Source organism: Harpia harpyja, chromosome 7 (assembly GCF_026419915.1).
Source record: "Harpia harpyja isolate bHarHar1 chromosome 7, bHarHar1 primary haplotype, whole genome shotgun sequence".
NCBI lineage: Eukaryota > Metazoa > Chordata > Aves > Accipitriformes > Accipitridae > Harpia > Harpia harpyja.
Genome location: NC_068946.1, coordinates 49,864,800 through 51,005,442, shown reverse-complemented (window position 1 = coordinate 51,005,442; position 1,140,643 = coordinate 49,864,800). Strand labels below are relative to the sequence as shown.

The window sequence follows — 1,140,643 nt, the reverse complement described above, 5'->3', positions numbered from 1 at the left end:
TTTATGAAAAACGCCCACCCGTGATTCCTCACCCGGACACGGGAAGCTGAATCACACTGAGGGCTCAGAGGTGACGAGCGTTTTTCTGCTGAAGTCAAAAGGCTCCACCACCTTTCCTAACTCCGAGGAAAGGAGCGATGCCAGAAGCACAGAGCTGGCCCAGGCTCAGACTGGGGTCTCTTCTGGCTTGTCAGTCGGCAGCAGGCAGGACTCGGGGGTCTCGCCCAGAGCCGGGCCATCGGAGCAGGGCACGGCACACCGCGGGACACAGCCTCGCCGCAGCAGTCGAGCACGGCCACAACGGAGGAGCAACTGTACAAAAGCTGAAACATTTTCTCAGACATCCCACCACTCACCTTGCCCCTCTCGCTTTAACTGTCATTGGGAAACAAGACAGTTTTATTACCAGCCTGATCCCAGACTAGCATCTCACATTTCAGTCATCACCCTGCACATCTGCCCTTGGCAGCTCTACATTTTAGCCCCCTCAGATGCAAATCCTGTTTCTCTATTCTCTTGTCTCATTTCCAGACAGTAGTGGCTCTTTCATCATTATGCAGTCAATTAAGCTTTGGCTACCTTATCTTAACAGCTCCAAATAAGCTGGTGATCTTCCTGAAAGGTGATACATTATAATTGCTTCCAAAATGGCAAGAAAGAATAGTGAAATATGAGACTCCGAGGTTATTTGAATTAGCCCCGAAATTAAAAATGGCCCAAAAAAGCACCTAAAGTTATCAGGGCATTTACTTAGATCTTCTAGTACTGGTCAGGTTTGTATCACCTGTTACAGCTGGTGTTACTTCCCAGGAAACAAGACGTGGGATCTTTGGTTCTGGAGATCCTACAGATAGCAGCGATGCTGCCAGCTCCCAAATGTAGGCAATGAAATAGATCCACTGCGCTCACCAGCAGCAAGCCACATTGGGGGAAGAGGGTAACGGGTGCCAAAGCCTGGCACAGGGCACGTTTCAGGTGCCCAGACTCTATAGGTGTCCCTCGTATACGTCAACAATTTTTCAGAGTCTACAGCTCAGACAGTCCCAGGCAAGCCCAAAGCAAACAACTCTCACTTCCTTCCAGCTGGGACTGGGGAACATCACAGTATGTTTCTTGCATTGCTGTGATCCTCACTTTCATCCCTGTGATTAACGAGATAAACATCTAAGCAGCCTTGAGAGCTGGGTCCGGATAAACGTCCTGATTGTGAGGTTTTTAGATGGGTGGGCAGCGATTACACCCCCTTCCATCCACATTTCAAAAGCCCCTGATGAAATGCAACTCACCCCGAGCTCTTCTAGAGAAATGACAAAGGTAACTCCCGGCAGGAAAGGATTTGGGGCTCTCCACCCCCGGCAAAACGCCCCTGCTCACGGGTGGGGTGGATAGATGGCTGCTGCTCCCCGCAGCCCGCGCCGACTCCCCCGGGCGCAGGGAGCGGGCGGTGGGGCAGACCAGGAGACCCCACGCTGCAGGAGCCAGCGCAGCTCCCACCAGTACGGACCAGCACCCTGCACCAGTGCCAGCTCCGGAGGGTCAAGCTCTAGGCATTCCCCCAGGGACCTGGCAACGGCGGCGTTCCCTGCTACAGCTACTTGCCTAACAATGTGCGTTATTCCCTTGTAGTCTGTTCTGAAAAAAAAAAAAAAAATTAAAAAAAACTGTTCACATTTTCAAAATGCGTCAAGCTGATTTAACTTGGACATGAGCACGTGTGTTTCGGCTTAGTACGAGAACTGATCAGTGAGGAGTCTTCAGTCTATTCTAAGCCAATAGTATTTAGATTCTTTCACCACTTTTTCTTTTAAGGAGTATCTGAAGCATACGTCGCAATGGCAGGCGATGCTGAGCAGACTTGCACTGCTAACCTGGGATCCCAGTACAGAATATTTAACAGATTTCTGAGCAGGTAAACTAAAGGATTAAAAATATTTCAAGTTGCCATACTGAAGATAAGGAAGCCTATTTATTATATAGTATTTAAGACTACTTAATTCCAATCCACTTCTCATGTCAGATATATTTAACTGTAGCATTTCTGACTTCAATCATTGAAGATTTGGATTAGCCCAAGTCCTCTGGGAAAACAAGATGTCTGCTCAGCCGAGATTCCTGGAGGCAACGCCATACAGGGCGACTGCTCCGTCCTGAGGGAATACCCTCTCTCTTCCACTTCCTTCTCCTGGTTTTAAAGTAAATATACCATAAATATTAGACCCGCAGTGTTTTGCCACAGCCAAGCACAACCTGACTGCTCAAAGAAAGAACGGCACCACAGATGAATAGCGTGCAAGGCAGTCCAGACCCATTAGGTCAGCCAAGCTCATCGGGGTGTCAAGACATTAAGGGATACTTGTTTTATTTGGCAAAAGGAGTGGAGAGAGAAATATATTTTGATTCACCACACCAGTTCTTTAAAATAAGTACAGCCCCTTATTTAAAATACGAGTATTGAACTGTGTTGCCAGAAGCAGATTAATTGCAGCTTCCAGGAAAAACTCCGAGCTTATTTCGCATTGACTTTTATTCCCACTTGAATTAAGTTCCTTATGTTACACCGACTCATTTGAATTTTTTGAATTGGTTTTGCATAGTATCATTTACTGATGTACTATCTTTAATTACATAACACACATACGCTCTCCAACTACATTATTAATGAAAGTGTTTTTAATTAAATGGCTCTCAGCATAATATTCAGTCATTAATTTCACATGCTCAGGATGTGGAGAGATTTTATTCTGATGGTCTGGGGAAACTTTGTACTTTAGATGAGGGATACTTCCAAAGTGATAGTTTTAGAGTGAAGCTGAAAATCATTATGAGCACTGAATTACCCTCTCAGCAGCTGGTGCCACAGTTCTGCTCTACTGGGTATTATCTATTCTTCAGCTCAAGTGCTCCTTTTGCTCCACCATGCTTCCCCACTGGTAATTTTAAAATGTCTCTCGCCGGATTCACATATACTCCACAGTGAATAATATCGGAGTTATCTTTTAGGAACAATTTACACTTAGACAATGGCACTAAGGCTGCACCCTCTACAAGAAAAAGCTCTGCACCCTCCTTTCTAATTATATGTTGCCCACCTGCCTCCACTCTTGAACTTTCAGTGCTCTTTGAAGTGACAAAGAGCATTCATGCTCTTGGGGATCAGGCTGGTTTTTGCCCATCCACCAAATGGAGGCACAGACGCACACTAGTACATTATGCAGGCACTGCTGTAAGCAACACTTGTAAGCATCCTCTTCGCACCTGCTGCAAAGATTGCCAATTATGGCCAAGAGACAAAAGAACAGTATCAAAACATTCTTCTTTTTTCCATACTAGCACAAATTTATCATTGGCAAGTAGACCAACTTGGGAAAGGAGGCCCACCCAAGCAGTCCTGTACAAGCTTTTCCCTTCTACAAAGTCTCCAGAAAGCATTCACTTTCATCTCAGTTTATGCCTTCTATTGATTACAAAGAAATCCTCACTTTTTAAAAAAAACGTTATAGGACACCATTTTCCAGAAAGACTTTGGAAGTCTTGGAAGTGATTTTTCTGTCTTTCTAGAAGAGCTCAGAGGAACTTGAGAGTAACAAGACTGCACACTACTGTACGTGTTTGACCTGTGAATTTTGTGGTTTGTCCATCTTCCCCAAAGGCAGCTGCATATAAACGGTATTCTGGTAGGACTGTTCCTGGGACTCCTGTCATCTAATTAGTCTCTAGTCTCCAGGCAATTAAGTCCTGGCAACACATAGTCCTGGACTTTTGGTTTCGAGTAACGAAGTCCTTCCCAAAAACCTGTCCTCTAATTTCTTAGACTTAAAAGCCTTCTCGCCAGTGCTAACACACATGAGAAGAGGCTCGGCTCTTGCCCATCCCATTCTCCTGGAAGCACAGCATCCTGGATTACATCTCACCTACCGATCCCTCGCTGCTTCAGCTCAATTTCCTGCTGTAAGGCTCGCACTTTTGGATTCCTCTCCCTGCTCTGCTGCTCTACAGCTGCTGTTCTCCTTGAGCTCAAGGTTGGCCCTTCCAGCTCCGCTCCTGGAGCCTAACTGCGGTGAGACACCCGTCACGAGCTCTCTCGGTCTCCACCTCACTTCAGCCGAGCAAAGAAAACCTTGTGGAGAAGGAGCAGACAGACAGGGAGGGTATAAATTAGAATAAACACTCAGAAACCGTCTGTCAGCAAGACGAAATCAATCCCTTACTTCCTTGGGAACCAAAAAGACTGAAAGGACTTAAGCTAGTAAGTTCAAAACCTCGTTAAAAATCATAGCAAGACTCATCTCAGAGTCACCACGTTTTAGTGTGCTGACTGGAGAAAAGCCATGGGGGCAGACCACAGCTAGCTACGGGCTAGCAGCGGCAGAACCTGTATTTACAAAGCCTCACCATTAAAGATGATTGCTTCGCAGGGTTTTTAATGGAAGGGGAAAGAAAAAAAGGTGAACACAAAAATTTCCATAGAAACCTACTATGTCAAAAAGATACTACAGATGGACATCCAGTGCATTTAAAATGGATTTTAGAGAAGAGAAATAACTGATGTTTTTATATGACAAGACTAATGGTAATAAATGCCCACATTCCCAGCATTGCATGTCTACATAAAACATTGCACCGTAATGAAGATAATTGAAAGTCATACTTTCATCAATATTTAATTAGCATTTGGTGCTAACTCATTATTTCAGTACAATTAGTTTGACATCTTGCTGTATGGCCTGCACAGATTTCCTTCTAGAGGGTCATTTTATTGGTGGGACATAAGTAACACTAGACATGTGCACCTTCCCTAAGGCTTCCAGAGGACTATGAAATATGGAGAATATGACTGACATTTTAATCTACTGCAGGATACAAAAGCATAATATTGAAGCTCAAAATACGCACATGTATTTGGCTAATGCATTTTTGTAATAAGGGAAATATTCCACTAAACGAACATTTTCAGAAAGCAAATTGTACCGTCATCACGCCTGCCTTTTCCTCCCTGAACCCCCTGGCTTACATACCCAGCGATAATTCAGTAAACCAGACCAGCAGTGCCTTATGTTAGCAATCGAAAACCTCTGTAACTAACAATTTTAAGATGATTCCCCATAAATGTGTAGAAACCTCTACAAAAAAGTGGATCTTCAGATGATCACAGAATACAAGATAACTCCTGATGACTGGGATATACTTTGCAAGAGCAGGTAGACAAAGGACAAAAGATGCTTCAGAGTCATTTTGTCAGTCAGTCCAACTTGTAAAATTACTTTAGAGACATCTTAGTAGCAGACATAATGCAAACTGCAGAGTTTTCTTTCTACATCCTTAGAGCAGTGGTCCTCCCCAGAGGATACTACACACAGTTGATAAATGAGGTACTGCTGCCACGAAGGAAGAGAAGCACGGAAGAAAGCAGGCTAACAGTCTTGACTTAAGGAAGTTGAAAATGCACTGGTTTTATTCCCAGATGTTAAATGAAGTGCTTGAATAGATCCTGAGCATGCTGCATGCAGGGATTTTCTGAACTACCTTGAGTCAACACGGAGCCCATTTCCAGAAACGGAAAGCAGCCATATGCATGCTTCATTGGAAAATGCTAGATTAGGTGTTAAAGACAAGGGACTACAGTTGGTGAAATGTAGGACAGGATTTTCAAAACTGTTGCAACACATTCAGAATTGTCATTTATTGGAAGTTTGACCAGTTTTAAGCATCTTAAAAGTTGGCCACACCCCCAAAATTTGAGATTGCTCAGATCATTATTTTCCTACAGTTCAGACATTTGAATGAAATGTTTAACAAATCTTTAATGAGTGTTACAAATTATGAACCGGTACTAACAGCTAAGTGGGAAGTTTTAAGATCTGCTTTAAGAGCTGCTTTCCTTCACTTTGCACATACTCACTTTTTTTATTAAACAAGATCCCCTCCAGCTGATCGAATTTTGGAATTGTCCTCACTTCTACATTCTCAAACATGTACTACTTAAAATTTTTAAGGAAAAAACGGTTCTTTTTTTAAATGATTTTCAAGCAAAGGCAAATCTAATGAACAGATTCTCTGTTACTTTTGAAAGCTAGTAATACAGTAATATTCAAGTTTAGCATGCTAATGTATCAATATGTTTAAAGAACAACCAGTAATTGCTCTTTAACATTGCAAAATGCTTCTCAGCTGGCTTGGCAAGCATCATTTTCGACATGCAAGCTCTTGCATGTGTTTTTGTTCAAATCCCTTTACCGGGCTCCAGGACACACATCACGTCAGCACACAGTTCCTGGGCAAGGACCAAAGAAAGATCCCGTTCTCCTCTGAATTCTTCCTGCAGATCTTCCCCAGTGCAGTTACGGCAGCTCTGCCATACACCTACTCAGAAACAGGCTATTGACCACGGCACTCACAACAGAGCCAGAATCTATTTCTTAGTGTCATTTCTCTTCACCTATTCCCTTAGCAGCTGTTTACCCAGGAGAGTGGGAGAAAAAAAATTTTTGCAAGGTGCAAATGGGAAAGAAGAGTACTTGGCCTGCAACGTGAAGGTGGCATCAAGTCCTTCCAGCTCAAACTCACTGGAGATAAAAGCACTCATCACCTGTGTACACTCTTGCTTATCCATTATTCGATGAATCCTCTGTTTCGAATATTTGACAAAGACACAAAAGAAAAAAAATCCACAACATAAAGCTGCAATTGCCCCTTTCTTTTTCTGGTTTGCAGAAGACCTTCCCACCTATAACTGTTCACATACAAGAATTAAGTGCGAACAACCTCTTAACAAATCCTAGCGGATATTTTTGCTGAGTGTGCACGCGCACGCACTCAGAGTTAAGTACACTTCAGGGAAATTAATCCTAAATGCATGGGAGCTTGTAATCAAGCCAATAGCATGTTCAGCTGCAAATTCCAATGATGCAGCATTCTCAAATACATTTATATTACATTTGGAGAACTGGTTAGAAAAAACCCAAGCATTTCTACTGGTGGAAAAATGTACTGATGTGACAGCTGAAGAAGCTGAAGACTAGATACAAGGTGTATACTCACCATGAAAATAACCAGAGTGATCAGGGCTCTAATACAGTTTTTACTGCTCAACTGCTAGGTCCTACTGCCCTGCTGGAGAGCGCTGGTGTGGACAACGCAAATGTCCTCCTTCACCCTCAACTTCACTATTTAAGCTACAATTGCTGAATAAATAGCTTTGACAACCACGTACAAGGATATTAACTGTTAGCAGATGAGCAGTGATGCCTCAGCTCTACCCAGCCAGCCATGCCCTTTGCCTTCCTCCTAGGCAGCACAGTTCCTCTGGGGGAACTGGCATTTCCCTTACAGATGTTTAAACGCTGTTTATTGGCAGGACTAGAAGCCAGTTCTGACACTCAAAGTTTAGCCTTATAAGAAGCAAGTAAAGATTACAAAACTACACCAGCACTATTGATGGCTCATTGATAGGAATTTCTACATACAACTAAATTAATCTCTACATACAGCTCAATAAGCTTCTTATTTTTATTACTGATGTGGTCTCAGTGGCACTGAACATTGCTGAGCCAGCCCTGGTTTTTGTGTTTTTAAGGAATGAAGAAAAACATTCATGCCAGGAGAAACTTCTTTTCATCTTTGTAATTCATGCTAAAACACAAACAAGGATTATTGTTAAAGACAGTCTCAGTGCAACAGCACCTTTCTCTACATGTTTTTATCTGGAGTAATCAGGAACAAATGTTTAGCTTGCTCTCTGCAAACATGCAGTGAGGGAAGATTAAGTCAGTGCTATCAGCAAGTCCATAAAGTAAATACAATGACTGTTCATAGAATGACGATGACCAAGAGCACAGAGATGATTATTTATTACACAAAATGAGCCCAACTTAGAAATGCTCTTCGTTTTATACCACATGGCGTATCCTCAACAGCTGATTATTTAAAAAAAAAAAACCCCGCCCTTTAACAGTCCTCCTCTTAACATAAAGTCATAAAATACCTGCATATTTTACCTCTGTTTCTTTTTCTAACTGCCCAGAATATCACCGTATTTGAAAACTGCAGCCACCTGCTCAGGGTATCCCTTCATTGCTTAGCCCCCATCTCAATACTTCCTGAGCATCCATACTAACATTTTTTGGGGGGTAATTCTTCCAGAGAGCCAGTTTCAATATTCTGCTTAAGTACTTTGATTAAAATTTGTACAGAATATTCACAGAGGTGAATATAACTGGGGCACACTGTCCCAGTAAACACCATATATTTAACTAAACAAGTGGCAAGACAACAAGAAGGAAATATTTGTTGATTAAAAAAAGTAGTTGAAACCGCAAGCACTCCATTTCTTCGATGAAGTATGTCTAAACAAGTAGCCTTTTTATAGCTGCCCAAAGAGATGCTCATTTCAGATATAGAGACCCTGAATTCTTGCGGGGTCCCAGAGCTCGGACACACCGATTCCTACACTCCTGCCAATTCCTTGGTCACCTTAATCAGCACCACAATCACCATGAGTTTAGGAGTCCCGAACCCAGTTATGAGCAGAACCCATCCTATTATATATACCCAAAAGCTTTTACAAGTTCTACCAACCATGTTATTATCCTAATAAGCATCTGAAGTATCTGTCCTCCAGACTGCAGGCAGGAGAGCTGCAGAGCTGGGGCAGTCCTCTTATGCAGAGGCAGTGCAGCTTCAGCCTCGGCTTCCAATAACGGGGCAGCACCGGTCCCAGGAACAGCACACCGACAATTTATAATGAACCATCGTCTGCAATTTGGCACCTTTAACACTGCGTCTAGCACCCCGCTCCCTAAGGCACTTAAATGAGGAGGGCTAGGGGAGCCCTTTGTTTTAACCATCTTCTGGTGCTGCACGCCTTACAGCCTGTGGTTGTTTAAATCCATGCATTTTTCCTCAACCCTGTGAAAGAGGACAGACATCATGCAGAAGAGGCATCATCATTTTTACCTCCTGAATCTTGATGTTGCCTGTCCCCATGTTCTCCCAGACATGGAAGAATGCCGAGATGATCTAGAATCACATGGTAGTTTGGACAAGACCAAAAGCGGAGTACAAACATGCAACATTTCGCCTCAGACCTTAGCATGATACCTGTCTATAAATCAGTCATGCTGACTTGTTTGTTTTTGCAAGGTCCTATTTGCATGGTGTTCATTATAGCCCCAAGGTATTTTTCTGCATTAGTAGCTTTAAAGCATCTCCTTTGCACAAAAATCTTTCAGCTGATTATCCTGGCAAATATTAAGTTCTATTTCTTCAAGCTGAATCTTTACTTCCTTCCAATCTATTATGAAGTTTTATCCTTTTGCCCTTTTTTCTACTACTGAGAAAGCACTTTTGTTTGATCTCAGTTCTTCCCTCTGGATGAGCATTTGTATCAGAAGAGGCAAGACTAATTAAGCAGAAACCAAAATTGTTTGTTTGGGGTTTTTTTGTTTTTTAGGTTTTTTTAAGGAGTCAAAGGTTAGATACCTGCAGAGCAGCATGGAAAGCTTGAGCTCCTACGCAGACAAAAAAACAATGCCTTTCAAAACCTCATGCTGATGATTTTAAACACAAAATTCGTATGATGATATATTTGGATAAATCCCTCCATGTCTGCATGTTAGGAGTAGGACAAAACAGAATGACAACATAAAGGAGGCATACAGAGACTCTAAAAATAAAATAAAAAAACCCCACAAAACCAACCAAACAAGCAAGCCAAAACCAAAACAACCTCTGAAGAGCAGACACCCTACAGGATTTACCCAGTTCTGCCATCTTGCAGATCTAAATGTTTTCCAAAGCTGATGGAGACTCAAGGACGAGTTAAGGCTCCCGACGACAGCTTTGCATCCCTACATTCCCTACCTATCCACTAAAGAGTAGCTGGAAAGAAACTGCTTTACAGAAAAGATCCAAGACCTGGGTTACGTCCACGTTATTTGTTGTGGAAAAAGCATATTCAACTATCTAATGCATCTACCATGTTCTCTCTGTTCAATTGAAAATACAAAACTGAAAATCTGCCAAAATCCCAGCACCCCAAAGAAATAACAGACAAACCTGGCTCGCCAACATACACAAATTTACATTTTTTTTAGAAACACTAGAGCCTGAATATGCAAATTATAAGAATGTATTAATTATCATTAATCATTCCTTCACAAAGACTAGAACTAATTGGAGAAATAATTTGAGAAAATTGAAGTACATGACAGAAAGCATTAAGATTCATTAAGTTTCAATTCTCTGGTCTGTCAGCTTGTCAAAAGTAGATGCCTGCTATTCTAGCATTACTAGTAAAACACTTCAGATTTTCCTAATCTAGTATACAATTTAACCCCTCTTTTATTTTGTTCCAAGATTAACTACATCTGACATGACGCATTTTTTGTTAAAAGGCACTGTTACAAAGAAATTTGTATCTCACTTTCTTTCAAAATCAGGAAAATTGAACTTGCTTAAGTTTCATTATAAAGCATTTGCAGGTTCACTAGATATTTTGTATTAAATTGAGATGTGCCAGCCCACACTCTAAAAAACAATAGGAAAAAAAAACCAGACAAGGCATTTGAAGAAAAAGCTACATTCAGAGAGACATCCACCCTGCTCCATACCTACGCCTCAAATTCACGTTGACCAGAAAAGCCAATAAATACGCAACAAGTTCTAGGCATTATTTGCCCTAATGGTTACAGCCGAGAGCATGTGAGTACCTATAAAGCAACAGCAAAGAGGTAGATTAGGAGTTTGTCTGTACATAGGCACAGATGCCCCAGCAACCTAGATCAAACAGCTTTGGTTAACTTCAGCTGCACTTTCAGCAACCAACTAAGCAGCCAGCCAGCCTTAGCGAGCACACCCTGCACGTGCTTCCCCCCATGCCAGTCCTTACAAGGGCAGCAGAGAAAGAGACAAACAAATTTTTATGCCCCTCTATTTGTTGCCCTGGGATAATCCTCCCCAGGTAAATTGTACTGGTATAGAGTCTTTTGATCCAGCACAATATAACAGTGCTGCTGTAAGGGAGAAATGAAGTCTTGGTAGTGCAAGAACTCCCACGTGTGCGTGTCTGAAAGGAACAGCTCATCTGCAAGATCCGACAGGGACAAGATGCAAAATTTAATAGACTTTTTTTTTTTCCTTTTAAAACATACAGTGTGGGCTTTATGGAGAACATCACAGCTCTTAATGTGGGGATGGCACAGCTACCCTAGCAAGATTTAGTCTTTGCTGACCACAGTAGGTAAACATTTTAGTTGCATACTTCAGTAGCAAGTAAGTGGTTTGTTTTAAAATTTCAAGACTTTATAAACTTTACACAGCTGGGTTAGAAAATTGTGTACATAATACATTCAAGTTAATTTTAAAGCTTACAGAAGGTTACCAACTTAAAAATGAAAGATTTAAATAGTTTTCTTGGCAATTAAGGTTAAAATAGGAGGTCGGCCTGCAGTTAAAGCTTCTATGCTTTAAGAAGTCACCCTATTAGAATTTTTTTGCATATGCTTCCAAATTTACCTTTATTAACTGAAATGGCTCAGTCAACTATGCAGTAAGAAACGTGGGAAGTCAAAAACCGTAACTGCTTAAAATGCAGCACAAATTGCCTCCATTCTGATCAGCAGCGCAAAGTTTGACATGGTACAATTTATTTTCTACATGACTATCACTGCCAACACATGAAACATGCATTAAGTTTGGCAAAGCACAGATTTTTCACTCGTTATATACATAACCTTAATTGAAATACAGAACCTGCACAAAAACATTGTTATGCTCCAAACTCTATTAAGAATGCAAGACAAGAATGTTACTATCAGGTAATGTTTTCAAAGGAAGTCCAATCCACTCTCTGCTTTACAGGATGATCACCACATATTGCTACAGCTCCAAGTCTCCTTCAAAATACTTTAACAGAGAACTCAAAACACTCTTGTTAGTTTATAAGCCAAGGCCAAGCAAACTCTGCAAAATTACTTCTTCCCTGCTGAGTCTCAAATCACAAGCTCATTTCTGTTATTTATACTTGACTTACAAGAAACCCAATTTTACACTTAAAGCATCAACTCCACATACTGTTTAAAATACAAGTTATTGGACAACCACTGGAATGTCATCTCTATTCCAAAGCACTCATGAATTGTCACAGCTGAGTCTGGGGGTTATTTTTGCCTAGATACAGTGCTTGTAGTGGAAAAAGCAAGTCCTTTGCATCATACACCTGAAATGCTTCATTCGACTTCTGCGCTTGTATTTCTTCCAGCTTTCTCTGAGAGAACAAAGAAGGAATCTTCAAAATTGACAACAATAAAAACATGTTCCTCTAGTGGAAAATTACCAAGAAGTCTGCAGAAAGATAAACTGTTCAAAACTATTCTAATTTTAACAGCAATTAACAGCATTTCCTCTATTACCACACTATGACAATGTTAAGTGCAAAGTTATTTGTGTATAATGGAAATAGTTTGATCATTAATATAATTTACTTAATAAACATGGCAAGTAAAATTTGTAGTGGAATGGGTAATACTCTAAAATAGTAATTATAACAGAAGTTATCTAAAACACAGAAAAACATTAACAGTAAAAGGTTATATTCTTCCATATAGAACACAGCTAAACTTACTGAATTCTTTATTAAATAAAACGGTAAGTTACGTAAGATCCTAGAATAAATCAGAATTTCTCATGATACAGTTAAGATGCAAGTTGTCTCGATTAGTCAGTAACAGCTATGAAGTTTGGAGAAGAGGCACAAAGACACACTTTAATCAGAATTTCTCACCTGTGACTGCTCGGGCTGCACTTTGAAGTACTTTTCTTCTAGTTGCAGTAACGGGGACTGCTTAAGCTGGCACTACTCAGTAGGACATCAAACTATGCCTTCAGCATATGGCAGGGCTGGCAATTCTGTATAGTGAGAGATGCTTTTTACTCTAATAGCATATCTTACCAATCGAGATTCATTATCTGAGCTTTCCCCTTTTAAAGAAAGAGAAGGACATATATTGGACTTCAAATGAGAATTCTCAGAAAGCTGCTAAAGAAAAAGTTACTAGTAATATTTTAGTTAAACCAAGATTCAGATAGACACAGTAAAATACTTTTTTTAAACAGAAGCATTCAACTAAAAGGAAGAAAAGCTTTATGTGCTCAGTTTCCACACAAAAGACTATTAGAATTAATTTTAGAATGAAAATAGGTGCTTTTTTTAAGCAATGCTAATTGAATCCATTTCGCTGAGTAACAAAGAAAACTTTTGTACCATGACAAGATAAACATCTCAAGAAAAAATACTTCAGAAAGACTAAGGATAAAAATATAGCTTTCTAAAAAAAGAAATAATGAAGTTTAATATTCTTTACCTAATGAAGCTCAGTTCAAAAATTTGGACTTGCACAGATAATTTTGTTTACCATTCACAGTGGTTACCAGTCACGTTTACCTTGGAGGTTACTGAAACTGCCTGGGAAGGTGTAAGTTATGCCATTGTTGATATAAACTCCACAAGAACTTTAAGCTGAATCATTGCGGAGTAACTTAAGGGATGTATGTTTTAAGCAAACATGGAGAATTTTGCATGTACCTACACACAAAACAGCGATGTGCTATGCTAAGAAACCCAAGATAGCCCTGTGATGACAGCTCTGTATCCTTATTTGTTACCCAAGTCACCTTAGGAAGAACTGCAATAGTTGACTGTGCCACATTTTTGCCGTAGCCTAGATAACACAAGACAGGTAATTGTGTTTGTTCAAATGGCCTGTGTCACTTTTTGTGAAGTAACTTACCTTGACATCGTCGTTTTCTGGAGTTCAGTGTGTCCAAAGTCAAATACATAGAGCAGCACATTAACAGTCCTACATATTTTTGCAAAACATCTATAAACATATTAAACCCCACAAACTAATCATATAGATTATTCTTACATACCACTTCTCCTGTAACAAACACAAGCAACATTCCTGTTCTATGTGGTCATTTTATGCCTATACTTCTTGACAGGGGAAAGAAAAAAAAAACCCAAACCCAAAAAACAGAAGACAACAGTTTTTGATGGTAGGTGGAAAAAGAAACCAAGTCTCTTACAAACCATGAAGCCCATCTTCATTACCACAGGATCAACTCTTCTTCCCACAGAGTATCGGTTCTGACAGAGTCTGTGTAAAGGCAGCCATTTCTCTCAGGTAGGCAAGTTATAAGCTGTTCAGAGCTCTAAGTTATTTGAAAGTGTCAAAATGGAAAAATAACCAAGGTACTGGAGATCAGGGCAAGACTGCAATATGATCCTCCCCCAAAAAAGGCTTCCAAAAGGACAGCAGTATCTTTTACACTGGTAAAACTGGACACTGCTGGTAAAATACCTTTCTCAAAGGAGAGAAGCAAAGGTAGCCATTGTAAACATACACAGGATAAAAAAAAAAAAAACAAATACAAGCCACACAGACACATTCTGTATAAGTAACAACTTTATTGTAACTTGATGTGCTGAAATGCAAAAATATTTTCAGCAACAAGGTACAAAAAGTATTTCACCATTAACATCAGCTGATAAAAAAAGGCTGGATGGTTTGATACAACTGTTTACATATCTGAATTCTCTTAATCATTTCCACCCCAAAACAGGTCTAACTCATTTCACTGGTTTAATTTCTAAAATAGGACTCATTGATCTTAAGCCTTCAAAAACCAGGTTACAAATACGGTGAAGTTCCTTGCAAAACACGTGAAATAGTGAATTCCCTTTACAAACGTAGTCCATTTACTGTAAGCAGAAGCCAAGTTATGAGACTAAGTCAGTGTCTTGCTAGCTAAGGAGCTAAGCTCTGCACAAAATATGCTTTCAACACTGGACAAAGAGGACAGTTAACATTCCATTTGTCAACTACAAAAAAATAAATCAATTAAGCTTAGTAATTTTAACCAACTGTAAAATTCAACAGTATTTCAGGTAGCAATACCTCACATTTGAACTCACTGTCTTTTATGAAACACAGTTTCAAATACTGCACATTGGTTTATTCTCCCAAGGAAGAAACCTTGCCATGAGGATTTAAAAGGAACACAGTCTCCATGTAGGTCTTCTACTGACCTTCTGTGCAAAGGTGAATTTTATACTAAATACTCAACATTTAGAAAAACATCAGAACTAGAGTAACTTGTAAAACTAACTTTGTGTCCATGATTACCACATTTTGACATACACTTATCTTGTAACAGCAAATATTTTCACATTTTCACAAAAATATACCATTACTCAACTTGTATCTGTAATACTCCACTTTTTTTTGTGTTGTTTCTACCTCAGTGAAACTGAATTTAGGAAGCAAGAATTAACATGCAACAGAGCTCAAAGGGGTAATTTGTAACTTTTCCACCTCAATTGTGTATCAAATAGCATTCTCCTTCACCTTTAAAAATACCTTTTTAAAAGATCTTGTATCCTGTTAAATCTTCCCTTCATTACAACAGTTTCCTAAAAAAGGCACAATGTGTTCATACTTCTGCATGCAGTAAATGGACTAGGAAATAAGGATTATTTATTGAAGCATCTTCCACCCAAAGCATCTCCTTAGGAGAGGTTCAAATGGAAAAAAAAAATATAATACATAATAGCATTTTAACAGCAAATTGAGTCCTTATTTTTAGAAAGTCATTCTTGACAAAAAACACCGCACAGTCATACACACACGCGCACGCACACACAGGACACATGCAGGGTTCTCCCCAGAACAGTATGGAAGCGGTGGTTCACATATATCTGAGGGAGTAGTGTTGGCAAGCCAAAACATGGCACCTTCATACATTATATTCCTAATCTGTATATAAAACTAAGAAAAAAACCCTAAGATTTCAGCCTGAAAAAACTGTCCATTGTATTAGATAGTTTTATATCTGCTGCACTTAGAACTGACAACCGAGGTTTTGAAGGGCAAGCTCTTGAGATGTGGGGAATAAAAACAAGCTACTGAATCCAAAGAAGGTTGTAATTACGAGCTATCCCGTTCCAGTGAGAACACTGCATGTAGTTAATTAAAGAATAGAAGAGGTGAATAATTAGTGCACTCACTTAAGAATACAGCAACTGTTTTACCTTTTTCTTAAGAGCTGACAGAACTTGAAAACATACATAATAAATAAAATCAAATCTAAACAGATCAATTATCATGGGTTTGCTTTTTTTCTGTTAGTGTAATGTCACTGCCTGACTTGAAAAGTGGATGCTCTACAATGTAGATAATATTACAGCACAGTGCCTGACATTTTTTGGTACGAAGTGTGCTACTAAGCTTCTAAAGAACAAAGTTTTCATAAAAGTCCTTAAGCTTTCAATTTGATTACTGTATGTTGTTACTTTAGAACAAGCTGAACTGGACAATCATTACAGCATTAAATATTCAAGTCACTTTGTATGTTAGAGCTGCAAGTTTCACCAGTGATGAGTATGAGGATACATAGCCCTAACGCATTACACAGTGCAGCAAAAACATCACTATTTTGGAGGGAACAATTACCTTTACATCTTATTGTGAAGAATGCTTACGAGACCTTATTTTAGATAAATATCTAAAAATTGATAAAAGGATAAATCTCTGTAAATATATAATTTGATGCCTTATGTACTATTAAAGTTTCTGATTTTACACTCTATCCGTCATAAAGATTGAGTTAGAAGGTAAGAAGAAAATGGATGTTCAGAGGTTATTTTAGTCTTCAAAACTGGACTGGGCATTTTTTCCAATTTACCTTTGCTAATGGTTTACTAGATACCAAAGTATAAAACTATATACTCTTTCCTCTGAAAATTATTTCGTTCAGAGCAATTCAGATGAATCTTAATGAAATGAGGATGGAGATAGAGTTTAAGATAGTAAACAATCTGAAATTCTTCCTCTCCTCCCTGTGTAACTTTTTTTTTTAATAGGCAAACTAAAACCCTTATGCAAATACGTTTATAAATTAGGTGAGATCTCCTCCCATTCCCCACTGCTAAACCCAAGTCTTCCCAAAAAAGAAATATAGCATATTATCACTATTACAGTAAACTCAATGCAATAACTCAGGAAACATTTAGAGTGTGCACTACTGCAGACTTTTCCTCCCAATTGTAAACAAAGCTATCAAACACTGAGGATGTTGATATTAAAGCTAAGGTTCATATAATAAAGAACTGGCCCATGACAAGCAGTTTACAAATGTTTCATCCTTTTCACATTATGCAGAATTTCAATACCATCCACAATGCTAGTACAATAACTGAAATGCAAGACTGAGCAAGTCTCTGCTTGCAAATACCATCTGACATTTCAGGGAAATATTCCTCTTGATGTGTACATAACCTCCTTAGGTGTTAATGGAAGCTGTGCACATACGTCAAGACGGGAAAAATCCCTTCAAAATTTTACCATTCACATGCCTTTTTCAAATAAGCGAAAATATTCTGTTACTTAAATATGAAAGCTTGCAATAGCCACCTTCAATTGAGTCTTAAAAAGACATGCCTTTCTTTTCTAACAAAACTAAATCCCATGTGGCTGTGGGCATCTTAAAATGTATCTAAAAAGTTAAGCCACAATTACCTGTACCTCATTAATTCATCAAAAGCAAAATATATATGTACCACACAACATACAAAAGTTACACATTAAAAGTGCATATTCAGAATCCATTTGGCCCATTTCTTCAATTTACATTTGGTCATTCTATGCATCCTTTTTACTCTTCTATGTAACCATAGATGTGGGATATAATTTTTCCATATACAATACTATTCTGTTTTCACATTGAACTCTTTACCTCTCGTTCAGTTCTGCATTAAATGTAAACTAATGATGGACCATAAAGAAACACAAGCAAGAGGTTTATTCTGTGTTTCTTTTTACCATTTGGACAGCTTTGACACACACACAATAAGCATTACAAACTGTAATGAAAATACACTTTTGGGCCAAACCATTGCATATTTGCCCCCACAATGAAAAATAAATTATGTTCGAAGCAGTATATTGCCATAAATAGCCTGTAGGCATTCGCTGAAGGTAAACAGGCTCTCCCTATATTTAGCACTTGTCTAGGGTACGTTATGTGCCTCTGGTTCAAGCGCTTTTAATGAGAGGCTAGTTAAAACCTTCCAGTTAGCACAGGACCAAACTATAATCATTTTTTTTTCTTCTGAAAATAATGGAAGATCCCTTTCAAAAATTAATCTTCAGTTATCAACTTTACTGCATTATGGAGCTAGTGCAATCCTGCAGAGCCTAGTCAAAAAGACAAGGCACATTAAAAAATAATAATAATAAAAAAAAAAAATCAAGATACATTAGACTATATGGACTAGAGAGTCATTGAAGATAATTTAAGGCCTTTCAGTGAATTAGAGTAATCAGTCTAATTTAAAGCTGAGGATTAAACCATAAATTATCCATCTGAAAAGCAAACAATAGGCTTTTTCAGCTTCTGTTCTGTGGACAAGGATAACAAAAACTCTTGTTATGGTTTGTGAAAACACCTCTGGACATGGAGGAGTAGAGTCAATTCAATTTCTCTAAAGTTCATGGAAGATTTCATGACTGTTTTAGCCGTTTGCGTGGAATGCCAAACTGTGGACACTGTGCAGATGCTAGTGCGCGAAAGGCCTCTGCTACTAAGTGAGGGTGGGAGTGGATCATGGACTTCCAGCCTGCTGTTTCCATTATGTCTGTTGCTTGGCTGAAAACAGAAGTATTAAGAATAGTCACACAATTTTACAAACCAAATGCACAAATGCAGAGTGGAGAAGAGCAGGCAAGGCAGAACTACTGCAGAAGAGCAGCTGAGTATTAGGCGACAACAGACTTTATGAATGCCAGTAAGGATGCCATTGGAAAGAAGTAGCAAATTGCAATTTGGGTATATTAGTATCATCACATGTAGGACATAGGGTACTTATTCTGCCCTACTCAGTACCAGCAAGAGCTCAGCTAGAGAACTGTGTCCAATACTGGGCACCGTATTAAGATAACTGCCTTGAAATTGCTCAGGAAAAACAATAAAAATACAAGGAAGTCTAGAAGAAAATGAGATGAAAAGCAAGGGAAGACATGATAATCTCATTACAGAGAAGGGCATGCTCAGTTTGGGGAGAGAGAAGGATGAAAAGATGAATCAGCTGAAACTGCAGCAAAAATTATGTACTTCATATACTAGAAAGCCATGAAGACAGATTAGCTGGCTGACTACAGAACCCTTCACTGGGAGCTTGCAGTTTCAGTACCAGTGGAGCATACTTGAGAATATTCACTCTTTCTTCAGTACAAGATCATGGACTACATTCAGAATGGCTTTCAATTGCCACTGTTGTTTTTTAACTAATAGAGAAGCAACAACAGATTTCAGCAAGTGTCACGCTGACATCCAGGAGATTTAAAACAATGTATATATTTACTTTTTTGTGAAATAAAGGTGTAAAATTCACTCTGCACAGGAAGAATATTGCACTGGTTGGGATGCATGCCACATTGACACAGGACAAATTCGTAATTTGGAACAGTTTATGCATCAATCCCAAGTTTCCATTGCCCTGCACTTTCAAAAGCCTCTCATGAGCACCCTCATACTGTTTCAGGAACACTGTCAAGCATAAAGTTAGGAGCTGAGCTCTACATTATACGATCTCTAAAAAAAAAAAAACAAACAACACCTTTTGCAGATTTCTAATGCAAGCCTTTAATCTTCTGCTGCAATTCAGCAAAGGTAAGTGCCTTGAGAAACAATACCAAAGTTCAGACTTCCTGGTGCCCAGAGTCAGTAAATTAATCCAGGCCCTCTGATGTTATTTCCCCTGATTTACTGTAGATGCTTTAGCTGAAGCAAAGATGACCAGCATCTTTACTAGCAATTATCCAACACAGAAGTCAGCTCAGTAAATTCCAAACCACTTGAGAAGGAACACATTAACTAGTTTACATTGTTACGTATTCTGACTTATCATTATTAGTTTTTCTACCGGTTTTTTAGTACTTACTTGCCACTCCCTTTTCCACATCATGCTCAACCATTAGGCCTGTGAAGACTTTTTTTTTTTTTAAGAGGAGAAACTCTCTAATTTTAAAGTAACTGGTACAACACATCTTTTAACTTCTCTGGGGGTTCTGATGACAAGAAATAAGTGCTCTGCTGTCCTTTTACTGCTTGAGCCTACCACTGGCTATTGTGAAGCTAGCTGTCTTCTATTCCATGATTCACTTGAGCTGTTCTAAATATATGCTGCAATCAGTCCTACAGCCTGAGCCACATATTCTCAACCTATTTCCAGTGTAGGCATGAGCACTTACAGAGTCAGCCAGATCAGAGGGACCTGACTGACTAGTTGTGTGGCCTCAAGAGTACTAGTGCTGGCATGCGGGAAGGTGCACAAACATGTCGCCAAAGGCAAAAAGAGCAACTGCCCTCCTTTCTTTGGAAATACTGCAGGCTCAGATTGACCTAAGCAAGTCTTGAAACCACACTGGGGTTATCACTGCTGCAGGCATAAACCTGGTTAGTCAAGATAATGGTTTCCTTTATAAAGGTTGCTGCCACCATCTCACAGTACTGATATGTCCATAGGAGAGGAATGAAAACCAGCTATTGTTACGATCTCACACTGTAGGGCAGTTAACTCTCCCTATCATTTAAAGGGGAAGTCACAATCATAACTGGGGTAGCATCTCCTGAATCCTACTTTACTTACAGTCAGTGACTGGCCTCAGTAGTGTGGAAATGAAGCAACAGTTCTTAAGATCTGCAGTCTATTTAGCAGTGTTTGTACAGAACATCGCAAGGCAGGGAAACTTACTTGCTATTCCAGTTTTTCCCATCTTTACACCCAAGTTGTCTAAGAACACTGCACCTGTAAGAGAGAACTGTGCTATTATTGAAAAGGTACACAAAGCATAAATACGAATATATTTAGAGTCTCATAAATATTACTTGCCTGTTAATAAAGTCTATTGCTTGTGCTTTTAACTGTTCAGCGCTGTGCAAATCTGCGAGGATAAGAATGTCAGCAACATTTTCTACCGAGAGGTTACTACAGAGTGCTTCCTCACACATGACCTTCAGCCGTTCCAGTGCATACTGATAAAAGAAAAAACTACACTAATCATTCTTCAAACTCATTCTTTCTACCATTATCTCTACAGTTTTTAAGACAGTTCCAGTCATGAAAATGCTTGGTGCCTCCCAAGCTTAACATCAAACTGCTTCCAAACAGGTAATTCAAAATTCAATATGCTGCACTGAAGAGTCCTCAAATGGTAAGACATGCATTAGGTTTGACACAAAACAATCAAATGCTTTACTGGGAGAACTTTTATTCAAACAATAAAAATAACTCATTCAGAAGTTTTTGTTTTCCTTCAGTTTGGTTACGGAGGAAGAGCAAGGAACAGGCACAGGCTCTTTATCAAAATTGTCATTAGACAGGTTCACATCTCAAAGTGCGGGGCAAGAAATTATACAATGGAAAGTTTCATGAAACTGTCCACAGGAAAATACATTAGCCTGTTTGAAACTAGTTTGTTCCAAGTTTGGCCCCATCTCCATCTCTGAATTTCTCAATTTCTTCCATACCTTTGACACAGCCTACCGGAAAATTGATGTAAAATAATTACATGCCCATATTATATTTTGCATGAATAAACTGTGCTTCCTTTTTGAAGGATGTCATAGTCTGAACAGGTTTCATTCAGCTGTATAGATTTCTATGGAAATCTCACCCATCCCATTTAGTTTAGCACCCTTCAGATACAGTTTAAGTCTGAAAAGAATTTTAGACATGCAAGTGGCATATATTCAAGTTGCCACTAATACATTTGTATTGGCAACTGTTCTATGCAACAAAGAAATGCCACTTAAGAAAAGTCAAATTATCAGGTTAACTTCTATGTTTCTAGACCTATGCATTTTTACTTCCATTTTATTACTATAGTACTGCTCACGATACCTCTATTTAGAGTAAATAAATATCAATTGTAACAAATCTGTACCTACCAGGTAATACAGCAGTGTAATGCCTTTGGTAATATGCAGAACACTCATTTTTAGATTATTATTTCACATTCAGAAGGAATAGCAGAAAGCTTCTAGCAGTTTTTAACTGTTACAAAAAGCTATAGGGACCTCCTAGCTCACCATTTTTATTTCCTGGTATTGCAGGCAATCATACAACTGTACCATGTAAAGTTCTCTACATTTATTAATTACGCCCTAAATAAAGGCCAGCATTCACAAAATAACACCATTTCACCTTCCTGCTTGGGTGTACTGAAACTTGACAAAACACCATCAGTTTTAGAAGATGAGATGCTGGCAATGAGAGGTGAAAAGGATAAGAGTGGTAAGTCACCAAAGCCAGGGTAGTGCCAGGTCAAGAGATCTTGAAAAAAATAGAACACATTAAGCTGCCAGAAAAAAATTTATAATTGTTTCTTGAAATTAACTACTGGGATGTCTTATATTATCTTAGAACGACTTATATTAGGATTGATTATGAAAACCAGCAGCTGTCACCACTAATGTTTTATGGATATGATTGCACAACCAATTCAGAAATTGCAAAGGTAGTTTAAGAAATTGCCACACACACTGAAGTGAATATTTTCTGGATTCTAAACTACTTATGCCTCCTCAGGGAAAGACAACTGTGTGTCCTCTGAGACTAGCTAACTAAAATTTCAACTCAAGCTGTAAAGCACTGAAGAAAAAAACAAGGTATTGAGTCAAGTTTTTAAAAAGTTAGAAAACTGTAAATTATGATATGAAAGGGTATAATCTCACCTTAATTGCTGTGCTGCTGTAAGTCCCCTCACCTCAAAAATCATAGTAGAAAAAGTATTTCAGAAAGTGACTATTTAAAGAGTAGACAAGATCCCAATACAGAGGAAATGAAAGATTAGAACTATTATGTTTGTAGGGAAGACAAAAAGGTGAAAGTTCTGAAGTAGCAGTACTTCAGGGAGCACAGTTAACTCAAACACTTGTATAAATCCTCTCAAGAATACAAAGATCTAGGATACGTTTTATTCAAGAATGATTTTCCAAATCACGTTAATAGTCCCCAATTTCTAGAAGAAATTGGATAGTAAATATAATTAATATCTGAAACACTCCTGGTCAGGAAAGATTTATCAGCCTTTTACTGCTAAAAATAAAGTCTATTCTTTCCCATCTTTCTCCATTTCTGATGAGATCTGTTTCTCATATTTTAAAAAAATCAAAATATGAATCAATCTGAAAAAAAAAAGGGTTTGGTTTGGTGGTTTTTTTTGTTAGAAGAACATTCCACAAGCAAACATCAGGTTTGAGAGCTTAGGAGTCAATCACTTACTTTGTCTGCAGCTGCCAACAAATTGTCAGCCATTTTTTCAAGGTTTGGTGCTTTTCCTGTGTAAATGAATCTCATCATTTCTTTAAAAACTTCAGGGTCTACATCATTTATTTCTACACGATTCTAGGAAAGAAGAAGAATCAATAAAAGCCTCTGGAATTTAGCTACAACTTTAAAGTGAACATATCAAATATCATCTGCATGCACACTACAAGTTTTCACTTGCCACCCATCATACAAAATCCTTACAAATTTAAGTTAACATTCAGCAATATTAAGCAGAAGGTAATCAAAATCAGTAGCTCTTAAAGTCAGGTAGAAATCAGTTGGAAAAGCTTTGGCAATAAAAAATAATTGCAACTTTTTTTCTAGAAATGTCTAACTCTGGACTCTATTGCACAGGCTGTATGTACATATAAAAAAATCAAGGCACAGTTTCAGGAATATTTAAAAGTGCTTCTGAGCTTCCAACCCAACAATGATGTGCTTGGAATATCAGAAGTTAGAGCAGCAGACAGAACAAAGTGAGCCATTTTTGGCTTGACTTAAATTGAGTCAACACAACTTACGTTTCATTCTCAGTATCCAAGAAGCAAACAAAGAAGCACATCTAACTGACATCATATAGCTGAACACTGTCCTAACAAAACTGTGGTATTACATGCTTGACCCCATCCTCTAATAGTATTCCCTGTAAGCAACTAACAAAGTAGGAAATTATGTCAAAGATGTGGAAGGAAGCACCAGACTTTTGAATGGAGTACAAAAATCACAGGCTATCAGCACACAAGATGTACATGTTCTGGTCTCCTGTCCACTGAACCACATATAGTATTTTGGAGTAGAGCTGCACTGGAGATTTACTGCTAACATGAAGGCGAAGGTGCCCGGCATGGCACATTACTGGAGCTGGGACATGTCTGGGTTTCTTTCGGTCCAGAAATGCCAATAAAATGCTTCCAATATTCCACAATTCTACCTGTGAAAGTTTCCAGATAGGAGAAGTGACAGAAGAAAAATGCCATGTTTGTGAAACTCAGTTGTACTACAGCACCATATTCATCTGATGTATTTCTTCACACAAGTGGCATTCTTGCAGCCTCCAAGACTAAGTGATGATCATCTATTACAATCCTTCAGTGAGCTGATCAGTTCCATGCCTTTTCATGGATTCTGCCTATAATCAACCCATTTTAGATATTCTTCTTCACGAAAGACAAACGCCTCCTCGCTGTGGGAGATACCAAGTGCATAAAAGCAGAAGCAGCTCTCTGTGCCGATTAACTATCCATCCAAAACACTTATACGGGTCAAGTGCCTGCAGAAACTGTGAATGAAAAGGAGTGCTTCACTGCCTCAGGGCTTAATTTGAGTCATAACTCACCTGTTGTTTCTTTGTGTCCTAGCTACCATACAGTATAGCAAAACCTTAGTCAAGCCAATCAGCTTATGTGAAGGTATAAACTAAAGCAAATGGGCAGAGATTACCAGGTTAATTACATCAGTAGCCAATGTTAAAAAAAAAAGATCTAGGGCAGATACAAGTACTTGAAAGAACAAATCCTCCAGAACCTCTCCACAGTCAGCCCTATCTGTTCTTTCTACACAAAGAAACTCCCACAGAACTCACCAGGAGAGTGTTCAGGAGTAGCACCTCCTCCATTCATGCACCATCATGCAGTACTTATCTTCCTCAATTTACAATACTTAAAGTTTTCTACAACTTTTCCCTTTTTCACAACATACAAATATTTACATGTAAAGTTTTCAGTAAGGCTTACCTTTTTGCTTTCCTCCATTTCATGTTCAAACATTGCATTAAAAACTGGAGATCGTGCTGTAGCAAGAAAAGTAAATGTTAAATATAATCAAATTTTAAACTTTTAGCAATTTTATTTACAAAATAATAGCAATACAAAAGTAGAAAGTACCTGCAAGGACAGATTTATGAGCTTTGAATTCTTGTCCTCCTACATAAAAACTGCAATCTGTAAATCTTGTTGTTTCCCAGAGATTCCCTAAATCTTCTGCTAGTCGACATTCAGGTACCTTCAAAGTGTTTGTATTAGACTGTCCTGATATATTTACTGAGTCTTGGACCACGCTTACCTAACAGAAAATCACAGCAAGACAACTCCTTCATAACTGAATGCCAATAATTAAATTACAGTACCTATTGCTAGAAGTTCAGCAATTGCAAAGCAAAAACAGTGGTGTTTCTGGCATTAGGCCAGAACCATAAACTAATGGTTTACAGTTTACTTTTAAGTAACATAAAACAAATAGGGCTTTACTTAGAGACTCTAACATTGTGTATTTATCCAATCAAAACGAGCGAGCACAATACCACATGCCACCTGATAGAAATGCCAAAGTAAATAAGTCAAGGACAGATATGGTTCTTGGGATACCAGTGGGATCAAAAAATAAAAGTTAACGCTGTTTCAGAGATAAATTAATAGTTCAATACTCTTCACACATTTAAGTAAAATACATACAATATAAAGTTTGAAACAGATCATCGGGATCACAAGGTGACAGAAAAGTTTCATAAGAATAATCCATAGAAGTTTTGATTAGTATGATATTCCTAATTTTAATTACACTAAGTTCATACTTAACCTGCAATGTGATAATGCAAACTAAGTGCAAGTAACATAGCTTCTTCATTATTTCATTTTACCATGTCCAGCTGAGGCAGGAATCACAAGTGATTGTCTTCCGAACAAGATTAAAAGTCATTATTTCAGAAATATAAGTAAATGAAATATACTATGTAGTGGGTAAGTAACTTCAATAATGAAATGCATGCTCACAGGGTGTAATTTTTGTACAGAACTAGTTAAGAAAGCTGTGAAATATGTGCATCTGATGTGAATATATTGCTATTATTCCCCATGTTTAAGTCTTTCACATATGTAGTAAACAGGACAGTAGCACTCTTACTTGCTTTTTTCAGTTATCTTTACATATTAAGTCCTTTTAATCAGTATGTTGGGAAAACAGAAGAGCTCTGCAGATTTTACTTCTGTTGTCCAAGAGCACACACCTGAGAATAAAACCTTCATAATGAAGAGCCATACTACAAGATCTTGATCACTGGATCTTCCAAATACAGAAAATAAGGATTATATATTAAGAGAAAATGCTGATACTGTTAAGATCAGTGCCTTGATTTCCAGAAGCACAGCATCTGGAATAAATTTGGCATAAAGCAAAAATAGCACAGCTTAGCGTCACAGAAAGTCAGAGCACTGCAAACCAAACTCCAGATCAGAAGAGGAGGATGATCCAATTAAAACAGCAGCTTGGGGATTTGAATCATTGCCTAATTCCATTTCATCCCATACCGCCTTGTGATTATAAGAAATTCCTTTATATTCTTCCACCTTTTAAAGGAAAAAAAATACCCCAAAGCACTGCAAAATTTCATTTTCAAAATAAGACTATACATTCGTAAGATTGAAAAATCTATAGAGCTATTGTGCACTCTATTTCACAGTTTTCATACACGCAGAGTGATTTCAGGAGATACACATACACACAAACAGAGTTACAGCTTAGCAAAGCTAGTCTTCTGTTTGCAAAGGAGAGTTCTGCTTCTCCAGAGACTTGACTCAGTTCATGATCCAAGTTGTCCGCACAGCATCCTCGTTAGCTATAGACAGTGCCTAGGAAGGTCACCTACGCCATTCTTTACGTGTACATAAAGTGATCTCTGATGTTCCAAGCTTCTATTTTAGAATGGTTTCTAATATATATTGATAGTCATGCAACACAATTTGCTATAAGCCATCCTTTTAAGATATAATCGAAGCCAAATTTTAATTCAAGTCTCCTACAACTGAGTGGCCTGGCATGTATTGTCTATAGATAGTAACAACTTTTAAAGATTCTAAATACAAACACTTAGAGGGGTCTGGTATTTCATATCTCACTTGTCCAGATGGTATGTTTAAAAATCAAGTGCATTCTCTTTTTTTAATGTATTTAAATCAAGCTGAAATCCAATCAAGTTAATCCCACATAACTATTGAAAACTCATCTTAGGCTAAAAGTGAGTGTTTTATGATTGTCTCAACACCTGATACAAATCCTTACTTCAGGCACCTTAGAGTTGTGATTATAAAATCACTCACAAGAGTGAAGGTATTTCTTCACTAAACTGCAGGATGATGAGAAGATGCTAGAACTAACAGCAAACAACCTATCTTAAAGAGTAGTAGCAATCTAGCCAGGATTTCCAGGTACTCCACAAGGTCTGATTTACGTTACTTCTTAGGAAGCTATCAAACATGCAGCTTTTGCACGGCATACATACTTCAGGGGCACAGGCCCTGTTTGCATTGCATACCTTCATGTGTAAGGGTATATAAAAATGTATAAACTAGGACTTGAACAAGTTCTGCATGTGATGACAGTTAACATGGATAATGTGTATCATTTTCTTGGGTCTGAGTCTGTGGAGGTCTAATAGTAAAGATGATGTAAGTGATACTCTAGACTATTCTCCCAACCTAAACTAGGTAAGAGATCTGTGAAAGAGATCTGTAGGAAAAACATCCCTGCAGAGAATCTACTATTCTATTAGCAAATTAAAATACTTCAAGGCTTCAGTAATTTCAGATTATATGGAAAGTGAGAACTGAATGAAACAGATCAGTTTGCTTAAAAAAATAAAATTATGATGTCGTATTGAATCAATAGGTCACTTGCCAGTGGCAACACTAGACTTTGTGAAGTGTTTAACCTAACAACCCTTCAGTTTCCAATCCAAGGACATATCCAACTGACCTTAAGAACATCTGGCAACATAAAAAGAATACCTTTGCTGCTATGGGAGACCAAATAATCCTTCTGCAACCCAACAGGGAGAAAAGACAACCCAACCAGCACAGTTGGTACTCAGTGACCTTTACTAAATACCAGTTGTATCCATTAAGCTTCATCAAGCCGAGTGCAATACAGTTTTAAGAAGTGGTAAGTCAGTCTTCCAACAAGGATAACAAGTAGGAAGGCAAACACAGAAATTAGAACTTAGTTAAGTTTTAAAAGGACAAAAACTTCAGACTTGTCTATAGAAACAGGTCCTTCTAACACCACCTGTTACTTCTAATGACAGCTGAAGAGCTAGAAGAACACATCAGAATAAACAAATTTTAAAATTATTTGGATTTCCATTTTTTTTTGCTTTAGCCTGGAACAAGCCAGAATTTATTTTAACGTTCTCACTGTGCATAACTAAATGTTGTACTTCCTTCAGCATTTATAATCAGGGTAGGTCAAACACTTCACAAAAGCCACTCAGATTAAAATATCGAGAAGTTTTGTAGGGAAACAGTTGTATTTAAAGATTAGCATCAAAATTTAAATAACAATATTTCTCTCTGGAAAATTCAGTATTAGTTCAATTTTTCTTTTTTTTTAACCAAACTTTATACATAAAAATTAGATAGTGACCTATTTCAAAATAGTATTTGTTTTTGGAAGAGCTGTTCATTTACATAAAAGTATTCATTATGAGGAAAACTTAAAATGAGGAAATACTCAAAAGTATCTTTACAGAACCATAAAAAACTTGTTACATCTGCTTTTATCACCCAAATAACTGTATTCATAACAAATTTATCATGCAGCTAATTTAACTTAAGTGAAAATAAGATGCACTATATTTGCAATATCTAGTCTCAGGGGCCACATTTCAGTTATTCTTCCTACACAGCATAATGACATATAATTAAATTGTAATCTTGCCAAGACAATTTTACACATTTCCTGTAAATACACAGATCAAAGCAAAGTTATTAGCAGTTAGAGCATCTATCATCCTCCTAAGTCACTAATCACTTTATGGCAGCAAAGATAACCAGCCAATGTATATTTAACATACACTGTACTTACACTGCAACTTTCTCTAGTTTCCATTTTTAAAATTGCGTAAGCGTTTTACTGAATTTCAATATGACAATTTAGGTTACCAACATAACTGATATTATAAAAGTGACCCATAATACACCATAACATTAAATTTACACCACAGCTCTCGATATTAATTCTCAGTATTAGGCAGCGCTTCTACAGGATACTTGCATTTCTTCAGAAAACAAAATGTAACAATTAACTATAAAAATAAAGTGTTTCATTTACTGGAAAGACCTGTTCATTGGTTAAAGCCATCAATTATAATATTACAGGAATACAGATTCTGACAATTAGGTTTTTTTTAAATAATGTGAACCAGCATGTAGACATTTCCTTTTGCTTATCCAGTGAAAAACAATCCTATAATTCCAAATACAACTTCTTTAAATAAAAGTGACCTCAGTAAAACAGTACTTCTACAGACAGCACGTACCAGCCACCTTTTGCATAAATAATTCTACAGTCGATTCTAATGTAATCCTGGCAGATTAATGGAAAAGCCCAACAGTTTACAAGTGATCAATTCAGACTCATTCTACACTTCAGTATAAGCGTATCAAAAAAGAAAACAAAATACAATGCAGACAAAGCAAGTAAATGTGTATTTTACCATTTTTATAGCTAACAGAAGACAACTTTTATAGCATATTACTGTTTAAATCAACATAAACATCTATTCGTTAGAGCAGAAAACATTTTATTTTAAAAGTTTACCACTTAAAAACTTATACCCACCTCACAAAATAACGTAAGCTTGTCATCTGGTAGAAGACCATTAGCTTCATCCAGTAAAAAATCTCTTCGGATGAATTTCTTAAAACCCCAGTCCTTGCCTTGCACAAATCGATATGCTCTTTGGCTTTCTGATAAAAAACAGTTATGTACAAATAAGCAAGTTAAATAAAAATATTAACAAATAACAACACCTAAATTCTATACTAAGGCTAAGTGTTAATCAAAAAATGAATCAATTTAACACATTTGGATCATGTGTCATTTTAAAAAAAGTTTTAATCAGTTGTGGGTTTTCTAAATGTTATAATAGTGTTATTTTATAAAACACTCAATAGAACTTAGTAGAGCACAATTTGCAATTCAAACCATATAATCTCCTTAGATGTTATCTTAGGCACCATCCAGCAAGAGAGGAATTTTTCAGTTAATGATTAACAATGCCAATGTGTCAAAACAGAAATTGTTCACAGGGAAGTACCATTACAATGAATTTGTCATCACAAATGCATTCTGACAACACTTCTGCAGTTGTCATAACAATCTGTTTTGACTTCTTCCTGAAATGGAAAATCTTGTTTCACAGGTTGAAATTATTTTGAAATACAGCAAAAGCATTAAAAAAGCAAAACAGAAATAAAAGCTTTCAGTAACAAACTATTTTTTGGTCATAAAAAGATATTGTTTATATTTACATTTTTAGCCATAGTTATGAGAATTTTTTTTTTTTTTAATCCATCAGATTTGCTGTGACCACACAACCCTTTTTTTGCAGTTCGAATGGTCGCAGCCCAGCAAAAGGGTTCCCAAGGTCATATTAGTGCAAATACATGTAATTCAGTAAGATTAGCTATTTTACATTGCAGGTTCAATGTAACGTGGCCACTTGTTCCACAAACTGAACCACAGGGAAGAGCACCATATACTTTTACATGGAACTAAAACACGGGAAAGAGGTTATTCAGGAATGGCTTTGAGAATATATGTAGAATAAACCATATTCTGAATATTTAGAAAGATTGTTCAAAATAAAAAGAGCAAGAATACTTCTGAAATAAGACTGGGAGGGGAGGAATCTCAAGAATAGTTCTCTAAGAGATTTCATTTCAAAAAAGCTGGGCAAGAAACATGTCACCATTTCATATGCAGTGTGGATAGATACTAGCCTTCTGAATTCAACTTCTAAATTGCTCTCCAGAAGTTTGTTATAAAAACAAAGTATTTTTCATGCCAGAATCCGTTAAAATACCATTTCTTCTACAATGTCCAAAATAAAGACATCAGGAAAGTGAGACTTCCCTACACTGGTTAACTTAGTAGCATCACTGAAACAGACTTGACCACATAACACACTGTGTATGTTCGAAAACATACATGTATAATACTTTGTCCTCACTGCCAATAGCTGGAAAAATGATATTCATAACAGCTTTTCACCAGAATTAGATCAAGCAAAATATGTTGTACAGGTTTTGATTGTATTTTTTTAATACAATGAAGAACAACCCAGGAACTGACAATGCAGGAGGTGTGTCTATCCCTTTCACCTTATCACACTCGCATAATTCAAACAGAAATCCCTTTACCCATGCAGAGCTGTGGTGGTTTTGGCTGAAGTAGAGTTAATTTTTCTCACAGCAGGTAGCACGGGGCTGTGTTTTGGATCTGTGCTGTAAACAGTGTTGATAACACAGGGATGTTTTCGTTACTGCTGAGCAGTGCTTACACAGAGCCAAGGGCTTTTCTGCTTCTCACCCCACCCCACCAGCGAGGAGCCTGGGGGGGCACAAGAAGTGTCCTGGGAGGGGACACAGCCGGGACAGCTGACCCCCACTGACCCAAGGGATATCCCAGACCATAGGACGTCATGCTCAGCACATAAAGCCAGGGGAAGAAGAAGGAAGGGGGGACGTTTGGAGTGATGGAGTTTGTCTTCCCAAGCCCCCATTAGGCGTGATGGAGCCCTGCTTCCTGGAGATGACACCTGCCTGCCCATGGGAAGTGCTGAATGAATTCCTTGGATTGCTTTGCTTGTGTGCACAGCTTTTGCTTTACCTATTAAACTGTCTTTATCTGAACCCACAAGTTTTCTCACTTTTACCCTTCCGATTCTCTCCCCCATCCCACTGCGAGGGAGGCGAGTGAGCAGCTGGATGGTGCTTGGTTGCCAGCTGGGGTTAAACCACGACAAGCACAGAAGCAGAAGGAAATGCACTTACTGAAGTGCAGCGTGGGCTTTGAGGACAACAGAACAAACACAGAACACTGTTCACATTTTTAAATCTGTATGCCAAGGAAGAAAAACTGCCTTTTTAAAAAATATTGTTTGGCATCTGGACTAGTGTTTTCACATTTTTACCAACTTGCCAAAAACTCACAACAAACCTTGTGAAATTGAATGAAAAAATCAAATCAGAAAATGGCATTTTAAGAAATGGGTAAAAAATTTCTTCTGTAGATTCAGCCAAATTTTATTCTACAGACTTAGATTTTACTACTATCAGCAACCAGTGTTAACCTGCTGAAATTAAGCGATCAGTAGTAATTTAAGTACACAAAACCACAAAAATAAAGCAGCAAAAAAGTGTAAATGTATTTTTCTTCTAATAAAGTTACAAATGTTAGTTCGTTACCTATTTTATACATAGCTTCATCAATTGAAACAGCAGTCTATGCATGAATTACCAATTTACAAAGGACATCTGAAGTGAGGCATCATTATACTGTATAAATAAAAACACAGCATCTCCAGAAGCAGATGGTAAATGGCTAGAAAGTCCAAGAAATAAGATTTCTGTTGGCAATTTCCCAAAATGAAAAGATGTTTATAATTCCTGTAGTACCAAATACAGGACAACTACTATTGCAGAAACTGAAGACACATCTACTCATAGGATTTGGGGGTTTTAGCACCTTGTGATTTTTAGCATTTAAAGTAACGCTTAACAAATAATCTTCAGGAGTGCCTCTCTGAAGAGCCTGTAAACTCATGTACACAGCATGGGGAAGAAACAGGAGGAATTCAAGTTCTGTGTGCAGTTGCAGGGCTACAATCTCCCTTGGCCTCCCAGAGACATGGTGGGATATGTGACTGGAGTGCTGCCGCGGACAGGTACAGGCTCTTTTGGGAAGCCGGGCCAGGAAGGTGAGGCGAGGGAGCTGCCCTTTACGTGAGAACAGCAGGAATGTGCAGAGCTCTGCCTTGCACTGGACAATGAGCCAGCTGAGGGTTTGTGGGTCCGGATTAGAGGGCAGGCCAACAGGAGCAATGTTGTGCTCAATGTCTGCTACAAACCTACTGATCAGGAAGAAAATAGATGACTGATGATTGGGATCCTGGTGGACAACAAATGAACAAGAGCCAGCAATGAACCTTTAAGGCAAAAGAGGACCAGCAGCATCTAGTTAAGCACTAGAATGCATTGCCCAGGTAAGTTGTGGAGTCTCCATCCTTGGAGATATTCAAAGCACAAGGTCCCAAGCAAACTGCTCTAGTTGACCTGGCTTTCAGCAGGGGGTTTGGACTAGACAACCTCCAGAAGTCCCTTGCAACCTCAACAATTCTGTGCTTCTATGATTATCAAAATATTTTTTAATGCACACACTGTGGTTCCATTTAATTGCATACACCAATCCACTACTGGACTGGAAGGCTGTCTCAAGCCAAAAGCCATGATCCACCAAATGTATAAAAGTGAAGCTTTGTTCATATAAGCTCCAGAACCAGGAGTCTTGCAGGGATTGAAGCAACCAACTCCATCAGTGGAAGAGGACAAAGTGAAATATATGCATTTACTTTCCTTCCAAAAAGTCCAACCATTTAATTTTTAGATTTGAACTCGGTTTTGTGGATTTACTTCAAAGATTACAAGTAGGCCTAGATACATAAGGAGAAAGTAGCATGAACTTTGGGTACGAGTACTGGAGAACTGTAGATTCTTCCAAGAAATTCAGAACTTGCAACAGAACAGACCCTGCAAGATCTCTCAAGTTGTGGCGTAGGAGGAAGGAAGAAAAGTAGACAGATTCTTCATATACGGGACTAGCAACAGCACAAACTCAGTGCAGACCAGTATTAAATTACACATTTTCATGAGAATTACAGCTTTCGCAAAAAGTGTTTCCAATGAAGGCTGTGCTTTTAAGTTTGAAACTAAGAGCCCATACAGTTTTCATATCAAGAAGGCAATTAAATCAAATCACCAATTATTTCAAAGTCTTCCAATTCCTGGGGTACATGGCTCATGTTTTTAAACTGATTACAGTGTAAATCAGATGAAAGACCAAAACATTGTAAAGGAGTGTCTAAAAACACAACCATGCATGTTTATCCTAATTAACTATGGAAATCAAACACTCACTTCCACTGTAGCTAGAAACAAGCAAGTATGCCCCTACTAACAGGACGCAAGAATAATCTGCTAGAAAAGCTAAGTGACAAGAATCTGGAGTGACAACAGTTAGTAATACGCCATAATTTATACCGCTCGGGATAGAATTAACATAACTCAGTGATCAGAAATGTGTGAAACATGAACAAGATTTTTAATTATGTTTCTAAAAGGATATTAAAAAGAGATATTTTAAAGTTTATCTCAATATTAAATTCTGTTCTCAACTGAAAAAAATTACAACACTGATTTTTTGGGGGATGTTCTTGCAAATCCACACGCAATACATTAAGACTCCCTTACCCATTGCTTTTGTTTCTTCTCTTTTAGCATTCAGCAGGGAAAATTTGAATTTTGCTCTGACTTCACTTTTTGGACAACTGACTAAAAGCAAATATAATGACAGGTAGTCTTTGCTTTCATCATCTAATCCCTTTGGATTCACTCTCAGGCACCTGAAAGAAATGCAGAAATTGTACATTTTAAACCATACCCAGAATAAATTCAGAAATATTTTTATAAGATACAATGATACCGAAACAAATGTTTCCCTTATGACTGTTGAAACTTTGAAATTAGAACCAATCCGTACCTATAGTAAAACTTCAAAAAAGTCCGAGTTTTAACATTTATTTGCAATTTAGCTTTGTAACTTTTGCGAGTGGAAAAAAACAATACAGAGTTGCTAGAATAAAGACCTTACCACTTCATTTTATCATTTGGCCCTGATGAAAAGGTAGAACTCTTTAAAACTTCACCCATTTCTTCTCGGCAAAAACTGAAGTTATTAATGGTCCACATGTAGGAAAATTTTACTACTTTAACCTGAACAAAAGATGTAGAAAATGTCAATAAAATTTAACTTAAATATCAAGCATTAACTATGAGCACTAGTTAAACTGTCAGCACAACTCAATAAACTTAGGTATTTTTTTAAAATTATAGTTATGACTAGAAAATAAAGCCATTGGAATTTATGTAGATTACCTGTGTGTAACACCAGCTTTCAGCCACAGGTCCACTGGACATCTCCCCAGGAGGAGGTGGGGTGGGAACCCTTGACATTGCCACTTATTGCAGGTTTACAGTATCAAGATAGCAATCCAAACTTCAGTAATTCTCCTAAAAAAAGTAATTCATAAATTTTGTTCACCCTTTTTAAGTGTGAAAAAATCCATATTTTGATATCCATATTACTGTGTTTACTAAATGATGTATTTGAAAATTAAACGTGACAAGAGGACTTGCACTAAAAATCTGCAGGATGAACCCTCACGCAATACTTTATAAAAGCAAGCGCCTATGCATCATGTAATACCACTAACGACTTTATTTCTACATCACCTTTGCAAATTACCACCCTGATCACACCAGTCATGTTATAACTTTCTTCATTATCTTCTCCTTTGATTTGGAGAATAACTAGGGCCTTGTGAGTACTCAGTTATTGGTGCCAATGCATTAGTTGTCCACACAGGCATAATTCAGTCTTGAAAGAGCACCTAGCCACCTGGGAGCAGAATAGGTTCAAACAACCCTGTTTGAACAAACAACCAAAACAATTTCTCAAGGAAGGGTAAGAAATTAAACTTGCATTTAAAGTAGTATTTTCTTCACACATCTTTCATGGTTGCCTTGTATCTTTAATATCAACAGATTCAACTGAAGAACTATAATCACCACAACCACGTGCTCATTCCCTGTCAAAGGACAAAACTGAAAAACAGTTTAGGTCAACTCACCAACTCTGAAGAACTTTCTAATAGCAAATAAAGCAATTTTGTTATGTATTATCACCTAACAGAGCTCTACAATTTCTCCTGCCTATCAGAAATTGAGTCACATGCCTAGATTCATCACATCTAGCTACAGACACATAATTAGTCACCCTACTTGCAGTAGCCTTTGTACATAGCTAATGAAAGAAGGCGGGCCTGTCAGAGCGCAGCTCTGGGTTACTGGGCTGACTCTCCTTTAGGTAGGATTTGCTGTCATCTATCAGACAGGTTCCTGCTAGAAGCACAGCTTCTCACTTAAGCAGCTCCATTAAGTTGCTAAAAAGAGGTGAAATGAATCCTGATCAAACCAGATGAAAGTCACAATTGTTTCTGCCACAAAACATTTTCTCTTAGTACAGAAAATTTCTTTAAACATATCCTGCTATCACTAAAACAAGATCAGAAGACTACAATCTTCCTGGAACATTTGAGTGCTGGACCATATACGTGGTCTTTACTTGTGATAGAAGAGCATTAATTGTCTTACTCAAAAGATGTGATTGCACATCACTAATCACGTTGGAACTCTTCCTTAGGGACGGGCAACACACTTAGAGACAAGGTTTTATGCAAGGTTTTATGTTGGTAAGAAGACACTGCAAGACCACGTGCAATTCAGTCACGATGCAAACAAGTTTATTACTCCTACAGGAAGAAGACGTCTCTGCAAATCACTATGATCCTCAGTGGATACTTTCCCTCCTGCCTTTCTGGTACTGCTTCTCACTCACTTGCGATATGAATTAGCCCTTCCACATTAAAGCCTGCTGTCATGGGAATCACTCTGAATCACGAATGTATAAAACCTTGAAAACAAAACTAATTATCAGTTTTTATCAGATGAGGAAGCAGATGCTATAAAACCAGATCCCTTAACAGAGCTCTACTAAGAGATCCACTATGACAAGATGAAAAAAAAAAAATAAAGATCATTGAATAGGTCTCCTGCAAGATATGGATCAAGACATTGAAGTATAATCACAAATACAATTCAGCTGTCTCTCAAAAGTGACTTTTCTTTCCAAATAAAACTTGTATTTATTTATGGCAATCTTCAGTACTTCATTAGTACTTTCCATAAATGAAAACTAGTAACAAACAGCCACCCTAAATTTAAAATAATAGAACTTGTTTGCCCCATATTTTTTTTAAGCAGGAATCACATGTATTGTGGAAGCTGTGTTTACATAGATTTTTGTTTACAGTTTACAATTTGTTTTGATTCTCTGTACAGAACCATTCAAGAGTAAAATTCCTAGGAAGGATACATGTGAACATCCTTCTTCCATAAAGCAAGTATTAGTACTTACAGTACCATTATTTCTGGGAGCACACCCTATTCAATAGTAAGAACTGAAGGTGTTACCCAAGTATATGATGGATTTTATACAGAACCATATCCTGAAAGTGTTAGAACAGCTTACCTCAGCCTTATTGAACCTGTTTGCTCTTCTTCAACTCTCCAAAGCTAAAACCAAGAACAAATAGAGCCCATCCCTTATTCTGTCTTTTGCATGAGATGCACAGGACTGTCTCAGCTCTAATTTGTTCCTCAATTATTTCAGTCCATTAGACCAGTCAGCTCCTAGTAACCATGAAGGAACAGCAGATACGAGCCAAGTTTGCTTTGAAGGGATCTCTAAATTGAAAAAGTCTGAAAGTAACTGCTGTATAGTATCCTTTTTAGAAAGCGTCCAGTGACCTTATGCCAGCTACCAGTAGTTAGCTTGCCCCCTCCTGCCTCACAGCTAAATCAGCTGGATTCACTGAGAATTTAACTCTAAGCAAAGGTGGTTATTTTCAATTATTTTCCGTTGGTCTCCTGCCTTGTCTCTGTACCTGTTCTACCCAGGGCATTTGTACTTCAGAGGCTTCTTCCGCCTCCTGCGTGGCTTTTATTATTTATTTCAGGTTCTGACAGAAGCCATGATTTTACGTAAGTACAGTTTTCAGATCCTTCTGAATAGCTTCAGCTTTTTGCAAAGTTTCTCATTACAGCATTAGAACCAGACAACTGATGTCCCCGAGCTCCTGATATGTCTTTGAGGAACAGATTTGTATCTCACTTTTTTTGGCATGGATTTACTAAGCCAATCAAATTTTTAGATTGAGAAAACCAGGAAGCAGCAAGAACTTTGAGCAGCTTGATATCATACTGGGAGCCTGCATAGAGGAGCAGTCTTATTTTTCAATATGCCTGGATGCATCATTTTTTAAAAAGAAACAAACCAACAGCAAAAGGAACAATGGAGAATGAATACACAGAGCATCAGATGCTCTGTTAAGACATACCGAAAGACTGCCAGAGAACAGCAGGGAAACAGTTGAGCAGTACTGCTGATCTGCCCGTCACTTCACTTAATCCATTAATCAGGATTTGGGTGGGGACATGGGGATATTTACCAAAACTACAAGGCAAAAGAGAACACAAGCTTCAAAGATGCTATCCTGAAGTGTAGAGGTGTTTGGGGGAAGGAAGGATTTTTTTTCAGTCCCCAGGCTGACACCCAGACGGAGTGGGCCACCACATGCCTTACCCACTTAGTGCAGCCACCTATGGTTACCAGGGCAAAGTGGACCTATGGGCAGACCGAAGGTGAGAAGATGCACCTACGCACTCACCCTTTGTTCTACATACTGTACTCTGCTTGGGGAGAAGACCAAATACTACTTTGAAGAAAGTGGTTATGAATCTTTGATTAGCCACTGTCATCAGCTCTGACAAAAAGGTTTTTCAAGTACCAAACCCTCATCACAGCCTATTAGATCAAATGGTTGCGAACAGACCAACCCTGCTGCAGTTCACAAAACCAGTTGGAGAATGACTGAGTAGAATTAAATCAATGAAGAGCAGGAAGACAGGCCTGTTATCTGCAGGATGAAACAACTTAAGAGGGCCAATTTTCATGCTAGAACCTGCATTTATTCCTCTGCAGGCTATCATGAACAAAGCACCAGAGGTGACACGACATTATCAGGTAATACCTCCCCCGAGTTTTCAGGCAATGCCATGCCTGTCTGGACATGGCTTAACAAACCAGTCGGTGTGGCCATTTTGCCAGGCAGAAGTCTCTGACCATCAGAGAAAACATGCGCGGGGAACACTAAAACAGGTTTTAATGGATGAGGGCAGAAGTTGTTTCTGGCTTTCAAAATGGAAATCAGAGAAGCATTTTTAAAGTGTCAAGTACCTTTGTTGTTTGGTTGGTTTTTTAAATGGAATGATATGCCCATACTGAATGTGGTGCAGCAGTCAGTGATGATTTCACTCTCTGACAGTTTGCTTTCATTGTCTTACTACAAAAGAGGAAAGAAAAACTCAGAGGTATTTTACTTAACCTGTACTCCCAGACCCCAAACATGATAGGCTTACCACTTCTGCATCTCTTAAGGAAGGTACTGTTTCACCTGCTAATCACTGCCAAATAGTCCCGTCTCTGTTAATCAGGATTTTCACAGAGCTGAGTACTACTTGCACAACAGTAGTGGGCAAGTAGGCAGACATTAAAAAAGGGATTTCTCAAAGCACATTTTATTTAGGAAATGACTGAAGTACTCTCCTAGTCAAAAAAATACTTGTGTTAAACTTCAAGCCATCTGAACTTGATTATCACCAATTAATTACCTGCACATAGAATGTAAAGTAAGCATGGGCTACCCTCCATAAAACTTATTTACGCTAAATTTCATCAAAACCTGTATCAGCTTTCCATTTTCTTAACTTTTAAGAAGGAATCTTAAGATTCAAAGCTACTGCATACATCAATATAACATGAATTTCATCAGACAAATATATTATCTTGTTGACAAATACTCAGTTTCTAGGAAGGGAAACATTATTCTAAATAAAGTTACTTTTCAACCTCTTAGAGCTAGACAAGAACACATTCCCAGTCTCTTACATCTTGTGTTGGAATCATCTCAACTTTTTCACTGAAAAAAATGACTAGCTCATTAAGAAAGTAACACATGCATATAAACACACAAAGCAGAATTTTCTACTCCGCCAATAATAAACCCACAAAACACTTCATAAACCTATGAGAAGAATTGCCCTAAGCGTTAACATGACCTTTTGCCAGCTCTCATGTCTAAGAGTGGAGGCTCAGTGTAAAAACTATATCCTAATAGTTCTTTCAGAGTATTAATAGTGTACCAGGTGCATACAACCAGGTGTGCATGTTAACCATTGACCATAGCAATGTTTTATCTTTGTTTCAATAAGGTATTACAGTCAACAAACTACTGGCAGGAATGTCTAGATAAACTGCTTTCTGCAGGGTATCCAACACACCCCAAAAGTCAAATCCAGCCTGCCAGAACCTAACCCACAGATCATTTCACCAAGCAAATCAGTGACCCTGTCCTGCTCCCTCAAGAGCAAGAATGAAAGTGGGTTGTGAACCAGATAAGCCATTCCTGCTGACCCTCTTCTCTCTGCTATCCCTTCTTTCCAGAGCTTGAGCCTCCAGGATCAAAGTGTTTCCCTCCCAGGCTGGCCGTATTTTGACACATCATAGGAGTTCCAACATCTCATCACAGGGTATAACCGAACACGAGTGAGCTGGGCACAGCGTGAGCTTACATTCAAGTCCCATCCAAAAACTGAGTAACAAAGCAACTTTTAACACTAATGTCACAGTGCCACTTCTAAATTATGACAGCACAGTCTCTCCACAATGCCCCAGAAAGAGGCTACGGAGCCTGTCCTGACTGAAACATCAAACATCTCTAACCAACAAACTACTTCAAGCATTTAACAGCTAATGTAAAAGTTAGAGTAACTTACTGTCTAAGAGTGACCAATATTAATACCATTTAGCAGTCTCTAAGGAAAGCCCCAAAAATGACCATGCCAATAAATCACACGTGCACGTACTGCATATTCCATTTGAACGGTGACAGTCTTTTCCTGAACAGGGCTGAACACTTCAAGAAATGCAAAGCTGTTATGAATTAACTTTTTTTTGTCCCTTTGGAAATATTTATATTTCATCACTGGCTGAAATAAAAGATCACCTTCTGAAGGTTAATTGACAAATAACACCCTGTTCCTCCAACTTTTTTATTCCTAGTAAATACATAATTCAGAAACCAACTATAGTTTGTCTAATTGTACAGCCAAAACTTTGGGGTTTTAAAGAATCTGAAGTGAATAAGCCTTCCATTCAATAAAATCAGTTTCCAAAAAGCCATTCAAAATAAACATGCTCTAGCTATAGAGATACTGATTTCATTTCCTCTCACTAAATGATCACCAGTGAATAAAGTATTATACAGTATTATATAAGTAATATATAAGTACTATATATAATATAATACTACCTATCAGTAGTTATTATTCAAGAAATCAGTTTTGTTTTTTAAATTACCGAGGCAAATTCTTAGGAAAAATATTGAATTGCTTTAAGGTTCACTATCTTACCGGTTCTTGGGTAAGAAAGGATACACATATGAAGCTAAAGGTGGAGGAAACAAACCAACCAGATCAAAATGGTTAAGTCTGAGGTGAAACACATGTTAAGGCCAAAGACTAAGCTACTTTTGCACACCCACATCTGAAGCAATGCTCCAGTTGACTTGTGCAGTTCTAGGTAGCATCAACTTACGAAGGCCAAGTTGTTTAAAAGCAAAGAAACCCATGCCCCTTTCTCCTTGGTCACAGAAGGACTTGTGTAACAGCCACCCATCACCCGGGTCATGCTTATCCAGTAGCGTGAAAATCCTGTGGCTGATTAAACTTGCTTGAACGCTGCTCAAATCCACACAGGAGATATTATCGTTCTCACCGAATCTCAGAGACTTAAAAAATATCCAGCTGAAGAGAGAAATGTACCATTTTTTTCTGTTTAAGAGTTTGTCTTGTAAGCTGATTATGCTTACAAAAATTCATAAGACGCTACTACCAGGAAAAAATCTGAACTTTGTAAAAGATAGGATCATTTCTTAATTAGCAGGATTTGCATCTCTTCACAATTGATCTTTTTGAAAGAATTGCTGCATATTTCCTATATAACTAACTATTAAACTAAATTTTCTGTTGGATGATATACAACACAATAACTGACATTTGAAAGGTTTATTAAGCTTAGGCAGTTCTCCAATTTGTTCAGTCATCATTTGCTTCTCTGAAAATAGACTCAAGATATACCTATAAAATTTAAATAGGGTGTTTAATGTTTATTGAATTTAATCCCTATCTATCACTGCAACATTTGAGTGAACAGTATTACTAATGCTTCAACAATTGCAGTCATATATATCCACCCTACTAAGTTAGAAAAACTATAGGTTGAGGATATACTACATTTTACATTATTTGTAGTACTTCTAACATACAAAATGTTTCCTTTTCAGGGCAAGCGGAAGCGAATAGCAGTTGGGCTACACACCGGAAAACCCTATGACACTTCATGAAGAAGTAAGAGGTCTGTAATAGTTAAAAGGAAGGAATTTGGGTTTTTTTAGAACATAGTATTAAGAAATGCTTATTTAAGTATATGTTTGCTCTGGAAGCACACAATAGCAACCAAGCTTACACAAACCTAAACCAGCTTTGGGGTTTAAATCATAAGCTCTGGCTGCTCCTACATGCTTCAAGCTTAAGATCTCACCCTTGCCATCCTCCAGCTCCACTGGAAGCTACCGCCCAGCCAGAATAAACACACAGGCTTCAGCACCCACACCACAACCCAGTTCATAACCCTCTCCACAGTTCTCCAGTGAGAAAAAAATACTACCGGGTCGTGACAGCTGAGAAACTACATATACATCCCCTGTCACCCCTGCTCCAGGGACAGTAAACTCCAGCAGAGACAGGGCAGGCAGCCGGGGTCAGACACATCTTAAAATAGCTGCAACTAAGACTCCAGAATTTAAAAGCACATCCTCAAGGTGGTTCTAGCAGAAGAGCCCCAGCAAGGCAAAACCCAGCACGTGAAATGCCCAACTTTTCAGAAGGGTGGTGGTGTAGCTATAACTGATAACATGGAAGTCCGCAGCTCAAAATTAGCAAGATTATAGTTTTAGTTGTAAAACCTGTAAAGCTGAGTACATGTAGTTTTCAGGCTTTTTCCTTCCTACCCTAAGCCTTTGAAAAATAAAGTTGAATTCTACCTCAGCTGAGAGAGAACCTAGTGCCCAGTAGAGCTTGAAATGTAACTGTCTAATTTACATCAGCCAAGCTTATTAATAAAAATCCCTCAGCATTAGCTTTGCATTATTGTTCTGTAATATAGGAAACCCATTGCGCTCCTTATTAGATAACCTAGACCATTCCCTACAGGAGTCATCTATGGATTTCCCTAGAGAAGAAACACAAGATTATTTCTTACAGCATATTTCAATTTCATTGCCCAGTCTAGTTTTATAGCACCCAAAAGATGGGTATTTCCACCACAATTCCTCTTAAGAAGCTATTCTATTCAAATAATCTATTGCTGTTGGGGTTTTTTCCTGGTATACAGCCAAAGTGATCTTTTCCCCTCCTTAGTTTCACTCCATTACACTTAGTCAAACAAATCATTGGCACATGAAAGTATATTAAATGAAGACATTTTTTCCCTAAATACTTCAGTTACAAACAAGAGTTCACCGAATTGAAAATACTAGTCTTGACTCATTTTTGCACGTGAAACAGAAATATCCATATCAGACAACAAAAAGTTGACTTCAGTTGTAACAAAGAATATCTTTCTCCAGTAGTTTCACAGTTAGTTTGGGGTGTTTTGGTTTAGTTTTCTTTTTAAATTCATAAGATTTGTGAAAAGCACTGGACTGTACTCTCTGAAGATAGGTGCTTTCATTTGCTGCAGAGAAGTTGTACAGAGCAAGGCACCATAATGCTCTCCTCATTAACCTCTGCAGATTGTTATCACCTGGAAAGTTCACACTGAAAAGGTACAACTGCTTTCAGCAGCCAAAAGCTCATACTCACAGATGTTACCAGGAGGGGGGGTTGATCATTCATTTGTTGCCTTGTTACCCATCACAGCAAACTAGACACATTTGTGCACACAGCTGCACCTTCATAGAAATTTTGTGAGAGGTACAGCTCATCTCAGACCTGTTCTATGCCTCATACTGAACCAGTCACAAAGATTATTACACTTTGTGCAAAAAACAACTGATACTTGAAGCTAGGAAATTGAGAAAGACCCCTTCACATTATTTCCAAACCCCAAAACTCAATTCTGCCAGAGGACCAAACTGCATTCGATGCTAGTTCACCCAAATAGTCTTGAAACTGAACTAATTTCAATGGCCTAGGTATTAAATTTCATCCACAACAGCTGATTAGATAATATCCTAGGAAAGACAGGTCAAGAGGTAGAGCTGCACACTCACTTGCTTTGGCGAATATGAAGTGGGAATCTCTGAAAGCATAGCTCTATGAAGACCTGATGAAAGCCACCATCAAGGCAAGCAAAACTTGACATCTCACTCTTGGACTGCAGCTAAACAGGTTCACACCTACAGAGGTAAAAAAAGAGAATCCTAGAAGCTCACAGAATCATAGAATATCTCAAGTTGGAAGGGATCCATAAGATGTCCCAACTTCAGTCCAATAGAGACTGGTTTCTGAAGTTCAAAGACAAGTACACAATTTCTCCTATTCTATTCTTTCAAAAACATCCAGATACTGTTTTTCTTATACTTCTGGATTTAAGAACAATTCCAAAATAATCTGCTTAAGATCCCTTTTTCCACAACAAAAGTGATTCAAACCTTTGCAGTTTCCTACAACTCTTCCCACTTACAGCAGTCTTGCTTGCTCAAGACAGAAGAAAATTTTCAAAGTATTTCTTAACTCTCTAGACAGAGAAGTTGAGCAAACTCAGCAGCCGTAAGCTTGTGAAATTATGGATTAGAAAGGTAAGTCCCGAGACCAAAAGTAGTATTCACATTTTTTTTCCTCACAAGTGTTATTTCTTTAAAATTAGTTTACGCATTAAAAATTTCTATAGCTTTCAGTTTCCAAGGAACCATTTGATGCCTCACAAGAAAAGACTACTCAGCAACAACCACTTCTTGCTTTGCAACAACACCAAGCCCCGCTGCTTCTCCAGCAGTTGAGACTGCAGAACTCACTGCTCGATCTGCAACCTGGGACTGCTTACCCAGGGTGAGAGGGAAAGGGAGCAGGGGATGGTGCAGCACACTCCACATTAGGCTCCCCTGCTAGAGGTCTTTCTCCAAAACATTAACATGTCATCTGCTCACTTGGCAAAACTTGTGCGAACAATTTGAGGGTTAAATTGAGGCCTAAGACTATATTCAAAACTATAGGAAAAATGCTGTCTTGCTAAAAGCCCTAGTTATCAAGGTGTGAGTGTGTAAAATCTTACCCACACCTTGTTGAACAGGATGTTTGCTCACTTTTTCCCTCCCCCGCTCCGCACAGTCTTCTTATGCCATCAGTTTGATCCTCTACAGGTAGATTGTTTTACTAAAGTTCAAAAACAGCAGCAAGGTAAACACAATGCAAACAGGCTGGTGTAGGGCTGTTGAGGTGGCCCAGCTAATCCGGGCACGATTAAGCAGATTTCAGTCTGACAAAGGCAACAGGGTTGATAAAAGGCAGTATGTTCTACCAGACCAAACTCTCTTTTCATAAGCTGCTTCAGCCGCCTTCGAGAGGCTCTTGCTGGCAACATACTCCACAAACCACCACGCCATGAACTATTACTGCAACCAGCTGTTCTATTACCAGAAGCCGTGCCTCCAGAAAGCCTGCTGCACAGGCTGCAGACCGCCCAGGCAATTGCCCACCGACATCTACGCTTAAATAAGCCAAATATCCCTCCTTGCTTTGCTGATGCCCTAGCACAGTTGGGCTTGCAAAATCCTCCACTGGTTATAGCAAGTAAATGGATTTCGTTTCATCCTCGGTGCTGTCAAACAAGGCAGACCAAAAGCGGACGCAAGTCTGCTGCTTTTTGCCTCCATCCACATGAGACATAACCCCGCTGTGAATCATCCCGATGAGGCTGCCTAAACCTAGCGCAGTGCAATGCCTGTGGTGCAGCCACAGAAAATTGCTTTCACAAAAAAGAAAAACAAACAGAAGGAAAAAATGCATTTTAATATCACGAAATCAAGAAGTCGGCTAACACCAAGTGATGAGCCCGTCTTTACAGGTGACTCTGAAAACTTCTGTGAAGGCTTAGACACTATAATTTATTAGTTACCCATACTAACATTTCATGATGCTACCGCCATTTATTTTTTCCTCTCACCACTCAGTGAGCGGAGTCTCACAACTGTTGAAGGGGGTGGCAGATTTCCAAACACAACCGGTATTTAAATTATTAAAAATTATGCTGGCCTGTGAAACAATATTCAAAACTACTGACTACAGAATAAAGGTTGATTTTGCTTGATAATCTTATTAATATAACTAATCATAGCAACTAAGTCTGGATACAAAGTTTACCACGTACAAGTTTTGAGCGGGCTACCGCCTATGTAAGCTTTTCTTCCACTTCTACTTATCTCATGCTTTCCTCCTCCCCACTGCCCCAAAAAAAACCCCCAAAAAAACCCCAAACAACCATACTTTAGGAGAACATTATTGGTAAGGCATCTTTTGCCAGAAGCAAGACAGGAACTCCCCTAATCGGAAACCTCTCATGGGATATAATACTATTAATTCAAGTCTTCCATTTACCGTATTTTTTTCTTCCTCAGATCAACCACCTGCCCAGAGTATTTTGCAAAACTTGCAAAAATGTATTTATGCAAACTTCTTCAGTACAAGAAGTTTCAGTTTCTTATAAACTGTATCACCCACTGCAACACAAATATTCTTCTGCTGCCATTTTTAATTTAAAAAGTCTGTTTGCTATATGCACATAAGTAACGAGCAAAATCTACCTTGACATATTCTGCAGGGAGATCAAAACAACATCAAAACTAGATTTCACACATTCTATTACTCTGAAACCACCATATGCCAAATGCAGCACCAGCCCTAAGAGTAAGATCACACCAACTTTGACAGTCAGTACAGCAATGTATTATATTATATAAACCTACAATTACCCAAAGAAGCTAGAGATTTCAGACAATTTGGTTTCCAGTATAACATTTCCAGAACTGAAGTAGTATGACTCAAGTCTTTAAATCAGTTCATACAGACCGTAAGCAGAACTTTCTGAATGCATGAAAAAACACCTAAAAATAGGTACAAATCCAGATGTATGCAAATAATTGCTGCAATTAACTTCACACACACACACCACAGACACAACACATTAGTTGAAATGACTGTATTTTGTCCTGTTACAAGACCAGTTATTCAATTTGATATGTAAACATCAGTGTGACCACTGGTACATATGATGCTCATAAAAAGGAGTTAAAGTTTAATATTTTGATTATATATTGCTCCATCCCAGAACCTGAAGCAAACTATATTAAGCACTCGTTATCTAAATTCATTACAAAACAGTTCTGATTTTATCTTCAAGAGTTTCGGTTACAAACGAGTGACTCTGAAATTAAACTCAGTTAACAAGGAATCCATCTGTTTTAAAATTTAAGAAAAATTGCCACCAAAGAGTGCTGTTTCATTGCTGAGGTAATGTCTACAGATTAAGTAATTCAGAGCCCTATTGTGTTAAATGCTGCAGACAGTAAACAAGTGCCTCCTCTAAAGAATTTTAAGAGATTATTAGCTAATCTGAATCATTAGATTAATACATTAAGCACTCAAAGCAACAAATGACTTGTATTTAGATTTTATTTCAACTTAAACCAGTGATTTTTTACTTAAACTCCAAATATTGAAAACGGCTGTCCTTCACAGGCTACAGGCCATGCTGACGGAGAAAACAGATCCATCAATTAGAAACTGAATATGAACAAAAAAAGCCAGGAAAATTAAAACTTTTGGGAAAAGTAGTTTTCCGAAGAAAAAGTCAACATGGAACAGAGAACTAGAAAGTATGACACCAGAGGAGAAAGTTATACCAGCTATTCCTCAGGCCAGAATGAGTTCTGCACCTACACATAATTTCAGTTGTTCAGGAAGCAACAGCTGATGCAACTAACCCCAAACCCTTTTAGAGACACCCAAGTCTAATTAATTTTCCAAACATTTAATACACAAGAAAACAAGCCATTTGAAAGAAGTTAAGTGCAAGTCATCGCTTCCCCCCATTCCCTTCATCTCCATTCGTAACTCTACTTAGGAATTGATTTTGCAAGTGACTTGACCAACTGGTACATGAGCTCTTGGGAGGGGATAAACATTAAAGAAACAACCAGGAAGGAGGCCAAGAGAAAGCCTGGCTCCCAAGTTTCACCCAATGATCCTCTCCACTGCACAACAGAGGCAGGTACAACAGTAAGAGGTTCCCACCCCATGAACTTTGGAAGTTTCCCAACTACTGGAGACATTTACTCCATGAGCAACAGCACTGCCTACGCCAAGAGCTACTCTGTTGTATTCTCCCTGGCACACAATTGCTTATTCTTTCTGTAAAGCAGCCACTTAAATTACACATCAAATGATAATTCACCTTTGAACTACTTAAGAAGTCAAGTCACAATGTAGTGCAAAGAGCAAATGTCACACAAATGAAGGTGGATGGAACTGACACAGACTGTTCACTACTCAATTGATAAAGTACCACTAATTAAAGGCTAACCAGCTGTCTATTCTAAAGCAATCCTACAGCAAGAGTACAATCAAACTACAGCTTCGAATAATGCTTGTCAGCTAAGTGAGCTGAGATCTGAAGTTTAATTAAAAAAAAATTGTCTCAAAAAACCTTCACAGACACACAAGAAGTAAGTTACCATCTTGCAAGTGCTCACAAAACCCACCAGCTTCATTCCATATATTCAGCAATGAAATCAAGGGAGAGCACGCTAGACATTTCTAATGCTTAAAAAAAAAAAAAGGTTACAAGTACATAGAGCAGCCTCTTTTATAGAGGTGAGAACTCAACACAGAAATTCTTCTCCCCATTCACCTAGCGTTCAACCTTCTGTGAAGCCCACTTTGAAATCACTTAGTCCATCTTTAATCTCTGAAGCAGCAGCATGGAAAAGAAACTAGCTTTCTTCACTAAAGCAACTGTCAAATTCTGGAAATAACAGATTACATTTGGTTTATGTCACCTATTTTTGATGATTTCCACAGAAAAAGACAAGTAACCAACGAAAAGTGGCAAGTGTAATATTTTCCACAAAAATCAAATGATAGATGGCTTATGGGAGATACAAGGCAGTATCAAGGATAAGTAATCTAATTAAGGGAATTTGTACATGTGAGCTCTCTAGATTATTCCATGCCAATGAGTTTCTGAATCAGCTGAAAGAGTATCTCACTTTCCACTACGTTTCCTAAATGCTGTTTGCAAACACTGATCACAACAACATTGACAGATACATGCATGCTTGCAAAGCGATTCATTGTAAAGAACATAAAAAAACCCCTTTACAGCTGAAAAAGAATAATTTTAAACCAGGTTACCAAAAACCACATCGGAAAGCTATTAAACTCAGGTAAAATGGAATCAAAAGAGTTGAAGGTTTTTTCTTTTTAACCTCGCTCCAATACTGAAGTATACTCCTGCCAAAACTCAGCCCCACCACACAAGTTGAATAGCTAAAACATGACCAAAAAAATGAAACATGTATGCAAAACAATACACGCTCTATAACATAGTATACGCACTACTCAAGAAACCCACTGAACTAGGGCAAGCGACCATCTTCTCTCAGCAACAACTACTACAACATCTAAATTGCCACTCTGAAAATAGCTCCACCCCTCACGCAGTCACAACAATTCTCCCCTAAGTACTGAGCACAAACTGAAGGAGATTTTTCCTACTTCCATTTGAAGGGACAGCTCCAACAGGAGTCCTTTTGATATGGGTGGTACAAGAAGGAATAGAAACAAAGTGTCATAAGGACATAAACTGCAAAGTTTCTCAAGAAATCAAAGCAAGGAAGAAGTCTCTTGTGAATATGCAAGCGTTTTGCAGAGAGAGGAAAGGGAATCAAGAGCCAAGGTATGAAAGCCTCTTGGAGAGCAGCACATCTCTGACATGATGGGGCAGGCATTAGACAACCACTGAGGCAAGGGCCTTCTATTTTAGCCTAAAAACGCAGGGCCCAGGACACACATGACAAAACACAGAGCCTGTTTGGCTACCCAACTGCTCTTCCTCCTCTGTCTGATGACCTTTGCAGAGTCAGGAGAGGGCTGCGTGTCCCTCCAACTTCACTATGCTAGCAGACATCTGAAACTATGTAATTCGCACATCGGTACATGGTTTTGCTGCCCTATCATTAGTTGCCTGTGTGGCATATTAGCTGATTTGATGGGGATGGTTAAGGAAGCCCTAACTGTGACTCTTAAGAAGGCAAAGTGCTTTAACATTAGTAGTGAAGGAAGACCTGAAAAAAAAAAAACAAAAAAACACACAACGTGGGAAGGGAACAACACCGACACTTTGTTCAAAGTCTTCACACTTTGATCCAGGGCACAGTATTTTCAAGATCACAGGATTTTATGATTACAAGTATCAGGTTACTGCTTTTAATGAGTGCAACAATCTCATTTAGACTTCCTTACTCTTAGCCATGTTTTGCCAAATACACAGGAAGCAGAAAGGGCAGCATGTTGTAGACTGCTTTTTACAAAGAGACAGAAATGCCTATAAGGAGCATATGAGCCTGTCACAAAAACCGTGAGAAAAAAAATACCACAAATACCCACTTATCATCAACTGGAAAAAAAAAAACCCGCCACCAAAACAAAACGGGATGGGGTAGTTTTGTAATGCAAGACACACAGAAGCCTACTTCTGAGCATACCCCAGAACCTGGAAACAAATTGAACAGGACAAATTTCTAACTACAATCATTCCTGCAAGGGCGTAAGATGTAGAAAGTGAACAGAAAAGGTAGAGATGTGAAGAGACTGTATATGAAAGTGTGGGAAAGCCACAAACGCAGACAGAAAACCAAGGAAGAATGAATAAAAAGAGAAGTCAATGAGATCTACATGCAAGTCTTAACTATACTACCACCTATTACTGTCCTCAGCTGTTTCTTCTCCACTTATGCTGTTAATGACAACTGGGTTCATTATCTCTCCTGTATACTTATGTTTAGGTGCTTTCAAAGGCACAAAAATTAACAGATAAACACAACATATAGGAAAAAAAGAGAGCAAAAAGTAGTTTTATAATATGTGATTTCAACTGAACACCCAAGAACTGCAAGCAGCGTGAGCACTGACAGTGGAAATCAGTGATTAGGCCAGAAAAAACTTGGTAGCTTTTCAAATTCATTTTATATTTGTCCATAGCATATACAAGTTTTTAATAGCAACAAGTAGCTCACAACGCCTACGCAAGTTCAGAATGTAATTCTTTATTTTCTCTGACAGTTTAAAAGCAGACTGCAAAGTACCGAAGTTAAAAGTTTGGCAGAAAGCTGTTTCAAGGCAATATAACACCAAGGATATTTCTGGATATTTGAAATCTCAGGTTTCCAGAAGAGAGTTAAAAGTAGTTTCTGGTGATGTACCAAAGCCTGCCATGTTTGCAGCTTTATATACAAAAGGCATATTGTTTAAAAATTATTTTCCCTTTCCCAAGCAAATATCCACTTACAGAGTGGGAGGAAAATACTAGGCAGTAGACACACACTGGAAGTCCTTCACAAACATTTACGTTTGTCCTAGTCACACATCCCAGGAGGCCCAGATAGAGAAGCTGGGTAATTTACTTTCAGAAGTGACAGTGACTGCTAAGTGTTCCTCTAAAAAGGGATTTTCATTTCCAGAAATAATAAAGTTCTGGGTAAAAACAGAAGAAGGAACCAAACCTTTTTTAACAGTTAAACCAAATGCCTTGGCGGTCATACAAATGGCTCAGCTTCAGCGCTACTGTGGTACAAATTCCTCTAACCATATGGGATATCTATCAAAATAATGCATTCTGCAGAACTGATAAGAATAAAGAATGACCCAGCTTGACTCTCACAGATTGTTCTTCCTGGCAGGAGGCTAGAAACAATCCTTTTTGTTCAAATGCTATTTTTATAACTCTTAACACCATTTTAGAAAACAAGTTAAGAACACCTTCACAAAGAAAAGCCACACTTTAAAATAAGCTGTTGATTTGAGTATACTGCAGTCAAAAAAATATTGTGAACTCATCAAGAGCGCTCACGTTGCTCTCTTTGCTTTGCTTTTTTTTCCATTCCTTATGCTCTCTCTCAACTACTTCTGCTCTCGAACAGCCTTAACGTGATGCAAATTTCACCGGACTCCAGTGAATTTCAGTAGATGACATCATCAGGTGAAAACCGGCGTTAGTCAACTCGACTTCCTGACCACGTATAAGATGGTGCACGCAGCAGAGATGAATCAAGCGTGAGCTTTTAAACATTATTCACTTGCTCCTACAGCGTCCCCGAAAGTTTGCCACGGCCCCAAGAAGGGAGCCAAACCCCCAATTATTTTTTTTTTTTTTTTTCCCTTACGAGACGGGAACTTCCCACAACAAACTGTCACATCGCAGCGGAGGGCAGTGAGAGCACACGGGGAAAATAAAACGTGAAAGACCGTTTCGTAGGGACGCCTCCCGCAGCCGAAAGCGCTCACGCCAGGGCCTGCAGGAGCCCATTACGAAGCGCGTCCTGCCCTAGGTATGGACTCCATACGTGGAAACAACAGCCGCCACAAGCCTCCTCGCTGCGGGCCGGGCCGGCACCGGCTCCGAGGGCCGGGAGGCTTCGCTAGAGCAAAGCCGAGGCGCGGAGCGGGCGCGGCACCGGCCCTCCCGCCGCCTCCACCGGCCTCCCCGCCGCCCGAGGGAAGGGCCCCGCAGGCCGCTGCCCCGGGCAGGGGGACCCGGGCCGCCCCGCCGGGCAGCGGAGAGCACAACAAAGGCCTCCTCCTCCTCCTCCTCCACACACACACCACAAACACACACACACACACACATCCCCCCCCGGCCCCGGGCGGTACGTACCGGAGCGCGGCGCTGGCTGGACGGCGCGGCGGCTCTCATACTGCCGGGGCGGGAGGGGGGGGGGGGGGGGGAAGGTGTGACGGTCACCGGTGCCCGGCGGGAGGCGGAAGCGGCGAGGCCGGGCGGTGGCGGAGCCGCATCGCTGCCCGCGCCGAGACCCGCTGCCGCCTCTCCCCCCCGCGCTCGGCAACCTCGCGGCTCCCGTACGGCCCCGCTGCCGCCGCCGCCGCCGCCGCCGCCGCCGCTCCTGCCACCGCCGCACTTCCGGGCAGGGAGGGGTCACGCCGCCTCGCGCCGCGCCGCTTCCATCCGGGCCCTCGCGCCGGGCCCCGCCCCCTTCCCCCCCTCCCCGCCGCGGCGCCCCGGGGGCGGGGCGCGAGGCTCGGCCGTTGGGGGCGGGGGCGGGGCGCGAGGCTCGGCCGTTGGGCGGCTGAGGGGGTGAGGCGATGGCCGGAGCGGCGGGCTGAGCGCCCGTTCTCCGCCCCACCGTCTCCTGCCCCTGCGTCGCTGTGTGGGGACCGGGCGGGGGCTAAGAGGCTGCGGGCAGGCGAGCGGTGTCCGGAGGAGGCGGCGGGGAGCCTCTGTGAGGAAGGGGCCAGGCGGTGCCGGGCGCGGGGGGAGCCCTGGGGTTTGTCGTGTGAGCTTTCGGTGGGGACGGAGTGCTTCCCTGAAGGAAGTGCCCGGTCGTCGCCCCCGCTCACCGACTGGTTCACGCTTGGGGCTTCTGAGGACTCTTTTTTTTTTTTTTTTTTTTTTTTTTTCGCCAGGTGAAGTTAACCTGAAAATGACACTCGTGAGCTCCATCTGTTACCAGGTATTAGGACCTGACAAAACCCAGGCCTCCGTAACTGCTCCCCCACGTACAGAGCTGATTGCTGGGTTCTCAGCATCTTACCTGATGCACAGACCTGCTCCATGCTTCTCTCTGGCACTGGCGTGGGCTTCGAGTCCTTCGCTGAACAGCTCCCTGACTGGGGTGCTTCTATTCCCTCCCACATATGTTCACCGCCCAACAGTTCTGAGAGTTGTCTGTCAGATCTGTTTCCTTTAGCCCGGGTGAAATGAATTTCTCTAAATCATTGACATGTCTTCCTAGCTGCTTCTAAAAATAAATGATGTAAATTCCATATACAGTACTGCGAACTTCTTTGTGGAGGGCTGGAAATAGAACTTAAGCAATATGTTTTGTTTTGTTTTTCTAAGGGCCAGGGCTTTAAGGAAAATGTTGTCCATGAAGACAATTATGACTCAGTGACACCTTAATTGCCTCCCTTGAGAATGAGTGCTAAGAATACATACACACAGCATTGTGCTGCATAAGGATACCCAAGCTAGCAAGGTCTCAAAATCAATACAACTGCATTAGTGAGGCACAGTGCCCTGGGTAATTCATCCTGCAGAGGAAAACTGCACTGGCAGGGCCATACTGCTTTTGGTATTACTAGTTCACTCAGAACTATTTCAGGAACCTGTCCAACATTGCACTGTATTTTCAGATGGCTCAGCATTTTTTGTTTGTTTGGAGTCTTTTTCATACCAGTCCTTGTAGGAGATAGATAGCTTTACAGCCACAGCCAGGACTTACTCTATTTAGCTGAACAGGATGCTTGGAGGAGGACCAGGCTGTTAACCTTTTATATGGCCCATCACTTAGAAGAAAAAGCAGTATACCTTTGTCAGTTGTATGAGACACAAGTAGAAGACAGACTATCAGGATTCTTGGTATTGTGAGCTGAATGGTTCAGTGCTTGGAGACACTGTTGCAAATGGGAAGTGAAAAATGTCCACTCTTTCTCGAGATAGAATTGAGTCTTTGCTACTGGAAATCAGGGGTGCGTTCCTAGTTCTAACTCAAGAGTCTGTAATGGGAATCTTAACAATTTAAATAGATTAGCACGTAGGAAAAGCAGTGAGCCAAGTGAATCTTCGTATATAGTAACTAACTACCATCTCCCTTAAATCCCTGCTCTAGAGAAAGTCTGCGAAGATGGATCATTAACAGAAGCTGGGAAAAAAACATGCATATTTGTCAGCAGACAAAAGGTGAGATTACAGCTCATGTATCGCTTGGGCTGAAAAGTTCTTTTGCTCATCCTCAGATATATAATATTCTTGTGTGTGGGGGCAAATGCCACAGAAGGGCATGTAAATTGTTGCCAAGCAAAGCAACTAAGACTTCCCAGATCTGGAGCCTCCAGTTGGTTTTAACAGAAGTTTAATTTCTTTTCCTGTACTTTTCATCCACTGCTCAGTCCTATTCCCTGCTATTCTCCCTTAGATTCCCATTTTCGTACCCTGAGTTTTTTCCTCCTCTCAGCGCTAAATTATAGTGCACCATATAGTACCAGGCCCTTGTGTCACATTAAGGTGAAATACTGTCATGTCAGGATGGATCAGTATTATTTGCATTACGGCAGCACTTAGTGGGTCAATTGAGATAAGTGGCCCTTTATGCCAGACATTTTACAAAACATATGAGACAAACACAGAGTTTGTAATCTAATTAGACAGGACTGAACATGGTAGAGAAAAACAAGACAGGGTGAAATGATTAAGCACACGTACAGAGCAAAGATTCTGGCAGAGACCAGAGGGAGGACCAAACTTTCCTGGGTCCAGAGTGAATGCCCTAAATTATACTTTCTCAAACCAGGCAGGAGGCCCCACAGGAATACGGTCTTACAATATACACTACTTTCTGCCAGAAACCTGGGGATATTTATACTTTTCAAAGCTTTTCAGGGAAACGTGCTATGTTACTTTACTGTCTAAAAGAGATTAAAGCCAAAAGAAGAAAAACACTGTTGTAGATGTTCTTTCCTCCCAGCTTCCACTGGGACAGAGCAATGTTTCTGCTGCTCTGTGGTGGTGCCATCCTTCATTGGGAAGTCCATAGAATAGAATAGAATAGAATAGAATAGAATAGAATATTTCAGTTGGAAGGGACCTGCAACAATCATCTAGTCCAACTGATAATATTTCTATACTACAGTCAATCTGGAGCCCTCCTTGAAGGCTGACTTTTTCAAACATATTACCTAACAATTCTTAGGGGTTTCTTTATAGAATAATTTTACTTAAGAATGCTGTTAGAAAGAATAAGGAAGCATATTAACACATAGTTGTAAAAGGATTACTATTTGGAGATTTTAAGTGCTCTAATCTGGGCAGGCAACACAGTCTTTCCTCTTTCTAAGGTGATCATGTTTCAGGCTGTTGGGACTTAGACCTTAGATGATAAACACTTCAAAATAAAAATTCTGTCTGCTGTATATTAAACATGAGATTTCCTGTGCTTCTGTTTGAAAGAGAGAATTTGTTCTAGGTTATTGATCAGATTTCCTCACCCTTGTTTTGTGATATGAGGTGAACTGTGTGAATTCAGCTGCTATACATGGTGGTGTTAACTCAGAGCATGTAAAATAGATTGTTTTCAGTATTAGGCATATGAGCAGTCCCACAAGTGGAAGTCATTCTCTACCCGATAGGTAGCCACATTTCAATGGTGAAATTATATATCCTAATAACAGATTCATTATAAACCTCTTTTTGAGATCTTTTTGGTGAAAGGAAACATTATACACATACACATGCACGTGAGCACATTGCTGCAATATGTTTTCAAGATTCACAACAGGATTATATCACTAAAATAAGCTTTTTGAAAGAAATTCAAGACAAGAATATTAATTTCATCTATTTTTTTTAAATCAAGTTAATTATTTTTTTAACTTATGCTAGAAAAATCAATGGCAAACAACCCAAGACAGTGTTAGTGTCACATAATTTCTGTTTTCCTTTCCTGTCTGTTCTCCAAATGAGAGCGCTTTCTGGAGGAATCATGATAAATCCGTAATATCTTATTTTATTCTACCCTATTTACTTTTCAAAGAGCAAGCAAACAACATTGCAAATGTACTGACAAGATGTACGGGTGATTTTGCATTAAGTAAATGCAAACGCTGATCTAGCTGATATGAGTCACAAATTTATGGACGGTTTTAAAAGTGTATAAAATTTCAGCAGGGAAGTTTTTAGTCTTTTTATAATATAGTGGCTTCAGAATTTGAATTCCTTTTTGGAGTTTGAAATTCCAGGGTATTAAGGCATTACCAAATTTAGATTGACTTTTCCACCTTAACTTCTTTTTATATTTTCCTTCTAGATTTTCTTCCTGAAAAGGGAAATAATAAAACCTGTTAAGCTGCAACAAACAACTGATTTCTTACAAGTTAGTGATACAGCTCTAAAATTATTCAGTAATGTTTCAACAGAATGGGTCTTCACTTGAAAAGGTCAATGTTTTGAAACCAGCACTCTTCATTGTAAATTATATGCTAGTTTTGGCAGAAAGGTTTTAGCAAAGATGCACTCTCTTCTGAGGGAGGAGGGTGAGATTGTATGAATAAACAATGTTCTGGTGGCTATAGCAAAGAGCCTACCAGTGTTGGGTGAGTCAGATTCAAGTCTCTGGTTTTTCTGATTCAGTGAGAATTTTGATCTGCTGTCTTTCACATCACAGATAAAACCTTAACCACCAAACTACTGGCTGATATGCAATTAGAATCTTCCCTGTTTATGCTTTATATAAACAAACATTAATTTTAGTAGAGACTTGAACTTGGGACTTCCAATCTTTGCCTGAGCTCAGCAGCTGTTCTGTGTGAGCTTCCCTTTCTTCTTTCATTAAAAACAAATAAACAAACACTTAAAAGATTTTCATGCAAAATGTGAAATGTGAAAACATTTGAGTTTTCCAACTTTCACAAGTCAGACAAATGTTTCCCACACAGTTTTAGTCAGCTTTGCAACACATTTTAGTTCAAGGGAAGCTTGTATGTTAATAGCATTAAAAAAGAATTATTAAATAGAATTTGCTTTGTATTGTCATGTTCATTTCCCTCAGTTTCTCTTTCTGTGTTTGTTCTATTCACTGTTACATCTTAAAATGTATAGTAAGAACTTCAAAGCAGGTATCATATCTTCCTGTGGATATTTCTTCAATGCATAATGGCAGGATACTCACTGGAGACTTGTTGCAGCACCACATGACAATTTTTCTGCAGAATGGCGGGCTGCAAATTGCTGACCATCTTTGGTTAGTTCCTTCTCAGTTTTCTCTAACACTTTAGCACCAGTTTCTTGTCCAAAAAATTCCCAGATTCCTTTCAGTCATCCACCCCTACAAGTCTTCCACAGTTTTCCTTATTTTTCCTGTGTATGTTGTTGAATTCATTCATGTTTGCTACAACTCCACAGCTATGACTCTATAACTGTGTGCTGTGTCCCAGGTTCTTTCTACTTTACTCTCTCTTCACTGCCATTGCAGTGTCACTGAGGATCACAAATAAGATGTAAAACCAGTGGTATTATTTGATATGCTCAATAAGACACAATACCTGACAGCTACTACTGCTTCCAAGTTCACGTTCCCTGCTGCAATCATGACGCGTTTACAGGTCTTTCAAATTAAACAACCCTTTCCCCTCCATGCACATGTGTATAATGAGGATTTTTTTCATAATGAGAAGTGATAGGCAGTCTAAATAGAGGAATCAGTACTGGTGGCTGTGTATACAATTAAAAACAAGAACTACAACAGGCATTGTGCTTTGTTCAGACTTCTTTAGATATATAGTTTCCCAGGCTGTAACTTAGAAACTAAATACATTCCTGCATGTGGAAAAGTTTTTGTAATAGTCTCTAGTGGAAAAGATGGGGTTTTTGGTGAATTCAATAGATTCTTTTCAGATCTTGCTAAAGGATGGGAAAGCCTCTTTTAAGTTCTTTGCAAATCAGGATTCCTCTCCTTTCCCAAAGAAAAGTAAAATTAAACCCTGTATTTTTAAATGTAATGCCGAATCTTTCCTGTTCTACTCCCTTCTGCTCTCCAAAAAGCAATGAAACACAAAGGGGCGTACCCTTCTACAGACTTTTTGTTTCAGAGAGTGTGGAAACTTCCTTTTATACCAGAAAGCAACAATAAAGAGCAAGCTTTGCTTTGTGGCTTATATTCGTAAATTTGATAATGAAGCCAAATGCATAGTCTTTTCCTCACTTCAGTACCAAATAACTTTTAAAATGCCTTTAAAAGCCACTTTCACAGAGGGAAGAACAAGTATGAAGTTCTGAATTTTATGTGGGCCCCACACATCATCGTTTATAAATTCAGATAAAACCGGCATCTGAGCATAATTTAGTTGGCTCAGAGAGAATAAAAATAGATTCACAGATGTAGTGGGTTGACCCTGGCTGGATGCCAGGTGCCCACCAAAGCCACTCTATCACTCCCCCTTCTCAGCTGGACAGGGGGGAGAAAATATAACAAAAGGCTCATGGGTCAAGATAGGGACAGTTTAATAAAGTGAAAGCAAAGGTCGCGCGTGAAAGCAAAGAAAAACAAATGATATTATTCTCTACTTCCCATCAGCAGGTGATGTCTAGCCACTTCGTGGGAAGCAGGGCTTCAGTACGCGTAGTGGTTGCTCCGGAAGACAAAAATGCCCCCCTCCCGTCTCCCTTTACTTAGCTTTTATATCTGAGCTGACGTCATATGGTATGGAATATCTGTTTGGTTAGTTTAGGTCAGCTGTCCTGGTTATGTCCCCTCCCAAGATCTTGCCCTGCCCCAGCCTGCCATTGAGGGGGGGGCAAAAATGTTGGAGAGACAGCCTTGATGCTGTGCCAGCACTGCTCAGCAGTAGCCAAAACACTGGTGTGTTATCAACACCTTTCTAGCTACTGATGCAGAGCACAGTGCTATGAGGGCTGCTATGGGGAGTATTAACTCCATCTCAGCCAGACCCAATACAACAGAAGAATCAATAGATTCTTCACTGAATGAAGATCAAGTTGCTAAGGCACATTTAGAGGGGAAAAACCACACCTCAATTCAGAATGTAAGGAAGACAAGTTGTTTTGAACTTTATTACCCTTTCTGTTTTTGAGATTCTGTGGTGTTGCCTTTTGAAATGGCCTCCTGCTTCCTAGCTGATAAACAAAATCCTTAATTATGCTACTCACAAGAGTACTTTTCAACATCAATATTCCCCAAATTCTCTTGAGTTTCATGACAGCACATGGCTCAGTTGTCTCTCTGCGTAGTAAAAGCCCAATATACCTTCTAACTTAGCATTTTATAGGACTGAACTCTTCTGTCATATGTTGCAAACTTAACATTTTTAGCATGGAGCACTAAATATATAACTTTTAATAATGACTAAAATAAACTAGCACTGTCATTTCAGTAAATGCTTATTTTTACATCTGCCAAATATACAGGACAGGTAGCTGGATATTTACTGATTTTTGCACAATTGATATAATTTACCCATGGATTTATGAGCTACACATGCAATTGCCTATTTTGTTCAATTCTGCGTATTTCACCCCCCAAAATCTTGTATTTTTCTTTTTCTCTTTTTTTTCTCTACTGTGCAAATTTTTGTAGGAAATAATACATATGGGAAAAATGGATTTGGGGAGAAATATTAAATTGAAAGCTCATGCTTTCATGTTTTATACCTAAGTTGACCTCTATTTATTCAGAATGTCAATTAACCCCTAAATGAAACATGCTTTTACTGTGTATCAAACAGCATTTTTGTTTGACCATAAATTACTATTTTTTTCATATTTTTTCTGAGAAATGCAAGCATTCTACTGGCTGTTTTTTTCTAATTTTTCAATTTCACCATCCCACCAAAATCATAATTTACACCACTTTATTCACTACCATTAGCTATAATTGATCTAGTCTTTATAAAGTTTAAGTAGTTAAAATGTAAGGGTGCAGCTATCCTCCAAATAAAGTTAATTTAAAAGTGTGCTGGACCATGTACACTAGATAATAAGCAATACTTACATATATATGTATATAATAATATATATGTATAATAGTAGTTAAAGTAATCTGTGCAGTAAGTATGAGTTTCTATTGGAAAATCTAAGCAGAATGGTTCCTGAGTTTTGCTGAAAAGATAGGGCCTCACTGAATTTAATCTCTAAGAAATATTGGAGATTTGTATAATAAGTGATTCACTGTTCATTATGTATAGAAGTAAGGATATATAGCATATCCTGAATACCAGAAAAAAAGAAAAGATTCAAACACCTTTCAGGATTATTGGAAGGATACCAATACAAATGCTAAATACCAAGCTGAGAACACAGAACAGCCCTATGGTGATTTCTAATAGAGTTATGCTTGATATTTGAAATTTTGACATAGCCAACTTTTTCATTTTAAGACAATACAGGGGTTTCTTATCTATTTTTATTTATTTTGGCATCTATTTAGATTTTACACCTTTTTACCTATCAGTGTGTGCTTTAAGTACTGTAGTTCTCATTAGCACAGATTTTGCACTGTTGATGTTTTCATCTAGTTCATTTCTCCTTGCTGGCAAGCATTTTGTGTCTCAGGACGTATTATAATTTATAAGCTGAATAGCTTCCTTTTGCTCAGGGATTTGAGAGACCAGCATGGAAGTCTCCTATTCCTAGAGCAAAAGCTCAGATGAATAATGTAGTATGACTAGAGTGTATCACTCAGTGATGGAGATGTTCTGTCTGTGTAGATAGCTTAAAACTGCTGGTCAGGAAAAGGTAGATTAAGGTAGATAATGGTCTTCTGAGTCAGATTTTCTCTGGCATAGGAGATATATAGTGATAAAACAGTGTTAAAATCATTTTGCAATACTGTAATTGGATGCAAACTTCAACTGAGATTTTAGCTTTCAACTTCTTTACCAAATTTACATAACACAAATGCTAATTAGTGAAGAAAATTATACAGTAAACTCTCATGCACAGTACGCTTAGACAAGGTCAAAATCCCAGTTTTATCAAAAGGTGAAAGTAGCTTCTTTTTTTTAAAACAGTCTATTGACACCATTGATTTGGAAAGATGTGAGATTTTCAGTAATTATACATCATGATACAGCATATTTACATGCAGGTCTCATTCTGTATCTATTCATTAAAAAAGAATTTTCCATAGTTTTCCCATACATATACTAAAAGCCCAATTTTCTTGCAACTCAAAGTTGAGTTGCTTAATTTCTTTAGACTCTTTCTTGTTTTATACTTTGACTACTTTACATTAAATACTTGAAGTTTAGAATCTGATCTTTTCATGTAGCTTTTTTTATGCCTAAGTATCTCTATTGATTTCAACAGAATTATCCATAGTGGTATAGAAGCCGGTTCAGTAGTGGCCATATCCAAAAAGCAGGAATTCACTGTGGAACAATTGCAACATATCATATTTAAATTCAGAAAATGTAAATAATAGTTCCCTAGTGAGCCCTGGTGATAAAGATCAGGTAGCTACCAGACTGGACAGATATCTTGCACTTCAGTTGTTGCATAATTAAGAACTGGGATTTTCTATATCCTTTGAATTTTAGTATTTCAAGGTGTTTTTACAAGCATATAAGGTAGTTAATTAAAAAGAAAAAAGTTAAATATGTTTCTCCTGGATAAATACCTTGAATTGCCTGTAAGTGCCAACAAAAACTTGAACATGAAGTGTGTTATCTCAAAGTCATTGGCAATCACGGCTGAAACTCTAAAAAATGTCTACTAAGAACACAGTCAAAGATCAGATTTGTCATCTAAAACATCTGTTCAGTCCTGCACGTTTTAAGTTAACAGAAGACAACAGCAGCACCTCCTCAAAATGAAGAGAGTCAAAGGAAGCCATGATCTCATAAACATAGACTAGCTTGAGGCTATCCAAGGTTCTCTGAGTCATATCTGCCTAATGATAATTTTAAGGTCACTGCTGAATACAGTCAGTTTATTTCGAGAGGCAAGAAACAACACCTGGTAAGAAAGAAACAGAGAACAATTGGCACAATGCATAACTCAAGTTCATCAAAGTGCCTTTGAAATACTTTTGATTTGTAGCTTTGGTATTCTGGTGTTTTAGAAACCTGTTCTAGTTTTTCATCCAGTACTCTATGAAGGAGTCTATGAATTCCATGACGTCTGGATAGAGAACAATTTAGTTTTAATACCTTGATCAGTCTTTGTTGACAAAGTTTCACCAACCATTACTGAGGTTAATTTTTTCTACATACTGTTGTCAGTATGGCTTCTCTGAAACCTCTTTTGAGCACCTGTATGCAAGTGGTTAATTTGCATCAACAGAGGAAAAAAAAGCAAAACAAAAAGTTCAAAACACACTGGAGGAAAACCTCCCATCTACACTTTAGAAGAGAATATGTCTGTTACCTATGCTGAAAACAGTTTATGGTGGCATGATCTGATTAATATAAAGAAACCTATAAAAGTAGATCCTTTCCAAAGTGTTATTTATGGTCCTGAGAAAAGAACTAATCTATCCAACTTAGGAAAGGAAGAAATAAATAGGATTAACCTGCAGAATGCAGGCTGCAGAATTTCATTAGATAATTCTCATGTCAAGTCTAGTAACACTTCACCAAAATCATGTATTGCTAATAAGTACATGCAAGGAAAAGACCTTTCACAGACCTTGGAGTTACAGGCTAACTCAAAGCCTAGAACAGTGGGGGGGAAATTTTGTGTTGGTATGATATCTTTGTCAGAACAGCTGCATAGAAAGTGAGGGAAAATAAATCTTTGTCTATAGAAATAACTTCCATAGATGTGTCTGAGAAAGCAGAAAGCCTGAAGAAAACCTAAAGCTAATGACAAGACTTTTTCACTAGGTGTGCTATACATGTACACATGTGCAGAAAAAGAACATTTGTAGGCAATGAAGGCAAACCATTGATGTAGGAGGAAGTTCAACGTCAGGAGAAATTTGAGCTGGTGCCAGAATGAATGCTGTAATGCTTTTTAATATGTTTTAAATAAAGGTTTGCCCACAGTGTTTTAAGAAATGTGTACATATCCATCTGCAAAAAGCCAGCTCTCTAGGAAGCTGTTCTATTGTAAAGAATCTACTCCTGCCTTTAATGCAAATATATAAGTTCTCACTTTCTTATGTGGAACAGAAGGATCCACACCCTCTGAATACTTCCAACTACTAGTTTTCTAGACGTGGTCCTATCTAAACTCACTGTATGGCATCCCCAGCTTCTACCCTTGTGAGCTCAGAACTGCCTTCCTTCAGCCCAAGGAAGGACTGTTAACACTGAGCCCTGAAGTTAACAGAGAACTAACTGTGTGCTTTTACTCTATCAGTACTATCTGCTTCAGGTAAGTTGACTTTCAAAATGTCTGACATGAAAGCTCATTCTAGGCAAACTTCGAATAATCATCCAAGATACGATGAAGATAAATAATTTCAAAGACTTGTTTTCATTAGCGAATCCCAGCTATTAACGGCATGATCTCTTTTCCAGTGAAGGGAAAGAATTCCCTTGTACTTGCCAACTGTTTCTCTCAGTTAGTATTTATTACCTTTCACTTGCTTCTAGTTCCTTGGCTACTCATGTGAGTAGGCATGGATAGGTCTTATCCCATAACTGTGTGCACCTTGTCTCAAATGCTTTTACCCGAGCTTGGGTATTTGTCTCTTTTCTACCTAAATAAACAATCACAAGAGGAACTGAAAAAACTACTAGTTCATGAGAGTTCCTCACCAGTAGCAAATATATTTACTTATGAAAAACATGGATGGTGACATTGTGTTTCTGTTGGCTTATTTAAAAAGGTATGTCTATCAATATTTTTCTTTGAAATAAATAGAATGGTCAATATTACTTGTTCTTCTCTCTGTGCACTGAATAATAGAGCACGGATGTGCAACAGGGCTTTCAGAAAAAATATAGTATATAAAACCCCCACAAGAAGAGTGGAGGTTTGTGCAAACACATTTGTACAGATAAGGGATGCCTCCGTGGACTTCAGAGTATAGAACTGCCAGAATGGTTCCTGCGAGCAGTTAGGGACAATGCTGAAAGAGAAAAATCTGTGCGCCTGATAGTACAACATTTTAGTTCATAGGAAAGTTGCAGCTATATAGTATGGCATGCTGGTTAATACAGCCTTAATTAGTTCTTTTTAGACCCAGGCAACCTTAGAAGTGTAGAGCCTGTATGCTATTGCTGACCATTGTGTCTTACCTGAAAGAAAGCAAATTAAGAATGGTGTTAGTGCTAGCCATGAAGATAAGGCTTAAGCTGAGCAGCAGTAATGGCTGAACACCTGCAGCATTTGAAGCTTTTCCAATTCATATGCTATAAGGGGTCTTTCATGCAAATAATAAATTGGATGGCACTTAGATGAGAAGTACAAGTTGCAAGAGAGGAGTGTAGATGAGACAGCACAAATCTATATGCATGACTCACTCAGACATTTGCCACAGTTCTAGCATTTCTGTAAACAGTAGATAAAGAACAATTTGATTGTAAAGCATGAGCTGTTAATATTCAGCACTCTGTAGATGAATTTTGATGTCATTGAGCAGATTCATGACACCCACAACATGGCAGAAAACTCAATTAACAAGACAAAAATGCAACACCTACGGACAGGCCATCTGGTCACCTGGATATCCAGACCAAAAAGAACTTGCATGGTATCAGAAACAAGAATTAAATCTTACCATAAACTGACCTGACCATGAAAACAATGATGAAAAAATTAAGATAAAATTGGGGTTTTCTTTTTTCTTTCTTTCTTTTTTCTTTTGTTTTTTCATTTTTTTCTTTCTGTACTTTCCCATTGGGAAGCAAGGACATAAAATGATTGACAGTGTTACTAGGAATAACTCCTGAAATACTGGAATGGGTAATAAGTGTCTGATAAGAACTGTGACCTGAGACAGAATGAGGCTGTAGAGTGAAAAGGATCAAAACATGAATAGCCATTAGTGCAGAACAAATACAAAACTTCAAGGTAAAGGAACTGGGAAGCAGAATAGGCAGACACTATCTGAGAAAGCAGACATTGCGGTTCAATGTAGAGAAAACAGACAACAGGCAGGAAGCAAAATGCTTAGCCTGAAATACTACTGTGGGCAAAGAAAGTATCCCAGTGTTTGTTCCCTGAAGGAAATGAAAGCTGAAGCATGTGCAAGCACGTAGACAGAATACCAAGAAAGAACACAAGTTGTGTGACAAGATTGTCTCCAAGGTTCTCCATATGCACACTTATTATCCAGAAAAAGCTGACTGCTATTTTTGCCAGTCTGCTGTAAGACCAGTAACAACTTGGGTTCTGGCTGACTGGCAGAGCTCTAATCTTGTTCCAGCAACACTGATAAGCAACTGATATGTGACCATGAGAAGAGAACTTCAGCATTGCAAGACCAGTGGACTGGCTGTCAAAATAATTCCTCACAAGATGATATATTGTTGCCTGAATTTTTTAACAACTGGCACAGAAATACCCTACCTTCCAAGAAAACTGCCTCCCAAAACAGCTGAATAAATCTCAGATGAGCCATCAGCTTGACCCGCCATAGGAATGTTTCACTTTTTTCTAAAATTGTTACATGCTTTCATCTTTTTCTTCTATTTTTTCTTTTATTTTAAAATGACTTCTAAAATGTTTCCTAATGAAAAAACAAAACTAAACAACTGTATAACATAGACCAGAATGTTTCTAGTATTCCAAAACATGTTGAGTTCTCTCGTTACCTGTCATTTTTTTAGACATACCTAGACGAAGTTTGACCTGAAATCACGGATAACTTCAGTTCTGTTCAGAACCAAGTAAATAAGTATTTGGCCAAGGGAATCAAGGAACATGTGCCACAATAATGAAAAAATGTGTCTTGATAGTGAGTAGCGGGCAGAATTCACTGCTCTGGAATAAGGAACTGATTCCACTTTCCACATGAGAGACAGAACAAAGCCTGAGTTTGCAAAGCTGTCTAGGAGAACCAGAGAGTTTGCAAGTCCTCTGTTTTTGAATGTTTATGAAAACAAAGCTCTCTCTGAATTACTGTGTTACTTTCACACCTCACATTTTTACAAACCCCAGTCTCTCTTCTAACAAAATCTCACAAGTGACACAATTATAAAAGTAGGCTAACAAACACTAAAATTGACAGGATATAAAATGTTCTCAGTTCAGTAGCTTGGATATAAACTAAAAGCTAAGAAGACAGCACATGTTTCTGCGCTTGAAAAACTTCCCCCAGAATCTTTTTTCAGGGACAGCTTGAAAAGACAAATTGTACTGGAGTTTTTCAATCTGTCACAGTAGAGGACAGCTTCTGAGCTGTAGAGAGATGCCTTCAAATGAATCATGTATCATTTTATTTGAGAATTTATAAACCTTTCTAGTTCAGTTGCGTTTCTTTTCTCTCCAAATATCAGAAATGCACCATCCAAGTTTAATCTAAGTACATACTACCAAAACAACTGTATTAATCCAAATCAAATGTTGGAGTACCTCATCAGTTGAATTTTGTGTATTCTTTCATACTAGTTCTCTCTTCAAAATTAAAATGTCAATGTAGAGCAAAGTGAGGAAGCATCCATGCTTTAATGGGAACTCCAACTGAAGATGATAGCCCGTACTGTATGAAGCTGAAATCCAGGCTCGGTGGATCTCATTAGAAGAAAAGTACGGTAGAGGTGAAAGGTTATTGTCGCTCTTGTGAGAAGAGAGAATGTGTAGAAGACCCTACACAACAGGTTAGTTTTAAGGCTAATGAAAAACTCTACCAACCTCTGACTTAAAATATGTGGATTTAACCTGGGAGTTTTTCCTGTTTATGAGAAATGTGCATCAGTCCACAAGAACTGATAGAATATCATCATGCTCTGGCATGAAGTGCATAAAATTGAAAAAGAACACAGTGTTTTCTGATCAAATGATTCGGTATATATGTAACTTCTTTGGTGGCTGCCTATGCAGTACTCATCTATGATCATCTGTAGGGTTGTCCTTTCATATGAACTCTGTTCTAGCACGCTGTCATGGATGATAGCCTTTACAATTTGGTAAAGTTCTTAAAAATGACTATTTTACAACTCATTTTCTTCTTGTTGTGATTCTATGGAACTATGCTAACTGGAGGTTTTATTTTCTTTTCCTTGAGGAAGATTCATATATATATTATTTTTCAGTTAAGCATTTTGATTAACTGAATCACTGAGACTTTCTGTAAGTAAGTAAAGTAAGTGAATAACGATATTCATGTTTTATAAATGGGGAAGCTGAAGAACAGAAAAGGAAATTGACTTTCATGGTGAGTGGTATTGTCCGTGGCAAGGCTGGGAATAGAAACCAGAGACCTTTACTGCCAGTTCCACTCTAATCGATGGAGACCACTGTTCCACAAGTGACATCCCCACACAGAGCTACACAAAAACAAGTTCAGCAGAGCAAAATCAAGCATTCACAAGATATGAAATCACAAACCAAGGACACTCATGTAACTTCCAGTTCCAGTCTATAGGCGCCTGTTCTAGTCTATATTTTTCCTACCACCCTATTTTTCCCCCTGCTCCGGTCAATGTTGAGCATCATCTTTTTCCAGAGATACTGAGTACTATATCATTGCCTGATTCCAGTTCAGCTGCATAAGCCTGTCCTATCCCAGAGTGCTACAGCCCATTCAGACTAGCTGTAATATGAAAGTCTAAGTAGATTTCTTAAAAGCACTGGCTGATGCAGGATCCCATCATAACCCTTCCCTACTATTCCTTATTTTTCAGTAACTTACTTTTATTTTTAAAGTCACTGTCCTTGTGGGTTTGTACAGATAGTATGATAAGCGATGCATTAAGTCACCTTCAGGAGTTTCATGCAATTTTATTGCAAAATAGTGGAAGGTGATACTTTGGCAGTCTTTTGGAGAAAATAAAAAAAATGCAGATCTTAATTCTGTTTCTTTTGAATTTTCAAAAATCTGAAGAGAGTTCAAGAAATGGACACATACAGAATTCAGCAAATTATAAAAAATATTCAAAGAAATTGTTATTAAAGTGAGAGAGTAGAAAGCCTGTAATGCCTTAAGGGAAAGGAAATGTGTAGTGGAGTTGTTGTGATGGTATGTAACACAACACCTTTCCTTTGGGATGATGATTTGATGGTGTAGTAAATTAGGATTGTGAACTCCTAATGCCAGATCAGAAAAAAATCTTGTGTTCCAGCTGCAAACGACCACCTTGCGTAAACTGCATTTGTTAGTTAAGATGCTGTCTGTCTTCACGATGAATAAACATTATCACTGGTCTGGATAATTCAACAGAAGTACAGTTTGCATCCATGGCTGATGTGGATCAGATTTATATGGCAAAGTGATTTGATACTGTACAGATCTCGTGTTAGTGTTTGTGGCGTCACAGCTTGAGTCAGAACGAACAGTAATGACCAATCTGGAAAGAATCCCAATGTCATCACGTCTACCATGGTAAAAGTCTCATCCAGACATGGTGTTTCTTCCATTCCCTTTCTGGCTCATTTCTTTGACCTGTCCATCAACAGTTTTTTGAATATGGCCCTTGGTTATCTCTTAGGCCTTCTAGGTGCCTGTCTGTTCCCAGTTGTTGGTCTGTTCTTGCTCCTCAGTTTTCAGTCTCATTCTCAACGGATGTGTTATGCTTGTTTGTTCTGCCTCCAGTATAAGACCATTCCTTCTCAAGAACCCGTATACCAACAGGATCCTTATTCAAGTTGATAGTAAGATTCAAGTTCCTTATATTGGTGATAGGCAAATAAGCCAGTAAATTGCTAGGGACGTTCTCTGATTGTGTTTAAAGTTTTAGTTAGAAGAGCTACTTCCTGAGCTCTTACCCCATCTGCTCTTGGACAGACCTAGGTGTTTCTTTTAAAAATACACTCTTGCAAACTTTACACCAGACGGCAAGCAGAGCTTGCTGACCCCTTACGAGCATGTTAGGTTGAGGAACCCCACATAGCAGCTTCTGTTACTGTCTGGGGGTGGGAGGTGAGCTGGGTTGTGCAGAAAAGCTGCATGAAATGAGCTAAGACATTAAATAACAAGTTTCAGCCCAGAGTAAGATTGTTATGCCTGAATTATAAACCTCCTGTAATAGAAACTGTAAGGGAAATTCAAACAGGCTATTAATTGTAGCAGTGCCAATACGTTAAGATTAATAAGATTTTCTAAAGGTATATACTAAGCAATTTCAGTTCCTTTTACTTGCTTCATTAGAACTGAATTCTTCATAGATGCATTTTCAATAAACGTGTGTGCTGATTTAAGAGCTCCTGTATTGGAGTCAGTCACCTCTGCCAAGGCTCAGAAAGCACTACGTTCCTAATACCGCCAGGGTTATACTGCTGTTACATGCTCCACTATGCCTTCGGCTTTCTATAATCTTCATCTGACCTGTGGTAAATCCATGCTGACTGTTCTCACCCTCAAGGAAATGAAGTGAGATTAAGGCTTCTAAGGGTATAAAGTTTTGAAAATTAATCTCATAGTCCTGAAGCCTCTTGGCTGTTTTAGAAAATGGTACAAGTCTGCTGGTCATGATATTTTGTTCAGTTGACAAAACTGTTTTGAGGAACTGCTGAAACTTCTCCTTTGAGAAGGGCAGTTTCAGTTGTTCTTGGTCAACGAAGGTTTCCCTGAAATCCTGCCTGAAATTTCAAACAGAGAGAGAGAATCAATTCAGTATTATCCATGGCATGGTGGCTCTGTCACACAGCAAGAGAAGAAAGCTGGCTTAAGTCTCTTCTCTGCCTGGTTCAGATCAAGGATTTGAGTCTCAGCTGAGACTCTTTCGTCATAGCACTCACTTCACTTGGTCCAATTTTTTTTAATATTTACATGAACTAGAACAGTTCTTAGGAAAGACACTGAAAAAAGGAAATGAGGATTGACTTTTAGTTTTAAAAAATTCTTTGAGTGGGAAATCTTTTACCCAGATCTCATGCTGTAGGAGTAGATTGAGTGAAGTTCACAACACACATGCATAAATATGTGAGCCAGAAATCAAGGCAAAAACCAGAGAAGGCTTAACCTAAAGTGATAGTCCTAAACACATTTACAAAGGACACACAGCAGAATTCTAGACTGAATAAAGAACTGTGTCTATGAAAGCAATTCTTGTCATTGGAAGAAGAGAACAATTTTGTTTCCCTGAAGAATCAGCCACATTGGGTTCTTTCTAGTTGTGCATGAGGTAATAAGGTTGTTTTATTCCATTACTGGTTCTCCTGTGTTCTTACTATGCCAAGCCATTGCGTATGCTACTGTAAGCAGAAATTTTTGTTACACCACCGTAGAAGTGCTTGCCATTGTATATCTGGCTGCTTAGGTATATTTGGGGAATAGGCACCTCTGCCAGAAACAACTGAGTAAAAAAATATGTATCAGCATAAATGGTTCCCTATTTTTCCTGAATATTCATATTCTCGTGGGAAGTATTTTCACAGTCTTCCTTTAACGGAATGAAGTGCTTGGAAAGCCTAGAGGGACAAAAAACATTTCCTCTGACTAAGCATCCCTAAATCATTAAACATCATTTTCAGAATACACAAAAACATCAGCTACTTCATTTGACTTGTTCCATAAAGTATTCTTTTTCTGCCAACCTGTTCTTTCCTTAGCTTCTCTGAAAAAGGTATTTCCATTCTGAAGTCAGTTGCAGAAAAATTAAAGTATCCCATCAATCAAATAAAAAGAAATATCAACTTTATAACAGATGAAGTTAGACTATCACGAAAGAAAGAATAAAATTTCTCTTTTGTGTTCATCAGTGTTTCGTTGTATATTGTTATGAATCCAGAACATTGCTTATTTCTGACTGTCCAGGAGCATATGCAAGACAGTAACTTCTCACTATTTCCAGCTGCTAGGTACCTACCACACTGTATTTGGCACTTTGAATTCCAGGAGGTTTTTCTCAAGAGATCCAAAGACCAAAAATAAAACCTGTGCTTTATAGCTGCTGGGCTACTAGAATCAGTGAAGCTATTCCAATATATACAAGCTGAGGATCTGGCCTGTAAGAGGCAGTGGTGTCCATCAGTACAAGAGCACTGTTAGGAAGCATTTATACTGGCACCAGATATGCTCCCTCTTTGTTTCTTGCTCATTTTCTCTGCACTGAAATTATGGAGCTTTTTTCTTAACTGCTATTCATTACAGTTCTCTTCTGGAAAAATACCAGTAATTTAAAGGTTAATAGAATGCTGATGTCACTGTAATTAGAGCAGAGGAAAAACATTTCTGTAATTACTGTTAATGCTTTCTTGCTGTTCAAAAAATAAGATATGGCCCCCAGTCTGAGATGGAAGGTGGGTGTAGAGATCTATGTGAGCAAGAACTTGTGACAGGGTGATCAGACTAGTGCAGAAATGATGCCTGAGTCATTTTGGAGCATGTTGGAAATTGGTCGTTAAGCAACCCACCTGGGAAAAATAGAAGCCAAAATGTCAAGGATGAGCACATCATAAAAATGTAGTTTATGGAACTGGCTAGCCTGAAAAAATTCAAGACATACAGTTAATCAAAATTCATTTTTTGATTTTCACTACACTGCATTACAAATAAACCCATTACTTTAGGAGGTGTACATTTTCAAAAATACATAGTGATACTGCAGAGCTGTCCTTGCAAAGGAGCCTGTGATAATGACTCCCAGGACGGGGCTGGAAGTCGGTTGCACCCGGATCATTATTCCTAAAGTGGTCGGTTGGTGCTGTGCCTGGTCACATGCACCAGCAGCTTCCCATGGAGTGAGTTAGTGCCTTGAAGTGCACAATGAGGTCTCCGTTCTGCCTCACTAGGTGGGAAGTGGCCTTTCAGAGCTCACTGGATTAGCTGTGAGCAAATGGAGTAGCTGAGCTTGGGAGGTTTTCTGTTCTGCCGATAGGAGACCTCTGCCTGAATGGGTGGAAAAGACCCCCTGCTGCACTACTCTGGGGTACCCCAGGGTGGAAATAGAAATCTCTCCCACTGATTATTATTACATCCAGATAATGGCTCCAGCTATCTTTATGTGACCTGGCCAACAGCAGTTTATCAATAAGAACGATCCTTACTACCTAGCAGGGTGCCCTTATTGAATGAAGGGACATAAGGCCATATCCTGGCTGCCCTGTGCTCTGCAAGTTGTTAGCCTCCCTGGCAGTGCTGAGGGAACACAGCCTGTGTCAGACCGACCTCCGTTGCCTTGCTTTCAGTGCCTAGATTCACTCTTGGTTTAAACTAAGGTATCAGGCTATGTGTGAAGTCAGAGGTTTTGCTGTAAGAGGGAGAGTGCAGTTGTGCGATAAAATGTCCCAACCACACTCACGAACACATGAACACATCTCAAATGAACACATCTCAAATCCCTTATTACCCGTAATGACTATATATTTCTCAGCCGCACTGTTAGTTCAGCATGTTTTCATTTCTTTCTTTGAAAGAAGGAAAGATTTACTTTCAAAATCTGTTAAATTATAAATCTTGCCATTGTGACTTCAGATTCTTAGATTTCTGAGCTCCCACTTTACGTTTCACTATCTGTAGTTTGTCCTGTGTGGCTGACTTGATCATGATGGAGATTTCTGTATTTTGAAGAACTCATATTTTTGAATAACTTTTTATGCGGATCTTACTGGTCAGTCATACTGTTTTAGCCTAGTCCACTTGTTTCCTTTCTGGATTATAGGTCCTTCTAATTTGTTAATTATAGTATGCTTAAGCAGTCTCTAAGCTGGGCCTAAACACTTTAATTCACCTACTTTTGCCTTTTGGAAACTTTTAATGGCTGCCTTCATCTCGTAAGTTTATTTCTTCTATTTTGCTAGTTTCTAACATGGCTTTTTTGAGCATCATCATCTTAGTTATAGACTGTGGTCAGCAAGAATTACTGGCTGAGGCCTGTGCTCCTTGAACAGCTTCCTCGGCTCTGTCTGTTATATTTGTACAAAGCCATAATGTGGACTTCCATTATTAGTGTTTAGCAAAATTTTCACAGGGCAGTATAATCTTGCAATGTATAGAAATACTTTTTTGCTATTTTTTTAATGTAGATGGAAATTAAATTTATAGTTATTCAAATTTCTGTAATGTTGAAAGAGCATAAAAAGAGAATAATTTCTGCATTGTAGAAGTTGTTTCAAGAAATGTCAAGAAATTCCTTTACATATCTTCCAAATGGCTGGTTTATATGCACACACCTGAAGTCACTCACTTCTGGGTGATCGATCCCCTTGATTTCCTTCAGCTTTGAATATATTTTTTCTTCACACACAAACAAACCAATTTTTTTATATAAGTATGTGTATATGTATTTAATGTGCAGAAGTTTAAAATTGGTGGTTTTTTGCTAGAAAAAGTGTTTGTTTGCACACACCTAAGACCTTAAGAAAAAACCTATCTACAAATAAGTCGTCATATGAGTTTTGCTAACTTTAATGGAGTTGCATTTGCACAATTACAATGAAATTCTACCTCTGATGGATCCAGAAATCATCAGGCTACCACTGAGCAAGCTGGTGCAGTGATAGGGCGGAGTGCAGCATTGTGAAGACATACTAACTTCCTTCTTTAAAGCAATGTAACACTGCTAGCATGGCACTGTGCTTAGGCTAATTAGCTCTGTCCTGCAGAGCTGGCTCATTCAGTAGTAGCTCAGGTATCTCTGTGTCCTGTAGTATTGTACAGTGCAGACGTGCCCTAAGAAACTAATCAATGATGAGTAGAAAAGAATAATAAATTTCGCTATTGCTATTTTTACTATCAAATATTTCCCAGACTCCTTTTGGTAGACCCATTATTAGTCACCTCATAGCTTGCATGTGTCACAGTAGATGTGGATTTTTAAAAAAGAGTTTGCAAAAAAATAGCTATATGTTTCAGTTCAGGGCTGGCATCCCCTGGAGGAGCTTGGAATGAGAGAAGCAGCAAGTGCAGGTGAAGGTCAGAAACACCGGAGAGAAGTTGGATGATGTGATAATAGACAGGAGCAGATAACAGTAAAAGTTTCATTGCAAAGGGAACAAGCATGCTAGATTAGGAGGAAGATAAATAGGCCTTTGAAACTTCAAATCTTCTCCTTTCCAATTTAACATATGAAAGTGAATTATATCTGAATGCTTATGGGGATCTAAAACTGAAAAATAGCCAAGGTTCTTTTCTGACTTTTTTTCAGTGTTCCAGTAGCTCAGTTTTCACTTTGAAACACAAGTGGCAAGGAAAATTCTCATAATGTGATCTGTACATTTTAGAAAGGCATGTCCTCCAGAGATGATTATTACAACAGCAAGTATTCCTTTCTTGTATCATCACTGCAGTGATCAGGACTCTTGTACTGACTCAGAATGTTGTACCAAACTGCTCTAAGTGATTTTAATTATTTGGAATTGCAAATAAGTTATAGTTTAGCTGTACTAAGTCAAATGTAATACTGAAACTGCATCCTTGAGTATATACTTCTGTACTACTTCTAAGTAGACTAAACTATTCGATTTTTACCTGGTGGTATGTCTGTAGTCTGCATTAAATTGTGATCATGGTTAAAAATCTGAGAGACCTGGGATCTGCATGGTCTCAGGCTTAGTACAGACCTTTTTCATACAGGCCAGACTGATGAAGAGTTGTAACATCTGAAGACTTAGTGTAAGTTTATTATAATGTTATTATAGTGTAATTCTTTTTAATCTGTTTTGACTGACCATGATATGGAGTATGGACCAAATAGGTTAGACATTTCAAACAAAAACAGAAATTGGAGGCATTGTACCTCTTATATAGATCCAAGAGTTCTTGGCAATTCAGGTAATAAATGCATGGGAGAATGAAGGGTATCCTTTTTATCTGAACAAAACTTGTACCTTCAGAAACCTGGAATTCTGCTTCAGCTATCTGTAATTGCTGTATTTCAATGCAAATATTAAATGAATCACTTTAGTACAGTGGGAAGATCACTGTTCAAAAGGTGGTACATCCCCTCACTTTTAGGTTCAGTTTTCGGCTCCAGCTTTTTCTAGCTCTCACTTCTGTTTAGACTACATCAGGCTAAATTGAAACTAATCATAGGCATGCAATGTGGTAAATCTGCTTGACCAGAAATTACTCTTCTCTCCCTCTTCTCATAGGACTAGGTCCTAAAACTGGGCTCATTCAGCCAGAATTTCCATTGGTCAACAGCATGACTAATAGTCCTGACCTCAGTGTTTTTCTCTGTCTCAAGGGCAAAGCATAACATGGCAGCCACGTGAATCAAATATGGCTATACCAGAAACTGGAACTGTCATGTTAGACAATCAGCAGTGTTTGCATTGCTATAAAACTTAGGGAAGCTGTGGCCATGCAGAGATCCTCCTGGTGGGGAGCATTCTCAGAGGACCTGTGGTTTGCTCAGAGTCATGGAAAGGGGTTGGATTCTTCAAGCTCTAGCTGAGCAACCCTTGGACATGAAGAATGCTTATTTAGATTGTGGATGGACCTCCAGAGAAAGGTTATGATCCTTGTGAAGGCCATCTCTCTACAAGTAAGAATGGTAGCAAGCTACCTGACCAACAGTAGTAATTATCAAGAGAATAAATTCCCTGCCTTCTTCAGGAGGACCCATGCATGCTTCTGAGGGGTAGTTTGCCAGTGAGTTGGAAGCTATGGTATTGGTGTCTAAGAGCTCTTACGCCTTGTTGAATCTTTCTTTAACATGCATTTTTCCTCCTCTTCTTATTTCTGTTGTATTCTGCTTCTTGTTCCCCTTACTCCCTTAACCCCAGACTTGTGAAGACATGGTGGCAATATGCAGCTAACAGTTCTCTGTCAAGTCCTTGAAAACAATGCGTACATATCTTGTTCTCTTTATGAGATGTTTCATTTTAATTTGGTACAGTATGGAAAACAGTGGGTGATGTACAGAACCCATATTGACTGACATAAACTTCTTAAAGGAAAATCTGATATGGATTTAATGCACATGTTGATGGAAAACAGCATTTCATTTTCTCAAAGTCGCAGCTAATGGCATGGAACTCCCAAGGACTTTCAAAACAATGAGATAGTTTTGTAAAAGAAATTGCATGAGTTAAATCACCAAATACCTTTAAAACCACTAAGTGTTCATTATTGCTCCTCCTCTGAACATGTGAATAACATTTTTACTTCATTTTTAAACACCCATACTGCAAGATTATTTCAGCAGCTTTACGTTCAGTTTTTTATCTAGCAGCAAGAGGGATAATTTGCCCACACAAGTTCTGCAGTTTCATGGCGAGTAAGAATAGTAATAAGATAATAGTTTTGCTACTGCAATTAAAGGTGAAAATGGTTTCTTTTAAATTTGCAAATATTTTCAGTAGATACTGGGCATAAACTTACAGACAGCTATATAATCACCTCAAGAATCTACACTAATTTTCAAAGGTCAAAGTACTAGTGTAAAGAAGGAAAATGATATGTAATGTACTTAGTTTCTATAATGCCTACTTTCATAAGACTATCAACAGCTCTAGTATTGTAATGAGGAGAATTGTCAATAGGCAAAAAGATCCTGTACCTTTTATTGTAATCTGAAATTTATCTTCATAAATATTTTTACATGCACATTTGTTAAATGCAATGGTCACTCCAGCTGAAATTATTTTCTCCTTTACCTTTTCCATATGTCTAAGCACCTAAGGAAAAATGTGTTTTCATTTGTTTCTGTCTTAGCTCAATAGTTACACAATATTTTTCATGCCAGAAATTCACAAAGCTCTTAGTAATTTATTAGAAAAAACCACAAAAACAAACCAGGAACACAGTACAAAGGAGAGGAAAATTTAGCAAAAAACATGGGATAAAAACCTGTTAATAATGTTTCTGCTATGAAGTGATGCTTTCTGTGCCTTTAGACTCACACTATTTCCCTTCCTAAATGTCTGCTCTGTTTGGATGTGCTGGCTTTTGCCTCTTTAGATAGAAAATACTGCTGTGGTAGTATTAATAGTGCAGCCAAATGGTTTAATCGCAGGAAGGGACAAGAAGTTTTCTTGTAACTGGATAAGAGTATCTTCCCCTGGCTGAAAGTTTAGCTTGTGTCCATTTATAATGTTTCTATTTGCAGCTGAAACCTGAATCCTTGTTCTTTTCATGGAGAATGATGCTTTCTCTTAATATGCCCCTATAATTGAGAGGAGGGGTTGATTGTTGAGTGTGTAATTATGGATCAAAATTAGGCCTCTAAATTTCTCAGGGGTACACTTACTTCTATCAAATTCTTAACCAAAAATTCAGAGTATGTTCAGTAGCTCTGTAGAACCCCGACAAGACTTAGCTGACTAACAGTGATCCATAGACCACACTTTGCGGACTACTACCCAAAACCATAAAACTATAAGAAATGCAATCATCAGTAGGAATTTCTATTACAGCTGTATTACATTGTTGAGTACTGTAGTATCATGCTGTTTCTTGATCCCAGTTTAAGAGAATTTTCTTATCTATAAAATAGTAGTAGAAATGGTAAGTACAATCACTGTACTCGGAATAAGTATTTTACTCCACAGCATGACTGTTACACTGAGAAAAAAAGTAGAGAGCTCTTTCATATTTTTCTGGGCACCAGTAGATGTTTGTTTCCACACTTTTCGCTGCAGGGAAATGTTTTTTTCCTACTATATATGAGCTTGTATCTGATTATAACAAAATATTTTTGAATTTATATTCCTAGTGTGCTTAATTATTATATAACCAAGGTTCAGTGTATGTCATGAAATCGCAGCCCTTCTCACTTTAGTGCAGCTAAGAAGGGGCAATTAAGCTAAGAAAATAACTGCGTATTTCACAAGAAACTGCAGCAGCCTGCAATGCCCTCTGTTCACAATCTCATAGCTGAAATATGTTTTTATTCAGTGAGGTTGTAGTAGGTGCACAGCATGAGTCTATATCATACTGAAGACCCCTTGTTTTTAGAGATAGCTGTTGTGTAAATATTCTTCAGTTTTAAGACAGGGAGAAAAGTACAAACTCAGGATCAAATCCTATTAAATGGCTTCATTTTGTTATTTAAGCCATGAGGACTCTAGCTAGTTGCAGATTTTGATGGATGCTGTGCATAATTTGTATTTTGCCTACGGCACAGCGTGAAATAAGAGAGCTTATTGCAGGACCTAAGTATTATACACAAGAAACTGGCTGGTCCTTTATTTTAGTAGCAATTCTGTCATTACTTTTCCTATGCAAAATTGTACACTTTCCCCCAAATGAGTTTTAGCTTGAATTGAAACAGCTTCTCAGGTACGGATTTGCTTCATCCATCAATTTCATTCTCTTCTTGTGTATGTGGTGGGCTGCATTTTTTTTCAATGATACTTGGCTACCTCTGTCACTAGACATTTAACCTTTTTTTGAAAATAGATGTGTGAGAAGGCCTTTCGTGAGCTAGCAGAGCTTGCTTTCAAAACTCAGTGAGTTCCCAGTCGTACAAGCCCTCTGCAAGATTAATTCAAGTCAATAGGGGATTTAAAAGTGAAAGGGGAGAAAAATCAGGTCAGCAAGAAATATGAATAGAATGATTAAATCAGAAGGAAATGCTGTGGTAAAAGACAGAAGATTCCAATTCCATTTATTATAGATTGGGAGGCTGAGATGCGTAATAGCAAGGAGGGAGAGTATTGCTTGAGAATTGGATTGAATTGGCAGAGTACATCCAATCAGTCTCCTTCTAACAGAATGGTTGAATATGTAATATAATGTGATAAAAGTGTTTGGTCTCTCTGCTTTTTAATAGGACTACTGTGAACGTAGTTCCAGAGGAAAAGATCATTTGTGTTTCCTCTCACCAAAGGGATGAAGTAGCTAAGCGTGTATTTGATGCTGTGTGTTTTTGTGATTTCTGTTTTAAAATAATGCTGACAAAATTTAGGTGGACCTAGTTCATTATGTGCTATTCAGGAAGGTCAACATTAAGTCCTGATGCAGTGGTCAGTGCCAGAGTCCATATCATCAGTTATACATTGGTATCAATATCTTCCAGATGGTGGTTTACTGTCTTCTAAGTCCTAGATTTTACAGTAGTGAAAACATTCCCAGCTGCACCAAAAATGGAGACAGACAGGAAGGAGTGCGATTTAGGTATTCTAGGAAGAGTTAAAGTTGGAATGAAAATCCTAGCTTCTCTTAAAACCTATTTGTAGAGCAGTATCCAGTCTTGCTAAAGTATGATGTTATGTGGGTTTTGGATCATGTGAGGTAGATGTTCCCTGGGGTTTTGTCATCTCCAGATGAGATAAATATTCTAGGCCTGTGATTGACTTGTTCCAGACATGCACAAAATTACAAACACAATGGAACCCCAAACTTCATTGGGGAATCTGGTCACTACTTCAGTATAAATATTCAACAGTAGGAGATGAGACAGACTTTCTCACTATGGCATTGTATATGCACCCAGCATGATGGCATTTTAATTCTGTTCTTAGATGGTACAGTACTGTCACCCCAGAGAAACTAGAGATTAAAAAGTCTATGCCAGCATGTACATTCCCCATGCTACATGGAGGAAAAGCTATCTGAAGTAACTGAGGGCACAGAAGCAACAGAGAATGCCTGGATTAAAGTTTGATGACAAAGGTATGCATACCCTTAAGATCTGACTTGTATCACTGTCATCTGACACTTCAGAGTGCTGTTCAGCAGAGTGCGAATCGATGATATGCTGTTTACTCCTCCTCATGCTAACTCCCTGTGTGGGCATGATTTGTGTGTATATATGTAAGTGGACTCAGCTATCATCACTGCATGGGAGGTGAGTGTAGAGCAGCCAGAGATCCAGAAATTTGTAGCCCAGCTTAATATATGCTAACTTCCTTATGTAGAGAGACCCTACCCTAACCAAATTAAAGCCACTATAATTATAAGTGTCCATGGAGAGGTTTCATGCAATTAAATAACCTGGAATAAAACATGTTAACTTTCCCATTTGTCCCTCTGTAGGTGAGCCCTAAGTATCATTACCATTTTTTCTAACAGCCTTTACAAATCCTTCATGAGTCCAGTTTCCTGATGTCAGAACAGGATTGGGATCTGCAACCCACATCAAAGTTAACTTGTGGCATTTTGCTTTGCTTTGCTTTTCATAGTTATGGATGCTAAGCTTCGATAATGTGCTTAGCGCTGTAAGAGGCAGTAAAAATGACACTTCCTGGCCCAAGGAGTGTGCAATGTATCAATAGACAGACAGTGCAAACTGTGCTGGGAGACCTGGGGAAGGTACTTCTTAGAGAAATGTTTCTTTTTTTAAATAACGGTTGGGTACCTGACAACATTTACATTAACATTGGTTAGTATTCATGGCTTCGAGAAAGATGACAGTTTAGGGAAGGGATTTGGCTTCTGCAGATTTTATTCTACCACATGCAGAGGGATCAGATCACTCGGCCATTGATGCTATAGGCATATAGGTTCCCTCCTTACTGTTTTTTTTCATGTGGTATTTGAGCTTGCTTGTTGATCTGTGCTCCTTACATTTTGCACACTAACAGGCTACTCAGAAATGCAGAGGAGTTTACGTCCTGCCAAATGTGTAATTAGTGCAGTACTCTAGGCACTTCATTGCATATTGAGGAAGTTTCGCTGGCCTTAAGTTGATGTCAGATATTGCTGTACCAAAAAATCATCTCCAAGAAAATAAGCTTCTTTAGTCTATGGTTTTCAGTAAGTCCTTCAAAGTAGAACTGATATATTTGGGCTCTTACTTCCTCTTTCTTAGTTATGTGGATACATGTAGGATTAAAACTTCTTTCTCTATTAGTGATCTTCTCTCCTCTAGTTAAATAAGTATCTTTATTTTTTGAAGGGACAATTCTATTAGTAGCAAAAGATGTCTGAAGTCAAAAGTGAAAAACTTTCAAGCGCAGTAACAGTGCAAATTGATAAGCTGTTTTGAGTCTGATTTTGGGACAGAATATACATGAGGAAATAATTTGTCATGAGCTTAACTTTTATTTGGAATAGATATAAGAGCATGGTATCTCAAATCTGGGTCATGCAGTAAAAGTGACAAAAATTGACACAAGGCCCAAGTGAAGTCAATGAAATTCCCACATTAGGAACTGGAATAGGCCTAAAGAGAAAACAAGAGGGTCTTTGGGGTGAAGTTGATGATTATGACATGCTTCCCTTTGCTCTAATTCTTTTGCCCTGTTTGAGCTTTTCTTTCAGGTACAGATTCTGTGCTTGCCTGTATTTTAGCCTTGATTCTAGAAGCAGCTGAAAGCTCATTGTTTCCCATTGAATACATGTGAGAAGTCAGTTCTCACATGCAGTAACTGTTTTTTTATTTTGATTACTCTAAAGAAAATGGATCTCCCATTTAGAGTAGTGATGCAGTCTTTTACTAAACCTGATGGGACACATCCAGTCCAGGCTTTAACAAAGGAATGTATTGTTGTTTAAGTGGCAAATTAGTAGATCTATAGCTTTACTCAGATGGCAGCAATTACTGTAGTCATGATTTGTCATAATTAGTTTGAGAATATTAACTATCAATTTCTCCTCAGTCTATTTACTCTGAAATAGGCATTAACCACTGATAATGACCAATTTCTCATGGACTGGTTTGTATTACCATTCTTTCCTATGTTACTGCCATCACCTTAGGCCTCACCTGCACTGGGTGGCTTCAACTGGTAACACCCCTGCTCTTTTGCAAGAGCTTCTGTAACTCATCTGCTCTGGGTTCAGAGAGTCGTCACAGAGACTGGTTTTACCTGCAGATGTTATGCAGTGTTGTAAATGAGTGTTTTGTCTCCTCTACAATGTTTGAGTGGGAGTTCCTTTACAGTGCACTGTGGGATGCCTCTCTGGGATTGTGAAATCCTTAGCATCCATTCAGTTGGTCCTCTGCACCCCATCAAACTTTGTTTCACAAACTTGGTGTCTGTTTTAAACTTGTTTATCAGCTTCTCTTTAAAAGAAGAAAGTGGTGCCTGTACAGTTACCTTTTTTCCTAGTACTCCAAACTACCCTGTCTTGAGATGTCTGACTTGTTTTTCAGCAGAAATGGCAATTCCTGGGAGGCTATGTTTCTAGCTACTTAGCTCTAGAAGCAGACAAATGAATTTAATTAAAGATGAGTGTGTTCTGACCACGTGACATGCAGGCTTCGCCCAGCACCACTGGCAGCACACGTTGCCACAGCTCTGCACCTGCCTGGTCTGAAACAGGGCAGACTGCAGGTCAGAGCACCCTTTTTGACCAGATCATGGCTCCAATGACAACAAGTCTCAGCTTGATGAGTTTCATCTCAGTGTGCCTGTGAGCATCTCAGCAGAGGTTTGCAGGCTTTGACTTGTCAATTGCTAAAGCTATCCCTTCGTTGTCAGGCAGCACAGACTACACAGCAGATCTGAGCTGGCTGCATTTGTTCCATGGGTTGCACACTGCTGTACACGTTTGAGCCAGACATCAGCAGCCCATTCTCATGAGTGGGTGGCAAAGCTTTGTCAACAGAGGCCAAAGAGAAAATACTAATATAATGTGGGAAGAGAGCTGGTGGCTCAGCTGTACTAAAATGAATCACCAATTCAAATTCAGTCCTTCATTTTCGAGCTGGCAGGGGCTATGAGTGCTGATAAGGCTGGTGCAAACATGCCTCATTTCAGTGTATCTCAGCTGCTGTCCATTGTGAGGTACATCCAACTTCCTGTGACTGGATTGATGATTCAGTATGAGAGTTTTGTGGGTTCTGATGAAAGGGGAAGTCCAAGGCTGTGAGAAAAAGAGGAGGAATCTTCATTTTTGGAGAGGGGCAGGGAGGGCAGATTTTGAGATGTGGTAATAGAAAATAGAAGGAAAAAACATACTTCGCTGTGGCAAAATGTTGCTGTTCACTGCTCTTCATTTGTGAGCTTTCATTTGAGAAGAAACTTTGAGATGGGATTTGCAAAGGGGCTTACATATGGATTGTGTTTTTACAAAATATATGCTGTTGTTGACAAGCTTTTTATTTCATCTGATAAAATGAAGCAAATTTCAGGCTGTAATAAGCCAAATCCAGCATAAGAACAGGTCACTGCAGCTGCTAAAACTTGGCCATGTATATCCACAGAGTCAAGAGCTGGTGTTTTAAAAAATGCATATTATGTGGTTTTCTTTTATCTTGAAAATTGACAGGATAATAAAGATATCAAGCATTTTTCTAAAGTAATTGTTAAAGATTAAATCTCCCAGTGGCAGTCAGGGATTCCATACTTAGCTAGAGGAACATATATGTCTTTATGTATTGACTCTTTAAAGTGCCTTTTTACAGTTTGACAATGGTTTTGGGATACTGGGTAGTGGGGTTTACACTTCAGCCCTCATGGTCACACCAAAGCAGAAACCAGCAGGAGGTTAGAGAGCTTACAGTGTTGCAAGTGCAGGCAGATAGCTTACAGCTGAGAGTTGTTTCTTGAAGTGAATATTTTATTTTCCTTAACTCAGAGATCATAAAACGGCATAGCAGATAAAACGTTTGATGTGTATAAGTGATTAAGTTAGAGGCTGCAGTGTGGGTCAGTCTGAAACGTATGTACATAAAAGGCATGGTTGGTGGTAGCAGTAATCAGTTTTTCCTCTGATTCTGGTGATCCTTACAAGCTTGCCTGGACATTTTGTGGGAGAGAAAAGAGCTCTGTTGATGTGGAACTGCTAGAAGTGCGTCTCAGAGCTTTCCAGATCACCTAGAGCTCTTGTTGCTAATGGGTTGTTATCATCAGCTCTCTCTTGTCTTTGATTTCCATCCTCTGCTTGTCCCTGCCAAAAACATGAACCTCACAATCTCAGTTTGCTTGCAAAGCTACTAAGGTTTTGCTTGTTACTCCACCACAGAATGGTTGCAGTGAAGCAAAGCTGTCAGTGCAAGTTGTCAGCTGGGTGTGCTTTGTTTTAACCTGTTGACGTTAGAGAATATTCAAATAATTCAGTAAAGCTTCCAGCAGACCACCGCTTATAGTTTAAGAAATCACATTTAAATGATTCATAAGCTATTGCCATGTTGTATTGTTTTCAGCAACAAGTAGGTAGAACCGTTAGCATGGCTGCATATTCTATTGGGCAGCTGGTCTCTGAAATTTTTGGAGTCTGACTGTGCAGATGGACCCAGAGAAGATGGAACAGCTTCTGTGCCCAGAGGAGTAGCCAAACTTTTGATGTCCGAAACCTCTCTGTCCCCACCATTAAATTTCTATAGTTGTTTCCAGAATCCAAAATTGAACACCCAGACTCTCTGCTGCATAACTGCCTCCATTGAAAATCCTATTGATGCTGCAAAGTGTGTGTGCATGTGCATGTACATGTGCACGTGTGCTATGCACCTGAAAGACACATATCTGTAAGAGAGAGAGTTACAAGATTTGTCTTTTTAAAAGCAGTTGCCATTATGAGGAGAAATGAAGGGTGCTGATTTTACAGTATTAAGCTATCCTGCTGTATGGAGGGAAAGAAACATGGCATGAATCTGTGAAAAGCTGGAAAGTTTACAAAGGAATGATCCCACAGCTTCTAGCAACAGCAGCTGTGCTGTGACATATAGACTGACGTACCAGTTGTCTGATCAATAGGTTTTACTTCTAGGACTATTATTTCTTGGCAGCCAACCTAATGTAATTACGTATGTTTTCCTGCAACAAGCAAGCACTTTATGTGGTTGAGGAAACAGCTGCAGTACACTGAAGAGCTTATTTGCATAAATATGAAAGTATAGTCACAGAATTACAAAACTACATGTTGTGTAGGGTTACATGTTAATGGCAAGGATTATAAATACCTAGAGGAATTATAAATTCCTATAATGCCCTTTTATTTAAAATGAATTAATATTTAGCCATTTTGAACATTGAAAGACAGTTTATCATCTGACTATTTAAAAGTGTGACTGTTTAGTCTAAAAATAACTTTGAATATGACTCTGAACTGGAGATCTTTGCATCTTTCCTTATTTTCTATTTAGAGCCACTCTTCAGAGCTGGAGAGGCATGGGAAAACCTTCAGAAAGGATTGTCAAACCAGATAAAATTTGCCTCATTTCTTTCAAACTAGGGTCCTTGTTTTTAAATTCATAGATAAGTTTCTGAAGCAACCTACTAATGTATAAACTGCATAACACAGAAACTAAATCCCAGGTTGCAAGTAATCTTCAGGCTGTTAATACATGACCAGGGATATTTACTGAGTAATTATCTGAACTGCTTCCAGAAAAGACCTAGTGACAGCACAAGTGTTTGTGAAGATGTGTGTGAAAACAGATTTGGTGGAGCAAAACTTAAAAGGTTTGTTTCAGTCCCTCATCTGCTTCCCTGTGTGGCCATACAAGTGCTTGTGCCATACAAGAGAGATGGTAATGCAAGGCTAAAAACATGGAGGATATGGAGACAGCATCAGCCTATACTGCCCTAAATTATATGTGGAATTACAGCATCACACTGGGATGACTGAGTTCCTGCCCCATGCAGGAGCAGCTTGGCAGGGACACCTCATGAAGAGGTTGCAGCTTAGGTGATCTTTAACCCAATGTTTTAAGAGAAACTTGGCACCAATTCTGGGTTACTGTTAAGACAAGGAGGCTGTAAACTGCACACACATCTGCACTCGGGACAAAAACCTTTCAGAACAGAGCACTGTAGGCTGCTGGGGCCAACAATCATAAGATCAGCCCTCTCTGCTTATGCATCCAGAGCCCTGTGTGTTCACAGTCCAGTCAGCACAGTACAATGCTGACATAGTGAAATGGGTCCAACGGAAGCTTTTGGTGCTGTCCCCATAGAAATGTGTTGGTTTGATTTCTTGTGTGGTTTTATGCCGATTTGATTGATGTTGCTGGTTTCAGTTGACAGATTCAGTTGTGCAATTTGTTCAGCTCTTCATGAAGTAAGAACAGAAGAATGCTCCAAGTGTCATGACAGCATGACGTGATGAACTCTAATTCATCTACTCATGATATTTCAAAATATGTTGCCACATTTTCCTCCAGTTGTTCATTCTGCCCATCTGCTGGATGCTACATTTCTTGCAGGCAGCAGAAAAATCGGCCTCAGTGCCCAGAGGGTGATGGGGTTTTTTCTGAGTTGGTTTTTGCTGACAGTTTTAACTTGTATCTAGACTTGGCACTGAAGCAGCTCAGGAGCACGAACATGATCTGTTGAATGATACTGCAGTTCTGAGAGCTTGCTGATCTCAAATAGGAAGACCTACTTCTGCCCCTGCCTCTTGGTTTCATCCTTTTCCTTCCACCAGCCTTTGGGAACAGATCTAACATTAACCAGAAAGAAAATTACCAGTGTTTTTGCCAAAGCAGCATGGGTTCAGTGGCTGGAGAGCACAGTGAGAAGCAGAGGAAGAAGGAGGAAGCAAGAGAGTACCAGCCCTCCTGTGGGTGAGTTGTCAAACTAGCCTATTGAGGTTACTGATTCTGCAACATGACCCCACTGTCACCTCCAGCAAGAAGATGGTAACCCAAATCTGGAGGGAGGAATTGCCTAAAGCTCTCAGAGCCATCTTCAGCTTTTCTGACAGCAGATTGTTGCAGCTATTGAATAATTCATTTACATTGGCACTTTGGGCCTTGATGAGATAAACTCTTACCAGTCAGCTAATACATTCTTGTTACCTTGGGAAGAAGGCATTGGACTTCACAGGTGCACACACTCTGTTTTGGGCAGGGCAAAATGGATCACAGGAATTCTACTTCTGCAGGAAGAAAACAGTAGCGAGAAAATGGCATGCTTTGGGGCTGAGGCTGTTAGTCTGTGTTTCCACACTAGCCAGCACACTGGATGTGTGTCTGAGGATGCTGTTGTGGTCAAGAGCTTGCAGACACAGATGAGTTCTGTGGGCCATCTGAAGTGCTGGGATGCAAGCTGCTTTGCTTTGGAAGGTGTCTAGATATGTTAGGGTGGACGTGCAAGACCTTGAGAAAACTGAGTCTTACTTTGTGTGGCAGCCTGTGAAATGGCTGATGAGCCTATTCCATGCGGCGTGTTTGAGAAGCTTGTCAGTAATCTCCATAAAGTGTTATACATAGTCACCATAAAAGGCAATGTGAAAATGTGGTGATGAGACCCAACTGAAAGGAGAGACGGGAAGGAGCTCAGATCATACTTCATATGAGCTGCCAACTGCCCTGAAAGGGCAGGGTACACGAGTATAGGTTTGGTGGTAGAGCACTCGTATAATGAAAGCTCCCACTTTCTGTTTCAGAACAGCCGAAGAGACTCTTCTGGCTTTGTGTCTGAACCTGAACAAATGATGGTGATAGGCTGACAAAAAAATGAATCATTTCTTGGGTCAGTTTGTTTGTTTTCATCTGAAAATTTTCAAATTGACAATTGTAAGTATTTGATAACACAACCTGCTTTTCTTATGAGACTGCAAATATAAAGGGATTACAATTGTGCTTAATCCCACTGAAGTAAAGGAGTTTTTAATACTGAGATTTAATAAGAGTAGAGTCAGTCTTCTACAGAAATTCAAAGAGACTAAAATACTAGCAGTGGTGGAAAAGATAGTTGGATGAGGCCAATCTTTCCGCTGAGGGAGAATGTGAGAGGCTGAACAGTGTAAGAAGTGCTGGTAGGAAGATGTCATCAGGGCAATAAAGAAAATACTTGAATACAACGCTTACGGACCATGAATCTTGAGCAGTGAAGGTATTTCTCAGTCATGCTAATTTTTCCAAGTTTAGATTGGAAATTAGAATTAGAGATGAGTCGTGTAGTTATCAAAGTCTTGCGTTTATTAGCAAAATGATTTATTTGTGTTTTAAAAGCCTTTTAAACATATGCTTAGGGAAAATGTTTTCTTTGGAGGCAAAACTGGCTTAGGACATTCATAGAATGCCTGTCCTGTCTAATTTCCTTCTCTGAGCACAGGAGCTGCACGGTTGCAACACTGGAACAAAAGGTGTCAGAATGCATGGGCTGGGGGGGATTTAAACTGGCTTTGCTACTAAGAAAGGGTAAGGGTACAGATCCACATCAGCTTAAGTTCATCGGTTCTGGGGCGTGCCCTCCCACCCATATATTTCTTACCTCTTTCTTTGTGCCAGCAAGTGATGCATAGGAAGCTGATTAATCTAAAACTTCCTGTGGCAAAAAAAAAAAAAAAAAAAAGAGCTTAAAGTGTGATAGTGATGCTCCTTTACTAGCATGCAAGTATGTGATGAGCAAACTTGTTTTCTTAAAACACTGGTGATATCTCTGAAACTGCAGTCTGGTGAGACAATCAATGGAGCTTCTGACTATTTCCTTGGATCCAAACTGACTCTTTCTCATCATGTAAATTACTGATGCAGTGTGAACTTGCTCTGCTGGTACAAATTTCTTAAAGAAAATATTGACCAGTCAGCTCTCCACTGGCAGGCTTCGGGCTCGATCAGATGTCACCTCTCTTTCCCCACACTACATGACACTGGTCCAAAAGCTTCAAGCTTACAAACTCTGTCATGTATCAGTTTGGCAGATGTAGACCCATGTGCCAGCATGCGATCCAGGGCAGACTTGTCCTGGTGGTAATGAGGGAGGGCACGGAGCTGGTGCCAGTTTTTCCTGGAAGAAAGGCGGGAACTGCTGTTCGCATGGCAGGAAGCCTCTTCCTCCACTTGCTGTGTCTGCAGAGAGTCCTGGTGCAGATGCAGCACAGTCCGGCAGCTCCCCTGGCCCTGCCTGCACAGGCACTGCTGCTTGCTTTGCACAGGGGCTTTTCCTGGCAGACTGCAAGTGCCAGGGGCCTGGCTCGGCTGTAGGCCTGTGCAAATGCAGCATGAGGCCATGGCTAGATGATCACTGCAAAAACAGATGTGGCAATCGAGGCTTACAACCTCCCTGTTTTAAAAGTGCTGTCTGCATGGCTCAAACTGATTAAAGATGCCTGCTCTCAACTTACCTGTATTCACACTGCCCACAGTGCCATGTCGGGGAGGGGAGAGTGTGTTGGAGGGTTTATATTTTGTGTCTTTAACATTGGCAGGAAGCATGTACAAAGTGTCCTGATCCTTATATGCTTGCCTTGATGCTTAGGTGCCTTCGGGACTTGATATAATTTCAGAGTGAAAAGGTTTCCTTGAACTTTGCTGTCTTTTTCTTGGATGTTGGACTGGGAGGAGTGCTTCTGTGAATGACCTGCTTGCATCTCTCAGTGCGATTTTCAGGGCTGAGAAGGGTAAGTGCATAAGGAAAATTCTTGGTTTAGAACGGCAAGTTACTGGGATGAGTTGGAAACCTGCAGAAGGGTCCAGGTTTGGTTTGGGGCTGAACCAGATAGATTGGAACCAGTAGATATTTATAATAAGCTAAAAGGAGATACCAATAAAAAGATGTGGAATTAAAGAAAAGAGAACGAGTGGTAAATATGAGAAATGTGAGTTGAAATTGTATGTATGGAAGGTATGTGAAATAGTGTTACTTAACATAATGCCAATAAGTTAGTGTAGACAAATCAAATGTACATATAATGAGGAAAGATGAGTGAAATAGTAGCAATTCTCTTGTTGCTCAAAAAGGGGAGCAAAAATCTGTATATGTATTCAAAGAGCATTAATCTATTGAATATGCCTCCTGGGTACTCTTACAGCTCTTACCAGCTGCAGAAAAGTGTATCTGGCTTCAGAAGAGGATGCTTGTGCTTTTCAGATGATCTTGCTGAGACGAATAAACAAATAGGGCCGGGAGTATGGAAATGATAGGTTGGTAGGGTCTTTTTGGAATTTAAACAAGTGTATTACTCAGTATGGAAGGATTGTCTGAGAATTGATGGAACCCTGCGGACTTACTATAAAGATTGGACGGTGAAGGAATGATAACGTATGTGAGAACTGAACCTGAAAAGGCATGCCAGTTAAAAGTGAGCTGGAAATGCAACAGGATTGTGTCTTATTCTCCAAGTTGTTTGAAATTCTTAGGCATAAGCTTCTTAACACTTGCTGGAAGAAGACATGCTAAAGATTACCAGCCTGAAGGTATTAGGGTATGCAAGGCATTAGGAATGGTAATTACCATGACCTCATACATAAATAATCATTTAATAACACAGCTGATTTCTGGAGCCTTAACAGTGTGCTGTCAGTGTAGAAAATACAAGAAGAAAATGTCTTGAAGCAGGAAGTACCTTCAGTCTAAGAACCTATAAAGGAAGGAAGGTCTTAAAAACAAAAAAGCAAACGTTATCATGTTCCATAAAAAGGCGGTGAAGTTGAGCAAGAAATGCTGAATAAGAACCTGTAGCCAGGTTTTCAGGTTTTGCCAATGATGTGAAGTGCTAATTGTAAGCTCCTAAACAGAGCAGGCCAGGGTTTTGATGATACTGGAAAATATCAGCTCCCACTAGATCAGAACATTTTTGGTACCTTTTCAGGTCAGGTGATTTCTAATTAGGCACCTAAATATGAACATAAAATGCTAATTTTAGACCTATTTGTGTTTGAAAATTGGGACTTTATCCATACAATTACTTAAAATGTCTGTTTTGTTATCTTGTTTATTATTCTGTTGTCTGAAATCTCATCAATTTTCTGGTTAGCATCAATTCTGGCAGTGTTTCCAAAGCCAAATATAAACTGCACATCTCTGTGGTGTAAGATGCGTAATAACTGGTAATTCACTGTGCAGTTTGACAATAATTATTCATAGCTTTAGCATTTGCAACTTGATAGCCTATTTTAACAATATTGTTAAAAATATTCTCAAATAAACAATTCTGTAACTAAGCAATCATAATGAATTTACATCATGTGTGATAAGTACATTTAATTTTTAATTTAAATGTAACTCCAGTTGGGGTACCTCTGAAATCATTAATGGAAAGACAATGAAAAGTCATGAATGCTATTAATTATGAGTAGGAGACTATTTTTAGTCTGTTCCCCACTATCATAGAAGACTTGCACTTAAAAACCCCCTGTTTTCAAGAATGGGTGCTAGATCCTTGGTGCAGATTTCTACAGGCAGAGATATTTTTAACGGGGCAGTGCATACCCAGTTAAGATAAGAATTTAATGGAAAGCTTTAACACTTGATTAAAATATGTAATTTTGATTTTTAATTTATAAATTGGCTCAATTACATAGGATGCAGTTGACGAAAGAGTTAAACAATGGAGTATTGAGTAGAACAGAAGTTTACATGCCTGCACTAAAATTTTTCATCTTTTCTCACCCAACATTTAAGACGGGTCTTTTCTGAGGGCAGTACTAAGCTAGAAATGAATTATCCAAAGGGGTGGGTTTGTTTGTGGGGAGAGTTGCTTTTGTTTTTTAAACAAAAGACAAGGTATGCATAAACACATTCTCACACTACCCTGTGAACAGTTGCAAGTGAATAAATTAAGATAGTTAGATATAGAATTATGTAATTTGGGCCAAATCTAGTAACAATAATTTCAGAATTTGTTTCCATAACCTTTTGCTGTCTTTTGACTCTTACTTGTTACTGAGAGACCACCAGGAAAGTTGGTGACTAGTCTGTTCAATTAATTTTGTTTCAGAGCTCAAACCATTAATGTCTGCTTGACATTGTACATTAATTCCCCTCAGTTTCCTTGCAGGATAGTAAGCTTTTCGAAGAGCTTACATCGTGCTACTGTTTTATAGGAGCCTTTTTTTTTTCTGAGGACACTATTTTATATGTTGAAATGTAACTTCTTTATAGTTTCCATTGTTCACTGAATTTTCCAATTAGTGTCCACATCAGCTGAAGCCTGTGAGAATTCTCTGTGAATTACAATGTCATGTTGAACTGCAGCAGTTATGAAGATACTGTGTCAGAAGATACAAAGCACTTTTCCCAAGTATACATCTGCAGTTGCATTTATTTTAAAACTTGAAATAAAACTTGAAATTGAGGTTTTCTTAGAGCTTTTTTCTAATCTGTGTTTTTCAATCTCCTCTCTTTTTATTTGAGGATCAATAATATATATTGTGCCCAGAAGGTACATTTGTTTGTGTTACAGGACATCTCATGAACCATCATTTCCAAGCTGCTGGACTGCAAGCCAAGCTGAGTAGATTCTCTAGTTTTCTTTTTAAATGTCACTGACTTCATTTCAGTTTGTTTTTTTTTTTTATCTACTATCTTGACAAATAGCTTTCTCTTTGTAAGTGTCTCTTCATTCATTTAGTGTTTCAGTATAACATAATTTTCCATGTAACAATTGAAGGGCTATACTCCTCTCACTCCTTCTAGATAGAGAACTCCTGTAATATGATTTGGGGTATTAGAACGTAGGCTGTTGAAATAAATGACTGAAGGAGCTGGATGACTTTGCATGTTATCAGTGGCTTATGAGTGACTCCAAAAATAATTCCATCTGATCGTTGCTTCAACTCCCATTGGCTTGATGGACACTGGGTCAGAGTCTGCATAAAGGAGCAGGATGAAGTCTCTGCACTCCTTCAAGACGGCAGGGCCACCATTGTAATCGTCCAGAGAAAGTGGGCAGTTGGATAGTCCTCACAGTCCTCAGTACCCAAGTGACAGCTGGAAGACCTTGAGGTGAGGAAGACAGCTTTGACTGATTGCATGTGAGCCTTCCACTCCAGGATAACTGACGCACCTAAAAGAGGACAGAGGGGTCCCTAAAGGGACAGCAGTACGTTTCTGTTATTTCTGCAGTCCAGTTTAGATGAGTCATGCCAAATATAGTTCCCAAAGCAGATACTGCGTTCAGATGTCTCACCTTTCTCTTCAGATGCATATCATGGTCATGCAAGTGGTCTTTGTCCTCTATGGTCTTCTGAGGTTGAGGTTTCCATTTGATTTCCAGAGGCTGTTCCTCTGGGCTGGACATGACATTTGTGAACCCATTAGCTTATTCTACCCTGATTCAGGGATTGTATACTTCTTTTCATCCCCTTATGTTCATAGTTACACTGAAATCTTCATCCTGTTCTTCACTGGGGCAGCAATAGATCAGAGGCAACCTACAAGTAGCAGATAGCAGCAGAGGGAGTTCCAGCTCCCTTTAGAAAAGCACAGAAGGCCTCCTCCTTCTTCTTCAATAGTGCTTCACCTACACTGGGTGTCAGACACAATACAAGAACTCTTTAAATGTTGTTTGAGGATGGTTACTACTAAATCAGTCACTGCTGTCATTTAATCAGTCTCTAAAGTCATGAATGAGACTACTGATGTCAATAATAGATAATTCATTCACTTCAGAACTACTCAATCAATTTTGTTGGTATTTAGCTTGCAGAAGTGAAAAAGCTAAATCAGTCTTCAAATACATAACTACAGAGCGTTAACTGGGATTCTAACTAGGATCCTTTGTTTTATTTTGTATTAGTAATTGATTACAGGGAAAAATTAATAGCATTCTTCACTCCAGTCCAAATTCTTCTCAGACTTGGCCATATGATTTGACACAGCGGGGAGAGGAAGGGAAGAGGGGTAAGTGATAAAGGTGGGAAACTCCAACAGCTTATCTGCTTCTGCCAGGTTTCTGTTCTTTCAGATCCATTTTAGAAGGTCCTGTCCCCTGCTGTTTGCATGGGCCTGTGCTAACTATGGAGGGCAGAAACCTTCAACAGTGGGTGAATTGGGAATGAAAGGCTTGTGGCAGTGAGAAGTTCTTGCAATATTACTATAAAACTAAACTGATTTTTGTACTGAAAGTAGTAAAAGAGTCAATACACTAACTCTGACTTTTATCCTTTCCACCCTGGATAATGGATCCTTTTTGAGAGATAACTTAACTTTGAATCCTGCTTAATTTAAACTGCGAGCTGTATTAAACCTTTCTAAAATACCACTCAAGACAGCTGGATTTTGTTGGGGTGTGGGGGAAGAGTTTCCTAATCTGAAGACATGGTCTTAGTACAAACTGCTGTTTTAGTGAAGTGAGTGGATCTGAATAGATCCCACTTTAAAGCCAAGTCTAGTTATCAATTTCCTGTCGACTACTTCCTTAGCCTAAGAGTACTCTTGTATTCTCTCCTTCCACCCTGAAATCATAATAACAGTTCGACACCTGGTATAGAACTCGGTTGTTAATTACCAGAGGCTGGAAAACCACTTCTCTTTATAAACAGAGCCTCTCCTGAAATAGTTGATATACTCTTTTTCCTCTAGCATCTGAACTTGAATGCGTAGGGTATTCAATGACAGCAGACTTTGACTGTGGAGTTCACTACAGTGTTTGATTCAGTCAGGTCTTGGCTATAGTGTAAACAAAGCTTAATCTTTAATTTTTAAATTGAGTTTGTGTTTAAAAGGCTGAAAACCACAATAAAACTATTGCATTCAGGCTTCTCCAGTAATGTGCTTTCTAATATCTAAACATTGTATTTGCTATATTTATAATATTTATCTATTTTGGAACTTGAAAGCCCAAATAGTTCTATTCCTTGTAAGTTCAGAAATTATTTGAGATACTGTAGTGGCATTTGGCCTTTTTCTTAGCTTTAAATAACAGCAATTGATGAGAAACCATCAAAAATCAAAAGAGCAAAAATGTTTTCATCACTGATCAGCAATATTTCAATTTAAGGTGATGTTTGTGGCTTATAATGTACCTCCACTATGACTTGTGATTGATGGAGGCTGTTTTAATAGAAATAAGAAGAGAAACTAAGAGATATGGTAATTTTACCCAGTGATATTTTTTAAAGAATATTTGGAAAAATATATTGAAGCAAACAGGATTAACTCTGTGCTCAGATAAGTTCTGTGGAAATGAAGTTAAACTACTTTAGAATATTTAGCATCTAAAAGAATTTTTAGTCTCGTAGCAATGTTAAAAATACAGCCAGTTTCATGTTCCTGTCTGGCAAGTTTTTGACCTCAGTGTTTTAATCAAATGCAAAAACTTTCCTGTAACCTTGCATCTGAAACAGTTTTCTTTTAAACATGTGTTGCAGTGTAACAACCCAAGAGTATGTGAGGAGGGAGGAAGGTAAGCAAGAAATTTGTTTCATGGAATAGTCATAGAATAACCTGAATAATTAGCTAGATATAGAAAATTTACTATTGATTTGAGCAGGTCTGGCTTTGGACATACGTAAAGTAGACAGCTGCCTGGGGCAGAAAATCACAGCTTTAAGCTGGGGAAATGGATTTTGCTGTAGGCCTGACTTGGATTGGCTCAACAGTGGTAGAAGGATAGGTCCTGTGGGCACACTCCTCCCTGCTAGCTCTGGATACAAAAAATGAATGACCTTTTTGGTCCCAAATTCAGGCAGTCCATGTGCTACTATGACTAAGAAAGATCTGCACCCCTCTGCAGTAGTCTCCTCTCCTGGAGGGAGGCTGGGGAAGGAAAAAGCCCTGGAGCAGGAATATTCACTTATTTGCTTCTGCTCTTCTAAGAATCCCAGAGAAAAAAGTGCTTCACAAAGACTGGCTTGTTGATTGATTTTGAACCTACTCACAGCACACTGACTTAGAGAAGTTACAAACTGGAAAACAACCTTTTTCCAAAACAAACTGCATATGATACCTCTTGTCTTTTCTCTCTCTTTTCATAGTCAGATCATGAGTTCTAGAAAGGACCTGAAATAAATGCCCATTCTTTACAACTGTTCAGTCTTAAGGAAACCCTTCCTTGATACTATACAGACAACTTACCAAAGATAAGTAACATAAGATTTGAGAATACAAAAATCTTGGTATCTATGAGTGAGAAGCCTATCTGCAATGATTTAGGATAAGAATTTTAAGCCTGGATCTGTTTTGTTGTAGAACTCAGGTTTTATAGCTAAGCTTGCACAGAGAACTTGTTCCAATAGATCATTCTCTCTGTTAATGTCTCTAGTCTTGTTCTGTTGTACAAGTCTTCACAATTCAAAATTGCTTTTTTTTTTTTTTGTAGGTGAGGAATGAAATAAGCTCACATCAAAGCTGTTCTTTCATCTGTCTATTTTGACTCTCAAAGATGAGTCAGAGGACACCGACACATATACTTAAATCAGATCCACTGTTGTGAATGCATTTGGACCATCCATTAGAGATAAAGACTCCATAAAGGAGGCTGACAAACTAGCCAGGCATCTGATTAGGCACAGAATAATTTCAATAGCTAATCAAACGAATGAATCCTTACTTGATTACATTTCAGTTTTGTATCAGCTAATCACGAAACCAGAAAATACACTAATGGATGCTGGTTTCTTATAGCACCTGTTCACAGGTACAATTGCTGTAATTTGGAAAGAAGAAAGGAGGGGGCAGCACTAATTTCCTAATCAAGAGCTGAGACAAGTAGCAAGCTCTAATATTCTTAATCAATAGATCGTTTTTCTCTAGAAGAAAACGAACATTTCCAGGACTTGGAGACAAGTCAGCAGTGGGATGCTGAGATCACTTCCCCCACATCTCACAGCGCACGTTTTTTTACGCATATATGTTGTTCCTCAGGAAACCTTCTGTATCATATGGTGAAAAGAGTCCTTCTTGGGACATTCTTAAGAAAAAGAGACAACATGACCTTTCTCCCACCCCTCAGGTCTCTTTCTGTATTCACTGCTCAGCAGATTTTAGCAGGGACAAGAAATGTCCCTGCAGAAAAACGGAAAAAGTTTGTAGTGTGCGTGCTTGCACACATCCATGTTCTTTTGGTCTCCTCTTGTCTCAGGAGCTTTGGTCTCAGTTATAAGGATCACACGATATCATATGGGGGAGATACTTCTGAATGCTCTCCTCAAAGGTCTCTGACTTAAGACATAATAAAAATCCTTATGAACCACTGCAGTACTTGGAGGAAATCCCATTGTGCTATATGATAGTATGGAAAGCAGCAGTCCCTGCCCCAGAGAGCCTACTGTGTAAAACTGTACGTTTTCTTTTCATATAAGAAGGCAACAAAGGGGAAATACTGGAGGAAAAAGGGAGATGAAGAACATTGGGTTCTGCTTTTAATATAGCCTAGAACTGACAGTTCTTTGTTGTATGGAGATAGGAATTTTGGTACTAAGTTATGAAGAAGATCTGACATCTACTTTCACAATGAATCCCACAAAGCAAAACAATTCTTGAAGTTTTAATTTGCTACGCCGTCTTTGGTAAAGTATCTCAGGAGAAACAGACAAATAAAAGCTGGGCCATGATTCCTGAAAAATAGATCCTACCCTTACAGGAAGCTAGCCTTCTGCTGCTGTATACCCTCACAATTTCACTAGTGTCAGGAGAGCTACACTGGGTTTGGGCTAGTATGCATTAGGCTGAAACTATTGCCAACAGAGCACAGTACTTACAGGAATGGCTTTAAAACATCTGCCCATCAATACTGTCCAGTTCTTTGAAGAACTCTTTGTTTAGTGCTGCTTACCTACAGAGTAAGTGTCTCTGAAGCCTAAGTAGAGAAAATAGAGAGACCAAGGGAAGCTGGATTAGCAGTATTAAGCCACAGTCAATCTACTGCTTGCATTTTAATAGCTTTTGCAAAAGTGGAGCACTAGATTCTCTGCTGTGTAAATCAGTATAGATCCGTTGAAATTGCCAGAACAGTGCTGATTTATACAGGTCGAGGACTGTCCCCAAGACTTCCAGCAACAGCTGTTTTAAATGGTTGGGTTTGATCTGTCTTTTGAAATTCTAAGCCACCAGATAGATTGCATTTAAATTATCAGTGCTGATCAATATATGAGATATATCATAAATCTTTCCTAAACACCACTCAGCTGAATTTCCCTTATTGACTTAAAATACATTCATCCTGAATATTCTTTAACTTTTCATACAAGCTCCTAAATTGTAGGAAAATAAAATCTTTGAAAAGGCAAACATAGATAAACACTTCATTAAAAAGGTATGGTGTTACATGTGTCATTTCATTGCTCATATAAAATCTGTGTCTAAAAATAATTAAAAAAATCCCAAACCAAAAGAAAAATGCACCATCTGAAGTGCCTAAAGTTATTTGAGGGTAAAAACTGAGTTGCTGGGATCATATCTGGCGTTGTGTTTAGGATTTTTTCCTACCTCTGGGCTTAAAAGAAGGGAAGGAAGGGCCCAGTCTGCAGGGAACTGAACACTTTTTCAGATGTGCTAAGTAAACATCTGACCCCTTTCAGAGGCATTAAAGATTTCCTGGTACCTCAAAGCAGATGCTTGGTGTTTCTCAGGATCTCTACATTGTACGAGCAGAACAATAGTTGTGTTCACCATCATAAGCAGGTTTTTTTTTTGTGACATGAGTTAGAAGTTTAGAAAATACAGTAGATTTTTACTATAAAAACAGTAATGATGTTCTGGAGGAATTTCAGAGGTCTAGGAAAGAAAATATTTCTTTCTATGCTATCATAACTCATAATCTTCCCTTCATATTCCTGGCCTACTTACACCTTTCCTTTGGTCTCTTGCGCCTTTTCTTGGCTGTGTACCTCTGGGCACTATCTTCTCTGCTGTGCAGATCCCTGCTTCTCACAGTCACGCATCATGAACGCCATACTTCTTCACTGCTCTTCTCCTGTCCTTTTATCTCTGGATGTCTCTTGTCGTGACGCTCTGACCATTGTGCTAGCACTAATAATTTGCTTTCTTCCAGAACTCCCTCATCCTTCATCACATACTAGGCATATTTTCCCAGGTGTGGTTTTTGAGGTCATTGCTGTTACTCTGTTTCAATTCATATCCTCCATTTCTTTCATGAGGAACTGAAGAAATAATTTCTAAGCTTGCTTTCCTAGAGATTCTTGAAAAAGCAGAGGAAGGAAAGGAGTAAGGCAGCTGATAAATATTGGTTGACTTTGTTTACCTTCTGTCCCCTTCATCTTCTTGCACATTAACAGAGAAACAGGAAGCAACAGGAAGGGAATGATTGCTAGTAAAAGATTCAAAAGGATATGATGTCCATGAGCACTCTCAGTTGCATACTTGCTCCATGCAGAGAAAATAGTCCACTGGCATGCTGACTGAATAATTTGTTTTACACAGTACCAGCAAATGGCAGTCATGGACCAGAACCCTCTGGGCTAGCTGCTCTGTTAACAAAAGAACAAAAAAATTATAAGACTGTCACCACTACCAGAGCTTACACCCAAGGTGTAAGACAGGAGACAACAGATGGAGATGGACAGATGGTGAAGTGCAAAGAAACTACTAAACAGTTGATAAGCATGAAGGCAAACAGTATCAGCATACCAGCTGCCTAACATTTGTCCACTAGAGATGTCAAGCCAAGGAATGGTATAAGAATGGTTTTGAAGGATAATGGGATAGCTCTGTGGATGGTTGAAGAAAAACCATTCCAAGTGGGGATGGCAGCAAGGAATAGTTTATCTGGAAACCCTGCTAACAGACAGTGGAGGCAGAAGTTGTCATTTCCAGTGAGAGGTAGGCTGTGAAGGGCATGAAAATTAGAACAAGTAACTTGCATTTAATGTGACCAAGAAGTGGGACCTGTGAAGGGGTGAAAAAGAGAGGGGTAGCAGGGTCACAGCAAGAAGCATGAAGACATTGTGTAGATACAAATGAGGTAGGACTTACATTTGCAAAACAAAAAAAAAATTTGAAAGAATTGCTGAAAGCTGTAAATCTGCATGATTTTTGGCATATTATTAGAAAGAAAAGGCAGTTTCACAGTTCTTGTATAGAAAGAATCAACAAGGCTTTAACACATCTTAGGCTTCCTTTTTCAATGTTTGAGTGACAGGCAAAAAACCTCACAACGGTCAAGAAAAGGAGCAGCAGGGTCAAATCTATTGGAGTAAGGAGGCTAACAGCAACATTTTAGTCATCCTTATTGTAACGTAATAGCTAAACATTTGTAAGTAGATGTCAAGGAGAAAGGCCAAGATACTGTTATGAGCTGGTAGAGACAAGTAGAAACCAGAGATGTGGGTATCTGTGCTATGTGGATGGCAGTCCATATAAAGAGATCATTTGAATTTTGCTCACAGATGTAATTACCCAGGGAGAAGGAAAAAGGGATCAAGGCGGGCTGTTAGGGAAACGCTTTGAAGAATCTGGAGTCCCAAGAACGACCTGTTAAAGGACAGACTGAGTGAACAGAAAGCACTGATGGACGTTGGTGGAGGGCAAGATTTCATGAAATGTGGTAACTTACATTGTAGTTGGCTAGGAAGTCAGGGAACTCCCTTGATGGTTAAATGACTCCATTGGGAGAACTTGGCCTTACAAAGATGATGTGGGTGGGTTTTTGTTGTTTTTTTAATTCTCCATGGTATTTTTCTTTTTTTATGAGAGACTGCATACCAGTTAGTCCATTTAACTGCACCTGCTCACCCTTCTCAGAGGTGTTTTGAGAGTGGAATAAATTAAGGATTTAAACACAGGTGATAGCAGCATTGCTTGGAATGAGCAGAAATGTAATATTTATAACACAAGCATATTGGCCTTTGGGTGGATAAGTGGTTCATAAAATTCAGTGCAGCATAATGTGAAGTAATGTAGCCAATTACTAAAAGAATAAGCATGAAGATTGCAGTCTAAATAGGAACACAACATGGAATTCATATTAAGAAAAGAACCTAGAAGGGGCTGCAGATAGTAAACCATTAGCACTATTTCCTGATAACAATAACAAAAATGAAAAAGAGCAAACAAGTTTCTGAAATATAGCTCTGGCAGTGTGGTGTATAAAGCTGCAGAAATTATTCTGCCATGCTACTAGTCTCATTAGAAAACAGTGCTCAGTTTTAGCCACTTCATTACAGGAAGACATTGAAAAGGTGCGGCAGGGGGCAATCCAGGATGATTTAGTAACCAAGACATGATTTATGAAGAAAGTTTGAACATATTTCTCCTCTGTAGCTAAGGAAAGGGAGATTAAAGGAGGATTCTTAGTCAAGTATGCAAGATCCTGAACAAATGGGAATGGGTGTATGCTAAAATACAGTTGTTATGGTCATACACAAATTTAAAACAAGAGATCTTGGATTAATGTTAGTTAAGAAAATACAAGCAGATTTTCAAACAGGAGAAGACAGAGCTTTATGCAAATGATGGAAATGGAAATAACTTTATATCAGCTCACCTGAGAAATATTTGAGGAACTGACTATAACTGTGTAGAAGGGATTATTAAAATTCTTCATCTTGCTTTTTAAAGGAATAAATCATGAACCAAGTATTAGTTCTTAAATTTGCTACACACTGATGAAGAAACCCCCATACAATAGGCAGATACAAACAGATCTCTGACAGCTGAGCACTTAAGACTGCAATTTCCTGGAGGCAGAGTTTTGCTCTCAGCCACCTAAAAAAAAAGTTGGCCTGTCTCTCAAAGGAGATAATAATATATAAAATCTACAACAAAATATCAGGTTCTAAATTCATTACAGCTATAAGTGTTCCCAGTATAAGCACCTGGATTCCTCTTTTAAAAATGAATCAGGTTGGAGCTTTTCTTTTGAGATCTAATAGGGAAAATTGTCCAGAATACAGAACCTGAAGACCAGAATAAATTTAAATATACATGGCACTTCTGATCATCTAGATGTCATTTCTTCAGTTTAGTCCCTCAGATAATACTGCACTGGTAAGCTTGTACAAATATGTTCAGCTGACTAGAGGTATTAGATTTTGTTTGTTCCCAGACCTGCACTTTGCTCAGATTACCTTCTCTGTTGATTTACAGTGAGCCTGAGGATCCTCCCACAACAAAAAGAGGAGGGAGTCTTTATGCATCGACACCTTTTCCATAGAGAAGAATGATGCAGCTCCATCCATACCACTGCTCTACCTCTGCCCCTGGTCCAGCTCCGAGCTTTTTTTCTAATTAAATTAATTTGGTGGTGGACAGAGGAAGGTGGTCTGAAAAGGTGTAGGAGAGTAGTAGAGGTAGTGATGTGTACCACCTCAGAGTTTCTGATAGTACATACCAGACTTCATTCCTTCAGCAAATGGGATGGTTGGCTCTCTTTCCTTCTGGCCAAAGGTACTGCTAGATAAATACAGCAACATGACAGTGACATACAGATCCTACCATGAGTGATGACAGAAAAGCCAGTAGTATGAATAAATTTTAGGAGAAATGGTAGAATAACATTTTGAGTAAAATGAATATTTTTTAAAGGACAGTTTTTGGCAGAAGAACATTAAGATATTCTAGATCTTAATTTAATGAGCTGGTATCAAAGGTCTATGCACTGATGGTTTGCATCCATTAAAGTAAATTTAAGGTGGATGTAAGAAAATCAGAATTATTACTCTGGAGTGAATTCATGTGAGAGGAACCCACACTAATTCTGTTAACTCTTGCTGATGTGATATATCCCATTCACTTGAATGGGACAGATAAGCCTCATGAATAAAGGTCTGCAGGAATTATCCCAACAGACTTCTTTAAATGCTTTCAAGCTTTTCCTCTCAAGTTGGTGAAAGTTTTGTTTGAATTACTGATTGCATTATTTAACCTGTGGGTTTAGATGCAGCTAAAGAAACAGATTTTAGCACTTGTATTAGAATTATGGTGAAATGTGCAGTTACTATTCAGCCCCTGGACATTAAAGCATTGGATTGGGCTGTATGCACTCAGCATTTTGCACAGGTCGTTGTGGTGACAGTGAATTTGCATGGGAATGCTTGGAATGCTTGCATATAAGTCTTCACAACAGTCTGATAGACTTGGAACCTGTTACCATTTATTTTATTGGTAATGGGGCAGACGATTTTTTCTGAAAACAGGGGCGGGTTGTTAAAGATTAAAAGTGATATTAAGATGCCCTATTAAAAAAAAGCAAAGTGGTAATCTCTATTTATGGAAGAAAAATGTTGGGTAGGTGTTTGCAGCTTTATGTCTATTTTTTTGTCTGGTTGTCTGGGTTTGGACAGACCAACTGGAACAGATCGACTACTAGGAGGGAATTCTCCAATCACATCCACAAAAGTGTGACTTTAAATGAAACTATGGGTGTCTAAATATTTTTGTTGCATATACTCTAGTGCATAGAAACAGCACCATAAATATTTAATTTTTTAAAAACCATAAGCCCCCTTTACTACTGTTGGTATCTGTGGAGACTAAAGTCTTTTACAGATGCCTACTTGCAAGTGAAATACAGTATTTCAGCATTTGGCTTCCACTCAGTCCTGAAGGGCTGCCTTACTGTCTACTCTTCTTTGTTGACACTGCCAAGAATTGGAACATTTACGCTCATGCTTTTGTTTACTTGAAGTGGTTGTATTTCCCAGCCAAGTGCTGTCAACAAGCAGACAAGTTAGGCTCCTGCTATTTAGTGAAGCTCCCTTACCTCCGTGGCAGGCATTTTGTCTGGAGCTAGCTCCAAAGAGCAAGTCACACACCCTCTCTGTGTGTGATCCCTAAGATCTACCAGTGAATCAGGTGCTGCCTGTTGTGCCTGAGGCTTACGTGGACTAGGCTACTGCAGTTTGCTTTCCCCTTGGGATTGGGATCTTGACATCGACTTTCAGTTCTCAGTGCTGATATACAAAGTCTTTGTGACACTGGGCAAGTTGAGTGAACTTTTCAATGTGACTATCAATCAAATGCATTTAATGGCAACTACTTACATCACATGCTTTTTCTTAAGTACGTTTTTTGTTCACAGATTTATAAAAAAAAATCTTTGAAGTTTTGGGGGAGTTTGTTACAAAATAACTGTGATATGCTGTGTACTCATAACATTATGATATTTTTATATTCTCCATGTCCTTTAGCAGTTTTATGCAGGATATGGGCTGCTTAACAAAATGTGAAATATACACTAAACCTATTTTTTCCAGTGCAGTAAGAAAATAAGATATTACATTACTCACAGGTCCAATTTTAAATTTAAATATAACTTCATTTAATTTTACTTTGCAATCAGGTAAACTAATGAGAGAGAAGCAAAACAATATGCCATAATTACATTTGGAAATTATTCCTTCTGTCCTTCAAGAGTGTTCTTTCTGTTTAAGATATTGAAATTTGGTGTCTAAATATAAAATGCAGTAACATCTGGTACTAATTGCTGGTTTAAATAATATAGACAAATCTTCAGGCATTTCATGCTTTTGAAAGGAGGCTTTTAGTAGGATGTTCTCAGTCAAAGGTTATAAAAAATTTCATACCTCTAAAAATAGCTAATATTCCACTTGTGTTCTAGATCTAAATGATCTTTTACATAAAAGATTTTGCTTACCAAAGTATAGTTGTTTTAACTTACTTTATTTGGAAAGAAGAACCTGTTTATATGCCTTTTACATCTGCTGTTTATTGGTACACATGAATACAGTGCAGGGAAAATGTTAGAACAGTTTATTTCTAGACTCAAAAGTTGTTACTTCATCCTCAAGATCTCTGATTTTCACCACAGACCCTTGTGCTTCCAAAATTATGTAACTGAAGTCATCTATTTGCTTGCACTTTGTCAATTATTTTCCCAACAAAAGAAGTCAGGTAGACAAATAGATTGACACCAATGCTAAAGAGACTTTGGTGACTAGCAAATGAGCCATGGTCCAAGAATTATTCCTGCAAACTCTTTGATGTGTTCATAAAAACAACAGATATATTTGAGGAAAATAATCAGTGGTCCCATTGCTTCTCAGTTGTGTGTATTTTCTTGCTGAAATGCCTTCATATGTTTTGGAATAAACTGTGTAAAAAGGACTGAGTGAAAGTGCTTCACCCCTTCTGTGGATGGTTGCCTATGTGGAAAGCACATGTGAAGTGTTACTGGGTCACAACAGAGTTATACGTCTAGGGCAGCGACTTGTGCAGTCTTGCCATTCTCAGTTGGCCAGGACCCCTCAAACATCATAGGCATCATAAGCTGAAAGAAAACTTCGACTGACACCCATTTTGTGTGGATGCTTGTCAGGGCCCTGAGGGCACTCATAGGCCTTAATGGCCTGTCTCTCCTTGCATCTCACCCCTGGCCCAGGCCCTGCCCCTGGACCCAGAGGCTCCATTTAAGCTCAGTCCTTGCCTGAGCTATGATTCAAGTGTGTCTGTTTCCAGTCCTGCCTTCTGGGTGACCTTGGACCCACACTGTAGGCAGCTTGTCTCATGGATGGATGCCTCAGATGTATATTATAGCTTGCCTCCAGCCTTGTCTTTGGCCCTTTGGACTCTGAAATCATGTTGTAGCCTTGTCTCCAGCCCTGTCTTTGGCCCCGTCTCCTTTCATCACTGACTGGGCTCCCTGGATGGACCCTGGGTCTGGTTTATCACTTGCCTTGTCTGGGGTTATTGATGGACCCTGTTACCAGCTCCTGGCTCCAACACCGTGGCTGGACCCTGTGTCCCTGTAGAACAGTTGTAGCAGAAGTTGTGTCACTGATAACGGAACTACTTATGACTATGAGAACAGCAATCTTCAGCAGCAGAAAGGGTTCACCCAGCTCATCTATCACTGATAGTTGATGCTAATGAAAGAATGTAGCAACTAGGTGACAGTAAGGTGACACTACATTCTGCAGGTTTGTGATCAGTGATAACTTCCTCTGTCAACAGACACTAATTTTGTCCATCTATCCTCTCCCACTCTGGGAATCTATCTAACCAATTTTTTAATATGGAGGTCCACAGCTTTATTTAATTGTGGGAGGTAGCATCTTTGGTTCTCTCAGTCTGACACCTCCTGCTTTCATCTGATGTTCCCTAGATCTTACACTGGAGGACACATGCAACAACCATTCCCTTCTCAGCTCAAACTGCTCCATTTGTTTCCTCACTCTTCTAGAGCAGAACCTAGTGGGTCTGACTCTTTTCTTTCATGCTGGATTTATGCTACCTAACCATACTGACTGCAAAGGAGCTTCAAATTTGGGGTTTAATCCAGAAAAGAATTTAAGCATATGCAAAACCCTAAAAATATTAGGAACTCTCCCAAATTTGAGAATTCTCAAAATTGAATTAGTCCCATTTATATAACTACTTTCCCTTTTTTTAGTATGGGAAGGCTTGGCTGAAAAAGTGGGTTTATGTTTTGCTGCGAAGGGATTGAGTTTTGTGATCATTCTGACCTTTCCAAAGCATGAGTTAGCTTGCTTCTAATCTGTTCAGCCACCTGTATAAAAGAGCTACGAATTCAACCTCACAGAGCCCACACGACCTACAAATGATTCATTGTCCCAGTCAGTAACGTTTATTAGTATTCTTGAAAGAATCTCCTCCCTCCCCATCCCACTGACCCCAGGCCACCTTCATGCAAGCCTGCACTTCATTTGTTGTCAGAAATTCTGAGAAACAGATCTAAGCAAAACAAGTTATGACCTGATCCTTGCTGGTCTGTTCCATACTTTTCCCACTTAGGCACAGGGAAGAATTTGAAAACTAGAGGGAATTATGAAATGCAGTAGTAGTGCCTCATGCACCAAAAAGTCATAAACTGATCAAAGGCAAAAAATACTTCAGCTGTGGTAAGGAAATAAATGCACTGATCCAGATGCTACATGCACTTTGGCTCATTGGCCTTAGAACCCGTGAGATTTTCCACTCTATTATGGAAAACTCTTCCAAGCCTGTCTGGCAGTAGCTCAGATCAAGTATAATTTTTCTTTTCATAGGCAAAATGTACCATCTGACATCTACACATTGGACATTCAAGAGAGAAGCTTGTACTATCCAGCATGAAAATACTGTCATGAGGTATCAGTTGTGATAAAAAATAATAGCTCAGCATCCCACACAGTGGAGGGGAATACCTTCAGCTTTCCAACAGCAAATCGCTCTCTTAGAAACTAGCCAACCGTCACTAATTAGTTCCTGTGCTGTACTGATAGCTACATGATCACTCTGAATCATGCAAGAGCAGCAGACATTAAATCATCTATACCTATAGTCAAACATCTGCAGTCAAACAAACTAGGCCTGCTGTCCAACAGCTTTTAGAGAAGCCTTGCACTGGTAAGGAATAGTCAGATAAATTACAGTGGACCCTCTTTCATGCTTTCTCTTTTAGTTTAGAAGTAGAGACAAGTCTTAGCTACTTATGGGATCTTTTTCTGTGTTTTACCACAGTTAAGTAGGAGCAGAGTAAGGGAGGATATAAATTTGAGATGAAAACTTCAGCTCTGAACTCAGGCGGAGCCCAAGAGATCAAAAGCTTTTTTAGCCCTGGCCTAAGAGAACTGAAACACCAAGGGCACCAACATTTTGGAGGTTGGCGTTTTTAAAGTGATCTGCCTGTGGCCAATCCATGAAAAATCTGACCAATTTTCCCAAATCTTAGAAGACTGGATCTAAGGCAGGGTTGTCCTTTTGTTTTGTTAGGTCTGATGAAACTTTTCTGAGACAGTCTATCATGAATGAGGCTTGTAGTTTTTAAATGGCACAAGTTTGTTCCCTTACAAAGGCCTAGGCATATGTGACAGTTCTGGTTAGACAACTGCAGGTGTGATGAATTTGAAATATATAAATATATAAATGCATAAATACATGAATATATAAATATATATAAGTATATAAATAAATCTGTTCTTAAATAAATCCTCTGGGTAGGGTTTGCATAGAATGCCATTCAGGAAACAGCTCATCTTTTCCTATTGAATGGAAGAGGGGCTTGCAGATGGTTATATATTTGTAATTACATCTGCAGATCCACCAGTTGTAGTGGTGTTGGTGCTGATTATTAAGAAATCTGTGTCAGAATCTGTAATTGTGCTGAACTTTAATACAGCAGCAGATAAACTACAGATACACAAGGAAAGAGCTTGTGAGGGAATGAGAAGAATTTGCATGTCTTGTGTAGCCATTGTTACCACCAGTTGGTTTCTATCAAAAATCTCCAAAGGCTGTTACTCTAACAGGCTAAGCACCTTAGGAGGACTGAATTCTAGTGAGGATCCTTTTCATCTTCAGGCTTCAGAGTAAAACCTGGATCATCAGAGGAGTTAGAAAAAAACCCACCTTCTTTAGCTTCCACTCATCATTTAATAAGACAGTAAAAGGTGTATGATAGTTTTGCATCTCCCTTTAAAATGTAGAAGAATTCTAGTTAGAAGCAGGACTGAGACATACAAGGATAAATACTCTTGTTCCAGTAGCATGGGCTATTTCTTTTCTGTGGTCATCTAAATTCAGAGAGATGTGATGGCTCCTTTTCAGGAGATATGAAATCGTTATGCTTTCTGCCTTGCCAAATTTCATGGGGAAGCTGATAAATTATATATTTACCTTCTTCTGTTATTTCTAATAAGATAAAAAATTACTTTGAAAAAAAAAGAAGGAAAAAAATAAATTACAGGTAGCAATTAATAACTAAAAAAAAATCATGTCACTTCAGGTTTTAACTGCTCAGCCACCTGTTCCTATGTTTGTTTTTAATACATTTTAGTTTGAAATCTAATTGTTTAGACAGTAGTACCGCTGTAATTATTATTAGTTATCTAACAATCATTTACATTCTGTTTTATTTTTAATGCTTGTTGTGTTATGCTCTGCTGATACTATATTGTTTCAATTGTGGTTTTTTCTACTTCTGCACGGGGAATATAGATTATTGTATTGCTTCATTGGATCCTAGAAAGGTCTGTCTTTTATGATTGTTGAAAACCGGTATACAGAGTAGAAAATGGCACTGCATATTTCAAAACTGTAATTTCAGTCACTGAGGCTATAGTAATGAATGTTGGTGGTTTGAATGCTCTGATAAAGATAACATCACTGCTGCAGGATACACAAATCATCAGGTATTCCCATGTAGTGGCAGGAAGTTAGCAGCCACTGTTTTTCTCTTTTTTTTCTTTTTTGTTTGTTTGAGAAAAGTAAGGAGAATCCTGATCTTAAAGGCCATATTGGTTTAGATCACTAAAACCTAGACAGCAGCAAAATTAAGTGCTTAAACCCCATTAAAGCCACTGGAAGCGAAGCTCATGCATAGCTTGAGTGCATAAATGTTTTCTTGGGTTGGTGACTTTGTGAATAAATTTTTTCAGAAGCCAATTGGAGATGCTTAAATTTACACTCAATTGTCCATTTTCTTCTTGCTGCCTTGCGCTTTCTGTGCCATTATTTTAGTTCTTCGTATGACCCACTCTAATTTTCTTGATATCCCAGCCTCTGTGAAGACCTAGACATCATTCAGGGAGGTATTTCAGCACATTTTAAAGTTCATTTTTTCATCAGTCATTTAAGCCCCAGTGTAATTTTTAGCAAATGCTTCCATCTCATTGAACTCAGTGCAGCTTTAAGCACACAGTTAAGCAGTATTGGTTAATGTTTTCTTGAGCTGGGGATTTAGGTTGTGGGTACATGTCTTCTGGGAGTAACTTTTGTTGTTTACCATTTCTGGTGCCTGGTGGCACACCACTTCCTCTGCTCTATTTACTACCATCCATCAGGGAAGTGTTTGTGTGCATTTCCTTATGTAGTTTAAGTCCAAGGCACCTGACTTTTTGTTAAGCAGTTTAAATGCTGGCTAATTCACTTGCTTTGATTGAAATGAAGGCAGTAAAGCTTTTTAAAGTGTTTAAATGTACCTATTTGTAATGAGAAATTGGCTTATGTTGCCCAAATTAGAAGCTGATGAGTAGTTTTCTTCCATTTTGTTAAACCATATTTCAACAACAGAAAGAATGCTCGTTGCTTGGACATCTCATGCATGTTCAAGCAAGAAGCTCAGAAGGTGATTACCTTGGACAGGGAGGTGATCGTGAGCAATGTTGGTGCAGGCTGGGATCAGTACAGCCTGCACAGCTGCATATGGAAGGCAATGTAAGATCATTACTTCAGAGTGTTCTGCCTTGCAAAGAGTAATAAAATACTTTAATCTTGACTGATCAAGACAGTTGGTGGTTTTGGAACTGAAAGTGGATCTGTATTTTGTATTTCCAAGAGACTGAGGGATTGCTGGATGCCAGATTTCTGTCTGGTTGATTTCTGGAAGGCTGTGCTTGGTGCAGGCCCAAGATGTGGCCTTTGCAAGCTTCCCTACAAACTGAAGACATGTTTGGATCTAAGGATTTCAGTATAATTAAGATTTGAGCATCATCTGAGTTTTTTGCTGTGAGGAGGTTTATTCAGCTCCTTTAAGTAGGTTAAGATTTAAATACTGCTTTTCATGTTACTTCATATATTTGACCTTCCACAACTTGTGTTCCAAAGAAATGTCTTTCAAAATACATCTTTCAAGTGCAGTAATGTTTGTATCAAATTCATCTGAAGCTTCTGTTGCCCTGGAGGCTGACTGAAATGTGGGTCAAGTCTGACATCAAGTGGTCAGATGCACTCCATTCCCAATGGGACTATTAACATAGTGCTGCTCCTGGTGTCTTATAAGAACGACCTCCCCCTCCACTTTTTCTCTCCATGTTTTTTCTTCTGTTAAAATGATTTCTCAGTGCTCTTCCTACTTCGGTTTCCACCAAGGTCATGGAATATCATTGCTGACAGATACAAGAAGAATCATATTAGTCTTGCATTAGATATTGCAGCTGCTGAACCTGTCAGCAGAATGATGGGATTGTGTAAATAAAGTCTTCTTGATGTGGCAGTGCACATAAGACCTTTACTCACTCTGCTTTGTTTCCCCAGTATATTCTAACAAGATCTATGTCTTTTTAAAAACACTCCTAGCTCTTGAGACACCAAGTCCTCCATCTGTGCAGATTTTGAGGCTTATCAATAACTGTAAGAGCACTTAGCACTCACATATTGCTTCCTGTTGTTAAACACATTGCAAACACTAATTCCATTCTCATCGTTCCACTCTGAAGAAACTTAAAATTATTCATTCCATGATCTAGGAGAGGAAGTGGGGAGAGAGGCCAGAGAGAATTTAAATCTTTGACCTGAGACCTTAAGTTTTCTTAGGTGCCTGTCTCAGGTTCAGTCCTCTGGCATACTCAGATGCTATCTTCATGTTTTAATGGTATTTGTACCCTTATTGACTCAGGAGCAGCTCAGGAATACAAGGTTCATGTTCAGTTCCTAGCGCTCCCTTCCTCCAGGCTGAGGAGTTATCCTTCAGCGGCCACAGGGACATTTTTCATCTCTCTTCTCAGTGATCAGCAGACCTAGATTGGCCTGCTCAAACAACAACAAATGACAGGTCATAAGTTGTACAATATAAACTTTTTAACTGCACAATTGATTCATTTTTCACTGGAACATTAGTGTGTTTCTATACTCTCTGCATAAAACAAACAGTACAAAGATCAGCATTTCTGCATACCTTATAACTGAGTCAGCAATGCAAATACGAACTTTCAATTTCTCTCATAAATGCCACAGCTTGATAAGATAAGCCATTGTGTTTGTGCTTCTCAGCCTCTCAACTACCTGTTCGAAGGTGGCCACCATTGTTTAAATTCATGTCGGAGGTGAAGTCGCTCACTTCAGTGTCTTTCCTCTGGTGCAAATTTGGCTTTTTCGTCTGGAGCAGTAGTTTCACGGGACCTTAAGCTGGCATAAACCAGTACTGCTGCCAAAAAATACAGCCCCTTCCCCTGGTTCAGCATGGCTATTTTTGCAGCTCGACAGTGAACTGGATTGGGGAAAAACGACTCAAAAAACAACTCAAAACACACAAACAAAAAACACCCACCAAGATTTCTGGACATCTAATTCAGAGATCCATTGTAATTTAATTCAGTGCTTCATGGTGGTTTTATCCTCTGTGAGCAGAGCTCTCTGCTTGAACTGTGTTTCTTATGATAAAAAAATAGTTTTTGTGTGAGGTAAATGATCACTGTTCATGTTCCCAGTATCTTATCTGTCTGGGCAGCCCAGAGCACTGAGGAGAATGGGTATGTGGTGTCTGTGGTTTAAAAGTCTTATAGCCTGCTTACCTGGGAATAGTTCAGAAATAGTGTGAACTACATGACTTAGCTCTGTGTTTAAAAAACAGTGCTGTAACTTTTTTTTTTTATATATAGGCTCTGTTTTAATGTATTTGGATATGTTTCAGTTGCCATCAATCTAATTTTGAGTTCATTATCTTTAGTCCTCTATAATTTCACTGCCTAGATAAAATTGTGGTGAATCCACTAAATATTAAATGCGTGCTTGTACATATATTTTCATGAATGGCTCCTACTGAAAACTAATTACTACAATAATTATTATAATTTAGAATTGTTTCTCTTTACATAGTGTGTGATTTGTACTAAATTGTGCTATCACTGAAGTCCCAAATCACACTATGACTAGTCCCAACACTAGTCTTGGGATCCATACAACACTAAGAAGATTGCAGCCTTTGCCCCAAGGAGCTGCCATTTTAAAAGAAATGGGAAGGTTAAAGGATTCAAGCAAGTGACCACAGAAGACAGACTTCAAAATACCTCTCCAAACATATTTTCAGATAGCTTTCCAAGTTATAAGCCACAGGAGGCATGAAATGTCATAGTTGCAAATTCAGTTCTGGGTAAAAATAAGTTCGGAGTAACCCTCCTTTCTTTTACATGTGTATTATGGCCATCTATTTCTAATAAAATATTTCTACGGAGTCATGCAGAAGGCATTTTAACCAGATACAGAATTTTTCTATTGAGTAAAGCTTAGCCACTGCAGAAAATGTACTGAATGGTATTGTGGAGCATTTTAAAAGGACGTTTTTGCAAGGCACCTATTGATGCTAGACTGATGAGTGCACTGAGGTTCACCATAGAAAATAAACTCAGTTGCCAAATGGCAGAGCTATGGCAAGCTACATCTTACGAGTTTTGAAAGGAATTTTGGCCAGAGTTCACAATTGTAGAGTTTATTGCAGCTCATACAAAATGTACAGTAATTTTACACAAATCTGGGCATTTTTATACTGAACAGACTATTCAGCATAAGTGTGTGCATTTTTAGCAAAACAAATCATTCTCTTGTTTAAAAACAAAACCAAAACACTACATATGTTGCAGAACTATACTTGCCATTCTTTATTTTAAAGTCATACACAAATGGTTTGTTCTGCTCTGATTAGCTTATTAGTTAATGCTGGATCTGAAAGGCAGTTTTGGGGCATTGTCTGTCAACTTAGTGGAAATTAGGACAGTGAGTGCCTTCAATAGTCTTTGTTCATTAAACCATGTCTCTGCAGATGTTCAGTGTTTTAATATTTCTTTAGCTGTTCTGAAGCATTCTCATTTTTTCAGCTAATGAGAAATGTGTGACTTTGTATACTGTTCACGGAATTATTTATTAAAGAGGTAAAAGAGGTAGGCTTGTTACTCGAAGACTGACACCTTTCCTCTGAATATATTATACCCATAAGCACTAATACACATTTACAAGACCTGTAAGAGTAAGATGAGTGAGTTTAAACGTTCTATAGAAATTTTTGCTCTCAGGAGACCCCTAGGAGCATCTTCTTGCAAACCAAGAAATCATTAGTCCTGTGGGGAATTCAGCTGTAGCCGGCTGTGCTTTTTGTGTGAAGAAGGGCTCATACATGGGTTCCCACCGCCAGCTTTTAGCTTAAATTACTATAGGTGCTTACCAAAGTTAATATACCTTGTATCTGCAGACAACTAATGAAAGGGCGGATCATGTTTCCTGTTTTAAACCTCTGATATCTTTGAGTCGGAACTCCTAACTGAATGGCAAACAAGATGCTGTTGAAAATGCAAAGCTTTCTCTTAGTGGTGAAGTCAACAGATAGTTCTGACTGACACTGTACTCTCATCACTAGTAGAAATGCTGTATTTATTTAGAAATTAAAGCAAAGACAGTTGTACATAGTTGAAATGCAGTTTGGAGTAATGGGCCCAGCTGGGGATGACAAATGAAGGCTCTAATTGATTAGCTAGGGAAATGTACTTTATCTGCTTCTCTTTCATGAGCTTTCTGTTGAATTGATCAACAAGGTGCTAGTGCTAGTCCTTAAGACCAATTTCTTCTTCAAATCATGCACATCATTAGTCAACAGGATGGATGGGAAGGTGGTGAGGTAGTTGTTTGTGCTTCTAAATAGATATTCATTATGCATGTAACTGTATTCTGTTAGGATCCTTGATCTCCTTCTAACTCTAGTTTGTGTTTTTTACTTTAGCAACTTCCAATTTGGTTAGAAATTTGCATATGCATAAGTACTACTGTTCTTTCTGGATAATCTAATGTGCAGATGTGTATGAAATTCAGAAGTCCATTTTCATCAGCCTTACCCATTTTGACCCAGTCTTATCTTGAAAGTACAGATAATAACCAACAAGAAAGAGAAAAAAAATATAATGCCTTTGAAATATGTAGAATTAGCTGTTTATAAAAGGAAAGGTCATGTTTTACCTTGCCGCATACTGTCATGTATTGTCTGTACTTACACATAACAATGTATTGCAGTGAAAATTAAGATAACACTACAATGTGTAAAAATATTGGTTGGTAGTAATGTAACTGGCTACTTCTACAATATGCTCTTTATGGAAACATAAAATAGACATAGGTTGATAGTACAAAGAAAGGGGCAGTTGCAGTAGTTCAGTATATTAAAAATGATAGCATATCAGATATGGCAATTACACTAGCCATCAATCTTCAATAGTTTGTGAAGAATACCGCTAAAATGCAGTGAAGCTTTATAAGATTTGTGATCACAGAGTGTAAAATATAACAGATGCTACAATATTTAGATGCCTGCTGGCATTTACTTTTACCCTACACAGCTCATTTCAGTTATATGAAAATTTTATGTGCTCTGTAACCTCACTGAAATAGAAACATATTTATAAAGAAACCACAATGGAACAGAGCATTTTCAATATATACACTACTTGATGTGTTTAATAAGATAAAAAAAGAGAGAAAATGGCCAGTTAGATTAAATTACTATTAGTTTATTATTAAGTTACTATTAATACAGAAGCTTTGATACATGTGATACCTTCTAATCTGGACTGTCTGCCAGATATGTATCACTCAGAACTGGCTGGAGAGTCCATGCAGCCATTGTTCAGCGGATGTTGAAGTCTTATGGGGGTGATCACTGAAAGTCAAAACTAATGAAATGAGACAGGAAAAGAAAGTTCTTGTAGTTTGCTATTCCTTTCAGCTGGGAAGCATGACGGACAGCTTTCTTTGTGAAATGTAAATCTTACGTAATAGCTGCCAAGGTTGCTGCAATCTCTTGCGAGTCTGAAGATTACTGAAGGACTGTGAAATCGGGGCCTAGATATACTTGCTAATTAATACTGTCTTTTGGAAGAATGCCCAGAAGCACCTCTTGGTATCAAGCTGTGTAAGTCACCATGCTTCTGCTCTTGTAGATGACTGTGTTTCATTTGATCACATCTCTATGTTATTTACCTTTTCCTAGCTTCCCCTGAGGCTACTGTATTACAAACATTTAGTGGCTGAGTATGTCTGATGTAATTCTGCTAATCATTGATTTTGTTGTACTAAAAACCAAATGAATTAAGGTCAAAGACATCCTCTCTAACTTGAGAAGTGCTCCCAAGGCTTGACCTTGTAGATGTCTGACACAGTATTTGATCAGGAGGAAGAATTCACTCAACCCAGACTTCCAAAGGGACACCAAGACTTGTAAAAGCATTTGAGCTGGCAGTTTGTCCATATGGCATTTGGCTTAGTTCCTTTTCAGTTTTAGGTTTCATGAACTGGTTTCCCATGTGGTAACCTGGCAAGTCTGCAAGTGTTGGGCCTGTAGGAAACCAAAAGGCTCTGGCTGTTTTTCAGGGAGGGATTGTAACACAGCCCTGTTCAAAAAGTCACAGTAACTCTTGTGTAGCTGTAAGTTACTCCTTTTTATCAATAATATTTTGATATTGTCAAGAGGAGTCTGGCTCTTACTGAGGTTAGCGTCCGAAATTTTTTCTTAATCCTAAAATTTGACCTTTCACCAGCACCGCTTACAACATTTAGACCATTTGTATTTTATCTTTTTCAGCAGCTTACTGTTTATGGTTCCTGTTTACGAATCAGGTCCCTTGACACAGGTGGAACCAAAATATTTTTCCTTCCTCTACTAGCCCATAAATTGTAATACAGCAGAAAGCATGTCACCTTGAGTGAGTCACCTGGAAACAAGATATACTTGGGCCTTGGAGGATATTTCTCCTGTGAGCTCAAGTTTCTTGAGCTTTAAAGAACCACATCAGAGACTCTTCCCTCCTGTACAAGTTTAAGGTACTTCACTGCAACTTGACAATACACATGGTAACCATTGCTATTCATCCAAGCCACGTGTTCTGTAAATCAAATCAGTATCTTGAAGTGATGTTGCAGAGGTGGTTAAAAGCAATTTTATGGTCAAACTTAACTATCTATCTATCTCACCTGCTCTATACACACAAACAGCACAAGCATTTAGCCACAGCTAAATCTGCTAAATTTAAGGTCTGGCTTTTCTGCTGCAAAGCAAACAGCTGTTTTCTAGCCTCAACAACTATGTTAGGAAGTTAGCAAGCAGTATAATTCCATTTTGTGCTTCTGCAAAAGCAAACAAATTGTGTCCAGATCAGCGTCATAAGACATATCAATTTCCCTTTGAGATGGCTGAAGTTGGTTCTGTACATGTCAGACAATGTTGGACAGTGTATTCATTATAGTAATTTTGAAATGTAATCTAACTTTATTTGAAAATACAGGTATTTAACAGTTGTTTGTAATTAAAATATATTTTTATCATAGAGTTAGCACTGAAATTGGTGAAGGCTTTGATGTAAGTGAACAAGGAGTGTAGATAAGCAAACCACTTCAGAGAACTTTCATCTGTAGTATTTCTTGTTGAATTAAAAGTACTCTCAAAATGCAGGCAGTTATATGAAATACGTGAAAATGTATTTTTTTTAATAGTCAGAGAATCAAAGTCAATATCTGAACTTGTGCCATCTCACCTGGCATATGAAAAATACAATTATGCAGAGAGATACATGTCAGGGCTGTCAAATGTCACTCACTCATCTCTGGTGACTGCAGTGTGTTTGATGACTGCGGTACACCTGGTTGGAGAGGGAACAGCTCTGCCCGTGGTTTCTAGAGGCCACCGTGGCTTCAGGCTGATGGGATGTCATCTCTGCCCTTCCTGTGGTTGCTGTCCCTGGTGCTCCATCCAAGCGGTGATTTGCCCAGGTGGTGCTGGCAGCAGCAGCAGCAGATGGCATGGCAGGTGGTGGTCACAGAAGTTGGAGAAGTATTTTGATATTCTTCCCAGGTGCCCCAGGTCCCTCACTGGAGCCTTCTCCAGTAAGGGTGAAGGAGAGCTTGATCCTTGAACTCCAAACAATCCCAGCTCCAGGGGGATTTTCCCTCCCAGGAAGCAAGTGATGTCCTTATCATCTTGACTTACCTATCTCCTGCCTACGCAAACTACAACCACATGCAACTCACTCAACCCATCAGCTTCCTTACTACAACTCGCTATGACTAGTTGTATGTACTAGTAGCTACTAGTAGTTGTTGTATGGATAACTGGCTATGACTTATGAGTCTCACTGCTACCTATTTTTAGGATCCCTCAGGTTGATGAGTGAGATATCTGTCTCTCTAGTCCGTGGGCTTCTTCCATTTCCCCAGTCCAGCCCCAGAGCCTCAGGATCTCTCTCAACTCAGCCATTTGCCTAACCTCTGCAAATCTCTTGCTTGGTAGCTGTGCTCCAGGAAAGGTACAGCTGTAGGGGAGCTAATGCAGTATGTAGTGCTCTAATTCTGGATCTGCCAGTCTGGTCCCCTGAGCATCTTTCCATTGACTTCAGTGGATTTCATATGAGGCCTTTATTCAGATAATATGCTGGAGTAAATCTGTAACTCAGAGATCACGTCCCAAGAGGCACAGTTTGCCCTGCTTCACATTCCATGACAAATCCGTTCTGAATCCTTTTATTATTAGTAATAGACAGCAAATTCTGATCTCAGGGTTCCTGAGGTAGAGTCAGTGATATCTGTGTAATTTAAATCAAACGTGCTCTCACAGGTCTAAGTGAGTTCTAAAGATTTTATCAGTGCAATTTCCCTGTGCAGCTGGGCAAGTTAGCACATAATTAGAGATAAGAGCCAAGAACCTTAGAAGTGCAAGAGGTGTAACTAACCTTTGCTAATGAAGGCTATCATGCAAATAGCATTTGATAGTTGTGTGTATCTGATGCTACAATTGAACAAGGTATAGTTGCTCAGTGCTTAATGATGACTTCTGTGATGGTATAGGCCTTTCTTATTGAAAACATTATTGTGACATATATTGCACAGATTCAAGAAAAAAAAGATTCTGCCTGTTGAATAACAACAAACCTGCCCTTTCTTTAAATTAGCTCAACCTTTCCCACTAAGAAAAGTACTAAAGTGGTAACTACTTCCTCTGCAAACAGAGTAGCAGTGCAGAGATTGTTGCTCTTTGTCTGGTCTGTATAAGTTTCCTATGAGGCATGCCCCAGAAATGCAAGTCAGTAGAACTAGTCAATGGAAATTAGCAATTGAGTCAATTTTATCCCAAAGTCAATTTTATCCCAAAGTCCCTGAGAATCAGTATGACCCCCTGTGTTTGCCATTGCTCAAAACCAGGTCTCTGCTGCTACGATTCCAGTAATTTGAAAGCTTCAAAATCTGCACAAATTTCTTGTAGTTCTTTTTAAAGCTTTTCAAAGAAGGCACAAGGACTAATGCAAGTCTGCCTTAGGAGGTTTTGCTACTAAGAGGCAAGGTAAGATGTCGGTAAGGTTGGGCTGTGTTAGTGCCAAGGATTTTGATAAGATTGTTAATAGCATCCCTGTGAGTCCAAAGGTCTTTGTAAAATCATCATTACACTCATGATACTGTAGATGTGGATGTGATACGCGTGAGTTAATGTGTTCTTGAAGGTATAAGATACTCTAAGTATATTGCACATATAGTCAATGTGATGGTTTGGATTATCAGCAGGCTCTGAAGCATTCTCCAAGATAGTATCTTCCAATGTTTATTGGTAGGATGGTATTGAGCTAGGCCAAGGAGACTGTATAAATAGATAACAAGTTGCAAGCCAGATTTTGTTTGTTTCAATGTTTCATAGAAGTAGTTCAGAGTAATTCAGATTGGAAGGGGCCTCAGGAGGTCTCCAGTCCAAACTCCTGCTCAAAGTGGGGTCAGCTCTGGGGTCAGACCAGTCTGCTCAGGGCTTGATCCAACTGTTGACCAAGACCCCCAGGTCCTTTCCTGCAGTGCTGGTCCCCAGCCTGTATTGTTTCTGGGGATTATTTGCATTTGTCTTTGTTGAATTTCATAAGGTTTCTGTTGGCATATTCCTCCAGTTTGTCTTAGTCCTGAATGGTGGCTCTGCTGTGTATGCTTTGAATTTTTCTTGTAGTATTTATAAGCATCTTTTAATTTATCTATTTCCTTTTTACTTTGCTGACTAATTCTTCAGATGAAATCAATTCCTTATTGTCAGAATTTTTCTTTTTATCCCATAGGTATTGGTTTCCTTTTAGAGCTTTTTAGAAAGTTAGTGCATGTGAGCTGTAATTCTAGGTTACTGCTAAATACTACCCATCCTTTCCTGCCTTCAGAAGACAGGAGTTAATTGCAGGAGTAGGGCAGTTGTTTTTTACTCTTATGATTTCCCTCCTGTGATCTAATTAACATTTTGCAAGCTTAGAGCATTTCTTCCAGTTTCTAGTTTGTGCTCATGTAGGCATAAATACCCTGGGAGCAAAATACCTTATTCTTGGCCAAGATAATTTTGTGGCCTGCCTATTACAAGAGTAGTTGATTATCTCCTACCTCTGCAACATCTCAGTGGCATTTGAATAAAACAGGAAAGTGCTATTATTTCCATTTTACAGATGGGTAAATGAAAATCATATTCAGGCTTGAGAGATCTGATACCCCCAAACTAATGCCTTCTTAACCACTGGTATATACCCATTCTTACCTCAGCCTGTTTGTTACTGGAGTAAGTCTGGTACCAACTGTCAGCTGTATGAAGCCTGCTGTAGGGTGGGAGATGCAATCAGTTGATTCAGGAGCTACAGCCACTATTTAACAGTGTGCGTCAGGAAAATCTGCAGGAACTAAAGTTAGAGTAATGCAGGTATAGCTGCCTCAGTCTCCTCCACAGACCTTTGGAGACCTGGGATTATATACCTAGAAATCAGTCCATAAATGACAAATCTTTAAAAAAAAAAAAAAGGCAAGAGAAAACCCCATTCAGTGAATATAACATATTTTCTGAACAATGTTAGATTTATTTTCTGTTTAAAATTACTTCCTTCTTCTGAACTATAAACTCTTTCGCAGAACAGCCATCTCTATATTAAAATTTGTTAGACTGTCTAGCACAACGTGTCATAGTCGGTATGGGCTACTCCACTATTAAGAATAAGGCATGATAGTATGAGTTTAGGACAAGAAAGTGAATAAAGAGCCAAGCACTAACTGTAAAGGGTAAATTTCCTTTGCTCTGAAAGATCTGCCAGAGTTGAACAGCTATAGAGGACTGAGAGTAATCTGCAAAAGATACTTTTTGTATTCATCAGTGAAGGGATGACTATGATACACAGAGAAACACACTCCCCTTGCTGTCAATCACAGCATATCATTGCCTGCTGTCCTGTGCAACTGCGTCAAGTATCGTGATATGCAGCACCAGTATGAGCAATGAAGGCTGGTTGATATTTTATTAGCTGTCAGTAGGAAATTGTTTTGTGCAATCAGAAGATAAAATACAATGAAGACTCTTAAGAAGTATTTGACAGTGATTTAAAACAGAATCCTAAAAAAGGAAGGGTATCAATACTGTATACAACAAACAGAATGAATAAATGTGGGAAATAGATTTCTTATCTGCGCTTGGCAGCCTCCAAACTGAAGGTTCTTGTTAAAATGCTGAGTCAAAACCTGGAAGCATTATTTCTTTGTCTGAGATGTTTCTATTGTGGCCTGAAATGTGGCCAGCAGCCAGAGCTGGTCTTCAGATGAAGTTCTGGAGAAGTGTTGAGTCTGTACGAGCAGCAGACCCAGGCAGACCCTCAAAACTGACCTTGTGTGGCTGGATAGCTTGGTCTACAAATGTATTCCTTTCACATTTCTTAGCTTTCCTAACTGCTGTCAAAAAGTAAGCTTCAATTTAGGCCCACCAAACTAAAGAGAAGTGTATTAATGACAAAGTAGCTAATGAGAAATGCCAGAGTTTCTAATAAATGTTATTCAGAGAGGTTTAGTTTGATTCCTTTTCTGATTTTTATTGGAAAATTTGTATAATTAAAGAAGACTGGTTAAATTCGCTCTGCTTTTTGTGTATCATCAGTGGAATTGTTAATAGAGAACCACCTACTGAATCATTAACTGTGTGTGTAGATATATAACCCTCAATCACCCCATACAACTGCCACCACAGCAGTGCTATAGGCAGGGCAGTTTGTCACCAACAAATGATGAAAAGCCAGAAGATCCCACTCTCACTTTCTGACTTTCTCATCCATGGGTATACATGTAATATCAGAAGGCTGAAGAATCCAATCAGATTTAATTGCTTTGATTGGTGTTATTAACCCTTTCCAGTGGCCCTAAAATGTTTGGCCTTTTTTCCTCACTATTTGAATTGCAAAACATATTTGGTTGAAATTTGAGGATGTTTATGTTCATATTCAGATGTCATATAAGGACCTAGATATGCCCTCTACATTTAAATTTAAGTCTTGGAAAATAACATTAAAATATTTCTTTTGGTTTTAGTTTGAAAATCTATGTTCCTTTTCTAGCTATTTTTGAGGAATGTAGCGATGCTGTGTTAACTGAGGTTTTTCATGAAAATAGTACAGTCTAAACAAATCTCACAGAAAGAAGAAATTGTTAAACTGTTTTAATTGTAAAAATGTAAGTTGGCATCCAGACCACATCCAGTTGTGTTGTGCAAGGCAGTGCCATTGGTAGGCAGAAGTGTAAGGATTGCTAGGATCTGTGTGCCAGCAGCCATGTTACATACAAACAATGCTACAGCCTCATCATGCCAAGCAGTCCAGCATAACCAGCAGTAAATTATTACATGAAAAGCTCTTCTCAGTCCCTCTTTTGGATTGGGGGTACGTCGGTGCACTATGTCTCCTGGCGTTTTGTGATCAAAAAGCACAATCTAAGAGAAAAAGAGGCCAAGTAAACTATGCATTTATTATGAATGATTTGATCTTGCTTTATGAATCTTTTGTTTTTTTTCTTAGCTCTAATAGACCTAAGTAGTTCTGGAAGCTGTACTCTCACATGCTACAAAAGTACTATTTCAGTAGCAGACTTGTTTGCTGCTGAGAAAATAGTTGTTAAGAAATCATATAACAACCACTGCTGATCCCTAAAGGGGATTGCTTCTCCCACTAGCTATTATCTAAATTGGATGTTTTCTGGAAAGACGAGCTGAATAAATAAAATAATGCTAGCAAGGCTGGAGTACTAAGGATTCAAAGGTTCTAACTCCTCCATTTTAATGTTAGTGTAACTCCACTGAACTCAGTAGAGTTATTCTGGCTTTAAACATAAGCCCTGGGGCCCAAAACGCTGTGGGGAAAGAAGCTGTCTGCTCCCATTTGAACAAGGGGAAGGCCACAGCGTGACTTTATTTACATAAACTGTCTACCAGATGGAGAGAAACCCTGGGGAAAGGCAGGCACTCCCTGCCCCCATCCCTCCTGAAATGTAGGACATGGGAGAAGGCTCCATTTGATAAAAGCATCTACCTAATTTCTTCCTGTGGCACCCTAGGAGCCACTATATGCATTTCAGAATTGTTTGCTTAGTGGGAATAAGCTAAGAGGGGAACGACATTTCAGACCAGATGGACTGAATCCCCTTGACATGGATGTTAGTCAATGAGTCCATGCACTGCTGGGCCTGTACTGAGGACCCTTTTCATCAGAAGGACTTCTTGGTTGGAAAGAGCAGAAGCAGAGTTAGGTCCTGCCCTTCAGCTACTCCATACATTGAAACCACTTGAGAGCTCAGCTTCATTAGGGCATGGAGTATGAGAACTGGCCTGGAACAGGAGAGGCTCGCTGGGGGCTCAGCAGCCCCTGCACTGGGAGTCAGCAGATGAGGGAGGGAGGAGAAAGGGATGATCACCTATTGGATATTGTCAGGTTTAGAGGTTGGTATGGGGTTAACATGCTCCTTTGCTGGTTTTTATTCATATAGATGTAGTCTTACTTTATGTGCCAGAGCTGATTATTCCTCATCTTCTAAATATTATTTCCCCTGTTTCATATAAGGCCTTGGAGTTTGTGTGAGGTTACACTGCCTTTGGAGGACACTAAGGATAGGTAGTCAGTGATACTACTATTTGGAGGGGGTTTGAACCTGTTCCGTTTGTTAGCTTTAAGACCTGATATGTTTGTACTGTCTCTTGCTGCTGTAACAAACCTGTTAAAGAAGTCCTAAAACTATCAAGAAGGTGGAAGGTGAGCGTGCTCTTCTGCCTGGCACAAAGCTGCTGAAAGGGCTCAGTTGCTGCTGCTGAAACCAGGGAGATAGGCTGGGAGGAAAAGACAGAGTTTGCACCAGCAAGTTTAAAAGGCTTTTTGGACTCAAGGCTACAAAGCTATGGAAGCAAAACTGGATGTTGCCTTCTTGAGAATAAGGCCAATGTCATGGCACTGGTTCTTCAGAGTCCTTATTGCCTCCCTAGGGCAAAGTGATGTGAAGGGCAGGGATTTAGTGGGCATGGTTGACAGTTGGACTTGATGACCTTAAAGGTCTTTTCCAACCTAAATGATTCTATGATTCTGTGATTTCCTACCCTCCAGATCATGAGTTCAGCAGGAACCCTGCTCATTACTGCAGATAACAAGCAGGTGTGGGAAAAGCCATCACTGTCCTCCTGCCTCCAGCTCCCAAGGCAGCAAGTTCAGCCAACTTGCCAGTTGCTTCTCCTCATAGCAGACAGCAGTTGCCACTGTGTGCCATTCCCTCAGAGCCAGGGACCAGTCCCTGGGGGGGGTGGCTGGGGGAATGCAGACTGCAGCCTCCAGCCCTGAGCGTAACTAAGACTCAGGGATCATCCTTCAGGAGAGCTGAGGAGGAGTGAAGGTACTCTGAAGTTTGCAGAGCTACAGTTCTGGTGCTTCATCCTCACAGCTTAAAGCCTCTGAGTTTGGGACTCGGGGTAACACGTGGCTCTTGCAGCTGCCTGATCACATTTTCCTTGCTCTTGCTCCCACAACAGCTTCAGCAGAGGTCAGCAGGGAATTTGATATCTGATACAACTGTGGCTGTTTACCGAATTCTAATTCGAAAGTGTTAGGGTTTTTATTTCTATTTGGTTTTCTTTTCATCAACTCATCTGTCTAGGATCTCTGTTTCTGGAAAGAGGCAGAGTGAAGAATTTAGTCTAATACACCATTTAAATTCCATAAACAAGACAGAAATCTAGTAGCAGGCAGAGAATATATATTGCAGCAATAAAACTTCTCTGAAAGAATTGCAGCAGCAGCTAGTGAATGCTAATAAGAGTTTCTTTGCCTGTGAAGTAACATTTACAGGCCTAGGTTGGCTTGATTTTCATTTAATAAAAACACTACATTAATATAATTGTGATTATATTGTGAAGAGGAAACACTTAGAAAACTTTTTGATTCTCTTCATTAATTACTTCTCTCTCTAGCAGTGCAGTACCACTGCAACTGAAGGGATAAAAGGAGGAGAGTGACTGATACTCAGTTTCATTTTTAAAGGACGATGTGCATTTTTAATTGGGTTTAATATATACACTTTCAGGTAAAAGATGGGCTAAAAATATTTCTGAATAGAAAAAATTAATTGCAAACCACTGCCTTCTGATCAGGCCTATCCCAAACCCTACACAGACCACCTACAAGGTGCAGATTAACTGACTTGCTAATTGTACAGGGCAGTCTGAGATGCTGAGAGAAGTGACTTGAGATGGACAGTGCTATCTAGTCTTTGTATCTTGGCCTGGTTTTCAGCTGGCATTGAGTTTTCAGAGCTGGGATCTAAAAATTGTGTTCAAGAACAGGATTTTTAATCTCTGTGAGTTCACAATCTATAGGTTTCTTCTGAGCAATGTCAGCTCCCGCCTGGGGCTCCAGAGACTCACAAAGGCTAGGATCTAGGGCCAAACCCAGCTGCAAATTTAGGGATAGCCAGAATTCTAGCCTTACTTTTCAGCTACACAGTGAATCAAGTCATAGCAAAGATCAAGTAGAAACTGGAGAGCTAGCTCTGAAAGCAAAACATGTAGAAAAAATGAAAGGAAAAAAGAAAGTGCTTCTGTATGTGAGAAATGCTTTTCCTTATACTCTTAGAGCATTTTGTCGCTGAGGAGATGTGGTGTACAGCACGGGAAATCCTCAACGGTACAGTTAAGGTGATCAGAATCTAGATGTACAAGATGCACTGACTTGGTTGGTGGAGGAGGGCTGTACAGACAGACATATCATTTGCTTTTACCATTTTAAACCACTTCTGGAATTGTCCTATTGGCCTCATGCAACTGCATACTGCAAGTGGAAATTGCAGGCCTGCGTGGGCAAGGAGGGCAAAGGCTGGCCTGGATGCTCTGCTGCTGCCTTGCACACCTCCCTGTCTGTACCAGGCTGCAGCTTCACGTTGGCATGAGTCTAAGCTATGCACTGGGTCACAGCAACATCATCTACCTTCAGCCATAGGTATCTACCAGAATTTCTAAGTTGTTGGTGTCTTGAAAACAAGAAAACACAAATAAGTTCCTCAGGAAACAGAACTAAGCATACGTCAGCAATTCACAGTGATAACGTAAAATAACTGAGTGTTGCGTTCTAATGCTCCAACCTTATTCAGAAACAGAAGTTATGAAAAAAAAGGTATTAAAAGCATAATTAATATGAGGAACTTAACGTTTACTTGAATTAGAGTGTCTGAGCCTGATATTGATACTACATGCCTTGCTCCAATTAAAGTCAATAGCAGTAGCCTACCAAAATGATTTGCCTTCTCTTTATTTTATATTTCAAGTTGTTGATGTATATAGTATTAATTGTGGTAAGTAAGCTAGCTAATCCATGTGAAAAGACTGCTTCCCTTTGGTTCCCTATCTGCCTGCCTACTGGCAGTTTCATGCTTAATCTACTGCTTTGTTTTTTACCTCTCTCTTGCCAGCAATTATGTTTCATTGGTGACTGTTGTAGTATAGAGTTGGAGGTGAGGGCTGCTGCTTTACCTGGGAAGCAATATTTCATACTGTATATCACTTCTCAATGTATAGAATCTGGAAAACTAGTAATATTTCATTTCCAGCATAATTTACTATGCTGAAGGAATAGTGCTGTCAGCTTCTGTTGAGAGTGGTACGTGGTATGTTTTGTATCTAAAGGCTTCCCTTGCTTTTGTGTCCTCTCTCAGGTAAGGCAAATACACATTACATTTCCAAAACAACTATGTAGTTCTTGGTCACCTCATTTTATAGCTTTGCCAAAGGAGCAATGACTTACTGTTTTCCAGAAAAAAAGTGTAAGCACAGAGTGACATAACTGGGATCTGTGCAAATCCACAGGGTTTTTTTTTTTTAAGTCACTGAAACATAACACCTAAAATGAATGTCTGCACAAAATTTTCTCACTTTCTCCCTTTGGCAGCAAACTTCAAACTACCGATTGCCATAGATAATAGTAACTGGTATGATACATGGTGTTGACACCATATAATACATGTCTATGTCAAAGTAAGCTAAAGTGCTGTTGTTCAAGATATGGACTGTGTTAATAGAAGGCTTCATAGTTGATAGGAAGATCTTTACAATTAAGGAGCAAAACTTACAGTTAAACTTGTGAAATTAGTGGATAAAAAAATTATCCAAGATTGAATCCCAGTTCCAAGATTGCTCTGGGTTTGTTATAACAGCTGATAGATGCAATGATGCTGAAATCTTGCAAAATTACCACTTTCTGACCTGAAGATCGGCTAAACAGAGTCCTTTGTGAATCAGAAATGACACTCTGCAAAAACTTTCTAACTAAATAATATATGGAAAAGTGTTTGTATGTACTGTGTTTATGACGTATTGATCAGCACTTCTGTTTAGAGACAAGGGATGTCCATTGGCACTAGAAGTCTATTTTATCTAGAACAGGTTTTCGTCACCCTTCTCTTCACCCCTCCAGCAACTGGAACCGTACTTGGAAATCTGTAATTGTTTTGGCCTAAGCCAGGTTATGTGTAATTTTCTAGGCTTAAGACCCTGGTCAAAACCAAGTAAACTGCTGAATTATGTATGTATTTGTGATAACAAGGTATTTACCCACAAGCTCCCTTGCTGCAAACTGAACATCTCAGAATCCAGTGAGCAGTTTGGCAAGGTGTGACATTATGTGAAGCCTTGTGCACACAATACACGAGGCAGCAGGTGGTGGCTGTTAAACACTGTTTACACCTTTGAGACCTGATTTAGTAGCTACACTGGCACCGCACACACTCCTAAAGGGGAAGGTGTCTCTGTTTCTTTGGTAGCTGACATATTTCAGTGTATTTTGTGATATTTTCCGGTCCACGGAAACCCATCCCTTGCTGCAGAATGTGTCCTTATCAGCCTGAGTGATCCAAGCCTCCAGGATTTTGCTCACTGTCCATCCTGTTCAAGGAAGCATTTCAGATAAGAGCAGGACTGAGGCCTGGGAACTTGCCATCACACTCATTTTCCAGGAGAAAATTCACTTGCCATAAAATTAAAACATCCCATCTGAAAATGTAACAGAGATTGCTCCCAATCCACCCTCCCTGTTGGACTGGCAGCACATGCAGGCTTCCTGGCTTCTTGGCTTCGTTGGAGCCTGTCAGGCAATTTTCTCTTACTGTGGTACTGGGGACTGACCCAGGACTAACATGTTCCCTGACCCTGGAGTATTTTGGGAAGCCTCACATTTCTGGTTCACTGCTGTGGTTTCAGAGAATTTGAAGGCTCTTGAAAACATTTTGAAACGCTGAAACAAAGTGAGGTTTTGATGGTTGCAAATTGAAATTTTAGAATTTTAATTTCTTGTATATTTTTCTTTCCAAATTTATATAGGAAGAAATATTCAACATTTCCATTCTCTAGCTGCCTTTAGTCTCTACCATAATTGTTCCTCTATATGTTTTATGTAGACAAGATAGCCTTCTATCATTAGACCTTTAACACCTAGAAGCAGTTGCTCAAGCCCAGATAGGAGAAGTTGTACGTAAAAAAAATATCTGTCTTTCTGTGTCCTGGTGTGCTGGTTTTGACTGGGATAGACTTAATTTTCTTCATAGTAGCTGGTGTGGGGCTATGTTTTGGATTTGTGCTGGAAACAGTGTTGATAACACAGGGATGTTTTCGTTACTGCTGAGCAGTGCTTACCCAGAGCCAAGGGCTTTTCTGCTTCTCACCCCACCCCACCAGCGAGGAGCCTGGGGGGGCACAAGAAGTGTCCTGGGAGGGGACACAGCTGGGACAGCTGACCCCGACTGACCCAAGGGATATTCCAGACCATAGGACGTCATGCTCAGCACATAAAGCTGGGGGAAGAAGGAGGAAGGGGGGACGTTTGGAGTGATGGCGTTTGTCTTCCCAAGTAACCATCTCATGTGATGGAGCCCTGCTTTCCTGGAGATGGCTGAACACCTGCCTGCCCATGGGAAGTGCTGAATGAATTCCTTGGTTTGCTTTGCTCACACATAAGGCTTTTGCTTTCCCTATTAAACTGTCTTTATCTCAGCCCATGAGTTTTCTCACTTTTACTCTTCCGATTCTCTCCCCCATCCCACTGTGGGGGTAGTGAGTGAGTGGCTGTGTGCTGCTTAGTTGCCAGCTGAGTTTAAACCATATACACCATAATTGTTCCTCTATATGTTTTATATAGACCAGATAACCTTCTATCATTAGTCACACCTAGAAGCAGTTGTTCAAGCCCAGATAGTAGAAGTTGTACATATAAAAAAAATCTGTCTTTCTGTGCCCTGGTCACTTCTGGAACAGGACATAGCCAGTCAGTGCATTAAGGCTCCCCAAACTGAGAGAGAGTATCTTAAAAAAATGTGTCTTCAGTTTCACCTTCATCAAACAATTTTTCTCTTAATGCTACCTCTCTTCTGGGTAAGTTATTGTGTGCAGATGAGTATTAACCTGATCTTTAGAATTTTTCATGAAAAGAACAAATTTTTAAAGTCACCCCTTGCCTAGTGATCTCGGTTTTAGGAATACCATGGTTCCCACTACAGAAATTGCCTGATGAACTGTTATTGATTTTATGACATCTGTGGAAGGGTGGCTAATCTTTAGCTACCTGGAAATCACTTGACTTAGTCTCCCAGGAGTTTGGTAGCTCTTATGGTCTCCTTTGGCGGTATTTGTGTGCCAGGATGTAGGAGACACCCACTAGGCATCCTTGTAGCCTTGTATTATCCTTTTTGCAGTGAGAGTGAGCCATGTATCTGTGTGGAGGAAGATGCATGGTGCCTCTCACTCCTCTTCCTCATGCAAAGTGAGTTGCTGCTTCTTCCTCCTGAAGCCAGGAAGCCTCTGGAGGCAGTGTCATGGCAGAGACATTTCTCAGGCTTTGCCAAAGTTGTAGTACTATGTTTCCTCCAAATCTCTTAGACGTTAATTAACATATTGCCTTTCTGCTAGTGCTACCATTATTTGTATAGAGAATGAATGCTGTATTCAAGCATCCATAGTACCCATATGCCCACCCAAGACTGTGAGAACTCTCCCAAATCTGTTATATGATAAATAATAAATAAGGATGACCCCAGGAAGCACTGAAAATTGTGCTCGGCTTTCTTCTCCCAGCTGTGTATCAGTAACCACTACTGTGAGCAAGGCATATAACTCTGGCCTGCTTTGCTCTCAAAACATTGAGGCACACAACAGCAAAAGTCATACCAGGTAGCCGGACTCTTACAGACATCCTGATGTCCGTGTCTGCCCAGTGGGAGCACTGGTCCCTCTTCAGCCATTACAGAAGTATGATAAGGCAATTTAAAGTAGATTTTCTTATAGGCATAAACTAAGTTTGTATCAAGCACAGCTCTACGCTGTTTGTTGTGTCAGCAGTTTGTTGTGGTGATTATAGTATTGTCCCCTTCGCTTCCCTATTAAGCTGGTGTAACGTAGCCTTGATTACTGCAAGAAATGTCCTTTTGCTTGATGGTGCAATTAAGACCAAGATTCATTGCTGGGTAGATTTGGCCTTTTCTGTCAGTGTCTGTGATTTGTACTAGTCATGCTTTCCTCTCTTTGTGATGTCCTGGTCCCATGAAAAGATATAGCCTGTAGCATTTAGAGAACCAGATTGGAACCTGTGTTTCTTATATGTGAAAAACAAGATAACCCAGCTATTGCTTCTTCTTTGCAGGAGATAGGGGAATGGCAATATAAACTGCACGTCTTAACAGCCAGAAATCTCCTTTTTGCACATGTGCATTATGGAGGCGCAGAGCCTAGTTGGGGGTGAAGGGGCATTCCCTGACCCGTTTTGCACTTCCAGGTGTGTTTCTGCTGTGGTCGGTGTGGTTTAAGTGAATCCCAAAAGGGGATCTCAACTCAGCCCCTGACCATGCAACATCACCCCATTCCCCAGCTCTTGTCCTGTGAATATTCAGATGCTGTGGCAGTAAATACATTGTGAGTAATTCGGTAGATGAATGGTAAGGCAGTAACCAAATTGCTGCAGTAATATGTATACTATTTTCAAAACATTCTGAATGGTCTATTAGATGTAAAATTAGATTAGAGAGAGCAATTAAAATGGTAAACCTGTTAGAAAGAGTTATACATTGTTGCTTTAAAACTAGAATTGACCACTTGAACAATACATATCAGACACACCTCTTGCCTTTTATTGAGCCTAGAGGAATTTAAAAAATATTTCATTAGCATTACACCTGATAGACTCTTTCCATTAAACAAAGTGAAGCAAGTATAATGCAACACAGCTAGTAGCATTGTAGTGGTGTGAATGCTAAAATATATAAGGTGCTTCAGCTGGGGTCCCATTGTGCCCAGTATTCATATTTTGAAAAGGTTTGGAAGCTTCTCATTAAAGATAATGAGAGTTGCCAGTGTCCAGCAGCTCATGAAATGAAGGACTGAGTCCAAGTTATTTCGGTTATATCTTGTAAATGGATTTCTGTTGTCTTTTACACAGACTTCCAGTAAATAAACTAATACTTGTTAACCAGACCTCTGATACTATGAGCCATTCGGCTGAATAATCTCAAAGGTGTTTTGAATAATACATGAAATATGACTATATTTACTATGAATATGCTATAATTTATATAGGGTAGAGTTAAGATCTTTTTAAGTTTACTGGATGAGAATGGCTTTTATCTCAGTATTAATGGCTTTTATACATAATTTCATCTGAACATTTAATCTAAATTAGCTGTCTTCTGAGGTGATTACATTGCTTAAATTTTTTTTTTCTTTCAACTGGACCATGCATTTCCCAGCAGCTTAGTTTGCTGATATTTGATTTGTGGTGATACAGACCATATACAAGCTGGCTTGTTGTTTTTAATGAACTGGATGTGTTGTATAATAGAATTGCTAGGTTTGTGTTAAATTACAGCTTTGGGACTCATTATTGTGAGATGTTATCTACTTTGAACTGGCTTATTTTATCACAAAGAAAGAAATTGAATTTGCTTAAGATGGCAAATGCAGCAATGGATGGGTTGGTTGGTGAGTGTTTTGGGGCACACTCTTGAGCTGATATATATTTTATCTGATCTAATTCACATTCTGCCCAGAAGATGCATACATCCACACATAAGTCAGAGTCCATGTACAAAAGCCAAAAGCAAACAACAAGCACAATATATTGTTGAATGGTTAAATGGTGCTCTTTAGCCACTGGTCTTTGACCATTTCAACCGTAAATTCATGAGAACATTTCCTCAGGGCATTTTGTTACAATTTTCAGTAATGTGCATACAGAAGCTATGATGCATTTCTTCCTGCATGTATTTAGGTTCTGCATGCAAATATTTCAGCACATACACAGAAGCAGTTATCAGGCATTGAAGTTTAAGTGTGTGCTGCAGGATAAATTGTGTAAAAGCCAAAAAATTATGTTTCCTTTGACGGTTGCAGGTTTGGAAGATGAAACCTCTGTGTGTCATTCTTGGCATTTCTTTTGCTTCGAAAAACATGTTGAGCTTTCAGCCTAATGTAATGATGATATATGGGAAAATTAAATAATTTTGTTTACTGAAATAATTTTAGCTGCTCTGTGCAACAATGTATAAAAACACTGCTGTGCATTGACAGAAACTATAGACACATTTCTAACACTTCTTCTGCTCGAACAGCTTAAATCAATGAAAAAAGGGTTCAATTCACAGGTGATTTTAAGAAAATGCTGAAAGAATGTAAATTGATTATAAACTGGTGTGGTGTATGCTTTCATTTGGCTTCTACTTAGCTACCTGATACGACAGTGCCAGCTTCTACGTTAGGCATATGATATGTTAACATATAATAAATATTTTAAGTATGAACAAATTCTGCAGCGATCTAAGTTAGTAAGAGTGTCACTGAGATGTGTTTGCCCCCAGTCTTTCAGCCTCTAACAGAGTCTAAAGCAGTTTAAGGAGCAGTACCCAAAAGGGTAGCAAACTGTTCAGCAAAGCAGGGGGAAGCAGACTTTCTCCAGTGATACAGCATTCCACCTCTGGCTTGCACCAGCTTACAGGAAGAGTGGTTCAGGATGGAGCGTATTGCTCTAACAGTTCCCATAGGCAATAAATTCACACTGTCAAGGGCAGGAACTTGGGGCCCTCTAGGAAGCCAGAGTAAAGGCAACCTGCACAGAGCAAGTGCCGGGAGCTGAGACGCCCAGAGGCAGCAGCTCCCATGAGCCAAGAGCAGAGTCCGTCTGCTTCTCACTCTGGCTTTGGCCTCTGAGTCACAAGGCAAAAAACTTCCCCCAGGAAAGTCTTGGGGGCTTTTGCTACGCTGCAGAGGCAGCTGTCCCCAGAGCTTGCGTGTGGGTATCAATCCAGGCGAGTGACCTCAGCCGTCCCAGTGCAGAGGGGCACTTTGGCACCTCCACATTCATTCCTGGCCATCAGAGCCAATGCATCCCCCTGGTCCTTCAGCACACCATGTAGGACACCAGCATTTTGCAGTGATGCCCGTACTGTGTAGGAGCTGATGGTATTCCCTTGGCCCACTCAATGCTGTGCATACACATCTATCCAGAGCACGTCCTGGCTTCCGGTAGCACTGCCGTGGCAATTTCAATTTTTGTGTAGGGGTGTTTGAATCACTGCAGTTAAAGTCAGAGTTTTATGATAAATGAAGGGTTTTTGATAGCTATGGGGACTCAGATGTAAAATATCACATTAAAGGTTGTTCTTTGCAATGCAAGAAATACCCTCCCTCCAAAAGAAAGCCAATAAGCAACAATAAATATTTTTCTTTCAGAGCGGGCTTAGTAACTCATTTTAAATAATTCTTCTAAACTCTCTGTGATCCAGCTTCACATGCTGTAGAGGGGGAAGAAATACTAGCTATTTGCTCTCTGCATTAATATTTAGGGTGGATTGTAATGCTGAAGCTGATATTGAACTCTGTGCAGTTAATTTGCTTTTGTTGAAATAACCTTTAAATTATCCTTCCCTTAAACAGGCTTTTTTTTTTTTGCATACTGATGAGTGGTCTGTCCCATTCATATCCAGTATGCTGTTTTACATCTTTTCTCACTTCATCTTGGCCACCATTATTTAATAGATAGGATAGTATACACCATATAACATGAATTTTTTTCCTTACTTTGCTTTCTGGCTTAAGAAAGTTCCATTTTTTGCATGACCTTGGTTCTGTAGGCCTTGATTTACACTACGTTAACAGCTTTATGGAGTCACTTTATAGTTTGCTTTATTGCAGAAAAACAGAACAGTTTTACTGATAGAATTTACTGTTCATTTTTTCCCCAATTGTTTTTGGCATATGTTCATGTTTGGGCTTTTACATCACTGTTAGTAGTAATTACCTTGCTTCCATTATTTTCCTTTAATAGAGCATAAATGAGCATGTGGTATTTTTCTTTAGTAGAGCCTATTTGAGATATCTCTTATGATGAGGAGAATACTGTAGGCATGATTAATAGCATCATCATTGTAACATAATTTAGTTAGAAGGACTTATACAACTGATAAAGTGTCATGCACTTATACTAAACTGCAGTCTAAGTGAACTGTATTTCAGGTTTTTATATCCTCATTTCTGTCTTCTGTAAAGATATTACTGTAAGATTCATACAAGCATCTTTATAGTCTCACACTATAAGCAGTGAAAGTTAAATCAGTTCTTGCATGAAATATAGTTTCTATAAAAAATGAGTAATTATAATTCTGAAAAAGGAATAAATTAGTTCACTAAATACATTCAATCCAGACTGAAGTTGTGACTAGATGAGATCTTTTCTAGATTGAAAAGAAATTTAGTTTAAAATAAAGAAATCTGTCCTTGAAAGATGAGAGAGAAATTAAGTATTTACAGCAGATAATGCCTACAAAAACATGCATTATAAGTAGTTCATGGACCTCACATATATAAATTAATCAAAGAAAATCAACATATAAGTCAGAGACTAATAAAGGACATTTTGTTGCTAATTAAAAGCATCTGTCTTCATGTACTTGACCCAACTCTTTGGGCCAATTGAAAAATTGCATTTTAATTTCACCTCTGTGTGTTTTTACATGAAATTATCAGTTTTGACAAAATCTTTTCAAAACTTACTCACATAAAAAGAAGATTTTTCTTGGTTTTCACAGATTATTATTTTTCCTGGTGGAGCATTTTGTTTAGCTAAACTTTCTGTTTGAGCCTTGCACTTTGCAGCGATTTTCTATACTTAATTTCATCTTTCTTTATGGTTAAACCTACACAGCTGTTGAGCTCAGGCTGTCAGTCTAGCCTAAGCAGCTTGAGTGTCCTCTAGCAACTGCTCTGCTGACCATACCCCAGTAGGTGAGCATGCTGGCATGGGGCCCTGCCACGTACAGCGACATCATCTCTTCCACCAGTAAAGGGAAGCAAGCTTCGCACTTGGGTCCCTTTCCAACTCCCACCTTCAGGAACTCAAGATGAGTCCGGCACTACTTTTCCCCATCTCCATGAGCTGGCACTTCTTATTTTCTTATCACCCCATTCTCTGTTGCCAGTTTTGTCTAACTTACTTAATTCCTTTCCCCTTTTATGTTATCAGATGGCTGCTTTGCCCTGCTTGGTATAGAGTCTGCTTGTTAAGAGTAAAATCATACATCTTTTCAAATAACTCTGTAATCCTAAGATTGCAGAGCACATGTCCCAGTCAGAGCAGTGGATCACCTTTTAGGAGTCATGAGTATAATTTCCAATTCTTCGCTGAGTTGGTCATGCATTATTTTCCCTTTCCTTTTCTGTTCATGGTCTGCTGTATTTGCAGACACTAAACATTTCAGATGGAGTTGTTTTGCCCAGAGTGTAGCTGGGTGGAGCCTCAGTCTTTGTGACAGCCCTTATGGGCAACAAAAATAGAGCAGTAAATAGAGTCTCCACAAAATTATTGATTCTCATCACAGATTCTCACTTTGGCACTCCAAGCAGGGTGCTTGTCCAGAAATATTTATTGTGCATATTAATTAGGGAAGGATGAACAAAAATGAAAAATAAAAGATCCATCACTTCAGTACTTCTTTTTATCTTACCTTTTATCTGGTTTGGTTCAGCTGGATAAACTGACAGCTCCCTCGTTTCTGTATTCTGATCTCTAAACAGGGGTGTGCACATCTGGCTCCACACTTCAGCCAGCAGAGCCGCAGAGGGAGAAACAGTAATACTTCATCTGTTCTTGCTGCTGCTTGTACACCTTTGGGAGTTTCCTTGGCTTTATGCCAACTCCTTGTACTCTTATTTCTTGTATTACCAAGGTGGAGAACAGAGTACGTAGCTGCTTGGTAAGTGCCTAGTTTCGACTTAACACATTGATTCACAGAAACAAGACTGTAGACCCAAATACTCATGTAGGATATTATTTAATCACTTTGGTACAGAAGAAGCTCTGTAAAAGCTATGGTTCATACTATTTCATCAGCCTTGTACTGAAAAATGGAACGGGCTTAAAATTAAGATCCCCTTACATAATGGAAGTCATAATGAAGGGTATGGTTCATAAATTTCAGTTGTTAAATTGTCTCAGTGGGAAAGGTGACTTGACATTCCCATATTTTAAGGATTTAAAATCCACATTCAACAATAATGGTAAAGAGTTTAATTATCAGCTTATATTAAGACTTGAATACAAGGGACATTTCAACTCTTCTCTATGTGAGCCATAAGCCTTTGACTGAAGGTTTCTCTTACCTCCCAAGGCCCAAATTCTAAAGGTATTTTTATTGGGTTCCTGTTTGTAAAAATTAAACCTTATGGATGCACTTAGCCTAAAAAATCAGAACCGAGCCATGTAAAAAAGAAGATGAGAAACCTGATTTAATAATTTTTTTAATATTCGCATTTACAAAAAATATTTTCCAGGAGCACATTTCATGTAAGGCCATTTGAGAGTACTTAAGGAGGTCACTTAATGGCCATTAGGCAAAGTAACCAGTAGTGCTCCCGTCAGAGCAGGAGAACCTGTGCCGTTCCACTCCAAGATAGAGCAACTCTTTGCGGTGCCTCGGAGCTCAGTATATTAAAGATGGAAACATCCATAATGGAGCAAATGTTGCAGTTGCCTGTTATTCAACACAAAACTGTTGTAGTTTATATGTATCTGTGCTGTCTAAGATTGAAGGTCCTACTATGGTAAAAAGTCCCTGTATGGCTCTTCCACTTTGGGGGATGGAGTCTGTGGTTTTCTCTAGGTTTGGAAAACACCGATCATATCGTGGGTGCTATTGTAATATAAATAAATAGTAATGACAATAATAATAGTGTAACATTGCAGGAAGTGATATTGTGTTTGTAACCACTGCTGAAACAGAGGTAGTGAATGATGATCATGTTTAGCCAGACTGCTGATGCAGGAATACAGAAACTGGAAAGATATCAACCAGCCTGATTTAAGACTTGGAGAGAGTACGGAGCTGCGAGATTGATAGCACAGAAAGGAATCTTTTGGTTGAGGTCCATGGCCTGCATCAGAGCTTTTGGAATTGATAGCACGCAGCACTATCAATCTCACAGCAGCAAATGGGACGACTATTCTCCATGAAGAATGGGCCATATTAAATATCCTGACGTCCACTAGATTGAGAACTGCAAAATGAGTAAGGAAGAGTACATGTTTGTAGAGATAATACAGTGCTGATTCTTCATGTAGTTTGTTTTGGAGCAAAAAAGTCTCTGTGGCTATTCCAAGCTCAGCTCCTGGAAGCTGCAAGTCATGATGAAAATAATAATAATAAGCATAAAAATGCACAGAAAGTAGGGAATATGTAAGGGACAGTGACTACTTAAAAAAAAAAGTGCCAAAAATAAACAACACAGCTTATTGTGATCTGTTTACTATTTTCCATTTGTGCTTCATTGGATATTTTGTATATTACATCCTGGCCATTTTCATGCTGCATCTTCTGTTCAGAAACTGGTGGCAAAACCTATTCTTTGTTGTGTCTTGTGTTTCAATTCTCCTTGTGTTATGAAGCTTGTGAAACTGAAAGCTAAGTCCAATTTAGGTAGACATGTCTTGCTTCAGGTCTATGGAATTGCCTGCATGAATTGGCTTGCATTTATTATTTAATATTTTTATTTAATACAGCCATATATTCTCCTTCAAGAATCTTATCCTATATAACATTATTCCATCAGAAAAGTAAAATTTACTCACTCTAACATTTTGAGGGATGTGGAAATCACTTCCTGTGTGGACACAGTAGCATTAGCAAATATTGTTGCTCACAGTACTACCAGATGCATTGCTAAATAACTACTTCTTGTGTGAAATGATTCAGATGGTAGCAATCCACAGACAAAGCCATTAGAGGACACAACCTGAGCAGTAAACACTGTTGTTTCCTTCCAACAGTAGACAAATGCATGAATAGTATAGGATCACCCTTGAAATTTGGAGGTTATTTGCTCCTGTAAATCCTTAATATTTACTAATGTGTTTAGATGCTCATAAACTTAGGGAAGAAATATCAAACCTTTGTCAAACAAAATGATTTTTTGAAAGGTTAGTTCAGAAGCCTGTGAAAAAATTACTTTTACCTAAATTTATCCTCTGTAGAGTCTGAAGGCAAATGGAAATGTTTATAGTAAGCAAGGAGTAGCCAGTTGCTCTTGCTGGAGGGAATTCCCAACTTTGAATAATGTATTACTAGATTTTAATGTTCACGTGTGACATCATTATTTATTTTCCCCCTTTTCGTACTCTAGCTTTTTTACCTATTTTTAGTAATTGCTTTAAGTCTTATTTTAGAATACTACAGAATTACTTATATTATAGATTTTCTGGGCTTGGCTTTGATGGCATGACTCTTCTCTTAAATCCTTTTGGAAAGTAAGAGGGACTTAAAACATGGTGCACCTCAATCAGGGAAAGTTCTCATTTCCAGTGATTCAGGGCAGCGCTAAAATAAAAGGATGGTAAGCTGTAAAGACCATATCTTTTATCTGAAAAATCAGTACATCCAGCGTGAGTCATAAGCATTCTAGGTCATGCTAAATAAATTAGTTTATTTTTGAGGCTTACTGTATTATATATACTGAGTTTTGGTAGGAAGAAGTATTCTTAGAAGTATTCAATTTTAAATGTGTGTTTTTGCAAACATTTGAATGAATGTTATAGACTTGCTTACTGTAATGTACTGACAAAAACCAAAGTACAGTTAGATGTAATTTTAACCATGCACGTGTCCATGAAATATTTGTGAGTGTCTCTCTCAGGGAAAAGTGCCTGGGGATGACTAACTGCTGGTCTAGCAGTTCAATGAGAAAAATAAACTGTCGCTGTCCTGGTCATTAAGGAAGGTATGGAGGTAATTGTATTTAGAGCCTTAGAAGACTTTTCATAATAGTCCAAAAGGGATTTTGAAGTCAAAGGTGAAAATTAAAGTTAGCTGAAGTATTTCTAGCGCTTGTGTGTCACAAACTCAGACTTCGTAAGGAATGTTGGAGGGAGGTTTATGCTGAAACACAAATGTTACATTAGTGTCAGATTGTGACAGATTGAAATAATAGACCTGTGCAGAGGAAGGCTGCAGCTGGCATCAGCAGAATGTGCCCCTTAATTATAAGCTGAATCTCCAAGTAGTAATGCTAACATCAACTGAGTGTATAAAGAAAAAAATCCCATGTGTACAGTATAGCTTGTTTGGGAAGACATCTAGATTATGGGACCTACCAATGACAAATGAAACTCAGTCCAGGTGAATGAATAAACAATAAAAACAAAAGCTACTCATAAACTGGAAATGTGCTGATATCTAGACAAATAAAGCAATCTGGGTATTTCTACATTAAAATAATCCCTAAAGTATTCATCCCAATGTGTACTGGCAACGAAAAACAAATCAAGTAGTGGAGTGAATTGAATTACTAGTCCTATGCAGTATAAATCAAAAGGAGATCCAAGCATTTTTATTACTCTATATGGTAGAGTTGGCCATTACTTAGAGTACTGTTTATATTACTACACACATCAAAGTAGGGAAGTTAAAATTGCTAGAGAAGGTGGATCACAAAACAACCTGGAACAAGAAAAGTGTTAATTTAATCATTAACAGAGAAAAATAGAATGACTGTTCAAATTAACAACAGCCAAAGGGAAAAGAGCAAAGAAGAATTGAATTAATTCTAGGATCTTCTGGTCCTTTCTGAAGGAAATTTGGGACTGAAAATAGAGGAGGAAAATGGAAAACCAAGAGGATGTTTAGGCAAGATTCCAGATTCAAACAAAATGCACATTTAATGATATGTGTTATTCCAGTCAGTGGTAAGCTAATGGAAGTGGCATTACCTGGAGTTCTCATGCATGCCCAAAACATATCAAAGATGGGGATACTTACTGGATGAGCCTGTGATCTGGATGCTAGGCAGCAATGTATGAGTATAGTGTTGACTCCAGCATGAGTGTTATTAGAGAGCTGATACTCTTCTGATCTCAAACACCAACAGTGATACTGCAAGAGTTATGAATGAATGAAATTAGGATGGTAATTTGTGAAATTAATGCTGATGATGTCTTTAATATAAAATTCTACTTCTGCCTCTTGGATTTCTTCATAGCATTACCCAACTTTACACCATATGTTCGCACAGTCCTAGAAATTAGAGGTGGTTGAACTTGATTCTACCAAGAATAGTGATGGGTGTTGAGCTGGATCTGCTCCTTGCTGCAGCCTGCCTTGCATATAATTCTGGAGGTCACTGGGCTGCTGATAAAAAAGAAGGCAACTCAGTAAATAGCTGAAAAGGCCAACACAGAAAGGGTTAAGGGCAAAGTAAGTCACCCTGCTAAATATCACCTGGTAGGGACAAACCTGGGTAGCTGCTGGAGAGGTTAATTGTGGCTGTCAAGCCAGTTAGAGATCTCAGCGTGTAAACAGAAGTGTGGCTTGAAATGAACTGGTGCTCCCTTGCAAGGTCAATCAGAGCACAGAGACCCTTCCAGTACCACCATCAAGCCTTGTTGTCCCACAGTGGTCTTTGTAGAAAGGTGCTCACGCAGGTGGCCTGTGAGAGCAGGTGAAGCTCAGGAATGAGGGTAAGACTACAGACCGACTGAAAAGGCGTTGTGGTATGACTGTTCCGCAGTGTGCCTTGGTGAGCCTATCTCACAGGCACAGCCATCGTCTTCATGCTGGTGCCACTGGTTGCATACTAAACAGTACAGAGTACTTTAAAACCCATTCAACTCTCTAATTTTAAACTGGCAGGTGGCCTCTTCCTTAAGTCTTCAGGCATCCACTGTTTTGGCTTTTTCTGTTTTAGCTTTGTGCCCAAGGGAGGGCTAGCTGATATAGTTTGCTGATAGTAACTTGCCTCAGGACTGCTGAGTTTGTCTTTTTGAAGTTATAACCTCTGATTTAGGAATTTGTGGACTAAAATAGCTCATCAAAGTACGCAGATGGGAAAGAGATTACCCTCCCTTTCCACTGCATAGAATGAATTGAAATTTGTGGAGTCTCCAGTTATTGAGTTTTCTTTTTTATGGAAGCATTTGGCTTATATACTTCTGTTAGAACTAGAATGAATTTTAAACATGTTTCTACTGAGCATAATTAAACATATTAGAGCCTCGATGAATTGTATTGTCCTATGCCAAACTAAAGACTGCAAGGAATAAAAGGAATTAAAATGGATGTCAGAGTGAAACGAAATTACCATTGAACACCTCCATTAAGATCAATAAAAAATTTGTTGTTGTTCAGTGTATTTAACAATATTCTGGAGATGTAAAATGAAGTGTCTCATTCATTAAAATTAAAACATTGAAATGCTGCTAGGAGATCACAGGTAATACAGCTACCTGCAAATATATCACAATTCTAGCAGCAACCTGATAATTAAACCTTTGTCTCAAGTGAGAAACCTCTTGCATATAATAGGATACTGGAACTTGTGTAGGTGAAATGATAAATGGAAGCAGATATTTTAATCCCTTATTTTTAGACACCTTGGCAAAGAAACCAACATTAAAGCTCAATTCAGTGTATTGTTTTTTATTCCCAAAACTAATATCTGTTGTTTTTTGCATCAATAAACACATTAATCAGAAGGAGAAAAATAGAAAACATTATTCAATGATCCAATAAAATTCTATAATATGAAACTAGTAATGAATAAAAATTGATAGATGAATGAGAACAGCGATATCAGATAAAAACCATAGCCTTCCAATACACTGCTTATAGTGTTTGAATGAGTTTCAGAATTTAAGTATGAAAAATTATTCTAACCTATGCTATTTTTAAGGGTCCTCTGAGCTCTTACCATATAAATTTATAGCATAGTACTTAAATATTGAATGGTTCTATACTTTTTTCTGACATGAGGGGGAACACCTAATTAAAACAACACACCACACATCTGGGAGAAGTAAGTTAATTTTTCCCCACCTTTGTTAAAGATTCTAGGATGCTTTCGCAGCACAACATAACCTGAATTATTACATTAAATATTATTTCTCATTGTAAAGGTGTTACTGTCCTCTTCTACTTCTTCTCACATACTTTGCTCACTTGATTTTTATGCCTGTTCTCCTTATGTATTTTCATTCCCCATAAACTCATAAGGTGTTAATGGGAGTTTTTGATTTTTGGGGGGTGATTTGCCAAACCTTTTTTTTGCCTAAATTGCTTCAAGTTTTAATGAAAATGGAATTGCAACAAGAAACCAGAATGCTCCTGATTTAAAACAATTACAACTAGTACCTAATTTGCATTTCTTTTTCAGAAAAACATTGATGCTAACTGCATGTTGTCAAGCTGTGCTACAGGTTTGGATGTTACTGTGCTAGAAGTGTGTGTTTCCTTAGACTTATACCTAGGTGTTTTTCTATGTGTCCACCTGTCTGCTATTAGACAATAATATTTTAGTCTAATCCTCTGGAAAAAAAATCTGATGCAGTCATACTGTTTCAGTGCACACCTGCTAACAACTTTTGAATATGTTGTCCAATCAAAGCTGACGAAAAATCAGTGATTACTCCTGGATGTTTTGTGAAAATAGGTGGCTAAGTAAAGAAGAGACCAAATCATTCTGAAAAGGCATTTGTCTATAGGACATTGAAATGCTTGCACAGGATCATCTAACTGTCCCAGTTACAAGAAGACTTTCTGAGTAAATCCAAAATAAAAATCCACACACGGTCAGGATTTCTTTGTTCTGATGACAATGATGCATTTTGTGTACATAGAGTATTATATTGGATTTTTCTTTGCGTTTACCTCTGTGCACATCTAACAACATGCAATCTTTACATTCAAACAAAAAAGACGTCATGGTGTGCTAGGCAGGATAAAATCTGTCCTATAAGACAGTCATAAACTAAAATTTATTTTCCATGTTCTGAGTTAAAATAACAACAAAACCCTCATTTAATCAAATCATCTCGCTTTGCTTTAAATTAAAGATACTGATCCAGATCCTCCAGCTTCTGTAAAATCTGACACGCCCTCCCCTTAAGCAGGTTATTTTAAATTATGACAAGTATTTCGTAAAGACGAATTTTTAGACTACTGGAGCGTAAGATGTTCTGGTGGATTTTGACACCAACACATGTTCTCCTAAAACTATACTAATCCTGAAAAGCTGATGCAATGAATTTACACTTCCTAGAAAAAGCAAATGGAAAGTTTCTGTTTTCAGTGTTACTCCATTGACTTCCATGGATTTTCTGTTGATTTATGTGAGTATGAATGAAATCAGAAAAGGCCCAGTAGAATATGTTGTGGTTTACACAAAAAGGATTTATTGCAAGAATTCATCAAAAGAATTTTTCAACATAATTTATAGAACTGTTTACTGACTATAGCTGACCTTCAAAATTGCTATTAAATATTCACTCTAAGGACTGCTCTGTATATTTAACTAAAAGCTCAGTTTAGAAAGGTTGCCAGTACATTTCTACTTAGTGTCTATGTTTTCCTCCCAGTTTCAGTGAAAGACAAAAATTAATAGCTAGAAAATACACATCTTTTCCACTTAGAATTGACAAGAGGTCCAATAATTTTTAATGAACAGTCTTATTTTATGACTTTAAATGTCCACCGAAATCAATGTCCTGGATGAGGCAATATTTTATTCTTCCCTGTTTCCGTGATGTGTCCTCATAATCATCACGTCTCTGAGTATTTGTCCTGACTGCATTTATTGAAGTATATTAGATACTGTTAGTTTGTGCACCAATTGTGTGATTGAGGTCCACACCTTCTTGTGTGTGCTACAGTAGAATACCTTCTCTGCAATTTTATTAGGAAAAAAGTTTCCTTTAACCATATTCTAGTTAGGATATGGTACTGCTGTGCTTTTGCAGGATAGAAACACCCTTTGAAAAAATGCTAGAACATGTTAGCTAATCCTTTTCAATGATGCATTTTTACAGCCTAATCAAGATAAACCCCAGGAGGGAAAGAGAGGTTTGCGAGATGGATCTGTGCCCCGTGTGGTTTTTCAAATGGATTAAAAGTCCATTTTATTAACAGAGTGCAGTGTAGTATGAAATAAACCTGAAAGCATATGGTTTTGCCCTGCCAGAGAGCCATAGGTTGAAGTTCTGCTGTGATTTTCGCAGCCCCAACCTCCCTCTGCCAGGAAGCTCCAACAGCATTGGGCCAACAGCTGGACCTCACTGCTCCTGTTGTTTTGAGGCTACAGCGATGGCAGTGAGTTGGATGGGACAGTGGTGCCAAACTGACTGAGCCAAGGTGATTATCCAAAGCTGGATGGGGTGAGGTTGGGAGTGCTTCGCTGGAGGTGGCACATGGTTTTGGGTGGGCCTGAGTCTTTGCAGACTGGCAGGGGAACATCCCCTAGGTTGTGCTGTGAGAGGGCAGGATGCAAGGTGGTATTTATGGTCTGCATGGCAAGAGCCCGCTCCAGGCTGTGCATGGGCATCACGCTGTGCTGCTGCAGTCACCTTGCTTCCCGGCAAGGACAATCTGATCCTGCATCTGCTGCCAAAGGCTTGGCCAGGCATGGCCTTATATGCCTGTGGGCAAAGAGAAATGATGGTCCCCATGTGCCACTTCCACACTATGGGCAGCATATAGCTGCAGCTGAGTTGCTTGGTTTTTAGGCAGCATTTCCAGCTCATGTGACTGTTTCCTGTCTCTGCTGAAAAAACACAAGCTGGCTTGGTTATTTGGTGTTCTTCAAAGCCGCCTCTGTGATCACTGTAGATAGTTCTTGAGTGGGGTGTGCCAGTTATTTTTAAATTAAATTTTATTAGGGGAAAATCTTCATACGCTTTCTTCCCCATTAATAGAATAGCTTTCTCTCTTGAAGAAAAAAAACAGTTTGATCTGAAGAGCTGCAAGTGCATGTGCAAGCTAAAGGCAAGTTCCATTTGATCTACCAGGGTCCTGCGACTATTTCTGGTGCTCAGCCTTTTTCTTGAGCCTCTGCTCTTTTCCCTACAGCTGCCAGGGCCATGAGGGATAAGTTATGCTTTCTTTAAGTTGAAGTGCTGTAGCATGGCTCACACAAAAGGCAGCCAACACCATCTTCTACCCAGACCAGGGGAATGCTGATGTGGATATCCATTCAAGCTGTTCAAAACATTCTTGCCCGTGTTGCAAACCGAGCCCAAGATTTCCTCACATGCACTACATCATAAAATATCCCACATAGTTCCCTGGATTTCTGTTGTATTTCTTAATACTTCCTCCAAGAGCTTCAAAAACGTTTTAAATTAAGTCAGTTGCAGCTGCTCTGTCAGGAATTCACTAAGCACTGCAGCCACTGAAGCAATTAAAAAAATTGCACAGAAGGTAATTAAAAGCCTTACTGGTTCTTGCTATTAGACTGACATTTTAAATGCCTCTAGATGTTTTATTGTGCCAATAACCTATTTCCCTAGTCTCGAAAAGAAATACAACTGACATCAGTAATTTACTAAAGTATTCTACAGGTATCTTAACGTTCCAACTAGAAATCTCTATTAAATCACTGTGGTTTTCTGTTCTGCACAGCCCTTGCTGCACAACTTAATGAAACAGTGGTTATTTGTTAATGGGTATTAGAGCTTAGTCTCTCGTTCTTACTCCCTATAATGAGCTGTGTAATATTTGTATTACTTGTACACAAAGAGATGCTTTCTGGTTATCATGAGCATGTGGGCTGGAGGGAGTCAGGCAGAGATTCTCTTTCTTCTGTACAACAATAGAGCAGAAGTCCTGGTTTATTGTACAGGGCAATGCAAGTGGCCTTTCTCTGCCGCGATGAGCTTTACTAATGAGTAGGGCTGTACAGTATGTGACTGGCTGCTGTCCACAAGGTCTGCAAGGACATAGCGGGGTTTCTCAGTGCATCTCCATCCTCAAGTCCCATGTTTGCAGACAGGCTAATAGAAAGAGGTCCCTCCTGGAGGCTTGAGTCAGTCCCCACAGCTAGGAAAGTTAGGCTGCCTTAGTACATCCCTTCCCAAATCCCATGTGTGTCCAGAAGGGAAAGCTGGCAGGATATTAGGCAGTTTGCTAGCTTTCAATTCAAGGTCCAAGCAGAGACTTTAAAAGGATGCAGGGAAAATATTTTATTATAACATTTTTCCTGATAGCCTCAAAATGTGAATGTGCTAATCCAATGACTTTTCAGTTGTCAAATGAACTACTGTTATTCATCCCTGATAGGAAGTTATAGGAAAACCACATGACAGAGAGGAAGATAACTGGAGGTTGCTTAAAGTTTTTCCCATTGATTTATTTTGTAGATCCCACTGGAACATAAAATCAAACCAGATTTCAAGTATATTACACCTAGCTGTAGAGCATACAGAAGGAAGACTATACCAAACTGCATTGTGTTATAGATGATATAATGTCTTAAAGTTTGACAGAAATTATTCTGATGCATAAGCACGAGGAGCAGCATTAATGCTGAGCTTTCAACTTTTATTCTTTCTCTCCTGGGTCGCATTAATGCTATGTAAACAGGGGTATTTTGGAAGGGATTTCAGCAATAAACAAACCCACACACATTTCTGTGACCCATGGGAAAGCCTACACAGGCTAGCTTACGTTGACCTCTGTGGTGTCTTTTGAATCATATCCTGCTGATCAACGCTACATGTCTCTACAGTTTGCATCAATAAGAATATAAAATGGCAAAACTCTCTTGGCACTAATCTCTGAAGCCACATCTAATTCTCTTTTTTAATGAGGCATTGAATTATTCCATACAGTGAGATGCCTGTCAGTTTGCAGCATAGCTCCGTGCATGCTGTTATGCCACCAGAGATAAACAATCAGTAGGATTGATCAGGCAGGCAATCAGTTAAACAAATCTGAGTAGAAAAAAAATTTGCACATGCACTGCTCAGGATGAAATAGATATTTTGATAAAGTTGCCTAATGAAAATTTGTGATGTGTGAATACAGTGACTGGCAGTAACTAATTAATAGAGAGTTAGCTTTTGCATAAATGATTTATTTTCTAGAGTTGCAATAGGAGGAAGTTCTAGGGATCAGAACATGGAGATCCACCATCAGTTCCTCCATTTTGCCACAGATTTAGCCTTGAGTCATCTAGTTTCTCCTCTGTGTAGCAGTTCCGCTCCTCCATTATAAAAGCAAAAATAATGGTGCAAGGTACACATCCTTAGGGCAAGGGGGGCCCTTCTTTTCAAGGGGAAAAGGCAGGAAGTAAGTTATGTACTTCTGTGAGAAACAGGGCAGGCAGCTATGGTGCTGGCCATGCTCTTCAAGGCTGGACATCTGTGAATGTGGCCAGGTGCAGATGTAAGCAACAGTCAACACAGGCCATTGTGGTTATGCGACACTCATTAACTGGTTAAGTAGCATATAAAATTTCCAGGGGAAAATGGTGTCCATGTAGTAAGCAGCCTTAAAAGAAGACACACAACAAACCACAACCCAACTATTTCCTCCGTACCCCTGCTGCTAAGCCATCCTGCCTATACTTGCATCATACCCGTGAGCACCACAACAAAACAGTAGATGCTTACTCATACCCCTAGGAAATGTTTCAAGAATTCCTGGTAGTATCTGGATTGCTGTTTAATAATCTTTGTCATGATCTCATACCATTAAGCCAGTAGTGATTCAAGCACTTTGGTCACTCAAACCTGCTCTGTTGTTCGTTAAGTCAATGGTTTTCTATTGAGTTTGAAGGGCATCAAATAATCAAATCAGGTATTTTATCACCTGGTTTTGCTCCATCCTGCTTTCACTGTCACTGTTGAAGCCAAGTGATGGATATATTGATTTCTGCATTTACCTACATCCTAGCCAACACATAATTTCATCTGGATTTATTTATGTTCAAAGGAGTTTTAAACTGCTTTATAGAATCTTTTCTTTAAACTCATCTGTCACAAAAAATCTCACCAAATATCAAGATTTCATTAAAAATTTTCCTTGTCCTCTACATGGGTTACAGTGTATTGAGCATCTTTTTAACGAGACAGGGAGGATTCCTTTCTAGCTGTGAAACCCTGTGAAACTGGGCTCCCATGTTCTGTCGTCTTTGAACATAGGAAGGATCACTCTGAGAAACAGTGATTCCTTTTGAGCTTCATACCACGAAAGAGTAGCACATCTGAAGAAGTCACCGTCCAGCTGCTTGTAACAGCTCTTATTGCCAGAGTTACCTCCCCTTCAGCCCGCTGTCTGAGCTGCTCGTGGGATTTCTCCAAATGAATCATTTAGCATGGGCAGCTTCAATAATAACAGGTTCTCATCAAGCAGGTGGGGCAGCGCAGTTGGATCCAGCAGAGGAAACGTGTCCACAGCTTAAGGGAATATGGTTTTACAGGGAGCAGAATCCACAGCTCTTGAAACAGGCTTCTCTGTCTAACGTGAAAGTCTGATGTAAAGTCTGATGCTCTAAAGCTTAAAAACATTTTAATTAGGAAACGTATAGATGGTTAAGTTTAACTGAGTAATAGTCTAAGAGTGTTTGGGTGGGAAGCTTGGCTGTTTAGGTGGAATTGTAAAGTTGTGAGCTAATTCACTGACATGCAGTGTAATTTGTGATTAAGGTTATCTGCAATATCTAACCTTTTAGTAAATGCCAGCTGCATAATGACTGTCAGTTTTCTCTCCTCAGACATTACATTGCAGAAGGTTCTATCTGACCATAAGAATCTATTTAATAAGACTCTAATGGGAAATGACCAGTATCTGAGTATTACAGATTAGAAGTGACAATGCTAATTGACTGCAGAGGTATCTACATGAAGAGGGATCAGAAAAATCATTTAAGTCTAAATGAAATTGGACTGATTTGATATTTGAAAAAGCATTACATTCCTCTTGCATTTGGCAGTGTGAATTAATTGCTCCCTGTGTCAAGCAGAACTGGTTTCTATGTAGCAATAGGCTAAGACTGGTGGGGAGTGAAGAACATTAACTTGGGGGGTTTAGAAATACATTAGTTTACTAAAATTAGAAGTATATGGGAAGGTTTGTATTGTACATAATTTTTGTGGTGAGGAATGAAATGATATTTTTCTATACACAGAAATCAAATTCTAGAAAACTTTTAATTATTTGATTGTGTGGGTTTGTGATTGCTGGTAAAACAAATGGGGTGCACAACCACATTTCTGCTCTGAAGATGCAAATTTAATTACCTTTTTTCTTAGCTTTTCAAAAAACATTTTGCAAATAAATAGAACAAGGAAATAGAAAATCACAGTTATATTTTATGAGGAGTAATTGGTAGGAATCATAACAATAGGAAAATGATCATACATGGCATATGCTTATCTCACAAATGACAAAATCATTAGGTATCAGAAAAATGCATGTGCTTAATTTCTATACAGTTTGCTGTGCACAAATCTTTACTTTCAGTCAAAGAGGTTGCAGTACAAATTAACTTCTCTATAAGATTTTTTTACAGGTCTAAGAAAGAAATCAGACACATAGCACTGATTCTACGTACCATGCTATGTGCACAGAAAAAGCAACTTTTTCATATGTAGATGTATAAAAAGTTTTTGAAAAATAAACATTAGACAGCCTTTAAAAGTCCCAAGGTACTGAGAAAAATTCTCTTCTAGAATGGCTCTATGTGCTTCAAAATACTATGGGAAAATAGTTATAAAGATACAGAAAAGGCTTAGGGGTTCGACGCATGCTGCCACTGTGCCCCCCCCCCAGTCAAGTTAAATGTCTTGTGTATTACAGCAGCACACGAGCCACCTTGCCAGATTTTATTTTATTTTATTTTATTTTATTTTATTTTATTCAAAAATTAGTGTTTCAGATCTCTGTTCTTAAAACCCACATGAATGCAGGGAAAACTGCCAATGAATTCAATACAAAATTCAGTGAGTTGATACAGAAAACAGTTATGTATGTGCTTAAATTCAGTATGTGAACAATTCAGTTGAAGTTGGAGGAACATGTGGCATGGTTCAAACTAAATGAATCCATAAGTCTTTGCAAAATCATCTGCTTAGCGTCTCTGGTGGAAGATAAAGAAGGAAAGAAGCATGGTAATTTTACAGGAATATGCACTGAAATATGCCCTGCTTTTCACTGACCCTGCTGTATCCCCAGCTCATACCTCAGAATGTATGCAATGTACCCTGTGGGACATTCTGCCAATGCTAGGAGGGAAATAAAGATAGGAAACAAAAAAATAATAATTCTAAATTCTTTGAAATACTGTAATTATGTTATTGTACAATTTTCAGATTAAGGTTCAGGTAATTTATTTTTAAGGTAATATTTTTTGTGTTCTGCTTATATCATGCATAGGATTAAGGCAAAATGAAGACTGTTCTTAGAGTTCAGAATATAGATTACATTTACTTTTGTATAAGAATTGATAGACCATTCATATAGCTGTTGCAATGTTAAATAATAATCCACAATTACTTACACAGGATGGAGTTGGGAAACATACAAAATAATCAGCATGAAAGTGAACCATAGAATGTGTAGAACTTAAATATATGGCCTAATTCTCCCTTTCTGTCAGTTTTAGGTCAATATAGCTATTGCAATATAAATAAAAACATAAAAATAATTTCATTGATTTCAGTGCAGCTGGTCCTTGGATAAGTGAAAATATCTAGACTTTCATTCTGTGGTCTTTAGTCTGAAATAAAATGCACAGTGTTTTTCTTGCCTTTAATTTTTTATAATTAAAAATGAATCAGTACAGTGCTAAAGAAAAAAAAGTGTGTGAATATTTATATAAATACTGTAACTTTGGTTAAATTTGATCATAATGGCCTTTGAGGTCTTTCTGTTCCACAAACTCAAAGCTTTTTGAATCTGGTCTGCATAATTCAGTCAAATATAGATATCATATAGCTGCATATTTGTATTTGTTGTTCAACATCCATATTTGAAGTCACATCTTTGCATTCAGCTCACTAGTAACTTGGCTTACCACTCTTGTGGCTTAAATATCAAACCCCAGTGTTGGTCTTTTCATAAGTAATCTATAAACTGCCACTTTCTTGTTCTTGATATTGGGAGGAATATTCCTGAAACCTGGCTAGATTAACAAGTAATTGGATTGATTCATACATGTTCTGCAAAGGTCAAAATTGACCATGTTTTATTACAGAGTAACGTACCGATTGACTAGTGGCTAACTTGGTGAATAAAGTCATTTGGGTTTCTCTCTGAGTCCTCTGTGGCTATCATACAGTTATTTACCCTGTCCTTTAATCCTGGCTTGCCTAGGGATGAAACTATAAATTGCGTTTCTTACAACATTTTATGGCAAGCAGTATTACGCAGAGTTTCTGCAGAACATTTGAGACCCTCGTCTATATGGTCTGGTTTATTGGGCCAGCTTTAGGACCCTAACACCAGTTTATATCAAAACAAGCATTTCCCCTGCTGTATAAGCTCACCTACTCATTGCTGGGCTAGGTGCTGTGCTTCTTGCACATCTGGACATCAGCTGGGAAAGTCTGCACCCCTCTGTGCAAATTATACCTAGATAATCCCATAGCTGAATACCGGAGATGACCTCTTTCTCTTTCTCAGCTTAAAACAGAGGTAAGAGGTTGTTTCATGTCTTTTTATGCTTTTATGTTAGCACAGGATATAATTGCAGACAGAAACAAGAATACATTAGCATGAGGGAGATCCATATGAAAGTGCAAGACATGGTTCCTTGAAATGATACTCATTAAGCATTGAAGAGATTTTAAAAATATGACAGACCAAAAATCTTGAAATATTTTGCTTTTAAGAGTTTTAGTTTTAAAAGTAATCTCTCAAACTAAATGTAAATCAGAGAAAATATTTTATATTTGTCCCTCATAATGTAGTGAAGGGGCAAAGAGAGGATGAATACAAAGGTAAGAAAGGCTACTTTTTCTGAAGATCATCATTATGGAGAAGAATGTGTGTCTGCACAGATTTGCACGAATAGCTCCAGCAGACAGTGTACAGATAAATCATTTTTAATACCACAAGACACACAAAAAAAATAGTTCTGCTATTTTTTTCCTGCTTTATCTTCCTCAGTTTATATAGGAAAAATGCACATATCCATAAAAAATACGGTTTACTTTTTATTTTTTTAAACATCGATATTGTGCCAGAATCATTTTTAACTTAACTGTAGAATCCATCACTGTCAATAGATATAAGAATGGCTTCAATTTTTTTTTTCTTTCCAACAACTTACCATTTTGACATGTAAAGAAGAGCCATTTTGTAAAATTCTAAACTTTTACAAAGGTAAGAAATGGCAAAATAATAACAACATTTGTCTTCTGTCAAGAAATATTGACATGGTATTACTACAGCAAAATTGGTTTGTGTCGTGAAGTGTGTCTCATAGATAAATCAGATTTGAGACTTTTTTAAGCTAACTAAATTGTACTTTAGTACTGATATATATAAGAATATCAAGTATCAAGACACATGATACTGATTTTTTTTTTTTTTTTTTTACAAAAGTGGGATAAGAGCACTTCAGTTTGAAAAAAACATTTCCTGCTCTTTATCTGCCTTCACTTTTTTCACTTCACTCTAATGTGATTCGATATGTCAATAAGCGGACAGTGCATGCCTCAGCCTTATATATAGACAAGCAGAGGTGAGGAAGTTTATATACAGATTTATAGAAAGATGCCTTTTCCTTGTCAGATTAAATAGGTATCATTCCAGTATTCTAGGAGAAGCATATTTATATTTCCACATAATTCAAATATGTGTGAGACACAGGTAGCCAAAATGGCTTTGTAAAATCTTTAGAGGCATATGAAGTTTATCAGACTCTGTGCAGAATATATCTGCATTAGTTGTACAGCTTGGTGAAGGACTTGCAGAAGATTTTGGAAAGTGCTACTCCTTGTGGTCATGCTTTACTGAGAGTTGTTAAGCTGACATCTGTCTGAGCATCTTCTTGCTTCAGGGCATCCTCCATGCCATCATAGGAGGTGCTAGGCCACTTTGCCAAATGCATGGCTTGAACTGGTTTCTTCATGCCTTGCTCTGCAGAACACCAATGGCTTTCCCCCATGAACTTGAGAGGAACAGCAGCAAACAATTAGCAGTTCTTCAATACTAGAAAATATCCATCTGCTCTTGGCACAACTGTTTGTCAACATATAAATATCTACACTGCCAGCAAATGGAGCAATTTTCTGCTTCTGGCTCATGCTTCCTTTCCTCCCAGTGCAAGTGGCATTTTCAGTTCAAGTAAAAGGAATTAATATATTCACAAAAATGTCAGTTCTTGCCACATTATTTTAAAAGGAATAATTTCAGCAAATAACATGGAGATTCCTTGATTTTTTTGTCTTGTTTTTTGGCACTGGAGTACACTTTCATACTCAAAGAGGGGTAAAGAACATATCTGATGGGCTGTGTTTAATTTTGCATTGTGTAATTAGTTACCTGCTGGAGTTTCTCACAGCTTTTCCATTTGCTCATGTAAGGGCTAATCCTAACTAAGAAAGAAACGAGTCATTCTGTGACCAGTGGAACTTATGAAGCTTCGTTTCCTGCAGCTTCCTCCCATGTGGTTTCTCTAGTGTCTAATAGCTTGGTTGAGTTCACACTGCAGGTTCTCCCACAGTAAGATACTCAGATTAGTTCCCTTTCATTTGACTTCCAATTTTCACAGAACAAGTACAAATTTACTTTAGATTTAACATAATGTGGAAATATATTTCATTTCTGTTTAAAAAATCAAATAAAAACATTGGTGCTTTACAGCAGCCACAAAACTGCATTTTACTTTTTCCCAATTAGCTGATGATCGTAAATGCTATCAGTTGTGTAATGGACACAGTGGTAGCGCCTACATATCTGTAGTTGCCCTTGATCCCATCATTGGGCTTTCTGAAACACTGCAGTATTTTTGAGCATTTGGAAGAGGCAAATAACTCATAGTTTCCTCAGATATCAACAGACGTTGAGTGGGAAAACTACTGCTTTTTCTAGAACAGCCTTTGCTGTTTAGAAGACAGAAGATGATATATTTTCAATGTTTGCTATAGAGGATGCTCAGAATTCCAAGTCTTGAGATTTGGAAGCTATCACACCTGTGACAGGTAAGGCAGGCATCAAACCTAGATCCTCTGTGGAGGAAATTTTGGGTTGGCCCAGGTTCTGCCAGTGAAGGCATGGGCTGACTGTTGTATTTCCATTAGGCATCTCCTCTTCCTTCCATAGTTCTGTTTAACTGCATGAACATGCAAGTGACAACAACTCTGTCTGTTGAATGCTGAATCAATGAACCCTGAGGCTTACAATCTAATCAATATACAACATAGTAAATGGCTGGTAAGTCTGGTTTGGTAAGTTCAGTGTTTGTTACATTTTTTGACTCTTGGAAAGTTTAATCTGTGGGTTTTGATCCTCTGCAGCAGACTCGTGAGTCTGGTTTCAGTTAGCTTTCCTTAAATCCAGAGAAACGTCATGGCTTTCAGTTTTGCTGTGATCAAGATGCATTTGGGGGAATAGGCAGAGCATGTAGCTTTGTTTTGACTTGTCTTTTAATGCACTTATTAAACATATCAGTACTAGTGATATGTTGATGGAAAACTTCTACAGAAATAAAAGTGACAAGGCTCCAAGGGGTTCTCAGTCTCCAATCCAGGTTGAACTGGAATTATCTCTTGAACAGTCAGGTGTTATTGCATAAATGTTGACAGATCCCAGCTGGCCAAGCTCTGATCTCATACCAATTTCATTCACTTTCAAACCCACTGGCTTCTGTGGTTTCTCCATTTTAAATTGGCATTGCTTAGACATTCTCATCCTAAGAATTAAATGTTCGTGTAAAGCAATTTGGGAACTGAATGTTTTGCAAGTTTCTTTCTTGTGTGATGGTGACAGAGATGTTTAGGATTCTGAGGAAAATGCCAACATGGGACAGAAATGACATAGGCATAATCTCTTACAAATGGACCGCCTTGTTTAGATTTGTTATCAAACTCCTTCCTAATACAGGAAAGTAAATGGGCATTTACTCCATGGGCTGGATGCTTGCTTCTGTAAATTGCAGTCAAGGTAGGTTCCTGTCATTTGCAGGAACTGTGTGGTGCTAACATAGTCTCTTTTAAAATCAGCATTCTCTTTTGAGGAAATGAGAAGTGGAGAGAGGAAAAAAAGCTGTTGCATGCTCCTGCTGAGCTGGTCCTTCCAGACTGACTGGCCGAACACCAGCCATGGGTGTCAGTCACCTGAAATCCACAGGTTAGGACACATAGGGATTGGGGATCGTTTAAATAAATTGACTCTGCCATCACTGTTGAGGAGTAAAAACTATGACATGATCTTTGCAACAGCCTGTCTGCATGCAAAGTCTTGTCTTGTTGCAAATCTACTTCCAGGCCTGCTTGTTACTCCTTAAATTTGTTGTTGCAGTAATTTGGTGCTTCTTTTTCCAAGCCAAGGGTGACCAGCCACCATGCAGGCATGGTGCTGGTGAGTGGGATTTAAGCTGCCTGCAGAGCTGTCCGTGACCTGCAGATGTCCTGCTGTTGCTGTGTTTCGGGGCCTCTGATGGAGAGGCAACTCGCTTCATGAGTTGTGAACTAACATTGAATTTGGGTGTACCTCCACAAGTGGCAAGACCGAGATTTCCAAATGAACTTCTATATAGGTTGAGACTCAGAGTCTCCAGAGATAAAAGCCCAGGACTGCTATGCTTCAGCTCTCAAGGCTGGTAGTAGCCTCTTGTTATCAGTATAAATTTGTCTGAATTTGGGACCCCTTCAACAGGGAAGCACTCAGATCCAATTTGGCTCATTATTAAAGAGGGAGTGCTAAATATTTTGGATCCAGGTCACGTCTGCGTAACAGAGTTTGAATATGTTAATTTTCTTCTAATCACAAATTTGTCACATGCCACACAGGTTACTTCTGAGATTTATGGGAACCTGCTTGAGAGGACAGTTGATGCTTGTTACATCATTGGGATAACTGTGGTTTAGGAGCTTTTTGGCTGCTTAAATACTATATTGAAGAAATACTTGTCTGTTTGTATTTACCTGCTCGACTAGATATTAACTAAGAAGATTTTACCAGAAAATCTTGATTCTTGTCTAATAACGTTGATCATAATCAATGGCATTAATGTCAATGTCTAACTTATACGTATTCACATAAATTGTCATATAGTAGTAAATCGGCAAACACTATTTCCTTCCTATTAGCAATTGCTGCTGTAAGTCTTGGGCAAGACAAGCTGAAGCCAAATCACCTTATTTCCACCTTCTAGGAAAGCAGGTGATGGTATTCATGTTGCTGGGTGTGTGCTCCTCCTCTCCACAGCGACATTTCATGGTGTTTGGAGAATTGGGAGATGTTTCATCTGCCCAGAGTTTGGACACGGTGAAGATTTCTCTGAGACTTATTCAAAAGGAAAAATTCCTCTCATGTGCAGATGAGGAAAGATTTGATTGTTTGAGTAAATGTGATGTTAGAGTGTAAAACCAGGATGATGGTCTGCCTAGGTTCCTTGGAAAAAGCAAGGTGATTTTCAATATATTTCCCTGAAAGAAGTGTAGCTCTTCCATTAAGTTATTTATTAAGACTTTTCCCTGATAAAATGTCAAGCACAGCCTCACAGGACATGAGGACAATGTCTAGATTAAGAAACATGCATTTGATATATCCAGATGCAATAACAAAAAAGGAGAACCCAGGAATTTCAAGCTACATACTTAGAGAGTTTCTTCCCATCCTTGCAGCCCTTCCCCTTACTTTGTGGATACTTCAGTGGATGTAGGAGGAGACAGGCACAGTTCTAGCAACACAAAGCTTCATCTTGGTATCCTCAGATTCAAGACTGCATCCTGAGGCTTCAGATTTAAGTAAGATTACTAGATCCTGATCCATGGAGCACAGGACTGATGTGTTGCCACTATCATAGTAAAGGAAGCAATAAAAAAAAACCCCAAACCACAACAGTAAAACAGAAAAAGAAGCAATTAGTGAGTGATAACGGCATTTTGCGTTAGTCACTAGGAGCTTAGTGCCTTGAAATATTGTGCCCAGGCTTTGCTTCTAGAAGTTTAAGTGCATGTAAATAGCACATCATGATAGAATCGACGGGTGTTCAGAGTTGTCATAAGATTTCTCAGGCATTTTCATTAATTTCTTTTCAGGGAGTTATAAGCAGCATGAATTAAATAGATTTTTTGTAACTGTTGCCACTTTTTAATTTTCCATATGACAACTCCCTTTTAATTTCTCGTTCGGACCAAAAGAACCCAGTGCAGAGTTATTGTGTGTATGCTGTGACCATGGTCCACACACATGCACACACACATAATTTTGTCTGTACAAACCAGAATGGAAGCAGAACGCTACTTCACAGTCAACATAATTGGCAAACAATGCCACACAAAAAAATTATATTATTTTTAAAGGTATAGTGTGTTTTTTAGGGGATTTTAGTTTACTAAACTTTATTTACTTTTGTTGGACTTTCCTCAGGGATATTTAGGATTTCCAGAAAACAAATGATAATAATGTGTGCATTTTAAAACAAAAATCTCTTGTGCTCTACTGAGAGAATAGACCTGGTTTGGTATGTGTACACTTCCAGAATAAATAAAACCCCCACGGAGCTTAGTTATAGACTAGGTATAAATTTGGGCTTGATGAAAAGTTCAGGAGTTATGAAAAGCTCAGAATGAGGCAGATTCAAACCAGCTGCAGCGCTGGCAGCTGGTGATCAAAGCGAGATGCCCCCAGCCCATCGCAGGGGTCAGGAAGCCCCTGCTCTGTCCAGCCCCAGCACAAAACCTGTCTGCTGGGGGCTGGTGTGACAGTGTTGTGCCACTCGTGCCAGGAGCTTGTAGTTCCAGTGTCTGGACACAGTGACGGCATGGATCCCTTTTTACTAAAATCCTGTACTAGAATCTAAACCTAAAGTAATTGAGCCATTGTTAAACTAACTATGCCATCTCATGTTTCATTCAGGCTTACTTCAGCATGGTTGTTTCTCACTGATTGCAGCTGAAATGAAGACAAATTAGGCTTATTATGTTTAAGGGTTGTGAATATTTTTATTTTTGGTTTTTCACTGGGCCTGATTCTAAAGTGGTAGCCATTTCCACCAGAGTAAATTGGGAGCAATCACCTTGCTCCTTGTCGTCATTCACCCTGCAGTTAAACTAGACTCTCATTCATCGGAGTGAAAGGTGCCTGAGCCTTGAATAATAGTATAACACAGTGGACTATTTAGCAGAGCAGGGACTGAAACAAAAGTCCATCGCTCCAGTAAGTGCCCCAACAGGAGCCTGCAAAAAGTGGCTGCTGTCACTTCTTGCTTTCTCTCTCTTCTGTGTATATAAAAACTGAAGAAGGGGGACAGTTTCACTTTACCCAGGAGAGAAGCTTGGTGTCAAGTCACCCTAATGGGAGATTTGGGGTTTAATCCCACTGGAGACATCAGGCATTTAATCAGATATCTGTGAAATGAATGAGTTAAGCTGCTGGAAAGGCTTTCCTTTACAAAGAAGACAAGCTGGGACTCTTCAGCTTAGGAAAAGCATGATGGGGATATGACAAAAATGTATAAAATCATGAATGGCAGGGAGAGGGTGAGCAGGGACTTTCCAGTCCCTCTTCCAAAACAAAAGCAGATTTAAAACAAACAAAAGGAGATTTTTTTTTTCCCCCGACTAAACCTGTGATTTAACTTTGGAGCTCCTTGCCAGAAGAGGCTGTGGATGTTGAAGGTTTAAGTGGGTTTGGGGAAGACCAGACAAATCCATGGAAGAGAAATCTTTTAAGGATTAGGGATTATGGAGAATTCACCCTCTGCATGGGATGTGCAGGAACTGCAGGTTGTTGGAGGCTGCAGTCAGGTTCAAGGGGAGGGTATGGATACACCTGCCAGTGTAACAAGCTGCATAGAAAGACTGCTCTGTTCCTGCTCTTCGCAGGGATGCTGCCAGAGACAGAGCAATGAACTATAACACCCTTGGCCTGAGCACTACGGCTGGTTTTGCATGAATAAGGGACTGGGGAGGGTGTCATCTCCTACCTTCCTCCACCTGTGAATCCTGAGCTTGGGCTGAGTCCTCCTGCAAGATTGCATCCCTGTGGGGCAATGCTGAGCCAGAAAATCCTCCAGGATACACACAGGAGAGAGCTGCCGTGTGCCAGGGGAATGTGAAGTCTCATGCGCTCCTCTGCTGTTCACAAGCAAAACTTCACACATTTGCACATCCCATGTCACCCGCAGAAGTGATTACAGGCCTGGGATACCTTCAGCTATAGGCAACAATTTTAGACTTGATTACCTAAATCCTTTCATAGATCTATCCCTAGAAAACACTTCAAGGTCACCCAAAGATGGCATAGCATAGTAAAAGATGATGGTTGAAACCTGTCTTACTCAATGGGACCATCCTACTCTTATGATTATTGGCATAAATGTTTTAATTTTTACAAGGATTCAGCAGCATTTAGAAAAATTAGGTTTATCTTTGGTAATGCTTGCTTTTTATTTATGAAATTCCTAGCATAAATAAAGTCTGGTTACTGTAAACCTGAAAAACACAAGGCTTTAAAGACATTTTTGTCAGATCATGGTAAGAACAACCTTGATGTGGTTTGCCAAGCTTTGAATTATAATGTATGTCGTCAGTAATGCAAGTTGTTATAATTTACTTCTGACATTAAGATCTTGCTTTTGGGCATATAGTTGCAAATGTATCCTATTCACTTTCTTACTTTCTAAATGCCCTTCATGTTTCAGTAAGACAATCCAATCAAAACTAAAGACCAAATGCACTGTAAAACAAATCAAGCATACAAACAATTCTTAAGCGTTCCTCTTATACGTTAGCTTGCTTGCCCAAGGCTTCTAAACTTCTTAAGCTATGTAATCATGAAGCGTACAAAAGTTTTCAAAGGAAACATTTATACCATATATTGTATACATTGCTCAGGTTGGAATCTGTAAAAAGAGAATCACACAGATAAGAATTTATCATAAATCTAACCAGCCTGGTCTAAGACTCACCACTACTGAACATCCTCATTCAATTTTTTTTTTTTTCTGATTTTCTTAAGTTACAATTTAAAAGAATAAGTTTTATGGTGACAGCACTTTGGAGGTGACTAATTGTGCTAAGACATATGCAACCCCCAGTGAAACAAAAATCCCCCATGAGGAGCGACGCTTTAATTTAATGATAGTCATAAAGCCAATTTTTAAAGCTATAAAAGTCACTGATTCTCTGTCTTTAGCCTTAGGCTGAATCCCATATTCTGCATGTGCTTTCCATCAAAACTATTTAATGTTCTGCTTATAAGGGCAGAATACATTAGGTTTTGCCTTTTCCCACCCTTTAGTACAAAGCATACCATTTTTTTCACCAAGTATCATGAAAAATACTTAGAAATCTATGGCAGGAGTTTGGTCTTTATTAAAACTTGATATTAACCTGTGCTCCAGAGGCACTGAGGCCACAGCCCCTTTGCACTGTCATGGCAGTGTGAACACACAGTCCCTGGTTTGGCAGTGGCTGCCTGAGTTTGCACAGTATCCAAATCGCTCCATTCGTTTCATCTGGCAACTGAAACAACCGCTGGGGATATTTGCAATCCTAACATTAACGATTTTGTTGCTGACTGAAGCATGGCAAGGAGCAGCAGCTTAGAGATTTCCAGGACAGGGTCTGCGTTCAGGGAGACTGTGGACATGTGCTTGCAAAGCCCCTCTAAATCTCTGGAAGAAATCACCCCCCTAAACAGCCACCACCAAAAGGAGAGGGTTGTGTACTGACAGACAGCTTACCAGGGGATGGTACTGAGGTAAGTACAGGAATCCTAACCCACTTCCCTGGTTCGGGGTTTAAGCTGATAAAGAAGAGGATTAGATTTTCCCTGTGTGATAACCATCTCCCTGCCCTCCTCAGCTGCAAATAATTAAATGAGTTTCAGTAAGTGTGACATAAGATCAGATCCCAAGAGCTCCTGCCAAAGAGCACTTATAAGGCATGAATTAAATAAAGGTTGAAGTACTTTTAACCAATCAGCCGGTTTCTCACTGAGAGCCAGGAGCTTCTTCATTTAGGAACCTGACATTTTGTTCGAGTTCTGCTGAGCAGAACAGATCACACCAGTTAACGCGGTAATGAAGAAGTGATGGTGGTATTTGCACTTGACTCGAACGTCAGCATAAATTCTGTTCCTCGTCCAGATCAGTACGACTTCCCTGAAATAAAGCATATTTCAGCCTCATTAACCAATTTAAGATCTAAAATGAAATGAGATAAATTTAACTTAAATCCATCATAACCAGGCTGGCTTTAAGAATTAGTTTCTCTGGGTCCGTAAGGATAATTCCAGTAACTGTTCCTGCAAGGTAATCTATTCTGAGCTTTTTAATGGGCCCAGCTACCCACAAAATTTTAATTGTAAATACTCGGATCAGATATATGGACTTCTGCTTTCTTAATGTTACAGCCACCCATGAAAACTTGCAGTATTCCTGCATTAGAGTTTCAGGCAATAAATGAATTTTAATGTGTTAAAATGGTACATTTATCATTTAACCACCAACACAGACTTAGAACAATAAACGATTTTAAAGATAATTACTGCACTTTAGAATAGCCTTTATTTCAAGCTATAGATTTCAGTTGTGTTCATACTGCACAGTTAAAACTGTTTAAATATTTTCACTTTTCAGCAAGATGGCCACCCAAAGTGGATGCCTGAGAAACAAAAATTGTAATTAAAACCTTGAAAGGAGGTTACATTTGCTAAGTTACTTGTTGTGAGAACTGCAGCGTGGTTCTCAAGGCTCAGCCTGTTGGGATTAGCCAAATAGGTATAGTTTCTTCATAAATCAATTCATTTTCTCTCAGCACTACTATAGCCAAATGTAATACTCAAAATAACCTGTTTCTAAGGGGTCACCTCTATGTGACACCCCTGTATTGGTGTCATAAAAATTAATAGGAAAACTTGCCTTAAGCTTAATTGGTATTTTAATGCCTACACTTTTAAATTACTTGAACACTTTCTTAATTAAACTGGAACATTAAAAATGAAACTGCTCTTTATTTTTTGCTGTTTTCTTAATATTAAAATATTTCAAAGATAATTGCAATCTATATGGAAGAGTGCTTTTTGTAAAAAAATTAAAAAATCTTGTACTCGATACTACATGTTAATTATAAGAAAGAAACAACTGGGGAAAAAAATGTAATGGGTAGTCCAAAGGCCAGCAATGATTTCACCTGTATGATTGAACATAGCAATTGTTTCCCAGCTGTTTAGATTGTAATCTCATTGTGGATTTGTATTGCTTTCACTGACTATATCTTTAATATCTACATGGACAGATGCTGTTGTGGGTGTTCAGACATTTTAGGAAACTTGCATCTTCCATCACCATTGTCACAAGTTAAAGGTCCAGAGACCTTAAGCTGATGGTTCAAACTCATCTTGCCAAAGCAACAGAGTGAAAAAATGTATCTGTTTTTCTTACTGCTCATTTTAAAGAAAATGAAGTGAATGATGAGATTTTCAACATCAATAAAGTCATTCTTTCCCTCAGCTTGCAATGTTTGTGGAGCTTTATTTAATGGATAACTTCCGACATCTTTCTAATCCACGGATCATTTATTGTGTAGACGTATTTTAACATCTACCTTGTGCTTGCATCCTCACTCACCATCCTGAAATTAACCATATTCAGCAAATAAACCATATACTTGTGTTCACCAAGCAGTATTACAGTTAGGGATAGAAATGTGTTATTGAGTTTAAATTAATGTACCAATTCATTAAAAATTTTCAAGCTGTGTGCCCGTATTTGTTAGAGACAAAATGCTAGCCAATTGCAGTAAAAAGCCTTTTACGATCCAGTATAAGCAACCTAAGTCACCTCAGCTTCCAGCTCATACAAAGCTAACCCACACTGAGCTGTGGTCACTGGAAATTAGATAAGTTTCTACTAGTTGTTTTAATCTGGTCTCATTTTCTTTCAGGTGCACCAGTGCCAGTTCAGAGTGACTCCACCTTGGCCTGTGGTTTTTTCAGTTTTATATCAGTGTAAGCAAGACCAGAATCAGATCCTGGTTTCTCTCCGATGCATTGAACCAGTTTTGGCATCATGCAGCTCTTCATACAAAGAGCCAGTGGCTTACAGCGGAGTACCAAGCTGCAGGAGGTTTGCCCATCTTTTCTTCTGAATCTATTTAAGCTTGATATTTGCTTAAAGAAAAACACATTGCTAGTGCCAGTTAGATAACTGGATCATTCTTTTTCTTCCATCAGAAATTTCTTTCGCTTTTACTTTCACTTGTAAGGGCCCAGCTTCTAAAGATTAATAGTTACATCTAATTACGTGGGCTGTTTGTGAGATTGAGCTCTGAAATTATAAATACCCTCTGAGTTTGTAAGCAAGTAATATTCTTCAGAGAAATTTGCACTCCTCCATTTTTAAAATGGGATTAAAATGGAATTTCCTTCACCTGCCGAGCTCAGAGCTATTGCTGTCTTTTCTCTTCTAAACCTACTTTTTGCTCAGTTGCTAGACCAGCCTCCTTCATGAGCCTCTTCCCGGGAGAAGCAGCAAAAAAGGCAGAATTGAAGGAAAGACGGAGCAAAGGTGGTTGTTTACCACTTCCCCATGTCTTGTCTTCTGAGTAGAGCTGCTGTTTTCCCTCACGAGAAACTAGAGCAGTTAATTACATGCTCTGCAGCCCACGTCACCCACAGTAGCTGCAGCCATGTGCTCACCACAGCCTGATGCCCATTCCTGCATCCTGGCTGGCAATGCACCACATGCCGTGCTGGTCACCACAGGAGAAATCCTCTGGGGCAGCTTGTCCCATCCTGCACACCCCGGAGCAGGGCTGCTGGCCTGTCCCTGGGCAGGGGACACAAGATGGAGCCACTTGCTTCTCTTATATTGACAGAAATGGGAGAAATTCTGCTGCCTTCGTTACTTTGGAAGAGGTGGCGATGTTTGACTTGCTGGTGCTTGCTGCTGGTTTTTTTCCCCATTCTTTACCCACCAAAATAACTTGGACAGCTGGAGCGCTCGGAAAGGGCCTCTCTTTTCCTCCTTATTAATTACGCAGCTGAGCCTGTGGTCTTTGATGTTGTTGCTGTGAACACTGATAAAACCTGAGGAGCTTTAGAGCATGAAAGTTGCTGCAACCAGTTTTTCTTGCTATTCATGTGTCAATACCCTATCGAGTCAGCAATTGTCTTAAACCTTTATTGCAAGTCAATGCAAAATAAAGGAAAAATTTCTCTGTAATCATTTTTTATAAGACCCTTCTGTAAGATCCTGCCTCACATGCAAATTCACATGTGCTTGCTGGGTTTTATAGCATTCCTGGAATTACTGCTCAAAATTTTTTACTGTTACTTCAGGTGCTGGTGAGATACCTTGATAAGATTAGCATTTCGGAGGGAAGGGCACGTCCACCCAGAGACACTTCTGACCAAGCAGTGCCTAGCGTTGCTGGCAGAATTTACCCTTCTGCGCGATATTGCCTCTTTTTGCATTTGAAATAATATGGCTCTTTAACACACTGGAAAAAAGATTCTGCATTTAAAAATGCCACAGGAGCGAAGATTAAGAAAGCAAGTGCAGACGCCCAGCTGTTGAAAGCAAAAGCAGTAGGAAATTGGGGGTGGGGGACAGAATTAGCATTCTCCTCACACATTCGCCGCCTGCTCTAATCACAATGCAGGCATTATCAGCGAGCGTTGAATCTTTGTATTATTTCCAAGTTTCCCCTATTGTCAGTCATTGTGACAAAGTGCAGGACAATCTGACACAATGATGAATCACTCCAGACATTGAGTTTTCACATGGCTGTCAGATGATCTCAGTAGGCTGTGTCACCTGAAAATGCCACAAGACTAAAACCATGTTCTTCAGAACAAAAAAAGGAGTTTGGTATAAACTTCACTGATTCAGGACATAAACATGGGAGTCTGGAGGGCTGCCTCAGATTTCTCTTACCCAGGAAATTTCGGCATTTTCATCCGGTGTGAATGAAATCAGAATCAGAGCTCAGGATTTATTGAAATGTCTTGCATGCAAACCAGCAAGATACGTTGTCTGCGTTTTTAAATTAAAGAAGTCCTGCATGGAAGGATTTGTACTGTGTGCATTTTTCTAAATACTCTGTTCAAGATGTAATGCCTATCAAAGTATAGGTTATTTTATCCTAATAGTTTCAGTTGCATATATAAAAATGAGTTTCCTGCAGTTTCTTTTTCCTGCATTTCAAAGTTATCTAGCAGGCTTTTTATATCTCTGTGGGTCAGGTAAGATGTAGCTGTACTGATAACTGATTGATACATAGTCAAATGCAAATATGCTTGTTTAAGTACTTTCCTTGCCTTCATGTATATTTGCTTGTTGGTGCTATTGTGAGTCCAGCCCAGAAGAACTTTGCTCTCTCCCACATTATTATTCACAAAGGCAGCTTTCTGAGTTATTTCTGTTCCTGCACAATATTCATGATAGCAATTTGATAGCTTAGCAGTTTCAAGGTTATCAAGTGATTGAAAATCCTACTGCTTACTTCAAGGTGTAACATATAAACTGTACTGCCATCCATTCTAGTAATACAATAGTTTTTCTTAATGCCTTTCATGAACTCCTGATTTAAAGTGTAAGCTAACTTCAGAAAGGGCTTATCAGCCCCAGACTTGGTTGGTGCTGCTCAGCTGTTGAATACAGTCCCCTGAGTTTGTATCACTGCACGTAGCACTTAAGCAGGCAATATTTAATCTTTTTCAAAGATATTGATACATCAGCTCCCAAATGAGGACATTAAACCACAGTCATAATGAGAAACAAAGAAGTGGTTATTTATCTCATGTGTCGAAGGGCTAGTGCTCCTTTGATATGAATCTCGTGAGCAAGAATTGCAGATTGTAGATCATGGGGGTTAACTTTATACCAAGGAGCAGCTACAGAGCCATATGATACAGTAGCGTTTGTTAATGATGAACAAATAAATGCCACTGAATGCTTAATGAGGACATTGAAGAAAAGCCCATCATTTCTCAACCTGTTTTGGAGGCTCCCAGCCACCCACTGAATTTTGGCTGCAGATGTAGTTTGGGTGGTTTCTGATTGGTGGATAGCATTGCTTGATGGAGTTTACATGGTGGCATCTGCTTAAGTAACAGATGTCTGTGCCACTGAGGTGCTATGTTCTCACTTTTTATATATAGAGAAATTGCTTCTCAAAGAGTTTTTATTGTCTTTATGCAAATTAAAATACAAAATTCTTCTCCTTAAAGGATCCTCATTATAACAAGAACCTTAAATAATCATAAATACATATGCAGCCTCATAAAATCTTTTGCTCTTTGGATATCAAGGAAGTTCCTTCTGCGCTGCCAATTGTGCATGAAATTAGTTCTTATTTCAGCTACCAGTATGAAGATACTAGCTTTTATTCAGTGAAGCCCCACTGGATTTCTAAACAAATAGTGCAGAATAGTTGTTTGTGCCAAAGTATTTCAAGGAGGAAATTTTGCATTCTGTTTCTTATGCAGTGCTGAAGAGTAAGATAGAGCTCTGTACTTATTCCCTAGAAGCCTGGTGACGGAAATATATGGTTTTTATCTTTCCTTTGCCAATTTTCTTTAGTAGGCAAATGCGTGACGTCTTTACGGATTCTTTTTTTTTTAACCAGGGATTGAAATCTGTGAATGAATCATGCCTAGAAAAATGCCTACAGATGCCAGCCTACTTTGGGCTGTTAAGCTACCCAAGTCCTTACGCTTCTGGTTCATCTCACATCATAACTTTGTGTCAGGTATGACTTAGTGCCTTGCACAGCACTAGATTCCCCATCTGTTTTGTTTATTTCCAGGGACAGAGAGGGATGAAGGACCTTTATCCTTTGCATTACCTATGTATGGACCAAGCAAGATGGCAGGTGCTCCATAGCACGGCACCTTCAGGAAGGATGAAAAGAAGGGCTGCTAAGGGAGGCCATGGCCCCAACCCAATTTGCACGGGAGTGAAACCAGACCCTGAGGCAGGTAAGACTGTACTGTAACAGGATGTTTGGGGATTTTCTCCTATGGGCTACACATAGGAGAAAATACAGATAGCTCAGGACAACAGCTCCTGAGCTGAACAAAGTGATCCTTGATGAGGAAGGCAAGATGAATGTGCTAATACCAGACTAGAGCCTCTACCAGCTGCTTCCAGACCCCTCACAAAAAAGTGTATGGAGTTCAGTCAGCATTGAAAAGCACCTGCCCGTCACCTCATCACCCTTAGGCAGAACAAATTGCCCCACAAGGACCTCTGAGGTCAGCCTTGGTTGCCAACCCCCGAGATGATTTGGCTGCCCCCACCCCTCCCTGGCACCCACACAACTGGGGCAAGCCAGGCACAGGGCTGCTGCCTGGTGGGGATGTGTATCTGTGTACCTTCTTTTCCTTCATGTGGGCTCAACAATCACCAAATCTATGGTAACTTGAAAGAAATGGCCAAATTCTTGCAGAAAGGGGAGCCTGGATCATGTCTGGTCTCATCATGTAGTTTGTGCTTGGTTTTTTTCCTTTTAGAATATGTTGTATTGAGGGAAAATAAATTGAAAAAGAAAGTGAAGGGAACAGAAATATGATTCTTGTTTTTTTCCGACCTGTGGGATGTGATGCTGTAGGAGTCAGAAGCCAAAGTCTCTTCAGTGGGTAAACCTTGTTTTAGATAGATATTTCTGATATGACCTTTTCCTAACAATATTTTTTTCACATATCTACCCAATAGACTGAGAAAGGAGGTGGTGGATGTGTGGTGTATTATTAACCTGGTGGCAACAACATTAATAACATAGAAGGGTGCTTTATTCTACTGCTAGCGCTCACATCTGTTTCACAAACATTACCAAGATAATCACATTCTTCCTGCATCTGCTTTGCTTTAGCTCACACAGATAATTCAAGGGTAATGCACCTTGTCTAAGCTAATTCTAAATACATGCCTCAAACACAACAAAAAGTGCTTGGTGGGTATTTTGACCCAATGCACTACATCAAAGTATCCGAGTTAGCTGTAAATGCTTTGAACAAAATTGGACAAAAATTGGCATTTGTCCAGCCATGTTTCTGACTGGCAGTTGTTTGAGTTTTAAACTTTCCCTTTATGTGAATATATATCAAATTACAGTGCAACCTGTAAGTTGTTCAGGTGCTTCAGTCAGAGCTGTGCTAAGAGATAAAAAGTACAACGGACAGGTCTAAGATGAGTCCTGGAACTGAGACCTGACCTTTTCAGATAACCTGCAGGTTATCAAAATTGCCTATATGGGACGACACCTTTGAGACAATGCACGTAACGTGGAGGAGCTCGGAGCCCTTTGGGTCCAACTCACTGGGACTTTGCCCAGTGGTTCCAGACATTAACTCCTGAAAAATGGAATCATGCAGATGACTGTTGAAAGCGAGGCTAAATGAAATTAAGTGAAATTGATAAACATAGTAAATGATGTACTTAATAAAAACAGAATGTTTGTTGCTCATTGAAAATCAACAAGAGGTCACATGTCTAGAGGAAGCCTTACATCCTCACTGAAGCTGTGCTTGTTGCACACTACACATCAAATCCTGGTTTGTATGGTTAAGAAATATCAGTGACCATTATTATCAGCAGCTTCTGTTAGGTACTGTGATCAGGTAATATCTAAGGTGTCAGAAGCTTGAAATGACACCATTAGAGTGGGGAAAGAAGAGAATTTATGGAGGCATCATTAGCATTTCCTTTTCAAACTTCATGCAAATTTCTTGGAGGAACATATGCTGAGAGTCCTCTGTTAGCACTTGAAGCCAAAAGGAGTCTCCTCCTCAACACTGGCTACCACCTGTCATCTTCTAAAAAGTATGCCATCTGGTTTCAGATAGCTAATACTACATTGGACATCACTCCATTCATAAGCTTGATTTCTTCTAATAACTTCTTCTAGTAACATTTTTAAATGTTACTACTCCCAATAATCTGTAAGATAAATCCATTTAAAAATAAATTATTAGCACTATTCCTATTTGCAAATACATTCACCTAACAAACTTTATCGGTAAAGTTTAACTTGTGTTTAACTGGCATTACATTAAAGTGCCCATCAACATAAAAAAGCAAATAAAAATGAGGATTTTTCAACGAACTCTTCAGGTTGTACAGACAGCAGAGACAACTCTGAATCCCTTCTAAAACAAAACCAGCTTGTGTGTAGCAGATCAACATTTGGATACATAAGATGGCAAAGAGGGGTCTGAAAGAGGTCTTTATTCCTCATCTTTCAATGCTAAAATGCAGAATTAGGCATTTGAAAGCAAAGGCAGCAGAAAATGAACAGAGAAAACAAGTGAGCTTGTCTCCAATAGGAAAATTATTTAATGCTATGTAGAATGATCTACGAGTTATCTTCTTATTGCACTAATAAATCGTCACAAAACTGTAGCACAAATTTGTTTTGAAGAGAGTCCTTGCTTTATGTTGGGGATCTGCATCAAATGGCAGAGTGTTTGTCCCAAGGTGAAGAACTGCTTCAACAGTAAAAACACATCCTGATTTGATCGTTCATCTCACCAACATTGTAGTATTGAGTTTGGGGGACTAATTTCTAAACTAGTGCAGTATAAGTGTGAGTTAATTTATGCCTATTTTATTTTTCTCTGCTCTCACTTGTTCATGTCACTGATATTTTGCTTTCCTGTCTCTGTTGTCCTTACTGTTTTGCTATCTATGTATTTTTTATCTCAATATTCTTATAACATTATAATTTCTGTAATTCATCACAAAAAGCCAATACAATTCCATCAGTAGTTAATCATTTAAATTAAAAGCAATGCGATAGGAAACTTAGGAAGACTTAGAGCATGCTTAGTGGTATTCAGATATTGGCCAAACGTATTCTTGCCTGCAACTGGTGCTGTACGTGAGAATTCCTCATGGCCAACAGGAACAAGGAGCAAACCAGGACAAAAGGCTAGATCCTTCTGCAGCTTGTAGGAAAGAGATTTTAAATTGTCTTGTTGAAACACACACACACAAAACATTGCCCTGTCATTGGGAATAATAGGCAACAAATTGATACAGTCATTAGGGAACTGAAAATGAGAAGTATAGGAAACAGCAATTAAGCAATTTCAAGCCGAAATCATAACAGCGCAAGAAAAACTCCCCAGATGCCTTCACAGCCTTTCAAATAATCACTGGATAAGTTTTGCCAGGAAAAAAAAAAAAGAGAGAGAAAAGAAAAATGAAAGCAAAATCAATGCATATACTCAGGAAAACACAGAACTGCAAAATCAAATTAATGAGGGGAAATTCCCAATGGATGGAAGAGGAAAGGACATGTGAGGACTACACAGTCCCCCAGGGCTGTGGTGCAGGACATGGCTTTGCAGGGAGGAGCCATGCAGGAGCCGTGTGCCCACCAGCCCCATCCCCAAGCCCTGCTGCTGCGCCAGCATGCCGAGCCCTCCCAGGGACCTCCTCGTTTTCGGCATGGGATTTCTGTAACCATGTCCACGATGGAGGAGATTCACCTTCAATGGGTGATTCGGGGGACTGGACGGATCTCCTCTGGGAAGCTCCCCCAAGAGCCTGCCGACCTCCTGGTCCCTGCAGCCTCTCCTCAGGCTTACACCCCATCGATCTGATCCCCTGCTCTCAAAACACAGCTGGGTAGCCAGAGCATCCTAAAATACCCACACCTACACAGTCCAAACCAGCTGATCAGGGCAGCCTGGCAGCCAAGGAAATATCCTAAGCAGAAATTTAACAGCACTGCCACCCCTTGTCTGACTGTCTGCTTGTGAGTTCACATTTCGGTCATCATAAGCAATACTCTCCACTCTCCCAGTCCTTTAAATCTGTGCAATTACTCAGCTTTATCCTTCTAAGCAATTGCGCAAGGGATCGTTTGGTTGTTCTTGATGAATTCTCCAGGACAGTTTAACATGGAAGCCCTGAGTCTCTTTGCCTGATGATGAAAAAAATACTGGGGTTTAACAGGCTTGATATTGCTTGTGGTTTTTCTGATGATGACCTGAGTTGAAGTCCTAACACTGCTGTGTGTGTAAGCTTTCCTGAGCACAGCCTCATTTTCTGCCAAGCAACATTGCCCATGTGTATATCAAGAATTTGGGAGTTTTGTCCTGAAATCTTAAACATGTTTCCAAACTAACTCCATGACTAAGGAGGAGTCTGACTGGGGGTTAGGCACTTCAAATACCTTGTATCTGTTGGTGCAATGTCCAGCGTGGCTACAAAATGATGTTTATACCTTTTGAACTGTGAAGTTACTTTGTATATTCCCAGAAAACATGTTTCAGAGAAAAGCTGGATTTGCAGACATGGGCCAACCGTCTGGGCAGCGTGCTTGCAGGAAGGTGCATCTTTCTGAAGGAACGAGACCCATTACACATGAACATATTTCTTTGCTTCTAATGTGAAATATGTCTTGCCAGAAATGTGTCTTTTCATGACCAGTAAGACAATGATGCAGTGGAGGTCTTGAGCATCTGTTTATCTTTAATAGCATAAGCAGAATGTCATGGAAATTATTAACAACAACAACAATAAAAAAAAGAACCAGATAAAAGACAGCTAACTATATGAAGTCTCACATCTTAGCTCTAGGTAGTGCAATCATCTGAATATCTATTTCTTCCCATTTGTGTGATTAATTGTCATCTTGTTAACTGCTCATTAGGGACACTGCAAATTAGTGCGGAACAAAATAAACACGTCACAACAGAGTAGAGAATTATACTGGAAACAAAATTGGGTTTTAAAAATACATTTAAGGAATCAACCTGTGTTACATACAAGGTAAACTGGAGATTGAAAACTTTCTGAACTGCTGCTGGAGAGTGTATGTGGTAGCCTGTGCTGTACTCGCAATGCTTTTCTGACTTTGATGAATTCCAGACTGTGTACTGTCTCTGGCCAGTGATCTGAATAGCAAGAAGTAGTCACACAAAATGTTTTTTAAAAAGATATTCAAGCTTATTGACATATTAGTCCAGTAGAGTGTATTTCTTGGTTAATTTATACACATCTCTGAATGCTCAGATTTACATGTGAATAAGGTTTCAAGTCAAGGTGTCCTAATGATGAAGGCTCGCTGCAGAGTTGTCTGTAAATATAAATGCTGCATATAGAGCAGGAATATCTAATCTATAAAGTACCTGCTTTACAGTGCACTTTAGAGGTAGTAGTGCTGAGGACAGAAACCAGCAGTGATCCGACATGCAGAAATCCAATGCTTAAACCCCTTCTGAAAAGTCCCCAGGTCCCTTCTGTCCATGTCTGCAGGCAGATGTCTGTCACTTCAATAGGACCATGTGCATGCTGGGGACAGTGCCTGAGCAAGTGCTTTTGCTGGACCATGATTACCACACAAGCCATTACACTAATATTGGAGATTTGGAAACCAATGAGTACATGCAAACCAGCTTGAGATACTCAGATGAAAGGAACTGGCAATGGACTGAGGTTTCTTCTCTTTGTTATGCTTCTGAGGGTCCTGGGTGCTATGGTAATAAAATAGATTAGTAGTAAATAATAATAGTAATAAGCAAGAAGAGGATATAGCTACCAACTTCTGTTCATAAAATAGGGCTACAATTATATCCCCTTTATGGTCAGAGTAAGAACATCGAAAGTGTTAGCATAAGTCCCACACAATGCTTTGAACCTGCAGGGGTGGTGTGAGGACAACTGTGATTAAGGAGTCAACGGCTGCAGTTCTTCCTAACTCTGAGAACTTCCTAACTCCCCAGGGAGTTTCCATCATGGTACCATGGCTCCCTGTGCACCTTGCAAAGGGAGCAGTACCGGAGGAGCGGGCAACCGTTGTGCCTTCCCGTGCACGGTGCTTGGCCAGGAGAGGTAGGAACTGCTTAATACTCTTGCACATCACAGCAGTGGTATTACAAATTTTTTCTCCCTGTTGCAGCCTGGCAGTTCCACTGGGAATTCTGAGCTAAATGACATTTTTTTCCCATGCACCAAAGAGTAATTTAATTTGTTTTCTCTCTTGCTTGTTTTGTATTGCCGCAGAAGAGAGGAAAACGACTGATAAAGGGAGAAAGCAAGAGAGCTGTGGCAGTGATTTTCCATTTTATTTATGGTGACAATGTGTAGCAAAAGGTAAAAATAGATCTCAGTCCTGACAGTTGTGTTGCTTCTTGATCTCAGGCTGGCACTTCAGAGCTCCCACCACCACCACATGTGAGGAGCAGTGCCTAAGCAGAGGGATCGGGCAAAGGCCTGCATCCGATGAATGGGGCAAGTCTCAAGAAAGCGAAGGTGAAAACAAAATTGCGAACAATTTACAGTTTATTTTTCTTGGAGGAGACACCTTGGGCTAAATCTTGCTCTCCTGAAACTGAAATCAAAGGGATGAGTCCTGTGAATGATGAGAGAGAAGACTGGGAACTGGAGACATAGCAAAATCCTCCCAAAGGAGAATATGAGTTGAAAACAGAAATATCTGGCTTCTGTTACAGCCTTTTCCAAATAGTAGCCTATTTGCATGACAGGTGAGCAGTGAATCATGCTGTGTGAGACTTTTTGATGCAAAAAAACCTTACTGAAGGAGACAAAGAACATTTCAAAATCAATAGCCTGAACAATGAGCAAGGTATCAGTGGTGATGACCGCCCACTCGAAAACAGAAAAAAAACCTGGTGGGGTGTCACCCAAGCAAGTCCAGAATCAGTGATATCATTAGCTTTTCTTTTGAAAGCCATTCTTACAGGAATGCATCTCTTATTCACTGTACTGCCTGCCCATGCATCTTATTTTATTAGAAGAAAAGAAAATATTTTAAAAGCATGTAAGCAAATATTGAACAAGAATAATCAAATAACAAAGGAGACAGAGAATGGTCATGACTTCTTTTTAACTCAGCGGATGTGTTCACAAACCACAGAGAGAAATAATGTAAGTATCTTTTCAAATTGGGACAACAGTATTTAACGGCATGGATATGTCAGTCTTGCTTTTTTAAAATTTTTTTTTTTTATTGCACACCGCTGGAGGAAGCAGCTGCAACACCCGTTTTCATTAATACTGCAGATGCGATGCGAGTATTGCCACACTTGGCTAAACTTTTGATGTCCTCGAGGGACTGTGCGGGGGAATGACTTTGATGAATCACAGTTGCACTTGAAACTGAGCTAGGAAAGATTAGCGTGTCTCAGGCAGAGAGATTCCACTCACCTGATTTTTTTTTTGTTCTGATGAGATAATTTTTCTAATTAACCTTGATAACATTTCCAGACACAGAGGCCTATCCACACATAGATGGAAATATATTTTCAAATGGACATTTCACTTCTACCCATGTTTTCTAGTAGTGAATACAGAATTTTAACACCTCAGCTGCCAACTGATTCTTTTGGGAAACTGAAGCTGAACATCTTTAACTGAAGCAGAAGTTGCCCACAGGAGCCTTTGGCAGAAATCCAAGCTTCCATAGGCACTGACGTGTGGAAAACAGACTCCACAATCAGTGAGATTGTAAAGTAGGTATGTTCATTCAGTGCTGGGCAGCACGGGGGGTAGTCCCACCAAAGTTGTGCGCGCCCGACTCGGCAGTTTGTCTCAAGTTTATACAGTCAAGTGTTACATATTCACCATATGCCTATACATATGCATGACCTATCCCCGCTTCATATTAAAATTAGCTCCGAGAGGTCATTTCCATAGTCTCCTCTCAACTGCGCTTGCGCAGTGCCTCTTTATGGTGGTCATCTGGTGGTCGCAGAGATGAAGATAGATGACTCCTCTTCGTCACCGCTAGTAACCTTTTTTCTCGCGCAGGCTCAGTGGTTTCTTGGTATTCACCCAAGCCGCAAGACCAGTCTTAGCTGGCTCTTGGGGCCTGCTCCTGCTTCTTATCAGGAACTGTCTCTACCTCATTGGCTGATCCTTGGGACCAGCTCTTCTTATCAAAGACTGTCTCTGCCTCAGCTAATTTCAACAATGTAAGTGCTAAACATCATCTCTCATCCCCCTTTATTATGTCTACTGAGATTCTTTTGACTCCCCTTGTCTCAGCACCAATGTGTTCTGTATACACTGATTGAATAAGGAGAGCAGTATGAACTTAAGAGCAACCTTACAGGTTTTATTCCTCCTTTGATGCTTATCAAGGAAGTCAGTGATACTGTCCTTTTCTGAGCAAAGTCTGAATGACTGTAAAGAACTTTTGAAAGCCAAAGCATGCCAGTACCTGGTCCTTTGGAAATGTTCAGTGTCGGACCTTGGCCCTTCACACCATCCCACTTAGGAACAGGAAGGACCATCTCATAGTCCCACTGAATTCACATGAAAATCATCCTGGAAGCAAAATGAACCATTCCCTCTGCTCTCACCCTCTTTGTTCAGTTTTAAAATTACTCAAGTGCTCAGCCAGCACTGCTTCCAGAAGTTTTTCAAAGCTTTCCTCAGTCCCCTTGCTCTTGTCTGGCTTTACACCAACACTGATTTTCTGTCATGTAAAGCCGGAAAAGCAGTTCTCCACTTCCCTACAGGATCCATGACACCTCTCAGAAAGAACAAGTAACTCCCTGGTCATCCTTTTACCACGTCCTTTGAACCTGCTGTGGGTGAGCCAAGGCGAGTGCTGCTCTGAAAGGCTTTCCCAGGGTGCTTGGTGGAGGTAGTGGTTTTCTGTGATACCTGAAAGATGCTAAAGCTTGCTGAGAATGCAATATAAAAAATAATCTAACACATTATCTAGGCTCAAATGTGATAAATGTGAATTTATTCCTAACCATTGATCGTATTTCTGAGTCTCTGACTATGGTGTCACCAATACAGCAGTGTTTAAAAGGAGCTGCAACATCACTTCATAAACCTTCATACAGGCAGAGGAAATGAGAAACTGTAATATAGGTAACAACTTGTATTTTCCCCAGGAGCTGGGAATTTAGATTTAGGGAAAAGTTTTAGCAGGATATTTGGTACCAGCTAAACAGAATTTAAGAGAGGGCCAATGTATATGTGAATTTTAAGAAGACAGCAATTTTAGAGATACCACAATTCTTTTTTCTCTTCAGAGCTTATGCTGGTACCTCAACACCAATCTGCCTTTCCCCTTCTCAGAGAGACCCTACTCCAGTTTTTGTTGCAGCCAGGTTTATACAAAGCCAATAGTTAGCTGTCCACTTTCATGTGACTTTACAGGTCTTTTAACACATCTGGTAAAAGATGTAATTGCTCTGAGTGAGCACTACTTTGTTAGGCAGAAGTGATCGCTCTGTGGGATTGGCTTTCTTTACTTGTAGCAAGTTTTTTGTGTTGTTCTCCTCAAAGAAGTCAATGAAACTGTCTATCTCTGAGCCAATTTTACAAAGATTGTAAAATAAAAGTGGTTTGAAAACTAAAACATGCCAATACTCAGAAACGACTTATTTTAAAACCCAGTTGTGCCGTTTGCCTGAACATGCTATGAGGAGGTGCCATTCATGCAAGCCCCAAAGATATTCTTCATGATGGTTCACAAAATAATTTGCACAAATTTCAGACTTGATACTACATATATATTTTTTTGTACAATGGGTAACACGGTTCTACGAATGTGTTGTTTTTCCAGGCATACTTTGGTGAGGGGTTTTGTTTCACTTTTTGCTCATTTCTGAGGCAGACTGTCTTTCCACCTCGTCAGCCTTTGCCATAACTTTTAAAGGACACAGGCAGAGAAAGAACAGATGGAAATAATGATAATTACTTACTTTGAACGTTGCAAGAAATGCACAGTGCCTATAAGGTCTCATCCAAAGTTAATGGAAAGACTATCAATCTATTGTACTTATATTGCCTCCGTTACCGTAGGACCTGAGCACCTCAGCAGCTTTCAGGAATTTATCCTCAGGACTATGTGAGGTGGGGAAGCATATTTTTCCCCATTTCATTGAGGCAAAGAAGACTTTATATGCTTCCCAAGGTTGTACACACTGATGGAGCAGGAATTTGAAACTAGGTGTTTCAAGTCCTTTAGTTGCCTTGATGGTAACCAGATCCCGTGTGACCTGCTGAATGGGTGGGTTCTGGATCCAGCTCACCCTGACAGGCATCCGTCATCTTTAATCCCAAGCACTTCAAGCCATATGTGGAGTGTAGTACCAAGTGTGATGACCAAATGGAGTATAACAACTATTTAACCATTTCACAAGCCACAGCACATCAAAAATTGGCTCTAGTGAAGTGAATCTCAAGAAATTACAAAGGCAGTACGAATCATACCAAAATCCACGTGATTGTTCTACAGCTCACTAAAAAAAAAGTCTTGTCCCTCTCAGATGAAATGCACGTTAATTACTGAACAATGTGTGAACAGGAAACCACTGACAAAGGAGCTTCACTGCCCATAAATAATATGACCTGTGCAACTGTTATCAATTAATAAGTATAATATGACTGAAATAACTACGGAGCTGCTAAAGCATGTGTACAGCCCCCATCAGTTAATATTTAAAATAAGGAAACAGTAACTACACATGATTTAGGGTTTAGGAACTAACTACTAGACAGTGGGCCTTTGTAAATATGGAAGATGTTTGTGTCAGAAAAGGTAATGGATTGTGATCTGGTCAATAAACCTTGAAGAACCACTTGGAACTGCCAAGATTAGGGAAGAAGTAGGTAAAAGGTAATTCCTACTGGGGGAAATCGTGACCACCGACTCATTGACCACCTACTCAGATGATACCTCCTATGCAAGAGAAGACAATGAAGGAAGAAGATGGAGTCTGTGTGCTAATTTACATGAGGAGTGAAGAAGAAAGGACCAATCATTAAGGAAAATAACAATGAATATGTACTAGTTAAGTGTATAATTATGAGGACTTTTGAGACAAGGGTGTGCTGTCTTGAAACAGGCACCCATTCATGTGTATTGATGAAATTAGTCTGAAAATACCCGATTCTGTGTGTTATTGGCTTGCACACCAGGTAAACAAAGTCCATTTGTGGGACAACACAATAATCAGGAGCAAAACCTGTGAGAACATCTCACTGATGTTTCTTGCCATGTTTCACTGCCCCAAGCACCTGGTCCTACCACGTCTGTCATCTCCTTTGACCCACCTCCCACATTGCTGTTCTGGCTTGCTCTTGCTTTCTCACAGGACATTCCTGGGGACAGGGTTTCCCATTTGGCATCTTTTGGCATACGTAAACTATTGTGCCCTGACCTGGTACCTTTTTTCCACTGGTCCCATCCATGATGCTCTGCCACCAGTGGGTCACCATGCTTGTGGCTTGCCCTCCCTGGCACATGCACCACAGCATCCCCGTAGCATCGAGCGGCACGAAACTCCTTCACCGTTCCCCAGCCTACACAGTGGTCTGCAACACCCTGGAATTGGTTAAAATGTTCCCTAGTGTCCTGGTTTCAGCTGGGTTAGAGTTAATTTTCTTCCTAGTAACTGGTATAGTGTTATGTTTTGGTTTCAGTATGAGAAGAATGTTGATAACACACTGATGTTTTCAGTTGTTGCTAAGCAGTGTTTAGACTAAAAGTCAAGGATTTTTCAGCTTCTCATGCCCAGCCAGCAAGAAGGCTGGAGGGGCACAAGAAGTTGGGAGGGGACACAGCCAGGACAGCTGACCCAAACTGGCCAAAGGGGTATTCCATACCATGTGATGTCATGCCCAGTATATAAACTGGGGGGAGTTGGCTTGGGTGGATCGCTGCTCGGGAACTAACTGGGCATCAGTCGGCGAGTGGTGAGCAATTGCATTGTGCGTCACTTATTTTGGTATATTCCAATTCTTTTATTATTATTATTGTAATTTTATTATTGCTATTATTATCATTATTAGTTTCTTCCTTTCTGTTCTATTAAGCTGTTCTCATCTCAACCCATGAGTTTTACCTTTTTTTTTTTTTTCCCCGATTCTTCCCCCATCCCACTGGGTGTGGGAGGGAGTGAGTGAGCAGCTGCATGGTGCTTAGTTACCAGCTGGGGTTAAATCACGACACCTAGTAAAAGAGATTGTGCACAACAGTTTAGGATATGGAGGCCTGGGTTGTAGTGAAGACCCTCCTGCTTTAAACAATGTGTTTGGGCTAATTACAGCTGAAGATTTTACTCTACTAGAGGAATCAATACTTCATTCATGCACTAAGTGCGTGCTATGTCTCACGTGTTATGTTTTGCTTCTGGATGAAAGCAGTGTATAGTTCTGGTGACAAGCAAGCCTGCAGCAAACAGAGTGTCACCAGCATCCATGGAAGTGATTGTTTCTGAAACAGGAGGCAAGAACATTGGATCTGAAAGGAAATGCAATATTTTAAACAACACAGAGGACATAAAATGAGATTTTGGGGTTAAAGATTTGGGTGATTGTTTTGTTTTTGAAGAAATAAAACCAGGAATAATATACAAACATTCATCAAACATCTATCTACACATCTACTACATGTGCAGTGCAATTCTGGGGCATTGTGTACGTTGCATGTACAAAAATAACATAGATATTAATTTGAAGTAAATGTGTACTACATACAGTGCTCATGTCATTTCTAGGGACTACTTAAAGATAGTGTGAAGGGCTTAGCTATGAGAATTGAAATAGTAGGGAGAATTCAGAAACCATAGTTAAAGAACTTAAAAAGAACATCTGAAAAGATGAACCTTTTGATAGGATTTAAACTGCCTATGGGATTCAAGAGCTTTAATCAGCAAAAGCAGCTTATTTCATCAATGTCGTGAGCAATAGCAGACAAGGCATCATCAGTGAAGAACACTGTAGAAAACAATTTCTTTAGTTTAAAAAACTGTTTAGAGAAATCTGAGACTCCTCCCTTTGTCTGGTGACCATCTGGATGGATTTTGCCTTGGAAAGCCTGTCTTGAACTTGAAGCAAACAAACATTTGTTCACATGGTGGGAAAGAAAAGATTGAAGCAGCGTGCCAGAACTGGAAAAGCCACCCATGCATATCAGTGTATTTACCTAGAGCAAGAAAAATGTGCTCTTTGTTTCTGGGACATTATCTTTAGTCCCCTTGTAAAGGTCTCCTTGACCATCCTGCATAATGTAAAGCCAGGGAAAATATACTTATTTTTTCCCATATATGACACCTATTTCTATAACATACATTTGCATTCAAGATCCATTACCAGAAGACTCTTGCGCCATGTTAGAGGCTCTGAGGGTTAATTTTTGTGTTCCTTAATGAGGTTTTAGTCACCCCAAAATGAGTTTGCGGTAGGCAGTTCCCTGGGGGAGGAGGTGCTACCCTGGCCTGGCAGCACTGCCGACAGCCCGGCCCCGGAGCACACCGAGTGTGTGGAGAGTTTTGCAGGACCAGTACCCAGCGAGGCAGCAGTGCCAGATGGTTCCCCCTCCACCAGGCTGGGCTGCCAGAGCCAGACCCCAGCCATTTTGGGGAGCTGGCTGTTGTGCTGATGGACCCAAAGCCATCAGCTGGTGCCGGGGCCCTATCCAAGACCTATAAAGAGGGATAGACAGTAAACCCCATAATGGGGAGGAAAAATGCAAAGAGGCAGAAATGTTTATTTTCCTTTTCCTTTCTGATTAGCCATTATGAATTTGGGTGGCACTGTTTTGGATGGACCCTGGACAACTCTGTGCTGCAATATATTCACTCAAACACTCATTTAAATGAGCTGGCAGTTCAGGTGATGGTTGTTTCCTGTTTCAAGCTATTTAGCATCCCTGGCTGTTTCTTTGCTAACTGAAATATGTGATCTCCTTCAACAAAAAAACAGTGACTGCTAACTATACACATCAAATCCAGACAGCAACTAAACTTTTATGATCTCAATATTGTCAATATTTACTCAATATTTACGAGACCTCTGAACCTGCCTCACCCAATGCACAAAGGCAGGAGGAATGTTGTATTTCATATTTCTTCTTTTCAGAAATTTGAGTAAGGTGTAAGTAACCTTTCCGATAAAGTCAGCTAATACGATCCTTCATCTCAGACATGTGTAATTTACAATGTAAAAGCAATGGGTCATCACATTTATATGAATCTGCATATACGGTGAAAAGTTAGAATATTTTGGAAGGAGCTCATACATACTCCACAAAGGAGACTGATAAATCGTACACTGGCTCTTGCTTATTTGTGCACCATCATTGCTCAGGCAGAAAGACAAACGCGTTGCCTGACTAACATCAAGTAGTTCAAGGTTACTTTGCTAGTGTACGTTTTGACAGTCTAACATGCATTTTTGGTGGTGTGAATATAGATATATCTAAAAGATATACCTGGAAGATTTTAAGTTCAAGATGAAACACCTTTTCCTTATAGACAATTTTGATTTTTTTATTTTAAAATTACCTAGAAGTGAACTACGAATTACTCAGTGTTGAAATGAATGGCAAAGGTTTAAAAGAAAGTATATGTGTTAAAATGCTTTAAATTCCAGTAAAATCATTCTGAAGTTTTTAGAGCAAATTGAGGGCACCTGTGCAGGCACGTATTACCTTCCCGCCAGCATTGCAGAGTCTGAGAGCTGAATTATTAGGAAAGCTCTTTTGCTGGATCTCAGACAAATCACTTTAATGTGCCAAAATTGATTTGGCATGAAATCATCAATAGACCCTCCAGAATACTAACAGCATTAAAGGCAGAGGCCAGGACTGTCAAACTTGCTTGGCTAAAGTTAGGCTCATAAACTAGTAGTTAGGCATCCAAATCCAAGTCTTCTTCTTCCAGATGTGCTGTGCGTCTGTTGGTCCAGCTGAAGAGATTTCAGCAAGTGACACATGGGGGTACTGAGAATACCGGGGACGAGGGGAAGAGTTTATCTAATGTCTTTGCTTCTCAGCTCAAATCTTCATCTACAAGCCTCAGATGTTGTAGGTAACCACCCCAGGTAGTTGCTAAACCACTATAGTTTTGTGCATTCATTACTTTTTTTTAACAAATCCACAGATCTTGTCTCTGAACCACACATCTTTCTTTTCATCCATCAAAAACACCGGTGCAGCCCAGTGCTCTGAGCAGAGAGCAGAGAGCTGATAGGTGAAGATCACTAACGTCTTCTCCCAGCTCCACTTTCAAGTCCCCTCATGGCCTTGGGTGAAACTTCTCCCAGCCTCTGCTTTCTTATCCATGAGACAGCGATGACGATGCTTATTTTCTATGTATGCTGTGAACATCTCTCATTATATTCAACTACTTTCCCTGAAGCACAGATTTACTGTAGAATCTTTGGTATGAAAGTATAGAGCAATATTTTTCCCCCAGCTAGTTGTATTTATGCAATTTAAGAGTGTGAAACAGCATTTGGACCAGGTCTTTAGGCAATAAGATACATACGGGATATCTCTGTAACATTTAGGGACAGGAGCCTTGGGTGACATAAATCTACTTTCTTTAAGTTCAGTGAATTTGAAAGAATTTGCTTTGGTGGAGGTATTGATTCAGTTCAGCTGAGGTCCAGGCCTCTGCCTTTTCAGTAGCAACATTTCCTAAAATGATTGGGAAAAGTACAGTACAGGAGGAGATATGCAGCCAAGCAACAACTCAAGGGAACTAAAACTGTCGTAGCTGATTAACAGAAATGAAAGCTGCTCAGAAACAAATCCGAGTATGAATTTGGAGCACAAGAATTAATTGAGAAGGGGATTCTCTTTGTACTTCTTTTAGTAGGTCAGACAGTTTATCCACTAAGATGCCTTTGAAGCTGCCAGCAAAAAAGGCGTCACTGGAAAACATGAAACGAGCCAGTGAGTGAAGTCATCTGGTTGTCCTAAACCCTACTATTCTGAGTGAATTAGTTGCATGGTGAATAACAGAAGCATAAGCCGAAGATGCTCCATTAGCCTTTCCAAAGAGACGGTAAGAAAAGGATAGCACTGGCAAGGGATGAGTTGACGGTAACATGCAGCCTTAGTGCAAGAACAGGGGCTGAAAGGTTGAATTTCTACTTCATGCAGCTGTGCAATACTTCTTCTTTCACTGCAGAAAACACTGAAGTACTGAACACAAACTCATAGTGATGTGCTCCCTTCCTGATGGCGTTCATTTAATGGTGGTGTGGGGCAAGTGAAAGTTACAGCGGTGTCGTGGTGACTTAGTGGATGGCTGTTTACACAGCCATGAATTCAGTGGGAGTTTTTACATTGATTTTAATACAATGTGGCTCACAAGAAAAAAAAATGCAGATATAGTCACAGGAATTGGTCAGTGGCATACAGGAAAAAGACTGCAGCTCTTGCTGAAGTCAGTGGGAGTAAGGGTTTTCACTAATAACATACATAAAGGCATTTGAGAAAAAGAAATGTGCATTCAGAGCAAAACAAATGAAGTGTTTGGTTTTTTCTAGCCCTTGGCTTCTTGAAAATACTGAAAGTAGAAAAATTCACTTTTTAAAGCTGCCTCTGTTTTTAATGCAGAAAGACAATGTGGGATGTTTGTCCCGAAGAGAGCAGGAATAAAAGAGATATTAAGATCTCACAATCCTGGTCTTCCTCATCAGAGAGGAGTCATGGCAGATCGTGCCATCCTCTGCCTCCAGCATCCTACCTTGTACCCAAGGAGTCACTCATCCTTCACTGAGGATCAGTTAAGTATAAGAAATGGAGGAAAAGAGGATGCAGTCACAGAATATGGCACATTTTAGGAATTAAATTGTGAAAACAATACTTGCTTTGCCCATATTTTTCTGTACCTATAGCTCCAAAACCAATAAAAGAGGCTTTTTGTCATGATGCTGTATTATGTTGTATTTATTGTTTTTTCCAGCCTAAAGTGCTTTGTGTGTGAGATTAAAAAGCTGCAAGTCTCAGGCCATCTGGCCAACCAAATGGATTTAGTGTACAGGATCACTGCCAGATGCATGCCAGTTGTAAGTTTAATTTTTGAACATATAAAGTGCCTGGGGCTCTGTGTCTGTTATTCAGAGAAAATCATGTTCCAGTTTTCCAAAAGAATCCAGATACAGTTTGAATCAAGGTGTATGGTCTTTTCTCTTTCACATGGTTTAAGGGCATATTCTTTGTTTCTCATAAAGAAAAATGATGGCAAGAGAATTTTGCATATATCTTACATGTTACATATGTTTGATCACATCTGTCTGACCTTATGGAACAGTAGGAAACACAGCAATAAGTTTTCTTAAGGAGCTTCAGTGAAATTGTTTAACTGAAAGATAAAATTTCACAGAGTACTTTAGATTAATTTGCACTTATATTTATTTATGAGCCACTTGGAGAATAACTATGTTTTCAAGTATATAATAGTTTATAATATCTCAAATTGATATTTAATTGATTTTATTTATTTTAAATGAGGAACTAACGGAAGATGAGATGTATTTTTAGCTTTACAAACTGTAAGAAGGATAAAGTGCATTTAATTTTTTATTTTGCAAATGTTCTCCCATAACAAGGTCTACAGCACGTCTGACAGAGATACTGTGAAAATGAGGAAAGGTGTGAGCACAGATAGCTCTGGGCTTTGCAAAAAGGTCTTGAGGATTTTGTTCAAAACACACCAGTTGAAATCCAGGGTAGAGCAGGATTTGGGTGATAGGAAACAGTGATTTGTGGGCCTGGCTCTCCTGCCTAATGCACTGCTGCCCACATCAGTGTATTTCTTTGCAGCTAAAATACTGAGGTTGAATTACTTTCTCCTAAACAGACCTGAAGGCCCAATGAATCAGAGATAAATGTTTGGAAAGGAAAGAAAGACTTGTTTGTCAGGGCAGAGTTATTCTCCCCTGTCTGATGGAGCAGCGAGGGAGGAGCTGGTGAAAGCCAGACATTGATAGCAGCCAAGGGCTCCTGCAGCAGATCTCGGTGCCCTCGAGAGAGGCACAGCATGTGGGACAGCCCAGCCCACTGCGCTGACTGGATTTGGCAATTTCCATCATAGTCAAGTTAAAGTATATGCAGACAAAAATAGGTTTAAATGTTTGGAAAAGGGGAGTGGCGGCAATATTGCTAGATGCTGCCAAGAAGCAGAGCCTCCCATAGGAATTTCTTTGCACATGTCTCTAACACTAAAAACAAATCTCAGTCTCCCAAAATAAGGTCTGCATCAGCCTTGAAATCAGCAGGTCTAATCACGTTGTTGCTCCTGGAGATAGATGCAAAGTTTTGGTTAGCAGCTCAGATGACTACCCAGTGAAAAGGGCTCTATGTGGTTAGGGGTGCACCTTTCCAATGAAGAGCCATAAAAGAAAATCTGGCACTGTAATCTGTAGTTTATTTTATTCTTGAAAGTAATTTTCCCAGTGATATTATCCATTTTTTTCTCCTGCAAACTTGTTCAGGGGGTGGGAATCAGGGAAACCAAACAAACAGTAGATTTCATAAAGTAAGGAACAGCAAATTGAGCAAAAGGAGGATTATGAAGACTAAATCTTTTGTTCAAAGAGTGATTAAAAAGCATTAAGTTGGATGAAGTCAATCTAGAGCTTAACTGTATGAACCTTCTGCCTTGTTTTTCTTCTGTTTGGTTTTACATGTATTAAGAAATCAAAGGAGTGGGAGAGACCTCTCGAGGACTGCTGAGGATGGGGCTTTTTAAAAATAATAGTGGAGCAAAATCAGTTGGACATATGCTCTGCTTCCCAGTTTCTAGGCAATGTAAATTGTCCTGGCCAGCCGTATCCAAGAGACGCAAGAATAAGTTGAGTGCTCTTTTCCAGGCGAGGACTCAAGCAATTCACACCCAAATGTATATGCCATGGGGATTCATTCCTGCAGGCAATGAAATTCTGGGATTTGTACCCTCCTCTCCCCATGGCTTAAGTGAAAACAGCTCCCCTGCCCAAGAGCAAATACAGCTGCAGTTCATTGCTGAAATGAGGAAGTGTCAGGGTAATTGCTATTTGCTTTGCATTCAGAATACTTTTTTTTTTCTGTGGTTTTAGATTAAAACTGCATAATATGAGGCAATCCAGCTCTCTGGGTCTTGTTTGCCTTAAAGAAAACTGTGTTTAGAGCAGCACAGCTCCTTTGCAGGAAAGACCAGTAGTATGAAGTAGGAGTTATCAGTGGATGCTATATCATAGTGATGGACATATATCAAGAGACTAAAAACAACGACTAGTCAGGTTTCTGCACTCTACTTGTGCATGGCACTTGGAAAGCTCTGAGCCTTTTTTCCACACTGTGTTTATACAGAAAGATCAAGGGTGGGGGACAGAGTGCAGCTGTAAACATAAATGAAGTTGGTATATTTTTTTTCTACAGCTTTTCTGTATTTACTGACTTAATTGTCTTCTTGTGTTTAAATTGTGGTTCTAAATGAATTGCTAGTTTGATTTAAAACTAATTGTTAATTTCAAAATCATCTGTCTCCAGCCATTTCTCATCATGGGCTCTTTGGTCAGTACATTTTCTTGTCCTCCCAGTTTGGCCTGATGACATATCCTTTATCTGAAATATTTTTGTTTCTGGTCTTTGATGTCCTTATGAACATGACTGAACATTTCAGTCTTTACTTCTGGAGAATACTGCCCTTGGATGGCAGCTGTACCCTGTAGCTCTGCTATATGGAGCAAAGGCTCATAATGGAGCAATGCAAAACTCTCCCAGTAGCTAGCAACTTTACACTGAGATGTACTGAGAAAGAACTTTGCGCTAAAGCTTTTTGCTCTCCTAGGATCTTATTTTTCCCCTTGATTCACACTTCTCTTTCTAATGAAGAATAGAAGGAGGAGCTTCCCCCTCCCCAAGGCACTTGAATAGAGCTTGGAGCAAAGCTATTTTCCTTCCAAAAGTTGTTTTTGATATTTCATCATCTTTCTCATTCTGTGATTGGGTGAAAACAGAGATTTTGGTAAAAAGGAAGTTTCCTTCTCCCCCAGAGAGAGCTAATAAGTAGTCTACTGGCTAGGGCACATGTCCAGGGCAGAAGGCACTGAATAACTCCTCAGTCTGGTCCTTACCAGAGACTGAACTTAGCTCTTGCACAGTGCAGGGCCCAGTGTGCCTGATATCTCCCCTTTTCTTTCCCTCCATCCATTCTCACCTCCCCCAAAATCACTATTATTCCCATGGAAATTTGCTTAATCAGCCATTTAACAAAAAACTCCATGTGGTTCTAGCCAAGCAAGTTGAAAAACTGAAACAGAACTTAAGTTGAAGAAGTTGGTTAGCTCCAACCATAGGGGATACGCATATTTATATTGGCTTTTTTTTTTTTCTTTCAAGTACAGTGGATTATCATAGAATCATAATGTCCTTTCAGAATTGCTTTTGCAAGGGGTGATGCTGTATAAATCATGAAAACTAGACATGGAAAATGTCGAGCAGGTCTCCTGGTCCAGCCATCTGCCAGGAGAAGATTGTTCCCTGCAGAATTTTCCCCAGTGCTCTGCTGTAGCAAAGTAGCAAAGAGATGCTTTATCTGCAAAACAGCTCCACACCTATTTATAGTCCTGCAGAACTCATTATCTTTAGTTACAGAGAAATGACTTTACGCCCCTGTTACAGAATAAGGTCCCTCTGTCCACAGTGTCGCAGCTGAGTTTGCCTACGTGCATGTCCCCAAAGCCACAAGTGTGAAAGCTGATATGTGTTTGCAGCTCGATAATTAAATCAGAAACATATCCTATCCACCGCAATCACATATCCTGCCCTTCCACAACACATTGATAACCAACCGGCAACCACTTGATTACTCCCCTATGAATAATAGGCAGCACAGCACAATGTTCCTGTGTGTTGAAAGCAGAGAAGGAGCATTTCATTACCAGATCCTCTCCCTCTTTGCCAGAAGCTACCAAACAATAAAATGGAAAGGAGAGATATAGCTTGTGGCATCTGTCAGTGCAAGTAGCCTTTGGTTCAACCTGGGCTGTTATAAATATTATATTAGAAGTATTAGCAAGAGCAGATTGGATTGCAGCGGGTCCAGAATGAGGCAGCCCGAAGGCTGGCAGTAAAGCTGGAAGAAATGAAATGGTTTGGCATAGGTGTCTTCTGCTTTGCATTGTGCAAGGAATGAAAAGTAAAGAGGGAAATCTTTCTGCCTTGATTCAGCTCATCTGGAGCATTTATTTAGAAGAGCCACTTTTGCCACCTTGGCAAAGATGGACTGCGCCTGCATGGGCAAACAACATGACACATGACACTGTCCTCACAAAGTCTATTTAATTACCCTTGTCACTCTTCTGTGCTTTTCTGGACGTGTTTCTCTATGTTTAAGTAAGTTTACATCATCATTGGATGTGGGCTCAGTCCGCACTTTGGGCCAGAGCTGGGAGTGCAGGTTCAACTTGCACAGGCTTCATGGATGAACCCGGGCACATCAGTGGGGGACAGAGTTTGAAGACATTCAGGTACTGAAAGATGAAAAAATAGTTACTAACTCTTCTTGGTTTCACACAATGAGAGTTCCTGAAACTGTCATTTAGTTTTTACTATCAGCTTTAGACACCAAAATAATTTTTTAAATCTAGTTCGTCTTTGCATCTTGGTCCCCCACCTGTATTACAGAAAGAAAATTGTTTCTCTAGCCTGAACTTTTGTGAGAAGCTAAGAAACTTCTGGCAGAGGCGATATGAGTGCCTCAGCTAAATAGGAAAATTCATTATATACATTGAAATTCTGACAACTTCAAAGGAACAAAGAAAATCAAGGGGGTGTGAATATATCTCATATTCCTTCCTGTTACTGCAATTTTAGGTGTTACTTGTAAATAAAAATTGTTCCCCCAAAAGTTTAATTTTTTAGGGTCATAGTGTTACAGAAAAGAAAAGAAAAGAAAAGAAAAGAAAAGAAAAGAAAAGAAAAGAAAAGAAAAGAAAAGAAAAGAAAAGAAAACCAAAATTCCTTTAACATTCTTCCTTCAGCAATGAGAGAACAAGGCAGGCAAAAATCATTGAAGAGGTGGACATCTCCACACCACTAAATAAACCCTCCACCTTGGTGTACACGGGGGATTAGGAAAGAGTGATGCCAGAGATTGGCTTAGACATATTTCCCTAGAGTTACAGAGAGATATTGAGGGAAATCGCAATCATTCTGTAACATGTGATTAAGAAATCAGGATATTTTTTTTTTCTCATTTTAAGAATGCAGCAGACTGGATGGGAACCACCTGAGAAAGCTGATGGCAAGAAGAGTGGGGAGAAATCATTCCAGTCAATACTTCTGAAGCATGGGCTTACATCGTTTGTCCTACAGCATTTTTATCATAGCAGAAATACTCATATAAAGGAGAATAGCCTTGATCATCTTGGGCAGAAGGCTATTATATAAACAAGTACATATTTAATTGCCCTCTTTTTGCTCTCTGGAAGGACTTTCCTCCTGTTTCAAGTTGGAGGTAGGTCTAAACTCAAGAGCACTTGGCACAAAAAGGCGCTTGAAGTTTTCTGTTCAAGGATGTGCAGCTGCACAGCCTCTTCGAGCAACTTTAAATAGGTGCCGTGAATGGCAAGTTGAGAAGCTACATTATCATTAGCTTCCACCTGAGGGTAAAAAGAAATACACTCTCTGACCTTAGATGGATCAGAAACACTGGCTAATCAAGCAAATGGCAGTAAAATATCCCCAACTGCTCTGCTACTCTTAACCATTTCTGGTATTGTGCCTGCCTTATAAAATGCACGAAGGTTAAGCTCCACTTGCAGGACTGTAGCCTCTGCAGGATGGGACGAGGCAGCCACACACCCTACGCTGCAGTTATTGGTGCCCATTCAAGGATTGGAAGTGGTTTACCATTGCCACCCCTGGCCCTCCTGGACTGTCAGTTTGCTGGTTTGAAATGTCCAGCTGCGGCTCTCTTAATCATGACCCACCTTGGTGCCAGCAAATGACCCCCTTGCAGATGTGTCCTGCACATCTGAAAGAGCAGGTTGGTGCCCCCATCTTCCCAGGTGACACAAAGTTATGGCGTGAGATGCTCCTGCCCAGCCTGCTGCTAGGTACCTCACCGAGCTGTTGCCCACCAGGCAGGGTGATGAACAACCTACCCAGCACTCACACGCCTTGCTGCTGGGATGATGTTCAGTGCCAAGCCAAGAGGTGTGGCCGCACAGCCTCTTGCTGTCCCTTTGCTACAGACAGCTGCTATTTGGGGCCATATTTGTGTCCCCCATGCAGTATAGGGTACGTACAGTCATTTCCCTTCTCTGACTTCTCCTTTCACACTCGACACTGCAATTTGTGCTTTGGCTCTCTTCCTAATGACTGTATTATTAGCTCTATTTTCATCTGCTCTCAGCTGTTTATTTTGCATAGAGTTATTTTGGCTGCTCTACGTATCACAAATTGAGTAGCTGAATCAACTCCACAAATGCTAACAGAGAAAGCACATCAAGCAGGGCTCTGTCTGACCAGCATCGTTTTCACCCTCGCATGTGCTGCTGCTCCCTGCCCACGCCGGCATCCCAACTGCCATCCTGCTGCGTTTCTGAACGTAGAGTGGCACAGCGAGGAGCAGAGTGACCATATGGCCTGAGGCAGCTGGGCCATATGAGTCTCCATTTGCAACACCTAGTTTGCACTTCCTAAGACGCAGAAGGTGTTTAATACGTTATGTGTCACTTTATGGGCTATTCCGGCCTTAATTGCAAAGTCTGAAATGGTGCACAAAAGCTGTCCTCTTGAATGTGCTCCCTACAGGAACAGGAGGTGTTGTCCCTCAGTCAGAGTGTTTTTCCATTTGTATCCAGGACATCTGAGCAAAGCAGCTGACACTCTTCAGCATTCAAGATGGCTGGTCCTACCATTTGTTTTCTAGCCATTATCCCCTCAGCAGCCCATCAGTGCTCTAGTTTTTTGGTACAACTAATGGAAATGTGACTCACAAAGGGGTGGGTGTGCTGGTTTTGGCTGGGATGGGGTTAATTTTCTTCATAGTAGCCAGTGTGGGGCTATGTTTTGGATCTGTGCTGGAAACAGTGTTGATAATTCAGGGATGTTTTCATTACTGCTGAGCAGTGCTTACCCAGAGCCAAGGGCTTTTCTGCTTCTCACCCCACCCCACCAGCGAGGACGCTGGGGGGGGGCACAAGAATTTGGGAGGGGACACAGCTGGGACAGCTGACCCCCACTGACCAAAGGCATATTCCAGGCCATATGATGTTATGCTCAGCATGTAAAGCTTGGGGGAAGACCGATTCTCTCCCCATCCCACCGTGGGGGGAGTGAGCGAGCAGCTGCATGGTGCTTAGTTGCCGGCTGGGGTTAAACCATGACAGTGGGAAAGGTCTGTGGAGCTCTCGAAGGGCGTATGGAGGGGAAAGGATCTGTGTGAGTCCACTTTTCTCCTGATCTTCTGACACCTTCAGACCACAGAGGTCTGTTATTTAGGTATGAGAGGGATGGAGTCATCCTGAATTCACTTCTCACAGACTTCCCTGGGGTTTTGGAAGAGCCTTATTTACATATACATGTTCCCAAAATATGTCTCTCGAGAGCCCTCACTGTGATCAGCATCAAGTATGAGCCCTGCAGTCTGCAACTGCATAGGAGCTCGCTGCTTCCCCACTGCCCATCAACAGCTAAAATGGGAATTTCCATCTGCACCATGAAGATTGGCTCCAGATTGTTTGTATGGAGGGAATGAACTGAGAAACAGGGAAGAAGCCCTCACCTTCTGCTTTCCTGGGAGCAAAGACTTCTCAAAGGTCCTATTTTCTTCTGGCTCACTGGAAATCCTTGAGGGAATGAGGGGAGGAATGATATTAGGAGATTCCCTAACAGCAAACAAAGCAGAAGCACCTCATTGCCTAGGGAAAAGCAGAGAGGGGCCAAGTGGATAAAAGCAGAAATGAATGATCTCCATTCAGCTCTTCTCTTCCCACTAAATAAAGCTGAAATCTGAAAAATTAAATAAAACTGGCTATGTCCCAGGTTTTGGAAGAGGAAGGAGCACAGGTTATGTGCATGTGTTGTTACAAGAAAGCCTTGGATAGAAAAGAGTTTTCTAACAATTTTACCCCCCTCCCAGCCAATCCATGGTTTTAGCAGCAACCCGGGACCTCTGGTGGGCGATAGCCCACTTCCCAGCAGAAAAAACTCTATGGAAACTGTGCACGGTTTTTAATGTTTAATGACATAAAATCAATTGGAAGTGGTTGCTGGCTTCCACAATCAATTTTGGGAGATCTCTCAGAGAACAGGAGAAAGTGGGACAGTTTCCATTAGCCCTGGAAATCTCATCAACAATAGGGAAATGGTTATAAACAACCCTGCATTCCAATAAACATATTAATAACCTTGTCCTCACTGATTTCTCATGTCTCTGTAAGAGGATACAGTTTTGTCACCAGTAAGGTCAATATCTTGGTCTCAATTCCACCCTTTCTTTGCACAGACACAGAAACATCCATGTGGCTGTGAGCCCCTTAGCAGAACGAGCTCTGAACCATGGCTCACGGTTGCTGTCCCATGAGCTGTCTCTGGTCTGGGAATATCTGAGGGGCAGAAATCCCAGGGGGGTAATCCCCCTGTCTGCAGGCTCTGCCCCATAGCGAGAGGCACCTTAGCCAAAATACAGGGTAGGAAGCTGTCCTGCCCTATAGCTGGGTGGGAGTGGGCTCCCCAGGGAAACATGGGGCTCCTCATCCTGGGTGCACGCAGGGGCTAACGCGGCCAAATTCACCCGAACGTTCATGGGTGGTCACACTCAAGGGCTGTTCGGTCAATGAGAAGTTGCCTGCTGATTTTGATGGGCTTTATGCCATTTGCCAAGCTTAATGCTGCATGGCATGAAGTGCCCTTTTTCTGCCCTTGTTTTGCTCAGACTGGGGGATTGTGATGCCTTCTGCTAGATGGAATCTGAAAAAAAAAAAAAAAAGGATATTTTTTTGCATCTTTTAAAAATCCCAGGACTAAGCAAAGTTAGGAACAGCCCTGACTGCAGCTCAATACAAATCAAGGGGCTGTTTTCAAATTTTCCAGGTTCGCTCCAGGACTCCAGCTAAGTGAAGTCAAGGCAGGGTTTGTAATGCACAATTTAGTCAGTGAATTTGTAGATCTCTAAAGGCATGCTTAATTTAATATTGTTTCTAATGGCTATTGTCTTCATGCTTGCCTGTTTCCCCGGTGTTTTTCCCTTTTGTAATTACTTGAATGGGCATTTCCAGGTGCACTGCATATATTAGCAAGCACTTTCATTTTAGTAATGAGTGAGACGCTTTCCGTGTTTATTTCTTCATTGTCCTAATAGTTACTTTATTAAAGGTCCTGATTCTTCTAAAGGAGAAAAATGAACATTTACCACTCGTTTCTACCTCATTTTCCTCTTCTACCTTATGATGCCCTTGAAAACAAAAGAGTTAAATTACTAACTGACCAGGGTTAGACCAGATTTAAATTATCAGAGAAAAGTAAAACTAAAAGGGGATGCTTGGTCAATGCCTGTCCTCACCCCTTACTGGAATGACAAGTAAGCACTTGTTGAACTTAAAGCCATTCCTCTGGTCATCAGGACCTTGGGGCTATTTTAAGCTCTCTTAGGGGTACCTGCAGTGCCCGTTTCCCACACCCCATTACCATCCCTTAGCATTAATGTGCGTTTTCCCACTCCTTGCCCCGCAGCGTGCAGCCTGGGGACTTGTGGGGTGCAGGAGGCCAAGCCTTGCCCGGCCACCCCAGGCTGCCAATTAATGTTGTGGCAGGATTTCAGCATCAGCTGACAACCTTCATCCTGCCGCTGAGCAGCATTTATTATACATGCACAACATCTCTTTGCCACATGCTAGTCTAATTTTCAGATTGGCTCTTTATTAGCATTGTTACAAACGTGGCTCTTCGTCTTCTATTAAATGGTACTGCAGCCACTGTGCTCCCACATGAAGCCTATAAAGAAGCACTTGGTTCATTAAATTACCCTGCAAATGTCAAACTTGCTCTGTATTATTAGCTGTACGTCTTACATCCTCTTTATTAGGATTCTGTGTCTTGAGGGTGCCCTGTGGCGTATAGATTTTTTAAAATACAAACCAGTGTCATTTCGCTGTTTAAAAGAACATTTAATTAAACTGGATTCATTGCTTGTATGGGGCTAGTTAAATGAAAGCTAAATAGAAGGCATATGATTACATGTTATTAAGAACAGCGACTGCTCCAGAGACCAAACTCTTTTAACACAACATTAAGCTGAACTCATTTCATATGCACAGGTTAGCTCTGGCCTGTGAGGAGAACATATTTTGAGAAGATCAGCAGAATGGTTATGGGCACTAAACAGCTTTTAATAAAATGCGTGTTTCAGGGAAGAAACCTTTCCTAAGCTAGACTTATATATGCTAATGACAGAAGTCTAAGCTTCACACTGATTCTAGGTAACCTTTTAATAATTACTGCTTTTATAGTGTCAGATGTAAATGATAAGATTGGCTTTATTTATTATTTCACTAGCTATAAATTAACAAAGGGCCACAATGAGTATAAAAATAAAATTGGAAATATTTTGTAGGCTTGAGTCATTGGTCACATCATTACTTTTTAATGGTTTTCAGGAAAGCAAAAAGTATCATAACAAAAACCTCCATTACACAATTTCCTATTCCCTACTCCATTTAGGTTAACACTGTTGGTTGGATCAGATTTTTTTTAAGAAAAGCACTCACCAAATTTCCTTTCCAGGCATCCTAAGCTGCTTTTTGAAATTCTACCTCACCCATGTCCTTCTCCAACCCCATACCTAAAATTCACCATGGCTGTGAGTCTACAAAGCCTTCAGCAGTGGTGTGGCACTCAGTGGGCAAAAGCTGCTATTTTTTACATGAATCGCAGCCATCTCATTGTACTCTTTCAGCTCCCAGCTGCTCTGAGGTTAAGATTGCCTTTGGTGGTTTGGAGGAGGGATAAGGGTTTGGGCGTGCATCACTACAAGGCACTGGCTGGGTGTCATAGCCCTCTCCCCCCTTCCTTCCTATGCACCCTTCTTGCCTGTTGATTTACCTGTTACTAAGGTTAAAACCACAACAGTGACAAGCTCCAGCTCAACCCCTCTTCAAATCCGCACAAGGACACATCTATTTTCTCTGCTTGCAAGTGAGCACGCACAGCTAGAGCTCCAGAGAGGCAGCTCTCAGCATGAGGTTCATGATTGAAAAGCATTAGGCAATTGAGATCTTGTATCTAAAACTGGAATTACCTGTTTCTTCCAATAAAGTAACTTAAAATCAGGCTTTTTGCCATGGTAGTTAATGGTGGGACCAGTGCTGTGTGTCCCTGGTATGTGTTCCCTGAGCACTCCTGCGTTTCGTGCAAATAATCCATGTCAGCAGTGAGGACATCGCTGTCGGAGGATTTGGCTCACAAACTTCCTCCAAATCACACGGAGAGCACAAGGCAGAAGTTTCTCCCATGTGAATTAGATGCACTCAGGGGTGAGGCTGCACCATCTCCCTCCGGTTTGGCTCCCCTGCCCTCTCTGGAAGGAAGCGCTGATCGCCCCGTTCTGCCTGACTCCTCTGGTTCCAGCAGAAGCTTTATAAATCCCCTGGGCAAGAAGATGCCTAATGACCAGAATAAAAACCCTATATCCTAAAAATGGCTGGACTTGACTCCTCTGCTCAGCATTCCCCTGGGCGGGTGCAGGCAGCTCTGCTTGCTGTTCCCAGCATTCCCAGCATGGTCCCAGGGCACCTTGCTGCTCGGGGCTACAGCCCGAGCCCCTGGGCTCCTCCAAGGGTTTGGGCTGCCGACTGCCGCCACAATACATGTCTCCGATTAATAAACAGAATAACTTTTGCCTGTGCATTAGGCCAGACATGCCTCTCTACCTCTATCTAGGTCAGCGAGAGCCTTGGGAGTGTAGAAGTGTGCTCTGAAAAAAAGAGGAAGAGACCTTCCTATTTTAAGGTTGTTTTAATTGCTTTTCATGCTTTTCAAAACATCTGAGAGGAATCTCTTCCCTGGGAGTGCCACTTCCCCCACTCATACCTTTTCTGGAAAGAACTGGAGATCTCAGCCTCTCCTGTGCCGCAGCCCAGGCACAGCACTGGCTCTGCTTCTCTTGGGGTCCCTCTCTGTCTTCTCAGCGTGTCTACTTTTTAGCTTTCTTTTTTGACTGCAAAAGAAATGGAGCCCTTCCACGCATTGCTAATGCAAGCATGCAGCCATATATACATGAGAAACTGAATTATAGCGAACAAATTGAAACAAATAAGGCAGTCCTGAAGCAACTCTGCCTTCCAAATGGAAGTGTGGTTGTTGGCAGGGTTTAACCCCAGCTGGCAAACAAGCACCATGCAGCCGCTCGCTCACTCCCCCCACGGTGGGATGGGGGAGAGAATTGGAAGAGTGAAATTGAGAAAACTCATGGGCTGAGATAAAGACAGTTTAATAGGTAAAGCAAAAGCTGCGCACACAAGCAAAGCAAACCAAGGAATTCGTTCAGCACTTCCCATGGGCAGGCAGGTGTTCAGCCATCTCCAGGAAAGCAGGGCTCCATCATGCCTGATGGTGACTTGGGAAGGCAAACGCCATCGGTCCCAATGTCCCCCCTTCCTTCTTCTTCCCCCAGCTTTATGTGCTGAGCATGATGTCCTATGGTCTGGGATATCCCTTGGGTCAGTGGGGGTCAGCTGTCCTGGCTGTGTCCCCTCCCAGCTCCTTATGCCCCCCCAGGCTCCTCGCTGGTGGGGTGGGGTGAGAAGCAGAAAAGCCCTTGGCTCTGGGTAAGCACTGCTCAGCAGTAACGAAAACATCCCTGTGTTATCAGCACTGTTTCCAGCACATATCCAAAACATAGCCCCATACTAGCTACTATGAAGAAAATTAACTCTACCCCAGCCAAAACCAGCACAGTTGTCCAGAGGTTGAGCTTATAACTTCTGGGCTTTGAAATAGGCTCTTAAATGGAGACCCTGTGTCTTTTTTGTTCGTTAACACAATCCACTCTTGGGGCACATCGGTACAGCCACGGCTTTGAGGAGAGTTGTAGCCAATATAGTAATGTGCAGGGATGTAATTGGCAATGTTGGAAGGGCTGCTGTGGGCAGATGGGAGCCGAAAAGGCTGTGCGTGTTGTGAGATAGGCTTTTATACCTATTGGCCTGGGAGTCCAAAGCAATGTATGATGAATGACCTTACACAGCCATAAGCCACTTGAACAGTAAAGCATGGCATCTGTGTCCCTTGCTTGGTTACAGGGCAGTTGTACCCTCTCTATAAATCATGCCAGAATGAGGTTTCCCTTAGTAATCTGGGTTAACCTTTCCTGCTGTGTGGGTTAGCTACCCAAGCATTTAAAGCAACTGTTCAGCCGGGTGGCCTGAGGTTCACCTGCAAGGTAAGAAACGCCAGATTTCTCTGGCCACGGTCCTTTGCCTTCCAGCAGACCCTGGTTTCTGCCTTAGAGCAAGTGCTGTCTTTAGGCACAGCCTCAAAGCCTCTGCAAGGTGAGAGGAGGAGTAGCCAGGACCAGACCTGTAGGAACCAGAAATACTGCAAAGTTTGTTCTGCAAAGCCTCTGCCTTTGGCAGAGTACAAGTTTTACTTGGGTTTTTTTTTTTTCAATCATATTTTTTTATCCCCCCATACAATTACCTTCTGCCAGGCATGCAGTGCTAGAGCAGGCCATAGGTACTTGAGTATTTATTTCATAGTTTGCCTTCCGCCCTGGCGGTACGTCCATCTGAGCATCAGTTCACCTGACTTATTTCACGGAAGATCCCAATCTCAGTAATAGCTTCTGATGTGACTGCTGACTCTCAAGCTTTCTTTGGTTTTGTTTTCCAGAAAGCTGTAATTTTAGGCAGCCTTAGTATCTGCTCTCACATTGCAAAACCCAAGAGAACCTCCTTTATATACATGTACAGCAAAAAGCCTTTTACTCAGAATTTGCTTAAAAGTATTATACTAACGCACCACTGCCTGTGTCTTCCCTGGGATAAATGCAGGATGTCAGGGTTCATGTTCCCGTGGGCTGTGCAAGCACTGCTTTCAACAGCCTAATGCTTGTCCTGGGCTTTGATGTCAGTCATTATTACGAAAAAAGAATGAAATTGACGAAGAAGAGATTTAGCGTGTAAAATGGCTAACAATACTTCTGTGCTGTGATGTCTTGTATAGTATCTCCAGTGATGGTCATTTCTGTCTGGGATACAACAAGCTCTAAATGGTTGGACTATCATGGTTGTTTACTTAGTGTTTCTCCAGCTGTGGTTACAGGTGGGGACCTAGGGAAGAGTATCCTATGCACCTTATATACACAGGGCAAGCACATATGATAGTTTTCCTCAATATTTTTCCACCTATTTCAGCTCTGGAAACTCCTGCACTGGACACTGGATGTTCCTCCTCAAAACACTTCTCACCCACTATGTTGTTGTCTTCTCTTGAACCCATGTGAAGCTTTACCATCCATTCCTCTCTCAGGAGAAGTCCCAGAGGTCACCAAGCTGCCATGGGAAGAGCCAACTCCTTCCTCAGGTTTTATAGATCTGAGCAACAGCAGCCATGGGGGAGGCAATTGCTGACAGCAAAGTCATCTGCAATCACTGATCCAAATTTGGATCAAATCCTTACAGTCCTCTTCCATAAATAACTCTCCGTCCTTCACATAAAAAAAAATAATTTGTTATTTATACAACAGATGCACCTAAATAACCACCAACCAAGATGAGGACTCAATTGTGCTAGGCACTATAAAAACAAGCAGTAAACCCCCAAAGAGCTTTTAAAGTAAGGGATTGATAGTTTAGTTCTCCTAGGAAGACTAGTCACTGTGAATCTTTAAAATATATTTCTATGCAGAGCAGAGAAGGTTGTTGCGCTTTCATTCCTTTCAGTGCTTGATAGCACACATAAAGCACCAAACACAAAAGCTAAGTGTGACTGCAACTTGAATCCCAGACATTATATGTGTGCAAATCCTGCCAGAAACATCCACTGACTTCTAAGCAGAAATTTCTTCCTGAATCAGGAAAATGACGAGCTGGGCATCGCTCCTCACTTAAAGTATCAGCCCCACAGTGGTAGATTTGATTGCAACAGGCTTCGTAGAGAGGAGCGATGCCAAATCCTTACCATAAAAGCATACTTCTGACTTCCTGCTATTGCGTTGCATTCATGGACATGCTCAAAACGATCATTTTTAGAGCGGTTTGACTCCTGAGCTTGCCTCAGTGCGCTTTGAAGCAGTTTGTTCTAAGCAAGTCATGTTCACTATCCTAATCTGACATAAAGCCTGATGGAAAAATCTGTGATCGATTATAGCAGCAGGACAAAGAGATATGAGAGGAAAGCAATGCAAAAGAACAGATATCAATCACTGGTTCGCAACCAGCCTAAAGAAGGTAGCTGGTGATATTACTGAATTTGAAGGCAGTGTAGCACATCTTTTTGCTGTTGTAGGTAAACACTCTGAGCTGCAGACTGTTTGTCTTACAGACAGACCGATTTGGTATAAAAAGTGGATTTTGAAGTATAGATTTTGTTGGAAGGGGACAAAATAAACTACTGGTTCGTTACCTTGAAAATGGTGTAGCATGTAATGAGTGTTTGCAGCAGTTTCACAGCTGCTTATTACTGTTATTTTTAAGCTTCTAAGTGTTTTTTATATTTACAATTTTTAATTGATTGAATATGAAAAATATGGTGGAACAAATTTGTATTGAATAAGAAATAGTAGACACGATCAACAAGCTCTTTAATGTTGAGTTAGCTTTTTTCTCATTGCTGGACAAGATCATACTTCAAAGCAAATTAAAGATGTGAAGCCAAATTCTGATTGCAATGCAGGCAACAGAAATCTTCCTGTCAGCCTCCATAAAAGCAGGTGTAAGTTTTCAGTATTAGTCCAGTCCATCCAATTCACATGTCTTTCTGTCTTTATCTAATCTAATACATGGTCGTGAGATAAATTATAGAAGCGTATGATAAATTGCATTGCTATTCATTTTTGGCAAGATCACCAATACTCTGGCCACTAATTCATCTCCGCCAGGATCCATTGTAACATACCAGATCCTTGAAACAGCCTCCAAATAATGTAATTTTGTTTTCTTTAAGAAAACAAAGAAATTATATCTGCTGGCAAATATCTTGCTTACCCTCACCAAAATAAATGATACCTTGTTGCCACCTCTGCAAAATCATGGTTATAAAAATACCAAAATGTATTTATAGCATTAAGAGTCTCAAAGATATTACGTCCTTATATTCTATTTGAGTGGGAAACTATAACATGATTTAGGCTGAGGGATTTCAAAGCGGGAAAGGATGACATGGCTTAGGTTTAGGGATTTCAAAGAGTCATTAATTTGGTTATTTCTATGTTCATTGGTTTTTTTGGCTAGAGACTTGATAATACACATAGAATACACAAAACTGAGTAAAAAAACTGCAATATGCTGTAGTAATTTTTTCTGGTGCTTATTTAGAGCAGTTCACCACTCTTGCACAGACGCACCATCCTGAATCACACCAGTACTACCTTGGACCCACACATTCATGCATCTCTGTTACGTACCATTCATCTCCATCTGGGAGTAAAAGGAGGAATATCCCATTAAAGCAAAAAGGGAAGATAACTTCTTTTCCCTTACACCCATCAGATCCATCCCTGCCTTCCATATGAACTCTGCTGGGTAGCGAAGGCTGGTGGTGAAGTGCCTCTTGATATGCCAGGAAATCATGAAGACTGGAATGTGAGGTTTGGGAGGCATGAGCTAATGAAGGCTGGCTGACTTTGTGAGTTGTAGGAGAGCTCCCCATTGCCACTAGTGTAAAGGAGCACCAGGATGCTGCAAGCAGGTAGGACTGCACCACAAAAGCTAGTTTCAAGCCCATTGATGGTAGACACCCTTGATCCCACCACCAACATGAGCTGTTGGATGTGCCAGGGTGGTGGTGGGCAGTGGGCTTCATCCTGAGCCAGCCCCATGTCCCAGCCCAACGTCCCACCGCTCCACTGCTGAGGAAAAGGGGAAGCAGTAAGCTGATGGCAATTTTGGCCAGAGGAGACATGTTAGCGCCCATGCCCCTGCTCAGTGCCAGCCTGGGTAACTGCTTTCTGCTCCTTGGCATTGCCACTTCCACTGCAGACAGCCCCCTCCTCCTCATCATCCTGCCATAAATTGCTGTGAAACAGTGCCGTGAACCATCCAACAGCTGCTGAATTTCACCCAGGAGGTTGCTGCACCTCAGTGGTAAGGGAAGTGGTTTTGCATATCAAGATTTTAAAGCGATTTGGGGCATGTTGCGATAGAAGACGCTATTGATGTGAAAAGACGATTATTGTATGTACTGCAAAATTCATTACCCACCCCATGAAAACATGAGCGGTGCTTCAAGACAGAGCATGTATTGCAGGATGATGTTAAAACCTGGCCTTGCTGGTGGGAGGGAAAGTTTTCCTGGTGATTTCAGGGAGGTGAAGGCTTCATCCTACACTATTTAGGAGCAATTGAGGCATAATGGGTACGCCCAGCTAACTGGATGCATTGCTATAGGGACTTGAGAAATATGATAGGCAGATGCATTCAGCTAGATAGATATCCCCTGGTGTAGCGAGCTGAAGTCAATTACGGAGGTAAATTGTAAAAGATTTGACCTGATGTCATTTATATCTCAAGTCATAATTAACACTTAAAGTTCAACTCTATGGCAATTTTCTTTTAATAACACTTAAAACCTACATAGAGCTCAAAGAATTGCATAGACATGATGAAGGATGACTTGAGTGGACGCCAGAACTTCAGCGTTAGTCATTAATCCTCAAAACACCTTTGCAAGTCATGTGGGTAGCATCATTTCTCTTCAGTTTCTCCTTTGAAGAGAAGCAGGGTTTGCCCAATACCTCCCCAAAGTCTGTGGCACCTGGAGGTAAGGATTGAGGCTTTTTCAGGTGCTAAACCAGTGACCACTCAGGTCAGCCTGCCTCCCATCATTTTGTCTTGATATATTTTTAAATCCTAGCAAGATCTTTTGAAAGATTATGGACAAATTGCTTGTCAAATGGCCTGTTTTTTCCAATTAGAAGCTATGCAAATGCAGAAGAAAAAATCTGCCATAAACACAGCTTCTGCTTCTAAGATTTTCATGTGGATTTTCATGCATCTCACTAGGGAAGAAACACGCTCTCGGACTGAGACCTTGTAAGTCGAGATTCAGCTTGCTGCAGATTTTTATGGTCAAGTTATAACTGCCTGTAAAGCAGGGGTTTAAAATGGAAGTGCTGACAAAACTTTTAAACTACAACAGTGGAAATGGCGCCGCAATAATTTATAATCTACAGGCAGCTTTGGATTTATTATCACAATGACAAATGCACAGTCATTGTTAATAGGATATTTCCCAGCAAGGACTTCTTGTTATGCAAGCCAGGTTCACTATGTCATGCAGCATGATAGCAATAAAGTCTACAAGAATTTGTAATGAACTTCAATTACTAATAGATTATGGTTAATGGGAAATATGTGCAGTAAAGATATGGGTTTTTATATGCGCCTTCTGGTACTCTACAAGGCAATGATTTATGCTACAATTTATGTTAACATTCTCCAGTACGAAAAAAAAGCCTAAATTGGTGGAAAGCCACTCCATCCATAACAAATATTTAAGATAATTTTGCACATCATGTAAATGAAGATGTAAAATTAGATATTAATCCATTTCATTTTAGCATTTGTATTTTTATTAAAAATGAAGACTTTGCCCTACTGCGTAATGACATTAAAAAATCCTATCATGGGCTGCAAGCATGAATTACACCGATGTAGAAATGGCGACAGCAGCAGAGCTGTAAGTGCATTTGTTCAATTTGCTGTTGTAATTAACAGAACAGTGAGAATATTTCTCTATGTATGATTTAAAGTAGCAGCCCCGAAGCTGCTCAGGCAGATGTGTTCGATGCGGAGGGGACATATACGTGAAGACTGGGCTCCTTTGGAGGGGGTCAGCCTTTTCCTCCCCCACTTTTGCTCGCCCCCAGCCTTCCCACGTGACATCGCTCCAAAGCCATGCCTCATTTGTGGACGCTGGGCGATTGCCTTCCCTGCGCAGCAAACCTCCCGCGGGAATTACTTTGGGAAATAATCACCTGACGTAGCATCAGAGCCACAAGCTCACGCTTACTTATCAGAGGGACACAGGCCTGGGTGTTTGCCTGCTATTTCAAAGGAGAGTTGCTCCTCCTCCTCCCTCCCACCCTCCCTCCGGGTTTTTTCTCCTGTACCTGTAATATAATCTGTATGTTCCAGGTTTATGTGCCTGTGAAATGAAAAGAAAAAAGGTTGTCTCCCAATTTAAAAACAAACACTGTTCAGAACCATCTCTGATGAATGTATAGATGCAATGTTAAGGATTGCATTTACCCAGAGTCACGTTTCTGCATAACGTTTACACTTCATATCTGAAAGACGTATTTAGCCAGAAAGGAGCACACATGCAAGAAGGACTTGCAGGATCATTTCTGGTATATTTTAATACAGGTAGCTTGACACCCAGCTTGTTTCAATCAGTGTTATGCTGGTTTAAGACGATTGCTCTCAGGGAACCTCTGTATAAACCCTAAAAATTCACTTTCCAGGGGTGCAAGCAAGGAAGACCCATCCTGTTGGTCCGCACATCCACCTGGGGGTTTGCAAAGACCAAGGCTTGGCTGGAGATGTGCTTTTGGAAGGAATTTCTGCTGGTTGAGATAAGGCAGACTTTCTGAGAGGAAAACAATTAATTCGGTACAGAAAGCACACAGGTAAGCTCAAAAGTGCTGTATAAATCCCAGTTCATGGACAGGTTGGACTCCCTAAACGTGCTCTGGAAGAGCTGTATCTTGCCATACAATTAAGGGTGATTCTCACATGAAAACGTGGTTCTTCAGTCTATTAGAAAGTTGAGAGATTTACAAGAACTCCTTCAGTTTTTATGGTCAAATGAGCATAAAATTGTGTGCTTCCCCACACTCATTTCCTACTAAATAATACTTACAGTACTTACTTCTTGGAAATGCATGTGTTACAAATTTAAAATTAAAAATAATTTATCCCTTAAGGGTGCTCTTCTGATTCAGTTTTCCCCCAGCCCCTTAATGGAAGCAGCTGCATACACAGAATGAAGTTTACTGTATAGCCCTCCCCCCGTTTTTTAATGAAATTCTCCTCAGAAGCAAAAGCGGTGGCAGAGGACAGCTCTGGCGTGTTTGGTTTTAGATAAGGAGTTTCCTTCTCCAGCCTGGGGTGAAAGTGCTTTTTCCCCCAGCGAATTCTGCTTTTAAATAAGACCCTGTGCAACACCATGCACCCAGCAAGCGCTGCCTCTCCCCGGCCTCTCCCGTTCCGATTAAAGAGGGGAAGGAACTCTCACATGCATTCACATTGCATCTCCTTTTTTTTGTGTGTGTGTGGTCATATCCTCCTCTCTTCTGTCCAGATCATCTCTGCTGTTCCTCGCCTTTCCTGCTTTCTCCCAAATTTCCAGAGCAAACCTCCTCCCAAAACTCTAAAAAGCTTTTTCCTTGTATTTTTTACTTCTGCTAAACCAGAAAACAACAGGACATGCATGTGCATCTTGTTGCTGGGTTTTGTTGTTGGATTTTATTTTTTTTTTTTTTGTTCTGGTATTTCTGTGGCTCCCAAAGATACGTCAGTCCTGACAGGGTTGATGTGGCAATATTCAGCAGTCACCTCCTTCCCACACACCATTTAGAAGAGGTCACTGACAGCACAAAAGAGCTACAAAAATAATTTTAACTTTAATTTGTTTCCCATTAGAAATGCATGCAGCAATCTGTCCTAATGAGAGATTTTCTTTCTTTCCCACTTCGCCATGTCACCATAGCAGCTTACAGGTATACTAAGGTCTTCTAATGCAGCAATCTGTACGTAGCACTGTGTAAAAGCGGTAATAGGTTTTGTTCTGTTCAACAGCTGAGAAATATCACGGACGCATTCTAAAATACACTGGAATTAATATTTGATCACTAGGAGAAGTGTGTGTTTCAAATAATTCACATTAAAATGAATATAAACAGCTATTAATGCCCAACACATTCTCTTGTAAATCACTTCAAATCTTTAATAATCTATATTGTATCAGAAATGTATATGCAAAAATAAAACATAATTTCTTGCAGCTAAAGCATTACCTAAAGTAAACCATTTCCACACTGAATCAAATTATTTCAATGTCAGAAATCACACCTGTCTTACTGAATAAACTGAGTATTCAGACTATTAAATTCATTCAAGTGACTACATTGTGTTCTGCTATGCGTTGTGCCTTGTAGAGAGCATAACACTTCTTAAAACCATAAAATCATTTAGCAAAACAAATGCGTCAACTACTGAAGTGGAGACAGCCCCACATGGAGAAGGGACTGAGGAGGTGAAGTGTCTTCTTTCTGAACATCCTATACTATATATTAAACAGATTTACCTGATGTGACCCCACTGGAAATGAAACAAATCCCAGAGAAACCTGCCAGATTGGCATCAGAGTTTATTTTTACATCTTCCAGGCATGGCCCTTGCTGCCAGGCTAGTGAAAGGCTGCAGCCAGGAGGTTTGTGTGTTCAGCTAAAAATGCCAGAATGCCCTACATGACAGCAGTAGCCGATTCCTAAGACAGGCTTTGCATCAGGGCTCGTTAGTGAAATCCACCTCTCCAGGACTGTTGTTACCACTGCTGTGCCTCGACCACCTTCAATCCCTTTGCTCTTGGAGTGCCAATATGGACCTGGTCCACAAATCGCTCTGCAGACACACCATCATAAAAATAAAGTGAAAATACCAGGAGAGGGAAGCAGTGCCATTAAATGGAGTTGGCTGCGGAGGCAGAAGCAGGCAACCATCACACATGCAGAAGGTGTGAGGCCACTTTCACAGTAACTGGAGGTATGAGATTTTGAAGTCACAGCAAGCTCAAGAAATCCCACTGAGCAGCCACCCAAATGGTCTGTCATTCTGAGCTTCCACTCTTGCCAGCTGCACTGAGAAGCTTTAATTTGCTTATTTGGTCTGTAGAGTTTTTAAATTAAGATGATGAAACCACGTATAGTTCTTGATTATTTTTTAGGAAATGGTTAGGTTTCTGCAGTGCCTGAGTGGATGGTCTGAGTTACCTCAGATTATACAACATCCATACGATAAAGCACAATTAACTGCTTAGTGAGTCACACATTCATAGATTAGCGCAGAATTAATTGGGTATTAAAGCTCGCTTATAACAACAGGTATTAATACTGATTTCTTAACAGACTCCAAAAATTATATATCAGTACTGAAGTAAACTAAGCCATGTATACAGTGTGAGAAACATATTTCAGCTGTTAACAGTTTGTATCTGACTATTTGCTTTGGATCAAGAAGCAAGAAGAGGTTAACTCATGGCTCAATTACTATTACACTCAGGTTGTTATTAAAAAGCACCTTCCCATCTCTTTTTTCACTGCATTCAGGCTTTCTTAAATCTTCCATTACCTGATGCTTTAGTTCGGGAGGAGCATTTTTAGAAAACTCACAAGTTTCTGTCAGGAAATCCAGCAGCAGCTCCCCATCCTTGTTCCCTTCAATAAAGCAGCTCGTTATGTCCATGTGGGATGGGAGCTCGTAGAGCTGGTACTTCAGCCCAGCTGAATCCAGTATCCTTTTCATGTCAGCAGAGGAAACGTAAGAGCAGAGATCATCTAAAGGGAAGGAAGACCCGTACTTCTTCCACAGTGTTTCCCAGCCACTGGTTCCTGAGAGATAAACCACCAGAAAAATGCTCAGGAATAAGGAAAAACACTATTTGAACAAATTTTTTTTCTTTTTTTTTTTTTTTTTTAGCAGTTGTCCTCATTGCAAGTGGGATCTCTCCAGAGTTGGGACGTGTGTCCTGGGGTGTGGTGGAGACGGCTGCCTCCCTGCTTCTCTGCCTCGGGGCTGGGGGCTGCAGGAGGGGATGGACACGTTACCTACCCCAGAGCTCCAGCACCTCCTACCGAGGCCCCAGCTGAGGCCAGAGCAGCTCAGTGCATTTAATCCTTCCCTGCTTCCACTCCCAACAGGCTGCACCCCTCTGCTCCATGCACATAGGCAATGTCTGGCAGGGACATCCTTCTGTAGTCCACCTGCTGAATGCTAGCTATTCAGCGTCATCTTCTTGATTTAAACTATTCCCTAGATTTCAGCTGCCTGTTCGAAAGACCAAATCCTCTCCTATTCCTTCACCCAATTACTTTGTGGTTGAGTTATATGTGAGCTTCATTGAAACACTTATTACCAGTAAACTATCTCTCTGCTACGTGAAACACATGGGGTGCAAAACCCTGATCGTTGTCCCTGTAGCTGGGTGTGTGGTGGAGAAAAGGGTGAGATGGAGAGAGCCTGGGATGAAGCTGTACCACCCTCCCAGCCTTCAGCCTTCACTCCCATCACGCTTACAAGCTGTTGAGCATGGGCAATGAGAGGGCTGCCCCTCACCCCAAGCAGACCTCCCCAGTGGTGCCGGAAGGATGTTTTGGCTGCGTACTATTTGGGTGTGCAAAGGTGAAGAGGGAGGAAGGAAAAGGCTCTTGTCGCACTGCAATCACCTCCAGAACTGAGCCCATGCCAAGCCCGTGCTTGTGGATGCACCTCTTCTCACGGGACATTTTACAAAGAAAACCAGCTGGGTAAGCTGAAAACTCCCCAGATAGGTCTTCACAACTTTATTTTCCCTCAGCCTGGATCTCTGATTCAGCATTTCTGCTATAAATCATTTATAAAAGGATCATCCAGAATGACTGGATGGGATGAAAATAACTTTGAGCCTAATGAGCAGCTCTTGAGAGTTATGACTATAAATCTGCGTAACTACTAAAACCAGTTGCTCGGCGGTTTTGCAAATGCTTTATCTGCAAACAGTTATTTATAGTCAAATAAACAGTTTGGTGTTTCGAAGAGAGGCTACAATATTTTCTTTCACCTGGTAGAAATTGAATGCAGAGCACTAATTGCAGAAAATTTGCTGGTGTCAGTGTTGTGTGACTCAGTGCCATCTCTGTGCCGAGCAATTATACACTACCTGAATGCAGCATTATTATAATAGCTCTCAATAGGCTCAGCATATGGCACTACTTTTGTTTTCAAGGCGATGTAAACAGATTTTTTAAATGTGTTAAAAATAACACTGCATAGCTCTTGCATCTCGCCTGCTCTCCCGGCAGGGACAGAGCAGGAGGATTACAATCCTCACCAACTGACCAAGCCCTCTCCTATCAATCCTATTCCCAGACTGGTTTTTAATTAACACATCCTAATGTGTTTGTGTTGGAGGTGACATTACCTTCCTTTTTTGAAATGAGCTTTGTTCTGCTTATCTTTCAGTACCTCTTTTTGCTTCAGTGCTCATTTTCATAGCACTACTTCCTTCCCCTCTCTACACTCTTCTTTCCCCCAAGGTTTTCCCCTTTCCTCTCTGCTATTCTGAGCTCTACTCCTCTCTCCTGCTTTCTTGCTGGCCCCAGCAATTTCTGCTCCATTTTGCTCCATCACAAAACGCAGGGTCACCTGGCCCAGAAAGGACTTCAAATACTTTTCATTAATTCAGATTTTTAATCACATTAATTTTGAATAGACAGGTGTTCCTCCCTGTATTCACATTTTGTGAATATCCAAAGGGACAGGTTAAGCAACTGGAAAAGAACTTCAATTAACTATGCGCAGGTAATCAGCAATAGTCTGATATTATGATCTATTCTCATTCAGCCAAAGAACAAGGACAGTAACTCAGATCATTTAAAATACAGATTTCTTGTAGTGAACTGCTTGAAAATACTTTAAACCAAAAACATCTTGGAGAAAAATAGTTTTAATAAATTCAAGTGAGAGAAGCGTTACCTCGTTGTGGACACTGCATGAACACAAAAAAGGAACTTCATCAGACATTACAGGTTGCAGACATGGCGAAATTCAATAAAAAATTAAGCTTAAACCTTTGAACTTAATATCCCTGACAAAACTATGGGAAGTGACTGTTTACACGACAAAAATTTGCATAGCTTGTGAAGCAAATTAAAGGCTTTCTAGAATCAAATTAGACCCCACCGTTGCAGTATCCCTAGAAAACCTTGCCCACACTATTAAGAGGTTGTTTACTCTGCCCCCGCATTTTCCTGCTGGATTGACCACAGAGCATCACTTTGAGATCTGAAACAGCCTAAGAATGCTGTTTTCCACCCAAAATCATGATATTAAGGAAATGGGCAGTTTGAGAAGAAAATGAACCATATGTGCTCTAACACCTGCTGTATGGCATAGCTGGGCCCTGTCGTAGCCATTTGGTTAATGCTGCAAGTCTCCAGGAGTCAGAAAATGCAGTGCCCAACCTGAAAAGCCTTTTACAGAAAATAGCAGAGGCTGAAGGAGCTCTTGTGAGTGAGAGCCACGGGATGGAGCCTCTTGCCCACTTCAGGGCTCTCTGTTGCCGTCCGTCACGGGCCAGGCTGTAGGACGGCGAAGGGCAGAGGGCGAGAGAAAAGCATTTTGTGTCCATGGCATGGTTTGCTGGCTTACAAAGCCTTCAGCTTTACAACCTGCAGCATGGAGCTGCGTAAACATAGACGGCATGCAGATTTCAATGGATGTAGATGAGTGGACACCATTTATTATGCAGCCAGTACACCTCTATAGGTGATAAAGAATGTTTTAAATAAAAATGTGCATTGGTTTCTAGCTGGCCTGTGTTGAACTTGCAGGAACCCCAAGGGTCCTCATGGCTCTTGCCTGACCGAGCAGCGCTGGTGGAGCAGCTCTCACCTGACACCAGGATAATGAGGAGCTTTGCCTGCGCTTCCAGGAGGCTGTGGAAATACCGGATAGTTGCTGGGATGTCTTTCACATAATACAGCATCTGGAAAGAGCAGAGGTGTTTACAGAGATACGGTGCGGTCCTAGTGAATATTATAACTGGTACTACTAGGTAAAAGAAACCAAATGGAGGCAATCTCAACAAAAGAGCAGCAGGATGACAAGACACATTAGCACAACAGCGGGCAGTGGGCTCACTCTGCAAGCTTGGGGCTGTCACTGCCTTGCCTGCTCTCTGGCTCTCCCGGGACCAAGCTCATGTTCATTCATTAACCTGAGACCAAAAGATTTGCCTTTCTGAGCAGTGAAGATGGTTTGTAATGGCTTCGGTAAACTTGGAAATACAAAGGCAATTCATACAGAGGACGAGGAGCTTTGAAAACACTAGTTAAAGTATATTTTTAGTTGACTGCCACCCACAGCCTGGTTAATAGGACTACTGTGCTCAAAGTTGCTTTGCTGTAACTCATCTTTCATTTTTGCAGTTCACTTATGCTTAAGCACTTTAAATTACAGGGAAATAAACTCCTTTCTTTCCCTTAGAGTGGATAATGAGGTCACATACTTCATGCATACTTTTAACAGCCAAGTCTTTGACAACATTTACTTTGCAGAGACTTTTACCTGGATCATGTGAATGAAGTCCCATTTTTTAGCCTTCTTTTCTGCATTCATTCGACTTTCATATTCATAAGCTGTCTCCTCATGCCAGGTAAACTTTACGTTCTCGAGGTTTGATGTCTCAGCCACACGCTCTAAAATATGGGAGAAGGCACAACAGAGTTATATCAATTGCAAATACGGGATCCATTTCCATTCGGAGCTTTAATACATCCAAAATTCATATTTAGGTAGAGAGTTTTGGTACCAGTTTAACACAGCAGTGGAATATTTAAAACCTTGAGTCCGTATGTGAGAAGGTGGTTGTAAAGGTCTTTGTAGGATGAAGTCTTAAGAAGGTCTGATGCTTTGCCCTTTGCACCCTCATTTGGGCTCCTCTAGTCTTTACCTGATTAAAAAAAAAAAGAAAGAAACTCTTCCCCATGACTGGCTCAAGCTGAATGAAAACATGTCGGTTGGGATAAACGGTTATGAGGCCACGAGCAGCACTTTTCCTGCCAAATGGGAGAAGAGCTGATGGCCCCTTTGCTTAGGTGACACACAAGACCCGCGTGGCTGAGCAGAAGCCAGGCCATGGTGAAGGGTTTTCCAGAGACTGAACAAATAAATATAGGTGCTCGAGGACGGATGTTTTAGAGAGAAGCACAATTAAAAGCTTGAGAAGGGCAGAGAAAGCAAATGGCTCACTCTGGGAATGTGTCACAGGGATGGTGGGAGGGGGAAGGAGCTTTGCTCCGTGAGCAAGGACCCATCTCTTGACTTTTGGCTTCTGCTGTGTTCAAATAGTTTTTCAAAAGCCCACAGTTTCGGGCAACTGCTTCAGGTAGAAGGGATAATAGTGTTTCAAAACAAAGACTAGTATAAAGAGTGACACATGGCATCTTTTCAGACCTTGATACGATGCACATCCAGCAACTGAGGAAAGCAGAGAGCTGGAGAAGTGGATTCAAGGAATAAGTTATACCGAGGGCCTGGTTCATCACTGCATTTCTTTGCTTTTTATGGGAGCAAAACTGAGACATAATTTCATAATTTAGGGGATGCCGGAATACTAATGTCCATCTGCTGGCATATGGAGCTCATCTCATTGTGCTCCTGCTTGGCGCTCGGGATTGCTCCAGGACAAAACTAGCCCTGATGTGATTCCTGTGCTTTGCTGGAGTTAACATAAATTTAAAACTTAAATGGCCCAAAGGCAGACTGAGCCCTAGCTACAGAACACATGTTCAAAACAACATGATTTGCTAAGACCAGTGCCTTTACACCACTAATCACAATGTTTCTCCTTCTGGGCTCTGATTAGGACATATCCCTGTTGGACAGATGAGAAATGCTCCATCAGTGCTTATCTCCTCTCTTGTATGGCTGGAAATGGGCCACCCCTTTCAGCTGCTGCTGCTGCTACTCTGTTCACTTCCATTTATCAGTCACTGGCCCCGGCGCTTGCAGTTCAGATTTAATTTGCTGTTTTAAACTCAGGCTTCATTCAGCAGCAGTTCATATCACCATCACAAATAATCTGGTGCAATCTGGTTCAATTCAATTGCTAGACAGTCTGTGAGGAGGCACGAGGAAGAAAACTGAATTGCTTGCCAGGGTGGGCTTTTAAAGTCAAAATTTCAGCAAGGGCAAACTCATTCTGATTACGGGAAGTTTCTGCCCAAAGATTCACCTGAAGCCAAAATGTATCACCTTAACTATTTTGAAAAGTTTTCTTTAATTTTCTCCTGGGTTCAACCCAGATAGTTGTCTGGGTCAGAAGCTGGTCGTGTGCCCTTGATGGGTGCCACCAAAACTGGACTGCCTGCAGTTGTGCCGTGCAGGCAATGGCAACACGGCTCAGTTGTGGGGCTGCCAACACTCCAACCGTGGTCACCAAGGGACTTCACCTGGACATGGACCAGGAATGAAGGAAAGCCACAGCCTGGCCACGGGACTTTGAGGAGAGCCTCCGTCATACGATGCAGCCTAAGAGAAACCTCAGTTTGTCGTCACTGCACATCCCAGTATGAAGTTTCTCTTGTGAGCTTGGCTTCTCCTTCCCAAGGAGAAAGTATCTGGTTAGGCAGAAAACATAACTACTGAATCCTCAGAGACGCAGATAATGTTTCCAATTCTCCCTGGAAAATCTTAGGGCTCAGAAACCTAATTAATGATACCTACTGGGGACATGTTTAATTACCAAATAAGAAAGTTTAAAGAAAGAAATTCAGATGAATATTTCATTTCTAGTTTAGCATAAAACTTAAAATAAGGACAATGTCTTATATTTTCTTTAACTTTCTTCTGTAAAGAAACTCACTGAAGTAGGATAGGACTGTCAGTTACTTGGTGGTAGGTGGTGGGACCGCTAGGAAGATTCAGCACAAATCCAGTCTCACATAGCCTATGCTTGATAGCCCAGACAGGACAGAAATGCTATGTGCAAGTGCCCAAACTGTCTTATAAACAGAGCAGATGCTCTGTTGCCCATCCTTCACTATCTCAGCCTGGACCAATGTAAAAGCTCCTGGGATTTTGCACAAGCCACCTTTTCAAAGATCAGGTCCATGTAATAAAGAGACAGATATAAAAAAATGATGTATTTCGTGGGAGCCTTTGGTGCTTCCAGTGACTCTGAACTCCCCCACTGCAGGGAGAAAGGGATTGTTACTATTTGGGGTTTTTTTCCTTCAACTTCCACAAGTTGCTTCATCCTGGGATTGCTTCATTTTTAAGGACTTAAACAAAAGTAAGAGTTGGAGATTTACGGCGTGGTTTTACAGTCTGGTATTTACTACGGTTTGGAGCATTTCCAACAATGCAGGCTGCTGACAACATTCATTCATTACTGCCACATCCATTCAGCAGCCGCTTTCCGGCAAGGTGTGCTCTGCTCGGGGCTGCTCACAGCCTGTACAGCGTAGCTGGTGTCACCTCCATACAAGACCATAATTAACTGCTAAGGTAAAGCCCGGTAGGTGTTAATCCAGTAATAATCAAACTGTGGATTGATATTTAATGCTCACTTTGTAGGGCAATTTGACCAAAGCACCCCTGTTAACATTCAATCCTCCTTGGGAAATGCTTGGCTTTCCTTCATGAATGTTGCTCAGAACTTTGGGTTGGTGGAAGGAAACAAGCTCTAAGCCACAGAGCACATGGCAGAAGTCTTCCTATCCATCTTGCTTTCCTTTCCATGTTTTCTAATTCAAATGTTGGTAACTAATTTAGTGAAATACCGTGAGGTTTAGCTATTTGTTATTTGGAAACGATTTTTAAGATATGTGAGAATTACCATGAGACATGAAAATTTTCTCTTTGATGTTGAGGAAGGATCCTGATTCAGTGCAAGTTGAAGGATAAAAACTTTCTGAAATGTGGGGATTTTACTTTATTCCCATAGAATCACCCATCAGTTCCCACCTTGCCTAGCTTTTAAAGTCCGTCTAGCCCAAGCATTTGCCATGCAGAGCTATTTGCAGTGTGAGAGACTAAGATTTTAATGAGAGACTGAACATTGTTGAAAAGCAATGATGGCAAAAAAACATAAAATAGTGACTTTTTTTCATTTAAGAGCCAATTCTGAAAGAAAGCATTTAAATGTGGGGTTATCCAGCATTCAACTCTTTTTAATGCATTTAGCATACTTAATGTAAATCTGATTTATTTAATGTAAAAATACCTTTGTACTTGAAGATTTGGTCAGCACTTGGCTCTATCACATCATTGTTGATGGTGACCCCCGGGTATCTGGCTTGTAGTTTTGACAGGATCAGCAGGTCAATCTCACCTAGGGAAGCAGGCGACATGAAATCCAAGATGAAAGCAAAGCTCAGGCAAATGTTATCTCCACCATCATCACAACCCCAGTTTTGAAGACTGATGCCTGCCATTCATGTACAGAAAACGTACCACACAGGCACATGTAGCTGCTTTGTATTCTCAGCAGATTGCCACTGAAGTTTTAGCTCTAGGATTTGAGAAAAAATTAAATATCAGTCCCAACTATCTTCATTCCTCCTCTCCGACTACCACCATCAGTGCCAAGGGAAAACCAGACATGGTCATGCACATGGCTTGACCTCACATTTTCTGGCCATGGCCTAACTTCCCGGGGAAGATCCTAAATGACTCTGATGGTCCCAGTTCTGATGGTCCCAAGTCACCAGCCAACCTGGCGGGATTTCTTAGGAGTCAGTAAGAGCATTTTTAGCCAAGCACCTCACTGGTTACCAGGCCATGTGGGTGAGGGAGAAGAGAATATGTGTTTACACTGGAATCAGAAACAACGTTCACGTCTGTTTGTTTTTGGTGTCCTGTGACTTTTTCCATAAGTATAATGAATAGTGCACATACCATTTGTGTTTATCTAACCCCTGTCTTCAGAATACCCCAGAGCTGACTGTACTGCTTTTGTGAGGAATTGTTCTCTCTGGACACTGTGCAGGCCAGCTGCAATTATTTTACCCATGGAATTACCAATAGATCCAACATTTCAAAATTTAAAAAGAGCTGCCATCGCTCCTGGACACCTCTCCCCATCCGCAACACAGGAAGCTCAGGGAGATGATGCTCCCGACTGAGGCATGGGTCCAGGGACAATATCACGCTGGCTTGCCTAGGTTTCTTAGGGCTCACTTCTGCTTACTGTGCTTGAATAAATTTTAGGTGGAAAAAATAATAGAAGAATAAATTGAGGTAGAAAAAGTGAAGCAGAGGGTAACTGTGGTGGATAATAGATCCCAGGGTCATGTTACAGACAAATATTGAGCTTTGTCCTGACAGATGTGCTTGCGCTTGCACACAACTCCACGTCATAAAATTCCCTACAAATGAACAAAATTGTGTACTGAATGGAGGATCATCCAGCAAACCCTGATGGCCACACAGGCCCTTGCTGAGGGACTGTGGAGGGAGGTGCCCCATTGTATTTGCCCAGCGTCTCCACATCCTCATGGTTTTGAGTGCCCCTGGGCTCCCACCACTCCAGCGTTAGCTCCATTATACAGAAGATTTGAGGTACAAAAGGAAAATACTGGGGATTAAGTAGTTGTAATATGTTCCCCAGAACTCAACCCTGCACACCAGGTCCTCCCCCGGCAGGCTCCTTTTCACTACGAAATGCTCTCTGCCTGCTTCTGGCCCCACCACACTTCACCACGGGTCAAAATCAGGCACCCCAGCCCAGGTCTCATCTGCTCATTAATGCCCTGAGAATTTAACAGAAAAAGTGAGGAGGAGTTCAATTTTTTCAGACTTACATGTCTTTCTTGAAGCAACTAATAACACCAAAATTTACATGGCATCTGTGCAAACACGTTCTTTGAGGGAGGGAAATTGAATTTCTGAAGTAACAGAAATAGCTGCAGCTTTGCTGCCACTGCAAACCCTGTATTCTGTTGAAAAATCTGAGCAAAGCCAGTCATCTGCAAGCTGCCATGGTAAAATTTGGGAACACAGAATTTGTAATGAACTACGGCACTATTTTGATTTCTGTTTGCTTTACCAACTTTCTGTAAAATGGATTAGCCCTTTGAAAGGCTGTGCGAGTCCTGATAAAAAAAATTTGAATTTTGCATTTCCATATGCGGATAGGTAATATATTCCTTTCCACTCTTCTGTGGCCAAACCACCCTTGTATTGTTTTTAACCAAAAAAACCACCCCTTTGATTCATAATTTAATCCACAGCCTTAATTGACTTCAGTTAGCTCTTTTATATGCAAACAAGTGTCCTGAGGCATTTTACAGTCAAATCTGTGGCAGCTTGCATTATCAACAATTTGGCAATTAGGCTATCCAAATTATTTAAACTCTCCAACACAATTACCTTTTAAAGGCTACCACTATGTTCACCATTAAGTTTCTAATTAAACATTTTACGTAACGGGATAGTTTATAGCACAGTTGCTACTTTATAGCAGCGCTGATGACTTTTATGGTTTTTAAAGGTACAGAGTGCGGCGCGCTGGAGTGTGAACTTAATAAGGCAAAGGCTGTAGGCGAAGGCAGGCGCTGTAGATGGGCGGGTGTAATGGGATATGATGCTACATTAAATGGTTTGCTTGTCTCTTGAGGTGGAAAAGTGGAAAGGAAACGCTTTCCTTCTGTGCTCCCTCCCTGCAAACTACAGGGGCGGATGGGGCCAGGGCAACAGCTCCATCACTGCCCTCCGACATCAGCCAAGCATAGCTGGGGGGATTTGGGAATGTGCTCCCTCCTGACCACCCAAGGACTGGTGATGGGAACAAGCCAGCAAGCAGCAGGGTTTTGGTGATTCGGGGATTTTTACATCACAAAATGAGCTTTGCCTGCACATTATTGATTGAACGTCCAGCTTGTTAAGCTGGTTAGGGAGTTAAGTACCGCACTAAGTAAAGTGTTCCTGTTAAAAACAATATTTTTGTGGGCAGAAGAATTGTTGCCTTTGTTTGGAGAGAAATGTTCCTACTCTGTCACACTGTCTGTTTTATAACTGACACCCACCATTTACATACAATTCTTTTTACTTATTAGGAGAGATTGACAAAGCTGAGATTAGTCTTTGGAGATGGTATGACTAAAGCATTTAAACTAAATTAACTGTTCATATAAAATTTAAGTTTGATAACTTAATGGGCAGAGCAGAATTAGAAAACATAACCTTTAATTAGGGGGGAACTTAAGCAAGAATTTAATGAGAAGAAGCCACTTGATGTTATTGGTATTGTTTTTCCACCCAGTGAACTTCAGATGATGAGAGACTTATTTCTTCTGATTTCTTCTGGATTTCTTCTGGAACTTATGTTCAGCTCCAGTGTTTTGGGGGACCGTAGCTCCAGGAGGGGCTTGTGCATTGGCTGTGGTCAGCAAATATGTACAGGCAAAACAGAGGTCAACAGAGCTGTCATGTAGCAGGGCAGGAGGCAGCAATGATGGGGAGTTACCACCTCAGTAAATAGTTACAGGGGAGATTAATTGCAATGTAAGTAAAAATTTAATATTCTGAGGAATCTAAGACATTATGGCACTTTTTTTCATAGAAACCCTATGGTTCAAGCTTCTCTCTGCCCTTAAGGAGTGATGGTGTAGAAGGAGGTTTCTTGTGGAGGACATACAAGAATCAGGGTGGGGAGGCACAAGCTGTTCAGATGATGTGGCCACACACCAGCTAATGCCATCTGCTCCTGGAGCTGACTTTACAAGAAAATACCTATTTCCCACTTTGCTCCTTTCTGCAATTTGTAATCCTCTATTCTTTGAAAAAAAAGCAAAATGCATATCAATATTGAAGTTCATAGCATACCTGCTCCACCACCAACACTTAGAATATTGATTGTAGACTTCCCGTTTCCAATACTGAAAAACATTATTTACACATTTTAGGAGAGCTACCCAGTCGAGAGGGTTACATCCATTTTGTGAAGCACTGGAGAACCCGTGAAGACTAAAATCTGCAGCACAAAATCAAATGCCACATGCACATGTACAGGCAGGCCTGCGAGCTGGCAGGAGGGATCAGATTCAGAACTCTGCTCTTTGGAGATTCCTGATTTCCAGTTATTTTGGCAATTTGTAGAGGAGTTCTGCTTTTATTATGAGTGCATACAAGCAGCAGCAGATACATACCTTCTCCATGTCTATGCTTCAAGGACCAGAGACGTCCCTGGGTCTGGACCAGCAGCTTAGAAATTGTTTGTAGAAGTTTCACATTTTGCAAAATAGGGAGGAAAAAGGGAGAGTGTAATGCCTTTAAAATCCCTTAACGAGGCTTTGGCAGAGCTATAAAACCCTGGACCCAGAGAAGGGCCTCCCCAGAACCAGGATTTGATCCCACCTGCCTGCTGCCCCAGCCAGCCCGGAAAGCGAGGGGTCCAGCAAAAAACACACACCAGCAGGCAAAGCAGGAGCGTTATTCACACGTACGGGAGAGAGCCTAAATATTAACTGAAAACATTACTTTTAAAAAGATGCTTTCAATCAAATTTAATGTTAGAACATAATATCCGTTATTGCATTTTTCGTGTGTTAGACTTGATTCAGGGTAAGCTATATCTGCATGCAAGCAAACAATTCAGCCTTATCTCCTCCCTGCTAGGCAAGCTCCATCCCGAAGAGCAGCCATTCAGCGGCATGTGTAAATGAAATCTCCAGCCAAGCCCTATCAGAGACCTACAGACGGGGTGGCCGGTGGGGAACAGCAATCTGCCTCTCGCAGGCAGCCCCCCGAGCCGGGCCAAGACCGTCACCGCCACGGGACCATGCCCCAGGCTGTCCTTCAGCTCAGTGTGGCCACCTCCACGTTACCTCGCTATCACAGCCGGCAGCTGCCTCTCCACAAACTCCTGCATGCACTGGTGCTCGGTCGAATTTTTGAGGAAGAGGCGGAAAGACTGGAGGTATCTGGCAGGGTCGGTGAGCAAGCTCCTCATGGGCGATGTCATGCTGGGGGTCAGAAGGATGCAGGAGGGGACAGGTTGCTCCCTGCAGCTCTTCTTTCAGACCTAGAGAAGGAATAACAAATGCCGGGGAGGTAAAAACCAGCACGCGCCCGGACTTCGCTCAGTGTCCTCAGCCCTGCTGCTGCGCCTTAGAGCACTTAAAAAAGTATTATGCAATTTTGCAATAGAAGCTGTAAATCAGGTTTGAGCAGCAAAGCGTAATATATCATCTTTAATCTGCACAGAGGAAATGCCAGCATTTTTTAACTGTGCTGACACAGGGCTCTGTTAAAACCCGGTAAAAGGTTCTTTAGACGGTTCGTAAATAAAAGAAAAATTCCCCTATTTCTTGAAGGCATGGAGAGGCTCCAAAGACTTGGTCTGGATTAGAAGAAAGTGCAACACTCATCTCCAGAGATGCTGGCAGATGTCTCTATCTGTTTTTTTAATCTTTTGATGTTCTTAAAGGGAATGTTGATGGTGGGGTGAAAACAATAAAAACCTTATAAATGCACTCTTTATTTTTCTAGTTCCTCTGAAGATAATGGTATGATTCCCACGGGCTAAGTAGTTAATTCACGAAAGCCACGTGAGTTGCTGGAATGGATGTTGTGCTAAACCCAGCTTACACAGACTTGGGAGCAGGGGAGGCAGAGTGCGCTACCGGGAAATGTCGGGCTGCGCCTTGAAAAGCCCACAAAGATGTGCTCATCCCCCCTTAAACTGCAGTTTTAAGTCCATCGTATCTTGTCCTAAGTGGCAAGGAGAAAGAGGAACCCTCTTCGTCCTCATGGCTCCCGTGCTTAAGGACCGCACCACATCTCACCAGTGTCTCTTACCCTCTCCTCTGGCTTTCCTGCAGCGGTTACATCCCAACCGCTTCTCGTTATTTTTATTGCTCCCTTTGGACTGTCCCCAGCCAAGCCCTGTTGTTGAAGCGCAGCAGCCAAGGACAAAAGCCTCCCACCCACTGACATACCCTGGCTCCCAGCACAGCCAGTGTTGTCCCACAACTGGGGCTCGGTACCCGCTGTGCAACGAACCAATCTTACACACAGAGCCGAGATATTTCTTTATTTCACGTCTGCGCAGAGATGGGTGCCAGGTGGTAACTCCACAAAGCCGGCACACCATACCAAAGAACTACAACGTATTTATTCTGTTACATGATCAGTAAAAACCCGCCTAAATTTACATTCATTGGTTAGTAGTGACCCTCTGTCAGCTGCGATAGCGTTAATTGTCTTCCTAGTAGCTGGTACAGTGTTATGTTTTGAGTTCAGTATGAGAAGAATGTTGATAACACACTGATGTTTTCAGTTGTTGCTAAGTAGTGTTTAGTCTAAAGTCAAGGATTTTTTGGCTTCTCATGCCCAGCCAGCGAGAAAGCTGGAGGAGCACAAGAAGTTGGCACAGGACACAGCCAGGGCACCTGACCCAAACTGGCCAATGGGGTGTTCCATACCATGGGACGTCCCATCCAGTATAGGAACTGGGGGGAGTGGGGGTGGGGGGAATTGCTGCTTGGGGACTAACTGGGCATCGATTGGCAGGTGGTGAGCAATTGCATTGTGCAATACTTGTACATTCCAATCCTTTTATTATTACTATTGTCATTTTATTAGTGTTACCATTATCAGTATTAGTTTCTTCTTTTCTGTTCTATTAAACTGTTCTTATCTCAACGCATGAGTTTTACTTTTTTTTCCCGATTCTTTCCCCAGCCCACTGGCTGGGGGGAAGTGAGTGAGCGGCTGCGTGGTGCTTAGTTGCTGGCTGGGGTTAAACCATGACACCCTCTCATCTATTATTGGTCAGCTATATTTCAATTAGCCTCGCTTGCTATGTAAATTTTCACGCATGCTCCTTGCAGGTGGGGGGGGCAAGTTCTTCCAGCCTTGAATTGAGCCGGTGGTCGCGATCTCCCCCTGCCACCTTTACCTTTCCCTTAGTTCATGCTTCTTTGGCCATCATCTGGCCTTCAGCACCTTCTGGGGCAGGATGTTTCATTTTCTCAGTCTTTAGTTCCCTCTTCAAGGGCATAGTCGTTAGCAAAGCCTGCATAGTTTATACACAGTAATCAGGCTTGTATAGTGAAGCTATGGAGTACTGGTCCTCCTTAAAGGCCAGTGCATCATGTTTAACCCTGAATTGAGCAGTATCACCACGGCTAGACCATAACTCAAACGTATGACTACACCGGGACGGCTTCCCTCACCCCACCAAGACCCCACCCCACTTGCCTTCACTCACCAGCATGACCGCTGAAATACAAACCATGGGCTTTTTCCAGGCGACTTCTCTTGTCCCTTTGAATTATAATTCTGTCCTCCTTTGTGCTCAAACCCCTTTCAGCTGCACCTCAAACAACAACAGTCTCATGCAAATAATGAACAGAAACAACGAAAGAGTAGCGGGCTCAGGTTCGTACTCATCATTACCTCCCTTTCTGGCAGTGAACTGCTGGTAACTTTTCTAACTGTGAAACCAGTTTTCCACCCACCCAACAGCTGTCTTATTGAGGCCATGTCTTCCTTGCTTGCTTATGAGAATGTCATACAAGATGGTGCCAACCCTAAAGCCTCTGTCTAGGAGCACCTCCTTCTCCCCTGTACACTGGGACTGTTACACTACCAGCAGAAAGATGGGCTTGGCACAATCTCTCGCTGACATCTCCACATTGCCTGGCCATCACCTTTTTCTCTTTCTGGTGCTCAGTCCTTCTTGAAGGACAATTTCTAGGGACAGCCGTCATGCTGAGCAGCTGCAGTTCCCCAGCTCCTCCTCCTGCCCCTTTTCAATGATAACACAAGCTGCTTGGCTTTGCCAGCTTTCCTTTGCTGCTCATGCCAAAGATAACATCCAAGTCGTGACATGTTTTGGTTTTGCATCCCATGAGCCACATCCTCCTCCCATGAGCCACATCCTCCAGTACGTGCTCTTACCAGAGCCATTAGATCAATTAGCAATGGCTGTTAATTGCTGTCCTTCCGGCAGTCCGGAAGACCAGCGGTGACCTCCAGAGCAGGACCCAAGGTATGATTTTTCCACCCATACCACTGCCGAGGCAGACCCAGCTTTTGGCACGCTCCCTGTTTCCCACCCTCTCTGGCAGCAAGGATGCTTTCAAGGGAAAAACCAGCAAAACTGACTGTGTTGAAGAACAATGATGAAAAAGACCTTGTAACAAGTAGATGGGAGAGCTTTAAAAACTTTGCTGGGTCTCAGATGCCCATGAGGGCCAGTCGGAGTGGCACAGGAAGGTGATGGCCCCCCCGGCCACAAAGCTTACCCCGCTGCCGCCTGCTTCAGTGAGCCTGGTGGTGGTAAATAAAACAGGTTATGTGGCCCGTGCATTAGGCAGACCGACAAATTGCAGCTGAATTGACTCTCTTAGGTGGAGGACCATCGCTCCGGCTCGCAGGGCGATATCTGCCGCTCACGTGCACAGAGACAGCATGCTGCCCACGCTACCCACCCGGCTCAGCCGCCACACATGAGCCTCGGACCAACAACCCCTCCTTTTCCCTGATGACCAGCACTCAAATCCCCAGCAAAATCTGAATTAACCTGAGGAAACCAGGTATGAATTTTGCCAGAGAGAGTAAGGAAGCAAACAAACACCTGGATGTATGTCGGGTGAGAATTACTCACTGCTAAATCACCCTGAAAATAAAGTGGTATATTCCTTGTTTACCCATTCCTCTGCTCTGCCTAACTCCTTGCTTTTTACTTTAAGCACATAAAGAGGCTTTGCCATTTGCCACTACCTTATTTTACTGCCTTCAATCTTGAAAAAATATTTTGCAGTTAATAAGAGGAGATTTAGATAACTGACCTTTTTTCTATGCCTCCCTCTACTTCCCGTGATTTAATTTGCCCATGTCCCCTGCTTGGCAGTCTCTAATGAGCAGCTGAGATTCATTTTCATGTTAGGTGCAGTTCAAGGAATTTGTCTCATTTATTTCATTATGCTTTTGGCTGTTTGAATTTGCCCCATTTACTTCATTATGTGTTTTGCTGTTTGAATTCCAGCCAGTTAACTTTAAAAATGAGTAAAGAGAAGGAAGAAAAGGGTTTTTTCTGAATCAGGCTGATAGCAACTTTTGGATAATAATGTTCACTTGGGCATGTTCCCTTCAGTGATAATCTAAATTCATACGTAGCTCCCTAAAAAGACTGAGGAGTTTCGAAAACAAGCTCTGTGTTTATGCTGCAGTTACTTGATCCACCCCTGGTTTACGCCGGCGTTAGCAGAATTAAACCTGCTTTAAACTCACCGTAAAACCCTTTAAACCTTCCCTGTGAAGCCAGAAAACAATGTGAGCGTGCCCTCAGCTGTAAACTATTTGCAGCAGGAGCTTGGGCTTATTAGCACAGGATTACGGCTTGTTGCCGAACGCCAGCGAAACAGGGATCCCTTTCGGAGGAGTTTAATGCAATCTGTTAAGCTCGTGCTTGCCTCGCAGCCAGCCGTACTTACGCGCGAGCGGTCTGTGCCTCTCGGGGCCGCGGGCTCCCACGGCGCGATGCCGCTGCGGTGCTCGGGACGCGCTCCCAACCGGACACCTTCTCGGCGGCTGCTGCCGCCGTCCCACCCCCGGGGCTGCGACGTGGCAGCGTGGTGGAGTTTTTGCTGCTTGAGGAAGGAGTGGGCGACATCATAACTCGATGCGGCGGCAGCTGCCTGCAGAGGCAGAGCGGGCGGTTTAAACATTGCCCACCGTGTCCACCGGCACCCTCTGCGTGGTCCCTACCAGCTGTCCCCCAAGACACGCCTGGCACGGCCACCAACACCCCGGGAGCATTTAGACACAGAGCTCTATCAACGTGTTAATTAGAGTCCGGATGAAAAATAAAGCCCTGCCACTGGTATATAAGAAATGCGACTCTTGACAAATTGGAAATAGTTGTCTCAGTGTGTGGCACATGGCAATGTACCGTATCATTTACAGTTTGGCTATAGAAGCCTACCGTTATAGATTACTTTGCTTTTTAGTTCGTTTTCTTGCCAGGAGCTGAAATTTTGCTTATCCCTTACTTTCCAGGGCTTAAGCAATGGGAAGCATTTTCCAAATTGTGTCTGCCCTCCACAGCACTGTTAGGAGCAGTTTTACCCCAGGGAACACAAGCATGGAAAAAAGCACTGACCCATGTCTGCTATCACAGTGTGGTTTGGTGTTCAGAGCCTTAATAACATATTTGCCCTGTGTGTGCCTCAAATTGTTCATTGTTCCTTCATGTTTAGTGAAAAATAATTTTTTTTAAGTTAAATGAAGAAGTTTTCCTTCTGGACTTAGATGGAGAAATGAACTGTTCATGGAGAAATGAACTGCGAAAGTCCTGTAAAGTAATACCAGTAATATTAACAATCATGCTTCCAAAGGCACAGTTACAGGAGAAATGGCTGTAGTTTGACATTTAGCTGGAAGTTTACTGAAATAAAGATTTCATACCAACAGTTAAAATTGTGCAGCTAGAACAATGACTGTGTGGGAAGGCAACACCCACTGCCTTTTTTTTCTCTCCATACACAGCACCATTTCCAAACCACTTGGAGCGAAGGAAGTACAAAGACCTTCGTCAAGGAGCAAGCCGAGAGCTGCAGAGCCACGGTGTTTTGGCACCTTCCGCTGGTCCCTCGGCAAAGAGGGATGCCAAAGCCACGCAGGAGGAACAAGCAGCCCCACAACTGTTTCGCCATCTCAAATCGGCGATCACGACTTTATATGCAAGAGACATTTTAAGGAAAATGAAACGCCGGCTACTCTGTCAGACAGCCACAAACCAAGCCAGCTTCTCTTGGCTTGAAGAGTCCCAGCGAATGCTCATTCTGCAGCAACGGCTCCCACCCAGGCTGTGGGTGCAAACCCTGCTGCAGCGGTAGCCGTGCAATGCCCTGTCCTGGCTCTGTACCAGCGATAAGTACTGCTGTTCAAACAGAGCTGAACAGCAAGGTCAGCGGTGTTTTCCTGGTTTTCTTTGTAGTTCTGGAAACCTGGATTAATTGGCATGAGCAGAGCTGTGCAAGTTGGTCAAAAGAATATAAACTCATGGGCATCTGGCCCACGCTTTTCTCCTTCTGCAATCCACTAAAAATGAGTTTTCCAAGTGCCAGTTGCAATTTAATATGAAAGCCTAAGTTTAGAGATCCAAAAATAAAAATTATATGCATCTGGTGCTTTTAAGTGCTTTATGAAAATAAAAGATGCTGCTGTTAATTTCCTTCTTTAATTTCCCCTGGAGACACATTCTGCGAGCTTTAAGCCAAATCCCAGCCGTTTCAGTTTGACGTTGGCTCAGTGCTGCCCTGGCGCAGGGTGATTTGGGAGGGGGGATGCTGCACCATTGCCTAGACCTTACTTTCCTCGCCCCCAGCACCTTCCCTTCCCGATGGTGCCTGTACGACGTGCTGCAGAGGCCCCTGCGCCCAGGGCAGGGCTGTGCTGAGCCAGAGGCTAACGCCAGCAGAGAAGGGCAGGAGCCAGGACAGGGGCTGGCATCGCTCTGCAAAATGAAATCCTGCGGAGAAGCTGGTCACCCCACCCTCAGGCAGACCGATGGTTTTTTCATTAATGTGATATACACAGTTTAAAAAAGAAAAGAAAAATCACCTCCCTGTGCCATTTCACCATGCATCCTCCTATATACAGCACTGTCCTAGATGGCAGGAGGCTGAGTTATTGAAAGGAGATCCCACAAGCCTTGAGGGCATCAATATTTGGGAATAATAGTTATTGTGCATTAAACATCTCTCTCTCTCATGACAGCTCAGGGGACAATTCACAACTCTGTAGATACTTGGCCAAGAGTGGTATAATATTAAAACACAAAGCTGTGAATAAGAGGAGTCCACCCAGAAACCTGGCAAGGACCCAGGTAGTTGTCACTGGCCCCTTAGACGAGGCGAAAGCTGGGAACAGTCAACATCTGCAGATTATTTCCTTCTCTGGTGTACATCTGTGTGGGTTTTGGCTGGAAATTTATACTCTGGGAAGGAGGAGAAAGGAGCTAAATGTTACGGTCCTGGTCCAAATGAATCATTATCATTTCCTCTTCCAGCGATGCTGGAAGCAATGCTGGGAGCCAGCCCTCGCTGAAGGAGGAAAGGTGCAGAGGAACGTGCCCTGCCACATGCTCCCGGCGTGGCCGTGCCCAGCAGCAACGCAGGCTTTCCCATGGGTTGTGCTGATCCGCAAGCTCCACCAGCCTCGTCGTTCCCATGGCAGAAGTGGGAATAGCAGCACAAAAGTATCCACTGAAGATTTAGAAGAGCTGTGATAACTGGTTAATCAGTTGATGCCTTCAGAGATGAAAAGTGCTATCTAAGTTGACAAAAAAGATGGGTACAGGCAGGGCGTTGGGACTGGCTGCTGGTTACACGTGAAGACAGGCGATTACAAGCGTAAAGCTGTGTAATGCTGATTTTATCTTGGAAGGGACAGGAGCGCCGGAATAGCCCATCGGTCATGCGCGTGGCTGCTGTGACCCTCGCTTGGGCGAAGATCCATCACTCTGGAGCAGGGACCGAAGCCTGGAGTCACAGCTGAGCAAAGCTGAGCTTGGGAACAGGCAGGGGATGGATCCACGTGTAACGTCGCCCCTCCCTTAATAAAACCGGAGAGGCCAAAGTACATAGGTCAGACCTAGGAAACTGGATTTTCAAGAGGCAGCAGGAGTGGAAAAGGCTGGGCAGGAAAGACCTAATTTCTATCCTCTCGCCAGACTTCAAAGCATCTGTAGATGGACCAAATATCTGAGCCCAGAGATCCAGGAGTTTATTGGGCTTACCTCTGGATCTGATTTAATCACACTCAGCCAGCCCGATAAAAGCAGAAACTAGACGTTGCTTAATGTCTAAAGAATTATTTCTGCTGTCTTCTAATAAAGCACGCTGATGTAAGCTGGAGTCGATAACAAGATCGCTGCGCTGGGGTAGCAAAATCTCATTTTACAGGACAACCTAACTGTCAGTGCCAAAGAGCAGACAGGTTATTGCTCATGCTCCTCCAAGGTTGCTTTTATTAAAATGGAAATTTCCAAAGCTTTGCATGCACACACACGCGGCCACGGGCGCAGACATCCCTTCGAGGGGGAGAGGGGCCAGCCGCAAGGCCACAGCTGCCGCCTTCCTCCTGCAGCTCGTTAGCCGTTCTTACAACCCGGGGTACCCTGGGGGAACTGCAGCATCGCTGTCTCTGCCCCGGGTGAAGGGGTCCACGTCTTCACAGCCCCCATCCTCACCACGGCTTTGGGCTGGGTTTGGCAGGTACGGCAGCCCCGGGCAGGTGCGATGCGCTCCCCCATGGCTGCAGCCCATGAATCTGGGTGAGGATTTGCTCTTCCTCCTCAAACCCAGTGTAGGCATCATCACCTTAAAATTGGGCTTTTCGCATTTTGGGCTGCTGCAGGTCTTCATGCAACAGGGGCGCAGGACCCCGGTCCCTCTCCAGCATGGCCAGTCTCAAACCACCATGACTGGTTCATCCCCACAGGCACTCTTCACCCTTAAAATAGCAAAAATTGACCAACGCCTGGCTGTATTTTCAATTTTTGTCATTGTAATACGCTGACCGACTGCAACAGGCCAAACCTGAACCTGGCTATCGAGAACTATTTATTCAACAAACACGGTGCTTTATCTTCCCAAGTACTTCTGAGGAATGGATTATAATTTTTACAAATGTTTGCCTTTGTTAAAATAATTTTGCTTTTTCCCCCTCCTCAAAGTTAATTGAATAAAAAATTCTTCCTGAAATATTTCATTATGCACCGCTCCAAACTCCTGGTTCATCATAGTGAAACAAATGAGTGCTCTATTCCCAGACTGAAAAAAATAACCTTTAGAGTATTTCAACTAGTAATTTGAAACTGAAATTCTTAATTAAATTAATCTCAGAAATTCAAGTTCCAAAAATGTGGGTAAGGGATTTCATTATTATTGTGTCCAGGTTTGGAGGTCGTAAAGGATGGTGAACACCTTCACTGCCTGGTACTCCTTACCAGAAAGAGCTGGTAGAAAGTGATGCTGCTAGAACACTACCCAGAGTGTACAGCTCTCGTCCCACAAAGCCACGAGGCAGCGATGGACCAGACACGAGAGTCCCAGCCTCTCACTGCCCCTGAGCGAAATGCAGCTCACTTTTTCCTTGGGACTTCAATCTCTGCCAAGAAATGAGTTTCTGTGCTGGAGAAGCGTGAAGGACTCGGCAAAGACCTGGCTCAGGTTATGGATGTCATGGGAAAGCAGAATTGTGCCAGGGAAGAGGAGCTGGGTTTTCCTCTTTGCCACTTTTGCTGATGATTTAGGTTTTCTACACAGGTATGAATTTTAGCAAGCAACAATCATTCACTATAAAAAGGCAATTTTTAGGACATTTTACCTGTATATGGGAATAATTATTTTCTCTTTTCAAGATGCAGTGATACGAGGACAGAACTGACAGAAATACCTAACTACCTATAAATGAAAAATACCATCTTGGACATCTTTTTTTCAGACTGTCACATGGGGCCGCTCCTGGTACCACGCTAACTTAGTGGAGCTTTGGACCCACTGATGATAAAGGCACGAAGCGATACAGAAGTCATGCAGCTCTTAATACCTGCTCATGTTTTAAATCTTTTTCACTTGTAACAGCAATAGTCTGTTATTTATTCCAAAACAAGCATTCCTGGCTCAGAAGATCACTGTCTTTCTGATACCTACGCAATATCCACTTGCGATCGGCACCTTCCACGTTATTAATTTCCCCTTACCTCCTCCTGTAGCTGTTCCCCAATGAGCTCATGCGACGAAGAGGATCTGAACGAGCCGCATTTGAAAAGCAATCAACCGAAATTAGAAGGGCTTTCTTCTAGCCGCGTTTGGGAGGCCATCACCCCCTCGAGCACATGGCGCTGACGTCTGCTGTCACTCCGGCTCTGACATGTTAATGCAGGAAGCGCAGCAGCTGCCGTCGCAGCATTATTTTGACAACTGAATATTCCACTTCCAGCTCCTCGGCATGGTTCACATGCCTCCTAAATCTCTCTGCTTGAAGTGTAATATTTTCATGCCATTCATATCTCTTCCTGTGGGAACTTATGATAAGCTTTGGAAATGGCTTAGACACACTCACTCCCCTCTGATGGCAGTAGCCGCGTACAACTCTCATTTTGACTAAGATTTTGACTATCTTTGCATTAAGATGACTGTAAAACCATGTATTAGGAACATTTCAGATGTTTGTAAGCCATCATTCTCGCCAAACCCCAGCATTTAAATTACCCTGACCTAGTAAAGAGTATCCTTTCAACAAAATCTGTTTTATTATCTTTGAGTCTATGAGGTCTTGGTCTGGATGGCAGTTGTCAGTACCAGCACAGGGGTGGCATTCCCATCCCATGTCTGTACAGCCCAGAGCCTATGCACCACTTTGGGCATTAAATTACTGTGGCAACCTATATATACTAAGCATCTAACACAGTCCGTAAGTCTTTTTGAAGAGTTGCTGCTTCCTAGGACAACGAAGGGTGTCCTGAACATGGGGCTTTGCACCCAGCAAGCCCAGCCCCCCATACCAACCACTTGCCTTTGCCTTTTTTTCTTTGCCTTTTTTTCTTCCAATCCCCAAGACTTTGTCCCTTCTGCAAACTTCATTACAACAACGTGATGTTCTCACAGGTTGCTGATGAAAATACATTTGATAACAGAGGGCCAGCAAGCATCTGGACCGCCTGCGTGGGAAGCCGGCTCAGCAACACCGGACTTTCTCAGGGGAACCGCGTGGCCCCAGACCTCCCCCCGGCTTTGGGCACAGATGGGAGGAGAAGCTCAACCACGCTGTTGCTACTTCTCCCAGGCCTAACAATGGGTCAAAGGTGGAGGAATAAGGAAAATAAAGATCAAATACTCCTGCAAGCAGCATGGATGGACATGGAGAGCTGCTTGCTGAGTGACCTCTGCTTCTCCAGCCCTCGATTTTCAGCAAGCACACCCAGCAGACTAAGTTTTAATGGCACCATGTAACAACCACAAAACAAACTGCGTCTAGGACCACAGAAACAAGCTGAAATTTTTGCGAAACAGATTAACAATGATCTCCCTTGTTTTTTTAAATGCCAGATGTTATGACCAAGTACTGTCACATGCAATTAGACCCTTGGCCGCTGCTATTCAGGGCGGAAAGCGAGATGGTCTGTGACCCGCCAGGGCCTCATCTCACCATGCTGTAGCATGGCTTTGAGCATAGCCAGGCTTTAATTTATACCACATTTTGTACTACAGTTTGAACTAATATATTAGTTTCAGTGCTGTACCACCTACTGCCAAAAAGAGTTGCAAATGTGGAATTTCACAGTGAAATATCGGTATAAACCCACTGCTTCCTTGCTAGCACTTGTCAGTGCTAGGTACATGGATCATGCAAAAGCCCTTGACCTAGTGCTATAACATTGCTCAACAGAAAATGTAGAAGAGCTTTTCATGGATAGTGCTGTCATTTTATTTTTTTTTAATTACAACTTAATTTGAAGCCAACAGGAGCCTTGACTGGAAAGCTGCTCCCTGCAGAGTACATTCATGTTTTAGTAAAGGATGCTGAAAAGACCATCCTAAAACTTCCCTAGAAGTAAAAGTACTGTGGATTTTCCCCCCTCTGTGAAAAGTCATTCCCAAAGAAATGACTATTGTTTCCTCAAGCCTTAAACCGAAGGCGTATTTATTTGCACTGAAGCCAGACGTGCAGAATTTCCTCTGAAAAGGAATTCTTCAGAAGGCTCCGTGTGGGAGAAGGGGGCTGTGAGGGATGTCTGCAGCGGGGTAGACCTGGAAGGAGGCAGCTTGGCACAGCACCCGCGGTCCCGGATCGCATCCTTTGAGCTCCTTCCCCTGTCACAGCCCAAGTAATTGCCATTCCCGGCGTGGTGTCCTCGCCTTTTCACTTACCCTCCTTATCTATTGCAATGCTTCCTCCTCTCCCTTCCCTTTCTGCCCTGCAGGCCTACAACTGTTGCTTGTAATATTTTTTTTTTTTTTTATACTGTTTCTATCTCTCACCTCAATCCAGCCGGTGCCATTGTAGGCAGTTTGCATGTGTCACTGCTTCTTTCAAGCATCATATCCTCCCACAAGATACCGCCACATCCGACTCAGCCTGCCCACTCTCCCCTTTGTGCAGGCTTTATATTGCTGGTTATTTAAACTCCCAGCTATTTTCCTGATTAAATAAACCCGGGACCAGTTACTCTAAAGGTATCAGGGTTTTATTAGAAAGCTACATTGCCATCGTGTTATTTTGATCCCTATTCACCTCTCATCTTCCCACAGACAAAAGCCTCTGAGTTTCTTTATATATATGTGTATTCATGTTTTTATGGAGCTGGAATCCTCTTTGCAATCTCTGCTCTGAGATGAGACTGCTCTGCAGATCATATTCAGTGTTTTACTTGGGTCTGATTTTGTCTCTGCTCTGACAAAACCCTGGTAAAGTTAACGGTAAAAAAAGGATGAATAAGAAAAGGGCTTCGGGATTTGGTCCTGATTTCAGTGCTAGGAGTTCACCTTCTCGTTATGCTATGGATGCTTGTTTCCCTGTTCCAGCCACATCCAGATTCTGGGGGGACAGGCAAGACGGCAGGGAACAGCTTTCGTGTTAGGATATGCAAGGATAGGTATGGTACATAAAAATGCAAAGCAAACTGAAATTCATTAAAGCATAGCAGTTATGTCAAAGAAAGGTAGTTGAAAAAAATACACCAGCTTGCTGCAGTTAATGGATTTTACTAACCATGCCATTCAGAGCCCCGAGGAGGGAGACCTGGGCTGTGGTTGTACCCCCCGGTAGTGGGACGCTTCCTGAGTAACACGGGGTTAAAGCTTCAGCCTCCAGCCTCCAGGCTTGAAAATGCAAAAGTGGTCCAGCTCTGGCTTTCCAGAGGCAAACATCTGCACAGCCACAGGTGAATAAAAATGTGGAAACATGCAAAATCATGAGGGCAGCCAGGGATTATTTATTTATTTGGTTGGTTGGTTTTTTATTCCCCACTATTTTAGCCTGCAAACAACACTCCGTTACGACGTCCTGTTCCAGCCACTTTCTGTTACACACGATGTCTCATCCAGACCAGAGCTGCATCAGCAGCCGGGCATGAGCTCCACAAAGGACACTACTATTTTGGGGGTGCCTACAAGTCCAACCCCGTCTGTCAATTAACAAATTTAAGCAGAGCGTGAAGTGTCGGTCAGACTGATCCCAGCATGCACAGAAAACCTGCCATTTTCTCCACCGCACTACAGCTTTTTCCCTAAGGCACGTCCCACCCACGTGGCATAGGGCCAGTTCTCGTGGGTCCCTTCACTTCTGACTAGATGTAGGGGTAGCAGCTTTCACAGTAACCCCCTAATCCAGCTGGGACAGACTTTATCCCTCCCCTACCCAAATTTTCCTAAAGAGTTCACAAAGCAGACCGAGCACTGCAGGCCAGACTCTGTGTCCATGGCTGGCACAGTGAGAGGGAAAGTGGGGACAAGTTAGGGATGTGTTTTATAAAAAAGAGCATGAGAACAGCCACCACTGTCCCCTCTCAGCTGTGATGGGCTAACAAAGGTAATGTGGCAGGTAAGGGCTAAGGCAAACTGAGGCCACCTCCTTTGTCTGTGTTTCTGTACGGTGGGGACAATCCTCCTTTTGTCCCCTCACCTTGTCATAGAGGTGGCAGAAGAGGTTTGTGGGGCTCCAACTGTTGCTATGATTAAAAGTGAAAGACATCTGCATAGCTTGTAACTCCTGCAGGTGATATTTCTCCAGCTCCTATCTTCAGGATATATGTCTAAAATACCCCTATTGATGCTACTTCTCTTAGAGCAGCCCCTCACTTCCAAGTTACAGTGGGAGCTCCAGGCAAAATGAATTGTCCCTGTTGTATCATCGAGGGAACTGAAAAAAGCAAGTCTGAGAACAGCGATGAAAGTAATAGAAAATAGGAGGCAAATGTAAGGGCAGGGCTGTTTGCGTAAACACTGTGATAAGTTTTAGGTAAGTCCATAGGTCAAGGTCCATGAGGTTTAGAAATCCACCGATGCCTGTAAGTGCAACCTGGGGCTTGGGGAAGCTGCTAAACAACTGGTAGCTGGGTGGGTATATGAAATAAAACCCAAGCACCGATCCTGTTTTCACACACTTCAGCTAGCAGTAGTTTTTCACAGGCTTCTTGTTGTTGTTTCTTAGTAATTAGCAGAAAAGCTCCAATTGCGGCACAAATAGTTCCTGTGGTGTAAAACACTAATTAAGGCAGAGAAGAGTGGAGCTCGGTGGCTTGGGCAGACTCTGCCTTCCCTGGGCTGCGAGGTGGCCGGGCAGGGGATGGACCCCTGCGATGTCCCGAGTTTGCATCGTGGCTTTGCATTGCCCACAGGTTGTCCTGCACGATGGGCAGCTGCGGCATAAAGAGAAAAATGAAGAAAAATTTGTGTTTATCCCTCCTGATGGAAGATAACATCAGGTCAGGTAATAAGAAACAAGGTAAAATTGCTGGGTTGGGTCACCCATGAGACGAAAGCACCAGCTTTGACGAAGAATCCCAGTTTCTACCTGAGCCAGTAACATGGTCCGGTCGTGATTATCCTCTTTCACCATGTTTTTGTCAGTGGCTTAGAACAGAGGGATTTGGGGGGAGAAGGATAGTCAGGGACTACCCAGAATTTGGGGATGGGGATGGTCACAGACCCTCAGCATCCTTCTCCCAGCAGTGCTGTGGCACCAAAGTCCTCAGGTGCAGTCTCACTGCAGACCAAAGTACAACAGCCTCTTCCCAAAGTAAATGACCTTAAGGCCAGCCAGAAACCAAGAATTCCATTTTGTGAAACATTTGGGTTTGTTCCACGGGGACTTAATTGCCTTTTGTTTGCTTTTGTGCAAAAATGAAAGTGTTTGGCAGAAAGAAATGCACTGCAGATAAGCGTATAAACCAGGGATTAAGACACTCGCTGGGGAGACGAGAATCTCCACATCAAATCTTTGATTTATTCCAGGAATTGGGCTTCTGTTAATCACCTATTTTTTAGTTCATTGGCCTAGTTGTATTTGGGGATGAATGTACCATTTTGTCACATCAGAAATGGAACATTAATAGGAATGTACCGTTAATTTGGAGGGTGCTTGTACCCGCTGAAAAGACATAAATGATGCTATAATTGAGGTTGAAAAATAATTCACTCAAAAACCCTGGAACATTTACAGAATGCAGAAATGCAATGCAAATTTTCATGCTTGAAATAATAGTCATAAATGATTTTGTGAGTCATTGCAGTTACCCTGTAAACAGTGGTTTAGGTAGCCAATGCTTTGCTCTCGGTTTCATACTCATCCTCCTACGGGTTGAGGAGTCTTACAACCTTCCATCACACCCCGAGGGGTCTATGGTCCTGGTCCAGTGTGTTGATGCTGGGCTGTCCCACCCTGGAGATGGAGGCACCCCATGGTTTGGGCAGGAACAGGGCATGGCTTTGCCGGTGCTGGGACCCCTGGGCTGAGCTGGGGAAGAGCCAGAGCTAGCCACGTTTTAAGCAAGAAGAGGGGACTGTGGCCACATGGGCAACACGAGGACAGGGTCTCAGTTGCAGGTGTCACGGGCGTTTAATGCATTGCTGCACTGCGGTCCCCAGCCTTCCCCAGGGATCTGGGTTTTACGCTGGGAACCATCACCAAGACACTCGCAGCAGCATCCTTTGCTGCAGCCAAACCCTTCCCTGCACCAAAACCCACAGCACCTCCTGGGCTGGTACCTTGTGACGCTGTCTCCTACAAAGTGTTTTTCACCCCTCGCCCAGGCTGGAGCTGCTTCCCCATCCAAATTCAGTGCTGGCAGGGGAGTCTGAGGTCTGCCGGGGTCACCGACACTCCCGGCAGCAGTGAAGGAATGAGTGGGGCAGGCACCCTGCTACCAGCCAAGCCCTCCCGGGGGGGGGGCAGAAAGGGGCAGAAAAGGGATTTGGGCAACTGGGGCTGCTGACAGGGTAAGCGAAGGCTCTCCCGGTCTCTGCAGCTGAGTTTGGTCTCCTTTGCGCACCAGGACCCAGCGTTGCCACAGCCCCTCCAGCTGCTCCTGCTTCTGACATCGTGGTCAGGATTTTGGGGGACTCGGCAGACTGTGAAGAACCAACCTGGCCTTAGTTTGGGCCCTTCGAAACGCAGACATCAAGAACTTCCCCAGCATGCTTAAAAGCTGCATCTACCATACATAGTGGCTTTAGAAGGAGCTTAATATAAAACTTTGGAGCCACCTTTTTCCAGACAGAGGTTTTACAACATGGGAACAAGGCAGGAAAGTTGGGAAGAAGGGTTGTTGTTGTTGTTGTTGTTATTATTATTATTATTATTATTATTATTATTATTATTATTATCATCATCATCATCATCATCATCATTATCATTATTATATTTATATTTATATTTACATTATTTATATTTATATTTATTTATTGATTTATCCTTGGTGTTACTTATTGCTCCCAGAGCAAGGGAGTGGGATCTTTAGCAATCATTCAAAAACAGGGGCACATCTCTGTTTCAGGCCCCTGCAACTGAGGTCAGTACCACGAAGAGAAGGGACCCTCTGGCAGCCGGGAAGATGCAGCTGTGCCATCCAAAACACATACTGAGCTGCTGGGTGGTGTTAGTAACACGATAATGCCATGAAAAGCCTTGATAAAAATATGCCTTATTCTTCCATTGATCAGCTCTGTTTAAGCTGGATGTACCAGGTTTAATGAAAGAAGTAACCTGTCAGTCGCCCAAATAGTTTAATTATCCTGAAGTGAACGGAGAGAGTGCCTGTAGTTACACGCGGGCTTCTGTAACTTTTCAGCTGTTGTGATGAAGTAGGAAACAGCATTATGGCACTTACAGCTATTGATTATTTAAACTAACAGACTGAGACTGATTGAATCTATTGCCACAGCCAGGGGATTCTGCCTTGTGTTTCTTTTATGAACTCAGCAGAAAACATCTCTCAAACCGCAGGGTGGAGAGGTGGGCAGACCAGTGAGCACCCAAGTCCAGGCTGCTCCGACAACAGTACTGGGGTGCAAGGAGTGCGTTCTTCACCTCGCTGTGGCACTGCATCCAAATTTCTTTAGACCAAAGCTGCTATGTTAATCCTTGTCCCACTGGTATACTTCTCATTTATGGTCTAATGTAGGTTTTTCACGGGACTGTCTTGCTAAATTGCGTTCAAGTGCAAGAGATGGAAAATATAAGAAAGCAGAGAAATGTATGCAACACAGTAAATGTCTGAGGGGTGCTGAGGAAATGGCAATAAGAATTTGTTCATCTAACAGACTTCAGTGCTGGTCTCCCTAGACAGCTTGCCTACACCAATCCAACAGTCTGCCACATCACACACATTTTTGAGGTAATTTCATGTTGAGTTTCAGTTGGATAGCTAGTGCTGAAGGGCAAGCTCACCAGGTTTACCACTACACCTAGATTTCCTTGTCATTACCAGGATACACCAAATCCAGCCTTCCGATTATTTATTTTTGTTAGGTACTTGGCCCAAATGTAGCTCCTTTTGTACCTCCTGGAGGGTAATAGGAAAGGTACAAAGCTGTTGAGTTCTGCCACTTCCCTCAACCGGGGCTAAAGGCTGGCCAGCACCTCAGCCATCCACGCACTGCCCAGATATCTGGAGCCATAAAAGCCACTTTGCTTTGCACAGGTGACAGTACAGTCCCCACGGGCCATTCAGGCTTCTGGGAAGAGCTTTGTGCCATGCCATTTCCCTGCTTCAAGAGGAGACGTACAATGAGTGCCAGCCAGCACATCTGATGGAATCTGCTCCTGTCAGGAGCCTCTGGAGTTTATGATGACATTAAGATTTTTGGCTGACAAAGGCAACAATGCTGAGGCAACCGATTTGATTTGTACAACCGCTACCTTGGTGATGTGTAATATTTTGGTTATGCACTGAGAGTGATATAACATTAACACGGTGCAGAACATATGGATTGAAAACTGCCTGGCTGAATCACTCAAAATGTAGGTAAAAAACAAAGACTTCAAAATAAAGACTACTCCTAATCAGAAAGATGAATTTCTTAGCTCAGAAAAAAATATTAGGGACATAGGGCAGGAATTAGATGGTCTACCTGGTGGACGGGCTGCCTGATGTCAGGCTGACGGCACTGAAAATAAGTGTTACGCATTTACTAATACTTCCATAGTGCTATGTTTACAAGGGAGAAATCTACCATGGGCTGGAGCCACAGAACAGGCAAAAGCAGGCAGCAGGAAAGGGACGGCTGGACAACCTGGTGTTCATACACACAGAGCATTGTCCCTGTGCTAAAGGCACGGGTTACTGAGGAAAATGGTTCAGAACTTTTGAAGATATAATATAATCTGAAAAAAAAAGGAAAAAAGGCTAAAGTCTAAGTAAGCAGTTACAACGTGCAGCCTATAGTGGTATCTTGCAAATGTCATGGGTCTTTGCATATTCTTGATCAGATACAACTTTAATGACCGCCAGGCATAAACACAAAATTTCTATGTTAAAAGCCCCAAATGACTCGTGTGTTTCAAAGCTCTTTTACAAATCACACATTCAGACAACAGAAGTTTCCATCACTTACCTGCCTAACGTATCCTAAAGATACTTTTAGGATTGGAAGTGTGAACAAATCATGTGGTGCAGGAGTGCACTACATGACATATTTAGGGCCATGAAGGTTTTCTGCCACCTCTGCCCCATGGTTCAGACCAAGGCTTGTCCACCCAGCAGCTCAGCCCCAAACAAGAAGACTCGTGCCCTTCTCCTCCGGCAAGGCCAGCTCCCCTCCATGGCTGACTCCCCACGCGGGCAGTGCTGTGGAGGGTTTCAAGGCCTTCAGAAGTTCCCCTGAGGGTCTGCTCACACCTCTGTTTCCTCTCCCTTTCTCACATTATGTCAAAAGTACATTTATAAAGAACAAGAAATTATTTAATGCACTAACTAGACTGTCCACTAGGTTGTTTAGAAGTGTTATAATTATCTATATGCCATGACAGCTGGGTCAGTCACATGCTTATAATATCTGTTAGCCATTTAACAAGATGTAAATTAGACAAAATACAGTCCTGATACAAATAGGACTGGGGGAACATCCCCAGCACGGCCAACACCCCCAGGCTCCATCACCTGCCTGTGTCTGGGGATGTTTGCCGTGCCGGGGACATCAGCCTCTCTGCTGCTGCCACTCTGGATGGACACAGGTGTCCCACAGGTCTCATGGCAGCACTCTGAGGACGTCTCGGCTGTCCCCAGGCACCTTGGCCATCCCATGACATGTGCGAGGCCACCTCGCAGGCTCCCTCGCCGCCTCCCCTGCGGGTGCAGCTGGTGGCTCCATCACTTGCCCCTCAAGCAGCTCAAAGACACCATTCGTGCCCCTTTCATCGCGATAAAAGAACAAGGACTAATAAAAATTGCTCTTCGCGATGTTTTGCTGTTCTCTGCAGGTGGGAAGCGCCGTTGCCCATGAGCAGGGCAATGCTGACCTCTGCTGCCTGAAATCAAAATTATGAAAATAATTGGCCAGGTGGCTTTGGCAGAGCAGCTGCAACACTGCCCAAGTGTAATATGATTTCCATGTCACCTAACCTGGGTGAGCATAGGTTTGTAACTTCAGACCCAGAAGCCACATCTTGAGGAGATGCTCTAAAAGCCAACCGGGTTACAAGTTGGGGCCAAATCCTGTCCCCATGGCGATGCCAGGAGCTTGGCTGCCTCCCGAGGCAGGGAGAGCCGGGGTCGGTGTCCCCACGCCTGGCAATTGGTGCCCACTCCATCCAGCACGGCGGGTCTTAGAAGAGCCGCAGTGAGTGGGCACGCAGCAGCCATCAGCTCGGCTGCCTCCACCAACAATTTTAACATTTTGCTCTACTGGTCGGGAAACTGGTGGGGAGAGGGTGCCACGGAGCCAGAAGTGGTGTTACAGCTGCCCAGGCAGAAATTTGGGTTTTCATATTTAGAAAAGATTAGCTTGTCAAAACATAATTATAAAAATAGAAGTTATACCTCTTAAGTATACTTGGGGTCCAGCAATGAATAGCGCTGAAAGGAGCACCAGACCCTGCGGCGTTTTCTAGGGTCTTCCTCAAGGGCCAGTCACACTGCTTAATATTTCCATTAATGATCTTGGCAGAAAATGAAGTGTGTGGTGATAAAAATGTGCTGATGCCACAAATCCAGGGGACACCTTCAGCATAGAGGATTGGGATATGACACTGAAAGGAATAGATGTCTTTGAGAGCTGAAAATACAATTTGGGATGGCGCAAGGTGATAAGCAAGGGACTGCTCTGCTGCAGCAAGAGATGAGTCCGTGGTGCCACGGTAATACAATCAGGTGAAAAAGGCAAGTGCAATCCTAAGATACGTCAGTTGGCAGGTGTACTTTCCACAGAGAAGGGAAGCAATGTAGTCATTTTGGAGTTATTTGAGGGCTGCAGTTTAACCTACCTGGGTCACAGAGGAGCTTTGCTGCAGATGCTGAGACACCAGCATGACCTCCACGCCAGCAGGCTGGGTTTGCTGCCCCAAGCGCTGTATGAGCGTGCAGGGCCACATCACCTCCAGAAACTGTTCCCGAAGCAATTCTAGGAGGTTTCCCCACTCAGGTTATTCCTACTGCAGTCCTGAATGTCTCCCCGAGCTCATTACGATGGATGCAGTGTACAGACTTGAGTCCATTATATCTGTGCTGCTCCCTGTACTCTGCTGGTTTTACACAATTTGCTGAACGTGCAATGCCCAGCCTGACTGCAAGCTCTTTTGTAAGGGCTCGGGGGCAAAAAGTTAATGGAAGCAGCTCACTCCTGCTTTCCTTGCAGGGAAAATCAAGAGCAGCCCTGCGGCCTCCCAGGCACTCACCTCCCCCAGGGACCTGGAGATCCATCCTGCATCCCTGAGCTACAGACGCTTTTGCCAGTTAGAGAATAAGGGAGTAAGAGGGGTAGACATTTCTGGATTCAGATCCACTGGCTTTGGCAACTCTTGGAGGAGGAAAAGAGAAGCAAAAGGTTCAGGGGAGGCAAAACTGGAGCAATTGCATTACAAACCGATTGCAATCCTGCCAAGTTCTCTTCTGCGTCGTCCACACACTGATTACAGCTGCAATGAGAACCACTGAGGGCTTCTTGCTGAAAAAAACCCTCTTTGCATTTACATATAACACAGAAAACTTTCAACTTGCTACCAGCTGGTGTACAGGCGATACAGAAGAGGAGCGAGGCACATGTTGTTCCCGAGCAGGCAGCATGTAAAGGGAAAGCTCATGGGTTAATGCAACATCCTTGGGGAGGTTTTGCCATCAGTTGTGTTTTCTGGTATCTGCGTAAGGCGTTTTATTACTGCTGCTAATCTGCAGCTGGGCAAACAGAGACACAGAAGAGTCAAGTGACCGACTCGTATAGGGAAAAGGAAGAGTCAGGGGCTCAGCAAACAGTGCTGGCTCCTCGGCACACAGACAAACCCGACAGCGCTCCACCCTGAGAGAGTTTTGGCTGAAGGATACGCCGCGTAACCCTGTGCCGCTCCTAATCAGAGGGAGAATTATGTGTGTTTGTGGTCAAGGTGGTCTATCCTGGGACGTGTATTTCTTAGTCATTGTCACAAGGGCTAATTTATCTTTGGTAATTAGTTTCTGTGCCTTGGAGCAGTGAAGCGCAAATAAGCATTTAACATTGATCTATTGCACCACTTCCCTGGGTAAATAGATGGCTCTGGTGTTGGCTGATGCTGATGCATCAGTGTCTTTTATGATCAGAGGAATCACTCAAGCATCAGCTCAGCCACAAGCCAAAAAGCATGTCTAAGCTTTTAAAACCAAACTCAGGGAACGTGTCTTCTCTGAACTGCTAGTGCTCTGGAAGACAACAGCAGCATTTCCCTCCCCCTGCTCCGAGTCACAAGCCCAAAGTGCTCCTGAGGGGGAGATCATATGAAAGAGAAAGACAGAAGCTAGAAGACTAGGGCGAGCACAAATGTCTTTTGCTTTTTTGAACCTCATGATTGCTTAGGTTCAGGTTTTATAGCCACTACACAACCTGCATGGCCAGCCCCGGACCATAGGCTGCCCTAATTAACCTGTTGTCAGTTTTTAAGCAATTATGTGTGCTTATATGTGTTTTCTTTTTAGATGCAAGAATGTAACGTCACAAGTCTAGGAGGAAAGATCTATAATAAATCTGGCGAGTCAGGAGTACAGCGATGAGACCACAGACTAAAAAATGTGATGCAGGAACCCAGAGTCCTGGTTGCCAGACCTCATTTGTGGGGCTGGCTTTGGTGCAAAGGCTGGAGGAAACTTTAAGTGTAGAGATTGAAATGAAAACAGGGTGTAGTGCACCACAGGGTCCTCGGGCATGGCACAGATCATGTTGGATGGACTCTTCTTTGGGCAGATTATTTACATATTTACTTACTTAGACTGAAAAAGTGCCACCGTTCTAATCTTTCCTGTCTTTGCCACATGGGGGATAATTATCTCAACAGGAGAGCCATCAGGAGGTGATGAAGTGGGTGAGGGAATGGCTAAAAGAGAGATGCTAGCTGGTGTTTTGAAAAGGCAAATGTCAGACTAAACAAAATTTACTGTGGAATGTCTACAGACTAATCACAGATAGTAATTTCCGTAAAAGTCTTAGCAAAAATGACAGAAACATGAAATTTGTTGGCGACAAAAATTTGTTGATAGCTGGGGGCTATCACCAGTACCAACAGGGATAGGGATGCTGTAAAAAAAAAACCCCACCCAAACAGCTGATTTTGAAGACTTTGGTAACAGAATGCACCAGCAATTCATTGCAGCAGCAGCAATGGCCCCTAACAGGAGCATCCGCTCGAACCCGAGCTTGTCGATGGGACCACCAGGGAAAGAAAGATGCACATATGCTGGTTTAGTCCCGGCATACAGAACAAATGCAGACATACAATGTCTGGCAAAAATGAGCAAAGGAAATATATTTTCATTGGAAGGGAACTATATTAAGACATTCATTGAAAAGAATAGATGTAATAGTTGCTAACCTACATGGAACAGAAGCAGAAATAATAATTTAAAAAAGCATTATTACGCACCAAGTGGGGTGGACTATAAAATACCCGTTAATCTAGAAATAAATTATAGACACTAAAATCTGTTAGAGCTAGTATATTTTTTCACTTAATTAAATGTGTTGTTATTATTTGGTAGGGAAATTCTTTATTCTGTGATACCTAATTATTTCTTTGAAAAAGTTGTATGTTCATCTTTATAACTGTGAAATTAAAAACAGGCTGTAAAGTCTCACTGTGATTGAGAGACTCTTCCAGAATACGGAAAGAAATACTAATTCAGTGCCCATCACCTGGATACAGTAGCCTGGATACACTGGCTCTTCCACAACCATATTTAACAAAGCGCAATTTAAAAACTGTTCCTTCCTGCCACAGGGGCTGAGAAGTATTAGCTGCTTGCGGTGCTCAAAAATTATCCCAATTCTTCATGTGAGGTATGAAACTGGGCTGCACAAATTCAAAGTGGCTAATTTTATCATGATCCCAAAAATGTGTAGCAGTTGGAAAATAATGTCTCCCCAGCTATTAACTCCATTGTCCTCATTAAATATCTTTTCTTTTGCTGGTTAGATTGGAGATGCAGAGGACTTATAGTCGCTATTCATGATCATGTTACTGAATCTTTTTATTGCAGTGGACAAGTTGCAGCGGCCAACATTTAAAATTTGGGTATTTCGGTTTATCAACTTAAGCCCTAATTTTCAGGCACATTTTCTTTTTTTAAGGCCACAAAAATACCCACTGGCATCTGTGAAAATCAGATCACTAGTATGAGTTCCTAAAATAAAAGTAGGAACTAGGTAGTTAATTCCGGGTGCCCTCATTTGGAAATTGTCTCACACTTTTGGCTATCTAGAGCCAGTTCTAATTGCAGTTCAACAGTAGCTCCCAGTTTTATAAAAGAACTGACACATCATAAATATATGATCTAAAAAATTTCCTTATCAATTCTTCTGACTTTTTTCCTCCCCCTGGATTTGTTTTAGTTTGACACTCTCTGCTTTGTTTGAACTTTTGCACTTTTTTCCCCCTCTCTCTGGCACTTTCTTTCTCAAGATCTCCAAAGCACAGGGAAAAGCAGTAAAAAACTGTCGCGGTTGGACTTTCAAGCCTGTGTGGTATAAAGAGAGTCACAATTAGACAAAACCAATTGATGGTTTGGTGAACTGATGAATAAAACATGCTTCAATAAAAGAATCTGCCTAAGTGCAAACTATCATTATAACGTAGCTTGGGTGGAAAAAATCTTCTTTCCTCAGTCGAAATTCCTCAGAGCCAGAAGAGCATTTTCAGACTACTCTTACTGAAATAACCATCAAGGTGTTCAGCAAAGTAGTTATCCACCTCAAAAATACAGGTTATCAAATAAAACTCTATTTCCAAGGATTTCAAACATGGAATTTTCTCAGCTGCAAATTCAAAGGGAAGCAGATGCCTAGGAGCCTTATTATCATTCGGGCAGTTATTAAAGAATAGAAATCATCAAGAGAGAGCAGATTAGAAGATCGGGTTGAAAAGTACAAACCACTTTTTTTCCTGACAAGTCAAATATCAAAATAAATTCACTTCACACACATTCACATCAGTTTTCATCAGCTTTCTTGCAAGACTTTTATTGGCACGAATGATCACAGGGAGCAAACTTCACGCTGAAAGTGCTCTGCCCACCTCCAAAGGGTAAGTTCATTAGGAAGGATTAATTGGATGAAGGCATTATCTCCTTTGAGAGGTCTTTTTCATGTCAGCACTTAATAATGTTCACTCTATTCCAGCTAACTCAGAAGTGCAACTTTCCACTGTCATTCTGAATAGGCAAAATACCACTCTCTCGCGTCAACTATTTTTATTTCCATTGTAATGAAACAACCGCCCTTTACTCAATGATCAAAGGAAGATAGATGCCACAGTAGAGGACAGAAAATGAGGTACCGGAGGTTCAAAGGACACATTATGTCTGCTGATGTGACCTGCTTTTGCTCAGTGAACTTATCTACGAGCATCTCAACTCGGACGTACAGGGTAGGCTACAGCCTTGTGCAATGCTTTGTGCTGAAGCCCTGCAGTAGGTGAGACCAACTTCTGCCTTTAACAAAAAGAGCTTTAGTTACTTTTTGGGCATTGTGAAGGCCTTCTGCACATTCATCGCTGAATAATAGCCTGCAAGAGAGATGCATGAAATCACATTTTTTATAAGCAACTAAAAGCATTGCCTCCTGTTGAAGTCATCTGACACCATCTCTACTTAGGACTGAGAAGATTTAGAGCATTTGCATTTGTTGTTAAAGGAAAAAGAAAAGAAAGTTTCCAACTCTTTAAAAAAGGAAAGGTTTGATGCCGGTGCTGTATTTCTGCTTGTTGTGCAAGTGGTCCTATGAAATACAGAATTTGCTGAGGGTTGGGTCTTACCATTTTTTACATGAGTGACATTGCAAAGTGCTTGGTTTGTATTTGTCTAAGCATTTCAAGCAGGATGGTTCTCCTGTACCGTGACGGCAGCATCAGCTAAGGTTCTGTAGATATTGTAATTTCTTTCTCTTTCAGATAAAATTTAACTGACATGCGAAATATTTTAGGAAGAAAATATTGTAGTTTTAAAGAACTCAGGATTTTCTATGGCTATATAGCAGGCTGCATTTCATACGTTCTTTAAGTTATATGATTATAACAAGAGAAATCTGCCACTTTTAAGGTTTTCTAATTGTTCCTATTCTAAATCTTGGTTTTCTGTGTTTAAGAACTTCCCCCAGATTCTCATTTCTCAAGCTGAAATGTCTCAAGCTCAGTTTCATCTTGACAGGAAATGTCTGGAATGCATGAAAACAAAAGGCATAAAGAGAATGGCTTTACACCTAATCTTTTACCAGAAAAAAAACCCACATGAATACTATCAGAACTTTTAAATGCATGGCAAAAATCACGAGAAGTAATGGTTGTCACTGAGAGAAAGACTTTTCCTTGTTCTGTGGGAGACTGATGTTGAGCAACTGGGTTGTAGAAACCTTTGCAGATGAAGCAAAGACAAAATTTGGGGTTTTTTCATCCTGGTTGAGGAAGACAGTTCCCTTCGCAAGGTGTCACCAGAAGATCACCATGTGCTTGAAGGGCTGAAAGAAGCCTGAGGGCTGGCAAGCGGCTCTGCTGGCCTGGCTGGAGGAGAGGGTTGGTGCAGGAGCCCTTGGGAGAAGAAGTGACGGTAAGCTGGCACATGGGACGTTTGAGGACAAGTTGTGCCCCTTGCACAAAAAGAAAGATGTGTGCTCTGCTCCTGCAGGGCTTACTTTTGTAGATCTTTTTTCCATGCAGCATTTCAATATTATCTGTTTATCCTTAGGTACGTGTTAGCTAAAGGGCAAATTTCCATCTTTACGGGCTGAAAGCAGAAAGGGCTGAGAGAGGCAGAAGAGCCTCGTGGTCAGAGGGATGACACTTGCAGCACGTAGAGGCAGCGGGTGAGGGCAGATCAAAGGTGCTTTGGGTCAGCATCGGGGCTTTGGTGCCGGAGCCCAGGGCTGCAGTTATGGGCAGGTATTTCAGAAGGGCCCCCGGGGGAATCGATGCAGAAAGCCTCCCTTGCCTGTGTACCCTGGCAGGCTGCTCTTGGAAAGCCTTTCATGTGGCTGTCCCATTCCCACAGATGAAAGGGGGCTGAAACGAATATTGTGGGAAAATAGGGAGCAATTCTGAAAGCACACAAATAGAAAAACTTACAGGATCAAGCAAGACCTCCCCTGCCTCTCAGAGGCGTTTCCCTCCACCTTTGCACTCTGGCAGGGTCATCTGAGCCCCGATGGGAGTGATGGGGACTTGCACTGGTGAGAGGTTTCTTGCTGGGTCAATGCACCAAGGACATTTCAGCTGAAGAAAAGCTATTTGTTTCCAAAGTACGAAAATGTGAGCAAGAGAAAAATATTCGGTCTGCTCTGCATTCAATCCCAGTCCACACACACTGCAAGTGCCTGAATTGCAATTAATAATGTCAGACCCTTTTACACTTTGAGAGAAGTTATTTATTATTACTGTTGTATTGGCATGACACTTATCACCTCAGTAATAAAGCCTCTCACTTACAGTAATGGATCTAGCCTCATGACCTGCCTGCAAGGAAAGGAAGATTTTAAAGATGGAAAATTGGGACCTGGCAAGATGAAGTGATTATGGCCAGACTGGGGAAGCCCATGGCAGGGCCCTGTGCAAAATGCAGCTCTCCTGGGAACAGGGACAGACCTTAATTACAAAAATGAACTTGCCTTTGCATGCTCAGATTTAAATGTTTCCCTGTTGAATAGCCAAGTGAGAAGTTTTTAACAGCAGGTATTCTCTGATATGATTTCTAGCCTGATTTTGGAAGCAGAAGATGACAGACTGTTTTGCAGTAGGGTGTACATGAATGTTAATGGCAGATCGAGGAGTGAAGTGGCACAACAGGAGTCACAGCCAGCCCTGACAAACCCAGTGTATGGGCTTTCGAAGGACGCAGCGATCACCCAGCACAGAGGTGAAGTCCTGCCCAAACCCAGCCCACCAAAAGGCGCCATCCTGCACCACAATGCTGGTGCTCTGCCTTCAGAGCAACTTAAATCTGATAATAAAATTACGATACCTGCTAGAAAAAATGTTATAAGCAGCCACTGAGAGCCGACAGACAACCCACCAGTTCTGCTTTGCCAACTGTTCACTGTCAGCTGGAAACACACTCGGTGTCACCGTGATGAGCTCATACGTTTCTCCCCAGCGGACTGAAAACGTGTGATGGAAAAACTTTTCCTCCATCTCTTCCCCTTGCAACGTTAGGGAGCATCTCCTGGCTGGCTCCTGGTGCCCACCTCTCGTCCCCCCGGGCCATCAGCTCTGGGGCTGGTAAGGGTTGTTTCTCCTCCTTGCTGGTTTCCTTCTTCACCCTGCTCTTACTGCCTCATGACACCAAGGAGGTGACTCTACGGTGAAGCAGATGCCACCCAGTCCACAGCAGCCCTGAAACGAAGAGCAGAGCTGAGCTGTCGTGTTTGCGGAGGCCAGATGGTTCTCACATTAGTGGAAACTTTTTTAAAAAAGAACTATCTTTCACCTAGGTAAAAAATGACTGTGGAGAGGCACTTGAAATGGAGTTATTTGCTGCCCATCTTTGCAAAACATGTGGAAAGAAATTTGGCAAATTAATGAGGAAAGGCAAGGAGGAGGTATGATTGCCTGGATGCAGCCTTCAGTGCAGGAGGCCCCTGACCAACAGGTTGCCAAAAGGCAGGGGAGGATGGGGGAAGAAAAAGAAAGATGTCATAGAAGATTGACTATTTTCTATATTTCCTACTTTCCTTCTCTCCCTAGACAGGACAGGATTCTGGTCAAAGTGGATTTTTTGTCTGAGCCTGAGTGAAATTTCATATATTCTTACATTTTTCAGGGACCGTTGTGACACATAAATAAACAAGACTTCAGTACCAGTATAAATGCTAATTATGTTCAAAAGCAATTTCTTGCCGAGTGATGGAATTGGAAGATTTATTTAAATTCCCACCAGAACAAGAATTAATTTGGGGACTGTATTTGTTGGGGGGGGGGCTGTTCCTCTTCATGTACAGGGACCCGAAATACAGCTCATCCATACAAAAGAGAAAGCAAGAAGTTTACTCTCCCATTAATACCTTTACCTGGATTTGTACTATGGGATATATTAATGTCCTTCGTTTAAGATTTCAGAAGGATCAGAAATATTAATAAACATTAAGCAGCGGCTCAGGAATAATTTATACAAAGTGCAGTGAAGGTAGGCTCTGGCAGTGCTTGTTTTTTTAAGGCATTTGTAATCGGGCGAGACACTCCTAGTAAAACACCCAGACGAGCGCACGTCGTTTGTTTCGTGTCACCTTAGGCTCTGAAGCAAAAAATCTGCATTAACATTTGGCAGGAATTTCGAGTGAGTCAGGGTGGAGGTTGGCCACGACCCGGTGTCCCCTGAGCACAGGAGGAAAGTTTTCCTTAATTTGGCTGCCTTGAGATAAGGCCATGGAGGGGGGGGTGTTCTGCCAGAGAAGGGAGCTGAGAAGGATGAGGCTTCGGAGGCAAGCCGTAACAATTAAATAAGCTCAGGAAGGACATTTAGGCTGAAATTTGTATTTTTGTCATTGTTATTTTTAAGCTTGTAAAAACAAGTTCTGGCACAAGGAGGTAAGTTTGGGTGAATAATTTTTAGACTGAAGGTTATTCACAGTTGAGTTGTTTGATTCTCCAGTGTTAATTACTTCTGCTTTGTGTTGGATCATATGAGTCACAGGGATTTCTTTGCATCCCAAAGTGGATAACCAACATGTAAATTTGGAGACTGTAGTTGCTAGTAAATAATGGAGAAGGTCTATGAGTTAAATGTATTACATCTGTAGAACTTTTATCTGAATTTCCTCAAATACCATCCCCTTTTTCCAAATAACAAATGACATCATCTGCACAAGCATGCAAAAACAAAGCCAATATTTATCTGTATGAAAACATCTGCAAATCAAGATCTCGTGGACTGTTTGTTCAGCACTGAAAGTATATTAGCCCTTCTTCCAGAAATAATAAAATCAAAACATTTACCCTCTGGATGACCATTTAGGTACCTGGTAAAGTAAAAGCACTCTGAGTCAGGAAAGCATTACAAGGTGTTCATAAAAGCAAGGGGCTCAGTCTTGTCATAGTGAAGTCAATGGCAAAGTGCCCACAGAGCTAAAACCTAAAGAAAACAGCCACTGGAGAAATGAGTTGTAATCTTCCTTAATCCACAATATCAGCTGTTGACAGATACATACCGAGTGATTAATAGGATGCTAAAAAATGTTAACAAAGCAATAGGGACTTAGGAACTCCTCTGAAAATTTCTTTATCACGTTTCTAAATTCAGCAGAGGTATCATCATTGCAATGTATGACAAAACATATGTTTTCTCTACAAACTTACCGGCAGGTCTAACCGAAAACGTCATTAGACTATCAGGAAGCGACTAGTGGAAATGAAACTCCTGTTCTGCTCTTCCCTGTTCCTTCTCAGAGATGAGAAGAAAAGCCCCGCTGGGATCCAGCCATCTCATATGTTCTACGAACTCTCTTCAGACCCAAGATCTTTCCAGCTGTAGGATTTTTTTTTTTTTTAAACAAGAAATTAAGGAAGAATGGGAGATGAACAACACATTTCCTGCATTTTGTAACAGCTGCTGCTTTAGCTAAAACCAGTGGCCTTAAATAACACGGTGCAGGAGGGCTGGCCCACAACCTCCTCTGGGTGTCCAGGCTGCAGCCCCAGCTCCTGTGCCAGGCTGATCACATGAACATATTTGTATTAGAGGGATAAGCAGTCAGTTTATTTCTTTTCCTGTTTTAGGACTGATTGCAAGGGGCATTTGCATTGATAAGGGTGCTCTTAGAGACAGGAAGGGACTTTATACCGGTGGCAGCAGGAGATCTTTGTTTGCTTTGTGATTTCTGAAGGGGCGTGCATCTGAATTGCAGCATTTCCCAGCAGAATTGGGCTGGCTGACAAATGCAGCAGAAGCGGGGGGGGGAACGGGACCAGTGTTATTAGGGGTGTCTGTCCAGACCCCGAGGTGCTCACCCCCCAGCCAGGAGTTTGGGTGACTGCCCTTGGGTGAGAAGGAGCCAGAGAGAACCTTCTCGAGACGGCTGTCTCTCCCCAGCCAGCCTGGAGCTACTCTGCTGGGACAGGACAAGGGCTCTCATGGCACTGTCAGCGTGTTTGCTAGGACCACGCCACTGTGTCCATGCCAAAATGAGGAGATTTCCAGGCTTTTGCTGTCTGGTGTCCCAGCAGCTTGGCACATAGCAGAGTGACCAAGCACTGGTCCATAGATGTCTTTGGAGGCCTAACCAGGACTCTCACCATCTCGCAAGATTTAAGTTTCTGTTGATACTTAAGTACTGGAGTTGAGTGACTCCAAGGAGCGATGGTTAATAACAAAGGTATTTTAGACTTGGTTTAGATATTTGTTCTCAGTCTGGAGGATATGACCTTCAAAAAACACTGTACTTTAAACAGTAGGGTGATAAACACCTTCTCAGAATTATGACCTGAGGCAGAAGGTTATTATTCCTACGAAGGCCTTTGTAAGCTCCAGGAAGGTTGGTACGATCCTACCACCAGTACATGGAGCTACAACCGGCAGCTTCAGGGAGATTTATCTGGCCTTTGCTCCCTTCTCTGCTGCATACTAAGCATGTGAAGATGGTTCATGTTTGGGGTCATCAGGACTAATTCCATCAAAAGATAAAAGACACTGCATGTTGGGCTCACAGTTACTCCTGTCCTTCCCATCATAAAGGTCTTTGAGAAAGGTCAGTCCCTCAGGAAACCCGAATCCTGTGCCTAGCAAGGACTATCTGACAATACATCTGATGAAGCAGTTCTGAACCACACATGGTTTCAGGGCAGCTGGAAGACTATTTTCTGGGCATAAGCATGCCCTGAATTTTCCTGGGATTTCCTAAGTACAACCTTGTGGCAATTTCTCTGCCACATCTAGATCCTGCTTCAGGTTTCTTCACCCAAGGGACCTCCAGAACTAGCATCCCAAGTCTGAAGACTGCAGGGCAAACCCTGGTGTCTCAATGAAAATTATTAACACAGATACTGTACAGCTCATGACTATTAGAGATCTCACCTTACAGCCATGCATTTATTTGATGTATTTATTTATGATGAATGCACGGAGTACCCAAAGATTTTCTACATTCTTGATATAAGCCTCAACAGATTTCTGTGGGCAAATACTGAAGGGGTGAAAAAAAAAGTTCAGCACCTGTATTTTTATTTTTTGCTCCCTGACTGTGGTTCTTTTTAATCTTTTAAATATATGCTCCAGCATTTTACTGACCTTGTCTTTTAATGGGATTATTCAGAAATAAGCTATTAGATTTTCTGGTTCCTATGATACCTTCCTTCCCCTGGTAAAGTTCATGAGCAGAGAAGCCTTAACAAACATTACAAAGGGAAACCATTCAGCCCCCAAGACTGAATACAAGCCCAGTAAAAACCAAATTATCCTTCCTTGATATTATAAAGAGCTGCTTTCTGTAACTCCTTTTTAGGAGGCTGTAACACACAATCAATGCAATGCCATGCCATTGAAATGGGCATATTACTAACTTGAAATAAGGATAAAATCTGCAACTGCTCCATTTAAAAAGAATGCATTTGGGGTTTGTAGGCATTACTTCTACTCCAGAGTACACACGGCAGCTTACTACATGGTTATCCACAAAAGCCTTCGCTTTGGGCCGGAGCAAGCTGTCGTGCTGACGGAGCGGCACGGCTCCCTCGGGAAGCCACGGACCTGCTCCTCACTAACTGCAGCGCTGGCATCTGCCATGAAACTCATTGCGGAGTCGGGCTTATCCCGGACTGAGGTCAGCAAGGTTAATTCGGCTCAAAGCTAAAGCAGAAGCAACCTCTTACTCCTGACATCCCCTTCTTTGTGTTTTCCTCCCCCGGCCAGCCACGGCACCTGGTTAGCTATCTGCAGGCTCGTGCTTGAGAGGCAGCCAAGCTGCAGCACTTCGGCCATCGAGTGGGGGAAAAAAACCCAACCCAACAGCAAATTTTGTGCAGCCCTTGTTGGCCCCGTGCTGTGCAATAGTGACTTTTTTACAAGTCGGAGCCCGGCATCAAGAACGTGACTCCGCAGTATTAAAAACCCGTGGTCCCCAACAGCTGGAATCAGGATTTGATGACCTAGCAAAGAAAGCTGAGTTGAGGCAGTGCTCCATTCACCTGCCAGGCTACTTGACTCTGCTTCTTCAGCTCAGTTTCTCAAGCATTTTGGGAGGCAGATTTAATCCGCTGGCTGCTGCAGCCCTCTCGTGGCCACACAGACCCAACCGCGGTCCTGCATGCCGGCTGCTGGGAAAGCACAGACCGAAACCCTGTGTGGGAGGAAAGCATATTTTAAAGAGCACAACAAATAGTTATTAAATAGCATATTCTTCCAAGAATAAATATATAAATAAGTGGAACAGACACTTAGGATAGTATTTGTGCCAGGTGTACAAGCAGAGTCGTTGTTAAATGACTCGCTTTTCAAGAACCAAAAGAGAAATTACAGATAAAGCATTAAGCAATCGTGTTTTTAATGGAGTGCCCTGTTTCATCTCCCTAGGCTGTCTGCTTTGAAGTTGTTCTTTTCTTTTGAGCATTTGCACATTGATTTACAACGGTGTGGGTAAATTTTCTGCTCATGGGTTTTGCTGAGTATCTGCTTACTGGAAACGTGTCTATCTGCTCAGGAAACTCTGTAGGGGTGAAAACCTCTTGGGTGGGGGAAGATCTGGGGGAACCTGGACTGTTCCAAATTTCTGCAAAGACTAACAGGTAGATGGTTCTTTGGAGCTTGAAAAGCAAGCCTGGTTTTTGGTATATTTGGTTTTTTCCTTTTAATCTACCAGGTAGAGACAGAGACATCACTAATCTTTGGAAATAAACCATGGGAATTAATAGTGGAAGGAGAAGATTGATGGGAGGAGTGCTGAGAGCCTGTCCAACAGCCCAGCTATACACTCCCTGACCAGTGCTGTGAGCGAGCACAAGCAAAAGAGATACCTATAGAATAAAAAATAAAATGGATCAAAATGAAAAGATTGTGCATAGGTATGGGGTACTCTGGAGGAGGGTGTCCGGTTTTGATTGATGTTTCTTAGACTGGCAGCAATAGTACTTACAGACCTGGGTGCCACAGTCCTGCCAGAGAGATGACGTTATGCTATCATTTTCCCATTGCTTTTCTCTTTTTTCCTTTACAGTAGTTTCAGAGGAAACTTTTGCGGGAGAAATGGCTGCATTTCAGAAAGATATGAAAAAAACCAAACCAAAACTAAAAAAAAAACACCCAAAAAACCAACAAAAACCTCAAAGCACAAAGTGGAGCTGCAATGACCCTATGAGCTGACATTACCTTTTCAGATGGGAGCGCTGCTACCTCTGGCAATAACTGCATCCCGGCAGATAGATGGGGTGTGGGCTGGGGTAGGTTTGGCAGGATCAGCAGGACTCTGGGTGACAATGACATCTAATATTTTGCAAGCTAATGTGCCAATCCATGTGTTCGTGATGCTGGAACAAGCCTTTTCATCAATACCAGGCATCAGTAAGGCAGTGGTATCTGCAGCCCCTTAAGGTGGACATGGGCATGGGCTTTCCAGCTTAAGCATAGAAAAATCAGTTTATAGAGGTGGGCTCTGTGCCTGCAGGTATTTTCCATCTGAGCTGGTGCTTCCTGCCCTGAGAGCTATTTGCAATGAGGCTGGTGGGACTTCAGGCCCTTTCCCCCCATGTGCCCAGCCCAAGGTCTGCACAGCACCATGGCCCTAAATGCAGCACCAAACCCCACTGGTCTCCTGTGCAGGGTCTCCCTTTGCAGCTGGCTGCCCTGGAAGCACCTTCTTTAGCCCTCTGAAGAACTCAGAATCCCATGGAAATAGTCTTAAATTACCTATATTAACACCTTAACCACATACATTATATTTAAGTACTGTAGGTGCTATGTTGCTGTGCTGCAGCAACACTGCTTTCAGCAAGCCAAGCTGCCTCCCATGGCTGCAGCAAAAGGACAAGGTGCGGGTCGCACCCAGCTCTTCCATGGCCTTAGTCTCGTCTTTCTCACTTACAAGAAACCCTTAATGCTTCCATTAAACAGTATTTTGCATTTTTTTTTTAACTAAATAACCTCTTCACTCTTCATTTTCCGTAAGGCCACACATACAGAACAAGTGTTACTTTTGGTTTAAAATTGCTTTTATTTTATATGGAGAAAAACAGTAGTAAGAAAGTAACAAAATTAATATCTGCCTGAAAGAGCACAGGACAAGTATCATCCTGGGATCCAAAAAATTCTCCAAACAAAAAGGCTGAAAAATTTTTAAAATATGTATATATTGTGAGATGCTTGGGGCAGTAATACCTACGCTGATAAAACCATGTGAAATAGCCTAGTGCAGAGCAACTTACAGCTCAGGTCTGGGTGCAGGGAGGCACATTACTTGGGTGCAAAGCAGCGGGGACACCTTGCTGGTTTTGTCCTGGTGCAGCTGGAAGCAGTGGGTCTGTACACAGCCAGCATGGGGGCTGCAGCCTCCTCCCGGCTGCAGAGCAACACCTGGTCATATAGATATATCTTTAGGTATGTAAACATGCTGGCTATATAGAAAAGTGGAGATCCCAGCGTCAAAAGCACAGACAGGATGCATACTGTTAAAAAACAAGTCCACACAGGCTTTTAGTGAGATGGAGCTCTTTACTTTCTGGAAAATGTTCTCCTAGGGCTGGACTAAATAGCCAGGGTGAAATCTTGGCCCCGTTGACCTCAGCAGGACAAAGAGCTCATCCCTGGTGTTGCAGGCGGCTCCGCCGACCCTGGCTGGGAACGGGAGGCTGCAGCTGAGCCCCACTTTCTTGCCTTCTTGCCTGCAAGTTGCCTTCTTTCTACGCTATGCCTTTCTGCGACCCCATCGCCCCTGTACCCATCCTGACTTTTCTTCTGCAGGTGGTCTGGACTCTAGGATTCAACCACAATCATACTCAAGTTGTTGCTGAAGATGATCCTCCCGTCCTTTTTGCTGCTGCACTCGGGCTGGCAGAGAGCCTCCTGCAGCTGCCGCCGCAGCCCCGGGGGGGCCGTGCCCAGGAAGTTTTTCGTCCCCGTCAGGAAATCCATCATGCGGCCCCCGACCGGGTCCCCCTCGATAAAGCACTCGGTGATATCCCAGCCCGATGGGAACTCGTAAACGTGGTAGTCAACACCCAGTCTCTTCAAAACATCCGTGATGCCGTTGGAGGTGATGTAGTGGCCGCTGTCGGTGGAAGGCAAACAGTGTCTGTACTTCTTCCATAAGCTGGCCCATCCGCTACTGTCTGCCAGAGCAAGAGGGAAGGTTACTTTGGCAAAGCCAAGGCAGTCAAACACCTAAACTACTAAATGAGTGTGAAATGCTCCCTCACTGCTGGCCCAGATCCTGCCAGGAGCATGAGAAGAGCTTTCTTCTTATTTGAGTCCACTTACAAATGTCTGTGCCTGGAGAGGGGTAAAAGTGTGATCTCTCTCAGCCCTCCTTCCAAAACTCTCCTCTTTAAAGGAAACTCCTAGGAGACGGTCTCCAGCACTGGATTTGCCGAGGGAGGAGTACACACAGAGGTAACAACACATTGAGCTTGCACATGTATGCTACCTATTAAGTGCCCCTTTGCTAGAATAGTGCAGATGTTTTTACATATTGAACCTCAATTTTAAGTCCACATCGAAGAATACATACCTGAAAAAGCTGGTCCCAGCTAGCAAGGGAAACAGCCTACCGGCAACGTGAGAGGGAGTTTTAATGGCAAACATGGGGAAGTGTGCTTTATCCACCGCACCATGAGCCGGGGATTCATGAATGGCACACTGGAAAAAACACTATTTTTAATAAGTGCCATGATGTTGAGTGCCTTTTTTTCCTACCCTGCCATAAAGCCCGCAGATCTTGGCAGCACCCGTTGTCCTGCTGGGGTCTTGGCCATTGCTGTGCAGAGGGGAGACCCCCAAAGATGGGTCCTCCCAGAGCTCAAGTTGCATTTTTACAGTGCTGATTTCACCATGAAGAAGGATTGACCCTCATTTATGAATAGCCATACTTCTCTCTAGCCAGTAATTTCACGGCAGGAGGTCTCTTTGAGGTACAGAGCAGTTCATCTACTTCATAAGCAGGGAAGCAAGAGCACGAAGGCTATGTCTAAGTGGTCCCATCAAACTCTGGGGCCCAAGATTGCAAGCCCAAGATTGCATGCTCCCTATGAAATACAGTATTTGTTTTATTTAATTACTATAGCATAAGCGCTACTGAAATCCCAAGACAAATATCTGTGGCTCTCAAACTTCGAAGCTCTTCAAAACACCAGCGATGAAGCAAAAAATAAGAGGTCCCTCTTACCTGATAAAATTATGATCAGGAGTTTACCATGGTGGTCGAGGCAGCTGTGGAAAAACTTGATAGCATTGGGAATATCCTCCACCCGGTACAGCATCTAGAAGTGATAGTTACACACAGCCATTACTCCTCCTCCACAGTGCAATGGCCCTTCAAAGGCTTGAACCCTTTCTCTAGTAGAGTTGTTTTAAATTACTTCCCAGTTGCTTCCCAGCCTGTCCTGACTCAGCACGCACATTTAGGGATGCCCCACAGGACTGAGCATCACCAGCTCTCCACTAGCACCAACAGCCTGAGGTCAGACCCGGGGACCCTCTGCTCTGCCTCGGCCACCAGCCAGATGCTGACCGGCCCATCAAGCCCAGTGCAGTTTTGTGGTTGGAAAATATGCGCAGAGGGGAGTCCCCTGGTTTCTGTGGCTGGTCCTTGTGTGGATTGTCCCGGCTCATAGTTCACAAAGGAGTTTCACCACGTCTAGTGCACACAGGCGACTCATGGAGGGTTACAAAAGCGGCCCAGCCTTGGATTGCCTTGAGGCCCTGGCTCTCTGCAGAGACGACTCACGGGGAGCTGTGTAGACAGCTTAGCCCTGGGTTGTCTGATAAACCCTGAACTAAACAGGGCGGTGGCTGGGCCATTCAGAGAACCAAAACCTGAACTGAGCCTTGAAATCCCTTAACAAATAGTATGCCCTGAGTCTCAATCCAACCACTATTCAGTTGCCTGAGGAAGCAAGGTAAAAAAAAAGAACTGGAGGGTTTCAGCTTCAGTTTCAAATGACAACCTTGTGTATTCAAACAATCACAGACCAGCAAAGGAAAGATAAGGGGAAACTCCACTCAGACATACATAATCCATTTAGGCATACATCATAATCCACTCAGACATAGTCATACACACCATTCCACAAGTCAGGGGATAAAAACGCTAAGATTCAGGTTGGAAATGGGGGAGTCACTTCTCCAACCATACAGTTGGCTTGTGAAGGAAACCCTTCCCCCCCTTGATCAGGACGCCGGTCGAGGTAGCTTCCCTGGGATTGAGAGCCCTTACCTGGAGGGGTAAGTGAATATTGTTTATGTTTTAAGTTTGTAAACACATGTGTGCCTGTGGTTGTCTGTGAATTGCTTGTGGTTGTAACAGTGTACTACCCTTGCCTTAAAAATTGCAATAGTGCATTCCTCCATTGTATTTGTAAAACCTGCAATAGTGGTGTGTGAAGTCTGTAAGTGAAGTTCAAATAAATCATTTGCTTGAACCTTGCAGTTAAGTCTTTTTCCGCCACAGTCCTTATCACCAGGGGCATTTCTCGGCTGTGTCTGGGCCGTGGGCATGCTGGATCTTTTCCACACACTGAGGAATTTGCACTAGGACAAAGCAGAGCTCATCTCAAAGGCTGCTCTGGGGACTTGTAACTTAGTCCTTGACCCAGCCATGAAACCCCTGAAACACTTTCTGGTTGTGAAATCAGCTCTTATGAAATGAAAGCAAAATAAAATAAAGGAAAAATGAAATAAAAGCCACTAAAGTGAGGGAATAACAGATTTTTACAAAATATAATTGGCACATAAAACATCAGAGTCATCAGTGTCAGAGACAGAGCAGCATAATTTCTGACCCAAAACCTGACACAGGTGTTCATTCACCAACCTTTCCCTTCAGTGCCATCCAAACTACTCTGATAAGGCAAAAAATTCAAGGTTTTTTTGAGGCAGCAAAGCATAATTGTTGGCCTCCGTCTGACATGCAATGGCCTGAGACTCATCCTGTTTTATTACCCACCACACACAGTTAAACTAGTACAAACCAGAGACCAAAACCAGGGTGGATAGGGAATGAGGTTAGGTGTTTGTAGGGCCGCTGCGGAAGTTATTGCTCAGTTCTGCTCATGAGCAGAACTGTGCTCAGCTCTGGTCCCCCTAACTTCATGCATACAGCAGAAATGAAGGGAGTAGTTAAAGCTAATACTCCTATATTAAAGCAATACTCCATTACCTGAATCATATGGATGAAGTCAAATTTCTTATGTGCGCCTTTCTCTTTCGCCTGTTGTTCGTACTCCAGGGAAGTGAGCTGGTGCCAAAGAAAAGAGACGTTCTGCAGATCTGGAGCTTGATTCACCAACTCTGTTTTAAAAAGTAGAAGAAAAAGATGAATTTCACAAAACAGCAGAAAAACTCATTGTTCAGACTGATGGTCCTCACTATACCCCAGGCAGGCAGGTATAGCCTTACCTTTGTAAGCTGCCACGTGCTGTGGGTTGGGCTCTATGATCTCGTTGTCAATAAGGATCCCTGGGTGTGCAGCCTGCATTATCCTGATCATTTTCAAATCCTGCTCACCTATTCAATAAACACAAATGCATTACTTTAAGAAGTACATCAATGTGGTTAAAGGATGCCGGTGCACCTGCCGCCTCTGCTGCTGGGAAATCCCCCAAGTAGAAGTGAGGCACTCTCTACCTTGTGGTTTGCATGGTGGCATCTAACCCAGTCTTACCACAATATCTTACTGCTCAAGGTAACACACACTTGCAAATAAGACTAAGAACAAGGAAGAGATAAGCAGCAGTGCAGAAACCTGCTAATGGCAATACTCTGGGTCATGGGACAGACAGGTCAAACTGATCAAAGATCAATGTTTAAAAAAAACCACCGTGAAGCATTAATTTTCAACAAAAGCACAAAGTTTGAATGGGCGTGAGGAGGCAGTCAGCACAGCTGTGCAACTTCAGCGTGGCACAGGATGGTCCGTGCCTTTGGCACTGCCCCAGGGAGGTGATGGCTGCTCTGCTGCTGGTGTGTCGCGGCTTGGAGACCTGGGGACCTGCATGGCAAGAGGAAAGACCCATTGACATGCGGTACCCTGGGTCTTCCCTCTTTGGGGACCAGCCACACGGTCTCAGCTCCGGGCATCTACTAACTAGTTGTTATCTTGGAGTTGCAAATAGAGACTCATATATTTGTGTGTAGGTACTCTGCAAATTTAGCTATTGGTGCTCCTCTGTTGTTATCTAAGTGGAGCAAATGGCAGTCTATCCTTCTGTCCTAGGAAGTTCCCAGCCTCTTTCAAGGTGATGCAGGTCACCCTTGTTTCTTTCAGAAAGGCCACAATACACCAAGTGTACAAAGTCCACCTGGGACTATGGAAATAAACAGCAGAGGTGACCACCCTGAGTGGACCTTTGCAAGAATCCTGTCTGTAGCTGATGGTGGGGCCTAAAAATAGTCCTGCCCTTGCAAATGTCACAAACAGAGGGCTTGATATGAGATACTGCATCTTCCCTAGCCTTTCAGCTGATGTACCAGCTATGAGAAAAGTCGTCATCTTTGGCAGGTGTTGCAGTAAATAGAATTCAAGGAAGGAAATATCAGCCATGCCAGCACTACAGGGACATCCAAGGAAGGATGAGTCTTTTGAAATTGGAGAAAAAAAAAACAAGACCCCTGAGGAATGCAGTGACAGCGGTGCAGGGCTGGCCAAAGGCACAAGGAAAGAGGCTGCAGCTGCATCCGTTGAAGGTGGACCAATATTGCTGACAGAAGGAAGATCCCTACAGCAACATTTTAGACAGTGCTAAATGCCAGTTAATATGTGCCTGGGGTAGGGAGCACCAGCAATTAGAGGGCTGATGTGGGCTCCCTGCAGGCTCAGGGAAGGTGGGAGACAGAGCATCGCTGCCCCATGCCCTGGAGCCACTGATGGTGACAAATGGGTATCTTAAAAGACGTATGTTTTTTTTGTTTTTTTACTCTGCCTCTGTAAAATGCCCTAATCCAGTCTTTGCAAGAGCAGGTAATAACATCCTCAACTGGGGTGTCTGCAAAAACAAGCGGTAAAAATACAATGCTTCAGAGCAGGAATTTCTCTGCTCCAGCTTGCCCTGCCAGCAACAACCTGTCAGCATCAGCCACAGTGAGGCTGAAACAGGAGTGAAACCCCTCTGCAAGCACCAGCCCATGCTGGCACTAACTGGGAGGTTACAGCCGAGTTGGTTAAACCAGCCACGGGAAAACACGGGGTGAATGAGAAAATGTGATCTGGGTTGGCCAGCAGTCTGTTAGGATGTGGAGTTGGTCACTAATCCCCATTAATATTTTTGTCAACTAAACTACTTCTGGGGGCTCTGTGAAATCAGAGTCCAAGCCTGGAAAGGTCAGGGATCAGATATAACCTTTTGCTCAATGCCATCCTAGCTCACTTCCCTGCCCAGCTGCAGAAGTTCAGCTCTTGCAGCCGTGGACAAGCTGAGGGGGGAAAGAATCTGTACCCCGTCCCATCATCTGTGAGGGGCAGTTACCCAGGAAACCCAGGAAATTTTAGAGTTTTTACTTTTCCACTAAAACGTCTTCTGAAGAGGAAATAAGGAAAAATGTGGAAGGTGCAAAAAGTGCATTTTTCCCTTGTGTTTTCTTGGAGTCAGAGTTTCGGTTTTATATTACTTAATGAAAATAGAGTGTAATTAAGAACTGAATGATTTCTTCCTGCTTGCTTTCTCAAATGCTCCAATGCATTCCCAACTGGGGAAAACAATTCAACGCTATTTTCTTCTTACTCAGGAAAACAAGAAAACAAAGTGAGAAAAATACTTTCATTTGAAAGTATTAACACTTAAAATTCAGCTGAAAATACTTTTTAAAGCAAAAGCAAACTCTGACAAATCAAACTGCCACTTCTTTTCTCTACTTTTTATTTCATCCTGGTTTCTCTAGGAGCAAATTTGGATGTTTCACCACTTTATTCTTTTTTTAAACACAAATACATTTAAAACAGCTTTAAAGCTGTTTTTCCAAAAGATGGGTTTCTCTCTGGGGGGAAATATCATTTTCAGTTAAACCCTACTTATCACTGGGTAAAAACACAGCAGTAACAAAGAAACACATCTTGAAAAAGCTGATGCAGCCCCATGCTAATCCTTGTAGCCAGCTGGTTTTGTACCACCTGGAGCAGAGCATCGCCCAGCTTTGGCCTCTGGGATCTCTAAAAGCAAAGCAGAAAGAGAGATCCCTTCAGGTGGGATAATCTAAGACGAGACTTCAGGTGGAATGAACCTCTCAGATCTCTCTCCCTCTCTCTCTCTGACAAGGTTTGAAGATGCTCTTGTACCTAACCCGGAGCAGAACTCCTTGCTTTAAGACACATAAAGTCAGCTGAGAGTCATCAAGAGGCAGAGACTAAGCTAAAATCCTCGCACTCATCTCAATTCTCGGCAAGATTTGAGCAGCAGCGTTTCAGAACAGAGTCGGGGAAGGAAGGAAGGGAGCATCGCTCTGGTCTCAGCTCCACACCTTGCTTTGCCATTCTCTGCTTCAATGAGAAACACTGTCATTAACGTCTGAGTAGTTATCCCCATTGCTCAAAATTTCAGTATCACTTTCTGCTACCCATAGGGACCCCCGTCCCCCAGCACCAACGGTGCTGCTAAGCTCCTTACCTGTGCCGCTTCCAACTCCCAGAACATTTATAGTCGATTTTCCATTGCCGAGACTGAAATTATAAGTACACACTACTTAACCACAGTATGTCACATGACTTCATGTTTTAATTCTAATATCTTGGATACCACATTGGCCCAGAAATTTTCATGTTTTGTCACATGAATCGGGATAGAAATTCAAGCATCCCTTTGGAGCCCAACTATAACCAGCTGCATGGTGGGAGCCAGCCCCGTATTAGCAAGCTCAGATTTCAAAGTACAGTAGGCATCAGGATATAGAGTTTCTCATCCTTTGCCAGAGAGTTTTCTTCAAGCTGTGGCTGGCACCATGCGAAAAGGCCTCAAGGAACCCCAGGGCAAAGGGTTCCCTTTAGGGGTAACGGGGCTGTGCCTGGCTGGGATGGGCACCGCTGGGGATGCAGGGACAAGGTGAGCTGTGGCGAAACCTCTGCAACCTCAGGAGACAAGTTTGGTTTTCCAATATTGGATATAAATACCCAGAAAAAGTAAAAAATCAGGCTATCTAGGTGACTGGAAATCCTCTCTTTGCAACATTAATCTTAGTTTGAAATTGGGAGGGAAAGTCAGAATCTTCAATAATTTTTATCTTAGCAAAATTACTTTTGAAAAGACCAAAGAAACCCCAGACATGTGGTTCCTAGCAGGATATTTAATAACAGCCTGGCTCGAGGATGAGGAGCCCATGCTTGAGGTGCCTTGCTGCTCTGACGTGCTTTATAACCTTAATCTGCTCTTGGGCATGGACTGTGCAGGGGGATTGAGTTTCCCATACACAATCTCAGAAGACACCACAGCAATGATTCAACAAGAGGGGAATGAGTAGTAAATCCTGGAGGGTGTGAGCTAGTCAAGGAGCCTTAGCCCTAATGAGTGTCAAGACCCTTTGACAGACCCACAATTAGCATCATAGGAAGCCGTAATGTTTTGCATCATTTAAAATTCACATAAGTAAATTTTTCAATTAAAATTTCCCAATAAAAATTATTTTTTTCATTATTATTTTATTGCTTATTTTTTTAAAAAAATATATATATATGATCTGGAGAATAAAAATTTGTCTGCCTAAATTTTTTTTCTCAATGGAGAATACAGTTTCTATAACATCCGAAATTATGCAAACTTGAAAGGGCTTTCTTGTGGTTTGGATCTAGGCTGTTCTAAAACTATCTGCAGTCATTCAGGCTTAATATATTACATCAATACTTCACAAAACTGATTATCATTTGGTACTTAAGGAATGCAAATCGACTTAGGATAGAAATAAGGAAGTCTTAGGGGATTGAGAAAACCAAGAATTAGTCACTAGAAGAGCATTAGAGATGTGTTTCTGTTTGGACTGATGTGTGATAAAGTCCCAAAAGCAGGGAGAGAGTGAGCACAAGAGAGCTTTCTTTTGAAAAAAACAAACAACAAACAAAAAATTTTAATCCTTGGAAAATCAGCTAATGAAAAGAGATGGACATGAAAATGAGGTCTCGATTCTTTCCTTAACATAAGCTGAGAGGCAGCACAGTGTATTAATTGAAATAGCACGTATTCTGGAGTCATTAAACAGAATATCCTAAAGACCACTATTAAGGGACTTAAAACTAAAAAGAATTAAAAGTTCATTCCTGCCCCAGAAAATCCTTAAGCATGTTTGCTGACCCTTGTATGCAGGTTGCTCTCCCAGGATAACAGATGGCTTTCCCACCTTGGTGGAAACACTCCTTACCCAGCCACGATGTTGGGCATTTCTTCCTTGTTGAACTCATCCATGCACTGATGCTCCGTTGAATGATCCAAAAATGACTTAAAGGCCTCTGCATACTCCTCAGCCGTGAGACTTCTCATGGAAGGAATCACATATAGCTCTTGAGAAACAAATACAAATTGTGTGTTAGTGTTTTCAAGGCAAGTGAAGGATCAAGGCACTTACCTCATGGAAGAAACCCAACCCAACAGAAGCCAGAGATTTGGGAAGACGGTATGAAGGACACATGGCCCACAAGCCATCCAGGCAGGTGGACTCATGCAAACACTTTCCAACCTGTTCACACTCAGGGTTTGAAAATTATTCTTAGATGCCCTTTGACATCAGTGTATTTGTTAACTGCTCATTACTACAGGTCAACCTGAGGAAAATGTCTCCAAAAGGCTTAGCCAGATACGGGGCACTCGGTTTACAGAAAGGGTGGTAACTGGAGTGTTTTTCTGGAAGACTCAAGGCAAGGAGGTGAAGGGAATCGTACAGCAGGTCCAAACCTGGAGGGGCCATCACTCGCGCACATGCTGGATGGTGTAACTGAAATAGCGAGCTGTTGGCATACTTGCTATTAGGGGTGATGCAACACAAAAACTATCTCCTGCAGCTGAAGCAACAATAGTCAACCCCGTGCACCTCAATTTCAACTCTTGCTGGTATGGGACCTCAATGCATTGCTGGAGAGGTGAATTCCCTGCTAGGAACTGCAGCTCGTGGCCAGGAGGGCAACTGATAGCAAAAGCATTTCATCTGAACAAATGTGGGTGGCTGAGACCAAGATTTCTAGCTCTGAACCAACACCCAGGGCTACTCAAGGGGTTGCAAGCAATTATTGCAAAAACTCACTTTCCTTCTGTCTCATCCTAATGACAGTGCTGGCACCAGGGCACAAGCTCTGGCCAACTGCTTGGGTCTGAGGAGCAATGATAAGACTAAGACTTGAGGCTCATGAGAAGTTGCCATGCAGCTGAGTACTGGCTCTGGGGTCTGTCTTGGAAGGCAGCTGAAGTGCCAGCCTCAGCGTGTGAGACCAGCACTGGAAAGGTAGCATTCAATAGGAAAAAAATCACCTCTTCCTCCTAAACGAAATGAGGATGAAGGACAAGACTCAGCAGAATATCTTCATCCTCATTGTTGCCTTTTGAGGAGCTGCTTATTTATCATCTGCTTTTAGTTGCCATTAGTAAGAAAACTATAGTTGTCTTGTACAGGACTGTGCAATCTTAAATTGAACGGCTGTGCTGTTTTCAAAATCACACGTCATTGGCAGTTGTGTTTCTGGTAGGTATGTATGGAGACCCTATGTCCAGCCCTATTGGAGGTAAAGATATCAACACCTATCCTCAACGCTTTGAACTATACCCTAACATAAACCTGAAATCACCTGAATTGTAGTCAGTTTAGCATCTTCTTTCATTTTTTTTTAAACAATCTCTAACTCCAAAAGAATTAAAACATATTTGTCACGATAGCAAGCTGAGTGGGCATTTTACTTTAATCTCCTTTTTGGTTTTTTTCTCCCAAATACCTGAATTATCGTGTGGAGCTGTCAGAATCTCTGCTTCAAAGTTCATGCTGGGGAACCTATTCCTGTAAGGAAAGTATAGCACTTCAGTTATTTGAAGAACCTGTACGCTTTTTTGAAGCTGCACTGAAAATGCAGAACAAAAGGAAGATGCTCCAGGACAAATTTTCCTCACCTGATAATCAATGCTATTTGTTCTCTTTTACTAGACTAAAGAAAGTCAAAACTTCTTGGTTAGCTGATCACCCATAAGTATCAGCAACAGACTGGCCAGCTGCACCAGTGCTTGTCTGATATGTGTTGTGGGAGCTTTTCCTACCCCTGAAGAATCGTTAACCAGTCAATACAGTGGAAGGCATTAGACTAACTGATATTAACACACTCTGTGAAACCTTTAATCATGAATGGAGTAGAAGAAATAGCAGTGAAATTAGGAAAAGGCTACAGCGAGCTTCAGTATCTGAAGTGCTAAAAGATCCACTTGGCCCAATGTTTCAGGGACCTTTTTCTTTGCTTTTTTTTTAACTTCAGATTTTCCTGGCTGCAAATACTACATTGGGTAGCTTGTAGGAGGTACAGTACTCAAAGGGCAAAAGTCTAAGAGGTCATTTGACTATAAATGTTTTAATTCTTAGTTTACTTTTGGGGGGGAAGAATTCCAGCAATGAAGTCACATCTTCATTTTCTTTTGACAATGTGCCTCATCTATAAAACACGGATGAGTTGCCACTAGCAAAAGGAAGGGGTGAAATTAAATTGCAGCAAGGACCTCACTTCTGCAGAGAAAGTGTTGGGGTGAGGCTATCTATGCAAGGGGAATAGTCATCTTCTGGGTAACCACATTTCAATATTGAGATGCACAGCAAGACTTAGGGGTGATATTCCTGCATAACCTGGGTTTAGACACTTTGCTGCTCCCAAAGCTTTGCTGTTAGAAAATGCTTCATGACAAGCAGTCTGCAATAGCAGTAAGCAGCTCCCGAGTCCCTCGAGCCAGGGAAAAAAACTCCTACGTGAATAAGAAACAAGCCAGGAGGTGGAAAAGAAAGAAGAGAGTCTTGCAGTGGGGCTTTGAGATACAAATATGGAATGACTGTGCTAGCAGGTAGCAAGGAAGTGGCCACGTGCAAATAACGCACTACTTTGGCTGATGAAGGCAAGAAACAACTAAGGTGTCCCAGAAGTCTCGGAGACGCTGGGGGCTGCCAAAGTCCTGCAAGACCAGTTGATTTCATCTGAGTTCACTGCCAAAGTCACACACCCAGCTGCCACGACGTACATCAAAGGTCTCGGTTCCACCACCTTGACCTCACCTCTCCCCAGAAAAGACCTTCCAGAAGTTCAGCAATAACTCAGACCACCTCCATAAGCTCCAGCTTGGCTGCAGCCCCGTCCCTCCGGTTTCTACTCAACCCTCTGACTTCTTCTTTCTCTGCCTGTCAAAACAGAGGACTATTTTGTCCTCTCAGCTGGCTGAACTGAGCAAGATGGTATTCAGAATAAATCTCCCACTAAAATGCCGAGGCATGGCATGGCTTCCCCTGTGCAGAGAGGAACAGCTCTCGGGGTCCCAGGACATGAACTCCATTTCTGACCGGTCAAATGTTTCCAGCCATCCCAGGAGATCTGCCAGGTGACCTGGACAGACTGCAGCACAAGCATTCACCAGGATGGATGATGCCAAGATGATAACTCTTCCACCGAGACTCTTGCCATTTCTCCCCAGGCAGGGTTTCTAAGACTGACGCTGCTGGGAAGGTGAAACAGGCTTAATTATTGCTAGGAACAAACGGACCTCCTCTAAAATCTGGCTTAAAATCTAGCCCAGATCTGAAAATTGAGTGCAATGCTTTGGGCCGGTACTGCCCATCCCAGGACGCTGATACCCAACAGCAGGACCGAAGCAGTGACTGCCAGGAAGAGGGATGCTCGTGGGCAGCTGGTCCTGCCACCGCTCCTGGCTAAGTCGGAGCTCGCCGTTAGCGAGGTTAAACCTCTTTCCCTCCATGAACCGAGCAGGTTGCATTACAGACTGCAGGTGCAGGGCACAGAGGGAATTCACAGTGTCACTTCAAGTGACGCAGCACCTTTAAGTTGAACAAGTTGTTAAATTCAAGACGTTTCTAGCAACACAAACTGCAAGAACACCTTCATAACTCATAATTTCATTACACCTAAACTTAGGCTGCTAAGGGGCTAAAGGTCTCCTCACAAAGGCTAGCTCAGCCCCTATCCCTCCCAGGACGCGGGCACATCTTCTGTTACTCCCACCTTACGCACATCCACCTGTGACACAGGGACAGCGGGGGCTGGCCCTGCCACCCCGCCAGACAGCGGGGAGACGCTCACCCTCGCTCCCTTCCAAAATCCACCTACCTCTTCACCTCCGGGGCCGGGTCCATGGTTGGGACGGGGTGCCGTGCCGGGACACGGCAACTGGTCGTGGGCGCCTGGCCACTAGGTTAGCATGGTCGTTTGCCGCCCGGCTCCGCACCGGCCGCTCAACCCGCCGCGACGCTGGAGGCCACCCCGGCGTGTGGCCGCGGCTCTGCCGGCACGTCTCAGGACGGGCAGCGTCACCGGAGCGAGAAGGGGAAACCCGAGCTCCGTGGGGAAGGAGCGAAGGGCCGGGGTTGGCGATGCGCAAGGCCTGACGTCTGCGGGGCTGTCCTCATGGCACAGGAGCTGCGCTGTTTTCGGGGGGAGGGAAAAAAAAACAACAACAAAAACAAAGGGACAAACTGAGACTTCCAGATCTTTAAAACCTGAGTGGAAGTGGCGGAGGGGTGTCAGCTGGCCCCAGGCAGACCCGGGGGCCATTTCCATCTGCTTTTTAATCTGCTTTGAACCCTGCCTCTCCTTCGTGCTCGCGGGAGCCACTTTCCTGCAGCCTTGCCGTGCTGCTGCCCGATGGACAGACTGGGGGATTAGCTGGGAGATCCCCACTTTCTCCAGAAAGAAGAGGGGCTTGCTGGCTGCCCAGAGACCTGAGCAAATGATTTTAACTTCGCTGATTCTGGGGGAAAGGGGGCATAACAGCAGTATGTGCCAGCGGACACTGCAGCCCCGCGGGCAGCCTGGCACCCCCCTGTCCCTGCCCTGTGAGGGGGACGGGCAGCCGGGGTGGGGGGCAGCAAGCCCAGCCTGCTCCCGCTCTGCTTGCTAAACCGCAGGGATTAGAAAGGGAGGAAATATTTTGGGGGGAGAGCTGGCCAAGCCGGAGGTGGTTGGAAGATACCCAGGATGGGCTGGCACAACAGGAGGTGCGGTGGTCGCGATTGTAAATACAGAAAATCCTGGGTGCTCTTTGTTCCTGGATTCAGCCTTTTCTCTACAGCATCCACGAGACTGATGCACCTTTTGACTAAAATCTAGTAACACAGAGGTGAAAAAGAAAGGATGTAGGGACTTTCTATGGCCACATGAGGTCTGGTGGTGGGAAGCGCAGCATTAGGATTCTCTCCACTCCCTTTCCCCGAAGGCAACGGGCAGAACAGATTTAGCAGATGACAAATAAAACCTTCTCCCTTGCTGCGATCCCCCCCCCCCAAAACACTGCCTGCCCCGCATGGCTCACCAAGACCAGGGATCATGCTTTCAGGTGGGGCTGCTTCACTGTCAAGTGACCTGTCTGGGTTTGTACTAGATTTGGCTTCCAAATGGATTTAAGTTATCTATCTCCACCCGGAGGCAGGTTTGCAGCAGCACATTAAGCTAGAAATGGCCACATCACTGCTCTTAACTAAAATATTCAAATCAAAGGTGAGGGAAGACCAGAACCTCTTCACTAGCTCTAAAATGCAGATTTGAGTCCTGATGCTGTTTGACCACCCAGGCAGTGATTTTACATCAGCCGTTTCCATCCCTAAATATTTCCAGCAGAGACGCCGGCCCCCAGACACCAACCGTGCGCCGGTGGATGGCACCTGGCGTTTCTCAGCCGAGCCCCACACGCTGCAGCTGCAGCTCCCTCCTGTCCCCCAGCCACCTCTGCCTCCTCCCAGCTAAGCCACAACATCACCCGCTCTGCCCCAGGCACCCCTGACCCCCCCCCATGCCACCACCAGGGATGGACACCCCGCAGGTCCCAGCAGAAAGACGTACCCCCCCGGAGCAACAGGAGCTGTAGAGAAACCTCCGGCATCCAGGAGCTGCACAGCCCTTGGAAACCTCCTTGTACATCCACTGGGGGCTGATACCCCTCCCTCGTCCCCCCCCTTCCAGCTCCAACAACCCACGTAGGAGCATGCCACAACTGAGCTGGCATTAGCCTACAACAACAGCCTTTGTTCCCCTGGCACTGGAAACAACAGCACATTGTGGGCAGCTGCCTGCGCCGGCAGGAATTGGCGGCAGGGTGGCTTTGGAGGATGTACCCTCGGCACGCTGTGCTTTCGGTTGTTCTGGTCAAGCTCGTGACTAAATCCGCTCTAAACTGTGTTTTTCGTGCAAAGTGAAAAAGCTGGGGGGTTTTGATCAGTGAGGTGATGGCTAAAGCCAGAGTGGGGCTGCAGTGCGAGAAGAACAAAGCAACAGTGTTTTTCCCCACACGCTGCAGCTGTGGAGGTCAGGTTTGGGCTGATCCTGCAGAAATAGGTCATTCGCTTTTCCCAGGAGCGAGCCTGCCCGAGGCTGGTATCGCCCTTGCTGCCGAGCCCCCTCGATGCTCCATCTCCATCAGCCCACCACGACAAGCCTCGGACCTGCGCCTCCAGGCAGGAAAGTCCAGGGGTTTGGAAATCAACTTTCAAGGAATTTATCTTCTAAATAGTGATCAGCATTTAGGCTGATGAATGTCAGGAAGGTCCTTGGCATTTTTACAGAGTTCCTCATGGCATTGCTAGTTTATTTTTTGAGATCCTCCCAGCAGCACATAGAACAACTAATTAAGGCCCATGTAATGTAACTTTGATTTTCTTGTGAGCAGAGCTCTTTTCTTCTGCAGCGGTGTTTCCTTTTTTAATGAAAGCAGTTTCATCAGTTAGATATTTTCAGTTTCCTAGACAAATGTTCTATGGTATAGCCAGCAATTTCTGTACTCTCCTGAGTGAAATATTTGGTGCAAACCCATTATTCTGCACTAGGCAAGTTCTGGTAGAGAGGAAGATAACCAGCATTTTTGTAGCACCCATTTTCCTGATAGTTAAAGACAAGATTTCTCATTAAAGGAAGAAATTTTGTTTTGCATTAATCCTATTAAATATTTAACACCTCCTGGGCAGCAGTAGATCTTGGAGTTCGAGCAGCAGTATTTGTTTTTATAAGCGTATACAGTTTTTTTCCTATAGGAAAAAGAATATGGCTTTTGATAAATACTGAAAAAGATGACATCGGAGAAGCAGAACCCATCCCTCCCCAGGGGAAACAGCTCTCACTGCTGCCGGGCCTGGCCGTTCCAGTTGCGTTTCGATTTAACCTCCCCAAAAAACCCAAAGCACCTAGATCTGGAGATCAATTATTCTTTTTAACACAGCCCTTCCTGCCTTTTTATTAAAGCCTGGCTGCTGGTGCAGTTCTTCCAGACCTTTTAAAATCACTTTTTTCAAACTGTTTGACTAGAGGTCATATCTCATGTAGTTGTAATTACAGAGCTAAGGTAAGGGCAGAGGGAGACTCCAACATGACCACCTTCAGAAAAGGCTCTTTGATTCAAGGTGAAGACCAGCTTTTGCTCTACACACCACAAAGCATTCAAAAGAAAAATCTCTCTGAGAACAAAGACAGGTACGATAAAGTGTGCCTTTTACCCCTAAAGAGCTCACAGGTCTTCAGCTGGGAAAATACGCTCAGAATTAAACTTTCCCCAGCTGTACCCATGCTGCTGGGAGTACAGCATCAGCAGGATTAAACACATCTGACAGGTACCATGCTCCAAAACCAGGGCATTTGCAAACCCCGCTGTACGGAAACGTGGAGAATTGCCAGCGAAAGAGGTTTTGTCCCTGGCTCCAAGTCAGCAGTGCAAATAGTAAGGCCATGGAGACCGGTCCCTGAGAAATTTTCTTGGTCAAGAGGACAGACTAACAGGGACAGGAGTTTTTGGTAAGAAACCAAGGGACCCTCCCAGGGCTGGGGCAGCTGAGGAAGGGGTACATCCAAGGGAGCTCGGCACTGTGGGAGCTTTGCTTTTTGCTAAGGTTTCTCGGTGGTGCTGGCGTGCTAAATCAATGCTCCTGTGCTTCAGAGGGGCTCACCAACCAGCCTGTAACTGGGAGCAAGTAAGTCTGCAGGTGCAGGAGTTACAGCTGGGCAGTTTGGATTAATCACAGCACATTGCAAGGTGATGCAAACTGCTGGCAGACCCAGGGACCCACGGGTGCTGAGCTCCCATAAGGGCCATAAAGAGCTCAGAGAGCAGGTAACACAAAAGTACCATTGAATTCTTAATGTCACTGATTATTACATTTCAATTGCACCTGAAATGTAGGATCAGAACTGAAGTCCTGTTTACCTACCTTCTCTTAAAGCAAGGCTGAGCCCAGCCATCACGGCATGCATGACACTGCACTACCTCCGAAGGGAAGAGGCCTGAACGCTCCGAGCAGCCAAAGTACCCCAGGAGAAGCCACTCTGCCAAGGAAAAATCTGTTACAAAACCAGAATATTTCTTTTTATGCCATCAATGGAACTAAGACGACGAGTAGCCCTTTTCTGGGTAAACAGAGAGCAAACGGTGGGAAAGCGGGCACAAGTCCAATGTGGGATGCTCACCTTTCACAGAAGCTTTGGCTGATCTGTGAATCTTTCTGGTTTGTCCTGCTCTTAAAAGAATATCCTTAGCTAGATTAACATGTCTTTGAAAGTTGGGTTAATGTTTCCTTTCCATTCGCAGTAAGTTCTATCATCTCTGAAACCCTAGTATTTATACCAGGCAGCAAACATGCCCGTTGGTCCCTGGACCGTGGCAGCTGGTCCCTTTGGCTCTGCCCACAAAGTGAGCAGAGATGGAGAAAACCACTTTGAAAGCCTGAACACTTACTGAAAAGTATTTATGAAAAATTAAATCCAAAGAAATACATCAAATCGAGCAGCATTGAGTCAGCTCAGCACTTCTGATGCAAGTTCAGCAACGTGCTTGTCTATCATTCGGCAGATCGCATTAACAGGTAGAGGAGAAAATGTCCAAACGAAAGCGACTACAGATTTATTTCATCAAAAGCCACTAGATGGGGATGCAAGGACACTTTTCTGCTCTTTTGCTTACACTTGGACCCCCGTTTAGTCGCGCCTGAGATGGCCTTTCCCGTTAACGGGCTGTTGTTGTCTTTGCTTTTTTCTTTTTCGGAGCTGACAGAGGTCATTTGGAAACTTATCACTCGCTGACTTTTCATCCTGTACAAACCAGGCCTTAGGCAACTGTTACGATGTGATTACTGCTTGCTGAATATTATTCTCGAGGCTCAGCAGAAGCAAGAGTGAAGGACTTGGCTTTCAGTTTGCGGATTAGTCGTCTTTTATAGGCTGTGGAAAGGAAAAGTACTTTATATTGAACACAGTGGGGGAAAAAAGGGTATTCAGCAAATTGGTAATCTCTGAAAATGGCCATACTTTGGAACAGTTACTGTGGAAAAAAGTCAGGAGATTTTTCCTCAGGCTCAATAGTCAAATCTCCAGGCAATTTTTTTCTCTGCCTTTGAAATCCGTATTTCTCCTATGAATAAGAGATAAAATCAGAAAGATTGGTTTGGCAGAGGTGTAGGCAGGATTAGCCCTGCTGTCTAGGACAGACGGTCTCCATAGATGCATACCATGAGCGCATACAGGCTGCGGGAATCCATGCAATGTGTAAGTAATTCTACAGGGTGTAAGGAGTGAGGAGGGCTCCTGCTATACATTAATTTTCAGCTCTGACCTCCATTCACCTTGGGCTTCTGCAGTGAGCACCCACTCTTACTATTTTTATCTTAAGTGTTAGGATATTTGGTGCTCTTATTAATTCTCAGCTCCTAGAGTCAGGCGAATGTGAAAAAAACTCTCCTAGCTCTTTCAACAGTAAAATTCCAGCTTCTGTAGTACAGTGGGGTACCCAAAATGCACCTCAGGGTTCAAACACAGAAGATGCTTTGAAAGAAGTCCAAAAATGGGTTAATTTAAAAGCAATTTCATAAAAGCTTTCAGTAGCTGCCAGGGAGGAGGGAAGGAGGAGTCAGCGCGTCTCGGGCAGAATAACCAGCTCAGACGGAAAGTCTGAGAAAAATGCTTTGGTAAATACCCTGAAAGTAAAATAATCTTACATTATAATGATAAATTCAGAAAACTGGGAGAACCATTCAAGTACTTAAGTGATGACATGTCTTTCTTACCCGATATGCTTAAAGCCTAGAGCTAATGCCACCAGTTCATAGCAATCCATGTTTTAAGGATTGGGGGGGCAGAGGCGACAGGGACTGTTTTGTGTTTTAAATTGCATCTCCAAGAACTGCTAAAAATTGATTGCTAGATTTCATTAAAAAATAACCAGAAATGCAATTGCTCTTCCTGGGCGAGAGGGTGGAAGGGCTGCAGGGGCGAGGGCTGAAGGGGCCCTGGGACGGCAGCGGTGGCCGTTCCCCTGCGCTCTCCGGCTGTCGGACCCTGCAGGCAGCTGCCCTGAGCCCATCCTTCGTGGTGTTCCCAGCAGCTCGAGCAGGTACTGCAGCCTCCCTGTATTTTTCTTCTATTTCCCCCCACCCCCCGCTGCTTAGTAGTCTCCTCATGGTGACAACAAAATGTCTGTTTTCCAGGAAACCATTTGAGCTTTATGGATTAGCCATGGTAGGCACTTGCAGACCTCCATAAAGCACGTTGACACGCTCTCTGGTGTATTACTAACTCGACTGAAAAATTGATCAAAACTGATAGAGTTACAGGGCCCTGAGTCCCTTTACAATCTGTCGTTGCGCTGCTCAGCTCTTACAGAGGCAGCAGAGCCAAACCCAGCGAAAACTCTTGCCTGGAAAATACACCTTCATCCTCCCCTTGGCTTTGCCCTGGGGCAAGAGCCACAGACCCAAAGCAGAGATGTGTGGGATGCACCTCCCCAATTGCTGCTGCTCCTCCTGGGGCTGAGCTCCCCCCGGCACCTGCAGGTGTCCCCGAAATGTAGCGGGGAACACTTGCATCGCACCGGCTGCGATGTCCTCAGGGCTGGCATGTCCTCATCCCGACACGGGGTCGGCCTCGGGTACCTCCTGCACCCTTGCTGCGGCTGCGCATCCCCCATCCCATCTGCTCCAGCAGCAGCTCTTAGGAGACGCTGCTGCTTAAATTATTTAACAGGATTATTTAACAAACGCATTAAATGGGGGCATACGTTTGCCACACAGTAGCAGAGCTACTGGTCTACTGCAAGACCTCAGCAAAGTCTTTTTTCTTTTCCTCCCTGCCTCCCAGCACCTCACCAAGCTTATCAGTCCCTCGGAGCAGAGTCCATGCTTTGCAAGGTATTTGTGCTTTATCTCATCCCAACATCTCCTAGTCTTTGGGAAGGCAGCCGGGTGTCAGGTGTGTAGTCTCTCCCCAAGCATCCTCTAGTGTCCCAGTCCTACAGAAACACCTCCTGCTTCTGTTTATTATTTACACTTTGATTTTTGCTGGAATCCCAAATGAAGACTGAATAGCAAAGCCAATACCCGATTCAAAGTGTTTCCAAATGAGGGGTCAGGTGGGATACAAAGGATATTAAGATAATCGACAAGGGATCAGAAGGGATGAGATAACGGAGGAGATAAGGCACTCGCTTCCAGTCCTAAACGTGCAATCAGAGCCAAAATGCTCTTCACCACGCATTAAGCTATGCCCACTCTCGTATGAGACACTGTGCTCACTGTCAAATTCAGTTCAATAAAGCTGATCAATAAACACACAGAGATGAATGCAATGACATGATACGCACGCAGGGGAGGAAGCGCTGCCATGGAAAGGCATTGCTCGCACGAGTCCCTTTGTGCTGCCTTCGAATCACGCACCGCCAACGGGAAAAGGACAGCGAGGGACGTGCTCGGCTGTTCGGCTCTTTGGAGTCTTGATACAGCTTATAGCCTCCACCAACGTTACTCAAACATGTCTTTGAAATTATGTCAAAATATTATTAACACATGGTTTTATTAGACAAAAAATGTACGGTAATGACTAGTTTCAGCATGGGGAGCAAGCAGAGTTAATTTTAAAATTTTATATGTGCACGTGGATAGATATACAGGATATTCAAGAAAAAAAATGGGAATACTTCACTGCAAACATCAAGCACAGACAATCTTCTATCACCTTCCAAAATGCTGGCAGTTTTCCAGTTTGTAGGCTGTGTGCCATCGTAACACCTCAACGGTTTATTTATTTTTACCTGAATATACACAAAAATAAAAGGATCTTCCAGGAGCTATTTGCACCCCTCCCATTCCCTCCACCTATGAACAATTTCTGCTGGGCTCCTCGCCGGGTCCCACACCCCGGTCAGATCCCACTGGGGCCGACAGCCCGTAATGCAGCACAGAGCAGAGCCGTCCCTGCAACCCCCGTGCCACCCTCGTGGGGTGACCCTGGCCAAGAGAGGGGTGCAGGAGGAGCCCCAGCAACCCCTGGAGGCAGCCCCAGCTGCCTGCATGGGTAAAAACGTGCAGCATGAACTCTGGGTAACATTAAGGTACTCAACATCTTTTCAGACAACGATGCTATTTAAGTCATCATTACAGCAACTGTAATTCTTACTGTACGTAAGTCTTTCGTGCCCACCGAGGTGATGACAGGCCCTGAGGGCCCCAGCTCCCTCCTTTTGTCCTTGCTGTCCCGTATGGCCACAAAATTCTCATTTCCTTTCCCCCCAACCAGATTTGAACTACTTACCCCAGAAAGGGTCCGACGGCTGAGCCGGGAGGTGACCCACAGCTCCAGGCAGGTGCGAAGAGTCACAAAAGGACCAGCACCAAATATCTCAGTAAACTCAATGCGTCAAGACCGTAACTGCTTCAAAAATCCCAGGAAAGAAAAGCAAATGAAGCCGCTCCAGCGTAACCCGGCCATCTCTTCTCTCTGAACTTAGCCGCGCTCCGTGGCTTGTGCCATGGGGCTCATCTTCGTACAGCCCACGTCCATGCTGCAGATCTCGTGTTTGCCCCCGTGTAGCGGCCATCTAATTTGAAATGAATGCCCCCGATCACTTCCACTCACATGTTGCCTAAGGAGTGCATCCTAAATATAAATAACATTGCAGGGGCTGCTGAAGGTACCTCCTGCAGCTTAACGCTCTTCAAAGAGCGCCGGAGGGCAGCGGCTCCGTTGGCTCTGGCACATTCCCGTCTGCAGGATTTAACGTGATTCCTGAGCTGTTAGCAGACCTAACCCAGAGCTATGGTTTTCATCTTTTTTCCTTCCCCCCCTTAAATAATAGATACGTGAGTGAGCTTTCCTAAAGCAGTGAAGGTGCTTTTGATCTTGATTACTAGTATCAGCTATAGCGAGAAAATTAAAATTCAGGATTTGTTACCAACACCTTAATTATTCAGTGTTATCAAGTTGTCACCAGGCCTTTAATTATTTTTCAGTTTATATCTAATTTCCCACACCATGATTGCTTTAGTAATGTTAAGGTAGATCTGCAACTGTAATAGAAAACGTACAAGTCCTTTATGATGCTTGGGATTGGAAATGACAATGTTAATAAAATTCACACATCTCCCGTGCCACAAGCCATCATCAATATAGTGTTCATCTGCAGTTGGCATACTATTTAATTATGCTTCTTTGGTACCAATAGACACTTAATAATATATTCAAAATGAGTAAACAGGATATAACACTGACTGTGATTCTGCATCTATTTAAAGGTCGGGCACAAGACCATAAAATCCCACTGCCATCACCTCTCAGCGGTGGACTTAGCATTTCGGACAACGGCGTGACACTGGGAAAAAGTAATTTATGTACAGGCTACCTGCACCCAAGACATCGGTAGTGTTCTGGAGATGCGCAGAGATTTCACAGGTGATTAGCACCAATTATGCAGATAGTTACCGATGGTTGCAGAGATCATTTGTTTTAACACACTGGGCAATTTTGACTCAGCAAAAACATTACGCAAAGAAGAAAACCGTGGTTGCAATGATGGAGCTGGTGCAGAAACTCTCACAAACCTCACTAGACCCAGCAAAAAAGCAATTTGCCAAGTTTCTCGCCCAGTCCAGGGCAGGAAAACGGTGGGATTGTTATACCTGCTGCGGATCCTCGTCAGTGGAGGAGCCCCTGAGGAGCGCTGCGCACTCAGTAACCCTGGCTCTCTGAGGGAAGATATGAAACTGCTATTTTCTCCACTTTTCCCCTAAAAGGCCGTTACTGGTCAGGGCACGCTTCGTCTCTGATGTGCAGGCGATGTCTGATGGACACTTGTAGCAGCTCACCTCAGACCAATGGCCACTTAGCCCCCATCCCCGGCTGGCCCAGGGCTCCCAGCTGATGCACGTGTCTGGGAGGGCCATGGCCATCCCCAGGCTGCGCACACAGGTCCCACCAACGTCGTGCGAGTCAAAGACTCCGGAGACAAGCTGGGTTGAGGCTTTCTTACTGCTCATGCTAACAGACTGAACCAGGGGGAAAAAAAAAAAAAGGTCTAGCAGAAGACGTGCCCATACTGCGTGCAGTGTCACCAGCTGGGAGTGAGCAGGGAGAGTTAGCGCTGGATGGAAGCATCAAGGGTGAGAGATGCTGGGAACGAAGCTGGGCTGGAAAGGCAGAGGAAGGTTTTGGGGAGAGCTGTTGGTGTTGTAGGTAGGGAGGGGTCCCTGCAGTGCGCCTCGGGAGAGGAGGGGGCTGCCCCTGCTTGCAAGGAGGGGAAATGGCCAGATTCGGCTAATCAACGTGACGAGGTGGGAGAGCAAACAGGGACAGAAGAAGCACACAAAGCACGCCCTGCCGTTATTCCAGGTATTGACCAGTAGCAAAAGCAACCAGCAGCAACCCATCAGGACACTGGGGTGGGGTCACCATTTTTTATACATGCAACCTTAAAGTCCTTTGGTATATCTCATTACTTTCTGTCTTGGAAGATTGCTTGGAATTATTTGGAAGACCCAAAGCCCTTCCCAGCTGCTCTGCAGACCCCCAGGGCTCTCCCCTGCCACCCCGGCCTCGCTGCTTCCGACTATTAGGACTTGGAAATTACATCCCACTCATTTCTTTGCAACCGGAAAATGGACAAAGCCTACTTGCTAATGTACATAAACCTGGTCCACAAACCTGATGAACAGCAAAATAAAGACCTTGTGTCTGATCCTGCCCCATTTTACACTGTGTTTGAGCACCCTGAAGCTAAAACACAGGGAGAAAAGCCTTGAGCAGGTCAGCATCTCCAGGCTGGGGTCTCCCAGTCACCACCATCTTTTGCTCTTTCAGCTGGCGGATAGGTGCGTGTAAGGCCTACGGATGCCCGCTCATAGCATGCCGGCTGCTGCTCAAATACACCGTTTGGCACAATTTTCTTTCTTACTATCTAATAATACTTCTTGCCCAGAATTAATTAGCAGATGTACAAAATAACCTTTCTAACCAGCACCTCCATTTCTAGCCTGCAGCACCTTCTGCAAACAAATTTTACATGTTTGAGATTTAAATTCGCATTAAATCATTAGTGTTGATCTTCCAGACATGGGGAAGCAAAGGTTGCTAACACGCTACCCAAGTGCTCAAGATCGTTGCGTATTTTATACCGTTCCTCTCTCCACTAATTGACTTAATGCTACACACGCAGCTGGGAGCATATTTGCATCCCCGAAAGGACCGCAGCACTCCGAAGACGTGCTTTTTCATGTGCCGGTCTGACAGCTTGACTCACAACTGGCTCCCCCCAAAAAATACCCAGGCCGCACAGATGTGGATGATTAGTGCCTGAACCAGAACTAACTTCTCAGAAAATCGTACTTATTGCAGGACAAATTGAGTCTGCTATGGCAGAAGCCAGAATAATTGCTCAGGGGAGCACAAGGCTTATCCAGCAGTTAATTCATTATTTGTACCTGCTCAGAGCCAGGACAGAAACAGCAGGCAAGGCAGCAGCAAACAAGGTACAGCTCCAGTATCTCAGGATCAATTTGTCCAGCTAAAGGCTTATTGCCGTTACTGCAAGATTGCAAAACACCTCTACAAGCGCTTATGGGTGGGAAAATAAGAGGAGGGTGCTCTTTTTACTACCGTCCTTTAGTTCTGTGATAAGCTACACAGACTTGAATGCAATTAATTCTGTGTTTTGGGCTTTGCCATGCCTTCATATACACCCCGAAGTCAGAGTCCAGAGGGGAAATGCATCTGCAGCTGGGAGGGCAGCTCCCATCTTCACAACGGTGCCAGGATAAGGCAACCAGCACCCACCAGCGGCAGCTGTGGCTCGTCTTGCCACGTCCCAAGCCTGACGCTTTAGAAAGAAATAGCAGCTTGGCAAAAAAGTGTTAACAGCCAACGCTGAGCTCTGCCGTCTTTCTAGTGACACTTACCATACCAGGGCCGACTTCGCCGCACGCTCGTGAGGATGCCCCTTTTGGCTGCTCTAAATACCACCTCCTGAAGGGACACGGCCTTCTCCACAGCTGCCCGGGGTGACCCCCGCGTCGGCCCCATCTCCACCTCCCGCTCTGCGATCCCAGCTGCGGGCGTGAGCCCCAGGAGGCAGCTCTCACCCACCCCTCCCCGCAGCGATTTTTCACTCTGAGAACTGGTCTCCCGTGGCCATGCGACGAGACGTGCCGTAGCGCCAGGGCTCAACTTCTTCAAGGGTCTCTGAAAGATATGGGAAGCCAATTTTTTTTTTTTTTTTAAATCAAGCCATTCATCAGGGTGCGCAAACAAGCTCAGGCGCGCAGGCACTGCGTGAAGTCCAACCTGGCCTCGAGGCAAAGCAAAGCTGCTCCTGACTGCAACATCACCTTTAACAGACTTGACAAATTGGAATAGGATGTGTCTCTATTGAGCTTGGGTATTTCCCCACCTTTCTTTTATAGTCCTGACCGGTGCGGGGAATCACCGTTGATCTTCATTTACTGTGCTGCATTCACACGGGGTTTATTGCAGTATATTTTTTTAATACTAAATATACACTATTTTGGCTAACGTTCATCTAGATCTTAATGCATTAGCTCTATCAGATCTATTATTGCTTAATACTTTTATAGAGTTTTATTATTTACTATTATTTACTATTATTTACTAGTTTTTATTATTTACTGCTAGTTTTATTATTTACTAGCAGAACGGTAAGAATACTGCCAGTTCTTTCTTTTCCATGAAATGAAATGCAGAACTGCCAGGTGAGCGAGGCAGTGGACAGTGAAGAAAGAGCACGAGGTGGTCTCAGAGCAGACCAAGATGATGTGGTTGGGGCAGTCACATTTGCTCCTGTGGGTGGCCGGGGAGCTTCCCTACATGATCCAGGCATGGGACAGTTGTTCATTTCAATTGAGACAATGTGTTAGTTAAAATAACCTCGGGCAGATTTATGCTATTTGTTCTGCGTCATTACACAGTTATTTTTGCTAAAGCAAGTGATAATTAATCTGGTTGTCCCCCTTGTATTTGTAGGTAGTACAGATATAGTCATTTTTCTATTCCTTAAAAATAAGTAATTCCCACATGGAAAAGGAGTTACCATAACATGAGCATGTTTGAGTCAGTAAGGGCACTCGTATTGCACCCTATTAGCACAGCCACCTTTCCATCAGTTCCCAAATGGAACAGAAGCAAATGCAATACGAATTCACGCAATACACTGCTCAGAGAAACACCTAGAGAGAAAAGAATAATAAATCCAGTCTGCGCTACACTACTCAAACAACCTCCATCGCCTTCATTACCAGCTGCAGCACAGAAAGGCCACTACAGACATCTGCCGCTCCCTTGAAATGACACCATCATCTTTAGTCATGCGTATCGCCACTTGGACTGGACCTGCATTTGTCTTTGGAAGAAGTGTAACCCAGGGAAAGGAGAGCAACTGGAGTGAGTTAGTACGTCTGGGAAGTGAGCAGCAAAATCCGTCCATGAGCTAAAGGAGGGAGCAAACAGCTAAAAACCAAGTTGCATTTCCCTTCTGATCCTGCAAACACTTAAAAATATGCTCACAGCTATGCACATAAAATAGCCACACTGGAATTTGAAGGAAAAAAAGAATTCAATAAACCTGCTAGTGAAGACCCGTATATAGTCTCAGCCTGTGCACAGCGGTGTGTGCAACCAGGGCTGCGCCGGCGCAGCCGCTCATGCACCGCTCGGGGCTGACGCCGCACCGGCAGCGCTCGTACAAAAAGCATCAGGGCTTTGGTGCACAGCTCCCGGCTCGGGCCCTGCAGAGATGGGGGAGACACGTCCAGCCGTGAAACGGGTGGGAATAAGTAACACCGATACCTGCGCTGTACCAGCACCAGCAATTCTGCACCATAGTTACGGATTAGTGCCCTGTTTTCAGTCCATGCTGTGCTGCTGAGCCACCAGATGAGTTTATTTTGCTCCATTTTAACACTGAAGGCAAAACTTTTCTTTTAAACGTTAAAAATGTCGCATATTTGGGAGGGGAAAAAAAAATGTAAGTTGTTGGTAGACCTTGTGAATGCAAATACCAGCACTCCAGCCAGCACTAATATGAAGCGCTGCCTCGTGTGCAAGGTGGGTTTCTGTCCTTCACCCCCCGCGCGGCAAGCAGCTGAACATATCCACGAAGAATGGGAAAGTCCACGTCTCAGTGACGGCTCTGGGCGAGAAGAGCGATTGAACACATTACAGGGTAGGGAAGGTAACAGTTCCAGGACTGTCCTCTGAGTACAGGAATGAGAAAGGAATTGATTTCACCGCCCTTTAATACACCTTTAGAGTAAGAGAGTCCCTGTTTCTTGTCTTGGTAGTAGAAGAAAAAAATCCCAGCTAGCCCCTTTGCCTCTGAATCAAGTGGTAATTCACGGGGGGGACGCAGGCAGCAGTACAGCTGAGCTCTCCTGCAGAGGGGAGAGCCCGCGGGCGATGACCTCCGGCTCTGCCCGCAGCCCTCTCGCCACCGCTCACCCCACCAGCGCTCGCAGCCCACCCGTGCACGGATTGCCACAGAGCGGGGCTGAGGCATCCAGCGCAGCTCTGCGCGGAACCCACCGATTCCTCCTCCGCTCATCCGCAGCTTCTTCCCCCCTTCCCTGGCAAGGGCATCGCCGTGCCTCAGCCTCTGGATCTCCCCCGGGGTATTTCGTGTTTCACTCTGGTGATGCTCAGCCCTCGCCCCACTCGTGTGGAGAAGACGAGCGATTCGGGGAGCTGCTGGCACAGCGAGGGTCTGATCCCTGTTGCCTGGCGATAGCAAAACAGCAGAACTATCAGTCTCACTAAGAGCAAGACATCACCCTCACAAATTAACCCAGATTTTTCACCTTATGCCTGCTGGAAGAGGCACCCTGGGCCAGCTCCGCTCCACTCAGGCGGCAGTGGAGGAGCAGAAACCAGCTCTGTATTTTTGCAGCCAAGGTCTGCCTTCAGCTGGGCAGCAAATCAGCTCCTTAGGAAAGCAGGACATACCCGCCGCAGAAAAGACTTCACACCAGTGTCTAGGTCCATTTGTGAAATCGGTCATTTGATGAAGTAATTTGGGAGCGGGGCCCCACATCCACGGCCGGACAACGCTGACATTTCGGTTCTCTCCCGGCCACGCTGCAATAAATGGAGCTGTCGGGTCAGAGCACACCATTTCATTTTCATTCAAGCACCTATTTAATATTCATCATGTTATAGGGGGACATTTTTATGTCGGAAAAAACACAAGTGCTCTCCCGAAATGACTCAAGGGCAATAAAGAATAAATTGTCTTTAAACCTGTATAAAGGATGCTGAAGTCACAAACAAGACATAAAATAATATGGAGGTGGAAAGTGCTTTTTCCTTATTAGGTTTATCAAAGTAAAACTAGGCTGGCAAGCTTGTTCTATCAAGCAAATGGATGTGGTAAAAAAAGGAAATGAAAATTCTGATCCATATTCATTGTTTCAGTGTCAGCAAGGGAGAAAAAAGCTCCCCTTTAATTTTTTTTTTTGCTTTAGAAAGCTGATCCCAAGTTTTACAGAAAAAGTAAGTGAAGCCGATAAGGAAGCAAAAGAAAATCAAAGATAATTAATAGAAACAAAGCAAGCAGTAGCAGAAGCCAGACAAAGTGTCTAATATTAAACAAAATGCGAACCACAGAACATGCTTGACTGCACCAAGCAGCAGCTCCAGGCACTGACAGCATCTTAATAGGGAGATTTCTTTTCCAAAGCTCCCAGCGCTGGCCCGGCCAGCACCGCCGCTCTCCTTGGCCCCTGGCCAGCAGCCACTGGCCCCTGCATCGGCAGCGGGGTTTATCTCCAAACGCATAACAGATTTTTCTTCTGTTTAAATCAGGTTTTAACACAGCCCTGGCAGCAGTACCCAAACAGTCGCACCCACGGACCCATTGCACCCGTGAAATAAAGCCGGACTGTTTCCCAGCTCATGCCTTGAACAGCAGAAGTTTAAGGGAGAAGAGGACTAGTGACTAAACAGGGGGGGTCTTAATGCTGGCGTGGGTGCGTGTGTGTATTTTGCAGTTCTACAGCCTTGATAAACGAACACATTTTTCTCTGTAGGACAACAACAGGACAAACAAGTTTCAAGTAAGTCCCGCACGCTGTGGCCGAGACCTGGGAGGGAACTGGTCCTACAGCCAGCACCGCATCCCCTGTGCTCTGGGCTGCAACACTCCCCATTTTATTTCAAATTCCACAGCATTTGGCTTTTCCCCCCCCCCCCCCCAACATCCACTTCCCAGGTTCGCATGATTAGGTGAGACAGGCAGCTTTCTGGTTTTTAGAGTTGGACTTTCCTGGCTGTCACGGTGATGGAAATAAGATGATGAAGGGTAAAAGCACTAGCATTCTATGGAAAAATACTCAAAATTTTCATTATCTGGGAGAGCCATCCCTCATGATTTGTGAGCAGGGTTGCCAATTCAGCCCATCATATGATTTCTGTAATAGGGAAATCATAACTGTGTGCAGTGCGGACTGCAGAGGGGAACCAGCAGACTCATCCCAGACGGCGGCTCTACATTTCTAAATCGTGTTCTGCAAGTACATCAAAAATACTGCACAACTTTGCAAAACTGAAGAGGGCTTTTTTTGTTGGTTTTAGGGGGGTTTTTTGGTCAAAGATGATCTATCTTGCATGTACAGGAGTGATGAAGGAATGGGAGTTGATCCCTTTGGCCTTTCTACAGCCCACTGAGTGTAATGAACAGATTTGTACTCCTTTCCCTTACATCTGCCTTCGGTCCCACAGGCTCATCAGCACAGATTTTTGTGGACATAGCTTGATGAGATTGGGAAATTATGCCAGCCCCTACTCCTGTAGAAAACACAGAATTACTGGAGAGTAGTTCATGGAAATATAGTCTCTTTCCTCAGAAGAGGACAGTGGTTTTAATGACAAATTGAGTGAAATCTCACTTAGCATGAAGCAAATAAAATAGTAAATATTTCAAGTTACCGCTTTGCAGTAATAGAGACTGCATTTAAAAATAATTGCTGTGGATCTGCCATATCATATAAAGGAACAGAGTGACAATGGAACTGTGATGTGACACATCTGCATTACAGCTTTTCATCTCAATTCAGTCTTTAACAGGCTCCATCAGCTGATTGTATTCAGTATATGAAGTGATATTTTCTGCCAGCCTCTACTGGAGAAGCAGCAATCTCCTGACGCTTCCCGGCAATGACAAACCTGCCTGAATGTCATCGCTGCCACCACAGAGTGCAGCCGTCAGTCACGGGGTAGAGCTTATAAAAACGTATGTCTCTGATGCTCCTCTGCTGAGCCCATCACGCACAGCCCACTGCGATACAAACCAGAGCTAGGACTGGGACTGAGATCTAAAACCCCATTTTCTCCGCTCCAGGACTGTCAGACACTGGAATATGAGGTGTTTTGCCCGGTTAAAAAAGTGGCATGGGGCCATTAGAGAAAACAACAGATCGCTGTAAGTTGCTCTGGTATGACCTATCTCCGCTGTGACTTTTCCTGGCAGTCCCTCAGCATGTCTGTCACCAGGAGAGATGGCTCAGACGCTCTGTCTGGGTTTCAGCAAATGTCCTTACACCTCTCGAAACAAACAGTTCACTGGTGCTTCAGCTGGGCTACAACCTCCACAAGTTGTACATAGTATATGTTGGAAGAACAAAACCTTCTGTCGCAGAGCAATCTCTTCTCCAAAGTCCTGCTTTGGATTGCTTATCTGAGGACAAGGCTTTTGTTTCATCAGAGGAAAGGCTTAAAAACATCCACTAAAAATAGGAAAAACACTGATGTCCACTGTCACTGTGGACCTTCTGCATTGTTTTTTTCTCAAAGCATGGAAGATGATCGATTAAATCTCTGTTGCATCCCATCATTGAAAGAATCCTGGATTTCCAGCCTCAGCTAGACCCTAACTACTCCACTTACATAAATTTGGATACACTTGGCCTACCCAATGCATGCAAGCCTAGAAGCTTAACCCTTCTGCTGCAGAAGAGCAGCCACAGACCACATTTCTCATGGTACACTTGCATCTTTCACTGGTCTGACCCATCAGTTGATGGGATGTTCTTCTCTAATCCAGTCACTGAACTAAACTGACTAGCAATGTAGAAGGCAAAACCAAACTGCTTAATTAAATCACTTAATTTGCCACATGAGGTGTTTCAGGATTGATGAATACATATTCATAAAGGGCACTGAAGATGGAAAACTCTAAGGAAGCAACAGATAATAACCTACAAATGATCTGACAATCTCTAAGTGAAGTCAATAGGCATCATTTACTGACTTTGGATCAGATACCTCCCTCCTTTGCCACCTCCACATACGGTTTTGCCTGATGCTACAACAGTGTCAGAGGAGTGACATTAACTGTACATTAATTCCTGCTAAACCCAAGTTTCAGAATGCAGTTACCAAAGGCTAGTTGCAATGGAGAGAGGAAACGTCGCATCGTTCCTTGGCCTAATCCTGCCGCTGGGCAGTGTTGTGATTACTGGGCAATGGCAGCAGCCTGGAAACACCATTTCTGGGCTGCTTTCATCTGCTCAGACACTTCTGCAGAAAATCTACTTGAAGCCTGCTCACATGGGGTAGGAACCAGATTGCACCAAAAAAAAAAAAAAAATTACAACTGCCATCTTCCTTGTCTGCAAAATTAATGCTTCGTGCTCCACTTCATCCGCATACAGTTGAAAGATTCTTCACTGTTATTATGTTTGAAGAGTTTTTTTCCAAATGTCATATTGGCATGTAACAACCCCAATATTCAGAACATGCAGGTGAACTTTCATAAAGCAGAGGAGAAAATTAACATTCTTGCTTATCAGAGGAAATTGAATCTGATTTTTCATTCCATCAAAACATCTCGTCACAGACAGGATAAATCCCATAAATTGCTTTAACCCACGTATCTGTCTAGAGTCCATTCTGTACACTGTTGTAACAAAGCATGTAATCAAAGTAAATGAAGATAATTACCAATGAGTGCAAATATGGGGTTTCTGGATTCTTTTCTCAGACGTTTCATATGTGACCATTTTACCATATGTTTACATATAAAAATAAGAATAAACTATATTGGATTGGAAAATAAAAGGGTATACATTAAAAATTCATGCAGAAAGCATCCCGTAGCTGTGATTACCATTATGACCATTCAAATCTAGTCTTTTCTCCCCAAATGTAAATGTGACCAAATCACAAAGCATGGCCAAATAATAACCCATTTCAAGGGACAGGGGGTCCCATGCTATCAGACTTCACAGCAAGACTCTCATTTCTCTCTACCAGGTAGGAACAAGAAAGGACTGTGCACGGTTCCATTTATTTAATGCTAGTTCAGGTGAATTCCTTCATTTTTTACACTCGTGTTTGTAGTCTTAGGTATCCCGAGGGGTCAGACAGACTTCTTTAAGGCAACCTCAGAGCTGTACGACTTTCTCAACTGGTAACAACCCCCCAACACATCACATCCCCATCCACGCAGCTGCACCGGGCAGGGGTGACTGCCGCGACCTGGGAAGATGCCCTTCCCCGCAGATGCAGCAAGACCAGGAGGAATTACCTGCAACTTTCTTTCTTTCTTTATCTTCCACGTCTGACAAAAGCAGGAGGCACGACCCATCGTAAGCGTTACGAGTCAGGTCGTGTCACATCACAAGAGCTTAACAGCATGGCCAGTGGCACAAGTCATGTCAGCAGTTAAATGACAGTAACAGAGTCACCTGTCAGGTTGTGGCTCCGGGAATCAAGTAACACATGCATATTGATGGCGCGTAATAGTATGCACACAGATACATCTTCATAAAGATAATATAAATCAAGCTCCTGTCCGGGACGGGCGCATGTCACAGCTGTAAGATGTGAAAGTTAATTCATTTAAATTACATTTTAAACCAGACAGAACCATAATCTGTCCCGAGGCACATTAATACATCAGGTATCCCAATCCATCTTTCAAAAGGTCCTGAGTTAGGTAATTTTTTTTCTGCATTACAACCTCCCAATTGAAAACAAGCCCCAAAATTATATTTAAACTAAATTTCTCCTTCCATTTGTAAGTGCAAATTAAGTTACACATTTAGAAAAAATAAGTGTTTCAAGAAACCAGCTATGCTATGTTAGCAGCAAATGACCTGATCTCTAATCATAACTTCATACTTACCAGGATTAATCCAAAACAGAAGTGCTCAACTGATATTGTTTCTCCAAGATAATATTTTCTTCATTTCCTGATAAAACTGGCCGTGAATGTAAGTGTACTTAAGCAAAGAAAACTACTCATTAGGCTCTTCTTCGACACATATGAATACAAGCACAAGCTAATTTACAAGTCTTTAGCTACATTGTCTTGTAGGAATTTTTACAGTATTCTGCTTCCAGAGCAAAGAAGATTACGGTCTTTGTTCTTGACTGTAGCACCCAAAGTTCAAGTGTTCAGTGACACTGCTGGTGTGGTTGCTGGGGGGGAGAGGAGTACAGCTGGAATCCAGCCCTACTAATGTGAAAGCTCTCCAAGACTTCAGGATATTTCTGCAGGAAAAGTGTAGTTTGATTTTACATACCTCATACAAAAGCCCAGATAGTGGCAGTGTTTAGGCACAATGATACGCATAGACATGGTACCTGTGCGTGCAAATATCCCATTTCTGAGCATAACCAAAATGATTGCAGGAATGATGTAGGTATGCAACACTTCAATACTTCTTGGCAATTTGTTTTCTGTGGTGTCTTACTTCAGTTGCTGCTACTTTGTTTTACTGTTGTGTCTTAGAGAGTGTTTGAATGGAGGAGAGAAAATGCCACAGAAGCTAGATCTCAAAACAAAAAAAAAATAATTGCATGTTTTACAGCTGTAATATCGAAGTAGGAGACACCTGGCAGCGGATGCTGAAATCAATAGAGTTGAAACAAAAGATGACAAAATGCAGACTCTTTCATTATCTGGTTATTAACTACCAAGACAGATTGCCAGGGCATTTGGCAAACTTTTAATCCTCAGATGCTCCTACTCACAATCACATGTGTGTCTTAATGGGATGCCCTAGTTGGGTGTATAGGAGTTACCTTCCTGAACGGGACCAAGATCTCTCTCCTGTCTTTGGCAGGGGTCAGCACCAGCTACTTCAGCATAAAGTTTAGAAATCCCAAACAGGCAAGAATTGGGAGTATCCTTCTTCCACGTCACAACTCATTTTGGTCTCTGAAAGGTAGGAACTGACTTTCAGTGCTGCCACGGGAGGCTGGGCATCCCTCCTAACAGGATATCCAGGACTCTTACAAACAGCAATAATCTTGGTATCTGTCTAAACAACCGATTCCTTTTTTCGCATCATGCTGCATTCTCAGCCTCACGGACCCTGCAGGGCCGCCAGCTCCTCGGTTCAATTTCACAGCTTAATTCAATCCCAAATTATCAAACACATGCAATTACATCGTGACATTTGCATCACCGCGCTGTTCAAGCTGGACCACGAGTGCATGCAGGGCTCATGTGCATGCCAGCAGACACAGCGTACGGCCGGCAGCGGCTATCTCTAACAGCAGCCTCACGAGCCTTCCCCTCTGTTTCATTTTATTTTCTTTTACAAAGTCAAACAGGTGCATTCATTCCCTAAAGGGCTTTACTGAATTGCAACAGCTTTGCAGAAGATGCTGTCCGTTGGCCTCGCGCGCCAGCGCCCTGCAGAGCCCGCAGCTCTGCAGGCAGCACCCGACCCCAGCGTGAACCATGGCCAGTCCCTTTGGAGAGCCTGTGGGGCTTTGGCCAGAAGGTGCTATAGCACGAGCGGGGACATAAGACTGCACGAAGGCCACCAGATTGAAACACAAACCCGGATCCACCGGCTTATTATAAATACACTTTGCAGTGTCGTACCTGGAGCTCCTTGCCTCCCCCAGGCAGTTCACCATACAGCCCGCATCTCCTGCGCTGGACATCACGGTTTGGACTGTAATTTACCCTGATGTTGAGGGCAATGACCACATGTTGCAGCTGTCATTTTTTGTTATTATTACACCAACTTTCCCACTCCAATGCCTTTTTGAACAGCTTGCTTAATTGAGTGTATTCCTTCATTTATTAAGAGAGGACCATTCTCCTCACATCATATACCGCAGACAAAACGTATTAGGTATTCTTCCTAATAGCACTAGATCATTATTCCCCTTGTAACTCTTACTCTATACATGTTACTCAAAGGTTCAGTACAGGGCACCGTTAAAAAAAGATTTAGGCCCCCAATGTTACTGGGGGACACCAGATCCTGCTTTTTACACCATAAACAGTTACAGCTCTAAGGTAGCAAGCAGGGCCAGCAGAACATCTTCAGGGCCAGAAATAACTGAGACAATGTCCCCTCACAATTCCATCAGCCTTTTTTTTTAATGTGGGAAGAGGAAAGCGCATTCCTGACCTTACTTTGACGACACAATATCATCTCAATTCAATGCTGCGGGAGAAACGCTGGACGGGTGGGATCCTGACCTGGGGAAGGAAACCAATCTACAACACCATCATTTTTTCAATGAAACCGTAATATTCAGATTGCTTTACAAAGCTGTGAATAGCAATAGAACAAGACGAGTACTGCCTTCAGCTCTAATTATATCCTTCTCTTGAGATGATCCACTCTGAAGTTACTGCAGATCGAGAAGGACCACACAGGTGCTAGGCTGGTAATAATTCTTTTTTTCTCTTCTTTCTAATTATTGGAATAAGCAGCAGCATTGAGCTAAAAATAAGACCAAGCATCTCCAGATCTGCAATTATTCTCTCGACTTGCACTTGTCTACATTTTTTCTTTCACTAATCACTACAGCACAAAACATGCCAGAATTGTTTGAAATCCGAGTCCAATCTCAGACACAGTAAAAGACTAGTAATGAATGTTGTTTACACACATTTAATTCAACATACCAGAAGCAATTGTCTCACTCTCTTTAGCATTTTATTTGCTTATAAATACAAGTCAATACCACAAGATGGCACTTTCTTACTTGCAACACACACTATTATAAACACTTACCCTCTTCAAATGTTCCCAGATGTTTATGGCATGTGACTTCTCAGTGGTTTTGAAACATTTAAAAAAGCAAGACCTTCTACAAACTGCATTTGTGTTTGATGTATATTAAATGAGGTCAGGTAATTAAATTCAAAAAAAGAATTTATAAATATTTCAGATAAGAAAATTTAAATACAAAAGCAGAGTTTGTATTAATTAAAATGAATAACAATTTAAACTGGCCATAATGTATCTACATGGTTTAATATAATTTAAAATACTTTTTAAACAATCAAATCCTCTAGCCATTCATCAAAACACCTATCTACTCGACTCTTTAAAAAATATTCTTGGTTAAGAAACCACCTATGCTTTTTCATAACAATCCTTATTCTGTCCTGTAGGTGGAAATGAAGCAAAATCATATTCCAGACTAGAAAACAGGATAAGAAGGAAGAAACTTTAAAAAACCTGATAACTTCAGACACTTCAACTCATTCTTCTTTGCATTTCTTAAAATACATGATCTGGTTTTAAAGTCTTTGAACGAAATGTAAACACTAGAAAACTCATTGTTGAAATATGTGAAGAATAAAGAACTCTGCACTAATATAGTGCATAATGATGCTGTGTCAAACTTGTCATTTACAGTAAATGTCACATTTTCCTCAGGATTGTCATGCCTTTTTTTTTACTAATTCCTTTTGATGTCTGTAGATTCTCTTTTTTTTATTCCCATTGCTCAACAGGAAGAGATGTATTTTCTGGTCTCTTCAGAAAAGTTTCACAAGATCCAAGTCTTTGACTCCATTTTTTTTTAATAAAGAGGTGGCAAAATTTTAAGCTTGCGATACTTCTGTTCTGCCCAGTATATTACACATCAGGAGATTCCTCAAAAAACTGAGAAGTCGGAGAGTTCCAAAAAAGTAAGCAGTTAAGGCAGTTGATGTCTACATTTGGATTTCTTTTTTATGTTACATATCAATGTCTCCATCATAGGCTAAGGTTAGAGGCTTCTGCTGTGGAGGAGTGCTTTGATGCTGCTTTGTTTTTTTGCTGCAAGAAAAATATTTCAGGAGACAAAATTATAAACTGTGATAAGCTCAGAAACGTCATCAAAACCCAAACTTCAACAAAAAAAACAACTTCCCACGCTGGCTATTTCATTTTGCAACTAGGTGACACTGCAGTACAGCAACTACTTCCAAGAAACACCACATGGACCTGCTTGAGTGCTATTTTGTGTGTGGTACGGACACACAGCCTGCTGACAACGGGCAGCCAACTGTGCTCTTCGTCTGGAGAGGAAATAAAGCATATTTGTCTCCCATGTCTTCTCACAGCTGACAAAACAAGGAACCCCTTGCAGAAAAATTGAAACGTGAACTGTCTAGGAGTGGGATATTCTCATTTTTTCTTTGGCACGGTATTGAAGCAACAATAATTGTTATTGAGAAATACACTTCCTCACCAGCCTTCGAGTGATAGAGAACTACATAATGTTATTCAAAAAATCCTCTGTATGCTCCACTGTGAAGCCATAGAGAAATGGCAGCTACATGGCTTGGAAAATAAGGAAGCTGCATCTCCCAAGCAGCATCCAAACACTGTTATTTAAGCTTTTAACTGAAGACAGAGCCTGAGAGAAAGACTGAGAGAGTGAGAGAGAATAAAGTGATTTTGGAAGAAAGAGGGCAATGATGCTGTCAGGTGGTGGCTCTTTGGTTGCCTGCCCTGATCTGACAGGGGTTGGGGCAGCTGCACCGTTAATGTTTGTAAAGCCAGGGCTAGCTCCGTGGTCCTCAGGGACAGCTGTGGGCATTACAAGACACATGGACGCTGGCCACTTCTCCCTTTGTATCCTCCAAGACGCTTCTGTGGCAGCGCCTTTCCAAATATTCAAACCAGAGAGCGCAACACTAGCTCTGTCAAGCCAGGCCTACCACCCCTGCCCAGGGCGACTGCTGCTTTGGAGGAGGGCAGACATCTCCCCCACCAGTAAAGCCCAGCAGCAGTGATGCACTGGTGTAGACCAGGGCTTCGGTACACCCAGTACCCTGTCTCTAACAGTGGCTGGAAACAGCAGCTTTAGACACAGGACATGTTTCCACCTGATGTATTCACTGCAAAAACCTATTTAGGGATTTCCTGAGCTGGAGCGTACATCCAGAAAACCACAATTAACACCAAGAGACCCAATCTCCCGTGAACTGTTATGCCATCTTTGAATCCATTTATCTTCCTGGCATGCACAGTCCCCGGCAGCGGTAAGCTCACAAGGTAATAATGCACTGTGTGAAAAATAAAATTTTTTGTTTATTTTAAACGATCATTTCATCAGATGCCTCCGACTTCTTATATTGTGGGAAATAAAAATTCCCTAGCGCCCTTTTCTACTCCATTCATGATTTCATAGATCTCTATTGTATTCCCACGTCAAACATCATTTTCCAACTGAATGCCCCTATTCTATTTAGTCCTTCCTTGAGCGGAAGCCAGCTCCTCGATCCAATCAGCCTCCTTGCCTTTTTTCAGTTTTACTTTATCTTTTTTTTAAAGAATACAATAAAAAGCCCATTCTAATCCCAGCAGAAGTCTGAATAAATATAAGGGCCTACTGATAACCAAAAAGAATTCTTTCCCTGCACGGCCACCATACTTCTTTACAATTACGTCCAATAACATTTACAATTTGGAGAGCTTTAATTACTCTGAGGTAGGGGCCAAATGAAGGCAACTGAGTAATCAAAGTTCCATCCTTTCCTAAAGCCTTGAGGATTAAATCTCTGCAACACACAGCATTGTGATGTATTTTGGATTGTTTAAATAAAAGCAAACTAGCTTTTATTTAAGGACAAAATACATGCCATACTCACCACACCAGGTAGGATGTAAAAATAAGGAAAACTATGATGAGGAACCCGCCAGCTGACACTCCGTATACCCACATCTTCAGTTTACCATCTGTTGGAAGATGAGGAAAAAGGACAGAGGGAGAAAAAGGGAGAATAAAAAACTTTATTCTAAAATACACAAATTCTTAAGAGATTAAGTAAAGAGAAAGCACATAAGCAAAATTAGTAGCATCATTGATGGGAAACACAGCCAAGGACTGGCTGGGAACAATCCATAAACCCCACAGTTTTGACAGATTCCTTTAAAACTCAATCATTTGAAAGACAAAATCTTAACTTTGGTAAGGAGTGTAGATTTTCCTCAATGAAAACTGAAACTGAACTCTTAATCTCAGTTTTCCAAAGCAGCATTATTCCATAACCTCCCCTCTGGCTGAGCTCCTGCAGTTCATTACGGGCAGCCCGGGCTTATGGTGCAGCACAAGAAATACAACCCAGCCAGGCCCCTGCCCATGGAAAGGAGCAGGGGCACGAGCACCTAAACCTTTCTCCTGGGGCAGGGACAGGCAGCAGAGCTGCCTGCAAAAGGTGCGCCCAGGCGCAGGACCTCCTGCAGCGCGTGGCTGCACTGCAGGAGGCGGTGAGAAGGCTGCGTAGCGTCAGGGAGGCTGAGAAGGAGTTAGAGAGCGGGTTCCAAGCGCAGTCTGCAGCGGACCCGCAGCCCACGGCCAAACAGCCCAAAACTCCCCCACCGGCAAACGCAGAAGGGAGGGGGGGCCAACAATGCAGAAGAATGGAAGCTTGCGACGGCAAGGACCTGCAGGAGGACAAGACTTCCCCCGAAGCCTGAGGTGCCCTTGCAGAACCGTTTCACCGCTCTGCAGACTGAAGAGGAAAGACCCGTCACGTCAGGAGAGACGCTGGAGCCGAGTAAGGCAGCCCCATCTGCTCCCCGCGTAACAACCAGCGCAACTAAGAAAAGGCGGCGGGTGATGGGAGTAGGCGACTCTCTTCTGCGAGGTACGGAGGCACCCATCTGCCGACCCGACACACTCTAGAGAGGTGTGCTCCTTACCGAGGGCTCTGTCAGGGATGTCACCGAGAGACTACCAAGCCTCATACAGTCCACCAAATATTATCCACTGCTGTTGTTTCACGTGGGCACCAGTGATACCGCCGGGAGCAGTCTGAGGAGTATCAAGGATTACAGAGCCCTGGGAGCAGCAGTACGGGACTCTGGAGCACAGGTAGTTTTTTCATCGATCATCCCGGTCAAAGGGAAGGGGTGTGAAAGGGCCAGTCGAATCTGGCGAATCAACAAATGGTTACGGGACTGGTGCCACAGCCAGGGGTTCGGCTGCTTAGACCGTGGGACTCGCTTTGAGAAACCTGCTCTACTGGAGGCCCATGGGGTCCATCTGTCAGAGAAGGGGAAGAGCATCTTCAGCCACAGGCTTGCCAAGCTGGTGAAGAGGGCTTTGAACTAAAGTTGCCAGGGGAGGGGAACCTCTATCCATCCCAGTTCTACCAGTTTGATGCCATTGCCAGCAACAGATGCCCAGAGCCTGGAGAGGGATCACAGGTCAGTAAAAGAGCACCTGAAGAGCAGCACAAAAGAATTCCAGCCACTCCAGCCAGTCACTCAGCTTCATCGGGGGCCCAACGTAAATGCCTCTGCAAACACACGTAGCATAGGGAATAAACAAGAGGAGTTAGAGATGTGCGCAGGCCTGCAGGGCTATGATCTTATTGGCATCACGGAGATGTGGTGGGATGGCTCCTGTGACTGGAGTGTTGGAATGGAAGGATACAGGCTCTTTAAGAAGGACAGGCAGGGGAAACAACGAGAGGGTGTCACCCTCGACGTCGATGACCAGCTGGAGTGCATGGAGCTCTGCCTGGGGATGGATGAGGAGCGGACCGAGAGCCTATGGGTCAGGATTAAAGGGAGGGCAGGGACAGGTGACGTTATAGTGGGGGTCTGCTACAGGCCACCCGACCAGGAAGACTGAGTGGATGAGGCCCTCTACAGACGGGTAGCAGCAGCCTCACATTCACAAGCCCTGGTCCTCATGGGGGACTTCAACCACCCCGATATCTGTTGGAGGGACAACACAGCAGGAGGTTCCTAGGATGCGTTGATGACAACTTCCTTCTCCAAGTGATAGAGGAGCCAAAGAGGAGAGGTGCTGTGCTGGACCTTGTTCTCACCAACAAGGAGGGGCTGGTGGGGAATGTGAAGCTCAAGGGCAGCCTTGACTGCAGTGACCATGAAATGGTGGAGTTCAAGATACTTAGGGCAGTGAGGAAGGCGAACAGCAAGCTCGCTACCCTGGACTTCAGGAGAGCAGACTTTGGCCTCTTCAGGGATCTGCTTGGTAGAATACCATGGGATAAAGCCGTGGAGGGAAGAGGGGCCCAAGAAAGTTGGTTAATATTCAAGGATCACCTCCTCCAAGCTCAGGAGCGAGGCATCCCAGCAAAGAGGAAGTCAGGTGAAAACACCAGGAGGCCTGCATGGATGAACAAGGAGCTCCTGGACAAACTCAAACAAATTAAGGAAGCTTACAGAGTGTGGAAGCAAAGACAGGTAGCCTGGGAGAAATACAGAGAAATTGTCCAAGCAGCCAGGGATCAGGTTAGGAAAGCCAAAGCCCCGATAGAATGAAATCTGGCCAGGGATGTCAAGAGCAACAAGAAAAGCTTCTAGAGGTATGTCAGTGAAAAAAGGAAGACTAGGGAAAATGTGGGCTCTCTCCAGAAGGAAATGGGAGACCTGGTTACCTGGGATATGGAGAATGCTGAGGTACTCAATGATTTTTTGCCTCGGTCTTCACCAGCAAGTGCTCCAGCCACACCACCCAAGTCGCAGAAGGCAAAGGCAGGGACTGGGAGAATGAAGAACTGACCACTGTAGGAGAAGATCAGGTTCGAAAACCATCTAAGGAACCTGAAGGTGCACAAGTCCATGGGACCTGATGAGATGCATCCGCGGGTCCTGAGGGAACTGGCGGATGAAGTGGCTAAGCCACTATCCATGATATTTGAGAAGTCGTGGCAGCCCGGTGAAGTTCCCACTGACTGGAAAAGGGACAACATAACCCCCGTTTTTAAAAAGGGAAAAAAGGAAGACCCGGGGAACTACAGGCCAGTCAGTCTCACCTCTGTGCCCAGCAAGACCATGGAGCAGATCCTCCTGGAAACTATGCTAAGGCACATGGAAAATAAGGAGGTGATTGGCAACAGCCAACATGGCTTCACTAAGGGCAAATCATTCTTGACGAATTTGGTGGCCTTCTACGATGGGGTTACAGCATTGGTGGATAAGGCAAGAGCACCCGACGTCATCTACCTGGACTTGTGCAAAGCATTTGACACTGTCCCACGTGACATCCTTGTATCTAAATTGGAGAGACATGGATTTGATGGACGGACCACTCGGTGGATAAGGAATTGGCTGGATGGTCCCACTCAAAGAGTTGCAGTCAACGGCTCGATGTCCAAGTGGAGACCAGTGATGACTGACGTTCCTCCATAAATACTTGGGGGTCAACTGGGGTAAACACCAGCAAGCACAAGTGAATAAGCTACTTAGAGCTGAAAAACACTTGGGCAACAAAAGGGAATAAATTCGGCTTAGAATAAAAACAAGAATATGCTTTGTAATACTAAGAGGAATAAAGCTGTGCAAGAGCTTTCTAGTTGGGCCACAGGAGCAGGAGACATAACTGGCTTTAAGACAAAGTAAGGTTCTTGATAGGACTGTGTGGGTTGCAATGACAGGGGACCCACTCTGTGACCCTTGCAGGAACCCCTCCACGCACATATGAGCTCGAGTGTGTTGAAACATTTCTTTCTGATAGAAAGTCTCAAAACATGTTATTTGGACAGGTCCTTAATTACAAGCTTTACATTAATAATAATAATTTTTTTTATAAGATCAATATTTCTGCTTCTTGCTCCATTCTGGCTGTACAGCGTTCCTTGTGGGGAGAAGTGATCGTATTTTTTCCATGCAGCAGTAGTCTGAGCTGATTCACGTCAACAGAGCTGTTAACACATACTGGAGGCAGGAATATGAACCTGCGCCGTGCCCACAGACATGGTTTGACAGAGGCCATTTCAAATTCAGTCATGCGAGTGGGGAGCTACTTTATGGACAATGACTGAGCCTGTTTTACATTTTATGTTTGAATGATGAATTTTTTCAAAGGAAAACATATTTAATCAGAACCCATTCTTTCTCTTTTTTTCTTCCAGGCTTTGTGGAAACGCTGAGTACCTCTCACAGATTTGCTCTTCTCCACAAAACACTTACACCCTATCTCCCATGTGAGAAGAGCTCCGTTCATCAGGTCTGGGTTTGTTTTGGTTTTTTTGTTTTGCTGAAATCTGGGTATGAAATTTGTTGCCCTCTCAACTGGAGATGGCCAAGAAACATTTAGCAGTCCTACAAAGGGACTGTCACAGCCACAAAAAGGCATCCCACCATGTCTGCTATGAAGGCAGCTATGCTCTCCATCCCCAACATAAAGGCATTGGACCATGTCATCCTACAATTTAAACAATGCTATTTAAATTGCCTCTCAACTTGAAAGAAGTCTCTGTACCTGAACTCTAGCCTCCCAGAGTGTGGTAAAGAAAGGAAAAACACAGCCTGATTCAAAATCAGTTCTGTGCGCTCCTGCAGAGCATTTAAAAGAACAAAAACATCAGCCTCATTAAATCATAATAAAATTTGTGTTCCAAACTGTAAACGGGAAGGGAAATCACAAATTAACTGGAGAAAGGCACGTATACTTTTACTGACAGATATAAGTCTTTAGACATACACAAATGTCAAGGACTACGGTACCGAAGGGCAGTAAATGCCACCCATACAGGGAGCATTCACCATAGGCCTGCTATCAAGAGTGTAATGGTAGGTAACAGCGGTTTCCTGGCTTAGCTAGCAGTAATTATTGCAAATGCCCAGACTAGTAAGCCTGAGAGCCTGTTTAAGGGGAGTAATTACATATTTTGTCAAGAAGTTAGACAAAGGGGAGTGATTTGAAGAGCACCAGCCTTGACCTGGGGTCTGAAGGGCTCATACAGACTGAAGAGTTACCTGCAGGATGCCATGGGGTTGGTGATACACTTAGCACACATGGAACACGTTTATTCCTTTCCCATATATTGTTTCTATAACATTTCTGCCCTAAAATTAAATAAAACCATGTTCTGTAAAAGCTCCTTAGTCCCTATTTCTGTCTTGTAGTCCCTGGAGGAGAACTGGCTCACAGATGCTGCACTGAGCTTAAGCCCACCACAAGCTTTCAGGGCTGCAGCCTCAAATGCTGATTTAAAAAGAGAGGATTGCAGCATCCACCTACACCTCTCTCCCTTTTTCTAACCCCGTAAAGGTACCAGCTGAAGAGATGACACCTAAGTAAGACAGGCTACAGAGGGCCACGGATGCTGACAAAAAGGCAATTAACCCCAAACCTGTGACTCAAACTGCTGGTGAATTGCGTGGGCTGCTGGGTGATGGATTTGATTGAAAACCAGCCAACTTTAAAAGGCTTTGGACTGAGCTCTGTGAGCTTGGAGACTGTCAACGCAAAGGTTAACTACTGTATGCAAATCAAATATGTAAATGTAACATTCAAAGTGTGATCACATATATCAGACAGAATTATGGCTCCCTGAATCCCGTAACAGAACCTTTCCTTACATGTTTTCTAAAGTCTCGTGTTCATTACAAACTAATAGGAAACAAATGCAATGTCAGGTTACAGAAGAGGGGGAAGACTGCACTGGAGAATATGGGGAGACGTAATGCATTTCAGTAAAACTTGATGCACCTGACACCTTTGTCTCCCTTTTTAAAGTCCTATTTGCATTTTAGAAATTTATTTTCAATAAATTAATCTTGCAAAATAACAGTCAAAATGGTAATCAGCTATTACAGCTACAGTACCAGTCCTGTGGACCAGTCTGGGCACATCCAGTACGTGGTTTCAAATGGGAAGCATTTTATGGTGTGCAAGTCAAAGATCCGCTTGGGATGCACAGCTTGGGCACAGCACCTTGCCTGCCTTTTGTGGGGTGTTTTTTAATGTCTTCAACACTTTAAACTCTACGTTTTCTACTCTGTTTTTTTCATATACTTTTGAAATATGGCAAGAAACAACGAATGTTTTCTTTAATGAAATCTTAAGTACTTTCTGCTCTGAATCTTCTGAAGCGCTAGTGATCAATATCTTTCCTGGTCCAAACATATTACTTCTAGAAACATCATCAGATAATAGTTCTAAGCATCCCCCCAAATCACATATGAGTATACTTTCGTAAAATATTATTGCTTCATTCTGTCTTTGCTATCTCTCAACATAAGAGATTGTGATTACTCTGTATAGGCACAAAGGAATGAAAGATGGCATGCGAGTTCGAAACTGGAAGGCTGCTCTGCAGCTCCTAGACACAGACTCTGATGTTATGATCTACAAAGCTTGTACCTTTCTTCTACAGAAACATTGTAAAGAATTTATTCCATTCATATTTAAGTTTTTCACCTGGATTAAAAGGTTGAATAGACCATCCTTTGAAAATGTCATGCATTTTTGAGTTGACAGGTTTATTTTTTCCAGCAATGGTCTTAACATCAGCTTTCTTATCTTCTAAACCTGGTACCTTCATGCAGTAATCCAGGAAACCATTTGATCTCATTATTTCTGTATATCCTCGCTCACAACCGCAGACTCCTCTCTAGGTGATAAAAGGGAATTCAGTATTAAACCAAAGAGTATCCTCTCACAAAACAGTGCAAATTGTAGGCAAACTATGAAGAAACTGCAAGGTATATCCTGCACATGCAACTTCACCACCACCAAACCAAACAAGCCAGGAACCGGTGCCCACAAACCCATTTCAGTTCAAAGAGCCAAAATAGATTTGGGGAATTGGTTGAAAAAGAGTCAGTAATTATGGAGAAGCCCAACATACTAACATTTTCATCCTAACAGGCTTAGTAACAGGCATCTGTGGCTTGATCCAAACTCCTCTTCTCAATAGCTATTTTCCCTCTGACCGTGTTGGGCATTAGAAGAGACAAACAAGAAACAATCCCACTTCAGACCCAAACCCTTCCCATGTATTTCCACTCCAGTAAATCACAGGGATATCTGAAATTAAGCTTGCTTTCTTACGGCCAAATATACACTGCCCTGGATCAGTCTAAGCAGTTTCTTCAAGAAGTTTCTTAGAAGTCTGTGGTTTGCTAAATAGATACTCCATTTTCTGGATTTCTACTTTAAAACAGCTTTTTTAGATTGTTTTTCTTTGCTAATTATCTTATAATTACAATGCTGAGGGTCTGATACTCCCAGTTACGATTCAAACAGGCAATTGATTTACAGTCTCTGTGATAAGAATTTAACTCTTGACATCAGTTTTGTTGCCACAACATCCCACACTTGTTGACAGACATGATCCTGATCTTTTTTTGGACAAAAGGTGAAGTCTCAAGAGTTTTTATAGCTAACAAATTCATGCTTAGCCATCATTTTTATGTTCCTGTAGGCTCTGAGCACTCTCATGACCCTCCTCTCAGCCACATTCAATTGCCCATGAGCTAGTTTCCTATGGCAATTCCTCAGATGAAGCTGAGAGCTGTGGAGGCTGTTTTCAAAATATAAATATCTAAACCCCAACTGCCCCTGGCTACTTGAAGGGTTCTGGGTTTTATACTCCGTCACAGTACTGACACGGATAAGGCATTTTGGGAAGCTCTTACTCTGAAGTCCGGTGCTGCAGGAAGGGACATTCGTAACCTCTGGGCTCGTGTTTGCTCAGAGGCAAAGAAATGGCAGCGGCTCCACCATTCAGCAAGTGTTGCAGATGCTCAACTTTTCAGCAAAAAAGGTCAATTCCAGGTTTTGCTTTCGCAGGCAGTATGGGGGTGGGGGGATCAGGCTGCTACAGCTTCCCTACGCTCAGAGGGGCTTTCTGTGTCCGTGGAGGAGCAGAAGAGGACATACTCTTTTATCTCCTCTTTTACAGAAGTTTTAAACAGTCCATTTTCTACAGCATAGTACAAAAGCATTCAACGAAAATTAAACCAAGAGGTTCCAAAACCCCTCCACAGAACAATACCAAACTTGCAACACCAAATAAATAGTCTATCATTCATTTGTCCGGGTTTATGAAGGTTTCCTTTCAGACTGAAATTCCCACAACTTCCTCGAGGTGGTATCGTGGGCACACTAAACTATTTTCTAGGTCCTGGAATGCATTTAAGATACAGAAGCTAATTGAATAGATTTTGTGGTGTTAATTTCTCAACCATGTTCTGCAGCGAGCAATTACCTGTGTGCAGTAGGAGAATGGTTTTCTGCAGGCCGGGCTGCAGTGCCGAACTTCTGCAGGTTTTGTCCGAAGAGCACACCCTCCTGTAAAAGAAAATACTGAGTGCCTTCAAGGGCATGTTTTAAAATGTTTTTGACTTGGATCACCGTAATGTAAGAAATGCTTGCTTGCTTGTTTTATATAGTTAAATACTAGTCTATTGAGCACATTAGCATAATATCTGTAGGCATTGCATTTATTAAGTTGCCTTAACAAGGTAGGGAATTATTATCATACCCATCTTGTTAATGGAGAACAGAGATATACAGATTTAAGCAATTTGCCACAGGCCACATAGGAAGTTGGGGACAGAATCGGGAATTAGATGCAGATCTTCTGTGTCCTCATTAATGTCTTATATAGATAAGAAGACATAATCCACATAACGCTTTTGCCCATCCTCACTTGGGGAAGTCTCTGCTTCTATAGGAATAAAAACATGTTAATGAGTTCTTAACTACTTGGCAACCTTTGCACATAAAACTTTTGTTATTATCTTAACTAGTCATTATAAATAGAACTAGATAAGAACATCTTAATTTCCATTTCTACTCTCTTCTCATTCACCCTGTGCATATTGAGAGAGATCCTACGGATGTGCAAACCCTACTGCCTTTGCCAATCTCTCGAGGAGCTTCAAAGTGCTGGCCATGAATTTCCCTTTTCATCCTGCGCTGGCAGAATTTGTAGGTCACGGCAACAGCAGGAACCTCACAGTTTGAGTGATTTGAGATTCCTGTGTGTTGAATAGAAGAGTAGGTACAGAAGCTGGGCTCTCTACCACATGTGTGATATTCTCTTCTGTTCTCCACAGTTACAGGAAGGTTGCACTAATGGCTGTGCAAGCCAGTCCAAGCAGCCCTTTAGTATATATACACTCATTTCTTCCTATGACCAACCCAACAGTAGGAGTAATTCGCCCAAATACTCTCATGTAATACATGTGTGATGTTGACCTGACAGCAAGGCTGGTGAGTTCCCATCTGTCTTTCCTACACGCAAATCTGAACTGAAATTCTGGAGGAGTTAGGAAGGATGTCCAGCTTCCCTCTGAGCAACAGATGCAGAAGAAGAAAAACGTGAATGGAGACTTTTCATTCATAATCATGCATGGCAATTTGTGGATATACCTGTGACATTTATTCCATCTGAGCGCTGACACCACACTGTGCGTACATTGTCTCGCCAAAGGCTGGTTTTCCACAGGTAGTCATAACACTTCCCTCCTGCAATATCAATACCAGTTAGTCTTTACCTTGCAACAAAGCCAGAATAAACTCTTCAACGGGAGGAAGCAGCGCTGTGGCCACACTACCTGAGCAAGGTCGTGTTTCCATCGCTTGCCCAGAGCAGCTCTCCTGGTTCTCAAGAGACTGGACGATAAACGCCCTGGATCGAGACTGGTGCCCCATTGTCTCGAAGCTCCTGCCGTTGATGCAGGTGAGCTCGCAGGAGCTCCACTCTGACCACTCCGTCAGGTGGCAGTCACCTGCACATTGAAAGAATAAATCAGGTTTTCGAAAGGAATCAGCCTTAAAGGATAAGGACAACCTAAGCATACAACAACTTTAATAGTGAAATACCCCCAGTTTATCACCCAGTGGTATGCAATGTTCAGATTTTCTGCTTCATGGGGAATCTCATTTTCTCAAAAGCCAAAAGAAGTCTTTTTCAGGTAATCCAGAAACAGCAGACTGAGCATTTACCTGATCTGCTGAAGTACAGATTCTTACTACGACGGCTGACAGTACTCAGAGCTATGGAAGCATCTCCATCTCAGACAGCTATCACAGGCAGAAATGCACCATGACTTTCCAAAGACTTTACCTGGGCAAGGCACAGAGCACGGTAACTGCAGCACACTCTCTTTCGGCAGCTCACCACATAACGCATTTTCTACTGGTTTGGATGTAGCAGAAACAGATGCATCATGCACTACACATGTGAGGTTGCGGACTTGCAATCCTTCTCCACACTGTCCACCCTACAAAGTGATAGAAGGGAATGGAGACACACATTGCCGATGTTAGCAGATGACAGAAGAAACGCAGTTGATTCCACCTAAAAAGACTTCAAAGATACAAATTTGGTCTTCGGACTGTGGTAGTATCCCCAGTTATGGGAAGAAGATGGAGATCTCCTCTGTAGACATCTCTACAGAAGCTCAGAGGCAGGTCAGAGCCACATAGAAAAGTGTATCATAACCAAAGTTGGAGAAGAGGTGGGTACCATAAAAAATGAATACTGTCTTTGGGGTCAGCCCTTCATGCCTTTTACTAGAGCTAGTGAATTTACTGATTCTTAATTAGTGCCCGGTTACATGAACACAGACATTTTTGGCTTCTCTAAAGAGTCCAAGACCAGAGCCTGCCCATACGGAACAGACATTTCCACTCATCTCCTCTAACGATACAGCCCAATAGGAGCACTTACATTGTTTAAACCCTGCAACAGCAAAAATCCTCCAGCACGCTTAATTAGACTGCAAGGGTTATCGCACACTAGGCTGTTTGTGTCGTTTATTAAAGGGAGCTATTGGTTCTGGAGTAGACAGAGATCACCAGCTCGTGTCACATACTCTACCAAAACATCACCCAAAGTCAGCCATCACCTGTTAGCGCTGAACCCCATTTGAACAAGCAATAGAACGCTCCATCTGAGCCACTCCATGCTCATCAGCCCAGTTCTGAAATACAACCTACTGGCTGAAGAAGACTTCCCTTATCAGAAAATCAATACTGTTTGGCTAAAGTGATGATCAAGCACTGAAGACACTGTAAGAGCTGAAGCACCGAGGCTATTTCTAGAGGATGGAATTGTTTCATTCTTGTCTGAAAAACAGAGCTGCAATGATGTTTGAGGTGCACACCTTAAACCTGCGTGATGCTTTATGAATGTGCGCCTGAAGCCTTGCGGAAATGGCACTTTACAAAATTCAGTAAATAAAACTCGAGAAGAAGGATGAAACATTGCTCTTATATAACCAAGGGAAGTGCTCCTTTGGATCACTTGACAGTGGATTCTTTTAAAATAATGGACTTCATCTGCAGAACAGAATGGCTCCTACTGAGTGCATTCATTCAGCAGTGGGTTTGCTAGCAGGAATCTCAAGAATGGCTCTCCTGCACACACCTGGTAGCTTTTTCATTCTCTCCATCCCTTCTGTTGCAGACCCACAATGAAATGGAAATAAGAGTATAACTAGCCATTGCTAATCGAAAGCATCTTAGAGAAGTATTAGTGTAGATTTACTATATGCAGCCAGATTTCAATTTTTTAACACTGTGTTTCACTTTAGTCAGTATGTAACTTACTGTTCTAAATTACTGTTTCACTGCTGAAACCTCTATTGCGGTCTGAGATTAATGGGGTGTGAATAACTCATGCGGCTGTCAATTGGGTTAGAGCTCTTAGAAATGGCTGGTGGAAACAGAAGATGACGTGGAGAAAATTCTCAGGGGAAATGGGCACTAATCAAACTGCAGTGTATTTCCAGCTCAGAGTGGCTCAAGGAATGACTAAATGACTGGAGAGGACAAAAAAAGTTTTTAAAAAGATACTTATTCTTCTATAAACAATATATAAGTAGTTATATATGTATCAATATAAAAATAGTTATATGAATACTGAGATATAAATATAAATATAAATATAAATAGGTGAAAACAACACATTTTTTTGATACAGCAGTCTCCACTGTGAAAGTCCACATGCAACATTCTTCATTATTCTATCATGCAATGTTGGAAAGACATTCATATTTTCCAATGTTTAGAACAGAGAATAAATAGAAACCATGGACTCTCAAACAATCCCAAAGATAAAGGTTCACTTTTTAACAGTGGCTTCCATTTGCCTGCTTTCTTTCAAGACCAGCAATGTGTTTTTAACAATCAATTGAACACACTTAAAAGATAAAATGTCATCCTGTCATTTACAGTAGGAGATGTTTTTTGGTATATTTGGTAAGGTCATAAGCAATGCAGGAGCACTGCATTAACATTCTTATCATCTTCAAAATTATTCATGTCCCCAAAATTATACATTTGAAGATTAATTAATAGGTGTGGAATCAGTGGAAGTTCGCTGCAGTAATGGCACACTGAGGATGCAGGGAATAGCTGCTAATCAGAGGAGAACTGCCAAGGAAACTATCACATATTCAAAACTCGGGGGATCAAATCTGTATTGTAAATGCTCTTCATTGGAAGATGTGATCATCTGAGGTTTGCCTAGAACCAGGATTTGCCTCGAGTCACGAGCTCCTTGCAGGAAATATGCAGGGATTTGACTTCCAGAGGGGATTCCTTCCATCTGGCTGCAAAAATTTCTACACTGACCCTATGGAGGATGAAGAACCCACCCTGGGTTCCCTAAATACAGCCTGGAGGTAGGGACCCCTCCATGAGCACCCACCTGGAGCCTCTGCCTCTCACCCCTCTCACCCTAACTGACCATCAGTAAAATAAGGAGAAGATTTACACCAGGACTGTGTTTTGACAGCCAGGTATCTTTTGACTTTAGCAACACACTAACATAAAGCAGCATCTGCACAAACTTTCTCTCACATCACCCTCCAATATTTTCCATATATAACACACTAATAAGACAAGAGATAACAGTCCTAGTGAGATGCTTTGCCCAGATGTGCCTTTAAGAAAAGTCTTCCCTTTTCAGCTTTTACTGGGGTTCATGTGTGTTCACAGTTCTTTTAGGTAAAGAGTTGATTGGGCAATGCTTTCACAGGTTGATGAGCATTTAATCAGGTAAAAGTTTTCTCTAATGAGGAAGCGTTGCATGACCACATTTAAGGGAGTGCTTTTAAAACACATTAGAAAGGAAGGGTTCTTAGTCTTCTTATGAATGTCAGACAGCTAGTGCTTGATAATGTCTAGCTACTTCACTTACATATGAACAGTGTCAGCCACTGCTATTTTATTTTTTTTAAGCTAATCAGGGTAAACCACTTCAACTCCAGTAAGAAAATTATTAATGCAATGTAACCCTTTAAGATTAGGTGTATTGACCCCATTTCCCAAGTTCTGCATCCCTCTGAATGCAGCAGAAATGCCCCATGCCTGCTGGAGGTGTGCCTGTGACATGTGTAATTACCTGGAGAGCAATGCACTGATTTCCGTACTGTGAAAATCAACAATACAGAACACTTAGCGGGCTCTATTCCTAAACATGCAGACACTTCTAATTAGTCACATGGAGTCAATTTAGCATAAAATAGTCCTTCTGCAATTAAGAAATGCAGTCTCAGTTATCTCATAATACAAGGAAAAAATATTTTAGCCTTATAATTAATTGTCCTGCTTATATTATTACAGGAAGACACTTTCACAATATGCATTTTGGTCTTACCATAGGATGCATTCACCTTCTGTCACAAAGCATCCTTGAAAACAGGACTTCTGAAAGCTTTCTTTAGAAAGTAAGCTTAAGTTTCTTCTCCAGTAAAGCACAGGAATAAATCATCCTGTATTTATGAACTCCATTTAATTCCTAAGCACCTCATTAAAGAGAAGCGAACACGAATAAAATGGCTCCTCTCCAAAACAAAGCAAAGGGTAGAGAAGCTACATTGCAGTAATTTAAGGAGAGAAGCAGGCCCTATCTCACTGAAAGCGTGGGATCATATCTGGGTTAGGGAAGACTGTGATTACTTGCTCTGAGCTGAAATTTAGCTGTGTTCTGGATGCGCACACTTTTAATCTGCACGGTGTGTTATTTACTTGGAGTATGCTAGGGCATTAATTCAGCTTCCCTACTAATTCTTTTATCAGCTATGTTAGCTCCTACGGTTGAAGGTCTCTTCCCTAATGTTTAACAGAATTTCCTTATGTTAGCTGGACAAAATATCAGCTAATGTTATAATTTCGTTATATTTATGTTATACATAAATAAATACTGACTGCGGTACATACAAGGACCATATTCACATACCTAGTTGAAATGAGTTGTTCATTATGTAAAATACAAATATATTGCTGTTTCTCTGATCTTGCACTATGCAAACACCGTCCCGCTCCAGATTTCATTTGTGAAAACCTGGGAAAATTCTGGTTATCTATTCTGTCATCCGCAGTATTCACTACACATCCATCTACCGCATCTAGAAACCACAGAGGTATTCGAGGCATTCACAGTGTGGTAGGGGGCAGAGCAGAAAACACAAGGGATGTGTCTTTCGTGCATTATTGGCTTCAAACTCCTACATGGTATAATGTGGAGAAGCAGCCACAGATCCGCACACAGGTGCTGTCCCCTGGGACCAGACAGTGTTCTCTTCCACCCCAACCACGCTTGTCCCACCACCATCTCAGCAAAGCCAGTTATAAGCAGCCTGAGTGGACTTCACTCTGCACAAGAAACCTCACTGTGAAAGATTCACCTCTGCTTAAACTGGGTTACCGACTAATATGTTTCAATATTGGAAATGTGATTTTACAGATAAGGAGAGAAGAAAAAGCATAGAGGGGAAAAAAAGTCAATTCAAGCCTGATGCAAGTCACTGGCAGTGAAAAAATGAGAGGTCCAGTGCTGAGCAGAGGTGCCGAGCATAGGTACAGCACATCGCAGCTGAATCCAGCCATTTTTAGATCATTAAAAAGATAGCCAGGCTAAGGAGAAAGTAGAAACCAGCACTTCATACAATAACTCACACTATTGTATTGGAGACCTTGTGGGGAAAGACCTGCTATACAGTACTTAAAAAAAAGGAAAAAAATTATAAAAAAGACTAAGCTCTCTTGAAATCTAGCGTATCTGTTTTCTTGTTAGACTTACTTTATATAATTAAATTATAGGTCACCATGACTACACCCACTCAAGCACATTTACTCCATAAATCTCCTTTAATACCTCTATAAGCTCGCAGTACTTTAACTCGTATTGTTAAAAATTGCTGCTGATGGCTGGAAGATGAGGTGCAGAGGTTTACCGCTCCTGAACTTCCCCTGCTTTCCTACAGATCTTACCAGCGCCTTCCATGGCCACAGAGACACCTCCGACCCGCGAACAGCAGCCTCAATCAATTCTGCCACGTAATGATGATTTTTGTCGTTGACCCCCGGTCGCGGGGAACCCGAGGAGCCCTCGGGTAGCGTTGGAGAAAGCCATACCTGGATTCTGCAGGGAGACCACGGGCCCAGTAGCCAGCTGTAGCAGGGCTTCACCGGGCAGCTCCTGTACTGGGTGAGCTGCTCCGGGCAGGGTCTGCCCTCACCCGCTGCCCGCAGGACCACCGAACGCCCACGCACCATCTGGCCTAGGCGAGGGGAGAAGACGGGACACGGTGAAGGAGACCCGGAGGAAGAAAGAAGGGCAGATTTTGTGATTTATCAGTATCCTTGGTTCATTTTCCACCACTAAAATCTGTTTGAAAAGCAATGAGTCGGGAAGACTATTTGGATAATATGGATGCAATTGCTAAGTCTAAGTGATGCAGTCACTGATATTTTCAAACACAGTTTTTAAACACAGTTTTGTATGTTTTCCAAATATATTATTTGTTTATGCAACACATTTAAAAACTTGACTAAATCCTGATTATTAAATATGACAAGAAAATAATTCCTGTGGCAGCATCGTTTCTAACTTTACACAGTCGGTATGTTTCCAGAGATTTTTAACAAATGAAATTTTCTTTTTATGATCAATTATGTGCATCTAATTTGAAAACTGCAAACACTCTAGTGGCTATTACCGTCCATAACCACTTCTGCCATTTCCATTAAAATCCTATTTATTATTGGTGAAAACTTCTTCAGCCACTGAATGGAAAAAGCAATTATGTTACTACTTTTGAAATAATAAAATTGAATACATTCATTAAAGTTACAGCAATTCCATTTCCATCTCCTTTGCTGTCCATTTATGTCCAGGAATATTTTTCACTCAAAATGTTTCAATTAGAATCCCGGTTCCAATTAAAAAGAAAAGTGGGAAAAAAAAAAGCCCTTATGCAACAGGATGCAGAAGATTGTGCCGGGGATAAAATTTCTGCCTTGACTTTCAATAGGCGTGGATCTGAGAGACAGTTAAAAAAATAAAAGGTCTGGGTAATAAGGGCACACACATGCAACAAGACAGAGGCAAGCGGTAATTGCTAATTCACTGAGAAGGAAAGAGAGAACGTGTTCCGGTGGAGCTCTCCTATTTGGATCACAGTCATTTAGCTGCAATCATGAGTAAAGGGGAGTCCGGCGGGGGGGCAAACACCTCTGCGAAGTGGGGAGGCTGAGATATCCAGCCGGATCCTTCTCCCAGCTATTTATGCACGCACTTTTTAATTAACAGTACTGCAGCTGGGTTTAAGGTACATCTCTAATAACTGTCACTGTGACTGTCTACAGAGCAGGGTTTCCAAAAACATTTTAGCAAATAAAAATTAAAAGCAGACACACCTGAAAAAGCTATTGACAGGTTCCTTAGCAAGTTCTCTTACCTTTACAATGCTATTCCCTTGCTCTGACCCATTGAATTCCATTTTTAAACCCATTTAAACCAATTTTAAGACTTCCTCCTTTTCCAATTGTAATCCCCTGGACCTGGGGAGTTTGTAACAGAACTGATGATAAAAGCTCTTATCCACATGACTGTGCATTCAGCCATCACGGAATCAGATACATTAGGAGGTGGAAAAAAATCCTACCAGCTGAGAGGAAAGGAAAGGTAAGAAACTCCTGCAGTTCACTGGGGGTCAGAGCAAGGGAAGAGAATCCCCCCAGCCCGCTGTCGGCAAACCCCTGGCAGCCCTCCCCTGCCCAACAGGCCCAAATTAGCTGTTTGATCCCCTCCAGCAACGGGACCGAATTTGCCAGATTCTTCTTAATTCTGAATGCTGAGGATTGGTAAGCAATGGAAAAGGCTCTCTGGGAAACCGTGGGAAGCCTGTAGCTGTGGGATTTTCGGGATGCCCTGGGGGGAGCTCTGCAGCCCCACCAGGCACGAGCTCCCGAAATGGCAGCTAAGGAAAAAGGAGGTCTCCCAAGGTTAAAAGATCTGATTTCATTAGGAGGAACTTGAAGCCTGAAGCATTCATCAAGCTATTTTAATTAAAGAAATAATTTTCTTTTGTACACTGTTTAACATCTTTCTAGCAAAATGTAAATGGGAAGATCATTGAATAGAAAACACGATTTTCCTTTTAAGAGGAATTAACAACGGTTCTGTATTTATTTACATTTTCTTTTCCTACAGTTGGTTATCCAAACCATTTAAACTCACTACATTAACAATGGTCAGCTGGTGCGTGACTCATTTAGTCTATCACTTTCTTTTTATACTGTGAATAAATCATCGAAGAAAGAAATTTCACTGAAATCTTTCTTTGCACAATCACTGCAGTGAGTTTCTTAAAGCTCTGATTTTTTTTTTCTCACTCCACAAAGATTATCTAGGTGCTCAGTTACCACTCAAGTAGCAGAAAACCTCCCCATTTTTACCTTTTAAATACCTTATCTTTTGCTGCCTATGGAGAACAGAATCTCACTGCATCTGAAATTAATTTGCTTCCAATACAAACTCTGGAAGAGTCAAAGCAATCCTAGTTATTTCTTTAATTTCCCAGTGAATTGGCCACATGTCTGATTCCTCTGCTCTGCAGTATTTAATGATACAAAAAATAAGATAGAAAGTGTGGTGAAAATGGAAAATAAGTGTTTCTTCATATCCTCAAATTTGTCATTAGTTTTGAAAGGGGGGAAAAAGAGGCTAATGCTGGTCACTTAAAATTCTGTTTTGCATCAGCAGCTAAAATTTCAACTCAGAAACTCAGGGTCATATTTTCAAATCAGAAGAATAAGATTTTTTTACCCCCCCAAAAAAATTCTTGCCATTCCTTGCATTTTATCCCCACAAAGTGATGTGTCCCAGCTGAAACCAAGATGATTAAAATTCCTGCTAGAGTTCATCCCAGTCAGAATTACTGACACATCGTTATCTGTTTGATGAGCGTGAGCAGAGTATATAAAACACAGCCCTTTCAGGCAACCACAAGACTAAAGCAGGGATCAAGTTACTTAAATACAGCCCTGGAGGTCAGGCTAGGTCAAGTCACAAGCAAATGGGACTGGTGAGAAGTGGGGCTTTCATCTACTTCCCACTGTTAGTCCTTCCAGCAGGCACTGGGGCATCCCCGGCTTGGGGAGAGGTTTTGGTGGCCCCTCTTCCAGCAATGTCTCCCAGCACCATCAGACTGGGGCTTGACGAGTTTGAGTAGCAAGCGAGAAAAAGTCACGGAAGTTTCTTCTTCAGAAGGCAAAACCAAAAATGTTTTCCCAAACTGGTGATGAATCAGTGAAAAGGGTAACCACCAAATTTTTCAGTTGTGCACATCCTTGTCCCCCTCATTTCTGTCCCACGGGTCAGTCTGGTCTTGGGGTGCACAGCTCCGCAACCCGCTACGGTCTCTTCTGGGCTCTGAGGACCGAGCAAGGCACGGCAGTGTCTTCAACCCTGGGTTACTCAGGTAAATCCCGTAATTTATCTGATGAAGTCAGCTTTATAAGTGGCGAAGCATGGGTTTAGGTGGGTGTATACTGTTTAGCACTCCTCTTAGACAACTTGGGAGAAATCATACGGGATTGGAAAATGTTTACGTAGAAAAATGCAGCATCCTCATGTATTCATTTGCCTTAACAATGGAAATACAATTTGCTGGGGATTATCCTTACCAAACATCTTTCCAATAACTTTGATTCAGGCCGCGGGAGCATCATCCATTAATGCAGTACTATACATCTTTTCATAGCAGTACAGCAACTGATACGAGGAACCCTAATATATAACCCAAGATCAGCCTAAAGCCCTAGCCAGCATCCTGAACAGATGCTGTGCAGAACTACAGCTGCAACAGGCAAATATCAGTTACACAGCTCCATAGGCTCAGCGCAGGCAGGAAAGAGAGATCTACTTTACTCATCATCATTTATAAAAATCAATATATTCGCCTTTGGCTGCTGTGTACCAGAACCATATTAGCTGACAGTGCCACATACACAGCAGCACCACTTCATGTTTAAATGCATTGTTCCATAAAATAAAACGTGAGCAAGAAAAAGGTACCACGCATTAAAATATATCACAGCAAACCGTTACTGGAAGAGATGGACAGAATAAAAATGTTAGCAACAATACTTGAGTTAAGAAACATATGAAAGCATAAATGCAGCAACACTAAATTTTGATCTGAATGATATTTAAATTATGTTTCTCTTTGAAGCTGTTTATGGTACTTCAGCAGGTCCTTCACACGCTCTCCAAGAAAAGCCAGAAAAGCAGAATATTATTGTGAGTGGAGCCAGTAATGGTGCGTACAACTGATTTGCTGTGTATTATTTCTGAGAAGCGTGCAACTAAGTCCTACATTTTAGCTTTATCAAATACTGGACAATTACTTATTTGGCAAAGGGAAGCCGAATCAGTGTATACTATGGCCAATTCCCACAGCTTGTTTATTGTCATCCTTTGGTTTTCCCTGTCATGTTTGAGGCTTCATCCTATTCTCGTAAGTGCCCGTGAGAAACTCAGGATGATTTCAAAGCTGTTGCAGTCTATGAACCTTCAGGTAGGGAACCCTTACTGTATTCATCTGTGAAGTACCACCTGTAGATGAGTACATAATTAATGTCTTCTCTGTTAATACCATCATCAAGTAGTATTTATAACCAACTGGAACCCAGTGAAGAAGCTGAAATGACGGTGTTTCTGCTGTTGGAACCACACAAAGGCCGTGGCTGCAGGACTGGTGCCAAGGTCCCTCCATCACGGATGTTTGATATCAGTGTAGCTCCACACTTGATGGCTGCTGCAGCAAAACTCAGATCAGGACTGGGGCTGCAGTAAAATTAACCATGCACTCGGAATAACTTGGATGCAAAGTACTGTTGTTTCATTGGCGCTCCTGCTTTGGGATGAGATCCAGAAGACTCTTGGGTCCCTGCAAAGCTATTCAAATGATAGAGAAGGACTGAGCAAAACTTGGCTTCTTTATGATACAAATTTTAAGAAGCTTTCCCAGCTGCTTAGCTGCCATAGGTTCACAAAACAGTATCTCCAGCTTTTAAATCGTACACGTCTATGGCCTGAACTGTACGAGCAGATCTCTAGCTAGCAGTAGAACTGAGTTACATAGAGTTAATAGAGTTAACTGAGTTAATAGAGTTATGATCTTTGAGGACCAGAAGATGACCCATAGACTGAGCTGAGCTTGGGCTTGACTGTGTGGTTCAAGTAATGAGGCTGGCATCTACAGCGAGAACACTTACTGGAAGGTCTGCTTTGGCAGGGCACAGATGTTTCCAGTCTTCCTCTGCAGAAACTGAGCTCTGATTTAGGGCATGAAGTGCCTGCCCCTTGCATGCATTTGCAACCATCAGCTCTTCAACCAGTCTTTAGGATTTGCATAAGCAGTTCAGGATCAGGGGCAGAATACAAGACGTACCTTTACTCGAGTACATCCCTTTGCAAACTATGCAACGTAAGAGCTCAGAATGAAAAAATCTTCAGGCATTATATAGGGTGAGCTGCTCTTTTAGCACGCTAAAAGCCATAAAGAAGTTACAACCTGCTTTTGCACACGTAGGTCTGTTTATTTTAGTAAGTGATTGAACACTCAAAAAAAAAATTTAAGTCCATTCAGCAACATGAGCATTAACACTCCAAAATGGATTTTGAACAAAAATAAAATTTTGAATTAATAGTATTCCTAGTGTGTTGTTGTTAAAACACTGTCCATGAATTATTCATTTCTGTTAAGAAAGCACTACTTTACGAAAGGGCTAAAAGCTCAGCAAACAAAGAACACCACTAATCCAAATATTAAGCTTTTTCTGTAACATGCTTTGATCTCTGAAATCCATCTGAAGGAATCACTTTATGGAAGTTAAGAGCTTTTTTCTTTTTGACCTTAAGTGAATTTGATTGAAATATACATTATGGCTCTTGAATCTTAAAGACCATTAGCTGTACGTGTAATGCACATCAGAAGCCTGGGAAATAATGTCACAAGCTTATTTTGAACAAAACCTTCAACGCATTTCCTCATATCAATATTCAAAGGGGTTTTAAAATCATATAAAGTTAAAAAAGGTCCTAATCCTTTCACTTTTTGTATGCTGGTGAGCGTTACTGGCCATAGAAAACCTCGCTGAAGTTACTGGAGTCATAAAAGTATTAAGGGACCTGTGGATACAGGATGGAGACAGAGGCATATACTAAATGATGAAAAATAGTCTTAGCATTTTTTTCTTCAATGGGATGTAATTATGTTACTGAAAGTAACTTCACCAGAGGATTTGTATTTAGTTATTTATCTATTTCTTAAGAACCCTGTAACTCTCCCCAGCTCTTTGCTAGCTCTGCGTACTCCCCCTCTCTCAGGGGTTAACGTTTCCTATGACTGAATTCTGAGAGTTTGAATTAATTACTAAAATAATCCTCCAGGCATCTGTCTGCCTCTTTCCTAAGTTGCGTTTTTCACTTTCGAGTACTCTGAAAACAGCCTGCTTTGTTCAGGAAACCCAACACCTCAGGACCTCGAGAGCGTCCCAAATCACCTCCGAAGGCTTCAGCGTGGCTCGGGGCGATCCCTGCGCTCTGTACCCCGGTTCGGGGCCCACGCGAGCCCGCCCGGGGCTGGGGGTCCCCTCCGCGCCGCATTGCTGAGGCGGGGAGAGGGGGGTAAAGGGGCAGGTGGGGACTCACCGCCGGCACCGCACGTGTGGGAGCACTGCGACCACGCCGACCACGCCGAGAGCCGGCAGTCCACCGCGCACCCCACCACGCACCGACTGCTCGTCTGCACGGGCTTCTCCAGGCGAAGCTGCGAGATGAGAAGGACACACAGGCGTCAGCCTCCCCGGGACCCCCCCCCGGCCGGGCACCACGTCAGGGAAACGAAAATCGGCAGCGACCGCAGTGGGACACCAGCATCGCTGCTTACGGGGAGCTTTCCCAAGGGTGCAATCAGTGAAAGGAGTCTGTCGGTGTTCGGGTCTTACTCTGAAAGGACAATTAGAAACTTCTAATAGGCCGCAATCTCCCCGGTCACCCAGCTTTACCGGAGCTACTGGGATGGTGCAGGATGGTAGCCGTGCCCCACACACTTGAGTTGATACCACCCACTAACACCCCGGGGACGCTTTTGTTCCCCAAATCGCCCAACCGCTGCGCTCCCAGCACCGAACGCAACTTCTCCACCACCTACGGCCAGCGTCTCGGTGCGGATCGGAAGGCACCGGCTTTCTGGAAACAAAACGAACCGGCGGTCGTCTCCCCGCCCCGTGCACACGCGCGCGCGTGCCATCCTCACCCGCTGGCAGAGCTGCGTGCTGACGGCGGCCCCGTCGCTGCGCCGGCAGCCGAGGAGGCGATGCTGCTCTCCGCGCCCGCAGGCGGCATTGGCACCCAGCTGGCACCCGCTCCAGCCTGCGGACACAAAGCAAAAGGATGCAGGCGCTGCAGGTCACGGCCGTCATTCCGTTCTCACGTCTTTCCACTCGAGGCGCGGGGTACCTTCCCCTGCGCGGCGCTTCCCCGCATCGGGGCATCCCAAACCCAAGAACGACCCACAGAAAAGAAGGCGGCTCTGAAACCTGAGCAAGTCTCGGAGGAGAAACCGCTGGCTTTGCACTCAGATATCCCCTTAGCGAAACTGGTACATCAGAGTGCACAGAAAACTGTTAAACACTGATAAAGTGTATCAGTTCAACCCAGTTGGCACGTTTACAAGACGGTATTGTTTGAAGTAAAATTTCACTTTGATAAAATAGCTGGGGAAGTTTCTGAAGGGTAACTCTGGTTTCCATTATTTAAAACTAAGCTCTAATACTGGTGAAATAAAACCAGTATTTCCAGTAGAAGAAAATTCATCTTATTACTTGTCCAAAATTATGATGGTCAGAATACAACTAAACTGGAATAAGCCTTAAAACACCATTTAAAATAAATAAAAAGCATAAGACAAACCACTAAAATTTCCATACACCACCAACAAATAAGAAGCATATGAGAAGAAAACCTATTACTTTGTGTCTTCCACCTCTGATAAACGTGAACGCATAAATATTCTGCATTTCTGAAATGTGATGATAAAAAAAGGCATCGTCCTGCTGCCTGTGTGTTTCTAGGGCTTTTACTTCAAATAGGCTGAGTTTATATTCAGATATTTTATCCTGTTTTGTTCTCCCTTCCCACCAGCCCCCAAAATCCTCTTAGATCTCTCCTCTCTCTGCCTTTCTCATTTATCTGAGCTGGTCAAAACAAAAGGAATTTTTCTTTTTTTTTTTTTTTTTCTGTTTTGTTAGTTTGTTTGCAACAGATCTAATTGCTTCTAAGGTCCTAAATAATGCATTTTGCTCTGAATATCTTATGCCCACCCATATAACCCATATTTGCCTTCAAACCAGACTTTTGTTGGTATTATTGGCTTCACCCCAATCACACAGATGATACTCTTTCAACCGGAATTTTGCAATTAACTCTGTTGATAACCCACCAAAAAGAAGAGATCCCATTTAACCTGTTTTATTTCCAGTGTACCTGCAATGAGAACTTAAATTGAAAATTGTGCATTTGTTCACTAACCTGTGGACAAAAAAAAAATGTAGGCATGTAATTAATGTAGTTAATTTGGTGAAATCAGTGATGTCTACACATAACTGTTTTAATGTCAAGGCTTTAACCAACACCACTAGCAAACATAACTAAAAACACAGCTGGAGAAAGCCTTTAAGGAGCTGAATCTTTTATACAAAGATATTTGGAAAAGCAGAACATCAATTTAATATATGTTGTAACTGCTGCCACTTCCTGCTAAGAGTATACTGGAAAGTTATACCTACCTGTTAGATTGTACTGATACTGGAAGCAATTTTGGTTAAGAATACATGGCTTCATTTGTGAATCTTCAGGGCAGGGCTTTGTATTGACAGAAGACCTTAGCACTTGTCGAGTTCGGGTTTGCATAATATTCGGATCACACACCTATATACAAAAGCGATGGACAGTACAAGAGACCCTAGTAAATCATACAGACACCAACCGCCTGGGGTTGTTACATGCACATCCACGGCCATACCGAGCTACGATATAATCATGCTTCTGTTCTAAAGATACTTAAAATCATATGAAGGAAAAGAAATGTGGTTCAAAGGTAAGAATCCAATATTAATAAAAGTCATCTTTTGTCCACCCCGATTCAGCTATTTTAGACACTCCTATACTATTTATTTCCAACAGGATAAAGACCGTGCTGTTTTGCTGTGGTCTACTTTCCACCTCTTTCCAAGACTTCTAGTGAAATGCCATAGTACTGAATAATGGGACAGGATTTCCTGTACAATTAATGTGTTTTTAAGTAATAACTGATGTTACAGCAAAGAACTCATTTCTAGGAAGGACATTTGTAATTACATATCAGTTATGATGCTGACAACAAGATGGGGTGACTTTTCAAAGTATGTGATACAAATATTGATGGCCAACTGCCTATAAACCAGAATTCACTTGTTTACATTTTCACATGTATAAAAACCAATTGAGGCCAGTTTTCATTTGTGTTTGTACATCACAGGCATGAAAATTGTTTGGTTTTAGCAGCCCCCCATCCTCACTTAGTACTGTGGCATGGGGCCGTTTTCCTTTCCATTTCGCTGCAGACAGCAATAGTGACCAAATGCTTTCAGCCTTGCAAGAAACATCCCCTTTATGTAGAGGAAAGCATCTCCTCATCCCCACAAATCCCCTCCTGCAGCCTCCTGCTTACCCCTCCTCTGCAACGCAAGAGCTCTTCTGTTTGGATGTCACACGGAGGCATCACCCGGCTCTGCCTACGCATTTCTACCTTTTTCCCTTGGTTTACTTAATTTGGGGCTATAGCATAAGCACTGGCTGGGCTACGGTGAACGCAGTGCCACTGCTGGTGCCCCAGCCCTGCCTGTCGCATCCATGTCTTATGCCAAGGGGAAATATTTCAGGATGAAGGAGTCACAACACCAAACATTAAATGCCTGTGACACCGGGCAAGGCTGAGGTGAAGAGCACTAAGGATCGCTGCTTTGTCTCATTAAATGAAATCACAAAAAAGTCTAAATAAGCTTATTCTGAAGCCAGGGTGATTACGGGAATACGTAATAGCCATTTCAGCTGCAAGGCTGGGACAGAAAAGCAGCCCCAAAGGCACAGGCTGCTGAAACTCAGCAGAGTTTTCTGGCAACCCAGTACAGCGGCAATGGGTGTGTGGAAGTGGTCGCAGCAAATCTAATGGAAATAAATCCCTATTAAAGGTATTCACAGCCATTTACTGAACAAGATGACCTATTTAACTCCTAACAGTCTCTCATTAGGACTAAAGATTGCTCACGAACAGCAAAGAAAACCGAAAAAACAATGCATGTAGAAATACATTTTCATAAATGCTTGGGAATTTAAAACATGATTTTTCTATAGAGTACTTTAATTACAAAAAATAAGTAGCAGTTTAAAACCACAGGCTTATTATCATGCAATGAACTGCCTGCAAACACTGAACCCTGCACCGGTGAAATTATGGATAATTCCTGTATTGTGAATATTAAAGAGAAATGTAATGGCGTTGCAGCATAAATCTAGACCTCAGACTACTGTAAACTGGAGAAATTGCACAGATGATAGCATAAACAAACAGAATAAATATCAGGACAAATAGAAAAAAAGTCTGGTCTAGTCTTAAAATACACCATCAGGGCCTATTTTCCTTATGCTTACGCTATGTGAAGGAAATTCTATTATGTTCTTATTGCTGACACACACCTTGTCAAATTATTTTGAATGGTAATCTTATTCGAACACCAGTGGTCATCTAAAATACCCAATTGTTCTTAATTATCTGAAAATTAAACCTATGCTAAGCGTTTACCAATAGTTTACTGCCTTTTCCACAACTAATCTGATTGTTCATCCTCACAACTAACACTAATAACTTAAATGATTTGCCAATAAAACAAAGTAAATTAAAAAAAAATCAAAGAAGGTATCTCAGTAGCTGCTTCTAATTAATGTTTCTCTGCATTATGTCACTGAAGGGAAAAAAAATCCATGAAAGCTGTGACAGAAGTTAAGTCTGTGCCATCTGGGAAATACCTGCTTTTGCTCCCTTCGAAATAAGAACCTGCAGACAGAAAATATGCATCATTTGTAGATAAGTAACTTCTTTTAATAAAATAGCGTTTTTTCCCCTGTCTAGCATGCACCCCATTGTGCTCAATTACAGGGCACTGACGCAGCTCAATGCTGCACATGCTGTCATACAGCCACCCGCATTTCCTGGCTAGCAGGACCATTTTCCCTCTCAGATGTCCTCCTGGTGGGTAGCAGACCAGCCTAACAGGTCAAAATCTATCCGGTGTTTGCCAGGATCCAAATAAATGACTGGTTTACTGCAGCTCTGAAGCCGGCGTTCTCACTGCGCTGATGAGCCATGTTGTTCAGAAGCCAGAGCGGATGCGATAAGCTACCCACTTTTACCAGTTTTGAATAATAAAGAATCTCTGTAGGAAAAGTGTTCATTTAATCAAGCTGAATACACGGGAAACATGCAAAAATTCAAAGTCGGCAAACTGTAACTAATATCCTGTAATATTATTTGTTGAATTTCTCTTTACGTCAATTGAGAAGTCAATTTAGTTTTATAATTGATTTTCTGGCCTTACTCTTTCAAGTTAACTATGTAAAAAATTGAGCCAAATATATATGGAACTGACTAAGCGGCAGGAGGGAATGACTTGTAAAGAAAAAGATGAAAGCTGGGATTTTCAAAGGAGCAAGAGGGAGCTGAGTATCCAGCTACCCTGGAATCTCAATGGGCTTGGGTGCACAACTCCTGCAGGACCCCTCCAAAATCCCAGGCTGGAAAAATTAAATATTTACGATGTGGCAAAGGTTGAGGAATGGCTTGGCAGACTCAAAGTCATTAGGGGATGTGAACGGTTAAACTTAAAGAAGAGGGATTGTTTCCAGCGGGGAGATGCTGAGGGTATTAACAAGCAATAACAAAGAGAAGTGTGAAGGCTGCAAAGCATGAGGACGATATTATGTCACCATTGTCACCACTGCCGTCACTTTCAATCCACCAGATACATACTATCTGGTCCTGAATTTGGATCTTAAAAAATAGTGAGAGAAAAACCTATCACCATTAATGGCAAAAACAATTTTAGGAGGTAGGACAGAAACAGCAATCAGTAATATTACAGAAAAGGCAGCAAAAGAAAGAAGTATTACTTGAGTAATTAAAGAAAGAAATTATCACAGAATTAAGGAAGATTTGGGCAAGATTACAGAAGGGGTTGATTCTGAATATTCTCACAAATGAAGAAAATGACAAAAACAACTTGACTGTTCAAATGCTCTTCTATATGAAATAGTGAAGGTGACGTTCAGATACATGGATCAAGACTGTATCTGCTCTACCCCACTAGGAATCCAAGTTTCTTATCACAAGCATGTATGTATCTACAGTTTTGGGGGGGTTAAATAAATAAACACCATCATGATTCAGCAACCCTTTACTGAGTATCTTCACTTACAACTCCTCTCTTCCCACTGAGTGGATGCTGTACTTTCAAAGACATTATTTTACTTCCAACTGTTCTATTAATAACTACTACTTTCACTGATCATAGATTGAGCTTTTTTTTAAATTATTTTTACATTAAGTCAGCCATTACCTCCTGTAAGGTAATCACAACTGGTTTGTGCTCAGCATTAGCCAACATTTCTTCTACAGTGGAAGCACAAGGAAAGAGGAAAAGGTGCAGCCAACAACACCATTAAGAGAAAGGCAGGTATATACAATGGAAGCGTTTAGTAGTGGGAGTTTAACTTTCGCTTGTATTTTTGAGATCATCTCTTTATGGTCATGCTACTTATTTTTATGCCTGTGGTTATAAATCCCGTAACTAGTTACCATAGTTGGAACAATGGGGTACAATTGGGCGTAACAGCAAATCTCCTTACACAGAAATTGAAAGCCAAGGTGATAGACTTAGATTGTAATGATTTATTAAGACACATTTAGGCAGTGTCAAAGCCAAGTGATGGTTGCACTGAGCACAATGCAGAACCCTGTGCAGGTGCTGAAGCTCTCCACACGCACAGAGCTCACTGATCCATGCCGGGGTCCAGATCGAGCAACTCTTGCACAGACCTCATGTAGTGGAAAGAGAAAAAGAAAGCAGGGTGGAATTCAGCCTCTCGCTTGCGTCTCGGTTCCAAGCACATCTCCAGTGAACTGCAATAAGAGCAACTCTGGAGACTTGGCACCTTCACCTATCTTTCCAGGAAACTGAGGCTCTGCTCCGCTGGAGGGTTGGTGCTAGCAGGAAGGACAAGTAGTTCTTGCTGCAGCCTGGGGACCGTCAGACTTTAGTGCCTGCTTAGCAAGTGGAAAACCTTTGTCCAATTTCTGCCTCTGTTCTGGACAACTGAAAACCACTTCCGACACCACCCAGACTAGAAATAGATTAAAGATTTATGGACCAAAGAAGGACAATGGATATGGGTGCCAACTGGCCACAAATATAAGAGAGGAAACAAGTCCTAAGAAATAGAGGTAGCTGTGATGCACGAAGGTAGAAGGTCAGAGGCCTGGAGAACTCTATGTACCTTCAAGGTTAGGTGCCAACTCAGTTTGGCAGTTAAGTTTCACAGACTATGTTGTTTGTTGGATTTAGTCCAGATTCCTTCTTGATGACTGTAAGCAATGGGGTGTGTAATTCAGGCATGCGCTTCCTTTGGAATCAGTGGTAGGAATGGAAATAACTTCTGGATGGAAATAATAACAGGGACTTAACTCAGATCGTCTATTAACAGCGTACAGCGGTAGGACGTCATACACAGACACAGTCAGTTTCTTTACGTGTATAACTATACTGTCCCAGCCTACTTTATTGTATTAAATCTCACCATTTCCATTATTCTTTTCTATGAAGTGTGAAAAAAGTTGAGCTAGAGCCAGGGATCTATAGGCCAGATTATATAAACCACTACAGGAACAAAATATTCTAAAGCAATGAATATAAATGTACATAAAATGTTAAGGTAGGAATGAATCAGAGTTCTTCCCAAAGGGCCATTTAGAAATTATAAAAGCAATCATCTTGATTCTATGGAGGAATTCTTGGCACTATTAATACTGCATTTTTTAGTATTTCTTTTAGCCAATCATATTTTTCCACCATGACCACTTGTCACTATTTTCAGCCAACATAAAAAGCGAGGGACACAAACATACACAAAAGATGTACCCAGCCTTTGCTTCAGACAATAACAGAACAGACAAAGCACCGAAAGTTTGTTCTGGAAGAGAAGGACATTAAATAAAATAAAACTGCAAGGTTATGAATGCTACGTTCCAGAGTAAGAGCTGTTAACATATCACACATTAATATACACTACTAGACCTTCTTTGTGATGGATTTTAAAAGCTGTCCATTGATCTAGGCTCTCATATGCATCATAATTGTACAGCACAAAGGTTGTAACCCATTAGAGAGCCCTTTAAGCTGTTTAATTTATCAAACAGCTTGTATAATGCATACTGCGCTATAAATAGCCAGCCACATTATATTTAACTGGCTATTCATAAGGAAACATACAACCTCAAACTAAGGTAAATGCATTGCCAGCAACAGGATTTGACTATTTTTAACAGTGCAATGAACCGTTATATTGTTCATGCCGATGTGGATGTTTTGTAACAATTTAACAAGCCATTTACAATAACATGAGCAGGCTTTTGAAATGAAAATGTATTTGCATAAATTTTCTTTTTGAGATGCATCTAAGTTCTGAAACCTTACCTGCCTCCATATATATCCATTACTTTTTAAAAAACTACTGTTAATAAAGATGAGTAAAAATAAAACAACAAATCTAAAAAAATACAGCAGTTACCAACTTTTTGATAAAGCTGTACAAAAAAATCAAGTCACAGCTACGCATAAGGAGAAGTGCATGTTCTTCCAAAAAGCCTTGGACCAGCATAATTCTCATGCTTGACCTGAATAAATTATCTCTTGGGCAAGAAATACAACTCTGTGCAAACTTCATTCTTCAGTCCAGCCTCCATACTGCAGGTCCTCTGCCAAACCTACACATAAAGGTACTAGTTGTGATGAAGACTTGGTAATGCATGCAGTGAGCCCCAGCATCTGCAAGAGTCCCCAACTTCTCTTCCAGTTGGCATTTCTAAACTGCAATGACTCCGACTTGCATCTACGATGAAAGTCACTGCAAAACCTGAGAGTTGGCTGTACTGCCTGGTGCCACTTCTAATATGATCAGTTGTTACAACATTACACTCCCCCCGCAGATTCAAGAGAGTAATAACTCAATTGTCGCAAGTCCTGAGCATTATACATCGCTATTGATCCATGAGGAAAATGCTCGCTGAAACAGAGACAGCTGTTCTCACTCACTAGACATGTAACCTCCTAAATGAACTAATTTCAGACCTCTTGGAATTAGCTGCTAGAAATGCCAACAGCTGAGGCAAACAAGGAGGCCACTCCGATCGGCTATGGGGGCTGTGACAGCTATCCACATGACAAGAGAGGTAACAAAATAAATTTGAGGTAATTATTTCAGGGACTTGTAGCACAACTCGCATATTAACTCTTTTTAAGAATGCTTTGATGAATTCAATTGAAGTCAATTAATTACATTTCCAAGTCAGATGAATACAAAGTCGAGACACTGCAGGAAGTGCATGTTATTCGATCACTGAATATGTAACAGAGATGATAGGATTTCGGATTCCAGATTGTTTAGCTGGGTCTTTGAGCAATCAAGTGATGATGTCTGACTGAACACGCTATTGTAGCTGGAACGAATACGAAATCTCTGAAGCAAAACGCAAGTCAATCTAATTTGCTTATGATTTTTTTTTTTCTAACTAGCAAGCTTCAAACTGTTATTTTAAATGGCTTTAAAGCCTTGATATTCAAGTTACGTGGATGTTACTTAGCGACAAAGAAGAAAACTTTATGAGCCAAAAAATAGTCTTCAATCAGAGGGAAAACCATTTTGAATTTACTTCTCACAATAGAGAATGTGAGAAAAACAGGGAAGCTTTAAATCAGTAATTATGAGTTTCTCGAATCCAGTAAAGAGACAAAACCTCAAAAATAACCTCGGCAGCTGCATTTCTAGGTCATGGCAGTGTCATTAGAGGAAATATTAAAATTTAGCTTTGTGTAGCAGGGTTAAATAGCACTATAATCAAGATGCAAGAATCGCAATTCAGTTGGAAAATACACATAAAAGAATTGTGGGATCATCTGAAATTACAAAAGACCACCCTAGAAACACAAATATTTAAAAGCAAAAGGGAAATGCAGCCAAAAAAGTAGAACAAATACAATGTTTTAGAAGAAAGAAGAATTGAAGAAAATATTTCCTATTGACAAAGCAGTCGCCACCTTTATGACTCATTGATTTCAACATGATTCAAGATCATTTACCATCCTGAAAGTGCAAAATTCACATAGGGAGAGTACTGCTACAAGATAAAACCAAGTAATACCCTAGAAAGTATCCAGAGTACAATGACATATTGACAAAAGGTACACTGGATAATCTAAAAGGCCTTTTTATATTCAGCTGATAAGAGTTAGTTATTCTGCTATCAGGATGAATTTATTAACAACACTATAAAATATGAGCAGAACACCAAAGCAACTGGAAAAGAATTCTCACCTGACCAAAAGCTTAGGTAAATATCTCAAATAGAAGAGCTACTCAGGCAAAGATGAGGCTGAAATTGTGATTGTTCGTTTCTTACAAACCAGAATTTGTCAAGTTTCATAAATCCTCTTTATCTCCAGCAAGCCAAACATGACCAGAGATACAGGAAGATTTCCTGGAATCCTCTTTGGCAGCTGCCTCACAAGCGTGCTACAATTAAAAGTGCCAACTATTTTGATATGAAACGTAAATGGGCTTGAAAAAGAGCAGCCAGGATGTACGGTTTTGCTTTTTCATTGCAATATGATGTGATCCTTCAAATTTTTCTGATTACTTAGGGAAGAGAAAGGAGCCGTACTTAGAAAACGCGTTTTTGGTGAATATTCAAAAAGCATTTTATACATCCTCAGAAGACAGGCATTTATTTCCAGTTTGGCATGAATCAGAAATCATGCATGAGAATACCAGCTATTGAGCAAAATTCCCTCAAACACTATTAAGTAGACAGCTCTAACAAGCAAGAGGTTCTATGCACGCAAACTTACCGATGTGTTTTTTGGGCTCCGTGGGAAGACATTAAATGCAAGGCTGGAGGCACAACACGTCTGACCAAAAGACTTAACATGAGATGCAGACTCCTATATTTGGGTGTCTATATGTAGGGTCTCCATGCGAGGTCCAGACCCAAGCTCTCACTTGCAACCAGTGGAGCTATTCAACTGACCATACGTAGCTCTTCCCTTACAGACAAAACGGGATCCTCCGTAGGCTTCATTGCCTTTGTAACTTCATTGACAATGTCCACCAGCTTGTGGCCATTCTCAGTGACCACCTTTCCTAGTGGCGACTCAGGAGATGGAGGGTTGCATTAATTACCCTGGTACTGGCAATGACTCACTCCTGGCCACCACTTTGCCCTCAATCCCTGCCCCATCACACCAGTACCCCCACATATACTGAAGATACACCACTGTCATGGTACAGCCATTCTGCACTTGCAGCAAGCCCAGCGCTTGGCTTGGAGATGTTAAGCATGTGCAGCCTGGGAGGCACTGTGCTGTGTGGTCCTCTCTCAAAACTAAACACAAATAGCCAGATGTCGTGGTTTAACCCCAGCCGGCAACTAACCACCACCCAGCTGCTCGCTCACTCCCCTCCCCATGGGATCGGGGAGGGAATCGGAAGGGTAAAAGTGAGAAAACTCGTGGGCTGAGATAAAGACAGTTTAATAGGGAAAGCAAAAGCCGTGCACGCAAGCAAAGCAAAACAAGGAATTCATTCAGCACTTCCCATGGGCAGGCAGGTGTTCAGCCATCTCCAGGAAAGCAGGACTCCATCACATGAAATGGTTACTTGGGAAACGCCATCACTCCGAACATGCCCCCCTTCCTTCTTCTTCCCCCAGCTTTATGTGCTGAGCATGACGTCCTATGGTCTGGAATATCCCTTGGGTCAGTTGGGGTCAGCTGTCCCGGCTGTGTCCCCTCCCAAATTCTTGTGCCCCCCCAGCCTCCTCGCTGGTGGGGTGGGGTGAGAAGCAGAAAAGGCCTTGACTCTGTGTAAGCACTGCTCAGCAGTAATGAAAACATCCCTGAATTATCAACAGTTTTCATCACAAATCCAAAACATAGCCCCATACTAGCTACTGTGAAGAAAATTAACTCTACCCCAGCCAAAACCAGCACACCGGAGTAGCTATAAAAGGGAGACAGCACTGCTGTAAACTCATCAAAAGAAGGGTTTTATCTGTCCATAAAACTTCAAGCTGTTTATTGCCTCGTATCTGGACAGAACTATTTAAACACATGCTCCATCAGCACACAGTCATCTCAGTTTCACAACAAAGCATTGCAGAACAGCTTGTGAAAACATATTGTTCAGTTAATTGCATTGGCATACAGATGCCCTCACATTTATGAATTAACATCTACCATGGCAAAAGGATGTACAAGGAGACACAGGGACTGTGGCACTCGGCCCTGTGACTGCCAAGAGCTACGCTGCCTGATGGAGTGCAGCCCACGAGCTCTGGGCATCCCTTTCCTGCTTCTGTGGGCTACAGAGGCTTCACCATTGCCAAAGAGGAGCCTTCAGGGTGTCTTAAGGATACCAGGGTGCTTAAAGCTTCAAGCAGTCCTTCGTAACCAACTGACTGCCACCAAGGCACCTGAAAAATACCCAATGGCCTTGAGGATCTCTGCATTAGTTTAGCGCATGCTAAAAGGAGGAAAATCTATCTCTGAAAAAAAAGTCAATGGCAAAGAAACAGCCCAACCACAGTGGGACTTTGAAAGGTATCCAAGCGTCTGTATCGGTTGCAAGAGCATTATACTTCATCAAAGCTATGCTGCTCAGGAGGAGGCAAATGCAGGAAATGAAACACAAGATTTTATTTGACATGTTCTTACTGAGTATATTGATACGCTACACAAAATATTACGGAAGGAAATTACCTGTGTCAGCAGTAGTATAAATACCTGTCCAATAACCACTGAGACTTTTGATAATGGCCCTGTTAACACCGGGGCAATGCATATATGTTTGTCACTTAAATACATCAAGCAAGTCTATTAAAAAAAACCCTGAGATTAAACCTGGCACCTATTTCAACACCGATCAGAGAGAAACAATAGGTTTGAAATGACATGCTTTGAGGCCAGAGAGTTTTCACAAGACAAAATTTGCAGCTTCTTTCCATCTTGCACACTTAGGAAAACACAGAGCACTTGGCAGTGGCTTGAATCCCTGCATAATTCACAAAGTTTTGAGTATTTCATGACATGACAAATTGTTCAGGCATCTTGCTGCCATGCCCTTCTGTTGCTGTTGCCTCAAATCTTCCCTCAAGGTTTTGAGGAGGAGGAGACGCTGGACAGAAATAGTGTCTGTTGGGAAGGGAGAGCTGTCATTCCCTCAGGCCTAAGACGTGTCCAGAGGAGTGCCACCACCACGGTTTACCGGCAGGTTGTTATGGCAGACATGTACCACTCACAGAGCTCTCCCCTGCAAATATTTCCTGACACAGACAGACCTTACTGCAGCTAGAATACTGGTCCCTTCACCCACTCTGCTTGTGTGGGTCCTCTCCCGTAGACCAAGCAGAAGGATGTGTTGAATCAACTGTCACAGAAATAACTCTGTGTTTTACTAACTAATTTTCTATAGCTCAGCCTCTATAAAAATACAAGTATCTCCAGATTCAACCATGCTGGCAGGATCCATTAAAGCTGACCTCCCTCAGAAAATACTTTACTTTGTTAGAAAATAACTATCTCATGAAATATTGAAGGACAAAGAAGACTGACGCGTGAGGAACATTGCCACAGAGACACAAGCAGGAGAGCCTACCTGCGGACACTTGCTCCACTGTCCCCAGTCAGACACTGCACACTCACTGGGACAGTACAAGCTACACTTCTGCGTTAGATCTGGGATTTCAGCCTGATTACACAGTGCGTTGGGCACAGTCTCCCCTCCGTGGTCCTCAGCAGTACTCACACACCTACACAGAAAACAGACATTTTCATTAGAGGATCACCAGCGTACTACAGAAGTGATGGATATCAACAGGTCTGCTCGACCCCCTATAGGAGTCTATAGTCACACTATATGCAACACAATAGCTATACGCAGCACAGCTGGTCAAAAAGTAGAATTAATCATTTTAATGCAAATCAAAACCAGCTACATGCATGACATGCTTTTGTTACTCACAGATTTCAGTAACTACTTTCAATGAACATTTCAAACTTCATACAGAGGGATTTTAACTTTGATCGGCTGACAGATGAGCGACCAGAAAATGACAACCAGCAAGAACAAACCTTTGTGCTTCTGCTAGTAACATCCGAACATTTGGAAATAACTCAGCATTTCCCCGTGCCTGGGGAATGAATATTCACTAATAATGAACGCCACTCCGGCGTGTGCAGTGCCATTACTTGGGGAAAATGTTAGCAAATCAGAATATGGAGGTTTGCACCTCAGGGGGCTTTATGCATTTATGGCATTTAGGTTGAAGAATTCTAATTTAAACATCATGCCTTCTTCCTGAAAGATGTCTTGATCGTAACACAAGGCTGCATCTCTGAGATGCTTTTCCTGTAAACCATTGCACATAAATTCATGTTTCTTTTAATTTGAAATACACTGGACTCAGCAATGTACTCACTGTCAGATGGCCAGATATTGCAGCTTTATGCAAGTATGTATCAGGTCTTTTTAATCTGGAGTACCTGTGCTTTTGTCTTCACGCACCTGACTTTCCTCGTTTGTATTCCTTCTCCACAGTGGAGGGAATTTTGTTCGCTGTTGATTTTGCACGGAGACCACGGTTCTACTACCCAAGAATACTGATTGCACTCACTGTCGCATGGGACTGCCTCGTACACCTGCCAGGAGAAAGAATCAAAACTGTTCATTTGAACTATCCAGGTTAGCATCTCTGCAGAAACGCCTCAGCCAAACCCAGGAAAGAGTACGCTGAAAAATATTCTGGCTTACACTTTTTATGCTAAGGGTGTTATAATAGCTTTAAGTTCATTTATTCATTATTGACTTGCCAAGGGATTTTTAAGTATATAATAAACAGTAGTATGCATGCAGCATCTTATGAAACAGGATAAATAACAGCTATTTCCTGCAGCCAGAAGAGGAACTCCATTACAATTTCATTTGCTCTGACTGCTCTCGCTATAATCTATCACATGTCATTCACCAGGACCGTAGGTACTGCATCCTTTTGTGTTTCAGAAGGTACAAACTTAAAATCAGCACTCATTTACATTTGGTTCTAACATATCCTTGTGAGTAATTTACCACAAAAGAATGAAATTTCATGCGTCCTACAAATTTCATTTGTATACACGAAAACTGTAAATGCTTTTTTCCCAACAAGTGACTTATCTCTAACACATCTCCTAATCAAACACGACCATGTATTCAACTGAACTATGGTATCTATGTAGAGAGAAAAATACAGCCAAAAGCTTGATAAACATTTTTAAAAGGTGCCAGATATTCAGGTTGTTAGAAGCAGCACACTGAGATATAGTACATTTAGGTTTAAACAAATGAATGCATCAACAGTTCTATTACGGTAATGAATAAAACTTATTTATTTTAAATCCAGTTTGTCTGCAGAAGCTGGTTTGAAGATACAGTGTTCTCTGCTGCTTTGTAAGAAGCACAATGCTCTGCCCTGGAAAAATACAGCGCACCTAAAATTTCTTTTTCCACACACCAAAATCTCCTTGGCCTTGCTGCTGTGGAGCCATTCAGTTCTCACCATTAAAATAACTGTAAATCAATGGCCTTCCTCCCAACTACACCCACCCCACCTAAAAAAAATAAAAATTCAGCCACAGGTTTAATAATTGATAGCTTAATTTTAAAATAGCAGATTACAACTATGCATGTTGTGGCCACAAAAATAAAGAAACCTTATGTGCAACATTTTGGAGGAGGGGGGGACGAGGAGATCGAGATACCAGTCTGAAAACAAAACTGGTGCCCCATCAGATAATTACATTCATATCAAACAAAAAGAAGGTAACTTGCTAAAGAAAACCCCTCAGGAACAGAAAATGTCAGAAACTAATTTTAACTGTGGGTCTGCCTATACATTGTGCATAGGTTTAGCAGAGAGGAAAGAGTAAGAGAAGCTGAAAAATGCAAAATACGTGAAGAAGAAAAGAAAGGAAAGAGGGAAACAGAAGTTGGGACTGGTGGGGGCAAGCACGGCATGAACTAGTAAGAGCACCACATTTCATGCAGAGGAAAGGGAAAGGGAGGGGAACGAAGAGGGCAAAGGCAGTAGTATGATTAGTACCATTTTTCCTACATATTATTAAGCACAAATTCTTTTTCACGGTCTGTGCACAAATAACACGAAAGAACGTGCAAAATTTATTAGGACTACTATGCCAGGGATGAAATACGCACAGCAATAACGTTTGGTACAACTACCTTCTTGCACAAGTGAGCGGGGTCACCCTGCAGCTTTTTGGGGGAGCGCAAGAGGTGTGCGACGTTTCTAGCTTCCGCTGGGCCCACACGAAGCTCGCTATGGGCTAACGATTTCTGCATGCCGAGGCGGTGGTATTTGGCCTAACTATATGATATATAGGCATCTATGTACTGTACAAAGTGCATATAGAGGCTAAGTTTCCTAGACTGAGCGAGCAGTACCACAAATGCCACTAATTAACTGTGCAGCCGTGCTCATTAACATTAACTGGTGTATATAAGAGCAAAGAGAGAAAGTACCCGCTGAGCGGGACCCGTGCTCAGCATCAGCAAGCGGGGAGCCCGCAGGCACGGCGAGATGCGGCAGCACACCGAGCCCGGCACGAAGCCACCGTCCTGCCCCGGCCAGCCTGTCATCTTTAGAGAGTTACTGACTCCTGCGGCCATTTCCCTGCACACGCCGGGGGAGAAGAACAATCCCTCTTTAGGCACTGCAAAGCCTTCACGTTCCCCCAAGACAGCCAGGAGATGGATGTAGAGACAGGGAGTATTTATTAGTTTCCCTGCTCCATGGGGGGGAAGGAAAAACTACACTCTGCCTGTGTTGTCTGACAAAACATACTGCCGTCTGCAGGAGACGATTAGTTGAAGAGGGAAATGTGTGCTTTACGCATGATCAGAGTTTCCCTTGTCGCAGTGGGGAGGCAAAACCAAGAGAGAGAGAAGCGCCAAACTTCACAAGAACTGGCTGCCGGCAGGCAGGGAACCTGCAGCCCGGGGAGGAGACATCTCACTGGGCAGTGTTAAGGGAGGTAAAATTTATTAATAAGTATATTAAGAGCTGGGTGGGTGCCTGATCCTGCTCTTCAGACTTTTGGAGAGAAAAATGAGGTTGGGAGAGGCTGGGAGGTGACGGTGCAGGTGCTGCCTGCTCCCCTCCACGGGCACGGCAGGGCAGCTGGGGCAGGCACAGCAGAGTGGCTTTAGGGATTTAAGATTCTTTTCCTTGCTCTAATTAATAACCCTTCCTCAGGGTTAGAGGATATCACTGTGAATCCCACAGGTCACGACACGAGCACTGCCAGCCTTCAGTGCTCACCCTGCCTGCAGCAGGCAGCCTCTGCTCCTCGCTTGGATGAGACCAAGAGCTTGGAAATCCCTGCTCGTTGTCTCAGTGAACTCTCAATGCTCTGCATTAAAATCTGTTAACCTCAGACCTCTCCGAACGAGCAAAATCCACCTGCAGACAGCAGTAGAGGCCTAAAACCAGAAATTTACCACAACTGCATTTCTGTGGTCAAAACCTCCTGCGGCATTTACCTGATGTGATTTCTGCGTAAGAAAACCAGCAGGGTTTGGGCAGGGATGGGATGCCACGTGAACTAAAATCTATCCGATGAAACGTGTGAGGACAAAACAGAGATCCCATATGCAGTGACACAAATACACGTGATGTGAAGTGATACTTCAAATGCACTCTTTCAAGAGCAGGCAGGATTGCAATAATAAAGCCATTAGTAGAGTGTTTGTATTCTGCTGTCTAATCGTGTCAAGCTGATACGATTACACGTGAACCCCATCAGCTCTCCTCCTCCAACAGACATCCCGCTCTGCACCAGAGGAGGGAGGACACACAGCGCTGGCCGCGCGATCCCTGCCGTACCTTAATACCCAGGTGGTTTGCTGCTGACCCATTCAGTACTTCCAATTCGGTCAGGATTCCCAGGCTACACTCTCCACCAAAAACCCGAAATATAATTGTTACAAATAATCCTAAGTTATTGTGCTGACACCATTGCATGTCCCGTCTGCAAACAACCTCTCTCCTCTGCCCTGCGTCGGCGCCGAGCAATGCCACCTCCAGTAGAACCTCTGAGACGGCGGGAAGGCGTAAATAACCACCACGCGTCATTGGGAGGGACAGATTTCTTCAGCGCGAGTTACAACGTGTATCGGTTATACTCCGTTATGCTTTTAAATGGGAGTCTCAAAGAGATGCAAGATTTCCATGGGTGAAACTCTGTGGGTATGCATTTCGGAAGCTGTGAATATAATTTGTGACTCTACCTTTGCATTTAAAAAACACAGTGATGTGGCATGTGTTCCTTTCCTCCACAGGAAAATGTTTTCCTCCTGTTTCTCTCTCCTGGCTTGCCATCATTTGTTTTCAATCACTTCCAATTCTTCTTTTCTTGTATTTAAAAAAAAAAACAAACAACAAACCTTAAAGCCTTTCATTCCTATCTTTTGCTAACAGCTGTGGTACTTAAGGAGGTCAAACAGATGATGTTCTTGATTTTGCATTTTCAAAGGATTTTGGCTAAGCCTTGCTGTTCTTTGGGTCCCACCAACCAGGGGAACCTGGGATCACTTCTCACCTCCTGGCTCCATGGGAGCACGCTGCCCTGACCCTGAACAGTGGTGTCCTCACTCCTCACCCAACCCAGGGACCCAAAGTGCCTGAGCCTGAGGGGGTTGGGATGTGCTCCCATGGACCCCTGGCTGCAACACAGAGCGTGTCAAAGCTTCAAATCAGACACAGTCTCAGTATCCTGGCCCACATCACATTTGCCATCTGCTACCTCTGCTGCAGATACAGAAGTCTCTTGTCCAGCTATGCCACTTCTCCCAAGCACAAAGACAACAGTTCCTTTGAAAATCCACCTAATGCCCAGCCTTCCCCAAACATGCAAACCCACGATGACAGTGCATTTACAAAAACCTTCAGACTGAGCCACCCAACACACGTACCAAGCTGTACTACCACAATCCATCTCCTGAAGGACAGAAACTAAACGAAGTCCATGCGATGGGCACAGGGGCCCATTGTTCTGCACTGCTCAGGGGGGAGAAAGATGCTGGAAGCTGCAGACACCTGACATGTGCAGAGCTGCAGAGCTCAGCGCCCAGGGGACCAGCCTGGCTCCATCCCTTAGTGCCTTGCCTTTAACGCTTTCAAGAAATAAACACAATCAAAATACTTTCAGCATTTTAGGAAATTAACTGCTTTCCTCAATTTTTATTCCTATACACATGCTGGGGTTTGGGCGCAATGAACCAAGGGGTGAAATGATGCCTGACTGAACTCAATGGGATTTTTGCCACTGACTTTCATAGGACCACTGTATCACTCTTTGTAGCCACAATTAACCTGGAATGCATGAAAATCTGAATCCTAAAATCAAGTTGATGGGCACAGTTCTAAGTAAATGAAAGGGTAGAAGGACAAAAGCTACTTTTTAAGAGACAAACTGCTATAGGCATGCCCTAATAAAAGAAGCCCGTTCCTATTCACTCCAGTGCAAACCCTGAGTCCTTGCTAAAGTATCTTGACATTGACAGTTACTTCAACAAGATATACAAACATTAATCTATTTTCTCTTTTAATAGCTGATACTTGCATTTTAATGAAAAGTCCAAATATCTAATGACCAGAGAGCTTTGGTGTGATTTATAATATTGTGTAACTTACTTATTTAAATGTAGGTCAGGAATAATACTGACCTTGCAAAGGACGTATAGGAACAAGTGCACTTGCTCAACTGATGTGATTCATTAAAAGAAATTCATACCTATACTTCAGGTAGCTTTTCTGATGACCACCTGCAGAGTAAACTGGAATGAGGTTCAACGCTTCTGAAAATCATAGTGACTTCATATTTCAGTGAACATCAAGATTTATTGTCCCTCAAGGTAAATATTGACTCTGGTTTTCCCTCAGTCGATATTTTAACTTTCAAGACAGTAAATCTTGGTGTTCACCTCAACTAAAGTCAATATCTGCTTATTATATTAGAACAACCAAACTGATCATTGTAGCAGTTGCCTGAGACCCTGAGGACAACCTCTGTGCTATTCATTTCTAATAAAAATGGGCTAAATTCTTTGCTAACATAAGTTCATTTCACATCACTGCCCTTATACCAAGGTTACATTAGACCTAATACATTGAAACAGCCAGAACCAAAGAAATAACAACCTACTTTTAAACTATGGAGACCACCATGAATAACACTAAAGCTAGAAAAGATCGCATACAGGAAAGAGAGCTGATTTGCTCTGGTTTGCAAAGACACTTGCTGGTAGGGAAATTCAAGGGCAGATATTAAAACCACTCCTACTGAGACAGGCCAGCAATTTGCTCACTTTTAATACTTCTTGAATACCCACTTTTATGTTCCCTATATATCCAGGCTGCAAGAGGAGGCAGCAGTGGGATGTCGCCGTGCAAAAGTGGCCCTCTCCTCCTCTTCCAGCTCATGGCCACCACTTCATGAAATCTGGACCACAGCCAGCACTTCTCTTGCAACCAGCTTGACATGAATGGATCTGGAGCACGGTGGAAAATACAGCTCCAAAGATGTCCATCCATTGCAGTTACCTGCAAATTTACCTTCTATGTTGACTCCATCTAGTTCATCCAAATGTCTTTTTTGGTTGTAAGTTGCCCATACGTTAACTGAATAATTTCTATAATGCTCTAATACTGCCTTTGCATTCCATTTAATCCAAACCAGATGATTTTTAATAATGAGCTTCTTTTATTTAATTCTTTAAAACTGAATTCAAAATGGAACACATACTTTGTTAATTACTTAAGTGCTTGTTTGATTTGGCAGATCTAAGCACGCATTTAAAAGCCTTACCGAATTAACTGTATATCTGAAGGACAAGTACTTGCACATTAACAAACACTACATTACAGAAATGACCTCATTAAAATTTCAACATTAAATAGTTCTCTTTAAAATAAAATTGATTTTATTTCATGCTAGTTTATGTATTGATCACAGTCACCAGAAATATGCTAACTGCTCACCAGTATTAAAACTGATTGAACAATTAATTTTCAAGCAATTTGGATTTTGCAAAGCAGCTGTTTCACTGATGAATACTTGTCTTTAGGTATTTGGATGCTGCAAATAGCCACCAAAATTAAAAAAATATTGCTGAAGAATGACTTACAGCACAAAAGTTTGAACAGATCAGCATGCGGTAAGACTTCTGAAATTATCGGAATTCCTGAAATTTTATGCCTCTAGCAGATACCTGCACAAATATTCATGAAGCAAATTCAGCACTTTTTGTTTTCATTTACACCCAAATCAAAGGAGTTAGTGGTTTTTACATCCTTTGTGGTATGGAAAAAGAAAATTAATTAGAGCTTCGCTAATGTTATGAAAAGCCTTCACTGGTGTTGAACCAAGTTTATAGAAAACCTAGACCCGCCTAAAACTTTGTAGCTGGCAAAAGGATGGGATCAATTTTATTCTAAGTACAAAATATGAATTAAGAGTCAGGGCAATAATTACTATAGCATAGACAGAAAGACGTATCAATTCCTAGTCTCTGCCCTGCAGGCAGTATGGAAGTCCCTATAGAAACAGACCCTTCACCATTACTCTAAGGGACTAGCCGTGGTGACAGCCTTTAAAAACACTGTCGAAAAATTATTTTCACGGAGTAGGAAGGGTAAAAACAATTATCAATCCTCTGAAGTTTCCCCAGCTCTTGATTATCTATTTATAGCCCGACCCTCAAAACTGCTCAACTTTAATCCTAATTTACACAGGAGAAAATGGAGGATGAAGAATTGAGTGATTTATTAGAGGCTGGTGAGGGAGCCCTCAGGGAGTGGGGGACTGAATCTGGAAATGCCCTATTTCTTGCACTAACTGGATGACATCTCAGCTTAAAATCAGATACTGAAAAGTTCAGATAAAGACATTTCAGGGTGAAGCTGTCAAAAAAAGCAGCACTGTAAAATTCTGGCTGTAAAATGAGGAAAAGGAAAAGAGGAAAAACTAGGAAAGCAGCAGAGTATTCTTGCTATAAAGACATCTGGATGCTCCACTTTCCCTCACCATGGCTTCTTGATGCTTTTGCTGTATCCAGTCTTTTGCCGGACTTTACAAAATGTTCCCAGTAAATCCCTTATTTTCTTCTAATGGATGATTAAATATGCGAAGACAGACACTGCTGTATTTCAAATTCTTAAGTGCAACAAGTGGAAAATGCCTTGTTTAAAAAGCTAATTGAAGTGAGCTCTGTTGAACCCCAGTCATTACAGCTCACGCTTACAGAACTAACGTGTTACACAGCAAGGTTTATTAATTCGCATTTACTAGTGGTAAGTGGTTTTATTTTCTGTTAAGATTGGTGCAGGCATTAAAAACACCAAGTTGCAATACAGTAAAGCATGAGCGCTCCTTCCTGGAGATTAAAATAAGAAGTTGGCATCATTCAACGTGAGAAAATAAGGGATAATGTGCAACTCCCGGCCCTGAACCTGCCTCCCTGGTTTCACTCAAGGTTTTACTGTCACTACAGCCTTTGAGGAGCAGAACACAGCACGGAGTATAACCTTGCAGATATCATGCAGATATTGGGTATTCATTTCTACCTGAAATACTCAGGCAAGACAATTTAGTCTCAGAGTTACACAAAAAAAATGGAGATGTTTAAGCGTGAATAGGAGATATGTGAATACAATCACAAATGGCCAGTTCCTGTGGCTCTGCTTTTTATTTTACTTTCAAATTATGTTTCTTCACTATCAAGAAAATACTGAATCTAGATGAGATACCACCAAATGCCATTTGACTATTTTGTCAAATATGGGGGCCTAAAGCAAGGCAGAAACTCATTAGTGAGAGTTTTGGTGCATTTTTGCTGATTCCAGAAGCTCTAGGTGCTGTAGCTTCTGCTGTCTCCTTGTCACAAAACCAGGCAAGCATAGCAAATTTAAGTAGATATAAATAAATCAATGTCCCATGTTTTTGAAACAGCACATTTTGCTGCAGCTGAAGGATAGTTTCAGGGGTAACAAACAAATGTGGCACCTCTCTGGATGAATCTGTTATTGCAGTAATAAAGTTGGATCCAGCTTTAAGGAAAGGAAGGGAAAAAAAGCCTATTGGTGAAGAACAACTTCGAAGCCCCTTTTTACTAAATGAGAACAATAAGATAAGATGAAGACAGATTGCAACACCAACCTGAGCCTTTGTAGATGTCCATGTTAGCAGGGCATGACAAGCAGAAAGGAAAGAAAATTATATATTCATTAGTTTAGCTGCTGTATGATAATATTGCGAAGAAAAAAAAAGCAGAAAATCTGCTTAAAATAAAATTGCCACAATGTAAGGTTGCATTCAATTCTTCAATGTCCCCATCTTTCAAAAAAAAAAAAAAAATCCCTTAAGCAGAAATCAGGCATTTATTTGTGAGTGAATGAAAAGCACGACTATGCTGAAGAATAAAGCAGAGCTCATTCAGCTTCATCCAGCAATCCTCTGGATTTCGTAAGTGTGTCTCACAATCAAAGCCTTAGGATAATAAAAAAATTAAAAAAAAAATCTATGAAGCTTAACCTGAAATCTGGTAAGAACCCCCACAATTATGCAATATCAATCAGATATGAAAGGCTTTCAGACATTTAAATCTTAATTGGGTGGCACTGTCTTTAGTGAAGCCTGCAGATGACAAGCAGAAGGCATGCCAGGCAGCACGCAGCCAGCTGGCCTTTATCAGGTGGGACCCGATCTCCATGAACACCATCAATAACTCAAAGTAGATTTCGCTACGGAAAAAATAATTAAATGATAAAGATGCGGTAACATGGGCATACAGCGCATGCTCACCCTACAGACAAGGAGGGCTGTGCGGGGGCGGCTGACACCGAGATCTCCAGGGGTTCACCAGCAGTGCAGGAGCTGCACTATTTAAGTCCGTATCGAATCGTCCTGCAGCCTGCAGGCAGCCTCACTGAAACAGCACGGACAACACAAACGTCAGCTTTCGCTAACAGAGCCGGGCAGCCCGGCGCTCCCGCTCCTCTCATCCGATGGAAACACCAAACGAAGCCCACCAGGCGTGTGCCAGGAGCCATCAGGCTTGGGGGACACGGGGCTCCTGAGCGAGCCTGCGACCGCCGCTGTCCTCTGCCCAGCCAGCCTGCGCTCCCAAACCAAATCACAGCGTTTCAGTAGGTCAAAAACCTGCCCAGTGCGATATGAGCGAGTGATTACTAGATCCAGAAGCCAAGTCATCTGTCACATGAAATGAAATAAATGCCGGTACTAAACACAAACAGTCCCAAAGAAGCACTTTCTTTGTAGGCATCTGTACAATAGGCAATTTAAAGAAAAGACCATCAGAGCTTACTGCTAAGTTAAAAATGATGCCTCGGAGACAAAGTTTCAGCCCTAGTCTTTCTTTTAAGAGATTTTAAATCATTTCAAGGTCTAAAACCTTCAAATTGATATTCTATCAGTTTATTTTCACGTCTTAAGCAAGAATGAATTAGCATGGCAGAGCAGTCACACGTTTGTCCTTACATAGTATGATCTTGGACTGACAATTTTTCCACACGAGATTTAAAACCGGTTAGCCAACAAGAACAATTTGATCGATAGCACTATAGACAAGAAATAGAAGAGACAGGGAAGTGTCAGGCAGTTCAAAGTTATGTTTTCTGAAACACACTTCCATGAGACTACACCAAAGGCTGGAAGCAGAGAGAACTACAAACTGCTCCTCGGGCTGCCTGCAGTCACAGCAAGAAACAGTCCAGTCTGAGATTCCTGCAAAAGCAGGAATAGAAATGCAAACCACCTCGTAATCTGATTGTTTCATTAGGATGAGCCTGTCACTCTCTCCCCAGTCTGCTCAGCAGCAGGTCTGATTCTTCCTTAGCAGCATCCAGACAGAAACGGATGCTCGTAGGGAGAGCAGGACAGACGCTGATGGATGAGTGATAGATCCCATAGCTTCAGAGCTCGGAAAGATCACCCACAGCCTGATTTGTAACTGGAGCTGGAAAATTTTTCTTAGAACAGCAAGTTACTGCAGAAGCCAGGATATTTGACAGCCTGTTGCATCGCATATTTGTGGTAGCTGTCTTACTGCCAAGACAGGCAGATGTTAGTACTGTGTTTAGATGCAGCATTAACTTGAGCAATTTTCTCCGTATAATTACAGGTAACGCAGACCTCCTAGCAGTGCTGCTGAGAGGCCAGCCTCGTGACAAGGCAGCTGAATTCACAGATTTGAAGGCAGCTACAATCACACCACTGCACACTTAGAAATTCTGCAATTGTTACAATCTGACAGTTTTTATTGATATTTCTTATAGGAGGATCCAGATGGAAAAGATTTAGGCACAGAAGAGCTGAGTTTTCTTTCCCAAATGCATACATTCAAGAAAAGTGATGTGCTGCAGAGAGAAACCGTGCTTCTACCTGTGACCGCTCCCCAGCAAGAACATCCATATTTAATAAACTAAAGGCTCCCTTGAGCCAAAAGTTAAATTCTACCCAACCTACTTCAAACATCAGAGTGCACGTATACTATCCCCTGAGCCACAAGATAAGAGGGAAGTGCTTCCGAGCCACTACCTTGCAGGGTAGCTGGTGTCTCTGTAGTTCTGGGTATCTTTCTTTTGCATTTCCATTCCTTTCTTTCAGAGCAGGGAATATATATTTTCAGATTCCTACATTTCAGTCATTGGCCCATACTTTGAGGTTAAATGCTTTACATGGACCTGTACAAATTACATGAATCAATGGAAAGTCTTCTACTGACTTCCACTGTTTGGGTCATGCTATAGCAGGCAAGAAACATCTGACATTTATAGGTATATCACTAAAATTTAGAAAAAAAAAGTATTGATCATGGTGAATTTTTGCTGCAGTACCTATTTATTTAAAATGTACATCAACAGTGCCTATATATATTGCTGGTTAATGAGAAGCTATATAAAAAACAAATAGACGTTTTTGGAATAAATCTGACCAGGAACGACTGCATAACTCTACACATGCACCTGCCCATGCTCCACAAACACCAGCATCTAGCGCATAGTTATGTTTCCTTTGTACCCTGCTTTTAAGGAGTTTAGGAGTGTCTAACTATTGGAACCCTACCAGCAAACAGAACTCCTTATTTGTTCATGTACCAGTGGGTAACATACCCCGTAATAACCACCACCAGTGCACCAAGTCCTGCTCTGTACCACTGCAGCATTCAGGAAGGGTATGTCAGGGCACGAGTGATTCAGCAGTTCTCACACCTCTGCCATTCCCCAGAGCACCACCTTCATGCATCCATGATTCTGGAAATAATGGAGTGAAAAAGGCTGTTTCCCAAAACAGTAAGTAAAAGGAGAAAGTAGAAAGTAAATGCATATGGAGACTACGCAACACAGCTGTGCTTTGCAGTGTGTCGTACACACAAACCGCTCTACCTGAAACCTTTCAGAGAATTAAATAATGCAACAGAGCAAAGAGCATGTGGTATAAATTAGAGGACACAGTAACTTAAAGATCATGCAAAGGGTCTAAAAGAAAGTATTCACTCAGCCCATAGCAGATAAGAAAGAGAGGAAAACTAAAAGGCAGAGGCAAGAAACTGAAGTTGAGTGGCAGATCTGAAAGGAACTGAAGAGTCAAAGAAACAAAGAAAAGGGAAACACCATTACTCATCACAGGAACCACACAGAGAAAGCCCAACACTAAAAATAGTCAATTTACAATAGAGGGAATGGTAGGAAATGAAAGATCACCAATGGGGTGAAGGAAAGAAAGGCGAGACAAACTTTTTGTGATGGGCACTGGCTCGGAAAGTTTGGCCAACAAGGAGGGCAAACTTGAAGAGACACTTGAAATAACTTCTGGGTCAATGGGGTTATTTAGGAATGATGGAGACAAGATTGCCCAGCATTCTTCAGAAGATGCAAGGCGAGAGAGCTGGAGGAGGAAAAGGAAAAAAAAACAGTGAACTGCATAGCAGTCAGATAAACTTTTATTCTTGGAAAAATATTTTCCTACAGACACTATCTATAAGCAGCAGAAAATAACAAGGAGATGAGTAGCAGGCAGCATGGGTTTGTCAAGAACAAACTGCGTGAAATCATTCTGATGTTCTTCGGTAACAGGATAACAGAAGCTGTGGATAGGGATGAAATGGCAGGTATTATGTTGACTTTAGTAAGACTTTCACACTACCTCTCAGGCTAAGAAAATATGGTCTGGGTGAATCCAATACTTGGTGAGTACAAAGTACGTTGGAAAATCATACTCTGAACAGTTAATAGTGTAAAACGGGCAAGAAACCTCATGCGTGGCTCTACAGAGCTTTACATTTTGTATTCAGTCATATTCCTTGTTTTCACTAATTTGGGGCTGATGGATTGAAAATTATTCTTACCGACTCTGCAGATGCTTCCAAGGCAAGAGGGACAGTGAGGCAACAGGAGGACAGGAAGAGAATTCAAAATGGGCTTTATGAATTGGAGAAATGGACTGAAAAAATGGGTTGAAAGAGAAATACAGAACTACAGCAATAAGAGATCGACCAGTCAACAGCGTGAAGACAGGATGAGACACAACCAGCCCCTTAGTGGTAACACTGCCCTGGTTCCAGAAGTTGTAGAGAACCATAAAGAGAACGTGATTCAATAATAACATAAAAAGACAAGACAAATGTAGAGTTTGTAAAACACTGAAGTACCATTTCAGCTATGGCACGGATTCAGCTTGGGAAGCGTGTCCAGACGCGTGCACCCAACTTTATGAGGAATTTGAAGGATTTGAACCAACTGAGAGCCAACAGGTGACAGTAAGATTAAGAAGACCAGAATCAAATTGCCAAGGTGAGCAGTAGCATTTCCACTGTTGCTTTACAGGTAAACATTTAAAACACCAGCATAACTAGTGACAATCTGTACCATGGCAGGTCTGTCAATGAAGCATGGTATTATTGTCAGATAAAATAGCAATACTGAGTCATAAAAAGAAATAACTCTTCTGTATCATACCAGATGCAGAGTAGCAGAAAGATACCTGAGAGAGCTTTAAAGAGATATTCCAGCAGCTTGAAACCATCTATCTGCAGCATCACTGAGCTCTGTGCTGGCTAATTCAGTGCTGCCTTGAATAAATCACAGACCGCCAGACTGTATCTTGGAAACCAGGGACTCTCTTATACCTCATACTGGAATAGGGCGGTGAAATTACCATTATATTAAATATTAACATCACTGTTATCACACTGCCTACAGTCCTAGCTCCTCCTTGTAAAAGTAACATTGACAATGACAGTGGTTAAAGAAACCCAGAAAAATAATTCAAGGTCTGAAAAGCTTGCCTAAAAGTAACAAAATAAAGAAACCTACCTCTTTGGTTCAGGTGAGAGGTGGGGAAGAGGAGACTTGACCATTTTCGGGAATATACAGAGAGGATTTCTCTTAGAAGAGCTCTTTTTAAGCTAGCAGTTAAAGATATATGTTCCCAAGACTGAGAGTTGTAGTTAGACAAATTCATATTCAAGTTATGACAAAGAGGGAACTTTTCAAGCATGAAGGAAATTAATTACTGGATCACCTTATCCAGGGTAAATCCTCCTCCAGAGGAAGTGTGTGCCAAGGTGGGGTGCCTTTCTACAAACCTGCTCCAACTCCACAGGTAGGCAGGGATTTGACTGCGGTCACGTAGCTTATGCTATACAAGATGTCAAAACAGACCACCATCATCATCATGGTATACACCTAGTCTAAGGATGTCTGGATGAGGAACTCCACAGAAGACCTCTAAATCACGTATTAATCGTTAAGTGAGCACCACATTTCTTAACCCATATTACATACTTAAAATATAAATTGTACGTTAAATTTGAAGGGATGCCTGTGTGGATTTTACATACATTTTGAGAGGTTGTCAAAAAAAATAGTTCTACATTATAGACCAGAAGTGCATTGGAGTTCAGCCAGTCCGTGTGTCATCCGATAAATGTTGATCACACAAAGATGACAATATTTTATTTACTGCATCAGCTCTAGCTACTAAATCGTAACCAAGAGAGGAGCTGGAATTGAGAAGAGAGAACACTTTTTAGCTAGGTCATGATGTTGCCAGTAGCATGCACAATGGAGGAGGAAAACAAAAAAAGCAATCATTTAAATAAAGCAAACACTCTCTTGGCTGCATCTGTTCATCACTGACTTCTGCCATTTCTCAACTGTAACTCTGCTGTGGGTAAAATAGATGGCATACTTGGAAATGCAAGTTGGACTCTCCTGCCTCTGGATAGAGGCTTCCAGGTCTTTGGTTTGCTTCTCAGCCAACAGCTCCTGCTGGTTTTTATTACTAACACCCCTTGCTTAGCAATGCATCTGTGTCCCCCCTGACACAGGTCAGTGTGTGGTACCTGGCACATGAATAAGTGTATGCATGGACATCACTAAGAATAAACATGAGCTGATCGACAGGACAGTGAAAAGAAAGAAAACAGAGAGAACAACTGTAATTGCATGTGAGCAAAAAAGGGCAAATATTCACTGTACAGAAATGCATTTCAGTGAAAAGAAGAAAAAGAAGAGAAATGTGGTAACAAAGAATACTGGCAGTGACACAAAAGGGGTAAAGGCAAGGAAAATACAAAGGAAAATACTAGAGGAAGAGGCTCTCTGTGTTTTACAAACACTTGACAAAGTACAACACAAAGCAAAATACGTCTGAGGCAGGACAGAGGCACGCGGAGAGGCAACGCCAAAGTTAGTTTGCAATAGGAAATACATGGAGCCCTGCTGGGCTCTACTTCAGTTGTTTCTTTGTGGTTTGGTGAGTCCTGTAACAGCTTCTGATTACGTGAGACACATGCAAAAGATCAGAATACTTGGAAAAGAAGCAACGTTTAAAAGGCTAATGCTTTTATACCTATCAACTGACAGTTTAATATTGACATTAGTGCCATCGTTTGCTCTACATATGAAAAATAGACAAGGCTCCCATGGTTATTTTCAGCTTATTGTACAAAGTCGCTTTTGGAAATCTTTCAGCGAGCAATGCGGGCGTTAGAGTCAAGCTCCATCCGCTTTGTATCAAAGCTTCTCCCACAGTGCAGCTGCACACCAGCGTGTAGGGTCCAGGCACATACGTTTCTACGGTTGCTTTAGGCCTGCTGAGCCAACAGACTATGCACACAAATCCTTGCCCATGCATGCTGAACTGGGAAACAATCCACATTACATTACCTTTTCATTTAGACTGATAAATAACTTAGAGATGAACACTAGACAGCAAGGAGAGTAACTGCTCACTCAAACTTGCTTTTAAAAATACTTAAGCATGGCCTTAAATTCGTCTCAGTGTTTATCATATAGACATCAGACAGTTTGCAAATAACATTTTTAATTGCCAAATGTTGACAGGGCTAGACTGTGAAAGACCGACATACAACACATCGTTTCAGATGGGTATAGAGAAATACACCCCGGGTAGAGATCACTAAAATCCACTGCATTTGGTATAAGTAATAGTTTGGGTTGGTTTTGGTTTGGGGTCTTTTTTTTTTTTTCAGATGGTATAATGGACTAATCCAGCTGCCTTCTGTTACCTTCTATGATATCAACAAAAATGATCAGAGAGGAAAAGTGCCAAACAAATTCCCTCTTGTGCACCATGGAGATGATAAAAAAACCAATCAACTGAGTAACATTGGTATTTCTGCTTGTGTATATTTAGACATGGAAATATTTTTCTTAATAAAACCAAAAGACATTACAATTTGGAGGAAAACAGAAGCCTGAGTTAACATGTTTCCCTCTTAAATACCATGAACAATGTTTCTCAAGGATAATGCCTGACTTTCTAACTCGGGCAAATGCTGGACACCAATGATGCCAAACGAGGTTTATCACCGTGACGGTCAGCAAAACTCAGGATATTCAAAATAAACAACCTGAACCATGAAATTTATGCCCCTCTGTTCCTGCCTGGCTTCCTCATGTTGGACAGAGGGCTCTGGACCAGGACGTGCTCCTGTTAAACACAAGGAATGTGAGCGGGCGGTTGCAGTGCGCTGCCAGCCGGCTGGCCCTTCATGAACATCTCCAAGTTGAGATTTCCCACACAAAAGAAGAAGGGATTTCTCTTCCTCACTCATCCAGAGAAAATGATTACGACTGCACCTGAACACCACAGAGTGAAAACAACGCAACTAAGGAAAAAGCCTTATCACACACCAGGCAGGAGCTGCATGGTTTTACACAACTTGCAGAAGACATCAGAGATGTCCCCACTGCTGGCACTTGAGATTTCCACCCAAAACCAGGAACGTGTACTCAGAAATGCCATCCCTCCGGTGCGGAAAGCCATCAGAGCCACCCAGCACTGTCGTTGCAGCCCCTTAGATCAGGCGCAAAAGCAGCAGCAACTTGAAGTCGTTGGCACATACAAAAGAGCATGAGGAACCATGGCGTTCGCATGGTCAACCTGAGAGAAAGGGGCCTCAATTCTCCTACCTGCCTACTGGAAAAGATGCTTTGATGCTTTCCACAAATTACAGTCTTCAAGTTTTTTGCACTCCTGGTGTCAACAAGACGCATCACCAGTGGGGAGGACTGGGGCAGAGAAAATGCCAATAACTGACACTATTTTAATGGCTGTGCTTTTAAGACCTCCTGAGGATGAGGCTAGATGCCACAGTGGGTAAAATACCCCTTTCCTTGGGGAAAAATTATGGGAGGCCTAAAGAAAATTAGGTTAGGTACTGAAGGAAGACCCCAGTGGTCTCCGGCACAGGTATGTGTAATGGCATCTTTAAAATACAGAGAACAAACCAGGATACAATAAGATAAGATTATCTTTGCTGGGTGCAGTAATACATGCAGTCAGACTTTTTCATAGCATATCTACTTATAACAAATGACATTTTTAACAATTCTAATGATAAGAATGCATGCATTTGTTAGGAATTAGCCCCCTCAGTCTGAATGCTTACAGAAGTCTATCCTTCTTGGCGTTCTCAAAGCAATGTGATACTAAGCATTCAGACTTTTCTCTGCTGTGTTGTCTCTCTTGGATTGTTTCCTTTGTGAAATTCCATTTAAATGTACTCTGGGTGCAGCAGAAACAAACATACCTCAGGATAAGTTACGGGCAGTTAGACTGTACTCAGCACAGCTCAGCAAGTGAACGCAGCATAGTTTTACCCATGCAGCATGGCATGGCACCTAACCACTGCCGCCGAGAAGCAGAGGACTTCACTGATGTGACCCCAGTTCCTCTCTACCGATGACATCACATTGCACCACAAACAAGCCAACGTCTGCGGGCATCTCTGCAGGATGCCATGCTGCAAAGTACAGACAGAGCAATAGCAGAGAGGGGAAGCAAGCACGTCTCCAGTGAGGTTGTGTTCTCCATCGGGCTGGCATGGCAGCAGAGAGGCGAGCACTCATCCGACATAGCAGAAATAACGGGGCCATTCCCACATGTGCTGTACAGCATGCACGCAGTTATTCTTCTCCATAGCTCCACTCCATCAGCAGAATTACACGCAGCAGTAATCCACACCCAGGCCTCTGGTAGCACCTAACGAACTTGAGAAACTCTTGAAGGAAGAATTAGTTTGCTCCTGTTTCAATAGCTCTTTCCATCTGAAAAGGGCATTGTTGTATAGGTTGATTAGCTAGGAAGATTTTTCCTTATAGTCAGCCTCTATCTCCACTCTTTTAATTCCGCCCCATTACCCTTGCTACACCCCTGGGCCCCATGCTGTATAACCACCGTCCTTCTTTGATATTTACACCCTTTATGCGTTCAGGAACTGTTACGAACCCCCACAGACACCGCTCAGCCCCAGATGCCTTTTCATGCCAGTATTTGGCTCTTCCCACTCCCCTAGCAGCTGGATAATACAGCTGGCGTTAAATACAGCACAAACTCCCACTCAGAAACAGCCTGGGCAGCACAGAGGGGCTGCATGACCCCCCCCCCCCCCCCAAGCCCTTGAAGTCTTTAATGTAAGCACACACAGGTTTATCCAGAGTTTGATGGAAAACAGGAACATACCATTCAAACACCACATTGCTTGCTCTCCCCTGGCTTCTTCGCTCATTTACTGTGTTCTTCCCATGGATTAAAGGAGGAGGCAAGCTCTCTATCTAAGTTTATTACACAATTCAGTTTTATATCAGCATATTTAACTTGTTTACGCAGAACTCTGCTGCCTTAGCAAAGAACCATTGAGCTGAGTCTTACGGGATTAAGTTCAATATTTTCTCTTAATTGGGCCACACTGGCTCCTAGGATGCTCTGTGTTGCTTTTATCTGCATCCTCCCACAAACTGGAATTGTGTATCTCAATACTGCATAACTGTTTTTACTCTTCTCTGAGATAAACCTAAGAAGATTAGACTAGTCGGCTTCTCTTAGGTTCCTGCAGATTATCATGTGCAACATAACTGCCCCCATGTACGTGTCCCTTATCTCCCTCCAACACTTCCCAGTTTTGAATGTTTCTGATTATATGATAGAGCCTGAAAAATAGCCATGGTCTCCCTCTGTGTTTTGCTCTTTCTAAAAATGCACTTGTTTTCTCATTCTTTCCTTCACCTGTTCCTTCTTCAATACACCATTTGGGACAATAATGTGAAAGCATTTATTGCAATCGTTGTTTGATATATATGGGCTGGTTTTCCAGAATCACTTGGTCCACCAAGCATCGAGATTCACCATAGCACTTGATTTCAGAAACCTGGAAGCAAGGAAACATGCAAGATTTCCTGGAAATCAGAAGAAATCCAAGGACTAGCCTCTACTGCCTAACCTAGCTCTCCTTAGGCTGCAGTATATTTCTCTGTAGAAATTATGATTATTTAATATGTACAGGAAGAACAATGTGAGGCTAAAATGCAAGTGCCCCAAGGCACCTCAGAAACTATAATCATACTTTCAGATGCCATCAAGCAGTGGGAATCTAAGTGTCAATGGGACTTCACCCTGGGGACACATTTGTGCCAAAACACCATCACCCTGCCTGGGCTCCCACACTCCTGCCCACATCAGGAAGGTCAGCTGGCTGATGGGTATTTTATTCATGTTAAATCTTTATTCAAAATGTACAGCCTTGTATATGTAGGGCACAGAAGCTCCTGTAGGAGAAGTAGATCAATGAGTTGGCCTTCAGTTCAGCGGGAAGTAACTTCTGAGAACGGACACCATAACGTGAGGCAGGGAAATTATGGCTGTCTCAGGACAACGCAAGCCAATGATGGAGACTGCCAAGATCAGCCGGGGGAGATCCCAGCCTCCGGCACAGTGGCAGCGGAGTTGTCAGGTATCGATTCACATCAGCAGGCAAGAACTGGGACAGCTCAGTCGCCAGTTCAGCCCAGGATCCCTGGGGATCAAGGGTCTCCCTGAATTATTTATGTGGTTCAACACGTGATCTTTGGTCTTTAGATTATCTGATTCCACTCAGCCACCTCCATAATATATATTTTTTTCCTTTTCCATCTTTTGCCCCACTTTCCCAGTGAAACTTAATTTTCTCGCTTCTTTTTTTTTGTTCAGCCATGTGCTGAATCCCAGATAACTGTCCCTTCTTAGAGGAATATATATAATAGGTGTCTATTTTCCCAATAGCAACATCTAATAAATGCACAGCTTAAAATCACAAATACTAAAGATAAAACATTCTTGAATAATGTCAATATAAATTTCCAACTCGTTCAATACAGTATTAGTTTCAGTATGACAAAGTCTTGTTTTAAAACAGTTATTTACAGGGTTTTCATCAGGTTACCTGGGATATTATTTCACGGTGCATAGCTCTTTTCTCCTTAATATTCAGCCTAAACCACCTCTGAAATCAGAGCTGAAAAACATCTTGGTTAATTTGATGTTTTAAGTGTCAGTACAATTTCCAGAAAGTACAAGAATTACAGAGGTTGAAAGAATCACTCCAACTTACACCTCAGTGTTAGTTCATAATGAGTTTTAAGATATCCTTTGAGGACAAAATGTTTTAGGCCCAAGTTTCAATAAATGTAGCTTTGAATTTGGGTGACCACTCATGATCACTTGCACTCCTGTTTGAACAGCTTAAGTGACCATCACCATGCTACTGGGTGCTGCTGTCTCAGCGGCAATAGTCTGCTCCCAGTCATGGTGCTGTAGGTGGTTTACAAACCCCTTTTCTTATTCTGTGCTGTGAACAGCAGCGTGCACGCTGTCAGCGACGCATCCCCCAGGAGAAGAGAGCTAACTGCTGAAGGACGGTGGGACCATAAACCCTCTCTAGATCGTCACGTACAGCATGTCATTAATATGCTCCAAGTACTGTAGCTTCAGCGGCAGAAGAAAAGGGACTGATTCCAAAACTGGTGCGGGGGCTAAAAAGCACTTTCGTTTAGATTTTCACTGTGGGAACACGGAGTTACGGAGGAGCCAGTAATTACCAACTTGCGTGAGACATCATTTGTTTTGTAACTGCTAACTTATCATCTTGAGCGGACTTCTGTCTCTGCAGCCCTCCAAGAGACACCTACTGTAAGCTCCACTAATTGGTCAAGCACAAGAACTGCTGTCAAAAATGTGCTCAGTAGGCATTTTCTTATAAAAATCTATCAGAATGTCAGCTAGAAGTTTAGCCCTCAGAGATAAAAAAAATGGGAAAGGAATTTACGAGTTTGACAGGATTTTACTGTAAAAGTTAAGGGAAGTGATGATGGTTTGGGAGAGACACGCAAGAGGACAACTGATTGCTGCAAATCCAGTACAATTATATTGGGGTCAGCCACCGGCAAGGCACCTGTCTGAGGTTTAGCATTGCACTAATGGAAGGCAGTGATTTCCCAGACATCACTGACATATTTTAACACAGAAGGAAATGGTCAAACAATATTTGGATGCCTCTGTGAGGATTTTTCTATTTTCTACAGACTTTCTATGAAAAATGAATTCAGACTTATTCAAACACTACATTTGCAGAGTCTTGTAAGTTGCCAATAACTGAGAGCAGTGTTTGGGTGTGCCAATTTTTCTGCCATGCGTATCTCCCTGTCAAAAATACAAGAGGTTCAGTAATACAAAAATACAAGAAAATGCAGCTGCTCTTATCGAAGTTAAGACATTTGGCCAGTAAAGACAGCACTGTACTTGTTCAAAAAACCATAGTGAAATGGCTCAAAAAAAAATGTTTTTGGCCATAAACATGGCCAAATCCACACTTGAGGACACATATTTACAGAAGAGCTCACTGCATTGCAAACAAGTAATAAACATACATAAAAAGGTTCATGCATTAATGCAATTTCTTGCATTATACAGAGATCAAGCCACCGCTGCAAGAGAAGGAGCATGCAGTCAAATTTATTTCCAAAATCAGTTTAATGCTAAGCTGCAATCTCATTTACCTAAAAATAATGAAACAGGAGGGGGAAAACCACCCAAAATTATGATTAAAATGAAGAGAAAAGAATATTTACCAGATGTTCAGGCTCTCCACCTACCCGTTATCTTTCTTGATGTCTGACACTTTCTTTCATTTAAAAAATGCATTAATAAGATCATGGATCATAACAACAAAACTGGTGTTACTAAAACCCTCTAATTTAGGCTTCTAGTTAAGGCATGTTATAGGCATTCACCTCCTTCCATTGGCTATAGAAGCATGTCAGCCTCCCAGCTTTAAAGATTAATGAGAATACATCCACAGTGTCTTTTTCTTTCTTTTCTTTCAATTTTCCTTTAACCTCCAACTTACCCTACCCTAGAAGCTAAGCCATTCCTATTTCTTTTTCCCTTGTCCTGCTCAGCACTCTAGTCCCATACTTTAGCTAGTCCTATACATTACTGCTGTCAACGATGAGTTCAGTGAGCTTACTTCTTCTGTTGACACTGGAAGATGCACATAGAAAATCACATGGGAAGCAAAATACTCAGCTATCTCCTTTTTCTCCATCTCATTCTTACCTGACCAACACATCAGGGAAAGTCAGGAGCTGCTAAACAGCCTTACTACAGGTAATTACCCACTCATATAAACAATATTGCTTCCTGCCCTTTCTATCCCCTCCTTGGTGTCTTCCTACAGGAATAAGCAGCCAGCCCTACACCAGTGGTAAATTAGGTGCTTAGTTTTTGTTTAACTCTTGTTTAACCAGATGTGAGATCCCTGGGTTCATCCTGAAAATGTAAGAAATGCCATGCCAGGAAGCTGATGAGGTTCATCAACCATCCATATTTAGCTTTATGGTAAATGAAGGAGGAAGGGGAGCAGAAAAAGGAACTGACAACTGAAGAAGAACCTATATACTGGGGGAAAGGACCTGTATTACTCGTGCTACATCAACACATGGACAAGATCAGCTAAACCATCAGCAAAAATGACACTGAAATAAATAATCATTAACACTTTTGCAGAACTGGAAGAATGGCAAGATCACAACAGCCTTTGCCAAGCAGGACACAGGCAGACGCAAGGAGGGAACACATGGAAGAGAATGTAATGAAAAGAGCTTACCAAAACCAGGAGTTTCATGAATTGTCAGACTAACGTCAGCAGGGATATCATCTTAAAATGGTATTTGAGAGAAGGTAAGGTAATGCTTTAAGGAACTAGAGAGGGAAGTTTTGTCCATGCATGGAGGCAGTGTGGGACGTGGCCCAAGGTGCATGGGGAAGAGGGGAGCAAGCAGGTGGCAGAGGCCGACGTGGGAGGTAGCACAACCATATAGCGCATCCAGAGCAACAACAGGGGTTCACACTGGAAGGAGGTAGAGGCACGGACAAGTTCAATGGGCTGATGTAGCCAAGGAGAGGCAGAGCTTGTGGGGCTGAGTGGGAGAGCTGCAATTCTTGCAAGAGGCAATCGTACATAAAAAGTTCTCATAGACGAGTTGCTAAACCCCTTGCAGCACATTCTGCGACTCCAAACGCAGAGACGCTTTTCTGCGCCTTACAGTGGTCCTGCACAGGCGCTGGGGGGATTCTTCTTTTCAAGGGAAGGTTTGAGTTCACACTCCTTTGACTCTCAACACAGTTTACAAAACCACAATGGAATATTTTTTCCCTGATACAGAGAGCAGAAAGCAACAGAATTACAAGCTGGGTGAGATGAAAACTAACTACTGCATGGAAGATACCACCTCCGAGGCAGGAGAGGGGAAATATATGCAAACATTTCTTGCTTCTGCCAAGGATCAGCCAAATCTGCAAAGCTGGAGCCTGCTCTCATTTTCATTGGGGTTTTTTTGTAATCCTATTAGAAAATCATTCCTGACTTCCAATAGTGTGAGATATTGCAGAATCAGATCTAGAATATGTTAATGTCATGAGAATAATGATTACAAATCTTGGAGGTACTTTGTATGCTGCACAAGTACATCTTGGATTACAGGCTTCCTGGATCTGAATTTGTTTTCTGATTTCGATGCTTTTACTTGTGCTTTCTGGTACATATGCCACTACACTTTTTACTGCAATTATTGCAGTAACTACTTTAACAATTTTTAGTCTTTCAGATTTGATTTATTTATGGAAGGCTTCTTTTTTAATTAAAGTTCTTAAAAGTTGCTGCCAAGGACTTTGAAATTTAAGGATTTGATTTAAGCTACCAGAAAAAGGCATTCACGATCATATTGAGATCCCGGTTTCTTCTTTTCAACACCAAAGCGCAATTATATCTCTGTAATAGTTATGCTGAATATTAAAGGGAGCGATTATTACGGGGCATTTTAACTATCTGGACATTAAAAACCTAAAAGCACTAATCATAATTCCTTTGCCATATTAAAACATCACATGAGTAGAGCAGGAGCTGCACTAAAGCAATAGTCATTAATCAGTATTTAAAATAAGCCTGTTGCCAAATTATCTCTTAGGCTTAATTTCCTTGAGCAGTATCATCCCACAGAGAGAAGTCTGGAGTATAACCTGACATATTACTGTTCTTCCAGAGATTAGTCCACCATTGGCAATTGCTCACCTGCATTAGCTGGCCCCCGCAACACTGGTAGAACCTCTCCTCCAGCTTACAGAGGCACAAATGTCAAATTAAATACCCATCTGCCTTCTGAGCCAGCCCAAGGCTGCTCAGTAATGTAGGCAAAATTGAATGAGTTATTTTGCCCTAACTCTACAGGCTGCAAAATTGAATTTGGTGGCAGCAGCAGAGCTCGATCCAAGAGAGGGCAGAGAGGACTGACGGCAGCCAGCGACAGTTTCAGGAGGCAAGGGTGGAAGGAGGGGAACAACTGTATTTTAGAGGCCACTGATTTGGGGCAGCTGGAGGAAGACAGCATCCGTGCTTCCAAGCACCAGGGAATGCCAGTTCTGGCTCCTTGCAGAGCCTCTCCTGCCTGACCCTCATGCAACACCACCTCAGTCCCCTGTGCCCAAGCAGCTGGTCCCCACTCCCTCGGGCACAGGGAAAGCCCCTGCCAACTGCCACCGTCAGGAACGGCCCCCTCACCTACGTCTGCAGCTTGCCCATCAGTCTCATGTTTTCACTTCTCTCCATCCTCGATACCAATGAAAAACCTGGCAAGAAAACCCTTAATAAAAAATTAGTAATCTAACCATTCTAATAAGAAAACCTCTACTAAGACTTAGAGGGCACAACGCTATAAGGGATAGCATATGGTCGTGCCACAGGTCTGTGCCAGGTTGCATCAAACTTTCTGAAGTTATGAGCTAAGTGCCAGTAGCAAATTTTCCCACCTGATGGTGACGACGAACTTCTTCCCTCCCTCCTTCTAGCTGGAAATGTTCCCTGAAAAGGTACGTTCATCTGCAAAGGCAGAAGCCATGCGTCCCTGCCTGCTAGAGCACACTGCACTAGAGTACACGTGTACTACTTACCATACCATCTACATGCAGTGCTCCTGCCAGAGCACATCACTGGTGATTTGTGTTTGTACGGTGTTAAAAGCTTGAGGTTCAAACAAGAAACAAAAAAGCTGGTCTCTAATCCAAGGATGTTACGTACTATTTAATATATACATTGCGCTGAGGAATAACTATATAGAGACCAGGAGTTAGCTGTCTCTTTGCTATGCCTTTCATAAGTTTGCTCCCTCCACTTATCCTCCTTTTTATGGGGCACAGGAGAGCTATCCCTCAGCTCGCCTGCTTTTCTTTCTTCCTCTCTTGTCCACAGCTAATTTTATCTCCCCCATGGCTTCAACTTATATTTTCAACTACCACTTACACTGTCATATCTGAAGTGTTCCTCTCCAGCCACCACATTATTTTAGCCCATCTCACTCTCACTTCAGTTGTCCCCACTTTGCTCTGTCAATGACACCAGCGAGGAGCACTCATGTCTGAACTTCTGTTATACCTTTCTTTATGCCGCCCCCCTGGAATACTTAACTGGAATTAATATGAAATATCATTTCCTTTCACAGCTTTCAGTACTTTCTCAAGATCCACTCCTGCTGTCAGCCTCACCTCTCCCTCCTAAAACCAGCCAGACATGACATCTAGGTTGCATGACTCCTGGCAATACTGGATGCTATTTATTGTACTTGTTCTTTCAAAAAATAACATTACAAAAATAGCATCACCATCCCATTATGTCTATTGTTAACAGGCATGACCAAACAATCTCAGCACTACCACCCTTTTCATTGCTCTTTGATCCTTTCCCATTGTTTTATGATTTTTTTTTTTTTTTAACATTTGGTTCAATACTGATAGGCAACCACTTTTGGGAAAAAAAAAATCTGTCTTATGTGTATATACAGCAACTACATCAGTGAAGGCATTACCATAAAACTGATAAGAAAGAGCGCTAAGAGCTAGTTCTCCTACTTTAATCCATTTATCCTACTGTGCCTTCCAGTAGTCAAAATGAAGATATGTCCATAGGACCCAGCAAAGAATCAAATTTACATACCACAATAAGACATGGAATAGTTACAACTGCAATTGCTTAAGGATAATTTAGCCTATTATCCCCCCTCCTGTCTTACGTTGCAGTGTCTGGGCTATTGGTAAGAGTTGATGCACCGAAAAAAAAGTATATTTTATGTGACAAACAGAAGAATGCTTCACTAATTTAGAAGAGTCACGAAGAATAAAAGGAATTGCAAATTAAAAAGAGAATGCAGTTGTTCAGGGGATTTGGATACTTGTGGTATTTGTACTGGGACCAAAACAATGCTTCTTTTAATAAAGCTGTCATTGTCACATATCATATAAATGGCTACTTTTCAGCCCAAAGCACCATACAAACAATGAACCCAATCTGGCAGTCATTACTTAGTCTTCACGCTCATTAGTTTTTTATCTAAACTAGTCTGATCTGATCAGATTTCCTCATCTGTTGTTTAGGCAAGGATCTGAATGCATTTTATCAGGGTATATCTGTTAGCCTTGCAAAATAGTTTAATGTCTCTCTAATACTCAGTATAAACAGCATTACAATATATAGGTTCTCTCTTGTAAAAGATGCACTTACTCCTCTGAAATTGGCTTTTACTTGCTGTTCAAAGGAGAAAAAAGTCCTATGAAACACCTTTATGGTAAGGGATAAAAGAAGTGTAACTCTTAGGTAGCACATCTATAGTTTAGAAAGCACCTTCATAATCATGGTCTCTTTTATTTCAAACTTGTTATCTGATCTGGAGCACTCACTTCAGCAATGTCACTGCTATTTAGCAGTGAAGCCCTGTCTGGGTGTAGCTAAAACTTAGTGTGTGAGTGTCCTTATTGAAACCCATTACCACACCAAATGACTGGGCTGTCTGACGAGAATCTGAAGTAGAAGACCAGAGGTGAAACGAATATGCAGACAGGACCACTGTTCCAGCTGCAGATAATTTGCCATTTAAGTGTATTTGAGACAGACAGATAGGCAAGACAGAACAGAGACACTTCCACTGACGTTGTCCATTTTGTGCTACTCTGCAGCCACATATTCCCAAATGAGTCCATCAAGCCTGACCTTTCAACGTTCAGCAGCTTAGGGGCTAAGTGGGAAAAAAATGACAATGGTATTTTACAACAGGAAAAAAGATGGGTTTTTTCCTAGATTTGCACTACTTATAAATGAAGACCTTTTTGAAAACTGTTTATGTGGGTCTTTGTCTTTATTATCTTTGAACTCACAGCTAGCATCCCCAAAGGTGAATATTTTCAGAGAACAAAAAGGACAAACTAATGGCTGAAAGTTCTTCTTAAACTTTTCTATGCTATCTGTTATAAATCTGTATATATTTATATTTGCTTGCCATAAACTGCATTCAGTAACAGCATCCAGGCCATTAACTTGTTTATTTTTCCATAGGACCTCTAAGAAAATTTTTCTCCTAATTAATTTTCTCAGTGACCTCCTGGCCAGCAACGTGCATTCTTATTTATTTTTCATGTGAACAAACATTCATGGATTTTATTTAATTACAAGGTGGAAAACATCACTCATTAAACACCAATTGCTAACATCTCTGCATTTCCCACGATGATACTCGCAGTTGAATTCTTAAACTTATGTTTAATTTAAGGCTAAAGAGTGGCAAGGTTGAACACTAAGCATAAGTGAATGCATGACCAAGTCCTTGGCCAAAGGGCAATACCAAAAAGCCAGAGGAGGAAGGCATCTTCAGCTTCTACAAAGCTGCCCATTCAGTGAAACCAAACTGAATTGCTCTATTGGTTTCTGCACATTTCAACAGGATTTAAGTAACCTCAGTATCTTATATGTGTGTTTCCTTCCAACTGACCACTGGAAGTTCTTACTGAATTTATGAAATTTTTAAATGAGTATATTTAGGACAATCGAAATAAGTATACAGTGTACTTTCAACCTAGCTCATTCTTTCTTTTTTTTTTCTCTGATACCTTTTCTGTGTATATCCACGGACATCCTAATACACACACACATCTTAATTCAAAGCTTGTATTAAAATACTTCTTTAGTTGTTCTACTGAAAAACCTAAACTCTTCCCAGCAAATTACAGTTCATGCATCAGGAAATAAATACAAACATTTGCACTACCTGCCGAAAAGCAGCACAGCACAGCTCTGTAAGGCTTTAAATAAAGATGACACCTAGCTAGCTTAAACTTCTTCTTACAGACATATAAATCAGGGGGGACTTACCTCAAGTCATGGAGAGTCACCAGAGTGAGAGGTAAACGAGACTTGGTGAATTAAATTATTGAAGAAGTTTATGAAAACCAGGCTGAAATTGTCTGGGGACCAGACAGTAACACCGTGATGGTTCCATTGTGACAATGCTGGTGGGCAACACGCTGCAGACCTCCAGTGTTGGATTTTAATATAAAAGCAGTGTTATTAGAGAGCTATTTTTTAACAAGACTTCTCAATTATTGGAGAACAAATGCTGCTAATAATAATATTAGAACCAGATATTCCCCAAACCAGTCACTGACAGGTTAATTCAGCCACTGAAACAAGAAGGTGATGTTATTCTAGATTAATTTTTGGTAAGTAAGAGGAATAAAAGATCTGGTTATAAAAATAAATTTGGAGTATGTGATTATATGCTGATTGTAAATTAAAGTATTCACCAACGTTCACAGAACCCTTAGAAAAGGCAGGCTGGCATTTTCGGTCACAGCTCTTGGCTTCAAAAGGGCAACTTCTGCACAGCGAGGGAACCAGCCGGGAAGTCACTAATCACAAGGTTGAAAGATCTGCCTGGGGAAGGAGACTGGAGTTTTTCAGTCAGAGATGCCAATGCTTACAGGGATCCATATCTCAAGTGAGAAGAAAAAACGTGAAGGCAGCGTGCCTGGTCCTCACTTGTCAAGGAGACCAATAGACAGAACAAGCCCTGTAGGGATAACGGGGTTCACGTGGAGATGAAGAAAGCACCAAAGAGAAGCCCCACCTTACAGCTTGGGAATGGCTGAGGAGCAGAGCGGAGGAGGCAGCAAGGGGCAGCTCCCAAGCCCAGCCAAGTGCGCTGCTTCGGAAGATACTAAAACAAGCAATGAAAGATTTGTTGGCTACATGAAGAGATAACCTGCAAAGAAGCGGAGCTACTACACAGTGAGGCTGGAGTACAGATTAAAGACAGTAGGTAACTCCAAATTACATGAATACATGCTTCGATTCTCATTGAAGTCAATGACAATAACCACGCAGAAGCTATCACGGTTGAGATGAACACATATCTCAAGAAACAAAATGTCCGAAAATGAGAAACTAAGTAATTTCCACCCAGACTAGTGAAAGAACTGGCATATGAAATTTCACGTGGGGTAGCAAGTTTAAATAAATCCAGCAAGACACAAACAATATCACACCATCAGAAATAATAAATGTCATATCTATATTTAAAGAGAAAAAAAATTACCAGAGCAACTAAAAGCCCTTTCTTCCAAGCTCAGCAGCAGCAAAGCTCTAGAACAATTTTTAATGAAAGAATAATCAAAGCTAGTGAAGCTAAGAGAATTTGGGGGAAAATACCACATGGGTTTAATACAGGTGAGGCACACTAATCTGACATCTTTCTTAGAGAAGAAAACTCACTTTCCAGAGAAAGGAAATGAAATCGATCTCAGCTGTCTGATTTTGGTAAAGCTTTAACATTGCGTCACCTGGGAAGTTATTAGTTAAATTGAAGAAGATGGGGGATTAGTACAAAAATTTTAAATTGCCCTGAAACTGCTAGACGTAGGACAGTAACAGCAACATTAAATGGAGAACGTCAGGCTGGAGGGAAGTTATTAGCATCGCTGCTGAGGGACTGGTCTTAGAGCCAGTCTTGGTTAATATTTCACCAATTCTACTGGCACACAAATAGCTCTTGTCCTGTTAAAATTTTACTGAAAACAAGAAGCTAAATGACATCTTTATACAGAGAGAAGTGGGGTGGTGTGGAGCAACAACTGCATGGCACCTGGACCAGACTACCAGAGGGACGTTGCAGTTCAGTAGTACAGAGTGCAGATCACGTATTTGGAGACTAAAAAAAAAAAAAAAAAAAAAAGAAAAAATCAGCCTTGGGAAACTACAGAGGGGCATCACAAGATGAAACACTATGTGATGAGGCTGCAAAATAAAACAAAAGAAAATGCAATCCAGGAAGGTACTGTGTTAGAATTTCCCTAGAAGATAGGATGCAATTACCAGTATTTTACAAAGCCCTGCTAACACCCTCTCTGGTGTAGTGTGTACAAATCCAGACACTTAGCTTCCCATATTCAAACAGAAACAAATGCAGAAGAGAAACGTCACGGTGATTGTAAGAATGAAGCTCCCGTCTTGCAAGGAGAGGCTAAAAGGGTTTGATAAGTCAGGAAACAGAAAGCTGCGAGGGACAGCTCTCTTATCATTAGAGAATAGAGATGTTTTCTCCCTGTAAAGTCTGCAGGGCAACAAAATACCAGAGTGCAGAGCTTTTAGTACTAATGGAAACTTCGGCAAAGATGAGACAGAAAAAAATACCCATCCACTCAGCCTGGGAGTGACAAGGTTTTCAAACAGGAGAGGATGGGCCAGCCTTTTCACAGGAGTAATGTAGATCATCTGCCTAACGCCAAGGCAGAGTTTAATAGTGTTTTCAACTGGCCAATACAATTGACTGCAATTTCTGTGACTGTAACAGAGAAATAAGTCCTGTGTTCTGTGAAAATACCATGAGCATTTCACGTGTGAACCTGGAATAAGGCGGTCTAGTATCTGCTGCACCTCCCCTCTCCCACGGGTGATCACACATTAATTTTCTTGCAAACCTTCAATTAGAGGAGTGAACCAAACAGACAATTATCTTAATGAAACCGCGAATTAAATGCAAATTAAATTCAAGACCACTGAAAAAGTGGGTAATGAATTGGGTTTTGTCTTTAGCAGTTGTTAACTGGGTTTAGGTAGTGCTGGGATATCAAAGAAAAGATAAATTGACTTAAGCAATGACTAATGTAAAGCTATTAAGATAAACTCTTGGTTTTTACAGCTTGTTAAAAAACATAATTAAAAAAAAACCCCAAGCCAACAAACTTGTTCTTAGTAACTGCCTCTAGATGAAAAATGCTGCTTCTTTTTAAAGCCAATGCTGTTTGCAACACTGAGTGCCAACAGCTTCAGTTTAGGAACCAACCAAGGCTGGTGTGGGAAGCCAGGTGGAAGCATCACAGAAGTGGTCCATTTTGGTTTCCATACAAGCCATTAGGAGTTTTAATCAATTGAATTTAATGGTAATAGCAAAAAACCTATTGTTTAACAGAAGAATTTACCTCCTACCAAATTAGGAAAGATAGGTTACTTTTCATTATTTAGTTACCCTTATACACACAAAATTTAACAATAAAAGCCAGCAACAGTTTTACATGGTAAAACTGGAAAGCGGAAGTCTTCCCTAAGCAAAGTCGAACTATTTACACACTGCAAGTTATACAACATCATGAAAATGAATGAGAAATAAATGTTTTTTCCACAAAACTTAATGGAGGGACACTATTGTAATTGAAGCTACAATTTAAACTGAGGAAACGTAAAGCACAGACCTCTGACAATACTTTTACTTTAAACAGAATTACTTTATCTCAGGTTATTCTGGCCTCAGCTGGTTCTGCTGTAATTCATTCCTGGGAAGTGTACTCCTTTCCCTTAGATGCTTGCAATACAATCCAGAGAGCATTTCACATTCTTGTGACTTCGAGACATGTTCCAAACTTTTGTATTTTTCCCATTTCCAACACACAAAACCTTTTTTAAGAAACAAATGTTCCTTATTTCACCATTTAAAAGATGCTCCAACAGTGCTGCAAATGCTATTGGACACATTTCAGGGAAGCATGTGGAGACTGATTGTTCCTTTCATTATTAACTCCATTGATAAACATCGGTTCGAGCCAAAAAATTATCTTTCCGTTTTTAGAGTCAAACTTCATCTGTTACCCAGTCTGCAAATTAGATCACAATGCAGCAAAAATATGCAAACTTCTGGTATATGAAATGATTGACTACTCTATAGGGAGGCCACTTTGTAGGGCTCTACATACGACTTAGATCAAAGGTCTCACCTTCACTGAATAGACACAAAAAAGGGAAATATTGTGTAAATTAATACTGCTTTCTAAAAAAGCAGAGCCAATTCCAGGTGTCTGAAAAGTTAATTGGAATTTGCCTTTATTTAATTAAATGATGAGAGTTAGGCCAGAGACATTTGGTTAGAATAACACAGTAGTTAGAAAAACACTAGCTGGAAGACAAGACATAAAACTGGTGTTTGCATCTGCTATCACACAATATGCCACGGATTTATGGGCACGTTCCAGAAGTGAAGAGCTGCTATAAACTCCACCCGGCCGGGCAGTGCAGCCGCCAGGCAGCGCAGAGCAGCTGGAGCGCACGTCCTAGCACTCACAAAGTACCAATCACCGGTTCAGGCACAGACGATTTACTGTGAATTACAGGGGGTAAAGAAGAAATAAGCCATGTAGAGCCTGGATCCGTACACAAACTTCTCACAATTGAGTTTCAAGTGCAGCCTTTTGATACGGGGTGCTGCGAGAAGAATTACTGATGCTGTTCTGACAGCCAGACATGAAGATGAAGTAACTCCCTTAATATCATTAGGAAAGGAAAGAAGAGAGTCATACCCTTGGTTTTAAATGTAGCCCCATCATACAAATCAATACCGGTCAGGCACTAGTTGTTCTTTTGATTTGATTACAAATGAACTTTCATACCGGTGTATAGAAATCAGGTGTATAGAATCAGTGTCGCGAAGACTCTACACAGTCTAACAGGCGGTGGGACCTGTTAGAAAGGATTATTAATACTTTTTTTAAAAAAAAGCTATAGCATACAGAGTAAAAGAAACCTGTATAAAATGAACATTTTACTCCAGAACAAGTAAACGTTTTAGTGGTATCTGAAGGAATTAAGAAATCATCTGTGCTGCCTTCCCTTGCCAAGCTCTCAGGTACCGTGGTATGCCACGTTATTATGACAGGGTGAAAACAAGGAAATGAAGTTAAAAAAAAATATTTATTCTTCCTCTAGCTGAGATTAATTTCTGAGGTTAGCATGCAGATATGACCCAAACACAACTTGTACTTAGAACTTCCTACGTGGTAAGTAACTATGCTGAAAATGCTGTTTGCATACACCTCCTGAGAGGATACTTATTATGCAAAAATGAAGACATGAGAATGCTGATGAAAATCTGCAAGTAATTTATCAAACACTGACCTGAAATGAATATTAAGAAAAACCCCTTTTATATGCAAATGTTTAATCTGATCGAGTTTAATCATCACTTTTCTTTCTCAGGACCGATGAGTTGTGTATGTACTGTGCACTGTAAGATACAGTCTTCCATATCTCATTCTCAAAAAACCCAGTTGTTTTGTCAATGGTTGCTCTGGGAACATGCGGAATAGAGAATTAATCTTTTCTTATTATTTTACTCACCTGTGAGACTATCCATAAAGCCTATTTTGTCTGCCCACCTGCTGATCACTCAAGTAATATCTGGTTTACACAGAATACTTCCATTCTCTCAACAAGACAAACTCAAAGTATAATTGATTTCTCCGATGGATTTTCTAATGAATATCCATTGCTACTCTAGTTGCTAAAGTACTCACTGATGTTTGTGTTCCAAAAAATATAAACCTGTTTATTTACTATCCAACCTTACAGCCAGCTACTAGCTGGGGAAAAGCAACATGAAAAAAAAAACATCAATGCCCATGCATTTAGAAATGTTAGGCTGCAAACTGGCAGCCTGGTGGGAGCAGCGTCTCACAGCCCTTCTCTGTGACTAGCCAGAGGAGCAAAATCCTCCGTCCTGTAGCAAGCATTAATAAGATCTGAGCCTTATCAAAAAGCAACACAGTTACATTCTGTAAATCAGACTCTAACTAAACTACACACTGAACCAAAACAGAATTTAAAGCACTGGTTTGTTATACCGTAGTTTTATCAAAAATATGCATTATGTTAACAAAAATTAATATCCCTGGGCCTGACATAGGATATAGATTTACATCAAAACTTGGATTTAAAATTTTGATTTAAAGCTAGGGTTTAACTTCTCAAAAAGGACATCATGTAAAAGATGGATAAAAATTTGGCATGCATCTTTTGATTCAGGTCCGGATCCCTAGCTACAAAGGAATAATTCCTTAATAACAGCAAAGATAGTACCACTTAGCTGTCAGAAGAATGATTTACATATACAAATATATGTTCCAGATGGCCACTTGAGAGTACTTTGAATTTAAATTAAAGCACCAGATTGGATTTATTTTAAGAAATTTTGAAAATTTGCACACTCATAAAGGGACATATGTTGGACTTAGCGACCACTGAGCATTCCTACCAAAACCAAAACCAACTGAGGTGCCTCAGAAAAGCCCGGCCACTGCAGCTGCATTACCTCAAAGCATGGGCCGAGGAGTGCAGGTCGTCTTATATGCTGAAGACTGAGTGAAACCCCTAAACTCCATGTTTCCAACGGAACACTGTGTAACAGCATAAACAAATGTATAGTAATTATTTTCACCAGTTAAATACATATATAAGACATTATAAAAGTAGCATATGACTAGGTCTTCATTACTTTTCAGTGTCTTGCTTAGAGGCAACTGCTAAACCTATTTTTCAACATTACTCTTTTTACTCAGACTCTTCAGAACAAGAATGAAAATATCTTTATGCCTGGTAGCTAATTAGAAAGTTCATGAATCTCATAATGTCACTCAAAAAAGGAAAAACTATCATCTTTATATAGTAAAGTCATAATTTAAAACTCAAAGTCATCATTTAAAGCTAACTTATAAGAGCACAGAGGACAACTAAACTTAACAGATGTTGGAATAAATTTTTGAATGTAGACTGACCAGCAGAGCTGACAGATACTATTTGGTTCAGCATTTCTAATTGCCAAAGTTCTTACTAATTAATAATGATTGTCCAATTCTCAAAATCCTGCAGAATAGTCCAGATAAAATCTTTCTGACTACCCAAAAGACATCTACAGTTTTTATCTGATGTGGGATAGGACATTTTCTACATGATTATACAGCAAACCATTTCCATCAAGTAAAAATGAATTTCACGATTTTTATTAACGATTCTAAAATATTATTTTATAGAAAAGGGTTTAAAAAAAGTCCAGAACAAATTTTTATTTCAGAAACAATTAAGACTGTTCAGTGACAACACTATAATTCAGGAAGTTATTTAGGAAATCCAAAACTTAAAAGTAAGGTTAAGCGAAATTGAGCATTTCACAGTGGTTACACCTCGCAGGGAGCAGAGGTGGATTGCTGGAAGGACCCCACTGATTTCAAACACATGACTGGCAGGTGGGACTCAGGCAAGGCTCTTTCCATCCATCCCACCAGAAGTCACAAGAAACACAAAGGAAATCACAGCAAAGCTGAACTAACCAACAGAGGGCAGCTGACTCACAGGTATATTAAATCCTTATTCCTGCCAAAACCCATGGCAAAACCCCCTTGCCTTCAACAAAATCCAAACTGACATAAAATCTTTTTACGTGAAATCTATAATGCCAGGATTGGACAAAGCTTTGCTAGTGGAACTAGCACATACTTTCAAATAATAAAGATAATATTTGGGAAAGAAGGAGATAAACCTATCGATGTTCAAACCAGATGAGTGCTCTGAAACATGCAACTCAAAACTGTTCAGTTAAAATGTCTCAAATTTTGCAGAAATTCTCAAGCTAGCCATCTCTGCTATCACTACAAAAATTGAAGTTTGCATACTAAATTTATTCTTCAATAGTAACTCATATGGAGAAAAATCTGGTTTTATAATGCATGCTGGTTATAACCTTAATTAAGGAAAAAACACAACAGTAACCTACCAACTAAAAAAAATAATCACCCAATGACCAAACTAAACCAAAACATTAAAACTGGTTGTTCTGTTGTTTTGACAACAGCATGTGGTTCAATACTAGAGCCAAATTAATTCTCCATTAAAACATAAATAACCATTTTAAGCCTGCTTTTTAAATTATTAAAGTGTAGCTAACATCTGTTTATTGTGAAACCACAAATGAGTCTCACCCCTTTTAAAATTAATCTGTAACTCTAACAAACACATAGACTATATTTGTCATCAAACTATAATCAATGCTGGGTAAACTTTATTAGGTGCACTAATATTTAATTCTCTTTGGTTCTGAACTCTGAAGTTGATCTGGAACATCTGAGACATCATTGTGTGCCACATCTATCAGTGAATACGAGGGCTCACAAAATGGTCACTTCATAAAATGATGCAAGTTTATCAGAGAATCATAGAATGGTTAAGTTACAATATGGGAAACAGCTGACTCAAAAATAATATAAATTATAGACAGATTAAAAGCCCTCATAACTTTTAATTACACAATAAATCAAAACAGACTACACAGGACTGCTGATTTATGCACTCCTCAAGTGAGAAGCAGTAAATAAAATTAGAACAGAATATACGTCTTATTGGAGTAGAAGAATCTATCCTTTGGTGTTTCATTTATACATAAAAATTCTCTTGTCTTTAGTTTTTCTACTGGTGGTTATAGCCTGCCTTATTTATAACACAAAGACATGTCACGATCTATAGGTAATGAGGAAGGATCAGCTGAATTTGTGCAACTCTTTTCTTAGTGTCCCTGCTAAAACAGGGACTTCAGGAGGCAGGAAGAGCCCCAGACAGCTGTACGGTGGAGACAGCTTTAATTTCTTCTTTCTTTCCCCAAACCCACCTGCATGTGACTAGAATTGATTTCAACTTTTAGAAAACAGCCCTTGCAAACAACAGACCTCCCTGACTCAGGGTTTGTATTTGACAACCGCTCAGAAAGCTGTAATTGGGCCTTGAAATCCAAAAATCTCAAAGTGGTTTATATTCCAGCTACCAATCTGGTAATGCTGACGATCCTGATGCTGTCACCTAAAAAAATGCAAAATTCATGTATTCAACTTGCAGTTCAAATGCACACATTTACCTGATGGCAAGCCCAGCACAATCCTTCCAGTCATGTGAGGAGAGATCAAGAGGAATACAGAAGGTCTGCTGTCTTGGAAGAGGAAACCAATTAAACAACATAAAAAGAAAATAAAATCCATTCCTGAATCTATCAATCAGCTACAGTGCATAAAACAAAGCAAACCGAACAAATGATATGGGTATAATTTCTGGGAAATGGCCACAAGAAACGTCTGCACCAGAAAAAATATTAACACTTGTTAAGTATTAATCAATGATAACTGCCATAGATGGAACAACACAGCAATATTAAATACTTTAAAAAGGCAAGACCAGGGTTATTTTAAGGACCATAATACAAGAGGTGCCTGAGAGTTCCTGGGCTTCTCAGTAGCTCCGACAGATGAATTCACATAGCATACATCTTCATGTCTATTCTCCCTGTTTGAGCAGCAACTTCATTTCCAATTATTCTCTCTTATTCATAAAGGAGCGTCAGAAAGTAGGAATTTTCTGCTCTGAATGCTCAAGATATGTTTCACAGCATGCAGGTGAGTCAGACCACCTTTAACGAACTCTATTCCCCTAAGAATAAAGCCAACCAACTGAATTTTGTCAACTTTAAACTGAGGACACACAGAACCTGCTATATATTTATGAGAAAATTCAGTCCTTCTAAAAAACACTGCTGTCCACTGGAAAAATGAAAAAAGTGACCAAAATCTTAATTAACAACCAAGCTAGAGCTGCATACCTAGCAGAGCAAATGCAGAAGACCTCCATGTAGAGGCCTGTATGAGACATATCCAGACTTCGATATTTGGCTGACCGAAGGGTATGTGAGATACTCTACCCTACAGAGAGGAAACTCATTTCTTTACTGCAGTCTTCCCAACATCAGAGCTGAGGGCAGACTGCTGTGATGTCCTTACTTACAGCTTCTTCCTAGAATAGCCTCACACTGGTTTCTGACGGTAGTAGATGCTAAATCAGGCCAATGCCAGTACCTAATTTACCAATTCAACCCAACCCAACCTTCATTCAGGCTGGATGCTCTGCACCGTGATTCAGATTGCATACACAAGCTTCCTAGACTGGACAGAGCTGGGCTGCCTTCTGCTTAATGCACTCCCATTCAACATCTTGCCAATTTCTTGTCGCATTCACACTTCAGAAACTTTTGAAATCATGGGGCAGGTTCCATAGAAATATAAATTATTGTGATTAGTTACATTACTTGACTTAGAATCCATTTAAAAAGAAATTTCCACGTTCATGTCTTTTGTTATAGCAAACATTGTTTTGTAATCAGCAAGATAATATTTGGAAACGAATTTTGTACACAAAGAAATTATAACAGACAGTAAAGAGAAGGAAAATGTGTCAAAACCTTCATTTAACTTGCCAAAAGCAAGAAAAGGGATATTTCTGTGTAATTCACTGTTTCTGAAGTCACAAGTGATAAAATGCGTGATGCCAAATAGCTGTTTTTCACATCTTCTACCATATGAAAAGGTGAAGACATACCAACATTTTTTATTCTGAATATTCTTGGGTTTGTTCCAATTAGAACAGAAGCTACATCCTTATTCTAACTATTAATCAGTATTTGCCCTTCCTTAATGATTTTAAACCTAAAATAGAGAACAAATTACACTGCAAAACTTTGCAGAAAAGAAAGAGAAAACTTTCTAAAAGGAGGAAGGAGGGGAAAAAAAATCCAAGATTAAATCTGCTGCCAAGGAATAACCAAGGCATCAATCCTTTGTGTTCTCCTGCTCCTAAGACAAAGACAAGCAAGAGTAAGTTCAGTCTCAGTGTTAGACGCTGTCACGCTGATTTATGACACACAGCGTACACTGGTCCTCCAACATGACATATTGTCCACGAGAGATTCAGCACAAACAAAACTTCTTTCCTTAAAAAATACTGCCCAAACCAATTTAACTTCAGTTCCTTAGGTGAAATGCTAATACCTTCTCCACTGGGTCACCCAACCTTCTTCGGCTGATTTTCCATTTAATTCCATCTCCTTCACAGAGAAATAAACAGGACAAAGCACTTTTGGTATAACTCCTGTCTTTCACTATATTTTGCAGTATGCTATCATATTAAACAATAAATTTTTTTTTCAGCAACAAACGTAGGAACTGTATTTGAATCAGAAGTAATTATGGGTAAATTTTCAGTTCCAGAGATGCAAACATACCACTTTCTTTTACAGCAAAAAGTCCTGCTTTGATACATATTTCATTGAGAACTTGGTAGGGTCTGTAGTAGGCAGAAAAATGTAGTTTAATCAATTAGCACAAGGCTGCTAGTTTTTGTGGATTCAAAGTAATTCGAGGAAGGAGACTGGCATTGCAAGATATTTAATTTCACAAAGTGCAAATGTACTCTCACAATTACAGAAAATAGCATTACACCATATATCAAGATGCATTATTATTAATGAGAAATTTAAAGGAGCTATATAGAACAAAAAGCCAAGTGAAAAATACTTTTGAGGAAGTTGTTAAACTGCTCCATTTTTGCAAGGCTAAAGCTTTTCATGAGTGGCAATTGTGAAAATATGTTTATATGACTCTTTATTCAACAGAAAACCTGTAGGAGAAATGAAAATCAAGTGTAGATAGCTACTGAAGCTGAATACAAAATTAATATATGCTGGGAATTAGAGTAGGCACTACAGGGTTACTATCCTGAAGCACAACAGAGGAAATGGCTGTTCCTTAGGAAATGTCACTTTTCCTTAGGAAGTGAAGCAGAGCCCACCCACATGGTGGACCCTCCGGACACTTGCTTCAGGAAGATGAGATAGTGCTCAGGCTACACAGATTCTGCTTGCTACTTTTGCTCATTTAAGAAAATAAATTACTGTTTAGTATCAAAACTTCTAGTCACAGCAAGAAAAGTGTAAGGAAACCAGGAGGTTCTCGCTATTTTTTGACACTGAAAATTCTCCCACATTAGTGTAGCAGGCAAAAAAACTTGTCATTTTTATGATACTGTAAAACCACACTAGAATCAGAGGACAAATGTTTTCCACGCTGTAATTCCTTCCTTTAAGACCGAGTGGGAGGAAATCAGACCTTCTGAAGGTAAAACCAAGATTAAGGATAGGATTTTTGTTTTCAGAAGTTAAGTTGCACACAAAGCAAATGAATGTCGATAGACAGAGCCAGAGGAAAATATAGGTCAGCCGTGTCCTTGCATGCCACAGAAAGGGGTCTTACACAGCCAAAGCTACTGATACAGCAGCACAGGACTGGGCTCAGAAATAAAATCCTGGCAGCTGACATACGTGAGAGGAAGAGATTTTATGAGTGCCTTCAAAAAGTTCAGCTACTTTTCTGACAATTAGAAATCTGTATTACAAAAGAAGTGATTTAAGCAGGAGCTATTTATAGCTAATACATTACCAATGATATTCTTGAAGATCGATCTCTGATACTGAAAGGTAAGGGTTATCCATGCAACTCGCCATCCAGGGATTGGATGTGAGTTAACTCAGTGGTAGCAATGAAAGATGCTGGGTTCAAACTTAACTTCTAATGCAGGAGCCCAATAGTTTTGAAAACGTTTCATACAACGCGCATATACATACATATGTATGTATAAAAGATACATTTATGCAAAGGAAGAGTACAACCAGGTACTACATCAAAACAAAGCATGAAAATAAACTCTTTTATAGTCAGACACAGTCAAAATTAAGAGAATAAATACTATTTTAATAAGTCACAGTCAGATGATGGACAAAGATAGATGAAAGAGGTTGCAAATACTTTGTGTCAGCCAGTAAGGACAAGAACATAACTTCAAGGAAGGAAAATATGTGAAATACGGTAGCATTACAGGTTGTTTATTCAGAAACTTTATTGTATACAAAATTATTGCTCTGAAAACAGTTACCTACGTAAAAAAAGTGGACCTGGTTTCATTACAGTGACCTGTGATAAGCCATGCTACATTGCTCTTCCTTAGGCAGAGTTCCTCTGACACAGTCTAAGGGCATTTTTGGACCACAGAAACTTAGCCTGCCAAATGTGAGCCAAAAATTGCCTAGAGAAATGGCTACTGAATGTGAACGAATCCAACTTTAGTCCGCATACTACTGTGTTGGTTTTCTTTGTGGGTTTTTTTTAGGAATTAAAGTGTGAAAAGCCCTGGAAACATCTTAACAAAAGGCCTTTCCTGAACAGACCTTTCCTAACAATACAGATTAGAAAAGGGGAAAGATCACCCCCCCCCCCCCCATCTCTAGCCCAAGCCCAGCTTTGCCTCCTAAGAGATTGTGACTTCTACAGTTAACAGCAGTCTCCAAGCCCGTCCAATCTTGTACATTCTAACGGTGAGGTTTTAAAGCCTACTATTTTGTAAGATTTTCACTTTTCAAAAGAAATTTGACACATTTTTTGCTGATCAAAAAAATTTGTTCTCTCTGAAGTGCAAGTAGGACTAAACCAGTCATTTTCTATGAAAAGGTTACCAGAAATTCATACATCTTCACACCTGCTTCTGAGAGATCTGATCTGTAAATGCACCACTGCCCTCCTTTTCCCTTTCGTTAAACTTCTGTATGCAATTTCAGGAACAGTACTTGCAATTGTAATGTGTAAGGTGTCTGTATTTCTCATATTTTAGACTGAACACCAGAAAATGTCATTAAGAAAAAAATACTTATTTTAAAGAAAGCAGTAAGTTTAAATTTTAAATATGTTACTTTTTTTTTCCTGCTATGCCTGCCTTTACAAATGCTCCTAATCCTTTAAAAATGTTTGCTTAAATATATACTGTATATATAAAGGGAATAAACTACTTGCTATGATATTTGTCCTTAGCAGGACTGGGTAAGAGAGAAAGGGGGAGGAAGGAGAAGGAGGGAGAATCTTGACAAGAATATATATTAGAGCAATCAATGAAAAGATAATCCTTGGAATTCATGAGTCTTTAAAATAAGATGCATTTTCTTGTAGTAATCCTAAAAACCTATAAAAGAATATTCAAGCAATAAACCCCCCATAACTCATATTTAACCTTTCAGCATGTAGAACTACATATTAAATAGCTTAGCAACTGCATGCTGTGTAAGTGCATTCAAATAAGAGCAGAAATAGAAAAATGTAAATGCTACACCTCTTTTACCATGCACTGCACAGCCAAGAACATCTGCCAGCTGACCCCATAATCCAATCGGCTGTTCAGAAGCAATCATATCCTTAGATAAGAGCTGCACAGCTTCTACATGCAATGCCCATTTTCTTTAAGAGATGGAGCAAAATGTAGTTAGCCAGCTCTTCAGCAATTTTCAAACACTTAGAGGTACAAGACGAAAGTAATTCAACATATTACATGGATCTGCATTAAAATACTGTCATCTCTTCCCCCAAATATTGTAATTCATCTTTTAATTTCACAGGGCAACAACACAGAGGAAGTTTAAGGATGAAGTGACTATATCAAATCGAGTGATTATATCAGAATACCAAGTGAACACAGCCCACACAAACTGTCACTTCTATTGGAAAATAACAAAACCTGGAATGAAAATCTGGAAGGGCTGAACCTAGTCCATTGAATATAATGAGAAGAAGTAATAAAAGCGGAATGAATTCTTCTAACTCTGAGTTTACTTCTCACATTTACTGCAAAAGGAGTGGACTGCTTGAGAGGCTCTGCAGGCAAGGGGGGATGAAGACATCTGAAGGAGTGGCTTCGAGATACTCCAGAAGAGCCAAAAACTCCATGGAATTAAAAGCATAAACCCCACAGAATATCATGCAGTAAAAGAATGTGTCATTATCTCTGAATAAAATTAAACCTCTGCTAAAAATTTCTGTCCTAAATACAAAAGCAACCTGCACTACACTGACTGAACTTATCTTAGGACAGTCTTTTATGAAACAGATTATGTGATTCAAATAATTATTTATATTCATCACATAAATTGTTTTGATCATGCAAATTGCCCCTCTCTCCAAAGCTTTGCTAAAGTATTTGTACTGGCAGGACACTGGAGATGGTGGGAAATGGTAAGAGAGAATTGCTGGAATAGTGTTTCAAGTAGTACTCTCTGTAGTTAAATTTATGTCAAATATCTGAAAGGCATTGAAAAAAATGACATATGGGGGTCTGCCAAGAAGCCTAGAAAACACCCTTCACAAGAAGAGGGTGAAAAGATTATTTAGCTTAATGAGAAAAATACACAAACTGACTGAGGGCTTTAATTATAAGACACTGGAGAATGGAGGATTCTCCAAAGTGATAAGCAGTAACAAGACCCAAGCTCAGAAGCAATAATTAAAAAAAAATACTAGAGGAAATAATAAGGGAAATCTACTGGCAGCTAGAGTTTATTCTTGGTTCTAAGTTATCTAACGTCTTTATCAACTGCATAGAACACAATATAACACAGTAGCCAGTGAAAGATAGAGCAAATCTCAGCACCAAGGTGATTTAGCTTTCTCATGGCCGTTATCAAACAAAAGCAAGTATTTTACTGCAGGTATTTAACCCAAATTATATAAAAATAATTAGGATGGCACATATTTATACATAAAGAATCTATAGACCTTTGCTCAAGGATTTAAACACCACCCAGACCAGAGGAAACAGAAGACAATCTGCCTTGCAGTGGATTAATGATATGTGTCCAGCTTAGCTAAACAGCAGCACGATCAGCTAATTTAGTTTACCATCTGGGTAGGCAACTTGTGCATGCTGCAATGTGCCTAAGGACCTCGATGTTTCTAAATCAGTGCTGGAAGTCAAAGTCCAGTGGGTGCAGAGCAAAACTCCTTCCAAACTGCGCAAAGAACTGAGAAGTGTTTGAGGAGTTAATGAATAGAATCATGCACACAATATGTGTAAATGTGTGCATATCTGAGTGTACACACACATACATATATATACACACACTTTCCTTATTAGCACAATTTCTTCTTATCCTAAAAGGTCCAAAATATATAGGATCTGATCCAATCCTATAAATCTAAATTGGAAAAAGGTAATCCATTGGTGTGCTAAAACAGCTAGAAATAGCTTCTGCCTCAATCCAGAAAAACCCCAACCCTAAAACAAACACAAAACCAAAACAAAACCCAAAACAAATAAACAAACAGAAAACCTACCATACCTAAAAAAACCCAGACCTTAATGCAATTCTAAGGTGTCACTACTAGAGCCCGCAATAGAAAGCCCTCTAATGAATTCAATGGGTTTTAGATCAAGATGTGCGTTCCCAGTAAAGAGGCAAAAAGCACCAACCACGTTTATATTAATACCAGCCGTGGCACTTTGCAAGCACTGTGCACTGATAAACTGTACAAAGACATAATTTCCAAGTTTAAACAATTTCCTTCCTTTAATATCTTTTGAAAGGCTTTTGAAATTAGCAAATCTAATGTGTGTGGGAATAGGCAACACTTTATAGCAATAAGTTTACTTTTAATGGAAGTAGTCTGCTGTGTCTATGGGTAACAAACCCCAGTATCTTTTCATTACAAAGGAGCTTATTGTTACCATACAACTTACTGTGGGATTTCATTTTGCCTCTTTGGTGATCTGTCTGATCTATTAAGAAAAGCACTGAGGTATGGACAACATACACTTTATTGCAGTTTTATATTTTCATAGTCCCTGCTGCTTCTGTTAGGCTGCTGCCTATGAATTTCAAATAGTAATAAGGAAAAAGAAAAGGAAAAAAAAAGTATTTACCAAGTTTCTCACCGGAAAAAAAATAAACTGTGAAGAAAATGAGGCAAGTTCAGAATCAAGTGTTAGAAGTGGTGCTGCATCCTGGGACATGAATGCTGCAGCAACAGTACTACAGAAAAACAACTGGATCCACCAGCTCTAGCACCTACAAGCCACTACACAAATAAATCTTTGTATGAATACTATTAAAGTACTACTACACATATTACGCAACATATTTTTACATATATATATATTCATAACATATATATGAATTCCCTTCAGCGTTACTGTTTCTGTCCTATTAATTAATTTTCATGGTTGAATCTGAAATAAAGGAGAGGCAAAACTAAATAGCACTTCATCAGTGTTAATTAGTGTTGAGAATTAATCAGCAAATGTAGGAAATCACTATTAGTTTTGCAGAAATGCATACAGCATTAAGTAGCATTTAAATAGATGCTGATCTTTTTTTAAGAGTAGCAATTTAAAGATTATTTTCCTCTGATGGGATACTTCAATATTGAGTATACAGAGATTAATATTCAAGGGAACTCGTGTTGCGTTGAAGGGAAACGTTGCTAAAAATAGCAATATATATTTAACAAATGTTTCTGCAGCAACCATAGTCTCAGAGAATTAAGAAGTTTGAAAATATCCATGACGTCTGAGCTCTCTGATGTCTATACACTGTTCAGGTGGGATTATTCGTCCATGGCTTCCTGTGCTCTGGGAGATAAAAATTTCTTCCTATAAGAAGTACGGTGTTTCAGGTCAAATTCTGCTGTTACATGAGCATCTCCCCCTCAATCCTCAAGAAGTTCCGAGGATTGCCTACAAAATCTGACACCGGGTTTGATCCCAGAGATAACTCCTATTTTTAATTTCTTCACCAGCACAGTACCTTTTGATGACAATTAAAAATACAGTAAGCACAGAGAGATTTCTGTTGTTTATTTAACGCTGCTCACCTGGTTCTTGAGATCCAGCTTTGGGCAGGGACGACCTCCATTGTAAGGCTTCTCCTTAAGCCACTTGGATCGGACTTTCACCCCCGGTCCACAAGAAGAGCTGCAAGGGGACCAACTGGACCAATCGCTTAATTTGCAATCAAACGGGCAAGGGACCGTGCAAGATTCTTCAATGTAACCTAAAGCAAAAATGTAAGAAAGGTTTTAATCACTGCACCTAATGAACTCCTATCCTCTGATGTCTCACTGCTATCTGAGTAATCAACACAAAATGAGAGCTTCTTAAAGAGAAGACATTTGGCAAACTGACAACACCCTCCCAACGCAAGATTATGATATTACTTGTAAAGAACAGCAGTGACTAAAACTAATTTCTACTTGGTTTAGTCCAATGAAGGCCATGATAAAACTGACTCATGTAAAGGACACACACTGGCAAAAGTATCTGTTGTGAAGCTGGTGGTCACCAACATCTTCCCCATGAGATTTTGGCCATAACAAATTCCGGAGAACTAAGTAGACAGCCCAATTTTGTACTCCTTTAGTATTATGCTAGCCATCTCCAGAGCGGCACAGGCAGGGATTCAGAGGCTCTCTTCCCAGCAGACAGAACCAGAGGACAGTGGAGGCACCAGAGCTGTGTTCTTGGCAGCTCCCACAAGATGCGTGAGGGACCAGTCTGCAGCCAGCCAGCTGGAGCAGTGTGGGATTCGTTCTTGGGAGAAGCAGATGAAACCTGCTTCCTACTTCTTTCTGGTAGTTCTCTTTATACAACTTTCCAACTGTTTTGCCTATTCTGCGTTTCATAAATAGCATTTTAAAGCTTTGCTTTCACCTTAACCTGTCTTGACATGAAAGTCTGTTGTGATTTAACCCCAGCCAGCAACTAAGCACCACGCAGCCGCTCACTCACTTCCCCCCCAACCAGTAGGATGGGCGAGAGAATGGGAAAAAAAAGTAAAACTCATGGGTTGAGATAAGAACAGTTTAATAGAACAGAAAAGAAGAAACTAATAATGATGATGGTAACACTAATAAAATGACAATAGTAATAATAAAAGGATTGGAATATACAAGTGATGCACAATGCAATTGCTCGCCACCTGCCGATCGACGCCCAGTTAGTCCCTAAGCAGCGATCCCCCTACTCCCACTCCCCCCAGTTTCTATACTAGATGTGACATCACATGGTCTGGAATACCCCGTTGGCCAGTTTGGGTCAGCTGTCCTGGCTCTGCCCCGTGCCAACTTCTTGTGCCCCTCCAGCCTTCTTGCTGGCTGGGCATGAGAAGCTGAAAAATCCTTGACTTTAGACTAAACATTACTTAGCAACAACTGAAAACATCAGGGTGTCATCAACATTCTTCTCACACCAAACTCAAAAACATAGCACTGTACCAGCTACTAAGAAGATACTATCCCAGCTGAAACCAGGACAAAGTCCTCCCAAGATCATCACCTCTCAAAATCAGAATACCAGACATCTGCAGGACCAACACCATCCTGAATTATAACCTGACAGGTTTTCTCAGGGAAAAAACAAGGTTCCTCCATACAGGCACAAGCCCGCAGCTGGTTTAGCAGCTGGCATATGGGAAGAGAGATTTTGCAGAGCCCAGCACCGGCTGTGGAGCTCCTGGTGTGCAGAAAGGTGGTGGAGGGTGGCCGAACCCTCGGGGTCTCCAGGGAATTACTGGCACCAGTCTCAGGTCAGCAGTGTGGAATAGCTTCTGCACCTTCCCACCTACCGTGCTGCATTCGTTCTCCTCAAGTTTCTATTATCTGCTTGTCATGTCTGTATGTACTATTTTAATTTAAACAAAAAAGAGATTTCATGTTAGACCATGAAAGTCAGTGGCTGCTAAGATCAGCCTTTATTACAGGCAGATTTGACCCGCTGACAGCTCTGGCAATGACGGTCACGGAAATAACTGAATTTCATCCCTACCGTATTTCTGATGTTTCTCATTTTTCTGCCCTTTCTTTCTGTTTGGTTTTCATTGCACTAACACTTCCTCTATATTCTTTACCTTCAGAATACTAAATTAGCTCATTGAACTACTCTTTTATGAAGGGTTTCCTCACTCTATCAAGGTGACAGTCACTGCAGCAGGGAGGAAAAAAAAAACCAAACCAAACAACAAAACCCAGCAAAACCCAACTCAGAAGCAGCTGCCCTCCAAAACCCCCAGACAACAGCCCCAAACAACCAGGAAACACGGAGGCTGAGGAACAGAGATTATTCTGGCCCAGAGCTGGATTTACCGGCTCTGCCATGCCCGAACTTGCTGCTGCCGACCCAAACCAGGACCACGTTACACCCTGAGCATCAACCCACAGCAGCAATACGCCGCTTCCCTCCTGATCTTCATGCTGAAGTCAATATCAAGAAAGGTTTCAGACTTATTTAGGCATCCCCCACCAGAAAATATCCTCCTTCTAGAAGTACAAAAAACCCTGACGTTGTTTTTGTAAACAGCGCCTTAAAAAATGCTAGAAACAACAGTAGCTCCCTCCTTCAGTTCAATGATGCTCTATTTCTTCCCTCTTTTTCCTTCGTGATGGTACTGTTCCCTCTTCCTTTACGGCGGCCACCCCGTAGCCTGACAGCTGCAATCATTTCCCCAGTAACTCATGCTGTAACTCTTCCCTAAAGCTGCAGACCTGTCCCCATACGGTGTGCTCTGGTTTTCTTTGCTACCTCTTATCTCTGTATGTTGCATTGTCTTTTCTTTTGCAGCTCCAAAGCCACTGGAATTGGGTATCTTAATTATTTCCGACCCAATCCATTACAGTGGTGTTCACGTTTGAAATATTTCAACTTTGCATGCTTTGTATTCTCATCTAGGTGAGATTACACCCATGCACACACATATACAAATATTTCCAAAACAGACTCGCTTTTTTCCCCCAAATGAAACTCCCAAATATCTCACTAATATTCTATTCCACCTGCTTAGGTTGCCACTCAAAGCAATTCATAATACATTATGATAAGCAAAAGAAATTTTCTCATGATAGATTTATGAGAAGCATTTCTTAGGCAGTTCTCCAAAGAGTTCTGTTCCACCACCATATGAAATATCATTTTTCCTTGGGCTGTGTGACAGCCTAGGTAATTAACTCTCAACAGAAACAAAGAAAGTGCCTTGTTTCAAAGTAGGATTAGACAGAGGGGTTATCAACTTATCAGTGAAGGCAAAATGGGCTAAGCCTTTTGGCAGTTCAAGACCTACCTCTATAATAAAAAGAAATATAAGACAAAAAAAGAAATATAAGGAAGATGAAAGAAAAGTTACAATAAACAAAACTAAAGAAACTTATTGTATTCCATCGCTGGGAAGTGCTGTGGGGATCCCTCAGCGAACCACAGAATTTCTAAAGATGTCCTGTTGCTAAGAGGCCAGCTCATTACTTTTTGAGTTTCCTTACCCATATTTCTAAATTACATTAAGTATAAACAAATAATGGCCAGCTAATAGAGCATTAAATTACCATACTGCCCAGAGGAAGCTAATTCTCCATATTGAACAATGCTACAGAATCAAAACGGAAACATTCTTTCCAGTTCTTCTCACAGGCTGCCATTATTTCTTCTATCAATCACTTGAGGTTAATCCTATGATGAGATACCCATGGACTAAAGATGTCATTCAACAAAAATTTTCCTCCAAAAATCTTTATGTGATGTATCCTTTCCGCTCAGACAGAGAATGCCTTTATGGCTATCTTTTTATGAGAGAACTAGTAAATAACATTGTACTCAGCTCATCCATTGCCTATAAGAATGGGATATTTGTTTTCCTCTGTAGAAGCCAAGCAATGGCTTGCCATTGTCAGGGGGCTGAAAAGGCTTCAGGTTGGATACAAATAATAATCCTAGTATCGGCATTCCTAGAAAACTTGTAGCATTGCCATGGTGCATCATACAAAGCAAAAAAACCAAACCAAAACAAAACAAGGGAGATATGCTATTAAAACAACCTATTAATAAAGAATACTACATTCAGACTATTATCCAGAGAAATACATCTTACCATAACAGAATATGAATAAAGGAAACAGCATAAACACATTTCTGAGTTATTGTCGCTCAGCTTGGGGAGACCAACTCAAGGTTGAGTTTACACAGCTGGTTTTGTCAGTGTCATCCTTAAACATCTCACTCATCCATCACATTCCCCATTCTTCTGTCCTCTGCAGAACCTGGGATCAAAAATTCATTGAGTTTCCAAGACCTTCTATGGAAAAACATGTCCTCCTCTCCCCAGCCCTGCTCAGCCTGCTTTTCATGTGTTCTTATATTATTTCTTGAAGCTTCCTTTAACCCTTTTTTTCTAATTCTACAAAATCTCAAATACTGTTAAAATAAAGCTCATTTAATTTAGAAACAACAGATGAGAGCCTCTGACCTATCTGAACCAACAGCAGGTTCCTGAACACCACAGAGCTGGAACTGCACACACAGATGTCGCAGGAGGTAGCGACAGAAACACCAGTGCAAGGGATATTTAAGTAGGCACTTTGAAACACACGACTCGGAATAGTCCTGAATTGGCAGGAAAAATTGAGCTGGATGATCAAATAAGCCTTTTCTATGTTTAAGTGCTATTGTTTTACTACTAAGATGCTGCCAACGTAATGGGATGAACAAATGCATTTACCTAGGCTACACAGCTCTTTTTACTATTATTTATTCATTAAGAACAATGTGCTTGTTGCTCTACAAGCCACAAATGGAGTCTCTTCCCTAAAGTGTCTATAATAAACAAAGCACCCACAGATTACACAGGATGTACTGGGAAGGCTCAAACACACGATGTAGCAACCATTACTCATCTCATTCCTTCTGTGCAGCCCAAGAGACAAAGCAATAGCAGGGAGATTAATAAAGTGAGGATGATGGTCTGGTAGGTGTCAGAGGTTAAGGCTCAAATACACGGTGTAAAAACTGTTATTGTCTCATTTTTGCTGTGGAACCCAAAAGAGCTAAAGCAATAGGAGGTAGCTAGATGATGGGCTGGTGGGTGTCAGCAGCACAGACGCATGAAGAGGCTGTGGATTGCACTGCAGTGCTGGGGGGGAGTTTTGCAGTAGCACAATTTCTTTTCCACCTACACAAGATGCCGTACGTATCACCCCAGGCACAGCCAGCAAGGGGCTGCAATGTCCTTCTGTGTCCCCCTCTATATTCACAAATGGATCATGGTGGGAGAAGCAGGCGATTAGTAGGTTTGCAAGCTAACATAAGACACTGGCATCCACCTGATTGTTGCACTTCCAAATGATAAATTTGCTGCGGGTGTAAGGTCTGCACACAGCGTTAAACAACAGTGCCAACAGGATTCCAAGAGGCTGACTTAAAAGTGATTCGAAAATAAACAACATTTCTCCAGCAGCTTTGGAAACAGATGCTTCTAATTGAATTGGCTTTAAACTCATTTGTAACCTCTCTAACATTTTTCATCATTTCAATTAACAACTTCTAGTGGTTCTACCCTTGTTAGTAAACCTTGAGGTGCTTCATAAAACTCAAGGTCATTACTATGAGAGGGACAATTCTGTGCATCACTGCAATTGCCACTAGTAATAACACCACTAATTTCCCTTGGAGTCTACAGGATAAAAGAGATCACCCTTTAACAACCAAGGCAGCAGCAGAGTGGACAATGACACAGAAGAAATGTTTTAATTACACAGACCAAAGGTAGAGGAAAAAAATTGATTCATTTTGCAATTAATATTTACATTCATTTGGTTACTGACTGTGAAATATGTAGAATAACACCAGTAAATCCATGTGGTGCAAGAAGTCTAATAGCTAAAGACTTTGTAGGGGAGACCTGGTGGACCATGGCACTTGGTGGGCCAGATTCTGCTCAGCTGAAGCTTTGGGATTTCCTGCAAAGCAAACCTCATGTTTTAACTCAGGTTAAAACTCAGCATTGAGCACAGACTGCAGTTAAGAGACTGACTCCACCAGCTGATCATAGCTCTATGGTTGGGGCTTTCCCAAAGTGCCACAGATAAGGCACAGTGGCGATGGGCCACATGGCATGTCCGAAGGCTCCAGAAGCTTGTGAGCTACAAGGGGAGCACCTCATCCTAAGTAATCCAGGTTCAAACATTAAATCCTGCTTCAGGGGAGAACATTATTAACTTAAGGAAACTAAGCAGAATAAGTCTGGGAGTCTTAAAGCTGCTAACAACTTCAGCTGCATCTGAAAAGGACGTGATATTGCCATGGAACAAATGTTTAATCTTTTTTTTTTTTTTTTAATACACAAGGATTTGAGAGATTTTATGGATTATTAGTTTGCTAGCTGGGAAATTTAAGAGATAATCTAATGAATACATGCAGCAAATGCACTACGAAAAAATCCAGCAAAAATAACTTTCACATCAAATATTTTCCAAAGCTCAAATAATGGACGCTTAGCCAATTTATTCCCACTTGCTCTTCTCAACAGAGGCACATGCTCTCGTTATCTCATGGCAGACTGATTATAGATTCTAAATAGACCAGAGAGGACTTGTAAAGAAAGCTGGTAAGTTTAACTCAACATTATTGTTATTGAAATTCATCCAAAGGTTGGTTTTATTGCTCAATTTCACAGTGTCTATAAATCCTGACGAGGAAGTTGGGTTGAAGCTGACTTTGCATTATGATTCCTAATTTCTTTTGATTTTGCATTACAGTTTTCTTCCTTAAAGAACTTGCAAGCTTACACTTTGAGTTACATACAAACCATAATAGTTGATATATTTAATCTTTTAACTAAATAAGGAAATCTCCATTAATTAGCACACTCCTTGTAACAGATTGCAGAACAAGCTGAGAACTCTTCCAGAGAAGAGAGACTCATCTGCTGCCTTCTGAGTGCAAATAAATAGTGCAAATAAATAGGACTTCACAGTGTACATTCATCTTGAAGGGAACTTTCTATGCAGACAGGCAGAAATCCACTGCACAAATCTGTCTGGACTCCAAAACCAGCTGTGGAAATAATTCCCCCTCCTCCTGGGGCTGCTCCCCTGCAGTGAAGGGCTGGGCTGGCTGCTTGGGAGCCCTGACGTCTTAAGAAAGTCCTTACTCAAATAAAAAAATCATCCACTGGGATCAATAGCAGTTAGGGTAGTACCTCAGCTGTGTTTTTCTATATACTTTGCTCATCACCCTGCCACTGGGAAAATCATCTGCTTTGTCCAAACACAACCGAGTAGCTTGTTTTTTCTTTATCAGTATCCTCATCCTCTGTATATCAGGAAAGAAACTCATCCCACTGTACTTTATTATGAATTGTTTAGCATATATGTTCTTCAGGCTACTCAATTTGTAGCAAAAGCAGACTTTTAAAACAAATCTGAGATTGTGCTTATTTTTTTTTATTATTATTATTATGAGATTTATATAATAAAATTAGGCTTTTTTTAAAGTCTGAACACACTTTCGCAACACATCACAAAGACAAAATTAAATTGTACATAGATCATCAAATTCCCCTCCTTCTCCTACATCTGACTTCTCTCAGAGGCCCAATTGCACAATAGCTCCGAAAATAGATGTACATTGCAGAGTGCTCTGAAGATCAATATAGACTTGGGCAATTTGGACCAGGCTGGAAGCATCTTCCAGAGCCAAGAGTCCATCACTGGGAGAAAGCTGCCGCCAAATGTAACCAAAAATATCTGCCCCCATCAGTAAATCATATATTGCCTGAAGGTCAATGGTTTCAGGCTCTGCTGGAGCACACTAAGAAACTCAATTTCAGAGTTTGGGGCCCTCCACGGAGAGCATCTTTCTGCCAGCTTCTAAAGATACAGCGTTAGGCACTGTCAACACAATATGCCACTTCATTTCAGCTGCCAAGCTATGACCCCAAGACACAGACAAGCCTCATTTAGACAGCTTCCCTCAGACAACAACACGACGGTTTCCATTTTACGGAATGGGAAACACTGATGCATTTCCTTGTATCCCGATAATTAGCAAGTATTGTGCATTATAATACTGCTCTTATTTCAGACAAAATAAAGCACCAGATGCCTCTGCAGAAGGAAGGAACACAAAGCTATTAGATCCATGTGCAAGTAATATTATCAAGAAAGCTCACAACACCACAAAAAAAACTTTTCTTTTTTTTTCTTTTTTCCTTTTTTTTCTTTCTTTTTTTTTCTTTTTTTTCCTTTTTTTTTTTTTTTTTTCTTTGAGATGTACGTTCCTAGTACTTCAATTTACAAACTCGAGAGGCATTACCAAGTGTAAGGGCCTCTGTTCACGAGCAGGTCACACGGGCACTGAAAAGGCAGGGAGAAGCTTCGGAGCCCGCAGCAATCTCTGTAGCCTCCCTCCCTGCTGTCACGGGAGGCGAGTGACACAGTGACCTCTCAGATCAATACATTTAAATCAATACACTGCCTCAATTCCTTCTCGTCTCATCGACGCTAAATGAGAAACCTAACTACACACTTTAATTATACTGGCGCTGTTTTAAAGATGCCACTAACCATTATCAGCATTAGGAAGATCTGTGAGCACTTTTCCGAAGGCCAGGTAGCTGCCGCGAGGTCCAGCCTGCTCGGATAAGGAGTTTCACTCCTGCTCCCAGAGGTCACCTTGCTGCAGAGGCAGGAATACCTTCTTAAATAAAGCTGTACTATAAAAAACATCTGATGGAAACAGGTTTTTAAGAAAGGGAACAGTTCTGGTTTTCCACAGCTTAGGCACAGGGAGAGCAGCACAACTCATTTAGATGATGGAAAACCTTGAGATGGAAATAGGACATTTTTGTGACGTTAGCAGGCCCCAGCACAGAGTACTGATGTACTGAATTCCTGATAGACTTTTGTTTCAATTTTGCAGCGTGACTTTGAGCACTCTGGTTGTGTAGTTCAATCTCCTCTGCTGGAGGACTTCAATGAATTCAGACAGCAGCAGAAAGCGATGCAATCTCGTTAAATAATACGATTTTTAATGGTCACTCCTCCATGTTACCAAATACAAATGAGATCCAAGATTTCATAGAGAGAATCTCTGTCCGTAGTGAGGGATATTAGAAGTTTTGCAAACCAGGCTCTCAGCAATTTAATTTACACCATCCTCATTTGCAACCCTTGGAGGACAGAGAGATTTCAAAGTATATCTCAGACCCAGGAAATAGACTAAGGTAGCATAAATTCTCAGTTACTCATCAATATCATTATGATAATCCTTAGAGTAGACTGAGCTGAACTTTAATTTTATCCACGTTTCCTAATTCAGGCTCATTTCCTCAAATCTTCTAAATTCAGCTGTTGCTATGTTTCCGAGTTGGTCTCCCAAACTCTTTGATCAAGCAGACTACATCAAGCACCTTAAAAGACATCCACTACGTGCCCATCTCCCCCTGTCATGCTAACTTTATCACTGTATGCACTGCTCCAGCAAACTCATTGCCGCTCAGGCAGTCAGCTCATTTTATTCAGACACTGGCCTATGTGTAAAAACTGGAATTCTTCTTTTTGTAGGACTCTCATTCCATACATGCAGAAACACATGATGTTGCTTTTGAAGATCTGCAGAATATGTCAGATGTGAAACCCTTTAACTCTCACTGAAATCCACTAAATACCTACGATGTCCACCTGCCACAGGGCTCCCCACCAGCAGTAAAGATACGAAACTGTGACCTTCCACTTAAAAATTATTTGTCCTCCATTTATTTGCCTGAAAGTCCTACTCATCAGAGCTGTATAAAAGGCAATCAGGCTAAAAAAACATTGAAAAAAACCCACATAAGACACAGGAGGAATCCTGTGAACTACCACCAGTACATGTCACTTCCCAGTACAGCTACACATGTCTCAAAGGGATCATGAAGTTCTCCATGAGCAGAAAAAGCGTAGAGGTCTTAACACTAGAGTACATAATTAATGAAGAGTCTTAGGCTAAAATGGTATTTCTTCATACTTCCAATATAACATATTAAATGGAATGACACATAGGGAGAGAAAAATGTTAATTCTAAATCTATCTTTGTATGATCACATTTTATTAGAGCCTTGCTTCATAACAGGCTGTATTTGTGACAAATGCGTTATTAAGGCCGAAGTGACGGGCCACATTTCAAAGAGATACCCTTACTGTAGCCTACTGCAGAAATCAGGGCAGTAGATCGCCCAGTGCATTAACTTGCTATCAAAGCTCTCCTAAACCTCCAATAGACTATTTCTACACCGAGTTACTATTCTACACTAAAAACGTTCCCAACTCCCATGGAAGAGCTTTAATCAACCTGTCAAAAACAGAGAAAAACTGACTGAGCCTAATAATGGAGGCAAAAGGCACAGACATGAGCAAGGGTGGACAGAGGTGGTCCGGCAAGTGGAGGCTGATGGTGATTGTCAAACACAAGACAGACTGTTTGAGGTTAGTAAAAAAATCATTCCTTCACGTAGTCTGGTACTGCAGCCTCTTCAAAGGGGTCGTTTTATGGAATGCAACAAAAAGTATAAAAGAAATTTGGGCAAAGACACACTATAAAGATTTATATTTAGAGCCAAGGCATAACAACAGACATCACTATGACTAAATGCAGCACCTACAGAGGATGCTGCTCAAATTGCTAATCCTCTAAATTTTTCCTCATAAGATGCATGCTTGCTTTCTGTAAGAAGATAAAGATCTAGAAGAATGTGCATTTCTACAGACGAATGCCTCAGGGGAAGTCTTACCTTGCTTTAAATAAGCTTCTTTGACAGCCAGTTTGACCCATTCAGAAATAACTTTTTTGATGGCTGTTTACCTTTGATTCTGTTGCCAGAAAAACAAAGAGAACAGCAATGTCTGAACAGTTGTCTTGTGATCCAATTTCATTTGATAATTCTTTTAACATCCGGAAGGAAGAACTGTGGCCAAATTTTCTTATGGCAAATAGATTTTGGAAAAAAAGGAAAGGAAAAGATAGGGAATAAATCAATGTTCTTTGAGCACTGTTATGAGAGCAATATGTAAAAATCCTGTAGTCAAACAAAAAAAGGAAGGCAGGTCCTTTACGGGCTCTGTTTCTGTGCTGACAGCTCCCCTGGCAGCCACAGCTGTAATTAAGAGTGTCACTGCACACCCAAGGAGATATGTAGAAATGTCAGAGAAAGGTCCAGAGGAGAACCCAGCCAGGATTTTGGGGCTAAATTTAGAAGCTGTTTAGCTTTGAGATAGCAGAAAACCAGTCAAAGGTGACAGTGGCTTTGAAGAGTCCTGAAGTGGGGACACGAAGGCAGGACAGGCCTGTCTACAGCTGGCAACACCTTTCGGCCACCCATAATCCAAACCCAGATGTAATTCCTGTGCCAGGGGATGGGATGGGATGGGATGTGCAATAAGGTGAAATTTTAGCTGAAACTTTTTCCCCAAGCAGTCTTTGAAAAGCTTTGTCCTGGTAAGTAATACATTCATTTTTCTGTAATAAAAAGGCCACGGATAGATATACCGTGGAGACACACAGGAGAAACCACAGAGAGAAACAGGAGTATTGTAATATTTAATGAAAGACAAATGCCAAAAGAAGGATAGGGTAATCTGAACACTGGGTCTACATGTTATCATTAACCAACGGTGTCAAGACCACCTACTACTCCCACAGTGGAGGCATCCAAAGGCTGTCATGTGTGGGGTCTGGAGCCGGGAAGAGGACAGCCTAGGCAGGGTTGCCCGTTTTCCTTGTAAAAGAAATGACGCTGTCAAGAATGAGGCCTCCAGAAATGAGGCCTCATCCATAAGATGTTTGTAGGATGCTGTTTATGGAAGTACAGAAACCACTTAAAACTAAAACTAGTTGGATTCTGGAATTAATGGTTTGTGCTAATTTCATTTAGACTAAGGCTGAAATTAAATACTTAGGAATATTTTCAAAAACACAGGTGAAACTTCTGTTCAGAAAAGTTTCTATTTCTGAAGATTTTCAAAACAAAATCAGGGATTTCTGCACCAACTTCCTTCTTCAAAATAAAATTTACCAGATATGGAAAAACGTATACCACAGTAATTGCCAGAATAGATACACTTTCAAAAATAAACAGGCATTTATTCAATGTAGCTTTTCCAACTTTTTTTTCCAAAATTGTTACCTTGTAGGAAAAGTAAGTTTGCTATCAGTCCAGGATAGACTTGGCTCACATTTCCTTAACTTATTAAGCTCTGCTTATAGTTTTTTGAGCTACACAAATACCATTTTGCAGAACGATTATTAAAATCTAGTGATCAAAAGCTACCTGAAAATAGTTCATTTCCTCCTACAGTGACACCGCAGGGTTTCAGAGCAGGTCCTTGTGTTGACTCACACGTAGGTCATGCAATGTCTACCAAGCTGGTGGCCAGGATTTTCACATAAGGGAGCATAAACCCCAGAGGAACGCCCCCGGTAGAAATACAGCACTACTCTGGGCTGACCTTTCAGAAAATCAAACTTCATGAGACTTCCTACTACCTAGTTTTCAGCAGTAGGAGTTGAAATTCCTGATCCAGGACCTTTGCATACTGTCCTAAATCTCTCAAGGTTGGGGACACGGCTGATCAGGACAGAAGCAGCACTGTCACTGCTGGCACACACTGCCCTGATGTGCCTCGGAGCAGGGAACATCCCTCCAGCAAACATAAAATCTATGAGTTTTCACATCACCAAAATTTTTAACTCCTCCTGGTGCATCTGTTTGCTAATCCCACCCGTTTGGGATTAAAGCTGACATTTTCAAGGAGTGACCTTGCCAGCAGCATTCCCAGTAGCACTGTTAGATCGACCCAACTGGGAAGAGCTGAGTGACACCCCTGCATCAGCAGGTGCCAGGGAACCCTCCGAGCAACCCAAGTCCTCTTTGATTTGTCCACCCGCAACTAGACCACGTACAACAAAACACTGCACTGTTGAGAATAAGGAGGTATATGAGCATCCCTGCTGTGCCCTTCATAAATTTAGAGATAATTAAAGCTTTTTAAGGTGACTGTAGGGTGAAGCTAACCGCTCTGTGATTTAAAGCCAGGATCTATTTGTCTGTTGTGTCTTTCTTCCAGGTTCCTGTTGTTGCGAGCACAGCATAATTTGAATAGTATAAGCGCTCTTCATAAATTCCTGTTTTCCATAAATTGGCCGTCGGATCAAAAGCAGAACCTCTGTGCAGGAGCACAGAAATCTCAAGCCTTTGATTTGGAACAGATGAGGCACCCTATGTTCCTCGAAGATTAAAAAAAAACCCCTGTTGGCACAGCACACAAAAAAGAAAGGTAAAGAAACTACATGAAATAATTCAAAACAAAGGAGGTGGAAATTCAAAAATAGTACGAGGAACTCAGATGACAGATTGAGAAGCGGATGAACTGCAATTAAGAGGACAATTTCATGTCCAAAGAGGATGCTCCAAACACCAGCCAGAGAACAGAGACCCTCTGGACTAGCGGTGAGTTGAACACAACATAAACCATTCTTCTGATGGGAAGACAAATTGAGGCAAATTATCAATTACCTTTTTGTAATGTAGTTAGAGATAGTTACCTCTATCCATAATTTCATAAGTGTATTTCCAAATTAAAGGAAGGAAAAGAAGAGTGAACCAAATCCAGGAAAAAAGAATTAGTTCAATTTGGAAACTGCAGGTCACTCATTTCTTGAGCTTATTGAATGGGTGATCAAGGAAAATGACAACACCGCTAAAATAAAGCAGTAGACTAATCACAAAAGCCAGTCATGAAAAAAAAGCTACAGTGTGGTTTTTCTGGACATCAGAGAAAAGGGTTGGTATGGAAAGGAATAAAATTCAGAGAAGTCTGGGGTTTGTATTTTTAAGCTTGTCATACCTAATGATCACAAGCTAACCCAAGTTTAATTGCAGTGAAGATAGGTAAATTAGTCAAGGTGTGACCTGTATACCCACTACAGTTGACCCAAAGTATTCACACAAGCTGTGCTCAGCTGTGCTGGGTCAGGGCAGAGGTCCCTCCAGCCCAGCTCTTGGGTCCTGGCAGAAGGAACCATAGACACCAGGCAAGTAGAGCATTTCCATTAAGGCACAGCTGGAATGCTTTTGTCTTCACTGGTTTTGGACCTGGGGATACTCTGTATGCAGTAACTACAGCACTGGGAAGAAAATCCATTTCCTGTTGAGAAGGTATGCTTAAAGGGTTAATATACTTGCAGATAATAGGCTTAGGAGAGTTGGAGGCTAGACTGACTGCTGACAAACACAGATGAGTAGACTAATGATGTTTTGGTTTGGTTTTTTTCCCCCCAAGTTGCAAATGCAGAATTGCTCACAAAACTCAGCGTAAGATCAGGGCCTCAGACCCTGAACCCCTCTGAGCAGTGATTAATTTCTACATTAGACTCAAACTCACAGAACACTCACTTGATAACTATGATACATTCACATAGTAAATCACATTGACACGAGTTAACTAAACCCTACTGAACTGGTAAGTTCAACAGCCAGGTTTCAGTCAGGGAAAGTGAAAATCATTGCTGTGACAAGGCAAGAGCCCACAGTTTTTTCTCTAGAAAAGCTACAAACTGTCCTATTCTATTCTATACCATTTTTATTGTCCTATACCTTACACTCCTGGCATTATCAAGTCTGGGACAAACTTAAGTCCACTTCTAAGGCAAAATTTGCATCCTTACATCTGTCTTTCTATGTTTTGTAAAAGTTCCTCAAAAGGACCCAGCAAGAAAGTGAGGTCTAAGTCTTAAAACTTCTCACTTCTGTCCTGGTTCAAGGGAAGGAAGGAAAAGCACTGTCCTGCAAAAGGAAAAGAGCAAGAAACAAAGAGAAGTCAGAAGACTTGAAGAAATAAGAGGAACACACTTACCCCCACATCTCATAAAGCAAGAACAATGCCTAGATATCACAGTGATTGACATTCAATATATAAGGCAATAGCTTAATTAGCCATAAATATGGTCAGCTAGCAAATGTTAAAAGGTCACCTGATACTAATTGTGAACAAGACAAACCGAGCTGCTTAAAAAAACCTGTCATGAATAATTTCTCCAGGCTTAGCAATTCTGCATGCTTCTGTAATTTGCTCTTCTCTATTATGGTTGAAAAACATTCTGCTAATTATTAATTGGATAATGATTTGTTTCTATCACTAATTCAATAATGTGTTCAGAAGTGCATTTTGAAAGCTCCCAGCTCTAGAGACCATAAATATCAAGCTTATTGTGGTGGATTGACCCTGGCTGGATGCCAGGTGCCCACCAAAGTCACTCTATCACTCCCCTCCTCAGCTGGACAGGAGAGAGAAAATACAACAAAAGGCTCATGGGTCGAGATAAGGACAGGGAGAGATCACTCAGCAATTACCATCACGGGCAAAACAGACTCGACTTGGGGAAACTAGTTTAATTTGTTACTAATCAAATCAGAGTAGGATAATGAGAAATAAAACCAAATCTTAAAACACCTTCCCCCCACCCCTCCTTTCTTCTCAGACACAGCTTCATTCCCGATTTTCTCTACCTCCTTCCCGCCAGTGGTGCAGGGGGACAGGGATGGGGGTTACAGTCAGTTCATCACACGTTGTCTCTGCCACTGCTTCCTCCTCAGGGGGAGGACTCCTCATACTCTTTCCCCTGCTCCAGTGTGGGGTCCCTCCCACGGGAGACACTCCTCCACGAACATCTCCAACGTGAGTCCTTCCCGCGGGCTGCAGTCCTTCAGGCACAGACTGCTCCAACATGGGTCTCTTCCATGGGGTCACAAGTCCTGCCAGCAAACCTGCTCCAGCCTGGGCTCCTCTCTCCACGGGGCCACAGGTGCTGCCTGGAGCCTGCTCCAGCTTGGGCTTCCCACGGGGTCACAGCCTCCTTTGGGCATCCCCCTGCTCCACCGTGGACCTCCCTGGGCTGCAGGGGGACAGCCTGCCTCACCATGGTCTTCCCCACGGGCTGCAGGGGAATCTCTGCTCCAGCACCTGGAGCACCTCCTCCCCCTCCTTCTTCACTGACCTGGGGGTCTGCAGGGCTGTTTCTCTCACTCCTCTCTGCCGGCCGCTGTTGTGCAGGTTTTTTTCCCCACTTCTTAAATCTGTTATACCAGAGGTGCTACCACCATTGCTGATGGGCTCGGCCTTGGCCAGCGGCACTACCGACTTGGAGCCGGCCAGCATTGGCTCTATTTGAGCCGTGGGGAAAGCTTCTAGCGACTTCTCACAGAAGCCACCCCTGTAGCCTCCCCCCGCCCCCCCAAACCTTGCACACAAACCCAATACGCTTATCTTCACTTGAATGCTCTGGTTGGAAGGCAGGTTCCAAGTGATGTAAGTGGAACCTGTGGAGCTTTCTGCCCACTTTTGGGCACTCTGCACCCAAAGTCACCGAAATATCCATGTTAGCTGGAGACCAAGGCAACGCTACTTTCCCGCTCACCTTGCAGGGAACAGAAGGTGTTCAACACTGGGTAGCAATTAGGAGCTTATACATCCTGGGTATTAAACAGGGGTCTGGCTGGAGATTAATAGTTCACCCTTCGGGGAACTTATATGGGGCATCCAGAAGGTGGAAATGTTTCACCCCTCCTTTACATCCCGCTTCCAAACCTAAAGGTCTTCAGAGCACTCTGTAAACAGAGAGCAGGAGCAAGGGCACACGACAGGGCTCTGCTGTACAGTACTGACCACCCCTCTGGCCTCTGATATGGGTCCTGTGCCAGGGCCATGTTGCAATCATATCTGCTCAGATAAAAAGCTGAAGACAAGAAAGGTAACAATAATACCCTTGAGCTACCACTCCCTACTACCTCCCTAAGAGAAGCCAGACCATTAAAAATGCCACATAAATATCACTGACAGAAAACAGGCTTCAAGGTTATTCAGAAAAGCCCCACGCATAGACAACCTCCTCTTTTTAATAGTGATAAAAACCTTGAGTTTTTCAAAAGAGCAAGTCATGGCACAGGCAAACCCACCTTTCAAAACCCAACAGCTCCCTTTTTACAGAAGAAAAGGTAATGTTGTGGGGGAAACGTATAGCATTCCTCCTTCATGGGCCACAGAGGCATAATCAATTGGTACAACAGCACATTGTTGAAACACAAACCACGGAAAGCTGCTTTATGAATCCGTGCAGCCAGCTGGAACAGCCATCAACAGCTGTGAGAGGAATTCACTCCCGGACTGAATCACTTCATTAGGGTGGGGTTTTTCTCCTTTTATTACATGCAGCTCAGGCTGCTGATCCTCATCCTGAAGACCCTCCGTAGAGCAGCCCCACTTCTTTCTCTTCTCCCTTATATACTCAGGAACACTAATGGTTCCCACTGTATTACTTAATCTCCTCCTGAGACATCATTTCTCCCTCTCCCATCATATAGCTCACCAGCAGTCTTCCAACCTGCTACATCACACTGTGTGGTGTCCTAAGCTTTTTGACTGTAAGTTAGAAAGCATTAGTGGTTTGGGGGCAGCATGGGTAAGGAATTTGCCCCTAAGAGAAGGGCTTTTATCTGCAAATTGATTTAGCATAATGATTGCAATGAACTGCAAATCATGGAAACTGGGAGAAAATATCCAGATCGAATGACATTTCCTGCTTGCTCTACTTCTAATTCTGCCCTACTTCTGTGTGATACAGGCTACTTGATTATATGTGAAATGTAAGTGGACAGAACCACAGCCCAGAGCCCCAGCAAGCAGTGACACTGGAATGAATATACGTGTATCAATTTGAGCTTGAGACTGGCACAAAATTGCAAGGATGAAACCGCTAGCTGCTGAAGTCATGTGTACTTGGCATGAGCAACAGCAGGTGACATCAAAGGGTGTTTGTAATGAAATACGATTATCTCAAGAAAATTCCCAATTCCTTCATTGAAAACAACCATACAAACCTCCAAATATAGTGAAAAGGAATAATAATTTCTAAACAAGTAAAAGCTGAAATAGGATATACCTTCAAACAAAATGCTGATTGAAATATGCCTTCTCCTAAGCTTATACTTCTATGGGATTTTCAGAAAAATAAAAGAAATGTCTCTGGTATTCTGACAGCATAGCCAACTTCAGCCCTCTTCTTCATTTCCATTGTAGAAAAGCCAGCAGACCCTTATACTGAGGAAAACCTCAGTATTAAGAACAAAAAGAAGATATTCAAAGAACAGTGTTCAACACTCACGGCAACCTTGTGAAAGCTGTTCCAGCAAGTACACAGGTACACACCTATGACAGGCTCCAAAATGAACCATTGAGTGGATAACTGTGGTCAGCATCAGGGCTATTTAGACACGTTGTGTGCTTTTTTTAAATCTTACCCGAACTGCTACAGCGAGATGGTTCCACGAGTCTGCCGGTCTTATCGTAACAGGCAATAGCTCGCAGTCGTACACCCTCGCCACACTCCTTGGTGTCTCTGTGGGATCTCATTCCCAAATGCAGCTCAGATGTACCTCCTCCAATAATGCAGTCAGACCAGTTTCCGTGGGGCTGGGAGGTAAACACCTCGCAGGGGCACAGCTCTGTTTCAACTTGAGGATAAACTTCTGTATTCTGGCATTTGTCTCGCTTTCTGCTTCGCCCTGTTCCAACCACAGAAATCTGTTTGTTAGCTTAACATCTGCTACTTTTGATAACAACACGTCATATTATTTATACTTGCATGAATTCAACACATTAGAACCTAGACAATCTGAATGTTAATATCCAGAAACATTTCCGAAGCATCTATTAGCTGCTGCCAGTGCTCTGGAGTGCAAGGACAACGTATTTATCTCCAGGGGCAACCAGAGAACTTGGAAATACTGTTTTGATGGGTAGGGCAAGGAGCAAAATGCAAAGTCTTACTCCACTAGCGGTCTGCCCAGAAAATGCTTTGTAATTTTATATAATATCATTTTCTCTAATTATCTGATGAAAATAAATTGATTGTTTTGTCTCTATTTGCTCGCAATCAATGGTTGCTAGGACAACTTCCAGAGGACTCTACATTAGCCACAACTTCTTCTTTGAGGCTACTTTACAAATTAGTTAAAGATGCACTCTGCACACAAACCACACTTCGAAGAAAACAGAAAAGATAATTCTCAGTAAATTATTAGGGCTGGAAAGCATTTCAATGATTGGATTTGGTTTAATGTTTTCTTTTGCTCTCTTCTTTCAACAGGTTTTAAAAGAAGGCTCTTTACAGACCTTTCAGTAGCTTCACAAAGCAGAAGCATTCAAATAAACTTGTGGCACAGCCCTCTGCAGCTGCACTCTCCATGCCCTGTTCCTGGAGGATGTCTAGGCATAAGAAGACGTCCCCAGTAGAAGGAGAGATAATGCAAAGAACAGAATTCATGCTCCCTGCATCCCTACAGCTGCCCCAGGGGACAAAGGTCTGCATAGAGCCTCTAAAGATAAAATCAATGCTTTTCTTGGCATGGGTTAGCCAACGTGACATGGAGCAATCTTCATGCTGGCTGAGCTCAGGAGCGTCCGCATTTGGCATCTGCACAGAAGAGGAGAATTCCTCTTCACTAACAAACCGCATCTATATCCCATCTTCAAAATGTGCCTTGGGGATCTTGGATGCGCTAAAAATACTTCTGCAAGAAGTTTTTAACGCTTTGATCCCAAAAGAAATGTTTTCTCTTTGGTATTGCGCACAAATAAGATACTAAAAACAAAAAATAAGTTATATAATGCAACAACCCTCTTTCTAGTCTGGAACCAATAGTCATTTCATCACACGTCACCAGGAGCACAAGCTGGCTGCCATCAATACCTGTTTGCATACACGCATGTACCTCCAAAGAGAAGGGCATCAATTGCAGACCCTTAGTAGCACTATCCTTCAAGCCCCAGCTCTTTCAAAACTGTATTTCCAGAGTTTTGGGAATGTAAAGTTTGCCAGCACAATGGGATAATAAACACAAAGAAATCAAATAGTGCCAACATCTTTATGTTTTTATATATATATTTATGAGCATATTCAGGTAAGGTATAAGGGGTACAACTCCATATACTTAAAGGAAAGTCTTTTAAAAGGCTTTAAATAGATTGGGAGCTCTCTAGTGGCATTTCCAGCATTTTATGTTTGATGAGCTGACAGAAGCCACAAACTCAGTGTATATGTACAGCTGTATGTTCTGCGTTATTAGTAAACGTGGGAATTTGGGACTTGCCCATGTTTTGCCATTACTACATGAAGCACATCAGACACAGGTAAAGATGCTAATAATCTCACACTTATACAACACTTTTTTTCCAACTTGCCCTGCCATCTGTTTTGTAGGAATCTTCTTTCTAATGAAATTGCTATGAAAGCCCTATTTTGAGGGCAAAAGTGGCATTCGTCCCATACTCTTCACAAAGAAGTAGTTTTAGAATTAGTGATGGTGATATTTCTATGATCTTCACAGACTGCTTTAAAAATTACTGTTAAAAATACCATCTCCATAATTTTCAAGGACATGAATTCTTCAATTAAATAGCATTTTGTTTTTTAAATTAAATTTCTGAACACTAACAAATACAATAGATATTAAATATTATCAGGTAGTACATACTGTACATAAAAATTATAGGAAACATTAAAAATACACCTTCCTACAGAAAATGCATTGTATCCATAGCACAGTGAATTAACTGACTGTATTAATTAACTGAAGATTTACTAAAAACTGTGTTTTCATTATAATGACTTTGAATTTTGATATGTTCTGTAATAAGTCTTTTGCTTCCTAAGTAATGACTAATTTTATATGTAGAGTCTATGATTACTTACTAAGTAAAATGAATAATACTATTAAAAACTGAGTGGGAGGCAAGCAAATACTTAGCAAACAATTAGCAGATCCCCACTAAATGACATTGTTAATGATCTCTTATAATGAAGCCGAAGCATTCACTTGAGCATAGACACACACACTGATGAACAAGGAGGTACAATTCATGCACGCTTACCGAAAGGTGAAATACAAATGGATAAAGGACTCTTTTAACATCATAAAGTACTTCCCAAAACAGCACTTTCCTTAAATCTTTGGACTGAGTTCACACGGATAGGATTTTTTCAAGACTTTTGGCCAGCTCCAATTTTCATGAAGTTTTATGCAAATACATGTCAGCACTAATCTCGTCGACTTCCCCTTTTGAAATGTGGTCAAACCAAACCCGATGTCTGATTAGGTCCTCCCTCGCTGCTCTCTGTGCTGTTGTGCTGTCCTCACCCCAGCACCACCTGGGACACCCGCTGCATGTTCACCACTTGCTTTTCAGAACACCTTTGCTGGGAGTGGGCTGAGATCACGAGCTCCTTCCCGGCAGGAAGAAGGGAACCCAGCAAGGTTGTATGGGAGAGACTGGTGGTGTTTGGTCACAAATGCAGTGCGGGTGAGGAGAGAAGCCATCCAAACCTGAATATCAGAAACCATTTTTGGTTCACTTACTTGAACAGATCTATGTCTGATGTAGAACAGAGTAAGAAACGGGATAGGTAACACCACACTGTTGTGTAACTTGCACACATGTTCATAAAGAAAATTCAGATTTAAAACTACCTGGAAGTAAGTATTCACTTATTTCTTACAGTATCATATTTTCTATAAGATCAGGCACCTATTGTTCCGATAGGGATAGAGGATTTCTACTATTATGAACATACAGGCATTGATACAGAGAACATTTTAGACTACGCTCTTTGACAGAAACAATAGAGTATTTTATAATAATGATTTTTATGTAAAGGAGAAATCTTTATCCTTTAATGAGCTATACTCATGAATGGCAGCTTGAAGCGATTATGTCTGTATACTGTAATTGTTAGTTACTAAAAACTTGGATCATTCCAACAGTAACAAACTGAATAACAAGATAGCCGTGCAGCCAGGTACCAGTGAGTACAGAAGAAAGGAGCAGTGGTAGCCACCATACTTTGCTGCCATCCAGTTCCCAGGCATTGTCACAGTGGATATTTTTACAGCAATGTTAGTATTTTACTCCATAGTAGAAGTCTTTGAAGTTTCACCTCTATTAACAGAGCAAACTCAAACCAGCTGCACCACAGCTCTCAAACACAACACAGAAATACGGAAAGACGCGAGTGTTCAGGATAACAATAACAGTAAATTTCTTGTAAACCTTCTGAAAACAGTAGAATTCATTTTTATTTGATTTGGCTATGTGTCTGGCGGGGGGGAGTAAGACAACTCCTAACAAAACAAGTGGCTCCAAACTATTAATGTTACAGAGTTTTAAAGCTTTTCAGTTTGATCAGCATTCAAATAATATAACAAACCACAACAGCAAGCATGGGAGACTGCTCCATGAAATGGTTTGAACTAGAGTGTTTAATGAATACATATAAAAGATCAAACAAAACTGTTTTAACAATACTGGTTTTTCTTTATTCATTATATTAATTTGGCCTGGTGAACTACTGGATACGGCTGAGCACAAAATTCCCAGCTTTAAACTTCGTCCAGATTTCAACAGTCTTAAACAGAAAAACACAGTGATTTTTATCCTTGTATATGCATTTGCTGCATGCTTCCCAGATTAATAGATCAGATAAACTTGCACAATGCATAGTCACTGTTTTATTTGGTTTCTGCCTAAAAATGGCTTTCCCCCACTGAGTTTTTCTGCACTATTCTCATACCAAAATGCGTGTGCGTAAAGCAGGCAATGATGAGTCTCAGATCAAAAATCAATTAAGGATGATAACTACTCTGTCTGGATTTTCCCAAAACCCCAACGCCAGCCCAACATCTGAGAAACATTATTCACCAGTATCACCATCAGATAAATACTATAAAAGATTATACCTGTGAGTGACCGTCTCCTACTTCTAGTTGATTCACAGTCAAACGAGCATGCTGTAAATTTAGACCAGGGGGTAAATGTGCAGTCATCTTTGCAGGGAACGAGACACTCCTGAACAAGAGATGGCATAGCTCCTGCCCACCGCAGGCAGTCACTGACATCGGCAGAGTCGTCGTGCTCTGACAGGCACGTAACAGCTGAAAAGTAAAGGTACAGAAATCTTTATACTCTTATATATATTGTATTATACTCTATGCAGGCAGCACTTGTGTTCTATGCAAGATTCACTTCTCTGGGTTAACAGGATAAAGCTGATTTATTTTTAGGTCATTATTCATGTGTCACTCAAAGATGTGCTAGAAGCTTCACAAAACCATAGAGACACATTCTTATTTGAGCAGTTTGTTATCTAAATGATGATATAAATTCAATGTTCTCAAGGAGGCCATCATTTTAAGGGTTGGGGCAACAGTTTAACCAATGATACATTCTACAACCAAACAAGAAAAGATGTCATACTGTGGCTATGTGCCATAAAGCATATTTGGTCAAGGCCAGGATCCCCAAGCTGTGATGCACACACTATACCTGGAATTGAAACTGCTTCAAAGTGGAAAAAAAAAAATTTAAAAATATAAAAAAAGCTTCCTTCTCCAAAACTTCCATCTTTTCCATATTTCAGATGAAGGGAACAACTGTCTGAGCAGCTTTCCCATACAGAATGGTGACCTCTGCTCTGAGCCGCAGATGCTACAGCTAAATGCTTCTTGCAGCAAGGTGTAAATACCAGGTCTGGCCCCTCCAAACTGAGTTCCCTAAATATTGTGCTACCCCTTGTGCTTTCCCGCTCTCTGGCCATCTGAACCTTTGAATCTCTTGCATAAACGGAGATGTTTAGGAGGAAGGGCACGAGAGTTCAGCCTGTGGCCATGATAGGGGCTGCAGCTACTGCACTTTACTAGATAACCTGCTTTTATGGTGCACGATAGCTCGCTATAAGAGCACTACTGAATGGATCCATTAACAGGAAAAACACAAACCCCAACTGCTCCGTAGGTCTTAGCTGAGGACGGCATCACTCTGCCGAGCTCCATCCGACCCGAAGTGCCTTCGCACACGGGCAGAGGCAGAGCACTTGCACACACACCGAGATTTACCTTCACACACAGCACTATCAAGGCTGCAGCCCACATTCAAATGCGATGCATTTCTCTGGTCCCCTGCCCAAAGCTTTACCAGGTCTTTAAGACTGGGCCATGGCAATAGGAAACAATAAGCACAGGGCCGGGCTGGGGCTGAGGTCTCTGAATTTGGACTTAGATGCCTTTGGGGCCAGGCAAGGGTCAAAAAGGGTTTGCAAGAGCACAGCCCAGGACTTAGATGAACTGATTTCCCCCCAGTTTTATTACAGGTCAATGCCCTTTTCCTTCAACACCCTCATCCTTTTTTGGACTATAATGATTAATTTTTCAGGGTGGATAATGGCACTGTATAGCCATGATGGAGGACAAAAGTATTACTGTATAAATCTGAGTACAAGAAGCCTATAATAAAACTTGCTAAAGTTTCAATGAATTAATAATAAGTAATTATAATAAATAAAAATAGCCTGCACATCATGGAGTCTTTCATTTCATTAATAATAATTAATTCTTACAAAACCTCCAAGATTATAGGCTTTTTATATCCTACATTGTAAGTTAACCAAAGCAAAGATAGGTCGTGACTTGATTAAAATAATAAAGTCAGGGACAGAGTTAGGAATTGAATTTGGCCCCAAGAGTTTAGTCATGTCAGGCTCTCTGATTTCAGGCAAGTCCACACATTGTATCATAAAGCTACAGAAGATTAAATAATTTAATTCAGATTTTATTATTTAACTTTAACAACCTGTGATATTATTTTATGAAGATTCCTAAATAATTCAGGTTTTTGAGGCCGCATATATTTTTCCTTGTTGCCAGCACTTAATGTAACTAGGATTGCATGAAGAAAAACAGAAAAATAACTCTCTGTTTTCTTACAGTTAAAGGATTTACCGGGGTGTAACTTTGCAATGAATACACATGATTTTTGGTTTTTAACTACAGCACTCTATGGGAGCAAGGCATGGGTTGGCAACCACCTGGAAATAAAAAAAAATCTTATTAAAATGTAATTAGATTTCTAAGGAAAAAATCAGCATTTTGAAGAGCGTGCAGAAGGCAAGCAATTGTTAAAAGTCTCTTTAGACTCAAGTGACAGTAAATCAGCATATTAATAACTACCTCTAAATTGCTGATCCTCGCCTTTCACTTTCAATCCTTGTGACCCTTCCTATCTCTCAACTCTGGCAGTCAGAAACTCGGAGACATTCCCCTTCTCAATTACAAGAGCGTGAGGACAGAGGTCACCACTCTGTACGGGAAAGCGGGGTAATTGCCCTCTTCAGGAAGGTTAAACAAGGAATAGACTCTGATGCCCAAGGTCTGTGTAGCCTCATTACCTTTAGCAAGGACACCAAAGATTTGGCAACGCAAATGTGTCCACATGAAGTGTGGCCAAGTGTATGCAAACCATCTTCTCAGCATCGCTACAACCGCTAGCATCTGCAGGGAAGTGAACAATATCCTACGCTGCCAGCCCCGTGAAGCAATATTTGCAATTGCATAATAAACCATCATGTTGCAACGTTTACTACTGTCTGACAGAAGACCACAATTCATTCCTGACATTTAATAATGGCAGCACAAGTGATGGAACTTCTAAATGTCGATGTTAAACCAGAGGCTCCACGCTGCAATGAGTTATTATCTAATGGCCCAATCTTCTGCACAAATGTCCTTAATTTTAAACATACAAATAATTCACTTGTTCGCTGAGCCTATTTAGATGCTAAAAGTGATGGATATATAAGGACATATGAGATCAGGGCAAATATTTGACAGACATCATGGAGCTTAAAGAAATCAGTGGCAATAGTAAACATGGGTAGAGGAAAGTTAAATTAAAACAACAAATAATACAGTGGATTATACATCTACAAGCACGGAAACAGGAAGGAGTTGAAAAGAAGAAAATATAATGGATAGTCTAGTAAGAGACATAAGACCTAAAAGGAGGAGAGGAGGACAATCTCGTGTGAGGTGATTAGGGACAGGCAGGTGGTTGAAAATAGAGAATTGCTTTTCTTCTCTACTTCAGGAATTTTTGTAAGTGCAGATCCTGGTTACTCAGTCCGGTCATTCCTGACAGAGCAACAAAGCCTCAGTGTCAGCAAGGAGAGAAGGCAGTGGCCAAAGAGCAAGGAATCAGAAAAGCTTTTTATGATGCCTAAAATACTTCCTAAAGAGCAAACATCCCGCTTGCTTCCCATTCTCCTGGACTTTTGCACTTATCAATGCCAACGGTGTTATTACCAAACTGGTGGGCCCAGATGAGCACCTCTTTGGTGACCCAGTTGGCAGCTGCATCATTTTCCTGGGAGAGCAGGCACTTCTTGTTTTACACGCACAAAATAAAATGCCAGCCATGAACATCTGGTACCCTTACACACCAAAAACCCTTACCTCCTTGGATTGGCCTAAGCAGTACAGTACTTTTCAGTCATATTAGGAAGCAATTCATTTCTACTCAAGAGTCTGCACACATCTTCAAAGATGATGCCAATGCATGACTTCTTCAGTTTGAACTGAATTATCTCCAAAAGCCTGAGCTTAATGGGCCTGATCTTTACAGCATGTCAGTCATAAGAAATGGCAGGATTTCTGCTACATGCTTACAACTATGCTTGAGGTGAGCAGCATGAACTGCTAAAATAAATTTAATAATAAAACAAAAGCCCATCAGGACATTTTAATGGATTGAGAAGGGCCAGACAGGAAGCAGCAGAGCTGACGGATCCACTCCAGTGGTTTGTTCAGGAAGTAGTCACCTCATTTCTGCCTGCTGCAAACTTATTTTCCAGTTAAGTTAGCTTTAACTTTTAAGAGAAAAATATTTTCAAATACAGGCACTTCTGGAAACAGAATGAGGCAAATTTATTCTCAGTGGACCTTCAGGAAAGTTAGTAAAATTATTTATCCTTGGTGGTTTCAAACTACTGATTGGTTTGGCTCATGTGTGGTTTATGTTGCATAAAAAATATTTCCCCGTAATCCTCAGTTCTGTCACAATGGTTTTAAATAAACGCATACCGCAAAGCCATTTCTGCTATGTCAACATCTCATTGGTTTTTTTTTAAGTGGGATACCACCAGAGGGCAAATGCAGTCCATTTGCAGCCCTATGCACTGAGAAAAAAAAAATCACAGAGTAACGATAAATCCCTCCTAGACATAATGTGTGATTTCTACCGTCTCTGCAGCATTTAAAATGGACACAAACATATGAATAGAAACAGCTAATAACAGGACACTGCCAGATAAAGGGTTTCGAATTATAATATTGATTCCCACAAAGAGGGGAAATGCAGAATTTCCTTTTGAAGTCCTGCTATTCTTTCTTATTACCACCAGTCAACGCCACCAAACTGGAATTAAACACTTGGGGCCAAGCTGTGGGATGAGAATTTAATACAGTTCTGTTGATATAAAACAACGGCTGACTCAAAAAAAAAAAAAAAAAAAAAAAGAATTACACCTTCTCTTATAGTGATAAAAACAAGATCATGAATTAAACTGAAAGGTAACCAGGTTTAAAATGCTAAAAGAAAAGATCTTTCTTTCAGGGCAGGGCTGGAATTGTTTAACAGACAGAGTGGATACACCTGTTAAGGTGCCAACAAAAGTTAGTGCTTAAAATGAGCAATGAAAATAGCTGCAGATGCAACCGTTTTACTTCAAGGCATAAGTCAAGTGTTAAATGTACAGCATGGGGAGGAAATTTCCCTTTCTGCCGGTATGGGTTCCTGTCAGGATACTGAACAAGGACCACTAATGGGATATTCAGTACGACAGTCTCTGTCTTCTGGTTTTATATTTAGACCCACAAGAGTATGTTTGTATGCCACCATCTTAGCATATGGCACGTGGAAGCATATGGAAGCTATATTCTTTAACTACATTTATCTTAAATTAAAAGTAAATAGCAGACACTTCTATAAACTTTTACATGGTGAAATCAAATGTTTGTATGCTGTCAAATTGCAGAGGCACTGAATGCATCCTTAAATGATGTTACATCACCACCAAAGCAGCATGTCAGCATCAAACTGGGGTAACTCAAGTGCTCTCAGTAGGCACATGCCTGCCTTGAAAAGCACTACAGACGGTCCTACCAAAAGGAGGGGAAGAAATATTATAGGCATAGCATTGCATCCAATAAGGAAAGATAACATAAATACAGTTCCTATATAGTTCCTCTTAAGTACAAATCCAATTACAGACAGTCTTGGTAATCACATTCATTTACAAAAGTTATAATCAATTCTCCTTTAAAAATGCATTTCAACAGTTTCCAAAGGGTAAAAAAGCTGAAGACTGAGAATATCAACTACCAACAGTAAAATTATATTGTACCATGGCACTTCAATTTGGGAAACCTAAATTAGTGGTTTCAAAACTCTGGAATTAAATGTCATTAGAACATCTGAAAACAATGACTGATAATTCCAGGAAGGTACACTCAGGCCAAACACTAAAACTAAAGCTATGTGGTAGCACAAATCAAATGACTGGACTTAGTACAGAAACAACAGGATAACCTATGAGGCTAGACAAGAAGTCTAACATCCAAGATGTGTAGACGCGATGATGTAATAATCTTCTCTGGCTTCAAATTCTAAGAACGTGTGAAAAATCAACGCCAGCATGTAAAGTCAAGGGCATTATTTTAATGTAGCTGTTTACCTTCTCAATGTTCAGAAAAATTCTTTTTGTGTTGCGTAATTATTCTCATTACCCTTCAATGTAACAAGATAACATACCATTTCTTACACGTGTCACTAATGATAAGTGAAAAAGGAATTCAGGGATAATATGTTAGAAAAAAAGAAGAAAATAACTTTAAGGATCCAGACTTGCTGACTATAACCACAGTCTCATAACTCATGATGACCTCATTTATTTTCTGTATTGATAATCTTTCATACTTACAACAATTTTCTCCAAAACCCCAGGTGGAACATTTATGTTATCCTTGGTATGTTAACACAACCCCTCATTATAGGAGGAGACTGGAAACAGACATAATAGAAGACATAAGGTAAGGCTTTGCTGAGACTCAGGTGTAAGTCTAAGGCCCTGATTCTGTAAGGACAAAAGTACACGCTTAAGTTCACCACTGTGACCCCCTCCTTGGATGCAGCAGCACTCCCTGCAGTGAAGTGAAATGCATCCAAAGTTTGGACTTACAGAAGCAAACCATAAGATAACCATTAAAAATGAGTCGGAGGAAGAGAACAAATGATGCCAGGAAGGACATCGCAGACACAAATCTAGTAAAAATAACTGAGGAAGAGACGGAACAACTAGTTATGCAGCAGAGAAACTGGCTCTGAGATCACCAGTTTCCCATTTTGCAATTATTAATGATATTGACAGTAGTGCTAAAGGGCTAACAAATGCTGTGGAGCAGAGTGCTGAATAAACACAGACCCCAACCAACATGCACCATAAACAAACAAGAGGAGCCTGAGATGAGGTTGGGAAGCAATAAAGATGGTAAATATCAACAGAAAAGATAAAGGAAAGCAACTGAAATGATTTGCATGAAAAGGGGTCAGGGAAGAACTGGGTAGAAAAGTTGCGTACAGAGCATTAGCATGGAGAAGAGACTGCAACAGGGGAAAGGGAAGAAGTTTGGGATAGAATTAGAAGGGAAGAAAAAAAAGCAGGCAGAACTGTAAAGATCCTTCTCCAGTGTAAAGGTCCATGTTTTAGCTGCAGTTTGGGTTGGTTTCTCTCTGCAGCCTTCCCACAATAAGACCTGTACGTGGGGAAAAACACAGGTTCATCTAGGTACAGGAGCCTCAGAAGAAGGACAGCCCCAGCTGCAGCTTTCTGGGGCTCAGCCTGGTGGGAGGTCACCTCCAGCACAGCCACAGCCGTGCCCCGGCCGGGGCAGTCGTCCCCACATCCATGTGTTTGACCCAACCGTAGAGCTTCCCTGCGGCTACATGTCATTGGCATTCACCAGATGGAAGGGGATAAAGAGGTCTGTAGACAAGGTCTGCATACCAGAGGCACACGTCCCTCCCAGACCGTTCACTCTTCACGGCTCAGAGCCTCTCAGCCAGCACCACAGCACGAGCATGAGAACGGAGCAGTTTGTCCGAAAGGGATTAAATATGTCCAGGGCTGCATATTAAACCCAGTAAAATCAGTGCAGGCTGACTTCTGTCATTTAATGCCTTAAACTGGACTCACCTCTGTTCCACTTAAAATAACTTCTTAGAGTACAATTTTTCTTTGATACTTATGGATGAGGTTATCGATTATTTGGCTGGGAATATGATTTAAATCACTGAAAGAATTGAGCTGTACATGTCAATTTTGCCAAGCTGTGAGACTTGATGTTTTAATGCTTCCTCAGCTGTGAACCAAGACTGCCCACTGTTTAAGGAGAAGTAGGAGAGAAATACATTGCTATAAAGCCCATTCCTCCTCCCACCCACACACTGAATGCAGAACACGGGATTGATACATTAATGTCTAGCACCATTTTCATTTTAATAAAAGTGTTTTCTTATTGCAAGTGGTTCACACTCTGCCTGGCTAGAAAGACAAAATAATATGATTTTTTAATGTTTCAAATTTACTTTAGCCAGAGAATAACTGCAATCTGAGTGCTTCTACATTATGCAATCAGTCTAAGGAATCTTTCGCAATTTTTCCCTTTTTTTTCTAACATTATTATAGGTTTTGAATTGCTTTTACTTTCATTTTCTATTAAAAAGAAAATCAATGGAAGTGCATTAGATGATTAATGATAGAAATTATGCTTCTGCTCCTTTCAGAGAACATAAAAAAATACAAAAATATGCTTCCTTTTTTTCCCTCTTTCTGTGGCCCACAATTACTAAAATTACTCGAGTTCAATTTATCAGTAGCACCTATCATCAAGTTATATTTAAGATGAATTATTTATTGCACAACTTGAAAATAAAACTAAGATATCCTGTTATATATACACACATTGAGACCACAGTAAATAAAGAGAATCAAACACGCCAAATAACACAAGAGAGAGAAAATGGAAAACAAACAACTTTACAGTATTTCTAGTAACGCTCAAGTTGGAAAATCACTTAGCTGATTAAGAAAGCACTGACTTTTTTTTGAAAGCTCTGCCTCAAGTTATACATTCACTGGCCAGTGTTTTTAGTGGTAGCTGGATGAATTTAAAATCTCAAGCACCCTGTTTTATTCCAGCCAGGTCCAGGTTTTGGTAGCACCCCATAGTCATCTATCACGACAGCAGTAGAGAGCTCAACACTACAGCCAACTTACATGGCAAACCCAGCCTTAGAAAGGTCTCAGAAAACAGCCCTGTAAACTTGTCCAGCCAAAAGCCCACTTCAGTCTGAATTTTTTTGGTATTAGGTTTGATAAAATTATCCACTCGTATCATCTTTCAGATAACCGGGCATTCAAAAACATTGCATTATGTTGGTGTAGGAAAATACATTCGAAAATCTTGCTCTGGAAGGCAGGCACTCTGCCATTTCACTGCATCTATCCCTTTACAGTGAAGCACAGATACTAAATCAAGAACATAACACTAACAAGCTGACATATTTACAACTAACCCATTATATTTAAAACATTATGGTCCAAGGTAACACCTAAAGATTTTAACCTACCTTCCTCCTCTGCTCCCCACTCCCCAGCTATGGCTCTTCTCATTTTGCCATTCAAAACTCCTCGCTGCTCTTGGCCGGTCAGGGACCAGCAACTAAGCCACTGTGGACATATATGGGCCTTTCAATAACTTTTAAACTCATCTTGATGCCTCCTGCTCTCACCTGCCCGTCCTCCTTCTCCGCCGGTTAATTCTGTTGTTAATGCCCACACCCTGCCCTACCAGGCATGCTCCAAAGCCCCGAGTAAGACAGCACAAATTAACCTGCTGTTGCATAGATCTCCTCATTACAACAAGGGGTTGTGTGGCAGCCTGATGTCCGTTGGGGTGGATCCATCGCATTTTCTTCAAAATCTGTATTTGCTCACTGCCTGGCCACACAGCTAACATTTAAGGGAGAATAAACAATATTGTCTGAAATTATCAATTCCTCCCCGACAGTACCACCCGCATGATGCTGTTTACACCATTGCACCTAAGTAAAGCCATGCAGATTTGGACTGGTGTAAAATAAGACCAGAATGTGGTCTCCTCTATTTATTTGTATTTTTAATTAGCCATGCTTTTCCAGAATTCAGACCACCATGGCATTTTACAGCATACAGACTTGTCATCTTTATCAAAATCCAAAACTACAATTCAGAAAGTAGTAACATGGAAATTTGGAAACCCCCTGATCAGTTTCTATATTCCACTCATAGATATTGCTGTTAAATTTTTCTAAAGTACCAGTGGATTTTGCAAACATGGTCCTGCATAAAACTTTCCACTTCAACTATCACTTTTCTACAGTAAAGAACAGTTAAAACTAAATGCTTTGAGGTCTGAAGTCTGGCTACTCATCTCCAGCCTAAAACTGATAAAACAACTAAATCTACTTTGACTGAAGCTAATAAAAATGCATACTCAAATAATTCATGTTATCTAAATCAAGTATCTTTCAGCCATTGTACAATATTTTCTACCTTGTGAGACAAAGTAAAGATACTGTACTTGAGATTGAAGCCTAAATACAGTAAAGACACTGTACTTAGATTAAAGGTTAGAGAGGCAGAAAGAGATTGTGAAAAATTTCCCACACACAACCTTGAGAAATCAAAGGTTGGGGCCTTTCAGGAGATTTGCCCAGTGGGAAACCTAAGTACGCAGATTTGAATCCCAGTAAAAGCAAAGTCACACTCTGATGTGTGGGAGTTCCATAGATGTATACATAATGTATAAATTATACATACAGAAAGGCTTTTTATACTTCTTCCTAAACATTCCTAGTGTGAGGGGAAAAAGTGTTTTACAGAAACCCTACCTCAGGGCATCCTTTCTTTAGCAGGAAAAAAACAAAGACAAACAAAACAAAAAAAAAACCCCAAATTCCCCAGAAGAGACTAACAGTCCAAGATACTGAAGGATATATTTCTATATAGTGAGTATAAAAGACCCTGATTCCCATAAGAATTGATATTTCCCCTGGGTCATGCTAAATGATCCTTTTTGTGTGAGCACAGGAGTTCCAATAGGTTTGCCTCTTAAGGATAATAAAAATAATTACACTCATTTTTCCTTATGTTTGTTGTTCAGACTATTCTCACTGCTAGCACATTCCCTCTTACTTTTCTTTTGAAACTAACAGATCTAAAGGGAATATTTGCTTTCCCCTTCTAATCTCTTAAAAACAAGGTAGATCAGAGAAGATGCAAAGGTAGATACCTTACAGTATGTTACATTTTTCTTACAATGATCTCTTCCTTTCTTACAGGCAGAAAAAAAAGAAACATTTCTTATTTAGCTGCTGCTACTCTCCTTAAATTTGCACTAAACTGTTACAATCGAGTGGGGATTATAAAGCAGATTGTATTCCTGCTGAAACAATGGGAAAACTCACATTTATTTCAATAGGAAAAGAACAGATCCTATTACACTTTCTTTTTAATATCTATGAATGAAGCATTTGTTTGCAAGCATTTGTTTCTAAAGCAATTACACAATCCAAACACTGATTGATCACTGGATCGTTCATGTGTAACAGATACAATATTTGGACACAAAAAGTTCTCTATTGTGATTTCTTTACCATTGCTTCAGATCATGTAATTTATGCTTTGTTTAACAGAAAAAACAATCAAATGCAATAAAAACAAATTAATACAAGAGAAAGTAAATTTCATCAGACTTTGAAATACTTTCCACCCAGCTGGAAGATTATTAGTATTTTTAGCTATTCTTCATATGCTTCATTTTAGCTAACCCCAGAGCTGACTGGGACACTACGCTACATTTTCTTATATTAGTCTTTCCAGTACAAACCATTTTAATCTTGGCTGTAACAAATCACCAGTTTGATTCTCATCTTATACCCTCTTTTCACCTGTGAAGTTTTGTTCATCTTTACTGGAGCTCAAAGCAGTTTCTCCCACAAAATTGCTCTAGTGTGAATCTTTCTTGATGCAGAAGGTTTCTGCCAACTGTCATTATAAGATCAGACAAGATCACGCTTAAAGTGAGGAGCACTTAAAGCAGAAGAAGGTCATCTTTGGAAAGCAACTTGGAATAAAATTTTACAGTAGTTTATGTTTATTTTTTCTGACTTCTTAAAAATATTCTTAAAAAAATAAATAAATCAGGAAAACAAGAGCCCATGAAAATGTAGAGAAGAGACAGTGACCTGCTGGCACTTCTGGGGGAAGTGGCTGTTCATATTCTGCCAGTGCCACAACAGTGGACCCACCACTTACTTCTATATCTCCTTAGCATGCCTCTCCTGGTTCATCTGAAAGTGGTTCAGCCACAAGTACGTATCATCAGCTTCCTCCTCCTGTAAGAGCAGAAACATCCTCCACAGCTCTGAGAAGTCCTCAGTGTCCATGCACAGCATCAGGACCTATGCTCCCCTCTGGAGAGGCAGGTCCATGCCAGCCATGGAGGGCATCATTAAGGAGCACGTCAGTGACTCAGACCTGAGGCTGCCTCAGTGACACGAAGCCCAGAGGAACATCTGACCCTTTCTTCCCTGGAGAGGGAACAAAGACTTTGGCCAATTATGCCCAGCACTACCATTTCCCTTAAAACCAAGTAAACATAATCAGAGGGACTTCCAAAATTTCCCAAAGTGGTAATTACTTCTTCTATTTTAGAATACGTTATTTAGGAAGTAAAATTAAATGCAAAACCAACTCAATACTTTGAAAATCCATCAAGATTCACATCACATTTCCTTTTCAGAAAAGAGAACTGGTATTTGGAATTTTAAGTGTGTGTTTCAAAGAAACAGTAAATAGCAGCTTTTTAATTCATCAGAAGCCCAAAGGAAAGGGAACTTTCCATACCAATGTGCTGTACTTGCGAAACTAACTCTTGCTGTTGCTATAATGAAAGTATAAATACAGCACACCACGAATTCATAGTAATTTGTTTCTATGAGCAAGTTTGACATGGCATGGACAAGTAAATTAAGACTGTGTGGCTAGGCAGAACTGAGAGATTCTCTAAAATATTGCACTGATATTTTGCCTTTTCTAGATCATTCATCGCGTCAGACCTTTGTCTCAATTTCTCTTTAAACCTTTGTCTTGTCCTATTTGAAGGCCCATGCTCCAGGGTTATATCTTATCAGTTAATTAACTTTTAGAATGGAAACATAGCAAAAATGACTATATAAACTTTTGCTCACATATATCAAAGCCAATGTCAACCAGTGTGGTTCCTGTGTACCTAATCCAGGAGACTTATAATAAAATCTCATCTTCCCTTTAGAGCCTGAGGCAAAAGTAGGTCTTGCAGAGAGATGTGTGAAGCGACGAGGTTTAGTAGAGCAATAACGTTGCTCAACAGTTTAAATATTGGTCTAGCTACTAAACTTTATGCCATGAGGTTCTGGCATTACATTATTAAATACCAAGATTTCATCCACGGTCTTCACTTACTCAGAATAACACAAAATTCATTTCAGCAAAAATTAAAAAATCACAATTTTTTTTTTTCCCCAAAAAACCCACTTGAGGGTAATGCTACTCTTCAGTAGATCAAGGCAACACTAACGGGGAAGCATGGGCTGTGTGTGTGTAATATATCAGTCCTTCACTGTAAATTAATGAACAATTTAGCAACAAAATACCAGAAGCAATGAAAACCATCGCTTTCATTCAGGCTCTATAAGGTCACTGCCAACGAGGAATAAAGAAGAAACCAATTAAGCTGGAAAGTTTGAATCAACAAATAAGGAAGAGGAGGATCCTTGGAGGCAACTTCCATTTTTATTTTACTGGCTTTTCACCCAACATAAGCAGATCTCAATAAAAAAAAAAAATCAGGTAAGAGGGAATTGAACAAGAGCCAGTGTTTGAAAATAATTTTGCCCACAGTTCAAAACGCCAGTGAAAGACCCAGCAGTGAAAAAGATGAAACACAGAAAAAGAATAAAGAATTTGAACGGGAATCAGAGCCTGAGAGGATGCCGCAAGGGCTGGGAGAGCCCAGCAGCCCCTCACTCAACTCCGAGCATGCCTCTTCCCCCAGGTCAAGTATACTTGACGAAGGTCAAGTATGAATTTTATTTCGTATTTTATCTCTGAAAAATAGGATAGCAGTGGTTTTTAATAATAGAGGGAGAAAAATCTATATGTAGCAGCCAAGTACAACACCAGTCACCCCTATTCAAGAGTTCAATAAAAAGTAGTATCCTGTAGTTGAAATACTCCACAAAGGATTGCAGTTGCTGACTATACCAACTTTATCAGATAACAAGTGAGCAGAGGTTTAAGCCATGTCAGGAATTAAGGCAGAAACCTTGGATTCTGACCACAGTTCCTGCAGACAACGTTGTGAGCAGCTCACCATTCCCACAACCCCATGAAGGCAGCCAGAGGTCCCTCTGGCAGCGGCAGGCCAGCAATCTGCTCCCATCCCTCTCACCCCAAGATCTGTGCACAACGCCAAAGAATGTAAAGGAGGATGTAAACTTAAGAAAATTCCCCTGAAGGTGATGCCAGCCCTGTATGGGACCTTCCCTCCAGCTCTACTATACAGCCCACAGCCTTACACATTTCTATTGAAGCCAGGTCACCTGCAGTTCATGGAAAAGGGCTTCCCCAGTGCTGGCTCTTCTTCAAACGATGGTCTAAATACCATGATAATCCTGCTACTCACCCTTTTTTATACCCACTGAGGAACAGGGCAGAATGTTTATTCATTGCTAGGCATGAGAAGCATGTGTTTGGTAGGCTTTGGGGTTTTTTGGGGGGGAGTGAGGGGTGAAGTTGAATTGGTTTGAGTCAATCAGGTGCATCACCTTGCCAGAGTTATTCTCTGCACACTCTGCATTGTCACACAACTGTTCATCTTGCACACGTAGATGTTCTATAAAAAACAAAACACACGCACACACACACAAAAACCCCTTAACCATCCATGTGCAAATCTTCTTAAAACTGAATCTCCTCCAGGAGCAAATGGTCTGCAATTCCCTTGGCAATAATCTGCATTAGAAATAAATTTCAAAGTTTGGAATATCAACATTAGGAAGCACTGAATGATTTCTTGCAGCAGGTCAAAAGTCAAATAAAGACTTTTCTTCAAAAGTATGAAAAAATTAACTATATTCTTTGACTGCATAACATCAAATTACAAGCAGAACCTGAAGTTATGGGAAATATTAAGAGGTTACAAAGACTGTAACTTTTGGCAACAGTTAATAAAACAATTAAAAACTCATATATCCTAAAGATTTTTTTGACATATTAGTAATACGATGTACAAGAATATCAAACCAAAATTGGTTCACAAATTGAAATGGATTTCTGGGAAATTTCTCTCATTACATTACATATTAGCTACAGTTTGTATAATCAAAAGCAAAGATGTTTTCCAGCCCCTTTTAATCGAATGAAACCAAATGGCAACAGTCTTCCACATTAAGATAGTCCCTTTCCTGACATTTGTTCTGTGAGAAAATTATAAATCTGGGGGAAAAAAAGGTGGATTTCTGACTAAAATACTCCCTTCTTCCCCAGCCCTCTCCAAAGAACACACCCCACAGAAAACACAAGGTACTCATGCTGTCTTTCAGCAAACTTGAAGATAATTTACTTGGCTATTTTACGTAGACATCACACGTCTACCTAAATACATACCCAAAATCCATTCCTTGTAGGTTTACATACATATACCTCTTTTATAATTTACTGCCATTCCTAATTTTTTTTTTTTTTTAAGTGCAGGGTTAAATCTATATAGGTTTGTTAAGAAACTTTCTCAAGGAAGTCTCACTAAGAACAATTTTATAAAGTCAACAAAACTTCTTATCCTTCAGTTTCAATAAAATGCAAGAGAACATACTGTAGATTTAGATTACCGTATCGGTACTTTTGATTTACTCACATTTTCAAAGCGAAGACAGGCAATTCCCATATATAACTTTATTCCAAAGCTGTGACCTTGACTTTTACCAAAAGTTCAATTGCAGGGATATTGTTTTTGAGGCAAGATGAAGGAAGAAAGGAGTTCTCACAGATAAGATAATGAACTGTCAAATGCAGCTTATGAAATACTATGGTTTCAAATAGATGCTGTGATTTAATATGTGTTGACAATCGATTCAAAAATTATGACTAGGTCATTATGTAGCACACTGACTACAGAACTTGAATTACTTATTTGTTTATCTCATAAAGCATTAGGTGTGTGAATCAGACATCCCCACAGCCTTCCATGTAAGGATCAAAAGTAACAGTTAGAATAATACTAAATTAAATACCACATATTGAAGGTGTATGATTAACAATGTACACAAGATTGGAACTTGTCAGAAGGTAGAGAAAAAAGTATTGAAAAATACTATTGGTAAAGTTACTGATTACTCCAAGATAAAAAAATAAATTGTTCTTTAGTTGTTGAAAATAATAAAGGAATGTACAAAATGGCTATTGCAACTATTAATCTACTGTCCTAAGTACTTATACAACTGTAAAAATACAGTGAAGCTTAAAAAATGACCCCAAACCACAAGATGATCTCCTGGGTGTGATAAGAATTGTGTACCCATATAAACACAGAAAATAATCTTTTTTTTTCCTCTACTCAATAGATGCAGCAAGTTTTTTCTAATAAAAAGAAAAAAAGATGAGCTGCCAATACTGATGTGTCTGCTATCAATAAATAAGAAGTCTTGATGAGACTACACGGTTTTCCAGTAGAGTAAACACGCAAAAAAAAGCCAACATTCGTATGATGCTTTGCACAGATTCTTTTATTTTACATTGTCCAATATAACAGAAGCCCACTTCATACCGCTATATAAAATGATTCTAGAAAAAATAAGCATACACTGGGTGTGGGGACACAGGTTACATTTAAATTAAAAGACACAAGATTGACAGTCCTCTCCCAGCAAAAGAATGAGCAAAGATTGTAAAGTGAGGAAATGCTTAACTCTAATGTTTCAAATGCTTATCTACCTTTCTATCATATATGTTTAAAATGAAGTTTAATGTACTTTCCATCATGATTACGGTGGGACTCCTCAGTAACAACCCCAAACAAACATGTTACACATAATCACCTTCCAAAATCAAATTATTCTTTATCAACACGAAATCTGCTACACCTGCAAAAACATTGAATAAATAGCAAGCAACAGTCACCTGCTACCAATACTAAACTGTTCTTTTCAGAGTAACTGCCATATGGAAATAAAGAAATGGGACCTGATTTTTCTCCCACACAAGAAGGCTGCCTAATGTACCTTGTCCCAGCACTGCCAGAGGCGGTACCCGATGATGCACCCACATCCCTCTCCCGAGCCATGACGGCTGCTCCATCATCTTTACATTATACTTCAGCTAAGAAAACTGAGGTTTCACAATAAGGCTGTATTTACTCAACAAAGCCTTAAAAAACAGACTGAAAATGTTTATGCAGTTATCACATTAACATGTATTTTTGAGTGAAACCCTGTTGTAGCCAATATTTAACAGGTAAATCCACGTGACTGGAATAGTAACATAAAGGGGTACAGCTCTTCTGGAAGGACATGCAAATGATGGTGACATGTTTTATTTTATGTACAAATTATATACCTTTTCGGTCTCTGGGCTAGTCTGTAGAGAACAACTGACCTACTGAATGCCTGGCTGATGATGAAAAGGGAAAGGAACATGTGTGCTATGCTGGGAAAAGGACCTCAAATGAGGTGAGGTCATGAGCAAGTAGGAGGACATCATCCACACCACTCCATCTGGTGTGACAGGAATGCAGAACGGCTCAGAAAGTATAGCCAATTCATAGACTGTTTTGGTGAATTTGGTTAAATTTGGTCTAGTGGGCTGGGGACAGAGTAAACTCTACTCAGCTAGACCGTAAGCTGTGAGGAGGAACCAATGGAGAACATTAGGGTGGAGGGCAGGCTGAAAGAGAATGGCCATTAAATTACACAGGTAACAACAGCTGGGGTGGGCAGGTAGACTAAAACATTCATATAAATATATTTGCATTAAAGCTAAGTAAGGTGTCCTGGAAGGCTGGGCTGGTAGGGAAAAGAAAATTGAAGAAAGGTGCAGTTCAGAAAAAAGACAAATGCCAAAGTGAAAGCTCTCCTGTTAGGGAACGGGCACAACCGTGGTAGGCATAAGCCAGAGTTTGAGAGATCAGCTAAGCTCATTCAAAAGCTATTCACTGCCCTCAAACAAAAAAAGGTGGAAACTAGGTCAAGTTCCTGAGGATTAGCAGAAGATTGCAGCACAACCATGCAAAAATCAGAATTAGCGACGGGCATTAAAGGTAACAAAGGATCCTTCTGCAAATGTGGATAAAACAGACACTCTCCACTCTCCCATGCCACCTCTCCAAAAACTGGCCCAAGCTTGCACCACCCTTCGCTGAGTGGATCAGCTGCAGTCCCGGGAGCGTTACAATTAGCAGTTAAAAAGAAGGCAGGATCTCAGGCCTCTCGGTCCTCTTTCAGGGAAAGAGCTGTCAAGGATTGACGGCTATTTTGAAATTGTCTGTCCTAACAAATCTTGGCTCTAGCAAACTTATAGAAACTGATCTTGATGTGTCAGAAATGAGCATCTTTGAGACCTCATGGGGGAAGTGCAACTTATCAGTAAACACTCTGCCTATCCTTAAAACCGCTGTATTTATTTTTATTTTTTATTTAAGATGAGGGGCATGGAAATACAGGCCCCTCAGCTTATTTTTGATTTGCATAAATATATTGGAACAAATAATTATCCAGCAGATGATAACTACCACAGGTAACAAAACAAAAAAAGAAAAAAGTTAAATGCATCAACTTTCTTTCTGTAATAGGTTGATGGACTCCGGGAAAGAAAATGAAGAACAGTAGCCTCATTTTAAAATAGCTTGTTTCCTTGAGGACAAAAATCCTAAAAATGCTCAGCACTGTGAATCCTAAATGACATCCAAATGACTTTCTTAATAATTAAATGATATTGCATCAAAAAGCACATGCCTTTAGCAGTTTGATTCGTATGTGCACGCTCTAACCATGAGTATCTGGGTAAGCAAAGATTGGCTGGAATTGCCATAAAAACATATAGTATGCTTAGCACTAAAGAAAACCTCTGAAACGGAATAGAGCCTTTTGCTTTATGATTATCTCTGGACCTGATTCACAACTGTTTTATTACTGACTTTTCTTATTGTATCTGAATACAATTTGATTTTATGAGATCTTAAATATTACCTTTATAAACATTTCATGGAATGTTGACTCTTTATCTGCAAATTGCTTATTTGCTTATTGTATCTGTTCATTGATGCCATTGCAATAGCTTATTTTTGCATTAACTTCTTTGTTCAGTCTACTTTATCTTCTGAGAAAATCCTGGGATGGAATTTTTAATAAGAAACCCTTAAAAAAAAGATATAACTGTAACTGGTAAAGACATTTTCCCTTAAAGTGTTCTGTTTGCAGTATAATTCAATCAGGGAGTTTATGCCAGTCACCGTGAGATTTCAAGAAAGTACTTTGTTTATCATTTAATCAATATGATTTGAGCAACTCAGAAAGATTTTTAAATAGTAGGCTAAATTCTGTATACACCTCCTGCAACCTTACCCGAGTTTCAGACTTTTGCTCAATAAATGCTCTCCAGACATCATTTCTTTTGCTTCCACCATTCTTCCTGTGCAAACTCAACACCAGTAAAAACCTGTGGCTAACCTCTTTCTAGACAAGACATATTAACTTGTTTTCAAGTAATGGAAGAAGAAGATGACTGTATTGGGAGAAAATACAACAGGATCATTGGGCTCCCCTGATCAATCTACTTGACAGGTTAACGCTAATTGATAACTCTACTCATACACCCATCTCTTCTACTGCAAACCTGAAAGTTTACATCCCACAAAGCACATACATACTCAAATTTTACTGAACTAAAGCCCAAGAATTAAGTGCATTTAACTTCTGGAAACACATCAAATTATTATTTCACTCATAGTCAATATTTAATACTTGCAAAACCACAGGATGAACTGCAAATTGCTAATATGTTTCATTATCATTAAGTCTGCCCCTTGGGAACACCAGCTCTCAGGGTCAAATGAAATTCCATAATCCTTCTAAATTTCTTTCATGGTTACTTTCAATATTTACATTTACCTGTGAAATTCATCTCACTAGGAAAGACAGGCATCTTTCAAAGTCTTCAGATAAGACAATTTAAGCTGACACATATTTTGCCCTGTTTCTCATCAAAGCACTTAAAATTGGAAAGTTTATGCTTTCATACTGGATTTGCAGAGTATTTACATTTAAATAAGCTTAAAAAAAGGCAAGATACATGATCTAAAGACAAAAATGAATAAAAAGCAGCCATCTTCCTATAAATGCTACAATTAATCATTATGATGAACAGATAGAAAGCAATCCATCTCGTCATACCATAGAGCTGATGTAGCTTTTCCTTTCATACACCGCAGAAGTTAATTATTATGAGCAGATGTGCTTAGATTACATGAAAATTTATACTCCATGAAACGAGGCAGTGAAGATATCTACTTATTCTAAAGCACAAATGTATTCCCTGTTTGTTTGGAGGTTTGCTCGCATGCAACTTCACCAGCAACGTAGCCTGCAAAAAACCCATCCATCTTGCAGGCAGTGATTTTTATGTGGTCCACTAACCAATCATTTCAAAGCAGTACTGAAAAAGCACCTGCTTCTCACTTCTCACAAACACGGTGCATCTGATTTGCCCCACAAATTCCCCAATGTGCCCCAAACGACGCCTGCCATGACCACATCACATGCTCTGGGGGTTAAAATGCAACAGAAGAGCTAAATCCTTCAAACTTTCTCAAGAGTTCATGTCTGCACGTAGCTGCTCAGTTCTGCAGACCAATTTCTGCTTGATTTTCTCAAATATCATTAATAAGTACCTATTATTAAGATGCCCTTCCAGAGCCTAAGGAATAAAACAAGCCAGCAGTGAAGGCTTGTGGTCAGCAAGGGCAGAGGCTGTGGAAGCCCATATATTCCTATCACACAGCAGTGGTTGGGAGTGGTGCCCTCTCACGTCATACATCCCCTGAGGACATGCTGATCTACTTCACCCTGAATTAAACAAATGCTGAAGTAGATGGCCTTTGACAAGCCTATTACATTTTAATAGGTCGGTTAGATTCCCTTGTACTGCGTACCTCTAGTTCAGGTGTTTCCTTTGCCTACACGAAGACGAGGATAAAAACAAAGCTACAGAAAGTTAATATCCAAAAGACAGCAGAAAAGAGATAACTTGAAGAAATTTCAATCACCTTGGGGCACATATCAAAGAAAACAAATATATGATTGCAGGACTGAAACTTCAAGTAAACTGTCAAGAAGGAACAATATTACTGACCAGAACTGACCAGAAAAGCGGTAAAAAGTAACATTTGCTACAAGGCTTCACATCCAAGATCCAAATTTGACATTACAGAATACCCTACTTCAGGAAAACTCTGTCTAATATCAGAATATATTATTCCAAGCTTTCCTTATTTCACAAAGCCAATATCAGCAATCCTTTAATAAATGATGCATGCACCAGGCAAAACCAGCTGCTGCCAGGAAAAAAAATTGACTTTAGAAAAATCTTTGTTAGAAGGTGACATTTTTTTCATTACTATCTATTGCCATCGAAGTATAGAGATGGCTTTTTCTTGTGCAGTAATTTTATTCCAGTGGAATTCCAATTCTTTGGATGAAGTTTCTCTTGATTTATTATAATATAAAGAAGATGGAATTTTCTCCTGAGTCTTTTGAGAAGCAAATTAATGACAATACTGTTAATGAAAGGGGAGACGGGGTGTTTCCAAGAGGAAAAATGCTTGGAAGTATTACTGCTGCAATCATCAGACTGATTTAGAAAGTGCTAAACACACTGCTCAGTATTTTTATATTTCTGAACTTATTCAGAAATGGTGCCAACAGAAAAGAGCACCGCTGGATGCGTAAAGCAAATGTAATATTGATGATTTCACAGTTACCTGATGTATTCTCGCAAGTGCAAGCACTTCATAAGTATCCCCGTCAATTCCAGTTACTCTACTGTCACTTTAGTGCACCCGGTTTGAAAGAAAGATGCTGGGGATTTTGAAAGATAGTTTGAGCCAAGGTTATTCATTTAATCTGAAATTGAAAACTCATGTCTAAAACCTCTACTGCAGACATAAAGCTACTGGAGCAACATAAATACTCAAATTCAGATTCAACGAACATGACATCAGGATTCCTTTTGCACCTTTGTGGCATGTCACATTTAACAAATCTTGTGCCTCAAGATTTATAGTAAGCCACACTGATGAGCTCTGCCATTTAGGATGCTAATATTGATGTTGAGTATTAATGCTTAATTTTTCAAAGAAACCTAATTCAATAATTTCCAATAAGAAGTGCTTTCCAACTAATGCAGAATAAGGGAAAGTGCAAACCGCAACTTTCGCCGAGCTCCTCTGAAGGAAATTCCCCAAGCAGTCCAAACCTTAGCACTCTGACAATGAACAATATCTGCTACAAATCAAACTCTGCATTCCTCTCAACATCTCCCTTTTTCCTTTCACCAATAGTTGGGTTTGTTTGTTGGGTTTTTTGGTTGGTTTGTTGGGTTGGGTTTTTCTTTTTTTGGGGGGGGGGTGTGTCCAAACAACTGACGGAGTCCTTTACTATTTCATTGATGTAAGCAGGATCAGCATTTCAACCCAGAACCATCCATTTCTTCAGCTAGGTAAAATAAATATCAAACTAAGCCCCTTTGGTACTACTATACTGTAAGAATAAATGACCAGTCTTTATCCTTACAGTTAACGATTGCAGAATTTCTCACAATTTGGTATTCTGCTTGACTGAGATCATTATGGACAAGGAAGAGGTTATTCTGGTAAAGATTGGGAGAATAACATCCCTAGTGTTTTCCTGACAACTAATAGTATAAAAGCTTTTTAATAAACTTGCTTATTTTTGGTCATGCTTCAAGGTTTCCTGTTTAAAGCATCTATTTGAAGAAAATTTCTCCTTAAGGCCATTTTCCAGAGAACCTGGATCTTATCCTGCTCAGCTCAGATGAATTTTTAACAATTTCCCTATGAACAACAGCAGCTTTGGCATGAATTATCTTTGGACTTGTAAACAGCACAGCCATGACAAGGAGGAAATTAAAATTTTATAAAAGCAAAAGTAGATCTAAATCGGTACTGAATGGGACTGCTTGCAACATGGAGAGGTGACCAAGAGGGACATGAAAGTGTTATATAAAATAGCAAACAAAAAAGGAGACCAAATGGGACCAAATGTCTCAAGAACAAAGGATGATTCAATTAAACTGAAATCATCAAGAAACTAAAATAGTTTACTCACTGCAGGGTTAACCCATTGAACTGAGGTATGCCAGACACAGACAGAGGCCAAAAGATTAGAAAGAACATGAAAAAATCAGATACTTTTATAGCTAGTTACAGTAACAGTTACATGAGCTTATATAAAATATTAAGGATTATAAACCCTCATGTTTCAGGTTCTAAGCCAACGAAACACAGAGTTTTAGGATGAAATGGCTCCTGTATTTCTGAGAAGGAGCACACAAGGCTGTGTGATCAGGTCTACTTACAATTCACCCATGGCCACAGAAAAGATTTTTGTTATAGTTTATAACATCCTCTGCACACACCATGAAGCATAACCACCCAGGCCTACTGTTCATGTAATAAAAAATTCTCAGGATTTGTACGAAAAGTCAGAATCAACTTTTCATAGCTAGGATTTTAAATCCCTGGAAGCTGGTGCTAAAAACAAGTCATAATTGGAAGGGCCTGTCTCCAGTTTGGGGGAGAGATTGCTCTTCATTATGTCTCTCATTATGTCTTTCATCCTCCTGAGTAAGTCTCAGCACAGTTTGGTTCTCCTTGGACCTCTTTCATCTACTATACTCTGTTTAATGACAATCCATCATTTAAAAAAGGACCCCAAAAATGACTTTCACCAACGATAGTTGCTTAGATCATACAGACTACACACTAGATGAAAGAAATCTTAGGAGGACCAAAGAGAGCTGAACTTAATCAGAGGGATGAAAGACAAAATGAAAATCTATCTACCCTTACATTTAAAAAGGAGTTTCCTTCAGATAAGATGATCTCAACTCTCTCTCTGTACCTGTTAAATATGGTGTGAGTACTGTCAGATCATTTGGGACTTTTATGATTGAGATGCTCTAGCAATTCCTGTAAATTGTACACATTCGGATGGTGCTGTCTTTGACTTTGAGGTGATTGGGCCATTTCCTATTGATCTAAAACCTTCTTTCCCCCCTTCTTCCCTCCTTCCTCCTAATCAAGGCAGAAATACATAGCCTGGAAAGCTTTGATGTTCCTCTGCTTTACTTCTCATTATTTTGATCTTTTAACAATCCCTCTATTGGTACATGCTTGTAGTATACATTTTCAGTGTTCATGCCTTCTGGCTTCAAAAGACTTTTCTACTTGATCAAGACTTTTTTCTTCCCCAGAAAACAAATGCTGTGTGTGGTACTAAGATGCTGATATTTGTTTTGTTTATCGGATAGGAACAGTATGTAGTTAAGCTAGAAAGCCTGCTTATTTCCTTCTTCAGAGTGGCATATACCGTCCTGTTTTTGAAGGAAATCAAATATATGTAATTTATCTGACGCAGTCTTCATCATCTTTATTTTACAGAAAGTCTACAGATTACTGAGTTGCCTTTGGATAAAATGTTGCACTGTAGATTGCTGTCAGGACAAATTCTCTAGGAGTCTCCTCAATTTTTATGTTGCTGGCATAAGGCTACGGTGACAGAAATGAGTTGGAGTCTCTCTTGCTATTAGTTAGTGTCTATAAACTAAAGTCATGCCAATTCTCCTACTGCCTATGAAATACTCTTACAGCAGCTATACCTGAGGTGGAAGCAGGGCCAGACCCAGACTGAAATATATTAGCACTGTTTTAAGCATCTTGTGATGTCTGCTGTCATCTCCCATGAAAAAAGGAGGGTAGTCCACCATCACTCTTTTGTGAACAACCTGTCACTGGAAAATCAGTATCAATCTTTATTCCCGTTGTCCTACCAACTAAGACCCAAGGAAAGAAAAATTGGTCTACAGGAACACATTACCTGGAGATCAGTGGGATGTAATACAATATGAGGACAAATTTCCATTCCCCAAACCAGTACCCAGCTGCATACTCCAGTACAGCCATGCACATATTTACACAGACAACTCTGCTACGCCACCAGGTTTTAAGAAATTGGCCCAGGATGATTTCTATACAAGCAGGTGATTTTATTTCTCATAAATTAAACTGCAGGAATCTCAAAGGCAGCCATGAAATGCTCAGAGAGATTGATCCATCACACCTCATATAGCCTCATCTGTCCCTTTCCCTCTCCTCCTGCTCCCAGTCAATTCTAATGTTCCAAAACTGAAATAAATCCCACTGAAAATCTGTCTGGGAGATGGTATCTTCCTCATTCCACTGGTGCAGGAAAGGCTAAAAATGCATACATGCATACATGACATTAGTATTGCATTTTTGTCTCCTCCTCCTTAATTTTTCCTTGTTTTTCCGTTTGTGAAACACTGTCACACATTTTTGCATGAAGCTAATCTACTACCAAATCCACAATTAAACCCAGGCTTTGGGAAATAATTTAAAGATCAAAGCCTATCAGTAAAATGATAGAAATTACATACAAACAATCCAGACTCATGTAATAAAACATCCATACTGCAGTGATAAATCTCTCAACTCCCGCATGCAGATATACATAGTTCACCAAGAATGAAGATAAATTTTAAATGTAAAATCAACGGTAAAATTTCATTAAGTTCAAGAGATTTTAATTTGTTCACTGATACTCGCCAGAGCTTAGACTCCTAAATACTTAATTTCCTTCTGTTAATAAAATTTGGGTATTTTGAAAAAAGGTTCCTAATCTATTCCGAATCTATTGGCAAACCAGGAATTGGAATTACTCAAGAGAAAGTTTTGATGTTTTTATTTGACCTTAATTGTTTGTCATTATTTATGGTGGCAGAAAGTGTTACAGAACAAAAATAAAAGGGAGTATTACCTGTTAAAAATATTCTGGTTTATGAATCAGAAGAATAAATTTCATTAACTTGGAGATCAGAAAGAAAACGTAAGAAATACATGATTTTAGGATGGGCAGTTTTTTACAACAGTATAATGCTACTCATGCATAGTACATAATTCTTAATTCCAGCCTTACCTCTACAGTACCACTGCCCATCTTTCTACATAGTGCGAGTGCTGCACATTTTTTTCTTTAACGAAAATTTCACTTTTCTGATTACAGAGAATGCTCTAATTTATCCAACATGTATTTTTGGCCTGCCCTTCAAAGTACTCACAATTTGCAATTACCCAGATGTGTTATAGATGTACTTTCTATTTCATTATACACACTGTTAGTGAAAATACTGAAGACAGTCAAGAGTACGTGTGCCCTGCGGGAAGCCATATGAAATGGCCTTCACGGTTCACAGCAAATAACTGGTAACAGACCTTTGAATCTGTTTTTCAATAAGCTGCACAACCACCTCACCCTGCATTTCTCTAGGTCATACTTTCTTATTGCACATGGGAGACCATCACGTGGGACCGGACTCAATGTCCTCCTAAAGTCAAGAGGGCTGCTTTCCACTTACCTTATTGCCTAACCTCCAGCCCACTGCCTCGTCAAGGAAAGAAATCAGATTATCAAGAACAAATAATAGTAAACCAGTTCTGGTTTGGTTGTTTCTTATTACCTTATTATTCTCCATGTGTTTATAAGCTAAAAATTGCATTATCAGTGGCAAGAAAATAACAATACAGGTAACACGACCTTCATGAATTTGCAATATGATGTAGAGTGGCTACATAGGTAAAGTGTTGGTGAAGGCCTGGGCAGACATGGTTAATAACAGACTGAGGCTCTCCCTCCTGGAAAGGCAACCCCTCGAACCTCAATCCCCATCCTAGACAGACTTTGCTTCACAAACTTTACTTTCAAACATATTACAAACAAGACTCAGCTCCTGTCATTACCCTGGTAATTATTTTCCCCTCAACTATTTGCTACCAATGCCACCAGCTGCCAGGCAGGTGTCTTCCAGACTGTGACGCTGGCTGGGACCACTCAAGTTCAGCTTGCTGTGCTCCCATTTGCATCCCTGCAACCACCCATTACCCTAGACTAGTATCATCAGAAGAAACACTGACAAACCTAATGAATCCCCAGCATCCCTCAGAATAAGGCTCAAGGTGCCATTGTCCTACCAGGCAAAGTTAATATTGGAGGGAGCTACTGATGACACGTAAGCCACTGTCAGCTGGACAGATTTATAAACGGGACTGTACCGCAAAGCACTGCTCATAAAATATCACCATCTAACTGAAGCAGTCCATGTCTTCGCCACGTTTACTATCATAAATGTATTCATTGTAAACTTTAGGTTATCACATTGCCTCTAGCCTGTAAATTATAACAGGATTCTAATATGTACCTCCTGAAACTGGTAATTCTGTGCAAAAGCATTCTGCAACTCAAATTACAGTGAATGCATCTGTTAATTTAGCTAATCAGCAGTTATATTAACTACCTACAAAACAGGGAATAAGAACCGTTGGGTGACTATCTTATGAGCAAAAAAAAATTGTAACACTGATGCTTTTTTGATGGCATGTCTCATTATAAATAGGTTACCATAAAATAATTTCAGCAAACAGTAATGTATATGGCCATTACTGTGTTAGATTGATAATACACGAGATAATACAGCTAAAGGATGCCTCTTTGAAATATTTTTGTAGATGCAATGTTAACAGGCAATACCAAAATTCATCCTTTCATCTTTTTTAGTATGGAACACATTAACTTAGTCACTAATTTATTAAAAATTATGTTTGTAATCACAGTTCTGCCTATATTTTATATAAGATTTTACTGGAACTATCACTGCATTTAGACACACTCAGAAAACTTCGCAGCTTGCTACCATTTTTGTTCTCATAATGATAAGTTTTTGATCTGCATCTCAGTCTAAAACCAGTCTTGTCTGCAATATCCCTATAGCTATCAGGAAGCTTCAGAGCAAGAGCCAGAAACCTGCAATGAAGGAGACAGGAATCTTAAATTGCTTGAGTCCAGTGCTGCCTGCATTCTACTTTTTCACTGTCAATTCATACATCAACTTTTCAAATGAAAAGGATTATATTTAACGCCAACCATGTTAGCAAAGTCCATATGGTGTGAATTTACAACCTGGTTAAAGAAGGAAAGAAATACATCATACGTGGTCTGACAGTAGTCCATACCAAAAGAAATATTCCACTGAGATGCCCAACGGCCTATCCAGTATCAATCCACCCCATGACCTCAGGTAAGCCAGGGAAAGTGCACTTCTCCAAAGCAGAGGAGTAGTTTCTCATTACTGCATTAGTGGGTGTGTTGTTGTTTTCCTGTACATAAATCAATAAATTATTCTCTAAGAATATTTGCTGCTCTGTGTCACAGCATTTCTGTATTCTTGCAATGGGGAGCTACAGCTCTGAGGTGGACTTATTGTCTCATTAATGGGGGGAGATATAGTCAAACTCCCCAAATGAATCACAGCTAAGAAGTGATAGGAGCAGAAGAAATAAGACATGACATGTTCCATTGCTGCAGCTTCTCCTTGCTTCTGGAAAGTAACTACTTTTTTCATAACCATGTTGTCAGTGTATTTCCAAGACTAGTTTTTAAAGCGGAGTCTCATTACACCAGTCTGGTCTTTAATACGTGTCTATTTACTTTTATCAATGGCTTTTGAAGCAGCCTTCAAAGACACTTGCTTAAAACGGGCTTTCCATCCACTAATTAAACCTTAACAATCCCTTGTAATGAGCAACACATTTTTTCCCCCAAAATGTACGTGTCTAAGGTGGCTGCTCATGTCAGCACTGAAGGGAGAGGTCGTTTCTGAAGGATCCTCCATCACAAACATCAGAGAACAGTAAAGTCACTGAAGGGCATTCAAAGCAGAAGCAATTTTCATAGAATCATAGAATGGTTTGGGTTGGAAGGGACCTTAAAGATCATCTCGTTCCAACCCCCCTGCCATAGGCAGGGACACCTTCACTAGATCAGGTTGCTCAAAGCCCCATCCAACCTGGCCTGGAAGAACACTGCCAGGGATGGGTCATCCACAACCTGTTCCAGTGCCTCACCACCCTCACAGTGAAGAACTTCCTTACATCTAATCCAAACCTACCCTCTCTCAGTTCAAAGCCATTACCCCTCATCCTATCACTACATGCCCTTGGAAAAAGCCCCTCCCCAGCTTTCCTGTAGGCCCCCTTTAGGTACTGGAAGGCTGCTATAAGGTGTCCCTGGAGCCTTCTCTTCTCCAGGCTGAACAACCCCAACTCTCTCAGCCTGTCTTCACAGGAGAGGTGCTCCAGCCCTCTGATCACCTTTGTGGCCCTCCTCTGGACTCACTCCAACAGGTCCATGTCCTTCTTATGTTGGGGGCCCCAGAGCTGAACGCAGTACTCCAGGTGGGGTCTCACGAGAGCGGAGTAGAGGGGGAGAATCACCTCCCTCGACCTGCTGGTCACGCTTCTTTTGATGCAGCCCAGGATACGGTTGGCTTTCTGGGCTGCAAGCGTGCATTGCCGCGTCATGTTGAGCTTCTTGTCAACCAACATCCCCAAGTCCTTCTCCGCAGAGCTGCTCTCAATCCACTCATCACCCAGCCTGTATTTGTGCTTGGGATTGCCCTGACCCATGTGCAGGACCTTTTCTCACAGTCTTGACACCTTCTAGTAAATTAGTCACTTGTCGAGGAAAATGACAGCTATATAGCAATAGAAAAGCTTGTAAAGCTCTTCATTTACTGTTAGAAATGTTGTCTGTGTCACTGTCAAGCAACAGTAACATCCCCACCCTGTTTTACTCTCGAGTACCCTGTCTCAGGGGCTTTTTGCAAATCATGCCTTAATGAAGTTTAAATAACAACTATATTTCTTAGTTCTAAATGCCACTTTTCTCTTACCTGCATGATTGTTTTCTGAATAAGTTAGTCCACTGTAGCTGATATACAAAATGAAAGGCTATTGTAATTAGTGTAATATCATTCCAAGATAAAGCCATGAAAACTGCAGCTTCAGACAGCTGTCATCTCTTTGGCTATTCCGCTTATTATTCACAGACAACTTCTGGTATCTTCTGCATGTTACATAGTATGTTTATGTGCAATTTCAGTGAAAACACTCATGGAACAAGATCTGTAAGTATCTATCTCAGAATCTAGCCTAAAGAAAGAATGCAGCTTAAAAGTCATTTCAGGCTTAATTTTCCCTCAGCACAGTCATCGTTCTAAATAGGTACACATAAACATACACTTGCTTTCTTTAGGAGTAATTTATATGAATTCAATGTCCTTATATAATTGGCTAGATACAACAGTCGCTGAAAACTGAAATCCTCTTATTTAGATGACAGTCAGGATATGGACAGCAAAAGAAAAATAATTCTAAAAATGGATGCTCTAAGGAACAGCAAGACTGATTGTCTTCAGTGTAAAAAGGGTAATTGCTGTTACATGGTAAAAAAGAAATTGGGCAAATTCATATAAATACTCTTTGGAGAATAAGCACTTACTGGCTAAAGACGCTGACACATTATGCAAGCCAATTACTGTGTGGAGTGGTGGTGATACCTCGAATGCAAACTCATTTGTAGGATGCCTAAATATTGCAGGAAACCATCTATCTGTAACACCTGGCGTTCTTCCACTGATGGCATGGATTCCCCTGAAAAGATCCACAGACTCACAGAATCATACAATATAATTTAGAACGGAAGGGACCTCTGAAGGTCCAATGCCTGCTCTAAGCGCGACTGACCTCAAAGTTAGAAAAGGCTGCTCAAGACTTTATTCAGTTGAGTTTTCAGTATCTCCGAGGAATGTACAGTCTCTCCAGGCAATTTGGGAATTTCCCTCACTACAGTCTATGTCTGTTACCTTCTGTTACTTCACTGTGCACCTCTGGGAAGAGTGTGGCTCCATCTTCTCTGTGGACCCCACTCCCATTAGACACTTCTTCACGCTGAACAAGCCAAAATCCCCAGCCTCACCTCACATATTATTTCAAAAATATCTCCAAAGACCCCCTTCATGGTGAAGAATGAGAGGATCAGAAGTCCTCCAGTATCGAGGTCTACAAGCTGAAGAGACCCTGGAAAGCATGTAAGCAAATGCCACCCTTGGCTAAATGGCTACTCCCTGACAATATGGTGACACAACACCTCTTCACACATGCTAGCTGCTCTTGAAGAGTTCAAGTAGCAGGAAGGTGTGGTATTAACAGCAGCTTTATGAAAGTTTCCCTCATTAAACACTTCTATAGATAAGATACAGAATCGCTGAAAAGCCAGCAGCTTGTTTTCCAGAAGCAATATGGTCAGAGTTAGCAGCTTTGTTTCAGCTGCCTTCTCCATGGAGATCACTCCCCTTGTTCGTAGGAAATATCTTGAAAATCTTCTTCCATGGGTTTCATCTGAGAATTCATTTTCCTGAAACCCCACTCATCCTCAGTAATACCTAGCAGATTGGTTCTATCACTACATGTCATTATGAAAACCAAAGCTGTTACAAAACCCACAGTTAATTACAAAAAGTGAACGTGGCACTGAAACAAATTTTGCTTAAGCCCACCACGCTATGAGATTCCTTTTCCATGATTACCCCAGAACAGCACATAGCCTATGTAATTGTTGGAGGACTCTCCACAGAGTAAAAATAAGCATGATACTCTTCTATTATACTTCAAATTCTGTCAGAGTAAGATTAATATAAAGTTCATGCACCTACTGTAGCATAAAGATCACCATCTCTTCACACAGAGATTGAGGAATACATTTTAGGATGTCTCAATTTACAGAGCTCTCTTTGAAAACCTTGTGGAAAGGCTCGTGGTCAAAACCTAGTTAAAGATATTTACTCCTTTGAGCTTTAGTTTAAAACACATTTCTTCTTTCAGGTACAGCCCACATACTGTCAGAGCTTTTCTTTCTTTTCCTTTGTTTCCAGATTATATAAGAAATTCACTTCATCTTTAAAGAATAGTTTCCACCCTTGTGAAGGAGTAAATTATTATGTCAAGTTTCCTCAGTTAGCATACCTGTATAGCAAATTTTTTTCAATAAAAATAACCTTCTGTTAAAGGTTTCATTAGATTTCCCAGGAGACTGATAACAGCCAAATCTTCAGCCATCTGCAGGAACCACTACAGACTCTGATCACATACTCTGAACAGCGAAATTCTTCTCAATACTTTTGTTCAGACAATGGAATCACTGTATTTTCCAAGCACTTAATCATGCCAAGGGCAGGAGCCCAAAGCCTTTACCCACGCTGAACTTCTCCAATAGTCTTAATGAAAATCAGGCCTCAGGCAAATTATTAGTAAAATTTAAAATCATGAGGAAATTATCCTTTCTAATTTTAGCACCAAGAATGGATTACTTCATAGAGGCCTACAGATAGATAGTTCGTTTAAAGTCCACGTGCTTCATCTTTAGGCAGAAGAGCAGGTTACTGTAAAGATACCTGAATGCCAAGCATAAATCCCCTCCTATGCTCCAAGCATACTATCATGTTACTGGTACTTTAACATCCAGCACAGCAGCAAAACTACAATGGGTCCATTTCCCAAAACATTTTAAGTGCTTCAGTTACTTAGTTTCCAATGTAGCTACTGTAAAAGAGTAAAGACCCTACTTAAATGCCCCACTCCAACACCTTAAATATTTGGAGGCCGCATGGAGATAGCTTACCCCTTGACTGCAAACCATGTCCACACGCCTCATTATGTCCCGGCACACCCTGTCTCACTGAATCTGGCACCAGCACACAGTGACTCCAGCGGTGGGTCTTCCACCTGCAAGAGGAAAAGGTTAACAATTAAGTGGTTGAAACGAGAAAACAGTTAACAGGTCCAGGCAAAAACTTCAGTTACAAATGATGATACACTGTGGTGACTTAAGGAAAAATAGAGTCAAAAAGCCGTAATTACTCCTGAAATAAGCACTGTGAACTTAAATTCAGATGTAAGGTTCACCTTCTAGAAAGCCACATCATCCTCCAATAATGTTTCCGTTTCTCATTTTTGTAGTGCATGGTTTCAAACTTACATAAAATACACAGGAAACTTCTTCAGTGGGCTTTGAAATTAGGTTCTCCTCCTGCAAGCCTGTTCTCATACAACCGATGCTGTTCCAAATCTGCTTTCTATGCTAGGATGTGTGCCAGTCAAGAATACGAGAAAGCAGCTTTCCATAGCACTATGCGGTACAGAGCCAGGCAGAGCTGAGTGGTGTGACTCCTGCTTTGGTACCACCTTCATCTCCCTGCTCTGCTCTGAGACCATGTCCTACAGGATGCGCGGGCTGGAGATTTATATGCAAAGATACAATGCTTTTCTATTTACTAATATTGTATAACAGATGGGTCACAGAATTTTAATGAAGAGTGGTGAGTAATTGCCTTATTGTACTATTTGTCTAATCAGAATTTTTTTAAGTGCATATTATTCACTGGAGTGAGAGCATCGGGGGAAAAGACAAGAATTTCTGCAATAAGTATACAATTATGATTAAGGCAGTTGAGTGCCTGTGGTCCCAAAATAGCTTACATTGATTTTTAGATACATTGAGGGTGGAGTTCCCAGTAATAGCTTCCTTAAACACATCGAACCCTGAGGTTACCATTGCTAGGAGCTGTGTCTATTGGTGCTTGTTCTGATGATGCCAGACCTACTGAAACTCTAGTTTGAACTCTACTTCCATACAGTTTACAAGGTTTATTACTTGTACATTGCTATTTGCTTATAACTCTGCATTTTCCAGTTTTATGTCTTTTTCTGGTGGAAATTGTGCAGGACAATTGCACAGGAGTCATTTCTGGAGCAGTGGACACCCGCTAGCAAAAGCCTGATTCCCAGCTAACACTTTTTACCTGTACACTGGACAGACAGGAATATCTTCACATTCTCTTTCCTCATACAAGGTGTCTGGGCACGCCTGTCCCCCATTGGCAGCATCCTGAACGATAATCCTATACCGGGACTGCTTAACTGCTGTGGCATTGCCTGGAAAACAACAAAAAAATTGCCTTCTAGACACAGTTGGCACCCTAAGTTAGTTATCTAGCTGCCTTGCCTAAAAACATGCTTTGCCTTTTATTTATATTTTGAAATCATGAGCACTCTGGCACTACGCAAAGAAGGGAAAGAATGGTACATTGGATTAAAAGCAACCACTACTCGCTTTAAAATTACAAATAGTTCAGCAGAACAGCACCTGGAAGGCTGATAAATCAACAGCCTAAGAGATGCATCAAAAAATGGCTTTTTAACAGAACATCAAATCAGACAAGGAAATAAGTATGAACAAATACTTAAGCACCTGAACAGGAGAAAAGAATAAAACCAAAAAAACCAAACAGTCATAATGGAAGGGTTTGTTTCTGAAAACATATTCTGGTGGTCTCAGAATGCTACCAGTAGCCCATCTTCATGGGTCTAGAAATATAGATGATAACTTCCCAATAGAAAAACCATTGCAACCAACAGAGGCTAACTCCCTACTTAACCTGAGTCAATGCAAGATCAATCTATCTAGAAACACAGTTCACAAAATCTGCAGTACAGAATGCAGCATGAGAGACAATGATAAGACTTATCTATATATCTCTATAAGTAAAACAAACTCAATCCTTGGCCGTGTAAGCAGTAAGTACTAACTGAGAGCTGGTTTAACCACTGTGTATGGCATCAGTACTTCTTTGGGTATTGTATTCACACTTCAAAAACAGATGCTAGAAAACTGAAAAGGGATCTCAGCAGAACTGTGTAAAGGATTCCAGACCAGGCAAACATCTTTTAGTAGTGGACTTCACCAAATTTGTCCAAGAGAGGAAAGCGGTGTGTAAATTAGCCTGCTTATGAGTATTATTTTTCCAGCTCAAGATAAGGCCGAAGCTGCAGTAGCAAGATTACAGTGCATTAGAGTAGAAGGACAACTTGGGAAAACTCACACCATGAACACAAAGTACAAGTACAGATCCAGTAAAAATGGTTGGCTCTAAAAATATCAAGTTATACAAGCCTTCGCTCGCGCACATGTTACCACTGTGTGATCACCACAAAGGGACTTTGGACCTGGCAGGAGGTTGCTCAACCCAGCTGCTACACTGATGCAGGACAAGTGCATCCAGGGTGATCCCCCTCCTGCTTCTTTAACAGCCACTACCTGAGGCAGCTCTACAGCTTCCCACAGTCTCCTTTCAGGTGCCTGATTCAGAGCTCATAAAGCCTCACGGAGAGCTTTTTCTTAAAATCTAGCCCAAGTCGTCGATCCTGTAAATTAAGCTAAATCTTTTTTATCTTCTGTCCACTAGATGTAAAAAGAGTTTACCCCTATCATCTGATGCATAACCTTTATCAAATTTCAAGGGCTTGTAATGACTCTAAGTCTTCCCGTCTCTAAACTAAGCAAACCCAGTTCTTCATGGGTCCTATTCAATTACCTCTCTTTGCTCACTTTCTTACAGCACTGCACCCAAGGAATCCCACCTGCAGCCTCATCAGTGCACGGTACAGTAACACCTTTGGTGTTTTACATGCAACAAGCCCATGAGTTTGACAAGCCCAATATAAGTTTTAGCATTTCAAATCGTTGACTTTCATTCATTTTGTAGTCCATTGTATGTCCAGAGGTGCCTGAGACAGTATGGATGTCTACCTCCCTGTCTGTCTTTCTGCAATCAATTTTTCCTTCCCAAGTTACATTTTGAGGAATTTCTCAATTATTTCAATATCATTTAATATATTGTCTATTGTGTTTCCTACCTCTTTCAGCTCTGCACCATCCACTGATGTTATGCAAGCACAGGAGCTGTTCAGACAAATATCACACAGAATTGGGGCAAGAAGAATTTTTTGTAGGACTGCCCTTGGCTCATGTTCCAGTTTGATCATGAATAGTGGACATCTATCAGCCAACTGATTGGAAGCAGCTTTGCAGAGAAGGACATGGGACTCCTGATGGACAAGTTGACCATGCGGCAGCAATGTGCCCTTGCAGCAAAGAAGGGCCACAGCAACCTGGGCTGCATTAGGAAGAGCTTCACCAGCAGGTCAAGGGAGGTGACCCTTTCCTCTCTATTCAGCACTGGTGAGACAACTGAGTGTCGTGTCCAGTTCTAGGCTCCCCAGGAGAAGAAGGACATGGGCACACTGGAGTGAGTCCAGTGAACAGACACGAAGACTATTTAGGGACTGAAGTATCTGACACACAGGAAGAGATCAGGAAAGCTGGGGCTCTTCAGCCTGGAGAGGAGAAGGCTCACGGGATCTTATCAATGTGTATCAATACCTGACGGCAGGCAGCAAAGGAGAGAGAGACAGACTCTTTTCACAGTGATATCCACTGAGATTTTTCAAGTGGCTGAGTACCCATTTAACGGTGATTTAATTCAGGTCACTGTTCCTCAGCTTCCTGATAGAAGTTTAATGTGTCAAAAAATCTACCACTTCCTTTAATTAGAGCAGCTACGCTGTCAAAAAAAAGGAGATTAAATTTATTGGGCATGATTTGCTCTCAATAAATCCATACTGGCCAGTTTATTAGAATCCGATTTTTGAAATGTTTATATCTTGAGTAATAACTTGTTCTTGTGTTTTTTCTACATAACGAAGTTAGGATAAGTAATCTACAATTTCCTTGACCTTTCTTTTTTTCAGGGTGGGGGTGGTGTTGGTTGATTGATTAGTTTGGTTTGTCTTGGTATTACCGAGTTTTAGTTAGTTCCTTAGGACGTAGCAATTTCTCATCCAGAAGATTGTCACTAGATGCTCTGGCATTACTTTATTACTTCTTTCTCTGTTCACACAGACCTACTGACATGGGAACATCTAATTTATGGAAATACTTATTCTTTAGTCCATTCCTCTCCTGGCTGCAGACAGGAAACAATGGTAGCAATTGCACATCCCCCGTGTTGTGTTTCCCCTGTTTCTCAGAAAGTAACGGACATATATTTCATGCAGTTTCCCCTTACTTTTAATCCATTTATGTAATTCTTGTTATCTAATATCCTCTTATAGCTTAATTTGCATTCTCGATTTCTTGTTCCTAATTTTTGTGAAACAATTTGACAATCAAAAAGGAAACAAGATTCTGAACAACTCTGATGATGAGAAAAGATTAAAAAAAGGGCTTCTCTAGCTGTGTTTGATGTTTTCTCTTCATGGTTTGAAGCATGAACATGCAGGTCATATACAGACCCACACATGCCTTGTTCCCCTGTGCTACTGGCTTGCCATTATAGTCATTTCAGGATAGAAAGTAGAGTCCAGTAGGGCTTCAGCCCTTTGTACAGTCTTTCTTGGTAGCTTCCAGGTCTTCTACACTCCCGTCTGCACAGAACACATTCCCAAGAGGTGTAGCTACCAATTCTCTCAGTTTGTTGAAGTCTGCCTTTTTTTAAAATGTCTTGCTGATATTGCCATCCTTCCTTTCTCCTAAGAATCGTGAACTCTATCACTTTGTGATGATTTTCATTCAAATTATCTACCACCATTAGAATCTTAGCCATTTCCTTCCTATTAATCAGCACCAAATCTAAATGAGCTTCCCACAGTAATTTTCTCCACCTCAAGAAACTAAATTATCCTCAACATTTATTGCACATTACTCAAACCCCATTTTCAAAATTGAATTTCCTCATTGGCTTTTCTACAGCATTCCTTACAAATGTTAATGAACGTAATTTTTATATCTCATTTAAAATTGCTATAGCCTGATTTTCCAGAGTATTAGCATTATGTAGGACTGTCCTTTTAAAGCCGAACTTCAGCTGATTTCAAGCATGGCTATGACTGCTTGCCCTCCTGAAAAAATCAAGCCTCAGGATCTCAAGACCATCTTAACTTCTATGTCCTTGACTTTGCAACTCAGGTAATGCTGTTTGAGAATTTCGGGGGTGCCTTACCTCTGCTTCCACTCCCACCTCGCTGTCCCACCAGCCACCAGTCTTCTCTCCTTACACACAGAGCCATATGACTCCTTCTGTCAATCCACTCTTCTCATTCCTCCCTTGCTCTTGCATCTTTCCTGCCTCTGCGTTTGATCCCCAGGGCTTCCCTGGTACCCTGCCCAGGGCTCGGAAAGGTGCATCACCATTCTCAGGCGAGGGACAAAATCCTTGTTCGCTACCGTAAAGTGTGCTATATCTGCTCCAGCTTCTACAGGAAACATTCAGCTTCATACTCTTTGCTCCTCACCAGATGGAAAGGCAGAGTCTGGTCAACACAAGAGTCTGAGCACACAAACAATAAGGACAGATTCTCCAAGATTTTAGTCACCAAAATCAGAGCTGTCTCCAGTATTTTTGTGCAGATAAGAGCTTTTGAAGGGGTAAGTCTTTAACTTTGACCAGCTCTGGTTTGTCTATGAGACCTGGAAGTGGCAGATCCTTGACAGAAACTGGCTGACACAAGGTAGAAGTCATCAGAATTTCTTATTGTAGCACAACATGCATTTTATCCACTTTTACCCCACCTCGTTTCCAACCTGATTTAACGCATGGGGAAGTAAACAGGACAGTTACTACCTAACATTTCATGTAAGCTTGTTTAGAGAAAGTGAAATTTCTAACCTTCCCCCTGGACAACCAATGCCCAGAAGAGGAGAGGTACATATAGGTACCATCTATTTTCAGGAGGAAGATGAAAAATACTATTTATTGTCAGGTGTTTGCTTTTTTTAATCTCCCCGGTTTAAATCTATGCTGACAGACCAGAGAGCACGTCACCCATGCTGAAAGTAGTTACCTCCCCAGGACACCTTCACCACCCGTTATGGAGGTGATAGAGGAAAATATACATGCTGCTCACTCAAACCACTTCATATTCTGAAACCTCCATATTGATTCTTTGATTCTTGTTTCGATTCATCCTCAAAGACCCATTAAAACAGATATATTATAGAAGACTGCAGTAGACAGTTGTCACCTTTAAGTACCTGAAATGGCAGAGAATCAATAACTTGCAACAACCTCCCCGTTCCTGCCTCACCAACAGGTGTTTTGATTCAATTGCACTTCTTTTGTGAATTATGTTGTCCGTCCATCTGTTATTGCCCTAAGTTCACCACTGTCTACACTTCTGAGGTATGAGATAATCCTTCGCCAGAAGACAGCTGGTTGTCTGATGACATTTAAATGTAGGGAAAATGTCAGCTTTTTTATTGTTAGATAGTAAAGTTGGATGCATTTTCTCAGATAAACTACAAACAGCTTAACTGGTAAAGTTCTGTGTAAAGCTGATTTAGTGATTGCATGTTTGTCTAAGCTCTGATCTTATGCCAGTACACATTTAATTTTAAATCTGCCAGGCAATACCTGTTCCTGCTTGATCTGCTTAGTAATTCACCATCTGTATATTGTTTTCATTAAATACAACTTTTCTATAAAAAAACCAAAACCCCTAACAATTCACATATGTATAGTGGTTTTGAAATTACATTATCGTGCTGAGGTTTTAATTGTGCAATGCAAATTAAAAAAAAAAAAAATCTTGCAATGCAGCCATATCAATAACAGATTTAGCAAAAAGCAAACTCCCCCATCTAAGAAGTTTTAATTTAGAATTATATTAAAATGATAACACTGCCAAGGTGGTTAAATAATTAATTTCTTCTCATTTTAATTGTAGACTATTATTTAATAAACAAAGTAATTTACCAGGTAATTTATTCTATTTCTTCATAGGCAGCTCATTTAAAGTCTAAAAATAAATTGCTAATTAAAACAGGATTCACTGTTTTAGAAAGCAACTCGTTTTCCTATAAAATCTAACAAGGACTCTGCTAGAGCATCCACTGAGAATCTTTGAAGGGCAAGGAAGCCACCAACAATAATGAAATATTCTGATAATTGAGAAGTCTTTCATCTGAACAATTAATGAAACACACAAATTTGTCACAAAAACCAACACTAGATCATTATAAAGAAACTTTGCTAAACACTTAGTGTCCAAAAGCTAACCAACTAGAGCAAAGAAATGTATGGTCCTTAAAAAACCACGAAGCACAGGAGTTATTTGCAAAACCTTGTACATACATCCAGGCTGGTCGAGAGAAATAAATTTCATATAATGTAACAATTCCATGTATAGCCATACAACGTTGGGACCTTGGACTTCTGACTTCGAAGGCAGAAGCCCAGAAGGAATTTATTCCAGGTAAAGAGAACTTACATCTCCAAATCTGCTCAAGAGGATCCCACCCCCTCAACAATATCAGTGTCAACAACACCGCAAGTCCAAAACTCATTCAGATGAATGCCCTAAAAATTATTAGACTGACAAGAACTACAACTACCGCATGTTTCTAGGCCAATTCTCTAATTTTTCCCCAAATTTTGACCTCTTCTTAAAGGCTTACCAGGCTGACATGCTGTTGGGCAGCGAGTCCACTCACTGAAAGGTGTAACAATGCAGTCTTTCTTGCAGAGGAGGAGACATGGCCGCACAGTCTCAGGTCTGATGGACTCTGGACATCTATCAATCCAAATGCAGAGATAAAATATAATAACGAATTAAAACTATGGGGAAATGTTTTACTCCTAAGACTCTCACAGGCCTGTGAGGGTACTGATGTATCAAAGATACCACTCCTGCTCACAGCAAGCCTCATATTTCTTCTCCTTTTCACTCATGTAACCCTACTGAATTTAGTACACTTCAAAGATTAAAAAAAATAACAACAACAACAAAAAAAATGCAGCTTGGCTTGATGACTACAGGCTAAATGTAACTCTGCCTATGACGGCTAAAATACAAAGCTCGCTGAAACAAAACGGATATATTTATTACCGAAGAAAGCGAGTAGTTATGTTTATAAAGTAGTCCTGTTTTAACACAACATGCAACAGCCTTCAAACCACTTGCAACTGTGTTTAAGGACTGATGTGATATTCCTCCACTTTCAAACCCTAGGAAACACAAAAATAGCTTAAAGTGAACTTTGATTGAGGCCTCGATTGTTATTTTAAAAGTTGTACAACATAGCATAGTAAGAAGAGCTCTGTGATTTTTTTTTTAATTCATTTTTAACTCCTAAATGAAAAATATGTCATGCATATTCTAATAAAAGTTTCAGACACAATTAGTATATAAAAACTTGAAGGGTGGAAAAGGGACAATTTTCTGGGATCAGGCAGACCTTGCATTTCAAGTGGGGGAACAGAAAGGGAATTACTCTTCTTTAATTTTTATTTAATTTCTAGTAGAAAGATCACTCAAAAATACTTAGTAATGCATGCAACCCAAAATGATCCCATTTGAAAGAGGAATATGCCACTAACCCCTACTAGGAAAGAAAATAAACCTTAAAGTCATGATTCCGTTACTGAGAAAGTAATAAGATACTTAGAGGTATAATTTAAAAGAAAATAAATACAAAGAGATGTGTCTTCTCATTACGCATGATTATCCTAGCGGGCAGATTTCTGTTATCTAACAGAAGATGTTGAAATATTTTTCTGCAAAAATTTTAGTTTTATTTGGCTTTCCATGCCTTGCACCTTCTTTGGATATGGAGTAATTTTTCTTCATGAAATCAGGAAAAAATGCAGAATACAAAAAAATACAGTATGCCAACACACAGAAATTATTTATTTACATAACATATCCCATTTCTGAAGCCATATTAACGGTAGACTGTCACCACAGCAGTTCTAAACCCAACATGGGTTTTCATCAACTCAAAACATAAAATACAACATAGCCACAGCTGGTGCCCACAGCGAGGAGGGCTGCCCTCCACTCCAGCACCAGACCGGTCCAGACCCTCCTAGGCAGTAACGAGGTAGTATTTAATTCTGAAACACGGAGGGTTTATTCCTTCACTTAGAACTGTCTTCCTAAAGACTTCTAGAGGTCTAAGGTTTTTATTTTTAAGATGATGATCACCGTAAGAACAATACACAGCACAGTAGCAAAAGAAAGAATTTCAGTAAGCTGCTCTTCTAAGGATTCGGCAGTCCTTTTTGATCCAGCCACTTCTATTACACGACGAACGCCGCGGCACTGAAGCTACCACACCAAAGCCAAGGAGAGACCCTTTCTGAAGTCCCAAGTACAGAAATCTCTTCTTTTGGCAGGATTTTCCACCACTGAAACTCTGTTTTCCCTTCACGTACTTCACTTAAGTATTTACTTACCTCCTTCGGTTCCATTTCCCCTTACACCATCTCAAAAGTGGAGGGGGCAAACAACTATTTTAGACATTATATAGCTCTATAAGCAATATATTTAATTAGGTAAAGTTACAGCATATCAATGGATTCTAGATAAAAATAAATATTAGATTTCTTTCCTTTTATTTAATTAATTTCATTAACCTCAAGAATTTTAATTAACTTTACTGAAATCAACACAGTCTGCTTATACGAACAGGATTGTTTTGAGAGCTACAATAAGAAATGAAACTCGGTTGTAAGTCTCTAGACTCATTAACAGTGCAAAAAATAATTAGCAATGTCTTGATTTTTTGATATTAGGGAAAACATCTGTGCTACTTATTTTCTTCATTTAGTAAAGCAAAGCAAAATTCAGAATATTCGTAGTGCAGAATACATAATTCTGTCATGTTGGTATCCCATTATTGAAGCTATATAAATCAACTGAACGATATAGATCACACACATGGTTCTGCCTTATTGTGGTGTAAATATAATGCAAACTCTATTTACTTTTTCTATTCCATTACAGCATTGTTAATAATGTATTGATGAACGTTATATTCAGATATACTTTATATTTTCCTCACACCTGTCCTTCAGGAAAAATATTTGCAGAAAACTGTAAATTAGAATAACAGAGGAGCTACAGCAAAAAATCTACACCACTAAAAACATGCATTTTGCTTGGATTTACACAGAAAATCAAAAATGGGCTAGCTATTTATTTTTGTTACGTATTCGTATCCCTTTCTTAGTAGTGATGGAGTAGTAGCTGGAGAATTACTCCTGAAATGAAATTATTTTCAACACTCCAGATTCCATACACTAGCTGAAAACACCTTCATATGTCAGGTATTGTAGCTACAAATAATCACTAATAACCTTTCTTTAAATACCTTTTAGGTGTGACCTGGCCAGAACTGCTCTTCATGCAGAAGACTTTCCTTGTCTGTACGCCCACCCCACAAGTGGCTTCTCCGCTCCAATTAATGGTTGCATTGAGCGCAGTTACCAGAGCGTCTTCGGAGCAAGAGCTCCAGGGAGAAGTTTCCCAGAAGAAATGCACGCACGGGTGATCATTACAGGCACGGTGCTCCTGCAGGGCTCGGTCAGGGGGACAGGCTTTTCCACCTGGAAAGAGTCAAGAGAACACCATACTTTATCTTATGGCATGTGGCAAAAGGAAAACATGGAAAAATAAATAAAAATGTTAGGTTTGCTTAATATCTTCTTGTTTTCCTCATTAAAAAAAATAAATAAATAAAGCTTAAATAAAGCTGTTGACCTTTATGGCTGCAATAACAACCTTCTAAAATATTGTTTCCCCATTAAACTAGCCTTGCATAAAATTGTATTCCAACGCATAATGGAAACAGAAATAGGCAAAGTATATTTCTGAGTTACCTTATTGATACTCCTACACACAGCCAAGTTAATTCCATTTAAATGCCAGTATCACTCAGCAAACATGCAATTAGGTTTAAAGACAAATTAAGCATTATTTTTATGTTCATTCTCCTTGCTAATTTCCCAAGGAGGAACATCTCTTTCTAATATTTGGACTCTATTCACGTGTTGCCTTAAAGAGCTGTAGAGGGTGCTGAACCATACTGATGGAGGAATGTATCAAATGATACCCACATGTGCAAAGCAAGTAGGAGAAAACTTGAAAGTAGGTTTTGAGTATGAAGCCTTTACTTTTCTGAAGCAGCATTCTTCAAATTGGTGTCCAAAGATTTTGCTAAGCTACTGCGCTTTGTCAACAACTGGTAATAAATCCACAAAGTACAGGAGTTTGAACAGCCTCCCCAGAAGCTTTAACACTCTAGCCAGCAGCCTGACTTTATCCCATAAAAGCAGCAGACATTCGTAGCTCAAAAGCTAAGGAGTAATGCAACAAAATTTAACAGTAAGCATTGTCATTTTAGGAAGAAAGAAGTAAAAATTACTAAAATCAAAATCATTCTCTTCCAGGAGAGAGAATCTGGCAACTTCTGACATGGCCAAAGTGCTGCAGGTTTTGAAAAAGAACTGAAAGAACTGAACTGTTGGGGCCAGATACCACAAGGTTCAGAGCACCTTTATGCTCTACTAAAATCAACAGCAGATGAAGGTATATTGCTCCTTGAAGGGATGCTTATCACCTTGCAGGACTGAGGCCTCTCAAATAAGGTATGACCCCAAATGGCCAGAATGAATAGCACTGAGAACAGAAAGAGAGAGAGAAAGAAATTTCTTAGCACACTGATTTGGATAATCATGTCACATTACCATTTGTCTTTTCATGAAAATGGACTGTTCCACATAGTGTTCAGTCTCAGAAATGTTTAGTATGATGATGGAGTAGAAAATACCCCAGGTAACTTATTTCCTGAAGATTTTGACTTGGCAGGAAAAATGCAGACCAGTTATTGCTGTTGCGTGTTTGAGCACATGTAAAAAAAACCAATGTAGCAAGCAAATGGCAAAATGCCTGGTCCATTAGGAAAAAATAAAAAGAAAATATCTAACTCGAATTTTGAGCTTCCCAAGCAAAAATTAAGGTGGTTTTTTTTCAAGAATACCCATGGTAAGGAAGCTCTCCTAAACCAGGGAGAGTAATCATGAGGCAGTTTTAACTTAAGATAATAAGAAATACCGCATGGTCCATCCGACCTAGCAGTCTGCCTGCAAAACCACAAGCAGGAGATGCTGTTTATAAAAGGCACAAGAGCCTAGCCACTTTCTGCAGTTCATTGACAACTTTTGTACAAGGAAAGCAGGACAGCACGCTACTTCCTAGCCATTCTAGTAGCCATTTACAGACTTTTTATGGACCTGATGTTCATCAGTTGCTCTAATCCATTTTAAACCTCCTGAGACTGCCTGCCTCTGTGTGATGGGTTAACCCTGGCTGGATGCCAGGTGCCCACCAGAGCTGTTCTATCACTCCCCCTCCTTCTCAACTGGACAGGGGAGAGAAAATATAACAAAGAGCTTGTGGGTCGAGATAAGGATAGGAGAGATCACTCACCAATTACCGTCACGGGCAAAACAGACTCAGTTTGGGGAAAAATTAACTTGATTTATTACAAATCAACCGGAGTAGGGTAATGAGAAATAAAACCAAATCTCAGAACACCTTCCCTCCACCCCTCCCTTCTTCCCGGGCACAACTTCACTCCCGGATTCTCTACCACCCCCCCCCCAGCGGCACAGGGGGACGGGGATGGGGTTTACGGTCAGTTCATCACACGTTATTTTCTGCCGCTTCATCCTCCTCAGGGGGAGGACTCATCACACTCTTCCCCTGCTCCAGCGTGGGGTCCCACCCACGGGAGACAGTCCTCCACGAACTTCTCCAACGTGGGTCCTTCCCACGGGCTGCAGTTCTTCACGAACTGCTCCAGCATGGGTCCTTTCCACAGTGTGCAGTCCTTCAGGCACAGACTGCTCCAGCGTGAGCCCCCCACGGGGTCACAAGTCCTGCCAGAAAACCTGCTCTGTGGGCTCCTCTCTCCACAGATCCGCAGGTCCTGCCAGGAGCCTGCTCCAGCGCGGGGTTCCCACGGGGTCACAGCCTCCTTCGGGAACCCACCTGCTCCGGCGTGGGGTCCTCCACGGGCTGCAGGTGGATATCTGCTCCACTGTGGACCTCCATGGACTGCAGGGGGACAGCCTGCCTCACCATGGTCTTCACCACGGGCTGCAGGGGAATCTCTGCTCCGGCGCCTGGAGCATCTCCTCCCCCTCCTTCTTCACTGACCTTGGTGTCCGCAGGGTTGTTTCTCTTACATGTTCTCACTCCTCTCTCCGGCTGCCGAATACCGCCGTCCCAACTTTTTTCCTTCTTAAAAATGTTATCACAGAGGCGTTACCACTATCGCTGATTGGCTTGGCCTTGGCCGGCGGCGGGTCTGTCTTAGAGCCGGCTGGTATGGGCTCTGTCGAACACAGGGGAAGCTTCCAGCAGCTTCTTACAGAAGCCACCCCTGTAACCCCACCTGCTACCAAAACCTTGCCACACAAAACCAATACATTCCACCCCTCGCCTCTGTGCATCACATTTTTAAGAACTATCATTAAAATCTACATTCATCACACAAAATCTTCACTCACATCAACAAAAAAGAATTCCCCACACCAAAATCAAAATAATATCATCACAAAACCGACAAAAAGTGGACAATTTACACACAATCCACCCCTCGTCCCTTCACCACAATTACAACAATAAAAATTCCCCGCTCGTCATGCAGCTCTTAACTCTCTAGCTGCGTTCAGTCCATGTTTTGCCCGTTACCTCTCTCAGTTACTATCCTTATCTCAAATTCCTCACTTGCCCGCATTCTCCACCAAAAAGACTGTGATGGGTTAACCCTGGCTGGATGCCAGGTGCCCACCAGAGCTGTTCTATCACTCCCCCTCCTTCTCAACTGGACAGGGGAGAGAAAATATAACAAAGAGCTTGTGGGTCGAGATAAGGATAGGAGAGATCACTCACCAATTACCGTCACGGGCAAAACAGACTCAGTTTGGGGAAAAATTAACTTGATTTATTACAAATCAACCGGAGTAGGGTAATGAGAAATAAAACCAAATCTCAGAACACCTTCCCTCCACCCCTCCCTTCTTCCCGGGCACAACTTCACTCCCGGATTCTCTACCACCCCCCCCCCAGCGGCACAGGGGGACGGGGATGGGGTTTACGGTCAGTTCATCACACGTTATTTTCTGCCGCTTCATCCTCCTCAGGGGGAGGACTCATCACACTCTTCCCCTGCTCCAGCGTGGGGTCCCACCCACGGGAGACAGTCCTCCACGAACTTCTCCAACGTGGGTCCTTCCCACGGGCTGCAGTTCTTCACGAACTGCTCCAGCATGGGTCCTTTCCACAGTGTGCAGTCCTTCAGGCACAGACTGCTCCAGCGTGAGCCCCCCACGGGGTCACAAGTCCTGCCAGAAAACCTGCTCTGTGGGCTCCTCTCTCCACAGATCCGCAGGTCCTGCCAGGAGCCTGCTCCAGCGCGGGGTTCCCACGGGGTCACAGCCTCCTTCGGGAACCCACCTGCTCCGGCGTGGGGTCCTCCACGGGCTGCAGGTGGATATCTGCTCCACTGTGGACCTCCATGGACTGCAGGGGGACAGCCTGCCTCACCATGGTCTTCACCACGGGCTGCAGGGGAATCTCTGCTCCGGCGCCTGGAGCATCTCCTCCCCCTCCTTCTTCACTGACCTTGGTGTCCGCAGGGTTGTTTCTCTTACATGTTCTCACTCCTCTCTCCGGCTGCCGAATACCGCCGTCCCAACTTTTTTCCTTCTTAAAAATGTTATCACAGAGGCGTTACCACTATCGCTGATTGGCTTGGCCTTGGCCGGCGGCGGGTCTGTCTTAGAGCCGGCTGGTATGGGCTCTGTCGAACACAGGGGAAGCTTCCAGCAGCTTCTTACAGAAGCCACCCCTGTAACCCCACCCGCTACCAAAACCTTGCCACACAAAACCAATACACTCTGCAATCTCCTTTTGTACCAAGTTTCAGAAGTTTCCTGTGTAAAGAAATATCTTTTAAAACCTGATTTAAACCAAGCCCCTCTAGTTTCATCAACAGCCTCCTGGTTATCATATTCTGGGATCTGGTGAACAGCTTGGAGAAAATGAGCCAAGGATCATTTTGAACTGGTCAGCCTATGAGATGGCATCCAGAAGTCCTCAGACAGCAGAGCAACTGCTAACATTGCCTTAGTTGACAGAGGACAAATGTAAAGTCGCTTGCAAAGGTACCAGAGCTCTGTAGAAGCTGGTGGCTCAGCTGTGAGCTGGGTATGAAAGAGTCAGAGAAAGCAGGTAACATAACATTGCCTTAGTATTGCAGTGATAACAGTATTAAATCCTCTTCCACTCTCCACAAATTCAAACCAATTGCTATTTATCTGTATGCAGATGTATGACTCTGCATAGCAAACCATTATACTCATTGCTAAAGATGTGCAGAAAAAGTTGGGGCGTTTGATTTTAATAGTTAATTATTCCTTCCCGAGAAACTTAAAGTATTCAATTCAAAGCATGTCATTTTTAGTTTAGTGTGTTTCAGGTTGAGATGACTGAGCTTATGTACTTCCAGAATTCACTTCTCCAACACTTCACTTTCATAAATCCATGTTTATCTATTATTTGCATTTCGTTACTTCCATGGAAAATATGAAATCTTGTTTTTCATTTTAATTATTCTCTAGCTCATAGACTTTTTAGTAGTAGTTATTCTCATTAAATCAACAATTATATAGCAGTTTTCATCCTGAAGGGTCCCAATTTTCTTTGCAAGTGCTTATACAGATGTTTATGTGAATACAGACCATTCACATGAGTAAGGGTTTGCAAGATCAAGTCCTTACATTGCCCCAGAAACAGTGGGTGGCTTTAATGATAATTTACAAAATAGCACTTAACAGAGCTTGTCCTAGACTAGTTTTGCATCTAAAAGTGTTGTGCTGCTGCATTACTGCACATAGTGCTGACAATAGTATTTTTGTCATGTCAACAAGGCTTTAGTCTTTTAGACCTATTCACATTTTATAAATTTTTATGCATTTGATGTGATACCTTTCAAATCCTGTGTGATAAATCAACACATAAATGAATTACCATATGTGTAACTGTAGTTAGAAGACTACACTTCTAATACCAAATAGTTTATGTAAATAATTGTATCACTGATGTTGATATGTAAAAATCCAGATACATGATGTGTCCATGAAGATCCAGAGGAAATTATATCTATTCATCAAGAGTTATTTACCTAGTAGAGTAGAAAAACAAGGAGGTAAATACATTCTAGGTCTGTATTAATAAAATAAACAGGACCTTTTCTATTTCCTCATTTTTCACAGCTCACTGTTCTTTTCTAAATAGGTACTAATATGTTCCTATATAAAGACACTCGCATGATGAGTTTGTGTCATGCAGCAATTTCATTAGTATACGATGTAGCTCTCCTGAAGTAAATTCACACCCAGACTGGCCTTCAGTAGACAATAATTCATAGGCTGACATAAATAATTTTGAACTGTGACAGAATTTCTCTGACACATGCATTAACTCGAGCCCATAAAGACCTTTTAGTCACTAGGCATGAAGCACAGAGAAGTATTAAGTATTATTCCTCATTGCTACAGAATTGGGATTAGCTCTGATCTAAACACAGTTTGGCTGAGCAATGCAAGTCAACTCATTAAACAAACAAACAAACAGTGATTAATCCAAAAATGTTTACCACTTACCCTCAGCTGGAAGGGCCAAGATGAACCTACTCCTGCTTTGACTGCCTTCAGCATTTTTACTGGAGCATGAGTGGGAACACGGGGACCACAGGGACCACTCGCTGATGACACAGTCTGTTGCACAAGGGATTTCACAAGCCACAACTTCAGGACGGGGAAGTTCTGAGCAGAGGTGATGTGGTACTTCTTCACCTGGAGCAAACGAAACAAGACAGACATGGAGGAAGGCTCAGCTTGGTTCAATATCCACGGTCTGCATCAAACAGACTAACTTTATGTCAAACGTCCACCTGCCCATGGAAGAACATACTACAAAGAGCACATGGTTAGGCTTCAGGCTTGAAAGTGTAATACATGAACAACTAACTTAAGTATTTCTTCAGAAAAGCAAAAAAGAAAAAAATGTGTTTCAAGTTTTGTGTGTGACATCTTGGCTGCAGTCCACTTTATAAAGCAGGCAAGCACAAGGAATGAGATAATTCAATCAATAGAAAGCTGTAGTATCAATTATCAACAGAACTGATAACTGCCCCATATTTTCCAGCAATCTCCACCTACAGAACCTATTTTCCACAATACAAATAGCGCGGGTCCCCACAGAAGGCAGTTTTCTTTGGCCTATAGGCCAGAAAAGTGTCCAATAGATGCTTTGGTCTTTCTCCTGCAACCTCACCAGAATGAACCACTTTTATTTCTGACTCTGCTTCTCACCCAAAAACTAGGAGATCCAAAACTATGGATCTGTTGGACCATCCCCATCCGAGGGAGAAATACTTTCTGGAGATAAACCAAGGGACCTAGACCAAAGCATACCTCCTCATGAGAAGCATCTTTCCAAAACCCCTTTCAACAAGAAGGTAGTACATTGGGGACTATTGGGGAAAAAGCTACCAACCGAAAGAACCACTGGCAGAATGAGCAGCGAAACAGAGCACACGAGGGATGTCATGTGGAGTCCAACACAAAGAACTATTGTTTTTAAAAAGCAAAATAAAATATAATGTTATTTTTAAAATAACAAAGGAAATGTCCAGTAAGCTTAGCAATTACATAGAATTTATGAGGACATCATAATTCATAAAAATTCATAAAACGTAACTCTTAGTACTGAATTACACATAATGTCTTACAAATATAATGTAAGTGATGAACAGACATGACTGACTTTGTTACACTGTTCTATTGTTTAGTGTTTCTGGACCCTCATGAATTTTCAGCTACATATCTGAAATTTCTGGAAGCTCAAATCTACCTGTTCATAAACAACAAGCTCACACTGAACGTTACCTCCTCTTTTGCCCTTTTAATAGTTACAAAGCTCTCCTCCGAGGTTTCTTTAATTATGAACCTAGGAAAAAACATAATAACTATCCAGTCTCAATTATACGTAGGGAAAAAAAATATTAAAATTTATAATGGCAACAACTAGCTTTTTCACCTCACGCTACAGGAACAGACTCCGTAACAAGGCGGCCCAGGTTGCAATTATAACTAGGAAAGTAGAAAACTACACTGCTTTTGCAAGGCAACACATATACAAGTGAGTAAATAAGAGAGGCAGGCTGCTAGCGAGAGTGCATAAAGCTGTCAATAGCACGGTGGTATTATCTGCAGTTGCATCCCCAAACGAAGACAGGCTCATCACCCTCGAGGCACAAATAAAACTTTTCAAGCATATTATGAGAAGTAACGGAGAATCTAGCAGGCAATCAGACTGCAAGATATGTTTAAAAATACTTTATTTTTGTGCTCCCTTTCCCTTGCACATACCTATGCTCATCAAGAAAAGCTCTATATGACCAGTCTTTGCACTACTATTTTAAGGCTACTCAATAAGAAAATGGAGACCAACACCCTCCCTACAGACAGCCCCCATCCTTCGGTACTGCATTTGGCACCCCTGCAAACCATGCTTAATCCATCATTCGCTTCAACTAGCCCCTTATCACCACTGCTGCTTTGGATGCTCGCATAATGCTGAGAACTATCTTTAGAGAAAAACAATGTAAAAACACAAAATAAACCTGATAGCCTTATTCCAGCTGCCTTCCTAAGTCATTTTAGCATCAGAATCCCTGCTAATATTTTGACAGCCTGTCTGTATGGCGGCAGATATCACGAGAGCATCCTGGGCGGTTGTGATTTTAGAAGTCAATGGTACAGTAGCATCAAGAGATTATATGCTTTGGTGAAGTAGGGCAAAACACCTGTCCTCCTCTCCCATCACTGACACTTACCAGGAAGCATACAAACAGTCAGTGACAGGCTTCTGAACGAGAAAGGATGAGATGGGACACTGGCCCTGCAAGTATGCCCCCAGCCCCTCCAGCCATGCGAGAGGTTATCTTCATTATATACATACTTTACGGCAAGGGAGTGCCATGAAGTTCACCGAATTCTGGATTTAGCCCAATTTTTCCACCAATCAGATTGTGCTAGAGATGAAAGCATCCCAGAAAATCCTGTTTGTTGAAAGCCAGGAGAGCCTTTCCACTCATTCTATCTGACTATGAAGTCCAAGCCACTCCACTCAGAAGATCGTTTAAAACACTTGGGTCTCCTTTGGAGTGGCTTCCTCCACCCATGAGCCCAGGTGCCACAGATTTTTTGAGCAACCACCCTGTGGGGAAGGGAGGCAAAGGAGCAAAATGCACTTTCCACTTCTTCCCTCCATGATTTCTTTTCATGCTGGATTTACAGCAGGTGACAGCAACAGTAACACTGCAGAGGCTGCAATTCATGGTTCCTCAGCAAAGAAAGGAAGCTTTGAGTTTTGTTATAAAGAGTTTACCACCCGGTGCATGAAGGTACAATTCAACATTCACTTTGATTTACTTTATAGCTCTATTCGCTGTGTTCAGGTTTAATTACTGGCTTGTATTACTGCAGAAGGGGAATGTTCTTCTGTACCAGCCGCCTGGCAGAGAATTCTCAGAAAACTACCGTATACTACAAAGGGAAGTAATAATCTTTCATTTTCCATGAACAATACTACTACAGGATACATCTGAAGTGTGCTTTATGCATTGTCACAGATTTACAGGGAATATTAAATTCTCCAGAGCTTCCAAACTGTCGACCCAGTCAGTACCTTGAAGGTGTAATTCTTATCTCAGATATTCTGAATAATCTTTCTAGATCTTTCCATAATCTTTACACACACGAGTCTATGGGGCTGGATGGGATCCACCCAAGGGTACTGAGGAAGCTGGTGGAAATGTTCGCCAAGCCACCTTCCATCATTTACCAGCAGTCCTGGCTAACCAGGGAGGTCCCAGTTGACCGGAAGTTAGCAAATGGGACGCCCGTCTGCAAGAAGGGCCGGAAGGAGGATCCGGGGAACTACAGGCCTGTCCGTTTGACCTTGGTGCCGGGGAAGGTTATGGAGCAGATCATCTTGAGTGCCGTCACATGGCACGTAGAGGACAACCAGGTGATCAGGCCTGGTCAGCATGGGTTCATGAAAGGCAGGTCCTGCTTGACCAACGTGATCTCCTTCTATGACAAGGTGACCCGCTTAGTGGATGAGGGAAAGGCTGTGGGAGTCATCTACCCAGACTTTAGTAAAACCTCTGACACCATTTCCCACAGCTTTCTCCTGGAGAAACTGACTGCTCATGGCTTGGATGGGTGTAGTCTTCGCTGGGTAAAAAACTGTCTGGATGGCCAGGCCCAAAGAGTTGTGGTGAACGGAGTTAAATCCAGCTGGTGGCCGGTCACAAGTGGTGTTCCCCGGGCCTCAGTACTGGGGCCAGTTCTCTTTAATATCTTTATCAATGATCTGGACAAGTGGATCGAGGGGCCAGCAGTGTGCCCAGGTGGCTAACAAGGCCAAGAGCATCCTGGCTTGTATCAGAAATAGTGTGGCCAGCAGGACTAGGATAAGTGATCATCCCCCTGTACTGGACACTGGTGAGGCCGCACCTCGAGTCCTGTGTTCAGTTTTGGGCCCCTCACTACAGGAAAGACATTGAGGTGTGTCCAGAGAAGGGCAATGAAGCTGGTGAAGGGTCTAGAGCACAAGTCTGATGAGGAGCAGCTGAGGGAACTGGGGTTGTTTAGCTTGGAGAAAAGGAGGCTGAGGGGAGACCTTATCGCTCTCTACAACTACCTGAAAGGAGGTTGTAGTGAGGTGGGTGTCAGTCTCTTCTCCCAAGTAACAAGCAATAGGACAAGAGGAAATGGCCGCAAGTTGCACCAGGGGAGGTTTAGGTTGGATATTAGGAAAAATTTCTTCACCAAAAGGGTCATCAAGCACTGGAACAGGCTGCCCAGGGAAGTGGTTGAGTTGCCATCCCTGAAGGTATTCAAAAAGCGCGTAGACAGCACTTCAGGACATGGTTTAGCGGGCATGGTTGACGGCTGGACTCAATGATCTTAAAGGTCTTTTCCAACCTAAATGATTCTATGATTCTAGAGGAGGCTTTCTCCCTCTCTAAATAAAACTAATGCCTTTAAGCACCTAAATTATGCATCTGAATGGAATATGAATTCCTCTCCAAGTATGTGTTTAGATCTCAAGGCATAGTATCTGAAATCAGCCCTGGAGAGCAGTGGGGTGGGGGATCACAGTGGAAGGGTGCCAGTCTTGGAGAAAGCCACCTTTCCTCATGAAAAATAGGGAAAGGGACAGCACTAACCATGACAGCTACAACTTTGGTCCCTGTTAGAATTTTTTAGACTAGAACCCATGACACTGCTCTGAAGATCATCTTGTGATAACCAGGAATTAAACCCAGACGGCCAATCCTGGTCAGAGCCCAGAGCAGCTCCTGATGGGAAATTCATTCCTGTCTGCAACTTGCTGTGATGTTGAAATAAACTGAGAGGATTGTTCATCCATTCATCAGTAAACTGAGCCATCCAAGGCAAAAGGACAGAAGGTGTTTTCAAAGAAAGAAAAAGAAAAAAATAATTTAAAGTCCTAGGTTTTGTGGGGTCCTCCAGTTAGCTTGGACTGGATCCAGCCCATCCACTCCAACTTACCCCAGAGATTACCACCACTACCTTTGTTGGCTTTCTTCAGATATGCCTGACTTGCTCATTTCATCTTTTTTCTCCCCTTTGACACTGTCCAAGTGCCCAGAACTAGTCTCAAGGAATTATGTTTACTCTGAAGACCATTTTTTCTGCTGTAATACTAAACAGTACAAATCCGCAGCTGTTACTGAGATGCAACTGGAGACCTGATTAGGACGGTGACTGAGCAATTGAACAGTTTCATCCTAATGTTGAGGACACATGATGAAAACTAAGTGGGGCTCAGATTGGAGTGCACCTTGGGAAGTGTTTTCTATCCTTAGGGTAACCACAAACAACTACTGCTAATACAACTGCACATGGAAAGCACTAGCTGTAAAACAGAACTTATACCTACGTTTTACAAGGAGTTACAGCTATTAATTGATTTGTGCTAGTCATGATCAACACAGCACCTTGAAAATATTCCTCTTTTTGACTTAATCCATACTAAGAAATATAACAGAGCTGTGAGTCAAGGAGAAATTATTTTTCCATATTATGAAATGTTTTAAGGTTTCAAAGCTTTCAAATTTTTATACTCCATAGTAGGACAAAATCCAGATCTTTCGAAAAACATATTTTAAAAAGAGAAGTGGGGAGAGAGAGCAAGAGCAAAACTACGTGCCATCACCCAGGAGGCACAACACACAAGATCCAACCTCTGATCTACATCAGGTATAAGAATTGAACTGCCATCTCCAGCATCCCAGGAGCCACAGTGTTCCCTCTCACATGCTCTTTATTTCATGTTTTAAGCACAGTTTTTGTTCTCAGCCTTGCTGAATGCATGCTTTCCTAAAAAAAGTTTTAGTTAGGAAAAATGTTACAGTCTTCTATTCAAAATGTTTTATTGCAAGCATCCTGACCAACTCTAATGACATTTTTTAAACTGATTGCCTCATACTTGAATAGTACAGTGATTAAAGCCAAATACCCAAGATATATTCACCAGATATTTTCAACATAGGAAAGATTTAATCCATTTTCTTCCAAAGTAAGGGTTACGAAAGAGAAGATGAGCATGGCATTTTTTTAAATATATTTGCTAATAAATTTGATCATTACCTAAAGCACCGGTCCCTAATTTGAATTCTTTAACAAGGTAACAGAGAAGCTACATGGAGAAGTACAATTCTGACTGGAATTTTGATTCACCTAAAAGCAAATTAAATTCTTTCCAACAAGGGGAACAAAACAAGGAATGACAGAAAACCATCCATAAACTAAAGGGCTTGTTTTTTCCAGCAACTTAATTTCTTTCTTATTGTCTTTTCCATTCTAGAAGGAGAAGCCACTCCCACGGTCCTGAATAACGCATGCCACGGTGAGGCACTGAATCAACAGGAACATTTCATTCTCAATCAGTTCAATATTAAAACTGCATCTGTCTATTTTACATAATGCCTTGCAGCTCTGGTGCATTAGTCTCTTTTTTCCCCAGTGACCTGTGTACTCATCTCCTATAACACAGTTTAATTACTCCTGCCACAGACATTCCTCCTGGCTTAGGAAAAAGGGAATGTCCACTGGACAGGATACAACTAAAGCAGCAAAAACACAAATCCCATCAGGCAGCAGGAATCTAAAGATCAGCTCAATAACAGAGTATCCTCTTTTTGACATTTACCACTATACCATGCTCATTTTTTAAAAGGAAAATTTGTAAAATTACTTTGAAGATTTCAGGTTTGCACACATGTGTGGAGCCTTGAGCAACCTCCATGGTGGGGAACAGCTCAAGACGAAGCAATTGCATTTCAGATTGTTCTGCATTGTTACCTAGAAGTTCAGAATTTTTTTTTTTTCCCACAAATGACTGCTGCAAAAATGCTGCATATTTAATGACAATTACGAGTTTGACATCAATATTTCTCCTTGTAGCACTTCACATTATTCAGTGGAAATAATGAAGCTGTCATCTAAAATACTATACGTATCGTAAAATTTTATGTCCCACTTAAATCTCAGAAAAGAATGACAATAAACTTTGATTAAATACTTGCCTGTAACAGAATAAGATGTCAACAGACAGTAGTAAATTCAGAAGAATTCCTATTGACTGTATGCCAGTTTGCTAACGGCAATTGCATTCAGAGAAAGCTGTCTGCTGACAATATCTTGGCCTAGGCATCTCATCAGCTAACGAAAACGTTACATTTAAAAGCAATAACAATCAAACTACAACAACAGGAGAAATTTCTTATAACCATTTTGAATGTGTACATCTCATCACAACATCATGGGGGTTTTCTTCCATGTTGCACGACCAGCTTTAGTGATACCTTAAAGCATCCAGGGCTCACCGTGCTCAGTTGTCACCGGGAGACCAATGTCACACTTCACTGAAATCCCTGGCTCCTGGTTGACTTTTCGTAATGCCAGTCAACAGGTAAGAACATCGTAGAAGAGTGGTGTCAGTTTGTCAGGGAAAGCAGTGGCGTATGGAATAAATTTAATTGCAGTGGTCCATCACTATTATCAGAGCCCCATAGCAGACGAGAGGAATGCAATAGCAATGAAGATGAATGGAGATGAAGATCTATCACAAAAAAAGATGAAGGAGCAAAGAAAAACAAGCCATTCACAATGGAAAAGATGAAATAAACACAAATACAACCAGGATCATTGTCAGGAAAAAAAAAAAAAAAAAAAAGAATAAATGAGACAATCATTTAGGATTTGAGTCAAAAGACTTAACTAAAATGCAACTATGAAAAACAATGCATTAGATTAAGGAAAAAACATTTTTAGCCACATAATGCACAACGAAGAAAAAGGGAATAACAACTCAAGAGAATAAGGAAAAGGAAAGTGAGATGAGAAAGTATGAAAAACAGACAGAGGGACTGAGAATAAATGTGAAAAAGAAACAGTATGTCTGGAAATATGTTACGAAATCACCATGAAAATCATAAGTCTTGACCAAATGCCTGTATCACTAGCTACGACCCTGTCCCTCACCCATGTCCAAGTAATCATTACAGAGGTTATGAGAAAAAGATAATGAAGAGTATGGAAAAAAAAAAAAAGGGGGTATTTGTTTTTCCTTCCTATACTGCAATTTTTCCTTCCTGCTGCAATTTGGACTGTTTACCCACAACCGTTTTCCCTCTTTACGTAAATTCACATAAGAAAATTGACTTGTGACTCTAAGGAAGCTCCAAAAAAGCCAGCACAGGGGGAAGCACATCAGCAAGCAGCTGCCAAGCCTGCAGAGAACATCCTGGTATACTTCTATGGAGTATTATACAGCAGCTACCAGTCTCAAGGTTAAAAAAAATAATATAGCTGCATGAGGTTACCTACATAAGAGATTGGCTCTGATGTATTTCCTATCCCACACAGAAAGACAAGTAGTCATTTAAAGGAATTTGCTACACATTCACCTGCTGGGCTTGGGCATAAAAGCAGAATTAATTCCACCTTGCGGCTGTTTGCACAACCCCTCCTGAATTAAGAGAAATTGCTCATGTGGCAGCTGAGAGTAAACATGGGTTCACTGTATTCCCAGAGAAAAGCACAGAAATTCAGGCTGATGTTCCTAATAATTAACATAGCGCAGCAATCTGAAAACATAAAGTATAAGAAATAACATAATCCATATTAGTGTTCTGGGGTTTTTTCCTCTCTCTCTTTACACTTTTTTCTTTTTTCTCTATTATCCCTCCTCATTGTAAATGAGGGGAATCTACACAGGTGGGTTGATCAAGACTGATTGCAATTAAGATTTATTGTTGAAATTGGTGCTGTAGTATAATTGAAACAGGTGTCCCTCTATTTTCTTCTCTGTACTGCTTTGTTCCAAATGCTAATCAACACAAAATATTATAGAAACCAATTATACAAAAAAGTCAAATGTATTAAAATATTATAAAATATACATATCTTTCCAAAACTTTAAGAAAAAACCAATTATAAGTAGACTTGTTTATTCCAATAGTGTATAGAGTCCACTTCAACCTATATATCTGTGCAGTGGGGCAGAACAATTTTAGTGGAGGTATTCAGGCATTTTAATTTAGAATAAAGAAGGTGGCATTTTATTCCCACTGTATCAGAGCCATAAATTTCTAAACATTCCATTTTTGCAGACTTAAGGTGCCATCTTCACTCTCAAAACTCAAAAAAAAAATTAAAGGGACGTACTAGAAAGGGCAAACTCCAGTAACTGTGCTCTCACTCAGGAAGTGACCCCAAAAAGAAAAGTTGTGTGTGCACACATGGAAAAGTGCAATGCTTTTATACCTACTGGTTTGATTATTTTGATTTTTGTTCTGATTATGCTACTCTTAAGAATGACGTACTTTGCTGGCTTGCTCATAACCATCAAAAGGCTATGACTGACTGTTATCCGAGCAATATTCCAAAAATAAGCTTGCAGTTTGCCATATATTGAGGAATAACAGACTCTTTTTCTCTTCTATCCCCAGAAATTGCCCAAGAGTGAGTTTATATTAACATAAGACACTGAAAAATTGTAAACAATAGTGCAGCAGATGAGGTTTATCTAACTTGGCAAAAGTCTTGTGTTCAGATACAGTGAATGCTAATGATAATAAATAATTGCAAATACCATCTGGACTCTTTGAAAAACATCTTTCTCCAAGTCTCCAATTGAACGTCTACAAAAAGAGGATCAATGCAAAAGAAAATGAAAACAGTAAATTAAAATTAGATTTATGCCAACTACTTAAAACTAAGTGCTCATTTAGAAGCAGTTAACACAAAAATGTGTTCTAATTCAGATGCAGAGTCTGGCCTAATCCCATAAAGCAACTCTGAGAGCTTTCACAGTCTATCAGGAAATGTTCAGGACTTGCAGGACCAAATACTAGGCTATTTTTATTATTACTACTAACAGTACTAGTTTCTTTTCCAATTTTTTCTCCAATTGATCCACAAAACTCAGAACAGAGTGGTATTAAGATGTCCTATTCAATAGCTTTTAAAAGATTGCAGTAAAGAAGAAAATTCACCCAGTAACATAGATGATCATCAGTCAAGGGTCTAAATGAATGACTGAAATCTGTTCTTGACAAAAGCAATGCAAATTGCAAACCATTATCTTTGGTTATTGAGTAAAACCTCTCAGCATACACGCCAGTTTTGCCAAGTATCAACTACGCATCTAAGCTACATAAGGCATTTTTCAGCTGGGTTAAGTTACTTCTGGCTAATGTACCCTGACCTATGCTTGAACCATTTTTACATAATAAAGTTGTGAATTTTAGAATGAGTGTTTAATTTCCACTGTATTTTGCATAGATCATTTAGTACTTAAAATGGGGATAAATCAAATGTAGGAAACACAATATTAATAATATTTTCTGTGTGCTTCCAATTTGCCCATGAGGTGGAACTTTAATTACATCATTAATAACGATGCCTACATTTTCAGTCAGTAGTGCATCATTCCTCTAGTGCCATTTAAAGTGCATTTGGTCTCTAAACTGCTCCACCCTCTGGAACTGGTTCACTGATTATATTGTAGCAACAGCCTCATCCTGCTTACAACTCAGCTACAACGGCGTCAACAGAAGAATTTAAAGGCAAGGATCACTTGATGATGACCTAAAATGGTTTATTTAGAAAAAGGTTTATTTAGAAAAGTTTCCTGTTATTTTCTGTCTCCAGAAAGTTTACGTAAAGTTGACAATTGTTTTGGGGAAGGAATTAAAAAAAAAAAATCTATCACTGTTTTCCCCTATTATTCAGAGTCCAAATTGTCTCAAAAACATTTAAAAAAAAAAAAAGCTGGCATCTGTGACTATACTTTTTGCTGAGGAAAAAACCAAAAGATATTGTTTCCAATGAGGGTTTCCAAGAGGAAATTTCTCCCAGTAAGAAGCGCACAACCTTATATTTGGGTATTGAAATTAAAAGGTGACAAGTAACAGATCTGCTAGCACATCAAAAAAATTATGTTTATTACTCTTTAGAAGCCTTGAGACACAACTTTGCCTGAAGCTTGCTCTCAATGTTACTGGTCCAGATAAGGCAGCACACTTCACTTCCTTTTTTTCTTGGCTGATGAAACTATTTCCCATGAAAATATTCACTCTTTCTCTAGGGTTCGGATGGAGATGGATACTGCCGCTTGAATGTTTACACAGCAAGATGAAGCATCCTCACAGCATTAGCTGGCGTTATCATCCTGACCTGGGAAACGGGGTGTTGCCAGCAGAGCAGCCTCCACCAGAATACAAACACCGCGTCCCCAAGAGGTCTCTGCTCGGTGGGGTACACTGACTCTCCACCACCGCGTCCTTTCAGAGTTTGAACATATGGATGGGTTTAGCCACGGCAGGTGAATTCACACTCTGGCGCAACCTGAGCTGGACCGTTGTTACTAACCAAGACTCTGACCCCCTCGCTTAAAAGCAAAGTAAGGTGCATACACACCTAGAACTTCCAATTTTTTCCAAATTGAGTGGTGAAGCTAAAACCTGAAGACTGTATTAAAAAGACTAAGAAAGGCCATTGCCTATGCTTTGGTAGTGTCCTCAGGGTACACCCTCTGCTCACAGAAAGACTACAGAGGAAGATGACAGAGGACAAAGAAAAGGGCTACTAAGTGGAGAAAACACAGGAGAAGGAATTATCTTTGATGTCAGAATTTCATCAAGCTGGGGCTTTCTCAGAGGTGCTGAAGCTGGGACCATGTGCTGAGCTGGCAGTTCAGACAAATGTCGTTTGCCGAGTTCAGAGGCACCCGCGCCAGCAGCTGCCCTCCCATGCTGACCTATTCCTTATTTGCTCCAAAGTAGAAAAAAAAAAAAAAAAAAAAGTATGAACCCCAAAGGGCCCGGATAGATACCAACCAGTCATTCCCTAACAGGTTTTCCAGCTCCTGTTGGAGACCTACTATTTTAACTGTGCTACTAGATTAAAGGAAAACACAGAATCAGTAAATTAAATCAAATGAACACCCCTCACCCCCTTTTTAAACACCCTGAAGTGTCAAGACTGTCAGGAGGCATTTGGACATGCTTTTCAAATATAAGAACTGAAACAGAAAAACTGCAGAATATCTGGATAAAATTTGGTTTTCTACCACTAAATTTCTTGGTGTGGAAAAAGCAATAACCTCTCCACAACTTAGAAAATATTTCTGTTCTGATTATTCAGCTATTAAAATAGGAAAGTGTCATTTTATGACAATTGCTTTCGGCAGGAGATATTTTACACTTATATTCTCAAGGAATATGCACATAAGGAAGAACAATATTAAAACCTTCAGCGTTAATCTGTATTTTCAAAGCTAAGCACATTTTGACAAAGTTTCTAATAGACACTGTTCAAAATTCATAACATATATGAGCATGATTACATTACTCTAATTTATTTTTTCTCCTCTCATGCGCAGCAATAAAATTTTACCTTTGAACTTATATTTATTACAACTTTTACTCTACGGAGGGCATGCAGGCACAGAAATATAATAAAGCTCTGCTAATTCCATACATTATTGAAATCCTAACACTGCAAATGGTATCTTACTGTCTTCATGCATACTTAAAATTTCAATTCAAAACTCATTTCATTAAAAGGGCTGGTTAAGCAACAGCATATGCTTTTTTTTAAGTTTGTGGATTAATGTAGCAGAATTATATTTTATATATTCGGGAAAAAGTAGGTAATACTAGTGTTTGTTTAGGTGTCGTAAGCAAAAGCTTGATAGATGCTAAATAATTGAGTGCTCCATCCATCAAACTCCTAAGAACTATAAAACCGTAGAAAAGGGAAATGCTAGAGAATAACCTTCGCTTACCCACAGGCTGCTGTAAACTGGGTCTAATTCCGGCGGTAAAAATCCCATTGACTTCACCAAACCGGGAAGTGTACAGCTATGCAGGATAGCTTCAAACTAAATGAAGCACAAACAGGTGAAAGCACAGAAGGAATTTAGACCATGAAGATCAGGGTCATCATGTAACACTAATGATACCTGGCCAATGAAAACGTCACAACTAACAGACAAGACAAATCTTGGGCATCTCGTAACTTGGTTGATATAATACTAAATGATATCACAATACAAGTCAGTAAGGGAGCAGCTCATGCAATCAAATACATGACAAAGTGCAAAAGTTGACTCAAACTGCAAGTATAATATTGGCACAACCTCTTTTCTCTTCACAAAGGTCACTTCACACATTAGCTCCAGCTTCATTGATTAGCAGCTGAGATAACGGCCGCTCGCACACACCTCAGAGTCACTGGGAAAAAAGACAAGGGGATGACTTTCTGCATACGATGTCCTCATCACATTTCTGGTAATTGTTCAATTGTAGATAAGGCACAAAAAGGGAAAAAGCAACAGAACAGACTACTCTGAAAACATAACAGAAACAACCACCTTTACATTTGGCACTGAAGGCATCAAAAATGATAGCTATTATTACTGCTGTAATTACACGGCTGGGACTCAGAAGAATTGCATTTTGCTTCCCTGAGAACACGGCCACGTGATGTTTAATAGTTCCTAAACCTGCAGGAACAGATCTCCCCACCATGGCCAGTTTGCAGAACGCCCGCAGGACCAAACACCTGAACACCTGAAGACACGCTGCCAAAAATGGTCCAAACAGGGTTCCCAAACCCATAGGGTCCATCACCCCCATCCTCCTGGAGGCAGACTATGCCAGCTTGACTTCCACAGGCACCAATACGATGGCACCAGAGGAGTTTTGAAAACTCAACAGCCAGGACCGCTGTCAGCCCCTGACTTGGGCTTCTCTAATCACAAACCTCTGAGGCACACCAACACTGTGATCTCTCCAGAGCATTACTCTGTTCCCACCACATCCTACGCAGGCTTACAGGCCACCACTGAGGACTAAGCCTGACACTTTCATATCTAAACCCTTGTCAAGTGAAATACAGTAAAAATCCTCTGCCTCCAAGTCAGCAGTGGTCAGATACATCCTCCCGAGCCAGCTGCAAGACAGAAATGCAAGGGAATAAATACATTGAGCCAATTAAGCTTTTTGACCACGAAATACCAGACCAGGCGGGGGAAACGCATGAGGGCCGTACTTTAACTCCAGCACGCAGACATAATGAAGTTGCCATGCTGGAGGAATTCTGAGTTTAGTAGGACTCAGTGCATGATACCAAGCTCTCACAGGCTCCAGCTGATCAAATTTAGGCTACTGAGATACTCTGTGCAATGGCAAGCCCAGACAGGACAAGGTAAACCTCATCTTTGCCTGACTTCCCAGCAACAAGCAGCAAAGCAGGGAGCAGTTTAACATAGCAAAATACGATGTTGTCTCCTACATTAAAGTGAACTTTCAAGATCAGCTATCCCGACTGCAGAGCCAGAATTTAACAAAATCCCTCCGAAACCTGGTCTCGACCATGTTTGGTTTAGAGAGTAATACTCACTTGTTAAAAACTAAGGGGGGAGATTTTTCTCTGAAACTAGGTAAGCAGAGCAAGATTCCTACCTACTCTCAAGCAGTTAGTTGAAATGTATTCCACTACAGACTTTAAAGTCACCTCACTGGCAACATAACCTCCCAACATATTGAAAACCAGCAGGAAGCGTTGAATTAAATACATCTATGCTAACAAGCACTCTTACAACCATGAATGTTTAATCTAGTTTTTCACTAGCTGACACTGTACCCCATGACTGCTACGTGGTTTTGAAGCCTTGAGAGAGGGGAAGAACTAGAGGGAAACCGCTGTAAAGCAGGGAACCACAGAAAAGCAGTCAGAGGGAAAAGTCTCTGGAGAAAGCCTGGAGCAGAACACTACCACAGCAGAAGAGGCAAGACAGATAATGTTAACATCTGGAGTGGGATGGAGGAGGGGGAGAAGGGAGTTAACATGAGCACCGGGCAAGTCAGCCTCTATATTCAGTAATCGTGGGGCTACATTTCGACGATGTGTAGAATACTTCCCAGCAATATATAAGATGTTACCGTTTATGTGTTTTGTATACAAAGAGATACAAACAAAATGAGTTTTCAGAGAGCGTGTAATACTGGCTGACTGCACAGGATAAGTTATTATGTACCAACCGACTGCTGGAAAAAGGAACTTCTACACACCTTTGGGGTCTTACCCATATATCTTAATGTTCTGGACCATGACAAATGATTGGATAACAACTCTTACTCCCCTTGTCATCATCCATCTTCTTAGGAGGCTTATTTCTTCAAATCCTGATGATGAACCTCTGTAGTCACTTATCTGAGCAGCGAAAATTTATTGCCTTTACTAGAAAATGAAATTCTCCTCCAGGAGAAATGCAATGGACACAAAAGGGCAAATTTCCACCCTGGAGTATGTGGATGCATTTTCTTTCTCTTTAGTGAGAACTATATACATTTATCCCATGTCAGGATTTGGACCAAGGGGTATCTCCTGTGTTAATAAGAATGGCTAAGTTCCAATTAAATAAGCTTACAGATTGTAGAGATGCCCTAATGAGAAAAAAAGATGAGGCCCCATACTAATACTGCTTTCACTGCACATATTTAACAGGGCTGCCAAAGCAGAGTCTCCAAAATACTTACTAATTACATTGGACTGCCTCCAGCCGCTGTCACTAGCAGGGAACAGGCAAAGTTTGCAATGAACCAACCCACCAAGAGTCCAAGGATGATATTATTATTTTGGGAAAGCCTTGAAGGAGTCAAGAGACAAGAGAACTGCGGAACAAAGTACTGCAGGGCTGATTTGGACAGAAAATATTGCCATAGTCTGTGGATTTTATGAGCAGCTGTATAAAAATATTCTGGCACAGCTGGGAGCAGCCCCCAAACTGGTAAGATGCTAAAATCCAGACTAGTACTAACTCCACAGCATTCATGTTGGATTTAAATACATACTATCTCCATCAGTTACTGGAACTTGTAATAGAGACTGGTGTATAAAAAGAAGAAAAGCCATAGGGCAGAAGTCTATAAACTCAGCTGAAAGAATCCATACGTGTCTTCTTTTTTTGTGTGTTCAGTGGCAAGAGCTGGTACCCCAAGGGTGATTGTTCCTAACACAGGGAGAGCCCAAATTAACACCAAAGGACGACTGAAGGACCCGAAAGTACATCACTGAAGAAAATCAAGTTCCTACTTTTGTCCAATCAACGATGAGAACTAGCAAATCTGTGCAAGTCGCATGTGACCCTCATAAGAAACAGTATTAAGAACAGTCTTTCCAGAGTTCGCATCAAGTTGCACAGTCAGCCATTAATTAGCTTGGAGTTAAAAACCTCCATTTCAGCTCCACAGTACAAGAGGGGTTGAAAGAACTGCAGGTGCCCAGAGTGACACCATAAATATTGATCACAGTGCTTGTTCCACTTCATTAGCCACAAAGCGAGCAATGGTCCTCAAGGGAGAGGAAAAGGCAGATCCAATTTTAATCAAACCGCCGTACTAAAATGCAAACCTCGTGGAATATTATTTTAATTATTGCTCTTTACTCATGCCAGTTGCAGCCTATAAAAAAAGAGAAGTTTCTGGACAGAGAGCCTAAACCTTCAGCTGCCAGAAAGGTACATCTACGCTACACGAAGCAGCCCTACATAACGATACCCAAGTGAGCTCTGCAACCAGCAAAAGCAGTTTTCCAGCCTAGCATCTCACCCTGGGCTCATTAGAACCACAGTTCATTAACCAGCCAAAACTTTGTGCTACCGCAGCTATAGTGTTTCTGAGATACAAACTGGTCTCTGGCAATGAAGGGCCCGTACAGACTTATTAGCTTATTCAGACCGACCTACATAGTATAGTACATAAATCCTAAACTATTTAACCTTCAAAATATATGTCTGGGAATACTGCCAGTGAATATTTGAAAGGGATTACAGGAAATGTATTAGTTGTCACTGAAAATGAAAATATGGATTTCAACTGAAACTCTATATAAGGGGGAGTTTTTCCCCCAGAATCCATTAGTCTAGCAGCCATGCTGAATGAAGGGAAAATTGTACAGCTAGCTCAGACTATGCAGGGCAAGCTGATATATTTTAAAAGCTACATTTTTATCTACTGAAATAAAAGATTTTACTTTTTTATTTTTCTTCTTTAATCAGAATATAACCTCATTAAATGACAGTGTGTGAAAAGAACATATAAACTAGAAAGAAAATATAAAAACTTTCTGAATAAATTAATTTTTATTGCTTTTAGACTTTGATATTCTGGTCTTTACTACTTAAATGCAGTTTAAATGTATTACTTGCCACGGCCTTTACGTTAAACCCAGTAAGTCTGCAATTTGCGATAAAATTCCTTATCTCTCTCTTTCTGAACCTACGCAAAGATCCAGGGTTAATTTGCAGATAATATTACTTCATGAAATAATTATCTTAGTCTATAGTACTTAAAATAGCTAAATTCAAGACAGATATTTTAAAAAATGAAGCTGTCACGCCTGCAGGATGGAGGCTGCTCCCCTCCCGGCACGCATCCCCACACCGGCAGCATCTTCAGTGGGGTGCAGAGCCTGGGTACCCCAAGCCCAGAGCAGCCGCCCACATGCCCTGCTCGCCCGGGGAGTCAGGATGGAGATGCCCCACGCTGATGCATGTGCCCAGGGCACAGACCTCCCTGCGGTGGGGAGGGAAGGGGACCCAGCCCCATGCAACCTCACCCCCCAAGCCCCCAAATGCCAACAGCAAGGCAGCCTGCCTTCCTCTTCACAACCCCAGCACTTGCTGAAAAATAACTCTCTCGCACTACTCTTTCTCATCCTGCTAATTTTTCCAAACATCTTCCTATTAAACTATACAAATATATTCATTTAGTAAACATCCCATTAACCAGGTCAGCATACAGTATTCACAACTTATTACAGAGCAGCACCAAATCAGTCACAGAAGCAATTATGCAATTGTAGAGCAGACAACTCACTTTAATCTTAATATGGGGCTGGGGATGTACATGTCAATGTTCATTCACATGACTCATTCATTTCCAAGTATCGTACACCATTTGTTTCACCCTCGCTTACACAGCACTCTCATGATTTGTAAGCTTTGTGGACTGTCAGAAAATATGAGCTCTGTGCTTCACCCTTCACGTAAGGGATTTTTTAATTGAACTTGAGGGTATTTCTAAGCTTCTATTGCCTGGGGGTGGGGGGAGAAGCTGGGCTAGATATTTAGGATCAAGACCTAAATAAGCATTTTTCTAAATAAACCAAAACAAAACAAAACCAAACCTGAAGATCTTTCCAGAACTATTTAAAATAGGTGGTTATAGAGAAGAGAAATTAGAGCGAAGATTATGGGATGCTATAGTTACAACAGAGAAAAAAAAAAGTGGCTTTTAAAATCATGGCTTTGTTTGAAGGCATTCATTTATTTAAGAATCTTGGGAAAACAGGTTGCCATATAATATTAACAAACAAGAATATGCTCTGTCAACCACACGCAGTACCTCAGATATTTTGAAGACCTAAATAACTTATGTGTTAGAAAACCTAGCCTAGTCTGAATTAATACAGACTCCTATGATATAAAAGAACAGCAGTAGTGGAATTATTTTCCTGGGATTTAAGTTGTATATAGCATTAAAAGTAAAGGCCTTACGATACTTATTGATAGGCAAAAAACCTGCTATCTTTAGATCTATGCATGCCAAGGGAGCACTCTGTTAAATTTACAGTCTCAGAGAGTTTCCAAGAGAGTTACCAAATCAGTCAGCTTTATTTGTAAACACCATGAAAAAGAACAAAACACCCTCTTGGCTCTAGTCTCCTTTGACACAGCACTAAGTGTACAACAAAACAGTGCTGACTTTGTATTAAACTTGGGAAATCTGCTGAAACTGGGAGGGAAAATTCTTGCTATGTTAAATTTAATGGGAATTTTGCATCTGGTAACAAAAAATGGAATTTGAACTTACAGAATCATCTTGGTTTCTACAATGTACTATGGGCAGCCAAGACCCCTCTCCCCCCTGCTTCAAGCACGGATGGAGCTATTTGTACAGAACTGCCCAACAGTCTATCAATAAGTTCGTGAGGACTTACCAGTCCTGCTGGGTCATCGCATTTTCACTACAAAAAAGACTTGGTATTTTATATCACATGTACATTTGCCAGTAACAAATGGAAACGACCCCCAGATCAGGGACAGACTTAGGTGCAGTACCACAGGAGACATGGAAAGGGAGTGCAGGTGGAGCTCATGCCACCTGGAAGTGACTTTGTCCCTCCAGCAAAGCTCCCTGGGTTCATCCAGTCCTAGCAAACTCCCTGCTCACTTGCTAGGGGCAGATAAATATTCTCACTTCTTCCAGAAAAGTCACTTTTCAACCTATATCCATCTCCCACTGGATGTAGTCCTTGAATCCCCACCAGACACCACTAGCCACAGGACCAAGCCAGGAACTAACTTTGTGTGATTGTTTTTCCCTCCTCAGTGATATGAAAGGAAAAAGGACTGTCGTCTTGTATAGCTGCTGACCCAGTCCACATGGATGTGTTGACTCACTTGTCTTTCTTTTCCTTTTTTCTCTTTCTGGGCTTGATAAGTAGTGGGTCAATGTGAGGGTTCATTGGTAGCAACACCATCAGGCAACTGATGGCAAAATATAGAACACAGCTGCCGGAAAGGAACTGAACAAATCCATGCTTACAGTCAAATTCTCACATCTCCATGGGAATTTTTAAATAATGCATCTGTTATAAGAAGCATGGTAAAAGGATACACTAAAATCATACAGTATGGGAAGACCATGCTTCAAAATTGGAAAATGCATCCCAACAACAGAGGATGATTCAGTTTCTAAAGAAACTCCATCTCAGGCATACGTTCTCTTCAAAAACTTTGCTCTCACATTTGCAAACTGCCTAGAGATAAAAACTGAACAGGCTGTTTATTTATAAAGGAACTATGAAATATCTTATTCTGTTACTTGTTTAACTCTTCTAAACAAAGGCAGTACCTAATTTGAGACAATTACAGACATGCTTCATACAGACAGAAAGAAAAACACCGAACAATGGAATTTTAAATTGCTCTCAATCTCCTCGAAGAGTTAATCTTTCTTGATTCACTAATTCACATTCACTTCAGCACTTCACAAAAGCTACCATTTATTAAATACGAGATTCAATTCACAGATAAACAAATATGATAATGTAATCTACACTTAAAATAATAGCTTGGCTTCAAAGTTTTGGGGGAATTAGGAGTTTTCCCTTTTTATGGCTGTTCTTAGCATTATTTCTTGTCACAACTTCAGAGCTCAGGTCCTGTAATCGAGGTCCACTGAACTCGTGTTTCCACATAAGCCAGGATCTGTGTGATGATCGAATCCCATCCCACAGAGAGCACTGAATTCAGTGGGAAATCTGCCAACAGGAGGATGTTAAAGAGCATTTAGGAGCTGCATCCCATGGCCACTTTCCCTGCTCTGCAATTTCTCTACCGTTCCATCACATGTTCTTCTCTTTCCATTACGACCACCTGACTAATCACAAATTGCTGCCTAATGAAGAGTACTAGCATTACAATACTTAATTAGAATTAAGAGGAAGATTTACTTTAAAAACCTGACAGACCAATATGCCCCAGAGCCAATCTCAGTAGTGCAGAACTAGCCCAAAATTTCCATGTCCTGAATTCTTAATTAAAAGTTTGTCAAAACTTATTTTAAGGGGAGAGCCTTCCCCTCCAGCATCCATTAACCTCAAAACAAGTGACTAAATTGTTTTTAATCAGCTTTACTTCATAGACAGCTTGATAAAAAGAAACTCAAAGAAAGCGCAACACTTATCTTTAATTTCCACTCAACAGCCTTCAGAACTACTGTATAAAGGTGGCTCTCACAATCATTCCTGTCCAGCATGCAACATGCAGCACCGAAGGAATTTCAGCTACAGAAAAAGCCTTCTGTAGGGCCACCCAGCAGGAAAGGATTAAATTACACAAAAAAAGCCCTTCTTTTTTCCTCCACTAAAGGGGCTGTGGTCAGAGATCAATGTGAGAAGCTGTCTATTGAAGTTAGACTCGAATTATTCCCTTATATAAACCTCAGGAGAAACTTACCGCCGACCCCCACAGCACGGCAGACAACCAGAGCCCCTGGGTGCAGCTTCTTCACCTTCTCTGAGGAATGCCGAGCACAGACCACCTCATGGCTGCAGGCTGCTCCCAGCCTTTTCTTCTACCCCGACTTCTCTGCATCTCTCCTCTCCCCACACCCCAAATCCTCCTGCAGACTGTGATGGAGGGAAGCCCTTAGCCCCACACACCACCGGTTGTTATAGATATTCACTACCAGGTCTCAGTCTCCTCTCTGCAGAATCAGGTTTAGTTTATTTCTTTTAATATTACCTGATGAAAATTAATTCCTAGATACCACTACCTACAGAACTTAATTGGCTTACTTTGAAACATTTTTTTCTTTTGTGAGTTATATCGTATGAGTTGGATTCCAGCCCACTAAACCTCACATACAGAATGCAATAAAATACAGCCAGTCGTTTCTTCACCCTAATGATCTTCTGTTTAATTTAAAGCCTTTGTACTGTTTTGACTATTTCTCTTGGAAAAAAGTCTTGGCTAAAATAATTTTGAACTGAGAATTGGGCAATTTTCTGTCTGTTAAGAATTTGAAAAATATCAAATGCATTAAAAACTGTTTTCTGGCTTGTTTTTGCCTGGGATCCTAAGGAAATCAGGCTATGCCATTGTGCTGTTTATCCATCTGCTGAACACCAGAAAATTTTGAAACCGTTTATTAATGTAAATGAAATTTGACAGAGGGGTTGGTCCCTTAAAGAGTCAAATGCCTACTTGAACTACCAGCTGAGTGTTGGCATAAGTCACAAACCATTGCCACCACTGAGGGAAAGTTACCCCTCTGACGTGTTTGCTGGCTGGACACGGGCTGGTCAAAACACCAGTGCCCAGAAGAGGACAAATGCTACCAGTATGTAGAACGTGAAACTTTCCCCATTCATTCTCTTTTTTTTTTCTTAAAGTATTTTGTGAACATCTCTGCAAACCGTCAGCTCTCTCTTCAATACAACAAATTCAGAAGGGCTGCTTAAATGAAAGGCTCACGCCTGCACAACCAGTGCTGGGCTCTCTTGCAATTTAGCTACAGGATCCTTCAGAAAAGTTGTGTGAATGGTGCATATACATATGCTATAATACCTGGTTAAAGACAAATGGCTTAAGGACAGTACTAATGCAAAAAGCTTTGAATTCATGTATCTCAAGGGGATATCATGGGTAGGAAACTAAAGCCCAAGTAAGTTTTGAGGTTGCAACTGTGTAAAGAGGCTCTAAAAGTACCATGTCAAAAACAGGTGAAAATACCACTGTTGTGAATGCTATGAATAGCCCCTGGTTATTTTCAGAGAGCCCCTTTATATGTATCAAAAATGACAAGGGTGGGACTAAAGCATAAAATGCCTTAGAGATTCTGCTTGGAATGATGATGAAACGATGTCGTAAAGCATCCCCACTTCTTATATTTCTCAAGATTCTATGCCTAGTGCTGTGTGTTTGAGAGACTTAACACAAACGTTACCAAATCTCATACAAGGAGTGTGAAAAATATCTAGGTATGTTAAACACTTCCTTCACTAGTAGAAAAGCAGTGAAATCCTTAACCACTTTTGGAACCCGTTTAATCCCAAAAAACAGAACCCTTATGGATGAGATTAACCCTCACTGTCACATCTTCCATCTGCTCCTCCTGGTAACTTCAGCCACCTTTGGGTCGCAGATCCAGAATCCTGGGCTTAACACTTTTCAAATCGATCCTTGTAGCCTTCTCCCTCTTCTATCCACATAAGTTAATTTTAGAACTTGTCATCTACCTACCTTTCAAATACAGTTCAAAAAGGATCCTATTTTGTTCACATCTCCCCTTTGTTGAATCAGTGTTCCCTAAGAAATACAACTACTCTCCAAAAAGAATATGAACTCAACATGCATGTGAAGTTATGCTTAGTTTAAAGAAAACAGCCAAACAGGTATTTTATGCTGCATGCTCCATTTCACTGAGAAAACAGGAATTGCTATTGGCACTTAAAAGGTATTTTTCTCATTTCTCACTGAAACAATCTGGGATTTTTGTCTACAATATATTGTGAGGGGCAAAACCAAATAAATCTATTTTAAGATTTCTTTTCCAGACTTAAAGAATTAACTATAAATACTTGTGCAGTTATAAAATACAATACAGGAACCTTATTTCAGTCTCATAATTGAGAGATTAGAAAGCATCAAACTCAATAAAGATTCCCTAGACATTAAAAAACAGTTTGTAAATAAATAGTTTAAAAGTATACATTTGCACTAGCCTAGTATACAAATATTAATACTTCTGTACAGTTTCTTGAAACCTCTTCCACCAATGTAACAGACCTACAGGTCACACACACACGCCATGCTCTTTAGGTAACCTTTATCACAAACTCAGATCAACTTATGTCAAACTTATTCCATAACATTTAAAACATAAAGGGCAATACACATCTTGCCATAGTAAGTGATGTTCGTATTTTTCTTAATGTTATAATACCCATTTCTGAAAGGACTACCTTGAACCTTCATTCCAAATCTACAGGTGTTTGAAGCTCAGGTTCATTTTTTTAAAAAATCAGCCCTTGCTGCTCCCTCTCACTAGTGCAAAGTGAAAATCCATCTCCTCTCTGCTGAAACAGCCACAGGGAAGAAATGGCCTTTGCCCTCACATTTTAACACTGCTCTGAAGTCTTGAAAAACATCTTTTGGAGACATTAGGTATCAAAAAGGAGCACTAGATACTGAAAAGAATTGTGGTTTTGCATAGAAATTAATTTGAGGGCATTCTGCACCAACCACAAGCTCACACTTAGCTCAGCTAGCACAGAAAAAAAAATATTTTCACAGGTAGCTGTAACACCTTATATTGACAAGCATAGGGAGGATGAAAGCTGGCTATATCCCTAATCAATTCCACTGGTATCTCTGTCTGCCAACTACACAGAGCTAGCACCACCACTGGATACTGATTACAGCTGCCTTCTGGACAACTGACACAAATCATGCCAGCAGCATTTGAAAAAGCACAGCCACAGTTCAGCTGGAAATCATGCAACATATTTGCATTCAAAGATAAAGAAAATTAATCTAAGTATGTTTGAGTTCATCCTCTAGATTCAAATCCACAACCTTCCAGCCTTCCAGCATTACATATTTCAGCCTGTATTTTAGCACAATATGCCTGACTCTAAGACACAGATATTTACACTGATGTAGCTACAAGAATTGCTTAGACTTCTATCTTCCTTGGCTTGTGGGCCATATATTTGCTATGATATTGAACGAAGTAAAACTGTTAAAGTGTGACTAAGCAAAAAAACCTCTCACTTTTCAGCAGCTTACCCTAAAATTAACCTAAAGCTGATCTTCTGTTTCTTTTGCAGACATCAATTTCAGTAGAAGATGCAAAGACAGTAAATTCACTTGAACTCATGATGGTGTCTGTCCTCAAATTGTCACTGCACCAGTCCTAGAGCAGGTCATAATCTGCATTTTGTCTTTTTAAATGTTTCCAGTAGGAGACATCAAATATTTGGCATGGTACCAGCTACTGTGAGGTAAGCTTGATGGAGCTAACTCTATCCACCCCACCTGGCTCGTAAACAGCCAGCCTGCTCAAAGAGCACATCAATTGTTGCGACTACAAAAAAAATGGGTCTCAAATCTATTGAACAAACCACACACCACTCTTCAGAATTCCTGAAACACTCATAATACTCATCAGCCTTGCTACGCTACTACGTATGCTTCTTCCACCACAGCTGCAAAATGAGATGTATGGTTCCTATTTAATTGCTAGAAGGCTCTGCATGTTGCCTTTTAGGATCTGTGTTTCTAACAGTCAGGAAAACATACCGGTTTGGGATCAACAGCTCCAACGATGGGATATGGTGGGGTACACTCACAAACTAAGAGGAGGAATGAGCAATGTGGTGCAGAAGGCTGACCCCCACGACAGTAATTGAACCTGCAGGCTTAGAAGAGCTGGTGGCACCTATTTAATTTTATTGATTGTATGTGCAAGTGTGTTGAGCAACTGGATAATTTTACTGTTCCCTACAAAATAATTCCAAATCTTACAGCTGTAAAGTTGTCTCACCTCCAGTTTGCATTTACATGAATAGTCCACAACATATATGTATTAATCACACCCTCCCCAGGCAAAACTGCCATTGCAAGTTCTGTCCTGCTAATGCTGACAGCACCAAAATTTGACCACAGCAGTATATACGTCTGTCTTTTTGAACCTCGATGATTTAAGAAGCCAAGACAAAACAGTTCCTAATCCATCGACTGAGCTATTTAACTTTTAGCTATACATTGTTCTCTCATTCACCGCGTATCACTAGAAGCGTACTCTCCACCCGCCCCTCTCAGTAAGTCAAAGCCCTCATGGGTACACTCTGTGTACAGGTAGATCTGGGAGAAAGCATCACCGAAGAAAAATGATTTTCGTAACTCCATGTATTAAGGCCAGATTAAAGACAGGTGCATTTCCACATTAACCTGAAAACAAGTATTTTAAGTTTACAAACAAACCTGCTCCCTTTAGTTTCCAAAAGTTTCTAAAATAAAGAATGATCACAATCTAAGCTTATCCTACTCTTAGAGGAGAAACAAAATCTAGATGTACCATTACGCATGGTGTTGTGTCACTGGACACAATGCATCAATGGAGATTTAAGATCTTATTCTGATATGTCAGAAAGAACTTACTTAAAACTTACTTTCAATAAATTGAACACAGTAAATCTTTTCTCTGAGAAATTAAACAGACTCTGCAAATTCATTCTATATCATTAATCCATTACAAGATGAAAAAAAATCAAGAATTCTCCACAGGTAGGAACTTGGTTTTGCTGAGATGTATGTTAAAACAGAACTTCTCAGAAAGCTGCTAGCTTCATGCCCTCAACCAGGAATAAAACCAGACATCATCCTTACTTGCAAGCCCCTTCCTTCTGAGTGACAGCCCAGCTGTCGGGGATGATCCTGCCTCTCGTGATGCTGTGCACCGAGCGGAGCACGCATCGCAAGCTGCCTCTGCAGACAACCGTTCTCAGGGACCACCGGACACGCTGTGATTGAACTGGAAGTACAGACAGGTAACTGAGCGCACCATTATTAATATTCTACCCCCAAAGAGTCTTCAGCTTCCGTAAGTGCAGAGCTTCACTGTCAGGCTCTGGCAGAACATAATATTGGATCTTAAAATAACACTGCTTTGATTACCTTACTTCCCTTTACTCTTCGCTTGAATTCCAACAGGATTTCAGTGTCTGCTCTGTCAATAGAGCCGTGTGAATAATGGATTTCTGTTTGGGCACTGAACCAAAAAAAAAAAAGGAAAAGGAAAAGGAAGAAAAAACTCTGTAACTGTTTTAAGTAGACTGAAGAGAGACTGGGGGAGGATTTAGGAGAAAAGTAATTTCAAGATAAGGCAAAATGTTTGCTTAATCTAAAAGGAATATTTTGCTTTTCTATTAACAACATCTTTTAAAAATATTTTGATTTTTTAATTTTGTTTAAGACTTGGCCTAGTTCATTTACAAAAAAAGCAAACATTAATCACTTAATCTAAAAAATGCTGAAAGAAAACATTTTGACTCTGAAATATCGTTCTCCAGTTTTACATATAAAACTGTCAGATGGAGTAGAAATTTGGGAATAGATGTATTTCAGCCCAAACATGTACTTTTTCAGTGAACTTAATAACACTTAAAACCAAAAACCCTCTTGTCTTCTTGGCAAGTGCCACATTCTAGATACCAACTGCCTAGAACCAAAGAGATAGCACAGAAAAATAAAACGGAACTGTTGTGCTGAAATGACTCTTACCAGTACTCCCAGAACACCAGCAGTAGTAGTAGTATAAAGGTTTTCTGCTCGAAAGCAAAAGAAGCAACAGGCCTGAAAGTTTGATGAACACCCTTATTTTGGGGGTTCCTTCTATTCACCACCCCCTGCAAATATGTCCAGGGTTTTGGGGGGGGGGGGGGGGGGGGAGCTAATGTTAGTACCAGGAAAAAAAGAAAAAAGAAAAACATACATTTAATCATCTGGCGTAACACTGCTGAAATGAGGATGATTGATTTTTTACTCCACAATGATTTATGTTCCTGACTGCTCTTTGCTGCCACTCGTGCAGTCCCGTGTCCGGCAGCACTGAGGCTCAATGAGCCCAGGCTCAGGCAATGGGTGCTGCCCCCCAGCTCGGATAACTCTTGCAGCTTGAAGCCAGCAGCTTATTCCACTGAGAATACTTAAAGAAAACGCCTTGCCACCATAGCAGCTGACAGTAGGATTGCAGTATGTTTTATTTCTAAGCTACTCTTGGCAGATTGTCTGTACAGGGTGGTTTGCCCCTTACAGCCGGGTGTCCCAGGACCTGCCAGATATAATTCATTTATCAGATATGGCTGGGAAGGGTGCACAGAAACCTCCAAATTGCCTGGGAGCACCCAGGTGAGGCAGAAGCTGCTGAAGAAGGTGGCTTTGTGACAGGTCTCAGGAACAATCATTTCAGTGCTACAGGAAAAGACAGACAGCAATGTTCTTCTAGGCACCTCTGGACTCTGCTCCTCTGAGTTCAGCACCTGCATGTCCCTATCACTGCATGAATTGTGCGTGAAAAAGGAACCAATAAATTATTTGGCACTGTTATAAATACTGTCCTCAAAAAGGAAGACAACCCCACAATTTTAACTCCCACAAAGCAAAGAAACCCTGATACCGAAGGTGACAGTATAGAAAGGCAAATACTCAGCAGTTTTTGAATTGTGATTAGATTTGTTAACTAGGAGTAAAACAGTCTGAATTCAGCAAAATCACATGATGTTTGCATTAAACCTCGTTGCTGATCAGATAATTTCTGATTAATACAATGAAGCCTTTGGGTATAATATATTTTATATTTTTGATTATTTGGACACTATGCTGTTCACTATCACAGAGAAATCATCTTTGTTACTAAAAGTTCTTCTGGTAGGAATCGGAACAAGCAGAAGCAAATTAATAAATGATGACATGGGAATCACAATAAAACAGATTGCCGACTTGCGGGTATGATTCTGAATAATAACATTTTACAATCTATTCAAGAGCATTGCTAATAGGTGAGATTTAGTTTACAGCATTGTCAGAAACATTTATAAAATGCTTGAAAAATGAATTGTTACTTTTATGAGTCATACTTGTTATTTCATAAATTTATTGTTGCAGTTACTTTTACATATGTTCTCAGGTTGTACTCCTCACCATAATAACTGCTCTGTTCACAAGCTACATGATTATAACATGCATTTCTAAAAGCTGCAGTTTGGTTCAACATTTGCCTTGTTTCGATCTATTTTTCTATTATTAATACAGCCTAAAACAGGTATGGAAAATAACAATAAAAAAGGTTCCCAAATTCCTCCATCAGAATGAACCCAACAACATTTATAGGGTAAATCCAGTTGTATTTCTTAGCATCTAAATCAAAAGACTGGGAAACTACCTATGAAGGCACACCAACTCCTTTTTGGACTGAACTTTTACCTGCTGACCCTGAGCCAAGTTCTGCTGTCTAATATTATCTGCAGTTTTCTGCACGCTACTACAACATTGAGTTCCCTTTGTCTCACCGTACTCAAAGTGCTTGTACCTATCATGAAGACCTAAGAAGCAGAGCACACAAAAGATGCTTTGAGTCATTGTCTTCAAAAAATGAAATGCAATACATTTTGGCTACTGTCCAATTGCATTTTAAAATGAAAAAGTTTTGACCCTGTTCATGGTTTTGTATCTTCTGAGCAGCAACATTTAAGGAGAGCAGGTGAACTGGAAAGTTTTCAGAGAGTTATTTTCATCTGGTCAATGCACAGTGATGTTTGTCGGTTCTAATCAAGACTGTCCAAATTCAAATGTCAAATACTTGTAACTATCTGCTCAAGAATACATTACAAACAGGAGATTATTCAATTCGTTGTTGAACAACCTAAAACAACAACTCTGAGAAAAATCACAAATAATTTTTGGGCTGTCTGTGAATATAAAAAAGTTTTCAAATAAATTCTTTGATCTGAATTATAGATCCAGGTACCCAGTGATACACTTACACAATCCGATTTTTAGTATCATCATCCATTTTCCTGTACTATTCTTTTGGCTTCACAGACTTCCCCTAAAGTATCCGTTGTCCTTCACTAGCAAAATAAAAAACACTTTGCTGAAAAATTTTGTTTGGAAGAAGCATCCAATATAGGTCTTTCCCCATTCTATGCATTACTTCATTGCATTTCTACACATTATTTAATTTCATTTGATGTATTACACTACTGTCTTCTGACACTACAGAAGAGGCGCACTCGAGGGATATGGACCAGACATTAAGAGTTTCTCGCAAGCATCACATGCATGTTCAATAACTTATGCACAGAGATTAGAGACACTGCTAGGTGGGAGCAGACAGACACCTAACAATGCCAAAGTAATGAGATGATTATGGTCTTCTCATTCCTCCTCATCTATGCTAACTGCTGCAAATCACAAATTACAGGCTCCAGCTACTCCATGAAAAAATGCTGTATATAGTATGTGCCCTGTGGAGGCCCCTTCATTATGGACCCTCTACATTAACCTATTTAAGAAACAAGAAGTCATTTCTGTACCTCTGTACCAAGGGGAAGTAAGAGTGCTACATCACTGAAATTCATACAAGCCCTTACATAGAGACATTCCTTTGACAGGGAACTCTTCAGAGAAACCCTGCAAACCAGATAGACCCATGTGTGACTTGCTCCTGAGTTCAAGCTCCAGGTCAGGCCAGCAGCAGTTTGTTACCTGGGTCATTACTGCAAAATCTTCTCACCAGAAATGATGGCTTTTTAAAATGGAAAGAAAGGACACTACAGGGAGCTCTGAAGGTGAGGTTTCAGTTGGAGAAAGAGGTAAGTTAGCCACTGCTACCTGCTCAACTCCCAGACAGGTTCCTCCCAACCCTCTTTCATGGTACGGGCTGGCACCACGAGCATGCAAGAGACGTGGCATGGGAGAACAACATCAGGATGACCAGAAGTGGGCAGAAAGAGCTAATGCCTTCTTAACTTCACTCACTGTCTATCAACACGTATCAGCGACAAAGATGCACCTCCAATCTCCACCTTGCTGGAGGGAAGTTTAGGCCAACGGCATCGCACAGGCTCTGCCGGCAGCAGCAAAGTCCTCTGCCATGGGAGAGAGGACTGAAAAACATGGTCAGTTCCCTTCTGCTGCAGTCAATGTAATTAAAGCTCATTTTTGGCAAGGGAAAAACCAGTCTCCTCATGAAAAAGTCCTCAGGTCTCTGAGGTGCGGACAGCAGTATGCAACAGCCCAGCATTACACAGCAGAGCATGGGCTAGCGAAGGACATGGGTTCAGCCACGCTGTGGATGGAGGGAGAGAGGAAGACGGGCAAGGAAAAGAAGCCGTGATGCCAAGCTCTTCTGCAGTATGGCTTACACAAACAGGACTGACAGATCAGCTACTTCTAACTTCTAAAGAGACGTGAACTAACACACTGCAGCAAGAAGAGGAGAGCATCATGCCAAAAAGTCTGGCATTTATATGAAAATGAAGACGTCTTGCAGACAGGGATACACAGAAGACCCAAAGTACCCTAATCAACATACTCCAGGCCCAAATGAACTCTTGTTAAGATGATGATACATTGGATTTTGTCATTTAACGGGATCCAAAAAAATGCATTTTTTTTATCCCTTTAGGCATTCAGTGGGAATACTGAGCAACAATGCCAGGCACAGATAGCAGAATGACTGGATAAAAGACTGGATTTTAGGATACAGGGATGAATTCAACAAAACATGCTTAAGTAAATGAAAATACCAGCACATAATGCAGCTACCTCAAATGCTTTCAGCAGAGCAGTTACTTGCACAGAATTTTGAACTGCATAATGCTGTGCATTAGTATAGGCCTGTTGTGGGGTCCAACTTGGAGCCGGGGGAGCTTCTAGCAGCTTCTCACAGGAGTCACCCCTGCAGCCCCTCCCCCACTACCAAAAACCCCAACACAAACCCAAAACAAGGCCTTATGCTATTTTACCTGTAATTGATATGTCTCACAGTTTCACATGACTGCCTACTGGCTTCCCACTGCCAACTGACCAACTATTCCAGGCAAAATACTTTATGTAACTCTGCTGCTTACTCCAGCTTTTATCCAAGAAAATACACCACTTATTGCAATGGGAATCTAGTTAAGAGAACATTACAGAAGAAAAAAAGGTTATAAACAAAGCAATTAATATCACTAGATTCACAGAAGAAGCAGTAAATTTACTTTTTTTTTTCAACTTTGACTTTAAGGACTCTGCCAGTCCAATCCTACTGGAACAAAAATTCAGAAAAGTTTAAAACTAGTATTAACCAGTGCTTCTCATCTGCCGAGTGATCTGGCTATTTCCTTGTGAAACCTTCTCAATTAGAACTGGACAATGATCACATCTAGTGACAATGTTTGCCCTGGGGTGGTGGGGTGGGAAGAATGTCCCAACTTTTTTTTCTTGGTAACAAGAATATGCACAGAGTAATTGAAGTGGAAAAGTGAGAGACTCCCAATATCTTGTTGAACAATTAAATGAAGAAGAGACACTTCAAAGGCATGGCTTCTTAAGGATCATAGTCACAGAGAACAGTTTGATCAGAGATCAGTGAGCATCTGCCATGTTATGCTTTCGTTCCAAGTTGCAAGTTGGAGCATAAAAATGGATGTTGGCACAGTTTTAACAGTGTGAAGTACATGGTGCTCCTTAGCAATACAAGACTCCATCTGCACACATCACTGCAGGACCAGACCTACAGTTATGATCACACATCGGAAGAGACCACTCAGACCAAATTCAGAGACAGCTCTCTGCTCTCCAGTATATTCTAGCTATGTTGTTTTATAACACTTGAAGATTTATTTTGTTGCCCCATTTTCACAAACTTACAAGAAAATCACATTTTTTTTAATGTATTTCAGGAGGATCTGTGCTCTTGAGGCAAAGCAACCATCATTTCATTCTGTCAGATTCTAATGCCTCGTAAATGACACACAATTTTTAACCACTTGCCAATTAACCCCTGTTGTTATCAACTTGAAATTGTTTCCTGTGATCAGTCTGAGCACCATGTAAAAGACTTCTCCATTTCAGATATAATATCAGGCTCTAAAGTTCCACGATTTTGCCACTTTTAAGATGATAGCACAGTCTCACTGCAACTAAGGACTGCAAAATCGTGCTCCATGTAATTGAATCTAAAGATCTGACAACACTGACCTTATCAAGAAATGAAACTTTTGGCTGAGGTTCAAACCATGCACAAGAAATAAGCTCTTGCTGGTTGTTTGTAAACGTCATATAAAAATGTACTTATTCATTATTAACAACTTGTAAACTGAACACACCGCAGGTCTCAAACTGCTGCCAAGTAAATTATTACTTAGTACGATCATTTCATTTACATCTAATTCTTGTATTAATTTTGGCAGCACAACCAAGCATCCCTTTTCATGATTGTAGGAGGGTTATTGTAACGAGATAAACATTCAGACAGCATACTAAAAACTAAGGATAGAAGAAATGCTAGGAGCTGGATTAATTTTGTGAATGCCCATAGTGCTGCTGGCCTCAGTGACAGTCCTACTTTAGTACAAGTTGTGCAAAAAAAAAGGATTCTGGGGAGAACCAGGCCACTGGTATCCCACTTTTGTCATAGTAAGGCCAGCAGTGACAACACGTCCTGTACTGGTGAGCCACCTCCTTTAGGATAAAATACAATAGAAGGCTCCAAGCAAAATCCCAGATCATATCAGCACTAGGCTTTCGTGAGCATCAGAGTCAACTCAAAAATCTGAAAGCTTCATAAAAATTCAGTAAGGAGCTATTGTAAACAATCACAATTGCTCTACGGCAGAATGCCATTTTAGAAGGAGGCACGAAAAACCATGGGGCTTTTAAGACGATACCATTACGCACCTTTCTTGTTCTTGCATACAGCTTTCAGCATGCGGTTTCCAGGTCCACATTTTCCACGTTCAGTCACACATATTCCTTCTGAAATGATCCACTCGTAACACACCGGGTCTTCACAAGGAATAGATTCAATTAAATGCGGACAACCTGCCAGAGTGCCTACCGGATCCACAATCACTTGCCTTTGTCTCATTCTAAAGCCTGGAAAAAGAAAAACTGAATTAACTGGACAACAGCAAAAAATATTTACACCAATAATCTAGTAGCAAAAGGACTATATAGCTCATCTGGAATTGGAGGATATAAAGACAAACGAGCACACCACTTACAAACTGAATTGACTGAGACAGTACTCCACTGTACGTGCCCACAGTCTGGGCAAGCAAAATCTAATAGTGTGTGAAGAACTCTAACAACCCACATTTTTCACATTTCTTTTTCCCTTTCATCAACATTAGATAGAAATACACATGTCCAAATATAGGAATTTGCCACTGATGCATATATTAATATAACAACATTAAAATAAAAAGAGAGAAACAGTTAAGGAATTGAAGCTATAAAGGACATCTATATTCTGCCTGGGAATCCACTAATGAAAAGACTTATTTTGAGATACAGCAGAGCAGTTTACTAAGAAATTAGTATTCTGCTTTATGAAGGTGTAAGGATTTCTGATACATAATGCATATCAGACCTCTTTGAAATGACATCCTATTAAATTGGAAGATTCAAATGTAAAGTGGAAGAAAAAGGTTACAGAAATAATGAAAGAATTCATTACATAATCTACCTCCTTCTGAATAAAACCAAAAGTCATGTTGCTACATAAAATGCAGAACTAATACGCAAGCATCTTTCAGCATGTTTTGTTATGTAAATGACACAGAATTCTAAGAAAGGCAGAAAAAAATACATGGTGGTCTTTCCCACAACAGTCGCAGACAAGGGGCAAATATATGAAACATGAAACAGAAAAGAAAATGAAAAATTAAACATTCCAGAGAATATAACAGAGCAAACTTCCACCATTCTCAAACAAGCAAAAAGAAATCATACAAAACAATTTAAAAACTAAATGGTTTTGCAAATCTTTTATTTAGCCATATAATTTTATTATTTCTTTTTTAATTTGAAAAACTCCGACCAGCTCCAATGCTGTTTTCAGAAAAGTGTAATTTCCAAACGACATGAACTCCAACAGTCATCTTTTCAACTTAGAGTCTTAGGAAAGCCTCTGCAATGAATATCAGTGTTGCAGCAACAAACATGTACGCTAGTCAATTAAGATCCACGGGGGTTAAATTATCTTTGCATACTCTGCTTCCAGGAATTTAAACCAACCCCAGAACAATGAGAACAATCTCTCGGGTCAGCCTAACTCCAAGACGGAAGGGCTGTTGGATACATCTCAGTCCTGACGCCTTCTAACCTCACCCAAGCATTGCCCTCGAATCCAGGCACGCAGCAGGACTTCCGACGGGGATCACAGAGGGACAGCCTGGCACTATCGAGGTCTGCAGCTCCTATCCCAAGAAATCCTCCTTTTCTTGGAATTCAGTGCAGGATAAAAGGATCTGAATCAGGCTGAAAAATCTTATCTTTTTTTTTTCTTCTCCCAGGAATAACTGCAAAAAGCTTTTAAAGGTCATATTCCACTCCTGTACGCCCATCTAAGTGCTTCATCCTATGTTAGATTAATTTTTAAAAAAATACATTAAGCTCCCAATGTAGAATTTGACACCACTGCTTTTGCAATCTTATCATAATATTCCATTACCCACTTTAGATCCCCCAATGCTCCAAAAGCAATATATAAGAGCACCCATTACCTCTTCCTCCACGGCGGTCCTGGCAGTTCTCGTGAAGGCAGGGGCCCCACACTGACCAGGCAGACACCACGCACTCGGACGGGCATGGCAGGTTACACAGCTGGGAGGCGGAGGGAGCAGGACCCAGGCATAGCTTCCCATTAACTGGTCTAGTAACTAAGAGGGAAAAAAAGAAAGGGAAAAAGAAAAGCAGGACTGTAACTTTGCCCTGACCAACGCACAGAGTCCAGAGTTTACTGCTGGCCTTAGTTTTCCAGAATGCACCAAAATCCACTGCTTTTTTAGGGTCTAACCTCCCAGAGCAAAAAGTTAATCCTGTGTTCAGCAAGGTACTTAAAGTTTTATCTAAATCACCCATACTCAGCAGGCCAATTAAGACTATGCTTAATGGTAAATGGCTGCTTTAAAACTAAATTCAGTGCTGATCTTCTCCAACGCTGGAGCAACAAACTGGAATCTAATCCCCCGCATTTATGTCCAAGACAACCTCTTCACACCGTACTGAAGAGAAAGACGTGTAAGAAGGAAATCCCAAAAGCTCACGCTGCAATTGGGAGCCAGGCAGAGACACGTGACAAAAGCCTGAGCACGGGGGCATCTCCCCATACCCATCCCCTTCAGGGGCACCACCACCTCTAGATTACAGATGCAGGATCCAGACATCTGGATTTTCTTCATCTACTTTCAATAAAACTGAGCAGAGCTCTCAGTTTCTTCTACACAGACATATGCAGAAAGCATCTTTCCTGCCTGGGAGGTGAGATGTTTACTTGAATTGCCTGCACCCAAGGCAGGCACAGATCTCCAAATCTCTTCATCTATGAGATGGGCCAACCCCAAACTCTGCCAAAGTACCAGTTTTGTTGATACTGACAATAAATTTGGAAAGCTGATTCCCTTTGTATTTTCATTTATCATAAGAGATTTCTAGTTTCAATTAACTTCTCTCGCCTCTTTATTCGGGGCAAAGGGAAGAAGGAAAAGAAGGGGAAAGACTCTTAAATCTATCATCTGAGTCATTATATGATATTGCATTTTAATTACATTATGGGCTGAATTTGGCTGTCTCTTTAGACAGATCAATATCAAAGCAGTCTTTCAAAAGGCAAAGGCTTGTTAGAGTTTACTCTGCCATGGTATTACCAAGACTTCATTAATTTTTATAGCTACTGAGTTTGCTTTATCCTCATTTTTATTTTTAATGTCTATTTTTCTTTACTTCCATGCATGGAATTGACTTAAGAAAACTTTATAAAAATGTGCCCAATATAAGAGTAATCTTTTCTTTTTCTGATATTTTACCATTTTCTTTAAAATGAATCATTTGAAGAAAAACAGAACTTTTTTTTTTTAAAACACAAGACTTCAGTGCTCAAAATCCCAATAAATTTTGATTTGCACAACCTGAAGCTGAGACTTCAGACCAATATCAGTGCTTATGATTCCAGCTCATCAGAATACCAGGATTAAACAACAGATGTGATTTAATTCTAAGCTGAAAGATATGTTAGTAAAAAAGACGGTTTTCTGAATGGTTTCTGAGACACTGTAAGGCCTTTGACATGTTCATTTAGAGATTACAACAAGGTGGCATAAATCCAATTCACCTGAATGCTAAAATAAACAGACCTTTTCTAGAGACCTTGCAAGGGAAGTGACAGACAGAATGAGATAAATACTAGAGTTTTAAGGATAAGCGTATTTATTTTACCGAGAAGTCTCGTGCATGGCTTAACCTGCCTTTCAGCATCAAGCTTTGCAAAACTGTATCATTTTTTGAGAGTTCACTTGAAGAAATGAAAGGAAATAAAATTGACTGCAGATGGTCAACCCAAGGAATAAAGTCCAGTCCTACTCTGCTCTAACTCAAGGCATCACTGTTAGCAATGGCTCTTTCCTCCTCACTGATTTTCAAATTGTTTCTATATTGCAATTTAACTATTTAAATGTGGAAGCCACTAGATAAAGCAGGTTGGTTCTCCTGCCTTGAAAACTAACCAGCTACAACCAGTGGTGCCGAGGGTATTTTAAACTGATTTTGGATAGAAGAAAAACAAGAAAAATCGATTACAAAAAGTTAAAGGGGCAGGGTTTTGTTGGTAGGCTGAGCCTACCAGCCATCCCAGACTCATGGAAGACTCCTTCCTGTTCTGGAGGAAACCCCTGCCTTCCTCTCCCCATCAACCACCTTCCTGCTCCTCTTCCTCCCTCAGGCTGATGCCCTATTTAATTCTAGCACTGGGAGCTCTTTTCCCAGGACCAACATCCTACTTGTCATGGAATAAGACTGCTTATTTACTCACTTCCCTAAGTAATTCTATATATTCTGTAAAATGTAAATCAGAAAATACAAAGACTATTCTAATCAAATATCCAAATATATTCTACATCTGTGCCAGTTTATGCTCACCCTACACTGACTACAATTCTCCAGTTAAAGTCTTCAAGAATAAGACAAGAACAAAAAGAAACAAGCTGCCTTAATAAATGCGTATACAACATATCCTTTTCCAAAACCAGGCAGGTATAAAGAGCCACAATATCAAGCATGATAGCCAGAGTCTCTGTAAGAGTTTCATCCCTTCTTCAGCCATTTGATTGACAACTCTGATTTCCATCAGTTTTATTTAAAAGCTTGATGTGATTTTCTACTGCTGTTCTTTCATAGCCTAATAAATAACTTTTTTTTTTTTTTTTAATGAACCATAAGATGGGTTTTTAATGTGAACCTTTTAAACGTCAAAATTCTCACACACTGCAGCCTCCAAAAAGGCACAGATAGCCTGGCTGGGATGCCCTGTTCAGACAAAAAAACTCACTTTATGCCTATGATAAATGAACACAGCTGCTAGGACTGTCTTTATGTACCGGACAGCCTTCTGATTTTGCTCAGTAATTGGCTCTGTAATGGCATTTTCCTACTTTCATATAGAAAAAGTGCATTTTGTGTAATAATCTTCCCTGGAAAAAAAACTAGCCATTTTGGGGGGGGGAAGGGGAAAGGCAGAAGCCAGGGAAGAGAAGAGTGAGGGGGGAGGCAGTACCTCTGATTCAAGTAGCAGCTTATTTATTACGCTTGTTCATACCTTTTAAAATCCTGTGCTCTTCCCAATCTATAGAACAAACTTGAAAAAGCAATCAAGTACTAATCTGGGAGCCTCTGAAACATTGCACATTTCTATAGCTGTTATATTGAATCTATCCTTCATAAATGTGACTACAGCTGTTTCCAGCACCAGTGTCTGCCTCAAGTTTGAATTTTACTATTTGCTGTTATTTTCAGGTTATTGCTACCAGCAGGAGATAATAAATTGGGTTCTAAAGTATCTTGTTTCCCTATATATTTTTACTGAGGTAGTGATCTGGAGGAAGAGTGGAAGAGGAAATCAGCTCTGATATGATTATTTCCATAATGTAATTTGAAGCCAATAAATAAATAATCTGTGAATATAGTCATATGGACACATACTTGCAGGCATACATACCAACACTATGTTAAAAAGCAACAATGATGACCAGACAGAGGGAGAAATGTATAGGAAGGCATTTTGGTTGCAGTGATTCCTTTCAAATTTAGTTTTTCAACTCCTCAGGAGTTAAATAATACTTTTTTTCCTGGAGCTTAACTTCATTTCCCTTTTACAATGAAAAAAACAAGTATTTCTGATATTAACACCTAAATGAGACATTTCTAAATATCACTAACATATCTGGTATACACGCAAAGAATATCAGGACTGTCTCATATACTGGTGCAGCCATATTTTAGCTAAAATTCAATTCTCTAGGCAATAAATCCAGACGTTTACCATATCTTTTGGCAAAACTAAGACAAATTAATGATTGCCAGGGTACAAGAAAGGGATGGCATATCTTTGTGAAAGTTCTTACTGCCTTTGCCAGGACTTATAAACCAAAGACACTTGGATCAATACGAAGGGAAATTACTTGAGAAAATCACAAAGGAATAAGTTGTGTTATAAAAACACCTACATGTGTATAACATAATAGGGATAAACCAGCACAACATTTGTAAGTAATTTCTCTAACCTGAAAGACTTGCTTTTATAGCAAAACCAAAAGATTAGACAAAGGAGAAGTAGTGAATGTAATTTCACTAGCCTAGAAACAGCGCCAACCCTAGTCCAGTGCATCCCTCCATTAAAAAGCCTAATGCACCCCATGCCTGATGGAAAGGGTTCCTTTATGCTTTTAAGAAGAATCAATTAGTTTTGAAGCCACAAGGCACCAAGTTGAAGTCCTATTTTCAATTAAAATCTATTTAACAGACAAGAAACAATGTATGAATAGAAGGCTAATCACAGCATGAAAGAGGGTTAATAGCAGATTGCCAAGAGCAACAACGGTTTAATGTATTTCAGAACAATAAAGATCCCTGCAATTTTATTAAAGTGACACACACTATTAGCACTGCATGGAATAAAAGTTTCCCTGTGTCCATATTCTCTGCTGTACAACGAGATCCTGATCCCAACTGGGATATTGTGTTGTTTTACTACAGCAGAATTTGTAGAGATTATCGACAGAACTGGCAAAAATTCAGAATGAGCGTGGGGCTTCCCATCCGCAGTCACACAACTGAGCAGACCAGAGGTGACAAGTCATTAAGAGTGTTCAGAAAAAACAGCGGAGGCAACAGGGAAAGAAAAAGGGATTCTCCAGGACGTTTGAGCCATGTTGGCTGTTATCCAGAAAAGGCCACAAGATGCTGGAAATCACTGGGACAGACCACCAGAGAGGGTGAAAGAAGCCACAAGAAAAACAGGGAAGAAAACCCAAAGGTGAGGATATACTTCATGAAAGCCTCGTAAGAGTGTGAACTTTGCCCATTGATAAGTTTAGTAGGAGCAGGTAGGAGCACCAAGGAGCAGAAATCTGTTCTGTGAATGCTACATCCCTGCAGGAGTCCTGGTACCACAAGAAAAGCACCTCTATGGATGTGTCTATGATACTGGGACATGGTACAGGTAACCCAAAGCTAAGCTAGTGACATGCTAAGCTAGTCTACTCACGGCATGGCCATGCCAGCTCGGATGCTGAAAGCAGCAGGGCTGCTTCACACAGAGCTGGCCCAAGTTCACAAGCTTGACTTATCTCGAATGTCTCCTGTTCCAGGACCAGCCCAGCTACCACTGGCTTTGTTATCTCTCCCCAGTGTCCCACTTTGTGGTGTAGCCTCATACATACAAATCCTTTTATTTTTTCATCTGACTCAACATTATTGTTTGAACACAATGCAGCTCCCCGCCCTCGTAACAACAACAACGGGACAAAATTACTCAGAACAAACCGTCACTGTTTTGAATAAAATTAATCCAGTTCTAGTGGCAGGAAATAATGACAGAAATACAAATGCAATTAAAATCTTAGCTTTCAAAGATAAAACCCTGAACTAAAATGTAGTATCTCATGTGAACTGACTGGGCAGCATATTATTTGCTGCATACCAAAGCCAGCTATAGAAATAAAAGTATTTATAAAGGGATAAATACTTCATGGTCATATCAAATAGCCTGTTGACAAAAAAAGCCATATTCTTTATAAGGCACCTTTTAGAAGGCGCACTTCTTTCACTGTCAAAGTCTTTTTATACATTATTCTCTTCATTTTACTTTAATTAGTTTCTAGACATGAAAGAACTGAAAATATTACACCTCTAGAAGACATTAGGGAAAATGTTTTTCTCCCTAATGGATTCAAACTAAAATTTTTGAAATACACATTTAAACACTACTGTCAAGCACCGCAACGATCTGAATAAAATCATTTCCTCTCTTGCTTCTAAAGGGTTTCCCCCAAAGAAGCCAGCTGTTACATATTTATTTTTCCATTATGTGAGTTGTATCTCGTAAATTCTGCTCAGCATTTGGTGAGCTTACAGATCAATAATTCGGCATCCCAGCAATATAAATCTGATGCAGACTTGCCTGAATATATTTCACACTTCAGAGGTGTATTTCTCATCTTTTCAAGCCAGTTTGGTCATCCCAATGATAAATAACCAGTGTGGGATGAGAGGGATCCTTAGGGGGGGGCTTCTTCCACCTGAGAACATGGTGTCTGTGATTCAGGTCAACTAAGTCCCAGGCTGGATGCTCCTGTTGCTGTACCACAAGCCAGTCGAACAAAGCTTTTTTTCACACCACTGCTGACCATCAGTTCTCTCCCCACTATGGTCCTAGTCAAGTTTTCTCATTACTAATATATTCTAACCTGTTCCTTTTCAATTTCATAAACCAGACAAGGACAACAGGATTTAAACATCGAAGTCCCTAAATTCTAATTTCCATAGAGTAAATCAATCTTCTCATTCCTGCAGCTTCACCAGCATAAATTTGAAAAAAAAACAGCGTGCATTTAATATAGGGCTCATATTCCACACGGTTCATATTCATTCCAACAGTGCATATCCCACGCCAACTCCTGCAGGCAGCTTATCTCCATCAATGCAATCTTTTCCCAATAAATATGCAGGATGGTAACAGTCATAAATGACAACAACCTGCACAACCAACTTACTTTTTCTGAAGAGTCGGACCTGGTGGCTCACAACACAGCTAGCACCCAAGGGGATGGTGGCACAGTCGACTAAGACTCTTTGTTGGTATTTTTCTTTTCCTGAAACTACTTCCATAGTTTATTGAACAGATGCCACGTACCAATTTGAAACACTAATCCCCCAGAAGACACGCACTGGAAGATCATGATTCAGAGCAGAACAAAGAAATTGCAGGGAAAAAAATGTGGCACCCTCATTAGGAAACAGAGCATACAGAGCAAAGGCAGCAAACCCACATATTTTAGAGCTAAAAAAGACAAAAGGGCAAAAAGAAAGGGATGAGAATAAATATAGAATAATACAAGATATGAATGAAAGGAGTCCTCAAATTCATCTCTGTGCAACTCCAAAGAGGCACTAATTTCTTGAAAATAAAATACAGTGCCAAAACATCTCCCATATAGGAAATAAGAATAGTATGAAAAGTTCACTCATCAGATAAGAAAGGATTAGACATTTTTGTCTCTCAGAAGTAGGGGGAAAGCTCAATATTTTGTGGAAAACAAGAAAGGCTAAAGGCCATAAAATTATCATTTTGAGACTTGTATAAGTAGGACTTAGATGAAAGTGCAGGCGAACACTTTCACTTTCAGACCATTTGGGGATTCTGTCAGTGAAGTGGCTTGTAAGACAAAAATACATAAGGGAATACACATAGGGATGGATCAGAAAGTAACCATTAGACCTGAAAAGGTACTTGAGTATTTACAAAGTCCTGAATTGTAAACAGACTAAAGGAGTTTTTGCTGCTACAGCTGGTGACACGCAAGTTTATAAAAAAAATCTGATGTAAGATGAACCAGGTGGAACTGCATCCTAAAAATAAAGCAAAAATGGGTATAGGCTGGTGAACGACAGTGGAATAAGCAAGTCAAGAAATCATGTTTACTAACAGGTGAGGTTTGAATATCTCTCAAAGGAAAGAGGGGTATAAAAGTAATAAAGACTTCTGTAAGAAATAGTTTTGCAGGGTAGCACTAGAAGATACCTAAGAGTAATGAAGGCACAACTACCTCACACACCTGCTATTGAAATCCAAGATCAAATAAAAATAAATATATGGAGATAAATATGACAGAGACACTCATTAAGCAAAAAAAATTGCAAACAAAACCTTAGAAACTTGTACAGGTATGAGAACTTAATGTGGATTTTCAGGTGGAAAAATAATAGAAATTAAGAAGGTACAAAACTGCAATGATTTGCTGGTGAGATGGTAATAAGAGATACATTTTATTAGCCAAGTTTACTATGCTGGGTAAACAATGAAGAAGATTCAAGGAGAAACAGCATTTCACAAAGGTCTTTTCAGTCCTATAATTAAAACTTAAGCAGACAGGCTCCAAAAAACATTATAAGAAAATTCTGAAAGTGAGAGGTAAATCAGATCTCATTCAAACAAGTAAAAAAGAAAAAATGTCAAGATATGTAAGGCTCAAATTTTATGAAAGAATGACAGGGTAGGCAGATCCCTAGTTAGAAAGTTACAGAAAATATGGAGAGAAAAGGAATCCCAGTCACTAGGGATAGGAGGTAATTAGTTCAGAGAAGAGAGGAAATGCTTCTGGAGACTTTTATAAGGGATGCCATCCCCAGACTATTGATAAAGAGCTATAGTCTCTAGATAAATCCAAAAAGCAAGATTTAATTAGAAAACAGAAGGATACACCCTGGCCTTCAGGAAAGAAGGTAAAAAAGTCCTGAGGAAGATTATTAAATGTAAGCACCTCATAAGTTTATTAACTGTTTGAACATAAACACAGACACCATCCCCAGACTCTGAGAGGAATTTTAATTCCCATATTATTGGACTTATTTATTGTGAGAGGAGAGCTGTATTTACAAACAAGGAGAGACTTTTCATAAACTGATCATTGCATAATATTCTTCCATACTTTTACCAAATGCCTTTTTTTTGGTACACTGGGGATTGTTAGTTAGTGACGTTCGCCCAGATTAATTAAAATTTATTGTTGGAAAACACATTTCAGATAACATTTTATAAAATCAACAGTCACAAAAATCTTATCTCAATCCAGAAAAGCCCACTTACAAAAGAGAAGAAAATATGTGTGCCATGTTTGCAGTGTCTGACCGTGAAAATAAGTTGAGGATCTGCATTTCTGCTTTATTTAAAAGAGCTTCTATATGAGTGAACAGATATACATTAAAAAAGAGGTACAAAGAAGGGTAAGCACCACCACCTCTACAGTTTGCTCCAGACACGGGACATCCAGGAACAGGGATCAGGGAGTATCCAGAGATGAAGGGCAGAAAGGGCACATTGGAGCTGTACCATAGGTAGCTCACTTGCATATTCTATGCTACTTTTTGTGCAGAATTTGTCTCCTCCTCAAAAGCAACATAATTTCAAACATGTAGATTTGGTGCTTCCACCTCTGGATATCAAAACAATAATGATAAACTTGAAGTATTAGATGACCACCTCTCTGTGAAAATTAAGCATTATAAATTTAAATGTGTTAAAATTCAATGAGATGCTTAAAGAAAAAACACAAGGATCTGTTTAAAGTTAATTACGTTGAAGTTCAGCGTAAATTAAGAAAAGTCTCACAACTGAGTAGAGATGTAGATTCCTCAGAGAGAATAGCTAACGTTAAAAATAGCGCAGTCTCTTAACATAGGTGCCTATACACTGGCTTACCTACATACACACAAATACAGATATCTGAATGACACACCACCTTACACATTTACCAAGGGTTCCCTGCCAGCTTCATCTAGATATAGGAGTCTCAGAATGCAAGAACATTACAAAGGACTTCAAAGATTGGAAGACTTTCTGCCTCCAAATACTCATCACCAACGTTAAAAGTATGGACTTCCTCCGTTCGGCCTAAAAAATATATAACTTCACTTGGATCATGATAGGGATTTCTCAGGTCACCTCTTGGCAGAGAAAGATATGAAATCTTATCAATCCATTTCTGAAAGTAATACCTGAGTGAAAGTTTTCCATTTCCACTATGTTCAAGTTGGAATTTTATAATCAAAATATAGAAAGATTTCAGCAGACTTAACCTTCTGAATAACTGATATGTAGGGACTCAAGAAAACAGGGACGCCCTTTCTAAATATACACATTTTAATAAAAGAAGAAATATATGGGAAGACTAAGCAAATGAAAAATGGGAGAGATATCCTTGGGGGATAAAAGAGCTTTGAGCAATTTGTATAAATATATCACAGATGGTACCTGTCTCCAACTAGGATTCAACATATTTTATCCAAGAATGCTGCTGGAGAGACCACAGGACAAAAATCTTCTTTCACATATGTTATTGGGCCTAGGTCCAAATTCTCATTGGAAGTAACCAGAAGAATAACAACTGTGATGGATGGTAATATCCTATTAGACTCGCTTGTTTGATTCCTGAATGATCCCTTTAAGGACACTCAAGAGGTGAAGAAAGAAAAATTACTGTACTTCTGATAGCAGCAATTAGAATCTGTATTTGCTTATACATAGAAGGATTAACTTCCTCATCTTCTCCCCCATCACTAAAAAAATGGTACAATAAAATATGAGATGCCCTAGTGATGAATAAAAGTATTCTATCAGCTCAGAGTGCCAGAAAAGAGGCCAGAAAAGATGTCATTCCTTATTTATTCGAAGAACAAAAATTGATCAGCTAGTAAATGAGATACACTGACTATTACTGGATAGGGAGGGATAATAGGGAAGGCTTTCCTTCTTTCTATTTGCACGCGATTATGTTGACAGTAGATGGGGTTCTCACTTTCTAAGGACTACTGAAAATCTGCACTACTGCCTTGAAACTGAGGTAGTAAATCATACCCTGTACAATTGCTCTGCACATTTGGGGTTTTTAGTAGCCTATATGAATTTTTTTTTTTTTTAAAGAAAGGGTTAGAACTGTAAAAACGAGGAGGAGGTATCCGAGTGTTTCCTTTTCGTTGAGGGGAGGGCTTGCAATTTTTAAGTTGAACTGAACTTTGAACAGGGGAAAAAACTGCAGGTGATCACACACTGGATATATAGCACCAATTCTGTTACGAATTATGTTGGTATAAGTGTTTCAGATGCACTCCTCTAATCTTCTTGAGTAATTCACAACACTGAAAAAGAATAAGGAAGTGTGAATGAAGTCAGTTAAAGGTTGCTGCTCACCAGCTTGCCGTACAGTGGCTGCATGGACCACAGAAGCGGTCAGAAGGATGAAGACAGTCAAGAAATGTTACACACCTCTCATCAACAGCACTTTTCTTAATTTAAAAGTCATGTGCATTGCACACTTGTGCGGAACAACAGAGGTGGGGTTGTGTTGAGAGAGCAAGGTCATGCCAGATGTTTGGGAGAGGTGAAGCAGCAACTATGCATGGACTGAGTAGAGATTAAAACAGGTCTGGTTTTCTATAATCTCAGAGTCTGTGCGGGATGCTAGGACACACTGGGCATCCAGGAAACATTTGCTTTGCCTTTGTAAGTAAATAAATCTAAGATATGATACTGTGTTCTTATTATCTTACATCTCTGCTGAAAACCATATTCTGCAAGAGCACTACCTAGAGTAAATAATACAGCCTAATATGAATTATTCATCACGCATCTGTATCTACTCATTATTCCTCTAAAAGAAATATAACTCACTTCCAGAGTCCAAAAACCGTCTGTCTGCTCAGAAGTTGTGACAATATTATTTTTGCTTTCCCCTTCAAATCACAAGAAAGATTGTGCATCAATCTGAAGCAGAGGCTAAAGCCATATCCACGATGGAGAGTGACATCTTTTTTTATACTCTAAACCACAGATAAATGTATTCAGCTACCAAGGGGCTGGGCCACCTGATATACGACAGAGGAAGAAAACTCAACCCCAAGCAAGATTTAGCTCCTTCATTCTTTGAAACCCTCCCACACAAGTAACCTACAGAACTGGCAGGAATTCACCCCAGAAGGCTGTGGCTCCTGGCATTTCCTCAGGACACTGAGGACCATGCCCTCCTGCGCCCTCGGATGCTGAGTAACACCTCCCTATGGAAGTATGGATACAATGAGGGCATCAGCTAGCCAAAGCCTATTAATGATTGCACGTTACCTACCTTTTTTCTTCCCCTTGTTTCTCTTACTCTGATCTACTTGGGCCAGACATTTCACAACAACCCTACGCACGTTACCTTCCTTCAGTCGGTGCGTCCCAAGTTCCATGGTGATCTGGACACAGTAGACCTCCCGGGTTTGTATGCCACCTCCACAAAGGCCTACATGCTTGTGTTGGCGAGGGTCCTCCTGGTCAAGGAGGAGAGACACTTGGCAAGCTTTCCATTCAGAAGTCCTCCAGGCAAACCTGTGGAAACAAAAGAGAGCAAGTAAAACAACAGGTTTTGAAAGGCTATGGGTGAGGGAATGGTACTTTATTAGATGGCACAATACACTCGGTTTAATCTTTATAGCAGCACTTCCCTGTCCAAAACAGGGAATGTTTTGAAACATTTTGAATGTTAAATTTACAAAGGTTAAGTATTTGCTATTTGTCTGGAGTACTTGTGTAAAACTTTTCACATAGCACTAATCTCCAAAGCATTCTGAAACACTAAATCATCCTGACAACACCTTTGAGCAGGCTGCAAAGAAGGAACGAAGATTAAGAGGTTCGATTAAGTGCGAAAACTAGTTTTCAAACATGTGGCTCAAACCACTAAACCACCCCTCCCTGCCAAGAGCTGAACACCTCACTCTGAAATGCACTTAATAGCTAAAACCCTACATACATCAATGGAGCTCTAAGCACCGGGCGGCTTTTCTACAGGTGACAGCTTTATAAACGCCTAGGGTACTACCAATTTCTTTAAGGGATTGGGTAAAGTAACTCAGTTCTCTCATTTCAGTTTCCAGAAGTTGTGATACACAGCAAGCTCTAGATAAAAATAGTTTCATTCCATATTCCATTCACACCTAAAGAGCATTAATGGTTTTCAAGGTAGGATAACGTTCTTGGGCACAGATACATGAATGCTGTACAATTATCATTGGTATGTCCCAGCCTAAATGCCAGGAAGAACTTCTTAAAACTATAGGGAAAACAATATTGTGAATCAGTGGAAAGCAAAAGTTATTTCCCCATCATATCTGAAAATGTAGAGCATATTTCTAATACAACAGTTTTCACAGGCATAATTCATTTTGATTCACAGTCCACAGTATCAGCAGAGTAAATAAGAGCCCAAAGTCTTTCCTAGCTTCATGAACACAAATCTTAGGCAATATTGTTTTTATAACCAATCTGTTCACACTTCTGCTGCTTTATTCCTTTGCTCCTCTAAATTTCATAGTTTACTTTTTCCATACAATCTTTGGGTCTTGTGTAATGTAAACTATGTAAAATAGTTTCCTTCTTTTATTCTCAAGACAAACACTCTCTCCTCTTACAGCAGATCCACAGTCGTTAAAACTATGTATGTTTGTTAACCTCCTGACTGATCACCATAAGCTCAAGTACAATGGGGTGCCTCTGCAGAAAAAGCCTTCCACGTTGTAATTCTGTGTATTCTCCATAGCGAGAATCTGTTCCTGACTACAGCTATGGCAAGGAAACATGCATCCCAAAATTACACGAAAAATGCATACATTAGTTTGTCTGAGCACACATCAGTGTTCTCTTAACTTCTTATGTTGTAAATATGGGCGTAACAATGATTTCTAGCCACAATGCACTTAGGAATTTTGTAACATACTCATGGAAGATGTTTGTGAATATTGCCAATTACTTTTAATTTACAGGTACTTTTCAGATGAGCTGTCATGCTCTCTTAAATAGTATACAGTATCATGTGCAAATTTGGATATACTCACAGGGTTTATTACCAACAGGGAAAACAATGAAGAATACACTTTTCACATGACAAGCATGAAACACTTGAAGTCCCACAACATATAAAGCACAGCCATGAGTTTTTTCTTCTAGTAGTTCCTTCTGGGAATTCCTAATCACATTTCTTGGGCCTGCAGTGTTAAAAGCAACCTTCCTCTTATCATAAAGGCAATGAAAAGTGCTCTTCATCAAACACCAGGTGAAGAGGATTCCTCCTGCACACCACTTAAGGACACTGTGCTCTTCAGATCTACACTTTCAAAACTAGAAGCTTAAATATAGAACACACGCACCTTTCCGCAGCCATGGAAATAGTTGTTTTAGGGAAGTATTACTTAAAACAATAATTGACTAAAGAAAAACTGATTATCAGTATCCGGCTTAGGTAGTCAGCTGTGAACTTGGGATCCTAAAGACTCATTTCCAGAGGTGTGAGCACCTGCTTCTCCTATTCAGCGTGAGCTGTGGGAGTTAACACCTATGAAAATTAGGCCATCAGTGATTAAAATTATGCAAAATAACTAAATCTGAGCTCAGAGATAATTAAACTTCATCAGCCCCTGAAACTGGGGGGAAAAAAAAAAAACAAAAAAACCTTTAGATATTTTCACAGAGTAACTGGATACTGTGCTACAGCACAGAGCAGTCTTTAATGAACAGCTATCTGGTGCTCCAGCCAGCACCTGCTCTGCTGTGAGCAGCTTAAAGCCTCAGCCCCATCAGCCCATCTTGCTTTTTCCCAGCTGGACATATCCTCAGCTGTCCAGAGCTTTCCGGTAACAAATCCTGACCCCCAAGCATTAGTTGTTTAAAAGGTACACATTTTCATGGCCATTAACAAGCCCACTACACCAGAAACGTATCCAAGGGATTGCTGTCCCACTGAGCTGGAAACCTAATGCAAGACCTTTCCAGACAGACGCAGCTATCTCAGACAGCTTTGTGGCAGACTCTTTGCAGGGCTTTAAGCAGTATGGCCAATACTTGGTATTAGTTTGCCCATCTACAGACTACACTAAAGACAATGAGAATTAAAACTACTTAATGAAGAGAAAGTGACTGCATAATTTCTATTTATATTTAATCAGAAGCTTGTTAACAGCCATTAGCAAAAAACCAAGAATACTGGCTGGCAAATACTTGGGGGTTTTTGTAACTTTGGCAACCTCAAGCGAGTACTTGCAAATTATTAGCAATATCCACAGTGGTTTTACCACGTGACTGATTTCTCTAGCTGAACAAAGATGACCAAAGCCACCAATGCCACTATGGACATTCTGTTGTTAGAGGAGACCGTACCAGAAACGCGCTGTACCATCGTTAAGCTAAGAGGCCAATACCATCCAGCCACCCCGTTCACCGTCCCCAAAGGGTGAAGTGTGTGATAACTCAGGAAGTGGAAGGGACATTATACATTTGGATCAAAGTTGGTCTAGTGTACTGTTGTGATCCTTATGCCAAAACCTGTCAGTGACGACAATTTCAAACGTCAGTAGATTTAACATCTCATTTTAACTCGTACCAATATCTAGTTAGACTGATGCAAACTCAGTATAGTTGCAGTCCTAGCTGTGACCCATATTTATCTGCAGACTTCTTATTATAGCTAAAAAAATCTCAGCCCTTCCCTTTGCCTTCCCAATAGGCTTGTTCCAGTTTTGACAATCCTGTTTGAGTTACAGGAGGAGTTAGAGAAGTTACAATCTTCTACTTCAAAGACAGACAGACCCTAGCTAGATAATGTCCCAAATGGAGACCTCCAGAATCCACAGTTATATCAGTCTGCTTAAGAAAATGGGCAAGAAAAACTGCTAGTTTAGAAACAACAGTGTGTGTTCTTGAGGTATCTAGGAGGGAACCTGGCTGATAAAGCTGAACAGCTTTTCACATCACAAGCCGTGCTCTGAATTTCCCTGCTAAACAGTCAGTTGAGGAAGCAGAAGAGCTGGTCCAGCAGGTTTCTGTTACGCTCAAGGCAAAGCATGCTCTTGTACTGTGACACCCAACTGCAGCCGCAGAAGTGTCCAGCGTGCAGCTAGAGAACCAAAGCTTCACCACAGATGGTTCCTGATCCGAGGGGAGGCAACAAAGCTGCCCAGCTTAATGGAACTCATTGCTGTGCGCCCAAGACCAGTGAAGGTCAAAGGGCTGAAGAGTAGTGTTGCTACCACTCCCAAAGTGTAACTCCAGCAGCCTACTAGCATGGTTCACTGCCTTTCCTTTCAAACCTCTCCTACTTCACACTAATGCCTTATCTTTAATTGGGGTACATAATGGGCCTCATTTAAAAAGTGATACCATCACACCTGTATCTCAGCAGTAACCTCAAGCCTTTTGAAAAAATCAGGTCTTAAAACCTCCCCATTTTCCATCATTTAACTTCTGAAAAGCTTTGAATTTCCAACAAAGCGAAGAGAGTTTTTTTCTAAATCCCTGTCTTGTAACATAGCAACCACAACCAAAATGAAAGATTTAAAGACATAATCATAATTCTGGAAAATCTATCTATTCCCAGTGAACACGAAAGCTACACATCAAGGATAAAAATGATATAATACATTGTTTTAAAACCGATGACTCAGTGACAGTTATGCAACAAACAAGTGCTCAGTATCTTTCCGATTTATAGTAACCTCTTGGTCTCTTTAGTCTATAGGACTTATGCTCTTAGTACTTACACAAGTTTTATACCTGTATATACCCATTGACTTTAATTGAGCTATCCCAAATTTATATCACAATAAAAGAAAGCAGAATCACCTCCTATGTATTTAAGCTTTTTAAACGCTTAATCTAATCCCTTCAGAACAAATAACCAAAAGTAAAACAAAGCACAAAGCTCTGGAGTCCTACATGCAGTTAAAGTGTTTTATTTTCTTGCATTTAAACTATTGATTAAAGAAGTTATTGCAGACTTCAGCCATAAAATTAAAAGTCCTTCCCATTTAACAGCAAATTTACACTAATTGCTATGTACCTGCGATGGGACCTTTAACTTGTAGCCTTGCCATGGACATAGAGGTAATAGTTAACAGAGCAGTTCTGAAACTGAAGGTATTTTTTCCCCTTTAGATCCTTTTAGGAGGCTGGAATATAACTTCACCTATCTCCCCCTGCTGAGTACAACTCTGCAAGTGCTACTTCTTGAGCTGCTGCTTTTCTGTGTTACTGGATATAGTCCGCAATGTGTACCTTCATTCGGTCACAGGGTGCTCTCTGTCCCTGCATTAAAAAACAGCCTCTAGAGAATCCCCTTGCTTCTGCTCGGAGACTTGCTCTCTTTCTGGTCTATGTCCTCACCCATTTTCTTTGCTGTGCCTGGAGCATGCTTTGGAAAGAATGCCAAAGAATAAAGCTAAAGGAAAGGCTACTTGTCTTAAAATCAACCAAAAAATAGCAAAGAGCAGATTTCCAGGAACTGGGAAAGTAAATAGGACTCTCATCTTAAAAGATTTTAAGACTAATCTGATTAGGCAAACACAAGCCAGAAAGAAAGAATGAACAGTTTATGTTGAGACCAGACGAAGGAAAGCGCCTTTTCTTTCTGCTGCTGAATCTCCTTAAATTCATCATCTTCTTTTAAGGGGAAGAAAGAAAAGATAACTGTTTGGTAAGCCTCAGCAAAGCCACAGATGAGGTGGCATATATTTAAGAGGAAAAAAAGCATAATCTTTCTAGGTATTACACTGCAAAGAGAATATGCTCAAATAAGGAGAATAGGAGCATCAAAGACTTCTTAATACTACATCCCTCTATGGCTGAAAGCTACTGCTTTCCAATCTGAAGTATCTCAGTCACCAATTCCCAAAGGCCAACACCAAATCACCAGGCCGTAAACTGTAACATGGACCGATAACATCCTTTACCAGCTGCTGACACTTAAATAACATACTTAAAAATGTTTGACTTCGTTCATACAAAATTCTGCCCCCCCAGCCTTACGTCTGGTAGACCCACAGCACACACCGCAACATTATAGCTTTTTATTCCTGCTCATTTCTGCAGTATTGAAGGGCCAAATCAAAGTCTACCAAGCAGGCCCTACTGTAAAATTCTCCTCAACACTGCATAGTGTGAGACGATCACAGCCTACCACCTGCATTTTGAGATATTACATCCTAGAAATAACAATTAACTAAATACCAGGGGGTTTGGGGGGGGGGGGGGTGTCCAATATTTTTAGTTAAGTGGCCTTATTAACCTGTAAGTCTAATGTTATTTTTCTTGGCTAGCTCATTAGGCAGTTTATCCTAGCTCACGCAGATACTTCACTGGAGGTGTTGCCTGAAGAACTGAAAGGTGTGCAGATATGGCACGATGAGGAAGGTTTAAGAGTTCCTAGGCTCATGAAAACCTGGGCATAGCAGTGATATACTGAAAGAACAACAGGTTTCCTTCTATAGCAAGACTGGCACCTCCAGAAAATTATCAGTGTTATGCACCTTTTGGGCTCTCCTGGCTCTACGCCAAGCCCCTACAAATCATTTGCACTTTAATACAGTGCAATGTCAAAAAGTGGAAGTGAGAAACTAGGGACAGACACATGTCTGTTCACTCCCTGATTAACTACCAGCCAGTGTACACCAATCAGGTGTCACCTGCACCCACGCTCCTATACAAAATCATGGAGACAATGTGTTAATCTATTGTCTTTGAAATTGATGTGCGTTTGGGCAGGAGCAAAAATCACTCTGTAAGAGCCTTTTCGTAGGATGTAATCAAGCAACAGAATATTTTTTTTTTTTATACTTCCTCTCTTCTGCTAGCAGGGTGCATAAAAATGATCAGCATTTGATTTTGAATGAACCCAACGATATAGAGACATTTTTACAGGTTACGCCTTCTTAAGAAATGTATCTTGCAAAGGCTTTATCAAAGGTTCTGGCAGTATCTGGCAAAGCCCCAGAAACTCATGACTTGAGCACTAAATAGACCTTACATTAAACACACTCATTCACAGACAGGGAGATTTGTCTGCATGGATATAAAATTTTATCAATCTTGAAGCATTTTACACTCAATCTCAGAACATGTCACATGAAAAATTAAGCAATATTTTCTTTTCTTTGCAAAGCAAACTAGCAACCCCCTATGCTAGCCTGACCAAGCATACAGCATGGACTCGCAGATCAGACAGGTGAAATCCTCACCTTCTGCCAGAACAAAGATTGCCATAAACCAAGCAAGCACTCAGGGACTGCAAAGTTTCCCATTTCAGGAAGTACCCAGAGAAGCTGAGTAAAGTCCAAGCTATTACCTCTGATCAGTTCCCATTTTCCTCAAGGAGGACTGGGATCTTTTTATGGGGAGATGAAGGGGAATCATTAAATCTTATCCAAAAATTACAATTTCAAAGCCAATAAAAACATAGCCATGGAGATGTGCCCGGTCTCTGTGCAGCTGAGGAAATTCTCCGAAACAGTCATCAGTATGAAAGCCCCTTCGGAGAACAAGAGTATCTGCTCTCAATTTTTAAAATATGAAAATATAAACTGTAGTGGGTGTAATTTAAATGTATTTCTATATATAAGTGTAATTATTGTGATAGCAATAATGACAATAGCAACAAGTACAAGAATATTACTAACAATAAATAATACTGCTAATCATAGTTAACAATGATCAAATCGATGATCTTTTAGACACAGAGAGAAACCATGACATGTGACCCCCTCCAAGCACAAACACTAAGCAGGGAAGATTTGCTTTGCACAAGGCAGTCATCAAACACTGGCTTATTTACTTCCAAAAACTGGGCTAAAAGCACTGGCTGTACCTCGGGCAAGGCTGCAGCAGCTCTTTCCCTCCCACGCTGCATGCTTCCCTCTCTTCCAGCTCTGGGCATTGCTTCCCAGTGCCCACCGCGACGCTCCGCACACCGCGACGCCGGCTCCGAAAGCCCGGGGCAAGATCTCCCCAGCCGCAGGTCCGTGAGCAGGCACTCCATGCAGACCACTCAGATGTTTCGCAGTCTTTAGCGATGACACAGGACTTGAAGGTCAAAGGGACAGGATCTTGCACACAGAGGCTGCGATAAGAACACAGTAAAACAACTGAGGAGGTGCTGCTTAATAAATTTCTTTTTTTTTTTTTTTTTTTTTTTTAAGCCAAACCGCCAAAGAAGAAATCCATGGTCATCTGGAGTAAATCAGAAGACCTGCATCAACACCAATACAATGAAAGTAAGAGGAGCTGTAATGCAGTGCACATAACACATTTCCAGGGAGTTCTGGGTGCAATCTTGCATGCCAAGTAGTTTGCAAATAATATACCTCATTTATTTAAAGTTAAAACAGATGCGAAAGGCACTATATTTGCTCCTGTGCAGTTAGAATTTCACAGTTTATCCAGGATGGAAAATAAAAGCCAAGCCCAAGAGAAATACTGCCACTGGTAACTATTCCCATCACCCCGCACACAGGACTAGCTGTCCACCATCCATCCATCCATCCATCCAAGTGTCAGCATGTCCTGCTGCACGACTCTGCTCTTTTAAAAAATAATTAGTCACGCACTAATAAGAAAGGTGTTGGTTCTGTGAGGCTGTTATCAAACAAATGCTGTCAAACAAGGTCAGAGGGTTTCCAAACCTGACAAACCACCAGAGCCCCAGGAATGCTGGAGCTCTGGCTGTATTTTGGGGCTCAATTACTCCTGCTGACATTAGGACATGATCCTCATTCATTCTGTAACACATCAAGACACCACACAAGACCCAACACAATGCAAAACCAAATTCTAACAGCTGCCAGGTGTTGAGGTTTGGTATCAAGATACAAAGTCCCAGAGTAAAATTTTTAAGAGTTCCAAAGTTACAGTAGCTTTTCACAATATAGAAAAGTATGGCAAATGTAGCAAATAATTCTGGGAGAAGACAAACCTCCAGACTAAGGCCACCATCCTTCCTTGCTCCTCCGCTTCTGTCTCAGCCAGCTGATGACTCGCCTGCCCAGCGCACACTGGGAGGGACACCGCAGAGCACCGCTGCTGCTGCTCCACCTCACCCCAGCCAGAGATCAACCAGTTACCACTTATCTCCCAAAATGGGAGAAAAACCTTCCTTGTTTCTCAAAAACCTTAGACAGCTGAGGTAACAGAGCAGGAAAGGATATACCGAAAGAGGACTGAGGTACGTGTGAGCAGAGACATCACTGAAGCCCCACAAAGGATGGGATGGGGCAAAAAAAGATGAAACCCAGAAAAAAAGGAGTCACCAGGAGAAAAGGAACCAAGATTTTCTGACTTCTGCCTAGTGTTATACGAATGATGCAAACTGGCCTCCAAAATTAAGACCGTACATGAACTCAGTGTGAACTCTCTCTAAATTTGTCTTCTCCAGCCTCCAGTTGCTCACAGTCAGGCTTTTGCCAACTGTAAGGAGCAAACAGAGGTACACTTAAAAGGTGTGAAATCCAGAACTGCTGCCAGGGAACCAGCCATTACCTCACTTGGTATTACTTTATAGCACAGTTTGACTAACCTAACTTTCTCTAAAGAAAATAGACTGGGGCAATCATTTCAGGATTGCAGGGCAGTCTCGTAGGGGGAGAAGTGAAGATAAAGGACATTCACTCGCTTCTCCTCCAGTCTAGGAATTGGTCCCGTTTTCACAAATGTCAGTAGGAATATTCCCACTGATACCTGATCAAGTTTGACTACACCCTCAACTACTAGCAAAACACAGCGTTTAGTGGCTTAAATTTCTACTTCAAAAAAAAAAGTGTAACAACTTTTTGTCTCAGTTTCTTCACCCAGAATAAAACTCATTAATCTCACAGGTGCTGTGAGGATGAATTTACTGAGGTTTATTTTAACTATTTCATAAAATAGAAACAGCCTGTGATATAACCCCCTCAAAATAAAATTATTCTTGCTTACAACTCAAAAAGATGTCTATTCCTCTATTACATGTCAAATGCAACTGATTGCAAAACTTCCCCTGGTACAAAACGCCAATACAACTGAAGCAAGGACTGAAAAGTAATAATCATTATATCTGTACTTACTAACCCAGGGATTTTGAGTCTTGTTTGGAACATTAGGTTAGGTGGAGTCACGTGAATGGTAACTTTATTTCCCTTTTAATACTTTTTCAACAGTTATCAGGTGAGCCACCCGTGCCACAACGTTAACAAGAATTCCTGATTTAGAGCTGATAAAATAGTAGCACATACAAATCACTGCCCTAACTGATGGCATTAAAAAAACTAGAGTTTATCTAAGAACACAGCATGGAGGGTAACTGATCTCACATTTTAAAGAGTGATCAAAACTTTGCATTCAGATACCAGTAACAAAAACCCAAATCCATTTTTGGGGTTGTGCCACTGCAAAGGAGATTTAAGTCTTGCCTGATCTTCACTGAAATACCAAACAAAACGAAGCCTTTAAAAATCTCCTTTGGGGTCTTCTTTAAAATTAATATTGCTAGCCCCAATTCTTAGTGAGATAATACCTACAATACCTCGCCTAATGGATTCAAACCTCTGCCGACACTCTGACCACAAAAGACATCTCTGCCCAGCAATCATCCTTGCTATTTGCAAAAGCCTTTGAAGTATGCAAAGACTGAATACTGTTTCTTTCCCTGAAAATCCATCCACTGCTCCTACTATAAAAAGCTAAAGAGATAACTTTGTTGACCTTAAGGTGAACAAGACGTGGAGCTGGCAATTTCCATCCTTCTGCTCAAGTACATGTTTTTGAAGGAGAATTACATGCAACTGCCTAACAGAAAGCAAATCTAATTAACTTGTACCTACTCATTCAGAGCCTCAAAGTCAAATTAATTGTGACACCGAGCAACACAAAGACAAATGTAAAAACATGCTTTTGCATTATTGCACAAAATTCAGACACGGTCTTTCATGTCACAGATGTATTTGGACAATCTAATACAGACAAAGCCCAAACGTGAGAGGCACTCACCAACCTGAGGCTGCAAACCAGACATGTACTTGCGCTGCTGTGGTTGCATGAGAACCCGCTGGGAGAGGAAGAAGGTCTTGGGGACACAAGATACTACCCAAGCCCTGTTTTTAAACTAACTTTCCAGATATTAATGTATCAGGTTAGATCTTCCTCTTGGGAGTTAATCTAAAAATTGTAATATAGTAGGGTACTTATGTGATTGATGCTTTTTTCTATGTTACACACTTGGATTGATACTGTAAAACTACAGGAATGGTTCCACAACCTGTGTTACATTGCCTGTGGTGTAAGATGGATCTGTTATTTAGCAGACAGCAGCAGCACAAACCCTATCTCGCTCAAGTGGCAGAGAGCCCTCTTACTCTCTTGTGTACTGAAGGGGAATAAAGCACATATAAAAAAAAAACCACTAAACCAAAGGAGACCTACTCATGCCTCTTTCACATTCACATAGTCCTGGAGCTACAAGCAGAAAAGAGAGAAGAGGAGGAGGAAAAGCTGCCCAGCGTAACACTCCTACTGTGCAGCTCCATGCCCGCCGTGACCATGTAACTGCAGGCTGCTGCCAACAGAGCAGCGCTGCTCTTCTCCTCCATCTCCAGCCACAATCTCCCCCACGAGATACAGTAATTGTGCAGCCCCAGGCTGAACCACACCACCTTTCTGTTCTGGACAAAAGGCAACTCACCAAATTTTCCAGCAGCTCAGTGCATCTGTGCTACACGCCTTACAGTCACACAGTCATCACATCCACTGCAAGGAAATGAGTGGAAACATGTTTATCAGCAGGAGAAAAGAGCGAGACCGTCCAGGAGCAGTGCATCATTAAATCAGGTTGGGCACAGCATGCAAATTATCCCTGGTTTCCTCTCCCAACCATATCAATGTATTCAGAATGAAGGGTGAATGTATTTCCTTACATTAGAGGATGACACAAGTGGTTATTGTTGAACCTTTTATACTGAAAGGATCATGTCCAAAATAATCTGACACATTAAGAAGCTATCACCATGCCCATGCTGCTGGTACAGAAGGCAGCACCAGGAGGACAGGGTACCACTTCAGCAGCCAGGATCTTCCCTGGCATCTCAGGAAGGCTCCCAAGAAGTGTCAAGCCTGACCAGGGAACGCATGCTCAAATCCACGCACTGCAGAGCAAGAAAATCCTGAAGTGAGCTAAGCTGCACTGATAACACATTTTCATTTTTTCCCTTCTTCTAACATCGTCTCCTATTTTGTAACCAATGACCCAACCTCGCAGGCTGCTGGACTAAACACTACCTGCTCTTTGCACTTGGCTAATAATATTAGGGTCTAATAATGTACACAATCTTGCCATGTTTCTAACAGCATGCAAACACTTTTCTCCCTTAGGAAACTGGCAATCAATGTTAACAGGCATACTTTCAAGAATTCATAATGTATTTTAGGGTCCTGAAGGGCTGCCAGGGCTATTTTGGATACTGGCAATACCATATATTCAATCTGTGCAGCGGAGGCTTCTTTGGCAGAAGAAACATCAGCCCCTTTTGCACCAGGGTGGTAAGGAAGACAGGGAACATTTGTGTGCCATACAGCTGACCAAAGGGAAAGGGAGCTGGGAGACCTATAATCCAAACAAATACAGAGCTTTGGTGTCAAAGATGTCTAAGTTTTGGTGTCTCCAAAATTTAATGCACCAGATCCTCCACTTCAATTAAAAAATAAATGCTGACTTACACTTGCGCTACACCTAGGTAGACACTGAAATCTTAGGGCTACAGAAGCAGCTGGCTTTCAGCACAATTTGAAAACAGAAGAAAAAAGCCCAATTATTATTGGACCCTATTTCTAAAATGTTACTTATTGAAATTAAAAAAGCAGTCACTGTTCCTTTATTTCATGCACTTTTAATAAAAGCAAAGGAAATGAGAGACAAAACTTTTTAAAAGAACACTAGAAAATAAAATCTCCTTCTTATCAATAGCTCAGGGATTTGTTTTCAAGCCTGAGCACTGAGGCTTGATTCCTACATCTGCTGGGAGGAATGTGAACACACATCTCCTCTCCCAGATCAGAATCGTAACTATCAAATAGCATATTACAGCACAGCGTTTCCACCTCCGGACTGCGAAATTTTGTATTCATCCAGAGAATAGAAGAATGTCAACACTAGAAACTGCAAATAATTTTTTCCTAAAAACGTACAACAGCGCAGTGGTTAAACACAATCCACTAGGAAAAGGATAATGGAAATTCAAATTACAGAGGCAAACAAAAGAGCTGAATGCTGCTCTACCTCAGCCTTGACGGATGGGTTATCCCTTGACTGAGTTTGACCTGAATTTTCACTTACAACAGCAAAGTAAACAGAAACCTAAATCCAACTCTATTATATCATTGTTGTCATCTTATACATAGACTGAAGAGTTTAAGAAATATGTACCTAAAAAGACTCCTAATCCAAATAATAATAATAAAATACCCTAAAACTGTTTGCTCCTGACTTTAACTTCTCAGTATGCTTAGTGAGAGCACACATCAGGTTAGAAAATCAGGTTAAATTTATTCAGGATTTCAATGTCTAGCTATGGGCGCTCATTTCACTAAATTATAATTTAGTGTCTATCCTAAATACCTTTTTTTTTTTTTAAGAAAAAAAGAAACACAAGTGCCTTTGTCTCACTATTCAGTAGATTTTTACAACTGTGACAAGACAGAAACCCAAAAAGAGCAGAAGTTCTAGCACATTCATTTCTTGCAACTGTTTCAGAGATTTTTTTTTTTTAAAATGCATGGAAATGCTTATGTTTGAATTTGTTACTGGATATGAAATTTAATGCAAACCAAAACTTTTTTCTGAAATAAAATGAAATCTGAATTCTATCTGAAACTGTATGAAAAAAAAAAAATCAGCTTTTTAAAATAGACTCTTTAAAAGCTTCAAATCAGATCCATAAAATCATTCTATTTTGATGTTATTCCTTTTATTTTCACTAATATAAAGTTTCTACACCAAAACTGTTTCTGAGCAGATATGAACCTGTCTGAAGGTCTATTGATGTTCTGCTGCTCAATTGTCTTCAAGTATTTTCAAAAAGATCTGTCCCTCCCTTTCCTCTTTCCTTCTCCCTTTTCCTTCCATTTTAACAAATGTAGAACCTCCAAACTGAAAAAATATTTCATCAAAAACATACCCCAGCTCTGTTTCCCCGATACAGCATGTCCAATCTTCCACATGCTTGTGCTCCTCTCCAAGTAATTCCCATTTAGAGTTTTCACCTTTAAAATTGCTAGGATTTTTGCTTGCACCTTTAAGGCTGGTATGGACACACAGATCTCCTGGTTTGGGTTTGTGTGGCGGGGTTTTGGTAGTGGGGAAGGGGCTGCAGGGCCGGCTCCTGTGAGAAGCTGCTAGAAGCTTCCCTGGCTCCAAGTCGGACCCGCTGCTGGCCCAGGCCGAGCCCCTCAGCGACGGCGGTAGCGCCTCTGGGAGAACAGAGTTAAGAGGGGAAACCTGCAGTGAGTAGAGGGATTGGAATGTAAGCGGTCAGTGAAGGAGGGGAGGAGGTGTGCTGGAGAAGGTTGATGCCCCCGCAGCTTGTGCTGAGGTGGCAGGCTGTGCCCCCCCAGCCTGTGGAGGGGAGCGGGGGAGCAGATGCCCACCTGCAGCCCGGGGAGAGAGGAGCCCACGCCGGAGAAGGGGGATGCCCCCAAGATGGCCGGGACTGCATGGGGAAGCCTGTGCTGGAGCAGCCTGTGCCTGAAGGACTGCAGCCCGCAGAAAGGACCCACGCCAGGGAAGTTTGTGAGGAACTGCAGCCCGTGGGAGGAACCCACGCTGGAGCAGGGGAAGAGTGTGAGGAGTCCTGCCCCTGAGGAGGAAGGAGCGGCAGAGACAACGTGTGAGGAACTGACCTCAACCCCCATTCCCCGTCCCCCTGCGCCGCTGGCAGGGAAGAGGGAGAGAATTCAGGAGTGCAGTTGAGCCGGGAAGGAGGGAGGGGTGGGGGGAAGGTGTTTTAAGATGGGTTTTACTTCTCATTATCCTTGTTTTGATTTGATTGGTAGTAAATTAAATTGAATTTGGGGTTTTTTTTCCCCAAGTTGAGCCTGACTTTTGCCCGTGACCATAAGTGGGGAGTGATCCCTCCCAGTCCTTGTCTTGACCCACGAGCGTTTCTTTATATTTTCTCTTCCTCATCCCACCAGGGCCGGGGGAGAGGAGTGAGCGAGCAGCTTCATGGTGCTCTGTTACCGGCTGGGCTTAAACCACGACATTTCCTTATAATGCAAAGGATTCTTCAGCTCCTACCTGAGGGTTCACTGTAAAGCCAAAGGATCCTTTTTACAGGGTTCAACAGCATAAATTAAGCATCAGTGAAAAACCGAAAACAAATATCAGGCCCATTTCCCACCGCTGCTACCTATTTCACAGAGAAAGGACACCCCATCTGCCATTCCCATCAATCACAAACTTGTTAGCAAAGAGGCCAATATTAATGTCCTGCCAGTAATCCAGCATCTTTAAGAAGTGAATGAGTTCCATCTTTTAGTCTTTAAAAACCAGCTTGCACCCAAGCCCACCAAAATCCAATTTTGGGCAAAAGACTCTTCTTTCACACTGAGGAGCGTAGCCAGTACCCTCTCCCATCGGTGAGCACAGTGGCTGCTGCTGCTCGCCAGCCTCACTGGCTGCTTCACAGCCCCGAAATTAGACACCAGTAAATTAAACAACCTTGATAATAAATTAGGCACCTTTGCCATTGCATTATAAATTAGGAGGCAAGATGAGCATACGGTTCCTCTCCTCACGTGGCCTTCGACCAGTCAGGGGTGGTTAGCTGACCGCTCCTATTACCTACCGCCTTCCTGCAAGAATCAGGCAGCAGTGGGAGGCAGGGTGGTGGCAAAGCCCTGGCAGACCAGCAGCTCAGAGCCTGCTGCTAAAGCATGTCTTTGGATATCCCTCTCCTTGCCTCAGTTTTCCAGAAATTTAATTTGTATCTCTCATTGGTACTTACTCAACGGCGTTAGTCGAAATAAGAAACCTCAGCCAGGAAAATGAAAAAGCACAAATAAGGCACTTCTTTCCAGTTTTACAGCAGATGCTTGGCTGCCTGCCAAACCCTGCTACAGGGTTATGTAAATGCATTTACTCTTCTTTATCAGTAGCCAAAATATCATCGCTCTTGTAAAGCTACATCTGCAAGATCGAGTCCATTCTTCAGAAGAATGGCAGCAAATATGCTGCACAACTGAATGAGAAGGACATTACCAGGGGATGCTTAAAGGGAGTCATTGTCATGGCTATTTGATATCAGTGACACTCCAGCCCTGGAATTAAACACAGGTTGGATTTTAGGCTGGATTTTTAGGTTTGGATTTTAGGTCCAAAAGGAGAAAGGAAAAGTATGTGATTATCTGGACACTGTAAGACGACGTGACCTTTTGTCCTCTATCCAATAAATGGACTTTTCTCCTGTATTTGGAGTAAGAGTAAGGGATGGGTCAGGCTTAGCTCTCTGCAGTAAATCTGAGACATAGCCTCAGCAGAAAAAGTCTGCCAGGAGGTGGCTAATGGAGTTGTACAGTCCCAAAAAAGGGGCTAGATCACCAAAAAACAAACCAGAAAGGAGCAAGGGGTAGAGTCACTGAAACTAAAGCTCCCAGGACCCTCTGCACTATCATCCAGAAATTCAATGTATAACTCACACAGCAGCACAATGAAGAGAAAACATTTACAGAAACAGCATCTTCCATTCCCCATTCTTACAGCGAATACAGCAGTGAGCATGAGGGTGAAATTTTAACAAAGTCAGGATCCCCTTCCCAGCGCCTCTGATAAGGAATGAGATACAAGAGGCAAAAGAACAGCTAACAAGTGTTAGCAGACATAAACCTGCTGCTGGTCGCACGGCAGCATAAATCACAAGTGACTCCATTAAACTCAAGCAGCTACAAGGGCATAAAATCTGTATATTTAGAATCAGCATATATTTAGAGACAAGTAATAAAGTCAAGATGTTAGAAACTGCTGGAACAGTTCACAAAGCTTGACTTTTTTCCAACCAATAAAAAAAACTCATACTTTGCTACAGGTGTAATAGGAGGGGGTAAGAAAAAGGCTAGAATGTATATTTTCACCTCAGTATGTGTGCAAAACTGCTGCAGACATTAACACAGGTAGAGAATTGGACATAAAATAACCCCTTCTCTCTGCAATTTGAGTTTGCGCAGGTGCCAGGAGCTATAGATTTCCGAGAAACAGATTGATTTCCACAAAATTCAGGAGCAGGATTTTTCAAGAACTTTTAATACCCCTGAAAAACAGAACATAAGAAGTTCTCCAGAAATCCTGACTTTGTCAGAACTCAATCAATTTCTCAGTCATCAATAGCTCCTGGCACCTGCCCAAATCCAACCTGAAGTCAAATGGCTGAGCTTAGATAGCTTAAATTTAAATGTGAGAAATAGAGAGAATAAATCTTTCCATTATTTGCTGCACATTACTGTAACCTTCAGATTTGAATTACAGCAAAGCAACCTACGTAGACTAAGAGAAATTGTTAGATTATCTAACACATGAGGACAGAAATCAACAACCACTACCAAAGACAGACATGCAAGTCACCTATCTTGTGTCAGCATCCTAGAGTTACACCAAGATGGGAAGGCTCCTCAGTAAGCAGGAGGACAATCACAGGTTTGCTCACTGATCTATCTTTCCAAGAAATACCTTCTAGTAAATTCACAACACCAAACTTTTCAGACTTAGTTTATCCAGCGTTGATTTGTAAGAATGAAGGAGTTTAAGCTGGTGCAATTTTAGCCTCTTCTGCCAAATACATGCAGTACATGACTGAGAATGAAAACTCCCTCTCCCACAGCCAGGGCCCAGCAACAGTACAAAGTGATATATAATTCCATTTCCTCGATGTTTCCTCAAAACAACAAAAAAAACCATAAGAGAATTATTAAAAACATAAAATAAATTAAACAGTCACAAATCGTAGAAGAATGCAAAATATTCAGCATATGTTAGCTTTACAAAAAGGGAATTAAATAAAAAAAAAAAAAAAAAGACCATAAAGAAAACACATAAAAATTTGCATTTAAAACTCAAGAAGGGGAGCACATTTGCTGTGGTGCTGCCACACAGAGCAAGCGCTCCATCAAACTAACCCACTGGGGATGAAATAAAAGACGAAGCACCCTTACCTCAGCACTGCATTTTTTCCATCGCTCCTTACACACCTGACCTGCCTGGTTTGGTAACCGATCTCCACCTCCCCAGGACGGTGGTGGGGCTTATAGCCTTGAAGTCCAGGCGTGCTTCGCTCTCCAGAGTCCAAACCCAAATCCGACATAGTCCTCCCTGCCAGGTCACCGTCTTTAGAATGGGGCAGCCGGCATTCACCCCACGAGCCCACTCGGAGGCTGTAAGTGTGCTCCTCCTCCCCAAGAGGACAGACAGGAGCGCCGCAGGCTCTGGATTCAGTCAGATTTGGGCACGGGGCACCCCCATAGAGAGGGGGAGCGATGACCGCCCGCGTCCGGTGCTGCAAGCTCTTGGCGCAGCCCGTGCTGCACTCGGACCAGCCAGAGAACTGGGACACGATGCAGTCCCGTGGGCAGGGCACCAGGCAGGCTTGCTCGGCGGGCGGCTGCGGCGTGAAATACTCACATATTTCGTTGGCGACAACGGTTCTGTTCAGCTTCTGGAGGCAGCGGACGCTCCGGTGCTGCAGCCCGTGCTGCGCGGTGACACAAGCCTCGGCTCTCACCTCACCACCAGCAAAGGGGACGAGCCCACACCTGTCCCATCCCGAAACTTCCCACTCGAACAGCTCCAGGTGCCAGTCGCAGACTTTAAAGCACCTCCTCTGGCTTTCGGGTTTGTCCTTCTGGTTGCAGTTCGCGTGGTACGTTGTCCAGCCCTCCGCGTGGGTGCACCAGACGGCCCGACTCCGAATGCCCCCCAAGCCGCAGTCACCTACGCACCGGCCCCAGTGACCTGCAAAAGAGGGAGTGTTGAGAAATGCCATGCAATACGCCTGCCACAGATCTGTCCTGATGCCCGGTAGCATCCAAACCATACCCTGCCATGTATTGAAAAGTAGAAAACTACCTGCTAGTCCCTAAAGTTGGTTAAATGCTTCCTAACAGCTGCAAGTCATTTCTCCTCCCAGTGTACTCACATCACTAGACCACTCAGAGAAACTTGTGGGGAAAGAAAAAAATGCCCCGCAACATTTCAAATTAAAGGCAGGCCAGGCACATTTCTGTAGCAGTAAAATGCATCCCAAAGCCTGAGGAAATATGAATATTTAATTTCACTTGTACAAATGAATATAAAAATGATCATAAAGGAACAATAATCTAATAGGAAAAGAAAGTCAAGTTAGATAAGAGGAAAACAGTCTTAATAGAGCAATTAGTCAATAGAATAAACTGCACTGGGAAGCAGCTGAATCATCATCTGCAGTGATAAAATGGTGAGGATAAATACTATGAAAATAAGAGCACACTCTTAACAAGAGTTCAAAATGGAGGAACTGACTTAATGTGATAGTGAATGTACTGCAGGACAGGTCCCGCAGGGTGCTGCTCTGACAGCAGAGCCCCGATAGCAGAGAAGGCATCTCACGTGCACCAACTTCTGAATTACCCTGGGATGTACATCGAGCAAGTTGTTTCCATTCGCAGCACATGGCACTATAAGAGGTGGTAAAACTAGCCATTCAGGAAGGAAATTAAACAAAAATTAAACCCAGCGATGTCATTTTTAGTTCTGGAGCACATGAACATATATATGTAATCATGTGAATCTTATTTGAGGATTTTCAAGTGAACATAATCAGACAAGGCTAAATAAAAAGATTCTTCTGTGACAATATTGTTCAAGAAAAATACACCAAGCCAAAAAAAATAATCTGAGGGCTATAAAGTACAAAATTGCTTACAAACTGAAAAGAAAAGGTAGAGAAAAGCACGGGGGCCAAGTCTTAACATACTAAAGGGATTTTGATGATCGTGTCTCAAGTAGCTCTCATCTCATTTCTAAGTTTAAAAACTTTCCAATACCTCATAACAGAGCCATTTCACTCAGTAAGAACACTGCATATATAATTCTTGCTTGAAAATACACTGCGACTACCCTATCCTTTGTATTTTTTCAAGGCAGAAAATGAACTTACAATAGGTTAATTTATATTAAGAAATGCTACTCCAGCCAAGTTTTTTAAAATTGATTTTAAAACTACTGGAATCAGTTACATGCTTACACTGCAAAACCAAACACACACATAAAAACCAAAAACAGCCCCATAATGGCTGCAATTATATTGCCAGGTATTTCATCCAGCTGATGGAGTTTTTGTTGGTAAACCCATTGTTCTTTCTTCATGAATAGAGGAGTTAATCCTCCAGAGCCAGGGGCCTCACACTGTGTAATAAAAACCAAAAATAAATAAATAAAAATTCCTGTCCTTTTTTCATTGTTAATAAAGGGGGAAAAAGTAAATAGGCATTGGATATAGCCGAGCTTCTCCGCCAACACATCCCATGCTCTTGCCATGTCCCTTCTGCGGGCACTCCTCCTTCCTCATCCTCCAGACCAGGACTGAGACCCTACCCACGGTCTGGCACCTTCTCCCGTGGCGGACAGGCGGGGGGAAGAGGGGTTTTCAGGGTCGTCAGGGTTTAGACAGCTCCGGCTTTTGTTGAATCCTTCAGGCTATGTGAAAAATCTTTGTCCCTTTCATGCCTCTGTTTCATGCCAAAAGATATCAGTCCAAGGTAAGGAGTCAGCTGTAACACGTATCTTCAATGGAAAAAGGCAGCACCAAACTATACTGTGCTCTACAAACTGTACTACACTAATGACAGGCTTTCGACAGAAACCAATGTGCTTAAATCTGAATATTCAAAAATACGAATCTTTAAACATGCTTTTGAAGTTCAGTTACATGAAGAGGTCCATTGACAATTTAACTGTTCATCCTTGATACTTTACCCTTGATCTAAAAGAATATTCTTATACAAATGCCAACAAGATTCAAAACCAGACATCAGATTATGTATATACTGTCATCTTACTAAAAATAGTAGTCAAAATTCAAACCTCAAGTACTAGGTAGATTTTTATTAACGGAGCAAAGTAATTACCACAAAGACTAAGCATCACAACATAATTGTATTATGAGCTTTTTTCAGCATTTATTTCTCTGAAGTGGTTCAGCAAAGGCAGTTTAATTTTTTGAGATGTGGAAGTTTCAGTACAGGGAAAGTTTGGTTTTCACCAGTTTGTTATTAAAGCAAAAATTCCAGAGTAATATTGTTTCACTTCAGCACTGAGCATAACAGTATTTTACTCATCAGTAGGACCTTGAAACACATTACACCAATTAAGGACTTACAACTTGTTTCTTAGGATAGCAAATAGCATTAAAAATAGCACTAAACCCCCCCATGAAGTAATACAAAGTAGTTGTAGCAGAAGACTGGCCAAATTACAATCACCAAACCTACCACCACTCTTTTACTACTGCACAGAACTCTTCTCGTTGGTATTTTTTATACATTTCTGGGTGTTGTTTATGAACTACTCTATGTAATACCTCCAAATTTACCAATCCTTACATTAACAGGATAGAGAGAGACGCAGCAGAAGCCAGAAGCAAGAAGTGGCCATTATTTAATGTCAGATGTGAATTTAGAATGAAAAATTACCAAAAAAAAAAAAAGTAAGCAAGAACTCATAAGTAATTACACTATGTTAGACACATCACAATTTGCAATTATTCTCTGGCAAACATGCTAAAAACGCAGCCTGCTCTCGGCATACCAAAAAAAGAAGCATGAAAAACAAGGTTAAAAATCAGACGCAAATCCCATTACTATAGATTTTTTTCACTTCCTGATGATCTCTTCAGGATGCGGCAGTAAACTTATCCACAATGTTTCATTGCTTAGTTAAATATCCTGTTCAGTAGCTGAAATGAGGAGAAGGATGTAAATACTTCCTAGTCAATAGTCTGCTTTGTAATTAGAATTTAATTATTTTTAGAAGAGTCATGTTAAATTTACACTTTTCTTGAAATAAATCTGAGTCAATTAAAAGAAACATCTCACCACAATGTGAATAATAATCTTAACTTCATTTTATTAAAAACCCACTGGAATTTAGGCATCAAAAGCCTGAACTGCAGAAAGATGTTTTATAACTCCCGATCTACAATGGGAGGCCACTGGTAATTAAAGCAGAAGAGTAAACAAAACGAAATATATTTCACAGCGATCTGTCTATAGAAAGTACAAAAAGATAAAGATAAAGGACAGATCTCATCCACCTCCTAACCATTGTAACCTAATCAGATACTGGATGGATGTTTGATCTCATCACAGCAGGACACATGTGGTGAAGGAGACACTGTGGACGTACGATGAAACAGGGGAGCTCCCAGCTTCAGAAATGAAAAGTCAAGCAAAAGTTGCTTGACTTGTACAAAAATTCTAAGAGACAGTGAGATGTCTTTGTTTATGGAAAACTGTAAACAAAGACATCCTACTGTCTCTTACAAGACATCTATAACACTACAAGTAATAATGACATGGAAGGGATTAATAAATCAAGACAATCTAATAAAGAAAAACTACATATTGTTCTGTTTGCCATCTTTTATCGGCCAGAAAGAGTACTGTACTATCATCCCATACAGCTTCTCTAATCCTGTTAAAAGCAAGCAGTAACACAGCAATTGTAGTTTACTTGGTGTAGTGTGCACTGATTCGCTCTTCCTGCCTGCAAGACCTACCTACAACTATGCAATAATTATGTCTGAAAGGATACAGTGACATCTGCTCTTTGACACACAGGTCATACAAGCATAAGGCAAGCAGGCTATTCAGACAATAATTACATGTTACAGACAAAATGAAACATCACTAAACATCAAACCTAAAATAGGAATCCCAATAAGAGCTGCTTAATAAGTATGTTAGGGCTTAATAAGGATTGCTACAATAATTATGCTCTGTTTAATGTGACATTTAGCTTAATTGCAACCATTTCACCATCTGAGAATTCATTCAACAATAAGCATCTTCCACAATTATTCTGTGCCTGTAGCTATGTACTAATTTGCAAACTTAGGACAAGATCAGCAATCAGTTAAATAGAGTATTGTGTTAGGAATTTACTTCAAACAGGTAATAGGTACACTCCAAGTCACATCTGATACATAAAACAGTGAAGGAGCACTGAAAAAATTAAAGGACAATCACTGGAATAGTCCTCCTATTTTCTACACTTTTTTATTTTGTCTTTCAGTTTAAGTATCAAATTTAGGAGCAATTGTTCTAGACCTTAACAATTTGTTTTTAAACAGAATCTCCTAATTCTTAGACAAAGATCCCCAAATATCATAACAGAGACATACGACTTCATTAATTCCTGGCTGAGGAATAACTCTACCAGACGTGATTGTAACTCCAGAAGATCACTGCAGTGTCCGCTTTAATTGAATACTTCTGCTTGAAATGTCACATAACCACTCTGGATGTCATTCTAGCATTCTTCCACCAGAGCATGTTTATATGAAACGGAAAGTTCCAAGTCATTCTGTGATTTCTGAGAACAGGTAACAACTGAGTCAGACATTACAACCAATTAATCTTAACTATTAGTAACAGTGGCAAAATGGAAGTTCCACTGAATTGGTTTCCTCAGAATTGGTTATTTTATGAGAAGTTTTTTATGAGATTTATGTAATTTTTATGTGATTTTATGAGACTTGGACATATATTTACTATGAACCAAACTGTCAAAAGTTCGTATGAACTACCACTATTGGTTTTTTTTGGCAAGATGCAAAGACATTCAATATTATGCCAGGAAAAATATTTCTAATGATTCGGACAAAGATCTTACTATGCTGATGAAAGCTGTACCATTTGCCTATCGTGCTCTCTCCATGTCAGTATATGCAGTCCAGTCACATCTTTTCTTGCAGACTAAACAGACTAAAATCTTTGGGACCAGCTCCGTAGAGAGTCTAGGATACCAGATCTGATAGGTTTAGGTATTTTATATTACAAAGTAGTATTAGTATAGCTGTTGTTCACATAACTACCCACTCCCCTGCTTTATGGAAGAGCCCTCCTGTATGCCTGCCCTGCATCTACTGCCACATCTCAGCCAAAATACAGCTTTTCTTCCTTGCCTGTACTTAACTATCTCAATTATTTTGCTATTTATTATTAACAGCAATTCAGTAAAACACTTTCTACTATAATCTGTCTGAAAGATGCTATACAAAATAAAAGACTATTGTACTATTTGCAATGTGTCACGCAGGGCATATAAAATTCCTCTGATTCTTGGGATTAATTTTAAATACCTGCAGCACTTTTTTAAACTTTCATGACCTACACAAATGAGTAATTCAGCAGCTTAGTTATTCATCTTATTTTAGATCTGAATAAAAGTGAAGTTTAGTGACTTATAGCCATGCAGCAGTTTGTTCCAATTTTACATTTCAGGTTTTTCCCTTATTATCCACATGCAGTAACACTCAAGACACTCTCCAGCAACAAAGACATTCTGCAGCAAAACGTAATGAACACTGCTGTTTATGAAAATTCAGTGATTTACTAACCCCTTGGCATTTGAAGGCAGGACTTCTCAATATTAAGCACTAATGTAAACTGCATTAGCTGAGCTACTCAATCATGTGCCCACACCCCAGAGATGGCCCAAGGAAAAATATTCTTTTCAACTCTCAGTTAAAAAAATAAAAAAATAAAAAAACCCAACCCACACATTCCAAAACATTTCTGCAATACTCATCCGACACAATTTGAGGGTTCGTGAGAACAGATTTCTTGCCTTGATAGCAGCTGACATTAGGAGATGAGGCCATAACAGATATAAATTTATGTATACTATAAAAACAAAAAGTATAAATAGATGTTATCAGTAGATTACAACTATGAGTAGTTTACTGCATATGAGATTAAAAACATCTCAGTACTGGATTATAGATAGTTATAATCAAACTCTGACCTTTTTAAAATTCCAAACATCTATGAAAACCGATTCCTTTTAAAACATAACAGCCTTTATAAGTTGTTTGTAAATGTAACTTTAATAGAAAAAGCAGCTGAAAAATGTTTCTTCGGTCACTCCACCTTGACTTTGGGGCTTATATTCCCCAATGGGAACTGTTATTTCCCTGTGAAAAACATCCAGAATCAATAAAACACTGGTTATGCAGCATCTCCTGCAACACAAACCGCCCAGCTTACCAGTGGGGAACCAGAGAGAATACATGGGCATTGCTGGACACCCAACTTAACGATACCTTCTTCTGATCCCGAGCCTCCTCTCTAGTTATGTTTAAATCTTCTCCCCAGCCCATAGGAAAGCTCAGACCCCTTCAAGCACAACGAGGTAAGAAGTCAAGGAGGTCTATTCTGATATTTGCAGGGAAGCAGAAGGGAGCTTGATATATTTGTGACTGGGATTATTTCATATTTGCCTGTAGGAACCGGGTGATTCAGAAGGCCCACTCCAGTTTTATACAGGTCCTTACACTGCTGGTTTAACACCAGCAAGCTTTGCACAAGGCTTTTTCTGCTTTGCCGTACGCTGGCTCCCCCTCGCCGCCCTTTACGCAGGCAGTCACTCCGAGTCATTTCTCCAGCGTGCAAAGCCCAGGTTTCACTCCAGGTCCACCTTCTTGCTAACAGCCCAGCAACGGGTAGGATCCCTGCAGAGGCGATACACTCAGCTTTGGAAGAGACCGCCTCATCCGCATCTCCGCAAGGAACCTTACCAAACAACGTCAAGATCAGCACGAACGGACCCCTAAAGGAACCGCACCAGGACGTTCACTGTCAAAGGTTCGCTGCTCTAAGATGGGGACTCGGTGGGCCAGCTCGGGGGCGAGCACTGGCAGCGGTTCGACGTCTGCTTGGTATTCGAGCTCCGAGACACAAAGAGAATTCTTGTATTAGTTCTGCAGTAATTCGTTCCCTGGCGAACACCAAAGATACTGCCATCCCTTCTTCCAAATTGTGACAACTGCGGTTTCTAATTGTCTTACTCTTTCATGAAGCTTAAATTATATTTGTTCATTGAAATAATAGCAACATTCTGTTTCTCAAAACTAAAAATTTAAATAATTTTTTTCACAAAAAAATTGTTTCACAGAAAAAGTTGTGAAATAATACTGCAATTGGCACACCTGCAAAACCTTTCTGAAGTGTCAGAATTTACTTCACAGGCACACAATCACAGAAATGTGCACATCCCTCTCCAGACATCATTTTAAGGGAGAACTACATTTTTCCTGCTCAGCTTCATGCTATTCCCAACTTACATATTTTATAACCCACTACAGCACAGAAGCCAGCATACTTTTTCAGATACTACAGCAATCAATACACCATGGTAAAAGAATCGAAATCCAGAACAGCACACCAAGTCCGGCTGGGGTTAAATGGTGGAACTGCATTAAATCTCCCTCCATGTCCTGCAGAGCTGATGTGTACACACCTACAGATGTGTTACAGATGTGTTAGTGGGGGATATTCTCCAGATGGGACCTGTGATGAGCCTCAGCTGGGGCAGCCCCTCTGCCCATGGGTACTCCCCTTGCTCCGGAGCAGAAGTGGGGCTGCCCAAAGCTCTTGGAACACAAAAGGCAGATGGTAAAATATAGACACTGTGTTCTTGTACAGAAATACCTTCTCAATCGTATGGGCCAGACAGTCATTATTCTTAATAAGCATTATAGAAGAGCTATACAATGGGCAGGATTTCCCATGGTGCCCGAACTGCTGCTAATTAGTATTTCTGCATAGATGGAGAACGCAGATGATAACAATTCCCTGGCAACAGATAGCATAATTAATTCATGTGAAAAGTACTATTTTTAAATATGTGCACAATCAATTTTATAAAAACCAGACAGAGGTTATTGTAGAACTATACAACCTGCTTTTACTGGGCTTTTTTTTTTTTTATTTACAGTCCATATTTAATTATCCACTTTTAATTATTTGTAATTACATTACCACTTGCTCCAGACACTCTTCTTAAATGCGCCAGATTCTGTAGGAAAAGTATTTAGGAAAAGTACAGTTCTCTGCAATACTTGGAATAAACAATACGAGCACCTATGCCAAAGTTTGGAATGATAAGTGTTCTCCAGCAGTACATCAATCTGCTTGTCTCGCAGACGCTGTGAGCACAGGCTGCTGACAGGAGGAATGGCTGAGTGTTGAGCAGCGTCTAATCAATCTAAGAGGGCCAAAGAGTTTAAGTTTCCAGACAGTGTAAATCAGGATGAAGGACTTTAAGGTGCAAGTGGTTTTCACTTCAGGGAGAATGACAGGCATACAGGAAATACTAAAAAAAAAACCACCCCACACCAAACAAAAAAACTGAACAAAAAAAAAAAAACACCACCCCAAAGAAACTAAATAACTAAATTCAATTCACAAAAATTCACGGGGAGGGCAGGAAATGTAAAAGGAAGGCAATGACAAAGACATTAATTTCCAAATTGAAATAATCTCCCATCACATCATAAATTCAGCTTCTTGATTGCAAGGTCCACAAGAACAGAATAACTAAAATACTTGAGTTTGCACTCAGAGAACATGATCACATTACCTCGTTCAGATTTGCAGGTGTTAAGATTAGAAAAATCTTGAGAATCTTGTGACAAGAATTACAAAATATAAGTAAGCATAGCATATCCAGATAGGTACGTGAAGAAAGAAAAATCTCCAACCCATCTGGAGGCATATTTTGCCAGGCATCGTTCCAGATGACTACAAATGCAGGTGGGTGAAAGCAAAATATTGTCAGATTAAGATCTGTACATCAGGCCAGACTAAGATACAGGAATCTTATGAACAGGTTGTATTATCCTGTGATGCTTTTGAACTTTTCTTTTTTTTTTTTTTTAAACTAGCACATTAGACATATTTAGTTGCTGGAGCGCAGAACATGGCATTCAACTACACACCCTCCAGAGAAACAGCCCCTCTGCTGCAGTGCTTCTCTGCAAACCTGCCTCCCAAATGAGAGCAGCAAAACCTCGAACCAGGGCAATAAAGCATCATAACTTAAAGAGCAATTTTCTACTTATTTTATTTTTTAATTTAGTTTTTTCCTTTTCCAGCTGACTTAGATTCCTTGGAGCAAAAGCCAGTAACGCTCTAAGGATAAACAGAGAAGAGAGGTAGTCTTGCCCATGAATGTGTGTCAGTACATTAACACGAGCCCAAGCGTTTCATGTCCTGCAGCGGGCAGAGCCCTAACCCACGGTCCCAGGGTGGGAACAAGCATGTGGGGAAGGGGCAGAGTTTGGCATTGGTTTTTTTTCTTTTCAATATCTACACTGCTGAAATAAAGACAACTGAAAATAGAACATCAGTTCCAATAATTTAAAGATGGAAGTGTTCGAACATCAAATCGCGTCCTAAAATTATTCAGAGGTCAGCCTTACAATACTGGTAGATCTTCGCTACCTCTCTGGCAGATGGTTTGCTCACGTTATTCTGAATTTACAGTGGTTACATATTTCTGAATAGTCTTCAGCTATCACTGAAATCCTAACAGACGTGCACCTTTACATACATTTTCACAAGCTTCAGCACAAAGGATAAAACCATGTCCTTGGAGATGTTTCAACAGCTGAGAATATATATCCTGAAGATGAGTTTGCTAGCATAGACCCACGTTTCTTTTGAAAACCACTAAGAGATTTGGCAGGGTGCAGGGAGCATTCAGGTTCTGCTGGGGCTGTTTGCTGAGCAGACATGAACAGTTCTGAACTTGGAAATCTGGTCACTGTTGCCATAAAAGATATCACGCTATGATTTTTTGAAGTAAAAGAATGGTAACATGGAAAAATATCAGTTACAGATGCACATATGCTGTACACGTATTTTACATCCAAACGTAAGCACCTGCGTTTACGATGTTAGCCCACACTTTGCAACCGAAGTTTTTTAGAAACAAACGTTCTTATACATAAGTAATCATTTAACAAGGCCTCAGAAAATGCAGCCCTTAATAGATTTAATTAACAGGTTAATGATGTGCATAGCATGCATGCTCTCAAAAGCAAAGATTTTCACATTAAGCTTGTTTCTGTTTCACAGAAGCAGCTTTCTGTAGAATATCTGTGCTAATGTAATTACACATCTGGTACTTCTGCTGCTTTCAATTGCAGAGATATTTATAAACAGTGCTACTAATTTACACAAGAGTACCTAGCTGTTCTAATGTTTTACACTACAAATAAAGATATTTGCATGAAAATTCAACTGGAAAGAGTTCTCTTTTGTAGCCCTGAGTTGTTAGAGTGAATATATAAAATTATCATTTAGCCTGCAAAATAAATCTAACACACTATTGTCATGAATGCCTGGGAAACCTACACAAACTAAGCATGCCTCAAGTTCACCTTGATATAAAGGGGTTAAGCACAAATTTTTAGACAGTTTTTAGACAGCACGGGTAATCATCTTTGTTCCACTGTGTCACCAACATGGCAAAACTAATGTTTTAAATACCATTTCTTGGCGATGTTCATTCATCATCCTCACTGTAACTGGGAAATGCTTGAAAACCAGGCCAGAATAATGGAAATCCCACATTATCTCTACCAGTATTGTCAAGAAAATGCAGTGGTTATTAATTTAAATATGCTTCAAAGAACAAACGATCACAACTTCAAACACGATTCAAAAAGATAAAAAGCAATTCCTGCCTAAAGCTGCTTTCAGTTCAATTTAGGTCACATTTAGGTTCATCATGATAGCACCTGAAATCCCACAACTTACTAAATATTGACAGAAGATGCTGCTGCCCTAAGTGTTTCATCAAAGGAGCAGATGAGTCCCAAGTCCTGATGGGGCATTACTGAAAGGCGATGCTATCAAAGTAACCTTTCAACACTTGCGTGCTCAAGCTCAGGAATGCCTGCGTGGGAGAAAAGATAAGCCAAGACAATGTACTCCTTTCTGCTTCGTATTTTAAGGCACATCCAATTAAGAAAAATCATAAATTATTTAATAAAAGGAAAAGAATATATGTGTGAATGTGTGTAACTTTGCTGTCAAATATATCTATATACACACATACATACATGCTATGAGATATTATATTCAAATTATCCCATTTTGCTCACATTTTGGACTCGATGAGTGTTTTTTCACTCAGTCTGTACCCAATGCAAGAGAAGCGTATGTAAAATGTCATGATTGCCATATCGTGGCTTCTGAAATACTGGAGCCAGATCCTCATCCTTCTCTGAGGAAACACTTCCAGTGTCTTGGAGGTCACAATAGAGGCTGTGGATACTTTTGAAGATGACATGATGACAGGCACTGGACAAAACACTGAAATCTGCTCACCTAATTCCTCAAAACTCCCTGACAGTAATCTGGACAGGCAGAATAATGAGTGATTTTGGGGGACAGGGGAATAAAAACACTTAGCTAACACTCCTGAACCACAGATTTCAAAGGGCTTTTAGTTTTGCCTCTTTTATGCAAGTAAGCTGTTTCCATATGAACCAGCTCATTAGCATGTCCTAGCTGTTCATTAACCAGTACATGGAGATTCAGTATCACCATAAGAAAACAATAAACTGTTATAGAAAGAGCTTTCTTGAGAAGCGGAGTGGGCTACCTGGCCTCTTCCAGAAGAAAATCCACCTCTCAGTCTTCTCCCCAGGCAGGTTTAAAGAATTACAAAGTTCACAGCAAAGTTGGCGTATCCATCCACAAACTACAGCATTAATAAATCTGTCTACACCCTCAACTGATGGACAACACTCAGCTGTAGATAAATCAGACTGGTAGTTCTGTAAAATAAGAAAAATCGGTTCTTCCACTAAGGATACTGAAATAACTGTTCTTAATTGAGTTTTAATTGCACTGGGCATTCTTTAATTCAATCAAGCCACTTGGAAATAGTCTTCTATTAGAAATGTCTATTCCCTTCTTAGGATTCCCATAATAAACATTAATCAGAATATTCTGAAGTAAATAAAGCCAATTTGATTTGAGATCCTTTTAACAGTAAGCCACATATTTTATATCTACAAATAGAAATGACTGGTTGAATGGCAAAAATCAATGCAGAAAAGGGAGCTAAGAAAATGTAATCCATATTAATTACATGTTAAAAACATTTACAGTCTGTCCTATCTGAAGTTTAGAAATTCAAGATATTCCTCATCTTCGAAAATTGACCTTAAATGACTCAAATTCTTTCTCAGATGATGAAGAAAGATTTTTAGTTTACATCAAATCTCTATATTACTGCAGATGTAGAAAGCAGGTTCCAAAAAGTATAAACAGAACGCAGGTATATGGCTACTAATGTCCATTATCTTCAGGTGTTTTTAAAACAAACAAACAAAATTTAGATTTCTTTAAAGAATATTTACTGTTCCCAAGACACTTTTTTTAAAAAATTCTTTCTTACACTAAAACCAGTATGTTAAATTTAAACTGTTTCTACTTTACTCCCTTAAGAATAAAGGAGAGGCAAATATCTCCTGGACCTCTGAGCTTAGTCACTAAGAAGGTAATGTAGGCAGGTTTGTCATAGATTCTTGTACTTAAAGATCTCAAACAGCTCCATCAGTTAGACCAGTTAGGTTTATTGCCCCATCACTCTTCCCAAACCATTTCACTGCACCATCTTCCTACTCTCCCAAGTATTCTAACTTAAACCAATAAAACAATCTTGACAGGCAATCTAAGCAACTTAATACTTTCCTACATTAATTTTTACACATGCAAATAAACATTATTAATGATTACGCAGGCAACATTTCCATTCATCTAAGTTTGTCTGGTTACAACAGTTGCTGCCCAAAGAATTTTCCCTTGATAATGACAGATGTGTGATCACACACCATATCCATGTGATAGCCTTATTTATTTCCACACGCAATCAGTTTCCACCAGACTAAGAAAGCAGAAGCTTCCCACTATGCATGAGACAGCATCGCATCAAACTCTGCAATAAAGCAAGAGAATAAGACAGTGTATGTACTCCTAAATAAAGTTTCTCCAACAGCATCATTTTCAGGACCTTTTTCTGGATCACATTTCCCTGTATCTTCTTTGCTGTTCAGGACAACTTCCCACAGGATCCTACCTCCCTGAGCAAGTTAAAGTCCATGCTTCCAAGATCAAGGAAGGACCTTTAATCCACTACTTTCCTTCCTCACTCCCCTCAGGATCTTACACTCCACCATCTCATGGTTACTGCGGCCAAGGCTATTGACTACCACATTCCTGATCAGTTCCTCTTTAACTGCAAATAGTCCACCTAGCAGATCATCACCATAGTTGGCTTGTCCAGCACCTGCATACAAAGGATGTCATATAGAGGAGTAGAGGCAGGGAATGATACACGATGGGGTGCAGGTTGGCACTGGGGACCCCACCACTACTGCTAACTCACTAGTGGTCAGTTAGAGAAATGTACACCTGGAGCTGGACAAAACTGGTTAGGGGAGTTAAAAAAAATAAAAGTAAAAAAAAAAACAAAAAAAAACAAAAAAAACCCCAACAAAACACACATGGTAACGTGGACCAGTGAAGACAGAGAAAGGAAATTAATATGACCCCATGTGGATCCTACAGTGAGGAAGAAGAAACCATCAACATGAACATCCTGTTCCTCCTGGGAAAAGACTCCAGATGCTGACAACCCACCACCACCAGGATGCAACCATCAACTTTAGGACGCACAGCAGCGAGGCAAAAGTAACACCAGGAAAGGTGCAGAAACTGAGAAATGTGTGTATAACAACTTTAACTGAATTACTCTTCTTGCTTTTTCTGTAACAATTAGATCTGGACTAATAATGATTAGACTCTTAGGATTTCAGCTATAGTAACAATATTTAATTGGCTATATTTATATCTAAGGTGTGGTGAGAAAAATTTACCTTGAAACAGACACACTTCAACTTCTATGAGATGCACTCTCTTTCTCAGCCCATGCAGATCTGTGGATTTTCATTCCTGCAACCGCAGTCCCAAGCGCTATCACTACTGCAAATAAACAAGACGGAGAATCACATTCTCCCAAACCAGACCGAGCAGAGCACTCTGCCAGAACGCTGGTAAAAACACAAATGCCTGCTGTAATGCAACATATTCAAATACCTTAGTCTCGGGAATAAATCGGCTTCAGACATTTGGGTAAGTAGAAATAAAGATGTTTTGCATCAGCCCTCTTAGAAAGACCCTTCCCATTTATTAGGTGCTGCAGTGCCTTAGAAAAACAAGTTCACTACGGCTCTCCAACTGCAAAGTTCAGAATCTCAGGTATTGCAACAGACCTTAATCTTTTCAAATAATTAATTATATTTCATACGTAATAACTGAAGAACACTATGCATGACAAAGATACTTATGATAGAAGCTGACTTTAATTTTTTTTAAATACCAAATGATCAGAGCATTTTATAAACTCTTCCTTAGATTAAGAAGGCTGTACTAAAGCCCTTCTCAAGTTTCATATGTGAATAAACCCATCCATAACAACAAGTCTGTAGGGTTTTTTACATTCATAATTTATGGGCAAACAGATTTTCCCCATCGAAACTTCAGTGAAGCTCAGAAATACCTCTTTATGGCCACCTTAAACCCCTAAATCATGCAATTATAATGAAATTGCTTATGTAAGCTACATTAAAATATTAATTCAGCGTCAAGTATATACATAAACAGCACACAGCAGTAACAAGAGCGTATGTCACCTGACCCACAAGGATTACAGCATTCAACAGCTGGACTGTTAGAACAAGTCACTGGGTGCCAATCACATTGATAAAAGATAGGGGGTTTACTGATCACAACGCACATTCTTTGCCCCAGGGAAGAAGAAGAACAGCTGCTACTTCCTGTAAAATCCTTCATATTTCCTCCCTTTAGGGAATTCAAGCCCCAGACATATGAAACATTTGGGCAGGCAGGAGAAATCATTAATTTCTTCCAGTCTACTTTTATGTATGCATTTGCTAGCTCAAGGATATGTAATGTAACAAAATGTAATATGTAACAAAAATGTTTTTACAAGAAGACCAAATAACTTCCCCTACTACATCCACGTTCTCCACTCAGGCAGTTATGAGTGTCAGGACCTGCAGTCACTTGGCAGAAGTACCCATGGCATCATCTTCCAAAGGAGAAGACAGAGGGCCAAATTCTGGTCTCCGTTAAGCCAGCACCAATTCAAGATGAGCAGACTGAGTCCACATTCCTACTCTGTTCCTCATTTGTCTGTCCTACATTTTGGATGTCAAGCCAATTGCTAAGTTTCATTGATGAACCTCAGTTTGCCAAGAAACATTTTAAGCAATGTCTTTGAATTTCCAAATGGATATCAGACTGTTAAACAATTTCTTTTAAGATGTCACAGGAAAGAAGCCAGTATTGACTCGGACTCGCTTCCAACTGATGCCTAATCCATATTACAATAATAATGTGAATTATCACTAAGGAGTGGTTAGCCATTGTGGTCAGATCACATTGCAGGCAGGCAAGCTCAACCAATAAGTAAACTGTGAGGGAGAATGGTAAATGTGCTGATTATGTAAATGTAACTGTTTGAAGTCAGAGATGTGGGCCTGTATTTCACTGATAAAATGAGTAAAATAGAAAGAGACACTGTGTAAGCAATTAAATTTAACTTTTTAATCAATAAAAGGAAAACTGGGACCTAAATCCACTTTATAGGATTTAGGAATCAAAGTCTTCCTGCAACTCAAAGACAGCTGTGATGCCTGTTTAACTAGAGGGGAACTTATCATAAGACAAAAATGTCACATTCTATCTTGATACCACACACAAGAGAGTCATCTGTCATTAGGTCAAGATAATTTGCTGGTAATGATGCTCCTGATCTTTAGTTCTGGTTGGCATTCTTTGTAAATAAAGCTGTGCTTGCAACACTTTTGATGGCAGCATCTCACAAGACTTTGACAGACGAGCCCACCTGTCCTTGTTAACGTTTTGGATTTGCTTTTTTAGGTCCACTATTTCTCCAAGGATTCCAGAAATAGGAAGCATATTGTGCCTTTAAACTTGCACTTCACTGCAAGAACCTAAGGTTGGCAGAACCAAACCAAGGTTGGTACCAAGGTGTCCACAGCTGCGAAGCATCAATTCTTCCACCTTGTCCTATGAGGAGGCAACCCAAGCTATCAAACACAGTGGTCCAACACTGAGTCAGAGAGTCGTTTTGATTTCACTACTGTCTGCCAAATACAGTCAGGTTAATTTTTCGTTCTCTCCTCAATGATTCATTTCCCTGTGTTGCCACTCAAACATGGCACAACCCACCACCAAACATCAACTCCTTCTCTTCATAAAACTCAAAAAAGTCAGCAGTTTCTACAGACACTACTTATTGCCAAACTTCTTCCATTGCCCTTATACCCAACTGTATGTGAACTGCTGCTCAGTATTTTACCTTTCAAGGACCACAGCCATATCCATTTATCTGTTTTGTGAAGTACTGCACAGTGTTACAGTCTTATTAAAAGAACTGATGATATTTCCACATACGAGAAGCAACTGAGAATATATATGTAGCAGATAGGATATGTACATAAACACACATTCAGATGTATTTCCTGACACAAGAGTAACTGAAAAATAAATCTACTACACAGTCAAGGCTGCAACAGTCAGGCTTCATTCTAAAAAGCACAAAACGACTACCATCTGCAATGCCTTTGATAGTTCACTAATTAATGATCAAGAATGTATTTGCTTCAGCATAATTTTATGCTTTTATATGGATATCTTATTTGATTATAATTATCACAGACTGTAGAAGTTTATTAGGGCCAATCATTTCTTAATGCAATTAAAATCCCAAGGGAACAATATGAAGTAATTTTTATTGGTTAAAACGATGAGAGCTTATAACCAAAAGGGAGCCTACTAGTCTATGCAATTATTCCAAAATATAAAATTAAAACAAACTGCATGAATTTTTCAACAGATTTTCGTGAATACCTGAGTTAAAACAATGAGCAGGTGTTAGAAGTTGCAGAATGAGCTCATCTTCAGGCTCCTTCTACCTCCTCCAGCATTCACCAACTCCTCCAGCATTCACCAACTCCTCCAGCATTCACCAACTCCTCCAGCATTCACCAACTCCTCCAGCATTCACCTCTCTGGGGAAGGGATTATGCAGCCTTCTTCTCCTCCTGGATGAAATCACCCACTCTCAAAATAGCTCTCTGGGCTATTGCCTCTGTTTCCCAACCCTGTTAACACAACACCTCTAATTCCTTCTCTTTCACAATGCTGTGACACTTCCTATTAAAATGAGTCTAAACACCATTTCTCCACAACACAAATAATTATTTGTTCTTTCACCCAAAGGTATTAACATGAAGATTGGAGGGTAAAAACAATAAGTCTCTATGAGTGGATTCTATGTTCATACATCTTATCCTGCTCTTTTATACAATTTTAGCATACCTCCACCTCGGAGCTGGTAAAACAAATTATCCTCTTTCCCATTCTGTCATTCTCTCTCTATTGTCATCCTAAAGGTGTTCCTTTTCTTTCTCTGCCCAGACAAGAGCCTTTCAGGTTTTAGTATGCTCTTTACCCCAAGACCTGCTTAAGAAAAGTAATACATAGCACGCTGATGGGTGCCAGAATGTGATTTATTTCCCATTTCACAGTTTCCCCACAGTTTCCCCTGAGAACCTGAGTAATCACTGCGAGAACATCTCATCACTGCCACTGTTTTAGTCCCATTTGCTCCCCCTTAAGAGTGCCTTTTGATTTAACATCTTGCATTTAACCAAGATAATATTACAGTGTTCTAAAAAATGTTGATCTTTCAGAAATAAATCTTCAGTGAGTCAATCTACATTGGACGGCTGCTTACACAGCTGTTTCTGAACAATATAGGCAAAGTTCCACTATTCCTTACACCATTTTCTCATCTATTTAAGCATTTGGTAGTTCCCTTGAATGAGACCCAGTATCTGATATGCCAGACAAAACCTGGAGAGAAACTAACTTAAAAAAAACAGTTCTAAAGAAGATACCTTACATTTTCTTAACTAACAGAGACCTAAGAAAATTGTCTGTAGAGGAAGAAAAGGCAGATCAGGAAAACACCAGCCAGCACTATCTGAAGCGAATAGCCTCTTTCTCCAGACATCTACACCAAGCGTAGAAAGCAGCATGCTTCTGCTGGGATATTTACACCAGGGAAGACTTTACACCAGTGGTTCAGGACAGCAGGTACGGGCAGCAGGCGCTCTGAACCAGGACACCCTCACTGCCGTCAGCTGTCAAATGGGAACCAAGGAGGAGAATCACTGGACAGGCAGAGAGCAAAAAGGGTGACTTCAATATAAATTGGCTTCTTCTGATTGTTCCTATGAATTACAGAAGAGAAATATCGTAACAGCAAACTGTGACTGGCAGTGAACTATTTTCCTAAGTATGCTTAATAGCACAGAATATATGCATTTCTTCTTGTGTCAATATTCCACTGCGATAGCTTTTCTCCTGAGGCTTAGAGAAATCCTTCCTCCTCTAATCCTGTTTTCCAGTGACAACTTAAGAACTGAAATGGCAACAATTTCCCATTTCCAGCGCTAATTCACAGATTGCCAAGATTTTTTTTCCCCACTGTTCCACCCGTTCAGCAGCGCTCAGTATCCTTCCAGAGCACAAGTTTGAACTGTTCAGCCCGGTGGCTCCTCAAGGGGTAGCAAGGATGGGTAGAGAAGGATGGGGAACCACTTCTTTGTAAATTATGTGTTTGCTGATTTTTATTTCTCTTCTTTGAAAAGAATATTAGAGTCATCTTAGCTCAAGGCAGTGACACTTAATCTCTCCAGCCCCGCTGGACACCCGAGACTAGGCACTTTAGTTTTACAGAATAGCAGTTTACTGTAGTTTGCAGATTCAGAATAGCTATTAATTTCAAATCCTTCTGCTTGTCCAGAAAAAAAACACTAAGCAAAGACTTCCAGTAATAAATCAGCATTGCCTGTATTTGTCAATTTATTCACGACAGCTAGTAAGTCCAACGAGCCCATGCATTGGCAACAGCATCTGGAGCAGCCACTGTTGTGTTGTTAATTACAACACTTGCCAATTATGAACTGCAACAAATTATAATGCTATTTAATGATTAAATATTTCAGCACTAATAAATTAGCAGAATATATACATACAAAGAGATCTAGGAACATGATACACACTCGCTTCAGACTTCATGCATCAGGTAATTTTGTATGGCAGACATTTTAATGGCAGGTAATGTGTCGTTCCCCCCCCCTTTTTTTTTTTAAATGACTGGTGTCAGTTCCAAACCAGAATACTATTTCATCCCAAAATGGACTACTCTACAGCCTGAGTCAATGCCTGTGAAAGTCACTGGAACGCTTAGATATATTTGTTCTGTATTTTTAGCATAAAAAAAAAGAAAGGAAAATTCTATGCCAGCAGTATGACTCAATGCCAATTAAACATTAACACCTCAGGCATTTTCCTTCTGGTTTGATACTCAGTTCCATAAATGTAAGTTCAAAGGGAAGAGTTTTTTCAAGCCCACATTTGGGCATATAACGTGTTCCCTATGAAATGGAAATCACTTAGTGGCTAGTGTAGAAACCAAAATAAACTAGTGTTTTCAAAAGGCAAAATATTATGTTTAAATGTCCCACATAGATACTCAAGAATTTGCATCCTACTATTGCCCTGCAATTTCACAGTACTTATTTTACACATTTTCTGTGAACTGGCTCATACAAGAGTGCAGAGATGTATGGAGGAGGAATCACACATAACTAATTTTTATTGGCTAGGTGTCAGGACCTAAAGACAAGCCTATAATAGATAGTTGTGATATTTCTGTAAGAGCAAAACACTACTGCTAAGAGGATGGGGTGGGTACTCACACACACTGACTGGTCATGAAGGGCCCTAAAGGGAAGAGCCCTCCCTCATTAATGGAGAGCAATAGGTTTCTCCAGCAGCAAACGGAGAGCACCCAGGTCATGCCTACATGTGGACCTTCTCCCCAGAGAAGCTCCTTTCACCAATATGGACATAGGCGAGGTTAAAGCTAGTCTTTCTATATACCCTTGAATTTTCCAGCTGTTTCAGTAGGAATCTGTACCTTTAAGTCACTCCTAATTTAGGGCAGAATTTTAAAAAAATGTTTTGTAGGCATTAAGCATATAAATCCTTACTTTTAAGGAGGCATATCCCATTAATTACCTGAAATGTTTTTAAGCCTCTAGCTATCCCTGAGAAGTAGATGCTGAAATGGTCTATTGAGCCACAAAATGCTGAAAACTGGGAAGGTTCAGGGGGATAGATGGGAAAAGACTTAATTCAGTACAAGATGGTAAATCATGTTGAAAAGGAAAAGCAGGCATATGCCTTCCACCGTGAATAGTCTTCTCAGCAGAAACCCAACTATTAGATCACCTTGAATCTGGGTTTCAAATGAGATTTTCACCTCTGCAATCTCTCTGCTATCCATCCACACCCAATAATAAGCTTCTAATTAAATAGCACAGATTTCATCCATAGTCCTGCCCTGGCAGTGCTATTCTCAGTCTCTTTGCTCCTCAAAAAAACTGCACTAAAATTCAAGTTTTTCTAAATACTACTGTCCCAATCTTGCGAGAAATATTATAACAAGAGAAATCAACTGGGTACACCAGAATAGCAAAATCCTTGACTCGCCAGCTTAAATTGATTCTTTTCTCCTTCATACATATAATCTTTTAAGCTCAACATTCAATATTTTCACACACCCTATAATGCGTTCATAAGACAAACACAGCAACTCCTACCTCATTCCCCACTCTTTGCCATGAAGTACGATCCAGTACAGAGTAACAAATACCTCATTTTAACTGAAGACGGAGGGAAAAGGGTCCTGCATGGCCATGGCTCTGCCTAAAACTGAAGACCTCCCTGCCTGCCTCAACAAAAACATCAGCCATCCACATCTTTCACTTTTCCTGTGCCCACTTCCCTTAGCTGAAAAGATGTAACATGCTTTCCAGCTTGAATATATTTCCCCTTTCCCATTACCACCACTGTGCATACTCTTGGTTTCCTCTGAGTAAGTGACTGCTATACACACAGTAACACTCTCAAGTTTCTCCCTGGCTTTGGTGGAAGTCAACATAAGCAAAGGTCCTCTCCTCTCCCACTCAGGTGAAGGACAGAGGTGTGAGAGGCTCTCCTTTCCCTACCAAGGGAACAAATTCTGCTCTTGGCTATGGGGGATGCAATTCCTAAAAGAATAAACTCAGACTGAATTTACAACATACACCGGTCATCTAACTTGAGAAAGAAATTCCTTGGAAATTTTTATGGCAAACTAATAGTTGGGTTCTTCAACTAAATTTATGATTGTAATAAAATCAAGAGATCAGAAAATATTTAGTGACTACCTTATTTTGATTGCTGTTGAAACTTTTCTGAATGCAAGAAATGATGACCAAAGCCCCTTTTAACCAAAAAAAAGTAATAAAACTAACACCACACAGCAGGAAATAAGTCCATCTCCAAAAAGGGTTGATAAGCTTTTTTATGTTCATTTTCCTCCTATTTCGCTCAATTCCAAATTCTCTTGCAATGACAGGTGTCACAAGAGGAAATCGGAACTTTTCTTTTTCTAATTGGTCCTCTCATCCTAGAAACAATTTTCAAAGTGTGGTGAGTTTTGTCAGTCAGCATTTTTATGTATTGTACTTTCATCATTTAAGAAGGTCTTGAATGTTGTGAGGATCGTTATTACACGACGAAGAGTGTTAGCCAAAGCTTTTTATCTTGGTTGCTATTAAATGTCCTTTCATTGCTATATCAATCAACTAAATGATTTCCAAAATCGGGTGTAAAATAGCATGTTGGTAGAGTGGGCAAAGCTGACAGTGGGTAAAACTGTAATCTGTTTACATCTTTGGACTTGATGGCTTATCTTGCTGGTGAGGCATTTTCTAAAGCTCTCATTATTGTAGTGATTGGAAGGCAAAATGAAAATGAGTAAGAGATCATCTGGTGTGTATATGACTCCTTGAATATTTTGAAAACCAAACTGCTACAGTGCAAAAAGGGGGCCCATAAAAATGGTGCTAAAGAACTTCTAGGTATTTTAACTGTAGATATGGAGAAGAGAGATAGACCAGAATAATTTGGGAACTAAACAGAGCAAAATTATGATGATGCTGATGGGAGGGAACCAAAAAGAAGATGGAAGGAGGACAGAAGAGTAAGATTGGTTTAGAAAATTAGGTGAGAAAACCTGGATTTTGAGTTAAAGACATCAGACTTCAAATTCAACAAACATAACTATGGCTTTTTCAAACTAATACCATGGGCCAACGTTGCTTCCCTTCAAGCATTTAGGCACTCTATCATTGACTTCAAGCTGAAGCACAATCAGTTTCTTTTATTAGACATGGTTGTTTTCTTTCCCAAAACCTGAATGTTCAGCAAAAAGTAACCAAATGCCATTTATTAAAACACTCCATGAAACATTACGGTGCAGAGGAAAAAAAAAAAAAAAACCAACCAGTCAGGTGCATTTCTTTAACAAACTACATTATGCAAAACACTGAATTTATAAATGCGCAAGCAAAGCAGCAATTTGAAACAGATGGGTCACTGTTTATAAAAGTTTGCTACAGATGGAAAATTAGTACAAATACTTTGCCACATCACACTTTGATCAAAACTTTGCATAAAATACAAATAATTTTCTCGCGCTATATTGCTCCATTCTTAATAAAGACATTTTTGCAATTATTTTGCAATGTCAGAGAACTTTAATTCTCTAAAGAAATGCCCTGCATATACTAAAAAAACCACCTCTATTCAAAGCTTCCCTTTCAATGAAGGGAAGAACCTCCAGGACCTTCAATACTCTGCCCACTGTGTCCGGATATATATGACATACCTGCCACCATACCTGTATGAGCACAAACCCTCCCATACAACAAGAGTTTGCAGTAGCTTAAACCGGCTGCTACAGTACAAATAATAATAGTCTCCTGCTCCTGCAGGACCTCCCTGGTCCTACAACCAGTACTCCACGGGCAGCTACTCACTCCACAGCAGCAGCGTGTAGACCTGGTGATGTCTGTGAAGGGTGCACCATCAGTCCCACGGCTGGAAGAAGGTCTTCATTGTGGGATAAGTGCATCTCAGAATGGGGGACCGGCCTTAGGATATCTACATTATGGAGCTGGATCTCCCTAAAAACCTCCTTTTGATCTACAGCCTAGAGTAAGGTGATTAGGAGCCCTGAAGCATGCAAAGCCCAGCTGTTCCTCACAATGCAGAAAAAGCCCTCTTTAGACTATTTTACAAGCTATTATTTTTTTATCTCTTTCCCTCATATATATCTCAGACTACATGTTGCTTTTCATCAAGCGCTTTTCGTTAAGCCTACCACCACTTTTGTCAGTAAATTTTACTGGATATAAAAGTTTCCTGTACTTCACTGTATAGTTATTTTCTATTTGATTTTATCTTTGACTAGGTAGAAATTTTCAGATAGGACACCTGCTTTATAAATGAATTAACAAATAGCAATAGCTTTGGAAGATCACAGGTAAAACAGTAAAATATGAGACTCAGAAATCCACAGTTATTTTACTCCTCCTAAAGGCAACTCAAACTCTTCAGGCAGTGGTTGAACAGACTGTTCATACATCTCTGAAGTATGGAGGCCTAAATGCCTGCCTTTATTTCCTGGGTTTAAATGTCATGGGAACAGAGGCAGAAATGATGGCAGGTGCTTTCATTATAAAATTCTTGCAAAATTACTGACCTACAGGTTATATCAAAATAAACTGCACCCCAGCAGGCAGCATCCTGCTGTAGCCATTTCCATCGCTTTCTCACACTCATGATAAAACAATTTTACAAGAGTTTGTAACACAATGATATTTGTATTAAAACACCTCACTACTACACAGAAGCACACACTACTCTCCTGAAAGTCAAAAACTCAAGGCCAAATTTTACTATCCATTAACTCCAAATTATTCCGCCAGCTGAAAGAGCGTATAGCATGAGTAGATTCAGATTTACTGAGAGATTCAGTATAAGTATTAAAGATGTGAAAAAAGTGAGCAATATTTCCACATCAGTATCACTCGGGAGGTATCAGTCAAGTTTCACAGATTGGTTCATGGGGCAGGTATGACAACACAGTGAGACAGGGTGATTTTATTAAGTTCCTCCAGGAGCAGAGGCTCCTCTCCTACAGCATGTCCAAAGGCACGTGAGAGATGGACATCTCCACCCAACCGCCCTACCACAAGCCCCAGAGAACAGAGAGGTGCGCTGGTATCAGAGGTGGGTACATACACAGAGGTCCTCTCTCCCTCATTCCTCCCAACTGAAAAAAACAAACACAACCAAAAAAACCCCAAAAAACAAAAACCAAAAAACAAACAAAAAAAACAAGTCCCAGAGGCTGGGAATAACGTTAACCTCCTGAAGCAGGCAGCACCGCAGCGGGGACGAGCAGACCCCAAAACACCCTGGCACCCACCCCCCGCAAGGCAGGAGGGGCGATGCACTCCCACACTAAGAAGAAAGGCCCACGCAATATGCATGAGAAAATTATTTTTTCACTGTAATTTATGAATATATAACACTAACAGCAGTAAATCAGTGAACATTATTTAGATTGCTAAGCTCCAACAACCTTCATCCCCTAAAAACGTACTTCAAAGCCATGTTTGCACAAATTAACAAGGGCAAGGGTACGACGATGCATCGGTGAACCTGCACTGGGATGACTAACCATGGTAATAGAGTCTAAATTTGAAAATACTTTCCATAACACTGTTTGAATTACAGTGCAATTAGGATTGTGGGTGGGTTTTTTAATACATCTTATCAAACTTTTGGCTCAGGTTAACATATAACTGTGGCCTCGGTAAAAATAATTCATTCACCACACACTTTAGTTTCGAATGAGGAGGAGTCTGTAAAGTTTCAGCCTAATAACTGATTTGCAATTTTTGTATATTGCATATGTAATATCAATATTTTAGCACTTTTACCATTGGGAAACTGAAAACATGATTAATTTGAAGTTACAAAAGGAATGATACAAGTCACACTACGGCTGGCACCTTGGATCTACCCTTAGAAACCATTTCATTTGCAGATAGGGCTATCGAGACCTGTTGGAGTGAAATGCTTACAGACTGGATTTTGCAGCCTGCCTTCTACTAACATAGCTGCATGAAACAACTGGTGAGCCTCTTAAAAATTCATTTGTGAGACAGGGCTGTTACAACACCAGGATTTTAATAAAATATTCTTAAAGTCGCTGCGCCTTAAGCATAAATGTTTGTTTTACGGAATAAAGGTAGCACAAATATTTTGAAATACGTAACTGCACAGCTTTCAAGTCCAAGGTAGTGAAATGCTTTGGGTCATAAAAGGCACTTTTGGAAAATGCTAGTGAAGGCTTCCCCAAGACAACATTTTTAGCACACACTGGGCATCTCGCTCTGCCTGACCAGGGAAGCTTCAAGTACAAAACTGCTAACAGATGGCAATGTTTTACTTTGTAAGATTGATTTCAGTAATAAAGAACATAAATTTTGCCTCTTCATTTCTGCTGATGCAAATCCATTAGAAACTCTGATACAAAGAAGCAGCCCACTTCTTGTAACAATTTAAGCGTGACCGCTCAAAATTTGACACAAAGAGAACAAGTGTTATCTGAGCTTCATCTAACCTCAATCAGATTTGCTCAAAGATTTAGCAATATTTGAAATCACATTGCTACTCTCTTTTAAATAAAAACATGAGAGATTCAGGAAAAGAGAAAGTTTGTATTGCACCATTGTATACTATTCTCCATGAAGAATGTATGAACTGCTCTAAGGGTGTAAGATGTATAGTTAACCAGCACACACGTGTGAGCATAGTATCATACTGGTTTTTTAAATCTATGTGCTTTAAATGGTAACTTTACATTTATGTGTGTATTCTGTGATATATGATACACAGAAGAGAGATTTTCTTTATTACAATAGTGCTACACATCAGTCAAAATTTATTAACTAGTATTTTCTGACAATTTAGTCAGTTTCAATTATTTATTATTCAGCATAAGACAGATGCTTTTCACTTTTTTCTAAGATCGTTTTTTTTCCTGTCTTGTCAATAGGAAATCACATTCGCTATTCAATTTACATAACGTGTAGGCTCTCCTGAATCATCAAAATAAGCTGAAGTAGTAGGGAAGTGACTTACATATATATCAACGACTCCTATTTTTCACTTTGGGTGACATCCATACAGAAGCCAAGGTATGCCCAAAGAGTTGAAAAATAATACCGAAAAGGACAGGCAAAGAAAGGCAAAAGGGCAGACAGTGTGATAGCAGAAACATCTGGTAGTCAGCAAAACAGGGCAAGAAAACAGTAACTAATACAAGGGGGGATTTTCCTTGGAGCACACACATGGGTACGTGCTCACCGGTACCGTATCCAGCCAGAGAGTTTCCTAAAGACAAATTAATTTGGACCAGAGCACACTTCTGCTGATCAGCAAAGGAACCATATCCCAGGTCTAAACAGCTGTAAAGAAGAACAGACGGCCGCAGCCACAGTGCCAGAAAATAAAACTAAATAGTTTAAAAACCAGCTTGCCAAAGAATTGGGTATGCAATAGCTGAAACAGATCACTCCGCCCAAAGAGGTGTCCCTTCAATCATCACTAACACCCTGCTAAAATTATGCTGGTGATCACCATATTAAAAGCCAAGGAAGCAGAAGTTACTTTTTCAACCACTTCTCTGAATGATATGCTGAACCTTATCATTCCTGCCCCAAATTTTTGTTATAAGAAATATATTTGGGCACAGAAAAGGCAAGTTAAATCTTTCTGGTAGAAAAAAAAAAAAAAAATTATGTTTCTCCAAATTTATCAGGAAATAATTTCTTTACATAATGATAAAAAAAAGCAGTTATCCGTCCTTAAGTGTAAAACAATACCAGACATAAACACATCTTCACTGGCACAGAGAGTGTGTTCCACTTTTCTGCACAACTCATTACTGACAATACCCAGTGATAGTCTTTATAATGTTCTGTTTCTCATTTCATGAATTTTTACAGCTAATGTGTTCTCAGTCAAGAATAATGTAGTGATTAGAACAGAGCGCAGTAAGAATATCTGGCAATGTAATACCTATAGAATTTAATGAATTTCTCTCCAACTAGAAGAAAATTATCGATCACCATTTTTTTTTTCAAGCTTTAGATCAATTTTTACATCATTTAGCATAAAGTTTCTAGAATTAATTCATGAGAAGGTACAGATAACAAGCTTTGAAGGTAACAAGATATTGATTTGTGCAACTTTCTATGCTAATTTTAGGATTTGATCACAGCTAATTTAATTTGACTAGTGCTTTTTTTTTTTAGCTATCTACAAAATAACTTGAAGATGAAGATTCCCTTTGGCAGTGACTTCAGAAGACTTCATCAGAAAATAAAATGGGGAAAACTTGTGGGTTTTTGTACTCACTTGTGCACACACACTTACGCATGAATACACACACCAGCTTGTTTAGTGCCAAAATATTACCTGGAATAATCTGACAAGAAAGGAAGCAAGAAAGGTCTCAGTGTGTAGCTACCTTTCGATTAAGAGTCTCCACTTAAAGTATGATTTTAAAAAACTCAACTGTAAAAGATGCAATTCTGCTTTGGTAGTGTTTAACATTATCTCATGTCGAATCGTTTTGTATGTTAAGCATTTTGTGCCAAATTAATGCAATTTCCACATTTAAATAGGCTGAGCCATGATTTTACACATTTGAGCTTTCACATGCCTTGGCACTACGTCTCTGTTTCCTGGGACACCACAGTACTGGATGAGACTCTCGGACAGGGATTTGTTAAAAGCACAATTCCTGATCTAGGATAGCAAGTGTTTGGCAGCCAAATTAAGTAAAATCTAGAAACCATCTGTTTTAGAAACTTTAATGATTAATTTTAGGAAGATGTTCTAAAAATGAGGTTATTTTTGGCATAGCATTTATTTATAAGACGTATCACTAGCAATCCAGCATTTTTCATACCAGGCTTATAACTACATTTTCCAGTTATCCATCTGGGCCCTTTTCAATTCAGTGGTTTAATTAAAACTCAATGGTATTATCAATCTGTTGCATTTTTCATTTTGATGGTTATTACATTTACAGTACAGCAGGAGTACAAATTAGAGTAAGAAGATAAATCTCATCTTAAAATTTCATTTCTGTATCTTTAGTAACTTTCGTTGTCATAATATTTTCTAGCTCATTCACGTTTATAAAACAGTTTTAATGATCTATTTTTTATGATTACAATAAAGGGAAACAGGAAAAAATTATTTTTCAATAGCTTTACACATCTCACAGGGTATCTCTCATCATTCATTCCATCAGTCTGGTCAACAGATGGGCATTACACAGCAAGGTTGGGAAAAGGTCTGTGACGGAGTTGATGTTAAGAGTTTTCTTTTCACCTCTTAAATGTGTAATTTGGCAGTAAGTAGCCAAGTACATATCTAAGAGACAGAACCAGAGAAAGAGATGTAGGAAGAAAATAACAGATTCCCCAAAGAAGAGAATGGTGAAATGAAAATTGCAATGTTGCAAGTTACAAGTAGTTTCAATTAATATTAAGGAAGAGCGTAACTATGCCTTCAAACTACCTAAACAGCCCTGGAGGACTCCAGCTTTAGGTTGCAGTATCCAAACAAGTCTTAAATTTCAGGTCACCATTTCGGCCTAGGTCTTTACTAGTAGAGATTATTTCAGATTATTTTTTTAGTGGCACAGCAACAAAAACAGTACATACTCAATTTGCTTACAATTGAAAAGTTAATTAGAGCAAGTTTTATATGGTCAAAAGGAGGAGAGGAAAAAAAAAAAATCACATAGCTCTCAAGTAAACTTCCTAGAAAAGTGGAAACAACAGCCTCAGCTACTGTTTCAACTCTCCTTATCACTACTGCAGAAACAGAGACAGGTATAATTGACCTGGACTACACAGTTGCCCATGTATGCTACTATCCAGGTCTTCAAAGCTTTGCACGGCTTACAGCACTTCAAGAAACACAAAAGCCAATTTGACACTGGTGTTTTCTGTTTTTCCAGCAGTTTCTTCTTTCATCTTTTTACAGCAGTAGAGTGCCTAAAATTCTAATTACAATCAAGAGAAGACATCCCTGTAGGTGTCACAAATTAAAGAGACACATCAGGTCCCCTGGCCTGTGACCAAGACATTAAGGAGTCTATTTACCATCACCTTTCCCTGGGCTTTGGGCAGCATTCCCAGCATGCTCACCATTTCCCCGGGGAGACGATTACCCTTTTCATTTCCCAGCTCCAAGTCTTGCAGCAGAGCTTCTACCATGCCAGAGCTGCTTGCCTGGCTCTGAAAATGGCAGAGCATTTGGAGCAACACCATTAAAGACCTGTTAAACCAAGTTTGCGAGCTGGTTTTGCTGCTTTTGATTGCAAACCCAGCTAAACAAAAGGGGGAAAAAAAATGTCTCTGGGTCACACATTCAGTACCACTGAATGTTTCAGGTTTTCAGGAAGAAACATTTCAAATACTCGCTACAGAAATAGCAAAACAAGGCTAACTCCAGCAGACATTAACAAAAGTACAGGAAAAACCTTAGTAATTTTTATTAAATGGTAAGCAGAACTGTTTGCAAACAATGTTACTCTCTTTCAAAATCAGAAAAAAAGATACTCAATAGCAGTGAGCACAGCAGAAGTGAACAGATGTGCAATGCCAGCTGCCTGTAGAAGGTTTGTTAGGGTGCACTGTATGGGAATAAAGAGTGTTACAGGCTTGTGCTTTCTCAAAGCCGACACACACTCACCTACCTGCTCCTCTCCCTTTTCTTCCTCTCTCCTTGTCACTTGATTTGAGGAAATAAGGTTTGAGGAAATCCATTACCTACGTGTACAACCTTCCACTTTCATCTTCGGTTCATTGCAAAGCCAGGAGAACCATAACTTAATCAAGTATTTAAACTGGTAGAAGCTATAAAATCAATGGAATAACTAGATACATATAACTATAACGGGGAAGGGTCAACACAGGTTTTATACAAAAAAGCCACACTTCAAAAATAAGAGTCTTTGGAGGAACTAGGAAGCCCATAGATAAAAATGTAGCTTTTGACTACATGAAGCAGGACATTACCAAATTCCCTGGCTTTCTTGCAAAAGGGGGATTACATGGACCGACTCATCGAACTGAAAAGAAAAAAATAAAAAAAGATTAACGTGCATACGTGAAATGTATGCAATATGGAAATCAGCAAGAGGAAAGGAAAAAGGGAAAAGAATATTCACTACTCCTTATACTGTTGGCTGATAGGCAGCAGTCTTAAAACTTAACAAAAATAAAAGGCATAATTCAGTTAGAAAACAAAAACTACAAGGAAAAGGAATACAATTTATTAGACCAAAGGATATAGTTAGCAAAACCAAACATGCTTTCAGCACACACCATAGCAGGTTCATGAAGAATTTTGGACTTTGTTGCTCTAGGATGCTTGGATGCCAGAAGTACAAATTGTTTGAAGAAGTAATTTAGACAGATTCATGGCAAAAAGTCCATCAGGGCAGTTAAGGTTATTATCCCTAAGGTGTAGGCACCATCTCCAGCTCAGGGCTTCCTAAAGCTTCGGGCTGTCAGAAGTGGAAGGAGATGCAAAAAAGCCTCTGTATTTGCCCTTTTCTTACACAATTTCCCCAGGCAGCCAGGATGGCCAGTGCTGGCGACGAGGACAGCCTCGGTGGGACTGTGGGGTTGCTCACTATTGCTGCTCTCTCGGTCTTACTTGAAGAAAGGGGAAATCAAGGTTTGCAGAAGGTCAGTAAGAAAGAGACATTTATTTTCACACACATCATCTTCTGGCTTTACACCAAAGAAGACGCTACTAAGAAGCATTTATCTGATTAACATTTTCCAACAATCAACCTGTCCGTTGGGACATCATTCATTAGAAGTTGTGTCTGGATTTGTGGTGTTCATCGTTTTTTTTCCGCAGACCTCACACAAAGTCAGTGGAAATTCCTGCCGACTCAAACGTTGGATCAGAGCCAGCGTTTCCACAAAAAGAAGTGGTTGTACAGCTTAAGAGAGGAAAAATTATTTAACTGCTTGGTCAAATGAGATTGCAGCTTGGGTGCTGATCTTGATTACTGAAGAAGAACAAAGAACAAGACAGTAAACCCTGATAGGCATCAGGAAGAACATCCAGAGAAGTCCAAAAAATAGTCTGTATCATAACAAGCAATGTCATCTATAATAGCTTATGCCTAAGGCTTGATGTCTGGCTTTTCCTTTTACTGTCAGCAGAGGGTTCCTTTGGCTAAACGATTATAACAACACTATTTTAAAAAAAAAAAAAAGCTCAGATAGCACTCTTTTTAAAAAAATGTGCAAATACTAATTTTGCAGCTGATCAGTTTTGACACACCTGGCTATCAAAATGTTAAGCCTTCTATGAAAAGACTGTAGTTAGCTGAAAGGAGCCTACCAAAAGTATCTCTTCAAGTTGACATTCACAATGACAATTTTAAAAGTACCTAGGCAGTACTTATTGTACCCATCACCCCCAGCCAACACCTATGAGAGACACATCTTAACTCCACACACACAGAAGTGGCACTCACTTCAGCCAACTCACATACATTTAACTTTGAAAAAATGCTAAAAAACCAAAACAGAAATTAGTATTAAATGTGCACATAACTGTTACGGGGTCTTATAGTGGGAATACTAACTAGTTATCTTTCCGAACGAGATATTTGGAGGCACGAAAAGGGCTTGGCACTCAACTTGCATTAACTTCTTATATGAGTCAGACACCCAATTATCCTTTGTGCTGTTGAAAAATCCACCCTCATCTCCAATTCTTATATTTCCTAAGAGTTGACATCTATTAAAACATCATTAGGTATGCAGTCAAAACAACATAACACTTCAAAAAATTACTGGTAGTCATAGTTAATTGTCTGTAAAATATTTCTTTAAAAACTCAATAATTGGAGTCAATATTTCAGATATCTCTTCCATATATTTGGGGGTTGGACATTTACTGGGACAGCATCAGCTACTGGTATTTGCATCAGAAAGAATAAAAGGAAACTACAACACAGTAGTAGCCTATGTTTTACAAGTAGTTCTGACTTAATTGAAAAATTGAAATTAAAAGGACTGAAGTACCTACCAATTCAACATATATTTCCTCTGTTCTTTAAAAGGGTGATGTCTATACTCTTGAGACAATTTTAAGCCCAAATCAAATAGAAGAAAATTTTTACAAGAGATATAAGTGATCGCCGCAAAGTACTTAAGGAAAAAGCTAGAAAGAAGCAGAAGCTTGTTTAAAAAAAAAAAAAAAGTCACAGAAATCCAAAACTGCAAAACATAAAATGATAAAAAAAATTAAAATGAATACAGATTAGCCTCTAGAATTTATTACAAAATGTAAAGAAAAAGATATGAAAGCTGGTTAGCAGGAGTACTAAGAATAATATGAGGTTTCAAGAATAGTAGGAGCTAAAAGAATCATGCCAACAATACGATTGACTGCCACATGGGTCCTACTGAAGTCTTCATTAGATAACCTTATCCCATCCCTCTTGGACGTTGAGCGATACGTTCCTTAACCTGAATTGAACACTTTAGTTTTACCGCACACCTGAAGGACACCCGTGCGGCCAGCACACACACAGAAATAGAAGTACATCTCACAAGTACCTGGTTTGCTGCCCATGCTCCAGACAAGGCACGCACACATGTTTCTCGCTGGGAAACCCCAGACAGCCCTACAGCAAATGCTTTTTTAAAGCATATTTTTCTCCACCCTCATTTCTGATGTGGTCATGTTTCACACATCTTGTCAATGCACAATGTGCAGCATTGGCAAAATACTCTGAGAATTTAGGTACCGTGCTTCCTTCCCATCAGCAACGACTCTGAACACAGAAACATGCTGCATCTTGAAAATGGAGGATAAAAGGAAAAAAAATGGTAAATTGGCAACAGACCCATAATCTGTGAAGAAAAGATCTGTTTCTTTAATATGCTAGAAATATAAACTGATATCCAGAATAATATTTTGTCTTGAAACTGAATGAAAGATTGGAGATGCAGCCTGTCAGATTCTGCCGACTGAACCAAACAAAACACCAAAAATTTATCTGCATGATCTATCACTCTGAAATTACTGCAGGCAAACTGACTATTTACCCAGAGGAAACTGGCTACGGACATGAATTAATACTTCTTCTTTGTTAACATGAAAAGGGTATTTCCTCTTAAGGTGAGGTATAATATAGCAAAAACTGCAAGTGTTTTCTCATCTGGACCTATTGGAGCGAGTCCAGAGGAGGGCCACAGAGATGATCAGAGGGCTGGAGCTCCTCTCCTGTGAAGACAGGCTGAGAGAGTTGGGGTTGTTCAGCCTGGAGAAGAGAAGGTTCCGGGGAGACCTTATAGCAGCCTTCCAGTACCTAAAGGGGGCCTACAAGAAAGACAGAGAGGGATTCTCTACATGTGATAGGACAAGCGATAATGGCTTTAAACTGAGAGGGCAGATTTAGATTAGATGTAAGGAAGAAGTTCTTCACTGTGAGGGTGGTGAGGCAGTGGAACCGGTTGCCCAGAGAGGCTGTGGATGCCCCATCCCTGGCAGTGTTCAAGGCCAGGTTGGATGGGGCTTTGAGCAACCTGGTCTAGTGGAAGGTGTCCCTGCCCACGGCAGGGGGGTTGGAACTAGATGATCTTTAAGGTGCCTTCCAACCCAAAGCATTCTATGATTCTATGATCTATTCCTCTATCCCTTTTCAAATGGGAAGGCCATTTAGCAAATAAGACAAATGGACGCAGCTACAAAGTGAATGGAGATAAGCGGGGAGACGTGCAGTCATGGCTGTATCACGCTGCTTGGTACATTAAGCTATGAGTAAGACTAAGTCTGTTACCCCAAGGTAATCCCATGTCTGGGATTTAAATATCACCTCCAGAAAAAGCAGTTCCAAGAACCACTCCTAGATGTAGTTTATCAGAGTTTTGTATGGTAGTGGGGGCACCCAAAACTGCCCCAGATGGTGCCTGCCCAAAATTAGTCCATTCCAAGGAGGATGACCATGAGCCAACAGCCAGATTATATAGCGACCAGGGAACTACACGGAGACTTTTGAAACAAAGAAAGAAATCAGCTTGAAAAAAATAAAAAGCAAGATTTTTTTTTTTTTTTCTTATAGCAGAGGGGAGAAAGCAGTGGGAAGAGAGGAGCGGCGTGGATCTCCCCCCCAGGGAGGCAGCTCTCACAAGGCAGGTGGGTGCAGACAGGCATAGCACCCATGTCTCCCGTGGGAGGCGGAGGATCCTGCACAACTGGGTATGGGGGGATACAACTTTGGAGGGGGGGGCTTTTTTGTGGTGGAGGGGATGATTAGAAAGTTCTTGAGTCATTATAGAAAGGTGTTTATAAATTTATACTAAGCATCTTGTACTGTAGCTCATCTGGTGCATTGCTGATATTGGTCTTGAATGTATAGTTCACTGATTGCTGGTTAATTACATCCCATTAATAAATCAATGAAGCACTTCGATCTCGATTTGATTTATATTAGATAATTTGAGCAGCTTCTCCCTGCAGCAAGCAGGTATCACAGTTTTCCCTGCCTACCTTTCTGAAAAATTAAGAGAGAAACTTAACATAGTCAACAAAATTTCCCTCTCAAATATTTTATCACTAACTCGGCCACTTGAAGGAAATTAATGATGGGTGTTCAAGAACTGACCAGGGAGAAAAGGATCTCCCATGATTTTAGAGGGAGTAAAACACCTTTGCTTGAGAAAAATAATGCCATGTTGACTTTAAGCAAGCCTGACCACTCTAAAAATGCATAAAAGGCCACTATGATTTGGGGCAGTTAATGAGTTTTAATAGAAAGTTTATTATTTCTTCAGTTAAAAAGCTTATATTAGAATGAACATCAGAGGCCTGACAAAACTATTAAACCAGAGATATTCTCCACTGTCCTGGTCTGTTCATTCAACCATTTTTTCCCAAAGTAGACAGGCACTCACAACAGCACAGAAAACAACCGGCAGGCCACGGAGCAGGAGCATGCTTGCTACAACAGCAGTGGTTAGCATCTCACAATTTGTCACATTGGATTTGATTGTTATTTTTCTGCTGTAAATTCTGTTTTTCTGCAATTACCCTAAGCTTAGGTAAACTACATATCAGGTACCAGAGTTTAACTCTCTGCTGACTGCTCCCCACAACAGCATTTGTTGCCAAAGCTATGAATTTAGAGAGATGGGAAAAAACCCAATCTAAAGAAAGTATTGTAAAAGAAGAGTGACAATTACACTCCTTTTTATTGATGACCCTGAGCATGGTAACGTGCTGACAAACATCCTTCTTCCCACGCTATCACAGCCCTCAGCGCGGTATGTCCTACATGACCACTAACCTTCCTTTGCAGTTTTTCTTTTTTTCCCAACTGATGCAAAGCTTCGCAGGGATGGGGGGAGGATCCAGGCAAGAAGAGGTAGGAAATGGGGCTTGGGTTAGCAGTGCAGGGGCGAAAGACAGAAAAGAGGTCACAGCTCTTAGAAACCCTCACTCTTCTACTTTCTTTAAAAGTACCAAAAAACTAGGTGGTTTAATTAAAATTAGGAAAAATTAGGATGGCCACCTGCCCTCACTAGTTAGCGGTACCCTTCAAAGGAGCCTCTAAAGTCATTTGGGAGCAATTTCTTTCCAGAAACAAGATTTACAGAGGAGTGTGTATGCTTGAGACGGTGGAGCCTGATCTGAACGGAGAGAAGTCTACTGGCAAAAGATATTCCCTGGAAGGTAAATGTATTTATTCATTCTATGGCCTTTCTGCCTTATGTTAAATTTATGAGCTTTTATGTTCTGTTATATTTTCAGCTTTCAGCTCAGAAAACCACAGTTGTGGCACCGAACGAAAAAATCCCATAAAGTCAAAAAGCATAAAAAGAGATTTAACTGTCTCCTCTTAATTTCTTTCTTCTCTCTGGGATAAATCTTTGATTCAGGCTGAACGGCTCAGCTACCCTTTGGTAGGGGCAGGGGAAATGCACACCTCCTAAAACTGCTGCACAGCTCCTGGGCTGTCACCATAGCCCAAACCAAGCACATCCCAATCCCAGGGCTCGGAGACAGGAATGGTGTCCTCTCCCTGCCCAACCCACCGTTGCCTCTGCAGGCAACAGAGAAAAGGGTTTCTCCAGAGCCTCTACACTGCCTGTGCTGCTGCCATCCATAAATGCCCACCTGAGTTCAGTACCAAAACCACATCAGCTCCGCCCGATCCGTCTTCAATAGTTGTGAAGTGCTGAGCCCTAATATACAACAGTATGCTGGTCAAAATTATTCCACTTTCGAGCTATCACGCACATGCAAAAAAAAAGTTTTTGATGAGGCCAAGCAGGTCTGCCAAACCATATCTCTGTCTAAAAATCTTCTCAAATTAAAAAAAAAAACACCACCCTCTACTTTATTTAGCTTCAGTTGCTGTCTCCAAAAGCTGTGAGCTATAAATCTCTCCAGAACAGAGCCCATTAACGCAATCTCTAACAACCTGTAACACCAGCGGTACCAGCCAGCTGTCACCACCGCTCCTATTCAGGCTTTATATATTGTTCTTGGAAAAAAGCAGGAACACAGTACCTCGGGGTTTGTATTAGAAGAATGCAAGGCTAGAACATAATTATTATGTTTAGAAAAATGATACAAGAGCAACACAGTAGATATTTTATCTATCACCCTGCCTGGTTTCTCACTGAAGGGAAATCAGCCAGCCTTAAGTAAAAGAGTCCAAAATGGGAGCTAGAATAAACTGAACAGGAGAAAATGAAGCTCTGAAAATTAAGCTTTAGAAGTTTGCAATCTTCATCTATGAGACTAAACTTCATCCTTCCTTCCTCTCACAATATTATTATAAGCAGCTGTGATGTTCAGAGCAACTCCTTAAACCTGAAGCCGTGCAAATTTTAAGAAAACACATTTCTCTTTCTTCTATATACGTAGAATGCAGTACATAGAAAATATATATTTTACTTGGGTTTGAGAAGAAAACAGAAGACAGTGTGAATATTTGATTTTAATGTCACAAAGCAAAATTCTCTTTCAGAGAGCTTTTTAGAAACTCAACTCCTGCTCTTCGAGAGGAGGAGCTTGTCGGCATCAAAACTTGGAAAAAGAGTTTCAACTTCCAAAACACCATTCCTATTCTCATCACCTGCACATGGAATAATTTCATTTGGTTTTGTTCTACAAAAAATGCTGCGGCCCTTATTTCTGAATAGAATCACTAAAATAGTGATTTTTAATAATAAGATTTTTAATTGAAAACATGATTTAAACAAGACTGAGTATGTACAACAGGAACCCAAAAGACTGGATTTCTTTTTTTTCCTATTTAGTTTTTTTGCCTTTTCCTCCTATTGCACAAAGACTTCTCAGATCATGTATGTCTTTTCTCAGTGCTGTACACAGTCCAGTCCAGCTTTTGTCAGAAGATGCTAAACCTGGTGCCGAAGGTGCACTTGGCAGCACGGACTGACTGACTGAAGTTGGGCCAAGAGCATTTCAGGCATACGGTGCTAACGCGGTGAGGTCTTCACTACTGCGAAGCAAATACGAAGCAACAGTTCAGGGCACGTTTGAACGTTCCTGACTCGCATGATGTCATCCAGCAACACAGGCAATGCCATGAAATGCGCATTCCTCGAGGTTGACAGAACAGATGGAGCCTTAACCTTTACTGGAGACTCCGGTTACACAGCTTCTGCATCTTAAATAATTTATACAATCTGATCATATGGGAGCTTCAGCTGTGGAAACAGATGATGCTGAAACAAGAACTGATCCAATCTGTTCACTTGCCACTGTTCAAAACCTAGGAAAGGTGAACAGGTCACCCGGCAGCCCACAGTGCTTAGAAGCGTGGGACTTTCAGCCCCAAACACTTCTTTATTACTGCTTATTGCATTTAACACAATCAGCGTAGGTTTGTGGTGCACCACATCTGCCACAGCTAATCAACTTTAACCCAATTTTGCTCTAAAACCAAGCAAAAGATTTCCCCAAATTACAGTTTGGGTGCTCTGCAGATGAAGATATAAGTTAGGCAATCACTTCATACATTATCATGCAAATAACTAAGAAACAAATAGCAGCTTGCTCTTAAGAGAAAATATTTACAAATGGGCAACGGCGCTTTTGCAGGACTGGAGTGGTAAAAAGGCCCCCAATTTTAAATACTCTGAGAAGAAACTTTGGGCTCAGAGCAGCATTTGTGCTGACTCTCAGGACAGGCGATGCTGCACAGGGAAGCGTGGGGCAGGGACGCTCAGGGCTGTGGATGCCGTTAACCTCAACGTTGAAGCAGAGCAACCACGTAACGGTGCACATTCGCATTTACACAGAGCAGCGGAATAAGAAGATGCAAGCGAGGAAGGAGCAGGAGTACATTACCTAAGTCAGTCTCAGAAATACAAATAACATCCCATTTTTAGCATGCTTTTTTAGACAGCTGGGGCAGTCTGAAAGCTCCCCCAAAACCATTTAGGAGAAGCCTATTAAAGTAAACCAGCCCCAGTTCAGCTTACTTTAATATTCCAGACTAAAACCTGTTTGATAAAAGCTGATTCATGAACAGACCAAATATTGCTGTTCTGGGATGCACAAACAAAGAGCAGGGCAGATGGTCAGGGGTGGCAGCAGCTTCACTCATCTGATTTTAATCCATCACCACAACTTTGTCAGAGCCCTCAGCCACGTGCATTTCACTTACTCACTTGTTCGGTTCAGGCAAGGCATCCAGAAAAAGCCCACTGAACAAGATGTACAGCTCATATTTATTATTCAACCCTGCCAGCATTCCTGGTTTGTTAAACAAGCTTGGAGAAATAAATTTGCTCTTGGCTGAGAGGACCTCTGCCAGGCTTTCCATCCTAAGTGCGTTTTAATCGGATCACCACTAAAACTTTTCGAAAAACAGTATTTAATGAAAACAAACAGATGTATAACTGCCGAATATCACCGTAAGACTGTTAACATGTGTCATCACCAAGTTTTAATAGCAAAACTAAAAAAAAAAAAAAATTGAGAGTTATGACAGGGAAATACTGTTGCTATAGAAGTCCAGCTTCCACAAACACAATCCTCCCAGCGGAGAGGAGCTCCTACGCACAGACCGAGCGGGCGCCCGTGTCAGCGTCTGCGTGCACGCTCACCCACACAGCTCCCACGCGTGGGCTGGTCTCGTCCCCCTGCCCCTACCCACCCCGCAGCGTCCTCCTGCCCTCCCGCTGCTCATCCTCACCACATCTGCCGCAGGGCGGATCACTTCTCAGACAGCTGATTCAGCAGAAAAGCCTTAAAAATATATAGAGAAAAATATATACATGGTTTCCATCGCATCAGCTATCTGAATCAAGCCATCCAGCACAGTCACCCAACCTGACCCGCTGAGGAGTGGGGCTATGGGTGGAAACCCCTACGCGGGGGAGGACACGGCTCCCTTTGGCAGCAGTTCTGCAAGCCCACGCTGTAACCTCTTGCATAAACACACCCACTTAAACAAGTTCTGTGTTATCAGCTGAGGCAGCTTCTCCGGAGGATAATGCCACTTACAGCAGGTACTTCTCATACAAATGAAAAGAGCTGAAGGAGGAGAATTTGGAAAGATACACTGGGGATACAGGCAAAGAGATCACAGTCACCAGACCCTTTCACCCAGCCACATTGATGCTTCGAGATACCCACATCAACATTATGACTCCTATTTCTAAGAATAAAGCTGAATAAAATGGTTTCTCCCTCTACTTTCCATAGGAAAGGAAAGCAAAGCAAAGAGCCTGTCTAAACTTTTCTTCCTTAATGAAACTCTTATTGATTTTTCATCCTTGTGAATCACTGCCTTGGAGCAATTTCTTTTGGCCGCAGGTTCTCACATTTAATTTGTATGTATGCTTAAGGGAAAGTTTATCAATAGAGTCTCCAGAGAGATACTAAAAGGGGTTTATGAGAAAGTTATGAAATTTTACATATGGCATTTACCAGCCTAGTTAAAAAAAAAAAGCAAGCCTAGAATAATGCATGACATTAACAATCAGCAGTTTCATGTACCATCCTATGCCACCTCCGTGCAGCTGTCAGTGCACAAAGGCAACAGAAGTCAGACTGAATGGATTTATGTTGATAAAGAGTAAAAATAAAAAAACACCACAACAGAAATTAATTCAGATATATGGATCTTCCACATGTTAATAGCTACCCAAAGACAAGCAGACCTGAACATGTGTATCTGTCCATAGGATACGAGGACAGTTACTGGCCCCAAAATGTATATTCAGGCCAGGCATGAAGAAATGGTTAGGATTTTAAAAAATTTTAAAAATCCATCAGCAGTATATTAACAGACAGCTTTGCCGATACCATCAAAGAGAGAAAAAGAAACAAATCTCTGATAATTTATTCTTGAGCTAAAACTTCCCAGCTGCTTCAATTGCTATTCACATGGGGAAAAAAAATATGCCATGGATCTTTTAGTTCTCATTCATGCAAAATATGCTCATTTTACTAATCAACAGAAGAAGCAAATTTATGGGCCAACAGGCATCATCCAGGATACAGTAATTCAACCGTTAGCCAGGTTCATATCTAAGAAAAGGAGATATCCTTTTGCTAAAAAAAAAAGAAAATTAAAAATAAAATCAGTATTTTGCATTGTAATTAATATTATTTAAAAGACACTGTCCACAAGTAAAAAGGTGTGCTGGTTTTGGCTGGGGTAGAGTTAATTTTCTTCACAGTAGCTAGTATGGGGCTATGTTTTGTATCTGTGCTGGAAACAGCATTGATAACACAGGGATGTTTTCCTTACTGCTGAGCAGTGCTTACCCAGAGCCAAGGGCTTTTCTGCTTCTCACCCCACCCCACCAGCGAGGAGCCTGGGGGGGCACAAGAAGTTGGGAGGGGACACAGCCGGGACAGCTGACCCCCACTGACCCAAGGGATATTCCAGACCATAGGACGTCATGCTCAGCACGTAAAGCTGGGGGAAGAAGGAGGAAGGGGGGCACGTTCGGAGTGATGGCATTTGTCTTCCCAAGTAACCATTCCACGTGACGGAGCCCTGCTTTCCTGGAGATGGCTGAACACCTGCCTGCCCATGGGAAGGGCTGAATGAATTCCTGGTTTTGCTTTGCTTGCGTGTGCGGCTTTTGCTTTGCCTATTAAACTGTCTTTATCTCAACCCACGAGTTTTCTCACTTTTAATCTTCCAGTTCTCTCCCCCATCCCACTGTGAGGGGAATGAGCGAGCAGCCGCGCTGTGCTTGGTTTGCGGCTGGGGTTAAACCACGACAAAAGCATTGGCTGGAATTGGTTCCAGGAGACCTGAAAACAAGGATCTTTCACAAAGTATCTAGGCTTCTGGGAGGGGCTGGAAATCAGGTCCTGTAAAACTTGTATTTTTAGAAAAAAAGTTGAATCAAGTCTGTAGCTTTATCAGTCAACCACCCAGTATACCTGTTGTCCTTGAGAGGTGAAGCAGGAAGAAAGCCTGACGGAAATCATCTTTTTCCCGTTTTCTCATGTGTCTGTCTTTCATTAAAGTATCTACTTACTAGTACTACCCTAATGGTGATAATACGATTGTCCTTAACCACTTCCCAAATTACCTGATGAAGGAAGTAATTAAATAGGGTTACCTAGCTAGTATTAATTAATATCCACCAGCAGTGATCTATAACAGAGCCTGCAGCATGCTGCCCACACAGCTGCGAACAAAGCAGAGGAGAGAAACCACTGTTGGTCACGGGGATTAGACTGAAGAACAGACTCTGTGAGAAGGTCAGACTCACAATCTGAAGTGTGCCAAAGGAAAAAAAGTCCTTGAACTGCACAGGAACAAGCGCTGGGTGAAGCTGAATGAGATTACTGAGGTAGGATGCTTATTCCACCACAAAGAAAAGTGGCAACACCAGCACAAGGAGCAAAAAGGAGATTTTCCAGAGATAAACAGATTAAAAAAATTCATCCGTTGCTTGTGACAATTAGGTCTTCTACTCCAAAAATGTTTAAGAACTGTAAGAAGTGATATTGGGATGAGAAAAGGTTAGGGAAATTTTTAAACTCTCACAGAAATAGCCAATACCAAAATACTGAGATTAAAAGAAAGAACATTTATAAAATCCTACATGAAGGAAACATGAAAAGGTTGCTCAGTTGCAAGATAACTGAGTAATGTAACCTTTCAAAGCCGCAACAAAAAGCGATTAGACCATCCCTTGGATTGAAAATGATTGATTATTACTGCTAATATTGGAATTGAAGCTGACTGTAATGCTTTTTATGTAATTGCTTTACTGAATGCTGCATAGCTTTATTTGGTAATATATTCAGAACATTGCAAGTTTACCATTTCTTTACCTCCTGATACACTAAGACACACAGACATATAGTTACAATATATTTATCCCAGTCATATTGTATTAAATGGCATCTACTAAGGTTAGCTCCTGACCTTTCAGTTAAGGTCGATGGGGAATCTTCTGCCTGCAGAATCATCTAGTAGATTTGAGTACCAGCAACTTTCAATCCTCTGCATCTGTTCACCAGTTTATTCCATAAACTGTATCAAAATACCTTAAATGTGATTTGGGACCCTGTGTGCTGTAATAATTAAATCATTTTGAGAACTTTGAAAGCTGGTTCATCTATTTTAAAAAATCCATCAAGGACAAGTAAATCACAGTGAAGAAGACGAATAAGTAAAACTTTTTTGGTTTTTATATCAGAGTACATTAAAATTTTAAAATATCTCTAAGCAAAGCAGGGATTTTTTTGTTGTTTTTCACCTTTGTTTTCATGCAAAAAAGCAGCCTTCAATATTTAAATGTAACTGCACATAATTACATTTTCTCCCCTGCTTTTCAATTTATTTGATTTGTTATCCCCTGGTGTCACTCCTTTGGAGTGCTCTTTTGGAGACAGTCCTAGCAAAGGTCAGTAGTCAATTAGCCATCAATAAACACCTAACATGAGAGTGAAAATTTTGGGCTGCCTGAGCTCCCATTACTAAACCAAGCAACATGTTTGAAAGCTTGTAACAAAAAGCATGAAGTACTTTAGAGTGCACCAAACATAAATATAATGTTACCTTCAAAGCAGTAAGTATGAAAAATATCAAAAAAAGTGTGTAATACCAAGCTTTATCATCTATTGCACACGTATATTGACTTAACTGAGACACGCTCACTTATCTACAAAGCAAAAATTGGGTTTTAAGTACTGTACTTTGCAAGACCCTTAGGGCACAATAACATTACTGTCATCATTTACTCTGAATTCCCTGTCTCTCATTTGATCCTTCTCCAGCCTTTTCAAAATGTTGCAGCTATGCTTCTATTTCTGCCATTACACCAGTGTCCTTGGCTAGATGGCAACACAGTTATACATGGTCGACATATAAATACATGCAAAAAATAATGCATAAACATACACACACACAGACACTAACACGTAAGTGACGTATTTAACACTCGGACACACACCATAACTTTCATCTCAGTGCTACGCGTACAAGGATATACTTGGGTTGTTCAGGGGTTTTTTGCACACTTTTTCATGTTTGGAAGTAAGGCTTTCTTGGCACTTTGCAGAAGAATGCAGAAGATAAGATAAATGACTGATATTTCCTTAAGAGAAAAGTATGATCAATAATAGTTAAACTTTGGATAAACCCTCATTATCGGATTTCTACAACTTCAAAACGAATACATGTCAGCTACCTGTTAAGCACAGATACAACCTCACACCTTACGAGCTCACCACTGACAGTGAATAAAGCTAAATTTGGGAATACACATCTGCAGAATCACAAATTTTCATGGTAACAATGGTTTAAATCTAGATACAACTATACTTGGGTTATGAAAAATAGATGTACTGAATTAGTTTAACCGAAAATACTGAAAGCTTAGATAAGTTACTTATTCTAGTCATACAGCATACACATTTAACACACAGAGCTGCAAACAATTTATTGAAACTCATTTTTACTTCTGCTTGAATATAGCATCACTTTATTAACACAAGCAAGAATATTAAGGGAACGACAATAAAAACTTTACACGAGTGCTACCTTATGTGCACCACATTTAATAAAAGAACTTCCGAAAAGTTCCTGGTGTTTTATCATTACAGCCTCCTTTTCATCCTTGTCTGTAAAAACTCCAATTCTGTACTCCATCCAGGCAAGCTGTTTCAAAACTATGCACTTAATACACATCAGAATTTATTGAACTTATAGAAATAATTTTTCTATATCCAGTGTCTCCACTGTGAAAATTTTCAATAGCTAGAAGAAAAGTGCTTATTTTGCTTAAAAGCAACCGGGTGACATAAATCAATTTAACTAATGGGTCAAAAGATCTTAAAGATGTCACAAGTGCTGAATTTATTTTTGTCTTCAGCAGCTTCAAACTTGTGAAATTTATGGTTATAAATGTCATACTGTAGAGAAGTAAAACATGCCTCACACATAGGTGGATATTTTAAACTATTGATATTTGAAGGTCTTTAGATCTCAGGGGTGATAAGAATAAACCCCAGAGGACACCAATCAGTGAAAAAGTTCAGATGGTAACACAATAAACACCAGATATCCCCTCGCCCTGTATTTAATCACGTGGCTGGCACTACCAGCCACATTTCATACTTCTGTTGACCTATTCAATGGGTCAATAAAGTCCTAATAAAGACTTACTGAAGTACCTACCTTACACATTTAATTTTTTAAGTATATTGAAAATGTAATACTTTAAATGTCAGGATTTTTCAGCAAGTCATATGGTGTGAACTATTATTGCAAATAAAGCGTAGGAACACTTTTAAAGTTGCTGTCGACTACGCCAGGGAATACAAATCCTTTCATTACCAGTCCATTCTGTGCAGGGTATAAACATAACTCTGAACTTGTTCGCAGTTACTTGGGCTGCGCTGGCAGCATCAGCCCCTTCTCAAAGTCTTCTGCTGAAAGTTTGACAGCACTGCTTTATAAAGAGACACAAAGAGCTTTTAAAACCAGATCCTGTGGAATACAGTGAGGGGAAAAAAAAAAAACCAACATACATCAATGAGTGGGCAAAACCAAGCAGCAAATATATTGGCTTAAGATAAATAACATAGGTTTACTGGTACTTTCCCCTGGAACAGTTGGGTACCAATGCGTGCAAGCTGCAGCGCGGCAGCGACGTGGGCTGTGCGTTCGAGGCGTTGGGCTGGCTCCTCTTTGAACATATGCCCTTTCAAGTGAAATTAATCACTCTCTTTATCACTCCTGCAGCATCTGGAGCCATAATCATTACCCAACTGCTGAGAAAGAAATGAAACCACTAATCGCACGGGGAGTAGGGCTTAGCGTTCAGAGCAGGAAAGTTTTTATTAAGTTCTCATTTGAAAAGTGATTTTTCATGGCTAGCCTACCAGGATATGGCACACAAAAGCTGGGTGTACTGCAGCAACTGTCCACAACTCATCCCCCAGCATATAGAACCAATATTATTTAGAACCGCTATAATGAGGTTTTAACGTGCTTTTCCAAATTTAGCTCTGTAATCCTAAATCACTGTTACACGCAAGTATGACACGGAGATACATTTAACCATGAACTTTAAAAGGTCTCTGGAAGAAGGAACTGCAGAAGTCTATGAAGTGGTAGACACCAGGCAGCGTAATCAACAGTAAGGACTGCCTCTGCATTCACACACCGCGCTCCTACTGATCTCAGCAGGAATTCCCTATGCAAACTGAAGCTCACATATTCAAAACTACTATATTAAGCAGGCATTTCATCATATCTATCCACTAGCTGAGAGTGATTAAAATAAACCATATGCACACTATGTCAATAATCTGGATTACCATGCAATATCCCCTATCCCTTCTAACGTCTCCATTTCGTTTTTCTGGCTTTTACCATTCACATTTTTTGAAAAGAAGACGAAGAAATTCTTTTTTCTTTTTGAAGAGAAGAAAAAATAAGTTGATGACAACAGGACTATTCTCATACATACCAGAGGGAAAAAAAAAAAAAAATCTAGGGAAATATGGGTATCAGTGGGCAGACTACCCAAAACTCATGTCCCTAGAAAGAATGAGCTGCATTATCTGCATACTGAGAACAACAATAGGCATCTTAGCGATTTCTAATACAATTTTGTGTATTTTCACCCATAATAATTGTGCTCTACACAAGAGCTGAATGAGAAAGTGATTACCCCTATATACTGAAATCATTCAATTAAGTGGCAAAGTGAAACTCTTATTCTAACTAACTTAAGAAATAATTATTAAAAAAAACAAACCAACCTGCAGGGTTCTGAACAAGGGCAGCAGAATAATTAAATCTAGTACTCTGCTGAAACAGGCTGAAAATATGATCATCCATTTTTAATGCTCCGCCTATACGTAACAACAGAAATCTTTCCAACAGCTGCATTCAATTAAAAAAATATTAACCCCAAGGAAAAAGTACAAAAACATCCCCATCTGTTTTTCTTGCCACTCACTGTGCTTCTTTTGTGAGTGAAATATGAACAACAATACAATCCAACAAAGTTGAATGAAAAGTACCACAATTCCAATAATAAGCTATCTTTTTTTTTTTTTAAATGAACAATTTAAAAGAAACCACTTTTGCAGATTTTCCCCTGTGACCCGCAGCTCTGTTCCCATAGTAACTATTGAGGAAAGAAAAGGATAAGACGCCTAACTTACACTTTTCCCAATACCAACAAAAACCAGAAAAAAACCACTTTATTCTCAAAAACTACTATTCTCAGGAAGGGAAGAGGGACATTAAAAGATTAGTGTGCATCTCCTGTGTAATCTAGTTTAAACCACCACCTACCGAACATTTGATGTCGGCTAGACAAAGATATTTGTTAAAGCATGTAGTCTTTGTGTAAAAGAACTATTGAAATAGTTTTGCAAGCCCGACAATAACAAAATTACCAGGCACATGCTGTAAAAGCTTACATCTGAACTCAGCAAACACTGCCATCAGCCTACAGCTATGCTGCTGCACAGTACTCATCTCCGCTGAGGAACAAGTACACTGCCTATTATCGTCAACCATATAAAGCATTACTGTTAAAATATATTTCAGTGTCATTTCAGTTCCTCCTTTGCTTGCCTTTTAATTTGACTGATACTCTGTGCTCCCCATATTGGTTGCTGTACTGTGTTTTTCTAGGAAAAAATACAGAAGCCAGCAATTCTTTCTTCAAGCAGTGCTACCAGGAACGTTTCCCTGGTGTCTTCGAGTCCCTACAGGAAACTCGAACTAATAAGAACATACCAAGTTTTACAGACAAGGAAAAATGGCACCAGCTTAAGCATTTCTGCATCTCTGATTACACTTCCCAAACTCCTCGAGGAACAATTCCGCTGTCTCTGACACCGGATGGCATGCTCTGTGCCGACAGGGCAGGTTCTTCAGCCGTGTCCCAAACGCTGAGCTTTTAGCCCTGTGGGTTAAGGATAAATCCAGAAGCTACGGTGGACAGGCCCCAGGTGGGTATGCAAGGGGCTGCTGTGGCACATTTATCCAACACAGCAGCAGACCTCAAGCACCTGGAGGAAAGACCAGGCTGGAAGATGAGCTTCCAGCATAGGAAAGGTTCTTCAGGAGAGAGATGAAGCTCTTCTCACATACGTTTGCCCAGTTCTCTGACAAACTCACCAGTATTTACTGCCTGAGGACACAAGGTCTCCACCACCTTTGAAATGTCTCACCCACCTAAATATTATTTGTATAACCACTGCAAAGGGTTATAAAGTAAGGCAACAGATGCATCTCCACAACTCCAAGCCAAGCTGGATTCAGCTGGTGAGAAAATAAGACCAGATGAGGATACCATACCAGAACTGGAATGATAAGGGTGAGGTGAAGTAGCAGAACCATATGTAATAAAATTAAGAGGTGTGTGGAACAGAAAGGTGAAAATGTGGATAGGAAAGGCAAAGGAATAATGAGGAGAGAAAACCAAATATTTAGCAATCTGAGACAACTGCACTCCTGTCTAAGGAAATATGAGATTAGCTTTGAGGCCACTCTTACATCTTCTCGAATATCAGCGACTGATAGCAGGCAGCACATTAAGTTTTGCTGCTAATGAAATTTTGCAAAACAACTTTCTTTAAAGCTTCAAGTATTATTCGTTTTTTAAAAAACTTTTGCAGAAATAAAAGCATAATTGATATTGTGCCATAAAACATTCTTTGTAAAGAATTATTTTAGACAAATTTGGAACTAAAGTACTGGTTTTTTATATTTAAGTCACTGGTTTTTAATGGCTACTTAATGGAACTATACCAGCAGATTAAAAACAACTAACCTACTTCAAATTAAAACTGTTTATTACAAAATATTCAAAAAGAGCACCACCTATATGATTCTGAGATATTTTAAGCCAGGCACTTCTAATTAAAATGGTAAAATATCAGTGGGTGGAATCTCGTCTGAGATTTGATATAATTCTGAGGAGCAATGCTAAGAAAAGTTTTAATTTGACAAACCAGTTCAAAGAGAATATGTTTACTAACAGGTGTCCAGAATAGCTTGGTATCCTTAATTTGCAAATACATTAGGAGCAACTACCAAAAAAGAGTTACTTAAATTATAGTCTGGCTTAAGTACAAAGGCATAAACTGGTCATTAATAAAGTTAAAGGTAAAAACAAGGCTTACCATTTTAGAACGACTTTTCAATCATCAAGTTTATGGCAACAATCTGACGAGTTTTAGAACGGAACTTAACAGGTTTTTTAAAAATTATTTATTAATTGTTGCTGCTGTCAATATGACAAGATTGCAATCTATAACCCAAGAGAATCACTGCAGTCCTAAACTCTTAGTATAGTGAAGAACCTTAGAATCATTCAAAGTTTGATTAAATCAAGGTTAAATTTCCACTTTAGAGTTTAAATATTTGAAATTCCATCCACCAAGACAACATAAGAATAACCTACAGTTAGAACATTTGCCACAAAATGAGAAGCATGGAAGCATCAGACAGTCAGAAATATCATAAAAACTTCCAGATACCACACAAAGATCACTATAAAGACATTTGCACTTCATTCACGAATTGTTGTCCTATCAAATAACAAAAACACTTAATCTAGTATAGATTATCATTCTTCATCTTGTAGGGCTTTTGGAAAAATATCACTTGTTGCAGAGCTATCTCTGAATCTCTTTTCTGTAGGTTTGAGCTCTACTGTCCTTTGAAGATCTGGACTCCTTTTAACATTTGGTGTATGTAGGTAAAAGTTTGTCTTTTAAGACATAAGGTCAAAGGCACTTCCAAACCAGCACCTGGCCTTCCTGAAATTACGATCTTGAGAAAGGGCATTTTATGGCAGTATTATCTGAGAACAGAGAACAAAAGATCTTTTTCATCTTAGCCATAACTGGCTCACCCACATTCACGAGTTGTTCAAAGGTTCCTCCACGTTAGAACTTGTTCTCTGAAAAGTTCATTTCGTACCCTTTCCCTTATGGATTGTTTCTGAAGAAAGACTAACGATCAAAATCCATTTGCTAACCCTACTTTAAGAAGGACTTTCAAATATGGGTAATAACTCTGAACTAAAGTTTTTTTGTGTTCACCTGGGGCAAGAGAACTTAGGGCTCACCACACCTAGCTCCCAGAAGCCGACAAACACCAGAAGATTAATGGTTTCTTCCTCAGGTAAAAATCTCTCTACTGTGATCAACTGTATTACAAATCCATTTCCCAGTCTGCTGTCTCACTCGCAGTGCTCTTCCATTTGTAACAGGGAGCATGTCCCTGCTGGGCTAAATCGCCATCCCAATTCATTTTTTTGAGAGAATTACAGATGGAGAACTCACTGGGACACCACATCTGGGTTTCTGATAGTCCCCTTTCTCCCTTCCGTAGTAGACATGGTATTATTTCCATGTTAAATAGCATTTTACCACAATTAGAGAGCTATTTTCCTAAAAATTGGAACATTTTCATCCTACAAAAACATGTTTACAATATTCCCTTATTTAAAAAAAAAGCCACATCACTGTTTTAGCTCTGAGAACCACCTTTATGGGGTATGTCCCTTAACCCTTTCATTCTGTGAGTATTTTGGGGGAAATAGCACATGCATGGTTACTGAAGTGTAGTTCATGGAGGAGCTGAAGACACCAGCAGTGATGGTGAGACTGCAACCTGCCCATGCAGCAACTGCAAGTGTCTCTGGGAAGGGCTGATCTTCAGCATTTTTTAATTACCAGCCTCCCTCCTGCAAAACACCCAAAATATTTCCTGTGTTGCACATATTTTAGATTTAATTTAGACTTTAGAACTAAATTTTAGAGTTTCACCAAAAAATAAACCAACAAGACTCATGCTGTGGATTCATGCGTGTATCAGTATTCTATATACAGTTTTAAAAGCTTGAATGGCCATCACTAAAACATAGACATATTTGCGTTACAGAAATTCCAGGCACTTTTAGGACCACTCAAGAGCTGAAGAAAGTCAACATGGTGAAATATGCAAATTGCTAATTGGCTATTGCATTAAACAATATTAATTTACAAGGATTTAGATCCAATTAAGTTTTCTCAAGATTTTATCACTAAAACTGCTTTGTTAGTTAGCAAGTGTCAGAAAATTATTCAGCTACTTGAGGCTGCTGAGTAATTTAATTGATGTAATTATTGCTCTCATGTTTAGGCTGGTGGTCACAAAATAAGTATCTGACAAGAAATGTCTTGAAACCAAAAGATACAGTGTACAGATATTTAGACAATATATCATCTCTAGAAACCAAAAGCTAAAAATAAGCGGTTTTAAGACAGGCCACAAATAAGCAAAATGCACGTGATAGCCCTTTGAATAGCTGAGGGAAGAGTATGTATAATATAATCTACCTCACACTGCCAACTTCTTACATTTTAGAAATATAGAGCCTGGGTTTTTTGTAGATGCAGTGATTTCAATACAACTGCTTTCACCTAGACCAAGACCACCAAGCCCAGCATGAAAATATATGAGTCTTCGTTAGATAAAGCCAAAGATTCAGCTAAAAAAAAGCCTGCTTTATAATCTTCAGTGCTGATATAATGCTTTTTTTTTTTTTTTTAGTTCCCCCATCCAAATTAAGTATGCATCTCTGGACTCCTATGTGCTAGGAAAATTTACTTTAGTACACATAAATTCATTCTCTTAAAAGTCAGAGCTTTCAGTGGCATAATCTTATTTAATTATAAGGCATGACATTTCAATAAGAAGTTGAATTTCTCTAGAGCAGGTAAGTAACTTGCCATGCTTGCAACAGACAATTGAAGATTTAAAAACAAAACAGATCATCTCCTTTCCCGTTAGGGATTGCTCATTTCTCATTAGATTGTTTCATTAAAAAAATGACAACAGCTGCAGGTTTTCTTTCTATCAGAATGGATCTGCTCAGTTCTGACATTAAATGCTACTTCATTTTAGGTTCACTGTGCTGTGCTTTTATTTAACTTTTATTTTCGTGTATTGGGCACAGAAGTCCTCAAACTATGGTTTTGGGTTGTTTTTTTTTTTATTATACAAGCCACAGATCTCATCAGGTCAGGACTTCCATGATCTACATTCCAAAGTTATCTTATGATTAATATCCTGCCCCAACAGGTTACGTTAACCCTTCTACCTCTCCAAACCCACCTGCTCCATTCAAGTTACCAACCCTCTCTTCCCAAAACACTTCCCTGTCATCTTTTGAAAGAAAGATACACCTTTGTGATTAACCGTACCTGAAAAACCATTTCACGCAAAGTAAAAAAATGCATAGAAAAGTAAGCCACATATGCCACCCTGACAGCAGACTGCCATTTACACCTTTTGTAACTAATTTCAAGGTCACTACAATTTTACTTTGATATACATGCTTCCAAAGGCCTCAGAAATTAAATCTGCAACACATGCAGCACAACTACCGAAAGCAAGCCATTAGTTTATTACATATGCCCTGACACTGCAAAATATACCTAGCTCATTTTAACCAAGATTTTTCCCAAATAAGCATCCATTCAGCCTATTGTGAGAAATTTCAGCCCGTTGTGTTATTTCTTAGGATGATTGTAAAAGACCGAGATTCAGGACTTAGAAATGCTGCTGCTTCACTGCTACTGCAGAGAAAGAGGCTTCACAAATAATACTTTGTTTCTAGCAAAACAAAGTGTTTTGGGTGAACATACGTTGTGGTTTATTCATTTCAACCCAGAACTAAACATTTTGGGTTTAGATATAACTTTTACCTAATTTTCAACAAAATACTCCAATGAAAAATGAAAATTTTCTTTAAAAAAATATTTAACTGGAGAGGAAAAAAAAAAATCTTTCCTTTTGCCAAACAGGACAATGAATCTGGCTCAAGCTCACAAGTTATTTTCATTTGGAAAACATTTCACTCAAAGTTGTTTTCTACCTCTCATCACTACATAAGCAGAGAAGGTGCATCAAAATACTGTTAGGATTTAAGGTTTTTAAAATTACTCTTGAGAGCTCAGATAGTTCTAATTCACTGTGGGAGTCACAAGAACTAACAATTTTCTTCTGCACCTGGAAGACAGACCTTTACAACGAGCTCAACAGGGCTTTCAGAGCATGGTACCCCCATTCACACAAATCTGTGCACCACCTTTTCTTAGTTCTAAATACATCTGCCTCAGGTGCCTTTGAAGCATCAATCTCTCTTTATTGTCAGCTGGAATCATCAAGTCAAATTACAATTTTATGACTTCCAATCCACACCTCTAAGGACTGATGGTAGAATACACTTCAGAACTGAAGAGAAGACAGACAGCATTGAAGGGTCTAATTTGTCTCAAGAAAACAACTCTACCTTTCAAAGCTTGTTCAAAAATCACATAAATAACAGTGAATTAGAGAAAGACAGTTTATGCTGTTGTTTATTTCCTCTTCATTTTACATGCAAGACATTGTAAAAAAAAGTTCTTTAGAAATATAGTATTAGATTGTATTTAACCAGCACTTTACCAGCACTCAGCCTCCCATCCCAGGGGCCAGGGTGAGAAGCTTGCATTGATCCTACCAGAACAACAGGAGACCTCCCAGAGTAATTGTTTCATTATTCAGCTAATTCAGTCTCTTACCTTCTACAGAACTACAGTTAAAAAACAAATAACCAAAACAGCAAAGAACCTCTCCAAAAAAAGGAGGGAAATTATTTTTCCATCAAATTTAACCGCCCTGTTGCTCAGTCGTAAAAAGCCAAACCTCAAAGGGATCCTGGGCAATGAAACCTCTGGTTCAGTTGCATATTTTTGATGAAGTACTTTGAGTAAACATTTCCCAAATTTTCCAATATTTCCATTTCATTGAACATTCTTTGTTGTTGTGTTGTGCTACAAAATAAGCATCCAATGTGTCATGCTTAGTTTTATCTGTACCACGCCACCTCCTATGTACCTCCTCCCTGTCACTAGGAATCACAGTGCTATCAATGTGTCTTCACAAAAGTTTCCAAACATTGTGCGTGCCCGATTTTGAACATTCAAACACTGCATGTGTCCAATCTGACTGATGGACAGAAATAATTCACTAAATGTACCAATGAAATTATAAATAGATCAACCAAGAGGATGGACTTCTGGCTCAGTTAATCCAGAAAGATGCTGGTGTGCCCTTTTCATTCAAACATGCAAAGAAAATTATTAAAATATTTCAAAGGAAGCAACATTAGGATGATGATATCAGGATGCAGTAAAAGTTTTACTCTTGGATTAAAAGCATTAAGGAGTCCAGAATTATACTCTAGAGTCACTCTGGTGCATAACTGCAACAGACATAAAGATTACTAATTTAAAATAGAGATTAAACCCCTCTATTCTTCAGTTACCAAAAAAAAAAAAAAAAAAAAATCAGAACAGAAGACACTATCAGGCTTTTTCAATTTATTAGTGAGCTAAAGCAGAATGGAGCAAGGGCAATCACTCCATCCTCAAATACAGGGATTATCTAGTAGATAAACCAACATATCTTTTTCCTACCTGTTTTCCAGACAAACTGATGACCTCTCCTGGCTTCCAGATCAGCTGTTTGTAACATTAAGAAAACAAACAAAAGGAAGGACTTCCCCAGGCTCTGCCATGCCCAGTGAGGAGAAACCCAGTTCTGTTGTAGAAGCATAATTCAGATAATTCAGTATCTTGTCTTCTTTGGTCCTAGAATTAAAAGAAAAAGAAAAAGCTTGCTAAAAGACTTAAAACACCAAGGCAACAGGCTCAGCCTAAGGGTAACCTGGCAGTCACTGTGCATTTCATAGTCCCTGTGTGCTGGATTCCTTGAGGACAAGTCTGTTATAGAGGCTTCACTTGAAGAGAAAGAGAGGGGGGAAAAAGGGCAGGGGGGAGAGAGAGGAGAGAGCCAGCTCCCGAAGGACCTGCAGCCCCATCCTACAAAGCCAGCCATCGTAAATGCTTTTAGCAGGTTCTTAAGAAGAAATCTACCAGTGCAAATAAATGGCAAGGAATCTGATAACAGTCTGTGATGTGTCCCTTCTTTTCTCTATTTAATTTCTCTTCAGCATGAATATTATCATGCTATAGGCAGACTAAGCCAAAGCTGAGAATGGATTCCAGATGCAAAATTCAGCTCTGAATGCAGACCCCATGCCCAACATTGTAAGATCCCTGACAACTGGAATACCAAACCTGGAATTGTTTTAGCTCCATACCATGTGTGAACGTGGGATACGCAAAAACAACATGAGAAATGCAGGAGGAAAAGCAGGGAAGCAGGAGTTGCTTATCAGTACACGATGAACGAGCCTAAAAGGGCAAACTAGACATTACTCGCGCATTTCTCTGGAATCTGGGATTCGCGTTTAAGTCCCTGATCTTTGAGCTCAACCAGCAACCGGTTACTCCAGAGAGGTCTCTCCGACTAAGATATTTCAATTAAGCTCTCCAACACTTCAGGCGAATACCAGAGCCACGTTGTGATCGAGATAGGAATGTATCAAGTCCTGTTGCTGGAGCAGTATTACACCATACAACTCATTAAAATAATCACTGTGCAGCACCAGAAGCAAAGAGGAATGTCTCTCTGGGCCTCCCATACGAAGCAGGAGCCCAACTCCTAAATGCCTGCTCCAGCGAACATCCACATTGCTTATATACCATGGAAAAGCTTCCAAAACAACAGAGATTAAGGCAGGCATACAACATAATAAAATCTTAAACATTCTGATTCAGCCCAGTAATTCAAGTCTCTGTTTCTCCCATCCCAGAAGATGACCAACCAGCCACTTACTTAGGTAGACTTTACATGAGTTTCAAGTTATTTTGGATTCATCCACATTCAAGTGGGAACAGATTTGAAATCTCAAAAAACGTTCATGGTATGTGCCACATCAAACGAGACAGTTTCTGATGTAATTTTACATATTAATTTTTTCTTATGTAGTAACTTTTGTATTTATACCATGTTTAAATTCTCAACGTAGTTCTACTTATTAGTGACTAATCCTACTTTTATAGGTAAAAAAATGTCACATCCGTATTAGCGTAAGGACAGCGATAACACCTGTCTTCCAGATTTGTCTTCATTGGCATAATCTTGGTGATTTTCATTAAAATTATCAGTTATTAGAAGTTTAGTCCAGAAAATTCCATTACATTCCTAACCTTATGAAAAGCAACATTGTCAGAATACATAATACACAGCATCATTCTTGATAAGAAACTGGAGATAAACCTGAAAATAGTACATATTGAATATACAGTAAAACTTTTAATTTCAAGCTGTATTTAAATTACTTTGAAACAGTTTCTATCATGATAAATTCATGCAATTATATTTAATCAGATATTGACTAACTACGGTGGAAGATACAATGTTATATCTGTTATCCGGTTTAGTTCATTCTTGTGTTTCAGGTAAGACCTGAAAAACCATCAAGCTGACCAAATACAGTAATGCGGGCAAGGGACCAGATTTATTGCTTTGGTCAGGTCTTCTGGGTTAATTTAGTTCAAAATTCACATTTAATTCAGAATGCAACCTGCTGAGTCCCAACACATCGACAATGTAACGCAGACCACAAGTGGCCTCATAGGAAGCACAAGTGAAGCTCAGAAATCTTGAGCATCCTTCAGAAATGCAATGCAGCAGGGAAGTCCTCGGGGTGGGGGGAAGAAGGGCCCTCAAACATCCTGCAGTGAAGGTTTTTTTGCCCATCTAGATGGCTGCTCACCTCACACAGAAGAGCTGAGGAGAAGCGACTCGCCCAGTGTCTTCAGCATTGCAGTTACCATCTGTGACGGTCAGAAAACAGAGTCACTGACTTTCTGTCAAGGGAAAGAGAAAGAATTAGTGACACTGGCTCCAACACTGTTCACACCCAAAAATGCAAAACAAGGAAGGAAATTATTCAGATGCTCAGATTTAAGTACTGGAGGGAAGCCAGCATGCCCAGCCCTGCACAGACAGCGCTGAGCTGAATTGCAGGACAGCTCTCCAGGTCCAGAAGAATGCCATAAAAACAACATGACTTAAAACAGGTGGGGGCATGAAATGGCCAAATCCAAGGAAACCTCAGATAAGAGCTGATAAAAACACCAAGATTTTTTAATGAAGCACCAGTAGCACTCATCAGCTGCTTTCTCAACACACTGCCTTCATCTCAGCATTCAAAGGGTCAGTAAACAGCAGTAAATCCCTGGGAGTAGCAGCCTCCTGCCCAAAACAAGGGGTTTCACATATGTTCATTCTTTGGGCAGGACTACAAAGATAACTGGCTGCTGCTCCCCATGGAGCAAGAACAGAGATTACATTAAGTCAGAAAAAATAGAAATAAATTAGACACCATGAGACTGATTCTAATCTCACCCACCCCAGCAGAGCTCAATAGAGTCCACTGATTTACACCACAGCAAAGCACAATAAAAATTTGTCTGTATATCTAGGTTTGTATAACACAATTTGGAACAGTAGCTGTTCTGTCCTGATACGATAAAAAATTATTGCACAGGCAACATATGCTATCTACAGAAACATGAATAAATTACATTATGAAGGCCACCAACACTTCACATCAAATTTAGTTGCAGTATATCTCAGCTCCCAAATGTGTCAGTGTGGCTAGCTGTAAATTGGCAAATACAGAGAAAAATGGAGGGGAAAAAAATGAAATTTACATTTTAAAAATTGACTTCACCAAGACGAGTCATGATTAAATTCATGCGATGGCTTAAATATGTTCAAGATATGTGTTTTACTCTGAAAAATATCTTGCTTTTCCAAAACTGATTATCTGCGTTTATTCAATATCCTTTATAATACAGGCCTAGCCAATGAATAGTCTGCACTAATGGATTCTCATGAAATTAAATAACGAGGTGTTGTTTTTGTATATTTGAAGGATTAGTCACAAGCATCCTTTTAATTTTGTTTGGTTTGTATGGAATCTTGTTCAGAAAAACAAGGATATCATATATTAGCTGTAATGGCTGGGAATACATAGGCACTCTTGAAAAAGCCACTTGCAAGTTTTCTAATGATCTTAACAATGCATTTACATTATCTAATCCACTGCTAATTCTCTTAATGACAGGATTGAATAAAACTAGTTTTAAATAACAGAATTCCATCTAGAAACCTACATTTCTACTGAAAACAAGGCATTCAAGTATAGTGTCAAAATGGTATAAATAAATAAATACACATACAGCTGACAAATAAATATCTTATTTCTGAAGTGTTCAAAATTTAATTTCAACATCAATGAGATATCCAGCAGCCAAATCCAGGTCTAATCTTTGCTTAGCCAGGGAAAGGAAAAAGCCTCTGGGAAACTTGTCCCATTTTCCAGACACTGCTCGGATAACCACAAGCTGCAGATGTGCACTCCGAGGCAGATGTTTCCAAGTGACAAGCACTGTGCTAGTCCAAGGCACATCAGAGTCCTCAAAAGCATCCAACACTGAAAGACAAAAGATTGATGGTCCAATTTTTACTCCCCACTCTACATGTATTGCACTGGTAGAGAAGGGACCAGTTGCTCTTTCTGCAAGTTTCCATGGGACAACAGGTTTCTTCAGTCGTTCTGCACCATTTCTGTGGTTTAGGTTTAAGTTCAGTCTGGCTCTGCTCCAACATAGAATTATACAGTATTTATTACAGAACTTAGAAAAAAGATCAACTTAAACTGATCTAAACCTGAGACATGATTTCAACCTTGTCATACATCAATTAAATTCCCCCTGAGTTCACAGGGAGTTGTGACCTTCCCTGTCACAGGTAAATCTGACCTACTTTTTTGTGTGAGAAGGGAATGCTGACAAGGACACCTGGGTAGCACCCTCCATTTAAAATGCATGATGCAATTAGAATAATCCCAAACACTTTAAATAGCAACAAAAAAAAAAGCAATTGCAGATCACATGCGTGGCCATAAATCGTTTGGCAGGTGTCTAGCACAAAGATAAGCATCATTAATCATGAATAAATTTTCTTAACACAAACGTAAGCAGTAATTATGCAACTGTTTGCCTACTACACACTGCACAAACCCACTGCTTGTGATATTCCAAGATAATCTGGATGCTTATAGCATACTCTTTATCTTCACCAGTAAAATCTGCCTTGCCTTCTCAGAAAGCTGCTATCAAAAAAGCTAATTCTATTCTGTCCTAAAGCAGCAGAGTGCCTGGCCTGTAACAGCAAAGGCTGATCACCACAGACATGTGCTGCAGACCACCCCTGGGGGAGATATTTCAGAAAAAACACTAATGCTAGCGCTACAGGTAGCGAGTTTAATAAAATGAAAGTGTTTGCACGGTCACATACATCAAACTAGGAACAGACCTTCAGATATAAGTGCCCATGACACAGGTTTATGTGCATACTGCCCAATTTTTTATTTAATGATGAACGTAGTTACACTAAATTGCCTTTACTTTCATATGGAAAACAAACACCATACATTCTTCCACTTAGACATTTGGAGAGAGACAGTCTTCTGTTTAAAGTAGGGGCACCATAAATTCATTCTACTTCCAACTGTGTCAGAGACCAGACCTCCTATGCAAAAAGTCACTTAAGGTCACGCTCCAATACTAATACTTGATTCTGCAAGCACTCCCCTTGATTTCAGCGGAGTTACTTTGCATATATGAGAACAGTAGCTTGATTTTCTATACCTCTACTTCTTCATCTCCAAACATTAATTGAGAATATTTACTCTTTTTCCAGGAGCATTTTAGAAAATCCTGGATAAAAACACACAGTATGAATGAGCTACATTTATACATCAGGTCGACAATTGCCTGACACTATTTTTGTCCTAAGTGGTCACTCACCAGGAATCAAAACATTAAGCTCCACAATTCTTTGGTAATTTGCTACAATAACTGTAAGGATAAATAATGCCTGAAAGAACATCTGGTGTTAACACATCTGCATATGGAAGATAACTCCAAACAACCAGCAGACAGTCTAAACCAGCCTGCTTTGGGCTGGGAGTAAGCCTGCATGACCTCCAGATCGACAAAGCTGAACATAAATTCACCTTGGTCCATTTTCAGTGTACAAACCTTAAACAACCTTCCTCAGCACTGAGTTGCCGGAAAGCTCAGTAGTTAGTCACCATCTTTACCAGTTATATTTGAAAGTTCAGGTATTTTGGTGATGTCTATAGTCAAATAATAAGAATCTGTTAATTATTTCATCTTTTTTCTTCTATTCAATCATATCTGCTTCACATCCCAAAGCTATGGAAGATTCTGGTGATTAAAAGCAAGAATATGAAATCATTGTACTGCCAATGAATTGCCTCTTAACTTACATCAATTTGTTTGGGGTAAAAACCATGAATCCTAAGTTTTCCTGCTTCAGTTTTCATGCATCTTAAAAACATAACAAAAGCAGTTTTGAATTTAGAAGTTTATAATTAAAGTTAGCTAAGTGGATTATAATGAAAGATGTTCCAGCAAGGGAACTCAAACTGATGCATTATGACTACATTAAAGAAAACACCAGAGAATAGACTTTCCATCAGTAGAACGACTTTAATTAAAACAGTGATAGAGCAGAACTGTTCTGTGAAACGATGCTGCTGTTACATCTCCTTCACTCTAAGTACTTCCAATGGACTCTATGGGAACCCACTTGACTTGCAGTAATAAAATGTATATGTGATTTCAGACTTTTCTGAGGAACCCAGTTCAGAAGATCAGTTAAATGTAGTTGAAGCAAAACTCGGTTCATTTGTACACAAACATGTATGGCTTACACTGCCAGCAGAGCAGGGAGATTTCAAAGTCAAGGATTCAAGAGTTTGTGAACAGCACCATCCTGATACTCCTCAGCTGCACGATCACACAGCCACCTACAGCCTCTGTGCCCATTGAGAGCAGAATGAACGATGCTCACAATCAAGCAGCACTCTGACATTTCCTTCTACAAAAATCATTCAGTGTGACCCAGTATGCAAGTGCCGTAGTGTTGGACTTCTCAATGGTATTTAACAGCCATGGACCTTTTGGTGCTTTTGGTGTTGTATCTTATCACTCAAAGTAGGCTAATTTACCTTCACAAATGTTGTTCAAGCTATTATCATACTCCTCGCAGCAGGAACAAGTACAGAGCAATTAAGATCAAAATGCTCAAGACTGTCAATAGGTTTCTCTTGTGAACTCAGGCATTGATTTTTTTCTGAGCAGCAGAACATGGAAAGTGTCCAATAACTTTTAAGTAACCTTTTCACACTGCTTGTGCACTTTCATATATTTAACTAAATACAAGAAAGGTTGTAGCAGCTCAAACCAAACATCTGCAAAGTCCCAGATCCTGCCTCCGACAGGAGAACGATGCCAAATGCCCAGAGTGCAGTATAAGAACAAAGCATGTATAAATAATACTTCTCCCTATACCTTCCCAGCCTCCAAAAAATTGTGGCTTCCACGCCTCCTGAGTCAGAAGATCTTTGTATCTGACAGCACTCTTATAAACTTATGGTGTCACATCCTGAACCTATCTAAGTTTGGGTTTTGGTTTGGTTTTTTTATATAGGTTATGTATATAGCCTACATACGCCTAAACCTGGAGTCCTCCTCATGGCAGGCTTGTAAACCAGCACAGCAGAACACAGCCCAGAATAAGCTCAGTGATGTCTTCATGCTATAGCACATCCTTTCTGTAACAACAAAACTTTACAGCTTTGAGGGAAAAAAAGTTCCTTTTTGTTTATTTCTCAATGGATAGAGAAAAGTTTGAGTCTATTATCAATATACTGTTCTGCTGTAGCTTATCATTGGCACTGGAAGAACTAAAGGTCCTTTCAAATTCAGCTATATTTAAGAATTGCTGTCACAGTTGCATAGATCCTGGATTACTGTTAAATTGCAATTAAGCAGACAAAGAGAAAGGGAGCTGGCACCACTTCCAATGCCATTTCAGTAAATGCTATTGCAAGTCGTTGTTCAAAGAGGATTACTCTCACTTCACTGGCAAAACACTGCATATAACGCACATTCAGCAGTATAATACCATTTGAAAACTAGTATTTGAAATTATTTTCCTTTAAGAGGCAAACCTGGAAATCAGACTCAGTAGAGAGCAAACTCCCTACTGTAGCAGCATGACCATTCACACTGAAAACAACAGAAAGCTTCAAAGTCACCAATTACAGGGCAGCAAAGTTTAAAAAAAAAAAAAAAAAAAAAAAAAAAGAAAAACACCTCATAACCTCTGCTGCAGGAACAACAGCAGATTTTCCTAGCATTCCCATTAAAGTGCTTTCAGTTCACAGAAATTAAATTGCTTTACTGCAGTGATTTTCTTCTGCATTCCGATATTACTTTATATTATTTGACATTAATACAGCATTGCAGGCTGTAGGTCAGGGGTTTTTTTCTCCTCACGGGAACATGGCCACCACGCAGAGTTTATCAATCTTAAACACAAGGTCAAAATAATACGATCAAGTACCACCAAGCATATGAGCTCAACAAAGACTTAGGCTCTGCTTAGCAGGGGAAGGACCATCTGCTTCCGTGCCACAGGACTGGCATATCTGAAGCTTATCTCCAGTTCAAATTGTTATATTCTACCCTTGTATGGAACAACCAGAGCAACCAAGGAAGGGCATGCACACACCCAAGCATCTGAACAAACAAATTAACTACAGATAGGCAGGAAAATGTTACAGTTTTAACTTGTTATTCAGTTCTAGGGAGAGTATATGGGGTTCAGTTTTGAACCTCTAAATATTGGTGACTGTGGCTAAAATAACACTGCTCCTGTACACAGAAATATGCAGAGGCCAACTTCAATACTTCTTCAGTGTATAAAGTTTTTCTTCTGCTGTAACACTTACATTAAGAATAATTTCTTTTCCACAATATTCGTACCTCTATTTGTATGTAGTCATTACTACTTTGCCATTTGCACTACCTAGCTCTAGCCTATACCCAAATGAGCTAATATGGAGAGGCACACACACATCCACAAGATAAATTCCATTTCAAAAAACTCATTTCCAAAGTGCTGAAATAAACATTTATTCCAATGCATCCTCTGTCATCAGCTGTTTATTTCAGTGCACCAAAGTACAAACTTGCAGGAAAGGAGAAAATATGGAGCACAATGCAATGCAAACACTATACCACTCCAGAAACATGCAGGCTCTACAGAGGAGCACAGTTAATCAGACACTGACACTGTAGTTCTTAATTTTCTATCAAACATCACCAGTGAAGTCTTGTGATGAAGTCTCCTACAACCAAGGCTTCATCACTTCTACAGAATAAAAACCTGCATAAATCAGGTCCCACATAAGAATACATACTTGAAATAATTATAGCTAGAGCTGTCAAAATAAATTAATGAATTTTGTGATGCCTTACTATTGATTCATTCATTTTCTTTCCATGCACTTTGCAACAGATGTCCCAGTCATTGGTGCCAACTGGCCCAGGCAGACAGTGTAATAAAAGGGTTAAGAAAAAAATGATAGTGCTTTAAAAAAAAAAAAAGACACAGTGAAGGCTGAACACACATGGAAAAAAAGAGTGACACTGGGATAAAGATAAAGAAAATGCACAGATGCCAGCGTGCACACGCTGCGCTCTGAATCCAGCTTTTGCTAACTGCCATACAGACTTACTCCAACACACCAAGAGTAACACAGTGTAATAATACACAGCTTGTACTGAAAAGAAGCATTTGTTTTTTAGGTGGAATTTATTTTCAGAAATGCACAAGCTACTGCTTATACCAAACTTCCTCACAGCACCATGCGAGGGTCTTCAGGGAAGGCTTCACAGACCTCATTTCCCCCCTGCAGCGGTAGTACCTGGCAAAAACGTGCCTCCACAGAAGATGCACGCAGCAGCCAAGAGCTCATATCATCACATCACATCGCCTCCTCTGGAGTGAAAGAAACACTAGGCACGTGCTCTGGCTCAGAACCTGGCATTAGGATGCATGCCTGAAACTCAGGCATTCCCAGGCACTTTACAAGAGCTGCAGAACTAGGCGTAGGAATATGTTTTTCATAGCATAAACCATTAATAACATCTGCACATTTATTTACAAGTGGACTTGCTTTCACCCCAAGATTAACTATGCACGACAACAACAAAAACACCAAATTGCCATAAGGGCAGTTAGAAAGAATGATACTACCCTTTAAAGCAGTTGGAGCAACCAGTTGAGTGAAGCTATATATATATTTAAAAATTTTGTCATTGTTACCTTTTTCATTCCCATTTCTTTTCCCCTGTAGCTGGTTATAGTCACTCACTGTATTTTATCACATTGGAAAGTCTAATCTCTTTAGGGTGAAAAATACATTTGCCCTGAACACAATATAATACGATTCACACAGGGGTCCCTGACACTATTGCAGTATTGATACGGAAAAATAATCATAATGATATCAACCGATAAAAGCCCTCAGTGTAATATTATTTAAGCAAGGTCAATTGCCCATGCAGGTTGTTCTTACCAGAGTTCACGTTACATCACTGGTCCCATCATCCTGACCTTCCCTGCTGTCATCCCCATTACAGTTCAATTAACAGAGGAGTCCTGCAGTGGCTTGATGAGCATCTGCTGCCTCTACCCGGCAGTAATTCAATAAGGATACGCCATAGGAAGAGATAATGAGAAGTCAGCCCAGTTGTTCTATCTCCCCCCAGGAGAGGAGATGAGTTTTGTTTATGGGAAAGAGCGTGACCTATGAAAATTATCAGTTAATTTCATATTTCAGTGCTTCAACGTGCTACTAGTAACTTCAAGTGTTCTCTGGTTTCTCTGATGGTGCAGCCCACAAGGATCCAGAATCGGTTTTTCTGGTGGGTCCCTGATTAACAACCCTTCCCACACTGAAAGGATACATCTTCCTCAAAGCATTTTCTCTTTGCCAGTTCTACCAAAGGAACAGTTTCTACTCATGCATTCAGCAGTGGTAGGTCTGAATTAAAAAATTAAACACCTGAGCATAGAAAATGGGCCAAAACTACTACCAAAGTAATTCAGAGAGAATGAAATTCACACCCACATCAAACCTGGGTGAAACACTTTCACAAAACCATAATCTCCTAGGTTCTGTTACGCTGCAGATAGTATCAGCCTGGGTTTTCTCTCCCTGCCCCACAGAACCCAGTTATCAATATTATCAAAATTATCCATGTAAAGTGAAGTGACCACCTCTTCCTCACCGGTGCCCAAATTCTGGTGCTTCCTGCATTTCCTTCTGTGCCTTTCCTGCAGAGTCCCCCCCTCCCTTAACTCCCACCTACCCTCTCTAACTCTCCTGTTGCTCTAGGAACAACTATTCCATCACTAAAAACCCAGAGCAACCTACAGTCCCTTCATCTCCTACTCCACCACAACTTGTCGCAGTGACTATTTGAGGGACGTGGCTCTGTATTGTCTCCTGTAGAGCTATGGATCAAACAGTGCTGGAAATGTTGAACTTCTCTGCCTCCACTCTTGAGATTTCAAATTTCTTCTACTACTTCCCACATTTCTCCTCTTCTGAGTACTGAGGACAACTACATGCTTCTTTCTACACAGCTTCCATTGATGTTCAAACTTTGAACAGCTCCTCTGTCACCCAGTTTCCTTTGGCTTACTCCTCCTAAACCCCACGTTTATTCTCACCGACCACAGCTTGCCTTGTGATTGTAGTGTCCTCATCGGTTTTGCAGCATTATTTCAACAATCTTATTCACTGAAACAGGCATTTTCAAGTTGATTTCAAAAACAATTTTCTATTTTATGTCTCCTTAGTATCATTAAGGTACAGATTTACTGAAGAAGAGGATGGGCAAGAGAGGAGAAAAAAAGAAGATACATTTCCTCCCCAAACTCTGGTTCTGTAACGTGGTCAGTGAACCACAGTGAATTTACGTGGCTGCACAGTCCCATACCTCCACATACACAACTTAGTTTCTCTCAAGATCAGCTTCATTTGAGACACATCCTTTCCCATCACACAATTATTTGCACTGCACTGAGGACTGCTCACCTGCTCTGACCACTCTTGTCTATGACTACAGTCATCAGTTCTGCTCATTCTTCATTCATAGGCCAATCCAGGTTGGCAGGTCCCTACCTCAGGAGGTCTCTAGTCCAGCCTTCTCCTCAAAGTAGGATCAGACAGCTACGAATCACGTATGATATTCTACATTGTCTCCAACATTTTTATTTTGCTTCTACTTCCCACCAGAAAACTTAGTCTACCAAGCTCACGCCAACTGACATCAGATCTCAAGTTGTGGTTCACCTCTTGCAAGTCCTACAACCAGGCAGCTTTTCCCCCATTTCAGTATAATTCTCTTCTCTTTACTCAGTTCTGCCATCTCTTTCTGCTCTTCCGTTTAATCACCTGCTGCACATCTACTCCTGGCTACCTTTTCCTTAATCCTCAAACCCTTTCCACCCTCTGCCTCTAATTCTTTCCCATAATAAACTAGCTGATTTCTCCCAAAAGATAACAGATATAATTTTATTACATTTACCACCTTTTCTCAGCTTGGTTTCTTACCCCTTTTCTCACACAATATTTTGTTCCTTCTCCTAAGTAGCCCTTTGTTCCCTTGCATCTCCTCTCTCCTGTTTTCTGATTCCCTTGCGTCATTTTCATGCCTCCCACACTTTCTCCTCTATTGTTTTCTGGTTTGTTTTTTTTTTTCCTCTGGAAAAGCTTAGAGAGGAAACACTACAGACTTGCTACATTATATCCAAAATAGGACACTATAACAATTTTAGAGTTGCATATAATAAGCATTTAAGAAATGCTAGAATTAAAGTCGCCTTGCAGGAATGTATTAAGATAGTCAGGTTTCATAATTACATGTATTTTTATCATATTACTAAAGACTATATTAAAAAGCAATTTAAATCTATCTTTGACTGCTTTTATCTGTTCATCACACTTGCTTTCAACCCTCTCTTAAAGCCTTACTCATACTCCTTTCCGAAACAACCAGAAAGTACCTGTAAATATCCAACAACTGCAACTACAGGAAATGTTATTTACTTCACTCTTAATAGCTATGTGTACCATTAAAAAAAACCCCAGATTTGTATTTATCTATATGAGGTTAAATAACTTAAAATTTGGTAAACACACTATGGACTAGTTTCCATCTGGTTAAAGATGGAAGATAGACAGATAGACAGATAGAAAGATAGACAGATCCTGTACAACAAATGCTACCAAATCAGTTAATGATGTTCACTGGCTACTTATGTTTTAATTTGATTAAAAGTATTATTTTATTATTATTGCTTTTATTATTAATAGCAAAGTAAACATATATAGTTTAGTCATACTAGGCACAACTGTAAGCTGCAAGCAAGGAATATAAAAAACTCTTTCAGGGGAAGGACCGAGAACAACTCGCACGGTGCCAAGATGGGGCCAACAGGAGTATTTTAAGAACATAATAGTCAACAGGAGACTGCCCAAAGTTCTCAATTCCAATTGCCCGTACTGGACTTGCATTTTGTCCACTGGAGTTTGTGACGGCTACAGTATGCTAGAACATCATCTTTTTAAAAAGACATAGAAAAACACATTTTTCATACCAATCAAGGTAAACTCGTCAGACTTTTGCAGGTTAATATAAATTACTGCCCACTTTTTCCCCCTCCACCTACTTCACTTTTCCACATTAGGTGAATTAATAAGTCGACTAATGCATAAAAGCTTTTGTAATAGCATACACAGATAGATGTTTACCAGACTTTAGCCTTCATTTTCCGCGTGTTTCAGAATTTAAATAAAAATTGAGTCAACCTTCAGGACAAACCGGTGCTGGCAGAAGTCCTCTTTGTAGATTTACACTTAGAGAGATTAACAGCTTCTGCAGTGAAATGGCTGTACTTTAAACTAAATAAAAATCTCCGTTGATAGCTTCCCAAGTCTCATACATTCTTGCTCACTGAAAGTATTTGAGACTGCTACTATAAACACTTTCAATATTAACATCTGCATCCATTCCCAGGCTGGTATTCCACATTATCTGAATTATTTTACCCTACTGTAGCATTTTCTTCCTTCAGAAAGATGGGAATTTGAACTAAATACAGGACTTGATAGTAGCAGTAACCCAATATATCTGATTACACAAACAAATCTAAAATAAAATTATAATTTAAATGGCAGAAGTAAACATATTGCAAGCCCTGGGCATTACTTTAAAAATTGGTCTACCAGACAATATTTGGCAGAGGCAGCACAAGAGCTGGGTCATAATTTTGCGTATATTATTTTTTTTCCTTATGTGGTAAAACTAGCGAGAAATGGGGTTACTACTAGAGTTAGAACTCCATTTACTATGTAATTTTTCTTCAGTACATGAGTCTTTTTTTAAAGGACAGCAATTGCTTTGAGTTATACAAAAAGATTGGTCTGTAGAAAGTGGAAAATGTCTCCTGTCCTACTTTCAAGATTGGGATTTTGTCATGCCAGCAATTGTTTTGTAGGATCATTCCATCTCTAAGATAAAGGAAAAAAAACCCCAGAATTTCTTGTCCTGTGGAAAGAGTTTCCCCTGACTTACAGGAAAATGCACATTTGCAAATATAAATATGCTTAAAATCATGGGCTCTAATTTTCCTCTACTTGTTACTTTTCCTGCTAGACAAAATTAGCAGTGATTTGGACTCAGTGTCAATGAATGCTGAAAGCAACTTGGCATTCTCTTGCCAAGGACCTCCATAAACTGTGGTTCAGCAAAATAAGACAATATTCTTATTGTGTGTAAGAGCTCAATTAAATCATCATTTTAACATAATCCTATTTAGTAGCTCTCACGTTTCCTGTTCTGATGTTAGTGATGTTAATGTCTTAAAAAAACAAGGAAGCAAAAATACAGAGGTGGAAGGGAAGGATAGGAGACAGGAAAATGCAGCTTCTGTTTCACTGAAGACCATTTGATGGGGAGAAAAAAAAAAAAAAAAAAAACACCACCAAAAAAAACCCAAAGAACCCAAAACCCAGAAGCATGGAAACAGCTTACAGTAGAACATAAAACCCAAACAGTTTTTCTGGACACCAATCTATTCTAGCAAACACGATATGAATTGTGAATTGAGAAAGACCACTCTAAGCAAAGGCTTTCAAGCCATTTTCAAAAGTTTGCCTGCTTCCAACTGCAATACTTACTTAGGGGTAAACACCTTGCTAAAGAAATCAATGATTATTATGACAAACATTCAAAAAACCACACAAGAGGGCTATAGGAACACCCCTCAAATGCACACAGTTCTTTATACATGAGAGACTAATCTCCCACAGTACTATGTAAATTGGCTAAGCTTAAAAGTTGCATTTAAAATTATCCTCAATATCCATTACAAAAGAAAGGCACCTACTCACTGATAAAACTACCCACTGATAAATTAGCAATTGTAATAAGGGACTGGGAAAGCTAAGGTAAATTGATTGTTGTTCCTAATTTTCTCTTTATTTTAATCCAAAACTCTACAAATTTCAAGAAATAAAAGTACAGGCAAGAGGGTGAGCAAAAAGCTTGACTGCCATATAAAACATCTAAAAATAGCGTTTCAGTATATTTCCATATGCTGGAAGCAGCAAAGAATATCATCTATATAAATCTATTCCTAGCAGAGGTTTTCAGCAGCATCCAAGACTTGAGAATCAATTGTAAATTTGTATTTTAGAATAATCAATAAGAAAAAGTACAAGTCACACTTACACAATATGCAGCATTTAGCAGGAAGGTACAGCCATGCATCATCTAATACAAAATATATAGAGACATTATTATAAGCAATATATTTTTAATCTTATGGAATTTACTTGGGAAGAACATAAAAAACTGCTTTTTAGAATATCGCTTTATTTTAACAGTTTCGTTAGCGATGTAAGACATTGCCAAGGCTGTGGGTCCAGAATACATACGACTGATCTGCCTGGTCCTGATGCCCCCATGGGCACAGATGGCACCTATACACACAAAAGGGAGCGTTTACTGCGCAGATCACTGTGACGTGCAAACACCTTCAGCAGATGAAAAGCGGTATCGAAATATCAATGCATAACCTATTTTCAGATGAACAAGCTGTCGGTACGAGTGAAAAAGGCAGGTTCATAGCTACACTAGACTATACAGGAAGAGCTGGAGACTCCTTTGCCAAGACCACCCTGGGAGCAGGTCGTCTCACCAAAGCCACGAGGACCCTCCAAACTCAGATCAATGTTGTCAGTTCTCACTGAAGTGGCTGCCACTTTCAACACTTGATAGTCCCTGGGCCCCATGGGAATAAGTGACAGATGTCACATCTCCCAAGAGTGAAGAGATGATAGCGTATACTCGGGAAGGGAGGAACTGATGGCCAACTCAGAAGTGTTTCTCTTGCTTGCTAGCTAAATCAATACCTGGTGTATGAACTGGAAAAAAGCATTTAAACCATGAGGGAACGTTATGCAGACACTGATTTACTATCTTATACCAAGAAAGGAAGAAGAAAAAAAATTTTTAAAAAAAAGGAGTTCTCTACTTCTGGTTTAGGCCAGTTGCTGTCAGATATTTGAGTGATGATCCTGAGAAATGACTGCATCTCTAACAAAACTCGTAATGGCATCAGAACTAGATTGAGCGAAATTGTCTTATTCTAATGCCAGTTTGTCTTCCAGGTAATCAAAGCAGCACTGCATTCAGCCAGCAACTTGTCTAAACAATTCCCACTGCAAACCGGTGCACTGAGGAAGGCTACGAGACCCAAATTACTGCACAGCCACAAAGGTGAATATGAGAGAAAATATAAGCAGGGACCTGCCACAAGAGGACACAGACAATTATTTAAAGAAAGTGCCTATCCATGAAGCTCACCACAGAGAGTCTACATAATATGGGACCACATCCAATGAGGCACAGAACAGAACCTGGTTAAATAAGAAGGGAAAGAATAATTAGGAATTGTTGAAGTAGTACCTCGGGCTACAGAAAAAAAAAAAAAAAAAAAACGAACATTTTTTTTTAGTAAGACAACAGAAGAGCCACCGTGCCTTAAGCAAGCCCCTTGCTGGAGGGGGTGATGCTCGGTGGGTGCAGTGGCAGAGCCCACCCTGGCACACCGGGAAAGGGAACCACTAAGACCCCAAAACACGACAGCGGCAGCGCTCCAGGCAAGGGAAGATCTTCAGATTAGAGACAGCGGGACTCTGACCCTCTATAAGTGTAAGGTGCATAACTTGAGAAGAAACCTCACAAGGCCTCTCAGGCATAAACGTGCCAGGTAAATAGCCACGTACCAGCTCCAATGAATCTACTCAACATTTACCTGTGTAGATGTTTTATTTCTTAGCACCTTAACGCATGCTAGACATACCATGCACACTGCACTGCAAAACGGTGAACCTTAACATTATCAGTGATTTTGTACAGAACAAAGGCTTCAATTTTAGTGGTATTTCAGTGGATGCTTTACGCACTCAAAATGATATATAGACACTGAAACACAGGAAGAACACTGTTCATTTTACTTATTTGTTGTATTAAATATCATTGCTTATTAAAGCAAAACAACCTGTAGAGGGAAATAAGTCAAAAGTACTGGCTTTCCCTTTTTTCTCCTCCCATGAGCTGCCAGCTTTTTTCTCTCACATACCATTTCTCACCAGAGAAGAATCAGGAGTTGCTCTCAGAGCTAAAAATAAACATATTATTCTATGAACACAGGTTCATTAGGAATGAAGTTACAGTACAGCGATATAATTCTTTCTGCTTTTGTACATCTATACTTTTCTAAGTGTACCCTCACCCAAGTCTATACCTTAACATCTCTTCAAACAAACCCACCAGAAGCTGCTTACCATGTTTCCATTTCAATACAGAAAAGTTTCTGTAAATTCAAAATCCTTTCAAAAATTGTTTACTACTGTTTTATTAATTTCTGAACAAATGAACAGATACCTGTTTTCCTGCAAACTTTTAAAATTTTGTTTTCTCTAATAAATACTGACACCATTTAAATAGGTCCCGATGCACATCATGTCTAATTTCCTGCATTAAACAGGCCAAAGAACCCTCCTGAAAATAATCTGCATCCAGGCTGTAACTTCTACTAAAGCTATGATATGTACTTTAAATATGGATATGACCTTGCTTTGAAAGTGTCAAGAGCTGGGAAAAAAAAAAAGTTTTATATCTACATAAGTTGTACTTGTAGTTAACCATCACTTAAAGCTATACATTTGAATCTTAAAGTACTAAACAAACAAAAATATATGCAAGCAGTGAACCCCGTCCCTTCTCTACCTTTCCATTCCAATATAGCAGTATGAGTCTGACTGCTGAACAAAATCACTGTTAAAAAAAAAAAAAAAAAAATCACTGCAACCTTTTTAGCAATACTCTCAAATGTGAGCAGTGATTTCAGATGCCCCTTACAGGACACAGTAAATGGGCTGGGATTGCAGAAAGCAGGTGATGAGAATCTCCAGAAGCCAGCTTCTTTTACAGGCATCTCAGAGAAATGAAAAAGAAATGTATCCAAAATTATTCACATTACATATACTATTGCAAGTTCTCTTCTGATTGCCTTAGGGGGGTTAAAACAGCAGCCTGTGAAAAATAAGTGTCCATCAGGCTCGTTGTGATTTCCAGACACACTCAAAAAAAAAAGGTTATGCTTATATATAATCCTGACATGTCAAGTGTTATTTGGGGATATAAAAAGACATTGTAAGTATCTTAATAGAAGCTATTATGTATTGCTATAGGATATGAAAAATATTAAGATAGATTAAAAATGTTAAAAAAAAAAAACGAGCTTGTGCAAGGGCCTAAGCTTCTGTGAGGAAGTGACTCCATTCTAAAAGGATCCAGTTCAAAAAGACTGTACTAGAGGAAAAAGAGGGCATGTTAATGAAGACAAACTGTACAAAAAAATTATGTCTAGATAAATCTGATGCATGCGCTTCTTAATTAGTGTAGTATATATGAATTTTTCATGATGAAAACTTCAATTTCTTTCAAAAAAGAAAATCAGTATGAATTAAAAGCTCTCCCTAAATCTTTCTTTGAAAGACTACAAGGAGCACTAGATAAACCCTGTATCAAAGGGATTTACCCCATTTGATACGAAATATTACAATACTGGACCTGATTCTGCCGTCACTGAACTCAAATGACATTTGTTAGCATTTTAATCCACTTCAAAAACAAGTTCCTTGGTTAAAATTCTTTTTACTTTATTTCCAGAAGGAAAACTGTGTTTCTGGATAAAGCCCTGGAATATGTAATGTATGCAGATGAGCAGACCTATACATAAAATACACTCATTAATGTACTTATTAAATGTGTTCATTAATAACATTCCATCTCCCACAGCCTCTTAGAAATATCATAGCAAGAAAACATGTGTATCTTGAACCAAAGTGCAAAGAAGGAAAAAAAAAAAAATCCAGCAGAAAACCTCCAAATCTATAACAGCAATTTTCTTCTGATTCTGCAAGAATTTAAGAATCTCAGGGAAACTAAAGGTTTTTCCAAGAACCGTAGCTGCAAAGAGCAATGAGCAGACACACACAAACCAACAGAGATAATAAATTTGGGTCTATCCTAAAACTGCATGAAGTCACCTTGCAGGAAACGAACTATAACCCATACCATAAAGACGTGTTTACTTTTTTAGACTCCGAATCACAGCAGGTTCCCATGCTCACACATGAATCAGCCTCATCTACAAAAAAAAATAGCAACACATGAAGGACCTTGTCTTCACATACGCTCTCTTCTTAAATCAAGCAGCTCGGTTGCTTAACGTGACTCCTCATTGTCTCAGTGTCTTGAACAGAAAAGTGGCCTTTTATACCTCTGCAGTTGGGTTTCTAAGGTGAAATACAGTACTATGGAAATTATCAAAATGAAATCTAAACAGCAGCTACCCATTCTCCTTGCTAAAAGTTATGGTCTCATTTTAAAAGCAATTAATTCAAATAAAATCCCATCAGAAAAAAAATCGCAAATTTTTATTTCATTTATGGTTTTACCTAATTAAGAAGGTGTCCCATGGATGTACTGAAACCTGGATTTGTATGTATGCTCCCTAGATGGCCACCCCTCTTCCCTCCAGTTTCCGATACAAACTCAGCTCTCTCATCATCTCACCGGTGCCTCCAATCCCTTCTCATACCCCCTACTCTCCTTGTCCTTCCATAGGTCCTGCAGCACCTCCAGCTTCAACCCCAACAACCAGCCGAGCAAGGTGCAGCATTTCCCGCAGCTGGCTCCACACCGTACACACAGGTATCAGCAACAGATGGGATGCTCACCACACATGTTGCAGCCTTCCCATCCGTAGGAGCACTCATTATTTCATTACATATACAGAAATATAATTGCCTTTGAGACATCTACCCGTCTATGAAATTTGGTTTAGACTGTGCAGCAGACTGAACAGAGGCACTCACAATCCAGGCTAAAAATAAAATTTAATAATACATTATACACAAGCTCATAATCAAATAGCATATATAATTCGACAACACATTCTATATTATTTGATACGAAATTGATTGTCTGCAACTGGTGTGGTACGAGATGTCCAACTAAAAATAAGCACCCTTGCTATAACAGGTGAAGAAAAATGCCTCCATAAATATTCCTCTTACAGTCCACCACTACTTTGTTTCTTTTCCTTAAGGACCAGATCTATACATCATGCTATTATATGAGACTCTCCTTTATCTCGGAAGAGGACGTTTTCTGCCTTTCACGGTTGCAACACAAAAACTGCAAACGTCATCCTGAATGCATCCTAAGGGATGCTCAGAAATCCAACAGAAAATTAAAAGCACCTCAACATATCTTACTGCTTTGGATAGTACAACTGCGGGGGGGCGAGGGGAGGATGGCCAAATGTTTTCCCATTAAAATAGCCAGTACCAAATCGAAACACAGGACTATCGCAATGGGAACCCTTGAGCACCAAGGCCCCTCGGCAAGGACCAATGCTTTGAAGCCCCACAGAGCCACAGGAGCACGGATGGTTTGAAGTAACATCCACTTCTTTATCTGTTGGCCCAGGTGAAGTACAACAGAGAAAAAAAATCTAACAAATTGGGGTACTGCAGGGAGGCGGCAGCGAGCACCCCGTCCTCGGACGCCTGCCGTACCAGCACGGTGGAGCACCCCGAGCTGTCGTCTGCCTGCTCGAGAGCCACCTCGCTAACGGGACCACACCGATCCTGCTGCCAACCCAGACCAGGAGCTCCGTGTCCAAGCGATCCCCAGGTTTTCTCGCTGCCAGCCCCGACTGGCACTCCCGGAGCGCCCGTGCATATGACCTGCTCTGCAGCAGGTCTCCCCAGCAGCCTCACAAAATCGCTTTTCCTTTCTCCTCACAGCAGTTAAGCAGCACACAGAAAATTGAATCATAAGAGTAGACAAATAATACATCACAGACTGTAGTGCTAGGAAATTTTCCTGTCTTTTGAAAGAAACTTACTGCTGAAGCCTTAATTTGTGGGAATTGAAAGCCTCATAACAATATACGTTGGATTAGGGTTCCTGCCCAGTTAAATGCCAGTACTGACAGTTCTAGATGAGTTCCCATCTTATGAACTACTATCAGCCACATGCTTACAGGCAACATGCCAGAGCATGCTGCACTTTATCTGCCTTCCCTCACTGCAGATTATGCTCCTCTGGGGATGCAATATCTCACAATTCAACTGCATCAGCTGAGAACTATGCTAAAACTTCCAAGCGCCTCCAGCAGCCGATGGGCATCTCCACACCTCTCAAAGCCTATGAGCACTCCAGCTTGTTCAGATTGTGAGTGACGTGCACAGAAAAAATCAGGAATTCTTTCCGTGGTTACTCTTGACATGGATGGCTAAGTCACTGGCCATCTTCCCACCAGCCTCCCCAACCAGTTGTTGGAAGGGTGCTGGCTCACGTCAGCTGGAGGAGGCATCCTTCAGCCTCATCCATCCCCCCAAGTTGGTAGAAAAAGATGTTCCATCTCATGAGAGGCCACAGCATGGTGTGAGACGCAATTCTCTGTGAAGAAGCAGCCCCCCACTCCCCGAGTGATAAGACATCCCTTGCTGCAGGATCAGCCCATCGTCACTCGATCTGCAGCCTCAGGCAGGGAAAGAAGTGTCAGGTTGACACTAGCAAAGGTTACGTGTTTAATGGCCAAATTGGAAACACATCAGAAAGGAAAAATATGAAAGCGTACCTGAAATTTTAGTCCGTCTTTAGCTGCCGATTCCTTTCAGAGCATCTCCAAGCTACCAGCTGCAAAGATGAATTCAGCAGTGCTTCTGCCCTGTGGTGTTACGTTACCTGAATGACCCCTTCCCACCACCGTCTTGTCACGCACCGCGTCTGAGCTGGACACCAGGACGTCGGGTAGTGTCAGGGGCTGGGCAGCTGGCGCTCTTTCCTGGGGACGGAGCTGCTCAGAACAGTTTTGGCTTTTATCTCCTCTCAAAGAAAGGCTCTCTTAGTCCTCACCTGAGCCTGCTGCCGAGACAGCCGCACCGATTAGTAATTCCTCCTCTCCCCAGTTCTCAGAGCTGGATTACATGAATGCAAATGTAATACAAGGAACATCCTCTTCTCATGTACTCTTGCAAATATAGGTATCTCTCCTTTCCCTTATAGCCTTCTCAATTTCCATTTTATTTTTAATTTACATACTCCTTCCAGCCTAGCTGGTTTTAGCCCATTTACCACACTATAAAAGATTTATAAAGTTTAGCAGCAATCATGTATCATCTTCAACATACATATGTTTTACTAGACTCACAGCATATAGCTTGTTTTAGCTATTCAAAAACATTATTTGCTATATAACATAGATGATTCACTTGATATCAGCATTTCTGGCAATGTATTTTCTGCACTGAGAGCAAGGAACCACAACACAAATCTGAAGCAAGATTCAGAAGCTTTTGGCGATTATTCACTGCTTTGCATTCTTGCAGAAGTCCTGATTTTTTCCATGTCCAATCCCTGTGACATATCTCAGATATTCTGTCTGAGAAAGCCCTGATGGGCAGCGTCCTTAACCCGTGCTCAAGAGTCCTCACACCATGTCCTCCTTGGTAGAAGGACTAAACAATACAGACCATCCAAGTGGACACGGCCAAACTATGACCTAAACTTGCCAACAATAATCGGTTAGTCCTTGAGGTGACTCAGGCTGCTCCTGGGATGGACGCAAGTCCGCTCCGAATATCAGCATTGCTGGGAAACAAATTCATTTGTCTAGGTTGTGCTACATCCTGAAACCTTAACATCTTTCATTTCAAGCTATCAGAGTCGTGGAGAGCTTACGAAACATCAAAAGCCATCACTTGTGCTATTGCAATCCACATGTGTTATCACCTATTACTCCACAGCATGGAGCAACAATCTCCGGTGACCTTGAAGTTACCTCTTTCTCATGAGAGACATACAGCACCATTTTCATAAAGTGGCAGCAACTTCTGGAACCCCAAATCATATTGATTTTCTCATTGTTTTGCCCTGTCTGTCTCTTTATACATCTGTAATCCCCAATGACTCCAACATCAGTATCAGACAGCATAAGCATTTGTCTTTCAGTTTTCTGTTGAGCAGAACACCAGCAGCTGACAACCCCTGCTTCACTGGCATCATTCTGCAATGTAACATTACTAAACAGAATCTGAAGCTTTCTCAGTTGGCATTTTTTTATTTTGACACTTTTTTATTCAGTTTATTGGATTAAATATAATGGTGACTACCAATGACATGTCCAAACTTACAGTTCTCTGCAAAGTCCTTAAGCTCATCTCTAAAACTGGGCCTTAATGCTAGATGCTACTATGTTGGCTACACAACCCAGAGATCAGATGCTTTTTTTTTCCAGACAATCCCGTGTAGCTACAGTATAACCAAACAGAGCTGTCTCAGGGAAATGAGTGGAATAGTACAAAACAAGTACAAAGCTTTCCCAGCCTTTTCATGACTAGTTTGCTCAAGGGTACCAATATCTTCAGTATCATTAACAGGGCTCTTGGCATTACCTGACCTGTATTTCTCACATCTCTAAAAGCACTGACAGCCTCTGCAGTGTCACTGAGCATCTGAGGCAGTATAAAATCTTTAAGCCTTTTACTTTTGCCATTCTGAGCCCTTTAATGACAATCCTGCCACGTACTATATATATACGGATAACAAGAACTTGGTACCTCTATGCTCTCCTATTTTTGGCAGTCTCTTTCTGAGCTATGGCTCTACCAGCCACCATTCCTTTCCCTGTCATGGCTCATACGTACTTTCTCCAAACTTTCTAAACTAAAAAATAAAACCCTATATTTAATACAGACTCAAGAACCAGCTGCTTGCACAGTCATGGACAGGAGCAGTTTGCATACCAGAGCTTGGGAATCACCTTTCGAGGAGACTCCATCTGCAGCACCTAACTCATCTAGAGCTCTAAAACAGCCTTTGCTTTTGCAGAAATGCAGGAAAGTGTTTGTAACAGACAGTCTGAAATTCAGCCTGACGGGCTTACTGCCAGTTTTTGCAAAACATGGGCGTAACACACCACTGGTGGCCACGGTACAGTTTTAGGTGTATATCATCTCTGACTTACTAGGTATTACGTGGCTGTGTAACACCCAGTCACTCAGCCCAACCACACACAGCATCTCCACGCCAGGATGAAGGAGGAGGAAGGCCTGGAGGAAAGACATACTTTTCTCCCCTCTTACTCAGCCCGCAGGCCAAAACTTTCCCTTCAGCAAAGTCAATTTTTTTTACATGGGTTTGACAGCAGCAGCCTGCAGGCAAGTAATCCAGAATCCACCATGCACAGATATGTGTTTCAGTGCACAGCCAACACACGGATCCACCCATCGTCTGGCCTTCCCATACTTACCACAAGTGCTGAGACACTGCTCAACGATTTCAAAGAGCTCACGTAAAAATTGATTAAGCAGAAGCATAGATATCTGTGTTTGTGCTGTCTGTAAAAGATAAGCTGAATGATTTTTGATGACCATCTGTTTAGCAATGGCTATTTAACATTCAGCTTTTGATTGTTATTTCCGTCCATTATTTACCATACCCTGAACAGTATTTGCCAATGGTTAGAAAAGAGGAGCCACACTATTTAAACTACAGTACAGCACTGTAGCAACCACATTACAAGGTGGTATTCTGTAATATGCAGGTTTGGTAGAAGAAAACAAATTCAAGCTTAGAAACTATTTTGTACTAAGACAGCATTAAGCATCAGACTCGAGGAGCAGAGACTGCTAAGTACACAGATGAACAACCATTTCCAACAGGAGAATAAACTGACCAGTGTACAACCAGAAGGACAGGGCAAAAGCATATTTAAAAAAAAAAAAAAAAAAGACAAATGCTTTCCTTTTTTTTGTTCTCATTTGATGGCTCTCTTTTACTATTCCTCAAAATCCCATTCATAAAGGTTTAAATTCTGCTGCACAGCTTCTTTTCTGTCTCAGTATATGTGTTATAGCTTATTCTTTATCTCCTACTCTCTTTCTTCCTAATTTCTTTGTAAAAATATTAGCAAATTTTCCAGGAAGAGGAATAACTGTCAGAACTGGAGTGTAAACCGACACATTCCCACCTATTAGAATTAAACTATGTTTGACCCTCATGTGATGGGGCTGATGTGGTTAAAATTAATGAGTCAATTATTTCTAGACTAGGTACAAGGCACCCAATTGTTTCACTATTTCAGTACTAACCACCATACTCCTTCTACAGTGTTTGATACCCATAAAATAATTGTGAGCAATTTTTCAGTAAGACATCATGAGTACCAAAAAATCACTGAGATGAAAAGGAAATGGGATAAGTGTACAGTTAGAGCAATCCTCCAAAGCCACTGGCCTTAAAGCTTTTCATGTGACAAATTTAAGTTCCCAGAAGATATTGTGCAATATAGCACAATTAATTGCTTGCCATTTAGCTGACTTCCCACGCGGACCTGAGCTTACAGCGCCAAACACCGTCACATTAAGGCACCAACAGGCCCCACAAACCCTGACAGGGAAGAGAAAATCTATATACATACGCACACTTTTACACAATGAACTCTTCCAAGTTTTGTAGGTCTCTATTTCAACAGGCTTCTCATAATGCAGCATAGTATTTCTTAATCTTTAATGTAGACATCACTATTTTAGAGCGGGTGCAGCCTCACAGAAGCGTACAGTGAGAAATCAGGTGAGGCAATGGTGATGCTCTGATCCATCACTCCTGACAAATGCCTAACAACTGGTTAACAAGGTATGTGTGTTCTGTAACACCTATACACAGCAGAACGAGGAATGCAAAATTACTGACAGAGTCCAGCTATAGGAATTCACTCATTCCTTTTAGGTTAAACCACGTTTTAAAAAACATTTCAAAGCGGAGACAGTGCCAAGTTTCTTTGAGTAATGAATGCCTAGGAAGCTTCATGTGAAACCTTTCAATGTCTCAGGATGGAGAGAGGGTCTATACCACGTAGTAACATTGCACCAACGTCTTCCTTGGGAGTTGTTTAAGGGACAGGACTTCGGGCCTACAAAGACATCTGCAAGAATAAGGAGATATGGAGGGACACATTTTTGGTATCCCCACCTCCTGAAGACCCACAGTACAATATCACTTTTAGAGCTGGCCCAAATTCATCTGGAAAAAAAAAAATCTTTTAAGTTCTCAATATATAAGCTTATATAAGCTGGGCTTTAAATCAGCAGCTTTTAAAATATGCACTTCAATACACCAGAGGAAATCAGAAGACATTTTTAACAAAGTTCATTATAAACCCTTTTAAATATGACCTACATTTGAACTTCCATATCTTATATGGCAAGGATTCGCTTCAGTTATTGTCTTAATCCAAATAAAGAAAACGGATTGGTCATAAAGACCTCCAAAACAGGTAATCAGAGTGAGTGCCTTAAAATCAAGTAGACCCACAGAAGTTAAACTCAAGGCTTTGCTCTGATTTGAGGAAGTTAGTTTTGCTGTTTTTTTCAATTTTAACTGGAAATGTAAAAAGAAGAAGCATGGCTTGCTCTAGTTCTGGTCTCCAGCACTGGAGCTGGATGTCCTAGCTTCACCAGACCACCACACTGATGGACATCACAGGCCCGGGAGCAGGACTCCCCCACCATGGGAGCACGTGCCTCCAGAGGAATGGGTCATCCAACCTCCCCAGCCATGCCTGCTCTCACTTTCTGCTCAGCTCACTAATAAAAACACTCGTGGGAGATGCTACGCACGTACCACGAGACTCGTAGCAGAGGCGAACGATCAGCTCCCCCAGGTTGAGCTGAGCGATGAAGGTACAGCATCACCAGCTGCTGCTCTGGGACTCCCCCAGCGCACTTTTATTTTTATGGTAAGTGAAAAGCAGCTTGGTGCCCTACGAACCTCTGCCACGTTTGCCGGAGCAGAAGTGTAATAAAAATGACAGAGCTCCTCTCAGGGAAAAGGATTCAGAGAAGCTACATGCTGCTATGGACTTTTGGGCATTACTGTGCGGGAGAGGGAATAAAACTCAAATTCAATAGACCCAACCACCCCTCACAGTCATCTCCCCTGCTTTTGTGAGGGGATGCCTCAGTTCCCAATAAACCAGCAATCAAAGCAAATGTCACCTGCCGCAACTACAAAAACTGCTGCATCAGGATCAATCCCATCAGGTGTTAACTCCCCGGTATATTGGTAACCACAAGGTGACATCTCCTATTTGAGGTTGCGCAAAGCATTTTCCAGTAATCAAATTGTGAAAGTGAATAAAAATACTTTTAAAAGTTCACGACTTTTTCTTTTTACATCAGTAGTCTTCAAAAACACTTTGATAATTTTTTTTTTAACATTAAAAGCCAATCAGATATTACAAGAAGAAAATATATGGGGTTTCGTTATCAAATTTCCTTGATGGAAAGAGCTGGAGTTTTTAATATGAATTTATCTCTTGCTTTTAGCACTGAATTCAGGATTCAATCAAACAGAAAATAAAATGCAAGTTCCCCATTACTTCCATGGAGCCTTTAGTTAAAAGAAACAATCTTTAATATTCAACAGAATATAAAACTAGCCAAGCTAGATACAAGCACATCTTGCCAGTGCTTTAGCAAATGGTAGTTTCCTTCATTAAGCGCAGTAATGACATATTTGCCAGGTCTGTATGCCCACCACTGAGTATGTGGCAAGTTAATGAGATGCTTTGCCAAGGGTTCAGCCTGCGTCTGCAGCACTGCCTCCGCATATGAAACGTGGCTGATGCTGATCTCGTCACCTTATCCATTTTTGCAGAAACATCTATCAGGAAAACAGAAGGGACAATGCATTAAAACATTCCACAGGCACCTTTAGCTATCAGGACCAAGATAGGAGACAGTACCTCAGAGCCTGCAAATTTAATAACCTGTTCTGGAGCTAAGATATTTAATCAGTCAGAAAGTGATTGCATTTGGTGTGACTGGGAGACTGAAGCCTGTCTGTACAATGTTTTGTCAACAACAAGGAAGAGTCTTTAGGAAAATTTCCTTAAATTCTCCCCCCCCTGCTTAGAGTAACCAGAAATGTGCATTTATACATACTTTTGGATCAGAGGTAGAGCAGTAAGTGGAAGCAACCAGCAAAACACAAAACACAGCTAGCAAAGGCAGGACGGCACCGAGTGTGCAGGGACAGCAGTGCAGCTTCAGGAGATGCTGCATGGTGCCGACAGGAACGCAGACACCACGCGCCAAGCAGGCTCGTGGTCCTGGGCTCTAGGCAGTCACCCAGACAGCAAGCAACAAGTGCAATTAAGATTTCCACATCAATGAAAGTTTAAGCATATTTGCATCCATTCATACCTGTTATCTGCAAAATCTACTGCTAGTGTTTAATTTACTGCCTGGTTTATATCACGGCTTAATTAGGCCCCACAGGTGACTTTTAATCTAATTTACACCAAATAAATCCTAAATCGCCAGCACTCGCTCAGATTTACTCCAGTGTAAACAAGGTGAGAAGCTGCACAAAATGCCTAACAAACATTTTTGTTTCCCGTATTTCTAGTTGCCAAAATCTTCCACAAATTTCTTTCAAAAAGAGTTTTAAATCGCCTTTCTCTACAGACTCTTGATTCACCACTTTGCAGTGCAGTCTATAACCTGCTGGTTTAACCTAGAAAAACTGCAGGTACAGGGCACTGCTGCTCTACAATCACAGAACTACTGAAAAGAGGGAAAAATTAATCCATGCTGAGTGCCACACCGCTGCCACCGGACTGCTAATGGTTTAAAGTTGGCTTAGTTTAAAGTTTGTGTAGTTGTTTCTGCAACTGAGCACAGGCAAAGCAACGCTGTCCCCAGGGCACCTCTGACACGGCCACCACTCCTGGCGTGCAGGGCAGGAGCTTCCTCTCCTCCTAGTAAGGGTTCATTCAAAAAATCAGTTCTTGACTGATCTGAGCTCACTTGAGGAATGATTCCCAGCAGCGAGAGAGATTAGAGCCCTGGCTTCTCTCTATTTGCATTTTGCTTGGGGCAGATAAACACTGCCACAAGGAACTCATAGGGATCCACCATCTCCCTTCATCCCTGATGCACTTCCCTGTAACGCGCCAGCAAAGCTACAGGTCTTCTCCGGTCCTGCTGCCAGCGACACTATCTATCGCCTGGAAAGACAAGAGAAGGTGTTTGACATGTTCTTTTCCTGCACCCGAGAGAAATGTATTATCTGCCCAATAAACCTGGTTATCTATTGAACAGACAAGCCAGAGTCCTGCGAGCCTCCTCAAAATCAGGTTGGTTACATACTGGCAATCACATTACACAACACTCCCCGATTTATCTTTTTATTCAAAACCACTCTTTACAGAAGACAAATGAAAAGCTCAAACAACAGAATCCCTCATTGCTTCCAGCATTCTTCATCACTAGCAAAACTTGTTCTAGTAACAGTGGAAGACAAATGACATTCTTTCAAGACTGCAGGCATAAATTATGAATATAAATGCTACAGAATACGTTACTTCACACTGCCCCTTCTCACATGTGGTCAGGGAAGCAAAATATGTGCATACAGGGAGACAAACATGAAAAAGCTGAACAGCGTTTTAAGTCTTGCCCCTAGCAACTAACACTTGGCATACATATATATAATTTTTTATTTATTTATTTATTTATTTATTTTAAGATTGTGCCCAGCAAAACCCCTGCTTTCTGGTCAAATTTGTCCTCATTTCTCAACACCTGGCCAGTTAAAATTAAAGCAGGGGTTCACTTTACAGCACTGTAGCCCTGGAGTCCCCCATTTTTCAAAAAGTTTCCTTTGTAAAGCCTGAAACACACAGCTCTCTGAGGTTTTTTCCCATTATCATTTTTCAAAGCTTGCCTCTGGGTTTGGTTTGGGGGGATTTGTTTGTCTCTAATTTCTATGCTAAAGTGCCGAGAGGTACAATAAGAATAAGTGCACGCTGTTAATATTGCGACTTCTCTGTGGATTTATTTGAAAAACACTAGAAAGGCTAAAATGAGTAAAGACTGTAGTTTTCCTCTTCATTAAACTTCTCATCCATGCATAAACACCTAATTCTCCACTGAGCTTCCCAGAGTATTAGTCATTTGAGAAAGAAATCCAGACAGCATCTTACTTACATTTTGTTTTATAAAAACACAGTTACGTTTCTGCAGCAGGACAGCAGCAGCAATAGGAGCTGCCATCACCCTGCTTGGAAAGGAAGGTTATTTGGCTGCAAACTAGGCAGAAGGTGTTCCAGCAGAGAAGCAAGACAACAGACAACCTTCTCCCAAGCAATCCAACCATCACCCTTGCACCCACGCCAGGAAAAAACAGCAGGGCAAGGAAGTAAGTTAATGAACCCTCATTAGGATGGCCTGCACAACCCTTTTGTAGGGCAGCTTCTGAACACTGACTGCCACAGGAGAAGTTGGAGGAGGCACAAAAACACTCCAGTGAGTACAAGGATGCGCCACTGAGCCAAAGCACCGGGGTAGAAAAGTACACAGCACTGAGGTTCTCCAGATATAACCCATGAACCCATCCTGTGAGGCATCCTACTGCAGGAGGGCTGGCTCCAAACTTAAGAGAAATTGTTTTATGAATGCCAGTGCTTAAGTATAAGCTGCTTTTTTTTTTTTTTAAACTTCCAAATTGGTAATTTTGTTCCCCACAGACCTGCTGTCAAGTTTTCCTCTCTTTTACAGATGAACAGCAAAATCACAGAAGTTACAACTGTTGTTTTAAAGCTCACTTTGGAACCCACACGCTATTTCAATTCTGACAACCATGGTAAGTGCAACTTTCTGTATTTAAGATGTAGCCCTGGATTTAACGTTATATTTAGCAAAATATAACAATAGCTTAGCATTAGCTGGCTGCACAAAGTAATGAACACGTGGTTATGGAAAATAGAATGCACTGAATGATTATGCATTGAAACCTGAAAAAAGTAGTACTTCCAATAAAATCTTATTTCTTAAAAACTTTCTATCAGTTGCATTGATTATACAATCACACAGCATTTTTTTCCTACTTAAATATTAAAAATTGCATTAAAAAGTTAAAGCATTAGGTATAGATTTTGATTGCTTTGCTCTAATGTCAGCAACAACTGCCCTGTTAAGCATCTTCAGCCTAAGGAAACGTTCACCCATTTGACTTTTACCATGCCATTTGTACAGAAAATAAAAACTAGCATAGAAACAACTCTACAAAAATACACTCTAAAAAAATATTACATTTGAGAATTTTAGATTTTATGCCACAGCTGGAGCACAGCAACGTTTTGAACGGAAGCAACAGTCAGTGCCTTTACTTGGATATTCTGCTCATGGATCCCAGCCTTGTGGCTACTCAGACAAAAGGATTCTTGTGATTATGTTAAGCATGGACCACCATTTAAGATAAACCAATAAAAGCCAATTAAAGCCACAACATATCACACATGGTTTATATACAACCTTTCTTTGATAGCTACACACAAATGCAAGCTGTTAGTTTTAGCAATTAGCAGTTTTCATGCTTTGTTAAGATAATGGCACTAATCCAGAGAGAGAAAGGTAGTTCACAGAGAAAGATCCCACCATGGCCATTAGCAATCCAGCTAACAAACTGCAGCTCTCCTACAAAACCTATCACAACAGTGTACAATTCAGGGACACTCTTTTATGTAAAATTTGAGTATCAGCCAGCATATTTGAAACAATGAGGCCATCTCCACCATTTCACACCATCTCCAGCTTCTGGTAACTACCTCAACTATTCAAGCTTTGTTACAATTTATGGTATTACCCCAGTCTCATGCTAAAATTATACCTCTGTAACTCCGAGTTGTCCATTTATCTGAATTTAATAATTTCAGTGCAGGTTCTGTCACCTAAGTTTTGCTGTAGTTTTAGACCAAAAGCTAAAAGCAATGAAATTCCAAGAGTCTCAGACTTGCGCTCGGATCTATATTTAAATCATGGGAGATCAACTTCTGCCCTCTCCTGAGGATCAGTCATTAACCTTCTCCCCAACAGTTCAGCATTCGCTCAGCACGGCTACCATATAAGATGTTAACAGTCATGGTAGCTTTGCGTTAAAGGTTAATCACTTCAATTCCTTTTTTTTAAAGGAGAGATAAAGATCTATTGGACTTTTCATTGCACCTCTCTCAAAACAGAGGCGAGATTGCTGAGAAAAATCTTCAGTTAATCACCTGGAGGAATGAAAAAGCAGGGAATTTTGCATTATTAATGAAAATCTAAGCAATTAGATAAGTAATAGCCTCCTTCCATTGCATAATACAGTTCAAGTTGCTTATAAGGCTTCTTGACGGACCACATTTCAAGCCAAATTAAAGCAGCTTTCCCAGTTATGAATAGTCTTGCCTTATGCACTTGGGAGTTGCAGGGTTCATCCGTGACTGTCATTAAAACTGGAGTGGTTTATTTCATCCTGCAACTTTTTAATGTTCTGCCTGATTATGAAGGTTATCTTTCTCACATATATTTTACATCAAAAACATGAGAGATACACCTCACCACAGCTCCATATTCAAAATACTCAGCTGAATGCCAGAATATTAATCCAAGTCCCAGATCTGAATGAAGCCAAGAAGAGTTGATCTGAACGCAGGCATCCCTCATCCTAAGTAAACTTCCACCCACATCCTGCCAGCTACAGACTCTGGTGAATTACCAGAAATTCCACTGTTAACATGAAAACATTATTGAAGAACTTCAGTCAAGCCTAGAATATTTCATTAAGTCGTCTCAGTTGCGATTGGAGTTTTCTGATTAAAAAAATATTTTGCATAAGGATATTATAAAAAATTTTAGACATTCAAACAATGGAATCTGTCCCTATGGATATACATATGCAATTCAGAAAACTGTGGGAAGGATACACGGGCCATCTGTTGTAAAGTCAGAGGAAGAACTGCAACTCACTCTGCAATACAAATTATCTTCACAAAGCAACAGATCCCTCAACACAGTATAATGAAAATAAATATGAATTTTGGGTAACCTTTCCACTTAGTGGACTTCAGTTTCCCATACAAGGACTGAGCATAACAAGTTTCAATTCAATGTCTTCACTGAAGCACTTCCCTTTCTATCCTTCATACAACAGTCTTCACTGACCACTTTTGGGTCTGTGCTACCCCATACAGCCTTGTTCATTATATGTGCTGTAACTTAGATACTTTCAAATATCAAAACAATTATGACATATACACACACACTGATAATAGTCAGAGAAAGGAAATACCTGATGCCTGGTAAGAAAAAAAAAAAAAAAAAAAAAAAAAAAAAGAACCAAGACACTGTAAATCCAGTACATGAAGTGCACTCAAACTCACTGGTCTTTAAGAAACAGCTTTTTATGTAGTTCTCATTGACACTCTTTGCTCAGAAATGATGAACAAACAGAATAATAAAACTATTAAATGTCAGGATGTGGTGTACTGGCTGAATTTATAGTATGCTAGCACATTTGCACAGCATAATGTCCATTTTTAGTAAGTCTTGCTACTTTTTACACTAATTCACACCTATTAAAAGGTGCAGCTTTATGACATCCCAATGAAATCAGGAATTCTTTTCACTTTTCATTAATTCAATCACAAAATTTATTACAATAAACAGCTCCACTTGGAAAAAAACATAGCTAATATATTCAAGGAACATAACAAAGGAAGAAGTACCTGCATCCCTGAGCTCGGCCCCACACAGCCACAGAAAGGTGTGATAGAAGTTTAATCTACAAGTCTAATCTACAAGGCATCTACTCTGCATGTCTCCTCATACACTACCATCAACTTCAAACATCCAGTAACAAACCAAGTCTAGAGTAAAAGACAGTAGTCAGGACTGTAGTATGGAACAGAAATACAGAAGAACAGATCATGGGCATCACCACCTGTTAGGTCAAACACCCAGATGATCCGGGAGTACACATGATCCCATGTGCTATAGAAGAAAGCCAAAAATCTCAACTTTCTTTGATCAGGATGAACATGCTTTCCATTCCTTAAACCTCATAATCTGATTAACCCAAGCACACGGACACCAGCAGATGTCTAGTGTGACCTAGCTTTAATACACTGTTGACAACAAAACAAAAACCCATAAAAATCCATAGGCTCAAGTTATATACCAGAGAGTGAAACTCCCTTGGATATAACAGCAGTGACAGCGACTCCAGATACATCATCCCTCAGATGGAGATGCTGTTCCAGAACTTCTCTCATTTACGGTTTAAAACCTCTCTCAATTTTCAGGCTAAAATAATTTTGGACAAATGTGTGCCTAGGTTATCTGATGCCAAATTATCATTCATCTTAAGATCTGAGTCTGATCTTCCCTTCTCCTTATCATTTATTTATGGAGGGGTAGGAGAGAGAGGATGGAAAAGAGAGGATGAGCGAATGGAGCGGAGCCATCACATCACTTCTCATGATGCCCAGAATAACACATTGCACATGGGAGTTCCCAACATGCACATTCATCAAAGCATCTTAGAAGCAACTGTTGAGGCTTGTAATAAAATTTTTGTCCCCATGTTAGGGACAGGTGTCCATTACTGAGACACAGAATTTAAGCTTGAGAATACAACCTCAAACCCTGGGGTGTTGGACCAACTGATAATGCAATACTGCCTCATACCGCACATACATTTTTCTTTTTCTGAGGCCTTACAGATCCATGACTATTTCACAGGTACTCCAATATTTCCACGTCTAAAGCTCTGCCTTCACATCCTTTATACTGCAGTTACCTGTTTTTAAACTAAATATATGTAGTGTACAAAACAGACAATGAAAAAGGCCAGATCTAAGCTCTTTCCAAATCAACCACCCTGTGAACACGAGTGTAAGCGTTGCCTGCTACTTCCCTTTTGTCGTTACATTTTCTCCTCAACATACAAGGACTATTTCACGCATTGTGAAACAGCATCCTCACTCTTTATTAGTAACTATCTGCTTCAAAGTAGTCTGTAAAATTGACAAAAATTGTATCAACCTGAACCATTTCAATTTGCATTGTTTTAATGCCAATTTTGATACAGACTTCTCACACAACAGAAAGAGCATTTCCTGCTTTCCCCCACGTAACTTACAGCCTTTCCAAACTTCCTGGACTACTCCTTCAGAAAGCTAAAAGTCAGAAATAGGTCCTCGATGCACTTACATATAAAATGGCTCAGAAGAGCCCTGGTGTAGCCACATGGTTAACAAGGGCCACTACTCAGGACCAGCGGTGGTGGAAACACACCAAAGGTTTTTTTATTTAAGCCACTTCCTTCCAATTCATTTAGCAACAGGTCACTTAACTGCCCCAGAAATGGTCTTTAAGTGCAAATGCAGGATTTTATCTTTTCTCCACTACTCAACTGCAGTACAGCTGGCCAATTAAATATTTAATAAAGTCCTCAATATTTAATTAGGGACAAATAGCATTCTTTGGCGCTTTCCTTGAATTTGAAAACCACCTGTCCCATTGTACCTATACACAAACATTTAATATGACAAAGATGTATTTAAAGTTATCAGAAGCTTGTTGATAACAATATTACAATGAATTAATGCCTTGTCAGTGACTGCTGTACATTACAGTCTTATTACTATATCCAAGAAATGGATTAAAATAATAATGTTGCTGGCCTTAATCAAGTAATAAGGAAAATACACTTGACTATTCAGGAAAATATGGAAGAATTTTGAAACAAAATGTTAAAGATGTAACTTCATCTGTCATAGCACATTTATAGTGAAAGGTATCATTTAAAATACTTTAAATACTTATTTAATAACTGATTCTTCATATAAACTTGGTCATGTTGTGGCCAGTAATAACTATGTTGAGGTTCCTACTGATTTTGATGACAGTCTCCACCAATGACAGTATGCTAGAAAACAGGACTCTACCATTCTACAAGCATATTGGGTCTGCATGGCAAGGTTTTGGTAGCAGGGGGGGCTACAGGGGTGGCTCCTGTCAGAAGGTGCCAGAAGCTTCCCCCATGTCCGACAGAGCCAATGCTGGCCGGCTCCAAGAGGGACCTGCCACTGGCCAAGGCCGAGTCCATCAGCAACGGTGGTAGTGCCTCTGGGAGAACAGATTTAAGAAGGGGAAAAAGTTGCTGCGGCACAGAAACTGCAGCTGGAGAAAGGAGTGAGAACACGTAAGAGAAACAGCCCTGCAGACCCCCAGGTCAGTGAAGAAGGAGAGGGAGGAGGTGCTCCAGGTGCTGGAGCAGAGATTCCCCTGCAGCCCATGGGGAAGACCATGGTGAGGCAGGCTGTCCCCCTGCAGCCCAGGGAGGTCCACGGTGGAGCAGATCTCCACCTGCAGCCCGGGGAGGAACCCACACCAGAGCAGGTGGGTGCCCAAAGGAGGCTGTGACCCTGTGGGAAGCCCAAGCTGGAGCAGGCTCCTGGCAGGACCTGTGGCCCTGTGGAGAGAGGAGCCCAGGCTGGAGCAGGTTTGCTGGCAGGACTTGTGACCCCGTGGGGGACCCACGCTGGAGCAGTCTGTGCCTGAAGGACTGCAGCCCGTGGGAGGAACCCATGCTGGAGCAGTTTGTGAAGAACTGCAGCCCGTGGGAAGGACTCACATTGGAGAAGTTCGTGGAGGACTGTCTCCTGTGGGAGGGACCCCACACTGGAGCAGGGGAAGCGTGTGAGGAGTCCTGCCCCTGAGGAGGAAGGAGCAGCAGAGACGAGGTGTGATAAACTGACCCCAACCCCCATTCCCCGTCCCCCTGTGCCGCTGGCAGGGGTAGGCAGAAAATTCGGGAGTGCAGCTGTGCCCGGGAACAAGGGAGGGGTGGAGGGAAGGTGTTTTAAGATTTGGGTTTATTTCTCATTACCCTACTCTGGTTTGATTGGCAATAAATTAAGTTAATTTTCCCCAAGTCGAGTCTGTTTTGCCCGTGACAGTAATTGGTTGAATGATCTCTCCCTGTCCTTATCTCAACCCACAAGCCCTTTGTTGTATTTTTTCTGCCTTGTCTAATTGAGGCAGGGAGTGATATAGCAGCTGTATGGTGCTTAGTTGCTGGCTGGGGTTAAACCACAACAGCAAGATAAGGTGAGAATAGTCAAATCTGCAGATTAAAGACATCCCCCCGCCAAAGAAAATTAAAACAAAACAAAAAAATTTTCACCATGCCCCTAATACATCACTGTGCCTACACAGACCAAGCAAATTCTAATCAAGTTCCACTTTCCTTTCAGATGCAGAAAAATAAAAGCAACAGTCCAACGCCTGAGATCTCGGATCAGAGTTCTCCATTGCATCTGGACTCTCAAGAGTTATTCAGCTATAGTTTCAAAAGTCCCTTTCTACTGAATTTGCAATCAGCTGTAATAATCAAGGTACCACTGAATTTCATCACAGTCACTTTCCACTTGCATTCCTACATGCCCACTACTACAACAGGTGACAAATTCCACCATAACGATGGTAGTCTCCACCATACAAAGCTTTCGCATCACAGATTGAAGCTGTTAGTGTCAAAATTCTTTGCTATTGAGCAAACAACTTCCAAAAATTTTGATTATGCAACTAACACAAGCAGTCAGGAATACATGATATTTACACCCAGAATTAGAGGATGCAGGAGCCATTTCAGGTCTGCTCCACCACCCTGAAACACGTTTCTGAGAATGAGTACCTGAACCTTCACTGTCTTCCATAAAATAAAATTCAAAAAAGTTTCTGTAGGCAACATTTTTTAATTCTAAAACAATAATCCCACACATTGGAAAAAACTAATAACATTATCTAGTACTAACTGCAAATAAGTTATCTCTTTTTCCCCACATATATTTTAATAATTTACATAGCCCTAAATGAAAAAAGATGACACAGACACACTTGCGACTTGAAGAAATCCTGGGTCTTTTAGTTTAAAGGCAAAAACTCCCAAACCACTCAGGTTTTGCTTTTTCCACATGTTCATGTGACATTTCCAGTTTTGGTACTTTACCCACCATGCTGAGAGGCTGGTCTGCAACTAGAATGACAGCCAGGACACAGCTGCAACCTGAACTACCAGTAACTGCCAAGAACTTTGCAGACATCTTTTCAGCTCAAGGATCAATTATCTTCTCTGAATTCAACCTTCACAACATCAAAGAAGACATTAATTTTAACATGAAAGATATGTCAAATAACATTAGTGAATCCATCATCATCATCGAGCAATGTATTATCCTCATTCAATGTCAGGTTGTTTTGAGGTAAGGATCCCTGTTGGAGGTTATTGGGATGGAGCTGTGACAGACTAATAAGGGATTTGATTAAGAAACACTTGAAGGTAACCCTAGGTCCTTGCCAGCAGCTCTTGTGGTTGATTCTGCTCAGCAGGAACCCTTGGGGAGCCAAGGAAGAACAGGTATGACAGCAGCACCTTGTGGCCAGAAGAAACCACGCCAGTAGCAGCTTCCCTCCAAAGCCCCAGGAGAGGGATGTGCCCCCACATGCATCTCCTGCCAGTCTCCAGCACTGCCTCCAGCATGGTGGTCACCTAAGACACCACCGCTGGTATTGAGCGCCAACTCCCTTACGCTCAACTGCTCTTCTTGGCTATGCTGTGTTTTTCTTTTTTTTCCTGCTACTTACTACATTATTTCAAACAAGAATAATCTTGAAATAATTGTCTGTAAAAACAAACAGCTTAAATCTGACCAAGTGACCAAGTGCATGCTAGAGTAAATGCAAGCGCATCAACTGTATTGCTGTCAGTGGGCACGAGGTGATGGGACATGGGACAAGACTTCCTGAATCAAAGCAGTCGGTTCATCTGACCTCTGCTACTGTTTCATAAACAAAGCAGTGTTTGGTTGGTTTGTTTTCAGGTTGGTTGGGGGTTTTTTGATGGGAGTGCTGTTTTTTGAGTTTGGGGCTGGGGGGGGGGGTTGGTTGGTTGGTTTTTTGGTTTTCCTTTGGTTTTGTTTACACATACGAACTAGAAAACTTACTTATAATTATAGTTTAATGGCTTTGAATAGAAATAAGAAATGATTGCCTTATAAGCCAACATACTGTTTATACCGGTATTTGATTAACCTTTTCTTCCCCTTTCTCCCCTTAACATGCTGAGACTACAGAAAGAAAAACATTGATTTTAATAAGTGTTAACATTTACACAGGGATTTCAGGCTTCTGCCTATGACCACCTGCCTTACTGGATTTGAAGCCCAATCTTCTACGCTGCTGAGTAGCTCTCGTTTTCTTCTATATAATCAAAGAACATTATTTAATCTCCAAAGTCCTATCATACAACCATTGCTCCTTCTATTAAAGAAGGCAAGGCCAAACAAATATTCCCAACACTTGTTGGAGAGGTTTCCAATAATCCTCAGCTCCCCAGGGGACCCATTCTAGGGGTAGCTCACTAAAACATTCGTCTCCCGCACCAACAAATCTCTCACAGAAGATGCTCCAATTCTCAAGTTCAAAGTCACGTGGGCTTTTAAATTCTGTTTACTACCTCAAAAGGTTCTTCTAAACAATTTTATAACCTGCTTCAAGATCTGTTAAGAATCCAGATGGCATTTAGCCTATTCTGGACATTTACAGCAATTTTCCACCTGGTTTTAAACAGGCTAACATTATCTATACCTACAACATAGCATGTGATACTTGTTGCCAAGTAATTATATGTGCAATTGCTTCTGCAGAGCTGAAATTTCTTTCCTGTAAATACATTATACATTATTTAATAGTATATATTGATATCAAAGTACCTATATATAGTATCCTTATAAATATATTATTAACTCGCTGCTTTACAAGTGCTGGCTTCAGTTCATTCTCATCTCTACAGCTGCTGCCGCTCTAGCATTGCAGTGGTCAAACTCGAAACTGTACTAAGAAGCAACCAGAAAGGAGAAGGTAGAGTGGAAACGTCAGTAGACACCTGCTTGAGTCAGTCAACCAACTCCTATACAGATATCAGTAAGTCTCTGTAGAAGAGTAAGAATTTACAAGATCAGACCTTAATTTTTTACATCCAAAACAACAGTAAAGCAGGGCAAATGATGACAAATTAAACCAAATACAGTAACAATTTTTATCTATTAAACAGAATATGCAAATTCAGTCATATATAATGTTATCACAACTCATTTGGTTTAGTTTCTTCAAATACTCAAGTTTTAATGGAATAATTACTCAGAAATGTTGGCATATATACAAGCAAATATTTAGAGAAGGTAAAGAGGCATAGAAACAACCTTTCTGGATTAACCATCTACAAGAGCTGAGGATGTGGCTGCGTGTGCCATGTCAGTTCAGTTCAAAGAGCAAAGCTCCTTCAGGGAGCACTGATTCATCAAGTCAGTCGCTGGTGACACCAACTCAGAACACTAACAATTACTTTTCAGCAAATACAGAATATTGAGATGTAAAAGAGCTAAATAAGTTAGAGACACTCTGTTGAACACTACGCACAGAGGGCAGTCTCCCTTGCAAGATCCTGATCTGTTTGCTACCCAGAGCATCCGCTCACCACACTGGAATCACTCCAAGTGTATTTCACAGATCAGACAGAATATTTCCACTTTTTTTTCTAATCAGAAAAACAGAAATATTTCCTTGTTGTTGTTTCAAGAAAACAGAATTTCAGAGTCATTCTGATAAGCAAAAAAATATGGCATACTGTCAGAAAACGTATTTTTTTTATTTCCTTACTTGCCCACACTATAATGTTGGCTGTATTTTTGAAAATGGAACTACTACTGAAAAAAACCTTTCAAGGCTAGTCAGATTAAACACCTTTCTAATGTAAAAACATTTCCCTCATAGCAACATAACTTCAGACCAACCTAACGGGGGCAATTTCAAAGTAAGCAGGAGAATACCACAAGTGAAGATCCACAGACAGCAAGAGGGAAAAAAGAGGATAAAAGTCCATTCCTACTTTCCTTTGATTTGCTATCAGCTATCCTTGTAGTTTCATCTGCCTCAGGAAAACAGATTTATTACCTATAAAGCATACTTAATTTTGAAACAATTATAAAAGTCTAAACTTTGTTCCATTTTAAAAGGTGGATGTTTTTGAAAGGGTTTTTCTGTTTTTACTAATAAGCTGTAATGTTTTGCATCTTCACACTAGCAGTGCTTTCTCATTCACTGATATTATTGAAAGGTTCCACAACATATACACAAGCTAACTTTGAAACCCAGAGAGGCACGTATATACACATAGGTCTTCTCTTCACAGGAATACCAGTTTGTGAGAGAGCAACTCTTCTAGAGTACGAGGCACAAAAATCAAAACTGCACATCGAGGACTTAGTCACTTAATACTAACATACAGAGTTCAGTCCCATCACGATGCACTTGTTATCTGCTATTCAATACCGCAAAGGATTTGAGTGTTTCCAATCTATGGGCTGTGGTGTAGACAGGACATGGCATGGGATGAAGCTTTTCCATACCTTCAAAAGAAAATCAATATTCTATTAAACTTTTGAAGACATCTCAAAGGTCCATTTGGTCTTATTTTCAATTATTCTGCAGAGGTGTCAAAGGCCTTTGCAAACATACCATTTTTATTTTTTTTTAAACCTCCATTAGCACATACATCTCCATCCGAGACACACAACAGAGTGCATGATTTTCCATCTCTAATACCAGGGAAGCTAAACAACTCTGAACACAGTGTCGGATACCAGGTCCTTGAAGAATTCAAGTTTAACACAGGGGGGAAAAAAAAAAAAAAAAAAAGAGGAAAAAAAGAGATGGAGAGAAAGACTCAAGCACAACAAGTATTTCTACATTGTAAATATAAAATTATTTGCCCAAGCCCACACTGCAAACCAGTAATACCAGTCTTGGCTCCAGAACTCACAAGCTCCCAACTACATGCTCACTCCTTTTAGGCCACATTAACTCAGTTTTAAACTAGAAAAGACTGCCTTCAAGTGCTGCAAAATTGAATCAATCACTGATTGACTAGTAAGAAGGTACTGATTTATAGTGTGCCTGAACTGACCTGAAGTAAGTGACAGCTCTGACTAAAAAAGAGGATCAGTGAAGCCAAAGATTAAGCTCTGTTTCAATGGAAACAGCCTATCAGATACTTTCCTCAAGCAAGTAGATATTTTAAAAGCTCAGGCTGTGATTCTGTCAATTACTCAAGAAAAAAAAATATTAAAATCTGGGCTATCAAAATAACAATATTAAAAGCTGGAAGCAGACTCTATCCAAGCTTTTTCATTTTTGCTTAAATTCTTTCAAGGTATGTTGACTTTCAGACTTCATATTGTTATGTTACTAGAGAACAGGAAGGTATCTGAAATAGTTTATTTCCAGATAGTGCTTCTATACAGTGGGAAATTCATTTAAGCTAAATGCAAGACCACTAGCTTTTGTGTTCCCATTTAAATCAACAAGAAACCTCACACTGACTTTGGTGGGTTTCAACATTTTCCCATTTTGCATTTCCTCTTTTGGCTGTGTTCATGAAAAGAGGCAACAAGGGGGAAAAGGGCACAGAGACTGAGAATGTAGCAGAGAAGCTGTTAGCTCAGTGAAAAGTTTTCACTTGTGGTTGTATTTCATACACATTTGTCTTACAATAAAATAAAACTAAACTTTATTACCATAATTCTTCATTTGAATAAAGATATCTAGGTATTACCATATTCTTAGAGGTTATATGGACAGGGTCAGTCACACCAAGTCAGATAACTGTCATTATGTCATAGTCTCAATCAAGGACCAGTAGTGAGCAACACATATTTTAAGTATTTGTATCTAGTATCCTAGTTACTAGACAGCATGACACAAGATTCAGCAGAGGAAACACCTTATACAGAGTTATTCAACAAGTCACCAAAGAGATGGAGGAGAAGGGTTTTACCCTTCATTGAGGCAAGGAGTAATTAAGTAGTCAATTAACTATAGGAAATTATATACCTTTGGATCTCCAAAGAAATAAAGCATTGTCTATTTTAATTAAGATGACTGATCACACTAACCCCCGGATAAGAAAAATAAACTCGATTATGGTTAAAAGGTTAAATTTGTCCACATCTTTTGTCAGACTTTAGAAGAGAGATTGGCCATAAACACAAGCATATTTATGAAAATTCTCCAGTTAGCACTATGGGAAGCATCAAGAACACAAGAAGAGGGAACACTTCACCACCACCATGTCAAGAAAGGCACCAGCACATCACACAGACAAACCTTTCCAGTTTAACCTTTGTAAACGTACAAGTAAGTGAAGGTTTTCTCTCATTTCCATCTGTGATTTTATTATTTTGAATTTTATGGATAAGGCAAAATGCAAACGGTCATTTAACTGTTTTGAATTAAGCATGATCTCGAGTTATCTGGAGAGAAACAAGCATTTCTCTTTCAGTGTGGCAAATCTATTGAGCGAGAGCAGCCATGACCTGGCAGTACTAGCCTAGCCGCAAGTTTTCCAGGGCATGCAAAGGCTAACATACTCCCCAGCTGGAGCTGCCAAGGTCAGGAAATTGCTCCCAACCTAAGGATCAGGATGAACAGAAAAACGTTGGTAACCAGGAAGGTTCTCTATTATACAAAACAAAACATTGGAGAGCACATTTGACTCCTAAGCATCCCCAGGGAATTTATTACAGTGGTTTCCTGAAAAGCAAGCATGAATTCTTCCCCGACCCCCCCCAACCTCTTTAGACTGTTTTTTACTATTTTCCCTCCAGAAACCCCACTTCATTAAGTGAACCAAAGCCATCATCGTTCCTTATTCAAGTATCTTCACAAACTGTGCTTGCTCTCACAGCCTTTGTCAAGTGTAACGTTAATGATTATGGGGAGACCGAGTTTATCTTTTGGTCTTCAAGTAGGTAGTTCATCATTCAAACTTTGTACTATTGGACTATAGCTAAATGTTATCTGAACTCCATAGCTGTCTAATTTACTTCCTTTCCTCTCTCTTTCTCTATGCATAGTTTTCTCTTAGAAAAATGCAAGCTTTTACAGATTAGGCTTCCCTATTTAAAACTGAATGCAGTGTCTCATACTGTGGATACTGCTCAAAGGCGTAGCAAGTACTCAAAACTTTGTCTTCCAGAAAAAAAAAAAAAAAAAGAGTTAAAAATTATTTTTAATTCATATTTTTGGGCCTGGATCCTTCTAGAGGTCAAATATTTCACTTCTTCCACAAAGTGGCTGCAGTAAGCTAGAAACTAGCAATGGCAAAATTTTCACATTTTCCACTCCCCCCCCGCTGCCCCTGCAGCCCAGCAGTCTATCTTAAGTCAAGGTTTCCTAACAAAAGCTATTTGCGAGAATTAAGACATCTGGGGATGTGTACTACTTCTGTTGGTTAGGACTGGTCTTCCTGAGGAGGAAGCAATGGAAATTATTAAACTCCACATATCTTAAACCACCTCATACAAGCTAATTTTTCTCAGTCACAACTTTCAGCATTTTAAGTCCCCCCTCCCACTCCAAACGCTATGGAAAAGTGTAACACAAACATACATACCCCCATTCAGATATGTCAGGAGATCACAATCTACACTCTTCACAAATACTCAAGGATTCTAACAGAACACTCATGTTATAACAAACACTTTCTGCTTTTCCCTTCATTTTTCTTTTCCAAACTTTCCAACGTCACCGCTGCATTTGCCCCAGACTCTGAGTTGCAGTGAGCCACAAAGATCCCCAGAGCTAAACTTCTTCAAGCCCGCACAGACTCCATGTAAGGAGTTCAAACTCAGCTCCCAACCTTTCAAGCACTCGACACCAATCTGCTCTGTTGTTCAGCAATCTGTGCTTCCCTCAAGGCTGCATGTAGAAAAAAAGCTAAATTCGTAATCCTTTCTTGCAGAAGCAGATGCCATGCCACCTCAAAGCACAGAGGATTACATCAAGTGTACTCCTCTCCACTGAAGAGCATATGTACAGACAATTCAAAGTATACAGGTTTTAGGGAGATCAAGAGCAACTGTGAGGATGGGAAGGAACCAGAAATCCCTAATATCTTCTTTTCCATTCTGATAACAGGATTTTTTTCTTGAACTTACTTTCTTAGTACTGCCCTATGACTAACAAATGAGAATCTATCAAAAAAAACCCATAAAACCATACAAAGCATACAAAACATTGTATAAAAATGCAAAAACAGCCTAACAAATAAAAACAATAACTTCCTCACAGTTACAGCATAGTCATTCTAAGTTCAACTACATTAACCTTTATTTCATGCAAGAAAATTCCACCTGGAGAAGTCTGAATACTCTCTTCTATGCTGATGGCACCTGGGCTACCGTGAGATATACACTGAATCATAGAATCATGTAGGTTGGAAAAGACATTTAAGATCATTGAGTCCCACTGTCAGCCTAACACTGCCAAGCCCACCCCCAAACCATGTCCCTAAGTGCCATATCTACACATCTTTTAAATACCTCCAGGGATGGTGACTCAACCACTTCCCTGGGCAGCCTGTTCCAGTGCTTGACAACCCTTCTGGCGAAGAAGTTTTTCCTAATATCCAATCTAAACCTCCCCTGGCGCAACTTGAGGCCATTTCTTCTTGTTCTATTGCTTCTTGCTTGGGAGAATAGACCAACACCCACCTCACTACAACCTCCTTTCAGGTAGCTGTAGAGAGCGATAAGGTCTCCCCTCAGCCTCCTTTTCTCCAGACTAAACAACCTGTTACGAATGCACGCACACTCAAATCCAACAGGTGTTAAAGCTCAGATTTATTCTTCAGTGAAAAGTTAGTTAGAACTCCAGTAACAGTAGCGAACTACAGGCTCAATGGTGTAAGGGGAATTAGTACTACACAGGCAACTTAAGAATCCTTGAGATTTAAAAGTGATGACTCAAAATGCGCATATCACTCACCTGAACGCTGAGGGCTCTCTCCCTCGAGGAGTTACCTCGGGCGGTGCCCCGACCCAAGGGGGAGTCCCTGACTGCAGACCCGCTGCTCCGAGGAGGACTGATTACAAAATGTCCTCTGGTGGGGCCCCATTTATACCCTTGTCGGATCTGATCTGTGGTCATTTTAATCCCTATTGGCCAAGAAGGTCACCTCAGTGTACCTGGCACGTCTTGATTGGCCAGTTCAAATTTCAACCTGCAGCCTCCAGGGTTTAGGGGTTTGGTTTTTTTTTTCCCTCTTCTCCCTGGCTGGAGAAGTTTTGTTCCTGGCTGGGGGAGAGTGGGGAGTGTACTGCCACACAACCCCAGTTCCCTCAGCCGCTCCTCATAAGACTTGTGCTCCAGGGCCCTCACCACCTCAGTTGCCCTTCTCTGGACACGCTCCAGCACCTCAATGTCTTTCCTGCAGCGAGGGGCCCAAAACTGAACACAGGACTCGAGGTGCAGCCTCACCAGTGTCCATTACAGGGGGACGATCACCTCCCTGCTCCTGCTGGCCACACTATTTCTGATACAGGCCAGGATGCCGTTGGCCACCTTGGCCACCTGGGCACACTGCCGGCTCATATTCAGCCGGCTGTCAACCAGCACCCCCAGGTCTTTCTCTGCCGGGCAGCTTTCCAGCCACTCTTCCCCAAGCCGGTAGCGCTGCGTGGGGTTGCCGTGACCGAAGTGCAGGACCCGGCACTTGGCCTTGTTGAACCTCACACAACTGGCCTCGGCCCATCGATCCAGCCTGTCCAGATCCCTCTGTAGAGCCTTCCTACCCTCGAGCAGATCAACACTCCCACCCAACATGGTGTTGTCTGCGAACTTACTGAGGGTGCACTTGATCCCCCCATCCAGATCATTGATAAAGATATTAAAGAGAACTGGCCCCAGTACTGAGGCCCGGGGAACACCACTTGTGACCGGCCACCAGCTGGATTTAACTCCGTTCACCACAACTCTTTGGGCCTGGCCATCCAGACAGTTTTTTACCCAGCGAAGACTACACCCATCCAAGCCATAAGCAGTCAGTTTCTCCAGGAGAAAGCTGTGGGAAATGGTGTCAGAGGTTTTACTAGAGTTGGGGTAGACGACTCCCACAGCCTTTCCCTCATCCACTAAGCAGGTCACTTTGTCATAGAAGGAGATCAGGTCGGTCAAGCAGGACCCGCCTTTCATGAACCCATGCTGACCAGGCCTGATCACCTGGTTGTCCTCTACGTGCTGTGTGACAGCACTCAAGATGATCTGCTCCATAACCTTCCCCAGCACCAAGGTCAAACGGACAGGCCTGTAGTTCCCCGGATCCTCCTTCCGGCCCTTCTTGCAGACGGGCGTCCCATTTGCTAACTTCCAGTCAACTGGGACCTCCCTGATTAGCCAGGACTGCTGGTAAATGATGGAAGGTGGCTTGGCGAACATTTCCACCAGCTTCCTCAGTACCCTTGGGTGGATCCCATCCAGCCCCATCGACTCGTGTGTGTCTAAGTGGTGTAGCACGTCACTAACCGTCTCCCCTTGGATTATGGGGGCTTCATTCTGCTCCCCATCTTTCAGCTCAGGGGGCTGGGTAGTCACAGAACGACTGGTCTTACTACTATTAAAGACTGAGGCAAAGAAGGCATTAAGTACCTCAGCCTTTTCCTCAGCCTTTGTCACTATGTTTCCCCCCGCATCCAATAAAGGATGGATATCCTAAATGCATTGATATAATGCATTACGTGATATAATGCATTACAGTAACACATCTCTCTGGGAACAGAGGCCAGCTTTAATAAGCTACCTGAAGTCCAAATGACTTCAAAACATGTGCTCTAGTGCTAGTGAGTGCTTTGCTGAGCTATGATCTAAAGCAAATCCAGATCCAAAAAATCAAGATCAAGAATTTACAAAGTAATCAGAATATGGAAGCCAGAAATGAGTATTTTTCATCTCAGTAGGATAAACAAGTACATTTTTTATAAACATTTACAAGCCTACTGTCTAATGACTGGAGATTGTGTAGTTTCTACTTCCCCAGAAAGTTTCAAGTATTTTCAGAATACAAGTAAGGTTTCACTCATTACTATGAATTATCAGTTAGAAAGGAAACTGAAGTCTATTTTCTAAAGTTCCTTTTCTTGATCTCAGAATGGCTCATAAACGTGGCCTTACTAGAAGAATTTTGGGTTTAACCGCACATTAGATAAAACGTTTCTCTCTCACTCTGTACAGAAATATTTGTACAATTTTGATGAATAAAGACAAAAAGAGCACGGTCAAATAAAAAATAATGCTGTCACAGCAAAAATAAAAATTCATTATGAACTGCAAAGACCTATTGTGGCACTCAGTGCTTAAACCCAGAAGGATTTTTTCATTTATTAACACCCTGTCCTTGTTCAACAGCATACTAATGAAGTTAATCTAAAGGCTAAATTTCAATTATGAATCACAGAACCGCATCTCTGCTCCCTGATTGCTCAGATAATCTGAATCAAGCCTTCTTCTATACAAAGCACAATGGTTGACTGCAGATAAAAGTTCCCAAACATCAAAAATATTCAGTCCAGAAGGTAAAAATCTGACAAACACCTGTTTTCACATCCATTCAATAACTCTTTGGCAAAGTAATGATTTCTAATAACTTGACAGACTGCTCGCTCACTTAAAATATGCTGCACAGGTTTGAACAATAAAAGGAACAGCAAATGTTTAAATCTCTCAGGCTTGCAGCCAAGACAAAGTCTTCAGCCAGAGTGAAAAAAAGGGTTTCCATTTGCTAAAATAATTTAGGAGAAAATGTTTTCCTCTCGAGTACCTACGATGCATTTGTCCTGGAACAAAACTTGAGAGAACCGCCAAAGGAAAATCAAGATCAGCAAGAGGCAGTGCATCGCTTGGCAATTAATATGCATGACTACAGACAGAGACGTGGTGTTTCATGACATGTCAACGCAGCTCAAATAAGGAGCTGAAGCTGCAGAACTGGAAAAAACACAAAATATGAGTAATAACGACGACCTGGGTCATTTGCTTCCAATTGCTTCTGCAAACAGAAGAGTGATGAATGCGCGCAAGAACGCCAAACCATGTTGCTATCCCATCTGAAAGACTGATATGAAGGAAACATTGCATCTGCTTTTTAACAAGACAATAAAGAGAAGTTGAACAGACAGCCTTTAGTTTTTAGCTGAGAGGACGAGGCACGGAAGGACTGCTCGCTTCTGATGGGGGCAAAAGGAGCAAACGGGAACTGGAACACAGGAAAGCCACAAGTTTCAACTTATCGCAAACCTGGGTCAAAGAAACCAGAACCTTTCAAATGATCTCTCAGAAGTGGTTTCACCATACAGTACATGCAATTTCCAGATAATATAGCAACTCTAGGGTCAATTCCTCCATTTCTCATGGGGAAGGAAACCCAGAAAGAGTAAATGCACCGTAACCAACTGTTATCTGACCATCTCTAGGAGTAAAAACTTCAGAAGAGACTTTCTTCCAAACCGAGGACAAGACAGTGATAAATTCCTGCTTTACCCATGCCTATCAGCTCCCGTTCATACTCCAAGAGCGTTAAGCCCACAGGTAGAGAGAAGACTCCCAAGATTTGCTGCCATTCCATAGCACTCAAACACAGGTCAGGTATATTTGCCTACTTTTTCATTGAGTAAGACTTTTTAAATTATTTTTCTCTTTCAAGTTAGATGAAGTCAAACATACACACCCACACCTTCACAGCAGCCGCTGCAGAACTGAAGGTTTCTACTGTCCTAAACATAAATACTTATCTCTGCAATTGTTCAATTCTATTTCTTCAGGATATAAGCACAAATAGTGCAAATTTTCTACCTCCAGCCTCAATCTACTGGTACCCCTTTTCACTGCCTTTATTCTTCAAGTACATGTGACCCAGGGGGAAGTTATCGGTGCCCAGACGATCCTCAGACTTTTTAATAATTTTTTTTTTAAGTCATGAAAATAAATGCTTATCATTAAAAAAACAAATCATATTTTTTTCCAGATTGCCAAGATATTCATAATGTTATCTGATTTGGCAATATTAACTACTACAACACTGATATGTATATACAAAACGATTTGGCCATCGCGTCCTTCCAAAGCACAAAATCCTCTCATTGTTAAATACCAAAACAGGCACTTTGCTTTTGTGTTTGACTGGATGCTGTGCAAGTTTTCCTCCATGCCTTAGACCTTAAATAAGCTGTTTCTCAGCAACATGCTCATATTTGTCAGACTGAGCAACAGGCACATACGTATATGCTTATCAATATGCTGGGTGGAAGTGGGGCAGTTGTCATTCATAGTTTTTACCAAAATACATCTTAATTGAGTAGCAGCATTACACCGCAAATGAGCCAGAAAAAAAGGCCAACAATAATGACAGACCACTAGAAATAATCTGTTGTCTTCTGGGTAAACTGTTCAATGCTAAAACTTATTATCTGTAAAAGCACCTTTTGAATCACTTTTGTTTTGCCCTGTGGAATACCTTAATGTTTCTATTGGTAATAAAATTTCTGGCTTGCAATACTGCCCTCGTCTATAAGACTGCAAGAGAAGGGAAGGGAAAAGATGAAAACAGGGAAACACAGAACTGCTGTTATTATTAAACCTTTAAGTTACAGAGTTAATTCCAGCTAAACATTTTTATCTGTTGCACTGTTTATATGAAGTGGATTTTTTTTCTAGAAAGGAAATCTAATTTTTGCACCCGAGCATCAAACAGCTCCATGGTCATCTATATCTGCACCGACTGTACTTCTGCTACAAGTAATCTGTTAAGCAGCACATCCCCAGCTGGGGACTGTAATTAGGGTGCAAACTGCCATACAATCCCCTTGCCAGATTGATGAAGGAGACCTCTTACAAGGTGATCCAGAAGGCAGTGTTGAGACCATTAATCATTTATCCGTCGAGGAGAATACAAAAAGCTCTGCCACCAAGAGCATTACACTGCAAAAGTATCTTGACAAAACTAACACCTAAAAAACTAGTGAAGTTTTAATTATAAGGTCAGACACTGGTTACTGTATTATTTTTAAAAGTTTTAGGTAAGTTCACATAAAAAAAAGAGATATTCAGTTTTCAGACAGAATTTGACACTGATACTTTACTACTCCTTTTAAAAGCTTGATAACAATCACCTCAGCGCTTTTTCAGCTCTGCTAGCAGCATCCCCAGATAGCAAACAAATGTAATAGTAATCTACAGAGCAAGCTTAAATACACTGCCAGGCTGCCAGTATTTCAACCTGCAACTATTTATTTTGGGGGATTTGAATCTACAGAAAATGCAAATATTTTCTATAATGTGTAATTGCAGATATTGTTAGTACAAAAATTCAATCTACAGTGAGAACACCAAATCTTGAACACTTGCCTAATGGAATCTTCACTGTCCATCCTGAGCACATAAGTCTTGACTCAGCCAAACATCAGCTAAAATTTTTTAAATATGCTTACTACAATGAAATACCTCAAGCATTTAAAGTTGAGTTCAACCTTAAGTGTTTCCCTTCATCATTCTTATTTGATCCAATAAGCAAGCCCACACAGTCCTTACAGAACTCATACTACTAAGAGATAAAAAATGCAAAAATCAAGATCACTTACATAGTCTAAGGGTATATTGCCACAGTTTGAAGTATTTTTCTTTGGAAACAAGTTTTTAACCTTCTTTTGTATGCAACCTCATGTTTTACTTACCACACACCATCTGAGACTATCAGCATCAAAAGTTTCCTAGCTATATCTATCAGCTTCACATATGTTTCACCTGAGCCCAGCCTGAGGAGGAGCTGGTTGGGCAGGGAAAGGGAAGGAGGTGCGCTCCCCTCCCTTGAATTATAGGAATTTCATAGAATTGCCTAGGAGACTTCTGCTGTTTCAAAAGCAAACAAAATGTATCCTATACAGCTATCTACCAGACTAACAGAAAATACATTTTCCTGTAGAATGTGCAATAGGGAGGAAACTTAATCCAAACACATCCTTACATAGTCAAACAGGATTTCTTTACAAACTCCCAAAACTATCCCAGCGAAGGCTAGCTCCTGGTAACTTAGCCTAAAAAGCAGTCAGCAGGCAAGTACATTTTTTTCTCTTTAACTGAAAAAGCCAAATCTAAGTCATTTTCCACAGATCATCAACAAGCATATCTGAAATCAAGGGGAGAAAAAAATCTGCCACCTGTCGCTATGAAGTTAAACCAATTTAAATATTTAAAAAACATTCTTGCTTGCAAATTATGATAATTCCCCCACAACTCTCCTCATTCCCTAGAGGAAAGAGGATTTTTTTTCTAAAGGACAGAGCAAGGGAGGCAAAGAGTAGCAAAAGCATCTCAGGAGAGAGGAAATCCCCAAAAAATTTTTAGCATCAAGTGCCTTTACAATGATGATTCTTTTGCAAACATAACTGTAGACACAACAAAGCTTTTAATTTGTTTCTGCAACACTGGGAAACTTCTGATTTCCAAAACCCTGGCTTGCATGAATAAGCACGCAAGTAATCTTCTAAATATGCTAGTGAGAGAAGGAAAGCAGAAATAGCTTCACTATCATTATACAGAACCTTATGGGCAGCTATGGAAATCCAAGTTTCTTAAAAATCATTGCCAAGATGAAAAACCATAATCCATTTCAATGGCACATTCTATCATATATCACTGATTCCCTCAATATTTACATTTTGCAATATAGCCTGAACTAACGATAAGAGCTCAGCAATGTAGGAGGAGCATGCATAGGATAATTCATGTATTCTAAGCCACCATATCTTTTTAATAGGAGTCAGCAACATTAAAACATCACCTAAGAGAACAGAGCATAACTTGCAAACGCAAAGATGCAAACCTGAAGATGACAAAGATGGAAAATCAAGTGTGGCATCATTTACTGAAAGGCTGTGATAACAATCTAGCAGAGACTTAACAAGAGTTTCAAAAGTTTTTAAAAAGTTCTCTACGCTGGATGGCCCAAGGCCATCCAGTGTGCACTGCAACTTCTAATCCTGCTGTTACTATTTCTTGATGCTTGATCCTACACAATGGAATAGAAAGTATTAAACACAGCACACGACTGAAGTAATGCTGCAATACTTCAGACACTTAGTCAACACGCAAGGTACTAGTATGTTGATCTTACTTTGGAGTAACAAGGACAAAACCTGCCTCTCCCCTTTTTGAGTCTTGCTGTGTCATCACTTCCTGGCATTAATATTGCTCTCATCCTTAGGCAAGCCCTTAAAGACTCTGATCCTTTATATCCTTTAAAGGGAGCAATTAATGCTGCTATTCAAAGTTTCTGACCTTTAGCTCTCAGTCCCAGTAGTGTTATTCAGATTTTTCTTCTCAAGTTTAGGAGAAAATAGTAACTATTTGTGTCTTCCTGAAGGCAGACATGCATTAATCCTAACCTCAAATTGGAGTCAATTTTGGAAAAGTAATTCCCAAAGTTTTCACCTCCAAATGTGCTCCTCTGCAGGATCTGATGCTTCCCAAATTCTGCCTGCCCTTCCAAATCACTTCAGTTTAGATGTTCTGCCTTCCAGAGGTATTTTGGCAAATTGCTTTGAAAATGCTTTCATAGCTGCATAAAGTTTTGCATCCCATACTGCATTCCCCCTCATCATCCTCTGCAGGAGGTTGACTATTGCTATGATTATTTTCAGTGATGTCACAGTACTAAGTTCCATTTTCTCTATTCCTGCTAACACCACTCCCCACTCGGCCTTCCTGACCCCCTTTCTTCTCCACAAAATTATTTACTCAGCTTCCCTGTTGCCTCTTTCAGGAACATGTGTAAGGACCATCCCAGAATCAAAGTAATATACTTATTATTTGTTGTCTTCATCTAATTTGTATTTTTAAACTGCCAAACACAGAGGCTGATACCTAGAAAACCAAGAAAGCATGTCATCTTCAGAACTGCCCACAAAGGCATCTTGCATTTTCTTTTCAAAGTGTAATTAATGTATGCTGTCTTTTACAAAGGTGCCAAACACCTTGCACACACACACCCAAAAAAACCCTCCAAATATATCCTACTCCTCCCAATATCTCAAAAAAAAAAAAAAACCCCACCAAACAAATCTGGTAATTCTAGCCCATCAATACCGTTCTCCATTAAACCTTTCCTGATAAGAAAGTCATTACAGCTCATCTAGAAGACTGACAAGCTAATATTTCTCTAGACTGAGAGAAAGGGTATTCCACAGCCGAGACTCTTCCAAAAAGCCAGGGAAAAAGTTACACCTATTTAAACAGAGAGTGAGCCAGGCTCAGCTAGCGCTGTGCAGGGAAGAGGCAATCAACTTGACAGTAAATGTAATTAGTGTTATACTTCCTGCCAAAATTAGACATGATATAAGCAAATATATCAAATGAATTTGACATGATATATTACCATTGATGTGCCTAAATCTATTAAATGGGGGGGAAGGGCAGGGGGCAGGGGATTGGCTTTTGGAAGGGTGGGAGTACGGTTTTTTATATTTTAAGAGAAAAAACAAATCTTGACATGCCTCCATCATTTCTGTCTCCATCTTGTTTGTTCATTAAAGTTTCTTCTCTCCTTTGTCGTTCCTATTTCCATCACAGTCAGAGTGACACAAAACATCCTCTTTTTGTTGCAGCTCACTGAAATCGAAGCTGCATCATGTCTCTTTTTCATGTCTTTTCTTCCCTCCTTGTCATTCAGAGGCTTCAATCCATTTGCTTTCTAAACACATTTGCAGTCCAAATCCGTTTCTTGACACCAGCTTGCTTGTTTGCCTCTCCTCTTTCTCATTTGCACTCACCAAAACTCCTCCCCGTCATATCGCATCCCCATTCCAAATTGCCACCATCTCCTGGTTGTCACTCGCACATCCCTTTTCCCTGGTCCCAATACCAAATTTCCATCATCTTTGCAAACTTCCTAGTACAAGCGATTTTCTATCATTTTAAACACATTCTACTGTTTTCCTTTCTATAAACCACACATTTACCTCACCACTCCCTGTCAACTTGTAAAGCTTCTCTACATTTGCTTGGTGTTCCACCAGCTTAGCTTCAGTGCAACCCATTGTCCCAGTCACATTTATATTGATCATTTCAGTACACTGACCAAACATCTCGGACTCATTTCACGTGTCCCGGAGTTTAGCAAAACAAGACAAAATAAGGTACTGCAGCAACCTCTGCGAAGAAATCCTCCCTTACCAAATTCCAGCCTCAAGCTCCACAGATACAAAAAATGAACCAGAGCATCATCTAGAACTAAGAAGGGTTAACAAAAGCCTCAGAAAATAACTTGAGAGCTACTCTATCAAATGTATGTCTTTAATACCTAATTTAGACCTGATACTGGAGAAGAAAAGAGAATCCTTCCCAGCTCAACACTAAAGCAGAAGTAACAGGAAGACAGCAATCCTCAACGCTCTCAGAGCTAGACCTGGAGATTAATGGGCTTCTCTGTTATATGGAAAAAAATATTTAAAAAAAAAAACAAAAAACACAACACACACACAGCCCCCCCCACCTCCCTTCCCAAAAGAAAAAACAACTGAACTAGAACTGAATGCTTATTTTCTTTTTGCTTCTGCTAGAAAGCAACATAAAGCTTTCATTTAGAGGCAGCCAAGTTTTATTCCAGAAAAATGACCACTTTGTTTGGGGGAAATTTAACCTTTTGCTTACTTTGTCTCAGTTTCCATTTTGAATCAAAGTTTTACTTAAAAATACTACAATGAAATCCGGCAATGTTTAGACAAATTCAGCGAGTTCCCAAATCACTTTACGTCTTCCGAAACAGTGACCTTGCACTAGCAATACGCTCTCCATGGACCAAATTGTGTCCTCCCTAACTGGAAGCTCTGGGCCGCTCAGTTTTATGCAGCACCTGAACTTGCCACTGAAGTACTTGAGATGAAAAAAAATCTAGGCCAAGCAGAGGTATTTATGACTCTTTTTTGATGGAAAGTTTAAAAATTACTCTACCCCAAAAAATAAGTCTTTAACTGGACTTGTCTTTGCTATTCCAGCAAACACAGAGCATATTGCTGTTCATCTCCTGACAAATTACTCTCCAGGAGAATACAAATCACCCGTGCTGAGCTTCAGAAAGGCTCTGGAAGAGAGCTCTCTTTCAACCCACTAGAGACAAAAAGGCAGCCACAAAACAGACTCCGTCCCAGTGGAAAGCCTCCCTCACTCATAAACACGAGTTTTAATCCCATTCATTAAAGGCTGAATTGCACTCACCTTTATTGTGCTACATCTTCAGGTTGCTCTTCCATCCATCACATTTTTTGCTGTGGGCGTATTCTCTGTTTTATTAACTGTAATTTAATTCAATGCATATTCCTACACAGGACAGGTTATTTTCCTGACTGTTTCAAAACATTTCACGAGATGGAGCACAGATGAATTTTTAAATAGCAAAACAAGACACACACACAAAAAAAAAGAAACACAAGAAGAAATTCTATTGTGTGTTTCTGTTGGGATGGTTTTGTAAAATAAAGTTTGCCATATCTGTCAAGCCTCCCAGCACCTAAGTTTTCTTTCATGAATGAATACCACACACTAAAACCTGATGCTACATAAACTGTACATCATTGCTTGAGATAGTTGCAATCACAGAGTCCACTGCTTTTGCCTTTACTAAAGCTGTATATTGTGTTTACTACAGATATCCGAAATTAATTACAGAATCTTAAATATTTGCAGCCTACATTTTTCTAAGTATCTCAGAAGGCATACATTAATGCCCAGGAGTCATTACCCCCATACTGCAGTACCCTCAGCCTCGCTGCTCTGCTCTCTACTGTCTGCTGACATCTATTTTGCAATGAAAACCCAGCAATTCAGTGAGATTAGGTGCCTAAGCAAAGATAAAAACATCTATCTAAAGACTGAATACCACTGTCCTGTCGTACACATACAAAAAAAATTATTTTTTTTTAATGTATATATTTATATATACTTATATATCCCACAATCTGCTATGGCAAGTTACACTCTCCACAATCTCCTGTTCAAAACACAGCAGACAGAAACTCATGCTGCTCTCACCATGTGCTGAAACAAAGCCAATATGAATTACAAGCCATTGTGGGAGATGGATCAGAAACGGCCATAATTATACCTAACAACTGAAGAGATTGTTTCATTTGATCTTTCTTTTGGAAGGCTACACCAGTCTGAAAGAGCCAAATGGCACGTAATATCTTTCTGTCCGTTCTTCGCAACCTGCAGACCGACAAGGAGTCCCCCGTCACTCTGAGCAAGGCTGGGACCAGAAGTTTGCCACATTAATTTAGACTATCTCCAACCTTTCAAAAATACCCACTATTCACTATCAGAATATCCCTTTTCTGCAGAAACACATTTTCTATTTCAGCAACTGAGTCAGGAAGGTGACTATTTCTCCACTTTCTAATAGTTTTTAAGTAGTTTTAAACATTCATTTCATTTATAAAACCATTTCTTTTCCCTCCCTCCTCGTTCATACTACCCATTCAGGTCACATCACCTCAGCTGAAATACTTTTCATACCCTACTGCACTGCAACTCGGTTTACACGCTCTGCCTTTATCGACGGGCAGTCGGCATCACCAGGGGACATGGGAGCCACTGCGGGTATCCGACAGCAGATTATCTTGCATGTTATTCCATCTCCGCTACCGCCTGCCCAGCACACACGTGGATACCATACATCACACACACACATTCTGGCTCTGCTCAGCAGCCCCACAGAAGGCCGGTTTCTAACCCCAAGCAAAGGGGACAGTGCTTTAACAGGCAGGCAACAGGGAGGCACAACCTACCAGATAAAAAGACAGCTTAGGCGGGTAGGATTTACTACATCACTAATACAGTTTTTTCTTTGCTTTCTCGGTGGTCCTTGAATCTCTCTTTCCTCACCCATTTCATACACTTTCTCAAAATAGCTGCCTGCTATGTGAGTGCAGGTGGGAAAAAAAACAACCCACCCCTTTTTAAAGTAGCTAGCTTATTTTCAGACACAAAATATGAGGATTAGCTAAATGAGACTCAACAAAAAAGAGAGAGAAGCAACCAAAAAGCTTCTCCAAAAAAATTAGCAGATTTTGTTTCAGTCAGAATAAAAGCTTAACAAATAAAAATCCTAATAGAAAGGAAGCGCAACTAAAAGCATTCCCAACGAAAACGATGCAGCATGTCCTTAATACTCAATTGTTTAAACTAGATACAGCAGAAGCACAACGGAATGCCTAAAGATGACTCAGTAAGGAGGTATTCAAAGCAGAAATAGCATTACCAGCATGTTTATGGTAAGCTTGCTAGTCCAAAGCACAGTATTTTTTGGTTCTCATGTTCAAAGCAAGACTGCAGACAATGAGCACTTCTGCTTAGACGCAGAAGTAAGGCAGGATGGTTTGTCTCCGACTCAGAGGCTGGACCTCTGCAGACGCACAGAGCGAGCAGAGAAACCTGCCTTCCTTGCAGAGTTTCTGGTTTTAAATGACCCACACAACTCTTTTATCCTCTGGCACAAATCCCTGAGATTTTTTAATTATTTTTTTTTTTTTTTGCCGGTGGTGCTTCACCTGTATCCCCTACCACTTCATCACCACCCTGGAAGCAGCTTTGGATGTGGTGAGATGCACAGCTTCCAGAAGGAGCACCGCGGGGTTCAGCATCTGTCGGCACCATCCCGGCCTCGCCTGGCAGTCACACCTGCATTTCACAGCACGCCCTACCACTTACTTTACATAATCTTGGGGCAAACAACAGAAAAGATAGCTTTACCAATATCTGGAATGCTATGTCAGTAATAAATTAAGATTTCAAAGCTCTGGCAAAGAGCTGGAGTGACACGTGGGCAAAACCTCATGGCGCAGGAGGAGGCAGAACAGACCGAGCAACACGCCACGATGGCACAGAGATTTTTGGCCAGGAAGTCTGATTCCATCTTATCATGAAACTTGATTATAATGAGGCAAGACAGCCCATCCGTAGCTTCTTAACTTCTCTGATTTACAGGCAAACCACACGAGCTCTCACCCCCAAGCAGTCCCAGCAGCACGCCCTTTCCTCAGCCACACTGGTAACACAGGAGCCTGTGAACTGTGGCCAAGACAAGACAAATTTCCATTTTCTGGTGTGTTAACAAAACAACAAAGCAGCTATGTTTTGTGAAAACAATGCTTTGGTCTCACCATACTGAAACATAAACCCCCGAGATTCAAGGAAGTTCCTAACGATCGACAACCTAGACATGTACTTTTTGAATATGCTTCAAGGCAGTCCAGCAGGACCGTTTCCCTCACCTACAAAGTGCCCCAAGAAGCTCCCAGAACCGCCTTCGCATCAGGCGATTCCAGCAGACAGGTTTCCGCTTTTCCCCCATCCAGTCCATCGATAGCATCGAGCCCCGGCACTGCACACACCATTAAAGCACAGCGTATACCTCTAACGAGAACCGAGAACTTACCTCCCTGAACAACAGCCTGGAGGCATTTCCATCACCTCTTTAATCTGCAAAAGCATCCCTGCTGCTCAGCTTTCATAATCCCTTTCAGTTAAGGTACGGGGGCGCAAGCAGCATTGCAGGGCAGGGAAGCAGAACAGACACAGGTATTCATGTTGTCGCTGCAGCACTGTCAACTCGGGGTATTTTTTGTATTTTCTTATCCCACTCTTTGCTTACAGCCTGCGCAGCCAGATGAGCTGAGTTGCCTCGGACACCTGGATAGGACCATTCGCATCACAGCACATCTTCACCACAACCCCCTCTACCCACCCACCAACAGGAACGGGAATCAAAAGCTTCCAAAGTGCAACCACCACCTGGTTTTTCCACTCCCCAAAACCACTCTCGCATCGCTACCTTTGCGCTGTTACTCAGCAGTGAGCTTGGCACAGGGTGCCTGCAGCATCTGGCATGTTTCACCCACTCCAGCTCAGGCTCCTCACGTGCTCTCCTCTATTACCAGCCGCTGGGATAGCTGCTGCTGTGCCCAAATACAGAAGGAGCAAGTGTCTAAAACAGGCACGAGAGCTCTGCTCACCTGTCTGAAGGCAAGACATTAAGAGACTGAATACTGGTTAGGGAAAAAAAAAAATAAATTATATTGAAGTGCAAGGAGACCCGTGGGAATCCCTGCTTCTTACTCGCAAACCCCAGAACTTTTGTGCCATCAAAGGCAGCTAAAAGCAGCAGCATGAGTGTCTCCTACCAGAGCAGCGTGTCAGCAAACACGCGTCAGTCGATCCTTATCGGTAAGGCTTTCTAGTGAAGAGACGTCCCTAGAAAGCAGTCACTACAAATACAGTTTTCCTGAATGTCATTACTGATCCAGAAGTAATGAAATAGCAGATAATCCGGCCCCAGGGTACAAATCAACCACCTACCCTAATGCATACAGATGGAGCTCAACAGCTCTTCTGGTCTTCCATTACCAGAGTGAAATGGGATCTCTGAAACACCATCATGGCAAAGCAGAAGAGAAGCTTACTAATGAGTGGTGTTTGTTTCCGATTCTTCAGAAAATGCTTTTAAATGCTGCAATCTGAAAAATTTTGTTTTCATGTATGAAGATGAGCAGACACAGCTTTCCCTCACAGAACCAAGATAATAAAGCAGAATGTACAACCTCCTGCTCTTCCCTGATTTTGCTGTGCTGAGAACAGTGTCTAAATACTTTTTCTAATAATCAACAATGAAACTTTATCCAGTCCCACCAAAGAAAGGCGCAAAACTCTCATGACTTACAGCAGGATCGTGCTCCTCTTGTTGATGTTGCCATCGGTTAAAGCAGTAACTTCCACAATGCTCTAAAACCAACTCGGCAAATGTGTAAGGTGCAGGCAGGCAGAGTATCTCTCCGCTTCCATCCTTTGGAAAATTTAGCACTTAACACCAAGAGCCTACTCCCGCAAAGACGTGATGTTATGCATTTTGAGCTGACCACGTCCCCACAAACCAGCCAAGCCAACGCACAGCGTCGCACACACATCACATGCCCAGACGTATCCGTACCTGTCATCATCTTCTTTGAGAAGTATCCCTGTACTCAAGCATGTTACTTTAATACCATCGCTTTCATCTTTGACATGACATTACTTAAACTCCACTGAAATCTTTCCAGAACCTAAAGAGTTCACCACTTTTTTTAACCAGTTTCCTTAAAGTTTGAAGATTTTACGATGCAAGTTGAACAGCCCCGCGAGGCACCTGCGTGACACAAGGCACAAGAAACAGCAGCGCTCTCAGTCACCATGCCCTCTCTCACGTACTTTCAGTGATACCTAGTTCTCACAGGTACGTTATCCCACTCACCCAGGCACACAATGAAGACATCCCCTGCACGGTTTCTGTCAAAAATTACCTTCTCGGGAAATCAATTCTTTAAGCTGATTTTTTGTTTTCGTTAGAGGAGTTAAACAATATATTTCAATTATGCAAAAGAGCTGGAGGCAGAGGTCAGCAAGTACTTTTACGACCCTCATCTATTCTTTTAAAAGCCTTTTTCAGAAACGCTCAGGCAGGCACACGAGTGGGAGGGAGGGAGAGAGGAGGAGGGAAGGCACACGACTACAGCTAGCCCTCATTCATATCTTCACACGAATAAAGTCCAAACTCTCTACGGTTTGACCTTGAATGAATAACAATTCACAAAACAAATAAAGCGACATGCGTGACAAATTCAGACTAAACGTTCGAAGTAACGAACGGTTAAGGAAGCCGCGTATTAGAGTGCCTTCTTTAAAATCACCGACTGAGGAACGAATGGAGGGAAAGCGACAACTCAAACACAATTTCGGTGCTGTGACGGAGGGCGGGCGAGTGAAAAAGTATGATTTTATCAAGCCATCCTGCGTGACGAAAAGCACAAACCCCAGAAGAGACGGCTCCGCCAGCAGAACCCGGGCTACTTTCAAGAGCTCCCCAGCGGACCGCACTTCGCGGCCGTTACCGCACCGAGCCCAAGCGGGCGGTAACACGGCGGCGTGCTGCCCTAAGTGCCTCATATCCATTAAAACTTCACCTGTTTCGCGCAGGCGACGGTGCTCCGACACCGTCCCCCGCACCTCCCCGCCCCGCAGGGCAGGAGCCGGGGCGGCTCGGAGGAGCCGGGGCCGGCGGCTGCGGGGGCCGCCGGGCTGCCCAGCGCAGGGAGCGAGCCAGCCCAGGAATTTCAGCCGGAGCCGTCCCAAAACCCGCAGCAACTTCTCCGGCGCGGCGCGGCGCGACCCGGCAGGTCGTCGTCGTCCCCCCACCCACCCACCCAACACCACCCACACCACCCCCACCCCCGGCCGGACCCACCCGCTCCCCCGGCACCGGGCCGGCCGCACCTCCTCACAGCCCGGGTCGCCACATCGAGCCCGGCGCGGTCCGCTGCGGGAGGCGGGGAGCTCTGCGGAGCCGGCGCCGCGGGCGAGCCCGGGCGGGCGGCGGGGCGGCGCCGGCCGCTCCCGCGGGAGGAGCGCGTATTCCCCTCCCTCCCTCTCTCCCTCCCCTCACTCACCCGCTCAGCCCCGCAGCGCGGAGGGGCGCGGCGGCGCGCTGCCGCGGGCGGAGCGAAGATGGAGGAGGCTCGGCGGCCGCCCATCCCGACGCCGCCGCCGCCGCCGCCGCCAGGTCTCCGCTCCGCTCCGGCGGAGGAACCGGCGCCCTCTGACGCCCTCTGCCGGGCGGCTGCGGGGCGGGCGGCGCTGCCCGCGACCCGGGACGGGACGGGACGGGACGGGACGCCTCGGCCACGGGGCAGGGCGGCGGTTCGGCGGGCCCGGTGGTGGGAGCCGGAGGGCCGGGTCGGACCCGGGGGGGGGGGTGCCCGTCCCCCCGCCCCCGGGGCCGAGGGTCTCGGCTCTGCCTGCGCCCTCGCCCCGGGAAGGGTCGCGCCGGCCACTTCCCGGCCGGTGGCTCCTGGGCCGCTTCGCCAGGCCCGGCAGCCGTAGGGAGGGAGCCACCGACCTCGTGGAGGGTTCAGGACCCGCGGAAAGCTATTTCTTAGCCTTTTAAGAGAGAGAGAGACCGAGTTTTCCACATGCCTTGTTAGATACACAGCAGCTCTACAGAAGGAGCCCATCATTTTTTAATTTCAGTTCCAGCTGTGAATTCAGCCCGCACCAAATCGCCAGTTCTGTGTTTTTCACCAGTCTAATAATCCTGTTCGCCGTGCGGTGTTGCGGACACTTCCAGCGCTTCCGTAACGACCCCCGGTAATCGCTAATAACACTCTCTACAAGCTTCGCCTGAGGAACGTTAGTCCCATTGACTTTCAAAGTCATCTAAGTCATATCTTCAGGAATTTAATTAGTGCAAGAGATCACCAAACTGGCTGAAGTCCTCTATCAAGGAGGCAATATTTATTGATTGCAGGGAGAGGAGCCAGGGTGGATACTGAATCCATCACTTTAAATACATGAAGTGAATGATCTCAGTTTAGTTTATCATCTGCACTGTTTAAAAATTCAAATAGGCATTATTCAGCGCAACCAACACTTTTTTTTTATACTCAGTAAGTTTAGGTGTTATTCAGGAAAAATTAATGCATATATCCAACTCAGCAAATACCAGGTGACTGTACGCACAATGAAATTACTACAATATTTATTCCCGCTTTTCACACAGTTCTTATTTCTGCGCCGTTAAAAAAGGTTCATTCGCACACTGTGTGGAGTGTGAAACTAATTATGACTACTGACAATGAGAAATAACTCCACAGACAGGAAACTGGTATAAACGAATGACAATCAGGCCCTTCAAGAGCAGTACATGACCTTTGCACTAACACTGTACCCCGGCGATAACCTATTCAGGCTCCAAAAATTAGCTCACCAGACATTTTCCATTTAACAAGAACAATGCATATCATGTTTTAATGGACATAGTTGTATCACGCATGTTTCCCCTTTTTATTTTTCCCTTACAGAAATATTAGATACTGGTAAATCCTAATGCAAGGATTCTTCACAGCATCTACAGGCTCTAAATGAAACCAGAACTTTCTTGTGCTAGGTTCTGTATAAGAAACAAGTGTTCCTGTCTCAGAAAGTTTCTATCTTACAAAGGCAAGAGGCAGCAGAGTAGAAATGAAGGCAGAGAGACGTGATGGTACTTACCATAAGGCGTGAAATCCGGATCAGGGATTGAAACACCAGTTTCCTGCCTCCAAGTTCAGCCCTGCCCATTGCTCTCATGAATTATTAGGCATCTTCCTGGAAGTTTACCATGGAAGGAAAGTCCACCAGAGATGGCACTCCAGCCGGTCAGGAATGTTCCAGACAAAGTTTTGTGAGAAAAGTTGTATTTGTCAAAGTGGAAACGCTTCCTCAACAACAATTTGTTTTAAAAAGGTTTATCTCTTGGATGTTTCCCAGGTCAGAAAGCCCTATCCCAAACGCCCAACAGTGAGTGGCAGAGGGCACCCACCGGGGCTGCACCAGCCCCAGCTTCTGCTGCCTGCTTCTTTTTTCCATTGAAAAGTTTTAAAAGGTCTCATTTTTGTCAGATACAGAATGGAAATCACCTCTTGAAATGTCAGGAGTTTTTCACAAATGACACTTCTTTTTTTCCCGACTGGCCCTGGACTACAGGCAGTTACACTTTGTTTCCCTTCCTACAGCCCTCACGTTGTCGTCTGCCAAGCATAGTTGCATTTTGCACCCCGTGGTTAATCTGGAGTTGAAGCAGCTGGGAAACTGCACCGCTGCAAGTCTTGGCTTAATTTGCCAATGTAGAATTTGCATTAATGCAGCTAATCTAGCATCTGGGTATGGGAGCCTGAGCTCCCCCCCGCAGCCCCAAGAGTAGCACTGATTAATAGAAGAGGCGGCACAAGAGGGCGAGAAAAAGAGTCCTCGCTGTCCTACAGCCAGCTGAGTGCTAGCTCCCTTCATCGCACACGTTTCGGCTTTGATTCTCTTCCTCGAGACTCTAGCTTTCCTCAATATCCTTATGGAGGACTATACATACCTAAAAGATGTGTAGGAAATGAATACAGAGGGAATATGTAGGAAATAATGAAATAAACCTGCTTTTCTCAATTTAAGTAGAAAAGCTGAAGTAAGAGAACAAGAAGCAGCAACAGGAAAATAAAAGCACAAATGTAGAGCGTGAAGCAGCTTGGAACTCAGAGTAACCTGTTAGGCTGGTTTTTAGCCCAGATCGCTTGTTGTTTCTTCTTGTTTCTGCTATTTGTGATCGTCTTGTTACATGGATCTCGCCTGCTTTGTGGGGCTCAAAGAAAGAAAACTGGTACCCAAGTCCTGTGAGTACTGGAAGCATTAAGCCAGTTCTTGCTTATGGATAACTGGCTCAGCCTAAGAAGGGAATAACAAAGCCACTTGAATGACAGCTTGGATCAAGTTCATAATGACCTGGTTTGTACAGGCCAGGTGTTATGTAGATTGGAGCTTGTTATTGTGCAAAATTTTGGCAAGCCTTGCGATGCAACAGCCAGTTCCAGCAGAGCTGGGCAGAAAGCCACAGACTAGAGGCAGGTCTATCTTCAGCAAGATGGGCAAAGAAGCCGTCTTTTTCTGTACTCGGGACCTCAGGGATGTGAACCAACCTGCCTGCACAGCATCTGGAATAAAGCTTATACAGGAACAGAGAACAGTTTCAAAACACGGAATTCCAGGCTTAAAAACAGACTTGCATAAAGTTGCATAAAATCGCATCGCCAAGTTTATTGTCTGTTTCTTAGGGAGCAAAAATTCAGAGGAAAACGGTACGAGATAACAAGCCTCCCACTACAGCATTAATGGAAAGTGAGCAAACTGTGTTACAAAATGTCCCTATCGATACATTCCGCATTTGTTAGGAAGTCTTCCATAATATTGTATCAATTTTTATGTTATCTAGTAGTTACTAGAGTAATGCGGATGAAGAGCTATCGAAATTAGGGCTCACCTATGATTTGTTTTCTCGCTCTTTACCATTAATATGCACATACTATGATTTGTTACTTAAGCCAGTTGGGCTTAAATTTTGTTCTTTCTTTAGGTGGCCATTTTTTAAAAAGAGGAAGATACCAAAAAAACAAATCAAGGAAAGTATCTTGGGTGCAATTTTTGTAGTAATAATTAATGTGGAACTTTCAGGAAATCTGAACACTTTTCACTAATACTCAGTATTTATTCCTGTGCCCAAAGCTAAGAAAAGGCACTGTACAAATCAGATCAAAGCCACTTAGATGAATTAATTGATCAGGTTTCTATCTTTTGTTACAGTGAAGACTTTGTAAGCAAGGTGGTAGTGATGGTGTTACACCATAGCACAAAAGCTAGTACAACTCAGGAGAAGAAAAAAAAAAGGGGGGGGGGGGGGGGAAATATGAACTATGTCATCTTTACCAGGATATTATAACTGCAAACAATTGACAGGTTTTTCCATATATGAATTATGGCGTTTTTACTGTCGTAGTACCAGCTTTCATATTGAAGTCAATGGCAGCATAGAAAAGCAGCAGAAAGCCAAGCAGATAACGAATGCCTGCCACAATGGATTTGCAGCCGAAAGGCACAGCTTTAGATAAGTGGTACATACAGGTCAGGCACAAAGTAGGTGTGGTTAGTTGGGCTTTAATGCTCCATGGAAAGGTGGGTTATGAGGAGTTTCCTGAATCTCTCGTTGTTCCAGAACTTGCACGGAGGTTTAGAAGTTGTTTTTAATAGTCTATTATAAGCTGGGATCATGAGAACCTGAAAAAAGGAATTATCCTCTCATCCTTAGGGGCAGTGCCTCAGAAATCAATGCTAATGAACAGACTGCAGCATACGGAAGCTTGCATTTCTCCTGCTGCACCAATTTTGTGCATTCACAAGGGACACTGCAAGTGCCATCATGTGTAATTAGAAACAGGGAGGGGGGAAAAGGGATATCATTCATTCACACTTCTCATGGTGTCATTTCTTTGTGGCAGACTTAACAGAGATTAAACAGGCATTCAGTTTAATACTAGTCCTATTAAGGACCAAACATAATTTATTTTTAATTATGGAGTTATCAAGACACCAGCATAATTGATGGCAGTCCTGTTGTGAACATATCCTTAGGTGATGACTTCTTTAGTAACAGAAGAAATGCGTACAGGCAGGATATTTATCTCTACTAACATTCGAGTTAGAGCACACCTCTGTGAATAGTTACAGCCGGTCTTAATGTTGGGTCCAAACCCACCACCCACTAGTGAGTACAATACCCCAAATCCCAGCGTGCATCACTGCCCAAACCTGAAAGAACTGCCGAACCATGATCCGAAATCAATCCTCACTGCGGCGCGGAGTTCGCTGGACACGCAGAGGTTGATCAGCACACCAGCCCCTTCTTCTCCACAAGCCATCTGTCCCTTCCTATTCTTCTCCACCCAAGTTCTGCTCTTTGTGTCCCAGGAAAGCTGGCAAGTGTTTCCTAAGGGACACATGGCATGACTTTATTATACACCACAGTTCAAGGCACAGGTAGCGGAGGGTGTAAATTGCAAATCGGACCTAAATATCAGTGGAGATTTATCCCCACTGCATCACCCAGTGCCTCCCTAGCCATCTTATGGCGACTCGCTTTTGCTCATCCCTCCCGTTCCCACTCCCCACTGTGTACTGTACCACAGGGGATTACAGGTGTTGCATATAACACAGGGGAAAGAAAAGAAAAAAAAAAAAAAAACCAGAACAATCAAAGAGCTCTTCTGATAATGGGAGTGAAAGTAGAGTATTTCCTCCATGGCTGACTGGCCTTGGCCAGCTTCTTTTGCAGAGATGTCAGCAACCCAAGGCTTTCTGTACCTAGCAAGCACCGTGACAAATAACAGCCGTGTGGCCAGAGCTGTCCCTTAACGTTTTACACATTGAAAATCTTTCCAAGTGAAAGTTAACTTCTACCAAAGGGAGAAAAACATTTGAACATTTACATTATTCGCACTCCATATGCAGTCGGGGAGGGTGGATTTGCATAGAAAATCACTGGTTGTTATAAAATAATTATAATACATTATCATTTGGACTTAAGAACTAACGTCCTACATTCCTTCCACGAAAGGAGAGCATTAACTATTTGCACTCTAGATCCTTTTGGGACATATTCTTTGTCTGCACATCTGCCGAGACAACTGTATCAGCACTGGTACATGAAGATCAGAAAACACCAACTGCCTCCTACGGACTTTATCTTTCCAAGGGCTTTTTTCATTGTCACCAACCCCAGAATCATTTGTCTCGTTCAAATTTCAAGATCATCTTGAGCGGGTTTTTTTGAGAATGCAGGATCAGACCTTTTGATGTCAATGATGGGTTGAAGAGGGAGGAATATTTATCAAATAAATAATCAGTACAAATTATAGCACAGACCAGAACTACTGCAAAAGACCAATTATCTTCTTGGCTAGAGCCCCTGGAGTTTAAAAATGTGATACCCTTGTTAACGTTCAAGGAAACACGACAGTTATATTGGTGTGTAAGGGAAAGTCCTTTTTAAGTACCATGGCGTGCCGGTTAAAAGAAAAACATGAGTAGGGTACAGCACGAAGCACTGCATCTGCCACCTATTCACCAGCCATGGCAGGGCAAGAAAAGCTTCAACGGAGGCACTTCACAAGCTATTAACCTTTCCTGATTGGAGTCTTGCTTTACAGAAAGAGCAGCAAGTATCTACTCGAAGAAGGGCTTCCCTGCAAATAGTAACTGGCAATAATTTAGCAGATGGGGAATGTGTCAAGAATTAAGGTTTTTGTGTCCCAAGACACTACTTATTTAGTAGCAAAAGTGATAATAAGAGATAAAGAAGGCTCACGCTAGTGACTAATTATTAGATTTGAAATCCATCGATGACTATGGAACAGAAAACTAAAAATCAAGATACTCTCTTATAATTTTGCTTTTGCTTTGAGGTTTTTTGCTCTTTTTTAGTGCTTCTGTTCCACTGCTTTAATTAAGTGTTAAATACAAGGTAAGGGATTTGCTCAACACAATCAATAATGGCATTCTGATGCTGACGTTAAATTGACTTGCTATTTTTAACATGCTGCTTAGTTCTTGCCTATACATCCTTAGTCACACCTTGGGGCTCTGCAGATACACAGCATCATAGGAGATTCCCAAGAAGGGCTTTGCCTCAAGGAGGTTGAACCCTGTCACATACTTCTGAGCATCCATGCAAGAGATTAAGGGTGCCTCCAAAGATGTCAGTGGTGGTAAGAAGTTTTTGCATGTAGGCAGCTGTCTGCAGAAATCTGGTTTGACCCAGTCACACTCATGATGAACAGCTTTCACTTGCTGCCATACTTTACTGGATTTGGCTGTCTTTATCTTGTGAATATTTTACAAAGCCAGTACACATCAGTATTTCTAACACTAGAAAAAAGTCTGCCTCAATAATACTACAGAATACCTTGCTACAATTTATTATTTAAATGAACTGTTATTAAATTCCCTGTCAACATGAAATAGGAAAGCGTTCACACTATAGATGGCTGCAATATTTAAGACCAAAAAAAAAAGAATTTAAAATTCCACAACAGAAAGAGGATGAAAGAATGAACAGAAATTCAGTCAACAGCTTAATATCCAGCCACATTGTTCAGAAGATTTCTCTGTTCTCTCTTGCACTAAAAAGCAGTCATCACTTTTTGCCTAAAGAACCAAAGATGAGAGGGATGTTCAGCTCAGCTAAGAGCCCTCCCTTCATACCAGGACTCTCTCCTTTCCCAGGGACTCCCTGTTTAGTGCCTAAACATCACAGCACTCTTCAGAATTTGTACGCACCTTGTGTACCTTTGCAAATCATTTAGGAATGCCTGACTATATGTCCTATCTGTCTATACACACAGACAAAATAAATGCACTATACACAATTTTCCATCACCTTATCAAGCTTTTCATAACTTTCTAAAATTGCACTTTTTTGTGGTTTTGAATATAAAATGACATACTAAATTTAACCGGTTTCCAATAGTAAGGATTCAATTCAAACATCATTCACATCTATGTAAGTGGGATATATGTAGAAAAGAGCTAAACTAAAGTTCAAGAACAGCCACAAAACAAGTTTGAAACTATTTTTGTTGCATTTTTTTAAAGAAGATTTAAACATTTTAAAATCATTCCCTACTTTTTTCTTCTTCTGTATTTAAGGGTGATAGTGAATTTGTCTGACACTTCCAGTCAAGCCAGGTGCTTAGGTTCATTTCTGCTGAAGGCTTGCTTACTAGGCACATCACTTTCCTACTGAGGCTGTCCTGCCAGAGAAATGTATTACAGCCCATGCACTTGTATTTGCAGCCTCCTAACCACATTTAGGAATTTGTTCAGTCTATCTGTTCCTCTCTTCTCTGCCACATTTCTCCTGTTAAGGCTCCAGATCGGTGTCATTTCACAAATCAGGTGATCTGTGAAGCAAGTTATTGACACTTTTTCCCACTTTAATAATTCACAAAGCCATCCTGTGCAGCACACCCAGGAGCATCAGCAGGATGGGGAGTAACAGACCCAAACCTGTCTAAAGGCAATGACCATGTGCTGTAGCATTCCTTAATATTACTAACTGATCAAGGCAACGGTTACTAACTTTAAAAATGTTTTCCTCCCTCTGAAATCCTCGTCTAGTTATTTCTTTCTCTGCTCTGTAGTGATTTATTTTCCACCCTGGATACACATAAAAGAAGCTGAAACAGGTTATTTGAACCATGGTCTTACTAACGCCTAAGTTTTATTTTTGAGTGACATTTCTGGTGGTGTTTTTTTTTAACAAAAATATTTTTAAAAGACACTTTGTAGTCTTAGGACCTACGTACATATGCTGAAATATCCCTTCTTTTGCTATAGCCTTGGTTTTCAGCACCATATCAGATGTATGTACTAAGCAATGTGGTGGGTTTTTCAGATGCCGAGAAACAATACAACTATTTTAGCCAAAGTCTCATTGCTTCCTAACGACATAACTAACTGCTGGTGGAAGTCTCTGAACTTTATATTAGTCTGTGTTGAAGTGCTGCCGGATTAGTTATAATTAACTGTCATCATGTCATTTTTCTCCCAACCACTCAAATTTAAAAAAAAAAAAAAAACCACACAAAAAAACTACCAAAAAACCCCTAGCAGCAACCACGAATAAAATGTCTCTATTTGTTTCCTACCCCAAATTTCATTTTTAACTCACAAAGCTCGCAAGCTCTTCTCTACAAACCCCTCAGCTTTCACACAGATACTTTTTGTGCCTTGTCTACCACACATAAAAAAAAGCATTTTAACAGCAGCTAAAGAGTTAGTTGTACAGAAGGTGTAAGAAGCTTAAGACAAATATTTAATATTAAATAAGTGCTTCCTTACTAAACCATTTACACTCCCTGGTGTAATAGTTTTGTGGATACCTATCGCTGATTTATTCATTTATATTACTTCAAGGAGCCTGTTAGAGCCTGTAGGCACACATTCAAAAATAATTTAAAAGGACATGAATTCATCAGTGAGCCAATGACGACTAATGGTAATTCACTAGTTGAACCTGTGCCAACTAAAAATAACATAAAACTACCTACAACTTGGGTTTCTCCTGATTTAGGATAGGTCTATAAGCTTTGCAGCATGATCTTGAGAGTCAACAGAACTTATATCTCCCACCTATATGATAGGTGACAGCTTTCACCTAACTTACCACCTACGATATGATAGCTTTCAGAATAAAAAGCCCTTGTTGACAACAGTTAATATAAAGATATACTTAAATCAAGTGACTGTGAGTGATCACTAATGGTAAATGTTAAGAGACAAAAAGTCGTCACTTTTGTATAAGTCATCCCAAAACCTTAATATTTACAATTCTGATGTGAACAGATTTTATTTAATCTGGGGGGGGAAGTGGATGGCATTGCAAATATTAATGCAATATTAATTAAAGTCAGTCATATTTTATTTTAGAATAATCTACTTTCAGTTAAAAATCATGCTCTAACATTCCTAATTCAATGATTCTGGGGAATTAGGAGAGGAATGGGCATGTAGGAGGGGAGGGCTCTCATGCTCTCCCTGGATAGCATCTCCATTGCCACCAGCAAAGACAGGATACCAGACAGACCACTGGTCTGATCCAGTAAGACAGTGTGTTAAGAACCAGGAAATACAAGCAGACACTACCCCAAGTGAAAAAGATTTATCCTTCTTTCAGAGGTCCAAACTGATGGAGATTTTTCTCCCACTACTTCTTTGGCCCACTCTCTCACCTTAAAATAAAAAAAAAAGCTTTCATAATAAAGACTGTGGTGTATTCAGAGTCATCCATTTTCTTGAACTGTCTAGAGTCTCCACTGTAGGAGGTCACCATGCCTCAAGGTTGCAACTATTGCTGCTTTTTATAAAAATGCTGGACCAAGTAAGAGGGAGTAGCAGAAGAAGACCTAATACAATAGTTTCATGTAACCCTTAGCTGTAGCTGATAACTGAAACACTGTGTAAGGTGTAAGGATTTCACTGGCTTGTCTTGGAGGAAGCTTCTTCCGAACTTAAGGTTTTATTTTGCAGAACAGGTAGGTAAGCCATATCATACACAAGCAACTTCATTTCTTTGTGATCAGCTCCGGGAAATGGCTTAATTCCCCCTCCCATTTATGCAGCACGAGCCTTTCTTCAACAGTCTGAAGGGCAAAACAGTTGCTTTCTGCAGTCTCTCTACAACCTTCTAAAACTCATTACTAGGAAAATTTACACAACTAAAAGATGATTTAAACAACATTTAATACAAGATTCAATACAGAAATATTTTAACTGGGTGTAAAGAAGTGGGGAAACAATACATTTCCTCACCTTTTTTTCTGTACTTCTGCATTTACCTTTACTGAGTAGGTGAGGTAATAAACCTCATTGATTGATTGGTAATCGCTGTTCTGTAGCTAAATGATATTTCCAACGTACAGATTAAGGTAGTTTCTGAACAAAGACCCGCCAGACCAAAGTGCAGCGGCGTGCATTGGGCAAAGCAGCTGAAGAGGTTAACCAATGCTACTGGTGCCAGTCTCCTTTACATGAGGTAGATAAATGCATTTAAATCCTCATGCACTTCCAGGACATGGAAAGGCATAGCACAACTCTAGTACCATGTGCCTGGGTGGATCATCAGCAGTGGATCTGATCCCAGCATTTTAAAGGAGGAGGAACACCTAGAACCTGCCTTTTATGCTCAAACCAAAGCTGTAAAAAGTTTCATCTATCAATAGAGAACAGGGTCAATACTACCATTCACTCAAACATGAACAAGAGAAACTTTACTATATAATTAATTCTCAGTAGCAACTGATGAGGAATTTCATACCTGGAATAAAATAATTGCTCATAAAAGTCACCAAAGGAAAACTGACATGGTGGATTGTTCCCAGCTGCTGTGGAGAAGTAATGGCTTTCTTTACCATGTCAGACATTTTCTGTAGATGACTGCATGCCTCCATGATTCATAGAATCATAGAATGGTTTAGGTTGGAAAAGACCTTTAAGATCATTGAGTCCAACCGTCAACCATTCCCACTAAACCATGCCCCGAAGTGCCTTGTCTACGCGCTTGTTGAATACCTCCAGGGATGGCGACTCAACCACTTCCCTGGGCAGCCTGTTCCAGTGCTTGACGACCCTTTTGGTGAAGAAATTTCTCCTAATATCCAATCTAAACCTCTCCTGGCGCAACTTGAGGCCATTTCTTCTCGTCCTATCACTAGTCACTTGACAGAAGAGACCAACACCCACCTCGCTACAATCTTCTTTCAGGTAGTTGTAGTGAGCGATAAGGTCTCTCCTCAGCCTCCTTTTCTCCAGGCTAAATGACCCCAGTTTCCTCAGCTGCTTCTCATAAGACTTGTGCTCCAGGCCCCTCACCAACTTGGTTGCCCTTCTCTGGACACGCTCCAGCACCTCAATGTCTTTCCTGTAGCGAGGGGCCCAAAACTGAACACAGGACTCGAGGTGCAGCCTCACCAGTGTCCATTACAGGGGGACGATCACCTCCCTGCTCCTGCTGGCCACACTATTTCTGATGCAGGCCAGGATGCCGTTGGCCTTCTTGGCCACCTGGGCACACTGCTGGCTCATATTCAGCCAGCTGTCAACCAGCACCCCCAGGTCTTTTTCTGCTGGGCAGCTTTCCAGCCACTCTTCCCCAAGCCTATAGTGCTGCATGGGGTTGTTGTGACCCAAGTGCAGGACCCAACAATTAGCCTTGTTGAACCTCATACAAATGGCTTTGATCCAGCCTGTCCAGATCCCTCTGTAGAGCCTTCCTACCCTCCAGCAGATCAACACTCCTGCCCAACATGGTGTTGTCTGCGAACTTACTGAGGGTGCGCTCAATCCCCTTGTCCAGATCATTGATAAAGATATTAAAGAGAATTGGCCCCAAAACTGAGCCCTGGGGAACACCAATTGTGACCGGCCGCCAACTGGATTTAACTCCGTTCACCACAACCCTCTGGGCTCGTCCATCCAGCCAGTTTTTTACCCAGTGAAGAGACTCCCCTAGACACATGCCTGATCTTCAGAAATCCTTCAAAACCAATTTTGTATGTTTTGAGGTATTGATTCAGTTAAAAAAAAGGTGTTCTGTGATAAATACTTTTCCCATCTAACACTTCAGGTTGCCAGCAGTTGCAGAAAGCTCCAAACTTGTTTTTATGCCTTCAAACACTCCAAATAACAGCCAGACAAGTTTTAGAGCAGCCTCCCCCATTCTGTGTTTTCTGTTGGTCATCTCTGACACCCTGTAACCAGCTATGGATTGCTGGACTTGCTTTACCATGGCAAGGGAGGAAAAGCAATAGCAAATGAGACACTACACTATTGCACTTTGAAACAGGTGAATCACAACAAGGCACCAACTTCTTTTCCACTTTATGTTATTTCTGAATATAATACAAGAGTGTCTAATGAATTCAAAACTTTTTTCTTTTTAGTTTTGTATCTAGAATTACATGAGCTCAAATGAAAATAAATCAGAGGAAACTCAGTGCCTCCCTAACTCCTAAAAAGGGCAGCCTGGCTTAAATGGATTGAAGTTTTAGAGAAAATCTGAGACTCGCATGCGGTTTTCATTCTGTCATTCTCAAGAGAAAACACGGTGAGAAGAAAGGGAATGGGAAGAAGAACTCACAAGCTATTCAGTTTAACTTAATCCCCAGACACTAGCAGAGTTTCATTTGTAGAGGACCAAAAAAGAATTTTTTTCCTGTGTTGTTAAATGTTACTCTAAATTCACTCATGCTCCTCTTAGCAGGCAGATCAAGTCCATATGATTGCCAGCAAGTGCCCATAATTTGACTGATGTCTTCTCACCCATCTAGAAATCTGAAAAGAATCCTTGTAAATGATTAAATATTTGATTCCTAGCAGCAACAGGAACAAAATAAAAAAAAACCCTACATGGGTATATAAATGGCAAGCCCACTGGGTTAGGTCCTAAGTAGCTGGAAGTCCACTACCTTTACTGAGCAAAGCAGAACAAGGGTAGTTTTAAAGTTTCATTTGTGCTCACAACCACAGTGGCAGTGAGAAGGCATTTTGACCCCCGGCGCAGTAAATTATTTCCAGATCTGACAAGCACCAGAAAACATTTCACAGCCTGGGATCACTGTAGGACTGGCTGCAGCGGCTAGTACACAGGCTAAGACCTCTGCACACCCAGTGATGAACTCCCTGGATACCTAGGGAGCCAGAAAGGGAACCCATCTCTAGGCTTAGAAACAAGGATTTCAGTGTTATATTCATAGTGAAAGCTAAATTCTTAACCATGGCAGTGGTTAAGAGTGGTCATTCGCTCATTTTGAGGGGTTAGTTGCACCCATGAATTTGAATAGAAGGATGGTGGTTATTTAATGCAGAGTCTTTTTAAAAGCAAATCAAGAAAAGATGGAAAAAATGAAGACTAATGAGACAACTTCAGAAGACCACTTTTTCTGTAGATGATTTATTAGAAATGAAATAACCTGGAAACCAGGATTCACAGTCTCCCAACCAATCACCCATTTCATGTAAAGTTGCTGTCTTAACCTGCCAAAAGAAATCAAGTGTAAAAATGTAATGAAAGAAATGGCACCTTCCTCTTGGACTTAAAGATAGTGTTTAGCTTTAAAAGTATAACCTAAAAATAAGCACTGCTGCTCACTAGTCTCATTGTATACTCAGATTCATTCTTCTTCATTTAATAGGAAATAGATCTAATATCCATTTGGCATCCAGTAAATCTGTTAGCCAGTGGAAACACACAATTTTAATACTTGTAAAAAATATTTCTTTGCAATAAGGAAGGAAAAGACATCTGGCAATTAACTAACATGCCCAATCCATGCCTTCTTAGATTGGCCTTATTTCTACATCACCAGCATTGCATATGTCAAACAACCTCAGTTTGAGGCAAAACAATTGTTAAAATGAAACTGTGAAATAATGTATACTTATAGGAACAGGCAATTTCAACTTCTGTGCCAAAACCATGACGCAATTAACGGTCTAATTATCGCACATTTATAAATCTTGCACTAAATCCCATTTCCTTATGTGAATGATACCTTTGAAGTTAACGTGATTCGATTATCTGCTCTGTGAGCAGTGGTTGCACAAGGATTTTAGTTGCAACATACCTGGAAGGTGAAGAGTGACCATCCTCTCAAGTGGTAAATGCCAGACATTTATTGGCCTGAATATCAATAATTCTGGGAACTTTTCCTTGAACTGTATTCAACAGCATCCGAGGACTTCCCTGCAATGAGTAATAGCTACTACAGATTCAACACAGCTATAATATTCAGAAGCCTTCCTTCCCTCTAAGAAAATGTTTCAATGCATGCACTTAAAGTTGAACTGCCAAGCATTTAAGGACCTAATGCTGAAGAAGATTGCATAGTGCGCTGGCTGAGTTATAGGCATACAAATATTTAAGTAATAGAAAAGATATGCTATTAGAAATTTGTAGGTTGAATGGAAAAAAACTCCACTTTTTGACAGTGGTATTACTGTGCCGAAGGTAGTAGCTCAGGCCTGAACACTGATCCTCAGAGAGCTAACTCCCCTGTTGGCATTCACTTCATAAATAATCCTGCAGAACAACCAGGCACACCTTGTCCCATAAAAACAAAGATGATCCTTCACACTTAGATCTTTCCAGGTAGGAAAGAAAGGAGAGAGGAAACCTCATTTATATCAGGTAGTTTCTCTGTTACTCCTAACTTCGGCATGCATTGCTCGTTTGAAACATGTAGGAATGCAAACAGAAGGTAAGGCTAAAAACAGACAACATACCTTGCTGCCTGGGAAACGCTCCACAAAAAAACTACATCTGTACTAGGCTGTCTGCATCCTGTCATCCAGGTAAAAGGAGGAAAAAAAAAAAAATCAACTTCTGCCCTTCAGACAATTCTGGAAATGGTCGTGGGTCATATGAAAGAGCCTGACTTCTCAGCTCTCTGACAGAGTGCAAATTCAGCTGCTGTCTTCCGCAGTGGAAGAGAGAGGAGGAGATAATGCCACAGCAGGACATTCTTGAAAAACTTCTTTTTGCTCCTATATATGTCACGATTGCACAGATTCTTCTTCTGGAAAGCGTTAGCTCACAAAGACAGGCTAGTTGGCCAAAAAAAAAAAAAAGGAATTACACCTCAGACTTTCTTTAACTATAGTGATCAATAAGAGCTAATAATTAATCAAGGTCTATCATCCCCAAAGTAGACTCGCACTTAGTAAAAGGTTAACTGGAAAATATAAAGCATACTGTGGCCCAAAAATTCCTTATAGTTAATCAGTTTGTTACATTTCAGACTGTACCATGACAGTCCACAAATCAAGTGAAGGCCAAGGAGACTGAAAATCACTCTGACCTAACTGCAGGCTTCGGCAGTGGCAAAAACTCAACAGTTGTATCCCAATAAAACAAAAGCAGGATTGGCCAGAAATGCACTTTCCCAGCTTGAAGCCTGTCTTATGATCACATCCAAGAGAAAATGTTAGAGATAGTGATAATTTATTTCTATTTGTTTTCTTAGAGAGAGTCTCCACTTCAGCACTTTACTTGCATGTAAAGTCACGTTAGGGGTGATAACATTTTTCTCTGAAGCATCTCTCTTGTAAAGTGAGCTTTACAAGTGAGTTCAGATACTAAATATTTGTCTACAGGAAAAAAAGGCTTTCCACCATAGTAGACCTACCTTACGGTATAATCTTCATCCAATAAAGCCATAGTAGATCAAACAGCACTTGATGTTCTGGCAGCAGACTGATTTTGGTATCATAGCTAGAAGTAAACTGGAAGAAATTTTTGCACAGGATTAAATAATATACAAATAATGTCTGTACCTACTTGAAAGATTGAGTTTAAATACTGTTTAGAGTAAAAACAAATTGTTGAGACATGTTTAAGTGCTCTAGCCAGATGAATCATGGTATGCCCAGAACTCCCACTAAATCTATTTTATCCAAAGAGCTGCACAGATAAAACTGACAGAAAAATATGCTGCTAAAACTGATCACATCAGTTGTTTCCCAACACTGATCACTCCTCCTCACTGCATCCTGAAGACATATATTGGACCAGTAAATTCCTCTTCAATACTTACCTTCAAGTACCTGTCCTACTTCAGAACCGACTGCATGTTATTTTTAAATGAATTAAAAGGATAATTTAGGAGAGAAATTTGTCTAATTCTGTAAAATCCCTGTGGACTTCATCAGGAATGCTAAAAGCTTGAATTCCTGGACCCAAGGTGGGTTTTGTCATCAAAACTTTAGCCACCTGCCAGAGCAGGCAGCAGCTGGTGGCCATCCCCCTCGCCTGGGCGGTCGCAGATCAGCTGCCCAGGAGCAAGGGCTTCACCCCGGCGAGTGCCTCGGCCACCGCCAGCAAACTGCTCCGGGGCAGGGGGCTGCGATGTCATGCCAGAAAGGGAAAACACAAATCCTTTGAAGTCACAACATTTATTTTGCAAAGCAGAATTACTTATTCTACCTTCCAGGTAAATTAAGGAAAGAGTGACTGGGGCAGGAATATATAAGGATGAAAATAAGGGATTTTGGTTATTGTCCAGCTTCTGTAGTCACATTGGGGTATGAACAGAATCTGCACCAGAGCACACTGCAACCCCAGGTGCAATTAATGATATTGGGTTTTATTCCTTCAAGGGTAGGCATAAAATAATGAGTGCGGGCTTTGCCCACTGATTGCAGCAGAAGACTTTCAAGGTGCAAGGGGGGGATCATTAATACTTGCAGTGCATGTGCACAAAGGAAGAAAATTAACCTTGCCCACAGTCTTACCTTTGACATCGCCTGAACTTTGAACAGCTCATTTGTCATTCATCTAAGTGTTCTTTCATCACAATTTTCTAGCACAGAATTTTATAATTATTTCCAATTACTGTCTATAATATATGCAACTTTCTGCACTGCAGTTATATTTTACCACTGAACTTTAAAACAAACATCTTAATTTAAAATATACTCTGCCAACTGTATGACACAGCTACTCTGAGATAGTTGTCAAAGAAAAATCAAGCATAAATATTTACCTCATTAGTAACAATAAAAAGATTGTAGTTAGGTAGGCACGATAAAAATTATCATGAATCCTGTCAATGTCCATCTGCTTCAAAAGAACTCAGTCTTACAATAATTTTAGAGCTACATGCAAAAATATATGGAGCTGAACTTAATATAGAACAACTCCCTTTTTCTCCATAATACTGCAATAGCTCTTCAGGGTTTGTAGCAACCAGTGAAAGGCATTAAAGAAGCACTACTTGCCAAAAGTATGTTTATTTGCCATTGGACAGCCAAAAATGTTAGGTCTGCAATGGACCTGTTTACTCAAGCTGTGCTGTGTGTTATAATTACGATCATCAGCCCAAAAGACTGCTAAATTAGTAGAGCCAATAACATCGATAAGATCAGGGGTACAAAGAGACTCAGGAAGGAAAGGATCTGCAAAGAAAACTATTTAGTATGACACAGCCGCCCTCTGCTTCTATACTTTGTTGACTCAGCAGCTGTAGTGGACGTTGCTGACTGAGTGTCTGGTGTACACCTTCAACATAAAGCAATGTACGATATTGAATGGAAAAGCGCTTGTCTTAGAACAAGCCATGGCAAATCTTGTAAGGTTTAAAGTATTTCCCACTGTGTTTTTCATGGCTTTGAATATCCAAGGAATCCATATAGGAGTTCAGAGAGCATAGAAGTGGCATCATTTGTATGGTAGAAGGGCAGAAAAGCATCCCAAGCCATAATGTTTAAACATGGTAACTAACACTAGGCAACTGAAGTCCGTGAGTTCAGCCAGCTCTACATCCTAAAACTTTTATAAGCTTGTATATTTTGGTCTTAGGGAATGTGATTTAATACTTTTCTTTGTGATTTAAAAAAAAAAGGGGGGGAGGGCAAAAACCCCATCCTAAAACTAGGATTAATCTGAAAATTTCTTGCCCAGAAGAGACCAAGGGAGAGAACAACCACTTCGTTCTTCATTTCTGTAGCGCTGGTGAGCTTCTCCTAATAGCCACCCTGTAACATTAAGGAGAAAGGGTAGCATGTTTCCAAGAAAAGGGCACCAGGGTTTCTCACCTCAATATACACTCACTGACTCTGATTTCCAACTCTCCAGGAAGTAAAAGACCAGGATGTAGTTAAATAGACTTTTTTGCTGTCCTGGTTTCAGCTGGGATAGAGTTAACTGTCTTCCTAGTAGCTGGTACAGTGCTGTGTTTTGAGTTCAGTATGTGAAGAATGTTGATAACACTGATGTTTTCAGTTGTTGCTCAGTAGCGTTTAGACTAATGTCAAGGATTTTTCAGCTTCTCATGCCCAGCCAGTGAGAAAGCTGGAGGGGCACAAGAAGTTGGCACAGGACACAGCCAGGGCACCTGACCCAAACTGGCCAACGGTGTATTCCATACCATGGGACGTCCCATCTAGTATAGGAACGGGGAAGTGGGGGCAGGGATTCGCCACTCGGGGACTGGCAGGGTGTCGGTCGGCGGGTGGTGAGCAATTGCACTGCGCATCATTTGTACATTCCAATCCTTTCATTATTTCTGTTGTCATTTTATTAGTGTTATCATTATCATTATTAGTTTCTTCTTTTCTGTTCTATTAAACCGTTCTTATCTCAACCCACGGGTTTTGCTTCTTTTCCTGATTTTCTCCCCCATCCCACTGGGTGGGGGGGAGTGAGTGAGCGGCTGCGTGGTGTTTAGTTGCTGGCTGGGGTTAAACCACGACATTTGCCAAAGGTCAATGAAAATTTAGTTCCAATGAAATAGCGCAAACCCCCCGTATCAGTCTCCAATTCCCTCTCCTTGATATGACAGACAGAAATGTTTGGGGTTGCAGGGACAGGGTTTAGATACTTCTTCTCACAGCACAGCCACTAAAACTAGGTCAATATCCACCATTAAAAATAACAAAACTATAATGCAGGGTGGAACTATTAAGTTTTATCTCTCTAGTAGAAATCAGTGGCCCACATGCACCTACCCATACATGGCTTCTTACGGTGTCAACTTCAGTGTTTTCATGCTATTTTGCTTTTTATTCTATACTTGCTTAAAAATCACTACATAAACACTGGATCCAAGAAAAATGGCCTGCTGTAACACAGACTGAAATCAGTCTGCAGCTTTTAAATTTTTTGATTTATCCATATTTAAATTAATTGTTGCGTTTTTACATCTTTCAGGAAATCATGCACAACTAACCACAGTGATCGAAATCAGCATTTAGAGAATGATGTTAATAAGTAAGTCCGTCATAAAAGTATGCTAAAATCATAAGCAATCTTTCTGGTACCGTTTGAGCTCCCATCAGGAAGTGGCTGGAGGCTGGCATCTAGATAAAGCTGACCTTCAGTTGTGACTTGGTTTATCTGGATTAGCATTGTTATTTGCTAGAACCTTAAAAAAACAAAGGGCTAATCAATACAAGGTCAAAACAAAAGTGTCACAGATGGCTTTGACCATTCCAAAAAGGTGACATCTGTCACCAAGAGTTACTGGAGAAGCTGGCACGATGCTCCAGTGGCTAGCGCTGAGGGCATTTCTGTGGGCCACTTCTGCAGGCAACATCCACAATCCATTGCTCAGGCATATTTCATGCCCAGTAGTGGGCTGCATGAACCAGCAGGTCAGACTGATCAACAGAATGAAAAATATGTCAGCAAAAAAAAGAGAAAAAAATTCAGCATAGCAAAGAACAGAGGTTGCATTACTGGAGACTTTTGTGAAGGAGTTTAACCCTCTGGCATTCTGTGCTCGTTTACTCTAGCAGCTCATCCTCATTCCAAACACCATAACTGCAGCCAGAGACAGTCAGGACAAGCAGGAGGTTGCAGCTATATAGTCATTCACACCTCAAGCAGTTTATTCATGTACTAACGTGCACTTATAAACTAGGCAGTCTGACACAAAGCCTCATCTGCAAATGAAGTGCTCTAATAGTAGACAAGAAGTATACGATACATCTCCCAGATAAAAATGCCAGAAAAATGGAGATGAGTACAATGGTCCACACCGGATTTTTTCTTTTTCCCCCCAAGCCGTGGGCATCATCATTCTTATATTTGTTCCATGAAGCCTTGTTATAAGCATAAATGATCTTGCTCATGCAAGTCTCTTGCAGGGCTGGGGTAAGAGTCAACACATGAGGTCAGGTCACCCCGCACCCCCCACGCACGGCTCCAGGCATCAGAAAGGGACACAACCTGCAAAGCTCGGTTTGGGAAAGTAACAACCTTTTCAACACATAAAGTTCCCAGCAGGCTGTGGACGCTGAGGATCTTACATACCACCTAGAAGCACATTCCCACAAAAAGCCTTGAGGTACAACAGCATTCAAACTTGAAATTCGAACTTACCCTGGGATGTTCTCGAGAGGACATCCAAGACATTTGGAAAGCATTCTATTTTATACTACAAATACTGCTAAGCCACATCTGTTTATTGCAGAACCATTATGCAGATAAGGATTCAGGATGAACTTGACTGCCTTGGGGAAGGTCAATCTCAGACTTAGTAGATTGCATTCTGCACGAGGGGTTGTAGGCCAAAAAAAAAAGGGATCAGGTATTTGTTTAGGGAAGAAAGGAAACTGGAATGTTAGTCTACATTCTGTTCCAGCTTCTCACTTTGGGTATTTAGTAGCTAATGGAAGCTTGAGTTATCTACTTTGCACATTATATTTATTTGGAGATAAGTTTCTATGAGCTTCTGCTCTCAGTTTCATAAAGCCTTTGGTTTTCATTTTTGTCATGGGGCAAGTAGGGAAGAATATGCTAATCAAAGACCCTAGAACTACAGCTTCTATAATTGGCAGCTCAGTATTCTCTCGTAGCCTTAATTTATGCATACTATTAAAAGGTTAAAGTTGGTCACAGGTCTCCTGTGACTGTCATCTGTGAAATAATGCTGTTGGAAATGCAGTTTTGGTTCTACCTCATTCCCGCCTGCAAATAAAACCACGCATATTCTGCACATCTTTCCCCCTGAACATTGACACCTCCAGCGACATAAAATCTAGCAAGCAATGTGACAGCTGCCAAGGTCAATAAGAGTTATACTGAACTGCTGAGTAAGTGCTGGTCACACAAATCAAAGCTGTATAAGGGCAGCTTAACATACACAAATCTGCAACTTATTCAAACTATATTTTGGACTGAGATGTTTTTATAATTTTTCTCTTCCATGAAATGTTATATAATGAAATGTGATGAAGTCAAAGGTATTTCATGAAATCTTAGCAGTGTCCTTTGTGTCAAATTACTGATAGCAAAGTGTGTTGAAAAATACATTTAACATTTTTGAGAAACTTAACACTTAAAGGCAATTGTAGGAGGACAATAATGTGAGTAAGCAAGTAAAAATAATGTAGCAGGAAATTTTAAAGACGCATTGGGCAATGCTATCTAATTACAACCTAGATTCAGCTATTTAGATGAATTCCTAAATAAGGAAGTCTTTGTTGGACATTTTCAGGGGTACTTGAAGCCTTCTGCCTTTGCTATACTTACCAAAAAGGTTTCAGTATTCATTCGCAGCTGCTTGTTAACTTTTAATTATCAAAACACTAGCATTTCCCAAGATGCTACCAATTGATTGGTAGGGATAATAAGGTAGTTCTGGCAGACCCGAGGGTTAGATTAGATTTTATATCTGAACTCTTCACTCAAAGTCATAGACATGGAAACTGTTGCATTAGATCAGCAAAACTTGTATTTTTGTTGTGTAATCATGAAATATAGAGAATTAGAACGATTGCATAGAAAAATCATTCTGAACCTTGTGCCTTGAGTAAGGCTTTGTGTGCCAAACTGCACCCGTTAGCAAGTATTTACAGCTGAGTTGAAAAGCCCTGGAAATAGAAATTGTTAATAGAAGCACTGCTGCAGCTCTAACTGGATTGCTGCGACCAGTAACACTCCAGTAATTACAGTGAAGTAAGTGTTAAAAGGGGAATGAGGACAGAAAGCTCTCCATCATGTTGGGCACTTGCTTACTCCTGGATTTTTCTCTCAGAAGGAGAGCTTCCTAGCAGAAGGGCTCTGCAAGGGCTTCTGTCTTCCTTTAGTCTATTTTAAGTTTGCTAATTGATCCTCTGAGGGAAGGTTTAGTCCTTTTAATGCAGTCTCTCCATTAACAGATAGTCTGTACAAGAGAGGCTGGAGGTGTGTGGGTGTGGGAGCCATGCAACCTTTCATGCCGGTCTTCTCTGCAATGACTCACGAGGCAGAGAAGTTTGAGAACCTTCCTCACATGGCAAGAAACAGAGCCCCGTTCCCTGCTACTAGCGTGGGGGTTGTTACTGAAGCATGCTGCTCAGTTTGTTTTGCCTGAAAGGAGCCTGGCTGACCTAAATTTTCCAGGTGTGGGTATGATAGCAGGTCAAGGAATAAGGGGACGGCAAGATGAAGAGAGCAGATTGTGTTGGAATAGTCATTATCTTGACTGACACATTCATCCATGTTGCAGAAACACAGCTAGTGGTTGCTCTGCTCCGCAGTAGGACATTTTGCTTCAGATAAGCAAAATAAATATCAGGAGAAGCATCCGTTTTGAGATATTACCTTTGCACTAGCATAAAAATAACTTTGCAATTGCTAACTTTCTCTTGTAATACAGAATAGTGGAAGCAAAAGAAGTGATGAGGCTGATGGCAGTCAACTGGTAATGCCAGTCACATCACTGCACAGGAGACTGACAGCCTGGTCTGATCTGACTAATGGGTTAATTTTATTGAAGCACTACCAGACTAAAGAATAGTTTTATCAAGTGTTTCACCATTTGAAAAGGCAGTTTGCCAAGCAAAATGGCCCATGGTTAAGAAAAAAGTGTTTCAGTTTACTTGTTCCCTGAGCAAAGCATAGTTTAATTTAGGTCTAAGGCACTATCTAGGAAACATTTCCATTCTTCTTACTCAAGGATACTGTAGTTACACCTACAAATATTACTATCTTGTGAAATGGAAAGAAGCTTTTTTTCCCCTTTCATCCATGACTCTTTTTTACTTACTTCTTCTTTCTGCTACCAGCCAGAAAGCAATGCCTGATTTCTTTTAGCTACGTCCAGAGCCCTTTTGGTCAAATGTCAGCTCTAACAGAAACCCATGGAAAGATTTCTACTCCATTTCCATTTGAAGTCAGAGCTTCAATCTGAGTTGAGGAAGGCCTTCAGTTTTTAAGCATGCAATCTCTGTTTTTATAAGTTCATGTAGGATTTTCTATCATGACTTACTACCATATCGGAGTACCTTTTTGTGACTCAATGCCCAGACCATTAGTAGCAGGAAGAAGACTGAATACAGCAAGCTCTCACTGGGGTCCTAGGGCATTGCCCTCAGTATTTAACAGGGAAAAAATCTGGTCTCAAGTAATAATCTCAGTGATCCAGCGTCATGTCTTAAGTCTACTCAAGAGTCTTTAGTTTTATTTTGATCTTTTGCATACATTTGAGGACTGCTCTAGTAAGTTCTTAGTACAAGGACCACTTAAAATTAAGAAAAATTCTCCAATCTTTGGAAATCCTATTAATTTTCTTTTCTTTTTTTTTACATGAGCTAAAACACCGATAAATACCTACTGGTGCACTAATTATATGTGAATTTCTGATAAACCCAATCATTACATTATTCTTTTCACTTAAAATACATTCAGTTTTCATTCAGCATAAGGCTAACTTTCAAATGGTCTTTTTATGAAATGTATGAAGCTAATTTTAGAGTCTGAAGTGAAATATTAAGGTATTTGGATTTTCTGCCATTCTCTTCAAATACCGCACGTGGTCCAACACCAACATAAGACTCATGTATAAGCACAAGGAATATGAACCCCCAAAACAAATTGAAAAGACTACTAAAAGACTACAGTGCATGACCAAATACAGAAGTTTTCAATTTGTGACCTACAGAGCCCCAGTGGTCAACAGAATAACTGCAGAGGGATTGTATCGAATTTTCTTCTTTCTCTTCAAAATGCAGACAGGGGGTTGTTTCACTCTGTCTCCAACCATTCTGTAGGTGTTCACGCAACTCCCACAGAGGACTACTGCTACGAAAATGACAGCCAGGAAACAGGAGCCAGTCCTAGGGCACTAGAACAATTACTGAGATTAACTCCACATCTCTCAATCAACAAATGACTACAGGCCAAATTCTCTTTCAACCCTAACCCACCACATCACCGGTCAGAAGTTGCTCCAAATGAGCACAGGTGTCCAATAACTCCACCTTTCTCAGTCAATAACTGGTTATAGGTGAAATCGTAATCACGTTCATATCAGATTAGAGATACCACAGCCACACGCAGATAGCGAATCCCATCTCCGGGCTGGACTGGAGACAGTTCAGCAGTGCTGCTAGACTCGGTGCCTGCAGACGCCTTTCTCACCAACCTAAAGAGGGCTGAAGCGATCACTTGTTGCAGACTTAATCCATCTCACCTTCTCCAGTTACATCAGCAACTTCCTCAGCAAAAGCAAGTGCTGTTTGGCAGGATCAAGTACCCTGCATTTCTAGATGTGCTACGAGCATTTCGGCATCAAAGAGAACATTATTAGAAGTTATCGAATCACAGCTCTCACATTTGTTATCAGAAGATTTTCATTCAGTGCAGAGCTGGACTCACTGGTCAAAATGCTTAACAGGCCTAAGTTGGTGTAATTGCACTGAAGGCAATAGAATTATGCAATTCATAGATATAAAGAAATTACCATATTAAGGGATTCATTTTTTTTCTAGACACCCCCAATGAGAGCCATCTGTCTTTATTTTTCTTTCATGGTCTTTGGCATGGCTTTGTTTGAAAAGCGATTTTATCCCTGGATTTCCTCTACCAGATAAAAATGAGCAGCAGAGGTAGCTTAGTGTTTAACTGCTGCAGAACAAAATTTAAGCTGCAGCTTCTAGACATGCAGAGTAGTAATCATGTGTCTTTGGACTGGCTCTTTAAACTTTCTCCCTGATTTTTTGCAATTGTTTTGATTTTTAACAGAAGTTCAGTGATTTGCCTTGTATAGAGCCAAAAGATATCATATTCTTGACCCTTTTCATGCAGTTCTCTGGGATTTTGTTGATAAATGACCTTGCAAACAGAGTACACACACTCTTGCACTTGCAGCATGAGCCAGACAAGAGTTATTGGCCAGGGGGCTGGGGGGCTGCCTGAGGCTATTTTAGCATTTGTGGTTTTAGGTTTTGGCTGGTATATTCAGGCACACATAATAAAATAGAGCTTTTATTTTAAAAATCAATAAAATGACTGATCTTAAGTCAGAAAACCATTTTGTTTTACTTTTACCATCATTGGTTTTTTATTGCATCTCACATTTTGTTTTTTCTTGTCTTTTTTGCTGCCAGACAATCGGTCTCGACTCCTTTTGAGATTCAGCTTTCTACAGTACCTTATTTTTCTGAGGTACTTCCTCCCCTCCTGTTGCTGTCGCTGGTTTTGAATCTTTCTCACCCAGGTTTTCCTACCGCTTCCTCCATCAGGCTGTTAAAGCTAACTCTAATACATAAGCAATGGTATGGTGAACAATTATGCCATTTAGAGACAAATTGCTATTTTTTTTTCACTCTGAGCTACACGGACCAATAAAATAGGAAACCAGTTGAGGCAATGACAGACAAGTTACACAGTTAGTTCATGTGCTACTAATTATTTATGCCACATCTGGACATACCAAGACTATGCCAAAATTAATCTAAGAAGATTCTACTCTTCTGCTCTCAACTGTTCATTCCCATTTCTATCTCAATCTGCCACCTCCCAGTGATGCCACCCCCCTGTGGTGCCACAGTGCAGATCAATAAAATTATCCAGGCTAAAACCTGCTTCACCCAGATCATTTTATTGCTCTAATTTATGCTGCCGCCTCAAACAATTGCACGAACAACCACAGCACAGGTGGGAATTCACCGACCGAGACGAGACGAGGCAGCTGGGTGCTTCTTAAGCTGTGTAGCTGTTACACGTCTAGTGTTGCAAATCTAGTGTAAGTAATTGTGTTCTCATTCGCCTGGCTTCTTTCACTGTAACTGATTAGTAAAGCACACTAAACAGCTCAATAGGAAAGGCAGCAGCTTTTCTAGCTTTCTTGATATTCGTCCCAAATATTATTTCATATATGACCTTGTGACTTCCAAGAAGAAAGAAGAAAAAGAATAAAAAAATCATTCCTGACATCTTCGATATCCTGCAAAAATGGTGAGTCTGGCTATTTGTTACACTCCTGTGTTGTTAATACCAATAAATGTTAAAGATACAAAGATCAGTTCCTGTATAAATCTTGGTTCAAGGATGACGGGCAAGCAGCTAGAAAACATTTCTTCATGTCTTTTTCCCCTAATGTAAAACTCTTAGTAGAAAAATGATAAGGATAAATGGCACCTATCCAACTGATTCCATTATAGAAGCTGGTTGGTCTACGACAGCTGATTCACTATTTATAGTGTCTTTAGTGCATGCCTCACAGTATACTCTCACAGTCAATCTCAAAGACATGTTATTTAGGCAGGGTAATGTACTCATCTTCTCTGAAAGAGAGAAACTGCAGACAAAGAAAAGAACATCTTGGGGGATAAAATCTCCTATATCTACAGCAATTCAAAACCTCCACCGAGCTCAATTACAACACAACAAGAACACCAGTATAAAGCCAGGACAACCCTTCTGACTTTGGGGAACTCCAAGATGCCCCAAGGTGTAAGAGGAGCATCTAGCAAAACTGTCATTTCCTTCTAGAAACATTTAGACACTCCCAGCTGGAGCCAAAAACCCAACAAAACCAACTCCAATTTCTCCCAGCACAAAAGGTTTTCAGCTGAACTGCCAGCTCTGGCATACATCAAATAAGAAGGTGAGAAAATACAACTCTTGTTTCATGACAGGCAGTTATACCAGAGACACTACCAGACTGCAGCATATAGCAGTCATATTCAAGCTAGCTTCAAGCTCCTAGTCTGAGAGAAAGCTGTACAAATCTCCATACAGACTGAAAAAATACATATATTTAAGACACTACTTAGCACAGAGGACATACCCACAGTGATCTTAAGTCCAGCAATATCAAGAAGTAGGTAGTGTAATTGTAGCTCGGGTAATTCTACAGCATTGCAGGGTAAGCTCCAGAAACTCATGGTATTAGCATAGCCTGAGTATGCAACAGCTGAAAAGCAGCTATAGAATCTATTTCACTGATACACGGGTGTACAACCAGTATTTTAGCTGCCCAATGCAAAATTGCCCTTTTCACAGTAAAGCCCAAGAAGGAAATATTCCTTTTTCCCCATTTCAGAGAAAAATACATTGTTAATATTGCAAACACTCGCTCTCAAAAAAGTCTCTGGCCCCTACAAGAAGTGTTTGGCTTTTTTTTTCTTCCTAAACATTGTTATTATACTACATAAACTGTAAAAATGGAAACAATGAAATCTTTTCAAAGCAGTTTGGATAATAAAAAAATAAAGTGTTCCATTCTGAAAAAATATCACAATGGGAGTTTTCAATATCAAAGCATTTGTCAATAAAATACACAGAACTATCACAGAACACTGCAGCCCTTTTATTTTTCTTGTTTAACATTTCCAAGTCACTGCCATCAACCACTACAAATAGAGGTTACAATGCTTTGCTTTCCTTTTTTTCTTTTTTTCTTTTTTTTTAAGCTTTCACAGAGTGATACCCCTCTTCAAAATACTCTTCAAAATACTGAGATAAACCATCATAAAGAAACATCTAAATTACCCTTGGGGCCTCATTTTCCAGCAGATACAAAACCATTTAAAAATGTATTATTCAGAATGTTTCAGACCAGGAGTAAACCCATTTTATGTTTAATATTCTGTATGAATGATACATTGAAAAACTACGTAACTGATGTCTGCTGGTTAAATGTGTTTTTTTCCAGCACCACAGTTACAGAAACTTTAAGAAAAAATATAAACTGAAATCTACATTACAGGTGAGAAAAAACATGAGTTAGATTGGCACAGCACCTGCAAATCCTGAAAACACTGGGGTTTAGCAGTTATTATCAAAGGGCAGTTAGAATTCCCCAGGGGACACTGACATTTTTTCCAGCAATAAGAGCAAAACTCTATTCTTGTTGATTCTTACCAATACCTCGGTTCTCAGACAACCTCAGTTAATAGACTTGGTGGTCTCATACACGTGCTCTTCATCCTGGGTTCTCTTTCATAGATCTCTCTCTGCAATAAGCTATTTCCTGGGAGTGATTCATTGCAAATACAGCTTCTCACATCATTTCTTCCTACTCCTTCCTCAAGGTAAAGAGGGGTCTTGACAGTATTTTCACTTCAGTTCCTTTCAAATAATATTAGAGCTACAAGGATGGGGATGGTTATGCATATGAAAGCTAATGTAATGGGCTAACACCTGACTGAGCCGGAGGTCGGGCAGTAACAGATACTGGGACTTCACTGTCAGTCAGGCAGCGGTTCATTAAACCTTCCTGTCCTTTCAAGGGTCCCCAAATAGCAGCTTTCCTCTGACTCCAGACATCTGGGCAATTCGCCTTTTTCTTTTTTATTTCTTTTTAATCTTACACATGACGTCTGCCTCCAAGTCCATAAAACACGCCAGCAAACTTTTACCAAAAAGCAGAGTGAAAGTATTCCATATTTTCCTCTCATTCTAGCTGGAGGTGGGCATTTGATTTTTCCTCTTCCACGATAACTTCATAAGTCTGCTTTCTCCCAGAACATCAGTACCAGCCCACTTCTACTGAAGTGCCCCTTAAGCACTGGGCATTAGCCTGCCCCTAACAAAATCAAATGTTTCCCACCAAGGGGTGGGAGGGACAGCAAGGTATTTAGACTTGGTGAAAAAGACTTGGTGAAGACCTGGTGAAAAATCAAATATTCATGACAGAAGTGAAAAAAGCAGGGAGTGAAGAGGGCAAATAGCCACAAAGGAGAAATAAGGATCCTGTGGCAATCAGAACGTCCTTGCATCTCCCATTTTGCCTCAAAGGTGGCAGCAACTGCAGCAATGCTCAAGGGACAGAGACATGAGCGTCAGGGTAAGAAACCTTCCTTCCTGCAGTCTCTCCCCAGCATCTGCTCCCCACAGGCAGAGCAGGCATGGTGGGAACCCACTCTCCATCTTCAGATACTCTTCTGCCAAAACATTACACTGGGGAATGGTTTCGAGAGGGAGAAGATTTTTGAGAATCAAGGATGGGAGTGGGGAGGGTCAATTTTGAAGAGGGCATGAGAACAGGATCCAGGTCGTCAGGCTGCAGGCAGGAGTGGAGAAGAAATAATGTGACTTGACGGCTCAGATGAGTATAGAAGGGAAGGGGAAAATGGCACACAAGTATGGGAAAAGGGTGAATTGGTGGAGGAATAGGACAGCAGTAAGGGGAAGAAGTGGGATTCTGTTCTAACTCACCCCTGGCTGAAGGCTTTCTTCCCAGGAGGTATGGTGAAGAGTCCACGGACAGCAATGCTGGCTCTTGGGGTGATGAGCAGGCCAAGCTACATGGAATGGGCCACAGCTGAAGCTGTGAGCCTCGGTTTTTGGCTCCTGCTACACATGAAGGTAAGGCTTTATCATCCAGGTACCCATGAGCGCGACGAAGATGCCAGCAGCACTGGTAGCAGCAATTGCCTCTATAGTGGCTCCCTCCTTCTGGTAGCAGGGAGGATGCAGGATCCGACAGTCCCACACCGAGGGCAGTGGTTGGCAGGAGAGCCACCTCTGTCCTCCCCACGCTGGCCACTGCTCCCAGGGGAGGTGGACTCTTGGCCAGACTCAGTCAAACCACTGACATTTTCATCAGAATTCAGAAAAGGATCCTGACGCACGGTGTTGCCCTGGAGTGGAGATCATTTTTTTGTCCTGCTTGTAGCAAGGCAAGACTCCTAGGCTTTTTAACTAAGCCCAGTTGCTCTGAGTTTTATGACACACATATCCTTCATCGCTTCCCCTGCATGCTACCTTTCTCTCTGCACTCTGGACTGTATTTTGTTCAATGATGTGTGAAAATACAGATCGGTGCCATTCACTGCAACAATTAGTCAGGGTTTTCATTGGTGTCATCAACAGAAGAATTTGGCTATTATCTTCCTACTCCACAAAGTAATAAAATGCAAAACTGAATGAACCAGATAAAAGGGGCAGTCAATCATTAATCTAGCATTTGTTTGATGTGAAGATCTTTTACTGATTAAAATGTTTTAATATAAAAAAATTCACAATTCAGAACAAGAGTTTTATAATTGGCAATGAATCCTCAAGTGAATTTTATAGATCAGTTAATGTCTAGATGAGTTAAGGGTGAAAGGTAAACTTGACATTAAACGCTTAGTTAAGAGTGCCAGAGGATTCATCATTGCCACTAAAGGGATAGTGAAGTGAAACTACACTACTTTTTTTCCTTGTTGGAAAAATAGGTTTGTAAGAACATTTGCCATCTTTGGGGTCTGAGGAAAATAATGCGAACTTTATGCACATAGCACTCAGACCATTGAAATAGGTTAGAGAGAGAAAATCTAAAGATTTAGCTCTGTATTTGAGCTGACTTACAATTCTATATCTTGTTGACCCCGTTCCACACCACCTCCCTATGCAAGACTTGGTTTTCTTATATCCTTGATAAAAAAGGTACTATTAAAAGTAAAATTATTTTAGTCTTTCAGCAGAATGTTTCAGTTTTCCAAAGTACACAATTGGTATTTTGGCTTTAGCTACTTGGCACCATCCCTTAATCTTAGAGGAAGATGCCAAGTAAGGCAAACGACACAAAGTAAGTCTTCATGAACCATACAGCGTACAAAGCAAATTCCCTTGACCTCTGTGCACACCAGCAACTAACAGGAGCCACATCCATTTGCACTTGGACATCTTTCCTGCTTTCAGTTCTAGAGGAAAGTCACTCACAGTATTATTTCCCGCAGGATTATTGCAATAACAATAGGCAACATACTCAAGTCACAAGTCAGGCTGTCCTTCCCATCACAGAACTGAAATTTCAGGGTTTTTTATTTGCCTTCCAAACTTTCAGACTTTAAGTTTCACTTTTTCAAGTCTGTCCATGCAACTTCCACTGCTAGAATTCATCTCCTGAGCATTGCCTTCATAGCATCAGTGTCACATTGGAAAAACTGATCCAGGAGACTACTATAATCAGTATGTAAGTCCTACCAATACAACTAAAAATAATTTGGTAATAAAGGATGTGTGGCACAATCAATATTGTCATAGACTGGGGAAAAATTCTGAGGCAAGAAAAAAAAGAGGTGTGAACTGAAAGGAACAGCAATTCTTAGACTGATAGAAAATACAGAATACACTTAAATGCCTTACGAAGACTAAAGAACCTCACTGTCAGAGCACAAAGTGGAATATGACACACTTGCATATGAAATATAGTATATTTAACAGCTAAGAGGTTATAAACATTATAAGTCATTTTAGGTATCAGGATGCAAGCCACACCTGTTGAGTGCATATTTAATCATACCTTAGACCTACGTATGAATAAGATATTTAGTATGGCAACAATATCAGAAATTAATAAAAATGTGACATTAAGAAAATGAAATATAACCCCGTTATAATATAGAGCAACATCAGTATCTGATTCAAAGGCATACAGGAGATGATCTATAGACAACAGAACTGAATAGTCACTATTTGGACTTCATACTGAGAACCTTATAAATATATATGTTCATGGAAATTTTAATAAGGCAATTACAGCACAGTAGGAGGATTTGGGGAACAGAAGGAACCTGGTCAGCTTATAAAATCTAAACTCTGCTATAAAGTGAAAAGAAAAAAGTTCATTTATGGATTGTTTGTTAAGAGAACATACACTAATATGCACACTTGCCATTGGGCTCCATGCTGATGGCACTCATTTTCCTTTCTTCCCTTAAAATAACACCTCTGTATTTGGCTCAAAGATGGACCAAATGAGAAAAAACTGGAATTGATGCTCAGAGGGTGAAGCACTGCATGGGTCTGGGATAAATATTAAATAAGTCCAGACAGCTGAGGCTTTTATTTCCCTTGCTCCTCTGAACTGATGAGTTCTCTACTCGTCGGTAATTTATAAGTAGTGAAGAGTGAATAGTGATTTTGGGGTGCTTGACTTGAGATAGCAGTGCCACTGTTTTCAGTAACCACAAGTCCAGCTCTCCTGTGACACACAAACGAGGATCTGGGCACAGAAGGAGGTGCTGGACACCCAGAAATTCAGTTGCTCCTTTCTAAAATGGAAAGAGGCAGCACTATTTTGTTTTAAACATGTAGCCAGCAAAGATGCTTATCAATGACCACAGATCAGGTCCCCCAGCGGTGCCATCAGTTGATCCTCCTGTCTCCCAGTCTGTATAACATTTGTCCTCAGGCAAGCAGCACATGCCTGGTCCTACCCAGGAGTCTGGGTGCTCCCAACCAAGCCACACCAGTAGGTCCTTACTCCTCTGCATCCTTACGCTCAGAGCAACCCCGTCCCCTCCTGTTCTCCAGCCCAAGAGTGCCCTTTATAAGCATTTGATTGCACCTTTTCAACCCCTGCTATTTGCCAGTTCTTGCTTTTTCTGCTCATCAGCACCACTTCATCATTCCTTCCAGAGCACTTTCCCTCCCCTTTTGCAGGCTGAAGCTCCTTCAGAAGAGATATTTCTAATTAGCCACTTACAGAAGGTAAAAGCCATCCTTAACTAACCCTTCCCAGGCCACCGTCACCAGGCTGCTTACAGCCTGCTCACAAGCCTATCCAGCCAACAGTCACCATCTGAATGAATCAAACCCAAAGCTGTCCTTGCTCAGCTGTTCTCTTTCCTGCTAGATTGCATTCACCCAAGAAGCAGAGATGTTTAAGATATTTTCTTCCCGCACTGGTAGTTAATAGTCTGTGCAGCAATCTCTGCTCTGCTGACCAACATAAACCATCATTTGTGTGGCAGCTTCAGAAACCTCTAGAAGAGCTGAAACAACTCCGCTTGACCTTTCCTTACAGACATCAGCAGCAGCATGACCAGTGTTGCGTCGACTGTTTTCTTATCTGCATAATAAACCTAAACTGGGTTGTAACTTGATGTCCAAAATACCTCCCTTCTGCAGTATTTCCTTGTACTTCTCAGTGAAAGCCAGAACACTGCATGCATTACACTGGTAATCTTTATTTAGTTACATGAAGTTATGGCAAAATTAAGGATGCCTATTACAAAAAAAAAAATTAAGAATTAGAAGTAATACATTCAATTATTGTTCCCTTAATTTATAGTGAGAGGCTTCATGACTTCCAAGACCTGGCAGCTTTTCAAAGCAGACCTGTGAGCCTTGATATGCAAACGGCTCCTGATCTGAGACTTTTTGCCAAAAGGCAAACTCAGAAGAGCAATAAATGGAACAAATCTAGACTGTCTTTGGAGATTAGCCAAGTCTACATGAATGGCACCACTTGCAAAGACAGGCAAGTGAAGCATCAATAAACCAGTAAACCAATAAACACTGAAATCTCTCTGTTGTATTCATTATATATCCACAGCTCTTTCTAAACTTAGATAAGAACCAATAATAATCCATTCGATACCCTGAATCTGACGCCTGGCAAAAAAAAAAAAAAACAAGCATACAAACAGATTTGTTTCTGTTCTTGTTGTATAAACTTTTCCCTCTAACATGATTTGAAAATCAAATCATTCCTGCTGTTTATTTCTTTTTGAAGAGTTTGAATTTTTCTTAAATGATACGGCTCCAAATTTCAAATCTTATCTTTATCCCAGAGGTGTGCTTGGAGAGTCTCACTCCACAAAGAAAAACACTGTTAAAACAACTGTAGAAACACTCAGTTAGCACTGTCTGATATACTAGCTGAGAATCTAAATGTGAACCCAAATGGAAATGTTCTATGAAAATGAAAAATACGGGTTTAAGGTATATATGCACTATAGTCAAATGTGTGATAGCAGCCAGAGCAGGCATACTTGCCAAGACACCAAATCTGCAGCAGCACCTTGCAGAGACAAGGGGAAATACCCAGGCAGCTCACAGCATGGCTAAAATACTATGCGAAACACAAAAACTTAGATCAGACATATAAAGCCAAGTTAGTCATACAGTCTGTAGCATAATATAAGGGTTTCATGTGTGTGATTATGTCTGACCCTAGCAACTGGATTAGAGACTTAGGTCTTGCCCCAGAAGAGCCAGCATGAGATTTTGGGTCCACCTCCCATCACAGTATCTGGCACACCGCTTTTAAAACTCCAGATGCTCTCAAGAGACTCAAACTCCACTTGAAGCTCTTTGCTTGCAGTTGCAGAAAAAAGCTTGGATTGCAGTCCCCATCCTCGAAGAAACAAGATTTTGGAGCAACACGAGCCATGGGCTTGACAGCCTAAAACACACAGAGACTTCAGCCCTGCTAATACGGAGCATGAACTCCAAGGGAGGCTTAGCTCAGGAAGAAGCAGTGACCAAAGTAAGCACGACCAAAACCTGCAGTCGCAGCTGTGCCCACCTCACTAGCATCACATCGCTGGTGTCAAGAAGGGAATACCTTCCCCTGGCCACCCTCCTCCTTCCCCGTACCATGTTTCCTCCCTCCTGCGACACCACTGCAAGTGCTCAGCAGAGCTTTTGCTGAGCTAATTTAAAACTCTGCTCTTGAAGCACATTGGCCCTTGCCATGGAAAACTCTGGCATGCACCAGAGACTGTGCAAGGTGCAGGGCCGGGGATGGAAGGGGAGACCAGGACCAGTCTTACGCTTGCACATGGGAGGAAGACCCCCAGATTCAGACTTGGCCGATTGTAGACTTGCAGGTACACGGCACAGCATTGTTTCTGAAAGCAGTAGAAAGAAGAACAGTTTGAAGAGCAGGAATGTGATATGTGGTACCATCAGAACAGACAGCACCTAGCCTGCAGTATGAGCAGCACACTGTGATACAATCCTTGTTCCCATCAGTGAAGGAGCAGACAAGTTTGGGTTTTCTTTTCTTTCCTTTTTTTTTTTTTTTATTAATACCCAATTTCAATTTAAGCAAATACATAGACATCCATTAATATTTGAGACTAAAATCTATCTTCACTATTTTTAAATATTTCACAATCAGAACACGATCAAAAAGCTTGCTTCTCTTTACTATTTAAACACCAAAAGGAGTGCCCAGTTTAAGCTCTGAGTACATCATTACAATTATTTTAAAAATATAGACATGAGAATGTACATTGAGATTTTTCATTTTCCCTCGCCCAACACCCAATAAAATCTTAAGCCCTGCAACAAAAAATCACTAGTGTTGCTCCCACCACAGCAACCTCACAAATCACCCTTTAATTCTAGCAAAATGAGACAAGATCAGCTAAGAACTGAAGTCTCCCAACAGTATTTCATCTAATAATGGCTATCAAAAACCTGATGCATTTCAACTCTGGAAAAACATCACTTCAGCTATGGAAACTCTTACCAAGAAATGTATTTTTGTTTCCTTTTAGCAGCAGTTTCAGATGGATTGGTCAGCTGTACTCCAAAAAATTTCACCTTACTAGCTCTAATGACTTTTTTGGGTAAGTTATCAGAACTTTTTCCAGTTCTTACCGAGAGCTCTTCTGCACAGACACTGCCGTGGTGCAAGGCTGATGCCTGTAACAGTTAGACTATTTCATTTGAGTTAGTGACTGGATTGCACTTTATATGCTTGAGCACCACTTTGCAATGCATGTTCTGTCATTTTGGTTTACTCGGAATATTACTTTTTATTTCTACAGTGGTGTGTCTCTGAGCCATGCGAGTGACAGAAGTTAACATAATTTACATCTTGCCTCTGCTTTGATTTCAAAGATTTTATAACCCATTCAAAAGCTGTGCTAGCTACTGTCAGTGGCAGATGTCCCATGGGTGACTCAGTGCCAGGCAACTCTGCCCATTTGAACCCAGTGCTCTGCTCTCACCTTTGAATTCTGTTTCTTGGAAAGTACACAGACAAACTGACTTCTGCATAAACTTTCCCTTTATTTAAACCTGACAGCTGCATTATTTTTTCTTTTAAAAACAATATTCTTATGAACAATGTGCACATTAATACAAAATACTTTAAAATATTAGCAAAATTTAATGTTTTAAATGGTTTTTAATGCAGCCATTAAAATCAGCATTTGTTAGACCCCAACCCTGTGAACACCTGAGGTCATTCCAATCCATTTCATAAGAGCTCCAATTCTGTTTGGTGGAACTGTGTAAAAAATACATATGCATAGATTTTATATGAAGAATGGAGCCATATGTAGTACAACCATGCAAAAAAAATTAATGCTGTGGGCATAATATCATGCTTGAAGAATCGAGTTCAACATTACCTGCAGCTTCTAGACCTATTCTGCTGTTGCATGTTTTAAATTTTATTTCAGAAAACGCGGAGAAAGATTCAATTTTCTTTCCTGGTATAGTCATGTTGATATAAAAGCTTTGCTTCTGCATTATGATAACTATTAAGAGTCTACAAATTGTACTGCAGATTTACAACATCACAGACTATTTGAGAAACCCTCCAGGTTTAAGGTGAGAAGTGAAAGTTATTTTTCAGTACAAGTTCTCCTGAAAGCACACAGGAAAAAAAAAAAAAACCCACCAAAAAAACCTATTAATCCAGCAGCTCCAGTGATTCAGTCTGTAGCACTTGGCAATCTGAATTCAACACGAAGCACCTATTTAACTAGGCTACACTGTGTTCCCACCCACTGCCCAAAAATGCCTAAACACAATTATATGACAAATCAGAGGATGCCAGAATGACAGTCAATAGGAAGGCTTAGAATTTTCCTCTAAAAAAAAAAAAAATCCTTCCCTCAATTTCAGTGTATTTTGAGGAAGACAACTGCTCATGCAATAAGGAAAAACAAATAGACAAGTGTCTTAAGGTAAGACTGTTCATTTCATGCCTTATTAGCACAATCCTATTATATTTTTTTTCCCGTCATTTTAATTAACAGGACTGCAATATAATGGAGCCATCCTGAAGGCCTCATAGTTAAAAGCTGTAACTTCTATTATAAACTCTATTTTAAGTGGTATACAATTTTGGCTAGGGAATTAAAAAACAGCTTAGACTGAAAACTGTCAGTTTTATCTTGAAAACAAACAGAAAAGAGATTGCGGTCTACAATTTGAAGGCAATCTGGCAGTGTTGAGTTACAGGTCACCAACATTGCCTTAATTTGAAACGTTAACCCCCTCTGAACACTGCAGTACTTCATTTCTTCATATGCAGGGTATGCACAGCTTGTATACAGACTTAAAGAGATAAATTTTGCACCTAGGTGTATTTATAGTTAGTATTTGTGTCTGCAGGCCCCCATTGACAGCAGTTTCTGCAAGGGGCTGTAGTGGGTGAGATCTCTGGATAACCTCACTGTCTGCCAGCCCAAGGAGAGGTCTCTCTAAAACCAAAAGAAAGACATCACCCAGCCCAGTATAGGAAAAAGAGAAACTGCTGTCCTTTGCGCATTAGCAGCCCTCGGCTTGGGTCTAGGGCACCCAGCATCCAGATGAGTCCTCCCATAATCAGCTCCGAGAGACAGCCCCTCTGAAGCCACTCTTGCCACACCTGGGGATGCATCTTGGCTGTGCCTCATCCCACTCCCATCATGCCCTCAGGATGATCCTTAGCACCTACCTGTTTTGATATGCACCAGGACACTTTTTTTTTTTTCCTCCCCATCTCCTTAGGGACTCAAATGCATATACAAATTACACTTCCCAGCTAACAAAGCCCTCATTTGAGTTAAAAATCATAGAAAGAGTGTTTGGTTCGGAAGGACAAGGGCTCTTGCACCCACCTAACAAGAAGGTGCTGCTTAAACACATGTAGGACTCAGCTGGCCCCACAACTGAGCTAGAAGGTGACTAGTCTGTCACACAGGCCCAAACAATGCTGCAGGAGTGAATAGCCCCCTCCATCTGGGCTGAATGCAACTGATATTTCTAGCTCTGACTTTGGAAATAAAGCTCTCAGGACCACCACCTTGACTGATCTTCAAGACAAGACTGTATTCCACTTTTCCTACATACCCATGCACCATTTAAGACGTCCGTAACATCTCCTGGTCACTGCAGCAATCTACCTCAGAGCTCTTTCTCTATTAAAGCACTATGATTTCCATCCAAACTCTTTGGGAGTGATGAGAAATTAAAACAAGAAACATTTATTTAACAGCAAATGCCTTAACTCCAGTCATATTACTCTTCCAAAAAAATAACCCATATGATGATACAGATATTTTCAAAAAGTTATGAGCCTCATAAACAGACTTTCTCTGAATGAAAATAAGAATCTGCATCAGAAGGGCAGACTTTAACGCTCAGCAAAGCAAAACTTACTTTGCATGAACCTGATATTTACTTTTTATGAAGCCTACATCAAGCTAAGAGAGGCAGTTAGCATGGATTGGATGGAGAAACGATCACAGTGTTGCCTCAGGAAAGCGTGGCAAGATTTTGAATTGCATACAAGGAGATTATCAGATGAGCAGCTCCTGCTTTCTGCCTCATCACAGGCTGGTATATAGATAAAGTTGCATTTTCTGGAGTGTATAATGGAGAACAAAATTAAATACATCTTCCTCTTTTCTGTAGGGGTACATTTCATAAAGGTAAAGACAACCCTGGACTCCCTAGACAGCAGGGGAGAGGTGAGATGGTACCTCTAGCCAATAATCTGTTATGCTGATTTTGGAGCCATAAAAGATGGGAAGAGAGGTCTAAAGGAGCTTGTTTCATTTTCCAAAACAACTAATGGACCAGATGATATTAACAGCTTTTTAAAGCCTTCAACCTTCACTTATCAGAATAGTATGGAATATTTTTTTTTTTGTCATTGACTTCAATAGTAGAGGATCATGCCTTAAGAAATGAGATATTTTGGCCCTGTAAGTTTTGGGGGGGTGCGATGAGTTGAAGAGCAGTTTGCCCTCCCTTTGCCTTTAATTTCACAATCTTAAACACTTTCGTTTCTTTTAATTGTAACATTCCCCTTATATGTTACATCACACTTTTATTGAACATGAAAGTTTGTATTAAAAGGTTGCCATTCTTATGACACAATGTGTATGTACCATACCATAAAATGTCAAACCCCTGTATGTTCTTATTGTCAACATAGGAAGATTTACTAGAGAAAATTACCCCGAGAAACACACTTACAAAACCAGCAACATAAGCAACTGGTGTGGTTCCTGTGTGATAATCAGTCCAAGGATCACTTTATCCAGCTGTACATGCTCACAAACCAGTGTCATTGCATAACATATAGGACTAAAAAGGCCTAACAAGTAAAGGTAAAGCAGTGCCTGAACTAGTGGAATCATCTGTAAAATCTGACTGGTTTGCTTTACAGTGTGCTGAGGACACTGAGCAAGGCAGGTAATCTCCAAGTAATACTCTAGGAACAGGCAGAAGGACAGTGACATAGTGAGACCATAGAAAAGTTGCAATGCTGAAGCAGGTCCATCACACATTGTATTTCTTGCACACAATCCATTTGCCATTTACAGGTGTTCGTTATCTCACCATCAGTGAATCAATGGAATTACAAGCTTATTATGCACAGTCAGGCTTGGATTATAGCACATATTAACACAACATATGACAGTTTTTAATACTGAAACAATGTTTTACTTGTTTAATTTTTAAACATTTACTACTACCAGAGCACAAATCCCATTATTAGCTTTTTCAGTTATTACTTCAAGGTCATCTTCAACCGTATTTACAATTATGTTACCAGTTTCAAGAAACTGTCTTTAGAAAGGTTTTATATATTTACCAATTGCAAGTTTGGACCTTAAGTCAGTCAAGTTACTTGATTTTGATGCAAACTGGGGAAAAATGTATGAACTAATTTCAGTGGCGATGAAAATTACTCACCAGTATCTCTATTCAGAGAAACACTGTAATCTATTGTGGTGGTATTGGCAGCAGGACAAGACACATTACACTTGCAATGCATCAGAGGAAGGAAAGGAAGTAGGTTTGCCCATGAGGGATAGCAAAGCCAAGCTAAGTTGTCAGACTACTTCTCCATCCCGCAAGAGGCTGAGGATGACAGCGTTATTTTTGTTTATTATTCGGTCAGCACTCTTTGGTGCCTGGTCCTGTACAAGAGAGGAAGGACAAAGAAAGCAACCAGTAAAAATGAAAATGAAAGTAGCCACAGCAGATCTAATCCAGAGCATGATGAAATACAGAGGTAATGCTTCAGAAGTTGAGCATCTTCCGTGGTGGCTTCAGACTGGTATGCTCTGCTGCCTCCTAATCAATATTCAACAAACAAGAGGTGGCCTTCCTGTCTCAGGAACTAATGAGTGGTTAATGACCCTAATCTGGTGTATAACAGATTGTTAATACTGGTACAAGAAAAGCCCTGGTGAGAACAGGAGGGCAAAAGAGTCATTTGATTTAAACTGGTCACAAGCTGCACTTCTCAGAAAAGTTATGATAGTTATTTGTTATGCAGCTCTGCCTTATACAAGCAGAACAAAAATTAAAGGATTGTGATATTTTTAATATTACATTTATGAAGATGATTACCCAGCTGCTGTTTAATTTCCATCTGTGTTCTGCTGCATTTATACCATTAGTGCCACACTGTGGTTAGACAGACAGGTTCATATTTTTGAGAAAAAAGTGTGGCTGACAATTACCATTTAACTTTGTGGAGTAGCAACAAATGGGCTTTTCTATATACTGTTACCTGTAAATTATAATGACTGCTTTCTTTTTGCTGGCTTTTCAAAATCAAGCAAGAAACAGAAAGACTAATGCAAAACCCAGCAGTTCTCTGCTACATTGAAAGAAGCTGCCTCCATGGTAAATTTTCAAAGCTTTGGCTTAGACTAAATAAAGTCCCTCCCAGCAGGCAGTACACAATATTTTTTATATTAGGAAGATATTGCAATACATCTAAAATCCATTTGCTTCCTTTTTTTTTAATCTTATTTTTATATAATTCTGCATTCATGCACCATAGAACTGGTCTTCATCTGTCTGTTACCCTATCCCAATAATACACTACTGCTTTCTACATGGCAAATTAAATTGTGTTTTCCAGTCAGTCATAAAACAGGGTTTTACAGGATACTCTCAATGTGCTTTGGAAAGGATGAGGAACCTTGAACAACTATCTAGCATCCTGGGTCCTGAACAGGGCAGCAAGTCACTGCTAGGAAGATTCCTAGGCTGTCTCCAGATGATCTCCTATTTCCTCAGTGAAAAGCAAAACAGGGTCTACAACCTGACTGCAAAGAAGCTTCTCCCTTTTCTCCTGCATCTGTTGAGTGTCCTGTCCAACGCTCTTGAGCTGATTCTCTAGGCTCTGTTAATGGAAGCCCCAAAGGGCTTTAGGACCAGCAAGCATTTCTCAGAGAGCTACCTGGGATTAAAAGCGTCATTAGCTACCCAAAGGGATGTAACCTGTGGAGCAGAGCTCACAGAACCAGTCCTTGCACCCCCTCAAGCCTTCTTCAAGTGTCTGCGGGAGGTGCCCTCATCCCAGCTAACCACCCTTTCCTCATCAGACAAGCACAGCACCGTGCTCGCAGCTCATGTTCTTAGTCACCTGCCTCTCAGATCTACCCTGATAGCTCCTACTATTTCCTTAGGCCAACACACTTGAAAGTTTATATCCCTTATGATCCTGGATATCAATTTGGAGACACAACAGTTGATCCAGGTTGTTTTGACCCAGGCAGGAGGTATTTCCCTATTGATGCACCTTTTTACCATTGCCTCGCTCCCTGTGAAAACCTCTCTATAGCCACCTTTGATTTCACTCTGTTTCTGCTGCAGGGCAATGCGATACAAACAACCCCAAAGCAGAGAACATTTTTTGGGTTGGTTGGGTTTTTTTTTATTTAATGCTACATATTATTACCTATTTCTGAGAACATGCTAGCCAAACTCCATCAAAGCTAGTATCACAGCACTTCTTGAAGAGAAGCAGACATCAGCACCTCTGCTGTTACTCCTTTCCTTTATAAATAAGTGCACCAGGCTGATTTTTCTAGAACGAGCTTCAGCTGTTTTCAAACTGTCACTTAACCTCTACCTCTTCAGCCTGAAAACAAGCAGATTCTTTTCTCCTACATATGACACCTTTGATTGGGAACTTTCCTCTTCATAGCTGGTTCTTCACACTTAGAAGAGCTATAAATGGTAAAAAAGGTGCACAAGCCTTATTTTCTGAAAAGCAGGGGAGAATTGAGGGGTTTTTTTTTCTTTTTCTGTATTATATTTCTTGATCTCTGTTTCTTGATTTCTTTTTTTATAAAAGGAAACCCACTTGTTTCTTACTGGGCATTAGCTTTCAGAGATGCTGACCATTCACATTTGCTATTGATTACAACATTAGTTTGGGGTATTCCTTAGATATAAAAATCAGGCCTACTACCTGCATGCGTAGGTTCTAAAAACACGTTGTTCCAAACATAGACTTTGTGCTGTCTCAGGCAACTCTCCATAAATCTCTTAAAGCACTAAAACTCAAGGACTTCATCTCATCAAGAAACAGTTATCTTTATGCATATATCAAGCCAGCTTTCCAGATGTGACAGATGTGCAATTACTTATACATCTAATGGAGACCCGCATTCTGTCCCAAATCACTGTGGTAAATTCATCACAGTAAATTCAGAGTAACTACACTGTTTTCAAATACTTCGGCAAAGTGTGTGTGGTCAGACACCACTAATGAGAACAGGATTGCTGGCTTGCTCCCATCCTGTTTGTATGCTCTGGAATCCTCCTTCTATGGAAAATTAGAGCAATATAGATTTAAGATTATTTATTTATTGTATCACTGGTCAAAAAGTTGTGAAATCATACAACTGAGAGAAGAAAAGATAAACCACAGGGAATACCAGGAACCTAACTTGTACTTTCACCTCTGAAAGTCTTCTCTTCCATTAATTAAAGGCTGTATTACCCTGAACTGAAAATCAACTATTCTCATGGGTTTCAAATGCACAGTATCGCCTTCCTTCCTAAGAAATACAATCTTTCCTGAGATAACTTCCTTCTTCTCAAAGACAGAGAAAAAATGTAGCAGCAAATCTATCTTAGAAGTAATAACTTACCCATTATGTTGGAATAGTATTTAAGTGACAACAAGGCAATCAACAAAAAAGCAACATTATTTGTTCAGTCAATCTCTTTTAGAGTGATAAAACAATTCAAAGCCCAGGCCATTAAAATGCTGAGGAAAGAAGGGACGAAGAAACCTGGGGAAAAAGAAGCACAGCAATATAAAATATTCAGAGTACTTACACATGATAGAGTTTCAGAGACAGTGGCCACAAAATAGGAAAACAATTGGAGTGTTTGAAAACTAGAGCTGGGCAAATCAATGATTGCTAATCATCAACCATGTCTCACACACATCATTTATTCAATCAGAATCCTTCCTTCATCCCCCTCAACAGAAACAGTAAAAAAACTACTCTATGCAGTTAAGCCTCAATCTGTATATCTGAGGAAGACAGGAATAAGATAAATTCATTTTAAGGGGGAAAGTCTTGTTCTAATTTTCCTCATAGGTAGCAGTTTTCCAGCTCTCTACAGTGTCCTACCGTGTGATTCTCAATCACAGTTATTGCACGAAGCACTCACATGGAAATAGTGGCGGTAATAGCTGGGTTCAGGGGCCCCGTCTGCCAAATGAAACCGAAAAGCATTCAGTATTGATGACCCTGGGGGTCATCATCTAACTGGGAGGGAAAAGTGGGAGTTATTGGTATCATATGTATCAAGAAATAGATGACTAAAATACAAGGAAAAGCTGGTCAATCTATTTTTTTCATATATATTTATCATTCCTATTAGCATGGTGTGTAAAAGCCCTTGTCCTGGGAAGTAATCACATTGTGCCAAACCCTTTATAAACTAATAGCAAAAAGATGGCTTCAGCCCCAAAATCAGAGAGGACCTAACATGGAGGAAGTCAGAAAAGGAATACAAGGAGACAGGCTCTATCGGGATGATAGTTCACGGTCTCCACGCACAAGGAGCCTCACATGTTTATCTGTAGCCAGCATGAATCTTAAGGAGCAATGTGAGGGACAGCAACAAAGACATTTCCAAGACATGTCTTCAGACTGTGAAGGCAGCTTGAGAGAAGACATTATATTTGTAAAAGCAACAAAGCCAGGCTGGTGCCGCGGGATGATGTGTCACTTCTCGGCGAGAGATGATCCATCGGGAGAGGCTGCGACCAGGCGATGGGGAAAAAGTTAGCATTTGGCATGGCTACAATTGTCAAGGTCAGAGAAAAGGATGCTGTGGTAACGAAGGCAAAAGTAATTAAAGTCTAGACAAGATTAAGGACTTCTTGTTAGGTTCCTAATCAAAGACAGCTCTTGAGGTCTGAGGTGTGTCTATGTCACACAGTCACTAGTGACAGTGCCCTTTCTCTCTTCTCCATCCAGCCCTCCCACTTTCCTCTCCTGTGCCAACTCTTCCACCTCTTGCCCTCTTTTCCTTTGTTCTCAATTAAACCGACGCTAGAAACAACAGATGAAGCAGCTTCTGTCATAACTGACATCACACAGTAAGCATCATATTAGCTAATGCATTAAATAGACACTGAAAAACAGGGAAAGGGATAAATTATACCCTTGTCTGTTTGTTCAGCTGCTATGCCCTGTCAGATGCGTGTTGTGGTGTTTGTTAAACCTTCCATGCAAAGAGCAATATTCAGAGGGCTCCGGTGCTGACAGTGCCAAGGCACACGTCTCCCTGCCCCACGCTAACAGTGTGTTTCCCCTTTCCCTTCAAAAGGGTCTGTAACCTCTGCCTTGTAGGACCCTCTTCTGATTTTCGTATTTCAGGAGGAAATTTTTACACTCGTGGAATTGTTGTATTGATCTGGAGCTAGTGTGGAATGAAGATGGTTAAAAACTGAAGCCATATGTAGGATTGTGTGAAATTCAGAAATATATGAAGAAATCAGGCAAGTCCTATCCCAAAGCTGTAGGAAAAGGAAAGTGATACTTCAGTTTTAGCTATCACTAACAGGAAAAGCATCTTTTACCAGCTTTTTCCATCCTAAGGACAGCTTTGGGGAATGATATAGGCTTTGAACTAGTACTGCAAAGGAAGATCAAGCCTTCCTGCAACTTCTTTTTCCAACTGATTGATGCGTTCATAGCAAGTATTCTTGTTCATGGATCACAAATGACAAGCGCCAACCCATACTCTTACACAAAATCACCTGTAAAGCATTCTAGCTAATCATCTACAAAGTCCTGAAGAGATTCCTTGATATTGTGCCCCGCTTTCCCATTTGTACCAGTTCTGACAAGTCCATAAAGACAGATGTGCAAAAAGGCACCAGAAAATGGAGGAAAAAGAGGAAAAAAAAAGCAGTGAATTTTCAGAAATGTCATTAGAGATTCTTAGGAACTTAAAAGAGAAAATGTTTATTTTTTTGATACTAGATGTAGAGGCAATCACAGTCATGCAAGCCTAGAGTCACATAGGCAAGAATTAATTTCAAAATGGATATTGGCCATTCTGCTTAACTCATGGAATTTATTCTTTTTGCTGGATCTAGCTGCAAAGTACACTTATTCAGGGAAACTTGCCAGGATAAACTAAGTTTAAGGATTATACTAAGGATTAAGGTCATAAGCATTATACAGCACTCTTTACAATAGTACTTGGATATTCAAATTTTTCACAAATCACTTGCGCAAGACAACCTAGGGTGGGGGATTCTCATACTAGGAGCATTGCAGATACAAACCCAGAAACTCATCCGAACTTGCTTTTGTTCCCAAAATAGCAGGAATTTCCCAGGGTATAAAACATCTGAAAACATTTGGCCTCAACTGTTGGATAGAGACACACATAATGGGACTCCGGGGAATGAATGACAACCACTGACCCTGCCTTCTGAGAGCTCCTGTTGTTGCAACGTAGCTCCTCCCTTTCTGAAGGTAAACAGCACAGCCTCTATAAATCAACACTCTTCTAGACTTCAAAGCCACTGGGATACCCCTATCAATATATCACTCAGGTCAGAAATTAGCTTTAACATGCTATATGATCAGTAAATAGAGTTAGCAGTCAGAGAGCAAAGGGGTGTTGATAGGTCCAGACAATTATTATTTTCCTGATAAAATAATATCTCCAGAAGATCTCTTACTTGTGTTTCTGAAGCTAATATAGAGTCATGCTTCAAACCATGACCCTCAGATGCCATAAATTTCAAGGATCTGCACCAGAACGCTCACTCACTTCAGACACTTAAAACTATAGAGCTTCAAAGGAGACAGAATAAACATTAGTTTAAGTCGTCCAAAAGAACATCTGCATCTGTACCAGCCACATGTGGAGGCAAACAGCTTGAGCTGCTCTCTGCAGCTGGGCTAAGTGACCTTAGCTTAAATCTTCCTGAATTGCAACTAATGACCCAGAACATCCACTGCAACAATTAAAGCAAATAAACAAACACCCTGATGTCTTCAGAATCTTCTCTTTCTCTGTGCCTGGTATCTTTACAGATCATCTTGATACTAGTCATGAAAAACAGTTGCCAGGATGTGTGAGAGCTCTTGAAATACCAGGCTATGCACCATGGTTTGCCAGAGGGCCACCTTAGCTCCAGAACAACTGTGATAGCTGGCCAGGAAGTCGACAGCGTACAAACTGGAGAGAGTCACACGCACAAAGCCAGTCCGCTCAAACTGGGTAGATTTTGCCCTTGGACGAAGGAAATGCAGCACATTTCAGAATATTTAAGCCTATCAAGTGTGCAAGAAAATGGATAACAAACTAGTAGCTCTTCCCCTGACAGCACAGACGAGGAGGTTCCAAAACCACCCTAAGTGCTGGCACCCACAGGCTAGTGTGAGGGAGGGCAGCCATCTGCTGCTCAAGACCAATCCTATCTAGGAGAAACTGAAGCCAGTTCCTCCTGATATGCAGTATCATAACCATCAAGGCCAGCTTCTCATAGGCAGGATTACAGAAGGAGAAGGTGGCCGCTGCCAGCTTCTGCCCTGTTTGGATGATACTCCCAAGGAGCAGTGGGGATGGTCCCTGCTGTGGCACAGGCACGCCTACGGCTCCCAGATGTGGCCATGCTGCATCCCTGCTCCTGAAATTCAGTCACTGTTCCACGAATATCAGGGCCAGACAGGCAACCTGCTCAGTAGCCCGAACGTGAGAGGATTCAGGCAGGCGAGCAATATCCTGGAGCCTGGTCCCTGCTTCCTGCATCCACTCTGCCTTTTGCAGTAGAGAATAATTGGATAAAGTGCATAAACAACACTAAGGATCACTCCAAGCCTGCACAGCACAGCAAGGACATGACTTTGTCCATGTCCTCACCATTTGTTCCATCAATTCAAATTGTTCACACCAGCTTTATGTTCAGTTTGAATATCTTTTTAGTGAAGCTTCATTTCTGTTAAGTTCCTGCCAAAACTGTATTTGGTTATCATGTTATGATGGAATTATTATAATCAAATTTAACAATGACTAAGCTGTGTGTAAGTGGTCTAGTTCATGTAAACACACATAGTCATTTTGCCAGAATGTGAAATGTTGGTCTTTGGTTCTGTAGCTGCAAGTAATGATGGCATAACAGTACAAGGAAATTACAATATGGCTTGTTAGAAGCAGGCTTCTCTTCTGAAAAAAAGTTCTTTAGAGCCATTAGAAGTGCTCTCAGTCACATTTCAGCTGCAGTTGCATTTCAAATTTTTCCTGATTAAACATACCTGGAGAATGAGAAGATATTCCTCTTCCCAACAAAGTCTTAGTCTTGCAAAGCCAGACCAGAAAAAAAAGCCTGCTTTGGGTTGATTGCCAGTCCCCCTCCTCCCTCCTAGCCTTTTCTTTTCTACGGTGGATATATATTTTGTCCCAAAATCTCTGCTTTCATTTATAAAGAAGTCTCTAGCCCCTTTGATCACAAAGAAAACCTTTGAAATGTGAAATGAGTTTAAACTGACGCAGCAATGTGTGCTCAAGTATTTAGACACCTGTAATAACAGTAGCTGGATGTGTGAACTCTCCTATTGACATCAACAGAGTGCAAATTCTAAAGCCAAGTTAAATAGAGGACACATGGTCCAGTGATTAGATCATTATTTTGGCATTTGTGGTGTTCAGGTTTAGTTTTCTGCTGATCCACAGAGTTATGGGAATTTGGAAAAGTCATTTGGCAGAAGGTTTAAACCATGTTTGCTTCCCACTGGGGACCTGGAGTCTGGCTCGTGCCAGAATGGCAGGGCTCTGCCTCCTGCTCTCCCTTATCCTGCTTGCCATCTACGGTTAGATTTGCACAGCATCACAGCATTTGGCCCCGAGACTGGAAATCAGTTAAAAATATTTGCAAATTACCAGACTGTACTCTTTGAACAGACCAGGGTCTCAGAATTCATTAACTCCACGAATTATGAGAGGATGCAACATTGCATTTATAACGAAAATATACAACAAATTAAAAGCAGTACAACAACAGAGCTGAACAGTGAAAGGGAAAGAGACTCATCCTGTAATCACAGCCTTTTGACAGGCTCTGATAGAGTTCCTGTATGACATCTTAAAAGAGGAATTTAATGATGTTTAAACATTTCTTTTTCTGACAGCAGATGAAATAGTTAAGTTAATGGAGTAACTATTACCAAAGATTAGTGGGGAAATGTCTGGCTCTCCTAAAAAACACAGCAACGTGATAGGGAGGGGTGTGTATGTGTGTGTATAAAATTAATATAGTTGTATGTATCATTTCCCAATTAAGTGCGCGTATATTTGGATCAGCAACCCTATAGAAAAAAACACAGAAGAACTCACTGTTTTCTCTCACCACAGTTATGACAGATTCACAATACCAATGACATTTTGTCAGATTACTCACTGAAAATAGCTCTGGCTGCAATTTATACTTTTTATTTCATCAGGACCCTTGCCATGTTAAAGCCCAGCAAATCCATAACTTTATGAATGCAGACCATTCTGTTGACTTCAAGAGCACTGTGAGGAGGAAAAAAACCCTGCACCTAGGTATGCTATTGAGAAATTTGGCCCTACACCATATTTATTCTGGCCAAATAGAGTCATATCTATCTATATGGAGCATCCATAATTTAAAAATGTATAAAATGCTATAACTAAAAACCATCGCAGGGATCAAATCTGGAGCAGAATAAAAATTGTGTACAAGAATCAAATCTTCTCTCCCATTCCTCAGTCCATTGATGCAAGAAAGAAGGGAATTTTTCCCTTCAAGACGGCCTTTCATAGAAAGTGAGACCATCCTATTTTCTGCCAAGCTTCAGGTAGCTTACAAGGATAAGGTCATATCTTTTAAGATGTACCATTAACTTCCTTACTGCTGGAGAAAATTAAAAAGGAAAATTGCCTGTCACACCCAGAGAGCTAAGCTGATGATGAAGGCTGAAGTCTGCTCACATTTTCATTCCTGGGCTTAGACTTTAAGGTTACCTTATTTATTTATTTTCATGCACCTCGAGTGCTGTTTAAAATACAAAACCTACCAAGTATTTGCTTTCTTGCAAAGATGATAAATTGGGCTAGATTTTCAATGTGCTGCATATACACAACCCCAACTTTTAGGTGATCTGGAAGGGTCTCAGGTAATTTTATCTTTTTGATGGCATGTAATCTTCAGTGCTAGAATGAGACACATTTTGTCTCTGTTTTCCCCTCAACATCTAACTCGGGCTGGGCTGATGATGCCAGGATTGATGCGCCTAGGAAGAGATACTTGCTATTTTTATTGCTTATATGTTATCTTTTAGTTTTACTATTATTTTTTCTGCACAATGTTTGGAGAGCAGCAGACCTATCACACTGCATCTCTTTCCAAGTGTCAGATTACTCACCCAAGCAATGACCTTACTTTACTTCTGGAAGCCTAAAGATGCGTTGTTAAAATAGGCAATTGGACACATTGAGATAGCCTGCCGGGCATGGTAACTTTGTCCATATGAAACATGCTACAGAAACTGATGTATTCTGAAGCATCCTTTTGCTTGGATAGCTGATAACCAACTCCTTCAACATAGCTCCCGTTACTGATATGGCTCAGGGAAATTTTTTAAGCCTTCAAGATATAAAGAAAAAGGATACATTAAAGTAACCATAAAAGTCTGTTTTAAACTAACAGAAGCAAACAAGCTTTTTTGTTTGTAACATCTACTCATGCCTACGTACAACAGACCTTGAGGGTTATTTCTGCTGGACTGATGCATAAGCTATGGTTCTGTTAATAATAAGGATGATGGTAATAATAATGATGATAAGAAGGAGAAGGAGAAGGAAAAATGTAACAGCATGCTCAAGTTATCATCTGACCTCATTTTGTGAGCCATATAAGACCATTAAGTCCATAGAGAGATGCTCTGCCTGCCAGATGAGGCCAACTTACTTGGTATCATAGCCCATACAGTGCACAGTCCAGAGCCACAGCGTGAGCCTATGAAGGCCTGGAGTTGTCTCAGGAGGTAGTCAGGGACTGGTAGGTCTCAAATGCCAATGATATAACTTGAATTCTCCTGGAAAAAAAACAGTCTTGGCAAGTTACCTTCACAACTTCAAAGGCAAAGCAAGATTTGCAAGTGGGTTTATTACACCAGTTAGTGGTCTTGGAAAAATTAGACAAGTTGTGAAACAGATAAGCCATAGTCAGATGATATCAAAATATCACATCTGTTCAAAACTAAACATCCTATTCCTCCCTGCCCTTCCCAATTTCTAACCTTGATATGTGAGGGCCAGCATGTAAGCAAAATGTCTTCCTTCTTCAACAGAACACACAAAGCCCTTTGACTGCAACAGGATCTTCTCTCTAGTCTCTAGAAACTGGTTGACCCTTTCTTCCCTATCTATGGGGAGGAAGAATATTCAGCACACCACAACATTTAAAACAGTGATGACAATGCCCCCCCCAACACCTGAGGGGGCCAGAAGTCATCAGATCGTGTGGTCCAAATTGGCAAATACAGTACAAAATAATTGCTTAGAGAAAAAAGAGCATTTTCTTGACCTTAGACATCTCTTATTTCTGCCTTCCCTACAGCACTTCCTTTGAGCTCTGTGGACTCGCTCAGCACTCCACTCTCATCAGCTTTGCAATCCATCTTCAAGATACTGTCTCTCCACACTGGAGCACACCCAACAACCAAGCCCGCTTCCTCCAAAACCCTGCTGGTCTTCGTCATTACAGGAAGGAGCCGCATTCAAATATCTGGCCTGTCTCGCAACAGCAACAACCATCCACCAGCTTTTAAGGCAGTATTTCAGTTAATGTCTGAGAAAAGGCAATCGGTGAATGAGTGTCTCAAGAGAACCAAGGAAGGACAGAAGAACCACAGAGTATGTTTCCCTATTACCGTGTAAAGTGTCATTACCTTACACGTACAAAGATTCTTGGTGGCCAAATCATCTTCCAGGAAAGGACTTAGGGCAATAAACCCCATCCTGTGGCCAGTCTGTCACATATACAGACACTCTGCAAGACTTTAATAAAGTGACGGCTTGATGCAAAACCACAAGCTCCAAAAAGAAAAGTAGAAATCCCGGTATATGCAGCAAACCACGCACTTGAAACCAAGAAGATTCCAGGAAGCAAATGCTTTACATTTTTAGGCCATTTCCTCTCCCCCTTCTACCATTCAATGCACTTCTTTTTGCAAAAGCAAAGGAAACATGCATTTTTCTTTAGATCATCACTGAATGTACCCCGTGTTTAATTTACAGACCAAAACAATCAACAATATGGAAATAGTATTTATCAACAAATTCAGGTTTTATTCATATATGCAGAATACTGCTATGCATAAAACATGATATGAAACATAGCTTTATGTATTTTTACTAGGCAAACTTAAACTTTGATTTACGTCCATTTCACTAAAACTTTATTACTTCCTCGTCAGATAGGACAGATTCCTTTCTGTATCTTAGATGGTAAATATAGTTAATGTGCTGAGGCTGCAATGGATCAGCAGTGAAGCTGTTTAATAGTGACATAAATTATTTCAGTGACTTTTCCTGCAAGTGAGAGATGACTCCATGTGCTATAAACTAATACCAGAGGAATGATGCTCTTTCATGCTAGCAAAGTGCCTGAGCTATATTGTTTTTGTATCCTGTTGGGGATGCTACAAATGCAGCATGTATTACAACTATATGCACTTAGGCCATTTTTCTTTGTTGTTTTTAATGCTCTCCTGTACTGAAAATTGAGCTTCAGTGTCTGAATGAAGGCAAAGCCAATTACTTCCTTTGAAACCTCTCTTTAAAGTCTGCAAATCCCAACAGATTTTAAAAAACCTTTCCATTAGCTTAAAAATATATTTTAAAAAAATTATGCCTTTAGAAACTAAGAAGTGCGAGGCATGAATGAAGCTGGATGGCTGGGGAAAGCCACATGCACATGCCTGCGTGCCCTTTCCCACACTGCAGAGGCTGCTCAGCAATGCTCCATCTCCGTTAGCCTGCCCCTGTCTCCAGAGACCGTGTTATAGTTTCCACAGCATTTTGTTCAACTTGCAGTTCAAGTGCACTTCTACTAGGAAACCAGTTTCTATTTGTCCTCAAATTGGTCACTTATAAAAGACCTTTCATGTGCATTGTGGTTCCTCAATAGAAATCACAGGAATACAGGGGAGCAGAGCAGACGTTTATTACAGTGCCACAAAAAATGTGCCATCAGACAGTTAACTGATGCAGAAGTTTATCCTGAGAGTAGTTTTCACCTATTCAGTGCAGCCATATTGTCTATTCACTTTTGTCCTTGCCCCCATAGGAATTCATCCTCCTTCCTCCCTTGTACATGTTCTTAAAAACTTAACTGCACTTTCCCTCTTCCTGTACCTCCCACCAAGGCAACTTTGGCAGTCCCACAGAACGTCCCTTTTTGCTGTTTGGTTTTGTCCCTCCACTAGTGTGAGGGATCTCATATAGGACATCGGGACCTCACTTCCCGCTTTTCCTCTCTTCCCCAAGCACTCCTTCCAGCTGTGTTTCTCCTTCCTCTCCGTCTCTTTGCATGAACTTAAACTGGCCTCCTTCTTTACGCTGTCCTTTATCTATCTCTCTGCAGACCAACACTAACCTCTTTTCCCCTGTACCTCTGAATGCAACTATATATGGTCTACAACTGCTTCCTCAGCTTCCTTCTCCACCACCAACCTTTTCATCCCGCTCCATTAATCTCTGCCCCACAGAGCTGATGCAGAAGCTCCACAGCCAAGTCGTTCTCTCCCCGAGCCCTCTTCCCTCCCCATACCTGTATACCACATTGCCTCACACACACTTGGCTCCTCACATTTTCTCCTGTATTTCCTGTTAAACTTATTAATTCTTTTCCTTTTATCCAGAACTGTAACCTGTGGTTCTGTACCTGCAGGTATCTGCCTCTCCTTGTGTGTCGCTGCCAAGTACCTGGCATCTGTGTCTATTCAGGCTCATATTAAGTCATCAGTTCCTCTTAGGACTGGTATTACCATGTCTCACTGCTGCCTTCCTATATTTCTATATTGTCATTTCCCACACATGCTCCTGAATGCACATGCTCCTCTCGACGGCAGCCTCTGCCTCGTCCTGGTGCAGCTGCAGTTTGACCACCTCCTTAGTCTGCTTCACACCCAGAGCTCTCAGTGGTTTTTTCACTCAGACAAACTTTTTGATCATAAAAAGATTTTAAAATATATTTTTTAAGTGTATGAGAAAAAGCCTTCCTAAATTTGTTTACTTGTTTTCACACAGACTGTAGAACAGGAACAAACTAAGCATTTTCATCATGAGACGTAAACAGCAGACAGAGCCCCTCTCCTGCCCTGCACTGTCTGCCTCTCCCTTCTTTCCCACCCGCGCCATGTCTCGGTGCCATCCACCCTGACAGCAACCGGCACGCCACTGTCCCACTCTCTCAGCATTACTCAGCATCTATGCAGAAAACTCAGCACTTCCCAGGTCTTCATTCTCTTTTCTTCACTCCAGCGGTCAATGCAAGAAATATTTCAGCTTTGCTTTCAAAATTTAGGTGAAAAGTAGGGATGGTCTGCATCTCTCCTCCACCAACCCCTATGGAAGACTTTTTTTTGAGGGATGAAGGGGAGTCCCTTACGGCTAACTTCTCATTGAATATAAAGCCAATAAAAGCACCAATGTAACGGTTATTTCCCCATCGTTTATCTTGCTCTCCAATTACAGAACATACAAATAGGCAAGCACTGAACAAAACACACAAAACTGTGCTGGCAATATTATAACTGAAGTATAATCATAAAGAACCCAAATTACATAAAATTTAAATATAGTGATAAATGTATTGCACTTTGGGGTATTTCTTCCCAAGTATTCCCAGAAAAGTCTTCAGTTATGTCTTACAGTCTAAACTGGCTCTCTCAGGAGGAGATTCTGTAAGTTATCAGTCTTTTCTGTAGTGGCTAAAGACTACCTTAAGACACAACAGAGAGTACTTTATCTGAAAGATCTCCATCACCTTCAATATTATTTTATTTAAACCAATAATGAAAACTCAAGTCATCTGCACAGAAACCTCCAGGATGGTCTCAGGACAGCCCTCCATATTGTGGCTGAAGCAAGAATATCTCTTAAGGAAATGTTCAAAATGCACCACAATATAAACCACATCAGAAAGTTCATGTTTTCCCTGTAGTTCTGAGGGAGCTAGCACACTGATTTTCATTGCTGATCATGAGTTTTAAGGTTTCCAATTCCTTCAATGCAAAAGTAAGACACTCTTTGTCATGTGCTTTGAGTCCTCCCTAGGTTTTGAACCAATCCCTGGAGAAATCCTGCTTTCCAAAACTGAAAACAGCTGCTGTCTTTCTTGTCCTGCTGCCCCAGTCACCTCCAGAAGAGCCTGTAGAGGGCCCAGTTTCTAGTAACCTGCACCTTATTGCCAGAGTTTGGAGTATCGTAAGAACTCTAAGGTTGTGCTTGCAATTTTTGACAATTATACAGCCATTTGAATTGGATTGCCTACATGCTGCAACATTCACCCTTTTCCACTTGAATGTACCATCCATTCAGTTTACTGATATTCCATTATGCTTTAGCATTCTTCTCGCCCTCCTTTCCACAGCACATGAACCATCAGCCTGACGGTCCCAGTCCTCCAGGAATCCCAGCACATGAAACATGGCCCAGAAAACACCTCAGTTCAGAGAGTGCTTTCATTGCAATGATTATTGCTATGATTTCCTTTTATCTTGAACCACTCGGAGATTTCCACGGAAATCAGTGGAATTGCATCTGACTGAAATTTCTATAGCTGAGAATTAAATTGTCCGTGTGTTTCCAGCATTTGCGGGAAGATAACAGTTTAGGTGGCTGATAGTGGATGCAGTGCTTCCTACCCCCAGGCTGAAACAACAGCTCAAGGAAGTTTTCCTTCCTCCACCTTCTCCTCCCTTTAACATTTTCTTATTACACATAGGTTTCCAGTCCTATTGCTTCCCATGTAAAAGCAATGTCAAGGTGGAGGAGGCAGCTGGAAACCTCACTTTAAACACTAACATTATTTAATATTTTTCTGATGTTTATTTCACCTGGAATGGTCCAGAAATGCACAGTGATTTACAGTGACTTATTACTTCCATTATTAGATATGATAACCACAGAGAATAGACTGACATAATTCAAAATCCACAGAAAATGACAAAAAACATCTCTGTGATGCCAGGCTGGCTTTTGCCTTACTAGAAATGCCTTTTCCACCCTGGAAGCCTTTGCTTAGCTGTATGTGTAACAGCAGGGCTGGATGCCCAGGAGAATTACACCATTTGTCCATGATTACAGTACCATACTGACCCAGAGGAATGGGTAAAAGCAGAAGAATTCATTCGGATGTTCCTTTCACATTTTCTGGAAAAATAAAACTAAATTTGGGAGAAAAATACCAAGAAATTTCTGAGCAATGAAGTTTTATCCTAAAAATGCCAATTCACGTAAGGGAGGCTGAAGTTGACTGCCTAAATTACTGACAAAAGCCAAATGATTCTGAAGTCTAGACTCACAAAAATTTGGGTTTTCAACTCTTGCCCCCCATTATTATTTCTTCTCTTTTTGCTTGAGGACACATTCAGAGAATCAACATTTGTAATAGCATAGGAGACGGACAAGAACAGATACATGGAGTTTTTTCATGTACAGACAAATTGTAAGTATGGGTAACACTGAGAGATCAGCCAGTCAGAGGTCTGCAGTTCATCTTGTCTCTCATTTTCCCCCATGATTTTTTTCTTTTTTGATTACCAAGAAAATCAATAAGGTTATGTCCAGTGATGTCTGAGACTTGTCTATCAACTCTGTATGCAGGAAAAGTGACCAGTTCCGACGATACTACAGAAAAAACAGACTGCCATAATTTTTACAACCCAGGCTCCATATTTGAACTTGACTGAGTTAATCAGCCTGTAATCAAATGCTCACTGTCTCTTTCAGACTTTAAAACCAGTAGACCCCATTTCAGTGATGTCCTGTGTTTACCCCTAGAATGGAAGGACACAGTATTTCCCACTTTTTCAACTCCCAGTTGGTTTATCAGTTTTGAAACAGCCATTTGACTAAACCAGTTGATAAAGTTGAAAGTTAAATGAAAAAATATTTTCTCTGTACTGCTGTCAACAGCTCCAGTTCCCCATAGTTAACCAATAGCTTCCAACTGCTCTGTGATCTGGCTCTCTTTAACACTTCATTTGTGTACTATTTTATTTTTTAAACTTTTTTCAACACCTATAAGTCTTGCATGTAGCATAGCTGAGATCTCTACTGAATGATCTAGCTCTGTGCTGACAGCACTACAAAACAGGCAGGGCACATGCATCTCGCTTCTTTTTCCTGCATCCTGCTGTAGCCCATCCTGATCCTAGCCCTACACTTTGCTTTGTCATATCCATCAGGTGCTAGACTGCAAATGCTGAGATCCAGTTCAGTTTCAGGCACACAGTTTTGTTTATGCCAAGTAACCCCCGTTGATGAAGTGGTGCAGAAACATCCTAAAAATGCACTGCAAGTCTGACACTTTGAAACTGCAGCACACCCACAGCTCAGCAGCACATATACTCATTTTTCTGTATGTCCAAAAGCTTGCGCTGACATTTGTCTCAAGAAGCACCTGGGAAAAGGTCTGTTCTACACCCTGGGGTTTTTGACCCGCATGTCCATAAAATATAATATGAACATATATTATGCAAGATGCCTATCTCTCTGCATGATCTCCCTCAGTTTCTGACTCTCTGGTGAAATTTCTGACTGAGCTCCACTTTGAATTGGTACTTCATTGCTTCCTCCAGTCCCTTGACTTACAGTGTCCTCAGACCATGACCAGACAGAAGAGAGGGGCTTTCCAGCTCTTCAGTCTTGGCTTGGCCCTGCTTCACTCAAGGTCTCCTGGTAAACCCAATGCAGCTTTCTTCTCTGTTTTCAGTGGCAGCAGAAAAGAATTGATAAAAAGACCACTTTCTTTTATTACAACTAGGAATTCATCCATATTTTTTTCAGTATCCAAATTACAATGACCACTAGTGGTAGAAGAATACAGAAAGGTAATTTAACTTGTAGCACAGTTTTCATTACCTTCCCAGTATCAAGTGTTTGGTAGGGAAAAGCTTATTTCATTTATCATGAAAATACTTATGTTATTTAGTCTTTACGTTTCAGCATTATAATTTAGTAAGAAATTTGGTTCTCATACAAAAGGGTATTCATATATGTCATGAGGTCTCCGTGAATGAGCCCTATAGTGTATCACAGGACAGAATACTCTGATTTAGACATATAAAATACATCTTTCTACTAAATTAATCTGTAACTATTTTATAAATTAATCCAGACTAATGTAGATAAAAAAACATTAGAGAGTGAACTACTGTAGTCTTGGAAGTAAAGTGACAAAACAGCCTGGGTTTTTTGGCTGCTATATTTTCAGTGGAATCATTTTTCCATTTTGTTCACATTTGCACCACACTTTCAAAGAAAGCACTTCACCTACATCCAGCTCAGAGTAGTCTCACATTTCTCTTATATTATCCATCCATTCAGAAACCATCTGCCCTGGTAACACTTCATCAGCAAATCTCTCTAGGTTGTGCATGTTCAGCTTCAAGTGGCATTACTGATTTTTTTAAAAAAACAATTTTTTTCTAGTAATTTCTGTACCTTTTGACTTGAATATGCATTTTTATATTGCTTAAAAAAATCCAAAAGAGTGCACACATACTAGAAATAGGGGTCTCATTCCTTTCTGCATTGCAGTCCTGTCAGTCATTCATATCTGTGCAAAATAAGTGCAGCATAAACAAAGTGCCAGGTCTGATTTGACATCAACTGTGCAATGCATAAATAAGGTGCAAAGCAGGGAATGACTGACCACAGAAACTTTATAGCAGGTTGCTGGGTAGGTACAGAAGTATGGAAATTCTGGGTGCCAATAACTTCATGCAAATAGGTTATGTAGAAATACAAGGCTGTATTTCCTACAGGTATACAGTATTTCTAGTATACATGTCACAGTTTCCTTAATACATTATCTCTCTGAACATATTAAATTGATGGGGTGTGCACCATCTGTACCTAGAAGATGTACAGGATAGCAGAAGCTAAAACATCTGATATAAAAAATAAAAGTATTGAAAAAAGAAGCCATTTGCTAAAATCCAATCAAAACTGATTTCTAACAGAAACAGTAAAGGCATATCTCAACATGTTTACTCTTGAAAATATTCTTTCTGGAGAGACTGACTGTGTTAACCCTAAGTTAACATCCAAGCACACTTTAGAGCAATCCCTGCACTCATGGCAATAGTAACACTCTCTAGCTTTGTCTGTATCTGCACTCCATCTACTCACAGGCTCTATGTCTACGGAAATCTTTTCTTTTATTGTTCTTATTTTATATTCATATACTTATTTCTGGAATAAAAGACACACTTTCTAAGGAAGCGGCATGTTCCAATGGGATCAGGACCAGCACAGCAGCAAGGAGATGAAGATTCAGGTTTTAAGTCTGTGCCTGACTTGCTGTACAGTCTGGTTACTTACCTTCTGTTTATCTGTTATTAGAATTCTCTCCGATCTAAAAAAGTATTGAGCATTACTATAAAATATGAGATATGGTCATGTGGGCTTTTCCAGTTCCTTAACTAACCAGTATGCCTTGGCTGAAACCTCCTTACTTGCAGAAGTCTGTGCCACCCACTGAATCACTAGAAAAGTTAAAATAGATACAAACTGGTGGGTTAAGATGAAATAAAAAAAATGGAAAAGTGTCAAAGACTTCAAGTTCCTCTCCTTAGCACTGAACAGCTCTGACAACCTCCTACCACACCAAGTAAGATGAGGGCTGCTCAGAGCCATCCCACTGGCTAGCCGTGGGCGATTGCCATCTGCCTGGATGGACCTCTCCTTTGAGGGTACTGCCTCTTCCCCTCTTCACGGTATTTCAATGAGTGTTTAAGTATAGCTGGGGTTGAGTGCTGAGGGTCACAAAATGCTACTCAAGGGACTTCAGAGAGAAGCAGGAGAAAGGTCCTCAACAGCTATAACTGTGTAACTTGGGATTATAACATGTATCTGACTAGCTGGAGGAGCACCAGCGGTATTTAACCTCCTCTATACCAATAGCAGAAGTAACAGCTCACAGTGGTAGCCAGCAATTGCATCTTTTCACACAAGAAAGAAGCAGAGAAGGTAACAGGGTGCAGAAAGGAAGCACAGATGGAAACTTCGGTATTAAAGGGTACATAAAACTTTCCTGAATGTAACTTTCCTTAGAATATGAGTGCTCAACAAGTTAACAGGGCTCAGAGAAATAAAATGTTAGGTGAGTGGGAATTTTGCTGGGTCCAGAAGTGTCCAGAAGCCATGAGTGGACATTTGTCCCTCTTAGATAATCAATTCTCTACATATGCACAGACTGTAGTTTAAAATATTGAACACTGTTTTCATTAAGAAACATTGTAGGGTCTACCAAGGAAACATATTTTGTTAGATTCACCTGTGTAATGGATTTGCTCAATTCTGAAATTAGCATACTAAATTCTACCTAGACTTGCATCTTAATAGAGTTTACTGAGCAAAAGCATAAATAAGAAGTTTTCATCTATCATCTCTCTGACATGCAAGCTAAAGTCACTTTTAATCTCTGTATAATAAATGTGATTAAGCATTCCCTACAAATGCTTTAATCATGCCAATTTACAAGAACCCGGTGGACAAATTCTCCTGAATGGCAATCTACCTTTTTCCACTCTTCTTGCTTCAGTACTAGGTTTAATACCTCATGCAAGTACCTTTCACTCTTCCAGTGAGTCAGCTACTTGACAGTCTACACTGCAGAGGTACTCTGATGGGGTTCATGGGCTACCATTACTAGCAAAGATTTTGATTTCTGGAAAATAGTAGAAGGGCAAATGATACAGAAAAGGAAAAGCAGGTTAAACACCCAGTTAGAAAGAATTTAAAAGCACAAGTAAAAGGAGGGAGGATAGCCTTTTTAGAGAGCACTGAATAAAGGCTCCTTCTCCCTGAACCTTGTTGAACTCCCGGTTCAACTGTAGGCTCTCTTTGATATCAATTTCCTCTCCATTCCTCACCTGTACAAAATGGTAAATATCTCCTTACTTTGTGTGACATACTGTGACCATGATAGGTAATCACTCGCAATGACTACCAGCACATATTGTAAACAGCAAGTGCTAAAACCAGGTTTGGAGCCTCTCAGCACCATGATTTTTTTGTCTACTGTCCTTCCACTTCCCATTGTTCCCCCACTAAATCTGTACGATGAAATGTTATTAGGTGAACATCACAGAATTGAAGCAAGGGAAGAGCACTCACAGTATAAGGCCAGTAAATAATTACTTGGGTCAGGTCAAGTTCAAGACCAAACTAGGGAAATACAACATCATGCTTGATACCGACACCCCTTGATTTTCTCAGTCTTCATCCCCACCCCCAAAGATGCTTTTCATCAGATGCATTAGCTGTTCACCACTTGCTGATCAGCAGATATCTCATATGCTTTTCATAAAGGTGTAGGATCCCTGGCACAGCACCAAGGCTGACACTCAAGGCCACAGGGTGAAAACATGCATGCTGATATTGTGTATCCAACCCCAAAACAAGGGTGGGTACAACTGATAATTCCTAAGAGAACACTGTGGGAGCAGCTCGGAACACCTGGCATTTGTTTTCAAGAGTGACCATTAGAATTTGTTGTGCTGTATGTTTGCCAAGCCTTGAGGAACTAGTTTTACAAGATCAGGTTGGAGGATGGCCTTGTGTAGGCCTGGGAAGATGTGGCTGAAGACAGTCATGAGTATGTGTACGGAAAGTTTTTATCTTTAAGTGTTCTGAGGACTGGCAAACATCCCAGCTGAGCCAGATATGCGCTCCTGTGTTAGTAGTATTGGCTGTATGCCGTTAAGTTCTTTCTAGATCTTTGTTGAAACATATATAAGTTGGATTCTTTTGTGAAATAAAGGGAATCTTGCACAGAGAGCTTGAGCGCTTAATTCAGTCAAACCAGACCATTAAACCAGTTTAATAACATCAGGCAGAGGCACTGGGAAGAAAGGGGGCCAGAGACTGTACAGCTGCTTCGTTCTGGCAAAGCTAAAAATTTGACACCGACCACCACATTAAATGTGCAAGGTACTGGCTGCAAAGGCTTCTCCAGCTGCCAGCACCTGAACTTCCTAAAAGATTAGATCATAACTGCAAGGAAGGTGCTTCCTCCCCAGCTCTCCAAAATAGTGCTGACATTTGAAGGGGATATAAAAGCAAGCCCTATTTCACTTCCGAGAGGAACATCAAGTAAGGGTCCAAACGATATTTGTATTTGTATTTATTCTTCTATGTATGTGTGGTTTTTTTTCTTTTGCTTTATTGTTAAAAGAAGATGAAATTGAGTCTGAACCATATACAAGCAAATTTTCAGAATCCCCCAAATAATTCAGCAAAAGAAATCCCTTTCAATAGGCTACATGCTTTTGCCCATGTAAAATAGTCCCTATAATGTCTCACGTAAACCTAGGCTAAAAGTATGTCAGTATATTTTTAATTAACCACAATAGTAGCATTTTATTGATAGATTGGAAGAAAACCCAAAGTTAAAACTGAATTCAAATTTATGTCAGCTCATTGAAGACAGAGAAGATTTGAACACAATTCCATGTTTCTTCTTCACTAGGAAAAGTAATTTAAGTCACGTGCATAATACCACTGACATTTCAATATTTTAAAACTGTTCTCCACCAGTTCAGTATTTTTGTTTGATATCTGTAATAAGACCACATTCAATATCATCATATAACTTACTTTTTCTTTCCTTTTTCACCTGTGATTTACTGCTCAAGTTCCCCCCCCCAAAAAAAACAAAAATCTGAAAACAGGAAGAAAGAGATACATCTGGCATAATGTCTTCATCTGTGCAACCACCTACAACACTGTCAAGACAGAATTTGTATTCTGAAAGTGATTAAAGTCTCACTGTAAGCAGACATGAGCCTCAAAGCTCAGACCCTGAAAGACTCTCCCAAGGCACAGAAGTGCTGGACACTGGTTTCCTGCTATATGTATGATCAGAAGAAATAGTCTGATTTTGTAAAGGGCTTGGGTAAGGTTCTTCATTCCTACCTCTCTCTTTTCCTTTTTTTTTTTTTTTAATAGGAAGGGTGATGATTCTTACTTAACTCAGTAAAACATTTTGAGATCAATAGATGAAAAGGTTGATACATGCATTTAGAAATATTACTGAGTACTTTGCAGCAGATAGCAGTGTGCCTGAAAGCATGCCAAATGCCCCATTTCTTATTCTACAATTTAGAATGAGCCAGTGAATGCTGCAGGATCATGATTAAACTTTTAAATGTCACATCTACTAAACAGCAATATCAGTCAGTCATTGAGACAGTGTTATATGAACTTAGCTCACATCAGTGAATGAATTATACAACTCTTTTCCCATAATTTGTTTCAATAGGATGTGTACACCTCATAGCTACAGTCAATCACTGTGTTCCTCATTTAAGGAGTGTGAAAAATAAACAGTCTTTATTCAGCTCCACTTCAGGAAAAGAAATTACATATATTTTATACACCGAACAGCACAAGGTATTATCTCTATACACATCAGGTCCTTGGGATTTCAGGCCCATAAAAATCAATAACAATGATGCCAGACTGAGTCTTGACCTATTTGCACCACAGGAACTGTCTCCTACAAACTCTATACAAGGTCAAGAAATTATGAGCTGCTAATTATGAGACTAAGACAAGCGATGCAAGACTATTTTGTTATATGCTAACTCTTTCTTAAGATTTGGTTTTTAACTTCATTATAAATCTGTTTATCTAAGTCAATGCCTTCCTTATTATACAGTACTTGTATTCAGATTTGACAGACAAAACTGTAGGCTATAGTTCATAACATCCCTCTGCAGTACCACAGCATTTGTAAATATCAAAAATCAATCAAAAGAGAAGTCAGCTGGTTTGATGTGCTCAGTCACAGATCAGAGCCTTTGTCTGATCTCTGGAAACAACCACAAAAACTGTCTTAGAGCAAGGAAAAAAGGCATTGTTTAATGTTCTACACTTATCCATGCCACAATAAATGCTCACTTCCATGGCAGAGATGGGCACGTTTCTACAATTATGCTCACTGACGGTCATCAGCAGTTGAAGCCGAATAATCAGAAAGAATTCAGATTCAAATTGTCCTAAATTGATTCAACTGTATTGTAACCCAGCTCTGCCTTTCTCTAGCCACCATGGCTCATTCTTAGGCAGGGTTGGCCAGCTACAAGACTTTTACCAGGAAATCTTGTCTTTGCTCAGACCACTACAGCCTCCCTCTAGATTGCATGCTTTTTTGCCTCGCCAATGACAAATGAAGGAACATCCCACAGATAAATCAAATCCAACAAAGGCTGGCTCTCCTTATGGAAAAGCTGTACTCTAAATACCTGCTGACACTTTAAAGAAATGAAATTCCTTTTCAAATGGGAATAAAACAGAGGCACCTCAATGCTTTAAGCAACTTTTCCAAAGACTGAAATGTTGAATCAGAAAGTGATAAAACACATAAGGAAAGTTCTAGTCAGTTGAAACAGTACATGCGTCCTTCTGAACAACCTTCAAGGAGCAAAGGCACAATGTGTTAGTTTTGTCTGAAAACACAGCAAATTGTTTTCTTTCTTTTAAGTCCATTTGCTGACAATAACAAACGTCCACAAGATTCTTCTGAGATCTTCCCTGGGCAAAATTCACAAGTCAGTGTATTCAGAGCTACTGCGCAAGAGAACAGGAACAGAAAAGATCTCTTCTGGTGTCGTCTTTGTCCAGAAGTCAAATTCAGACTTTGATTTGGGGCAGGTACATTTACATGTCAGGAACCATTTCTACTTCTACACATAAGATTAGCAGCAAGGAAAGCCTTAGAAGTTCAGACAAAAAAAACCTGCCTGACCTTGAGATGTAAAGGTGACTCAAACTCTGCTGGACTGCAAAGCTTTAATCTTATGACAGGGAGGGCCACAAAAGAAAGATAGTACCAAAATCTGCTCTCAGCTACTGTAAGGCTTGAGCAATTCCTTTTACATTTCAGCGTAAAAGCAAAATTTGGAGCAGTGACCTTCAGCCTTCTTCTCCAGCCACACATACTCCCTACGTGAAGGTGCCTCCATGGAGCGCTATTAGCACCTCCGGAAGCAGAGCTCCCAGGGGCTCCCTCGGGTTTCACCATCTTCCCTTCCCTCCCACTGCTCTTTAATTGTGCTTTTAAAGGAAGGACACTAACAGCTAGGATGCTTCTGATTAAAGGCATAAATGCCTTCAAACTGCTGTTAGCTTTGTCTCTTCTTGCATTTTTAAAGCATTGCATGAAGGGTTAAAATGCACAGACCTAACTAATAATTGGAGCTATATGACTAAATTTCTGTGCTTGTTCCTAAGCAGTAATTTTTGTCTGACTGACAAGGTCCTTCTCTCTCTGAGTAGCAGGGTCACAGAAGCCATCAGTCAATTACCCTTTCCCAGTCCAATGACTGTCTTTTCACCTCTCTGACTGAAAGGACTTAACAGTGTTATTCACACTTCCACGAGTGTAAAGCTCTTCATGATCTTTATGGATAAGAGATATTCTTCAGATAAAAGCTGGTATCCTCGTGATGTACTGCTTTCTTTTTGGCACACTTGCACTGCTCTATCATAGCACAGGTGGAGTTACAAAGTCACCAGATGTCCATTTATTCTTATTTCTTCCTCAGCCTCTTTTATTTCCCTCTTCTGCAGTGGCCTCACAGGCTTGAATAATAGAGAGAAGGAAAAAAACACTCAGCAGTATATGCATGCCTGGCTCCATTCTCTTTATTGGAATTACACTAGGAATGAATTTAGGCATAAACTCTTTTCATCACTTGTACAGTGAGTAGAGATGCTAAGCAACACTAGTCCAAAGATACTCAATTTACAAGCCACAGCGCATCACAGTAGCACTGTACATGGTTATGTTACATCCATAAAGAGTGGAACTAGAAATAAAAGTTAGATGCATGAAGCCAAAGCCCTTAACCAAAGGGAGATAGTGGTAAGAGCTGAGTTATGAGTCACAGGTAATGAATTATAGTCTTTATTCTGATACTGTGCACTTCAGTAAGTTTTTCAAAGTTATATCTTCAAAGCTTGGTCACCAGGTCAGCTAATAAAATCCTCACTCCCAGTCAGACTTCCTGTATAGTGGAAGACAATGGAGAGAATGGAGATAATTAGTTAATTAGAGACTGTATTCAATGGTGGAAAGGAGTTTTGTATTTAGCTGTTGCTACAAGCATATCACTGGCAGATCCAAATTGCTTACACAAGCTTGACAGTCCTCCTAAGTATCATGAAAGGAAAATGTCCGTGACTTGTTCATTTGAGAAGGTAACTCTTGCTTTGCATAATGACCTTCCTCTTTGTTGCTTGCACATTGTTCTGGCATCGCTGGTCTGAGAGGTATCCAATAATTTAAACTGCTCTATACATATGGTTTCAATGATGTGGAATGGCTATTGCATTTACATAAAGGTCAAAAGCAGCGGTGTGCAAACTGCTGCAAACACAGAGCCGACTGGACTCTGTTTCTATTTTCTTTGAAAGGCAAGGCTGTTTCCAGACAGAAGTAATGTTGAGCACTTAATTGCCCTATGTGGAATCAACAGTTTCTTCAGCAACAATAGACTAAGTTTAAACACAGTTGCAAGTCTACTGCCATCAGAATTACCCCAACACTGATTTTGACTCTGTTCAAAAAGTAACTGGAGTAAGCAGTTGATAGCTCAGGTTTACAAAACAGTTACTATGTTCAAAGTTTCAATTTAGATCGTCTGTAAGAGGGCCAAGAAGTAAAACAGTCGGTCATAAAAGACATAACATCCCAAAGTGTAAAGAAAACAGAGAGAACACTTACACGTACTCATTAAGACATCCTTTGGCCAAATTTTGCCATGAAGCTGTATTCGACTTTGTCTCAATCAACTTCAGCTGTGGGGTTTTGAGAGATTTATATGCATGAAGTGCATGAAAAAAGACCAGTAAGAGTAAAATTAACACATTACTCGCTCTCCTTAGTCAAACTTTGAAAAGCAGTCTAACCTAAAGAGCACACAATGTCTATAAAAATGTCTACTACCATAGACATTAGCAAAAATTAAAAAAAAAAATAAATTCAGGCCTACAAGACTGCTAAGAATTCACACAGCTCTCTTCTAGAGCTGGTAAGAGAATGCACAGTCCCATTGCTGAGTCCATCTTGCTGCTCAAAACTGAAAAGACTAATTTATCCATTTGTGGTTGGACTCGATGATCTACAGTTGGACTCAATGATCTTAAACATCTTTTCCAACCTAAATGATTCTACAATTTTTAAATCTTCCAATTTACTTTTAAGTGCATTATTCAAAACATATAGTGGACTGCATAGGATAGTGACGTGAACTCTGATGACATCTTGGATAGGGTCTGAAAGGACGTGAAGTGGCCCCAAATGTGATAGCTGCTGAGTTGATATATGAAGTGATTTTTCATAATACTTAAAGGTATGACAGATCTCTCAAATTCTGTTCCCCAGCAAAATCAAGACAACATATTCTATATGAGGCCTGACCATCGAGTAGATATAAAGTTAAAGATTCAGACTTTCCTGAATAATTAAAAAGTAGGTAGAAAAAGACTATTAACCATAGTTTGATATTGTGGAGAGGCTGAGAATTGTGACCATGGCTAACTCTCATGCTGAAGCCAGCAGAGGCTGTAGAGAAAGTGAGCAGATTGTAGAAGTTTGCACTGGAGATTTTTACCATCTTTGAGGTTACTCTGAAACCAAACAAGTGTGCCGCATGACTGTCAGCAGCTGTGAAGAGAAGGGCCTTGCCACTTCTTGGGCATACAGCATCTTTATCATGAAGGCAGCAACTACAGTCTGGTAACATTTACTACCTTGAAGGCTAAGAATCTTCACTGCAAGTAATTTCCTAACCATGTTTCACTGACCTCATTTTCAAAGCTTTTATTTTTACAGGTCATCATAATCCAGTTCCTTTTCTTCTCTCTATAAAGGAATGTGTGTGTATAAAGATGCTACTGGGTCTTGGGTCACTCCCAAATTGTGCTAGACACTCTGCCAACAGCATGTCACACTGCCCCTTGAAATAGAGACACAAAGGCAGAGTAAGATAGGGGAAGGACTAAAACAAATATGCTAAAGTGCTAGGTGTACAAAGCAATAAGCTCTGTGGCACTGACCCAGAAAAGTACTTGTGTCCAGGTGAACTCCAGTTGGCAAGCAGTGCTGTCAATGTCAATAGGTAATCAAACCTCAAGATGTGGAAGAGTAAAGTAGCCCATGGTCGGACTGAAGAATGCCTTATTGGTCATATTACTATTAAATACATTGCATTTCAACCCTTTACTATCAGTTTTCTCCCCAGCATCACCACAAGAGCAGAATGAAAGAGGGCAGAGAGTTCTTCTTTGTTCCAGCTAAGGAGGATAGTGAGAATATTGCTAATCAAAGCCACAAAGATGCTCCTAATTCCTGCCCAGTATTAGTCAACCTGCAGATAATCGTATCAGTGAGGTGTGAATTCCTCCACATTGGTAAGCAGCTCATCCTTAAGCAGGAGAAGTAGATTAGCAGGGAACTTTGCTAACCCTCTTCCTGTAAGCCTTGAGAGTTTATGCACATAGCAGGTGACCTATTCCTCATCACAGGCATGCAAATGCCAGACTTCAAAGAACACTTCTAACTGAATTCTCAGGATAATTAATTTTCACCAGAAAGTGTTTTAACCTTTTAGTCCATCTAAGCTAATAGATAGTAATGGCCTTCATTATTGCAACATCAGAAGAGCTCCCCATCTTTTAACATATGAAGGCCTGTCACCACTTTTTGTGAGGTAAGGAAGTACTAACCACCCTCTTGCACAGAGGTGAAGCACCAGGCAAATGCCAACTAAATAAACTTTTTAATTTTATGTATGAAACTGTGCCTGATAAGGCCACCATTTCCAGTGGACACCTTTCTCTCTCTGGAAAATGGTTTCATGTGTCCGAAGGGTAAGGTCCCACTGTTTATACTAGCTATCATGCCAGCACGTGCCCCCAACATCAGCATCATCTGTGGAAAGGCAGCCTTTCTCCCAGCGCTGCAAGCAGCATTACAGCTTCATTCCGCTCAGCCGAGATGCTCATTCATTCACTGGACAGGGAGTGAAATGTGCTGTTCCTTCTCAAAACAAACACTTTCTTCGACAAAAATAAATTTTGGAAGTTTAAAACTGCCATTTCCCACAAAACATTGCCTATCTTTTCACCATCTACGCAGGAAAGATGCTCACTCTCGCTCCAAGGAGCGGAGAAAAGCCAGAAAGGACCATTAACCCCTCAGAGAGATCTTCTAATTCGTACAGCGCTAAGTGTCAATAGCAGCCTGGCAGCATCCTCACAGCTCAAAATGGGCTTGAACCAAAACTCCAGATCTAAAAAACCTGAATTCCCTTTGGCCTGATGAGTCAGTGTCTGGAATTTGAAACAGGATTCAGATCCAAGCTTACAAGTTTGATAGCTGATATAATTAAGCAAACCAGTTCCTCCAACCTGAATGTCCTCAGAGCCACAGTCCAAACCTCCCCACTGAGCTGGGCAGCTCAGGTACAGCATGGATGTTGCAGGCAGTCATCGATTCCTTTTGTCAGAAGGAGGCAAAAAAGTTTCCATAACATGAGGTGGCACTCAGCAGTAATCTGTTCTCTACATCTTGTACTTTCAAGAGCAGAAAAATTCACTGGAGTAATTCAAAATCAGAAGTTGTAAAGGGTCAAATGAAAAAAAGCCCACCCAGTATCACACCTCTAATTTCTTTAGTGAATCACAATGCATAAGGGGATTTCTGTTGTCTTCCAAGTCTGACAGCAGAGATTGGATTTATGCAAATTCTAAGGTTAAAATAATTAGAGATAGGTCAAAGGTATAAATCAAACAACCAAAGCTGACATGTCTAAAATTCTGCATGCTAAACAATCAAGGTGTTTAAAGTCAAAACATTTATTAGTGCTTATTTATATAAAGCAAAATTTAGGGAAGGATTTGCTAAACTATCTGGCTGTTGAAATAATTTTTTGCCTGTACACTTTACAGGTCTCACAAGGGAAGACAAAGTCCCGCTCCCATCAGTATTTCTGCAGCACAATTAACGTTTATGGAACTGCAAGTGAAAACTTCAGGCTCCTTCCCCATCTCTAATTTAAACACAGAAATTATTTGGGAACAAAATGCTGCAGCAAGAGTAAAGCTGAAAAAAAAAATCCTCGAAAAACTAAAAGTGGATGTAATCCACTTATGCACATGTGTTGCTTGCATTTTGTCACACTGTTGTGGCTGAAATGCTATGTTTGCAGCCTGCAACACGTGAAACAACAGTAGGAGCCAAGTTCTGCTCTTTCACACTGGTGCAAGTCTACAGAGACTGCACCGAAAATGACTCAAGAAATGGATTACCGCAGGTCTGCAAAACAGTGCATCTCAGCCATAACCCAGCAACGCAGCCCCAAAGCGGCGGAGAGGATGGTGAAAACAAAGTCCCAATTTAAGTGGGTGAAAAAAAAATTACAACCCTACTTTTTAAAAATGACAGGTGGTTTTTTTTCTTTCTGTGGAAAAGTCACTGTTTCCTGGAACAAAAAAAAATAAAATAAACAACAGAAACATTTTGTCTTGAAAACTAAAATACTTTTGTCCAAAGTGCCCTTTCATCAGAGTGCCCCACTCAGGAGCTCTTCAGAACAGCTGGATCAGTCCTGTCTCAAACCAGGGATTTCAATAGAACAATCAAACAGCTAGTTTATGGGGAAAGTGAAGCACTGAATAGCTAACGTACAAATTCCAGGAAAATTCACAGCACAGGATGAAATTTTTCAGGTTTGGACTCAGACATTTCCTAAAAGAAAAAGCTATTTTGTGGGTAGTTGTAGTGAAAAATCATTTGCTGAGGAGTAAACTTGGTGATGACTTGCTTACATCTGGGTCCCTTGTTTTTTCATAATTGTTTGATCAATGTCCTATGAATAGATAGAGATAGAGTGGATGTAGGAAGAGACATGCATTTCAACTATGCATTTGTGTTATCTGAAATTATACACATCATGGTCAATATGAAATAATTAATATCCCTCTTGGTTAGTTTATGAGTAGATTAGAGATTCATATAACATTAAACACTACATGGCAGAAAACAGATCCCTGCATGTTTCATGGTGAAATAAATTACCAAATATAACTGTACATTGACTTTTGCTAGCTAACATAGTAAATAAATAAATAGATAAATGTCTCCTTTAGTAGTCTGAAGTTTTTGTCCCTGCACTTATCAGGTGAAGAGGGGAGGGAAAATAGAGCCTGAGTTTACTTTATGACTTTTTTTTTCCCACGTTATGCTTGAAATATCAGTGATTGATAATGGCCTATGTTTCCTAGCAAAGAAATAGTGCCTTTTTCAAAACACTGAAAGAAGTGGCACTCATGAGGTTTGCTCTATTCTTTCTCACAGTATGGCAGAATAATTTTACTCATACCTGATCCATTTTGTTTCTTCAGTTCCATTTGGTTTTTTTTACCCTCATTCATCTCTGTCCTCTCCTTCTACTTAAAAAGTCAATTATTTGGCTCCATAGTTCATTAAAATGTTCCCTGCTTCAAAGCCCCTTTAAAATAACATATTACACATATTTACTCTTCCTTATATTAAATTATTTTAAGGCACTTTTTGTCTTACAGTTTTCAAGTGACCTCCAGTTTCCACTCTGAGATGACTTTCCCTATGACTGAAGTCCATTTAACGCAATATGCACAGATGATAGCAGTTTAGGGAAATTACAGAATAATTCCTGCAAATACTCCATATCAGTGAGTGAGTGTTCATGCTGGAACAATGTGAAGGTGATCTGTGTTTATTACAAATATCCTTTTCTTTCATTTTCCTGACATTGTAAGAATTCGGTTAGAATTGTGCCGGACAAACAGTTCCCAACAAATTATTTACTTGATTAACATAATCTCTTTTTGTTTAAATTATTTGTAAACAATTTACAATTGTCTCATTAATTGTTTGAAATAATTCGATAAAAAATTTCATGATCCACCCACGTGCATAATCCAAGCTTTGTGAATACAAGCTTTCTGTTTGGAATAAACAATTCTAAGCACATTTCAGTCTTTTGGGGGCATTATTTTATAATTATAGCCATTATTCTAAGGCAGTAAAGGTCCACTTAAAAGAAAATATTTCAAAAATATACAAATTAACTCAGTTCAGAGATTCTTACTTTATATTTAGTACAAAAATTAAGTATTTAATTTAGATATATAAAATACATATAAATAAATTTAATTATATCCTGAAAAAAATTATATACATAATTGATGAGGTAGAGGCACATGTGTTTAGAAGAACTGTTTTTCCTTTTTCCAGCTAAAGAAAGGCAGTTGAGAAGAAATACCATATAAGATACTTCAGGGATGCCATTCTTAAAATATTAAAGGTACTTTATTTACTACAGCAACATCCTTAGCAGCACTATAATAAAAGCTCTGTCTGTGTTTCCATTCTTTACCCTAACTTCAAAAATGTTATGTATAACACTCATAAAAATGTACCATGGTTTAAAATTTAGCTTGGAAATGAAACATAAGCAAGGGAAAAGTTGCTTAAAAATATCTTTTTTTACTATTTAGGTACTAAAAGACAGTTATTCAGAAAATATTTACATATGTATACAGGCAGTTTACACCTCCCTCCTGGAAAGAAAAGCCACTTTTGTTTTCTTGTTTCCTTCAATCAGCGGTTGCTCCCTGATCTCTAAAGCCTAAGCTTTTAAACATATGCATCAAAAGGCATGAGTCAGATCCCTCCAAAATATGTTTGCTTTTGTTTTTTTTAAAAAAGTGAGAGATTTGAGTCCTTGAAGATTTTCAGAACTTGACAGGACAAAATCTTGAGCAATCCTTGATCTGATGTTAGTCCTGCTTGGAGGAGGAAGCTGGACCACATGACTCTCAAAGGTCCCTTCCAAACTGTTTTTTAAGATGCTGTGAGTCCATAACCTTCAAGCTTTGATTCCAAACTTAAGCTTTTTTTTTTTTTTTTAATGGAGGTAGCAGGTATTTCTTTAATGAGAGAACTGAGCTGCCATTTTTCTTCTGCAAAAGAACAATTTTGGTGGCAAGATTTCTGGTGGTTCCATAATAAACTCAAAGACTTGGTTTGTTGTTTTCTTTTTTTAACTTAAATAGGCTGTAGACTACCAGTTTACACAAGAACTAAAAGCTTTAAGTAGTTTGATTGAACGAATTAATAACTGTTATTTCCTGAATGCAGACATTTGATCTTGAAAGCTTGTAAAATACTTTACTTTTCTGAGGCACCTAAAATCCAAGATTCGAAAAGCCTTTGCTGACTTTTTTTTATCCTCAAATACTTCTGTAAGAAGGGCGAGAAGTGAGGTTAAGAGAGACTCAAAATACACCAGTGAGAGACTCCACAACATCTCCAACCTCCTATTCTTCTGCTCTAGCCACTAGAATTATTCCCACACTCAAGTGCAACACCTGCACTGGTATGATAAACCTTTGGAGCTATTGAAGTCCATCAAGTTAATGACATGCATTTTAGACAGTCTTTTTAACTAAGCCACCAACACTATCAAGGAGCAGTTAGTCTACAGAGGCAATAATTCAGGCGGCTTTATAAGGTCCCTAAATGTATCTTTACATGATAAATGGTAATAGACTCATCACACACCCATCATGTGCACAGAGAAAGCAGCAGCACACCAGCCATTCCTAAGGCTTAGTGCAACTCCACCATGTTCGGCAGTACTAGTTGCAGATGGGCCATTTTTGCCGTTAAGCCAACCTTGATGCTAGGTCTGTGCCAATAAATCAGATCACTCTTAATGTTGTTCTACATTAGCATTGCATCTGAGCCAACTGTTTCCCAGGCAGATTAGATCAGATCACTCTTAATGTCACTCTACACTATCATGGTTGCCCACAGCTTTGCTGGAGAACTGTCAAGGCGTAGATAAAACCCAAGCAAACATGTTAATAGATAAGATAAGGTGAAATGGCAGCACAGGAATTCCCACAGTGTTATTGTACCAAAAGGCAGTTCTCCTGTAAAGGAGTTATGCTTTGCTTGAATGTTTATTTAATGTCTTGGCAGTTTCTCAGCAAGATGTGAGTCTGAGTTCCTCAACCACACAGGATGCTTACAGCTGCCAGTAAAGGCTACATCCTTTGCTAGGCTGTTTCCTAAGAAGTTTCGTGTGCCTGTAGAAGTTTTCTGGGGAGAATTAACAAAGTCTAGAGCCAATACGATAGATGAGAGTATGTTTTCACTTTGGTTTCAATAAGGTCTTCAACTGGAAGAGCTGCTAGAATACATTTGAGCCTCAAAGTGTTTTCATGCCACAAGGCGATTATTGTAGAACACCCAAACCAACCTGGAATGACCAACTTACAGAATTTCAGTTCAAGCTTCCCTATTTTCTTCCTTCCTTGAGTTGCTACAGTGTATTTGCCTTCCTGATGGCCTCAGATACTTCACACATTGAGGATCTTGGACATCCAAACTCCATTTGCAATTCTCTCTTGCACAGAGGTTCACTTTTTTATATATTCATAGCTTCTTTGTTATCTATTTGAAAGCCACCTCAATCAACACCGGCCGCTCCAATGCCATCTTAGAGATCTCTGGGGTACTCAAAGCAAGACAGTACTTCTATGAAAGAATGGTGTGTCTTGTAGAGATTCTAGAGGCAACACATAGTCATGTTAGCATGCGTGTATTGTTGTCAGTACCAGCACTAATTTATTCAAGGCCCACATAAAAGTCTCTCCGGACACCAAGACATGCCCATGAAGTGTATGACATTTAAAGATGGTACTAGAGCACAAAAAATAGTATTTTTCATCTGAAGCAGACTGCATATACTGCACCTGAAATCCTCAAGGCAAAGATTAAAGCTAAATGTGCTTTCTGGAATACCAGCTGCCTTCTCCTGTCTTCTCAGGTCAAAAATGGCAAGTATGGAAATAAAAAATAAGGATCCTCCCCTTGATATCAGGCAGCAAAAGAGTGAATATTGGTCACAGCAGACTTAAAACCAAAAAGAAACTATGAAAATGTGCAGAAGGGCTCTGTTTTCTTTCCAGCATGGTGCCCCATCAAACAAAAGGATCTCTACACACCACCTTACAATTCCGTCTGACTAGCTACACCCAACCTAATGATTCAAAGACTAATTAGAACATTCACTTTACAGTCCATTTGCTGCAGTAACAATGAAACATTATCTAGATATAGTTCTTCCTGCAGGAGCCAGGAAGGATATACTGTTGACAGAATTTTAAATGAAAGAAAAAATGAAATTTCTATTAAACCTTCTCATAAGCAGGAGATCAGCTTGCATTCATTCCTGTAAAGGCTCAGTACTCTAGCCCTGATCCAGCAAAATACTAAGCATATCCTAAAGATTAAGTGTAAGTGGTCTCAGCATTTGCAGCTTTTACAGTGTTCACATCTTTAAAGTTAAGCACATAGTTAAATGATTTCAGAGCAGAGCCTTGTACCGCTGTGACTCAAGCAGTTTGAATGGTATCCATTAGCATGTGTATTCAGAGAAGAAAGGAAAAAGAAGCTAATTGCACTGCAATTTATATTCCTTCTTCCCTGCTGCATTGTTGACATAATTCCTAATCGTTTCTAATTACGTGGAGAAAGGGGAAAACTTGAAACTTTAAGCTGTCTGACATAAACCTGTCAGTTCCTGTCATAGCTAAATTTTGTAAATGCTAGAGTTATGCAAACAGACTCACTCTAAAATTCAGAAGATGTTGGAATATGTACATTTTAATATTGTTTTTTAAACTCGATAATCAGCTTTAATAGTCCTTTCTTTTTGACTACTGTATCACTAAGAGATTTACTGTACTAGAGGAGAGGTCTGGCACTCAAAACCAGACCCTGCTCTGTATCTGTCATTCCCTAATGACTGCTTTTATTTATCTTTGGATGAGGTACACTCATTAAATCCCCCAGATCTTCACTCCTCTTCTTCTGCATCCTCATTGTGGAATAAGCACAGAGTACTGGCTGTATTTTTTTTTCCACATGTGGTTAGCCAAATGGCCCCACTAACACTTGTGGTGGCACAGCTGAGGAGCTACTGTGGAAGAGGAATGAGAAGCTGGAGGGTAGAAGCCAGCATCTCCTTAAATCAGAGCTGCTGCTACAGAAGACAGTAAATGAAATCTTAGTGCTAACCTTTAGAAAATAGGCAGACTGCAAACAAGAATAATTTTTATGGGCCAGACCCTCCTGGTTTCACTCATGTTGGAAGTTCTATTGCCATTAAATGTAACTGTATGTGTGAATTAAGAAAGCTGTATTTGGATTTTTATTTATGTAGTCTCCTGTGCAATAACCTTGAATGGAAATGCATTTGTTCATTTTTAAATGCACTCCAAGTTTTACCGTTACAAGAGTGGCACTGCCTTCACACTGCTCTTCTGCAAAATAAATATACTGTCTTCCATAAATACACTGTCTTTCATTTCAACTCCTCATTACTACATCTTCAGATTTTTTAATCTACAATGCAAATAGGCAGGTTAGTGGTCATTACACACTATGTTTCTACATCTTCCTGAGCTTAATTTAAAACAGATACAAGGGTGTCTTGTGAATACATTGGTTTTCGATGTTCTAAATAGATTTTTAGTGTAGATACTTGTTCCAACTCCATTATTTTCCCTTTCACCCTAAATAAAGTTTTCCCAGATCACTGTCGCTACTGCAGAGAAATACATTTTCTATTTTGCCTTGAAAGAAATGTGAAAAAGGAAAATGCTGATGGCACGAGAAGCAATTTGAATCCCATGATAGAAAACATAGCCTTAGCAGACAATGCACTGTAATAAATAATAGTATAGGAACACTTTTTGTTTGTTTGTTTTCAGAAGAGAAATGCAAGGTACACATTTTTAAACAAATAAATGTTTCCTTTTGCCCTTTTTTTAGTAGTAAAAGAAAGGTGGTAGGAGGCAAGAGAATAGATTTGAAAAATACATACCCTGTCTATCATTCAGCAGCTACAGAATTGGTTTTGTTTTTTAATAATGTGTATTGGTTCCACTATTGTACAGACTACATCTAAAGGACGGACAACAGATAGAGGTCAGACACTATTACAACAAGTCACTTTCCTCAAGGTGTTTTGGTACCCTTTGCTGTTATTTTCATTGTCATTATCCTGTGTGTAGAATAGCAAAGGAAGCTGTATATCTTACTACTGTGAATGTGTTGGGCTGTTTGTTTTAGGCTTCGCTACAAGTAAATCAGATTTAGTAGGAGTGATTCACCAGGTACATATTCTTCCTTAAGTGTAATAGCACTATACAAGACTGTGGAGTTTCAGGGATGACAAAGCATACATTAAGTGTTATCCAGGAGGATAGTTTGTGTCCTGTGTGACTACCAGAGCTTATTACATTGCTCTTGATGTAACAGGATGAATTTAAAACTTTGTGAAGTGCTGCCTTGTGACTGGCAAACTACTTCTGACATGAAGCTGAAAGTTGCTGCTATTTAATGGCTCTTTGGTAACCTTTCAGAAAAGAAAGGATGGCCTTCGTCCAAGTTATAGCACACAGACATCCATATCACTACCACAGGCAGCTTCTACTCTGGAGGAGAATGAGTCCAATCATTCTCGTGGGTAGGAATTTCCCAATCAGACCCCCATCTTTCAGATCTGCTAATCACAGCTCAGCTGTATTTTCTCATTCCTTTTCTTGGTATTAAAACTCAGAATGTAAGCTCCATGGCTAATGATGATTAGATGCACAGATGATGATGATGCACACATCACTGGGCAATACTATTTCTCTCATCTAACTTCTTATGCAAATGATCGTAGAGAAAAATCAACTATTATTGCTTATGAGTATTATTGCCACCAAAGTACAACAGAAAGTGAACACAAACAAATAAATGGACTCATCTGAAACAGATTCATAATTTGGCTTAATCAGGCCTTTTGAAAGGGTCCGCATTACTGAAGGAACTTCATTAGGACCTGATTTTTAAGTCACACCATTTCTGTGCTGCAGACAGGCCAGTTAAATGTCAATAGAGAGGAATATTAAAAGAGGTTTACACTTGTATTACAGAGAGTAGATATCTTCTTTGGCTGTTGTTGACTGCCATATGTGAAATTACCTTTGTGGGCCAGAATGCAGCCACTGAACCTTTACCCACATAACCCACAGGCAAGAAGGAATGCCCCCACACCCCAGCTGGTCTATTCACAGAAATGTTTGTTGTATCTTTGTCTGCAAGAAAATCTGCTGTTTCTTTTGAATTTCTCTGTGAGTTTTTGCAGATATTTTCCTAGACTTAGCTGGTACGCTCTAAGCTATTCAACTGTTACCTTCCCCAGGTGGGGGGCTACATTTCCACAGTACATTAGGTAGGGACTGCATAGCGGCTCGATTCTGCATAATAGAAGCTATTATTCCTATTAATATTTTTAATGCACAGTTAACTGTAGAGCACCAGAATATGCTGACAGCTCATGTCTAATCACCACTGTTGCAACAAAATATGCTTTATTTTACAATGAGTATACACAACAGCTCTTTTGTTTCAAGTTATCTCCAACTATTTGCCATATCGGAAAGAGAAAGAAATAGGCAATCTGAAACAAAAAAATTGTAACCAACAGAAATCAGCTCTCTTACAGCTGAGTTTATTTCTTTGAGCATGAACGGGAAGGAATGTGTAGGAGTGACAAAACAGAAGAGCTTATACTGTCTTTTCTTAATGGAGTCAGTATCCAGTGTATATAGACTGGAAAATATACAGAGGCATACAATGCAGAAAACTGTGAACAGTCTGCTTAGAAATCACTGGCTAGCAGTGACCATCAGGTCATCTTATTAAAGATGAAAATACTTGGCTTTGAAATAAAAGCCAGTTGCATCCTATTTAATATCTTGATGCAGTTGCAGGAACATAGAAGCAAAAAACAAAAGCCAAAGTACAACTATAAATACACAAGGAAACAGCAGCATGAAAATACTTGCTAAGTACGATAGTAATAAGTAGAAAGAGTTAGTCCAGGGAAACAAATCAAGTAACAGAAATGTTTTGTGCTGTTTTGGTTCAAAACTAGATCCATTAGTGATTTACCTTTGAAATCAGTGGCAGGCAAGTGTCTAACAACTGAAAAAGACAAATATAGTGCCAATCTCTAAAGAGCAGTATGAGGAAATCCCAGGCTATTTGAAGTTGGGCCAACTCCTCCATAGTTATGAAAACAATTGTAAACAATAACCACCTATAAAACAACAGGCTTCCTAAAAGCCTGATTTCTTTCTAGGACAAGTTAATAGGCTTCTGAGCTCAGGATTAGTTTTAGATTAACCTCAGAAAAGCTTTTTACACAATCTCTTCTGATATTGTCAAAAATGAGCTAAGGTGGTACAATCTCAATGAAGTTATTGTATGACTACTAAAAAAATTTCTGCAAAACTGTTGGTTTACTTCCAAAAGGAAACGATGCATTGAGTAAAGCTCCTGCAAGAGCCTAAGCTGAGCTCAGTGCTGCTCAGTATTTTTATGAATGACTTGAATGATGGAATAAAAGACACAGTAATTAAATTTGTAGATAATATCAAACTGGAAGGATGCATGAGGACTGTGGAGGACAGCATTAAAATTCAAAACTTATCTAAACAAATTGAAGATACAAATACGATACAATTCAGTGAAAACAAGTACAATAGACTGTATTTAAGTAGAAATCAGCTGCACAAATACAACATGGGGAACACCTAATTACACAACAATTAATTAGAAAAAAAGATGTGGAGGCTAATGGATTACAAACAGAACACGAGTCAGTATTTTTTCTAAAAAATTACCCTCCTACTAGGGCGTGCAATGAAGCTGTCACACATAGGACACATGAAGTAGCCCTCAGCAGGCTACAGCCTGAGGCTGGAGCACTGTATGGAGTTTAATACACCAAACATCAAGAAAGATATGAGTCAGCTGGACAGCTGAGAGCAGCAAGAATGATCAAAGGTTTGAAAACACATTCTGTGAGGAAAGGTTGAGAGAAGTGGGTTTGTTTAACTTAGCCAAGACTCAAGGAGACATAACAGCAGTCTTCAAATAACAGAGAAGTTTTGCAAGAAGTTACTCTTACTACCCACTCTGCTAATACCTCTAAATTGCAGACAGGAGTATTTAAGGACAAATTAGACAAACATTAGTCGGGAATGACTTGGCATAATTAACCCCATCTTGAGGGCACTGAGGAATCTCTCAGAGTATCTTCCAATCCTATCTGCTGCCCTTGGCTTCTTAATGTTATTTTTTTAAACCTCCATTAAAAGCATGCTCATTCTGCCCATGAAAATCTAAGAAAAATAACAGAAATATCACTATGATTATTTATTTTTAGATTTACATTAAAGGGTAAAAATTCCAGAGTTATTTTAGGTGAATTTCAGAAAACACCAAGTAACCCTTAAGTTACCTAAAATCAGTTGTCATTTTTTAGGCTAAACAAGGGTATACAGACCTGAAAAGGGAAATTATTGCAATTACTGCAGTTGGGCAATTGAAGCAATGACACGTTTGAGGGACTGAACGACAGATTCTAGATATTCTGATCATTTGTCATCTATCTGCCCATTTTAGAAATTTACACAAAATATCAAAGGTACATTATGGAGGGAACTTAGATCAGAGCTCATCCAGATAAAGTATTAACCAAGCAGATGGCACTGAAGCCATATAACGAGAGTGCTTTTCACAATGAAAGGTAATTAGCCTGCTAAAGTGTTCATGACATGGTCCATGACACAACATATAAGGACCTGGAGGTAGAAATGAGCAGTAGTTTGAATTCTTTGGATGTAGGATGCCAGAAAGCTGGACAGTATCACGTGCTGTTTGGTCACCTGTACAAACAGCTTTGCATTCAGAAGAATACTCACGGCTCATTCAGTCAGTCAGCAGCTGGACAAGGTACAATTTTAAGTCTGGTCCTGGAAAACAGGATCAGAAACCAACCCTGGAGTGGCAAGCAGTGGCTCTTTGGTGACCAACTGCACCTTGGGCTGCCAACAGCCCTGGAAAACCCAGAGTGGCCACGCACCAGTAAAAGCAGCAGCCACTGGGAAGCAGCCAACTCTGAATATCTTATCTAAGAATCTTTCTCTCAGCAAAGTGTTAAGAACGAAAACACTCAGTTAGCTCAGCAGTGTTCAGTTTGCTCTAGTCATTATTTTGAGTCTGCTGCCTTTTAACTGCACTTAAGTAAACTGAAGCATCCCTTTCACTTCATTTTATGGCAGACAAAATGGGAAGACTCACCTCACTATCATTCATCTATTACATTGTTCCATATTAATTTCCCCTTAGCACTGTCTTAAATATCCTCATGTTTACTTTTCCAGGAACTGTTTTTGTATTTCTTCATCAGTTTAGTTGCTCTCTTTAGGACCTTTTCCATTATTTCATATGCCTTTTGAGATGGAATGACTGAGATTGAACACTTTAATACAGGCAAAGGTGTACTATAAATTCCTGTAATGATACTCGTTTTGTCTTAATACAATCTAACATCTCAATTTCTTTCTAGACTGCACTGAACTGCAGCCTTCTCTATGCTGTTCCCCACAAAGACCAAGTATTTTTCTTGGAGTTGTTACAGCTAATTTAGAATCTATCAGGTAGTATGACTAGTTCCAATTGTCCCTTCAGAATCAGTTACCATCAGCTGTCTACCCTGAAGCTCACCTGTCATTTATTACTGAATGCTCGATCACCATTTGATCCTTCTCCATTCTTTGTATCTCCTTATAGCTATCAAGCCCCATGTAATTTCACCTTGCTAACACCAAGGAAAAAAAAAAAAGTACCATTTATTCCCTTTCCAGATAATTTTCACAAGGTCCAGTATAGGTCCTTACATTACTCAACTATTAATCTTTTTCTCAAGTCCTTATTTCTTACCTTCTTAGAGCTCCCTAATCCACAAGAGAACTTTCTTCTTATGCTGAGATCATTTTTTTTTAGAGTGGCTTTATCCACATAAACTCTATTTACTATTGTAGCTACAAGATTTCCTCTCTTCAAGTAATGAAAGATTCTAATAGGCTGCAAAGATAATGTTTTCCTTAAAGGGAACTATTTTGATTCATTCCTTGATAACAGTTTTATCGAAATGTTTCATAAAACTCCAAACCAGCATGATCTCTATATTTCTTGAAGGTACTAGTCACAGGGCTGAGATTCACTCACTCAAACCATTTCTACTCCCTACATCTTCCCCTATTCCCTTTATCTATTTGCTTTATCTTTATGTTTGCCTTTCACTTAGATTTTCAACTATTTGAGGATGGCTTTTACTCTTTTTTATATTTGGACAGTGTAGAGTACAGTAGGACTGGAGCCCACACATATAAGAAGTACCTTAAAAAGACAATAGTGACTTATTGCATGGAAAATGTTTCAAATAAAGTGATTTACTGCTTATCAAGTGCAAACAGACATTTCTATCTCTTCTGCTCAGGTACTTCTCTGCTCAGTCCTGCTACTAATAAAAATAATTCTTTTCTTTCCCAGTGATTTTCTAACATCAACACTGCACTGATCCAAAAGAATGCTATTCTTAGATTAACTCCACTGGATATACAAGAAATGAATCTGGAGACCTCTGCCTATGCAGCTACCATCCTTAGACTTAAGATAGTATCAATTCAGACAATGATTTTTCTTATCTCCACTTTGGAGTAAGTTTTCTCCTTTTCCCAAGAAGTAATTCAGTATAAAAAGTTAGAAAATTCCATCATCTTGGTACATGCTTCTCTACTGTCAATAAAGTGAACTCCTTGTTTGCAGAAGTAAATGATGTTTTAAATATTTTAACCGAATAAAATGCTATTTACACACATTAGCAAAAAACCTTAGCTGATCAATTATTGACACTAAACACTCATAGGGACTGCACCTGGCCACAAAGCTACCTCAGACCACTCTGTTGCACATGAGGAACAACTAGGACAATTAGTTCACAAAATTACTGTTTAGTGGTAAATAACCAGCTATGGTAGATTATTACAATCTCCTCTATGACTATGTTGTAGTAGTAGGAAGAGTAAAGAAGAATGCAACAGAGCAGACGTCCAGGGCATACTTGGAAGATGACAGGCAAATGAGTCACAATCAAGGATCCCATTTCGACTTCCACAACTTGATTTGTCAAAGGCAGGTGTATGAAGTCAAAGACCAGCAAATTAAGAGGGACACCTCATAGGAAGAGAGGATGGAGGTCAGCTTGTTGACAGAGGAGAGGTTCCAGGAGAGTTTCCAAAGAAGCTATATCTTCCTCAGGTTCAGGGAATGGTATGACTAAAGGAAAAGCCTAAAGCAAGCTACATATGTCATCACTTGCTGTAAAGATGCTTTCTTTTAAGTGAACACTGTACTTTAAAGAAACTGTACAGTCATTGTTCTCAGAGAAAGCAGAACTGCAAGGTCTGAAATTAAGACAGATTACCTGTCTACACTCCAGAAGAGAAAGAGTGAAAACTGTATGTCTCTTCCTCAAGAGAAATGGTAGATAGAGGCTACCTCAGAGAATGGTAGATAAGAGATAGGATTCAACAACCTGGTAACTATCACAAGAAACCATAGTTATTTTGCCAGTATCTGCCTTGTCATGTAAGTGCAGATCTGAGCCGTCTCACCAAATCACATTTGCCCATCATTGACATAGCCTTTTGCTTTCTTCACTGTCAAACTCAGGAATACTTCAGCAGAAGGCAGCCTAAACATCCTCTCTGCCTTAACAAGAGGTCTGAGTTCACGCTTGCATGAGCCATGAGATCAGGCCTGGAAAGGGCTAAGCACTTTGCAAACCAAGCTAGCAGCTATCCAAGCCTTCCTCTTCTTAAACACTCTCTGGATTAATTAAGAATGTCTGGAAATATTCTTACCTTTGTATAAAGGCTACACCGGAAATAGAAACAGCAAATATGAGTCATAAAACTCAAATAGTTTAAAATTCTTTGCTTCCTAGTGTAGACATAGCTTTAGATGCTATTCTGTGGTGCTGTGAACAAAATATCCACAGTCAGAACTAGCAGTCAGCTTCCCTCATGGGGGACTGGAGGCTTGTAGTGCAGTTGACTGTTACCATGTCAGGAGCAGACAAGGAACTCCACTCAGCAGTGACAGTTACAAAATCTATTGTTCAGTCCACAGACGGGACCAGCGCCAAGATGAATCACTCTACTTTTCATCTCTTAGTGTCTGCAGATCTTTTAAGTTTTATACATCAGGCTATTGTGGAAGAAAAAAAAAATAGCACTGAAGAAGAAATGAAATAACATCTAATGAAATAAGACCATCTCAAGATAGTGAGAGGTTCCAGTAAGTACAACATTCAATGTAATCTTAAGCTCTAGACCACTCTTACCAACAGGCTTGTTACAAAATGTGGGAATAAGCAGGTTCAAATAAAGGGAGACGAGACATCAGGATCATAGGTGATCAGTTCTACCAGAGATCCCTAAAAGCTTTGAACACAATGGTTTCTTGTAAGAATGTCAGTATTAAATGAATCTAAGAAAATTAAGCCAAACAAGCAAAAAACAAGAATAAAAACATACATCATTATATCAATTGACATATAACTGATTGACAGATTGTTTATGATCATACCATAAACATTGGAATCTGGTTCTGGAAATTACCTTGAGAGATTTTCTAGCCACACCTATTGCTATACAATAACAATGTGTAACACTTAGCATTAACAGGCCCAGAAAAACTTAGTCATTGCTTATGAAAACACAGGATTTAACAGAAGTATTTCATACATTTTTCAGAATATCTTGTACTTCAATATCTGATGAAACATCATATTATTCTCCTACACGTAAAACTCCTGGGAAATTGGCAATAACAGCTTAACAAGGTAAACGTTTATGAAGTCTGCACTAAGTAAAGCTTACAACTCATAACTCATGTAAAACCAAAAAGCTCTCTCAGATAACTTCAACACTATCTTCATTTTAAATGAAGGATAAGTGTATGCCATCTCTGTTCTTACATGTATTGTTTGTTTCACAAAAGGGTAAGTTAAGAGAGATCTGGAAATGCTGATGAGATGCCAGAGTCAAAACTGATGTGGCATTTTCTTTCTAAGCCTCTGTTTTCAGAAATAGCAGCTTTGAACTTCACCTTCTGAGGAAAATTGCTCATGCTTATTCTCAACATAGACATAAATGATTCTTGAGGGAAAATTTCAAGAAAAGTCATGACAATATGTTTTAGTTAGCAAGTGTAGAAAGTGTATCAGGCACTTAACAATGTACTTCTATGTATTCATCAGACCAGTGATCGAAGTTCATGCAGCAGCCCTTCCTCTCTCATCTACACCTATGCCCAAGGCAGGAAGGGAGCCACAAACGGAGTTTACAATCCCTCCTCAAGACATGATACTAGATTTTCAAGCCAGTGATATAACCTTGAAATTATGTACACACTGTGTATTATCAATAAATTTGAGCTAGAGCTTAGGCTGCAGTCTGCATTTGATAACACAGCATGCACATACTTTGTCTCAGCTGGACAGAGGAAGATCAAACAGGATCTTACATTAAAGCTCTGAAAAAGATATCCACGGCTCACCTCATTCTTAGTACTTACTGATTTAAATAGCAATAATATTCACCTTTTATGCAGAGCTTTCACCAGTAGGTTTCAGAACATTTTACAAAGGAAGTCAACGATATTATCACCATCTTACAGTTGCAAAATTTGAAGTAAAGGGAGGTAAAGTGCTTTGTCAAGAGTCACCCAAAAAACAACGGACTGAAGGAAAGGTGCATTAAGTCTGGCACACAGACAGTGTGAAGAGGAGGACAGAACACTACAAATGCAGTTTGTGGAAAAGATGTGCTAAAGGAACACAAGACCCTGAAAGAGCAAAGGAAAGGTAAATGTAGAGACAAGGATCATACGTAAGTAGAAGCTTAACAGGGAGACCAGGAGCAGTGCAGCAGATATCAGTAGATGCAAAAGAAATCATCAGAGACAGTGAAAAGGGGTGGCAAGAGGGGTGTGAAAAAGAAAAATGTAAAAAGCAGCTCTTTGGTAGGGACCACAAAGGGTCCTGAAAGGCCAGAAAAGAAGAGGTTGTAGCAGTCCAGATAAAACCAATGACACATGTCAGCAAAAGAGGGTTGAAGTTGTGCTCAGGTGGTTTCTGACCTGTGTGACTCAAGGTTGTGGTTTTTTTTTAACTTCAAGCTGACACTGATGCTGCAATCCACACTGAGGCTTTGCTAAGTGTGAAACAAAGGAGTCAATTTGCTTTTCATGTTTCTCTTCTGCTCTACTTAGGTTTTTCTCCAGGGCGGTTTTCTCTTTTGCGCTGATTTATTCTCTCTTCCCTCACGTTTTTTCCCCTATGCTGCTCTTTAGTATCAAGTTCAATGTTCCTTCTCAGATTTTGTGAGACTCCCTCCCTCCCTGGACAGTACAAGGTTTTTTCATTTAAACTGATTTAAGCTTTAGTTTTGCAGTAAGAGATTTTTCTTCTCTTCTGCATCCCTATGACCAACACTTCTGCCCTCTACCTCAATCAACATGATAATGGCATTTGTGCTGCTATGCACAAACCATCTAGCCTTTATGTCAGAATATTTTGTGGAGAAAAACAGAGCGACAGAGAATTCATCCATTTTAGATGCAAAAATATCAGGAAATTTTCTCTTACTCTCTTATCACTGAACATGCCTGTGCATTTTGTATACCGATCTATATCAGTTTAGAAATGAACACAGTATGAGAGTAATGCCCTCGCACAGAAGCAGTTTTGTTCGTATTTGGGCATTTCTTCACTGCTGGAAAGCAATATGTAGGTGTACGATCCTGTAATTGCAACTGCAGCAGTGGAGTGCAGTAATTTACCTGTATAAGCTTGTGTGCTTGTATGTATGTGGTACACACCTTCAATCAGTACAAAAACACATGAATTTTAGACCTTAACAATATGTATAAACACAAGTCCAAAACTCTGAATCATCTATGATACAGAATTATCAAAATCCTGTCCCCCTTGCTTGAAACTACAAACATGCATTTATCATAGTTGCCTACAGAGGATATGAAATATGAGCTTCACCATTTTGTCTTTCTTCTCTCTCCTGTCCATGTGCAGATAGCCAAAAGATTGTTTATTGATGGTGCTAAGTACATTTAATGCACATGGCACATTTAATGTGTTGACTTGTATGAGGGCTCTGCTGACTGCCAAGTCTGGGTGTCTCAGTATGTGAGAGTGACTGTCTCTTCTTACCTATTAAAAGTTTAAGGTGCTTTTGAAAACAGCTTTTCTAAGCCACAGATCTCTGGGTTTTTTTCCATGCAGGAAATCAGAAGCCCAAACTAGTCAGATGTTATATTTGTTTTCAGTGTGTTTAATTGAAGCTCAACCTGACTGAATTTAGGAATGCAATCATAAAAGTTAAGTATTGCTAGCATGTGTAAAACAGCGTGTTCTTGAGAACATGCTGTTTCTTCTGAAGTTTGTTAAGCATTATTGATATTTTTCTGATTAGTACCTCCTGAGACCTTCTCAATTTCTCTAAAACTGTCTTCCATCTTGCACATGTATGAGCATTAGGCAATTCATCTCACTACTTCCTTTTTGGTATCACAGAGTATTTTTTCTAATGACCATCCACATATCCTACATTTTTTAATTTGTTTTGGTCACAAATGAATTAAAGCTATTGTAAATTGGTACCGATAGCCCTCTGCAATGCAATTTTACAAACAGCCTTTCTTCAGGAAAAAAAAAATCATAAAAGGAAAATCTTTACACCTTTCTACAACAGTTTCATGGATTAAAAGTCACTGAGAACTTCGTTAAATGTATCTGTCACCAGACCCAAGGACAGTTGAGAAACACACTGGCACTAAAATATTTTTGCACATAATTCCTTGAGTAAGTGCTTGAAGAACCGTGGCTCCTCATCAAGATCCTATTCTAAAAGGCTGGGCTTGGCTTTGTCGGTAAGCTTCATGACTGAAAAAAATGCCAAGCAGGGCTCTGTTCCTAGCTGCATAGTAGACTCCTTATGTGACTTTGGGCAATCTACATACAACCACATTTTCAGCCAATCAAGTAAATATTCACTTTAATTTTACACTTAACTTGAAACATCCTGGATCTGTTTTTCACATTACTGATGAACTGGCATTCCTGCTAAGCTCCCATAAGAGCTCCAGGCTTGCTACAGTGCATCTCAAGTTAGCTGCTTCGTTAGTGAAATCTCTGAAAATCTTTTTGCATCACCTGCCTTACATCTTTCTCCAAGTGGTGAGTTGAGGAGACAGTATTTAATGTTGGTGAAGCACAAAGATCTTTGGGTGGAGCTTTCTCTATAGAGGGAAAATATTATTCCAACCCCAGGAAAATTATTCCTTCTACTATATAATAAAAGATAAGTTAACAAATAACAGGAAAAAAAAAACAGTAACAATGTAACAATATTATTCAGGAGCCAGCTGCAGATAAAGCTTAGGACAGTTTCACTTAGACATCGTCCGCATCTCCTGCGACTGCTTCACATTACTGCAGGTGTTCTGAGTCGTCGTCTCTAAGCAAAGTTGTTACCTTCCTTACTTCAGAGAATCTACATACAGGAGGTATACATTTTAACCAGAGTAAATAATCTCTTCTCACACAGCTTGTGCTATCAAACTCTTTTCCGCTTAAGAAAGCAAACAGTAGTCCTTCTAAAATGTAAAAGTAAAGTAGGAAACCAAATCAGAGGCAGTAAATCCTCAAATATATAATATTTTAAAAATTATATCAATATGGCTGACCTACTAGAGAGGAATATAAAATAGTGAATTCCTACATATAGGTATTTTGATTTGCATAGAATCACAACATCAAAATCAGATCTTTTTTAACTTGACTGTTGAAATGGTCCATTGTGGTTTTTTGTTCTTCTCAAAAGTCCTTGGGCTGCTTTCATATGAAATATTTTGGAACAAATAAAAAGATTAAGACTTAGACAAATGTTTCCACAATACCTGGATCTTCTGAGCTGCCCAGATATAAAAAGAAATTGAACAACATACAGTACAATTTGAACTTAAATAATTAAATCAAATCTTTTACTTATATCATGAGGAAATACCGATACTTCTGGCAAGCACATGTGACAAAATCAAGAACCCTTTTCAAATTCATAAGAAGAAAATAATATCAAGGCACTGCCAAAAAATGTCACTTGCAATTTCTTATATCAAGTCTTCAAGAATGGGCATCCAAACAATATATATGCCTAAAGGTAATAAGCAGGAACGAATAACAAAACTTCTAAAATACTGCTTTGCCTTTACATCTGTTCATGTATTCTCTTTTCACCAGCACCATGCATTTCTGACATACACATAAATAACCATTAAAGCTTAATAAACGGTGCAGCATGGACTGCTTTCTTTTGTGCATATTTCACTACCAACTCACCAAAGGCAGATCAGAAATTAAGCTTTACTTATATAATGATTTAATTTAAGAGCAAGTTATGGAAGAATGCCAGCTACATCTGCTCATTAACAGGCTGAAACACCCTCTGTTGGCTATCATTGCCTTTTTTTTTTCCAAGAAATCCCAGGAGGTAATTCTTAGTGTGTTTGTTTTCTACTTCATTTGTATGTCTCCCTCCATTATAAAATCATAGTGCAATATACATGTATGTTTGCCATATATCATTAGCAGTATTTCCAGACCTTGTTTTCCAACTTACTGAAGTAATAAGTGAATCTCAAAATAATGCACACAAGAACATATCTCTTCAATTGTACAGTTTTAAAAAAATAGGAAGAGTCTGGATTTAACAAAACATGCCAATGAAGGCTTGTCTGCTTAGGGCTGTGAGGAACAAGTAGAGAGCATTGTTTTAATATTGAAAACAGTATTTTTAATGAAAGAGCTTATATGCAGGTCTAAAAATGAATCTATATAGCGAACTTGTAGTAAGGATATGCCTCACTGAGTCTGCAACAAAGCATGAGGAGAATGATGTATATTGTAATACTGTGCAAACCCAAGATATCCAAAATCACTCTGTTATTGAATCAGTTCAACTGATACTCACATTTGAAACAACTCACATTCTAAAATAACTCACATTTTTTAAAAAGGATATTTTTCAGTTAACCTCTATCTTTAGACATTAAGATCCCGTATTTACAGTCAATTAATTACACATAAAACATCTGAAAAGAAACAGAAGAGGTCTTAGGAATCATGCTTATGCTTCTTATTTAGCAAATCAAAGATATAGGCTGAAGACACAAAATGATTGCAAAATTTCTCTTTTACTTTCTTCACAGTAGCTAGTATGGGACTATGTTTTGGATCTGTGCTGGAAACAGTGCTGATAATTCAGGGATGTTTTCCTTACTGCTGAGCAGCGCTTACCCAGAGCCAAGGGCTTTTCTGCTTCTCACCCCACCCCACCAGCGAGGAGGCTGGGGGGGCACAAGGAGTTGGGAGGGGACACAGCCGGGACAGCTGACCCCCACTGACCCAAGGGATATTCCAGACCATAGGACGTCATGCTCAGCACGTAAAGCTGGGGGAAGAAGAAGGAAGGGGGGACGTTTGGAGTGACGGCGTTTGTCTTCCCAAGTAACCATTTCATGTGATGGAGCCCTGCTTTCCTGGAGATGGCTGAACACCTGCCTGCCCACGGGAAGTGCTGAATGAATTCCTTGGTTTGCTTTGCTTGCATGCACGGCTTTTGCTTTCCCTGTTAAACTGTCTTTATCTCAGCCCACAAGTTTTCTCACTTTTACCCTTCTGATTCTCTCCATCATCCCAACATGGGGTGAGTGAGTGAGTGAGTGTGTGGTGCTTAGTTGCATGATGTATTTATAAATTACAGAAAAGTAAAAGGAAGACATTCATTCAGCTGCATTGTTAATACTTATGTCTAAGCCTAAAAGAACTCATATTATGTCTGTCAAAATCCTGAAAATTATTTTTTTCAAGTCTTCAAATACTGTGCAATGGATTTAAATCCATTAAAGGAAGATTTCACTTCAGATCCACAGCATTATATTCAAGTCATCCAGGGATATTTGAAAATTTAAGTCTGTAGTACTTTCTAAACTGATTACTTTAATGGTATTTTAGATAATACACACCAACTGTTTGGAATTACCTGTCTACATCAGTGTCACATCAAACTAGTCTTTCTTCCTACATCAAGATTTTGTGGGTCTAAACGGGAATCACTGGGTTATTTCCATCATTCAAACTTTTAGTGCTGTGCTGTTATTCACTGTTTAAGCTAATGAAAAAATAATAGATATTTTCCCTATTTTTGTCAAATTAAACTTTACTTCAGTTGGTCCTTGGCTGCTGTTTCAGTTCCACTGAGAGGAAAAGAGATTCACAAGTGCGTATGTTTTCTGAATTTAAACTTGGCAATAAGTCTATGACTCTTCCTAAGCAAATGAGTGTATTATGCCAACCCTAGCACTACATGCAAGCAGAAGCAGAGGCTGCTTGATTTCTCTGTTCATCCCAGCCCAAGCCTATTTTGTGGCTACAAAGGAAATATTCAGGTCCAAAGGATCAGAGAGACACTAAGATGACAGAATCCCACAAGCGCCAACTATATGGCAGATCTTCACATTTTATTTATTCTTTCAGATGTAAATACTCTTGCCTCAGGACGTATGCCAGCTACTCACCAAAAGACACTGGGAAGGAACATAGCCTGCGTATACCTCCCAGCTTCCCAAATCCCAGCACACGTACGTAACCCGATTCTCTCCGGCCCACCAAGTGGGAGCCTGATGAGCAGTACCTGTGTATTTGCTTCCTTGGCCTACTGGAGAGACCAACAGTAACTAAATGGAGATATGAGACAGGAAGGAAAAGTGTCATGTAGGGGCAGCACTGCGAGCGCTACATCCCATTAGCTCACAAGCTTTGCAGGACCAGTCAGCCAGGGTGACTATACAGAGAAGGGCATTGCTAACCTGCCACCATCCAAGAACTTGTCCCAGAAATGTAACTGCTCATTACCAAGCACTAACAGTAGGCATAACGGAGTTACAGTAGGTGACCTACTTACAGATTCTCTAAATGACAGGTAAGGTTTCCTGTTCTTGAGGAGGTGAGACAGTTTTCTGGGCCCTTGTGACTCAACAGTCACACGCCAACAAAAGCATGTGGACAATGTACTGTGTTCCTCAAGGCATGCTTTGTTCACTTCTCATAAAACTCATTTTTCAGAGTAATCCTCCCACTTGCAAAGTTCTAAAACAAAATAGATTTATCAAAACCTATACATTTTTTTTTTCCCATGCAAAAAGACTGATATTCACCAGAGGTACTAAGAGAAGTAGGCCATTTTCCCATCTTGCACACATAGGAACTCACTGTCGAGAGTATGTTCTTTTCAAAGGCTTCTCAGGAAGACTCCTTCACCCATCTAAGTTATAGCTGTCTGTATCTTCCATCTAAACTCAGCAATCAAATATCTGGTAAATCTCTATTCCCTTCTACAGAAAATAGAATAATCCCTGTGATAACTAGAAAAAAATCTTCAAAGTGGGTAGGCAAAACCAGTCAGAATTAGCCAAAACCACCATCAGATGGGGAACAGATCACTAGAAGAAATCCTTGCCCTGCAGCCTTGCCTGAGGGAACCTCCTCCTTGTTCTGTTATTAAAAAACCTGCTAGTGCTGCAATTTACGTAGCTATGCCTTTATCCAAGATTAATCATGCAATTCTGTGTTACACTCATGTTCTATGATTAGAGTGAATATTTTCAGATGCTACCTGGACCTTCCTTCCATGAGTTCAGCTCTAAGCATCGCATTGACTTCTGTGGCTGCAATGCTGCAAGTGAGCACTTAGGAGAATCCCAGCTTGAGACTGTATACCTTTTGATGCTATTTAGCCATGTCCAGTCTTTCATTTTTAGAAAACATTGTGAGGATGGTTGTGACAAGACAGCTTTGTTATCTAGGAGTTTACAGACCTCCTCCCTGCCTTTCCATCTGGCTTTTGGGTTGGCTTGTAGAATATCAGAATTGCAGTCTCTTTGCCAAGTCCCTGTAGTCATGAACACAGGAAATTGCTGTTCACCTTATCAGCACCCTGTACTGGTGGTGACACTGAATTAATTTGATACTGAAATTTTTTTAATTCATCTTGTTTACTGAACATCTTATGGCTAAGTCTTAATATTTAAACTCCATAAAACACTTCCAAGTCACAAAAGAACTTGCAACATAAGTACCAACTGCAAACTATTTACGTACTCCTAGTTAACATAACTATGTATAGAAGCTAACAACAGGCAACAGGAAAAAAATTCTTTTACTTGTCCTTGGAGCAGAAAATAGTTTAAACTATTGGGAAATTTAGCTTTTTAGACGCCATGGAAAATGTATGAGGTGCTATAATCTAAATGGCTACTAATAAATTATACAGGCACTTAGGAAACCCTAACAACAAATGTTAAGGGATTTTACATCCAAATTCATTCCTTGGACTTAAGCTCTAGGTTGGATCCCAAATAGGAAATATTCCAGTATAAATAGAAGTATGTCCTTTTCCTGGACCTCCTAGCCTCCCAAGACTTAGAACACTTAGGACCAAAATCTTGCGAGAACACCACGTTAGAATTACACTTCATTTATGTTAAGGCACAGCCTTTATGTTCATCCTCAAATCTTACTGCTCTGCTTCTAACCCTAATCTGGATCTAAATTTTCACAAAAGACAATAAGGGATAGGCTGCTCTATCCCTGTTGAATATTGTATCTTTGAATACTTCATAGAATTTTATTTTAGTCTTCTAATTACAGAAACCATGCTACTTTTAAAGCTGTATCCTCTACAAAGTGTTACTCAATACAGGAAAGATCAGACAAAACACACCTAAGGGATATCATAAAGCATTTTCATAGAAGGTCATCCTTTGACACCTTCCTGAATTGTAATGAAATCAACTTCCCTTTGCTGTTTTCACTAAACTTGTCACATGATTAGTTTTCTCCTAAAGCAATTCACAGGTGGATGATTTGATCAGCTGCTGTTTTCATGCAATACAGAAAGATTTACCTCCTCTCTCCATTCTGTGCCACAGCACAAGCTGTAGAAGTGGCACCCGCGCCATCTCTGACCTGCAGCAGCATCTTCCAGACCAGAGGAATCCTGCAAACCGCAGGTGTCGGCGGCATCGCTAGCTGGCTGCAAAGCCTGGGTGTGGGAGAACCTTGTTCAGAGAGCAAGCCTTTTTTCTCTGGTGCTGGTCAGAGCAACAAATGCTTCAAACACCAGAATCTAAACAAGTGCTCTCCCTACTACAAGGTAGTAATTTTTTCTTAGAACAGATTTTTGCTCATCTGAAAGGATTTTATTTACCTTCCTCTGCTTATTTAGTGAAATTCTTTCTTAGATATATAAATTATAGTCACACAGACATAGGATAACAGTTCAAAGGCAAAAGAGTGTCATCAAATAAATATCAGTGCTTTTAGAGGCTTTCATGGTGTTTTTGCTTTGACATTTCTGTGTAATCTAGGGTTAATACATCTGGCATTACAGCCAAATGTGTAATGCCAAACACTAAGGAGTAGCTAGTTTTTCTTTTATGCTTTTCCTTTCAGCTTTAGCATTACACCTAATTTTCTATCACAGCCTTTGAGTGGCAGTGTTCATCTCTTCACCTGTATGCACCAGAGGGATGCAGCTGTTTGTTCGCAGAGGTGCCATTACTGCAGATAGCACAATAACAGAGCCCTTGCCACAATTCTCCATTGTTCTGAGAAAAACGGTAGGGTCAAAGATTTGCGTTTTTCCTAAAGTGAGACCCACGAGCAGCTCGCTGGCAGTTAATGACACCCGTTCCCGTGCCATGATGTGCGTTGATTGCAGTTTTGTCTGCAAAACCACGGGCAGATTTAAAGGTTTGAAGCAAGTATTTTCACGGAAGCAATTTTCATGGAGCCTTTCGTCTCCGGGGTGGCTGGAGGTTGGCCTCTCTTCTAAAACAAAGGGGAGTTTGGGGGTTTTGGGTACAGCGACCGATTTCTCCGGCCAAAGACCCACCTCAGCCAACCCTGGCTGGCCTCGGGCAGAGCCCACCCAGAGAGCCGGGCCCCGTTAACCGCACAAATGAGGACAAATCTTGTGATCAGCATCACCTTGTTACTTGTTTTTCCTCCCCAGCTTGCTCCTACCTACCTCAGAGTCGCTAGGTCAGGCAGCACAAACTAACGACTTCTGCTGGCGCGCTGGCCCGGCCCGGAAACGCAGGGCCGGTACAGGTTGTGAGGGCGTAAGAAATTACAGCAACTCCTTTAAAACAGGGGGACGGGGGCTCACGCCGACCCGCCGCTGCTAGCACGGCACGGCACGGCACGGCCAGCCCGGCGGGCAGGGGCCGCCCGCTCGCTCCCTCTGTGGAAAAGTCCTCCTCACAGGGGGCGCTCGGCAAACGGCCAACGCCAGGGGAAATGCCGAACCGAGCCGAGCCGAGCCGAACCGAGCCGAACCCGCGGCTCCGTGCGGGGCGCAGGCTGCCCCCTGGCGGCGGCCGGCGCGCCGCGCCCGCCCGCCGTCCCTCCGTCTGTCCGCCGTCCCTCCGTCCGTCCATGGGAGGCCTTTCCCGCCCTCGCTTCTCCCCCTTCCCTCCGCCAGCCAAAACCCCTCTTGCAACTGCCTGAAGCGCCGTCACAGGCTGCAGAGCTGTTCGGGAGCAGAGGCAGCTGAGGGAGCCCGAAAGCGGTCAGGAAAACTGGCCGTGAGCGAGGCAGGCTCCCGAAGCCTCGTGTCAGAGCTCCCTCCCCTCACTCGGTCTTTAAACACGTCTCCCGCTCCAGAAGGCAGAAAATCAGGGAAAGGATAATATATTCTTTGTCATCTACGTGTAATCAGTTTCCATCAGTTTTGAAATAACAATCTAGATGGCGGCGAGGCAGCTTGCTGCCCCAGGTGCCTGCGTCGTTTCTGTCGGCGGCGGGTGCTCGGTGTCCCTGTGAGGACGCGGCTGTGGGGACGGCGTTTCCAGCCGACAAGCCTTGTACCAGCGTATGATCTCTCGGGACCGTTTCTAGGCTGTTTTGGTCAGTATTAGGAAGGAAGTAATAATTGCATTTGGTTTCTACACACTAGGAAAGAAATTGCTTCCTTTAGTTACTACAACAAGACAGAATGGAAGATACTTCGTGTTTATTTCCAGAGAAGATGGTTCCTGTCAGCCTCAAGTCAACTGCAACTATCAGCGTTCACAGAAGAAATCAAAGTGCCAACCATCAGAAGTTACTGGAGTGGTCTCACCTGCTCCCCTTCGGTTTCAAACACCCCTCAAAAACACAGGGGACTGTTTGTAATTACAGGGGACTGTTTGTAATTTGTCACTGCCTATTCAGGAAGCAAAACCAGTTGCGGTGCAGAAAGGCCATACCTGGGACAGTGGCTGGAGCCAGTGGGATGGAGCAGGTTTGTCCCTGTCCGTGCACAAGTCCACTCAGATCACAGAAACGGGAGCTGAGTCACGTGGAGCCGAGGATCGCCCCCTCGTAGCAATGATCTGAATTTCTGTGTGAGCTGGTGCCTGTGTGCATGCAGACACTGGGGGTGATGGGAAAGGCAGCGCAGTCACAGCTCTGGCTGCTGGCAGTACCCTGGCAGACAGTACAGATGTAGTCAAAGCCAGCAATGAAAGTCAGCAACCTGTGAATAGGCGTGAGGCCAACGTATCTTGCTTTCTGTGTTTGGTAAAGCTCTTATTTTCCTTCAGACCGAGAATTCTAGGGTTGTCCTCCAACACAATTATGTGGAAGATCACCTAAGCATCTTTAAGAGGACAGTGGCTAGAGGAGCTCCAAAGTGTTACATGGTTATCTTGCAACCTCTGCAAAAGGCTGGTGTTTTGCAGGAGGTGACCTAATGCCACATGTACTCTACAGATCTTGGTGCAGAGATGTTTCATAAGAATACATTGGAGGTTGTTTCAACTCCTATGAGCTCAAAACGTCACTGATAGTTCCACCTTGGCTGTCTCATAACACGTTTCGCTACAGAAAACTATCCAATGCCATGCCAGGTCTTCCTAACACCAGTATTGAAAAGGCCAAGTACACTTGCTATCCAAATGGGGAAGGATCAGTCAGTCTGCCAAGGAAACTAATGGTATAAGGAAGCACTTTACTCAATTATACTATGTCTATGCAAACTAGGAGAGAAAGTGTGCCCTGCACAGTGCTGCTGTGGTTAAAAAGCATCTCACAAAAATGATGTGAATAAGAATATGACTATCACATAGAGGAGACTCATGTACAGGTCACTCATACACAGCACCACAAACCTGGATGCAAATGTTACAAGCACTACCATAAGCAACTACCACAAAGAGTTTGACGTGAATCATTAGCTGTTTAACAACTAGGTTATTAGATCAGATTTAATCTAACCAGGAATCTAGTTAGGGGTTTAGAACTGGAAGATTAAAACCTTCTCTTGTTGGAGATTTTTTTTTAATAAAGAGCTCGTAGCTGAATAGTAAATAAGGTTTAGACCTGTTAGAAGATTAAGTGTTCTGCTCTGTTCCTAAGCTTATACTTAAGGCAGTTAATAGTTCTCAAGGTCTGAATGGTAGGGATATGCATGAATTTTCTTAATTCCACCAGCTGACAAAGATCTGAATGACTTTTGCCTCACATTGTCATATAAACACTGGTATGGCTTGCAGTGAGGTAAATCAGCAGTAGTATGAGATTATCCATCAGTGATCCATTAGAAGAGTAATACATCATAATATATTACAGCAGATTAAAAATGTGTAAAAAAAAAAATTTAAAAAATCATAGTAAGAATGGGGGCTGGTTGGATTTTTTTTTTTAATTTAATTTGCCCTCATTTAACTTTTCCGTTAAAATAGATGAAGTTTATGAAGAATTAAGTTTTTAAACAATAAAGAAGTTACAAAACAGCAGATTTACTCCACACCTGCATTATATTTGTTGCTTCTCAGAAACATGAGACTTATCGTGCATGGGGTATACGGTGTGACATGTATAGAGACATATATTTCTATTCTGGAACCACAGGCATGAGCATGGACACAACCTCAGTTTTCCCAGGTCAGGATCCTAAGACCATTTTTCCTGAGTTTCTCCTCCCACTCTTTCCAAACCAAGACTGCAATCCTACATTTTCCTTTTTACACTGTATATACTAATTTTGTCAGCCTCTGCTCCCACATCCTGAACAAGGAGTACAAATCGAGCAGTGTTTCTAGGTGATCAGCTAAGACAGACACCCCTATCACGCTTGGACCAAGATGGAAGTTACGGATTGATATTGTGGCAAGCTGCCATCAGCTGGATGACTCTGTAGTACCTTTTTTGGAATTCAGCTTTAACAGAGTCCAGTGTTAATTTGATGCTCCCAGTGTGTGACACTGATATGCCTCACGGACCAGGAATGGGTCACATAGGAGAGCATAGCTTAGGAGGTTCTGGATCACATCATGGTGACAGCCATTTTTGTCTCCCGAATAGTGAACCATAAAGCAATAGCAAATACAGAAAGAAATCATTACAAAGTGCCCTAATTAGGTTTGCCGTCTACTTGCATACAGTGTTATGAATCACTTTATCAATAGGCATTATTTCTTTATATAAAGTTCCTGCTTTGTGTAGTAATTATAGTCTAAAACCCCTGTACAGTCTATTCACCTCAAGAAAGGTGAATTGCATTGTTAGCTTTGCAGCTTGAATTGAAATCCTAAAATTCTACCACACAGAGAACACACATCCTCTGGTGAGTCAGTGTCCTCCATCTAAACCCTTAAAGACCCACAGGCAACAAACTACCTGCAGCCAAATTAATGATTTTTCTTGATAATGTTTCACCTTTTTAGTTTTTATAATAAGCCATGATTTAACTTCCTAATCATTTGAAATAGTCAAATGAATATCACTAGTGTCTGCAAATACAGAAATTTCTCCTGTCTGGTTGCTATTCACTCTTTCTTTGAAAGGTCTACTAGTCATTCTGCTATTGTCCCTGGGTGACCTACACAAGGGGAATTGTTTTTTAGTTAAATTATACTTAAATGTATAACACTTATAATTTCTTGGCAACTCTGTTCTGCAAGCTCCTCAAAATGAGCATGCAAGCCACTTCATTGTGAAGATATATTTTCATTGCTCTTCAAAACACTTCTGCCTTCAGGAGCACAGATTTACCTGGTGAATTTCTCACAAGTAAAATAAAAAATGGATAGCTGCAAAGTATCCAGCAGATTTTCTTCTCAAGAATGTGTTAGTGAATACCTCTCATTTGTAGCTTTACAGTTGTGCCCCATATTATCAGGACATTCCGATTAAATTCTCATTAATTTTGGCATCATAGAAAAGGAGCTTTAACATTTCAAGTGGGTGTTAAGTTGCATTAGGACGTGTGTACTCATTCTGCCTGAATTGTTATTCATGCACAAAGAGTTGTAAGAGCTTTTTAAAAAAGTAGGGTGTTGCAGCCCTCACTGTAGAACTCCTTGGTGTGTATTTTGTTCTCCCCATGGTGTAAGTTACGTAAGAAAAAACCATACAGTATCATGCCAAGGCAGGTTTCTCTGAATAATGAATCTTCATTCAAAGATTATTCCACAAATCCAGTCAGTCCAGTTGTGCAAACTGTACTTATATTCCATGGGAAATTAGAAGGAGGACTTCAGAATTTTGTTCCTGATTACTGTTATTTATTTTCTGTAACCCTTGTTGAAAAGGGTAGGAGATAGCAGCCTTCCTTTCCAAATGCCTACCAACAATGCTGTCACCTCATATTTTAGGCTATGTGACCCACAACCGAAGAATCAAGATGACAGATGTATAATAATATGAAATCTTTACTCACCTACATACAAAAAAAATGAACCATTTAAACAGTTTCACTGTCAATTTCAGAATAACTTTGTAATTGGAAGCACTTTCTCTCCTCAATTTCCTGATGTTACATAAGAACAAACTTGAAAAGAACAGTGATAGTATAAATACAGCATACTACTTTGCAAATAATACTATTCTTTTCTCAACGGCAGTGTAAAAACAGAGTGACTTCCAGTTTACTTCCTGAATCTGAAAATGTTGCACACATATGGCAGAAAAGTAACTGTACTTTAATTTTATGCTAGAGTTTGTTTCTCTAGAACAGCTTGATAAGTTGATCGTGTCATTAAATACTTAGAACTTGTAACACAACAGTCCCTCTGCAACGCAAAAAATATGTAACCAAAAGATGTTGAGATTTAAATGTTTCTACATGCCAGAAAAATCTTACTAACCAGTATTAGTCATATCATTTACACATTTTCTTAAAACTGACCCATACACACACTTCTTTTCTTTTTTTTTTTTTTAGCATATTCAATAAAAAAGGCTGTTTATGAATTTTTCAAATCAATGTTAACCTTTTTTTCTTAAGCTATGAAAAATGTAATCTATTTCTGTTTGGGAATTATTACTAGGCAAGCGGATGTTCTGCTGGATGCTGTTAAAGCTTTTCAGTGCAGTAAATATTGTTGATACAATTTCACTGACATATGGATCAGAATAATATAGATAGTTCATAGCCAATTGTTTGAAATACATTAGTGTATGAGCATCTAAGAGGAGTGGGAAATAAAACAAAAGCTTGTAAAGCTTGCTGCCAGTGTCTAGATCAGTAAAGAAAGAGGTGATTGAAAACATACCAGTTTTATAGCAGGGAAAGGATTGAGATCTTATACAAGGTCAAATATGTAGAAGAAAAATTATCATCCCTTATTTGAATGAAGTATAAATATTGATTAGATTTAACATAAGAGCCTGGAAATAAAATCATTTCTAAAAATATGTGATTATCTATTAAATATTCACCCAAGAATCAGAATAATAAGGTGACCAAGAAACGATCTAGTATATAAACTGGAACAAACAAAGAATTACAAGCAGCCTCCTTGCAGTGTAATCGATCAAAGACAGTTGCACTTAAAGTTATGTGTGTGTATGCGTACTGACAGGGTCCATTACTAGCACAAAACCAAAAAATGAAATAGCCATTTCCCAGTAAACTGCACTCTTTGCAGCTGATGACTATCTTCTCGAAGGTGAGTTGGCTCATTCACTCTCTCATTGTAACCCTCCAAAACTTCAGGTCTTAGAGAAGGAAGCATAACCTTAGCCACCAGCAACACTCTGAATGTGCATATTGTTACTGTCACATCCAAGGAGTTATTTTTGCCCTCCTAATCGTACCAGCAGTTAACTACTCATGTGTGGTGTTCTCTAAAAGCCTGACAAAGACGATTCATGACCAGCAAAAAGAAGAATCAAAAGCTAAGCGTTTTATTTTTGGAGAAGTGAAAACAAGAATAATTTATTACCACCCCTGATTAAACTAGTCAATATATTTTTAAAGTAAGGCATTTTCCAAACCGCAAGATGTGTCCCTATGTGGGTCAAGGAAGCAAAAGAGCTATCCTCATATGGAGGTGGAGAGTATGAGAAGAAATAACTAAGTTATTCACAAATGCATTAATTGCAGTTAAGACAGTAGAGTAGGCATGAAAACTACAGCTCACTTGGCAGGGTGTAACTGGGTAAAAACAGTTGCCTGAGAGGTCATGTAATCAGTATGGCCGGTGATTGTATTGTTATCCTACAGGCATTATAAGATATCCATCAAAATTGACATACAACACATGAACTTCAATGGATATTAAATAAGGCCACGAAACAAAATTTTGCTCCCTGATTTCCAGCAACCTTTCTGGTTCAGCCACACCAACTTACCTATTTTTACTTGCAGAAGGGAATCTCATTTCTGTTCTAGTGTTGTAGTTGGTGTCTCAAAATACTAACATAATGCAGACATAGCTATCCTACCTCCAAAATGCTTCTCTGACCTCAACAGTGCTCTGAAAGAAACATCCAAGATTCTGATATATATAGTGAATAGTGACATTGTCCATAGCTGCTGGCAATGCAGGAGGAGATTCTCATTTTGGAAGAAAACCTGGAATGTAGGAGTTCCAAAGTTAAACAGCAGTTTCAGGCTGGTTGTCATGGTAAGGGATGGAGATAACACCTTGGTTTACCAACACCGTTTGAAATGTGGTATCCATACGGGCCATCTAAATATAAAGAGACCAACAATGGAGAAATGGTATCCTGACCTTTCTAACAACAAGTATGAATTTGGAAGGCCCTTCTACTCCTTCACATTCTTTAAACTGCTGCACTGCTGCTGAAGTGGACGGGGGGGGGAAAGGATTTTCAATGTAGACCTACTACACCTCTCACATACAGATTACAGCTGTTAAGAACAGGCAGACCATTTTTTCCAAGTTTTACAAAATGTGTCCTTAGGCAGTAGTTTCAAAACTACTTGGTCATTTTGAATTTAAAGTCTCATGAAAATGTTTAATTTCCTCCATAAATATTTGATTCTTACCCACACAAAACAAGAAAATTGGAAGAGTTTTGCAGTCTCTAATTCTTTCTCACCACTTAACAAAGAATTTGGTAAGGATGATGTTACCAGAAACTGAATCAATCAATTAGTGAAACTACTTATCTCATGCTTCTACTGAAGAAGTAACATGGGAGATTTGAGAATATTGAAAGAGCAGTAGAGTATGCAAACCATCAGGGTGTTTTGTAGACTGCAGCAGCCTTTGAGATAGAGCACAAGGATTAAAAAAAAATCTCATTTAATTATTTCGTCTCTCACCATTGCTGTCACCTTCTATAAACAACTGAGTAAAGGAAGATAGACTAGGAAAAGTAAACTAAAGCTTAATTAAGAAGGTATTTTTCTTTCTTTCTTACTCAGGCCCATGCGTGTGTCTTGTCCCTAGGATACAGCAGACATGCCATTTCCCTACTCTGCTAATTAGAGACACCATATTCCCTGAATAGAGCGTTGGAGGTATATTCTCCACCATTTGTTTTTAAAACAGAATGACAGTCACATTTATAACCTAGAAGTAACAAGTATTCATGTAAGCACAGCCTATTTGCACATAGCCACTTCAATCAAATTGACATTTCACGCCTTTTCAAAACCAGAATTGTTCCAAAAGAGATCAACACTGAAAGCCTTGGATATGACACCAAAAAAGTTGTAGTAGGTGGAGCTGAGACAGGAACATTTTTTAGGCTACCACTGAAAGCTTAAGGAGGCCTGAAAGACATGAGATCTAATTATTGTATCTGAATACAACTGAAACAGTGGAGTGACCAATAAGCATGCAGAAAATAGACTACCAAGCAGAGTATCTGTAAACCATCAAAGGAATAATGAAAATCTACCCAACACGTCTATGGCATGATATGAGAATATACAGACTGGGAAATACCTAACCAGAGTTTTTAAAGTTGCCTATCACAAACTGAATAAACAGTGCTCCCAATAAGTGGATTTTTCTGCATGTTTATGCATGGATAAATAACCAATTTAAAGTTGCATTATAGAAGATAATAACCAGGAGGAGAATTCATAATACAATGTATAAGGAGCTGGCATATAAAGGGGATGCATAGCTTTCCTCCTTTGGATTCGGGCTGTTAAAGCTCAATGTGTATCGTTTAATCAGCACATAGTGTTATGTTTATCTATCATACTGCTCTCACAAGGAAACTTGCATGACAAATGTACTATGAAGGAGAGTGTCACAGCTTTATAAGGTTGAGACTTGGAGTAGTCAATAGGTGCCAGCAGGTGAGCAGCTGCATGTTGAAATACCACGAGTGGGTTGAGTCTCGAGTATTTGGAGTACCAGCAGCTCCATAGGGACAAATGTGCCTGAGACTCTCATTAAATCCTCATTATTTTCAGCATTATAGAAAAGGTACTTTAACATTTCAAGTGGGTGTTAAGTTGCTTTCATCTGATGGCCAGTCACTGACCATAGCCCTGGGGCCTCTGGTATCATCCTGTGCCTGCACTTCCAAGGCATCTGCTACTATCACCTGCCTGTACTTTTCTACATCGTGTTTCATTGTAGGGTCATAGATAATTCACTCTACATTAAGGACTACTTGTCATGACTACCTATTAGTTACAGAAATACATATAACAATAAGCATTAGCACACAATTGTACAAAGCTAAGCAAAAGCTAGGCTGCTTGTCAGATAATGCCATTACAACTTAGCGAATTAAAACAAAACTCCGGTCCAGGGACAGCCTGACAAGTCCTGAGGCTGGTGTCCTTAGCTTAGCACAAAGCCTGTGGCATGCTACATGCAATGACAACACTGTATTTACTGGGCTACAAGGCTAAACCTGCACGGTCTCTCCTCAACACTGCTAGCTGCAGAACAGGGGTCCACATGCTTAGATGTCTGAACAGTATTTTAATGCTTCGGCCACTTTAAACCACTTTCTCAACAGCAGCCAACCTCTCCATCTTTAATAGGAAGGACAAACTCAATGTCTCTCAAATATCACTAATAACCTTGCCGGACACATTAAATGGAAAATGTCTGTAAATATGTTGAATATTAGAGCTGAGTATCACCCTTCGCATAACAAACAGAGTAAAGCTATTTAGGGAGGGCATTTCCATCTAAGAAAAGTCCCTGATACCTTGCAACATATAATTTGCATAACCAAGAGATGGCAGCACTCCATCAACCATTTGCCTGAAGCATTTATTTGAAAATGATTATGCGTCTGTAAGCATGATACCTCAGTGTATGAACAACACTAGAAGACTAAAAACAATGGAATAACAATGAAGCGAGACCAGTGATTATTATTCTGTTGCTCTACAAAGGTCTGTAAAGATGAAATTCATTCACCAGTAACTTGAATTATTTTTTACCCAGCTTATACTAAGAATAGGACATAGCAAGTATTTTTTTAATTTGGTTGTCTCATAGACGTATCTTCTCAAAACTTGTTTCATAAGATAACAAAATGACCTAACTCCCTTTTACCAAAACTTAAGAAGCATATATATATATATATCTCTCTCTCAAATATACACTTCCATTTAAAGGACTCTCTCAGCCTTTCCTCAGCGGCTGGGAAAGTTCCCTGGTAATGATCTTAAGGATCAAGGCACCTCTAAAAATTTAATTATATTACATATATACTGCTGATTGTCTCCTGCAGACTGATGCTGACAGAAATTGGAGGAGTTTAGCATTTCCCAAAGGCCTTCAGTGTCCCGTATCATCAGGCTCACATGTATACAAGAGGTTTGTTAGCAGTGATAATTAACCTCTTTTACCACATTCAGTCCAATTTACTTTTAGATTCTATGAACAGTGTATGGACTTCAGCGACAGTCTTCAAACAATGCTACATGGGAAATTAGTAGCACAACTATATGGACACTGTGAGGTGATTAGGAAACTGGATAAAAGGCAGATGACAATGAAATGGACTGAAAAGGAAATTGTTGAACTGAGATGTTGCTGTTGGATGAGTTTTGAGAACAGCATTATTTAAATTAATGAGGACATTCACAGCTGACTAAAATTAACACTGGTTTCCAGCTCTGTTCCTTATTGCTGGAACTCATTTTTCTAAGAAAAATGCCAGGTTCAAACAACATTTATTATATTTCAGAAAAACACATCACTAATAAGTTGCACATCACTAAGGATCTTACTGGTTTTTGCATCTAAATATTATTCTTGCTTTAAAATATCTGGATTGATTTTCTCCTATTGCAACCCATTTTACTTTAGTCTCTCTCTAACTTCATTGATGTTACACTTAATTTAATCCAATACACAAGGAGAATCAGTTTGTTTTCATAGAAAACACTGGACACAAGTTTTGGGGGATTTTTGGGGGGGTTATTTGTTTGTTTGTTTTTAATGTGACCTTGTTCTTCCATTATATCTCTGTCTACTGAAAATGTCCACCACTATTGCATTCATTCCTGATACTTCTAATTATACAAAAGATGATCTATCTTAGAAGACCAGCAGGTGGATTCAGTTTTGTTTAACAGCTCAAGAAATACTATGCAGCAGGAGTATCACTCAAAAAACAATTCAGTCTTTCATGAAAAAATACTAAGTGTAGGCAGTAACTAGAAACTGGAATAGCAAGTATGTTTTTATTCTTTTACTCTAACGTAACATGTACATCTTAAATTATAACAATCAGACTACATGAGACTACAGTTATCATGAGAACAAGTCTCTAACTGATCTTCTATTTTTGTTTTTTCCTAAAGCATAAGGCAACAGCACCAACTTTCTCCTCTTTCTCACACAAATTAATCATGCTGCCTATAACGAGCTCCAGTGTCACTGGAAGGATATCCATGATATTGTACATACTAGCTAGATCAAAACACTCCAAGGAACTGAACAAGTTCTCCAAAATACAGATTGGAAGCTAAGTTTTTCTGACTCTAAGTATTTCTATTTATGGGTCTGGAGTCCCCATTCATTATTAGTTTAATACATTTTTCAGAGGGTGACAAATGAAATCTCAAGAACATGTATTGCAAAAAATTTATAACAGCATGTTTCTTGAATTACAATTAACTCAATGGAAATCCTGTCTTATATAAATATGCTTTAAAAGACCAGACAAAATTAAATATCATTCCTGGCAGTAAAAATAATTTTCTTTTTTTTCTGTCTGAGATGATCAGTTCTTCCGGAGCTTCTCTTCCACCCACACTGTGATGTGGTTGTATCAGAATCAATAATCTATTTATAGATAAAAGGACAATTTTTTACTCAGCAGTTAGTAGATTTCTACTGCTTTCAGTTGTATTTAGTATTCCTTTTAAGTTTTTTTTTCTCCAGATAGAAAACTTTAGATAACTACTTTGAAGATAATTCCCATATCAAGCTGAAAGCACAAAAGATAACTAAAGTTCAAAACTTTTTAAGTTCTGACTTAGGGAAGATAGGACAGCTCACTTCTTCCATTTGTTCCCAACACAGGGAACTCAGGGTTGTTCTGAAACTCTGCTATTTAGCTCATTTTCTTACTGTACTTTCATACTTTCCAGCCTGTAACTTTGCTTTGGATTCCTTTACCTGGTTCACACCCACAAGTTGCCCCACTAGTCTGCTGGCCAACCAATAACAGGTTTCAATTTTTTTCATTTCTGTGATGAAGACTTAATTAAGTTACCCACTCCCAATACACTCATTTGTAACACATTTCTATGTGTTCTAAATGCTATATTGCCTACCTGACTTAGGGATTGCTTTCCTGAATTTTTATAAAGAAAATATGTAAAAACATGCCACAGTGAAATTTAACACAACCCTTTTACAAATAAATTGATGGCACCTTGCAAGTTGTATTCATACGATTGTATTCAAAAGAGCAAAATCTCTCAATTCAAAAATGCTTAAGGGCAAAGGGCAGGACCACAGCAGAGTTTAGATACAAACTTTCCAGCACTACGAGCTCAGATTTAAATTTTGGGTCGAACCCTCCTAGGTGCTTGTGTCACTTCTTATGTCACAAGGTGCTGGTACCATTGTTTGGGCTAAAGGTATATCATGCTTTGATGCCTGAAAGTACTTGTGCTTTACAACAGTTTAAAGACCATCATGAGTTTCAGGGCATTATTTGATGAAATTTAAGACCAATGTAAACTCAAATCAGTAGGAATACACACGTGCTTAATGCTGAGTACACATACAACTTTTGCCAGCTGAAGAACTAAGTGAATGGATAAGAAAGGTGTTTTGATTGTGTGTCATGTAGAAAAACATGTTTTCATGATTTTTATCTGTGCTTAGGTAAACAGTTTGCTGAAAGAGATTTAAGTACAAATTGCAAATTTTGAACACATTCACCGAAAAGCAAAAGTATAGAATATGCCTAGAGAGAAAAACTGGATGATATCTTAAGTGAATGCAAGCCAATAAATAGCGTCATGTTGGAATTTTAAGATACAGTGGTTTATGTGATAGAACTTGGGGGCAGAACTCAGCTGTGGTAGCCTGCCCCACATCAAAACTAAGCTGAAGGAAATTTAGGCAAGCTCAAATCATATTCGTCAAATTATCTCGAATAAAAATTTTGCTTTCATCCTGCTTTTATAATAACAAAACCTATGATGCTATGCCATGGGAAAGAGCCATGGTTCATTCAGTTCCTAAACTAAGGCAGATTAAAAAGGCGGCTGACTAATACAATCTTGAGGAGTTTCTCTGATCACCTGCAAAGTGATCTCTCAGTTCCGTGAAGATAACCACATTTAGAATTAAATGTTTCAGCATTAACACCTAGATCTCAGCTCCTCTGTCTTACTTTACAGACATTTGACTAGGAATTGTAAATTTACACTACTATCTAACATTTAAATACTGCATTTGTTAACCGGCAGTGCCATGCTTACCTTAACTTTCAAAGGCAGGAGCTACCTGCTGGCAGACACCTCCACAAGGCAAGTCCTATCCATGAAAAATGCAACTTATTAAAGAGGTATACACTCCCCCCCCCCCTTCAAATTAAACGCACCAGTTTCAGTATCTCTACACAGGAAGCTACTGCCCACAAGCCACTTACAGTGCATCCTTGCACTCGTCTGATGTCTGCGCCTGTTACACCACAGTGAAACCTGCTATTTTCACCGAAAAAGAGCACAGTAGGATATATCTCTGTGAACAGACTCATACGTCAGTTATTGTTGATCGTGATAAACAATCACCTCCTGGTTAACAAAGCACACACCGAGTCCTACGGCTCACTTTCTGCATGATTTAATATTTCATAGATAAACCCAACAGCCGACTCTACCCTGAGTAATGAGTCAGATCTTCCTAAACACTTCGTTGAAGTTTGTTTACAGCAATGTCGCTTGCTACATCAGGGGGAGGAGGTGTCTGTTTCCTTTTTTTATATATTTTTTTAAGCAAACACAACTGACAAAACTGTCAAGTCTTTTTATTGTTTTCAACTTATATAAAGAGAATTAAGCTGCAGGGAGTCTATTAATAAAGGCCTACACAACAAAACCATTCACAATCTTCAAGGCAGGTTTTAATCTCCCAGAAAAAAATCAATTTTATTTAGAATAAACTAGTAGAGAATGGAGATTACTCCAGGGAATTAGTCTTTAAAGTATGATGGAGAAATATAGATTTTCTTCTCTACAGGAGTATGATGTTGCAGTGCATATAAAATATGCCATAACAATTACACAAAGACTTCTTTAAAAATTCCAGGCTTGTTAACCCTATAGCTTTCTAGAAATAAATACTTCTGATAAAAACCTGAAAAAGCATAATTAGAGAGACAAATACCTGGAAGAAAAAGCTTAAAGCCTTGAATAAGTTCCACCGCACTAATGAACCACTCCACCAAATCCCAGGAGGTCAAAATATATTATGTGTGTCGACTCCAGTGCAGAAGAACTAACCTTGTGCCCTTGCTTTCCATATCTATGGCATCTCCAAACTGTCACAAAGGGATAAACACAGAGGGTGAAGTTATATTAATACAAGTTAAATGACCACCTGGAATACAGCTGCCAAGACCTTCACTCACAGATGGTGACACTTTGTCTTGGAGGCTGAACCTTTTCAAACAACCCAAAGAACACAATTCTGCTTCTGGTTATACCTGTACCGGTCTGCAGCTGAGCATGTCTTCATCAGCCACAGCAGAGAGAATGAAGCTGTTTTTACTGAACACAGAATTTGATGCATTTTCACTCCAATGTAGACACCACTGGGTTTTTAACATTTATAGCTTGGAGAAATCAGAATGACTTCAAGTCCTGACACACTACATTTATGCGTTAATAGGGTCAGTATTTCACTTTTTACCTCTGGTTTATATTTCTCTTAGCCAGATAGTGAGACCTGAACTCTGTGCCTATTATTCCCACTGCAAAAATTTAAAGAACCTTTTGATTCACTGAGAAACAAACAGCATGAATGCTGTGCTACTTGCAAAACCACTTCTCAGCTCTTTACACTCTTTAACTGTCTATCCTCCAAGATCTTCATCAAGTACCAGTTAACGCCTTCTCCTAACACTTAATTAGGGAAAATTATAATTTGTATTTTGCAGAAACGACAAAGCCACAAGTGCAGTGACAACTACACGGTCATGTCTGGTTAGCAGGAGTGTTTAGTGGCTATTGCAGTTCAATTACACTCTCAAAAGACATTTAGCTTGCTTTTTTTAGACAAAGATGCAACCTAAAAACCCCAGCCTGAATACTTCGTGACTCTTCAGAAGTTGCTTTTTAGCAGTCACAGCCACTTTGGGCAGGAGATCTCGTATCTGAGCAAGGAGAAAAGTTCAGATCCAGAGCTGAGCTGAATCTTGTAACTTTCTTGTCTTTACTAAATTCAGATATATTCATAAATATTTAACAGTTAAAATTTTGCTATTACTGCACAAACATTCTTCCTGCCTAGAAGGTGTTATATTCTGCCTTTGTTTATGCTTTAATTTGATTTTGCTCCAAAGCAGGCATTTTCTATTTTTGCAGAGAAATTCGGTTTTCTAATGGCACTAACCTCTCCTCCATCTGTAGAAAATACTTATCGGCCTTACTGACACGAGAGCTTTTGCCTCAAGGTTACATTACTAATAATTAAGCTAATCTTGGTGTAAATGACCTGCACTAGAATAAAATGAAGCTGGCGTAGATGTGGCTTACATGGTTTGAAACCCAGTTCACACAGGTGTCACAAATTTACATGGGAGGGTTTGATCTGGTGTAACTATCACTGTGTGGGGGGAAAAAAGCTTGCATAGTTTTCATCAAAAGATACTGCTTGTGGGTATGGATGCATACGTACAGATTTGGGTAGCAGTTAACACTTCTTCCATACACCTACACTTCTGAATGAAGTTGGTAGCTATGCAGCAGCTCTGCTCTTAACCACACATCAGGGTCTCAGCTTACATTGTCGCCACAGCGTTTCAACGCCGGCTGCCTTCCGTCTTCCTCCTTCATCCCAACTCCCCTATTCTTTGTTGTAGGAAATAACAACCCAGACAACGGCAATGTCTCTTTTCCTTATTGGTAAACATTCTCTGGGCACATCTGCTGTGATGATGATAAGGCAGAGGTCTGCTCTCAAATGGGAAAAACAGAATGTCAGTTTACATAATGGCCAGAAAACAAGAAAAAGAACCCACACGCTCAAGCAGCAAGCCTGTTTCTATCTTGCTTCATTGTCTTAACAGGATTCTTATTGTGTTTATATTTAGAGACATGGGAAACTGTGCTAGCCATGCTACCCATTGTTACTTAACCTCAAACAACCTATATAATACGTCGTCCATTAAGGAACCTGAATATAGACTCTAATCAAGGTGGCTAAACAAGATATAGGAAAATAAAGCTCAGTGCTTCCTCCTTGTTCGGGAAAAAACAGACAGGAAGGCTCCGTCTTAGACTCACCTCAGTGGAGAAGGAGGGGGGCCGGTGAGTTTGATTTTACAGGCTCACAGAAGATTTTAGCTCTCTGTTGTGCACCTGTTTGGCTTTTTCATCATTCACGCTGCCAACAAATGGATATAAACACTTCAGCAACTTATTTCCCAACTGGGAAACTTTTTTCTTTTCTTTACTTTTTAGGAACAGTGTTTATTAGAAAACTGTGTTTAAAAATGACAGTGGAAGCCTGACATAACTAAGACTGACTGTGACTGGCTGATCATCAGCAAGTTGCTTTTGATAACGTGTTAGTGTGTTGTGCTTGGGTAGGCTTGCCTGAATGCTGTATAACCAACAAAAAATTATTAAATAAATTGAATCCGCATAACTGGTTTTAAATTGAATATAACATTCCTAATGAAAACAGGACCTTGATTGTTAAGAGTCCCTGATTCCAACTCACATATATCAGCGTTGCAGAAGACTAACAGTGGCAACTGAGCCTGAAATTCTGCATGCAAAACCATTTCGCATGCAGAAAATAATTACAGTGACTCCTGGTTTAAAATTTAAGTTATTTAAACAGCACATTTCAGTCTTACTTTGTCTTCAGGAGCCACAATATACGGGCCTTTCAAATCAGCCAAGGATGACAATCCTAAATCCTTTAAAGCTTTAAATTGACAAATTTATATAGACAGCTTTCACCTCTTTCTATGTCATAAACATAGCACTCGAGATTCCTCAATAAGTATTGGGGTTTCCTACAGAAACGTTCAAACTTTGGACATTTAATTTAACATGAAGTCATAACAGTCCCTGGTATAGAGCAGAGAGAGACATTGCCAGCAGAAAGCAATACAATTCTTTTTCTTTGAATTATTTGGCCCTGATGTATGTAAGGCTGTGAAGATGACCTATCAGGTATGCCACAGGCTACGGGACCTCACACCAGAAAAGTGTCTCTTTTAACAGATAAGAGATTGAAGGCAAGGTTGCTCAGTTGCTATCCTTAGCAAACATATTTCCTTGGTGAGCCTATTTCTTACTATCTTGTCCTGTCACCCAGTCATCAAACGTGAGATAGATGTAGAGATATGGAGAGTGAAAAAGCTGTAGTTCTTTCTTACCTCTCCTTTCATTTTCCAATATCTCTGGAATCCTCCTGTGCAAAGATCAACTGGAAAGTGGGAGGCATGCAAAAGGAACATCAGTCTCCAGGAGGAGCTCAGGGAAAAAGTGATCCTACATTGCATCTTCCTACTCCACATGCAAGGAGAGAACCCTTTCCTGTTACAGTTTCCTTTTGCTACTGCTCAGGTTTCATATGCATATCATACCCAGTATATCTTGGATTTAGTGCTAGAGATGAAAACAAACTGATTTCTGGGAGAAAGGCCAAAGGCTGGCTTCATTAGGAATGGCTGCAGTAGGTTTTCAGTTAGATTTTTAAATCAGACCTTTACTATGATTTAATTTATTTTAATTATCCTCACTGCTTTCTCCCCCATCCTTAGAGTCTCCCTTTCTTTCAGGTGGTGGCACTGCTGCACCATTTGTGGTACCGGTACAGATTCCTTGGCCAGATTTTAGAGTGTATCTTAACAAGTAATTAGAACAGTTTTCACTAGCTCACGCTGTCGGCTTTCCAGCTCCTGCATGATCCAAATGGCTCTCAGGGGATGTTACATTATGGTTGGTTTGTTATTGTTTGTTCCAGGCCAGTGCCACTAGACAAAAGCGTTATAAAATTGGTGAGTGCCATTAATCACAATTTCTTAGGTGTCTATGTCTGCAATGTCCCTATTCTCACTTTCCCATTTTTTTGCTTAGCTTTCATTTCGTTCTGAAAGAACAATAAGGATGTGATATACAGAGTACTTTGCCCTATAAAAGCTCAGCAATAGGCTGAAATATTTGTAAGGTTAAATAAAAAAAGTCTGAGAGAAAAATAAGCATTGCGTTTCAGGGACTCCATCTCTTTGTTAGGAACGACCGAATTAGTATCTGAGAGCTTCCTTGCAAACAGCCGAACTCCCACCACCTTTGAGTATTTCAAGCGCCTAAATTCAACTGAAGCTTAACTACTTACCCATTGTGTGTCTCCATATCTAACTTGACTTCAGCATACAATGCAGAATGTTGCCTGCTGTGCATCCCCAAAACAAGCCCCTTTGAAAACAGTGTTTATTTCAATTCGGTTAATCCTTATCATTTCAAAACTCAAATAGTTTTGAAATTCACTGAGATATACCCCTATCCCTGTTAAGAGATAGGTATTCAGTCATATAGGGGGAGGAAAATAAACAGAGTAAATATAACTAATTTATTCCATTTCTGATCTTATTGATTCCAGGTCCAGTGGGCTTTTAAACCCGTTAATTGAGGCAATAATAAGTAATAATAACTTTAGTGTGTCTCCCTCCTGGGTCTTTTCAGTACAATGAAGTGGCTATTCAGTATTATAAAAAAGAAGCCCTCCAACTGAAAATCCACCAACACAACTGAAGGTCCTCTAAAAATATGAAAAAGAAAGAAGAAACAACCCCTTTCGCGGGATGGCTAAAGGCAACTAGACAGTTGTAAAAAGAGGACTATGAGCCTGGTAGATTATTGAGTGATCTAGCAATAATAACATCAAGCCCGCATTTACATAGTGCTTTACATCTTCAAAGTGCTGTGTAAACATTAACTAATTGATCTAGTCAGAAAAACAACGGCTTCCAGTGTAATATCAAGTACGTAGTCACAAGAGAACAAGTTATTAACTAAAGGAAGCAATTTATTTGAAAATCTATTATCATAAATTATACTGATCTTTTTTTTCTCCTTTTTTAAGTTACTCCCTCTGCAGTCTGATTAATGCCTGGATTAGTTTGCTCATGATTTCTGGAAATTTAGTAAGTGCAAACTTAATAGGCGGCTGATAGAAATGTCAGAGGTAATTGATGCTTTAATGGGCATGAAATCTGGAAAAGTACCCAATCGGAATAGATTCACAATGGCCTTTGTTAAAGCACTAGGGTAAAGGCTCACCATATTAGGCTGACTTCTTTAGATAAGTTTGGTAAAGTGTGTATCGTGAGTATTCTCTGTTTCCTAAACTTAGAGGGAGAAAAGAACTATCAAATCAATATAGCACTTCTCTCATTAGCTCCATACATTGTGTTATAACCAACCTCTTTTTTATCAGCATTTTTAAATGACAGCATTTTCAACTGAGTGGTTGCATAGAAGATTATTTTTTTTTTTTAATGATAGTAAGTAGTTTGTATCATGCCACATCAGGACAAAAGTATTATAGAAGTTGAGGGCTTTCTATTTATTTATTTATTAACTACTTGGATTGATACAAAAAGTTTCTGTTCCCTTTCTTGGTTTGTCTGTTCTTTTAAACAGGGCCTGATCCAATCTCTGAATCAGGTAAATCCTATTATTCCATTTCAGTCATGAATACAAAGGAAACATTCCATAATCTGTCCACAAGAATCTAATCCAGGTCAGTTTCTTAATGGAATACCCACACAATGATAATGCATATATTGTGTGTTATCAGGAGGCAAAAATATCTTCCTTTGCAAATGCTGCTTGGTGTGAACGAGCTGTTTATCACTACAGTGTGTTTGAAAGCCCTTTTTTTTAGGAGAAACAAAGTTAGAAAAACACCAGTGAATCTCAGTTTACCACAACAGACTATAACACTCCTGTCTGCAAAGGCCCTGCCATATATTTCAAGTCAGCTCTCAAGTTCGTTTCCCTCTCTGTTAACACCATGAAGTTCTGGCTGCTGCACTCCCACTACCCATCCTCACATTAGCTCTTGTACTAGCCAATAAGTAAAAACCATTGTAGTCCTGTCTGGCTTGTAAATGAGAAAAACAATAAGGGAAGTCTGAGCCTGACAGCCAGCAGTCCATGGTGATTACAGAGAAAAGAGACTGCATTTTTTCTCTCTTTTTGTTATTGTTATTAAGGTCAGTGTCATCCATCAAGATGCGGAGTTATTTGTGACAGTTTCAAAGGTCAATTGGTCATGTGCAACAACAAAAGAGATTCATGGAATAATGTACCCAAAAACTGGGGAATGTGCCTTTTCACTTTCTATTGTCATGCCCCTACTCATATTTCAATGCCAGAAATCGACAAAGAGAGACATTTTAAAATACCAGTTAAGTAAACAACAAGAAGAAACCGCAAGTAACTCACTGATGTATAGTTTGAAAACCATGGAAATTCTCCTTCTAAGCTACCATTCCCTTTATTCCAAATATTCAGTCAGTTTTTAGCCAGGAGAAATATTTCATTGGCCTCCCCATGCTACAAAGTAGCAGACTTCTTAAAAAGGCTCCTGGTCCTACTCCAATGAAAGTTTAATAGCAAAACTCAGAGTATAACCTCTCATGCTACGATTCACTTGGCTGGCACATTACCATCTTTGTCCTTCTTTCTTGGGATTTGCAGATGAATCTTTTCCTGAGTTTTAATTCAGGGGAAATCTTGGGCAAAGTCCACAGAGGTTTCATCACCATACCTGCCACATTTCCACTGTAAGAACTGCTGAAATCAGTAATAAATGGGTGAAGACTGAATCCAACAACCAGCAGGACACTGAATGAGAAATTCCACTTTTACCCTCTACTGTGCAATGGCTGCACAAACACAAAGCTGCAATATCTTCTGCCACCCTCATCCATCTCTCCTTGATAGGAGAGCAGGAATATCAGTGCTTCCCATGTACCAGAGCCAGGCAGAGGAGAATTTTCTACCAGGCATGTGAAGCCTATACAAGAGGCCCCTAACTCCTATACTCCACTCCTTTGTGACAAAGAAACTCCTGGCTGTTAGTTTCTCAGTGAATAACTTTGGAACAAGGACTCCTTTTCCTAATGAGTTACAAAGCTGAATTCTCTGGGAATATAAACAGCATAATTCAGAGCTACAATCTGTTTCTCTTTTGAACTTATCTATCTATGCCATATATTATATGAGCTTCTCAGCATACAGGCCCATACAGCATGTCCGATAAATGAAATAGTAGCATTATCTTTCTGAATTTATAGACAAAAATAAGCATGTAGCCAGGCTGTATGATGACTGCATTACCCAACTGTGGCGTGGACCGGTACCTTCAGTATTTCCTGTGCAGTTTAGCTCATTTCATTTGATAACAGCTTGTTTGCAGGCCACAGATATAATGTGAATGCTCCTGGCACTTGTAGTCAATATTGATCACTTAGTTGCAATGTAGTACCATAGAGTGGCATGGAAATTATATGGTAAATAATTACCAAGTAAACAGTTGCATTTGTTTCATTTAATTTTGCAGCTTTACAAAATTTGTCACATAGTTCATAATTTAGGCTTAAACAGGTCCCATGAGTGGTAACAAAGTGTTTAGTATAAAACACTGCAGTGAATTTCTGCTCACTTCTTATGTTTGCAATATAAAAACCAGAAAGCATATACTGAAGCATGCATTATACCATTAAATTTGGAGTACAACAACCAAGAACAGAAATAAGTTTATACGGAAGGATTTACTTGGAAGTGGATCCAGGAGGCACAAAACAGTTGTAATCTCCCCATTTGTGCTAAAGCTCATCATTCATAGCCACACCAGTCTTTACCCAGCCCTGATTCACTAGACTAGAATAAATACAAAACTGATATTTTGAATCGATCATATTATTCAGTTAGATACATTCAGTTTAACAGGAATCAGCACATATGCATTAGGTCAGTTGTTAACAGCCTGTTTAGTCCCACTTTAGAGTCAATGACATACTGACAGGCACATATATTGACAAAACAGCTCCCAAAAATAAAAACATTCATTATTTAACTGTAGAATCAAAGCAGTCATTAAAAAAAATGAGATTCTGAAAAGCTGGAGACATTTCTGTTTTATCGTTGCCAAAGGCTCACTCCATTACCCGTTAGGATGGGCAGGCCTTACTTTTTCAAACATTGCACATGTCAGCCTGTCTCCCCCAACAAAACACTAACCTCTCTTTTGAGGAAGAATCCCATTTAAACACCCAGAGTCACAAGGGGGTTATTCTTCTGTATTCTCAGGGTTTACCCTTCCTAGATAAAACCAGTACTGTAAACTCAGCAGGAGATTAAGACAAAGTTCTCAAAACCAATGGCTCAACTATTGTCCCTCAATAGCTTGCAAGTGTGGGCTCAAGATAAGGCACTTCTCAGCAATAATTTCTTTTTTTCTGCTTCTGCCTTTTAGACAAACACACTGAGTTAATGCATTCAATGCCCCAATAACAGAGAGGTTAATATAGAACATTCAAAAAGTACTATAGAGCAGCTCCAAATTCTGTCATTTATTTTCAGAGCTTTGTTTGGTAGTGATCACATATTAGAGGTACAAAATTTTAAAACACCATTATAAGCTTTCCAGTTGTTCTCTCAACTCCCCTGTTACATTGTGATTCCTTCTGTGAAATTAGTTACATGATTACTTAATTTTGCCTCTGCAAAGGGAGATAACATGCTCTACTAAGACACATTGAAAAACTGAGGTGCAGGATTTCTTTTTTTTAACTCCCCATATTTTTCTCTGGTAGACAAAGCTCTTCAGTGAAAGGACTATCTTTTCTACAATGCCAGGGACCTGCAGGCACTAGCAGGTCTTAATGGCCTTGCCCCACCTCACCCCAGACCCTCTCCCTTGCCCTGGGCACATTTAAGTCCAGGCTTTCAGTCCTTGCCTGAACTATTTTGTAAGTATGCTTGCCCCCAGGCTTGCCTCCTGGCTGGACCTTGGACCTACATGGTAGGCAGCTTGTTGGCTGCAGGTATGCTTCAGTCGTATGTTACAGCTTGTCTCTAAGTCCTGTCTTTGGCCTCATCCCTTGGTTGGGCTTTGGACCCCTGTTGTAGCCTTGTCTCCAGCCCTGTCTCTGGCCCTGCCTCCTTTCATCCCTGACTGGGCTCCCTGGATGGACCCTGGGCCTGGTTTATCGCTTGCCTTGTCTGGGGTTGTTGATGGACCCTGTTACCAGCTCCTGGCTCCGACACTGTGGTCGGACCCTGTAGGACTGTGCCAAGATCAGTGAGGGCACTGCCACCGCGGGGTCACCCTCGGCACCAGGCTCACCTTCCCTGAAGTGGTAGCAGGCCCTTGCTGTTCCCTGACGTAAACCAACAATCTATAAATGTGCTCTAATAGCAGCAATAATGATTTAGTTTTCAGTCTGGGAGAAAACCAAACCAGAAACATGTGGAACTTTCTTGGTTTTCCCCTTTATACAGCTGAAGGTGAAATCAGTTGTTCTGAAGTCCTGCTCAATCCCCTCAACAAAGTGCCTTCTCTTACAAGTGATTAAGACAGATTAGCTCCCATAAATAGCATTTCATATGATGTGCTGTAATTATCATAAGCCATAAGTTTAACTGATTTCTTTCCAAAAAAGGGACAATAGTCAGTTACAGCCTTGAAGTTTACATCCACAAATTGTTAAAACTCCTCCAGATGAAAACAAAGAGCTGGAAATTTTCAAGCCCAAACACTTTCATCGAATGTAGACATTCACTGAAAAAGTCACCCTGAAAAACAATCAGGCATTCAGGATGAAATTCTGTAACATGTTGTATCTCTCCTGTTACATGGTGTCCTTCGCTTTCTTCTTTGGTCACAGAAGTTGAGAATGGCTGGCAGTCATATCCAAAGTTTACTTATCTCAGAAAAATAACACTCATTTTAACTAAGGTGCACACATGAACACCTATAGGAGTTGACTCTATTGACATGTATAGAAAAGCATGTATGTTATTAAGGGCAGAAACGAACTTTCATGACTGGAAAAGGAGTTAATTTTACCTGCTTAAAATAAGCCAATCATTACATGTCAGCACAATACTTACAGAAGACAGAGATTTGTCCCAGGATTTGTTTGTTTTCTTCAAAACAGCATATTTTTGCTGCACAGAGCACCCTGATGTATGAGGATTTGCATCGTCATATACAATTTGGAGGAGACAAATGAAAGTCAGGTGTCAAATTCTCAGTAAGCAATGTCATATAGAACATAATTTTTATCATTTATTAGAAGAATGATTACTTACAAACTAACTCAATATATCGGTATATATAATCAATGTATATGTGTTGACATGTAGATACGCTGGTTAAACATTTTTGTGAGCAAAAATGGTAGACCTCTACCCATCAGAGAAAATCTAAATTCCCTTCACGTCAGTAGTCTACATCTGGCACCTAACTGTTCAGCTCCAATGGGAAGAGACTCTTCCCATAAAAGTCACATCCTGCCCCATTATGCACTGTTGTAAAGTTAGTCACCCCACTGATTTTAATGGTGTTATTTTTTCATTACATGGCCACCTGAGAGCAGAATTTGCTACTGTATGACCTCAGTGTGTCACTCCGTATTGACAGAGCTACATTGACTGTTTGCCAAACATTAAATTGATTTTTAATATTGTTTTAAAGGCCTATAAGGTTGTGCATAATTTCATAAGTTGTCTATTAAACTGAATTGCTGACTCTAAGCTACTAATATCATTCAATTCTGATCTATTGATCATACAAAAAATGCAGGCTAAAAGTGTGTGCAACACTTGCTATAAATTTCTATATACCAGACACAAAATGCACTGCTGGTCAAGGTTATGAAAGCTAAATGAACATACTTGTTTGAGTCTAAAGATCTCTATTCCTGATAACTTTATCCTCACAGGCAAGAGACAATTTTGCATCACAGAAAAACAGCTGTGTTGTATTTTATTTTATTTTATTTTATTTTATTTTATTTTATTTTATTTTATTAGAAAGCACTTCAGAATGTGTATGTGATCCCTTGTACATCCAAATGCTGAATTATGGTGAATTATGTCACCCTGATAAATTGTTTTCTTTGCAAGATATAGCACAGCTTTTACAGACTGATACCAATTTAAGTATAAAAGCACCTACATTTCAACTTAAAAGAGAAAATAGAGGTATTCTGAAAGATAATGACATAATTCCCGTAGTATTTTGCTGTCATTTTGTTAATGACATACACACATGGTAAAGATGGCCATACATTCACATTCATAAACACTATCATTTTACAATGATTGCCATTGTATTGTGACCCAAAGATCACAAATTGTATTAGAGCATTCCAGAGAAGTACAGAATTCACTGAAATTACAAGAAGGATTAGCAGAATAAACACTTCCAGCCTTTCCAGGCTGTTTTGCTAAGTTTGTTTAAATAAGAGAGAAGATGGAGACACTAAAAACAAATGGAGAAGTCACAAGCCTGGCAGAACTCCCTTAACTGGACACTCCCTAGGCTTCCCCAGTGTCCATTCAAATTTGCCTAAGCATCAGTAGACGCCTGTTGTTTGGCTGATCTTTTGGACTATAGGTTCTCAGTTTACCATCCCTTATCAGCAATAGGCCCAGGAATCCCAAGCCTGTTTGTTTCAGGTAAGTATTCTCTTAAACAGGTTCCCAAGACCAATTGCCATTTGCAGTTCTAAACAAAATAACACATTATTACTCACATTTCTAAGCTCGGTGTTTTCACCTCTCTTGAATCTTCCTCAGAGTTCAGTCTGAATCTTTAAGGAATCCTGATCTTTCCACTCTAAATTTTGACTGGTGATCAACAAAGGTTCAGTCCCATGCCTACCCTCAATGCTCAGCCATGCCCTTTCATTTGTCTGTGTTCCTCCTTTCCCTGTGTTTCATATCTCTGAGTTTCCCTTTGCTCAATAACTCCCTAATGAATCTCAGTAGGTGATTTGTACCCCCCATCTAGTAATCCATGCAGAGTACAATCTCTGTACTTACACTAATTGAAGAACATTTCTGATATCTCTCTTTATGCTTTGGTACAAACATTCCACTGTAACTGCTTGAGCTTAGGAAATGTTCTCATCTTCACCCATGATTCGGATTGCTGCAGGCAGTCGTTATCAGGGAGAAAGGGGTGACTGCTCTGCTTGCTGCTGTTGCTGAGTCTCTCATCAGGCAGCATAACGCTGCAGTACTGCAGACTGGGCCAAACTGGTGCCAGCCCTCAGCCAGCAATCCCAGCCCAGAACTACGCTGGGCAGTGAGCAAGCAGCACTTCCCTTCACCGTGAACAATGTGACAGTCCAGAGAACTGCCAGATAAACATCAGATCCAAACCTGCCAAAATAGGGATGTCTGGGTAGCCAGAAAGAACTTCCTATATTTCTACTGATTTTTTTTTTCTTGCTGATTATTTTCTCTAGCCTCCTTCACTTTCTCTACACCTCAGCTTTGGTCCTCATCCATAGCTGTTAAAATACACTTCCTTTATTTGTCTCCCTTGCACAGTTCCTTTCCCTTTACTTTCCACTGTGCAGACTCATGCTTCTAATGGAGCCCACCTACTTTTTCCCTCTCAAAAAATCCAGCTATTTTTTCTTGCCCTCAAATTGTTCCTCAACTTGTATAACAACACCTGCCTTGTGTCTATCCTACCTGCTTGCTTCGTATGGTCCTTGGAGCATTTGAATTATGGTTGTGAGCATGATTATCATAATAAAAAAGCATAAAAATAATAATAAAAGATGTTTTAATTGCTTATGTATTATTCCAACAGACCGAATGAAATGTTACTATCCTATGGTTGTGTTTTACTGCTAAAGAAGACCAGAGCTTGGACAATACGGATAAATGCAGACCCAGCTTGCAATTACAAAAAAAGCTGTCAATAACACTCCACAACTGTCACTTTTATCACCCAGCTCCCCCTCCCATAACACTACCTCATTCATAGCCACGGTAAGGTGCCAAATTGCTTTATTTCCAAAGCGTATGACTACATTTTTAAAAAGCTTTTGTGTGCAATATATTCTACAGTGCTTAGTCTCATTAATATTGCCTCAGCATGCATGGATTCATGACCAGCATCCTTATTTCATGTGGAGGCATCCTTTAAAGAAATTGAATGCTAGAGGGTCTATACATCAATGTTATGATGCTGTATTTTTCATGAAATCTGTAAATAAGGTCAAAGGGATAGCGATATTCCAGATGACAGAATCCCTAATAGTTTTTGAGGAGCAGCCTGTTTCCCTCTAAAAAGTCAATTTGCTTTTGACCCACGCCTATTAAAAAGTGTACTTAGTATAGCAGAGGCAAAGCTCAATTCCAGCAGTTTTCATGGCTTTGGGTAAATATTGTTAAGATGATGTATGCAAGACTAGCTGCCCTTAGCTAAAGAAGGAAGGTAATGAGGACTCTGGATCATTGTAAGTGGCATTGTTTGACTCTGTATTTCAGGGTCTCAAACATGATGAATTCATAACTAAGATAGTATGGCAAGAGAGAATAAACAGCAGCATTGGCCTTGTGAAAGCTGTAATTTAGAGAGCCAAGAATGCCATTCCTGTTGCTACACACGAAAATTTAAATAGCTTAGCTTCTTTCAAGACTTTGGACCCAATCCTGATTCCCTGGGAATCACTGACTTCAGTGAATGGAAGGTCAGACTCTATTTCACAATAGAAGGATTTGTAGTTTCTCCTCCCTGTCCCTGTCAGCAGCTAATCAGAGCCCATTACAGAAAAAGGCATTGAGCTTAGGTCAAAGGTATGAATGGGATCCAGGTCACTAGTGATTGAAAGTCACTACAACTGGGCAACTGAGAAGTAAATTGGGAGGTGAAACTAGTTCCTGGTGGACAGCTGTCCACTGTACAGAAATCACCACCATAACAAGAGTGGCAAAAAGGGAGAAACAAAAACTAATTCAAAAATAATGCAGAGGTGTGAAATAAAGAAGCAGATATATAGGGAAGCAAATGAGGCAGGCAAAACCAGAGCATAAAACCCTGTATAATTCATTATAGTTTATGACATAGTAGGGTTCTTGTTCATCTCTAATTCCAACATCCAACAGCAAGCAGATCAGATATTCAGGCCAATATCATTCTTTGTCTTAGTTAGAATACAGAAAACAAGAAGAATAAAACTAAACATGAACAAAAGTGAACAGAATTAAAGTGACCAGAAAAGAACAAAATTAATTAGATGACATTATTCATAGCAAGAAGGACATAGTTCCACAGTCCATCACACACCTGCTTTCTCTCCCATTCTTATAAAGTTCCCTCTGCTTCTGTCACTGATGGACTTACATCCTGTAACTGTCCCCAAAGCACAGGACATTGGAACAACAGGCTAACAAAAAATGGGTTAGCATTAATAACAAGAAGGGTTTGCGTTTCTGTTAATGAATTCTCATTGCATGGATCAGTTGGTCTATAGCAACTTTAGAAGTGGTTTCTTTCAAGAGACAAATGACCAGCCAGTGGACACTGAATCTGTAAATTATCTTAATCTACTTTTATTTACAGTTCCTTTTGACAATTTTCAGTTTTCCTTTTTTCCATCCTAGTCCAAAACCTCTTCCTCCTTAAAACTGAATTTAACTCTTGTCTCTTTCTTTCCAGATTTTATCTCATGGCTCAGACTCTGTCTGTGAGCCTGTCCAAAACTGTTTACATTCCTTTTGTTCTGAGGTGCAGCCACATGTTCCAGGGACCATTCAGGTGGGGAACCCACCTGCTGGGTCTTGGAGCCAGTTTGACTAGCATTTCCTTTCCACACCAAAGAAGCCACATAATCACTTTGTCACTTTCATGGCACCTATTTTACTGCAAAGGACTTTCCCTTTAAGAGAACCCCCCTAATTCCTTAATTGCTGTCTACTAAAGACCACTTGTTTTGCAGTACTGATTAGCCTTGGAGTTTATATAATCCTTTGGCAGAGGAATTTTTTTATATGAAGTGGGCAAAATTTGTTTTACAAAATAAATCTCTCCCCTCTGTCTTTGGCAGCAATATCTCATACCTGTCAGTGCAGTCAGCTGAGTCTATTACCACCAACACCAGCAAATGAATATGGTAGCCTAAGCTCAGTCGTCAGTGCACTATAGTAGAGAGAGGCACAGAGAGAATAGTTGACCTACAGAGAAACTATTAGTGGCATTAGCAGAAGTTAGACACATTAGTGGCATCATTCAATCCCTCTGTTTTCAGTGGATTTCAGGATTCCCACTGTGACTTGACTATTCACCCATCCCTTGATCCTAGGAATCATGCACATGTCTCAGGTTTTCATCCATGCCTACCATACACTAATTAAGTCTTACTATCTTAGCCTGTCTGCTAAGTAGTTTTACAAAAGAGACAGCAACTTTAGGCAGGGCCTGAAGATACCATCCCACTTTCATTCCTGTACGATTATTGCTGCGGTACACCATCATTAAGCAATTTTCCTACATAACTTTTTCCTACCTAATCTTTCCACTGTGTGGGATATGATGTAGCTTCATATCCAAGAGGGCCATAAAAGTGCCCATTCCACGACTGAGTCTTGAACCCACCTCCCTGGACACTTTCTGAATTTTAGCACTGTCGTGTAGTATCTCATTCATCATATTGTAGTTTATGTTTATTAGAGGAATATAGGAATTTGTCCTATTTAGGATACTACTTCCTGGAGAGTCAATGCCGGGCTGTTATCTGGCAGTCCTATCAGTTTTCATCATCTTCTGGGAGAGATTAACCATAGAGACAATTATAAAGAATAGTCTGTAATTTGTTAATGCTTTTATTAATTTGTAAGTATCAATAGCAAAGGAATTTTGGCAAATACAAGTTTAATCTTGTAAGAGTTTTTGCTGAAGCTAATATTCCCATGGAGTACAGGAATAATGAAACAGTGTCTTCCAAAGTTATGGTGCTGAACGGAATCAAGAGACCTGAATTCTACTATCAGTTCCTCTGTCATATTTTGGATAATTTTCTCAAATAAAATAAAATAAATCACTTTCTTGAGTCTCAGAGTGTGTTTAACACTCCTTCAGCACCTTTTAAAGTTCATGGGCGTCTGCAGTTAAGGAGTACTAAACACTTCTATTATAGGCTGATTGGAACAAACATGTCTGGGTGTCAAACTCTCAAGCTTTAAACAAAGCTTTGGATAAAAAGCTATTACACAATTATTAAAGTCAAGTGGGATTCTTTCAAAAAGCTTAATGTCTGATTGAGATGACTGGGTATTCAGCATTTTATCTGTAATCCAGTAAAATAAAAAAACTCTTTAGTTTGTATGCCCTTTTTATGTTCTAACAAAAAATATTTAAGTATTTTCCTGATAGTAGTTCAGTCTTTGTTGGCATTTGGCATTAGATTTCCTAATGTATCTCTTGGAGCCCTTCCAAAGAAGAAAAGAAGGGGAGAGAGAGAGAAAGAAAGAAAGAGAGAAAGAAATTTTGATTTATGTTATTTTTTTGTTTTAATCACTTCTCTCTAAAATAACACACAATGAACTACAGGCTTTCAATGGTAAATGCTGAAATACTATAAGCAGTTCAAATGGCTGTGGATTCTTCCCATCTGTCATGGGCTGCAACTGAGCACTATAACAGAAAAATGATATTAGTTTCAAACTAAAAATAAATCATCAAGCCAAGTCTGTATCTCTAATCCTACCTACACTGCCCTACCAGTGACCTTCCCATGGCCAGGACAAATCATATTCTATAGGGAATTTGTAAATTCATTCTTCATGCTAGCTCATTTCAGGTCTCCTTGTAGGGGGAAAAAAAAAAAAAATCTCAGATACCTCATACTGAACCCACCACATTTATGTTTCAGGCTTTGGCAATGTTAAGCTTCTCTCCATCACAGTGTAGCCACACTACTTTCATATTTAAGATCTCTGAACTTGTCTACTAGGAGTTTATAAGGGCTAAGACATTAGGAGCTAATGCCTGTCCCTGAAGCATTCATGTAAACAGAGGGAAAAAGAATGGAATCTCACTCCAGACATGGATAACAAACAGGGAGATATCCTTTCACAGGTAAAAGAGTAAGTGCAAAGACAACTTCTGCTTGCGTTTAGCATCCTTTTCCAAGGCCTAAGCAGGTGCACTTACAGGAATAGTAAAAGTCACTGAATACCGTTACATGAGGCAAGATCAAAGCTGCTTCTCTTTTCCACGCAATTGATTCAGGCCAAGCTAGATTCATTTTTGAAGTTAGATTCATCCAGCTCTAATCTTCGTGTCAAATGACATCCATTATGTATAATCTTCATTCATAAATGAAAATGGTCTGATTAGTTCATGTGTCACTTGTTTGAAAAAGCCAGCACTAAGCAAACCTAGCAATTGGAACCTATTGGTAGAAGAAAACAACAACTTCCTTCTTATTTTAAGAAAATCTCATCAATGGTCCAGAAAAGGGAAGTGAAAAAATGTTCCGCACAGTGGGTTATTAAATGAAAACAAAGTATTTATGCTATATTGCCTTGCTTTAAGATATGATTTTTAGAGTGGGAAACAACTAAAGTTTCTCACAGACGACAACTAAAATCACAGATATACAGAATAACGGGAAAAAACAGGCTTAAGGTACCTATTGTGCCTGAAAACAGAAGTGCCCAAAAGTATAGGCCTTTTAAAAAAAAATCTTTATGTGACAAGGTCCAAGGCCAAACAAGATGCTTGTGTTTGAATCTGGGAAAGAACTCAGGCTTCCCAGATCCACATCTTAAACAAATGATTTGCCTTTGTTTCCTTCTTCTGAAAATGCTAATTTGCACATACAAATTACTAGTGTCCACCTATGTCCATACATATTTATGGGAGCAAATTTAGAGATTTCTTTTCCAAAGTTAACTCATGAATCCACACTTATAAGAAAGTCTCCACACAAAAGATATGTTTCTGAATATAAAGAATCACAATTTCTAATCAGTTTCATTGATGTTCAGTGTTTCTGGTTACCATAGTAACCGGCACACACAATAAATGGTGTTTTGTTTAATCAGTCATGAGAAAGAAGTCTGGGCATTATGAATCAGACTGAATCAGAAACAGTTTCCTTTACTACCCTAATCAAAATAACTTCAATGTAACTATAGGACAATTCAAATCAGCAAGACAGGATCAGGCCATGAAATTCAGATCTCAGTCCTGTTTTCAAACACTCCTCTCAGAAGCTCAGGTGAAAGTTTTACTTCTATTTCAAAGACAGGAGTTTATGTAGGATAGGATTTAGTTCAAGGTTCAGATTTTATCTTGCCTATACTGTATGTAGTTTGCATCAGGCTGAAGTCCACCAAAGACAATAGATGTTCAGAGCCAAAACCCTCAGAATAATTTCAGGCTCGCATACTAACTGGAAAAAATATATGTGAAAGTAATTCTTTAATGCTAAATAGGGAAAATGTCCCAGACTTAATAACAATGCAGATAAAATTTCTTTAGTCCTAGTTAATGCTTTAAGGCATTGATGGCTGGAGTCTGCTTTGCACCAGTGGAAAAGAAATATAATTAATACATACTTATACATTTTTAAAGAGAAAAACAAAAATCATGTAAACTAAAGGGCATTGAGGAAGAGGGGGTTTTGTGACATAGCCACTCTTAGAAAACAAGTATAAAAGTGCCATTCACGTGGCTGGCCCTAAACCAATTGTAGACTTGAAAAGGATTACCTTTGATGTATAAAGATCAAAAAAACATTTTTTCAGGTAATAAGATCTCTCTCAGATGGATTTCAGTAATATGAACATGTTTTCCATAGCATGGTAATAAAAATAAAACAACGCAATAAAACTACAACTAGGACTAAGTCAGTCACTCTTGAATTCTTAGTGGAAGGTCAAACAAATTTACATTTGGTGTTTATAGTTTTTAATGTAACAGTTTTACATAATGAAAAATTATAAAAGCAATGTGAGTAATATGACTTGAAATAATTTTGCGGCTGTGGTGACATCATAACAAGCTTGATCAAGAGGTCTGTGATGTAACCAGAACTGTAACAATTTTTTCCAGAATGTCAGTTTTTAAAGGAGCTTTGGGAATGTGGGTGGAGAAGGAATATAACGTAAAACTTTTCTTTTTATCTGTTTTCAATTCCTGCTCAGGCTATACCATATACTTTATTCCCTTCTCTTTTTAATTGTACCATGTCTTTCTCTGATCTTCCCTCTTGAAGGTACTAAAAGCCCAATCTGAACAGTATCACAGCCATTGCTTTCATCACACTTTTTTACAAGTAAATAAATTCTTTTCAAAACAAAAAAAGCTTTTTTTTTTTTAAATTGGGTATTTGATCTTAGGATTTCCAAGTACTGCTAATTTCAATATATTAGAGAATGTCTCAGTGCAAACATTTTATACATAGGTAAGATAAAAACAGAGGCTCAGTGTGAGATAGTGGTAGAAGTAAGAATAAGACCCTGAGATTCTGACAATGAGAACCCTTTCTACCCATTGTGTAGAATCTTCCATAGTGGTTTATGAACTTCTAGGGCTCTTCTGTTCAAGGCAGGACAAGTGGAAGTGAGTGCTATCAAATGCTGTGCCAAAGCCAAGGACCAAGGAGAAATATAAATTGTGAAAATGATCGTGACTGACTATCAAAGTCACGTTCCTCATGGATGGCACCTTAGTAATCAGAGTACATTGAGCTGCTTTATTTTAACATATTTGTAACGGGTTGTTTCCAGTTATTATGAAAGACTATGCTCAGCCAGAAAAAATGGCAAACATTTGCTATTTTCTGTCTTTTGTTTAAATCCTGCTATGGCTCCCATTGGTATCAATAGTGTAAGTGCAGGGAAACACCTGTACGTTTACTCATTTCATTTCTTCTATCCAGTTCAGTTACAGAACCAGATTTCCACTGCAGTCTTTGCTTTTTACCTAATTTTCCATTTGAGCTGGCAGAAGATCAAGAAGGTCAAATGATTTGCTCGGGGTCACATAATGAGTCAGAATCTTGAGCTCAGATTAAATCCGGGATACACCCTGGCTCCAGCACACGGGACTTGTCTACTCAGTAAACTGCACAAGTTCCAGCTGTTTTCCCTCCTCACATGAACTGAATATGAGGAAGTTTGTAGAGAATCTGTCTTAAGTAGAAATTCAGCCAGCAGCAGGCTTTCTGTAGGTAAATGCTGGATTTAAAGTGGGGTTAAGTCAATATCCAGAACTGTGTGCTACCTAGTATTGTTCTTTTCATTTCTTATCCCCTTCAATTATCTGTCCCTTTTCTTTCTTGTGGTTATCCAAGAAACAAGGAAAGGGTTTTTTAAAATCTTTGTTATTACATGTAATCTCTGAAGACAGAAACAAACAAACAAAAATATTTAACCACAGAACATTTCCTGCAGCCACTGGAGCTCATGCTTTTATTCATTCGGTACATGGAGAAGCTGCATCACTATTAGGTAAAATCATGACATAGGGGAAGCCTAGTCTAGGCTTCTAGATTACAAGCAAGACTCAGTGTTTCAAATAATCACCACAGATACAAATGAAAGTTCATGGCAGAGTTAGAGAGCTCATACAGGTTACTGAGGATTCCTGAAGGGAAAATTAAGAGTCTATATAATTTCTACTGTAGTAAGGTGGGAGCATTAGGAAATACCACTACAGCTTGAAGGTCTCAATTTCTTGTACATCTTGTCTGAGTCAATAAATTTGAGCTTTAATTAGGTAAGGGCTGAAACTTATCTTGCATGGGAGACCACTATAATACCAAAATAAAAGGAAGATAGGGAATCCAATGCTACTTTACCATCAATGCAAGTTCTGCAGCAGTCTAGAGAACTAAGGTATACTTTATGTAATTAATCAATTACAGTGTTATTAAACACTATTCCTAGTATGAATGCTGCTGAATACCTTTGGAAAAATATATATGTTACAACAGAACAGAAGAGGGACTCCTAATTTGTTCATCAGTGGTGTCAGTCTAGGTAACCATTTCAATGCTATACTGGTCACACCTCTATCACTATTTAATGTCTTACATGGCAATAGTGCCAGGTGATCATGGAGAGGTTACAGACTTTCCCATCTGAGAACAACAATTTCTGTTATAAGATACAATAGTTACATGTATCCCATAACAGAATGTAAGTCTCACCAAGTCCTATCCATCAAAAATAGACAGATGTAAGCATTTGGTAAATTCTCCTTAAAAAGCCATCCAAAGGCAAAGACCTAGAACACTTCAATACCTAGCTACAAGCTGGACTGTAGTCAGCCCTGAATTAATCAACCCCATCACCACCGTGATGTTCCTCTTACTAACAAAATCCCATGTGCACAAAGCAAACTGGTGGGGGACCATACTCAGAGAAGATGCACTTTCCTCTTGAGAAGGTACCCTGCATCCACATTGCAAGTATTGGTCTCTGCGTGGTGCTTGGTGTGCAACTTAACCTTGGTTTCCATCAGTTGTGAAACTGCTTCCTGCACACCAGTAGTGCAGAGACTCTAGACTGCACCACTCAAGTAGAGACACAGAAAACCCACAGCTAAAAACAATGCCTCCAGTGCACTAAACATAGATACACCCCGTGTGATCCTCCTCTAGGATCAGACCTGAGAGGCTGCTCTTTGTCACCTACCAACTGGATTATAACAATGCAGTACACTGAGTATGAAGGTGCTGACCCTCAGGAAATGCTAACAATTCAAAATATAGCAATACATGTTCTCTGAAACACAGACTGTCATGAATGTTATTAAACATGTCCTACCTTGACATCCAGTAGAATGACGAATAAAGTTGAAGATCATTTATTTTAATCATATGGTGCTCCACAGTTTGCAGCAAGATGTAGAAATTATTTTATACACCTTTAGGGTAAAGACTGTGGTTGACAACTTCATTGCTTAGAAACTTCAGAACTTGATCATAATGGTGACACTTACTCATCCATACTAGAGTAAGAATATTCTGAATTGCTGACACAGGCTTCCAGAATGAATTCCCTCAAGTATGAAAATGTGCTGTCTTCTCCATGTTTATGTTGCACTTTTCTGACTTTACTTTCTCTAAAACAAAGAAAGATCACTGCACATACCTATGTGTGTCTGCATATCTGTTTCTGTATGTGTGTGTGTATGGATATATGTTTGCATATTAAAAGCTTGACAGATTAAGTCACTGTGTGCATGCTTTCTCCCAGGAACACGCTGAGAGAGAAAATGAGCCTTGCAACAGACACAATGCACCTGGCTTAATGGATGGTGGGAAGGGCATCCAGGGATGAGCGTAATACCTGAGTCTGTCTAGAACAAACCACCACCACTTCCACTCATGGAGAATTCTAACATCTGCCACCAACACACTCTCTTTTAAAAGTTAGAAGATAAAATTCAACTTTATAATTTCTTATAAGTTCACACAAACAAAATGAACTCATAGGAAAGCTGTTGGAGTTTAAAAGTTATGAATATAAAAATATAAAACTCAGATTTGAGGCTGACAATGGCCAACTCAAAGATGCACAAAGCTCTCAATCATATAATATGAATATGAAGTAAGAGAAAATGGTAATTTTCTGATTCTCCTCATGGTCATCTGTGACCCAGTTATTTCCATGAGTACTACTCACACTCTCAGTGCAACATTTGCTTTGACAATCTGAATTTGTCTGAGCTGAAACTCACATCATATTATTATCTATCATATAAAGATAAATTCATTTTTTAAAAAACACGAGAGACAAGTACACCGATTAGCAGATATTTTGTATTGGCAATTAATATCTCAGAGATGAAGAAGGTATACACATTTTGCTCAGGCAAAATAGTTGTCCTGTTTGCCAAACATAGACAGCTCCTTAACTGTGATCAGAAACCCTAAATGGACAGAAAATTCAGTGGAAATTATTCTTATTACATTGCTGTAGCTTAAATGTAATTTCAATGCACTTAAGGGCCATTTTACAGTGTTAGAGCTCTGCAAAGGTTCCTTAATTGTAAATAAAAGCAACACCTAAATGCTCCAAATGCTTTTTCTTTTTAAATTAGTAATCATCTCTTCTGAGGAGCTCATTAATCAAGCAACACAGAACAGATGAATATGTACTTTCTTTTGCTGCAGAATAAACACTCTTCAGATTTAACAAAAGTTATTCCGAATTCATACTGAATCAGAAAAGGAAGAGCAAGCCAGTTTTGATTGGACTCCGTATACTTACAGTGTTGCTAACTCTCAGGATTTTATTGCACCTAGTGTATCACTTCATGTTTTCCTTCAGGCCCCAGCTGATGTAATTCTGGGTCAGCATGTGATCTTTCTGGAGGAAAGCATGCCAGTGTGACTTGGGTGTATCCTGAAGACGCAAAAACAAGAAGTCAAAGAAAAAGAACTTCGTAAGTATGGTAGCTTCAAGTTCTCATGATTTAAGCAAATCTCATGATGCTTTGAAGGCTGACTTATGGGCAAGGGAGGAGAAGCTTACACTTGCGGTTGGCAATGCTACAGTTATTATAGAAATAATAGCATCAGAAACCTACTTTGAGAAAATCTAGCACTCACAGCCAATGGAGAGGCAAAGTACCTTGCCTTCCAGAACCCCCAGAATGCACAAAGGGAACAAACCTCCAGATGACCCCTTGTGGGGACCCTTTCTGTAAAACGCCATCTGACTTGGCATTTTCAGTCTTGCAGAAATGGATCTGGGGCTCACACTGACCCAACAGAGTCATCCTCACAGAAACTGTGGAGTTTCATTTTGAGTCAGGACACACCATTTCCTATTTCCTGATAAAATCTCTCTTGGAAGCCCTAGATTTCAGGATCATGTGGAAGCAAGGTTGTCCCTCCACTCTCCCTTCCTCTTCCAGGTAGAGGGGTAATACATATACACAGATGGACATACTTACAGATACAGAGTACACAATTAGACCCAAATGATTACTATTTCACCCAAGATTTTACACACAGAGTACCCTTTGCCTCCAAATGAAACTTTCATTAGTAATGTCTTTTTGTATCAGGCTCACAAAATTCAATAGGAGTTTTGTCTGAAAGAAGTTTTCAGTAGTCCTTTAAGTGGAATAATGTAAGTATTTTTAAGTGGCCAAGTTGTGCATCACGAAACAAGAATTGTAAATAAGGAAGTACTTTGACTAGTGCAGAAGATTGATACAGCACCTGACAGCTTTCATTACGTAAATCTAATTTATTTCAGCAAACAAGTGACTGGAATCATGCATCATTTCTGAACGAGCTGACCCTCAGGTTTACATGGTTGGCTGATACGGGTTTAAAAACAGGAAGCTCCAGCTGTAACATGAGTGACCCAGACAGCAAAAAGCTAGACACCAAACTAAATTGGAAGGCAGGAAGTCAAAGTTCATGCTCATACCACAAACAATACAAAAATAATAAAGTTCCTCTGAGATACATTTGGCAAAGCCAAATGTCATTGTGAGGCATAAAATATAAAAGAACTGATAATATAAATGTTTATAGAAAAACAGAGCAAAGAATTGTTGATAAATTACCAGTGTTCCAACCAAATGTTCCAAAGAGCTAACCCACCTGCATACATTTTCATAAACACTATAGGTACACTATAAACTGAACACTAACTCTACCAGGATGCCTAACTCCCCAAGGTTCTGTTAACTAGTCCATTCAGAAGCCATGGGTTTTAATTATCTTTATTATTTGGTTTCCTAAACCCTGATTTTAGTTCCCTCTCAGCTCCTGGATACCGCTGGAGCCCCTGCTCCATTAGGCACTTTTTTCTGGTCCTCTGACACTCTCTTGTAAAGCACTTTTTACCTCTCTAGGGACCTGCTTTTCGGCACTTTTGATCTCTAGAATCTTCCATGGGCTCACAGCAAGCCTTTACAGCCCACATCCAGAAACATCACATCCTGTTTGCATCGGAGCTCCCCAACGATTTCCCCAGTAACAATACTTGGTCTATTGCTGTTGTTTTCTGGGGACTCCATTTCTACAAAAACTGTATAGAGACAAGTATATTTGCCTACAGCTGAGTGAAGTTTTCCTTTTAGGGACAGAGTAAGCCGGTACAGAAGAAAGTCTAACACCTAACACGGGTGTTAGCTCTGCAATCAGGAATAATGCCACTGAAGCAAATGAGTCCTGAGAGATTTACATCTGAGCAGCTGGTGGTTGCCAGAGCCATGATCTAGATCTATGCAGATCCCTAAAAGCAGGAGCTTGATTCTGCAGCAGGGCTGCAGCAGTTACATTCAAATTTTCCTAATTCCACTCTGCAGGAAATAATGGAAGTTTTTCATTTAATTTCATGTACATTTAATTTCTTTGGGAATATAATTCATCCCTAGACTCCTGACAAACTAATCTGTCTAATCACCAGCTATGTATTCCAGCTTCATTTTATGACTCCTCTGCATCCTTGTGTTCTGTAATCAACTTCCATTTGCTATGATCTGTCCCATAGCCTTGCGCTCAAAAACTTGAAAGGTAGTATCCGCCTCTGCCTCTCTGAGAATAACTATTATCTCCATTATGTCTGTAGAGAAAAAAGGGTTAATATCGACTGCACCCTATATATCCTATATAAGGTACTTCTTTCTCTGCAGAACTAAAGGCACCATAGTCTGCAGAAAAAATTTTCTGAGAAAGTAAGATTTTCTTTGTCACACATCTGCAATAGATCACAGCTGATCTAATACTTTATTTTACCACACAAACAACATCGGTATTTTCCACAAATCTTGCTCAGAGGACTTTTTCTCTGAAGTTCCTTTTTCATCTTGTTTGCCTTTTTGCTTTCCAACTTCTCCTGTTTATTCCTTGCCTTCTTTATTGCAATGAATCTCAAAAAATATTATACCCTGTTAAAAGAATGGCAATCTTTCTAAAATTCTGAACCAAGTCAGTGCTCAGTTTACACATGCACTAATGACCTACTGAAGCCAAGGGGGCTTCAGCACATGCACACACAATATATCTTGTTGAATTAATTTTTATTTAAGCATGTGGATAAAAATTTTAAATTGCAACATAAGAGAAAAGGAAAACTTAAACAGCAAAGACTGAAATAAAATACAGGAATTTTAAAAATTTTCCTTTCTATTGAATACCTCGCTTCATCTTAGTTTTGGCAATTTCTGTATAAAAGAAAAAAAAAAAGATTTTAACATTTGAAACCCTAGAAAAGTACTGTTAATTCACCTGACAGCTACCAATACTGCAAACCACATGAATCCAGAAGCTTTCCAAAAGGTCTCTTTCTGCTAATAGTTACTGGATTACACAGAGGCCATTATCACATGCCACCATCATTATTAACAATTGTATTCACAATAGATGTCAAAGCACTTCAAGGAAATGCAAAAACTACAAAAATAATGAGTGAAGTTCCCTTTGTCATCAATATTTTGTAAATGAAAAATTAAGAGGCCCATAGGATAGGGTCTGCACTTTGAAGATAATCTAGCATTTTGCATTCTGAAACTTTGTATCTTGTATCTTTGTAATCTTAAAATGATGGACCTATTCTTCAAAGGCAATTTTACCGCCACCATTTACTATTAATTTTGCTAGGACAACTACTGAACCACATTGTTCTGTGATGCAATAGCGTGGCAGAGAAACAGCCAGTTTAAAGCATGAGATAAACTTGTACCTGCATGTACATTGACCTGTAGTGAAAATAGAGATGTGCAAATCTCTGAAAACCAAACACAGTATTCTTAAGTTGGATATTCAAAGACTAGCAATCATTTTAAAGCTCCAAGTGCTCAGGCTGAGCTTAAAATGTGAAACAAACTGAAGATCTAGGGACAGAATTTTGTTCTCCCAGGTTATCACTACCTTTGTTGCACAGTATTAAGGTAAATTAATACGCTGGAAAATACCTCAGTAAAGTATTCAGTGCAACTTAGTTTATCCTAATTAAATGCTAGCTTTGTATTCTTCAAAAAATGTAATTAGTAGAGCTTCTATGGTTTCTGTAAAACTTTTCTGATATATTTACAGTGCTTTAAAACTTTCTTCAACACAATCCACTTAAGGTAAAAAAGTCTACAATCTTGGGGGGGAAAATGAAAATAATTGTCAAAATGGATAAATGGATTTAATGACAGGTTTATTTTTACTTTAAGTTTGGTGTTTTTACATTTTGCAACCTAAATTGTGACACAGCTTCAATTTGTTTCCTCACTCAAGTAATTTAAGTTGCAATACTGTTTCCTGAATTTGCAATTTCAATTTGCTCATTCTTCACCTCAGACTCATCTTTCCTCTTCATAGTGAAGGTTTACAGAATTAGTCAAATATGCCTTATCTGTGTCCCAGATTAGATCAGTGAGAATTAATACAGAATGTTCCTACCTTACCTGATTTTGCATAAAGAGATTAGAAGTGTTTAGGAAGGGAAGATTATTATTATCCTCTGTGTTTAATTGTGATGATAGGTTACTAAACATCACTGCAGGAAAAAAAGCTTTTTGCTAGATAAATTAGGTATTCTAATTCTATTCTAGTGTTTTCAGCATTTTCTAATCATGATTTTGTAATTCTAGAGATCTGTATGCGCTAAGTGCATAGGACATATAACTCGAAGGTAAATATTGTATCAACATTACACTGCAAAGAGTCTTCATTCAGTACTGATAGGTACACAGATAGTAGATTCCAGATCTATTAAAGTTGTCTTAGAGGTTTGTGGTCATTGCGTATAGTGCTCTATATGAATATAAATATTTGATTTCCTTTCATACACTAGCAGGATGGGTTAGAGATAATTCAGTATTATTATATAGTTAAGGGCAGACTTTTACAAATACAGATACACACTAAGATACCACATACAGATAGTTACATCATATAGTATGATTTATTATCTATCCTCAAGCATGCACCTACAGTATGGTTTGTTATTTATCCATATACATGCACGTGTATTTATACACATTTACTTTAGGCCATTGGTGGCTGTCAGCTTTTGTGATATTTCAAAAAAGCAATGAACATTATTTTGCTATCTCTAATGTACAAACTATCAAAACAAATCCCATCTTAACAGCGAGTTCAGTGTGTGCAGCAGACAACTCTGTCAGGCCACTTGCAGTTACTTCTCGCTGTAGGCCTTGGGCCACTTGGTGGCAAGAAAATTTCACCTACCCCACTCTTTCTACCTCAACACCCACATTCTGGTATCTGCAAACTCATGTAAGAAAGCTCTTGCCCCAGTCCTGTTGTAGTTGCACTTCTGTGATACAGCACAGTTCCCATGCAGGACAGTGCTAACAGGGTAGACAGCCCCTTTTGAGATTCTTAAGGAAAATCACATGTTTTTTTCCACAAGCCAGCATGATTTGAACCCAGCATCTTCAAACAATAAAAACATGCCTGTCCATCACTTGACCAAATGGAGCAACTCAATAACTAGCAGATGTGCAAACAAGCTCTTAGTGCATTTTACTGATATGTTCCTCAGTGTCTCAAAATGCTGCTCTCCATGAACTAGGATCACAGCAGTTCTGCTACATGTAGCTTGAAGAATAGTCTCAGGCAAAACGTAAATCTTTATAGTAGAAAAAAGTGATTTGCAAGAGGCCAGCTATAGATTTGCGTACTCAAAATGATGGGAATAGGTACTTTTCCATGCACTGAACAACAACAGTTCAAGTTTTCGGTGTGCATCTGTATAAATCATGATGAAAATAAAAACTGATAGCATTTTTAATGAATTGAGCATCTTTGTCCAAATTTTCCTTACATAAAATGAATAAACATCCAAGTGCATATATGCACAGCTGTATTTTTTGAAGTTTTTGACCTCAAACAGCCTTCCGTATTTTATTTCTCTTTGCATCCTTCCCCATAATGAAACCGTGTAAACATTCAAAAACTAATCTCTGTTAACTACAGAAAACAGCAAAGTTCTTGCTTCTGCTGTTCTACCTGAAATGGAACAGACTATTCCTGAGCATACGTACAGCACAAAGCACACTTCACAGCTGGCTTCAAATCCCAGGAAAACCACTCAGAAAACAGAGAGAATAAGCTGAAATGTGAAGTACTAAGTATTTAGCAACAATGCTTAGACAACAGCAGCAATATGTTGTTTTGCTTTGGTTTGAGACTGAAATGCTTTCAGTAGATAGAGTTTGGAGCTGCTCTTTTTCAATGACAGGGAAAAGAATTTTTATAAGTTATTAAATCAGAAGAGCTAAGCTCCCCAGGAACATAGGACAAGATCCGATGTGTCCAACAACTCCTCTTCACATGTGCTCTATCCATCAAAGGAAGAGGAGGCCCAACCTGCCAAGCAAATGTTTTATATTGAGCTGGAGGGTTCCAAATGTCTCACAACAGTGTCAGATAAACAAAAGGAGACACGAGAAGGTGACAGGGAAGCTCTCACTCAAGTGTTGCTTCTGTTTCGAAGATGAGTGACAGACAAAGAATTTTCCCCCATTTAACAACAAAAAGAAATCTCAGACTACTCAAGCTAGACAACTATGCGAAATATCAGTGTTGTCTAAAATCTTTTCTAAGGTAAAGTATACAAATATATTTTGGGTGTAAAGAGAAACCCAGTCAAAATACCATAAATTATGCTTCCAGCGGTAACTTTTAATAAGAAAACCAATACCACAGTAAGAACATTTCAATAATTTCATTAAATATTAAACTTTACCAACCACAGAGATTGCCCACTTATCAATTTAATTTCTTTTCTGCTAGAAATAGTTGTATCAGATAGTTATTGATTGGCCAATGGTAATTTGGGGCACATTTAATAAATGTAATAAATATACATGTAGTTTCATGAAACATTACTATGAAAACAGATCTCCCCAGAAGCGTGAGATGGCAAAAGTAAAGAACTAGTGACAACTGGCAGAATATCCATCTTTTTCTGTGATCAATATTGAATTACGATACAGTTGAATAGCTGAAACTGCTGCCTGCTTTATAACACTTAAAACTACTTAAAAGCACCAGCCAGGGCCTGTCTCACCCCCCATGATGAGGGAGTGGGACAGGCTGGGGGACAGCTGGGGACACCCCAGAACACCAGGCAAGTGGGCGGTGGAGGTAAAGGCCGAGGCCAGCCTGGGACATCAGCCCACGAGCGGACCCGGCTCGGCAATGCCCACGGCCAGGCAGGACAGGGCCGTGGTGGGACTGGAGGCGGGCACCTTACAGCATTACCAGTGCAAGGACTGGTGGCCCCGGGCAGGCTGAAATAGGGTCCCGTGCCATGGGTGGGGTGGCAGAGGTCTCACGGAGGCTGGTAAGGGCCATTAAGGGCTACTAGTGCCCCCTGTACCCTGACAGTAAGTCAGTAATACCCGTCTGCTGAAATAAAAAACACAGTAATGATGTTCACTTCCGACAACAAATTTCTAAGGCGAAGAGGAGTCAGCAGAGGACAGGCATAACCGTTATGAGAAGATCTGTTTTGATAGATCTACAGACTGGCATTGGGAAAGTTGCTACACACATTTCCATCTTTGTTTTTTGATTTTTTAAGTGAATGGATTAAGGGAGAAGTCAAGCTGAGCAGTCCCCACAGCCCCATCAGAACCTGGGCATAAATGGGAACCCTAAAAGCTGAAGTGAAAGGAATCAAAAAGCTGTTTAATATATCACTGAACAAATTAACTTGCTGCTTTTGATGGGTATAACAGTCTTCCCAATTTTAAAAATATTCCTAGCACTTGCCTACTATTTTAACTCTACTTCAGTAAAGTTACTGTGCAAATGTTCTTGCTCTGTAAATCAGCAAATTTCCCCCTCTACTAAAACTGAGATTTCACAGTCAATTTAAGCTGATCTAAGACTGCACTGCTCCTGAACAGGGCAATCCAACTTCCTTTTATCTCCAGCTGAGTGTTCCCACCACTTCCCTTGTGCGGGCTCTACAGATCATACAGCCAAAGGATAAACAAGATCAGCTCACTGATCCTACTGAAAACTAACACTGAAAATACTTAGTTTTCAGCCAGTTTCTGAAGAGTTGAAAACACCCCTTTCTGTGACAATCTACAGTTAACCCTCGCATAAATTGTTTGTGAAACCTCAGCGTTAGAGCGAAAGTGAATTGAAAAAAAAAAAAATTAATAACTGAGCAAGAAGTGACATAGTACCAAAAACCTGGCAGTCTGTTACAGGCAATTACAATATTTAAAAAAACCAGTTTTTACTCCAGTTTAGAAAACCCCCTAGTCTACACAGATCTTAACGTACAAGAAGTGAACAGTTAAAATGAAACAAATTACAGTAAAACACTCATTTTGAGAAATGTATTTCAAATCTACAAATACTTAGCTCACATGAGAAACATAATCCAAGGAAAAAATCATAATTAAAATGTTGTAATTTTCCTTTTTTATTTCTCTTTGCTATTTTTCTTACTTGGTTGTTTTAAATTTTTATGCATTTTTAACCTGGCATTGGAGTTTTTAATTAGTAATTTTTTTCATCAGATATTTTTTGCTAACCCTGCTTGTAAAGCAGTTAGCAAGAACTTCTTTCCCCTTTTCCAGTCTTCCGTGTTTGTTAGATTTTATCTGTGTGGTATTGTGATAATAAGCATATTGTTCCTTTCTGATGTTTATTTCTTGCTGCTTCTGGTTTTATCTATCATCTAATGTGTGTTGTAACATGAGAAAGTGTACCTTTATGGCAGCTAAAGATACAGCAATAGAATAATGTGGAAAAAATAGGTTGCTCTAATTAACTTATACCATTATCAAGAGTTTTAATGTTTACATTAGAGAACAGACAGGTAATATGGATAACTAATATAATACTAGATAAAAATATATTAATTAATAATATCAGAATACTTGGCTGAGTTCTGAATTTCCAAAAAACATCAAGTTCGTAAGTGTAATCACTGGTTTTAGCCCTCTTCTGATGCTTGCATTTTATAAACACACATTTTTTTAATCTAAATATAGTGCTTGTAAAGATGGTAACCCATCTGATGAGGTCTATATGCAGGTGGAATCCCCCAAAAAGAGTTACTAAGAGTTTTCAAGTCTCCACATGCAGTCAACAGTAAATTAAGGGCATCTATGAAGTCTGCTAAAACAAGATTTTTATTGCAGTCATAATTTTCATGATGTAGGTATACAAATCAAGACAAGTAAATGTCTTTATTATAGGACTTGTCAAAAACAATCAAACAGTAACATTTGATTCATACAGACCTAAACTCAATTTGAATTTGGGACTTAAAAGCCTTAGACAATCTCTCTCATTACTAATCTCTGTAATATTTGACTTCTTAATGTGTTATTCTTTTGTAGTGTTATTATTAACTGGATTATTAACAATTCTGTGTATGTGTAGCTTTACCTCTGTGCACTGATTTGTATTTTTAATACCTTAGCACCCATTCACACATTACAAAAATCAGCCAGTATGTAGACGTTATATATAGTTGTATGCACAGAGCAGCAGATAAGAGTGGTTCACCATCAGTAGGAGTTGTATGCCTAAACCCTATTTAAACTTTAGGTTTTGCATGGTACCCTCCCAAATCAACAGCTGGGGCAAAAAAAATTACTTTCTTAAGAATGGGCAACAGTCATCTTCACACAAACAGGTTAAATTATTAAAAATGACATGAGCCTCCTTTTAGGTTGATTATGGCCAGACTGGGGTTCTTGGAGATTACTCAGTGACTCAGTAAACTCATTAAATGTGACAAGATGCTAAAACACTAATGGTTTCTATTCTGACCTTTTCTACTCTCTATCTTTTTGTCTGTTTTTTTAATCATGTAACCTCTTAGGGAAGGAAATATTGCCTTCTTTTATGTTGGGAAATTGCCCAGAACATTGCAGACACTACCCAAACAAAGAGTAACTATAATAATAACAAAAATAGGAGGAGGAGGTTTACTTGACCCCATACCAGCAGTCCCCTAAAGACTCCTATCAAACTCAATGGAATTGTGACCTGGCTTATTGCTTAAGTAACATTGCCCGTAGTTAATTGCACCAATATAATTAATGCTATCAAAATTTACAACAGAAAGGATGCATTGCTATGCAATCAAGAGATAAATGAACTTATTTTTGGAGAGAGTCACATATGATAGTTAATGTAGCCACTTAAAAATATATAAATACGTACCTTTCATGTTGTCCTGGGATGGAGTTAAAGAGACCTAGAGTTTCCTGTCAGTTCTGCTCCTGACTTCATAATCTTCAATATGACACTGTTAGGTAAATCTCTGTGCCTCCATCTCATAATCTGTTAAACAAATATAACGCTACTTAAGAGTTCAATACCATTAATACAGTTTTTCTCTACTGAATAAGGTCTCAAAGCAAAACCTTTCCCTTTGATCTTGTTTGCTGCAACATGCCCTCTGCCAGTCCTCAACAACACCTTTTAAGTAATGTATAATAAAAAGGTCAATGTAATGAAATAAACTCTGCCAATACCTCATTTTCCCTAGATTTAATTATGATGAATCTTCTCTACCATGATAACATTTTTTAACCTTTATAATTTTACAAAGTGCTTGTACCAGATTCTGTTAGTCCCTCATATTTCATGCTATGTAGTTCCATTTATCCCCCATCTATGAAATATAGTGCAAGCATGACAATTCATATTTTAGAAACTTGCAGTATTACACAAGGAACACTGCCTTCCTGTATCATTAATACCAACATTATGATTCAGACCCATGGCTTCTAACTCTTTCTTTTAGGTTAATTTATTGCAGTAATAAACCAATTTCTTTGCTTGCTTCTAGTATTTTATATAACAGTGTAAAGATTTTAAAAGCGTATTATCAAGACTCCAGTTATCCTTAAAATTCTGTTAATACTTCCATGGTCTTACGTATGTGATTTTGCCATCAGCTATGAAAATGTCGGCCTTGTGACTACTGGTGGGGCACCCCACTGAGATTTGTTTGATTTTTGTTGATCCTTATGGGTATTCGGTATATCAGATAGTAAAACAATCTTTTGTATAGTTACCAGAATCTCTCCTCCTTAATTAAGAGGGATCTTGCTATATGTTACCTAGAAAATGCATATTATAAAAGAACATAGTCTCTACAGAAAAAAGAAACTGTAAGTATATATACAAAGAGAGAATATGTGTTAAATAAGCAACTGCTATTGAAAACACTGTCATAAATCAGCAAGTAGATGCAATGGTATCTTTGGTCAAGGCTGTATCTGCAGCTCTGTCAGTGGTCTGTGGATCTGTCTCACCTCCTGCTATCCATAGAACTTTTCTTGGGGAAAACTATTCTCATAGTTCAGCACTTAAGTGTGTTTTTGGTTTAAGTCCTGGGAAAAAGATTTAACTCCACATGACTGTTTATCCCACAAGCCAGCTTTCAGTTTCATTTCTGACTTTGTACAGTACTGGTAACCAAATATTAAAAATTGACATAAACTGAGTGAAAGTTCATTTGTTGTATTTCATAGTTTTCTCACTGAAAAATGCTAAAATTCAAGCATGTATCAGATAATATAATACTAATATTAACAATTCTAAATGCCCATATGCAGAAAATTTGAGAACAAGTTTCTCGCATCAGATCAAAATCACTGAAAGCTTCTCCACTTCAGTTGGCACTGGTTCAGACTATGATATGCATGGATTTGAGCTTTTGAAATATCATTTTTTGTTACAAAGTGTGACCTTATAGGACAATCAAGACTGGTAGCATTAATGATAGTAATAAATTCTGAAGTCTTTAGTTAAGAAAATATAGTTGAAACCAGAATTACTCACTTTGTGTTGAGCATGTTCAGTGGCAATTTTGCCTTAGTAAAGCTATCAAAAGTGGCTTAAAAAGCGGATTTTAAAAATGGAAGAAATCAGTGGAGTTTTATTCCCCAAAAGACTCTTTAAATAGAAGGCTTGATTAAGTGAAAGTTAGTTAATGACTGCAAAAAATATCTTTCAAGAAAATACCAAGTCCATAATGAAATAACTTGGCAAGATCCTGAGAAATTTAACCTGCAGAAAACTCAAACAAAAGCCTATGGATAGATCAAGATTTCTCAATCACTCCAATAGCATAGAAAACAGAAGCAAAACTACTAGTGAAGGAGACATTTCAAGGGCACCTGCACCTCTTCTTTACCATTAAGCTAGAGGATTATTGGGGTTTTTTTGACAAACATTTGAAAAAATGTGTTTTACCCATGACTTCTAAGACAAGAAAAAAATGTGTTCGGTTTACAGTGTACAGGCCATTTGGCTGCCAGGGAATCATGCTGCTTTTCTTGGTAGCCTATTTGGCTCGACACATTAGCAATTTAAGGACTGTTTGTAATTGTGCATCTGTGGACACAATCCCAGTTGCTCTTTGGGAAAAGTTCTGGGGAAATGTCCTGGCAAAGAGACTGCAGGACTAGTTTAGAAATGAAATTTTAAAATGCAGATAAAGAACTGGAAACAGGTTTTAAAACTAAATTATTCTGTAGCACTGTGAAACTTCTGTTAAAGGATATTTATAAGCACAATACAATGCAAATACAAATAATGCATTTCTATTAAGATAAAGCTATTCCACAGATACAAGTATAAAATCACATGCCCCTAAAAAAACTAGCTGCAGTTCCTGGGACTTCATCCCCTAGGCATACTCTCTTTGAGCACAGCTAATGCATAGAGGACTGTACTTCTTTGCATTGCTTTAATGTTTAAGGCTGTTGCAAACAACCAAATTAAATATATTTGCACCAAAAATGTGTTAAAAACAATTCTAAGGTTGTAAATCCAAGCATTCAAAATTTACAAAATGCCAGAAAATGGAAGAAGTCTAGAAAATAAAGACCGCTCATCATACTGGATTTGTTTCTAATGCCATCCTCCCATCCATTGTACTGCACTCCTATCCATTAAAAAAAAAATCTAAGATTGACGGGAACATCTATAACCTCAAGGTCATCATACAGAAATGCCATTATGTGGAACCTTGTGAAAATGTTGTCAGCAGTATCTCTGCTGTACTCTATAGCTGGCATTTCAGCCTGTCCCTTCTGCAATTAATAGTCACAGTAATAAGATTTTGAAGTTTAAATCTCTTTAAAGGAGAAAAGCTGCTTTTTCATCCTATTCTCAAAGCGTACAATATGATTGGCAAAGTATCAGGAATAATAAGACAACTGGTTGACGTAAACCCCAGGAGGAACAGAGCAGCTTTTGTTCTGAGCTCTCATCAAAATCTTGGAAATCTTGCAATAGGAAATGTTGCTGGAATGTAGGTTCTTATTCAGAGTTCTTACAACGGCCTAACGGCCTGCAATATCTGAAATCTCTTACCTGCTTCAATAATTATTGTACACCTTCCCATTTGCTGCCTGTAGCTGAAACAGCTATACAGTTAACTATTCATAATTTTCTTGATACAAAAAAATATATATTTTGTTCTCTATTAATGCATCATTATTCTTGTTGTCCTACTGGAGCTACTAGTTATTCTGATTGTTAATGCGATGATTGCTATAAGGCATGCAATAAATGATGCAGTCATAAATACTATAGATCATAAAACTAATGCCTTAAAAAGAAAGAGTAGCTTAAAGCACTGTACACATGAAGACCATACTTCCTAGACTGTATGTTAAATGTAATGTTAAATTTAAAAAACCCTTGTGTAGGTTAAAAATGAAGGTTGTAAAGTCAACATTAGCAAGTCAGAAAAAGGAAAACTTATGGTTCAAAAAGCTATACTATATCCACTACATAGGCAAGCTGAGTTATCTTAAACATTTAAAAAATGTATGGTAACGACTTCACAAGGAAAGAAACAGAATAGAAAACCTTACTATTGGTCCTAAACCCCCAAGCATTTGCCGCAAACAGAAGGCTTTGGTAGGTATACAGATGTTTTTGTAAAACCCAGAATTTTAAAAAAGTTTTGAGTTATGTAAGGATCAGTGTCACCTCTTGAATTTAATTTCTTCTTTTTTAAATACGAAAGAAAAAAAGAAAAATTTGCTTGTGGAGTTTGCATGAGTTGTATACTCTGCTGTCCAAGTACTCTCACCAAATCCGGTTTCAAGTGTGCATTGTCATGTAATTCAAGTACTTTGAACTTGAGTTACTTCCTTCTAATCAATCTAGTAGCTTAAAGGAGAGCACCCACTCCATAAAAACTACTTGAACTGCTGTGCTCTTATTCACACTGCTTTCCACTTATTTATGATGCTAGGATTTCTGGGGACATATCTCACAGATATGAAATCAGGTGGTCTGTGTGAGATTGTGTATGCTGCTTACAACCACACTGAAGGAACTCTAACTAAAGTACCAATCCATTTAGGCTGCAAGCAAAGTTAATGAAAGCACTAGTCATTACTCTAGTTAGCTTTGCAACATATACTCACCACTGAAATTCTGCATGAACCCAGACAAATGGATCAATTAAACCATTCACCTCTTCTGTAGTCTCCATGAAAGTAAAGAAGAGGCTAGAGCTTAAAATATCTGCTATGACCATACAGACATGTAATGTGGTTCAAAGCATTCCTAGGTAAGAGTGTGGCAGGAAGGCATTTTACAGTGAGAAGACTGAGCTGGATGTGTTCCCATAAGGAAGCAGATCTGTTTTGACTAAACGTGTCATATGCTTCTGAAAAACAGAGGCAAAAAAAGCAGCTTTTTGGAAAGAGGAAATGTTATTTTAACAAAGATTTCTCTGACAGAGAATCGATTGTATGAAATTTGTTTCTACTGTTGTTCAGAGGAAAAAAAAATGAATATTTCTAATATAAATTACACCAAGAAATACTCAGCTCAAGGGGTAAGTCCAAATCAGTTTTCATATAAAGTCAAAACCAAACACAGGAAAGCCTTGAGGTAAGAACCAGAAAAAGTACCAGAGCAGTGTGCAGGAGGTTTGGGATCAACTGATGTCACCAACTGCCATTTGATTACGTCACTGAACAAAAGATACTCACCATGAACCACAGAAATGGGGGTGCTATCTGTGGCAGGTTGATGCCATTTTCTGCTCTCCTGTGATACCATGTTAGGGCTTTATTTTTAGAGATGAGCAAGGCCTGAGGGTCTGCAATTGTTAAGGGTAGGAAAGTAGAACCTGCTCACTGCAGCTTTCTCTCCCTTTCAAATCTCTACTCTCAGGAATGCAACAGACCTCCTTTTAGCAAGCAATGCAGTATATTATCTATGTTCTTGTAAGATGTTACTCATTTTTTTTTCCATTTTAACTTTGCTCTCTCATTTCCAATTTGAGTTACAGTCTCTTAAGCTAGAAACCTAAGATATGAGCCATCCCTCCTGACTGGTATTCAAGTTGCTGAGTGTTCATAAAATGGTCACTGGTCACATGTCGTGTGAGCTTTCAAATAAAGTAACTCTCCATTACAAAAGATGCTTATAAATGTCACACTCTAACGTGTTCTTACAGACCTCTGAGAGATACAAAGGTGGGAACATCACAAACAAAAGAAAACTTTGGTGGGTCCCAGTTCTACATAACAATCCATTTAACAATACGGATGTGTTTACTAATTACTGGATGTTTAGAAAACATTTTGGTATAACATGTGTAGTTCCTTCTGCTTTCAGAATGAAATGTTAAGTTGGAGGGGATTTTTCAGGATGGAGGACTGAGGGGGAGGAACAAGGGGAGGAACAGGGGGTTTTATTGTTGAGCTGCAGTGCTGAGTAGTCAGTGGTAGGTGGATACTGCTTTGCAGAGAAATCATGCCAGCTATAGCAAGAGGAAAAGGAAAATTACTCACAAACTCGATTTCACTTTGTTTTCATTCTATTTGCCCACACTTGTACCTGCAACACCGATTCACTGATTTCAGCTTTCTAGTTATTTTAGAAGTGCTACGGTGATGCCAACTGGTATAGCCAAGAGCTTTCAGTTAAATACAGAGAGAGGAACATTGTATAAATAAAAGTCAGTTAAACAGTTTCGCAAATTAACTGGTGCTGTGTAGCCCAAGGCTATAAAAAATCTTGACTGGGCCAGCAAACTTTCAAGCTTGCATCCTGCCTATCTTCCTGCCGTAGGGAGCCTTTGTATAAGGCTCATTGTTACACAAAACAGCTACTTCAGCAAAGGAATCACTTCAGGAATTTAAGCCTTATTTGAGGGGATTATCAGCAGTCATTGTTTTGATGTTCCTTAATTTTCAGGGTTTAAGAGAAGAGATGCTAACCCATGGTCCAGTTCTTTAAACTATATTCTGAATTCATTGCTATTCATGTCAAGCCAATTCACTATAAACTGTAAAACGGAGTTTTACAGAGTATATTAATTCATGCACTGAAAGTTTCCCAAGATCATGTACCCTCTGTTTAAATATAATCTCTTCTGCATCTAGTACTCATTAAGCATTCTAAACATCACCATAAATACCTAAAGATCTGAATATTATTTGATACTCAATATTTATTTAAAGTATTTTGTTACCCTGTATTTAACTGATCACAATATATCAGAACTAGTTACAATTTTCAGGTCACTGAATTAGAAGTCAAGATTTCTTACTGCTTTCCCTGATTGCTCACTGCTTCTGGGAAATAAGTGTTAAATTTACACATAGCAGTTACCCTGGATGACTGACATACATTTCTAAATTTCTGTGTCAACTTATGCCAGTTGAAAATCCTCGCTCTGCAAAGCCCTGCTCTGTTTATTGGTCCTCATTATTTTTTAATGCATTTATATTTTTGAGGGAATATCACATGTTTCTTTTTAACAAGGAGCCTCAGAATTTTTCCCTAACCAACTAATAGGTAACTCCCTTCACAGACAACTGTAGATGGCCCCTATTAATACTGAAATCATTCAGTTTGGATGTATACTGCAAAAAAGGGAGTTTCTGCCTAAGCTACAAATTTATTCCTCCCTAGCTTGTTAATTCAGTCCAAGCAAACATTCCTTCTAACCCTATATAAAGACATTTCTATTTGGACCGCAGAGATCCTCTACTAAAACCAAAATACAAACCTAAGTAAAAGGTGTAGTATGTCCTATCTATGAATTCACGGCTAGTAAAACCTTTTCTACCTTGGTCAGTAAAAGAATTGTTCTTCACCAATTCATTAAAACTTTACTATAGAAATTCCTAGACTAATGATCTGAGGAGTCCAATTTTCCGTGCCTTCATGTGTAATCAATGTTCAGAAGCATATTTCATTAAATCTTCAAACCAGTGCAAACCACTGGAAGACCATCATCATCTGCATGTTCAGTCCTCTTCACTCCTCTCATCGCGGGCATTCAGTTAGGTTAAATTATTTGTACTCCATGTCCAAAACTCTCCTTCAGTGTCTTTTAAATGAGGGACCATTTCATGCTGTGTGATCTCAACTTCCCTTGATGACAGCTCTATCCTACCGGAACTATGAAACTGTCAACATGAAGAGCAAAATTTAGGTGTGCAGAAGACAGAAATGGCTCAAGCAGCTATCCCACAAACTCTTTCAATAGAGGTCAACCACCTCAGCATCTACGAGGAAAACTGCAAAACTCAATGTTTCCATCAAACAGCCCAAAATAATACGGCTAAAAGTTTCTTGCTGGCTGGAAGTAGAAGAAAAATATTTTGTACACCTTGTAGTTTCAGAAAATGAGTAGATAGTATCATGACAGACATGGAATAAGACAACAGATCACCTTGATTTAATAGAGGTAAAAGGTGTGCATGGTCAGACTTTGGGGACTAATGCCCTGTAGTAAACGTAAGGTAATATAAGGCAGCTCTGCATCTGTGACAGAAGGCCAAGCAGGCCACACTAATAGTTTCTCCTCCTTTCTTAGGCACAGTATTGTCACAGTCAATGTAAGGTAATTTGAGGTCACCTTTATCAACAGATCGAAACCAAAGTGTTTGGGGTTTTGTTTGTTGTTTGGGGTTCTTTTTTCCAAAAAAAACCCAACAACCTAACTTAAGAAACATTAACTTACCATGCATATTTCTTAACCCAACCCATATGATATGAGATCATCTAATATTCAAGGTTTTCTTGGATTCAAGTACACACACTGTTATCTTCTTTTTAAAAAGCATTAAGCTGATGCAGTCGTGGTTAAATGGCTTGCCTGGAGTCATCCAGCGTATGAAAGGTAGAGCCATTAATAAAACCCTGGAGTCCCAACTGACAAGTTCTTTGTAGTAAGGATTGGAGTGTAGTTCCTCTCTAGCTAAATTAAAATGTTGTGGTTTATATCAATAGAAATATGGGAATTTCCACAATGCATTAGACCCTAGCACATATTACGCAGTATCCTTCATTTGACAGTGGCCAGCAGTAAAAAAAAACAACCCCCCCCAGCCCAGCTGACAAATGTTTTGCTTTTCCCCCCATGCCAGCCATTATATTTTCCATGGATCTCTAAAAATGCATTTTCACATTACTGGTAAGAAGATCTAATGGCTTGTCCCACTGATGTCAGTCTTGATCCTAGCAATATAATCCCACCACTTCCCTTGTATGGGCTCCAATTCCACAATGAGCCAATTTAGGGAACTAAAACATCAGAAAAATTAACCCTACCAGAAAAAAAAGTGAAAAGCCATCTATCCTTTTTCTGCCTGAGACTTATTACTATGGAAGCACATATTACTGATTGTAACAGCTCTGGATATATACAATATTCACGTAAGCATCTTCTTTCTGGAATCCCTGTACATTTTTAGCTTCAGTGATCTGAAAATTGTAGCAGCACACACAACGCGTCTGGCCAGTGACCTCCCTCTGCTACTAGCACTCAGGCACACCAGCTGTGTGGCTTCCTCAGCCAAAGGAGCAATAGGTCACCACTATTTTAAGTTCATTGACTGTCCCCTTATTTTAGTCTTGTAAAATTAGAAGACAATAAGCTCCTCCTCTGTTTTCTCTAGGCCATTCATTATTTTATAATTTACGCCCCTGTTATTCATGTTTGTTCAAAACCTAACAATGTCAGTCTTTTTTGCCCATGCCCTTGTCCTGAAACAGTCTCATTATCCAGTCCTGGGTACCTCCCCTGACAGGGACAACCAAAGAAATATTTTGCTGATTTCAAAATGCACTGCATTTACTCTTAGCATTTTCACTCATTTTCATAAATGCAAATATGCACTCCAAGAGTTTGATTCCGTATCACTTTCCTGTTCATGAGTTAATCTAATTTCATGCAAAGTTGATACAATACACAACTATTCTTACGAAGTAGTATTTTACATCTGTTCTTTACTGATATAAATGACAGTATCAAGTAACCTGGAAAAGAAAATCCAACCTAGAAAAATAAAAGCATATTAATTAAAACATACTGTCTGTCCCTTACTAAATTATACATTTCTAAATCTTTTAGAAGCATGCCTTTTCAAATAACTCAGGGGATTTGCAGTTGCCTACCGAGCTTTTCATTTCTAGGTCACTTGTTAAATCTACCCCAGGTCAGCACTGACTGAAAATTATTACTGTCTGGCAGCTGTTTTCTAGTCTACATAAAATGAATTAGTGGTTTCATTCCACTTCCTAATGGACAAGTGGCCCCATCTTACACTTCGACCTAAATGACACCCTGTTGTCTACTGCAGGGAAAGAACTAAATAAACTCTTTTTATTCCGTAGGTAGGTCCTCATGGTTAGGAATGAGACTGGTGGGACCCTCAGGGCTATTATAGCACTACTCCACAAGAAATAAAGCCCTCCATCTATGGAATTCCTGTAATCAGAACAGAAAAAACGCTATTTTGGTGAGGTGTTGTGGTGATTATTTTGGTCCTCGGAGGATCTTTGTCATGTGGTTCAGTGGGGAATATGCTACAGGTTGGCCACTGTTACAGTTAAAAAGAGAGTTGTCCCCTCCACATTTCACAGTTCAAAGGGCAGAGAATGTGTGTATGTATGTACTTGTGTATGTATGTGTCCTTGTGTATGCATGCAAGGAACCAGAGGAATAATCCACAAAGTTTTCCTGTTTGATAGTAGTAGAAAGAAAATTGCTCTTTGATGGAGATACAAATACGTTTAAAATGTTTTAATAGTAACACAGTGGACAAACAGATAAAGAGATATGCTATTTAACAGCAAGAGATGGAAGTTACAACGTGATCCATGACTTTTACTCATTGTGCTCTACTTGTCCTAGGAATAAAACAGATTTTTCCATCTTGAAAGCCTCCAGTTTTACACTTTCACAAGCATTGCATTCCTTTCTTTTTAGAGTAGACACCAGTACAAATGCACCAGCATGTATTATTAAAGAACTTTGTGTCTGTCTATTTGTATTTAAAATATTTCTCACAGAAATAAAATTTAAGTCCATTATTTTCTCTACTTTCTCTTGTCTTTTTTACTTGGATGATAAATAGGTCTCTGTGAAACTGGTACTATCCCTGTCCTTACTGAGCTAGGACAAATTTCCCCTAAGGCCTCCATTTTCCTCTGCATTTTCATTTGTCATTCTGCTCAGCCTGCAGCGATTCAAACAGGCCTGCTCCTTGACTGAGAAAGCTTCACCTCTTCCTATCCACCAGGATAAGGTTGCTTTTCTATGGTTTTGTGACAACTGAAAATAAAAAAGAGGGACAATCAACTTCATCTGTCACCATCTTTTCATGCTCTTGTCCCTCAATGACCCTACTGTCTCTGTTCCTATTTGTTTGCTTCTTCTGAACTTATTGTTCATCTTTCCTTCTTTGCCACTCCTCACTCTCTTCACTGTTTAACCTAACTTTTCCCAAAGCAGCCCTCATTCCACAAATAAAAAGCTGTTAACTTCAAGGTGGTTTCTTCACCTTGACACCACCACCAGGATCCAGGTGTTGGATCGTCTCCTTTCATAATTCACCACATCATTACTTTTTTGAAAAGCCAGATGCATAAGTTAGGCTGGCTCCTAGGGAGATTACATTTCTGTTACTAGCACTTGCAAGTAAATAATTGAACTGATATTGATCCTTCTGTTATTTCATGTATGATATTATCTGTTGGACAAGCTATTCTGCAATGATTGTACACAGGACTTTATTTCATTATTACATGTACAAGCATCGTATATACAGTCTCATTTTTACATGTTTCCCTTTTATCCTTTACCACTAAGTTAACTGCCTTTTTAGCTTTATTGTGTGGGCCTTGCTCACAAGCTCTCTCTCTGAGAAAGAATTTACCTGTATGGAAAGTGGTTTCCATGTAATGAATATTACAAAGAATCACAGGCAGACTTACCAGTGTTTTGTTACCAAGAACTAAGAGTCTTTTCAGGAACTTTAGAACAAAGAATGGGCATGAGGCCAGTCAAACACTCACTACCATTTCTTGTCCATCTGTCCCTGACTGGAGTGTAAGAAGTTACACAAGTTTTGCTTTACAATCAACTAGACATTACCTAGAAGTAGAGACAACCTGTTGTTCTTTATTACATTACTTCTATTTCATTGTGTATATCCAATTTGTAAGAACAGACACAAATGCACATTCAAATTCTACAGAGCATTTAATATTAAAATACATATTCTGGTAGTCTCCAAGCTACTGTTCCAATAATTAACAAAACCAACTTTCCAATGTGTTTGTGATTGTGGTTGTATTCCCGAATATCTAACATAATGCACCCAAAGTATTTGCTGTTTAGACTGCAGCCTTTCCCTCAGTGGGGTACTAATTTAAAAATCGAAGTCTAAGAACACAGTTAAACTTTGCTTTTACCAGGTCAAGCACTGACCTCCTCCTAACCCCTAGATTCTGGCTCTGTATGTTTACATTTTGCTTTTACTTGCCTCTTCTTGCCTTTGACTGCTACCTTTCTTGTAGGAAACCACCTTCCACTGGCAATAAGGCAGACAGATGATGAAAAGGCTCTTCTGTCTCTTTGTTCATAAGATTTGTATTGTTTGTGTTTGACTATTTTTCAAAGACTAACACTTTGGTTATGACTGGCCATTGTTGAATCTTCTCTACAATAGTGGTTCTTACACAGTGTATTGGGTCTGCGTGGCAAGGTTTTGGTAGCAGGGGGGCTACAGGGGTGGCTCCTGTCAGAAGGTGCCAGAAGCTTCCCCTATGTCTGACAGAGCCAATGCCAGCTGGCTCCAAGACAGACCCACTGCTGGCCAAGGCCAAGTCCATCAGTGATGGTGGTAGTGCCTCTGGGAGAACAGATTTAAGAAGGGGAAAAAAAGTTGCAGTGGCACAGAAACTGCAGCCGGAGAGAAGAGTGAGAACATGTAAGAGAAACAGCCCTGCAGACCCCCAGGTCAGTGAAGAAGGAGGGGGAGGAGGTGCTCCAGGTGCCGGAGCAGAAATTCCCCTGCAGCCCACAGGGAAGACCATGGTGAGGCAGGCTGTCCCCCTGCAGCCCAGGGAGGTCCACGGTGGAGCAGATCTCCACCTGCAGCCCGGGGAGGACCCCATGCCGGAGCAGGGGGATGCCCAGAGGAGGCTGTGACCCCATGGGAAGACCACGCTGGAGCAGGCTCCTGGCAGGACTTGTGGCCCCATGGAGAGAGGAGCCCAGGCTGGAGCAGGTTTGCTGGCAGGACTTGTGACCCTGTGGGGGACCCACGCTGGAGCAGTCTGTGCCTGAAGGACTGCAGCCCAGGGAAGGGACCCACGCTGGAGCAGTTCATGGAGAACTGCAGCCCGTGGGAAGGACTCACATTGGAGAAGTTCATGGAGGACTGTCTCCCATGGGAGGGACCCCATGCTGGAGCAGGGGAAGAGTGTGAGGAGTCCTGCCCCTGAGGAGGAAGGAGCGGCAGAGACAACGTGTGATGAACTGACCCCAACCCCCATTCCCCATCCCCCTGCACCACTGGGGGGTAGGTAGAGAATTCGTGAGTGAAGCTGTGCCCAGGAAGAAGGGAGAGGTGGGGGGAAGGTGTTTTAAGGTTTGGTTTTATTTCTCCTTACCCTACTCTGGTTTGATTGGCAATAAATTAAGTTAATTTTCCCCAAATCGAGTCTGTTTTGCCCATGACGGTAATTGGTTGAGTGATCTCTCCCTGTCCTTATCTCGACCCATGAGCCTTTGATTATATTTTCTCTCCCCTGTCCAGCTGAGGAGGGGGAGTGATAGAGCGGCTGCATGGTGTTTAGTTGCTGGCTGGGGTTAAACCACAACAACAGTCAGTCAGGAACTACTGAATTAATGATTTTGATTGTGTTTTTGTGATAAACAGCAGTACAGAACATGACTGATTTTATATGCTACTCTAAGATCCATAGGTACAAATACTTACACTTGATACAAGCAGTACCACTGCTGCATTGGTCAACAGAGACTTGCTCACCAGCTCTGGCATAGATTCATGGCTTGGACACTAAAATCTGACATTTGTGGCTGAAAATTTCTTCTCTCTTAGAGCAAAATCAGGATTTTATGAACTACTCAATACTACTTTGTCTTTAGGCACCAGAACGGTACTTTCTCAGCAGTTATTTCCATCTCACATAAAATTGATCTTGCTACCCTAAAAGAAAGGGACATAAACTCTTTTGAATTTAACATAAATGCGTAGTATAAAAGTTACACCAATGCTTAGATTTTGTGATCATCAGGTATGTGATATTTTAACTTTCACAGACATTGCAGCTATCAAAGGAACAGAATTTCAGATCAGAACCTAGGATAATGGGACTGAACTAGGGTGAACAAGCCCCAATAAATCTGTCAAAGCAGTCAATTGCTTAAAAATCTCTTTTATTGGGAAACTGTTCCTAAAGCTTGTTCCTCTGACAGTTAAAAACTTTTTCATGTTTTTACAATGTATATTCACCATGATATCACATCCAGTCATTTGTGTGCTAATACTGGTCCAAATATTTCTTTTCTTTTTCAGATGTCTACTATCCTGCTTCATTGTCCCTTTCAACATTCATTTTGTGAACTAAGAAGCTCTTTCAGTCTCCTCTCACAGGAGCAGCTCTCCATTCCATACTTCACCCCAATTCTCTGCACCTATTCCATTTGAATTCATCTTTCTTGTTAAGAATTGTAAAAAATGTTTTAGAAGACACCTTTCCAGTGCTCTGTATGGCAGCAATAGTACTTATTTCTCCCTTCAGTATACCCTACTTGATACATTCAATAAGCAAGGACATCTCTTTCTCAGCTGTATATGAGAAGTTCAGACTCATCCTGCAACTGGCTAATATATTTATGTTTTTCTCCCTTCTGTCATGTGTAAGGATATCCCAGTTTCAACAGTGACACCTCATTTTCCACTAGTAATGAATTTCAGTAGCTTACTACTTTTTGTCCCAAAGCTAATGCAAAATAGTAAGTGTAACTGGATCCAACACTGAACCTTGAAGAGCTCTACCGATTGCCTTCCTGCAGCCTACTATTTCCCTTTCAGTGTCATCATTGTTATTCCCCTTTATAAACTTCCTCATTCATATTAGATATATTGTATTAATTCCCACAGAGTCTATCTTAACAAACTAAGCTTGTCAACACACAAATAGCATCATATGAAATGCTTTACTAAAGTCCAGACAAGTGGAATCTACTCTATTTCCTTTGCCTAGAAAATTAATTATCAATGAAAGCTATTAAGTAGGCCTACTACAATATATCTTTATAAATTCAACTTCCTTTTTTGCCGTGTTTTCCATTTACTTTCACACTTTTAAATATTCTTCCCACCAGAGGTTGTTCTAAAGCTTTGCATGCTAATAAGACAACTAAAGCTATAGTAGCCCATGTTATTCTTTTTAAATGTAGGTTGTGTATTTGCCATTCAATAGTCACATGACTTTGTCCTGGTTTTGACAGATTTATTAAAAACTAACAGTTTCAAGACTTTTCATTTAACATAGTTCTTTCAGAATTTGATGGAGCTGATATGGTTCTTCTGCTCTGATCACATGGCACTTCTTGAGCTTGGCTTCCACATCCAGTAGGGCAGTTTCCATTTCTATATACTCATTCATGCTCATTCATATTAGGTATCTTTGCCCTTGTCCACTTACTCAACACTTCCAGTGTTTTTGAAAGGTGAGAAAAATCTATAATTAGTTTCTCCCCTCTGCTGAATTACACTGCTCCTTCAACTAGACTTAGATCCTTTGTAGATCTATATCAAAGCAGCAGAGGAGGATTGACAAGCTCCTTCATGGAAAATAGGTATTCCACTTATCACTAAAATACATTTAGAAATCTTTCTAAGACTGACTTGTAAGATACATGTTAAAAACAGATCAAGTCTTTTCTCATTCCTAAGTGCATTTTGACAAGTTCCAGGAATTGAATAGTCTCTTTCCAAATTCAGTAAGATGTTTTATATTTTGCATTGAACATGATGCTAGAGTAAAGTGGCTTCTTAGTTTGGTTTCAGTTTTAAACCACACGACAATCAATCCTTCCCAAAAGACTTTATTTTGGTGGAATAACTGTTGTCAAGAGACTTTGCTTTAACATCTTCTTTGCTTAGAAAAGAAGAAGGAATAAAAAACACAGCTTTCAAACCACAGAACAACCGTTGAAAACTTAAAACCACAATACCCAAGAACAGACTGAGCCTATGATTACCTAACACAAAATGTGGTTTAAACTGGGCATCATACCAAGTTTTTCACAGAAACCCAAGGGGAAAATGGAGTATAAGTATCCATGGTTACAGTGACCCTTGCTTGGCACCTGAAGAGATCTTTCTAGAAAAAGACAGGTAGAAACATTTATCAGGGTCCTTAGAAGCAGCAAGACTTCTTCCTGTTTTTATAAGTTAAAAAAAAAAGATAAAATAGCACTTAGTACAGCCTGTCCTGAACACAGACTGTAACCTAGAAATATTTTTAGAATTCCTCTCTTGTATGTTTTTCACAATATTCACTCAGTACTGAAAAATAACCTCAGAAATATAGAACCATCTACTTAAAATAATGGCAAATCCCTAGAATAACAAATTCATTTATAAAGTGACTATTTCAAGACTAAAGTATTTTTTCCCATGTTCAGTTGCACTGAACTCATGAATGAAGGAACAGGATTGTAGTCTACAATCTTTAATGGAAAAAGTTTGAAGTGTAAATCAAGCTAAATCAGAACCACCGCTGCTGAATATTGAAGCTTCTATACTCCCCGTACTTCTCTTCAGCTATTCCTCGAAGGGTAATGATATAGCTAAACACAGATGACAGTTTGCTTGAATGGCATTTTTTCTTACTTCTTCACTGACACTTACTCACCTGTTCTCTGTTTATATGTATGTTTGGGGAAGATTTTTTTTTAAATGTATGCTGATGCATAACTAGGTATACTGAAGCACGAATAAACATGCACACATGAACAAGTACTCAAGACAACTAATTTTCTAGGTGCTTCTCCTATGTGTGCAATAATCTGGTAAGACAGTGAAAAAAGAGAGCTCAACTGAGTTTGGATGGTAAGTTCCTCTCTCCCTGGCAGGGAGAAACACAGCTATTTCACCTTAAGGTCCATGTACAAACCAAATGCAGTTGTCCTTCTTGTGAAAAAGGAAAAGGCAGGAAGAGATTTTTAATGCCCTTTATTTTGTAGGATGCTTATCTTCTATTCTTTATGCTCCTTATGGATTCTGCCTCCACTTCTATTGTAGCGGTGAGGGCTCCACAGTTCCTCATAACAGATTGTTGCTGAATCACCCAACTGTACAGATCTGATCTGGATCAGGCATTAGCACGCTATCACATTTCTGTCAAATCAGCCAGAGTGCATGCCATGACATTTGTAAAGTCTTCGTTCCAGCCATTATGGTAATGATGTGGATGATGCCTGGTTCAGCATAAAGTTTGCCCAAAGTTGCCTGTTCCACTTTCTAAAAATGAATTTGAAACAGCAAGATGAAAGTTTAGCAAGTTCAGTTGTAACAGATTAGCTCTTTCTATCATGTGGCTGGACCACTCTTTATGCAGTGAGATGCCCTGAAAATTGGATTTACCTCCCCATTAAATCAGAAACAGAGGTTCAATATCCCAATCATTTCTTCAAGCAGTTCTGCTGCTGTCGTAGAGGTTGGTCACCTAATGACTGAGAAGAAATCATACTGTGTGACCTCAGTGATTATTTACAAAGATTAGGACCCAAATCCTACCTACCAAATTTTCAAAACAGCACAAGCAAATATCACTATTCATAACCAATCAGCTCAAAATAATAAGTGTGTAATATCACACTCATTTCACTGGCAATTAATGAACAGAGAAAGGAACGTACCTGCCATAAATATTCCTACAGCTCTCTATCTACATCCTTATATTTCACTATAAATAAATGGATATAGCAGGCTGTATATGTGTATTTACTCATGGTATTTAAGCAAGTACTGTATATAGAGGGCTTGACTCTAGCACTGAAAATTTGGCAAGATTTAATGGAGATTTTTTGGCTGGTTTAGAAATGCTGGGTCATGTTTCAACAGACATCAAACTGATGGACAGTTACTCAGTAAATGCTATCAATTACCTAAGTAGGAAGCACTGACTCAGAAATGTAAACCCAGTCTTACTCCTGCACCTGATAGAAAAAAGGCCATACCTCAATGGTGTAGGGCAAACCTGGCTTCCAGCAGCAAGAAAATATCTGGAAGTCTAAAGTGAATTTTCAGGGAAATAGTGGGAGGAGAGATCTGAAAGAAAGATATGATGGGAATGCACATTACTGAATTTGCGTGACCTTCCTACTTGCTGAACAGATTCAGCCACTAATTTTGAGAGGAAACAGACAGGCGCAATCCCTGGCATGCAGATTCAAAAACAACTATCCAAGCTGAGGTTCAGCACCCATATGTACAAACTTTACTTCAAAGCTGTTGCAATAAAACTAAAACATTTGTGAGCTTCAGACTGCTAAACTGAGCTAAACAGGAAGAGTTGTGGCTCCTACTCTGCTTTCAGTGCCACTTTTTAGACACGAAACAAGTGGGCAAATGAGCTAAAGAAATTATTTCAGCAAGCTCAGAAGCTCACAACGTGAAAAATCAATACCTACTACCACATCCAAAGAAAGGAATTAGAAGAAATGTGTGAAAATGATAAAGAAAGCATGGCACATGCTAGCATACTTTGCTACATCCCAAGCATACAGTTCCACAGACACAATTTCAACAAAAGATTGATCAAAAACTGCCAGGGCGGAAACACAACATCAGAATGCTTTTCCATTGTGTGGAGCAAACAGGCTTCATGTATGCTAACTGGGCACTGCTAGTAGCAGAGGTATGAGGACATGGTCTGATGGACCTATTTTGAGTCATAGAATAATTCAGGTTGGAAGGAATCTCTGAATTCAAAGCTAGACTAGGTTGCTCAGAGCCCTGTTCAGTCTATTAGTCTCCAAGTAGCTATGTCGTGTTTACACTGCTAGGAGAAGCACGGTCCTAGATATAACTGTATCTCTAAAGCTATATACTACGAAATCATGAAATTGTGAAACTGCATACACGTATACGTGAATATCTGAAATAGGTTTTCTAATTTTATCCATATGCTCTTAAGACAGGAATATAGCATGCTCTTAGCACAGGTCCACAGAAGCATATCCTGTCCTTAGTAATCCAAACTGAACTGCTAGCAAGTTTCTAATGGAATTTTACAGCATAAAAGAGCATCATAAGAAACACATCTCATAGCTGAACAGAAATCTATCTGAATGCTATGAAAGCCCAAATCCTGCTTGGTTATAGTAAAGAAATTACTTGCGATATACTTAGGTAGGTTTTAGTTTGTTTTCATAATTCTGACCTGACCACAGTTCTGGAAAAAAAAACACTTCAGCATGTCTCCAGAAGTGTTCTGCTGTATAATCATCAAAGATGATAAAACCTTCAGATTCAGTGATATGCAAATGAAGACATGTTTGTTAAAAGGATTAACAAAGTTGTTCAAAGCATCTTTTTAGTCTACTCTGCTTCCAAACAAACAATAAACCGTCCGCATGCAGTGAGATTTGCTAACCCATAAACATAGCCAAATGGAGGAAGAAGATCAGAACCTTAATGAGTTTGGTCCCCTTTGAATTTTAGCTGATCAGTGTCACCAATAATTTCAACAGGCTCTAAAATAAGCACTTTCTGTCTTCAAAGTGCCTTGCAAACATCAACCAATTAATCCCTACAACTCTCCTCTGAGGTAGGTAAGTAGGTATTGTTATCCCCATTTTACAGTTGGGTGAACACAGTCAGAAGGGTTAAGTGATTTGCTGCAGGCCACAGATGGAGGTGGGATTAAAACACAAGAGTGACTATGATTCCTGTTAGAGGACAGCGCTTTTTTTTCCTGCTGACTTTTCTGTGCTGACTTTAGACATCTTGGCCTTGTGGCAATACTTAAAGGAAACAAAATAAATTCTCCTTGTTAAAAGCAAGAAACCATAAAGAAATCTGTCTTTATGCCAGTATTGATAACATTTTTTGTTGCCTTATACTGATGTAAGGCTTTTCCTTTAATTTTGTTCTGATAGTCAAGTAACATTCCATTCATACAGGGACTTATTCCTGTGGTAATGTAACATGCTACCAATTGAAAGATACGTCCTGCTCCTTTGCAGATTTTATCTTGTCTTTCTGCTTTGAAATCAGTAAATTTAGGTGGCGCCCTGCCCATAAGGTAGGCAGACAGTCTCCTTCCATGATCAGGGTAACAGTTGGTAGGCTTATTCCACTGCAGCACAGGCAGAAAGAAATGGAGACAAGGAGCTTTGAGAACCAAGGGCAAAGCAAGCCATTAACTGAAACCCAACTCCAGCAAACCGCTTGTAACCATTCTAACAGGCGTAAGATTGATACCTTTCCCACTTCAACAGAAAGATCAGATGGAAAAGCAGAGTATATCCTTTTCCTCTCTATGTATACAACTTCAGGCCACTTGAAGACCCATTTGTCCTGAAGTCAATCCAGTGTATGGTAATAAACATTTGAGTTTTATAAGGAAACCTGTTTTCATCTAGTGGCAAGCAAGCCCACAACATCAGTTCCCTAGAGTATTTTTTAGAATAGAAAAAAACGACTACTCGACGCTAATGTCTTGCAAATCCTGAGCACATTTTCTGTTACATTTTTCAGAAGACACTCCCCACACTTTCAGAAGCCTTCCAATACAGGAACTGACACGTACAGAGAAAATCAGTGAATATTTGAAAATCATTCACTCCCAACTACATAGTACAGTAATTTTAGCCATATTGCTTGTTACGTATTTTTAAGACACAATCATCTATCTATGTGTCCTGAAAGGATAGCTCCATTAATGCTAAAAAAGAAGGAATAGTTTATTAATACACCATTGTAATTAATACACTATGGTGGTATTCATATGTTACATAAACCAGGGATCGTATTTCCTTTGTGTTAGGTGTCGCACACAATGGTGTCATCAAACTTTTATTAGCTAGAAGTTTACTTTGTTAAAGACACCTGTGAAGCCTTCCAATTAAGCAAGTCATTTAACACAGTTAAATAAAATGCAAGTTATTTTTCTACTTCTGTGGATACTGAATCAAAAGGATGTTTTTCCCATGAGAAAGGGTTATTAGAAACTATTTTGCTCTTGCATGACCAGCATTTATGTCTCTTTTTAGAAGACAAAAAAACAGGTTAATGATTCACAACCTGAGCAATTGTATTGTTAGCATAGCAGTGTAAGAACATGTAGGATTTTGAATCTCAGAGAGCATGTTCTCAGTAACAAAAATATGTATTACATGGGTTAGGAAGGGTCTGATTTTCACAGTAATTCTGTAACTAGAAAAACATGTAATGCAAAACATAAGCTTGGAAATTGCTATTTGCTAGCTCCGTCTTAAGATTTGTAGCTAACTCTGAATTACATGCTCTGCAGAAACAGCTCCCTTCTTTTATCACTTTGGAAATTATTAACTTACCCTCGATGGTCCTCTGTGCAGCAAAGGAAGTTTTCACATGGATTTTCTGATAGGAGAAACAAAAGAGATCATAGATAACAAAAGAGCAGTGTGAATGATAGTTTTAGAGGACCTTCATCCAAACACATTGCAGTGACATCTCATCAGATAGGGTATCAAGCCCCACATTTCCCACCGCTCAGCACTACCATGCTTCAGGGCTAATCCATGGAACTAGATCATTCCTCAGTTCTGAATTTCTTATGTTATCTATGAACACAAATAACTGAACACATCCCATTAATTAATGAAATCAATTTTCATGTAACGTGCTTTACTGTTACGGATCTATCTGCACAGTAAAATGGAGGTGTGATAGCACTCGCCTACTTAGGCTGTAACTACACTTGCAGTTCTTTGCATGGGTACCCCACGTGTCAATGCACTCCATGCTATCCACCCCAATAAATAACCAACCAACTCTCAAACTTGTCAAATAGCTCTAGAGTTCATGTACATATACATATTTTCTTGCTCATCTGCAACCATTGCCACAAGCCACCTGCACTACAAGCGTATTTTAATGTTCTGCACTGTATACATAGAGAAGGAGCAGTGTTTAATCTTCTATACCCCTCTGACATGAGAATATGTTCTCCATAAAAATACATCTGTCACCCATATGAATTTCTGGCAAGGTAGGATCCAACTTTTCCTAAAAGTTCATCTCCCCTGTATGCAGCTCCGTATCCCAATTAGGTTTTTAGCACCTGTTCCACATGCATATTTCTGAAAATCTGGTTCACATGTTTGCAAGTTCAGTAGGCTGGAGAGCCTTTCAAGCAGCATACGCTTGCTGAAAACTGCACAGCAATTGCTGGTGCCATGAGCTGGGCATCCTCCATAAGTGAAAAAGTGAAAGATAATTATATAGACGTGATCCTACTCATCCATATACAAAAATCCCTCATCTGCCCCTTTATCTGCCTGGTCATCTAACACTGGGCTGCAGATTACTTGTGGCATGTATTTTCCTATTTGTATGTCTAGAAAGTAGTGAACACATCACAGGTTCTATGGAAAATAAGGAACAAATAGCAATAACTATAATTTTGTCACACTTGTTTTTAAAGAAGTCCAGCAGAGTAGAAGTATGGTAACATAAGGCTAGGATTAGTATCTAAAAATGGGGACTCTGCAGAAGGTTTTTTATTTCTATAGAATTCTAGCATGGTGTGCCTCAAATTTTTCTGGATATAAACTCAAAGTAGATATTGAGTTTTCTGGAACTGCTAATTCCTGAGTTATAATCAATTAAAGTTTGCTTTTAATGCAACTTGTATGTGATATTCCAGACCTGCTAACAAATTATGAATTATTATCAAATTACAATGTAGTTAAAGTACCTAATCACATTATAGGTCATACCTTACATACCACGATTTTAACAAAAAAAGAAAGATAATCAGTGTTATTAATCATAACCAAACTCATACTCACTGTAATGCATGAGAAGGAGTTCTAGAGCTTTTAGGGGAAGAGTAAGAGAGTGACTCTTGTCAAATACCTGGAAATAATCTTTGCATTTAAAATTGGTGGCTAACTCAGTGCATGTAAACTGGTAATAGGGACATTTAAGAATAAAACTTTTGTTAAATTTTCATTTTGTTCATCCCTTGAAGCTACCAGGGTAATTTGGGCATATTGTTATTACATAAAGAATGCCCTTCTCCCTTTTTCTTCTTTCCGCTCCAAATTCCAACTGTAAAGAGTAAAACTATATAACAGAATCAATTATTCCCAATATAGTTACTCACTATGGTGTGAGCTGTGAAACTGGGGGGGGGGGGTGTGATGATGACATATTATTCTAATCAAAATCTTTTCTGCAAATTAGTTTACCTGCATGAATATCAACAGTACTGGGACCCCAGCGACAACTGTAAAGGAAATCAATGATTCTGTTTTATTTTTCTTTATATTTGGGTTGGTTTTCCCTTGCAAACCTATTTTATGATTGCTATTTTTATCCTACATCTACAATTTCAGGGTCTTCTCTCTTTTTTTTTTTTTTTGTGTGTGTTTGTTTGTTTTTAGATTATCCAACTACTGGAAACAGATCACTACTAAATATACTCACCCTTCACTTTTAAAAAACTAATTTACCAACCATGAGAGAAGGAGAAAGACAAGCAGTGTTCCTGATATTAGTAGGCAAATAAAGAGCTCACTGTTTGCTATTTTTAGATGACAAGACATTGAGCACGCAAATCCACAGTTTTAAATGAAGTTGGCAGCACCACTGTTTTGACAATGTTTTATCTTCTTCCTGATTTCTATTGTTTCCTTAACACATTTCTCGCAATGTTCCAACGCTTTTTGGCACAACGAACCATCATCCTATCTCGGACGTGCTGACGAAGCACCTGCAGCTCCTCGTCAGACTTCTCACCCAAAACCACAGACGCCAGGGGAGTTGAGCGGGCAGCCTGCAGCCCGCTCACCTTGCAGCCCCTGAAAGGCCTGCAGAACCCCTCATCCCTCAGGAAGGACCATCCCCGTAATTCCTGCCTCTCCCAGTACGCTCCCTCCTCAGCAGGGATGAGAGACGGCCCTGAGGACTGCGTTGACTATGTTTTGAAGGGTATGCAGGACCTCGCCTCTTCCCCCTCCATCACGATTCCTGGACCCGTGACTTCGCCCGGAGCTCGCCCGGGGGTACCCACGGCAACGCGGGGCCCGACAACACACTTCAAAGACTTTTCCTGAGGGGAAATTCAAAAACCCGCTTGTACGAACACATCAATCAGCGGGTGGCAAAAGCCCCTGCGCGGAGCAACGCCCCCGCGGGCACTCGGGGCAAGTGCAGTTCCCATGCCCCGGCGCTGCAGACAAAGAGCGACCCGAGGCGCCCGCCCGGAGCCCGGGGCCGCGGTGACACCCGCCGGGGAGGAGCCAGACGCGGGCTGCCCCCGGGGGCGGGGGGGGGGGGGGGAGCAGGGGAACTTATAAGAGCCGCGTCCCGCCAGAAGAACCGGGGCGTGTGTTTGGAGCAGCGGCGGGTGACGGCGCTCGCAGAGGCGCGGCGGCAACAACCACCACCACCACCACAACTCCAGAGCCCAGAACCGTTAGATGGCTCAGAGCATGGACAACACCCTCGACAGCCTGGATGTAAGTGCCGGGAGCTGAGCCGGCCGGCGGCCGGCTGCTCGACGCCGCTGCTCCGCGGCCGCGGGGCGACAGCCCTCGCTCCCCTCCGCGCTCGCCCATGTGCGCGCTGTTTGCAAACAAAGGTGTCCCCGGCGCAGACCGCGGGGCGCCGGCGGGCGGGCATCGCCCCGAGCCGCGCGGGGAGCGGGGCCGGGCGCCGCGCCGCCGCCTCCTTCCCAGCCCGCCTAACTGCGAGGGTCTGCGGGGCGCCAGCGGGCAGGGGCTCGGCCCTGACCTCTTGCCGCTGCTGCGGACCTTGCTACAGCTGCGAGCCGCTGCCGGACTCCCGCTTCTCTCCTCGGGCTTTGCTGCTCGGCCGTCAGCTGAAGTGACATGTGGCGCCTTTGTGGGCTGAAAAACGCCGGCAGAGCGGTTGGAGCCGCGGCAACGAGCGGAGGGGGTGGGGGGGCCGCGGGAAATAAGTTTGGAGTGAGCTGGCTCCAGGGAATGGCATCCCTCTGCCCCGCGCCCGCCCTAACCTCGGGCTGCCGGTGTGCCGGAGCGCGGGAGCCGCCGCCCAGCCGACCCCCCCCCCCACCCCCTCGGGCCGAAACGCGGCGGCGTCCCGGTCTTGGGGAGGCCGCTCTTCTGCCGCCGCGGGGTTTTGAGAGTGGTTGGCACCGAAAGGGAGATCTCTGGCAAGTTCCTACTTTGGTCCGGCGTTAATGCCCGCGCGGAGCTGGTGCATCCGTGTGCGAAGTGCTGCGGGACCCTCGGGGCGCAGCCTGCGCGGAGGTCGGGGGTTCATGGTGTGTACAGGGCACGAAAACTAAAATCTGAAAACCTGAGGAATTGTACATAGCCAGGTGGCACTCGCCCGCCTGCATCGCTTTTCAGCGTGGTGGCCAAAACCGTTGGTGGTTTCCTGATGTGCTTTCATGCCCTCACCAGAATTTCGCTTCCTTTTTCCACTGCTGTGCTTAGTTCAGCAGTCTGGCTGCAGCCCAGCACCAGCCAGCTTCACCCCCTGCCCCGCAACCGCAAAGGGTGGGGAACAAAGGGAGGGGAACGTGGCTGGTCGTGATGACCCTCCATGGGGTTTGAGTTCCCCTGCTTCAGGTCAACTCTCTCTTTCTTTTCTTTATGGGCTTTGGGACTTTTTTTTTTTCCTTGCCTCTGTGTGTGGAGCTGTCAATTGCTTCTCAGCAGGGAATTCTTGCTATTATTTATCCTTTATTACATCAGCCAAGGGTACCTTCTCCATTTCTCCTTGACCCCATCCCCTTAACGAGAAGGGACTTCTGAGCAGCAGCATTTCTGTCTTAAGTAATTTTTTTTTATAGCTCTCTCTTGTAAGAGTTAAATGTCATGGGTAATACTCTGTGCAGACTAACCTCTTGCATCCAGCACTTCTGGACTCATCCATTTGTAGTATGTATCTGATTAGAGCACTGAAGTGTCCAGAACCAATGATATTTCTGGGAGTAGCCGTGACCTTTCTTTTCCCTTTCATCCCCTGTCCTTAGGTACAAGATCTTAGTCCTTAGAGAAAGACAAAGGAAGTTTTTTAACTTGTTCTTATTTGCTGTACATTTTATATATATTTAAAAACTGTATTTTTCTGTCTGGTTTTCAAAAAGTTTGCCTGTTCATGATGATGGAAACCGTTCAGGCAACTGTTAACGTACTGTCATACAGGGTAAGCTTTTGCAGAGGAGCTAACATCTAATTTTTTTTTTTTTTTTTTTTTAGCTCTCCTCCGGGTTAATCATTGAATTTTCTGATAATGGCACGGATGAGATTGGTTCAGGTGACTATGAAGACTACAGAGAGCCATGCTTTCAGCATGAGAATGCCGATTTCAACCGGATCTTCTTGCCAACAATCTACTCCATCATCTTCCTAACAGGAATAATCGGCAATGGATTGGTTATTGTTGTTATGGGCTACCAGAAGAAACAAAGAAGCATGACTGATAAATACAGGCTGCATCTCTCTGTGGCTGACCTCCTTTTTGTCATCACCTTGCCATTCTGGTCTGTGGATGCGGCCATAAGCTGGTACTTTGGGAACGTTCTGTGTAAGGCAGTTCATGTCATTTACACAGTCAACCTCTATAGCAGTGTCTTGATTTTGGCCTTTATAAGTTTAGATCGTTACCTGGCAATAGTCCATGCTACCAACAGCCAGCGACCGCGAAAGCTGTTGGCTGAGAAGGTGGTGTATGTAGGCGTATGGCTACCAGCTGTGCTTTTGACAGTGCCCGATATAATTTTTGCCAGTACTAGTGAAGTAGAAGGCAAGTATCTATGTGATCGCATGTACCCTCATGAAAACTGGCTGATTTCTTTCAGGTTTCAGCATATCTTGGTAGGACTTGTCTTGCCTGGTCTAATAATCCTGACTTGCTACTGTATTATAATATCTAAGCTGTCACATTCAAAAGGCCACCAGAAGCGCAAAGCCTTGAAGACAACGGTTATCCTCATCCTTGCCTTCTTTGCCTGCTGGCTGCCATATTATATCGGCATCAGCATCGACACGTTCATCTTGCTAGGAGTCATCAGACATCGTTGCAGCTTGGAGACAATAGTGCATAAATGGATCTCCATTACCGAAGCCCTGGCATTCTTCCACTGTTGCCTGAATCCAATTCTGTATGCCTTCCTGGGTGCCAAATTCAAAACATCAGCACAAAATGCCTTGACATCAGTTAGCAGAGGATCAAGCCTCAAGATTCTTTCCAAAAGCAAACGTGGGGGACATTCTTCTGTTTCTACAGAGTCCGAGTCTTCAAGTTTCCATTCCAGCTAACGCTGCTCCTTGCCATCATTTTATAAATAGACACTTTAAAGTTGCGCAAGATTTCAGAAAAACAAGACTGACCATAATGTACAGATTTATTTACAGTTGGAATTTTATATTGTTTCTTTTAGTCTCTGTGAAGTTTAATTGACTTATTTATATAAAAAAGCTTTCATATTGATGACAAACTGTCTAGGCAGGTCCTGTGGACAAGTGGTTAGTTCACAAAAGTTTTAGTGCTTGTCTGTATGTATAGATATGTGAACTAAACACTTCTGGATTGTAGCAAAGTGACTGTTAAAAGTTTAGAAAATATTTCTCTGTTGTTTATATGTAAATGTTTTCAGTGTTGCTGTTAAATTCTTAAAAATTTGGCTGGAGATCTTTACCTTACTACAAGATGTTTGGTTTACAATAGCTTAACTCTGCTGTAGAAATGGCACTTACAACCAAAGCCTCCTCTGTTATATGCTAGGGTTTTTTTCCCTGTTCTCAGTAATTGATGGTTTGCAAAATTTTCTGTTCAAGGTAAATAAAAGTATATGACAAAAAGTCATTTTGAGTGGTATTTTTATTTCTGGTTAAATGTTTTCCTCAATGCTTTTATTTACAATTCTCAATGCACAATAATTTCTTTGAAAATTGCATGGCTCTTCTATGAAAAGCAGGAAAATGAGTTTCCGTACATATTGATTATTCAGTTGACACCTGTGAGTTCCAAGTCATTTGTTTTTTCCACCAGAACACATTTACTCCAGTTAACATTACCTTTAGAATACTTAAACTATCACTTTAAACAAAGAACTTTTTGAGGGCAAAATATCTACAAATGAAAACCAATCTACTTAAGCAATTGCTAAAGTTTACAGCCTCTTAGGAGTCAAACTAAGATTACTGCATGTGACTAACCTTTATGCCATGCATATAAAGTCAATCCTACATTTCTTCTGCCTTTGGCTGTTCTTCTAAATTTAGTTTCACATGTTAATAGTGATCAAAAGTAGTTGAATCAAAGCCATTTTGCTATTTGACATTGCATTTGGACTAGAAATAAATTTATTGGTATATCTCCTCTGTGGAAGCTAAGCGTTTTTTCTCTATGGAGCTTTCCCTATCCTGTCAACATCCAGATTTTCAGAATAGAATAGATAATCTTAACATTCTTTTTAAAAATCCAGAATGTGTACCAGTTCTTAAAAATATTTTTTAAGTAGGAATCAGCCAAACTATAGAATTTCTAATAATTCTTGTTGAAATCCTATTTGTCTAAGTTAGTTACATCTTCATGTTAGTAGAGTGCATTCAAAAGTAATGACTACCCAAGAGGACAGAGCCATTGAGATGTTTGTGTGTTCCTACATTAAAAAAACAAACACAACTGTTACTGATCTATAAATAATTAAGAGTTTGGAAGTAAAAAAAAAAAAACCGAAATAAACAATACCTACTAGTCACACAACTGAAATAAGCAACCTGGATATTGCAATGATATTATTCAGAAAGAATGTGTTTTCACAAGCACAGCACCCTAGTGATTTTGTGAAGCATGTACCACTATGGTAAACTATACATTAAATCACATGTTTTATTTTAGATATTTTCATAAATGCAAGAGCTTTCTGTTTTCAACTTCCCTCCTCTCCAGTCAGGAGGCTGCAACCTTGGCTGCATCCTGCATACTTTTTCCCTTGCAATGACGGTAGTAGTCATCTGATTCTATGTTGAGCTGATTCAGTTTGCTGAACCAGCACAAAACTAACCTGGCAGAAAAAAAAATAATTTTCCAGCAATTTAGTGAATTGAATGAGCTCAGTGAGGAATCCAACAAGCACTCACTACAAAAGTGCAAGACCCTGTCAGCTGGAGCCAGGCACAGGGAGAAAAAAGTGAGATAAAGGAAGAGGAAGCAGGTCCCCCCTTTAGCAACTAAGCTTCTAGATCAGTTAACTCTAATGTGTATCTTCACTCAACATAACAAATTAACAACAGAAAAGATGCATTCTCAAGAAACAAAAAGTCTCACTTTCACCAAGTTGTTCCTCATTAACAGAGTTGAGAAATGAGGAAAACATGGTATAGGAGCAGAACTTCTTAAATGGTTTATTTTTGTTGTTCATTTGTGTGTTTTCTTAATTTAGTGAGGGTTTCCCTGTGAAGAATTTGTTGTTCTAAATGATTCTGATTTTCACCCCAGCACAATCAATCACTGTGATTTAATTGCACTTATAAAATACTTATTGGCTATCAACACATGGCTGCTTATTTGTTAAGGAAGTGTTTAGAGCCTCCTAGCATTAACTTAAATAATTCCCATTATACTTCAGTCAGCCAACTGTTACCTCAAACAGACAGTAGGAAAAAGGGTGCAAGACAGAATAAACTCAGCAGTCTATGTTACTGCCAAAGACCACTAAAAGGACACTAAACAAACAACAGAAAGCATTTGTGTAGAAAATAAATTAGCAAAATTAAAACATAAGCCATGCCCCAGAGGGATGAGACCTACATTAGTTTTATAAAACTGCCATTGTTTTCAGTAGAATTAGTGAAACTATGGACAGAAGGAATGTCTTGAAAAGGAGTTGCAAGATCATTGGGGTTTTGCTCCAGCAAGGATAATTAGTCAAAAGCCACATGTATTTATTTTTAAATTTCTTTCTATATCTATAAATATGAATATAACATATATTTGCTCCGTTTACAGAGCAAATATTTGCAAATTGAATGGTCATGAGGAAACATAGTAAGAAATTATGAATCCAGTTCTGTCCTTTTACCTCTGAGTAAGTCAGAGCAAATCAGGCAAATTTCTCTCAAAGCCACTGAGCTACTCCAAATATATTATATTGGTAAAAATTATGAATTTATTCCATTTTGAAACAAAATCACCTTTTAAGCTGATTTTTGTTGAGGCTGTGACTTTTTTTACGTCTTCGTGAATCAAAAGTAGTCCCAGTAATTGCATTTCTCAAAGTGTAAATTCAGTGACAAAGGTGAATAGACCTAATTTTGTAATTTGTACATTGGAGAAGTCCACATACATCAAGAACTTTCCAAAGTTTTTGAAGAGATTTCCAAGGCTTTCCAAATTATTCCTCTCTAGTATACAAAGTAATCATAATGACATTCTTCAATACATACACAATGCATAGTGTCAGCATTTTTTTGATGTAAAGTAATAGCTGTGCCCAAGTAATTTTAAACATGCAACTCAAGATACGGAACAGAAAACAAATGTGAATATGGGTGAGTATTGGTTACAAACCAGTTTCAAATGTTACATGGTAATTTAAAAGATTTATAATGTATTTACAGAGACATTAAATAGATTATAATGTATTTACAAAGACTCTTTCCCGGAATTCAGGCACTAAGTATTTTGCCATGCTTGTTACAATGTGCTAACAGCAACGCTGGACTAAAACATGGATATTCACCTAATACTATAATGCACACATTCTGAGTGCTTAGGGTTAGTTAGAAATCCTTTGGATCATGCAACACTAAACCAAGACAGAACATGTACATGAACTTACTTTTGCTTCCTCTGAAATGCTGTTTGGAAGTAAAGTTAGAATACTTAAAGCAGTGGGATAAAATTATACTATAATCCATTATTTGTATGGTATATTTTCACTCTGTCTAATCAGGTTGTACAGACTCCACCTTAGAGGAGCATGTGAAAAGATGAGTGGTGGTAGTGAGGGTGTCAGAGCTAATGTATGCAGGCTATAGAGGGCAGTGAGTAAGGTGGAGTTTCTTGGTTTTTTTCTTGGCTAGACTTATGACACAGTCATTACACAGGGGGTTCAACTTCTATGCGTATACATAAATCAAAACAAAATCACCATGAAAATAAAAAGGAAGTAGCAGTAATAACATGGTGCCATTCATACAAGTGAATGGTTTATCTTATGATGGTTGAGCTCTAGTTGGACAATGTACAAAGTGACCACCTCTAGATGTTTGGTTGAAAAGGCCATTTTTTATATTGTTTGGGAAAGGAAACAGCATGACGAGGAAGTACTTCCTTGATCCAGGCATGCCTCCAAAATCCCCTAACAATGGAGTATTCTCATATTCTCATAGTACTGAAACTTAGGAAACACTTAAGCAGATAGGGCACCAGAGTTTTTGCTCAAAGGATGCCACTCCCTCACTTTATGTTTTGAAAGAGCTATACAGACTCTTTTTCACAGCCATAAATCACATGTCAATTGAAATTACATGAGCACTGGGATTATTTCTTATAAAGAAGGCACGGATTTCTTAAAATCTTTTCTCTTTAGGCAACAAATTTGCTGTCACTCTTTTAATTTTCTCTGAAAATCTTTAATCTTTAACAGGATGAAGTCTAAAGATCATTTAACATCAACTCTGTTACTATCTTCCCACCATTCTAGTTCTAACAGGACATACAATAAAACAATGCTATGCTTATTGGTTTTGAAAACATATTTTAGTAGCAGTGGATTATAAGCATACTTTGTGTTCATTTATATATATATGTGTAACATAAACATATCTACATATATATAATGATGTAGATTATAAGCACCACTTTCAATTGTTGATACAAGTGATCCAGGCTCCAGCACAGCTACTACTGACTTCAGAGGAATAAGGATTCATTACAGGTGTAGCAGGTATTGATTAAAATTACTACTTTTTTAAAAGGACAGGCAGCTTCAGTGACGAACTCCCACTGAATTCAGAGACAGCAAGGTACCTAAAGAATTGTGCTTCCTGAAGTGTATAACCTTATAGCCCAAATCAGTTACAAATGAAGATTACAAATTCCTGTGATTTCAGCTGCAGTCAGAGATCTACAAGAAATTAAGTCTTTCAGTATGGAGCAGGTGGAATTGTTCTGCTGAACATAACAGAAATAAATTTTCAGCAAAATGGTTTTCTCTTACTGAAGGCATGCAAGCTTCGCATACCCAGCTATCAACAGTCTGACAGTAATTTGTCTTTAGTGGCACAGTGTTTGAAAGAAATAGGTCAACATTTAAAATATCCTTATCTTTTGGAATTCACACCAGGAACAGATTCTCACCACATAAACATGTCAAACTAAGTAGAAATTATGAGGGATTTTTTGAAGGGTTACATTGTGAAGAGTTCTTTGGCTTCTGTTTTGGTTTGGATTTTTTCACTGTTGATGCTGCCTTTTGTTTCTACTATCCACTTTTCACAGCTTCTATTCTACTTGACTTTTCCTTTAAAAATATACCTTTATAGAATTATTAATGGCTCTTTTCTGTTAAGACTACTCCCAATATCCTCGACAAGTAAGAAAATGTAAAGAGAGACTGTCCAAATAAAAAATACAGCCTTCACAACAGTTTCTATGTCTTCTCATGTGCATTTCCCTTCCAACATCTGCTTTTCTTTAGTCAAAAGATAAATTACTTCTATATTGTATGAAAAGTTTAAACTCAAAGGTTGGTTTCATTCTCAAGTTTCTTAAAGCGCAATCACAGCACACATTTGTTTACTTTCTTGGTTCTTCCCTATTCAGCACTCCTTAATCAGGCAGATCTCCCAAAGAGAGGTCTGGATAAGAAAGGCTGAGGGTGCCCCTTACCTGCTTGTCAGTGTCATCACTGATGCCAACACAGCTACGAGAACACGGGCTGACCATAAATTTGCTCTCACTACTGATGCACTCTGGAAGGCTACAGTAAGACCAGACAGCAATAATTATAACTGGTAATAATCCTAATGTATCACCTTGCCAAAGGTGAGCATGACACTCCTCCACAGACATAATACAAAATAAACTTGAAAAGTTCAAATAGAACATCTTTCCTCAACTCTCCTTTCACAACTACTCAAAACCTTTTATTGGACATCCCACATGTCACCTTTCTTATGGTTAATCCTTTTCAATATTGCCCCCTCTTAGGCTAATATTTCCTTTCTTTTCCTTGGGGAAAATGTCCAATATTTAAAATATCTTTAAAAACACTCATTCTGTGAAGTCTGTCTACATGAGTTCACCAAAGAGAGAAATGTTGGTATGCTTGATAGTAGAAGATGAAACTGGGACCTCAGTTTCCACAGAACAAACCCTCCTCTAAAATCCATGGAAAGTAAGAGAATAATTCGTGGGTTTTATAGACATGTTTTAATGTGAGAGCAAAGGACATGTCTTGTCAATATTAGGTTCATTGGAAGCCTGAAATCTATTATTCCTGCTCTTTGGGGGAGGAATTACATCTCTTACACAAGTGTTAAGTGCACTGTTGGAACTTAGTACAGGAATGCATTGGTAAGAAAAGCTAGAGTCTCTAACAAATAAAAGGGAAGAAGGGATTATTGTACAAGGGTATGGTTTCATGTCAGATTTAACTTGACAGCGAAGTAGATTTAATGAGTTCCTGCCCTCCCCTACCCCTTAGTATTTACTACCTTCCTTTCCATGGCCTTTCAGGTCATGCTCCCCACCCCCCTTTTCTTGCCCTCTTTCTCCCCAACCCCATTGTGGCGATTCTTTAACAGTGCTATCCTGCATGGAACTGGGCACTAATAATGCACTGACACAAGGCAACTGAGCTGATCTACTAATCAGCAGGACCAAAAAGGATAGTCTCACACCTCACAGTCCTCTTCCTTCTCTCCTTTACTCTTAACTATGCATACCCCTCAATCTCTGCTGCTCATGTGACTCCTTGGCAAGCCAGTTCAGCTCTTGAAGATTTGAGTTTCACAGGATTTTGAAGCAATTTAACTTCCTCTACTAGGAAGGTCTTCAGCCTCCCTCCCTCCCTTCCTCCTCTAATCCTTTCATTTGATATCTTCAATACTCTCCAATTCTTAGCCCTGTGGACCTGTCTCCTGCTGTGCATTATCTATTGAATCAGTCACACTTTCTTTTGACCAGACTTAATTGACTAAATAGATAGACAGTATCTATTTTTTTTCTTATTTATTTTATACCATTTTAATGAAGTTAGCTCAGAAAGAGGGCTGACTACATCCAAGATAAAAAAATAAGCAGTCAGGCACATCGCTCAGCAAAGAAAGAAAAGTTGTAACACAGACCTTTTTGCTCTTTTTCTTTCAGCACTAATGAGCTTTTAATTTGACTCCCTGTATTTGTGAAGCCCACCAGCCACAGAAAATGAACCAACAAAATAAAGTGAAAAGATTTCAGCCAGCATGGTGAACTGAATTGGCTCACTAAGAAGTCAATAACTGGAGCAATTGCAAGAGTGAGGGTGGAATCATGCACCTGGGAGCTGTGGGGGGAGCAAAGAAGTGGGACCCTGTCTTTTGGGAGCAGCAAGTTGTTAGACCAGTTTAGCTATCTTGTCAAAACTTCCTTAAGTAAACAGCCAAACTGTTAAACAAACATAAACCAGTTCTCAGGTAGAGGGTAAGAGGTTGAAAAAGTATGGAGAGAATAGATGCCCCTCTTTAAGGGAAGTGAGCCCTGCTTCCTCCATAACCAAAATATGATTACCTGTTGACTACACGACCATGGTCCAGCAGACAACTTTTTCCTGAAACAAGGCTCAAGAAAGAGGTCTCGAATAGCAGTATTTTAAACTAGAGAGATCTGTAATAGTGTGATTAATCATGTTCTTGACTAATCATGATTATAACCTATATTGCTTATCAGATTTAATGTAGCTATTTGTTAAGACACACTGTAAATCTACATTCATATATATAGTCCACAAGACTTGTTGAATGTGATGGATGTTTGTAGGATTTTTAAAAGCAGAATCCTTGAAAAGTACAGAGCATGTTTTCTCCTATTTAACAATCACTAAAAAAAAGCAAAACATTTCTTTTAAGTATTATGCTGTGACTCTCCTTATAATTAACTATCAACTAAGGAAAGAAGAAATTGCCTCTTGGTATGAAATCTGCTTAGGAAAAAACATCAGATCCCTGCCTCAAACGCAAACTTAGTTCCACTGAAGAAATGTAGTCAGTCCAGTTACGCTGAAACCAAACTAAATATGCTCAGATTGTATAGTCTGAATGTGTGGAGCTATATGGCTCTCCTAATACTCTGCAATGAAAGGGACAACCTGGCAGCTGCATGAATATTCAGTATAGTGTACACCAATCCAACAGTCTAACCATACTTCAGCCCAGAGAATAAACAGTCAACAGAGCCACAAATCCTTGAACCTACTCACTCTTGCTTCTTCCTACAAGCTAATATGGAGGCAGTATTGAGAAACTTTGCCCTCACATCAAGCACTTTGTGGAGACTCTGTAATAAAAACTGTGACAGATGAAGGATACAAGATCCTTTGTGATATTTAAGAACCACTCTGCTACCCAGGTGTTTGAAAGAGATTCTGTTCATTCATTCACCAGTTTCGGTAACAATTACAAATCAGAACAAGGATTTTTGTATCTCTTTAGAATACTTTCAGTTTCTAAAGGTAATCCATTTTAAAATCCTCTGTTCTTAGTACTACACACTTACTCGACATGCACTCTTTCAGTTGCTGGCCAAACCGGGGCCCGTTATGCCCTCTATAAGCCATGCCCTGCGAGGAAAATGAAGGTACATCTACCTGAACTGGAACATGGTATTGAAATGCTGAGGTTACACTGACTGAGCTGACAGTGGTACTGTTTGGTAATATTAATCGAGTTCGGAAATCAGTGCAGCCAGAGAAGCAGCTGTGATTACCTGTCCCTTTATCCATCCTGACTGTCCTGACGACTGCGCTATAGAATTAGTCTCTCTCTGACTCAGTGAATATTTATTTATGCAAAGTTAAACATTTTCAAAAGGACTCACAAGACAAAAGCACCTCACCAAATACAATAGCATGGCGATTAAGCACCCTCCCAGGAGAGAGTGCGCTCTCTTAGACTACAAGGAAACCCGAGCTTTTGAAAGGGACATTGTTTTTGCAAGAGAGCTTCTCCTCCTGCTCTTCAATATTTTTTATAGGACTGATTTTAAAAAAGCACCTATAGGGGTAAGCACTGTCCTTTGAAAAAAGCTGAGAAGTGCTTTGTTTATGACTTCTGCTGGGGGTTAGGCAGATCATACTTTGTCATTTCACACTATCAAGTCTGAAACGGTTCTGTACAGTAGCAGCAGCAGATATTTAGATACTTAGATCTGCTAGAAATTGACAAAAGCTTTTTAAGGTTTATGTTTAAATTTAAGTGTCCATATCATTTATAGAAATGTAAATTTGTCTTGTAAATCTAGCTGTCAGTAAGTGGGGTCTAGAACACTACAGAACTCTGTCCCACATTAACAAAACAGAGCTGTAGATGATATTCATACACCAGTAATTCAAGCTCTACACCAGACATAATACAGCTACAACATGTTTTCCTCCTTACTCTTTTCACAAACTCCATAAACGAATGGACAGCTCATCCTAATGAGCTCTTCAGTGACTGAGGTACACTTAATCCTGAATCAGCAAAACCTGATAATAACTCTCAGCTGCTTGAAGTGGAATTATTTTCTGATGACTAGACTTAAATCCAACCAAAGGTCAGTAGAAATAAAAAATGATGTCAGCTCAGGACTTAATGATATATTCTTACCTCTGTAGGCCCATAATTTCTTTAGATACCTAAGAGGTCATGTCAATCTTAATGTCTCCCAGTTTTATGAATGCAACCATAAGTCCCTTTTAAATCAGATTACAAGTGATTATTATAACTCTAAATTGAGGGAAAGGCCCACCATTTTCTCTAATTGGAAAGACTAATTTAATTATAATCCTTGTCTTTCCAAATGCTCTGTATTTGTTCCATTACATTACAATAGATAGTCAGGGTTTATGGAAAAGAAACAGTTAATTGTTTATGACTTGGAAAGGATGAGAATTAGTTCACATATGCTGGTGTAGCCACACTTCAGCCAAACTTCTATTGGTTTTGAACTGCAGGTATCTTCATATACAGTACATGATGGCTTCACTTCTAATGTAAAGTAGCCGAGAAGACTACGTAACTGGATTGCTTATGCTGTTCTAACATTTTTTAAAGATCTTCCATCTAAAATAGGCAATTGATAAAACCATCAGAAGTAAAAAGCTAATAATTCAAGATCTACAAGTCAGTGGGCACAAAGTGGAAAATGGTTAATGTATTCAATATCCCAGTGTGATTTTGCACTGAATGAACAGAAATTGACATAGCCTCCAAAGTGAATCTCGTCAACAAACTCACTTTGCCTTATTAAAATCATTGTTGTATCTAAATTATTTTTGTTTGTCAAAAATAAGTAGCTTTCCAAATATTAAATAGGCCATATCTATATTCTGTGTAGCTTTGCTGAATCCAAAGTTTAATTATTTATTAGATATCAAATGTATAACATCTGTGTAAGAAGGCTGACATATGTTAGGACCTTTGACTTTGATATACAAAAACTGTCTGCTGAGTTAGGAATCTCTCTATAAATTAATTAGATAAACATGAATATAGCATGTATATTCTTCTATGTCTTTGCTTCCCTAGAGATGAGGATAATGCTTACACAAAGAAGACAAGACTGAATGTATGAACGGATAACTTTTGTCTTTGAATTAACAAGGTTACACTTTATACCTTCTTAACTTTTTAGCGGATGGCTTTCACAGTTTAAGGATTTCACAGTCTAAACATTAATTCTTCTCTCTTCTCCTAAGCTGTTTCTGAGACTCTGACAGTATTACAGAAAATTACACCAGTATAACTACCTAGATTTTGTTTCATTGGTATAAATTTTGTAGGCAAGGCCTCAAGTAAGAACATTCTTCTGGAAAGATATATTGTTTGTCTTCTTCATTTACACATGCAAACGCACAGACATATACACACAAATCCAACTGATTATACTTTGGGTCATAATCTTATATTTTGATAGGAAAACTTCAATTTTATTTATCTCCTTGTCTGTACTTTTGAGTTGGAACCCTTCTAAAACTTGCTCCTCCAGCTGCTTGTCATTCCACTATATAACAAAAAATCATTTTGCCTAACGCTCCCTAGAAAGCGGAGCCTACTGCCTGTACAAAGATATTTCTTTTTCTCAGCTAGATACAAAATGTAGTCTTTTATCAAGATAAGGCAAGGGTCACAGTTGATCTTCTAGTGAAAATGCAGAGCCTTCTCTCCACAATATTTTTTTTTCCTCTAGAGATCCCTCAGTAGAGATCCACAGTTTTGATTTACGATTTAAGTTACAACTTTGCCATAGAAAAGGAGTAGTTCATAGGCAAGTATGCAAGGTCATAAATTGTGCCCATTCTCACTACTGAAAAGGTATAATCTTCTTCCAAATAAAGCCGCGTATAGCAGTATATCCAAGGAAACTAGAGAAGTAGACATGTGCCAAAAGCATCAAATAGTGTTCTTTGCCTGAGTAGGGCCCATAGTGACATGCATGCAAAAGAACTCTTGCTTTTTCAACAAGCAATCCTGAATAAAAACTCTTCTCATTCAAGATAGAGGCCTTAAGGAACATCCTGCATGTTAACAAACATCTTCAGATAATGCCTAGTTTGATGCTCATTTCCTACTTATTCACAGACTCTCTTAAATGGAGCTCTTTCACTTCTGCAGCTTAGCCTAAGGAAATCCTGCAAGAACAATGTGTGACTGAAATACACACAGGTTTCCCAAATGGTAGCAAGACCCATTGATGCTGCTTCAGATAGCACCAAGACAGCAAGTTATAATACAAGCTAAACAAGAAAGGGTCTTGTTTGTATAGGATTGATTTGGGTTCAAGCTTTTTTCCTTTCAATTTGTAGTATATTATGTAAAGTGTCCTTCAGTGAAGAAGATATTTAGCTGCCAAACTACATTACCTTTCCTCAAGTATTTCAGTAGACAGAATTTCAAAACCACCTATGCAATTGCTTACTCCCCAAATAAGCATTCCCATTTACTCTTAGTAAAGTAGCCTGGAATCTCCTTGCAGATGCTGAAGGTCTGGAAACAGAAAGAGAAGCCTTAAATACTCTATTTCTAAAATCAGATACCATGGCATTGACACAGTTTTATTAATTAAGGTTGATTTATTGCTGTAGAAGATGCCTGGTTTGATGCTCCTGGAGACTGTACAATCTGTACACATTTACAGAAAAACTCCATTACTGAGGACATCACAACTTTCCTGGGACTACCTCTGTAAACAAGAGAAAATCCTTAGGACCCCTAGATTATGCAGCTTTCCTGCTGAGGTTATCAACAGGGTATAAATGATTCCAGTATAGGGACATCTTTCAATTGTACAATAGATGTAGACCATTAATTTATTTCAAGACATTTAACACTTGACGGATGGCTTTGAACTATTTCCAAGACAGATTACTTTTGGATCTGAAAGAGAAATAGCTCTTTATCCCATTACAAAATTTCTGAGCCAAACAATCTTCCTCCTCCTTCTTTATTTCTATAGCATTATCTAGTGTCTTCTCCAGTCACAGTCTGATTAAAGCTGTTGCTAGTACTTTTGCTAGTCAGAGCATCCCTAATGAGTTTTTATGCTATTGCTTTCCTTGTTTTCTTATTGCCCTTACTGCACAGTTTCCTCAACAAAGAGGGCACACAATATTTTTGTATTCACAGCAGGTATTATGCATCACACAGCACTACATATGTGTTAGTGGATATACCTGATTATCTGTCTTCCCCAGAAGATCGTACTGATCAGCCAAGCAACTCTTAAAACACTTTAGCATCTAGATTACTTTTTCCATTTTATTTGTGAAAACACATTCTTTCTCTGTTCAGATGCTTAAATCACATGGTTCTAGGAAAGTTGTATTTTGACTGAAAGACAGGAAACACAGTATGCCTAATACGTACACAAAAGAGACATAGCAAAATAAAATATATTACATTAAAAAAAAAAAAGATTTGTGACTTTAACTCTAGCCACAAAGAAATGAAAAATAGTAGTCCATCCAATAACTGATTTCAGGGCTTTTATATACAGGTAAATACTGTTATCAATTCAGATACGATATATCATTTAGAAGTAAAAGCAAGGTATGGTGAAGATTATATGCATAAAATGGATCTTATTATAACTTTTTTCACTAAAATCATTAATAATCAAGCTTTTGAGACAGAACAGAATAGTCCAATAGTACCACTTTCCTGCAATCTTAAAATAGAAAAGGCAGAACTAAGGTACAATGTTTCTCTGTAGCAAATCTTTTAATACCCAGTCATCCCAGTTACCATACCCTCACTCATCCTCTTAAACAGAAATTAAGAACATTAGAGTAGAACTTTATTCAAACACTTGCTAAAATCAGTGGAGACTCTCACTAGATTGATACGCTTTGGATCAGGACACTAGCGCAGGGTCCTGACTGCACACTGACTTTCTCCATTCTTTTCTACTGACATCACAGCTACCTAAGTAATTCTGATTAATTTTTGCATCAGATAGTTGGGGCTTTTCAGAAGAGTTACTACAGTGGGCCCTGTGTGGTTAACTGATGTGCTGAGCAAACGTGATATATTGCAAAGTGAAGTATCAGGCTGGAAAGCTAAAACAATGAGTTACTCAGAAAACAGTTGGAATAAACCATGTTTGTTCTTTGCCTTTTTATACATAAAAATGCTTTTGAGCATATTTGTTCAAATGTTAAAATGTATGCAACTATAAACTCGACTTCAAAATCTCACATCTCCAGTTACAAGCCAGTTATATTTACAAAAAGCAACGCTCGTTTACCCATCAGGCACTTCTAAGCACATCTTTGGATGTTGTTGCTGCTGTTTTTTTATATAGTTGAGCTATGTGTCTTAACTAAAAAAAGTAGCATCTGTATGTAATTTCCATGCTCACTTGGCACCACTACCTCCTTTTGATGACAGTCTGTACTGTTTCCCTTTCTTCTTCTAGTCACTCCAGCTGCAGGACCCAGATGTCAAACTCAGGAATGTATCTTTTCCCAGCAGTGATATCTGATTCTGTTGTTGGCACCTCTGCTGGTGGCTGTTCTGAAGCTGCCTGTGTGCAGCTTCATAAGTTTAAACTGCAGACAGCGGTTTTTATTTATATGCTAAAACCTTTTCAGTTGCCTTAATTATGGGAACTGCATATTATATATTCATTAAATATACAAACATACAGATTCCGTTATTTACTAACTGGTTTCATGGCAACTGTCATGCTTCTGTAACCAGAAACTGGGAGGCAAGAAGAAAGCTTCCAAAAGTGCTAATGAGACATCAAAAGTAGTTGCTTACTTTTAAGAACTGATCCAAATTAAGAAAAGGTAAATATAAAGCAATCAAAGGCTGAATGACAAGAGTAAAGAGTAAGGTAGAAAAGAAAAGGTGAAAAAAGAAATGTATTAAAAAGGAATGAACAGCAAAGAGATGAGGGGAGAATAAAATATGTTAGAACTGTCTAAAACCATTCTGCCACATGTCTCTAAAAAGTGAAGTTCTTTAAAAAAGAACAAAGGGAAAAATTTCTTTCTAATTAATACCTTCCTGTAATTTTCTCTTTTTCTTTCTCCTAGCTTCATGTTTTCCTCTTGGGAACTTTTTGCTGCAGTATTTGATTCTCCATCACATAGACAAGAGATTTGTCTCCGAGGGACTTTGCTGTAGCTTACTCACATACACTGACTGGTTTGGAGTACTGAATGAGCCAACCAGCTTGCATCCTCCCACAAGCACCGGATAGCACCTGTGTGCTTACTCTGCTGCAGTCTGTGTGACAAATTAATTCTCCTGTCTACAGATCCTTTAAAGAAAGTGCATTCCTCTCCCCCTGCATTAATTCTCCTGTGTAATAAACATAATTTTGAGACAGCTTCTATCTTACACAAACAAATATTACCAGTTGCTTTACACTGATGCGCATATAGTCACAAGAACAGTTTATGAAGACGAGTGGCATATTAACAAACTGCTTAGTCAAGAAACTAACCAGTGTTAGGCTAAAAGAGCTAATTAGCAGGCTAAGAGAAGGGAGGGTAATGATCCATTAATGAGCTAACTGAGTGGTAAGTGGTGAGTAACCCAGTCAGGTAGACAGACAGACTGGAAAGTTCAGAGATAAGAAAATATTAATACTTAGCAACATTTGTACTACCTTGAAAGCCCACCTGATTTCTATTTCAATATATCTGTTGGATGTTGAACACTGAAGTGATAAACTGCATGTAATTCACATTTTACAAATTAAAGAACTATGACCAAAAGTTTAAAGATTCAAATAAAAAGAGAGAATTATCTTGAAATCCAGGAATATAAAATGTTTACCAGGATTCAGCCATTTAATAGATTATATTTATTTTGCTGTTCAGTCTAGCAAGATGCCAACACCATGATTCCTATTCATCACTTATGCATTCCTTATTCATCACCTATGCATCACACTTATATGCATCACAGGTATGGAATAGACTCTATATGAGGAACAAAAATATACAGGAGTCTACAGCATCTAGACAGGTAGACAGAGAGACCAATCAGTTTTTGCAGTATGAAGAAGATAAATAGATGAGAGAGTGTACCATTGAAGAAGATAAATAGATGAGAGAGTGTACAATCAGGCTGACATAAAACCTAGGAGGCATCAGGTTCAAGACCAACACAAGGAGGGTTGTTGTCCCTAAAAGTTTATAGGGATACAAAAAGTGATATCACAAAATTAATGGAAGAAAATCCAGCATAGACAATTAATGCAAAGAGGCTATATCTGGCTTAAGAAGTTCCTGCTCTGAAAATCACTGGAGCCTGGGAGAGCATTTTGGGGAAATATCACTATATACTTACTGCCTTCTTATACTCTTTCCTGTACTCTGATGCTGGTCAGTGCCAAGACGACGAGTCACTGATTCAGATGAAGCTTTGGTCTGACCCAGTGAAGTTGTTCTTATGTTCAGGTTTTGGAATTTGAAAAGTCCCACTGAAATCAGCAGGATGTCTACATTCTCTTCACTACAGGTCTGAACACCCAGCATTTTGTAGGAACAATCAAGAGAAAAAGTAACTTACTAGAAGACAGAAAGGTATGGAAAGTGTATTGTATAATATTGTAACTCCAGAAACAGAGAGCTTCATGAAACCAGAGTATTCTTTTAATGAGCTAAAAAAAAAGTTAGCAACGTAGAGACTGGGTTTGTGAGTTCTGTGAGAGAGGATGAAGCAATTTCATGAGAAAGCACAGAAAGCAGGAAGACAGTTCTGCTTCAGATTTGGCACTAGATGGAAAGCTAATGCAGCTGAGACTGATGGCAGAACCGCATTCCTGTAGTGAGGCCGTGGGCATGATTGCTGCCCTCCTATTTTGTACAATAGGAGTCAGGGTTTTTTTCTTTATTTGGACTGTCCAGATTCAGCAACTGTGTCTCACTTTCAGCACCAATAAGTTCAGCACCTCTGAAAGAAATGTCCAGATATGCACCCTTAATCACCAGCCATTTCTAAAAATGTATTCTCAGTGATTTAGGAACATGCAAAAGCCTCAATTACAATAGTTATCACAGCTGAGACTAAAACATAGCTCCAGACTGTGGGAGCACACAGTGTCCGTAGCTAACAGCATAGGGATGATGACAGGCAGAGTATTCAACAAGACGGGGAACCCAGTATGAAAAGAGCAGTGTGAGAAGACAGATTCCAGTATTTTAGTCCTGAAGGTGAAAACATAGAACATTAAGAGTACTGGCAAGACCAGAGATACAGAGACAGAAGACATTTTACCCCAGGAGAAAATGTACTGCAGACTTCAGTCATGACAAGTACATTATACTTACCTCAAAAATATTTTACTTCAGCAGCATGAAAATTTCTAATTATTCTTACAGTTCTTCATACAAACAAACTTATGGAGATTGGATGCTGTTTGGAGTTTGTGATCAAAGTGTTAGAAACAATCAGTTACACTTGTAAGTGTGAAAACTGAAAATGTTAGCATACAAATGGAAAAAAGAAAGCATGTCTTTAATTAGCTATTTTGCATACAAAAAGTCAAAACTGTGACACCTTATCACAAGTAAGATTAGAGATAGCATACAAAGACAATGCATTTAGAAGTGCTAAGGACATTATCACATTCTTCCATTTGCTACCATTTTTTAATACAGCAAGATTTTATAGAAGTGGGAGAAAGCAAAATTAAAACAAGCTTGCCTATATGTAAGTAAGCAAGCCAACTTGTCTTTGAACTTGGCTTCCAAACACCTCTGCCCCCAGTAAGTGGAATTTGTTTCCTTCTACATCTACTGCCCAATTACTTCTTCAAACTGTTTGTGTAAACACCAGGTGTTCAAAACAGTGGAGGCCTTTTTTGTCTCCATAATACCAGGAGAACATGCTTGACCTAATGACAGCCTTCTACGCACACACAGGCACAAAAGCATAAACTGTACTCTCCATCCTTCAGTTGCTTTCAGCTCCAACATTTTAAAGGAGCTCCAAGAGATGACAACTTCTTGTCTGTTTAAACAAAAAGGTGGCATTCAAAGTCTACAGCAGGAAGCAATCCCTCAGCTTTTCAAGATTATACTTTTGGAAGAAACTCAGGCAAAATAATCTTTTGATTTAACTGGCAATAATGATTTACTGTGAACAAAGAAGGAATTTAGAGAGATTTTGCTAGGATAAAAGGTTGAGTAGGAAGTAACATAGCTTAAATTTCTACCATTATTTCTGGAAAAAGTAAAAGGTATAATTAATGTTATTATTCATAAAAAGAAGAAGTCAACAAGCTTGCCGCTCAAACAGCTCTCCCAATGAAGGCTGTAAACCCATTTTATTTTCACATTGGGAATCCACAACCAGAATATTAGGAATTTACAGGGATTACTTACAGGGATTACAGGAAGACAGAACACAGACTATTCATCTTTAGGAAGACGCATGGCAGAAAAAGCTGGCTAGCTAACCAACTCATGGAGATTCTCCCTATTTTTCAAATTTAGAATATCATCCATAATTATGTGGACCATAATTATGTGGCTGAGACTGGGACCTGACTAAACTCCATAGTGAGAACACAGCCCTCTGGGAATATATAGGTCCATAAGATAACCTTCGTAACAGCTGGAAGGAGTCTAGGTCCTACCAGAGAAGAACCAGCATGCGCTAAACCTAAGAACAATTGGCATACAACCTTCAGGTGCAGGTGGAGATGATGTGAAAGCAAGTCTGGAAACTAAGACAAGGTTTCGCATGCCTCCTCTAAGAGCTGACACAAATTCAGGGAGAGAACAGCTTTGGTGAACCCTAGCTTATTGTAATTACCTTGTTTGCTTTGTGCTTTATCTTCCAGATAACCATCAGGCATAGCTGAAAATATGAGAAACTTTCCCCCTCGGCAGCTAGAATATGCATAACAAGAAACCAGAAGACAGTCTGAGTCTGCCAAAGAAAGAGTGGCTTTTCTTTTAGGTCCTGAAGGGAAGGAGATCACTTTCAAGGTACCTACAAATCCTGGAAGAGGACTCAGAACTGCTCCACAGCTCTCATTTGTAATTCATCAGACTTCAGCAGCAAATGTTGTACAGTAATGTGCCTAGGATTCTTGAGAGGTAGAGAGTAGTCAAGGCAACCTGATATTGAACAAGCCAGATTCAACATCAGAACATTTACAGGCAGAGAAGAGGGGATCCCATGCTATTTTTGTATGTTGATGCAAAATGCATCAGTGGTAGTATCTGTTGTTACTATTATAACCCCTGGTAAAAAGGAGAAAAGTATTACAAATTTCAGAAACGTGTATGTAGACTGCTATCCTCAGGACAGACGTTGTGTCATAAACTGTCCAAATGCCAGAGCCAAGAGAAACGTACACAACTGATGACCTAGACAGTGATTGAAGATAACAGAACATTCTCTTGCTAACACTGTGTGCTTTTTTCCACTACCTAATGAAAAATTCGACTCCTAGAGACTTTGGGTTCATCATGTCCACTGGAGGTGCACAGTTCAAAGTCATATTTATATGCTTGGAATGAAAACTTTCAAGGGAAGGGAATGGTTCCCAAAGCTAAGTAGGTCTTCTGTGACGTGAAAGAACAAGCCTCCACCTTTTGAAGGATAGATCCTAACATTTGGAATTGATTCCAGGCGCATAAGATCTGGTAGAAATAAAATCAAGATGGGTTGTTATGTATACATCATGGTCTGCACTTCAGAGGAGACTGTTACGTATTGACTGTGAGTCTTAATGAGTTAAGAAGTGCAAAATAGACTGTGGAGTTTGTAAAACATTTCACCTGCCAGCTACCAAGATAAGGACAGAAAATAACTTAGTATTAGATAGTAAATAACTTAGATTGAACTGCACAGTCCTGTACAAACAGTGATACTGGGCTGCAACAAAGTGAAGAAATTTCGTATGAAATGGATTATAATGTGGAAATAAATTAAGACTAAGAGAGAAAAGTGAGTTAATCCTTTGAAATAATGTTGTTATTACCATCATAGAATCATAGAATTGTACAGGTTGGAAAAGACCTTTAAGATCATCAAGTCTAACCGTCAACCATGCCCACTAAACCATGCCCTGAAGTGGCTTGTCTACGTGCTTTTTTAATACCTCCAGGGATGGTGACTCAACCACTTCCCTGGGCAGCCTATTCCAATTCTTGGCAACCCTTTTGGTGAAGAAAGTTTTCCTAATATCCAATCTAAACCTCCCCTGGCACAACTTGAGGCCATTTTCTCTTGTCTTATCACTTGTTACTTGGGAGAAGAGACCAACAGCCACCTTGCTACAGCCTCCTTTCAGGTAGTTGTAGAGAGCGATAAGGTCTCCCCTCAGCCTCCTTTTTTCCAGACTAAACAACCCTAGTTCTCTCAGCTGCTCCTCATAAGACTTGTGCTCCAGGCCCTTCGCCAGCTTTGTTGCCCTTCTCTGGACACGCTCCAGCACCTCAATGTCTTTCTTGTATTGAGGGGCCCAAAACTGAACACAGTACTCAAGGTGTGGCCTCACCAGTGTCCATTACAGGGGGATGATCACTTCCCTGCTCCTGCTGGCCACACTATTTCTGATACAGGCCAGGATGCTGTTGTGCTTATCATCATAATCATCCTGAGCTTGAATTTGACAATTAAAGCATTCAACTAAAGTCTGAGATGGCTCCCTAACCTCTTTTCCTCTTTTGATACCAGAAAATAAATACTGTAAAACTCCTTTTCTCTGATATAAAAGAGAAGACAGTCTGTGGCTCCTAGGTTAAATGAGCAGCTACTTTATTTGGAAGGCCTACTGTGAAGGCAACAGCTGTGGAGTATACAGATTCAAGTAAATATAGTGGAAAAGCAGGGTATAGTTTAAGTATCTTACATGAGATAGTGGAATAAGCCACAACGTTTCAGGATCAGACTATAAATGTATTCTTTCAAAATTCCATAAATGTATTTTTTAGAATTTGAACTGTCATGGGATTGTCCTAGTAAAATCAGTTTGGCATGGGAAACTCTGAGTGGGTAGAGCAAAATGGAGAAGGTAGAAAATGAAGTATTTTAGCACAAAACTACAATTAAAAAAATGGAAACAACCAGAAGTGCCTAAAAGGGAAACATCACTATCACAGCAAACAGAATAGGGACAAAACCCCCCCCAGTATTACTGGTTTTTTCTTTACTTTTTTTATTGTGCTCTTGGAAAAGATTACCCAAGCACTTTTTCTGCTGACAGTCAAGCACGATATAGTTAGACATAGTCAAGTAAATTTGATATGTGAAAATACAATGAGATTTTCTTCCTCTTTCAGCAACTTCTTCCAGCCAATTGAATACCCACATTGAGGAAGGAATACTGCATATTGCTAATATGCACAGATTTCAGGTCTGGGTGTCTATTTCAGTCACTAATTTAGAACTGTGAAGAGATTTACATTTCTCTAACTCCAAAACTGGACCTGTAATGCCACGTAATTCATCACATGTTATTTGAGTTTTTGCAGTAGATAGTAAAAGGAATAATTTTAACTAAAAGCAGAACCAATAAGCTGATAATTTGTTATACACAGCTTACAAATTTGTCAGTATACTAGCATTCTACAGAATAGAAATACAAAATTATTATATAAGTAATCATCAGCTGGTCAGTATCCAGCAAATGAAGGAATATATTTTTTATTATCAGTATTCAGAATTGAAGTCTTCTTGCAACATCTTTGTGACAATGGCCTTTTGCCAATGTTAGAGAAACAGTTCTTGTTGTTTCACAGTATCTTTAGGACCTAGTGATGAGTTGCACTTGGCAAAATATACAACTCATAGAGAATTGAGAAAAATGAGCGCTTCTCAGCTTGAGAGAAATCTTAGTGAACATGACACAATTTATAGTTTTAGCTAAATTAGCAGGTCAAATATAATGAGCTAAAAACATTATGGAAACCACAAACTGATTTATGTTCACTAAGATTTTGTCTATAGTCTGTTCTCTAGCTGAGACTAAGTCAGGTTTTCTAGACTTTTTTTGGCAATGAAAACGTCTGTAGGGCAGATGTCTGGTGGAAATAGAGACAAAAGCAATGTGATAGAAGTAATCATGCCAGATGTCCAGAGCAAGCAATTATTCAAAATAAACTGAATCCATAGGAGATCCAAATCTTAAGGCACTGGTTACCCTTCCCTAGCAATACTGACAGAGGTGAGACTGCTATGGATTTTAAAAGCAAAACCTACTATGTAGGTCAGTAGCTTTCCTCTCATAAAAAGTATTTTAAAGCAATCACTTGAAAGGTTGCTATTATTCAGTGGCAGCTGACCAGAAAACATTTCTGCACAGAAATTTTCAGATTTTTCCTCAAAAGGTCAAACTCTTCTACTTAAGGAAAAAGTAATTTTATGCTCAAAATCCAATATTACATAAGACAGTGTAGGAAAAAGAAATTAATCTTTCCTTACTGAAAATGCAGTGTTTAGGACTGTCAATTGGCTTATTGTTTAGCTTAGTTTCTTGATGAGAACAAATGGAAATACAGGAAATTCCATTTAACCATAAGAAAAAAAACATTTTTCACTGTAAAGGTGGTAACAAAATGGAACAGGCTGCACAGGGAAGTTGTGGAGGCTCCATCCTTGGAGATATTAAAAACCCAACTGGGCACAGCCCTGGGCAACCTGCTCTAGTTGACCCTGTTTTGAGCAGAGACTTTGGACTAGAAAATCTGCAGAGGTCCCTTCCAACATCAATCATTCTGTGATTCTGTGAATGTCGAATATACCAGTGTTTAGGAGTTCTCTTTAATTTCCATTTATTATCAGTTCTTTTTCAACAGCACCAAATGTCTAAGTGTCATCTCCATATCTTGTTTGAAATTATGGTAGTTTTGATTTCCAGAGTTTTCTGTTTACTAGTTATGAAGTCATGCTGTTATTTTGATCTTATTATCCTCTAATCTGATTTACTTATACTCTCACAATCCTACCCTCTTCCTTCCTTTCCTTCCTCAAGTTTCCAGAGCACAGAAGTGTTCTATTTTATAATATCTTTAATCTGGAATGATCCCTTTCCCTCCAAATTGCTAAGACAATTTTTTTTTTCACTAATCTTTTTATAAAACTTTACTGCACATTTTATCGCAAGCACTTCTCTATGTTCTCCTTTTAAAAATGCAGTTGCTTACAGAAGTGTATGTTTCACTGTTTAGAATCACAGATGATTACTTTAGTATATTTTATACCTTTTATAAAAGTGCTGTTGTTAAGGAACTGGTAGTTCATGCATCACCTGATCCAGAAGAATCCAGTATGTTCAGAAGTAATTTTTTAAACATGCACACAAAAATCTTAGCTTTCCATCCTTGAATGTCTATTGTAAACTAAGTACATTCAATATGCAATGTTATGAGTCAATTAAATATACAACCCTTTTATTTTCACAGAAATGCTTAATGAATTAACACTACACAATTCTTACTGTCCTTACCTCCTGCTGATATTAGAAGTACTGAGCTACATGAGGAATTGTCCTTTCAAATTATCTACTTCCATGTTTACATATTAAACCTTTTTTGCAGGTACAGGTGTGATTAGAACATATAAATTTCTGGGTTTGCATATGCAAGTATTCTGTGTGCAAATGCTAGCATTCACAAATGATTACAAGGGCCACTTTGAAAACTAGTTTAGGTATTTGGTTCCTTGTTATGATACGTATTGGCAAATCAGACCAATATTTGTCATTCTATGATTTGATAATAAAAATTTATAGTATTAGTAATGTGAGATCTAATTTCTTAGAAATAGATTTTCAGTGGGATTTTTGCAGTAACAAGTGACCAATGCTAATCATAAGTCTTGACCTCTGCTTCACAGCAGAATTGTATTCTGTTTTGGTAGGACACTTCACAGGCAAAAAGAGAAGCTTTGTAAGCATCTACATTCATCATTACTAAAAATAAAATGTATACACTAACAAAGGAATTTAATAATCAACACTTGTTTGAGAATCATATTATTACAGGAAACACTTCAGTAGGACTCCAACCATGTCTTCTTTTCAAATTTTATAAGATATCTTCCTTTGAAAGTATTTCAGAGAAATTTGTTAGGGAAGAAGAAGTATTGATAATACCAAACAATAAACTTTCTACAAAGTTCACATAACTGAGTCTTTAAAAAAATAGAGCATGTACCTTCCATATGATATGACAGTCACTGAATTTTTTGGATGATGTTGTAAATGCAATCAAAGCATGTTTAGTTTCATTTTGGTTTGTTAGAACTACAAAGGAAGAAGGAAGAAACAGCAATTTGCAAGGAGATGGAAAACAAGGCAATACAAATAGAAAAAATAGTTACACTTAATGAGATTTGTTTTCATTGGAACTGCTGCTGGGTTTCACTTTCAAACTACAGAGTTATCTACTTTCATTTGATTAGAGACAATGCTATGCAATCTGTCTGAGTTGCTTTGATTCTCTCACCAAATAAAAGAACAAGTGCGTCACACTTAAAGAGAGAAAACATTCAATTTAAGGAAATGAAAGAACAAAGAAAGAACCTAGTTACTTTAAATACAAACGTGAAGACAATTGCATTAAAGATAGCAAATCACAGCCTGGCAAGGATGCTGGTGGAGAAATTCTGTTCTGACACAAACCCACAAGGAATTACTAAAATTCACACGATTACTTTGGAAAAGCGTAGTTGTGGTTTTGTTTATACTAAACTCACTATCCCAATAGATTAGGTTTTTTTCTTCTTAGTAGTTGCTTCTAAACTTGCCCTTTATTGTACTTTTCCATCATCACCCTTCAGTCTCCCAGTGACTAATGACTTTTCCATCTCTCCTTGTGCCACAGCAGTGCTTGCCGCCTCTTTTCCTTCAAACTGTTTAACATAATTAAGTAATTTAAATTACCAAAGCAATTATTCCCAAATGGAATACAGCTTGACATTTGCTTCTTCTACTTCATGTCTCTCTCTATCTTGCATTCTCAAAAGCTTATCGATTTCTCCAGCTGAAAACTGATATAATAAGATTTTGCCTCTTCCTACAAGCTTTGCCTTGCTTGTACTTCAATACTCTCACATGACCATAGCTACAGCACTACTGCTAACTATGGATGTGCTTGTACCATCCATATGTTGCATCATGTTATTACATCCTTAAACGTGCATTCCTTCACCACCTAATTATTACCCATGTCTTAGAAAAACTTTCACCTCCAATTCAAGTCATACATACTACGTATTATAAAAGAATAACTGTATTTATACTACAGAGTTACCTTGCTTTAAATATCTCAGTAAGCAATGACAAAATCTAAAGTACCCCTAGCTGGTTAGCCAGAATGCAAAAACTGTACAGACAGCATGTTCCCACTAGACTTCATGATTTAACACAGCTGCCCATTAAGCCTAAATGAGGGAGTCAATTCTTGATCTGAAGAGGTTCCCAGGGTACACCATTATTCTTACCACGTATCTTAGATATGTACAGAAATAAAAGTTAAGAACTTACTAGGACTTCAGAACAGGGTTCAAAATACCAAATATTAACTACAATTGGTGTTTTCCCTGTGTGAAGACTACAAATTGTGACTTAAAACTATATCAAGTTATCAAGGGTTCAGCCTTGGATGATAAATGTTCAGCTGTAGACTACAGAAGCAGAGTCTTCAGGAACAGTCTCTAGCAAACAGTGTGGCCACAAATTTGGAATATATCTAATGGAATCTGATGGTAATTCAATGCAAGCTGCATGTAAGGATGTCTATCTCAAAGCATACCACTTCTAACTGGGATTGCATGGTATGTGGCACTACTATTGACTCTGCACTCTTTGCATATCGGAGTTGCCTCCCAGAAAGCATAGGAATCACTTTGTGAAGCAGAATGGAGGCTAACCAGGAAAAAAAAAAGTTCTTTACACATATGTGTTATGTTTCTAGTAGCAGTGGTGCTGCAACTATGATAGTCTGTGTATATACATGATTTAAGCTGTATAGGGATGGTTAATATTTTTACTAGACAAAACAATATATTCAGTAGTGGCTTTACTTCAGGCCTAAATAAAAGCTTATACCCCAGAAAGTCCAGCTGTTATTTCACTTAAGTAATTTGCCTAGTAAAAGATAGTACTTCTTCATACAAGCTTTGACTTACTTTATGTTCTCTTATTTGCTGTTTCCAACTGTTGTAAATGAACAGAGTTCACGTTAAGTGTGTGGTTACTTTTAATGCACTAAAAGATAGGTTGTTGACTTCATCTTTTATTTCACTTTTGAATACATTATTTTTTACTGTACCTTTTGTTTTTTTAATATTTGAATACTTCAAGCTCTCTCCTTTGCTACAAAGTAAGCCTACTGTCAGTAATAACATGTTAATTCAAGTACATGTTTTAACAGGATTCCCAAGCCCTAATAACCATTACTTCCTGCATTCATAATAAAAACAGTGTGAGATTGCTATGTTCTCACATATCAAACAAAACTTCAGGACAGCCCCGTTAAATGATTTGCCAACATACAATTTGATATAGCATTAGCAATTTTCTAAGTCTTTCTCAATTGTCCACATAACTGTTTAGTACATAACAGGTTAAATGCTAATCAGCACTACTAAAGTGTTTGATTTAAATCACTTGTTCCATGTTTTGACATAACTTTGCTAATCTTAAAATAAGAGGTTGAATGATACAAAGTATTTTTTTAAACAGTTTGCCAAACCTTAACGTGTTTCTTTACAACAACATATGGTATAGTCATTATTTAAAGGCAGGTTCTCGGCAGTACACATCTTTCACTATAGGATTGAAACTAGGGACCCATCTGCTCATATCTATTAAACTCGCAATACAATTTCAAACATTTGCTGAACTGATGACACTTGCAAATATGGTAGGATTTTTATAACATAGGTGAATAACAGGAACATGATTTCACTTTAACCAAAATCATCTTAAATTGTTGTCAGAGAAAAGAAAAAACGGAATAAACAGCTGCAGTACTGAATCACGTTAAACACAATGACAGGGCTGTGTAATACAGGCTCCATGTTATAAAGCTTTCTTTTTTCCTTTAAACTAAGGAATGTGCAAATGGTAATCACACTAGCGCAACAGAAAAGTACTTTACAGCACACCCAAAAATGTGGAGGTGATCTCTTTTATTGGGGCAACTAGAAATATAAAGAAGAAGTCTCTGAGAAATTTTAATTTGTTTTATCAGAGCTTGTGAGCAGTAAAAAAGAAAATCAAAGGGTTGCCCTGTGTGGTGCCTCTTGGTAAAATAACCAGCTTTGAAGTTATTCTTTGGATAACACAAGACACTGGGTTAAGTAAGGGGCACCTCCCTAGGTTCTACTCCCATTTGACACGGCACTGCCAAACATATGTAAATTTTATACCAAACTAAATGTGAAAACAGGTATTGTAATAAACAGCCCTATAAACATTATGTTTGTTCTCTAAACAACCATGCAGCTGAGAAAAAAAACAGAGGAAAACACAGGAGAGTAAAATCGAGGAAAGTCTATGGGAAAAAAATTACAAAATGAAAGAAAAACTGAACCATTGATCCATCAATATTCTTACACTGGCCACTCCCCAGTTGGAGTAATATATCACAGTTCAACTTACATCATCAGCTATGACACCTTAGACAACAAAGGATCTGTACCTATATACAGAATAAATGAAATCAGATTTGTTCTTAATCTGATAGCCATCATATTTTGACAGTTAATTATGTTCATCTAAAGAAACACATCCCAATTCACAGTAACTAAAATGCTCACTATGACTGAAAATCTGTTCATCTTTTACCTTATATGGTTTGTTTCATGTTAATTCACTGATTTTATTGTCTAACATGAGGAATAAAAAAATAAAAATAGAAGGGGAAAGAAAAAGAAATAGAAACAAACAGAAGAAAAGATCAACAGTAAAATGAGAAAAAATACAGAGCTCCTTACAGCAGCAGTATCTTGAGTACAGGATTACAAACATACATACAACCTCAGACTTTCCTACAGAATTTTTAAATTGAATATTTTCTACCTTGTACCACAGCTTCCTATAGCACAATTACCTTTCAATAAAAACCTGGATATACTGGAATGGCATCTTCAAAAAAGCTAAGGCCTTGTCTAAACTTGCTCATACAAATAAGATATAATATATGTACAAAGTAGAAAAATTACTTTAAAAAATTCCAAAAATCCAAACCCTCTATGTATGGACATTCTTATTGCAGAATAAAACCATCCAAGAGTGACAGTAGCAAGAAAATCCTCGAAAATTGTTTTAATAGAGTGAGTTAACAGTTTGTTTCCTGTATGTGTGAACCTTCTGAAAAAAAGATCACAGCTCCTCCTACACTGTTCAGATAGCTCAATGAACACTACATATTTTTGTTCATTGTTCATTTGAAGGCACAGAACATTTGCAAAAGGTGTGACTTATTGATGTCGGTATGGTCATTATAGTTTCCTCTCAGTACTTCCATACAACCTCATTATTGGAATTAGCAAACTGTAGCTTTTGCTTGTCATATATTTATTATCACTTGACTCTATTTTATCATCACAATATCATTATTATTATTATATTACATTAAATTAATTATATTAAATTAATTGAAAAATTCTGTCTCTTGATAGCAAGTAACATAGAAAAAATATATTGAAAATTAAGATTTACATTTCTGATAATATTTTGCCACTGGAATATGGTATAGTAGATCAAATACACTGTGGCTTTTCAGTAAAGTAATCTATCACCTCAGACAAGACAGCATGAAATTCTTCAAATTAATCTAGGTGATTTTTAAATGCTATGTAGGAATGATACCATGCCAAAATGAAGGCAAGCATAAGAGGGAGTCAATAAAGAAAAAAAGTCTACGTGTCAAATCATATTTGTGGAATCTATGGAAACCTCATCAAAGTGAATGAGATTTGTATCAAAGGCATTTTTTGCAATGTCCGAGTGAAATTGAGTAAATGTGCTTGGAAATCTATGTCTGCATAAAACTAAATAGCTCAATGTGTGTCTGTATAAGTTAGACTAACAACTGACAACTCAGCCTTCAAATCAAGTACTCAAGCTGGCATTTCAGAGCTTAAAATATGTAGCAGGATGATCAGAGAAGGTTTGTAAAAGGTGGAGAATTTCAGAATTGAACATAGGCTCTCAGCTTTGAATGTTGTCTCTAGACATCAAAGAAAAAAAACTACAGATGCATAAAAATATAGAGCAGTAAGTATTGCATCTAATCTACTGCAATAACTTTTCATTCATTTTGATAGTGCATAGGATTATCAAGATGGAGCAGGTCACTGAAGAATCATTTTGTACAATGAAGATCACACCACAGCAGTAAAAATTTTAGGATACTTTCAGTCCTCAGCCACAGACCCTTCATCTTTTGAAAACATTCTGCTTGTTGAGTGAAGATTTTAATGAAAACAGTATTTCAGAACTTCCTTCCTTTGTGAGTATATGTCCTCACCTTAACCTTATTTTAACATTGTTTTTTGTGTGGGCGTTTATTGTATTGTAGAGTATGGCAAATCTGATAAGAGAAAAGCAAAGACTGAGCCCAGTCTTATTGTATCAGAATGGCTGAAATAATCGCATATCCTGGAAAACCTGGGAATTTCTGATCCTGCTTTCAGACATAGAATGGATACACAGTTTTTGATTACAGAAAATTCTCTTGCAGTCAAACACAAAGCTAAACTTCAGTTGTATTCTCTGATGAACAATCAACATGGCTCATTTCCTGGGCTTTGGGAGAAAAACTGTTTCTTGCACAACTCAGTGAACTGAGAATAATAGGAATGATATGCTTGATGACAGCAGCAACATAGAATCTAAAAAATACCCCAGAAGACTGCACTTTTGAATTACAGTATGAATGTCATAGGGACAGCACATAGGATGTTTGATCCCAAAAGATTTGCTTCTTTCAGTGCCCTATAAGCTACAGCTGTAACTGTCACAACCACCCCCTACCTGGATAGTTAATTCTCCCCAGACATTCTGACTTGTGTCTATAAAGATCACAACAGTTATTAAAAGACAATAAAAAATGTTTCCAAAGGTAACAAAAATTATTTCCTTTATCTACATTTTATTTTATTATAGCTTCTTTTCATGCCTCATGATGCAAAAAAGTATAATTGTCTGGTTTGTTACCTCATAGGACAGATTTTTTCAGACATAGTGGAAATATTATTCCCAGTTCTTTGGGTATTTTTTGCAAAGAGAGTTTCCTAATCTCTGCTTTCACCATAAATCATCAATTAGTTATGTAATTGAGAAAAGATACATGCTGCTTCCACCTGAGTCTGTTAGTATCATTTCTGAAATTCAAAAGTGGTTGGCTGCTGTAGAACAGCGGCCTTCACACAACAGGACAGTATGACAGCATATCCCTATTCTTGGAGGGTACATTCAATCTTTAACATCTCATCAGTCTCATGTACAATAATGACCGTCCAATTAATTTTAATATATTAAGCACATTCATACTACTTGCTAGATTCCTATACATAGCTAGAGAAAAACCAAAGAAGATTGAACAAAGTGTGAGCAGAGCTCCTGGCAGCATGAACCATAGAAATTTTTCATCACAGAAAAATAATTCAAACTGTACAATGGATGCATCTGTCTGTAGGGACTTACAGCTCTTCTAGAGTTCTTACAACGACCAGTCATATTGACATATATTTTCTTTAACCTTTACATTTGAAAAAATAATCCTATCATCAATAGATTGCGGTTTGAAAGAGATTCCCTTTACAGGCAATCCTTTTCAAAATTATTCATAATATACTTTCCCGTGCTTCTGGTAACTGTCAAAAAATGGCTTCATATCAGATGGAACATTGGTCTGATTTAATACAGCATTTCCTGTTTGGATATTTAACTAATTCCAGTATTTTCTCCAGGGCTTGAGTTTTCACTAAGAAAGCATACTGCAATAGCCTCCAGTGAAGGCTGTTTCAGTGTTCATTTCCTGAATCTGATCTTGACTTCTGAGAGAATTAACCGTTTAGTTCAGTGAGCTGCTAACTCTTAAAGTGGTCAAGATATCCGTCTTCACAACTATTTACTTTGCAACTCTGACAATAGAATTTAGTTGGAATCATTTGAAAGCTTGTTCCGTAAGAGCAAGGACTCCAAATTTCCAAACTGTTAATCACTGAAATTACTGATAAATATTTCTGCATGTAAAAATGAATACTCCATATCTATAAATGAGGGGGGAAAGAGACTTGGACAACAAACAATAAATTTAAGCTCCTTTGGAAACAGCAAGGCTTCTTAGGACTCAGCTCATTAATTTTCCCTGGGAGACATGCAATTGAAATTCAGTGAGAGTTAAACACTTGACTCCCTTAGGTTCTTTAAAAACCCAGATGAAGTGATATTTAACTAATTCCCACACTAATAGAAATTAGTCATTTGGCACAACGATGAAATCTAATTGTTGGTCACTACAATAGATTCAGTCCCCAGCACAGCATTTAATGACGTCATTATCGGAGCTCACATGTCCTGTCCCGCTGGGCTAATAGCACCTGAGTTTACTGGCCTGAAAGCCCAGTCACCTGGAGTGCGATACAAGGGAAGTAGTTCCATTGGAGGATGCCTCTCACTACCTGCAGTAAGGTTGTGTATGTGCATTCAGCTTCCCACAAGCACTTCTTGCTTTTCAGAAGCATGCATATTCTACACATTAGAAGTAATATATTCTTCGGGCGTGACCATCCTCACGTGTTCTGTAGATCCCCCTGTGACATGTATGAAATAAAATTAGACATCTCTGGAAAGATTTACTCTTGAGCGGCAAGAGTTTTTCTCCCCTTTCCTAGTTTGTTTTCCCTTTTTCATTCTTAGTGTCCCGGCTTTGCTGCCAGAAATTTCTAAACTGGTGAGCTCACTCTCCCCCCTCCTCTTTCCTTTCTTCCTTTCTCTCCGTCCCTCTGCCCGCCGGTGGGTTTCAATGGGCTCCTGCAGTTACTCAGGCGGACAGCATTCCGTTGCCAGGCAACTCCCTGAAAAGAAGAACATGCTGCCGCTGCACAGACAGAGCCTGCCCGTCTGCTCCAGTGATGCTGTGGCCTAATTTCTACCTCTCTTGTGTTAGATACAAAAGGGAACATCTCCAGAGTAGAGGGTTTGGGAGTACTGAATTATCTGCACTTTTTGTTTGTTTGTTTTTTCCCCGCTCTCCTGATAGGGTGCATCCCCTTCCATCTCAGGGCCCCCAGAAGTCATGCATGTCTAATCTGCATGCATGCGTTTGGGACTGTTCACTGGGCTTTGTAGAATACTGACAATTTTCTGTTAGCTTTTGGCTCAGTTAATAGTACTTATGGAGATCTGTTAAGCTTTCCTGTAGCTCTCCCATACGGGCAGCTTTGCATGTAAATTCTCAAGGCCATTCATCTTTTCCTACCTGACTCTATTGCCTGGGTGGTTTTTTTTTTTTTAAAAAGGCCTCTTTAGGAATGCGAGCATAGCCTTTCTTATTTTCCCTCCTTTCACTGTGCTTTCCTGAGAACAAAGAACAGTAAACTAAGAAATTCCTTTGGTTTTTCCACAGTCTGAAGAAAGATCACTGCTTTATCCATGGATTTAGTTTTGGACTGCCTAATCTTCTCAAAAGGCAGGCCCATACAGATTCAGATTTTGTGGTTTGAACTCAGCCCTGCAATCACAATCCTTCACTGTCTATTACAGACAGTATTATCATTAGGTAAAAAACAGCAGTCAGAATAAGAAGCAAGTTTCCTTAGATTTATTGCTACCTTTCCTAAATTTATTGTTAGCATGTTTTTAATATGAAGATTGCTTTTGTTAGTTGCCTTTTGTCAGTTCTGGTACCAACTCAGCAGCTCACTGAACCTGCAAGCAAACATGAACCTCAGAGAGAGGCTGCACTGCATTCAGCCTGACAGAGTCTAATATTGCTTTGGTGCTTTGGGTATTCCTCCAATCCCCCTCTCACTTCTGGACCAAGTCTGAAGTCCCAGTCCTAATCTACAAATCCCTAATTTGGTTAGTGTGCATCTACTTTAAGGGCAGCCAAGAATCTTCATCCACTGATCCCTAGAGTCGGGACTACACTACAAATTTCTGCCAGTATAGCTATGTCAACGCAAACTGTGAAAAATGTATAACCTCCAGCTGACACCGCTGCACCAGTAAATGCCTGGTTCAGCCTCGTTTATGCCATCAGGGCAGCACATTTGTCAGCTCAGTTTGTGCCTTCAGAAATGTGCTGTAATTAAACAGGCAAAAACCACAGTGGTATGGAAAAACATGGAAATAGCAGATGCCCTGTAACAGATAAGACCAGGGCCAGTATCTGTGGACCATTACAAGAAAGACTCTGTGAGAGACAGAGATCCAATATCTCTGCAGAAGAAAGGTCCCAGCCCGAATGTTCCAATTCTTCCCTATGGCACAGTACTTACGAGAGATTGCAGCCACTTTTCCTTCCATTGTCCTTTATGTGTATAGTGCTGTGGTTAAGATTCTGCCTATCATTTTGTTATCTTTTGCTTATCTCCTACACAAAGGATCGGAACTGTTCAGCTGTGTGGTAGCCATAGTTCTGCAACGCTAAATGCAAACGGAGTGGTGAAGTCTCATCCTTTTGGAGCAAGAGGATATTTCAGCCCCTGAGAGTTGCAAGGGCTAGGCAATCATCACATTATTTACAAAATGTTTTGAGACCTTCTGGAAAGAAAGGTGCTATATACAGGCAGAACAATAGTTAGCACTTGCATGAGTCACACATATACAGCTTTCAGTATTATACAACTCCTCAAACATCCTTCCCAAACACACTCTGTATAAGATGAAACATGTGGGACTTTTCTCCCTCAAAACCACAACTTAACAGCACTAAAGAAACAACAAAATGTCGTAACATTACATTAAAAATTCACACTCCCATTTGAAGTCAATCTAAAAGGGAAAATAAGGCCCCAGAACTGCTTATGGCCATAGCAAAGCTAATGAAAAAAAATAATTAGGGGATCCCTTGACAAACAGGTAAAGAACTGAAGAATAACAGCACAAGCCAATTCGCCATACGGATACCAATTTCTTACACACTGTCCAGAGGCAGTCTATGTGTTTCTCTACATATTTTCAGATCTTGCATCAATTCAAGATGATACTACAGCTTGGCCCACAGCCAGAAAGTGGCAAGTGAAATAATGTTCCAGTACTTGCACTCTGAACGCACAGCTGGCTTCAAAGGGAAATGGACTAATCCTACTTCATTTCCCTTCTTCAGTATGTGTTTAAAGAGCTTTGGTGCGCTGAAGGAAATCGACCAGAATTCATTAGTTCCCTTCTGATTCAGCTCATTGCTGTTGGAAAGGGAAACAGGTCGGGATTGCAGGATCCTACTCAATTTCCTTTTGAAGCAGACTTGAAGCCAATTCTGCTCTTAGTTGTACACACACAGATCTTCACTAATGATGCATATATTTAAATGCAATACCTCTCCAAGCTGGCTAAAACATATAAAGACTATGAAGGGAAGAAGAAATACTAAATAATAATTTTTTTAAAAAGACAATCTATTTGACTTCGTACCATTGAGAACTTTTGCCTGAGAGCATTCCTGAGAAACAAACCCAGAAAATCAAGAGAGGAACTTCTAGAAAGAGAGAGAGAAGAAAAGAGAGGGGGGGAAACCCAACTGAGACTCGGAAAAGATCACAGTGAAGGAAAAAAAGAAGAATAATTTTATAAATATATCATATACATTTTCTGCTATTTAATGGAAAATTACAGCAAACTAAACCACTGATTGTAATAGCTAAAGCAAATCCTAGGGACTATTTTGATCTTTTTTGGAGGTGGTTTTGGAAACGGAGTCATGAAGCTTAATCACTTGCTCTGGACAGAAGGTTTTTCTTCCCATTCGTAATCAGATCTCTCCATTTCTCTCTTCAGACCTCATGTCATATTTTTATGAGCCTTCCCAAGGTTACTGGAAGCAATAGGATTTCAAATTATTCCAGGCTATATCCGGTCCAGATTAAGGCCACTGCTTTTGAGACAATAAGCCCGAACCAACACTCTTCCAAAGCAAACCTACAGTTAACCACCTAAGCAGAAAGTGGCTTGTGACAAACAAAGCAGAACAGAAGAAAGCTACAGGGTTCATGATGGGACCATGGCTTCACTTGAATCAAATACGCACAACATGTAAAAATCACTTTTTGTAACTGTCATGAAGACAAAGAAGTATTATTGCTGTAATGAACTGTCTCTTAAGCTTGAACTGTGATACTTTAAATGGTGAACAGCCTTGTGAATTTGGTTTCCCTACTAATTACAAATCCATGAGCTTGAAGCAGTATATTGCACAGAAAACGCGCCCTGGAGTTGGAATCGACCAAAAAGCCTTTAAAATAGCAACATTGTATCTAAGAAGACATACATGATTCCAAACCCCTAAGTTTTAGAAAGTTTTATTGTCTGAAGTTGTAGAGGTGTCTGAGGAGCTCTATGTGACAACTTAAAAATTTGATCCCTTACCAGTTAGCTGCAGAAATATAGTACAGATGCAATTTATATCCTGCACTAATAGCTTCTCAGCACAGGAAAATGAAGAACAATTGGAGAGCAAGTAATGGCTCAGTGATTCTGTAGAACACTGTACCACCTACAGAGTGAGTTAAACCAAGATTATTTTCCTTTGCTATTCTATATCAACCTCAGTTTACAGCTTTAACTTTTATCACCAGACCATAATTTAAAATGTTATTCAACCTACTCTAGAAAAAGTTATATGACATTTATAACTTACAAAGGCTGAGAACTTCATACAGAAGCACTGGGATAGACACAGCAATAACATACATAATCAGTTCTCTTTGCATGCACAACTTATTTTCTCACTTCAAAGACAAAGGCTGAATGTCCTGTCCCACTTTAGTTGTAGTGAATGGATATTGTACAGGAAGAAATCAGTCACTACTTGTAGATAACATCACAAACAAATAAATACATGAAACAAAGGCATTTCACAGCTCAAACATTCAAAGTCAAAACTAGTTTATTAGGCATTTTTCTCATTTTTGCTTTTTAATGTACTTCAGTTTCAAAGTACAAGACAGCAGATGATACAAAGGCAATTCTAGCTCAATCAGCTCAGTGAGTATAACTACATTTTTTTAATCCTTTCTTGTTTGCTGCATTTATGTCTCTGTTATTATTATTCTTGTTTGCTACACTGATTACACAAAAGGTTTTTCTTTTGTATTCCCTTTGCAAAATCTGCATTCTCCTTCTTCCTACCTGCTCAGTTTTGCTGTGTCTCATAAAGAACCATTTCCTTTTGTTCATGCTGTGCATTCATATGACTTAAACCTCACTTGATGTCACCTCAGAATTCAAATTTCCCTCCAATTTGAGATAAATTATTCTGGATAAAACTATATTCTAAATGTATCCAAACCCTTAACAAAGATGAGAATTTTGTTTTTACTGTCAGAAGCATTTCAGCTTGCAAAACATATTCCAGCAAAACATTCCCTTGATTCCTAATGTAAAGAGCCATAGGTTGCTTTTCTGAAAATAAAAATGAAGTACAGAATAAGAAATGTAGTTCAATAACTTAACCAACCATGGAGCTAGAGTTACTATAAATGGGAGTTAGTGTATGCAAGTAGAACTGGGCTCTTGAAGACATAACAGGAAAAGAAAACATCCTTTGATTTGCATCGGAGGTGTCTCTTAGACTTCAGATGGGAGGCAGTGAAGTACTGAGGGAGAGAGATTAAATACTGTGGCAAGAGGTAGAACATAGTGACAGAGGAACATCTGCCCCTACTGCCATTCTTTGACAGGTACCAAATGACCGCGTTTGTCTGCAAGCAAGATTTAGTACACTGTGAAGACCAACACAGGCTGCCCAGTGGAGGAACGAAAGGGAAAGGAAAGTAATCAGGGAGCCAGGAAATATCAAGTCCTCCCACTATGCAGTGCGCATAGTGCAAATGCTTGTGCAGACCACCCTGGACAACAAAGGCACAGTATGTTGTTTGAGCAACTCATCCTTCTACTTATGCACAATTAGGAAAGGAGGGACAGGGATCATGGATGCCACATAACCTTACAGTGACCTTGGTAATAGGTACTCTGAAAATACATGATGGTTACTTCAAATTACAGACACAGATATACCACCTGCATTCATCAATCTTACCTCCTAGTCCCAAAATCTTTTCTGAACATCACAAACTAAGAAGAGTTAGATTTGATATCTACAAACTTATTCTCACTAAGCGGTTTAACCTATGACTTGTCAATATTATCCCATCTCCTTGATTCTTCAAATATAAAATATCACAAACCACTAGCAATTCAACATTCCCTCTAAACAATACAGCCTCCTAAGAATGAGGTTCAGAATTTTGACATTATGCAAAAAACCCATGTATTTCTCAACTCATTGACAAATGTGCTTGCTCTAGTAATTGTGCCCAAACCAAGAAAAATGAGAGGATCTCCTTTAGCAGAAAGCCCAGTAGTTAAACTCTAAGAGAAAAAGGGATATATTAAATTCTTCCTCTTCTGTTCAACCTTGGATTAAGAAGCTGTTTATTTACCAGGGATTTAGGAAGACTACAAATAGAACCCAGCCTATTATTATGCATTAAAAAGTGAGCTTTCTGTATGAGAATGCCCTCACTTGCTTCACTGTACCAGTTCGAAATATGTGATGTGTAGTTACTGAGAAATATGGAGAAATCAATCCACTACAACTACTAGAAAATGTTGTGTTTAACACTAACCGGTCCAGCTGGCTTCTTTGCTTTCTCAACAGCCTTCGTAGCTTCCTTGAGTTGTTTTCTAAGGTCTTCCTTTGGCTAGTCATGTTTACAGCACTAGGAGAGGAAGAAACAAAGCAATTGTAAAGCTTGTTAAGAAGTAGTTCATGTGCTATTAAAGGTGACCTTCCCACTTCCGGTTCTATTTGTTCTTCATCCCCGAAGTGGGTCAAATCTTTCAATTTAAAATCTGAGCACTATTCAACAGTCAGGTCTCTCAGAAAAACATTCACAGCTAAATCCTGAGATGTCCTGATCTTCTGAAAAGCTTAGAGCCACAAGCTAAGAAAGCGACAAAGGATCACTCCATAGCAGTTTGAATCTACCAATATATTAGAATACAACACAACTCTAAGCAGCCTTCATACTGGATAAAGAAGCTGTTAGTCACAGCAGTGCAGTAAGCATAGTGGTAGTTTCCAAATGCAGAAAATCCAAGATGCACATCTTCTCAGAATGATTCACACTATAGACAGATATGTCTTTGCAAACAGCTGTACCATACAAGCTACTGCCCACCGGCTCTTTCTCAATTGTTCATCAGGCTACACTTCAGTGGCAATTGCTAACCCTTATCTATGTTGTCTGTTCATAAGAGCATTTCCCATTGTGTTTCAAGTAAGGTCAGCCAGGTTAGATTAAACAAACAGCAGAGTTTTGCTAACCTGGATAACTTTGTCTGAAATGGACAGGGGTGCATTTATAGGAGTAGTTCAGTCTGAGGGTGTGGCTTTACATTGAACTTAATTTGGTGTAAATGTAGGTTACCACTGGTAAGTCACTGGTAGAAAAGACTATTGTCCCTGGCTTACTGGTAGATATTCATTAGGGAAAACTTGCAGATCCTCAGATTCTTCATCCACATGATCTTCTCTAATATTTTTTTCTGTAGCTTGATCCTTCAAGGGATAAAACCTTGCACCCAGTTCTTGAATCTAATGCTCAGCTTTGCTAATTCTTCCTCCTCAAGGAAGGCAGCTGAGGTTTTGGCTTTGTGCTAAGTGTCTGTCTTAAATTGACAATCAAAAAAAAAGGGCACCCCAGTCTTTATTAGCTGAATAACTACAACAAAGGCAAAACCACTGCAAACCTAGATAATAGATACAGCAAATTGAAAGATGTAAATTTTAAGTATATTTCACAAGGTGTAACTTAGTATCTTTCTTTTCATATCTTATTTTCCAGTTAGATGAGTTCAAGTCTACAGATCATCGAATCTGGAAGGTAAATACAAAAATATGAAAAACTAACAGACAGAGCTTGACAGTCACATAGTTAAATCATATAGAGCAGCCAAGCAAAGTTAACAGGAATGTCCTCAACAATCCCCAAAAAAGGAGTAATCTATCAAGGTCTGAGAAACAGAATCTTCAGAAAAAAAGCCCCAACCTGCTGTCAGGTAATGTATTTAGTCATTCTGAATGAAGGACAGTTAAAACAAAAACCTGCCAGGTTAATCACCCTGTTTATCTGTTTCTCTGGTACCCGCTGTGAACCATATGCTCATCATTTTATGTCTTAAAGAAACAGCAAACTGTAGAGGGGAAACCCCCACAGTACAACAAAAAACTAAACTAGCAGTTCTGTACGCACTCCCCACAATTTTGAACACCATAAAGTTTATAAATGCCTACAAGTTTTGCTCAATAGACAAGAGGAGAGAGGAAGTACCGCAGTGAAAAGTAGCTGCAGTTTGCATAGTGTGCTGGTCATATTGGTGTCCCCAGAACAGTACTAGGCTGTAGGTATGCATATCATTTATTCACACTAGTTGCTCAGAGTTGAAAACTGGCATCATATTCTTCCTGCTCCCTCTAAAAGAAACTAGTAAAACACATTTCTAGAACTCAGGATTGCATCACATAAAAACATGACATGTTAGGTTTGCAAAGTGAGGTGTTCAAAATGAAGGCCCGGATCTTACAGGGATGTGATCAACTTGGCACTGTATGTCATCCCACTACCTGAAAATTAGAGGAACTTGAATTTCTAGGTATTTAGACTGTACTGAAAATCTCATTTCAATTCTGTAGAAACTAAGTAACTTCAACCCCAAATGCTACATTTATCAATCTGTTCTGATCAAATTTATTATTTATACTATTTCTTACTGACATGTGGGAGCCATCCATAAAGGACCACCAGTACGGACATTTAAATGATAAAAGCATGCTTTGATTTTTTCCCCAAAATGAAAATGACCATCTTTCTTTTGTCCAAAACTCAGGAAAAATGCCTATAAGCTGAGAACGAATACAAGAAAAAACCTCCCCAAATGAAATGTTAACAATTAAAAGAAATTTAGAAGGAAGAGTACAACCTTTATAATAGAATTTGCTGAATATCTTTGTCAAAATCCCCTATCAAATAAAATTTGATTTTTCTTATGATGGTGAAGGCAAAGGCTAAAGTCATACCTAATTCAAATCACACCACTCTAGTGAGATGGAATTATCTCAGTTTACAGAAGGAGAGGTTTGAGCCTAACGGTGTTTGCCTGAAGCTCTCCGGTAGAAAAAAGCTTGAGCTATAATGACAGAGTGTGCAGAATGACCCATATTACCTTTTGGCTAAGTACTACTTTTAGAAAGCTTTAGTAGTTTATCATCACTATATGGTAATGATGACTTTTCTCAGACACAAAGAATTATGGTTTTTATCAATGGTTCATGCCAAATCCAAGTCCTTAAAAGAAATCAGCCCAAAGCAGGTGCACAGAGCTGTCAGACCTTGAAATTTGTTTTGAAACCAACCACCTGTTAGTGTAATTGTGTAGCTGTTTTTCCTGGCTTATGGGATTTTAGTTCAGCTGTTGTTCTCATGCTAATGCTTATTTCCTCTAGGAATCAGTCTGTCCATTTACACTAACCTACAAATTTCTATGTGACTATCTTCAGTCTAATTCAATGTATACATGCAGAACCTCTGGTGTAGCACCCTGAATCAGTAGCACACTTTGTTTACAAAATAGCTCATGATTGCTGTAGGAAAATGTCTGAAAAATAGTATTTAGCATCCTCTGTGTCATGTTTAATCATTTAGATGACTCGTCTCTGTTTCTTGCTTGTTTCAGACAGCAACAAAGAACATTTACTCTTAATGGATGATCTCAAAGATCAGATTTACTGGTGGTGCCTGACTCACATCTACTGATAACAGAGCACTGTTCCTGCTGCTGAAATAAACTCTGAGTCAGGATTCCCATTAAAACCTTCTGTTTCTAAAGGTTTATAACTTCACCAGAAGCTGACTCTGGGTTACAGGTTAGCAAAGATACTCTCAGTTCACAGGAACATTTACTCCAAAAAATCTGAAAGAAAAGAATCTGTATAAAAATTATCATCAGAAGGACAATGGCTTTAGATGCTTTTTGTAAATGAGAAATGGCATGTAAGAAACAACAATGCACTCGCGCTTAAGGGGCCAGTCAGAACTGCAGTCCCTTTATTCTCCAGATTGCTGTTTTCAGCACCCTTTGGACATAAGCCACCCCAGAAAAAGAACTGGACACTTGGGTGAGAACAATAGTTGAGCTGTTCATTAAATGTCTCCTGCAACAGTCAGTCCCAATCACCCCGCAGCTCCACACTGCCCTCCAGGGAGGGCCATCAACAGAGTTATGATGGTTCCCTCAGTTTACCTCTGACAGGAGATAATTCCTTGGGAGTGAACACATAAAGCGAGTAAGAAAAATAGAGCTGACATAAACATGAAAATATTCATAAAATATTTCATGACATAAAACCAGTAAAAGATAAATTATAAAGATTAAATATTCCATGTGCTTTTATTCGTGCACAGATAACTGCTATCCAAATGCCTTTTTCAAGCATCATATAAAGGAAACAATAAACAATTTATGGGTAATAGTTCATAAATATATGCAGTACTGTATGTCCAATGGGCATAGATATTTCATTGTGTGAGACATGATTACTAGGTTTATACATGATATGAAATGTGAGTTGTTTGCAGCTATTTAAAATCATTTTGGGACACAATAAACTGTTGACAAGATATATCCTATTTAAATGTATTGCCCATCCCTGACTGTAGAGTCTGTTGTCTTGTGTTTATCAGAAGGAATGCTTTTAAAATGCATTGAGAAACTCAATTGTTATCATTGTCTTAACTTAAAAAGACTACACCTTTGTATAGAGTTCTGTTAAAAGAAATCCTGCTGCTTATCATAAGCACGTACTTCCCCAAAGTTCCTGTTTTTTTAGAAGTTTTATTAATTGCAAATGTTGTTTACTAGAGGAAAACCGTGATTGAAGCTCTAAAACAAAGAGAATAGTTGTAACTTTAATCCTTTCAATAAGCCTTTGTTTCCCATTGACTAAAAACTTCCTAAAGGAAGTAGAGCTGCGAAAATCCAGGAAGGAATTAGATTTGCCAAATTCTGTTCCTACTTGGATTTAGATGCAAAGGCTTTGTTACTCATTGTACAAATGTTTGAATAAAAAAAGAATGATCAATTACAAAAATGCATTTTTGCCAAGGTTGAAATTTATTAATAGAAGAGCTTTCCCTATCACAGTATGCACACTATGAACTTACATAACTTAAAAAATAAATAATATATTCATTTTTTAGCTGCTGCCGCATGTTTTTTCAGTGGCGTTTTTTTTTCTCTTTTTGTTACCTAAGGGGAACTTGGATATTGGCCTGACAATCATACAAGAACCTAGATAAGTAAACAAATATTGAAAGGAAAAATCAAATGCAAACTCTTACTTAAATTAAGCATGCTTTGCAGCATCCAAACTAAGAGAAATTGTCAAAAGCCCTTTCCATGACAAGTAATTGCACACTGGAAAGTGTACTATTGTGGCAATAAAGCTGAATTCCCTGAAGACCTTTCAGAGACACTACCAATTTGTTTTGTATTTTTTTCCACATGCTCCTTTTAACTCTGTACCACTTCATGCTCTCCAGGTTTTAACCAGCCAAACATGCAGAGACTAGCTAAATATATTCTCGCTTATCCATAGGACAGAGGTCCTTTTAAATTCTTATCCTAATATAACTTAAAGGCAATTGCTATCTCCTTCCCACCAACACAGTGTATATTTTAACTGTTCACTTCTTGATCAATAGTACACTGGAAGATTAAAGAATACTTGACCCACCATTTTTTAAAGTGCTACATAAGGATAGATTATGGAAGGTGCTGACTACTTTCAACTTCTCATGGTTTCAGTGGGAGTGCTGTTTAGCATATTGTGGCACACAGTTCTTAAGTAAAATCAGCACTGTATTTTAACAAGAGTATGTCAAAGGTTTGGCCAAGCTTAGCTGGACCACTGAGTTGGAAAGGCTACACTGTGAGTTCCAGTAGCCAACAGCAGGCAATGAAATGCTGCGGATAACATCATATCCAGCCTGTGTACTGCTAGCTCAAACCATCCAGAAGAGAGGCTGACTGGGCGTGATCTTCAGCCTAAGCAGAACCAAATGGCTCTGGATTCCTAATGAGACATATTTATGACTCTGCTATGGAAACGCCCATATAACATTTGTAACACGAATACACATATGACCAAATTTTGGAATAGCTTCCATTTAGGATATTACAGCTGCTAATGCCAAAGTTTCAAGGATATATTGGATATCATTATTCACAGTGACTTAAAACTTCCTTGAAGATTTTCCTGCATGTTAATAGAGATACATGGAATGTATCCCCAAAATGACTAAAAAGTGTTTTGATTAGATCAAATTACAACAGGAGAAGAGAAGAGAAGAGAAGAGAAGAGAAGAGAAGAGAAGAGAAGAGAAGAGAAGAGAAGAGAAGAGAAGAGAAGAGAAGAGAAGAGAAGAGAAGAGAAGAGAAGAGAAGGGAAGAGAAGAGAAGAGAAAAAAAACCCCCAGATTTCTGCGTTCCACTTTTGATCACAACAGTTGACAACCCCCTCCCTCCCTTTAAGATGGAAAAGCCAGTTTTAATTTAAACTACAAACTGTTGACCAGGCCTCAGCTTGGCTTTGCAATTCACTATATGCCTGAGGGATAAATTATTTAGCATTAGCACATGGTATGTCATGTCTTGTTACTTAAGTGGAATATGGCTTCCATCCAGCTGTACCCCCGGGGCCCCCCGATTGGCTGCGGGTGATGTCATTTCCATTTGGTAATCTTCGGCAAAGGCCCAGGGGATGGTGCTGGCCGCCTGGCAGGTCCCCCAGCCCCTCCGCCTCCCACCCAGGCCCAGCACCGGCTTTGCTCCTACTTATCACTCTAAGGTTCACTGCAGGTACTGCCCCAATTACATGATTCTCAATAACAGTGCAATGAAACAGAAGGTGCAGCAGATGAGCTACATCATCTGCACGTAGTATTTTGTTTTCTTAACAGAAGATTTGTAACAAATTTAGTGAGGTGGGTATGGAAAAATAATTTTTTGCTGCAGGCCCAAATTAAATGGAGAATTTTGAGGGGTTTACTTAACCAAATATGAAATAATTTTTGTCAGTATTTCTTCCCAAAATTAATGAATTTTTCTATTTTCAGTGTATTGCAGGATTTTGTTCAAAAAAACTGTTTCTGCACTGCAAGACAAAGGGATTCTGGACAAATGACCTGAGAGCATGAACTCTGGAAAATGCTGCTTCTCAAAGTTTGGCAATGCAATAATCAGCTACAGTGCCCTTTAAATGGCCATATTTTGTTTTCATTTAACACCTACATTATATTAAAAGGGTTTTTCCTTCAGAACCACCTTCAGGTTATGTGCCCCAGAGGAAATGATGCTCATTAGGCTATTCACTATTGGAAGGCTCCCAGCATAAAAATAAGGGTTGGTTTGTTTTGATTGAATTTCGCAGCAAAGTCAGTGAAATGCCGAGAATTACAGAGCACTGTCGTACAGATGGTACTGTCTACTCCGTGGTGAGGCACAAAATTTGCATCTGTCTGTTAGTTAAGGTTCAGCAGTGGTTCTGCTCAGCCTTGTGTTCTAAGTGACAGGTAACAGAAAAGACACAACTGACATGCTGTAAGAAATCCACGTGATTTGTTACTGTTACATTAGTGTTTAAGTACACTACACGAAACCCCACTATCAGAACTTTGTTTCTTTGTGGTGAGGAGGTATGAAAACTGACTGTGATTCTCCTTCTCTGTTACTGGATCTTAATTCTTTGCAACAGTGTTTTGCATGAGAAGAAAGGATTTTGTGTAAGCTATGCGGTCTTATGGTGAAGTGCATAATTCTCTAAGAGAGGCAGAAGGGGAACTTTGCAAGGGGATTCCCACGAGAAGAGATGCTGAACCAATGCAGTACAAAGTGCTGTAAAATAAACAACTGTAGGACAGGAAATGAAGAACTCTAATCGACACCGCAAGAGGGATTAGTTAGTCAAATGTGAAAATTCAAAACTTCAATCTAAATCAGAACAGCTAACTCCTCCTCATCCTGCACAAAATAAACAATCTATGGCCATCGGATTCAACAGCTGCTCACAATTTTGATTTCTGTCATTTGAAAGTTGGCACCTGCAGCACGCCCCGGCCTCGATACCGTAGCATTGATTTAAGGACCCAGCTGGAGGGAAACACCTGGATTTGCACTAATGTTCATTCTCCCCAAACTACCAGACCAACTTTGAGTTTTAGCTAACTAATAATAAACCGTGGGATTAGCAGGGGGACTGGAGACTAAACTGCTACCAGGGCAAGCCAAGTCTGCCGGCGAGACAGAACAAAAGTGCGCTTTGGTTCGGTTACCACGCTGAGCCGAGCACGTTAGCTGTTACCTCAGGCCGTAACGTGCCAGACTGCAGAGCAGGGCGAGCGAGGCCCAAACCCACCCGCTGCCCAGCCTCAGAGCCGCGGCCCAGACCAGCACAGCTCCGCTGCGGCACGGCAGCTTTCGCCTCGGCATCAGAGCAGGGCTGGAGGGGCCGAGCCCTCGCCAGGACGGCGGCATTTTTCGGGAAAACGACCGTTTCGGCTGCCGCTCGCCTCCTGAGGAGAGGAAGGGGCGGCAAACAGCCCGACCCTGCCGCAGGGCGGGAAGCCCCGGCTCCTTCAGCCCTTGAGGCGGCTGCGGCGGGAGCCGCGCGCTGAAAGCAGCTCGCGCCCGCCCCGCCCCGCCCCTGGCGCGCGAGCCGCCCGCCGCCGGGCGCAGCCCCCGAGCTGGCGGCGCAGCTCTCGCGATAGGCCGGCCGGCCGGCGCGAGGACAGCGCGCGGCACTCTCGCGAGAGGAGGGCGCGCGGAAGCGGCGTGGCGCGTGGGGCCGAGCTGGGCCGAGCCGAGCCCAGCTGAGCCGAGCTGAGCCGGGTGTTGAGGGGCCGCCCCGGCCGCAGCAGGATGCCGAGCGCCGCCGGCCGCGGCCAGGGCCAGGAGCGCCGCCCGGAGAACGAAGAGTCGTCGGCGGCCGATGTGGGTCTCCGCAGGGAGGGGCCGGGCGCGGCGTCGAGGCCGCCCGACTCGAGAGGGGGAAGGGGAAGGGGAAGGGGCAGGGGCAGGGTCCGGCCTAGCGTGGGGTTGGAGCCGCCCGCGGGGCTGGCGCTGAGGGGGCAGGCGGCGGCGGCGTCCCCCTGCGGGGGGTGGGGAGGCCGGGCCCGAGGAGGAGGGGGGTCTGGCCGGGCCCCAGGGCAGAGCTGCCTTTTGCTTTTGCCCTGCCTGTCCACCTCCTCCTTCGCCGGGCCCGGCCGGTTCGTGATTCAGCTGAAGAGCTGTGCCCCTCTCCGGTCAGACAGCGTCTCCTGAGCCCCGCTGGCTGCCCGATCTCCGCCTGTGCGGGTGGAGGAGGCCCTGCTTGAGCCGTGAGAAACGGCACAGCCCTGCCCTGTCCCTGTGCCCTTTCCCTGTGCCCTTTCCCTGTTGCAGTCCCCTATAGAAACATCTGGGCCGCTGTTCCGTGGCAGGCCACTTCTGCAGGGGCACCGGTGGCTCCTGCTGGCCTGGCGGGTGTTTCTGTCTGGTACTTGAAGATCACGGATCGGTGCTGAAAATCTGTGGGCCAGTATTTCTTCAAGAAGGAAAAAAAAAAGTACTAATAATGAGCATCACTTCATTTTGTTATAAAATGAATTTTGCTTGTTGTTGAAAGGCCGAAAATGCATCAGCAGAAAGGAGTTTGGAGTACAGGTGGCTTCCGTAGAATTATGCGTGGGCCATGATTCATCAAAAACAGAGAAACAAAGACCCCCCAAGTAAAGCATTTGGAATGAACTTAGGTTCATATATTGACTAGAATAAAATAAATAAACCAAGGCTTTTTTTATTTGGGAATGGGTGGGCTTAGTTGGGAAACTAGAACTGTGATCTTTTTCATGAAAAGGCCGCATCCCCTTGTGTCCTACCTAACAGATTTTGTTAGCAGTCAGTCAAGCTTGCTTTGGCTGTCATAATGACATGCGATCTGCTGGATTTCGTAGTATGCCTGAATATGGGAAGGAAATACTTAGCAATGGATTTGCTTCTGTAGGACTCAAATATTTTTTCAGGAGTAGGCTCTTTATAGAGGTATTCACACTAACATCTGTGTAGCAAATAATGATCGTAATGTGTGTTTGCTGTTGTTGGAATTTTTTTTTCTTATAGGGCACAATTATCTTCTCTCACTTGTGTATCTCTGAGAGTCTAAAACACAATTTCTTGACTTTATAGCTAATTGTTTTGTATCAACTCAGGTAACTCTCTAATGGTTTTGTTCATCTTTTTTGTGTATGCTGCTTTGATATATGTTTCTCACCTCCATTTTAGGATTATGCTAAGGAAAGATATGGAGTGTCATCAATGATACAATCCCAAGAGAAACCAGGTCAGTTAAAAAACTGAAAAAGGTTCTTTAAAGGGGGGGGAGGGGGGCAAAAAAAAGAAAGAAAAAAGAAGTTATATACTTGATATCTTCAGTACTTGTTTGAGAAATCATTTACCAAACTTTTTCATGCAAATCCTGCTGCCATTCTTTCCCTTTATTTGAATACATTTGGCACTTGTGAGGCTGCATTTGGAGCGCTGTGTCCAGTTTTGGGCTTTCCAGTGCAAGGATGACATTAACATTTTGGAGCCAGTCCAGTGGAGAGCTATCAAATTGCTCAGGGGACTGGAGCACACGATCTCTGAGGAGAGGCTGAGGGAGCTGGGCTTGTTCAGCATGGAGAAGAGGAAGATGGGTGGTGATCTTATTGCTGTTTAACGCTACATAATGGGAGGGTGTAGAGAAGATAAAGCCAGACTCTTGAAGGTGTGTGGTAATTGGACAGGAGGTCATGGGCACAAGTCGCAACACAGGAAATTCTGATTAGATAGAAGGAAAAAAAATAATGAGTGTGGATATTGGAGCTGGGTCCAGAGAGGTTATGGAATCTCAGTCTTTGCCCTTGCCTGGACCACACCCTACACAGCTTGTCAGTTTTAGTTTCTGTCCATCACCAGGCTTGACTTTTTTTGGATTAATTTATTTATAATGTACTGAGTCCTGAGACGTCAGTTTTTTTCTTTGTTTGGAGTAAGTTCTGCTATGGCTTGCTGCAACAGTGCTCTCATCTCTGAGTAGGATATCTGTCTGCTTATGCAGCCTTCATTACTCCTGCATGTGAGCACCAAATCCATTAAGATTATATATTAATATATATGGATTTTATCATTATTCACACCCCTGTGAATTCAGGAAATCCTCATTTTCTACTGATGGGGAGTTGAGATTCAGAAAGACTTGTCAGCTGGAGAACGATCTCCCAGGCCAACATCCCAAGAAATACTAATCTTCATATTATTCAGTGCATGAAACGGGAACAAGGGAAGGTAATAGACTGGCTTCTTGTAACTTCTTGATAGTGAAATGTAAAAAAGGAACATCATCTGTGATTACGTGATTTTTTTCTCCTCTGAATGGTTGCTTTGGTTGAACTCCCTTAGGAAGGGGAATGTAGGGAAGAGGAGGAGCCACAAAAGCAATCATAGGTTGAAACGAGCTGAAGGGGAACATTATGTCAAGAATGTAACGGGACAAGAAAATCTCTAGAGACTGTATTAACAGTCATTATTGAATAAAATACACACTAGCTGTCAAAGAAAGGGAACTGAAGTTGAAATCACATTGTAAGCCAGCCCAACTGCTGGCTGCTGTGGTCTCTCTCTTCCTGATGCCGGGGTTTCTACTGATCCATTTCAATATGCTGGTAATAACAACTTGTTTAGCCAGCTTAGCAAAGTGAAAGAAGTTGGCTAGGGGTTTGATGACTGCTGGAAGGGGCAGGAACAGAGCCATCCATAGTTACGTGTAACCACATAACAATCCATAACTTGGTGTGCAGTCGCAACCTAAAAGGTACGATATTAAGAAAAAGGTAACTTCTCCAAGTTAGCATCTGACTGGTTAACCTGCACTGCTGACTGTAGACTGAAAGATTGCCCTGTTGGATCTCCTCTCCCTGCAGTCTTCTGTGATGGCATTTGGCTCACAAGAGTTTCTGCAAGCTGTGTTTCCTCTGCCAGTTTCACACCCCATAGCAAACAACCGTGTGGGAGTCCCAAGCTGGCAGATTGAGATGGTGGATCAAATCCTATTCTCATGGAGAAAGTCTACCCTGCCAACTCTCTCGTATTCAAAAGAAACACTCAGAAATACTGTGGAAAAAAAATGTTGAGAAGGAAAAAAAAATGTTGAGAAGGAAAATGGCAAAAGCTACAGGAAATTATATGAACAAGGCTGAGTGCTGTGTTTAGATCTGTTGTTCCCTTGACCCTCGATCCTTGTTTAAAAAAAAAAAAAGTCTCAGCCAGTGTATGGGCAGGATTGAGTAGGTTTTCCATTGGGCTTAAAATCAACCTACAACACTCCTGCTGTTCTGGTTTTTAGAAGGTTTTTAGGACACCAAAATTCGGTAACAATTAAAGCCAAAATGCCTATAATAAAAAAGTTCAAGATCAGCCTAGTCCCTTCCTTGAGACTAATGCCCTCCTATTTCAAGATTCAGTAGTTCCTGACAGGGCGAGCTCTTATCAAAGGACTCGCGGGAGAGTGAAGTCATCACTCAGCATCAGTACTGTATACATGCTTTTCCCCAAAGTATTCTGCTTGCATTGAGTGTCTTGGAGGAACTACTGCTTGGGGCAGGGGGTGGTGGGGAAGCAGAAATGCGAGTGTTCCCATCTGTCTGTACCGTATTAATTTTGTTTCTGGAGTCTGTGTGGGTACATGCCGTTTCTAAGTCAGAATAACGAATTGTGGTATAACGTGCAGATCCACATACCGTCTGGTAACTGGAGCCAACAGACAATACAGACAGCGCAGACATGGGTAGGAGCTCAGTTGAATGTCTGCAGCATTGTTTTTAGGCTAGCTGTAGTAGCTGCACTGTCCTGAGGACACTGGCTGGACGTGGGAAGTTAAAAAGCTTAGAGTGATCAGAGCAAATTATTCTCCCTTTCCAAGGGATAGTCTTATTGTCCTTTTGCTGTACTCATAGATTCTTGTTCCTCTGCAGGCAAATTAAAACTCTTTTCACATGTTCATAAAGTTGTTGCATAGATGCTCCACCTTGCTCTACTGATCTCACACACACCTCTGCCTTCATTCTTGGCCCACTTCAGTCTTCTAATGTTGGCTGCCCTGGCTATCTGATGTTCTCACTTCCTGTTACATCATGTCTTTAAGTCCTCCCTGCCTGCTTGAGGCTACGATTGCTAGTAAAACTTTGTTTGCCTTTCCCGTTTTCTCCCTTCAGCCCCATTACTTTCATCTCCCCTCCCTGGAAGCTGCTTTCATCTTATACTGCTTTTGGCTTTCAGTTTTTTTTATTAAACTTCTCTTTTTCAAATTTATCTAACATTGTAAAGATGCTGGCACTTCACAGAGACAGCAGAAATATTGATCATACTGTTCAAAACTCCATGATACAAGATAAATGAACTAAGTAAACAGGCTGAGGTGACAGGCAGGGAATGGGGGTCTCGGGGTGGAATAGTGATTTGGTCTTGTATAACCCACACAGCTCTTTGGGTTTTTATCATCTCCTCCCATGTTTAGAAGAGGTTAGAGTTCTGAGAGAAAGATAAGGATATTTAGTATGTTGAAAAGAAGAGATTGTGTTATACACGAAAGAAATTAAAAAATACAGTTTCCCCTTAAACTTGATTCAAAATGGCAGTGAAGGTGAGGTAGCATGAGTATTAAATTGGGGCTGGAAGTGTAATTTCAGACATATGAAGTGTTTTGTTTGAACTTTGGTTTAAAATCTTTGTTCCCTTGTCTTCACTGCAACTGTAGCACAGTTTAAAACCTTTTATTTTTGCATTATTTAATTGTCTGTAAGCATTTATGTGGCACGAAGACAGAAAAATGTAAGTATAGCTTCCATTTGTGAAAGAACAAGTAGGTGGTAGTCTGAAGAGGATGGTGGGAGGCCCTTAAAGGTGAGAGCAAGAATCTTGATTTTTGTCACGGAAGAGATAAAAAAGAACTGAAAGGGATTCCAGGTGAAATGATACGTGAGAGTACAAAGGGAAGATTTGAGCTACAATATGTTGGTTGGATGAGAGAAAATGAGTGGCAAATGATTGCTTACACTACCAAATGCAGACATCATCATGAACTGCTGGCATTTTAGAAATGAGAGGTGGAGAAGACTAGATTTGGGAAGTGTCGAAGGAGGGAAACGGTGACATAACAGTTGTTACATCTAGCTCTTTTCAGGGGAGCACATTGACAGGACCAGAGGCAGTGGGCACAGACAGAAACACAGAAAGTTCCTTCTGAACATGGGGAAACATTTTTTCACTGTGAGGGTGACAAAGCACTGGCACAGGTTGCCCAGGGAGATTGTGGAGTCTCCCTCCATGGAGATACTAAAAAAAAGTCAGAACGCGATCTTGGACAACTGGCTCTAGATGGCCCTGCTTCAGCAGGGCATTGGACCAGATGACCTCCAGAAGTCCATTCCAACCTCAGTCATGCTGTGATTCTGTGATCTGCTGTTGGAAAAAATTACTTTATGGTGTCTCTTTTTGGATATTGTTTTATTACCCTTTTTATGAAAGGTGAAATAGTTTTTAATAATTCATACCATATAAAAATTTTTGTGTTAAAGTTGTCTTGTTTCGTGTTGATGAAACATGAACCGTTATGTATCCAAAAGACTTTTTAAAATATTTATCTAATGCAGATGGTTCCTGAAACACTAAGGATCCATAAAAAGGCTAACACCTCATTCTCTCTTTAAGCTTGTGCCTGGAAAATGTTTTAAGTTTCTAGCAATACAGTTTTAAGTTGACTGAGGTAATTTTAACTGTCTGAATATCAAACTCTTAGAAATACTAAAGCTTATGGCTTGTGCTGGTTGCATGTTTCCTGTAGTACTATACTGATAAAGTTTGATCATCAGAAGTTGCTGGCAAGTGATAACATCTTTATTCCCCTTTCTCCCTTCCCCAGTGCATGCGTGTACACACATACATTATTAATATATTTGAGTCAATTTCCTATCACATTTCTCTGTGCACTTGCATTCTGTTCTGCTTTTGATGTGTGTCTGTGAAGAAAAAAACTACGTTGCCATGAGAATAAGCTAATAAACATTTTCCACCCCCTAAAATTCCCAGTGCAGAATAATAGGCTTGCAGAGCAAGCTGTGACTGGTATTGAGAGACAGACGGAAGGAGTCCAGAACGGCAGATGGTAACCTGGGGTAGGCAAACTTTGGAAAAGTTCTGGCGCGAAAAGTCTAGAGTGGAAGTGTCTTAGTAAATTTAATGTTATCTTGAAACAAGGGAGAACCCTGTGATCAAAGGCAGAGAGAGTGAATTTGCTTGTGTTACATAACATAGAATCATAGAATATCTTGAGTTAGAAGAGACCCATGAGGATGAATATCTCCCTTGAAGATTTTTTTGTCTAATAAGCAGTGTTTTTAACCACATACTAACTGTAAATGAGTAAGTGTAGCTGTTAGAACTGTTGAGGTTCTATGCAATGCTATGTATATCCTCGTAACTGATTTGTAGATACTACAAGAAATAAGTGTTTGAGACCATGCAAAAATACATTTGGCCAAAAATCTACAGAAAAATGCAATTAAACAAGTACATTTCAAGGAATAGTGGTATGCTGGCTGGTATGCAGCCAGCATATTGGGAGTTCATAATGGTTGTATAAAACTTCTAAAGTCCTGATTTATTTAAAAATATTTTCCTTGACATTTTTTATTTTTCCTTTGCTATCCAAAATCTGTCCTTTCCAAACCATGCATTCCTATTCTTATTTAGCTTTCTTGGGTACATAGAATTTGAAGGGTTCTTTCTGATGAATCCTGGCTCCTACAATGCTAGTAGTCCTAGATCAGATTGTCAAAGAGATTCTCTCTTAAAATAAATTTTACTTTTTTACATAGTAATACTCTTGTTGCTCCAAAATGCTGTTGGTTTTATCAAAATAAATCTTCTTTTAATTTCTAATTCACATTTATTTCTGGTTTCTTTCTCTGTTTTAAGTAATAATTATTTTACAGTGATATTCACCCTACTTATGTAGATACAGAGAATAGTCATGTCACCTCTGAGCCTTTGTTTTGCTGTGTTCAACATACCAACTTTCACGTTACACAGGGGAGCGGGGCAGACATCCCTTAGCTAGCAGAAATTCAGACTAACAAGTGCAGGTAGTACAGTGCAGCACAATGAAGTCCTATCAAAAATAGTGTAGTCATACTGGGTTCTGTCATCCGTGAACTACAGTATGTCTTGCTTTTGTTTTAGTGCAGTTTGACCCTGCTATATGAGTCAGACAATAAGCTTGAACCAATTTAAAACTACTTGATCAAGTACAATTCACTGAGAAAGGAAATGGGATCTTGTGTGTTTTCAGTATATCTATTATGCTGTAGATACAAAAAATAATATTTTGGATTTATTATGAATTTTAGCAATGATGGAAAATGTATTTGGAGTTTAAAGTGAAAAATGTTTTGCTTCAAAAAAACCTAAACCATTTTAAAATGTGGGTTTTTTTCTGTAATTCAGATAGAGTTTTGATTCGAATAAAAGACTTGACAGTGGAGAAGGCTGATGAAGTGGTTTGGGTTCGTGGCAGAATTCATACAAGCAGAGCTAAAGGTGAGATGCCTCCAGGGTTTTTATTTTTATTTCCTCACATTGTTAGTATAACCTGAATGTTTATTTTGGCTTCATGACCTGTTAGTTATGTCTTGCATACAAGAAAACTTCGCCACCTGATTACTCAGTGTTCACTTTGACTGGTTATTTTCTATTTTTTCCACCTCTCTTTTCCCAAGAGGGGAAAAGGAAATCTTGTTTCCAGCTGAGTGGAAATTAGGTATTACTACTGAATTGTAGTAAAAGTGAATTTTGGTTTCATCATATTACTAAATAATGTGTGGACAATTGTAAATAATAGGAATTTTAAAGTACTATAGTCATTCTCCTTTGGGTGTTAACAGCTGTGAGATAAAACAGTTACAAGCTTCTACTGTAAAATGTACTTTTATTATAAATGTACCAGTTGTCAGAAAGGCCATATTTATTCTGCTGCATATGAATATTTTCACTATACCTTTTCTTTGTTAGGAAACAAAAATCTGTGTTAAAATTTCAGAATTTTTACTTTCAGTTACCAGTATCTGACTATATTAATTTGAACTTAAAATAAGAAACATCATCTTTCTCTAACAAGACAAACGGAAAATCCTTTTATAGGTTCTCAGTAGTGTGGGCTGTCGTACTTGGCTGTCTGACAGCCATATTTCTTCCCTGGAATCAGAAGTTCTCTCCAGAGATCAGTTTGCCATATGCAAACTTAAATAGGCTTTGGCCTTTTCAGTTGACATCAGATGCTGACAACTGTTGTACTGGTTTCAGTTATGTTTGGCAGCTCTGTAGTGAGATATAAATACCTTGTCTTCCCAAGAGTTGAAAGAAAAGAGCATAAAGAAATTGTCTTCACGAATGAAAATTAACTGTAGTCTGAGAATTGGAAATAATGCAAATGAGGGGCAAGAATCCAGTACAGAATATTGTCACAGATACCAGATTAATTTCTCTTTTCAAGGCTTCATTTTCTTAAGAAATGTCCCTCTTAGTAAGTGTCTGTACTGCAGTCAGTTAAAATAAGGTACTGCGTGGAAATATATACATATAATGCACATTTTAATTTGTATTAGAATCTTTATATTTAGGCAGTCTTGTGATTTCTGCAGTAGTTCTGTAGTGTGGTCTTACATGGAAGTCTCTCTTTGCTATGTAGAGAAATTGTCAACCCCCAAAACTGAAAGCCTTGGTCATTACAACTTGAAGTTGTTCAGACAGGAGACACTATCTAATTTAAATGTTACTATCAGTATAGAAATAAGAGTATCCTTATGGCTTTTTCTTTTGCAATTGTAGGAAGAGTTCAGATTATTAACAGAATTTAGTATATTAAAGACAGGTGTCTGTGCAGACCTTTAAAACAATGTGAAGTTCAATGGTGGTTTATTACTGTCTCTATACTGCATTTATATACAATATCTTGTATGATGTATGCATTTACTTCAGTCAGAGTAACATATATATAACATGGCAATATTAACTTACAAGAAGCAGTTTGTCATCCTTCACCTTTGACCTCAGGAAAGACTATTGTTTTTCATGAAATAACAGTGCTTATTTTCAAAACTCTGTAACACAACCTGAACAATGAAAGCAAAAGGAGTTGATTATGGGCATGAAGTGTCCTCAATTTATTGATTGTGCTTCTTGTTCCCTCTTGGTCTGACAACACAGAACAATTCTGATGTTCAGGGAATGGTGCTAGGGAATGTCATATGCTTGTTTACTTAAGCTTTGGGGGAAAGAATCTTACAAGAAAAGCAAATGTTTAAGAGTAAAAAGTAATATTAGCCTTTCCCACACACATCGTGGCGCTATTCCTACCATTATGGAAAGGAAAGTCTTGCGGGAAACAGGAAAATCTTAACAGAAAAATAGCTTTAGTTTTTATCAGAAGCTCGAATTTGACTCCTAAATAACCAACATATCCTTTATTTAACCCTGACTAGTTATGACCAATAAACCAGAAAAAAAGAATGTGAACAACTGCAGAATCCAGCTGTCTCGTATAGCAAGCCACTCGTGAAGTCTGATGGAAATTAACTGAAGGATGTGTAAAGAATGGGGTGTTGGGAATTTCTGTGGGTTGTACCAAATTAAAATGCTTGGGGCCCTATGGTTTTTATCACAGATTGAATAAATATTATTTCTGGCCTTATTTTAAAGCCAGCCTAAGCTACTGATCACGTTTATCATTGAAGAGCAGTTGGGAAATCAGTCTGGGTTCTGCCAGGCAGCTGGAACTTGCGCAGTATGTTAGACCTGAACTTTTTATGAATGCAAAGGTTTATAAAACATCAAAATAGTATGTCTGAAAACAAGAGTACCACCAAGAGCAATTTAAATACTGGACCAGATTTTATAATAAACCACATAAAGTTTTCTCTTTGCTGGCAGATGTCTGTACCTAGCAATGTATTAATTTATATGACCAAATATTTTTTACTCTTTATACAAATTCCTTCCTTACATCCTTTTCTCTCGTAAGGTCTTGTGTTATTTGGTACTTACATCCAAGAAAGGAAATGGATTCCTGTTTCGTTTTATGTGCTTACTTTTGAGGGGATTCTCTGTGTGGTGTCCTCTCTTGTTTGTTCAGTGACTAAAACTTTTCATCTTTTTAGGCATTCTTGTGGGACACAGTATTGGTTTGTTTTATAGAAACTTAGAGTAGTTTACTGTTGAATGTGAGTAAAGTGGATCTTATACTTTTCACTTAAATACCATGTAAATATTTTGAAACACATGGAGAACATCCCACAACCCCAATTTTTTTCTCGCTCTGATGCTTCCTTTTTTCTGTCTCTTGATCTGGAAAGGCATCTAATCATGAATTAGATTTGATTATGGCTTGTCTTTTTGAGACTTTATTTTGCATGCCTTCAACTCTTTTGGGAAAAGTTCTGTTTCTTCCTACAATCTTTGTAACTGTGATATTTTAACTATTCCTATCAGTGAGGTTTGTTTGATCACTTATCTTCTGTGTGATTAGAAATGTTATATTCTATAAAACATCCTCTTTCCTCATGAAAACAACTACTGTTACTCATGACAAAAAAGATTTGAGTCCTTTTATAATGCAGATATTGATCAGACTCCTAGTGTTTGGCATGAAGTACAACTGCCAAACTTTTGCTTCTGATTAGTATGATAGCAGGTCCCTCCATTTATTTCACTATCTTCTTAAATATTTACTAGTTGAGTGACATTGAAGTTGTTTTCAGCTGTGTATTTTTTGTTTGAACACCTGATACATCATTGCTGAAACTTCGATCATATTTTGCTAAATTATTTGTGACTGAAATCATGGAAGCAAATACTATGCCTAGCTTATCCAAAGAAATTTAGCATATTGTGTCCTATGGAAAAATTGTACTTGTTGGATCTAAAACACAGGCATGTATAGCACTGAAGGCTCTGTTTAATTTTTGAAGCCTGCACTTTTCTCATTTAAATCTGTGGCTTAATGTTTGCCTGCAAGAAATACTTACATCCACACCATATTGGCTTCTTTACTTAGATATTGCAGCCTCTGGAATACAGAAATAGTTGTACTCTGTTTTCTGAAAATATGGAATTAATTTTGTTGCATTTCTGAAATCACAGTCATAGGACAAGGTTAGTTATTTCCAATAATTATAATGTTAATTTTTAATATTTTTACTAGTTTTATATGTTTGCTTTTATTTCCATCAGATTCTGTGTCAAATGTTCTGCATTTATCTTCTGATACTGTTTAAATTATCTGCAGCTATTTGGCAGGAATGGTAATCTACATAATTACACATGAAAATTGCAGTGGGCTTTTTAGTGTCAGTGTTCAAGTTATATCTATGTTGATTTTAATGTTTTATAGTCTAAGTCAGCAATAACTGGGAAATAGCTACCTATAACAAAGCTTGTGGCTTCTTCCTGTTCTCAACATTTTGATGGAAATGTTATAATGTTATGAGTCAGAACTTGTAATTAAAATGATATTGATGCATTTTATCAGGTACTGGTATAGTAATGAAGTGTTTGTTGTTAATTTCTCTCTCTGAGGAAGAAGCATTTAAAATCACTGTATTTCCTTAAATGTAAGTTAAGGAGTAAATGACTATTAGAGATGTGAGGAAAAATATGAAATGATTGTAACTGTCAGCTAACAGATTAGAACAAGCTTTGTTGACTTGGAAATACACATTTTAAAAGTCAACAAAGTGCATTATGTTCTTTGTAAATTATTATTAATTCTTATTAACTTCTTTTTCCCTAAGCTGTTCATGAATAAATTGCTCTTACAGGAATTTTTTACTTGGGTCTTTTAGGTTCTTGTCATTCACCAGAATCAATACTCCTTTTGTTCCCCTTCATTCTGAATGTGTGGTGTATTATAGAATGAACATTGTTGGTTTAGTCCCTGTGGTGCAAAATCAAGCTTATTTCTCTCAGAGTGGCTTTGTAAAGTGAACTCCACAGCTTTAATTTGAGAAGATGAGAAAAAACTCCTTTTAAAATAATGTAGACTTGAAGTAGTTGTGAGCAAAGCAACAAGGAAAAGTACGATTTACTTGTTGCAGTTGAAGAACAATAGATATTTAAAAAGTTATGATTTCGAGTTTTTGTTTTATCTAGATATTATCTTGAAACGCTTATTGTTATTTTTAGAAAATGTCCATTCACATGTTCATAGCTGTAAGGCAGGATTATTTGATTTATCTCAATGTTTGGGGGGTGTGTGTGTGTATATGCAGAGCTGACTAGTTTGATGTAGCTATTTGGGGGTGGGGGGACGGAGAGGGAGGGAGACACAGACACCCACCCTTAAAAGCTCAGCTTAATATTAAAGTAGTAAAGCATTTTTTCTTATTCACAAAGACCTCGAGTAACTTGTCCTTAATACACCTGCGTTGTTTTCCTTTGTATTCAGGGAAGCAGTGTTTCTTAGTCCTGCGTCAGCAGCAGTTTAATATCCAGGCTCTTGTGGCTGTGGGACAGCATGCGAGCAAGCAGATGGTAAAGTTTGCTGCCAAGTAAGTAAGCAATTATATCCTGTTGTCAGAGTAAACAATGGTGGGAACCAGGACTCCCAGGGGTTGGGACCATTTTCACACATTAACATCAATGCTTCGTTTGTTTTAAAATGTAGTTATTTAAATTGTCAGCTCACTATTGCATTGAATACATTACACTGACAAAAGATAAAATAGAGAACAGGCTTGAAATTCATTCTGAACTGCTGAAGCAGCATTCTCTCGCCATAGACAACCTACATTTACTTTCAAGCTGGCTAACAAAAAGTCTGGCAAGCTGAGCTTAGTGGGCCACTTCATTTTGTGTGTGGTGTTTGTGTATGTCTGCACATGTTCGGGTTTTTTTTCTACAAGATGTGCGGTGTAGTAATACGTTTTATAGCTAGAACTGATGGGAAGAAGTTCCATATTGCAAGTGGCTTACTGAGTTGAAGAAATTACGAGTAGCTTCTGTCCACTGAATTAATCTTATTTACACCTTATTCTTGGCATTAGAATGTTTAATGAGGGATTTAAGTTAATTTTTAAATATTTGGGGGGGGTAATGGTTGGACTTGCCAATGAAACAAGTGTTTGTTGCAGCAATTTAAATTCAGTTACTTGGTTTGTTTTGTTCTTAAAGATAAAAAATTACCCTCCCCTGCTACTTGCCTCAAGATTGTGCTTTTGGGTTGTCCAGTACTAAATATGCTTGCATGACAAAGGTGTTTTTATAGTAGAGCTTTTAATCATGTATATCTGCTTGTCCACAAATAGAAGTGAGGATCAATTCGGTGCAATAATATGTTTAACATGTGGCACTTGAGTTGCTTCTGTGTAGTTCTTGGCACTACTCTCATGCTTGGGAAGGGAGCCCCCACTAATTAGCTGCAAAAGTGCTACAGCCTTCAACCTTCAATATGTCAGGGAGAGGAGGGATTCATTATAGTATAGACTTCCAGAAGCCAAGTTAAGAAGGTTAGGATAATGCTTCTGCTGATGAGGTTCAAGGCAACGGGAAAACAGAACCAGCAGTGTTTGTTGTTTGGCGGTGCATAGTGTTGGCAGTGCCAGTGTGAAGCATGCTGTTTACAGGTGTTTATGAGCCAAAGTGAAGTGTTCTGTTTCTTCATGAGATAGTTTGTTCTCTCCAGCGCTTAGAATCTTTCGAAAGAATTAAGTGTATAATCTACTTGTTCCCTGATTCATCTCCCTCTAACCTACCAACAGTCTGCTTGTGCTCTCTCAATGAACTTCTGCTACAGAATGGTGAAATGACTGTTACAGTTGTGATGCTCACTCTCCTCCAGTTCTCTCCAACATCTCTCTTTGTCAGTTTTCTTCGTGGTTCTTTCCTCCACAGCCGAATTTCTTATGTTTCATGAGTGGCAGAAGTCAGTGGTTAGGAGCTCATGAGAAGGAAGTTGGTCCTTACTCTTTTCTTCCGTGTGCTGACTCTGCCACTTGTAAGCCTTCCATGCCTTTTTTTTATAATTCACTAATCTTTTTTTACTTGGTTAGTTTTCTGTCGGGTTAGTGATTTAAACTAGGTCATGGAGGTCCAGAGCTAACAAGGAGTGGTAAGTGGTGGAAAAGGGTATCTGGAAAGAGTAGAGGGCAAAGCTCCTTTCTCTTCTGGCAGCAGTGAGCTGTTAAATCAGATGGAGCCTCATCCTTAGGTTCTTTCCAACTCCCTGTCATCTCCCCACTTTTCTTGATGTGACAGACCTGATTTCCTCTGAGTAGCCAGACTCATGATGCTTGTGCTGTGTTTTGACTTTTCATTCAGCTCCTTTTTGTGACAGCATTTGCTAGCTAAATCCTAATACTTCAGCTAATTTATAGCATGCACGTTTTACTCATTTATGCTTCTGAAATGCTTACACACTTATCGTGTTCTTTGAATGATAGAACTTTTTCTGCTACAGCCTTGAGGGTTTGCTTTTGTTTTTTTAACACCATTAGTGCAATCATCTTCTCATGATTCCTTCCCACCAACAAACCTATTTTATTAATATCCTGGCATGCTCTCACTTTTTCCAATGTTTTATCTTCTTCTACAGTTTTGTTTGATACTGCCATTACAGCTGCCTCTTGTTCCCTGACTTCTAAGTGCACTTGTGGTCACTGTGCCAGTAACACCTGAAGCACAGTGACAGTATGTGCCTTGTCTTCAGTCACTTTCCTGCTAGTTTTCACCTGCTGTGGAATGATGCCATTTTTACTAGCAGATGAGGCTGGTCTTAGATGCCTAAAAATAACTATACTGTTTCTCTGCCTTTCTCAGTGTCTTTTCTCATCATCTCCTCTTGTTTCCTAGACATTAAATGAGGATATACACATTTATTGAAGAAAACATTTAACTTAAAGACCTTACATTTCAATTAAATTTAAACTAAACTTTTTTACCTGTAGTACATAAACTTTATTTTTCATGTGCTACTTTCTCATATTTTGATACTGGGTCCAAAGCTTTCTTTAAAATAGTTTGTGAAATTCTGGATCTTGAATTTTTAATGAGAACTGATTAAATCATGAGCATTTTTTGTACAAATTTTCATAAATAATAAACAAACCAGTTCCTCTTTTAGATATTGGCACATGGAAAACAAGAACTTTCATAACCTTTTGTGGTCTAGCAACATTCATTTACTAATTATCTCCATTATCATAAGAATGTGAGTTCTTTTTGGTGAAAAATACTTCAATACTGGTTTAACTCAGTTTTACAAAGAAATTTCTGTAAGTTTAACTATGAAAAGTTTCTAGTTGAACTTTCAAAAGATACATGGCCAACAACAGAGCCAGTTGAGATACTGGACTGGCAGCTGTGGAGTTCTTACGTCTTTCATAAAAAAACCCCAACAGCCTAGTCCTGCAAGGGATGCTGTATAAGAGAAAGCATAAGTCTCTTTCAGCCAGCAGAGGTGCCAAGTGGTGCAATTAGTAATTTATAAACCTGCTTTTTTCCATAAAGTATTGGGTGTGGTCAGTTTTGGTTTTCTTTCTCTTTTTTTTATATCAGCATTGGGGCTGCCCCTGCTGCTACCGTAGCCACGTGGTATGATCTAGCAGTTGGGAGAGGTGGTTAACAGATTCTAATTTAGCTGCCCAAACAATGTGCTCTCACTCAGGAAGTAAATTGATGGCTCTTTATAGTAGGCCAGAGAATGAAAATCCAGAAGAGAGATTAAAAAGGGGGGGGGGGGGAGAAAGATGGCTAAACCTGTATGGAAATACTTCACAATGTAGAATAATATACCTAAGTTCATCAGCTAGATGAACGGGATATTGCAGAAATACTTTCTTTATCCATTTCTGTTTAATTTTTATATAAGTGATCTGGAAGAAAGTGTCAAATTGCAGCTGTTACGTTTGCTGGTGACACAGAAATTGGAATGGTAAACTAGGGGCTAGGAGTATATAGTAACCAGGGTTCATTTAGAGTGATCACTTTGATGCTCTTCAGTGTGAATTTGTACCTTTGTGATCATTAGTTCAGATTTTTGTATGGTCAGGATTAATATGTAGGGAAGTAAGTGATGAGAAATGTAAGATCATGATCGATAACTAACTTAACAGGAGTCCATGCAGTTCTCATACCTACTATGCTAGGAGATCTCTTGAGTTTTGAAAAAGAGCAATAAAATGCCATTAATGTAATATATGCCTGTCATTAGACCATTTCTGGAATATTTTGTCCACTTTTGTTGTCTTTGTGTCTGAATATATGTCAAATTGGAAAAGGTTGATAGTGAAGCTGCAAGATGAAATGATACGCGGTCAGGCAAATCTGCCTTCCTGTGAGACTAAAGAAAACTCTAATCTATCCAAGAGAAATTAGTAAATGATTTAAATTCCAGTCTGATGGTAACTATGCAGGAAGATTTTCTGCCAGTGGAGGGTTCTTTACTTCGCAGATACAAAGGTATGACAAGATGCAATGAACAGATGGTGAAGCTGGGTAAATTCGGAAGGGAAGTAAAGTGGAATTTTTTTCAGTGAAGTGATTAAAAATGTGTAGTGGATTTTGTTACTTAAAATCTTTAAAAGAAGATAGGCTTTTTTTCCCCTGGAAGATACCCAGGTTCATCCAGGTGTTAGAACGTAGGTATAGGAAACAGATTATTTTATTTTTAGAACAAAGAGAATAAGAATAGGTATTTACCTTGCTTTCATATATACAATTTCAGTTAACTCCCATTTCAGAGGGCTTAACGGGTACTTACTGTATTTGTGCAGATGTTATTACAGTTGCTGTTACTGAGTTGAGTATAAAATGTTTGTACTTTCAACTATTTACAAAATGAACTCATTTTTTCAAAGTAAACTCTATTGCCTTCAGCTTTCACTTACATTCAGATAAATGATCATTGATTATTATGTTTTATGACAATTATTTAATATTTTTTAGTTTTAATAATGTATTAATATAATAATTTGTGCATTCTGCTTACAGAAAAGTGTTGAAGAAAAAACAAGAAAATGTCCGAACAAGTATAGATGCTTCCATTAAGTAAAACATTTTCTATTTAAAGTCTATAAATAACCAAGTTTCCTCCAATTCTTCAGACTTTTGATCAAGAAAATGTAGATTGTGATTCACTTAAGGAGGCCTGCATGGGGTTCAGCTTGCAACATGAAGCTGTTGATGAAAGATGTTGTCATACAGACTGCAATAATGCAATCCTGTGGTTAAAAGAGAAAGTCTTGGCTAATAGACATGCAGATAATTAAGAGGGACATAAGGCATCTAGTGGACATTTTAGTAATTATAGTCTTGATTTTTTGGAAGGAACATTACATATAAAGAAGCAGTTTGCTATACAGAGAAATTTTTTAGCATTGGACTTGATGAATACTGAAATAGCTTCTTTAAGGATTAAACAATAGCAAGATGTCATCTGTCCTTAATGCATCATGCATCCGAATTTAGTTTCTAGTCCTTTGTAATATTAGTTACAGATGGAAATATTGTTGTCTTTAATGGAAGTGGTGATAGCTTTGGCATGCTTTTCTGCTACTTGTTCACTTTTTTTGGTTTCTTTGGGGTTTTTTTGTTACTGAGGGGAATTTTATCAAAAAATCACCTAGATGACTTAGTGCTGCTGCTGCAGAGAACACTTTGCTGTAGTTACTGGCTTTTAATTAAAGCATCTTGTTTCTTGTTGTAACTTGAACTGAAATTACCCTTTCAGTAACATTCTTGGAATTACCTGTTGGGATCAAAGCAGCACCTTCTAGGTTTCTGTAGTTTACATTTGATGCACTATGTTAGGGACTTAAGATTTTTCCAGCACAGAACTCAAAACACGAGCTTTTACTTCCATACCAGATTAGATATGTAGTCTAAATGAGCAAAAGCATATTTTCTAATTATCAAATGAAAGTTTAGAGTAGATCATTAATGTTCATAAATACAAAGATGGTCACATGCAGTAGAAAACTTCATAGTGCTTTTGTGTACCCAGGCAATTATATGCATATTTGGATATAGGGACCTACATAGGTAGGACCTGAGTTGAAATACATCTTAAAATTATGGCAAATGTAATGACTAAGGGATGTTACAGTTTTAAAGTGTGTTCCAGACCAAGAAATATACTGGTTTAATTGCAACTCCAGTTTAGAGAGAGAGAAAAAAAGCACATTTAATCACAAATGCAAAGTTTTAAAGTTCTGTTATGCAAGTTTGCAAAGCAATATTACAGCTACAATGATGTAAAAGTCAGTTTCTTCCTGTATTTTTATGCTGATACCATTTTGCATGTCTTGAATTCCATGCATGTTCTGATCAAAGCTCTGTAATGACTTCACTGACAGCAGTTCTCAGCCATGGGATCAGTAATCTGATTATGAATCTATCATACAACGCATTTACATTTAACTACTATTTTCTTTTTCACAGTGCAGATAATTTGCTTCAATAAGTTTAAAACATTATTTTTATTTGCAATTATTAGTGAGAGGCTTTTATTCAGCAGATCAGAAACTTCTGCTTTCAATGAAGATGCTGCTATTTGTGTCGTTAGTAGTGTTTTCTTGGCATTTGCCAAAATGTTGACATGAAAAAGGAAGCAGGAAAAATAGAGGAGAACTGTTAAGGGAAAAAAAAGTTATCACAACAGTAAAACCTTTATTCTTCTAAACATTCACTTATTTGAAAAGCAAAGGGAATTTATACTTACACCTAATACTATTTTAACATGACATATTCTCTGTGTGTTTCTTATCATCACATTCTCTTGCATCCAAAGCATTGTATTGCTGCCTCAGTCTTTTTAAGGAGTTTTAAACAATCATTTGTAAGTGTGTGTACTTCTAAGCACTTAGTGTCATTTCTCCTTGTCTTTCTTGAATTTGTTGCTTCTGCTTAAATAATGGAGATGAATGGAGGTTCACCCTTAACTAAATGAATTCTGATTTAAAGCCTACTGTCGACCTCTGCTTTGTACAAATTTAGTCATTTGTTCATTATAATGATTTGAGCAACTGTAGCTATTTTAAAGTGTAAATGTACCAGAAAAACATACTATTCACAAATTTTATGCAGTATGTGGAATTACCTAATGGTTAAGCAAGTCAAGCATATGAAGCACTGTGGTCTGTAGAACTTTAAAGCAGCTGCCAATGATTTCTACCACCTGAAAGTATTACCATCAAAGAAATAGTGTAATCAACTAAAATGTTCAAACTTGGCTTTTTTTTTAGTTACTTGTAATTTATTTATAGTGATGCTGTTAGGATTTGAGAATTTTGATGCTCAAATTTTCCACTGTTACTTTAATATGATCAGATTTTTCAAAACTTTGATCATTTTTATTCAAAAATTCTGTTGGATAACTTAAATTTGAACTCAGCTTTATAACATTAAAAAGTTCGTCCCAGGGTAGACCAAAGATCCATCTGCCTTTTCTTAGGGCTGATATGGCTGCTTCAGGAACAGTAGAAAGCAGGGCAAGCAAGCAGTCATAGTTGGCAACACTTGGTGATTTGTATCTCAGCTGCTTCTGGGTCACACCACTCGGGCTTTATCAGAGAAGAAAGCTAAGTTTCCCTCATCATCTAAAAAGATAAACTTAATTGTTTAGCCAGGTAAATCCCACTTCAAAAATGTGAGAGAATGACTAATTCCAAACATTTATATTTCTAAAGAGAAACTTCTCAATCCTAATAAGTTTCTCATGTGGTTTTACTGTAGCTGTACAAAAAGACTGTAGGGCTAGAATACCTAGATTTTGTTCGCAGCTCTTAGACTGACTTAGTCCAGGCAGTGCTAGATAAACTGATGCAGATGCAAGTGATTAGGACTGTAGTTACAGCAATAGCTTGTACCTGCTTGTACTCTGTCCTTACCTCCTTTAACTGGGGGTTACTGCCCCTCAGTAAAACCTCCTGTGCATATAAATATTTATCTCACCACCCTCCAAGTTAGTTGTGTGGGTTTTATGTGTTTTGTGAGTTGGGTTTTTTGGAGCATGGAGAGTGGTCTTACTGAAAAAAAAAAAGCCAACCTTGTAAACTTGAAGCTTGTTAATTGCTCTTTGCTTTACCAAGGTCAGTAGTGGCCAGCTTGTCCGATAACATCCTTGCTCACCTCTTATTATTTGTGGTTAAATTGTGGGCCTGCTACTTTCCTGCTTTCTAAGGGCTTATGTGGTCAAGTGATGTACATAAAGTGCTTTCCAGTCTTCTCAAGAACGCCTGAGAAGTGAAAGATAAAGTTAATTGTAACAGTTATTTTTCATAAAAAGGAAAGAAATACTTTCTGATATTTGGCCTTTTGTAAGCAGGCTAGCAAAGAGACAGAGTGAAAATACATTTCCAGTGGGGGTGAGATTATCAGTAGAAAATTACTGGTTTAAAGTCCGGTACCTTAAATACCTAAATAAAAACTGCTCATACAAATTATTTTCTCACTTACGACTCTTGAGGCTTTTGTTATTGTTTGCTTATAGCACGCATACTTTATATCATATTTTTGGAAGACTTTCAAGATGTTACACGGTGTTTTAATGTGCTATTAGTGACTCTTAGTGGAGAGCAATTCAGATGTCCCCTGTCATTGAGAAATGACTTACAAGCATGTTGCATCTTTCAGTAACAAGTCATGTAGTTTAAACAAGCTTGATTAGTTTTGATTTTCCCCTCTTGATCTGGGACTTCCTTTCAGTTTGTTGTTCTGCTGGTTAAGACACATCTTTCAGATAATTGCATCAGCTGACACGTATAAGAGTGTTTGTGGCCTAGAAAAAGAACTATGCAATTTGTCAGTTTATGTATACACATATAAAGAACGAGTGAGCACTAAGCTTAATCATAACTCTTTCCCTCCCAAGTATTGCATCACAGTTTGAATTTATTGTGTCTGGGAATATTTTAGTAAAGTCCTTCATTACTCAGTTGTTATATATATAATAAGTAGCTCTACCTAAGTCCTTAACTCTGTTTTATTGTTCCAGCAGTCCATACAGTACATGAACATTCTAGTGCTCAGTAGAGTCTGGTGCAGTGTGCAATGAAATTTAGTAAGGCTTCTATCCTATCTTTATTGACAGCATCAACAAAGAGAGCATTGTGGATGTAGAAGGCGTTGTGAGGAAAGCACATCAGAAAATAGGAGGTTGTACTCAGCAAGATGTTGAGCTTCACGTTCAAAGGGTAAATTTTTGAGCAAATGGAGCACTGGTTAATTGTTTGAGAGATTATCTGTCTAGGCTGTCTGTTTACATGCATAAACTTTGTCAGTAAGCAGTCCCATACCAGATAAATAAACTGCTTTAAACTACAAATTTCAGTGTATGATATGTAAACACGAAACATTTCTGGTTTTAAGAGATGTGATTTTTAGAATTTCATATTTTTATCCATTTGAATTTCAGTACCAAGTAAAATGAAGCATCTCACTAGAATAATTTGTCTAGGAATGCTTGTAATTCTAGTTATTGATTCTTAACTGCAGCAGATACCGTAATAAAAAAGTCTTCTTTTTAAGTGCAAGTCAGAAGTTTCTTCTTTATCAGAAAGTTACAATCTTCCCCTTAGTACAATGGAATGGAATACATAACTCTTAGCAAAAGTAAAGCACTGGCTTAACAGTATAGAAGCCCTTGAAATCTAAAATTCCTGTAGCTTGTGCTGTAGGGCTAGAGGAAGTGCAACTTTATAATTTGTTTAAATAGAAAGCGTATTTAAACGTTTATGTAATATCCTTTCCTTCTAAAGGTTTTCAACCAAACTATATGCCTGCAATACAGCTGAAACACAGTCACTTCAAGAGTAGAGTACAATGGCTATTATATTTATAGCAGTAAGGTAAATTTTAGCTAACAGCATTGGGGAAGATCTGCAGATTTTGAAGAAACATGTTTTAATATATCTGCAGATTATCATATGCTTAATTTTTCTGAAAGAATACCAAATCCTGTAAGGTACCAAAGACTGTAAGGCAAGGCAAGGTGTTTTTCATTCTCTGATTGTATTTTAGGTGTCTCATAAATTTGCAATCTGAAATGGCTCTTTCAGATATAGTCAGATGATAAATAAAATAATACATTAACAATGAGAAGAACAGGATGATTCTACTGGAATCGGATTTCACAGAATTTTAGTCGTTTCAGACCTGACATTCATGCCAATAGGCTTTTGCTTAGGCAGTGTGTACTTGCTCAACTCAATGCTTCCCAGAAGAAAAAAAAGGTATTTTTAATTTTTCAAAAGGAAAATAAGAACTAAGCACTTCCAGTATTGTCATGAGAATGCACCCATGTATCTCAAGTATTTGAATAAAATCACAGTCTTATAGCTAACAGCCTATGCAAACACTGTTTCAAGTCTATGCCAGAAATACCCTTTTGTAAATCACACCTCCTTTTGAACTGAGTCTCATGCTATTTCTGTTCATGTCTCAATTTCAGATCTATGTGATCAGTTTAGCTGAACCCCGCCTGCCTTTACAGCTGGATGATGCTGTTCGGCCAGAAGTGGAAGGAGAGGAGGTGAAAACTTTGCATCCTCAAATACTTTTAATTGTCTTTGTAATTGAACAAAAGCGTGAAAGCCAGGCAAATTCCTTAATGCAGTGATTTTGGAGGTTTGTTAGGTTTGCATTTTACTTCCTTTCTGTTATCCAGAACTGCGTTACAAATCTCTATAGCTTTGATGTCTGCTGAACTGCAGTAGAAGGTCAAAACCAGAGGGTTTGCAGTCTTGTGTGTCTTCTGGATCCTCATAGTTGGGTTCTGCCTGTGACCTCTGGGAGAAGTTATACCTTAAGTTTTGCTATGCTGCTAATTTGCTGTATGTTCTTTGTAGAATGATCTAGAAATTCTACTGAACTTAGAAGTAGCCTTTGGCTTTTAGCCAAAGGATGTTTTTCTCCATTGATTTTGTTTTGGGTTTTTTGTTTTTTTTTTTTCTTTTTTTTTTTGAGGTGCATGTATTCATTATGTATTTTTGCACAACTGTTTAGGATGGAAGAGCTACTGTAAACCAAGATACAAGACTGGACAACAGAGTCATTGATCTGAGGGTAAGGAACATGCTGTGTTGCATACTTGCCTGCAACTGTTTATTCTTCACATTTCTAATCCACAAAGCAATAGAAGTCATGGATTTGATGGAAGTGTGTTTTTTGCCAGAGGAAAAATAAACAACTATTTTTTTTATTTGTGAGTGGCATTGTGAAAACACAGGGGTTTTTAATCCTAAATATTCACCTTCCCTGACATTAATCAAAGAACATGTATTAGTAGTTTAAAGGTGAACATTTAGGATTTGGCATGTGGCCATGTACATCTGGGCTTTTTTATTTACAAAAGTCAAAGGTGACTGAATAGAGACAATTTAGAGACAACATTTCTTCTCAAATGTAGTGTTTGATACCCAAAAACTGTAGTAAGAACTCAGTTTTGAAGTGTAAGATGGAAGTTCTGAATTTAACCTGTAATTGAGGTGCTGTAATGCATGTCTCGCAAGTGAAATTGTACCAGGCCATGATACCAATCTCATTCTCTTTGTTTCCTCCACAGCGTTCGTATCTTTTTCTTTTTTTTTTTTTTCTGAAACACCTTTCTTCATCCAGGTCATAGAGACACAACCCTCTCTGAATTCATATAACTCCCAAATACGTACTCTTTCTGATCAGCAGCAAAAAACTATCTACTAAATCACTTACAGGACTTCTTTTTTAATGAAACAGCAACTAAGACTGAGCGTGTAACTAACTAACCGTTCATACTGACATGAGGTTTTCTGGTCTCTTCCCTTATTTGGCTCTCCACAATAAAATTTGAATTAACTTTTCATTGAATGAGGAGTGTGCTTAGCTCATTTTTACGGTGTATCTAGTACTGCCTTCAAAGTTCTGATAATGGCAGTTTCCTCAGTAAATATGGACCTAGGAAATAAAGCAAAAAAGTCAGTTATTTATTGGAAAATTTGGAAAAATTCTGGCACTGAGATGCTTAAAGCATTTGAATATCTGACCTCCTTATTTCAGCAACTAAAACTACTTGTACAAATTGTTCTACTTGGACCAAAGTTAATTGCTTTTCACTTGACCTTATGTATAATATTGAGCAACTTCAATTTGTGATTACTTTTCAGGATACTCAGTATTTTATCATGTTGGTCTCTTCATCTGTGTCTTAAATTAAGCCTTTGATGAAAAGAATTCTATACTAATGGTTGAAAGTGAAAATCATTTAAAGGATCATCGGCTTACGGTAGTGGTAAGGCAGTGCAGTAGATTGAAGGGAGAACTCTGGGATGCTCAAAGTGCAAGTTTTACTTGAACTTCTGGTGATGAAGAAAAATACTCAACAGCACTCCAGAGAAACTTAAGAAAATCCAAATACCTGCATAATAAACTGGAAAGAGCCATGAACCCCAAAGAGAACAGAGAAACAATACAAAGGGAAATAACAGTTCAAAATACTAGCTGAAAATAGTGGCATGAAAGTATCCTTGGCTGTAATTCAGATGAGGGCATCTGCCGAGTAAAACCTAAGAAGGTGTATAGTAATGGAAAAAGAAGGAAGACTGTAATGCCAGAATAATCACAAGAGATTTAACAAAAAGGGGTGGGCTAAAATTCTTTTGTCCCTGTACACATTCAGTGGTCCAGCAGGACTCTCCAATACTTCTTATATATCTCTGCCAGTATAGTAGTCGAACATTCGTTGTCAGTATTCTGCCTGGAGGGTACAGCTGCTGAGCTAAGTGAATGCTGCTATAACCTTTTCTAACTTATGTGTCCCAATCATTGTCGGTACACCATTTATTCAGCAATGTTTGGCGCCTTATTTTGAGGTCTGAACCTTAACTCTGCCTTCTATAGAAGCTATTTTTCTCCTTAGCTCCAACAGCTGCTGCAGTGTGTGCTAAACAGCTATTTCATGCTGAACAGGAATTCAGGTTAAGTTTTTACGAAATTGATGGAAGGATGAAATGTCAAATCTCAGTACTTCAGTGCCTGATGTCTTGTCCTGTGCATGCACCTGTGGCTGGATGTAATCTGGCCACAGCTTTCCCTTGATTAGGCTTAGGTATCTATCTTGCCTTCCTCCTATGTACAGGCAAAGTTTCTGTCTCTGACTGTGTCACATTTCTGTGTCTTCTGTTGCACATTCCATTATTTGTTTCAGAACAAAAGCAGATTATTTTGGAACAGTATAGAATCATAGAATTGTTTAGGTTGGAAAAGACCTTTAAGATCATTGAGTCCAACCGTCAACCCAACACCACCATGCCCATTAAACCATGTCCTGAAGTGCCAAGTCTATGTGTTTTTTGAACACTTCCAGGGTTATGGTGACACCACCACTTCCCTGGGCAGCCTGTTCCAATACCTGACAACCCTTTCAGTAAAGAAATTTTTTCTAATATCCAATCTAAAGTAGGCTCATGCCTATTAATAAGTTTGCTTTGTTTGTTCTCAGGAGCTTTGCTTGTGCAAAAGAAGATTCTAAACAATGATGTGTTGCTTTGACCTGTTTTTTTTAAACAGAGAGCTGAATAAGCAGAAAAGGTATTTAATGGAGAAAGGGGAAATCCTAGTGAGAATACATGTGCTTACATATATGTGCACATCCTAAGCACTGTATGCAGTGGAATCACTGACAGGGACACAAAGGCAGTTTGTCCTTCAAAATAACTGAACCACCCCCACCCCCCCACACTCCCCCCCATAGTACCTGATTTTCAGTGATGTGGTTGCATAGACTGGAGCTGTAGTACAAATGGGATTTCAGAGGACCCCTAGTGTTTCAAATATGCTGCATAAGTAGGCATGTTCTAAGGAGGATTAGAAGGCATGATGTGTTAAAGGCTCAGAGAGATATCTGAAACCATTGTTAGCCACTGCTCTCCCATACCTCTTCCTTCTAGGAGAACCAAATCATGGGCAGCAGGGAAGAAATGTTAACAGAACAGTTCTAACAGAGATGCTGTGATGATCTGTTCCTACAAGTGTGGGAGGAAGTCCAACCACAGATATATGTATCATTTAGTTCTGGTTTCCTCAGTGCCCCAGTTTTTTAAGGAAGAAGGAGGTCATCGAACATCCAAGAATAGAGATACTATTTTTTGGAGAAGGAGTTAACAAACGCATAGATCTTGGCCAGGATCAGGCTAAAAAAAGTCCTTAGTATGGAATTAAAATTATTTTTGTCCATTTAAATACAGTCTTTAACGTAGTTAAGTAGTTTAATTTTATGTTGTGATTAACCAATGAGTTCATTGGTTAGGGCCAAATTGTGATGAAGTGGAGCTGTGAAACTCGGTTATTGCATGAGTGAAAGGGACTGGATTTCCAAAAATGGCATCACTCCATCCAGCTGTGATATATACCAAGGAGAGCTTGATTATGATGCAGTAGAAGGAGTGCAATTAATAAGAAGAAATTACATTAGTGGAGATGTAATATGCAAAGTATTCTACAAAGATTGCAATACTTCCATTCTTGTGTACATGTGAAAACAGACTGAGTAGTGCACTGTATTTTTAAGAATCTTGCAGTTTGGTTGCTGACAAAGTTCTCCCAGAGGTGTCTGGTAGGTTTTTTTGAGGTTAGGGATGCGAAGTACTTAAATGCCAAGATCCCAAGCTATTGCTATAGTTGTTATTCTGATGTATGGAGGGAAAATGGTGATTATTTAGGGTGGAGGGGTTTTAAAAATCCTTTCCGAGAAATGATGACTGAGGAAGAATGAATCTGTTCCTGATGGGTTAACTCATAACATACAGATCACATACTTGTGGAATAGAAAAATTGGGGGTGTAGAGACAAGAGAGATGGTAAGAAGGAAGAAGAGTCCTTGTATAGACCAGATTTTCTTTCACATAACCACAGGTGACTGTGAGGAAGAAACCACTGTTGACCTAAGTATCTATTTTTCATGATAGCTTAATGAAAGTCAAAACAGTTGATTCTAGAGATGTTTGACTTACTGTTCCTTTATTGGAACAATTAAAAAAGGCAAATTGGAGCACTGATTGTTTCTAAATCTTTACTTTTCTGCTGTTCTTAAGTTTAACTGAAGTATTCAGTGATGTGTAGACTTTTCATGTCTGTAAAACCCCTACAGAAGCCGTATTTCATTAAGATCTGTGGTAGATGAAAAATAATGAAGAAAAGACAAGTGAAACACTGGTTTTTGGGTTTTGCTTCTTAGTTTGTCTTCTTCTGAAGAAAAAATCAATTCAGGTTCATCCAGTTTTAACAATGGACCTGACTGATATCCTTGTTCTGGCTTATTTTTCATGTCCAGCAGGGTTTTTATCTTAACAGTATCTGCCCAAATTTGACTTGAATTATACGCATTTTGCAGTCCTGATGCTATAATTGTGTCTGCTAATGCACAGCTCATTGAGACCAAAGCACAGTCTTTTTAGGGTCAATATTACCCAGTTTAAACTGCTCAGGGTAGATCATAAACATTAAACTGTATCTTTAATAGTTTATGGATGTCAGACTATGTTATATGATAATCCAGCTGTACATCGATCTTAATGCAGTTTTTGTCAAAATACTTGATAACTTCAAGCTTGATTTCATTGTGTTGAATTCAGTTTGCTCATTGCAAAAGCTGTGTTTTTCCTGACTGAATTCAAGCTGTAATGAACAAGCAGATGTAGTTTATTTTGTTGTGGGTAGTGATTTGATAGTGAAGACATAACACAGTCGCAGTCATTTAGACAACAAACTTCATGTTCATGTCTTCTTCTTATACTGTAAGTAATACCGAAATTTGAATAAAAATTTACTTTAATCACTTTGAGGTTAAAAAATTGTTATCTAACATATATCCTATTTCCTAGCAAAACCTTCATTTCTCATACATATAGTAGAGGAATTGCAAAATTATTTACATTATTTAGGATAATGTATATTACTTAAAAGAATACAGGTTACATTATTTTCCCTTTTTATTTAGCCTACTTTATGTATTTAGTGATTGTTCATGGTAGAAGACAGGTAGTTACAGCAGGCAAACAAAAGCAAAACTGAGGTGAGAGTGGAACAAATTCTACAGCTGACGTGAGAGTAAAAAGAAAAGTTCGCAACTTTGCATGGCTGTGCCTCAGTCACACCTCTTTGAGATATGATCATGTAAAGTGTTAACTGCCCTCAATTCTATTGAAACCCATTTGTTGGTCTCTGGCAACTTACACGGCTATTATTCTAACACTGCAGCTTGTGTTGAATGAGACATGATAATTGCTTTTATAATCTTGCTTATAGTGTTAAAATATGTTCTGTTCTGGTATTACTAATATTTTCCTTTGTAGCATTTAAATAATAAACACACAGGTGAAATTAGAGTGAGGTTACAACTGAAACTCGTATTTCAGTATTGTCAGCTAAACATTTTTTCTGCTGTCTGTAAGAAAGGTGATTATTAAAAATAATGAGTTTTCCCATAAAATCAATTCTGCAGACCAAGTTAAAACATCAACACTGTTAAGTGCAACAGCATTTAAGTGGCATAAGTTTGTTTCTGTTTCTGCTTATCTCTTGAAGGAGTATTTACTGTCTTTGCCATAGTCTCAGATAAGGTAGTTTGTCAATATATATGTGGAAGAATTCATATTAGAGTGAACATTACAGGAAAAGAATGCCATGGCAAAATCTTTCTTAAGGCAAAGGTAAAAATCAATTCATTTTGACAGCTGTCTCTGTGTGTAGTTTGCCATGTTGTACCTAAGTGTGTTAGCTCAAATGGTATCTGTATTACCTACCATTGTACCAAACATGGTAATGTACATACCAGCATCCCAGTTAAAGACAGGATAACAGCTTGAATTATTTTCTTCAGATAAATTCACTCTCTTTTTGTCCTAAACATTATACCAGTGCAAAGGATGTAATTAAATCTAAAAAGTTTTGCTCCATGTGTAGATACAGAATCATCTTTAAAATCTTCGGAAAGTTGTAGTGGCACATAAAACTTTTGAGGTCATCTGTTTGACTCCACTGCACGTTGACAGTTGCAGTTCTTTAGGAGCTTATCTCAAATGTCTTGTTGGTCTGTTTAATTCTTACAAGGAGACTGCAGTATCACAAATTCTCAACAGTTATCCCTGTTGGCAGTCTCTGAATGAATAGGCACTGAAACTCAGCTACCTTTGGTAGAAAGAAGAGTGGTCTTGTCAGATCTAATTTCAGGTATGGAGAATTGCTGCTTGTTCTTTCCTTGGTCTGTAGTTAAATAAAAGCTTCAGTGTCCAGATCTGTGTATTTGGCTGTTTTCAAAAATGCTATTTTTTAACCATGATTTATCATTATAGATGGGATTAGGAAGACAGGGTCTTTGCTCTGCATCCTCACTAAGGCCAGGAGGAGTTACTACCTGATGAACTATTGTTAGTGGAGAACTGTGTTAGTTATTGACTGGCTGTGTTTCTGTGCACACTTCTCAGTCAGACCAAGTAATTGCTTTCAGATTGGATTTAGCAACCATTTTTCTTTTTCCTAGGACTGTATGACTTAGGACTGTATTCTTACCTGCTGTGGCATGGAACTGGTGTTGGTTCATCAGAAGGGTAGAGGAGGCATTGTTGCTGTCCTGCTTTAAATGAATGTTAAACATTTTGTCTCTTAGCATTTTTAGAAATTTGTCTAGTTTATCAAAAACTGTATTGGTAAACCCAAATGTGACTGTTTAAGTTGTCGTCTCTTGGAAAATGTCTTTAACCTTCTAAGTATGAGAAGGTTAAGGGAAAAAAAAAAATCCCTTTGAAGCTTCCCAGTGCTTTGATGTAATGCTGTCAAATTATGCCCAGAACTCAGGCAAAGTCTTAGCGTATGTCTGATTCTGGGAGAACCATGTGAAAAAGGTGAAAAAGTTTGAGGGTACTTTTGTAACTGTTGCTCAAAACCTCATTTCCTTCATTTTGAAAGTAGTGGGAGTAGCGGCTGTGGTTAATGCTATCAGACAGTGAGAGCTGCTAGCTATTATTTACTAGTCTTAACCACTTACACTCCTGAGATACTTTATCGGTCAGCTAAAATTGCAAATAACTCCAAATTACTGCAGATCTGCAGTATTATTACAGTTCTCTGTTTTGGTTTTTCAGTGAAGTGATATCTTTATCTTGCAGAAATGATGGATGCAGCTTTATTTCAACGTATCTACTGACTGACTGTCTAAATTTGGGTGCTTATATGATTTGTTTTGGTTGGGGGTTTTTTGTTTTGTGGTTTGGTAGGAGTCATGTGAAAAAGCCCACAAGGCTGCTCTTACCCTAACTGAAAAGTTGGGTACCTTTCAGAAAGGAGAAGTAAACAGTGCTATGACGCAGATTGTCGTAAAGAACTGTTCTCTTAGTTGTTTGCAAGAATTCGTTAGGTTTTATATACGCTTCTAGGTTGCTAACTGTCAGCTCTTAAAACGCTGCAAGCACAAAATCAGATATGGGTTCAGTGTCGACGTACTGTAGTGTTTTCAGCATTCACTAAGGGTTATTTTTTTTGCTTCATGCTAAAGCTCAAGAGTGTTACAGGAACATTTAGTGGAGGATTTGCTAAGCAGATAAGTAGCTTAACTGTGTCACGTACATAAACAAACAGAAGATGATAAATTCAGCCAGATCTACTTTTGTTTTCATCTAAATGTACTTTTGGAGTAAATTTTAAAGACAGAAGAACTGCAGTTCATATGATCAGGTGTTACGTGGACTGTTTTAAATGCTGGGAGTTTAGACCTTGGTTTGGGGATGTTTTTATGGCAGTGTTGTATGTGGTTAACACATGGCTGTGTTTTTACATGAAAAATGTTGTATTTGGTAGCCTTTAATAGTCACAAGCATATCTGCTTTATTTAAGTTATTGAGGGCTTTGCTTTTATCATGCACTGTATATTACTGCAGCTGTTCTAGTTCAGTGTGCTGAAAGCTTTTTTTAATAGGTTTAGTGTTTTTATTCAATTTCTTACTATAAAACCTTTATTTGCAGAAGCACATCTCATAAATCAGTGATTCTTTAAATGTAAAATTGACCATAGTGCCTCCTTTATAACTGAATATGCCATAAATTGAAATGAGGAGTTTCTCTTGTTTCCTTTGCTGTTTCTTTTTGCATAATAAACAATTACTGATTTGCACTTTTCTCTGTTTAGGCAAATACAATAATCAAGTGTTCCTAAGAGAAGAGATTCATCCTTCCAGCTGTCCAGAAAAAGTAACAGAGTCAGGAAAAACTAACTTAGGATTCATTATTTTATCTTCTTCTTATAGACCTCCACTAGTCAGGCAATCTTCTGCCTTCAGTCTGGTATTTGTCAGCTTTTCCGAGAAACACTTATTCACAAGGGATTTGTGGAAATTCAGACTCCCAAAATCATTTCAGGTATTGTATATGTGATCCAGCAGCTACAGATCTGCTTCTTTTACAGCCGCTCAGTGTACCTATCTGCCAAAAATTTAGTAAGTTTTTATTTCAAAAAGATAATGTTCTATTTCTAATTTAGATGTAACATAGCAAACTTCTAGCAGGTATCAAAGTTGTTCTTTACTCTTCTCCTGACTTTGGATGTTAAAAGAATGACAAGACAAATATACACCTGATTTATGTACTCTGCAGTGCATTTAAAGTTTTAATTTGGTTAAATACAGATGTCTGATCATATGCATTGTTCTTCAAATCAGTGTTCTCAATGTTGAGCACTGCCAGTTCCATTCCCAGTATCAAAAAAACTAATTTAGATTAAAAGCAACTTCCACCATAAAGAAGTTACAACAAACATATTGTGGTATAAAATATGATGTCACTTCTTTAGCAATGAGCATATGGCTGAATAGAAGGTGGTAGATCATTTTTCTGAAAGTGTGGCACAACAGCTTCAGCCCAACTAAAAGTCTAGAAATGTAGATTTTGCTTCTAGTTCTGTTGTTGACCTGCTGTATTGCTTTCAAAAGTCAAATTACTTGATTTACTGGTGGATGTTTTTCTTCCATCTTATTGGTGTTATTCGAGGTTTTGTTGATGTTGCTAAGACATACGGCATGGAAAATGTAGGGCAGAATTTTTGTAGTATTCTCATTGTATGTGCATTCATTATACGCATACATTTTGCCTACTGAATTTTATACTTCTGTCTTTATATTTTTGAAGACAGCTCTTGATTGAGATTAAAAAAGGGCTTTTTAACAAAATACATGTAAGCAACTATTCTTTGAACATGGAAAGTATCACTGAACTATAAGATGAAGTAACTTTTTTCCTGGAGAGGCAGTTGAAACAGCATGAATTACTAAAGACTCCCAAGTAGTTTATTTACATAGGACCTTTGAGGAAGTGTGCTATTCTTACTGTGCAGTGTACCACTGAAAGCAAGCAAGCAAGCATCCTATTGTTTGGATGAGATCATATTTTGTAAAAATAACTTAAGTCGATTTAAATCTCATAGCTAGTCTAATATTTGAGATTTTTAAAGTTGCCTATATTCAAAAATACTCACTGAAACCATTTCAGTGGGAGTAGTGGTAATGAAAGAAAAGAAACATTAATCTCAGTGGAATGGTTAGTAACAATAATAATTGGTACTTTACCTAGAGTTATCTAAACATTAGAACTTTCACAGATTATTAACTAATCTTTCACGCTGGCATGCTTTTGTTAGCAAGTTAGGCAACTCTAACTCTCATACCACACACTGGGAAATGGAAAGGTAAAGTGACTCAGCTAATAGTTTTGGTAGGCAGTTTGCAGTAAAGGATTCAAATGCATGTGTTCTTGGTTCCTATTCTCTCAAGGTAATCATCTACAAAAACTGCCTCACACTGAGAAAAAGCTTTATACCTTTGGTAGATGTCCTCTGGTAAATCTAGTTTTGGCTCTGAGAGAGATGCCTGCAGTTAGAGAGGATGGTCCTGGCAAAACAGGATATGCGCTTTCATCTCAGCCTGTGCAGTTAACCCGTGGAAGCCTACGTCACTGATAAAGACTGGTTTCCACAGCAGTGTTGGGCTGCAAGTAGATGTGGTGGTACAAGCATGCATTCTCTGCTGTTCTCACTCTAAGATGACGGACGGGTGGGAATAGTAACATTTTAAACTACCCCAACTAAATTTGCAGATTTGCAAGACTATGTGTGACAGTCCTGAGCTGCAAAACTTCCCTTATCATTAATGGATGCAAATTATATCTTTTTGCTCTAATATACTTTGAAGAAAAAAATCTCCTGATCTGTAAGACCAATAGTCTATAACTCTACCTCTGATTTATTTTTTACATTTTTATTTTAATAATTACTGCAAGGATTTGCTTTTCAGCTGCCAGTGAAGGAGGAGCCAATGTGTTTACTGTATCATACTTCAAAAGCAGTGCCTACCTGGCTCAGTCCCCACAGCTGTACAAGCAGATGTGTATATGTGCTGACTTTGAAAAGGTTTTTTGCATTGGGCCAGGTAAGAAAAGTGTTGGTTTATCCACAGTGTGAAGTGTGCGGTGATGGCTTTTAGCAGCTGTGGTACAAATAAGATAACACGCACACTGAAAGCTTTGAATGGTTTCACTTAATATAGTTTCACTTACCAAACACAAATTTCAGTTGGGGCGACTAATGAGAGTAGAGTTGATAGAGAAGTTGCTGGAACAAAACTAAAATGCTGAAATAAGCGTGGAGTACTCTTCTCTAGTGTCTGCTGTTCTGTGAGGAGAAGGAATAGAGTTGCATCGGAAATTGATGATATGATGAAGTTAGTAAAACATGGAACAACACTGTGGTTACTGAAGCCATAGTTTCCTATTAACCATGCCCAGTAGTTACCTAGTTGCCCAGTAGTAAGCAGTTAAAACAGGCAAGCTAGGTTTTATGTGCTTCAGATTGCATATTAACATATACTTATCCCTTGGTTTTGTATATGTACCAAACAACTTTATTTAGAAAACACATACGTTTAACTGGGCTGTCAGTAAATAATAAAAAATTAGTAATTTTCAGTCTCATGCTCTCTTTCTCAAAAGCTGATAGGACATGGCCTCTTTAGGTGGTAATACAGCATTTTTTTTCTAAGACTTCAAAGGCAGGTTTAAAGATATGTAAGCTGGAAATGCTGGAGAACAAGTCAATGACAGCTTGTAAAATAAAAATGCAAGTAATTCAGAAGATCTTAAATTTCTTGTTAATTACTAACAAATCAGACATGGTTTATAAGAAGATCTGTTTATATTAGATTCATCTATCTGAAAAAAAACCCCAAACCCACAGAACACGCACACGTGCACAAGTTGATTTCCTCTGAAAAAGGCAGTTTTCAAATATGAACGTTCGTATGTGCCTGAAAACTTGTCTGTTTTTTCCACTTCTGTCTGTTGGTCTGACAAGAGATACTGCCTCTCTACAAGTCTTGTCTGTCTTGTATCTTTGAGCACCATAGCTACAATAATGCTGTCACTGTTGTTATAAATGATGCTCCGAGGCAGCTAGTTTTCTTTTTGTTTTTCAGTGAGAATTGTCATGTCTAAAGACAGCATTGTCTGCCTGATCCAAATGCTGATGTGATTGATTGTCAGTGTTATTTTTCAAAATGGAATGATAATTTCAGGTCAGTTAGAATTTCTGTTGTTTAATTTTACAGTATTTAGAGCTGAGGACTCCAATACACACAGACACCTGACTGAGTTTGTTGGTCTGGATATTGAAATGGCTTTTAACTATCACTATCATGAAGTGGTAGATGAGATTGCAGATACCTTGGTGCAGATATTCAAGGGACTTCAGGAAAGGTAATGAGAGCATTTTCCATTTCATGAGCAACTTTGTTGGAGATTTCTTGCACTGTGGTATGAAATGGGTAAGCATTTTATCCTCAGCTTGTCAGATAATCATTAGTAATCTGATTTACAACAGAACTTCAAACATTTTTGCTTTGCTCTTAACTATTTCTTTGTCCCTGACTCTTAAAGTTCATTCAGGCCATAGGCCAGTAAACTATTTTTAGCCTGACTTGCATCTCCTAGAGTATGCTAGCTTGCACTAAGAAAACTTGTTTACTGTTGAATGGACTTCCTAACAGAAATGATCCATCATTAATTTAAAACATCCTTCTTTTTGTGCCACTACAGGTAGACTGATTGTTCTATTTTGAAATTAATATTTACTATCTAAGAAAGTTTTTCTGAATCAAATTTATTGTAACAGCCTGCATCTCTGCTATGAAAGCAGCAAAGATGATTTTCCATTATTCACAGTCTAACTCATTAAAAAGCCAGGCCAGAAGTTTAGGAAGTGTTTTTCATTTACTTACAAATTAGACTATCTTGCCAGCAGAAATGCAAATCTTTTCATCTGCTAGAAGGAAATCTCTCTTTTGTATTTGAAATAGGATATTACTCAAATCAAAGAAGAACCCAGTTAAATATTAAAAATCAAAGGGATGATTTCTCAATGTCTTTACTGTGAAAATTTGACCTAGTCAGTTATTTCTTACAAAAGGAATAGAAGTATTAGTAAAATATTAACATGTATATCACTGAAGTAGATGCATTAACTTACATGAAACATTTCATTAGGATTGTACAGAATTTGTCCAGAAGTTGCTATAAAAGTTTTTTATGTTGCAAGAGGGACCTCTTGTGGCAAAATTTTATTGCCATTGCAAAATCATTATTGGATGCAAGAAGAATACATTTCTTGATTGTTTTTTATTTTGCTTCTGTTCTTGTTACTCCTATATAGATTCCAAACTGAAATTCAGACAGTGAACAAACAGTTCCCGTGTGAGCCATTTAAGTTTTTGGAGCCAACTCTGAGGCTGGAATACCGTGAAGCTGTGGCCATGCTTAGAGAGGCTGGTGTTGAAATGGGTGATGAAGAAGACCTGAGGTACTTGGGCAGTACAAAAATGTGTCAGAGCCTTGTGAAAGTGGTAGTGAAGTGCCAGTTTTGTACTGTGCAACTGACAGCCCTCGAGAAGGAACCACAAGCTTTTAGAGGAATAAACAGTACTCATATCCAGATCTCTTGATAAATAAATGGATATGAAAATAGTCCTTTCTTCTAACATAGACTATATGTACAAAGTCTGAAATCCTAAAGAAAATAACTTGCAACATAAAGTGAGAGTAACTTCAACCTTCTAAGGATAAGAAGCATTTGTTTTTCTAACAACTGCAGTCCTTCATGTGAATTGTCACATGTTTTTGAATAGGATTAAACAAAAAGATTCTTCAGTCTTAAGGTCTTTTTTTTTCAGTAACAGCTTCCTACTTCTTCTTTCTAAGCAGTCATGATTGCATTCCCATTGATTTATTGAAAGATGGGTTTAATTAACTGTATATAAACTTCTCTAACGACACTTAATAAATTAAAACATTTCTGTCCTTTCCCATAATATATCCATTAGGATAATATGTGATTTTACAGTTAAACGATCTGTGCATCAAAGAAGTTTCAATTGTAAGAGTTTGATAGAGCAAAATAACTTCCTTAGCAACTGCTTATGGTATTTCTCACTTATTGTGCCTAAGAAGAAATGGCTGCATAAGGTATATGCCAATAGGAAATAGAGTACACAGTTCTTCAGTAATCAGAATCTGATGACTAAGAAGTTACATTAAGAGCAAGAATATCTTAAGATATCAGTTAATTTAAAGGATTTCTAGGACCAATACAAAATAGTTAGGAACAAAAATAAATATACTTTATTTCTGAAATTTCTGTCTGCACAATCCAAAACATTCAGAAACAAGTGCTAGATTTTCTAAAGGGCAGGGTGCAGCAGATCTGTAGCTTGAAATCTTTTTAGCTTTATGAAGTATATAATCAGGACAAGTTTAAATCACTTAATTTTAATGGTGATAATCTTTTTCAGCACACCTAATGAAAAGCTTCTGGGACGCCTGGTAAAGGAAAAGGTAACAATTATTTTAGAATAAATAAATTTGTCATTGAATCTGAAACCTGATGTCATGGAGTCATTGGGTTGGTATAAATGCCTACTTCATGTAAAACAACTTTTTACACACTGATTGAGAATACAGTATCTCAGAACATGCAGAAGTTGTGAAGAGTTTGTGATCAGCATAAGCATTTTTTAATTGTCTGACTGCGTTCCCATTTTGCTGCTGCTTATTTAATCTACTGACAGTTTTGTCTTTATCATTAATAAGCTGTTTCAAACCATTTTCAATCTTTGATATTTATTTCTATCATCTGTTATACTGAGCACACCAAACAGGATAGAACGTTCCAAAACCAGTTTTTACGATAATTAAAAAAAATACCAAACCAGATTCTAAATAAAACTATAGGAGAACATAAGATCTTTGGGAAAAAAATAAGTACCTGTTACTACAGCAAGACATTTTACTGCTGAACATTTATAAGTTTATACTAGAAGTAGTTTTGGAAAACTGAAAAAAATAATATACCACTTTTATTGATAACTATTATTTTTTAAGATAATACTGTCAAATTTGTGGAAAGTTATTGGGAGATCTTTATTTTATTTCAAAGATGCACTGGTTGTGTCATTGTCTTGTAATTTGTTCTTTACATCATTTTCTCTTGTACTAACTGTTTCAAATTTCAAATTACCTTCTTTCAGTATGACACGGACTTCTATATTCTTGACAAATATCCTCTTGCTGTGAGGCCTTTTTATACAATGCCAGACCCAGTAAACCCTGTAAGTAAAATTCTTTGTTGTTGTCAATGTTTTTTTTTTTTTTTTTTGGTAGTTTAAATTATTCCCTGTAGGGATAACTTGACAAAATAGATAAAGTACATTTATATGATCTGCTGTTATAATTAAAATTCTGATAACAAGATTAGGTCAGTGTTACATGACTTGTAAAGTGTTTACAGTTACATTTCACTGGTGAAAACATACCAAAAGAAACAAATCTAGCTAAAACTGGGAGATCTTTGTGAAGAGATCTTCATGGTCAGACCACTGCTGCCATCACTGAAAAGAGGCAAAAACATTTTTCTAGGGCAACAGGCACTTTAACAGAAAAGATGCTTTTTTACATTGTTAGAAATTCCTCAGTTTATTCCTAAATCCAGGGTAAATATCTTTAGAGCATCTTTTGCTGGGGTAACTACATGCAAGTGTAATGGTTTTTCAAAGGGCGTGTGGATCAGCTTCGGTTTTTTAAATCAACTCCAGTGTAATGAGAGGAGCGAAGGGGCTGTAATTCCCGGGCAGACTCCAAATATATTGCACTCTTACTGCACGACTTTGAATATCATAAGTGAACTTGAGAGGTGCATATTTGCCGCCTAAGGATGGAACAGCTCTAAGTGGGAAATAAACTCATCTTTGTTTTTCCAGAAAAACTCTAACTCTTACGATATGTTCATGAGAGGGGAAGAGATCTTGTCCGGAGCTCAGAGAATTCACGATCCTCAGCTGCTGACAGAAAGAGCCCAGCATCACGGCATCGGTAACAAGTCAAACAACATGAAGCTGAATTTAAAAGAATATAAATCATGATTGGATTTGTTTCCTTTAGAGGAAGAATTTGGGGTAGAATTTGTTGTATGGCAGTAGTGCTAAAATCACAGTACCGTTTCATTCTTAATGTTAATCCATCTAATTCTGTTTAACCATTTTAATCTAGAGTGGTGGTATTAAGAAATTAGTTAGTTTCCCAGCAACACCTTCATGAAAAGGAATTGTTTCTGAGGACTTTAGAGAGAATGTAATGCAGGAAATACCTTCAACAGAATGAGGGTAGACAAACAAGTTTCATTTGGTTGTGCCTCTCTGTACTCTCACAAAGTTTTTACAGAGTACTCTAGCAGAGTCTTGGTTGGCTGTCCTTTTTAAATCTTGAACTGAGAGCAAATAAGGAAGAAGTGTCTGTTGGTGAAATTAAAAAAAAAAAAAAAGACTCGGCAGGGACAAGGCCAGCAAGTAATAGAAGGGTAAAAGAGTAAATTAGGTGGAGATCACAAGAGTAAAATGTAGATTAAAATTATGCTTTCAGTGAATGCCAAAGTGAAGTGGTAGGTACACAGTAGCAAAAAAGGAGTAGTTCCCACTGTAGCAAGATGGGAAAATAGTTGCTAAAGCTTCGCTTTCTCACTGCAGTTTATTCACAAAGTCACCATTTTCCATAAGTTACAATGAACAATTGGGCCTAGCTCTTACTCAAGTCTAGAATTTCTTCCCTGATTAAGTTATTAACAAAATTATAAAACAAAACTGTTACAGTCATAATTTCTAGGTAGTCCTGGGTAATTTATATGTTTAATGAGTAAAAACCCCACTGTTAGTTTGTAAGTTAAATTAGTAAATTTTTTGTTGTGTTTGCAGTCCTCTAGTCACTTTTATGTTTGGCTTGGGGTTCATTAAGCAAGTGAGAAACATATCTTTTTCCTCTCTAGATTTAGAGAAAATAAAGGCTTACATCGATTCCTTTCGTTTTGGTGCACCTCCACATGCAGGTGGTGGAATAGGTAAGTATCCGTATTTTATTTTTTTCTGTGTTAGCCTGAGCTTAATATAAACTGCTCAGTCTCAAGCAGGGTTCAATATAAAATTCAAGCAGCCTTGTTAGGTAAATGTGTGGGGCTGTTTATCCTGGAGAATTTAAAGAGATAAGGTAAAATGTAAGGATTATTGTAAAATAAATAGGCAAAATATTAATGGCACAGTCTGGCAAGTTTAAAAAGTAGTTGATCACAAGAAAAAATGCCGATTTATTAGCCAGGCACATCATCTTCAAATTTGACCAATGAGGAAGATTTAAGGAAGCAAGAAAACACTGTATTATGTATGGATTTATCATAGCCTACTAATAACAGAAGCCACTGGTCTCAGTGCATTTGATGAAGCTGTTCTGCAGTGAGGAGAGATAAGTGATTGCTCCCATTTTATTCAGTGATTTGACTGAATGTCACTGATCAGTTTGGCTGATGCTGATTTTTTCAGGAAAGGTATTGAGGCTTCATGTCTTGGGTGTGAGTATTTTACATATTAAAATGAAAAAAAAAATAGGGTTTAGGCATCTTAACGGTAACAATTTACAGTTACGCACATTGCTTTCATTAGCAGGATGAAATCTGTTCATGCATGTGGAAATAGGACACTTTGTAGGTCCTGATCAATAAACAGAATTTCTTTGATTCAGTCTTTCTGCATTTGCCTTACTTTTGTAAAGTATATTTAGTACATTTTCAGCATGTTCTCGGAACAACTTCCTAAGTATGCCTTCGGTAAATGCATTAGATCGCAATATGCTGTTGAGAGAATTGTTTTGAAACACCTGTAAGATGTAAGCATCGATGATGATGTAGTACTTGTGAGCAGAGGAGATGCAGCATTTGCAGATGACCCAAAATCATTTAGGCCAGTCAGAACTGACATCAAGGAAGCTGAAGCTACATCTCTTATGCAGAGTAAATGCTCTTCATGGCACATCCCAGAGGTCAGGCCAAGTACCAGCCAAACAGGAGATGCTGTGAGAATTAACACTGGTTTCTAGCTGTTTCAGATGGAAAACTTAACAAAGGAGCACAGGATGTGAAAACTAGTATGCATCTGGGTTTCATCTCATGTAGCCCCATGGATTAGAAAGTCCTTCCATGTTCCACAGTACACACATAACCTCTGAGATTTCAGAAAGAAAGAACACAATGACCGGTGAAATATTTATTATCATAAAGATCCCAGCAGATAGTTACATGGGTATGTGTTGCTGAATCTACATTTTTGTACTGTAGAGGGTTTGGGATAAAATTTCTCAGCTGTAGGTTTTTACTGTAGTTGCTTATGGCACTTAATGTCTCTTACTCCAAATCTGTTAAGACTGGTTTGGACTATATTTCTGTTACTGTATTCAAGATACAGTTCTCCCGATTACCCACCTCCCATTTCAATTTTCTGCACCATCTTTCTTGAAAGTCCAGAGTGATTCAGAGCAGGGTTGAGTCTCTAGGACCATTGCTTATTGATACATGTTCCAAATAAAGTCTGTCTTGTGGCAGAAGGCACTGTATGTAAAATCCCTAATTTTTGGTTCTCCTCCTTTCTGTACTAGGACGTGCTAATGCATACATCTCAGTCTTTGGTCACACTACTATGTGAGGCTGGCTGTAGGTATAGAGTACCTTTAGCTTCCAAAGAGTTTCAAACAAAAGACTGACTATACTGATCGTTTTTTTTCCATTTGTTGTAGGGCTGGAAAGAGTAACCATGCTGTACCTAGGGCTGCATAATGTTCGTCAGACCTCCATGTTCCCACGGGATCCCAAACGACTGACACCCTAACATGAACGGCTTTTGAAAGTTTGAGATGATTTGCCCTGCAAATATGATATGATTGCAAGCATATCCCCTGCTACTGATGAACCTCTACTGATTTCAGCATTATAATATGCAATTAAAAAAAAAGAACATCTCGTTTACTAAAGTGCCACAATATTTTTTTTTATCCTTAGCTGTTTATTTAAAAGAAAATATTTTCACAGATCAAGACTCTTTGTATTGGCAACTGTGCACATTTTTAATGAAAATGTGATACTTTGAGTTAGTATTCTTAGTGTCACATTAAACTGAATCATGTTTCTAAACATTTTAATAAATTATGCAATAAAAATTCTGCATTTTTAACTTAAGTCAGCAAGGTTGAATATTCTGAATTACAGAACTGGCTCAAAGCTAAAATAACTGGATGCTTGCAATTTGAAAATCAGGAGGAGACCAGCCAATTGTTAATTTACATGAGTGTCAGGTAGAGAAGCAGGTGAGAAGAGTAGTATTCTTAAAAAGGCTTCATATGAAATTGTGAAAATAGATTGCAATAAATATCTCAAAGTAAATTAGATACAATATCTCTCTGGTTTTTGCTTTGTATCCTCACAAAATAATCATGAACCAGTAAGGGTTGGGGGGTTTTTTAATGATGCAATAACTGCCTAAAGTTTAAATCTATTTCCTTTGTATCTTCTTCCACCCTTTTTTTTTTTTTAAACTTGTATACAAGCCATAGGCTTGTTCTTTATTTTATATTACTATTTGAGAATGGATAGAAGGTTACACACACTCATGGAATACACAAGGGATATATAGTATTCTCAGAAAATAAATGGACAGCGAGTTTGAGAGCAGGTCATGTGTTTTTCTGCCTGACCCAGCCTCTAGGATAACAAAAAAATCAGCAAAGATTTCATGTATCTATTGCCAGTGAAAGAAAAGCAAATAATGTAAGCCAACCTGTTTCAGTTTTTTTTCATTTATAAATGCTGTGAACAGCCCAGCTGTGTACATTTAGAGAAACTGGGTGTTTCTGCAAGTCAGAGTACTTCTAAAATTCTTTCTAGACATCCTTTTTCTCAAATGAATCACTTGAACCTCCTTAATTTGCAGTGATGCGCAAAGCTACTTCTCTTCCTCCTCCTCCCAACCCAAAAGATGTGTCCTGCATTTGGAGAGGAACCAGCATATTTGAAAATTCCTTTTATGGACTGATAGTTGTTTTTCAAATTTAAAACATTTTTGTAAGTGTGGATGCCAAGGAGCAACATTCCTTACTTGGGCACTGCAATAGAGTTACTCTAATATTCATACATATTTGTAATTCCTGACTTAATTTTGCTTAACATTTTACATGATAAAGCTTTCAGGAGGAGGTATGGCTTAGACAGTCTGTGTTATTGTTGCTACCTTGATTTTTAAATGTCAGAGAAGTCACATATTGGTTATGCTACAAAAAGGTCAGTGAGGCTGTGTATAAATTGTGCAGAATTTCACAAAAGGGCAAATCATCTTTTGCAGCTGCCATTGAACAAGACTTAATTTTAATGTTTTGTGATGAGTTCTCCATTAGAAAACAATCATACTAAAGGTCAGTTAGGTAAACTACTGGAAATGTAAAAGTTAAACTTTGTTTAGAAGTCAGACAATTCAAGGAATAACATACTTTGCAGCTTTGCTTATGAGTCTGTTGTAATTAATTTACCATGGAGTCTTCTCCAAATTATTAACTTTAAAATCTTAGTGTACCCAGTTGTACTTTACAAAGCTAAGTGGATTATATCATCACAGACTTACTACTGATGAATCCAAGTTTCAAAACAGTTGTTTATTCAGCTAAGCCAACTGGAATGAATTTAACTTAATTACTTTTGTTCATAGGAACTGGTAGTATATTCCACATCGGAAGTGCATCCTTCCAATAAGGAGCAAAATTACTGACTTATATTTCATGCCAACAACAAAAAAAAAACCAACCAAAAAACCCAAAACTCTGAGAACTACGTTTCTTGCTCCAGATTCAGCAGCAAATACGTTTCCGTAACAACTGTGCTTATCCCAATTCTGTTAAGAGTTATTTGAGCTCATGCTGTAGTTTGATTTATTCACAGTAGCTGCACAAGAACAAAAATTCGGATGGAGACTGTGATTCCTTTGTATGCAGAATCCTTTCATGCAGCTTTTCTTAGCTACCTGAAAATAATTATGATCATAAATCAAACTGCAAAATGCATTTGTCCTGAATGTAATCTTAACAGGATGCTTTAGTGGGAGCTGTGCATTGTTAGAACTTAGTTTGAAACCTTGCAAATAGTAACTTCAGAACTTTTATGTTGCTTTGATAGGTAGCAACTCTGGTTTGGTAGTTCTGGAAGTCAAACTTGTGTAGTCCTTTATTTCCAGTAACTTGCAGGAAGTTTAGCATTTTACATGGAGTCTACAATCCTGGTGCTTCTCCACCAGTTAAAATGTTTCAGTTTTTTTTTTTTTCCTTTCATGATATATAAATGGTAATTACAATCATGCAATTTTTTAAACTAAGGAGCTATAAAGGATATTGGTAAGGAATAGCCAGGGAGTCATCTGCTCAAAACAAACACAAAGCTTCACTTTGCTTCTGAAGTTTAACTACAATGTACATTTTCCTGTGAAAACCCACCTGTGTTCACTGAGGTCTCCAAATCTGCCCAGCAGGAAAGAGGACTCAGGCTGTGCTTTTGGAAGCAAAGTGCAGGACTGGTTCCCCACACCTGTTGGGGGTTAACCCTGGGGGGCAGCTCAGCACCACACAGCTGCTTGCTCCGTGCCCAGTGGGAGAGGAGAAGAGGAAAGGAAGGGTAAAAGCAGGTAAACTTTGTGCTTCCACCCCAGGCCAGTTAATTCCAGGTGTATTGGATACCCCTCCACATGAAAGCAAACTATGGCCTGTGCTCTGCTGCCAGAGGGATGGAGGAGAAGACATTGGCAATATTCATTGTGGCACACCGCTTGGCTGCCTTGGACTCCGAGGTTATGAAGTTAGTTCTACTATTTTCTTATTTTCTTTGGATTTAAAAGACCGTGTAAGCACAGGATAAATTGTAAACAGTCGGGCAGTTTTTCTTGGACTTTGCCACCTCTTTAGCCCTTAGCTGTCTTCAAAAGGAAAAAAAAAAACCCACAACAACAACAAAAACTCAAAAGCTACAATTATGTACTAAAGCACAACAGTCTGCATTAAAGCAATACCAGCTTTCAAAAAAGACTAACCCAGCTAGAACCTCTACTCTGACCTCTGCAGTGAACAGTGAGTGAACCAGGTATAATAAGATTCAGCTCTGCACAACAAACCAAATTGCCAGGCAGCCTTTACCATTTTGCAATTAAGACTCTGTTCACGGTATGGCACGTACACCGTAACATGAAATAACACTACTGCAGGAAGCTTGGGCTGCTAGCCCTTTTTAAAGGGTTTCAGAACTGAAAAAGAGTCAGCCCTTAGCTACCTTAATTACAGCAAAATTCCCGGTTTAGGCAGAGATTAATGACTTTGCAGGTGGCAGAGCAATTCTAAGCAATTTTTCATAGATACTGAAACAGTTCCCGCTGGCACGCATCATGTGCCACCAGCTGCTCTTCAGTCACGGCTGTCAGCCACGGCATCGCCTGGCAGAAGTGGCCTTAGACCATCCCGCCCCTCAACGCAACAAACGAGGAGCCAAGCCTCCAAACTAAGGCCTGACCCTCACCTGGCTTAATTTACACCCTTTTCATCTGAGGCTAGTCCCTCAGGCGCAGCCTACCTACTGGGTCTTGTCAGCGAGAAGCTGCCCGAGACGCCTTCCACGCAGGGAGTGGGGGTTTCCACGGCTCCACGTTTCCCCAGCAGCGCCCCGGGTGCACGAGTGGAGTTTTAACTCCGGTTACTGTCGCTGCTCTGCTCACCGCAGCTAAACACCGTGCTGGACGCCTTCCTCCACCACAGGTTTAAGTCCTCCACGGAGTTTACTGACAAAACCAACCCACCAACAGCCCCCACGGCGGTTACAGAAAGCCCAGCGCACGACGGAGGGAGCGGGGTACCGACCAGGCCACCCGCTCCTGCCCGCCTGCCGCCGGAATTTACACTCTAAGCCCCCACCCGGGGCAGGAACCCGCCTCCCGCCACGCCGGGCACGGCCTAGGGCCGCCCCGCCAGACGAACTCGCCTTTGGCGCGAAAACGTCCGCCAGGGCAGCGGGAAGCAGGGGCGGCGGGGCGGGGCTCTGGGGGACGGCGGCCGCCGATTGGCCGGCGAGGCGGCACGGCGGCGCACGTGGGGTGCGCCGTGGCGCGAACCGCTGTGGGGTCGGGGCGGCGGCGGCGGCCGGGATGGATCTGGCGGTGGCGGCGGGGGACGCGGGCGCGGGGCAGCAGCACCAGCAGCTCCGCGATGAGGTGGCCGAGAAGTGCCAGAAGTTGTTCCAGGACTTCTTAGAGGAGTGAGTGAGAGGGGCCGGGCCTGGCGGCGGGCGGGTAGGGCCGCCAGGAGGCGGCGGGCCGCAAGCGCCTCACAGAGGGGGCCGCCATTTGGGTGAGATCCTGTCAGGGCCCGGGCCCTCGTGTTTCAGTCAGAAAAGCTCTCCCGTCGTCTGGGCCCGCCGCTGAGGCGCTGCTCTGCCGTGAGGGGCGTAGGAAGGGAGGGCGGTGCAAAATCCTTCCCAAGCAGCTTTCGATGGGACTTTTGTTAGATGGATTTGGCCCCTTTTACCAAAGTTTTGTGACAGCCACGTTGAAAATCCCTTTCGTGGCTTGGTTGTTATGCCTTAGTACGTCCGACTCCCTACGTTTTGTCTCCCGAGGGACCTTTCAGCAGCAAACAAGGAAACCGTTAACATTACCCTGAGGAACGCAAAATAAAACCCGTTTTGCTGGTGCAGAACGGTTAAACCACGAATAAAATTCTGTGTGGCAAACCAGCTGTATGAAATGCAGATCCAGTGCATCTGTGCTGGGGTGTTCGTAGAACAGATGTAGCAAGGGGGGTGGAAGGAGAAGTATTGTTGGAAAAGACATTTGCAAGGGACTGTGGGATGCCGTTGTTCTCCTGCACGCTCCTTAGCATGTGCAACCCTTTTCCTCTCTTTCTCTCCTGAATTCAGAAGTATTCAATTGCAGCCTGATATGTAACTGTGAAATGTTTTCCTGAACCACTTTCAGGTTCCAGAACTGTGATGGGGAGGTCAAATACTTGCGTGATGCCGAAGAACTGATTCGGCCAGAGCGGAACACATTGATCATAAGCTTTGCGGATTTGGAGCAGTTCAATCAGCAGCTCTCTACCACTGTTCAGGAGGAATTTTACAGGTAAATTGTAGAGATTACCTGAAAGCTGAGCAATGCTGCAGTCTCAGGCCTGTAATGTCTTACGTGTTATGTAAAAAATAAGAAGCTTTCTGTATCCTGGAAACATTTATATTTAAGATTTTTGTTTTTTTACTGCATCAAAAGTTATTTCTTACTGGATTCCTCTCTGGAAACCATTAGTTAACTAGGCAATTGCATTTATTCTGGTAAAGAAGTAGATGGTCAGTGCAGGAATACAGAATAAACAATAGAACTTCTTGCTCTGCAAATATTTTATTGAGCCAGTGGCTTATTTTGAGGATCTACTTCTTAATATAAGGATAAAAGTGTCATAAAATGAGACTTTCAAAAGTCCATTTCAGACAGCAAAGCAAATGGCATTATTATGCAGTAATCTCATATTTAGCATGTTTAGATTAGCTTTTGCGTGTTCTTACATAATGTGGCAGTAAAAGCCAGAATCTGGAAATGTATGATACAAGCCTTTGATGTAGTCTAAAGTAAAGAAGGCGTTTTCATAGCTTCTATAAAATTTGAACTTATTTTCTGTATTTCAGGGTTTACCCTTACCTCTGCCGAGCAGTAAAGACTTTTGCCAGAGACCATGGAAATGTTCCTTCAAACAAGGACTTTTACGTTGCATTCCAAGATCTACCTACCAGACACAAGTAAGATGATTATTAATTCCAGAAACTTCTGCATTTTTACTACTGGGAAGAAAGTGTCAAAGCATACTGAAAACATTTTGGTTATATAGCATGAAATGTACAGTTGACCAATACAATAGTGAAGAAGTTTCCTGATCTTGTGCAGGATATTTTTTGAAACAGTTGTTCATTCGTGAACCAAACTCAGATGCTTACATTCATCATATTCCACAAACAGATGTACCTTCTCTAATTTAAAAAAATGATTTAGATATGTTGCTTTTGAAGTACCAGAGAAGTAACTTTTGCATTGGTTTGACCTTTGGTATTAATCTAAAAGTTCATGTAAAATCATAAAATGAGAATATATTCTAGTAACTTTGTTTCCTTTGTCTGTTACAACTATTCTTTAGTCACAGACTGAATGAAACTATGTTGTGTCGTAGTGCTTGGGTAGTACCCTTGGCATAAAAACGTCAACTCCACTTAAGAATTTAATCCATTTGAATTTCTGTTTTAAACAGAATTCGGGAGCTGACATCAGCAAAAATTGGCTCACTGATGCGTATCAGTGGACAGGTTGTACGTACCCACCCAGTCCATCCTGAGCTAGTAAGTGGAACTTTCCTGTGCCTCGACTGCCAGACGGTGATTAAAGATGTGGAACAGCAATTTAAATACACGCAGCCAAACATCTGCAGAAACCCAGTCTGTGCCAATAGGAGGAGATTCATGCTGGACACAAACAAATCAAGATTTGTTGATTTCCAAAAGGTACAGTGGTGAGGTTGGGGGACGACAACAATGATGTTCCTGTGGTAGTTGAAGGGTGTTGTTTATACTGCTAAACATTGAAGACAGTTAATTGTGGTTCTGTCAACATCAAGACAAGACCTCAAGAAGAGGCACTGGAATTTCTGCAAATGGTTTCTTTCTGTCTACAGAAGGCTTATGTTTAAGCATGGGAAATTACTAATAGTATCAAAGCAGTTTTGTGGCATGGTGTTTATTGTCTAAGCCAGCCACTGAAAACCCACATACTCAAGCCGTTGTTAGTCTTGTGTTGCAGGTACATCATATGTAGTTGTTTTATATGAGTATGAAAAGAGGTGTCTTTTAGTATCTGCAGTGTTTTGCTCTTCCAGATTGATTTACTCTGCCAAATCATCAGCAGTTCACATCCTGCAGTAATATTTTGTGTCAGTCATGTTAACTGGACTCTTCAAGTTGCTTTTCCTAGCCCTCAGAATTGTCATTGTGGCTCCTGTGTATCCTCTTAAGTTTCCCCAAGGCTCCTTAGATACTGATCAGTGAAGGGATTTTTGCTTGTTTGTCTTATTGTAAGAGGAATTTCATGATCAACATGGATGGCAGCAATCAAATACTACTTACTACATTTATTAGCAGCTTAGCTTTTGAAACAGTTTCAAATTTGGTGACATCCGCTAAGTGATTAATATTCTTTCCCTCCCCAGGTTCGCATTCAGGAGACGCAGGCCGAGCTGCCGCGTGGTAGCATTCCTCGCAGCGTGGAAGTGATCTTGCGTGCAGAAGCAGTGGAGTCTGCTCAGGCAGGTGACAAATGTGACTTCACAGGGTCACTGATTGTCGTGCCTGATGTGTCCCAGCTCTCAACACCAGGTTTGTTGCTACCAGTCATGCCCTCAATGATATGTCCTTCCTGCTTGTTCTGGGAACTGCTGTTCTGACTCCCACCCTAATGGCAGGGGTGCGTGCAGAAACCGGCTCCCGGGTGAGCGGGACAGAGGGCTATGAAACTGAAGGCATCCGAGGACTTCGTGCCCTTGGAGTCAGAGAGCTGTCGTACAAGCTAGTCTTTCTAGCTTGTTACGTTGCACCAACAAATCCACGGGTGAGTCTGGAAAGAAAAGAAATTTAAAGGTATTGATGATTTCTGCTCTTTATGGTTTCACCTCAAATTAGGGAGCGGGAATGGGTAAAGCTTTAAACATGTATGTGTACCACCTGCCTCTGCATTTGACTATCTTTATATTCTGATTGGACTTATATAGCAAGTTTTTTTTCTTGTCTTTATTGTTCATAGGAGTTCTCACAGATGTGATTATTTACTTGCCAGTGTTATCAATTTATTCTAAAGAGCTAACTGGTCCATTAATTTCCATTCAACTTTCATCCATTTCTGCAACATTTCCTTTGTCTCCAGGAAATCATATTGCTTCATTTTGTCACAAGGAAAACAGTGATCCTTCCTGTTCCCTCTGGTTTATCACATAACATCTTGGGATGTTATTACAACATAATAAGTAATACTGACTATGGCTGGGTTTTAGCGTGATATGATATTTTAATCTATAATTCTGCTAGCAGCTTCACCGTCACATAGGATAAAAATAGCATCTGTCATTTTCTTGGTGTAGGAGTTTCCTGCCGCATTCTAGAGTAAGAAAGACCTTGTAAGTTCCAGTTAATGAAGAATGCTTACAAATGCAAATTTTACTCAAAGGAAGCGTACTGGTTTACTCTCTTTAATCTCTAGACAAGCATCTGTCCTGGGTTTTTCTCACTAACTGAAGTTACACTCCATTGCTTTTGCCCCCTAGGAAATTGTATGTTGGTTTTTAAAAGGTGTAAGGTGATGAGCTTCCTTAGCCTAAGGTCAGTTTTTCTGAATGTGTTCCTCCCATTCAGCTTACAGAGCAATTTTTTGTAACCTCCTGTCTGCAGTGCTCACGTTCAGTAGTGACCATGTTACTAGTTTTATTTTTTTAATTTTCTTTGTTTAGTTTGGTGGAAAGGAGCTCCGAGATGAAGAACAGACTGCAGAAAGCATTAAAAACCAAATGTCTGTGAAAGAGTGGGAAAAGGTTTTTGAAATGAGCCAAGATAAGAACCTTTACCATAATCTGTGCACCAGCCTTTTCCCCACTATCCATGGTAAGAGTCCAGTTGTTGCCTCAGAGAGGCAAGATTTCACTTGTGAAAATATTAATTGTTTTTGCTGTCCGTGTGGTGCTATTTTGGAAAAGCTTGAAAGCCCTATGCCAACTACCACAAACTCCCCTCCAGCACTGGTTATGCTAGAAAAGGAGAATCTATTTCCTGAGTACTTGCTGTGTTTAATCGTTAAGGCCTGTAAGACTAGTCAAAATGGTTGGGTTTGCTATTGGTTGATCTACTACTAAACCTACAGCTGACAGTTGGATATAAGCTCTATTTTATATGGGCTTCCCTCAAAAGATTTAAGGGTTCCAAGTATTTGTATGCTGTTGTGTATGTATGTGTGTATGTATGTTTGCAGTTGTTTCTGGCTCAGAGCTAGTTTGAGGACTTGTGTTTGTTATGTCTGAAAAGTTTGATTGGCTGAATTTGGTCCATATTCTGAGCCTCTGTAGCATAAAGGAATTCAGCCGCTTTCAGAGTCATTCTTCCATGAAACTGTATCAAGCACATAAATGCAGTTTTAGTGAATGTTTAGCAAATAAGTAAATTCTGAGTGGGTGTGCCCAAATGCTCTAAAATTCTAGTGGGCTGAAGTTTTTTTAAATAGGAAAAATGTGGTGTTTTCTTTGGATTTTTAGTCGAGTGTCTTTTCTGGGGCAGGTAATGATGAAGTGAAACGTGGGGTCCTGCTGATGCTTTTTGGAGGAGTTCCTAAGACCACTTCAGAAGGCACTTCATTGCGTGGGGACATCAATGTTTGTGTTGTTGGTGATCCAAGTACAGCCAAGAGTCAATTTCTAAAGTAAGCATCTCATTAAAACCCAGTTTTTAAATATTGTCCAGAGTGACTAGAGCTGTAAATGTGTACTGTGCCTTTTCTATGTTAAACAGAGGAAAAGGAAGTAAAATAGTTAAGAATATTTTCCAGGAATTGTTTGGATGTGGTTGAAGTACTTGAACAGGGCTGAAGCAAAGTCAACAAGTCCCTGTAGTAATAACGAAGAATGAATTAAGACTCTTTTGTTGTTCTTTATGTAGTTACGAAAATATGAATTTCCATATATTTTCAAAAGACATTGAATATTAAAACTACAAAATTTATTGCACATCTGAAAATATCAGAGATGGATGAAATAATGATTTTTTTTTCTCCCCCTTTTTTAGCTTAGTCTAAATTGGTAGGACCCAACACTTTGGACAAATAGACAACTATTAGCCCTGAAAAATAATTATGAAATAATTATGTTTTATGCTACATCTTCTATTATAATGACTTTTTATTGGAAATTCTATTTAATATGGTTTTATTTCATCGTGCTGTTCATTTACCTCTGCATCGTTCTCCATGAAGCTGAGGTCCTTGCAGAGAGTACACTGCAACTCTGTGTAGAGGCACCACAAAAGCTGCCTTAGGCTGCCTGTGGTCAGTCTCACTGCTTCCTGCTATAAAGCCATTTGTTCCCTTGTGCTGACATTTACCTGACCCGTAAGGAGCTGTGTTAGCTTGTGAAGTTAGCAGAAAACTTGTGGGAAGAGGTCTGGATTATTTTTTCTCCTGGTGTCATCATGGGTGAATAACAGACCTGTGACAGACTGCAGTTAGATAAGAATTAGTTTCCAAGGCTTGCTCAAACATCATTAGAGGTGGGAGGGCCTACCTAAACATTAATTGGTTCCTGAAGGAAGCAACAAGTCCTGGCCTGAGAGGTTGAAAGCAGCACTGCATTTATCTTGTTTCTGCAGGTTTTAATCTGACTTTTTACGTTTGTTCTTCACTGTTATGTCTCTCCATAGGCATGTGGACGAGTTCAGTCCTCGTGCTGTATACACCAGTGGAAAAGCCTCCAGTGCTGCTGGTCTAACAGCGGCTGTTGTAAAAGATGAAGAGTCTCATGAATTTGTCATTGAAGCTGGAGCACTGATGCTGGCAGATAATGTGAGTCCAGGAACTCGAGAGGTTTCTGCATCCCTGGAATGGTTTTGATTAATGATGAAGATCCTCACATTGTCTTAATGATGCTTTTTTTCCAAAAGTGATTGAATTTGGGTGACTTATTTTTTATTCTTCCACTGCAGGGGGTTTGTTGCATTGATGAATTTGACAAAATGGACGTGCGGGATCAAGTAGCCATTCATGAAGCAATGGAGCAGCAGACTATATCCATTACTAAAGCAGGAGTAAAGGTAGCTTTTGCTATTCCTCTGGTTGTGTAGTCTGTAACCTTGAAGTAACCTGAAAAGACGATATAGATTCGTGTGTGTTTGTAGAAGTAAAGTATGTATTTCCACTATTAAAAACAGGGTGCTGTGAAAAGCAGTTTTAAGGGCTTGTTTCAGTATTGTTGGCAAGAGTGTGACAATGTTAAAATATTGATTCATCAAACTGTCCTGGGGCAGAGACTTGGTTAGAAAGGGCTGGTTAGAAGAGTTCGGGCTCTTTTGAGGAGTGATTGTTGTAATACCTCTGTTGAAACTCCATCTAAAAGATGTTATGCTGACCCATTGGAATTGCAATGAGTTGGTTTAGCAAGTGGTCACAGATAGCATTCTTTCTTTTTTTTTATTGTCAGGCTACCCTGAATGCCAGGACCTCCATTTTGGCTGCAGCAAACCCAGTTGGCGGGCGTTATGACAGATCCAAGTCACTGAAACAGAATATAAACCTGTCAGCTCCCATCATGTCTCGCTTTGATCTCTTCTTCATCCTTGTGGATGAATGTAATGAGGTAATTTTAAGGAATTGTAGAATAATTTATGTCAGAAAAGACCTCTGGAGGTCTAGCCTAAAGCAGATCATTGAGAACAGGTTGCCAAGACCTTGACCTGGTAAGTTTTGAGTATCTCCAAGGATGGAGATTCTACAGCCTCTCTAGGCCCCTATGACAAGTCTCATGTGTTTAAGAAATGATAATAACTTTTATATCTAATCAGAGTTTCTTATGGTTCAGTTTGTGTGAGTTGCCTCTTGTCAATCTGTACTTCTAAGGACAATCTGGCTCCATCTCTATACTTGCTGATGAGGCAGTTGCTTTCTTTTTAAGCTGAACAGTCTCAGCTCTTTCAGCCTCTCCTCATACATCATGTGCTTCTGCCCTCTGACCGTCTTGGTGGCCCTCTGGAATCTTAGGTGAAGCTGATCTTGTGAGAGCGTCTTGCTTCTGCTTTTCTTCTGTCTGCGAAGTTAGAAACTGGCAGTACAAATTTTAACATGCTCTGCTGAATACAAGGATACTGCCTTTTCATCTTGTAGTGATTTGACCTGCAAACTTAACACCATTAGTCATTTTTACAAATTGCTGGTCACTGAGGCTAAGCTGCTACCACCTGTCTGTGTGGTGTTTGCCTTGGGAACGCATGAGATACAGAGATTAATGCTGGTTCAGCCCTATTCTGTCTACTGTTTTGCTCAGAGTGATTATCTAATTGAAAAGGGACTGATGAAAGAGACAGAGTAGGCTGAAAAGGAAGAAAGCAGTTCCCACGCTGCAGAGTGCTGCTTTCTGCCTGTTCTATGGCTAACTTGTAACCCAGGAGAGTTCCAAGAGTTTATAAATCCTAAAACTGTCTTTTATCCCTTCTCTGCTATGTTTCCTTGTATTAAAAACCTCCAGGGCATTCTCTTGGATCTTCTGGCAGAGAGTCTGGCTTCTGGAAAGACTAGCTCTGCCATGAGGAGTACAAGTGAGGGAAGGGAGTGGGAAGGAAGAATATAGCTGTTGTTTTGATATTTGGCTGATGTTGTGAAAGTGGTCTGACAGCAATAATGTCCCAGGTTACAGATTATGCCATTGCCAGGCGCATAGTGGATCTGCATTCCAGAGTAGAAGAATCTGTCGATCGTGTCTATTCATTAGATGATATCAGAAGGTATCTGCTATTTGCAAGACAGTTTAAACCAAAGGTAATTTTACGTTCTTGTATAAGTTGTTCTGTATGAGGAGGTCCAAAGGAATAGTCATTCTGTATCATGCTTTTTTCCAGCAAATACAAAGACAGTTAGTGTAATGTTCTCTCAAGAAAGGAGCCGTAAACTCAGTTGTTATCTAGAAACATAACATGTTTTGGAGCCATGTACTCTTTTTTTGAACTCCAGAAACCCAGTGAGCCCAGCTGAGACTATGTTATATAATCAGTAGTCTTAACTGCTTTGGTGGCAGTTCTTAACCTCTGTCTAGAATGATTGAGGGGTCATTTCATAGCTTTCTCATACCTCAAGAGCATGGCTTATTCAACACGGCTGCCGCAGAGATTTTTGTATTTTAGTGACTTATTGCTTAATCAGGCAATTTGTTTGTTTTTATTTTAAAAGGGTATTGTTCCTCAATATTCCTTTGCTTGCTTTGTGGTAAAATACAGAACATGGGAAACCACTCTAAGTACAAATTTATGTGGTCTATCCAAGTAGCAGCTTGGCTGGGCTGTGTGTTAGATTTTTCAGAAGTTCTTCTAATGGAGTACTCAAATGGAAGGAGAGGACACCCTCCCTTACAGAGTTTTGAAAACTCCCATTTCATTTCCACGTGGTGGGGAGTTTGTTTTCCAGCTGGATCTGTGTATGTGCAGATAGACTCAGGTTAAAAAGCATGTACACAAAGCTGTAGTTAGTGTTAGTATGTGAAGTGTATGCTTGTGTGTCTTCTTGCATGCAGAATGAAAGGTAAATAAACATAGAACAATCTAGCAGAGACATGCATGAATTTTGCCTGGAAGCAAGTCAGTGGAACATAAAAATAGAAATTATCAAAAATTTGCTGTAAAATAATTATGTGTCAATGTACTTATACTTACTGTAATATCATTGTTACTGTAATTATTACAATATAATTATAATATGATTGTCATTATATTTATGTATAGTATGTGTGGTAGTATAGAATATTTCAGAGAAAAGCAGCTAGTAGAGAAAAGTCTTGGAACTGTCAATCTAATGCATGAAGCACAAACTTTAATACTTTTAACATGGCAAACTGTCATACTGTCTTATGTCACAAAGATATCTAAGGAGTCTGAGGACTTTATAGTGGAGCAGTATAAAAGACTACGGCAGCGTGATGGCTCTGGAGTGACAAAGTCATCCTGGAGAATCACAGTGCGACAGTTGGAAAGTATGATTCGGCTGTCTGAAGCTATGGCCCGTATGCACTGCTGTGATGAGGTATCAGGTTTTTGATTAAAGTTTGTATAAATGTTTATATAAATGTTGTGGGATTACTGGCATTGCTATTTGACTATGGTATTGTATATATTTAAATCCTGTGGGTGAGGAGGAGGGCTTGGATCATGTTTTCACTTGTGATGTGGTCATACTTGGTCTGAATTTGTATGCTGGAAATACTGTTTTTAAGGTATGCTATGTAAAACAGAGATCAGCTGGTCCAAACTGAACATGCATGTTTTTTTATTAGTTGTATCAGCACTCTTAGCCTGTTACCTGTCAAATCGTGACAAATAGGAAGAAAAATCATCTGTTAGCATCAGCCAGGGCTGTTGTCAGTCTTTCCTAATCTTGCATAGTAGCTCTTTTCCGTCTGCAATCTAAAAAGCTAAAGTTCATCAGAGTATCTGAACGTCCCTAAGAGTACCTGTATTTGTGATCTGAGCTCCACCTCACGTCAACTAATGTTGAAGTGTATACTGCGTTATGGCTACTAACTGTGGTATGACTATTACCCATCTAGTCCCTGCTTTAAAACTCAGCAGGCTTTTTGAGAGGTTGTTTAGGGGTTACGTGACACATACAGTGATAGAAACTTGCTCACTGGTTGTGTAAAAAGGACACCCATTGGGTTCTTTTTAACTAAATTCAGCTTGTAAAGAAACAGATATCTTCTAACTTACAGCTCAGCTAGAGGTGATTTTTCCAGTTTCTGCTCTTCAATTCTGGAGGAAAGTATCGTTAATTACAGAGGTGATTTTTCCAGTTTCTGCTCTTCAATTCTGGAGGAAAGTATCATTAATTACATTTTTTTTCATATTGTTTCTGTTCAGACACATTTCTGTCATGGTTCTTGCTCCGCTGATCTTTCTTCAAAATGTTCTTGGCTTAAGTAAAAATTTTATTGATTCGACATGATCGCTAGAGCCTGAAAGATTCATCAGGCTGCTTATTCCCTCCATAACCTTGTGTGAACTCAGAGTACTTGTAGTGGGATATAGTTTGACTTGCAGACTCTTTACTGCTTAGCATTACTCAGGTGAGATGGGTAGACAGACCCTTTGTCAGAGTCAGGGGTGAGTTTCTGGAGTTACTGGGAAAAAAAAAATTTAACACTAGAAGAGCCACCATGCCTATTTAATATATCTTTTCCAAATCTTCCCCAGGTTCACCCAAAACATGTGAAAGAAGCTTTCAGGCTTTTAAATAAGTCCATCATTAGGGTTGAGACTCCTGACATCAATTTAGACCAAGATGATGAACAGCAAATTGAGGATCAAGAGGACCAAGATGGCGTCAATGGTAAATTACTTGTAAAGAATTTTTTCAAAGGGGAAAGTACTTCCAGCCTGGTGTGCACCACCACAAACAGTTAAAAGATGTTACAGATTTAAACCTGGGCATGTGTCCAAATAGGTGAGGCAGAAGCTGCAGCTGGGGTCAATGGTCTTGTGAATGGGATCAATGGCCATGCTGAGGACATGAACAAGGATGCTGCACCCAAAGCTTCTCTTAGACTGGGCTTCTCTGAATATCGACGAATTTCTAATCTCCTGGTGCTGCATCTCAGGAAAGCAGAAGAAGGTAAGAATTTGTTTATTAAAAAGATGGCAGACCCTGAGTTCAGAGAGCAACTGTTACTACATCTCATGCTGTTGCACTTGGGATTTTCACTCCTGCTGAGACACCAAACTTGTTAGGTCAGGTGTGAACGCGTACACATGTGTCTATACTACATCTGATGATACAAACATGACTTCTTGGACTTTCTAGCTCTGGTGTCTTAGTCATTTGTCAAAACCTGGTAAGTTGAGGAGCATGTCAACAGAGCAGATCCAGAAAAGGATTTGTAGGATATGGTGGTTTAACGTAGTAGAAGAGTCAGTAGCAATGAAAACTGTAGCAAGAGCTTTAATGTATGCCAGCAACCACAGCCTAAAGTATATACTTAACCAGGATGTGCCCAATGGCTGCATCATTTCTTGGGGAGATGAAATAGTTCAGTTGCAATGAGGCTACTTGTCGTGGTTTAACCCCAGCCAGCAACTAAGCACCACACAGCTGCTCACTCACTCCCCGCCCCCCCCCCCCAGTGGGGTGGGGGAGAAAATTGGGAAAAGAAGTAAAACTCGTGGGTTGAGATAAGAATGGTTTAATAGAACAGAAAAGAAGAAACTAAGAATGATAATGATAATACTAATAAAACGACAACAGCAATAATAAAAGGATTGGAATGTACAAATGATGCGCAGTGCAATTGCTCACCACCCGCCGATCGACACCCAGTTAGTCCCCGAGCCACGATCCCCTGCCCCCACTCCCCCCAGTTTCTATACTAGATGTGACATCCCATGGTATGGAATACCCCGTTGGCCAGTTTGGGTCAGGTGCCCTGGCTGTGTCCTGTGCCAGCTTCTTGTGCCCCTCCAGCTTTCTCGCTGGCTGGGCATGAGAAGCTGAACAATCCTTGACTTTAGACTAAACACTAAGCAACAACTGAAAACGTCAGTGTTACCAACATTCTTCTCATACTGAACTCAAAACGTAGTACTGTACCAGCTACTAGGAAGACAATTAACTCTATCCCAGCTGAAACCAGGACACTACTCCTGTAATGAAATGCAACAGTTGTCTCATAGCATATACCAATGCTACGAAGTTTTTGGAAGGGTGCGGAGGCTACAATATCTGTTCAAAATGCTGAGTCTGTGTAGAAGGATGACTTCTTTGGCTTTGTGTGACAGTGATTTTCTTTTGCACTTGTTTAGAGGAAAGTTGTATGAGTCCTTACAACTGCTTTTTCTTGAAGCTGAAGGCTGCTGTTATTGCTCATTTAATTTGTAAGCCACTTGGATGCATAGAACTGAAAGCTTCAATTCTCAGTCTAAATATCTCCAATTAAACCATGATACAACAGCCTCCTGCACAAAACATGATTATTTAAGAAACCTAAGAAAGTCTCATGTTTCTTAAACATCTTAAAAAGCATCTCTTCAGCATTTTAAATGTTAACATGTAAATCCTTTCTCTTACGGTTTGAATGGTATCTTACTGCTGCTGTGTGTATGCAAATTATTTTCTTTGCAGAAGAGGACGATTCGTCATTGAAGAAGAGTGAACTTATTAATTGGTATCTAAAGGAAATTGAATCTGAAATAGAATCTGAAGAAGAACTAATAAATAAAAAGAAGATCATAGAGAGAGTCATTCACCGACTTACGCATTATGTATGTATAGGGATGTGTGGATAGTGAAAAAGGGTTTTAACTTCTATAGGGCAATGATTCATTTTTAATAGAACACATTCCTAATTTGAGAAATATGTTTTGTGCTTCCGTGTTATTGACTGAAATAAATTAGAGATGTGTGTAAGTAAAAGTCCAAAGCGCTATATTACGTCCCTATAGAAGTGTAAGTAATATTTTCCTGTATTTCTATAGTGTTAGTTATACATTAGGATACAGAAATATAAACAACACTTTATTCAATGGATAGCTTTAAGTAACGGGGGCACTGGAGCAGTTTGGAGGAAGAAGTGTGAAAATATAAAATACTTCTCACTTTTAAAGGTACAAAACCACTAGACTGAAGTGTTCCCAGAAAGCATACAACATATAAGAGATTTCCACTGAACATAATTGTTAAGATTAGGAACCTGTTAAAGAGGGAGTTTACAATTAAAAGGGTTAAATAATACATCAATAAGAGGTGCTACCAGTATAAAAAGGAGATACCTTTCAAAAAGTAAAGACAAACCTTTCTGTTCTTGTTTGAATACAAATTTTTGTCTGTTGCAGGACCACATTCTGATAGAACTGTCCCAGTCGGGACTGAGAGGATCCGGAGAAGAGGAGACTTTTGATGAAGACCCATACCTGGTTGTCAACCCAAACTATCTGCTGGAAGACTAAGGGCTGAGAACTGGGTTGTAGAGCTGACTAGTTACATGTTGGAAAATGCATTCTTTTCTTGCAAGGGTTGCTGTATAGCTAACTTCTTAAATTCTGATGAATGCTTTACTATGGAATGCACCAGTGTGCGGTTAGTAATATATGATTGCTCATTTACACTGAGCATACCTGGAAAATCTTTAAAGAAAGGACACACTTATATACTAGTTTCGTTATTAATTCTGAGTTTCAATGCCATTATCCAGATGCAGAGGAGAATCAGTCAGTAGCCCTTTTCACCATCAAGCTATATAGGTGCTTCTGTTTTGAATGAGAGGAATTTTGCATTGTTCTTCTATTGTATTTAGTAGACTTTTTATGCTATAGGTTTTTACTGTTTTTCTTATTAACATAAATAAAAGATCATTAAATGTCTGGAGATGTCTGGGGGTGGATTTGTTGTCACTCATATGTGGGATTGCTATTTTCTATGCCTATGCTTTGAGGCTGAAAACATAGTGATCTAAATGTTTAATGTCTTAAGAAAGATTAAATTTCGTGGATGACAGATGCTGTTTTTTAAGAAGTTTTTTTTAACTTCCAGTAATGGATAATGAGAAACTCTGATTGCTTCTCTTTCTTTTTAGATGGACTAAAGATGTGTATGCTCCTGTTGCATATGTAAAATAGAAAATTGAAAATAGCCAAGCCCAAAGCAAGACTTTAAGTCAGGAGGTCAGAAACCCCCATCTTGATGAATGTCTTGACTTGTAAATGAATTGAAAACTGCCATAATTTGTGAGGGATTTTTAAGACTATATTTGTAAACTTGTTTGTAGATTTTTCTACGAGAAAATTTTACTTAAATTTCTGTTGTTCTCAATTATTTGCTGTATGCTATAGGATTATTAAGTAATCTATTAAGAATTAAAAATACGTGGAATATTTGTCTTGTCAACCTGATACTGGCACCTAAGAAACATTTGTAATAGCATGAAAGCTACAAAAGCTATATATTTTAAGTATAAATAGTGTGAAATAACTGTTTCTGAAGCAGGTCCAGAAACGGAGCTGATTTGTAAGACAGTCGTCCTTTTCCTGTTAATGTCTCCCAGCTTTGGAGAGATATGCCTGAGTCTAACTAAGCATATCATTAAAGATAACAGTTATATTTAAGGAATGGAAGGAATTGTAAATATTTGTCACCAACAGCACTACCACATCACTGGGCACTAGCTCACTAACTGCAGTAAATTCTCTCCACTAATTTCTTACATAAACTGCATCTTGGCAAATGCTACATTTCATGAAAAATTGCTTCCCACCTGCAACAACAGTTTCATGTTATTCTATATTGTTCATTTACTTTCAAAATAAGGACAGGAAGATGTTTGTACTTCATTATGTGTTTTCCCCTCCACCCAATCTTTGTTTGATAATAAATATTCTTCACATGGGAGAAAGTATTCTTTTTCTGCTTCTCTTTCCCCAGTTCTATATTCTTCATAGGCTAGGAGGAGTTATCCGAGTTAACACTGCTCTGCTGCAAAATAAGCAGCAGGTGGTGCTGTAAAGTTCGTATTCAAACTTGTTATTCAAACATCGTGGAATAAAAAGAAGAGTACACTTAGTTGTTCAGAACGGTAAGCACAATGTTTCAGCAAGCTTTGCTGGAAAAAAAAAAAGTCACCTGGGAATCAAACAGGGTCAAAGTACACAAATTACAATCCCTATACAAGCTATAAGATTGGCTATTTGAGTAACAGCAAATGTTGAGAGACGTTTTCTACTGTAACTTAAAGATAGTACTGCTTGACAGAGCAATAAGTTGCCCAAATGATTCCAGCTATGCTTTAGACAAAAAGCTAGTTATTAAAGGAAATAAACTGGGAGACGGAACTGACTTTTCAATACAGTTATGTAGAATTTTGTGTTTAGTTGATTTAAACGTTCTGTATTTAGGCAGCAAATGTTCTCATCTCTTCAGTTTTGCTGTATTTGAATGTAGAAAAGTCGAGTTATCTCCTCACTGCAGCAGTTCAGGTAGGCAATCTATGTGTCCACCCTGCTGAGAAAGCATGTGTTTTCAAGGCTGAAGGAAGGAGTACTTTGGAAAGCAATAAAATGATATTCAAATTCCTTGATGTTATCGGGCATGAGGACGCACATTGTTGCTGTTGCCTGAATTCACATAACAACCACTTTTCTAAGTGGGTAAGGTGCCACATCTCAGATTTCCTTTATGCATCCAAGAATTAGAGTGCAAGCATGCCTCTTGCTGTCCTGCACACTCTGAGCTGTGGTGGCACCCAGCCCCAGGAATGCAGATAACTCTACTCTTGTTATGTTCTGCCTCGAGATCTGTGCTGGGATTCCTCTTAAGCCAAAAAAGGCCAAGAGGAGATGAAAGGCATTGTCTACTTATTTTATCTGCCTCTGAAAAGGAGGCAGTATCAGCAAATGTCAGTTGACGTTCAAGCGTAAAGGGGAACCTGAACATCTCAAAATGTTTCTACATGACCTTTCTCCAGCTAATTGCTTGACAGTGGTTTTTGTATTCATCCACTTGTTTGTTGATCTGTTGATTGGAAGTCCTGATTTGTTATCATTCTAGTGTCAGGTAGTTCTGGGAACATTTATCTGTGTAATAGATAATTTCAGTTAAATATTACTTATACTGTAATATAAGTAGGGTGTAATAACTGTCTCTGAAGCAGGGGCAGAAATGGAGCTGTTTTGTAAGCCAGTCATCTTCTTTCTGTTAGTCTCTCCCAGCCTTGGGATAAATGGGGAATTCGCTCAGAATTTTATCGCCATTGCTGGACCTCTACCCAGCGAGTTAGTAAATAGATTGCATCTGCAGAACCAAGTCCTACCCAAGGAAGATCAGGGCCCTGCCGTGGCTGAAGCCCATGATTACCTGTGCCAACAAGATCTCGTGGCTCCTGAGCTGTCCCAGTACTTCTCCCACCTTCGTGAGATTGGGGTGACGCATTACAAAGTCTTCCTGCCGTGGGCATGCATTCTGCCGAAGGCGGATGCCAGGAAGCCAGATGAAGCCCAAGTGGAGTGCTACCAGGAGCTGCTCGAGACCCTGGTTGCTGCAGACCTCAGGCCAGTGGTAGTTCTGCATCACCAGCGTGTCCCTGGCGCTGTGGCCATGCAGGCCACGGGTAGGAAAGCCAACGCTTTCGCTGACCTTTTTGTGGAATACGCAGAGTTCAGCTTCCGTGTTTTTGGGGACCTGGTTGATGTGTGGCTCACCTTCAGCGACCTGCCGGAGGTCCTGAGAAGCCTGCCTTACGATGACCCCCAGTACCAAGCCCAGGCCTTAGCTGCCGCTCATGAAAGAGCTTACACTGTCTACCATGAGAAATACTCACCAGCAGGTGAGGAGAATGGGGAGAGGGATTTTTTTAATACAGCTTTTTCACAAATATTTTGTGATGGGATTAAATGGCAATGGCTATATGCAATCTCCGTGTGAATATGCTGTCAGTGCTCTCAGAATTATATAGAAATCCTTGAGTAACAGGTTCCCTCAAATCCCTTATTTTGATAATTGTTTTATAATTCATTGGTAATCGCATTTTACTTGAAATGATAGTCAAAATAGTTGGGGATAATATATATGTGTATGTGTGCATATTTATATTTAGTTTTTTAAGCATCAGGGAAATATTAAATAGCCTGTGGTTAATTTAACCATCAGAAACTAGTACTTCAAAAGTAATTATAATACTTTTATATGCTTTTTCTCTAAGGGCTGTTATCCCTGTGCTCTTAATTTAAAGACCAGCAGGTGCCCCTGATGAAATGTAGTCTCATAGTGTTCATATACCAAACCTTAAATGTATTGTATAATAAAAGTGGGAATAAGACTTAGGAAGAATCTTTTGATTCCTGCTCAGTCATCTCATTTTCAAAGCCTTATTCCTTCTTTCAAAGTCATTGAAAACAGATTGCAATTGCTACCATTTCAGCTAAGAGAGGAAGATTATGCCATCAGTCAGTGCCTGTGCTATAATCTCTTATTTGTGATGGGTGCAGGCTTTTTCATTCAGGCATGATCTGTTCCCAAGGAATACAGCTTTGGAGATCCAGATCTAGCTGAAGAATCAGGTCAAATTCAACCATCAGCCTTCCACCCAAAGCGTGGAAATCTTTGCAAATGTATTTAAAAAATCCACTTAAACAAAACTGATCATGGTTTAAAATGACATTTCTCATTTAATCAAAGTGAAATGATTTTATTTAACTTCAAAAAGTTAAATAAACTAACATGAAACAAAATATTTACTTTTTTGCATAAAATGAAAATTAATTATCTCTATCAGTTACAAATTACTTTAAAATTACTCAAATCCAGTCTTATTCTATTTGTTTCTGTGTACAGTGACAAAATCATAATAATCAAGCTATTTGTAGATAATAATATACTTTTGTGTACCTCTTCCTGACCCACAGAGGAAAGACTAAAAAATTCCTGAAATGTACCTCAAACCATGAAGAAACAAGGCACAAGAAGTCTCCTGAGACATAGTAATAGTGTGAGGAAGTCTACAGTGTCCTTTGTTTGACTTTACTCATTGCAGACACTGGGATTTTTAAGTAATTAAATCTTAACTCTACCTGTGTTACGCAGAGCAAGAGAATTTCACCTCTTCTAAGATGGGTACTCAGGATTTTCTAAGCAGCTGTCCTCATGGGTCTGCCTTCTTTGGGTTTGGAATTTCTTTCTCCCAAGCAGACAATCAGTAGAGCTGGCTGAGTCCTGTTTTTTTCAAATTTTTAATTAATTAATTTATTTTTAATTCCTGCATTTGTCAAAACCACTTTGCAGTACAGTTCACTCTTTAGAAGTTGCCCAGCTTCCCTCCCACATAACCTGTCCCCCCAAATTGCCGGCGTCCCAGCACCTCAGCAGCATCCAGCACAGAACAGATTTTAAAAAATAGCCACTGTAGAACCACCACAAAGGCATGAAAATTAAAGATATTACTTATAATTATGCATGGAGTGGAAGGGCACCCACTGGACAGCTGTATTCAGATCCACCTTCCTGCAAGCAACAGTGCTAAGATGTTCATGAGCTGTCATGATAAGACAAGGATTTATTGACAAAGACTCCTTGAACTCTGCCTTTGAATTTCTACCTTCTTCAACTCTCCATTGAAATCCTACTGGGTATTCTGAACTCAGCTACTTAGGGCACTGTCTGATGTTCCACGTCCTCAGAAATTTCCAACTGTTTTTAAAATAACTGCAGTGAACTGAAATTTTTTATTTGTCCTTAACATACTACCAATAGACTGCCTCTTTTTTTTTTCAAGGTGGAAAACTGTCCATTGCTTTAGGAATGGGTCATGCCTTGGATAGCGCTTCTTCAGAATTGCTTTCAGTTTCTCTTCAGGTAACACTTTAATAGAAATTATTTCCAAAATTATGTAAATTTGATTTGATTTAATTTGATTTTTATGTACGGGATCAAGTGACTTATTGCAAGTTAAATACAATTTCAGCAAGTTGACCAATTGACCAATTTGGTAAATTTTACTTATTTGATTAGTCTGACCATGTGAAGCTCGCTGATTTTAAAAATTACTTCAGCATCCTTTCTCGACAAGTAATCTCTGATTAAGATATATAGGGATATTTGCTCTCATAATTGGCAATTTTAGCAATATACATGCTTAAATGACAAGGTGTCTGCAAAAAGTGTACCCATTGTCATTTTCTTTGCAAGTCTACTTAGTGCACCACCAAAGAAATAGATACTTTATTTCAAATAACTGCTATTTAAAAAATCTGCTTATAATGTTAAAACACAGACTGAGCTGTGCCAAAAGTGATCTAGTTGCATGGGGATGGCACAACACAAGGAGAACATAATTTCTACAAAGACGATAATATCCTTTCTGTAAAGACCAAACTCTCTGTTAGTAGTTGTCTTCACCTAGAGGATGTTGATGTAGGATACAGTGAACAAATGACAGTGCAGGTTTTTTGCTTGTATTCACAATCCTTCAAAGCTTAGTAATAGGGTAAGCGATGTTGTAGGCATGGCACTTCAAGGATATAAGCAAGGTGTGGTTTGTAGGGAGAGGAAAGATGTTGTATCAGATGAGCTGACTAAACTAGAAGAAAACCTTGGACTGAAAAATAAACTGAAAGCTTATCAGGTTTTTTCCAACTTCATCGGCTGGTTTAATAAAAGAATACGATCTATTCCCTTGAACCTGATGACTTGTAGTGGGCTAACGCTTGTAGTTTGGAATGATTAAAGATTTCTGAAGTGAACTTTCCCCAAAGGATTATTGATAAGGCCTACCTGAACCACATAGTTGCAAAGGTTTCTCTGATTAATCATAGACAGTCTTACTAATTAAAAAATCAACCATAAATCATTAATATTAAATTCATAAAATACTCCTAGAATTTAATTTAGCTGTTTAATTTTTACTTTCTTTAGAAGGAGAGATACAAAATGCATCTTCCCATACAGTATCCAGTTTGTACTCATTATATTGTCCAGAGCTCCCCTATAGCTGTATGGCTTCTTACTCCAGCAATGTATCTTTATCAAACATTTCACAATTTTATATATTTTTCATGTAATACCTGCAAAAAATACATTTTACTCCAGGATGATTCTTTTCCTTTTCTGGTTTCCAGGATTCGGTAGACTTTCTGTCTCTCAGCCTTCAGTACTGTTGTGGAAATGAAACAGATTTTTACAAGAAATTGAAAGAATTCCAGGTAACATTATGCACAGTGTTAAAATTATAGCAGCAGACAACAGACTGTAAATAGAAGGGGAATTTCATGTTTCTTGATGCATGTCTAAACAGTTCTGATTTGCTGCAAGAACTCAGACAACAGCTACACTAGGAAACAGCTGCATAGTTCTCACTTCTCTGTTGTTATTCTAACTTAAAAACAGGTGTTCGAAAGTGCTGGGAAGGATCATCTTGGTCAATGCTCATTATTGATGCATTAACGACTGGAATGGCATAATTCTTTTGTCCAGGACTGAAAAACCTTCTCTCTCACATCCTAAGTGCTTGATAAGCTGTTAGGCTAATACCTATACACTAAAAGACATTGTTTTATTCTAGCATGGGTTCTGCAATGGTACTACCAAACTTTGCAACTCCTCCTCAGTAGAGGCAGTGCTAGAAATGTTAATGAGGATGAGTTTGTGAAAGGATTAGATTGCATGGCAGCAACAATGTCAGCAGTGCTATAGGCTAGTACCTGCTATTAAACCTCTGGTAGTGAATTGCACTCTTAAAGTATCTAAGATGAGAGTCATACAGCAACTGAGTAGCAGAATAAGGAGCTGCCCATGTGACTCATTCTCTTTAGGGTCCCAGCATGCTGCAATTACTCTAAAAATCTGAAGTGGGTCAAACATTTATGGCAACAAATTCTTACCAAGTAAACTTTCAAAAAAGGACATACTTCCTTGTGCCTTTTCAATGAGAAGTCGAACACTGAAAGTTTCTGGGGTTTATGCTTTGATTTGCATTGGGCTTTTTTTGGATCAGAGAAGAATAGTGCGTGGTATTTAATGCTTACTCTGTTGATTTATGAATTTAACTTTGAAGAACTTTATCACCGATTCTCAGTCTTCTAGGTGCTTCCTATTCTGTGTTAAAAGCAACAAATGCCAAGAGCATGGTTTTACTAGCTGGCTGATGCTTCTTTTCATACAAGTCTCTGACTTTTGGTTTTGCAGAATGTCTGGAAGGACATAGAGATCTTGGTTTTTAGTCTCAAGTTCCTTGATTGTGGTTCCATGGAAAAGAATCCTTTCATACCAGTAGCTGCCATTGTCGCAGGTGAGTGACATATTTCAAGAAGGAGGAGAATTTTTAGCTAAGCTCTGCATGGCAAATTATAGAGGATGTTCAAAATTGTCCAGTCCAGACCGCTGCTATTACATGAAATAACTTTATGGTTTCTTTCATAGCCTTCTTGGAAAATTAAGGGTGGATGGTGAGTGTTGAGGGATGGGAAGCAGGAAATCTTCCCCAAAGCTTTTCATAATTTTCATCAGGCTGAAGTTGCACCAGGGGAGGTTTAGATTGGATATTAGGAAGAATTTCTTCACGCAAAGGGTTATCAAGCATTGGAGCAGGCTGCCCAGGGAAGTGGTTGAATCACCATCCCTGGAGGTATTTAAAAGACATGTAGATATGGCACTTAGGGAGATGGTTTATTGGTGGACTTGGCAGTGTTAGGTTGATGGCTGGACTCAACTTAAAGGTCTTTCCCAACCTAAATGATTCTATGATCATTTTTTAACATGAAATTGTAAATATCTAATAAAAACCCAAATATTTGATCGGAGAAAAATAGCTATTAGTTATGAAAAGCATGCTTGTTTCTAAAGGTGTAATTCTATGTAGTAGTGTCAAGCAGTCCATGGCATCTAAGTTGTGACTAAGTCCATCACTTACCCTTTGTTTTCAGCTATTAATAAAGAAGAGACACGTACGATTGGGTATGATGTTAATGAGTTCTTGGACTTCTCATCATCTCATGTTTTAAGGTACAGGTTTTGTCCTTTAAATCAGATACTGTAATAAAATGGTGTCCTCTAGAAACCTGTGTGCAGGCAGACACAAGACAGTGTTAGTGGTAAAGTCTGCTGTTAGTTGCTGAGAGGACTGGAAAGGAATGCCTTTCTGCTGAGCCCAGTCTCTTGCTATTACAGGCAATCCTCTATCCTGCTATTACAGGCAATGTAATCCTCTTCCACTCACTCATCCTTGGTTACCCAGATTGCACCTTCAAGCCAATACTAACAAGTATTTTTGTACTTTTTCCAAGGCTTCTGTTCTTTTCAAAGGCAAAACAGTTAAAAATAAATTAATAAAATAAAATAAAACAGAGACTTTCCTAGGAGAGAAGCCAATTGTGCCTACAGAAACGTAGATATCATTGTGCAGGGAGATGCTAAGGATTACAGAAGCAGGATTGATTAGTTTTAGCTTATCCCATGGAAACTCATGAGAGCAGTTGTGGCAAGTGAAAATGCTACACACTGCAAGGATTTTGTTTGCACCTTTGACCTAGCTGTAATGAATTATGACAATCTACCTGCAAAGAAATGCATTAGATATATAGCTCTCAAGCTGCTCTGCAGTTAGTTCATTGCACTCCACCTTCATCTGCTAGCAGGATGGCAGTAGATTGGACTGATCAGGTGACAAAGGAACTATACCCTAAGTGGCCTATGTCAGCTGAATGGGAAGCAAACGATTCTTCTGTCCTCTGTATTCACAAGTTCTGTGGCACGGGCATCCACCCTGGAGATATTAACTTCTTTTTTTTCTATTTCCAGCAAAACAAATACTCTACAGGAGAACCCAGATGCTGTTCTTGCCCCTCGCTCGTCCTATCAAACAGTTTGGGAAATGTTTGCTAAACAGTCTGAATTGGAGAGGGATTCTTTTCTGCAAGATGTTTTCCCAAGTGGTTTTCTCTGGGGCACATCCACAGGTGCCTTTAACATTGAAGGAGCTTGGGCAGAGGATGGGAAAGGAGAGAGCATCTGGGATCAGTTTGGACATGCAGGTCATGTCTACATGAACCAAACAGCAGACGTGGCATGTGACAGCTACTATAAAACCAGCTATGACGTTTACCTACTTAGGGGTCTTCATCCCCAACTGTACAAATTTTCTGTATCCTGGCCTAGAATTTTCCCTGCTGGCACCAATGAGACCATCAACTCCAAGGGTGTGGATTATTACAACCAATTAATTAACCGGTTGCTAGAGTCTAACATTGAGCCCATGGTGACTTTGTTCCACTGGGACCTCCCACAAGCTCTTCAGGTTCTTGGTGGCTGGCAGAATGACAGTATTATAGATGCTTTTGTAAACTATGCAGACTTCTGCTTTGCTACTTTTGGGGATCGGGTCAAGATCTGGATTACTTTCCATGAGCCTTGGGTTATCAGCTATGCTGGCTATGGCACCGGAGAGCATCCTCCAGGAATCACTGACCCAGGAGTAGCATCTTACAAGGTAGGGACACAGGAATAACTAGGATCCTGCAGCTGCCATTGTTGTGGTTTTTTTCCTCTGATGGTTCTGTACTTTAACTATGTTCAAGCCTAATGCGGCCTCTGAGATAACTATTTGCTTGTTGGATTTATGATACTTGCAAAAAATGGCATAGTTATCGGGTGCTAGATGACTCTGTTTTGTTTTTCTATTCTGAAAGCTGGTGTTGACGAATAGCCAGATTCTTCTGCTTAATCCAAGACCTGCTGCACTCTGGCTATGATTATTTGTTTTGTCAAGGTTTCTTCTTTTGGATGGAGACAACATTCTCACATGGCAATAATCGCAATGCTGAAGAGTTCTTGTGCAAAGCAGTGTGACACGTATTTCTCTGCTTTCTGCCCCCAGGTGGCTCACACAATTCTCAAGGCTCACGCCAAGGTCTGGCACCTGTATAATGACAAATACCGCTCTCAGCAACTGGGAAAAGTGGGGCTGGTGCTGAACTCGGATTGGGCTGAACCCAAGACTCCAACCAACTCTGAGGATGTGAGGGCATCTGAGAGGTACCTGCAGTTCATGCTTGGCTGGTTTGCTCACCCTATATTTGTTAATGGTGATTACCCAGATATCCTGAAGGCTCAGATCCAGGAAGTAAACCAGCAGTGCTCCACAACGGTTGCACAGCTGCCTCTGTTTACAGAAGAGGAGAAGTCCTGGGTGAAAGGGACTGCAGATTTTTTTGGTCTTTCCCATTACACTTCCCGCCTGGTCAGTGCTGTGACTAACGGGACCTGCACACCAAGCTACGAGAGCATCGGGAACTTCTCCTTGCATGTAGATCCTTCTTGGTCACAGACTGCCTCTTCTTGGATCCACGTGGTCCCTTGGGGATTAAGAAGGCTGCTGAAGTTTGTATCCCAGGAATATACAGGTACAAAGATCCCAATTTACATAGCAGGAAACGGTATGCCGACAGGAGACGCAGGGGATCTTATTAATGACACTCTGCGAGTGGATTATTTCCGACGGTACATCAATGAGGCTCTAAAAGGTATGGAGAAATTTTAATTTTATGGGTTTTTAATAATGGCAGCTAGTTATTCTATCACTTCCATGGTGGTTAACTTTAAAACATCACCACTGGCATAGTGGTATGAGGTCAGTTACCTATTGTGTATGTAGTGTGACTTCATATACTTCAGCCTATCTTGTGTCCAGATATGGAACTCTCCATTCTGTTTAGATATGGGAATAGTTTTTTCATATATACAGATAAATGTAGCCTGGACCCTAATGTCAGTCCCTCTGTGAGAACAGTGTTTTTGTAATTCAGCTTCCCTGAAGATGATTTGCCTGCAGGCAGGCTCCTGCCTACCGAGATCTCATAGAACAGGATTGAATGATGTCTTTACTGATTAAGCAGATCTAACTGACAGCATCTGTACTGTTTCAGGTTAGAATTTTTAGGGAGATATTTATACTTCAATTGTTTTGAGCAAGGTTCAAGGTATGCTTGTATCTTTGCAAACTGTGTATAAATTGACGTAAAAATAATATCAGTGACAAGTTCTGGACAGGTATAGAGATTTGAGATTTCAAATAGAGATTTGACTGATACTCTCTTGAGATACACAAATCAATACTGTCAGGAAAACTTTATTAAATATAGTGTATTAAATAGGTTGGTGATCAGCGTACAGCATTTGATCTTCTTGACCTAGTTCTCAACATACTGATAGAAATGTTAAAAGAGCTACAGAAAACACAATTTAGCATTGCTGTTATGCCTCAGCAGAAGTAAAGAAGATGGACTGCATATGGGAAGTGAACTTTTCTGGAATGGGAGAGATTTAGTGCTTTTTTGTAGGCAATGTGAGGAAGGATGCTGGACTTGCCTCTGCTGGTATTGTATGCGCTGTTCTGCTAAAAGAAACTCCCTTGTGCTCAGGGAAGATAGGCAAGCACTAAATACATGTAATGTTTCAGTTTAACTATAGTGTTAAATCTAAAAGTGCACCATATACCTAAATTGATGAATTGTGCTATTGTGCTTGAAAACAAGAACACAAGGAAAGGGATACCAGTGGCACAAGTGCCCTGTACTCAAATATCTCTTGACTAGTACTTCTTTTCTCATGCATTTTTATCACTAAGCATTTGACCATCTCCTGTGCTGACTGGTTTACTTGCCAGATATTCTAATTGTTTGGGGTTTTTTTTTGCCTAAAAGACCATTCATAGATGTTTGGTTTATCACACTGTTACCCTCAGTTGTGGTGCTTATGTTGTGCTGTGCAGGGTTCAGAAAATGTTCAAATGAATAACAGTGTCTTGTACTGTTTCTGTGACAGCGGTAAAACTAGACACAGTTGATGTTCGGTCCTATATTGCTCAGTCCCTGGTTGATGGCTTTGAAGGCCCGATGGGGTACAGCCTAAAATTTGGGCTACATCATGTGAATTTCGAAGACAGCAACAGACCAAGGACTCCCAAGGCATCTGCTTATTTCTATTCCAGTGTTATTGAAAAAAATGGTTTCCCATCCAAAGTCTTAGACAGATCTTCTACACCAGTGGTGTTTGACCTACCTGTGCCATCCAAGTTGCCGAATTTACCAGCATCAGAAGTTCCCTCCAAGGCAAAGGTTGTCTGGCAGAAGTTTTCATCTCAAACAGACTTTGAAAGGGATGCGTACTTTTATGGGACATTCCCAGAGGACTTTACATGGGGTGTGTCGTCTTCTGCCTACCAGGTAGAGGGAGGTTGGGATGCAGATGGCAAAGGACCCAGCATTTGGGATAACTTCACCCATGTCCCAGGGAATATAAAGAATGATGATACTGGAGATATAGCTTGTGATAGCTACAACAAGGTGGAGGAAGATATTTACCTGCTGAGAGCCTTAGGGGTAAAGAACTATGGTTTCTCCCTGTCCTGGTCTCGAATTTTCCCCAGTGGAAGGAACAACTCAATAAACAGCCATGGAGTCGACTACTATAACCGTCTCATTGATGGACTGGTAGCAAACAACATCACTCCAATCGTCACTCTCTACCACTGGGACCTGCCACAAGCTCTCCAGGACATTGGTGGCTGGGAGAGCAGTGCGCTGATTGACCTGTTTGATAGTTTTGCGGACTTCTGCTTCCAGACCTTTGGGGACAGGGTGAAGTTCTGGATTACGTTCAATGAACCCCAAGTCATTGCCTGGTTTGGCTATGGCGTTGGGGCATTTCCACCCAATGTCAATGACCCTGGCAGTGCTCCCTACAGGGTTGCCCACATCTTACTGAAAGCTCACGCCATGGTCTACCACACATATGATGACAAATACAGAGCGAGTCAGGGAGGGGTCATTGCTCTGTGTCCCAACATTGACTGGGTTGAGCCGAAGACACCGAGCGACCCCAGGGACATAGCAGCTGCAGACAGGTACCTGCAGTTTTTGGTGGGGTGGTTTACACACCCGATTTTCAAAAATGGGGACTACCCTGAGGTCATGAAGTGGAAAGTTGGGAACAGGAGTGAGCTCCAGAACCTGCCATCGTCTCGCCTACCGGTTTTCACAGCGGAGGAGCGTGAATACATCAGGGGCACGGCAGATGTTTTCTGCTTCAACACCTACACCTCCAAAATTGTAACCCATGCAACAACCCGGTTGAGGCCCTTCTCCTACATGTACGACCAGGAAGTTTTAACAAAGGTTGACAGCTCCTGGCCTTCCTCAGCTATTACTGACCATCGGGCTGTGGCCTGGGGGCTGAGGAGGCTACTGAACTGGATCAAAGAAGAATATGGAAATCCCCCAATATACATAATTGAGAATGGGGTGGGGATAAAGACCAAATCAGATATTGATGACAATGCCAGAATATTTTACTACAAAACATACATTGATGAAGCTTTAAAAGGTACCAGTGTTTGCTTTTGTTCTGTTGGTGGTGTGTGTCTCCTCTCTAGATTTCTGGTTACTTTATTCCTCTGAAGAGTAGTTTTTAAAAGTGATTAATATCAGTCTTTAAATATTCTGAACACAATATAAACATAGTGTTTCTTTTTATCATCTCTTTTGCATGGCTATTTGTACTTTGTATCCTCCAAATATGAAGAGTCTCTTAATGATCTTAGTTGACCAGTGCCAGCTTTATGAAGCTAGAAGTGTGTATGTGCTTGCATGTGAATTCCTTGTGGTTCTTTTAAGGTGTGACTATACCACTGATGCTCTTCCGTTTGTTTCTGGTCTTTCAGCTTACAAGTTGGATGGTGTGAACCTGAGAGGATACAACGCTTGGTCTTTTATGGATACCTTTGAATGGTTGAATGGTTACGATCCAAGATTTGGATTGCACCAGGTTGATTTTGACAATCCCAACAGGCCAAGAACCCCAAAGCACTCTGCTGTGTACTATGCAGAAATCATCCGTAATAATGGTATTCCACTGCCAAAAGAAAATGAATTTTTACACGGAGAGTTTCCAAAGAACTTTTGGTGGAGTGTAGCAACTTCAGCATATCAGGTTAGGAAACCAAGACGGACTCTTAAAGTATTTGTGGACAGTTAATTCATTTTGGATGAGACACTTGCAGCTTTTGTAACATTAGGTTTTACTGTAATTGAGAGTTAGTGTAAAAACTGCTGCAAAAGGGAGGAACTTGGAGATATTTAAGGGCATGGTTATACCACAGGAATTGAGACAGCAGCATGGGCTTCACAAGAGCCAGCCAACATGGAGCAGCAGGTGAACTGAAACAATGCTTGTTCTGTGACATTGTACTTTGCTAATACATCTTGCCTTGAGGCCCAAGAGGTCTTACTAGTCTGGTACGGCAAAACCATTGCTATTTCTAGTCTTAAGCTGATAAGTCAAAATATGGTGTGCTGCCACAAAGACTAACAGGCTGAATTCTTTGCTAGGCCAAGACCTAAATTTGGGGTTTACTAACAATTCGGCCCTCATCTTCAATTACAGATTGAGGGAGGATGGAGAGCAGATGGGAAAGGACTTAGCATTTGGGACCAATTTTCTCACACTCCCTTGAAAATCAGCAATGATGACACTGGAGATGTAGCTTGTGACAGCTACCACAAGATTGAGGAGGATGTGGAAATGCTGAAAAGCCTCAAGGTGTCTCACTATCGCTTTTCAATCTCCTGGTCCCGCATTCTCCCAGATGGGACCACCAGCTACATCAATGAAATGGGACTGAACTACTATGAAAGGCTTATCGACGCTCTTCTGGCCGCTAACATTATGCCTCAGGTAACTAAAAACAGTAACTTTCAGGTAACTAAAAAATAGCAGAAACCAAGTCTGATGATCAGACCACATGTGTGTGTTTCCATCCACACCTTTCTTCACAGAGAAATTGTTTTTCATTGTGGTCTGCAAAGAAACACAGTTTTTGCATAACAAAATGAACTGGGAATATAGTGATACGTTAGAAATTACTACCCAGAAAGATCACAGTAACCTTATTGTTGGCTGTTTGCAATTACCTTCTTGTCCCTCATGTGCTTGGAAGTGGACTCCACAAGGACCTACGCAGTGATCTTTCCAGAGACTGAGGTGAGGCTGACCAACCTGTAGTTCCCAGGATCCTCCTTCTTGCCTTTCTTGGAGATGGGTGTAACATTACTGTTTTCCCAGGAGTCAGGAAGCTCCACTGATTAGCATGGTTTGTCACATAAAAAGACAGTGACCTCACCACTGCATCAATCAGCTCTTTCAGCACTATCGAGTGAATCTGACCTGTCCCCATAGACGTGGACACCTGTAGCTTTTTTATGCTTATACCTGTGGCTTCCCCACTGCCGGCTGTCCCTGTCCTCCCCAAACCACGCTGGTACATGTTGGGAATGCACATGGCTGCACCAAACGCTGCATACATGTGTACACACACCATACAGGGGGCAATGCAGGAATATCTACACAAGCATCGGATCATGCCTGAGCAAACCTGTGCCTTCATGGCATTGCTCTAGACTGGTTCAACAGATGTACCAGCCCGAATGGATGTTCTATTGGACTGTATTTCATCTCAGAGTCAGTGCAGGCGCAGCAGTTCTTCACTGACCAGTTCCTTGCTATCACAAGGTTGTGGTGGTTTTTGGTAAAAGCTTCATCTTCACTATCAGGCAGTCCCTAGAGTTTGAGTCATTTCTCCATGTCCTAAAGAAACTGAAACACTGGCAAAAAGCTATTTTATTTGAGTGCACGAGTGATCACTACAAACTCAAACACCATTAAGGAACAGGTAGCTGCAGATCAAAGCATAGTTTATTTATGTTCATAAATGAATAAATGTTCACTATTTCCAAAAGTCAGAGTGACTGGTCGAGTCCTTTCTCTTGCTGTCTTTCCCCACAGGTAACTCTCTATCATTGGGACCTCCCACAGGCACTGCAGAATGTCGGTGGGTGGGAGAATGATACTATCATTCAGAGGTTTAAGGAATACGCTGAGGTCCTTTTCCAGAGACTGGGAGATAAAGTGAAATTTTGGATAACCCTCAATGAACCCTACAACACTGCATATTGTGGCTATGGCGTTGGCACAGCTGCTCCAGGTAAGACTGCTCAGACAGGTAACACATAACCTCAGAGCCTTCACGGCACTGTAGACACAACTCTGTTTTATGCTGCAGCAGAGTAGATGCTAGGGGCTTTCAAAGGTAGAGCAAGGAAGACGGCATGGTGGGGATAAATGGGGTTTGGACTGCTGTGATGTGGTGAACAGGTCCTTCTTTCACTTTGCCTGTCCCCTCCAAGACCCATCCTCCTTCTTCCACTCCTCTAATCCACCCCTCCTCTGCAACCTCGGGATTACACTTGCTGTCTGGAGCAGACCCCATTTCTAGACCAGCTCCGGGGACTGTGGAGAAGGGTTAGGGCTGGAGGAGGGCTAAGCTCATCTGTAGGGTAGAAGCAAAGGAAGGAGAGGGATGGGAGCTGGCCTGAACACGCAGCTTTCTGCTGTCCATGCTGGCAGCCCTGCCCAGGCAGAAAGCTGAACCAGCCTGTGTCCCGCTGCAGGGGGAGGAAGGGGCAACATGGGGTCCTGCACAGCCTGCCCACTGCAGCTGCACCTTCAGCTGTCTCTGTTGAAGCAGTGATTTCAGCCCAGGGCTGGGCCCAAGGACACCAGGTACTGCACGTTTATTCATAGCGGGCAGTTCTGGGTGTCCCGGGTGTTGTGTTAATCTGGGAAGGAGCTGATAAGAAAGCTGGGAACTGCTGCTCCACTGCTTGTGCTCTCACTGTCTCTGCAGGCATCTCTGTTCGGCCAGGGCGAGCCCCCTACGTGGTGGGGCACAACTTAATAAGGGCCCACGCAGAAGTCTGGCACCTCTACAATGAGACCTACCGGGCAAAACAAGGAGGATTAATCTCTATCACCATCAACTCTGACTGGGCAGAACCAAGGAACCCACACAACCAGGAGGACATCGATGCTGCCAGACAATACTTGCAGGTACAGAGACACCTGGTCACAGCTCTCCCTGCTGCCCCAGGGTTTGTTCATGCTGGCACCCTCTCTCTGGGTGCTGGAGATGCCCAGAACCCAGGTCAGCATCTCACTGAAAGAAAAGGATGAGCCAGAGGCATCACCGCGAGAAAATATATCACCCTCTTTTGGCTGATCAAGTATGCAACAGAAATGAGACAAAATATGGTTGCAGTGACAAAAGCTTATTAAATTTACTGCCATTATATGGGCATCCCTGGCTATCTCCATGTGCCTGTTCACTATAAATTCAGGTACTAGCTATAAAGCAGCAAATGAAGGAGAAATGGTTAAATGCCTTGTTTTGATACATAATTTATCCTTCTCCCTTATTTCCTGGCTTAGTTTCTTCTAGGTTGGTTTGCTCATCCCATTTTCAAAAATGGTGATTATAATGAAGTGATGAAAACGAGGATTCGGGAACGCAGTCTGGCTCAGGGTCTGAACCGGTCCCGGTAAGAGCCCAGGCACTTGCTGTGCTGAAACCTGCTTTTCTGATAGAAGTGGTAAATTTCAATGATTCTATTGCGATGTTACTATAAAAATCTTACTGTATCCTCACAGAAAAACTCTAGTGTACATTTTGCCTGTTCCCTGTCTTCACCTCTCTTGCAAACTAAATTTACTAATGTAACCTATCTTTGGGGTCGTAAGTTGGCAGCTCAGAGTGACATAGTAAATGTTCTGCATTAGACACAGTGCTTTACCTGACAGCCATGGTAAATGTGTTTTAACTCTTCTTAAAACTGTGTACTGAACTCGAGCACTGAGAACTCATTGGTCCCTCTGAATTACATTTCTTATTTTCCATTACCATTAATTATTCTTAATGTTATTGTGGTAGCAGTGCTCCATCATGAATGTTTTTCCTTTTCTCTCCCTTTCGAGGCACATATAAGGAAAGCACTTTTTCCCCTATTCACTTTAATAGCAATTTAATGGGGTATATTAGAACTGGGGCTGTTCCTGATCATTCCTCTCTGAAAATGTGAAAGACCACTTGTTTTGAAATGAGGGAGATGGTGGAAGAGGCGGTGTGTGCTCTGCAGCAAAGGCAGGTCTCTTCAGGATTCGAGTTATGCTTTTGTATGTGCCTAAAACACTTGCATTCTTAGGCACTTTTTTTGACATGTTATTTCTTTGGCAATTGCTGCCATTAATAAGAGAGCAAAGTCACGCCTGTTGCTTTATGAGATAACGTGCCCAAGCATCTCAATCTCTTGAAGAAGTCCTGTCCTCAGTCTAAGACTGCAAACTTTCAAGCACCACCAAATTGCCAGGAGCACTGGCTGCATTTTCAGCAGGGCTTGCCTAGTAGGGACCTAATTCCCAGAAGAACCTTCTTCCTCTTCTGGCTAAGAGAGAGCTGAAACCTCGCTCCTTGTTCCAGGGTACGCTGCATGTCCCTGACTCCGTTTCTTACTCTGTGTAGACTGTGTAGGGCTGCAGATCCCAAACAGGGGTGTTCTTCTCTGAGGAGGCTTCCCTTCTGAAGGGAACTGAGCATTTTGGGATTAAATAGTAGAGTCCACACACACACAGAGCCTCGTTCCCAGTTTCTCCTGGGTTTTCCCATGTTCTTCCAGAAGGATCACGGTACCTTCCCTTGTGCTTGTGGTGCTGGTACCAGGGATAACCAGCATTACACATGGAGTGTGTTCAAAGTGTGGATCTCAGGGAGAAAGCGCAGAAGTTTTTATTGTTTCCTGGGTCGAAGCCAGAGTTTATGAGACAACGCTGTATTAGCCTCTGCCATGACCTACCAAGTACTACTACTGCCAAGCAGAGAAGAGCTCTTCTTGTAGCGGATGCCTGCTCCCCTGCTCCTGTGAAGCACATCTTAGCACAGACGGCTGGCTGCACCTTCAGTGCGTGCAAGCGGTAGTACGGTGTTTTGAGGGGGCTTGTGAGAGCTCCCCTGAGCAGGGACAGGACCCCCTGGATGTCACTGGCTGCTAGGAGGCACCAGTTCATGCTTCCCTCTGTCAGAGCTGGTCATGCTCTTGCAGGACGGTGGGCTGAGACAGGTCACTGGCAAACACCGCAGCTCTGGGTCTCCATAGGGGTGTGGTGAGTACATGACAACCAAAATGATGATTGTCGCTGGTTCCTCCCAATGCATTCCTCACTAGGCATGCACTGTTTCTTGTCTTATAAAGCAGGATGATGGTCAAACATCTCGTTTGACCATGAGCAGGACCTCTAGCCATCAGGTGTCTCTCTTCTGGTCAGTGAAAGGTCTGTTCCTCTCGGAGAACGGTAGAGCAGGCGCCATGAATTGCATGTTCTAGCAAAAGCTTAGTTTATACAACAGGACTGGGGAGGGGTAGAAGCAAAAGAAGGGGAAATCCTGAGAAGACTTACATTTTGAGGGGTTTATGCTTTTCTCTGTTTTCTATTGCAGACTTCCAGAATTTACTGAAAGTGAAAAGCAAAGAATTAAAGGCACCTATGACTACTTTGGTCTAAATCATTATACTACAGTTTTAACATACAACGTAAATTATCCTGCTGGTGTTCAGTCGTATGACTCTGATAGGTAAGAGATGAATGTAAATTATTGGTCAAGTAAAATACGCACACCTGGAGTCTGGGCCAACTGAGCAGTGTAAACTGATAGGAAATAAAGGTGAGACAGGTATTTTAAGCTGTTGCAACCAATACTAGGGAAAATATCCCCAAAGAGTACCTTGTGGTGCTGTTATTTTCACAAAAGTCCAGCAACAGCCCTTTTTTTTTTTTTTTTTTTTTTTTTTAACAAACCTGATGACAAATGTGAATGTTTAAAACAGGACAAAGAAAATTAGAGGATCTGCTAAAGGAAGGAATCTGCACTTTTGAGTCTCCCAAAGGTTTGGGATCAGCTGTATACAGTATTATTTACTGTATTACCTGCCCCCAATCTGCAGTTTGAACTGCTAGATTATCCTGGTTTATGGATACTGCTCCATTTGCTGTTGAACAGTTGTTAGTTCCCTCTCCACATTGGGTAAATGTAAGTTCAAAGCCTAAATAGCTAAATCACTTCATGGTTAAGTATACAGAAGTAAGTCAAGATTTTTATTTGGATACCAATTTCTTTCCCCAGCTTCAAAAGGTAAACAATAGGACCTTACTAGTTTTTCTGATGAGAATTAAGGTAGCGGTGGGATCACGCATGGGGGTGAACATAGGCTGTTTTCTGAAACGTTTCCACAGAGAATATATGAAATTATTATAACTTCCTTTTGCTGCTGCTGCATCCCAGCCCCTGTGGTTTAGCCCCATAGCGGGACACTGGGCTCAGTCTTGCATTCCTGTACGTAGGTGTAAATGGCAATTTTGTGTGCTCAAGCACTGCATTATATGTATGTTGAACAGTAGAAATGGTGTCAAAGTACAAAGATCTGGAGCTAACATCACATCCTCAGCCATAGTTGATTTAAGCATAATACGATTGTAAAGCAAAGTATGAGAAGTGTTTTCTAGAGGCTTGTGAGCACCAGCACCCCCTCAGCCTGCTGTGCTTTCGCCAGCTTGCCCCAATGTCACCGCTGGTTCGGTTTCCTGCATTGCTCAGCACCTTATTTCTCAGCCCTGCAGCAATGGGGTGCCAGGCAGAGCGGCAGGCACTTGGGACTGGTCCCTTGATCAGTGTGTCCTCCTCTGCAGGGGTGTAGCTTCAGTAGCTGACCGCAGCTGGCTGAACTCCGGTTCCCTCTGGCTAAAGGTGACACCCTTTGGTTTCCGAAAGATCCTGAGATGGATAAAGGAAGAGTACAACAACCCTCCGATTTACGTGACTGAAAATGGGATCTCAGAAAGGGGAGCCTTAGACTTGAATGACACTTGGCGAATGCATTACTATCGAAGCTACGTTAACGAAGCACTGAAAGGTAGGAATGATTATTTAAATCTGATCATCCACATCTCTAGAGAGCAGCAGCGTCTTGCCAGAAGACTGACATGTATAAAGCAAGTTGCGAAGAGCTGAAAGACCACTGCCATCACACTTGCCAGTTACACACTCACATGGGTTTACTCTGTATCCACTTCTGAGAGCCTTTGGGTTTAGCAGAAACTGCCCATGGATAGCCACGGCTTTGCAGGGAAAGGTGAGCTAAAGGAAGAACAAACCCTGGGTTTAGCAGGGTAACTGCAGCTTCCTTGTATAGCTGCATCTGGCAAGAGCAGGTACTACTACCTGATGAAAACCTATTTTGACTACTGCTGTGTCTAAAAACTGCATCTTTTTAAAAAACAGGAAAAAACCAAACCCCAAAGTGGTTTCAATTACAGCAGTGTCAGGCAACATCAGGGAAGGGCTTTTTTTCAGTTTGCTTCTCTGAGGTACTGGGAACTGGCAGCCAGATGTTCAGAAAGTGGTCGTTTACTGCCTTTTAGCAGCAAGGCCCCACATTTGAAACACTGTTTGCATTATCGATGGCTTGTCTTCTCTGTTCCTAAACCTTTGTTTATTGGACAAAAGCTTTGATTCTTGGAGCAGAGGAAAGCAGCCTCCAATACTGGCAGGCTGACTGAGCTACCCTGGTTGCTCGTTAGCTGTAACTTGGCAGGTGAACTACCCCAAAGCAACTGAGCTAAGGTAACATGCAAGAGAACTGGGAGCAGGGGAGACGGCAAAAACCAGTGAGACCAAAGTGGCAGTAACCTCACTGCGCTCAGCACCCTGCTGCTGTGTAGTGTCCCTGAGCATCTTTGTGCCACTGCTGGCCTAGCGCTGACACCTCCCGTCACCTGGCTGCACAACTAACCTGTTCCCTCTGGTCCTGGTCACAGCTGTTGTGCTCGATGGCGTCGACTTACGAGGCTACACCGCGTGGACGCTGATGGACAACTTCGAGTGGGCAGTGGGCTTTGATGAAAGGTTTGGGTTCTATGATGTGAATTTCACAGACCCCAACTTGCCACGGCGCCCCAAAGCCTCTGCCAGGTATTACTCGCAGATCATAAACTGCAACGGGTTTCCAGACCCAGCAACGGGCCCACATCCCTGTCTGGAACTGGAGCCTGAAGGTAAGCGATGCAGCAGAAATTGTGGTTTTGTGTGTGCGTGCGTGCATCCAATTCTAATCCTGAAAGATTTCCATCATCTATGGTCTTCAAAGACACCAACATTTTCTGCAATATTCTTTTTAAGGGCTCCAGTAGTGCACTGATTAATCATCAGTCTTTGTTATGACTGAAGACAGTCACGTGGAATCATGTCACTTCTATATGCAAAACCAGAACAACAACTAAATTTTGTGTGATAGCACCTTGATACACACCTGTCTCCAAAATGCAGCAAAGTTACTCCATTCTACTTTTCTCTGATTAACAGAACTGCCCAAGACATTTTCCAAACCACACACATTCAGTATTCCCACACCATTTTTTCTAAACAACTTTGAATACTTTATATGAATCAGTGTTTTGGGTAAGCCTTTGGAAATGCTCTTTTGTCACTTACTTACATTTTCTGAACTAGAGGAGTACATGGAACACCAACTGTTGTTAGTGTGGGGTTCTGGAGATGACCATGGCTGCCAGAGAATACTCACCTCTCCTGGAGTGTCAAGAATTGCACTATCATCGGCCTCAGCTGTGCCTTTACTTTGAGCTAAAATTGTGTCAGTCACTGATCCCACAGAATTACAGCTACTGCCAGAGTACAGAATAGCAATAGTGAAAGCCTTGTAGAGGCAGCAAGCAGCAATGCACACACACGCACGAAAGAGTTCACCCCAGGCTGTGTACTAATACTTTCTTATTGTTTTCCCAGGGACAGTGACACCAACAGACACCACACCAGGACTGGCTGACAGTGTGCGCTTTTTGGGATTAGATTTAACAGCACAAAGTGCAGAAATAGCACTGTATGTGCTTTTTGCTCTTTCAGCAGTTGGAGTGTTGGGCTTGGCTCTTTTTGCATATAAGTATGGAAAATTATCCAAAAGATCCCATAAACAGTCACACATGGAACTTCGTAAACTGTGAAGTCTCCACTTGCTAAAGGGTTTGTTTTGGTTTTTATTAAAAAAGTCTGTAGCACCTAGAAAAGAAACCTAGTGCTTGTACTACTGCAACTTGGCATCTTGCCTTAGAGGTGGCTCCCCATCATTGTGGTGTTTGCTTACCAACTTTAAAATACAAAAGAAAAAAAATTTCCATGGTAACTGTCTCTTTTCTCCCCACGTACTATTGATTTCTTAAAGACAAAAGTAAAATTGCTTGTTCCTATCTGCATAAGGATTCTAAACTTGACCTTTCATCTATTCTTGCTTCACCCTCTCCCCTTGGATGATGCAGGTCTCTTCAAGTTTATCTGAGAGCAGCCCCGAGAAGCTCTACTCCTTCTCAATGGGTTTAAGACAAGTTAGTCTGTTCTATTGCAGCTACTGTATGGATTTTTCCCCCCCTTTCGTTTATTTCATATACATTATTTTTTGAATTATGTATCCCAAGTTATTAAAAAAATAACAGAAATGGCCCCAGGTCTATGCCTTCACATTTGAACAGAGTGTGATACTTAATTAAACCTCCTTTAAACAGGAATCAGAAGCAGCACAGAACACCTGTAATATTTAGGTCTCTGACCCCAAGATGCACAGTACTTGGTGTGGGGGAGGGAAGGCTGATATCCTGCAACCCTTCCTCCAAAATAAAAGCTTCCAGGCTCTTGTGTTGCAGGCCCCTGCTAACAACATTTCTACTTTATGTGATAAAGACCCACCTTTTTTCTTCCTGTACCATAGCCTGGACCCAAACCACTTATTTCAGATGTGTTTTACGAGATTTTAATATGAACAACTCTCGAGTAAGGTCATTTAAACTGGAGCAAAAAGTTTGCCTGCAGTATTTTAAATTTAACCATATGATCCTAACTGCTTGCTTCCTTGTGACACAAGTACTTCAGAGGAGCCTCACAAAAGGAGACAGTTATGTTTTCTGGAAAATAGTTTATTGAGTGCTTGGGGAATTAAAAACTACAAGGTTTTGCTTGCAGTTGCAGAAGCAAGAAAAAAAAGTTAAACATAAATTAGTTACCTGATTTGCTAATTATAGTGCTTCTGAAACCCTCATTTTAATCAGTCATCACCTACCATGACCTTTATATTAATATCTGGCCCTTAAATTTATGTAGCAGAATATTTATAGTTTAAAAAGTGCCTTTCTATGGCAGAAGGGTAATGATTATGAAAGCTGAGAGAGATTTTCAGTCTTTTTAACTCTTTGCTTCTAGGCCTCAGCTACACCCACTTGATTTTTCTGACTTAGGTGACTTTATTCCATACTCCACTGCAGGAATAAGAATTAAGTAATTCATTCAGTGTAAAATAAGCCCCACTTGTCCAGAAGCTTTAGTTGACTCAGATCAAGTAAGGGAAGGAAGGAGGAAAAAAAAAAAAAAAGCCAGACAGTGATTAGTGCAGTTACTCAAAACTACATTTGTTGTGTAGAATTTCCATTCCAAGTATTGTTTTCATCTTCTCCATCATCTTGTGTCCTCAGTCTATATATTTTGCCTTCTTTTTTGAAGTCTTCCCCCCGCTTTTCCACTACTCGTTTCCTGACGGCTTGCCTAGGGTACAAATGACAGTGAGGTTTGACAGTTTCCCTGGTAGTAATTACACACAAGAAGTGAATGCAATAAAAATGCAAATCATGCACCTATCCTTCTCTTATCCCCAATAACAGTTTTCTTCAGCCCCTTGTTTCCTTGGGAAAGAATACCCAGCTGAAAATTTGTCATTTAGCAGTCAGTCAAACTGACAGAATCTCATTTCCCCTGGAAAGCACCTGTCATTGAAGCGATACGTGGCCACTTCACGTGAAATGGCCTAGCGGCTCTCCCAGTACAGGGGAGGTCTCATTCTCTAGGCAATACAAAACCTTAACTGTCAAAATCAGACTTCAGTTGCTTGAGTTTCTTGTATGACCACACCATAACAATTTGACATCTAATTTTCAGAATTTTTATCTCCCAAACAATATCAGCTGAAGCGAAGCCCACAGTTGTAGTTACAGCTGAATTCCCTATTCATAAATGACAGCAAGAGAATGCTTTTTTACTCTGTAATTGGAAATTGAAGCAAACAATGAGGTTGCTTAATCACACACGTAAAAACCGAGAAATCCTAGTCAGAGCTGCCGTGCAGTTTACCAGCCACCAGGTTAAGCCTTTTACCAGATGGAAGGGTGGTGGCCAGAAACTACACGGAGGGGGCAGCAGTTAAGAGACAGATACAGTTCAGTTCCCCACTACAAGATGAAAACAATTCCTGCAAGCGGTTTGAGAAATAGCTGCCTTAAACAGCTTTGGTTACCTGCTTTGCTCAATGCTGCTAGATGCGGAAGGATTTGAATGGTCTTGCTGATGAGCTGATCTCACAGTAGACTGTGAGGGAGGTGGACTTGTAAACAGGAAGTTGCTAATAAATCTCCAAACCGCTAAGAGGGGATAAAGTATTGTGCCCAAGAACTTCCACAGATCACCGCCTGAAGCCTGAACAACAGAAGTAGCAGGTCTTCCCGCCTGGTCATGAACACGTAAAGCAAACTTGTCAGATATTAAAGTTGTGCACTTCTAGACAGAGTATTTCATCCATAATTTAGAAGCAGCTCAGCAGACACAAGAGAAGTCCTTTGGTTACACACTAGACAAATATCTACACCACCATTTATCTGCTTCAGAAAAAGCCCTCCCCCAAATCAGTCCTGACAAAAATTAAACTAATTTTGCAATCTTAGACACAGAAAAGACCAAAATTCAAGCCAAGTATCATCATGGCCCACTAACAGCAAATATACAGCTACAGTACTGCTGTTTGCAAGAAAATGTAAAGCAAACAAACCAAAACCCAGCACCTACCGGCAGCAACACTACTGAAGCACTCGGTGCTAACTCTAGCTCCAGTAATTTCTTTCCGTAATCTTCTTTGGTAAACTCCCTTCTGGGAAACATTGTCGCCAGTGAAAAATTGCCATAAGCATTACCAACTGTCTGTGAAAATATAAAGAAAACATTTTGTTTATAACTGTTCACTTTCAAACAACTGCAGATTTGCCAGTTGAGTATACCTTGCCATATTGACCCAAGAGTTCTATATCAAACTATCAATCATCTTCATATAGAGAAACAAAGAATTTTTCATATCCTACTGTCTCTTAACTAATGATACGCTGCACTAATACAAAGGCAGTTGGTGGCACTGGAGAAGGCTGCTACCAAAACCCACTTCAAATAAACAAAAAGAAAAGCAGCTGATGACAGTTCCACCACGATCAACAACTAGTTGATGCTACACCAAGTTGTAATCAGCACATAGCTGAGAAAACAAAACACCACTTTACCTGTGCAGCAAACTGCCTTGCTTCTTCCAGCCGCGCTTCAGATGGGAACTGGTTAGTAAAGGAAGATCCATCCGGGAGGCGGAACTGAATCCTGGCTATTGCACTGCAGGACACGTATCAGGGTCAGTCAACACGTGAACAGTTACAGACAAACGCTCCTGGGGTTTTAGTTTGATAGTATTGAAATGTGGGAGAGAGGGACAGTCATCCTACTCATGGCAGTGCAGATGGGTTATAAGTTTGGATCCACAGTTGATAACCACCTGCTTGTATCTCACAATGCATCTCCTGGCTTTTGTCAGAGTCCAAGACCCGTCACCGTTCAAACAAGATATTTATATTAATCACGCAAAAAATGAATAAGTGAATGAAATATAAACCATATTTCTTTTGCGTAGCCTGTGTTAGTTTTGTTCTTCTTTCAAGAAGTTGTATTATGAAGGCACAGACATTTAAGCTGGCTTGGCAAGTAATTTTATGTTCAACTAGCTGTGGGCCAGCGTTACTGTGTGAGTTTCAACACCAACACAGGCTGTTACTCCTGTGCTTGCCCTCTGTTCAGGGGCAGTACTAGACTCACAGTGGCTCCGTAACTCCACATAAGGTCTCTATAGGTTAAGAGTATTTCTTGAAACACTAGTGTTGGGCAAAGCAGGAGTCGACTCTGACACGGACAGCTGATGACCCCAGTCAAGCCTTGCTGAATCCAAGCCAACTGCACACACAGCCAAACAGCTGTGTCGGCACCATGCTCCCCAGCACAGTTCTGACGTTGTCTAGTCATTCTGTCTAGTCATTATCTATCACATTCTCACCTTACCTAGTTCCCCACCTAGCCCCATTATATGTGGTATTTAAATCAAAGATCATACAGAAAAAGCTCTTATCTAACTAAAATAACACATAAGGAAAGGTGGTTAGTGTTTCATAATCAGGAATGTCAGAAGGTTGAAAGTTATCAGAGAACATAATATTCATGTAAATAGCTACAAATAAATATTATAAAAGAAAACCAACTTTTTATGTCACTGTTTAAACAGTTCAACATGGCATCAATTAATAGATTAGGATATATATTAAATCTCTTAAAAGTTTAAGTTTCTTTATCTCTCTCCCCCAAAATACACACTTCTTTCTCTACAGGAACCCACCTTCGCTCCTTTTGAGATGCTTCTTTTCTGGCCTCTATTTCAGCCTGTTTAGCCTGAAGAGCTGCAGCTTTTGCAGCTTCTGCTTCTTCCTTCGATTTTGCAAAGCGAGCTGCTCTCTCAGCACGATCCTGTGAAAGGACCAAACACAAACGTTAATTTTTACCATAAATTGTAGCTTAACATTCATTAAAACGGAGAGCTACAATCTGTACTCAGTACCCAACCAGGGGACAAGACAGTACGGCTGCAAAGAATTATTCACCGCCAAACTGCACAATCTCATGTCGTTAGCCAAGATGACACTTTCCAATGAGTCACTTCATGCAAATAGTTGCTAATAGATGATCTTCCCATGCAAGTTTAACACTCCAGTGAAGATAAAGGGAAAATAAATAAATAAATAAATCAATCAATCTTATGACAAGTTACATGATTACAGTTCTAAGTGTTCTAGGCCAAAACCTAATAATGAGGAGGGATTTCAATTGTTACGAACTGCTTACATCTATATATGCACACACATATATACAAATTTGGAAAACAATCCTCACCACCATTTTGAGATCAGTGTTCTTCTGCATGTTCCACAATTAAATACTCCCTGTGCTTCTGTTCCAGAACTATACTTGCAATTATTTTTATGTTTAAATGATAATTCTCCACTGGACTCAAGGAATATGACAAAAAAGTTGGTATGTTTGTTCAGAAAGAAAAGATCATCATGAATATGAACGCAGAAGCTTCACTTTATACACAGGAAATGCTACATAAACCCTAAGCATATGAACTGTTACAATACCAGGCCACAGTAAAATAGACAATCTTTCAACATTTCACTGAATGAGAAAATGTATCCTTTTAGTACACTGGTGGCCCTTGTGAAAGAGAGAAGCAGCAAGCTATCTTCCAAAATGAAAAATTTACCATTGCAATCTGTTGTCTTATACGCTCTCTAGCAGCCTTCTCTTCTGCCTTTTCTCTGTTCCTTTCCTCTAACATACGTTTTGTCAATTCTTCTTCCTGTCGTCTTTTGTACTCCAACATTTCTTTACCAGTTTTTCTCCGTTCAATTTCTTTCTTAATTTCTTTCTGAATAAACAACAGACACAAAAAATTGGACCATGAAATTGCCTTGGACAAGAGTAAGACAAGACTGAAGTACATTTGTTTAAAAAGGAATGAAGCATTTATTCAAATAAGGGTATAAAAAAAATTGCAAGTGGTTTTACATTTTTGTGTTACCTGTTCTTCTTCTTTCCTTTTCTCTTCTCGTCTTTCTTCAAGCTTTTTTGTTATTCTAAATTTAAGAATGAAGTGAAAAGTCTTAAAATTGCAGTATCTGTTATTAACATTTTAAAATTTTAATGAAGCATTTGTAAACACTTGCAGGAGACTGGAACACATAAAAATGAACTGTAACACAGTGCTAATACCTACTGTACAGTAATGATTCATTCACATGCGGGTGTACCATCCATAAAAAGATGAGGTGGTGATTCACCACCGAGTTTCTGACTTTTAATGGAGTTCTAACATATTCCTTCTGTCATTTTTTGCTCAGTAAATGAAGAGAATCTTACATCTTACTGTTGAACCAACTTGTAAGACATACAATAAGCAAATACTATTTATGATCTGTGGTAACAGAAACACTAAAACTCAATCTCTTCTTAGCTATTTAAGCCATCTGGTTTCTTCTGCACATCACTTCCTAAAATGGAAAGCAAATAATATATAGCACTGACATAAATGCACATGCATCTGTCTCATCTATCCAGAAAGGTGCCTTAGAATGAGGATTGACTTAAAAAACCATAGCAATTTACAACATATTTTAAGTCTAGGGAAGGGCAGGCATGACCAAACAACTCCACGAGAAGTCAGATAATCAGAAAAATTCTGTTTGTATAGTAGCTGTTTTGCTTTTTAAAAAAGAAAATGGTAATTACCATAGAGGTTTGCCTCTGTTTTCCCCTGAAAGAAATGTTGCAGATATATGCAAATGTGGTGTAATTTAAGATTAATGCACATTTTTAAAAAGAACTTTGGTATTTATAAGAAAATACTGACTGCATTTTCTTATCAGTAGTTAAGAAAAAATTATACTTATTGTCCAACATCTTTTAAAGAAAACTGAAATGAAATGTGAAAAGGTTTTAAAATATATTTTAGCAGTATAAATAATCCTGTTTACTAAGTATGTGCTACTGGTTTTAGGTAGGATATTACAAATAGTATCAGTCTTACAGATGCTAAAACCCCATTTTATACACTGAATCTCATACTTAAAAACAATCGATTTAATGAATGAACCATGCACTGAACCAGATACTTCTGGTCACTGTACTTTTAAATACTAGAACTAGCATTGCTCCTGAGACCTCATTACTGTTCACTGATAAAACAAAACAAGAGTCTGAGAAGAGGATTCCTCTGGCTTTTTCAATACGCCTAGACTACAAACAGTCATCAAATAGACAAGAAGAAAAAGAAGCAAGATGTCATCTCTGTACAAAACCTAGCTTAGCGCTTCATTACCCCAGTTTCAAGTGCTTTCAGTTCAATATTTTAACTCATTCAAAAATGTGCAGCAAACATATTGTCCGTATTCAAATTATATCAAAGGGGAACATTTATAGTTTTCCAGATTACCCCTTTCTTTCAGTGTGTGAAAAAAGAGATTCATTTAAAAGCTGTTTTCTAGTATTGTCACATACATCTAGACAAAAACAAGACCACATAAATGTTTGCCAGATAACAGAATGAGCACCAAAATCCTGTAATTAAGTCCATTTGTTAAAAAACCACACAAACCAACCAACCAACGAAACCAAAAAACCACAACAAACCACAACAAAACTGCCTCCTGAGAAACAAATACAATACATTAGGAAGTCCGCAAAAGAAGACTTACCTTTCTACTTTGAGTGCAAGATCATTCACAGGCTGAGCATCACTCACTTGTTCATCTAAAGAATTAGTTGCTTCCTGGCTTGCTTGACCTGAATTTGCTCCATCTTCAAGTGATTTACAAGAAAGTAATCCATAAGAGAAAAATAAGAGGTGTATTTCTTATCATTAAAAATTATTATGCTCATTGTTAGCCACAATTCACAGTAACTAGGTTATATTAAGGAGATACAAAATTCTGCTATTTAGACTCCCCCCTCCACCCCCCATTTGGTTTCAGGTTACTAACCCAGAGAAACTTTTTAAATTGAATCCTATTTCAAGAAAGTGTGCACAATTTTCATTGTATTATAAACCATAGATTTCTCACTCATTAAAACTGAGCAGAATGAGAAGTTATTCTTCCTTCTAGACTTGCAATCAGCATTCTAGGATACCCAAGTGTTTTCTCAACAAGTCCACTCAATGTATTGCCTTTCACATACCATCACGTAACAACTTAAGACAAGGAAAACTATTTCAAAAGCAAATTAGCTAGCATTTGTGTAAAAATACATTACCAGCAGAATGTCTTATTGAGTCAGACGTAACAGACGTAACAGACTCGGGAGAGTCACAAAACTCTACTGCTCTGGATTGCGTATTTTCTGGAGCATCGTCAGATGGACAGGAGGCACACGGAGCAGATGACTGACTTCCATTTTCCAAAGGCTGCCCTTTTACTGTGTGCATCTAAAAAATCGGGGAAAAAACCCCCGAGACTATGAAACTTTGAATATTTTCCACAGGTTCAAAGGTCAAAACTAAACTATTTTCAGAGAATCAGTCCTATTTAAAATATAAAACTAAAACTATCATGTATTGTTTGTTGACTGTGATGCAAGCATACATTTCATATTTTTTTCCTAATTTTAGTCTTACACTTGAAGTCAACGTGATAAAACTATCTACATTTATACTATGTTCCAAGCATAACTTTATAAATCCACATTACAAGACAATATTACAAAACCACGTATGAACTTTACTGAAAGAGTAATCGGTATGTCATTCCAGTTCAGAGTTCTTGACATATTTCTTCAATACTGTTAGCACTACACAGATGATCTAAAACAATCTGTGAAACAAAAAAATAACATAGCACCTTTGGATAGCGCTTTGCAACCTGTTCAATTTGTGTACTGAATTTAAGTTTGCAGATTTTGTTGTTGGAAGGATATAGAACCAGTAATTCCTAACTCCCCAAGGCACAGGCTAAGGGCCAGGGACATCTCTTGTCTTGAGCACGTGAGCACACCCAACTCAATCTGAAATACCCAGTCTGTCAGCAAGTGTTACCTGTTTAACTTTACGGATTCTGGTAACAAGCTCTTCCACAGAAACGCTGCCAGCAATTACTTCCAAAGGGATTCCATTGTCTCCTATAAAAAAACTCGATGGAACACACACTACAGGATCTGCACAGCAACAGTTAAGGGCAACAAATGACAGAAGTTTATAAAGTAACTTTAAAAGGAAAAGCGTAAGTCCTTCCTACAGAACCTTCTAGCCCAATATTCTATCTCCACCTGGTTGCCAGCAGTCAGTGCCAAGGGAGGAAGAAAAAAAGACGCTAACAAAAATGCTGGAAAACATTACATACAACCGATTAGAATTTCTTCTTTTCTTTGAAATGGTTTAAGCCAAAATATTTTTCTCCAACACACATGCATCTGACAAGCAATGATGCTTTGACTTAAAAAGACTTCGGTTTAGTGTGAGACGACATCTATGTAGACAACAATGAATTCTTCACAGCATTAAGAAAATCCAAGTTAAGGTACTGAATTCCCTTCCTCAGCATCATACAGAATTTCTGAGCTATATGCAGTGACCTACTTAAGGTAGGCAGATGTTTACCTAACTTCACACCTGTGTGTATCTGATAGAACCCAATCCACTACTTGTTCTTCCTTCTCTGTAACTCTGAACTCCAGCTAATAATTTAAAGCATTGCTTGTTTGTTTTCTAATGCTGATTAGTAATACCAGTGGGTTATTTTGTTTACATAAAGCTTTGGATAATTTTCTATTTGGAGAATTACATAGGATTAACATCAGAAAACCCCAACTTCTTCACTTTAAGAATTGACAGTAAGTCGGATACATAGATGGTATCTTTTAAGTACAGTTTCTTGCATATTTTTGTGCCATAAGAAGTATTTTTAATAACGTTCCTTGTACATATATTTCTTAAGAACAGTACTAACTTGTAAAGAGCAATTTTCTGTAATCATTATGTAGCATCTAAACTGATCTCAAAGGATACAAATTTGAGAAAACTGCAGGCATGCTTCGCTGTTTAAAAGAAAAGATTCGTTTAGGGGGAGCAATCACTTCGCAACAACTTTAGATTAAGTCTTTCATCATAAAAATAACTGTCCTACTACCACACACAAAACTATTTAAATACTTGAGAGAACACTAAAAGCAAATTTGCATTGCATGTGCTTGTTAACATTTTGCATAAGTGTTGACATGGTGACAATCCCTGGTTATCACAGTTGGCTATATAAGATTTAGGGGAACAGTGCTAAGAAGCAATTCAGGAAAAAGACATCTAGTCTACTGAGTGCGAATAATATAGTAAGTCTAATAAAATGTCTATAGAGCATTTCAAAATAATACCATTTTTGGAAATATCAATGCGCTTTCTGCACATGGACTGGAACACTTACACATAACAAAAATAGTTGAGTAATTTACCCAGGAACTTCAATGCTTTGCTATTCTATGTGTTACAATAGAGAAAAACACATTTTCTCTGCAGCTTTACAGATTTTTATCTTTCTGAATTCATGAGAATTTTTAAATTCGTTATGTAACTTGGCAAATCAAGAACTGCCTCAAGAGTACTTGCATTTTGATTCCAGCTTTGTTACATAACTTTTGTGTCTCTTCCTGTTGAAAAAAGACAACCTCAGGCATCCTTTTACTAGTACTGAAATACAGTCCGACATACGCAATGAATATTCTGCAGAACACAACAGTAAATTGGACATCTGTCCAATTTTCTCAGGCTCTAGTGGCTTCAGGTGTACTGAATTCACTTACGTTCTGGAACCTTGTATTTAGACTACCTCCAAATCAGGGTGAGGATTTCAAAAGCCTCTTACTCTCATCATCATCAATGAAAGACTGTGTAAGAGACAGAATTAGAATGGGATCAAACCTTTTGGTGTCGATTTTAATAGCAACAAAACCATCTGAGGCAGCTTCAGTCACCTTCTCATCTTCCCACCTTGCAGCCATCTCAGTAGATTGTTCATCCTCACCTGTAAGATACAGCACACGTGTGATACTAAACATACCACAAATTACTGTCTCTGATTTTAGCTTTGCTTCAATTGCTTGAAATCACCTTTGAAAGATGCTCTCATGATTGTTTTCAAGTCAGTTTATCATTTATTTTTGATAATCTGGAGACAACTCACTCCAGCTGACTTGCCTGGCTAACATACCAAAAACCCAATACACCAAAAATCCTTCCAAGCCACCAAGCACATAGCTTTCACAGTCATTCAACTGCATGGTGAGGTGGTCCAAGGGAGCGGAAGGGACTGGACCACACAGATGGAACAGACAGAGGAACTGGTGGTGATGGCCAAGTCCCAAGATCGGCTCGATTGCATCATCTAATTGCACAACCGCCGAAGGATCTCATTTTCACATTACAGTGTGTGTGCTTATGCTTTAGTATTTTGCTTCAGTATACTCTCATAATATGCAAGGAGATTCCCACAGCACAGAGGAAACCATGGCTTCTTCCTGACATTAAGCTTGACCTAACATGCTAAAACTATCCACTGCTTACCCCTCATTATAAATTTAATTACATATTGGTACACCAGCTGCTAATAGGTAAAACTGTATTTTCCACTCCTTGGAAATACGTAATTCAGCAGACAAGGTTTCATCAGTTTGATGATGTTAAAAAAAACACAAACCAAGAAACATTTATTCACAGGATTATTTGTAACTTAGTTTTGTATTCCAGTTCCTGACATGAACACTAACAGTAGGAGGGGAGGAACAAGAGTAACAGTAGAAGAGGAGCTACTTAAGTAAGGGAAACTGCAAAGGTGCTCTGGGGCTACAGATTCAAAAGTGTTATTCTAATCACATTAAACACATCAATCATGCATTTATCTTCCAAAGCACCGGTTTAGTGAGGATGTGGGTTAATAAGTACGATTCCGATGAATATTAACCATCTTTCAACAAGTAAATCAGCCTGCAACCATTTCTTTATCTTCAATCTGTATTACTTTCTAGCAGCTTGGAAACAACTGTCCTCTTGATGAAGAATTTGAGTCACAAGTACAGAAGTATAGTAGTGCATTATTCAGTGACAACAACAAACCATTTGTTTGTTTCATCCCAGCTGCCATTTCATGCAGTATTTTTTACTTGTTAAAGATCAGGAGTTACACGTGGAGTCCCCTGGTGAAGTGCTGCGTCCTTAAGGCCATAACTGCCTGGCCACAATGCTTCTCAGAGACATGTATCAAATATATCAATTTTGGAAAAGTGTTTTCCAACCACATGTATTGATTTTTCCCTGGAAGCACTGGAGCCAGTAAGAAAGTATTCATCTCTATTACTATTATTCTACATAAGCAAGTAAATATTTAGGATAGTTTATGTAGGAACCTTTCCTTTTCCTTTAAGTGCAGTGCTTCCAACTGTGGTCAATGGATGCAGCTGTTCTGCCAAGGGTGGTTCGGCCTCCTCCCCCATTTCCAAACGCTCAGAGACAGACAGCTGCTTCACCACACACTTTTTCAAAAGGACATGTGCTCATCCGATTAGGCTACTAAAAATATCTAAATACTTGCCTAACACTAACTTTTCCATACAAACAACTCCTGTAGAAAAAGAATGCTGAAAGACACAAACAGGTCAGAGACTGTTCACAGTACAATCTCTGAGATGTGACCCATGAATGAAAATGCTGATAACTCACATTTTACAAAGCTCTATGCCATGAAGCACAGTTTAATATTGCGTCTACCCACAGAAGAGTTGCTTATTCTCACACATCTTTTTGTTTTGATAACCCTTTCTCATTTAGGGGTTAAGGATCATTTATTACAGTTTTGTAGTAGTAATTATATCCTGAAATGAAAACTGCCAGGCCCCAGGAAAAGCATCAGAAAAGTCAAGAGGTCAAGCTGAACGGAACTTGACATAGTTCATAATTCTGCTAAACACCGAACTATCAAAACCACGTCAGAGTTCTAGTTCCCAAGAGTCTCAGATTTGTTGTTTCTCAAACAAAAGTATCACTTTATTTCATTTAGCGGAAAGACCTGTACACAATTTGCAGTCACGCTTGCTCATCTCCTAAATTTGGTCAGGTAAATTTAGATATCTACATAGCGAAAACGTATCCATCGTTTCTCAAGTGATTCAGCTAATTGGAAGAGACTCTTTTTCTGCAATGATTTATCTCCTGTACAAGGAACTTACTCAAAACCAATGCAGGTTGTCAAAGGACTTTAATTCCCCATTCCTCAACACAGTCATCAGGGAAAAGCACTTTCCTTTCAGAAGGAGCGAGATAGGCCCAGCTGACTTCTCAATGTCCAACATTTTATAACTACTCAGCAAGAGTAAGGATTGCCCACCCTGGAAATGACAAAAAGCCAGGACATTAAGCTGCTCACCTCCTCCTCCTCTGCGTCATTTCACATATTTAACTTGAAAAGTGCTTTGATACAGCTTGGCTACAAAATGCTAACAAATAGCTTGTTGATTGCAAATCAGTGCTTTGTAAAAAAATAATCTAAAAATAAAGTTATGAACAAAGGAAGAAGTGTTTCTACAAATGTTACTAAAAAGAAACACAAACATTTTAGCTTGAAGTTTTTTCTTTTCTCCCCCCTCATTTTTTCACTTCTGAAAAGCACTTTTTATGAGTGGCCTGGTATTTTCACGATCAGAACATGTCTTAACTTTTGGAAAGAATAATCCTAAACACCTCAATCAGGACAGAGAAGGTATCTGAGGGTGTTTCCTATCAAATGAACAATTAACTTTAGATTAATAACTAAAATAATGAGAGGAGTTTTTTAACTCTGCAGGCTAGAAAATCATGTACATAACAGCTACCAACAAGATACTAGAGACATTCACCAGACCTGTTTCAGCACCAGGAATACTTTTTCCCTGTGCAGCAGCAGAACCTACTAGCAATTATTTGATGCCACAAAGTAACTCATCTGGTCCCCAAACACAACTTCCTTGCTTTGTGTGTACAGAAACCTCTAATCTAATTTAAAATCAGTTTTTTAAGGCAGACGTGCTTCACCTTATGCTCCCTGGAGAGTATGGAGCAACCCCTTTTATAGCAACTTCCCGTGAACTCAACAGGATATTTAATATGCTTACACAACTACGCAGAATATGCTGTGAAGGTTTTAAAAACTGAACTAAAAAAATGTTAGGATTATAGCTGCAAACAAAAATGTTGAAGAAAAAAAACTGGTTGAACAACATGCAATTGCAGTCACAAACACCACCTCATTGTTAAGATAAACAGCCACATTATGCCTTGCTTGACTGGAAAATATTCTAGAATCAGAAAGAATAATCCAGTTCTTCATTTTCTAGCAGTTGTTTAGAGAAGTGCAGTGAAGAGGGAGAGTGGGACAGACAGATGGTGGCAGAAACCAAACAGAGGTGGACCTACCAGAATTCAGTAATTTCGGTCAAGGCTGTATCTAATAGCTATCCTCCACAGTGGCCACCCTACAATTACAGTTAATTTATATTTTCTGTTTGTCTCATGTAATTTTTGCTCCTTTATTAATTTTTTGTCCCCATATACACTATTGGACAAAGCATACAAAACAAAACAGAAACACTGAACACTTCTGAAAGCATGTTTTCCTGCTCAGAAATCTGCTTTCAAATGCCCGTCTATGGGCAAGCGTGTAGCGTGAAGACTCAAAGCTACCATCACCACCCACTGTGCAGTTTTAAACATGGATCTACCCAAACGACAAACCCAGTCACTGCTAGCGTAAAAATAGACTATTCTTTCAGCACTCAGCATCCTTCAAACACACCTGCTTCTGCACATGGTGAGAAAGTGTGTTCTTGGGCTTCCCAATTCCCTTTCTCAGCAGGCATAACAGAACTGCTTTGCGATCAGCTCCATCACAGGTCAGCCACCCCAATCCCACTGTTCCTAGGGTAGACCAGAACTCAGCAGAACTCTTGATGCTTTCATTTTGGAGATATGCTTGTCCTAAGTAACACTGCCCCTTTTTCAGGGGTCATAAGAACAAGCAAAACAAAAAAATCAAATCTTTACAGTATACTACAATGTCAAAACTCAATTACATCCCCGCAATCATAAATTTATCTCCACTCTGAGTATCTACACATTCCTGCATCCACCTGGTCAACGTTCACATCTAAAAGAAATGGCCAGTTTTATGTACAAATTTGGTTTTGTAAAAAACGTTGGAAATAAGTTACAAAGTGCATTTCTCAACCCCTGATATATATGTATCATGTTCAAAATACTCATAAGTACTGAATTACTATTAAAAAAAAAATCTTTGTGGTGGGTTAACTTTGGCTGGATGCCAGATGCCCACCAAAGCTGCTCCATCATTCCCCTCCTCAACTAGACAGGGGAAAAAAACATGATGAAAGGCTCGTGGGTCGAGATAAGGACAGGGAGAGTTCACTCACCAATTACTGTCACAGGTGAAACAGACTCGACTCAGGGAAAATTAATTTATTGCCAATCAAATGTCAGAGTAGTATCATGAGAAATAACACCAAATGTTAAAATACCTTCCACCCACCGCTCCTTTCTTCCTGGGCTTAACTCCACTCCCGATTTTCTCTACCCCCTCCCTGCCAGCAGCACGGGGGATGGGGAATGGGGGTTGGGGTCAGTTCATCACATGTTGTCTCTGCCGCTCCTTCCTCCTCAGGGGCAGGACTCCTCACTCTTCCCCTGCTCCAGCATGGGGTCCCTCCCACGGGAGACAGTCCTCCACAAACTTCTCTAACGTGGATCCTTCCCACAGGCTGCAGTTCTTCACGAACTGCTCCAGCGTGGGTCCCTCCCATGGGCTGCAGTCCTTCAGGCACAGACTGCTCCAGCGTGGGTCCCCCACGGGGTCACAAGTCCTGCCAGCAAACCTGCTCCAGCCTGGGCTCCTCTCTCCATGGGGCCACAGGTCCTGCCAGGAGCCTGCTCCAGCGCAGGCTTCCCACAGGGTCACAGCCTCCTCTGGGCATCCCCCTGCTCCGGCATGGGGTCCTCCCCAGGCTGCAGGTGGAGATCTGCTCCACTGTGGACCTCCCTGGGCTGCAGGGGGACAGACTGCCTCACCATGGTCTTCCCCATGGGCTGCAGGGGAATCTCTGCTCTGGCGCTTGGAGCACCTCCTACCCCTCCTTCTTCACTGACCTTGGGGTCTACAGGGCTGTTTCTCTTACATGTTCTCACTCCCCTCTCCCAGCTGCTGTTGTGCAACAGTTCTTCCCCCTCCTTTTTCCCCCCTTCTTAAATCTCTTATCCCAGAGGCGCTACCACTGTCACTGATGGGCTCAGCCTTGCCCAGCAGCGGGTCCATCTTGGAGCCAGCTGGAATTGGCTCTGTTGGACATGGGGAAGTTTCTGACACCTTCCCACAGAAGCCACCCCTGCAGCCCCCCAGCGACCAAAACCTAGCCACGTAAACCCAATACAAAGCATCTGAAACACCCAAGAAATTTAGCAGAAAACTTTTAACCCTGAGTAGGGAGTTGGGGGGAAGATCAGCCTTTACACAAATCAAAGCACATTATGTTTCACAGGTGAAGATGTCAAGTGTTGCAAAACACCTGTGTCAGGAAGTTTCTTGTTGTTTACCACCTGGCTTTTCATTTAATTTTATATAACATGCTATGATCATGCAGAGACCTATCAGGTAGGCACTGCTGGTAAACACATGAAGTATGCCTATAGAAAATAAATAAGTAAATCCAATGGTAAAAGGCTTTTACATCATAGCACCCACCTGCCATCATGATTTGTGGGCTTTAAAATGCTGCCTTAAAGCCTGCATACACTACCCCATCCCCTCCTCCTACACCAACACAGCATGTTGTGGGCTGAGAAGATCTTGACTTCTTGCACTGTTTACTATCCAGTAGAAAATGCTGTTCTCCAAATATAAGGAGAGTTGCGTCAACAAAGGAACTTAACTGCACTTAAGGAACTTAAAGGAACTTAACCGCACATCCCCCTTGGGAGTGAACTTCTCCTTGAAGCTAAGCGAATCCCACAGTTCAATAATTCTTAAGGGAATGACACTAGTCACACGTTTAGCGTGGTTGTTTTTTCATGAGGCATCTGAAAAACTTCAAGCCACAAGCGCTTAAGGCAACAGTAAAAACAAGAGAAACACCACAGACACACTCAAAAACACAAGAAGAAAGTGAAAGAGTCCATCCGATGTCCTCCTTTGTCTTTACCTACCCTAATTTTCCCAGACAGAAAGGCAATGTACCCAGAGGCAATGTGAGTTTCTATAGGTTTCAATTACCATTCAGTCACAGAACAAACAGCATAGGGACCTCGGGGAAAAAAAAAAAAAAAAAAAGGACACCGTACACAAACAGCCAAGAAAGTTACAGCAGTAAGGACTGCATGCCGGCGCACGCAAGGGTATGGCGAAGGGAGAAGCAAAACACGGCAACAGCTCGTTTCGCTGCCCAAAGCCGCGGCGCGCCGCGCCGAGGGCAAGGCCAGGGGCTGACACCACCACAGCAGGCCCCGCACCGCCGGGCCGGGCAGCGGGGACTCGTACTGACACAGCAGAAATCACGGCGCGGCGGGAGGGGGAGGCGGGCAAGCAACAGCTGGCGGAGGCGCCGCCGAGCCTCCGGCAAGATCCGCCCGGGGGCGAGCGAGCGAGCGAACGAGCGGCAACGGCTGACGGGCTGGCTGACAGGGCCGCGGGCTGACAGGGCCGCGAGCCGGCTGACAGGGCCGCGGGCGGGCTGGGCCCACCCGACGGGGGAAGGCTGCGGGCGGGCCGGGAACCGCGCTCGACTCGGGCGCCGCCGGAGCCTGGGGCCGTCCCGGCCGGCCTCAGGGACGGCACCCGCAGCCCACAGAGGCCTGCGCTGCCTGAGCGGCGGCGGCCGCTGCCGCTCCCCTCCGCCCCCGGCGGAGAACGCGGCCACAGGCGCTGCGTCAGCGCGGGGCCGGGCGGGGCCGGGCCGTGCCGTGCCGGGCCGTACCTGAGACGAACACGACGAAGACCGAGCTCCGCTGCTTGGCGGCGGCGATGGCGGCCGGGATGGAGCCGCCGAACCACATCATGGTGCCGCCGGACCCGGGCGCTGCCGACCGCCGCCGAGGCGCATGCGGCCTCCGCACCAACGGCCGGCCCGAGCGCGTGCGCTGGCGGCCGCGGCCCCGCCTCCGCCCCCGCCTCCCCTCCGGATTGGCGGCCGCGGGCGGCGCGCGCCCGCCCTCGGCCACGCGCCGGGTGGCGGCAGATTCGCCTCGGCCGGCCGCCATCTTGACGCCTCGGTGCCCCGCTGCGGGGCTGCGGCCCTGGGCTGTGTCCCGGTGCAAAATGGCTGAGGGGGGCCCCGGGGCCGCTTCAGGGAGAAAGGGGCCCACGCAGCTAGGGTGCGTCTCGTGTACCCCAGGGCCTGCGGTGAGGCGCTGTGAGGACAGGGTGGCCGCAGTTAACGCTGGCCCTACCATCCACCTTGGGAAAGTCAAGGGCGCGACAGAGGGGAAAAAGGATGGAGGAGGTACGTGTTTGACAGAAATCCATGCTAGATACGTTAAAAGCAGAGAGTGTGGCATGCACAGATCCTCCGTGAGTGGCAGGAGGTGAGGCCAGGACATCCTCCGTGTTCCCCAGTGAGCCAGGCTGTGTGAGGGACTGGGATGGCGCGGCGTTCACAGCACACAGCCTTAGTGGGGGCGCAGCCGGCAAATTTGGGCAGACAGTCTCCTTGATGGACGTTTCACAGTAATGAGGACAGGACAATTTCTTTCAAGTGCTCTGATGGTAACATTTTGGAAAAAATGCTGCACTTAAGTTTCATAGAAACACAATTAGGACTGGGACTACATATTCTGAGTAACTATTGCTGAGGCAGATACTGTGAAACATTTGAAGGCCAAAAAGTACAGAGTCTCTCTGCCTGGAAAGCTCTTCACTGTTGTACTTTGTGTAACCTGGAGTTTAATTAGAAAAGTCACTGGACAATGACGACTAAAAAACCTACACAGCTATAGTGGAAATAGGCAAATCAATGTTAATATACAAAAATTGTTTTACCTCTCTCAAGGTGCAGCATGTGGACAATGTGTCACAGTAATCCTGCTCACTGGGTAAGCTTTGCATACACGTGCTGTGCTTCTGCAAGTTTCTTAAAAGAAGTAACAGTCAGAACATTACAGCTTTTCTGCTGAGATGGTATTATTTTTTTGTATTTTCATTCTTCATGGTACAAAACGGATTTAAGAACGATGCCAAAGGTTGGATGGTATTAAGCGATAAATTTTTTGGAGATGAACAAAAAGACATCTCTGTTTTGCATGTGCATATAGTGGAAGAGGTTAGGTTGTAATGGGTGTTAGTATCTTAAGCTCTATGAAGAATTTGGATGTGTTGCACTAATTCTTGTGGCATTTCCAACAGCTGTAGTTTGCATTTATTGCATCTCACTTGAAACCCTAAATGGGAAGCCAAGTTGCATAAGAAGGGTGAGTGAAGTGTTGAACACGATATTTTTTGGAAATTATTTTGCAAATACAATTTCCAAAAATTTCTACACCACTTCAAGCAAGGAAGAAATTTTGTTTCAACATAAAAGCAGAAGGGCTTACTAATGACTGGATAGGTAACTTCTTGTGAGGGTGTACAATCTTTCACATCATCAGGAACTATTTTTATTACATTTTCAAATAATTACAATTTTAAAAGTATAATTTTCTAACTGTAGGGTCACCACCGAGTTGCTGCTGTAATTAATGAGAGCCCCTAGAGCAGGTGTTCCTAGGAGACAGCAGAGGTCTTCAATTGGTAGGCCCAGGCAAAAGGAAGGGTAACTAGTAAGTAGAAAGTTTTATTGGGAAATAAGAAAAAATAATTTGATAGCTGAAGCTTTACCCAGAATTCAGTTCCTTGCTGTGCCTGGCTAACTTAGGCAAATTTTATATATGTGTGTGTATTACATCTATTACTATTGTGGAAATGTCAACAAGTATGTTAAAATGAATACACAAAACCAAATTCAGCAATCAGTATGGGAAGCAATGCAAGACAGTCATTTACATTTTTAAGAGATTAATTTTTTCCACCAAAACCAGCACAGATCTACTTGGATTAAAAAGGAAAATATTTTTATTAGTGAATGACTTTTTTTAATTGCACTGTTTCTTCAATCAATGGTTCATTAACAAATCAAAGTATCAGTTTAAGCCAAATAAAAAGGCAACAAATTTGAGTAAACATGGGGAAAAGCTCTGGTGTATTTCCTAGTATGTATAAATCAATGTGATGATAGACTATCATAGCACACTAAATAATGCTCTTTCTTAGAGTAACTAATTTGGAAACCATAAGAAGTGCAAGACAGTGCTGCATACTAATCTCCCTAATTAACCCTTCAAAAGTTAAGATATTAGAAAGAAGCAGAATGCCAGTGTGTCCCCTCTCAAGTTCAAACCAAGGTCCTCTGTAAGTCAAGTGTGATGTGCAATATTTATTTTTTTCTTCTCTTTTTTTTTTTTTTTAAAAGTTAGCTGTCAAGTAATTGTGGGAACTCAAATATAACTGGTCACTTAGGGTTGAAGCTAGTCCCTATTGCAGCCAGCTTCTAGCATGCCTTCCACCTCTGTTGCACCTGCATCTGAAAAATTTCACTACTATCAGCATGGTGTATTTTCATCACTCTTTAGTCTAATTCAGATTTTCAGTTAACTGGGGCATGGGACCTGAATTAAGAATAAACCTCACTATTAAGCATTATCCACAGCAGCACAGTTTATTTTTATAATTTATACCAGTTTTAAAAGCATACAACTATCAGCAACATACAGATTTTCCTATACAGCTCTTTGGTTTACAGCACTAGTCTTATCTGACATTCAAGTTTCTCTTCAGAAGTGCAGAACAGTTCATTGCAGTTGCATGCATCCCATATAATGACTAGGCTCGTGTGCTTTACCAGTAAGACTGAAAAATGAAAAAAATCAGCAAACACTGAAGTGTTTGTGCCCTGGGCCAAATTTTAATGCTTCTTAATCATCTCTTAAGCAAGATCCACTTTCAACCTGACAAATTTTGACAAAACAGCAAACATTGCAAAATGTCAAGTAGTTACAAGCAAGATAAAAAAATCAACCTTGCTAATAAGGAGCTGCCAAACACAGTCAGGTCCAAACTCCAGCCCAACAAGCCCAGACACACAAGGCAGACATTGAACTAAAAGGAGGCTCATGAACATAATTGCATACATTTTCAAGTCAGACAAGAGGCAACTTCATTTACATTGGACCTTGCATCTGAAGTTTTCAGATGTGAATAGTGACTTTGGTCTCAGGTTCCAGAATAAGAGAACTTAAAGGGACTTAATTTTCAGAATGTTTTGGAAATTAGGCCCTTTTAAGGGTTCTGGTCTACACCCAAGAAATAAGGCTTCCAAAATGAAGTCATGTTGACATTGTGCACTCTTAAGTTTATGCTTGTTGACTTCAATAGCCAAAAATACCCAAACCCAAAACATCTGAAATGTTGATAGGAGCAGGACATGGAATAGAGGCAGCACGTCAACCTTCATGAAGACTGAGCTGTAGAAGCATTGAAGGGATTGAAATAAGTCCTTTTTCAGCTGGAAATACATAAAAATTCCAGCTACAGTTATTTTTCATGACCTGTAATGTAAAAGTGGTTTGATCAATTTTCTCCTAAACTTCATATAAACATTCTTTGCCTCAGGGCTAAATACAGGAAATTACAGCCCGCACCAGTTTCCTAGGGAAAAAATATGTCGTGGAGTTAAATAGATATTTATAAAAGAAGTTTTAATTATGACTCCCTTTCAGACATCCAAACAAGTTGGTACAAGATTAACTCAAAACAATAAACATGTCAAATGTGAAGCTTTAAGGCACAAATGAGTGTCATAGCGTGAGAATGTAACTATTTATGCTACCAGGAGAGGGAAGTGGATTGCGTTACTAGATAGGAAAAGTGTATAGAGCTATTTGAATCGTGCGAGACCAAAAAAATGGTCTTACTGTGAAAGGCATGTTGCGTATCGAAGTACCTTATTTGATTCATCAGGCTAAACACTTCTTGTGCTTTGACAAAACTGAACTCCCATCTATGTGCCGCTGTCCTGCACCACCCGGATCTTGAAACAAAATGCGTGTTCTACAAAAGGCCAGTAGGATTAGGAATGGTTGCAGCTAGAAACACCTAACCACTGCAGTCTTCAGTACATCTCAGTGCTAGATTTCCTTCTTTGTAGATGTTCTCCTACTTTTCTTTTTATGTCATTTTCTAAGTGTATGTGTGTGAGTGAAAGAAAAGGATTTCAGATTATAATAGGTTAAATTTGCTCAGGAAGGAGTCTGAGGTAAGATGCAAGATGCCTATTACCAACGTTTCACTTTATACCAATCCAGTCTTACGGAAACATGAGGCATGTGAGGCTGTAGTTTGGCAACCATGTGGAGGCTGTGAGTAGATTCTCAGGTGTGCTGTTATGATCTACCCGAATCCAACCTCAAGTCCGTGTGGTTTTGAGTGTTCCCAGACTATGGAGCTTAAATTTGTTTTCTTAATTTTGAGTTATCATCTTCACTGTAATATCAGAAATAACATAGAATCTGTTCACAGTTCAGGGATGCATTTTACGCAGTAATATAACTGTATTAATTAGAAATTAAAATCAAGAAATAGTAGCCTTTGGTGGAGTAGGTAATAGCCAGATTGGTTCAGCTTTTCTGGTTACTCTTCCAGTGCTTTTTCCTCAGCTTTAAAAGTTATATGGCATGTTCCCAACCAAATGAAATGTATTAAATTACTCCGATATAATTTAAGTCCTCACTTAATTCCTTTTGGCACTAGTTGCTTTAAAAATGGCTCTAATGTTAAATGACAGGAACCTCAAATACACTCAAGTACTAGAAAATTGCTTGAGAACGCTAGTTTTACATATGTCTGTTTCATGCCATAAAGTGCATTTATTTGCTTTCTAGAATGTGATCCAAATATATGGAACAAATGTAGTGCCAGGGGGTTTGTACACAGTCCCTAGGCTTGTGTATTTTAAGGAACCAAAAGGGACGGAAGTGTAAAAGCCAGGAAGGTACAAATGGTCTTGGTTACATGAGTTAACACTCTGTTCACTTACTGGAGACACTATGAAATAGCACAAAATCAGGAATGAACAAGACTAAAGCAGAAATATTTGAATTCTGTGCCTACTGTAGACATCGGAGCCCTCTGATGCTTCCAAAGTCCTGTTATCTGTGTGGTTCATATCAGCACGTCCAGATCAAAAAAATGTAACTGCCCTTGTTTAACACAGAGGAAAACATACTGGGAAAGGGTGACCAGCCTGTAGTAACTGTAGGCAAGTATCAGTGTCAGGATTAGAATGGAACTGGCTTATTACATGTTGTAATTTTTTCTTCTAGGGCAATTTGCACTCCAGTTAACAACTTACTTGATAAGAATTAAGTATTTGCTGGGCCTTGTTCCTATTCAGTGTATCCCTCCCCTCCTTTTGTTTGGATTGCTTGTGTTCTCCATGCTTACCTCTCTCATTACTTTTCCTTCTCTGGTTATTATGGGGAAAGTTTATTTAACGAAGCAAGTCATGCAGCATCCTTTGGAAATGGTTTGATTTGATGTTAGATTTAGGTTTTGGGTCGTTCAGAATAGATGGAAGCTCTCAGCTATTGATTACTCTTCTACATCTATGAAAAATCTTATCCTGGAATGTGTTAGCCACAGGAGGCAGCTGCCTCTCCGGGCTGTGACACCTGTCATTACAGACCTTTAATCTGTTAACTACTTTTACAGGATTAAAACCATAATCTTAAAACAAGCACTGGAATCGGCAAGAGGCAGTGACGGAACTTGTGTGTTAATCATGTTATCTCTGTGCTATTCAGAGGGGAATATTATAATCTGCATAAGCTCGTGTTCTTAATCATCTTTGGTTTTGGGTGCAATAAACTACAACAATCCAACTGGAGGAGGAAAAAATATATCCCCTCATTCAAGCAGCATATTCAGTCAAGTAGTAGTGTAAGAACTTGAATGCCAAGTACCATCCTTTTAGAAAAGCAAACAGAGATAATTATATTTGTCTTTTGGCTAGGGCTTTGAAGCTGAACATTTTCCCCTCTGTTTTAGGGGAACATCTGAGTGTTAAGTTTACCTTTAGTCATGTAAATACCTGTTGTTGCAGCATTTTGCAGAATCAAGTCCCATATACCTGATTTATTAGGCTACATTATTCCCAGACAGGTCAGTTTTCTTCCAAGTACTTCGACTGATCACATGAAGGATTTAAGAATTGACTGTGCATAGGACTGTTCTTGCCACTTCACATGTTTATGCGTGGTTGCTCAGGGATAGGATTTTTTGTATATAAGATGAAAGTTAATGCTGGTTTAGGCACCTAAATTCTTTACTTTTCCTCTGTAAAATATGTTCTTAAACATAACCTTTACCTTGAGTTTCCACTTACGGAAGTTACAAACGCATCTCTTGCGAAGCGACAGCCTTAGGAAGGGAACAAGTAGTTGCTCGTCTGCACAGTGAATCAGTGCCTGTGCTAAAAATAAAATACCAGCAGCAGTCCCTTATGGTGTCTGATCAATTTCTCTCTCTTTTTACTTATATAGGGAAACATTAAAAAACAATGAAGGGCAGGATAACATAAATGCTTCAAGAAGAGGAACAGCAATAGTGGTTCTTTGAGAAGTTCTAGTATTTGTGTTATGTTTAAGTTCTTTTCTCACATTTGAAGGTATCTAAACCATTAATATATGTTCATCCAGGTTTCAGAAGACTCCTAGAAGTTTAAACAAGTGCACTGAAAGTTTGTGTTTGTAAACATTTATTTTCTTGAACTGAAAAAGGCTTGCATCAGCACACATTGTACAGCCTTGCAAATTACACAAATTGAAAAAAGTTTGTTTCATTTATGTGCAATGAATCTTTAATGTCCAGTGAGCATCTGCAAATGATGAAAACTTAAACCATTAAAAAGGTTTCCAGCACTTATCAAACACAATTATCTTAGCGTGAAAAGGAAGAGAAAGAGATCCATACTGGTGGGAACACAATTAAAGTGCAAACATTTTGTCACCTGTGAAGATACATTTTAGTCTCTTCACGCTTTTGCTGAAAAGAAGAAATATTAAAATGTGATTCAGTGAACATTCTTTGTAACCTATTCATATTTCCCTTTAAATAATTATTAAACTTGTTGGATCAGAAGCGAATCCTTCAAGGGTACAACCTACTCATAATTTCTTTTGACATTGCTTGAATGAATCTCGAAAGAAAATTACCATCTAAGGAGTTAGTTACTAAAATTATGTTTTGTTTTTTTTTTTCCTCAAAAAAAAAAAACCCCAAACCAAACACAAGGGACAAAGAACAAGTTAACTTGAAGATTTGGGGTAGTTTGCTAGAAAATGAGTGTAATTCCTTGAAAATGGTTCTCTTTTCCCCTCTACCAATCCTCAGGTTCCTGCCTTGGAATGGACAGCTGTGTGCTGGCTGTGAAAAGGGATTATAAAATACAAATCTGAATATGGATTTTTATGAACGTTTGCTGTACAATAGAACTTTGGATCTGATACAAGAATTCAAAAATATAAAACAAAACTACTATAAAAGTAGGGGGCATTTCAACAGCATTCCTTGTAGAAAGCTGCCTGTCTCAAAGATGATTCCTTGCTATTGTCTGGGATTAACTCTGTATATTTTTTCTTCATCTTGCTGGATCACTGGGTTATTTAGTCTTCAGTGGCTAATGTCATATGACAAAACATCCCAGGAGTCTCTGTGAAGAGAACAGAAACTCCATAACATCAAGCCAATTGAGGAGAGGAGGACACGGAAGTAGTAAAGGCTGAGTGTCCACTGATGTAACTGCTACTGAGAACTAGCCCTTTCCAGAACATGAAAGTCGTAGTGCTTCTTGCTTGTTCTCAGCCTGAACTTGTTCACTGAGGTACTACTTTGTTTCTTCAACGCATTCTGAGCAGCTGACATTGTAGGGAACGTAGCTAGAACTGTGTAAGTGGAAGCCAAGTCACTAGGTTTGGATGGCTCAGTGTTCACACTACTGTCTCCGCTGCCACAGTAACGACGATGGTGCTGCTGCTGTGTTTGTAGACACTGCGAATCCCTTAGCCACCGAATCTTGGCACCAACTTTTAAAAGTTCTCCAAATAGTTTTTCTGCTTCCATACGAGTTATGCCTTCTGGCAGTTCAGTAATTTCTAGAACTTTTCCCACAACTGAAACAAGAAGAACATTGAATCTAAATTGGTCATTGTCCTTAATGATACAACAAACACAATGGAAAATGAGTTATTTCATACTTGTATCTCCAGTTGGCTGATAGCAAATACACAGGCATTCCATTTCTGGTATTCTAGAGAGCCTTTTGCTTTTACATTTAGCACTGCTTACAGCTACAAGCGTACAAACAAAAGCTGAGAATACAAAGAGGGCCCTCAAGAGAGGAGGAAAAATAATAAAATAATCAACACCTAATTTTGCAGCAGGTTTGAGAACTCACTATAGCATCTCACTGGCTTTGCCTGTTAACTCTTCACACATCACCGTGCTAAAAAACTAGTTTCTCTTCTCTCAAAAAATCCTCTCCAGTAAATAGAAAAAGCTGATTTATCTGTAACTGTCTGCAAAGATTTGATAGTAGGTAACACTTGCAACAAAAATTCTTTCTGGTAAAGATATAGAGATAGATGATACTAGGTTTTATTTGGATGACATCTTTACTAACTCCAAGGAGCTAATCTGTAGATCTCTTAATATGTGCTTACTTCTATTAGAAGGAAGGGGGGGGGGGGGGGTCAGGGAAAGGCGGCAGCACAAACTAATTTGTAGTTTATGTTTGATTTCACATTTCATGCAAGTAAAAGGAAGCAGGGGTATGTATATTTATTATAACAATATTTAGTGTAACGATCTAATAGAACTTATGTCCAGTAAACTGACAAACTTGCTTTTCCTTTTAGTACTGTCCAATCCTGATCTTCTCTGGTCTTTTCTCCAGCCTTCAAAACTACGCTTTTCTCATTTAACCCCCCTCTTCTCCTCTCTCTAAATCAAGTCTTCCTCTCCATCCTTATGTTTCCAGTGTTTACCATGTCCATTTCTGTCCAATTACTCTTCATTCTGGCCCTTTCTCGCCTTTGCTTTTCTTGTTACATTCCCAGCCCATCACCATAATTCATTTTTCTGGAGGACTTTGTCAACCAGCAATTCTATACCTGGTTCTCCTGCACCAAGATCTGCTGAGGCAGCCTTCTTTGCTGGTTTCTTTCCCCTGTTTCCATGTCTGTTTCCAGGCTGACACTGGAAAGATTGACATAAATGATGTACTTTAATGACAACGCACCAGTGTCTTAACATTTCTAGTTCAGTGAAAGATGGTACAGAGGAATATCTGGAAAAGAACCCGTGCTACCATGGTACAGAAAAGATTTTCATGTCCAATTTTAGCCTTGGAGTTTAGCAATCTTGCAGTCAGGCACATTCAATCCTTGGCTTCAGAAGAAAGGGAGGAGATGATGAAAAAAATCACCTTAAATCTTCTTGGAAGAACATCCCCCCCCACCCCCACTACCCCAATCCATCACATCTTCTGGCTGATCTCAGGTAGAACTGAGCGAGGTAGGGGGTCTGTGTGTCTGTCCCAAAAATTAAATAGATGGCAAAACTTTTTAGCTTTGCTAACACTAATATTCTAGTTTTGTTTTTCTTGTAAGAAACAAACCTGCTCCTTGCTTAGAAATACCCACATGTATTTCCTTTTTTTTTTTTTTTGAAATTGTTATTCAAATAAAATAAAATCCTTTTAGCAAACGTTCTCTCTGTGGTTTTTGGAACTGCTAGTGAATTGCTTAAAAAAAAAAAATCCATAACCTACACTGTGCCTAAAGCTAAATTTCAGGAAAATGTTCCTCACTTTTTTTTTTTTTTTAATACAACAAGAACAAGAACAATGGGAAGTATCAACACAGAATAAAACCATTGTTGGAAAGCAAGCACCTTCCACTCATTTACTTGTCTAATGCAATAACATATTCCCCTATTCATGGTGGTTATAATGGTAGTCCTGAGTTGTTTTTTTCAGTGTTGCCAGGAGATTGTTCTTTTTAATACCTGTTGGCTTGTTACTTGTCCACGTAATAAAGATGGTGGATTGTATTGCAGGGGTTGGCCAAGCAGTGGGTATCTGGCATCTCCTTAAAGAGAAAGGTAATTAGAAGGGTTTTTCTGTTGTATGAAATCTTCTGCTAAGTTCCTCTTATGATGTATACCTTAACATGAAGAGAAAGCATATAACTATGCACAAAGTAGTGTATTTGGCTAGGCTAACAAAATAAGATTTGGCACGATTAAATAAATGTCAGTCAGTCAGAGACTGATCACAAGGTGAAAAGGTACAAGCTTTCTTGCATTTAAGGATTACACTGAAAAACACACTGAAAGTTTTTCTTCATTGCAGTCTTATCTAAAATCCTCTCATTTCAAAATGAGCTTAAGGCTAAAGCTCCTGTCAGTGTACTAATTTAATCATTTTCATGGTTATATCCCTGATTAGCGCCAGGTACATCTTCACATTCATACTTGGTCCAAGGATCCACAAAGATAATGGAATATAAGTTTTCAGTAATCACAGAAGATTAAGAAAATGGAGAGGTATACTTTACAACAGGCAACCTGGAATTTTTACAACATTGGAATACAACACAATGACAAAGATTATGCAGCAGGTAAGACTACGACAAAGACAAGAAAATAAGGTTGTCTTTATCAATAAGGAAGACATACAGAATTCTCTTCAAGTTTTGTTTTAAAGTAAACTTCCTGTAAAATAGACCCATTAATTCTAAGTTTGGGAACTGTACCAGGATATCTTTGCTCACTGACAGAGAGTTTTTTTATCGTTTGGTTTTTAAATGTTACCAACTATCACATCTTGGTGAAAACTCCCTATTTTCTGTTTTTCTGTTAACATGGCAGCAGAGAACTGAAATTCTTCTAGAAGGAATTTTTTTCTGTCCTTGGGTGGGTACTACCCGAAATACTAATTGAAGTAGCAACAGTATTGGCTAGAGGCTCTAGTCCCGTCACGCTAGTTTTTCTACAAAGGAAGGGAGAATTCTCGCTTAGGCAGTGGTTTGATGCAGTGCATCATCAATAAGTGAGTTTGGCAGAACATTCATCTCAACATCGCATTTCTATATCCTTTCCCCCAAAAGATAATAGGCCCACCTAGTGTATTAAGATCAGCTAGTCCCACATTATTGATTTTATCTTTGTAGCTCTAAAATTACATCCTTTGTGACAGTGTGTGTCGAGTTCTTGATTATAGTTAAAACTTGAAGCTGAATTATATAAAACATTTTATTAATATTTTGAATGCTGAAATGGGGAGTTTCACATATGAGAAAGCTAGTGGGTTTTACAGAAGCTCTCACAATAGCAAGATGAAAAGCTTTTGAGAATACGGGGGACGGTATTGGTGCAGAGAGATAAGGTGAAATTTTACATGATGCCTGAGTGGGTAATTTTGATGATCCTGCTTCAGTAGCATTACTACTAAAGTGAGCCCCAGTTTGTCAGAAAATCCTCATATAACTTGTATTTAAAAACACTTAAATTAGAAAACATACACGCATTTTAGTGAACTAAAAATATACCTTGTCCAGGGACAAAAGGTCTAGAAAACTGGGACACGATAGAAAGAGGTGTTAATGTGGGACGGATGTTCTTCATGTTTGATAGCTGAGCTGGTGCTGGTGATTGGGCCGGTGAGGTGACAGGACTACCTAGTTGAGGACTATGCTGCAACTGGAATAAACAATAAGTTAGTGTTTTAAAAGGTACCTAGTTGAACAAGCTGAACAACCTACAGTATCCAAAGACTGAAGGAAAGTTAAAATAGCTATACTGAGTATTATCAGAGCAGATTTCTATTCCCCAAAAAGAACTGTTGAAAAAAAACATGCAGAGATGCAATTTATGCAAATTTTAAGTCATCCTGGAAAACAAAACAAAAACCTCATACCTGCGCAGCACTGTCTAAAGTGCTAAGTTCTGTGGACTTCTGCCCCCTTTGATGATCACAGTAATACTTATTCTGTTTCCACTGTGGAGGTGAATGGTTCCGAGGCTGAGGATTGTTAGGTATATTTAGCTGCATCATTACTACTCCTCCACCTGGTGGTGGTGCTACCGCTACAAGACAAGAAATCAGTAGGCTACAGTTAGTTCGTCATACATTTCAATGTTCATTCTAGCAGAACAGACATGAATTAAAAAGGGAAATAACGTAATGAATGTTTTACTAAATAAGCTGCTGAATTCTAGAAAGCTAGAGCAGTACAATTACATTTCCACTATCAGATAAATCTGCAATAGTTCACTTAGAGAGGGCTTCCCAGAACTAGAAAAGATAGTAGAACCACTGAAACTCATTATTGAGAATATTTTTGAAAGAAATCATTCTATTTTATATCAGTTGAAAGTATTCAGCATTCACTGTAGTTACTGTCAGTGCAATGTGTTGAAGAAGATATGGTATTGAGCAAAAACATGCTTTATTTAAAAATAGAAGTTATCTAGTTAGTTTTACATGATATACAGCAACACGGACTCAAAATGTTTTCTCTGGTATGATGGCATACATCAGAAAGACCTGGAATCAATCTTTAGTCTGAGGCAAAATTACCCCCATTTATAAGTTCTATATAGGAACATTTTTCTGGGCAGAGACTGCAAATTGATCCCCACATCCTGTACCACTTGGCTGCTGCGGCAGCTACAGAAATGCCAAAGTTGGTGGAGAACAGCTGAGAAGTGAGTTCCGTGAGGTTTCGCATGAGAAGTTGTGACGACAGCCTGCCCAAGAGAGAAGCTGTCTTCCCTCTTTGACTGGCTCTGTCCCAGGTATTTGTATAGCATCCTGTTTACTTGGAAATGGTTGTTTGACATTTCCTTCTCTGCTCTACCCACCGTTCACAGCATTTCTCAGAAACCACAATTAAAACACATGGTTTAAACACCATTTAATCATCCACCTTTTAAGAGGGAGTCTACAATCTTCTCAGCTTACTACCTGCATCACAGCGTCAGCTAGGAGCAGTCAGATACAGATCATAAAATGCCTTCATCTTGTATTTTTTAAAATGGGCTTTTGTTTTCACTGCCCCTGGGGTCCACAAAAAGAAACAGACTCCTTTGAAAAGCAAACCAAACTGTAGAATAATGAACTCAGAATATTAAAACTATATTAGCTTTTGTAAATTGTATTCTGAAATATTTACTATATTGATATTTATAGAAATAAATGAAGTAATATTAGCAACGTTTTCACATCTATACTTTCTGTTTAATGGCAAGCAGTTCTACCCATGTGTTACAGATTGAAATGGAAGCATCAAGACATCTGGCCAACTTTAGCAAAGGATATAAATTTAAGAGTCCCTGCTCTGTCCCTAAGGGCCACACTGCGAATATTTCCATTTCACTGCGCCGCAAAATAAAACGTTACTCTATTTATGAATATCTACTACATAATCAGAATAATATATAACACAATAGTTTCCAAGTGGCAAAGCCATAAACTGATGTAATCCCTATATGTACACCTGAGATGTACCAGACAAACATCCATATACACACTACATTTTACACATGAAAATTGGTTTAATTTTAATTTTATGCATATATTTATAAATATTAAAAATTATACTTACATCTTACTGTTTTGTAATATTACAGTATTTTATTCTGCAGCACTCTGGCATGCTTTTTTGACTTATCTCTGTTCTGTGAGAACTGAACACCCAACAAAAACATGCTTGTCTTTTGAAACCATCTACAGCACCATTTCTAAAAAAGTGTCACAATCTGAAAATGCTGTTTAAACGGCAAAAGAAAACTTTCTACATGCAGAAAAACTTGTTCTTTCTACTACTTCTAGTTCCACAGCATTTCAGTAAATGAAAATAAATGGAATTCTTTGCCTAAACAAGAATCCTGACAAAATGAAGCATCATAGAACACGTAACTCAGTTTGCAGACACTTTATCACCTGTCAAAACCCATGAGAAGGGAAACCCAGAAGAAATCCTTGAAAGGCTTCCCAGATTTGCAGTCTGGTCCTCTTAACTTTTTCAAATGAAGAGAAAAACAACTCTGCTGGTTGTCTGCTTATATCCTCATTGTCCTTACCTCAGCAGCCTTGACTCATCATTTCAGTATTACTCACCAAAAAGCATGCTTTTCTTTCTCTCAAAATTTGTCCTATGTCATAGAGGCCTTCCCCCTTCCCCAAACTTCTTTAAATTGCTTAAGAGGTTTAAGAGGTTTGAACCAGGCCTTCAAAACTGCATAAAACCAGCACTTCCAGGATAGATTAGGAGAATAGAAGAACAAACTAGCACGAGACCAATTTCAGACATCCTGAAATGACAGTCTTCCAGAACTAAAGCCAAACACACTTGAAGCAAAATCGAAACAAAACCAAACCTGCCCGTGAACTGTAATACACTGCTAATCCAGCTATCTTGCCACTTAACCGCATGTTATCTATTTACTAATAAACAGGCTCTAAAAATATCTTGAAAGATAAATGTTTGTAAGAAACACCACATCTGTAGTGGAATCTAGGTCATTGACGCAGGGGGTGTTTAATCTATTGCTTGCTTGCTAAATACTGAGGTAGCAGTATTTGAGATTACCCTTTTTTGGCCAACCAAACCTTGAACATATCAAATTCCCTATTGGTAAAATAAAGACAGTACTGCTATGATCACAGGATCATTCTATAACCTCGTTTGGAGGCTAAGCCTGGTGCTTTTCCTTTCCTGACCAGTCCATCAATTTTATGGTTGGAAATTGAGAGGTTTAAGTGTTTGGATATTAACATTTATAAACATTTCATGGATACGACAAGGTCTATGTCACCACTGTTGTCACACAGCATTGAGGCTGCTATTTATACACCACTTAAAAATCATCCAAATATTCTGTAGATCAAAACATTCCGAACCCAACTTAAGTGCTTCTGCTAAGCGACACTTATCTGCTGAAGGCTGCCTCCCGGCTGCCCCCGTGAAGCTGGCTATTGTTTCACTTAAGTTCCAAGTTGTCATTTTAAGTTACAGTAACAGCAATCCAGATGAAGAATTACAAAAAAAGTAGTTGGAGAGACGGCACTCAAGTTGCAGCTGTTCTAGCAGTTAGCCATGAAGTCAATCTGATAATTTACAACAGATTCTAGACAGAATGGCTTAGATGAAAATCCCAATAAAATATACCTTTTATTGGCTGCATGATGGAAAGACCAGTGGGTGAACTTTTACATGATGAGGGTGGAGACACTATGCTGTAGTGCACAATGGAAGCAGCCTGTTGTGGCTTTAACTTTGATGAAGGTGGCAATAATGTAGGAGGTGATGGCTTCTGACTTGAATGGTTGCTATAAACTACGAAAGTAAAAGCAGTAAATAAGGCTACCATAAAAACAAAACCAAAACACCCGACACAGCTTTGGAGTATCTCATTTGGCTTTTCAGCAGGTCAAAAAGCTACCTCTCTTCTCTGTCCAAACCCAGAACACTTACAGTTTTCACCCTCTTCTCAGGAACTCTTAAGGAAATTGCTACTGCTACTCCATGAAGTGAAATCTAGAATGCTTCTTGAGTAGAAGAGCCAAGTATACTGCTTCCAAAACGTACCTTGCTTGTTCTATCAAATGAAAACCCAAACCGCAACATTTTCAGACCCATGTAGCTATTCAGGAAAAGATGAAAGTCATTCTGCTGACAACGTATAGTTCCCATGTCTGTATCAACTCACAAGCAGACATGCAAGGCATTATGATGTACGTTACTGAATTCTAAGAAAGTAACTTAAGAGCTTTCAATGATAAACAAATTGAGATGTCAAGTTAACCTGCCTCCAATATAACTTCAAAAACAGAACACAGAAGGAAATATAGTACAGTAGTTAATTCTAAATCAAACCATTAATAGCAAACATCCAATCACCCAGCATAATAATAGCTAGACATTTTGGAAGTCTTATAAAAAAAAACAACTTTATCCCCCCAACCTGCACACTGCTGTCCTTGAAGCTGCTGTGAGCTGCATGGTGATGATGTTCTAGGAAACTGTATCTGCTCTGATCCAGGAGGCTGCAAATATCCTACTGATGAACTGTAATAATAATAATAAAAAAAAAAAGAACATGACTAACAGGCATTTATGCTACACTCATTTATTTAATCATGACTGCCACATTTGCTGTCTACACGTACTGCAAATCGCTGAGATGTTGTTAATTTTAAAATCGATAATATTCCCACCTACCCCCAAATCTACTCATACTTCAGAAAACTGAAGTTTCACATCTCTTCCTTGGCAAAAACTTATGCCCTGCATACACTAAGAAGCTGTACTAATTCACCTATTTTGATATACTATTTTTGTGTCAATAGTGCTGTATCAGTATAAAAACATGTAGATTAATAATAATAAAAAGAGAATTTGTTGTCTTGCCCAATTAACTAGAATTAACTCTCAGTTAAATGATCACCATAGAACCTGCCATGGGGATTTCAGATGCAGTCCCTCAGCTGGAAGCTGGCCCATGCAGCTGAGCCAGCTCATTCAGCACACCACATGAGCACACCTCTGCTTCAGTCTAAAGTAACACAGCTTAAAGAGATGATTGCCTTTACCAAATAGGCTGTGGGAAAAGGAAGATGACTCAAGGAGATAAACCACCTTTCATTTGTTTGTAATATGTAGGAAAAGGATAACTTTAAAAGTTCATTTCTGCCAGGTATTTTTCGGGGCAATCAGGGGAAAAACAGGGAAGTAACAGACATAGGCAAATTCTATCATACCACTAACTGCTCATACTGCTAGAGCCAGAACAATCAGAATGGTGCCTATAGAATCCTGTACTTCATTTCTGTACTAATAGATAAAGTAAACATTCTGAGGGAATAAGAAAAAAAAATACTTTATTACTTCAAATTGTGGAGGAAAAGTAGCTGTAATCCTGTTAGACTTACCATTTTTACTTATGTTGTCACAAGAAGTTTGTTCCATCCTTTGTCCCACAGTTCAATTATATAATTTTAATTTAAAGATTCCTTTCCATTAAAGCAGACAAGACTCAGTGAAAACTAAACCAGATGGTTTTATATCTGCATGGGATGTGTGCTCTCACACAGCTTTTCATCTGTCTACTGATTATAGTTTTCAATAGTGACCTGTATGTTTGAGACTATTCAGTTCCTGCAGAACAGTATTCTGGTTTCCTTGTCAAAGTGCTGCAACAGAACTATTTTGATAAAAGCAAGATGCTGTCATTAGTTGCTAGTCTGCTCTGAATTCCTAACAAATGTTTCCCTGTTCAAAAGAGAGGGACATTCTAAATGACACAAAAGATCAAGCAACAAAACTTCCTTCAAAAAAGTCTGGGTTTATGTCTACGTATGACTTCATTGAACCTCAAATAGAACTACAGACGAAAAGGATAAAAAGAACCTTCAGATACAAAGAATAATAATTCAGATTTAAGTAGATTAAGCCACGCAGCGATGACACAAATACTATTTAAGTCTCTGCACTCACAAAAGGATGAAGCAAGCTTCATACTGTTGCTGCTTGTTAAAAGCTGCAAGCAAGGTATTTTTAAATGGTGCACATTTGTAAGTTCAAAAAACTAGAGAAAGAAAAACTTGTTACAAGCATTAATCCTAATTAATACTTTTAGGTATCTTCCTATCTGTTCTCTCAACAAATACTCACATTGTGCTGGGGACACAGATGTATACACAGGGAGGTCTGTACATGTAGACCAATTTGCTGTTACCAAGGTAGGTAAAAAAAAGCCAGTTATTTACCAAACAAAAGCCGAGCATAGGAAAAAGTTCCTATACTTGTTTCATAGCCAGCTTTGTGCCAGCAGGCCTCGTTAGCAGCACAGACAAATTAAGCTGAGCTCCTTCCCGACAAAGCTCCGAAAAAGGCAGTCAGTCAGTCTTTTTCTGGGATTCAAATTCTCTTTTCTCTACACCTTATTAAAGTGGTATCTTTGACAAAACCAAATGAGTATGGATAGTCATCTTAAATGTTACTGCAAAAAGGCATTGCTACTGAACATGCTGGTGTTTCACGTGTAAGAAAAGGAACGCAGAAAACTTAAGATGTGGAACTGTAGTAAAGTATTGCTGAAAGTGATATGGAAACAATGTTCTCCAGTCTAACCTGTACCTCCCAATTACAGCAGTACTGGTTGTTTCAGTTAATTGCATAAGAGCAAAAATAAATAGATAATAAAGTGTCTGTAAGTCTGCCTTTAAAATACATTTTAATATATGCAATACTATAGCAAATCCTGTCAGTTACAAGGCAATTAAGCCTAGTTGCTGAGAAATCAAATAACTGAGTTAAACTCACCTTAAATTATTCTGTTGACCTGATGGAATGACACTGTAGTAAACTGGCATTCCTGTTGTGGGTAATCCTTGATTTGATTGACTGGGAATTATAACAGGCTGTTGATATGTCTGCGGGGGCACTGCTTGGGAACCTTGAGGCACCGAAACCTAAAATTGAGACCACATTACAATTTTTTTTCTGCAGACAATGTTTCTTTCTGCCTCTTAACCATCACCTAGTTTATATAAGATTTTTTTAAGAAAACAGAAACTGAAAGATGTGCTGGAGTTCTCTAAATCCAGAAGACTAGTGATAACAGTAGTTGAAATAATAGTGCTTTATTAAAAAAACCCAAAACTTATCTTCTTCCCCCAAAATGGAAATGTCGGTTCCAAGCGACTCCATCAATTAACAAAAGAGATTTTCTCTATAATAGAAAGTGGGGTGGTGGGGGAAATCTTACGCGCTTTTTCTTCCCCATCCTCTGAATTGCAATTAACACAGCACTTGGCCTTCAACAGGACTAGAACTTCTACATATGTGACAGATTTTCTTCTTCCTGCAATTGTGGGTTTTTTTGTTTGTTTTTTAATTTCTGTCCCCAAAGTCACCTTTGACACCTGCTTGCAGCTTTCTACCATTTACAAAGCAATGCACTTAAAATAAAATAATAATAATAATAAAAAGATATCACTCAAACATGCAGAAGAATGGTTGGAAAGTTAAGACTAAATTACCCACCTGATAAGATGGCACTGAAGGATATGGAACAATCACACCCTGAATTTGATTCCCAACGTTGTTGTGTTGGCCACTGACCAGATTTTGATTCTGAGACTGCTGAACTCCGACTAAACCCTGGTAGTTTTGCTGCTGGTTAGGCAAAACCTGGTAACCTGAAATTATACATTTAAGTCTTATTTTGAAATAATGAACACATTTTATACACAGTTGCCTATGTGAAAATGTATGTGTAGCATTTTCCAATGGCTTTTTAAATCTGGCAACTTCATAAGAGTTGAACTCATCATGCATATAAAAAGAAGACAACATTTAAATTAACAGATTTATTCATTTGGATCCAGCATGAAATACTTACTATACATACTATTTGCAATGCTGCTCTCACATGCTTGCAATATTTACTTACACTCTGAGTTACATGCATTAACACCTTGATTTGATAGGTAAAAGCTGAAAGCATTTGAACAAAGCATGCTAGATAGTATCAAAACCAATTAATTGTCTATTATTATGAACAAGGCCATTCTAGGTACTTTAACTTTGAAATTCTAGTTACGTTAAATTCTGCTAGTACCTCAGGTGCCCTAGCGATGAGGGCATCTTGACTATGATTCGAAACCGAATCACACTTTAAGAAAATTTGTGTAAGGCACATGTGCAAATCTTTTTAAAAAGGGCAATTTCTACTGAAATCTGTAATGCTAAAAACAACTGGGAACTGAGAAAAATCTTGCAGGTAAAAGCCATGTTCATATACAGTGGAAGACAAGTTATATTCAAAGTTATCTTGGGGAAAAAAAGATTTTCATATTCACCCCTCTACAGTTGTAGTGCCTCTACAACAATTTATTATTGCTTAAACTGGTATCCTCTGCTAACTTCCAAAAATGGCCTAAAAAACCTCCAAACCCCCCAAAAAAACAAAACCAAAAAAACCCCTAAGCGTGAGTGCCAAACAGGAAATCTGTGCATTTATTAGGTCCAACCTTAGCCTCCACTTTATTTATTTTTATTTTATTTTTTTTTATAAAGCGTATAGTAGGTAACTGCTACCATGATCAAAACACATGCAGAACACAAGTAAAGTTCTTTTTGTCATATTCTGTTATACAGGTATGTGCTACTTACCACATCAGCAAAAAACCATCACTATCAGTGTTTCTGAGACAAAGCCAGTTATCGCTCCAGAGTAACAAAACTGGGCTTGTCAAGATGCACTGACGGCAAGAAGAGTCTGTATTTAACTTGGACACATTCACATTCTACTGACCTTGACATTCCCCATGCTCCCTACCTTGGTATGGAACTATAAAGAAGCAAATATAGCTGCAAAAACTCACGTGGATTTTTTTTTAAACTGTGTTTAAAAAATTGCACAGTCTATTTTGAAAATAAGTCAGTTAACATGAAACACTTTCTTTTGTAAACAAAACCCACCAATGTTCATTGATTACATACATACAGTGTACAATGAACATTGCGAATTAACAGCCTCAGCTGGCTGTCTCTATAGAAATTGCAACAACAAAGACTAAAAGACTGCTAATATAATCAACTATTGCTTCAGAAAATTAAAGAGAAGAAGGTTCAGTTTGTTAAAACCAAGAGAGCTATTCATTAGAAATGCACAACACACTATAAATATATTCAGAGTCGTATACAAAATTTCAGAACAATGCATGCTTGAATTAGGATTAGTAATTAGAATTTTTAATAACTCTTAAGTTTGAACTGTGCACAAAAATCCATCTCATATCCGTAATAAACAAAATGCATAAATGTACTTTGCTACGAAATGATCTATGGCACCTAAAAAGCAGCAGAATGTGAAGTTGCGGTATATGAGAGATCCAATCAATACATCTGCAACCTAAACCCCTAATTTCCCAGAAATTGCAATGTAGCTGCGAATATTTTTCAGCTTTTTCTGGCACTTCCGGAGACATACATGATCAATTTTGCAAGGAGAGAGAACTGGAATGACATAAATTGACTGCCAAGAAGGTTCCCCACAGCGTTCCAAAGAATGCTCTATTTTTAGCTTCACGATTTCACCTCTGCATAGAGAGTGGTCTGACAGAAATGCAGCACTCAGCAGAAAACCCACACCTGCCGTAGCAGATTGTCTCATTACACAGAAATCCTCTGAAACAGTAGATAAAAAAAGAAGCATGCTTCTTAATATTTACATAATTAAAAAGAAATCAATGTTAATATAAGAGAAGTTAACTTACAGAATATAGAAATACATTTTCTGAATAACACACTAAGAGTGAGAAACAGCCTTTATTCAAGAACAGAAAAGCAAGTACAATCACTTGGTTAACAAGCTATGAGTATAGCTTGATTACAACTATTACAACTGCTTGATTACAACTATTACAACTACAGCTATTATTGCAACTGTAATAGTTTTATCCCTGGCCATTGTGAAGCAGAAGCTAGTTGGACTTTAGCTGATGTTCCTACAGTAATTGTAGTTCAGATAAGATTTTTAATCAACCTCTAAGTTAGGTCTCATGGTAACTGGGCCCTTATTATCATGGCAATCGGAAATGCCGCCTTCTTAAAGAGAGTTTTCTTCTCCCAATATCTTTTGGGCAACCGAAGCATTTTTATTAAAAGTGAACGCCCTAAATATTTCACCTGAAACCCCTTTAAAAAGGAAGCCAGGAAGCAGCTGAAAAAGAGACCGGTTCACTGTGAGAAATGTAAACCTCTCAGACAGTGTTACGGCCCCGAATCCAACAGCTCATAAATAAAGTCAGGCCACTCCATATTATTAAACCAGAAGTGGCTTCAGTTGCCATGCTCTCAGCAGCTGTCATCTTTTATCTAAATTTGTGTTTGGAAAGTTATTTCACAGTTAGTAATCACTTTATAAGAGGAATAAAACCCACAGCTTTTGTGTAATACAGGACTTGTCAATTCTCACTTTTGACCGGACACATTGCTATACTGCCCAAGTAACATGCTGCCTTTTGTCTCAAAAACAGCCGTTGCTAATAAGCATCAACCATCTCGGATGTAGCTTTATGTCAACTTAATACAAATATTTACGGTTTAAAATAAATCTACAAGAGAGATAATTTCAAAATACACCATCTCGTGAGCAGTTCACAGAACAGAAAACATGACGTGGAACCTTCCATCTCTAGAATGCCGACTCAAATTTGCCTATAAAGCAGTAAATGAGAGCCAGCAATGGCTAGGTAGCGATTTGGAGATTTTGAGTTAAACACTAATTATGCAGTTGCTAGTAAAACACTTCTCTCTACCATTAGTGCTAGTAAACACCAAGTAACCAAACAGGACTGAATGGCATTATTGGCTGGACCACCCCTTCACTACTTAAACATGATCCCTTGATGTCAGGGTTACAGGTACAAAGTACATTATCAAAGCAGTAAAGTAGCTGTCTGCACAGCTTGCTCGTTTTATTTCTTCTAGGACATAGAGGGAGATTTTAGCTACTGATGCCTTTCACCCTGTCCACATTACAGGCAGTGAAATTCAGTTAAAATGTAAAGAGCTAAAATCATACAAGAAAGAAACTTACTTACCTAACAGCAACCGATTCCTCCCTTTGCATCTTGGTGCTGATGCACCGTCACCCCATGCTTTCAAATTCAGATTGTTTAGCTACATACATACACTGGGCTCTCTCCGATTTAGAGAGTGTGTGTGCTATTCACAGAGGGCGTCCCCAAAAATGGGGAAGTAACCCCAGTTGAGCCTCAGACTTTTTGCTATTAAGTAGTCTAGGTATTAAAAATTCTGAGGAAGGAAAGCAGGTTGTATAACACAGTTGAATAACGCATCTTTAAACGCCAGTGGATAAAACAAGTTGCAAAAACCAGTAGTTTGTTTTCCTTTGAAAAAAAATGTCAATATACTTTCACTTCTGAAAAGTGGTGATCTATGTGCAGCAAGCAGGTACTAACAATACTTTATAAAATGATCTGACAACCCTACCATAAGTGGGCATCACATCTTCATGATTCTGCAATGAAATAATCCCGTGTAAACTTGTGAACTGAACCCCTGAATAACAACTTCAAGTGTTGCTGCTATTGGAGCACTTCCTAAAAGAACTACAGAAGAGGGAACCATCCCTCTCTTCCAGGCTACTTCATAGAACAGCTATAAAGAAATCCAGTTCATATTTGTAAAAGCTCATCTTTCATCCTATTTCTGTAGAGCAACACATAGTTGGGGGTGGGGGAAGAATTAAAAATCTTTCTTCCTGAAGGAAACTCAAAAAGGACACTAAGTGTAATGTATTCAACTAAGACATGGTATAAAAGCCTGATTTTTAAGGGTCTCTGCCTCCAAACATCACTAGTTACTTCTGAAAGTTTTGACTGTGAGTCAAGATATTACTGAGAAGTGAATTTGTTTCAGGAATCCAAACCTTACTGAAAAAGTCATAACGGTATTTTTAAGTACAGATGATCAGAATAATGGTAGCTACAGTTACAATTTGTAAGGAAAAAAAGACAATAGGAAAGAAAGGAGACAGAAATACAGCTTGATAACATTCATAGAAAGGTAACTCAGAAGCAGTTGAAATGTCATTACTAAAAATGGAAGGAGCAGAAAACTAATTCTAACCACTTAAGTCTCATTATATATTCTATTCAATACCCAGATACCTTTAATCATAGGACAGAAAGACAAAACAGTATCACCAGTATCTTATGCACAGCACTCTTTTCATGCCACAACATCTAATATTAGTATCTTTTGTTTAGAACTTTAAGGTACATCTCTGCAATGTTACATCATTTAAAGGTACTAATTCATCTTACTTTGCGAATTACTAAAAAGTTAGCATCTAAGTTACAAGTTTTTTAAATTATTCAGTTCTAAACTAAAAAAAAAAAAAAAAAAGCATTATCCTATAATTAAAGTTACAGCATGAGCCACTCATAGTAATGGCTCAAATCTAAAGTTTCACGAACAACTAACTCAGATTTTTTTCCCACCTTAGCCTAGTTACACTTTGCATCCCATATTTGAACTTCAACCTTATTTGAAATTTTACAGCAAAATAAGTTTAAAAAGCAAAATCAGGAGAAAACGTACAGAAAGTATTCTAACAAAATGCTGAAAGAGTTCAACAAACCTGTCTGCTGTCCAGGCTGTGCTAATGGTTGGTTTTGCTGTGTGTTGTAATGGACAGAAACAGGTCGGTATTGTTGACTGGAGTGCGGATACTGATTGGGGGTACAATAACAAGCTGGCATCTAAAAATGAACAACAGTTAAAGAGATTCACTACCTGCAAGTTTCTAGAAGGCAGACATCTAAATGCAAAAACAATCATATGATAAAAGAAAGATGTAAAAGTTATTAAAAGGTGCAACTAATGTTAAATAGTTTCGCAATTAAAAAATACTTACACTACATAAATTCCCTCTTTAACAGCCAATTTCTTCTACTTTCAATGTAGAAGTAACAATTCCCAGTTTCCACAAAGAAACATCTGAGACACTAGAAAACTATGCAGAATGTGAGTTTTACCAGCTACAGGTAAATAGGAAAACCTGGGTGATTGTTGCTCCTCACATAAACTGAAGTCATTCATTTCAAAGCACATAAGGCAGAAAAAAACCCCCAACCCCAGAATAAATGCACGCAGCTGCAATTTAACAGGGAGCCCCACACCATACAAAAAGCTCAGTAATAAAACAGCACGATCAGTTGTTAAATACAGCTTGTGGGAGAATGGAAACGGAGCCACTGTACCTGTGGCACAGGTTGCTGCATATATCCCTGCTGCTGGAGTACTTGCTGGTTGACGGGGTGGCTAGCTGTCGAGTAGCCGGGAGCAGAAACTGGTTGGCCGGAGGGTGGTGGAGGTGGAGCAGCTGCGATGATATAACCAGACTGCTGTGGGGGCTGGAGGACTACAGTGGACTGGAACATAGCAGTATGAGGTTCAGCTGGATCAGCGGGTGGCTGACGGGCAAGACTCATATGGCTAAATTGTGATCCTAAGTTGTCTTGCTGTAATAGTTAAACAAAGGAAAAATTACATTCACAAACGTACCTTCAACAACAAAAAGGAATAAAATAGCCAAATATCTCAGTAAGTTTCAGATACGCATGTCTCAGATTACTGTGCATTAGCAACATCAGCCAAAGAACAACAGGAAAGAACAAAATGGAACACGGCAGTAGATTATCTTCAGGGCTGACAGCAGGAGAGAACATCCACAGTCACTAGAGACTTCATTCATTTCACTGCAAATATTTGATTTTTGGATTACATCTGCCTCTATCTACTTATTATAAGAATTCAATTGTCAAAAATAAAGTCAGAATTTGTGTCACTAACATTTTCTGATTGGACTCCAAAGCTTGAGTGAAAACATCTAACCCCAGTTAAAACAGCAGAAGGCATTAGTATTGCTAAAGTAATTTTTGGTTTTAAGAACTGAAGTTAATGAGGCTCTAATCCCAAATAATGGAGGTACATTCCTCTAACTTAGCATTATACTACATGCAAGGATTAATTTTTTTTAGCCTGAAATCAAGTAACAGCTGCAAGAAATGTATTCTAGTGGTTACCTACTATCTGTATTTTATGAACATCTGAAACTATGATACTGATTGCACTGAGCACTCCAGCAGTTCTGTGAAATTTGAGCTTGGGGTTAGTGATAGAAGTTTCCTTCTCTTCACAAGCAATTCAGCATCAAATTATCAACAACCTGGAAATTAGAAGTGATCACCAGTATTGTACTTTTTTGCTAATCAGGAAGATCTGGTTCATACTTCAAAAGTGGACTCTCCAAACATGGAGGAACATTAAAAATATTTTAAGACCACTTGATCTTCTCTTAGATCATCCTGAAGAAGATAGGAGTTAATCAAGACAGAGTAAGTGCAAGCTCTGTCTTTTACTGATTAGCTACGTTCACATTTTATGATGAACTTTTATAATTCCCAGGCTAAAGATATTCTTAATTACCACTGGAAATATGAATTTGCACCTGAAACTTTATTTAGAATAAATAAAAAAATAAAATAAATTTAAAAGCTCTATTTTCATTAGATCAACAATCTAACTATGACTTTGGCATTTCACTCTTTAATGATGCCTATTAACGTAACTGGAATGCTCTTCTACATTGGATTTTACATACTGCTTTTTATAATACCTGGTTTAGAGAAGAGATACTGATACTTAATTATGAGTTAATATTACCTCTAAAAATGTCCAAAGGATAAACCCAAGGAATACACATTTATTTCTGTTACACTACCAATATGAGTAAATTCTGATCCAGTCAGTTTGTCCTACAGTGATATGTGTAGTACAAGCATGGTTAACCACTGAAACACGGTATTAACAATAAACGGATAAAGCAAACTTTCCTGGTATCAACTACAGATGCGTTGCATTTAGATTATGAACCAAGACCATCAATCCTTTTCACTATGTTACTTTAGTTACCATCAGCAGGAATAAATTTTTGAAACTGCCAGCACACTTAGTATTTGAACCCATTTCCTGAATGTGAAATGCTTTGAAATTATGATAAACCTGGAAGGAGTTTCATTCTCTAACAACCATATACCTGACAATGACTGTGAATCATAGCATAGAGACACCTGAACTAGCTGCTACTAACAGCAATTTAGTCATATGCTAAACTTGCATTGGAAGCTCACATTGGTTAATTAACCATTCTCGTTTCATTACTAAGGAGATAAGTTATACTGACTGCAGTCCACACGTATTCAAACTCTAAAATAACAGGAGAAACAATATCACTAGTAACAAAACACCCTCCATGAGAAGTGCAATTCCTTTTAGAATTGTATACCTAAAGCACAGATAACAGTTACAATATAGTTTTAATTATATCCAGACTACTGAATTCAGATAAATCTGTATCTCTTATTAGAAGACATTTCTGATTAATGTTGAAAATAATAACAAAATAAAAACTCTGAATACATACTAAAATAGCTATTGTATAACACTGTTGTGGGTTAACCTTGGCTGGCTCCTAGGTGCCCACCAAGCCACTCTATCATTCCCCCATCCTTAGCAATACAGGGGGAGAAAATAAGATGAAAAGCTCATGGGTCAAGAAAAGGACAGGGAGATCGCTCGCCAATTACCATCACAGGCAAAACAGACCCAACTTGAGGAAGATTAATTTAATTTATTGCCAATCAATAACAGAGTAGGATAGTGAGAAAAACAAAACTAAAACCAGCTTCCCCCAAGCCCTCTGCTTCTTCCCAGGCTCAACTTCTCTCCCAACTCTTCTACCTCCTCCTCCGAGTGTTGCAGGGGGATGGGGACTGGGTGTTGTGATCAGTTCATACACCTTGTTCCTACTGCTCCTTCTTCCTCCCACTCTTCCCCTGCTCCAGTGTGGAGTTCCCACGGGTTACAGCCCTTCCCACAGACTGCAGCAGTTCTTCACGAACTGCTCCAGCGTGGGTCCCTTCCACGGGCTGCAGTCCTTCAGGAACAGACTGCTCCAGCATAGGCTTCCCACGGGGTCACAAGTCCTGCCAGCAAACCTGCTCCAGCCTGGGCTCCTCTCTCCACAGCTCCTACCCTCCGTTGGGCCACAGCTTCCTTCAGGGCATCTCTGCCTGCTCTGGTGTGGGATCCTACATGGGCTGCAGGGGAAGAACCTGCTTCACAATGGTCTTCTCCACAGGCTGCAGGGGAATCTCTGCTCCAGCACCTGGAGCACCTCCTCCCTTTCCTCCTTCTGACCTTGGTGCCTGAAGAGTTCTTTCTCACTCCTCTCCCTCACAGCTGCTGCACAGCGTTTTTCACCCTTTCTCAAATACATTATCAGAGATGCCACCAGCATCGATGACTGACTCAGCTTTGGGCAGCACAGGGTCAATCTTGGAGCTGCCTGAAATTGGCTCTGTCCGACATGGGGGCAGCTCCTGGTCTCTTCTAGCAGAAGCCACCCCTGCAGCCCCCCCACTACCAAAACCTTGCCACATAAACCCAACACAAACATGTATTCATTAGAGTATCAGAGCAGTCTGGGGAGTTGGGAAGCCTCAATTTTTTGACCTGGACCCAAGGCAGAAACTGAACTAGGATAACTCTTCCCCTTTACTAGGTTTCAGTTTCAATTTGTGTGTGTGCGTGGGTGGGTTGTTTATTTGTTTTGGTTTTTAAACACAAAAGACTTAGATATTTCATTTCCAGCTTCTATTTATTAAACAAGGGATGTTAATGAAGTAGGAGTGTTAAGACTTCTGGCAAAGAGGCTAGAAAAAGGTAACCTCAAAAACCAGAACAGCTGATCCCTCAAAATGTATTAGGGTTCAGCAGAAGAAAGAGCAGACAAAGAAACAATGAGAAAGGATGGGAAGAGGTTAATCCAGAGACATAAAAAGGTACTGACTGGCTAACAAAACAATAACATTGAAAAGCTGTTCCTTTACAAAGGCAAATAATAGGTATAGCCTTAATTGTATAAATTTTTGCTGAACTTGAAATAAACACATTAAAATCTCAGGAACTATTTTTCCCCCACTCAGGTAATATTTCACTGTGATTGAAAAGCTAGCCAGTCATTACGCTGGTATCACACACCACTTACAAACAACCAAGCAAAGGTCAGCATCCACTAAAGATTAACCCGTGCAGAGAGGAGATGAACAGAAGGTGTAATACCACAGAATATTGCTGTGTAGAGGAGACTGGCAGGAGCGGGGGTGGATAAGAGACTGCAGAGTACTGAACAGGCTGGGAAGAAGGCTGCAGAGGCCGCATAGGCTGAAGAAATAACAGGTTTATAAACATGGTTAACATCAGAGTAAGAGAAGTGAAAACAAAGTCAAAGTCTTTTGTAATAGGAAAAAGCAACTATGCTCCATTACCAGAAAGGGAATGGATACTTCTTTTTTTAAGCTCAAGACTGCATAGAATTAAAACAGAAGTAATTTTCAATATCTCAAGTCTCCCAACACAAATACGTTTGCTTTATTTGTTGTACATTATATTAGCTATAAGTCAGCAAATTGCTTCTGTTTAACATTTACTGTTTCTTTTAGAGATTTTTTTTTGAAATTATAAAAACTACACATGCATTCTAAATACAAGTTGTTTCAAAGCATCTAAAGACAGAATGAATTTACTACTAACCACAGATTAAAACATCTTACTTTCACTTATTCAACAGTACTAAAATATTTTTTCTAGATTGTGGTTATCTGAATATCAGAGAGGTATCATTGCTGCTAACATTTCGGGCAGGTTCAACTCCAGTATCCATTGAGAAGGCAACCATAGAAGTAGTAAAGAATTTGTGAAGAAAACTGCAAATACCACATACACACTTCTGTAAACTAGACAGGGAGAAAGAGTACAAATGAGCCTTTTTCAAAACAGACCATCTACACTGTGGCATATGCAGGTATCCTGAACAGAAGATTTAAACAGGGAAAGTGAACAAAGATAAAGGTTTAGATGAAGTTCTATAAATAACTTTTTGATGAAATTTGAGAACAATTTGAAAATACCACAGGAGACTATAGCCAGTAGCTTGGTGCCTGAAATAGCTGCTGTGAAAAGAGGTAGAGCCCTCCCTTCTCCTGCCCATATGCACTCTTTGCTTTTCTTTTCGTCTCCTTCAAGGGCTGAGGTCATCTTTAATCTGGCCTATTTCACTAAATTCCTCTTGTACAAGACGAGGATAAAATATATCCTGTACTTCAGCGTGCAGGTTTTGTGAGTAGAGCAAGCCAAAGTGCTACTAAAGCGGCGTTCATACTCTACCAGTCCTAAGCTACCTCTTTTGTGCCATGAGTACTGCTTGTGCAGTACAGCCCAAGAATTCATCTGGCTGAAAAATAACCTTAAGACAAGGTGACAAAGATTTCAGATGGATTAACTCTCTTCCCAGATTGCTAACTGTATTAGTGTTAACGTCAGGGTTAACAACACAGCGTGACTAAGGATGAAGGCAGAGCCTCTTTTCCAGAGCAATCTAGGCTTGGGATGTTCTTGATACTGTAACATTTTCATACTAAAATATCTTCTGTATTTTTAAGAAAAGGCTGCCTACCGTGTTCAGTTATTAGCAGAACTGATAGTTCTGAGGACTGTGGGGGAAAAGTCCAGTTACCTGTACCTGTGTAGCTATTACTTCTTAACCTATGCTTCAGCAGAACAAACCTACTGATCCCTTGTTATCAGACAGCAATGTGACAGTATCAGTGATCAATACAAGGATCATGTATTTGACATGTGCACCTGTGAGAGGATGTGGTTAGCTGCTGGCTGTTGCTGAGGTGGTGTGGGAAGAGGTGGCTGTTGCGGAGGTCCAGGCACTTGGGTCCTAACAGGTTGCTGAGGCATAGGAGGATTGTACACAACTGGAGTGCCATCTGGATTAAGGAATGGCTGACCTGGTGAGTTGAAAGAGAACAAACACAACCAAATGACAACCAGCTACATCATCTAAGTTTGGAGAAAATAAAGACAAATGTATTTACAGTAGGCAAAATGAATAAAACACTAAAAATTTGAAAATAAGCGATCATACTGTTTTATATGACAGATTTATGCCAAATCCCCACAACTACATTTATAATAGCAATGACTAAACAGGCCTCACTTGAGAAACTACATGCAGTTAAAAACCAAAACATTTAAGGTAAACAAAGATACCCCACTCTTTACTTAGTGAACACAGATAAATATTTGCTGTATCCTGCTTGTCCTGAAAACTCATTTTTAATTAAGTGGATTGAAAAGGGCAGGAGTAATAAAGGAAAACCCTACTAAAAATACTATTTTAAGGACCTTTTAAAAGGCAATTAAACGAATCTCCATTAATCAGTTTGAGCACTAATCAGAACACAGGAGAGCTTAAAGGCAAATATTTTAAAAAATATATACAAAGCAGTGGCTGCAATGGTACTCCCGTAACTGCTAATGAGATTACTGTTAAAGGACTCTCTTCCCCTATTCATAGATGAATTGGCTTTTAGCTTTCAAATTAAATAAGATAGTACTCTCCTATTTAATAACTTGCAACTTAAATATTACAGCAGTGGACTAATGAACAACAATTAAAAAATGAACTACTTAAAAGTAAATTACAAACAGACAGTGATTTATTTTGGTGCCTGAGTTGGGAAAAAACCCAAAACAAATCAAAGGAACAACAGATTAGCTAGCAAGGACCTGTGTCTAGCTGCTTAATGACATGTCTTGCATCGGCTTATTTTGATGCTTAAGGACCAAATACCGATGTAAATTTTTCTCCCCTCCAATATAAATATTTTCTTGTTTGAGATTCTTTCCAAAGGTACAAACTGAGACTAAAGCCTTTGCACCCTAGCCAGGGCCCTGTCAAAGTACACTAATGCTCTTTCAGACTTCTTCATCCCATCATATTTAAATGCAACTGGCCAACATAAAAGTGTGGAAGTTACTGACGAGAGGACTGAGGCAATTAATGCAAGAGACAGACAGGAAGCATGAACAGACTTGCAAAAATAAGCTACATATTATGCAGCTGGACTGCAGGTGATCAAGCTATATTCAATTTAGCTTAATGGATTTCTCTTTAATGCTCAAGAATTGGGAATGTTCACATAAACAGGGAGTCAGATTTTCTTATTTCCTTCTACCACTTACTGGTAATCACGGGAGCTTAACTTGTTTTCAGTAGTGGCTGAATAAGAACTGTCTTTTCCTAATTACCGTCTTCAACTACTGAGAAGAATAACTCTGTTGACCTAAGGTCACGAGATCCTCTGTCAGAAATGCTGAGAAACTAATCTGTGTTATTTGAACTCTTGACTGTCACTTGGAACAATAAAGCCAAATGAACAACTACAGAATATGATGATTCAAGTACATTATAAGTCAAAAGTTTATCTGAACCTAAGTATTCCTTGTTCTGGAAGTGTACTTTATCTTCTATTAGACACTCATTAGATACTAACAATCTTCTGTTATGAAAGACTATTAATGACTGGTTTAAATACATTAATGGATAAAACATAGGAAGAATCACAATTTGAAAACAAAGCTAATTTTAATGGATATCAGAGTCAAGTCTACAATTCCGCTGCCTTTTCTGAGGGGGTTGCAGGTACAAGATGCTTTCAGATAAAAAGCTTTCACAACCACATTTGTTTCTCTGCCCTTCCCTGTTGCTAAGTGGAAGTCCCATCAGTGTAACAGGGAAAATGACCAACAGTACAGGAGGAAGAAAGTGAAACTAATCACATGCAAAATATTGACAAGCACATAACTGAAATGAAGATGACTCAAAACCTGCTATTTTTTAAAGGACAAAACTGTCATGTTTTACATGAAATCACTTTCAAGCCGATGGTATTGTTTCAGCGCCTGCAGTATCCGTTTTGCTGTAGAGTAACTCTAAAGATCTTAGCATGGTCATGCTATAAACTCATGATATGAAAAATGACAGTCAACATTCTTCATATCTAATGTAGAGTACAAAGTACTCTAGTGTATACAAACACTAAACCCACTTATTTTTCTAGCAAAACTTGTTCACTAATCACCATATTTTTCTTCAGATGGTCAACACACACAATGGAAAATTCACGTATAAGATGTACAACTATCACATTAGAACTAGAAAAACGAAGTCAATAATGCTCTTGTCCAGAACCTAGACCTAAGATGGCAAATACATCCTCCTCCAAATCCGATGGCTATCTATGAAAATTAGATGCTACAGCTAGTCATTTGTAACCAACTATTTAGCAGGGTTGGCTTAAACCATTTATACAGTAAGGCATTTAAGAGAAACCTTAGGTAGCATATCAATATGCAGAATCATTAATAAAAAAATCTCAAATTTTGTATACAGTAGCGATTGATTTATATTAAGGAAAAAGAGAAATCTATCTGTTTCAATGTTAAACCTTTTAATTATAGAAGAGAAATTTTATAACTGATCATTTTAACAACCTCAATGACAAAAATTTAGTTTAAAACATCACATGCAGTTATATTCAAACATAATAAAGTCCATCTACAGAATGATGGGAAATATATCCTGAAGTATTTTCTTTTCTACAAGGAAAACAAACCTTTAAACTAAAATTAAAATATAATAATTTTCCAAAGATTACGATGTATTACATAAAAGGTAAATTGAAATTTTTAGGATTTCTTAACTTCTACAATAAAGTAAAAGCTTGCCCAGAGAATGCTAACTAGTCATTTAATCCAGAAAAGTAGTTAAACACCTCCTTGCGTCTACATTACGAAGTATCAATTTCCTACCACTTAGTAAAAGTATCAGTATAAGCCAATTACACCAACATTAATTTAATCCTGTTTTAAACTGACACACAGAAGTTTAGAAATAACATGTAATCTCATGCTTATTTCTATGAAGGATGATAAATTCTTTCAAGTCAACGTGAATACTTCTTGAGGCTCTCCCCCCTCACTGCAACTGTTTTATAGTAGCACTGGGAAAGACTTTGCCCTCTCCCCAAAAAAGCCAAAACAATTAATTTAAGTTATTCTGCGTTCTGGATAATAAATCATAGGATTTTCATATTTTGTGCAAGTCACTCATTAAAATTTTACATATAAGTTAAAACTCTACTAGAGAAAATCAAGTGAATTTACTTATTCCTTTGATCCTAGAGTCATGCTTTCTTTTTAAATTAAGTGCACTGAACAAACACAACCACAGAAAAAAAATAAAGAGAAAAAGAAGGACAATACAGACATTCAGTCTTATGTAAACACTCATGCATTTTTCTCCAAGTTCTCAATTGTAACAAAAACATCCACAAGCATGTACCAACCTGTTTGAGGGTTGATCAGAATACTGCCAGGCGGTATGCCTGTCGCTTCCAAGGGAAGCAAAAAGAAGCTAGTGCTAGTAGGTGCCACTTGCCCGCTTATGCCACCATCAAAGGAAAGAGAGTTACTAGTGCTGACAGTTGGATAGACGGCAGGCGTGCCATGAGAAGGCTGGCTTAGAGCTGGCACTGGAAGAGGCTGCTGGGTGTGAGAAAGAGAACCCGTGGATGACCCTACACTACTAGAAGACTCTGAACCTAGGAAAGGAGTAATGAGAAATTGTTTTTACCTAGAGACAGAAACATCATGCTCACTTAAAATATATACTTGTAAATGCTTACCCTTAAAGCTCAGTGTTAAGTACATTATTAAACAGTGGCCTTTTCAATGAACTCCCTCCCCCTTCATCTCCCCTGGAACACCGTTACAAGACTCCTTCTGTGAACCAAGGGTCAATTCAGCACTGCTTTGCACTGTAAAGGGAGACTTTCATATCTAGCTCTGATTTTCTGGACAGAAAATACATGCCTGTACATATGCGCACGTGCTAATGTTCAGTTCATCTGCAGTTCATTTAAGTGATTGGTCACTTACTCCAAAATGATGCATGCACATATATCAACTGGATACACCGAAGCAATGAACACACCACCTACAACTATTGCATGTGTGCAGGCCATGGGGTAGTGCAGATGCAGTGGGCCCAAAGTCCCTTCAGATATGCTAGCTAAATTCACATGCTCTGTAGACATAGCCTGCATGCAAGCAATGATCATTTTCTTTTTACTACTAGATGTCAGAGATCTTCTCTGACTCACCTGCTGGACTAATTGTAGAACACTAAAAACCCCAAACCTCTTTTTTTCCTCCTCTGACAATTTTCAGACCAAAATCAAGAATACAGCTGGAAAAAACGATGGTAACATGGTAGCTTTAGCCTAGTTTTATGCAACAATTCAAAGTTCAAAAGGAGTATGAAATAGCTGATTGAAAGCAATAATCATTTTACAGATATGAATGACTATAAACATTGCAAGGCAGTGGAGAACTGGACCCTGAGCTTTCTGAAAGCCAATGCATGCAACTAAAAGCAATGTTCCAAAAGTTCAATAGAAGAGGTCTGCAGAACTGTACTGTTCCTGGATCACTGTATACCTAGATCTCTAGGTATACAGTTTATCATACTTTCTATTAAGTCTTTGCTACGATACTTGCAGTACTTGGAAACAGAATATAGTTGTTTAAATTTAAGAACTCTTCATTAGCAGCCTCTATATAATCTAGAAGAGAAAGCAAGACTCAAAAAAGGCTGTGACGAAATTTATCTACTGTTTGAAGTTACTTTGCAGTCCTTCATAAAAATTTCTGATTGTAACCCTTTTACTTGTATGTATGAAAAGACAGCATAGCTTGAAGCATTTGCTGGTGCTGACTATTATTAACCTTTCTTGTATTTCACTTCATCTAGCAATAGAAAGCTACTAATTGTAAACTGGGCAGAATAGCATATCCCAGCTCTGTAAAACAATCTTCACCTGCCCAGAGTTACTTTGATTAGATTTGTTTACAAGTGTATGCACTTCTAGATTATGTAGAGAAATTAGGCTGAAGCCATCACAATTAAAAGCCAATTACATCCTTGATCACAATGAACAAACAAAACCAAATCTCAACACATGCAAAATCACCACAACCTGTAACTGCAGTGACGCAACGACCATCAAGATAGGCATTCTGAACTTTGAATGTTAACTCACAGAATGCCAAAATAAAGTTTCCAGGGAAATTTTAAGAATCCATTTATGTTCTTGCAATTTAGAAAACAAAGATTTCTAAGGACTTATTTTATATATACACTATTGTCAGGTTGTAGTTTCTTTTCAAGCTGTGCCAAATAGTATTACTACATCGCTAAATGAAATAACAATATGATGGCACAATTTTACAGCATATGCAGAAATACCTTGGAATGTAATTTTTTTTTTTTATACAATTATACAATGGACAAACAGAATGTGTAACTGTTTTACTGCAATAAGATATAGAAGAGTGGTGATATACCTATAAGGTAGTGGTGGTTTAAGGGAAAGCAAAAAATTTAAACAGATCCTCATTAGAAACAAGTTTTATAAATGAGATCAAAGCCAGGCATAATACAGGCAAGCAATAATATTCTGCTTTTTTATAATTCTACTTCAAATTCTGCAGTAGTGCATCCGTAACCCATCCATGTATTACAAGCCTCAAAATTCTCCACAACCAAGATAATCTATTGGTTCAAATTACATTGGCATTTGGAATACAAATATTTACTAAATTTCATTTCTGACCCACAGAATATTTATATCCCCATTTTATGAGATTTTGTTTTGACATTACAAGTTAACACACCTTTGAAACCCAGACTCTTATGAGTATTTTCCTGAGTATTACATTTCTGAATCTTAAAATTAAACAGTACTCTTTGTTCCACTGATCTGATTTTTCTGCAATCTAAAAATTAAGTAAGCTTTTTAGCCATATTCATTTAAATTTAACAATGGCACTGAAAGATAACATAACAAATATAACTAACAGTTCATGGGCTTTAATGCTATTTTTTCCTAGCTAGTAGGATAGTAGCGCACAGTTTCCTAAGACTGTACAATGCAGCTTTTGCCACACTGAAACTAAAGAGTTGAACTCTAAATTTTTATTTTGTATAAAGTACTTATGTTGATGTTTTCAAATCCTTTATGAGATGAAATGTATTTAGCTTAAAGCCATCTATAATGCACTTTAAAATTCTACTTCCAAAGTCAAAAGTCTTCATTTAATTTGTTACCTGAATTCTAGCTCTCCAAGGCAGTTACACAGCTAGGTCTGTAGTCATTCTACCCACTGTATCCAGAGGGAGTTGTATGCATGGAGCACCTATGAGACTGAGGCCTCTACATATGTACACATCTGCAATACGCATCAAGTATCAAACCACCAGGTACTTCACTGCTACGTAACTATGTATTTGTACAGATTTTATTATACCTGTCTTAGACAGCCTGCCTGTGCTTTTGCTGCTTCCAGAGCTATCTCCTCTTGTCAGAACTGATATCCCACTGAAGCTGCTGGCTTTCGTTACAGCTGGCTTCAGATTGCGGATGGAGCTATCAGAGTCGGTGCTGCTCCAGGGACGGGGTTCACAATACTTCAGCTCATTCTCAGTACTGCTCTGATGGCTGTTGGCTGATCTCCCTGATGTTTCCTTATTGATTCTGTAAGTTATAAACTAAACTTTTAGCACAAGCATCAATTGCAAAATAAGGGAAAAGAAAAAAGAAAAAAAGAAAAGAAAGAAAAGAAAAGGTGAAATGCATGCAGAATACTTTGGGATTTTTTTTTTTTTTTTTTTAAAGAAAGCATCAAATACCTAAGTATCTGTCGTCTTTGTTGTGTACTATTAGTTTCTTCCTCCTGGATTCTGTTGACATTTTAATAAGATAGCTTAATATTTATTAAGAATATAGGAAAATGAAACAGAATTAAACTGCAAATTTTCTTACCTTTTATCAGTGAAATAATTCTCTTGGGAACACAGGGACTGAGGGGCAAAGAAGTGTAGAAATTAATATGAATGGCATCTAGAACCCCTACTACAGCACAGTAATGAAACATGCTGCAATTTGGAGTCTTTTGTATTATACGTGGACTTTACAGCATCCTCTTTATATTAAGCTGCCTGAAAACTTAACCTCTTTGGTGGATAATTTCCATGTTATGGGAAAAGACAGACAATATAAAAAGGCTCATCTGCAGAAAATAAAAGTTAGCATTAGAATAGTTACAGTGCTGACCATTTTGTTTATATCAGTATTTTTCTGAAGTTACAATTCTTCCACTGGACCTTCGCTGCCTTACGTAACTTCCAGCTGAGGTGTGACTTCACAAGCCTGTTAATACCACCTGAATTGCCTTGTCTTCTGCTTGAAAGTGTGAAGTAGAAGATGATGCTGGCTACTGCAATAATTGCACTGAATTCTCTGGGTACAAGTACGTATATGCTAAAAAGCAGACAGAATATACAATCAAAAAGGCTATTATTAACTTCAATTATGTTGTCCTTGACTGTGACCTCTAACATTTGGCACAAAGCTTCTAAGGGTACAATACATGGTAAATGAGTACGCAAAAGGAAAAAGTAATTTTATATTCAGAAGTCCATTCTTTCTGTTTGTAACTAAGGTGAACAAAAAAAAAAAAAAAGGCTTTTGGATAATATTTGGATATAGCAAATTAGCCTCTCAGAGCTCATTACTTTTTCTTCAGAACAAGAATCTGGTTTTAGATGTGTAAGAGCTACAGATAACTGCCAGAAAAAGTGGATTATTAAAAGTAATGCATATTTTTGAAGACATATTTGTTCTATTTCACTCAGTATAATTAAATATAATCACTACTTGTGACTGAATTATAGTTTACAGTGTTGTCATGCTTGATAACTCCAGCCAAGAGAGACTAGACTTCTAGGTTTCTGACTGAAATTTCACATATGGGAACTCAAATCATTTTACTGTGACCAGTCATAAGATGTGTTTGATATAGACACAAGGGAAAAAAACCAACATTTGGGGTTTTTTTTTTTTTGTGTTCCCCCCCACTGATTTTGTTTTGGTTTGTTTTTTTTTTAATTATTGTTGCTCTGAGCAACAACTGAAATGATTGCAGTACCAAAACACTATAACTTAAATTTCAGAAAGGGGCAAAATAATGCATTAAAATAGGTAACGCTAGATAACGCACCAAAATAATTCTTGAAGGTTGCTAGAGTTTCATACAGTAGTGATTAGAGAAAACAGATGATTTCTTGGTAACTTCAGTATCATTTAAAACTCACTCAGGCCACACTAATGATTCTTATCTGTTCAGTCCCCTTCAGAAATAGACAGTTTCCTGGAAAGAAGTATCTTTTAACAAAAACCACATGTGCATGTATGTGAAGTATTCATACAAAACACCATAAGGTTTTCTTTGATACATACATCTTGTGCAAATATTCTTTCTCTAGCTCTCTGATACTCTTCTTCGCGTTCTTCTATGGATTTACTTCTTCTGTCATCTTTTAATCGTATTCGCATCTAAATTAAGTGATACAGTGTCAGCTTCTACAGGAAAATAGTATAAGTACACAGTCAAATACAGCAAGTGGAAGGAAATAATCCATATGTATTTTACCTGGTTGTCATCTTTGTCTAAACTAGAGTTATCTCTTTTAAGGATGTACCGCTTCTGGAAATCATCACTCTTCTCATCCTTTATATGCTCACAAAACTTTTGGTCAGGTCTGTAAAAAGTCGTTAGAAAGAAAAGATTTATGGTTTTGTAAACATATACTATACACGGTGGAACAAACTAAAATATACTCAAGTTTAATGTTAAATATACTTAATATTCTAACTGAAGTGATAGATTTTGGTTGTCCAGGCAATGGAAAAGGTACCGAAACCATAAGATGATGAGTACCCCTGACAAGTCCTGTTCCTGAGGCATAACAAACCTGCTTTTAAAAACCTCTTCCTCCTTCAAAGCTTTTGCTTCAATTTCCAATTAAGGTGGCAAGCAAACCACATGCCCTTGGGGAATCAGAAGTGCTCTTGAATCCAGACTGGTGCCATGCAATGGATATTGGGCATGCATGGAAGTGAAGATAGGTGCTTTCTGCTAGAGCTGTAATACCTCAGAATTCATTTCAAGGGAAAACAGAAGATAAGAAGATAGAGGAGAAAGCATTGAAACTTACAAATTTCTAAAACAAAAGTAAGTAGAAATAAGCAAGAGCAGAACAACAGTACAATGCAGGCAAGCAAGAGCTTCACAAGATCACAGTGAGAGGATGAAGCAACAGATTATATATATTGTTTTGGTATTTTATCTACTTTGTGAAAGAAAATGAGATATTTTTCAAACTCTTGTTATTAAAAATAGATACCAAGCACCTCGACAATAAAACTACTACTATCATAAAAGAAGTTCTCAGACAATCAGGAAGTATTTGTCTAATAAAAGACAAAACATATGTATACTCTTCTCTATTTCTGTTTCTTTATTCATTACGGAGGACATCTGTATAGAGTCAGGAGATCTTTTTCTATAAAACAGCCAAGCCTAACTATTAGTTACTGGATGCCCAAACATAATTAGCAGGCATTTCAGAGAACCTTTAGACTGTCTTACCTCTTTCTTTTAAAGGTCCCTGAATTTACTGCCCTGCAATCACCAACTTCCCACTCCACTGAGACGTCCCAGTATGCACTGGGTTGTTGATGTCAGTAACATCACTGATCGGCGATGGAGCCGGGAATCTGCCTATGAGGAAAAGGTAAGTTTGGTTTTATTCAACATGGAGCAGATCTCCAAGGTTTTCTTTCTAAATTCTTATTTTATATCCAAAGTGATTTAAAATAAGAATATTGAAAACATTAAGAATCTTAATGTCTGCAGGTTAGATGAAATGCCTGCTAATTAGTAACTACACCTACAGGGGGCTTCCAGAGGCCATAAGCTATTTAAATATGGTCTAGGGGAAAAAAAAAAAAAAAAAAAAAGGCATAAACACGAAGAAATAATCTTTTAGTAGTACTTATTCCACAAGAAGTGCTAGACTGAAGCTTCAGTCTAGAGATGCTGGTAGACGTAAAGGCAACAGATTTGAAACGTATGGCTTTATAAGTCAATTTAGATAGAGAATGTGTAGCCAAAGCAAAAACACATACATGAATATGTAAGTAATTTAACATATATTTAGGCTCCGTATATTTTTCTAGAAACTTTTGAGGAGGAAACAGTTTACTTAAGTGAAATTTCAGTGTGGCATATTATTTCAGTTCTACTGACTCTAAAATTAGGGTGAGTAATAAGATTTTTTTTCTCCCAAAGCTATGTAGAGTGTACATAGAGACTGGGATTAGGATGCAGGCACCGTAAACTCCTATTTTCTTGTTCAAATCATACAGTACTAAAAAAAAAACCCAAATCACAAACAAAAAAACAACCAACAAAAATGGTGTCAGGCAAATGCTTTAAGTTAAAATTAGAAACTAGGCAGCATAAATACACCAACACATTAGTCCTTTGTCTTTGAGGCAGAATGAGGAGACAGAGAAGTGCAGAGGACAGAGAGAACAGCTGGGTCCTTTGAATGAAAACATCAACTATGCATGGGTTTTGGAGTTGCTGTGGCCCCAGTGCTACTTTTTTTTGAAATTTGGATTTGCCTACTGGTTTCTGCTCGCCAGCCCTCACAGTAAAGTAGCATGCCACGAATCGTTAACCTGGTTGACACTTCCACTGATAAGATGTCTGCCTTCCCTGCTACATTTATTTTGTAAGGCCATGTGAGAACTGTAAGCAACGTTATTCCAACAAAAGACTTCAATGCCTGAATTTTCCCAGTAGATTTTTACAGTACAAAAGCCAAATTTGTGCAAGTCTTGTCCCCTCCTTTCACCAGATCAGAAATGACCCTGTTCTAAATTAAGGCCTCATTTTGCTTTCCAAAAGAAACAAAGAATGTACTTTGTACACTTTACTGGTGTAAACCTTTAAACAGATAAATACTTAATACAAATCCATATTTCAGGGAAACAAAGTTAGCAATGCATCTCTGTGAGAAAAGCAACAAAAACCCTTAATTTACAGCTAACATTCTTTTTTCCCCAAAAACGTTTAAACATGAAACAGATCACATTATTACACAGCACTGAAACACAGTAAAGATCTTGCAACTACCTCTGCTTGATGCAACTTCCCAATGAATAGATAGATCCCTGATGCTACAGATGCATCATATATCCCAGGTGTTAAATCTATGCATCAAAAAAGTTTTTTCAAGACTTTTTACACTTACATTCTTGTATTGCTAGTTTTATTTACTATGACTGACTTCCCACTCTGGTCCACATTGTGCTCTAATCCAAAGTAAGCAGCTACCCTGTGCAACAGCATTCTATGGTAAGATGTCATTGGGGGAAACTTTTTCCTTGGAATTCTGGAAGAAAGGAATAGTAGCTTTATTTAATAAACAGGAACACTCTTGAATTCTTTTTTTCCTATAAGAGTACAGTACTTACTCATTATTACCAATGAAATCTAAAATTTCCTGTTCTAATTTCAGCAGCATCATTCTGTCCCTGAAAATAAAAACACAGCAACTCACATATGAGACACTCCAATAACTGCAGTTGTATTCATCTTAAGAATACACAGATAAGATCTGTGATCAAGGGACGATGGCAGACTAAATTTGACCACCAGGTATCAAATGCAGTATTTTTAGGACAAAGTATTCATTTTTCACTAAGCTATATCGTCTTGAATCCACCTAGTGACACACGCTGTTCTCATCTCAGAAATCAGAATACAAAAATCCTCCAAATAATCTCTGCCCAGCAGCCTCAAAAGAAAGTACAGTCATTGAGAAGACAGTCTCAAGAAGGAAAAGTAGTGACTAGGCTGTTTCTTGATGGTTAGCATGGGTAGTAACATTCGCTGAGGCCTGAACTGGCCCTTGGATTGTGAAGCACATCATGGGATCATTGAGACACAGTGACGGGAGGCACTGCTACAACATACCAACAACCAAGTGGTTAAAAGCTGGCACACACTGCAATGTGATGAGATATTAAGAGAGTATGAAAAAGCTAAAACTCAAGGTGATAGAAATTAATATCAATCTTAAAAACGCTTATGCCAGTTCCAATAAATCATTAACATGTAATGAAATTAACTGCCACACAGTTCATAATTTGTGCACATCAGATAACTAAGCTTCCCAGTTACTGCGCGTGTAAACCCACAGCAGACCTTCACCTACAATTTCTGGTTATCACTGGGATGCTTTATGACCTCAAATAGGAACAACGTAAGAACATAGCAGAGATCTGTACTTTCTAATTTTACTCTATAGGACAAAATGGTATTGGCCTGTTATTATAACTCATTTTATACTTTTTGCAAATATAATGGATTCCCAATAAATTATCACATTGGAAGTCATAACTATAATATGAATGAATAACAAATAGCAGTGGAATAGCTTTTGCGACAGCAGCACAATTCCACCGAGTTAATTTCTTGCCTTGTATATATAGCCACAGACCTAGTATGAAACCCCATTGAGGAAAAGAACACAAGAGAGACAGCAACATACTGCAAACCTCAAAGCAACAGAACCATGTCAACTCTGTTGCTAACAAATGATGGACTTGAATTAGGCCAGATTTGGTTTCTGATGTGCAGAGTGAAAATGTATATGTCTAACTATGGCTATATGGTACAGCTTAAAAAAATTCCTTTGTCTATAAATTCAATGCAAGACAGATTAAAGTAAGAGAAGGCAGTTTGGTCTCTAACAAGCAGATGCTAAGAGAGTACAAGTTTTAGAGACACAGTATTAAGAGTCCCTTCAGGGAGAGAACTGCACACAGACAGAACTCATTATTTGCTTATTAAACATTAAAAGCATTTAAACCATTTCAATGTCCTGAACCTCTGTTCATATAACACACAAATTACAGAGGACTGGTGTTTCAGATAGCTTGCGCAACAAAATCTCATCCTAAATAAGTGACATGTAGTGTTAGACATTTAAGAGTGGGAAAAAAACAACAAAAAACCCCAGGTGGTGTGACATCTCAGGCAAGAAGAAGAAAGAAAAACAGGAAGTTGATATTACTGATGCTTACCTGGGATTGTTTTTTAATGTATTTACTAAAAATTCATGAAGATCTATACCAGTGGAATCTGTATACTCTTGGCTGGAATCTAAGGGTAAGGGGGAAGAGAACAAAATTACACTTTGAAAAAAACACTAATACAACACACTAATACTATTTTTTTCCAATCATTGCTGAACGTACTATTTATGGATCAATACTGTATAACTATTAGGCATTTTATTCCCAAAATTAAACACTTCCAGTTTCCACAGAAAAGGCTCACAAGTAAAAAACAAAACAGAAAACCCAACATCGCCCCCCAATTCCCTAAATTCAAGTGTAATACAGAAGCAACTGCCAATCTATTAACAAATTGCTATACATTCTGAAGCAGTGTATCACCTTGAGTCACCTGATTTCAATCAACCTTCCAAGTTTTCTCAATGTACTACATGGCACTGTTGTATACACTTCTGTGCATCAGCAGATCTACAGAATTACTATATGTTGCCTGAAGAAATATTGTAACTTAGAATGTAACAGTTTAACCTTCACGAACATCATATTGTATTACTAAAAATCCTTGTTGGGGTTTGTTTTCACAGCATGATGTTTAGAAGTTTTCAAAAAGAAGTCTGGCAACCTTCTGCCTCCTTTCTGGTTTCAGTGAAATAAAGTATTCAAAGTTACATTTTGTTCTCTAAAATCTGTCACTGGAAGAAATGACATAACACCAAAGATTCCCTTACATGAGCACCTTCCAGAGTTCCAGGTCTGAGAATTCAAAGCTATAGGTGTTTTAACAATATTTTTGGAACTAGATTTCTTCCAAGAACTACTTATGTGTTAACCTACTTTCAAGTTAGGCACAGTTCAAACTTATGCCTAGGTCCTAGCTGTTACAGGTCTTTTTGTGGCCAGTACGGAAAGTAGTCATTGCAAATTAGCTTCCATTAGCAATGAGGGGACTACTGCTCAAAGAAGGGTAGATTCAGTGAAGACAGAATCTATGCAGGCTTTTTCATTAGAAGCAACAGTGCTGGCAGAGCAGCCATCTTCAAAAATGTGACCTAAGTTTTTCCTGGAGAAAATTCAAGGCCACCTGAGGACAGAGAATCTCTAGTTCCCTAAAGAAGAATGATAGCGGGTTCCTTTATCTGCAGAGCTTGTTATGCTATCAATCCTGCCCATATATTATCAAGAGAGTATAAATGAAACCAAGTAAGTTTGAGCATTTATGGTTTGGGATTATTTTTGATTCTGAGGAGGGGAAAAAGAAGGGCGGGAAAAAAAAAGGTATGCCTGGTAAAACAACTGTAAGATTGAATAATTATTTACTTTAATTTTCTTAATTTGCAAGTGAGCAATAATTGAGTTATAATTACTAGAAGACTGATGCTTAAATTCCATCATTTTCTATTTTGGCACGTCCTAAATTGGGAAGTAATTAACCTCCAGAGGAGATATTGGGTGAATTTAGAACAGCTACCTCTACCTTAGACATTTTGCCACTTTGCTCTCAACTCCTCATCATTACCTAAGATGCTGGGTATTTTTGGGGGTGGGAGGGTGGGGTTTGGGTTTGGTTTTTTTTTTTTCTCCTTAATTTTAGAAGGTGGGCATGTACTTTAAAGGTTGAGCAAGTCAGCTCTGAAGGAACACCCTATTTTTTTAAGGCATCATTTCAAAGACTGAGATTTATAAACACAGTTAAGTTCTCCATCCCAGTGTTTTTTATGTCACAAATACCTGGCTGCCAGCTGGGACAAGATGCACTGAAATGCCACATGAGGAAGGCCTTATGGAATTGAGGGACACAAGATGGACAAGTGCTACCTTTCTCAAAAAGAATTCTAGCTTTAAATATACTTCCTACACACTGGTTGATCTAAGATGTTTAGATAAGCATTCTGGATCCTTTATTTAAAGCAAGAGCTATACAATGATTTGCCAACTTAAACATATGAAGTCTTCTACCTTTAGGAGGCAGTAGGTAACACGGACAGAGACAGGCTGAAGTTATTAACTTTACAGTTCTATATCAGGTTAAAACCCAAAGATTTTCAGCAGATAGAATAGATCTTCAATCCAGAATACAGGAATATTAAAAGTGAAAATATAATACTTGTCATTTCTACTTATGTAGTTCCACCCTTGCTCCAAAACTTTATATAAAAATTCTAGATACTGTCAAAAGTAAAATATATAAACAAACAAGAATATTGACTTCTGCTGAATAAAGATCAGAAAAAGTATAAAGGTAGTTGTCATTCTCACTTTTTTCAAAGTTTCACAAATCCTGTAACAACAAAGTCTAGGAATAAGATAGTAACTTCTACTGACTAGTAAAGTCAGTTTTCCAAAGAACACTTGGACACAACTGAGACAATGCAACTGCTTTTATGCTGGTCTGCGTAGCTAGACAGGCGAGAAAGGAAAAGCATTTGCTGGAGTACATGTGTTTGATGAAGCCTCAAAAGCATTGTATCCTCTGGGACCAATTCCTTCTCCAGCTCAGAGATGTCTGATCTACTTGCTTCATTTGCTAAAAAAGCCCCAATGTTTATGCAATGATGACCTGGAAGCAAACTGTTATTTTCTCTAAATATTCTTTATCTACACAGTACATTTAAAAAGCACAATGACAGATAGCAAACCTCTTGATAACATTTTTCTGGACAGTTTATCACTGGATTTTTCCTTTTCTGTTTCATCTTTTGCAGGCTTTTCTTCTTTTTCAAAAGACTGTGACAACTGGATCTGAATTTTCTCCTGTCAAAAGTAAAAATCAGTCATCACAGGAATTATTTCAAACAATATCCGCAGGAGAACTGTTTTGTACTATACCACCTGCAAAATAAAGAAGTAACAAGGAAAATAATTGCCTTCGTATTCTTTCTGATCCCACATGTACTTTATGCAACCACAAAATGAAATTATTTATCAGTAAACCAAAAACTATAGAAAAGGCATAGAAACTACCATACACATTTTAGAATTTACACATACTTCCAGGCCCTGAATGCTATTTCAAAATGAATCCAAAGTACCTTCTTTGATACACATATGAAAATATTCCTGTTTTTCAGATGTATAAATTTTATACGACTTCTAAGTTTTTAAGTAATGCATCATCGACAATGCTTTTCCCCCCTCATTCTTCACAGTTCTTGACTATAAAAGCTTGTTTCAAGTTTCAATTTGGTTTATACAAAGAAGAAAAAAAATTAAAAACAAATGTTTCAATCTCAGACAGACCAGCATTCCCAGATCCACAAAAAAGGGGAATATTTACAGTACAATATATCAAGGCAAAATTTCCAAACCTTACTGTCATCAAGGCTTAGATTCCTAACTTCCTGTATATTTTGACAGAGTAGCTTTGTGTGTAATCATCTCAAAATCCATGTTCTTATACAAGTAGGTGAACTATCATAAAACCTGTTTCCCAAATACAACAAAAAAGATCTTCCCTTTGAAATTATAGTGACATAATGGTCCCCTAAATAGTGGAAGATTGTAATTTGGTTTTCATGCCTCTTTACTAAGACTGTCAGTGAAGGACTAACATATTTCAGAGAGCAAAAATCAGAGGAGGTAGGGGGAAATGTAGACACCACGTGTCTGAATGACTCCAAGAGCATGAGTGGCAAAGTCCTGTAAGAGTGAGACTCCCCCATTACCTTTTATCTTGACCTCCCTCAAATCTCAGTTTTGCTCCCCCAGATGCCAACTGAGTTGATGCTGTCACCACCACCACCCTCCCGCCCCCTGAGAACATCTGATCCTTCCCAACCTGAAGAACCTGCCTCTCATCCATTCTTGCCTATCATTTCGTTATCCTGCACCTAATCCCTTCCCATGCAAGTCCTCACTCTTCCTGCAAACCCATTCTTACCCATATCCAGGCACCTGCTCTAAGCTTCAGCTCGTGTGTCATTACACAGCCTTGATCTCACTCATGTAAGCTGGCCAGAGTTAAATATAGTCAGGATTCACCAAGGCTAAAGACTGTTTCACACGCAAACACATCCTTGCACAACCTGCAGTAATGCTCCTCCCTGCCCTAGCACACCAAACTGCTCTCTCTACCTTTGTCCCTGCAGAGCTGGGCAACAGGAACCCTACACTCATGAGGTTATGGTTAAAAACTAGTTGCAATGTGCATTTGTGGAATAACAACTTTTTCAAATGAGGAAAGAAGTTTAGCTGGTAGTTTTATCAGCTCTCCCTTTCATTATGATTTTTTCCTCACATTAAGTGCTCTAATTAAACTTATTAATTCATGAACACCCTGCAAAACAGCATTACAAGTGTGAAGACTTCTCAGGTTTTATGAGATTATCTATAACCAAGTCTGATAAAAACCATTACCAATCACTAATAATGAACTTTTGCATAACTGTTTCCTAGTCTTGAGAATTCACTTGGCTACAAACCTTAAGGAGTCCAAAACAAATCTTTGCATTCCTCACATCACTAACCTGAACAGAATTCAAATGAGCAATTTATTTGTCACTACAAAGTGCATTACATCTACTGTTCACCTAGCAGCTGTGTAACAGTTATTTGAAAAAGAAACATGTTTATGTTTTATTAAATTATTTCTGACTTGGATCCACCAATACCTTATTCTCTATTTTACAATAATACTCTACAAAACTACCAGTAAACTAAGGAAATTTTCATAGTCTGATTTTCCTTCACTAAAAAATTGAGTGACTACATATTCTAAACCCATCCAGAGTAAAAGCATACAGCAATAGTTTAGTCAAAGGATTTCAGCACGTAATCCTTTTCATACTTCTTTTCCCAACGAGAGCTAAAAAAGGAATAGCCATCTGAACAGCCAGTTCTACTACCACCAATTCTACTTCAAAGTGTGATACAACAGAACTGTGCAGCAAAGGGCACTTCCTTGTGATTTCATGCTATAAAAACTGTAGCATCTAATTAAATATGACCTACTTGACTGGAAAGCTGCTGAAAAACCTTTTAACTTCTATTCCCCTAAAATTCTTTTAATCCCACCCTGTTTGTAGCAGGTCTCTGCTGGCGTACTGATTTAACAGACTCCTTGCTGTAACTCAGATCGCCTATCTGAAGTCCTCATTGTAGCAGAAGAAATTGTCACCAAATCCCGATTAATCAAGAAAAAGCCAAACCCCTAAACCCATCAAAACCCGATAAATTCCTCCAGCTTAAAACACTTGAGAAAAAGGCAAAAGTCAGGAAACATTACAGAATATTACTCAAAGGCCATACGTCTTGGGGTCTTGGCTTTTTACCAGGAATCTCTAAAACCAACAACCCGAATTTACACAAGTCAGTATAAACTAACATTATAGACCCTGGTCTTCTCCCCCGACTCCCCCTCCTTTGGTTGTTTTGTTTTGCTAAAGAAGAAAAAGTTCAATTGTTTGACGGTTTATTTACTTGTTACCCATAATAACAACTGGCATTCATATGAAAGCAGCCCTTCCTTAAAAAGAGCTGAAATGGATCATCCTTTGCTGGTGTTCGTACTTCATATTAGAGCATACAGAATCAGAAGAACCCAAGCACCTAATATTTAGACAAAGGACGGCAAGAGAATAAAGAGTTATTGTATTTACAAAGACAAAAGATCAAATAAATCAGTTATGTTCTTCCTCCTGCAATAAATTGATAAGCTTGTACTTTCATAGCACCTTTTAGTAAAGGGTTGCCAGTGCTTTTTAACAATTAAGGCTTAAAAATTTGTGAGCATTTACCTAGATTTCTCAGTAAGAAACAGGATCTTTTTTCATGTTGCAATTGCTCAAGAAAATATAAACAAGTATATCAGAAAACAAATTGATCTGCTTGAGACAATTTCTCTGGTCTGTCAACCTCTTTCATTATAGTCTTCTGAGAAGCAGCCAGCAGTGGCAGCAGTGCCTTGCTAAGTGACTTCCACACCTGCACGTGCCTAGGAGTTTTACCTTGCTAAGAGCTGCTGTACACACTAGTGTGGAAGGGGTGACTAATAAACAGTCACAGGCAAGCCTCCAGAGTTATCCCAAACTCACACCAGTTCCTAGTTGAGTAAGTATATTTTTCGTCCTATCAAGGCTAACACTTTCTAACCATTAAAAATCTGGATTCTTCAAGTGTTACCAGCAACTTTATCCTGAATTTTATTCTTCTTAACTCTTAAAATCCATTTTACGTATGAACACAAAACTGGAAGCCATTTTTCAGTTGCAATCACCGATACGACACCACAGTGACTTTTCCAGCAAGGGGAAGTAATCACAGAGGTTATTCTCGTACTGCTAGTGAGGGCTGTGCAAGACAGTCACTCACTTCACCTAGCCACTGGACCTCCCACATGTTCCAAGCACAATTAAAGCATACACATCATGCTTCAAAGTGTGGGGCTTGAGGCAGTCAGCAGCTGTTTGGTGCTCACAGAAGAAGTCTTCCATGCCATTCCCAAAGATTCTTTGGGAAAGAAAGCAAAATGGGTGAAGGAAATGCCTGTATGAATTGTTACAAGGGGTCATGGAAGACCTGTGCCCCATAGGATGTGCACTCCAGTGTCAGAACTTGCAACAAATTCTTACTTCTAACTCTTCTCTTCAATATGTATTTCTCCAGTCTACAGGGAAGAATTAAATTTGTTCTCTCAATCATTTGCATGGTTATTGGGATTCATAAGCCATTTTTTCTAGATTACTGTTTCTAAAGAAAACTCAGAGCTAGATCTAATTTTGTTTCTTAATATACAATCTGGTTTACGGTATTCCTTTTGTAGAAACTTAGATTATGACACAATTCAATTCATTCTGTAGAACTGGCCTTTACACCTCTTCTACTACTGCAATAATTCCTTTCAGGAACCTTGCAGTACGCAGCTAAGGATCGATTCCAGAGGACACGGTAACAAATGCCATCTGCAGAGAATGCTTATTATAGATGTCTGACTTTAAACCATTAAATACATGGTGTTGTATAGTGCTGGAGATTTTTTAAAATCCTAATGTCTCTTATGTTTGAAATATACTGTGGATGAACAGCCCATCAAATTAGGATTCTCTCTTCCTGTAATTAGATACAGTGACTGAAAAAGTTAAACCCTACTTCTTCAGACTAAACCTCTAAGCCTGAACTCAATTTTGTTAGTCTTACACAAAACATTATGACAGGGTTGTAAATCATTGTAAATAGCGTTAGCTTTTCTGTTGTCTTTTAATCTCTTACTCTGCAGCCTATACCAATCTAAGACTTAATTTTTCATCAAATTAGCAGGCCCAGTTTCAAATTTTCTCTAGTCAACTCTTCAAATACTGGCATATTAGTGAAAGACTATGAAAAACACTATTTTCCCAGTTTTCCCAAGAAAAAAAAACCTAGATACTTTGTGGTTCAATCTTACAAAATTTTAATTAGCTTGACAAATGCCTACATGAGTTCTCAACCTACCTCCCTCCCCAAAACTGAATTATCACTCCCCCAGCAAAACCCCCTCCCTCACGCTCTGCTATTCTACTGGTTCCTTCTGCTTCTTAAAAGTGAGACTTTTCACAAAAAGACAGTTTAGAAGCTTTTCAAATAACAGCAAGATAAGTCAACACGCTTTATGAGTAAGCCACTAAGGACCATTTCAGTTTCATTAGGAGTGAAAAAAAGAAAAGCATTTGAAGCCCCACGTTCATACATAGAATTAAAACCAGTAATAGTATTTTGCTCTAAAAATACAGACTGGTATAAAGGTGAAGTCAGGAAAGCTAGATTTTTTTTTTAAATTCTCTAGGGTAGTTTTACATATTTTGTCCAGCATTTAGGAACTTCCTTAAGTGTGTTATATCATCTTCATAGATTAGTCTTCGGAAATACTTCAGGCATGTGTTAATAGAACTACCAGCAATTATGATTAACATGCAGGAATTCAGTTAAAGCACCAGAACTTACAGCTGTTTAAATTTTCTATATACAAAAAGCCAATAAATTATGCTGCATATTAATCATCATTTTGCTGTCTTACTGATGGCAGACAGCACTTAAGCAGTTTAAGACTGCCTCAAGTGCACTGTAACACTAGAAATTTGAAACAACAAAACCACTCTTCCCCAAATAGGAACCATTACAGTTCAGAAACAGAAAGCAGCAAATTCTTCATCTGATACCATCACCTCTATTAAAACTATATTAAAAAAAATTAAAATCATATGATGTCTGCATATTTAAAGAGTACCCAAAAGATTCTCTTTTGAACAGTTAAGTTACTTCAAATTGTTTCAGAAACTTCAGTAATGCGATTTTTACCTGGAGGTCCTGTGATATTTCAGCTGTGGGAGGTGGTGGATATTCTTCACATACAGCAAGGCTCCGAACTAACTTTAACTTTGTGTTTGACTAAAGGAAAGTATGTAAAATTAAAAACTATGGCTTATAAAAATGATATAAATATACCATAAGCCGTTATTTTTCCATTCATTTTATGTAAAACAAAATGGCTGAAAACTGCATTTTTAATATTTTTGATAGAATAAATAATTTCCTCTAGGATGAAAATACCCAAGCAACTGCAGCTTTTGAAGGCACTGTCAGCACAATAGAGCACATCTAATGAAAAGTAAATAAAATCTTTGGGAAAGTGTTTCTCTCCATAACAATAAAAAGCCACCAAAAATATAAAGGCAAACCACAAAAGCAGACAACTAGGCAAGACAAAAATCCAACAGAATAAAACAAAGCTTCAATGCCAAAAAATAAAACTAAAGGCACTTTTCACAAAGTAACAAAGCTTCATCAAGCATGAAGGGCTTCCTTAGCATGCCAGCACACAAGTCTACTGTACCTTCGACCTTTTTGCTGTCTGTCCAAAAGACTGCACTGGCCGCTGAATGATAGGCACAACAGAAAAGGTTTATATTAAACTTAATAGTACAATTTTATTAATGCAAAAGTCTGTATAAGAGAAAGCTTTAACAGTTATTACTGACATGATGATCAAATCTGTGAAAGGAACAGCATGTGCTTTTGACTGAAGGATTACATCCTCTCCCAATTTCATCGTGCTTGTCCTTGATTTCTCTTCTTCATTTATCAACAATAGATATTACAGGAATATAACAGGAAGCAAGCATTATTCTTGCTCAGTAAGATCCAAGCAGTTTACTCTCTCAGCCTCTCCTACATTTTAAATTCTCGTGTCCTAATTTCCTTGGCAACATGACATGGCTTTTATAAACTTTCTTCCTATTCCTGAAACCTACCTGAAAAAATAATATGGAGGGAAAAAAAAAAAAGACAAAAAAAAAAAAAAGCAGCATTGCCTCTACCAGGGAACAGATGATGACCTATCATAAGCAGGTTAAAACATATGGGTTTTTTTCTTTCATCCTGGGACCTATGAAAGCAGACTTTAAAATGGGCCACTGGTCAATTTTTTTTTCTTTAATTTAGTAACTTACCATGCATTAATATGCTTTTCCTCCTCCCAGAGCCATTTTAGTTACTTACTATGCATTCATTTGCTCTTTCTACTCCCAGAGCCCTTCTTCTATTACTATTGTTTCTTTTAAAAAGAAGCATTACCAGAATTTTACTACAGTATGCATGATTGAAAGGTACATTTGAATCAACAAAAGTGTTTAACAATTCCTTAACTGCGTAGTTAAAACTAACTCAACCCTCTGTGACAGTTACACAGGAATAGAAGCACTTACAGTGGCATAACATAATTTAAGTATTGGTTTCACTGTAGAACTAAAACTGATGAATAGACAAGCCTTTAACAGAACTGGTTTTACTGAGCACAGGCCTAATATTTGTAAGGAAAAAGTAACACTGGTAATATAATTTCAAATGTTGTTTAATGGACAATATTTCCTCTTTTATGAAAGGGGTATCCTTTTAGAAGGAAACTAAACAAAAACTCTGTTTAAAAACTACATAAAGACAGCCCTCCCTGCCCTAGGGTCATAGGAGCAGATGTCTATCAAGTGCCTTAATTTCTAGCAGAACATATATGTTGCTAAAAAGAACACCTAACCTACAGTAAAAGGTTCTACCACATAAAGGCAGAAGAACCGCTATTTCTCCAGTTTTCTCAAGTCCCAAATGTTTTTTTTGGATGTTGCACCAGCTTAGCTGAAAAGCAGCAGAAGGGGTGCTCATTTAAGCTCATTTCACTATATAACAGGATTTTAAATAGCAGCACTGAAAACTAACTGAACTCATCATCAGTTTTTTAAAGGAAGCTTGCTGAGATTTTGAGCAGCAAAGACAGTTCAAATGTTCTCATACTTGGAACAATACAAAGACTTTAAGTTTTGCTGCTACCTGCAAAATAATTTTTTTCTTTCAATCAGCTATGTTGAAAGCATACATTGGATATTGAAAGCTGGCACTCTGCATATCCCCGGCAAAGATTCTATTATATCAAGCTACAAAACTTTCAAGAACTGGATGATTTCCCAGCCTCATATCAATTACTCCAGCATCAATTATCTTAGGTGGGTTCAAATCAAGTAGTGTGAACTTAAAATCAAATCAGCACTGCCAGTGGAGTCCTCAGTTCACTGTCAAAACAACAAGCAAAAGAATCTACACTTGGGCAATTGTTTACCCTTCCCAAAATTTTGGAAGCTTTGAAGCCAGTATATAACTGAAAAGAGTATATGGAAGCAAATACCTCAGATCCACCACTGGGGGGGGGGTGGGGGGTGAAGGCAGGGCAGGGTGGGGAGGGGACGGGAATCAACTTAGTTATACAGGACATGACATTGTAAACCAGCCAAACAGAACTTCTAATACTGTTAACAAAAACTTTACACTTAAGTTACTACTCACTAGTTAGATAAGACATATATATTTCAATTATTTTTAAGAATGATTTAAAAAAAAAAAAAAAACCAAACAAAAAACCCCCAAAAAACACAACAGAGAAGAGACTGTTGCTGGGAAGCTGGAACCGTATCATAATTAAATTTAATTAAAAACTGTACAAACCACGTATCTCCTCCCCACCTTACCTCAGTAAAGTCTCAGGAATCCATTGCAGCCAAAACTCAAGTATGTTTGTCCATGCCAGATAAAGCAAAGCAAATGCCTCAAAATTTAATTGAGGTATTGAAATGATCTAGTATCAAATCTGAATTCTTTGTAAGAATGTTTAAAATGAATGTGATTTTCGGATTTCAATCACAGTAGGACAAGTTTGATGGTACATTCCTTTAAGTGTTTTACATGTGTTGTATCTCATCTTCCATTTTGCTTGCAGAACCACAGTTCTGTTTCCAGGTTGGAAAGGCAACCCAACTGACACTGTCAATTATGCTGCATTTAAAGTTGTTTTTTTTTTTTTTTCCAAGATAGGTGTTTGCAACCTATGGGGAATAAGTTCATCAAAGCAATACAGGATATTCAGGGTAGTAAACTAAGGTATTTGAATACCATGGTGCTCAATTTCATGAGCACCTGACAATTTTTAGGGACCAAACGCACACCAGTAACACTAGGGAGAGATGGGGGGCCACCGTAGAAGGAAGATTCTCCCTTTACTGAAATGACTCAAACCTCAAAATTACACGAGATAAGTATCATCCCACCCATCATATTAAGACTTGTTATCTAGAAACAACTGCCCTGTAAAACAATCCTTTGATAGGCATGGATTCCTTGCTTTCCTGCATGACTTTAAGGATGTCAAAACCTGAAATACAAGCCCCCACATCCAGCTGTAACTGTAAAGAATAAGCACCACACACCTGACGGGTAAGAGGCACTAGAATAAATCTGGTATGACTGGACTGCAGGGACAGCTAATGTGAGAAAAGGCCTACGATGTAAGGTCTGCACCTGGAAATACAAAACCTAAAGTCCTGTTATATCAACAGTAACTGCACTCACAGAACTTGAAGATGATTGGGCACAGATCCTTTCTCAAGCAAAACCACACCAGCTGAAGATAACTACATTTCCACTGCAATTCCAGGACAATAGGTAGTCAATGCATGTTGCAGCTGTTAATGCACATTTTCTCTCTTTTCAGGTCCGTGAATTTTAGTTCTCTCCTAATTTCTCTGCATTTACTAAGTTTTGCTCCTAGAGAGCAACTTTATGTTCCCCATTTGTGAAAAACAATTTATAGCTACTTTAGAATATGTAATCCTTAGTGAGTGCAAATTAAGCAATTTCTTTATACTTGCAGCTCTCAAAGACTTTTACTGACTTGAGAAAACACTGTGTTAATGAAAGCAAGATTAAAAATAAATTTATGCCCCATTTAAAGTCATTATGGGCATGATTTCAAGACAATCTTTAAAAGCAAGTATTCCAAACAATTGCATAATGAAAAGAATGATTAGGGTTTTGTCTCAAAAAAAACCCAAACCAAGCAACAACTTTTAAGACCAACTACTATGCTTCATTTCCAACTACAAAATAAAAAGGTAATTAAGATAAGAGTTTACCAAACACATATAATCATATACATCCAGGCTTTCAGTAGGGGTATTCGCCTATTTTATTTTTTCCTAATTACCTCCATACATCATGTATATTAAATACAAAGTAAAGATCTGGAGCTGTTACACACCTTCCTCTATCATCACTATGCTGTCTAAACAAGTTGGATAAAAACAGGTCAGGCACAAGATGGCAAACTTAGAAGTGTGATAGGTTTTTGGAGAAGGTACTACATCTATTTCTGAAGTACCGTTTGGACATTTCAGAAGACAGGCATGACATGAGAGACCTGAACAAAGTGTTCTAAGGACATTCGGTTTCTCACCTTTCTTCTAAATTAGGTCTCAATTTTAAATCCAGTTAAGGGCTACAGTCCTAACAACCACAGGTAGCTTTGTAATACTGAAGGAAAGAACAGCATGGTCTATGGTTACTTGCTGTCCTGTATTAGTGAGTAGTGACAGCAATTTTCCAGGAAACAATAGAGGATGACTGATGGAAAAATAGTTTCCTCATTGGACACAGAAGTACTTTCAACAGTTCAAAAGTAACCAAACAGAATCTGCCCAATCATTTATCTGCTAAAAAGTATTAAGTCACATATTTTGGAAACAAAGACAGGTAAATCCTGACAAGACCAAAACAGCTGGGGAGGCAGAAAAGAAAGGCTTCAGAGAACTCAAGCTGTGGAACAGAGAAAAAACAAAGCTTTGTGCTAGTACGGAGAGAAGAAACTTGTAGGAAGAGAGATGTCTAGTTGCTAAGTAAAAAAATTAATCCAATTCCTCCAAAGGACAAGGATATCTGCCTAATTAGCATAAATCCAAAACAGATATACTCACTTAATACAACATTTGCCTTGCCCATATCATATGGTGGATGCATACAACTCCTGCATTCACGCTCCAGTCTCCATCCTTCCGTGAGGCCTTTTTGGTTGGTCATATTTTGGTTTTATTCTCCACAGCTTGCAAGTGCTTTTCCTGATACACAGTGATATGCAGCTTGCTTTCTCTCAGTCTTTTACTGCCTTGGCCATCATCATCCCATCAAGGATCTTACATTTACTTATTAATGGTTATTTTTCAGTACAGAGGTGACAGCATTTAAGACTAACATTCTTCTTCCCCCCAAACCCCATACTGCATGGATTGTAGAATAAGAACAAACCTCCTTTTCTGGATTATACATAAGCCAACATGAATTGTTATGGAGATTTTAAATATTTTTGGGTTTAAAAAAAAAAAAAAATCTTCCTAATAGTGAATAGAAGGCACTATCCTGTAAGATAAATCCAGGCTGTTTGTTTAATTTTCTGTCAGTATTTCCTGACACGTTAACTTTGTAACAGCAATCCTTATAGTGGATGAAGTATTGCCTGTCTCACCACCCAGTGACAAAGGCAACAAACTTCAGACCCCATATTCTACCTAATTCAGAATTAGTATATTGTCACCTGACCTGGGTAAGATTAACAGGTGGGAGACAACAGTGACTGGTGAACCAACACCTTTCTGATTACAAAAACTACCAAAGTGCTGATGTGCACATGACTTGGGTAAAAGTACTTTTCAAATGAGTGCCTCTTGTTTCCAGTTCCATTTAAGAGTTACTTCATGGTCACTTCAAAATACGGCAATTCAAAAGCCTTCCCTAATAATCTGTGTATCAATCATACTACTCTCACACTGCTTAAAGAAATTGGGAGTGCTAGCCATGTACTCTAATAAGATATTTTGCTCGTTCATATTGTACCTCCAACAGTGTATGCAACAGCAAATAGGTTACTAATGCACAACATCTCAAAGTAATCTGGAATTCAGAGCCACAGTTACATTTCAAAATATAATCACCAGTTTCTGGAACCATGAAGATCCAGAAACATACCTGAATTCAAACCATGATAGGTTTAGACAGAGTAAAGGTCATAGCCTGTTTTTTACTCGGCTGTAAAGAAGTTAGAAATCAAATGATAACTGTACTCAGGAATATTATTGTAGTTTACCAATAGATATGAAACCTATTAAGCATTTAGCTACTAGCTAGGAAAGCCAGAACCAAGCCCCATACAACTCCCACCCCCCAACCCATCCTCTAATATACTCAATTAGTAAACAAAAGAACACAACAAATTCCAATCCTCTGATAATCTTCTCTAACATTTCTCAGCAAATCCTTTGCTCTTTTTCCCACCACTACAGTAACATTTAACCTGCACTTAATGAAAAGCAGTACATCCAGTGAAATTTCACCAAACTACTTAATCATCCATTAGTTAAAAACTTGCTGACCACTCTACTGTTTCCTGAAGTTTTGTTTACTATGGACAGGCCAAAATTTTTGTTTTGTATTTTAGCATAAAACATGCTTTCAGTGAAAAATATGTGACATAGATATTTGCACTAGCAGCTACCACAGTACACATGACATTAACTTTTACTGATTTCAATTGTTGCAAAGGGCTTACGTTAGCAAGGTTCCACTTTGTAATTGACTGTCTTCCTACCACTCTGCAAATCAACATCCTCAGCCTACAAACACAGTTTTTAATTACACTACTCATGTAACAGCAACGTTCCGATTCTGATGGAGACTCCCGGACACAACGCTAACATCAACACTAAATGAAGACAACAGTAAAGCTGTCTCCATCAAACGGCCTTCATTACACAGTTGTTCAGTTCACCTTGCGTATGCTAGATAATTATTTCAGCCACCAGCTATTACTCCTGTACAAGAACAAAACCAAGCAACCAACCCCCTCACCAAACCCCACAGCCATTGACAGCACCAACAGATTAATTTCTCTAGACTGACTATACAGCAACATTTGTTTGCAGGAAGGCAGATTTGCCACTTGAGTCTCATAGAAGTTTCCACACTAAAATCTGTTGAATGAGATTTGTTGAATGAGAAAATGTGAATGAGATTTTTCCAAATTACTGAACTGTATGAAAATAAATAAACCTTAAATTAATTTTTAAGGCTCACTACTAGGATATTCCATTGATTAAAGAAAATACCACCTCAGCTATAACATCTAGCAGTTTTTCAGTAGCAGTTATTTCTCACATGTCACAGGAGAAGTATTTCATTTTAAGGATTTATTTTTTCCATAAAACTATCTATTTACACTGATGCCAGCCTTAATAAAGCCAGCAGATATTAAAGTGTAAAACTGTATTGTTATTACAGTGGTCTACAAGATTTATTTGGAAGCAATTTAACATAGCAGATAGAGCTTACTTCACTCAGTGGAATATTGAATTGTTAGTCTTGAACAGAACTACTCCCAAAAGAACCTTTTACTCAATTCTCAATAACAAGAATCTAATAAGCTACTGTCCTGGTTTTGCAATCCACAAGAGAATACTGCCGTATTCATATCCCAACCAGGATTTTTATCAGAAAATTGTTTATTATTAACCCACAGACACGAAATTCCTATAGAAAACTCATTTTTGTCAAACACAAGCTTCTGTGTTTTCTCTTAGAAATTTGCCCCATTTTCTAGGTTGCGCCAGAAAATTTCATTTGCTTTCCTTAACTCCTCACCTCATCTAAGACACTTACAGTCTTCAGTGACCAAGTGGACAGCCTCAGCCAGGAGTTAGCTAGTTTGTCCCATGTGAAGAGATCCATCTTTCAGGACTCTTGAGCATAAACACTAACTGCACAACTAAACCTCAGAGGTATTAAATCTGCTGCCTAAATTCTTAACCCACCTTATTGGTGTGCTCTCCTTTAGCACAAGATATTTTCATACTATTTCCCCCGCCTCCTTCTCACTTGAAATTTGATGCCACAATTTCTTTGTAGGTACATCTCCCACCTTGCAAAGGCCATTCATTTATATGCATCAGCTCTTCAGTGTATGCATGAGGTCTGCCTAAGCTTTCCTACCTAATAAATCACATACCAAAAGTGTCAAGTGGTGAAGAACAGAGGAAAAGGGAAGGTATGGGGAATACTAGCTAGCAGCCAAGACGGGAAGATAGCTCACCAGCTCACTCCGCCATTGGTGTAGGGAGAAAGAGGCTAAGGCTGGACCTTCTGCTGGTGGCTAGGGCAGGACCCAGACCTAATGGCCTCAGAAGCTCTGCTGACTTGATTCCTCTGACACCTGGGGATTTGGATTACCTACATCTGATTACTTTAGCCTTATGCTGTACAGCTCTGCTGTAAAAGTTACACCTGAGCCACCTGTAAGCTGCACATAGCTCAAGAGCCCTAGATTGGTCACCCCTACTCGGGGCAGACATGCTGAGCTGTGCTGTAGTGCTTCGTTCATACAAGCAACACTCAACATTTTAGTGTTTTGGTCAAACCACACTATTACTATACAGCGTATTCTTAACACCGACCAGTCTCTGAAACTTTGTCAGGATTCAGCAACAACAAAAGACAGCTTGAGTGCTGAGTTTTTCCCTTGTTCCGCTACAATGAAAAGACTCAACTTCACATGTGCGCTCAGGAAAACACAAATATGGACAAATTGTCTGGTTCCCATTAAAACCGCTCATCTACTTCAAACAATTAAAAATGACTGACTCTCATATTTACATGAATATAAACAGAGAAGTGGGGCAAAGGAGGAGAGAGGAAGCAATAATCATCCTACTTGCTTCCCTAACACCGGTCAAGTTTTCCTGACCTGTACCAAAGAAACACATAAGAGGATCATGAGAAAGGGAGAAGAACAAGACAAAGACTTATTTAACATGATATACTAGTGAAAAATAAAGTGAAAAGCTTCTTACCGGCATATTGTTTTTGCTATCAGGACAATTTTCATCCTTTTCCGCTTGAATCTGCTCCTGACTTCCTGATTTTATAAGGTTTTCAACTGGGTCTGTATCTTTAAATTCACCTTCTGAACCCTTCATTGCATCAGTTTCATCTTTTACAGTAAGAATATCAGACATCCTCATTAGAAAAGGTTATTTTAAAATTCTACAAGAAATATGGAACCTTTAGGACAAAGAAAAAGCAGATCACTGAGTAATTTTAAATTAATTTTAAGAAATTACATACCAAAATAGCTACCCAAAATAAACACGATTTTGCTGCAAAAAGGATTCCCCCTCCTGTTATGATATTTTTTCCTGTCTTGTATCAGAGGGAGAGTGATCATTTTCTTTTTAACCACTTTTACCAAGAGGCTTATAATAATAGACATCTATACAAACAAGAACTAAGAGCTACACTATAGGATAGCGCTTGCAGATTTTCTGTTCTGTATTTTGAAATAAACACCTGAGCATTCAGATACTCCAAATCAAACTAGCTTCCAACAGAAACAAAGGAAGCTTTTCTCATTTGAAAGGAAAAGAGAATTGCATATAGATTTATTTTAAAAGTGTTGAAAGTAAATAGATGAATCATAATGCACCAAGTGTGCAAACACTCATAAATTTCATTAAAACTTTGAAGTTTCCTAGTTGCCAGGTAACAACTGGAAAAGTTCTGAATGCAGGAACTACCTTACCTACTAAATGTCGTGAAACTAGTCTTCATAAAATTAAGTACACTCTCAAAAGCAATAAGAAAGAAAGAAAGAAAAGAAAGAAAGAAAGAAAGAAAGAAAGAAAAGAAAGAAAGAAAGAAAGAAAAGAAAGAAAAGAAAGAAAGAAAAGAAAGAAAGAAAAGAAAGAAAGAAAAGAAAGAAAGAAAAGAAAGAAAGAAAGAAAGAAAGAAAGAAAAGAAAGAAAGAAAGAAAAGAAAGAAAAGAAAGAAAAGAAAGAAAAGAAAGAAAAGAAAGAAAAGAAAGAAAGAAAGAAAGAAAGAAAGAGACAGCTTTCATAATTAGGATAATAACAACCATTATCAGTAATTATAACTTATAAAAATAGTTTTAAATACTATATAAAGATAACTCTAAAAAAATTAAAGCTATAACAGAACCACCCCAATTTTCCCTAAGAAAGACTTCTTGTCATTACTCAGCTACAGTGCAAGATGTAAAAACAAAAATTTTCCATTTCTTAAAAGAAACAAAGAATAAGATCTGAATGCTTAAAGTCCTACATAGAAAACAAATAACAATCAACTAACATTATGGAAAAGTCTAATTATTCTGATTTAGTACCTGATATGTCCTACAGTTTGGGGATTGTGGTCTCCCACAAAAATAAAATAAAATAATCCAAAGTTCCTTTTCACAGTTGTCAACCAAGATGTCAGTTGTAATGAACCATCTGGAATCTGGCAGGAGGAGTCCCATGTCCTTATCCCCAGTGTAGAGTCCTGGACAGAACTATGTTGTCTTGAATCAGCAAGAACATCCCTTTCAAATGCCTAAAAATCAACAAAGGAAATACATGATACTTTCATATTTGGGGCAGGATGGGAGAGGGAACACGATTACTTAAGTTTTTTGGTGTCATCATTTCAAGGAAAAAAGCACAGAAGAAATCAGCATTTGTCATATCTATTCATTGTACTCGCTTTATATAGCAGCAATAATATTTTTCATTAAACTTCCAAGATATTTCTGTATTACAGAGTCAACAAGTAGTCATAATAAACATTTTGTTGGCGCTCCTAGTGAAACCGTTTCCATACACAAGCAGGTATCTTCCAGAAGAGTCTGAAAAGACAGTTTGAAGTAAGCAGCCCAGCAGGCATGGAGGAGTAATAGGCCATGAAAGCTCACAAATGCATAGCAGCATTTTTCTCTTTGTGATCGTTAATAATCTACAAGCACAATACATAACCAATAATTCAGACAACTTGAATTACAGAAGACAATTTTATTTTATTCAACAAAGTAATTGCCCTTGAATGAGGTTTTACAGATTTCTACAAACCTGACAACGTTCCATCTTCTCTCTTTCTCAGATTTGCTTTTCTGAGAAATAAGTAGTATCACCACTCACAAGGAAGCATGCATTTGAGTGGTAGACAACAGACATCTAATAGCAAACAAAATGTAACCTATGAACATAGCAAAAATATCCTAAAGCAAAGAACACAAATAACTATCTTTCAAACCTGTGAAAGATACACTGAAATAAAATAGCTGAAAAGGATCTCTGTATTGCATTCCCCAAACACTTTTCTCATGACTAGTCAGGGGCTTATAAAACCAGTACAAATGACAATAAACATCAAGGATACCTTCTGTCACCTCAGTTGAGCTACTTAATTTCCATCTAACATGATAGAATTGTTTCAGGAAAACAAAGAAGTGAAAAACATCAGAATTGTTTGAAGTGAAATGAAGAAACAAATGAGACATTTACACCACGTTTATAACCACAATAATGTGGTTTAATTGATGTAGGTGAAGAATCTGAACTAAACTGTTCTCCTTCAAAGTAAAGAGTTGCACTACATGCAGGAAGAAAGGATGGAAAGACAAGTCGTGCAAGATCTTAATGTCTCCAACAAGTTGCTGCTTAGCTGAAAGAATATGAAAGCATTTAAGCATTCTGAAGTATGAGGTCACTAGAAAGCAATTAATATCAAAATTACAAGGTCAGGCTATGACAGTGCCAGTCTTCTATCAGTTTTAATGTTTTGTCAAAACAAGAGAGTTTAACATAAAATAACATAAGAGAAAACTAGCTAAATATAACACTGACTTTACATGAGAAAAAAGCCATATCCTGTTTGAAGAAAAACCTGCAGAACTGAAGATGGGAAGTAGGATTTACAATGAAACAAAAGAAAGCAAATACTTTGTATTCTCTACATTCCACAACAGTATCACCAGCTTATATTCAAATTGTTTTGTATACACATCAGGATACTGCAATCTCTTGATCCCCTCCTGGAAAACAACAACCATAAAACCAGCAGAAAGCAACACTTCACAAGATACGTGCACATAAAGAATGAAGAATAATGTACTTCCCCCCCCCCCCCCCCAATAAACCCTGCAAAAGAGATTTGGGTAAGAAGAATTTTAAATTATCATTTAAACAGTGTACAGCATTTAACGCATCTTCCTTTAGTGCTACAATATTTTAATACATCGTAAATAGTTACAACTCTGAGGAGAACACCTCATCATCCTGAACTACTCCCTCAATATGACTGAGAAGACTGCGATGGCAAGGAGCAGCAGCACAATGGCCCACAGACTTCCAGGATTCCTTGCAGCTGAGATTAACGCCTGACTACAATTACTTTTCTAGATCTGAAGAAACATACAGTTTGATAAGAGATATGAGATACTATAGACATTTTGACTTAAATCTTGCTGCAAAGAAGTATGGAAAATAAAGATAAAAGATGGGCTGTGATTCAGGTCTGTATAAGAGTCTATTCACTGAATCTAATGGAGGGGAAAGGATATAGGTGAAAGAACAAATTGGAAATAAAAATGTGCAGAAATGCAACAAAGGATATGCAGTACTGTTTGGTTGTTGAGTTAGTTTTTCCAGACAAATCCAGATGGTGATTTAAGACTTATGAAGAAGGTCAGATTAACAACCTTTACTGTAAACAAGACTTGAATAGAGATGCTGTTTGTTTTTGTTGACTGACATATGATTTGTATTGTATTTAGAGAAATGTTAAAAAAATATTAGTCCGAAGACAGGAAACAAACCATTTCTGTCCAGTTGTAAATATAATCTTGGAAATTAAGTGTAATTTAATTGCTACTCCCTACACAAGTCGCAATGTAGTAACTGTAACCAACATCTTTAAGTTTTTTCTTTAATTTGATCAAACTCACTAAGGGCTCCTGTCCCTTTGCAACACACTTAAAAAAAAAAAAAAAAAAGCAGCTATCTGCATACTCAGTTAGCAAAACTCATGCTGCAAACATATTTTCTTGCCTATGCCAATCCAGAAAACAGATGCACAAGAAAAAAGTCCTTGTATCTTCTACAACAACCTAACTGTAAAACCACTTATAACTTGTTATGAACAGATTTTTCACCTGCAGATAGATTTAAAGCCTGCAGATTTCGTGCTACGTAACCTACAGTAAAAGGGACAGAATCGAGGAAAAGCTGTATAGTTTCAATTCACACGAAATAATACGTATTTTTAGGTTTTACAGAAAGTAGCTATTTTGAGTCAACTGGAATCACTATATGCACACCCACAAGTAAATGACAAACCCTGTGCTTCAGATTAACAGCAAGACACACAAAATAGAAAGACAAATCTTTGCTTACCTGAAAAAAAAAATTCTTTTTTTTTTTTTTAAAGTAATAACAGCCATAGATTTATTGAAATCGTAATGCAACCTTGTGTTTGTGACCCACCATAGTGAGTTTCTAGTACTTGGATAACATTCCATCCCCAAAGTTTCCTCCAATTCAGACAATTTTCATAGCTGAGATAATTTGGTTCTAGTTTCTAAACTTGCACGGATTGGATTAAAAAAGACTTAAGAAATTTTATGTGCTGCATACAGCCCATCCTTATGCATCCCACCTCCCCACATATTTGGTTATTAATTTCTTGTGTCCCATGCAGGACAGGAAAAAGAAGCAAGCAAGAAGGTAAACCTTAGGACTCACTCTACTGTTTGGAGAGAAAATAGCTTCTAGTAAGCAAACTGATTAAGTTGATTTACACCAAATCCCAACATTGGCCATAGATTGGATGGCAATATAGACCAATATAGGTTAGCAGATTTTAGTAAGAGGGACATGATACCTCTGCCCTAAAATTATCCAAACAGTTGAAAGGACTGAATATTAGGGGTAGAACATAACCCGGTTTTGCACTTAAAAATTCAAGTAGCTAGCAACAGGTCTCATGAAAAAAGCCTTCCAATTTTAGTATCTTTCATAGGTGACAACAATAGGCACCTACTTTAATAGGCAGGAAGTACAAGGACTTGTATGTAAGAATGGAGGATAACATGTCATATTTATCATCTTTAGCCTTCAGGATTGCTGTCCCCATCTGAACACTTATTGTTGAAGTGTATGCTCTTCCCCTTCTTCGTTATATTGGTTACACTATACCACCACCATTCATCCTAAATTCTATTAATTCTTTTTCTGAGAAGTGGTAACCACTTCGTCTAGGCAACTATTCTGAATGTGCCCCTTTTCAGAGGGAAACCTGTTATTATCAGCTGTGAGGTGGAAGTCTAGTAATACCTAGGCATGTGCTTTTCAGTCAGAAGATCATAAAAACTGCCAATGCTGTGTTCTCATTGCTTGCTTTTGCACAACTCAGAGGACAAGCGATAAAAAAGACGACATCAAGCAAAGCCATTGCTGAGTTTTATGACAGAAGCCTCCTGAATCATGATACATGGAAAACCACTGGGTCCTTTGTTTCAGGTTCAGACTTGAAAAATCATCATATGCAAACCTACTAAATTGACTTGTAATGAGTGAGGATATTTCTGGGAACAGGATCTACTCAGCTTAATCCAATTTCCCTAATAGGCATCAAGACTTCCATCTCCTTGTTGGCAATGCAGATAGGGGCAGAGCAAAGCTTCCTGACAGAAGAAATCGATTCTTTTTCGTTTAAAAAGGAGGTAAAAGACAGAAGGTGACTTTTTGTTGTTGTTTTGTTCTTTGTTAAAGCTATTATTGATATCATTGCTGTCAAAAAGACCCCAGGAACAGCTGTCAAAATACCTGGTGTCAATCAAATTCAGGGCAGGAAATTGGATTAGAAGGGTGGGGGTGAAAAATCTACACTCAACATGCAAAGTGGACAGACACACTGTCAGTGGAAAAGTAAAATGAAAATTTATTTCTTAAACAGGCTTCTGTTCACCAGACATTTCAACAGAATTCTTGCACAGGTCTAAAGAGTATTCCTTGCTGTGGACAATATCCACCTACCTCACTTTTACTACGATCATAAGTAGTTTACCCCCTAACCTGACAGTCAAAATCAGTCAGTGCTAAATTCCCAGTGAGGCTTGTTTCGAGTCATTCAGACATCTCCAGACTGTATGCAGTGCCTTGTCTCAGCTCAGCATTTGTTCTAGTTACACGTAAAGCTGTACTTCTCTTCAGAAGTTGCTTTAACTTTATTATCCCAGCACTAAAGGCTGGAACTTAATTATCTGTCTGTATTCTCCCTGAAACCAGACCAAGTTTATGTGAAACAGTACAGAGAAAGCCATACTTGCTGTACTGTTAGAGTTTAAACAAGAGAAAGCAAAACCAATCAATGTATCAAAATTTGAAGCAGGAAGCAGCACTAGTTGTTTGTCTATCCCAGCACCAGAAGGCTAGCAACCATGGGAAAGACAGATGAGATACAGGACCAAGAAGCAGCTGGGGGTGGGGGGGAAGTAAACATTAAAGCACAGAGACAGGCAGTAAGAAAGTCTGATATTTGCCCCAGCTTTTTACATACACCTGAAAAATTTGTATAGTTTTGTTACACTTGTTATATAGTTTCCATATGCTAAAGTGAGAAGAGATACAGACAGAAACTGATTCTCCGATACCTCTAGATTTCCTGTAAGCATTCCTAAAACACTTCATACTTCCAAAGTCTTTCATGTCCTTCAGAAAAGCAGTCCTAGGGAAGACGAACACAGGATGTAATACAGAAGACTTCTGACCAGCAATCAGGAATCCTCCATTCACAACTACAAGAACCAACTTCATAATCAGACTAAGCGAAGAGGCTGGGAACATGCTCAAAACAGTGGGGATAGAGTTGAGAACAAACTATATTAATCTAACAAAAGATATCTACAATTAGACGTTTTTGCTGTCGGTTTGCTTTCGTTACATTTTATTTCTTAATTCTCCTAGCTCGGAGTCACAGAGCTGACATTCCTTTACTAAGAAGACAGACTCCTTTATGCATGCACACATGCCCAGAGGAATCACAGCAGTACATTATTTTCTGTACTATTTATGCTGTATTCCATTAAACTGAGAAGAATCAATGCTGGATTTACTTACTTCTATTCTGTCTGGAGCAGGATTATAAGGATAATCTTCCCTAGAGAGGAAGTATCAGAAAGAGGAAAAATGCATAAAAGATGCTCTGCACTAAACAACAATCACCTTTACTACAGAAAGACTAGACCAGTATTACCCTCATCAGAAGCTGTACTGCCTACTTAAGGGGAAATCTACAAATTCACCTGTTTTTCCTCTGGGAGACCTGAGCTTTGTATAGGATCCATGTTATTTCAAAAGCACTGTTACAGAAGTAGCTGCATGAGGAAAACAAAACGCCAACAAACACTGGCCTCTTAGCACAACTTACGTAGCAGCTTCATGCAGCAACTACCTCCACAGCTTAAGTGGAAGAACTGATTGATGAGTACAGCAAACTCTCTGGGAACAGAGTCTTGCCTTACCCCTAGCATATTGGTGATACAAGCCTTGCTTGGATGTGGAAGCACTAAATTTTTTTTTGGTTGGTTGGTTTTTTGTTGAGAAAGGTCAGGACCTTCCCTAGAAAAAGAGATTTTTGAAGACTCTTTTATAAAAGACTGGCCATAACAAGAGCTTTTCCAGCTATTTTTCACCTTAATTATTTTAGGAAATGTTTAAACACAATATAAACATATTTACATTAGCATCATAACCTCACGGTTCCTGTGATTAGAACAAACACCAACCCTCCCAACCAACCAAAAACACTCACAAAAAGTTATATATGTTTCTTTGTTAGGATTAAAGGGGAAAATGTTTATGCCTTAAACAGAAAGATACCAATCGAAATAATCTCATTCTTACATTAACAACAAAAACTATGGGTATAACTAAAAGAGAATTACTGCATCCAACTACTGCTTAGTTCTTGAGGACCACTATCTATCAGTTCTCAGAAACAATTAATTTTAGCAAGTTAGATTGATGCCTCAGACAGCCAAATCAACAGAGAACTCACTGCTGTCAAAAAAGGGAGGTCCTGCTTCTTCCTTGTTCTCCCTGTAGCCTCTGCCCCACGCTCTTGTAGCGTGGTCCCACCTTCGCATCAGCTCTGGTGCTTGCTGAGCTTTTCCATGGTGTGATTCCACAAGAAGTGACCAAGAACCATTAAAGCTCTTTTGCTAGGGTAGTTTTTGTTGGGCTACTGAGCTATGGTGGTGCACAGGAAGTTTATATGAGCACTAGCCAGCATGAAGAAAGCAACAAGAGGAACAGAGGAACAGCTGTACCTCATTCTTTTTGCAGTGGTGACTTTTATATCAGCTCTGCCCCAGTTGTCAGTTAAGGACACTTTTCAACATCACCAGACTAACCAAAATAAAGCTATGTGAAGGTGTAGATTAATACTTTTTTTTTTTTTGGGGGGGGGGGGGGATTAAATTATCTATTAACTGAGAGCCTGCAGGTGAATGCCGTGACAAAAGATGGACAAGCTGATAGGCACCTATATTTGGAACAGATTAGTCCCTTCTGGGAAATTTTATTTAGGGGAAGGGCAGGAAAAGGACTGGAAGAAACTGCCTCAGGTGATAAAGGAGAGGAAGGGAGAAGGAAAAATAAAAACCACACACAACCTTAAAAATCCTGACTTGGAGAGCAAGGGAGGATTCCAGAGGGAGCAACAATTCTCCTGCCCACAAATGGACCAAACTATACTCACAGATGCTCTGAGAGCCATAAGCCAGAGCCTGCAACCAAAGTTTCCCTCTCCCTCTCTCAATTAGTGCTTTACTTACCTCTGTGGCCCAAGGATCCAAAGACTTTTAAGATCCACCATGCAGCTTTTATAAAAATGTAGCAGCTGATCTTAAGATTACCATTCATTTAACAGAAAATTCAAAGCAGCTCTGTACAATTATGAGAGAGAAAAACTGGAATTATGAAGAGGCAGCTGTTCCCCTTTTAAAAAAAAAAAAAAACGCCAACACACACATAACTCTATGCACATGCTTTCTGCATGTTATCTTAGGTCTAAAGTTTGAGACCCATTAAACAACTAACTAGGGAGCAAAGAATCCTCCCTACCAAACTAGGATATCGTGCAGGTCTAATCTTAATAATAACATAGCATTTAAATGAGAAATTTGTCCATTTTTGAAGCATGAATCAAAAAAATTTCTTAATCTTGTTTACATTTATATACTGGAAAATGCTGCACAAATGAATCCATGCTGCACTGACTTAAATACACTTAAATCAAAGATTTATGCTTTTCCCAATGATACTATCTATACAGGTTTTAAAGTTATACATTAATCAGTTAACAACTGAATGCTATTTTACTGCATTAGCATTAGAAGATACTTTTTATTTGATTCAATTTACCAAGCTATTTAGTAATCAGATTTTCAAAGAAACAGCCTAGAGAGAGGAAGGAAAGACAGAGAGACATTGTCTTAAAACATGGCAGCAAGATTCACCAGAACGTATCTGCCAAACACCTACTTCAAATCTATATGCCCTTCGGACAGGTACATGTTACCAGCGCTATACTACCTGCACAGCAATAAAGCTGCATATCAGAAACAAAAACTGAAACTTGCCCTCAGTCTTGTAGTTCATTATACTTAAAGACCTCCTTTTCTTTACTGAGAAGTTTTGCATACTACAATCTCTCAAACAATTTTAAAAAACAATCTAGTGCCCCTCTTTGTCACACTCAGGCTATAAGATAGGACACTACCATTGTTCATAAGATAGTTGACAGGCTTTTAAAGAGGACACCTTTCACACTAATAGGCATGTGAGAAGCCAAGACACATTATTAGTAACTATCCCTCCCCCTTTTTTCATATTTTAAATTCTGAGCAATAATCTAAGGCTCTCTAACCCTGCCTTACCTTCTCCTGTGAGTCCACTACTGAATGCAATAGAAATGCTTAGCTGACAGTGACAAAGAATAACAAGATACCTCCTTCAGCAGTACAGTTGCATACACGAGAATAAGAAATTTAACTACCAGCAAGACTAAAGTGATCTTTATTCTACATATTGATAGAAAACTACACTATTAAGGTACTTATGGAGATCAGCAGGAGTTTGTTGTTGGCATTTGTTATCCATAAACTCAAAAATTCTGTCCTAGAAAACTTTAAATGTACACTGGTAGTCTGAAAAAACACTGGCACTATACAGTGCTGCTTCAGAGTAATCTGGAGCACTGGCTCCTTCGGAGGGGCAGCCGTTCCATTCTGCATAAAGCACTGTCATTCTTATATTAGTTCTCTTCTTGGAGTTCGTTTTGGACTTTTAGGATGCAAACAACCAGAGCAAAGTACATCAAAGGAAGTAAACAACTTTGTCTGGTTTCCTCATGGCATATGAAACAGCACTCAGGATGTAGCCCCTGCTACAATGTATTGTATTGTTTCTATTCAGGTATTCTTTTTGTGTGGTGCCAAAATATGCACTTTTAATTCAAAAAAAAAAAAAAGCAGGCAATTTAACCATTTTAGGAAAAGGAAAGGGTTGGCATACTAGGATACCACCTAAGAAAAAAAAAAACAACACACAACCCCCCCCCCCCCAAACACACTACAATCCTTGTTTTGACTAGGGGAGCTACGCAACATGAAGAACAATGGAAGTCCTCCTGACAGATCAGGAAAGTTCAATCCACGTTTCAACAGATGCAGGGTTTCCAATGAAATTACAGTTCTAGCATTGAACAATCTGTGTTTGATGAAAACTGACTTGGCTAGCATATGCATATTGTTATAAAACACAACTCTGTGGCTAGTCCACTCTCATTAGGGTAACTAAAATAATCTTAAATGGTTTATACACTATTTAAAGTTGTAGCTCCATTAGGATCTGTTCTCACCTTTTTTTTTTTTTTAATAGCTGAAGAGGGAGAGAGAGGGAAAGAAAGTAATTTCTGAAACAGACTTCAAGACAGTTAACTAAAAACTATTTTTTATATCATTGTCTCACTGGCAAGCATCTGCACCGGCTTATGTATGTTGGCAGACAAAAGCCATTTTAGCCTGAAAACTATTATAGCATTAACCTTTCAAGAATGACATACCTCAAATAGCAAACCATTAGGTTAGTGGAAAATACATATGTTGAATGGTGAAGCCCCTCCTCCCCCAAAGAACATGCCTGTCTAAAGGCATGAGGAAAGAACTATTTAGAAATGCTTGTCAAATACAACATGACATATCTTAGGTTTTGCTAGCATAGTTCTGTTGGCTTGGGGAGTGAAAAATGAATGCCCTTCTCACATGACATTGCTGTACCAGCAAAAGCTCTGTAGAAACAACTATGCTGACAGAAGATTTTGTTGGCTTAGCTTACATCATTCAGAGAAACATAACTGACAGCAGAAAAACTCCTCCTGTCTCTTAAGCCATTTCTACTCTGGGAGCTCTAAGGCACATATACATACAGTTCTGCATCCGTGTCCCCCCACTTCAAGCCATTTCATCTTTCAAGCAATCCCCAGCTCTTCCCTTTCGATCCTTATTTTGTTTATATTGCATGCTCACCCATCATCCTTTATCAGCTCCTTTTGCCATCTTGCATAATTTTTTTTCCATAAAATTTTCACTCGTTTTCAAATATATATTTAGAAAGCCTCCAACAATTCCATGAAACACAGTCTATAATACTACACAGCACAAAACTCTGCATCACTGTATAATACTGTTGTGTATTTAATACTGTTAGGTCATCGAGTCATTCAGAATGAGGACCCAAAACTGAAGCATCTACCTGTTTTAAACTATCAAATAGAAATAGTCAGTTGTCTTATTAAAAACAGCTCTTAAAACCTGAAGAAGAATCACTTGTTATTAGATCATTCCCTAAAGCTAGATTTCTAGCATTAAGGCCTTAAAATGGAATAGAAAGAATCACAATATGCTTTTCCTGTGTCTGTTGGAAATCAAATTATTTGTAGGAAAAAAAAAAAAAAACCCACCAACCCTGATTTTCCATTTACGGTGTTATCAATGCTTACTAAATGTCATAGAGGTTTTACAGCACAATAAAGTATAGCCTGAGCTGTTTAAGGTTGTTTTAAAAAAAAAAAAAAAAATTAAAAACTTGTTTTATGTTACCAAACTATAAACTAACCAAAGGTATCTTCAAGAGTCTTTTCAGCTCAGCATTGATTAGTATTAGCATATTAGAAACAAGACAGAAGTAGGAGTACATAAATGTTTTCAGTTCAGATGCAGTAAAAAAATCTTGCTACTCAAAACACTTAACAGAAAACATGTAACAAATAAAGTACATGCAGAAAACACATATCATCAAATAAAGTGCATGCCATATACATGTCCTCAGATGATACAGTAGCAAACTAAAACCTCAAAATAGTCAGATTGATTCCCCCCTGCCAGTTATTTTAAGTAAATAAACTGAAGCACTGCCTGTGACTATTTTCAGTGGATATCCTTCATATAGCAGCTTTCTTAAAAGATACACATTTTCATTTCATTTAGAAAACAGCCATCCAGAACTGCACACAGCAACTAACAATTTTTTATATGGAACTCAGGTTTTATTCTTAGAATATATAAGTTTATGTTTTTCCTTCGGCATTTCCATCAGTAACAAGAGGAAAAAAAGGGTCTCTAAAATAGGCACACAAATTTCAACAGTGGATGGTAGGAACAGACTCCCAGAGTTAGCAGGTCAGATTAAAGATTCTGTTTAGGGCCCTAGATACTCAAGATTATGAAATGGACTTGGTTTTCAAAGAAGTTATAAAGCAAAAGCTTCAAATACAACAGGTACTTTCCCCCTTATAACAAGGATCACTAACTTAGTGAATTACTATACCACTATGGTCTCTCCCTGCATAAAGTAAAATACAGATAAAACACACCAAAGCAAACAACAACAGAACTGCGACAAAACTTTCCATGGAGCGCTATCAGTACTCTCACCTATGTATTGTTTCCATAGCTTCAAAAAATACTACATCACATCAACAATATACATACATACATCATCTGGTAGCTTAAAAATCTGCTTATTATAAGCATCATGTAACCACAAATCAGAATTTTAAGACTGTCTATCTAACAACATTAATACACTTTAGCAGTGTATTTCTGCTCAGTTTATAACAAAGCCATAGCAGTTCTGATGTCTGCTTTGATACCGCAGAAACCTGAAAAAAAAAAAAAAAAATCTAAGCGACCATTGATCTTCATGGAATCAAGTGTCATGATTTTTAATAGCCACCCAAAGTTACTTGTTATCTCAACAAAAGGAAATTTGGTCCTCAATACAAAAAGAGTCATCAACATCCTGCATAGGAAAAAAAAAATTTATGTAGCCTACTGTAAATACTCTTGCTATTTTCATTTGAAATCCACTTTTCAGTTCAAAACTTATCTTTATGAATGCCATTATTAAATGAGATGATATAAGAAAAAGTCTTTTTACAGTCAGTTTTTCAAGAAAGAAGAGATTTAGGGATGCTGATGATCTCTGTTAATTGATTAGGCCTAAAATGGCTTTTGTGGAAAAAAAGGAAAACCACATGCAAACTACAATTTGTCTACAGACAGTTTATTCTTCTCCTTTCAGACAGTGTTTAAATACCCTATTTGAGAGCTCACATACCTGCATCATATTGGCATTTTGCTTCATTATGCAGTTACTGAAGACGTGCTTTCCATAATATCTCATACAAGGCTCTGCGTGTGCCTTTAGAGAGCGTACTGCACAGACGTGCTTAGCTGATCACTCGGCATCCGTAGGTCCGCACTGAAGCAGTCTGTTGAGGCACTTGCTGAAGCCTCTGAGACAATAGAAAATCAACAGCTGGGCACCGTGCTGTCAGTGACACCCAGCCAGTCACCACACACAGCCACCAAAATGCGCAGAGCCTATACTGAGCTCTTCATTAGCAATTCACAAGCAACTGATGCAAAAGCCTTCTGAAGCTGTGAATGTGCTATAAAATGGCTGTACAGATTTTAATCACTTTCGCCATTAACAGACTACTCTCAAAATGAAAGTTTATACCACGCTACAAAAAATTTTGATGTGACACAGAAGTAGGACAAAAATGTTCATACTGTAAAGATACTGATTTCCTTTCTAAACATTTTTATTTCTTCAGTTTGGTATTGTGAACACAACTTAAAAACCCATCAGTAAGTTATTTCACAGTGTCAGCAGATCAACGCAGTTGCCATCAGCAGTATGAATGCCATGACAATTTTCTGGACTGGCACATAACTGCTATCAGAACCCAAATAAGGAAGAAAAACATTTTCTGAACAGAGGGGTAGAAAAAAAAGCCAGTTATGATATCCTAATTATCATACTTCCAAAATCAGTATCCAGACCAGGGGTCTATAATTTTCTTGCTTGTGAGAAACTGCTATCCCTACCCCATCTGTAGCATTAGCACAGTGCTCAGTCGTACTACTGCAGAATGATAATCCCCCTTCTGTACTTCTCTAGCAACCACTCTGAAGAATCCTGCATACCAAGTAAGGCTGGAAGGCAAATGGAGCAGTGTTTTTAATTTGGGGGCTCCAGAGAGGGGATGTGTGATCTTGGGATGCTATAATTCTTGATCAACAGGAGATCAGGACCCTATATTTTTAAGTAACAAGGTTAAAAAAACCAGTAATAAAAAAAAATATATATATATGTGTGTATATATATACACACACACTTCTATAGTATAATACGCATAGGAAATAATAAGTGACAAAAAAAACAACCACAGGAAGATTTAGAGCTGCAGCAGCAGTCTCAGTACCAAAATACCTTTTTATAAATATAAACAAAATACACATAAAAATATTTTTTGGTATTGAGACAGCTACAGTCTGTGAAAGGTCTAAATCTTTCTATGCTTGTTATTCCCCTCTTCTGCTACCTCTGTGCCCCACCTTTAAAGCCTCCACTCTTACTGGCTGCAAATGGCAGTGGCGCACACTCCATACATCTCGGCAGTCATCCCTGACCAGCAAGATCATATGGGGGGGAAAAAAAAAAAAAAGTAATCCTTTTTCCTTTAGCTGAAATTGGCAGCTCCTGGAATACCTGTTTTTTTCTTGTGCATGGCAGGTTCAATGTAACTGCTGGCTATCCCTCTTCTCTACTTGACAGTTACCTCCTTACATTAGTACACAAGCCAGCTATATTTCTACCCCAGGCTATGGCTTCAGGTATGCAGACAACAGATAATGCTGCACCACCTCACACGTGTTGCCTCATTAACACGCCCAATTAGCTCCCAACAGACAAGTCCATAACAACTCGAAGAAAATACATACAAAAGGCATAGTTCTTGGAGGCCCATGATATTTTCACAAAGGTTTCACCTCTTCTCTTTCATCTGGTCTGCCCTGGGAGCATTATTTGTCATGGTTAAAGACTTCTTTGGCAGGATGTTAGAGCAGAAAATTCTGGTTTGGGTGGTTTGGTTTTGGGTTTTTTTGTTTTGGTTTGGTTTTTTATTTTTTATCATATAATGAATTCTATATAGGTGAACACCTATGAGCAGAAGCCATTCATTGCACGGTCTGTACTCTGACTGCTGCCAAAGAGAATAGTTTTTAATTTTTGGACACATTATACACATTACATTAATGTCAACATAATCTTTTAAGTAGTCTCCTTACACGACACTAGGAAAACATGTCGGTGTGCATGTGTGTATCTAACTACTGTAATAGTCAGATTTGGTATTCACATACATCACAGCAGAGAACCTAGGAATACTTTTTTCATCAGTAAGATCAGCAACAAGGTACAGCTAACCCCAAACAGGAAATAAAGCAGTACCCAAGGGAAAATGAGAACTGGGCAATGAACTACTGCTATACTCTACACTGCCCCTTAGAATATTTTTGTTAGTTTTCCTAAAACTCACAGACCCACACATTAGAAAGAGTCGTGAACATATCATTTACCTCTTTGGCTTTTATTAGCTTCTGTAACTCCTATCCTGAAGACTGTCATCCCACAGGAGAATATAGACTGGTCTGGGTTTACTTTCTCAAAAGCAAATCAAAACCTTTTTTCACCCTACACAAATTTATTGGTCTGCTCTAACTGATGGATTAAAAATGGGAATACCAATCACTACGTTCACCCACCTCCCCACCCCACTGCCGCCATAACTAGAAGCTTATCCTTCAGCAGGAGCTTTAAAAAAAAAAAAAAAGTCTCTTTGAATTCCATGAGGCACTTGCACATAATCCCCACCTTCTAGATGTCCAGATTCTATTAGATAACATTCCTCCTTTCCAGGAGTTCACTGTTTCTCATTATTTCCAATAGAAGAGAAACTCTAATACCTTTCCCTCCTGGAAAAGGTTAGACCACGTATCTAATCAGAGAGCAGAGGAGAATGCTATAAGAAAAAAAAAAAAATTGGAAAAAGGAGAAGTTCCAAGCCAAGAACAAAGCAGGCTGGTATACACTATTACACCCTACACGCAGTAGCGCTACAGGCTCTTCTTGTGACTTCAGATGTGTGTCAGAACTATGGAATAAACTTCATCTTAACACTTCTGAGTTTCCGTTTCTGCAAAAAGGCTGTATAAATTGTAATCTTGTCGAGAACAATTGATAATTAAAAACAGACTCTTAAAAAAAAAAAAAGTCAACCAACCAACCCACAAATAAGATGTGCTGTGTATCCATGGCCAGTTAAGTCTGTTAAGTACCATTGTTACTGCCCTTTTGAATAAAAGCATAGAAAGGTAAGACATATGGTCAAGTGAAAAAATTTATACTAGGAACCAACATAATAAAATTGTCTGCATCTTTAAAACTGCAGAATTTTAAACAAAAATGAAAATGTCAACTTAAAGGCATACCACAAAGCTATCAGTAAAATTTGACAGTACAGTATTCAGTGCAACTTTCTGTAGTAAGTTTTCATAAGCTGCACTCTACTAAAAGGCGCCTCTTCTGCATATTATGTTATGAATACAAACAAATACAAAAGGGGGAGATAAAAACCACATTTTGTTCCTATAATTTTAAAACGGGTGGCAGGAGGCGTTAACACCTACATTAAGTAAGTGCAAACTACGAAGATTTAGGATCTTTCTATTCCATGGCTGTAGCAAGAGTGGATTTGAATCCCTCTACTAAAGTTTGTACAATCTGTTGTACTTCAACTCTACTTTCCTTCCCATCAGGTTGTTTTCTTCCTTTCAGTTGCCGCTGTTCCATATAGACTGGTGCGGGAAGGTGTGGGTTTTAGTGGTGGATTTCATTAAAGTGGGAAATGGGAAAAGACTGCTGAAGTGAAGGGAAAGAAAAAAAAAAACCAGAGGCAATCTATGGTGGAAGATCCCCAAATGCAGGTCTAGTTATTATAATTACTATTAGATTAATCTTTCAGTTCCTTCACAGGGAGGCTTCTTTACACCCACTACACTGAAACCACAAGAAAACCACCAATGCCTACAACAACCAAAGTTTTCCTTAAAGATATGAGAAATAATTTTTAGCTTAATATTAAAAGTCTTCAGGGCTTCTGTGCTTAACATTAAAAAAGAAAAGAGCATTTTGACAGGAAACAATAGTTACCTGAAATATTCCTGCCTAGGAAATGTACTGCATAAATGCTTGTTTGATGTTGTGTCTACAGCTCTATGAATGCCTTTATACAGAGATTATGTCAAACGCAACTATGTGTAAATGAACATAGAAATAACATATTAACATATATGAAACAGGAAAATAATTTGAATCAAGTATCATAAAAATAATGCCTTAATGCTTCTCTTAAATGAGATAAGACACAGAATTAATATGCTTAAGATACATAAAAAACTTATCCTGGAAACAGGAGTTGGAGCTCTTGGGGATAGTTTATAACTGCATTAGCAACCCTGACTTAGTTGATCTTCAACTCAGAACACTCATAAATTGTATCTGTTATCAAACGCACACAATTACATTTGCTGAAACACTATCTAACAGAATAGGTATTATAAGCTCAGAAACAGATATGCAAATACAAAGTTTCAATTCAATTTAAATTTCAAAGCAATTCCACATATCGAGCATACAGGACAGATACTCAAGAGATAAATGAAAAAATCTAGAAAGCAATCAGATGCTTGCTAAAGGAGGAAGGATTCTCTAGGCTTGCTCGAGAAAAGAAAGTGAAGATATGTAACACAGCCACAACCACTTAAAAACCATTTTCCTAACAAAACAATACTCTCTATGATAGTTGTACTGAAAACCTCAATACAAGTGATTGTGGAAATTGATTTTTTTTTTTTTTTCCAACTCATGACAAAATTACACATCTCTGTAAGGGGCCAAAGTGCACCATCAAGTCCCCAGTAGCTGACTCACAGAATAGAGGTGACTGGACTGCCCTGAATGAAATTTTCTTTACAACTTGAACAGGAGTATTGATACAGACAGAAATTCAAACTGATTTAAAACAGCAAAAAAATAGCATGCTTTGTTACATAGGATATACTTGGGAAGCAGGTGTTACTGGCTCTGCAATAACCAATCACTTGAGGCACAAGGGCCCTATATTCCCCCAAACAACTCACAGTAAGATTTACAGGCCTGTACATTTTCAGGGCAGAAAAGACAGGACACAAACTCCTGGAGAAGGAAGCACACAGCTAACAAACTGAAATGTTATAACTAACAACAGCCTTTCCTTTTAGAAGAAACAACAAAGGAAGAGAAAGAAAATTAGTTCTTTGGAGACTCATAAAGAACAAGCTAAAAAGTAAGCCTTTGGTCCAACCAAAAGACATTTAAGAAAAAGCTTGAGAAACAAAAAGCTTAAGAAACAAAAAGCTTAAGAAATACTAGAATGGGATACTTTAAGTCAGCTAATTATCACAATTCCAAAATGAAGTTTATCTGTAAACCTAAAGGAAATAGAGCAGCTTTTCTCTGTTACATGAGAAAGGGAGACACTTAACAGTGTAAGAAATGTTTGGCCTATCTACATGAACTTAACATGAATGCCTATTCTGTATTTAGTTCATATAATCTCCCTATAAAAACCTCTCACTTCCAAGAAAGCACAAACCCTCAAGCACTGCAATTTCATTCCTTTGCACCACAAGCACAGTTTAAACAGTACAGTGATGAAGCTAAAATAAACATCTTTCTCTGGTGGTTTTATTTTTGTTCCAAGAAGTGAAATATATCCTCATTCTTACTAGTATAAATGAAACAATCCTACTGCTGTGTAGAAGCTAGTCACCAATTGGCTATGGTTACTAGATAATGCCAAAGTGTTGTCCAGGTCTAAGTACAGCAGACTTTAAGCTGAAGCCCTAAATTTAAACAATCCCCAAACACTGACTGTGCAAAGCAAGTCTTAAACAATAAATGCAATTAAGTTTCAAATGCCTTCTGGACAATGAATACCAGATGAGCAAGTGTTTGTCTGGTGGGTCCATTTGTAGGGCTGATTGCTGATGAAAGGCTAACTTGTTAATTAAAAAGTCTAGAGTAACAGTATAAAAACAAGCTGAAGAAATACTTCTAGCATTCACAGAATTGAAGACTAAAAATCTCTTTACAAGTACTCACTGTAACAATCAACTACAAAAATACCAAATATATCTCTGGGTATAAGTAAGCTTCTGGTGCTATGTGGAGTACAGAAATTCTACATAATTAAATAAACTAACATTCACATGACAGTGAATGTTAACATTCAGTTAACTAACAGTCACAGACTTTTCAAAGGAAAAAAAACCCGACCAACCAAACTGGGCATCTCTCAAAGTAAAGAGAAGGTATTACTAAGAATGTGTAAGGGATGTTTTGGGGACCAGGTAAAGAAGCAGCTGAATGATATATTCTGTCCAATTCTTCCCCTCTTGAACCAGGCAACTCTAATCTCTTGTTTATTTCAAGGAGTGAGGAAGACTTAGCAGAAAGAAAATTCTAGTAGAAGATGATCCTACAGTTATTGAGGTAGTCATTCACTTCATTAATTATGGTCCTTAAGGTCATGCTTAGTGAAGCAAAAAAACCCCCCAAAAACAAGCCCCAAAATCTTTTCCTCTAGAAGACATATTAGAACATATTTTAGAAGGCCATATTTCTCATTTTCTGAGAGCTAGATAATTGTGTTACACGAGAAAGGGAAAAGAAAGACTACCAGTAGAAGCTCTAGCCTATCTCCATAATCTGGAATAAGAACCACTCAGATTACATTCAACCACAGATTGATTTTTGAGATCTAGAGAAAATATTGTTGCTTAATAAACTAAACAAAGTATGGCTTCTGCAGTTTAATCAAGCAACTGAGAAATGTCTCATGCTAAACAATGGAGTGAATATATCACAAAGCCAGACTAAAGATCAATTACTTAGTTTTGTCAGATACATGTTTTATCACTGTAATCTCCGTCTTTCCACTCCCAACTGTTCCTATTACCGAACATTCTCATTCACTGTTACTTCTAAAAAACGGGCCTATAACCCTTTCAAGACCTTCGTATTTTCTCCACAAACAACCTAACCTATTTCATTGTTAATAAAAGAAAAAAATTAAAGGAATTGTAAATTTAGTCTCAAGATGATAAATGCACGCAAACCTAATGAACACACTATGTCTAGTTTTGCATTCATATGTTGATATTAACTTTTTCCTGAACTGTAGTTTAAATTCAGACTGTTCTAGACATTCTGCTTTTAAACAGTCTCATCCAAATGCCAGACATCAGCTAAGCAGAAAATTAAGCTACTCACTTGCAGCTTGGAGTTTAAGGTCATCCTAACTGCCTGAAAGCAAAAACTGTAATATCCTCTCAGCCACATGAGGTTCATTGTGTTTGGGGTTTTTTTAATGAAAAAGCAACAGTCTGAGCAAAAAATAACATCTCTGATACATTTCCTCTGGGCTTCCCCATAACTGACCCAGTAAGTGGACTGACATAGTGGGCCAGGCACATGAAGGTCCCAGATGCTGAACAGGAGTTTTTTAAAATCACAGTATCTGCTTGAAGTACCAACACTCAAAACAAACTTGTGTTGTCTCACTGGACATATTTTTCCATTTTTCTCCCAATTTTTTTTCATAACAAAACCTGGTCTCCATAAGGTACGTGATATGCAAATAATCATTCTTTAGAATGTACTGATTTTGAAACCATGCTGTCCAGAACCCATGACCAATTCATACAGAGCTATCACACTAAGCAGGGGAGGGGAATGTTGAGGGGGTGCAAAATCAACCTTTTTTTTTTTTTCTGTGTAAAGACACTACCAAGCAACCAATAAAGATAAGTTTTTGTCTATTCTAGCAAAAACCCACAATGAGCAGTAGTTCTATGAACACAGAAATGAGAATAAAGAACTGTAAGAAACTGTTTATGCTAAAGCAGAGTTATTTTCTGCAAAGGGACAGCTGAAATAGAAGTTCCCAAATAATAACGCCTACCCCCAAAATAACAAAACCCCAAACAATAAACCTTCTCTCATGTTTGTAAAATTCCATCTTTGGGTAGCACAACAAATTGTGTTATCATCCCAAAGAATGCTAAACAACTATGAACAGGGCTTCAGTGCCAGGTGCCTAAAAGCAAGAAAAGACAGGAAAGGGGGAGGCTTCAGCTAGAATCATGATGAGCAATACAGCTGTAATCCCACATTTCTCACTTACTTCAGTTGTTCCTTGTCACTAGTTATCAGGTGCCTAGATTAAACGTCCTTAAGATCACTATAAGCCCAAAACAGACAGTTCTTGAAAATAACAATATTAGTCCAGCCTTCTGGAAAGCCTGTGATTTGTCAGAAGTCCTTCTGTTCTGTCTTCTCTCTCTCTGTAGTTCCATATACTCTGAAAATATTGCAAACTTGTAGTAAAGGCTGCCAGCATGCTTTCATGTCACGAAGCAGGCACAAAGAAAACCCCTAAGAAAACACAAAACTTATCTCATGAATTCCAACCCTCAAGTACTTCAGAGGCAAAAGACTAAGGAATGCATTAGTTTAAACCAAGGGAGTCATAAGAGTCTGGACAACTAAGTATTTTTCTAGAGTGAAGTTTGACTACGGCTTGCTCATTTAGCAGAAGTCTTTATTACTCTCCAGAACTCAGAATCCGAAAATCAACAGGTCAAATAAGACAAGAATGACAAGTTTCCTCAGAGCAGGTATGTGTTACCTTCCACCCATACAGAAAGGAATGAGAGTAACTGTAGGGTTGACCCAAACAAATGATAATGCAACACAGAAGGAGGACCTGAACCACATATAAAAGAGGGACTAGGGAAAGGGTTGCAGCTTTTCTCTTTCTTCATGGCAACGGAGAGGATTGGGGAAGTTGGATATTTTTAATGTTGTTTTTCAATTTATTTTTCTCTCTTGAAAAATTAAAATCCAGACTATCAGCTTTACTCCTTGATTTTGTTCTAAAAGTAAATGGTGTTGGTATGTCTTGTGAGATAGATACGTTCAACCTAAAACAGTGAGCTCTGAAGTTGTGAGAGGCTTCTGTTAACACAACCCCTACGTCCACCCCAAATTTGGCTAATGTCAACTTCATAAGCAGAAAGATCTTTTTAAATCCCAGACTGTTTAAGGTTACACAAGACCTTACTTCTCATGTAAAAGTCAACAGGGGGAGGGAGAAAGAAGGGAGGAGAGAGATGGGTAGGAGATACAGCGAGGGGCCCTGAGAACACCGGGAGTAAACATGGGATTTTTACCTTCTTGCGTATCTGTACAGTCAAGCAGCTCTAGTCAGATTATATAATGGCATTATCAGACCCTGAAGGGACTTTAAGGAAAATCAGCATCATATTTAATATCTATGACTAGTTAAAAAAAAAAACCAAAACCCAAAAAACCACAGCACCCCCCCCCCCTAAACCCACAATTTTCAATTAATGCCACATAAAAGGAGATTATTATTTTTTTAAACAACTAGGGCTGGGACCTGGAGTTGCCACTTGAAATGCATCCTGCAATAATAATACAGATTGTAAAGTGGGCTTTGCTAGATAAACAAAAGCTTTTTCATAGATGCAACACTAATTTTCAGAATGTTGCTAGGGCAACAGTAGACTATAACAAGAATATCTGAATAATGAGCAGGTGGCAATATATGAAGACCTTAGTCTCCTGACTGAATTATTCATATGTACTCCTGAATAGCAAAATTTATAAAAGCAATAGCCTTATTCCATCACCACAAATGGAAATACTATATATCTCATCTAGAATATTTATTAGAGTTCTAAACATGCATCTCTATTGTTTTAACATGATATGTAAGGCAAGATCACTAGTCTGAACAAAAAAGGCTCACGGCTCTAGTGTAGAGAGACATAAGCAGTTATTTTGCATAAAATACTGTTACACAATCTAAAAGAATAGTTTTTCTAGGCCAAAGCTAAACCTAATTTTCTGTCTAAGATTTTTCTTGTACTGATTCAACAATAATTCCAGAGGGACAGGAACAAATCTTGGCAATTACGAAGTAGGGACCAGACTAACTGAGAAGAACTGGACAAACTTTATCCATCATGCACATCCATAGCAGAAATTTTGCCACATACAAAATGCTATGGGGCAAAGCCTCATGCACAGTCTAGAGACAGTCTATTATTGCAGTCGAAAAGCAAAGGCAGCAAGACTTGGCAAGAATTTTGTTAATTGAAAACTTTAACTCTGAAAAGTCAACACACTACTAAAACTTCAGAACTAACATAAAAACCTTCATTTGGCTTTCCAACAAAGTCTCTGATTAGCTGGTCAGCTATGATTTGAGTATCTGGACAAGGCCAGCAGTAACATTCTTCTTCTGCTGAATATGACAGAAAACAACTATTTTAACTTATTCTAGGAAAGAACTGTTCCTCCCTGAGAAGCTGTAATGAGATATGAAAAAAACCAAAACCACCAACCAACAAACAAACTACGCCCCATCTTTTGGGGCTTTTTGTCACAGATGTCAGATCTCTGTTTTAAACACCAATAAACCAGTAAAATTTGTAGTCACTTTAAGCAAAGTTCCCAATTTCTGGAGATTAACATAGTCTGTGTATTAAGATATAAATTCACATGCCACAAGATGACTGTACAATAATGTTTGTAACTACAAACTACAAAGCTGTTATTATATAAAAAAAGTTGCAAATCCACAGTAAAAGGTGGATAATCTAATTATTTGATATTGTTTTGATAAATACTCTTCAATTCTCCATGGAGTGCCTCGCTACAAGAAAGGCATTGAGGTGCTGGAGCATGTCCAAAGAAGGGCAACAAAGCTGGCGAAGGGTCTATAGAGCAAGTCTTAGGAGGAGCAGCTGAGGGAACTGGGGTTGTTTAGCCTGGAGAAAAGGAGGCTGAGGGGAGACCTTATCCCCCTCTACAGCTACCTTAAAGGAGGTTGTAGCAAGATGGGTGTCAGTCTCTTCTCCCAAGTAACAAGCAACAGGACAAGATGAAATGGCCGCAAGTTGTGCCAGGGAAGGTTTAGATTAGGTATTAGGAAAAATTTCTTCACTGAAAGGGTTGTCAAGCACTGGAACAGGCTGCCCAGGGAAGTGGTTGAGTCGCCATCCCTGGAGGTATTTAAAACACATGTAGGCACTTAGGGACATGGTTTAGTGGTGGACTTGGCAGTGTTAGGTTGATTGTTGCACTCAATCTTAAAGGTCCTTTCCAACCTAAGTGATTCTATGATTTACTAAGTGCAATTGTTTCAGTTTAGCTGATTTTCAATTAACATGCATTAATTTCAGGACAAGCCCTGGAACAAATTACACATTAAATTGTCTTATCATGTGTGACAGCTGTACAGATCTGAATACCCCACAGACAGCTAGAACTAGTTTTTAAACTGAAGTTCATCCAGTGAAATCTCACAGTGATAAGCTGACATCTAGTCAAGTTTTACCAGCAAAGCCTTCCATGTCAGCAAAGCTTCTTGAATTAGGTTATAGCTAAACCAGTCTTCTGTGGAATCCACAATTCAAGCAGAATGTTCAGTGGAGACAGTCTAACTTGCAGAAGATTGAAGTATCCGATTCTTACAGCTAGTCTTCCTGCATTGTTTATAAATAAGCTACTGTCATCTCCAGCAGCTTCAGTCTAAACAGGTTTAAGATCCAGTGCTGAGCAGTTCCCTGCATTGCAGTTGAATCTTGTTAATTCCTTTGTTCAACTTTCTGGTCAGAGGGAGGTCAGAAGACAATTGCCTCACTAATATGATGGCCTCACCGAACAGCTATTTAAGCATGATTTTATGTCTGTAAACTGAAAATCCTGGTAACAAAGGAAAGTAGAGTAAAATCAGCATCTCACTACTTCCTAATGAACAATTCTGAAAGTACGTCATCAAAAGAACAGCAGCTTAATTGTCTGGACCCAAGCACAAGGGAGATGGAGAGCTGATTCTTCCTTTCCCCAACTTTAAAAACATGGAGCATCATTTTCTGCCACCTTGGTACTCATACCTTTCAACAATACTTCATCTTCTTAAGATGTAGAGGGTTCAGTCAAGGAAGCAATGCTAACATTTACACTAAGTACCAATTTTTTGTGATGGCATATCCTCCTCCTTCACCATATAATAACAGAAACAAGAGGGCTACGCTTTAAAAAAAAAAAACAAACTTACCAGGATCAAACACTGTATCCTCTCTTTAGAGGAGAGGGAGGAAGGAAAAGTAAACTTAATGAAGATTTGGTTTATAGCATGATTGATTTTTTTTTTTTAATTTAAAAAAAGGTATGAACATAGGATAAATACTGCCACCAGCAAGTTTATATTCTGAAGGATCCCTGTAACTCTTACATCTTGAAGTTTAGATGAGAAACTAATACAGTGCATTAGAACTTCGTGAATTTATTTGAAAAGTTTCTGGAAAAAAAGTTTAGAGACAAGTATAAAGACATTAGAGAAATTAAAAGTAAGCACCATTGTTTTCTTCAAAAATACCTCAAAGACTGCATGACCAAGCCATTGCAAATTTGACAGGAGAAGAAAACCCACCCTCAAAATGCAAATACCAAATGCACCTCTCCCTAGCTGCACACATGCATACCCACCCAAGTTTGGGGGCAGAAAGGTTTTGAAAGCTTAAGAGAACAGGAAAGAAAATCTTGCTGGAAATGAGATTTTTCATATTTTGAGGGAGTTTGTTTACAACTTGTATTATGCTTTGCCTAACATAGGAAGTGTGACCAGACCAAAAGATCAGTCCTACAGTCATTCTCTGTGATACCAAATGTGGGATAAGGAACAGAGACGGTTTAAAGAGACAGCAAACTTTAGAATCATAGAATCATTTAGGTTGGAAAAGACCTTCAAGATCATCAAGTCCAACCATCAACCATGCCCACCAAACCATGTTCTGAAGTGCCTTGTCTATGTGCTTTTTCAATACCTCCAGGGATGGTGACTCAACCGCTTCCCTGGGCAGCCTATTCCAATGTCTGACAACCCTTACAGAATCATATAATCATTTAAGTTGGAAAAGACCTTCAAGATCACTAACTTTAACACTGCTCTACCACTGAATAGTCAATCCTTAAGAATCTCAGTCATATAGTCAGAATATTCAAGCAAAGGATTATTAATAATTAATAGAATAGCTATTAATAATTATTATAATCCTGCATTTCTCTGACCAAAAGGCTTTACTTTATAGGCTATCCAAGACACGGACTCCGATATAGCCTCAGGCTACAACAACCCAGGGATTGAGGATAATCAGGTTGTCCTTGATGTATCATTTCCTTATACAGATATACAATATACAGTTACAATAATATATATGAAAAGATATTGATGAATTTTATGTAGTATTTAACAATGTTATCTGTGTAGATTACTTAAGGAATCTTCTCTAAAATACATGTGGAATTTGCCCTCACTACAGATTCCCTAAGGCAGAGGGAGAAGGGGCTGGGAAGGGAGGAGAGCCCTTTAAAAGAATTATCCACAAATTTAGCTGGATGAATAAATGCAGAGGAAGCAAGAAACCAAACAAACACACACACACAAAAAAAAAAAGCCTCCCCAAACCAGGCTGACCAACCAAAAGGTAAGCCTTGGAAGTCAGAAACACAAGTTACCCATCTGAGTCAGAACTTGCTAACAAAAAATTCATTATCCATACAAATAGAAAAAGAACAAGAACACAAGAAAATCACTACAGCACATCTGAAATTGAATTTGAAAGAGTACATTCAAAGGAAGAACAAGATTCACAATGTAAATGCTGAAAACAGCGTACCCACTAACTACAGAAAATTAGAACTATCTCATGAGATCAGAAGTCCCAAAGCAGGGATTTTTTTGCAACAGTACAAAATACATGATGGTTTAATTTTATGTTAGAATGACAAGCACAGAACTAAACATATGGAAAAAAAAATAACTGTATGCCTGGCTTTTGAACAAATTTTAGAGGAAAAAAATGAATAAAAGGCACAAAGTCAATGGAAAATTAGCTGACAGGAAAACATGTGTAACAGAGATGACACCAAACAGCTCTATTTAATAAAGTAATATTTCTTAGGAAAAACAAATGGAGTAGGCCTAATCTATCTGAATTGTATGTGGTATTATACAGGAAATGGATAAAGTAGAGACAACGGAGACTAACAAAAATTATTTTAGTAATCAGAAGGCTTACTAACAAAAGGTATTATAACAAGGAGTAGATTAAAAGAGGGGGCAAATGAGTAAAGCAGTGAGGGGAAAACGGGCAAGGGGTTAGCAATGGAGCTTTGTTTCATTTCAGTCCTACTATGTGAGATGTAATGCTAAAATCTTTGGATCACAGCTGTGGGAAGTACCACCAGCAGGGGCAAAAAGATGATCTTAAAGATACTGGTAACAGTACTGACTGTTACCAATGATGGAAATTCTTAAACCAATTAGTCATCCAATATAACCAAGATGGAAGGGAAATAGTTAACCAATCGTAAGATGAGTATTGATTCTGTGACTAAGCTCACAATGCAATGTAGCCTTGAAAAAGGTAAATGCAGTAAGATGTACCTACCATTCAAGTTATTCTCAGAAAAGCTACAGAGGCATAAAAGCCATTCTAATACGAGCCCTGGTGAGACCTTATATGGAAGACGGTATTTGCACTGGTAAAAACTTGTATGGAAAACATAATTTCACTCTGAAAACAAGGTAGCTTAAGGAGAGATTGAAAAAGCCCATCTAGTTTAATCAAAATACAGACTGAACAGGACAGTTCTTTATCAGATGGCACATATGGCTGTAGTAGATAACAGGTGGGTAGAAGAGCTACTTAAGCAAGAGGAAATCGTTGCCACAAAACCACGTGCCTCTAAGTTTGCCACAGTCAGCCAGGCTGGAGACCAGGAGACATCACAGAACCAGATTTTACAACTGCTATTCAGCAAGAAAGAAGACAGCTAGAAATTTAATTAAGATAAAGTTTGACACAGTTATGAAAGGATTATTTCCTGTTAGAAGGGGGGACTGGACTAAATGACCCACAGAGTCTCTCCTTTCAGTCTTCAGGCACATTCATGCAGTGTACAGTGCATTAAGTTGCATACTTGTCCACAAATATTCCATTACTTTACAGATAATTACTGCTATTTAATACCAGAGTACCTGGATGGCCTAGGTTCAGTGGGAACCAACTGAAAATCTTTTGTTCATCCAACTTTACTTTCAATTAGCCTGGTAAGAAGCCTTCTTAGGATCAGCAAGAATTTTTCCTTAAAATTAAAAGAAACCAGAGAAAGTCTACTTACTTGTACTTTATTTCTAAAAATTTCAAAGAACAGTTTATATCAATTTTATGTCCTCCAACATTTTCTATGGAAATCTATCTTATAACATCAAACGTGAGAAAATCCATCTTCCTTATAGTAGTCACGCCTACATTTAACCTATATGTAGTACATTAGCATTCTGAATTCAAACATAGTTTAAAAGTTCTAGAATCACTCCCATTATAACCATGTAACTGCAGCATATGCAGATGTGAATAAAATATGAATGCAGAAAACAACTACTGATACTGCAAACATAAGAGTCCCAAGGTTAATAAATTATGAGCAGTATTAAAGCTGAATGCCTGTTAACTTCATGCATGAGGACTTTCTTACTTGTCATATCAAGAGCTAGTCAGCTGCCCAGATATGACACAGATCTACAAGAGCCTCTGCTGCCTCTCTGAAGCAGCACGGGGAGACAAGATATTTAGCTGGACAACCAAGAACCCCAACAGATCACTGTGATCTCAGTCAAGCAACAGGCTTTAGAATTGTCACCACTGATCTAAAATATGTCTGAATTCACATTGTCTGAACACAGATGAAAAATCTATTCAAGGTCTCCCACCCCCAATTATTCCACATGTTAAAAATGGGCTAAACTGTTTCCTGCTTAAAATTAGCCTATACTTCGTTGCATATTGGAAGACAGGACAAGAAAAAGAGATACTAAGAGAATACCTACACTTTTCTTAATCTTTATGGAATGTTGTAATTTTAAGCCTTCACACCGCTGTAGACCAAGGATGATAGACACAGAAATCCAGCTTCTAACATTGTCCAATATTTCAGCAGAAAAGGCAAGACAAAAAGCTGATTACATTCTGTGCTGGGACAGCTTTCACTACTATTTTGATATGCAAGTCTTAATAAGGACTACTGCTCTTTGTGCTTTTCAAATTAAACTTTACAGTGTCAGTAAAGACAAGATTAAGTAGCAACTAATGGGATGTCATTGTGCCTAATGATGAACAGTCAACTGTTGGAATATCATACATTGCAATAACTGGGTTAGCCCAGTAACGTCATTTATTCTGTTCATATTACTGCTTTAAGAATTTTGTCTAAAGGTACCATTCAGAGCTTAAAAATCTTAGTCAAAACACGGTATTACTTATTACACTGGATGAAAGCTCTTCTGTATTTAAATCATTACTAGCTAAGCTCAGTCTGGACTCAGTTGCTTCTCCCAGTAACAAGAATGTCCACATAAATACAGGTGTTCCTCTCCAGAAGCCACTATTTGAAAACAGAAAGGGAAACAGGACCTGTGTAGTGTTACCACACAAAGCATTAGGATGAAAATCATAACATTTTTATAAATTAACACAATAGTTTGTGTGAAAGATTCATATCCATTTACTAGACCACAAGTCTAACCAGAAGGCATTAGTACTCCTATGGCAGCCTCCATAAAGTCATTTAATAGACTTTGCATGTTCTCTGCCTCCTCCCAATCCATACCACAAGGATGACACCTCGGAGCAATACTGGTACTGGCTTGTGGTGCAGCTTTAAACCCTTGAAAGAGTAGTTTATTTTTCCATGAGAATAATACAACATGCAACGAAACACACGCCTAGAATCCTTTTTAAAGATTATTTGCAATGAAAATACATTAAAGATCACTTTGATGTGCTTGAAACAAAAAAGAAACAACAACACCTAAACTAGGAGACTAACAATTTATAAACTTCATTGCAAGTAAAAATCAAAGACTCACTGTCAATTCTAACAGTAGAACTACTATCAGCAGATACTATGGGTATCCAATTATTCATTTTACCACAGTTTCTTCCACTGAAGTATATGCAACTGTCATTAACACAAGAAAACTAGTCAGTTCCCCTTGGTTTTCCCTTTGAAAGCCATTAGGTGAAAGTTCTTGTTCAGGAATAGTCTGGCTTCCCAAGTGTAAGAAGGATAAGGATGCATCAACTCAAAAAGACAAGCCAAGTTTTATTTTGAGTCAAGGTACTGACATTCTATGGAGCTATGCTAACCAATCAAGCTGCTTTTAAGGGAAGACAGAAATTGGCAAGAGTTCAGTTCCTGCTTTAAGTTATGGAATAGATTCAATAGATTATAAAAGAAAGGAAGGAAAAAGAATCTAATCCTGGCGGCAAGTTTTACTCTTTAAACACCTACAGAGCACACTGAACTCGAAATGTATAGCTCTTCATCCAAAAGATAGAGGGATTTACAATGCTTTAAAGGAAACAGGCTTTTTACTCTACCTCCTGTTGAAATGAGCCAAACCACACTGTGATAACATTGACAAGAATTCGCCACAAACTGATTTTACTAATTTTGCTACTGCATCATTTGGGCACAAAACTTGAACATTTGATCAAAGCCTAAGTTATAAGGGTCAAAAATTTTCCAATGCCTCTCAAAACTCCTACTGCATCTCCACAAGAACATACCGAATTCTTCTGAGCTCACTTAGAATATGAAAACAGATGGAAATCTTCTTGTGGATCCAGCATGCCGGTCAATGATGCAACTGCTCCCAGCTACTCGCCACCAGCAGGAGGTTTTTATGCCCAAAGCTCTGACATCAAAAAGGACTGTGAGAACACTCCTCAATCTGCTGTTGGCAGAAGCACTCGAATTAGTTCAAACTTCACTCACCAGCTGCACACCAACAGTCTTTTCTAGATTCAGCTGCGCTAAAGAAGTCACTGATCTCACTTCCAGTTACCATTTCCTCCATCTGCCAGTTAAACTGCTCCTGTGAGTCTCCTTATACATGTTTCAATTTGATACAATAAGAGACCTACATCTTACACAGCTGAAAGTGAAACGTTCAGAAACTCCTCACAATAACAGCTCATTTAACAGATCAGAGGGGGTGATAGGGGGCACGAACAAAAAGCTAAGGATATGTCAATATGATGGCCTCTTTCACAAAGGCAGATATTTACAAGGAACACATCTATTTATATCCTGCTTCACTGCAACATAAAGTAAAATGGTTTAGTTCGACACTAACAGAAACGTATTACACCTCACTTAGCTGCGAACATACTTCTTCAAAACAATTGTGGTAGGTTAACTGCTAGCTGATCATAGAAAAATACAAAACTCAGCACCGGGTCTTTGCTAAGAATGGTCAGCTAAACCAAATCCATCAATGACATCTTCTACATCTACACCTTTTAGAGGTTATTTTTTGATCTGGTTATGGAAGTTATCCAAAACTGTGCTTTCAAAATGAAGAGGCAACTAACTATGCTATGCTATTTAGCCATAGCTTTAACAATATTTAAGATGTTTGTCTTGACAAGCTTCAGCCTTCAGACCATTCTAAACACGATTGGACAAAGACCTTTAATAAATGGCAGCACAAACTTGTTAACAAATAAGCCTGGGGTGAGGCCAGGGGAGATAGTTGAGAGTGTTAAAGGGCAAAATTCCATTTTATACATAAATTTTTGAGTTATACATTAAAGAATAACAAGAATTGATGTTGGGAAAGAGTTAAAAGAACAGAAAAAACTTAGCAGCAGATGAACAAAGACAGGTGAACAACGCAGTATATAAACGCAGTATATAAACGTTTATGCAGAAACCAATGGCTGCAGAGACATAATGCCCCATTCCCTTCCAGAGATCCAAGATAAAGAATAGAAAAGAAACCCTTGAATAAGCATCCCACAGCCATGCTCTTCAAATCTACAGTTTGCTTCAGCAGCCTGGATACAAATATACAATAACCAAAGATAATATTCTTGGAGACTTAATTCTATATATTGGAGAAGAGTTCATATCATAAAATGACACGTTGACAGGATTCTCATAATACATACATTAAACTGCAGGAGACTAACTTATGCACAAGAGTAGCAGTGGAGGCTGTTCTGCAATTAAGGCAGCTGAGCTTCCATAAATCTGGTTTCAGACATTATTTCCTCTAAAGCACTCCTTCAAAAAGTTATGAAATCAAAATAAGATTATAGGCAGGCTGAAAGTACAATTGTCCCAACCATACTTAATCATGATCTGTTGCTGATTTATCATCTCCTAGAAATAGAGCTTTTCAATTCCGCTTTCAAAAATCTCTTAACATTGTTATACAGCACATCAGTCCTCCACCTCAAAGAAAAGCCAACAAAGAAACACACAAAATCTAATTTAATGGGCTTGCATAGATGCTACCTATCATCCAGAGTAAACACCATATTAAGGCATTCACATAGGTTCTACTTGCCTAAAGAGTACGGTGTGAACGACCTTATTATTCAGGTCTTGCATTGCCAAACGACTCTTCTTTCCATTACTAAGAGGCTCAATTTGGAATGCCGGCGTTTAACAAAAGCCCTTGGGTCATTCCTATCTAGCCATTACTAGGTGGAATGTACGTGGGAAAATGCCACCAAAAGCTTAACTGGGCTCCCAAACCCCAACACTCCTGCAGTCCTTCCAACCTAGTAGTGCCAGGATTACAGAATACTCTACCACTTCTATGAAAGTTCCTTAGATGTCACGCCCATGAATTACACTATTTTATTTTTACTGGCGATTGCTTAACTATGTTCGTATCTATGAAATAAGAAGAATTAGAGTATGCTGGAAAACTTCAGAATCTATACACTTTAATAGTAAATTTATTGGCCATCACCAATCAGGACATCCACAGTTGTTGCTATTTTTATGCAGGTAGTAAAAGTTATAGCATAAGAGCTGCCTAGCTCACCAAAACTGAATAATGCTGTCCATATATATTAAAAGGTTTTTAAAAATTCAATGTATGCTACACTGCAGCCAATTCAAAGTTTATATTGCTCCATTAATGTTATCTGACAACCCACTCTTTACGAACATGCTGTCAAAAGTCCCATTTTTCCCAAAGAGTCCAAAAAAAATGCAACTGTATCAACTACTTTTAAAAGCCTAGAATACAGCACCTTGAAACTTTAAACATATCATCATATTTTAAAAGATGTGGCACTATGTTTCTCAGTCAGATTAACTCTGGGGAGAAGTAAATGTGTGAAAATGGTGATACAAAGATATACAAACTCAAATTAACCTAGGCTACTGAAGGAAACTGACAGCACCTTTCAACTGAATAAAACACAAATCCATGATATTTGTGTTTCATACCCAGAGCTATACCTAAAGCACTTCACCTAGAACATACAGCTACTTTGAAGCAGTTTCACAGACAGACTTTAAGCAAGTAGTATAAAATAAGTAAGACTATGATGTATGTATTCTGAAACATGAGAAGAAATGAAAAACAAAAGCTTAATACACAGAAGAAAAAAAGCATAGACAGAATTACACTTAAGACAAGAAAGAGGAAAGTAGTAGGATCATTCTCCTCAGATTCTTCTTCTTTACTCCTCCATACACACACAAAAAAATATAATCAGAGGACCACTGCAGCAGATTTGAGTAACTCACCCTTCCCAAATCTTTAACAAATAGTTTCTGGAAAACTGCTAACAAACATAACCCAGTACACGGCACACCTCTAAAAATGACTGGTATTTAGTCAAACCCATTTTTACTCCTGAGAAAAGTAGTAGTTGATCTTGATAGCAATTTACAGTTTTGTAAAATGAAAAGTGACCTAGCAATAGTGAGCAATGCAGTTACAAGTACTACATTTTTGACCTTTCAAGATTTAAAAGACACAACAAGACTTCATATTATCTTTACCATTGGGGCTTTTTTTTTTTTGATTGACGAGTGCAAGCTATAAATTACAGATTTTCTAAGAAACACTTAAATCCTCGACATCACAGTATTACTGTAAAACAAATGTTTAATATTAGCTGCCTGCCAATAATATTATCATTTGTAACAAACAATGGAAGACTGTTGAAGAAAACACGTTTCCGCTGCCATTTCTTTCTCCTGAATAGCAAATTGTTTGAGTAAAACCTTTTGAAAAATAATTTCAGAACTTCATTTTTGTTGCTTTCACTTCAACAATAAAGACGTATTCCTAATCTAACATTCACAAGAAGTTCTGCACTGTAAGATTGCCATGATCATGTCCTCTGCTTAGTATTCAACCAAAATGCAAGTCTCAAGTACAGTGCTTCTTGTAGAAGACAAGGCATGAGAAAGTAACACCATTGCAAATTGCAAGTTAATGCCTCAATGCAGAAAAGGCTAGTGTCAGACACTCTGTAAGCGAAAAAAAATCCCAAAACATTCCCTATTCTGCATTAGGCACACAAGATCTCCCTAATTTCAGGCTAATGAAAAAAGGGCATCAATATTAAAAATTAAAACAATTAAAAAAACACTCCAAAGAGCCACACACACTTTTGTAGCTTACATTATCTGACAGTGCACACTAAACAAAGTATCCATCACTCATTTTGGTTTTTTTTTTCCATCACTTTCCTAATCCAGCTTCCTATAGAGATCACACAAATCCACTGACGTGTTTCTTGTACTACAGGCTTAATTACAAAAAATAGAATTTGTGCAAATCTCCAAGTGTGAACAATCTGAATTCTTCTTAGACTCTATGTAAGAAATAGCCATGCCTCACTTCTTTTTCTGTCTCCCTCATAAAGTGAAACCCTTCTTCAGTGCTGAAAACTCATTTAAAAACGTTATTAAAAGAGACTGTAAAAAACAGGCTGTGACACAGTTTGCTCCCGATTCTACTTACACTTTGGATTATAGCATGCTAGATATATCCACATGCAGAATTGTCCAACACGCGACAGAAAAAAAAAAAAAAAGAACATAATAGATTAACAACCCTCTTCCAGCACTACCACAGGCAGCACGAACATAACATTTTCCCTCCAGACGACATAAGGGGAGGTCTAAATAGGAACCCACGATGGCCGATACGAGCGCAGCACGCTTGCAAACAACTACTGCTAACTCGAGGGGCCAAACCCGAAAAAAGCCACCCCCGCAACACTCGGCACCCCTAGAGCCCACCGCCTGAAGGGCTCGGAGCGCTCCGAGGGCCACCAACCCGCTCCCTACCCCCGGCTCCCAGAGAGGGCGACTGCCCAGGGACCAACAGCCTTCCCAACAAGTGACCGCGACGGCGCGGCCGGGACAGACCCCAGGCCAGGCCGGGCCGGCGCAAGGCTGCAGCAGGCCGAGGGCGCAGCCCCGGGGCCGACCGGCGGCCCCACGGCGGGGCGGGGCGGGAGCGTAGCTCCGGGCCGCCGGGCCGGGCCGGGCCGTGCCGTGCCATGCCATGCCATGCCATGCCATGCCATGCCGTGCCGTGCCCCGCTCCGCCGGCGGCCAGCCCTGCCTATATTAGGGAAGGGAAACGGGGCCAGCCTTTCCCCGCCGGACCGGGACACACACCCCCCCCCCGCGCCGTGCAGGTGCAGCCGGCCCCCGCCACCACCCGGGCCCAACGGCCGCGGCACGCGCCCCTCCCCCCGCCCGGGGCCGCCCTCCCTCAGCGGCTGCCCCCCGCTCTCCGCACTGCGGGCGCGGCCGACCGCCCCCCCCGCCTCCCGCTCTCCTCAGCGGAATGCGCGGCCCCGCCGCCGCCACCGCCACCGCCACCACGACCGCCACCACGACCGCAGAGGCGCCTTCCCCGGCGGGGCGACGGGCTTCTTACCGCGGCGGCGCGGCCGGCGGGCTGGGGCCGGCGCGGCGGCGGCGGGCTCACACACGAGGGGCGCTTAACCCCATCGCCAGCCCCGACAGCCGCCCGGGTTCCTCCTGCTGCCGCGGCGGGGAGAAAGGCCCGCCCCGCCGCGCCACCGCCGCCAGTAGCCGCGCGGAATGCTAATGATTAACGGCCACGAGGACCAATTAGCGGCGCGGCACCCTCCCCCGGCGCTGCCGGTGAGTGGTGCCTCTCAGCGCATACGCGGGCGCAAGCCCGCCCAGAAGACAGCGGCCAATCGGTGGGCGCCGCCGCCTTGACAGACGGCCGCGACCACCAACAAGAACCCCGCCTTGGCGCGGACACCGGTACCGCAACGCCCGCCCACGGTGGGCAGCCGACAGCCACTGGCAGCGCGGCGGCGCGCAAGACGGACTGCTCTGGCGGCTAATGACAGCCCGGGTGTCCCCTCTCCCTTGGCTCCCCTCCCCCGGGCGGCGGCGACAGCCCTCCCTTCACTGTAACGCGCCCGAGCAGGTCCGCTGCCGCCTGGGATGCGGTCCATCCCGAGCAGCAGCACCCCAACCCCGCCGGGTGCCCCCCCCCCCCGCCACCGGCAGGCGTACCAAGAGCCCCTCGCCCCCGACAGGCCCGGCGCAGGGCAGGGCGGGAGCTGCAAGTCGCGGCTTGGCCGCGCACCCCTTCGCCCTCCGGGCCCTTCGGCCTGGCTCCAGCCCTCAGCCGCTCCTTCCGCCAACCTCTAAAGCCGGCAACGCTGCCCGTCCAGCGGGCCCCGCGCTTAGCCCGGCCCTTAAGGCCATACCCGGCGCCTGCCACCCTCTCCTCCCAGCCAGCCAGCCAGCCGGCCCCTCTCGGAGCGGCCTCTGCCGTGAGGTAACCGCGCCGCTTTCCTTCCCCCTTTCCGTCCCCTCCGGCTCCCTCAGCCCTCCCCTTCTCCCTCGCGCACCATCCGAGCGAAGCAGGGGCCGGTACGAGGCACCGCCAGGCAGGAACGTGCCGTTTAACTCGCTCCCGGGGAAGCGGGGGCGGGGGGGTGAAAAAAAAAACCCAAAAAACAAAAAACATAAAGAAAAAAAATGATCGCCGGGCCCGGAAGCGCCGCGCGCGCGGCGGGAAGCGCGCGGGTGCGTGCGTGTTTGCGCTCCCTCCCCCTTCCCCCCCCCGTTTGGTCGCGCGTCATTTCCGGGCGGCGGCGGCAGTTTGAGCCCGGAGCCCGCGAAGGTGCGGGGCGGCGGCGGTCGGGGCTGTGAGTGGAGCGGCGGGGCCTGGTCCGGTCCGGTCCGGTCCGGCCTGGCCTGGCCTGACCTGGCGTGGCGGCCCTGGCCCTTGAGCGGCCCCTCAGGGTAGTGGGGAGCGGGAGGGGCCGCTTCCAGCCCGTTCCCTTGCGGGGGCCTGTGAAGAGGCGGGCAGCGGTTGTGAGGGGCGGCCTAGGCCTCGCCTGACGGGGTGTCACGCGGTGAGGGGCTGCGCAGTGAGCCGCGTCGGAGGGTGGCCCGGGTGGGGACTCGGTCGTTGTAAGGGGACGAGCTTCCAGGTGACTCTTGTTCTTTCTCAGGTTGCGTTTGTGCCAAAAGGTCTCGCTAGTTCTGGTCGCCCCGGCTGCTGCTGCTGGGTTATCACAGCATGTGCTCGGGTAGTCCTGCTTTTGCAGGACGCTGCTGTGTACAGGAAATTGCGTAAGTCAAAAAAACCTTGCCCCGAGGCAGGTATTAAGGTTTTCCTCAAGCCCAGTACGCCGGCCTGCAGAAAAACTGTTGTGTGCTACAGAGCTTTGTGATGTCCTGTGTGCTGTCTGATTGGTTTTTCTTGTAGCATTTTATAAAAGGCTGTATCCTGAAGACTTGGGTAGTTTTTCAGTTCTTTATTATTCCGCTGGTGGAAAAATGGTTGATGAATCAATCAGCCAAGGTCCCCTCATTTTCTTAGAGCCTTGAATTCCCTATTAAGTTTTATTGAACATACAGTCATGGAGCAGTTAGGACCATCAAGAGGAAGTTTATGAAGCAAACTCTTGATGGAAATGCTCACTTGTTTTAGGCATCTGCTGCTGAGCTGCATTAAAAAGCTATACTTAGTGGCCTGTAAAAATAAATGGTGGGTTTATATTGTGTGACAAGCAGCTCTTGCAAAACTTAAGTAGTCAGTCCTTGAAGTTCTCGTCAGTCTTGTACCCAACCTGCCAATAAAGAAACATATCACCTGGGGTAATATCCTCAACCAGTTGGGTCTCAATACATACCTCTGGAAGGATAAGTGTCTGTAGTGAAATGCAGTATAGCAGCAGCAGTAGTGACAGAAAGAATTCCAGGTTTTTTTGGTTTTAAATTTTATTTTATTTTACTAGTATTTACACTGCCCTTATCCTTTGGTGGTTACTTACTTTTCCAGATCATTTATGAATTCATTGAACATAAAAGAAGTTGGAGCAGATTCCTTTGAAATATTGCTGATGTTGTTTCTCTCATGTATGAACAGTCTACTTGCTTGTATTTAAAAAAAGTTTCAGTGCAATTTTTTCACGTGACAGCTCAGTTTTCTTAAAAGTTTGAGGGACTTTCTCAAAAGTTTTCCTGGAAATTATAATTACTGTACAAATATGTTTATAAAACTTACTCTGTTTTAATTTAATTGATTTTGATAAAGTGGACTGCATCAACCAGTTTATAGGTGCATTGTTGTAGATCCCCTTCAAAAAAACTTCAGCAGACTTGAAAGATAAGACTTACCTTTCCAAAAGACATGTTGACTCCCACCAAATAAGCACATTTATCCTGGTGTTGACAAGTTCTGGACTTCATAATTTTTTACTCATTTTTATGCCCTGAAAGTGAATCATGCTGTAGTTCGATGAGTCTTCCCCGTTCTTGCTTTTAAAAGTTGGGATCATTTACCACTAGCTAGTCCTGAGATACTAAAGCAATTTTAGATTAAAAGTTAATGGGTTTAGTAATTCAGCTATTTCATCCTTGATTTCCTTTAAAACACTTGAAAAAATACCGTACAGTTTTTATTTTTTTACTTATAAAACTGCTGTAGCTGAATGTACTCTGAGTGAGAAGTTAGGTCTCCACACCAAACCTTTTAAGTCTGTTTTGTCTGAGAAAACTGAAGTTCCAGAGCTTGTGATCTAGAGATGTGGTAAGGTTGATGGGATGCATATTACAATGTATTAAGCACACAGAAACAAATGAAAAATTGTAGTTAGAGAAAACATGCACTAATTTTTCTCTCTTTAGAGCTTCCGAATCTGCAGTGGGTAGAAAAACAGACACAAACTGGTCTTTTGCTACACTGACTAAATTCTTTTTTTCTTTTAAAAAAGGCTATTTTTATTTGTCAATGTTACTACAGTGGTGTACATAATTGATCTGTCTCAGAATATAGATGACCACCACTGTCAAAGTCATTATACACAAGTAAGGCATCGATTCTCAGTATAATTATTACGTTAGCAAATCAATAAAAGGCAATTTGGTGGAATTAATTTCTTTCTCTGTCTTGTTTCATCACTGTTCTTTCTTATTTTCTACACAACCAAAATAAATCTTTCATAGGGTCAATATACCTTTCATAGTGCTTTCTATAGCTTTGGATATCATAAAATAGTGTTGCAGGTATGAATATAGACTGAATATGGATTTCTGTCGCTGCTGTTTAGTCAGAAATCGTGACAGATCTTTGAATCTTCAGGGTATGAATCTTTGTATGATCATTAAAAAGTGCATGTTCACAATAATTGTAGTAAACTTAAGAGGTTTAGGGAAGAACTATGTAAGTGTTGCTTTAAAAAAAAAGTGCATTTTAATTATCTAAGTTCTTAAAACTTCATTCTGAAGTGCATGTTCTCAGGCAATCATATCTTGAGCATCAAATGTTTTACCTGAGGTATTTTTTTACTTGCCGTGAACTCAATAGTAATCAACCACGAGAGCGGTAGGTTCTATATGCACAGCAGATGGCAAAGGCCATCTTTGAAAGCTTGTAGTCCAAGTTAAAATAATAGGGTAGATAATTAGGAGAGTATTTGGGTAATGTGATTATGCACACTACTTTGCCTTTCCAAGGAGCGATGCATGAAGGGTTTAGTAATGTACAATCCATATCGCTGTCTCGTCTTGCGCTCATGCTAGTCATTGTATATGTTTTTATAACAGTCATTGTTCACTGCATGTGGATGACTTTAATTATACACCTATTCTATAATTATTCACCATTCATTTCTTTAATTATTCACCTAGAGAAAAAAAAAACAACTTGTACATACGTGGTAGTTAGTGGTTTCTGTGTTGCTGTTGCTGCTTTTTAAGATATATCTGCAAAGTCAGTTTTCGCCTTATTAGTGACTGATGCAGAAACATTTTTTATGGTAGTATCGCTGGGTACTGATGAATCATATGTGCCTCCTCTAATTCAGATTTATGCTTCTGAAACTGCATGGTTTTTATTCAGTGTTTCAGTGAAAGAATCTTGTCATAATCTAGTTCAACAGAAAGTTAATTATGTTAACGTTTCATTCTCATAGTGTCACTCACAACAAGCTATGTTGCAAGCTGATCAGAAGTATCTAATTTTCTCTGCTTTTATAGAATAGAAAATCATCCCAGAAAATGAGTCAGAAATTTTCTTTAGGGGTGAATCACAGAACTGAGTGTTGAACAGGTTTGTTGGGTCCACCAATCCTGCAGCATACTTTTTTAAGGTTGGCTCTACAGAAATGTTTAGTGTTTGTTTTTTGCCAGCAGTCTTGAAGTACCTTAATCAACTTCTAAAAAGACAAAAAAAATACTCTGGGGAAAATATTGTGATAGAACTATTGAAGTGATTATGATTGCTTTTCCAACAGTTAGAGCTGAAACATTTCTGTTTGCTCAACTAAGAGATGAAGTGGGTATTTACCAGAGCTTTATGACTTCTTTTCTGTGAAATGCATCTCTTGGGTATACAGGGCAAGCCAGAGGCTTTCCTTCTTCTGTTAAGCAAAATTCAGTGATGGACACGTATCAAAGAGCGTTGGTACTGATCGTAGTACTTTTATCTGCTGTGGAATGTTCCAGAGGCCCAAGATAGAAGAATATGGTTTCTTTAAAGATATGAGAGAGATTCCGCTTATAAAAGTGTGGGGGGGGAAGCCATAGTTAATTGTGCAATCACACTTAGATGACACAGAATGTTTGGTTTGCAAAAGAAATCAGGACTTCCTTTCTCTGTAACTGGCCATTTCGCTGACATTCAGAATGTGTCCCTCTATCTTTGGACAAGTTATGTTCTAGAAGGTCTTTAGTCAGAAGTGGGTGTCAGGAGGAGGTTTAGCAGCACTAGGCTTGTCTCTTGTTAGGTTAGCATGTTGAGTACATGACCTGATATGAATCTAGGGAGAAAAGATACTGTCTCTCTGTTGATAGTACCAGACTTACTTGAGAACTGGGCTTTCTGTACCTTGATCATGTTATTGGAAGCACAACAGCAGCCTCTCTGCAGCTGTGGAGTTCTTATTGCTGTGTGAATCACTTGCACTCATCCAGTGAGTAACATCAGGTGTTCAGACCCTTGAGTTACATGTTTTTGAGACCAGGGTTGAAACCATGTTCATACAGAAGTCCTTAAGTGTGTGCATATACATGCACACACATATCTATGATTCCAGTTAGGATTGTTGTTTTCATGTTGGTCCAGTTACAGACATTTTTGTCAACAGTACTGACAGTGCCAATTTTTTTTTTTTTTCCTCCAAAAGTGGCAACTTCCCAAGAACTTATTTTTGCAGTGCCCTCTCGGCCTCTTTTCTTTCCCTTTTCCTTTGGACCTGCCCCATTTTAAGACAATACTAACTGTCAGACAGGCCAGGAGCCGGCTGAGAGGAGTACAGCAGGGGGTGAGCGAATCCCACTCCCGCACCTCCGCCCCGCATCCTGCAGCACCACGGCCAGGGGCTCCGTGTGCAGCCACCCGCCGCCGGCGGGGTAAGCACCATGGAGAGGGGCTCTCGGGGGCCGGGGACCTCCCACCGTCTTGGAGAACTTCCAGTAGAAACGAACACCCCCCCCCCCCCCATCCCAGTGGAAGGATTTCTCAGTTTTAGTCGAACGTAGGCCCGTGGAGCGTTAGATGTTTGTGGAGTTGCGCTAGAACAAAAGCCCAGGCTCTTTCAGCTTGGGCTGTAGATAGGTTGACACAGTGCAGTAGTGCAGTGACAGCTAGATTCTCTTCGCTGAAGAGAATGTAACTTCAGCTGGAAGAGCGTACATCGAGTTTTGCAGCTAAAATTTCATAAATGGAATTCTTTAGGAATACAGACGTGCTGTTCTTTCTCTGTGGAGTATAGTTTCATCTGAATCGATCTGTTTTACCTCCTCACCTGTACTCTGTGACAATAGAAGGAAACTGTTGCAAACTCTGTTTTGCATGATCGTGCTTTATGATGTTGATTATTTTAACCATTGGCATTGTCCCCAGGTCTATCTTACTTTGTAACCAGTCAGTGTGAAAAAACGGGTGGGTTAGTCCTGCAGATCCTTGAAGTGAATGACTGTTTAGTTCAGCACATTTCTTCTTGTGAATATAATGGTTCATCCCACCAGATCATATCTAACTTCTTCCAAGTTGCTTCAGAAATATGTCAGTATCAAAAAATCTGAGTGCAACATGTCCAGAATTTTGCTATCAAACGTGGTGGTACAATATCTACTGTTAACAGTACAGGAAGTATATTTTGGCTGATACTCTTTGTTCCTACGATCATTAAGGTAATCCTGCTCTTCACACAGGCCATGAATCCAAAATAATTAGGTAATGCTTTGAGGTAAAGGTTTGTTGCTTTCCTTATGTGTAGTTAGTGCACTGCTACTAAGCTTTTTAACCATTTGTTTGTTTAAAGTCTGTTGAAGTTATAGGAGAACAAAAGCTAGTGTTTTTTCTCTAACTCTGTCCCCATGGACAAAAATGAGTGAAGAATCCACATTTTTAGTCTGAAGCACAGTATGAGAACTTTCATTGATTAATTCTGTGGTTTAAGATTGTTTCTTTCTGAGGGGAATAAAGTTCCTTACTCCTTTTTTTTTTTTTTTTTTCTTTCCTTCCCCCCACTGGCTGTATTTGCCCTTTTTTCCTGATTTAGTTCTTAGGATTAAAAATTTTAGAGGACTGTTAGTTCCATCATCAGAAGTTTAAATAACCTTTTTTCCTGTAACTTCTCTGAAAAATCTTTACTGAAAGAGTCATATTTCATTGTCTATAAGTAAGCTGTATTTGGGCAATAACTTTCATCCATGAACAGGGGACTTTCTTAAATAACTATTTCATAGCATTGAGGAATTGATACATGCTGACCTCTTCATACTGGAATAGTTAGAATATTTTATTGATACTGAGGTGGTGGACTCTTCCTCCATCATCTGCATTATTTTATGCTTTCTAGTCTCAAGACTTCAGAAAAGTTGTGTAGATATTGAATATTTCAAGACGGAGTGATTATTATTGTTCCATGAAGCTTTATTCTGTAACATTTTGCAGACCTGTCTTAAGTAAGACATCTTTTTTTGGGTTTGTTTCCCTTAGGTTCAACATGGCTAGTACATTCCAGGAAACACCTACACTTGAAGCTTCTTATGCAGAAAATGTCAATGCTAAGCTGTCCTTTCTACCTGAAAGACTGAGAAAGAAACTGCTTCCTTTTCAGGAGAAAGGCATCATATTTGCACTTCAGAGAAGTGGCAGGTAAAATCCTTATTGTATCATATGCTAAAAATTATTTTAGATAAACATAAATTAATTTTTACAAAGGCTGTGCAATACCAGCAGTTCTTAGGTGAGTTATATTACAGAAATCTTTCTTAAACTGTACGATAACGTGGTTTAACATGAGGGGTTGATTTGTTTTTTCCCCCAGAGGATGAAGAAATGTTTAATAATGCATTATGCAAAAGGGGACTGTAATAGCAAAGATCTCATGTAAGAGGAGGTTGATATCAGTAGGACCATCCTTTTTTTCATGTTAATAGAGAATTCTTAAAATAAGTTAATTCACATTTGTTTCTTTAGTTCTTAATGGCGTGGTAGAGCTGTAAAGAGAATGACTAACAGATCTTGATGCATCTGTGTGATATTCTATTTTAAACTTGGTACAATTCTGGTATGTAATCAGGGTGTTCTGGATCTCACTGAGCTGCAATAGCAGAGCAGAAGCAGCATTGCAGAGTGCTCAGTTAGCAAGTGCAGCAGCTGATAGACTAGGCATTCAACAATTAAGTACCTGATAAATCAGAAAAATAGTTTATGCAGCAGAGGCTGGAAATACTTTGCTGAGTAAGAGCCTGTTACTGAGTTACAGGGGCAAAGGAAGGCAAAGGAGAATGCTATTTCCACGTTTATAAATTTTAGAAAATTTAGGCAATTGCAACCTAAAGCCATGAAACTACTGTATGTTGTTCTTTTGGAAAGTAATGATGTTTTAGAGGTCTGGCACAAATGAAATTGTTTTAGCTTAGGTTTTAAAGAAGCATGAAGTTAGTTTCTGATCATTTCATCATCTTGCTCAGAGCAAGAGGCTTAGGGTCTAAGGGGGTTGCTTGCTAAAGTTTGTGATTTTTTGCAGGAGAAAAGAAATGTGCCTCTCTTTCTCTAAAGGTGAAAAATTGGAAAGGAAATGTTTATCATCAGTTCTTGCAATTATATGGAACGTTTGATCAATTAAAATTTCCTGTGAAGTTTTTCGCTTTAATTCTATTCATTTGGCCAAAAACCTTCAGCAATTATAGCTGCTGTCTTCAGGGAATGAAGCAAGCCATCTATTTTATGCTGCCAGACTAGGTAGCAGAGTAGAAAAATGAGCCCAGCCATTAACGTGCAAGCCTGAGATTTAAAAAGCTTTATGCTGTATTGGTATTAACTTCTCTATGACTACTGGTCATATTAGGCGCTTTCCTGCTGCACAGTGTGACTGTGAGAATGAATGCATACAGTTTTAATCGATCACTAAGACTTTGATAGAATAGACAGCAAAGTCTACGTTAGAGTTGAATTTAATAAATCCAAAGCCCTTTGCTACTGTATCTCTGTTGATCTGATTCTAATAAGGGAAAGTGAGTTTTATATAGTATGCAGTTGAGGTGCATTTGTATATACAAATAGTGAAATAACAGAAGACGTTAAATGTGTATAGTTTCTTTAATGTTAATTAGTTTAGGCTAGTGGATGTATTTGGAAGTAGCATAATCTTTTGAAGCCTTTTATATAATATAGAGGTTCCTCAGGAAGCAGCTTAACTGTAGGACTAGATAAATTTTAATCAGATATTTCTTTCTTCTTTTTGTTTGAGAAGTAGCAATTGTCTGCAAAAAGTGTGTAAAAAGGTTTGGAATGCCTAAGCTAATGACTCTCTGTCAAGGAGGGAATTATATTATTTTCATTAGGGTTATGGGCTTTATGTTGTTTTCTTCTCTTGAAACCTTTCACTAACAAAAGACTGTTGAGTAATATGGCACTGATGGTTTTACTGTGGCATGGTTATGAAAGTATTTTCATAATGATCGCAAGAAATCTCATTCCTTGACATAGCAAATTCTATATGTTAGCTGGGTCAAATTGAGGAATTGTGTGCACACTCTCAGCCAGCCTCTATATAAAGTAAAATGTATTAAATCAAACTTTCATGAGGAGTATGTTTTTAAATCTGTCCCTTGCTCAAGCAGATCCAATTTTCTTTCTGTCCCAAAACGGAGAACAAGAGCCTCTGCTGCTTGTAGCTGAATTTTCTTATTAGTTTGTCAGCCCTTGGCTCAGCCAAGTCTTTCCCTTTTGTGCACTCCGTAATGACTTAAGCCTTCTTTCAGTACTTTTCCATAGAAGTGTCTTTTCTAGTTTTAAAAATATATAAACATAGGACTTGAAGTAAGCAATATGTGCATCTCCGCTCTTCTTTCTTCTCTCCCTCAGGCTACGCACTCCCTTTGCAGTCATCAGTTAATCCACACTTTGCTGTAGTGGCAGGAAACTGGTGTAGACAAAGTGTTCTATTGTTGGCTGAAGAGATTCAATTAATATTATCTTAGGTTAGACAAGCACCCAGCGTGAAAACAGATTTATTAGTAGAACAAACTTTTATTTCTTGCATGGAAGGGGCTGGGAGTAAGCTATTAATTCCCTCGCCTTTTCCTGGAGCATAAAATAAATATGCTGTTGCGATTTGTGCTTTTGATTCATTAGTAAATGAATCAAAGGCTTTTTCAGATGCTCCGAAGGCATTGTCTAGACTAGCAGAGACTGTGTAACACTATTCTAGGAAATAATAATTTGAGAGTCAACAAGACAGTGTATAGTTCAACATATGCTAAGATACCTTTTAGCTCACACACACGCCTTAAAGGTAAATAACTGCATGGCTGCTTATTCCTTACTAGAGATTATTTGTCAGAAGTGCACTTGGGGATAGGTACCTAGGTATGGAAACAATGTTTGGTCTTTATTTATAACCTCAAACATTAATGTACAGAAAAGATGGGTGCACATAAATTCTGTCCTTGAAAACTATTTTATTTTTATGCTTTTCTTTCAGGAAGTTGCTTTTAAAAACAGCATTAATATGTATTTATTTTTTTTATATGTGTTTTAGACTGTCTCTTAAATAGAAAGCAACAAACTTGTCCCTTCCAGGAACATAAACTCTTAGCAATGGGCTTAGGAGGGGTTGTTGGGAGGTGGAGCTACACAATTCTGTTTGCTCTTTGCTGGTTATTAGTCATAGTTGGCAGATGTGGACAAATCCCCATTTCCTAAACGCTCAGGGTAACCTAATTGCAAGTGAAGAGGCATAAACCGAAAAACTTAAAGTAAAGGTTTTATCTTGCTTATTGGGTTTAGTTGTTCTGAGCAACAGAGTATAATTTTCAGGCCTATTTTATTCTTCCATGTAAAATCTATGAAGTATGCAGGAGGAGGCTGACTTGAGAATGAAGGCCTAAACAATACTGAGAAGCCACCAGCCAATGGTCAGGTGTTAGTGAAGAGGAGGTGGCAGTGTCGAAGCACAATACTCTGGAAAAAGTGGTAGAAGTTTGGGGCAAAATATCCAAGATGCAGAGGTGGATGGGCAAATGGCTTGATTGTACTGACAATCTCTTTTGAGCCAACATCTCTCTTTGGATATTAATGATTTTTACTGTTGCTCTTCACTAACATAGTACTTGGAAACTCATTGTCTCTTTCTACCATGTATTCTTGTTTTATATCCTCTCTTTATAGAAGTGTGTGACATCTGTCTTGTATTACAGACAATTTGCTCACCTGAATGTACTGTAAAAGTCAGAGGCATGCTGTTGTTTGAAAGTTAGCTCTCTTGCTACTAGGTAACGTACAAACCATATCACTAAATGCTTTATCAAGTTTTATAATAAAAACTGTCAGCACGTGATTTGCAAACATCATTATTTAGCATTGCTTGCCTCGTTGATGGTATCCAAAAAAGATGCCTTCAGGCACACAGGTATCTTCTTTTCTAGAAATGTTGGCAGAACAATTTGTTTAAGCTATCTGTCGTGGTTTAACCCCAGCCAGCAACTAAACACCACGCAGCCGCTCACTCACTCCCCCCCACTCAGTGGGATGGGGGAGAAAATCAGGAAAAGAAGCAAAACCCGTGGGTTGAGATAAGAACGGTTTAATAGAACAGAAAAGAAGAAACTAATAATGATAACACTAATAAAATGACAACAGCAATAATGAAAGGATTGGAATGTACAAATGATGCACAGTGCAATTGCTCACCACCCGCCGACCGACACCCAGCCAGTCCCCGAGCGGTGAATCCCTGCCCCCCCCCACACTTCCCCGTTTCTATACTAGATGGGACGTCACATGGTATGGAATACACCGTTGGCCAGTTGGGGTCAGGTGCCCTGGCTGTGTCCTGTGCCAACTTCTTGTGCCCCTCCAGCTTTCTCACTGGCTGGGCATGAGAAGCTGAAAAATCCTTGACATTAGTCTAAACACTACTGAGCAACAACTGAAAACATCAGTGTTATCAACATTCTTCACATACTGAACTCAAAACATAGCACTGTACCAGCTACTAGGAAGACAGTTAACTCTATCCCAGCTGAAACCAGGACACTATCTTTCTTGTGGGTGCAAAAGAGGACTTGGAGATACTTACCACTCATGAAGTGAGCTTTTTCATTAAAATTATATGCTCAAGCAGTTTTACTGAGGTAATCTAGTTTCCTGCTATGTTTTCTTCTTGTTTTCTTACATAAGGTTCAAGTGAATTACCATTGTAAATTCTATTTTTTGGGGGGGGGGGGGGGGGGGGAATATAAGTTTATCTAAATATTGAAATGCTTATTGGTACATTTACCAGGATCTGTATTTTACTCCAGTGTTGATTTATAAATAATTCTTGCTCTTTAATGGTACCTTTATAAGTTTTAGAGGTAATATATTAACTTACATTTTATGTTCTGGAGCATGTGATTTTTAATATTGTTTATTGAGTATAGACACAGTAAAAAAGAGGTAAATAACAATGGATTGCAGTAACATGATATGCAGAGTTCATATTTGGCTTTAAGAGCTATCAGTTTTCATGAAAGATTATTTGTTTTGTTAGGCAGTCATTTTCTAGAGTAAGAAAAATTTGTATAGCGTTTAAAATTGTTTTGGATAGTAGGCTACAGAGAATGGACTGCAAGTGTCTCTTATTATAAGAATGAGTCAGTTGCTTGCACTTCAAAATAGTACTTTTTTTTCCCCCACTGACCGTGGCTCTGATCTCTGGCAAGCTACACAGGAGAAACACATAGTTAGTTCTTTGTTAATTGAAACAGATTTTTAGTTCAAAGACTTTATCAGTCTTCATAGAAATTAATTCCCCTCCTACCACCCTTAAAGTAGACTAGAAAAACAGATGCTCAAATCAAAATTTTTCTCTAAGCTTATGAACACAGCTATAAGGTTCTAGCTCCAGTTCCTCACTGGAAAGGTAGAGTATATAAAGTGTGCTGAGTTTTTAGTAGCTGAATCATAGAAATGATAGCTCTTGGGCAGGAAGCAAATAGAAAAGTTTAGAATTCCCAGGCACAATTTAGCCCTTTGTGGGGCAGGAATTTCTGATATAAGTCATATTTAAATTTCTACACAAATTTCTTTAACTTTCTAGGATGGTAGTAGGAAAGAGTGATGAGAATGCACAGATATCTAGACACAATTTCTGTGCAATCACAGTAGGCTAAGATTTTTTTTTTTTTTAATCCCCCCTCCTTGAAATTCAAAATTCTCAAGTTCTCAGAAATCCTTATTCTGAATCCGCTTTGTGGTATCTCATTCAGCCTGCCTGAACGTAAAAAAACCCCACCCTATAGTCTGCATGTCCAGTGTGTTGGGGAGGGGTGGAAATGTGTCTTTTAATAGAATGGTTTAGAGCTTGAGGAAGAGGTTGAGCTTTCTTTCTCTAGACTCAACTAGATAGCCTGAATCAGGTGAATTCTTCTGTATTAGTAGTATGAAAGGTATCATTTCCATTTGAGTTGAGTGTCTAAGGAGTTACATTTCTAGCTTTCGGAAGCTGATATAATGAGAGAAAATATGTTCAGTCTATGTTTGCTTCCATGCACATTTTAGTTTGTGTTAGAACAGTGTTAAGGAATTTTCAGTTGTGGGTTTCTCTAGGTTTGCTTTATTAACAACTCAGAGTTGGGCCATCACCGCAGTGAATGGCGAAAGATAACTCAAAAACGCCTTCTATATATATGATTTTACAAAACAATATGCAATTGATGATTTGTCAAAATAAGTTCTTGGTGTTTGTCCTGGTTTCAGCTGGGATAGAGTTAACTGTCTTCCTAGTAGCTGGGACAGTGCTATGTTTTGAGTTCAGTATGCGAAGAATGTTGATAACACTGATGTCTTCAGTTGTTGCTCAGTAGTGTTTAGACTAATGTCAAGGATTTTTCGGCTTCTCATGCCCAGCCAGTGAGAAAGCTGGAGGGGCACAAGAAGTTGGCACAGGACGCAGCCAGGGCACCTGACCCCAACTGGCCAAAGGGGTATTCCATACCATGGGACGTCCCATCTAGTATAGAAACGGGGAAGTGGGGGGCAGGGATTCGCCGCTCGGGGGACTGGCTGGGTGTCGGTCGGCGGGTGGTGAGCAATTGCACTGCGCATCATTTGTACATTCCAATCCTTTCATTATTGCTGTTGTCATTTTATTCGTGTTATCATTATCATTATTAGTTTCTTCTTTTCTGTTCTATTAAACCGTTCTTATCTCAACCCACGGGTTTTGCTTCTTTTCCTGATTTTCTCCCCCATCCCACTGGGTGGGGGGGGAGTGAGTGAGCGGCTGCGTGGTGTTTAGTTGCTGGCTGGGGTTAAACCACGACAGTGTTCTTCCATGAACTCTCAGTTCTCTATTCTCCAGTGGTTTCAAAAGTCCAATACATTTTCCTGTCTCAACTGATTCTTATTGTCTTGTCCCAGTTCTTCTGAAGTTAGTGGTCATAGGCAGAAGGTCTCTGGTCACCACAGTCACTTATCTTCTTACACATCAAAGATCACCTTTGAATTTCTGAGAATCACTCAGGTTGTTCTATTAATTCATCTTACTCTAAAGTTAATCACTTACTCTTATCTATTCTTATGTCTTAGGTCTAAGATGTATGATCCTTCTTCTGTTGATTCAGCTTGACTGGGTTTTAAGCCAGCCATGGTGAGGGCTACACAAGGGACAAATAAGCAACTTATGCATATTGTTTTATAAGCACCTGCATTCTATTAATCACATCTAAAACAATCTCTAATCATTAGTTATATGTCTGATATGAATAGTCTTAGAAACAATGAAGCTTAAGGCCTAGTTCCCTTTACAAACAGTAGGTCCTTTTCTCTTACACTTTTGTTTAACTGTTTTTCCCATTCACTCTTATTTTTGTCATTTTTACTGAGTTTGGTTCTGGTTTTTATGTTGTCTATTAATCTTTCTTTCTCCTTCTGTGTAATGCTACTGTTGCTTTCTGTCTTGTATTGCCTTTTTAAGTTACCAGAGCTTTTGTTTTACTTTGCTTTTGTCTTTACTATTTTTTGATCCATGATTACTGATTGATTTGTTTTTTCAGTGTATTTCTTTTCTTCAGTTTCTTATCTTTGATAGTAGCTATGAATAAGAAAATTTCAGAGAGGAAAATTGATTTTTCTTCCATTTTGAAGCACTAAGCCTAGATGCATGTTTACATATCTGTTACTGTCTCCATCTAATTTTTCTGTCCCTTGTTTGAAAGGTCATAGGTTGCTGCAAGTCTATGTTGTGATTAAATGGAAGACCAACTGCCTTTTACCATTGTCTAAAATCATCTCTTTTTTTTTCAGAATCAGCTACATGGTTTAAAGGAACACTTATAAAAATACTTTGCAGGCTACTGTTGGATGTTGGATTGTCCCTCAGTGTTATTTCTCAGTATTTCTCTTCTGGGAGATGTGGCATTGTTATTTTCAGTTGAATTTTGCTTTACTGTTTTCTTGTCTCTTTTAAGTCCTCACAACACTACAGTCTGTTAGTTTACTTAATGTCTTAGTTTAACTTAAGCAAGTAGCATATAACTTCATTTATGCAGTGAAAACATTAACCGTTAATTTCTAAAGGCAGAAAAATGTAACAGAAATGGTTGACATGGAGATTTCATATTTTATGGAGCTATAGCTATTTGATAATTATCAGTATGTTATCAGTATTTATACTGATAATATTATAAGATTATATACTGAGTATGTATACTGATAATTATCAGTATTGTAAGTATTTATGGAGAATATTTATAAGAAGATTTTTTTCTTCAAGTTTAATTCATATTGACCCATTTTGTTCTGAATAAGTTGCTGGAAATCTTGGTGAACATTCTGAATATTTCCTTGTAAGCACATAACAATGACTATCTATCATTCTTATATGCTGCAGGTAAGGATGTAGAACTGGTGTAAGTACCAAACAGAATATCCTTTATTGACTCCAAATTGTGTGACATCACTGTTGTAGTGAGACTGGAGTTAATTCGAATTCTTGTTACTGAACTTGTGACCAATTTCATCTTAAGATGGAGAGTTCAGAGTTTAACGTGAAGAAGATAAATTCAAGAACAGGCAAGATGAAGTTAATCATAGTCTCTTCTGGAAGATCTACTTATTCCCTCTGGTTTTGTCACACTGACTCTGATAGATGCCAAATTAATTAAATTTGCATATTAGAAAATGAAATTCCTTTCACATTTGTTTTTTTTAGTCATGTCTAGGAATATTTCTAGGAATGTTTTGTTTTTATTTTAATTTGTACTTGGTGACTTGCAGCATCAGGTGCCATCAACAAGTGTCTCTGTTATTTGTAGATCTTCAGAGAGAACTGGGAATAAAAATAATTGTAACTTTTTAATGTGATTTCTGTCTCTAGTCTCAGTAGATTGGGGTTAGATAGTCTGAAAGAGATGTTTGAAACAGGCCAAAAGTCTCTTGCTAGAGTAAGAAAGAAATCTTTTATTCCAACATTCAGCAACTCATTTCATATATCTGAAATAATTAAAATTTTGTGATAAATCTGAGTCCTTAAACCCTGCATAATAATAGATGAGCAGCTCTTACCAGTCCTGGAAAACAAAGCTGAAAAGTAATCCTTGGGGAAAAAGAATGGAATGGCTATTTAATGAATATGTAAAGGATGAAACAGTTAATTTAATACATTTCAGCAATTAAATTACAGAGTAGTTCTGTGAGTACTATGTTTTTAAAGAAGGGTTTCTTTTTTTAAAGATGCTGGTTTGTAACATTTCAGAGTACATTTCACATTTGAGAAGTGCCAAACGAGAGAGAGAGAGAGAGAGATGATCGATGAAGATGCTAGCTCACAGAATGAGGTTCAGATGCAGGAAGTATGAATGAGAGATTGAGCCAAATTCTGCAGAGCTTTCATGGTCAAGGAGGCTTGTTTGGAAGTGATGCTGGAGGAATTGGGAATGGTTCAAATGGAACAAAAAATGCATTGTCAGTAAGTGAATATAGAATGTCGTTCAGGAGAAGAACTGTATAGGGTTAAAAAAAAAGATTTAAGAACAGAAAAAAGCGTTGGTAGTAATCTGAGACATTAGCTGGGCTTAAATGTGGACTTTCAGCAGCAGGAACAGAGAAGAAAACACAGATTTTTAGAAATGCAGGGCACAATTTTTTAGAATGGAAGAGAAGAACCAAGTGAGATAAAGACTACAAGTATAGGTAATGGGTTGTCAACAGTGATGGAGAAAGAGGAAATGAGTTTAGTGTTACCTGTGTGCAATGAAAGTCTGCGGCAGGAGAATCCACAATGAAAAATTGCTGTGTTTAACTACAGCATCAGAGAGAAGGCAGAATGAAAGTGATGGTTTTGAGTATCTGAGACAAGCCACTTTAATGTGAGTGAGAAAAAGTAAGGTCTTAAACAAGTATGAGTCAAATTCTGACTGACGTAATGGAAGTTGGAAGGAGAGGAAGAACATAGGCAGAGGAGAAAACTACCCCAAAGGTAGCTGGATAAACAATTTAAATCCACATGCTTTGTCTTGTCTATGAACTGTGTTGAAGGGGGGACAAGTTAGAGTAGAGGAGATAAATCAACATAGAAAAGATCAGCAGAATTGCTTAGTTCAGAGATATGTGTCAGAAAAGAAGTGGGATATTCTGTCAGCAGTTGAATGGATGGTTGTTTTTGAAGTATTTGGAAGGTACAAAAGTATTTTCAAGGATTGATATGGAGAAGGAACCAAGTATAGGAGAAAAGTAAACACTGCTTTTGAGAGCTTGGGGTAGAGGAGGGAAAAGACACTGAATCTGGGATCTATTGACAATGGAAAGACTAGTGATGAGACATTTTTCTTGGTAATTCTTTTCCCTATTGCCTGATTTAGCTAACTTTAAAGAAAGACGACATGAAGAGGGTGGTTCTGAGATCTTGTAGTGCAGATCGCTGCAGGGGGAGGGTCACTTGGGATAGCAGAGTTTATTGGAAAAGTAATGATAAGTGCCTAAATTTCATTGAAAGTCATTAGACTACGTACTAAGGAAGAGCTACTGTTGATCACAGGTATTTCAGTCATGCCAATTAATACCAAGCTTAAGGTTCGTAGCCTAGATTGTCAGTAGTTGAAATTGGTTGATGTTACTCCAACTGTTCCAATTAACTGAAGTCAATTTTTCTTGCACTGAGTTAGCTGGTGAACCAATTTGTCTCTGAAGCCAGTGACTGAATAGGTAGAGTTTTCACAATCACTATTAGGTGTCTTCTTGACTAGAATTTTTATCAGTTAACAGTTCAATTAATGTATTCTAAAAACCTCTTGAAGTGTTTGAGCTTAACCTTCAACTTGACCACTTTGATATGTGTTATTCCACAGATCTTTATCAAAGCTAAAATACTAGAATATGTTGGCAAATGTGCTTTCATAGCTTTCAAATCTTAATAAAGCATTTTAGATTTTTTTTTTTTCAGTTACGTGTTGAGGAGTGTTAGAGAAAAGCGTAAGACAGTACAACCATTCTCCTCTACACTCCTTTAGAGAATCATTAAAACTGCAGATGTGGCAATTTAGTGCATCTTACATTAGATGAAAGGTTGGTTTTTTTATTATTTAGGGTTTTTTTAAATACCTAGTGTAGTTCAAGAGCAAGGGTATAATCTAGCTTAAATCTTCTGGGGCTCTATTTTTGGTGAAACAACCTTGATTATTTTTGCAAGGAAGTCATCTCTCTTTGTTCTAGTTTTAGGACTGCGTGCTGTGATTACTGACACACAAATGTAATGGTTGCTTGCGCAGTTTTATATAAAAATGTACTAAGTTCAGATTCCTTAAATAACCCTTGGTTAAGTTGTTAGTGCTAAAGTGTTGGCTTGTGAGTAGGAGGTAAATTATATGTTGTAGCGTTATATAAAACTGACTCACATGAGTAGGTGAGAATCCCAAGAATATCAGGACACCCACACTAGTGAAAGAAAGATGCGAGCTTCCTCTGTACAACATGTTCCAAAGACTGCATTAACAAAACCAGCTTTAATTTCTTTAATTTGTTTGAGTAGTAACAAAATTTTTCAGTGTTTTAAGAAATGAAGTGCTACTGCTTTGACTGTTTGTCTTGGAAAATGCATTAAGAAGTGAAGGAGTTTCTTCTGAAAAAGTTACCTGCAGTTCTATCTTTTTTTTTTTCCTGGATAAATAGCTGTTGAAAATTAATCAAAATTTAAATTATCCCAACAAGCAAGCAATAGATGTGTTAGATTGCTGTACCCCTTTGGCTTTTAATCCTGCATATAAGGAAGTAGAACTGGGTATTATTGCAAAGTATTTCTGTAGTTACAAGAAATCTCTAGCACTGACTGTATGACTTAGTAGGATTCTTGGTTCTATAGACCTTAGATACGTGATAGCGTGTTGTTAATTGGTGTTCTTGCAACACCAAAGTTCAAATGAGATTCTTTGCCTTTGCAAAGGTATCTTGCTGAAGTAGCCATAATTAATATAAGAAACTTTAACTGTATTGTTTGCTTGGTTAATATTGCTAACATTTCAAAAGGGGTGACCTGAATGTAGCCCAGACACACAGAAATAGAATTATTTTAATTTAAACATTTTTTTCCTTCCCTGAAACTCATTTTGTGAAACTGTTTTATTATTATTAACCTCTTTCTGATGCAGATTATTTTCTTGTGGCTGTATGTCACATGTCACATGAGCTTAGCCTCAATTTCCTTCTGCTTCTCCAGTCAACTCATCTGCATAAAATTTTAAAGATCTGCTTCTCCTTCTGCTTTGCAAAGTTGGTTCCAATCTTCTTGACATCAACACAACCAGGAGCTCTTTCTGTGCTCTTTGAGGTTTGAAAAATTATGTTTTCTGTCCTTCCAGAGGCAGAATATTCCTGACCAGAGCTTTATTAGGGCTAGGTTTTGGGTTTCTTTCTTAGTTTCTTCACCTGTCTTTTGCTAACTTCTGGTTTCTCGCTAAGGTTTGCTGTAGTAAGAATCTGTAAGTGCACCTTTGCTTGGTGCTTGATACCTTTACAAGACTGTTCTGATAGTGCATGCTAACTTGTGAATGTCTGGTTCTGCGGTTCTGAATCATAGAATCATAGAATCATTTCTGTTGGAAAAGACCTTCAGGATCATCGAGTCCAACCATTAACCATGCCCCCTAAACCATGCCCTGGAGTACCCTGTCCACTCGCTTTTTGAATACCTCCAGCTTTGTGTGGTCCCTTTAATTATGTGATTCTTTACATTTAGAAGAAAGCTTCAAACACAGTGATGGGTTTTGTGTATGACCTCAGGTGCTTGCATTTGTTCTCTTTTGTGTGGGGATCAACAATAAGGTTTTGGACCTTTGTGCACCTGAGGTGAACCAGTACAGCAGACTTCTTGCTCTCTTCTCTGCGTGCATATTCACTTACCAGGGTATGTTCTCACACAAAGCTTCCTGGTTTGCTCTTTGTGTTTCCATTTTAATGGAAAATGTAGTTTTATCTTAAAGCTAATACATCTCAAAATGAAAGGGTTGTTAAATCCTAGTGGAGACCAGACTATGTGGTTCCCTTCTATTTATGAAAGATACTACTGTGTCCGAAGCCCATTGCTAACCCTACAACTGCAAAAGGGTTATGAATAGTAGGAAGATTGTAGCAGCATGTGCAAGGCATTCCAATGAGATTCTGATGCTTTCTGTTAGGATAAAATAGCAGGCTTCCTTGATAAATGGACAGAGATTCGTATGCTACCCACAGGATTCGCTATGAAGAAGGGAAACATTTAAAATGAAATGGGGTAAGAATCTGAAAGAATTTGCCCTTGACTGTGGTGCTTTTTGCACGATTGGACTTTGCTGCTGAGACTAAGTGTAACTGAGACATCTAAAATGATTTTTTCCCTGCTTTTCTGAAACTTTTGACCATGTGGGCTGAGCTTGTAACAGGATATGAAACTGCGTATCATAGCTCTGATTTATATTCTTGGATAGAGCTATTATTAAGGTGTCATATGAACAGATGGGATATGAATGATGAAGCTCAGATTGGGTAACTAGCAGTTGAGAGGAAATGACTAATTGAACTTCAGAGAACAAGAAGTCTGTCTTCTTGCAGTCAAAATACGTGAAACAAAAATACGTATTTGTCCCTTCAATGTAGCTGAAGATCTGTTTCTTCTGCTTTGACAGCATGGAACCTTTATGTTCATGTTGGCAGCTTGTCTGACTGCAATAATATAGAACAAACTAAAGTTTGTTATAAATAGAGGCTGCATATTCTTAAGATTATGTAAAGTATTGCTTTTTAACAGCTTAATGCAGCTATTAGATATCGTAAGTTCTGTGTGATCTGGGCTGTAATGATGGGGAAGTTCTTTACATTTCACATCTAATTGTTGTGATTATAAACTGGAAACACTTGATGATTTTCCTCTCAGTTATATAAGCTATTTTTCATTGCCCTAGAGCCTAATGTAAAAATTTTGGACTTCTCATATTTTGTAAGTACATTAAGAAGGTATCTTTAAGGGCCTTATTCTAAAACTGTGAAAGCTACAGAGGATGAATGCTCTGAAATGCATTAAGTCATAAAATAATTTTAATATCCTCAATTTCCACTTATATTAGTTTTATCAACTTCTACTTGTATCATAAACTCAGCTTCTGTGCCATGTCAAAACTTTTGTCAAGTGTAACTGTCAATAATGTTAATTAATTTGCATAAATCAGCAATTTTAAAACTATAGCACTTCAGGAATTTGAGTATAAACAGCATGGCTCAAAGCAGTGATTCGTGTTGCTAACTGTGTCATAACAGAGGACTTAACATGTTCAGTTACTGTAACTGGAGCTTTAAAAACAGTTTTGTGTACCTGATTCATATCAATCTGTGATGTGTCTAGTTGAATGTGTAAATGACTAAAAAAAATCTATGGGTTGCAAGTATAAGAAGAAAATCTAAACTACTTATGACAAAGCTATTTCATCATTGGGTGGGAGAAGAGAATGGATACTTAACTAAATAGCAAAATATCACTATAGATACGTAGCTTTTAAGCCTATGGGTGTGGAATCTCTATTTGTATTGGTACTGCAGAAATAAGGAAGATAAAATGGTGTTGATCACTTTACCATGATTATCTTTTAAGAGTGGTTAGGTTATGGATAAAATGATGGCAGTTACTTTGTACTTCCATTCATTTATCAGCAACAAAATGATGAGTTTCTATAAATATTTAAAAGCCAGCAACTTTGTCGCTGCTACGTAGTAAGTTTCACCTTAGACATATTAAGTTGCAGTTAATAGACATGAAAACAGAAGATACTCTATAGCAGCAAAGATTCTATGAGCACAGTCTGAAAATGAGTGTGAAGATAAAAACAGAACAACTTTTTATTCTTTGGCAGATACTCAAGTCATCAAAGTTTAAGTGGCTACAGTTCACTCTAATGAAAAAAAAATAATCTTGTTTTATGGAAGAAACATCTGTTCCTGTGGTTGACATATTCTTAAGGCTTTTTATTTTAATTGCTATTCAGCTTCTAATTGTCAGAGCAATTTGTAAATCACTCTGAATTTCTTCATCTTAGTTTGTTATCCTGAAAAAAAGAATGGGATTCCAAATAGTCAGTTCACATATGCCAAAGAACAGTGCAATAGGATCTTACGTATTCTCACTTTGATTTCTGTGTGTCTGAACTGGCATAATTAACATTTTATTATTTATGCAGTTCTACTAAACTATAAGTTGATATGCTGAGAAATACTGTATTTGTCAGCACAAGTTGGCAAGGCAGACTTGTATTCCTGTCCCCTTTACCACATTTCCTTACTGCCAGATGCTACTTAGATGCAATATACTCTTGGTTATTGCTGTATTTGTACATTTGTTCTGATACTGTTATATTAAATATACTATATTGTTGAAGAAGATCTTTGGTTTATTCTTCAGATGCCTCTGCTCTGTAGCTAATTGCTATAGTCTTACTCATTTTCTGCACTTGTGTAAGGAGCTTAAAAAACTCTACAACACTAGGTTGTTGTGCATTCCAATTGATTTCAGGCTTCAAACTGTTTTAAAAAACATTATTAATGTACTGAAAGCAACTGGCCTCTGAAAGAATCTGCAAAAAGAAAGATTTGTTTTGTAAACTTCAGTTCAAGCAATTAACAATAAGTATTGAATGCAAAAAAAAAAATCATATTTGAAGTGAGCAAAAACTGACATTATTTTAAAATTAGAACTGTGTATTAGTTGTCTGCAAATAAATATCTTTGCCCAGCTGCAAATCACAGACATTAAGGCCCCACAATCATGAGTAGCCATTAAAAATAATTGTTTTCCTGCCTTATTTCCTTTGTAAATCTGTGCAGACTTGGGGGTTTGTTTTTTTATGTTTTCTTCCTTCGTTTTCATCGCTCCATCCCTAACAACTTGGGGGGCGGGGGGCGGATTACAAAGCTATTTCAAGTTTGTTACTTATAAAAAATTAAGTTATATAAGATACAATTTGAATTCTTTTTTACCTTAGTTGAAAGAAACTGATGGAATTGGTAGACTTTGAAATTTACACTGGCAGGTGGAGTGAGCACCAGCAGTAGACCACGTTTCTCAGAATATCAAACATTTATCTTGCACATCATGCCTGAAAAGTGCCAGTGTACGCTTTCTGTTGAGATTTCTATTTTGACCACAGAAATGTCTGTTTTGGCCCCATGGCAAGATGCATGCTATTAGACATAATGACAGCTCTAAGTTGGTGGTGCTGCTACAAGCATTAATCATTAGTGTAAAGTGGCTTTTGTGCATAAAAGAAGACTTCTGTTGTGGTTTTGGGTAGCTACACTAACTTCAGAGTACCTACCACTAAAAAAGCAGTTCTGTATTACTTTAAAAGATTTTTGGTATCAAAATACAGAACACTTACATCTTGGTGTGTTAAATTTTTTTATAGACATAAAGACCTGGAAGATCTTTTCCATTTTTTCTTGGAAGGAACATTGCATTTGAGTTACATGGTGCAGTGGGTGCCTATCTAGTTATGTGGCATAGCAGTAGGAGAGGTTTCAGTTTCCTTAGAAGATGCAGTGGCTGGGAACAGACTACGACGAAGAATTCATCCAGAGCAATTCATCAAGACTAGTTTACATCCATCACTGGAAGCTACTGGGGATAATAAATGAACAGCACAAGGCAGAAGGATACTTGAATCAGGGGGAAAACAAGCAGAGTGGCCTGTAAGGTTTATTCCCTTCCAGAGCTTGAAATATTTCATCATTTCTGAGACTTAGCACCTTTTTCTGTCAGTAAACATTTGTAAATCCTCAAGCAAAGCGAGGGACTGCATAGAGCTGTCAGTCTGTTGCTGTCACTTAGTTCAACCAGCAGCACTCACTGCTGTATTTCTCCATCAGTGGTTTGACTAAGCCCATGCCCTTTGTGTGGCACTATGATACCAACTGGTGGGAGTTATTCTTCCAGTTTGCTTTATATGTCAATTTAGAAATTATACAATGCTTGAAAAACTTCCCAGATTACTTAGTAGCTGGAGAATTCATCCAATTGCCAGTTATTTAACTGCAGCCCAAGCAGGTATTGCTATTGAACTCTGACAATTCTTACAAAGTTGCAGAAGTTAACACTTTGTGCCTGTTTTAGATCTTGCCTTGGAATTCCTGGCATTGATTCTGGTCAGAAGATACTTACTAAACCCTATATCTTCATGCAGTCCAGGGTTCCTATAGGAGAAAAGGGAACTTTAAGTCATCACCCTGCTGTAAGACTCAAAGGGAGTAGGTTGTCTCCTTGCCTCTTTCTTTATCTTCACAGTTTTTGCTTGGACTCGTGCCTTCCTCTGAATTTGTTAGTGTGTATGAATGTAATATGTGTATTTTATCTACTAATTACTAGAGGTAGAACAAGCTCTGTAATTCTTTAGATAATGCTTTTGAATCAGATAGTCTTGTTTGTTAGGTTTGGGCTTTTGTTTGTTTGTTTTGTGGGTTTTTTCCTAGCTTGGAAAAGTTTGTAAAGTAGTGGAGGTAAAAGTTTGTGAAATAGCTGAGGGTACACATTTGGAGAGAAGCAGCATCATCCATGTAATGGCTTAATTAAATGTCCATCAAGTAATTTCTATTTTCCTTCATCCAGTCTCAAAGATTTCATGAAGAAGCTTGCACGGGCTAGAAACATTTAAGTTCCCTAGACCCTACTTGAGTTAAGAATGTACATACTAAATAACTGAAATAAACTAAATAACTTAAAATGCCTATAAGAAATTCATATCAAAGATGGCATTTAATGTTTAGAAAATATAAATATGCTGAACAGAATTTACTAGTTTTGACTGAGGACTTGGAGTTGTCATTGTCTTTACGTGGAGTAGCATTAACTAAGTGACTCCAAAATGGGAAAAAAATCAAGTTCATTTTCTAATACTTTAGCTAGTACAATTGGTTGGGGAGAGGGAGTGTCCGTTTCTATTTCAAAACAAATGTGACAGTTCTGGAAAGCAGCTTTTTAAAATCACTCTGACATATAAATAATCCTTAAATATGAAGCAGCAAAAACATCACTGTTTCTGAAATACAAAAAAAATTGAAGATGCACTTCTTGCCTTGAAAATGTCTCTTAAGATTACAATTAATATAGCACTAGACCAAAGCAGCAATTCAGTTTCACAATGCAAGTTCTTCAGTAATGCTAACAAAATGAATATACATTTTTAGAATAATTGGCAAACTTACTTTCAAATTCATACCAAATTTACTTTTTGTAGTTGGTATCTGTAGGAATGAAGTCTACCTTTTTTCCTTTCATCGATTCAGTAAATCCATAAATTAAATTTATAGTAAACAATTTGTAAATATTGGTTTATCTGTTATATTTACTATTAATTTCTGCTTTTTTCCCCTCTCTTCTTGTTTCTTATTTAGGTGTATGATTGCTGATGAGGTAAGTGATGTTCCTGTTCCTCTAACACCATTTTTTCTTGTTCTAATGTACTTCATGCAGATTGTTTGAGAGTTGTGGGCAGAAAGGTTGGTAATGAAAGCAGCCTAATTCCTGTGATATTCAGCAGATATTCTGAAAATAACTAAGTGGGGGGAAAAAAATGAAACCTGACATAAGCTTAAAAGAATCTTTGAGAAAACTTAGAAGGTTACTTTTAATTGTATTTAGGTAGGTTAAATCTCCTGTATTTTAAATCTTAAAAATATTAACTAAGTTGATTTTTTTATTTGTAGCACGTATAATTCCATAGCTAGCTATTTTTAATGGATTAGGAGACATTCCTGGCCCAAAGAGGTGGATTTTGAACAAATATGCCTTCCAAAGATGAATTTTCTTAAATGCACTGTAAAGTAGTAATAGTGAAATTCGTTACTTCCATACATTTGAAAATTTATATTTTATTCCATATTAGGGAAATTTGAGTCCAGCATTTCTTCCTACAGATAAAACATTTTTGTAATAGAGTATAATGTTCTTGATATGTTGTCAGTATAAAACCTTACTGAAAAAGAGGTTATGTTTGGGGATTGATACAGTCTCCCAGTTCTAATTTGGGTTTTCTTGAAACACTGTGGAGGAGAAGGAGAGAGAGAGAGATGGATTACTGGGATTAAAGCATCTCTTCATACTATAAAAATCTCATTACAGCTGGAGATAAATATCCTGGCATAGAATGTGAAATTTCTGGAAACTGTGGAGAATACAAAAGCATTCAGGGGAGGAGAAGAGGGAAGCTTGGGTAAAATCGAAATATCAGCAGTAGCTATTTGTTTATTAAAACAAACTTTCTGATTTCCTTCCTTGAATGAGAAAATAAACTCTCTATAATTATGTCAGCAGTAAAAAGTACTGCAAGCTGTATTTATTCCGAAGTAAAAAGTACTGCAAGATATATTTATTGTGAAGTACATAATGTATTTTTCATAATGAGAATAGGTCTGGCACTGGAGGAAGTATTGTGCAGTGGTGTGTATCTTGCGCTTGTTGACATATCTCTAAAATAAGAAGAAAATGTTGGTAAAAGAAAACGTCAGTATTTTAAACTTGTATACAAAAAGAAGTTATGTATGAACACTAGAGATCATATAATTGCTGTACATATACCTGGATTATGTAATTATGTAAGGATTAAAATACAATAATAACAGTATCTTTTTGAAAGGTATTCTAAAAATACGTAGCCGTTCTTTCTTGGAGTGGGAACAGACAACATTTTTCTCCCAAAATTTCAGGTTTTCAATGTCATCCATTTCCATGACTGAGAAAGATGTGTTTAAATCAAAAACCCAGACCATAATATTTTCTACAGTTTTTCCTGTCTCTCACATTCTTACTATCTAGACTGGTGATCAGCTATATGGGATCTAGGTTCAGTTATGGGTGCGCTACTGCCAAAAGACCTGCCTTTTATTCCCTGCTCATTTCGACTCAGTTGTCTGGATCATCACCAGTGCACCAGCGACTGGGCAGTCTGACTTAGGGAGATGACTGTGGCAACAAGCTAAAAATGAATGTTTTGTCTTTGGGTTTTTTTTACTTGGATTTGTTTTCAGCTGGCTCAAGCACTACTGGTGACACAAGGAGGGGTTGCAGGAAAATTTTAATGAAAACTGGGCAGTTTTTAATGAAAACTTAGTATCACAGTAGTTCTCTGATTATTTTTCTTTCTAGTATTAGTAGAAATATTCATTATGTTTTCTTGTATACCTGGGAAATCTCCTTGTGATATCATTACATCAGTCCATTTAAGCTCAATACTGAGGATATAAGTAAGTTATTCTTTTATGTCTGTACTGTGAGTAGTTAGATAGCAGCAAATCAACTCAAATATCCACTGGCCTCTGTAGAAAACCTGAACAGAATATTTTAAGGCCAGTCTCTGCTTTAGTGCTTAACAGGAGTCTGGAACTATCTCTTGCCATGTGAACAAGTAGAGAAAATAGCTGCACTCCTTGATAAAATCCTGGGGGCTTTATTTTTTAAACAAAACCCTAAATTCTGGATCTTATATTCATCTGTTGCTATGGAGCATTCCTGCCTCGACAATATGAAGCAAGTACTTTCTTGTTAAATATATATCTATGTATTGTACCTTTACCCTTCACTGTGTCTGTAAATCTGAATTCTCCACTAGGTGGACTTCCTCTTCTCTGTTACAGAATAAAAGAAACTATTAGCTATGGTGAATGAAAGCACTGGTTTCTTTTCCTTGACTTACTGGCTCAAAAGCAGACATCTTCATACGGATCTTCCTTCTTCAGTTGCCTGTGCAACTTAGGACAAAGTTGGCATTTTTATGTTGCGAAGACATCCCATATTTTTCTTTCCTTTGCATAGTCTTTTAAAAATGTTTTTGATAGCTTAACAAGTTAAGGAGTTTGATCTTTCTAGTCTACACTACTGAGGCCCTGAACAGAAAATCTTCTGAAATGAATGGAAATGCTGCTTTTAGCTTTAATGAGCTAACCAGGTATAACGTATGTATTAATCCATTTGAAGAGAAGCATCTTCTTTCATAAAAGATGATCAGTGATAACAAATTGACAATGAAATAGACACTATGCAACTAGCTCTTTGGCTTTGTTTCCTTTATTTGGTTCTGTCTTTGCAAAACATTTTTGACTCTTCTGAATTGAATGTGCTTTCTGAGCAGAGAGTTCTATTTTTAATTTTTTTTTCTTTTCTTTTGTTTTCTTTTCCCAGATGGGGCTAGGTAAAACAATTCAAGCAATTGCTGTTTCCTATTACTACAAAAATGAATGGCCTCTCTTAATTGTAGTGCCTTCATCTCTGAGATACCCTTGGGTTGATGAGATGGAGAAGTGGATTCCAGAACTCTCTCCAGATGATATTAGCATCATTCAGAACAAAACTGATACTGGGTGAGTAAAGTTTGTTATTCTTCTATAGAATGGCTTGTTCAACGCCCCCTGCTCAGGCAGGGCCACCTAGAGCCAATTGCCCAGGACTGTGTCCAGGTGGGTTTTTGATATCTCCAAGAATGGAGACCCCACAACGTCTCTGGGCAACGTGTTCCAGTGCTCAGTCACCCCTGCAGTAAAAAAAAGTGTTTCCTGATGTTCAGAGAGAACCTCCTGCTTTTCACTGTGTGCCCATTGCCTCTGGTCCTGTCACAGGGCGTGACAGAAAGGAGTCTGGCTCCATCCTCTTTGCACCTTCCCTTCAGGTATTTATATACACTAATAAGATACTCCCTGAGCCTTCTCATCGCTAGGCTGAACAGTCCCAGTCAGCCTTTCCTCACAGGAGAGGTGCTCCAGTCCCTTAATCATCTTCATGGCCCTTTGTTGTACTCTTTCTGGTACATCCATGTCTCTTGCTGAGGAGCCCAGAACTGGACACAGCACTCCAGGTGTGGCCTCACCAGTGCTGAGTACAAGGGAAGGATCACCTCCCTCAACCTGCTGGCAATACTTTGTCTCATGCAGCTGAGGGTACCATTCACCGCCTTTGCTGCAAAGGCACAGCGCTGGCTCATGTTCAACTTGGTGTCCACCAGCACCCCCAGCTCCTTTTCTGCTAAGCTGCTTTCCAGCTCGGTGGCCCCCAGCATATATTGGTGCACGATGTTGTCCCTCCCCAGGTGCAGGACTGTGCGCTACTCCTTGAACTTCATGAGGTCCCTGTCAGCCCAGTTCCCCAGCCTGTCAAGGTCCCTCTGGACAGCAGCATGACCCTCTAGTTTATCAGCCACTCCTCCCAGTTTTGTAGTATTATAATGTGGTAGTTACTCATCTCCTTTGAAATGGAGAGGTCTGGTTTTGGCAAATTAGCAAGCGCCTGTCTGCTGAAAATTAGATTACTTCAGTGTGTCTCAAATTGAACATATGCAGTTATTTCTCAACTCTGATGAATTAGCTTGTATTCATTAGCTTCTGTATAACATTTTGAACATATTTTTTGAAAGCTTCTGGTATACATTACAAAATAAGGAAGTAATTACTGTTAAAATTCTATTTAGCGCACTGGGAAAATTTGTAAGTTAGAATGAGTATTCTCTAAATAACTGAAAATGTCATCATGACCTATACTTTCTATCTTTAGACTTAATAGCATGAATTCATCAAAGAGAGACTACAAGTCTTGTGTGTTATTAGAATTACTCTCCTATTACACTGAATTACAAGGGTTATTTTTTAGTCTGCTTTACTGTAAATGACTTGGTTGATTTCATAGTAATGTCTAGATGTTGTTCTAAAACTTCTGGATATGGGAGACTGATCTTCATGTTGTCTGCGGAGTATCAGAAAGTGACCTGACCACCAAGATGTGGAGATGAGACAGTAGCTTGGAACTTTACTTGTGGTAACCAGAGAAATCCAACTGAAAATGCATTTTAAAAGCTTAATCAAGGGGTAGTTGCTACTAATAGTCAAAATTTAAGTTTATGATAGGAGTATGGGAACTAAAATAAGGATCCAATGAAAATTTTTTTTTCTTTTTTTTAGCTATTTAGCTAAAATGCACACAAACTTAATGCTTTTAGTGCTGAAAGCAGAAAGCAGAAATGTGGAATAAGGGAAATGGTGGCAAAAGTAAATGGCAAACAGAATTCTGTTCATTTTATCATTTAAGATTTTTAAAAGGAGTAGATCTTAACCATTATCACTTACTTTTATTCAACAACAAGGGAAGATGGAAACTTGGGTTTCTGCTTGTTTAACTCCCAGGAGGCTTCCTAGCTATAAGTGAGGTAGCTGTTGAACTAATTAATATTTTAACATTAAAAAGTGTTTTATACATTTGCAAGAAAATGCAAATGCAAAAATACAGCTGCCAAACTTGGTTTAGCGTTTTGTTAAATTCTGCTTCCATATGTTCAGCTTTGATTTTGCTCAGTTTGATACTTTGCTTTTCTTCAAAACTTCAGCAATGAAATTTACTGCTTGAACGTTGTTTAACTTCTTAATTTAAACAGGTTAAAATATACTTAGGCATCAATTTAGGTTCTTATAATTTCTAACTAAATTTGAAATTGGATGTTTTTTGAATAAATTGGTTCCACTAAGAATAAAGAATTTCATTTGTAATTTTTTTTAATCCAAGCTTCACATAGGAGTAGGTGAAATTCTTGTTTTCCTGGTTGCTACACGTATCTATATAGTGAGTAACAGCCAGAGTCTGTAGTGCATTGACCACAGTGCCAGTGCTCTAACCATTGCCTCTTCTTCCATATCCAGCAGCATGAATGTGCACATGCACATACTTTCTTCCTCTTAAATACTCAAGGAAACTTCAGCTTAGTTGTTTTTTTGATCTGTTGCTACTGGAGAGCAAATAAAAATCATGCCAGCAGAGCAGTAGTGTCTGACGGATGGGTAAACCAGCTATGACTCTCATTCTGGTGACTTGTTTGTCTAACAACTTTAAGAGTTCCTGTGCTGCTCAAAGGCTCCTGAAGGGCCACAGTGCTCTCTAGTGATTTTTAAAACCAATTCGTGCCTTGAGCCTATATATTTCTTTAAATTTATTGTAAGAATTTTCTTTCCAACTAAATACTAATTTTTCATCTTGTGCCTTGTTGGTTCCCTGCTTCCAGTTTTCTGTTTTCTTCATATTCTGTTCAAGCAAAAAAGCTGAATAGACAGCTCTGATATGAATGTGTTTTTCAGGTGGTGAGGTTCAGCCCAGACTGTACTTTTACAGTACCCAAATACTCAGAGACAGTCTAGTTAGTCATCTTACGGTGCTAATAAGGTGACCTTTTGTACACAGAGCAGTAGATAGCTTGCATAGAGACATTATTACTTCAGGTGTTTGGGTGCTGTTTACATAGTGTGATCATAATGATCTGACTTGTGTGTGTAACTTTTTATCCAGAAAGTGGATTTGTCCTGTGCAATACTCTGGAAAGGAGCAGAAGTTGAAGCAATGCAACCAGATAAATGAAATTCCTTTTAAATGTAATATATGTCTTCTGAAAATGGTTATGAAATGTGTGTGATTTACAAGTGTGAGATGCTGGAATGTTTTAAACCCCCAAAGCTATTATTATCTGCCTGACAGCCCACTAATTAATCAATCCAAAAGGTGTCGTGCATACCTTCTTAAAAAAAATTAGTGTGGTATAATTCCTTTGCTGTATTAATTTTCCTACAATGAAAATTTACTAAGAGAACTTCTGCATTTTCTCTTTTAGGAGAATATCAACCAGCAAAGTAACGATTCTGGGGTATGGCCTGTTAACTTCTGACGCACAGACTTTAGTAGACACTTTGTACAGGCAGAACTTTAAGGTAGTTGTGATTGATGAATCACACTATATGAAATCCAGAAATGCCACCCGCAGCAAGATCTTGTTGCCAATTGTACAGAAAGCTCTTAGAGCTATTCTCCTTACTGGAACTCCTGCTCTAGGAAGACCTGAAGAGGTATTTGACACATTGTGTTTTGGTTTTAGGGTTTTTTTTTTTAAGGATGGTATCCATAATAAATGAACAATTTTGTAGTTTTCTTGAATATATACAATTACATGCTTTATGACATGAAACAGTGCACTAGCAGCGTTAGGAACCTCAAGTATAAGAAACTAAAACAATGTCTTTTTGTTTGACTTTATTATATTGATGTTCTAGAAACTTGTATCAAGCTCATGCACAGGTGACTTGAGATAGCGTTTCTTATAAGAAATTAATCTCTCATGTAGCAGACTGACTGTTGGGTGAAATAGAAAATAAAGCGCCTAAGTAGAGAACTATTTGTTTCTACTGGGTAAGAGAGAACTTGTATTAAAGCTTGTACTTCATCATCTGATATAGGAAGTCCTTTGTTCATCACTGGTCTTTTGAATATTCCTAATGTTCACTTGTATTGCATAAGTGGAAAAAATATATCCTGTGCTTGTTGTAGTCCAGAAAGACAAATTTGCCTTTGAAGGAAGTTCAACTTATGGAATTGGGGAGGAGCAGAGAGGAAATCAAAACCCACTTGGGTTTTATACTGAACCCAAGAAAACTGCCTTTATTTATAGAATGCAGAAATAAATGGAATATAAGAGTTGATTTGTATCCGGGAAACTTATAAGGGTTATATAAATAATACTTTACACTTCAGAGTTTCTTGTTGTGTAAATAGCACTTATGCCAAGACCCTTTAATAATTTAATTTGTTCAGAGAGGTTATAACTTGAGAAAGGTATCCACTGTATGAAAAAGGGCTTGGTGTATTATGAGTGTTTGCTTAAAACTTTAAAATAAATATTTATATCTATGGGTGTGGATAATTATGAAACATCCTGCACATGTACCAAAGACATTGCAACCTACCCTGGAAGAACTGAAGTTAGAAACTTCTATACAGTACATTGATACCAAGACCAGTAAGCAACATTGCTCATGGTCTTCAAAGGAGATTCCGTACAAGCTGTCTTTGATCACAGTGACGGTGTCAAAATTCATGACCAAATGGAAAATTGTCGTGGTTTAACCCCAGCCAGCAACTAAACACCATGCAGCTGCTCACTCACTCCCCCCCACCCAGTGGGATGGGGGAGAAAATCAGGAAAAGAAGCAAAACCTGTGGGTTGAGATAAGAACGGTTTAATAGAACAGAAAAAAAAGAAACTAATAATGATAATGATAACACTAATAAAATGACAACAGAAATAATGAAAGGATTGGAATGTACAAATGATGCGCAGTGCAATTGCTCACCACCCGCCGACCGACACCCAGCCAGTCCCCGAGCGGCGAATCCCTGCCCCCACTTCCCCGTTCCTATACTAGATGGGACGTCACATGGTATGGAATACACCGTTGGCCAGTTTGGGTCAGGTGCCCTGGCTGTGTCCTGTGCCAACTTCTTGTGCCCCTCCAGCTTTCTCACTGGCTGGGCATGAGAAGCTGAAAAATCCTTGACATTAGTCTAAACACTACTGAGCAACAACTGAAAACATCAGTGTTATCAACATTCTTCACATACTGAACTCAAAACACAGCACTGTCCCAGCTACTAGGAGGACAGTTAACTCTATCCCAGCTGAAACCAGGACAAAAATAATTTGAGACATTTTTACAGTGATACCAAAGTTCTGCCATGGCTTATAAGGCAGACTATAAAAAGCATTATGTCTCTTTAATCAGTTTTGTGTCATAAGGAGAATCTTTCTATGAAGTCTTTAAATGGAATATGTATAGAAAATGAAAAGCATTATTCATTTATATTTATGTACGTTTATAGCAAATAATTGCAGGCAGTTTCTTGTTTGGCCTGGATCTGTGTCAAAATAGCAGCATTTCACTTGAGTGAATAAATTGGTTTGGGTTTTGTTTTGTTTTTTTCTTAATACTCCTTTTCAGTTCTCTGTCTTGAAAGAAGCCTGTGAAAAACGAATTTGTAGTTTTCTTTCTGGGAGAGGTCATTAGCATGCAGTTAGGTGATATGAAAGCTTAAATGGCAGAAGTGATGTACAGTAGACTTAAGAGGATAGCAGGGAAATGCATTTAGGAGAGAGCCTTTTATATTAGTCTTTGTCTCTATGCTACCCCTGCTATCCCTCAACAGTGTGTTTTGGATCTAGTAGTGATCTTTGAATCCAGAAAGCTTTGACAGTAAAACAGCTTGTAAAGTAGGGTTCTTTCTGGCTAAGGTTGTCTAAACTGATATTTACTTCCTGTTACTCAACTAGGAAGAAAGATGTGAAATTTCTGGTCTGTATTGACATTGTCTATTTTTTGAAGTAAGACTTAAGAATGAGTAGGTTTTTCATGTATTTTAAGGAGCAGGCTATTCATGGAATACCTGCACTGAAGCTTTGCAGAAGTCCATGTGCCTGGTAAATGACAAAAATTTTATTTTTACAAATAACATTGTCTCATCTGTGTTTTCTTGTTCAGTATAAACCTTTTCCAAGCCATCAGCACTGTGTTACCGTGTTCAGGGTGCTCTGTTCTTTGAGGGCTTGCCACAACTGTCCTGTCTCAAGACACATGCATACTCCTATGGAATGTCTTTGCATGTGTGCCAAGCTGTGTATTTTTTGTGCAACTATTGAATGTAAACTTTACACAATAATCGTGTAATAATTATTGCTGAATAGTCTTACACTTGCAGGCAATTTTTCACTATCGCTACTTTTTTTTTTCATACAGCTTTTCATGCAGATTGAGGCACTGTTTCCAAGAAGATTTGGAACTTGGAGTGAATATGCCAAAAAATACTGCAATGCTCGTGTCAGGTATTATTGTACTTGCTCATTTATTTTCCAATGAGTGTCTTTTGATTTTCTTGTCAGGTGAAGTGAGAGAATCAGTAAGTAGTACCTCTGTTGCTGTATCATATCATCTTGCTTGGAAACCCAGGGCAGATACTATCTCCTTCATCAAAGAGGATTGGGAAGAGGATTCAATTGACAGGAGACTTTATTTGAGGACAAAATTGGAAGCTATTAAAGTTTGAAACAAAGTTTAACTGCCAGTATTTTGTTAAGTAAAATGATTTACAAATATACCGTCATTAGTATGAAGTGTATAGGTTTTACCTTTAGAGCTGGAGTTTAAGCTACAGCTGAAACTTAGGAGTTTCTGACTCTCAGTCTTATGCTATCATGTAATAATTTAGATCTCTCTTTATTATGGGATCTAGTCTTTTGCTATCCCACCATACGTGGGTGGAAAAAAATCCAATGCTTGTCTCCTGTATTTTACAGATGAGTGAGTAAAAGTACAGTAGTGTGTTTGTAATTCTGTCTGAGACATCAAATACAAGCATTGTAAGTTTTTGTCCACCACCTTGCCTCCAATTTGGTAGGTAACATAGCTCATTACACATTTTTCCACACGTGTGCCTAATGAATTTTAACCCATTTTTATCCCTTGCATCTTTCATGAATTTTCATATTTGATTGTGCTTTAGGTTTATTAACATAAGGAGGATTCATTTCCCTCTGACTTGCTTTCCTCAGCTTTAGTTTAATGATAGGTTTTTTTAGCTGTATTCTAAAATAGAGGGGATAGAAGAAGCTCTGATTTAAAATCCTTAGTTTTACCCATCTGAATCTAGGTTACAATCTGGAATGAAAGAAGTTATGAGAATGGAAGAACCTGTAAAAAATTTCTTAGCTAAAAAATTTCCTATCTACAAGTTTGCATATAATCAAAACAATAGATTTTGTCAGCTAAATTGGCTAGTATTTAGATTTAATTTTTACAGTAATAATTACATGGTTTCATTTTCATATAACTTGTTTTTCTCCCTCCATCATAAGCATTTTATCAGCATTTAACTTCAAATAACATGGAAGAGTGCTGTTTAATTTTCAGACAGAGAGATGCTATTTTTTCCATGGTGTTTTGACTGAATGCATCTGTAATTTTCACACCACAAGTGTGCGTGGGTACAGCATGGTTAGCTACTCAATCATAGATGATTATCTTATTTTTGGAATACCATAAATGTAATAAAAATCAAGTTCATGGTTTGGCAAGCTTTCAACAAATAACTTTGTCTTCATTACTTGGCTGAAACAAAACATCCTGTGGTAATGAGCTTGATAGGATTATTTTATGCAGCACTTTCTGTGAAAATGTTGTGGGGTTTTTTACTTAGGTGTCCATAAACACCTCTTTCTAAAGAGGAGGTCCAAAGTATTTCTGTGAGGTTTTGCCTACCATTTCTTTTATATCCCCAATGGTCAAGCTGGAGGGAGGAAACCTTTCTAAGGACAGCCATATAAATAAACCAAAGAAGGGATGTAAGGAAAAGATGTTGCTGTCTTCCATCTATGTAGCATTCTGAGTGTGTTACGGCAATACTACACTAGTGTACAAGTGAGTCCCTCAGCCCCTGTCCCAAATGATTATAGGCGGCCATCTAGAACACTGTTGATAAGTTCAGTAAGGCTTAAAATTCTCTAAATTATGTTGTTGGTTGTTGGTTTTTGTTTTTTTTTAAATTACCAGTAAAATTACATGCTTGCAACATACTATCCTGGCATTGGAAAATGCTACCTGGGCTTATCTCCAAAGACAGCAAAATCTGTCATTCTCATTATTTTGTTATCTCTTGGCAATGTTGACAGAGAAAAGCTGCTGTTCCTGCTGCAACGCTTCCTTAAAAACAACAAAGCAAAGAAAGAACAAGGAAGACTAAGTTAATAAATTCTTTCTCTTTTCAACCTTTAGCTTTTTAACCTTAAACCTACTTCCTCTATTTAACCTTGCTAATTAAATAGTATTACATTTAAGATGGTACCTTGAGCTTTAAATCCTGTCTCTGACTGTAACTAGTAGGGAATTCTCAGGGAGGGAAACAAAGGAATAGTAATGGTGATACTTGCAGCTTTCATGATAGCTTCCCTGTCATTTGTTCCCCTCTATAATATAATAAAGAGCGGTCTCATGGTGGTATATTCTTCTCATTAGTCCATTGAAACAAGAGTTATAAAATTACACCTGAAACTTCTGCTTCCTGTAGAAGGGCAAGTGTAGCTGGAATGAGATGGAGGACTGTACGCATCTGATGGGTAGTAATGCCTGCAGGCAGTGGTATCTGCTGGGAAGTTGAAACAGCTCTGACTTTAGCTTTGGAAGGAATCAGACAGAAAGCAGTCATCTCTCTGGCATAAACAGGAACACCAAGTGTTGTTATCTAGCACACTTTCATATCTAATAGTGTGTTTTAAAATTAATTACATACTGAAGGTTTCTATTGAATTTGGAAGAGCTAGTTTTTACCCTCAGTGTTGTTTTTTCATTTTCAGGTTTTTTGGTAAAAGAACTCAATGGGACTGTAGAGGAGCTTCAAATTTAGAAGAACTACATCAACTTTTAAGTGAAATAATGATCAGAAGACTAAAGAATGATGTTCTAACTCAGTTGCCTCCCAAAGTTAGGCAACGTATTCCATTTGACCTCCCACAAGCCGCAGCTAAGGTAAATTTTCCACTTTTGCTAAAAACACATTTGTTAGTAAATAGTAATATCTATGTATTCATATGTATGCATGTGTATTATATGTAGTTACAAAGAATGTGTGAATATATAGCATAGCATGTCTGTATTCTTTTTAAAATATAACATGAAGAACATTAATATAGCAATTTTTTGGCATCAGATAATGATAAAATTTGTTCTATTTTTAGTACAATCTCCTTCCTTTCTGTCTTCCTTTCCCTTAGATTTTGAATCCTACAGTTACTTTTAGCCAAATTTGATAGAGTTCTCTAAAGTACTCAGTTCCTAAACATTTGATGCTTGAAATGTACGTATTGAGGTAGAACATGCTTTGTACTATGTATCTAACCACTGATCTTTCCTGCCAATTAGAATTTGAATACCACTTTTGCAGAGTGGGAGAAATTAATGAGAAATCTGAATTCAGATGCCACTGAAAGCCACTTTTCTGAAGTCATGAATCTAATCACACGCATGTATAAAGAAACAGCCATTGCCAAGGTAAGCGTGGAAGCCTTTTCTTAAAATACTTAAAATACCCAGTAGTATTTTAAATCCCACATCGCAATGTGGAGAAACACTCTGTTTTTCGCTGCTATGTTCATGGAATAGGCTGAACCCCATTATAATGACCTGAGCTAAGTGTTAAAACTATTGCTGATTTAGATATCCACCAAGCTGGCTGAGACTGTCCAGATGTAGTCTCCCAACAGCACTAAATGCGTCTTGCAGATTTAGGGATATACTGAAGGTGGGTACTTCAGGGACATACCTGTGTGTCAGCAGCTGCTGCAGCTGACCCAGGATGGTACTGATGCAGCCCTTACACAGACTGCATTCTGTCAGTACTGGTTCTCCCCATGGATAAATGTGGAAGAACAATCCCCTCTAGCTGGTCTCTTTCTGTTTTATCAGATGGGACCCCATGTTCTGTATTTCCTCCTGTAGTACTGTAGCTTAAGGTGTAAGGAAAAACAAGTTAATGACCAAAATCTTTTACATGCCTACTTTTTACCCTGCTATCAGACTTCATTATGCTAGCCTATTTTTAAAAAAGTATAGGGAAAAAAAAAAAGTTCTGTAGGCTGCTGGATAAGAATCTGACCAACTCCTGCAAATTTTTTTCTCCATCTTAAAAATATCACTGTGGTTCTGTTGCTGTTTCTTCCCCACTTCGCCAGTCCCTCCCCTCTGGTAATCCATTTCAAACAGAAAGTTGAAAGACAAAAAAGAGAGAAAAAAAGAAATCTGAGGACTGCTGCAGTGGGTATTGCATTAACCGTTGATCACTGATAAATTTTATTATTAACTGTCAACGTTACTTTAATAGTTTTTGTAAAAGGTATTGAAAATTATATTTGACACAAAAGAATTCTATGAATGTTTAAATAGAGCAATATTTTATGATTACAGTATCATGAAAGTATCAAAATTATTCTTTCAGTTTTGATATATGGCGTTATGTGAGTGCAGATACAGAAGTTCTGATTAAACAATACCTTGTCCGTTTGAAATATGTTTGGGCAGAAATCAATTTTGTTTTTTCCAAATATGGCTTAAAACTTCATATAATGATGTTGTAACTAAAAGGGGGTTTATCTACATCTTAATCTGGAAGAAGTGGCATGTAATTATGCAATCTTTTGAGGATACTTTTTTTTTTTTTTCTCTGAAAGAATGAGATAGGTTTCTCAAAGGCATAAATTTGTGGTATTTTTTAAACAAAATTAATTTGAATAATTTTATACTTAACTATATTAGCGTTTGATAAAGTCTTAAATGGATAACAAAAAGTATGGAAATTTACCTTTTTATATTATTGAAAGACATTGAAGTAAAAACTGTCTTTTTGAACACTTTGTATGTCTTAACTAATGAAAATGCACTCTTTTACTCCAGGCAGGAGCAGTAAAGGACTATATCAAAATGATGCTTCAAAATGACAAACTGAAGTTTCTAGTTTTTGCTCATCACTTAAGCATGCTTCAAGCCTGTACAGAGGCAGTTATAGAAAATAAGGTAATGATTTAACAAATGTGGTCACAAATTTAACTTCAGACTTTACAAATACATATGAGCTGTGTTTGAATTCAGTAGATACTTTATGGTATGATACTTTATTGAGTCAATGTTGTAGGCAGTTGTTTCCCAAGTTTTTCTACCAATGTGCTTCTGTCTACCTTTTTTTGTTTTGGTTTGGTTTTTTTACAGAACGCCATCATTTCACCCAAACATTTAATTCAAAGCAGTAAAAATGTTTGCAAACAACCTTCATATTGTTTTGATCATGGACTCTCAACCATTGCTAGGGAATGGTGGCTAACTTTGCTATTTTATACTGTTATTATTTTGCAAATGCTTGGAATTTTAATAAATCATGTCAGGGAAATAACAGATTCTTCTGCTGAGTATTCCATTTTAAGATCCCATGTTCGTTCTGTCTTCTCCTTTTGTAAACAGGGAACACTACGTCTACACGTCTCTAGATGGAGGCTTAATTGTAAATCAAAGGGCAAAAGAGTACTGATGCATCTCTATCCACATGACAGAAATAGAACAGATGTTTTCATATTTTCATTGGGGAACAGAGGATGATTGTGTTCAAAAATGGACACTGAAAATATCATTTTGTCTCTGTTATGGTATGTTACAGGTTCGCTACATACGAATAGATGGCAGTGTTCCTTCTTCAGAAAGAATACATCTTGTTAATCAGTTTCAGAAGGATCCTGATACTCGGGTTGCTATTTTGAGTATTCAGGCAGCTGGTCAGGTAGGACAAAAAAGAAAATATGTGAAATAAGAAACTTGAAGAATATAGGTACTAAAGTAATTGGTGACTGAAGTGATTTACTGAAGGCAATTTATCTTCATGCAATATGTCTTTTGTAGACTCATGTATTCATTTTTCTGCACTAATCATGTTAACTGTTTTAAGCCTCTGTTGAAATCACTTGAGCAAAATCAAGATAAGCAGCAGCATCTCATTCTTGGATAATTACTAAAACTTCATTTTCTCTAAAAATACCAGATTAATAAGAAATAAATATTACTTTCATAACGAAAAGCAGTAGGTAGTCTTTGCACAATATTGAAGTGGTTTTTTAATCTTACTTATATCTATCTGAGGCCCAAGGAAGAAATCAATGTAACAGGCCCATCTGCTGTCAAGGTGGTCCCTTTTATTTCCATATAAAAATGTCCTGTACAACCTTTAGCTTTCTTTTACTTCAGATATTCATCGTTTGTGTGTGGAATCTTTTTTCTAAAATGCATCTACTTATTTTGTTTAGGGTTTAACTTTCACTGCTGCTACTCATGTTGTGTTTGCTGAATTATATTGGGATCCAGGCCATGTTAAGCAAGCAGAAGACAGAGCACACCGAATTGGGCAGTGCAGTTCTGTGAATATTCACTTCCTTATTGCAAAAGGAACAATGGATACTCTTATGTGGGCAATGCTGAATCGCAAGGTATGGGTGGAATAGAACCAAATAATCAAGAACTCTCTATGGTTAAGATAGCACTTAAGTGCATGTGCCAAATAACACACTTGCTTATCTGGAACACTCTCCTACTATAAGACAAATTGATACACCTAGAATTGCTAATAATTAAAATGTCCATGTCTGTTCCAAATTAGTCTTTTCTAGCTTTTTGCTCTCCGTTTAAGATCAAAGATAAAAAAGGTAACTTTTTGCTGAGATGAATGGGATGGTTCACATCTACAGGAGATCATTGTTTTATCTTCTTTCTAGCTTTTTATTGCTCTGGGTGTTCAGTTTACAATTTTAAGTTTTTTTCCACAATAATAACAGCTAGAGTTTGTTGGCTTTGGTTTTGGTTGTTTTTTTTACCTGGGTGGATGTTGTGCCTTACTAAACTTCATTTCTGAGAGGAAGATGCAGTCTCAAATAATTCTTCTTCATCAGACACAAGATTACAGTAATCTTATCTTCTGTTGCTATTTTCCTCAAATATTACCCAGTCCTTGTTAGGAGGAGTAATTCTGTCCTGCTTTCTTTCCTTACTTGGAAGATCTTTGAGAGTTCACAGGACTAAGAAAAAATAATTTGGCTGTTTTGCTTTTGTGACCTTTTTGCCACCTTTGATACCATTCATTAGTGTCTTGTTTTTAGAACTGAGGTGTGTTTGTATTCTGTCAACTCTTGTTTTCGGACACTTCCAGAAGTGTCAATGTAGAAGGAACTGCCTTTTAAACTCTAGTTGTCAGAATTGCTTAAGATTGTGGTTACACAGGATTTCTTCTGATGCAAATGCCAACTTACGGTTGTTGTTCCTGCATTTGGCTGCCCCTGTGTTGTAGAGGTGCAATTGTTTGTGTCCATACAGTTAGAGGAGAAGCTGATAACCTTTTTTTTCTTTTTTTTTTTTTCCCAATATATTCCTCTCCTGCTGAAAAGTAATCACAGCTTAAAGAATCTAGGTACTGCAGACTGTATTTGACATTCAGTTGGGGAATGAAACTCCGCATTCTAATTCCTGTAGGTACCTCTGAAAAAAATCTCAGCCAGTCCAGTACATTAGAAGTCTCTTTAAACATGGCATAGATGGGTCTCAGTAATTCACCAACAATTTACCGTACAAGAGTTCTGTCACTAAACTGCTTCTTTCAATTAATTCTGCCTTTGTTTCCACGTGCCAAGCAAAGGGTGTAAAGGCTGTAAGAGGTGTACACAATGTATATATTCTCTTTTAACTTCAATAAAAACTGACATTTTTTATGTACCTTTTCACACATTGTAGTGTGTTAAATATGCTTATTACTGTTATTCTTGCAGAAATGGCTGCTGGAAGAGGAATAGTTTTAATCACTTAAGTTATTTTGAATTATTGCAAAGTTTCTTACTTTGCAAATGCTGATTTAAGTTTGCAAGGCAAGCAAATTGTTTGTTCCAAGATGTGAATTTCTTGGAAACTTCATGCAAGTCGTCTTTCTGCAGGCCAAAGTTACAGGCAGCACCTTGAATGGCAAGAAAGAGAAAATGCAGGCTGACGAAGGTGATAAGGAGAAATGGGATTTTTTGAGTTTTGCTGAGACCTGGACCCCAAATGAAAGTCTAGAAGATCCCAAAAATGAACTTCTGTTTACACATGTAAGACTCAAAGCTTATGTTTTTCTGTTTTCTTTCATTTAAAAACATTACAACCATTGTTCACTTAAGCATTCTGTGCACTGCAGACTTTACTAATGGAGAAACACTAAATAAGTGGGAAAAAGTAATGTAAATTCCATTTTAAAAATTAGGTGAAGTTGGGGAAAGTGCTCTGCTGGGTATAAATGTCATCTACAGGCTTCCAATGTGTCCTTATGTTATGTTTAGGTGACTGACCCACCCTCAGAGTCAGATAAGACCAAGTAATTTCTGTTTAAATTAGAGCTTTATTAGCTGACCTGAATTTAATTGGCTATTATTTTAAAAACTATGTTTAAAAGCCTCTCCTTGTAACAGGCATCATCAAAAAAGGCACATAGCATACCAGTTCTGTGCATTTGTTTTCTGATAGTGCTATTTCAAAATTTTCATGAGAATATTGAAAATACTTTTCACAAAACAGAAGAGGTATGTTGAATTGCTCTTTCTGCTAGCTGTTTGTTCTTAAAGAAAGATACCTTTTGTTTCCATCTTCAAACTAAAAATAGCTTCTTGTATTACAGAGTAATATTAATGGAGAAAAATAATAATTTTAACAGCTGCTGGTGCAGTAATTATCAGCAGTGTTTATATTTCTCTCCCCTTTCCTAGTTTGAAAAGGAAAGACAGCGTGACATACGTTCTTTCTTTTCCCCAAAATCCTCCGCTGAGAAGAAACGCAAAATATTTTCTGGTAATGAATCATTACATAATGATTCAGAATCTTCTGAAGTCACAAAAGAAGAGGATGCAGAGAAGAGCAATGAAAATGTGGATTCCACAAAAATAAGTGATGTGGATACGATTTCTCATGAAAGTACCTGTGAACGTGAAGCTAAAAGAGCAAGAAGCATAAGTGGATCTACTCCAGTCAACTCCAGTAAGAAAAAGAAAAAATCTTTGACTGGAAAAAAGCCCTCTTTGTTTTCAGAAAAATACAATGAAGTCTTTCCTTGCGGTTTAAATACTCCAAGCAAAAGTACAGCTTTAAATAAAGTTTGGCAGTGTAGTGTTTGCACTTACAGTAATAGTGAATTGCTTCCTTACTGTGAAATGTGCAATTGCCCCCAAAGCAGTAATGGTAAGTAATGTGTGCTGCAGAGAAAAGTATGTATTTTTTGTTTCATTTGTGATTAGTTTCAGAAAATACAGTATTTTTGAATATATGAATATACACAAATCCAGGCAAAATATGAAGAATGGTGTCTTTATGTGAACAGATACCTGTTAAGTGATCCTTCTTAATTTTGCTTTCCCCAAGGATCTTTTACATGATTCTAATTTAAACAAATGGAAAATTCAGATAAATGTTAACAGGATATGAATTCAGTGAGGAAGAATATATGCTCAGTTTTCTTTGCAGCAAATGTAGCTTTCCTTTTCCTTGAGGTTTATGGTTATTCTGAATCAAATTAAATGGCAAACTTTTTCTCTACCTGTCAAAACTAAATCATGTGGTATAGATGTTTTATTAACTTGGGTATTGTGTGTTTGTTATGAGAGACATTACCTGGAAAATATGGCACTTCTTGCTCCAACAGGTTAGAGTAGATGTCTTATTAAATTTATTTAACTTATCTGGAAATCTAATAAAACATTTTTATAAATTTTTATAAATCTATCCCCATATTTGCCATTTCAATCCAATTTCAAATAAGGTTCTTTTTCTTTATTTATTTTATTTAAGTCTCTGTGCTTGTTCAAGTAAGGACAACTTCTGAATTTCACAGGTATAGATCAATGCCTGGAAAACTACTTTGTGTGTTTATAGTATACAATATCTGTGTGTAATATAGAATTGCTAACTGCATTATTTATTGCATATATTTTGACAATAAGCAGGGTGCATGAATCTGCATAAATGGAAAACTTTGTTCCATGTGTTTATTCTCCTAATATTAAAGGTAGCTCCAGTTTCCTAGGTGGTTGCAACATTAGAGAATAAGATGCAATTGCTTTGTATTTCAATTACATAGTCTTGTCTCCAGGTTTGTATTGATTAGGTTCCTGTTTGTACCGGTAGCATAAATAATTGCTTTTTCTGTTTCTTTATCTATAGCTGAGGCAAATTGTGATGCTCCCACGAGCGAAACTGAGGAGGATGTTTCAAAGGACTCCAGAAGAAATGAAGAGAGAGCAGAGTGCAATGCTGAAGACAGAAGAGAAGATTTTGGGGAATTGGTGACCCAGCAATCTGTTGAAATCAGCGAACTGGAAACTGTTGAAATTGAAAATGAAGAAAGTGAAAAAAAGCATGGAGAAGGTAAAGCGGGACTCCTGTGAGAGAAAAATTATATCCCATTGCAAAACTGTATTAAGTGCCTATACATTTGAAAGATAGACAGAAGTACATACAGTTGCACATGATTTTCTTGTTTTAGCCTGGGATGTTTATTGAATTTTGATGATGGATAAATCCAGCCTTTCCATACAACTCCTGAAGCAATATGGACTTTTTGGCTGACTTAAGAACTATGTCAAACTAGCAGCTGTGAACATGTATAGTCTTATTGAAACTTATGATGGCATTTACTTTTGTTCAGGACAGCCACAGGCAAAACAGGTGATAGGTAATTCAGGAGAAACACAAAAAGAAAATACACAAATATCTTAATAACTTGCTACTTGAGCTGTGTATCTTACTATGTTGTTCTGGAATTAGATACATGTATAATATTATTTTTAATGTCTGAGTAGACTGAATGAAATGAATGAAGAGGAAAACTTTAATGTCAACATTTTTTCTCTTTATAGGAGATGTAGATAAATCAGAAATGTTTGAATTATATGATGGGCTTATGTTTTGTGCAAGCAGGAATACTGATAGAATTCACCTATATACAAAGGTAAACCTGAAATACACATGTTTAGTATAATTTTAAAATTACAAAGTAAAATGTTGTCCTATGAAATGTGTATATATACTTTCATTTGTTATACTTTATATATAAAGACCAGTATTTTTGTATTAGCTGAAATGTACAAAATTTAGCTAGTTTATAATCCTAGTTCTTTTTCTCAGGGGAATTAGGTAATAATTCCCTAGATATGTAACTTCTAACACTTCTCTTAGCTTACAAATTGGGGCTAATACATTAGATGTATACTCAGATCATCGGTTAGAAATGCAAGTGATAGTTGTTTAAGATACCTTTTTTTTATTGTAGTGTATTATCACAAAATATTTTTCATAGAAGAACATTCAAAATTAAAATAAAAATGACAGTGAATCCTGACAGACTAAGTAAGTAAGTAAAATATTGTCACCACATTTTCAGAAAGCTAGGTTTTGGTGCTGTGTATAAGTCAGTAACTTCCTGAATAAAACACATTATCATTAATCTGCAATGGTAATGGGAGTACAGAAACTAGCAGTTGGTAATTTTCCAGGTCATTTTTCAAGGGGGAATGAGGACTTTGCAATTCCTTCTTTCAAGGGTTGGAAAAGTTCACTGAGAAGATTTCTTCAAAGCTGGTGAATGAGTCAGTGTATTCAGGTGCAACTGCAAAGCATCACAAATAACTGAGGGCAATTCTTTGAGATAATACATTTTCATTAGGCTGATACAGCTGGGAAAAAGTCAAAGAGAGTGTCCTCATATCTGAAGACTTGTTTAATATACTTAAAATGTACACTGCTTCCTAGCTTCACACATTTTCCTCAAAGATGCATTTTGGATGGTATTTGGGCAACTGTATATTGGTCTGGGTTGTTTTTGGCTTGGATTAGAGTTTCATTATGCCAGATACTGCACAAAATCTTTCTGCTGAATGATGAGACACTGGGGAATTCTGCTTTGATTCCTTCTCTCAGATGATTGTGAATCATCAGTAAGTTCCTGGGTCATATGTACCCACTGGGACAACTTGTTCCTTAAAAATTAAGTGGAGGAGAACTTGTTCAGACATTTTTTAAAAAAAAAGTTAAGTATAATAAACAATGCTCTATCCAAGACTCTGATTTTAAATTTTAACGAAGTGACATTCTCCCATCTACAATCATTCATTTCCTTTGGAAATTCAGTCAAGAGGATTATAATTTCAGTTTCTTAAGGCAGTGTGTGTCTGAAATATTTGCAAAGAAAAAAATTCAAATATTTTCAAAGCTAAAATTTTCACCCTGTTTACTTTTAGATATATTAATGTGAATCGTGCTTCTTGCATGTGTGGTATTATACATCTGTGGCTGGTTTGGTTTTTTCTTTTTTGTTCTGGAAAAATGTTACCGTGAGGGACTAAATTTAGTAGGAAGGGAAGATAATTCACTTGAAACAGATAATTTTTTTTCCTAGATTGTGCTACATTGCATCTGTAAACAAAACTGTTTGCTTGTCTAGGATGGTGAACCACTGAATCATAATTTCATTCCATTGGACATACAGCTGGATAACTGGGAGGATTTACCAGAGACTTTTCAGCATAAACAAAATCGTTCATCGGTAAGAAATTCTACTGGCACAGTAATTAATACTTAAAATGGAGGGCTTTGACTTTTTTTTTTTTTTTTTTTTTTTTAAATAATAGCAGAACGCTTCCGGGCCTTGGGATCTAGGCACAGTTTCATCAATGCAAGCAAATCTTATAAATGTTGATGTGAATATTAATTATGCAGTCTGTTACTTTGGCAAATTATCATGCCTCCTGTTAACATTTCGGTAGATAGAATCAACCAGGCATCATTTAATTTATCATTTACAGGATTAGTAACTAACATTCATAAGTCAACAAAATAGCATTTTAAAGGTTATGAATTAAATGGGGCACATTATATGAATAAGAATGTGCTAGACTGTATCAGAGCTGCAGTTCTGAGCAGGTCTCCACTCTCACTTCTTCCTTTGGTCTTCTAACAATTTTCAAAGCAGTGTAGGGCACAGCTCCACTGAGACATGTAGCTTCAGTTAACTCAGTCATAAAGATTCCATTCATAGTGGTGTTTGAGGAGAACATTAACACTGTAAACCCTTACTCAAGTAAGGAAATGCAGAATTTAAATTGGATGTGCAACATTATCTGCTTAACATAGTTTTCTTAACTGTTTTTCCCCATTTAAAGAGAAATATAATTTGGAAAATCAGATTCTCTTGTGTAGGAACAAAACTGATTCTTTTTGGTAGGTTCTCCAGCAAGGTTGGAACTTAAATTTGTAAGACAGATACCTGACTGATTCAACCAACAGTTTTGTAAAGCAGCTAATGGATGGGTAACAAATGTTGCCAGAGGATTTCAAAGCTATTTGCTAGACTGAAAAGACAAGTTAAGAATTCCATGTTTGTGAGCGGGGGGTGGCACTGCCTTATGGAACTTCCTGTCCTGCAGCCTTCTCCTCTAGATTAGAAGATCCATATTAGTAAATGTTCCCAAAAAGAATCAAGGAAATACCTTGTTTCTGTTTCCATTATATCCTGCCATTTCATTGACTTCTTTCTTGCTGCTCCAACTCTGAGGAAGTGAGACTCATCTGTACACTTTGATGTTTGCCATATAAAAATACTCACAGGAGAAAAAGAAAATCATTGCCATGTTGTAATCTTGAAGTATGGAAGTTTGTTCCTGGATAAAGCTGAAGTCACAACTAAATCTCTACTGCACAGTGTATTTACTCATCCCATGGTCCATGTTCAGAAACAGTGTGATACTGACTGCTATAGGTAGTCCGTGAGGGAAAGAGGGGAAAAATGGAATGGAAAAAAACCTACAACCCAAGCCACTTGTTCAGTTGTCATATTCTTACTCCCATTTATTTTCTGTTGTAGAGATGGGGGGGGGTGAAATAGTTTTTCGCCTACACACATCCTAAAGCAAGCAGCCATGTTATAAATTCTAAATTCCTATGTAGGAACAGTTTTTCCTTCACTTCCTCACTGTCCTGTGGTTATAGTTGTTACGGAAACCAGTTAATCATACCAGTCCTGTTAGTTTACAGCATCAAAGTTTTTGGGTTTGTTTTTTTTTGTGGCTTCCCAGCCTGTAAAAAAATATTGGATTCAGTACCAGAAATTAAGTTCTTCTGAACTTCTTTATTTTATTACACTTTCAAATTCTAAATGCAAAATAAGGAAAGGTGATCAATATTATGCTATGTTCTCAGTTGCCATTCTGGAATACTTTGTTAAACAGTTCATCAGTTTTTCCTCAGGATCCTGTGGCTGTGTCAATTTGAGATTACTGTGAATTGCAGGTTAAGCTGCTCAAAACTGTTGCCCTTTGACTATTTTGATGGTAAAGTATGTCTCTACTTGCTAGTCAGATCTTTGTGTGCCACACTGAAATGCCACAGAAAAGAGGATGGCAGTATTGCCATAAAAACAGATGCGTAATTAAGATAATTTGGTGATCTGATTTTCATGTCATTAACTGCTAATTTACTATAATTTTATCACGTATGTTTTTCTGACACTGTATTACTGTAAAGGAATATAATAACCTCGAAGCAAGTACGTCGGTGATTCTGTTAAAATTTTACAAGTTGCAAAACTTTTATGAGAAATGGTCTAATACCTAGTTGAATTGAACAACTCTTCAGTTCACCTGTAGCTAAGCGTTCCATGCTGACATTAGGGGCTGTACACTACAGATTATTAATCCAGTGTTAAGCATGTATCAGAAGGTTAGAAGGAAGAAGAAAGGTTGTCTGTAAACCCAATTATAAATGCCGTTCAAGAAATGGGAGTGAACTTTCCTTTTCTGAGAGGCCTGCTGCAACAGGGAGAACGGCTGCTCTAAGAAGAAAACTCTCTTGCATGTCTGTTTTTCCCACCAACAAAGTCTTGCTTACACAAGAAAGGTTTGCCTGAGGCTTTATCAAGAAACCTTTCTCCTATCGCTACACCTCAGATCAGTAAAGGCCATTTCTGGCCTTATTTTTACCTTCTGGATCAACTCACCTATCATAGCAAAACCATTATTTTAGACAATGCCAAAGCTGTCAGAGTTCTTCAGTAGGTGAGGGTTGGGGGTTGCAGCTTGTATGAAAAATGACTTGAAGGGATCGTTTCGGATAATACCATCTGTTTTCATCCAGTTTTGAATGTATTAATTCATAGCACGTAGTTCTGTGTAATGCCTGTCATGCTGCTGACAATAGCATTCTCTACCAGATACTGAGGTTTGTGAAAGAATGGAATCATCTAACAGCAATGAAACAGAAGATTATCAGAAAAAGCGGTCAGATATTTTGTAGTCCTATGCATGCTGCAGAGGAGTTGTCTAAAAAGCAGTCAGTGGTCAGCAGCACAAAAAGGTATGTGGTTTTTAATTTTTCTTCCTCTTACTAATTGCTGCAGGAAGTTTGATATATTTAATGTAACTTTCAGTGGAATGATGCTGAGACTGTAAACTGGTTGTTCCATGATTGCTTGTCACATAGTGACAAACGTAGGCAACAAAGCACTGCAGTAAATCTGTTGGAATGAAAGTGTCTGCTTCCCTGTCCGGCACTGTGCCGCATTCAGCAACTGTTCTGGCTTTCCTGCACTGCATGTTTAAACATCTGGAACTTGCCAGAGGTTTTTGAGGAAAAACCATGACCTCTGGGACTCAAAAGAAGAGTAAGGTCAAAGAATCTTGTTGTTTTCCCCACCTGGAAGCAGCAATAAATCATTAGTTGCCATCAGTGATTTAATGCTTTATTCATAATTCACAGCCTACTCCAAGCCTTTCTGATACTCATTTTTATTTAAGCAGTTCTGTTCTCTCTGGATGACATTTCTCAAAACTATTGTTTTCCTTGCTGGGTGTCACTGAAAAGGGCTAGTGTTTAATCCTTGTTAAAATCTAATTTACCTTTTTTCCACTGTCTTTCCTTTTTCTCATACACTATCTTCCCTGACAGACGTTTGCAGCTTCAGGGTTGTCATTGCTTTCCACAAAACTTCTCATGCGTACAGGTTAACTCACCAAGGTGCCTCTGCAAACAGTCTATAAACTTTTTATTCCTCTCAGTCCCTACTGTTAAATTCTCCAGGGTGACTATTTTGGCTGTAGGCAAGAATTCAAGTAAAGAAATAGTTTGTAATTCCAGTAACATAAGGAGAAGCAGCAGGTAGTAAGTGTTTCTGAACCTGTTGACTGATTGTTTCCTTCCATAAAAGTAGGAAAGATCTAACTGTGAACCATGTTAGAAAATCTACTGTAACCTACAGGTCTTCTAAGGTACTACATAGGATTTGGCATATGCATAGTACAGAGAGGTATGCTTATGAGAAATTGTCTGAATAGTGGTTTTTTGGAAGAATGATCAGAGTAAAGGGATTTTAAGAGTTTTACTTGAGCAGTGATGTTTCGTGTGTTTTCACATTACAATAAAGAAGTGAGTGCAAACATAACCGACAGAGCTTGTAAACTTCCTGTATTAGCTAGAGTATCAGTGAGACTTCACCTAACTGAACCAAAATGGCTTTCAGATTTCATTGTCAGGCAATATCAAACTGCTTTTGTTTTCATATAGTTATATACAAAACAACTTATCTGTTTGCTGCTTAGAGCTGAATCTGGTTTTAGAAAAAGGTAGTAATATGGAAGTATTATGAAGTATGTTTTCCCAACCTTTATTCATTTCTCACCCAGGAAATGAGGGGTGCTTTAAGAGAACACGCCATACCAATCTTGCTGCAGCCGAGGCTGAATATTCTTTGAGGGAGATTGTTCCCTTTGTAGTATATTGACAGAATTTTGAATTATTCTAGGTACGTGACCAAGGAGGATGTAGCAGCAGCCTCACTTAGCAAAGCTAGGAGCAGTGGGGGCAGCGTTCGCCTCATCTCGAAAGAAAGTGGGGTTTGTCTAAAGAATGAAAATGCTTCTATTGAACAACTGGGTCATTCCACAAAGTAAGTTTATTAATGCAATAAGGTGATTAAGCTGTTTCTCCCAAGATTTTTTTTTAAGGTAGCAAAATTATTTCCTATGAGTGTTTACCTTGCTGAAGTACAGTGTTTAGATAAGAAACTTGCTGTAGTGCTAATGAGCTATGTTTTATTCTTACAACAATTTACATCTGTTGTCTGCTGATATAGCTGTTAACTAACAGTCTGATTAAAATGAAACAAGAAAACAGTTACATGATTTGGTTAAGGAAAAAAGAAGGTTAGCTCAGGCCTGCTTGTGAGGTCAACAGCAAATCGGGGACACCAAATTTTCCTCTATTGTGCCTCAGAATTTAGAAAAAGGGAAAAGAATATGAAAATTCTAGACAGAAAATGCCCTTCTAAAAAATTTATTAAACAAGCAGTGTGTATCCTGCCTGGAGGTAAGCCTTGTTTAGAGTAGGGAACTGCTAGGTAGCTGTGCAAGTTGTGTGGAGAAACCAGGATGTTTCCTTTGACTTTTTACTTCTGTTAAAGAGGGGGCTGAAACGTTTTACATTTATATGTGTACATGCCTGATAGAAGCCATTGTTTCTTTATACGCACAGCATTATTTCAGCTAATAATTTAGTGTACATGTGTAAATGTAGTAAGATGTGCAAAAGAAAAATCTGCCTGTTAGATTGTCAAATTTTGTTTAAATGGAAACATAAACCAAATAGATGATTGCACTGTGCAGGTATCAATCTGAGCAAGATTAAGATACTATTTCAACTGAAATTGGTATTTCAGAGCATAAAAGATATCTAATGGAAATATACAGTGCATAAAAACCCTACTGAACTGTTTGCTGAATACCTCCTTTATTAACAGCTGCACTTTGTCCCCGGCAAACAGGTTGCTTCCAGAAAATGGAAAAGGCCCGTCAGTTCCTCATGCAGAGAAGACTGAAGCTGACGGCTCCTCCCTATCCAAAGGCTATTTGCAAGCCTTGGACAGCCAAGGGAACCCACTCTGTCTCAGCTGTCAACAGCCAACAGCTCAGCTTGAGCCAGGCGGCCAGGCCCGTGCTTGGGACACACGATTCTGCTCTCATGCCTGCCAGGAGGACTTCTCAATTCGCTCTAGTCAGAGCTACCTTAGGACTAAAGTATTTGAAATTGAACGCGGTGTTTGCCAGTTTTGTAATCAAAATGCCCAGGAGCTTTATCTGAGCATCAGAGACGCGCCCAAGAGTCAGCGTAAGAAACTTCTGGAGAGTTCTTGGATGTCTCACCTTCCACTTGGGCAGGTAATGGTACTGGTCTTTAAGCAGTAACAGCTCCTCTGTGTGTTCCTGTAGCAGACAGAAGACATTGGGGTTTTTTGTGTTTAGGATTTTGGTTTTTCTTATTCTGTTGTTGGTGGTAGGTTAACCTTTGACCTTCAACCTGTAAGAAGAACATTTTGGATTTCTCTGAACTGTCTAAGACATTTTTTCATTGCTGAAAGGCACAGGCATCGGAATTCAGATTCCTTAGGGGTGTGAATATTGCAGCCAGATTTACTTGAAATGCACTTTATTAACATACTTTATGTTTATGGAACAATTTAAGAATGGAGGTAGTCTAGTAGTATTAGGTTATTCCTACTTTGCAGAATGTTTGGTAGGAGCTTAACAAAAGCCAGTTGTCACAGCTCCTCTCAGTATCACCTCAAAATGCATTACAAACCACCACCATTCTTCCATGGTTGTGATTGCTTCTTCACTGACTTGAAGGCAATGGAGCAGGGAGGGAGAACATTCCTGCATAAAGTGGTATTTTTATTCAGAAACTAAAATGCTATTTCATTTTCTGCTGCGAAGTTGAAATTCAGCTTTAGAAGGTACTGGTTCTAAATTGTTTAGATAAATTCTGCAGACACCCATTGAAACTTGCAAAAGAAAAAGTAATCTACTGTCACTTGTCATATGCATGGGATCAGCTTTGTTGCTTGCACCTTTTAAAATAAGGTGATGCACATCTGAAAGACTCAGATGGGAATTCTTGTGGACTGGGGGTATCTTACACCCTGCTGAGCAAACACAACTCCATGTTAGTCCTTAGCTTTTTGAGAGCTGACATAGGGTTTTGTCACCTACAGTTTCTCAATGCTTGCTATTACAATTACCACTGACATGACCAAAAACTTAAATGACAAACACCTAGTTAGAGTCTTTAATTTTTGTGATGGGACTATAGCTGTTGCACTCTATTTGTGTGTATTTAATATCAGCACTTGATGATAAAATGGCATCAAAGTATAACTTACTGTACCTATCCAGAAAACTGAACCTTTCCTTCTGTCTTCCCTTGATCCACTGCAATGTGCTTTAGCACGCTGCAGGCTAGGTGAAAATATGCCAAGGGAAGTTAGAGTTGTTTGCTTGTCCAGTGGGAGTAACAAAAAAATGCTGAGGCTTACTTTCTTTCTCTCGATGAAAACTATAAATAGCTCCTTCTCTGAACTATTTCTTGTTCTTACGGTAGGACGTACGTGTAGGTCAGAAGGAATGTCTAACGTTTCCAATGTCATGTCCTTTGTTTACTGCAGTTGAATGAAATAATAACAAACCCAACAGAAGGCCAGTTCTGGCAGGCAGACCATATCAAGCCTGTTTACAGTGGAGGAGGACAGTGCTCCCTGGAAAACCTGCAAACTCTGTGTACGGTCTGCCACAGAGAGGTCAGTCCGGTACCGTCAGAAATCCTCACCCTCACAGGGAAAATGTTGTGGAACGTGCACCAGGGCAGTACTTACCACATCACAGAAGTATTTTGGGTGCGGGGGCCCCTAGAGGTAACGTAGCCTGACCCCGGGCTCAGAGCAGGTTACTCAGCACCACCCTGCACGGTCCTGCACCGTCTGACCCCCACCCCAGTCAGTGCCTGCCCGCCCTCAGGGTGAAACCTCCTCCTGTGTCCGGCAGGAATGCCCCGGCTGGGGCTCTGGCAGCGCTGCCTTGTGCCCCTGGGGAGGGCCTGGCTCCTGCCCCCCCTTCAGCAGTAGAAGACCATAACGGGCTTCCTCCTCAGCCCTGTTGTCTCCAGCGGAACAACCCCTGTGCTCCCAGCCTCTCCATCCCATACAGGGAAGATGGAAAGGTAGCATTAAACTGTTACAACAGTTTCCTCAGGATTTGGGAAAACATCACCGTAATAAATGTGCATTTTATTATGTTGTCTCCTGCAAAATTAGACTGAAGTTTAACTGTGGGTTAATGCTTTCCATTGCGCACGCTGTTGCCAAGTAACGGTACTGACTGAGCAGACCTGTCTTTCTCTTTTGCAGAGAACTGCAAAACAGGCGCAGGAAAGAAGCCAGATGAAGAGACGTTCTTTAGCTACAAAGTACGGCTGTGATATCACAAAATTTCTTGTGAAAATGTAAAATGAGAAATATATTCAGTTACACTGTAACTCGGGAACCAGTACATAGTTCTCCTCGTGCCCTGATTTAAAAAAAATCCTTTTAGTCTATCGTGCTGTTGGTAGAGGGAAGAAAATACAGAATTAAAACCAAGAAATCATTTATAACACTTGATTGTCAGAAAGCCTTGGGTGAGCGCATCCAAGGTACTTGATCATGGTTATATTTTTGTGACCCTGTGGTTTAAAGCTAAATTCCTGCGTGTAACCTTAATGCGATTTTGAAGCATTACTATTTCCCTATCAGTGCATTGTTACAGCTGCAAGAATTTGAGGAAGTTCTGTTGAAGCTTCTGTTGGTCTTACAGGGTTCAGTTGTAGTGGGGACATTATGGACCAAGAAGATTTCTTAGTTTGAATTCTTCTCTTTGTTCACATATCAAAATTGCTGGAGAAAACGCAGGTTCTGATATCTGTTATGACAAAAATAGCACGAGTGCGTGGTTTGTCTCTTCTAAAACTGTCTTATACTGTTCTGATCAGCCACTGGGCCTAACATACAGGACTTTGGCATTTAGAATTAATGTCTATTGAAATTGTGTTTTATTTAAACCAGCTTGTATTAAAAACTTATTCATGAAAGGAACAATAACTATTATCCATTATCTCACCAAAGGTAGGTTCTGGGAAATGCTACAGTTGCATTCTCCTTAACAGGGCTGTAGAGATGCTGGTTGGTTTGGGCTGTTTATGTGGCTTTCTTTAGGGTTACTTCAAATAAATACATTTCTCTCTTTCCTGGTGATTTCTTTTTTTTTTTTATGCTTTATCTGTCTCTCCCCCACCCTTTGAATGCTGTAAGGCAGTAGTAAGTTCATAGAGCACATCTGTACACTACACCTCTTTTTCTGAAAGTACACAACTGCAATTTCAAGTACATCTAGTTAAAATAAGCTGAAATGCTTTCTGGGTTATCCTTCTGAGAAACATTCTTAAGGTCTTAAACATTCTTTTGCTCAGTTAAAGATTTAAGACAAGGTAGTGTCATGAGCGCACCATTTCCTATAGAGTGAAACTAACTGGACTTTTCCAGCAAAGACACCTTTAGGTAACTAACTGCCTGAAAGAAGTGTCACATGTTTATGTTGTCTGAGTATGATTAAGGGAATCATCTCTTCAGCAGTTTAAAAGACCAAGTAAGAATAGCCTGATAACAAAGTAAGCAAGAAAGAAGTGAGGGAGTGTTCAAGTTTATACAGCCTTTACAAGAGGCCACACTTTAATGAAATTTTACATTAAGACAGCATGGTGGGAGAAGAGGAAACCAAGAGTATCGGGGGGGAGAAGCTTAAGTTAAAGACTGCTTATTCAGTGATTAGCCTAGTGCAATTTCTTTTAAAGCAGCTAGACAGTTAAACAACAGCTAAATTGGTCCTTGTCTTTCTCATGCCTATCAGAGGAATGTGCCCCAGGTAAGACACAAACAGCCTGGAGAACAAATTCCGTGATAAGATTTTCTCTGAAGAAAATTAATTCTTCTTGATCCTGAAAAAATGAATTTCCCATTGCTACAGTTTTATCCGAGGGGAGCACTCTAGCCCCTTAGAGAAGTTTTAGGGTAACACCTAGGAACCTACTATTTGAGGCAGAACTTAACTTAACTTTCTATACTTAATGATGTAGTCAGTCATAAACAATGCTCTTCCTAGTACAAATTATGGAAGGATGACATTTAAAAAGTGTTTTGACAAAACCACTGCTGGTACCCAAAGAAGTCAATAATAAGTTCAGATTTATTGAGTAATGTCAACAATATTGTAGCTGTTTTTACATTTCATTATGTAAAGTAATGCTGATCTTCTGCTGATTCTCAGTAAAACACACAAAGATCACCGTAAAGCAACATCATTGGCACATACACCTCAGAGTGTCTGCGTGACAGCCGGTGGGCTTAATTTACAGCAGGGGGTAGAATTGTTCCATCGTATCAGCTCAAAGACACAGTATGCATTCAAAGGGTCTCTGCAAATGCCAGCAAGCTGCTGACAGTGGAACACCTCTGTACGTGTCATTCACATACAGCTTTGGCCCTTGGGTGCCGGGAAAGGATATCAAGTACCCAAAACTGTCAGTGATCCACTTCAGGCTATCAGTCAGGCTTACTGTCCAGTTAGACCCCCAAATCTATTTCTGTCTGTCTGGGAGAAGTCTCCAAGACAAGATCTTTTTGGACAACTGCTGCAATGCTAGGAGAGTTTAGCATGAACTAGAATGTACTGTATACCTTAAATAAGAATAAGGATATTTTAAAAGTATTTGCAACTTAGTGATTAACCAAAAAATACTGGGCTCAATATTTATGATTAGCAGTAAGTACAAATTACTTAATGTTTGCACATCAATTTGAATAATGTCACTTGATAAAGTCTGATTAAGAACTGTAAAGCAGCATATTCTGCATGAATTTCAACATGAAATATTTCCATACAGCCAATTCATGTCCATTATTAAACAAGCTAATGCAAAAAAAAAAAAACCAAACCCAAAACACTCCCTTTGGACAGAGAGGAGATTGCTAAACTTTCTTCCCCAAAGATCTGATTAAACCTACTTGTGAAGCTATTCCAAACCTCCAAGTTAAGAGTTGCTACAGGCATCCTTCTCAGCTGCCAGTTCAGCTCCGTCCTTGGGAACATGACCCTCCCGTCACTAACGATGACCGTATTGTCTCCTCACCACAAGCCCATCAATCGCTAACCTTAACTGCCCCGAAGGAAAATGAACAGCATGTTACTTGTGAAGACACACAAGGTAACACAGCTGGTTACATCAGAAGAACGTTGTATCCGCTGAAAAGGCACCTGCAAGCCGAAAATCTTCCTTTGTCAGCACGCTGTACATGCGCTGGGGCAGCGGTTTGGAGTAAGTTGCGGGGCGGGGGACAGTTGTACGCAAAATCACCTCGCGACCCGTGGGTGGTGGGAAATCTGAAACAGTCCCCGGGTTGAGCCTTCGCTCCTCTGATGAAACCGATTTCAATTCTTCATCAAGTGGAGGCACTGCGGAAACCTTAAATAAGAGCAGAGGTATAATTATAAGCTGTTTCTTAACACGAGGATTCAGAAAATACTTACGAGGAAGATTAGAAATGTAAACACATCAAAAGGCTTTATGTGTACACAGAGCAAGACACTAATGGGATGTCAAGAAATAAACTGCGCACAATCAAATGGAAGAACCTTCATGTGTGATGGTGAAGCTCAGCCCAAGCTCCTGATTTTCTGACAGTGAAGCGAAGGTTTTGACCGGACGAAACGCCCCCTTCTCAAGCAGGCGTCCCTCCTCAGCTCTCTGTGGCTACACAAGGCCAAGCCAGCCTCCTTTTAAAAATAACCAGCACCACTACTGGGGTCTTGAGAAAAAGTCACCTGCCTTTTCAAACTCAAAATACTACTTTGATATCTGCTTTTCATGGCCAGAGAGAGGCTCGCCGAAACGATACTGCAGAGCAAGCGAGACGCTGTGCAATCTCCATCAACGCTCATTGCCTCAGAGCTAGTCAGCAGCAACACTGAAGTCTGAATACTGGCAGAACAGCTGGCATGCTCCAATCAGCCCAATAAACATTGCCTAATTACATGTATATATACACACACACACATCCCCCAATACCCTAGAGGGTCCTAATTTAATTGTACACAACTCAAGCTTATCAATGTCACTGAAGCAAGGCAGAACTCACTGGACGACCCTCGTGGCCCCTCTCAGCTGCCCCACTGCACCTCTGCTCCCACCCCTCTCCCCGCCACGCTCCCCAGGAGCGGGGACCCAGCACCGCTCGGATCTGCAGCCTGTGCCATAGGAGAAGTCACCAGGGACAAGTGGCACTTGTTCCCATAAGAACAGTTCTAGGAAACCAACAGAGGATGTTCCCTGTGTTCCACTTCTTCACGCAGTTACCCCAGTTCTTCCCCAAACCTCTATCTCTGTCCAAAAAGTTCAGCAGAGTAGTTTCAGTAAATACTGGTATCTAGGATTGTAACATTCAGGTACTGTCCATGTCTACCTAACCCCAAAACATCTGGCTGTTCAATAAACACACAGTGACGACAACAGAGAAGAATATAAAGGCAAGGCCACACATTTCAGCATCAGAAAGTGTTAATATACACTTGAAGAAATGTTTTTTGGTTGGTTTGGTTTTTTGTGGGGGTTTTATTTGTTTGGGGTTTTTTTTTAAAGATTTCTCTCTCTTTTCACTACCTGTTAGGCTCTAAAAATAAAGTCTGTGAATGAGGAAAAACCATTCTGGAAACACAAAATTGTTTTTATGCTTAATATGTGAACACAGTACAAACTAAACCAGGCTGCTGTACTATATCTACCAAAAGGTTCAACTCTATGCAGCTAGGGAAGATGAGTGGGAAACGAGGGACAAAGTTGGTTACCTCATCAGAAGATTCAGTCAGCTTGGAAAGGGATGAGAAAAGAACCAGTGATGAAAGATAGAAACAAAGGCAAGTCAGAGGTGACTTACAAGAGGTTAGAAGGAGATTGTAGGTTTAGAGACATCATGCACTCTACTTCCAAGAACATGCATTTGCTATCACAATTTTCCTGAGAAAACTTGAGAATATAACAACGCATTTTACACAACTCATAGAGAGGAGTCTGGGTTTGAAAGGCAATGAACAAGGAAGTCATTCAACTTCTATTTACCAAACAGCTCTCTACTGAAATAACTCATGGTAGATTAAACACGAGGGGTTTTTTGTAGCAAGTTAGCTCCTGTCCCACTAAGAAGTCTTAATTAACAGTGACCAGCTACTAGTGGGAAGTATCTGTTACCTAGCTTTAGTTACTGATGTTTCAACAGAAAAAAAACCCAAACAAACTAGAAATACCCATACATCTTTATCGAACATTAACACTAGAAATGCTTACTCAGCTTTAAAAACATAATGCCTCAATATTAAAAAGGCAAGTGCATACGCTTACAGGGCACAATCTTATGCTTTACAGGGAAGTCCGTAAGAAAGGTTGGTTGACATATTGAGATTTGCAACCAGATTTTCCCTAGAGACTAGAAGGATAAAATAAATGTTCCGATTTTCATTTCTCAGAATAACCGCGGTCTGTTTTCAGAATGGTCCTTTTTATGCTGAGTTGCAAAATACAGATTATTACAAAAGTGTCCATACCTTAAAAGTGTTTAATACCCAATCACAACATTTTTACAGCAATTATTTCCAAATGGGATTTTAGGCTTTAAGATGTCTGCAATACTATGCTGCCTTGTTATTACCACTGCAGTTAAATTTTCGTTAGATAATTTGATGCTACAAACAGGTGTAATTCTAGCAGAAACCGAAGGCCTACTGCAGTCCAAGAAGTTTGGAAATCAATACTTTAAGGCTAATTACTACAAAGACTGCTTAAGAGAAAAAGGGAGCATTTATACCAATATAGGCTGGGGAAGGGTTTCCAGAAAACAGATGCAACACTGGCAATAAGTAAACTGAATGTAGAGTTGTACTGGAAAAGAACTGAAATTCTTCCTAAGCACTCTAGTTTCCACAGAAGAAATCTCAAGTATTCCAAGTATAGCCTCAGTCTAAAAAGTTACTTCTAAAATATTAAATATTATGACATTTCTCTACATTCCTATGTGAAATAATCAACACACTTCAATGTTCTTGCTGTGATGTTGCATATATTGTGTAACTTCAATAAAGCAGAAATTTGTGCCATAACAGCATTACCAATGTTACCATTTGAAGTAAATCAAACATCAGTGACACCTCTATCTACCCAGATGGTTTTAATTGTTTCACATCCCAGGTCACTTACTCTTCTCTCACCTTGCAAGGTTGTTATTGCCAAAATCATGTTGAACATCACAAAAAAACCTCAAGCACATTTATGACAATACATGCATATATGCAGACAAAATAAACTGGCATCATATGGTAAGTTGTTGCTTCATACTCCATAAATTAGAAGTGGCTGCAAAGCAATCAAGAGCTCTCTCTTACCCTCTGAGCATTCACGAACAGCTTGTGAATAATGCTACCAGCAGGTCCTCTTCCTGCACCAATAACTGACACTTCCGGCTGCTCTAGGAGACAGTTTACGAATCTGGTGGTACAAATTATTGAAAAGGAAAAGGAATGTTTAATTCTCAGCTGTATCCAGTTTGCTAATCTAAAACCAGAGTTGTTTCCAGTGAGGAGGTCTCCACCTAGCATCACTTGCACAGAGCGAGAACTGGCAGACACTCTCAAGAGTTCTCCATTCTAAAAGTTTAAAGGAAAAACCCTGACATTTCTCAGCAGCCCACTCAAACGCTATCATCACCTTTTCATCCCTTTACTCCTTTCCCTCTACCCTAAAGACTAAAAACCCCTTAGCCTTCAGTTGTTCCCTCCTACCTTGTCGCTCTTTCTTTCATGCCAATACAAGCAGCTGTTCTTTCACAGATAGCGTAGCTCAAAACTAAGCTGAGCACAGCAGCCTCCCACGTAAGGTCAGGAAAGGCAGAATTACATAGCTGTTTGTGTTGCAACTCCAGCAGCAGGGCCAATTAACACCTAGGCTGCAATTCAGCTTCTGGAAGGACTACTTCTCTCAATTAACTATAAATGAAACCCAGGCTCCTAATGCAGATGTATAAATTCAACATGAAAAGACTTCAGGATCTCAGCCACTCAGAAGTAGTAACAACGTGACAATTTTTTTGAGCACAAAGATATTGCTTTGGTCAGACATCACTCCTCTGAATTCCCAACATGTACTACAAAAATACCATCTCTCCCTAACAGCACAGCAGCAAGAAGTTAACTTCTTATTTTTTTTAATGTTACTTATTAGTCATCTTAAGCAATAGGTAAATAATCTGACAGCAGGCAGTGAAGCAATGAAACATGGCTTGTCCCTTTTCATTCATACGGTTCCTCAGTAATATGTTGCAAATTAATAAGGAGACTAGAATAAGAAAATGTAACTTTGGGAGGGGTATTCCATCCCATATTAGTTATAGAAAGTACTAAATTCCTAGTCCTTTTAATTTTACCTCTATTGTAACAAAGTTCATCAAATATACCTTTTATGTACATGAAAAAATAAATTACGAAAAAATAAATTAAATCCCCACAAATTCCATTAAAATAACCCGTATCACATGTTTTCAAAGAGATGGTTACTTAGACGAGCATTTAGGGTACTCACATACAACACCTCTAGGTAGCCTAGGGACAGGGATACCTAATGTTTATAGCTACTAAATACAATTCCTTACTATTTCTGTATTATCACCACTTCCATCTGTCCTAAATTTTGAAACTACAAAAAAAGGGCATCAGAGGAAAAACAAAACAACACCAGGGGCAGGGAGGGAAAGGGGAAAAAAAAAAAAAATCACGTCACCTTTGTAGATCTTCTTTCTCCTCCTCATTTTCACATTTCTCTACCCCAAATTTTGCTTTCAGAGACCTGGCCCTGGCGATGATAGCTTCCACACTCATAATCTGAGCAATGATTTCCTGCAGGAGTTTAATAAAAGTGAAAGTCAAAAAGATGTTCTTTTAGCACTCCCACGAACAGTGTAAAAGTCTATTAGGTTTTCAGCCCCAGCCACTACAAAAGCCTTACTTCCAACTTCTTGTCCTCTGGATTGGGGAATCGTAGAACTTTACTGGAATGGGATATTATCTGCTTAATAATCTTCTGAACTGAAGAGATATCTTCTAGTGCTTCTATTAGGAGGAAAAGAAACAAAGAAGTTGTAATTATTGCATCAGTGTTCACCCTAAAATATCTTAATGATTTATTAAACATTATTTACCTTCTTCCTTTACCTTGAGTACAGCTGCATGGATGATGCAAGGCAACAGATGCCTTGCAAGGTCAGCTGGTTTCTGAACTGCAAGGTAATGAAGCACCTATAACATTAGAAAATTTAATTTATTAGTGATCAAAACTACTTCCCAAAGATAAGGCTAACTACAAAAGATGAGGACCTACACTGAAGAATTCACAAGCAGGGAGCACCATTGTAAGACAGGACTCAATAGGTAGTTTTACGTGAATCCTCAGTGATTGCTTAAAGTCTCAACAGGTTAGAATGAAACTAAAAATAATTATCTTTTAGGAACACTTTAGTTTCCTAACACACACATGCAGATAAAAATGTTTTATATACTAGTAATTCAAAGAAGTACCTAAGTAATACAGCTTGTGAAGTTACATTCCACACAATAATTATTTTAGATACTTCAAACACACTGTTGTATGGCAGCAAGAATTTCTGATTAACCCTAAGCCACATACAAAACAGTTTAATAACTCCAAGAATATAGTGCAACAACGCATTTAAAATCTCGCAGAAGAAAGAAGAAAAGGCTAGTATAAGCATTACAGATCAGACTATCACTAGCCACAGAGCTTTTTACCTTCTCTGCCTCTCTAGTGTCATCAAAGAGTCTCTTCTGCCTCCGGGCTGGGACTGGTTTTGCTGTCTCCCAGGCCTCTACCCACATGTTGCTAGGAATCTTCATTCGGGCACTCAGCTCGCCCTTAATTACTATATTCCCCTTTTCATCAACCACTTCCTCTTCAATGTAATCCCGAGGGGAGTACCACCTCACAAAATCCTCCAGACAGCAGCCAGGATTAGCTGCCTGGAATGAAGAGGAGATAAAATTTGTGCCTGAAAAATCCTATAAAAACACGTTAACCTGAGTGGGAAGGCAATACGGTTTAGTGGGTTGAGCATAGGCTAGGAGCTAAAACTCAGGGAATTCTGTTCACACCATCAGACTGTACACTAGGAAAGAGACCTGGGAGGGTGAGGGAATAAAGCATAAGCCAAGACAATGGCAAGGGGTAAAACCCACACCATCAACAAAAACAAAGAAACTCTCTTCTTATCGCCCCAAAACAATACATTCATCAGTTATTTCAGGCAAGCTCAAAATCATGCTGTTAAGTCAAGCTCCTATCTGGTACCTGATACATGCAATAAATATGAATTTTCACTAGTTTTTTTATGTATAAGCTTATACGTTTAAAAGCTTAGATGAAAAACAGCCCAAGCCTAAAAGAATCACTGGGCTGCATAAATATGCTTTCAGCACTGACTTTCCATCTTTTAACACTCCAGTAATAAAATTCACCTTTTCTTCTTCCTTTAAAAAGGAACTTAAAAAAACTGAAAAACTCCCCCAAACAAAAACAACTTCATTTTTCATAGATGCAATCTCAACACAAATAAATACATCCATAGGTCTAGAACATAAAAGGAAACCCAGTTTTCTATTCTATGTACCTATTAGGAGGGCACTTCTGCTTCAAATTATGGTTCTATATTCTTACTCTGAGTTGTTAGATCACTTGCATCACTACATCTATCTAATATGACATGAGTCACTGCTAATAAACCGATATTGATAAGTTATAAATACTTACTCTGCAGTACATCTGTACCCTTTTACTTCAAAGCAACATTGCAATAATTTTTTAAAAATTAAAATGTATGGCTATATCATGACAGAATCTCCAGTCTTGTTAGTTTTGAGATCCTTTGATGACAGCAGTGTATGTGGTCTTAGCTCCCTCTGCAGAGCTCAGAAAAGAAGTGGAACAAATTACCCAACACCCCAGCTAGTCCAGTCCCAATTTGATTAACAGCTGTATAAAACTTCTAAATAGTGATAATTTACCCTTCCTACTAAAAAACAAAACATCTTCAACTACACATAAAAATTATGTCCACCTCCCCAAAGTCCATACACAGAATTGTGAACATGTTAGCAGATTGTGGGTTTGTTTTTTTTTTTTTCTTTACACCTCCTTTACATTTTATCCATTTGGAGTCTGATTAAAGGTGCATTTTACAAAGCTAGACACAGTGGGAAGTACAGGTAAGAGACACTAAAGGAAAGCTACAAGGTGGTGGGAGGCAGAAACATGTAATTTTGATTCAGGACTTTGATGCTCAGTTTTCTTCTGACATCATTTTTTATGGGCCTGTCCAAGCTTTAATTCCAAATTTATCAACTCTATGTTTTGGGAGTTTTTTCCCTCCCAAAGACATCGTGCAGAACGTTACAGCACAATAGACTGGATAGTCATAAATTTTGAAACATTCTAAGAGTTTTATCAATAGGTTTTTATTTTCAACTTCAAACTATTTTGAAACTGTTTTGTGGAGGGAAGAAAAAACACCTTATCTGTAAAACCTTCAAAATTGTTCAACACAAGCAAGAGGGATAGTTTAAGAAGAAAGCAATCTCACAGAATTCCTCAAGTAGTACTACCTTAAAAGACTCCATATCTGAGAGCAAGCAGGCACTCTGCATGCGTGCCCGAAGATGAGCGCCTTCTGCTGATGTCCCTAGTTTCGCCAGTACCTCAGACTGTTCCTCCAGCAAATCTTCAGTCATGGGTGCTGGTTCCTGCAACATAGAAAAAGACAAGTTTACAAATCAGCTCTCCTAGACTTAGCCCTTATTAAGGAAGGAGAAGTGGAAAGCTCCCTGTCACCAAAAGTTCATTCTGTTTTATTTGTACTCAGAGGAAATAATCATAACTTTCTATTGCTTAAACTGCTTAGCCTAAAGCTGCGCGTCTGAAGACGACACTAACAAAAAGAAACTAAAAGGAAAACAACCTGAGAATGAAGTAACAATATAAGGACGTATTGTTAAAATGCCAAAATCCAGATAAAGTCCAGGAAGTGTTTGACTGATAATATTTTGTTGAGATGGATGAAAATCCACCTCAAGCAATGTAGAACTTTTGCCGTTGATGCTGTCAGCACATAATTAATTGACAACATTTTGCCTGACTACTCTCTGCTCATACCTTTTAGCCATGCAAAGCAACATTCATTAAAAATAATTTCTCTCAAGTGAATGAAAAATACTGTATTCTTCATGCACAGCTGATTTCAAACTACTTCCTTTGACACCACTGCTTTCTATTTCAACCCTAGTCACTCTGCAAGAAAGTCTGTGTCAGGTAACATTTCTAGTAGTTTGATGATAAACCTGCTTTAGATAATGGTACCAAAACCCGATGACTATGGCCTTTTAGATACGAGTTGTGAAATATCTAAAAAAAAAAAAAAGAAAAAAGAAAAAAAAGCAGCAGCAAAACTGATCCAGTACTCTGGTCAGTCAGCTAGAAATCTTCACGGTGGAAGGACCATGGCAGTTTCCACTTTACAGGAAAGAAAGTAAGGAGGGGATAGAAGATGCCTCAAGAGCTGGAAATAAAAAGAAACCCAAATTTAAGGTAGGCAAGACAGCTTAATTCTTGTTTAAAAAAAATTCGTTTTGAGTGAAATTTGGTAAGGACACCCATTCTCAAATAAAACAAAGAGCATGTGAGATTTCAGTTTAACAGCCTCATCAAGTTTTAAAAAATGGAAAACGAGGTCTTAGGCCAAAAACACTTACCAATTTTAAGTACAGATAAGGCTATAACCTGCAAACTATACCCAATTTCACAATCCTAGGTATAAGCCATATTGCATGAGAGTCGTACTGCATCTGGCTCAGCTCCTGCTACCCAACCTGTGTTATTGGAATGTAGAGAGGCTCTCCTGGATGCAGCAGCGTCAGCTTTCCATGTGGATGCAGACGACCTTCTGGTTTTAAGTTTACAGACTCTTTGTTGCCTTCTTTTGCTCCTCCTTTCTTTCCATTTTCCTGCCCATTTCCTTTAAGATCTTCTGTGTCACTTAGACATTCAAAAAATTCCTCTTCACTGTCACTCCACGATTCCCAAGACTTGCCAACTTCTTTTTCCTTATCAGGGTTATCTCCAGAGTGGTCTGCTCCTTTGCCAGTATCACCAGAAGTAGCACCAGGTGAACGATCAGGCATGCTCCCCCTTTTCCCCTCATCTCTTGCTTTCTTTCTTTCTATGCAACAATTTAACATCTAACAAGTCAAAGGGAAAAAAATATGTTTAGCAACTACTTCTTAGGGAAACAATGTCACAGAAAAACTTGGAGAGTCACCAAAAATCTCTTCTAATTCTAAAAGATTATAATTCCATTGCACTTGTTGCTATAACAAAGATTTTCCCAAGAAATGAAGTCCAGACCCAAGAATACAAGCATAACTAAATCTACAAAAACAATATATTTAGCTAATTAATTGCTTTAATTCTGACAGTTTCCTTAGGAGAAAAATCATTCTTAAATTTGGGATATTTACCTGAAGTTTCTGATGCAGTAAACAGCATCTCAGATCTGGAGGGCCATTAGCTAATCTAACAAAAGGTAGAAGTGTAACCATTATCAATTATAAAGTTGAATCTTTCACACACATGTGGTCTTAAATCATATGAAATCCAAAAGAGGGGCAAATATCCACATTGAACCCACCCCCACCATTTCAACTATGCAGCTCATCTATGGTCTCGTTAGACAAGCTAGTGACAGAGCAAGCCCCAGAAGTCAAACTACATTTATTTCCTAGAGGTCATTTCTGAAGCTCAGAGATCATTCACACTAGTACAAAACAGACACACCCTGTATTTCCTGGTCAGTTTTCCATTTAGATGTTAAAAGGGTAGCTGTTTTCAAACAAAACTTAAGCACCTTTGACTTTACTTTTAAAACTGCAATGATACAGTAGAGTGATCTCTATATATTCCAAGCTCCCTTTTGTTTGTTAGTGTAGCCATTTGAAAGTACAAACTAGTGAATAAATGGCCAGTCCACCCCGTTTGAAAAAAAAAAAAAAAAAAAAAAATATTTTTACTCTACATTGATGTCTCATCTTGACAGAGCCCTTCGTTTGGTCTGCAACAAGCTCCACTGCAGCAGACATAACCTGGAAGGGTTGGAATACTTGAGACAGCATTAACTACCTGAAAAGGCTATTATACCAGCAGGAACTTGGAATAGCTCCCTTAGAAAATTGGCAAAACTACACCACAAAGCAAACGTGTTTCTCCCTATATCAGCTCCTTCATTTTTACCTAATGATAAACTGGAAGCCAAGTAATTGCATAAGCTTTTTTTCACCCCCCACCCTCACTCACACAGTGGAGTGCTATTTAACTTGAGCTTCCTCCAGGCATCTTGTTTTCAAAGGCGGGCACAGATGCTTTTCCCTACTCCCTATTCTTTCTTGATTTAAGGAAGTAGGGTCATAAAAATAGAGGATAATATTTGCAATTTAAAAAAACAACCAGTATGTTTCAAAGTCATAGTAAACTCACTCTGTTCCTGAAACAAAGAATATTTTCTATGACAAAGCAACAACAACAACAAAAAAATCTTACCCTGGAATAAGGTAATTGTTCTCCCATCTGTAGCGCATTTCTAACACAAATTCTTGCCAAAGATGTGCCACTCCTTTTACTCCTCCATGGTAGAAGTTTATCATACAAAGACATAAAGCTAGTTTGTACGTCAGACTATCAGAAGGAGCAGATTTAAACTGACTGAAGAGATTCTACATAAGAAATAAAAGAAAGCAGGACATACAGGAACAATGGCATTTTTTCCAAAACCATATAATCTCCTTCCTGTTTGACAATACAAGTGGCTAAATAACATTTTTAAGCCTGTAAGTATAACCTACAAAAAATTGAAGTCTTTGAAAGAAAGAAAAAAAATTAGAAGGAAAAACAACAGCAACAACAAAAACCACACCAACCCAAAACAAACAAAAAAACCCTCACTATTTCTACCTGGAGATTCCACAAAGGTAACTTCATCTTTACAAAAATGATCTATTACAAGACATAGGGCAGCCACAGTAAAGTCTCTATGAACACGCACTCAAAATTGCTTTCTCTCTCTCTCATGAGTGTCACTCAGTAAAACTTACATAATCTTCATTCTCTGGAGGAGGATTGTTTCCTGCTGAAGTGCTAGTTCTGCTTTCAAATCCATCTGCAAGTTTGTCAGCAGCATCAGGAAATAAGAACTTCAAGAAAGGGAAGAAAAAAAAAAAAATCCAAACTTGCATCAGTATGGTTCTTCCTGCTTTTCCCACTTTCTCCCTAAAGCTACTGCTGGTTACATACCAACAATCCCCAGAATTAAAACTGTTAGCAGAGTTCAGAGTTCATTTTCAGTCTACTTATATTGCAGAGACTTGTAACAACTTGGGCTGTCTCAAAAAGCTGATAAATGCAACTCAAATAAAAGAACTGACATCAGAGACCTTTATTTATAATTCTGCCATAAACTATAAACCCAATGCATCAGTGGAAGCATGAAATACATGTTTTATAAGCATTTAACATGCATAGACAGCTCACCAGAAGAATAGTGTTCAGAACTTCATTGTTTAAAGGCGATTCATCTACACCTCTGTGTTTGCGAATTTTTTTCTTTGCACTGTGAACCATATTTGTGACTGATAATTTATGGATTGGGACTGGTGCTGGCTCTGTGAGCTTCGACAAAGCATGGGTAATATCAGCAACCTCTATAAAAATAAAATAAAAATAATTAAAACAAAACCAAAAAGCCCACAAGACCGTCTCTTAAAAAAAGTTCACCTGTCATATTCAGTCTGTGTATCTTGTATTGACTTTTAACACGCTGTTAACCAAAGCTACACCCCTGTGCTGTCAGGTTCCACACATTATATTCACTGTTCTTAGCCTCAAAGATAAAGCAGCAGCACCAGGTCACAAAGGAGTCAAAGACTGCCATTAATTTATTTTACTGAATGAAGTCTAGACTGGGTTGGCTGTAGACAGTGCCTGCCACCTACTGTAGTAGTACTGCATACTTGCAGACAATTACAGGCAGAGTATCAGCAAAACCCCTGCTGACAAGCTAGTATTTAAACTTTGTTTATACATGAAACCAGCAAATACATTTTAGATGTAACAAAGACTGTTCAAGCATATGCTAGAGCTTTAGACAAGCCTTAAATAAATCCAGTATTAATCACTATATATATGACCTTACATGGTGTAAGCACAATTCTGTTTTAGAGTCCTCACTCAGGTAAACTCCTCAAATCAAAAGATTTTTTCCAGAGTTGTTGCTGGTAAACTTTAGAACCTCTCTTACAATTAAATGAATTAACGTTGTTAAAAAGAGGGCAGACAAATTTGAGTAATTACCAGCAGCCTGAAAAACCATTTCAAGAAAATTAGAGATAAGGAGGGCTAACGAGACTGTATGTCAAGCACTAAGAGTAACACATACCCTACTCAGTCCAACACCTTTTTAAGCTAACTAGCGAGCTCTTTCAAAACTAAGACCAAGTATAACCACAGAAAATACATTGATACGGGCCACACTTGGAGGGAAGAAAAGGTGACAAGAGGCAGGAAAGAAGGGAATGTTCACCATATACAGCAAGAAAAGCAAAAGAAAGGGACAGAGACATCAAAAAGATGTCAGTATCACTACTGTTGGGATGAAGTCTGACTTGTTGGTCAGGTAATTTTGGCTTGTTGTTTTTATTTGGTGGTTTCGGGGTTTGGGGTTTTTTTCTGGAAGATGACAGCAAAGCCTCTCAAACAGATTAAAGACTCTTTAAACTGGCTGTTAAAACATGCATCACATAGTACTTCAAAAAGCAGAAAAAAAAAGTGGGAAAAATACAAAAATACATAAAAAGATGCACACAAATCTGTCTGATGTTTGCTCAAAACCAGCTCTTGTACTCACTATTCAAATTTTAAACTCTTGTTTTCCAGTGGAAGAAAAAAAAACCCCAACAACTATAACAGAGGCAATTGTCCTCCGAGCCTTTGGGAGCTAAGCTTGCCTAGAATTCATGAGAAATCATACCACATAGCACTGACCAGAAAATTCCTAGGAGTATTATAGAAAATGCCTAACAATTAAAATCAAATAACACAAATCATCAAGATTTTAGTTTTACCTTTTCCTTCCTCTTCAAATGCAGACCTTCCAAGTATCTCATCAGTTGACTCCTTCCGACGGCAAAGCTTGAAGAATTCAGTAAGAAAGTCACCTACAAGAAACAAAGTTTCTGAACAACTACTCAATTAAAATCTCACTGAACAGTAAACTAACCCTCAAAGTGATTCCTAAGGGATGGTAAATTTTATCTTTTCATCTAAAAGAACATGATAATTTGTTCTGAAGCACAAATATTTAAACCACATAACTAAAGCATAGGAAAGTGCGCATCTAGACAGCTATCAGCTACCTCTCCAGAGCACAGTTCTGCATGCAGTTTAATCCACTTCTTCACCCAAAGCAAGATGAAACTTCTGCAGCACGTTAATTTTTTTTTAGTTTTGAAGCCCTTTTCCCTACAAGCTAAAAGGCAAGGACAGACAATAGTACAGCTCTCCAAGCATACCAATCCTGCCTGTCAAAGAGATCGATTCAACTAAGGAAATGAGTATATGCAGAAAGCACTTCATAAAATTCAAAGATTCTAGGAAACCTAAATTTTCACAGAACACACACAGCAAATGCTTATTCTCTGGAACCTGGTGAAGTAAGAAGAGCAATGAAGTTCATGGCACACAAATGCAGAATAACCTACGAGAGAAAGTTATGTTTTTGCAAAGTTTGTGTTGCTGAAAAAGAAGCCCAAGATACTGTCCACTCAAAAAAGTAAGGGGAGTGAGGAAACAGAAGTCATCAGGTGATCAACAATTCAATCCTAACTTCACAACTTAATAGCTTAAAAGCCATAAGAGAAGATAGGAATTCTGATGTCTTACCCAATAAACACTGAGGGTTATCTGCTTTTCTGACTCTCACGGACCACTGCGGTGCTTGAATAGGATCCAGGTCACTTGAAAAAAACAAAACAACAAAAAAAAACCAAAACACAAGCGTCATGCTATCACCATAAGTATGCAAGAAATGAGTATCAAATTCTCAATAATGGAATGTCATAGCCAGTTAGGCCATGGAAGCCATAATATACACCACATTCCACAGGAGAACATGACAAACACTTTAAAAAGCAAGCAAGAGTCCCTGTTCTCATCCACATACATAACATGATTAAGAAACACATGAGAACAATTCAGTTACAACACAACTGAATTGTCTTCTTTTAAAGTGTATTAACATTGAAAATGCATTTCTGCATTAATTAAAACAATAAACCACTTTTTTTTTTTTTTTTTTTAGTTCTTTCTTAAGTATCAGTATACACTGTTCTTCCTCTTTAGGAGGCTTAGTAGAAAACCTGGATCATAGTTTTTGGGAGAGGGATGTCAGTCAGTTAATTCTTTTTGCTTCCCACGTTCCATTATAATCTTTCCCAAGAAATACATAATACACAAGACTTAAGTCTAGCACAAGAATATGCCCAACAATAGAGGTGTGTGTTCTGTTGAGATTACAATACAGTAATATTTTCTCACACAGAAATGCATTTCAAAAGAAGGTGTTTTCACAAATGAGATGTTCTGACCTTAGCATTTCTCAAAATGGGTTCGCTTTCACACACAAAGCTACGCGCAACGTTTTAGATGTCACTAAAATGCAGTAGTTAACAAATACAGTACACTTCTAGATATTTGCAACTCAGACAAAATACTTACGAATAAACATCATTGTCGACAATTATACCTTCTGTTAGGTGAGGCCACGTGGTAGCTAAATGAAGCTCACTGAAACAAAACAAGATTTAAATCTTTCAGTGCTAGTAGAAAGTGTTCTCTCCATCATAGTTAAGATCTTGAAAGGTATTTGTGACAGTTCATATTTAAGTCCCTCTATGTATTTTGCAGCTACATCCAGAAATGTGCATGTTCTCCAATGAGTTTTCTCGCTGCATACATTCTATCAGCTATTCTACAGCACGTCACCCAGTATTGCGCTAAACTTTACTACTAGTACCTGCCATACAGGACTCTCCCACAACTTCTCTCTACAAAAGGAGAGATTGTGCATTGTATTCTACCCATCCAGGTACAGAGGAAAGAACACCTTTCATGAATTGCCTACAGCATTAAACAATGTCTAATACATTAAAATGGTTCCTAGATTTGCTAAGTGGTGACAGGCTGTTCAGAAGTAGACACAGAGAGATTGTAATAACTCAGTTTACAGACCCTCTCAATTTAAGTCTTCTACAAATGTCAAAATAAAAGATGAGAGCGAGTCCAACCCTTGAATGAAGGCACACCATTTTTAAAGTTTATCTCCAATTAAGGTATATTTCGACGTAATAGTTTCAGAGATTAATGGAGTACTCCAGAAGTTTATGGTGAAAGATTTAGGAGCTAGAACTCTGAATATCATTAGATAATTTTGCAAATGGTCTTACTTGCTATTAGACCATTACTTTTCCCAGATGTTTCTTATGTACTTGAATAATTAAATATCTGTTAGGGACATACTAAGTGATAGGCAGGCAAAGCTAAGACTTGAAATAACATACCTTTAAGTCCTCCATTAAGGAAGTTATAAAACACAGTTTTCTGAACTCTTATCTTACCTAATAGGATCTTCACAGGCACCAAATGGTAACTTCCCAAACTCAAGGCCTCCAACTTCTCCCCCAACTAGAGCATCTATATCTGAAGACAGATCAGTACATTTTCCACACAGAATTTATGGAATATTTTAAGAAGCATATCATGTTAATTTCACGGTGAAAAGACTGTAGCATGTAGGATGACCAGAGAATAGCTGAGCAGCTAAGGAGACAGAGCTATGAAAATGCAATTCTAGCATACAAAGTAATTGTTTCCAGCAGAAATGCAACAGAACATTCAAAAACACATAAAATTCTCGTAATCCATATTGAGGGAAGGTTACTCCCTTCATACAGGCAAAGATTACAGCTATAAAGGCAGCCTTAAAGAGTCTATGTTGACACAAGAACAAATAGACACTAATTTGCCATAAAAATACTTGGGCAGGAAATCAGTTCCAAGCAGAAAAGGAATACTCCAGAAGAGCAACTCTACAGAGTGAAAAACCAACTACTTTTAAAAAGACTGACAATTTTATGAAAAGAGTGATATGTCTCCTACAGTTAAAGATTTAACCCAGTGATCTGGGAGATTCCTTGTAATCCCAGGTACTTAAAGATGCCTCCCAGCATCCTCAGCCACTTCCCATGTTATATCCTTCAAATATATAAATCAGAAATAGCCTTCACGGAACAAAAATTTAAATGGGTAGTAATGTGTTGTGATGCCATTACAATAATGCTATTACAGTATCTGATCCTTAATTTTAAATGCATCTGGCAAACTGTTTACGTAGAAAACAAGTGAGGTATTAGAACAGATAAAGGTATTTGGATAACTTAATTACATAATTTCTTCTTCAGAGAAGATAAAAGACATTTAAATTCTTTGGATTTATTTGAGAAGAGCTAATTGAGTGAGGGTAATGAAGTACGGGTCTAGTTCTCCACAATGAACAGAAAACCACAATTGCATGTAGCAACAGCAGTAAAAATGATGTTGTCCATTTCCACTTTCTGCAATACACTATGGCACTAGCTCCCTTAACCAGAATCCTCTAAAAGAGTAGAATTTATTCAAACTGCTCTGTCCTGGTTTCAGCTGGGATATAGTTAACTTTCTTTCTAGTAGCTGGTATACTGTTATGTTTTGGATTCAGTATGAGAAGAATGTTGATAACACACTGATGTTTTTAGTTGTTGCCAAGTAGCGTTTAGACTAAGTCAAGGATTTTTCAGCTTCTCATGCCCAGCCAGCAAGAAGGCTGGAGGGGCACAAGAAGTTGGGAGGGGACACAGCCAGGGCAGCTGACCCAAACTGGCCAAAGGGGTATTCCAGACCATGTGACGTCATGCCCAGTATATAAACTGGGGGGAGTTGGCCTGGGTGGATCGCTGCTCGGGAACTAACTGGGCATCAGTCGGCGAGTGTTGAGCAATTGCATTGTGCGTCACTTGTTTTGTATATTCCAATTCTTTTATTATTATTATTATTGTTGTTATTATTATTTTCTTCCTTTCTGTTCCATTAAACTGTTCTTATCTCAACCCATGAGTTTTACTTTTTTTTTCCCTGATTCTCTCCCCCATCCCACTGGATGAGGGGGAAGTGAGTGGTGCTTAGTTGCTGGCTGGGGTTAAACCATGACACTGCTCAAATCAAGAGATAGGATCAGAGTGGTACAACTCATTCATCACAGACGAGGGATCCTGACTTAGTGAATAACTATAGCAAGGCAGAGAGAAAGACTACAGAAAACAGACTTCTGTGTCTGCAGAAATAATAAAAAATAAAATCTGTAGAACTAGCTTCCCAAGTTCTTTAGGTAAACTTGGTTTACCTACAAAGAGAAACTATCACTTAAAACAGCACCGATTTTCTCTGACCCTAAAGAGCAGGATTCTCTTTAAACATACTATCAACATTCCTTAGGTACAAAGCACACAGGATCAACTTCACCACAGACTTCTTCAACACATACCTCTGATTAGTGTAAGAATTTTTTTTTAGATTTTTTTTTTAAAGCAAAGGAAAGCCAAACAATTAGGTAACCAGACCAAGGTCCCACAGGTTCTGTCTCTTTAAGTGTGCCCTAAATACTTTAACCTTGTTACGTAAAACTACTACCAAGTCAAGAATAGAGCTTGGACATTTTCACTGCTCCACTACCTTGTGCCTGAAATACCACATTGCTAATGAAAGAACTAACATCTACCTTTTTCCTACAGATTTGTTTACCTTTGAGCCAGGAGGAGTTTGTAATTTATTTTCTGATGCTACCTATATAGAAATAAGTCTGTTAAAAACAAATCCTTGATACCCAAGGAAGAAAGTGTTACTACCAAGCAAACATATGAGAGTTCATTGTGAGAGTACCAAGTGAGCAAACTCACTGTTTTTCCTAAATAGCATCACTATGGCATAAACTTATCAAGTCTGGTGTATGTACTTTAGATTCAAGACTACACATTACTTTACCCTTTTTTCCCCCCCTCATACAAGGCTACTATAATAAAAGGTTTGACCAGAAATTTTTCCTGCATTAAAAAAAAAAAAAAAAAAAAAAATCAACTGCTTGGTTTACTTAGCAACATGTAAACAAAACCAACAAAAATCCAAACTTTTAACTCAAGTGAGGTCCTTTTCCCATTGTTAATACACTTAAATAGTGAAGTATTAACATCAGTTACTTTATGGAAATAATTGACAAATACTCCTGTGACATATTAGCAGCTACTAGAACCTGAATCCAAATATTTCCCTAAGGAATTCAGGGCCGAAATCTTTACAGATCCACAGCCAGTCACCCTTTTCTCTCTGAATAGATACTACCATTTTAGAAGTATCACTATATCTCTAAAAGCTAATAAGAAAGCATTTTGCTAGGCACAGCCCTAACCAAAACACCCGTCACAACCATAAGCCACAGACATGATTTCAGAGCAGCTTTAAGCTTGCTCGCCTGCCATGGGGAGTGGGATGGTAGTTGTAACTGAAGCCTTTCCTAGTAATGCAGAAAATGTTTTAATTCTTCTGGCAAGATACACAAACATTTTCTGTAGCATTGACTGTTTATCTTAAAGCAAGTTATTCTCAGGACACAAATCTCCTACCTGGTGGCTGCTGCGGCCAGAAATACTGCTGCCAGTCTTGAAGCACATACGTAAGCCGAATAGCCAGGCTAACCGGAAGCAGTGGTGTTAAAGGGCATCCCTTGAAAATATTAGAGAAAAAAATTCAATGTAAAGACTTTGTTGGCATCAGCAGTGTAAGCCTCATCCTTACAAAAAAAAAATCTCTACAAGACAGAAGTGAATCTACAAGCAACGAGGTAATAAAATAATTATTCTTAATATCAGTTATATACATTCAGATGCACTTACAATCTTGGATTTGAAGATATCCAGTAATCCTGATAAATGAGTATACTGATTTGGCACTTTGCGGAGATGAACCATTTCGAAGTCAGTTCGAACTCCTGGACCCTGACATTCTCCAACATACATTCGTCGCCATTTATGATGTATTTGTACAAATAGTGGTACCTGACTATAAAACATGAATATTTCAGATTATTTAAAAGGTCATGTTGTCTTGCAGTCTTTAAGACTAACTAAATATTTTAACATAATTTCATATTCTTTAGAATATATTTTCTCCTAGTGGAACACAGATTAAAACACTTAATAGGAATCAAAGAAAAATACTGTTAACTTCACCATTAAATGGAATGCCTAACAAATTGTCATGTCATAAGCATAGCCCTATCCAAGTTACCTAATTTTCAGTCTAAATATTTTTTGAGAAAGATTAGAAAGTTACTGTTACCACACATGGGGAAGAAATCCTCTTCCAAAAGTTATATTTTGTATACCAGTTATTCCAACAACTTCTAGCAGTTTTTAAAAGCTTTTAAGGTTTTTAAACAATAATGAATACAAACAACACATTGAATCAATCTTTTTTAAGTTTCCATGGGAAATTTTTTTTTAAAATCTTCTGTAACAGGATTGTGGTGCAAATACAACAGTCTTAATGTATTTTGCTAACAATTTAATACTTTTTCCTCACAACAGCAGTATGCTAGAGTTTTACATGGACATGTAAAAAGGTTTATGCTTTCACCTACCAGCCAGTGTTCCCCAGTGTAATGGAAACAGAACTCAGCAAAAGGTTACATTTGGATTCACTAAGAACTGCATCGTTATTTGCAGCCGGAGCAATAACCACAAACTCACGTAAGCCATACCTTAAGAGACAGAGAAAAAAGAACCCATTTCTGTTTTTTTAGCAAGCCAGCTGAAACACAGAATTTTTAGGAATACTGTAACCCAAATAACCTAACTGTCACCAACAGACTGGGGTATCTGTTATTTTGATGTGAGTACCTCTTTCAGAGAGGTCAAGAACTGAGTGGGCATGGAGTGCTGCAGATTCTCAAATCACAAACTACCAGAGCTTAACAGCATTCAAACACTGTACTCAAAATAACGTGAGAGCTTCCAGCTCGATCAGTCCTGAGTTTTTTTACTTTACATTAATAACAACTGTAACTATACATAAAAATAATCTCTCTAGAACAATGCTATAATGTGCTAAAGATGTGCATTACTAAGAATATGGTTGTTGTTGTTTCTTAAGGTGCTGCAGCTTTCCTTTTTAAGAATGCATCTAAATATTACAAATATAAAAGCTTGGTTAGTCTATGAAATTCCGAAAAAAAACATTGGGGGGGGTGGGAGGTGGGGGGAAGTAAAGATAGGCCCACTATGGTGGGCTTTTTTTGCACTCCTTTCCTGTGTCCAGTACAAAGAATCATTTTACTTAAGCTTTAACTCTTGATCGAAAAAAATATACAAGTGATTGTGCCAGCACTGAAGATTTTTCAATTGCTATGCTTATTTGTATTAAAGATGAGAGACAGTATACGTACCATCTTACCAGACAGTGAGCTCTAGGAGGAAAGTCATTGTTCATGCACAGCAAGTCCTGCATAGGCAGAGGAAGGGCATCTGTGAAAAAAAATTGATACGTAGGAGCATCAGCATCCATTCAGCTGACTTAAAATTTACTTATATTAGCAATTTGATGAATGCAAAGCCTACTAAAAGCAGAAATGTCAGATCACACTCATCAGATCCCAGAAAATTTCACACAGAAGCAAATCAACGCACTATGAATTCCACATTCTGAAATTGTCTTTTGTCATATCCTTACAGAGATACATGTCCTAAGAGAACTACGTGCTACCTTCTACCGGTTCTTCTTTCCCATCTTTGTCACTGGGTTCTTGTACAAGAAAATGATGGGTAATTGAGAATTTGAAGTCTGCAAATGAAATTTCATCTGATTTCTCTTCCCACACTCCTGTGGTGTATACACCCTGCATAAAAAAAAAAAGATACTATTTGATCACATAAATTTAGGTTAACATTCGTAAGCGTTAAAAAGTATACTGCCAACACGATCTATTTATTCATCTTTTTCTACTGCTAAATATTTATTCTTAAATAGGTAAGCACGGTTTAATTTCAAAAAAAGAATTATCAAAGCCCTTCATTATAAAGGTAGCTGAATGTTAAAATCCGTGTTGCCAATAATCATGTTCATTTTAAGGACCAGACAGCCCCCTGAGAAGTCTTCAGAATTATATGGCAATAAAGAGGCAGATATGTCCTCTCATATACAACTACGCATCTTAGGCATATGCACCCTCAACTTTGCCCAAAGACAGAAGTTTCCCACCTGGGATTTTATCTATATCTATACCATTCTACGCAACTACTACTTTAATATTTACTTCAAATATGCTTTTGCTGATAAATGATTTTGTTTCTATAATTTGCAAAACTCCTGTGTGTAAGGATAATTAATTTTTAAACAAAAATACAGCATAGGAAAGTTTCTAGGAAAAAATCAACATCACTGTACAGAATTGTATGCTACTACTAAAAAAAACAAGCAACTTGGACAACCCTTTGATCCGTAAAGGGTGTCTTCTCACTAGAAATGGAGAGGTCCGGTCTAGAAAAGAAGACATGTAGGAATACAGTGACAGCTAAGGTTGAAAACTAGTTAATTAGATAACATAAGTTTTTGTTCTGAATATTCTGTACCCTGACTAAAATTAAGAGTCATAAAATTCCTCTGGAAACACAGCAGCCATTTAATCCAGACCAGCTGAATTTATTTGCACTAGTACGCAGAAAAGCTCAGCACTTTCTTCTGCATTTTACAGGACTGAGAAAGTGCTACAAAGGCTCTAATTAGACTCTGAAAAAAACCTCTCTGATCTATGAAACATACTGAGTCACAAGTAGTACTACACAATCCTCAATCATAAGTATGTCAGGTGTGACAAAGGCACAAGGCAGGGCAAAAAGAAACTCCTTAAGAATTTAGAACAGCTTCAACCACATTTCCAGATTCAAAAATGGGAATAAAAAAATCACTCGGCCCTATACAAAGATCCAACTTTATCAGCAAAGTAGCCTGTCTGGCAGACAGCCCACCAATAAATCTTCAGGAACCGTTTGTCAGATTGTCACTTTTACAAGCAAAATTCCTTAATACAAATCATTATCTGCCACACCTAAGAAAACAGCAATACACGTAACATATGTGTGTATTACTAGCTAGCAATTCAAATTCTAAAAGAAAATTCAGAAGCAGTAACTGACCTTTTCCAGAGGTTTGCCTGAAGAAATCCCAATAAGTTTCCAGTCATTCAACACTTCTTCTATTTTTGAAATAAATCTATTAGGGAGGGGAAAAGGCATTAATATTTGCTGAACACTAAGCTTGTACTATAATTTAGCTCCCTAAAAGCCAGCAATATGTTTTTCCTTATAAAACCAACAAACAAACAAAAAAACCCCAAGTATCTCAATAAAAATGGAAAAATTGCTTCCTTGTACAAATAAAATGGTCCTCCTATGTTTACATTTCAGATGATAGTTACTTGCAGCAACTGCTAGGAGCGTTGTTCACAGATAAATAAGCATTTGACACAAAATTATAAACTAATTTCAGATTTAAAACACAGCGCTTGGAATCTCTGCCTTCTTCTGTCATAGACATGGTCACTGGAAAAAGCATTTTAAAAAAATAATACATTAAGAACGCATTGTCCTACTAACTTTTAAAGGCTTCAGCTAGGAGATGACTATTTTAATAATCAGGCAGCTCCTTAAAAAAACACAGAAGCCTTCTAGATGCTGATTCTAATCCCTTGCAAACAGATATTAAGCCAGATCTTTCACTAAGTTCAGAAAGAGCTTGACTAGATCCTCTTAACCAACTCATCAGCTGCGGCCTGAGCCCCCGCCGCGGACACACGCCGGAACGGCCGGGACGAGGCTCCGGGTTGCCACCGGCTCCCGGCCAACCCGGCCCCCCGGCTCCCCTCGGCAGGAGCGGGCCGGGGCAAACACGGCAGGGCCCCCGCCGCGGTCCGCGGTGAGGGGAGCAGGACCGGCGGCAGCACCTACCTCTCCCACTCGGAGGCGGTGGTGAAGTCCGTGATCTCAAACACCTCCGACTCGGGCTGCGGGGAGAGAGCGGGAGAAGCAGTGAGCGGGGAGACCGCCTCGGCGGAGAGCGCAGGGGAGGAGAGGGGGGAACACTCACTTCGCTGTCCGCCGCCATCTTGCGCTGCTGCCGGGACACCCCCCCGCACTCCGCCGCCGGGCGCAGAGGCTCACGGGAAAGCGGCGGAGGGCGGTACGAGCCGTCCCTCCCCGGGGCCGCCGGCCGCCTCCTCACGGACCGTCCCGGCCGGTCTCCCTCTCAGCCCGGCTGCCCGCCGCGGCAGCGGAGCCACCCCGTCCCCCGGGCGCCCTTCTCCTCAGGCCCACCGCGGGAGGGGACACCCCGGCGGGGCCCTTCCGCGCTCGCGGCTGGCTGAAGTGCCTCACGGGCGCTGCTGAGGAGACTCCCGCTGGGCCGGTTACCTCACGGCGGTGCCAAGCTGAGGCGTGCGTTGCTCCCGGAGGCTCTCCGGCTCCGTCAGCCCGAGAGGGTAAACGAAGTGCCTTACCGGCTGGGTCGCCGTGTGCCGGGGTACCGGGGCGTGACCGGTGTCGCGGCTTGTCACCATGAGGCCGGTTGTGCCGGGTACCGGCAGACATGAGAGTAATACTCCCCTTTTCAGTCAGCCGGGAGCTGAGGTGTCCCCCAGGCCCGGCGTTCCCGGTCCAGCCTAAAACAAAGCGGGCTGCGCCTCCCCTCTCTCTCGCCTGTGCAACCCTGCAGCCGTGTCCCGGGGGACGGCGTCCAAGTCCTTCTGGCATCCAGCAAACCAGTTCCCTTCAAAACTCTTTCAACTCAGCCTGAGCCCGGCTATACCTCTTTTATCCTTTCTTCCCTCTCTTTTATCCTTTCTCCCCCCTTAGCACAGTCTGCTACTTAAAAAAAAAAAAAAAAAAAGTACCCTTGAAGTCTGCTGTTTAAGGCTGCCAGCAAGGAGATAAAAAACTATTCATGAGTAATGGGGAGTGTGTAGGTGAGGAGACTGAATGCAAAGTTAAAATAATGTAGAAATAGATAAAGTACTGAAAGCATAAATGGAGGTAAACAGAAGAAAGAAATATGCTTTGCGTTGGGTGCTGGGAGAACTGTCTTGTGATTAGAGCTTAAAATGCTACCGTTTAGTTCAACTGTGTATGTTTTCACAGGTCACTACTGCTCTTTGAATTAAACTTCTCCAAGCAGAATGCCCTCGGGGGAGTTGCAGTTGCCTCGGCAACGTGGTGTAAACTCAACAGCCTCGTGTAGCAGGAGCTGCCTGGAGGATTTGCCTGCGGGAGAGCCTGCCTCAGTAATAAGTACTACGTGCTCCGCAGTCAGAAAAACATGCCGAAAATAAAATCAAAGTATATGTAATTACTATTTGAATTCCTTGCTGTCCAGCAAAGGAAGACAGCAGTGAGCTAAAAATGCTCTTTAACTTCTCTTTGGGTTGCTGTGCCTCTTTCACACTTCGCTACTGAAGCACCAGGTAAGATGTTGTTTATGCCTTTCTATAGAACCTTTTCAGTTATTATTTTGAAGGGGTTTTTGTGTATCCAAAAAAAAAAAAAAAAGTTTGGAGAAGTTCACCATCTAATATGACTCTTAACAGACCGTATAATGGGATAAACATTTTAATGGATTATCTGGTGTTTAGCATAAGAATGAGAAATCAAGAATGCTGACTTCTATAGCTACTTTTGCACAGTTCATTGGATGACCTTGGTCATCAGCTATAGGTCATTCAAAGGTAGCTATTGGTCATTCAATTTTCCTCTATCTGTTTCCTCTTCTGTAAACTAAGAATGACAGTACTGTCTGATGTCTGGCTGTTACATAGTTATAAATTAAAGCACATTCCTCAGTAAAAAGTGTTATATAAAATTGTTATAAAAATTAATTTCATGTACGATAAATGTATGAGTCTCTTGGGAAGGCTACTGCGTGCTTCCAAGTAATTATATTTTTTGCTGATAGAATCAGTAACAAAAACCTAATTCTTTTCCTGACTAGCAGTATTGAGTGGCAAAATGCTACTGAGTCCAACAAAAGCCACATAGGCACTTCATTTCCACTGACCTCTGTAGTGACTTTGAAATGGAACAATTCCTTAGGGACAGACAGCTACGTTGATTGTTACTTTCCATCTGTTGCATACATCTTACCATTGGTAGTACTTTGACATTAGGTGGTTTTTCCCCGTACATGAGTAGTACTACTGAGAGCCCTGAGCTCAGCTGCAAAGGAAAAAAATACGTATTTATGAATAAATTAAGAAAAAACATTGCCAGGGTTAAATTAAGAAAAAACTTTGCCAGAGTAGTACCCAAGATTGCTGTTAGGAATAACTTGTAATAAAATTTATAATGAATGTTGAAAATGTTATGTACTACTAGGTGTGGAAGATGTATAAACCAGAGTATTTTATTCAGTTGAGTGATATAAAGACAAGCAATGAAGTAAAAATACGCATGTGAGTAAAAGAGCAGAGAGAAAATAAAGTATTATAAAGAAATCAGCAACATAAGAGCCACTAGGTGCCCTATTTTTCATAGTTCTACCTATCTATGGATTTAATAAACATAAACATAATTTTCTAAAAAACAGACCTTTCTTTTAGCCTACCATACGAATTAAGTTCTAAACCAGCTTAATTTGGTAGTATGTATGTGGTGGTTATGCAGTATTTTTGTGTGAGGGGAGAATGTATCGCAGCAAATTAAAGGCAAGAGAATGGAAACATTTTTGTGAAAGATAATTGTTTTAAATGAACATAACATATATTTCTTACATGGTTAAATAGGAGAACCCACTGCCACATTATATCAATTATGTCAGTACAACAGAACATTTCACATAAGCCAGAAAGGAGTAAGATATTTATGCTGTCTAAAAAGTTAGAGCCTGTTCAATAATATTAACGGAAACATACATATGTAAAAGATATGAATTGTCATATTACATAATTCTTGATTAGCTAGTAGGAAAAAAATTTCTTATAGGCATATTATTACATAATTTTCCACTATGGACTTTATAATATTCCTCTCTAACATCCAGAGTTACCCAATGTAAGAATTTGACACTGCTATTCATGTATGTTTAAATGTATATTCATATTCATTCAGGTACATTCATACACATAAGATGTCTATCTTAGTTATTTTATGTACAATATCTTGTGTATTTCATGGTTTATTTTTTAGAACTATTAAGTTATTTATTAAATAATAAAGACACTGGGAAACATTTTAATACAGATATTAACCAATATTCATGATTGTATTTTCTTTTATTAATTTCAATTCACTGTCTTTAATTACGTTATGTGTTCTTGTCACTTGAGAAACAGAAGTTCCCTGTGTTTTTCAGAGTCCCAAATCCATCAGAACTATTAATTGAGATTAATTTTATTTTAAGAATTAGCTGCCTAGAATTTCAAATCTTCAAATCCTTTGACTTCACCCTCTCATGGTTTTTCTTTAAGAGTCTGCAATTTGTGATTGTTCTGTGTTGTTTATGCTACTATCATCTTGTGATATTGTTAATCTTTGAGTTTAATCTTAGAAAAGAGGGTTGATATTTTCATAATCGTGGAACAGCTCACAGTACACTTACCATATTCAGGAATAGTGTCAACTGTAAACAGGATCAATATTGCCCACACACAGCTATATTAACCAGAAGGCTGACAGCTAGCTCCTTTCCCACAGCTATTGCTGATTAGTTGTGGGGAAGGTTCATTACAATCTTCTAATTAAGGGTAAACCCTAATAAAAGCATCTTTGTCTGGAAAAACCAATGTTTGGGGACAGCTTGTTCCCACTGTGGGAATTTAGTAATGCCTTAGAGATGATACAGCATAAGGGGGTAAGAGTCATATGAAACAGCCTTAAAACTTAAAATCACAATGGTGGTATTTCCAATTAAAAGTCTGGGGAGGGGGTTAATCTATTTTGATCTTTTCAGGGTTTTTCAGCAACTATCAGCTTTTTTTTTTTTACCAGAAGATACCCTTTTCTTCAGAAAGAAACGCCATTTAGATCAGCTACAGTTAGGAATACAGATACAGCAGGGAGAAAGTTTTAAATGAACAGTATAATTAATTCAAAATACATGCTGTGTTTTATTTCTGAAAACAATCTCAAAAATAAATATGACCCACTGAATTAATATATTGGAAAACGTTACACATTTAGATAATTAGCATGTTTTCTTTCTATGTTAAAAAAAATTTATAGAGCTTAGATAGCTTTCTAAGATGATCCAAGCATCCATGCTAGGTGTGAGAAAAGAATCTACATGTTCTGCTTCACAAATATATGCTTTAAGATCTAAACTGTTGTGAAATCTCGGTCCCACTGAAGTCAGTAATAAGGCTAATGGATGTCTAAGTTTCCCTAAGCATTTTCTTTTCTGCAAGAACTGTAGTATTCCACTGCAACTAAACTACTTTCATACAACCTGCTTTGTAGACTATGACTTTGCTGTCAGTTTGGACAAGCACCTAGCTGTCTACTGTTACTTCTGCATACAATTGTTAACATAAGGTGTAGAAAATAAATGTACAAAGAGAGAAAATACTTGCTGTTTTAATTTCCTGAGATCACCTTTTTCAAATGTTTATTGTTTGACTTTGCTATTGTGGGCTTGTAGATCTCCTCAAAAATCCTATTAAGTTAAACTGAAAATACAAGGCACAAGTACTCACAATCAACATTATTGTTACTTCTGTTTCTGCCTGAATTTAGAAATACTGTAAAAGCGTAACTTTGAATATGCAAGCAATTATTTATGGATGAGTTAATCTCTATATGGAAGGGTTCAAGGTTGGAAAACTGATCGCTAAATATATCAAAGCATTATTTGGGAATCCTGATGCAATTCTCTTCTAAGCCTCTCACGTAGGTGTAGAGAGCTCATATATCCTCATAGAAGGCCAGCAGTTAATGGTGCCAGACTACAGATGGTACATGGATAGCTCTGTAACTCATTTCCTTGAGCTATTGTTACGTCTCTCAACAACCAGGAGTTAAAATATCAAATGCTTGTAATACTAATTTTACGTAAGCTTTAAGGTGTTTTGGTTTTATAAATGTAGTACAATTTGAATAATATATTTTTCTAAACATACAGAGGTACTAAGATGCTCACAGAAAGGTACACTCATAGTTAGGATACTGTTTCTGACAATGCAATAGTTTTAAGTGAGAAACAGAAGTTTACTACTAATAAGTTAGTAGGCTAGCTCTGTCTCTGCTGGTGACTCTTGGTTATATCAAATTCAGTCAGATGCCTGGCACAGGTAACAGAAATTCAATGGCAACAAAAGAGTCAGCAACATATTGGCCAGTTATTTTTTATAATGTGTACAATTTTTAAACACCTAAAAACTTTACCTTTGTAAATTTTCAGAGATAATACATTGCCATTCGTGTATTTATGAATTTATAATAGGTCTGGCATAAAGTTTGAAATTTATACCTTGTTGATGTCAATGTGATTTTTGTTAATGTTTTCAGTCAAATCAGCCTGGGGACACTGGCTTTGTAGAGGAAAATGCCCAGCTAAATTTTGAACATATGTTTAAAATTAGACTGTATTATGGGACAATTACTTCTCAAGATGCTTAAAAGTTATTAACAAAGTAAATTACATACTTCTCTGAAATTTGTAGAAAGATTCCAGTTGACTTCATGTTTCCTTGGAATAAGCTATCAAAGAGATTTTTTGAGGCTCCAGTGTGCAAGCTATTCTGTGCTCAGAAAGTTTTGTATGTCAAACCTTTTTTGCTGAGAGATAGTTTTGACCAAGTAGAGAAAGATACACACTTAATTCAGATTTGGTTTCTCAGTAATATGTTAAAAATTCAATTATCTCCCAAATGTGAAGTGTTGACTTTCTAGTCCAACAGTGAGGATGATATCAGCAAAATAATACTGACAGCTTTCATGTCTTATTCAAAATAGCATATGTTGAGTTTTTAGTAATAAAAACTGTGTCTGGACTGTTTGGTTCTGTGTATTCGCAGGACAGGGCATTGGATGTTAAATTATAACATTTTTAATAATTTCAAGTACTTTTAAAATGTTGCTTTTGTCTTATGGCTCTGAAGTAATGAAATATGAAGTACTACTTTGTACATGTGAATTGGAAATCAATTAACAAAACATTTTTTCACATTTCTGGACCTTAATACATCTAAGGACAGTATGTCTGACAACGAACAAAAGAAGAGGAGAAGCAAAGGAGGTAGTCTAACCAAAATTTATATATATAAAGTGTAACATGTGGGATCTGAAGAAGAAAAAGAACAATGTTAACTTGAAATCTGGCTACTTGGCAAAACCAAGCAACCACAAAAAAATCTGAGATCAAACTCAGAGTTATTTTCCACCTTTGAAAAGTCCTAAGATTTGTTTTGGTTTCAATAGCTTTCCTATTTTTAAATGCTCTACTTTGTAGAGGTTTCTGTCAATATTTTTCTTATATTTCTGTTCTATTGAAATAGGAGCTGTAACTGGAATTTTTTTAGATGTTCTTTGCTTTTATAGCACATTGAATTAATACACTTACCTAAATAACGAAAAATAATTTAGATTTATGCATTCACATTTCCAAAAATTATAACAGGAAGCTAGTATAGGTATCTTAGTCAAATGAAACATGCTCTTTTTTTCTGATAGTTACTTCCTGTATTTCTTTATAATAATATTTTAGTGTCCAAAAATAACTGCATTTGCATTGTATTGCTGGTCAGTGAATTACACTGCTTTTATGCAAATGCAAATGTATTGTTGCACATTGTGGAAGTGTTGTTGCTCTTCAGAATGCAGATAAGATAATGAAAGAAATGCATCAGTCATACAAAGCTCTAGGAAAAAGCAGGTAAGTAATATTAATATTTAATTTGCAGTTGGGTATGCAAAAATGGAGAAAAAGCAGGTAGTAGTCTATGAGTAAGAAAAGATTTCTTTAGTGCCAGACTTTATATACAGCTATATATGTTGTGTAGTGTTTCTGTGTTCCCAATGTCAATTATCAGCCATTGCTGGAGGCAGGATATCGCACTAGATGAACAAATTATTTGGCACAATATGAAAAAACATATGGTATATGGTTTTACAACAGCATTTGACCTACTAAAAACAGACAACTGTCTTGCATACAGCTTTAAGATTATCTTAGACTATGTTTTTGTACCTCTTTTCAGTCACAGTTTTTATCTTTTTCCATATTTGGATTTTTCATTCTGCAGAAATGAGGTGGCAGAAATCTGAGGCTTGTCCACACAGCCTCTATTCTTTCAGGCAGACCATAGCATATTTTATAAATAACAAAAGCACATCTGGTCTTCAGAATTCTTCTGACACTCTTTCCTGATGATTCATAAAAAATACATACTGGAAGCAATCAGTTTTTGTCAAGAAGGGGAAGGTGGGCAATATGTTTTTCCATTCCTATTGTTGCTTGGTTTACATTGTTTGTCATTCATTCTCACTTGTAGTCAATCTCTGGCATTGCAATCAGATGCTTCCAGGGAAAGCCACAACTTCGCAGGTGGGGGAAGAAAGAAAACATACTTTGGTATTCTTGGATCTTACAAACTTCTTGTTCACGTTATTCTCCAGTCATATGATTATTTGAACTGAGTAAGCTCCTTCCGCTTATTTTCACGCTGTATCTTGGTTTTTTGTTTTTGTCTTTTAGCCAAATAGCACCAACATCCAGACTGTGGCCAGATCAACAAGTGGCATGGTAAAAATCAGTTAGCATTACAGATGAAACATCACACTTCTTCATGTAAAGTAGTCTTCAGCCATGTGATCCTCTTCTTTAATTATATGTGTGTGTGTATTTGCAGGATAAAGGAGATAAAGAGAAGCAACGACAGACTTCACCATTCCTGTTACTCTGTATAATGAAACTGAGCCCACAAAATGTAAAGTGTAATTCTCCGTAGCTGGAGTGCGGCCATGATGGCATCTCTTTCACTTTTTTCCTCATACTGGCAATATTAACTAGCCACATTTTGCAGTTAGCAAACATCTGAAATTGAGGAGAAATATTTGCTTAAATTATTAGAGTCAAAGTATTTTTAAATTATCATATTTTATAGTTTTCTGTAGAAATTTGAATTGTAAAGCTCAGTATCACAATTAAATTTCAACTTACAACTTTCTTCTGCATAGCAGATTTATAGCACAGTCCTGCAACCACACATCAGACAGATTCTTTGTCCCCAGAACCCTACAGTTTGAAATTAATTGATAAATGAAAATGGTAGTCTGTTTAAGAATATAAATGTAACATTTCATTTGTTTTGATTTTTAAGGGTTAAATACAACAATGCTAAAAACATGGAACAAGAGATCTGAGGTAAGATGGTATTATAAAACTGAACACCGTTAAAAGTATTATATGCTTTCAAAACCTTAAAAATAGAAATACAGAAGAAGTGTAGGTAGTTTTCTCTGCTTAGTCTTCAGGTTTTTGGATGAACATGAAGTATTTTTACATACATTTTAAATATATATATATGTCAGCAAATCTTCAGATGTATATCAACAATTTGTCAGTAATGTTACATCAGGGATTTTGGGGGGTAAAGGGCTGGAAGTTCAAAAAGGTATAAAACCTTTTAAAATAGAAGTATGTAAGTTAATTTAAAGTATGTGCATCCTATATGTTAAACATATTAGATATCTAGTTTTGTCAAATTTAAAAAAACAAACTATTTTCTTGTATTGAGTGGTAATTTAAAATTGAAGCCGAATTGAAGAACTGTCTGGATGTTAGATGATGGCTGAAATTTGTTGTGTTAGCAGATAAAAAATAAGGTTTTAGTATTAAACATATCTGACACGAAATTTTGTGATAAGTGTAAATAGGATTCCTGACAAAACTTTTGTACCTACAAACAAACTAGTAATTTTACATGTATCAGTGCTTTATACCACATGAGCCTTAAAAGTTACAAAAGATCAAATATACTGTATTTAGAAAAAAGAGAATTTGGTCTTCATGGATATTAAGTAATAGCCCTTTGTACAAAGGACTTGACTCATTGAATCAGCTGTATACTTTAGTGAACCCACTACAGAATACAACAGTGTTCACAGGAAAAAAAGTAAAGAAAACTATAGGAGTAATAGCAGAGTTCTGACAGAAGATCATAAAAAGGGCTATGGAAAAAAACATTTCAAATGGAGGGAAATGTTTAAGAAAAATAATTTAGCTGACCGCAGTGTGATTTAATACAGCTTTATTTCATGTCTTAGGCTCTGATGATTTCTAGAGGCATATCATTTGGAATAAACTGAGCATTCATATTAATGCCATCCAGACTAGACAAAGCCTTCAGAACTGTAAATTTCAAACCAGAACGCATTGCTTTTCCTGGCACATTCAAACCTCAGTTTGCCCTTGGAATGCAAACAAAAATTTCCTGCAGATTGCAAACTGATGTTGAATATAGACATGCAAATGAGTACTTGGAGCATATGACTGTGTGATTATTTCTGTTGCATTCATTTGCATAAAAATATACAGTACATTCATGCTTATTTTTTCTCCATTTCCTATAAAATAAAGAACAGAAATATTATTTTCAGAAAATTATTCTCACTGTTCATCTGAATAGTCACAACAAAGTACTCAAATTCTCAGATCTGTACTCTTTCAAAGATAAACAGTACCTTTCAACTAATGGGATGGGAAGAGAGGGAAGAAGGGAGGAATAATAAAATACACCCCCCACACAACAGACTTCTGTGTTAGCTGCCATGTAAAAATGGCCTTTGGGTAGCTATCCATTTAACTTCCCTGAAAGTGAAGGGCAGACTGTGCTATCTTCCGCTGTACTTAAAACTCTGTGAGCTGAATCTGTGGCCTGTATAACACGGTTTATGGAATTTTATAAGACTGCACTAAAGATATGGAAAATCTATATGTTTAGATTTATAATAATGTCTTTTAAAACCTATAAATAATTTGTAAGAATAGTTTTCTCCATGGATAAAATAGCATTCTGTTATAATAGTCTATCTTTTGCTTTTTAAAAACTGCTTACATTAGATCTAATTCCATTGGGAATATAATTACTGGTGTGAGCACATTTTGGAGGGTTACATAAAAAGAGTTTAAATATCAGCATAAGAGTGGCACTCTCATTCAGTGAGAGCGCACAGCAAGAAAGAAACTTTGGCACATGAAGCCACTGATCAGCCTTCGAATTCCTGTAGCAAACATGCTATGTGGCACAAGACATAGTTAATAACCGACAGGATGATTTCTATGTGCGGACAAAGCTTATTGTTTTTAAATCATGGAGAATGACTTGTGCCTTATAGCAAAGGATCCCACTTTCTGTAATATGAAATACTTAGAAATCATAGAATCATAGAATTGTTTAGGTTGGAAAAGACCTTTAAGATCACAGAGTCCAACCGTCAACCCAACACCACCATGCCCACTAAACCATGTCCTGAAGTGCCATGTATACGCGTTTTTTGAACACCTCCAGGGATGGTGACACCACCACTTCCCTGGGCAGCCTGTTCCAATGCCTGACAAGCCTTTGAGTAAAGAAATTTTTTCTAATATCCAATCTAAATCTCCCCTGGCGCAACTTGAGACTATTTCCTCTCATCCTAAATAATTCTGGATGTGAGAAAATTAATGTACGGATGTAAGAAAATTCATGTATTTCCTCAGAGTTTTGATATTATACTTCATATTAGGTTAAATATGGGAATATATAAAAGAATAGTCCTGCTCTGAATTTTTTTTTTTTCTTAGTCTACTTGGTTCTTAGTGATTAGATTTTACCTGTATCTGTTGGGTAGCACATTATTAATGGTTTTTATGGAAATTACAGTTTTGTTTGCCACCAGTGACATTTCAGCCTGTAAGAACAATTCATCTTGCTCCTCTAGAGGATAATATTGTCAATGAAAGCACCAACATAAGAAATATTTTGAATATTATGAACTCTATTCCTCAGCCTATAAAACCAGTTACTAAGTTTTATCAGTATCAGTTAGACAATCTATTAAAAAAGCACACTGAAAAGTCATCGGACCTGATTGTGCCTACTATTTCTGGTAGGTTCACTCCAGTGAAAGACCTGTACTACTTCAGCATGAGTAACTATTGTAAGTATCCTAGCAATAAGAAAGAAGAAATTCAAAGCAATTTAAAATGCAGGAAAGCTGATGTAGCTACCAATACTGAAGTGAATGACCAGATGAAGTACCAGTTTTCAGTGGCTTGTAAGAATGTAGATCTTATAACCCAAGCCAGTTTCTATGATGATAGTCATCCCTACTTGAGCTCAAGTAATGCTCTGATAAACTGCGAAATATTTACAGCTCAGACAACACTTACAATGTCAAGCAACAGAGATGCCTTGAGAGCTGCCAATAAGGAAAGAAGAGCAGATAATTGCTGTAGAACTGGTCTAGAAGAAGGAAACGCTACAGAGATGATACTGGATTATAGACCACATGAAGATGCTGAGAGTGCAAACTTTGTACTTGACAATCATTATTTAGATTCTTCCTGTAAAAATGAAGTGATAGAGGCCTACCATGCCTTATAAGATAATTCTGTAGCTGCAGTAATTCCCAGAGTAGAAGTGCATGATCCTTCTGGAAAACAGACAGTAAATAATGTTTGTCTCTGAATTTGAAATGGAAAAAGAAGCAATGTCAGAAGCAACTTCAGAAGACCACAGTGAGCTTGTACCTGTTGTTCATGTTACATTCTCTGAACAAGAACCGGCTAGGGAACCACACATTGCTAAACAACCTGCCACAAAAAAAGAGTGTCATTTGTAGCCTGCCTCCTGATGTTAGTCAGAGCTTCAACATTCTTGCTCGTAAAGAAAATGACAAAAATAAAATAAAGATGGATAGAAATAAATATTCATGAAAATCTAAAATTAGTAGCAAGATAAAGAGCAAGATAAAGATATCTGAAGACTTAATTGTTTCTGATGAGATTTCCACAAAATGTAATGCCAAGAGTCAGATTTTTCTGTCTTTGGAACTGTCACATGTGGAATCGGAGACTTCCCTGAAGTATAAAAAAAAAAAAAACAACCTCCAGGAGACAAAGATCATTTTGCTCAGAGTGCTCAGAAACTTAAAAAGCAAAGTTTCTCTTGTAGTTGCAAAAATTCAGTTATCTTAAAGCTGTTACTCTACTTTCTCTACTACATGCACAGTCTGCTTCAGATTTTGTAGATCTGAAATACAGTGACATGTACAAGAAAATAAGTTCAAATGACAAAGGCCCAGGCATTTATGAAATGTTTGGAACTCCTGTCTATTCCCACATGTGCGAGCTTGATCAACATAAGAACAGATTTTGTAGAAATGTTTGTTCTGCTCCATCTGGGAGATGCACTGCTAGCACCTGCAGATCTACCTGCAGTATAGGGAGAGAGAGCAGCCGAGTAAGAAATACTCCAAAGAGAACGTATTGTAAGCCAAAGACAACCATACCTGGCACTAAACAAAAGCACAAAGGTTTAATTACAAAGGACAGAAGTACTGAGTTGAGTGACAGCAACACACAGCAAGATAATGTAATAACTTCTGATTCAGATTTTCAAATAAACACTTCAAGGAGCTTGACATTGTTTCCTGAAAACACAGATCATCAATCAGCTTACCTTTTTAAAAGAGCTTTCACAATCAACTAAGCAAAATAAAATTTTTTTCAAATTCAAATTTATCAACTATTAAAGAATTTTCTTTCTTTGAAGCAGTCTTTAGACAGTCAGGATATATCCAGCCATCAGAGAGCTGCTACCTGTAGCCAGAATCTTCTGCAGTTCAGTGATAAAGACTACAGAGAATGTGTTGCTTTAAGTAGCAGTCTACTAACAACAGACCAGAACATTCGTGTACCCCAGTGCAGGGTGGATATGGGTGGCTGCAAAGGCCTGGAGTCAGACCAGGCCTCCTTCAAGTCTATAAATAAATGTGAAGCATTGCCCTTTTCAGATAGACTGGAGCGTCAATTCCCTACAAAAAAATTAATTCACAGTTGGGCACCCACGCTTCAAAACAGTGGTTTGGTAAATGAATTGACTCAGCCTTTAGTGATTCAGACAAAAAAATGTTAAAAGCCCCGGTCTCCAGACAAGTCAGAACATTTTGTCCTGGGCAGATAATAAGGATGTGACTGATGAGTTGCTTTGTTGTCTGGCTGAAGAATTGCTAATGCTTGAAGAAAAAGACATCAACTCTTCAGGAACAAAAAATACAAGTTTTAAAATGCAAAATACACATACTAAAGAAGAAGAAAATATGATGAATGGAGATGGAGCAATAGTAAATAGTGCTCTAGAGAAGGTAAAAGTAATTTCTTGTAACTTGCTAGTTCCTTTGAGTCATGCTTCAACACAAGTTTGGATGAAAGATAGGAAATATGTGCTCATTAATGATCAAGTCTCTTTTCCTTGGGCCGGCTGCCCACTGATTCTTCCGGTGCTCAGTTGAGGATACCCATGTTAGAGGCTGCATGTCAGGACACAAGCCAGATGATAGTATGAAGGCATGACAAGAATAGCTCTCAAGGCTTATATGATGGGTGAAGATAAATTGAGATATTGTAGTGAATAAAAAGGAGAAGCTATTTTAACTGAATAGTATGTATAAAAAGGTGCTGGGGCAAGGCAAAAAGCTCTTGAGATCTTGACACCTAAGGAATATGAAAAGACACTACAAATGATTCTTTTATATCCAAAAGGGCAATTTCCTTGAATCTCTGAGTGCAACCAGATACTTTTCTAGGTATGCACTACAAGTACTGGCTTATCAGACAGATTTAAGTCTGTTTAATTAATGTTTAGTCAAAACTCCAACTCAGAAGGCTTAGATTCTGGTCCCCAAGTCAGTTAAGAACCTTTACTTACTAAGGTGCTTATCTACTAGTACCGCTTCTCCTTGGCCCTGTTAGCTTTTTGTCTATTTAAATTACAAATTTATAAGGAAATTTCTTTCACCACATGTTGATGCACTTCCTTATGCTTCTGCAGGCACAGGTGCCAATTATACCTCCATTCTCACTTTTCCTAGGGAGACCCATGGCTGGATGGAGTAATTATTACCATCTTTCTAAAGCAGTCTCTTCTTCCTGTGAAGTCATGTCCAAGTTGTTTTCATCAGACTTGGGTTGCATATGTTACCTAGAGTAAGGCGATAGTCCTATTCACCCCTCAGCTTAGCAAACTGTACCTACATGACAAAAAAAAAAGTAAAAAGCAGATGTCTATCCTGCTCTTTTAAGTGTTCCTTCTCTCTATCTTCCTGTCAATGGAAAAAGATGTCATGCTATAATCTTCTGGTTATGCACTGTTGTGATATATACTTGAAAATATTTACATTGTCTTACTTAGTATAGCAATTGTATCGATGAGCTGGCCAATAAGTACATACATATATATATATATATGAAAATCTACAGAGAAGAGTCACGCCAGGTAAAAAATACTCCTTATAAAAAATGTAAGGATAATATGAAGCCTTTCTTTTCCTCCGTGCTTTCTCCCCACACTGACCATCACCTTTTAAGCAGAGTTACAGTAGAGCCTTTTTGGCATCAAATGAAGTGAACTGCTAAACTTTGAGGAATCTACTGAATTACCAGGAAGCAGTTCAGCTAACAAAGATCCCATCATGTGGACAAGAGGTGAAGTCCTTGGAAAGGGAGCCTATGGCACAGAAAGTTAATATCTGTATAAGTTAAGGGATGTGCTGCTCTTCTTTGAGCTACATCTTAGCTTATAATTAGCTGTTGTCCTATTCAACAAATAACTTAAATATTTTGGATTATACAGTGAGACATGAAACATGACAAACACAAAGATACTGTTTAAAATAAGTAAATACTCAGTTTTATTTCATGTTTCACTTTAATAAATGCTAGTTTCATTGTAGGTATACTGTGGCCTGACAAGCCAGGGGCAATTAATAGCTGTAAAACAGGTTGTTTTGGCTATGTCAGATCAACTCACTACAGAAAAGGAGTATCAGAAGTTTCATGAGGAAGTTGATCTTTTGAAGACATTGAAGCACGTCAGTATTGTAACTTATTTAGGAACTTGTCTGGAAGACAACAGTTTAAGCATTTTCATGGAGTTTGTTCCTGGTGGCTCAATTTCTAGTATTATTAATTGGTTTGGTCCTTTGCCAGAAATTGTCCTTTGTAAATATACAAAACAAATTCTACAAAGGGTTGCATATTTACATGACAATTGTGTGGTACATAGGGATATCAAAGGCAATAATGTAATGCTCATGCCAAATGGTATAGTAAAGCTAACTGACCTTGGCTGTGCCAGGCGTTTAGCTTGGGTAAGCCTCCGTGGCACACAGAGCGAGATGCTGAATTCTGTGCATGCGACTCCATACTGGATGGCACCAGAAGTTATAAATGAATCTGGATATGGAAGAAAATCAGACACCTGGAGTGTTGACTGCACCCTGTTTGAGATGGCAACAGGAAAACTGCTGCTGGCTTCCATGGATAGGATAGCAGCCATGTTCTACATTGGGGCCCATGGAGGACGGATGCCTTCCCTACCTGATTGATTCTCCAGCACTGCAGTGGATTTTGTGCATGCACGCTTAACCAGGTATGTAGATTTTTAATTGAAAAATGAAAGGAAAATGCAGATAGTTTGTATCGTAGAGATTGTTGATGGGAGCTTAGGTTACCTCTTGTATGGGACATATGACTGTATTGTAAATGCATAGGTTTTTCAACATTTCAGGAAAGCCTTTAAACAATAGTATACATAAAAGAGCTTTTTTCTCTATAATGGTATAAAAACCCCCTCTCAAATTCTCTTTTTGTACGCTTATACTCTTCATTTACTTTCCCTGTAATTTTCATGCAGAAACACGGCACCATTGAGTTTTAGACAAAATGTTTGATAAATTTCTTTGATGTGCCTTGCTGTTCCAATATCACATTGGCTGAGTCTGGCCTATGTCAGGCAAGTTGCTTTGAGGACAATATTCTAAATGAAAGAGCTTTCACTTAATTCTTATCTTCTGCAGTAGAAAAATCTATTATCACTGCCAGTCCAGGAAATACATACTTATTTGAAACATAAAGTTCTCTCTATAAAAAAATCAAACCACTAGCATTCACCCATTATAAGAATTATTTTTGTGCTGTTTGTTTTGTTTTAAATATCAGCTTTGTCCCAGATGTTTAAATGACTATCAATTCAAGAGCTAAGTTCCTGACCTCTATGGGTAGTCTTTATAAAATTAATAGCAGCCTTTTACTTATCTCAAAAGACCAGATTTGAGTACTAGAGAGAGGCATGTTATTTAGTGGGTATGGCAGTCATCTTGGAGGCAGGAAACCTGATTTTCTAATCCCTGGATTAGAATTGTTATGGTATAGTTACGGTTCCTGTGGACTATATAACAACAACCAGAAAAATTGTGGACTTTATATAGCGATATCATATATACTTTGATTCAGAGAGAACAGTGTTTAAAAGGTAGAAGGAATTGTTAGGTAGAAGGAAACATACAGATATAAAGCATTTGCCTTTTCAAATAAAGTATTTAACTTTTCAAAAGCCGGGATGCACCTGTGGTTTCAATGTTTTAGTCTATGGTCTCACCATGTCCTAAATATAAATGCCTCCCTTATCCCATTTTCCCCATTAGTTTATTACTTAAGAAATCAGTGTCCTTTACTCCTTCCCCTGTTTTTTTCTCCAAATGGAGGGTTGAAAAAGCCCAAAGCCCTTGGCTCTAGCAAGCCAATATTGTAATTACAGTCCTGTAATTCCATATGGGCTCCTTAACGTGCATGACATTGATTGGAGATGACAGAACAGCCTGACTGACACAGGATCAAACAAATAATTATCACCCTCCTTAAATACATTTTTTGTGCACCTGAAACAGCCACATTAGCAGAATAATTCAAAGTTTTGCAAGGAATTTAGAGGAACAAAGAATGATTTCTGTAATAATAAAATATTTCAGTTTTATAATTCATAAATTCCATCAGTCTCTTCCCATAAATCCTGCCTTCCTTTCTACTAGCTTTATAAAAAAAACCTAAAAATGAGTAATGACTGGAGAAATGAGAAAAAAAAAGGCTAAGTTTGCATTTAGATTTTACAAACAATTATATCACAGGCATGCATATTCATTTTATGTACTGATTTTTCAAACCCTCAGTGCAGAGATCAACACCAATGCCCTTCTGTTCTGCAGTTGCTGCACCATCCCTTTGTGAAAGGAATAAAGTGAATTTTTCAAAACTTTTGCCAAATGAGTATACATTTTCCATATAAAAAAATTTCTATTTGTGAAAAAAGATCAGAAGGAACTGGAGTTAAAAGTGACAGCAGAATACTAGAGAGCAGTTGTGTACAAGGAGTCTATTATTAGATAGCAGTATGATTAAAGTAACATTTTTTGCAATGTCTGTGCTCATTGGAGTGAGCATTCCTTCACTGTGAACACAGGGCCATGTTTTTTTGTTGTATTTGGAGAGACTTTAAGACAAAAAAACCCACACACATCACCATCACCAGTATGTGACAGACAAGGTAAGTTGAAATGCCAATTTGTCTGTAAAAACCTATGGAACATATGCTCTTGGCAGAAAGCATTGCAGATGCTGAAAGCTCTGCAGGAAGCTCTACTCAAACTTGTAGATGAGTCATTAAGTGTGTCTGTGATGATCCCATAGGAACCCTAAATCATATAACTATACTAGCATAAAACACACGGAAGCTTTTATTTAGCTAGAT

General features: G+C 39.8%; 13 protein-coding genes and 4 long non-coding RNA genes across 53 annotated transcripts; 9 read left to right on the top strand and 8 right to left on the bottom strand.

Moving 5' to 3' along the window:
• Positions 1–14,444: 14,444 nt before the first annotated feature.
• SPOPL (speckle type BTB/POZ protein like) lies at positions 14,445–53,415 on the bottom strand. Its single transcript, XM_052793759.1, has 11 exons — positions 53,168–53,415; positions 35,374–35,508; positions 35,090–35,211; positions 34,690–34,841; positions 29,999–30,126; positions 25,273–25,450; positions 25,123–25,178; positions 23,342–23,464; positions 20,948–21,090; positions 20,810–20,863; positions 14,445–18,702 (listed from the first exon to the last, which is right to left on the bottom strand). Exons 2-11 carry the CDS (start codon positions 35,449–35,451, stop codon positions 18,558–18,560), a joined length of 1,179 nt encoding a protein of 392 aa, XP_052649719.1. The 5' UTR covers positions 35,452–35,508; positions 53,168–53,415; the 3' UTR covers positions 14,445–18,557.
• A 277-nt stretch (positions 53,416–53,692) lies between these two features.
• LOC128144247 (uncharacterized) lies at positions 53,693–163,845 on the top strand. The gene is made up of 4 exons (XR_008236014.1): positions 53,693–53,750; positions 53,935–53,981; positions 55,140–55,210; positions 163,771–163,845. It is a non-coding gene; the product is annotated as an uncharacterized LOC128144247 (long non-coding RNA).
• A 40,005-nt stretch (positions 163,846–203,850) lies between these two features.
• LOC128144365 (histamine N-methyltransferase-like) lies at positions 203,851–229,340 on the bottom strand. 3 transcript variants are annotated; one of them, XM_052793124.1, is made up of 8 exons: positions 223,979–224,107; positions 219,362–219,558; positions 218,361–218,413; positions 214,759–214,866; positions 211,098–211,228; positions 210,423–210,516; positions 207,164–207,382; positions 203,851–203,916 (listed from the first exon to the last, which is right to left on the bottom strand). In XM_052793124.1, the coding sequence occupies exons 2-8, from the start codon at positions 219,496–219,498 to the stop codon at positions 203,909–203,911; spliced, it is 750 nt and encodes a 249-aa protein (XP_052649084.1). In that variant the 5' UTR covers positions 219,499–219,558; positions 223,979–224,107; the 3' UTR covers positions 203,851–203,908. The 3 variants fall into 3 exon arrangements, with proteins under 3 accessions (XP_052649084.1, XP_052649083.1, XP_052649082.1); XM_052793123.1 differs by lacking the exons at positions 203,851–203,916; positions 223,979–224,107 and adding an exon at positions 229,255–229,340 and having other exon boundaries at positions 205,694–207,382; XM_052793122.1 differs by lacking the exon at positions 203,851–203,916 and having other exon boundaries at positions 205,694–207,382.
• On the top strand, positions 222,533–225,716 carry LOC128144366 (uncharacterized). Its single transcript, XR_008236057.1, has 2 exons — positions 222,533–223,078; positions 225,033–225,716. It is a non-coding gene; the product is annotated as an uncharacterized LOC128144366 (long non-coding RNA).
• Positions 229,341–233,096: 3,756 nt separating the features above from the next.
• On the top strand, positions 233,097–237,564 carry LOC128144575 (uncharacterized). Its single transcript, XR_008236120.1, has 2 exons — positions 233,097–233,984; positions 237,196–237,564. It is a non-coding gene; the product is annotated as an uncharacterized LOC128144575 (long non-coding RNA).
• A 16,756-nt stretch (positions 237,565–254,320) lies between these two features.
• Positions 254,321–269,434, bottom strand: LOC128144471 (carnosine N-methyltransferase 2-like). Its single transcript, XM_052793349.1, is given in 10 exon segments — positions 254,321–255,458; positions 256,511–256,604; positions 258,503–258,633; positions 258,742–258,849; positions 261,942–261,994; positions 263,680–263,818; positions 265,238–265,299; positions 267,611–267,648; positions 267,650–267,924; positions 269,339–269,434. Coding segments are annotated over 10 exon segments (1,296 nt in total). The 5' UTR covers positions 269,379–269,434; the 3' UTR covers positions 254,321–255,102.
• Positions 269,435–290,650: 21,216 nt separating this feature from the next.
• Positions 290,651–629,613, bottom strand: THSD7B (thrombospondin type 1 domain containing 7B). Of its 2 annotated transcripts, none has more exons than XM_052793131.1 (29): positions 629,521–629,613; positions 569,378–569,471; positions 567,171–567,344; positions 512,127–512,922; positions 501,772–502,023; positions 494,302–494,471; positions 482,563–482,718; positions 480,734–480,931; positions 447,700–447,891; positions 441,339–441,573; positions 438,642–438,757; positions 432,151–432,283; positions 430,971–431,074; positions 398,861–399,055; positions 394,367–394,630; positions 376,094–376,272; positions 329,997–330,130; positions 329,088–329,241; positions 317,858–317,999; positions 316,327–316,442; positions 315,720–315,837; positions 309,134–309,279; positions 303,834–303,990; positions 303,322–303,495; positions 303,137–303,232; positions 301,968–302,050; positions 300,176–300,368; positions 293,643–293,730; positions 290,651–291,822 (listed from the first exon to the last, which is right to left on the bottom strand). In XM_052793131.1, the coding sequence occupies exons 3-29, from the start codon at positions 567,307–567,309 to the stop codon at positions 291,741–291,743; spliced, it is 4,812 nt and encodes a 1,603-aa protein (XP_052649091.1). In that variant the 5' UTR covers positions 567,310–567,344; positions 569,378–569,471; positions 629,521–629,613; the 3' UTR covers positions 290,651–291,740. The 2 variants fall into 2 exon arrangements, with proteins under 2 accessions (XP_052649091.1, XP_052649092.1); XM_052793132.1 differs by lacking the exon at positions 629,521–629,613 and adding an exon at positions 629,348–629,463.
• A 4,629-nt stretch (positions 629,614–634,242) lies between these two features.
• Positions 634,243–792,265, bottom strand: LOC128144195 (uncharacterized). The gene is made up of 5 exons (XR_008236004.1): positions 792,219–792,265; positions 771,533–771,652; positions 645,166–645,262; positions 643,606–643,724; positions 634,243–634,412 (listed from the first exon to the last, which is right to left on the bottom strand). It is a non-coding gene; the product is annotated as an uncharacterized LOC128144195 (long non-coding RNA).
• Positions 792,266–795,233: 2,968 nt separating this feature from the next.
• On the top strand, positions 795,234–798,709 carry CXCR4 (C-X-C motif chemokine receptor 4). Its single transcript, XM_052793382.1, has 2 exons — positions 795,234–795,371; positions 797,103–798,709. Exons 1-2 carry the CDS (start codon positions 795,333–795,335, stop codon positions 798,162–798,164), a joined length of 1,101 nt encoding a protein of 366 aa, XP_052649342.1. The 5' UTR covers positions 795,234–795,332; the 3' UTR covers positions 798,165–798,709.
• Positions 798,710–843,629: 44,920 nt separating this feature from the next.
• On the top strand, positions 843,630–885,746 carry DARS1 (aspartyl-tRNA synthetase 1). Of its 2 annotated transcripts, none has more exons than XM_052791500.1 (16): positions 843,630–843,798; positions 845,128–845,185; positions 851,386–851,478; positions 856,379–856,481; positions 865,019–865,121; positions 866,378–866,458; positions 866,932–866,991; positions 875,199–875,310; positions 877,236–877,370; positions 878,544–878,691; positions 879,644–879,790; positions 880,779–880,821; positions 881,514–881,594; positions 882,243–882,354; positions 883,301–883,372; positions 885,094–885,746. In XM_052791500.1, the coding sequence occupies exons 1-16, from the start codon at positions 843,727–843,729 to the stop codon at positions 885,183–885,185; spliced, it is 1,512 nt and encodes a 503-aa protein (XP_052647460.1). In that variant the 5' UTR covers positions 843,630–843,726; the 3' UTR covers positions 885,186–885,746. The 2 variants fall into 2 exon arrangements, with proteins under 2 accessions (XP_052647460.1, XP_052647461.1); XM_052791501.1 differs by lacking the exon at positions 843,630–843,798 and adding an exon at positions 846,038–846,171 and having other exon boundaries at positions 845,138–845,185.
• Positions 885,747–889,492: 3,746 nt separating this feature from the next.
• MCM6 (minichromosome maintenance complex component 6) lies at positions 889,493–904,285 on the top strand. The gene is made up of 17 exons (XM_052793293.1): positions 889,493–889,630; positions 890,349–890,495; positions 891,053–891,163; positions 891,667–891,916; positions 892,618–892,783; positions 892,870–893,015; positions 893,908–894,058; positions 894,725–894,866; positions 895,859–896,000; positions 896,141–896,248; positions 896,635–896,790; positions 897,837–897,965; positions 899,058–899,219; positions 900,386–900,521; positions 900,636–900,803; positions 902,307–902,446; positions 903,017–904,285. The coding sequence occupies exons 1-17, from the start codon at positions 889,521–889,523 to the stop codon at positions 903,128–903,130; spliced, it is 2,478 nt and encodes an 825-aa protein (XP_052649253.1). The 5' UTR covers positions 889,493–889,520; the 3' UTR covers positions 903,131–904,285.
• Positions 904,286–905,834: 1,549 nt separating this feature from the next.
• LCT (lactase) lies at positions 905,835–926,784 on the top strand. The gene is made up of 17 exons (XM_052792207.1): positions 905,835–906,498; positions 908,443–908,522; positions 909,785–909,868; positions 910,851–910,953; positions 911,588–911,666; positions 912,462–913,149; positions 913,537–914,182; positions 915,483–917,042; positions 917,380–917,648; positions 918,102–918,392; positions 919,500–919,698; positions 920,401–920,603; positions 920,982–921,091; positions 923,041–923,175; positions 924,288–924,511; positions 925,416–925,652; positions 926,407–926,784. Exons 1-17 carry the CDS (start codon positions 905,835–905,837, stop codon positions 926,613–926,615), a joined length of 5,781 nt encoding a protein of 1,926 aa, XP_052648167.1. The 3' UTR covers positions 926,616–926,784.
• Positions 926,785–927,557: 773 nt separating this feature from the next.
• On the bottom strand, positions 927,558–944,482 carry UBXN4 (UBX domain protein 4). Of its 2 annotated transcripts, none has more exons than XM_052792205.1 (13): positions 944,329–944,482; positions 937,244–937,346; positions 936,341–936,369; positions 935,372–935,490; positions 934,594–934,765; positions 934,038–934,140; positions 932,366–932,420; positions 932,048–932,212; positions 931,124–931,251; positions 929,973–930,075; positions 929,491–929,622; positions 928,946–929,154; positions 927,558–928,200 (listed from the first exon to the last, which is right to left on the bottom strand). In XM_052792205.1, the coding sequence occupies exons 1-13, from the start codon at positions 944,408–944,410 to the stop codon at positions 928,062–928,064; spliced, it is 1,539 nt and encodes a 512-aa protein (XP_052648165.1). In that variant the 5' UTR covers positions 944,411–944,482; the 3' UTR covers positions 927,558–928,061. The 2 variants fall into 2 exon arrangements, with proteins under 2 accessions (XP_052648165.1, XP_052648166.1); XM_052792206.1 differs by having other exon boundaries at positions 934,651–934,765.
• Positions 944,483–947,074: 2,592 nt separating this feature from the next.
• R3HDM1 (R3H domain containing 1) lies at positions 947,075–1,041,752 on the bottom strand. Of its 21 annotated transcripts, none has more exons than XM_052792750.1 (29): positions 1,041,622–1,041,744; positions 1,040,692–1,040,709; positions 1,006,580–1,006,788; positions 1,005,252–1,005,462; positions 996,878–996,919; positions 996,343–996,432; positions 990,711–990,825; positions 988,081–988,159; positions 986,467–986,526; positions 986,244–986,384; positions 983,573–983,681; positions 983,380–983,475; positions 981,904–981,941; positions 981,771–981,821; positions 981,389–981,615; positions 978,367–978,621; positions 974,810–974,964; positions 973,229–973,330; positions 969,304–969,564; positions 968,682–968,802; positions 963,551–963,705; positions 962,828–962,976; positions 960,468–960,571; positions 959,672–959,839; positions 956,416–956,585; positions 956,048–956,198; positions 954,504–954,586; positions 953,609–953,693; positions 947,075–952,609 (listed from the first exon to the last, which is right to left on the bottom strand). In XM_052792750.1, exons 4-29 carry the CDS (start codon positions 1,005,420–1,005,422, stop codon positions 952,242–952,244), a joined length of 3,546 nt encoding a protein of 1,181 aa, XP_052648710.1. In that variant the 5' UTR covers positions 1,005,423–1,005,462; positions 1,006,580–1,006,788; positions 1,040,692–1,040,709; positions 1,041,622–1,041,744; the 3' UTR covers positions 947,075–952,241. The 21 variants fall into 21 exon arrangements, with proteins under 21 accessions (XP_052648710.1, XP_052648717.1, XP_052648716.1 ...); XM_052792757.1 differs by having other exon boundaries at positions 954,504–954,583; XM_052792756.1 differs by having other exon boundaries at positions 973,232–973,330.
• A 235-nt stretch (positions 1,041,753–1,041,987) lies between these two features.
• On the top strand, positions 1,041,988–1,097,723 carry ZRANB3 (zinc finger RANBP2-type containing 3). 10 transcript variants are annotated; one of them, XM_052792776.1, is made up of 21 exons: positions 1,041,988–1,042,506; positions 1,049,188–1,049,346; positions 1,067,584–1,067,602; positions 1,070,366–1,070,544; positions 1,073,823–1,074,054; positions 1,076,773–1,076,858; positions 1,079,382–1,079,553; positions 1,079,947–1,080,075; positions 1,081,474–1,081,593; positions 1,082,228–1,082,347; positions 1,082,868–1,083,047; positions 1,084,539–1,084,691; positions 1,085,343–1,085,811; positions 1,086,790–1,086,993; positions 1,087,485–1,087,576; positions 1,089,068–1,089,169; positions 1,091,831–1,091,973; positions 1,093,418–1,093,561; positions 1,094,435–1,094,828; positions 1,096,112–1,096,243; positions 1,096,850–1,097,723. In XM_052792776.1, the coding sequence occupies exons 2-21, from the start codon at positions 1,049,195–1,049,197 to the stop codon at positions 1,096,946–1,096,948; spliced, it is 3,321 nt and encodes a 1,106-aa protein (XP_052648736.1). In that variant the 5' UTR covers positions 1,041,988–1,042,506; positions 1,049,188–1,049,194; the 3' UTR covers positions 1,096,949–1,097,723. The 10 variants fall into 10 exon arrangements, with proteins under 10 accessions (XP_052648736.1, XP_052648734.1, XP_052648735.1 ...); XM_052792774.1 differs by lacking the exon at positions 1,041,988–1,042,506 and adding an exon at positions 1,042,797–1,042,854; XM_052792775.1 differs by lacking the exon at positions 1,041,988–1,042,506 and adding an exon at positions 1,042,979–1,043,089.
• A 978-nt stretch (positions 1,097,724–1,098,701) lies between these two features.
• RAB3GAP1 (RAB3 GTPase activating protein catalytic subunit 1) lies at positions 1,098,702–1,123,083 on the bottom strand. 3 transcript variants are annotated; one of them, XM_052792051.1, is made up of 25 exons: positions 1,122,961–1,123,082; positions 1,122,822–1,122,877; positions 1,122,012–1,122,087; positions 1,120,582–1,120,714; positions 1,120,265–1,120,343; positions 1,119,461–1,119,580; positions 1,118,715–1,118,880; positions 1,118,445–1,118,544; positions 1,115,352–1,115,433; positions 1,114,453–1,114,521; positions 1,113,619–1,113,692; positions 1,112,802–1,112,894; positions 1,111,213–1,111,382; positions 1,110,777–1,110,875; positions 1,110,226–1,110,398; positions 1,109,151–1,109,205; positions 1,108,503–1,108,871; positions 1,107,243–1,107,380; positions 1,105,377–1,105,604; positions 1,104,770–1,104,866; positions 1,104,577–1,104,680; positions 1,104,352–1,104,467; positions 1,102,962–1,103,064; positions 1,101,375–1,101,395; positions 1,098,702–1,099,995 (listed from the first exon to the last, which is right to left on the bottom strand). In XM_052792051.1, exons 1-25 carry the CDS (start codon positions 1,122,976–1,122,978, stop codon positions 1,099,756–1,099,758), a joined length of 2,979 nt encoding a protein of 992 aa, XP_052648011.1. In that variant the 5' UTR covers positions 1,122,979–1,123,082; the 3' UTR covers positions 1,098,702–1,099,755. The 3 variants fall into 3 exon arrangements, 2 of the variants coding, with proteins under 2 accessions (XP_052648011.1, XP_052648012.1); XM_052792052.1 differs by lacking the exon at positions 1,101,375–1,101,395; XR_008235934.1 differs by lacking the exons at positions 1,098,702–1,099,995; positions 1,101,375–1,101,395; positions 1,102,962–1,103,064 and having other exon boundaries at positions 1,104,354–1,104,467; positions 1,104,783–1,104,866; positions 1,122,961–1,123,083.
• Positions 1,123,084–1,123,427: 344 nt separating this feature from the next.
• MAP3K19 (mitogen-activated protein kinase kinase kinase 19) lies at positions 1,123,428–1,140,137 on the top strand. The gene is given in 23 exon segments (XM_052792377.1): positions 1,123,428–1,123,446; positions 1,124,158–1,124,206; positions 1,124,290–1,124,329; positions 1,125,273–1,125,297; positions 1,125,300–1,125,363; positions 1,129,022–1,129,093; positions 1,129,645–1,129,728; positions 1,130,551–1,130,598; positions 1,130,600–1,130,643; positions 1,131,176–1,131,219; positions 1,133,720–1,134,519; positions 1,134,521–1,134,659; positions 1,134,661–1,134,948; positions 1,134,951–1,135,035; positions 1,135,038–1,135,507; positions 1,135,509–1,135,556; positions 1,135,558–1,135,599; positions 1,135,601–1,135,963; positions 1,135,965–1,136,204; positions 1,137,427–1,137,460; positions 1,137,463–1,137,579; positions 1,137,781–1,138,489; positions 1,140,071–1,140,137. Coding segments are annotated over 23 exon segments (3,891 nt in total).
• The last annotated feature ends 506 nt before the right edge of the window (positions 1,140,138–1,140,643 follow it).

Coding starts and splice junctions, on each gene's coding strand:
- SPOPL (XM_052793759.1), bottom strand. CDS start 35,451: ATGTCAAGGGTTCCCACCCCACCTCCTCCTGGGGAGATGTCCAGTGGA. Junction 21,091..23,341: donor TGTTGGCAGCTGCAGACAAA/GTAAGTGATTGA, acceptor TTCTTTTATCAG/TATGCACTGGAACGGCTGAA. Junction 18,703..20,809: donor GGGAAAAACTGGAATAGCAA/GTAAGTTTCCCT, acceptor TTCTGTTTTCAG/CCAAGCAACAGACATAATGG.
- LOC128144365 (XM_052793123.1), bottom strand. CDS start 219,498: ATGACATCGCCCATGAGGAGCTTGCTCACCGACCCTGCCAGATACCTC. Junction 211,229..214,758: donor CCAAATCTTCAAGTACAAAG/GTATTTTTACAT, acceptor CCCATATTTTAG/AGCGTGTGGCTGAGACATCA. Junction 207,383..210,422: donor CCTCATTATCCTGGTGTCAG/GTGAGAGCTGCT, acceptor TTTATCTCTCAG/GAACCAGTGGCTGGGAAACA.
- THSD7B (XM_052793131.1), bottom strand. CDS start 567,309: ATGCTTCTACAACAGAACTGGGTTTCTCCTCACTGGGCATGGCAGAGC. Junction 438,758..441,338: donor GGCCAGGTCACACCTAAAAG/GTATTTAAAGAA, acceptor TTGGATTGATAG/ATGTCCAGAGTCCATCAGAC. Junction 330,131..376,093: donor AGCTGGATCTCAAGAACCAG/GTGAGCAGCGTT, acceptor TTCTCCTGGCAG/GTGTACGAGGCAGTCCCATG.
- CXCR4 (XM_052793382.1), top strand. CDS start 795,333: ATGGCTCAGAGCATGGACAACACCCTCGACAGCCTGGAT. Junction 795,372..797,102: donor ACACCCTCGACAGCCTGGAT/GTAAGTGCCGGG, acceptor TTTTTTTTTTAG/CTCTCCTCCGGGTTAATCAT.
- DARS1 (XM_052791500.1), top strand. CDS start 843,727: ATGCCGAGCGCCGCCGGCCGCGGCCAGGGCCAGGAGCGCCGCCCGGAG. Junction 866,992..875,198: donor ACAGAGTCATTGATCTGAGG/GTAAGGAACATG, acceptor TTCTTCTTATAG/ACCTCCACTAGTCAGGCAAT. Junction 883,373..885,093: donor ACATGCAGGTGGTGGAATAG/GTAAGTATCCGT, acceptor CATTTGTTGTAG/GGCTGGAAAGAGTAACCATG.
- MCM6 (XM_052793293.1), top strand. CDS start 889,521: ATGGATCTGGCGGTGGCGGCGGGGGACGCGGGCGCGGGGCAGCAGCAC. Junction 894,867..895,858: donor GCCAAGAGTCAATTTCTAAA/GTAAGCATCTCA, acceptor GTCTCTCCATAG/GCATGTGGACGAGTTCAGTC. Junction 897,966..899,057: donor CAAGACAGTTTAAACCAAAG/GTAATTTTACGT, acceptor TATGTCACAAAG/ATATCTAAGGAGTCTGAGGA.
- LCT (XM_052792207.1), top strand. CDS start 905,835: ATGGAGCTGTTTTGTAAGCCAGTCATCTTCTTTCTGTTAGTCTCTCCC. Junction 910,954..911,587: donor AGTAGCTGCCATTGTCGCAG/GTGAGTGACATA, acceptor CTTTGTTTTCAG/CTATTAATAAAGAAGAGACA. Junction 913,150..913,536: donor CAGGAGTAGCATCTTACAAG/GTAGGGACACAG, acceptor TTCTGCCCCCAG/GTGGCTCACACAATTCTCAA.
- UBXN4 (XM_052792205.1), bottom strand. CDS start 944,410: ATGATGTGGTTCGGCGGCTCCATCCCGGCCGCCATCGCCGCCGCCAAG. Junction 934,766..935,371: donor GAATCCGTAAAGTTAAACAG/GTAACACTTGCT, acceptor CCGATTTTTTAG/ATGCACACAGTAAAAGGGCA. Junction 932,421..934,037: donor CTTGCACTCAAAGTAGAAAG/GTAAGTCTTCTT, acceptor TCTTAAATTTAG/AATAACAAAAAAGCTTGAAG.
- R3HDM1 (XM_052792751.1), bottom strand. CDS start 1,005,422: ATGAGGATGTCTGATATTCTTACTGTAAAAGATGAAACTGATGCAATG. Junction 959,840..960,467: donor TCAAGGACAGCAGTGTGCAG/GTTGGGGGGATA, acceptor TTACTTTCGTAG/TTTATAGCAACCATTCAAGT. Junction 956,199..956,415: donor CTTTAGACAGTGCTGCGCAG/GTATGAGGTTTT, acceptor TGTTTATTCCAG/TTGCAGCATAGTCCTCAACT.
- ZRANB3 (XM_052792773.1), top strand. CDS start 1,043,257: ATGTGCTCGGGTAGTCCTGCTTTTGCAGGACGCTGCTGTGTACAGGAA. Junction 1,089,170..1,091,830: donor ATAAACAAAATCGTTCATCG/GTAAGAAATTCT, acceptor ATTCTCTACCAG/ATACTGAGGTTTGTGAAAGA. Junction 1,091,974..1,093,417: donor GTGGTCAGCAGCACAAAAAG/GTATGTGGTTTT, acceptor GAATTATTCTAG/GTACGTGACCAAGGAGGATG.
- RAB3GAP1 (XM_052792051.1), bottom strand. Junction 1,113,693..1,114,452: donor GTCGACAATGATGTTTATTC/GTAAGTATTTTG, acceptor GTTTTTTTCAAG/TGACCTGGATCCTATTCAAG. Junction 1,110,399..1,110,776: donor CTCCAGAGAATGAAGATTAT/GTAAGTTTTACT, acceptor TTTCTTATGTAG/AATCTCTTCAGTCAGTTTAA.